The sequence below is a fragment of the Eschrichtius robustus genome, chromosome 3, assembly GCF_028021215.1.
Source record: "Eschrichtius robustus isolate mEscRob2 chromosome 3, mEscRob2.pri, whole genome shotgun sequence".
NCBI lineage: Eukaryota > Metazoa > Chordata > Mammalia > Artiodactyla > Eschrichtiidae > Eschrichtius > Eschrichtius robustus.
Window position 1 is genome coordinate 157,910,544 of NC_090826.1, and position 1,128,567 is coordinate 159,039,110.

At 38.2% G+C, this 1,128,567-nt stretch overlaps 8 protein-coding genes and 2 pseudogenes across 27 annotated transcripts; 7 read left to right on the top strand and 3 right to left on the bottom strand.

The window, feature by feature from the left end:
• Positions 1-249: 249 nt before the first annotated feature.
• PFKFB2 (6-phosphofructo-2-kinase/fructose-2,6-biphosphatase 2) lies at positions 250-25,557 on the top strand. Of its 6 annotated transcripts, XM_068541639.1 has the most exons (16): positions 416-504; positions 1,600-1,707; positions 7,775-7,900; positions 8,417-8,513; positions 8,941-9,007; positions 9,140-9,214; positions 9,582-9,638; positions 10,526-10,650; positions 12,482-12,689; positions 13,312-13,458; positions 14,219-14,323; positions 15,084-15,213; positions 15,984-16,046; positions 16,306-16,370; positions 16,981-17,160; positions 23,547-25,557. In XM_068541639.1, exons 2-16 carry the CDS (start codon positions 1,620-1,622, stop codon positions 23,607-23,609), a joined length of 1,596 nt encoding a protein of 531 aa, XP_068397740.1. In that variant the 5' UTR covers positions 416-504; positions 1,600-1,619; the 3' UTR covers positions 23,610-25,557. The 6 variants fall into 6 exon arrangements, with proteins under 6 accessions (XP_068397737.1, XP_068397740.1, XP_068397738.1 ...); XM_068541636.1 differs by lacking the exons at positions 416-504; positions 23,547-25,557 and adding an exon at positions 250-394 and having other exon boundaries at positions 16,981-21,918; XM_068541637.1 differs by lacking the exon at positions 16,981-17,160.
• Positions 25,558-28,201: 2,644 nt separating this feature from the next.
• Positions 28,202-28,947, bottom strand: LOC137760749 (dnaJ homolog subfamily B member 6-like; the record flags this gene model as incomplete). Its single annotated transcript, XM_068537647.1, is given in 2 exon segments — positions 28,202-28,766; positions 28,768-28,947. Coding segments are annotated over 2 exon segments (729 nt in total), but the record flags the coding sequence as incomplete, so codon positions are not given.
• Positions 28,948-32,904: 3,957 nt separating this feature from the next.
• C4BPB (complement component 4 binding protein beta) lies at positions 32,905-42,046 on the top strand. The gene is made up of 6 exons (XM_068538495.1): positions 32,905-33,203; positions 33,763-33,933; positions 35,443-35,619; positions 39,185-39,278; positions 40,968-41,091; positions 41,846-42,046. The coding sequence occupies exons 1-6, from the start codon at positions 33,146-33,148 to the stop codon at positions 41,987-41,989; spliced, it is 768 nt and encodes a 255-aa protein (XP_068394596.1). The 5' UTR covers positions 32,905-33,145; the 3' UTR covers positions 41,990-42,046.
• A 12,321-nt stretch (positions 42,047-54,367) lies between these two features.
• C4BPA (complement component 4 binding protein alpha) lies at positions 54,368-97,327 on the top strand. 6 transcript variants are annotated; one of them, XM_068541641.1, is made up of 14 exons: positions 54,432-54,478; positions 55,184-55,237; positions 58,532-58,624; positions 62,174-62,328; positions 63,308-63,493; positions 64,183-64,282; positions 76,947-77,032; positions 77,204-77,398; positions 84,271-84,453; positions 86,094-86,294; positions 87,397-87,585; positions 95,012-95,185; positions 96,189-96,364; positions 96,912-97,327. In XM_068541641.1, exons 1-14 carry the CDS (start codon positions 54,447-54,449, stop codon positions 97,083-97,085), a joined length of 1,998 nt encoding a protein of 665 aa, XP_068397742.1. In that variant the 5' UTR covers positions 54,432-54,446; the 3' UTR covers positions 97,086-97,327. The 6 variants fall into 6 exon arrangements, with proteins under 6 accessions (XP_068397745.1, XP_068397744.1, XP_068397743.1 ...); XM_068541642.1 differs by lacking the exon at positions 55,184-55,237 and having other exon boundaries at positions 54,417-54,478; XM_068541644.1 differs by lacking the exons at positions 55,184-55,237; positions 58,532-58,624 and having other exon boundaries at positions 54,368-54,478; positions 62,177-62,328.
• Positions 88,702-89,509, top strand: LOC137762999 (nicotinamide/nicotinic acid mononucleotide adenylyltransferase 1 pseudogene; annotated as a pseudogene).
• Positions 97,328-115,894: 18,567 nt separating the features above from the next.
• LOC137763000 (zona pellucida sperm-binding protein 3 receptor-like) lies at positions 115,895-168,935 on the top strand. Its single transcript, XM_068541648.1, has 11 exons — positions 115,895-116,036; positions 116,980-117,159; positions 117,715-117,814; positions 137,141-137,226; positions 137,401-137,595; positions 138,556-138,738; positions 140,073-140,270; positions 147,163-147,363; positions 166,666-166,839; positions 167,837-168,012; positions 168,557-168,935. The coding sequence occupies exons 1-11, from the start codon at positions 115,895-115,897 to the stop codon at positions 168,728-168,730; spliced, it is 1,809 nt and encodes a 602-aa protein (XP_068397749.1). The 3' UTR covers positions 168,731-168,935.
• A 19,595-nt stretch (positions 168,936-188,530) lies between these two features.
• On the top strand, positions 188,531-209,145 carry LOC137763001 (apolipoprotein R-like). 2 transcript variants are annotated; one of them, XM_068541650.1, is made up of 4 exons: positions 188,531-188,685; positions 191,977-192,147; positions 193,260-193,435; positions 208,255-209,145. In XM_068541650.1, the coding sequence occupies exons 1-4, from the start codon at positions 188,601-188,603 to the stop codon at positions 208,285-208,287; spliced, it is 465 nt and encodes a 154-aa protein (XP_068397751.1). In that variant the 5' UTR covers positions 188,531-188,600; the 3' UTR covers positions 208,288-209,145. The 2 variants fall into 2 exon arrangements, with proteins under 2 accessions (XP_068397751.1, XP_068397750.1); XM_068541649.1 differs by lacking the exon at positions 208,255-209,145 and adding an exon at positions 194,027-194,385.
• Positions 209,146-226,088: 16,943 nt separating this feature from the next.
• LOC137760750 (centrosomal protein of 78 kDa-like) lies at positions 226,089-253,581 on the top strand (annotated as a pseudogene).
• An 18,158-nt stretch (positions 253,582-271,739) lies between these two features.
• LOC137761563 (centrosomal protein of 78 kDa-like) lies at positions 271,740-303,964 on the bottom strand. Its single transcript, XM_068538496.1, is given in 13 exon segments — positions 271,740-272,105; positions 272,107-272,271; positions 273,182-273,353; positions 274,177-274,343; positions 275,555-275,632; positions 285,026-285,156; positions 286,563-286,605; positions 287,789-287,931; positions 296,583-296,757; positions 298,804-298,907; positions 299,975-300,047; positions 300,139-300,311; positions 303,438-303,964. Coding segments are annotated over 13 exon segments (2,259 nt in total). The 5' UTR covers positions 303,907-303,964.
• A 57,376-nt stretch (positions 303,965-361,340) lies between these two features.
• Positions 361,341-949,382, bottom strand: RGS7 (regulator of G protein signaling 7). Of its 9 annotated transcripts, none has more exons than XM_068541654.1 (17): positions 948,968-949,378; positions 947,886-948,012; positions 640,561-640,657; positions 547,650-547,700; positions 505,161-505,267; positions 500,637-500,688; positions 456,492-456,556; positions 455,557-455,633; positions 455,369-455,450; positions 399,157-399,231; positions 394,201-394,299; positions 392,927-392,988; positions 391,808-391,918; positions 390,444-390,569; positions 384,488-384,674; positions 381,556-381,645; positions 361,341-361,714 (listed from the first exon to the last, which is right to left on the bottom strand). In XM_068541654.1, the coding sequence occupies exons 2-17, from the start codon at positions 947,961-947,963 to the stop codon at positions 361,664-361,666; spliced, it is 1,410 nt and encodes a 469-aa protein (XP_068397755.1). In that variant the 5' UTR covers positions 947,964-948,012; positions 948,968-949,378; the 3' UTR covers positions 361,341-361,663. The 9 variants fall into 9 exon arrangements, with proteins under 9 accessions (XP_068397755.1, XP_068397761.1, XP_068397760.1 ...); XM_068541651.1 differs by lacking the exon at positions 361,341-361,714 and adding an exon at positions 362,689-362,940 and having other exon boundaries at positions 948,968-949,379; XM_068541655.1 differs by lacking the exon at positions 361,341-361,714 and adding an exon at positions 371,402-371,524.
• Between the last annotated feature and the right edge of the window lie 179,185 nt (positions 949,383-1,128,567).

The following is a 1,128,567-nucleotide window of genomic DNA, read 5'->3' on the forward strand; positions in this document are numbered from 1 at the left end:
TTAAGTACTTTGGTAGTTTACTCTAGCAAAGCCTCTTCTATAGCTTACGTTCCAGTTCATGGATCTAAAGAGGTCCCGCTGGGATTCAGGGAGGAGAGCGTTAATCTCCGCGAAATTTTTTTCCGTCACCAGAAAGTCACACCCTTTCAAGACGTCTACTAGTTCACTCTCGCGAGAGTATGAAAAAAGTCGTGCTTTTTATTAACCCCGCCCCCAGCCCTATTAGTTGCCAAGCAACGATGTAACCAACCTCCACAGTGCTGGGAAACTTGCGAGCTTGTGATCTTTCTCCTTCACAGTTCCAACCTTCTTCAGGAGCTAGCGACAGCGATTCCGATTTGAGCCCCGCCCCCTGGAGCCTGCGGGCGCTCGATTGGTGGACGATTCTCTCCAGGTGAGGGCCAACGCGGGAGTGGGCGGAGCCAGGCAGGGGCACGTGATTCGCCGGAGACTGGTGTGCCGGACCCCGGCCACCGTGTCGGCTCCTGGCTGTCGCGTTACCGGGTAGGTGCTGGGGCCACAGCCCGGAGGGGTCTTAGGAGGGATCCTAGGGTGAGCGACGGCTGTACAGCACCTTGAAGGGGTTAGGCGGGCGAGAGAAGGGGGGCTGCGTGCACCCTGATGAGGTGCGGGAAGATGAAGCCTAGCTGTTTCGGGGAAGTGCGGGCCCCCGGGCATCGCCCGGAGTGCGGACGTTTAGGGGCCCAGAGCCGCAGCTGGCGTGTGAGTTAGAGGATTTGTGTGGTCAGTGGAATAACAGTGCAAGGTCCTTGAAGCGGTAGGACTTTCCTTCCTCACGAGTCCCTTGTCTGGGTTTGCGCAGTGAACTCGGGGCTCTCCCACCCCCGTTCGAGTCAGGACTTACCCCTTATTCTGCAAGTGACCTTGGAGAAGTTATTTACCACCTCTTTGCTCCCCAGTGTTTCTTCCGTAGACTGCTTGCTAGGAGATAGATGGAGAGAGGGTGCGGACAAGGGCTTGAGAGTAAGAACACCAGAGGAGAAATAGTGACGTGCTAGGGCTGTCCCCGGGTCCAGCTACAGTTTTTCCTTCAGGGAACATGTATGAGATTTTCCCACTTATTTTGTTTTTTTTCAGAACTGAATTCTACCATTGGACTGCAATTACTTTATGATAGTGAACTTGATCTATTCGCAACCCATCCCACCCCCAGCTGCTGCCACTACTCTCCCCAGATTCTTAAATTGGAATCTGAGGTCAGGAAGGAACTTGGATAAGCCACTTAGTTTGATAAATGTCAGTTTTTCAATCTGTAAAGTGGGGAGAAGTAATAATGGTAGCAAAATCTGTTTTATTATGGGATTATTGGAAGGATTGAAGAAGATAATGCACGTGAATGTAAACTCCTAAGTCAGCATTATAGATCAGGGTTCTGGTGCAACTCTTCACAGATAAGGAAACAGAGGGCTAGGGACATTCATGACTTATCCTAGGGCATGTAGCTATTAACTGGGAGAAGGAGGGCTGGACTTGACCCTTGGCCCAGGGTTTTTCACTTATACCTCACTGATCCTCTTTTGAGTGTTTTGAGGGATATTTCCTTCCTTCCCTTCCTTACATCCCCTTTGTCCCTTCCAGACGTCCCCTGAAGAGCTGCCATGTCTGGGAATTCTGCCCCTTCCTCAGAACAGAACAACAACAACTATGAAACCAAAACAAATCTCCGAATGTCAGAGAAGAAATGTTGTGAGTGTTGGGAAAGAGGAGGGGCTGCTGTCTCCCAGGATTTTATCTTGAGAATATTGTTGTAATTCTAGACTTTGCTGCTTGGTGGGAGTGAGAAATAGTTCTTCGACATGGGAATTTAAAACAAAGTCTACCGGGGGAATTTCCTTTCTGAAACAAGTAGACTCAGTGAAATGTCTGTCCTTGGGGCTAGACTGCTGGTGTAGCCCAGCATTTTCTTCCTGCTTTCTTTAACTGAATCTCTGTCTCCCCCACTCTGGGGGAATCTGCACAGTTGATTGATGCTGAAAGTTAGAGCCAGTATTATTGTACATGCAGTGAGTAAGGCTGAGTGGCAGGGTGCAGGAATTCCTTGGGGTTGCTACTGTTAAGTTTCCCTTTATCTCTTGGGCTAAGTTTTGTGAGGGTGCTGCTCACAGCAGAAATTGCAGGTAGGAACCAGTAGCTTATTTCTACAGGCCTAAGGGGAATCGGCCCTGATATTTCACTTCTCGCCATGTCTTGGGCACCTTACTTTCTCACAGGTTTAGTCTTTACACTCTGCAAACTATTTTTCCTGCAGGTTCATTGCTCTGGGGATGGGTTTCACAGGAGCATTTCCATGCCCATCTTTTAGACAGAGACAGCAGGTGGGTTTGCAGAGAGATGAAGTGTTCTTTCCTGTCCCCATGCATCTGCATGCCTAAGCATCCTTATAGACTGCAAGACTGCAGAGCCCAGGCCAAAAGGTCCTGAGCAGTTGGTCCCTAGATGTTTTGGGGAACCTCTAGGAAAGCTAACTCTTGTTAGCTTCCAGGTTCCTCTGGAACCCTATCAGTCAGTTCTTCTCACTTCAGTGGTTATATATATCAGCAGGTGGAAACAGCCAACCAGCATGAGACCTGGAATCATCTCATGTTTCAAGCTTTCCCCAGAGTCTCAACCTTGATGTCATGCCCTTGTCAGTCTCATGATTAATGATGATCATCTCTTTTCACCTAGCACTGATGAGGCTTGTTGGGGTTTGGGCTGCAGCAGAGGCAGGTTGTTTGGGTGTGATACTGGGGTTGGTGCACCTCTATGATTAGGGTCTTCTTTCTCTGCCAGGGCAGGAAGCCAGGTACTGAGGGCAAACACCCTGTGGAAGATAACTAGTATAGCATGACGTTTGAGTGCAGCCTCTGAAGTCAGACTGCCTGGGTTCAAATCTTGGTTTTACTACTTCATAACTGTGTGCTTTTTTTTTTTTTTTAAAGGAAAAGCAATTTCCCTACAATTCCAATTTGCTATAGGGTTGTGTTTTTTTTTAATTTATTTGTTTATTTTATTTTTATTTTTGGCTGTGTTGGGTCTTCGTTTCTGTGTGAGGGCTTTCTCTAGTTGCGGCGAGCGGGGGCCACTCTTCATCGCCGTGCGCGGGCCTCTCACTATCGTGGCCTCTCTTGTTGCGGAGCACAGGCTCCAGACGCGCAAGCTCAGTAGTTGTGGCTCACGGGCCCAGTTGCTCCGTGGCATGTGGGATCTTCCCAGACCAGGGCTCGAACCCGTGTCCCCTGCATTGGCAGGCAGATTCTCAACCACTGCGCCACCAGGGAAGCCTAACTGTGTGCTTTTAACCAAGTTGCTTTTCTGCCCCATGCCCCAGTTTACTTTTTGATAAAATGGGGTTACTAATAGTATCTTTCCCCAGAGTGATGTGAGAATTGAAAGAGTAAATACAGGACAGCTCCTAGAAGAGTACTGGGCATGTGGTTAAACTGTGTTATTTTTCACTGGTGACTCTATTTGCATGTTGTGTTTGTTCCTGAAACATTATATATAGATTGAATTATAGTCTAAACGCTGTGCTGGGAGCTCACTTTTTAAAAGAGCCCTGTGAAGAATTATATTTTCAGTAAAAAAATGTTTTCTCCTCTTGTTTGACAATATGGTAACCCAGATTTGGGGGTATGGAATGCACACTTTAAAGAGAGGTGCCCTCGTGCTACTAGGACACTTGAGCCCAACAAGAGCAGAGAGCAGGTGGTGGTGTTTGGGGGTCAGGGGGAGTTGATAACTGTGGGAGTCTCTGACCCTGCACAATGCTCAGTGTCAGTCCTTCTAGTCCTGCTTTCTTCTCCATGGGACTCTCCTACCTGCCTTCCTAACTTTTTTTGCATTTTTTTTTTTTTGCCTCGAGGGCTTTTGATTAGTCAAAGAAGCAGTAATCCCAGGTCTCTTTCCTTCCTCTAGACTCTAATTCCTGATCTCTCCTTTCCAAGTTCTACCCTCTTCTCCCCCACTGGAGGTGTCTGGGTTATCCTGAAGCCACCGTCATTCATTTACCCCCCTCTCTTCTCCTTTCGTGGTTGGACTGTGAGACTGTGACAGTCTATGAGAGTATGTGTTAGTTTATTTCCCTTCTCTCTGTTATTTGCCTGTATCTTGGAACAGGCTTCTTGGGCTGCTTAGTGTTCACACCCAGCAGTGGCTTTATTAATAGCTTACCCGTTATCCCATTGCTGTTAATTATACCTGTTGTTGGCTGACTTTGACTCTGGGAAGTGCCTGAACTCAAGGGCTGAAGAATGTCTTTAGGGAGCCAGAACCTCAAAAGGAGCAGTACTGGAATTTCAGCTGCTCCAGGGATGGGGGAGAAGGGGAGGTGGTGCTGGCTCAGGTGCCCTTAAGGTGCTCAGACAACTGGTTTCAGGGCTCAGTGAAAGCAGGAATTAGGGGTAGCAGGGAAGGTCTACATGCTTTTCCTTCTTTGTTTCTTTTATTCTTTGATATTTTGAATAGGTCTGGAACAGACAAGTCCCTGTATGAACCTTCTCCTAATTATAAAAGCAATACGTGTTCATGAAAAATTCACACAGTACAGAAAGAAAGTAAAAAGCAAGAAAATCTCACCATTTCTCCTGTCCCTGTTATGTTTGATTCTTTCCAAAATCTTATTCTGGTGTGTCCTATTAATGGAAATAGGTCCACACTGTACATATTTTGTTCTACCATTCCCCTCCCACACACTTTTTTTAAACTATATTCTGGACATTTTTTTCATGTCGATAAGTTCAAATTTACTTCATTCTGCATGGTATTGCCTTGTGTGGATATGCCAGCCTCTCCCTGATGGACATTTACATTGTTTCCAATTTTCCGCCATCACAAACAATGCTGTAGTGAGCATCCTTGCATATACACCTTTCCCTGTTTGTGCCAGCAGCTTTCCCTACAGAAATAACAGGAGGAAAGATAGACACCTTTGAAACATTGATCAGCATCCCTCAAAAGTTCTATATTGTTAGCTGTTTTTAACATTTCAAAGCACGTGATAGAAATTGGGCATTAAACTATAGCTTCGACGGTTAACTAAAACATTAACTTTCTTAGCGTTTGGCTGCAGAACTTCGGTATGTTATGCTTATCAGTCAAACGGCAGGACACAATTGGCAGTTTTATGACTTCTGATGAATAAAAAGAAGATACTACTAATGAAGCACACTTTAAAGGGTAGCATATTTCAAAATATTGGGGCTGTTTAGAACAAAAAGTGGAAGATGACTTGGTCATGAGAAAGCCGGGAACCATTGGCCTTCTAGACCACCCTTCAGGTTTAGATTAGAGAGCAGAGTTATGCTGGCCACATGGCTCCCTTTTGTCAGGTGCTGACAAGAGCTGGTTACTAGGACTGATTGGGCAGTCATGAAACCAGGAGTCTGGGCAGAGCCCTGACCTTGACTTTCTATTGAGGGACTGTGGGCCAAGCTCTTCCCTTTTCTGGGCTTGAGGTTTTCTGTCCACAGAAGGGAAGTTATCACACCTTCGTTTCCTCGAAGTGTGTTCATGAAGGGAAAATAAGTTTAAGATTGAGAAAGTGAGTTCAGCCTTGTGTAAAGAAGGTAGAAGAGAATTTCAGGATTGAAACAGCTTTCCATTATTTGTCAAGGGGTAAGTTACATTGTCTCCAAAATTAATCAGCATAAAGTGCCTACTGTTCAAATTAAGGTGGTGATGGCTTTGTTTTTTAACAGGCAGAACAGAATGTACCTAGTTTTGCCCATGTGGCAATTTGAGATAGGAAGTGTGGTTTAGTTTTGTCCTTCGGAAACTGAGCAGCGCTGGTTGCAGCAGGTGTGTGTGGGTGTGTTATGGGCAGAGGTGGGAGGTATGGTGCTGGGGGCCACCGTGGGGAGTCCTTGGTGGCCTGTGTTTTCTTTTGTTCTTAGAACTCTCTGTCCAGTTTGGTAAACATGGAGCAGCTGGTTCCCTGGTCGGCCTCAGAGCGTCTCCCAAGTATCAGTTCATTTTCAGCTTCAGGGAGGATAACAGGACCTTTGGGAGAAGTGCCTAATGGGCTGGAAGGTGTGGACCAAGCAGTACTAGAAGTGCAGGTAATGAGCCAAGCCATGGTGATTGAGAAGAGTGCAGTGCTGGGCTGGAGAAAGTGAAGACTCAGGAGGATTTCACTCCTGAAACCTGAGGCAGCTGATCTGTCTGTTAGGGGTCAGAGATCAGGCATTAACATCAGCCGAGGCTGCAGCATGGCGTTTGCTTGTCTTTGTGCTCACTGTTTGGACAGAGATGAAAATCACTTCTGTTGCTCATTGCCTACCTTGGATGGTCTCCTGCTCAGGCCCAGGAATTTTCCATGTGCATAGTAGGTAAAGGACTAAAAGCCAACCCCTCTGACGCCAAGTCTGGGCATCCACCCCTCCTTCACCACCAGGGCCCTGTTTGGCTTCTGGGTACTTCTTGCCAAACACCCCTAGGAAACTCTCTTCCTTCCGAGGTCTGTTCTCTACCCACACCCCTCTGCCCACTTCTCCACTGAGATCTTTTTACATTCCCTTCTCAAAAAATAAAGGATGACGTTCCCATCCAAGTACCCCAGTTTTGCTGAAATTGTTTCTTAGCCTGACAGGGTCACCTTGTCCCAGGGAAGAGGAGCAGCAACTACTTGTGGGGCACCTTCTGGAAAGCAGTGCTGGGAAGACGAAGGCGAAAGTGTTTCTTTCCCATCTGCACACAGGACCACCCTCCTTTCCCATCTGAGCCCTCCCGGATGACCTCAGTGTGGGTCTTGGCCCCAGGAACGTGGCTGGCAGCTTGCAGGGCACTCTCCCACCCCTCCGCCGTGGCAGGATGCACAGGAAGGGGCCAGTCCCTGTGAGCAAGCTGATGAGGAATCAGAGGCTCTTTTTATGGAGAAAAGCTGCCGAGGAAGCACAAGATCAGGATTCTAGGGCCAGCCCTTCCCATGACTCATTGTGTGTCCTTAGGCAAGTCACCTGGCCTCTGAGCATCTAGTTTGCCCCCAGCTGCCCAGTGAGACGTGTCTCTGTAAATGAGCATTCCTGAAATCAATTGTTTTCTAAAGAAGGGCGGACCAATGGCTATTCCTGCTTTTTAAACTGTCTTGCTTTTACTTGGGCCTTTGAGGCAGGCTGGCTGGGATGCCCTTGTGGGCCAGCTTTACCACGAAGCTTCCTGAGGTCTAGTCAGAACCTGTGTCAGGTAGGCGTTGACACCGTCTAAGTGGTTTAGAAGTTCTGGCTTAAACTAGTGGCCTGAGCACAAAGGCCAAAACAGGTTAAGGCCAGGCTCTTTTTTCGGTGCGCAAACTCTTGCCTGTGGCTCTGAAGGGATAGATGGGATCCTCAGGATAGAAACTCTGTTGGATCTGTTATAGGAGCTGGCTCAGTGCTGCACTGGTAGAATCTCCAGGCCCGAGACTTTCCTTCATGGCTGTATCACTCCCGTGTCACTAGATATTCTCATGCTAAGGAAGATGCTATGGTTACTGTCTTTCTAACCTGGCCACTTTTTTTTTCTCTTTCCATCTTGTGCACCTCTGTGAAGACCTTGGACAAGTGGGAAAGACATGTCTTAGTTTGGGTACTTCCTGGAAGTCTGCATGACCCTTTTACTGTCTTTTAGGAGGGTTTACCCGGTATCTCCTCGGTTTGCCTTTCCAGTCCTCCTGGACCCTGGCCTCATTGAGGTGTATGAGGATCAAACCAGATTCTGAGCATGAAGTCCCAGCCCCATGCACAAACCTTACTTGACCCGTCTTTATTTAGTTTTGTTCTGTTCCATTTCCCTCTAGCGTGGGCATCCTACATGACCAACTCCCCAACCCTCATTGTTATGATTGGCTTACCAGCCCGGGGCAAAACCTACGTGTCCAAGAAACTCACACGCTACCTCAACTGGATTGGGGTGCCCACCAAAGGTAGGTGCAAACATGCATTCCTTGGGAAAGGAAGTGATCAGTTCCTGGGCCTCACAGGCCTCTGGGAGACTTATTCTCCCTGGCATTAAGGTTACAGGGTGCTCCTGGCAGCGATGGTGGTTGCTTCCTGGTTTACTGGATTTATTCCCTGTCCATACACTTGTTCCTCCTGGCCTGGCTGAATTGGCCTAGTCTGGGGACAATGCCTTTGATAGGAGTATTCAGAATTAAATGAGTATAGAGCTTTACATTTCCAAAGCCCTTACATCTACATTATCTAGCAGTATCCATGTGGAATAGCCAAAATGGCTGAGGAAGTTGAAAGTCAGACAGTTTAAGACTTGTCCAAATTCTAGTAAGTCAGAACTTGAACTTAACCTGATTCTTAATCTGGTGTTGTTTCCAACATACCATGGTGCTTTTTTCATCCCCTTGGCCACTCTGACATTAGACCAAGAAGTCCCCTTTGGGACATCGTATTGTTTCACTGCTGAAGGGTATGGGTGTCTTCTGCAGTGTTTAATCTTGGGGTGTATCGGCGTCAAGCGGTCAAGTCCTATAAGTCCTATGACTTCTTCCGGCATGACAACGAGGAGGCCATGAAGATACGCAAGTGAGTCTTCTAGGCCTGACTGCCAGGCCAGCTCTTTCTTGGCCGTCATGAGACTGGATGTGATGGGGCTTGGTTTCCCTTTCAGTAAATATCTTGTGGGGATTTTAAGTGGAAGTTATCTGCTGGGCAGCTCACCATGGGCTTGGGTGGGTAGAACAGGGCTCCGAAAGTTGCGTGTGTGCTTGTAGGCTAAGCCTCCAGAGGGGTAAGACGCGTGCATGGGACAGGGGAAGAGGAAAGATATAGGATGGTAGAAAAATCTCAATGGGCAAGTTGAAAGGTCTAATTAGGGAAAATTTTTGATCAGTGGGGAAACTGAACAGGAAGGGGCGTGATCCCTGTGGCACCCCTGCTGTTCATGTCTCTGGCTGTGCCCGAGCTTGGCCCCGGCCCAGTCCTCTGGCTGATTCCTCTGTTCTCTTGGCAGACAGTGTGCTCTGGTGGCGCTGGAGGATGTGAAGGCGTATCTCACGGAGGACAGTGGGCAGATTGCGGTAAGCCTCACCTGCCTCCTCCCCCGTCTCCCCCCTTTCAGCAGCCTGGCTGCACCGCCCCACCTTGGGTCCGCCTTGGTGGGATTTCATTTCTCGGTCCCCGTTCATCTGTCTTGTGGGCTCTCTTCCCAGGTGTTTGATGCTACCAATACCACTCGAGAGAGGAGGGCCTTGATTTTGAACTTTGCCGAGGAGAATTCCTTCAAGGTAGAATCTGCCTCCAAGCTGGAGGAGGAGGGGTGGGTGGAGGTGGGGAGTTAGGAGGGGCACACAGATCTGTTTGACTCTGGTGGGTGAGGACAGGATTGGACATCTGATTCTCTCCTCTTGGTGAGTCACCGCCAGTCCTTGAGTGTTTTCTTTCAGGTCCTTTCTTAGCTCCTTAGCCTGTATGTATGAGGCCCTGGGGATGTGGTAAGAGCTATTTTTAAATGAAGAGGCCTTGAAGGCCACTTTCATGAAAGAAAATCCCAGGGGATGTGGTGGCTGTGGTGGAGCAGATATGAGCGTGTGCTCTTAATTAACAGCCTGGCCATTACTGACTCATTGATCACTGCCTTCTCTCCCTGGCCAGGTGTTCTTTGTGGAATCCGTCTGCGATGATCCCGATGTCATTGCTGCCAACATCCTGGTGGGTGACATCCCCTCACACCACCACCTCTTTATGCCTTGTGTGTGTGTTGGTGGAGGTGGGGTGGGGAGTCAACCCGCTAATGAAAGAGAGAAATAGACGTGTTTAACAACACAGGGTGATCTTTTCGATCTGCCAGAACACCGTTTTGTACTTCCACACTCTTCCCTTGGGAAAAGAAAGAGGCTTTGAGGAAGAAAGTAAGAATTAGCTGTTGAACAGAGGCCAAACTTAAACTGTAGGAGCCCTGGCCCTGTGTTCTGGGTATTAGCTAGATGTTGAGACCTAGGTGTGTTCTTAGAATAGATCAGACCCTTCATTATCTGTGAGGGCCACCTTACAGGAAGGTCATCTGCCCACCACTTGTCTAATATTGAGGTCAGCATTCTATGCACTGAGCATCTCGTGCTGTGTGTGGTCACAGCTTATGCCCGTGCCCATCTGATGGCTGTGCTGAGTGGATATGCATGCACTGTGTCATGGAGGTGCTCTCCCAGCAGTGTGGGAACTTGCTGAAGAGGTGTCTGGTCTGAGTCAGCTGTGTATCAGATCAAGCACCCTATTCTCATTGCCCTTGGGGAGAAATTGAATCCCATTCTGTTTTCCCAGGAAGGTACATAAAAGGATTGGGGCCCAAGAACTGCTTCAGCTGCGTGACTGCCTCTGTCCTTCAGCCAAGGGCAGGCACATGACTCCCCAGTTGTCTTTCCCTTCTTGGTTGCCAGGGTCACAGGACAGGGAGGGGTTGCTCAGTGAATGGGGATTGCCAATGCTCCAGTGAAAGGCCACTTCTATGGCCTTCCTTTTCTTTATTTAGCAGTGGCTGTTGGCAGGAGGGCTGTTAAGGGCAGACCTCTGACTAGGCCCTGCTCTCCCTGTGATTCCAGGAGGTAAAGGTGTCGAGCCCTGACTACCCTGAAAGGAACAGGGAGAATGTGATGGAGGACTTCCTAAAGAGAATTGAGTGCTACAAAGTCACCTATCAACCCCTTGACCCAGACAACTATGACAAGTAAGGTTTAAGGCCAAGGTTTGAAGGGCCTGAGGCAGGGGTCTCATTTGAGAAAAGAGCCTTTCTCCCCTCGTCCCTAGACTTCCCTCTGACAATCCAGACCTCTGTTTACATCATTCCAGGGAAACGAGGTATGGATTTGTGGCCTCTAGGCAGATTGAATCTTATACCTGAACACTGGAGTGGTTTTTATCCTGAGTTCTTCTGGTCTATCCTCTAGAGCATGATTTCTCAACCTTAGCATGACTGACATTTTGAACTGGATAGTTCTGTGCTGTGGGGCTGTCTTGTGCTCTGTAGCTGTCTTTAGCAGCATCCCTGACCTGTGCCCACTAGATACCAGTAGCACTCCCAAGCTGTGACAACCAGAAAGGTTTCCAGACTTTGCCAAATGTCCCCTGGGGAGCAAAATCACCCCCTGTTGAGAACCACTGCTCTAGATCAGTAGTTTTGAATTAGGGTGTTGTAGGACACCCCTTAGAGGTGTGTCATCAGTTTTTGATCAGTTTTTAAAGTTTATTGTGTGTGTGTATAGGTGTATATATATATATATATATACATACATGTATAAAAATATATAGTAATACATATGAATATATGTGCATATATTCCATATGTAAAATAACATAATATGTAAATTTATTTTGCATAAAACAATATATTGTACATGTGTACGCATATATAAGTATATATATTTAAGTGGTTTTTTAGATATTACTTACTATGGCAGTGCCTATCAGCCGTGTGGCATAGAACACAGGTTAACTTGATGTGTGTGAACGAAAAGAGCCGTAGCAAGATGCCAGGACCATGCTGAAGAATGACATGTGCACAGGGAGACCTGTGAGAAGGTGGCCTTTGAAAAAGCATGCAGTCAGTACAGCTCTAGTCAGATAAGAACACAGCCCTGAAGCCAAGCAAATGGCAAGACAGTGTGCATAGCCACTGTTAAATTGCTTCAGTGGTCTGCTTCATCTTTCGAGTCTTTCAGTTCCTTCAAGTATGTTGCCCACAATGTTAGTGTTTGGAGGTGTTTCTTAATACAGAAGTTGAAAACCACTGCCCTAGATATGGCATAATAGTATATTCTTCATTTAGCCCAAAGTCCTACATAGAAAAATATTGTAGAAGAACGTGTGTGTGTGTGTGTGTGTGTGTGTGTGTGTGTGTGTGTGTGTGTGTATAAATGTTACCTCTGGTGGTAGGGTTATGGGTAATTTTTATTTACATCATTCTTTCTTAAAAAAATTTTTTTTGGAATAAACACTTATTATTTTTATAGTGAGAACAATTCCATGATGGCCACAAAGCAAACAGTCTATGTGAGTGCCTTTGAGAGAAACTTGATTTATGTAGATGGGGGGGAACGCACAGAGATCTCTGTCTATGGTTCTGCACCCCCCTCCTCGCCCCTCCCCGCTGGCCGATGCCATACTCTGACTCCGTCTTGACTGCCTCAGGTGGGCGCTGTGCTTCTCAACAAACTTCAGGGTTAGCAAAATCTTCAGGTCATCTAGTCTAGCCCCTGAGGGGAAGCCTGAATTCTGTTTATCTAACTTAGCTACAGTGCCTGGCACAGTGTAGGCACTGAGGAAATGGTACTGCCTGACGAGAAGTTCAGGAAAGTTTACTGCATCTTGGTTCTGAGGAGCGCTCCATCTCTTTCCATTTGGTTCCTTACATCTGGGTCGGGGTGTGGCAGGAGAGGCAGAAGAGCTGCTGGGAGCCTGCAAGTAACTATACAGATCCTTTCCCCTCCTCCTGTTATCCTCAGATTTTCATACCCAGGGGATTTTTTTTTTTTTTTTTTTTTTTTCCTGCTCTGTTCCAGGGATCTTTCTTTCATCAAGGTGATAAACGTGGGCCAGCGATTTCTAGTGAACAAAGTCCAGGACTACATCCAGAGCAAGATCGTCTACTACCTCATGAATATCCATGTCCATCCTCGCACCATTTACCTTTGCCGGCACGGAGAGAGCGAGTTCAATCTCTTGGGGAAGATTGGGGGTGACTCAGGCCTCTCGGTGCGGGGAAAACAGGTGAGTAGTTAGCCAGCAGGCTGGATTTCTCAGGCTTAGAGTTAGAAGGGCATGGTGGATGTCATCTCTTTGATCCCCTTACTTCTTACTGAATCCTATTGGGGTTTAGGCTGTGGTTTCAGATAGTCAAACAAGTAAAGAGACATTTTCTTGTTCACTGATTCTAGCTCTGCATTGAAGGGTGCGTAACTTGGAACCATTTCTGCTGTGATCATTCAGCCATCACATATTTATTGGGCTCAACTTGTATGCTCAGCATGGTACAGGGTGCTCTGGTTAAAGTTCATTTCCTCTTGGGTTTATTATAACTATGTAGCACCTTTCAGAGTTTGACTGGGGTCATGCACATTGTCCTTTTTAGGCTGAGTTAACGGTCCTCTGTGTGTGTGTGTGTGTCTGTGTGTGTGTGTGTCTGTGTGTGTCTATGTGTGTCTGTGTCTGTATTTCCTTTCTTTCTTTCTTTTTTTTTGGCTGTGCCACGCGCGGCATGCAGGATCTTAGTTCCCCTGACCAGGGATCGAACCCGCGTCCCCTGCAGTGGAGGCGTGGAGGCCTAACCACTGATCAACAGGGAATTCCCTGTGTGTGTGTTTGCTTTTAAAATTTTTATTTCATACCCCAGTTTGCCCAGGCTCTAAGGAAGTTTCTGGAGGAACAGGAGATAGCAGACCTCAAAGTGTGGACAAGTCAGTTGAAGAGGACTATCCAGACCGCTGAATCTCTGGGGGTGACCTATGAGCAGTGGAAGATTCTGAATGAGATTGACGCTGTGAGTAGGAAGCTCTGATGGCTAAAAAGCCAGTAAGGGTCTCCTATTCAGGCAGGAACTCTCAGAAGTCACCGTGTGGGCCGTTCATCTAGAAAACTAGAACCACCAAGTAGAGACTTTGAGGAAGCTGAATCTATGGCCAGTTTAGGGAATAAGTGGGAACAATGCACCCCCAATCAGGGCTTCCTGCCTGCTTGACACACCTGTGCCAATGATGGGACCTGAACCAATTTTTGACCTAGCCCCTGGCACCTGGAGAGAGTGAAGTTCCATTTGGATCCTTCATATATTTTCCTCCTAGGAAAAAGAGATAGCTGACAGCTCACTTCTTTAATTTCTGTTTAGGCCACCTGGTCAGCTGTTCTGGAAAAGTCCTTTCCAATTTGTTCTTGGCTTTCTGTGTCCTTGAACGCAAAAGTAGGCATTTCTTTTTCTTTCCTTCCTCTGTACCCTTTTATGCCTTCTACAAGAATTCCCTAGTGCCTTCAGTTTCCCCTCCTTCCCTGCTTCCTGTTCCTTTTATCCTGCTGACTTTTCTTGACCTCTAAGTTCCCCACAGCAGTAGGAGAAAGCGGCAGCTTAAGCTAGAGAGGCGGCCCCCTCTCCCAGTGGCCCTCACCCTGCTAGTCGGTCAGTTGCAGTGCATGAAGGGAGCCAGCCCAGTGCCTGGCACGAATAACTAATATTCTTTACGGCCGCCTTTTCATTTGGGGGGCTGTGTGGGTCCAGTTCGCCTCTTCCAGCCGTGTGGCTCCTGCAGGGCGTGTGCGAGGAGATGACTTATGCGGAGATAAAGGAGCAGTACCCAGACGAGTTTGCGCTTCGAGATGAAGAGAAATATCTGTATCGATATCCTGGAGGGGAGGTGAGATTTCCCTCACGAGGGGTGACTGCCCCACCCTTTGCTAGGGGCTTAGCTTTAATTTTGGGGAAGGACTGAATGTGAGTTTGGGGACCGAGAAAGGGTACTTAAGGCATCATTTAGTTTCTCTTCCTACCTTTGGGGCCTGCTGTGTTTAATTCAGCTCTGGCAGTCGGCAGTCCAATGCCTCATTGATTTGTTAAGATCTCCAGAGAAAGGGTAACAAGATAGCCTCTGTTGCTGAGTATATTTTAGAATCAGCATGGTCTTTTTTAACTTCTTTTTTTTCCATTCCACCCCCACCCAAGCAGGTATAGGACCCAAGTAAATATAAGGGATATGAATGATTTTCCTCTCATCTGCGGTGTTTAAGGCTGCTTGCTGGTCCAAGTGGCTTCATAGTCTAGGGGTGTGAGGCAAAGGTAAATAAAACAAAACAACAGGGGTCTAGGAAATCCGTAGGAGCCTTTGTTGCCTTACACTCTTGCCTATTCTGTCGAGAGAAAAACAACCCCACAGGCTGCATTCAGATTTTCTCTTCTTGACCTGCAATTTTCTCGGTCTGAACATTGCCCTTGAAAAGTCTGAATATTCGCAAGAGATAGCAGGGCTGCGGGTGGTTAGCAGGCGACACGAAGGCGCCAAACCTCCAGGAGGAAAGCCAGCTGGGGAGAAAGGAGAAGCGGCCTCTTAACTCTGGACCCAGCCACCGACTTGGCTGCCAGCTTGCGCCTCCTACCAGCCCGCCCCACTTCCCCCACAGTCGTACCAGGACCTGGTGCAGCGGCTGGAGCCTGTCATCATGGAGCTGGAGCGTCAGGGCAACGTCCTCGTCATCTCCCACCAGGCTGTCATGCGCTGCCTCCTGGCCTACTTCTTGGACAAGGGTGCAGGTGCCATTGGAGGGAAGGGCCGGGGACACATCCACAGGGAGGGGGCTGGACTTGGGGTGGCACCAGGATCCCTGGCAACGAGACCTCCCCCTCTTCCACTCAAATCAGAGTACATTCTTCAGGCAGCAGTGTGGGGCTCCCAGCAGCCACTGGGCCAACTACTTGCTGAATTTACTCTGCTGGTGCAAAAACCCCCAGTGGACAGCAGCTGCTGCTTTAGCTCTTGGTCCTGCCTGGCTAAAGGGGCAGCACTGCGCTAACACTCCTGGCAGCATTAGAAAAGTGGTTGAACATTCCCGGCTTGTTACTTGGGCTACTAGGAGGGTGATAATCTTAGAAGCATCTTCATCCTTTGGATTCAGGGTAGACGGTTTCTGGGGAGAGCAATAAGGAAGTGCTGCTGTCTTCTCTGATACTCCCCTCCCTTCCCTTCCTGATCTACCTGAGCTGCTGGGAAGCCTGCAGGTTGACCTTTGGTGTACCCACGATGCCCCAGTCTTCCCTTCTGTGGGACCCTGGCTGCGGCACTTACTCTTGTTTTGCCTGCAGGGAAGGATCTAAAGTGGGCTTTTTTCCTTTCTTAGCCACTAGGTAGCTTGGGTGTCTTCCTTGGAGGCTATGTTGATAATTGTCTGTGGGGTTAGAGGAGGAGATGTCTAACTCCAGGTCAGGGTAAAGAAAACTCAGGAGCGCCTTAGATGCTCTCTTCCACTAACTTGACCTTGCTTCATAATACTGAGACTTCCTCTACCTGGTCTTTCTGCTTTCAGATGAGCTACCGTACCTGAGGTGCCCTCTCCATACCATCTTCAAACTTACTCCTGTGGCCTACGGTAACTATGAGCCTAGGAGCTGGGCAGGAGGTGGGGATAGAGGAAGGTCAGGATTTTTGAATTTTCTCTGAAGTTTGCCTAGAAGTTCGACTTCCTCACCTGTATATACCAGGGAAGTTCCATCAGTGCCTTCCATTTTTAAAGGGATGTATGTATGTATTTGGGAATATATATGTTCTTTTATTACCATACTGAAACTAAGGAATTTTCCTTTGAGCTTTTTTCCTGAAGACCTCTCCACTTTCCTCTGTTTTCTCAGGGTGCAAAGTGGAAACAATTAAACTTAACGTGGAGGCTGTGAACACTCACCGTGACAAGCCAACTGTAAGTATTTTCCCACGGATGACATGCTGGTTCCCCATCACTTCGAGTCTTTGAACCTTTGACACCGAGAGACTGGGTTTCTTTTATGTACAAAAGGAAAACCGATCCAGAACTCATGTCCCATGTAGTTTGCTTACTTCCAAAAAGAAGAGATGTTGGAATTACTATTTTTTTAAATCAGTACCTCTTTCCTGAGTCTTAACCTTGCAGATTGGCTCTTGGAAATCCAATGAACTATGGAAAGTGTTTGGCAGAAGTGAAATGCAAATCTTCCCCCCAGAAAGCACTCCCTTTAGAAAGCAGGATCCAGAGGTGCCTGTAAGCTGGGGTCAGGAGGTATAGGGTTGTTCCTAGGTCTGTCCTGGTAATCTGTGTGATCTTAAATAACCCCCTTCCTTTCTTTGAGCCTCTTTCCTGCTTTGAAGTATGGTGCTCAAGGAGCTTCTACCCCTACAATCTTTAGTCTCCCGGGGCTGGGGGACCAGGCCGTGGCCCACGTCTTAGGAGAAACCCCATCTGCAGAGGAGCAGGAGTGCAGGAGGCTGCTGTGGTTTATGAGTGAGCTTTTGGCTTGGCTTTCATTTGTGTGGTGTCCCTCGTTTCCAATCAGAACAACTTCCCCAAGAACCAAACCCCTGTAAGGATGAGAAGGAACAGCTTTACGCCTCTGTCCAGTTCGAATACAGTAAGGCGTCCAAGAAATTACAGTGTTGGGAGCCGGCCCCTCAAGCCCCTCAGCCCTCTACGTGCCCTGGACATGCAAGAAGGGGCCGACCAGCCGAAGACCCAAGTCAGCATTCCGGTGGTGTAACCGTGTGTCTCCCTCCCGTCCTGGCCTCCTGCCCTTGTCACTAATCACCAAGGAGTCATTTAACTTCCAACTCCCACCCCCACCCGCCCCAGCCCCACACCATGGGTCTTAGCAGAGAATGTGAGGTCATGTGTTTCCAGACCAACCTTAGCTAGTGTAGGGTGTGAGACATCTCCCCGCCCAGGGGCAAGCTGGCGAGTTGGGTGTTTTAGGACAGGTCCTCAGTTGGGGGTGTCTGGAGGAGGAGGAAAAGGGATCCACTCTCCTGGGGTGATTGGCAGAGCTGGGGCTGAGGCTTAGCTGTGGTTCCTGTCTGTCCACGGTGTCTAAACTCACTAATGTCCTTGTGTTGGTAAAGTGGGGGCAGGGTGGAGGGGGACACAGAAGCCCATTTCCCTTCCACCTTTGTCTCTTCCAGGTGTGCTTTACTCACAGTCCTGACCTGCCTGCTTTCTTCCCCCCTCTCATGTCCCCTTTGGATTGCCCATTGTGATGCATGGCATTGTTGTGTGTCTGTCTAGGAGGGAAGGGGCGGTGGGTGGGAGAGAAGTCTGGCCTCCGTTGATGTTCTCTGCCGTGGGCCTAGATGGATCTGGACTGGGGGAGCCTTTCTTTTCCCTTCTCCCTGCCTCTCAAGCCAGGTCCTATAAGGGTCAGCCCAGGCTACAGAACATCCACAGAAACTCTGGAGCCTGCAGGTAGACATAGGATGAGAGTTCTTGCCTCCTTTCATGAGAAACAATCCTAAAGTCTTCAATACCCTGGGGGAAGCTGGCTTTCAGTCTGTGTGAAATATCTTGGTTTGTATTTTTCAGACATAGGTCTCTGGGCTGCAGAGGGGTGAGGTCTCTGGGCTGCAGAGGGGTAAGGTTTAGGAGAGTAGGCTGGCCTCTGGCTCTTACAGGCCTTTTGGAGGAGTGTCATACATTTTCTCCAGTGGCTCCTGGCTTCTTTGCCAACTACAGGAACTTTGCTGCCAAAGCCAGTGACCTCCGGGACTGTTCAGAAGGACAGAGTTAGATTCAGGAGTCACCACTGAGGTTTGAATTGCTCAAGGGAAAGGCAGGGAAGAGTTCACTAGAGCTGCTAGTGAACTAGTAATTTTCAACACATTCTAGTAATTCTCAACACATTCTCCTTTGTAAGTTAAAAAAGTTTTTGCGTGAGCAGTTTTTTTCCCCAGATATTGGGAAAGCCTGGTGATAAATTAAATCCCCCTCCCTAGGGTATTATTTTATCTCATCTTGATGTCCAGAGTAGTCTTGGAATCCTGTGGGGTCTAGCTCTTGACTGTTTACGCATTTACTTGTGTCATTTTATTTTTTCTGCAAGATTAAATAGGAAATGTTTAGAGTAGGGATTCTTAGCCCCTTGGTGGCCCACGATGGCATACCTCCCCCAATTTTGTATACAAAATATATGAATATACGTATGTGCATTTTTCTGAGAGGCAAGTCTAGAGTTCTCATGAGATTTTTAAAAGAGAGAGAGGACCCCGCACCTTAAAGTTATCAATCTGTCTCTTAGAGGTGACCAGTGAGAGCAAGTGAGCTATTTGCCAGGGATGTTTTTGTTTGGTAATAGGAGACCTTTTGTTGTGCTTCTCATCTAGGAGTCTTCATTAGAATCCCCTATAGAACTTTTGAAACATGCACATGCCTGTGTCCACTCTAGGCTTAATTCTGACTCATTCTCTGGGATTACGGTCTTGGCATGCATGTGTTTAAATAGCTTCTCTGATGATTCTGAATCATACTCCAGGTTAGAACTCTATTTTATGTTGTTGGGTGGAGAAACAGTAGTTCCTTGGACCAAGCGTCAACCTGGGAATTCTGAATTCCTCATGGTTTTGAAAGGACAGTTCCCTGGAGTTAGATGTGTGAGCAGATCACAGTATTGAATGAAGTTACCCCCTCATTGTTACTTCAGGAAGCAACCTGTTCCGGCTTTAACACTTTACATTGCAGGGTGATGTGGAACAAATCACTGTGTCATATAAACGTCCTATGATAATAGCTGAGAATTTTAAGCACCCTGGAGAGAGGTACTGAGATAAAACTTGTGGGATGATAAAGGTTATCATCACAGGCAGCTGGCTTGTGACCTTGAGTCCTTTATTGCTACATCCTGAGTAGGACATCACAGCCAATTTCAAAGGCCACTTGCCTAGATTCTGCTCGAAATTGCCTTCCAGACATAAGGTAACTTCCTATTCCTGTTTAGCCATTATATAATGTGTACCTAGTGTCCATGTTTGTGGGGCTTTGGGCTGGGTGGAGTGGTGGTGGGAGAAGGAGACACCGAAGCAGGAGAAAAAGTCCTTGCCCTGAAAAAGGTTATTTTAGAGAAAGAACATATAATTTATAATAAATGAACATTTGTGAAAGAGTAACACATTGAGTCAGTAAATGTGGATGTCCAAATGGAGTAGAGATTCCTTCTGACTTCTCTTGTCCTACATGTATGAGACTAAAAGGGTTGGGAGTGGGAATGTCCCCCAGAATGATGTGGTCTAGGAGGTGTGTGTGGCACTTTTACAAGGTTGTCTTGTCTAGCTTTGCTTGGCTGGTGGCATCTTTAGCCCAAATGGGCATTCAGTCTTTTCTCTTGCCGTGAGGTGAGAGTGATTCAGAACTAATGCATGAGAAGGAGCATTCTGATCCAAGTTGTGACTTTGGGCTGTATGTACTCCTAGCGAGAAGAGAATTCTCTAACAAACTAGCATTGTATTACCTTGTTATAAACCCCTGCATTAGACACAGGGCACTGGGCTGTTCATTTGGGCTCTCAGCCTGCTGATATTTTGCCATTCTCCCCACGTGTTAGTTTGCTTCCCCAAGAAGAGGAGCATGAGGTGGTCTTATTATTCTCAGATTGGACATGAGAAATTAGAACTTGACAACAGCAAGGACTTCAGCGTTGTTTGGTTTTTAGAGCAAGATCCCTCCAGAGAAGTTTCAGCAGAAAGGAGTCAGGAGAGCATAGAATAGAATAGAGCTCTCATTCCACATTTTAGAGAAGTCCTGTTCCCTATCTTTTCTTTCCTGTCCTCCTCTCCCCTTCTTATTTGAGTGTGTGTTGGTAGTATATACACGTTACTCTGATTATGTGTCTATCACAAATGCTAGTAAGAAAGGATGAACTCCAGAGTACCTTTTGCTGAGGCTTTCAGCTGTGTTATGGGAGAAATAGGTGAAGGCTTTAGCATTTAATCTACTGGTAGAAAATTAGGAAAGGAAAAATCACTGTATTATCTTTGATAATCATTGATTATCTTTTTCCTGCTTTAAAACTAAATGAGGAATTCCGTGACAGATATGAAGAGGAATCTAAAGCAGATTTAGACAACTAGCTTCTTTTCCTATCTCTTAATCCTTAAATTGGAATTTGGCTCATATTTATTATCTGTATTGTTTTTGCTTTTGTTTTGGTAAGGAGATTGTTTTGCATTCAGTTGGAAAGTAGAATAAGAAAATCTGTTAAAATCACGCATTGTGCCAGGGGTCTGCCCCATATCCTTAACTCTGGTTTTTGATTTTTTGTGTTTTTTTGTCCATCCCCCACCCGCCCACTAACTCCCAAGAAGTTAGGGTTAGGAGCACAAGATATTTGTATCCTAGACTGAACGGTTGAGTGTTTCCTGTGAGGATCTGGGTGTTCCTCTTTGCAACCCACATGTGATCTTTAGAGACACTGGCATTTTGAAGAAACATGATACAGCTGTTTGGAAATAAATCCATCTTATGGTGTATCTGTGAGTAGAAGATCTGAGTACCAGAGAAACTCACTGATGCTTGGGGTAGCCAAAGGACAAGGGGAATAAGTGCCTAATAATTGAGGGAACTCTATCTGGGTTGTATAGTCTTATGCACATTCCATTGTCTTTGTTAAGCCCAGAGGCCATGTTGTGTTTGTTTTCCAGAAATTTGATAACTTTACATAGGTTTTCCGGTATACATTTTGACTTGTGTTTTAAAATATTTTAATTTGAATTAAATAATTTTATTGGAATTAAATATTTTAATTTTAATTTGATTCACAATTGAATCAGGTTGCAACATTGGCAGGATTGATCTCTGACTTCCGATCGAGGTGACACAGACATTAGAAGTATGTCCAGGAATTTAATTTAGGCTCATCATGTCTAGAACACTGTATCTAGAAGTATCTATATGCTGACTGCCTGACAGACTGTGGTAGGGTCCGCATGCTGCCTGACAGATTCTGGTAGGGTCCCTATGCTGAGTAACCAACAGGCTCTACTAAGATCTGTAAGCTGACAAGTCTGACTGTTTTCTAATTGTACCAGTTGACACTGTATGCATGTTACTACAATTCTCTGTCTATTGTACATGTCCTACAAAGAAAGGAAGTAACCACTCCACATGTTTTCTTTAGGGGGAAGTTCTATACACTATGATTTTTAATAGATACTTCTTTTTAGAGTAGCAGCCAAATTCTAATCATTTTGTAGAAAATGAAGTTTGAACATCACTTGTAAGTTATTTTGTAAACTCAGCTAAGGAAATGCCTGCTCAGAGCCTGACACTGTTACCTCTACTTGAAGTCATCCTATCCATTCCCCCATTTCTGGGCAGGACTTCCACTTTCTGAACTTTCTGTGTCCTCAGCTTCCCGGCTATGGGCTGTAGCATTCCATTGGATAATGCTGCTGTTTTTAGTCCGCTACCCATTTGCCTCTTAATTATAATATAATCAATAAAAATGCAAAGGAAATTTTGGCAAAAGTATTCTTTTCAGTAAGGCTTTCACTGGGGATCCATGACCAATTTTTACCTACTCAGTGTTTTTTATATCTGAATTGCTTGTGTACATCTTTTTTTTCTTGTGTTGAAGTAACAAAATCAATTCATTCTGATATGGTGATAGTTTTGCTGTGGCAAAAGCAAAGGACTTGTCACCAGCTGTGCCCTTTGGAGGGATTGGGAGTGGGCTCAGCACCACTGGGTTAAATGGAATGGACTGAGTTGGGAACCGAAGCAATAGAGCTATCCTGCATGTTTCCTAGGCACAGCTGTGTTGAAAGAAGGAATGTTAATCCTTAGCGGCATTCTAATTTAATCTGGTGACATTGATGTCAAAATATGGCACTCAGATCCACGTAAGGTATATAACTGTATTTGAAATGTGTTTTTGTGTGTGTGTGTGTGGAATGGGTAAATAAAATTGTTGAGTAACTTGAATCTATCAGAAGGCTTCTGGGTTTTTTGTTTTGTATTTTGGGTTGTGTTCTCCACCACTCCCCCACCCCCAAAACTTTGCCTCAGGTTGCTTGGCGACTGAGCCTCAGACCAGCAAAAGCCAGACCACCGAGTGACTGGAGTCCTTGGTGGAGGCGTGGCTCTCTTGCACCACCTTCTGGGGAAGATGGGAAGGACATTATAGAAGGCACCTGAACTTAGTCGTGTGTACTTTTTGGCGCCTCTACAAGAATTAAGAAAAAATTACCTTTGACCACACTGTGCTCTGACTCACACTAGCAACGTGGAACTCATTATTTATTGTGGAAAAAAAAAAACCTTTGGCGATCTCTTAGAATTAGTGGACTGTTCCTTCTAAAATACTACCTTCCTGTTTCTAAAGAGATTACAGCTGGTGGGGTAAAATGGCATTTAACTGCTTCTGCGATAGGAAAAACAGGTGGGATTGTGTCACTATTCTCGTGCCTTATTTATTCCCTGTTACGTTAACAAGGACCAGGAGCTCATTAGACCTGCAGGCTCTTGGGCCCCATCCCTGGCCTGCTGAATCAGACTCTTCATTTTAACTGGATGACGAGGCAATTCAGATGCACATTTAACATTTGAGAAACACTGTTCTGGGGGAAGAATTTCTCACAAGGTCAAAGGTTGGATCCCAGTTTATGGGAGGAAGTTGACTATTGCTCTGATGACTGGTTTCAGGATGGACTGGGTTAACTACAGCAGTAGGGACCCTCCTCAGAAGCCAAGTAGCCCCTGCCCGCAGTATCGTTTTTTTGGCCTGGTCTTTTGGCTGATGTAGCCTAAATACTCTCCTTTTACCACGGGGCTCCCTACTGCTTCCGCCTCCTATCTTGGATATGTAGCTTAGCTCCAGGTCTGAAAGGAGTGCTTGGTCCAACATGGTCACAAGGTCGGTTCCTCAGGGAAAGAAGCTCAGGACTAGGCCATTAGAGTTCGTCTGACTCCTGAGGGTAGAGGGGCGTGTGCTAGCCCACCGATGTGTTCACGCACGTGTGCGGACGTGGGGATGTGAGCCGCGGGGAGCACTGGAAGGGTGGGTGAGGGGTTCTGCTCAACTTCCTTCATTAGTCATTTGGCGGCAGTGTAATGGCTTTATTTCTCTTCCTCTCTGGCTCCTAGGCGGAGACCTCGCTGGCTGTGCATAGGCTCTCCTCTCCGGCCTCCCCCACATTGCTCTCCTGATGATGTGAAGCCTGAGGCCAGACCTCTCCGGGAGACTGGCCTACTGAAAAACTTGGCATGTCAGCTCCAAAGGGGCTTGAGCAGGAAGTTCAGTGGGGATTGGACATTCGGGGCCACCCAAATGAGCCCTGAAAAAGCTACACCACATTTCTTCCCCTCATGCCTAATGGGAATATCAGTTACACTGAAAAACTTGACTTCCCTGTGCCTCAAAACATTTCACAGCCTGAACCAATTTCGTTTTGATCATCTCTTTGTTAGGTGTGGCCCAAGTTGGTCAATCCTGTTCCATTTTGGCATTTAACATCTGACCTGTGACTGTATCCCTAGCTGGCTTTCTTTGCCTAATGTGCAAATGTACCTCTTCAGATTTAAGTGTTTCCAAGTGAGAGGGCTGAACTCCAGCAAACCATTTCTGTGCTGTAAGAGCTGGTCTCTACATCCACTCCAAGTGCGCAGGCTAGGGTACAATATGCATGGGTTTGCGGTCACTTTTTCGTCACATTGGAAACGAGACAAATTCACCAGGTGAATGGAGGGTATCTGAGAAATTCAGTCCCTAAAACGTCTCTTCTGCGGTGACGGAAGAGCGGCATCAGTAGCAACCTTTTTGTTTAGAGAAGTTTTTCTTGTTTCAGGCCCCTTGAGGGCAGGATCTGACTACAAGACTCCACAAAATATGTACCTTTCTTCTGAGTTCTCTTTTGTAGCTACTGTATTTTCTACCTGATACTGTGTGCCTCTCAAAGCTGAAGAGGGCTGACGTCCTCCTCTCTGGTGGTTGGAAATGAGGGCTGGAGAGAAAAGTAGGGTGCCATTTGGATCACATGAAGAAGTAAAAGAAGTTTCCTTGGGAATCGACTCTCCCAAGGAGTTCTTTTGGTTTCAGAACAGGTGCAGGGAGACATGCCCTTCTGTGGGGTCTGCTACCGTGATACGGTCTCTAAGAAAGCTGTGGTTATGACTTCAAGAGCATCTGGTCTTCTAATCCCTTCCTCTTAGCTAATTGTCACTATTGTGGTCTACTGGTCTCTCATGTAGAACCTTGGGGGAATGGGATGGGGGGGAACGAAGCCCTCAATACATTAATCGTGGTTTCCCTTAAAGATAAACCAGGTAATTATTCCTTAGATCAGTGATTGTCAAATATACAAATATGTCCCTGCAGATGCGATTTTAATACGTCACTGCTCCTGAAGGAAGGCATGGAAGCTCCCAAGGATACTGTATCTTACAAGCAAAATCCTTTTTTTTTTTTTAAAGAATAGTAAGTTATTAACTTTTTAAATTTTTTTCCCCTTTTCATTGAGATGCCCACTTGCTGGTCAAGAGGGTGAGTAGCAAGAAGAGTAGTGCAATGCAATTTTCCCGAATGGTTCTTTTATACTGTGGATGATACAGGACCCTGTTACCTAAGATGTGATGCGCTGGGCTGCTGGCAGTTCAGCAACCAGCAACTAGGAGCTTATTTTAAGTGCACAAAGCTGCCTTCAGAAAGTCTCCTGACCCTGCTCTGTAGCAGGTAATTTTCATCTAGCTGCTCATAGCATGTTGTACTGTAATGATTTTGTTCTTGTGATGCAGGTTTCTTTCTGCATCTAAATACACTGTCTTTTGATGATCTGATAAATGTTTTTATTTAGTTATTTATTCATCCATGTAAGGTATTTTTAAGTCCCCATATTAATATCTGCATGTATTTAATCAGAATGTAAGGTAATTTGTGTTGTCAGGTTTTGTTTGGTAGAAATTTAGGTATTTTGAGTATTTAAGTTTAAAGTCCATAGTATTACCTTAAATTAAAATTTCAGAATGTAGGTACCCGTCTTCTGTAAAAGGATAATAACTATGTGAAGGCACAGTGGATTTCTTTTGAATACTTTTTTTTTCATTGATTTTTATTATAAGTATAAACCAAGAGATACATTTCTCTGGAGAAAAGTTTACTTCCTGGATAAATAAGATCATGCTAAAATTTGTGAATAATATGTATTGCTTTTGTAATAAGAAATATAATAAAAGTTATTTTTAATTAAAAAGTGCAGCTAATTTTTAAAATCACACACAAAAGAAGGTAATGTTTGGTACATTATACATACACAATAGTAACACCATGCAAAATATATTTGAAGCTAGCTAGCTTCTTTTAAATGATTCTCAAATTATTAGATTGTGTATATATTAACAACTGGTGGTTTTAACTGGTGACTTCTGCCTTTATCAAGTTCCATTAGCATTTCAAAATGATATTAGTGGGATCATTACTGCCATGCATTATCAACATTCTAGAGCTTTATTAATTTATTTAATGAATATTTAATGATCACCTATTGGTTGCCATGCAATGACTAAACAAAGTCTGTCCTCTTTCTAGAGTTTATTATTAGAAAGGATACAGTTAACAGCAAGTCTGTAACCCATCCCTCCCTTCTGGGAGGGAATGCCTTCCCCTTATAAATGACCTTGACCAAAACCATTTTTAGATAATAGTTATGCAAATATTTATGAATAAGGAACTTGGAACACTCTAGGATGGTTAGCAATGGAGATAAAATGAAACGTTCATAGTAACAGTAAAACAATTATAAATTCTATAAGCGCAAGGGCTCTGATATCATGAAAATGACTTAGGAATTCTCCCAGTTTGAAATTGAGAGAAAGTGCTAAATGTATGAGCTTTAGTAATGTATCTGGAGGAGTAACAATAATGAGGGTGTCAAGGGTGTGATTTCCTTGGAAAATTCTCCAAGCCCTTTTGTAAGTTTTCTCTTATTCAGCAATCAAGCCACTGTTTGAAGAAGGCTGGGAGTGTCTTTGATCATTCTCCCTGTTTTATAAATAGGTGAATGAACACCCTTATTGTGTGACTCACCTCAATATTGATGGAGTTTTTGTCAAATTATAAGATTTGTGATGGTGAGGGCCCAATAAACACATAACATACTACTTTTCAATATAGCTGGAAACTTAAAAGATGATCAGGATTAGAAAATGACTGTTTGGAGAGTGCTCCAGTGTTGGGTAATGGTCATTATTTGCTTTATTTCTGTAGCCGTAATTGTTACATCATCATGTGTTAACTTTCTCCAGGGTCTTCACCGGGGACTCACCATGAGGAGGGTCAGCCTTTGGGTTCACTAGCTTGTCCTTGTTGGTGACAACCCCACTGGTACTTCCCCTGGCAGTCTGGCAATAGCCTGTTACCATGCTTTATGGTCTTGAAGTATTCTGCACCATCCAACCTACATTCATTGTCCTGAACTCATTTGAGAATTTGATAAAAGCTAAGGAGTCTCTCCCCAGAAAAAGGTACACACACATAAGTTGTACATACAATTTAGTGGGGGGTCGTGACCTCCTGAAACCTATTCCTGGACCTCAAGGTAGGAAACCAGGAGGTAGATGATAATCTACACACATACTCATACACCTCATCTTCCTTTCTTTCCTTTGACATAAAAAATGAAGACACATCTATTTGATATTAACTCTTAAGCAGAGAAGGGGAATATATGAGATTCTGAAATGCTCACTTTTTTAAACTGGACATTGTGGATTAGTTAAGAATTTGAATAGATTGTAATAAGATAACATTGCTAATCATGGAGAGTAATGTTTTCTTTTTCTTAAAAACTTAAGGGAACAAAGTCTTTCTTCTTTTATTCTCATTAAGCCAGCTGCATTTTGGGCAGAATAACTCCCTTCTGAATTTCCAAAGACATTTAAGTACGCTTTTTGGTTGTATATGTGATACCGCACGTTTGAAAACTAAGTCAGAGTCTATAGGTGAGTTTCTCCTTGCAATTAAGTGAAATAATTTCAGAAGCATAGGAACCCTTGGGAAGAGCATTCCAGATCTAATGGGACCTCGCCTCAAAAAGTGTAATGCCCTTCACCAAGTATCCAGCCTACTTTCAGGTAATAGCTTGTTTATCCGTTTGGGTTTTCTTAATTAGTGATCCATTTACCTTATTTTTTTTTTTTTTTTTTGCATTTATTTTCTTTTTTTTTTTAAGCAAATGACAAAGACCCAGTTTACCAGCTTAACTTTTTAAACCTAAGCTTAACACATTACATATGTAAACAATCGTCAAAACTTACTTAGTTGCCAGCATTCATGCACAACTAGAAAACATCCTCAATTTATATTAAACCAGAAATGTATTACCATTAATGCATTAATGTCTTTCACTACTATGTACTGAAAAAAACTTGAAATTACTTTTGTGGAAGATTCGCCCTGGCGATGTTAACTTCACAGCAGGCCGACACTACTTGGCTCATGTTTCAAACACAATGGAAAAGCAGGTCCCTGCTGGTGTTAGTGTACGGAAGAGTCACGGCCACCTTGGATTACGTTTAATAAAGAAGCAAAGTGCACACAGAGATTTACAACAATTTTAAAGACAAAAAAAATGGTCCTATCGTGTGGTCCCAACAATAAACTCAAAAGTCTATGACAAGTAGGGCTCCAATGAGCTGTGTATAAATACTTTAGATTAAGTACAGTTACACTGAAAGTCGAGTTCCTGTGAAATCTTCAGAAAAATGTTCCTGTCAGTCCTCCCACGCGCCAGAGGGAACGCTCTGCTGCGCACGTGCGGAGAGCTACTTGTTATCCAAGCGCAGCAGCTGCTCCTTACCCTTTATCGTCAAGGACTTCAGCTGGCCGTCTTCTTCGACTTCCACTCTCTCTTGACCATTCTCGACAATCCTCTTTGTAGTGATTTTTCTGCCATTAACCACTTTGCTAGAAGTTGATATAGATTTGTAGTTGCCCATCCCACTGCCACCAAATGCCGTGGAAGAGAATGAAGTGAGGCCCCCGTGACCTAGTGAACCAAAGGAAGTGAATCCTGTATCAAAAGAAGAAAATCCCCCTCCAAAAGAGGGAAATCCACTGAAAGCGGAGAAAAACGACCCCGTGCCTCGGTTCCGGCTTCCGCGGGGGCCCCTTCGATTCTCAAAGAAGTCCTCAAAGGGGTCTTCGAAGAAGTCGAATGAAAATGGGTCCCTTCCACCAAAAAATTCCCTCTAGACATCATCTGGGTTTCGGAATGTGAAGCCAAACTCAAACGGACTGTCGAAATGACTTCCACCTCCACCACCACCGTTTAACCCTTCTTTGCCGTATTTGTCATAGATGTCCCGTTTTTTTAGCATCTGATAACACCTCATACGCCTCAGCTACTTGTTTGAATTTTCCCTCCGCTTCTTCTTTATTCTCAGGATTTTTATCTGGATGCCACTTCAGTGCCAGTTTCCTATATGCCTTTTTAATAACCTCGGCTGAGGCATGTCTCTGCACGCCTAGAACTTCATAGTAATCCACCGTGTTTTAACCGGCAGTTGGAAACGAGTCCGAGGACGCGGGAGCCCGCGGCGGAAGGCGCGGCGGGGCGGCGACCGGGGCTCCTCGGCTCAGACACGGCGGCGCGGCTGGCGGTGGCGGCTGGGCTGCGACGGTCCTCGCGCTTTCCTTTCTCTCCTTTCTCCTACCTTATTGTTTACATTCAGTTTTCACTTCCTAGGTTTTCTCTTTCATCCGTTGCTTTTTTAGAATTTGTGCATGGGATGGAAAACAGCCTCTGGGCACAGTTTAGTAAAGTCTATTAAACATTTTTTTTCCAAATTTAAATTCCTGGGTCCTTTCACTCAAATACCAGTTGACCCTTATTTTCTTGTATTCATCAGTGTTTCAGATTAGAGTTGGTTTCAGCTGAAGGTGTCACCAAATCCAAAATAACAGCACCTTACACATGCAGAAGGTTACTACTCTCACCTACAATGTGCTGGATTCTACCTCATAGTACAATATAGCTACTCAAGCTACCAGAATCATGTCTACATTCCAGTCAGTAAAAAGGGAGCAAAAAGGGTACACCAACTTCCTTTAAGGGTGTTTTCTAAATGTTGCACGCAGTACTTATTCTCATAGCTCATGGCTATATATAACTGCAGGCAGGCTGAAATGTATTTTTTTAAAAAAAATTCCAAGTGACCTTGTGCCAGCTATAATTGTGGTTTAATTACTAAAGAAGAAGGATGGAATGGATTTTGGGAATGAATAGCAATCTGCTTCAGTAGGTAATAGGGACTTTGTAGTAAGTCTGAAGGGACATAACAAGGTGAGCAGTAGTCTTTGAAGAGTTATATTGCCACCACTTAAAGACACCCTATTTGTCATTCATCAAGTCTGATCTTGCTGTAGTGCATGTCTGTCTTGACTCACAAGCAAAGCTTATTCTACAATGTTTCATGAACAGTTTGACCTTTTTAAAATTTATATATTTTATTCTCATGTAATCTGCATAAAGGCTACTTTTCTGGCCCAGGTTTTTCTTGGTGAGGCATTCAAGAAACATCAACTTGGTAAATAAAAAATAACCAGAGAAGCAATTTAGATCTTTTCTGAATTGTCTTGACAAAGACCGAAGGAAATCCATTCGTAACATACTGTAGAACTTTTAAAAATCTTTTCCCAACTCTCTTAAAATCACACACACACACACAACACAGGGTGTGGTCCCCTTGTTTAACTCCCCACAACTCTTCCCCCAGCCTAGGCATTGCGGACTTTTGTTTTTCTACCCCTCCGCCCTCACCTTCTGATCTCTTCCGCTAATTACTGGCGCCATCCCTTTGTAAAGTAATCAAACCAGTCTAAGTACAACTTCTGCACCTGATTTATTACCCTAGTTCTCCAGGAAACAATCTGGATTAGATCAAATTGTTCAACAGTTTAGAAAGGTCAGTTACTGCTCATTTATTAGTTTATTCAACCTTGGACACTCATAATAAAACATGTAATCCCTTATATGGAATTACAAAATTCAATACGCTTTGAAAACAAAGTTTTCTTCTAATTTATTTGACCATAAAACCTGACCTGAACTTTGTGAGGATATTTATAGTCTCTCTATATCCCACTCAGTGTAAATATTTTTACATTTCACGAAGAAACGTTAGGAAGACAGTATTATAAGCAATATAGTACCTTCCTAAAGTCCTAATCATTCTGAATCTAATGTAAGCCATTGAGACGAAGACTTATTTACAATTATGTCCTGTAATAATGCTCTATTTTATACCCATGTATAGCAATAATATTTTATACCCATGTAGCAATAAACAAAATTTTCTTTCATTTTTTATTATTTTTTGTACAAACATTATGTACACTAGATACTGAGGAACATGTATTCCTCAAGAAATAGAATATGTGGTATGTTAAAAATTACTCAAAACTTGTAACTAGGCAAAAAGAGATCACTGGAGACTTTTTTTTATGGATTACTGAGTATTCTCTAGCAGACACTCTCTAGGGATTATTGATTCCATAAGGGTGTGTAATTTTGATTGACTTTCTATTAACTAGGCTTTTTTACAACTCTCTTATAAGAGTGCAGGTTAATTTGTAGAAAATGGGTAGGAATGCAAATGATTCTTTTCTGAGAACAATGCAAATGATTCCCGATCAGGGCAAAGCAAAAGAATTTTGTCCAGTAGAGATTCAATTAATTTCCATCAGTTAGAAAATCTGATTTCAAGTATTACAGTTTGTTGCCCTGTATATTAACCAGTTTTGCCTCTAGTAGAAAAGTCATTTTAGAATGCCTTTGACTGACTATATATTATGTATCTGTTCCTCAAATTCTTCTTTAAATTCACTGTAGCATCTTAATGGTTCCCTCATTAATGAGTTGAGTGAAATCTTTGACACTTGTTCATTTTATATTTACATGAATGTCATGTTATTAATTTTTTGAAAATTATACTTTAAAAGATGCTTGCACTATAGGAGCTCACATATTAGTTGACCAAAGACACAGAAAAACCATAAAAGCAGTATATAATAAGTAAGTTATCACTATGGATTTGAGGGGCTGTGGTAGAGTTTCTGGGTGACTGTTCTTTTCATTTACTCTGCATTGCTTTATTCATTTAGCAGACAATTTTATCAATACTTTTCATTATGCAATGCAGAGGAAGGGAATGCAAACACAGATGAGGCACATTCCCTGTTCTAGAGTTGTTGACAGTTGTTAAAGAGGGAACCACAGGTCCCAAATGACGTCATCTGTGCTAAAGTCCTGATACCAAACCTGGATTTAATATTAATACTTGACCTAACTGCAATTTTGACCTTCCCCAGGAATATACTCTTAATTGGGCCAGTCTGGAATTTTCTGGTCAGCACTAACGAGGTAATCTGCATGATTAGACTCTCATTTTTTCCCCAAAAGACGGTGACCTATCCTGAAACAATTCTTCCTTTTCTTTTGCTAGTAACTTCCTTGCCCCACTCTCCTTCTATAAAACCCCTCCATTTTGTACAACTCCTCAGAATGCCCTTCTATTTACTAGGTGAGATGCTGCCCGATTAATGAATTGTTGAATAAAGCCAATTAGATCTTGAATTTTCTTTTTTAACATAGTCTAGTGTGGGAGAAAGACATGAACAAATCATTACAAAGTAATGATAATGGGTGGGGATGAGAATAACGTTTGAGACCTTACTGTGTTTTTATGCTTTATATGTATTATTATGCTTTATATTTGTTATTTTATTTAAACTTAAGATTTTGTAGGAATTTTACCCCAGTTTTGTAATTGGAGCACAGACAACTAGCTAATGGCTGTAATCATCATGAACAAGAAGCTATGGGAACCCAAAAGCAATTTTACATGCTTCATTCCCAAGACCAAACATTCCCCTCATCTCTCTCTTAGCTCATTTGGTTGACTCTGGACACAGGTCAAATCCTGCCCAGAAGACCACGGAATGGGAAGCCTGGTGCAGACCTGGCAAATGAGGACATTGTGTCACTGCAGGACTTTGGAGTCCTTCTCAAGTTTGGAATCCTTCTCAAGTTTGGAATCCACCAGGACCAGCTCCTTTCTGGGAAGCCATATGGTCTGGAAGGTTGGAGACAGGTAAGGTTAGTTGACTTCCTTGAGCTTTCAGTCTTCAATGCTGCTTACCGTCTTAGGATACCTGGTATTTGAGAAAGGGGGAGGAGGTAGCACCCAGAGTTGGGTTTTACTTGGGAAAGCACAAGGGATGCACACCTCCACCCCCACCTCCCCGCCTCTACCCACAATGCTGGAGAGAGTTGCAGAAAGTGGATGGTAAACACTGGCAAATATCGACAGATGAGAAGGTCATGGCAAGAGCATTTGGCCCAAATCTGTTGAGGAAGCATCAGCCTGCAGTTCAAAGGGGCTGGTCACCTGGATTTGCATAAGCAACACTTGGGCCATTTCTGAAACTGAGTTTTAAAACTGGCAACTCTTTTTTATCACCCCTTTGGGTTTTTGCAAAATCCCTCTTTGTACCAACTTCCTTACAGCTACTCTTATTTCCTGTTGTAGAATTTTTTTTTCCTTCCAGGGAATAGAAATCAAGACAACCCCTTCTCTAGGAAGGAGGTGGTTGGTCTGATCTCAAGTGGTGTGAGAAGACCTGTTTTGATCTAAACCAGGATCCTAGGCTGGGTTATTTCCAACCCGGGTCAAACAATTTTGATCGCAAGATGTTTTTTTGGTTTATATGCTGTCTTGTGGATATGTGGCTGATTTCTGCCTCAGATGGTACGTATGCTTTTCTAAACCTCAGTTTGTAAGGCATGTGATATCAGCTTGTGGATTATGAGGCATTCTATCCAGGGTTTTAATGAAATTGAAGTTTATAAAATATATTTCCTTTATTGAAAAATCTCAAATTACTTGGCCTAATGCTCTGAACTCAATAGGGGCATAGTAAATATTTAATGATTTTGCTCTATGAAGTGGGTCATTATCTGCTACACTCTCTTTCTGTTCTGGGAACAAAAAATGTACCAATTTCAAAATATTGAGAGGTCTTATTTATGATAAACTCCAGGACCACTATTTGGAAAGGGGATTGTTTATTTTAGGAGTGGATAACTTACGGCTGAACTTGAGTAAAACTCCCGTTATCCTTTTGAAAACAGAACTTTGGGAATCCTTGGGCAGGAAGGAATGTGGGTGTACATGGACATGGAAGAGTACAAGGAATCAGAATTAATAATCAAGACAAAAGACACTTGGATGGGGAATCTAGTAAGTGCTTCCTCAGGGCACGTGATACGTCAAACGAATCTGTTTTGTTTTTTTTTTCCTCCAACAGAGATCTGTCCAGAACTCCCCCCAGTGGACAATAGCATATTTGTTGCAAAGGAGGGGGAAGGACAAATTCTGGGGACTTACTTATGTAACAGTGGCTACCACCTGGTAGGAGAGAAAACCCTTTTTTGTAATGCATCTAAGGGATGGAATGCCCCCGCTCCCGAGTGCCGCTGTAAGTTTGATCTTTCTGCTATTTTGTTCACCTTGTCATCCCTCTGTATTCTTTCATATCATATCGTACCTCCAGTAGGCCATGGCAAGACTTTATAAGAAAAAAAATTCTCAACTTCTAGTAATAGATTTTTAAAGCACTCTAGTTGTGGAACTTCTCTTAGTAGGTACATAATCAGCTCTTAGTATTAATTTAGTTGAATTAGTAGACGCAATCATCCCTACAAGAAGGAAAGGATTTCTTCTACTTATTAAAACTACTTTTTTGGGGGGGCTGTAATTTGTTTAATATCATATTGCTTTAAAATTTTTAAGTTATGAAAAATTTTAAACATATACAAAAGACAGAAGTGTAAAATGAACTCATATGTATGATCAACACGACTTTTTTAATCCACAATTCTGCTTTGCATTATTATTATTTTGAAGTAAATATATCTTATCATTTCATTTCATCCATCATATAATTTTTTTTTTTATAAATTTATTTTATTTACTTTATTTTTGGCTGCATTGGGTCTTCGTTGCTGCACGCGGGCTTTCTCTAGTTGTGGTGAGCGGGGGCTGCTCTTCGTGTGGTGTGCAGGCTTCTGTTGTGGAGCACAGGCTCTAGGCGCACGGGCTTCAGTAGTTGTGGCACGTGAGCTCAGTGATTATGGCTCACGGGCTCTGGAGCACAGCCTCAGTACTTGTGGCGCACGGGCTTAGTTGCTCCGCAGCATGTGGGATCTTCCTGGACAAGGGCTCGAACCCGTGTCCCCTGCATTGGCAGGCAGATTCCTAACCACTGCACCACCAGGGAAGCCCCATCATATAATTTTTGAAATGGGAAAGTTTATGTTCTCAATTTACAAATGTGATAACTGAAATCTAAGTGATTTGTTCAGGTTCATAAAACTCATTTGTGGTGTCTGTAGAGATGGAGAATAATTAGTCCACATTCTCTTTATTAATACTGTTTTTAGGAATAGCTGGATTAGTTCTCCTTTAAACCTAGAGTGTAAAGTTCTCCTTTATACCTAAAGCACACCTGTATATTTATCCTTTATTCATACAACCAAATTCACATCCCTCTGTATTCTCCTGTTTTTCTACCTGGGCAGAACAAAAGAAAACAAAGTAGAAAATGATGACTAATGTGTGTATTTGACAGGATGAAAGGGAAGGAAACATTTGCCTCAAACATGGGCTCAAGAATTTTGAACAATGCTTAACATAAGAGAATGATGAACGTGCTATTGGTAATTTCCAATTACATGCTTAATTTTAGTATGTTCAAATGTCAGTTGTCACTTTGTGCATGATCAAGACATTTTCTACCACAGTTAGGGCAACCCAGTCTTTTCTCATTCTGCATTGATATGGTTTCGTACCATGTACCAGTCCATATTAAAAGGTGCAGTTTTACTGCTCATTTTCAATTTTCTTGATGAAGCCTGAGGAGGTCTAGCCTTTGCTGTGGTGGGTTTCCGCTTAGCCCTTTCAGATCTCTTCCTGTTTTCTTCTTCAGTGGGCCACTGTCCTGACCCTTTGCTGGTGAATGGTGAGTTTAGTTCCTTGGAGCCTGTGAATGTGAATGACACTATCACGTTTAAGTGCAATGAGCATTACGTCCTCAAGGGCAGCAATTGGAGCCGGTGCCTAGAGAACCACACCTGGGTGCCTCCCTTTCCTGTCTGCAAAAGCAGTAAGTATAAGAGAAAAAAAGTGCAAACCCCAAAGATACTGATCGGCAGTGAAAGTCTAGCCATTCACCACATACCCACAACGCTGACCTCTTTTTTGTATCTGGGAAGGGTTTAGGATCTAGCAGGCAGCCAAGAAAGAGCCAAGCCTCAACACAAGCAATGCACTCTAATGAAATGATCAGCACCCAAACAATAAATAACACCTGCCCCCCCGCCACCCCCAAGTAGGATTCCTGTACTACTAGATCTAACACAGGGTAGTTTGGGACATCTGACTATATTTTTTTTAAATTTCAAGATTAAGTGATAACTTTTTTTTTTTGAAAGATAAACAAAAACGGGGAAAAAAGACTATTACTCATCATTGCAAAATTACATAAAATAAGAGTTGAAAATACCTGCTTTTGTCACTACCGTTCATAGCTCTCAGAGGTAATTAGTTGGATGTGTTTAATGACTTTTTCTTATGTTTACACAGATATTTTAAATAAATGCACACACACACATACCAACACACATATATACCTACAAAGATGGGACTTTGCTATACATATTTTTTAAATAGCTTTTTTTTCATATAACAATATACATGGGAATCTTTTTCAGATCGGTATGTATAACTCTATCTCCTGCTTTTTAACTACATGTGGATATGCCATGATTTATTCCATATCTCTCATATTGATGAACATTTATTATATTTCCATATTTTTGCTATTAGAAACAATGATGAAATTAATGTTATTGTATATATATATCTATACACATACATCTTTATGTCTATGCTACTATTTCTATAGGATAGAGTCCTAGAATGATTGGTGAGTCATAGGATATCATTATTTGCAAAATATACCTGAAAAATCCAAGAAATTCTACTAAAAACTTCATTCTTGGATACAAAATAAATATTGAAAAATCAACAGTTTTCACTTTCTAGTAATAGTTATCAGATGAATATTGAAATGTAAAAATAATTCCATTCATGAGACCTATAGGAAAATTTACCAGAGGACATAAAATAAGACATGAATAAAAGAAAAGATCCTGGATGGGCAGACTTGGTATTACAATGCACTCCTAACCAGAATTTTAAATTAAAACATAGGAAACAAAAAATTAATTTTAAAATCTCATTTGGAATGGTACACATCTAACGTTGCAAATTTATTTATTTCAATACTTTATTTCTTTAGAGCAGTTTTAGGTTTCTAATAAAATTGAGAGGAAGATACAGAGATTCCCCCTATTGCCCCTGTTCCCACATGTGCACAGCCTCCCCCCCGCCCCCCCATCATCAACGTCACTCACAAGAGTGGTACATTTGTTACAATTGATAGACTTACATTGACACATCATTATCACTCAAAGTCCATAGTTTACCTAAGAGTTCACTCTTGGTGTTGTACATTCAATGGATTTGGACCAATGTATAATGACATATGTACATCGTTATAATCTCATACAGAGTATTCTCACCACCCTAAAAATCCCCTGTGCTCTGCTTATTTATCACTTTACTTCCCCCACCCCTCTCAACCACTGATCTTTTTATTGTTTCCATAGTTTTGTCTTTTCCAGAATGTCATACAATTAGAATCGTATGTTGTGTGGCCTTTTCATTTTGTCTTCTTTCACTTAGTAACATGCATTTATGGTTTCTCCATGTCTTTTCATGGCTTGATAGCTCATTTCTTTTTAGTGCTGAATAATGTTTCATTTCTAGATGTACCACAGTTTACTTATCCATTCACTTTCTGAAGGACATCTTGGTTGCTTCCAAGTTTTGACAATTATGAATAAAACTGCTAAAAATATCCATGTGAAGGTTTTTTTCTATGAAGTAAGTTTTCACCTTCTTTGGGAGTTAGATCATATGGTCAGAGTATATTTAGTTTTGTGAGAAACCACCAAACTGTCTTCCAAAGGGGCTCTACCATTTTGAATTCCCACCAGCAATGTATGAATACTGTTGTTCCAAAACCTTCCCAGCATTTGGTGTTGTCAGTGTTCCAGAGACTGACCATTCTAATAGATGTGTAATAGTATCTCACTGTTGTTTTAATTTGCATTTTGCTGATGACATATGATGTAGAGCATCTTTTCATATGCCATCTGTATATCTTTGGTGAGGTGTCCATTTGGGACACTGGAGTTCCTTAATCAACTCATTGAAATTCTTTTTCCTTTCTTCCACACAACTTTTGAACTCAGGTTTTGATCTTTTAAAAATTATTTATTAACTGCTCAAGTAATACATCTCTGTTGTGGAAAAATACAGAAACTAAAAGAAGAAAACATTTAATTACCTACAAACCTACCACCCAGAGATAACAGAGTACTTTGGTATATAATTTTCAGACTTTTTTTCTGTTCATATATGTTTGTATGTGACTGTGTTTTACAAAAATAGTATTATACATGCTCTTTTATGCTTTGCTGTTTTAGCTATCTATTTATTTTGAAGACTTTGTGTTTCAATAAATACATAACTACATAATTATTCTTAATTTAGCTGTTAATCTTGATCAACAAGTTTAGACTCATATAACCTCAGAGCTGAAAGGGACCTTAGGGATAATATTATTTAGCCTGCTCATCTTATAGATTAAGAAGGAAGCTGAGGACTTCCCTGGTGGCGCAGTGGTTAAGAATCCACCCGCCAGTGCAGGGGACATGGGTTCAAGCCCTGGTCCGGGAAGATCCCACATGCCACGGAGCAACTAAGCCCATGCGCCACAACTACCGAGCCTGCGCTCTAAAGCCCGAGAGCCACAACTACTGAGCCCACATGCTACAACAACTGAAGCCCACGGGCCTAGAGCCCGTGCTCCGCCACAACAGAAGCCACTGCAGTGAGAAGCCTGCGCACCGCAACGAAGAGTAGCCCCCGCTCGCCTCAACTAGAAAAAGCCTGCGTGCAGCAACGAAGACTCAACGCAGCCAAAAAAAAAAATAATAATAATAATTAATTAATTTTTAAAAAACAGAAGGAAGCTGAGAAAGGTAAAATGGCTTTTTTCATGCCATGTGGTCAGTGGAAGAGCCAAAACCAAAACTCACAACATCTAGTACCTTGTCCAACTCTCTTTCTATAATTTTACAGACTCATCCTCTTTCCTCCCAGCTCTGTTCTCCTTTTTTTTCTGAATCTCTCATATGGTACAACTGTCACCCAGGGGTAGTCAACCTCCATTTGAGCTCACACTATTTACTGTTTCAGGAGTTACTTCTTCCATCTCTACCTATAGCCTAATTATTCCCTTCTGATACACTGACAATTAGCATCTCTACAACTTAACCTTCCTTTCCTCAAGTTCCTGCCAATCACAAAGTACTCTCACGTCACTAATGACTCAGAGAATGAGCCAGGGGAGGGAGTCTTTCCCATGGATAAATATGATTTGACCAGAAGGAAATGAATGGAGAACATGTCCCAGATCCTACATGGGCTGCTGCGAAGGTGGCAGGTGCTGGCCTACACAGTTGCTCTTACGGGGCTGGCGTTGTTAATTGAGCATTACTGGACTTCACAGCTGTCATTCTTATACTTCTGTCTCTCAGGAGACTGTGGCCCTCCTGAGAATCCAACTCATGGCTATTTTGAAGGAATAGATTTCAACTCAGGATCTACCATAACTTATTACTGTGAAGCGAGGTAAGTGTATTGCAGCCTTTTAAATATGAGACCTTTCCCATTGACTAGTAGCCTTGTTTTGGAAAAGACCCGGTCTGTCTCAACCTAGTCCCCTGATTACCTAGCACATTCTGATATATTTTTTTTTGAATTGATTTTTTAACTTTTTAAAAAAATTAATTAATTTATTTTTGGCTGCGTTGCATCTTTGTTGCTGTGCGTGGGCTTTCTCTAGTGGCAGAGACCGGGGGCTACTCTTTATTGCAGTGCGTGGGCTTCTCATTGTGGTGGCTTCTCTTGTGGTGGAGCACGGGCTCTAGGCCCGCGGGCTTCAGTAGTTGTGGCACGCGGGCTCAGTAGTTGTGGCTCACAGGCTCTAGAGCGCAGGCACAGTAGTTGTGGCGCACAGGCTTAGTTGCTCCGCGGCATGTGGGATTTTCTCGGACCAGGGCTCGAACCCGTGTCCCCTGCATTGGCAGGTGGATTCTTAACTACTGTGCCACCAGGGAAGTCCTGCACGTTCTGATTCTGAGAGCTGCTTTAGCCCACTGCCAGCTCTCCCCAAGCCCTAGAAGACAGACTGATCCTCCTATTTATCCTAATGGAAGTATCACTCTTTTTTCTCTTAGCTTAGACAAGATAAAATATTTAAAATGTATGTTTTTCTGGGGCTTCCCTGGTGATGCAGTGGTTAAGAATCCACCTGCCAATGCAGGGGACACGGGTTCGAGCCCTGGCCCAGGAAGATCCCACATGCCGCGGAGCGACTAAGCCTGTGCGCTACAACTACTGAGCCTGCGCTCTAGAGCTCGTGTGCCACAACTACTGAGCCCGTGTGCCACAACTACTGAAGCCCACGTGCCTAGAGCCTGTGCTCTGCAACAAGAGAAGCCAGTGCAATGAGAAGCCCGCACACAGCAACGAAGTGTAGCCCCCACTCGCCGCAACCAGAGAAAGCCTGCGCACAGCAAAAGACCCAATGCAGCCACCCCCCAAAAAAAGTATGTTTTTCTAAACAGTCTCAGAACGAAAAACTCAAAAAAAAAAACCACAGAATATATGGAAGTACAGAAATAGAATTATTTAGAGTAGAGAGCCTCAGGACATAGTAATTAAAGTCTAACCTTAACTTAGACTGCCCCGTCACCCCCTTACAGATTCGCTAACCTTTTCTTTCCCTGGCCTCAATCTTATTAACTCAGAGTCATGTGACCTCACTGGCATTTCAATCTCACTATTTACCTCCAGTGCATTTTGCCATCAACTCTCATGTTTTTCTGATTAAGAGCTGAGGCTCCTTTTAAGCAGTTCACCAAGATTTATTTGAAGGCTGTCTCTAGCTTTCTACTCCTTTTTAGAGCATAGATGACAGGTGCTTTTTTAAAGTTACTGAACAATGAAGAGGTTCCTCCCTCACCCTTCCCACCCAAAAACTGTGTGCGTAAAAACACATATTTAGAATTTTTCACTCCTCCATGTCTTACAGTCTGACTCATCACCTGGGTCCTCTCCACCCCCAGGAGAGTGGTTTTACTTTATGACTGCTTTGTAATACTGAGATAACTTAAGCGTGCATTAGGGCTCTGGGGCAGAAAAGTAGATTCTATCACAGTGTGAAATACTGAAATACTACAATGCTAAAACCAGCTTTAGTTGCCCAGTTCAAGAGGTGGAAGTGTAAACGTTGCTGCCATTCTAACTTGCGTCCAGGTACTGCCTGGTGGGCACACAGCACCAACAGTGCGTTGATGGAGAGTGGAGCAGTACACTTCCAGTCTGTGAGTTGACCCGAGAAGCTCCCAAACCAGCTGAGTTGGAGTTGGAGAAGGCACTGGTAAGAGTGGGCTCTTTTCTGTCTCATTCACAGCTGTGCCTCCAGGGCCTGGTGTCGCTCTTGGCATATGCCCAGTAAATAGCTGTTCAGTTTGGAATGTCTTTGAATGGATTGGTCTTGGCCTGATTGTAGGGTGGGGCCTATAAACTAGTACCTCATGTTTTTGTATATGAATTCCCATTCTCCACCATCATCATTAATACCTCATGAGGCCCTTTTGGTACGGGTTGTTGTCTCATGTGTTTTAAAGAGCAAGGTACATAAACTTAGGTCTTAGACTTGGAAGTACTGCTGTGAAAAGTCTCTAAAATTTTTCTAGACTTCAAAAAAAAAAAATCAAAAAATGCTGAACAGATCCATTTTCATTGAGACTCCTCTCTTAAGTCTCTATTTATTACTGGGATGACAAGTAGATTTAAGCCACTAAATTTTATTTTCAGGAAATAAAAATGTACCCCAGGGGCAGGCAGTGATAACTTCCCCCAAGACACACCAAGTTGCAAGATTTTATACATATCTCTGTACCCCAGGGGGAAGAGAGGGACACTTGGCAGCATCCTGAAAGGGGCCCTAGGCAGCCCCCAGCCATCCTGCAAATTTAAATGATTCATCATGTTGAAGATCCAGATCCGTACTGAAGCTAGCCTTGTTCTGAGCCCCCATTTGGGCACCTAAACACTACTCATTAGCTTCCAAGTGTAGAGCTGAGTCTCAGTTCTTAAATTGTTAACTTCAAAAAATGTTCTTTCTTCAGCTTGCCTTTCAGGAGAGTGAGGAACTTTGCAAAGCCGTAGAGAACTTTACACAAAGATTAAAGAAAAGTGGCTTAATGATGGAGAAAGTAAAATGTTCTCTGGAAATAAGGAAAGCTGATTTGAAGGCAAAAATGTTGCCCTGACATTGTAGCTGAGCAGACTGGGTAATAGAAATACTCCTATGAATAAAATTTCCTCTTGGTTCTGAAATTGGTTTCAGATTTTTCTCTCTTTGGGCCGAAATGCAGCTTCATAGTAACCAGCTGCAGTTGCATAACTCATGGAGTGTGTGTGTGTGTGTGTGTGTGTGTGTGTGTTGGATGTAGAATGACCAAGTGTGGTGATTGTCTCAGACCAGAATTAGAAACGCATTAATGGGGAGGGAAAGGTTTAATTTCCTGTCTGAAAGAGAATGGGAAGCTCAGATCACAGCTCAGGTACATGCCTTTTTTTTTTTTCTCTTTTCTTTTTTTGGCCGTGCCGCACGGGTTGGGGGAATCTTAGTTCCCCAATCAGGGATTGAACCTGGGCCCTCGGCAGTGAAAGCGTGGAGTCCTAACCACTGGACTGCCAGGGAATTACTGTTTCATTTTTTAATATGAGATGCAAATTATGAGGCAAAAGTTAACCCCAAATTAACCAAAACTTATGAAGCAAAAATTAATGTCTCATTTTGGGAAAATAGGCTCAGAACAGCTATATCCTTAAAATGACTTATCGAGACAAAAGTAGAGTTAGAACCCAAACTCTCACCTGGATCTCCCAGACATCCTGTTTATAAAACCAGGTTTCCAAATCTTCTGCGGTAATATTGCTCACTGCCTTTTGGATGAAACTTAGCCCTCAATTTGAGATGTTGCAACACATATGAATATATTTTCTTATTCTTTTTTCAATTTGAGATGTTGCAACACATATGAATATATTTTCTTATTCTTTTTTCAGAGGGCGAAAGAAATAAGAATCCTTAGGTTTTCTTGTCAAGATTTTATACTGATCTGGTACGACAAGCTTCTCCCATCTCTGACTCTGACCTCTACTCCAAACGCATAGGAACTCTTGGTAAAATACAAACAAAATACAGAAGAGAGCCTGAAATAATGGAAAATCTCTAGGGGAAGTTATGAGGGAGAACAAGAAACAGCCTCTCGGGTAGCCTACAGTCTGTTAATAGACACATATATACATATCATTAATTCAGTGTGTTTAGAATGAAGCACACCCCTCTCATGAAAACTGTGCTATGGGCGCTTGCATGGGAGGAGGCTGACTTCTGTCTTAAGAGGAGGACGAGGCAGGAAAATGGTCAAGGTAGACGGCATAGTTTTTTGGGCCCTTGAAAGTGATTATGATTTAGAGACAAAGATTAGGGAGAAGGATGTTCCAAGTGGAAAGAAGATTTGAGAAATGTAGTAAAGAGTCAGAAGCTTTTTTTTGTTTTAATTGAAGTAGAGTTGATTCACAATATTATATTAATTTCAGGTGTACAACATGGTGATTCAATTGTTAATAGATTATATTCCATTTAAAGTTACAAAAAAATAATGGCTGAATTTCCATGCTCTGTACAATATATCCTTATTGCTTAACTATTTTATACATAGTATTTTGTACTTCTTAATCCACCCCTATCTTGCCTCTTCCTGCTTCTGTCTCCCCACTGGTAGCCACTAGTTTGTTCTCTATATCTGTGAGTCTGTTTCAGTTTTGTTATATTCATTCATTTGTTTTATTTTTTAGATTCCACATACAAGGGATAACATAGAGTATTTTTCTTTCTCTGCCTGACTTATTTCACTAAGCATAATACTCTCTAGGTCCAACCACATTGTTGCAAATGAGAGTCACGAGCTTTTTAACCAAGTAAATGGTTACTCCTACTCCTACGATTAATCTAAATTGACCAAAATGATTTAAAATTTTAAGCTGTTCATTATATTATTGCCTATATTGTCTATACTAGCAAGACCTTGTGAGCATTAGAAATGTCCAATCTAAGGAAAATTTTAAAAAAATTATGATACATCAAATGTAATACAGTCTTTACAGTGATAATTATGGACAGAAAATTTTCAAAACATAATCTTTTTTTTTTCTCACATTTTCCAGATGCTTTTATTCTACATAGAACAGAGTTAACATGTAGAAATGTTTGGATTACAGTCCATAAGATAGTTACACTATAACATTTATACTGTTAGATCTAATAGATACTATTTTTAAAAGATTACAAGGATATTCTCTGCTAAACCACAACACACCATTTTATGAGACGGTAGAAAGTATTTCACAATATTATGTGTAATTATATATTGTAAGGTCACATAATATAGGTAATATGTCCACTTTGACCTTCTGGTACCTGTTTCATACTTATTTTCATAACTTTTTTATTAATTAAAAGATCATTATTGTATATTTTCTTTTCTTTAATGACAGCCTATATTAGAAGACATGTGTATATCCCAGATAGAGGGTCTAGAAATGTATTACACATTAGACACATGACTTCAGGATCTGGGATGTAGGCTCGGAAATGCTGCACTATGGGACAGAAGGCTTGACCCCTTGTTAACTGTGAGGTTTTGGTCAAGTGTCAATTCTCCAGTCTTTGTTACCTTATGTGATAAATGAGGATTATAATTAATATGAATGACATGAAGATGTTATTTGTTTTATAAAGTTATATTATGAGGTGAAGTGGGGAATAAAAACAGCACAAAATTGCATATGTAGTACAATATCAACTGTGTAAAAAAAATGTGTTGAGGAAAACCTGGAAAGAAGTAAACTGTAATTTTATCAGTGTCTATTTCTGGGAACTGGAATCACTGCTGATTTTAATGAAAATGTTCTGTCTTCAGTACTTTTGAGTTTTCTATCCTGTGTTGACTTTAAGGGAAGAAATAAATCTCTCTTTCTCATGCACACGCATACACACACACACAAACACACACACATACATTTCACTTCTCTCAAGTCCTGGAGCTGGTCATCTTATGGATTCTCTTCAGCTCTGAGATGGAAGATTCCAATGTTTACTGTATCTCACTGCTATAGGCATCAGCTAAATCACTCTCTTCTCTCAGGTCTTCAGCCATTTGCTGCCTTTGCCGTCCCGACCAGAGCCCACTCTTCTGGTTTGCTCTCATTCTCAGCGGCGGTGTATTGCCTGCGTTCTGTTCTGCGATTAGACTATCAGTCTCCTGCACATAGCAGTCAAGAATAATCTAGTTATCTCCGTGAAAAGCAAATCTGGATCCTGTGCCAATTATACCCGCCCCCCCACCTCTAATATAACCAAACATGTCAATGGTTCCTGCTGAGCAAAATTACCCTGATTGGAGCTTTGCATTTGGAGTGTGATTAATTTTATTAAGGTTCATTGATTCTCTCACGGGGCTGTAAGCTCCTTGAGGTTAGGTATCCCATTAGTTTTTATCAGCCATTGGATTTCCAGCCCTAGCATGAGCTCAGGATTCAAGGTTCTAGATCTGAAGTTCGCACTGTGTTGAATGAGTTTTCCCCAGATATTTCTCACTTCCTTGAGGACTCTGCTTACTTCTGATCATCTCAATCCTTGACCAACCATCCTGTTTAGGATACAACCTCCCCTCCATTTCCCCTCAACCTGCTTTCTTTTACTTAATAGTACTTACCTCCATCTGAAATTGCCTCAGGTGTTTATCTTTTTCTTTGTATTTATTCTTTTTTTTCCCACTTTTATTGAGAAATAGTTGACATACATCACTGTATAAGAATAAGGTGTACAACATGATGGTTTGATTTACATATATTGTGAAATGATTACCACAATAGGTTTAGTTAACATTCACCATCTCATATAGATACAATAAAAAGAAAAGAAAGATTTCTCCTTGTGATGAGAACTCTTACAATTTACTCTCAGCAACTTTCCTATATATCATACCACAGTATTAATTGTAGTCATCATGTTATATATTACATCCCTATGACTTATTTATCTTATAACTGGAAGTTTGACTTTTTCTTTTTGCATGTAAGTATTTTATTTATTTATTTATTTCATACAGCAGGTTCTTATCAGTTATCTCTTTTATACATATTAGTGTATATATATCAATCCCAATCTTCCAATTCATCACACCACCACCACCATCTCCCTGCTTTCCCCCCTTGGTGTCCATACGTTTGTTCTCTACGTCTTTGTCTCTATTTCTGCCTTGCAAACCCATTCATCTGTACCATTTTTCTAGATTCCACATATATGCGTTAATATACAATATTTGTTTTTCTCTCTCTGACTTACTTCACTCTGTATGACAGTCTCTAGGTCCATCCACGTCTCTACAAATGACCCAATTTTGTTCCTTTTTATGGCTGAGTAATATTCCATTGTATATATGTACCACTCTTCTTTATCCATTTGTCTGTCGATGGGCATTTCGGTTGCTTCCATGACCTGGCTATTATAAATAATGCTGCAATGAACATTGGGGTGCATGTGTCTTTTTGAATTATGGTTTTCTCTGAGTATATGCCCAGTACTGGGATTGCTGGGTCATATGGTAATTCTATTTTTAGTTTTTTAAGGAACCTCCATACGGTTCTCCGTAGTGGCTGTATCAATTTACATTCCCACCAACAGTGCAAGAGGGTTCCCTTTTCTCCACACCCTCTCCAGCATTTGTTGTTTGTAGATTTGCTGATGATGCCCATTCTGACTGGTGTGAGGTGATACCTCATTGTAGCTTTGATTTGCATTTCTCTAATAATTAGTGATGTTGAGCAACTTTTCATGTGCCTCTTGGCCATCTGTATGTCTCCTTTGGAGAAATGTCTATTTAGGTCTTCTGCCCATTTTTGGATTGGGTTGTTTGTTATTTTAATATTGGGCTGCATGTGCTGTTTATATATTTTGGAGATTAATCCTTTGTCCGTTGATTCGTTTGCAAATATTTTCTCCCATTCTGAGGGTTGTCTTTTTGTCTTGTTTGTAGTTTCCTTTGCTTTGCAAAAGCTTTGAAGTTTCATTAGGTCCCACTTGTTTATTTTTGTTTTTATTTCCATTACTCTAGGAGGTGGGTCAAAAAAGATCTTGCTGTGATTTATGTCAAAGAGTGTTCTTCCTATATTTTCCTCTAAGAGTTTTATAGTGTCCAGTCTTACATTTAGGTCTTTAATCCATTTTGAGTTTATTTTTGTGTATGGTGTTAGGGAGTGTTCTAATTTCATTCTTTTACATGTAATTGTCCAGTTTTCCCAGCACCACTTATTGAAGAGACTATCTTTTCTCCATTGTATATCCTTGCCTCCTTTGTCATAGATTAGTTGACCATGGGTGCGTGGGTTTACCTCTCGGCTTTCTATCCTGTTCCGTTGATCTGTATTTCTGTTTTTGTGCCAGTGCCATATTGTCTTGATTACTGTAGCTTTGTAGTATAGTCTGAAGTCAGGGAGTCTGATTCCTCCAGCTCCATTTTTTTCCCTCAAGATTCTTTTGGCTATTCAGGGTCTTTTTTGTCTCCATACAAATTTTTAGATTTTTTTTGTTCTAGTTCTATAAAAAAATGCCATTGGTAATTGGATAAGGATTGCATTGAATCTGTAGATTGCTTTGGGTAATACAGTCATTTTCACAGTATTGATTCTTCCAATCCAAGAACATGGTTTATCTCTACATCTGTTTGTGTCATCTTTGATTTCTTTCATCAGTGTCTTATAGTTTTCTGAGTACAGGTCTTTTACCTCCTTACGTAGGTTTATTCCTAGGTATTTTATTCTTTTTGTTGCAGTGGTGAATGGGATTGTTGCCGTAATTTCTCTTTCTGATCTTTCATTGTTAGTGTATAGGAATGCAAGAGATTTCTATACATTACTTTTGTGTTCTGCAACTTTACCAAATTCATTGATTAGCTCTAGTAGTTTTCTGGTGATATCTTTAGGATTATCTATGTAAAGTATCATGTCATCTGCAAACAGTGACCGTTTTACTTCTTTTTTCCCTATTTGTATTCCTTTTATTTCTTTTTCTTCTCTGATTGCCATGGCTAGGACTTCCAAAACTATTTTAAATAATAGTGGTGAGAGTGGCCATCCTTATCTTGTTCCTGATCTTAGAGGAAATTATTTCAGTTTTTCACCATTGAGAATTATGTTAGCTGTGGGTTTGTCATATATGGCCTTTATTATGTTGAGGTAGATTCTCTCTATGCCCACTTTCTGGAGAGTTTTTATGATAAATGAGTGTTGAATTTTGTCAAAAGCTTTTTCTGCATCTATTGAGATTATCATATGGTTCATTTTGTTAATATGGAGTATCACGTTGATTGATTTGCATATATTGAAGAATCCTTGCATCCCTGGGATAAACCCCACTTGATCATGGTGAATGATCCTTTTAATGTGTCGTTGGATTCTGTTTGCTAGTATTTTGTTGAGGATTTTTGCATCTATATTCATCAGTGATATTGGTCTGTAATTTTCTTTTTTTGTAGTATCTTTGTCTGGTTTTGGTATCAGGGTGATGGTGGCCTTTTAGAATGAGTTTGGGAGTATTCCTCGCTCTCCGATTTTTTGGAAGAGTTTGAGAAAGATGGGTGTTAGCTCTTCTCTAAATGTTTTATGGAATTCACCTGTGAAGCCATCTGGTCCTGGCCTTTTGTTCATTGGAAGATTTTTAATCACAGTTTCAATTTCAGTGCTTGTGATTGGTCTGTTCATATTTTCTGTTTCTTCCTGGTTCAGTCTTGGAAGGTTATACCTTTCTAAGAATTTGTCCATTTCTTCCAGGTTGTCCATTTTATTGGCATAGACTTGCTTGTAGTAGTCTCTTAGGATGCTTTGTATTTCTGTGGTGTCTGTTGTAACTTCTCCTTTTTCATTTCTCATTTTATTTATCTGAGTACTCTCCCTGTTTTTCTTGATGAGCCTGGCTAATGGTTTATCAATTTTGTTTATCTTCTCAAAGAACCAGCTTTTAGTTTTATTGATCTTTGCTATTGTTTTCTTTGTTTCTATTTCATTTATTTCTGCTCTGATCTCTATGATTTCTTTCCTTCTGCTAACTTTGGGCTTTGTTTGTTCTTCTTTCTCTAGTTCCTTTAGGTGTAAGGTTAGATTGTGTATTTGAGATTTTTTTCTTGTTTCTTTAGGTAGGCTTGTATTGCTGTAAACTTCCCTCTTAGAACTGCTTTTGCTGCATCCCATAGGTTTTGGATCATCATGTTTTTGTTGTCATTTGTCTCTAGGTATTTTTTGATTTCTTATTTGATTTCTTCAGTGATCTCTTGATTATTTAGTAACGTATTGTTTAACCTTGATTATTTAGTAACGTATTGTTCAGCCATGTGTATGTGTTGTTTACGTTTCTCTCCCTGTAATTTATTTCTAATCTCATACCGTTGTGGTTGGAAAAGATGCTTGGTATGATTTCAATTTTCTTAAATTTACTGAGGTTGATTTGTGACACAAGGTGTGATCTATCCTGGAGAATGTTCCACGTGCACTTGAGAAGAAAGTGTAATATGCTCTTTTTGGATGAATGTCCTATAAATATCAATTAAACCTATCTGGTCTTTTGTGTCATTTAAAGCTTGTGTTTCCTTATTTATTTTCTGTCTGCATGATCTGTCCATTGGTGTAAAGGAGGTGTTAAAGTCCCTCACTATTATTGTGTTAGTGTTGATTTCCTCTTCTATAGCTCTTAACATTTGCCTTATGTATTGAGGTGCTCCTATGTTAGGTGCATATATATTTATAATTGTTATATTTTCTTGGATTGATCCCTTGATTGTTATGTAGTGGCCTTCCTTGTCTCTTATAACATTCTTAATTTTAAAGTCTATTTTGTCTGATATGAGTTTGCTACTCCAGCTTTCTTTTGCTCTCCATTTGCATGAAATATCTTTTTCCATCCCCTCACTTTCAGTCTGTATGTGTCCCTAGTTCTGAAGTGAGTCTCTTGTAGACTGCATATATACGGGTCTTGTTTTTTTTTACATTTTATTTATTTATTTATTTATTTTATGGCTGTGTTGGGTCTTCGCTTCTGTGCAAGGGCTTTCTCTAGTTGCGGCAAGTGGGGGCCACTCTTCATCACGGTGCACGGGCCTCTCACTATTGCGGCCTCTCTTGTTGCAGAGCACAGGCTCCAGACGCGCAGGCTCAGAAATTGTGGCTCACGGGCCTAGTTGCTCCGTGGCATGTGGGATCTCCCCAGACCAGGGCTCGAACCCCTGTCCCCTGCATTGGCAGGTAGATTCTCAACCACTGCACCACCAGGGAAGCCCTGGGTCTTGTTTTTGTATCCATTCAGCGAGCCTGTGTCTTTTGGTTGGAACATTTAATCCATTCACATTTAACGTAAGTATTGACATGCATGTTCCTATTACCATTTTCTTAATTGTTTTGGGTTTATTTTTGTAGGTCCTTTTCTTCTCTTGTGTTTCCCTCTTAGAGAAGTTCCTTTAGCATTTGTTGTAGAGCTGGTTTGGTGGTGCTGAATTCACTTAGCTTTTGCTTGTCTGTAAAGCTTTTGGTTTCTCTGTCGAATCTGAATGAGATCCTTGCTGGGTAGAGTAATCTTGGTTGTAGGTTCTTCCCTTTCATCACTTTAAATATATTGTGACACTCCCTTCTGGCATGTAGAGTTTCTGCTGAGAAATCAGCTGTTAACCTTATGGGAGTTCCCTTGTATGTTACTTGTCATTTTTCCCTTGTTGCTTTTAATAGTTTTTCTTTGTCCTTATTTTTTGTTAGTTTGATTACTATATGTCTCAGCATGTTTCTCCTTGGGTTTATTCTGTATGGGACTCTCTGCGCTTCCTTGACTTGGTTGGCTATTTCCTTTCCCACGTTAGGGAAGTTTTCGACTATAACCTCTTCAAATATTTTCTCGGTCCTTTCTCTCTCTCTTCTCCTTCTGGGACCCCTATAATATGAATATTGGTTCATGTAATGTCCCAGCGGTCTCTTAGGCTGTCTACATTTCTTTTCATTCCTTTTTCTTTATTCTGTTCCACGGCACTGAATTCCACCATTCTGTCTTCCAGGTCACATATCTGCTCTTCTGCCTCAGTTTTTCTGCTATGGATTCCTTCTAGTGTATTTTTCATTTCAGTTATTGTATTGTTCATCTCTGTTTGTTTGTTCTTTAATTCATCTAGGTGTTTGTTCTTTAATTCTTCTAGGTCTTTGTTGAACATTTCTTGCATCTTCTCAGTCTTTACCTCTGTTCTTTTTCTGAGGTCCTGGATCACCTTCACCATCATTATTCTGAATTCTTTTTCTGGAAGGCTGCCTATCTCCGCTTCATTTAGTTGTTTTTCTGGGGTTTTATCTTGTTCCTTCATCTGGTACATAGTCCTCTGCCTTTTCATTTTGTCTATCTTTCTGTGAACGTGGTTTTTGTTCCACAGGTGGCAGGATTGTAGTTCTTGTTTCTGCTCTAAAAACATAGTCTTTTTTTTTTAACATCTTTATTAGAGTATAATTACTTTACATTGTTGTGTTAATTGATGCTGTATAACAAAGTGAATCAGCTATACATATACATATATCCCCATATGCCCTCCCTCTTGTGTCTCCCTCCCACCCTCCCTATCCCACCCCTCTAGTTGGTCACAAAGCACCGAGCTGATCTCTCTGTGCTATGTGGCTGCTTCCCACTAGTTATCTATTTTACATTTGGTAGTGTATATATGTCAATGCCACTCTCTCACTTCATCTCAGCTTACCCTTCCCTCTCCCTGTGCCCTCAAGTCCATTCTCTACATCTGCATCTTTATTCCTGTTCTGCCCCTAGGTTCTTCAGAACCATTTTTAAAAACATAATCTTAAGTAAAAATAGAGTACAGAAGAACAAGTACTTACAATTGCATTTATGTAAAACATTTATTCTTGTAGAAAATGACCAGGCAATAATAGGCACAGATGAAAACACTTGTCTTAGAATGATGAAATTCTCTTCAAATTCTTTAATGTTTTAAATTGAGTTTTTAATATTTTTTTTTTTAAAGGTGCTGCAAAGAGGAAGGAGGGATGGAGCATGTTTGGGGTAATCCACATAACCCGGATTACCTGGATAAAGCATGGGAAGTGATGATAGAGGAGGATGGAAAGATACATTAAAGCCAGTTTATGGAGGCTTTTAAACGGCAAGTTAGAGAATTTAAGCTTTATTTCGTAGGCAGTGAGTAGAGATGGAAAACTTTCAAGCAAGGAAGTGATAAGGACAGAACATAGATTTCTGTCACAACAGTATGTAGGACAGGTGTAGTAGGAAAAGAACTGAAACAGAGAAACCAATGAAAAGTCTACAGCAATAGATCTATCCGAGAGACAATGATGACTTGAACTGGTTTGATGACATTAGAAATAGAAAAGAGACAGCAGATTTGAGAGACATTGCAAGATCAAAACAACTTGTTAACTGATTGAACGTTGGAGGATGAAGGAGAGGAAGTGTTTAAGGGTGAGGCTGAAATTCCATTCCAGGAAGCCTGGATTAATCTCGGGGTCAGAAGGTAAAGTTTCTGAGCAGGAAATGAGAAGTTCTCCTTTGTTGAGTATAAAGGTGCAATGAAAAATGTAAGCCTGAGTTTAGGAGAGTAATGAGAGATAAAGATGTAGTTATGGGGTAGTCCTCTTATAGGGAATAGTTAAAACCATGAGAACAGGTAAGATAAAAAGATGTAAAGAGAAACATTTTTAAAAGGAAGAACTTGGGATTTATCTATATTTAGGGTTGAAAAGTAGGAAGACAGGTAATAACAATGAAAAAAGAGCAGTTAGAAAGATAGGAAAATCGGGAATGTTTAGGGTAATGGGAGCCAAAGGAGAAGAGAGTTTCAGAAAGGAGATGGTCCACAGCATTAGAGGCTGCCGAGAAGTCATAAGTGATGAGTTAAAGAAATGTTGGATTTGGAGACAAGGGCACACCTCACAGAGGTGTGTCAGTAAAGGTGGGAGGAAGCCAGATTGAAGACCACAGTGGGAGGGGTGGGGAGTGATTATAGAGAAAAAGTAGGCAGGAAACATAGGAGATTCTTTTGAGGAGTTCAACATCTCACAACAGAAGAAAACTTGAATTTGAGGTTTTGGCAAGACTGAGGGAATATTTCAAGATGGAAGATACATTGAAAATAAGGAAGGAAAGAAAAGAAACCTCTTCTGAAACAGGAGTGAATAGGGAAGACAATTTGAGGCAGATAGAAGCTAACGTGGAATGATTTCTTAGTAAAGTAGGAGGCAAGATCATCTGCTGAGAGTAAGACAATTTGGTGACCTGGAGAGAAAAATTTGGAACAGTCACTACGGCAAGTAAAGAAAAGGATTCCAGCTGATTGAGAAATGTATTTGAAGACCCAGCTTTAAAGGTTATATTTCCTCCAACTTCATTCTCAAGACTGCATAGTTTTGTATCCTCTTTTATACTCATTCTTGTCTAATCAAAAATCAGCAAATCAGTCTCACCTTTGTGACTTGGTCCATGCTTAAACGCTTCACTCTCTCTTTTTTTTTTTGGCCCTGCCGCATGGCTTGCAGGGTCTTGGTTCTGTGACCAGAGCTCAAAGCCGGGCCCAGCGGTGAAAGCACCAAGTCCTAACCTCTGGACCGCCAGGGAACTCCTGGTCTATGTTCTCTTTACCTCTAGTATCTTTCTTATTTTCATCTAATAATTTCCACTTTTCATTCAAAGCCCTGCTCAAATCTCCTATCTTTTGTCAAAACTTCTGCTGTGGTTCAACTATTTTTCTGAAAACTTTATAGGACTTTTGGTGTTTATTACAGAAAAAGTGAAGTGGTCAGGAAGAATTGCTCTTTAGTAGCAGTCCCCTGAGCACACAAACCTTAATCCTGAGGATTAAGAGCTTAATTGGATAATGTCAGGGTTTGTGGTCCTTCTTAGGACCACATGTGATAACAAACATGGCTGGCCCTTTGTTGCATCCTTCTGAGAAGCACTCAATGATAGACCAACTTCTGGAGGTCATGCATTTCTGGAGTACTGATCATGTGCCAAGCAACTCAGCATATTGCCAGAACTCCTCACCCTCTGTACTTTCTTGGAGTGGGATGGAGACCAGTACAGGGGAAGGTCATCTGTCCCTGTGCCCCAGGAAAGCCTGTTGGACCTAGAATCACAGAAAGTGGATCATTTTTGTGGACCTAGTCTGAACCCTGCAGTATCTAAGGTTTCCAGGCTAGCTGGTTTGCATCTTGTATAACCCTCTTTTGTTTATAAAAAGAAAAAAAAGAATTCTGGCATCAAATTTGTATTACCTTTCCACTTAGGGGAAATGGTTGGCAGAGGAGAAAGTAAACAATTGCGACATGTTATCAAGAAAGAGGGCTAGTGAAGAGGAAGGGGATTAGATAAACACTGTTGCTTTATTTACGCTGTTAATCATTTACTGAGCCAGTAGGGAGTCTCTGCCCATCCATTTCTATTTGGCCGTCCCTGAACAGCCAATCACATGGCTGGAATTCAGGGACTTTTTGGTGGAGCAATTACTAGCCAGCTTCAGGGTGTTCTGGTAAACTCTTATCTGAGGAGGAACTAAGGCTATTACAGATCAAAGCAGTTTTCCTCATTTACAAACTGCCCAAGGCACGATGACAGAGTCTTCTTCTTCGGCTACCTGCAGGTCAGTGGAGAATCCAGGGCACCTTGGGAGAAAGGCTGGTAGTTTAAGGAATACAAGATTAGAAGAATAATGCAGAGACCAAACTTGGGGGTGTTTTTGACAGAAATCTTTTCAGGGGTACTGCATTAGGGGACAGTGTGACTTGGAAAGTACTTTTAACCCCTACTGAGCCTCAATTTTCTATTATAAATGGGGGAATAATAATGCATGCTAATAAAATACACTGAAGCAAAAAAAGAAGTAAGAAGTTGCTCTTACTATTGCATCTAAAAGTTGAGTGTGTTTGTTTGTTAATCCTTTACTACCTCTCCACATAGGGCAGCTGAGGCAGGACGTAAGCCAGTTGTCCCAAAGGGAGTCACAGGAGACCTGGTTTTCATAGTCTACATTCTGAAAATTGGTGCAATTTCCTTTAGAGATTTTATTAACCCCTCCACATCTCCTTCATCACTGATAGCAAAGTCCTTTAGATTTAATCATAAGGAGGATATTGGTCAGCCTCCAGTTAGTTTCTGAAGCTAGAAGCCTTTATTGTCCTCATCTCATTTCTCTCCCTCACTTTTTGAATCTGGCAATGTTGATTAACTTTACTTCTTGAAATTCCCTTCTCCCTTGGTTGGGCAAGACGTAGTACTTCTCTGGTTTTAGTTTTAATTCTTCAACCACCCTTCTCTTTGCTGACTCCTGTTCTGTCCCTAAATGTAGAAGTAAAGGAGAATACAAAGTAGAGTGCCAGAAGAGGAAGAAGCATCAAAGAAGGTTTGTATTAAGTGTAGAGATACATTTGAATATAATATGGGTACAGAAGGAAGGAGCTGATAGAAAGATAAAGAAATTCTAGGAAAGAAGAGAATTTTGTGGAAGCAAGTTCCTTCTGGAGTCTGAAAGTTATGTGATTGGGAATGCAGGTGTAAGTCAGGAGACACTCCACCTGAGATTGGAGAAAAATTAATTCTTTCCAGAGGTATCTGAATTTTTAAAAAGGGAGTTTAGGTAAAATAAATACATTGACTTAAAAAGTAATCTCTAATGGGGGGAGAAATTTGGAGGCTGAGGATTTTCCCAGAGCCTCTCAAATTGTACTGCCTTGGCAAGTGCTGATGGTATTTTTCATAAGAGACCCTCCATGGTGACTATAGTTCTTGAGTTGGTTTCATTTCTATAGGAATTTAAAAGATGATGATGTCATTGAAATATGAGGGCATTTGCTAGGGAAGTCTTAGATCTTCAGTGGACAATTACAGAATTCTAGGGTTTGTAGGGAATAGAAAGATAATCCAAGTCTAATGTCATCATTTTAAGGATGAGAAACTGAGATCTGAGGAGCTGATGTAGCTTCTTCAAGATCACAGAAATTGACTGGTATTGCTGGGACTCAAATTCAGGTCTCCTCAGCTCACAAGTACTAGGCTCCATCTCCATACTCTGTGGTTTGCTGAGTCCCGTGCAGGCTCTGCTGAGGGACCACAGTAGGTCATGATGATGAACTGTAAATGCTACACCTGGCCCACCGAGCCACCGCACATCCTGAGAACTAGTAAGGGAAGTCGAATCACTGAATCGTCTCTTCAAAATTTATAAAGCACTTCCTACATATTATTTCATTTGGTCCTCAGTAGATATTTAGTCATTCTCACTCTGAAGATAAAATGAAATTAAATTTCATTTATTTCACATTTATTGGATAACTATTAATATGCCAGTTAATATTGGGTTAGAAAGTGGAAGGCTGAATAAACACCTTCTTTGTCTCCAAGGGACCTATAATCTACTGCAAAAGGCAAAAGTGAATAGTTACAATACAGTGTGGTGTTACAATGAAGGTATCAGCAAAGTATAAGGGAAGCATAGCAGAGGCTGATATTTCCTGGGGAGAGGGTTGGGCAATTCTTCACCAAGGAGGTGGCATTTGATCTGGATAGTGCATCACGGGGAGGCTGGAGGTAAGAGTATTCATGCACAAGAGACATCATACGATAATGCTTGAAGGTGTTTAGAAAGTTCCAGGATATGTTTTGGGAAAGGTAAGCACTTGCATGTGGTTGAAGCACAGTGTTTTAAGTGAGCAGAAGTAGAGGGAGAGTTGGGAGAGTTATGGGGACCTAGAGAATTGGGGACCATGGATATTTTTAAGTAAACTGTTTTTTAGGAATATAACAGCATCAACATGGAAGCTGGCTTACAGTTGTTGAAGGCTTTTGCTGTGGTGTAGGGTGGGGTGAAGGGAGCTAGGAGAACATAAACCAGGACTATGGAAGTGGGTATAAGAGAGAATGACAGATTCTAGTGTTGCTACAGCCAATGTGACAAGACTTGGTGACTCTGAATATGGAAAGGTGGCAAGCGAGAGGAGGCTAGGATGACTCAGGTTTCTAGTCTGGGAGATTGGGTGGTGATTATTACCTTAGCTGAGACAGAAAGCAAAGGTCAAGCAGTGTTGAAAGGAATATAGTGTGTGTAGTTTGGGATATGTTGGATTCAAGGTGCCTGGCAGATACAAATGAAGCAGTTGGAAATACTGAGCTGAACCTTGAGTCGTATTATAACAAATTTTGAAAAAGTGTTTTTGTTTTGTTTTGGTTTGGTTTTTGCTAAAATAAGAATTCTAAGAAGTGGTTACCAGGAACTGGGGGGTGGGAGAAACATGGAGAGGTTGGTAAAGGGATATAAGCTTTCAGCTATAAGATGAAGAAGGTTTGAGGATTTAATGTTAAACATGGTAACACTGTATTGTACAATTGAAATTTGCTAAGAGAGTAGAACCTGAATGTTATTTCCAGAAAAAAAAAGGAAAGATACGCTTCTATGTGGAATCTAAAACAAACAAACAACAACAACAAAAAACCCAGAACAAATTTATAGAAAGAGACTTGTGGTTACCAGAGGTGGAAGGTGGGGGTGAGGTGGGGGGAGGAATTGGAAGAATGTGGTCAAAAGGTACAAACTTCCAGTTATGAGATAAATAAGTGCTAGGCATGTAATGTACAACATGATGACTACAGATAACACTGCTGCATGATATATAGGAAAGTTGTTGAGAATTAATCATAAGAGTTCTCATCACAAGGAAAAATTTCTCCCTTTTATTTTCTTTGTTTTCTTTTTTTAAATTTTGTGTTACTGCATTTTTAAAAAAATATTTATTTATTTATTTGACTGCATCGGGTCTTAGTTGCTGCATGGGGGATCTTTGTTGCGGCGTGTGGGCTCAGTAGTTGCAGCACGTGGGCTCTCTAGCTGTGGTGCTCGGGCTCCAGAGCACGCAGGCTTAGTTGCCCCGGGGCATGTGGGATATTAGTTCCCCAACCAGGGCTCGAACCCACATCCCCTGCATTGGAAGGAGAAGTCTTAAACATTGTACCACCAGGGAAGTCCCTCTTTGTTTTCTTTTTATTGTATCTATATGAGAAGATGGATGTTAGCTGGACCTATTATGGTAATCATTTCACGATATGTGTAAATCAAATCTCCATGCTGTACAACTTAAACTTATGCAATGATGTATGCCAATTATTTTTCAATGAAACTGGAGGAAAAAGATAAATATGTGATGTGATGGATGTGTTAATTAATTAGATGGGGGAGCAGGGAGAAATCCTTTCATAATGTGTACACTTGTCAAATCACCATGATGTACGCTTTAAGTATCTTACAATTTAAGTATGTCTCAATAAAGCTGAAATTAAAAAAAAAAAAAGAAATCCAACAGTCAAAAGTTTTAATTTACATTCAGGATTTCAAGTGAAGAAGAAAGTGTAACAATTTATTTTTGGATTTACAAAGAAAACTCACAAGTATTTATAACTTTCAAAAACAGAAGAGTTAATTTAAATATAATCCAAGACAAAAAATAATTTGCTAAGATAACCAGTCGGAATTATAGACTTTTCCACGGTTGAAGACTATGTTCAAGTGGCAAAGAAACAATCTCCTTTGTTAGATATAACATTTGCAGGTCAATTTTATGATGTAGATATCTGCTTTTCTGTAGCTTCAGGGGAAGAGGAAATAATTCCTTCTTATTTTGCTGAGATTTCTTTCACCAACTTTTAGAAAGATCCACAGTCATAAGGATCAGCACAGGAATTTTCTAATTATCAACAAGAGTAAAGGAGGCAGGCCTGAATGGCTCAAGATTGACACGTGGTAAGTAATAGGGCAGAGTAAGATTTTTTATTAACAATTGAGTTTATGGAACATGTATGTTTCTGCACTTACAGGAGACAATGGGGCCCAGAAGTCTGTGAGTGATTCATGGACGATGGTCGAAGTCATGGGGTGGATGAGTTCCTTCCAGGAAGACATCCTGGTGAGGGAAGAATAAGCTCAGGACGGACCCCTCGTGGGTGCCAGCTTTGCTGCTCTGGGTGTGGTACTGGGTTTCACTATTATCACGGGCCACGGTGAAGACCTGACCAAGACTTCTGGCCCAAGTCCAGAGTGTTTTCCTCTTTATCAGGGCTTAGCTAAAGTCCCCTGGAATTGCAGCCATTATAATTTTATATCATTATCATGATGATGTTTTGACTCTAGGAGTTCTCGTTCTGTCGGAATCACGTTCCAACACCAGTTCTGTCACCCTTTTCCTTAACGTTTCTCATGAATATTTACTATGTGCTGTCCATGCACCAAACCAAGCCCTCTCAGCAATTCTGGGAGACGTGTAGTTATTTTTATTTTATGAAAAAGGAAATTGAAGCTTAGAGGAGCTTAGAGGGCTGACTATCTTGCCCATGGGTACACAGTTCCCATGTGGTGGAACCAGGTTTGAACCTGCATGGCCTGGGTCTGATTCCATGCCCAGGGTCTGGCCACATACTATCCTGCTGTGTCCCCAGCACTGTGTCTGTGGCTCTGTTACAGGACTGCATGATGTAAATCCCTCACCGCAGGGTAGGGTCTGTATGTGGCTGCCTTTTAGCTCCTGTCATAACCTGTGGTGTTTGTTTATTCCTCCCCTCCTTACTATCCTATGTTTTATGGTTGATGATATGATAACTTCGGGTTAAGGATGGGGAACAGCCTAGAGTAAAATCGCTAGGGTCTGTTCTTATTAAGATATGCCTTTTTTTAAAATCAGCTAAAATCAGACCTTGACACAGCAAACACTGTAAGAGTAGATATGGAACAGTATTATATTTCTTTAAAACATATTTTAGCACTAGGTGTTTTTGAGCGTAACTTCAACAAACATTTATTGAGCACTTTGAATGAGGCACAGTGCTAGGTACCATGTAGGGCATGATTAAGAGCCCACCTTCTGACTTCAAGGAACTTATGGTCCAGTGGGGAAGACAGACTTCAGATGTCAGTTAAGCCAAGTCAGAATCAGAGTTATAAACACTCACTTGCAATTGGAAGTTGGAGACTGGTCTGGAGGATAGGAGGGGACATTGGAGAAGGGACTGCTAGAATAAGTAGGAATTAAAGAGGAAAGTGTGAGAGGGAAGATGATACGGGCAGGGGTGGGAGGTAAGAAAGTGTTTGGAAATGTCAGGGATCCAGGGTGTCCGGACCAGCTGGATTATAACTAAAAAGTTAGTCATTGGAAACCAGTTTGGTGAATGCCCATTCCTGAAGGATCAGTTCACTGAAATCGATCTGCTGAATTTATCACATTATCAATTTACTTAATGTTGTTCTAAGATATATTCATTTTGAATATATTCAATGATTATAAATATTCTTTTTGAACATAGCTAATGAATATGTTCTTTGAAGCAGCATTTTCAGTATTTTTGTTACCTGCAACTGTCTCCAGTCTCATCAGACTGCTAGAGCAGGAGTAGAGACTAGAGATCAGGAGGCAGGTATTAGGAAAAGAGAGAGGGGGAAACAAGAAAGAAAGGGGCTCAGAACGCTGGTCCTGGCTCTTCTCAATTCATTCAGTACAAATTCTGCAAACATATTTTTAGTAACCAACGTATTTGATAAATTGTTCAACGGGTTAAACTTATTTTTTGGTGGAATTGTTCTAGTGGCCATGTCCAGACTCATGGGATAGGATGTACGTGGGGTGGAGTTGCCCACAACTGACAGCAGGGGGAGGACTGAGTGTCAGAACTGAGTTTTGGAAAGATAAGTTTAGATGAGTCCTTGCTCAGTGAAGAAGTTGGGGCCCTCCACATAGTGTGAAGGGCCACTATGAACTTTTCCCCCCTCAGTTTGGGACAGAAACATCTTTGAGGGACATATTGAGGGGACTCCCTTTAGCTAAATGGATATGCAATTAGTATGAATTATGGACACATGCAGAGCGTAAGAATCATGTGGATCTAACAGAAATATCAGAATAAAAGATGAAATTTAGTATTTCATTGGGACTTAACTTCATATATTCCTTTGAGGACAAAGACTATTTCTAATATAAATTTAAGGTATACTGTTTATTTCCAACGGGAACAGGAGTGTGGTGAAGAGAAAAACATCCTTCGTGATTTTGCTTTAAATATGTCTTTAAATAGTCTGATTAAGTAATGAAAGTATATTTGTCACATATATTTTTATTTTTATTTATATATCTATATATATCTACATATATCTATATCTATAGGTAAAACGATTTTTTTCAAAACTGCAAATTGCTTGGTTTATTGCCTTGGTTGACAGTTGTCATGAGGAACTCCCAATGTTATACATAATGATCCAACTCTTTTTCTCTATCTTATCATTTTCTGCTTTTCTAAAAAAAATTTTTTGAATTATTATTATTATTATTTTAATTTTTACAAATTTATTTTTGGCTGCATTTGGTCTTTGCTGCTGCGTGTGGGCTTTCTCTAGTTGTGGCAAATGGGGGCTTCTCTTGTTGTGGAGCATGGGCCCTAGGCACACAGGCTTCAGTAGTTGTGGCACACAGGCTCAGTAGTTATGGCTCACAAGTTCTAGAGCACAGGCTCAGTAGTTGTGATGCACGGGCTTAGTTGCTCCATGGCATGTGGGATCTTCCTGGACCAGGGATCAAGTCCGTGTCCCCTGCATTGGCAGGAGGATTCTTAACCACTGCGCCACCAGGGAAGTCCTGTTTTGTTTTGTTTTACATTTGTTTCCTTTTCTCTAACTCCTCTGCTGTTTCCTTGGTCAGATCATCTCTGTGGCTCACCTGGCCAATCACAATTGTCTTCTTAATCAACTCTCTGTTTCTCCTCTCTCTGTTCACTTCAATCTATCATGTATGCATCCACTCTAGTGATCCTAAAGCACAATTATGTGTCACTGTAAGGACATATTAAAAACAAATAAACCAAAACCAAAATCTAAACAACAAACAATGGCTCTTTACTCCCCAAAGAATAGTGTCCACAAATTCCTAACCTTGGCCCTTACAACCCATTCAGACACACCTATGAGCTGCCCTCCTACTTAACAACCATCTCCAACACCTTACTTTCCAGCCAAATTGTAGTGTTATCTACTGCTCCCCCAATTTGTCCTGCACCCATTTTCTAACATTTACAGCATACCTGACTCAGATTCAGCCACCTCCCATCTCTCCACTTGGAATTAATCTCTCTTAAGAGCAGAGTGCTTCTGCAGAGGTTAACACCCACTGTTTTGTGTTGTAACATTTGTGCGCCTATCTTTTCTTTCACTCTAGCCTGTAATTTCTTCAAGACATGGATCCCATAGTATTGATCCTAGTGCTTTATGACAAGTAGGAATTCAATGATTGTTTATTAAATTGAGTTCTTTCAGCAGAAAAGTGTCAGCGAAGCACCAGAGAGCTCCAGTTATGATCCTTCATAGAAAGGGGACAATGGCATCTTGGCCTTTCTCTGGGCCCTGGAGAGTCTCTGATCCGATTCTGTTCCAAGTGACCTTGGTTGCTGCTCTGTTGGCTACTGTTCTTGGTGAGTAATAGGGAGACAAGTTCAGATTGTCAACAAACATTCAAGATCATCTACTCATTCACTTTCAAGACTAGCGAAGAGCTGATTAAGCTTTTAGCAGAAATCCAGCTTCAGCAACAAAGGGTTTATTTGATCAGAAGTTTGGAATTTATTTGGAATTCTGAACTTAAGGGGATTTGGAATTATTTAGAATATAGGGGGAATTTGCTTTACCCATAAAAGGGTCCGTTTTATAGACATTTTCCCTTAGAATTTCTTCTCCAGGAATTTCCAAAACTATTTGTTCCCAACCAAGACTTGAAACAAATCTGTATTATCTGTCAGCCTGACTAAACAATCTTCACTGTCTGTGGGTTTATCCAGAATGGACAGGGGAAGTATATTATTCTACTGTGGCTCCTGAAAGGTAAATCAGCCCTATATTTCATTCTTGCAGGCAAAGCATGATGAAGATTTTTATGCTTCAAGGGCTCTATATGTCTCCCTTCAGATCACTCAAAATCCAAAGGGTACAAAAAAGTACAAATGAGAAATGTTATTCTCATTCTTCTCCCAGCCACTTAGTTTCTGTTCCCTGAGTCATCCTATGTTACATAATGTTATGATTAATGAAATAATGTTTCTGTTGAAGGAAATTGTAGGACGTCTGTATTTGCATGGATATATCTGAGTCAGCAGATATGGGGAAACTGATAGGCTGATGAAATCATGTCTGCCATCCTTTTAAGTTAAATAATCTCATTTACGGGAGAGAAAGGGTGAAAAATGTATGGCTTTTATCAGTATCGTTGTCATTAATCAACAAACATGTATTAGTAATTACTCACTGGATTCACTGAACAGTGGGGATAATAGGAGTTACTATTTTTCTTGATTAGAGGAGAAAAGAATTGTTCCTGCTCTAAAATAATGCTACTGAAATTTTAAGATGCTGTGTCCCAAGCTATAGCTTTTGGTGTTTTGTCATTTTGGTGTCCAGGCAATTGTGGTCCTCCACCTTATTTACAATTTGCTTCTCCAATAAATGAGTTGAATGAGACAGAGTTCGAAACTGGAACTACTCTGAGATACAGCTGCCGCCCTGGCTACAGTAGGACAAGTTCAAAAAGTCACAGTCTTACCTGTGACTCAACAGGCAATTGGAAATACAGGGACTTCTGTGTCAGTAAGTATGAACGTTTATTTTTCTTATTTGTGCTTTTTCCTTCTTTGCAAATTTATGTCAGGAACTAAGCTTTATGAATGCAAATGAGTGTCTTTGGTCACTAAGAAACAATTCGGTTTGTCAGTTACTGATTTCAATGTACACATGTGTGCCACTTTTTGATAAACAAACAAATGAATAAAACAAAAAAATTAGGAGCCACCTAGTTGCATTGGGAAATGTCTATCCTTTACAATGTATTCAGTAAGAAATTTTTTTTGGAAGTGAACTACAAATTCAATTTTAGTACATTGAAAACTAGATTCACTCTATAAAATTATAAAAAGTTATGTTGCTAGAAAATGGCAATGCAGTTTTCAAAGAAACCTCACCCCAAATATATGCTGTGTTTGGAAGAAGATGCTGTGATTCACTTAGTTGAGAATAAATTCTGTGATGTTTTTCCAGTAGTAGGGGTATACACACACAATCTATACTTTTTTGTTTCTTTTGTGACCAAGGACATGCATTTTGAGTGGCTTAAGTTCAAAGTACACGCTGGAGATGTAGAATGGAGCTTAGCTCCCTGGTCAGTGTGTTAAATCCTGGGCCATAGACTTCATTACCACAGTGATCCATCAGCTCTCTTTTCTAATGCCATATCCACGAGTACATGGAATCACTAATCATCATTTTAATTTTTCTCTCAGAGAAACGATGCGGAAACCCAGGAGAATTACTTAACGGGCAAGTGACAGCTAAGACAGATTACTCTTTTGGATCACAAATAGAATTCAGCTGTTCAGAAGGGTGAGTGAGAGGCAAGCTAGAGACAATACTTTTCTTTCAAATTAATTTTTAAAAATAGCTAATGTATTCATATATTAACAAAAAAAAAAGATATAAAAAGGTATACACTGAGAATTCTCACTTCCATTCCATTGCCATTGCACCATTCCTTTCCATCCTTAAACAGGGACCCACCTTTACTGGCTTCTTATGTACCTTTTTAGTGTTTACTTTTACATATACAAGCTAAGAAATTAGTATATATATATATATATATATTTTTTTTTTTTTTTTTTAGTATATATTTTTATTTTGCACCTTTCCAATAACAAAAGTAGTTTTGAATCTTGCTTTATTTTTTACTTACCAATATAAACAGGAGATATCTCTATGTTTGTGCATAGAGAGGTCTCATTAATTCCCTTTTACAACTGCACAGAATTTTATTGTGTGATGTATCATGGATTAGTAATCTCTTTGATGGATCCATGAATATTTCCAATCTTTTGCTGTTCTAAACTATGTTCTAATACATAACCTTGTACATATAAGTTATATCTGTAGGGTAAATTCCCAAGGTGGGATTCCTGGGTCAAAGAATACATATATTTGAAAATTTGAAAGTTATTTCCAAATTGCTCTCTGTAGGAGTTATATGGTTTTGCAGAGTATACAAATGTCTGTCTCTCCATAAACTTTCCAACTAAGTGTGCTGTCAAACTTTCAAACCTTGTAAAAATTTTGAAAATTTTCCTATTTTAGAGGTAACAATGAAATCTTACTATAGTTTAAATGCATACTTCTCTTATTCTGAGTAAAATTGAGCATATTTTAATAGGTTCAAGAGATGTTTGCACTTATTGTGAATAAATATTTGTGAATTACTTGGCATGTACTTTGCCTATTTTTTCTATTAACCTGATGACCATTTTATTCTTAATTTCTAAGATATATACATACACATATTCACATGAATCTATGTGTATTAGGGCTTAGACCTTGTTTCTGATATGAGCTGCAACTTTTCCCCCAAGTATATTATTTTTCTTTTGACTTGGCTTTGGTATGTTTTTTCTTGAGGATAAATTTTTTTATGTTGTCAAATTTATCAGTCTTCCTTTTAAAAAGTCTTCTGAATTTTAGGTCTTAATTTAAAAGGCCTTCCCAAATACAAGATTTTGACCTATTTGCTTAGATTTCTTCTACTACTTTTTATGTTTTCATATTTTTTAATATTTAAAGCTTTGATCCATTTGGAGTCATTATAGAGTATACAGTATGAGGTACATGTCCCAGTCTGTATTTTTCCATATGGCTTTCCTGTTATCCATACATTATTTATTAAAAAGTTTATCTTCAATTTACTGATATGAGAGTGCTTTTTGATACTATATGAAATTCTTATATATATATCTGAGTTTATTTCTGGACTTTCTATTCAATGCCATTGTTTTGCCTATATATTAATATACACATTTCACAGTCATCTACTTACTGATGTTTTTCTTTTTTAATTTATTTTTTATATTTATTTTTGGCTGTGTTGAGTCTTCATTTCTGTGTGAGGGCTTTCTCTAGTTGCGGCAAGCGGGGGCCACCCTTCATTGTGGTGCGCGGGCCTCTTCACTATCGCGGCCTCTCTTGTTGCGGAGCACAGGCTCCAGACACGCAGGCTCAGTAGTTGTGGCTCACGGGCCTAGTTGCTCTGCAGCATGTGGGATCTTCCCAGACCAGGCTCGAACCCGTGTCCCCTGCATTAGCAGGCAGATTCTCAACCACTGTGCCACCAGAGAAGCCCCTTACTGATGTTTTATAATATGCTTTAATAATAATATGGGTAGTCCTATCTTATTACTTTTCTCTTCTAGGATTTTCCTGACAATATGTATTTGTTTATTTTTCTATGTGAACTTTAAAGTTAGGCATATTTAAAAATCAGTGTTGGACTTGGAGGCTAAACAATACGTTGCTAAATAAACAAGAGATCACTGAAGAAATCAAAGAGGAAATCAAAAAATACCTAGAGACAAATGACAATGAAAAAACGACGATCCAAAACCTGTGGAATGCAGCAAAAGCAGTTCTTAGAGGGAAGTTTATAACAATACAAGCCTACATCAAGAAACAAGAAAAATCTCAAATAAACAATCTAACGTTACACCTAAAGGAACTAGAGAAAGAAGAACAATCAAAACCCAAAGTTAGCAGAAGAAAAGAAATCATAAAGATCAGAGCAGAAATAAATGAAAGAGAAACAAAGAAAACAATAGCAAGGATCAATAAAACTAAAAGCTGGTTCTTTGAGAAGATAAACAAAATTGATAAACCATTAGCCAGGCTCATCAAGAAAAAGAGGGAGAGGACTCAAAACAATAAAATTAGAAATGAAAAAGGAGAAGTTACAACAGACACCTCAGAAATGCAAAGCATCCTAAGAGATTACTACAAGCAAATCTATGCCAATAAAATGGACAACCTGGAAGAAATGGACAAATTCTTAGAAAGGTATAACCTTCCAAGACTGAACCAGGAAGAAATAGAAAATATGAACAGACCAATCACAAGCACTGAAATTGAAACTGTGATTAAAAATCTTCCAACAAACAAAAGCCCAGGACCAGATGGCTTCACAGGCGAATTCTATCAAACATTTAGAGACGCGCTAACACCCATCTTTCTCAAACTCTTCCAAAAACTGCAGAGGAAGGAACACTCCAAAACTCATTCTATGAGGCCACCATCACCCTGATACCAAAACCAGACAAAGATACTACAAAAAAAGAAAATTACAAACCAATGTCACTGATGAATATAGATGCAAAAATCCTCAACAAAATACTAGCAAACAGAATCCAACAGCACATTAAAAGGATCATACACCATGATCAAGTGGGATTTATCCCAGGGATACAAGGATTCTTCAATATATGCAAGTCAATCAATGTAATACACCATATTAACAAACTGAAGAACAAAAACCATATGATCATCTCAATAGGTACAGAAAAAGCCTTTGACAAAATTTAACACCCATTTATGATAAAAACTCTCCAGAAAGTAGGCATAGAGGGAATCTACCTCAACGCAATAAAGACCATATGTGACAAACCCACAGCAAACATCATTCTCAATGGTGAAAAACTGAAAACATTTCCTCTAAGATCAGAAATAAGACAAGGATGTCCACTCTCGCCACTATTATTCAACATAGTTTTGGAAGTCCTAGCCACGGCAATCAGAGAAGAAAAAGAAATAAAAGGAATACAAATTGGAAAAGAAGAAGTAAAACTGCCACTGTTTGCAGATGACACGATACTCTACATAGAGAATCCTGAAGATGCCACCAGAAAACTTCTAGAGCTAATCAATGAATTTGGTAAGGTTGCAAGATACAAAATTAATGCACAGTAATCTCTTGCATTCCTATACACTAATGATGAAAAATCAGAAAGAGAAATTAAGGAAAAAATCCCATTTACTATTGCAACAAAAAGAATAAAATGCCTAGGAGTAAACCTACCTAGGGAGACAAAAGACCTGTAAGCAGAAATCTATGAGACACTGGTGAAAGAAATTAAAGATGATACCAACAGATGGAGAGATATACCATGTTCTTGGATTGGAAGAATCAATATTGTGAAAATGACTGTACTACCCAAAGCAATCTACAGACTCAATGCAATCCTTATCAAATTACCAATGGCATTTTTTACGGAACTAGAACAAAAAATCTTAAAATTTGTATGGAGACACAAAAGACCCCGAATAGCCAAAGCAGTCTTGAGGGAAAAAAATGGAGCTGGAGGAATCAGACTCCCTGACTTCAGACTATACTACAAAGCTACAGTAATCAAGACAATATGGTACTGGCACAAAAACAGGAATATTGATCAATGGAACAGGATAGAAAGCCCAGAGATAAACCCACGCACCTATGGTCAACTAATCTATGACAAAGGAGGCAAGGATATACAATGGAGAAAAGATAGTCTCTTCAATAAGTGGTGCTGGGAAAACTGGACAGTTACATGTAAAAGAATGAAATTAGAACACTCCCTAACACCATACACAAAAATAAACTCAGAGACCTAAATGTAAGACCAGCCACTATAAAACTCTTACAGGAAAACAGAGGCAGAACATTCTATGACAAAAATCACAGCAAGATCCTTTTTGACCCACCTCCTAGAGAAATGGAAATAAAAACAAAAATAAACAAATGGGACCGAATGAACTTTAAAAGCTTTTGCACAACAAAGGAAACCATAAACAAGATGAAAAGACAACCCTCAGAATGGGAGAAAATATTTGCAAATGAATCATCGCACAAAGGATTAATCTCCAAAATATATAAACTGCTCATGCAGCTCAATATTAAAGAAACAAAGAACCCAATCCAAAAACGGGCAGAAGACCTAAATAGACATTTCTCTAAAGAAGACATACACATGGCCAAGAAGAACATGAAAAGCTGCTCAACATCACTAATAATTAGAGAAATGCAGATCAAAACTACAATGAGGTATCACTTCACACCAGTTAGAATGGGCATCATCAGAAAATCTACAAACAACAAATGCTGGAGAGGGGGTGTAAAAAAGGGACCCCTCTTGCATAGTTAGTGGGAATGTAAATTGATACAGCCACTATGGAGAACATTATGGAGCTTCCATAAAAAACTAAAAATAGAATTACCATATGACCCAGCAATCCCACTACTGGGCATATACCCAGAGAATACCATAATTCTAAAAGACCCATGCACCCTAATGTTCATTGCAGCGCTATTTACAATAGCCAGGTCATGGAAGCAACCTAAATGTCCATCAACAGACGAATGGATAAAGAAGAGTGGTACATATATACAATGGAATGTTACTCAGCCATAAAAAGGAACGAAAGTGGGTCATTTGTAGAGGCGTGGATGGACCTAGAGACTGTCATACAGAGTGAAATAAGTCAGAAAGAGAAAAACTAACATCGTATATTAATGCATATATGTGGAACCTAGAAAAATGGTATAGATGAACTGGTTTGCAGGGCAGAAATAGAGACACAGATGTAGAGAACAAACGTATGGACACCAAGGGGGGAAACTGGTGGGGGGTGGTGGTAGTGTGATGAATTAGGAGATTAGGATTGACATATATACACTAATATGTATAAAATGGATAACTAATAAGAACCTGCTGTATAAAAAAATAAATTAAATTTAAAAAAAAGAAAAAAAAATCAGTGTTGGATTAGCTTTTAAGTTAATTTTAGGAGAATAGATTTTTTTTTATTTTAATGTTGAGTCTCCCTAGACAAGAATATGTTACTGTAGGGAAGGGAAAACTTTCCCTTTACCCTCTTAGGGTCTCTGGCTAGGCTTGAGAATTAAGTTGACATAAATTAATAGGAGAAAAGTATATCAATCTTACTTTTATATGTACATGGGAGCCTTCACAGGAAAATGAAGAACCTCAAAGTGGTTAGGCCTAAGTGCTTATATATTAGATTGATAAAAGAATAATAATTGTGGAAAAGTACCAAAATATATAGGGAGGCTAATGGGAGATAAGCATTATTTTTAACAAGGCCTTCAGTACAGATTTCTCTGTGAAATCAATACTCCATCTCTGGTGATAAAAATGTTCTTTCCTCCTGGTATAGAAAAGGCATCTTTCACATGGGAGTTTGATCTGCTTTCAGGAAGAAATGGGGAGGTCAGAAACCCCTTCTTGCATCTGCTGATTTTCAGGTGTCTTTAGCTGAAAATAATCCTGATACCAAAGTGGCCTATTTTGGGGTGGCATGTTCTGCCCCATTCATTTTAGTGTTTTTCTCGTTTCTTCAGGAATGTTTCAACATTTTCTTAACATAGATTTTGCATTTCTTGAAGTGTTTAAACCTAGGCATTTTATTTTTGCTATTTTAAATTGGGTCTTTTCTTCCATTAAATATTCTAACATTATATATATATATATATATATATATATATATATACTATTGATTTCTGCATGTTAACTTGATATCTAGGCTAACTTTCTGAATTCTTTTATTATTTATAATAGTCTTTCAGTTGAATTCTCTTGGGATTACCCAGTTTGCAGTCATATCCTCTGCAGATAGTGATTATTTTACCTCTTACTTTCCATTTTTTGTTTCTTTTATTTTAATTTCTTTTTCTTGTCTATTTCTATCACTTAGTTATATTAGGACTCATTCAGAGAAATATAAATATAAATATAAATAATATTATATCTATGTTTCATATATATACATATATATGTGTATGTGTATATATATATATATATATACACATACACATATATAAAAAAACCATCCAGTTAGGGTTAGGGTTAGGGTTACAGTTAGGGTTAGGGTTATATATATATAAATATAAAATAAGGGATTTACTACAGGAATCTGACTTGATACAGTACTGGCAGCTGGTGAAACAGTGTACAGGAGGCTGTTTCTTCTCTGTTTGCTAACGTGGCCTGAGGTCAGCAGGGCAGGCAGTCAAAAAGGGAAGGTGGATGTGAAGTGGGAGATGCAAAACCAAAATGGGACCCGCATGGTTGAGTGGAGTATAGACTGGAAGTCACAGTATGGATTAGAGTATACCCGTGAGTATAGACTGGGGTTCACATTGTTCTTTCACTGACTCTTAGCCTTCAGCTTCAAAGATGGGAATGTCTTGTAGAAGTTGTTGCCCTTCCCCACAGTGCTAATGTACTTAGATCAGAAGTTGGAGTACATGAAGGAGGACATCCTCCAGGAGCTGGGTTTGCTGTAGTCCTGGCTGTGCCCAATGCCAACAAGGTGATAGCACGGAGAAGCAACAATATGTGTGAACTGCAGTCACGTCTTGTGCTCTGCTCTGACCTTTCAAGCATATACAGAACTTGGCTATTAACTCACTTCTATCGTCTCTTATGGACAACACTCACTTGGCACTATGCATGGAAGAAAATTCTGGAAAAAGTAATTTCTGCTTAGTTAAGTTGACATAATTTGAATCTACCAGGGTCCATCCCTTGTCAAATTTGGTATTTATACGCACTTGTTTTAACCATACTTAGCTTAACTTCCATATAAAAGCAATAGCAAAATTATGCTTCCAACTTACATAATGCAACTATCCCTCACAAAACTGAAAACATGCTAACTCTCTCCCACAAAGACGATCCTCTTTAAGCAAAGTCATACCTCCCCTTTGATATCCTGTAATTTAAATACCGAGATATAAGCTAAACTACTATTAACACATCTTGTTTAGATGGTAGAGGGATGAAAAAAGTAAAGAGAAAAAAATTTAATTTAGACCAAATCTATTCATATGAAAATAAGAAAGAAATGTTTATAACTATTATGGTCCTTATTTCTGCAACTGGTCATGTGGTTGTAGTTAGTATTTATAATTACCTGCTTCTTTTACTCATTCCATATCCACTTTACCCTCAGCAACCACTTCATCTGATCCTGGCTCCTTGCCTAATGGGATCACCTGAACTTTTATTCTTGAAGGGTCTGGGCCATTAGCAGTCCTGCCTGTATTGGGTTGTTATAGTTTTCATTGACTTTAATGAGAGGGCATGAAAATAGTACAAAAAGGTGCCCAGGAAATCTCCCTGCATTCCAGATGTATACATCATCACCATTGTTGCTTTTAAGCAACCCAATTTCCCATGGCTAATCAGGATTAATCACCTCAGTCAGGAAAGTAACACCCTTCTTTGTCTGTTTGTTCATTCGCTTGAGGACCCAGACTTGATGAGACCCAACTTCAAGTTTAATTTGCCAGGTAATTTGCCAGATAAAATAGAGGATTCCTGGTTTAATTCTAGTGCAAGTATGTCCCATGCAATACTTGGGGCATGCTTATACTAAAAAATGTGTATTGTTTACCTGAAATTCATGTTTAACTAGGCATCCTGGTTATTTATTTGCTAACTTGAGCAACCTTAGTTTAATGGAACTTTTGCTGTGTTAAATGGTAGAAACATTCCTCCACTGGTTGCTAAGACTTCCGGACTAACAGAGAATATTACTTGTATTATTTCTACTTTTTAGAATTTGTTAAGGTTTCTATGTTTTAGAATATTATGTACTTCATAATATGTAATCAATTTTAATTGATATTCCATAGGCACTTGAAATGAAGTTACATTGTTTACTATTAGTATACAGACTTTGATATATACATACCAGGTATACTTTATTTATAAGCTCTTTTGAATCTTTATGTTTTCCTTTATGTATCTCAAGCTTAAAGATAAGAATTAAAGTAAATTAATTTCATAATTATTTAATATCACAAAAATTCTTGATAAATAATAGCATACTTTTCTTATGTCCCATGTATTTCTTTTGTTAAAATTGCTGCTACATTTTTTGGTACATAAATATTTATAGCTCTTCACTGCAAATCAAAATCTTTAACACCATAATATGCCCATTTTGTGTAATTTAAGGATCTTGATTCTGATGTCCAGTTTATAGGATATTAAAACCAGTATCCCTTATTTTCTTTTTGTTTGCATTTGCTTTATATAACTTTGCCCCTCCTTTTGTTTTTAACCTATCTGAGGTACTTTTGGATTTGTCTCCTGTATACAACATAGAGTCGAATTTTGTTGCAGCTAAAAGGTCTTTTTCTTTCAAAAGGAGACTTAAGTCCAATTACATTTATTGATATTAGTGATACCTATAGGTTTAATTTTCTCATATTATTTCATATTTTGTACTATATGTATATATGTGTAGTTTTATATATATATATATATTTAGGAGAGTTCAAAATTTGATTCTAGTGGTTACCTTTATATAATTATTATATACCTTTATATAATTGTATATACCTTTAAACACCTTCTTTATTTCTATCTTTATTTTTAAACTTGTTCCCTGTTATGAGTAACAGTAAACTTATCTTGTACTCTCTCCTTCCCTCCCCACCCCTCTGTCTTTTCTACCAGTAAATTTATGTCATTTGTATTATCTTAGTGTTTACTTTGTATTCAACAGTAATGATAAGTACTTATATATGTCTATAGCTTGATTTTACTTCCAGCACTTACAGATGAGGCAATCAATGAGTTTGTTTTTTTTCCACTCTCTCACTCATCTCCTATTTTTCTTTTTTTTTTTTCTTTACAATTATCCAGTTTATTTATAGGCATTTACTTATTAAGGAAAGATACTAAAGAGCACTAGACCAACTGTGAAATGACTTAGAAAGTTCTATGAGAGCAGAAACCATATGGACTATTTCCATTTCATCCTACCACCACTATACTCCCCCCCCAACTCAGGACCTGTGACTTAAAGATTTTTTTTTTTTTGCACACAGAGGTTATTCTAAACATAGTGATTGCAGACTGCAACAACAGGCTGTAACTCTAGACTCTTACTCCATGAATACATCATGGCTTTTTGTTCTCAAGATATATTACCAAGATGAAATGGCCTAAATTGCTTATATATTACAATTAAACTCAACAATCACTTTGCATTGAGAAAGCCAAGTAATTTTATATTAAATAGTAAATAGGCTTAAAATGACCTTTGGGATTGGAAGGACTCAAACTGATAAAATTGAAAGTTACAGCCTATCTTAGTTTCCCATAATCTCTTAGGATTATTCAAAAGCAATGCTTAAGTATACATAGTAAGGGAAATAAACAATTATAGAGAAAGAAGAGAAAAAGTGAGTGTGGTTAAAATTATCCTACATTAAAAGAATTTTAATATCCTGCATTTCATGCATCTGTAATGAAACCACAATTTTGTAGGTGCTTCATTCTTTTAAGATGAAAAGGTTTTTAATATATATTTGGACAAGGAATGATATCTATATCCATGTATCTATATATCTATATCTACGTATAGATATATATGCTGGTTTTTAAATGAGTAAAGATAAGCTATATTGACATAGTGAAGAATGTGCCAGTTTTGGCAATACAGAAGGACTGAATAGAAAAAGCATTTAAATTTAAATCAGTAAACTACACCTCTGGTTCTAACACAAACTATGTAATCCTAAACAGATCAAACAAATTCTTTGTAGGTCCTTTTCTTCTCTTGTGTTTCCCGCTTAGAGAAGTTCCTTTAGCATTTGTTGTAGAGCTGGTTTGGTGGTGCTGAATTCTCTTAGCTTTTGCTTGTCTGTAAAGCTTTTGATTTCTCCATCGAATCTGAATGAAATCCTTGCCTAGTAGAGTAATCTTGGTTGTAGGTTCTTCCCTTTCATCACTTTAAGTGTATCATGCCACTCCCTTCTGGCTTGTAGAGTTTCTGCTGAGAAATCAGCTGTTAACCTTATGGGAGTTCCCTTGTATGTTATTTGCCATTTTTCCCTTGCTGCTTTCAATAATTTTTCTTTGTCTTTAATTTTTGCCAATTTGATTACTATGTGTCTCAGCATGTTTCTCCTTGGGTTTATCCTGTAGGGGACTTGCTGCACTTCCTGGACTTGGGTGGCTATTTCCTTTCCCATGTTAGGGAAGTTTTCAACTATAATCTCTTCAAATATTTTCTCGGGTCCTTTCTCTCTCTCTTCTCCTTCTGGGATCCCTATAATGTGAATGTTGCATTTAATGTTGTCCCAGAGGTCTCTTAGGCTGCCTTCATTTCTTTTCATTCTTTTTTCTTTATTCTGTTCCGCAGCAGTGGATTCCACCATTCTGTCTTCCAGGTCACATATCCGTTCTTCTGCCTCAGTTATTCTGCTATTGAATCATCCTAGTGTAGTTTTCATTTCAGTTATTGTATTGTTCATCCTGTTTGTTTGTTCTTTAATTCTTCTAGGTCTTTGTTAAACATTTCTTGCATCTTCTTGATCTTTGCCTCCATTGTTTTTCTGAGGTCCTGGATCATCTTCACTATCATTATTCTGAATTCTTTTTCTGGAAGGTTGCCTATCTCCACTTCATTGAGTTGTTTTTCTGGGGTTTTATCTTGTTCCTTCATCTGGTACATAGCCCTCTGCCTTTTCATCTTGTCTATCTTTCTGTGGATGTTTTTTGTTCCACAGGCTGCAGGATTGTAGCTCTTCTTGCTTCTGCTCTCTGTCCTCTGGCGGATCTCCTATTTTTGTTAGTTATATCATTTCAGCTTGTCAGAGCATATAACACTTATATTTCATTCAGTCACTCTTAACCGCACCTTTTTGTCTTAGATCTGCATGCTCAGTACTCACTATCAGTTGTTTTTTTTGTTTTTGTTTTTGCTAGTTTCTCCTGTAATCTCTTGGTTGGCTATAGTTTGTCCTCTGGTTATTTCCGAGGAAAAGTCTCCAAGTGAAAATTACTGTTGAATTATTGCAGTTTTAAATACTGTCTGAGGCTTTGCTACTTAAAAGATAATGTGGCTGGATATAAAGTCCTTGGCTCATACTTTCTTTTCTTGAATATCTTATAGATATTGCTGTGTCTGTTTTTCTGGAGGATGTTGCTTTAGAGAACTCTGGGTTTCTTACTCTTATATGTGACTTAGTCTTTGCTTGGCTGTCCAAAGATATTCTTTATCTTTGAAATCTAGTAATCCTACTCTTAGTTGTTTTGATATGGACAATTTGGTTCAATTTTTCATGCTATATGAGGTACAATTTAAAAATGTAGATTAAAATATTATTTTATTTCTGTAATATTTACCAGAAATATATCTAAAGATAGCTATTTTTTTCTGTTTTATGTTCCTTCTTCAGGTTGTCCAATTAAGTATATGTTGATTCTCCTATGCTTGTCATCTATATCTAACATTTTTTCTCCATTTTTCTGATATTATTGTTTCATTTTGTTTGATTTTCTCATGTTTATCCTGTTTCCCTTACTGTGTATGGCTCCCAAGAGGGAAAGTGAGAAGATTCAGAACTAACATGCTGTTGGAACACCAAAGTGTTCCTATTGGAATAACCAAAAACAACACTTTTCACTTGGTTTCCTGGCTAAGTTAGAAAAATTACATTTTTAAGAAATTTCAAGGTAAAGAAATGCTTAATTCTTATTGTAGTTTATCTTATTAAAATTATTATTAAATTATCATTAAAAAGTTATTAAATAAATTTCAGGACCTCTTAGATTGCTGAAGGTAACACTTATATTAGTGTTCAGTCACATCATAGGTTTATTCCTTGATAATAGTACAATTTGAAATTGTACTAATGATGTTTTTTTTTTTTTTTCTGTTACCGTAATTCATATGGGGTAGTAAAACAAACTGAAGAAAGCTTAGGACTTGTCAAGAGCCATAGAAATGAGGGGGTCATGAAGAGGGAGTTAATGGTGTATGAGAGAGGGCAAGCATCTGGACATCAGGAGGTGGCAAAGCAGAGGGCAAGAGAGTTTGGGGCCAGTAATCTGGCTGGTACACTCATCCAAAGAAAACTGCAGAACACACTCAAATGAGTCTTTTACTCTACACTGTCCTGCTTGAGCTCTGAATGAACTCCATGCCTGACATCTAGTCAATGTCCAGTAATAGATTACAGAATAAAAGAACAAGTGAACACACACATCTCATTGCAGTGATAAAATTTTACAAAATGAAGTTCTCAATAGGAAATGTTACCTGAAAAAACATTATTTCTTCATTTTTAATATTGAGTAATAAATCCATTTGTTCAGACTCCTTTATTCAACTTAATTTATAGTAGGAAGAATTCCATTAAAATCTTTGATCCTATCTTACTCAGGTATATCTTAATTGGCTCAGCCACTAGTTTTTGTGAGGTCCAAGATAAAGGAGTTGGCTGGAGTGATCCTCTCCCCATTTGCGAAAGTAAGTAAAGACTTTTTTTGACTTGCCTCTAAACCTAAACCATGTTAAGTAATAAAACTCCTGTGCATCTTTGCTGCTTCTTATACCCTTCATTAGAATTTGCATCATGAATGTTAGATTTGTAAGGATGCTTTCCCTAATTATTTCTTCCTCTTCACTCACTCATCTCAGTTGCCAAGTGTGAGACTCCTCCAGCCATCAGCAATGGGAAGCACAATGGTGGAGATGAAGAATTCTACACATACGGCTCTTCTGTCACCTACAGCTGTGACCCTGACTTCTCAATGTTAGGCACAGCCTCTATTTCTTGCAGACTGGAAAATAAGACAATAGGTGTCTGGAATCCAAGCCCTCCTACTTGTAAAAGTAAGTCATAATGATGAATTTTGGTTTGAATTTTTTGTTTAAAAGAAAAAGGAAGGTAAATGTATTGGGGGAAGTGAAATGATTCAAAGACAAACTAATTATTGCAATGATGCAGTCAATTTTTTGGTAAACTGATGCTTATGCATGCAGTACCAGTATATGGTAATAAATAGCACTGATATCTCATTGGCTTTGTAAAGTAAAAGTTTTTTTTTTTAATTAAAGTATCAATATAATTGACTCACAATATTATATTAGTTTCAGGTATACTACATGGTGATTTGATATTTTTATACAGTACAAAGTGATCACCACAAATCTGGTTACCATCTGTCACCATACACTATTACAATATTATTGACTATATTCTTTATGCTGTATGTTACATCTTGAGATGTATTTATTTTATAGCTGAAAGTTTATACCTCTTAATTCCCTTCATCTATTTTGCTCTGCACCCCCTTCCCTCCTGCCACTTCCCTTCCTTGACCACCAATTTGTTCTCTGTATCTACGAGTCTGTTTCTGTTTTATGTTTTTTGTTTTGTTTTAGATTCCACACATAATTGAAATCATATATTTGTCTTTCTCTGCCTGACATTTCCCTTAGTGTAATACACTCTAAGTCCATCCATGTTATCGCAAATGGCAAGATTTTATTCTTTTTTTTATGGCATATATATATATATATATATATATATATATATGGCACATCTTCTTCATCCATACATCTATTGATGGACACTATGGTTGCTTCCATATCTTGGCTATTGTAAATAATGCTTCAATGAACATTGGGGTCGCATATATCTTTTCAAATTAGTGTTTTTGTTTTCTTCAGATAAATAGTAAGGAATGGAATTCCTGGATCATATGGTAGTCCTATTTTCAATTTTTTGAGGACGCTCCATCCTGTTTTCCATAGTGACCATACCAATTTACATTCCAATCAATGGTGCACAAGTGTTCTTTCTTTCTCCGCATCCTTGCCAACAGTTTTTATTTCTTGTCTTTTTGATAATAGCCAGTCTGACACGTGTGAGGTGGTATCTCATTGTGGTTTTGATTTGCATTTCCCTGGTGATTAGTGATGTTGAACATCTTTTAATGTGCCTGTTGGCTCTCTGTATATCTTCTTTGGAAAAAATCTCTATTCAGGTCCTCCGTCCATTTTTTTTTTTTTTTTTAATTTACTTAATCAGTCCCCTGTTTTTTATTTATTTATTTATTTATTTATGGCTGTGTTGGGTCTTCGTTTCTGTGCGAGGGCTTTCTCTAGCCGCGGCAAGCGGGGGCCACTCTTCATCGCGGTGCGCGGGCCTCTCAATATCGCGGCCTCTTCTGTTGCGGAGCACAGGCTCCAGATGCGCAGGCTCAGTAATTGTGGCTCATGGGCCCAGTTGCTCCGCGGCATGTGGGATCCTCCCAGACCAGGGCTCGAACCCGTGTCCCCTGCATTGGCAGGCAGACTCTCAACCACTGCGCCACCAGGGAAGCCCCTCCGTCCATTTTTTAATCAGATTTTTTATATTGATTTGTATGAGTTCTTTATGGATTTTAGACATTAACCCCTTATTAGATATATCATTTTCAAATATCTTCTCCCATTCAGTAGGTTGCCTTTTTGTTTTGCTGTTGGTTTCCTTTGCTGTGTGAAAGCTTTTTGGTTTGATGCAGTCCCTTTTTTTTTTTTTTTTTTTTTTTTTGCTTTTGTTGCCCATGCCTGAGGAGACAGATCCAACTAAAAAAATACTGATAAGACTGATGTTAAAGAGGTCACTGACTATGTCTTCTTCTAGGAGTTTTATAGTTTCAGGTCTTACACTTAAATATTTAATCCATTTTGAATTTATTTTTGTATATGGTGTAAGAAAGTGGTCTAGTTTCATTCTTTTGCATGTAGCTGTCCAGTTTTCCCAACACTATTTACTGAAGAGTCTGTCTTTTCCCCACTGTATGCTCTTGCCTCCTTTATCCTAGAATAACTGATCATATAAGGGTTTATTTCTGGGCTCTCTGTTTTGTTCCATTGATCTGTGTGTCTGTTTTTGTTCCAGTACCATACTGTTTTGATTACTAAAGTTTTACAGTATAGTTTCAAATCAGTGAGCATGATAACTCTTGCTTTGTTCTTCTTTATCAAGATTGCTTTGGCTATTTGAGGTCTTTTGTGGTTCCATACAGATTTTAGGATTATTTGTTCTAGTTCTGTGATAAACGCCATGGGTATTTTGATAGGGATTGCATTAAATCTGTAGATTGCTTTGGGTAGTATGGACATTTTAACAATATTAATTCTTCCAATCTATGAACACATTATATGTTTCCATTTTCTGGTGTCATCTTCAATATATTTTATCAATGTCTTGTAGTTTTCAGAGTACAGGACTTTCACTTCCTTGGTTAAATTTATTCCTAGATATTTTATGCGTTTTGATGCAGTTGTAAACGGGATTGTTTTCTTAATTTCTCTTTCTGATAGTCTGCTATTAGTGTATAGAAATTAAACAAATTTCTGTATATTAAATGTGTATCCTGCAACTTTAATGAATGCATCTCTTAATTCTAATAGTTTTTTGTGTGGAGTCTTTAGGTTTTCTATGTATAGTATCATGGCACTGGCAAATAGTGACAGTTTTACTTCTTCCCTTCCAATTTGGATTCCTTTTATTTCTTTTTCTTGTCTGATTGCTGTGGCTAGGCCTTCCAATACTATGGTTAATAAAAGTAGTGAGGAGGGCATCCTTGTCTTATTCTTGATCTTTGAGAAAAAGCTTTCATCTTTTAATGATTGATTTTGATATTAGCTGTGGGTTTGTCATATATGGCCTGTGATATCAGTTGTAACTTCTCTTTCACTTCTGAGTTTGTTTGAGCCATCTCTCTTCTTTTCCTGAGGAAACTGGGTAAAGATTTATCAATTTTGTTTATCATTTCAAAGAACCAGCACTCAGTTTCATTGCTTTTTCCTATTTTTTTTTAGTCATTATTTTATTTACTTTCACTGCGATTTTTATTATTTCATTTCTCCGACTAACTTTAGGGTTTGTTTTTTCTTCTAATTCTTTTGGGTCTTTTAGGTGTAAAGTTTGATCGTTTATTTCAGATTATTCTTGTTTCTTGATGTAGGCCTGTATTGCTATGAACTTCCCCCTTATAACTGCTTTTGCTGCCACCCATAGATTTTGGAAAGTTGTGTTTCCATTTTTATTTCTCTCAATGTATTTTTTAATTTTCTTTTTGATTTCTTCATTGACTGATTGGTTGTTTAGTATCAGGTTGTTTAGCCTCCACATGTTTATATTTTTCCATTTTTCTTCTTATAATTGATTTCTAATTTCATGTCATTGTGTTTGGAAAAGAGAATTCAATCTTCTTAAATTTATAGAAACTTGTATTGTGGCCTAATATGTGATCTATTCTGGAGAATGTTCTATATGCACTTGAGAATGTGTATTCTGCAGTTTTTAGATAGAATGTTTTGTATATATCTATTAAAACTATCTGATCTAATATGTCATTTAAGGTCAATATTTCCTTATTAATGCTCTGTCTTGATGGTCTATCCATTGATGCAAGTGGGAGATTAAAATCTCCCACTATTATTGTGTTACTGTCAATTTCTCCCTTTGTGTTTGTGAACATTTGTTTAATATATTGTATTTAGGTGTTTCTATGTTGGGTGCATTGATATCTATAAATGTTATATCCTCTTCTTAGATTGACCCTTTATTATTAAGTAATGTCCTTCTTTGTCTTTTGTTATAGTATTTGTTTTAAAGTCTCTTTGGTCTGATATGAGTATTGCTATCCCAGCTTTCCTCTTGTTTTCATTTGCATGGAGTATCTTTTTCCATCCCTTCACCTTCAGTCTGTGTACATTTAGTTCTAGAGTGAGTCTCTTTTAGGCAGTATATAAAAGGGCCTTTTAAAATTTTTTATCCATTCAGCCACCTGTGTCTTTTAATTGGTGCATTTAGTCCATTTACATTTAAAGTGATTATTGATATGAATGTACTTGCTGCTATTTTGTTAATTGTTTTCTGTTTTGTTTTGGTTTTTTTTGGTAGTTCTTTTTTGTTCCTTTCTTCTTCTCTTAGTCTTTTCCCTTGTGGTTTGATGATTTTCTCTAGTGTTATGTGTTTGGGTTCCTTTCTCTTTAATTTTTGCATAACTATTGTAGGTTTCTGTTTTGTTGTTATCATGATGTTTATATATATATATATATATATATATATATATATATATAATAAACTGATATATATCAGTTTATTTTAAATTGATAGTCACTTAAGTTCGAATGAATTCTAAGAGCACTACATTGTTACTGCTCCCCCCCCCCATTCTACATTTTTCACATTAGAGTTTACAACTTTTTATTTTGTTTATCCCTTAAACTACTTATTATAGTTATAGTTGATTTTGCTGCTTTTGTCTTTTACCTTTTATGCTACTATTTTAAGTGGCAGATCCACTGCCTTTACTATATATTTGCCTTTACCAGTGAGATTTTTTTCTTTCATATATTTTCCTATTTCTAGCTATGGCCTTGTCTTTTCTGCTTACAAAAGACCCTTTAACATTTCTTGTAAGGCTGGTTTAGTGGTGATGAACTGCTCTCATTTTTGCTTGTCTGTAAAACTCTTTATCTCTCCTTCAATTGTGAACGATTCCCTTGCTGGGTAAAGTATTCTTCATTGTAAGTATTTTTCCTTTCAGCACTTTAAATATATCTTGCCACTCCCTTTTGGCCTGCAGAATTTCTGCTTAAAAATTATCTGGTAGACTTATGAGGGGTTCTCTTGTACACGACAAGTTGTTTTTCTCTTGCTGTCTTTAAAATTCTCTATCTTTAACTTTTACCGTTTTAATTATGATAATGTCTTGGTGTGGATCTCTTTTGGTTTATCTTGCTTGGGGTTCTCTGTACTTCCTGGACCTGGATATCTGTTTCCTTCCCCAGGTTAGAGAAATTTTTAGCCACTATTTCTTCAAACAAATTTTCTGCCCCTTTATCTTCTCTATTCTCCATTAATGAAAATGTTAGTTTGCTTGATGTTGTGCTAGATGCATCTTAAACTAGCCTCATTAATTTTTTTTTCTTTTTGCTGTTCTGATTGGGTGATTTCTACTCTTCTGTCTTTCAGATCACTTATCCATTCTTCTGTACCACCTAACCTGCTATTGATTCCTTCCAGTGTATTTTATTTTATTTATTGTATTCTTCAGCTCTAATTGGTTCTTTTTTATATTTTCTAACTCTGTGTTAAAGTTCTCTCTGTGTTCCTTCACTCTTCTCCTGGGTTCAGTGAGCATCTTTATAATCATTATTTTTTACTCTTTGTCAGGTAAATTACTTACCTCTGTTTCATTAGGGTTTTTAAAAATAAGGTTTTATTTTATTCTTTCACTGGGAACATATTCCTCTGTCTCTTCATTTTGTTTGACTTTCCATGTTTGTGTCTATGAATTAGGCAAAACAGAATGAGCATGGGCTGGGGGACCCTGGCACTCACTGCATTGGGTCTGCCTTTGTGGTACAGTTGGAGCTGGAATGGGTGCATGTGGGAGGGGGGTCCCAGGGTGCTCTGCCCAAGAACCACCCTGGGGGGATGGCTGGAGCTGCAATGGGCATGGGCTTGGGGTAAGGGTGTCCCAGCGGCAAAGTAAATGTTGATTCTCATTCATAGTGAGTTTGCTGCATGTCCAGGAAACTCTCTAGGGCAGCTATAGTTTAGGTGTTAGTTTAGCAACCATCTCAGCAATCCAGATTGCTTCAATCTTATGATATCAAAATGTGCTTTCACAATCTCTTTAGTAGAGGAAGAGAGAAAATCAAATTGTCCCCTGGCTTTAAGAGCTTTTTTCCTGGACATGACCACATATCACTTTTCATTTCAGCCTTTTGTCCAAAACTAGTAATGTGTAGACCCTACTCATCCTAAGGGCACTGAGGAATATCACCTTTTGTCTGTGCAGGAAGCAGAACTGGAAATACTGGTTAGCACTTTTCATGTCAACCACATATGCCTACAGAGCAAGCAAAACCTATTACACATCAGAAGTTCAACAGGACAAAGCAAACAGTAATTGAGCAAGAAGAAAGATTGTGGCATTGCTAGTTTGCTAATCTAAGACATCTTCCTTTGCTACTAAGCACCCACACAGTATCACTTACTATTCTGACTCAGCACAGGACACAGTCAAATCGGGGATAAGCGATCATGATACTGCAAACCGTTTAAAATGCCTGAAGAACTCTCATGAGTTCAGAATGAAGGTGAAGGGCAGGCATTGAAAGGCTTTAACCAAAATGTGCTGAATATTAGAAAGACAACTCTGGCTGCAGAATGGACAATTTGAAGTGGGACAAAACTTAACCCATAGGTAACATGTTGCAACTATATAGCTAAGTAGTGAAGCTCCTTCAACTGTTGCCATGGCAGTGGGCCTGGAGAGAAACTGGGGAATCCTAGAGGAATTAAAGTGGCAGGACTGACAGGACTTGATGACTGACTGCTGTGGGGTAGGATGCAGGGGTAGTTTGTTCTTTGCTTGTGATGGTACAGCTCTCTGATGCCCTGGCTACCTCTGCATCATGGCTATCACATCATTACCACTGACCACTGACCCACCATCAAAATCATCCAGGAGAGCAGGTCATTATAGGGAGAGGTTTTGAGGACCTCAAGATATGTTTTTTTCCTGGATTATATATGGCTAGTTTTTCTTGGGAAAGTGAAGAAGTTAGAGTTATCCACAATCATCTCACAATAGAACCTACATGATGGGATCTCATTTTACTGAGGCTTTTAAAACTTGAAAAAAAGATATATATATATAACCCATTTGTCTTTTCTTTTGAGTTTTTAGAAATCACTTGTCCTCGGCCAGTGGTTAAATATGGACAAATAATCTCTGGATTTGGACCCATCTATACTTATAAACAGTCTATTGTATTTGACTGCGATAAAGGTTATCGTCTCAAGGGCAACAAGTTAATCCACTGTGGAGCTGATAACAGCTGGTATCCTCCTCCTCCCATTTGTGAACTCAGTAAGTATGGACCATGAAAGAGTTTCAATGTCTGGCATCTAAAGATATCCAGAAATATTGATGGGGACATACTTATATGCCTAAGCCCATTTGAATCACAGTAAAAATTTAAATTTAGATCAATCCCTCTATTTTTTTCTTGTTGGAAAAAAGAATGATTACAGTACACTGTGCAAGGTCATATAACATCACAAAAGGCTGCCACACACAGTTGTGCACACTACAACCCTAAAGAGAGATGTTAGCATTGTAGACATTGTGGATTAGTATGTTTATTTCAATAATTTTCTTGCAGTTGATAGAAAATTGCTTTGTTCTCACAAAAATCTTTATATTATGGTGATTGTTTTAAAAGATATATAGTAAAGTGTCCTGAGGGAAAAATGCCTTTTTCTAACTTGCACAAAAGTATTGTATGGACTCACTATGATACTGATACTCTGAAATTATAAACTCATGTGGATCACTAAAAATTATCTTTTTTTAAAATTAATTTTTATTGGAGTACAGTTGCTTTACAGTATTGTGTTAGTTTCTACTGTACAGCAAAATGAATCAGCCATACATGTATATATATCCTCTCCCTTTTGGACTTCCCTCCCATTCAGGTCACCACAGTGCATTAAGTAGAGTTCCCTGTTAAAAATTATCTTAATAGGAACAATGATAACTTGGTGCTAGTCTAAGTACATAGCAAGAATGAATTCAATGAATTCTGTCCAGAATTGTGGGCACTATTATTATCCTCATTTTAAGGATGAGAAATCCATTCACAGAGGTTGTTTGACATGTCCAGAATAGGCAAATCCATTGAGAGAGAAAGAATTTTAGTGGTTTCAAGGGCCTGGGGGGAGGCAAGACTAGGAGGTGACTCCTAACGAGTACAGAGTTTCTTTTTGGGTTGATAAAATTATCCTAAAATTGGATAGGGGTGATGGTTGCACAACTCTGTGGATATAGTGAAAACCATTGGATAGTGTATTTTAAATGGGTGAATTTTATGTTATGTGACTTGTGTCTTAATAAAACTTAAAAAAGACCCTTACCCTTGAAGATAAAAATAAAATAAACATCCAACTTGACAGATGTTTCTATTACATTTCCATATTGTGAGCCAGTAACATCAGCAAAGAGTGAAGGGGACAAGATACAAGGTTTAGGCTCAGAAGTCACTTTGTGCTTGGTTTGTTCTTGCCAAACCCTTAAATGATAAAGTTTCTGGTGTCATCTGGATAAGGGGAATGACTCTTGTTTATTTTCTCCTATCAGCCAGGAAACAAGAGAGTTAGATTTATTTGTCTGCCACATTTCTCCAGTCATATCCACCTAGCAAGCCCAATGCTTCAATTCAGATACTAAACTTTCTGAAGTAAAATGAAGAGGAAGAAGAATTCATATTTTGAATAGTTGGCACAACACACAGAATCCACTTGTTAGTGCCCTCAGTAAGAACCTCTCTGATGCCTTGCACATTTGGGTACATGTCCATGTGTGTTTTCTGGTGTGGCTGATTCATCAGCTATGGCAGGCTGGTTCCTGGCTGAATGAGCACATGACACCCTTTGATAGGACAGGCTCGTTGATCACTGTTGCATCCCTAGTAACAGTGTCCTTTTCCCTTGTTCTTCCTTTGTGAGTAGACGGCTGTGCTGGCTTACCATACATCCCCCATGCCATGTGGGGAAAATATGGCTACCAGAAGCCAACAGAAGAGGAAGTGTATGATATTGGGACTGCACTGAGGTACTACTGCCTTCCTGGCTATAAACCCAAGGCAGATGGGCCCACGACTGTGACTTGTCAGAGAAATTTGGAGTGGACCCCATACATACAATGTGAGGGTGAGTTCCTTTTTTTAAAATCTTTTTGTATATTAAATATCCAGTATGTGCTAGGATTTTCCATCTTAAATGAATATAATGTTTTTCCTCAAGATAAATTTAGAATTATACTAATTGAACACAATAGTGAACAATTATTGCCAGAAGGGACCATAAAGGTTTTGGAGCTTGAGGAGCTGAGAAATTATAATCTTATCCTGGTTCAGAATCAAATGAGACAAAACACAGAAGTCAAACATTATGAAGATTAAGTATGAGCTTCATTACTGGTAAAGGTAGAATGGAGAATACCGCTCCACCACCACCCAAGTCAGAACTCCGTCACAGCCCTTTCCTCCCCAATGTAGATTTTGGGGTGCTTGACAGAAGGAAAGTCTGTGAAACAGTCATGAACTCAAGCAGCTGCAAGGTGACTTGTGTCTCATGTCTCTTGAGCCATGAGACTGTGGGCTGAAAGACCTGTCTCTAGAAGACAGACTCTGACCCCTGACCCAGTGCTTTTGCCTCAAGAGGATAGAAAGGAGACTTTCTCTAGTCTCACTTGAGAGTAAGTGAGGGGCTGAAAGATATATGGATGCAATTTTATGGGCCTCAATGGAATTGACAACATGCATTTTTCTACACATCTATCAGACTCTTGCCATTTTAGAGGTAAAGACACTGAGGCCCAGAATACAGGGAACTTTATTCTGTAGATTGGAATTTGAAAAATATGTGAAATGCACAAATAATGAAAAATGGTAATCCACTTATTGAAAGATTAGTCATTTCATATTAGGACTTAAAGTCCAATTGCAGTCGTTCAGACTCATTTTGGGGAAATAGAATGAAAGATTTTAACAATATCACTGAATTAAAATATATTTAATAAAAATTATTGCCACCACTTAAATAACAAAGTATTGGAAACAACTGAATTGTAAACAAATGAGTTGGAGTACTTTAGCAAATCAGGGCCAGGGAGAGCAGACTCAAAGTGCCTCTGCTTTCCCAATCTCTCTTCAGTGGTGAGATCTTCTAAAGGTAGAAATTAAACTTTTAGCCATAGGAGCCTCCCCATGGTGATTTTACTAACCATTAGCCTTCTTTTATATTTTTTTAGAGGTTTGTTGCCCAATACCGGAACTGAGCAATGACAGAATCACTCAACTGAGAAAAAGCGGCATTGACAATAGCTGTACCTATTTCTATGGAGATGAGGTTTCATATACATGTAATAAGAAATATACATCTCATGCTAGGTGCACAGGAGATGGCACGTGGAGTCCCAAAACACCAGAATGTTACCCAGGTAAGAGCTTATGGAAGCATGTTATTTTAGAAGTTTTTCATATCAAAATGATGGAGATTGTTATTTTTTAATTAAAGTGTAGTTGATATTATATAAGTTATTATATAAACTTATTATATAAGTTTCAGGCATACAGCATAGTGATTCACAATGTTGGAAGGTTATGTTCCACTTATAAAAATTGGCTATATTCCCTGTTTTGTACTGTATATCCTTGTAGCTTATTTATTTTATACATAGTAGTTTGTACCTTTTAATCCCCTACCCCTATCTTGCCCCTCTTAGCTTCCTTCCCCCCACTGATAACCACTAGTTTGTTCTCTATATTTGTGAATCTGTTTGTTCTGTTATATTCATTCGTTTTATTTTTTAGATTCCACATATAAGTGATAACATAGAGTATTTGTCTTTCTCTGTTTGACTTATTTCACTAAGCATACTACTCTCCAGGTCTATCCAGGTTGTTGCAAATGGCAAAACCTCATTCTTTTTTATGCCTGAGTAATATTCATATATAGATGGTTAGATAGAACATAGATATAGATACACATCTTTTTCCATTCATCTGTTGATTGACACTTAGGTTGCTTCCATATCTTGGCTACTGTAAATAATGCTGGCATGAACATTCAAAATGATGGAGATTATTAAGGGAAGGTTTCAAATTAGGTAAAAGAGACATGGGCTGGTTGGCCCTGAGGACATGGTAAGCCCTCACCTGGAGCCCCTGAGAAACTGGTCTCTAGGGGAATCAGCCCAGGATGCTTTTTTGTGTCAAGCATAGGGGTTCCAAGATGGTTGAGTCTGTGAGCGTCAAATACAACAGTCCCCAAGGCAAGGTCATATTCAAGTGTGGAGCAGAAAGTTTTCATTCTTTCAGTCTCTCTGTGAAATGAAAAAAACCTCAGTAAATTTGCCTCTAGCCTTGGGAACAGAGTTACAGTTTGGATGTGAAACCACTGCTACAGCCCAACTTAGAGAAGACTGTTGACACACAAGTTGGAATGGTTTCAATAGCCTACCTGGCAAAACACTTCAGATTTGCAGAATTTCCTTTATAAAAACAAGGGAGGTGTCAGAGCTTTCCTTTTAGATCAACAACTTCAAATTCTTAGCATGGAAAATTCAGAGAAGACAGAAGTGGTTCTCCTTGCTTGTGGTTTTTTAATCCTATGATCAACATGCACCTCGGGTTGTTTGAGCTGGCCAAGGACTGCATGAATGGAAGAGGAAAATTAGAATTGTCAAAGGCATAATTTCTTCTATTGGTGATACATATAAGAAGAAAAGTCTCATCTCTGCCCATCACTGAGTTATGGCAGAACTTGCCACTAAGAACTCAAAATGGGTGAAAGTTGATACATGGAAAAGTCTTCAGAAGGATTGGGTAGACTGTTAAGGTGCTAAGACACCATCAGGAGACCCTGGCGGCTAGTAGCTGTGATCAACAGCAGGACTCACCTATGCTGGAAAGGCCTGGATGGAAGAGGAAGTGGACTGAACCAAGACAAGGTGTTAGTAAAAAAAAAAAAAAAAAAAAAAAAACTTAGAGCCAGAAACAAATGTTGTGCCCAAGGTAAAGTTGCTATGTGGGGCAGATTCATTGGAGTCCTTTGGTGTTCCCAATCTGTGGAAGAGTGAGGATATCACCAAAGTTGCAGGAGACTACAGGCTCATATATATTACTTGGGCTGGAAAAGATGCTCAGAAATTCATTGATGAATCCCATGTGATGTGGAAGCATCAGAACAACAAGATCTGGCCAGCCCTTCACTGCTTGGTACCAGAGCATTTGCTATTTGATACCAGATCTTGTCCAAGAATATACTGAAAAGCATAATTATATAGCTCTGGGAGTGAAGAGAGGAATGTTGGGGTTATCCTGGCTCATTTGCATGAAAGCACTGCAGACGCTAACTCATAAGAAATTCTACAGCATGATATCTTGGACTTCCCTTTTAGGAATTTGAAACAACCTGGTTAGTAACTAGGGAAAGGAATTGTGATCCTTTTTCATAAACAAAAGCGTAACAGTTTGGTAAGAAACAGTGGTAAATTAAAATCAGGTTTATCTTTTTATCAGAAGTTGCCAAGATGTATGGTTTCAATAAGTCTTCTGTTTGTTTGTTTTTTAAGAATGTACCAATCCCTTTATCTTTAAAACAAGAGGCTAGCAGCACTAAAACCAGAAGACCATTCAATCAAACTAACTACAAAAGTAAGTCGAAAAGGACATCTTGGCTTTACTACATAAGGGAAGCAAAGTGTGAAAAGCAAGAGTTCATTTAAAATCCTAACTTTAGTCATGAAAGGAACTAACAGTTTTCGCATGCCTATTTCTGGGCAGTCTTCATCCAGGGTGGCTGAAGAAGTAATTCTTAAAGTAGTGATCTTGCAAAATGCACCACTGATTAGTCATCTCTTCTCCAGCTGTGCAAAAAACAGGATGTGAATGTGCCTCGCAGAAACCTTATGCCAATAATTCTTTCTCTCTGGCATATATCTCAAGACAAATTAAGCTTTGCCAAGACACACTGCAGACACACTGGAGTATCACATTTGGATGCAGGGAGAGAGGTCCAAGCCCTTGAATGCTTAGAAAGGTGCACAGGTGTTTCTGATGCCCAGCAGAAGCAGAGAGCCTCTGCCTTACTCTGTATAACAATATAATCTCTTAACATCCCATTGTGGCTCATGTTCTAGCCCTGGCCATCTGTCATCTTTTTATCTTCAGGAACAACTTCAGAGATGACATCATGCTACCTGGAGCAGAGAGAACCACAGAGAATGAGAGATCTCATTCAAGAATTTTATGAAGTATGAATGCTCTTAGCCTTTACTGATAGCTTAATAATCACTAAAAATGCCACACTGGGTCAGCCCAGCAGTTTCTTCAGCTCAGATTTTTTTGGCACTGATGAATGGATTGTGGAAGAACACTGTGATCTCAATCTAAAACTCTAGAGTTTTTGTAAAGCCTGCTGTTTCTATTCCAACCCACTGTAAACCTGCCATTTGTGAATTTAAGCAGAAAAAGGGTCTGTTTTCTTATACTTTTCTCTCCTTGTTCTTTTGTACAGACTTTCACAAAGTAGAATTCTCAAATAATAATTAAAGTCACAGCTTCATGTTAAAAACACAAGCTTGTTATATGGTTTGCTACTGATTAAAATTTTGTGAAAGTTTTATCAATTGGTAAAGCAAAAAGACCAGAAATAGCTTTTTATAGACCAGTTTTACGGTTCATGAAAATCATTCTGTGATAGAAATAGGACTATGGTTAAATTTCTAATGAAAATAGAATAATTTCCCTTTTTGCAGTTTGTATCTCATATCTACACCATTCTAGTTGAAGGACTTATAACTCTGCATGATGCCGAAAGCTCGGCCTCTGTGTATTGGTGCCAAATAGAATCTTGGAGAAGAGAATAACTTTATTGCTTTGCCGGGCAAAGGGGGATACAGCAGACTCGTACCTCTCAAAATTGTGTGTCCCAACCCAGGAGGATTTGATGAGGAGTTTTATAGTAATGGTTCAAGGGTGGGGTTGCTGATAAAATTAGGGTGTGTGCAGGGCCTCCACTCCTCTAATCTGGTCTCAGGTAATCTTGACGAGTTTCTCTGGTTCCTTTAATGTAGCCTCAGGTGGTCTTTCTCTGGTATTAAGAATGCTGACATCTTAAAGAGCTTAAGGACATTTGTTATGTGTATTCCTTGAGGCAGACCAGGACCCTGCAGAAGGCTGCACTATTGTTTCTTGGCTGCCCCTCCCTTGTCTTTGCATCCCTTCCCTTCCCAGATTAGCACCTGTTCCAATCTGCCCTTTGGAACTCAGGGAAGGTCATGGAGATTGAAGGTCTGTTCCCTACAAGAAACGGGGGACAGAAAGGCTTCTGTACCCAGGAACCCTACCGGGTCCTGCTCAGTTTCATGCAGAAGAAAAAAATACTTATAACTGTGCAGTCGTATAGTCAGATCTGAATCCACAATTTTAAAAAGGGGAATGTTAAATAAAGCTGGCACAAATTCTATAGCTCTTGACATATTCTCACTAAAGCCAATTGCTGACTTCTTAAAGACAGGGAGGGGTGAAAAGCCCAGTAGGTTTCAGTCTCTATCTGCTAAATGAATGAAAGGATAGAAAATCAGATCTTAGAGATGAGTGTCATTCTTCCCATAGCTTTTTGGAGGTTAAGAGTTGGAGCAGTACTAAAGAAGCACAATCTAGAAGCAGATGAAATTATCAAATTTAAGTTTGATTTCTTCTCTTGGAAATCTACTCTTAGTTCATCTGAAGTGTGTGTGAACTGCAGAAAGGCTCCAATGCTAGAATCTCTTATTTCGCCTTTTTACCTAGAAGTTCCTATACCCTGATCAGCTGTGAGTATATTGATCTTGGAACCCACTGGTTGAAGCATGTGGGCACCCTCCCAGGAAACCTGGTAATAGTGAAATGACCCTATTATTGTGCTGTTTATGGATCAACAAATTGAACATAGAACAAACTGCTTGGCTTTTGTGCCAGTATCAAGGATGCTGCTAATACCACAGCATCATAGGGTTTTGGGTATCCTTAAGGACAGACTCCCTCCTTGGATAATGGAAATTAGAACAATGAACTTCACAGGGTGATAAATATGAGTAACTGTTGTGACTTCTATTGAGAAAGAGGAAGTATGCCATTGTTTATTCCCTACCATGCCTTTTTCATAATTTGCTTTTATAATGTAAATTTAGAATTTAAGAAATGTGTAAAGCTGGTGTTTTGTTTGATGCTGATGTTTTTTATGTGTTGTACTTTTTAACCCTTAACATTGCTTGTATAATTTGAATGCAACAAATGAACTTGCAGTGAAAGTCCTTTACTACAGCCTCATTCAGTTGGAAAAACGAAACAAAACAAACAAAAAAAACCCCACATTAGGTAAAAAAGTTCATACACCCTGAATGATTTTTAGAGTGGATAAGTTTGTTAAAAAATACTGCCCCCTCAGTCCAACTTTCTCTTTTTCCCCCACTGCTTGTTCCCATTCTGTTGAACTTCCTGGTTTCCTTCTTTTTTCTGAATCAATGAAAATAGCCCCCATCTAAAAGATAAGCTAGACAGTTCAGTTATTACCTTTTATTTCTTGGTATTTATTCTTTTTTCTTCTCTTCCTTCTGGTCCATATGCCTTCATCTACAGTATAAAACCTGCCCACATCTAGTGAACCTGCCTTTCTAAACTTACTTCCTTTCTTCCTTCTTTACCTTCCATACTCTGGAACATCATCATGCCATCTACTTTTTGCTTATCCAGTAGAATTAACGTGATGCCATTGATGTTCTGTATCAGTGTGGTATTCTGTGGATGGCCACATGGTCATGATATCTTCAGACTCTATTATGACAGGGACAGGTGAGTTATCATAGCCAAGGTCTTAAAAATGCAGATATTTGATCTTGAACCTTCCATGTGTACGCAAACTCTTTGTGACCCTCTTTTCTGATAGGGATGGAAAAGAAGGCCTCTGCTGAATCAGTGGCCTCACTTACTCGAAGACATATTAATCTGCTCTAGCAAAGATACCACATCTGGTACAGTGGATGCAATAGGGGCTAAAATGCTGTTGGGTTTTCAGTAATCTACTGGAATTCTCCAGAATCCTAATTTTTGTAGTAGACAGACTGGTGAAGCACATGGGGATATGATGACCCCTCCTGCATCTTTAGTTCTTTAAGAGTGGCACAAATTTCTCCTTCTCCCCTACCCTTCAGTACATGATATTTTAAAAAACTTACCTTCTTTGCCTCCAGGGGGAGGGTATAGGTAGTATCAATGGCTTCTACTTGGCCTTCTTGGATAGGACAGCTCTAACCCCATAGGCCAAGGACCAATGTGGAGGTTGTACCAATGACCCATTTTGTCTATCGTGTTTATACTTTCAAAGATAATGGAAAAGGCCACCAAATGGCTTAATAGGGGGGCCATGATCGTTCCAGGTATCCCTGTCAACTCAAGCTCTATGTTCAATAATCCTTGGATTATTGTGCACCTCTCACCTGTGCACAGTTACCTATGTAAATAGACATAGGTCCTCTTAGAAGACTGGGGCACTCATTCCTGTGTATTCTTCCCAAGGTGTTGTAGTATCTTTACTCCTGGAAACTGTCTTTTTTCTTTAGTCGATGATCTCCAGACCTGACAACTGGCACAGGTCCAGAAACTGAACAAGGGATTGTAACTTTTTGTTGGACCAAATGCCATCAGCCTCCTGATCATCCATCCTTAATTTCTTTTGATGGTACAAATTGTGTAGTAACTGGTTGGCTGCTCATCTATTTTCACCCTTATGAATGCCATGTTCTATTAACCACATTCCTAACTCTCAGGTGCCTCTGGTAGTCTCTCTAACTTGCCACTCATTATGATGATTACATTTACTTAGCTTCTGAAGCATATAAGCACCTCTCAGACTGCGACTGCTAAGAGTGAAACTTGTTCTTTAATGTTCTTCCCATCATCAACTCTGGCCTTTGATATGGGTGCTCTTCTTGTTAGGATATTCCCTCTGACCTTGGTACCTGTATCCTCCGGGCTTTCCCAGGCAACATGATCATTTGGTGAGGTTTCCAGCATGCGTGAGGTGCATCCGCTCCAGCATGCTCTCTTTTCTGAGTCACTTCATCTCTCCTTCTACCACGTGCCATGGCAACTCCAGCATTTGAATCTCATTGTCAGCAACATGTTTTCTATGCCTCAAGGAGACATCTGAGGATAGTACTTGTAGATACTATAGCCCATCAGTTTAATATTTTACCTGACTTCCCTGATGGCCTGTTTTATTTAAGTTTCTCATGCACTGTTTGTGGATCCTGACAGCATTCCCTTTCAGAGAGGTACTCAGCACCATGCCACGTCTATTATTCCAACCTGCAAGCCATCTTTTTTATTCTTTCTATGAGCTCTTTTCTCATAGATATTTTAGAAGACAGTAAGTATATTCTTGGGGGGTTGGATGGGCAGGTTTGAATGGGAACAATGAGTCAGAGATTGTGGATTTATTTCACATCTTTACAGTCTCTCCCAGATGTACATCTCTGCATTTAGCCTGAAATCAGTGGAGTGTACCACTAGTACAATGAGACTTTGGGCCAAATTCAGCCTTCATGCCAAAATGGCTCCTAAATAGTGTCAAGTTTAGTGAATTGTCAATAAAATGGAACAAATCTTAAGTGCTTGTCATTCCATTGGAGCCTTTCTAAGGTTCCCCAGCCTCAGGCCTACAGAAGGGCAGCATAGGTCCTGGGTTTGGCTAAGTGAGCAGATGGGCAGAGAATATAGAAGGACAGAAGGAAGCCTCCTACAAACCACACAGATTCTGGGAAGTGTTAATATAAGCATCCGACATGCTGACCCTCTTTCACTTTTATGTCTCACATCAAGATTGCGATTCTCCCCCTGTCATCGCCCATGGACATCATAAACTAATCAGTTCATTCCTTGGATTAAAAAGTGGTGATGCTATATACGAATGTGATGAAGGGTACACCCTGGTTGGAAAGAACAAACTCTCCTGCACTTCTTCAGGCTGGTCACCTGCAGCCCCTCAATGTAAAGGTAACTCCAGCTCCCTCTTCAGCTTTGTGGGGGGCGAATTGTCCTGAAAGGCTTGAGAGCACAGTTTCTTCTCTGTCAGAGGCAGCAAAAAAATATTTGATTCGATTTGATTTATTTTAAATACTTACTATATTCTGATGGTACCCAAAGCAAAAAGTACAGAGGGCACAACAGAAACATTAATCTCCCCTACTTCTTTCTCCTGGGTGCAAAATTCAGCCTCTGTGAGGCAGCCCCTATTCTTCGTTTCTTGTATGCTTCCAGAAATATTCTACAGGTGGTACATCTTATCTGAGTGTAGTTGTGACCCACAGCAAAACTGTCATGGAAAGTTGGTCTAGCATGAATGTCGACTCCCATGGGATAATTGTAAGCATCGTGGTGAGGTCACAGGTATTTCCATCAGAGCCAGGGCAGGGCACCACCAGCTCAGGACATAGGCATGTTGTGGGTGGGGGACTCCTAGTGTGCCAGCTGTGTGGCGACAAGAGGGGTAAAGATGGGGTCTGATTGTTACATGCACACAGGTTTAATATCACTTTGTCATCAACAACCGCAGGGATTACTTGCCACCATTGTCTCCATTGTACATGGGAGGATAATAGGCGAGAGGAAAAATCTTGTATCCAACATCCTACAGGGATCAAGATACGAGAGATAGTTGACTTAATAGATGAGGATTTGGGGTCACATGCCCTTTTTATATTCTGTCATGCTGTTTAAAATTGTTATGTCCTTGGGCAAATTACTTAACTTTTCTGTATCTCACTTTCTCCTAGATAAAATAGTGAGACTTAAATAAGGTAATCACATAAAGTACTAGCCCAAAGTTTAATACGTAGCCAATGCTCAATAAATATGTTAATGAAAATTATTTTTATTCTCAAGATGAAAGATAAGGTAAAACAATTAGCAGCACTTAAATATAGTTCATTCTTAGTACCGTAGACGCATATCTTTTTCTTAGATCTACAGATTGCTTAAAATTATGTTTCCATTTTAGCTTTGTGTCTGAAACCAGAGATAGAACATGGAAGGTTATCTGTGGATAAGGATGGATATGTTGAACCTGAAAATGTCACTGTCCAGTGTGACTCTGGCTATGGTTTGGTTGGTTCCCAAAGTATCACTTGTTCAGAAGACAGAACGTGGTACCCGGAGGTGCCCAAGTGTGAGTGGGTAAGTGGCACAATTCAAGGCAGTTTACAATCTATCAAACCCTAAAATGGGTGTCTTCCCTCAAAGCACTGTCCTGCCAGCAAAGGTGACATCTGACTTGTCAAGATTCATTCATACAAAGGAACTCTCAATTTTGCCTTGAAGCCCTCTGGTCAGAAAGGAGTGGCAAGTTTTCCTGCTCTCACTTGAGAACAGGGAAAACTGAGCCCCTTTGGAGTGGAGGGTCTCAGAGACCTGGGGGTACTGACTCCTTAACTTTACTTTTCTAAGGGATATGGTATACTGTTGTCCCATTTCTGGATGGTCAGCAGAAATTGTCTCTGTTCCCACAGAGGCTTTCTGCGAAGCCGTCTCAGAAAAGAGTTATATTCTTCTTAGGAAGACGATGGTGGGGTCCAAGGTGTTTTCTGGTTTTCCTGCTCATCCACCAGTTCTAGGTGGGTCTTGGTCCTGAATCTGTAGTCCTGCCTTTATCAGCATGAACTATGCCCCCTAACAATTGGGAGAGAAGCCTTTTAAGCACACTCATCACATATTTCTCTTTTAGGAGTACCCTGAAGGCTGTGAGCAAGTGGTCAAAGGCAAGAAACTCATGCAGTGTCTCCCAACCCCAGAGGAGGTGAGATTGGCCCTGGAGGTGTATAAGCTGTACGTGGAGATTCAACAACTGGAGCTTCAGAACGATAAGGCGAAGCAAGCCACTCAGGAGTGTTCACTGTAATGTTTCCCACGAAGGGGAGGAAAATGTGCCTTGCTGCCTTAAATCCAATATGGATCACTTCAGTTAATCACCTTTACCATCTCTTTTACACCATCAATTGTGCTAATAATTATCTAGAAAGGACAATTGGTTAATATTTAGTGCTTTGAGACTGTAGAATTATTGATCATTTTCTGATTCATATTTTTGCTTTTCTGGACACAGAGTACACATTTTATCAATTAAAAAATTTACATATCCAACAGTATTTTGTCTTCGTGGTCATTAGGAGTCTGTGAAATGAGGTCTATGAAAAATCCCATACATAAAGTTGATACATTTATTTTATGGTAGGGACCTTGGACATGTGAACGTGGGTTCACACCAATACATTTCCCTGGATTGCCTTTACTCCACAGTTCCACATGTACAAGTCACTCAGGTGTTCAGTATTTAGATTAAACATCAACACACCCCAAAAGCCTTGTCCGTTGTCCCCCATTTGAAGCAGTCACGCCCTTTTCTAAACTCCCATGCACTTGGCCTCTGCCTCACTAATGCTCCCTTTTGGCTTTTGTCTTGTAAGAAGGGGATTCATGTCTGTGTCTGATCTCCTGATTCCATCCTCAGGAACAAACTCTGAAAGCCTGATGAGTGGAAGCCCACCCGACAGCCGCCTTTGTGCTCCCAAGTCCTTGTTCTGATATGGTCCTCATTTTCCTTAATAGAAAGTAAAATGGCTCAAGCAACTACCCCCCACATGAGGAGAAACCCCATATTAATCACATTTATGTCTCCGGGTGTTTGGAGACTTCCTCCAACACTTGCATCCTCTAAAATCTCTCTCTCATTCATATCTCAGTTCCTTTGGTTGTTCTATTTCCTTTGTACACAGAACTCTACGGGGGAACAGTGACCTCTTTATTTTAATTCCCCCAAACATACTCCAATGAGACAAGGGTGTGTAGCAGGCTTTCACTAAACCTTAGATAGGTTTGTAAGTATAGTAACCTACTTAATATAGAAGGTATCTGTCCATGGTCTTTTTTTTTTTTATTCACTATTTTTTAATTCCAATACTGTATTTCACTCTATGTATAATATGTTCATTCATCTTCATATAGAAATACTGCTAAGTGAGTTACCATACCATGGTCTTAAAAGCCATTTGTCTGGTCCTTTTACTCAGAATTTCTTTTGGTTGATGTTTATTTTGGGTTTCTCCTGAGACAAGTGGGGAACTACTTTCCTTGGGAGGTGCCCCAGAAAGCACTGTGATTGAGTGGGGTAGTAAGATGGGGAAGTGAGGACAGCCTCAAGAGGTCATTGCTGTTGCAAGCAGAAGCTCAATCATGCTGACTGCCTTCTGGGAGCATGGGGAACACAACTCCGAGTTGTCTTTCTGAGGAGGATGAGCCGGGGTATTTATTCACCAGTACCCTCCTCTCATTGGTAAAGACTTGCTCTAGCAGCACTGACGCCCAATCACATCCGACCCCACTGCGGGCCGGTGGGGCCGGCAATGAGACAGCAAGGCAGAGACACATGGGTAGCCAATGGCTCTGTGGGGACGCTTGTGGTAACCCCCAGAGCAGGGATGTGGGGAGAGCATAGATGATGTCTTCTCCAGTTGCTTTTTCTCTGCGGACATGTTGTTCCAGTCTATGTTTTTTTCCCTACTCAAATTTCTCATTTGCCTTTATTAGACTCCTGCAACAGTTGGATTTTGTAGCCCTTAACACAATTCCCTTCATTTTTTCACAGTGAGCAGTTTAGTTCTTCATCCTCCATTGGGCTCTTTTCCAATTCTGGTATTTCTTGTTATATGAATTCTCACAAATCAAATATTTGCTCACACTGCCTACAAGACAGTTAAAATTCACCAATCCCCTGTAACAAATATTATTCCTCCTTTTTTGGTTTGGGATGTGAGGATGTAGTATGAGCCTCAGGGGTTCTTCATACACTTTGTGAATAGGATTGCATCATCATCTGCTCTCATTGTCCAAATGCCTTGTGTATTATAATTATCTTCACATTCATCATCAAAAATATGATCTAAGAAAGTGGAATATCCTGTTAGGAATGTGAGTGAGCTGAGAAGGCTTAGGAAAGCTTTTTTAGAAGAATCTGCAAGAGAGGAACTTGTTCAATTTGGTGCTCATTGGGGGTTTGTGTAAGAGGAAGAAAAGGGACCTGGATCTTTTATACCAAAAATTTAAAGTTTAGAACATATGGAAAAATAATTGCCATTGCCTTATGAGGAAGGAGTAGGGCAGATGTATTTATTTAAAAAAAAAATTGAATTGCCAGCATAGTTTCATGTTAGCAGGAGCTGTATAATTGTAAGCAAAGGAAACCCAAACAGATGTCCATTCTGTTTATGTCTGTGTCTTCCTGCAATGGTTCTCTCTACTTCCAGCATCAGCAAGGACTGGAGGAGAAGACGCTGGCCAGTTCCTTGGGATTAGATGTGGATAAATATCTGGCAATTGTTTCACTCACTGGCTTTTACTACTTCTCACTCATCTTCTCTCACCAGCAGGAGTGATTATATGCTCCCATCTCCCTCCTTTGCCAGCAAACTTCACTCAGAAAAGCCTTCATTCATTAAGTACTGTAATAATTTGAAAACCATGTCTTTGCTTATTTATTTTATTTTGTTATGTGCTGATTGAATTAATTTCCTATTTCATTATAATTTATATCATTTATTATTTATATCACATTATTTTTTTTACTATAGTATGTATCTTCTCTACGATTGAATAAAAACGTAATTTCTATTTCATACTATATAGTATCATTGAACACTGCTTGCAATTATACTCACTAATGAGTTCACTGATTATTAGATAAAGATAGTTGATGTTTTTAAACGTATTATATACATAGAAGTCCTTGGTAGATTTTTGTAGCTGTGCTTAAGATTGTTTTACTGATACAGAGAAATTGGTTTGGATATTGGGATAGGTTGGGAAAGAATAATTTTTCTCATTTGCATAAATGAAATTAAGATTTCTACTATCTGATTCTTACTTCCACATCATTTTATTAGTGGATTAGAATTGAATAGCTAAGTATGCTTATATTTTGGTATTATTTACGTGCTCAGATAAAGAATTCTACCTCAAGCTTCATTCTTTAGTTGTAAAGCAGAAATAGTTGAGGCTTTTAAATGTCAATCCTTCATGTTTCCTTCCTTGCCATTCTCTGTGAGTATAAAGGATCAGTACAGAGACTATAATTCACACTGATATGAATTATTTCTCCATTCTTTACTTTATTCTTTTATTTAAATGCCTCTCAAAATATCTAAAATAAATGCGTGTACGCATAAACAAATTCTTTAAAATTAATTAATTATTTATTTGTTTGTTTTTTGGCTGTGTTGGGTCTTCGTTTCTGTGCAAGGGCTTTCTTTCTCTAGCTGTGGCGAGCGGGGGCCACTCTTCATCGCGGTGCACGGGCCTCTCACTGTCGCGGCCTCTCTTGTTGCGGAGCACAAGCTCCAGACGCGCAGGCTCAGTAGTTGTGACTCACGGGCCCAGTTGCTCCGCGGCATGTGGGATCTTCCCAGACCAGGGCTCGAACCCGTGTCCCCTTCATTGGCAGGCAGCTTCTCAACCACTGCGCCACCAGGGAAGCCCAGCAAATATTGAAACAATAAAGGTGGGTGTAAACAGTGCAACTCCATTACATTTTTCTTTTCTTTTTTCATTTTAAATTTAAATTTCACACTTAAAGTTTTAATTTTTATATAAAATTATAAATTTAAAGTTATAAATTATATAAAATTATACATTATATAAAAATTATAAATTGTAAACCATATTACAAGTGAAACTATTTCTTGACTTATCAATCTTATTTATCTTTAAAATTAATTTAAAACCTAAGTACATTTAACAAATTAGTGCACTAACTGGACCCACACAATCCCTTTTCCCTAGTCTCAGAGAAACACTGTCACTTCTTGTAACATTCTTTTTTCCTGGTATTTATCACCATATTTTTACCTAACTTGTTTTTTCTACTTTTTAATGAATTGTCCATTTGTCTATTGAATACAAACAAAGTTTCAATCATCTTCTAATTTAATCATCTGCATTTCTTCCTTCTTCCCGTGTAGTTATTGCACAATTTCACTTACACGTTGTGACTGAACTAAATCAAGTAGTGTTCTGTGAGCATGTTCCTCTCTTTACAACTTTCTTTTGTTCTATCCTGTGTTGATAGTGCCCTTTTTAGTGAAGTTGTCTGCTTGCTTGCTTAGTTTTCTATATTTCTATTTCCAGTTCCTCCTAAATGCTCCAAGAGATTTTTCAGTCTACCAAGATTGTTCCAATGTTCAGAGACATCAGGTGCTTATCAACTCCCTTCTAGTCCCAATAGACCCTCCTCTCAGAGCCCTCCACTCTCCCACTTGGCCTTAGTTTAGGTTCCACCAGGAGCAGACCCTGAAACAAGAATTAAAGTGTAAGTAGTTTGTTTGGAAGATGCAGGAAACACCAGGAGATGAGTAGGGCAGTGAGACAGGGAAGGAAAGACAGCCAATAAAGGTATGTTATCAAGCCAGTTAAGATGACAGGAGCCTAACACCAGGGGAAACTGGTAAAGATGTTCAACTCACACCGCAGTGTAATCACCCAAAGGTGAGGGAGCTGGGGTAGTGATACTAACTTCCATCAGTTGTTAATTGAGAGCTGCTTCTGGGAGGTGTTACTTACCTCCATTTTTCCTGCTAAGCGAAAATCAGAGTGGCTTTAAAGAGTTCTGGAAAAGCCTAGGCAAAAGGAAGCAGAACTGGCATCTGGAAGTTGTCCAGACTGTGCTGAAGTGGTAGGGCCCTAGTGACATGGACAGGATGCTTGATAAAAAAAATATAATTTTTTTTCTTTTTGAGATTTCTTCATTCATGTATTTATTCCACAATTAAAATAAATCATAATTTAAAGCCATAACATTTTTAAAAGGTAAAGGAGAATTTGTGTCACAGCTGTATTAATAAAACAGACATTGGTCTAAAGTGCAACACTAAACAGGTGTTCTCTGTTCCCGTGGTGGATTAAATACATAACAATTACACATAAAATTTCACTAAAGATCTGCTACACACTTCAGCACATGGTGGATGCTCTCACACCTGCAGGCTCACTTTTGTTACTTTCTCTGGTTCTTGGATCCATGTTTTCCTCTTTCTTGAATTTTCATTTTACTAAAGCCCATCCTTTGGGAACTGCCCGAGAAATGATGCATAGGAAGTAAAAATTTGGGTCTTGGCATGTTTGAAACTGTCTTCATTTTCACACTTGATTGATAGTTTGGCTGTGTGTAGAAGGCTAGGTTAAAAATAATTTTCCCTCTCATTTTAAAGGGATTTCTCCACTGTCTTATTACTTCCAGTACAGCTATTGAGAAGTCAGAGGACATCCTGACTTCTGACCTGATTTTCTCCCCCCTACTCTGGAAGTTTAAAAGATACACTCGTCACCCGCGACGTTCTAAAATATCATGTTGATGCACTTTGCTATATTTTATCTCTTCATTCATTTTGCCGGTTTTTGATGAGTGCTTTCAGACTGTAAACTCATGTTCTTCTGGTCTGAGACATTTTCTTATGTAATTTCTTCAATAATATTTCTTCACTGTTTTCTCTTACTGAAGTCCAATTAGTCTGATATTGGATCTCCTTGTTGATTGGTTGATTGTCTACTTTTGCTATGTTTTCTGTCTTCATTCTTACCCCCAGCCCTTCACACACTTCCTGGGAGATTCCCTTGGCTTTATATTCCAACGCTTTTGTTGAATTTTTCAATTTCTTTTAAGAATATTTAATGTTTTCCAAATGATTTCTATTCTTTTCTTTTTCTTTTAAAAAAAATAATATCCTGTTCCTTCTACCTAGATTCATTCTTGACTCCATGGAGCTATTTGTAATAGCTAGTGTTATTTTGCTCCCTGCAAACCTTTATTAATGATCACTGGTCAGTTCTTTTTGAAGAGTGAGGCCTGAATAATCTCATTTAAAATTCTGTGTATATGAACAAATTTTGCTGACTGTAGGCTTACTTGCAGTCTGATGGGACAGGTGAGGCATTTTAAATTAAATTGTCATAACAGAGACTGCTAATTGTTTTTCTATATTAACCCCCTTTTGATTTTAAGAAGCAGAACCACTTCCACCATTTTAAATATCAGCAGGACACATCGCCTCTCTTCACTAGAGCCTACCTTGGAGCAACTTTCCAATGGGTGTGACTTCCTGGTCACTTACTTAAAAAAGAAGCTGCTTGACAGAGTTATAGATACAGAGAACAAATAGGTGGTTACTAGAGAGGAGAGCGGTGGGGGAAGGAAATAAATAGGTGAGGTAGATTAAGAGGTACAAACTTCCAGTTGCAGAATAAATGAGCCACCTGTATGAAATGTACAGTGTAAGGAATACAGTCAGTACCTGTGTAATATTTTTGTATAATGACATATTGTAACTATATTTATCATGGTGCATTTTGAAATGTATAGAAATATTGAATCACTATGTTGTGCAACAGGAGCTACCATAGTGTTATAGGTCAATTATACTTCAAAAACAAACAAACTGATAGAAAAAGAGATCAGATTGAGGTGGAAGGGGGAATTGGATGAAGGCAGTCAAGAGGTACACACTTCCAGTAATAAGATAAGTAAGTGTTAGGGATGTAATGTACAACATGATAAATATAATTAACACTGCTGTATGTTACATATGAAAGTTGTTAAGAGAGTAAATCTTAAGGGGTTTTATCACAAGAAAAAAATTTTTCTATTTCTTTAATTTTGTATCTATATGAGATGATGGATGTTCACTAAACTTATTGTGATAATCATTTCATGATAAATGTAAATCAAATCACTATGCTGTACACCTTAAACTCTCATAGTGCTGTATGTCAATTATATCTCAATAAAACTGGGAAGGGGGTGGGGGTAAGAAGCTGCTTGCACTCTGCTTCCTTTTTCCCCATGGTGAGGGCTGAAATGCTGACAGAGTGCTGGTGAACCAACTTCCGCCATGCTGAGGAGGGTAGCATCCCGTGGGATGCAGAAGCAACAAGGAGGAAGGGACCTGGTCCTTGGTTAGTCATGCGGGCAGAACTGCTGACCATCCTAAATGCCCTTATGCCTCCTCTTTCTTGAAAGAAAAATTTCTGTCTGATTTGAGCCACTGAGCTTTTGGCTGTCCTGTTTCCTGACAGAGTGGGGAATCCCCCAGTATTAGTGTTTATTAGTGTCTTCTCTGCTGCTGTCTAGTTTCTCCAGAGAAAGAGCTTCTGGTCTTCTGCTTGCTTATTTATAACTTGAACTTCTACCATGCAAGACGAAATTACTGCTTCTATATTCTCTTTGAATTCTGTTTTCTCCCTCTACCCCTCAGCCTATCTCCATCACATTACTTTTGCACTATCAACATTGAGAGAACTTTCATTTTTCCTGAAATAGTTGCTCCCTTTCCTAAAATGCAGAGGATTTGCATTTGCCTCTTTGTTTTAATGAAACGTTTTCCCTTCCACTATGATTAGTTCATCTTTGCATTTCCCTCAGAGGTTTGCTCACAGTGGTGCTGAGTAATTATGCTGTGAGTAAAAAGTGTATACAGTTGTATGAAATGTTAATTTGGTGCTAAAGTTTAGTTCAGTCTAAGAAAGTCAACTACAAAGCCTCAGCTGCCAAATATTCTCTGACCACAGGAAAATGAATTACAACTAAGTGGATTATTTCTATTCTAGGTTTAATAACCTTGGGGAGAAGGAAATTGGTAAACCAGAGGCTCTGCCATGAAAAATTTTAACTAAGGGGAGACTCTATTGATTGTACTGCCATTTTGTATTCATGGGAGCCAAAAAAAGGAGGATATTATTTTCTAAAATTCCTCTGAATCCAGGAGTTATTCTTCTTAGTCCTTTTGTCACCAATTTTAGGCAAATAACCAATTTTCTGATACTGATAATGAGCTGATTTGCAGATTTAAAGATATGATGAGTTCTCTTATATTCAAAATATATTTAAATACTCTACATGAATTTATGTAATTTTAAAAATTTTATTTCCAAAAAGTATTTTTTCTTAGAACCTTTAGATGTCATCTAGCTCAATACCTGATAGAAGCTTGAGTATTGCAAGTTTTAAATTACATCCATTTTTAAGGTATACCAGAATGTACATGTATCAATCTGGGTCTAATCAGGAGAGAGAAACCACACAATGATTTAAACAGGGGAAGTTAAATATAAAGAATTATTCAATTGTGATAAAAGAGAAGCTATAAGCTATAAGAAAACTCTATACGGTTCCCTAGGGCTGTGGGAAGGTACTCAAGAAAGGACAAACTTCAAAGGGGGGCCTTTTCCAATGCTTGGGTTTAGATCTCATTGGAAAAGGTATAATTGCAACCTACTAGATGCCGGGGAAGTTCAGCAAGTTGCCTGGACCAGAGCTGGTCTACAGAAACCACGCTTGGGAATGCAGGCAGGGCATAAGTGAGCTGCAGCTGGTGAGTATGCACGTGGGCCTGAAGCTGGCCCAGGGGGCACTAGAGCATTCTGTGTTAGTGAAGTGACTGCCGATGGTAGCCAGGAGCATAGGCGTGCAGAGTGATAGGGAATCCAGTGGCAAGCCTACAAGACAGAGATGGGGTGCCAGGCACATGGCAGCTGGTGGCCAGGTGTGCAGGCATGCAGAGAGAGTGCCAGTGTGGCAAGAGGCCTGGAATAGCACCGCTGTCAGGAGAACCACAGGAAGGTGGTGGCCAGGCCAGTTCAGGGCTGCAAAATTACCATGGGATTCTGCATTCTGGGCACAGGGCTGGGGCAGAGTGCTAGTAGGTATCCTTACACTCACAGTGCTAACCCACTGTGAAGCAGCAGGAAACAGCAGGAGCATACCTTCTTCCCACAATGTTCCTCTAGCACCCTCTACTGAGAAAGCTTAGCATCATGCTCACTGCAAAGCGGAAATGTTCAAAGGAATTCTGTTCATGATCACAGAGTTGTGTGTAATAAATGGTGAATTTGGAGCTAAAGGCAATACATTGATAAATAGCAGAGCATGAATAACTTAAAGTTGCTAAAATAAAAATGTGAAGTCAAAATCACTCAACGATTGCTTAGAGTTAAATCTATAAAGAAGGAAATGCTGGAAGAGTAGCAGCAAATTTATTAAAATTTAGGTTTATAATCTAAATTTTGTTTATTTTCCACCAAGGAAAAAATGGGAAATACAATGGTTATGTATTTCCTGTTGGTGGATAAAACTAAAAATATTTCTCACAGAGGACCTTATTTGCTCTTACTAAAATAGGTAATATTAAAATAGAAAATTAAAATTTATCTCATGAGTTATTTTATAAGAAACCATGAATGACGTCATGGGCAACACCATCACCAATTTCAAAGCTATTCTTCCAATAGCCAAATATATAGCCTTTTATAAGAACTGAGTTGATCTATTAAAACATAAGCTGAGATTGATGTTTTTGCAAGGAGTTAAGTTACTGTGCGTCTATCCAGACACATAGCTACTAAAGCTCTATTTTGAAGCAAAGATGGACCATGGAATATATAGAGAAATGAATAAATAGCATCTCTGTTAGACTAGTGGTTCCCCAATTTGTTGCATATGAGAATCACTGGGGGCATTTCAGTAATAATTCAGATCCTTGAAGACTTACCAGATGTATTTGTAGGGGATGGGGCCTGAGAGTCTGGATTTTTAACCACCACAAGGCATTTTTGGGGAACTGCCTGAACCAAATTTGCAATCTCTCCTTGAGGGCGGCCCATAATCATTCACAGGTTGATACAGTGGTTCAAAGGCCCACTCCCCTTGACCCAATCTTGGACATTTTCAAAGGGCCATCCAGCTTTTGAGTGCCCTGGAGATCTGCTGAAACTTCTGATGCCACTGCTTCCCAGTTCAACTCTTCCCTCCACCCAATCCTGCCCCTCTCACTCCTTTATGGGTCTTGTTCCTGAAAGGACTCCTCAGTGGCCCACCTGTGTGCAGCCTCCATCTCAGAGTCTGTTTCCCAGGGAACCGAACGTATGAACTGTTCATAGGTTAACCTAACTTATGAAATGTCTTCTTTTTTGATTTACTTGTTCTTTTCTCATGATGTTATTTGCTAGTTCTATTTTTGGAATGATTTGTAAAGAAGTCTTTTCTATTTATGGCATTAAATCTTACTTTGTTACATATGTTTTAATTATTTTAGTATATTTTTATTATCTTTTCTATTTACTTAATAATGTTTGATATATGAGTGGTGTAAAAATTATACCTGAGTTAAACATTTTTCCCTTTGTTTTCACCTTTGATACTGTGCTTAAAAGCTTTATACCACAAAAGTATGTGACTCTTCATGGACATTTAGAATGCTCCCAAGGGACTTATTGAAAAACAGAAAATCAGTAGATAAAAGCAATCTTCAATTGCCTACAGTTAGATCCATGGAAGAGGAAGTGTCAGAAAAGTAGATCGTGAACAAAATGACAAAGGGACAGAGTGAGTATCAGATGGAACAGACTGGGGATTCTTACCCTTACTTCTGAAGTTTTGTTACAAGGAAGAAAATATTGGAGATCTCGTCAGCAAATGCATAAGTACCCTCATGTTGAAATTACAAAGCCCTGAGAGGATCCAACTCCAGCAACAGGGCACTTACAGTCAGAACACCTTTGATATGGTTAATATTTGAGGATACAAATATTTAATGATAACATTTGTATCATGCTTTAATTGCCAGCAACAAAGTTGGTCTTAGACTACAACTGATATACCTATGCGTTTGGTTTTAATCGTCTCACTTCTGAATCCAAATCTTTCAAGAGTGTTTGGAAACTAATACTGTATAGATAGATATGTTTATGACTCAGCATGTAGGAGACTCTGGTTCAATATCATAGTATTTCTTACCTATTCAATTTCCATCCACCTCCAAAATATATCTCTAATTTACTTCAGAAAGACTCCAGTTCTGTCTGTCACAACTTTCTCTTACAAAACCTATTTCCTCATGCCTTACCCCATCACTGCCCTATCACTTTTTTTTAAACATCACCGCTCTCTTGATGTGTAGTGGTCACTTCCTTTCTGTTGTTTATAGTTTTACAAAATAAGTGTGCACTCTTAATCACTAGCTTAATGTTGATTTGTTATTCCTGTTTATAAATGGGATCATGCAACGTGTATTATATTGTGTCCGATTTCTTTTGCTTATATTCCTGAGATTTATTCATGATGTGTTGTAACTGTAGTTCATTCATTCTCATTGTTGTATATCGTTCTGTTGTGTGAGCATACTGCAGTTTACTTATCATTTTAATAAGGATAGAATTTATGTTTTCAGTTCTTTGGCTACTACACAACTATGAATATTTCTGTACATGTCTTCTGGGGCACATGCCGGTTGTAGAGTGCACATACCCAATTTTTATAGATAAATTTCCAAAATCTAGGTTTATATCCTGGCTATGCCACTTAAAAGTTATATGACCATTTACAGTTACTTAAACTCTTTGTCCCTCAATTTTATTTTTGATAAAATGGAGAGAATGACAGTACTCGTCTCAGAGTTAACAGATCAATGTTGTATTGATACATGTAATTTAACACATAGCCATGCTTAGTAACTGTCATTATAATTATTAATATTATTGTTATAAAAAGAATGCATGGAGAGAATAATCCACAGTAACTATTTATAATTTGTATTTAGTATTTCTCATCTCTAAATATCTTATCCTCTTTTGATATCTTTTCCTGCACACCATAAAATGCTCAAAAATAGATTTTCAAGGGACTTCCCTGGTGGTCCAGTGGTTAAGACTGCGCTCCCAATGTGCAGGGGGCACGGGTTCAGTCCCTGGTTGGGAAACTAAGATCCTGCATGTCGCACGGTTAAAAAAAACAAAAAAGATTTTCAACATATCTCTGGGTCTGAAACCAGAGCTTTGGCTTAGGAATTGCCATCATTCACTGCACCTGAGTTTTTGCATCCCATCATATTACTTGCTAAACAAAACCTGTGTCCAGAGGTACCCAAGTATGAGTGAGCTAGTGACATACATTTAAGAAACTTCTTTTTTATTACTCTCTAAAATTGTGGCCCACTTAAAATTTACTATCTCAATCACTGCTGCTGAGATTGGATTTAATATGGACATGGGTATTATTTATGCGTTTTTTAAACTCAATTATAAGAGCTAGTTCTTCATCTTTGGCACATTCTGAGTTAGAAGTAGCAGGTTTCAATGCTTTCATATTTTTCAGCAAATAAGATCCAGACCCCAGGACAGGAAGAAATCATAGACCCAGCTTTCCTAGCCTCCAGCTTTACATTTTTGTCCAATGAACCCTGTGTCCTTTTTTGGGTAGGTCATTTGAACCATCCTTCCAATTGTCCCTCATGGGTAAGGGTAAGCAAAGGGAACAATGGACTATTATGACGTTATCAATTTGAGTACTGGCTAAGGGGAAGGAGGAAATTCAATATACACTGCCACTTTTTTTTTCTATAGTTAATCATTTGCAGGAACAATTAACTGTTACTTCTTATCTATTCTCGCTTATTTTTACCCGACCAGCCAACCACCAATCACATTGCTGGAACTCAGGATTTTCCGTTGAGCATTTGCTTGAAAGGCAAGGATGTAATGATAAATTCTGTTGTAGAGAAGGCTAAGAATATCTGAGATCAAAGGTTCCTCATCTTGAGAGAAACAACTCAAGGCAAAATTACAGAGTCTTCTTCTGTTCCTTGCTCAGAAACCTACAGGTAAGTAATTTACTAAACACTCAGATTACCTTGGGGGAAAGGCTGATGTTTTGTCTCTTTGAGGAGTGAAGTCTTCAAAGGATAAGGCAGAGAGATATACTCAAGCATCTGTTCATCAGAAATCCTTTCAGGATTCCTGTATTTTGTGGTAGAAAAAAATGGTTTGTGTGACTTGAAAAGTACTTATAAATTTTTGAAGACAATTATTTAATTATAGACATGGAAATAAGAATGCCTGGTAATGAAATAAATTGTAAAGTAAATCCGGAGTGTAAGGTGTTATTTTTATTGATTCTAAAATATGTGTGTTGGTTGGTTTTCTGCCCATCTCTCACATCTGGGAGAAGAAGCAGGAAGTAATTCAAGTTTCCTGGAAGGGCAAGGGTGGTTCAGTGAGAGAGTGGGACACAGAAGATCTGGTTTTCAGAGTCTACATTCAGCAAAGTTTTTAGGTTTCTCTTTGGAGACTTCATCCACCTGCTATCAATCTTTGAGAGCAAGGAGATACTGGTAATCCTCTATTCAGTCTTTTAAGCAAGAAACCATAGTCTTCCTCACCTCTTTTCTCTCCCTCACTTTCTGTAATTGGCATTGTTCTCTTCTGCCTTGAAATTCTCTTCTACCTTGGTTGAGCATGGTATAGTCCTATTTTGGTTGCCAATTCATTCTTTCAACCACTTCTGTCTTTGTTGCCTCCTGTCTGACCTACACTGGTAGTAAAAGGAGAGTGAAAGTAAAGTAACTAGAATAAACAGAAGCATAAAAAAAAAAAACTTGAAATGGATCTCAGACTTGAATGGAAGAACTAAAACTATAAAACACTTAGAAGAAATCATAAGTGTAAATCTTCATGATGGGTTAGGCAATGATTTCTCATATAAATAAGCAACAAAATTTTAAAAAATAGATAAATTGGACTTCATCTAAATTAAAAACTTTTGTGCTTCAAAGGATACCATGAAGAATGAATAGAAAGCCCACAGGGTGACAAGTGACTTGTATCCAGAATATATAGGAAACTCTTACAACTCAGCAATAAAAAGGCAATTAACCCAATTAAAAATGGGCAAATGATTTTAATACACATTTCTTTAAAGAAGATATCCATATAATAATAAGCACATAAAAAGATGTTCAGCATCATTAGTCATTAGAGAAATGTAAATAAAACCCACAATGAGGTACCACTTCATACTCACTAGGATGGCTAAATGAAAAAAGAGAAACAATTACAAGTGTTGAGGGAGAATGCGGAGAAACTGGAGCCCTCATTCACTGCTGGTGGGAATGTCAAATGATGCAGTCACTTTGGAAAACAATTTGGCAGTTCCTCAAAATATTAAACATAGAGTTACCATATGATCCAGCAATCCTGCTCCTAGGTATACACTCAAGAAAAAATGAAAACAAGTGTCCACACACAAAAAAATGCACATGAATGTTCATAGCGGAATTACTCATAATAGCTCAAAAGTGAAAACAACCCAAATGCCCATCAGCTAAAGGATGGATAAACAAAAGGTGGAATAGTCATACAACAGAATATTATTCAGTCATAAAAAGGAATGAAGTACTGGTCCTGTGACAGTGATGAACCCTAAAAATATTATACAAAGTTTAGGAAGCCTGTCACAAAACCCCACATACTGTATGATTCTATTTATATGAAAAGTCTAGAACAGACAGATCCACAGAGACAGAAAGTAGGCTAGTGGATGCCAGGGCCTGGGAGGGAGGTAGAAACGGGGAGTGACTGCAAATGGGTGTAGGATTTCTTTCTGGGGTGATAAAAATATTCTAAAATTTGATGGTGGTTATGGTTGCACAACTCTGTGAATATATAATACTAAAAGCCACTGAATTTTACACTTGAAGTGGATGAATTTTATGGTTTGTGAATTATTTCTCAGTAAAGCTTTTATAAAATAATTACATGTGGGAGGAAAGAGGGCAGAATAAGATTTTTATGAACAACTGAGTTTATGGAGCATGTAAGTTTTTGCACCTACGGGAGACAATTGGGCCCAGAGGTCTGTGAGTGATTCATGGATGATGGTCAAAGTCATGAGGTTGATGAGTTCCTCCCAGGAAGACAGTTAAGGTGAGGGAAGAAGAAGCCCAGGATGGACCCCTGTGCGCGCCAGCACTGCTGCTCTGGGTGTGGCACTGGGTTTCACTATTACCATGAGCCATAGTGAAGGCCAGACCAAGGCTTCTGGCCCAAGTCCAGCATGCCTTCCTCTGCACCGGGGCTGGGTTAAAGACCCTTGGAATTGCAGCCACCCATCATTATAATTTTATATCATTATCGTGATGATGATTTTGTCTTCTAGGAGTTCACCTTCCACCAGAGTGAGTCCCATGTTAATTCCAATTCTATTCCTCTCTTCCCTAGATTGAACAATTGCCAGCATTCTTTTCTTGATGCTTACCATGTTTCAGGCACCATGCCAAGTCCTTTACAGAAAATATTCTTATTTAATTCTCTCAACAATTCTGAGAGAATTGTATAGTTAGCATTCTTTTTTTTTTTTAAAATTGGGGTAGAATTGCTTTACAATGTTGTGTTAGTTTCTGCTGTACAACAAAGTGAATCAGCTATATGTATACATATATCCCCTCCCTCTTGGACTTCCTTCCCACCCCACCCCCTATCCCATCCACCTAGGTCACCACAAAGCACCAAGCTGAGCTCCCTGAACTATACAGTAGGTTCCCACTAGCTATCTGCTTTACACCTGGCAGTGCACATACGTCAATCCCAATCTCCCAGTTCATCCTACCACCCACCCCGTGTCCACACACCCGTTCCCTACGTCTACGTCTCTATTCCTGCCCTGCAAATATGTTCATCTGTACCATTTTTCTAGTTATCATTCTTACTTTATAAAAAAGTAAATTGGGGCTTAGAGGGCTGAGTATCTTGCCATGGGAACATAGTTCCTTTGTGGTGGAACCAGGATGAAAACCCACATGGCCTGGGTCTGACTCCAGAGCTCACGCCTGGGTTCCAGCCATACACTGTCCTCCTCTGTGGATAGCACTTTGGCTGTGGCCTTGTGAGTTCGAGGTAAAAGGAGTGAAATCATTTCCTCACCACTTTCCATCTGCCATCATTACCTAACTTGGCTGTGAATTGCGGAGAGAGGAGAAGCATTTTTTACTCCTCTCTCTCACTCTACTTTTACTGGTCTTGTGTCATTGTTCTCCATTACCTGGTTGGTGATATAAAGACTCAGGTTAAAGGTGGGGAAGGGGAATCTTGGAACCTGCAATAAAATCACCTATTAGTTTCTTATTAAAATAAAGATGTACCTATCTTTAAGATAAATACAATCTGACCACACACACACACACACACACACACAATATAAGGATAGAAGTGCACATGAAACATTTTTCCCTTTAAAGCATATTTTGTCACTGTGTACTTTTGAATTTAAATTTATAAAACATTTGTTCAGCACCTTTTCTGCACAAGGCAGTGATGAGTGAAAACCTACCCTCTCACTTCAAGGAGTTTATGGTTTAGGGGAAAGACAGACTTTTGACTTTAGCTGTAATCCAAGTCAGAATTAGAATAGAATTCTAAACACTAAATTGTAACTGGAATGTGGAGGCTGGAATGGAGGATAGGACCAGTTTTTGAGATGTGTCTGGAAAATGAGTGGGATTTGATGGGGGAAAGAGTGAGAGAGCAGAAGATGTGGACGGGGGTAAGACAGTAGGAAAGTGTTTGAAAATTTCAGAATATATTCAAGAATACAAATATGTTTTTACTGAAGATAGTCATGAGAATATACTTTTTAGCACCATTTTAAGACTGTCCAATGTGTCACATGAGGGTTAGTGTTCTTGAGTCTATTGTTTTTAATGAATGCATTTATAAAGGCTTTCTTCCTAATAAATTCAATGCATATATTTTTCTTATGAATTTAAGTACAAATACAGAGATCTTTAGGGGACGTTTTCACTTTAAAGTGTCATTAAACATTTTTTTAAAGCCATTTACTTTTTTGCCAATATTTTAGCATTTTAAGATTTTTGTTAATTTCACTAAATGACCAATTTACCACAGCTACCAAATTACTGAGTTACTGACAACTTACAAGTTTTTTTTCTTGGGAAGATTTTAATACTTTTGAAAATTTCTGTGAGCTTTGAGTTGTCCGGTTGTCATCATGTACAACTTGTCTTTGAGACAGCTCCCTCTGGTTTAGAGGTAGGTGGTAGAGAGAGAGAGGGCTTCTAAGGAGTACGGAATGGGGAACTGGATGAAGGTGGTCAGTGGTCCCACTTTTCCTGCGACTGTCCCAGTTTTAGTACTGAAAGCCTCACATCCTGGAAGACCCCCTCAATCCCAAGCAAACAGGTGGTGACCCTGTGCTGGAGAAGTGGGGCAGTGTGAAGATTTTTGTTTCTTCACACTTTTAGACCAGGCTGATTTATTCCATATACATTCAACATTAATTGTTATAACCAAATTTGCTATTATGTTGATTGAATTTTTGGCAGAACTGAAGTCATGAATAGGGCATGTAGGATGAGGCGTAGGGTTATGTGAGTATACAGGTAGCAGGAGATTGGATTGGAGGAGTGGAATGATCACAAGTTTTAGAAAGTTAAGAATCTGACTTGAGTCTTCACTCAGTCAAAGAGTTAAGCTTCTGCATACAGTATGAGGGGTACCATAAGCTTCCCCCTGCCAAGGAGCACGGTGAGAGCTTTGGGAAAAATAGTGAGAAAATTGCCTTGACTTAAGTGGGCATCTGCTGACAGTATAATTAAGGGTGAATTTGAAACCATCTCAATCTATGTCAGGTTTTAGAGTAAAAAGTGAAACCCTGTATTTTACTGAAAGTTAATTTCATATATCATTTTAGATATAAGGACTATCTTTTAAGTAAACTAAGGGTATGTGAGGTTTTTCCCAGTTATGGGGTAAAAATGACCCAATAGAGCTATTAAAGCCGTCTCTGGTTAATGAATGACCAGAACCAAGAAACACACCAGCAATGTTTCTCTCTCTCCCCCACTTCCGTCCTTCCTTCCTTCCTCCCTCCCTTTCTCCTTTCCTTTCTTCCTCTCTCTCTCTCTCTTTCTTTCTTTCTTTTTGGTGGCAAAATTGATGCTTTGAAAATTTTGAATTGACCCAATGGATTATTGTTCTTGTTGATAGTTGCCATAAGAAACTTACATAGATATAAATAGACATATAAGTAGGTAAATAACAGATGGATAGATATAACTCCTTTTCTCTGTCTCATCATTTCTCGCTTTTCTTTCATTTGCTTCCACTTCCCTAGTTCTTCTGCCATTTGCTTGTTCAGATCATCTCTGTCGGCTCACCTGGCCAATTGCAATAATCTTCTAAATCAATCTTCCTGTCTCTTCTCTCTGCCTCTTTCAGTCTATCTTGTCCAACTCTGTCACAGTGATCCCTCAAAACCACAGCAAACATGTCACTCAAAAAAAAGAAAAAATCAGTGGCTGTCCATTTCCTAGGTCCAAACTCCTGATCTTGGCACTGAAAACTCAGTAAATCTCAGTTCTAATCAGTCCTTCTATCTTTCACTATTTTTTCCCTATCACACATTCCTTACCTGCCAAACAAATTGAAATACTAAGTACTGTTGCCCAGAAATATCCTTTACCTTCTATACCTCACTGCTGTATCTTTCTCAGTTTTCACTTCTGGCATAAAATGTCTTGCATCCAATGCTCCAAATTTCATAGCAACATCTGCTACCTCAGATACAGCCACCTCCATAAAGCCCACTCCCTTCTCTCTACCTGGAAATAACTGGCCTCCTGAATATGCCCCTGAAGCAGATAATATATGCTATCTTTTATTGCAAATATTTGTGCTTAATGTCTCTTCTTGTACATTCAGTTGTAATCTCCTTGAAGGGATGGTTCCATGTTTTTTTCCTAGTGATTATGACAAGTGAGAATTCAATAACTATTTATTAAGATGAGTTCTTTCAACAGAGAAATATTGAGGAAACATCAGATGATGTGTCCTCCAAGAGTTCCACATGGGGCCCTTGATACAAAAGGGAAAATGAGAGCCAGGCCCTCCTCTGGGCCGTGGAGAGTCTCTGATCCAACTCTGTTCCAAATGACCTTGGTCGCTGCTCTGTTGGCAACTGTTCTTGGTGAGTAATGGGAAGACAAGGTCAGATTGTCACTATACAACTGCGTTCATCAACACATCCTACATAAGAGATGACTAATAGATACCCATCTTTAACATTGTAGAGTGTATTTGACCACCTGAAATTTAGAGAAATTTGCTATAACCCCCCTCCCCCCCCACAAAGGGTTTACTTATGGTCCCTTTTGATACTCCCTTTTAGAACTTTCTCTCCAGGAACTCTTCAAACAATCTAACCTCAAAGCAAATCATGACTTGGAATAAACACATATTATCTGCCACCTGACCATGAAGAGCTTTCATTGCCTGTGTGGTTCTTCAGAAAGTAGTGGGATGGGTGTAATTGTGCTGGGGCTCCTGCCCCTTTATTTAATTATTCCCAGGGAAGTAGAATTAAGACTTTACGTTTTAAAGACTTAATGAATCTCTACCTTGTGATGTTTTTTGAAAAACATCTGATTTTCAAATAAGCAGTCTATTCAAAATCCAAAAGGTCCAAAAGGACATAAAGGAAATACCTCCTCCTTCCTGACTCCTGAGGCAACTAATCTTATATAATGCTATTATTAATAAAAGATATATTTTTGCTCAGGCAAGAAGATAGGATCATATGGCATGGTATAGACGCCAATGTTCTGAGTAGGTAGATTGGGGACTCTAATAGCATGATGAAATTCAGGTCTGTTCATCCATTTTCTGACAAATTATCACATATACAGGAGAGGATGGATGAATTTTTCTGCCTTTTTCCATTATTATTGTCATCGCCATCAAGTAACAAACATGGATTATGGATTGTTCACTGTGTTCATTGAACAGTGGGATAATAGGAGTCATGATGAAGGAGAAAAGCATGATCTTTGTTCTAAATGTCCTACTACTGAATAACTGAGATGCTGTGTCCCAAGCTATAACTTGATTCTCCTCGTCATTTTGGTATCCAGGCAATTGTGGTCCTCCACCTTATTTACCGTTTGCTTCTCCGATAAAGAAGTTGTATGACACAGACTTCAAAACTGGAACTACACTGAGATACACCTGCCATCTTGGCTATAGTAAAATCAGTTCAAGTTCAGTTACTTGTAATGATAGAGGCTCATGGGACTATAGTGCTTTTTGTGCTAGTAAGTATCAACATTTGTTTTCTCACCTGTACTTTTGTTTTATTTGGGAAAGTTATCTTAGGAACTTAATAAATCCTTTAATTCAAATGAAAGTCTTTGATCAACGTAGTCTTCAAAATTAACATTACCTACAGTATATGGAGAAAGTCAGTTTGGAATATACACTGAGATATTTTTCTAACAATAAAGATATAGAATCTATTTCCCTTTTTTCCTTCTGTTTCCCTGTGACAAAGGGCATATATTTTTGAGAACATACATTTGTGTGGATAACAGGTCCATATAACACATCCTTTATTATCACACTGATCTAATCGAGCAAGCAAATCTGAGCACATTTTTTTTCTTCTTTTTAAAATGTACTCAAAAAATGGTATGAATGTTTACACTTACTTTTCCTCAAAATAAAAAATTCAGTAAGTCAGGATCAAAAATAAGCATTGAAAAAATTTTCTGGCTTTATGTGGAAGCAGAAGTTAAAGCCAATCAGGTTTTTTCCCCCCTAGTTTTGTCAGTAATTGTAATCATTAGTCATTATTTTCATTTTCCTCCTAGAGAAACGATGCAGAAACCTAGAAGACTTACCCAATGGGAAAGTGGAAGTTAAGACAGATTTTCTTTTTGGTTCAACTGTAGAATTCAGCTGCTCAGAGGGGTAAGTATAAGGCAATCCAGAAGCAATACTTTTCTTTTCAATTAGTTTTTATAAGTAGGTAAAGTATTCTCATGTTTCAAAAATAAAATGTTGTAAAAAGGTATACATCCAGAACTTTCACTTCCACTCCATCTCATTCCTCTCTGCCCTCTGACAGGAAGTGACGTTAGTTTCTGATTCTTCTTTTTGTGTTTACATATGTAAATACAAGTGAGTACACATATTTTTATTAATATTTTGTCTCCTTTATCAACACAGAAGACAGCAGACTGCCTATGTTAGTTTGAGCCTTGCTTTTATTTTGTTCACTTAACAATATTGCCATGGATTGAATGTTTGTATCCTCCCCAAATTTATATGTTGAACCCTAATCCCCAGTGTGATGGTATTTGGAGATAAGGTCTTTGGAAGTTAATTAAGTCATGGGAGTGGAGCCCACATCATGGGATTAGTGCCCGTATAAGAAGAAACACAGAGCTAGTTTCCTTTCTCTTTGTTTCCACCATGTGAGGACCCAGCAAGATGACTGCCATTTACAAACCAGGACGAGCGCTCTTATCAGAACCTGACCATGCTGGTACGTTGATCTCCAAGTTCCAGAACTGTGAGAAATAGATTTCTGTTGTTTAAGCAACCAGTCTATGATATTCTGTCATAGCAGCTCAGACTGAGATAAATATGTACTGGAGATCTTTGATATTCATGTACTGTTTCCTCATTTTGTGTATGTATGTTTACAGCTATATAGTTTTCCAATGCATATATCATAGTTTATCATAGTTTATTTAATGGTTCCTACTGATAGACTTTTGTGAGTTTCCACTCTTGTGCTGTTACACACAATGTCCTGATGCCTAATTTTCTGTACATGTTATTTTACATGCATGCAGTTAGGTCTGTAGGATAAATTCCCAGAGGTAGGATGGCTGGATCACAGAGAAGATACTTTAAAATATTGATAAATATTGCCAAATTTCTCCTCATAGACTTTGTACAATTTTGTAATGTAAACAAATGTCTATTTCTCCACCACCTCTACAATTGAGTATTTTATCAAACTTTTGAATTTCTGCCTATTTAGATGGGAAAATAAAACTTCCCTGTAATTTTTAAAAACTTATTAATTTGAGGTGTGTAGACTGATATGCAGCTATAAGAAATAGTAAAGAAAGATTCTATATACCATTTTTTTCCAGTTTGCCCCAATGGTAACATCTTGCATGACTGTAGTACAATATCACAATCAAGAAATCAACATTGATATAATCCATTCACCTTATTCAGATTTCATTTCTCTGTGTGTTTAATGCTATGCAGTTTTATCATGTGTGTAGATATGTGTGACCATTACCGTGGTCAAGATTCAGAACAGTTCCATTACGAGGATCCTTGTGTTATCCTTATATAGACAACTCCCTCCCTCCCCTTTCCCTAACCTCTGCCAACCACTAATCCATTCTCCATTTCTATAATTTTGTTATTTTGAAAATGCTATATAAATAGAATCACATAGCATGTCACCTTTTGAGGCTGACCCATCACTCAACATAATTCTCTTGAAATTCATCCAAGTTGTTATGCTTGGATACTTTGTTCCACTTTATTGCTGAGACAATATTCCATGGAATGAAATTTGTTTAGCCATTCACGTGTTGAAGTATACTTGGGTTGTTTCATTTTTGACCCTTAGGAATAAAGACGCTATAAACATTTACATACAGGTTTGTGTGTGTGTGTGAACTTAAGTCTTCATTTTTATTTTTCTGGGATAAATGCCTAGGTAGGTCACATAGTAGTTACACGTTAAGTTTTTTAAGAAACTGCCTGTTTTCCAGAGAGGTTGAATCATCTTATGTTCCCATCAGCAATGTAAGACTGACCCATAACATCCACACCAGCATTTGGTGTTGCCATTTATTTTAGCCATTCTGATAGGTGTGTAGTAATATCTCATTGTGGTTTTCATTTGGATTTCTGTAATAGCCAATGATGTTGAACATCTTTTTATGTGCTTATTTGCCATTTGTATCCTCTTCAGTGATATACCTGTTCACATATATTGCCCATTTTCTAGCTGGATTATTTGGCTTTTTACTGCTGAGTTTCGAGAGGTTTTTTTTTTTTTTTTTGCATATTCCAGATACTCGTCCTTTGTTGGATATGTGGCTTACAGGTGTTTTCCTCCAGTCTGTAGCCTGTTTTTTCTTTTCTTTCTTTTTTTTTAAACATCTTTATTGGAGTATAATTGCTTTACAATGGTGTGTTAGTTTCTGCTTTATAACAAAGTGAATCAGTTATACATATACATATGTTCCATATCTCTTCCCTCTTGCGTCTCCCTCCCTCCCACCCTCCTTATCCTACCCCTCTAGGTGGTCACAAACCACCGAGCTGATCTCCCTGTGCTATGCGGCTGCTTCCCACTAGCTATCTATTTTACGTTTGGTAGTGTATATATGTCCATGCCACTCTCTCACTTTGTCACAGCTTACCCTTCCCCCTCCCCATAACCTCAAGTCCATTCTCTAGTAGGTCTGTGCCTTTATTCCCGTCTTGCCCCTAGGCTCTTCATGACCTTTTTTTTTTTTCTTTTTTCTTAGATTCCATATATATGTGTTAGCATACGGTATTTGTTTTTTTCTTTCTGACTTACTTCACTCTGTATGACAGTCTCTAGGTCCATCCACCTCACTACAAATAACTCAGTTTCATTTCTTTTTATGGCTGAGTAATATTCCATTGTATATATGTGCCACATCTTCTTTATCCATTCATCTGTTGATGGACACTTAGGTTGCTTCCATGTCCTGGCTATTGTAAATAGAGCTGCAATGAACATTTTGGTACATGACTCTTTTTGAATTATGGTTTTCTCAGGGTATATGCCCAGTAGTGGGATTGCTGGGTCCTATGGTAGTTCTATTTTTAGTTTTTTAAGGAACCTCCATACTGTTCTCCAGAGTGACTGTATCAATTTACATTCCCACCAACAGTGCAGGAGGGTTCCCTTTTCTCCACACCCTCTCCAGCATTTATTGTTTGTAGATTTTTTGATGATGGCCATTCCGACCAGTGTGAGATGATATCTCACGGTAGTTTTGATTTGCATTTCTCTAATGATTAATGATGTTGAACATTCTTTCATGTGTTTGTTTGTAGCCTGTTTTTTCATCCTTTTCACAGAGTCTTTCACAGAGTTAAGGTTTTTAATTTTGATGAGGTACAACTTTTGAATTTTTCTTTTATGAATTATTGGGCATTAAGCCTAAGAATTCATCACTTAGTCTTTGGGACTGTGTGCTTGTGTGAGTCTGTTTCTGGGTTTTCATTTTGTTCCATTGTGTCCATTTTTCTGCCAATACTGTGCTGTCTTAATTACTAGAGATATATAGGAAGTCAGTGTTGGGTAGAGTGATTCCTTCCACTCCCTTTTTGCTTTTCAAAATTGTTTTAGGTATTCTAGGTCCTGTATATTTCCATATAAGTTTTAGAATAAATTTCTTTATGTCCACAAAACTTTGCTAGGATTTTGGTAAGATTTGCATTCTCTATAGAATTTGGCATCATTAAAATGTTTAGTCTCCCAATTCATGAACACAGTACTCCTTTCCATTTACTTAGGTCTTCTTTGATTTCTTTCATCAAAATTTTGTAATTTTCAGCTTACACTTTATGTACGTATTTATTATACTTATATCATTTTCTTTGGAGCAATTTTAAATGGCATTGACTTTTAAATTTTGATTACCACATGTCTGTTCTTAGTATGTAGTAATGTGATTGGTCCTGTGTGTTGATCATTGTCCTGCTGTCATACTGAACCCACTAAACTAGTTCTAAAAGGTTTTTTTTGTTTGTTTTATTTCATTTCTGTAGGTTGCTTGTGATCTTCTACTAAAACACTAATGTCCTCTGCAAATGGAAGCAGTTTTTTCCCCATTTACAATGTGTATGCCTTTTATTTCTTTTTCTTTCCTTATTGTGCTAGCTAGAACTTCTAATTCTATGTTGAACAGTGGTGGTGACTGTGGACATCCATGCCTTATTCCCGATCTTTGAGGAAAGCTTCAGTCTTTCATCATTAACTATGTTAGCTATAGGCTCTTTGTAGATGTTCTTTATCAAGTTGAGAAGTGTTCCTCTATTCTTAGTCTACTGAGAAGTTTTATCATGAAAGGTTTTGGATTTTTTTTTAGCATTTTTATTGAAGTATAATTGCTTTACAACAGTGTGTTAGTTTCTGCTTTATAACAAAGCAAATCAGCTATACATGTACATATGTCCCCATATCTCCTCTCTCTTGCGTCTGCCTCCCACCCTCCCTATCCCACCACTCGAGGGGGACACAAAGCACCGAGCCGATCTCCCTGTGCTATGCAGCTGCTTCCCACTAGCTATCTATTTTACATCTGGTAGTGTATATATGTCAATGCTACTCTCCCACTTCGTCCAGGCTTATACTTCCCACTCCCCGTGTCCTCAAGTCCATTCTCTATGTCTGCATCTTTAGTCCTGTCCTGCCCCTAGGTTCTTCAGAACCTTTTTTTTTTTTTTTTTTTTTAGTTTCCATATATATATATATTAGCATACAGTATTTGTTTCTCTCTTTCAGAGTTACTTCACTCTGTATGACAGTCTCTAGGTCCATCCACCTCACTGCAAATAACTCAAATTCATTTTTTTTATGGCTGAGTGATATTCCATTGTATATATGTACAACATCTTCTTTATCCATTCATCTGTTGATGGACACTTAGGTTGCTTCCATGTCCTGGCTATTGTAAATAGTGCTTCAATGAACATTGCAGTACATGACTCTTTTTGAACTATGGTTTTCTCAGGGTATATGCCCAGTAGTGGGATTGCTGGGTCCATGGTAGTTCTATTTTTGGTTTTTTAAGGAACCTCCATACTGTTCTCCATAGTGGCTGTATCAATTTACATTCCACCAACAGTGTAAGAGGGTTCCCTTTTCTCCACACCCTCTCCAGCATTTATTGTTTATAGATTTTTTGATGATGGCCATCCTGACTGGGGGGAGGTGATATCTCATTGTACTTTTGATTTGCATTTCTCTAATGATTAGTGCTGTTGAGCATCCTTTCATGTGTTTGTTGGCAATCTGTATATCTTCTTTGGAGAAAAGTCTATGTAGGTCTTCTGCTCATTTTTGGATTGGGTTGTTTGTTTTTTTGATATAGAGCTGCATGAGCTGCTTGTATAGTTTGGAGATTAATCCTTTGTCAGTTGTTTCATTTGCAAATATTTTCTCCCATTCTGAGAGTCATCTTTTTGTCTTGTTTATGGTTTCCTTGGCTGTGCAAAAGCTTTTAAGTTTCATTAGGTCCCATTTGTTTATTTTTGTTTTTATTTCCATTTCTCTAGGAGGTGGGTCAAAAAGGATCTTGCTGTGATTTATGTCGCAGAGTGTTCTGCCTATGTTTTCCTCTAAGAGTTTTATAGTGTCTGCCCTTATATTTAGGTCTTTAATCCATTTTGAGTTTATTTTTGTGTATGGTGTTAGGGAGTGTTCTAATTTCATTCTTTTATATGTAGCTGTCCAGTTTTCCCAACACCACTTATTGAAGAGGTTGTCTTTTCTCCATTGTATATTCTTACCTCCTTTATCAAAAATAAGGTGACCATATGTGCGTGGGTTTATCTCTGGGCTTTCTATCCTGTTCCATTGATCTATATTTCTGTTTCTGTGCCAGCACCATACTGTCTTGAATACTGTATCTTTGTAGTATAGTCTGAAGTCTGGGAGCCTGATTCCTCCAGCTCCGTTTTTCTTTCTCAAGATTGCTTTGCTTATTCAGGGTCTATTGTGTTTCCATAAAAATTGTGAAATTTTTTGTTCTAGTTCTGTGAAAAATGCCAATGGTAGTTTGATAGGAATTGCACTGAATCTGTAGATTGCTTTGGGTAGTAGAGTCATTTTCACAGTGTTGATTCTACCAATCCAAGAACATGGTATATCTCTCCATCTGTTTGTATCACCTTTAATTTCTTTCATCAGTGTCTTATAGTTTTCTGCATACAGGTCTTTTGTATCCTTAGATAGGTTTATTACTAGGTATTTTATTCTTTTTGTTGCAATGGTAAATGGGAGTGTTTTCTTAATTTCTCTTTCAGATTTTTCATCATTAGTGTAGAGGAATGCAAGAGATTTCTGTGCATTAATTTTGTATCCTGCTACTTCACCAGATTCATTAATTAGCTCTAGTAGTTTTCTGGTATCATCTTTAGGATTTTCTATGTATAGTATCATGTCGTCTGCAAAGAGTTACAGCTTTACTTCTTGTTTTCCGATTTGGATTCCTTTTATTTCTTTTTCTTCTCTGATTGTTATGGCTAAAACCTCCAAAACTGTGTTGAATAATAATGGTGAGAGTGGACAACCTTGTCTTGTTCCTGATCTTAGTGGAAATGGTTTCAGTTTTTCACCATTGAGAACGATGCTGGCTGTGGATTTGTCATATATGGCCTTTATTATGTTGAGGTAAGTTCCCTCTATGTCTACTTTCTGGAGGATTTTATAATAAATGGGTGTTGAATTTTGTTGAAAGATTTTTCTGCATCTATTGAGATGATCCTATGGTTTTTCTCCTTCAATTTGTTAATATGGCTTATCACATTGATTGATTTGCATATATCGAAGAATCCTTGCATTCCTGGGATAAACCCCACTTGATCATGGTGTATGATCCTTTTAGTGTGCTGCTGGATTCTGTTTGCTAGTATTTTGTTGAGGATTTTTACATCTATGTTCATCAGTGATATTGGCCTATAGTTTTCTTTCTTTGTGACATCTTTGTCTGGTTTTGGTATCAGGGTGATGGTGGTCTCATAGAATGAGTTTGAGATTGTTCCCCCCTCTGCTATATTTTGGAAGAGTTTTAGAATGATAGGTGTTAGCTCTTCTCTAAATGTTCGATAGGATTCGCCTGAGAAGCCATCTGGTCCTGGGCTTTTGTTTGTTGGAAGATTTTTAATCACAGTCTCAATTTCAGTGCTTGTGACTGGTCTGTTTATGTTTTCTCTTTCTGCCTTGTTCAGTCTCAGAAGGTTGTGTTTTTCTCAGAATTTGCTAATTTCTTCCAGGTTGTCTATTTTATTGGCATATAGTTTCTTGTAGTAATCTTACATGATCCTTTTTATTTCTGCATTGTCAGTTGTTACTTCTCCTTTTTCATTTCTAATTCTATTGATTTGAGTCTTCTCCCTTTTTTTCTTGATGAGTCTGGCTAATGGTTTATCAGTTTTGTTTATCTTCTCAAAGAACCAGATTTCACTTTTATTGATCTTTGCTATTGTTTCCTTCATTTCTTTTGTGTTTTTCTTTTTTTTTTTCTATCACATCACAACCCCCACCCCCCACCGCTTTCTCCGCTTGGTGTCCGTATGTTTTTTCTCTACTTCTGTGTCTCAATTTCTGCTCTGCAAACTGGTTCATCTGTACCATTTTCTAGGTTCCACACGTATGCATTAATATATGATATTTGTTTTTCTCTTTCTGACTTACTTCACAATGTATGACAGTCTCTAGATGCATCCACATCTCTACAAATGACCCAATTTCATTCCTTTTTATGGCTGTGTAATATTCCTTTGTATATATGTACCACATCTTCTTTATCCATTTGTCTGTCAATGAGCATTTAGGTTGCTTCCATTACGTGGCTTTTGTAAATAATGCTGCAATGAACATTGGGGTGCTTGTATGCTTTTGAATTATGGTTTTCTCTGGGTATATGCCCAGTAGTGAGATTGCTGGGTTATATGGTAATTCTATTTTTAGTTCTTTAAGGAACCTCCATAATGTTCTCCATAGTGGCTGTATCAATTTACATTCCCACCAACTGTGCAAGAGGGGTCCCTTTTTTACACCCCCTCTCCAGCATCTGTTGTTTGTAGATTTTCTGATGATGCCGATTCTAACTGGTGTGAGGTGATACCTCATTGTAGTTTTGATCTGCATTTCTCTAATTATTAGTGATGTTGAGCAGCTTTTCACGTGCTTCTTGGCCATGTGTGTGTCTTCTTTAGAGAAATGTCTATTTAGGTCTTCTGCCCATTTTTGGATTGGGTTCTTTGTTTCTTTAATATTGAGCTGCATGAGCAGTTTATATATTTTGGAGATTAATCCTTTGTCCGATGATTCATTTGAAAATATTTTCTCCCATTCTGAGGGTTGTCTTTTCATCTTGTTTATGTTTTCCTTTGTTGTGCAAAAGCTTTTTAAGTTCATTAGGTCCCATTTGTTTATTTTTGTTTTTATTTCCATTTCTCTAGGAGGTGGGTCAAAAAGGATCTTGCTGTGATTTATGCCATAGAGTGTTCTGCCTATGTTTTCCTCTAAGCGTTTTATAGTGGCTGGTCTTACATTTAGGTCTCTGAGTTTATTTTTGTGTATGGTGTTAAGGAGTGTTCTAATTTCATTCTTTTACGTGTAACTGTCCAGTTTTCCCAGCACCACTTATTGAAGAGACTGTCTTTTCTCCACTGTATTGTATATCCTTGCCTCCTTTGTCATAGATTAGTTGACCATAGGTGCGTGGGTTTATCTCTGGGCTTTCTATCTTGTTCCATTGATCAAGATTTCTGTTTTTGTAGCAGTACTATATTGTCTTGATTACTGTAGCTTTGTAGTATAGTCTGAAGTCAGGAAGTCTGATTCCTCCAGCTCCATTTTTTTCCCTGAAGACTGCATTGGCTATTCAGGGTCTTTTCTGTCTCCATACAAATTTTAATATTTTTTGTTCTAGTTCTGTAAAAAATGCCATTGGTAATTTGATAGGGATTGCATTGAATCTGCAGATTGTTTTGGGTAATATAGTCATTTTCACAATATTAATTCTTCCAACCCAAGAACATGGAATATCTCTGCACCTGTTGGTATCATCTTTAATATCTTTCATCAGTGTCTTATAGTTTTCTGCATACAGGTCTTTTGTCTCTCTAGGTAGTTTTATTCCTAGGTATTTTATTCTTTTTGTTGCAATGGTAAATGGGAGAGTTTCCCTAAGTTCTCTTTCAGATTTTTCATCATTAGTGTAGAGGAATGCAAGAGATTTCTGTGCATTAATTTTGTATCCTGCAACTTTACCACACTCATTGATTAGCTCTAGTAGTTTTCTGGTGGCATCTTTAGGATTCTCTATGTATAGTATCATGTCATCTGCAAACAGTGACCGTTCTACTTCTTTTCCAATTTGTATTCCTTTTATTTCTTTTTCTTCTCTGATTGCCGTGGCTAGGACTTCCAAAACTATGTTGAATAATAGTGGTGAGAGTGGACATCCTTGTCTTGTTCCTGATCTTAGAGGAAATGCTTTCAGTTTTTCGCCATTGAGAATGATGTTTGCTTTGGGTTTGTCATATATGGCCTTTATTATGTTGAAGTAGGTTCCCTCTATGCACACTTTCTGGAGAGTTTTTCTCATAAATGGATGTTGAATTTTGTCAAAAGCTTTTTCTGCATCTATTGCGATGATCATGTGGTTTTTCTTTATCAGTTTGTTAACATGGGGTGTCACATTGATTGATTTGCATATATTGAAGAATCCTTGCATCTCTGGGATAAATCCCACTTGATCGTGGTGTATGATCCTTTTAATGTGTTGTTGGATTCTGTTTGCTAGTATTTTGTTGAGGATTTTTGCATCTATATTCATCAGTGATATTGGTCTGTAATTTTCTTTTTTGTAGTATCTTTGTCTGGTTTTGGTATCAAGCTGATGGTGGCCTCATAGAATGAGTTTGGGAGTGTTCCTTCCTCTGCAATTTTTTGGAAGAATTTGAGAAGGATGGGTGTTAGCCCTTCTCTAAATGTTAGATAGAATTCACCTGTGATGCCATCTGGTCCTGGACTTTTGTTTGTTGGAAAATTTTTAATCACAGTTTCAATTTCAGTGCTTGTGATTGGTCTGTTCATATTTTCTGTTTCTTCCTGGTTCAGTCTTGGAAGGTTATAACTTTCTAAGATTTTGTCCATTTCTTCCAGGTTGTCCATTTTACTGGCATAGATTTGCTTGTAGTAGTCTCAGCATGCTTCATATTTCTGTGGTGTCTGTTGTAACTTCTCCTTTTTCATTTCTGATTTTACTGATTTGAGTCCTCTCCCTCTTTTTTTTGATAAGTCTGACTAATGGTTTATAAATTTTGTTTATCTTCTCAAAGAACCAGCTTTTAATTTTATTGATCTTTGCTATTGTTTTCTTTCTTTCTATTTCATTTGTTTCTGCTCTGATCTTGATGATTTCTTTACTTCTGCTAACTTTGGGTTTTGTTTGTTCTTTTTTCTCTAGTTCCTTTAGGTGTAAATTTAGATTGTTTATTTGAGATTTTTCTTGTTTCATGTGGTAGGCTTGTATAGTTATAAGCTTCCCTCTTAGAACTGCTTTTGCTGCATCCCATAAGTTTTGGATCATCGTGGTTCGTTGTCATTTGTCTCTAGGTGTTTTTTGATTTCCTCTTTGAGTTCTTCAATGATCTCTTGGTTATTTAGTAACGTATTGTTAAGTCTCCATATGTTTGTGTTTTTTACGTTTTTTTCCCTGTAATTGATTTCTATTCTCATAGCCTTGTGGTCAGAAAAGATGCTTGATATGATTTCAGTTATGTTAAAATTGCTGAGGCTTGATTTGTGATGCAACATGTGATCTATCCTGGAGAATGTTTCCTGACCCCTTGAGAAGAAAGTGTAACCTGCTATTTTGGGATGGAATGTCCCATAAATATCGATTAAGTCTATCTTGTATTTTGTGTCAGATAAAGCTTGTGTGTCCTTATTAATTTTCTGTTTGGATGATATTTCCATTGGTGTAAGTGAGGTGTTAACCTCCCCCACTAGTATTGTGTCACTGTCGATTTTCTCTTTTATCGCTGTTAGCAGTTGCCCTATGTATTGAGGTGCTCCTATGTTGGGTGCATATATATTTATAATTGTTATATCTTCTTCTTGGATTGATCCCTTGATCATTACTTACTGTCCTTCCTTGTCTCTTTTAACATTCTTTATTTTAAAGTCTATTTTATCTGATATGAGTATTGCTACTCCAACTTTCTTTGATTTCCATTTGCATGGATTATGTTTTTCCATCACCTCACTTTCAGTCTGTATGTGTCCCTAGGTCTGAAGTGGGTCTCTTGTAGACAGCATATATATGGGTCTTGCTTTTGTATCCATTCAGCAAAGCTGTGTTTTGGTTGGACAGGTTAACACAGGTTAATCCATTCACGTTTAAGGTAATTGTTGATATGTATGTTCCTATTACCATTTTCTTAATTGTTTTGGGTTTGTTTTTGTAGGTTCTTTTCTTCTCTTGTGTTTCCCACTTAGAGAAGTTCCTTTAGCATTTGTTGTAGAGCTGGTTTGGTGGTGCTGAATTCTCTTAGCTTTTGCTTGTCTGTAAAGCTTTTGATTTCTCTGTCGAATCTGAATGAGATCCTTGCTGTGTAGAGTAATCTTGGTTGTAGGTTCTTCCCTTTCATCACGTTAAATATATTGTGTCACTCCCTTCTGGCTTGGAGAGTTTCTGCTGAGAGGTCAGCTGTTAACCTTATGGGAGTTCCCTTGTCTGTTACTTGTCGTTTTTCCCTTGCTGCTTTCAATAATTTTTCTTTGTCTTTAATTTTTGCCAATTTGCTTACTATGTGTCTCAGCATGTTTCTCCTTGGGTTTATCCTGTATGGGACTCTCTGCGCTTCCTTGACTTGGTTGGCTATTTCCTTTCCCATGTTAGGGAAGTTTTCGACTCTAATCTTTTCAAATATTTTCTCAGGTCCTTTCTCTCTCTCTTCTCCTTCTGGGCCCCCTATAATGCGAATGTTGTTGTGTTTAATGTTGTCCCAGAGGTCGCTTAGGCTGTCTTCATTTCTTTTCATTCTTTCTTCTTTATTCTGTTCCACAGCAGTGAATTCCAGCATTCTGTCTTCCAGGTCACTTATCTGTTCTTCTGCCTCAGTTATTCTGCTATTGATTCCTTCTAGTGTATTTTTCATTTCAGTTATTGTATTGTTCATCTCTGTTTGTTTGTTCATTAATTCTTCTAGATCTTTGTTGAACATTTCTTACATCTTCTTGATCTTTGCCTCCATTCTTTTTCTGAGGTCCTGGATCATCTTCACTATCATTATTCTGAATTCTTTTTCTGGAAGATTGCCTATCTCCATTTCATTTAGTTATTTTTCTGGGGTTTTATCTTGTTCCTTCATCTTTTGGTTGGAGCATTTAATCCACTTACATTTAAGGTGATAATCGATATGTATGTTCCCATTACCATTTTCTTAATTATTTTGGGCTTGTTATCGTAGGTCTTTTCCTTCTCTTGTGTTTCCTGCCTAGAGAAGTTCCTTTAGCATTTGTTGTAAAGCTGGTTTGATGGTACTGGATTCTCTTAGCTTTTGCTTGTTTGTAAAGGTTTTAATTTTTCTGTCAAATCTGAATGAGATCCTTGCTGGGTAGAGTAATCCTGGTTGTAGGTTTTCCCTTTCATCACTTTAAATATGTCCTGCCACTCCCTTCTGGCTTGCAGAGTTTCTGATGAAAGATCAGTTGTTAACCTTATGGGGATTCCCTTCCATGTCATTTGTTGTTTTTCTCTTGCTGCTTTTAATATTTTTCCTTTGTATTTAATTTTTTTATAGTTTGATTAATATGTGTCTTGGCATGTTTCTCCTTCGATTTATCCTGTATGGGACTCTGCACTTCCTGGACTTGATTGACTATTTCCTTTCCCATATTAGGGAAATTTTCAACTATAATCTCTTCAAATATTTTCTCAGTCTCCTTATTTTCCTCTTCTTCTTCTGGATCCCCTATAATTCGAATGTTGGTGTGTTTAATGTTGTCCCAGAGGTCTCTGAGGCTGTTCTCAATTCTTTCAATTCTTTTTTCTTTATTCTGCTCTGTGGTAGTTATTTCCACTCTTTTATCTTCCAGGTCACTTATCCGTTCTTCTGTCTCAGTTATTCTGCTATTGATTCCTTCTAGAGAATTTTAAATTTCATTTATTGTGTTGTTCATCATTGTTTCTTTGCTTTTTAGTTCTTCTACGTCTTTGTTAAACGTTTCTTGTACTTTCTCCATTGTGTTTCCAAGATTTTGGATCATCTTTACTATCATTACTCTGAATTCTTTTTCAGGTAGACTGCCTATTTCCTCTTCCTTTATTGGTCTGGTGGGTTTTTACCTTGCTCCTTCCTGTGTTGTGTGTTTCTCTGTCTTCTCATTTTGCTTACCTTACTGTGTTTGGGGTCTCCTTTTCGCAGGCTGCAGGTTCGTAATTCCTGTTGTTTTTGGTGTCTGCTCCCATTGGTAAGGTTGGTTCAGTGGGTTGTGTAGGCTTCCTGGTGGAGGGGACTGGTGCCTGTGTTCTGGTCGATGAGGCTGGATATTGTCTTTCTGGTGTGCAGGACCACGTCCCTTGGTGTGATTTGGGGTGTCTGTGACCTTATTATGATTTTAGGCAGCCTCTGTGCTAATGGGTGGGGTTGTGTTCCTGTCTTGCTAGTTGTTTGGCAGAGGGTGTCTAGTACTGTAGCTTGCTGGTCATTGAATGGAGCTGCGCCTTAGCTTTGAGATGGAGATCTCTGGGAGAGCTTTTGCTGTTTGATATTACCTGGGGCCAGGAGGTCTCTGGTGGACCAATGTCCTGAACCCGGCTCTCCCACCTCAGAGGCACAGGCCAGACAACTGGCCAGAGCACCAAGACCCTGTCATTCACACGGCTGAGAAGAAAAGGGAGAAAAAAGAAAGAAAAAGAAAATAAAGTTATTAAAATAAAAAATAATTATTAAAAATAAAAAAAGTAAAAAGTAAAAAGAAAGAAAAAGAAAAGAAAGAAAGAAAGAAGAGAGCAACCAAACCAAAAAACAATTCCATCAATGATAACATGCACTAAAAACTGTAAAAAAAAAAAAAAAAAAAAAGGACAGACAGAACCCTAGGACAAATGGTAAATCAGACAAAATCATACAAAGAAGCATACACATGCACACTCACAAAAAGAAAAAGGAAAAAAAATTGTATCTCTATATTAAAAAAAAAGGAAGAGAGCAACCAAATCAATAAACAAATCTACCAATGATAATAAACTCTAAATACTAAACTGAGATAAACATAAAACCAAAACCAAATTAGATGCAGAAAGCAAACCCCAAGTCTACAGTTGCTTCCAAAGTCCACCGCCTCAATTTTGGGATGATTCGTTGTCTATTCAGGTATTCCAGAAGTGCAGGGTACATCAAGTTGATTGTGGAGATTTAATCCGTTGCTCCTGAGGCTGCTGGGAGAAATTTCCCTTTCTATTCTTTTTTTGCACAGCTCCTGGGGTTCCTCTTTGGATTTGGCCCCGCCTCTGCGTGTAGGTCACCTGAGGGCATCTGTTCTTTGCTCAGACAGGATGGGGTTAAAGTGGCAGCTGATTCGGGGGTTCTGACTCACTCAGGCCGTGGGGAGGATGGGGTATAGAATGCGGGGTGAGCCTGTGGCAGCTGAAGCTGGTGTGACATTGCAACAGCCTGAGGTGCACCGTGTTTTCTCCCAGGGAAGTTGTCTCTGGATCATGGGACCCTGGGAGTGGCAGGCTGCACAAGCTCCTGGAAGGGGAGGTGTGGATAGTGCCCTGTGCTTGCACACAGCCTTCTTGGTGGCTGCAGCAGCAGCCTTAGCATGTCATGCCCGCCCCTGGGGTCCTCGCTGATAGCCGCGGCTCTTGCCCATCGCTGGAGCTCGTTTAGGCGGTGCTCTGCATACCCTCTCCTTGCACACCCAGAAACAATGTTCTCTTGCCTCTTAGGCAGTTCCAGACTTTTTCCCGGACTCCCCCACTGGCTAGCTGTGGCGCGCTAGCCCCCTTCAGTCTGTGTTCACGCAGCCAACCCCAGTCCTCTCCCTGGGATCTGACCTCTGAAGCCAGAGCCTCAGCTCCCAGCCCCCACCCGTCTCAGTGGGTGAGCAGACAAGCCTCTCAGGCTGGTGAGTGCTGGTCGGGAAAGATCCTCCATGCAGGAATCTCTCCGCTTTGCCGTCTGCATCCCGTTGCTGCGCTCTCCTTCATGGCTTCGAAGCTCCCCCCGCCCCCCACCCCTTGTCTCCACCAGTGAAGGGGCTTCCCAGTGTGTGGAAACTTTTCCTCCTTCACAGCTCCCTCCCAGAGGTGCAGGTCCTTTCCCTATTCTTTTGTCTCTGTTTTTTCTTTTTTCTTTTGCCTTACCCAAGTACATGGGGAGTTTCTTGCCTTTTGGGAAATCTGCGGTCTTCTACCAGCATTCAGTATGTGTTCTGTAGGAGTTGTTCCACATGTAGATGTATTTCTGATGTATTTTTGGGGAGGAAGGTGATCTCCACTTCTTACTCCTCCTCTATCTTGAAGGTCTCTGCCTGGAGTTTTTAAAATGCTTTTTGTTCATCACCGTGCATATGATGACATAATTTTCCTTTTTTAACCTCTTGGTATAATGGACCACATTGATTAGTTTTCAAATATTAAGCAAGTTTACCTCAAATAAGTTTCACTTGGACATGGGACATGATGCATCATTGTTTTTTCATATTGTTAGCTTGATTTCTAATATTTTCTTGAGGATTTTTGTAGATAATATTATGAGAGATATTTGTCAACAGTTTTCTTTTTTAGTACTGTGTTTTTCTGAATTTGATATAAGGGTAATGACAGTCTCATAGAATGAGTTGAGAAGTCTTCCCTCCTCTTCAGTTTTTGGAAGAGATTGTGGAAAATTAATTTCTTTAAATGTTTCATAGAATTCTCCAATAAAACCATTTGGGCCTAGACATTTCTTTTTCTGTAGTCTTCTAATTATGAAGTCAATATCTTTAATAGTTCTAGGATTACTCAGATTGTTTATTTTGTCTTTGTTGAATTTTGTGCTTTTCAAAGGATTATTCTTTTTCTTTTAGGTGGTTGAATTTATGAACATAAAATTGTTTATTCCCTTATTCTCCTTTCATTGACTGCAGGATCTGTAGTGAAATTCCCCGTTTCATTCATGATATTGGTGAGTTCTGTCTTTTCTCTTTATCAGTCTTACAAGAGATTTATCAATTTTATTGATTTTTTTTAAGAATCAACTTTTATTATTTTCGTATTGTTTCTTGTTTTAAACTTACGGATTTCTGCTTTTATGTTTATTTCCCTTATGCTCCTTGCTTTGGGTTTATTTCTTCTTCTTTTTCAAGTTTTTTGAAGTAGGAATTTGGATTCCTGATTTGAGAACTTTTCTATTTTCCTATGTAAGCATTTATTGCTATAAATTTCCATTTCAGCAGTGCTTTAGCTGTGTACCACACGTTCTGTTATGTTATAGTTTCATTTTTATTCTGTGTATTTTTAATTTCCTTTGAGACTTCCCTTTGACCGTGGATTGTTTAGAAGTGTTTTGTTTAATTTTCAATTGTTTGGAGATTTTTCTCTTGTCTTTCTGTTACTGGTTTCTAGTTTAATTCCATTACAGTCAGAACATACACACTCCATGATTTCAATTTTTATATGTTTGTTGATGTTTATTTTATGGCCCAGGATATAATTTATCCTGGTGAATTTCTCATGGGTGCTTGGGAAAAAAGGTGTATTTTGCTATTGTTGAATGGCTTCCCTCTATTTTTAATGTGCACTGTTCTATTTATGAGTGACATTGAGCATGTTTCATGTATTTAAAAGATATTTATATTTATTTATGTGTAAACTGACATCAAGTCCTTTGTTTTTTTTTTAATGTCTAACATGAATTACAATTTCTTTTCTCACTGTGTCATCTTTCCTTTGACTTGGCCTATAGTATTTTTTCTTGCCAGACAAAAACTATGTACTATATATGGTTAAATTTATCAATTTTTTTTAAAAGGGCTTTTGGATTTGAGTTATAGTCAAACGACCTTCCTTGCTTGAAGATTATAACATAATTACCTACAATGATTCAACTACTTTTATGGTTTAATGTTATCTAATACAGAGAGCTCAGATGCATTAACCGATGTTGTCTTTCCCTAGATGGATTTCATGTTGTCTTGCCGTCATTTATTAAACTCCATGGTTAATCCATTAATTTGAAAGAACATTTTTAAAAATTATATTTCATTCCCATATGAATATGAGTCTAATTTTGGACTTTATATCCATGCTTTTAGTTTGTCTATATATTCACACAACCAGTTCCTCTGTGTTTTAATTACTGAGTTTTCATATTGTGAACCATTGCTTTGAAGTATCCCCCTTTCTTTTCTCCCTGCTTTTCCAGGGTTTTCCTGACTATATTTACTTATTTATATTTCTATATGAACTTCAAAATTAGTTGATTTTTAATTTTTAATAAATTACATTGATTTTTTTAAACTAATTTTAGGAACGTAGACATTGTATGATGTTGAGTCTTCCTAGCCCAGAATTTGTTATGCCTTTCCATTTGTCCTAGTCTTGTGTGTGCGTGTGTGTGTGTGTATGTGTTTCAAGATTATTTTAAAGTTTTCCCCATTTAGATTTTCCAATTTTTATTATGATTATTCTTTGGTATCTTATTTTATTTTTGATATTTCAAATGGTTTGTTTTATTCCATTATACCTTCAAACAGCTTTTACCTCTATATATGGAAACTATGGATTTCTATACATCAATTTCATATCTCAGCTAATATACTGAATTCTTGCATTACTTATAATAGCATTTCAATTGGATTCTCTTGGAATTTCCTGGCATGCAGTTATGTCATCTGAAAATAATGATACTATTACTTTTTCCTTTCTATTTTTCATATTTTGAATTTCTTTTTCTTTTATAATTATGCTAGCAATTTTATCTCAAATAAAAAACTGATACTGGCCCTTGCTTTCTTGTTCTCAACTTTAGCAGAAAGGACTCTAGTATTTTCCCCTTAAGTTTGGTAGGGCTCTATCTCCACTGATTCCCATTATATTGGACATTTTTGCTAAGAATACTTGCTGATTTTTTTAAAATGTCATTTTACTATCTATCAAGATGACAGGATGTTTTTCTCCTTAGATTTATTATATCATGTATATATTAATCTGCTCAGACTGCAATAACAACAGAAATTTATTTTTATAGTTCTGAAGACTGGAAGTCCCAGATCTAGGTCTGGCAGGATTCAGTCACATGGCCTTTCCTCTGTGCATACACATGGAGAGAGAGAGAGGTTGAGAGAGAGCTCTGTGGTATCTCTTCTTATAAGGACCCTAATCCTAGTGAATCAGGGCCTCACATTTATCACTTCACTTAATCTTAATTACTTCCTTATTCCAGATATAGCCATACTGGGATTAAGCCTTCAATATATGAATTTTTGGAGGACACATATATTCAGTTCATAGCAATATATTATATATTGATATATTTCCTAATTTTGAAGTTTCCTTTAATTTTTCGTATAAACCTATTTAGTTGTGACATATTTTTCTTTTAAAGTGTTTTTGAATTTTGTTTATTTTATTCAGGAACTTTTCATTGATATTCAGGGTAAATTGATATTTTTAAAGCAACAAGGCCTGGAAGAATGACTGGGACTTGTTTCAAGAGCAAGAATAACGAGATGAAAATCAGGAAGTTAGTGGTTTATGAGAGTAAGCCAAATTCTAGTACCAGAGAATGAGTCAAATTAGAGATCAAAGTAGTTTGTTTTTTTTAATCAGTAATTTATCTGGATCTTCTATTCAAAGGAAATTATGTAGCAGGGGTCCCCAACCCCCGGGCTGGCAACCGGTAGCGGTCTGTGGCCTTTTAGGAACCGGGCTGCACAGCAGGAGGTGAGTGGCGGGCGAGCGAGCAAAGCTTCAACTGCCGCTCCCCATCGCTCACATTACCACCTGAACCAACACCCTCCCCACCCCCATCCGTGGAAAAATTGTCTGCAATGAAACTGGTCCCTGGTGCCAAAAAGGTTGGGGACTGCTGCTATATAGCAAACTCAAGTATACTTTTACTCTGTTTTGTACTGCTTGATTTGTAGCTTCTTAGAGAAGGAAAGTCTAATTGAAATCCTAAGATTTTGGATGCAAAATTGTCATTTACTCTTTTTATCGGCTATGAATGTATGCTGTGTAGAAAAAGCTTAATAATGTGGTTTAAAGAAATGAGTGAATAAAAGAAAAAATAGAAAAATCATCCTTTCTCCTGATATGATGAAATTTAATTCCAAGTTGACCCAAATGGTAATTAGTAATTGAGAGACCACTATTTTTTCATTTTTAAAGGTTGAATAAAATTTCCCTTCATCCAAACCTTATTAATTGGCAATTAACGTTTAGAGTAAGACAGATTTCACTAAAATCTCTGACCTATATTATTCAGGTATATCTTAGTTGGCTCAACCACTAGTCATTGTGAGATCCAAGGTAGAGGAGTTGACTGGAGTGATCCTCTCCCACAATGTATAAGTAAGTAAAGACTGTTTTTGCCTTGACTATAAACCTAAACCATGTTGTTAGGTAATAAAACTTCTGTGCCTCTTTGTTGCTTATTGTACCCTCCATTAGAATTTGCATCATGAATGTTAGATTTGTAAGGATGCTATCCCTGATTATTTCTTCCTCTTCATATCTTCATCTCAGTTGCCAAGTGTGAGCCTCCTCCAGCCATCAGCAATGGGAAGCACAACGGTGGAGATGAGGACCTCTACACATATGGCTCTTCTGTCACTTACAGCTGTGACCCTGGCTTCTCAATGTTAGGCAAAGCCTCCATTTCTTGCACAGTGGAAAATAAAACAATAGGTGTCTGGAATCCAAGCCCTCCTACTTGTAAAAGTAAGTCACAATGATGACTGTATTAAGGGAAATGGAATGATTCAAAGACAAACTAATCAAGGCAATGATGAACTCATTCATTTGTTCAACTAAACATATACTATTATTAGTCAGGATAGCATAGGCTATTCTGCAATAATAATCAACACCAAAATCCCGAGGCTTTTTAACAGTAAAAGGTTTGTTTTTTGTTTGTTTTTGTTAGTTTGTTTTTGTTATTCTTTTGTTTGTTTTTTTGACTCCTTTTTAGTGCCCTGCTAGCTTGGGAAACCCTCTAGGAGGCTGTCATTTATATGGTGATCCAGATTGTTTGTATCTTCTGACAACTCCCTCACAAAACTTTCACAATCAGTTCAGCAGGGGAAGTGAACAAGGAGACAATCCTTGGCTCATAAATTCTTTGACTTCAAGTGATGTATCTCACTTTTCATTAAAATCTTTTGGCCAGACTAGTCCCTTGTTTCTGCCTAGTGTAAAGGAAATAGGAAATATAGTCTTCTGTTTCTCCTGGAACAACTAGAAATATGGGTGGACACCACACTAATAATGTCAACCCTCAAATATATATTACAGTGTTATTAACTATAGTCACGAGGCTGTACATTACATCCCATGACTTATTTAGAACTGGAATTTTGTACCTTTTGACTCCCTTCACTCATTTTGCTCACTCCCCATTCCCACCTCTGGCAACCACCAATCTATAATTATAAATTTGTTGTTGTTGTTTTTGATGAGAAAGGCGTAGGACTTTACTCACATCGACTAAATGATGAAACCTCATTTTGCTAAGGTTCCAAGGAACTGAAAGGATATACGTAAGGCTTTAAAATATTTTCTTTGTATCTACTTGATATGTACTTGTATCAGGTCTCCCTGTGAACTATATCAACAATAGCAGTCACATGCTTATTGCCATTTCTCTTTTATAACTCAGATGTCCTTTTTATGCTTCTTTAGATGTTGTCTGTCATCGACCACAAGTTCCAAATGGAATCATTGTCTCTGGATTTGGACCCACCTATAACTACAAAAACTTTCTTGTGTTTAGCTGCAAGAAAGGTTATGTCCTCAAAGGCAGTCATTTAATCCGTTGTGAAGCTAATAACAAGTGGCATCCTTCTCCTCCCGTTTGTGAACTCAGTGAGTATGGATCAACAGAGTTCCATATTTGGCATCTAAAGTTATCCAGGAGTATGGGTGTAGCATGCTCACAGGCACAAGCCCACTTAAATCCCAATAATCATTTTAAAGTAAATTAGTACTTTTCTCTAGTTCTCTCATGCCAGAAGGAAGGTTTTTTTGCTAGTAATCTCTTAGTGTTATTTGAGGATTTCATATACATATATCATAGAGTTTTGACACCAGTGACATCATAGATATTGCAGATTTATTTATTCCTTACAAAAATTTTGCAGTAGACAAGAGTAAAGTGTCTCATCCAAAAAATAAACATATTCTGAGAAGTTTTTGAAACATGGAAGTAAAATTCCTTCAAGAGGTCTCCTTTTTAAAATTTGCACAGAGATGCTCTATGGGCTAGTGTTGACCTTGAGACCCTGAAGTTGTAAATGCATACGGATCAGTCATAATATTAATGATACTTATTGCTAACACTTATTAAGCACTTTTTATGTATCAAGAACTGTTCTAAGTGCATAACATCAATTGATTCATTTCGTATTTACATGATCCTAAGAGGTAGTTACTTTTTTTTTTTAATCCCATTTTAATGATGAGAAAACTGAGAGTGATTAAGCACAAGTTCACATAGTTAGTTGGGGATGGAAGCTACTGCTACATTGTGGCTTATTCATTCCTTCTGCCATCACAGAAATTAGGTGACATTTTAAATATGTAGCGACAAAATTTGATAAATATGCAACTTGACAGACATGTATCCCCTCTTCAATCCATATGTACCTTTGGCATCATATTGAGTAGAAAAAAAAGCAAGATCCAAAAGTTACATAGGGTAAGATTTAAGGCCAAATCATGAAGTTCCTGGTGACAGTGTCATGGTGTCTGGGGGAAGGCCTTCTATTGTAATTCCCCATTACGCAAGGAGACAGTGGAACGTTTGGTTTATCTAGCAGCAGATTTTTGCTGCTTATTCTCAGAGATCCTCTAATGCTTCCCCTGCTGAAATGCACTGACATGGAAGGAGAACTAAGCCCCTGTAGGTTGGCCCAATAACTTAGATATTGTGCCTTTCTGCACCATAGTGTGTCCCTCAATAGCAGCCTCTCAATCGCCATGTGCATTCAGTGCTTGGCAATAGTCTACCAGAGGTTGGTGCTGCCAAGTCTGTTCCTGGAATTCCCATTTGCCTTTGCTGTCTGGTTGTTTCCTCAATTAATGTGTGCTATACTTTTTTCTTTCTTTCTTTCTTTCTTTTTTGGTGACAGGCTCAATAGGTCAATCTGCCAATCCCCGAAACAGCTTTCTTTTCATCTTTGTGCTTTTTTCATGATCAGATAGTTGTATTGGGTTACCAGACATCCCCCATGCTGTCTGGAATAGAAGAGGCTATGAGCTAAGTAACCAAGAAGTATTTGCAGTTGGGACTGCGTTGAAATATCAATGCAAGCATGGCTATAGACCTATTCCAGATGAGCCTCTGACTGTGACTTGTCAGGAAAATTTCACGTGGACACCATCTGAAGGGTGTGAACGTAAGTGAACTTTGTTTTGTGTACACGTGTGTGTGTATCTTCTTTTCCATTGAAAGTGTTGAACATGGCCTAAGATTCTGTACCTTATTGATTATAATTGATTTCTCAAAATGTTCGCTTTGAAATACTTTTAGAGTTAATTTACTGGAATCTTTGCAAATTAGTAGAGAAGCTATCTTAAAGGTCATCCTGAAGATTGAGAGGGCTGAAAAATCATGCCCATCCTACTCTGCCCCTTCGAGTTCAGTATCAAATGAAAAACCAACTTGGGTATCAAACTTGAAAATAATGGATCAGCTTTATAACTGGTAAAACTGGAGTAGAGAAGACTACTGAATTATGGTCCAAATCAGATTGCCTTGATGGTCCTTGCTTCGCCATTTGAGATTTTGGGTTGCCTGGTTGAGGGAAAGTCTGTGAGCCAGACGCTAACAGGATTGGGTGTCTTATAGTTATTGAGACTCTACTGAGATTAGAAAGAGCTGGGCCTCCTTATCTGGTCTAGAGAACACATTCTCAGGAGGCCAGTCCTGCCATAGGAAGGAAGAAAGACTTGACCAGAAATGTAGAGGCTTCTTCACCAGATGAAACCCCCTCATCTCTTCCTCCTCCTCCTTCTCCTTTGGGAAAAGTGAGTGAGGAGGTGAGGGATTGGTGGATGGTGTTCTAGTCTTAGGTAGGAATGTCAGGAAACGAGGACAAGGACTCTTCATTCAGACTACTAGAATTCTGTCTTTTATAAGTGACATCATGGAGGCCTAGACTATAGGGATTGTTACTCCATACACTTAGATTTTAATATATATGTAAAAGACAGATAATGAGCAGTGGTGGTTTAGGTCAACCTATTGAGAGATCAATATTCAAAATCAGGAATTAACTAGATGTAATCGCAAAGAATCATATTCACAATATGATTGTGATTCTATTGGGAAATAATAGGGAACATTTTATTAATAAAAGGACAAAATTAAAAGCATACTTAAAGAAAAATAGGAGGGAGCATAAATAGCATCCTTTGGAGGAATCTACCCTAATGAATAGAAAAAAAAACCCCAGATATTTAATCTATCAGTTTCTTATATATAAATGGATGCCCACAGATGCTTAAAAATCTACTTGTTTTCTAAATTAGGTTTAAAGCTTCACTGATTGTTATGTTTAAAAAAAACCTTTTTACCATCTATAAATCAGAAAATGAGAAGAAGTTTATCCAAGTTATCACAAATGTGCTATATCCATATATTGGTAAATTAATATGTATTTATATATTATAATTAACATAAAATAAATATAATTAATAATGAGGTATATAAAAGTTATTTGTAAGTTATACACCTAATATAAATGCCAGGTATTACTATGACAATTTAAGGCTTATTTTCATAAATTAATTAACTTTGGCAGATACAGAGGTAGTGCTAACTATATTTGCAATTAGGGAGCTAGAGTATTTTATTCTAAGTTATTTAAAAATAAATCTAGTATTAAAAAGTGTTATCTGAGAGAAAATTTCTACAGCTTTAAAAAATATATTTATTTGATATATATATGTATACGTACATATGCGTGTGTGTGTGTGTGTAACTGAATCACGGTGCTGTACATCTGAAACTAACATGATATTGTAAGTCAACTATACTTCAATTAAAATAAAATAAAATAAATATATATATTTATTTACATTTCCCTTATGTCAGCTTTTTAAAACATTTCAAATTAAGTATTTTTTACCACTTTTTTGAGTTTTATTTATTGACATGCAATAAAATGTACATATGTAGAGTAATTCTATCAATTTGATGTATGTGCACCCTTTCAAAATTATCAGTACAATCAAGATAATGAATATATCAATCTGTCTGAAAGTTTTCTCATGCTTCTTTGTAATTTCTTCCTCAAGCCCTTCCCTGTCCTTCTTCCTTCATTGTCTCCAGAAAATCACTGCTCTGCTTTTATAGATTGGTTCGCTTTTTCTAGAATTTTATACAAGTGAAATAATACAGTATGTGCTTTTTTTGTCTGGCATCTTTCACTCAGCACGATTATTTTCAAATTGATAGATACGGTTATGTACATCAATAATTTATTCCTTTTTATTGCTGAATAGTATTCATGGTATGAATGTCCCACAGTTGTTCAGCTATTTCCCCACTTAAGGACATGTCAAGGGAAAAACTTTTTACTTACTCACATATTTACCATTTCTGGTGCTCTTTACTCCTTTCTGTAGATACAGCTTTCCATCTGGCATCATCTTCCTTTTGCTTGAATTACTTCCACCAACATTTCCTATAGTTTAGATATGCTGGTGATGAATTCTTTTAGCTTTATATGTTTGAAAAAGTTTTATTTTGCCTTTGTGTTTGAAAGATATTTTTTCTCAACAGAGAATTCTAGATTGATAGTTTTTTCTTTCACTGTTTTAAAAATGTTGCTTCTACTGTCTTCTTCTTTAAAAAAAATTTGTTGAAGTATCACTGGTTTATAGCATTATATGTTTCATGTGTGCAATATTATATTTCTACTTCTGTATACACTACAGCATGCTCACCACCAAAAATTTAGTTTCCATCCATCATCATACAGTTGACCCCTTTATCCATCTTGCCCTCCCCCCACCTCTTCTCCTATGGTAACCACGACTCTGTTCTCTGCATCTACATGTTTGCTTTTGTTTGGTTTGTTTTGTTCATTTATTTATTTAGTTTGTTTTTTATATTCCACATGTAAGTGAAATCATATAATATTTGTCTCAAGATGTCTGTTGTCAGTCTTGCTTTTTGTTCCTCTGTATTTAGGGTGTCTTTTTTCCTTAGAAAGATTTAAAAATTTTTCTCCTTATCACTGGTTTTAAGAAATTTGATTATGATATGTTGTACCTTCATCCAGTTTTCTTTTTGTTTTGTGTGATTGGGGTTTGCTGAGTTTCTTTAATCTGTGGATTTATGATTTTCATCAAATTTGATAAAATTATGACCATTATTTACTCAAATATTTTTTCACCTCCATTCCCTTCTCTCTTTCAGGGGTTCTGCTTACACATGTATGAAACCACCTGAAGTTGTTTCACAATTCATTGTAGCTCTGCATCATTTTTTCCCAGTCTTTCTATCTCTTGATATTTCATTTTTGATAATTACTATGTGTTCAAGTTTCTTAATATTTTCTTTTAGAGTGTCTAATCTAATATAAATCTGACTGAATTTTTAAATTTCAAATACTTATCTGTACATGAGACAGCTCAACTACGAGTTTTTATTTCTAATGACCTGTGTCATTTTAGGGTTTGTTTCTATTGATTGAATTTTCTCTTCATTATGTGTTATATTTTCCTTGCCTGTTTGTATATGTAGTAGTTTTATAGTTGGATGCCAGACATTTTGAATTTGATCTTTTGGTGCTGGATATTTTAGTGTTTGTTAAAAATCTCCTTGAGTTTTGCTCTGGGATGCAGTTAAATTACTTGCAAACCGATTATTTTGAGGCTTGCTTTTTAGCTTTGTCTGGAGGGATCAGAGAAGCCCCCCATTGAGACAATATTCTTCTGATTATTCTATCAATACCCCATGAAATATGAGGCTTTCCAGTCTATCTGATGGGAAGATGAACTATATTCAGGCCTGTGTGAGCTCTAGATATTGTTCTCTCTGCCCTTTTGGGTTCTTTATTGGTTATTTCCCTACATGCAGCTGAAACTTACATGCAGCTGAACACTTAAAGGGGATCCTCTGAAGATCAGCAATGCTGTATCTCTGATCAGCCATTTCCTCTTCATCACTCTGCCTGTGAACACTGACCTCTTTGGCCTCTCTGGACTCCCATCTCTGTTTCTTTAACTCCTTAACAACGTTCAGGGAGAGCAAGAAGGCTCTGCCTTGGTTCTCCCCTCTCTGTGCTGAAGGCTGAAAACTCTCCATACTGTGACTATCAAAGAGCTTTTCTCATTTGCTTCCTCACTATTAGGGATCACTGTCTGTATTGCTTGATACTTAATGTCAAAAAGCATTATTTCATTAATTTTGTCCTTTCCCCCTTTTGTCCTTTTTAAATTGTTTCAGGCTGAGAGTGAATCCTATCCCTGTTACTCCATCTTGATCAGAAGCAGACGTCGAAATAAAGGTTCTAAAGTATTGGGTTGGCCAAAAAGTTCCTTTAGCTTTTAAATAAAAGACACATTTTTCATTTTCACCAAGAACTTTATTTATTTATTTATTTTTTTAAGCTTCGGGGCTTCTCTTTTTTTTTTTTTAATTAATTAATTAATTTATTTATTTATTTTTGGCTGTGTTGGGTCTTCATTTCTGTGTGAGGGCCTTCCCTAGTTGCGGCAAGCGGGGGGCCACTCTTCATCGCGGTGCGCGGGCCTCTCACCATCGCGGCCTCTCTTGTTGCGGAGCACAGGCTCCAGACGCGCAGGCTCAGTAATTGTGGCTCACGGGCCCAGTTGCTCCGTGGCATGTGGGATCCTCCCAGACCAGGGCTCAAACCCGTGTTCCCTGCATTGGCAGGCAGATTCTCAACCACTGCGCCACCAGGGAAGCCCCAAGAACTTTATTGAACAACGTATTTACTGTTTTGTTCCACTACCTTCTGCCATTTTTCAGGGAACTTCATAATTCCATCTTCCCCAAACTTTTTATCTTTTTGAGCAAAGGACTGTTCCAGGTGCCTTTTGCAGTCTTCCAGGGAATTGAAATTTTTTCCATTAAGAGAATTTTGTAAAGACCAAAATAAATGTAAATCTAAATGTGCAATGTCTGGTGAATACGGCAGATGAATCAAAACTTCCCAGCCAAGCTGTAACAGTTTTTGCTTGGTCATCAAACAAACATGCAGTCTTGCATTATCCTGATGGAAGATTTTACGTTTTCTTTTGACCAATTCTGGATGCTTTTTGTTGAGTGCTGCTTTCAGTTGGTCTAATTGGGAGCAGTACTGGTTAGAATTAATTGTTTGGTTTTCCAGAAGGAGTTCATAATAGAGGACTCCCTTCCAATCCCACCATATACACAACATCACCTTCTTTGGATGAAGACCGGCCTTTGGTGTGGTTGGTGGTGGTTCATTTAACTTGCCCCACGATCTCTTCCATTCCACGTTATTGTACAGTATTCACTTTTCATCACCTGTCACAATTTGTTTTAAAAATGGAACTTTTTCATTACGTTTAAGTAGAGAATCGCATGCGGAAATACAGTCAAGAAGGTTTTTTTCACTTAATTTATGTGGAACCCAAACGTCAACGCGATGAACATAACCAAGCTGGTGCAAATGATTTTCAACGCTTGATTTGAATATTTTGAGTATGTCAGCTATCTCCCACACGGTATAACATTGATTGTTCTCAATTAATGTCTTGATTTGATCACTATCAACTTCAACTGGTTTACCCGACCATGGAACATCATCCAGAGAGAAATCTCCAGCATGAAACTTCACACACCACTTTTGACACATTTGATCAGTCACAGCACTTTCTCCATACACTGCACAAATCTCTTTTTTTTTGCATTTCTGTTGCGTTTTTACCTTTCTTGAAATAATAAAGCATAATGTGCCGAAAGTGTTGCTTTTTTTCCTTCCATCTTCAATATTACACAAAAATTCACCAATTTTGATAAGTTTCTTTTTTTAAATGAACGCTGATATGATAGCTGTCACAATACAATCTAACAAAATTGTTTCGAATGAAGTTAAAGACAACTAAGCACTACTAGAGCCATCTTATGGAAAAAACTGAATGAACTCTTTGGCCAACCCAATAGTTCTTTCTCTTCAATTTTGCATCAAAAGAAAAAAAAAAATCCTGACCTTAATCAATAACTAAATTTCATCCTGTGTATTACCTCTAAAGTTGATATAAAACTCTGAAAATATTTATTTCTTCATCCTTGAGAATAGAGAGGGAGAGGTATATATGAGTCAATAAAGCTTTGCCAAGAGGTATTCGTTAATAGGCAGCTCCAATCATTCTGAATGACGTAACCCCAAGGACGATCACAAAAAGATAAATTAAGAATTTATTTATTGTTATTCATGAAAAACATGTTGGAAATTAACATTTTATACAGACTTCCTTTAGCACCTAAGTATTACAACATTTTTGTTGAAGACTAACAAACACAAGAGTGCACAGTAAACACACCCATGTAACCACTGTGAGAGATATCCCCGTTGCTCTAACCAGTCACCAACCACACTTTCCTGTCTTATAACAGGTAAATGCTTTTCTGACTTATAACATCTATTTTAGAACTTTATATAAACAGAATGATTTGGTGTTTTGTATTTTGCTTCTTTTGATCAACATTTGCGAGATTCATCCATATTATGGATTGAGGTTGTGGTATATTTATTTTTATGCCTGTTTAGTACTCCCTTGTAAAATATATATAATTTAGTTATTCATTCTCTTCTTGATGGGCTTTTGGATTGTTTCCAGTTTAGAGTTATTAAGAATAATGCTGCTTTTAGCATTCTTGTATGTGTCTTTGGGTACGCATGTAACAGATGTGTGCTGGATAAACATCCAAGACTGAAATTGCCATGACATAAGTATAAATATGTCCATAATTAGTAGATAATGTCAAATTTTTCAAAATAGTACTCTATATGACTTCAATCCTTGAAATTTGTTGAGACTTGCTTCATTGCAAAGCATATAGTTATTTTTTACAAATGTTTAGTATGTACTTGAAAAGTTGTGTATTTTGCAATTTTGGGGTGCAATATTCTACATATAAAAATTACATCCAATTTGTCAATGGTGTTGTTCAAATCTATATCCATTTCTATACTGATTTCTTGTCAATTGTATCAGTTCCTGAGACAGCTTTGCATGTCTCCTTGATGATGTCATTAAACATGAGCATCACTTTTTATCTATCAGGGGTATGCTGCCCAGCACCAGAGCTGGAGACTATGAGAATCACAAGTGAAAGGACAGATTTTCCTGATAGGTGTGAGTATGCCTATGGACACAGTGTTTCATATACATGTGATGAAGGCTATTACCCTGTTTCTCCTGACGGAATGAGTTCATGCCAAGCAGATGGCACGTGGAAGCCTGAAATGCCAGCATGTAAGCAAGGTAAGAATATTGAAAGAACTTTTCATAATTATTCTACAGATTCCTCAGATGGTTCCATTTCGTTCCACAAATGATCAAACTGCTTAAAACCAGGTGATTCTGGGGTTGTTTTTTCCAGAAATATTGTGCAAAGGTGGTCACAGATATTATATGTACCACTAGCACCATGCAAGGCAGCTACAGAACAAGGTTTATCAGTTGAAAAACATAAACAAACAGAAAGTCTTATAAGAAAATTATCTTGCAAGAGAAAATAGTAGCTTTGATAAAATCTCCTTCAAAGTCTCATTTTCTCATTTTTCCTGCATATATAGTCTGTAAGCACTATGGTCTATGTTCCAGTAAAGAGAGACACCACCTTACAAACCTCTGTATTTATAAGTCAAGGGGGCAAGAATCATTTATAAACTTATGTAACAATGGAAGCTCCCAGGTTGAGGATGTGACTTTGTTAGAAAGGGGAGCCTTTGGAGCCTAGTGACTTTTCTTGCTCTAACTCAGTCTTGCTAATTCACCTCTTTGTTTAAATACCAGAAGGGAGAAGAAATGAGTACCTAGGGCTATAAAGATCTGCTTCTAATTAGGTTAAGACACTAGAAATGTCATCATTATGGAGATATCTTCATTATGAAAGATTCTTCACATCAACAAGATAGAGATCATTGGGTATCTTAGTTTGGGTTACTCTGAAAGCAAAGCTTGAGAAAATGACTAGGGTGCCAGTGGTTTATTTTGGATGCTATAGGATCCAAAAGTAGGAAGTAGGATCCTAGGGAGTAGGAGTGAAGGATGAGATTGAGACAGGGAAAAAGAGAAAAGGTGAGTATTGTAAACAGCAGGTGCTCAATTCTTTGAGACCACTAAGTGTAAGGAATGCCTTTCAAAATTGTCTGTCTGAAGGATGGGAGACTGGGATGTTTGTCCACTGCTTTCTGTCCCCCATCAGTTTAGGGTTGCCCTGAGGGCAGTAACTGCCCCCTCAATTCCAACTGTGCTTCTTCAACTTCAGAGAAGGCCCAAGGCAGAAAAACTGAGAGATTCACTGTGAATGCTTTCTGTAGAACACCATCAGTATAAATGTGAGCTTGTGTAAACTATGTACTCCAGCTGAGACTGTAATCAGAGGTGGACCAAAGGGATATGACATGAGTACAAAAGCATTTGCTACAGTATACCCTTTACACCACTCTGATCTGTTTATGCCCCTTTTACTTGTGCTCTATCACTGATTCTAAAGTAATGGCTGGCTGCAGTCTCTTAAAAATTACTCTAAGGGAGGGTTAGTAGAATGTTACCTCTGATCTTGAGGCTGTAGTTGATATAAATCATTTTCCTTTGCTACCACCTGAGAGAGCAACTACTGCGCAAATACTGTGCCTGAGAGAGCAACTACTGTGCAACTACTGCACCTGAGAGCACAGGCTCAGTAGTTGTGGCGCACGGGCTTAGTTGTTCCGCGGCATGTGGGATCTTCCTGGACGAGGGCTTGAATCCGTGTCCCCTGCATTGGCAGGCGGATTCTTAACCACTGCACCAGCAGGGAAGCCCCCATGCATTTATTTTATTAATAAAAATTAAATCAAAATTTATTTCTAATGGAGTATTTGAAATGAAGTTGACAAAAGACTGTATGTGAACTCTAGACTTAATATAAAGGTGAAAATGTTACCCTCACCATCAATGTTCAGAACAAGAAACTGGTTGCTAGGGACATAAAATGTTACAATACATGATCTTCAACATCAAAGTAGACAGAAAAGAATGTATTAGTGTATGGAACTGTTAAACAACAGCTACAGAACATAAAATGCAGTTTTAGGGAGCTTGAGGACTTTGGTTGGGGACAGGTCTGTATCTAATCCGGCCCTTGACACTTAATAGCTTTGTTACCCGGTGAAAGGTACTTAACCCCTTTCTCTTTTTTTCTTTTTTAATTTTTTTGGAGTATAATTGATTTACAATGTTGTGTTAGTATCAGATGTACAGCAAAGTGAATCAGTTATACATATACATATATCCACTCTTTTTTAGATTCTTTTCCCATATAGGCCATTACAGACTATTGAGTAGAGTTCCCTGTACTATACAGTAGGTCCTTATTAGTTACTTAACCCCTATCAACCTCTGTTCCATTATCCACAAAATGGGGATGATGATAATACTTACCTCTGGAGTTGTTATGAGGATTAAATGAGATCATGCTGGTAATGCTTAGCATAGCATTATGATGAAAATAATAAATAATTCCAAGTCATCTATTGCTAATAAGTGCTATAAAATGAAAGAACAGTCATTGTTTATTGGAGTAGTCAAAGAAGGCTTGCAGATAAAGTGAGACTTCAGATAATGAATAGAGAAGGTAAGAACATTCTAATAAGAAAGGATCCCAGGAGGAAATGTATAGAAGTGGAAATGCATATGGCAGGTTTGGGTAAAGATGAGTTGACTAGTTTGATTAAATAGAATAGTGATAGATGACTTTGAAGGACCTATGAGAAAGGCCAATAGAGGTTTTTTCCAGATGTCTATGGGTTGTTACATATGCTAGTTATTTTATTTTTAGAAAATATAGCATTCCAAAATCCCTTTCACTTAGTTTTAACCTTAGGAAGAAATTATCCTTCAACATAGGCCTTCCTCTGACATGTCCAGGCCTCTAAATTTATTGCAATTTTTCATACAAAATTGTGAAACTGGAGACAGTTCCCTTTCAGTGTTCTTACCCCAACATTTCATGTTCCTTGTTTCAACAGTTAAGTCACTGCTTAAGTTGTAAAATACAGTAATTACATTCTTATGGTGGTATTGTAGTTGTGAGAAAGTTAGGGATTATTTGGAAATCCTGCATTCATTCAGAGTCTTTATAATTTTTCACAGTTGAATATTTTCTTTATTCAGCCTGATGTCTACTGAGAATAATTGTAGTTTAACATGGCTCATTGTGAATAATTTATGCTTTCATGCCAAAACTCCTATTATATCTCCAAGCAGGGAAACATTTTAGCAATGCCCTAAAAAAAAAAAAGAAGTCCTATAATAAAGTGGGAGAATTCTCTCAGCCCAAGTTGCTTTTATTCACACAAGTTTTCTTCCAGCTTCTCAGCCTGAAAGCAGTAGAAATGTTTGAGTTGTGGCAAGTTATCCTATGGGAAAAGGATGGGAATGGGAAGACTGGAATCTCCTTCAAATCACCCGGATTTGGGAAAGTCCTGTTAATCTGAAGCTATGAGCTCACACTCTTCCCTCTCTCTCACCAGCCAAGTTTGCAGTTCATCTCCCAGAATTGCCCATGGACACTACAAGGAAGATATTATATATATATATATATATATTTTTTTTTTATTAGACTTAAAAGTCAAAGTTTTTGCATTGCTTTACAAGTTTTCATCTTACATCCAATTAGATCTTCTCTCTATCCCTTAAATTCTCATCCATCCTTCAAAACCCGCTTTAAGTTCTATTTTTCAAGACAATTTCAGTGAGTTGTACAATGCTTACTGATCTCCCACATCTTTTATCATTTCACCATTTTTTTCATTTTGAAATAATTTCAGACTTACAAAAACTTGCAAAACCAGCTCAGAGTATTTCCATATGCTCTTCATTCAGATTCCCCCAATATTAACATCTAACATAACCACAATAAGATGATAAAAATAAGGAAATTAACATTGATATAATACTACAGTCCTTACTCAAAATTTTCATTTTGTTCCACTAATGCTCTTGCTCTGTTGCAAGATTAAGCATTCCATTTAGGTTTTTTGTTTTTTGTTTTGTAACATGTAATTTTTAAAAAACCCTTTATTGTTTTAGAGCAGTTTTAGGTTTACAACAAAACTGAGAAGAAGATACAGAGATCCCCTCTCAGAGGTTTCCTATATTCCCCCTGCCTCTACACATGCACAGTCTTCCGCATTATCAACATTCCTCACCAGAACAAGGAAGATATTTTAATACCTTCTTATCCTGAAGCTACATATGCATGTCATGACGGATATGTTCTGATTGGAGAGGCTAAAATCTTCTGCAAGTCTTTATGCTAGTTACCTTTTCAATGTCAAGGAAGTGAAAGAGGAGTTGGTTCCTCTAGATCCACCCACAGCCCACTGCTAAGAAGATAGAATTAGAAAATAGTGAGAGCAATGTTTCCTGTTGATCAAAGGTACCACATAAATTTTGTCTTTTATTTAGTTAGTTTGAATAGTTAAGTCACACATGGTAAACTTAAAAAAATCATTGACAATGAACTTGACTTCTCACACCTTCAAAAGCTGTCCTTCAAAAGCACAGCTCAGGGAGACGCAAGAGAGAGGAGATATGGGGATGTGTGTATATGTATGGCTGATTCACTTTGTTATACAGCAGAAACGAACACACCATTGTAAAGCAATTATACTCCAATAAAGATGTTAAAAAAAAAAAAAAAAAGGCACAGCTCATCCCTTTTCCAGAGGCACCTACTACTACCTTGTTCTTAGGTATCTTTCCAGAGTATCTAGAGACAATGTCTTTTACCTGAGAATATCGTTGTGGCTCTAGTAAAGTTTTCATGACAATCTCATGAGTTATTTCTAACTACTCAAGAAAGAGGAATCTCATGTGTTAATTCCCAAATCACGAAGTGTTAGAAATCTTCACAAAAGCTACCATTTTCCCGTGACCCTTCCATTTCCATTTTCGATGACCCGATGGTGCTCCTGGTTGGTCAACCTGTTGTAGCAACAAGATCAGTCAAGAATGGGCTTGCCTTCAATGTACATGGTATTTTCATCATTTTGCTAACAATTTCATTTAACCCAGGCAGATTATGAGGCAAGAACAATGAAAAGTACATACCTAAGACCATATGCAGACCAAGGCTGTGGGGTGTAGCAATTAAGAGCAAAGTTCCTGCTACCTAAAAGCTATGTGACACTGAGGAAATTATTAACTTTTCCAGTTTCTTTGTAGTATCTAATTCACAGAGTTGTAGTGAGGATTAAATGAGATAAGGCGTGTAAAGGATTTAGCACATGACTGACAAAAGTACTAGCTCAATAAATGTTAATTATTGCTACTGTAATTTGCATTATTACTATTATAATACTATTGTATTATGAAAATGAAAGATAATATAGAACAACTTGCAAGACCTGAGTATAACTTATGAACAGAATTTCTCATCATTTGCATTGTTCAATGCTGTTATGTTGTCTTTTACTGAGAAACACAGTATGCTCAAAAATATCTTTCCATTACAGCTATGTGTCTGAAACCAGAGATAGAAAATGGAACGCTGTCCGTGGATAAGGAGAAGTATGTTGCATCTGAGAATGTCACAGTCCAGTGTGACTCTGGGTTTAGTTTGTTTGGTCCCCAAGATATCACTTGCTCAGAGAACACAACCTGGCACCCAACGGTGCCCACTTGTCACTGGGTAAATTGCACGAATGTATGTCCCTCTGCTTTCAAACCTTAAAAGTGGTGCCTCCCCCAAAACACCATCAAGCCAGCAAAGGTGAGATCTGAATTTTGTCAGGATGTATAAGTAACTTACCAAAATTATCACTTTCCACCTTGAAGCACTGTGGTGAGCTGCGAGAGGCAAGTTTCCCTGCTCTGTGGCTGGAGCCAAGACCACTAGATTTTGGGGGGTCCCATAGTCCCAGACATCCTGACCCCTAGCTCTACATTTTATGTAATAAATGCTGTTTGCTCCATTTCTGGTTGATCATTAGAATTATTCCTCAGTTGTCCTTGCAGGGGTGCTCTGGGTCTCCTTTACAGCTCTGCATCTTTTCTGCTTCAGCTCTGCTTGGTTGCTGCTCAGAACAGATCTGGGCTTGGCCTGAATGTTCACATTTGCTAGGAAGCAATCTTTCCTGATATCCTGTTCATCCATCCATCCACTGGTCAATCTCACATTTGCCAGTAATGCCTCTTAAATCCTCCCCCCCACCCCCTGCCTCCTCTTTCCTTTAAATCACTTTTAGGAGGTCCCTGAGGTCTGTGAGCAAGCGCCCACGGGCAGACACCTCAGGCAGTGTCTCCCAAGCCCGCAGAATGTGGAAATGGCCCTAGAGTTGTATAAACTGTCTCTGAAGACCAGATGTCTTTTGTTGGAGGGTACCCTGGCCCACCCGCCAATTCTTCCAGCCCTGTGTTTAGGGAGAATATGCACATTTGTGTAGGTTAGCGCTTGGAATTAGGCAGATGCCTTGTACCCCCAAAAGCCCCCTCCTGGACCCGGCCCTCTCCCAGACACCTGCTGCGCTGCAGGTCCTCGGCTATCCCGAGCTGCGCGGCCCGCGCATGCGCAGTATGCACTTCTTCTGCAGGCCTCGGGCAGCGGGAACCCTCCTGGCCCCTGTAGCTAGAGCTGGTCCCAGCCACCTGCATCGCCCCCAGGGCAGAGAGAGACCAGTCCCCGAAATCATTCTGAGGTGGCGGCTTTAAACTAGCGACAGCCAGTCCCCATTTTCACTTGTTGCCTGATGGGGTCCCCTTCTCCTGAACAATTGGAACGAGAGAGTCAAGTTTAAGAATATCACTAAGAAATTTTCTTAAAAAGAGGAAAAAAGGGGTCACTTTTGCCTTTAAGTCAATGTACGGAATCTCTGTTCAACAACTCTACTGTTCCTTAAGCACAATCACTCAATAAATGTCTGGGCTCGAAGCGCTGGATTATGATTACTGCTACTGAAAATGCGTAATTTTTGATAATCTAGACTTCTGTGATTCAAATGTTTAATTTTCTGGACCCGAAGTGCTGGCTAATTAAATGAGCACCTTTCAAATATCAGATTGTCTCTGTTATTGTTACTGTACCACGTTCGTTTTGCTCCACGCACAGCAAGCCAAACCTCGCAAGGAGTTGAGAGAACAAATCTCAAATCTGCTTCCCTGAAGACAAAGGGCTTGGGTATTTATGGGATAAAGAATAAAGAAGCTGGGTGGTCTGAGGCACAGGGAGCATGGGTAGTGTGGGGAAAGGTGATTGGGAAAAGGTGCGATAATTGTCATCTGTGCAGGTATAACTAAGCTATGGGCTTCTGCAAGTTCAGAAGATCACCAAGTGGACACTCACACATGCTCAGTTGAAGGGTTAGTGGTCCTATCCAGTCGCTACCAGCTCAGGTCCAACCAGATGCAACTGACTGCAAGTCCCTGGAAAACAACTGGGGCAAACATCTTACTGTTTAGGCGAGGAGCTGCTTAGAGGACATAGAAACAATTAAAACGACCTTGATTAGTAAAGGCAGGTTACAGGTGAAATGGATTAAACTAATGACTACTCATGGGTTCACTGTCATATTGGTTAGTTTGTCACACCTCCAGTACACAAATTCACAGATGTCAGCAATTAACTTCCTTTTTTTTTTTTTTTTTTTTGTATCTCAGAAAGCATGCAATCCAGAAAATTCAAAATATGTTTATACCATTACCTTTGCCTGAATACTTTTACTCCTCATCCCAACATATCCAAAACCTACCTACTCTTTATCAACAGAATAGGGCACAGAACTTGGATTCTCAACGTAAAACACTTCTGTAATTAGAAACCAGAGCAATGAAAAAAAAAATTACTAAAAGTGCAGAAGTCCTTTGGTGCTCCCTTCCAGTTTGTTACTAACTCACCACTCTACCCCTGCAAAGTATTCCAGTATCCTCACTTTTAACAGCACAGATTGGTTTTATGTTATTTAAATTTATAGAAATGGAATCATACATTATGCATTCTTTCTTTCATGACTTTTTCCCCTAAATATTATATTTGTGAAATTCATCTATGTTGTGTGTAGTTGAGGTTCATTCGTTTCCATTACTATTAAATATTTCATCATTGTATAAATATACCACAATTTACATATTTATTCTATTGTTAATGGACATTTGGTTTATTTTCAATTTTTTTGGCTATGAACATTTTTGCACATGTCTTTTGCTGAACCTATGTACTTTTTTTGCACAAATACGTAAGGATGGAATTGCTGGGTCACAAGAGGTATGTATGTGCTTGTTCAGCAGTTTTCCAAAGTGGTTGCACCAAATTGCATCCTTCTCCCCACCTCTCCCCCACCCATCCCTTCCAGAACATGCCTGCTCACCAATGCAAGCTGTGTTCATTTTCTTCCCTTCCATTTTTACATCTCTATTCCTTTAATGATGCATTCGAGAATTACGTATCAGCTAAATTTACTGCACAAAAATCCTTGCCTCAAGGACTGCTTCTTGGCAGGCTAAGGCAAATAGCGAATTCTTATTCATTCATATATTTTGTTTATTCAGTAGGTGTTGATGTGACTTTTCATGGTGAGTTGGGCCATACAAGCAGGGTTTCAACCCTTAAGATTTTAAAATTTGATTTAACTTAATTTTATTATTATTTTTTAACATCCTTATTGGAGTATAATTGCTTTACAATGGTGTGTTAATTTCTGCTTTATAACAAAGTGAATCAGCTATACATATGCTTATATCCCCATATGTCCTCCCTCTTGCGTCTCCCTCCCATCCTCTCTATCCCACCTCTCTAGATGGTCACAAACCACCAAGCTGATCTCCCTGTGCTATGCGGCTGCTTCCCACTAGCTATCTAGTTTACATTTGGTAGTGTATATATGTCCATGCCACTCTCTCACTTTGTCCCAGCTTACCCTTCCCCCTCCCCGTGTCCTCAAGTCCATTCTCTACGTCTGCATCTTTATTCCTGTGCTGCCCCTAGGTTCTTCAGAACCATTTTTTTTTTTAGATTCCATATATATGTGTTAGCATACAGTATTTGTTTTTCTCTTTCTGACTTATTTCACTCTGTATGACAGTCTCTAGGTCCATCCACCTCACTACAAATAACTCAATTTTGTTTCTTTTTATGGCTGAGTAATATTCCATTGTACATATATGACACATCTTCTTTATCCATTCATCTGTTGATGGACACTTGGGTTGCTTCCATGTCCTGGCTATTGTAAATAGAGCTGCAATGAACATTGTGGTATATGACTCTTTTTGAATTATGGTTTTCTCAGGGAATATGCCCAGTAGTGGGATTGCTGGGTCATACGGTGGTTCTACTTTTAGTTTTTTAAGGAGCGTCCATACTGTTCTCCAGAGTGACTGTATCAATTTACATTCCCACCAACAGTGCAAGAGGGTACCCTTTTCTCCACACCCTCTCCAGCATTTATTGTTTGTAGATTTTTTGATGATGGCCATTCTGACCCGTGTAAGGTGATACCTCATTGTAGTTTTGATTTGCATTTCTCTAATGATTAGTGATGTTGAGCATTCTTTCATGTGTTTGTTGGCTGTCTGTATATCTTCTTTGGAGAAATGCCTATTTAGGTCTTCTGACCATTTTTGGATTGAGTTGTTTGATTCTTCTGATATTGAGCTACATGAGCTGCTTGTAAATTTTGGAGATTAATCCTGTGTCAGTTGCTTCATTTGCAAATATTTTCTTCCATTCTGAGGGTTGTCTTTTAGTCTTTTTTATGTTTTCCTTTGCTGTGCAAAAGCTTTTAAGTTTCATTAGGTCCCATTTGTTTATTTTTGTTTTTATTTCCATTTCTCTAGGAAGTGGGTCAAAAAGGATCTTGCTGTGATTTATATCATAGAGTGTTCTGCCTATGTTTTCCTCTAAGAGTTTTATAGTGTCTGGCCTTACATTTAGGTCCTTAATCCATTTTGAGTTTATTTTTGTGTATGGTGTTAAGGAGTCTTCTAATTTCATTCTTTTATATGTAGCTGTCCAGTTTTCCCAGCACCACTTATTGAAGAGGCTGTCTTTTCTCCACTGTATATTCTTGCCACCTTTATCAAAAATAAGGTGACCATATGTGTGTGAGTTTATCTCTGGGCTTTCTATCCTGTTCCATTGATCTATATTTCTGTTTTTGTGCCAGTACCATACTGTCTTGATTACTGTAGCTTTGTAATATAGTCTGAAGTCTGGGAGCCTGACTCCTCCAACTCCGTTTCTCTTTCTCAAGTTTGCTTTGGCTATTCAGGGTCTTTTGTGTTTCCATACAAATTGTGAAATTTTTTGTTCTAGTTCTGTGAAAAATGCCATTGGTAGTTTGATAAGGATTGCATTGAATCTGTAGATTGCTTTGGGTAGTATAGTCATTTTCACAGTGTTGATTCTTCCAATCCAAGAACATGGTATATCTATCCAACTCTTTGTATCATCTTTAATTTCTTTCATCAGTGTCTCATAGTTTTCTGCATACAGGTCTTTTGTCTCTTTAGGTAGGTTTATTCCTAAGTATTTTATTCTTTTTGTTGCAGTGGTAAATAGGAGTGTTTCTTTAATTTCCCTTTCAGATTTTTCATCATTAGTGTATAGGAATGCCAGAGATTTCTGTGCATTAATTTTGTATTCTGCTACTTTACCAAATTCATTGATTAGCTCTAGTAGTTTTCTGGTAGCATCTTTAGGATTCTCTATGTATAGTATCATGTCAACTGCAAACAGTGACCGTTTTACTTCTTTTCTGATTTGGATTCGTTTTATTTCTTTTTCATCTCTGATTGCTGTGGCTAAAGCTTCCAAAACTATGTTGAATAATAGTGGTGACCTTTATTAATAATATGACCTTTATTATGTTGAGGTAAATTCCCTCTATGCCTACCTTCTAGAGGGTTTTTATCATAAATGCATCCCTTAAGATTTTTAACCTGTTCCTGTCCTTCCTGCCCTTTATTTAAGATAATAAATATGTATCTTCTTCACTCTTTTGCACAAGTATAGAATTTCTGAACTGAAGATATCAGAACCCATTCTAGTCCCAAACCTTTCTTTAAACATACATGGAGACTGAGCCCTGAGTTATTGTGTCATATTTGAGGGTTAATTCTTGATAGATCATATAGGGATATGGTGTCCTGAGAGAAGGGCAGTTTGGGGTCTTTTCCACCATAGTAGAAGCAGAAGGCTTCTAGGCATATTCTTTTAAATGATAGGTTCATGATTCTGTTCAAGAAAACCTTGTAGTCTGATTCCATTAAATGAAAAATAGTTTGGCATAGTGAAAAGGGCTGGGGATTTAAATTAGTCTTGGGTTCAGAATCTGACTTGGCCACTGATGAGAAAGGTTTTGGGAAGTATACTCAGTCTTCCTGAATCAATATCCTCATTTGTAAAATGTGGCTACAACATCTATGTTACAGTATTGCTTTAAGAAATTAATTGCAATGATTTATGTAGAAGTTTGGAATATGATTAATAAGCAGAAGCTTTTTTAAAAAAATAACAACCTTCTGTTAAATTAATTAAATGATGTTTCTTTTTTAAAAAAAATTATTTATTTTATTTATTTACTTTTGGCTGTGTTGGGTCTTTGCTGCTGTGCGTGGGCTTACTCTAGTTGCAGCGAGCGGGGGCTACTCTTTGTCGCAGTGTGCGGGCTTCTCATTGTGGTGGCTTCTCTTGTTGTGGAGCACGGGCTCTAGGCACGTGGGCTTCAGTAGTTGTGGCACGCAGGCTCAGTAATTGTGGCTTGCGGCCTCTAGAGCGCAGCACAGGCTTAGTTGCTCTGCGGCATGTGGGATCTTCCCGGACCAGGGATCGAACGCGTGTCCCCTGCATTGGCAGGCAGATTCTCAACCACTGTGCCACAAGGGAAGCCCCTAAATGATCTCTTTTATCTGACATACTCCGATTTTATTCTAGTTCCTTTTTATAAGATGACTTAATTGTGCCGTCATCAATATTTTAGAGTTTACTCATTTATTTCTGGGGAATGTTCCTCTTTATTTTTGAGAGCTAGGCGATTTGATTGTTATATGCCTCATTTTGCACTCATATAGTTCAACTGTGTGGTGAAGGTCATTTTTGGACATTTTCCAATGGTCACTGTCTTCTGAGAATGAATATCTACGTATCTTCAAACAACAAATATCCACAGCTGGTCCAAGGGGGAAAACATTAAATCCAGATTGATAACTTCACTTATGCCCTTTGCCAATACTGAAAGAAACAATCTCAGTGAAAGACTCATTTTTTAATGGACCAGTCTTAACCCAGATACTTATTACTGAACTAAGTCCTAGGGTTAACAAATATGCCTTTTACAGCTTATCATCTAGTGCTTTTGTCAGAGACATATGCTGAGCTGGAAGGTCCTTCACTCTGAGTCAGTGCCATGCAGAAATTCTTGAAGTTGTCATGATCCATTGTCCACTTATAATGCTTAATTCTCTATCATTTAATTTTCCTTTATCTGTGCTCTAAACATTATCTGTGCTCTAAACATTACTCTGAGAAGTTTCCCTTTGCTTTCTAACTAGTGTAACCCCAAAGTTGATTAATTTGGTGCCATAGATACTCAAGGAAACAAATATTGAGGGACTAATTGTTGTTTGGACTGTATTTTTGTCTTTTAACAATTATACACTTGCATGCTTTCTCTATTCCAATTAGTCTGTGAAGTATTTAGGAAGAAACTTTAACTATAAATCTTTTTTTAATCCTACCTTCCTACTGGGAATTCACATTAGTGAATGAAGATTTGACACCACTGAGAGATGGCATAGAACATACCTCGGCATCTCACCCTGTTCCCTGAAGAAACTGACATACACACTGTATCATTTTCCTAGTTTCTCTTGATTACTCAAAAGAGAAGTGATGTTTATAGGTAGATAAGCCAACTAGTGTTCCCCACAACAGTGAGAAAGTCATGGGGTTACAATTGTAAATACTCACAGAACTCCAGAGAGCTGTCATGACAAACTCATTTTATTCTCCCTAAGACTTGGAGCTTTATTGGATTGCCTCTCTTGAGTCCTGTCCACTACCTAGTCTACTCAATTCTGCTTCCTCCTTTCACTGACTCAGAGCTGTGGCCTTCCCCAGCCTGAGTTCCTTGGGTCAGGGGTCAATTTACTACTGACTTAGAGCTTCCACTTCAGCCTGATTCTGGGCATCTGAGAACACTGAGCTTCAGTGTTGTGTCTCTGAGATTCTTCACCATGTCCCCTAAGTTGCAGGGAATTTTCCCAGCACTGTGCCTCCTTGGTGTCCTGTCTCTACTGCACTGCCCACTTGTCCTGTGTGGTGAGTACAGAGGTGATAGGGAAGAGGGGAGAGTTTAAACCAAGGTAAGGAGAAGAACCTTTGAGTAAGGATTAGTTAAATATAACCAAACGTCAATACAATGAAGTATTAAGAAATATATTAACATTTAATATTTTAATATTATATTAATATTTAACATAAATTATATAGTACTATATAAATATATTATAAATATATAATATTTTATTAATATTTCATTTATTAATTTAAATATTAATATTTAAATATATTAAGAAATATATTTAAACAATTTTAGTCCTTCTGATATAGGCTATAATTATGTGGGAAGCAAAATATTACAAATCCTTGAGGAGCTGATCAAGCCACAAGAAAAACCTTTTAATTTTTATATTAATGTACTATATTCAAGTGGCTACACCTAAATTCTTAAAGAATTAATTCTTCTACAGGATTAATTGCTCTTCTATTGCATCAGTTGTCAAGTAGAAAACATTTGCTATCCAGAAAGTAAAACTTTATATTATTGCAAATAAAAATAACATAATAAAAATAATATAAATATATGTATATATTATAAAAATATAATTAATATTTTATATATAATTAATATACAATATATAATATATAATATATAATGTATTATTAATATATATTATTATATTATATATTAATATATATTAAATATACAATATATATTTATTTAATTATTTTATATAAAATTAATATTATTTTATTATATTATTTATTATATTTATATGTATTATATATAAATTATTATATATAATAATTATTATATTATATATTATCTATAATAAAAATTATTATATTATATATATATTAAAATTATTATATTATATACCTTATATATAAAATAAAAATTATATTATATATAATATATAAAAATTATTATATATAAATTATTACATATATAAATTATAATATATATTTATATTTATAATATTTATATATTTTTAATATTTTTATATTTTTTTATATATTTATATTTTTATTTTTTATATTTTTTTTAATTTATAAAATCATAAATTTATAAATTTATAAATTTATAAATTTATATTTATATATTTTATTATATTTATTTATTATATTTATAGATAATATATATAAATTATTTTATATATTATATATCAAAATTACTTTATTATATTTACATATATAATATATATGTTTAATTAATTATTTTATATAAAATTAATATGTTATATATAATTAATATATATTATTATATAATACATAATATATATAATATATAAATACATTGTATATATTAATATATATTATTAATATATATTATATATTAATATATTATATATTGATATATAATATATTTATATATTATATATAATTAATGAATATTATAAAATATATTTATTTATATTATAAATATATTTTTATATATAATATAAAAATATATTATTGCAAGTAATGAATTTACTAGGATAAAATTACAAAGCAGTGCATAAACTAAAAACACTGTATAAATGAAAGGTCTTGTGGAGCAAATTAGGGAATAATTGTCCCTAAACAGTGAGCACTGAAATGGTTTGCAAGGACCTACAGGCCCCACTAGGGTAGCGTTTGTTATAAATGCAGATATGTAATTGTTTTAGTTTATAAATGGAAATATGCCAATAAAAGTATCATTTTTATTCATCTGCCATGTGATTTCCTCTAAAGAAAGAAGTTCTAAGAATATTTTAAAAATATTTACATACATTTCCCTTATGTCATCTATCAGAGCATTTAATGTAGAGCATTTTGCACAGAATGACAAAATTAGTCAACTAAAAAGAGATTTCACCAGTAGCTCTGTCTATTTCAATGGATGCTATTCATGTGATATGGGTATTTTCCCAATTCTGATGATACAAGCATTACACGCCAAGCAGAGGGAATGTGGAGTCCCAAAATGCCACCTTGTCACCTTTTGTCAAATTAATTTCCTGGGCTCCAGAATGATCGCATGCTCTTTAGGCTCTATGAACTTTTTTAATATCATAGAGTGACTTCAGAGTTATTTCTAAGGGGGGGTGGTACAAAAGTACTTTACTTTGGGAGTTTTTTATATCATAACAATGGATACTGTAAGGGAAATTCTAGGTGAGGTAAAAGAATTCATATATTCTGGGTGATTCTTCTCTCTTGGAAATTGAAATTGCTAAATCTGTTTTTCTTCCAAAGCTTTACCCCAACCCTAACACTCTCCTTGTCTTCCCTAAGCACCATCACCTCCACCTTCCAGGCCTCCTCTCCCTTCATGAGGCAGTGAAGGTAGATTGCATCCAACAAGTCACAGAGACTTGTCATGACTCCAAGTCTCTTTGTATTCATTCCCTCCTTTTTCATTCCCTCAAAATGCCCCCTTACCTCTGGTCCATGTTCAGTAGAAGATATGCTCAAATCTGTCTCACTCTGGTTTCTGAGCTTGCCTCCTTTTCATCCTTCAATAACAACTCTCTGCTGTCTCTAAGTCTTTGCTCAGATCATCACTCCAAGACAAAACCCCTGCCCGCATCTCATTCATCAAAGCAATTTTTTATCCAAACTTAAAATATACTTCCAGTTTCCTCTAGGAAATGTTATCTTATTCTTTTTCCTTTGTTTTTCTCTTTCCTCTTTTTTCTATCCATCTTGTTGGGATTTCTCGTCTTTGGGCACATTATTATAAACTGACTGATATTATGGTTTTGCTCTTCATGTGGTTGTGACTTGTTTTTCTTACAGTACTGCAAGAATGTGCATTAATGTCTGCTGAACAGCCTTATAGGGATCAATTTATATAAATATTTGTTGTATTAATTTATAAAAGGCATTTTCTAATGATGTGTTTGATTTTAGGCTTAAAAAAATATCATTTGTGAACACTAGACTTGTACACAGGTAACATTATTTTGGACCACAATGTCAAGAGCAAAGACACAAAGATACTTGATACATGTTCCCTCATCTCAAAAGGGAAAAACTGTAATATGGATAGCATAAATTGCCTGTTAAATAAGTGCTAGAGAGTGTAGAATGAAGCCACACAAAATACGGACTTTTGAGCAGGACAGATCTCATTTCTTTCTCTGACACTCAGTAACTGCCTCACTTGGAACAAGATATTTAAACTCTCCTTCTGCTATAAAAAGTGGGGAAGATGATAATGTGGATCTCTTAGGGGTGCCTGTGATGATTGGATGAGAAAATATATACATATACCATTTATGGTGTACATAGTGTCATAGAAGACATAAATAAAGTATACATAGTGTCTAGATTATAGTAAGAGCTCAATAAATAGTTGGATGGGTTATATAGTCTCTTCTTAATAACTACTGTAGGTACCCAGAGAAATAAATAATGACTAGATGTTGGGGCAATAAGAGAAAGAAGCCTTCACAGAACAAACTTGCGTAGCAAACGGAAAAGAAGAGTGGCATTCTAGATAGAAGACAGAGGATATAAACACACGTACAGATGTGGGAATATGAGTGGCATATTTGGCTAGATAGACTAATTAGCCTACATATAGAATGCAGTGATAGTCAAGGTTAAACTATCCATGAGAAAGGCCAGGAAAGGGTCTTCTGAATATCCATGGGTTGGTAAATATTTTAAACATTTACTTCAAGAAAATATGCAATTCTTAAACTACTGTTATTTGGTTTCAGACCTAATGAAGCTATAAAGGGATGGATGTTATTTGTCATTGCTCTTGATAATTTGAAAATATTTTCATACAGGTTACATTCAACTTCTCATTTTGGAGGCTCCAAATGGAATTATTTAGTTGGAAGGAAATGACTCGGTTGGAGTACGTTAGCAAATCAGGAACAGAGAGAGCAGACTCAGTGTCTCTGTTTTCCAATCTCTCTTCAGTGATGAGATATTCTAAAGGTGGAAGTTAGATTCTTAGCCATAGGATTCTCCTCATGGTGATTTTACTAACATCCTAATTTTTGTAGTAGACAGACTGGTGAAGTACATGGGAATATGATGACCCCTCCTGTATCTTTAGTTCTTTAAGAGTGGCACAAATTTCTCCTTTTCCCCTACCCCTCAGTACAAGATATTTTTTAAAAACTTACTCACTTGTTAGCTTTTAGAGGTATGTTGCCCAATACCAGGGCCAAAGAATGGCAGAATCACCACAGAAAAAAGTGTTTTGCCACTAGCTGTGTCCATTTCTATGGAGATGTGGTTTCATATATAAGTTATGAGCAATATATAAGTTTCAAGCTAAATGCCAAGCAGATGGCATGTGGTGTCCTGAAGCACCAACACGTGATCTGAGTAAGGGCTATGGAATTATGCTATTTTAGAAATTTCTTCATATTACAGTGATGGAGATTATTAAGGGAAGGTCTCATGTTAGGTAAAAGAGATTGTATACCCTGCATGACTCTTGGAGTGGATAAATTTGTTAAAAAGCACTGCCCCGGTTACAACCTTTTTTCCCCCGTATTGTTTGTTCCTATTCTCTTGACCTTCTTGGTTTTCTTTTCTTTTCTGAGTCAATGAAAATAGGCCACATCTAATAGATAAGCTGGACTTTTGTTTCTTGGTATGTGTTCTCTTTTCTTCCCTTGCTTCTGGTCCATATGCCTTAACCTACAGTATAAAACCTGCCCACATCTAGTGAACCTGCCTTTCTAAACTTACTTCCTTTCTTCCTTCTTTACCTTCCATACTCTGGAACATCATCATGCCATCTACTTTTTGCTTATTCAGTAGAATTAACGTGATGCCATTGATGTTCTGTATCAGTGTGGTATTCTGTGGATGTCCACATGGTCATGATATCTTCAGACTCTATTATGACAGGGACAGGTGAGTTATCATAGCCAAGGTCTTAAAATGCAGATATATGATCTTGAAACTTCCATGTGTATGCAAACTGTTTGTGATCCTCTTTTCTGATAGGAATGGAAAAGAAGGCCTCTGCTAAATCAGTGGCCTCGTTTATCCAAAGACACACGAATCTGCTCTAGCAAATATTCCACATCTGGTACAGTGGATGCATGCAATAGGGGCTAAAATGCTGTTGGGTTTTCAGTAGTTTACTGTAATTCTCCAGAATCCTAATTTTTGTAGTAGACAGACTGGTGAAGTACATGGGGATATGATGACCCCTCCTGCATCTTTAGTTCTTTAAGAGTGGCACAAATTTCTCCTTCTCGCCTACCCCTCAGTACATGATATTTTTAAAAACTTACCTTCTTTGCCTCCCGCTGGAGGTAGTATTGACGGCTTCTACTTGGCCCTCTTGGGTAGGACAGCTCTTACCTCATAGACAAAGGACCATTATGGAGGTTGTGCCAATGACCCATTTTATCTACCCTGTTTATACCTTCAAAGGTAATGGAAATGGCCACCAAGTGGTCTAATAGCAGGGCCATGATGTTTCCAGGTGTCCACGTCAACTGAAGCTCTATGTCCAATAATCTTTGGATTATTGTGCACCTCTCACCTGTGCACAGTTACCTATGTAAATAGACATAGGTCCTCTTGGAAGACTGGGGCACTCATTACTGTGCATACTTCCCAAGGTGTTGTAGTATCTTTAGTCTTGGAAACTGTCTTTTTCTTCAGTGAAGGAGACATCTGAGGATAGTACTTGTAGATACTATAGCCCATCAGTTTAATATTTTACCTGACTTCCCTGATGGCCTGTTTTATTTAAGTTTCTCATGCACTGTTTGTGGATCCTGACAGCATTCCCTTTCAGAGAGGTACTCAGCACCATGCCACGTCTATTATTCCAACCTGCAAGCCATCTTTTTTATTCTTTCTATGAGCTCTTTTCTCATAGATATTTTAGAGACAGTAAGTATATTCTTGGGGGGTTGGATGGACAGGTTTGAATGGGAACAATGAGTCAGAGATTGTGGATTTATTTCACATCTTTACAGTCTCTCCCAGATGTACATCTCTGCATTTAGCCTGAAATCAGTGGAGTGTGCCACTAGTACAATGAGACTTTGGGCCAAATTCAGCCTTCATGCCAAAATGGCTCCTAAATAGTGTCAAGTTTAGTGAATTGTCAATAAAATGGAACAAATCTTAAGTGCTTGTCATTCCATTGGAGCCTTTCTAAGGTTCCCCAGCCTCAGGCCTACAGAAGGGCAGCATAGGTCCTGGGTTTGGCTAAGTGAGCAGATGGGCAGAGAATATAGAAGGACAGAAGGAAGCCTCCTACAAACCACACAGATTCTGGGAAGTGTTAATATAAGCATCCGACATGCTGACCCTCTTTCACTTTTATGTCTCACATCAAGATTGCGATTCTCCCCCTGTCATTGCCCATGGACATCATAAACTAATCAGTTCATTCCTTGGATTAAAAAGTGGTGATGCTATATACGAATGTGATGAAGGGTACACCCTGGTTGGAAAGAACAAACTCTCCTGCACTTCTTCAGGCTGGTCACCTGCAGCCCCTCAATGTAAAGGTAACTCCAGCTCCCTCTTTAGCTTTGTGGGGGGGGGATTATCTTGAAAGGCTTGAGAGCACAGTTTCTTCTCTGCCAGAGGCAGCAAAAAAATATTTGATTTGATTTGATTTATTTAAAATACTATATTCTGACGGTACCCAAAGCAAAAATACAGAGGGCACAACAGAAACATTAATCTCCCCTACTTCTTTCTCCCAGGTGCAAAATTCAGCCTCTGTGAGGCAGCCCCTATTCTTCGTTTCTTGTATACTTCCAGAAATATTCTACAGGTGGTACATCTTATCTGAGTGTAGTTGTGGCCCATAGCAAAATTGTCATGGAAAGTTGGTCTAGCATGAATGTCGACTCCCATGGGATAATTGTAAGCATCGTGGTGAGGTCACAGGTATTTCCATCAGAGCCAGGGCAGGGCACCACCAGCTCAGGACGTAGGCATGTTGTGGGTGGGGGACTCCTAGTGTGCCAGCTGTGTGGCAACAAGAGGGGTAAAGATGGGGTCTGATTGTTACATGCACACAGGTTTAATATCACTTTGTCATCAACAACCGCAGGGATTACTTGCCACCATTGTCTCCATTGCACATGGGAGGATAATAGGCGAGAGGGAAAATCTTGTATCCAGCATCTTACAGGGATCAAGATACGAGAGGTAGTTGATTTGATAGATGAGGATTTGGGGTCACATGCCCTTTTTATATTCTGTCATGCTGTTTAAAATTGTTATGTCCTTGGGCAAGTTACTTAACTTTTCTGTATCTCACTTTCTCCTAGATAAAATAGTGAGACTTAAATAAGATAATCACATAAAGTACTAGCCCAAAGTCAATACGTAGCCAATGCTCAATAAATATGTTAATGAAAACTATTTTTATTCTCAAGATGAAAGAAAAGGTAAAACAATTAGCAGCACTTAAATATAGTTCATTCTTAGTACCGTAGACGCATATCTTTTTCTTAGATCTACAGATTGCTTAAAATTATGTTTCCATTTTAGCTTTGTGTCTGAAACCAGAGATAGAACATGGAAGGTTATCTGTGGATAAGGATGGATATGTTGAACCTGAAGATGTCACTGTCCAGTGTGACTCTGGCTATGGTTTGGTTGGTTCCCAAAGTATCACTTGTTCAGAAGACAGAACGTGGTACCCGGAGGTGCCCAAGTGTGAGTGGGTAAGTGGCACAATTCAAGGCAGTTTACAATCTATCAAACCCTAAAATGGGTGTCTCCCTCAAAGCACTGTCCTGCCAGCAAAGGTGACATCTGACTTGTCAAGATTCATTCATACAAAGGAACTCTCAATTTTGCCTTGAAGCCCTCTGGTCAGAAAGGAGTGATGTTTTCCTGCTCTCACTTGAGAACAGGGAAAACTGAGCCCCTTTGGAGTGGAGGGTCTCAGAGACCTGGGAGTACTGACTTCTTAACTTTACTTTTCTAGGGGATATGGTATACTGTTATCCCATTTCTGGATGGTCAGCGGAAATAGTCTCTGTTCCCACAGAGGCTTTCTGCGAAGCCGTCTCAGAAAAGAGTTATATTCTTCTTAGGAAGACGATGGTGGGGTCCAAGGTGTTTTCTGGTTTTCCTGCTCATCCACCAGTTCTAGGTGGGTCTTGGTCCTGAATCTGTAGTCCTGCCTTTGTCAGCATGAACTATGCCCCCTAACAATTGGGAGAGAAGCCTTTTAAGCACACGCATCACATATTTCTCTTTTAGGAGTACCCTGAAGGCTGTGAGCAAGTGGTCAAAGGCAAGAAACTCATGCAGTGGCTCCCAACCCCAGAGGAGGTGAGATTGGCCCTGGAGGTGTATAAGCTGTACCTGGAGATTCAACAACTGGAGCTTCAGAACGATAAGGCAAAGCAAGCCACTCAGGAGTGTTCACTGTAATGTTTCCCACGAAGGGGAGGAAAATGTGCCTTGCTGCCTTAAATCCAATATGGATCACTTCAGTTAATCACCTTTACCATCTCTTCTACACCATCAATTGTGCTAATAATTATCTAGAAAGGATAATTGGTTAATATTTAGTGCTTTGAGGCTGTATAATTATTGATCATTTTCTGATTCATTTTTTTGCTTTTCTGGACACAGAGTACACATTTTATCAATTAAAAAATTTACATATCCAACAGTATTTTGTCTTCGTGGTCATTAGGACTCTGTGAAATGAGGTCTGTGAAAAAACCCATACATAAAGTTGATACATTTATTTTACGGTAGGGACCTTGGACATGTGAACGTGGGTTCACACCAATACATTTCCCTGGATTGCCTTTACTCCACAGTTCCACATGTACAAGTCACTCAGGTGTTAAATATCAACACACCCCAAAAGCCTTGTCCGTTGTCCCCCATGAAGCAGTCATGTCCTTTTCTAAACCCCCATGCACTTGGCCTCTGCCTCACTAATGCTCCCTCTTGCCTTTGCCTTGCAAGAGGGGGATTCATGTCTGTGTCTGATCTCCTGATTCCATCCTCAGGAACAAACTCTGAAAACCTGATGAATGGAAGCCCACCCGACAGCCACCTTTGTGCTCCCAAGTCCTCAATCCAATTGGTCCTATTTTCCTTTTTAGAAAAGTAAAATGGTCAAGCAACTGTCCCCCACTTGAAGAGAAACCCCATACCAATTACATTTATGTCTTGGAGTGTTTGGAGGCTTTTATTCCTTGCACTCACCACTTCCTCCAACTCTTGCATCCTCTGAAATCTCTCTTTCATTCATATCTCGGTTCCTTTGCCTCATCTCTTTTGTACACAGAACTCTATGGGGAACATTGGCCTCTTTTGTTTAATTTCCCCAAACATACTCCAATGAGGCAATGGTGTGTAGCAGACTCTCACTAAACCTTAGATACTACAGAGGGGCTTGAACTGTTAGAGAAACCTACTTAATACAGAGGTATTCATTCATGGTCTTAAAAGCCATCATCTGCTCCTGCTACTAGGAATTATTTTGGTTTCCCCTGATTCAAGGATTTGTGAATTACTAGTTTCCTTGAGAAGTGATCCCAGGAAGCACTGTGAGCGAGTGGGTAGTAAGATGCGGAAGGGAGGACAGCCTAAAGAGGAAGCATGTTTGAAGGGATCATTGTTGTTGCTAACAGGATCTACACTATGCTGAGTGCCCCTTGAAGGTGTGTGGAACACAACACAGAATGTACTTCTGAGGATTAGAACCTGAGGTTTAAAAATTTTTTTTATTGAAGTATAGTTTATTTACAATGTTGTGTTTATTTCAGGTGTATAGCAAAGTGATTCAGTTTTACATACATATATATTTTTTTCAGATTCTTTTCCCTTATAGGTTATTACAATATATTGAGTATAGTTCCCTGTGCTATACAGTATGTCCTTGTTTGTTATCTATTTTATATTTAGTAGTGTGTATATGTTAATCCCAAACTCCTAATTTATCCCTCAGCCCCCCTTCCCCTTTGGTAACCATAAGTTTGTTTTCTATGTCTGTGGGTCTATTTCTGTTTTGTTTATAAGTTCTTTTGTATCATTTTTTTTCAGATTCCACATACAAATGATATCATATGATATGTGTCTTTCTCTGTTTAGCTTACTTCACTCACCATGATAATCTCTAAGCCCATCCATGTTGTTGCAAATGGCATTCTTTCATTCTTTTTTATGGCTGAGTAATATTCCATTGTATAAATATACCACATCTTCTTTATCCCTTCATCTGTCAATGGGCATTTAGGTTGCTTCCATGCCTTGGCTACTGTAAACAGTGTTGCAATGAATATTGTGGTGCATGTATCTTTTCAAATTATGGTTCTCTCCAGGTATATGCCCAGGAGTGGGATTGCAGGATCATATACACAGAAATCTGTTGCATCTATACACTAACAATGAAAGATCAGAAAGAGATATGGAGACAATCTCATTTACCATTGCATCAAAAAGAATAAAATACCTAGGAATAAACCTACCTAAGGAGGCAAAAGACCTGTACTCCAAAAACTATAAGATGTGGCTGAAAGAAATCAAAGATGACACAAACAAATGGAAAGATATATCATATTCTTGGATTAGAAGAATCAATATCGTCAAAATGACTATACTACCCAAGGCAATCTATAGATTCAATGCAATCCCTATCAAAATACCAATGGCATTTTTCACAGAACTAGAACAAAACATTTTAAAATTTGTATGGAAACACAAAAGACCCCAAATAGCCAAAGCAACCTTGAGAAAGAAAAATGGAGTTGGAGGAATCAGGCTCCCTGACTTCAGACTATATGACAAAGGTACAGTAATCAAAACAGTTAGTAATGGCACAAAAAGAGACATATAGATTAATGGAACAGGATAGAAATCCCAGAAATAAACCTATGCACCTATGGTCAATTAATCTACCACAAAGGAGGCAAGAATAGACAATGGAGAAAAGACAGTCTCTTCAATAAGTGGTGCTGGGAAAACTGGACAGCTACATGTAAAAGAATGAAATTAGAACATTCTCTAACACCACATACAAAAATAAACTAAAAATGTATTAAAGACCTAAATGTTAAGACTGGATACTACAACACTCCTAGAGGAAAACATAGGCAGAACACTCTTTGACATAAAATGCAGCAATATTTTTGGATCCCTCTCCTAGAGTAATGGAAATGAAAACAAAAATAAACAAAAGAGACCTAATTAAATTTAAAAGCTTTTGCACAGTAAAGGAAACCATAAACAAAATGAAAAGACAACCTACAGAATGAGAGAAAATATTTGCAAATGATTCAAACAACAAGGGATTAATCTCCAAAATATATAAACAGCACATACAGCTTAATATCAAAAACAAAAAACAAAAAACCAACCCAATCAAAAAATGGGCAGAAGCTCTCAGTAGACATTACTCCAAAGAAGATATACAGATGGCCAAAGGGCACGTGGAAAGATGCTCAACATTGCTAATTATTAGAGAAATGGAAATCAAAACTACAATGAGGTATCACCTCACATTGGTAAGAGTGGCCATCATCAAAAAGTCTACAAATAACAAATGCTTGAGAGGCTGTGGAGAAAAGGGAAATTTCCTACATTGTTGGTGGGAATGTAAATTGGTACAGCCACTAAGGAGAACAGTATGGAGCTTCATTAAAGAACTAAAAGTGGACATGAGGTGTTTATCCACTCAGCCCTTCTCCTCATTGGAACAGGTTTGCTCCAGTAGCACTGTCTCCCAGGACATCTGACCTGCACTGTGAGGACCAGCTGAGCACCCACCTGAAGACGCCAACAGTGGGAGCCAATGACATCTAAAGGGCTGTTTACAGTGACCTCCAGGTTAGGGATATGGGTGGAGGACTGATGACCTCTTCTACAGCTGCCTTTTCTGTATGGCTCTGTGGACATGGTGTTCCTGTCGATCACACTTTCTATCTCTATTCAAATCTCTCACTTCCCTGTATCAGACCTCTGCATCGCTTGCTTTTTGTTGGCTCTAGCTCAATTCCCATCCCTTTCTTAGAGTGATTCATTTAGCTTTCCAGCTCCCATTGGACATTGCACCTATAGTGGTATCTCTTGTTATCCGAATTCTCACAAATGGAATATTTGCTAAACCTGCCAGCAAAACAACTTAATTGAAATTTACAAATAAGTCAAAAATCCATTATAACAGATCTTGAGTTTCCCTTTTTGGTTCTGGGCATGAAGATGTAGGATGGGTTCCCATGATGCCTCAGACACATCTCAATAGGATCACCTCTCTGCTCTCATTATTTAAGTGTCCTGTGCTTTTTCAATACTACTTCTCCACTTTATTCACTAAAAATATGATCAATGAAAGTGGAAGAGACTGTTAAGAACGTAGCTGAGACTAAGGTGCCTAGAAAAGACTCATCAGAAGAATTTACAAGAGGAGAATTGGTTCAACGTGATGCTCACTGCTGGTTGTTTTAAGAGGAAGGAAAGGAGCCTGGATAACTTCATACCAAATATTAAAAATAACTTTTAGAACATACAGGAAAATAATTGCCATTGCCTTATAAGCAGGTGGGAAGATATATCACATGAAAACCAAAACTAAAAAAAAAAAATGAATTGTCAGCATATGTTATCAGGGGCAATATAATTATAAGAAAAAGAAATCCAAACACATGTCCATTTTATGTGTGTGGCTTCCTGTAGTGGTTCTTTCTATGTACCTCCAAAGTCTGCATGGCCTGGAGGAGAGGATGTTGACTAGTTCCTTAGGGTTAGATACAGACAACTATCAGGCACTTACTGTTTCACTCACTGGCTTTAACTAAATCTCACTCACCTTCTCCCACCAGAAAGAACGACTATACGCCTCTTCCCAACTCCCTCCTCTTGCTACCAAGCCTCATTCAGAAAATCCTTCAATCATTTAATAATATTTTTTAAACAATATTTCCTTGCTTATTTTCTTTTAAGTGCTATTTGAATTGGTTTTATATCATTTTTTTCAGTATTTTTAGTAATTTATTTTCTTTTTTCTTTCTTGCTTTATTTACTTATTTTGATTAATAGACTATACTTAGGACAGGTTTTTATTAAAAAAATTTTTTTAACATCTTTATTGGAGTATAATTGCTTTACACTGCTGTGTTAGTTGCTGCTGTATAACAAAGTGAATCAGCTATATGTATACATATATCCCAATATCCCCTTCCTCTGCATCTCCCTCCCACTCCTCTAGGTGGTCACAAAGCACCAAGCTGATCTCCCTGTGCTATGTGGCTGCTTCCCACTAGCTATCTATTTTATATTTGGTAGTGTATAAATGTCAGTGCTACTCTCTCACTTAGTCCCAGCTTATACTTCCCCCTCTCCATGTCCTCAGGTCCATTCTCTACTCCTGCATCTTTATTCCTGTCCTGCCCCTAGGTTCTTCAGAACCTTTTTTTTTTTTTTTTAGATTCCATATATATGTGTTAGCATACAGTATTTGTTTTTCTCTTTCTGACTTATTTCACTCTGTATGACAGACTTTAGGTCCATCCACCTCCCTACAAATAACTCAATTTCATTTTTTTATGGTTGAGTAATATTCCATTGTATATATGTGCCGCATCTTCTTTATCCATTCATCTGTTGATGGACACTCAGGATGCTTCCAAGTCCTGGCTGTTGTAAATAGTGCTTCAATGAACATTGTGGTACATGACTCTCTGAATTATGGTTTTCTCAGGGTATATGTCCAGTAGTAGGATTGCTGGGTCATAGGATAGTTCTATTTTTGGTTTTTTAAGGAACCTCCATACTGTTCTCCATAGTGGCTGTATCAATTTACATTCCCACCAACAATGCAAGAGGGTTCCCTTTTCTCCACACCCTCTCCAGCATTTATTGTTTATAGATTTTTTGATGATGGCCATCCTGACTGGGGGGAGGTGATATCTCATTGTACTTTTGATTTGCATTTCTCTAATGATTAGTGATGTTGAGCATCCTTTCATGTGTTTGTTGGCAATCTGTAAATCTTCTTTGGAGAAATGTCTATTTAGGTCTTCTGACCATTTTTGGATGGGTTGTTTGGTTTTTTGATATTAAGCTGCATGAGCTGCTTGTATATTTTGGAGATTAATCTTTTATCACTTGCATCATTTGCAAATATTTTCTTCCATTCTGAGGGTTGTCTTTTCAACTTGTTTATGGTTTCCTTTGCTGTGCAAAAGCTTTTAAGTTTCATTAGGTCCCATTTGTTTATTTTAGTTTTTATTTCCATTTCTCTAGGAGGTGGGTCAAAAAGGATCTGGCTGTGATTTATGTCATAGAGTGTTCTGCCTATGTTTTCCTCTAAGAGTTTTATAGTGTCTGGCCTTACATTTAGGTTTAATCCATTTTGAGTTTATTTTCGTGTATGGTGTTAGGGAGTGTTCTAATTTCATTCTTTTACATGTAGCTGTCCAGTTTTCCCAGCACCACTTATTAAAGAGGCTGTCTTTTCTCCATTGTATATTCTTGCCTCCTTTATCAAAAGTAAGGTGACAATATATGCGTGGGTTTATCTCTGGGCTTTCTATCCTGTTCTATTGATCTATATTTCTGTTTTTGTGCCAGTACCATACTGTCTTGGTTACTGTAGCTTTGTAGTATAGTCTGAAGTCTGGGAGCCTGATTACTCCAGCTCCATTTTTCTTTCTCAAGATTGCTTTGGCTATTCAGGGTCTTTTGTATTTCCATACAAATTGTGAAATTTTTTGTTCTAGTTCTGTGAAAAATGCCAGTGGTATTTTGATAGGGATTGCATTGAACCTGTAGATTGCTTTGGGTAATATAGTCATTTTCACAAAGTTGATTCTTCCAATCCAAGAACATGGTATATCTCTCCATCTGTTTGTATCATGTTTGATTCCTTTCATCAGTGTCTTATAGTTTTCTGCATATAGGACTTTTGTCTCCTTAGGTAGGTTTATTCCTAGGTATTTTACTCTTTTTGTTGCCATGGTAAATAGGAGTGTTTCCTTAATTTCTCTTTCAGATTTTTCATCATTAGTGTATAGGAATGCCAGAGATTTCTGTGCGTTAATTTTGTATCCTGCTATGTTACCAAATTCATTGATTAGCTCTAGCAGTTTTCTGGTAGCGTCTTTAGGATTCTCTGGGTATAGTATCGTTTCATCTGCAAACAGTGACTGTTATACTTCTTTTTTGATTTGGATTCGTTTTATTTCTTTTTCTTCTCTGATTGCTGTGGCTAAAACTTCCAAAATTATGTTGACTAATAGTGTTGAGAGTGGGCAACCTTGTCTTGTTCCTGATCTTAGTGGAAATGGTTTCAGTTTTTCACCATTGAGAACAATGTTGGCTGTGGGTTTGTCATATATGGCCTTTATTATGTTGACATAACTTCCGTCTATGCCTACCTTCTGGAGAGTTTTTATCATAAATGGGTGTTGAAATTTGTTGAAAGCTTTTTCTGCATCTACTGAGGTGATCGAATGGTTTTTCTTCTTCAGTTTGTTAATATGGTGTATCACATTGATCGATTTGTGTATATTGAAGAATCCTTGCATTCCTGGGATAAACTCCACTTGATCATGGTTTATGATGCTTTTAATGTGCTGTTAGATTCTGTTTGCTAGTATTTGGTTGAGGATTTTTGCATCTATGTTCATTAGCGATATTGGCCTGTAGTTTTTTCTTGTGACATCTTTGTCTGGTTTTGGTATCAGGGTGATGGTGGCCTCATAGAATGAGTTTGGGAGTGTTCCTCCCTCTGCTATATTATGGAAGAGTTTGAGAAGGATAGGTGTTAGCTCTTCTCTAAATGTTTGATAGAATTTGCCTGTGAAGCCATCTGGTCCTGGGCTTTTGTTTGTTGGAAGATTTTTAATCACAGTTTCAATTTCAGTGCTTGTGATTGTCTGTTTATTTTTTCTGTTTCTTCCTTATTCAGTCTCAGAAGGTTGTGCATGTCTAAGAATTTGTCCATTTCCTCCAGGTTGTCCATTTTATTGCCATATAGTTGCTTGTAGTAATCTCTCATGATGCTTTGTATTTCTGTGGTGTCAGTTGTTACTTCTTCTTTTTCGTTTCTAATTCTGTTGATTTGAGTCTTCTCCCTTTTTTTTCTTGATGAGTCTGGTAATGGTTTATCAATTTTGTTTATCTTCTCAAAGAACCAGCTTTTAGTTTTATTGATCTTTGCTATCATTTCCTTCGTTTCTTTTTCATTTATTTCTGATCTGATGTTTATGATTTCTTTCCTTCTTCTAACGTTGGTTTTTTTTTGTTGTTGTTGTTCTTCTTTTTCTAATTGCTTTAGGTGTAAGGTTAGGTTGTTTATTTGAGATGTTTCTTGTTTCTTCAGGTAGGATTGTATTGCTATAATCTTCCATTTTAGAACTGCTTTTGCTGCATCCCATAGGCTTTGGGCCATCGTGTTTTTATTGTCATTTTTTTCTAGGTATTTTTTGATATCCTCTGATTCCTTCAATGATGTTCATTTAGTAGTGTATTGTTTAGGCTCCATGTATTTGTATTTTTTACAGTATTTTTTTCCTGTAATTGATATCTAGTCTCATGGTGTTGTGGTCAGAAAAGATACTTGATACGATTTCAATTTTCTTAAATTTACCAAGGCTTGATTTGTGACCCAAGATATGATCTCTCATGGAGAATGTTCCATGAGGACTTGAGAAGAATGTGTATTCTGTTGTTTTTGGATGGAATGTCCTATAAATATCAATTAAGTCCATCTTGTTTAATGTGTCATTTAAAGCTTGTGTTTCCTTATTTATTTTCATTTTGGATGATCTGTCCAGTGGTGAAAGTGGGGTGTTAAAGTCCCCTACTATGATTGTGGTACTGTTGATTTCCCCCTTTATGGCTGTTAGCATTTGCCTTATGTACTGCGGTGCTCCTATGTTGGGTGCATAAATATTTACAATTGTGTTATCTTCTTCTTGGATTGATCCCTTGATCATTATGTAGTGTCCTTCTTTGTCTCTTGTAATAGTCTTTATTTTAAAGTCTATTTTGTCTGATAAGAGAATTGCTGCTCCAGCTTTCTTTTGATTTCCATTTGCATGGAATATCTTTTTCCATCCCCTCACTTTCAGTCTGTATGTGTCCCTAGGTCTGAAGTGGGTCTCTTGTAGACAGCATATATACGGGTCTTGTTTTTGTGTCCATTCAGCCAGTCTATGTCTTTTGGTTGGAGCATTTAATCCATTTACATTTAAGGTAGTTATTGATATGTGTGTTCCTATTACCATTTTCTTAATTGTTTTGGGTTTGTTATCATAGGTCTTTTCCTTCTCTTGTGTTTCCTGCCTAGAGGAGTTTCTTTAGCATTTGTTGTAAAGCTGGTTTGGTGTTGCTGAATTCTCTTAACTTTTGCTTGTCTGTAAAGGTTTTAATTTCTCTGTTGAATCTGAATGAGATTCTTGCTGGGTAGTGTAATCCTGGTTATATGTTTTTCCCTTTCATCACTTTAAATATGTCTTGCCACTCCTTTCTGGCTTGCAGAGTTTCTGCTGAAAGATTAGCTGTTAACATTATGGGGATTCCCTTGTATGTTATTTGTTGCTTTTCCCTTGCTGCTTCTAATATTTTTTCTTTGTATTTAATTTTTTATAGTTTGATTAATATGTGTCTTGGTGTGTTTCTCCTTGGATTTATCCTGTATGGGACTCTCTGTGCTTCCTGGACTTGATTATTTCCTTTCCCATATAAGGGAAATTTTCAACTATAATCTCTTCAAATATTTTCTCAGTCCCATTCTTTTTCTCTTCTTCTTCTGGGACCCCTATAATTCTAATGTTGGTGTGTTTAATGTTGTCCCAGAAGTCTCTGAGATTGTCCTCAATTCTTTTCATTCTTTTTTCTTTATTCTGCTCTGTGGTAGTTATTCCCACTCTTTTATCTTCCAGGTCACTTACCCGTTCTTTTGCCTCTGTTATTCTGCTATTGAGTCCTTCTAGAGAATTTTTAATTTCATTTATTGTGTTGTTCGTCATTGTTTGTTTGCTCTTTAGTTCTTCTAGGTCTTTGTTAAAACTTTCTTGTATTTTCTCCATTCTCTTTCCAAGATTTTGGATCATCTTTACTATCATTACTCTGAATTATTTGTCAGGTAGACTGCCTATTTCCTCTTCATTTGTTTGGTCTGATGGGTTTTTACCTTTCTCCTTCATCTGCTGTGTATTTCTCTGTCATCTCATTTTGCTTATCTTACTGTGTTTTGGATCTCCTTTACTCAGGCTGAAGGTTTGTAGTTCCTGTTGTTTTTGGTGTCTGCCTGTAGTGGGTAAGGTTGGTTCAGTGGGTTGTGTAGGCTTCCTGGTGGAAGGGACTGGTGTCTGTGTTCTCTTCGATGAGGCTGGATCTTGTTTTTCTGGTGGGCATGTCCGGTGGTGTGTTTTGGGGTTTCTATGACCTTATTTTGATTTTAGGCAGACTCTCTGCTAATGGGTGGGTTTGTGTCCCTGTCTTGCTAGTGTTTGGCATGGGCTATCTAGCACTGGAGCTTGCTGGTCGTTGAGTGGAGCTGGGTCTTAACGTTGAGACAGAAATGTCTAGGATAACTCTCGCTGATTGATATTACCTGGGGCTGGGAGTTCTCTGGTGGTCCAAAGTCCTGAACTCGGCTCTCCCACCTGAGAGGCTCAGGTGTGAGCACCAAGACCCTGGGAAATCAGATGTTTCCCAGTGGTCCCCATTGATGGTTTCTCTTGTGAAATCCAAAGTCCTCTGGATGTGGTTCTGTAGTATGAATTGATTGTACTAGATTACCGGTTTATTACATAAGGATATAACTCAGGAACAGTCAGATGGAAGAGATACATAGAAAAAAGTATGTGGGAAGGACACGAAGCTTCCATGCTCTTTCCAGGTGTGCCACTCTTCCCCTGGTTTCGTGTCTTAAGCAAGGCATTCCACTCTTTATTTACATTTGAATAATTTTTTTTGAAAGGAGAATAAAGAAACTATTTCATATTTTATATTGTATCATATCATTGTGTTCTGCTGCAAAAAAACCCACTTGTGAGTGTATTGAGTGACAGATAATTGAAGTTTTAAGTGTGTTATATATTCAGAAATACTTGGTAGATTTTAGGTATGTGCTTAAAATGTGTTTATGTGTATTTAAGAAATTGAGTGAGACAATGAGACAGACAAGGGAAGGCAGCCAAAAAGAGCTGTATTGTTAAGCCACCTACGTCTGTGGGTGACTGGAATCTAAACTCACTGGGAAACTATAAAGGGGGTGTCAAACATATGTCTGAGAGTTATCCCACTCAAAGGCAAGGGAGCTGGGATATTGGTACAATGTCTTCCATCCCTCATAGGTGTTAAGGTCCACATTTGGGAAGTGCTAATTACCTGGTATTTTTGACCTGCTCTACAAGCTGTCAGAGCAGCCTTCAATGACTCTGGAAAAAGCCTGGGCAAAACAAAGCAGATACATTGGCTTTTGGAAATTGTGCAGAGTGTGCTGAAGTGGTAGGGCCCTAGTGATATTGACAGGACTTTGACTCTATCTGCTACACACTTCAGCAGAAGTAGGAAGTCTCATGTCTATGTACTTGCTTCCTACTCTGTCTAAGCTTCTTGGATTCATGTTCTCCTCTTTCTTAATTTATTTCCTCATTTTACTGGAGTACACCCTCAAGGAACTGCTTAGGAAATGATGTATAGAAAGTAAAATATTGAATTCCTGCATGTTTAAACTGTCTTCATCTGAACACTTTATTGATAAGTCTGCTGGGTGTAGAAAACTAGATTAAAAATAATTTTCTTTTAGAACTTTGAAAGAATATCTTCTTAGTATGATAGTTTCCAATATTGCAATGGAGAAGTCAGAAGTCATTTTAATTATTAATTATATAGGACTTTTTTCATATCTAATCTTCTACAAAGACTCTTGTATTCTTTTTTTTTAGAGACATTTTGTATAGTTTCTATACATTTGGTATAGTTTCTTCATATTTCTCTTCTCCATTTATTTTTCTTTTTTCTTTATGGGTATCCTACTAGGCAGATATTGAACCTCCCATAATTTTCTTAAATTTTCTTTCTGTCTCCTATACCATCATCTCTGATTCACCCCACTCCCATGGTCTTTGGGGATATTTCCTTGACTTTGTATTTTAACAATTTTATTGATTTTATAAAATGTTCATATCATTTTAAAATGTGTTCTGTTCTTTAGGGATGTGCTGACTACTCATATATCTCAGGATATCTCAGAGGATATTAATAACAGTTTATTTGGAATTTCTATTCATTGCAAATATCTGTTGATGATGATTCTGGATGGTATGTTCATTTTCAAGGGTGAGGCCCACAAAAGCTGATTTAGGTTCTATGTACATGGGGAGATTAGGCAGTGAGCTAGTTTTTTCTTGTTGGGGGCCATAGCAGAGGTGGCTGTTTCCTATTATCCATTTCCCCCTACCTCCTTCAAGTAATAGAACTACTCTCACCCCTTTAGATATTAGCAGGGGAAATGGCTCCTCAGCTAGAGCCTCCCTTGGAGCAACCACCCAAAGGGTGCAGCTTCCTAGTCACTTTCCTGAAAAGGAAGCTGCTTACCTTCCACTTCCTCTTTCACCCTATGAGGGCTGAAATGCTGACAGGGTGTTAGTGAGTGAACTTCCACCATGCTGATGGGGACAACATGCTTGGGGATGTTGGAGCGACAAAGAGGAAGAGGCCTGATCCTTGCATGACCTCTTTGGACAGAGTTGCTGACTAACCTGAAAACACTTCTGCCTCTGGACTGTTGCATGAAAAAGACATGAATTGCTGCCTTTGTTTCAGCAGCTTAGTGTTACCCTAACAAATTCAGGAGAATCCCAAAACATCAATGTTTATTGGTATCTTTTCTGTTGCTGTCCAGCTTCTTCCAAGAAGGATCATCCAGTCTCTTGCCTGCTTCTTTATTAACTTGAATTTCTACCAAGCAAGATGAGATTACTGCTTCTCCCTAAGCTCCTCAACCTATTTCCACTGCAACATTACTTTCCCACACTTAGCATTGGGATCGTTTACTTTCTTTCTTGAAATGATTGCTCCTGTCCCTAGAAAGTAGAGTGGTTGCATTCATCTCCTTGTTTTAAGTGGAATGATTCATCTTTTCATCTTTGTATTTCCATTAGAGATTTGCCCACAGTATGTGCTGACTATTATATCATGAATAAAGAGTGTCTGAAGTTACATGAGATGCTAATTTGTTACTAATTGAGCCGAACAAAAAATCAATAAAAAAATTTCTGCTGCTAAATATTATTCCCTGACTACAGGGAAACTATAAGTATGTGACTCATTCTTTCTTCAGGTTTAATGAGAGAGCCTGGGGAGAATGAAGTTGGTGAATCAGAGTCTTTCAGATGAAACATTTTATCCGACTGTAGACTATGAATTGAGCTGCCATTTCGCTACCTCATTAGGGAAGCAAAGGGTCTCAAAAGGAACTAGGTTTCCTTAAAATTCCTCTGATCTAATAGTGAAAGTGAATAGCTCCTAATCATGTGTTCCCATCATTTTTAGCAAATTATAAACATTCTGATACTGATATTTTTAGGTTTAAAGATAAAGGAATTATCACTCATAATATTTATACATAACAAATGATGTGTATTTACATACTGAAATTTTTTCCTGCTAAAGAGTTTTCTTAAGTAGTTTTCTTTTTTTTAATGTTTAACACCTTACGCAGGAGAAACAATAATTTCAAAATTTAAAAAGAATATATGAGTTTATAGTAGATATGCATAGTTTAAACTTGCTAAAATAAAAATGAAAAATCAAAATCACATTAGAGATAGAAGTAAATTTACTAAAATTTAATTTACATAGTAATTTTGAATGAGTTCATCTTCAGTCAAAAGTGAGAAATATAATGGATCAAATATTTACATTGATTGGTAAAAAGAAGCATTACTCTATAGGAGAAACTTTTTTTGGGTCTGTTATGAAAATAGAAAATAAATTTATCACAGGGGTTATTTTGCAAAGAACAGTGAATAATAGATAATGCCTTCAACCTCAACTCATGAGTTTTTCAAAAAGCCAAAAATATCATCTCTTTATAAAACTTAGATGATATAGTAAAATATGAGTTAACATTGACACTTTTGCAAGGAATTGAGCTACTGAGGTCCAGGCACATATGTGTTAGAGATATAGTTCTATAACAAAGATTTTAGACCCTGGTATACATAGAGGAATGAATGAATAGTATATCTCTTAAACTAGTAGTTCTCAAATTGGTTAGTTTTATATTTATGTCTATGATCCATTTTGAGTTAATTTTTGCATATGGTGAAAGGTAAGAGTCAAGCTTCCTTTTTTTTTGCATGTGGATGGCCAATTGTTCTGGTACCATTTGTTGAAAAGTCTACCCTTTCTCCTGCATTACCTTGGCACCTTTGTCTATAATCAATTAACCATACATGTGTTAGTGTATTTCTTGACTCTATTTTTTCCATCGACCTCCAAGTCCATTCCTATGCCCATACCACAATGTATTGATCATTATAGTTATATAGTAAGTCTGAAATCAAGAGTTATGAGTCTTTCAACTTTTTGTTCTCTTGCAAAATTATTTGGGCTATTCTAGGTCCTTGGCTTATTTATCCATGTACATTTAAGAAATAATTCATTGTGGACTTCCCTAGTGGCACAGTGGTTAAGAATCTGCCTGTCAATGCAGGGGACACAAATTTGAGCCCTGGTCCAGGAAGATCCCACATGCCATGGAGCAACTAAGCCTGTGCACCACAACTACTGAGCCCACATGCCACAACTACTGAAGCCCATGCACCTAGAGCCCATGCACCACAAGAAGAGAAGCCACTGCAATGAGAAGCCTGAGCACCCCAACAAAGAGTAGGCCCTGCTCGCCACAACTAGAGAAAGCCTGTGTGTAGCAACGAAGACCCAACCCAGCCCAAAATAAATAAATAAATAAATAAATTTTTTTAAAAGACTTCATCAATTTGTACAAATCTTCTGCTGGGATTTGGATTGTAATGCTTTGAATCTCTAGACAAATTTGAAGATAATTGATATCTTAATAATGTTGAGTCTTTTAATCCATGAACATGGCATATCAGTCCATTTAACTAGGTTTTGTTTTCTTTATGAATGTTTTGGTGTTTTCAGCTGCCATGCACCATATAGAGATTGTGCTGTTTTAATAACGTTTAACTGTGAGATAATTATGGATTCACAGAAAGAAACCAGGGTAGTACAGAGAGGTCCCAAGTGCCCACCACCTAATGTCTTTTAATGCTTATATCTTAGAGATCTATAACAATATCAATATATCAGAAAATTGACATTGGTTCAATGCATGTGTATAGTTCTCAGCTATTTTATCACAGTGTAGACTTGTGGAGCAACCACAGCAATCAAGATACAGAATTATTCCATCACCACAAAGATCCCCCTTGATCTACCCCTTTATATTCACACTCACCCATTTTCCCTGGCCCACCATCTCTAACACTGGTAACTACTAATCTGTTCTCCATATCTATATTTTGTCACTTTGACTGTTTTACAAATGGAGTCGTACAGTGGGTGATTTTTGGAGATAGCTTTTGTCACTCAGCATTTTGCCTTTGAGATGGTAGTACTTTTTAAATTTCAATTTTCAATTTTTCATTGCTGGTATATAGAAATACAATTGATTTTTATATATTGATCATGTATATTGTGATCTTATTAAATTCTCTAATTAGTCCTAGCAGGTTTTCTATAAATTCTTTGGAATTTACCAAATAAACAATCATGCTGTCTGCAGATAAGCAATTTTGTTTCTACCCTTCCAAACTGTATGTTTTTATTCATTTTTCTTACCTTATTGCACTAGCTAGGTCCTCCAATATTTTGCTGAATAGGACTGATGAGAGTCGATATCCTTGTCTCAACTTCTAATCTTAAGGGAAAAGCATTCAGTGTTTTAGCAGTAAATGATAATATTTATAGTTTTTTTTTTTTAAACATAGGTTTCCTTACCTTGATAGCTTTCATTCCAAAGATCAGAGTACTAATGTGAGGGTCCTATGAACTGCTATACACTTGAGGACCACAGAAATGACCACAAGGTGGGTCCAAAAACCCAGTAGATCACTGTGAGATTGACATGAACTAGGATTCCTTTTATTGCCTGGCCCCTGCAGCATCTATTTTAATGGGGTCATGGTGACACTTTATGTTCCCAGGTACCAGAGATAGTTCAGATCCAACAAGTCTCTAAAGAGTCTAGTGCACAATGACTTAAGTAAGTTACTGAAGATTCCTTTGGGGCAATGACTGGAGAAGTATACAATATATATACTTGCCATGGTGTTGCACAGTCCTTCCTCATAGGAATCTGTCCTCACTTTCAGTCTGAGAACTGGTGAGAAAATTACCAAGCGGGGAGAGAGGAAGGTAACTGAGCAAAAGATCATGACATTCAATGGAAGTAGCTGACCTTGGTCTTTGTATCATTCATTCTTGATCTCTTTTAATTATATATCAAGAAATTCCCATGTTGGCTGATCCTTACCCTAAGGAACATCATATCTATTAACCCTCTTCACAGATTCTACAGGTCAGGATATCCTCTTCCCTTGGCTGCATTCCAACCTTACTGCCCTACATGCCTCACTCTTAAGGAGGCTCTCATTTTCAGGGTCAGCGTTTCCACAACCTGAGAATAAGTTCTTATTTAATTTTGCATCCTAGGCACATCTCTTGCATCTCCCTGGTTCTAGCCCTCCAGTATTTTTCACCTAACCTGCTTTTGAAGGTTAAGTTCTTCCACTTAGCCCTGCTATCCTGGGATTCTATATTCCCCAGTGCTGCTAAACAGCCATGTTTGATAACAGCATCTCCTACCATAAGATGCAGCCTTCAGAGGGCCAGCCACAACTAAGTTACTCTATAATTTTGGTCCTTGTCACTGGTGCATTCCTTATTGTCCTCAGGGCTCCCATGAAGAAGATAGCAGGTTGGTCTTCTGGTTTTATAAATTAGATCATTTTAACACATCTACTTCTCTGAGCCTTTGATCACTTCCTACTTAGCTTGCCATGGCTGTTCTGGCATCTCTACACATTTAATATTGACCATCATTTTTACTAACCTTCCCAAATCATCCAGAAACATGTAAGAACTGACACTCAGGGCACTTGCCAGGGTGTTAAATCTTGTGTTAAGGGAGAATGTCCCCTATCCTGACAAACTCTCTCTTATCCTGCTTTGGGATTCCCTCCTAGGCATGCTCTCCTATCTCCAAACTCATGCTAACTAGGTCCCATAGATCCTGCATATGATTTCTCTCTTCCCTCAGCAGGCCCGGCATGCCTTTAGTCAGTTCATGCTGAGATTTGATTCCAGCTATTTGTCTTATGCCTGGAGGGGAGGTGGGGGGTAAATCTTGACGAGGGCAATTATGGCCTTATAAGATACCTGTCACATTTGATTCATCTGCATGGTCTTCAAGTAACAGGGGCACTATCTTATAACAAGGGATATTGGGTCAACTATATAGGCTCTTTGGGTTTAGGGGAATCTGGTGTTCATGGTTCTGTAGTGCATCTACCCAGATATCCTCGATGAAAATCTAAAGGCACCATTCCTTCCGAAAGGGCCCTCAGTCTGAGTAGGAGACTTGCCAGGGCTAAGAATTCACCTTTTATTGAAGTTCTAGTATTCCTTTATGATTATACCCTGAACCTGGTCCTTAGCATGATTAGCCTCCCAGCTACCTGAGATAACGGTTTCTTTAAATAGTAACTAGTAGCTTTCACACTTGGATTTGAATTGTGATTGATTGTGTTGAGCTTTCATTTTCAGGCAAGGGGTACTGGGCCTGCATCAATGGTACTCAGCTGTCCCTTGCAAAATCCTAATAATTGCTATTTTTATTACACTTCTCAGATGTCAGAGATATTGCACAGCCAATGCATCTTCTTCCATCTACATGCCATGAGAGTTTACCAGGTAAAAATGTTTTTTGTTACAAGGATACAGCATGCAAGGATACAGCAAGCCAGGACTATCAATATTTCACGAATCACCAGCGATGGAGTCTTGATGGTCAGTTGGCTGAAGAATGATCCAATTCTAGAATCCCATTCTTAGAGTTTGCTTCCTAGATGCGTTAGTGGTACAAGCTGTCTTCAGTCAGCTTCTTCAGAAGGCATTCAGATGCATGTGAATTTTTGATGCTGTGATCTTCAGCAAAAACAAAAAGAAGAAACAACTCTAGGGGAATAAAGCAGCAGGATACGGAGAGAAAGGAGCTGATCAAGGACTGTTCTCAGGTTAAGTGGAGAATCACCTGATCCATGGTGGTTCTAGTGTGTAGATTGCACCACAGCTTTGTCCAGCCTTGAGGCAAGGAGTCATGGCTTTTGTATTCCAATATCAGTTGGCATTCGTTGCTCCTGGGGGACAGGGTATAACTTCCTAGGTACATCAGGATAAGGTGTTTCTTGCCATCCCAGCACATTCTCTGGAGGAGGTCACAGGTCCAAGCCATTAACTGCAGCACCAGCAGCAACTGGAGGGTGAGACTACTACTGAGTAACGGCCAACAATGCTGATTTACTCCCAAATGGCTGGTTCAGTGTTCTGAAGGAAAACCATTATTGGCCAGTAAGTGGAAATTATTTTGGTATAAAGGAAAAATCTTGAATTTATAACCAGTCTTGGGTTCAGAATTTGGCTTAGCTGCTAATTATCTGAAATGTTTGGGGGCAGTTTACTTAATCTATTTGAACCTGTTTCCTCATCTATGCAAAGAGGAAGGTAAGAACCACGTCACAGGTGTTTTTGAGGATCAGTTATGATAACTTAGGTTAAGTTCTGGTATGTGATGTGCTTAAAGATTAAAAGCAGGTCAGCAACACTTTCTGGTTAATCATCTAAATTGCTTTATTGTGGCTCCTCTTTCTAAAGGCAGCAGCCATTTAGTAGGTTTATTTTTTTTCTTTCTATCTAGGAAGTTGAAATTTAATTTTGTTTTCTTTAGTATGCCAAAGAAGTTCACTCAGCTGTATTTAGTAATTCTTCTCATTTATTTTTGAGAAGTAAGCGTTTTGGCTATTATTGATATGTAGAGTCACTCCAGGTCAGCTGAGTAGTGAAGCTCATTAGGACAATTTCCAGAACTTAGTCTTCTCTTTTGTTTAGTCAACTATCTTCATCTCCTCTAGGAACAGTAATCCACAGTTGGTGGGCAAAGTATAGAATCCAGGTTAGTAGTTTCTTCTGGCCCACTTAAGGAGACAAAATTTAGGAAATGACCTGGATGAATAGACAGGCAGTCCCAGATGGTTAAGAGAAACCTTAGTCTTGGGGTTAATAATCCATGAAAAATAACACATGTGCCTTCCATCCACTTGTCTTTTAGTGCTTAGAGACAAAATTTGGAGCTTCACTCAAATCCAGCATCATTCAGATATTCTGAGAGTCATAATAAATCTTCCTTCTTAACTCATCATCCTCAACAATTTAACTCTAAGTGCATGCTTTTTCTGTGCTACAAACACAGGCTAACACAGATGTTCTAGTGTAGCTTCTACACTAGAATATCTTCCTAGAGTGAATTATTTGCTTTTTTATGTGCATTAGAAGACCCAGGAAATAGGGAAAAGAAGTTCCTACTGAAGTATTGTGAGAATAATTATTGTTTGGGCAAGATCTTTAGTATTTTCACACTGAGAGACATTTTACTCTGTTTTGCCTAGACTGTGGGCTATCTAGGGAGAAACATAATTTTCTAGACTTTAAAAAAACCTATTTATCTATGAGCAATTCATACCCCTGATTAAAGAAACCACTCCCTGGACAGGGACTGCTTCTCAGACGTCTTATCTCCCCTCATGCTATGGCTTCTACCTCCTGAGGAGACAACTGTGCATTAGACACTGTGTATCATGAGCTGAAGTCCTTGCACCATGTGCTCTTGTTTACTCAGAGAACATCATGTATATAAATCCAGAAAGGAATTCATCATGTTCTGTATCTGAACTGCAAGAAAGTCTTGGGGTTACAATAGTAAATACATACAGAATTCCTGAGGCCTCCAGATGCATCTGCCCAAGAAGGGACCTTCTGAGCGTGTCCCTGTCAGAGCTACGCCGAGCACCTGGCCTTCTAGTCACTCCTCCAACCCCTCCCCTTTAGTGACACATAGCTGGGCTTTGCCAAGGCTGCTTTTCTTTGCTTAGGCACCATTTCAACTGTTGCTTACTTTTCCTCATCTTGATTCAAAGTGTCTGAGAACAGCTGAGCGCCACAGTGGCCCCTCTGAGACTGTGCCATGGCTGCCAATTTGTCTTGCATTTTCCCAGCACTGCATCTTTTGGGGGTCTTGGTGCTATTGCTGTGCCCTTCCTGCTTGTGTGGTGAGTACAGTGGTTATGGGAAAAGGGGGTATTTTCTCTAACATATGGAGAAAAACATCCAATTAAGAATTAATCAAATACAGTGAAATGCAGGGAGATCAGCTCGGTGCTTTGTGACCACCTAGAGGGGTGGGATAGGGAGGGTGGGAGGGAGACGCAAGAGGGAGGGGATATGGGGATATATGTATATGTATAGCTGATTCACTTTGTTATAAAGCAGAAACTAACACACTATTGTAAAGCAATTATACTCCAATAAAGATGTAAAAAAACAAAAACAAAAACAAAACAAATACAGTGAAATGGTGGTATATCATAATCTTTTTGAAAGCGTGCAATGAACTATATTAATAAGAAATAAAATTTAAGTATAAAAGAAATTGTTCCAATTCAGATAGAGGATTTTATAGTATCTAGAATAACAAAGTGTTGAAATGCAAAAATTCTTGTGAGGCTGCTTTAGCAAGGAATAATCTTTAATTTTTAAATCAATTTCTTGAATTTAAATGCTCTAAAGTGCTTAAAACAAATTGCTTTCCAAATAGGTTAATTATACCATCTACAATCTTAGTTATTGCTTAAGTTTTTAAAATTCCATCCATAAACAAAAATATTTTCTGTTATTACAAATATGGTGTAAATTTTCTAGAGTAAAAATATAGAGTACTTCATGAATTCTAAACCATTATATAAAAGTAAGGCATGGTTATTGAAATGTAAGAAAAATTTTAGCAATGAATGAGAAGTCAAAGGATTTGAGAGAACTTACCAGAACTGAAGACCTGTCACTATGAAAATTAATTTGTTTTTACAGAATTCAGATGGAAATGTCCTCTAAACAAAGTGATGTTATACTCTTTTGTTAGCTAACATTTTATCTAGCTAACAAAAGAGAATTAATTTTCATAATAAATGTAAAATATTTATGAATTTGTTCCCTGAAACAGCTGTCATGGCATATAAATGGGAGATTTGGGATAGCTTAGAAGGAAAATTCTGAGCTGAAAATAATGGCTGAATGCTCTTATGTGAGCTAGCTTACTGATTTAGAAATGTGGAAGCCATGTTTTCTTCCTCACTGAGACTGGTAAGGGGGAAAGTATGGTTTAATTAAGGAATATCTATATTTGAAAGATGATTTTTCATATCAGATGCATGAACATTATTGAGGGACAGTACTAATTTAGGTTATAGTATCAGTACAGCATAAAGAACTTTATGCTTGGGAGTTTTCAGTCCTCCAACTTCATCTCTATGTTCCCCTCTTCTAGAGACTGAGGTAGTAGAGGAAAGCCTTATCAAATTTGTCAAGAAGTCTTTCAATTATTTTTTCATGTTTCTGTTTCCCTTTCCTTTTCTCTTCTGTTCCCTCAAATCTTCCCATTACCCATGGCCCTGACTCTCTGAAATGGCATTTAATGTCTGCCAACTCTGATGTGAATCTCCCTTTCTGATTCTGCCTCCCCTCTCTCACAGTAATGACCTTCTGAGTCCAGAGACTTCACCATTGCCTCAGTATCCATCTGCCTCTCACATCTTGTCAACTACTTACCTTCTATCCGTCCTTCAAGGTATCTCCAACTTATTCCTGGATGCCTTCCCTGGATACTCTGGTGCTTAGTTCTGTCACCACCTTCTCCTACAGAACTAATTTCCTGTTCTAATCCTCTGGCACAAGTGTGACTAGTGTTGTGGTAGAACTATTTGTATGGTTAAATCTTATATTTTAAAGTACACTGCAAGAAAAGTCCAGTACAGAACTGCATACATGTGCTTACTTATAAAAACTAAGAGCAATTTTTATATTTTTATGGAGGTGCTTAATCTGAGGTTTAAGAAAGGCTGTATGGAAGCTGTTGATTTATACACAGGTGAATTTCTTTTCCTCACAACTAAAACAGAACTTACTTGGAGTTACCATTACTATGCTTTCTGAACCCCCCAGAGTTGAAGCTTTGGGAGGAGCACAGGTAAGAGAAACAAGAACCTGAGCTGGCTCTTGGCCTCATGGGTATTTAAAGCTTATTCTCTCTTGTTAGTTGTTTGTTTTTTTTTTTAATTGGTCCTTCATCATCACTGAGGATCGCTAAGTGCAATTTGCAGTTCAGGGTCTGGCTGATCCAGGGATCCACCTCTGATTCTGGTTGTTCATTTCCTATTTCCTATCTCTTAGGTATCATCTGGTGACTTCTAGAGTTATTTTGTTTTTACAGAGGGCTTCCTCCCACCTCAGGAGACCCTTTTGGACTGGCCTGAGGACAATTCCACCATGACTGTCTTTCTCATGCAGCCCATTTCTAATCTACTGGAAGTGCTAACTCAGCCTTGCTTCTGATAATGTCAGGAGTCCAGGCCAACCTCAAAGCAGCAGAGATCTGTCCTTCACTCTCACCTTAGAGCCTTAGAGTGCCTGTCACTAGACAGCCCATCCTTTGCCTTTTAGATTTCTCAGACAGGAGCTGGACACTAGTTCACTGTGACTAATGTCCCCCCAGCCTGAAAGGAGCCACATTAGGTTTCCTCAGTGAGCTCCTGAGGGTCCTTCTCTCAATGTGAAGCATAAATTCTCCCACACATTAGCCTCACCTGAGACTGCAGGTGGTGTTCACAGGATATCAAAAGCTTTATAAAAAATACTTCCCCAAGTATTATTCTTAAAATAATTTAAATTTCTGACCTGTCTTAAATTCCTGACATTGTCTTTAAGTGAGGGAGGTAAGAGTTTTCTAACTGGTTTCTGAGCTACTTGCTTAATCAAATATGGAGCATTGCTAGACTTTGCAAGTCACAAGGAGAGTATTGTTCTTCGGCCCGAACTTTCATTTTACGGCCTTTAAGCATACACTGATGCCGTAGAAAGTGAAAGTCCAATGATCAGTACCGAGAGCAGGATTCCAGAAAGTGACAGTGGACTTTGTGCTAACACAAACCTGAATTGAATCCTTAATTTGATTCATGTTACTGGTACTTACTAGCTGTGACCTTGTGTAGAATATTTGACTCCTCTAAGGTTGTGTTTCCTTTTCTCTAATGTGGGTCTGATGTTCATACGGCCTCAGAGAGTTAGCATGAGGATTAAATGGTATAACATATATATGATGATTAACACAGTGTCTAGCAAGTGGTTAAGAACTCAATAAATCATTCCTAGTGATTTTGTTAAGTAAATGAAACATACCTCAACAGTATAATTTAATGACTTTGTTCTATAAAATGGGAAGAGTCCATCACTCTGAATAGTTAGTGAAACTCTAGCTCATTCTCTTCTACCCTTCTCTTTTGCCATTCAAGACTGCAACACGTTTCCTAGCATTGCCCATGGATCCTATGAAGATGTGAGTTCAATTTTTTCCTTTACTACTGTGGTGCAGTATAAATGTGATGAAGGATATGTTCTGGTTGGAGAAGAAAAAATCACCTGCAGAAATTCACATTGGTCATCTCCAGTTCCTCAGTGTAAAGGTAACTCCACTTTACTGATGGCCCTTGCTAAGATGGTAGGACCACCATGCAAGTTCTGACAGTATGGTTTCCCCCCAGCAAGAGGCAGCACTTAGAAATTTGTATGTATGTATTTATTTATTCATTTCCTGTATTTAATACTTCGATGTGGTACTGTGCTGTTTAAAAAATATGTGCAGTATTAAAAAATATTTGTCTCAAAAATATTCCTCTATGTTATCTTCCAGAGCTTTGTTGCTTTACCTTTCACGTTGATATCCCCAGCCCACTTGGAATTCCTATGGGTTTATCGTGTAAAGTAGGGGTCAAAATTTGTTTTTCTCCAATGAGTAGTCAATGAACCCAGCACCACATAAAATGGACCGTAGTTTTCACACTGCTCTACAGTACTACCTTTGTCAATATTCAAGAGTTAGAGATAATAATTTTTAATTTAAGAGAATAGTGAGGATTCAGCACAATTTTAGTGAATTCCTGTGAAAGTTAGAATGAGGACTCATGGAAAAATCCCAAACATCCTTGAAGTATCTGATATCTCCATTAGAACCTGGTGCATGTCATCACCTCCTCATAGAGAAGCTGACCTGATATGAGACCAAGATTAGGTGTGCATTTTTTTTTTTTCCTTACCACGCGGCTAACAGCAACTCAAGTGTCTAATTTCCCACCATTGTCTCCATTTAGTACAGGAAGATACTAAGGGCATAAGAATAGAAATTACATACTTAAGATGCTGAAAAGAGTCAGGTTTTGACATACAGTAGTTTTTAAAACTCAGATTTTAGACCACAATACCTAGGTTTATATCATAATCATGTCACCTAAAAGCTACGCAACCATAGACAAGTCACATAAATTGTCTTTACCTAATTTTTCTCTCCAGCAAAGTGTAGATAATAATAGTGTTTTATGTTGATGATAGCTATACATTAACATTAATATTATTGTTATTAATTTTATTGTTATAATAATACAATAAATGTAGTTAAAGAACAACTCTCAGACTGCAGGCATAATTTATTATCAGTATTTCTCAACCCCCAGTATTCTTTACTATTGTAAGATCTTATTCTGAGAATCACAAAATGATCAAAATCATGTTTCCATTACAGCTCTGTGTCTGAAACCAGAGATAAAAGATGGAACTGTGTCTCTGGACCAGGATCAGTATGTTGAGCCTGAAAATGTCACTGTCCAGTGTGACTCTGGCTATAGTGTGGTCGGCTCTCCGAGTATCATCTGCTCAGAGAACAGAACCTGGTACCCAGAAGTGCCCAAGTGTGAGTGGGTAAGTGGCACACACCTTAGGGTATTCTATCACATTGTAAAAATGATAACCCGCTCCAGAGCACTGTCCCAGCCAACACTGATGAGAGCTGACTTTTGTTGGGACTCATTTCTGAGTTGTTTAAATCAATTTCAGAATCAGCACTTTTACTCTCAAAGCGCATGTTGAGCTCTTAAAGCAAGTTCTAATTCTCTTATTTTATAGCAAGAAAGACCAAGCCCCTAGATAGGAGGGTTCCATAGATCCAGGCCACCCGGCTCCCAGCTCTGCATTTTCTATTACAGTAAGTGCTATGCTTTTGCATAGACATCAGATCCATCCTTTCAGCTGACCCTGAAGAAGTTCCCTGAGTATCTTCTGCAGTGCTGTTCCTTCTCTGCTTAGTTTCATTGCTGCCTTAGAGCAGTGCTGGTCTCGATCTTAGGGCAAATACTTTGCTGAGATGCACAAAGTGTCTTCTGATTTCTTGCATCAGTCCTAAGGGGGGTCTTGATACTCCAATTTTATTGTCATCAATAGGCATCCTGAAGGAATCTTATACCTTCACAGTTTGGAGAGAAGCCTCTCAAACCATCCTTTTATCTCTTTTAGGAAGTTCGCACGGGCTGTGAACAAGTACTCGCAGGCAGGAAACTCATGCAGTGTCTCCCAAGTCCAGAGGATGTAAAAATGGCCCTGGAGGTGTATAAACTGTCTCTGGAGATTGAAAGGTTGGAGCTACAGACTTGAAGTCGAGCACCAGTTAAAAATCAGTACATTTATTTCCCCTCTCTTCCTCTTAAAAACAGAGAATTAGGTACATTTCCCTCATTAGCAACGCTACTGGTCCTTAAGTGCTATTATTTACTGAAAAAATACCTGTGTTAGAAAAATCTTTGAAATTTTTGATGCCACTGCTAATGTGGAACTATTGGCGGTTTATATCCTATCATCTCATTTTAAGCTTCTGCTTCCCTAGATTTGGTGGAATGGCAGAAATAAATAATCACCTGTCAAAAATGCAGTGTCTTTGTTTTCACTTTGATTCCCTTGTAATGAGAAATTAGGACCCTATATCAATCACTTCCTGATGCTTCTCTAATTAATGCTTCTCTTCTATTTTCATACTGGAGCCTTGTCTGGGATGTATTTACACTACATCTTCACTTCCTACTCATCCTTCAGTGCGCAGGTCAAATATCACATCTTCCTCCGTCTTCTCCTTTCTCTTTCTATTGATTACCAATATTTTCTCTGGAACAACTTCTCAGTTCCTCTTTATATTTAAGGTATATTTGGTTTTGTTTGACATCCCCTCCATCCAATAATAACCAGCTTGGATGCCTTTGAAAGCCTGTGTGCAACCCAAGTATTCTTCTTGAGCATGTCCAAGTCTTCCCATCCAGTGTGATCACTCTTTTCTTTAATACTTCAATTAAAATAGCTTTAGTGTCTCTTTTAGGACAGATTTCCCAGAAGCAGACCCTGAGAAGAGAATTTGTGTGCAAGTAATTTATTAAGGAACTTGGAATTTCTCCAAGTTCTCAAAGGAGAAACGGGAAAAGGAGTAGGGTAAGCAGGATGGGACAGGGAAGGCACGTAGTAGGGTGACCAGGCAAAGTCAAAGGAAGGTGGCTTAACCTTGACCCAGAAGGGAAACCTGGACTATAAGTTTGTGTACATTTTGTCCCAATTCCAGGTAAAGGAACTGGGCTTTCATTCTGCTGTAGCAGTCAGTTATTGGTGAAGGGACACCCTGTGGGCACATGAGCCCCCAGGGCAGCCAGCTCTCTCTGTGTGACTACAAAGCTGACTAGCAGCCTGAGGGGAGCCCTCCCAAAAGAGTGGAAGGTAAAACCCTAAGAAACCAGAGTACACAGAATCCTGCAGAGGAGAGCACAGAATAAAAAGGTCTGAGGACCTGGGTAGAGCTTTCAATGCTTATCCCACACGTGTTATTCTTATATCTCTGGATATTCTGGGGAGCTTTATAATTTCTTATGGTCACCTCTTCTTCCAGTTTTTTGCCTCCCCAAATGTCATTCTCACTCATGCTTACTTAGCTACTATGGCTGGCCTCTTGTTCTCCACTGCATCTTGATCAATTATAGAGAACATCACCTCTTTTCTTTGATTTCTTCAAAACAGCAGTCACATAAAGTTGCATAGCAGACTTTTACTAACGCTCTCGAGTTAACAGAGGGATGTCTGGCTGGCTGCACAAGACTGGACTTTCACATCGAATGTTACATAACTGTGATGTTAAAAGACCATTGCCTTTCCCTGCCACCAGGAACCTCTTCTAGCTGACTTCCTCAGCATGACCCTGCCAGCCTCCAGGATTTTCTGGTCTGATGCTTTCTCTCCTCAAATCACTCCTTATCACACTTCATCTGTTCTTGCTATCACTGCCCCAGAAACCCATTTCTTTTTACTTTATTAGGGAAAGCATTTTAGCAATCTGTCTTTCCCTAGTTTCAGGGATTTCATATCCAAAAATCCATGAATGTACTCAGACAAACAAAGAACTATCCATTCCAGGTCTGGGCGCCAAGCTGTAGAGAAGATTCAGAGGCATCTCTGAAACCTGAGTCTCATATTTCCTCCCCTGCAAGTCTCCATCCAGGGCAGTGTGGAGACCTTTCCACACTGATGTGAATTATGCCACAATCTTTTCATGTGTTGATTCTAAATTAATTACACATAATTATAATTATAGAAGTAATATATGTGCAGGAAAACAAGAATTCAAACCTTACAGAGGGATTTATAAAAAATAAAAGTAAGATTCTTCCCTCTTCTGCCTCAGTCCTACTCTGTTTTGAGTTTTTCTGCTGATTAGCTTAGTCACTCTGAAGAGAGAATGAATTCACATCACGTGACTTTTTATCTCTAAACATGTATTTTGATTTCCTGCTACAAAATTGATCAATCTAGCTCTGACTTTCCCTCTCTTCTCTCTCTCCATTGGTCAGTCTCATTTAATGTTATATATTTTTAGTGATTACTTATCTTTAGGGCTTTAAATAATGTACTTAAACCTCTATTATTTATGCAACTTTATTTTTAATAATTGACTATTTTATTAAAGTAGTACAAGCAAATAATTAAAAAGTCAAATAATCCCAAAAAAACCTTTTAATGAAAACCCTAAGATTCTGATCCACTCAATCCCACCCTTTGGTCTCTTTCCCCCAAAATAACCATTTTCAACTCCTATAGCTCTGTGTTATGATGTTTATCTACATATTTCCAAATAATATTCTTATTATACTTATGTTTATTATTTTTAAACATTATGTATTGACTGATTAAGCAAATCTTGATCTTTGCTAAGCCAAGGTAAGCTTAACAGTGATCTGTGAATATATTGCTTTACAGCTCTTTAATTTTTACGGCATTAATACTTTACCTTGTTTTTTTTGTTTAGTTTTCTATGTTTCTATTGCTGATTCTTGCTACATGCTCCAAAAGATCTGTCATAGTCTAGCAATCTATTTCCTAATGCTCAGACATGTCAATGCCGTTTTAATTCCACATACTTCTCCACCATCACTCCTGGAGATTTCCTTCCCAGGCTCTCTTTTCAGTGATTCTGAAATAAATGGTTTACTTTTAAATCTTAGGTCTTCTCTTTGCTGTTCTCTTTATTACTTTGATTCCAAGTCTTTGTTCTGGTGTATTTCCTCATTTTTGTTGGAACAGATCTTTCAAAAGGTGCCTAGGAAGTAAATTTTTGAGTCCTTACATGTTTTAAAATAACTATTTTTTCTACCCTCATAGTTAATTGATAGATTGTTTGCATGTAGAAGTTTGTGTTCTCAGAATTTTGAAGGCGTTTCTCCACTGCCATGTGCCTTCCAGTTCTGCTATGGAAGAATCCACGGTATTCCAGTTCTTCTTACAATGTTGTTGATTTTTATTTTCTCTCTCTCTGGGAGATATTAGTATCTTCTCTTTATCCCTGTGGCCTTGCTGTAAGATGTTTTTCATACATTAACTTGGGTACTTGTTGGGAATTTTTGACCTGTAAACAAACACATGACCTTTAGGTCAGGGAAAATTTTTAGAATTTTTTCCTGTTATTTTCTGTTTTCATTTTATTTTGTCTTATCCCCCCACCCCCACCCCAGAACTCCCTTTAGTAAAATATTGTTTTAACCTTTTTTCTTTTCTGTCCTACTTCCCATATCTTGTTTTTTGCGGCCTACTTTTGGGAAGATTTTTCTGACTTTGTATTTTAAGATTTTTATTGAAGATTAAAATCTATCACATTTTAATTTCCAGTAACTTGCTCTTGTTCTCTACATGTTCTTTTAATGTATTATTCTGTTCTTTCATCATAGATTCAATATCATTTTTTCTGTGTCTGAAAATACTAATTATAGGTGGAGTTTGGGGGACATTCCTTTCTCTCTATTCATACAAAAGAGTGGGACCCTTAAATATTGATTGATATCTCTGCATGTATGAGTGAGGCTTCTCTACTGGTGAACTTCTTTGTAGCATGGTGGGCAGCAAGAAGGTTTAACTATTTGTATGTTTGTTTTACTTTTAAATGGGACATGTATCTATCGGTCTTTTCTTAGGAGATACTCAATGCCTTCTGAGAAGATTTCTGTAATCCCTTCCTTACTGATTTATCGACCTTAGTCTTTTCTCTTGAGTTTCTAACACTTATATGTACTACTATGTAAAACGAAGAAATGTGTGCTTCTAAGTTTATGTTCAACTTCACTGTCCTTTCCACCTGTCAACCTCTATCAACATACTATTATTTTTATATTGCATCATTTATAGCCCTTTGATTCTATTGAGTATCTCTGACCACTACCCACTGAAGGTAGAACTAACCTCTGTCATATACTGCACTTACCATTTCATTTGTGGGCTTTGTTCACAGTAAGTGTTCAAAAATCATTTCATAAAAGGATGTTTAAATTCCATGAGCTAAGATTTAGTACAAAAGATCAATTTTTAAAACTCTCTGCTGAATGGAATTTCTTCTATGGTCCCAAGTACAAAAACAAGTGATCTGTTCATTTTCTGGGTTTATCACGAGACTCCAGGGCCATGAAAAGGGCCAAGAATAGCCAAGATAATCTTGAAACAGAACAAAGCTTGAGAACTAATATTATTAGAGACTTCAAGAAAGACGGATTATAAAGGTGTATTAATTAAGACAGTGGGTGTTGGTGCAAATAGAATCAAGCTGACTAGATCCAGAAAAAATATATATACATACATATATATTTATAAAATTTATATTTACAGTAGTATATTTACCTTAATTGTGCAAAATTTGACTCTTCAGTGTGGTGGGAAGTGACGTCTTTTCAATGAATATTTCCTACGTTAATCATAGAGCTACATGGAAAAATTGTATCTTGACCCTTACCTTACATTTACCAAAAAGAAATCCAAAGTGGATTATAGATCTACATGTGAAAAGTAAAAAAATAAATAAATAACACATGTAAAAGGATATCTTCATGATCTTGAAGTAGGAAGATAACCTTATACACAACAATATAAAAGGCATTATGAAAAAATTTATAAATTGTCTAATATTAAAACAAGCATTTCTGTTTATTTAAGGATACCATTAAGGTTCTCCAAAGAAGGTGTACAAATTGCCAGTAGGCATATGAAAAGATACTCAGCATCATTAGTCTTAGAGAAACGCAAATCAGAACTGCAGTGGCATACTGCTTCCCACCCACTGAGATGACTGTAATTTTTTTAGTAGAAAATAACAAATGTTGGGAAGATGTGTAGCAATTGGAACACTCATACATTGTTGGTAGGAATGTAAAATGTTGTAGTTGTTTGGAAAAAGTTTGACAGTTTCTCAAAAAGTTAGAGCCCCTATGTGATCCAGCAGTTCATTTTCAACCATATACACAAGAGAATTGAAAGCATATCTTCCTACAAACATATGCACATGAATGTGCATAGCAACATTATTCATAATAACCCCAAAGTGAAAACAACTCAACTGATGAATGGATAAGTAAAATGTGGTCTATCCATAAATGGCATACTATTCAGCCATAAAGAGGAGTGAAGTATCGACACATGCTACAGTGTGGATGAACCTTGACAACAACATGCTAAGGAAAAGAAGCCAGACACAAAAGACTACATCCTGTATAATTTAATTTATATGAAATGTCAACTCTATAGAGACAAAAAGTAGATTAGTATTTGCCAGGGGATAGGGGAGAGAGGGAACGCAGAGTAACTGCTAAAGGGTAGGGGGTTTCTTTTTGGGGTGTAAAAAATGTTCTGGAATTAGATAGTGATGGTGGTTGCACAACTTTATGAATTGTAGACTTTAAAATGATAAATTTTGTGGTATGTCAATTATATCTCAAAAAAAAGCTACTGAGTTGAGCTGAATTTTGTCCTCCTCAAACTCATATGTTCAAATCTATGGTACTCTAGTACTTCAGAATGTAACTGTATTTGGAGATACGATCTTTTGAAAGGTGATTAAGTTAATATTAGGTCTTTAGGATGAAAAATCTAATTCAAAAAGATACATGAAACCCAATGTTCGTAGGAGTACTATTTACAATAGTCAAGTCATGGAAACAACCCAAATGCCCATCAACAGATGATTGGTTTAAGAAGATGTGATATATATATATATATATATATATATATATATATATATATATATATATATATATATATACACACACACACACGCACACACACACACACACACAATGGAATATTACTCAGCCATAAAAACGGATGAAATGTTGCCATTTGCATCAACATGGATGGACCTAAAGAATATCATACTAAGTGAAATAAGTCAGACAGAGAAAGACAAATATTATTTTATACCACTTATATATGTACTCTAAAATATAATAAACAATCTTATATACAAAACAGAAACAGACTCCCAGACATAGAAAACAAACATGGTTACCAAAGGGAAAAGGGAGTGGGGAAGGAATAATTTAAGGGTATGTGATTAACAGGTACACATTACTACACATAAAATAGATAAGCAAGAAGGATTTACCATGTAACACAAGGAACAATATTCAATATCTTGTAACAACCTATAATGGAAAAAATCTGAAAAAAAAATAACTGAATCATTTTGCTGTACACCTGAAACTAACACAATATTATAAATAACACTATACTTCAATAAAAAAATGAGGTCATTAGGGTGGGCCCTAATTCAATGTGACTGGTGTCCTTACAAGAAGGGGAGATTTGGACACACAGAGATATCAGACATGGGTGCATGTCTGATAGAGGGATGACCATGTGAAGACACAGCAAGAAGGAGGCCGTCTGCAGGCCAAGGAGACACCTGGAACAGATTTCCCCTCCCAGGCCTCATAAGAAACAGAATGTGCTCGCATTTTGATCTCAGCCTTCCAGTCTCCAAAACTGTGAGAAAATAAATCCCTGCTGTTTAAGCCACTCAATCTGTGATATTTTGTTATGGCAGCACTAATACAGACACCACTAAGGAAATGAAAGGGCAAGCCTCAGGCTGGGAAGTGATATTTGCAATACCTATGTCCAACTAAAGACTCATATCCAAAATATATTAAAAAAACTCTTACAAAACAATAAGAAAAATATAATCAGCCCACCAAAAGAATGAAAAAAAGACCTGAAAGAGCCATCACAAAAAGGGATATCCAGCTGGCCAATGACATATGAAAAGATGATCAACTTCATTAGTCATCAGGGAAATTAAAATGAAAACCCCAGGATGGCAGTGGGGCACGAAGACTGATACAAAATACATATACAGTTCAGTAAAAAAATAAAGAAAACTACAGTGCAATTTCACTACATACCAAGAAGAATTGCTAAAATGACAAAATAGGAAGTGTTAGCAAGAATGCATTGCAAAAAAAAAAAAAAAAGAAGAATGTATTGCAGCCATGACTCTGAAAAACTGCTGTTGAAAGTGTAAATTTGTCCAGCTGCCTTGGAAAATTCTTTGACAGTAACTCCCAAAGCTGAACACACGCCTACTTTCACTCCTGGGTATTAACTCTCAGAAACACATACATCTGTTCAACAATGGACATGTATTCGAATGTTTGTAGCAGCCCTATCTACAATAGCTCCAAACTGGAAACTACCAAAATGCTTATATGTAGTAGAGGGGATAAATTAACTGTGATATATCACATGATGAAATATACCACAATGGATTGAATGATTATACGGATGAATTTCAAAACATAAAATATTTAGTGAAAGATGCCAGACACAGAGTAGCAGATACTGCTTCATTTCATTTATGTAATGTACAAAAACAAGCAAAAGAAATCCACAGTGTTCAAAGTCAGAATAGCAATCCCCTTGGAAGGGGGCATGGGGAGGGCTATGAAGGTTTTGGTAATATTTTGTTTCTCCATCTGGATGGTGTGACATGGGTGTAATTCAATGTATGAAAAGTCAACTAGCTCTATACTTAATTGCACTTTTTGGGGTATACTATATTTTAATATAAATTAAATTAAAAATTGGAAAAAGAGTGGATCTTCCATACCCTAGTGATCTGGGGGGGGGTGTGGGTAATGGTAGGTTTTCCATTTACTTAGAATATTCTTATCAATAATACATTCAGATACAGGAGAAATTGCCATTTTTTCTCACTGTAGAATTCATCTTTCCAATGTCTTTATTGGCTGCCACGTTTTGCCCCTTTACAGCTACACCTGACACCCCCAAGTTTACTGTGGCATCAGTTTTGTGGGACAATGTGAATAAGTCCCAGTAGCCACATGCTTAATCTGTGTTGTTTTGGTTTCCTCTATTGGCTCATTGATTTTTATTGGGGCAGGAAATAATAGTCAGGGTGTCAGATTTCATTGTTGTTGCTCTCCAGATTATTCTACTAGACCAGATCCTTGGGAGTTAAGGGCATAGTTATTATGTCCCACTAGTAAGTTCTACCTTCCATTACACATCTCAAAGTTTTAGGTATCTCAAACTATAGATGGTAAATAACCTGGCTTTCACAATATCATACCTCTCCCCTTCATTGTCCCAACTTTTTCCTCACAGAGATTTAGAGATAATATGTGTGGAGACTGTGCATCAACCCCACTGTTACCACTAATCTACTCAGTGATAGTATTTACCGTATTGACAAATGTCAAGAGGAAGCTCAGATTGATGCAAAGATCAGATGCTTGGTTGGGTAAATCAAATCATTTGCTTATATAAAACATACAGAAATACAGAAGGATGTCATCAAGGTCTGGACGTAGGGCAGAGAGATCAGTCACATGTTCCAGGTTAGGCAGAGGTCAAGTTTCCAAACTTCAAAATCATCACAGTGGATTCAGTGTTGAGATGATTTCATCTAAGTGAGTAAGAGTCTCATCAGAACATCTGGAAATTCAGCTGTTCCCTTCTGAGCATTGCCTTATAACATTGAAGCAGTACTACACACTGGCTGCTTTTGATAAATGCTGAGCCCACTCATCTGGACCAGGTGTACCTCATCAATATACAAAATGACTAGAGGTATAAAGACTTAGCCTCCCTGGCTAACACAGCCCACTCCCAATACATTCCTAAACTGGAACAAGGGTTAGTTACTGAGACCTCTCTTGGAATCAAACTAATAGACCATTAGGGCCTATCCTATAATTACTCTCGGCACCTGAGTCATTATATTTTATTAAAATAGTACCATTCTCTCCAAGATTGAAGATCACTGGTTTCTTTACCTCTTCCCTTTCCCTTGCACTCTACATCTAATCAGTCATGTAATTTGGTTGTTTCTTTGGGCTATTTTTTATTTGTTACTCCAATTACAACAATTCTTTGACCTAAAATGGACCTTTGGTCCTTTGCTCTTTTACCTACCATTATTCTCCACCTCCCTTTTGAAAGTCTTTTCAAACAAGTTGTGTTCAAGAAAGATTAAAGAAAGACGGTTGAGGGTCCGTAAAAAGAAATGATTATAGAGATCAACAATAGAATCGAAATATATCTCTAATTCTGTCATTTCTAATAACATCTACCACTATCACCCTGGACTGAGACACCATCATTTCTAGTCCAGATTACTCCAATAGGCTTCCACTCTTGTTCCTCCTGGTAGCCATGGAGACCTGTTGGGGTTGTCCCTCTGCTCAAAATCCTTGATTAGTTTCCCTTCACAGACTAAGTCCCAGCAGGGCCTACCAAGCCCTACATGATCTAATGCTCTTCTGTGTTCTTCCTTCAGGACTTTAAAGAGGCTGGTATACTGTCTTCTGGCTTCTGTTACTTCTGGTGAGAAGTTAGCAATCATTCAAAGTATTCTCTGTTTGTAAATAATGTTTTTTCCCTAGATGATTTCAAAAACAATTTTTAAAAACTCTTTGGTTTGCAGTTGTTTGAATATAATGTGCCTAGATATGGTTTTCTTCATATTTATCCTGCTTGAGTTTCATTGAACATCTTGAATCTGTAAATATACCTCTTTCCACCAATTTGAGAAATTTGTGATCATTATTTTTCCAAGTAATTTGTCTGCCCCATTTTTCTTTTCTTTCTTTATGAGATTCTAATTACATGTATATTAAATCTTTTCATATTGTTCCGTAAACCCCTGCAACTCTATTTTTTTACGTATCAATATTTTTTCCCTCTCTTCTTAAGATTGGATAATTTCTATTAATGTATCCTCAAGTTTGTTGACTCTTTCCTCTGTCATTTCCATTCTGCTGTTAAGTTCCTCCAGTAACATTTTTATTTTAAAGATTGTATTTTTGAGTTCTAGAATTTCTTTTGGTGGTTTTATATAGTTTCTGTTTTTCTGCTGAGATTTCTTATGTTTCTATTGATTAATAAACTTCTATTCCTTTACATCCTTGAGCATAGTTACAGTAGCTGTTTAAAAATCTTGTTTGCTAATTCCAACATTTGGATAATCTTGAGGATAGTCTATTGACTTTTTTCCCCTTAAGAATGGTTCAAGTTTTCTAGTTTCTTCATATGTTGAGTAATTTTGGATTGTATCCTGGACATTGTGAATGAATTCTGTTATATTCCCTCCAAAAGACAGGTTCTGTTTGTTTAAGCAGGCAATTAACTTAGTTGGACTCTAACTGAAAATTCTGTCTTGGATAGCAGCTCAAAACTTAGTTCAGTTCTTTTATCTTTAGCTGGGCTGTTTTCAGTCACTAATAAGTGATTCAGAGATCAGCCAGAGACTGGGGCAGGGTTTACAGAGAGTATGGTCTCCCCCTCTCTCTGGCTCCTTAATTTTTAGCCCTTCATTTTCCAGTGGCTCTTGTTGCCCCAAACTCTGTTTCTGTTTCTCCAGGCCAGAAAGTCAGCTAGTTTTCTATTAAAGTGTTAGCCATCCCCCCCATGCCCTTAACAAATGGAAACTTGTACTATGCTGTTCCTTTCCTCTCATAGTTATTGCTTTCTAGAATGTATTCACTTTGGTTCACTCACTAGTCCCTTTAGGTAGGTGCTCCCTGCCTCCATATCTTGTCCAGAGTTCATAATAGTTATCTGTGGGAGAGTAGAACCATAGAAGCTTACACAGCTATACTGAAAACAGAACTCTACATACTCTTACACATATTCAGTCTTTTAAGTTTACAGGACATGTTGTTATCTCTTTCGGGAAATTTTTCCCCTGGATATTTGCATGGTTTATTCCCATACTTAATTCAAGTTTTCACTCAGGTGTCAATTATTTGGAAAGAACTTCCTTGGACATATTGTTTAATATATGCTGCCCATCCCACCTCACACATTACTATCTACCACTTTACCCTGCATTATCTTATTTTCACAGTACTTCTCTTTCTGACTTTATGTTATACATTAAATTTTATTTTTGTATATATTTATCTTTCTTACTAGACAATAAGCTCTATGAGTATTGAAATTTTTGTTTGCCTTGGATAGTGCTGCAACCTCAGCACCTAGAGGAGTTCTTGGCTCACTGTAGGGGTTCGATACATACTTGTTGAATTAACAGCTCATGCTAGACAGTTAAAAATAAATCTACACACAAATATGCTCAACTGATTTTTGACAAAGGCAAAAGCAAATCAATGGGGAAAATGTAGCCTTTTTGACAAGTATTTCTAGAGCAACTGGACATTTATTGGCAAAAAATTAACCTTGATCTAAACCTCACACCTTATATAAAAATTAACTCAAAATGAATCCTGGACTTAAATGTGAAACATAAAATCAAAAGAACTTTTATGAAAAAACACAGGAAAAACATTATGGAATCTAAGACTTAAATGTAATGTGTAAAACTATAACACTTTTAGAAAAAAAATAGGAGAAAATCTTGGGATATAAGGCTAGGCAAAGATTTTAGGCTTGACACCACATGCCATAAGAGGATATTCATAAAAGGAAAAATTGATAAATCGGACCTCATTAAAATAAAAAACTTTTTCTCTGCAAAATACCATGTGAAGGGAATGAAAGACAAGCTACAGTCTGGGAGAAAATATTTTTAAATCATATATCTGTCTAAAAACAAATGTCTAGATTAAAGAACTCTCCAAACTCAACAGTGAAAAACAATCCAGTGAGGAAATGGGCAAAAATCATGAATAAACATCTCACTGAAGATCATCTATAAATGGCAAATAAGCACATGAAAAGATGTTCAACATCATTAGCTATATGGGAAATGCAAATTAAGACCACAAGCTATGACTACACACCTATTAGAATGGCTAAAATAAAAAATAGTGGCAACATCAAATTCTGGCAAGGATGTGGGGACCCTCATTAGGTGAATGGTTGAACACTGTGGTACATCCATACCATGGAATACTACTCAGCAGTTAAAAAGAACAGACTATTGACACATACAAAAACTTGAATGGATGTCAAAGGAATTATGCTGAATGAAAAAAAAAACCGAATACCCAAAGATTACATACTATGTCATTCTGTTTATATAACACTTTTAAAGTGACAAAATGTTTGAAATGGAAACCAGATTAGTGGTTTCCAGGGGTGAGAGATGAAGAGATAGCCAGGAGGGAGGTGGGTGTGGTTATAAAAATTCCTTGTGATGATGGAATTTTTCTGTATTTTGACTGTCACAGTGGATGCACAAACCTACATATGTGATAAAACTGTATAGAACTGAATACATTCACACACCGGTATAAAAATGAGAATAAGATGAGTGGGTTGTATCAACATCAATATCACTCATTGATATGAATGAATGAGCTCTTGATTATGTCCTTTCTTGATTGGAGGAGACAGACAGTGCTTCTGCTTTCTAGATCTTAACCCCATTTCCTTACCTTCATCATGTCTACCTAGTTATCTATTTTTCTTTGACAATTATTTACATTATTTAAAAAGTACTAAGTTATAGTGGAAAGCACATATCTGGCTCAGATCTTGGTTCAGCCATTTATTGCTTGTAAATTTTTTGGCAAGTGTTACTTAACATTTTTCAAGAAGGAGATAAAAAAATTATAGGATTGTTGTAAGATTAAATAGAATTGTTTATGGAAAGTGCTTAGAACATAGTAGGTGCTTAATAGATAGAAGGGATAATTCAAAATTGTCTTCTAGTGAATGTTTTAAATTGCTTTGTTTTCTAAATAATATTCAGTAGTACCTTGGATTCTCTTTCTAAATTAAAGCAAATTCATGGTGGATTTATTTGCTTTCCTTCCTCTCTGGGAAGGTTGAAATTTGGTTATGTTATGATCAATATTACACCATAATTTACTCAGTTATCTCTGGTGAGAGTCAGCACTTTGGATTTCGAACTCTTACAACAGTCTGCAGCTAAACTTGTTAGGAAGGTCGTTTTCAGGCATTTGCCAAAATTCATTGTCTTCTTTTAATAAACACTGGCATATTTTCAATTATTACTTCCCGTTAAAGATAAAAATTATGCATGTAAACACTTGTCTTTTGCTGCTTTTGTCAGAGATATAAGACAGGACTGGATGTATTTTTTGGCTGACGGAATACATTCTGAATATTCTTAAGGTCTTCAATAATGTTCCTCTTATTTAACCACTTCCAACCACTTCAAAGTCTGGTGCATGCTTTTTCAGTGCTTCAGGCACCACTCTTCCCTCTTCTAATGGATTAGAATGGCACCAAAGGGTGACTCATTAGGTGTCTTAAGTAAATCAAGAATAACAAGAACGAATGTCCCACTCAAATATTGTCTGAGTAATTTTTTCAAGCCCATTCTATATTCCTGATTCTTTTCATGCCTCTCTTTCCCCACTAGGCTTTAGAACTTCAGGAAGGAAACAACTTTCTCCATCAGTTCTTGTTCTGTTTGAGTTTTAATTTCATCTTGCTGTTGGCAGCCTAAACTCATAACCGAAGTCACAACTTTTCCTAATAGGCAGTGCTTCTCAGGAATGGCTTCCTCACACACTAACTTCCAAACTCCACTGGACTTAATGCTTAGCTTGACCTAACTCAAGTTTTGCTTTGAGAGTTGCTGAAACCTCCCACTCTGAACCAAAGTGCTTTACAAAAATCCCTTGTTTATCTTTTTACTTGGAAATTAATTATTTACATTTCAAGATAGCAATTTCCCACTCCTGATACCCAGGTAGGGCCCCGTGGGACTCCTGGGCACAAAGCCTTTCTGTGTCCCTCATTTCTTTGATTACAGGAAATAGGCTTCATTCAGCCTCCATGACCTTCCCTGAGTTCCAACGGGCAGATTCAAGCAGTTGTTAATTAGGGAAGGGATGCAAGACCACGGAGAAACGAACAGTCAAGAGAAAAAGTAGTGCAGCCGTGGGGCAAGGTCCTGGTTCCCCATCAATGGATACACACAAAAATACCTTTGAGCTGCTTTGCAGATGCTGAAACCTCCTCCAGATGGGAGAAGTTAATGAAAGGTATACTGCCCACAAGTATGCAGGCTCGAGACCAGTTGGAACCTGAAGGTTGATGATCCTGACTCCTACGTACCTCACCAACCAACCCATCAGAAGAATGTCCATGAGCTGATCACGCCCTCTTTGAACCATTACAATAAAACTTCTCACTGTCCTCTCCAAGTTGGGACACATAGTTTTTCAACGCAGGAGCCTGCTGTGTCCCCTTTGCCTGGCAAGCTATCCTTTTCTACTTCACCCAAAACTCTGTCTCCGAGATTCAATTCGGCACCAGTGTATAGAGAAGCTGAGCCTTTGGCATCACTCCTAGCACAAAAAGAAAAGATTAGGGTTACACTTCTAAATACTCTCAGAGTTCCAAAAGTCTACTTGCTCCTGGCATCGGATCTTGATGATAGCATTGTCAACTACAAATCGGCACTTGCCATGGGCACTTGCCATCTACCTCTACAAAGATTAAGTCAGGTGCCACTGCAGCTGCTAACTTTCAACACCCCGTGAAAGGAGTTCAGGATGGAGAGCAGAAATGAGGCACTCTGTGCTCTGGGAAAAACTGGGAGAACAGGTCTTCAGATAGTTAGATATTTTCAGGAGCTGATTTTATGAGCCCAATTCTTGTATCTCCTCATATCTAGAAAAGCACTAAATTCCCTCATGGTGACGTCTGCTCCTCGTGACTAGCAGTAACCCTCACAAGACCTTCTGCAAATATATGTGTTTGATTGCATGTACTCCCTCTTCACCAAAATCACATATATACTGACCTTCCCCTCCACCCCACCTCTTTGGAACAGTTTCTCAGAGCTATCTGAAATGCTGTCTCCCAGGCTACAGTCCTCATTTTACCCCAAATAAAATTTAACTCACAATTCTCACGTTGTGCATTTTTTTAAAAAAAGTCAGCAGCATTGAGGTTTCTAGTGCGCTTTCACTCAGTCCTAATTCTGCCCTCTTTTTCTCAGTTTCTTCCAAACCCAAAGTTCAGTATTGACCTGTATTTTACCCTGGGGTTTTGCTGACTGTTATGCAACTGAAATCCAGTTTTGAGAGTGTGGCTGCTAGTTCACTCTCTTCCTTCCAGATATTTTCAGGTGACATCTGAGATTTTTGAGCTTCGGTTGGTGCACGATTGGTTGTCAACACTTACCATGAGGCCTTTGTCAGGGAGCAAGTCCCCAGTTCTGTACCTCCTTGGGATTCTGACCGTGCTCCTCTGCCCTGCCAGCCTACATGGTGAGTAAAGTAGTTGCTGGTTCTCAGGGCCCCAGGAAAGCAATTAGAGAAGTGCTCAGTTAATGGAGAGAAGGTAGTTTAGACAAATCAATTGCAAATGTACTCATTCCATATTACACAAATGTACTCATTCCTCAGAATGGGAGAAAATATTTGCAAACAAATCAATGGACAAAGGATTAATCTCCAAAATATATAAACAGCTCATGCAGCTCAATATTAAAAAAAAACAAACAACCCAATCCAAAAATGGGCAGATAGACCTAAATAGACATTTCTCCACAGAGGACATACAGATGGCCAAGAAGCACATGAAAAGCTGCTCAACATCACTAATTATTAGAGAAATGCAAGTCAAAACTACAATGAGGTATCACCTCACACCAGTTAGAATGGGTTTCATCAGAAAATCTACAAACAACAAATGCTGGAGAGGGTGTGGAGGAAAGGGAACCCTCTTGAACTGTTGGTGGGAATGTAAACTGATACAGCCACTATGGAGAACAGTATGGAGGTTCCTTCAAAAACTAAAAATAGAATTACCATATGATCCAGCAATCCCACTACTGGGCATATACCCAGAGAAAACCACAATTCAAAAAGACACATGCACCCCAATGTTCACTGCAGCACTATTTACAATAGTCAGGTCATGGAAGCAACCTAAATGCCCATCGACAGACGAATGGCTAAAGAAGTTGTGGTACATATATACAATGCAATATTACTCAGCCATAAAAAGGAATGAAATTGGGTCATTTGTTGAGACGTGGATGGATCTAGAGACCGTCATACAGAGTGAAGTAAGTCAGAAAGAGAAAAACCAATATCGTATATTAATGCATATATGTGGAACCTAGAAAAATGGTACAGATGAACCGGTTTGCAGGGCAGAAATTGAGACACAGATGTAGAGAACAAATGTATGGACACCAAGGCGGGAAAGCCACGGGGGCGGTGGTGGTGGTGGTGTGATTAATTGGGCGATTGGGATTGACATGTATACACTGATGTGTATAAAATTGATGACTAATAAGAACCTGCTGTATAAAAAAATTTAAAAAAGGAATTTTAAAAGTATGATCAAATTGAAGTAATTTACACTACTTTGTGGGAGGTATAATAATTTGTTTTATTAATGTTAATTTCAATTAACAAATTGCTATATCAATGGTATAATAAATTGTTTATTGACTTCCATTTTATTAATGGAACAATTGAATTCCAAAATATTTTCAAAGCGTTTTATTTTTTTAGCTTATTTATCATTTCATTTGTAATGGAGTAGGTTGTTAATATTTTTATTAAGCTATAATTTATATGCAGTAAAAGTCACTTTTTTTACTATACAGTTTTTCAAGATTTGACAAATGCATACAATTATATAACTACCACTACAATCAGAATATAGAACAGTTCCATTACCCCAAAAAGTTCTCCCATGCCCCTTTATAGTCAATCTCTTCCCTCAGCCCCAACCTCTGACAACCACAAATCTGTTTCTTGCCCCTGAAGTTTTGCTTTTTCAGAATGCCATATAAATGGAATCATACAGTATATAGCCTTTGGACTTGGCAGAATGCATTTGGGATTCAACCATACTGTTGTGTGTATCAATAGTTCATTCCTTTTTATTAATGAGTATTATTCTGAATCACAGACTGAAGGGCATTTTGGTTGTTTGGTTGTTTTCAGTTCTTAACAACTGCAAGATTACAAACAAAGCCACCATAAGCATTCACATATTTGAGTCAGGATTCATCGGAGAGATTCAACTTCCAGATTCTAGGATTAATGCCAGCAATTTCACAGGTGCTCTTTCCACACAATAAATCAATCCAGCACCTGATCTCAACCTTCCTTGGATACAGGATCTTCCAGGTCTCCAGGAGAGACTTCTTTTACTTCTTGCACAAAACTTCTTAAGATTCATATTAGAGAAAGTCTGGATATCCTTTGTTTTCTCAGTACTTAAGAAATATGAGCAAGTCTGTAATATTTACTCATTGCCTTAGCTACATTTTTTAAAGAAACTTCTTCCTTAGTTGAGGATTCTCAAAGCTTGAGCTTGCCGTTTTTCCTTCGTACATTTGCTATAGTGTGGAGTACGCTCTTGACGTTTAAATGTATGGTCCCAGACAGAGACATTCGTTCTTACTTTGGTTCAGTATATTTTCAGTTTCCAGGTAAGATGAAAATTTTACTGTTTCTGAAAATCACATAAATGACAGCTAAGGAGGAGAAAATGTCTACAAAGAATGTTCATGGATAAACTGAGAGATTTTGAAGTCATAGAATAGACTTAGCCTTTTTAGAGGTGACCCCAGCTTTAAGGACAGGCAGTATGAGAAAATCCCAGTTAATAACCCACGTATATCAGGCTCTGGATAGTCACCTCCATAATCCTCATTTCTTTCAGAAAGCATTTACCACGAGTTTCCATTTGGAAAGCAAATTCTCTAGTTCTTTCAACGTATTTAAAATGTCCCCCTTTCAGCAGCATACTTATTGCATCAAAGGAGGTAAGGCATGGTTTTAGTTTTGATGCTAGTTTTATTTTATTGGAGGGTAATGACTACCTATCCTCTATGTATTTGGGAGTGGGGGCTGTGAGGAAGCAGTGGAAAATAGTGAGACCTGTTAATTTTTCCATGAGATCATTTTTCCCTTGACATGCAAGTTGATGCTTAACAATTTTTCTGAAAGTCAAAAGGAATACTATGTTCTCTAATTTTCACAGTGCTATAAATAGTCCCTGACAAAGCATAATTGTATAAAAGAGATGACACTTTTTTTTATACATCTTTATTGGAGTATAATTGCTTTACAGTGTTGTGTTAGTTTCTGCTGTACAACAAAGTGAATCAGCTATATGTGTACATATATCCCCATATACCCTTCCTCTTGACAAAGCGTTTTAATACTTTTAGGTTTATTCTATTATTATTACTAGAGAAAGACAAAACAGCTGTTTTGTATGAATTCCTCGGGGTCTGCTCTAGTAAACAGATAATGAATTGTGGGGATGAAATGTACAGCATGGGGAATATAGTCAACAATATTGTAATAACCTTGTATGGTGACAGATGGTAACTAGATTTATCATGGTGAGCATTTTGTAATGTAAAGAAATATGTTGTGCACCTGGACCTAACATAATGTTGAGGTCGATTATCCTTCAATTAAAAAAAAGAGAATGAATTGCAAGTAACTTCACTTTCTTATATATAAATATGAGCTCACAAATGCTTATAATTTCTTAATTTTTAAATTAGTTTATTATCCTCAGTGATTTTTTATTTCTAATCAATTGTCATATTTTTACTATCTGTTAGGCAAAAGTGAAACTGGAACTGTTACCACTAATTCTGAGAAAATTAACTAGAGTCTAAAGTCGTAAGTTATATGTAAAAAAGCTCTCTGTAAGTGATATTTGATAAACGTAAAGTTTTATTTTTTGTAGTTTGGTAATGTTCATAAATTAATCAGCATTGAGAAGATTTGATAATATCTGTAGGACTCCATGGGGAAATGTGACTAGAACATTTTTATGTTTTATATAAATGAATATCCATGCATTAAAGGTGATTTTTTAAATTAGAAAATAGATTTCTTTTTTTCCTATGGATAATTTAAAACATATACAAAACTCCGTATACTTATTACCCAGCTTCAGCGATTATCAACTCAGGCCCATTCTTGTTTTATCCATATTCACATCCATTTTGCCCACTCTAAGCTATTTAGAAGGAAATCCTTTTACTTCTGAAGATTTTAGTATGTATCTTTAAAAGCATTCTTTTTAAAAAATAATCACAAACCATTATCATATATAAAATTAAATAATAATTCTATAATATCGAGTATCTAGTTAGTGTTCAACTTTTCCTGATTGTCTTATTTATAAATGTTTTGTAACTGTTTATTTGTTCAAATTAGAATCCAAATATGGTCTACACATCACAATTGTTTGATACATCTCTTAAGTCTCTTTTAACATATAGATCCCTTCCTTTTTTTTATATGATTTTTTTAATCTGAGTTAATTTCTAAAGAGGATATGGAGGTATCTTTATTTTGAAGGTTTCTTCTACAAAAAAGATGAAAATAGAGAAAAGGTTGAAAGTTAGGCAAAAGAGCCAATAGAGGATTATAAACTTCTTCAAGTGTTTGACTGAGAATTGGACCTGATGATTTTTTTACTTATTTAGTAAGTAATCACATTCTCCTGTGTGTGTGTGTGTGTGTGTATGTCTGTGTGTGTCTGTGTGTGTCTGTGTGTGTTGTGTATTTATTCTGCCAATCTTCCATGTTCATCTTTGAATTTCTTTTTCCATTTTGACTAAGTTAGTGAAGAAATGTCACGTATCATTTATCAAGAAGTCTTGTGAGCTACTCAATTATTTTTTGGATAAACTCCTTCCTTTTCATTCCCTTAATAATTCCTTGATTGTTTATGGAATTATGTCTTTAACTCAGTCTGTTGTTTAAAACCTGTCATACTCGGATCCCAACTTTATAGCCTATCTCTCACACTTCTCCCCCATATGATTCTTTAGTCAAATTAGCCTATTAACCAACCATAAATATTTCCATGTGTTTTTCTCCCTCTCACCCTTGCTAACATAATTCTCCCCCAATATAAAATGCCTCCCACCAGTGCAGTTACCTAATCCAATTCCAATTCCTGTCCCTAGGAGGCATTTTCCTGGCATATTTTGGTATTCTTTCTCTCTCTTCCTATAGTACGCATTTTCTGCTTTCTTTTGACATTTGCCATACTCTGCCTGGTATTTTGACTTAATTATTTATATGTTATGCCTTAGTATCCTAACTAGATGCAGGTATGCTCCTTATATTCTCCATGGAGTTTAGATATAAGAACAACTATCTTATGTCTATTGTGTTAATAAAAATTGATTTCATATGAGGCTCAGAAAAGGCCATGCTTGAGCTCTAGACTTTCTGTATAAGTAACAACATCACCTTCACACAAATATGTATTTTGGCACTACCCTTTTCAGAGGAACATGCTAAGTGTCTGTGGCATGGAGAGGTATGAAATGTGCTCCCTGCTCTCAAGATGCAAAAGTTAAAATAAAGATCTGTCCATCAATTTATCTATCTGTTGACACAGATACAGATCTGTCCATCTATTTATCTATCTGTTGAAACAGACACATACACACACACACCACAATATAACTGCCAAATCAGTGAGACAGAAAATAGAATGTCATTAAGAGCACAGATTTTGGAGGCATACCTGACATACTTCATTCATTGAATGACCTTGTGTGATTTATTTGCTTAGCCTTTCTACTTATACTTTATTGATTAGGTTAGTCTGTTTCTTCATCTGTAAATGAGGATGATAACGACACTTAAATAAGTTATTTTTTTCAGAATTAAATGGAATATTTTAACTGAAGTGCTTAACACAGTACATAGGTAGATACTCCTGTTATTACTGACAAGAGTTATACAGTTCAGAGAAACCAAAGATTGTTGTGTGCCAGGGGTAGTCAGGTATGTTCACAGGTACAAGAATGTGATTTATAAGAAAAAATATTTTTTGGTCATTCAGAAAATATGTATTTGGTCTTCATCCATGGTTCCTGGCTCACAGCTCCCAAAACCCTGATAATATCCTAAGTAATGAGGACCACGAAGGTGTCTTTTGTTATATTAATGAGCTAACTTTGGGACACCACCTAAGGATGGGGGCTGGAGGTTGAATCAATTGCTAATGGCAGTTGATTTAAGTAATCATGACTATGTAATAAAGCCTCCATAAAACCCTGAAAAGATGGGACTCAGAGAGCTTCTGTATTGGTGAATACGTGGAGGTGCAGGGAGAGTGGCGCCTGGAGAGGGCATGGAAGCTCTGTGCCCCTCCCACACACTTTGCCCTCTGCATCTCTTCCATTTGGCTGTTCCCCAGTTAGATCCTTTTACAATGAATCTAGTAAGTAAAATATTTCTCTGACTTCTGTGAGCTGCTCAAGCAAATTAATTGAACCCAAGGAGGGGGCTGTGGGAAACTCTGATTTATAGCCAGTTGGTTAGAAATGCAGGTAACAACCTAAACTTGAGACTGGCTTCTGAAGTCCAAGGAGGAGGTTGTTGGAACCTCTAATCTATAGCCAGTCAGTCAGAAGCACGGGTGATAACCTGGGCTTGTGACTGGCATCTGAAATGGGTATTGGGGGAAGAAGTCTGGTAGGACTGAACACTTAACTTGTGGGGTCTGACACTATCTCTGGGTAGAGAGTGTCAGAATTGAGTTAAATTGTAAGACACCCAGCTAGTGTCTGAAGAATTGCTTGTTGGAAGTATGGGGACCCCCCCCCCCATTTAAATTGGGTCCAAGAACATCACAAAGAACAAAGAAGGAGGGAACTGAATTAGATGGGGAGGAGGATCAAAGGGATGGTCAGGAGAAAAGACTGCGTATACAGACGTGGGAACACAGGGCAGACGGGAGAATGCTTTCTGAGCATGAGTTTTCAATGAGAAAATCCAGGAAAAAGTTTCACTGAGAAAATCCCAGGGTTACTATATGGCTTTAATCTTTTATTTATAGAAGATGCAAAATTATGAAAGTTTTTCCAGTCCCAATAAGGCATCTTCCCTAAAATCTCTTTCCTTAAAATTATCTGTATTTACCAATGTATGAAAATTCTCCAACAAGGTTTCATTAACTTTGATATAATGTCTTTAATATGGACTAATTCTTATTTCATTATCCAAGTAATTTAAAAAAAGTTTTCTAAGATTCTCTTCTATAAAAATTCAAAAACACAGAGGACTCTTGGGATTGGTGGATAAGGAGGTGCTTGAGGATTCTGGATTTGCACAGCCCTTATAAGTTTGCACAGAACAATGTCTCTTGATCACAAATGTTTCTTTAATAACTTCAGTTAAAAAAAAAGACTCCTCAGTTGCTGACTCTAAGCTTTATTACGGGAGGTCCTCCATGGTCCCCAAGTAGCCCATTCTCTCAACTGAGGCAGCATATTGCCAAGAGGAAACTTGGAGGATCAACTCGGGAATGGGGGGCCGCGGGGGGACAGAACTAGTCATTCCTGCAAGAAACACTGGAACCAGTTTCTACCAACCCACCAAAAAAATGACTTCAAAGGCAACGTGGTATCACAGGAAGGGCTTGTTTTTGTGTTTGTTTGTTTTTAGTTCATTAGGCCTCACTTAAAATTCTGATTCCACAATGCACTTGCGCTGGGATCTTGAACAACACTCATAACCTCTGCAAGTTTCAGTATAGTAAGTTTATGTGATTACCTTCATCTGTAATATCCCTGTGTTGCAATCTTAATTAATTAAGATTAATTCATCTTAATCTTAATCTCAAGTTCAGGTCAAAGACTAGTTCCTCTGTGACTTCTCCTCTGAACTGATTCAAAGGCCTTCTCTCCTGTCCTCATTTGGCTTCTCTTCTCTTATGGAATCTCATAAGAACTTCTATGACCTCTTTGGGTTTTTTTTGTTGTTGTTGTCTGTTGTTTGTTTTTTAATTGAAATATAGTTGATTTACAATGTCGTGTCAGTTTCAGGTGTACAGCACAGTGATTCCGTTTTCAGATTCTTTTCCCTTATAAGTTATTACAAAATATTGAGTATAGTTCCCTGTGCCATAGAGGAGATCCTTGTTGTATCTATTCTATGCCTTCTTTGAATGACCGTAGCACTTGTTGTCTGTATCATTTTTATGCCTGTTGTGGCTTTGTGACTGAACATGAAAATTTTCTATTTGTTCATGTCCTGGCCCTTCCTTAAAAATGTGTTCATTTATCTATTTCATATTTATTGACTACATCTTAGACACTGTGTTAACGGCTGGTTCTAGATGTTAGTAAAATATAGACCTTCCTGCTCAGAAGGTCACAGTATTTGTGGGAAAACAAAAAATGAACCTATGTCTCAAAGAGCTTTGTACTTCCCAAAGAGAACACACCTCGTAGGTACAATAAATATATGTATCATACGTAAATGTATAAATAGTTAATGGGATTAAAAACTAGAGATAACTGCTTTTTGATTCTGAGGAAATGATGATTATATTTCACCAGGAGCTCAATACCACTCTGAGAATGAGGGCTTAACCCCCGACCTGACTCACTGCATCGCTTTCCTATATAAAAATACACAAGTCTGTACATACGCTCTAGAAAAAGGCTTATCTGGCATGAATTTCAGATAGCAAGAAGAAAAATTCAAGAGGTTCAGAGAAGTATCCAGAAGCTCAGATGATTGTCTGGCACTAATACAACTTGCTTGACAGGAAAATAGAGCTGTAAATCTCACAAAATTAGATGATCTTTTAAGAATTTCAAAACCTCTTGCTATTAATTGGAAATCCTAGAAGAAAAGCTTCTTTTAAAATGTACTGATAATATGCTTTACAGCTTAATATTCAGCAGCCTATGTTTTGGCTAAGTGAGCGTCAGGAAAGAAGGAAACTTGTGGTTTAGCTCCATTTACTTGGGAACCTCTGGTTCCAAACTTCTGCTTCTGTGCTCAGCCATCTCGTCATCTGTACAATGGAGGCAACTCTAAGAAAACATAGTGACAGAGATGTTGCACAGCTTCATGTGTCATTGTCTTCATTTGTTTCAGAAAACCAATCACATCTAAGCTACGACTGAAAGAGTGCAATGTTATTTGGGGTCATCTAGTGCAGCTCTGTCCAAGTAAAGAAAAGGAAAGGGGCCTAGAATAACTATAATTTTCCCAAGAGGACACAATTATTTTATGGTAAATCTGGGACAAGAACCCTGATCTCTTTGATCCCATTCCATTGTTCTTTCGTTGGGTTCTGAACAACCCAGTGAAAGAAAGAGAAATAAAACTCCTATGTGCTATGTCACTGGTACAGGACTTGGCAAGATTGGAATTGGAGCACTACATATTAAGAGGTATCTGGGAAATTCTTCAAACTAATTGAGATATATACCAGGTACATAGAAAACAGTATGTTTTCTGAAGATGATTTTGTGGTATGAACAGAACTGTTAACTGAAGGTGTGTGTGTGCTGCAGTTCCAAACAGGATGGGTGAATTCTTGTTTTCTGGCACCTTGAAGACTCCACCCCAACATACACATTAAAATAAAATTAACATTTCAACTGGGTCATATTTAATTCTACATGCTCTTGTAAGTCAGCAAAATATTCCATATGTCATTTAAGTTGTCACTTACTTTCTAACTTGATTTTTAATTTCTAAAAGTCTTTCCAAACACAAAACAGAGGTTGGAAAATGGTATATGGGAAGCTGCAGAGATGAAATAAGCGTATTTCATTCAGCATAAAGATGAATATCCAAACAACTTCTTCAGAGCCGAAAGTGTCCAAATCCACTATCTTCATTTTGTAGTCAAGGCTTCCGGAAGAATATGCTAATGGATTCTTAATTACCCAAATGCCCCATATCTGTTTCAGTAAGTGTCATTATATATTATGGAAACTTTTCTCAGTGACAGAGAAAGACATCCTGGCTGAACATCCCCCTGCCTGTGACACAGAGATGATGGTCTCAAGCTACCTTGAAGGCGTTGGAGCCCACTTTATCCGTTACTAATATTAATGGAGGACAAAACCTAATATTCTGTTTGCTCTGTATTTGTTAAATCACTTCTTCCCTTCATTAAAATGGATGGCCCATAATTGAGTCTGTAGTGTGTGTATCATTGGAAACTGAACAAACTTTTGTTGGTTTTATTAATGTCATAGGTTTCTAGGAAGGGTCTACTCAATAACTAAGTCTAGTTTCACAGTTACAAATAAATTATAATGTAACTTTGAATAAACTAAGCTCATCATAAAGGAAGGATACTGATAGTTGCTACTACCCCTTCACTGAGGGGCTCTTGTAAAGCACTAAATAAAGTAACAGAGGTGTATATGCATGCATATATTTTCAATGATATTTGTACACACTTAAAAAGAACTCTACAGAATGCATTATAAAAACCTTGATGCTGTGTGTCCCTAGTTCCCAGCTCTCTCATTAAAACTACTTAAATGAACAAAATCGTATCTATTCGGATAGCCATCAGAGTACTCCAAATACTACTTCTTGCAGTACCCTGTCCCAACACTTTGCCTTCCTCTTCCCATTAGTCCTCAATTCAGAAACCCCGGAGATTTGTTCATTAATTTATGAACATATTTCTTCATTCAGCCAAGAAAATTGATTGATCCCTTACCAAATTTCAGGCACCATTCTTCAGTATGTTTCATAGGCATGTTCAGGAAACACAGCAGTGATTAACACAGATGAATATACCCTCTCTCGAGCTTAGGGGGGAGACAAAAGTAAAGAAGCAAATATAAAATCATAAGTATAAATATGTAAATAGAAATTAAATAAATGGATAGAATAACTAGTATATCAGGTAAGTGCTGGAGAAAAACACCAAGCAAGGAAGGGAGATGGAGATTGTTAGCTGGTAGGAGGAGGCTGCGATCTGAAACTAAGTGATCAATGAGGGCTTTCTGGGGAAGATAAAATTTAAGAGGGAGCAAGGAGTATATCAGGGAAGTGAATAGTACAAGCAGAGGGAACAGTCAGATGGAAAACCAATGAGGCAAGAGTAGGCTTGGAGTATCCAAGGAGCAGAAAGGATGTCAGTGTGTGGAAAACAGAGGGAGCAAAGTGGAGAGGAGAAGGAAACAGTCAGAGAGGAAACAGAGGCCCAGATTTCTAGGGCTGTGGAGGCACTTTGAGGACTTTGCTTTTCCTGTGAAGAAGCCATTGAAGAGACTTGAGTGACATGATCTGACTTATGTTTTAACAGGATCTCTCTGGATGCCATGTTGATTAGAGACTGTAGGAGAATAAGGACAAGCCCCAGAAGACCAACAGTTTATTCAAAGAAGTGATTTACTCAAACATGGTCCCCCTCCTCAGTGAGGACGCAGAACAGGGATCGGCAAATACTGGCCACAAATCATATCAAATCATAATGGTTCTCACGTTTAGAAAGGTTGTTGAAGAAGAAAGGGGAGGAGAAGCTACAGAAACTGTATATGGCCCACAAAGCCTAAGACATTTAAAATCCAGAAAATGCTTTCCAACACCTGATGGAAGGCATCTGGCTGGTAGGAGGTCCTCAGCAAAATTTGGAAGAGGAATACATGAGTCAATTAGTTCCTGAAAACATTGTAAAGTGATAGGTGTCAAGAAACATTTATGCCTTCACCCTTAACCTTCACAAATGATGCCATTTCCATTCAGCTATTGAAAAATATATTCTGGCTTTCAACACAATAAACCAGAAGGCATTTTCTCACATAAGCAAGGTCGTAAACAACTGTCAGCTAAAGTTGAAATAGCAACAAATCAAATAATAACACAAAACATTTTTATAGATTTTTAAACCTTACAAAGCATTTTCATGTTCATTATCTAATTTAATCCTCAAATCAACTCCATGAGATAGTTATTATTTTCCCATTAGAAATGACTACATATTCAATCCTTAGTGATTGCTCAAGAAAAGCTGAAATCTTGAGTGTTACATCCATTAACGCCAAGGTTGGGTTTTTTCCGATGGGAACATTGGATGCTAAAATCCACAGGGATTTTCAGCTCAAGATGGCAGACTAGGAAACATTTACTTTCTGTTCCTCCTGAAACCATATTTAAATAAAACTGTAGAAATACCAAAATTAAGCAACCAATAAAAGCCAAGACATTGTGGAAGTCATCAACCACAGAAAGATTTCAACACATTTTGAGAAGGCAAACAATGAAAGGGAGGAGCCATGAATAAAATCATTAAGAAAAGACTACCCTAAGTAGGGTCTGCACAAAGCCAGTCAGCTTTTGCTGAGCTCTGGTTATAGTCAAGGGCAGAGGAAAGAAGAGGGGCTGAAAACAAGGAGACAAAAATCACTTTAGGAACAAAAGTTCATTTAATGAGCTCCAGGGAACACTCAGCCTGCTGCCATACAAACTCATGGATTACAATGGATTGTTGGTAAGCAAGACAAGAAAACAGGGAACAAACAAAACAAACAAAAATCAGGACATTGTTTCTTACTGAACTCTTCTCAAATGAGATCAAGGAATTATGGTTCAATGCCACAGCTGTAAATCATTTCTGCTCCTGGAGAGGTTAGAAAGGGCTTATAATATTTACCCCTTTTTTTCAGACAGAATTTAGGTCTGAGCAAAACCTTTTGTGTCCTCAAACCTCAAAGTTTATTGGGGATGGAAGTCCAAATTAGCTGTCACATATCATAAAAAGAATCTCATGGGCAGAGGGTCAAACTAATTTTGGAATATATGAATTATGCCCAGTGTTATTTTCAATAGATTTTAAACTAAAATATATAAATAAATTTTTACTCATCTATATGACTCTGGGTTCCGAAACTTCTACATGTCACATGCGTGATACAGAACACACAATGTCAGCCCCAGGAGAGAGAAAACACTCCAATGAAGCAAGCCAAAGAAACAAGTTTCAAACAAGGTAAAGTGATGTGTAGACCAGGATTTTTCAATTCTTTCCTGTCATGCTGAAGCTTCCAGCTCCTGAATAACAACACATGTTTCCCTTGCCCTAGACACCCAAGAGTATGTCTCCTCTCTTGGGCATAAGAATCGCTAGAGTTACATATGTGTAGTAAACAGTGGACCCAGCTGGCATACTCACAATGACCAAATTGTGTTGATCGTACTTTAAACCAACACGTCGCTCCACGATGAAGTTGCAATAAATGATATATTTGCTTTCCAGACATGAATGAGATGCCTTACTGGATATACTCCAGGAAGGCCAGAGAAACTGGAATAACTTACTGGTGAATTTCTTTCCGGATAGCCCATGATTTATCTAGAATATAAGCTTTACATATCTGGATCCTTCAAACTAGACCAAAGGGAAAATCTGGGCTGCAAGCCTCAATTAGAAATGTGGGGTGCTGCTATGCTGACAACTGGTGCTCCCTGACCTGTATCTTCTGAGACTAGAACCCAGTGTGGTGGATGAGCAATTCATGTGTTGAACAAAAGAAGACCTCCTACAGGGCAGTGTATGTGTTCATCACACGTATGGCACTTAGGGCTAAGTACCATAAGGGCCACAAGAAAAAAAAAAAAAAAAGTAGCACATGAAGCATATATGATAAGGAGGCGCCACAGTCCAGAGCACGAGCTCTGGAATCACACAGGCTTGCTTCGAATCCCGGCTAAGCCACTACCATCTGTATACCCTGAAGAACAGTCGAAGGTTTAAATGTTGTTTTACCAAATTTCGAAAAAGAAGTGAAGAAAGAACCTATCTGCCAGGAAGGGACATCGTGGGGTGCAGCATCCAGTCGGGTCAGGGCTCTGCATCCCCTGCTCAGAAACCTTCGCCACCTGGCTCACGGTGATGCTGGCAGCTGAGCAGCCCTGGAGAAGGTGCTCCCGTCATCAGGCCTCGCAGAGAAGCTGGGGAGGTCCCCGGAGGAGGCGGGCCACAGCCTGGCAAGCTCTGGGTGCCTCCTGCACTCAGCTCTGAACAGGCTCTGGCCCCTGGGGCCCTTGTGGGGGAAGGGCTGGCCGATACATACACAGGGCTGAGGGGCCTGCAGAGCCGGTGCCCAGGCAGGGTGAGCTCTGCAGGAGAAGGCTTCCACAGTCCCCAACAGTCTCCGCATGGTGGCCCATCCGGTGCCAAACACCTGTCACGCACAGCGAGAAGTCCCAGCCACTAGAAAGTCCAGAAGGGGTCGGGCTCTGGGGCCCCGCCCTTTGCCCTTGGGCCGGGGTTTCTCCACGGGCTGGGCTTGCATGCGCCCCCCGCCCCACCCCCTGCCCCGCCCACCCTTTCTCTGTGACGGGTACAATGGCCATGTCACAAGCGCCAGGCTGAGCCATCCAGTGTCCAGTGCGTGCTAGACCTTGAGAGGAGGTGAAGCTAAGGAGAAGCTCTCCCAGTTTCACTCTGTTCTCGGATCGCTTGGCGCACAACCGGTCCTACATGGGCAATTTACTATGCAAATTTCGTACCTGGCTCCGCCACCGCCGCCGGCCCCGCCGCCCGCCCCGCCGTGGGGCCCCGGTGGGCTGTCACCCGCTGGTTTTGCCTTCCTGGGAGGCTGCCACATCTGACTGGGACCACCCTGCTGCTCCAGCGCCTGCCATCTGCCCTGAGCAGGGAGTCAACGTCAGGAAGCTGGTGCCATCCAGTCACCTCCCACTGAGGAGAGGGGGGCTGGGGAAAACAGGGGCAGAATGCAAAATGACAGCCTGGGAAGGAGGTGAGAAGAGGGAGGTGAAGGTCCCATCCCATGCCATGGTGTCCTCTGCCCCAACCGCATGCTGCTTCCTGCTGCTGGAGAAGCCAACGAAAAAAGCGCTGGGTGAAGACCACCGGCCCAAATCACCAGGCTCACCGATGTCTGGGAAGGAGCTGCAGCGTGAAGAGTCTTCACGCATCCCAACAAGAAGCTCCTCTTCCCTGCTATCTACCAGCAGTAGGCCCTGGAAGCGGAAGATTCCCCTGCCGCTTTTTCTGCCGCTGCCAAGGCCGAGGTCGCCCCCGTCGGGGAACGAGGCACTGACATGGGATCGAGGTGAGCTGCCCCCTCCTCCTAAGCTTCTGTGCTTAGCTGCTGCCAAAAACCCAGGCACCTTGGAGAAGAACATTCAGTGTCGCTGGAAAAAGATCCCCAAGAATATAAGGAAGGTCCAGCCACCGTCCCATGAAAAAGAACCCCCAACACCCGTCTGTGTAGATTCTACCCCTCCTTTATACTTACCTACCCCTCTTCCAGTCCCTACCATCAATCCCCCTATTTTAACTGGGCAGCCCATGACTTCTGTGGCAATCCCTTCCACCAGCATGGTCACGGCATCTGGAAGTTTGACCTTGCAGCCTAGTGTCTACACGGACACTACTGCCCCTTCCCAAGCTGTCATTGTTAGGTCTCCCCCAGGTTTCAGGGTGGAGCAGAGGCACCCTGCAGGGGTACCAGTGTCCATCACCCCACCTGTGCCGATGGTCCCCTGCGCCACCCCAATTTTTAACCATCCCTTTGGCCCCCAAACCAACTCTCAGCCCATATTTGGGACCTCTGATGGGCAGCAGAGGGCCTCTCTCCCTGGTGCTCCTGTTTTCTCCAGACGCCCATTTACAGCTTCAGCTCCTGTTTTCCCCAGCCCCGCATTTATGGCTTCAGGTCCTGTTTTCCCCAGCCCCCCATTTACAGCTTCGGCTCCTGTTTTCCCCAGACCCCCATTTATGGCTTCGGCCGTCATTGGTGCTTCAGCAGGCAGCACCTCTGACACCAAACCTATGGACACCACACCTCCTTCCCAGGCTGTCATTTTCCATTCGGCCCCTGTTTTCCCCAGCCCCCCATTTACGGCTTCGGCCGTCACCGGTGCTTCAGCAGGCAGCAGCTCTGACACTGTACCTATGGACACCACACCTCCTTCCCAGGCTGTCATTTTCCGGTCTGCCCCTGTCTCCAGGCAGAAGCAACAGGCATTTCACAGGGCTGTTCCTAGTTCTGGGAACACACCACCCAGTGGTAGCAATGCCTCAGCCCATGCCTCGACTCATTTACCTGCAACGCCGGCCACCAGATAGACCAACACTTCAAGCTTCCTTAGACCCAGGTCTCCCGTCTCAGGCCACACTGGGGGCCAACGATGGGCAGAGGCCTAACGATAATTTTCTATTGGGAAACCCAGCAGCCTCAGCACAAGATAAAGTCCTAGTCGCTCCTGCAGCCTAGCCACCGCGAGTCAGCATCATGCAGTCAGCTTTGCCAGCTTCCCTATTCGCCACCACCAGCAACACGCAGCCGGCCTTTGGCGACAGACAACCCAGGCATTCTCCCCAGGGCTGTGTCCGTTGCCACTGGCTTTGGAGTTGCCACCAGGATGCCCAGTACTGGGGACAGTAGCTCGCTCTTTGCCGATACCACACCGGGCCCACTGTTCAGGGGACCTGCAGCCCCTACGGCCAGTGGGAGCCTTGGAGTCGGTGTGTCAGCCCCAGGCCTCACTCATTCAGAGGCATCCAGACCACTTAACTTTGGGGCAGGACTAAGTGGGGCACTCAGCACCGCTTCTGTTCCTACTTTGGGCCAGACAACCTGCCATCTACCTGACCACGGCAAGGCTGCTGCAGTAGGAGGGGCAGGCACCATCTCAGCATTTGGGAACATACCTGATTCCACCTTAAATCCAAATACCTGGGGCCTACCTGGGCTGAATACAGGTGCTACGGTGATGGCAGGGGACAACACCATCCCCACGATGGGAGGCCCTAGTGTTTCCACTTGCCGTCACTGCACACAGGGCCCATCTGGACGTAGAAAATCTACTTTTAAAAGTTCCATCACCAAGGAGAAGAAATCTGTGTCAATGGACATGTCAGTTTCCACCTTCCATCAGAGCACACCACATCTGTTGGAGTTGCAAGTGTGCTTACCACCCGTGGGTTTCAACACACTTCTAGTTCTACCTTATTTCCAAACACAAGGGGCCCACCTGCCCACAATCCAGGTGGTGGCCATCTAGGAGGGAACAACATCATGCCCATGACTGGAGGACCTGGTATTCCCGCTTACAACTGGGACCCACCTGGCCAATACACAGGTGGTGCGGATGGAGGGCACAACATCTCACCGGTGCTGGGAGGTCCTGTGTCAATAACTGCCATCAGACTTGGAACCCATCTGTGCAGAGAACGGGGGGGGGGGGCATGGGGGAGAGCACCACATCTGCTGTGACTGGATACACTTCTGGTGCCACATTCATACAAAGCACCTGCCCCCCCACCCCGGTCAAAACCCAGGTGGTGCCATGGGGGATAGCACCATCCATATTTAGAGAGGAAGCTCTACTCTCAGGAAGGACACTGGGGTCCCCAAGTCAGGACACCCCTCTGACTTAGACGAGCCAGCATTGTGTTTGGAGGCTCCTGGTCAGGGCAGCTGTGCCTGTGCTCATAGGAGTCTGGCAGCCTCATAACCTGCCCAGGGCTTCATAGGAGCCATCAGCTAATTCCTTTCTTCTATGAAGAAACTCAACAAATGAAGAGCAGATCTTATTCTGCAAACTGTGTGTAACCATGAATGGACTTTGCCTCACTGGAAAGCGGCTCAGCCCCTTTAAGTGAAACTTAACCTCCTCTCTTCCTACAGCAAGCCGGAGGACCACACCTCAGGGGTGTGCAAGAGTGTGTGTGTGTGTGTGTGTGTGTGTGTGTGTGTGTTGGAGGGTGAGGAGCATATGAGCTCACTTCAGAACTACACCAGACTTGAGAAGTTCCAGTTAGGAGAATGGAAGAGAGCTGGCTGTATCATCCACTGTGCCATCCCTGGCTTGACTGTTAACTTGGCGGACCCAAGCTCCTGGCCAGTTTTCCCTAGACTTGGAACTGGCAGGATGCCCACTGCTGTTTTCAGATGCTTCCCCTCCCCCTATGCATTTGCCTCAATGGGCCCTTCTCTTTCCCAGCTTTATGTACGTATATATATGTCAATAAAACCTTGTTCATATTAATCTGCTTCTGTTTATGTGTCTTTACTCACTGACTCAGCTGTAGAGGAAGAACTGACATATGTGAGTGGTGATGTGTGAGCCAGACTTAAGACACCAAAATTTTGTGTCCCAGTGACTGGGATGTGGAATTAGGCACACATTATGGCTGCATGTGCTGACTCCTGAAATCTGTTTTCAGTGTAACGAGTGACAATCAGGAGGAACTAAGGTCCAGAGGAAGGAGAGATGGGGTGACTCACCCTGGCTTCTCTATATGTCTCTCTGTCCCCTCACCACTCCAACCACACTGGAGGCTAGAGAATCCCTGATGTGTGATAAGGAACCACACTTAATGATTGTACTTTTCAAAAATGTTGAAATGTCTTTTGGGGCATCTTTTTATTCAATTGAGACTTAGGCCAGTCAACTTCATATATTCCCTTTACACCCAGAGAAGACAGATTTGGCATCCAGGTCCATGTGTCTAGAGAAACAAAGGAAGAGTTCATACCTGCTCTGTAATTATTGAAAATTTAAGTTGACCTCAAATGTACCATGTTGCTTAAAATAGCAGAAAAGATCCTCTTTAATAACTGGCTTGGCTCTGAGCTAACCCACTAAAATATCAAATCACAAGAGTGACAATTGTGCCCAGTTCTGGCTGGCCCTAGAGTTCTACTGGGCCTCCACTAGGTTTAATAATGGCAAAATTCCTGAGTCTGTGCAGCCTATCTTCCAGTTGGAAGGGAGAACAGAAACCCATGTACATTATCTGGTAGGTTCGCCAGGAATAAATGCTATGGAGGTTAAGCAGTATATGGTGTGGTGAGATTGTGGGCAGAGAGGAGCAAGGCTTTCAACGTAAACGGTAGACAGGATAAGTCTTACTGGGAAGGTGGAATTTGAACAGTCTAGAGGGAGGCAGATGAGTCAGACATCTGAGGGAAAAGCATTCCAGATCATGGGAATAACCTCTGCAAGGCCCAGAGGAAGGATGCCAGTGTCCTCAGGGAAGAATTAGTAAATAATGTGGCTGGAATAGAGTCAGCAAGTAGGAGGGAGGGAAGGAGGAAAGGAGGACAGAGGAGATGTGTGTAGAATTCCCTGCATCACCATTTATTGACTGAGTGATCACAAACAGTTAATTCAACCTTCAAGTGTTTCAGTGAACTCAGTGCTTTTCCTATGGCCTATTGACCTCTCAAGAGTTTTGGAAGGATAAAATAATGTAGGGAAGTGACTTACAAGCCACTGTTACTGTTCTATACATAAGGATAGATGGATAGACAGGTAGATATAGACAGATACATAGATAGATACATAGACAGAGAGATAGACAGAGAGAGAGATAGAGATAGATAGATAGAGAGATAGACAGAGAGATAGAGAGATGGAGAGATAGACAGATAGATAGATAGATACACAGATAGATAGATAGATAGAGACATAGATAGATAGATAGGTAGAGATAGATAGAGAGATAGATAGATAGATAGACAGATAGAGAGATAGACAGAGACATAGATAGAGAGATAGATATAGATAGATACATAGACAGATAGATACAGAGATAGAGAGATAGAGAGAGAGAGAGAGAGATACATAGATAGATAGATAGATAGATAGATAGATAGATAGATAGATAGATAGATGATAGATAGATAGATAGATAAATAGAGTTAAGGACTGAATTTCTGTGCCCCCCCCAACCAAATTCATATGTTGAAACCCTATCCTCTTATGTATGATGAAATTAGGAGGTGGAGCCTTCAGGAGGTAATTAGGTTTAGAAGAGGTCATGAGGGTGAAGCTGCCATGATGTGATTAGTTCTTATAAGAAGAGGAAGATACACCAGAGCTTTCCCTCTCCACCATGTGAAGAGACAGCAAGAAGGTGGCTCTCTACAAGCCAAAAAAGGAGGACTCACCAGGAACTGGATTTGCCTTGATCTTGGACTTCCCAGACTCCAGAACTGTGTGAAACGTCTGTTGTTCAAGACACTCAGTCTATGATATTTTGTTATAGAAGCCTAAGCAGACTGATACAGATAGGTAAACAGGGAGATAATGATTGATAGATGATAGATAGATAGATAGATAGATAGATAGATAGATAGATAGATAGATAGATAGACATACATTCATACTCACCTCAGTGACAGATGGAGATACTGCACATATATGTATGCTTAATGAATTCCTTCTAAAGCTTTCACTTGGCAATTCAAATAGGAGATCCCCTTTTTAAAGGGAGCATAAAAGTGCTTACTTTTATGAAGTACACAGGTGGAAAAATATAACAGCCTAAAAATGCACAGCACTGAGCCTAGTGCAACATTTATGAGATTAGACCTGTAAAAACAAAGAACACCATCACAGAGAGGCTTCCAGACTCCTCCAGGCACCCAGGCGCCTGATTCATTTACTCTAAGTTGTTTGTTACGGTTCCAGAGGATCAAAACTCCTGCTCCCGAACCTTTTCTGTTCTGTTCTTTTTTAGATTCCATATATACGTGTTAGCATATGGTATTTGTTTTTCTCCTTCTGACTTACTTCACTCTGTATGACAGACTCTAGGTCCATCCACCTCACTACAAATAACTCAATTTCATTTCTTTTTATGGTTGAGTAATATTCCATTGTGTATATGTGCCACATCTTCTTTATCCATTCATCTGTCGATGGACACTTAGATTGCTTCCATGTCCTGGCTATTATAAATAGAGCTGCAATGAACACTGTGGTACATGACCCTTTTTGAATTATGGTTTTCTCAGGGTATATGCCCAGTAGTGAGATTGCTGGGGCAGGACAGGAATAAAGACACAGACATAGAGAATGGACTTGAGGGCACGGGGAGGGGGAAGGGGAAGCTGGGACAAAGTGAGAGAGTGGCATGGACATATATACACTCCCAAATGTAAAAGAGATAGCTAGTGGGAAGCAGCCGCATAGCACAGGGAGATCAGCTTAGGGCTTTCTGACCACCTAGAGGGGTGGGATAGGGAGGGTGGGAGGGAGACACAAGAGGGAGGGGATATGGGGATATATGTATATGTGTAGCTGATTCACTTTGTTATAAAGGAGAAACTAACACACCATTGTAAAGCAACTATACTCCAATAAAATGTTAAAATAAAAAACAAACTCCTGCTACCTGGCTTCAGAGAATCTCCTGCCCTTGTAGTCAGAACTGCCTCCCAGAAGCAGGGTTGATATCCAGGTTGCTTCTAATAGTTCCACACCTTCTCTCTGGGGTGCCTGGCAATATTATCAGGGACAATTTTTAATTTTAAAAACTCATACTTCTTGGCTTGTTATTTTTAAAAAATGGCCTTCAAAGCTGATAAGAACGATCCTGATAAGGAAAGCATTTAACAAATGTATGAGAGATTTAAAGATAATTTTGAATTTCATGTTTTGATGCATTTACACAGTTGAAGCTATTTCTAAATAAATTAAAGTATTTTTAATGAAAATAATACATGAACATGATAGCAACTCAAATAATACTGAAATTCAACCCGTCTAACCCCAGTTCCCCTCTCCAGAGACAGGTTTTCGCTACTTCAGTGTCACCCCCATAATTCTAAACATTATGTTTATCCTGCTATATCCATTTTAGATCCATTTTAACACCCTAACATGAAGGAGGAAGATAAACCCCTACCCCCACTACTACTCATCACTCTTCTTTTCCAATACATCATATTCATGTCATTACTCATGCTGCTTCTCTTTTGTAACTTCATGGAGTTTTGCTAGCTTCATTGATGGGAGAAGTGGTAGCATAGTAGCTAAAAGCACTGGATCTGGACATGGACCACATGGCTTGGAAGCTTTCTTCCTCAGTTAATTAGCTCTGCAATCCTGAGTAATTCATATAACCTTCCTGGGCCTCTGTTTCCTCACCTGTAAACCGAGGAAATGGATGATACCCATCGCACGGAGTTGCTCATGACGATGCAAATAATAATAAGGCATTTGCAGCCTTTAGTATCCAACACCCAGAAGCTCTCAAGAAATATTAGCTCTAGTATATAGCTATACTCTCAACTTTCTTATGGTATCAACTTTCCCCCTAATCTCATCATTTTCTTTCTGCCTGAGACTATTTGTGTCCCCACAGCTCTCTGTCTTTCCTCTCCCCTTGTACAGCTCACCTTCTGTCAATACCATGTTTGTTTCGTTTGTCTGTGCTGATCACATTTACATTTTCTTATGCAATCACAGCAAAGGGTCCTGTGTTTTATCTACAGGTTGACAACAAGGGTTGAAAACCAAGAAGTTATATTAACTATTTAAGTTTTGCTCAGTCCTGGGGACAAGAGTATGGTAGGACTGTATTTTCTTCTCTCTAGGTATGACGCCCCTACTTCTGTCCTTACTATCAATTATTTAAACTCATGCTATATTTTCGTTTGCTTTTGACTTCAACTATTATCTTCTCCCAAGATTTCATTACTTTTCCTAAAATTTGACCCACCTTCTTCTTTTTTTCTCCCTGCACTATTTGCCCATAATAAATTATTTTTTAAATTTTCAAATTCAATATTGTTTCCTTGGCTGGGTCCCATCCTGTGCCAGAACGCTTGTCCCTCCCCTACTCAGTTTGGAAGCTGTAAGACCAAAGTAAGGATAAGATCTTAAAAGAAAGGGGACCAACTTGCTTTTAGGCTAGGCCGGATGGTGGCCTCAAAGAACGAGTTTGGGAGTGTTCCTTCCTCTGCAATTTTTTGGAAGAGTTTGAGAAGGATAGGTGTTAGCTCTTCTCTAAATGTTTGATAGAATTCACCTGTGAAGCCATCTGGTCCTGCACTTTTGTTTGTTGGAAGATTTTTAATCACAGTTTCAATTTCATTACTTGTGATTGGTCTGTTCATATTTTCTGTTTCTTCCTGATTCAGTCTTGGAAGGTTATACCTTTCTAAGAATTTGTCCATTTCTTCCAGGTTGTCCATTTTATTGGCAAAAAGTTGCTTGTAGTAGTCTCTTAGGATGCTTTGTATTTCTGAGGTGTCTGTTGTAACTTCTCCTTTTTCATTTCTGATTTTATTGATTTGAGTCCTCTCCCTCTTTTTCTTGATGAGTCTGGGTAATGGCTTATCAATTTTGTTTATCTTCTCAAAGAACCAGCTTTTAGTTTTATTGATCTTTGCAATTGTTTTCTTTGTTTCTATTTCATTTATTTCTGCTCTGATCTTTATGATTTCTTTCCTTCTGCTAACTTTGGGTTTTGTTTGTTCTTCTTTCTCTAGTTTCTTTAGGTGTAAGATTAGATTGTTTACTTGAGATTTTTCTTGTTTCTTGAGGTAGGCTTGTATAGATATAAACTTCCCTCTTAGAACTGCTTTTGCTGCATCCCATAGGTTTTGGGTCGTCGTGTTTTCATTGTCATTTGTCTCTAGGTATTTTTTGAGTTCCTCTTTGACTTCTTCAGTGATCTCTTGGTTATTTAGTAACGTATTGTTTAGCCTCCATGTGTTTGTGTTTTTTACGTTTTTTCCCCTGTAATTCATTTCTAATCTCATAACGTTGTGGTCAGAAAAGATGCTTGATATGATTTCAATTTTCTTAACTTTACTGAGGCTTGATTTGTGACCCAAGATGTGATCTATCCTGGAGGATGTTCCGTGCACACTTGAGAAGAACGTGTAATCTGCTGTTTTCGGATGGAATGTCCTATAAATATCGATTAAATCTAGCTGGTCTATTGTGTCATTTAGAGCTTCTGTTTCCTTATTTATTTTCATTTTGGATGACCTGTCCATTGGTGTAAGTGAGGTGTTAAAGTCCCCCACTATGATTGTGTTACTGTCGATTTCCTCTTTTATAGCTGTTAGCAGTTGCCTTATGTATTGAGGTGCTCCTATGTTGGGTGCATATATATTTATAATTGTTATATCTTCTTCTTGGATTGATCCCTCGATCATTATGTAGTGTCCTTCCTTGTCTCTTGTAACATTCTTTATTTTAAAGTCTATTTTATCTGATATGAGTATAGCTACTCCAGCTTTCTTTTGATTTCCATTTGCATGGACTATCTTTTTCCATCCCCTCACTTTCAGTCTGTATGTGTTCCTAGGTCTAAAGTGGGTCTCTTGTAGACAGCACATATATGGGTCTTGTTTTTGTATCCATTCAGCAAGCCTGTGTCTTTTGGTTGGAGCATTTAATCCATTCACGTTTAAGGTAATTATCGATATGTATGTTCTATGACCATTTTCTTAATTGTTTTGGGTTTGTTTTTGTAGGTCCTTTTCTTGTCTTGTGTTTCCCACTTAGAGAAGTTCCTTTAGCATTTGTTGTAGAGCTGGTTTGGTGGTGCTGAATTCTCTTAGCTTTTGCTTGTCTGTAAAGCTTTTGATTTCTCCATCAAATCTGAATGAGATCCTTGCCGGGTAGAGTAATCTTGGTTGTAGGTTCTTCCCTTTCATCACTTTAAGTATATCATGCCACTCCCTGCTGGCTTGTAGAGTTTCTGCTGAGAAGTCAGCTGTTAACCTTATGGGAGTTCCCTTGTATGTTATTTGTCATTTTTCCCTTGCTGCTTTCAATAATTTTTCTTTGTCTTTAATTTTTGCCAATCTGATTACTATGTGTCTCAGCATGCTTCTCCTTGGGTTTATCCTCTATGGGACTCGCTGTCCTTCCTGGACGTGGGTGGCTATTTCCTTTCCCATGTTAGGGAAGTTTTCGACTATAATCTCTTCAAATATTTTCTCTGGTTCTTTCTCTCTCTCTTCTCCTTCTGGGACCCCTATAACACAAATGTTGTTGCATTTAATGTTGTCCCAGAGGTCTCTTATGCTGTCTTCATTTCTTTTCATTCTTTTTTCTTTAGTCTGTTCCACAGCAGTGAATTCCAGCATTCTGTCTTCCAGGTCACTTATCCGTTCTTCTGCCTCAGTTATTCTGCTATTGATTCCTTCTAGTGTAGTTTTCATTTCAGTTATTGTATTGTTCATCTCTGTTTGTTTGTTCTTTAAATCTTCTAGGTCTTTGTTAAACATTTCTTGCATCTTCTCGATCTTTGCCTCCATTCTTATTCTGAGGTCCTGTATCATCTTCACCATCATTATTCTGAATTCTTTTTCTGGTAGGTTGTCTATCTCCACTTCGTTGAGTTGTTTTTCTGGGGTTTTATCTTGTTCCTTCATCTGGTATATAGCCCTCTGCCTTTTCATTTTGTCTGTCTTTCTGTGAATGTGGTTTTTGTTCCACAGGCTGCAGGATTATAGTTTTTCTTGCTTCTGCTGTGTGCCCTCTGGTGGTTGAGGCTATCTAAGAGGCTTGATGGGAGGCTCTGATGGTGGGTAGAGCTGACTGTTGCTGTGGTGGTCAGAGCTCAGTAAAACTTTAATCCACCTGACTGTTGATGGGCGGGGTGGGTTCCCTCCCTGTTGGCTGTTTTGCCTGAGGCAACCCAACACTGGAGCCTACCTGGGCTCTTTGGTGGTGCTAATAACAGACTCTGGCAGGGCTCACACCAAGGAGTACTTCCCAGAACTTCCGCTGCCAGCGTCCCCGTCCCCACGGTGAAACAGAGCCACCCCCTGCCTCTGCAGGAGACCCTCCAACACTAGCAGGTAGGTCTGGTCCAGTCTCCCCCAGGGTCACTGCTCCATCCCCTGGGTCCCGATGCGCACACTATTGTGTGTGCGCCCTCCAAGAGTGGGGTCTCTGTTTCCCCCAGTCCCGTCGAAGTCCCGCAATCAATTCCCACTAGGCTTCAAAGTCTGATTCTCTATGAATTCCTCCTCCCGTTGCTGGACCCCCAGGTTGGGAAGCCCCACGTGGGGCTCAGAACCTTCACTCCAGTGGGTGGACTTCTGTGGTATAAGTGTTCGCCAGTCTGTGAGTCACCCACCCACCAGTTATGGGATTTGATTTTAATCTGATTGCGCCCCTCCTACCATCTCATTGTGGCTTCTCCTTTGTCTTTGGATGCGGGGTATCCTTTTTGGTGTGTTCCAGTGTCTTCCTGTCGATGACTGTCCAGCAGCTAGTTGTGATTCCGGTGTTCTCGCAAGAGGGAGTGAGATCATGTCCTTCTAGTCTGCCATCTCGGTTCCTTCCATTGTTTACATTTTTATTTTCTCTTCCTGTTGTCTATAAACATAATTCCACATAGCTTCAATATAATTTGCCATTCTTATCTTTTCATACTAAATTTAAATTTTATGATTCATAGTTATACTTTTTAACATTGGATTCAGAAGGTTTCATTGTGTTGGTCCATTTTTTAAATTGGTGAAAAATTGGAAATAACCTAAAATAAACTATTGTTAACATCTTCATAAATACAACTTTTCTTTTTCTACTTAAAGATGTATGTTTTTGATTCTCCATTAATCAACTTGCTTGGACAATAGTGTATTGAATAGAAGTTGTTAAGAGTGTTTATGAAGTAAAAAAAAAGCTTATGATTTGTCTGCCAATTGTTATTTCAAAGCAGTGATATTTTAATAATCAAAGAGTACATACAAAGAAGTTAAGATTTGTGGTATCACACTAATTACATATTATCATTAAAAATTTATATGATATGTAAAGCATTCTTAAAATAGCTAAGTTGCCTTTTGCTATAATATTAGAAGTGGAAATATATATAAATAAAACATGTATATGTAAAACATATTAGGAATTCTGTAATATTAGTACCTGGTGGTATATAATACGGCATCATGGAATGAGAATACAATTAAAAAAGTTTTTTTTTTTATTTAGCATGATTAAACAAAGTGGAAATGTAACTGAAGTATACAAGCTCATAGAGCTATTTTAAGAGTAATTTTATTTCTTGGGCTATTTTTTGTATTGGCCTCAGTTATTTGGAGACATAGAGGTAAGCCAAATCAATAGCTGGGTATATACTTAGATCCAGGTGAGTATAGGGGTAAGATAATGGTGTGAATTGTGTCACATTTATATTGTAATTATGTATGCCTAAAAAAGATGGGAACTTTTATTAGAAATTTTGTTTTTATCTCCTAACACGAAAAGTGTAATTAAAAAAATTTTTAATACAAATGTATTTGCATTAGTTTCTGAAAGTAAAGGAAGGGTATACACATACAAACCACATGCATACAGACATTTTTTTTGGAGGGTAGTTAAGTTAAAAAACAAAATAAAATAGCACAAAAAGAACTGAGCTCCTATATATTTTTAAGAGGCATGTTAAATCACACAGAATCATGTGGTGATTATCAATAAGCTACACTCTATGAAATATTTATCCTCTATTACCACATACACTCTATTTTACACTCCATCCTAATGCCGCTAAAATGTAGAAAGCAGCAGCATAGCACAGGGAGATCAGCTCGGTGCTTTGCGATGACCTAGAGGGGTGGGATAGGGAGGGTGGGAGGGAGGCTCAAGAGGGAGGGGATATGGGGACATGTGTATGCATATGGCTGATTTGCTTTGTTGTGCAACAGAAACTAACACAGAATTGTGAAGCAATTATACTCCAATAAAGATCTATTAAAATAAATAAATAAAATAACATGAAATATAGTAGATTTCAAGGATAAAAATAACCATTTTAACCTATGATGTTTGTTTTCAGTAAATTCAAATTAAATATTTAAATGTGAATTTTAATATATGGCTTGTTCTAAATAAAATATTAACACGTAGGTCTAGTTTTTGCAACCAAATATTCCATATAAAGATACTTGCCTCTTTACTACTGAAATATAGGATAAGTCTCCACATTTCACTCTTTTATCCAGTGGGTTTCATTTGTTTTTGTGTGTGTTTTCTATATGAAATCAAAGGAGCAGTGAAGGCTGACAGGCTTATAGGAGAGTAACATTGACTCACCTACCACCCAGCAACTTGCAGTCTTATAACTTTTACTGTTTTTACATAGAAAAATTCATCTTAAATTGAAATTTTGGTCCAATTCTGAAGATTCTGTTTGGCAGAAGTCATGGGTGTACCTGTGTTTTGCTATCCTTGAGATTCAGAAATGCCAAAGGTGTTCTAAGATTCAATAAACTTGAGTGTTTCTGCATGATACATAAAATGTATCATACCTTGGGATTTTTAAAAAATTTATTTTTCCATTTCTGCACATCTCAATACTTTTGTTTTAGTTAAAATAACTTGTTAGTGTAGAGAACTTATATTTTTAAAAAATGCTGGCTTATGTAAAACCTTTTTACGAAACGATCCTTTTTTTAATGGCCTTGGCATCATTGTCCAGTGCCTGTTTGATTCCTTTCAAACTGTACACTTTTGAGAGTTGCTCTGTAGACCTTTGGTGCATCTTGATTCCCTCTTTCGTGCTTTGTCAAACATAGGATCGGCCACAAGGAAACCTGTAAGTAATGGAAGGAAACACTCTCCTGGTAAAGAATGTTATGGTCCTGAACCTCTACCACCTGGTGGGTCTGGTTTCCTGCCGTGGCGTACTGCAGAACGTGCAAAAAGCAACAGGTAATGTGTTTGCATTCCCTGTCTTTTTCAGTCGTTCAGAATTCTTTATTTTGGAACTTCTATTACGTGGGCGGTCTCTGGTGCTTTCTATAGAGGAAAAAAGATAACTCACACATGGCTTCTGCCTAATGAGCCCTCTAAGGAAGTAAAACAAAAAGTAACTGGGAGTTTCAAGTTGTTTCTCAAGTGTCACAACAGAGGTAACCCCGTGGGAGTCATGAGGAGACTAAAATTATCTCCAATTGTGCAGGTGAGAAAAGTTTCACTAAAGGCAGGTGTAGTTGAGCCAAGCCCTACAGCACAGAAGTAGGAATTTGGATATGTACGAATGGGAAGAAAGACATTTTAGGCATGGGAAGTAGTTTAATGCAGAATGGATGAGAAATCTGCATTAGACCTATTCTAAATCAACTGGCTTATTAACTCAGTAAATCAGATTTAGTGAGTCAAACTAGCTTTAGCTGATTACTTATCCAGGGGATAGCTGTTCATAGTAATTTTTGTCATAGAACAGTAAATAAAATTGTTGAATTAGAGCTTTAGGCTTGCTAAGTGAAATAGATTGCTCTAGATGATTTTCAAGTGACTTACTTGGTAGTATTCATGAAATTGGGGGTTAACGATTGCTTAAGAAAACAAAGAGAATTGATTTTAAATAGTACTTGAAGGAGTTACTGTGTAAAGTATCTGTTCAGTAGCTCATGTTAAATGGATGTTTATAATCCCTATTGGACAACCAACTAATTTTTTGCAAATGGTAATGTGAATTGCTGTTGCATAAACTGTAGTGTTGAATCCCCAGTCTTGGCACTTGAGTTTAACAACTCTGTGGTTTCCTATCTTCTTGGTGAGACACTTAATCTCAGGTCCATCCTCATCACACAGAGTGGTAAATTAGAGAACGATTAATATCACCATTTAAAGAAGTGAGACTGAAATCTCAACCATCCTGAACATAGGAGCTGAAGGGGCCTCTCAGCAGTTCAGAGAGTTATCACCAAGCCAGTCGGCTGAATTCTGTTCAGTTTTCTCTGTAGCAGAGCCCTCCAGGTCCTTCTTTTGAGCTTATTTATTTTTATACACAATTCTGTAAGGATACTGTACATAATACTAAATAGTTGTATTAACTGGATTTAACTGGTGATGTATTTGCATCAAGATCTAACTTCGTTTTGTTGATATCTTTTTAGGGGCTTTCCATTCATCAGACTCGTGATGTATGTAGTCAGGTGCGTATTTATGATATGTAGGGGTTGAATTGGGAAAGGTGGGTGGTCATTCTTTTTGCTTTTTAAACTGACAGAGCCTGACAAGAAGCATTTCCCTCTCTGAAATAAATCCACGTAAAACTTGTCTGGTCGCTCTCCCAATGCAACTGTGTAGTTGTGTGGATTTCGCACACAACTGGCAGCCTTGTGGTTATGTCTGTAAACAAGGAAGCCTGTTCTCCAGTCTGCAGATCAGCTGTTACCCAGTGAAATGAACTTGACTGCCATTTCTGACCCCTCACATGGAGCTGTCATACTCAAGAATGTTCATATGTTTTCAAGAAATGTTGTTTGCAGGCTATATGTACAAATTCCTGATCTGAAAGCCAATATAAAGCAACATCTCCCAAACCTCTGCTCTCTCACCAAGGCCACACACATTCCTTCGCTTATGGCCTCATGGCAAGCTAGTACTGTCAGTATCAGATTCTCCTTCCCAGTGGTCTTGGGAGACTGCATAGTTGCTCTGTGAAAGGCACCACTGCTGAGATTGAGAGAAGAGCACCTTGGGTGTCAGTCCTGCCCTTGCATGCCCAGAGGGAGGGGTGTGGGCCTCGTCCTCCTGTTGGGAATTTCCTATGCTGCAGGTTTGCTGCTTGTTGTGAAAATGATGTCCTAGTGACTTGTCTTCTGCGTAGTTATATAATCCCAGCACACTTCTGTATGATCTGTAGACTTTTATGGGGTTCTGGCCAGGTGAGTTTTTAAATGTTTGGAAATGTCCTATGGAACAACATTGCAGTGGCAGTGAAGCTTGACAGGAGAATTGTATTACTGTTACCCTAGTTTTGGCTTAAGGGTGATGAGAAGATGAAATTTTTGATGGGTCAGTTTTAGTTGTGTATGTGTATGTGATTTATTGTTTAAAATTCTAACATCTGTTATTCACAGCTTAGATACGTTGACTTTCTGATTATTCATCAGTCCCTTTACTGATGTATTTTCCTCCGAAAAACTACATTTTCTTCCAGACTGTTTTCGTCTGATGGTAAAGAATAAATTTTTCATTTGCAGTATAAAGTTGATTTGAGAAAAAATGTTTACCTTGGCTCTTCACTTGGCTTCTGTGAAAGAAACTTAATAACATGGGCAATTCCCATTACTAATCCTAACCATGTACAACAGAGGTCTGTACAGTAACATAGCAAAAATAAGTTACTGTACTTTTACTTAGTCATTGCCTGTTTTAGACTAAGGAGCAGTGAGAGACATTTATGAATAATGATACCTCAGATCACTTTTGTTAAATGTCCTCTAATATGTGGATATTTGGTATCTGGCTTGTGTTATCTTTTATACAACCTTGTCTTCTTTCTTTGCACTTCAGTTTAACAACTCTGTGGTTTCCTATCTTCTTCTTGTGACACTCAGGTCCATCAGAATTTCCTGTGACTGTGACAGTAGAGAGTCCTTCCTCCTCACAAATTGAAGAGGTCGAAGATTCCTCAGAAAGTGTTCAGGAAGAGCCAGAGAAAATCAGTTTGAAACAAGAAGCATTGCAGGTACGAAGTTATCACTTTAAAGCTATAGAGAAGATTATTTTTCAAATGGAAGCCTGATTGCAACACTGCACAGCTTGAGTGAGGGTTCTGTTTTCTCCTCCCATCTGCATTGTATCCCCTTGAATGGTTCCTTAAGCTTAGACCAAGGTGAATGGTGGACATTTGAACTCTAAGAAATAAAAATCAAATCATGTCGCTAGTAATATAGTTTCCTTTCCTTAGAACCTTAGGATATTCGATTTAGGGAGAACCTTAGTGATCATAAGATAAAGAAATTGAGTTCTGAATGAATATAGTCAGCTGATTCAGTGCTCTTGTTTTACAAATGAGAAAACTGACAGTTCTAGTTGAACTCTCTTTTTATAAGAGGAAAATATGGCCTCATTTTAAATAAAAGTAAGGTTGAAAAATGTTTTGATGTTAATATTCTCCTTTCCTAAAATAAAAAACATCAAGAAGCTACATTATATTCCCTCATAAACCTGACATCTAATGTGATTCCATACTTTTGTTTGTACGGACAGAAAAGAAAAATTGATTTTCATAAGAAACTTTTGCACCTCACAAATAATATATTTGTTTTATTTCAACTTTAATGCAGAGCTGAACATTTCTAGTAAATAAGGGAATACCATTTGGGGGAACCTTGTCTTTGTGCTACAAAGTCCATGCTTAATTTTTTAAAATTATTTAATAGGATTCTCTTTTCGTATGAAACATGAAACTTGACAGGTTTCAGAACTAATTATCCCCTTATTGTCGGACTATGGTAATTACTCTTTGATTTTCAAAAGAGAAAGTTAGATTTTTATGTTTTCAATTAAAATTAATGATAATATAGAGAAATTTTAAGAAAACTTAGAAAATTATGCAATGTTACAGTAGGAGAAATCTATAGTTCATGTAGAGTTACCCCCTTTCGTTTTATAAATGAGCACCTACAATTTGTAGCACGTAAGTGGTTTCTTAGTAAATTGCAGAGTACGACAAGACCCTAGAGCATCTAACCCGCATTCCTTGTCATTTTAGATGCGTTGTATTCGTTTCCTTCATGAGTAGAACTGGAGATTGTATTTCTAAAAGCAGTGATAGACTGGGGAAGAGACCAAGACCTTTAAACACTGGGATCACAGAATAGCAGATTCAGAATGCACTGAGAACACTTGCAGCTCTTCTCCGTTTTGACAAGACACTACAAGGATGGTGTCAAAGTGTTTAAGTACATAAGCCAACAACAGTCAAGAGATTTCAACATAGTTTTGAAAGACGGAAGACAAGTGGAAGAGTGTGAAACTGAAGCAGTAGAACAGAGGAAAAGCATCACCTAGAATATGCACAGGGACCACCTGCAACTGAGGAGGATTCTGACCCCACCTGCAGAAGTAGCTTCATGCTTTGATGCGCATGTAGGAGAGAGGGTGGAGTTAGTTAAAAGTGTGACTGAAATAGGGGAGCTCATTGAAGGGTTGTGTTTGGAGGAGTGGACTCCCAGCCCCGCCCTCACGCTCCTGAAATGAGATGATTTCATTTTGAAAACAGTGAAACTGGGGAGAACTAGGGCAGCTAGTGTGAGTTTTTACACCCTAGAAAAGAGTGTTTGGGGGGGATCCTATTACAGTCACTCCCCACTTCTTCCTGCATAAGAAGCCAATCAATCGTTGACTTCAGGGAGCTTTCTGCGCTCATTCTTAAATAGAAAATAACTGTCATTTGCCTGATAGTTGAGTAAAGCTTACAACGTGAGAGAGGGGGAAAAGAGAGAAAACATATCCTGGTAGGACCGGGGACAATTTAGGGAACAAAATAGTTTAAGCAAAAACCCTAATTAGTATCCTGAGAGAGGTTTAAAAAGAGCTAGCAACTATAAAATAAGGCTAGGGTGTTAAATAAAAAGAGAATGGTCAGAAAGCAAGAGAGGTGTCTTGGAAATGAAAATATGGTTGCTGAAATAAATTCAGTAGGAATTTAAAAAATTTCTCAGTATCTAAAAAAGAATGACACATGGAAAATGTGATAGCAATATGTTAGAGAGGCTGCATCTGGGAGATCCAACATGTTACTATTAGAAACTCCAGACCCAGACAAAAAATGGAGGGAAGCTGTCAAAGGGCAACAAAATTCCCCATAGCTGAAAGTAGACATCAGGCCTCAGACTGAAAATAGTTACTCAAGTTTTGAGCAAGATGAACAAGAATAGACTCATACATAGGCACCCTTCATTGTGAAATTTTAAAATACTGAAAAAATAAATTAAAATAGATTGGGCTTCCCTGGTGGCGCAGTGGTTAAGAATCTGCCTGCCAATGCAGGGGACATGGGTTCCATTCCTGGTCCGGGAAGATCCCACATGCCGCGGAACAACTAAGCCCATGTGCCACAACTACTGTGCCCGCATGCCTCAACTACTGAAGCCTGCACGCCTAGAGCCTGTGCTCTGCAACAGTAGAAGCCACTGCAATGAGAAGCCCGTGCACCGCAACGAAGAGTAGCCCCCGTTCACTGCAACTAGAGAAAGCCCGCGCAGCAATGAATACCCAATGCAGCCAAAAATTAATAAATTAATTAATTAAAAGAAAAATAGAATAAAATACTGAGAGGATACATCCATTCCAGAGAGAAAAATACTGGTCACCTAAAAAAAAAAAAGTTAAAATCTGACTTTATCATAGTTGTCATCAGCACCATGGATGCTGGAAGGTATTAGAAAGATACCTCCAAATTTTTCCAGCACATAATTTTCACCCTAGGGTTTTGTATCCAGCCAAACTATCAGTCATAAGTGGAGGCTGAATGAGATATTTTGTACACAAAGAAATTTGAAAAATTTACCTCCTGTGCTACACCTTAAGCTATTTATAGAAATAATCCAGCAAAATGAGGCAATAAACCAAGAAAGAAGATAATAGGGAATTCAGTGCAGAGAGCAGCTAGTCTAGATTGGAGAGGCTTCTATTGATTGTGTGATTGAGAGCTTAGAAACACCTTGAGGCATATTGTACTTACTAGGTATTAGGCACTGTTGGAAGGGAGGAGGGAGAAGAAGAGGAGAAGGAACTTGAAGTCCAGAGGAGAAAAGGCTATACTGACATAAACATGAAGCAAACTAAACTATGGTTGATTTTTCACCTACTACTGGTGAGGAAGAGAAGAATCCACTTAAACTTGACACTATAGATGCCCCCGTTTTCAGTGACACACAGGGGTAATGACCACCTATCTAATTTGTTGTCCAAACCAGAACTTGTCCAAACTCCTTACACTTCAATAGTGTAAGGAGGCGCTCTAATGCTGTAATATCAGGACAACAGGTATAAACTGGAACAGCCCAAGGCGGCTTGGGGTATGTGGTCACCCTGCACAAGGGCAGTGACACTGACACAGTATGGAACGAGGTGTAGTCAATACACAGAGACACAGTACATCTTCAGTGGGCAATATTAATTTAAATGTAATAATGGCAATACTGTCTTGGTTTGCAGCTTTTATTGTCAACTTGCACGTAATAACAAATAACTAACCTAAACTATACTTAGTATGTATTAGTATTAACTTGGTATGTACTGAAATGTATTGTGTACTAGTATGTACTTAGTATATGTTAGGCTCTAAGTGTTTTTGCTTATATTAACTCATTTAATCCTCTGAATAGCCTTATGAGGTTGGTGCTAATATCATTCCCACTTTTGAGAAAAGGATGCTAAGACAGGGAAGGAACTTGCCCAGGCTGTACCAAATTTAGGGTTGGATCGAGGCTTTGAGTTTAGGCTCTCTGCCTGTTCTCTTAAACCTTACTCCCTACTGACTCTCAAATGACAGAAGACTTAACTGCACATAGAACAGAATATAAATTTCAACTTTGACAACGTAAAAGCTAGGTTTGGAAGGTAGACAGGAGGTAGAAAAAAAGGAAGATGGTATGAATGTCCTCATTTTACAAAGTGTGACATTGAGAGAGTTTATAGTGGATCAACAATGTAGGTTTTTAAGTGTATCACTACAAGTCAAAGAGATCATGAGCAGTGGAATAACTAATGATGACATAACTTTACTGAGCAGTGTGGACATAGGAAAGAGTGTAAAGGAACTAAACCCTTACTTAGTAAATCAGAAAGTGAACAGATAATGCCTCAAGTTTAGTCAGAAAATAGTCATGTAAGAGTATTACTTGGAAATGGAGGAGAATTCAAAATAACAATAGTTGGACCTCCCTGGTGGCGCAGTGGTTAAGAATCTGCCTGCCGAGGCAGGGGACACAGGTTCGAGCCCTGGTCCAGGAAGATCCCACATGCCGCGGAGCAATGAAGCCCGTGCGCCACAACTACGGAGCCTGCGCTCTAGAGCCTGCGAGCCACAACTACTGAGCCCACGTGCCACAGCTACTGAAGCCCTCGTGCCGAGATCCTGTGCTCCACGACAAGAGAAGCCACTGCAACGAAGTGTAGCCCCCGCTCGCCGCAACTAGAGAAAGCCTACACGCAGCAACGAAGACCCAACACAGCCAAAAATAAATAAGTAATAATTTAAAAAATAAGAATAAAAAATAACAATAGTTGACGTCAACCTCATAAAAAAGGAAATCCAAACAGCCAGTAAACACAGAAAAGTATACGACTTCATTAAGTAATAAGAGAAAAGTGAGTCAAAACCAATGAAACTACATGCCAATCAGATTGACAAATACATAAATAAAGTCTGGTAGTATCAGGTATTGTAGACCTGGAGTACTATGGGAATCTTCTACCCTGCTTATACTGGAGTATAAATCGACACAACTACTTTGGAAAGCATTTAGCACTCTCCATCAACTGAAGGTATATAAATAGCCTGTGACCCAGCAGCCCTCACCCCCGCCCTGTGTAAATGCACCAGAATAACCGGTACAGCAGGATTCCTGTCCATGATTTGCATTAGCACAAACTGAAAACAACCCAAATGTCCATTAAGAGTCAAAAATTAAATAAATTATGTGTATTCATACAGTGGGAAAACTATCAAGCAATAAAACTGAATGAACTAGAGCTACAGGCTGCAATGTGGATGAATCTGTTAAACCAATGTTGAGTGAAAGAAATAAGATAGAAAAGACTTCATATACTATGATCCTCTACATAAAGTTAGATGTTGACAAAACTAAACTCTTTTGTTAGGGATGCATGCAGGTTAAAGGAAATGATTTTCAGAAATGAGGATGGTGTTTAACCGGGAAGAGGGAAGGAGCTTGTGATGAGAAAACGATATGGGGGGTTTTTGAGATGCTGACAAGTATCAATACTTTCAGATTCGAGTAGTGGTTATGTAAGTATTCTCTTTTGATTTGTCACATTGACAGTTTTGTCCTGTGCACTTCTCAGTACACATATCGTATTTTACAATTAAAAACCTGTGTACAGAATCGGTCGCTTCTTGAGTGCTGGATGTGGGAGTGGGATGAGACTATTTCATTTTAAGCCCTTCACTACTGCTTGCGTTCACATGTTCATTCATTCAGCATTAATTGAACATATGCTGTGTACCAAGCACTCTTCTAATTTTACATGTGTTTTAACTCATGTAATCCTCACAAGAGCTCTGTGATATGGGAGCTTATCTCCATTTTATAGATGGGGAAGTTGAGGCCTAGAGTTATAGAACTTGTCCAAGGTTATATAGCTAATGGGTAGTGCCAGGCCCATTTGCCTCAGAGAATCTGAACTTTTACAATATAATATAAAAGAGAAATTTAATTACTAACTATAAGCCAAAAAATTGCACATTAAAGAAGATGACAAGTTTTCATCTATCCAGTTAGAGAAAAACACACAGTCTGTCTTTCACACACGTACATCTTGTATTGGCAGGGATTTTCCTTATTAAGCAATTATTTATTGACCGTCTACGTTGTGCTAGGCACAGGTGCTGGGGATAAACACTTAATAAAATACACCCCCTATCTTCAAATAACTTGCACTCTAGGTGAGGAAGTTATAGTAGAGGTTATATACCAAGTGATACATCGCTGATGGCAGTATAAAATCTCAGAAACCTTTTGGAAAGCGGTTTGGAGATAGGTACCTCAGAGCCTTAAAAATATTCATTTGCTTTGATCTCAAACTCATTTTTCTGGATTTATTGTAAGAATGTTATTCTCAATATGGAAAAAAGCCTTCATGCATAAAAACGGTTATTTTGTCTTATAATATAGAAAAGTTGGCAAGAATTTAAATGTGTAACATGGTTAACCAGTAAACCCGCTCAGTGCAATATTTTGTAGCCCACAAAAAAAAAATCAAGGTTATGAATCCCCTGATTCAATGAGAAATGATTGATTTCAATGTTAAGTGGAGAAAAGTTGAACATAAAATTTGATATCCTATATGATGGGAGCTTTGTCCCAGAAAAATCACCCTAGCCAGTGTACAGAAGGGAGGAAGGAGAGCAGATGACAGGAAGGAAAATTATTCCAAAGCCTTATCATTAGTCTTACTTAAGTAATAGAATATCAAGCAATTTTACTTTCTAACTTTTTTGGTTCCATATTTCCACGTAAGGGACATGAATTATTAATACTTTGTAGGAGAGGGGTACACTTTTTCACAAAAATTTCACACTGTGTTCTAATTCCCTCCATTAGAGGGAGAAACTATTTCATGTAATTGCACTTTGATGTGCTATTTAGAACCAGTCAGGAATTTTAGTCTACTTTCCTCTGACTGTGGTGAGGGTTTTTTGTTTGTTTGCTTATTTGTTTAGAATTTCTTTGAAATCAGTTTTAGAAGACTGATTAAACCATTATGTTAAAAGTAGAGGAATTTTGCAATTTTTTTCCCTTTTTTCCCATTGAAAACTTGACTGGCTTTAGTTATGAAACATTAAAGAATTTGAAGTTCTTAGACTCTCAATTTTTTAAACATGTTCTGAATATAAAAATATATGTTCATTGAGCAAATCTTTGAAAACAGTGAACAACTTATTGAAGGAAATAGAAGCCACCTCTGCATGTACACACACCTAATCTGCTCTTTTGTCGTAAAAAAGTATCAAAAATATTTTGCCATGTCACTAAATACTCTTCTACATCAGAGAGTTTGATTAAGCTTATGCATCATCTCCCAGGAGAAACGCACAGATATATTTTGAACGTAGAACTCCTGAAGCCCGTTCATTAACTCTGGTTGAGACCTCTTGTCGTTCTTTTCTTAGTGGCTTCACAGCACGTTCCTTCATAAGGTGAGCTATTTTTATTGAAACCAATCCCAATTTGGAGGCTCTTAGCTTTCTTCTAGGGTTTGGTTATAAACAATCTTATGACATCATGTTGGTAGATAAATCTTTGCCCACATCTTTGATTTTCTTAGGGTAAACTCCTGATGTAGGACTGTTGTTAGGTACCAAAAGCTACTCTCCAGAAAGTGATACCAGTTCCTCTCCCAATGATGGCATATAATAGAGTTCCTCATTCTTTAAGTGATTGTTCAAAGCAGTTAAAATGTATAAATATACCTTACTGTTGTCATAAGTATAGGTATTCTGACTGTTTATCGCTGCATAAGAAACCACCCCGAAACAGTGGCCCGAAACAATGACAATCATTTATTTTGTCCACGAACCTGGAGGTTGAGTAGAATATTAATTCTTTTACTACACTCTCACTGACTGAAAACAATACCTATTTGACTAGCTCACAGTTCTGCTGGTCAGAAGTCCAGGCACAGCGTGACTAGGTTTCCTGCTCAGATACACACGGGAACATGTGGGTTCCCTCCTGAGAGTGTTAAAGCACGTGAAATTTAAGTGTAAACATTGAGCCCCAAACGTTGGATGTTCACCATAGTTTGTGTGGGTCACAGAGCTGAAATCAAGATGTCAGTCTGGCTGTGTTAGCATCCAGAGGCTCTGGGAAAGAATGCCTCCAAGCTTCTTCGGCTTGTTGGCATAATTCAGATTCTGCAGTTGCAGGACAGAGGTCCCCATTTCCTTGCTGGCTGTCAGTCGGGGGACGGTCTCAGCTCCTAGAGGCCTCTCGCTTGCCTTCCCTGCCGCAGCATTGGACTTCTTCAGAGCCAGCAATGGAGAGTCTCCCTCTTGTCCCTTTTGTACTTCAATTCAGGAAGAGTTCAAGTCCTTTTCATGGGGTGCCTGAGTAGGTCACATCCACCTAGAATAATCTCCCTATCTTAAAAAATCAACTGATTTTGAATCTTAATTCCGTCTGCAAAATCCCTTCACTACAGCACCCAGATTTAGGGTTTGATTGTTTAAGTGGAAGGTTTGTGTACTTCAGTAAGTAAGAGTCTTAGGAGCTCTGTTAGAATTCTGCCTATTGCAAGCAGTGCCCCCACTTCAAGGACCGAAGTGTCTTAGTTCCTAAAACTCCTAAGAGAGTTTATCAGTGTTCATTTTATTTGATTGACCTTGGTGAGTGGGAAGACTACCACCTCCGTGAACAGGAACAGCACCCAGCTTCCTGAGTCCACAGTGTGGCTCTTGCTACTTAGTGGTGTCACCTCGGCTGTGCTGCTCTACTTCTCTGCCTCTGTTTCCCTCATCTGTAAAATAACATGGAGTTAGTGATTGTTCTTTCCTCGTAGGGTTTTTTTAAAATAAATTATTTTATTTATTTTTGGCTGCGCTGGGTGTTTGATACTGCTCACGGGCTTTCTCTAGTTGCGTCGAGCAGGGGCTACTCTTCCTAGTGGTGTGCGGGCTTCTCATTGCGGTGGTTTCTCTTGTTGCGGAGCACGGGCTCTAGGCACGCAGGCTTCAGTGGTTGTGACACGGGGGCTCTAGAGCGTAGGCTCAGTGGTCGTGGCGCACGGGCTTGGTTGCTCCGCGGCACGTGGGATCTTCCCGGACCAGGGCTCGAACCCGTGTCCCCTGCACTGGCAGGCGGATTCTTAACCACTGCGCCTCCAGGGAAGCCCCCCTTTTAGGGTTTTGATGATTAGATTATTTAATGCCCAGGGAACTCCAGGAACAGTGCTTGACTGTAAATTGCTTTAAAAGTGATTACTTTTTAAAAAAATGCTTTTGAATCTGCAATTATGCAATTCACGTATATTAAGCATGTTCATTAATAGGATTTCCTACTATAAAGAGACCCACAAATAAAAATAGAAGTTTTCTTTCTTGGTCTTAACTATTTATTTCTGACTTGCTATGTTATACGCATATGCCTTTTATGGTGGGCTGCCACAAATTTATGTTGGAAAAAGTGGAATTTAAATAAATCTTTACTATGCTAATTTGATAGATTTTGATAATTTATTTCACTAGCATGCTATGATATTACCAGTAGCAGACTAAAACCTGAGCTCACTTCTGGCTCTGCCCCTAAATCCTGATGAGTCCTATAGCTGGAAAGGCTTTTGGATATTATACTACGAATTAGTTATAATATTTACTCTGTTTGTTTAGGAAAAACTGGAGGAGTGCCTAAAGCAGTTAAAGGAGGAAAGAGTAATAAGACTTAAGGCTGATAAATGAGTCAATGAGGCAAACAATTTCTAATACTTTTGAGAGTGTTTTCGTTTTATTTTGATTTGATTTTAAGCCATACACACATAGTTTGTAAACTTTAAAACTGTAATATGTTGCAAATTGGTTGTATCATATGGACTTTTGCATTTACTGGTATTTAGTGATCATATGATCTATAGTCCAGAAAGCATGTTTTTAAAAATGTGAAAATCTCATTTTGTGTGTGTGTGTGTGCTTTCATATGACACTAGCTTATTTTCTGTTCATGATTCTTTGATTCAAGAAAGCACTTTTTGTGCATATACTGTATATACAGTAGCATAAAAGACATGATGAGACTCTCCTGGCAATGAATTAGGAAAGTGAATCATTTAAATAAATTTAAGATATTGGAAAACTTGTACGAATGCAATGCAAGATAAAAATATATACTATAAGAATTACATTAGGTAATGTGCATGAAAGCAGGACATAATCTAAAAAGTTCCATCTAAATATACTTTATCATAGGTTGAACGTAGGGAGGAATTTTTCAAAGTGCATCCATTGGATTGGCGGACACTCATTCAATAAGTGTTGAGCACCTGCTGATATAAGGCAAAAGGGGCATCATGAACATAACAGCCTTTCTGAGAAATACTAGAGTTGAGCTTATAGGGGTTTTAAGTGCATAGGTGATGAGCGGAAGGGGAAGAGTGCACGGGAGTGAATATTTTCAAGAAGCCAAAGAAAATATTGGTGATCGTACATTTAATAAATTGGGTTGGGTATGATTTAGGACTTTTAAACGTAAGCATTAGATAGTTTGCTCACTAAAGTTAATTCTTAACATTCAGCAGAGTTGTAATACGTTTTGTTCAAATCAGATTCTATAATTCACTTTCTAATTTAAGGGAAACTTAAAGCAGGTAATTTTCTAATGTGGAATGAGGCTCCATTATGAATTTAACCAGTTAGAAATGTGATCTTTTGTGAAAGATCATTAATAAAACGATAACTTTGGTTTATTTATGTACCAGCTAAGTGTTATATAGGAAACTTTGTTGGGTGCCTGGGGGTTTTGGTTATCATGTGATATGGTCTCTGTCTTTACTGGTGGCGAGTTAGGTTAATTACAGATTAATTACATTTTGAGTGTTTTAGTTTTGTTCCTTGAAACTAGACAAGACTACTTTTGATGACATTGAGAAAAAAGCATGTCAGACATTTTCAGTCTGCTTTTATAGCTGGAACATGAAAATGCCCAGTTAAGAAATATAAAATTCTCTTTGTCTGAAGGCCTTCATGCCCACTCATTGACAAGCATGATCCTGGATGATGAAGGTGTTTTGGGCAGCACTGAGAATTCTTTTCAGAAGTTCCATGCTTTCTTGGATCTCCTTAAAGATGCTGGGTTAGTTCATTTCTCTTCATGGCATTCTTCTCTTTGCGACTATAACGGTAGTTTGCTGAGGAACTGGAGCGATTTTCATCACTTACATGGCCATATTTAGCCAAATTTAGTGTAATTATAGGTAATATAGTTGACGTTTTAAAATGAGGAATTAAATTTTTTAAGAAATGCAAATAGGGCAGCCTGCTTTGGTAGAGTGGGGAGCCCATTATAAAAGAGTAACCTGTAGACAGAGTAATTAGTAGGTATAGTTTTTTGTGAAGACTAAATTGAAGGCAGTTTCCATTGAAAATATTTGGGAATGGATAAGAATTTTCCTATCTTTCATTTATTTTGCTTGTTTGATAAGTTTGAATTAAAGTTATTTTTGTCTTAGACATAAAAATTATTATTAATCTTCAGGGAAGATATAGGTCAGTGGTTCTCAACCGGGAGCAATTTTGCTGAAAGAGGGAAGTAGAGATTGATAGTTGATGGAGTGGTGTTTTGTCAGTGAATGAATTGGTGTTGGGAAGGAAGGAACAAACACATTCTTGGAAACTGGAGGAAAGGTGGTGAAGAAGTGTGGGAATGGAGGTGTGACAGGCAGTGGACGAGGTGCATGGTACTTGTTGAAGCTGCTAGTGAGACAGTGGGATGTCTCCTAGAGGCTGAATCTGGAAAGGGCTGAGAATTTGGGGGAGAGAGAGGCTTGTAGTCTGGAGTAGGATGTTGGCTTTTAAAAATTTAGAAGTATTTCATGATTGTGGGTCTGGGGAAATCTAAACTGCTCTTATGTGATTATAATAACCTTTGTCTTTTCTCCTTTCCTCCTCTGGTCCAGGCTTGGGCAGCTGGCCACAGTGGCTGGTATAGATCAGTCAGATTTTCATTTACTAGGTCGTCCCCAGATGAATTCTACTGTTAGTAGTCCACCTAAAGAAGAAAAGAAGGCACTTGAAGAAGAAAAATCAGAATCAAAGCAGAGTGCCCCAGTACAAATGCAGAATCTCCAAGTAAGTGGACAGGACAGCACTTAATGATTCTAAGAGTGATTAGCAAAAAGGAAATGACCAAGTCAGAGAGAAAATAATAATGGTCAGTCTCTAATAGTTCACATGCTCGGGAGCTAGAGGACTGTGGAGTCCTCTCCAAATCTGAGATTAGTAAATGTGGGCCCATTTCATGATACTGTATTGTTGTACATAAGAAAACTGGAAGTTCTTTAGAAAATTTATGAGTTAAAGCAAACTCTCCTGAATGAAGAAAGAAAACATTACAGAAAATATTCCAAATTTTAAATTCTATACATGTCTATTCTATTCATATTTTATCTAGGTTTCTATTTGTATGCAGCTTACAATGAAGGAACACTAATGAAGGTACACGTATTGACAGAATTTTTAAAATAAGTAATCTTGACATAGCTAATACGTAAGATATTATAGTGACTCACCTGGTCATGGGAATGGGAGGGGAAACATGTCAGCTTTTCCTCTAGCGTTACTTGGCGCCCCCTCCACCCACCTCAGCCAATCTCAGACTGGTCTTGGGAACTGACAGCTTGAGAACACAGTCTGGTCACAAACTATATACTGTTTACATGTGCCTGGAGGATAGAAAAGAAATTAATTTTCTTACAGAGTAGGGTTTCATTTTTAGTGAGGGAAAGGAAATGGGTAATAACTACCCCAATCACCAAAGTCTGAAAATGTAGCGGACATAGCCTTGGATATAGCTAGGTTAAGTTGAGAATCACTTGGCAAGATATAATTAGAAAAAAACTGGCTCTGAAATCTTCTGAATAATCAATTACTGTGTTAATAATAAGATCACAGAATAACATTGACGTTTTGAACTCTACTTTTTAATGGTTGGCTTTGTTCATCACTGAATTTTTGTTTTGTCTTTTGTCTTTCCCTCCAGTTTCAGAAAATTACAGGTGATGCTGGGCTTCCTTTGCCTCTCGACTCCTTCCATGTCCCAGTCTCTACTCAGGAGGCCTTAGAAACTTCCAAAGACAACCTGGGGGTCCCAGTCACAGAGCAGCAGCAGGAGTCTTTTGAAGATTTCATTGCTAGAACATGTTCTCCCTTCAGCAGACGTCATTTCTGGAACTGGAAGTCAAAGAAAAGAAGAGGAATTATCTAGAAATAGCAGGTCTTCTTCAGAGAAAATGAGCAAAGCAGGTGAATACACCAAAAACTACTCTGCTCAGAAACAACCTGGGAAGGACCTGCATTCCTGCTCTGACTCACCTGTAAAGCAGAAAAGTAAAGGAATTGGGCAAAAGAATTCTTTGGTTAATAAAGCAATTAAAAGTGAGTCTTTGAAAAAACACATTTCTGTGAAGAAAGAGAGTAGAATAGTGACTGTTTCATCAAAGACAACTAAAAGTAAACTCAGTCTACTAGAACATTCTGAAAGTGATACTCTTGGATCTGATTGTGAATTTTAAGAAAGCATCCATACTCTATCACGCCTAACATAGGACTAAATCTTTTAAAATTATGTTTTTGCCTTCAAATTTTAATAAACTAGTTATGTTTTTATTATAGCATATGGTGTTTTCAATTACTTGACTGGAAGCCATTAGAGAAAGATTTATCTATACTTTTTTATGATAATGAAAGTTTTGGTGTATTTTTCCTTGTGACACTTTGCACCATTCATTCAGCTAGTGTTTTCTGAGGTCTTCATATGTACGGTACTTTTCTGGGTGCCATTGCTTTCAGCAGTGAACAAAATAAAGCCTTTACTCTCCTGGAACTAGCACTCTGTGGTGGGAGAAAACATAAACAACAAAACAGGGTAAGGGGTAAAAAGAGATGGGAATAATAAATGGAATAGTTTTACCATTTGGTTAAATGTCAAACTATTATAAATCACATGGCCAGAAGCCATTGACGTATTTTAATTCACAATAACCAGAGAGCCTCAAACATTTACCAAGGCACTTAACCGTGTTTATGGATTACAGCAACGCTATGAGATTGGGAACTATTACCATCCCCATTTTACAGATGAGTCGGAGGAGACATTATGTGAGTTGCCAAGAATTACACAGCTATAAGTAAGTGGTAAGCTGCGATTTGACCCGAACCCATGCTCTTTTTTTTTTTAAATGTACGGACTTTATTATGTTTCATTTGTTTCTGATTTATGTGATTATTTTCTTTAAAGATGTTTTTTGATGTCGACCATTTTTAAAGTGTTTATTGCATTTGTTACAGTATTGCTTCTGGTTTATATTTTGGTTTATGGCCACAAAAAAAAGGAAAAAAAAAACATATAAATACATGCGGAAGAAGCATTTGACAAAATCCAGTGTGTACTCATGAGAAAAACTCTCAGTAAACTAGGAATAGAGAGGGACTTTCTTAACTTGACAAATACGATCTACAAAAATACCAATAGCTAACATCATACTTACTGGAGAGAAACTCAATGCTTTCCCACTAAGATTAAGCACAAGGCAAGGATGTCCTCCTTTATTATAACTTTTCAGTATTGTGCTGTAAGGCCTTGCTAATGCAATAAGGCAAGAAAAGGAAATAAATGGTGTACAGATTGAGCAGGAAGACATAAAGCTGTCTTTGTTCACAGGTGACGTGATCATCTATGTAGAAAATCTTAAAGAGTTGACACAAAACTCCTGTAACTAGTAAGTGATTATAGCAAGGTTGCAGGATCCAAGGTTAATATACAAAAGGCAATTGTTTTCCTATATACCAATAATGAGCAAGTGGAATAGGTTTAAAAAAAACCCACACTATTTACAATAGCACTGCCAAAAATGTAATACTTCAGTATAAATCTAATAAAATAAGTACAACCTCTATAGGAGGAAAACTACAAAACCGTGATGAATGAAGTCAAAGAATAACTAAATAAATGGAGAGATATTGCATGTTCATGAATAGGAAGACTCGGTATTATCAAAATGTCAGTTCTTTCCAACTTAATCTATAGAAATTCAGTGCGATCCCAATCAAAATCTCAGCAAGTTATTTTATGGATATTGGCAAACTGATTCTAAAGTCCACATGAAGAGGCAAGAGACCCAGAATAGCTATCACCTCATTGAAGAAAGACAAAGTTGAAGGGATGACACTACCCAGCTTGAGGACTTATTATGAAGGTGCAGTAATCAAGACAGGGTGGTATTAGTGAAAGAACAAATAGATCAATGGAACAGAATAAAGAGCCCCAAAATAGACCCACATAAATACAGTCAACTGATCTTTGGCAAAAGAACAAAGGCAATACAATGGAGCAAAGATTGGCTTTTCATCAAATAGTGCTGAAACAACTGGATGTCCATAGTAAAAAAAAAAAAAAAAAAATCTAGACACAGACTTTATATCCTTCATAAAACTTAAGTCAAAATGAACCACTGACCTAAATGTAAAACACAAAACTGTAAAACTCCCAGAAGATAACATAGGAGAAAACCTAGATGGCCTTGGGTATGGCAGTGACTTTTTTTTTTTTTTTTAATTATTAACACCTTTTTAATTATTATTTATTTATTTATTTATATTTATTTATTTGGCTGTGTTGGGTCTTTGTTTCTGTGCGAGGGCTTCCTCTAGTTGTGGCGAGCGGGGGCCACTCTTCATTGCGGTGCGTGGGCCTCTCACTATCGCGGCCTCTCTTGTTGCGGAGCACAGGCTCCAGACGCGCAGGCTCAGTAGTTGTGGCTCACGGGCCTAGTTGCTCCGCGGCATGTGGGATCTTTCCAGACCAGGGCTCGAACCCGTGTCCCCTGCATTAGCAGGCAGATTCTCAACCACTGCGCCACCAGGGAAGCCCATGACTTTTAAAATATAACACCAAAGGCACAATCCATGAAAGAAAGAATTGATAAGCTAGACTTCATTAAAATAGAAAATTTCTGCTCTGTGAAAATCACTATCAAGATAATGAAAAGACAAGCCACAGAGTCGGAGAAAACATTCGTAAAAGACGCATCTTGGGCTTCCCTGGTGGCGCAGTGGTTGAGAGTCTGCCTGCCGATGCAGGGGACACGGGTTCGAGCCCTGGTCTGGGAGGATCCCACATGCCGTGGAGCAATTGGGCCCGTGAACCACAACTACTGAGCCTGCGCGTCCGGAGCCTGTGCTCCGCAACAAGAGAGGCCGCGAGAGTGAGAGGCCCGCGCACCGCGATGAAGAGTGGCCCCCGCTCGCCGCAACTGGAGAAAGCCCTCGCACAGAAACGAACACCCAACACAGCCAAAAATAAATAAATAAATAAATAAATTTATTAAAAAAAAAAAAAAAGACGCATCTTGTTAGGATAAAGTGGCAACTTGCAAGCTTCTTACATGTGCAACTGGTGTAATTTATTTTGGTATGTAGTGTGAGGTACAGACTTTAGTTTTCAATGGGTGTGTAGTTTTCTAGGCTTCAATTTTAAAGATTATAACTTGACTTTATCACAATCAAACTTCCCAGACATACTTAGAACTATTTGTGGATATTCTTTCCTGTTTAATTTGTATATGTGTTCATTCATGTAGTAATGCTACAATGTTTGAATTGCAGTGGCTTTATAGTTAAGTTATATAGCTGCCTGCTAATTAACAGATACTCAACTTCTAATAAAACTTATGACTTGTACCTGAATGCCTCCAGATTGTGTTCTTCATTCAGACTCTTTACTATTCATTCAATATAAATTCAGAGCTGATATACATTAAAAACTGAACTAAGGTGGCTAACATTTTTTAGTTTTCATCTATATTCCTAGATTTAAAATCCGAGAAAGTAATAGAATGCAACATTTTTAAAAACCTCTAATGACTCACATTTTGTATCTCTAATTAAAACAGAATACCCTGTGGAATATCTTTGGATCATTTACCCGGTTTCATTAATTCTGGCTGCTGAAGTTAATTTAAATTCACTCTGGTAAAATGAGAGCTCAGTATAAGCTTTTAGCATACTCAGTGAGACTTACAAATAGTCATCTGCTAGGTGGTAAACAGTAAACAGTCTTGTTTATTGCAAATAATCTTAGCCAATAAATGTTATTTATGCTCCATTTAAGAATAAAGATGTTAATCTGAGATCACAAAACGATCTTTTTGTTAAAGCTAAAAGCAATTCTGCTTTGATTAGTTGCAAATGCAAATATTACCCAACTTCTTTCTCCTTCTTTGATAGTTGTATAGAAATAAAACTAAACATAAGAATGTAAGCCAAACCCACTACAAATGAAACTGCACTACAGGCCCAGTATCTTCAGTGATTTCTAGATGATTTCTATGCTCAAACCTTCATTCTATCCTCTCTTCCTAAACAGAATTGGTTTTTTTTTCTTGTTTTGTTTTTTGGTTTTGAGTCACTTTTATTACACAAGGGATTCATATTCTTTATAGAGAAATCAAGTAATCAAATAATCCAAAAATAGATTAAAAAACAGCCATAATTCCACCTCTCAGATATATTATCACTGTATCTATTTTATAGTATAGCTTTCATATATATATATTTAACATCTTCATTGGAGTATAATTGCTTTACCATGTTGTGTTAGTCTCTGCTGTATAACAGTGCATCAGCTATACGTATATATATATCCCCATATCCCCTCCTCTTTGAGTCTCCCTCGCACCCTCACTATCCCACCCCTCTAGGTGGTCACAAAGCCCCGAGCTGATCTCCCTGTGCTACTTGGCTGCTTCCCACTAGCTATCTATTTTACATTTGGTAGTGTATATATGTCCATGCCACTCTCTCACTTTGTCCCAGCATCCCCTTCTCTCTCCCCATGTCCCTAAACAGAATTTTAAGAAGATAGCCAAGATAAAATGAGAAACTGATTTAGACTTAGGTCCCAAATTTACAGCTTCAATGATTTAGGAAAATTTCTTGACAGCTATACTGAGCCTCAGTTTTCACATTTGTAAAAGGGTGAGGATTAAAAAAACTGATACTTCTGGAAATGCCTGTCATTCTGATTGGATATTTTTAAAATGTTAACTGAAATTTAAATGTATAAATTATAAAAAGAAGATGACAAAAAGGCCTATTATCATTTTATTACCCAGATAAACCCTGGTGGTCCACTGATAGGAGAAGGGGCTTCTCTGAGTAGTTTACTTCATCCTGATTTCTGGACATTCCCTTCTTTAATCTGCTTTTGGAGGCAGCGGGGGACATTTTGGCAAGTTTTATTCAATTTCTTTATGCCTTGCTTTTAGGAAAGAAGAATAGTAGCTGTGCTGAGCTCTGCCAGGTCAGATAGAATTTTGGAGTATTCTTTATCTCTCTTGTAGACAGCCACTGTGATTTGGTAAGCCATAAGCCTTTCTTTGCTTTGACTGTGGTTAGTGTGTTTGCTGGATTTCTAAAATATATTTTTAGTGTTTACTTGTTTAGATTGAAAAGATTGGGCTATATTTTTAAAAGTTTATCCCTTCATTTTGGAAGACCTTTTAAGTTGTGATATTGCATGCAAGAGAGCTAACGGAATTCTGGACTCCATATTTTCGTTTCTACCTTTTTTTTTTTTTTTTTTTCCTCAGACTTTGAACCAACAATGGCTAAGAATGAAAGGAACTCAGACCCAAATATTTTTTTCCCTTGTAAAGCACAGAGAATATGGGAAAAAATGAAATTGGGAAATTGTTTTGCTCTCTTCCTCCTCCTTTTTGGTCAGTTACCTTAGTCATCCACCTCACTTTGTATTTCTAGCCTGGCTTCAGAAAGACCTGAATTTGATGAACTACACACTGTTGGAGTAGTAGATTGCTAGAAGGAACCAAGATCCAGACAACCTTCAATGGTGGCTTCATGGAATTATATTCAAGAAGGATGGTCCAGCCAATTTCCTCACTTCCATTGTGAAAGGAGTTCCCTATTCCTAAGAAAATGGACCTATGTCTGACTGACACAGAAGATGGAGATTTATCCCAGTGCATTTATATATGTATATATATTAAAATTATGTATATTTATATATATATATAATGCCTAATGGAACTATCTCAGATGGTCTATTTTGTGTTTTTTCTTTAATTTTACTTATAAAATTGTGACCATTTTTTAACTCAAAAGAGGAGAACCTTAAAAATTAATTAAAAAGACATTCTCACTAGTCTAAGGTTCAGAGTGACTTGGCAGAGAAAATTGCTGAATGGTTAGATAACAGTGCTGGTATGCTTGGCTATTGTAACACTTTACATTTGAGTTTCTCTTCCTTGGAATTACAAGAACTATACGACTCAAGAGAAAGATTGATAATTAGGAATATTCTGCTTGCTTTTTATATAGCTGAATGAAGACCATTTTGATTAATTATTTGGAGGTCATAGGAAGGAACCTTCATGATCTAACTTTTGAACAAGTAGTGTTGCAACACAAAGCTATGACTTCAAATTAAAAAGGAAATTTGAAATGACCTATTTCTTTTGGCATCTCAATCCAGATATCTGTCAGTAAAATGAGTCACTTTTCAGTCAAATGGGTGATCAGCAATATAATTTTTTATTGGGAAGCTGAAAGACACCATTGCCAAACAGAGCATCTGCAGTGTTAACATCTATATTTGAGCATCTTTCGTTTTCCCAAGGGGTGCAGGTGAGAAGAAGGAAGGCAGAGAAATGCACTTGAATAAAGCTTTTCAAGATGGATAGAACCGAGAGCATTCCCAGAGGCAGGTCAAGTTCAACCCAAGAACAACTCTCTCAGTGCTTTCACAACTAGTTAACTCAGCTCTCAAATCAGTAACTCAGCTCTCAAATCAGTGCTGAAATCAAGCAGAAGGTTGTTAATATTGATACGGTTAACATACATCAAATAGGATTACTGAATTTTCTGAATCCAAAAGTTCTCCACAGTGTTGACATTTCCTCACTGAACTCCCAGGATTGTTTGGTTTCAAAGGCTGTCGGGCTCAAGACGCATTTTGTTTTAAATAATCCTTCATAAAAAGTTCAGCTTTCAGTCTAATATGATTGAAACCCAGCTTGAGTGTGTTTTATAATGAACTGAGCTGGAAAGACTATGGGCATTGAATTATTCAAAACATGGTAGGCAAAGGAGTGATATGTGGGGAGGAGGTGATCAAAGAAATCAGTGAGACTTGATATGTCATGTTATCTCATTTTATTTAGCTTTTAGAACTCTTCCAAATATTAGAGGAAAGAAATCAATATCAATTTTCACCTGTCACGTTCCACACTTCAATTATTAATGAATGTCAAATTTGACCACAGTTTTCTGTACCACCTGCTCTGCAATAATATTTCTGAGCCTTTATTAAAAATGTAAAATTGTCATTGAATTTCCAAATATGATTCTGCAGTGGCTAATTCAGCTTGTTTTATTAATAAGCAAGTTCTGATGAGTAATACTAATTTAATACGCCTGCATGTAAGGTTAAAGTGTAAATTATTCCTGCCGAAGGTGATGAGATATGACTGCGATGCGGTGGTAGGGCACTCACCTTCCTGAACGAACCCTGCAAGCACACAGTTCTTGGGAGAAACCAGTACTTCATAGAGTAGCAAATCTGATATTATTTTGCATGTCTCCTGTAGCAGTGGAATGCACACACACACACACACACACAAACATGATCACGGGTGAAAAAACACACATGCGCACCTTAGATGCTTGCATTAATTTCTGAATATAGTTCTCCGGAAAGAAAAAGCTTTACTGATGATTTGTATTTTTATAGTTTATTACTTTATCCATAGTAAAACACTTCATGAAATCACTTACTGTTTTGTTGTCCATGGAATCCTTTCAATTTTGAGATGCTAAATAGAAATTGAAATAATGATTATAGTCCTTGGCCATGAAAGACTTAAGTTACAGAGAGCCCGGTGACTGGAGGTCAGAGCTGCCACGGAATTATTCCCTGCTCCAGAGACCATTAGAATATCACTGTGTACCCACTTAAGGATAGAATGCTGCTATTGAGAAACTAGCTCTCTTTTATTTATGCTAAAAGGAGAGAACAGTAGGGGACCTTGGCTGTGTGAGTGTATGAAACTTTCTCTGTTTTGTACAATAAGCAAAAACTATACATGAAATAGCCTCGGGCCTTTTGTCTTTTGTACCCAGCTCTTTCCTGTATTGCTCCTGATCAATTACACTTAAATCAACAAGAGTTGCTTGAACATTTTGACAGTTATGTTCCCCATACCCTGAAGCATTTTTAAAGGGTTACTGAGATAAAGCTATTTCAAAAAATACTCCCTCCAAATGTTTTCAGGGTGGCATCAATGAAAGTAACTTAGAGGAAGAAAACTCCACCTTGAGTTCCTGGCCTACCACTCTAAGGCCAGGCAAGCATAAACCTTCATAGCAAAACCTAAGTTTGCTCCCACTTGAGAATTTGGTTTCCATGGTCTTATATGAAAAGTATATGGAGACTTTAATTCCCTATAAGCCCTTTCCAAAGAGTAAATACAGTTCATCATTCGTAAGAGATGATGAAAATTACAATTTTGTTGAAGAGGTGGAATATATATTATATATAATATATATATTTTTAATATATATTATATAAAATATATAAAGTTACTATTCAGAGTCCTAAAACATGGATTTTTCTTACTTACCAAGAAGGAACGGTAACTTGATCTCTAAACACAATAAAGCACCTGGTCATAGCAGAATCATAACAAATATTTGATATCAGAATGAATTCACTGTTCAGGTGTAAAGAGGGAATACCTTCAGCTTTCCTCTTTCCTGTACCCCATTATTGCATCCTGGACAGAGGGGATTTTTCTTGATTTTAATCTAAAGGAGAAATGTTCACTTTTGTTAAGATGGAAATTGACAACCTCAGTAGGCAGAGGCACTGTTTTTATTTGGCTGAATTCCTGTTTCTAGTGATAATTCAAGGTGTAATAGGGTTTTCTCTGCCACTCCAAAATCTGAAAATGATAAGTATCTCACCCGAGTTTCAGGACGGCCCATTACCTATTCTCTGGAAAGGATATTCAAAATACCATGCTTCATCAGTGTCTTCTTTGACTTATTCATCAATGGACAACTACTGAGTTAAGACAGTGTCTTATCCTTGCTTCAAAAAAACAAAAACAAAAAAACCCCACAAACACAAAAAAACTGTTAACGATGAAAACTTACTATGCCAGGCCTTAGTATGGCCTGACTTGGAAATTTAGTTTCAGAGGCTTTTGTGAATATACCAAGGAAAGAGGACCTAGGTGTATCTTATTCCCACAGGCCGCCAATAAATATTTGCTTAATGGAGAAAAAATTAATATATAGTATAGGAGAGAACCTGACAGATGCTTAACATTATTGAGTGATAGCAATGCCCAAACTCATCTGTGATCAAACACTATGAAAGTATCCTCCTAAGGATAAACTGATTAAAAATAAGAAGTGAAAATTCAATTATGGAGATACTTTCAGTTTCAGCTCTGATATGCAAAAAGCTTGGAAGTTGTCACTGTATCTTGTCCTTACAAGATAATGCTGTACAAAATGAAAATCAATGACTTTTCTCAGACATGATTAATAAAACATGTAACTATGAAAGAATTTTAAAACTGTAATTATGTATGTGTATATATGTGTCTCTGAAAAATCTGTGTCAAAGAAAACTGAGGCTATCAGTATAAACTCATTTAACTTCTATCTCTTCTTACCTTTATTTCCTCCCAAACTTACCAGTATCCATCCAACTCGAAGGATACAAGTGATTTTTATATACTGTGCAAGGTTTTTTTCTTATTCCTATGTCCATGTTTCCCCAGTTCTCTAAATTATTATCTACATCTTCAGGATCTCCTTCATCGGTTCCTTCATTTCAACATATAAAATATAAGTCCTTCTCATTCTAAAAAGTTCTTTTTTGCTAATTATTTTCTCTTTTCATCCAAACTCCTTCAGAGTAGCCTATTCCCACTGTCTTCACTAGCCCCGCCTGGCCCCCACAGGCAGCCCTACACCCTCAATTTATCGCCATCTGGCTTTCTTGTCCACCACTTCACTGAGCTGCTCTAAGGTCACTGGGGACCTAACTGCCCAAATCCAATGGACACTTACATTCTCTGAAGGATGACACTGTCATCTACTTCCTCCTTCTTGAAACTCTATCACCTCTCTCCTTCCCAGAATTATTTCTCTGCTTATTACTTAAACGTTGTCAGTACTCACAATTCTCTGAAATCTCATCCATTTTCATGATTTTAATGACTGCTAAGTGCTGATGACATTGAAATTTTTATCTTCCCATGTCTTCACGTGCAGGTCCAGTTATCTACCAGTTTGTCTCCTGAATTCTACAGGTGCTTTAAAATTCTACGTGTCCAGAAGTAAAGTCTTTTCCCCAATTCAGTTCTTTATCCCCTATTTCCAAACTCAATGATACCACCACCCAACCTTAGTCACACAGATGGTGGTTCAGCCTCCGCCTCCTACTTCTTCCTTACTTCCCAAGATCAAGTCTTGCTTGTAATTTCCTAAATACAATTAGAACTTATTTCCTCCCTTCATCTATACCTTATTTCAGACCCCTTTCTTCTTGCTATTACCTGGTCTAGAAGTTACCAAATTGCTGTTTGCTGGAACCAGTTGTTAGACACTTCTATTAAAAAAGGACTCTAACAGAGCCTCCCATCGAGCCTCTTAGATAGCCTCAACCACCAGAGGGCAGACAGCAGAAGCAAGAAAAACTACAATCCTGCAGCCTGTGGACCAAAAACCACAGTTACAGAAAGATAGAGAAGATGAAAAGGCAGAGGGCTATGTACCAGATGAAGGAACAAGAAAAAACCCCAGAAAAACAACTAAATGAAGTGGAGATAGACAACCTTCCAGAAAAAGAATTCAGAATAATGATAGTGAAGATGATCCAGGACCTCGGAATAAGAATGGAGGCAAAGATTGAGAAGATGCAAGAAATGATTAACAAAGACCTAGAAGAATTAAAGAACAAACAAACAGAGATGACCAATACAATAACTGAAATGAAAACTACACTAGAAGGAATCAATAGCAGAATAACTGAGGCAGAAGAACGGATAAGTGACCTGGAAGACAGAATGGTGGAATTCACTGCTGCGGAACAGACTAAAGAAAAAAGAATGAAAAGAAATGAAGACAGCCTAAGAGACCTCTGGGACAACATTAAACGCAACAACATTCACATTATAGGGGTCCCAGAAGGAGAAGAGAGAGAGAAAGGACCAGAGAAAATATTTGAAGAGATTATAGTCAAAAACTTCCCTAACATGGGAAAGGAAATAGCCACCCAAGTCCAGGAAGCGCAGAGAGTCCCATACAGAATAAACCCAAGGAGAAACACGCCGAGACACATAGTAATCAGAGTGGCAAAAATTAAAGACAAAGAAAAATTATTGAAAGCAGCAAGGGAAAAACGACAAATAACATACAAGGGAACTCCCATAAGGTTAACAGCTGATTTCTCAGCAGAAACTCTGCAAGCCAGCAGGGAGTGGCATGATATACTTAAAGTGATGAAAGGGAAGAACCTACAACCAAGATTACTCTACCCGGCAAGGATCTCATTTAGATTTGATGGAGAAATCAAAAGCTTTACAGACAAGCAAAAGCTAAGAGAATTCAGCACCACCAAACCAGCTCTACAACAAACGCTAAAGGAACTTCTCTAAGTGGGAAACACAAGACAAGAAAAGGACCTACAAAAACAAACCCAAAACAATTAAGAAAATGGTCATAGGAACATACATATCGATAATTACCTTAAACGTGAATGGATTAAATGCCCCAACCAAAAGACATAGACTGGCTGAATGGATACAAAAACAAGACCCATATATATGCTGTCTACAAGAGACCCACTTTAGACCTAGGGACACATACAGACTGAAAGTGAGGGGATGGAAAAAGATATTGCATGCAAATGGAAATCAAAAGAAAGCTGGAGTAGCTATACTCATATCAGATAAAATAGACTTTAAAACAAAGAATGTTACAAGAGACAAGGAAGGACACTACATAATGATCCAGGGATCAATCCAAGAAGAAGATATAACAATTATAAATATATATGCACCCAACATAGGAGCACCTCAATACATAAGGCAACTGCTAACAGCTATAAAAGAAGAAATCGACAGTAACACAATCATAGTGGGGGACTTTAACACCTCACTTACACCAATGGACAGATCATCCAAAATGAAAATAAATAAGGAAACAGAAGCTTTAAATGACACAATAGACCAGATAGATTTAATTGATATATATAGGACATTCCATCCAAAAACAACAGATTACACGTTCTTCTCAAGTGTGCACGGAACATTCTCCAGGATAGATCACATCTTGGGTCACAAATCAAGCCTCAGTAAATTTAAGAAAATTGAAATCATATCAAGCATCTTTTCTGACCACAACGTTATGAGATTAGAAATGAATTACAGGGAAAAAACCGTAAAAAACACAAACACTTGGAGGCTAAACAATACGTTACTAAATAACCAAGAGATCACTGAAGAAATCAAAGAGGAAATAAAAAAATACCTAGAGACAAATGACAATGAAAACACGATGACCCAAAACCTATGGGATGCAGCAAAAGCAGTTCGAAGAGGGAAGTTTATAGCTATACAAGCCTACCTAAAGAAACAAGAAAAATCTCAAGTAAACAATCTAATCTTACACCTAAAGAAACTAGAGAAAGAAGAACAAACAAAACCCAAAGTTAGCAGAAGGAAAGAAATCATAAAGATCAGAGCAGAAATAAATGAAATAGAAACAAAGAAAACAATAGCAAAGATCAATAAAACTAAAAGTTGGTTCTTTGAGAAGATAAACAAAATTGATAAGCCATTAGCCAGACTCATCAAGAGAAAGAGGGAGAGGACTCAAATCAATAAAATCAGAAATGAAAAAGGAGAAGTTACAACAGACACCGCAGAAATACAAAGCATCCTAAGAGACTACTACAAGCAACTTTATGCCAATAAAATGGACAACCTGGAAGAAATGGACAAATTCTTAGAAAGGTATAACCTTCCAAGACTGAACCAGGAAGAAACAGAAACTATGAACAGACAAATCACAAGTAATGAAATTGAAACTGTGATTAAAAATCTTCCAACAAACAAAAGTCCAGGACCAGATGGCTTCACAGGTGAATTCTATCAAACATTTAGAGAAGAGCTAACACCCATCCTTCTCAAACTCTTCCAAAAAATTGCAGAGGAAGGAACACTCCCAAACTCATTCTATGAGGCCACCATCACCCTGATACCAAAACCAGACAAAGACACTACAAAAAAAGAAAATTACAGACCAATATCACTGATGAATATAGATGCAAAAATCCTCAACAAAATACTAGCAAACAGAATCCAACAACACATTAAAAGGATCATACACGACGATCAAGTGGGATTTATCCCAGGGATGCAAGGATTCTTCAATATACGCAAATCAATCAATGTGATACACCATATTAACAAATTGAAGAATAAAAACCATATGATCATCTCAATAGATGCAGAAAAAGCTTTTGACAAAATTCAACACCCATTTCTGATAAAAACTCTCCAGAAAGTGGGCATAGAGGGAACCTACCTCAACATAATAAAGGCCATATATGACAAACCCACAGCAAACATCATTCTCAATGGTGAAAAACTGAAAGCATTTCCTCTAAGATCAGGAACGAGACAAGGATGTCCACTCTCACCACTATTATTCAACATAGTTCTGGAAGTCCTAGCCACGGCAATCAGAGAAGAAAAAGAAATAAAAGGAATACAAATTGGAAAAGAAGAAGTAAAACTGTCACTGTTTGCGGATGACATAATACTATACATAGAGAATCCTAAAACTGTCACCAGAAAACTGCTAGAGCTAATTAATGAATATGGTAAAGTTGCAGGATACAAAATTAATGCACAGAAATCTCTTGCATTCCTATACACTAATGATGAAAAATCTGAAAGAGAAATTATGGAAACAGTCCCATTTACCATTGCAACAAAAAGAATAAAATACCTAGGAATAAACCTACCTAGGGAGACAAAAGAACTGTATGCAGAAAACTATAAGACACTGATGAAAGAAATTAAAGATGATACCAACAGATGGAGAGATATACTATGTTCTTGGATTGGAAGAATCAACATTGTGAAAATGACTATACTACCCAAAGCAATCTACAGATTCAATGCAATCCCTATCAAATTACCAATGGCATTTTTTACGGAGCTAGAACAAATCATCTTAAAATTTGTATGGAGACACAAAAGACCCCGAATAGCCAAAGCAGTCTTGAGGGAAAAAAATGGAGCTGGAGGAATCAGACTCCCTGACTTCAGACTATACTACAAAGCTACAGTAATCAAGACAATATGGTACTGGCACAAAAACAGAAACATAGATCAATGGAACAAGATAGAAAGCCCAGAGATTAACCCACGCACCTATGGTCAACTAATCTATGACAAAGGAGGCAAAGATATACAATGGAGAAAAGACAGTCTCTTCAATAAGTGGTGCTGGGAAAACTGGACAGCTACATGTAAAAGAATGAAATTAGAATACTCCCTAACACCATACACAAAAATAAACTCAAAATGGATTAGAGACCTAAATATAAGACTGGACACTATAAAACTCTTAGAGGAAAACATAGGAAGAACACTCTTTGACATAAATCACAGCAAGATCTTTTTTGATCCACCTCCTAGAGTAATGGAAATAAAAACAAAAATAAACAAGTGGGACCTAATGAAACTTCAAAGCTTTTGCACAGCAAAGGAAACCATAAACAAGACGAAAAGACAACCCTCAGAATGGGAGAAAATATTTGCAAATGAATCAACGGACAAAGGATTAATCTCCAAAATATATAAACAGCTCATTCAGCTCAATATCAAAGAAACAAACACCCCAATCCAAAAATGGGCAGAAGACCTAAATAGACATTTCTCCAAAGAAGACATACAGACGGCCACGAAGCACATGAAAAGATGCTCAACATCACTAATTATTAGAGAAATGCAAATCAAAACTACAATGAGGTATCACCTCACTCCTGTTAGAATGGGCATCATCAGAAAATCTACAAACAACAAATGCTGGAGAGGGTGTGGAGAAAAGGGAACCCTCTTGCACTGTTGGTGGGAATGTAAATTGATACAGCCACTATGGAGAACAATATGGAGGTTCCTTAAAAAACTAAAAATAGAATTACCATATGACCCAGCAATCCCACTACTGGACATATACCCAGAGAAAACCGTAATTCAAAAAGACACATGCACCCGAATGTTCATTGCGGCACTATTTACAATAGCCAGGTCATGGAAGCAACCTAAATGCCCATCAACAGACGAATGGATAAAGAAGATGTGGTACATATATACAATGGAATATTACTCAGCCATAAAAAGGAACGAAATTGAGTCATTTGTTGAGACGTGGATGGATCTAGAGACTGTCATACAGAGTGAAGTAAGTCAGAAAGAGAAAAACAAATATCGTATATTAATGCATGTATGTGGAACCTAGAAAAATGGTACAGATGAGCCGGTTTGCAGGGCAGAAGTTGAGACACAGATGTAGAGAATGGACATATGGACACCAAGGGGGGAAAACTGTGGTGGGGTGGGGATGGTGGTGTGCTGAACTGGGCGATTGGGATTGACATGTATACACTGATGTGTATAAAATTGATGCCTGATAAGGGCCTGCAGTATAAAAAAACAAACAAAACAACTAATACTGAACTTTCATTGGGTTATTTGTATGGAAATATGTTAATATAAATGTTTCAGACATTACATGAAATTTCTAAAAATCTTATATTTGTATTTGTATGGAAATATGTATGGAAATATGTTAATATAAATGTTTCAGACATTACATGAAATTTCTAAAAAAATAAATAAATAAAAAAGGACTCTAGAGTCAAATAGCTTTGAGGATGGCTGTGTACCATACGCCTGCTGTGACGATCCAGAATGAACATTAGCCGACAGCAGCCCCGAGAAGCTGTGCAGTAAAGAAACCTGATTAACTTTACTTAAGCCGGGTTCTCCCTTCTGCCGGCCTATAAACCTTTCAGTAGGGACAGGAGAGGAGGTGGCAGCGTGAAAGTCCCACTCGAAAATAAAAAACACTGCTCCTCAGAAGAGTGGGGCATAATTGTCTCCAGGCTTCTTCAGGTTCCTCATCCATACTGACGTCAGTGGTCTAAAATGCCACCTGAACTTGTCCTTTCCATTCTTAGCTATTTTCTGAGGAAACCAGCTCCATGCACATGGATGGCTAAGACCCGCTCTCCTCCTCCTCGCTGCCTCCTTTAGGGGCTCTTGCCACTGCTTGGTGACACTGCACTGATGCTCCAGAGCCTGTGCCTGTGGCTCCGTAACACACCCCTCGCACACTCACGGCTCTGGACTTCCGCTGTCCTCTCTGCCTTGAGTGTCCTTGCCCTTCACCGGCTGACTCACCAGTTTTTCACGAGTCCTTTAAGACTTAGCTTAGGGACTGCCTCTTTCGATGACTTTTCTTTGCCTCACAGCTCCCCCTCTTCTTCCACAAACACTGATGAAACGCCCTGATTATGTCCGTCACAGCAGCATGTCACGTGCAGGATGAGACATCTGCTGTGTGTCTTCCGCTCTCACTCCACTGCTAAAGGGCCAACGCTACATCTTGCTCATTGTTTCGCTCCTCTAACACTCAATCCATGACTAATGAACTAACTAGTACTGTAGTAGCCCTCTTAGTAACAATCAGGCAGGAACTTCTAGAAGAAATCTGACACTCCAGCTCTTCTCTGATCTCACCTTTCAGTCTGAATGAACTAAAGACTTATCTGTACATGTTTTACCAGGGAGACATAATTTAATCCAGAGATGTGTCATCACATACTCTTACATACTCTGCCGTTTAAAAATTCGGCTCACGATGGGGGAAGGAGACAGGTGTGCTTTCTGATAACCCCACTCTTTTGCACCTCTAGTGTTCACTGGCTTCTCTCTCGGTGCCTTTCTTAAACACTTCCTCTCTTAACAAGGAAACAGGATAACAAAGTAATTAAGAGCCTGGGTTCTGCCTATCTGTGAAACAGAAACATAACCAAGGACATAGAGAATAGACTGGTGGTTGCCAAGGGGGAGGGGGTGGGAGAGGGTTGGATTGGGAGTTTGGGATTAGCAGATGCAAACTGGTGTATATACAGGATGCATAAACAGAAAGATCCTACATGGGACTTCCCTGGTGGCGCAGTGGTTAAGAATACGCCTGCCAATGCAGGGGACACGGGTTCGAGCCCTGGTCCGGGAAGATCCCACATGCCGCGGAGCAACTAAGCCTGTGTCACAACTACTGGGCCTGCGCTCTAGAGCCCGTGCTCCACAACAAGAGAAGCCACTGCAACGAGACGCCCGTGCACCACAACAAAGAGTAGCCCCCGCTTGCCGCAACTAGAGAAAGCCCGTGTGCAGCAATGAAGGCCCAACGCAGCCAAAAATTAAAAAATAAATAAATACATTTATTTAAAAAAAAGTGGATGTATTTAAAAAAAACCAAAAAGGTCCTACTGTAGAGCACAGGGAACTATATTCTATACTCTGTGATAAACCGTAATGGAAAAGAATATGAAAAAGAATGTATATAAATGTATAACTGCGTCACTTTCCTGTACAGCAGTAATTAACACACACTGTAATTCAACTATACGTCAATAAAAAATAAAATTTAAAAAAATTGCCATAAAAATCATCACATAAGGGGGACTTCCCTGGTGGTCCAGTGGTTAAGACTTCGCCTTCCAATGGAGGGGGTGAGAGTTTGATCCCTGGTCGGGGAGCTAAGATCCCACATGCCTTGTGGCCATAAACCAAAATATAAACCAGAAGCAATACTGTAACAAATGCAATAAACACTTTAAAAATGGTCGACATCAAAAAACATCTTTAAAGAAAATAATCACATAAATCAGAAACAAATGAAACATAATAAAGTCCGTACATTTAAAAAAAAAAGAGCATGGGTTCGGGTCAAATCGCAGCTTACCACTTACTTATAGCTGTGTAATTCTTGGCAACTCACATAATGTCTCCTCCGACTCCTCATCTATAAAATGGGGATGGTAATAGTTCCCAATCTCATAGCATTGCTGTAATCCATAAACACGGTTAAGTGCCTTGGTAAATGTTTGAGGCTCTCTGGTTATTGTGAATTAAAATACGTCAATGGCTTCTGGCCATGTGATTTATAATAGTTTGACATTTAACCAAATGGTAAAACTATTCCATTTATTATTCCCATCTCTTTTTACCCCTTACCCTGTTTTGTTGTTTATGTTTTCTCCCACCACAGAGTGCTAGTTCCAGGAGAGTAAAGGCTTTATTTTGTTCACTGCTGAAAGCAATGGCACCCAGAAAAGTACCGTACATATGAAGACCTCAGAAAACACTAGCTGAATGAATGGTGCAAAGTGTCACAAGGAAAAATACACCAAAACTTTCATTATCATAAAAAAGTATAGATAAATCTTTCTCTAATGGCTTCCAGTCAAGTAATTGAAAACACCATATGCTATAATAAAAACATAACTAGTTTATTAAAATTTGAAGGCAAAAACATAATTTTAAAAGATTTAGTCCTATGTTAGGCGTGATAGAGTATGGATGCTTTCTTAAAATTCACAATCAGATCCAAGAGTATCACTTTCAGAATGTTCTAGTAGACTGAGTTTACTTTTAGTTGTCTTTGATGAAACAGTCACTATTCTACTCTCTTTCTTCACAGAAATGTGTTTTTTCAAAGACTCACTTTTAATTGCTTTATTAACCAAAGAATTCTTTTGCCCAATTCCTTTACTTTTCTGCTTTACAGGTGAGTCAGAGCAGGAATGCAGGTCCTTCCCAGGTTGTTTCTGAGCAGAGTAGTTTTTGGTGTATTCACCTGCTTTGCTCATTTTCTCTGAAGAAGACCTGCTATTTCTAGATAATTCCTCTTCTTTTCTTTGACTTCCAGTTCCAGAAATGACGTCTGCTGAAGGGAGAACATGTTCTAGCAATGAAATCTTCAAAAGACTCCTGCTGCTGCTCTGTGACTGGGACCCCCAGGTTGTCTTTGGAAGTTTCTAAGGCCTCCTGAGTAGAGACTGGGACATGGAAGGAGTCGAGAGGCAAAGGAAGCCCAGCATCACCTGTAATTTTCTGAAACTGGAGGGAAAGACAAAAGACAAAACAAAAATTCAGTGATGAACAAAGCCAACCATTAAAAAGTAGAGTTCAAAACGTCAATGTTATTCTGTGATCTTATTATTAACACAGTAATTGATTATTCAGAAGATTTCAGAGCCAGTTTTTTTCTAATTATATCTTGCCAAGTGATTCTCAACTTAACCTAGCTATATCCAAGGCTATGTCCGCTACATTTTCAGACTTTGGTGATTGGGGTAGTTATTACCCATTTCCTTTCCCTCACTAAAAATGAAACCCTACTCTGTAAGAAAATTAATTTCTTTTCTATCCTCCAGGCACATGTAAACAGTATATAGTTTGTGACCAGACTGTGTTCTCAAGCTGTCAGTTCCCAAGACCAGTCTGAGATTGGCTGAGGTGGGTGGAGGGGGCGCCAAGTAACGCTAGAGGAAAAGCTGACATGTTTCCCCTCCCATTCCCATGACCAGGTGAGTCACTATAATATCTTACGTATTAGCTATGTCAAGATTACTTATTTTAAAAATTCTGTCAATACGTGTACCTTCATTAGTGTTCCTTCATTGTAAGCTGCATACAAATAGAAACCTAGATAAAATATGAATAGAATAGACATGTATAGAATTTAAAATTTGGAATATTTTCTGTAATGTTTTCTTTCTTCATTCAGGAGAGTTTGCTTTAACTCATAAATTTTCTAAAGAACTTCCAGTTTTCTTATGTACAACAATACAGTATCATGAAATGGGCCCACATTTACTAATCTCAGATTTGGAGAGGACTCCACAGTCCTCTAGCTCCCGAGCATGTGAACTATTAGAGACTGACCATTATTATTTTCTCTCTGACTTGGTCATTTCCTTTTTGCTAATCACTCTTAGAATCATTAAGTGCTGTCCTGTCCACTTACTTGGAGATTCTGCATTTGTACTGGGGCACTCTGCTTTGATTCTGATTTTTCTTCTTCAAGTGCCTTCTTTTCTTCTTTAGGTGGACTACTAACAGTAGAATTCATCTGGGGACGACCTAGTAAATGAAAATCTGACTGATCTATACCAGCCACTGTGGCCAGCTGCCCAAGCCTGGACCAGAGGAGGAAAGGAGAAAAGACAAAGGTTATTATAATCACATAAGAGCAGTTTAGATTTCCCCAGACCCACAATCATGAAATACTTCTAAATTTTTAAAAGCCAACATCCTACTCCAGACTACAAGCCTCTCTCTCCCCCAAATTCTCAGCCCTTTCCAGATTCAGCCTCTAGGAGACATCCCACTGTCTCACTAGCAGCTTCAACAAGTACCATGCACCTCGTCCACTGCCTGTCACACCTCCATTCCCACACTTCTTCACCACCTTTCCTCCAGTTTCCAAGAATGTGTTTGTTCCTTCCTTCCCAACACCAATTCATTCACTGACAAAACACCACTCCATCAACTATCAATCTCTACTTCCCTCTTTCAGCAAAATTGCTCCCGGTTGAGAACCACTGACCTATATCTTCCCTGAAGATTAATAATAATTTTTATGTCTAAGACAAAAATAACTTTAATTCAAACTTATCAAACAAGCAAAATAAATGAAAGATAGGAAAATTCTTATCCATTCCCAAATATTTTCAATGGAAACTGCCTTCAATTTAGTCTTCACAAAAAACTATACCTACTAATTACTCTGTCTACAGGTTACTCTTTTATAATGGGCTCCCCACTCTACCAAAGCAGGCTGCCCTATTTGCATTTCTTAAAAAATTTAATTCCTCATTTTAAAACGTCAACTATATTACCTATAATTACACTAAATTTGGCTAAATATGGCCATGTAAGTGATGAAAATCGCTCCAGTTCCTCAGCAAACTACCGTTATAGTCGCAAAGAGAAGAATGCCATGAAGAGAAATGAACTAACCCAGCATCTTTAAGGAGATCCAAGAAAGCATGGAACTTCTGAAAAGAATTCTCAGTGCTGCCCAAAACACCTTCATCATCCAGGATCATGCTTGTCAATGAGTGGGCATGAAGGCCTTCAGACAAAGAGAATTTTATATTTCTTAACTGGGCATTTTCATGTTCCAGCTATAAAAGCAGACTGAAAATGTCTGACATGCTTTTTTCTCAATGTCATCAAAAGTAGTCTTGTCTAGTTTCAAGGAACAAAACTAAAACACTCAAAATGTAATTAATCTGTAATTAACCTAACTCGCCACCAGTAAAGACAGAGACCATATCACATGATAACCAAAACCCCCAGGCACCCAACAAAGTTTCCTATATAACACTTAGCTGGTACATAAATAAACCAAAGTTATCGTTTTATTAATGATCTTTCACAAAAGATCACATTTCTAACTGGTTAAATTCATAATGGAGCCTCATTCCACATTAGAAAATTACCTGCTTTAAGTTTCCCTTAAATTAGAAAGTGAATTATAGAATCTGATTTGAACAAAACGTATTACAACTCTGCTGAATGTTAAGAATTAACTTTAGTGAGCAAACTATCTAATGCTTACGTTTAAAAGTCCTAAATCATACCCAACCCAATTTATTAAATGTACGATCACCAATATTTTCTTTGGCTTCTTGAAAATATTCACTCCCGTGCACTCTTCCCCTTCCGCTCATCACCTATGCACTTAAAACCCCTATAAGCTCAACTCTAGTATTTCTCAGAAAGGCTGTTATGTTCATGATGCCCCTTTTGCCTTATATCAGCAGGTGCTCAACACTTATTGAATGAGTGTCCGCCAATCCAATGGATGCACTTTGAAAAATTCCTCCCTACGTTCAACCTATGATAAAGTATATTTAGATGGAACTTTTTAGATTATGTCCTGCTTTCATGCACATTACCTAATGTAATTCTTATAGTATATATTTTTATCTTGCATTGCATTCGTACAAGTTTTCCAATATCTTAAATTTATTTAAATGATTCACTTTCCTAATTCATTGCCAGGAGAGTCTCATCATGTCTTTTATGCTACTGTATATACAGTATATGCACAAAAAGTGCTTTCTTGAATCAAAGAATCATGAACAGAAAATAAGCTAGTGTCATATGAAAGCACACACACACACACAAAATGAGATTTTCACATTTTTAAAAACATGCTTTCTGGACTATAGATCATATGATCACTAAATACCAGTAAATGCAAAAGTCCATATGATACAACCAATTTGCAACATATTACAGTTTTAAAGTTTACAAACTATGTGTGTATGGCTTAAAATCAAATCAAAATAAAACGAAAACACTCTCAAAAGTATTAGAAATTGTTTGCCTCATTGACTCATTTATCAGCCTTAAGTCTTATTACTCTTTCCTCCTTTAACTGCTTTAGGCACTCCTCCAGTTTTTCCTAAACAAACAGAGTAAATATTATAACTAATTCGTAGTATAATATCCAAAAGCCTTTCCAGCTATAGGACTCATCAGGATTTAGGGGCAGAGCCAGAAGTGAGCTCAGGTTTTAGTCTGCTACTGGTAATATCATAGCATGCTAGTGAAATAAATTATCAAAATCTATCAAATTAGCATAGTAAAGATTTATTTAAATTCCACTTTTTCCAACATAAATTTGTGGCAGCCCACCATAAAAGGCATATGCGTATAACATAGCAAGTCAGAAATAAATAGTTAAGACCAAGAAAGAAAACTTCTATTTTTATTTGTGGGTCTCTTTATAGTAGGAAATCCTATTAATGAACATGCTTAATATACGTGAATTGCATAATTGCAGATTCAAAAGCATTTTTTTAAAAAGTAATCACTTTTAAAGCAATTTACAGTCAAGCACTGTTCCTGGAGTTCCCTGGGCATTAAATAATCTAATCATCAAAACCCTAAAAGGGGGGCTTCCCTGGAGGCGCAGTGGTTAAGAATCCGCCTGCCAGTGCAGGGGACACGGGTTCGAGCCCTGGTCCGGGAAGATCCCACGTGCCGCGGGGCAACCAAGCCCGTGCGCCACGACCACTGAGCCTACGCTCTAGAGCCCCCGTGTCACAACCACTGAAGCCTGCGTGCCTAGAGCCCGTGCTCCGCAACAAGAGAAACCACCGCAATGAGAAGCCCGCACACCACTAGGAAGAGTAGCCCCTGCTCGACGCAACTAGAGAAAGCCCGTGAGCAGTATCAAACACCCAGCGCAGCCAAAAATAAATAAAATAATTTATTTTAAAAAAACCCTACGAGGAAAGAACAATCACTAACTCCATGTTATTTTACAGATGAGGGAAACAGAGGCAGAGAAGTAGAGCAGCACAGCCGAGGTGACACCACTAAGTAGCAAGAGCCACACTGTGGACTCAGGAAGCTGGGTGCTGTTCCTGTTCACGGAGGTGGTAGTCTTCCCACTCACCAAGGTCAATCAAATAAAATGAACACTGATAAACTCTCTTAGGAGTTTTAGGAACTAAGACACTTCGGTCCTTGAAGTGGGGGCACTGCTTGCAATAGGCAGAATTCTAACAGAGCTCCTAAGACTCTTACTTACTGAAGTACACAAACCTTCCACTTAAACAATCAAACCCTAAATCTGGGTGCTGTAGTGAAGGGATTTTGCAGACGGAATTAAGATTCAAAATCAGTTGATTTTTTAAGATAGGGAGATTATTCTAGGTGGATGTGACCTACTCAGGCACCCCATGAAAAGGACTTGAACTCTTCCTGAATTGAAGTACAAAAGGGACAAGAGGGAGACTCTCCATTGCTGGCTCTGAAGAAGTCCAATGCTGCGGCAGGGAAGGCAAGCGAGAGGCCTCTAGGAGCTGAGACCGTCCCCCGACTGACAGCCAGCAAGGAAATGGGGACCTCTGTCCTGCAACTGCAGAATCTGAATTATGCCAACAAGCCGAAGAAGCTTGGAGGCATTCTTTCCCAGAGCCTCTGGATGCTAACACAGCCAGACTGACATCTTGATTTCAGCTCTGTGACCCACACAAACTATGGTGAACATCCAACGTTTGGGGCTCAATGTTTACACTTAAATTTCACGTGCTTTAACACTCTCAGGAGGGAACCCACATGTTCCCGTGTGTATCTGAGCAGGAAACCTAGTCACGCTGTGCCTGGACTTCTGACCAGCAGAACTGTGAGCTAGTCAAATAGGTATTGTTTTCAGTCAGTGAGAGTGTAGTAAAAGAATTAATATTCTACTCAACCTCCAGGTTCGTGGACAAAATAAATGATTGTCATTGTTTCGGGCCACTGTTTCGGGGTGGTTTCTTATGCAGCGATAAACAGTCAGAATACCTATACTTATGACAACAGTAAGGTATATTTATACATTTTAACTGCTTTGAACAATCACTTAAAGAATGAGGAACTCTATTATATGCCATCATTGGGAGAGGAACTGGTATCACTTTCTGGAGAGTAGCTTTTGGTACCTAACAACAGTCCTACATCAGGAGTTTACCCTAAGAAAATCAAAGATGTGGGCAAAGATTTATCTACCAACATGATGTCATAAGATTGTTTATAACCAAACCCTAGAAGAAAGCTAAGAGCCTCCAAATTGGGATTGGTTTCAATAAAAATAGCTCACCTTATGAAGGAACGTGCTGTGAAGCCACTAAGAAAAGAACGACAAGAGGTCTCAACCAGAGTTAATGAACGGGCTTCAGGAGTTCTACGTTCAAAATATATCTGTGCGTTTCTCCTGGGAGATGATGCATAAGCTTAATCAAACTCTCTGATGTAGAAGAGTATTTAGTGACATGGCAAAATATTTTTGATACTTTTTTACGACAAAAGAGCAGATTAGGTGTGTGTACATGCAGAGGTGGCTTCTATTTCCTTCAATAAGTTGTTCACTGTTTTCAAAGATTTGCTCAATGAACATATATTTTTATATTCAGAACATGTTTAAAAAATTGAGAGTCTAAGAACTTCAAATTCTTTAATGTTTCATAACTAAAGCCAGTCAAGTTTTCAATGGGAAAAAAGGGAAAAAAATTGCAAAATTCCTCTACTTTTAACATAATGGTTTAATCAGTCTTCTAAAACTGATTTCAAAGAAATTCTAAACAAATAAGCAAACAAACAAAAAACCCTCACCACAGTCAGAGGAAAGTAGACTAAAATTCCTGACTGGTTCTAAATAGCACATCAAAGTGCAATTACATGAAATAGTTTCTCCCTCTAATGGAGGGAATTAGAACACAGTGTGAAATTTTTGTGAAAAAGTGTACCCCTCTCCTACAAAGTATTAATAATTCATGTCCCTTACGTGGAAATATGGAACCAAAAAAGTTAGAAAGTAAAATTGCTTGATATTCTATTACTTAAGTAAGACTAATGATAAGGCTTTGGAATAATTTTCCTTCCTGTCATCTGCTCTCCTTCCTCCCTTCTGTACACTGGCTAGGGTGATTTTTCTGGGACAAAGCTCCCATCATATAGGATATCAAATTTTATGTTCAACTTTTCTCCACTTAACATTGAAATCAATCATTTCTCATTGAATCAGGGGATTCATAACCTTGATTTTTTTTTTGTGGGCTACAAAATATTGCACTGAGCGGGTTTACTGGTTAACCATGTTACACATTTAAATTCTTGCCAACTTTTCTATATTATAAGACAAAATAACCGTTTTTATGCATGAAGGCTTTTTTCCATATTGAGAATAACATTCTTACAATAAATCCAGAAAAATGAGTTTGAGATCAAAGCAAATGAATATTTTTAAGGCTCTGAGGTACCTATCTCCAAACCGCTTTCCAAAAGGTTTCTGAGATTTTATACTGCCATCAGCGATGTATCACTTGGTATATAACCTCTACTATAACTTCCTCACCTAGAGTGCAAGTTATTTGAAGATAGGGGGTGTATTTTATTAAGTGTTTATCCCCAGCACCTGTGCCTAGCACAACGTAGACGGTCAATAAATAATTGCTTAATAAGGAAAATCCCTGCCAATACAAGATGTACGTGTGTGAAAGACAGACTGTGTGTTTTTCTCTAACTGGATAGATGAAAACTTGTCATCTTCTTTAATGTGCAATTTTTTGGCTTATAGTTAGTAATTAAATTTCTCTTTTATATTATATTGTAAAAGTTCAGATTCTCTGAGGCAAATGGGCCTGGCACTACCCATTAGCTATATAACCTTGGACAAGTTCTATAACTCTAGGCCTCAACTTCCCCATCTATAAAATGGAGATAAGCTCCCATATCACAGAGCTCTTGTGAGGATTACATGAGTTAAAACACATGTAAAATTAGAAGAGTGCTTGGTACACAGCATATGTTCAATTAATGCTGAATGAATGAACATGTGAACGCAAGCAGTAGTGAAGGGCTTAAAATGAAATAGTCTCATCCCACTCCCACATCCAGCACTCAAGAAGCGACCGATTCTGTACACAGGTTTTTAATTGTAAAATACGATATGTGTACTGAGAAGTGCACAGGACAAAACTGTCAATGTGACAAATCAAAAGAGAATACTTACATAACCACTACTCGAATCTGAAAGTATTGATACTTGTCAGCATCTCAAAAACCCCCCATATCGTTTTCTCATCACAAGCTCCTTCCCTCTTCCCGGTTAAACACCATCCTCATTTCTGAAAATCATTTCCTTTAACCTGCATGCATCCCTAACAAAAGAGTTTAGTTTTGTCAACATCTAACTTTATGTAGAGGATCATAGTATATGAAGTCTTTTCTATCTTATTTCTTTCACTCAACATTGGTTTAACAGATTCATCCACATTGCAGCCTGTAGCTCTAGTTCATTCAGTTTTATTGCTTGATAGTTTTCCCACTGTATGAATACACATAATTTATTTAATTTTTGACTCTTAATGGACATTTGGGTTGTTTTCAGTTTGTGCTAATGCAAATCATGGACAGGAATCCTGCTGTACCGGTTATTCTGGTGCATTTACACAGGGCGGGGGTGAGGGCTGCTGGGTCACAGGCTATTTATATACCTTCAGTTGATGGAGAGTGCTAAATGCTTTCCAAAGTAGTTGTGTCGATTTATACTCCAGTATAAGCAGGGTAGAAGATTCCCATAGTACTCCAGGTCTACAATACCTGATACTACCAGACTTTATTTATGTATTTGTCAATCTGATTGGCATGTAGTTTCATTGGTTTTGACTCACTTTTCTCTTATTACTTAATGAAGTCGTATACTTTTCTGTGTTTACTGGCTGTTTGGATTTCCTTTTTTATGAGGTTGACGTCAACTATTGTTATTTTTTATTCTTATTTTTTAAATTATTACTTATTTATTTTTGGCTGTGTTGGGTCTTCGTTGCTGCGTGTAGGCTTTCTCTAGTTGCGGCGAGCGGGGGCTACACTTCGTTGCAGTGGCTTCTCTTGTCGTGGAGCACAGGATCTCGGCACGAGGGCTTCAGTAGCTGTGGCACGTGGGCTCAGTAGTTGTGGCTCGCAGGCTCTAGAGCGCAGGCTCCGTAGTTGTGGCGCACGGGCTTCATTGCTCCGCGGCATGTGGGATCTTCCTGGACCAGGGCTCGAACCTGTGTCCCCTGCCTCGGCAGGCAGATTCTTAACCACTGCGCCACCAGGGAGGTCCAACTATTGTTATTTTGAATTCTCCTCCATTTCCAAGTAATACTCTTACATGACTATTTTCTGACTAAACTTGAGGCATTATCTGTTCACTTTCTGATTTACTAAGTAAGGGTTTAGTTCCTTTACACTCTTTCCTATGTCCACACTGCTCAGTAAAGTTATGTCATCATTAGTTATTCCACTGCTCATGATCTCTTTGACTTGTAGTGATACACTTAAAAACCTACATTGTTGATCCACTATAAACTCTCTCAATGTCACACTTTGTAAAATGAGGACATTCATACCATCTTCCTTTTTTTCTACCTCCTGTCTACCTTCCAAACCTAGCTTTTACGTTGTCAAAGTTGAAATTTATATTCTGTTCTATGTGCAGTTAAGTCTTCTGTCATTTGAGAGTCAGTAGGGAGTAAGGTTTAAGAGAACAGGCAGAGAGCCTAAACTCAAAGCCTCGATCCAACCCTAAATTTGGTACAGCCTGGGCAAGTTCCTTCCCTGTCTTAGCATCCTTTTCTCAAAAGTGGGAATGATATTAGCACCAACCTCATAAGGCTATTCAGAGGATTAAATGAGTTAATATAAGCAAAAACACTTAGAGCCTAACATATACTAAGTACATACTAGTACACAATACATTTCAGTACATACCAAGTTAATACTAATACATACTAAGTATAGTTTAGGTTAGTTATTTGTTATTACGTGCAAGTTGACAATAAAAGCTGCAAACCAAGACAGTATTGCCATTATTACATTTAAATTAATATTGCCCACTGAAGATGTACTGTGTCTCTGTGTATTGACTACACCTCGTTCCATACTGTGTCAGTGTCACTGCCCTTGTGCAGGGTGACCACATACCCCAAGCCGCCTTGGGCTGTTCCAGTTTATACCTGTTGTCCTGATATTACAGCATTAGAGCGCCTCCTTACACTATTGAAGTGTAAGGAGTTTGGACAAGTTCTGGTTTGGACAACAAATTAGATAGGTGGTCATTACCCCTGTGTGTCACTGAAAACGGGGGCATCTATAGTGTCAAGTTTAAGTGGATTCTTCTCTTCCTCACCAGTAGTAGGTGAAAAATCAACCATAGTTTAGTTTGCTTCATGTTTATGTCAGTATAGCCTTTTCTCCTCTGGACTTCAAGTTCCTTCTCCTCTTCTTCTCCCTCCTCCCTTCCAACAGTGCCTAATACCTAGTAAGTACAATATGCCTCAAGGTGTTTCTAAGCTCTCAATCACACAATCAATAGAAGCCTCTCCAATCTAGACTAGCTGCTCTCTGCACTGAATTCCCTATTATCTTCTTTCTTGGTTTATTGCCTCATTTTGCTGGATTATTTCTATAAATAGCTTAAGGTGTAGCACAGGAGGTAAATTTTTCAAATTTCTTTGTGTACAAAATATCTCATTCAGCCTCCACTTATGACTGATAGTTTGGCTGGATACAAAACCCTAGGGTGAAAATTATGTGCTGGAAAAATTTGGAGGTATCTTTCTAATACCTTCCAGCATCCATGGTGCTGATGACAACTATGATAAAGTCAGATTTTAACTTTTTTTTTTTTAGGTGACCAGTATTTTTCTCTCTGGAATGGATGTATCCTCTCAGTATTTTATTCTATTTTTCTTTTAATTAATTAATTTATTAATTTTTGGCTGCATTGGGTATTCATTGCTGCGCGGGCTTTCTCTAGTTGCAGTGAACGGGGGCTACTCTTCGTTGCGGTGCACGGGCTTCTCATTGCAGTGGCTTCTACTGTTGCAGAGCACAGGCTCTAGGCGTGCAGGCTTCAGTAGTTGAGGCATGCGGGCACAGTAGTTGTGGCACATGGGCTTAGTTGTTCCGCGGCATGTGGGATCTTCCCGGACCAGGAATGGAACCCATGTCCCCTGCATTGGCAGGCAGATTCTTAACCACTGCGCCACCAGGGAAGCCCAATCTATTTTAATTTATTTTTTCAGTATTTTAAAATTTCACAATGAAGGGTGCCTATGTATGAGTCTATTCTTGTTCATCTTGCTCAAAACTTGAGTAACTATTTTCAGTCTGAGGCCTGATGTCTACTTTCAGCTATGGGGAATTTTGTTGCCCTTTGACAGCTTCCCTCCATTTTTTGTCTGGGTCTGGAGTTTCTAATAGTAACATGTTGGATCTCCCAGATGCAGCCTCTCTAACATATTGCTATCACATTTTCCATGTGTCATTCTTTTTTAGATACTGAGAAATTTTTTAAATTCCTACTGAATTTATTTCAGCAACCATATTTTCATTTCCAAGACACCTCTCTTGCTTTCTGACCATTCTCTTTTTATTTAACACCCTAGCCTTATTTTATAGTTGCTAGCTCTTTTTAAACCTCTCTCAGGATACTAATTAGGGTTTTTGCTTAAACTATTTTGTTCCCTAAATTGTCCCCGGTCCTACCAGGATATGTTTTCTCTCTTTTCCCCCTCTCTCACGTTGTAAGCTTTACTCAACTATCAGGCAAATGACAGTTATTTTCTATTTAAGAATGAGCGCAGAAAGCTCCCTGAAGTCAACGATTGATTGGCTTCTTATGCAGGAAGAAGTGGGGAGTGACTGTAATAGGATCCCCCCCAAACACTCTTTTCTAGGGTGTAAAAACTCACACTAGCTGCCCTAGTTCTCCCCAGTTTCACTGTTTTCAAAATGAAATCATCTCATTTCAGGAGCGTGAGGGCGGGGCTGGGAGTCCACTCCTCCAAACACAACCCTTCAATGAGCTCCCCTATTTCAGTCACACTTTTAACTAACTCCACCCTCTCTCCTACATGCGCATCAAAGCATGAAGCTACTTCTGCAGGTGGGGTCAGAATCCTCCTCAGTTGCAGGTGGTCCCTGTGCATATTCTAGGTGATGCTTTTCCTCTGTTCTACTGCTTCAGTTTCACACTCTTCCACTTGTCTTCCGTCTTTCAAAACTATGTTGAAATCTCTTGACTGTTGTTGGCTTATGTACTTAAACACTTTGACACCATCCTTGTAGTGTCTTGTCAAAACGGAGAAGAGCTGCAAGTGTTCTCAGTGCATTCTGAATCTGCTATTCTGTGATCCCAGTGTTTAAAGGTCTTGGTCTCTTCCCCAGTCTATCACTGCTTTTAGAAATACAATCTCCAGTTCTACTCATGAAGGAAACGAATACAACGCATCTAAAATGACAAGGAATGCGGGTTAGATGCTCTAGGGTCTTGTCGTACTCTGCAATTTACTAAGAAACCACTTACGTGCTACAAATTGTAGGTGCTCATTTATAAAACGAAAGGGGGTAACTCTACATGAACTATAGATTTCTCCTACTGTAACATTGCATAATTTTCTAAGTTTTCTTAAAATTTCTCTATATTATCATTAATTTTAATTGAAAACATAAAAATCTAACTTTCTCTTTTGAAAATCAAAGAGTAATTACCATAGTCCGACAATAAGGGGATAATTAGTTCTGAAACCTGTCAAGTTTCATGTTTCATACGAAAAGAGAATCCTATTAAATAATTTTAAAAAATTAAGCATGGACTTTGTAGCACAAAGACAAGGTTCCCCCAAATGGTATTCCCTTATTTACTAGAAATGTTCAGCTCTGCATTAAAGTTGAAATAAAACAAATATATTATTTGTGAGGTGCAAAAGTTTCTTATGAAAATCAATTTTTCTTTTCTGTCCGTACAAACAAAAGTATGGAATCACATTAGATGTCAGGTTTATGAGGGAATATAATGTAGCTTCTTGATGTTTTTTATTTTAGGAAAGGAGAATATTAACATCAAAACATTTTTCAACCTTACTTTTATTTAAAATGAGGCCATATTTTCCTCTTATAAAAAGAGAGTTCAACTAGAACTGTCAGTTTTCTCATTTGTAAAACAAGAGCACTGAATCAGCTGACTATATTCATTCAGAACTCAATTTCTTTATCTTATGATCACTAAGGTTCTCCCTAAATCGAATATCCTAAGGTTCTAAGGAAAGGAAACTATATTACTAGCGACATGATTTGATTTTTATTTCTTAGAGTTCAAATGTCCACCATTCACCTTGGTCTAAGCTTAAGGAACCATTCAAGGGGATACAATGCAGATGGGAGGAGAAAACAGAACCCTCACTCAAGCTGTGCAGTGTTGCAATCAGGCTTCCATTTGAAAAATAATCTTCTCTATAGCTTTAAAGTGATAACTTCGTACCTGCAATGCTTCTTGTTTCAAACTGATTTTCTCTGGCTCTTCCTGAACACTTTCTGAGGAATCTTCGACCTCTTCAATTTGTGAGGAGGAAGGACTCTCTACTGTCACAGTCACAGGAAATTCTGATGGACCTGAGTGTCACAAGAAGAAGATAGGAAACCACAGAGTTGTTAAACTGAAGTGCAAAGAAAGAAGACAAGGTTGTATAAAAGATAACACAAGCCAGATACCAAATATCCACATATTAGAGGACATTTAACAAAAGTGATCTGAGGTATCATTATTCATAAATGTCTCTCACTGCTCCTTAGTCTAAAACAGGCAATGACTAAGTAAAAGTACAGTAACTTATTTTTGCTATGTTACTGTACAGACCTCTGTTGTACATGGTTAGGATTAGTAATGGGAATTGCCCATGTTATTAAGTTTCTTTCACAGAAGCCAAGTGAAGAGCCAAGGTAAACATTTTTTCTCAAATCAACTTTATACTGCAAATGAAAAATTTATTCTTTACCATCAGACGAAAACAGTCTGGAAGAAAATGTAGTTTTTCAGAGGAAAATACATCAGTAAAGGGACTGATGAATAATCAGAAAGTCAACGTATCTAAGCTGTGAATAACAGATGTTAGAATTTTAAACAATAAATCACATACACATACACAACTAAAACTGACCCATCAAAAATTTCATCTTCTCATCACCCTTAAGCCAAAACTAGGGTAACAGTAATACAATTCTCCTGTCAAGCTTCACTGCCACTGCAATGTTGTTCCATAGGACATTTCCAAACATTTAAAAACTCACCTGGCCAGAACCCCATAAAAGTCTACAGATCATACAGAAGTGTGCTGGGATTATATAACTACGCAGAAGACAAGTCACTAGGACATCATTTTCACAACAAGCAGCAAACCTGCAGCATAGGAAATTCCCAACAGGAGGATGAGGCCCACACCCCTCCCTCTGGGCATGCAAGGGCAGGACTGACACCCAAGGTGCTCTTCTCTCAATCTCAGCAGTGGTGCCTTTCACAGAGCAACTATGCAGTCTCCCAAGACCACTGGGAAGGAGAATCTGATACTGACAGTACTAGCTTGCCATGAGGCCATAAGCGAAGGAATGTGTGTGGCCTTGGTGAGAGAGCAGAGGTTTGGGAGATGTTGCTTTATATTGGCTTTCAGATCAGGAATTTGTACATATAGCCTGCAAACAACATTTCTTGAAAACATATGAACATTCTTGAGTATGACAGCTCCATGTGAGGGGTCAGAAATGGCAGTCAAGTTCATTTCACTGGGTAACAGCTGATCTGCAGACTGGAGAACAGGCTTCCTTGTTTACAGACATAACCACAAGGCTGCCAGTTGTGTGCGAAATCCACACAACTACACAGTTGCATTGGGAGAGCGACCAGACAAGTTTTACGTGGATTTATTTCAGAGAGGGAAATGCTTCTTGTCAGGCTCTGTCAGTTTAAAAAGCAAAAAGAATGACCACCCACCTTTCCCAATTCAACCCCTACATATCATAAATACGCACCTGACTACATACATCACGAGTCTGATGAATGGAAAGCCCCTAAAAAGATATCAACAAAACGAAGTTAGATCTTGATGCAAATACATCACCAGTTAAATCCAGTTAATACAACTATTTAGTATTATGTACAGTATCCTTACAGAATTGTGTATAAAAATAAATAAGCTCAAAAGAAGGACCTGGAGGGCTCTGCTACAGAGAAAACTGAACAGAATTCAGCCGACTGGCTTGGTGATAACTCTCTGAACTGCTGAGAGGCCCCTTCAGCTCCTATGTTCAGGATGGTTGAGATTTCAGTCTCACTTCTTTAAATGGTGATATTAATCGTTCTCTAATTTACCACTCTGTGTGATGAGGATGGACCTGAGATTAAGTGTCTCACCAAGAAGATAGGAAACCACAGAGTTGTTAAACTCAAGTGCCAAGACTGGGGATTCAACACTACAGTTTATGCAACAGCAATTCACATTACCATTTGCAAAAAATTAGTTGGTTGTCCAATAGGGATTATAAACATCCATTTAACATGAGCTACTGAACAGATACTTTACACAGTAACTCCTTCAAGTACTATTTAAAATCAATTCTCTTTGTTTTCTTAAGCAATCGTTAACCCCCAATTTCATGAATACTACCAAGTAAGTCACTTGAAAATCATCTAGAGCAATCTATTTCACTTAGCAAGCCTAAAGCTCTAATTCAACAATTTTATTTACTGTTCTATGACAAAAATTACTATGAACAGCTATCCCCTGGATAAGTAATCAGCTAAAGCTAGTTTGACTCACTAAATCTGATTTACTGAGTTAATAAGCCAGTTGATTTAGAATAGGTCTAATGCAGATTTCTCATCCATTCTGCATTAAACTACTTCCCATGCCTAAAATGTCTTTCTTCCCATTCGTACATATCCAAATTCCTACTTCTGTGCTGTAGGGCTTGGCTCAACTACACCTGCCTTTAGTGAAACTTTTCTCACCTGCACAATTGGAGATAATTTTAGTCTCCTCATGACTCCCACGGGGTTACCTCTGTTGTGACACTTGAGAAACAACTTGAAACTCCCAGTTACTTTTTGTTTTACTTCCTTAGAGGGCTCATTAGGCAGAAGCCATGTGTGAGTTATCTTTTTTCCTCTATAGAAAGCACCAGAGACCGCCCACGTAATAGAAGTTCCAAAATAAAGAATTCTGAACGACTGAAAAAGACAGGGAATGCAAACACATTACCTGTTGCTTTTTGCACGTTCTGCAGTACGCCACGGCAGGAAACCAGACCCACCAGGTGGTAGAGGTTCAGGACCATAACATTCTTTACCAGGAGAGTGTTTCCTTCCATTACTTACAGGTTTCCTTGTGGCCGATCCTATGTTTGACAAAGCACGAAAGAGGGAATCAAGATGCACCAAAGGTCTACAGAGCAACTCTCAAAAGTGTACAGTTTGAAAGGAATCAAACAGGCACTGGACAATGATGCCAAGGCCATTAAAAAAAGGATCGTTTCGTAAAAAGGTTTTACATAAGCCAGCATTTTTTAAAAATATAAGTTCTCTACACTAACAAGTTATTTTAACTAAAACAAAAGTATTGAGATGTGCAGAAATGGAAAAATAAATTTTTTAAAAATCCCAAGGTATGATACATTTTATGTATCATGCAGAAACACTCAAGTTTATTGAATCTTAGAACACCTTTGGCATTTCTGAATCTCAAGGATAGCAAAACACAGGTACACCCATGACTTCTGCCAAACAGAATCTTCAGAATTGGACCAAAATTTCAATTTAAGATGAATTTTTCTATGTAAAAACAGTAAAAGTTATAAGACTGCAAGTTGCTGGGTGGTAGGTGAGTCAATGTTACTCTCCTATAAGCCTGTCAGCCTTCACTGCTCCTTTGATTTCATATAGAAAACACACACAAAAACAAATGAAACCCACTGGATAAAAGAGTGAAATGTGGAGACTTATCCTATATTTCAGTAGTAAAGAGGCAAGTATCTTTATATGGAATATTTGGTTGCAAAAACTAGACCTACGTGTTAATATTTTATTTAGAACAAGCCATATATTAAAATTCACATTTAAATATTTAATTTGAATTTACTGAAAACAAACATCATAGGTTAAAATGGTTATTTTTATCCTTGAAATCTACTATATTTCATGTTATTTTATTTATTTATTTTAATAGATCTTTATTGGAGTATAATTGCTTCACAATTCTGTGTTAGTTTCTGTTGCACAACAAAGCAAATCAGCCATATGCATACACATGTCCCCATATCCCCTCCCTCTTGAGCCTCCCTCCCACCCTCCCTATCCCACCCCTCTAGGTCATCGCAAAGCACCGAGCTGATCTCCCTGTGCTATGCTGCTGCTTTCTACATTTTAGCGGCATTAGGATGGAGTGTAAAATAGAGTGTATGTGGTAATAGAGGATAAATATTTCATAGAGTGTAGCTTATTGATAATCACCACATGATTCTGTGTGATTTAACATGCCTCTTAAAAATATATAGGAGCTCAGTTCTTTTTGTGCTATTTTATTTTGTTTTTTAACTTAACTACCCTCCAAAAAAAATGTCTGTATGCATGTGGTTTGTATGTGTATACCCTTCCTTTACTTTCAGAAACTAATGCAAATACATTTGTATTAAAAATTTTTTTAATTACACTTTTCGTGTTAGGAGATAAAAACAAAATTTCTAATAAAAGTTCCCATCTTTTTTAGGCATACATAATTACAATATAAATGTGACACAATTCACACCATTATCTTACCCCTATACTCACCTGGATCTAAGTATATACCCAGCTATTGATTTGGCTTACCTCTATGTCTCCAAATAACTGAGGCCAATACAAAAAATAGCCCAAGAAATAAAATTACTCTTAAAATAGCTCTATGAGCTTGTATACTTCAGTTACATTTCCACTTTGTTTAATCATGCTAAATAAAAAAAAAAACTTTTTTAATTGTATTCTCATTCCATGATGCCGTATTATATACCACCAGGTACTAATATTACAGAATTCCTAATATGTTTTACATATACATGTTTTATTTATATATATTTCCACTTCTAATATTATAGCAAAAGGCAACTTAGCTATTTTAAGAATGCTTTACATATCATATAAATTTTTAATGATAATATGTAATTAGTGTGATACCACAAATCTTAACTTCTTTGTATGTACTCTTTGATTATTAAAATATCACTGCTTTGAAATAACAATTGGCAGACAAATCATAAGCTTTTTTTTTACTTCATAAACACTCTTAACAACTTCTATTCAATACACTATTGTCCAAGCAAGTTGATTAATGGAGAATCAAAAACATACATCTTTAAGTAGAAAAAGAAAAGTTGTATTTATGAAGATGTTAACAATAGTTTATTTTAGGTTATTTCCAATTTTTCACCAATTTAAAAAATGGACCAACACAATGAAACCTTCTGAATCCAATGTTAAAAAGTATAACTATGAATCATAAAATTTAAATTTAGTATGAAAAGATAAGAATGGCAAATTATATTGAAGCTATGTGGAATTATGTTTATAGACAACAGGAAGAGAAAATAAAAATGTAAACAATGGAAGGAACCGAGATGGCAGACTAGAAGGACATGATCTCACTCCCTCTTGCGAGAACACCGGAATCACAACTAGCTGCTGGACAGTCATCGACAGGAAGACACTGGAACACACCAAAAAGGATACCCCGCATCCAAAGACAAAGGAGAAGCCACAATGAGATGGTAGGAGGGGCGCAATCAGATTAAAATCAAATCCCATAACTGGTGGGTGGGTGACTCACAGACTGGCGAACACTTATACCACAGAAGTCCACCCACTGGAGTGAAGGTTCTGAGCCCCACGTGGGGCTTCCCAACCTGGGGGTCCAGCAACGGGAGGAGGAATTCATAGAGAATCAGACTTTGAAGCCTAGTGGGAATTGATTGCGGGACTTCGACGGGACTGGGGGAAACAGAGACCCCACTCTTGGAGGGCGCACACACAATAGTGTGCGCATCGGGACCCAGGGGATGGAGCAGTGACCCTGGGGGAGACTGGACCAGACCTACCTGCTAGTGTTGGAGGGTCTCCTGCAGAGGCAGGGGGTGGCTCTGTTTCACCGTGGGGACGGGGACGCTGGCAGCGGAAGTTCTGGGAAGTACTCCTTGGTGTGAGCCCTGCCAGAGTCTGTTATTAGCACCACCAAAGAGCCCAGGTAGGCTCCAGTGTTGGGTTGCCTCAGGCAAAACAGCCAACAGGGAGGGAACCCACCCCGCCCATCAACAGTCAGGTGGATTAAAGTTTTACTGAGCTCTGACCACCACAGCAACAGTCAGCTCTACCCACCATCAGAGCCTCCCATCAAGCCTCTTAGATAGCCTCAACCACCAGAGGGCACACAGCAGAAGCAAGAAAAACTATAATCCTGCAGCCTGTGGAACAAAAACCACATTCACAGAAAGACAGACAAAATGAAAAGGCAGAGGGCTATATACCAGATGAAGGAACAAGATAAAACCCCAGAAAAACAACTCAACGAAGTGGAGATAGACAACCTACCAGAAAAAGAATTCAGAATAATGATGGTGAAGATGATACAGGACCTCAGAATAAGAATGGAGGCAAAGATCGAGAAGATGCAAGAAATGTTTAACAAAGACCTAGAAGATTTAAAGAACAAACAAACAGAGATGAACAATACAATAACTGAAATGAAAACTACACTAGAAGGAATCAATAGCAGAATAACTGAGGCAGAAGAACGGATAAGTGACCTGGAAGACAGAATGCTGGAATTCACTGCTGTGGAACAGACTAAAGAAAAAAGAATGAAAAGAAATGAAGACAGCATAAGAGACCTCTGGGACAACATTAAATGCAACAACATTTGTGTTATAGGGGTCCCAGAAGGAGAAGAGAGAGAGAAAGAACCAGAGAAAATATTTGAAGAGATTATAGTCGAAAACTTCCCTAACATGGGAAAGGAAATAGCCACCCACGTCCAGGAAGGACAGCGAGTCCCATAGAGGATAAACCCAAGGAGAAGCATGCTGAGACACATAGTAATCAGATTGGCAAAAATTAAAGACAAAGAAAAATTATTGAAAGCAGCAAGGGAAAAATGACAAATAACATACAAGGGAACTCCCATAAGGTTAACAGCTGACTTCTCAGCAGAAACTCTACAAGCCAGCAGGGAGTGGCATGATATACTTAAAGTGATGAAAGGGAAGAACCTACAACCAAGATTACTCTACCCGGCAAGGATCTCATTCAGATTTGATGGAGAAATCAAAAGCTTTACAGACAAGCAAAAGCTAAGAGAATTCAGCACCACCAAACCAGCTCTACAACAAATGCTAAAGGAACTTCTCTAAGTGGGAAACACAAGACAAGAAAAGGACCTACAAAAACAAACCCAAAACAATTAAGAAAATGGTCATAGAACATACATATCGATAATTACCTTAAACGTGAATGGATTAAATGCTCCAACCAAAAGACACAGGCTTGCTGAATGGATACAAAAACAAGACCCATATATGTGCTGTCTACAAGAGACCCACTTTAGACCTAGGAACACATACAGACTGAAAGTGAGGGGATGGAAAAAGATAGTCCATGCAAATGGAAATCAAAAGAAAGCTGGAGTAGCTATACTCATATCAGATAAAATAGACTTTAAAATAAAGAATGTTACAAGAGACAAGGAAGGACACTACATAATGATCGAGGGATCAATCCAAGAAGAAGATATAGCAATTATAAATATATATGCACCCAACATAGGAGCACCTCAATACATAAGGGAACTGCTAACAGCTATAAAAGAGGAAATCAACTGTAACACAGTAATAGTGGGGGACTTTAATACCTCATTTACACCAATGGACAGATCATCCAAAATGAAAATAAATAAGGAAACATAAACTTTAAATGACACAATAGACCAGATAGATTTAACTGATATTTATAGGACATTTCATCCAAAAACAGCAGATTACACGTTCTTCTCAAGTGTGCACGGAACATCCTCCAGGATAGATTACATCTTGGGTCACAAATCAAGCCTCAGTAAAGTTAAGAAAATTGAAACCATATCAAGCATATTTTCTGACCACAACGCTATGAGATTAGAAATCAATTACAGGGAAAAATACGTAAAAAACACAAACACATGGAGGCTAAACAATACGTTACTAAATAACCAAGAGATCACTGAAGAAATCAAAGAGGAAATAAAAAAATACCTAGAGACAAATGACAATGAAAACACGACGATCCAAAACCTATGGGATGCAGCAAAAGCAGTTCTAAGAGGGAAGTTTACAGCTATACAAGCCTACCTCAAGAAACAAGAAAAATCTCAAGTAAACAATCTAAGCTTACACCTAAAGGAACTAGAGAAAGAAGAACAAACAAAACCCAAAGTCAGCAGAAGGAAACAAATCATAAAGATCAGAGCAGAAATAAGTGAAATAGAAACAAAGAAAACAATAGCAGAGATCAATAAAACTAAAAACTGGTTTTTTGAGAAGATAAACAAAATTGATAAACCATTAGCCAGACTCATCAAGAAAAAGAGGGAGAGGACTCAAATCAATAAAATTAGAAATGAAAAAGGAGAAGTTACAAAAGACACCGCAGAAATACAGAACATCCTAAGAGACTACTACAAGCAACTCTATGCCAATAAAATGGACAACCTGGAAGAAATGGACAAATTCTTAGAAAGGTATAACCTTCCAAGACTGAACCAGGAAGAAACAGAAAATATGAACAGACAAATCACAAGGAATGAAATTGAAACTGTGATTAAAAATCTTCCAACAAACAAAAGTCCAGGACCAGATGGCTTCACAGGTGAATTCTATCAAACATTTAGAGAAGGGCTAACACCCATCGTTCTCAAACTCTTCAAAAAAATTGCAGAGGAATGAACACTCCCAAACTCATTCTATGAGGTCACCATCACCGTGATACCAAAATCAGACAAAGATACTACAAAAAAAGAAAATTACAGACCAATATCACTGATGAATATAGATGCAAAAATCCTCAACAAAATACTAGCAAACAGAATCCAACAACACATTAAAAGGATCATACACCACGATCAAGTGGGATTTATCCCAGGGATGCAAGGATTCTTCCATATATGCAAATCAATCAATGGGATACACCATATTAATAAATTGAAGAATAAAATCCATATGATCATCTCGATAGATGCAGAAAAAGCTTTTGACAAAATTCAACATCCATTTATGAGAAAAACTCTCAAGAAAGTGGGCATAGAGGGAACCTACCTCAACATAATAAAGGCCATATATGACAAACCCACAGCAAACATCATTCTCAATGGTGAAAAACTGAAAGCATTTCCTCTAAGATCAGGAATGAGACAAGGATGTCCACTCTCACCACTATTATTCAACATAGTTTTGGAAGTCCTAGCCACGGCAATCAGAGAAGAAAAAGAAATAAAAGGAATACAAATTGGAAAAGAAGAAGTAAAGCTGTCACTGTTTGCAGATGACATGATACTATACATAGAGAATCCTAAGGATGCCACCAGAAAACTACTAGAGCGAATCAATGAATTTGGTAAAGTTGCAGGATACAAAATTAATGCACAGAAATCTCTTGCATTCCTATACACTAATGATGAAAAATCTGAAAGAGCAATTATGGAAACACTCCCATTTACCACTGCAACCAAAAGAATAAAATACCTAGGAATAAACCTACCTAAGGAGACAAAAGACCTGTATGCAGAAAATTATAAGACACTGATGAAACAAATTAAAGATGATACCAACAGATGGAGAGACATACCATGTTCTTGGATTGGAAGAATCAATATTGTGAAAATGACTATACTACCCAAAGCAATCTACAGATTCAATGCAATCCCTATCAAATTACCAATGGCATTTTTTACAGAACTAGAACAAATCATCTTAAAATTTGTATGGAGAAACAAAAGACCCCGAATAGCCAAAGCAGTCTTGAGGGAAAAAAACGGAGCTGGAGGAATCAGACTCCCTGACTTCAGACTATACTACAAAGCTACAGTAATCAAGACAATATGGTACTGGCACAAAAACAGAAACATAGATCAATGGAACAAAATACACAGCCCAGAGATAAACCCACACACCTATGGTCAACTAATCTATGACAAAGGAGGCAAAGGTATACAATGGAGAAAAGACAGTCTCTTCAATATGTGGTGCTGGGAAAACTGGACAGCTACATGTAAAAGAATGAAATTAGAACACTCCCTAACACCATGCACAAAAATAAACTCAAAATGGATTCGAGACCTAAATGTAAGACCGGACACTATAAAACTCTCAGAGGAAAACATAGGAAGAACACTCTTTGACATAAATCACAGCAAGATCTTTTTGGATCCACCTCCTAGAGTAATGGGAATAAAAACAAAAATAAACAAATGGCACCTAATGAAACTTCAAAGCTTTTGCACAGCAAAGGAAACCATAAACAAGACGAAAAGATGACCCTCAGAATGGGAGAAAGTATTCGCAAATGAATCAACGGACAAAGGATTAATCTCCAAAATACATAAACAGCTTATGCAGCTCAATATTAAAGAAACAAACAACCCAATCCAAAAATGGGCAGAAGACCTAAATAGACATTTCTCCAAAGAAGACATACAGGTGGTCAAGAAGCACATGAAAAGTGGCTCAACATCACTAATTATTAGAGAAATGCAAATCAAAACTACAATGAGGTATCACCTCACACCAGTTAGAATGGGCATCATCAGAAAATCTACAAACAACAAATGCTGGAGAGGGTGTGGAGGAAAGGGAACCCTCTTGCACTGTTGGTGGGAATGTAAATTGATACAGCCACTATGGAGAACAGTATGGAGGGTCCTTCAAAAACTAAAAATAGAATTACCATATGACCCAGCAATCCCACTATACTGGGCATATACCCAGAGAAAACCATAATTCAAAAAGACACATGCACCCCAATGTTCATTGCAATGTTATTTACAATAGCCAGGGCATGGAAGCAACCTAAATGCCCATCGAGAGATGAATGGATAAAGAAGTAATGGTACATATATTCAATGGAATATTACTCAGCCATAAAAAGGAATGAAACTGAGTCATTTGTTGAGACACGGATGGATCTAGAGACTGTCATACAGAGTGAAGTAAGTCAGAAAGAGAAAAACAAATATCGTATATTAACGCATGTATGTGGAACCTAGAAAAATGGTACAGATGAACCGGTTTGCTGGGCAGAAGTTGAGACACAGATGTAGAGAACAAATGTATGGATACCAAGGGAGGAAAGCCGCGGGGGAGTGGGGATGGTGGTGTGCTGAATTGGGCGATTGGGATTGACATGTATACACTGACGTGTATAAAATTGATGACTAATAAGAACCTGCAGTATTAAAAAAAAAAAAAGTCTTAAAAATATGTCACACTGAGTCATTCCACTTCTAGGACCTATTCTACAGAAGTAATCCCAATGGACACAGAGACGTATATACAACGTATTCACATTGTTTCTGACAGGGAAAAGCAAACTGTCTAAATCTAATTGCAAAGAATTGATTAAACTATGGGACATCAATATGATGGAATACTACATGATACATCATTAAGTGAAAAAAACAGGAATATGAAATAGCAAGTATACTACAATTCTATTTTTGTAATCCCTAAGCGTACAAATATATTTATAGAAAAATAAAAGACTGAAAGTGTATGCACCAAAATGAACAGTGATTATCTCTGGGTATTAAGATTATAGGTAATTGTTCTCTTGTTACTCTGTATTTTCTGTAAAGAATATATGCAACTCTTAGAGAAAGTTTAAAATTGAAATAAAAGCTATCAGTAAAATGAGGCTTTAAAAAAAATCCTATCACAATAGTATCATGCCAAAAGCTAAGCATATATCATATTAAAAATTCAATATTTTCAATTTTAGAATTTACCTCTAAGCCATAAATCCTCACTAAGAGATTCTGCCAAAGCTCTTGCACCCAGGTCACCAATAAGCGTGCTGCAGTTCAGAGTGATGCGCCTCAAACCAGCCATAGAGTCAAGATCAGGTCTCCTGGAACGAAGACTCTCAGCCCAGGTTTCTTCATGCCTTCTGGTAGTCTGATACTTCAAAGATTTAATGGGATGAAATTACGGTGCTTGAATAAGGAAACAGGGTGTGCCTACTGAGTATGGCTTATTATGTCAGAGATTTACACACACACATGCCAAGCATATATGCCAGGAGAATCAACCTGAGAAATTAAACACTTCTGGTTTATGAGTCCACTGACCCAGATTCTAGTCAGTCAGTGATTAGATTCCAGCCACTGGATGACCTGCTTTTGAACAGTTATGTAAAGTTGGACAACTCAATTACAGTCTATGAATTATTTTCCTTATCTTCTAAGTCAGGGAACTGGTTCTAAATTCTATCATTGCTGAGGCTCTAAATTTCATCATTCTGCCATCCAATGGTCTCCAAACACCTGACTGGGCAACCCGTAAGAAAACTTTTTAATATGCATCTTATTTTTTAACAAATTATATACACGAAGTTCTATACATATAATGTATGTACATTATAAACTACACAGATATTTTTTAAATGATACAAACCTAAATAGGTTCTAATATTTTCTTTTCCTAACTCCTAAGGCATTATTTTATTTATTTAAAAAAATATTTATTTGTTTATTTGTTTGTTTGGCTGTGCCGGGTCTTTAGTTGCAGCATGCCGGATATTTTAGTTGTGGCATGTGGGCTCTCAGTTACGGCAGGCACGTGGGATCTAGTTCCTTGAGCAGGGATCGAACCCAGGCCCCCTGCATTGGGAGCGCAGAGTCTTAACTGCTGGACCGCCAGGGAAGTCCCAGGCATTATTTTAAAAACTATATTTACAAAATGGATCTCACATGGTACCTAGGGTATGCACACAAACTTTAGAGGCCTGGACTATGCAGAGCCAGTTTGATGTGCCTTGGGAAAATAATGGTTTGACATTTAAGCACAAGTACTGTCTTAAAGACATTCAATTCTTTATATTCATAAAATAAATTTTGGTAACAGGGAACACTGACTGTAAATGAAAAAAGTCGTATTACATTCTTGAAAAAATAAAAGACTCAAAGTGCCTTTGATACTCTAAAAGGAAAATCATTAGTGTCATTTTTCTATTAACAATAACTTATAAAAGCTCCAAGCAGAAATAACACCAATCACTTACACAGTACTTAGTATGTGCGGAAATAACACCAATCACTTACACAGTGCTTAGTATGTGCCAGGCACTATTTATACAAATGAGTTCATTTAAACCTCATAATGAGGCATAGACGTTAAGTGATTTCCCCATGGTCAAATACTATGAAAAGGGAGAAAGGGAATTTGAACATAGGCCATTTGGCTTCGGCACCCAAGTTCTTGACTGTTTTCTACCCCAGGGGTTAACGGACTTGCCCTGTAGAGGCTCAAAGAATTTTTCAATTTTTCAAGTCTAAATTTAAACATTTCCAGCTTTCTGGGCTTTAGAGTTTCTGGTGTTACTACTCTGCCCCACTGGTGTAGGGTGAAAGTAGCCACAACTACCATGTAAACAATGGGTGCGACTATGTTCCAAAAACACTTTCTTTACAAAACCAGGCGACGGGCTGGATCTAGCCCACCAGCCATAGTTTACCTATCCCTGATCTGCACCATCAAACTATTAAAAAGGCTTCACGTCAAATTATTAAATAACTTTAGGCCTAAATACAGTCATTGTAACCAAAGTAAAGTTGTTAAGGCATTATTTTAAAAACTGTATTTACAAATTGCTGATGTGGTGATTTTTATGACTTTATAAACTACAGCAGCTAATAAACACTTGATTCATTTAAGTCTTGAAGACTATAATGGCATACTCTCTTCACAGTATCACAATCAAAGTTTTCAGTAACTAAAAATACGTACAAGTATTATTATGTATTATATATTAAATCGCTTATTTCTAAAATTAAGTGGACTATCTTTACTAAATGGTAGAATCCCAAACTGAAAACTGGTCATATTCTTTCAACAAAACGAAAGCTGCACTCACATGTATTAAAAGACAAAAATTAACTGCCATCTGTATTAATATGTTAATGTGCTTCAATCACATATGTTTTCATGGAAGTTTAAACATAAAATCACCTTTAAGATCTTGACCATGTGATCTGCTCCCTGCCATTTCAGATTATAGCCCGTGAAGTCTACTGTCTTAAGAGTGTTAGAGTTCCTTATACCTTGACAAATAACTGAAAGGAAAAAAAAAAAGCCACACACACAATAAGATGAAGAGCCTATACATTTGTCAGTCTTAACTTATTTGCTTTTCTTAGGTCAATTGGAGGTTTATAGCCACATTCTTAAAATCATTAACTACAATCTTCCCAAACAGGTAATTGATGAACAGATGCATTCTAAAACTTGTCAGTAACAAAGTGTTATTCCACTTTACAGCAAGAGTTTAATTCTATTTAGATACTAAAACTGAATACACTGAATACTGGAAACTTTATTCCAAACCACTCAGTAAAGTACTACGTACCTTTTGAGACATAGGAAAAAAAAGAAAAACCTAAAAAGCATAAGACTCTTCCTATTTTCATTTCCAAGGATACATCCCAACCTTGATGATCAATCAGCGATTTAAATATCAACTATAAACCCAGTATTTTATTAGCTGCTATGCAGTATACTAGAGCAATATGAGAGAGAGGACCTCAAACCCTCTGTTCCCTCAAATTGAAAGGCAGGCTTCCTGACCCCTCCAGGCCACTACTGGACACAGGAAACACACACTAATGTTTCAGGACCCCAACCAACAGTCACCTGCTTTGTGATTACTTCCATGACACACCCCCACTAACACCACTGACTTTGCTGCACCTACGGGACGTTACATGTATTTCCTATTTTAACACATACCACAGTGCATTATAATTATGATTGCAGATAGATGTTCTAACAATTTAAAGAGAATGATGACTTTTTTGCTCTTTACATCTTGCTATTTCCCTTCTCATAACATTTCTTGAAGAGAAACCATAAAAATATAAACAAACACAAAAAACAGAAAATATACAAAATGTGTGCTTTGCAGCTTAACACAAACTTAAGTAAAATTAGTTCTGAAATTATCCAGCATGACAAACTTCCATGGTACAAATGAGAATGGACCAAGGTTTGAGCAGGTACAGGAGACAATCCAGGCATGAACGACACCAAAAAAAGGTAGACAGGAAAAAGTAGACAGACATGGTGTGTAGGAAATCACGAGACCAGTCTGATGGGAAGAGACTTAAACAAGACTGACACTCACTTTCTAAACCTCCATCTCCAATTGGACAATTCGCAAGACACAGGTGCCCCAAAGTGGCCGATGTATTCAATCCCTTTAATGGGGAGAAACAGTTTAAAATTTTACCCTTTTAGTTTGCCACAAAAGCAACTATCAAATGTTGGCAGGACACAATGAAGGCTTACCTTTGTTAATGTAGTTTAGTCTCTCTCTCTCAGAACTAGCCCATTTAGCTCCAGGTTCCTTAGCGCACCCGACGCACTTACACAGCATTTAAGAGCTTTACACAACTGGAAGGTCACATCTTTATTTCTTATTGCAGGAACACAACTTCTGGAGACTTTATTTCTGTCAGAACCTAAAGCAAAATTATTGTAAAATGAGTGATTTAAACCATACATTTTATCACCGTTAAAAAGCATTTAAAAAGAAAAAAAAGCATCTGCTCTGTGCTAAGGATTAGAAACGACTCCTGCCCTTAAAGCCTCATTAAGGAGGGACATGTATAAACTCAAATTTTCAATCACATGAGATAAAGAACCATAAGCTTTATGCACAGAGGTTCCTATGGAGGCAAAAAGTTATATCTAAGTGACGGCTTCATGATAACCCTGAAGTACAATCGAGAAAGACGAGGCTATGCAGAGTTGGAGGAGGAGGTGCATTAACTGCAGAGGGAGCACCTGTGCAAAGACACTCAAGCCTGACACCTGCTGCGCACTGTAAATACTGCAGGTGGGGATAACTAAACGCCAGGGGTCCAAGTGTGAGAAGGGACAGAAAATAGAGATGTTGGTCGAATCAAGTCTGGGAGACAGCATGGCTTGTATCCCACAGGTGATGAGCCCTGGGGCTACCACTGGCTGAGTAAGGGTGCCTCCGCTGATTAGAAAAAGGTGCCCCGCTGCTGCAGGAACAATTAGATAAAGGGAGTGATCACAAAAAGCTCTCCTTCCTCAGGGCCAAAGAGCCCCAGGAGGCTTGGCAGAGCACAGTTCAGACTACATGCCTCTGTGCAGAGCACACGCTGGGCGGCTAGTATGCACTAACTCTGTGTGGGCAAACCATTAGCAGCATTATTTTAGGCGTATCTTTTCATGTAAGAAGATCACTCAACCCGAGTAGGCAGATGAACTTAGAGGAACTGAGTCCAGGGGCCGCAAAACCACCCAGGAGCTTCTGCCATAGTCCAGGCAAAATGTACTGTGAATGAAGAAGCAAATTTAGGAGGAGGCCAATATCTACAAGTTAGACCCACTGGATGAAAGACATAAAGAAAGTTCAGTGAAGGAACTCTGAAGAGAATGGGCTCTGCAATAAATTCTTCTTACAATCAATATAAAATATTAGGCAAAATTAAGTACAGTGGCCTTTAAGGTCCCTTCCAGCTCTAATTTCTTTTGATTTCTAACTTATTACTCTGGTTAAGTAATAAAGTCCCTTCAGAGATACAGAACGGTTCCTACACCTGAATGGGATGCAAAGAATAATCTGACTTCTCTTCATCAGGGGATGAGTTGAACTGTCCTTGCAGAAGAGATAACACATGGCTAGAACCCCAGATCCTACAGAAGGGCCAGGCACACGATAAGTATTCAGCTTTTTGAAAACAAATGAACAATCATTTCCTCTCCTAGATCTTCACACCCCTTCTCTGCTGGCTACTTTCTTTCAGCTTATAAACATCCTCAATATACCCATTTAAAAAGCCCTCAGACCTGTGATTCTTTGGATCTTCTTGTGGGTAACCTAAGTCTCTCCCATGCCGTCAAACACCTGTCCTCCCAAAAAGCCCAGATCTGCACCTTGGGCCCAGACCTGTCTACCAGGCCCCTCTAAAGCACTGAAGATGAAGTAAGATCCTCTCCCCACCGCCAATCCCTTCGTACTGTGCTCTGTATCTCACAAAAAGATGCAGCTGTAAACTGTCACCCACACTTGCTGCCCTCCCTTTTCTAACTGGTCACCAGGCCCCACCCATTCCCTCTCGGATCTGCAAAATCCAGTCCAACCTTTTATTAACTTAAGTGGGACCCTTAGATTACAATTCACCCTGCACCCAATCAAGTGCCTTCCACATGGAGGTCCGAGTGAGTCTCTAAACCAGAAGTCCATCTCACTGTTCTTTAGGGTTTCCCACAGCCTTCAGGATAAACATCTAAACTTCTGACAGGACAAAAAAGGCCCCTTTCTGTTGGGCCCCACTAGGTTTCCACTATCAACTCTCTTTTCTTTCCCAAACCCGGAGTTCCACTCATGTACCTTAGTTTTGCCATATTTTCTTATATTTCTCAAACTTTGACACACACTGCTCCCTCCTGCCACCCCAGGAGCTTCTACATATCCTTAGAAAGGATGGCACCTCCTCCAAGAAGCCTACCCTGAACTTTCCCTTCCAAGATTCTGTGCTCTGCAAAGGGGAAAGGTGGGGGGGAGGGATACATTAGGAGTTTGGGATTAACATATACACACGACTCTATATAAAATAGATAATCAACAAGGACCTACTGCATAGCACAAGGAACTCTACTCCATATCCTGTAACAACCTGTATGGGAAAAGAATCTGAAAAAGAACAGATATATGTATAACGGAATCACTTTGAATCACTTTGCTGTACACCTGAAACTAACACAATATTGTAAATCAACTATCCTCCAATATAAAATAAAAATTAAATTAAAAAAAAAAGATTCTGTGCTCTGTAGCACCAGATCTCACTTCTTCCACAGCACTGACTACTGTGCTTGTGTTTACCTGCTGCCCAGTAGAAGGGGAGATTACCTAGGGCAGAAGCATCGTCTCCAGCAGCCCTTGGTTCTGACAACTCATTCAAGTGCCAGGATACTTCACACACATAACCTGCTTAATTAATTCTAAGAACCCACAGAAAGAGTGGTTTTTCATGTCATTTTACAAGTGTGGGGATTGCAGTTCAAAAGTAACCTGCCCAGGCCACAGAGAGCATAAGCCCTGGAATTCAAACCCTAAGCTGCCTTCACACCGGTGCTCTTTCCACTATATGATACGACTATTGAAAAGAAGTTTTTTTTTCCTGAGCCCTGTTTTAATGGAAAGGAAATGAAGCTGGGATATATCCATTTCCTAAATGCTTTGGCGTGTACCAGGCAAAGTCGTTCAACAGACCAGGTAACATCTGTGGAACAATTAACGATGCTCCAAACTGCGCTAAGTGTTCTACATTGTAGAGTCTACAAGCATTAACAGAATGCGACCTTGTAACCGCCACAGAGAGTGAGTCCTGTTCAGCCCATGCTACAGATGAGAACACTGAGACCTAGAAGCCTTAAGGCACTCGGCCGGGGTCACCGAGCCGGCAGGAGTCCTAGGCCGCACGCCCCATCTAGTGCACGCACACCCGGGCACTGGGCACCGGTTCTAGTGCCCACCCTCCACCTTGCACCATCTAAAACCCCGCTTCGCAGCGCCCACACGAGAGCCCCCGGAAGCGGGAACTACAAACCTGTCTCGCCAAGCCGTGGCTGGAAGAAACTCTGGATACAGATCCGGAGGCAGAGGGTGCTCAGGGGCGGCGCCCAGTCCACCCCGCGGAGGCGGTCGGCGTTGAAGTCCAGCAGGCCCTCCCGCAGGGAGGCGCGCACAGCGGGCAGAGGCACCAAATCCTGCAATGCGCACAGGTCCTCACAGTGCCAGAAAAAGTCGGCCGCGCTGTCGCGGCGCAGCTTCACTGAGTGATTACGGGCCGAGCGCGGCCTCGGGGACGCTGGCTGCAGACAAGATGCCCACACACGCCTGGAGATCCCAGCTGGCATCCCCGCCCCTCGGGCGGCCACCGCAGTCCAGGGAGTGATAATAAGGAGCAAAGTGGTAAAAGTCCTGCATTCTTCTTCTTCTTGCCTTATTTCAAAACCGGCATCGCTGGCGTCAGGCAGTCGGGTAATTGGGTCCGGCGGACCGGTAACTGGGTTCATCTGCCTCGGCGTTATCTGCCTGCTATCTGCTTCCTGAAATGCAAACAGCTACACAGGGTGATTTGCTACAAGAGAGGGCAGGGAGCTTAAGCACCAGATGCAGCACGTCATTTACATAGACAGCTAGGGAGTGATAGGAACAAAATGTAATTTAGCTTTGTGAAAGATAAATCTAGTTACAGACACTACAGATTAGTAACAGTTTAAATAAAACTAGGATCGATTAACCCTTTCAGGCCAGTTTATGTGTCTTCTCTAGCCTGTTCACTGTCCCCTTTACTTTCCTTATTTTCAGGAGAGGAAAAACTTCATTTCTACTTTTGCTGCAACACTATTATGCTTACTGAAATAAGTCAAACAGAGAAAGACAAATACGGTATGTTATCACTCGTGTGTGGAATCTAAAAAATAAAGAATAAATGTAACAGAAAGGAAATGAACTCACATATATAGACATCAAAGCAGTGGTTACCAGTGGGTAGAGGAAAGGGGGGAGGGGCAAGATAGGTGTAGGGGAGGGGATTAAGAGGCACAAACTACTATGCATAAAATAAATAAGCTATAAGGACAGCCAATGTTTTATAATAACTTTAAATGGAGTATAATCTATAAAAATATTGAATCACTGTGTTCTAATATATTGTTATTACAGTATAATACTGTAAATCCACTATACTTCAATTTAAAAAATGATCACCACAGTATGTCTAGTTAACATCCATTACCATACATGGTAGAAATCTTTTTTTCTTGTGATGAGGACTTTTAAGATCTACTCTCTTAGCGACTTTTAAATATGCAATATGGTATTAACTATAGTCACATCCCCAGGACTTATTTTATAACTGCCAGTTTGTACATATTGACCACCTTTACCCATTTCACCCACCCTCCACCCCCTGCCTCTGGTAACCACCAGTCTATGTATCTATGAGCTTTTTTAAAAATTCCATATAAAGTGAGATCATACAGGATTTTTCTTTCTCTGTCTGACATATTTTACCTAGCATAACGCCCTCACGGTCCATTCATGTTGTCACAAATGGCAGGATTTGTTTCTCATGGCTGAATTTTATATATATATATATATATATATATATATATATATATATAAACAATTTGGCATATATATATATGCCTAATGTCTTTTATCCATTTATCCATCGATGAACACAGGGGTTTCCAAGTCTTGGCTATTGTAAATAATGCTGCAATGAATATGGGGGTACAGATTTCATTTTGAATTAGAGTTTCTGTTTTCTTCATACAAATACCAAGTCGTGGAATTGCTGGATCGTATGATAGTCCTATTTTTAAGTTTCTGAGGACCTCCATACTGTTTTCCATAGTGGCTGCAACAATTTACATTCCTACCAACAGTGCACAAGGCTTCCCTTTTCTCCACACCCTTGCCAACACTTGTTAGTTCCTGTCTTTTTGATATTAGTCATTCTAACAGGTATGAGGTGACATCTCTTTGTGGTTTGATTTGCATTTCTCTGCTGATTAGTGATTTTAGGTGTCATATCTGCTGTCCATCTCTGTATCTTCTTGGTAAAAATGTCTATTCAGACTCTCTGCCCATTTCTTAGTTGGATATTTTTCTCTATTTTTTTTGTATGAGTTCTTCATATAATTTGAATACTAACCCCTTATAGGATATATGATATGTAAAAATTTTCTCCCATTCGGTAGGTTGCCTTTTCATTTTGTTGTTGGTTTCCTTTGTTGTGCTTTGTAGTTGGATATAGCCCCACTTGTTTATTTTTGCTTTTGTTGCCTTTACTTGGATCAACGTCTTTGCATAAGTTCTGGAAACAACTCTTTCATAGTTTCCATGGATCGTTTGTAGGGGAGAGGGTGAGTTGAGATGAACTACTAGTGAAAGGAGGGTCAGTGGGTCGAACTATAGCCTCTGTTACTGTAGGTGGCCTCAAGGCCACAACTGATAGTCATTGTCTCCCTCCTGTGCTATCCATTCTCAAGTCCCCTCATCCCTGGATAGTATCTCTGCTAAAACGGATGGCTTACTTGGTGGGGTGACCCTCACCCTCGTCCCTGAGTGAGTGTTCTGAGCCCTGGTCATCATTTCTTTCTCAAACCATGGCTGCTGTACTTGACCATTTACTGTGCACTTGACCATTTACTATCGAAATTGGGAAAGGCAGTACCAAGAAATACCCTACAGACTTCTGTTTTTAATCAATCATTTTCCAATTAAAAAATTTTTTCTTCCCACAGATATTTTTATCACCCCAAAAGGAAACTCTGTACCCATTAAGAAGATACTACTTCGCTCTACCAGGCCCTGGAGACCACCAATCTGCTTTCTTTCTCTATGGATTTACTTATTCTGGATATTTCAGATAAATGGAATCATACAATGTGTGACCTTTGTGTCTGGCATCTTTCACTTAGCATGATGTTTGCGAGTCATCCACACTGTAATATGTATTAGTATTTCATTTCTTAAAAAAATGTTTTTGGCCATGTAGTTGTTTGATATTTAATTGCTCCATTCCTTTTTATGACTGAATTACTATTCCACTGTAGGTATATACCACAATTTGTTTATTCATTCATCCATTGATGGACATTTGGGTTATTTCCATGATTTTTCTATTGTGAATAGTGCTGCTATAAACATGTGTGTACGCAGATTTGTTTGAGTGTTTGTTTTTAATGATTTAGGAGTGGAATTGCTGAGTCATACGGTAATTCTATGTTTATCCCAAAATACACACCCCAAGAAACTTCCTGAAAGTCTGTCCTTGTCTCAGAATCAGCTTTTCAGGAAACATGACGTGCAACAGTATGGACAGTGTCCCACGAGAGCTTATTTGTGATGCCTGGGGGTCTGGAGTTGGAAAGGGCTTCCCTTAGGAAGTGGCAGCTAAACTGAGGGCAAATTCAATGTTTTTTCCTTCCTTCCTTTCTTCCCTCCTTCCTTCCTTCAGCGGGATGACACAGATGTTTTACACAGTATATCCTTTTAAAACTTTTGCATTTGAACCCTGAACTTATTCATAAGACAAATAAATGATTATTTTAAGCAGGGTATTAGGGCTCAAATTATTAATATCATAGAACCTTTATAGTGACAACATGGATTGGAAACAATTTATTAGGAAAAAATATGGAAACTTTTTATAACAATTTTGATAAATAAAAAAGTTGACAAATCAGAGTGTACAGGGAGAATCTTGGTTATTTGGGAAGTTGTATCGTAAAATGGATGGGCTCCACAAATTCTTCCATTTACTTGAAGAAAAGAGTGCTAAGTCAGTTTGGGCTGCTGTCACAAAGTACCATAAACGGGGCGGGGTGGGGGCTTGTAAACAACAAAAATGTATTTCTCAGTCCTGGAGGCTGAAAGTCTGAGATCTAGGTGCCGGGATCATCGCCTTCTGGTGAGGATTCTCTTCCGGGTTGCAGGCTGTCCACTTCTCATTGTGTCCTCACAAGGCAGAGAGCAGAGAGAAAAAGCCAGCTCTCTCATGACTCTCACAAGGGTAAGAATCTCATCATGAGGGCTCCATCCCGATGACCTCATCAAATCCTAATCACCTCCCAAAAGACCCACCTTCTAATACCATCACATTGGAGGTAGGGTGTCAACATGTGAATGCTGGGGGGACCCAAATATTCCGTCTATAACAAGTACTAATGGGGAAATGAGAGCTTCTCTTGAGGATGTTAAGGGCTGCTACAAAGATCAACGGTACATGTGTTTCCAGACAGAACTACAATATCGAATAAGTTCTATAAGGCGTTCACAGAATAGATTCATCTTTCTTCTCCAAAACAGTCTTTGGTATCCAGGGACCCATTCCTGGAAATTCACTCTTGCTCAAGGAAATCCATCCTTTCATTAAAAAAAAATCTTATGAAGCTACATGAATGACACAAAGGACTTTTCCCAGCTCTAAGATTCTGTGTGTAAAACCTGTTAGTCTAAATTTATTTCCAAAAGATAGACCCTCCACGGGTCTGCTCCTGCGGGGAAGGTGGGAGCCCCGCTTGTGCCACGGCCCCCAGGTGTGGCTTCCTCAAATTTGGGGTGAAGCCCCAGCCCCCTTGGGCTGTGCAGCGCTGCGGTGGGCTCGGGGGACAGAGCACGGTCTCTGGGGTTTCTCAGCAGGAGATGCCGGGGCTGCCGCGCAGGAACCCAGCGGCCCTGGGTGGGGTGCAGAGTCGCCAGGCCTGGGTGTCCCTGCTGCGCACGGCTGCTGAGAACAGGGTCCGCCATGAAGCTCTGCCTGGCAAACGGGGACTGTAGGCGGCTCCATCCTCCCCTTCCGTCGGCACAGCCCCATCGCAGCCCTCCTTTCCGACAGGCAAAGCCTGTGACCTGTGGCCAGACGGCTCCACACCCTCATGCCCTGGCGCTCGCCCCACGCCAGGAACAGGCACAACCCCTGGGCGGCCTCTCTGGACGGCTCGATCAGGACGGCTTCTTCGGCGCGCCCGTCACCCACCCCGAGCCCAGGGGCCGGCAGGGAGGTCTGAGGGCCGCTCGGGCCTGGGCGGGGTGGAGGCACCGGCTTCGCGGCTGGGCCGGCCCCCCTCGCCGCCTCCTGCCTCTGCGCCCCGGCCCGGGCTTCCCGTGGCCCCGTCTCCTTCCCACCCCCGTCGCGCCTCTTGCCCCCCGGGCCGTGGGCTCCACCCGGAGCAGCACCAAGTGGTGAGGGTGCGGGAGGGCGCCCGCCCTCGGGGCTTCCCCGACACCTACTGGCTGTTCGGCCACGTCCCGGACGGGCAGCGGCAGATCAGTGGAGCGGAGTCAGCCCGGGTCTCCTCCCCGCTGAGGAGGGGCGACCGGCACCGCGCACGAAGCGGCCCTGGCAGGAGGGAGACCAGGGCGGAGGGGGTCGGTGGGGAGCTTGACTCGCAGTCACTTCCGAGGGGACGCTGAGTCTCCAGAGCTGGGGGCTGACTGGCCTCAGCACTCCCACGAGGGGGTGGTCAGGAAGGAGGGACCCTGTCCCTGGGGCCCAGGGCACTCCCGGGTCAGGCGGAGTCGCCAAGTGTGTAGGGTGCCATGGACAGCTGAGGCTCATTTAGCCCAAAGGAAAGTTCCAGCGCATTGCAGAGAGCAGAGGAAATACACAGTGGTGAAAACTCCCTGTTGCTAAGGGTTGAAACGAACCAATAATTCCTCCTGTTTCTCAGGGTGTTCCCTTTGGCTGTTAATGAAATGTATTTCCAAGGAAGGCAGGCATGTGGCTGAAAAGGCCAGCAGTGCCTCGGGGTCACAGCGAGACCCTCCCATCTCGCCCCCCTCGGCCATCCTGTGCTCTGGGAGCAGAGCTCTCAGCCAGAAGTGAAACATAGTAGCTTCCATATCCGGATTCTAAGGTTTTCTAAAGCCCTTTAAAGGCCCCCTTCTCTGAGTGGTGCTTGACCTGCTGGTGTTTGGGGTGGGAGGGTGGGCTGGGTGGAGGGTCTGAGCGCCATCCCGAGGGAAGAGCTTTGGAGGCCTGTGTGAGCCTGAGACCAGGGGGCCCAGTGCACGTGTCCGAGGGGAGGCTAGCGCTGACTCCAGCCATTCCGAACCAGACGTCGCCCTCCTTCTCGACAACCCAGCAAAGCCTGGCGCTCACATTCCTGGCTGTGCTGCTTACACTTGCCCTCTGGGAAGGCCAGCCTGGCAGATCTCTGTTCCTGCCCTCTGGGCTGCTGGTAACTGAGTACCTAGCCTGGGTGCTGGAGGGGAGGATCCGTAGATGGTGGAGGCCCAAGTGCCTGCCCAGGGTGCTGCCCCTCTGCTGAGCTGAAACTTCTAATCAACGTCTTAATAAAACCAAAAGGGATGTGCTATTGTTCTACCACCTGTGCCCGACCAATGTCAGCCCCTTGTCATATGGGGCAGTGCTGTCTAATGGTAACGCTTCCAGTAACAGATCCCCAATCCCTTCTCCTACCCCCCCCAACTCCCATGGGGGTTCAGTGGGTACATCCGTATTTCATAGAACCTGAAACTCTGATTTTACAAAGGAGCTGGAGGTCTGGGGAAAGAACTGGTCTGATCTCAGTTAAGAATGCAACTTTATACCTGGACGATACTAGAGCACTTTAGCACCTCATGTGTTTGAAAATGAGACCTTCACAAAGACCTCATGGGCAGGAGACGCAGGCAGGAGAGGGGACAGACTGAAGCTCTGTGACTGACTGATCAAGTAGCAGAAGTCCAGCTGACTTCCAGGCCTACCGCTGATTTACTATCACCAGAGCCACGTAACACACCTTCCACATAGAGAACCAGCAGAAAAATGAGTTTGAAGAGCATTTTAGCTAAATCCAAGGTCATTTTGATCATTAGTGAAAGTCATTCTGTTCCTACACGCTCCCCACACCCTGACCCCCCTTCCTAAAACCAAATGGGTTCTGAGATTAAGGTGGAAGTGACAATTCTGGAGGTGACCAGGCTTTACTTTATCATCTCTTTCTTCTTCTTCCACGTGTGTTCCTGGTCTTACTCTTCCCGGTTCTTCTGCAGGGAGCGGTCCAGCAACTCTGTCAAGCAAAATCACACACCCTAAGGATGACTTTCACAGACTCCTCCCGTGGAGGCAGTTTTCAAAAGGTCTTCCTTCCTACGCACCCCCCCCCCACCACCAAAAATCAATCTTCATCTCAGGAGCCCTGAAAGGCACATATTACCTCAACATTTAATATTTAATACAACTTTTAGATCTAGTTCTGATAACTGCCAGTTGCCCCCAATTCATTCTTTGTAAGATAATTCTACCTGAATCACAAGGTTAATAACCTGACCGCAAACCCAGCATCCTTAAGCTATCTATGGTCACCCTCTCAACTCACTATAAAGTTCTTCTTTTTAAAAGATTTCAGAAAAGTAATTTCAGTCATCAAGATTACATATTGCACAGAACAAAAAGCTTTATTATTCTTACCGTTCCCTGGATGTAACTCTACGTCTCTTTCCCTCCTATGTGGAGAGAAGGGAAAAAGAGAAAAACAATCTTTCAAAAGAAGATCAAAACCAAAAGCATGAGTCAAAGTATTAAATAAATACATTTGATGTGGTTAAAAACAGGGGTTGGGGGTTAATCTGGGTTTGGGAGAGATCTGGGCAACCTTCAGTCTGGTGTTGATGTCCCACAACCCTCAAAACAAAGAGAGGCCCAGGAGCTGGCCCGGCACATGTCTGCGCACTAGAGGTCATCTAGTGATGCTACGTAAGTCAAAGATCCACCTCATGTCAGGAATTTGTTAATACTAGAAAAAAACCAAAGTAGTAATTTGGGATTCACATCAGGAAGTGATGATGACAACCTAAACTGGACACCAGCTCTTCTCTGATGAACACCTTAGTACACTACTTCCCTAAGTTCACAACACTTGCCAACTCCAGGATATCTGTATTTATGTATCTAAGAGGGATAAAAATATTGTGGTGATGAAACCGATCTACGTCTTGTTTGAGGTGGAGGTTACAAGAATGCATGCGTGCATACACGTGACCATACATGCACAGTGAATAAAGTCTGTAGATTATGCCGATGTCCATTTTCTGGTTTTGCTATTACAGTTATGTGAGACATCACCATTGGAGAAAGTTGGGTAAACTACACAGAACCCCTCTGTACTATATTATACGGAATTCATCTGTATGTGTATACATAAAATTCTGCCTCCAGACTGCCTTTAGACTTGAGCTACAACATCAACTCTTCCCTGGGTCTGCCTCTCTTGGCCTGTCCTGCATATTTCAGACTCGCCAGCCTGAAGTCGTGTGACTCAGTTGCTTAAATTAATCTCATATACATAGACATCACTGGGTCTGTTTCTCTGGAGAACCCTAAGATAGATTTTATACTAATATACTACAGTAATATATACATACATATAACCTGAAACAATACAGAAGAAACTGATAAATGCTCGCCTCTCGAAGGAAGGACAGGACGGAGAGGAGGGAGTACCACCCCTATGTACCAAACAGCCTTTTGTACTGCTGCCAGCCCGGCCGCCCCAGATTCAAGCAGATGTAATGGCGTGTGGCCCAGGCAGTGGCTACACAGCTAAGGATTTTAAGGCACAATGCAGCGAGATGCCAGGGCCACAGTCACACACGTGGAACATTCTAAAGCCAAGAGCGGTTGGTTGCAGGATTCCACGCATGGGCCCCCGAGGGCACTCTGGAGGCCGTCGCAGACCCTCAGGTCCCACGTGACGAGACAGCCCACTAGAACACAGCAGGCGGCCCTCCTCCCAGATCTCACCCGGGTCAGCCTCCCAGGCACCCGGCCTCCTCTCCACAGCACGGGGCAGGCTCACAGAGGGAAGAGCGGCCCAAACCCAAAGGTCACACCAAACCCCACGGGAGAAGAGTAAAGCAAGGTGATGAGGGGAGAGGGGAGGGGTCCCTCGGGAAGCTGGCCACTCAGGATTTCCAGCCTCTTCCACAGGAAGCCAGCTCACGAAGCACCAAGACCTGTCCTGGGTCACACTCAGAGGACTTGACCCCCTGACCCCACAGCCCCGCTTCCCAAGCCTCCTCGATGCTGACGATGCTGACGCGGATCAGCACGGAGGAATGGGGGAGCGCACGCCTGGGGCGCTGCTGGGAACTCAGGACTGGCCCACCCCGAGGCCCCGCCCCAGCAGGCGCCACACTCACCGGATGGTCTCGCTGATTTCGTGAGCAGCATCGTGGGGTTTGTCCTGAAAGACAACGGGACAGGGTTCAGAGCCGTCCCTCCCCGTTCCGGTGATGGGGGCGACCAGACGAGGCGGGTGCTGCAGCCCTCGGGACTCCCCGCCTCATTTCCCGACCCGCGGGACCCACCAGAGAGCTCCACCCACAGCGCTGGGGCCATGTCCTGCCACGTGGGACACGCTGGCTCCGGGAGCGCCTGTTCCTGCAGCGCCCTGCTGCCCAGCGGGCTGCGGGGAAGGGACCGGGACGGACTCGAAGCCCCCGACCCTCCTTCCCCAGGACTTCCCCCGGGCGCTCCTGCAGCCTGGAAGCCACAGGCCTGCGTCTGAGTCCCCGAACCACCGCAGGCCTCGGTTTCCATCTATTAAATGGGGAAACACCACTCATGCAACCACCGGGAGCGGGCGAGCAGCGGTCCTCCTTCCTGGCCACAGCGGCGCTCTCCTGGCCTCACTGCGCCCGGCGGGCTGGCCTCGCCGCTTTCCCCGAGGAGCACGTCGGGGGTCGCTCTGGCCTTTCGCCGGGGTCTTGGCGGCCAGCCTACCCAAGACCCCGCAGAAACCAAGTGAGGAGGATGCATCGTGTGGACGGTCTGTAACTCCAGATTGCATCTCCGCCCCTCCAGTGAAGGTTCCTATCGCGGTGAGGAGGGGCCTCGAAGAGGATGCACAGCGAGAGGAGGGGCCACGAAGAGCACGGGCTGAAGCCGGAGATGAGATGGTCAGGCCCAGAGCTGCCAGCCCTGCCCCGGGACAGCGACTGCCCCTCTCAGACCAGGCCACCATTTCCACGCTTCACAGTGGAGGACGGCAACGCGGGCAGAGTCCCTACGGGCCAGGGCACGGATGCCCGGAAGGTCCCAGGACAGGGTCCCCCACGGCGCAGCAGTCCTAACAGGTCAAACAACTCTGGAAACACCCTTTGTGTCCTAAGCCTCATCTTTGCAACAGCAGCCCTACTGAGATATAATTCACACAGAATGGGCCCCCGCTTCAAGTATACAGTTCAGTGGGTTTTAATACATTCAGAGCTGGGCAACCATCACCTCTATCTAGTTCCAGAACATCCCATCACCCCATTAGCAGATGCGCCCCAATCCCCTCCTCAGCCTCTGACAACACTAATCCACTCTCTGTTTCTGTGGATTTGCCCGTTCTGGATGTTTGTAAATAGAATTACGCTATGTGACCTTTTGCCCAGAATCTTATTTTTTAAGGCAAAGGAAAAAAACAATCTTCTATCCTTCTTAATAATATCCTCCAACTTACCAAGGACGGAGCAGTAAATATCCATTGAACTCATATTGCTTAGACAAGGCCAGGGGCAGGAGATGGAGCACACGCAGTCCAGCACAGGACAGCCCTGCAGACCAGTGGTTCCCGACACGGGGGCACCGACCCGCAGCATCAGCGCCACTGCTGACCCAGAAACCCTGGGGAAGAACCACTGATGGGAACAATCGGCCCCAAGGACTCCTGGCAAACGGCAGAAAACAGTGAGGACGGCTGGGTTTGGAAAACAGTCTGGCAGCTCCTCAAAGGTTAAACAGTTAGCAAATGACCCAGCAATTCCTCTCCTGGGTGTCTGCCCAAGAGAAATGAGAATATTCGTCCACACAAAACCCTGAACATTGGGCTTCCCTGGTGGCAGAGTGGTTAAGAATCCGCCTGCCAAGGCAGGCGACACAGGTTCGAGCCCTGGTCCGGGAAGATCCCACATGCTGCGGAGCAACGAAGCCCGTGCACCACAACTACAGAGCCCGCGTGCTGCAACTACTGAAGCCCGCAGGCCTAGAGCCTGTGCTCCGCAACAAGAGAAGCCACCACAATGAGAAGGCCGCGCACTGCAACAAAGACTAGACCCCACTCACCACAACTAGAGAAAGCCCGCACGTAGCAACGAAGACCCAACGCAGACAAAAAAAAAAACCACACCAAAAGCCCGAAAATTAATGTTCACAGAGGCGTGATTCACAACCGCCAAAAGGTGGAAACCACCCAAATGTCCATCAACAGATGAACGAATAAACAAATGTGTCCCTCCACACACTGAAATATTATCCATCCATGAAAAAGAGTGAAGCACTGACACTCGCTACAACGTGGATGGACCCTGAGAACACGATGCTCAGTGAGGGAAGCCAGACGGACAAGGACACACAGGGTGTGATTCCACAGATGGGAAACGTCCAGAACAGGCAAGTGCACAGAGACAGAGAGTGGGTTCCTGGTTGTCAGGGGCTGGGGAGGGGGATGGGAGGGATGCTAATGGGGATGGGGTTTCCTCTCAGGGTGATGGAATGTTCTAAAATTGGTAGTAGTGACGACTGCACTCAATGAATACACTACAAAGCAGGGAACGGCATGCTTTAGGTGGATGAGGTGAAGAGTATGGGAATTACACCTCAAAACAGCTATCAACAACACCAACAACAACAACAGGGACTTCCCTGGCGGTCCAGTGGTTAGGACTCTGTGCTTTCACTGCCGAGGGCCCAGGTTCAATCCCTGGTTGGGGAACTAAGATCCCACGAGCTGCACGGCGCGGCGAAAACAGACAAACAAAAAACAACAACAAAATCTACAGGAGGTAATGCGAGGTATTGTTAAAAGCACCTCCACCTCAGCAGGAAAATACTGAGCATCTAAGACACTCACATGGCCGACAGACTCTGTTCCTGGTCCACAACATCCAGTGAGTCCAGACAGACAGTCCTGGCAGCCCTGAATTCCCTGGGCTCCTGTACCCACTGAAAGCAGAGAAGACGCCACGCTGTCCCGCAGGGTCTGCTCAGAGACAAACGCACACAGCACAGTGTACAAGGTGCTGAGGTATTCACAGCATGAGGAGGAGGGTCTAGAACTTTCCACCAACGCTCTCCCGCGTCACACTCCTCCTGAGGGGAGCCGGCCCCCGTGCACTGAGGAGCCTCAGCAGCCCTGCGGGGGCCCACGTGCTGAGGAGCCACGGGAGGGGCCTCCTGGAAGCCAGGCATCCCACCCGGTCCGGCCTTCGGATGGGGCAGCCCCGGCTGAAGCCCCTACTGCAGCCTCCTGAGGGACCCTCGGCCGGAATCCCCTGGCCTGCCTGCTCTTAATCCCTGCCCTCAGAAACCATAGGAGGTCATCAGTGTGCGTCGTCTCAAGCTGCTAAATTCATGTCTGCGTTTAGGCCAATACACTACCCTGCAAGCACGGCCTGTAAGAACAAGTCTTAGAGCCACAGGAGGACGTGACAGTACCCAGGAGAGTCTCATTCCGGTCACCACCGTGGAGTTACAAAACAGCGTGCGCGCTCTGAAAGGACCCCGTGAGCACGCGCGTGTGCCTGAGCGTGCGCCGCGTGGCAGGCCCGTGCCGGCTCGGACTGCACTCCGTCCCTCGGCCCCCCCAGGAGGCTGGACGCGCCCCAGAGACGCTCCTCCTGCAGGGGCAGCAGGGGCCCTCACGGCACGCGGGCCGCAGCCCTGGCTGAGCCACCGCGTCTCAGGCCGCATCACGCCGACCTGGGCAGACAGGGGCCTGGAATGTGGTCTCATCTGTGATGAGATGAACTCAAGCTTTCCCAAGCTTTACAACCAGAACGAAAGGAAGGAAACAGTTTACGACGTGCCTCCTACGATTTGAGGATGCTGCTTTAGGGACTGGCCAGCTTCCAGCGACCATCCTGAGTCGTATGATTTAAGATGCCCTGATCACCATCGATGATTCAGAAGCTCTCACAGCTTCTCGGCTGTGGCCTCTTCTTCTGCTTCACAGGCCTTCAGAACAGAGCGACGCCAGAAGCCGACCCAGAAAGGTCCGACTGAGAACAGCCCTGAGGAAGCCCGCGCTTAGGAGCCCCCACCCACACCTCCTCCCCCGGGGGAGCCCTGGAACTCCGGGGTTTGAGGCCAGCCCTGGGCTCGCTGCACGGGACGCCCGGCCTCCCCGTCCCAGCCACAGCCCCGGCCCGCTGCTGGCTGCTTGCTGAGTCAGTGACTAACCCAGGCTCTTCTCACTAACGGCGTCAGAGCCTCCGCAGGAAGCCGCGCACAGGCTTAGCGGAATGCTGCTCACCACAGAGCCGGCGGCCTCACTCCGGGATCCTAGGAAAACAACCGCAATAAGCACAACCGTTCCCGCCTGAAAAAGCACCCTGTGCGGAAGCCGGAGGCTGTCATCAGCCCTGAGCCGCCACCAAGCCCATCCCGTCCGCCCGCTCCCCTCCCCTGCCCAGCTCAGGTGAGGGCGGGGGCCGCCCACGGGGCGGGGGAGTCTGGCTGTCCCACTCGGCAGGCCCCTGCCTCCTCGACCGTGAGGACAGCTGTGGGAACAGGAACTCCACCCAGACGCCCGCAGGTCTGGCTCTGCCCCCGGTCGTCCCCGCAGGCCCTGCACCCGGCGTGAGGAGCCTGGACAGGAGGCCTCCTGGGTGCTCGCTGCCAGGGCATGGCGCACCCCTGAGCACGCAGGCTGGTTCACGGTGACAGGGGCACGACATGTGGAGGCATCGTCCCTGGAGGACCCGGCGAGAGGCAGGGGGCAGAGACTAGGGAGGAGACAAGACGTGGACTCCGTCCTCCTCTTCCCACTTGCAGCAGGAAGACGCCGGGACCCAGGGGGCCTCCGAGGCAGGGGCATCACACCGGGACGAGCATCAGAATCCCTGGTCAGAGTGGAGTTCTGGGGCCCACCCGCAAACTTTCAGAGTCAGCAGGTCTGGGCCCCAGGAACCCGCATTCCTAACCAGTTCCAGCTGGTGGGGAAGCTGCTGGCCCAGGGGCCCCACTCAGAGAACCACCGGCCTGAAGCAAGCAGGGACCACACTCTCTATCACCGTCTGCTGAGGGCACGAGTGCCCAGGAGGTGCCGAGGGGGAGCACCCTGGGCCTCTGCCCGCGGTCCCCGCTCCCCAGCAGGCTGCAGGGGGCACGGCCTGCAGGCTGGGGGTCTCTGCCTTCTTCCCCGAGGCTCTGCACACCTCCGGAGCCCTGGGGTGGGGGCCAAGGCAAGTGGGACAGAGCGGCCAGGGTGGGATGCACGCACTGTTTCCCAAAGTGGAGAAGCACAGTGGGAAGAGTCAAAGTCAGGGAAGATGGAACAAGGCGGGAGGTCTGCTGGCTGTCTCTCTGCCTCTCCCAGTGGCAGGGCTGTGAGAGCAGAGATCTGGCTGGAAGAGTGGAAAATCCACAGAAGGCTCTCCGTCTGGGAGGAAAGCCAGGCGGGTGAGCAGAGGGCCCCGAGGCCCAGCGAAGGCGCTCAGCCTCACCTCTCAGCCTGCGGCCCCACTGGGGAGCACCCACTCACCAGGGGGAGGGAGCAGGGGGTGAAGGGGGAGGGGGAGGGTCAGCGCCTGCGGTGGGCCTGAGTATTCAAGAAGCGAACAGGTTTTCACTTGAAAATGAGTGCATCTCACACAGAGGTGGGGGTGGCAGAGAGACTGGCTGTGGAGCATCACACGGGTCTCATCCACAGTCCGCCCCGGACGTCCGCAGGCCCCCAGCAAGGGGGTGCTGCCTGGCCCCAGGACCGTACCGGAGGACAAGCCAGGCCAAGGAGGGGAACCGCCCTGGTAAAGCGATGCAAAGGAGAGAGTCAGGAAGGAGGCTCTCCTCCCACTGCCGACCCGGTCCTCTCCCTGCAGGGCCAGGCGACAAACCAGGCTGGTCTCAGGACCGAGCCACGTCGCAAAACCCTGCCCGCGAGACCGTCACTGCAAGGAACCGTCAACATGGGAAAACAGGAAGGGGCTGCTGGGAACCCATGAGGCCAAAGTCCAGCTGGAGGAGGAAGAGAGAAGAGGGAGCGGGCCCGTGGCTCCCGGGCCACGGACACAGTGCAGGACACGGTGAGCCCGTGGCCCTGACCCGGGCGGGTGGGACCTGCTGTGCACACAGGGGCCCCGATGACCAGGGTCCAAGGAAGGAGCCCCCATGAGGGAGAGTGGTCTAGAGCCTCACTGTGCCCACAGTGGCCCCTGGCCACCTGGACGAGGGGCAATGGTGTGCGCTGGCCCACTCCAGTGACATGTGCTGTGAGCACAAGATGCACGTGGATTTCTAAGACAGAGCGTGCGCGCGCGCACACACAAAGTAAAAGTGCCCTTCAGTAACTCTTTAAATGGCACGTTGAAAACGTAGTGTTTCGGCCGTACTCGCTTACATACAATGCTATGAAAATGTACCTCGCCTCCTCCTTTTGACTTGTCACGTGGCTCCCAGGAGGGCACGCGCGTGGCTCGTGTGCCACCTCACCTACCACCACACTTGCGGGAGCGTTTCCAGACCTGACCCTGAGCCTGAGCTCCATGCCTGGGTCCGCAGCTCACGGAAGCCAGTCTGCGCAGAGCCAGGACCGGCCGGGACGTCCTGCTGTCCGGGCAGCCGTCCTTCTGCAGGACGGGCATGGGTGTGTCCACAGGAGGACGGGGCGCCACGGGGGCTCCAGGGGTGACAAGACCATTTTAGTTGCTTCAACCCAAACTAGCCCACCCGTAAGAGCCCAGGCCGCCCAGCCACCCAATGAGCCGCTGCAAGTGCTGAGCGCCTGACGCCGGGGGTCCGCGTGGAGGGGCCGTCGTGGAGTGACCCCGGTGGGACGGGGGAACGCGACGACCAAAAGTTCACCACCAGAACTTTTGTCGCCCTCACCAAAGAAAATGCTTTACTGCCACAGAGCAGTCCGGCCTGAGGCCGAGGCCGAGGCCGGGAAGGGAAGGGAGGGAAAGCCCAGGGACGGAGGAGGCCCTTCCGATTGGGCACAGCTGGAGAAGGACTCGCCTGGTGCTCCCCGAGCGACAAGCGGCAGCACGGCCTCCACCCCGCAGTCTCAAAGGCCAAGGCGAGCCGCACCCCCAGCCTTCCAGCTGTCTCCCACTCCAGCAAGGGGTCCTGTTAGCACTGTATCAGTGCAACTGGCGTCACCCCACCCCAGGACCAAGCCAAACGAACGCCTCTCCAGGGGCCTCGAGACCCCACGACCTGGGCCACACGCACGGGAGCATCACTCAGCCACACAAAGGGGTGAAGCCCTGCCATGCACAACAACGTGGACGGACCCTGAGAACACGACGCTCAGTGAGAGAAGCCAGACACAGAAGGACACACAGTGTGTGATTCCATTGATGGGAAACGTCCAGAACAGGCAGATCCACAGACACAGAGAGGGGGTTCCTAGTGTCAGGGGCTGGGGCAGGGCACTGCGGGCCCTTTGCGCTGATAGAATGTTCTGGAATTAGACAGAGGTGATGGCTGCACAGCTCTGTGAATATAGTAAAGGCCATTAAATTGTACACTTCATATGGCTGAGTTCTCTGGTGTGTGAATGCGATCTCGACAAAGCTGTTATTTAAAAAGACACGAAACCCACAAGACCCAGCGCAGCTTCTCCTCCCCTTGTCCCGCCCCTTCACCTGGTGTCTGTCCCAGACCAGGTGTGGGCCCAGCGTGTCCTGCGGCCCCAGCACCTGCTCCCTGGTGGGAGCCTCACTCAGCGCGCAGGGTGAGCACAGAGCAGACGCCAGGAAGCCACCTGCACACCAGGGGAAACGTGAGCTACCACCACCACGCGACATGCAAATCCTTCCCGAGAGCTCCCCGCCCCGAGCCCCACGACTCCCACCGTCCCCGTGGGCACCACCCCGTGGCGGCCCCCCGCCCCCCAGCACACAGCCTGCAAAACCCCTTCCCCACCCGGGAAAAGACGCGTCACGTTTTCAAAGGACCAGCGTTCTCAGAGGTAACCTGTCTCACACACCGGCTGCCCGTGCACCTGGTGTGAGTCTGACGCGCTTTCCGGGCATCAGCCGCGCACCCCATGACTAACTGAGGGGATTCAAACGGAAGCCCCTCAGAGATGAGGAGGCATCGTCATCCAAGGTCAATACTCAGTGAAGCACACAGCCTCCGACCTCCCAACTGCAGCTCACGGGAACCTGTGACTCGGCAGCCCTGCCAGGCGCCGGACAGGAAGAGGGCCCGGTCCCACACGGGGGCGCCGAGGAACAGAGCCTTGGGCTAGGCACCGCGACAGCGGCCGTGGGTGGGGAGAGAGAATCCGGGAAGGAAGAGAAAGGCGGGCGGTGAGGGAGGCACTACAGAGCCACGCATGAGCTGCGGAGGACCGCGGACAGACACCCGGCACGTCCTCTGTGAACAGCCTCGGCAGGAGACCCAGCTGGTGGGAACGGCAGGGACAGCTTGAAGGGACAGAGAAGATGCCAAAGAGGCCCCCGGGCAGCACCCTGAGTGGGAGGAAGGAAACAGGACTGTCATCCCACAGCCAGGGAGACAAGGCGCACGCACTGGGGAAGAGAGCCAGGACCACGAGACGAGGACACGGCAGAAAGAAAGAGGGAGGAGAGGGGTTTCCTGGGAGACGTGCGCTGGGCCCGGGACCCAGGGATGCGCAGACACAGCCAGTCGCACCCTACAGGTCCCTGAATTCAAAAGGGACACCAAACACTCTGTATCTTGATTGTACCAATGCCAATGAAATCATTACATCGGTGCGTAGCTTTGTAAGATGCCACCATCGGGAGAAACTGAGTAAAGAGAACGTGGGATGTGTCCGACTTATTTCTGACGGCTGTGCAAGAATCTATGATCATCTCAAAATAAAAAGTTTAATTTAATTAAGGAAAAAAGGACGCAGCTCCTAGGTAGAGGAGGTAGAGGTAGAGGTAGACTGGGGGCGGGTCCCCTGCAGCTCTGCCGCATCCTGCCTAGTGAATATCCAAAGGGCAGGCTGCCTCTGGCTCCTCCCACCAGGAACAGAGCATACAGGCGGCATTTGGATGTTAGGGACCAAAGTACGAAAGCTAACAGCCACGTACGTACGGAATACCAGGCTTTTCCGGTGATCCCTTCCTCTTTAAAGAGGCTACTTCACCCACGGAAAGTCGTCAACGGGTTAACCTGCCTTCCACCTGAGCTCAGATTAGGCAGGTCTCACACCAGCAGAGGTCAGATCAGAAAATATTTTCTGAGTCACAGGGAGGGATGGCTCACTCGGCCGCCCACTCCAGCTACTACTCACAGTCGAGTGAAGGGCGTGACTGCTCAGCGGGCATTCATCAGAGACTCGTGGGCTCTCAGGAGTAAGCCAGAAGCAGGAGGGGACAGTCACGCTGGGGCCTCTCCACGCCCACAGCCTCAGTGAGTCATGGAGGGGAAGGACCACTGCACGCCCTCGTTGGCTCCTGCCCTGCCATCAGGCAGCCGAAGACACCACCTGCTTCCTCCTGAGCTGAGACCCGGTTTTCCCACCAAAAGAAGGGCCATCCTGCTTTAGAAATGCCACCGTGAGCTATAAGTGGATATCTGGGAACTCTCAGTCACGGAAGGAACAAAACTCGCCCTGCACCCCGCCCTCCTATTTGTCAATTGCGCAAAAGCCCATTTTGGAGGCTGGACATTTCCCCGTACAGGCGGTTGTGGCTGTTTGCACTTCCTCCTGCGGGTGTCCCCTCCTCAGAGAAGCCACCCACACCTCCCCCAGGGAAAATCTGGCAGCCCCACCCTCTGGGACCTCAACTGATCCCATATATGGGGCACTACACCTCAGCTGAACTCTGTGTTTATAGATCACTTAACCTTCTTAGTTCATAAGTTTCTTGAGAATAAGAATACTGTCACTCTCAGAATGGGAGAAAATATTTGCAAACCAATCAACGGACAAAGGATTAATCTCCAAAATAGATAAACAGCTCAAGCAGCTCAATTGTTAAAGAAACAAACAACCCAATCCAAAAATGGGCAGAAGACCTAAATAGACATTTCTCCAAAGAAGACATACAGATGGCCAAGAAGCACGTGAAAAGCTGCACAACATCACTAATCATTACAGAAATGCAAATCAAAACTACAATGAGGTATCACCTCACACCAGTCAGAATGGGCATCATCAGCAAATCTACAAACAACAAATGCTGGAGAGGGTGTGGAGAAAAGGGAACCCTCTTGCACTGTTGGTGGGAATGTAAATTGATACAGCCACTATGGAGAACAGTATGGAGGTTCCTTCAAAAACTAAAAATAGAATTACCATATGATCCAGCAATCCCACTACTGGGCATATACCCAGAGAAAACCATAATTCAAAAAGACACATGCACCCCAATGTTCACTGCAGCACTATTTACAATAGCCAGGTCATGAAAGCAACCTAAATGCCCATCGACAGACGAATGGATAAAGAAGTTGTGGTACATATATACAATGGAATATTAGCCATAAAAAGGAACGAAATTGAGTCATTTGTTGAGACGTGGATGGATCTAGAGACTGTCATACAGAGTGGAAGTAAGTCAGAAAGAGAAAAACAAATATCGTATATTAATGCATATATGTGGAACCTAGAAAAATGGTACAGATGAACCGTTTTGCCAGGCAGAAGTTGAGACACAGATGTAGAGAACAAATGTATGGACACCAAGGGAGGAAAGCCGTGGGGGAGTGGGGATGGTGGTGTGCTGAATTGGGCGATTTGGATTGACATGTATACACTGATGTGTATAAAATTGATGACTAATAAGAACGTGCTGTATAAAAAAATAAATAAAATAAAATTCAAAAATCAAAAAAAAAAAAAAAAAGAATACTGTCTACTGTCCTCAGCACCCCCTGGAACACTCACTGTAAATATCCAGGAGGTGCTTGCAGAATGAATGAATCAATGAACAAACAAGCTCACTCATTTCAAACGTGCGGTCACATGAGTAATCTGACCTTCTCAGAAGTTAAGCTTCTGGAAGGAGCCCATTTTCTTAATGTATTCAGCATCGAGTCATCACAAAATATGAACTCTTATAAAGTACTGCCCCCTCACTTCCCATGAGAAAGAAAAATTCCTCAGCAGGGAAATGGGAGGGTAACAGACGTTACCCGCAAAGCTTTAGGAAGGCTGCGGCTCGCTGAGCACTTCACTAGGGCCCCTGACCGCCTGCCTGGTAGTAGGACAGACACACCAGGAACGGCTGCTGACCGGCAGAAAGAGCGCCCGGCCAGGCAGGCAGCACACCCCGCACCCTGCCAAGCGAGGTCTGGCCAGCAAGGGAAAGACACTCTCCACTTCAGAACCGCCCACCACTAGAAAGCCAGGTCCTGCCAGGGCCTGGGCACACGAGGCCTCCCTTACAAGGGTTACAAATCTGTGGCCTTGCTCTGCCTCGAATAAAAGACAGTGATGGGGACAACGTGACCATCTCCAGATGAACTTTCAACTTCGTTTCAAGTGCCTGGGTGCTGGGTCACAGTGGATTTCTAAACTCTTCCAATGCTCAAAAATACCAATTTCTAAGATGCAGAAGGGTTGTTAAACATACACTTAGCACAGACCCCAGTCCCACTCCTGACTTTTTTCTCAAGTCAGGTAAAAACCCAAGTTCACATGGAAACCTGCCCTGGGATGTTTACAGCAGCTTTATTCCTGATCCCCTCAAAACTGGAAACATCCCACAAGTCCTGCCACCCGCAGGCGAATGGACAAACGGAAAATGGAATACAACACAGCAAGAAAAAGGAGTGACTTCTCATACCCGCAACAACAGGGATGATGGACTTCCCTGGTGGTCCAGTGGCTAAGACTCCGCGCTCCAAATGCAGGGGGCCCGGGGTCCACCCCTGCTCAGGGAACTAGATCCCGCACGCCGCAACTAAAACATACTGCACACGGCAGTGAAGATCCCATGTGCCGCAACTAAGACCCGGCACAGCCAAGTAAATAACTAAATAAATATTTAAAACAACAACAACAACAAAAAAAAAACAAACCAGGGATGAATCTCGCATAGGTTTTGCTGAGCCAAAGCAGCCAGAATCAAAAAGCTACATGCTGTTGTTCCGTTTATCTGACTTTCTGGAAAAGCCAAAACCTTAGGGAGAGAGAGGAGATTAGTGGCCAAGAGGCTAGAGGCGCGCTGGCGCCAAAGGGCAGCAAATGGGATGACGCGATTGCTCTGCCACCTGACGGCGATCATCTGTCAAAACTCCTACAACTGTGCACTACAAGTGAACTATGCTTCACGGCTACTAAGGATAAACAAATTATTACATTTTGAAAAATGCGCCGGCCAGCCAACCTGTACATGACAAGTGCAGTAAGAGGGGCGGGGAGGCGAGGCAAGTGGATCAGCTGGAGTTCTGAAGGTTCTCCCCACTTTCAGTTTCCCTCCCCTGGGATGTCTCCCCGCCCTGCCCACTGCTCAGGCCGCCCACCCGGGCCACCCAGAGTTACCCAACCGGAAAAGCCAGAGCCCAGGCTCAGCCGCGCCTGCGGGCACAGGAAGAGCAAAAATAGAAAGCGCCAGTGCGCAGTGGCGGGCTGGAAACTCTCCGACCTCGGAGAACTGCGGAGAACCGGGGACCGGAGTCAACAACGGCTCCCAGGCGGTCCCAGCGTCCCGCCCCCGCCCCCGGCCGCGACACAGTTTCCACAAACTGACACACACGGAGCCCGCGCGAGGGGCGGGTCGCGCGGGCTTCCCCGCCGGGTCCCCTGGAGGCCGGTCCCCCGCAAGCCCAGCGCACGAAAGGGCGCCCCAACAGCGCCGGCCCAAGACGCCCACTGCACTTTCCCTCCTGAAGGTGGGCTGCGGGGCCCAAGCGTAAACCCTGAGACAAGAACACGCGCACCACGCCGCCACGGGGGACGAGAGGCCGGGCGCCCACCTGCCCGGACACCCTGCATTTCTGGAATCACCGGACGCCTGTGCAAATTTCCGTTCGGCGTGTCATTTTCCAAAGGCCACTCAAGATCAGGGGACAGGATGCCTCCTCTCCAAGGGTCCAGCCAGCCCACCCACTAAAATTACGGGACACAATGCCTCCATTCCAAGGGGCTTGCCAGCCCACCCACTCAAATTAGGGGAGACAACGCCTCCTCTCCAAGGGTCCAGCCAGCCCACCCACTCAAGATCAGAGGGACAAAATGCCTAACTAAAACAAAACAAAAACACAAAAAACTGGAGAGAGGGAGGAAAGGGTGTCCTCAGAAATAAAAAAGCTAAGCACGTTGACAGCGCTAAGAATAAACTACCAGGAAAAAGAAACCCTACATGTCAGATCATAAAGTAGGGAAGGGCAAGCCCGCCAGCAGTCCAGGCCCGGGGGGACCGGGGTCCCCAGCCCTACAGAGCCAACGGCAGCCCGGCTCGGGCGCCCCTCGGAAGCGCGGGGTCCCCGCGGCCGAGTCTGCGCCCCCCGCCGACCCCGGCTCCCCTCTGCCCACCCTGCGCGCGGGGGCTGGAAACGGCCGCGGAGAACCACGGCGGGGCGGGAAGCGGGGCTCCAAAGAGGGTCTGGCAACTCGAGTCGCTCCGTTTCTCGGTGGGCTCAGCGCGCGCCGTGGGGGAAGAGGGGCGGGGGTCCGGGAAGAGGGGACGGGTGGCACTCACGTAGACCGGCAGTGGCCACGGGTAGACGGCGGGCTCGGCCCCTACAGGTGACTCCAGCCTCAGCTCCTACAGGTGACTCCAGCCTCAGCTCAAACTTCTCCCCCATGTCTTCGCGCGCGGCCCCTGTACCAGGCTAGTCTGGCGGTTGGGGGAGGGGTGGGGCGGGCGGGCGGGCGAGAGGCTGAGGGGAGGGGGCCTGGCCTGGGCCTCAGCCACCGCCGCCGCCGCGCTCCCGTCCGGCCCCCGGCTCCCTCTTTGCGCTCACAGGCCCGGGACCTCCAGTGCTGCCGCCAACTCGGGCTGGCGTGAGGCGAGCACAATGAGCCGGGGCCGGACTGAACCACTCACTCGCAGCGCGCGCGCCGCCCGCCCTGTGGACTCGCCCGCTCTCACGCACGCACGTCTTCAGCTGCCCCCGGCCACTCCCACCGGCCCGAACTGGGGACCCGGGGAGACCCCTCGGGGCCTGGGGTGGCGGGTTCGACTCCCTCCCTTGATGTACTGTGACACCTCCCACCCCAATAATAAGACGATAATTCCTCATTAAATATGACAGCCGGAATCCCGGCTTCTGTTCACAAAAATGCCGTGTATTTAGCCTATGCTAGGCACCAGACCCTGGACGCTCAGTACCGGCAAAAAAGGAAATGCCCTGCCCTCATGGCGCTGTCATTTTAATTGGAATAGTAGTGACAATGGTCAAGGGAGAAAATAAAGTGTCATCATCGCCATGGGGATGGTTACTCTCATGTGCGCACTGCGTGGGGCCCCGGCAACCACAAACATTATTCCAGATGTGGCCAGGAAGGTATTTTTCAGAAGAGATGAACACTGAAATTGGTCCACTTTGCGTAAAGGAGATTGTCAATGCCGTGGCGTGGGTGGGCCTTGTCCATCAGTTGAAGGACTGGAGAGAAAAATGAGGTTCTGTAGAAAGAGGGAACTGTTCCTCCAATGGCCTTGGGACATCAGCTCTTCCCTGTGTCTCCAGCCCAGAGTCCTGCCCTGACTTGCCTGCCTCACGGTCACATGAGTCAACTCCTTAAAACAAAACTATATATGTAAAAATACTGAATATATACAAGCCTATTAATTTGTATATGTGTGTATACATATTATATATATGTATACACATATGTTTATATGTGCGTGCGTTTGTAGTACATGTGTAAGTACTATATACAGTATACATACAAGCCTATATATTTGTGTGTATATATTGTATACATGTGTGTATGTGTATATATATAGTATACATATTATAAATGTGAACATGCTGTATATATACACACACCCATATATTGATATATGGGTGTGTATGTATACAGTATATGTACACTGTATGTTTGTATGTATGTATACAGTGTATATTTATATATAGGTGTGTATATATGTTGTATACCTGTATGTGTATATGTTTCTAAGTAGTATATGTATATAAGTATATACTATTGTATACACATTGCGTATGTATTTATATGTGTATGTACATGCGCATATTTACATATAGGTGTGTATGTGTGTGTATACATTGTATATATGTATGTGTATATATCATATATCTGATATATGTATGTATATATACAATGAATTTATATATACAGTACATATATATTTTTATGCTATATGCTTTTATATGTAGGTGTATATGTGTCTATATGTATGTACGTGTATGTATTGCATATATTATATGTGTATGTATGTATACTGTCTATATACACACCTAAATATCTTTGTATGTGTTTATATATGTATGATATATATGTACCTAGGTGTGTATATTGCATATGTTATACGTATGTGTACATACTATATATACACAAACTATGCATTTTATATGTGTGTATATATGTATGTGTGTATTGTATATACTATATGTGTATATGTGTGTATGCATACTGCATATGTACACAGCTGTATATTTTTGTATGCGTGTACATATGTACGTGTGTGTGTATATACACACACACTCTATGGATTCTGTTTGTCTGGAGAACCCTCACTGATACGGACACTTATGACAATTGAGCACCTGCTCTTTGCCAGCCAGGGAGCCAAAGGCTTGTCCTTTCGGTGTCTCCCTTAAGTGTCACAAGTCCCAGGAGGGAAGGTGATGTGGCTCCTACCAGTTGAGGTGCCTCAGGGTCAGAGAGGTGCACAGGGCGGGGGGCTGGAGCCTGGTGGAGCCCAGGTGGAGTTCTAGCAGCAGTACAGCCTAGCAGTCCCACTTCCCCGGGTGCTTCTCACAAAGATGCCGAGGGAGAGACGGGATCTGAAGGAGGGGATGAGGAAGCTTCCGTGGGTCTGCAAGCCCAGACCAAGGCTGACTTGTCAAGGGTGTTAGAAGTCAGGACTGTGGTTACCCTGGGGGTGGGCTTACACAGAGCCATTCACATTCTGAAAAAGTATCCATTCTGCTCTTGTTTGTATGTTTACCCCCCTCCCCCAAATCTTTTAAACACAGATTCTCTTGGTTGCTGGGAACACACACAGGGAAGTTGTGTGTGAGGGGCTATGATCCAGGGGACAGGGAGGATAAGCCCCCACTCGTAGGGCCAGGAGTGGCTCAGCTTTGTGAAAATGACTATACTATCCAAAGCAATCTACAGATTCAATGCAATCCCTATCAAACTACCAATAGCATTTCCCAGAGAACTAGAACAAAAACTTTCCCAATTTGTATGGAAACACAAAAGACCCTGAATAGTCAAAGCAATCTTGAGAAAGAAAAACGGAACTGGAGGAATCAGACTCCCTGACTTCAGACTATACTACAAAGTTACAGTAATCAAGACAGTATGGTACTGGCACAAAAACAGAAATATAGGTCAATGGAACAGGATAGAAAGCCCAGAGATAAACCCACGCACATATAGTCACCTTATTTTTGATAAAGGAGGCAAGAATATACAATGGAGAAAAGACAGCCTCTTCAATAAGTGGTGCTGGGAAAACTGGACAGCTACATGTAAAAGAATGAAATTAGAACACTTCCTAACACCATACACAAAAATAAACTCCAAATGGATTAAAGACCTAAATATAAGGCCAGACACTATAAAACTCTTAGAGGAAAACATAGGCAGAACACTCTATGACATAAATCACAGCAAGATCCTTTTTGACCCACCTCCTAGAGAAATGGAAATACAAACAAAAAAAACCAAATGGGACCTAATGAAACTTAAAAGCTTTTGCACAGCAAAGGAAATCATAAACAAGACCAAAAGACAACCCTCAGAATAGGAGAAAATATTTGCAAATGAAGCAACTGACCAAGGATTAATCTCCAAAATTTACAAGCAGCTCATGCAGCTCAATATCAAAAAAACGAACAACCTAACCCAAAAATGGGCAGAAGACCTAAATAGACATTTCTCCAAAGAAGATATACAGATTGCCCACAAACACATGGAAGAATGCTCAACATCACTAATCATTAGAGAAATGCAAATCAAAACTACAATGAGGTATCACCTCACACTAGTCAGAATGGCCATGACCAAAATGTCTACAATAAATGCTGGAGAAGGTGTGGAGAAAAGGGAACCCTCTTGCTCTGTTGGTGGGAATGTAAATTGATACAGCCACTATGGAGAACATTATGGAGGTTCCTTAAAAAACCGAAAATAGAACTACCACACGACCCAGAAGTCCCACTACTGGGCATATACCCTGAGAAAACCATAATTCAAAAAGAGTCATGTACCACAATGTTCATTGCAGCTCTATTTACAATAGGCAGGACATGGAAGCAACCTAAGTGTCCATTGACAGATAAATGAATAAAGAAGATGTGGCACATATATACAATGAAATATTATTCAGCCATAAAAAGAAATGCAACTGAGTTATTTGTAGTGAGGTGGATGGACCTAGAGTCTGTCATACAGAGTGAAGTAAGTCAGAAAAGAGAAAAACAAATACTGTATGCCAACACATATATATAGAATCTAAAAAAAAAATTGGTTATGAAGAACCTAGGGGCAGAGTGGCAGCACAGGAATAAAGATGCAGACGTAGAGAATGTACTTGGGGAGAGGGGGAAGGGGAAGGGTAAGCTGCGATGAAGTGAGAGAGTGGCATGGACTTATATATACTACCAAATGTAAAATAGGTAGCTAGTGGGAAGCAGCCGCATAGCACAGGGAGATCAGCTCAGTGCTTTGTGACCACCTATAGTGGTGGGATATGGAGGGTGGGAGGGAGATGCAAGAGAGAGGAGGTATGGGGATATATGTATATGTATAGCTGATTCACTTTGTTATAAAGCAGAAACTAACACACCATTGTAAAGCAATTATACTCCAATAAAGATGTTAAAAAATAAGTTTCACACAGATAATTTCATATAATCCCATAATAACCCCTTTTCTTCTCCTACTCCTATATTGCCCCTCCCCCTTCCCTCTCCCCACTTGTAACCACTATTTTTTTCTCTGTATCTGTGAGTCTGCTTCATTTTTGTTTTATTCACTAGTTTGTTGGCAACAGGCTGGCTTCGACACTCATGGTTTCGGATCACACACCTCTTTGAACATACAGGCTTCACAGTCATCCACAAGGAACCACCCCAAGTCAGGTAGTTGACCAGAGCCCAGAGTCAGCCTCTCTCGTGAAGAAACATCCTGGCTTGAGATGAGAGAAAATCTCTCCTTCTCCTGATCCCAGGCCTGCCAGTTTCCTGCCTTGACATTTCTTTCCACAGCAAGCAACCCACCATTAAACAACAAATAACTTGTGAGCAGTGGCAATGCCACAGCTTAATGAGTCTGGGCATCCACCCCCAGCCCCTTTCTGCACATCACCACCTACCCCTCCCTTGTTACACACTTATGAACATGTTCTAAGTTATTTGCTCAGTATCTTTTTGAATCATGTTGCCCCTAGAAGCCTTACTCTAGCTCATTTAGAGAAGGGTTTTCTGACTCAGACAAAGGCTCTATGCCATGGTTAGGGTTCTTAGATGTCATGGGGATTCAGAGGAGTTCTTCTAGAAATTATGTGCTGCAAACTGAATAATGTCATAAGTCTTTTAGAATGACTAAAAAATCAGCCTGCAAAGCAATTTAAGGCCCAACCATACTTACTGACTGGGCCTCGTATTTTTTAATTTAAAATCTTCGGGGCTCACTGAGCTTCCTGAGTCCTGGGCTTAGGTCAGAAAAATACCTAGAGCACCGTCCTATTTGGCAACCGTATTGCATGGCAAGAAGCCACCCAAGGCTTCTAAAAGGGTGAAGGGTTGGTGATACTCAAAGGCCAAACAATCATGTCATGTTGAAAGTTGCTCTCTGGTCAGAAAACTGGAGATGTGGAGCGAGTAAGGATTTCTTTGCTTGACTTTTCTCATCTAACATAGTCTCCAGCTGCAAATTATGACACCCTAAAGGAAAATACATGTGGTGATTATTTTGCTGTATATTTACATCAAAGCATCATGTTGTACAACTAAAACTAATCCAATGTTATACATCATTCATATCTCAAAAAAAATAAAACTGGGGAAAAAAGGTTCAAATCTTAAAAATAATTCACACACATATGCTAATTGATTAATAAATAAAATTTAAAACTGTATTAAGGCAGAGGTTTAATTTTTTTCTTTTACTTGTCTTCAATTTATGGATAATAATAATAGTTTATTATTATTTATTTTAACAATATTAATTAACAGTATTATTTATAATAATTTATAATTATAATAATTTATAATATTATTTATTTATAATAACAGTATTATTTAGTAATAGTATGATATTATTACCCCATAATTACCCCTTAATCTACTCTGCCTGTTACTATGTGCTGGGCTATTATAGCCTAGCTGGAAATCCTAGAGATAAATCCTAGACAAAGGATTTATCTCTACTAACTTTTGTTATAAGAATTTGGGCAACTCAGCAAGTCACTGAACCTCTCAATTTCATCAGCCATAAGTATCCTATTACTTATTTTTCAAGGTTTCTGGGAAGAAGGTGATGTTTGCAGCAGTTTGTATAAGACTTGTCATATGGTATCATGTAAAATAGTTATTATTTTTATCAATAAATACATACTATCCTATGCACATTTTCCTTTCTCTGTCCCTCTTTTCTTTGTGAAGTGATTGCTTGGACTCATGTCTCTGAGTCCATAGTCACTTAAGCTGTCTGATCATAGACAGGTATAACAAACATCTGAGTAACCTTCATAATTTTCCATTCCTTACCTTTTAACTTTATTGCACTGACTCCATCAGTCTGTACGCTTACAATATCTGTACAACAGTTCCATCACAATTCACTTGAACAGAGCTGGCTCCTTTAGCTAGCTTAGAAATATCAATTGACCACTAGATGTCAGACTTGCTCAGAAACCACATTTATTTCTTCACCTTTTTACGAAGAAGTTTTCAGTGACTTTGACAACCGTTTCATGAAGGTCACATTTCCATCAGGGATCAATTTTATTTGAGTTTGCAAGTCTATGTTTCATGCCAGTATAATTTGTTTTCTTCAAAGATAAAACTTAAGCACAGATTCTGCTATCTTTGCACTCCAAGTGATGGAGTGGCTGACACACACTTGTCCATGGACCCAAGTTACATTGAGGAATAAAGACGACTGCAAAGCCCTAAATAAATCAAATGGCGATGAAAGACCAGACTCAGAGAGTGGTCTGATGACAGTGACAGTTAGAAGTTACATCTAAAAGAAAATATCTATTATGATACGAAAGAAAAAAGTCATCAAAAAAAGTCATCAAAAGACATCAGACCTTTTGGAATAAAAGGTCTCTTCTTTTTCTTTAATTGCACTGGGATCCTGAACCAGAGCAGTGGGCATGTGAGTTTGCAATCATGGAGGGGCTGGTTAAAGAAGTGGCTCACAGGATAGCTTACATTAGTGCTTAGCGACTTTAGTGCTTAGTTCAAAAAGTCATCTAAATATTGTCTGAACATAACAATAGACATAAGCTATAACAAGACTGAGGAAAGAGAAAAAGGAGAATGAACTATAGAGGAGAGACCTCTGTGGCAAGAATAAATGTACCAAGGCACACAGAACATTATTTTTTATAAATTAAGGGTCTAAAAGAGTGTATAGCAAGACAAAAAATAAATAAATTTGATGTGAAATTTATTCATTTTACTTCATTTTCTTCCCTACATAAGTTTATAATCTGTGAATTAAAAATATAACTTACTTTTATTTTTGGACAGTCATACCCAAATTAATAGTCCAGAGCTAACCATTATGCTATGAAGCCCCCCATAGTACATTTCAAAGCAGCTATAGCGTTGTCTCCTAAAAGGCAATATTATTCTGATGATTCTATCTTCATATTTGACCCTAGTTCTCAAAACTCCAGAAAGTAATCCTAGGAAACACTTTTCTTGTGTTCTGATGAAAGAATCTTAAAAAGTATCTATTCCAATTACCTACATTTTCAGGAGAAGGAAATACATACCTGTAGGTAATTAACTGCTCAAGATCCTATGTCTAGTCAGGGCAAGATAATTTTTGGGGTCCCTTTATGTCTTATGAAGAATTTGATCAGACAAGACAAGCATTCTTCAATGTTTTGCAAAGCAGGCAGGAGAGGGAGACTTTCCTGGTATGATATAGCACAATATATCTTAATCACAATGGCCAAGGGGACATCCTCAGAATTTGAAAACAGTTGGCAGACTCAATTCCCCAAGACCATGCTCTCACTCAAAGGTTAATTCCTTTACTGGTGACAAAGGAGGATCTTAACTTTATACCTTCTCAAAGTCACTCAAGCAAAACTTTGTAGGTTAGTGGAATAAACACAGGGCTTGGGATCGATGGCTTGGGTTAAAATCCGACCTGACTTGTCAATTAGCCTTGAGCTAATTCTCTGAGTGTCAGGCAAGTCAATTGTTAAGGTCAAAACTGCCCATTTAACCTCCTATTATAATGGTCAGAATTAAAGGTAGTTTCCTGAGAATCTGGAAGGGAAAAATAGACCTGAACACAACTCATGCAGTATAAAACGTGGCAACATAGATAATTCGGGGAATCACGTTCTGTTTTTTCCAGGACCGTCTCAAATTTCAGGTAACAAAATGTATTAAATGAGTAACTTTATGTAAAGTATTATTACACCTCTGTAAGATTTCTTTTGTATGTAGATTCATTTTTATTTATACAAACCTTATTTCCTAAGGGATTTGAAATGGCTTCATTCCAAATTCAAGTAAAATAAAATTAACTGTATTATCAGCATGTATTGGCATATAAACACATTTATATGCTGGAAAAATTTCTTGATTATGTTTTATTTCTAAAAATATACTCATTATATGTCTAAGAGTAGAAGAACAAAAGTGTGCTTTAGTGTTCTGAGGAGGAAATGATTATTTCAGTGAAGGAAATCAAGAAGGGCTCCATGGAGCCAGCAGAGCTGGGCCTGCACTAAAGGATGTAAATGGGTGAGGCTTTCAGGGAGCCTGGGGGCCTCCTCATAAACACCTGTGGGCCACTTCCCACCACCGCCCGCCCCCGCCAGATGGCTCCCTACGGAGAAGGTCTGGGAGCTGCCCTATGTGGATACCATGGTGCTTCTTGCTTGTCCTACTTAGATTCTTCCTTGGGGGAGCAGCAATATTAAGGTTCCTACACGGCATCTTCACAATGTCAGTGATATAAATGCAGTGATGTGAATCCCTCTGCTCTCCTGCCCTTCCCGCCTTTTCCTCCTCTCCCCTTTCCACTTCTCTCTTTCCCTCTCCTCCCCTGCTCTTTCCTTTCCTTTTCTCATTTCCTTTTCAATTTTCAATTTTTCCTTTTCCTTCTTTTCCCCCCACATCTACCTCCCGCACACTGATTTGCTAATGACCAACGAAAACAGAAAATACCAGGGAAAGTATAAATGGATCAAAAGTCCTCAAACTAATTATCCATTACTTGAACTAATTACTCTAATGATATATTGAAACATAAAGTGGGTTCAACTCAGCCACTCATAACCTCTTCCCCAAATCTCTGTAAAAGGCTTGAGGAAGATCTGTTTTGCCCATTGGTGGATAAAAATATCATCTCTGATGAGCTTCAAACTGATGCCAAAATGCAAGTTCTCTCCTTGTTTCTTGTTGGAAATAAAGTTACACAGATTTTTATTTTTTTGTGCACTAAGCACTGTTACTGAAAATCCACTAGATTTAGATAATCATATTGGTAGAGTTGAGAATTTTGTTTATATTTACCTCTTGGCAATCCTACAAACCTCTGCTTCACTATGCACCATTTCCTATGAGACCCTGCAATATTCAGGACAAAGATATGGTTTATCAGTGTCCCAGTCACTTTTGGCTTTTTGTTATTCTTTTATTAATTTCATAATTATTAATTTAGTTAATTTCATCATTACTAATTTAGTTTGGAATGTGCTCTTCATTAACCCTATGCATAATAATGCACATTTAGATCTACAAGATTTCTGACCCTAATTGTCTAATAAATAAACTTTAAACTGGTATACATTGCAGCTCAAAGAGACACAAACCATGATATACCCAAATACTAGGTGTTGATACAGCTAGTATTTTTAATTCCATTCCCCTACCCATTTACTTAAACAATGACATTTCAATGCTTATATGCTGCTTATGAATTTGAGTTATATAAATAAATTTCAATATTCTGTCAAAGTAACTATAGTCAAATTACTGTATGTTTATTTATTGATTTGCCATCTGTGATTGTTAATTTTAGGTGTCAATTTGATTGGACCATGGAGTGCCTAGATATTTGGTCAAACATTATTTGGGGTGTTTCTGAAAGGATGTTTTTGGATGAGATTAACATTTTAATTGATAGACTAAGTAAATCAGAAGACCACTCCCTAATGTGGCCTCAACCAATCTGTTGAAGGCCTGAATAGAACAAAAAGGCTGACCTTTCCCCAAGAAAGAGAGTTCTTTCCTGACTGAATACCAGCCACCAGCACACCATTTTTCCCCGTCTTCAAACTTGAACTGAAACATCAACTGAAACATCTGTTCTTCTTGAGTCTTGAGCCTGCTGGCCTTCACACTGGAACTAAACCATCACCTCTTCTGGGCCTCCAGCTTGCTGATGTACCCTGTAGGTCTTGGGATTAGCCACTACCCTCCACCAATTCCTTATAATCTCTCTATCTCTCTCTCTTCCTATATATACGTGTATATATATGTATATGTACATACAAGATGATAGATAGATAGATAAATAGATCAATCGATCAATCTCCTATTGGTTCTATTTCTCTGGAGAACTAATACACCATCCAATATTTAGTTTTCCTTCTTAACAGCATCCCAGTCTCCCTCCTTGGGAATTATTTCCCTCACAATGCATACACATACATACACAATGTTTCACAGTGGGACTTTAGGTGCCTGCAATTCTATTAACAAGAATAAGCTGGATACCTTATTCACTAGACAATAATAAAGATAAAAATTGACAAGATGATAAAGATAATATTGACAAGATTAATAATCATGCCTACAAAGCCCTTACTCTGTGCCAGATACTGCTCTGATTGTATTATGTGTATAAACTCTTTTAATCACACAGCAACTCTTATGTCCATTTCACAGACAATGAAAGTGAGGTACAGAAAGTGAGACGGTAACTGGTGGAACCTGGATTTGAGCCATAGACATTCTGACTCCAGAGACTATGAAGAGCCAGATAAAAGGTTTGGATTTTTACTCAGAAGGCAACTAAAAGCCAGCAAGAGGTTTTTCTTAGTAAAGTCATATAGTCAGATTAGGTGTTTCTTGAAGTCTCCCACCCACACTTATTCAGCTATGTCAATCAGAGGAGATGACCCAGAAGCAGTATGGGGAGCCCAGCTGGGGAAGAGTTGGGGAAGCCTTGACTGATTGGTACAAGAGCTTCAACTGGGCCACTCACTCCAGGGGATTTATCTCTTTATTTCCAAAAAAAGGTAATCCAAGCCTATTACCCCAAAGAAGTACTTCTCAGTCACCCCCAAACTGTCACCCAGAAATCTTGTGACTTTGACTCAAGCAATTGGAAATTTTCCTCCAGGATCATGACTCAGAGGGGCAGAGAGTTGGAAAATGGCTAGAGTTCTCTCATTGTCCTGTGGGCCCAAGCAGCATGGCCAAGGTTCCCACTGCCAAGGCTTCCAGGTGTCTTCATTTCCAAGCCTGATGCTCCAGCTTCCCATCAGCTTGTGTAAGTCCCGACAGGCCTCCAGAATCTCCTTTTTTAGCTAGTTAACTAAACTGGGTTTCTGTTGCTTGCAAACGAAGAATCTGAACTGATGTTCTAAGTTACTTGAGATTTTAGGACATTGTTTAAATATAACAATGAATATAAGTTCATATTATTTCATGCACATTACTAAGTGATTCATATATATATATATTGCTGTGTTTTCTCTGTTTTAGACAGAAAATTACTCTGAATATCAACCTCGATTTCAGCTAGCATAATGGGGGATATGTTCCCTCCCAATACTCCCCAGTCTTCCAAAATTCCTATCTACTGAAATGAACAAAAATTAAATTTTATTGTCAAAGTATATTTAAATTGTGTTTCCTCCATCCGTTTAGAAAGTAAAACTCTCAAAAGTCTGGATCATCTTATGAAGAGATATATCACTAACATGGGTAAGTAATGATAATAATATAACTACCCATTCCTTACAGCATTGTAATAAAACGTGTCCTGATATTCTAACACTAGTATAGTGTAAAAAGGGACAGAAAGAATTTCCATATTCTAACTTTTCAATATTCCATAATGGGCTGTATTTTAACATTCAAGTGGATGAGATTAGGATGTACTTTTAAAGATGAAACTGTTCTAGTACAATGTTCTGCTAAGATACTTTAGAGTACTTAGCTTTTTTTGGTGGAAAGGTGAAAAGATTGGTCTCATCTCATGTAAGTTCCTCTCTTTCTGTCTCATGCCTGTGAGTCACACAATCTTTGTAATAGTGGATAAAACAATGGAGACGAAGATAAAGGCATAGTAATTCCTATATTTGCCTAGTTCAGTGATTTCAAAAATGTTAAACTCACTTGATACTTATTGAATAACTCTGTGGGTAAAATATGATAAATGTTATCATTATTCTCCCTGTAATACAAACAAGGAATCTCATATTTAAATATATTAATAATTATTATACCCAATATTTGCTGTACTACTTGGTATCTACAATTAATTTCTCACAACAATATCTTCAATAATTGTGTATTTCCATATCCTTGTTTGACAGATGGGGAAATTGAATCTGTAGAAGATGAAATACTTTGCCTAAGGTCCCACAGCTAATAAGACACAGGATCAGGATCAGAGTGTGGCTCTCTTCTCACTCCAAATCCTGGGTTCTAAACATTTTTCCTGTTGCCCAAGATGGCACAAATAGCAAGTGACAGATCCAAGGACTCTAAGACATACTTTTTTTTTTTTTTTGCACATTTTACTTCTCTGAAACTGGGATACATTTTATAATCAACAGCATCCCGCAGTCACTGTCTCATGTCTTAGCTGTTACTACCTATGTATACAGCCTTTGGTTGCTATTTCTGGTGCAGGACTGGGCAACTATAGCCTTCAATACTTTCTCCAACAGACCATTTAAGGACCATTTGAGGAAGGAATAATGGATTTGGTTGTTGTCTGAAAAAACTTCCACTGACATCTTCTGGTAAGATCAAGAAAAGGCCAGCATCAAAATGTACAGCAGGTTGCTCCTGATGTAGTCCTCTCCTAAGAAGTCCTACACCACTGTTCTCTTGATGACACAGATGAAAATACTTTGTGGAAGGATGAGGGTATCAATAACTGGGATGCAAAGTCATTCTGAATAACCAGATTCTGAATGAGAAGAAACTTTTGGACTCCTTTAACAATATATTTCTCTCATGTTTTTTCTCTTTATGGATACACAAGAGTGATATATGACTGAATGTTTGAATAAGTTCTTAAAAAACTCTTTCAATAAGTTTAAAATAAAATGCTTAGTGGTACAAAAGCATTGTGTTGGTTTAATTGACAGTGGTTTGTGGGCTATTTTTTCCCCTTTTATAGTGGTACATAATATAATTGTTCATTTTATAATTGGTGAGTCTTTAAAGTAATGAAATATAGTAGTGTTCCAACAAGTCAATCTATTCTTCATCATACCAAACTGCTGCACCCTATTTTTATATTTTACATTTTATATGTATGTTTTTTTATTTTATATATTTTTTGCCTTAAAAGAAAACTGGGGATCAGAATACAAGATCCAGATTAGCATATTAAACAAATGACTAAAGTATATATTATGAACCCATGAGCAATTAATCTTACACATTTAAATGAAGATCAAGATTACTTAGAGATTTTTTTTTACTTATTAACCAGGGCCAGGTTTTAGCAAGCCACTGAGTCTGGCAGACATGAATGAGTATGTAGGATTGCTTTCAATGGACTTAAAGAAGGCTTGTATACTTGAAGTTACAGTTCGCTCTAGATCCTAAGAAGGGAGCACAGACATACTGTGCTCAATCAACACTTGACTCTTTGATTTTAAAGGCATATAGGACTTCTTTCTCCTTGAGGCATCTTTGATAGTGGAGACTATGGATCAGAGCTTTGAATCTTGAAGTCATCTTAAAGTCAGCAAATTGATAAAGTTCTGTTCATGCTGAGGGCATGCAGCAATTCATGTGCATCAGGCGATTTAATGGTCCTCATTTTCTGACAAGATTAGAAACTTGTTCTTAAATAAATGGTGGGTGTTAATGATAGATACAAGGGGAAAATGAAGTCTTTCTAAATACAGTATAGAAAGAATACGTATTTTTTCTCCCTTGTAGATTTCATATTAGTAAGATCTAAGAAGCCCATAAGATAATTGCCAGCACATATTCTCCCAGCAAGCATCACATCTTCTAGTCTCTGTTCAATTTATTTTGTTGCCTGGATATCATATATTATATACACTTCTGGCCTTTATTTTCCTCAAGTTTTGAAAAAGTACACAAGTTATATATGAACACATGATCATTTCTTTAAAAATTACAATGTTATGTTTAGAAATAAACTTCCATTTTGACCTTGACCTCTATCATGACCCATATTGACTAAACCTCCAAGCAGACAATTATTTTTATCAGAGTTCTCTTATGTACATTTAGACACACACACGCACACAAATATTATTTTTCTGAGTTTTTAAAACATTAAATAATTGTACATATTATTTAAGAGCTTACTTGTTTATTCAACCATATTTTTGAGAGCTAGCTATATTGATAAATACAAATATAATTCATTCTCATAACAACTGAATAATAATCAGTGATATTTCATTTTACTTCATTTCATTCCCCTATTGCATCATGTGGATACTTTCTTTTACTTTTCTATAATTAAGTGGGTGCAATACTTACCTTTGTATCTATCTCCTTGTCCATATCTATTTATTTAACCCAGAGACCTGAAAGTAGAACTGTGGAGAAATTGGGTATGTACATTTTCATATTTAATAGATGCAGCAAATTGCCATCCAGAATGGTTGTAATTATTTTTACTCCCATCAGTGATGTGTGTCTGATAACTTGTTTTTCATACAGTCATCAATATGCAATACTGTTAGATCCTAATATTTTGGCCTATCTGATAGATGAAAAATAATGTCATCATTTTAATTTACACTTTCCTAATAATGGGTGATTTTTACTATCTTTTCATATGTTTGTTGGCTATTTGGATTCCACAAATTGTCTATTGATGCATTTTGCACACATTTTCTGTTGTCTTCTTAAATTTTGGAGTTCTCTTGGTTACATAGTTTTAAAAATATTTCTTGGTTTTATGTGTTCTTCTACTTATATGTTGTTTGTCTTATCCTTGTAAATGTTATTTTTCATTAAGAAGAAGTTTAAAATTCTGATTATAGCCACATTTGTTAATGTTTTTCTGTTTTATGTGTGTTATTGGGATAATTTAATTAATATCTTTCTAACCTAAGGTCATAAAGTTAGTCTTCTTTTTGACTCAAATAGTTCAGTTTCTAAAATATTTATGTTTCTGATCCATCTGGACTTTATTTTGTATTTCACGATTTTATTATTTACATAGAGATATGTAATTGTTTCAGCAAGATGTGTTAAATAGTCCAAATTCTCCCCCACTGATTCATGGTGCCTCCCCATCATACAATTATTCTGTGTATGTTTCTAATGGGGCAATTTTCTATTGCATTTATCTATAGATTTATTCCTGGGCCAATTTCACTATTCTAAAATTACTATAACTTTATAGAATTTCTTGCTAAATTGTAGATTAAGTGGCCTTACCTTATTCATTTTATTTTTTGCCTCATTTGTTCTTGCTCATGTATGCTTCTGTATAAATTTATAATTAATTTGAAAAGTTCCACAAATAGTTCTATTTACATTTGATTGAGACTGCACTGAATTTCTAAATTATTTGAAAAAATCGATATATGTGTAATATTATTGAAAATTCTCATTCTCCATTTTTTAGATGTTTTATGTTCTTCAACAAAATGTATTATTTTCTTTATGAGGTTCATCCACTTTGTTAAAATTATTCTTAACTGCTTTTTATTTAAAAATTATTTTGAAGGGAGTATTTCACCTCATTTTTTTTTTATTAGTCATTACTCTTATTTAGAATATGTTGTGTTTCACATGTGGATCCTTCCATCAACAATGTATCTAACATACATATGAGAAACTTGCTGAAATCTATTATGATAGTTTGTTCATCGACATTTTTGAATGTTCTTATGCTTACAATCTTATGCTAACCTTATATTGTATTTCTACTTTTTTTCCTCTGAGGATAATCCACTTTCTTGTGAACTTAGTTATGCATTTAAAATAATTTTTTAAAATGTTATCCAGTATTTTTATGTGCTCCATTATAGGAGAGTTTGGTATTATATGACCTACCTGAATGCTCTAAATTATATCCTAGAAATTTATCCACTTCATCCAGGTATTAGAGTAAAGTTACTCAGGGGTTTCCCATATTTTTCTAAAAGTGAAATAAAACATTTATCTCTATTTGAAACAATTATCTTTAAACTTTTTCTTTTTATTTTTGAAGCAACTTCAAACTGTTGCAAATAAGTACAAAAAATTTTCCCCCCACAAGAACAATTTGACTGTAAGGTACTGACATAAGGCCCCATCACCCACAAATCCTTATTTATTTATTTTTTATTGGAGTTAATAATTTCTGCTGTACAATGAAGTGAATCAGCTATATGTATACCTATATCCCCTCCCTCTTGGACCTCCCTTCCATGCCCCGCCCCCATCCCACGCATCTAGGTCATCACAGAGCACCGAGCTGAACTTCCTGTGCTTTATAACATGTTCCCACTAGCTATCTGTTTTATGTGTTGTAGTGTATATATGTCAGTCTTAATCTCCCAATTCGTCCAACCCTCCCCTTCCCCCACTGTGTCCACACGTCCATTCTCTACATCTACGTCTCTATTCCTGCCCTGCAAATAGGTTCATCTGTATCATTTTTCTAGATTCCACATATATGCATTAATATACGATATTTGTTTTTCTCTTTCTGGCTTACTTCACTCAGTATGACAGACTCTAGGTCCACTCACATCTCTACAAATGACCCAATTTCATTCTTTTTATGGCTGAGTAATATTCCAATGTATATATGTACCACATCTTCTTTATCCATTCATCTGTTGATGGACATTTAAGTTGTTTCCATGTCCTGGCTATTGTAAATAGTGCTGCAATGAACATTGGGGTACATGTGTCCTTTTGAATTAGGCTTTTCTCAGGGTATATGCCCAGCAGTGGGATTGCTAGGTCATATGGTAGTTCTATTTTTAGTTTTTCAAGGAACCTCCATACTGTTCTCCACAGTGGCTGTAGCAATTTACATTCCCACCAAAAGTGCAAGAGGGTTTCCTTTTCTCCACACCCTCTCCAGCATTTATTGTTTGTAAATTTTTTGATGATGGCCATTCTAATCAGTGTGAGGTGATAGCTCACTGTAGTTTTGATTTGCATTTCTCTAATAATTAGTGATGTTGAGCATCTTTTCATGTGCCTCTTGACCGACCATCTGTATGTCTTCTTTGGTGAAATGTCTATTTAGTTCTTCTGCCCATTTTTTAATTGGGTTGTTTGTTTTTTTGATATTGAGCTCCATGAGCTGTTTGCATATTTTGGAGATTAATACTTTGTTGCTTCATTTGCAAATATTTTCTCCCATTCTGAGGGTTGTCTTTTCATCTTGTTTATGGTTTCCTTTGCTGTGTAAAAGCTTTTAAGTTTCATTAGGTGCCATTTGTTTATTTTTGCTTTTATTCTCATTACTCTAGGAGGTGGGTCAAAAAAGGTCTTGCTGTGATTTATGTCAAAAATTGTTCTGCCTATGTTTTCCTCTAAAAGTTTTATAGTGTCTGGCCTTACATTTAGGTCTTTAATCCATTTTGACTGTATTTTTATTTATGGTGTTAGGGAGTGTTCTAATTTCATTCTTTTACATGTAGCTATCCAGTTTTCCCAGCACCACTTATTGAAGAGGCTGTCTTTGCTCCACTGTGTGTTCTTGCCTCCTTGTCATAAATTAGGTGACCATATGTGCATGGGTTTATCTTTGGGCTTTCTATCCTCTACCATTTATCTATATTGCTGTTTTTGTGCCAATACCATACTGTCTTGATTACTGTAGCTTTGTAATATAGCTTGAAGTCAGGGAGCCTGATTCCACCAGCTCTATTTTTCTTTCTCAAGATTTCTTTGGCTATTCAGGGTCTTTTGTGTTTCCATACAAATTGTAAAATTTTTTGTTCTAATTCTGTGAAGAATGCCACTGGTAATTTGATAGGGATTGCATTGAATCTGTAGATTGCTTTGGGTAGTAGAGTCATTTTCACAATATTGATTCTTCCAGTTCAAGAACATGGGATATCGTTCCATCTGTTTTTGTCATCTTTGATTTCTTTCATCAGTATCTTATAGTTTTCTGGTTTCAGGTCTTTTACCTCCTTGCATAGGTTTATTTCTATGTATTTTATTCTTTTTGATGGGATGATAAATGGGATTGTTTCCTTAATTTCTCTTTCTGATCTTTTTTTGTTAGTGAATAGGAATGCAAGAGATTTCTGTGTGTTAATTTTGTATGCTGCAACTTTACCAAATTAATTGATGAGCTCTAGTAGTTTCTGGTAACATCTTTAAGATTTTCTTTTTATAGTATCATGTCATCTGCAAACAGTGACAGTTTTATGTCTTCTTTTCCAATTTGGATTCCATTTATTTCTTTTCTTCGCTGATTGCCTTGGCTAGGACTTCCAAATCCATGTTGAATAAAACTGGTGAGAGTGGACATCCTTGTTTTCTTCCTGATCTTAGAGGAAATGCTTTCAGTTTTTCCCCACTGAGAATGATGTTAGCTGTCGGTTTGTCATATATGACCTTTATTATGTTGAAGTATGTTTCCTCTATGCTCACTTTCTGAAGAGTTTTATCATAAATTGGTGTTGAATTTTGTCAAAAGCTTTTTCTGCATCTATTGAGATGATCATATGGTTTTTATTCCTTAATTCTTTTGTTAATATGGTGTATCACATTTATTAATTTGCGTATATTGAAGAATCCTGGGACTTCCCTAGTGGCGCAGTTGTTAAGAATCCACCTGCTAATGCACAGGACACAGGTTCGAGCCCTGGTTCGGGAAGATCCCACATGCTGCAGAGCAAATACCCTATGTGCCACAACTACTGAGCCTGTACTCTAGAGCCTGTGAGCCACAACTACTGAGCCTGCGTGCCACAACTACTGAAGCCCGTGCACCTAGAGCCCATGCTCCACAACAAGAGAAGCCACTGCAGTGAGAAGCCTGCACACTGCAATGAAGAGTAACTCCCTCTCGCCTCAACTAGAGAAAGCCCCTGCACAGCAACAAAGGACCAACGCAGCCATAGATAAATAAATAAATAAATAAATAAATAAATAAATAAATAAATAAATAAATAGACTTGGAAAAAAAAAGAATCCTCGCATAAATCTCACTTCATCATGGTGTATGATCCTTTTAATGTGTTATTGGATTCTGTTGGCTAGTATTTTGTTGAGGATTTTTGCTTCTATGTTCATCAGTGATATTGGTCTGTAATTTTCTTTTTTGGTGATATATTTGTCTGGTTTTCATATCAGGGTGATGGTGGCCTTGTAGAATGAGTTTGGGAGAGTTCCTCCCTCTGCAATTTTTTGGGAAGAGTTTGAGAAGGATAATTATTAGCTCTTCTCTAAGTATTTGATAGAATTCACCTGTGAAGCCATCTGGTCCTGGACTTTTGTTTGCTGGAAGATTTTTAATTACAGTTTCAATTTCATTATTTATGATTGGTCTGTTTATATTTTCTAATTCTTCTTGGTTCAGTCTTGGAAAGTTGTAACTTTCCAAGAATTTGTCCCTTTCTTCCAGGTTGTCCATTTTGTTGGCATATAGTTGCTTGTAGTCATCACTTATGATCCTATGTATTTCTGTGGAGTCAGTTGTAATTTCTCATTTTCATTCCTAATTTTAGTGATTTGAGTTCTTTGCCTTTTTTTCTTCATGAGTATCTCTAAAGGTTTATCAGTTTTGTTTATCTTCTCAGAGAACCAGCTTTTAGTTTTATTGATCTTTGCTACTGTTCTTTTCATTTCTATTTCATTTATTTTTGCTCTGATCTTTATGATTTCTTTCCTTCTACTAACTTTGGGTTCTGTTTGTTCTTCTCTCTCTAGTTGCTTTATGTGTAAGGTTAGATTGTTTATTTGAGATTTTTCTTGTTTCTTGAGGTGAGATTGAATTGCTATAAACTTTCCTCATGGAACTGCTTTTGCTGCATCCCATAGGTTTTGTGTCATTGTGTTTTCATTGTCATTTGTTTCTATGTATTTTTTTTCCTCTTTGATATCTTCAGTGATCTCTTGTTTATTTAGTAGCACACTGTTTAGCCTCTATGTATTTGTGTTTTTTACAGTTTTTTTCCTGTAATTGATTTCTAATCTCATAACATTGTGGTGGGAAAAGATGCTTGATACGATATCAATTTTCTTTAATTTTCTGAGGCTTGATTTGCGACCCAAGATGTGATCTGTCCCAGAGAATGTTCCGTGTGCACTTGAGAAGAAAGTGTATTCTGCCACTTTCAGGTGGAATGTCCTATAAATATCAATTAAATACATCTGGTCTATTGTGTCATTTAAAGATTGTGTTTCCTTATTTATTTTCTGTTTGTATGATCTGTCCATTGATGTAAGTGTGGTGTTAAAGTCCCCCACTATTATTGTGTTACTGTCAATTTCCCCTTTTATGGTTGTTAGCATTTGTCTTATGTATTGAGGTGCTTCTATGTTGGATGCATAAATATTTATAATTGTTATATCTTCTTGGATTGATCCCTTGATCATTATGTAGTGTCCTTCTTTGTCTCTTGTATCAGTCTTTATTTTAAAGTCTCTTTTATCTGATACAAGTATTGCTACTTCAGCTTTCTTTTGATTTCTGTTCGCATGGAATATCTTTTTCCATCCCTTCACTTTCAGTCTGTATGTGTCCCTGGGTCTGAAGTGGGTCTCTTGTAAGTGGGTCTCTTGTAGACAGCACATATATGGGTCTTGTTTTTGTATCCATTCAGCCAGTCTGTGTCATTTGGTTGGAACATTTAATCCATTTACATTCAAGGTAATTATCAATATGTATGTTCCTATTACCATTTTCTTAATTGTTTTGGGTTTGTTTTTGTGGGTCTTTTTCTTCTGTTGTGTTTCCTGCCTAGAGAAGTTCCTTTAGCATTTGTTGTAAAGTTGGTTTGGTGGTACTGAATTCTGTTAGCTTTTGCTTGTCTATAAAGCTTTTGATTTCTCTGTTGAATATGAATAGATCCTTGCTGGGTAGAGTAATCTTGGTTGTAGTTTTGTCATTTCATCACTTTAAGTATGTCCTGCCAGGGGAATCAGCTTCCCTTGTATGTTATTTTTTGTTTTTCCCTTGCTGCTTTTATTTTTTTTCTCTGAATTTAATTTTTGTTAGTTTGATTAATATGTGTCTTGGTGTGTTTCTCCTAGGGTTTATCCTGTATGGGAATTTCTGTGCTTCCTGGGCTTGGGTGGCTATTTCCTTTCCCATGTTAGGGAAGTTTTTGACTCTAATCTCTTTGAATATTTTCTCATACCCTTTCTTTTTCTCATCTTTCTCTGGGACCCCTAATAATGTACCAACATAATTCGAATGTTGGTACATTTAGTGTTGTCCCAGAGGTCTCTGAAATTGTCTTCAATTCTTTTCATTCTTCTTTCTTTATTCTGCTCCTTGACAGTTATTTCCACCATTCTGTCTTCCAGCTCACTTATTCATTCTTCTGCCTCAGTTATTCTGTTATTGATTCCTTCTAGTGTATTTTTCATTTCAGATATTGTGTGGTTCATCTCTGTTTGTTTGTTCCTTACTTCTTCTAGATCTTTGTTAAACATTTCTTGTATTTTTGCAGTCCATATCTCCATCCTATTTCCAAGATTTTGGATCATCTTTACTATCATTACTCTGAGTTCCTTTTTAGGTAGGTTGCCTATTTCCTCTTCATTTATTTGGTCTTGTAGGTTTTTACCCCATATCCCTTCCCTCTTGTGCCTCCCTTCCACACTCCCTATCGTACCCCTTTAGGTGGTCACAAAGCACCAAGCTGATTTCCCTGCGCTACGCAGCTGCTTCCCACTAGCTATCTATTTTACATTTTAGTGTATATATGTCAGTGTTATTCTCTCGCTTCGTCCAAGCTTACCCTTCCCCCTCCCCGTGTCCTCAAGTCCATTCTCTATGTCTGTGTCTTTATTCTTATCCTGCCCTTACTTCATCAGAACCATATTTTTTTAGATTCCATATATGTGTGTTAGCATACGGTTGTGTTCCTATCTTCCTGTTTGGTCTGAGGCTTCTAACACTGGAGTTTGTAGGCTATTAGGTAGAGCCGGTTCTTGGTGCTGAGATGAGCACCTCTGGGAGACCTCACACCGATGAATATTCCTTGGGGTCTGAGGTTCTCTGTTAGTCCAGTGGTTCGGTCTTGGATCTCCCATCACAGGAACTCAGGCCCGACCTCTGGTTCATGAACCAAAATCCCGCAAGCTGCATGGCGTGGCAAAAAAAAAAAAAAAAAAAAGAAAGAAAGAAAAAGAAAAAAGAAAAAAAGGAGCAGGACAATAAGAAAGAGTAAAAAGTAAAATAAGATTAGAAAATTAACAGATATATTAGAAAGAATAAATTATATAAGTGAAACAATGACTGTAAGGTATAACAGAACCACAATAGCAAAAAAGAGGGAAAAAAAAAAGCTGGAAAAGGCCTTGGCTGTGGGAGGCAGGGCTTAAGCAGGGACATGGTTTAGGTGGGGTCCAGGACCTAGGCTTAGGACCCATGCAGCTGGAAAGGGCCCACAGTGGAGGGGGTGGGCAGGGTGGGGCTTAGGCTCAGTGCAGCTGGTGGGGCCCAGGAGTGCCTGTGATCTCAGAGGGTGGAGGACCAGGTCTGGGACCCCAGCAGGCTCCCCGGGGCCTGAGTTGTCAGGGGAAATATTAGGTGCGTTCCCCCTGAACCCCTGATCCTGGAGTGTCCTTCCCTGTTCACCTCTCCTCTTCTTCCCCCCCACCAGGCCCCTAGGACCCATATGGACAGAGGGGGCCCCCGAAGGCAGGGGACCAGGCCCAGAAGGCCGGCAGGCTTCCTGGGGCTTGCGCAGGTGGGAAACTAGCCGCATCTCCCCTGATATGCTGATCCCGGAGTCTCCTCCCCCCACTGTCTGCCTCTCCTCCTCTTCCCCTCTCCTCCCTCCCTCCCATGCCTTTAGTACCCATGAGGCTAGAGGGGGCCTTGGAGGGTGGAGGACCCAGCCTGCGACCCAGCATGCTTCCCAGGGCCTGAGTAGGTGGTGAAAACCCCAGCTGCACCTCCCCTTATCCTCTGGCCTCAGAGGGTCCCCCCCTCGTCTGTTTCTCCTACTCTTCCCCCCTCCTCGCCCCCCTCCTATGCCCCTAGGACCTATGCAGCCAGAGAGGGCCTTGGAAGGCAGAAGACCAGGCCTGGGAGCCCAGCAGGCTCCCTGGGGCCCAGGTGGGCAGGGGAAATGGTAGGCACATTCCCCCTGATCCTCCGATCCCAGAGGCCCCCTCCCCATCCACTTCTCCTCTTCTCCCCCTCATCCCTCCCTCCTATGCCCCTAGGACCCACATGACCAGAGGAGGCCTTAGAAGGTGGAGGACCTGGTCTGGAAGTCCAGCAGGCTTCCCGGGGCTCAAGTGGGTGGGGGAAATGCCAGCTGCACTTCCCCTGATCTTCCGGTCCTGGAAGGTCACCCTGTCCGCCTCTCCTCCTCTTCCTCTCTCCTTCCTATGCCCCTAGGACCCATGCAGCCGTAGGGGCCCTCAGAGGGCAGAGGACAAGCTGTGGGAGCCCAGGCTCCCCAGGGCCGAATGGGCAGGGGAAACACTAGGCACGTTCCCCCCTGATCCTCCGATCCTGGAGGGCACTTCCCCATCCACCTCTCCTCTTCTCACCCCCCTTCTCTCCTAAGCCCCTAGGACCAATGTGGTCAAAGGGGGCCTTGGAAGGCTGAGGATCCAGCCTGGGACCCCAGCAGGCTCCCCAGGGCCGAGTGGGGAGGGGAAATGCTAGGCGTGTTCCCCCTTGATCCTCTAAGCCCCCGAGGGTCCCTTGAGGTGTGGAAACCCCTCCCCTCTCCCAGCCACCCCTTAGGGGCACTGGTCCTGTCTGGCCTCCACTTCTCTTCCCCGCTCACTCCCCTCCATGTCCTACCTTGTCGCTCGGGGGTTCCTCCCATCTCCTTGGGTGTCGAGGTCCCCCACCAGCGTCTGGTAGGTACCCTAGTCGTGGGGAGACGTGAAATCTGTGTCCTCCCACTCCACCATCTTGACACCCCCAAATCCTTAGTGTGTATTTCCTACAAACAAGGACATTCTTCTATATATCAACAATCCAACTATCAACATTAGGAAATTATCACTGACTTGTTACTGCAGTCTATTCGACAAAGCCAGTTCAAGCTTTGCCAATTGCCCATAAATATGTTTTATAGCAAAAAGATCCAGTCCAGAGCCATGCATTGCATTTAGTTGCTATGTTGCTTTAGTCTTCTTCCATTTGGAATACTTTCTCAGTCCCACCTTGACTTTTTTTTAATGCTGACAGTTTTGAACATTATGTCAGTAATTTGCAGAATGTTCCTCAATTTGAGTTTGATGTTTCCACATGATTAAAGTTGTGCATCTTTGGCAGGAATATCGCTGAAATGATGCTTATTCTTCTCATTGCATCCTTGAAAATGGGTGCTTAATTTGGATTTGTCCCGTTACTGGGACTTGATTAACGTGGTGCCTTCCAGGCTTCTCCCTTGTAAAGTTACTCATTCCTCTTTTGTAATTGATATGATTTATTGGGAGCTGCTCTGAAACTATGTAAATACCCCATCCTAACCAAATATTCAATTCGTTCATTCATTCATTCATTTGTATTAATAATTTAGATTCAGTGATTACTATTTTATTCACTAGATTATTATTTAATCATTAGATAATCTGTTAATTTCATTACTTATTTTGATACTCAAACTGGTCGGTGAGAGCGCCTTCAAGTTGACTTCTATGTCCTTTAGACATTTCCCCATCAGTCTCTGTGTACTTCCTTAGTTTCGGGTGTTTTATCCAGACGTTTTATCTTCATATAGTGCTTTCCCTGCCCCAGTCCTGGAATTTTCTGTTTTCTCCAAGAAGCTATGGTTCCTTTTGCCCAGGAGCATCACTTAGAAGCTGTGATCTGGGAGCTTGGATTGCTTCTAGTCAATGAGATGCAGCTGCTCCTAGGCTCTCTCAGTGGACATAGGGAATTTGTTTGACCTATGTGTATGTATGTACACATTACATCTATTTATTTGACCTATGTGTATGTATGTATGTACACATTATATCTATATCCATTATATAATGAAAACAAGTTCACAGTGGCATCTCTAATGCTAATCAAACATCTTAGGGTTCTTTCTAGTTGTTTCCCTTTTCATATTTCTAAACCCCTTCTCCAACAATTAGAAGGCTGGCTGCCATTATTCCTCTCTTGACTGCCATTGCCTTTTTCCTCCTTACCTCCTCTCGCATACTTGGTACTGTGTAAGAATGCCTTCTTTACCTCTTTTGGGCTCCAACATTGCACCTACCTCTTCCCATTCCAAATGAATGCCCTATTCATCCTCCTTGGGCTGAGTCACTCCCTGCATGGTAGCCCTCTTCGATCCTTTTGGGCTCTGATATGCTGTACCAGTCCACTCACCATGTAGACTATAATATGCTTAAGCCTCTGGATTCTGTGCTGAGCCTTCTTCCTAGATAGACACATTCTCAACTTTTTCTGGCTCTGACATCTGTGCTGGCCTCCTGTGAACATCCTCCTTACCCTGCTCAGGTTCCAATGTCCTGCTCTTGGCTGCTGCTGCTGCTGCCCCCTCTATGCAAGGATTCCTTCCTCAGCATATGGCAGATCTAACATCCCATGCTGCTGGGCCAACTACCCTCTAGCCCCCAGGTGGATGCCCTCTGGCCTCCTGTGGGCCCCGCTCTGGATGTCCCCCTATATAGAGGTCATCTTCCCTCTTCTCCATCTCCAAAAACCTATACCCTCAGGCCTGGGGATGCCCCCCTCACTTTGCTTGGTTTCTGATACCCTGGTTGTCCCTGGGCTGTTGCTTTGTATGCTTTCCTTATGCACACTCTCTTCACCCTGCCCAGTCTTTCATAGGCCATATTAGGTTGCCTTCCCTGTGAGGACCACCTCATCTCCCTGCTTGGTCTCTGTCTCCTTATGTTGAGCCTCTATGACTCTCCCCAAGCACCCACATTGCCTAGCCACTCACCTTGCTAAGCCCCACCTAATGATGTATGCTTTGAATAGCTGGAGAAGGAAAGGAAAAAGAAGGGGGAGAAGAAAAGAATATTGAAGATGTTAATTTGAATATTATTAATTCTGCTACATCTTTTATTTTCATGGTTAATTTGGAGATCTTATCATTTTATTTGTTTTTTTAGAGTAACAGCTTTAGTTTCTTGATCAGAAAGATCTATTTTCCCAGTATTATTTAGATTTCCTTTTTAATTCAAGAATATTGTAGTTTGCTTTTCATATTCTACTTGTATTAAAGAAAGTTTACCTGTTTATCATTTTATTGCTGATTTCTATTTTTATTGTATCTTAGCAAATAATACCAATAATTTATTGAACCTATTTCAATAATTTATTGAGTCTATTTTGCACATAATATCTGGTCAGTATTTCTAAATGTTTTGAGAGTGTTGGAAAACAAAGGCAATACCCTGTCTGTTGTGTGTGTTTGTCTGTGTGTGCAAATGCATGTGTGTTAGTTATATTACTCAAATATTCTATACCTTTAATAACTGTTACACTTAGTTTTTGCAAGCAGTATTTTAGTTTCCCACTATGATGATGTATTTGTCCAATTTGGCAGTTTTGTTTAAATTTTGAGGCTGTATTATTAGGTGAATGTAGGTTTATGATTGTTTTAAATTCTTTATGGATTATTGATTATTTATCCATATGAATGTAACTCTTGATTTCAGTTAATGCTTTTCACATTGAGTTGTTTTTTTGGATAGATATAAAATTTTTATTTTCGTAAGTATTTTGTTTTTTATATATATTCTCAAAATTTTTATGTTCCATTTTCTGGGGTAGTATTTTTTTCACTGACACATAATTGACTTATAATATATTAGTTTCAGATGTACAACATAGTGATTTGATATTTTTATACATTAGTTATCACCACAAAAAGTCTAGTAATCATACAAAGTTATTAAAATATTATTGACTATATTCCCTATGCTACACATTACATCCCCATGACATAATTTTACAATTGGAAGTTTGCAACTCTTAATGCCCTTCACCTATTTTAACCATCCCTCCTTGGAGGGGACCATACTCCTCCCCTCTGGCAAACACTAGTTTGTTCTCTGTATCTATTGGTCTGTTTCTGTTTTGTTTGTTCATTTGTTTTGTTTTTTAGATTTCACACATATAAGTGAAATCACATGGTATTTGTCTTTCTCTGACTTACTGCACTTAGTATAATACTCTTTAGATCTATCTATGTTGTCACAGATGGCAATATTTAATTCTTTTGTATGGCTGAGTAATATTCCATTATAAATATATACCACGTCTTCTCTATCCATTCATATATTGATAGACACTTAGGTTGCTTCCATTTCTTGGCTATTTTAAATAATGTTGCAATAAACATTGGGGTGCATATATCTTTTCAAATTAGTGTTTTCATTTTCTTCAGGTAAATACCCAGAGTGGAACTGCTGGATCATATAGTAGTTCTATTATTAATTTTTTGAGGAAACTCCATACTGTTTTTCATAGTGGCTGTAACAATTCCCACAGCAGTGCACAGGGGTTCCCTTTTCTCTACATCCTTGTCAACACTTGATATTTATTATCTTTTTGATATAGCCTGACAGATGTGAGGTGATATCTCACTGTGGTTTTAATTTGCATTTCCCTGGTGATTAGAGATGTTGAGCATCTTTTCATGTGCCTGTTGGCCATCTCTATGTCTTCTTTGGAAAAATGTCTCTTCAGGTTCTCTATTTTAAAAGATCAGTGTTTTTTTTTTTTTCTTTTTTGAGACAGTTGTGTGAGCTGTTTAAATGTTTTGGATATTAACCCATTATTTGTCGTACCATTTGCAAATAGTTTCTGTATATATCTATTAATTCTATCTGATCTAACATGTTGTTTAAGGCCAATATTTCCTTATTGACTTTCTGTCTGGATGATCTGTCCCTTGATGTAAGTGGGTGTTAGTCCCCTCCTATTATTATATTGCTGTCATTTTCTCCCTTTATGTCTATTTATATTTGCTTTATATATTTATGTGTTTCTATTGTTGGGTGCTAAATATTTATGAATGTTATGTCCTCTTCTTGCATTATGTAATGACCAACTTTTTCTTTTGTTAGAGTTTTTAACTTAAAGTCTATTTTGTCTAATATACACATTGTTACCCTTGCTTTCTGTTTCCATTTGCATATAATATCTTTTTTCCATCCCTTCACTTTCAGTCTGTGTATCTTTAGATATGTCTTTTTATTGGAGCATTTAGTCCATTTGCATTTAGAGCGAATATTAATAAGTATGTACTTATTGCCATTTTGTTACTTGTTTTCTGTTTTTTTTTTTTTTGTAGTTCTTTTCTGTTCCTTTCTTCTTTTCTTGATCTCTTCTCTTGTGGTTTGATGATTTTCTTTAGTGCCATGTTTGAGTCCTTTCTCTTTTTTTCCTGTATCTAATGTAGGTTTTTGGTTTGTGATTACCATAAGGTTCATATATATTGTCCTATATGTATAGTGGCTTATTTTAAGCTGATAGTTGCTTAGGTTCAAACACATTTTAAAAGCACTAAATTTTTTTTTTTTTTAAAACAGAGATGTATTCTTTTTTTTTTGGTTTTGTTTTTATAGCTACTTTATTTATCTATTTATTTATTTTTATTTTTGGCTGTGTTGGGTCTTCATTTCATGCGAGGGCTTTCTCTAGTTGCGGCAAGTGGGGGCCACTCTTCATCGTAGTGCGGGGGTCGCTCTCCGGCCTTTCACTATCGCAGCCCCTCCCATTGCGGGGCACAGGCTCCAGACGCGCAGGCTCAGTAGTTGTGGCTCACGGGCCCAGTTGCTCCGCGGCATGTGGGATCCTCCCAGACCAGGGCTCGAACCCGTATCCCCTGCATTAGCAGGCAGATTCTCAACCACTGCGCCACCAGGGAAGCCCAAAGCACTACATTTTTAATCCCTTACTCTCTACATTTTATGTTTTTGATGTCATATTTTACATTTAAAAATTTTGTGTATCCCTTAACTACTTTTTGTAGTTATAGTTATTTTTGCCTTTTAGCCTTCATACTAGCCTTTAAAGTGGCTTATCAACTGCCTTTACCAATGAGACTTTTCTTTTATATATTTTCTTATCTCTAGTCATGGCCTTTTCTTTTCTCCTTAAAGAAGACACTTTAACATTTATTATAAGGCTGGTTTAGTGGTGATGAAGTCCTTTAGCTTTTGCTTGTCTGGGAAACTATCTCTCCTTCAATTCTGAATGATAACCTTACTGGGTAGAGTATTCTTGGGTGTAAGATTTTTATTTTTCATACTTTAAATATATCATGCCACTCTCTTCTGACCTGCAAAGTTTCTGCTGAAAAATTAGCTGATAGTCTTATGGAGGTTTCCTTGTATGTGACTAATTGTTTTTCTCTTGCTTCCTTTAAGATTTTCTCTTTATCTTTCACTTTTTCCATTTTAATTATGATATGTCTTCATGTGGATCTCTTTGGGTTCATCTTGTGTGGGACTCTCTGTGTTTCCTGGACCTAGATATGTTTCCTTTTCCAGGTTGGGGAATTTTTCAGCTATTATTTCTTCAAATATTTTTTTCTGCCCCCTTTTATCTCTCTTCTCCTTCTGGGACTGCTATAATGCAAATGTTAGTATGTTTGTTGTCCTAAAGATTCCTTAAACTGTTTTCATTCTTTAAATTTGTTTTTCTTTTTGCTGTTCTGATTTCATGATTTCCACTATCCTGTCCTCCAGATCACTGGTTTTCTGCTGTATCATCTAATCCACTGTTTATTCCCTCTAGTATATTTTTCTTTTTAGTTCTTGTGTTATTCAGCTCTGATTGTTCTTTCTCATATTTTCTCTTTGTAGAAGTTCTCACTCTCACTGTGCTTCTCCATTCTTCTCCTGAGTTCAGTGAGCATCTTCATGACCATTACTTTTCACTCTTTATGTGGTAAATTGCTTATTTTGTTTCATTAGGTTTTTTGTTTTTTGTTTTTCCTGGGGTTTTATCTTGTTCTTTTGTTTGGAACCTATTCCTCTGGATCTCCTGTGTAGACTTCATGTACTGAGTGGCTTTGGCAGGCCATCTGCAGCTGAAGTGGGCATGGGCTGGGGGGGGTGGAGGCACTGGGGCATGCCATGCAGGAGCTGCCTTGGTGGACAACTGGAGCAGACATGGGCCAGGGGGGGTCCTGGGGCATGCTGCACCAAGACCACTTTGGTGGGACAGCTGGAGCTGGAGTGCATACAGTCAGGGGAAACTGAGATGCAGTGCACCAGCACTGCCTTGGGGGGATGGCTTGAGATAGTGTGGACTGGGGTCTGGGGCACACTGAGCTGGCCTTGGCAGGCTGACTTAGAGCCCTGGATCATGTTCCCACCTGTGATATCTAGGTGAAAAGGGAATACAAAAAATCGTGCTGTCTTGCACCTCTGACCTTGGAGAGAGTTTCAGCAGTGTCCTTCCCATTTGGCAGAAGTTCTAGGGTTGGTAAATGAATTTCCCTCACATATAGTCTAGGTGCCCTTTAAACCAGTGTTTTTCCATTGTGCCCCAGGGCAAGCAAGTCTATGCACCTGCCCTTCAGTGATATGCTTCCTTACTGCATGTCACAGTGTTGGGGGTGGGGTTCCTGTCAATACCGTGTTAGGAGGTTTGAAATGGAAGTAGACTTGTTCAGGTTTCAGAGGCAACATTAGGCCTCTAACTGATTAGTGACCTTGCCTGGACTACGTGCCTGCTTGTGAGCTGCCGCCAGCAAGTCCGGAGGCACTTAAGATAAAGAAGGGGGACTTCCCTGGTGGTGCAGTGGTTGGGAATCTGCCTGCCAATGCAGGAGACACGGGTTCAATCCCTGGTTTGGGAATATCCCACATGCCTCAGAGCAACTGAGCCCGTGTGCCACAACTACTGAGCCTGCGTGCCACAACTACTGAAGCCCGCATGCCTAGAGTCCGTGCTCTGCAACAAGAGAAGCCACCACAATGAGAATCACGCACTCTGCAATGAAGAGTAGCCCCCACTCTCCACAACTAGAGAAAGCCCACACAGCAATGAAGACCCAAAGCAGCCAAAAATAAAAAAAAAAAAAAAAAAAAAAAGACAGGAGTGGGTCATGGAATTTCTTGAGCCTTGGGGACCTGGCAAGTTCCCAGGGGTCTAGAACTTCTTATAATACACAAAATGAGATAAACAGCATTGCTGAAGAAACCCAGAGCTGCATATTTGCACACAAACTGATGATATCACTTTGCAGCCTGGTATTATAAGCGGGACTCCTCTAAACTGCAATTTGAAGTCTCACCTGCAGAGTGGACACACTGCCTGGGACTTTTCCCAATTGGGACTCCAGATTACTGTTTTTGGGACTTCCCAGCTGTTGGAGTCTGGGTGTAGGTGTTGGCCCAATTTGGTGGTGTACATGCTTTTACTTTTCTTTCCCTTTTCATTTCTATTTCTTTATTTTTAATGATTTTCTATTAAAATTAAGTTGAAATTGTCATTTGTTTGATGAGTGGTGTCTTTTTGTTAACGAATCCTTCGAACCTAAAATGAAAGTAAAACTTTTGGCAAAACATACTGTGTCTCCATTTCTCTTACCCATCTCTATGGGTACCCCCCTCTTACAAACGTCTCTATCATTTTTGTTGTACAGCTGCTGTTCAATTAGCTGTCAGTTCTTCTTCAGGAGGAATTTCTCTACATGCAGATGTTGATATGTTGCATCCATGAGAAAAGGTGAGTTCAGAATCTTCCCACACTGCCACCTTGGATTAGAACTTTGGGTAGTATTGTTTAGGTGTCTCTTATAAACTATGCCCAGATGCACTTTTAGTCTAATCTGAGAATTTCTAAGAGATGATTTTTAAATCATCTCCTGCATTTTAATTACTAATATATTTGAATTTATTTCTTCCACGTTATTTTGTGTTTGCCATTTAATATGCTCTTACTTCCCTTCCCCTTTCTTATTTCCAATTGTATAGATCCAGTTTTCTTTTTTCATCATTTCCCTATCATATATTTAAGAAGTGGTATTTTTCATTTCAATATTCACATTGTATATTGTATAAGTACATAGTTAAAATTTTAAATGTATTTTTTTCTAGCTAAATATAAAGCTATTTTGTACTTCAGTTCTCAAAAATAAGACAAAGTGAAAATATTTTGTTTCCTTCTACTCCCTTCTACTTTTCAACTTCCAAGCTTACTTCTTGATAGAGAATGGTCTCTATCAAGAGAAAAAAAAAGAAGTTTGAAGAATATATGCAAAAAAGAAGAATTAATGGTAAGCAAAGAAATTATTAAAAAATTAGTTAACTAAATGTGTATTTTCTATAAAGTAATAATAACAAAACTGAATATTTTAGTTACTAAATACCCACTTCCCTGTGTTATCCCAGAGACCTCTGGAAATTTAGAGTGTGAGAGAGGGAGAAGTTTTTATTCTTGTACTTTGGGGCCAGACAAAGATTCCTTTGAATACCCTGAACTGGGAAAGACAGGTAATTTAATCTCTGCTACATTATAATAACCGTCAACCACCTCTAGCTCATACTGGCTAGGTTCCTGCAAAAGTTTCTTTTCTATACACAGGTGAGGCCACTGATGCTCTCTGAAAAGCCCCATTTCTATATTGCAGAGCTATAATTTCCAGAATCCACTTGTTCAAGACATAGTCTCCTTGACTTAATCAATTTCAGTTTTTGGTCACCCATTTGGTCCTGATTCTTCATTGATTTTATCTGGTTGGTTCCCAACCCACCATCACACCTGTCTGTTCTCTATACCTTTCCCTTGGTCTCTGGTATCCTGATTCAGCACTTGGCTTTGGTCTCCTGCCCAGCTAGGAGAGATAGTCACGGGGAATAGTAAAACCATGGAATATTTCAATGTGCTCTTTCAAGTATGTATCTAAGAACACAAAAATCATATGTGTGATGATCAGTGCATGTAGCTGGACTAAATTCATGCTAGTAGCCAAGAGTTGCCTTTCCCCATAGACCAAAATTATTAATAAACCATCGTATATCTACAAAGAGAAGTGAGAACTTTACTCCTAAGTAGCAAGATCAACTCACACACTTGCAATAATGAAGAGGGAAGGTTTCTGCCTTCATTTATTTTCCTGGCATCTGACAGGAGACGGCTTAGTTAAGGTTGCTGACTACCTTTCTACTACTCTGATTCAAGCAGAAATTCCTTTGGATATCCACCAAAAACATTACTGTAACATACACGGCAAAGGAAAGAAGCAGTCGATGCAATTTAGAGGCTATATTACATAGTTTTGCAGTGTAAGTGTAGGAACTCTGGGTCACTACTTTGGTGAATAACTTTTTAAATTGCTTTAAGGTAGAAAAAGACTTCTTAGAAACCATTTTATTCATTAGAAACTAGAGAGATTTTTATTCTATGCCTTATAGATAAAATTGTCCCAAGGTGGGGTGGGAGACAGTTGCCCCATGCTTATTTGAGTTAGGTGCAAGGAATTCCATAACTTTTCCAAGTGCTTTCCCTGAAATACCACTGTTTTGTATCCTGAGTCTTGTCTAAACCATATTAAAATGAGTCATTAGGCCACTTAAAACTTTTATGTACTTGAACCTAGAAATTGACTCACAATTTTACTGGGAGCTCCTGACTTAGGGATACTTGCCTGAGGGTTTCACTTCTTTGCCCTCTATTGTCATTCATATGCCTTTTATTTCTGTATAAATCCAGTTCCATGATTTGGAATTAGTAAGAATGGTTTTTGAAAAATAGTCTCCAAAATGACCAATCATATTTGTGCAAGGCTTATTGTTTATGCATCATGTTCTTCTAAAAGGGTTATTGTTTTCTTTCAAACAATGTTTCCTTTAGATAGGGTTTCAGTTTAGCTTCAGGGCTCAAAGCTGTCCTGACTTAAGTGTTTTTAAGGGAGAACATCTATAAACTTAGGTTTATTTGCATTTTATGTATTGTTCTTAAAAAGCCATGTGGGCATATAATTAAATCTTTCTTAAATTATTCACAGTGTTCAGATTATAGCCTATATATAAGGCTCTTCCATCTTGCAGCAGTTTATAAAGTAGCCAACAAACTCCACTATTGATTTTGCATCAATATTGGTAAACTTTTTTGGAATTTAAATTTACTCACAGTAATTAATAGCCATTAATAACTTGATCTCTTTTTCTTTTTTAAATAACCAGATTCTGCAGTCCTTTGGTGGATGCAAAAGCAAACAGATTAGGCCTATCTCTTGGCTGGGTGACCTTCTGTGTCACTGATCCAACCCTTAAAGGCAGTCAGGTTTCCTACCTGGGGTCCTTGGATGAATTTCAGAGGGTATTCTATGAATGTCTTAAAATTCAGTGCAAATATTTCCTATGTGAGAGTGTGTATGGATTTTCACTTAACTTTCACCAAAAGAATTTGTGTGGTATAGTGTATCAGCGTAGTACAGTGGGCTATAGAGTCAGATCATCTGGATTTGTATCCCAACCCACCACTAGGCTGTGTGACTCTGAACAAGTTACTTAACCTTTCTCTGCTTCAATATTCTCAAAATTGCAGAAATAATCTTATAGGCCTGCTGTGTGGATTAAATGTGAGGATTTTATGGGCATGTGAAGCCCATAATACAGTGGTAGGTACTTAGTAAGCACTCACTAAATGTTAGTAATTACCATCATGTTCTTACAGGAATGTGTAACCACCAGAGTTAAGAGCCACCGATCTAGGCGTTTTAGAATTATACTTAAAGAAAAGAATCTGTTCCTGAGTTGAAAAGTCACACTAAAACATAATTCTAATAAAATATGCATTTGTAAAACATAGAGATACATATTAATAATTAGAAAGACCTCATAAATAGCTCTGAAAATGTGGAAGGCCAATTTGTGTTGTTTTCCAGGGGAGCAAAAGCATCTACCTGATCCTGGGTGAGCTCCCAGATGAATCACTTTCAGTCTGCTCCTGGCTGCTGCACCATCCAAGCTTGTCTTGAAACCCTGAAATAAACTTCCAGGGTGAGAGCTTACATTGTGACTACATTTGTTGATGCTTTCTCAGCATTTTCATTTTCAATTAGCACAGAAGTCAAAAGTTACAAAAGCAACGAGATTATGCATCTTTTAATGAAAGATAAAACAACAATATAAACATTCACAAATTTACAGAGAAGGGACCAACTTTAATACATCTGGAGTAAAAGATGTTTCATTTAAATATGGTATAAAAATAAATGCGAGAAACATTAACCAAGAATATACAGACAACAGACAAAGACATAGCTTGTTTCTGACTGTGATATATTGGTGAAATGAAACTTTCTGTGCTAATTTATTTAATAAATGTGAAGCTGTATGTACACTTATTGATATATGCTTTTTTTCCTTTTACAATTCTTCCAGTTTGTGACTGAATTTTTAGTGAACTGTGTGGCTAGAAGAAGCTTTAAGATAGAGAGAAAGGGGGGGAAAAGATTTACTTCACTTGAATCGTTAAAAAAGGAAAAGACACAGATCCAGCTGAGTACAAGGAGGAAGTTAGCAGACATTTTGAAATGGAGGCATCGAGATGGTAGAGTCCCTTGGAGATGGCAGTGCCTTAATGTACACAAAGAAAGAACAATTCAGGTCCTTTGCTCATGCAACATCTTGGTCTAATGTCCTCTGCTGCAGGTAACAACAAAGAACTACAAAGTATATGCAATGACTCCAGTTCACTTTCATGCTACAAGATGATCCTTTTAATAAGACTGAACGAGGCTTGTTAACCTCTTTGACGTGAGAGATTTCCCCTGAGAAAAAAATATAAACAAGAAAAAAAAAAAACAATATGATCACTGAAAACCTGCTTATGAGTAGCATCTATTTATTGCAGCTGATTTTGTGCAAGGGTCAAAATGGAACCCTTTAGGTGCATCTTAGTTCAAACTTCATGACCAAGTTCCCTCCCTCCCTCCACCAACACATCAAACAAAATGATCCTCCCTTCTTCCGTCCTCCCACCCCACCCACCCACTTCCTCCCCACTGCAAACAGACTGATGGGTTCACAGCACAAATCAGCAAATCATAAAACATGTCCAAAATGTTCCACTGAGGCTTAGCGATGATGCAACACCTAGGTTTGCAACTGGTTATAAACATGTTACAACAAACCTTAGGAAGCTGCTCTGCAATGTGAATGCATTCTTGTTCAACTGCTGAAATTAGTGTTGCATTTATAAATATCTCGGTATGCAGAGGGTACGATTTAATTAAATAAAATGATTTTTGAGGGTGAGATTGCTGGAAACTCAAGATTGAGTCTATCCCCTATCCTATATGGTAATGGAAAAACAAACAACCAGTGCCAATTATACATCTAAAGATAAAAGTCTATTTGTTCTGTACTTCAAACTGTAGACACCTTCCTCTTCCACTTGATTTCTTCCAACCCCAATCCCAGAAAAATCCCATATATTCTGATTCTACATTTTATGTTAATACCTACTATACATATTCATTTTTTGAAAAACTTGATAACCAAAACTGTCCCTGTAAATTACAAATACTCTAGAGAGGTAAGAAATTTTAAATTTCTGGTCAGAATAGCAGATCATTAATTGGTTATTTCTGTTTTATCCCTCATTGTATGTTCTAGTATAAAAATAGATGGAATTTGTACTTCTCAGAGGATAAAATAATAATGGAAAATCAAGAGATTTATTTTTTTACTATTTTTTATTTTTTTATTTTATTTTTTTTTAAATATATTTATTTATTTATTTTTTTATTTTTGGCTGTGTTGGGTCGTCGTTTCTGTGCTCACGCTTTCTCTAGTTGCGGCGAGTGGGGGCTACTCTTCATTGCGATGCGCGGGCTTCTCATTGTCGTGGCCTCTCTTGTTGTGGAGCACAGGCTCTACACGCGCAGGCTCAGTAGTTGTGGCTCACGGGCTTAGTTGCTCCGCGGCATGTGGGATCTTCCCAGACCAGGGCTCGAACCCGTGTCCTCTGCATCGGCAGGCAGATTCTCAACCACTGCGCCACCAGGGAAGCCCAAGAGATTTTTTAAGAAATATAATATTTAGTAGTAACTTAGTCATAGCAATAGTCTTGATTTACCACCTAATGTGGCTCAGAGTTTGACAAATGGGTGGTGTGGTTTGGGGAGAGAAATCATCCTTCATGACCATATTTTGAGAAAAGAATGATATATTTAAGAAATTATTAATAATTCCAAAATTAAGCTTTCTTTACATCCTGTACGGTAACTGACAAGGCCTTTTTGTATGCTTGAACAGCAGTGATGAAAACGAAGCATCATTCTCTTTTAATTGGAGGAAAGGTTCAAAACTTAGTTTTTAGCAACTGATAGTAAAAGATCCAAAGTTTAGCAAAGATCTTTCCCACTTAGCTATGCTCTAATCACTCTATGGGAAGAAAAATATGAAAGAAAATGCAGATTTTTAACAGGACACCCTACTTTACATTGGCCTTATAAACAAAATATGCTTTGTTTCTTCTTGCCACCACTTCTGTGCCTGTTTCCTCATTCATACAATGGGGATAATAGTAGTACCTATTTTTAAAGCTTGTTGTGAATAATACAAGTAAATTACTTAAAACTGTTCTCAGAACATTCTGTGTACTCAGTTTATGTTACCTATTACCTTATTATATTATTACTATTATTATTATTATTCTTTCTCATTAGGACACTGAGACCCAAAGTCACAATTCTGACTCTGAGAAGAGCAGAAAATTTCTCATGAATTGGAAGCTGAAATTATACTACTTTTAACACTCCAAACCTGAGCAATAGGTTAATCAAATAATGTTGGAATAGAAAAACTACTTTTCTATACTTGAAGACTATATTATTTCATATATTTACTACTGTTTTATGTTATTAACATGTGTGCATATATATTCATTCTGAGGCTAATGTATTTTTAGAAAGTGCTTACTGTTTCTAATGCCATTTGTGGGATGGAGAGAACCATATACTGGTTGAAGCATAAGAGTGAATTCTTATACAGTTATACAGTTGAGGAGGAGGATAAAGGTGTTAATATAAAACTATTTATTTTAAAACTACAGATTAATGTAATTTGGTTCAAACTATTGGGAAGATGAATAGCATAGTTACATTGAAATAGGAAGCCATTTGCAACTCAGAGTCATTTTTCATTTGGATGGGTGGAAACTGTGTCATCTTTGTAAATGTAACAAATAGTTACATTGTTCTCTTTCTACCTTTTTTCCCCAAATATCCTTGAAGCTATTAGTATTTTTCCTGGTATAGACTTCATTAAAAGGGGGGGAGGTAAAAGTTTAGCTTGATAAGCTGTTGTCCCAGGAGATAATTTAAAAACACTCCTTCATGGAATGAGGCCTACAGTAAACCTCGGGCTTGTGATAATAGGAAAACAGATGAACAGAAATGGGGGAACACATGCATACATCTTAACATAGCCACACAATGAAACACTTGTGAGATATGGACTCACCAAATATGTAATAAGGGTATTTGTTTTGTGTATTGAGACAATTAAAAGGCAAATTTGGGTATAACTAATAGTAAAAAGAACTTAAGTGCCCCACTCAGGGGTCAAAGTAAATAGCATGGACACCCAAGTGAGTCATCTAGATTTGAAGACCTAGATTACTTGGATCTATCGGTAAGCCCTGTGCAAATCTTGCCTTTTTCACATACTGGAAAGAAAAATACCTAGGTGCTCTCTAGTGCACAGAGAAATACCAGTTGCTCACTCTACTGGAAAATCTTAAAAAGAACACTAATCCTTTCTTGTGGGTAGGAAAGAATATATTTGCAATCCTTTGGATTGTTACAATTCAGTGTGGTTCCTTGGAGGCTGTATGAAATCACCTTAAAAGATAATCCTGCTAATTATCTTTTCATAATTTTTCTAAATTGAAGAATCTGGGAAATTTTCTGTTTTTTTTGGAAATTTTCATAGTTAAGTTCTAAAATCTTAATTATAGAAACTAAAAGGGCTAAAAATCCCTTACCAATAGCAGTTTTTATCAAATTGCTTACAACTGAATTCCATATGAATAATAATTATTTTTAACCAAATGACTACATTTGTGTTATATGATTTATACCCTTTCTTGTTAGATTCTAAAGGAAAATAATTTGAAAAAGAATAGATACATGTAATGTATAACTGAATCACTTTGCTGTACACCTGAGACTAACAGAACATTGTTAATCAACTATACTCCAATATAAAATAAAAATTAAAAAAAATAAAGGAAATAGATTATATTGTAAATGGAAATCCATAGAGAAAGGCAAAGACAGAAACTCAAAACAAAACGAAATAAAAACTTAAGATCCTATGAGATTTTGTAATATCTAGTTAATGGACAGTATGCTAGCAAAAGAAGCACATGATCAATTTCAGGACAAAATTAACCTGACTTTAACTGGCACTTAAGTGAAGGCAGAGCCTCTGGCTAATCTACAATACAGCTACCACATAAACAAAGAAGGTTTTCTAGTGTCTCAATAAAATTTCATCTCCACCAAACCAATTCCTTCCTATCTTAAATGTTGCATAGAGATTTTGTTATAATTAGGAAAATAAAACTCCCCCAAACAAAACTACCTATTGCTGGTTCTTCACCTTCTCAAGTTAACTATCAAAAGTTATAAATTTCACCTGATTTTTAACATCTTTCTTGGTCTTAAAGTGATAACATAAAGTTGACAAAGAGCTGTGAGCCAGTAGAAATGGATGTAAAGGTCAGGCTCTTAGCTCCAGTCTGAGAGCCTTGACATGGAGGCAAATTTCCACACTCCTTTCCTGCAGACACTAATCCATAAAGGAAGTAGAGAGAAACTATATTTGCTTGAGTGACCAACGATTTGTTTTATTACTGTCATAAAAACATACAGCAATCTTTCTGAGTCTACAGGACACTAAACAAACCAACGATAAATGAAGGGATGGATTTTTAGAAGATAGTCATGAAAGAGCCTAAAGAGAAGAATAGGAAATTATCAGCATCTTTTAGATTAAAAAACATGTTAACATCTTAACTCTTATAATTCCTACTTGTGTGTTTCTTATCATTGCCTCCTAGTCTTTCCCATATGTTGCTGTAGACTTAGAAGTATATTCTAGAATGCCATGTAGGCTCCAGAGGCCACAGTGAGAGGCTGGGACCAAGAGAGGGCAAATCTTGTCATTTACTTTCTAGTGGTGTATATGACCCAGCTGTCTAACCTGTGCTCAGTCCCACAGCTGTGTAATAAAAAGCTGACTGTTTGGTGGTAATGAGATGCTGTTGGACTAGAGATAGGACATGTATGCTCTTAAAACAGGCTGAACTAAAGGATGTTATCTGTTTACACTTTTACTCTCATACTGAAAATTGCCCTGATTTCACTAAAAAATATAAATGTCTTTGCCTGGGTTTCAGAATCCTTCATAATCTGGTTTCCCTGGCCTTTCAAACTACCTATTGTCACTCCACAGAATGGTTCTTTGGCTGACTTTTGCACCTGTTACTCTCTCAGCTCAGGTTCTACTCACTCCTCAGTTAAACTTCTTACTCAGGTTTTGGCTGAAGTCTTCTAATTGCCCCTTAAGTTCTTCTGCAGTTTCCCTCTCTGGACTCTTTGCCAGTATTTGTACACTTTTTGTACATGCTATTTTGTACAATTCTCTAAGTTACCTGGCTTGGTGAAGCAACTGATACCTGTTAAACAATATTAATATTATAGAAGTCCCCAAATATGTGCTTGCTTTGCATGAGCTGAGTTCCTTGGCTGGAAATCACGTTTTAAGAATAAGCTTCTAGAAACCAGGGTAATGAGATTCAAATGTATTGGGTCAAGTAACTTTTATCTTGGGGGAGGAGAGGCAAGGTAGGATGAGAAATGGGAGCACTTGGTCACACCCTATTAAATAATCAACTGACAGAATTTGGGTCTTTTCAACTCTTATTTTGCCCTGGTTGTTCATATCAATGAAACTAACCAGGAATGTGTTAAGAAGGAATTGAACTAGGCTGGGGGTTTGGAAAGATCTTCCCTGCTTTAAATGAAACCAAGCTTCCTAGGTTAATTTGCAGGTGAGTCTACTGAATCACCGTGAATAATTTTAGCAAAACTGAAAAGTGTGAGTTTCTAGACAATTAAAGAAAGCTCAATTATTGAGATTTAAGAAAGAAAGGAAAAAAGAAAGAAAAAGAAAGGAAGGAAAGGAGGAAGAAGGAAAGGAAGGGGATTCTGTAGCTAGTTTGGAGGCTGGTATATTTAATGTTGAATGCTGGAAAAAATTCTGTTATTATGTACTTAAAAGAGATGGTTTATGAATACATTTATATGTAAGCACTTATTACTAGCTCCCTGTGTGGTTTGAGATAGAAAAAGTAAAGCCAAATACTTTCATTTCCTTAGTTAAGAATATTTTCCTGAAATAAAAAGTGTATATCCATTAGAGAAAATGAGGAAAACATAGAAAAATATAAAGAAGAAATAAACTTTACCCAAAATACAGTTATTTACATGCTAATATATCATTTTACTTTTTATACAAAAATGTTATTTTATTTTATTTTTTTTACAAAACTGATATTATACTGTGCATAGTATTATGGCTTATTGTGAGTAACATGCTTATTAAAATGATCATATTTTGATCAATTACCCATGTAACATATATTTCTTCTAAAACAATGTTTTGTTGAAATTCATGACATCAGTGGGAAAGGAAATCAATTTAGAAAGATGCTACCAACATTAAGGAAAAAATTACAAATCATAGAACAGATCGAAATATATCAGGGGGCGTTGCACATAATAAGGGAATGTATTGTTTCTGAAATGTTATTTTAGTCCTACACACATATAAATGTACACAAGTACAGCTTATATATACATACACACACAAACATATATGTATTACTATGTCATATGTGGGTGGCAATGAAAAAAGATGAAAGTCAGTGCTCTGAAATCTAACTTTTAATAGCTACATCAGGTTGATATACCTTGATGCATTTAAGGAATTCACTATTGTTGTATATACAGATTGTGTCATTTTTGGCAGTTACATGATGCAATGAATATTCTTGTTTGTGTGTAAACATCGGAGTTTTTTTAGAATTAAATTATTAGAAGTTGAATTACTGATTGAAAGAGAGAAGATTTTTGAAGGGTTTGACACGTTCTGTAAAGTTCTATTCGAGAAAGTGATTAGCAATTCATATTCCTATTAACAATGTATGAAATCACCAATTTTCTTATCCTAGATATGATTATTTTAAAAACTAACCTATTTGAAGGAAAAAGTTTTTTTTTGCTTTTTGAATTAAACTTGGTTATTATATAGATTTTCTTTTTGATTTCTTATGTATTTATTGACTATTTGTATTTCCTCTGTTAAAACTGTTCAAGACCTTTGCTCATTTTTCTAATGACGTACTGCTCTTCTGATTATTTTTTTTGCTAAGAACTCCCCATATAAACCATATTAGATCTTTGTCAGGTACAGGCTCATTTACTCATTTTTAAAAAGAGTTTACCAGACTTGAGGGCAGGAAGTTGCTTTAAACAAAGGTTCTTGGACTAAGTAAGGCATTTAGCAGTCTTTCATGGTATCTCTGTGGATGACAGAAAAAGGTGCGGTTCATAACTAAATAAACAACTACCTTCAAGGTGTGCTAATTTTTGGAGTAGTGGAATTCTGTCTTCCTCTCTGTACTTTATGGCATTTTAATCAATAATTTGCACGATTAAACTGATGGAATTCTGCTGAAATGAATGTATGATGCCAATTTGCTAATCTTAGTTAAAAGACAGGGTAACAAAGAGATACTCCAAAAAATTATGTAAGGCTATAACTTACAAGATAAAACTTAATGGAAAGAAGGATAAAGAACCAAACTTACATGAAAATTAATAAACAAACAATAAACCAAAAATCTAGCAGTAAAAGAGAGAAGATTGGGGAGATGTAATCTGAGCTCACAAGAAAAAAAATTCTAGATTTAAAAAAAAATTTAAGCCCCAAATGACCCTACAATTTGATATGGCTGCTGAGACTGGGAGCTGGGGTGGGGAAGCTGATACAATGTTCGGACTGGATTGTAAAAGTTATATATGTTCTTTCTTTCCTATTGGGTAGATGATATTTTCAATCGATGCTGGTTCGGTTACTTCTCAAGTATTGTGTTCAGTTATCATTTTTGGAGGACTATTGATTAACTGGGGTGGATATAGGAGGTGAGCAATTAAGGTGGTGAAAGAACATGAGATTATTGAATGAGAAAACATTAGAAGCCCACTTTCCCAATGCAAGGCTCACTCAGATTTAATTTGATGGCAATTTTAAGGCAAGTTTATTAAGTCTTGTTAAGTGTTCAGCTTAGTTTTCATAGAAATAACTTTTTCTTTTCACACTCAAATTTCAGCAGCTTATATGACATTTAAATAAATTATGTAATTACTATCAGTTCAATTATGGTAAACAGCTATGGGAACAAACACAATTGACTCATCCATGTAATTCAAATGCTGCTTGCAAAAATGTGTGAGCACAACTGGAGAGTAGCCTCTCAGATGTGACACTAGGTGTGCCCTTGGCATCTATCAGTGGGGAGAGTGGAGGGAATCTGTTAGGCTAGGGCAGTGGTTTTCAAAGTGTTGTCTCCAAACTGGTAGTATCAATATCACTTAAGAATTATTAAAAAATTAAAATTCTTGGATCTTACCAGAAAACTACTTAATTAGCCTTTCAGAGAGGTGAGGTCTAGCAATCTGTGTTATGAGGTCTCCAAATGATTCTGCTGCAGCTAAAGTGAGGAAGTGAGAACCACTGATCTTTGGTAAGGAGAAGTCAGGCTGCTAACTAGATCATGGTTCTTAAACTGAATTCTGAAGCGCTTGTAAACAGTGAGAGAGAGAGAGAGAGAGATTCTAACCCAGTTTACCTGGGATAAGGTCAAGGAATCTGCATTTTCCAAGCCCCTGGTTATTTTGAGATATGGGATATGGATAGTTGAACCATACAGAAAAACGGTGAACTAGATTTTAACTAATGGAAATAAAAACACAACTTGAGAGGAGATATAATTACACCTTCAAGTAATTCAACAGATGTCTAGATCCGCTGAAATGTTTGTATTATTCTGCCTAGCTCCAGGAGACAGAACTAGGATGAATACTCCGATGTTACAAAAAAGTAGATTATTCTAAAAATAAGGAATGAAATTCTAAAAAATGGAATTGACTACCCCTGCGTTCTAAAGCTACCACATCTCTGAAACTTATAGGCCAGCAAATGCTGGATGTGTACTTGTCATTGAGTCTACAGAGGAGATTCATGCAATGGCTGGGGATTGGACCTGGGGAAACTGATGCCTATAAATCCCTTTTCAATTTTGAGACTCCAAAAATTAATCATTTTCAATGTCTCCCAAAAGTCCTTTGAAGACTTTTAGAATTAGAAAAGATAAAGACTTCCCAATAGTCTTTTCTTTCTGGTATTGGAAGTATGTTCCTCCTAGATATTAATATGCATATTTCAAGTGAACAATCTTGATAATGGGTGCTTGTTATCCCTGTTTACATCAGCCATGTCTATCGAGTAATTTTTCTATTGCTGATGAAATAGAAAGAAAAATCTTTAACACCAAAATAAGTAAATTGGAATGAATTGATGAACAAAAAAAATGACGGCTGATCTTTTATTCTCCAGAAATAATGGTCAGTGCAATTTAGAAATGGTGTTTTAAACTTCCAATAATGACCACAAGCTTATTTTAATAATGGTAACTTCTGGACGTTGGAAAACAACAGTGACAAAAACAGCAATCAAAATGTGATGCACAATGCAGAGGATATGGGATTTTGCCCAATCTGGGCTTGCCTTATGGTACCTGCCAAACACTTAAGAAAACACAGCAGTGTGTTTGTTTATAAACAAAATATATCTAAGTCTATAAACATGTATGCAATTTAGATAAAGATGTCTATTGTCTAGCTATTTTAAATCACCCATTTTAGAGTTGTTGCCTCCAAGTACTAGCATAAATTATGGAAAAGTAAAATTCACACCCATGGCTGGTCATAAATATAAAAATGGCTTTCTTTTCTGAAAAGTGTTTCATAAAGGAATGTTAGTGAACACATACAATGGGACACGTGGCTTTAGAATGGAAAACGGCAAATGAGATGGCTTGATGATGATATGGGGTTGCTTAGTAAGTGACTTCATATCTAGATATAATTAACATATGAATGTATTTTTAGTGGAAATTAAATTTAGACATAATAATCCCAATCTTTATCAATTTAAGTTCCATTTATATTTTTCCTAGCTATGTAAAACACATTTATAAAAAGAATATGCAAATGTATTGTCCTCAGACTATTGATGAAATTCTATTTAACTGTACGTAATTCTATTAAATTCTATTTAACTCAGTGAGGTAATTGAGATCAATACTGAGATTGATAGTTGACTGTCTTCAAGTACTTGACAAATATTGTAATGTACACATGCACACACAGATATTCCCCATCTTCTTGCTTCACTCAGCTACAATTTTTTGTCATAGTTGAGTAAAACTTCAAGTTCATATACTGTCAAATAAAATAGAAGTGATAATGTAAAATAAGTTATTAACTATTATATAACTCTTTCAATTCCTAATTGAGACAGTCTGAAGTTTATTTTTCTACTATCAACACTCCCAGTAAACTTAGCTCAAAAATACTGTAGCCTATATGTAAATATACTGGTGCTGAAAGTTGTACTCTTCCTCCTTTACTTCCTCTATCTCATTGCCCAAGTTCTTGGCATTATCATCAAATATGAATATATTTATATAGTAGCTATATAAATACTATATTAATATAGTAGCTACTGATCCTATCATGTCCTCTTATCTCTAGGTTCTCCTAACTTGCCTTCCACCTTCATCTTCTGCATATATAAAATGGCCCATTGTTTGGATCCAGATTATGAGCTATCTTTTTGATTACCTTATTCTGTACTATATTCCTCTAACTGGAAGTCTCCATGGCAGTCTTGCCTGGAACACAACTCAATTTGTCATGTCCTTAGACCCTCTTTCTGGTTCTACCTTTGTTCTCTCTCTCCTTCAGGGCTGCTTACCCCAACTATTTAATAAGCAGATCTCTTGCTTAAGCTTCACTCTTCTTCCTGCCTACTCTGTGTTGCTTTAAGGAAAACTTTCATGATTTACATGAAGTAAGCTAATGGGAAGCTGGTAGGAAACTAGTTCTGTTCATTGAACAATTAACTTTCATGAGAAGAATGAACCGACTAAGGTATACATGTTAGTGACTATTATTTCTTCTTCTTATTAACTATTATTATTATTTATATTTGTCATTACTACTATTATTAACTTATTATTATTACCTACTAGCTTCCTATTATTTTTTATTATTTATGTATTCTTAACTAGGGAGAAGGTGCCTGACCCCCAATAGGTGCTCAATAAGTATTTTTTTTGTTGTTGGATAAAAGAATCCAATAATGCTTGGACACATGGGTACTACTGGGTTATAAAATTGTTAAGTAGAGCCCCCAGGGTGGTCTCCAATTATGCAGGTAGCTGGGGCCTCATGACCACTGGCTTCAACCCAAGGCCTTGGGTACATCAGAGCAGTGCTTTGGGAAATACTATTGAAACTTCTGCCTCTGGCACATATAGCAGCAAAGGGGGAAGTTTACCACTGGGGGTTGTCTACTCAGCAGCCTCAAAACATTCCTTAGGAGCCTCCAGAGTTGTACTGGATGCTCTTTGACCAAAAACCACTATACAATTTATAGTTTATAGAACTTGAGTGGCAACTTAAGAACTAATGATACCACTAGGGGAAAATAAAGATATATTGGCCAAACTAAATAGCCTACATAGTTTGATACATTTCACACCAATCAATTTACATCATGCTGCAGGGAACCTAAAACTGCTTTCTCAGGCAAGTTATCACCACAAAGCAGTTTCAATAAAAGAAGATGGATAGCCATATACGCCAACTACAAAATAATAAATGAGATGAGTTTCAGGTCCACTAGAGAAGAAAGAGGAGAATGTAGTTCATTCTTGACCAGACTCACTTTATGGTTTAATATCTATGCTAGGGAAACCCAATGCCAAGTTTATAAATTATATTTACTTAGGGTGCTCTAGGAGTTTTCTAACATGGTTTTCTATATGAATATACCTATAACCTCAAGCAATAACTATAGCACTCAATCAGAAAAGAATATGCACAAAGTTCTCCTTAGGGTAAATTCACAGGTGCACAAATATAAAATCAAAACCTTCCCTCTCACAGTTTCTAAACTGCTTTTATATCATGATGGATATTTATGTGAAGCAGATGATCTGCTTCATTATGAGGGATGTTTACGTGAATCGAGGATCTCATTAACTCCATGGAGGTCTAACTATAGTGCAACTTCATTAGCACAAATACAATCTAGAAAATGCCCTGTCTGACTTCATTGTGGTAGAAATTGATATCAAGGGAAGTTAAAGTAAGAACAGGATGTCTTTTTAACCACAAAGGAGTAGCACATAACCTGTGTAGGGGAGCAAAATTTGCCACCCCAAAATGTCTCTTTGGCATGTGGATTATTTCAAACTGAAAATAACCAAGGCCCAAAACACCCAGGAAGAAATTTTGACCTTCCCCCTGACTGCCTAAAGAATGTAGATAGAGAACCTGTTCCAGGAAGGGAGCAATCACCATAGATAACTATAATATGAACTAGGCAAGGAGATAGGGAGAAACCTAGGAAAGTCTGTTAAAATTCCTCTTTGTGTCCCATTGTTTCTGCATGTCCTACCAAACATTTGCTTTCCCATTTCCACGTCAGTTGCCTTCTTCTCCTTTGAGGTCCCAAACCACTACCCCCAACATCCTCTTTTGTCTTTAGCTGAAGATAGTATTTAAGTTAAAAGTTTCAGACATTTTGATGAGTTAGTTTTCCTGGGCCTCTCCCATGTATACATATTATTAAACTTTTGATTTTTCTCTTATTAATCTGTCTCATATCAATTTAATTCTTAGACCAGCCAGAAGAACCTAGAAGGGTAGAAGAAAATTTCTTCTTCCCTGACACCTGTCATATAGTCAAAACTCAATATATGTTGAATGAATGAATAATCTAGGAACTAGTAACATAATATATAAAAAAATGATAAAAATGTAGCATATGAGTGGAACATAGATCACCAGGTCAGTCAATTTTCTATATTGGTATTATTCATGGTGAACAAACCCAGTGGCAAGTTTATAAATTTTATTTTTAGGGGCTCTAGGATCCTTTCCAACAGCTTATCTACACTAATGTGCCCATACAGCAAAGTCTAGAGCACTAAACCAGGAATGCCATGTTTCAATCCTAAAGAGAACCAATGTCCAGCTCAGCTGCACAGTTGAGGGGTCTGCATGAGTAGATTTGACACGGCATTGCACTCTTGTAGTATTGCTCCATAGCTGGTGTGAGGCTGTATTTCCAAAACCTGGAACCTGTATTATTCATAGGGTTATACTGGGTGGAGAGGGCAGTCTCGGTGTACAGTCATGGTGATTGTTATGGTATGCAGAGGAAGTTTCATGCTAGATTTCACATTTAATAAAATCAAGTTAAAAATCATTTGACCACGGACTAGAAATAATCCATAGTGTTTTTGACAGCGTCTTAAAAAAAAGTGTAAGGCTCCCAGAAAACACTATAATTCTTCAGAGATTGAGGACTAATTGATAAGGAAGCCTGTTATTAATGTGTAACACAAGTGGTTTTGGAAATCAAGAATATGAACTCTGATTTCTGTCTTCTGTGATGAGTTATTTTTCCCTCTAGTGTATCTCTTGCATTAGGGCAAAAGTAAAGATAAGAGAGAGAAAAATAAATAGACATCTTTTCTTTCATAATTTTGCATTCCATTTAACCAAGCAACTCAATTTTTTATGAGTATGAGAAAAAAATCAATATTTAACTTGAAGAATGTTTACCACACTTTGAGCTATAATGACAATGAATAAAGAAAGAAATAAATAAGGAACAACATAAATGTCCACCAATAGAGGAATGGAAAAATGCATTATAGGTATATCCATTCAGAAGAATTTCACACAGTCAATACATATAATCATGTAGAAGAATATGAAATGACCTGGAAGATATTTCTGATGCAATTTAAGTAAATAAAGCATGTTTCAAAAGCATAATTAAAGTATTTCTTAAGTTTATTTTATTTATTTATTTATTTATTTATTTATTTATTTATTTATTTATTTATTTATTTTGCACAAGTACTGATTAGAGCTATTTCTGGCTAGAGAAATTGTAGGTGAAGAAATTAAGGTTCAGCAGTTTAACTGATTTCTAAAAATTCATACAGCAAGAAAAGTGTAAGACTGGGTTTCAGACCTAATATTAACATGTCAGGCTTCCAGGTCTGGGCTTTTTTTAAACCACATTTTGCTGCTTGTATAAAATCTGCATAAGGTGTATTAACTAGGAACTCCATGATGGGCTTAGAAAAAGAATTTAACTAGATTTAACCAAAAAGAACATTCTAAAAGAACTAAGCATATTGTATCTTTCTCACTTTTAACACTCCAAACAAGTTATAGGATTTATATTTACATTTGTTCTTATCAACACGTCTACTAATGATTTATACAGTTAAATACAGATTTGATTGCAAAAAATCAACTGATTTCAGAGCCAACTCAGTCCTTTTGTTAAAATTCTCTCACACAGTTTCCAAAACTTCTGGTAATTTGTTTCTGTCTTGAGAGGATACCTTACAAGCCCAACGCACTAGCATCAGTACACCGGAGGAGAGGGGGTGGGAGAGCAAAGTGGTCATTATATCTTGTATGTTGATTCTTTTAAGGCTCTGCAGTAAATTGTCTTCATTGAGATAGGGTAAAATTTTTCTCCAAAAGAGGTTAGATTAGGTGAGTTCCTGGAAGTTCAACATTAACATTCTCTAATTCTCATTTCTACTTCTGTAGCCCAAAGGCAAATTAAGGAGAAGAGGTAATAAGTAATACAGTTGGCATTTGGCACTTGATTTATGAATTTTGATTGAAGGTGTAGATGATCAATCCTCCTACTTTGTTTCTCCCCTTATTTCCTATCTGTTCTCCCTTAAGGTTTATATGGCAGACAGATGCTTCGATAATTTAATGGTTGGAAAGAAAACAACCGTTACATGAACTTTGTCAGAAGAGAATGAAATCAACTTAATAAGAATAACATTTAAAGGCATGAGAGGACACAGCAACCCTTGAAAGACCTGAAGAAAATTCTCTGATGGCAAGGAAAATAATAAAAAAGTAAACGATAAGAAATGAGATTTCTTGGACAACAAGCCAAGGTGAAGGTATTACACAAATGTGAGTTATTTTTATCCCTCCAGTGTCGGGTATAATGAGAAGAAAATGAGTAGTCTATAAAGTAATGAATTTAAAGTCAGAAAACATTGCTTCTAGGCCTGGCCCTAACACTCAACAATTGATTAATATTGGTGAAATGACTTCACCTCACTAGTCCTCAGTTTGCTTATCTGTGAAATGATGGTAACACCTACCTGACCACCTCCCAAGATAATTGTGTTTGTAAAGAACAACAACAAAAATACAAACAAAAAGTAATGAGCGTCCTTGTAACACTGTAAAATGCTATGCAGCTGTTAGCTGTTTACTATAATTATTCTCTAAAGTGCCTGCAAGAATTTATTAACCTCAGTAACCAATGGGATTTCCAATGGTATTAGGAGGAGCTGTCAAGCAAAACGTTTTTGACTCTTGTGTGAAACAAAACAGTGATGCCATTTTTATAAGCCAGGTTATAAAAATAACTATGCTGAAATGTAAATAAACTTCTACAAATAAACACTAACGGAAATGGACTCAGACTCCAGAGGAGGTTATCAGCAAATGGAAAGATTTATCTGTCTTCTACCGTTGGAAGAGCAAGGTGATCCGTGTAGAAAGAAAGAATTTGGGAACAAAATAAATTTGGGGTTAGTGCTAGCTCCTTAACTAACTGTATGATTCTGGGAAAATTAAGTAACTCCTCTGACCTTTCAGTGTTCTCACCTGTAAAATGGGTAAAATAATGAGTATTATATTACCTAACTTGTAGGTTCAGATTAAATTAAATTAGATAATATAAAGTGCCTAGTACAGAGCCTGGCACATGGCAGGCACTCAATGAATGTGAGTTATTATCATTATCTCACTTTTCCTAGTTCCTTTTACAGTCTACACACTTATTTACCTGTAACTCCCCAAGTCCATTTCTTTCTTGGATACTCTATGTTGTAGCCTCCCCGTATTTACCAGAGCAACCTGCACATAGAACTCTTTTAAAATGTTTACTGAAACTGTGTCTTTCCTCCATTATGTCTATCTGATAATAAAATCACTCATTCTTTATCTGTGTTAAAATCATTTTATTGATCCTATAAAGGCATTGCATAAAATGTATTATGTTAAGTACTTAGGATGGCTAACACAACTTCTGACCCTAAAAGTAATCATATTATGGAGGAACACTGAACCAAGGGGAAATAAAAAAAAAATGAAAACAGAAAGTTAAAGGGAACTTTAAATAGAAATTAACCATCATAAGACTTAATGATATACAGTATAATATTTTAAATTTTTGTATATAAATAATTTTCAGGATAGAAATTTATTTCTCATAACTAATTAAATAAATGTTATCATTCATAATCTATTGGGGAAATCAGAGAGTCTTTCTAATTTTCTTACTCCATTTCTTTAGAGTACTACCAAAACAAAATATTCAATAAAAAACATTACTTTTGATTCTCCTGGATGGAAAAGTATTAACCCTAAACAATTGTGTCTGAAGGTTATCTGAAATTTATCAGTATGTTGTGTGTATATATGTGTTATGGTATGAATGTTACTCAACTTCTCTTTCTTCAGTAATCCCAGCCTTTTTTCCCCTTTCTTCTTAAAAGGATGGTTGCCTTTCTTGGCCTAATGAAATCCTATTTATCCAGTTAAATGTAACTTCTTCTGAGAATTCTCACATTACCCATGGACCCTCCCTATCCACCCTAATACAAGTTGAAATAGTTTATCTTTCTCCTGTACAACATAACATTTTGTTTATATCATTATGTACCTTAGCAATTAAGGTCTTTTTCCTAAGACATAGCAATGTCTGCAGTATAGTTGGCACTTGGCGTATAAATTTTCGTTGAAGGTGTAGATGATTAATTCTCTCTTCCCTTATTTCCTACTGATCCTTTCTTAAAGTTTGCAATGAGTTACAATGTGGTACTACTTTAAGAATTGGGGAAGTTGGTGAGATTTGGGGATGGTGTTGGAGGAAAGACAACCATTTTGCTTCCCCTTTCAATATTCCTTAATTTGCATTATATGTTTTTAATTATATCACAGAAATTTCCAATCCAATCTCAAGAACAATATTCTGTCAGCGTTATGTTAGAAAAGAATGAATTTGAAACAATGCTTAAACAATACACAGAACACTGTGCAACATCCTGTGGCGACTTCCTCCAGCAAAATCTTGAGGCATTTCTTTAACATTGTCTTTATCTTCCCATGGTGACTTATGAGGCATGCTTAAGAAAATTTTATATTAAAGGTCAGAGATTCCAAAAGATCCAGCCAAAATTTTGGAAGTTTATAGTGTCATTAATTTCTGGAGACCTTCATTTTCCAGCCCTTTAATTTGTGCAATCACATTGAGTGTTCAAAGTATACACTGCTTTTTAAAATCTTTCAAATACTCTGGGCGCAGCCACAACTAGGAATTCATAAAAAGAACTGATTAACATTCCCCACTGAAAGGATCCTTGAAGGAAACTAAAAACAAAAAACATATTTTTGCTGAATCCAATTTGCTTACATTTCAACACACATAACTCCACTTAACTGGCCATCACAGCAAAAGCCACAACACACACCCACAGCAGCAGCACCATGGAGCTGACCACACAACTCAACAGACAATGCAGACAAACTTGAGTATAAACCAAGATTTTTCTACCTCTTTTCATAACAGGTTAGTGCTGGCCCTCAGTGTTGGTGTACAGTTTTTATGGCATGGGAAAATAGGGATGTTTCTGCCCTATAAAAATAAATGTGTTGAAGGCTTTAGTTTGAGCTTACACAATGTTAGAAAGTTCCAAAGGCACTGGCACAATATCAAAAAAAGAAAAAAAAAAAAAAAAAAAAGAATCCCACAAACAAATATATCACTTAAGCACATGGAAAGATGCTAAGAAAACACTGGTAGGGAAACTACTGGTTTCCTGGATGATTTATGCAATAGTTTTCAATACCTTCCTGAAAAATAAAAAATAAGAAAGGCATGCTACTGGGTCTTTGGTGGGGCATATATTGTCGCCGACCCCCATTCATACTGAGTCTGGCTTTAAACTGTTCAATAAGTCATTTTCTCCCTGCAAAAGTAGAAAGAACAGAACCCTCATTGTTCTTAATCTTTTAAGCCTTAGGAAGAGCTAAGGGAAAGAGTATAGAAATGCATGCACTATCTTTAATAAAGAAAGAGATACATAGAATAAAAATTAAAATATAAAGAACAGTTTCTTCATTTTATGTATCATAATACACATTTCTTTCCAAGCCTTAGTTTGATACATATAGATTTTCACGTGTGATATCTTATCTACTCCAGGAAGTGCTGGGACAGAAAGATAAGTAGGAAGCAGGAAACTCTGAATTTGAATAAAGGCAATAAATACCTTTGCTGTTACATCAAAGGATGCAAGTTGGAAGATGGGGCTTGAAACTGGGAATGTTTCCCAGTTGGACTTAATGATTTGTAATTCCTTAAAAATTAAAACTTACCACATTCTGTGCAAAGGTTTCAAAAGAAGTTCTGCGATCCATTGAGTATTCCGACTTACATGTGTGGGGTTGGATGGGGCAAAGGAACAAAGAGAGAGAGAGCAGAAAGAAAGCAAGCAAGCAAGCAAGGAAGAAAGAAAGAAAGGAAGAGAGAGAGAGAGAGAAAGAAAGAAGGAAGGAAGGAAGAAAAGAAAGAATGAAAGAAATAAAGAGAGGAAGGAAGGAAGAAAGAAAGAAAGAAAAGAAAGAACAAAAGAAATAAAGAGAGGAAGGAAGGAAGGAAGGAAGGAAGGAAGGAAGGACGGAAGAAAGAAAGAAAGAAAGAAAGAAAGAAAGAAAGAAAGAAAGAAAGAAAGAAAGGAAGAAAGAAAAAGAAAGAAAGGAAAAGTCAGAAAGAAAAACAGCAGAAAAAGACAGGATGATGAAATGATGCAACACCAAATTCATGTTCTAAATCATAGGGATCAGGAAGACAGGAGAGTTGCCACAGAAGGCCTCCTGTCACAGGACATGGGCTCTGTTTGCATTAGTGCTTTTACTTTGAACACCAAAACTCTTCTTGTGCAAACAAAATAGTGTGATTTCAAGCAAAATCAAATGACACTAAAATGAAGTAGATATGTTAAGGTTTTATGCCAACATTTTCAAAGCCTAAATGTTTGAAAATCTAGTGGCTTAACTTCAGAATTTCCTCATAATTTTCTACTGGTACTAAATTTCTGTTGATAACATCATTAATTCTGTAGAGCATTGCTGTCCAGTAGAACTTTCTGAAAGCATGGAAATTTCATTCTATACTAACTAATATTTCAGAAGTCTTTAGCTGTGGCCATTGAGTACTAGAAATTTGAGTAGAATTTTATGTAACCTTAACTAACTTAAATTTAAATTTAAACAGCTTCATGTGGCTAGTGGTTGCTGTACTGGACAGTGCAACTACAGAGTATCTATTCCCGTTGCAAAGTCAATGGACTTTGAAATATACCATTAGCTTAAATGATGATCATGAATTACACAAAATTATAATTTCATCTCAGAATTTCAAGAAGCTATGGACTATTTTAACATTACAAAATAATGAATGATGTTGATGTTTACATCCAGATTTTCCATTCCTTGTTATACTGGTTATATAAGGTGTTATTTACAGTGAGACTTTGATTATAAACATTAATTGAACAATGTAACCTATTGCACCTCTTCGAAATGTGCTTGGCTATCATCTTAGGTATGAAACCTCATCGTAGGGATACTAAGTGACTCAGAATAAATGCCAAATGAAAATATGTGGAAGCAAACATTACTGCATTTTGGCAACTATCATTGAAAACAATGAGTTATGGAGCGTATGGTCCAAAACATACATTCTAGCTTACTGGACAAGGAAAACCCTCTTTAAGTTTTTGATCTGATGACATTGTTCTTCTCCTTTCTTTATTGTAATTTTTTATTTCCTTAAACTGGCATACAGAAGACTAACATGAAACATGAAAACGGCGTCTAAAAAACTTTGTAAAGCATGAACATCTGCAGAAACAAACAAACAAAGAAGAAAATAAGCAATCAACAAACGGAAACCCATACAACTTAAATGGCCCTTATAAAATGCAAAGGTTTGGGGGAGGGTCTTGGAGTATATTCACTTACCATTTGTCCAATACTGTGGGCCCAGCAGAGGTAACTACTCCAAATAATTACAACTGAGAACTAGGTCAAAAAAGTTCACAAAGAACCAATACCTTTTTCTTTGCCTGTAGAAGCTCTTGATAGGCACTGGATCTTATAAAACGTGGGTATGAATCACTTTTCATCAGTTTGTAAATGTGCTCCTAAAAAGAAATAATGGTTGAGGTGCTTCCTTATTATTTCTCAGGAAAAATCAAGTACTGTGATAAGAATACAACATTTGGTTCAAAAACAAATCTGGAAGCAGCTAAAAATAATAATGATAATACTGATGAGAATACCTTATATGCTTATAGAACATTTAGACTTTCAAATTTATTATTTTATTCAAGGATCAATGTTTAAACTGGTTTGGGAGCTATGGAGGAGGTAAACCACATCCAGTCCTTAAAAAAAAAAAATGGAATTTAGTTAGCAGATTGTCATGAAGTAATTTCAAATCAAGTTGTTGATTTACATAGATCATTTAAGAATATAAATAAATCTGCTATCTCTTAAGATTACTCCAGGCCAAAAGAGAATATTGTGAAGTCAAGATTCAATAATCATTCTAGAAACCTTTGGCATTTACATGTAGTTGGAGGGTGCAGACTTCCCAAATGAATCATCTCTTCAGTGAAAACTGTCATCTACATCCACTTTAGGCCAGAGCACAAGTCCAAAAATAAATTTTGTGATATTTAATTGCTAAACCTCCCAATTTGTGTGCATGTTTTGACTTATTCAGAGATAGATTAGGTAAATATTTGATAATCCTAATCAGTCTGCAATGTTCTGTTTTGATGATGGATATTGGTAGACAAAGAAGAAAAAAATGTATCCATCCAATTCAGTGTTGGCCCAATCTAGGGAGATTCTGCTTTAGCTTATTGCACTCTAGGGGAGCATAAATGCTCCTTGTTCATTCCAGTCTGTTAGACATAGAGTTTTGAACCATTTGAGAGTATCCAGAATGTCCCAGTCTCTTCTTGTTTGGAGAAAATATATATTTTAAGAAATGACTCAGTTTCCCTGGTCTTAAACACACCAGCGATAATTTGTAGTTACTGTGAATCCACTTAAAGACGTTCTGGATTAAGTCTCAACATCTAGTCTAAGGTTCATCTCCAAAAGTATGGTACATTTGGAACTGTATCAGAATTTGTTGTTGGAAAAGTGAGGCAATGTCTTATTTAGAAGTCAATCATTTTGGGATTCAGATGTTATCTTGCTCAAGATCTACCACTTACAAAATGTAAATTTTGACCACTTTATTCATTTCTCTGAGTCTAAATTTTCTAATCTATAAAATAGAGTTATTGTCAGGATTAGAGGAATGATAAATGTTTAGCAAAGTATAAGGGTATGCATAGTAAGTGCTCAAATATGCTTGAGTATATGCCAGGTACACGTCTAAGTGCTTGCCTATATTAGTTAACTATATCCTCACAAAACCTCAACAAGGTTGATAACCATTTTTATATCTATTTTAAATATGAAGAAACTGAAGCATGAAGAAGTGAAGTACTTGCAATAGGTCACAGAGCAAAGCTCAGACTAAAACCCAGGCAATTTGGCTCCAGAATCTGTTTTCCTATTACACTGCATCTCTTCTTAAACAGCAGCAGGAAATTCTATTATTATATTTTTGAATATATGGTTTAAAAGCCTACAAAAAACTGGAATTAAATATCTGAGGTTGATTGAAAAAAGAAGCCTACGGTCAGGTAGTAGTGTTTTCTATAGAAAATCATGCCTTTTCCTTTTATTGAAGACCCAATAAGCAAGAATATTCTTCAATGATACAGATAACAAAGAAATGTTCTTTTTAATGTTAAGATTTTGGGAAGGTAATTTCAAATATTTTACACGCTGTTGGCTCCAGAAGAATGCTTGAAAGTTTATCTTGAACTGCAAGAAAGAAAAACCAGCAGAGAAATAAGCAACAGAGCCAGAATTTTCATCCTGCTCTCTCTCATGTGTCTCCACAGAATGTAATTATTTCCACATAGAAGACCATGGCAGAGCCAGGGTGAATGAATGGGTTTTTGGTTGGCTGTTTCAACCTGTGTTAGTTTTCTGCACAGTGGCTCATTTCTTTTTAAACCAAAGCCAAGGATAAATATATTTTCTACCAAGAGTAAAAATAAGAAAGGAAGTTTGTGTACCTTATTCTTCATCTTCTATATCTTATTTTAGTAATGTAGTTATTTAAAAAACAAGATACTTTCTAGAGCTAACATTCTTCTCTAAAAGAGGTTTTAAGAAATTATGAAGCATGCATGTTCTGGTTTAAAAGCCAATTTCAACACATCATTAGGAAATAATATCCTCTCATTACATGTTTATTTTTCCTATTGAGCACAATATTCTTTTAGAAAAAGTAGAAATTCAAATTGCTTCTAAGGAGGCAATTACACCCAGTTTGAGAAAAAAAGAAAAAACACATAAAAATTTGTCTTAGGATGTTAATATTAATATCAATTTCTTTTTTCTTCTTTTTGTAGACTAAAAAATTAACTTGGAAAAATAATAAATGCCTAAATTTACTATTTCATTTTATCATCAGAGACAAAATTGGTTTGAGTTTTACATAACTTCAAGCTAATTTAGTTTAGTTCTGACTATCCATAATAATAAATTATTTAGGAATGTCAGAATCTTAGAATCTCCTCATTGGAAGACAAGTTAAAGAGTTCAAATACATGTTACTGAGGTGACAAAGTAGAAAATAAAGTAAAAAGTTTTCAAATATTTAAAATATTTCCCTTCAAGAAATTTTCATGTAAAAACATTCAAATTTACAAAAATTCCCAGGCTTTAAAAACTCATTTTAAAGCATCTCTGTTCTCTTATAGATCAATTAGTTATTTTACATACAGTTACCTAAATTGAAAATATTAGACATAGCCGCCAATTACAATGAAAATAAAACAGAAGTATCCCAACTTTCAACTTCTCAGGAGAACATTTGAGACGCAATGTGAGGCCCATCTATGTACCAACCTGAGCATCTTCGAATGTGTATCGCCCGGGCTCCTTCACATTCTGTGTGGTTTTGTCATAGCTCTTAGAATCCAAGTTAATAGCACTGGGGGCTCCTGGAGCCAGAAATTCTTGCCATATTTCCTGAACTCGAGAGGGGACTTCTCTAATAGGCCTCTTCTTCAGGTCCTCCACCGCTAGCCAGAATCTATGCAAAATGTGACACCAAACATTTACTCCAATGCCTCATAATCTGAAAATTCTTAAAATGTTGACCTATCATACAATTCACAATGAAGCATAATAATGAACTCATTTTCTCTGAGGGCTTCCAGAAACAGGCCTTTACCGATTTTTTAATTAGTTGTATTCAAAGATATAACATTTGGGGAAAGGAAATCTTGAAAACTATCTCCTTTAGATGTTCTCTGTTCAAAACAGATCTGCCAGGGTCCTGATTCTATACAACCTTAAATTTTACTGAAACAAAGGAGCACTGTTAAATAACCATTTATTAGAAAGGAAGAGGAGTTTGAAGGGCATTAAGGTGGGTGACGTGGATCATCTGATTGGGGGTGATAAAGTATGCCACATACTCTATCTTTTGGATCTTTTGTCCATTTGAGCAATGAGGGTTAGTATGGAGAGGATTTTCTGCTTTACCAGGTAAGGGAATTACAGTGAAGCTTTACTGGAATTAAAAGAGGCCTGGACACAGATTAGAAAATGCCCTAGCTGGAGAAATCAGGGCAAGTAACTAATTTTAGGGGATTTAATTCAGGGAGTTATGAAATGACAGAAGCAGCAAGCTTTCACATGTAATTGTTCAAAAGGCTTAAATTTGCAGAGGCATTATAACAATTCAGAAGTTCTGGAAAAAAATAATACTGACTCACTGCTAAATATAAAAATATATTTTATATGCTTCTGTATAGAATATAGTATATTCTGAAAGGAAAGAACACCAGAACATGTTTTGCTTGATAAAAGCAAATAGCAAAGTCTAATAAGAAGTCACATTCTATTAATGGGTTTCATTTTTTAAAATTTTGCTCTATATTATGTCTTTTTGGTTAGACCTAGAAATGATGACAAAATGAATATGTATATAACACATCATATAGTGTTTTTAAATTTAAAAAAGATACTTGAAAAAGGAAGTACTAGATCTATGGTATCCTCAACAGGGGCCAGATGTGATCATGAAATGGAAAAGATGACCACAGAGGTGAAGGTCACTACAGGCTACAGAGTCTTAAGAAAGGTAGAAGGGGATAAGCAGTACCTTCATAACTATTACATTTTAACTTGCGGATTAATGAAAGTTCAAAAATAAGTAATAAAGTAGTTGAGCTACAATTAGAATATCAAATATTACTCAACCTAGTAATTTTCCAGTTTCTAGACACCATTTTCCTGTAGATAGATAACAGTAGATAATCCAACATGAACAATGCTTTAAACATGAAACTACCATGGGTTGCTTTCAGAAGGGAAAGGTCAAGACCATTTGCTTTTAAAATACAGATTCTGGGGCTTCTCTGGTTGCGCAGTGGTTAAGAACCTGCCTGCCAACGCAGGGGACACTGGTTCGAGCCCCGGTCCAGGAAGCTCCCATATGCCGCGGAGCAACTAAGCCCGTGCGCTACAACTACTGAGCCTGCGCCCTAGAGCCCGCGAGCCACAACTACTGAAGCCCGCGTTGCCTAGAGCCAGTGTTCCGAAACAACAGAAGCCACCGCAATGAGAAGCCCGCGCACTGCAACAAAGAGTAGCCCCCGCTCGCCTTAACTAGAGAAAGCCCACGCGCAGCAACGAAGACCCAGCGCAGCCAAAAATAAATAAATAAATATATTTTTTTAAAAACCAAAAAACAAAAAAACAAAACAGATTCTGACACTGTGCAATCTAATAGGAATGCTAGGTGCAATCTGAGGGAGCATAAGTGTTATAATTCATGCTCATTCAGGTTCATTTCAGCACTCTTTGAACACATAGATAAAAAGAATGTCTTTGTCCTTGACCTAGCAAAGATACACCATTCAAATGGCCATAATACAAGGAAGCACATGAGAGATTCCCAAGGAATAGCACAAACCAGACAGTCTGGGAATGCAGAGCAGGAAGGAGCCCCTCTGCTGGGGCAAGGACTGGGTTGGAAAAGGGAGTTCTAGGAAGGCTGTACAGATGCAGTGACATCTTAAATAGACTTGAAATTACGGATGAAATATCAAACGGTTGAGGAGGTAATACTAACAGCACCTACACTGATAAGTAAGTGCAGGCACTATTCTAAGTGATTTAGCTATACTAATTCATGCAATCCCTACAACTTTATAGGGTATGTGTTAATATTTCCCCCACTTTAGAGAAAACTGAAGATATGAAGGATAAGTCACTTATTTAAGTTACCCACTGTGAGTGCCACAGCTATGGTTTGCCCCCAGATCTGCAGCAGATGACATGCTCAAAACCACTCTCTTGAATGCCTCCTTAAAAGCATCATTGCCTTTCTTATCCTCAGCATAGTCATTGTAATAGTTTAGTAGAATGTAAAGGGCACTGGCTATTTATTACAGCCCCTTATTATATGGTAGCTGGACTCTGAGGAATTATCTTAATGTCTTTGAGCCTTGATTTTGTCATCAGTAAAATGGAATGCTAATGCCTATCTCACTGGGTTTCCATTAGATTAAATGAGATAAATTATGTAAAGGGCAATTTTGAAGTGCTTGACATATTTTTAGGCACTCATATAACATTCATATTATTACATTTACTTAGTACTTACTCTGCTTTACCTGAGAAAGGAATGAGCAAAAATACACCAAGGGAGAGCAGAAGTTATATCTGAGGAATAAGTACTTATCAATAAGCAGTTTTTCTTGACTATTGTTTCTGTCTCAATACTAGAAGAAAATGCTCATATGAGTGCCACACTTCCCTAAATAGCAGATGCTAAATAAGATGCATTGAGACTTATTTAGGTGTAATTAGCCCTGCGGGCTAACTTGACTGTTTTGTCTCCCTCGGTCTGTGACACCAGATACCTAGGCAGAAGCAGGGGGTTCAGGTTGGGGGAGCAGTGGACAGTAGCTTGGTATTGGATTATAGAAAGCCTAGGATGCCAATTATTAGTAATCTGATTCTGAAAGATGCTTAACTTCTTCCAGTCATATTTTGCTTGCCTGTAAAACGGGGCAAAAATATTTACATTTCATTTTTGAAGTTATGATTAGATAATCAGAAACAATAAATACAAAATACAGCATGGCATACTTATAAAAGTAGTGAATATAAAGCATATTATGGCATATAGAAGGTATTCAAGAATTATATCTATATTTATCAATCCTTAGTATGGAAACATATAACAAGCTTATGGTATATACTCAAGAAATATATATGTGACTATATATGAAATATATAATATTTCTTTTTTTAATTTTACTTTCTTTTTATTTCAACATAACATGCAGTAAAAAAAATTAACAGGATTTATTAACATTTACAATGCTTACAAAGAAAAAGGACTCTAAAAGCAATTTAGTTCAGATTTAAGAAATTGCTCTAATTAAACACTTGTAATAAATCTATTTCCAAATGATCAGTTTAGACCCAAATTGAAGATAGCATTTGGTAGATATTTATGTCTGCTGTCTATTTGCAATATTTTTATATAACCTCTGATTCTTGGGATATCCAGCCCCTGTTTTCCTAACACAGCAGGAAAAGACATATACATGTGGCCATTTAAATTAAAGGAGGAAATGGAGTAAGGGAGATCCTAGACTGCAAAAATATATGCAACCATTTACCTTTTCCAGAACTAAATGTTTCTGCCATAAAAATATTAAATATCCAAGCCCTATAGAACTAGGGCCGGGACTACTTCAAATTAACTATTCTGTATTTTTAAAATATAGGACAGAAAGCCTTTTGGATAATATTTATACATTTTCACACAATGAAATATGTAATATTTCTTATATGTAATTACTTATCAGGCAATCTAGTGTGGCATAGAATTACTGAGATAAGAAATAGTTAAGGCACGGATTAAGAAAACAGCAGTGATTCAATTTCATTCATGAAACAGAGTTTGCACACTCTATTCCTTTTGCCCCAAACTTCTTCCCTCTTCCTTTTTTTGCCTGGTTATCTCTTTGTCATCCAAGCCTAGAAGCTGTTTCCCTTAGGATGCCTTTACTGATCTCCACCTCTGGGTTTGCCATTCCTCTGTATTTCTCTGATCTAATACCCATGATTTTGTGTTGTGATCTGTTTTCTTCTCTGTATTCACCACTAGGCTGTACTTTTAATAAGAGCAGGAAGGATGTTTATTTGATTAGGTGATACTGGTGGGGCACTGCTTATTTATTTCTTCATCATGAAACCCATGATGTCAGCATTTTTTCAAAAACTTAAGAGAATTAGAGGAAACTCCACCTCCCCATACACTAAAAGGCTAAAAATAGACTTTATCTCTGCTTTATTTTTATGCATTCTTGTACTCAATAATTGATAATGTGACCTCAGGATAGAAAATGTTATTTAGTAGGTCCAATAAAAATCCTTAGCAACTGCAGACCTTGTGAAAGCCCTGTCAACAAGTGTTCTCGGGCTTCCCTGGTGGCGCAGTGGCTGAGAATCTGCCTGCCAATGCAGGGGACACGGGTTTGAGCCCTGGTCTGGGAAGATCCCACATGCCGCGGAGCAACTAGGCCCGTGAGCCACAACTACTGAGCCTGCGCGTCTGGAGCCTGTGCTCCGCAACAAGAGAGGCCGCGATAGTGAGAGGCCCGCACACCGCGATGAAGAGTGGCCCCCGCTCGCCGCAACTAGAGAAAGCTCTCGCACAGAAATGAAGACCCAACACAGCCGAAAATAAATAATAAATAAATAATAAATAAAAATTAAAAACAAAAACAAAAAAACCAAGTGTTCTCATAAACTTGAAAGAGAATAGGAAGCTGCATCCCAACAATCCATGACAGGCATGCACATATATTTAAATTCCTCCAGACTCTGTCTGTGGTCAACTTGCTTAATCCATGGGACATCTGTCAAAATTCTTTGTATTTCTGAATGGTTTGGTATTGGTATCTGTTAAATCTCCTGAAAAGAATGTGACATTTCTGGAGCTGCTTAGTTCCAGTGAAAATAAATGAATGCTGATGCCTTTCTGTAAATGAATTTCACAGGACTGCATAAGCCATGGGAAAGTAAATTAGGGTGTTAAGTTTCAAAAGAGTAATGAACGAAAGAGCTTGTAGAAAAACCATTTTATGTAGTGGAAAGTTATCACTCACTTCAGTGATCTTAGAGCCATTAAAATCTATTCCAATGTCTCACATTTAAAAATTCAATTTCCAGGTGCCTCTGAAGTCAGAAAAGTTTCAAAAATATGTAAGGATGCTGTTTACAACAGATGGGAAGATGCCAGCAGGGCTCCGCCAGCAGGGCTCAGTGAGGTGCTGCTCTCAACTGCCCTGAAGCTGTATTTAAGTGTACAAAGTAAATGTACTCCATAGTTTTGTTTCAAGTTTTATAGAAGCACTCAATCTCTTTTTCTAGATCTTACCTGAGATGCAATATACAAAGAAGGCCAATATTGATAAATAGGTGATATTTTAATTAAACTGCATAAATATTATCAATGATTCCACACTCTGCCAAATACTAGTCTAAGTGTTACACTTCTTTATGCAGGCCATTTCAAATGCGTCAGATTTACATAGTTAAAAGATCAGGAGACAGTGTAAAATAAACCTTTATGAGGAAGTGATAATGTTGGACAAAGTGCTTTGCCTTCATTACCTTTTCTTCTTCCATCAGGAGGCAGAAATTCAATGGGCCCATATCATCATCATGATGTTGGTGGGATAGTAACTGGTCTATCAAGTGCAAAATAACCAGACTCATCACAGGTAGGTCTCTCTTGCATATAGTATAAGATTCAAACAACATGGTTTACCTTAGGTTTTCTGAGCTGAATTCTGACTCTAGAAATTTAAGGAACTGTTCTCTCCCAACTGGATCTTTCAATGCTTCATCCATGCCAAAACCCCATCGTTTTACCCTCTGCTGGCTTGGTTCTTTGCTATAGAAGATAAAACAAAGCCAAATATATTCCTTTCATTACAAATTCTATCTTCTGCTATTATATTTCCCCTCAAAATCATATATGCTTTTACTTTCCAGAAAAAATTTTTCAGAAAAAAAAATCTCTGATTGATGGATCTGCATGAAATTATCATGGGATGAAAGTTAGGCATTAATAATAAAGTCTAACATTTATTAAGCATTAGATGCAAAGAGATGGATTCTCTCTTTTAGATTTTTTCAGCAACTTTATGAGACAGATCCTATTATAATTCTTATTTTAGAAATGAAGAAATTGAGGCAGAAAGAGAGTTATAACTTGCCAATGTTGAACAGGTAATATTCCAGACATTCTGACCCCAGAGCTCAATTTCTTAACCACTACACAATGAAGTCTCATGGTGGCAGGTTGTATTGGAGGAAAATACATTGAGACTCAAAAGACTTAAATCCTGGTTTATGACTCTGCTGTTGATTAAATGTGTGACCTAGTCCTGGTTGAGTCACAACATTTTGGGGTTCCAACTTTCACATGTATAAAATCTAGAATTTAACGGATGAAGAGATCTGTACTTGTCAAGCATTTAAGAACCACTGGATGGAAGAGAAGGTCCATAAATGCAATCTAGAGGAGTGCTGCAGAATACTAAATCCTCACTCTGTAAAGGGGTATGCAATGATCTTTTTATGACTCCATCAAGATTGATGATATAATTCTTCCCTTATATGGCTGATGAAAGAAACCAGGGAGTCTTAAACTGTGCTTTGGTTTTCTTAAGAAGTCAGTCTCTTGTCAGTTTCTCTTAGAGTGTTTATGGTAAATTCATTTTGTTTTAAAATTGAATTTATAAAGGCATACTTGTATTGGGCTTAAGTAACTATGGATGTAGCATTCATTTTACTTGAATAGATGGGCTTTTGTGGCTATGCAGATTTTCAAGGAAGCTAAAAACAATGAACTAAATTTTAAGAACTAAAGACCCTAACTCTGACTAGTCCACCTTGAAACGCTTGCACCTCTAATTTTTTGTGCCATTCTTTCTGGAAATGCAAATCTAATAGAAATGCAAATATCTAAGGTTCAAAAACCATTACCTTGAACAAGAGCTTTATATCATGGCTAATGTAGACACAGAGTAAACTTACTTTTACATTAGTCAGCCATAAGATTCTTCCTATTTCACTCAAACCCTGAAATAAGTGAAATATTTGGAAGGAAAAGGAAATGTCACTTACCTTGCTTCAAGTTCCCAGAAGGTAGTATCATCAGACAACCATGGGTTAGAAGGGTCAGGTGGCACAAGAAACGGGTCATATTCTACATACTGTTCCGTGTAACTTAGCAGACTCGAGAGAAAGAAACATTTTCATTTTCCTTAGTTTTCTGGCTGAGGTTTTACCTGATCTTTGTAAGGGACACAATATAAAAACATCTGGCCAAGGAATACTTGCTTGCTTATAGAATGAAATCCAATAGCAGTTTTCATGTTTCAGTAACTTCAATGCATCAACTTATTGTGCTTCTTGGAAGACAAATATGGCTAAGGATTCCATCTCTCCCCATGCCTAAGCAATACGAATTAGTATCCCTCCATTAAAATGAGGCAAAATGGAAGAGGTCAGTGTGTAAAAGGAAGTGCTAAAGGTCAGTTCCAATCCTTGGTCAACTAGCCCACCCACAGCAGAACAGAGAAGTTTAGCTCAACCTGGAGAAGGGGTTAAATGGAAATTTTTTGTCAAAAGTATTTACAGGAATTAGGTAAAGGGGGAATCACTGACAACAAGTTTTTGAAAAAAAAAAATCTGTATCTAAAAAAAAACTAAAGGGAAAAAGGAGAGGAAAAAAGTTGGAGAGGTAAGATTTGGCAATGCCCCAAAGTGAAGAACATGAATGCCTTAAAAACAGATTTAAATGAAAAATAGGAAAATATATAAAATCTGAGTTTAATTCAAATTCTGGAGTCATAAAATAACTGAGTAGTGTGAATGTTAAGATGAATTTACAGAGAGCCTCTAAGTTGCCAAAAGGTAACTTAATAAATTGAAAGTTTCATTTCTCCTAGCAGGAGTGAAAAGATTCAACTCCTTGGAATTATCGTCTGTGTTTGATTCTGGTTGCACAAAGACTGGACCTCTAGAGACCTAAGATAATAATGATTATTCTGTCATTTGAAGTACAACAAAAGAGCTCTTTGAAAGTTTTCCATGTTCAAAAAGGAAAAGGAAAATAATAATTCTTACAGGGCTCCAATTATTTATAACAATTCTCCTCCCACCAGTTCTCTTACCATATTGAGCACATTTAATTGTCATATGAAAATTTTTTTATTTATATGGGTGTCTTGCAATACTTACCTATCAGCAACTTTTGACATTTTTAACCGATGTCTATCTAACTGTATTTGCCAATACTTTATCTGAAAAAAGAGATAAAGAAGTAGTTACAATCTCACAATTTTCAACTCTAAATTCTGATAGACAGCAATTCTAAACAAGAATATGTTCTCAACCAGTAAAATTTCAAAGTCTGTAGAAAAAAATCAAACATGAGGGCTTTAAAAGAGTTAACAAAAAATTAAACTCTGTTTGAATGTAAACATAACCAGTATTGCTTTAGAACAGCAGTGAATTTGAACATTCTGTCTGCTTTAACAAAATGTAACTTTATTTTTAAAGTGTTGTAGAAATTTTAAGCATTTATCCAAATCAGAATCATTTCTCCCTCAAACATTAAATTCAGAAAATAAATGTGTTTGTTATTCGCTACTATAATTTTAAAATAAACCCTACTTCCTAATACTAACCCAACAAAAGCATCAGTGATATTTGTTTTAAGAATAATTTTATCAACATTTCAGGAGAAATTCTCACATGGACATAATAACACGTGGAAAATTTAAAACCTCTCTGAATTACTTTTCCTTCATGGTGACTATAAATATAGTAGAAAAAGTATGTATTACACAATTGATAAACCATGTTACAATAAAATATTAGGGGAAAATAAGCAAAAGGAGAAAAAGTCCCATGACTTAACTAACCAAGAGATTTAACTTTGATTTGATATGAGACCCTTGGTGTTCGCTTTGAAATATTACTTGGAGCCAACGCTATTGATCAATGTATGAAACAAGAAACAATACATACCATGACTGTTCGTCAGTGCTAATGAGGGAAAACTTCAAGAGGCTTATAGATATCAGTACTGCAGAAACAAGATTAAGCACTCTTTTGTGAAGATATGTCACATGACTGGAGGTGGAAAACACATGACCTAATGTCACCAACCTCTTGTCTTCTCATTCGTTAAGACAGAGTTCTGGAGTATAAAATAACTCTTAATAATGGAGGCACCTATAAATCAGTGTGTGTAATTTTTAAAAATTGGTTAGAGGAAAAAGGATTTGGGGAATTAAAGAGTGAAGAGTTTTGAAAACTATCTCCATGTACTGATACATTTTCAAGTGACTACATATCTTGAAATTACCTTTTCACTAGAAATCTATATGAAACAGTCAATCCTAAAAATCAGTTTTTAAAATACCTACTATTAACATCAACATCTGGTCTTCATACCTGCTACTCTGTAACCCATGTACCCTGTAAACCATTATTATAGGTTGACTCACCTGTTGTTGTAACTCATCTTCTGTTGGAGGTTTAGTTTCTGGTGTGGGTGTGTGGGTAGGACTGTGACTTCTAATATCATTTTGAAGACCATAGACAGACTATATTAAAATAAAAACAAAATATGTTAGGACAAAATACCATTATAGTCACAGACTTTCTAAACGGTAGTTTCGTGTTATATATCCAGTAAGGTAACTCAAAGCTTTGCTGCATATTGGATTAAGCTTCTTATCAAAATTCAAAAGGCACTGCTATCGTAAATGCTATCACAAATATGGATGTAAAATAGAAGCACAGCTTTTTGGCAAAAATACGTGGTTAGATTAACTGACAGAATAATTGATTATATGAAAAAAACTAGCTTAGTGTGATAAGTGTGGGGGTGGGCTGAGACTACTAAGTTGGGGAATGACAACACAACACAACATCTAATACGTAGTGATTTCAGAATAAAATAGAGGTGGATATAGAATAGAATAAAAATGTAATAAGCCAAAAAAGCGTAAAAATAATCTGATTGTTTTACATAGTAAAGGAATGGAGTACTAAGGAGAGAAACTAAGTTAAGAATTCCATTGCTGATTTGGTCTCTGATGGTATGATAAAGACACTCCGGAGTGCTCCTACTTTCCCATCTCAAAATTGGGTTATTTACCTTTCAATACTGGCCTTGTCATTTGGTTCCATTGGGTGCCATTTGCAAACATCAGTGACCCCTAAGGTTTTGCACATCTTTGAAATTCTTAATGTCCCAGTGCTTCTTTACTATTTTGTCAAAAGGTTAAACCTGCTATTTAGGAATGCTCTATTTTGAGAAAGACCCATAGTATATATAAATAAAGATCTGGGGACTTAAAGGGACAAAAATTTATTCCCAACTGAAGGTGAGACATCTCACATGTCAACTCAAGGAAGAGGCCAAATTAATTTTTTGTTTAAATTCAAAGTATTATTACTTTAAAATAAAGAACTTAATGTAGCTACTGAGCACTTTTTCTTTGGACATGAGGATGAAGGATGAGGACATGATAAAGTTTCATGAGCCCCACAGAATTAAAGTTACCAAATAGTGGAAAGAAACTATTGAAATCAGCAGAGGGTAGATGCTTAACCAAGCCAATTTTCAGGCCCATCACCAACCTTACCAGTAACTCTAAATTCAAATGTGTTTTGTTAACTGACCTGTTTTCACTTGGACTCCACCTCTTCTTAATGTTAACCTTTTGGCTCTATACCTGGGCCCTTTTTCCTTGTGACTCCCCGTTATTTTGCTCTTAGCCCATCTTTAACATATTTGACTTGGTTTTCAGACTATCTTTGGTAGGTCCTTCAATCTTCCCTCCTTTGCCATAGTCCCAGTCTCATGAAACTCAATTCTTGTTACTGAGCATACATTTCAACCCAAGGAGTAGCACATATGCTGTGAATTAATTATTAACAGGACTGAACTAAATGGATTGGACTGTTTCTTTTTCTTTCCTTTTGGCATTTATTCAACGTTTATTGAACACCTACTATATGCTGGACATAATGCTAAGCACTAGGGATATAGACATAAACAAAAATAGGTATGCTTCCTCTTTCATTGGAACTCACAACCTAAAGGTTACACAAGAATCACACAAATAAACATGATTAAAACTGCGATAAGTATCATGAAAGAAAAGAATGACAAAAGCATAGTGCCTAGAACATAAGGAGACTTAATTTCCACTGAAGAAACAGAAAAGGCCTGCATGAACTACTACTAGTTGCGTTTGAGGCTGATTAAATAAGATAACCCTCTGAGCTCTGAAATAATGGCTGAGGTGGCTATTTTAAAATTAGGCAAGTGAAAGATCACTAATAATGAAACAATCGTACTTTCCAATGTCTGCTATTTTTTCAGTTGTCTCACGCTAATTTTTGATAAAGAAAATAAAAAAGATTCTAAGGTGTGAACTTTCCATTCTTGCTTACACTGGTTTAATTACTTAAAGTTCTTTAATAAGAATCTCTAGTTCATGTAAAAAAATGCTTTTAAGACAAGATAGTTGAAAGTTCTAACAGTAAGTTTTTTGGTTAAGATTTAAAATAATTTAAAAGATTTCTAGAAAAATTCTAGAAAAGTTCTAGAAAAATTTCTAGAAAAAACCACAATGTATGGTGTCATAGAAGTAAAATGATCCATAAATTATCTTCTAGCTCTACATTTCTATGATTATTTCAATATGCATGCATTTCATATCATCTTCATGAAGTTCTATATAAGACCCAAGCCACTGGGCAGTGTTGTTTCAAGTAGTCTTCCAGCAGCCTGGCCACTGGCTCTGAGGTTACTGGGAAGTTTCCTTTTTAGTCTTGCATGTAAGTAAACATCATGAATTCTCCCTTTCATGATTCAGGAACCAGTGATAGCTGGACCCAGATAGCTTCATTTTCTGGGGACCAGTGATAGCTTTTAACTTTGATTCTTGGCTAGAGTGAAAATAGCCACGAATAATGCAATTTTATGTTCAGGGCTTAATTTACGGGTAAAGGAGGTAAGAAAATTGATCCTGTTTTGGCTGACAAGTTATGAGGATCATTTGCAATGTAAGAGGATTTGCATTTTTTAGAAAAATGAAATGTATTAGAAATCTTGGCACAGGGTGGGTAAGGCTAGAGAGAAAGATAAATAAAATTTTCTCAGTGTCTTAATATTTGCAGATGGGGGAAAATCAAATTAACTAATTGGGATCCATTTTGAATTTTAATAGCAAAGGTAATTACTAAACCAAGATGCTTTGACTTGATTAACACAGCTTTTATTCCCCAGGGTGCCTGGATCAGCACTTTTCATACGTAGTATCATCCAAATGAATACTGAATAGGTTATTCATTAAATGAAACAGATTTGACTTTCCACTTAAATCTGTTCATATGTGATTTCACTTTACATTTCAGAAGAGATCTAAGAAAATTCTCTCTTACTTTTTTTTTTTTTTTTTTTTGTTCAAGGGGAGGGGACTTTAAAATAAGAACTAAAGAGTGCAGGAAGCTTTTATGCCTTTCTATGTGGAGTGGAATTTCTGGGATTTTTTCTAACTGGAGATGGGGGAGGGAATATTTCTCTTTCCTTTGGATTCTCAGCTCAACTGGAGAATGATTGTGACCATGTCTGATGCCATGTGGAGGAAGCCAGTGCAGACGGAGGGCAGAGAAAGGAGACTAGAGAAGAATGAGAGAAAGCTCTGCCTGTGTCTGAGTCCCTGCATCCAGTAATATCCAGGGCTAACTCTGCTCTGGCCTACTCCCAGGGTTTTAGACTATTCCATTCTTTTATCTATTTTGAGCAGAGTTTCTCTTGCCTGCAAGTTTATTGTACTTCTTACTTAAAACACTTTTGTGCTGCTCTATGATATGAATAATTTACCCCATTTTATAACACACTAAAATTTAAATTTCCACATTTTGCATATGGAAGCAAAGAAATACCAATATTTTCATGTGTAAACTGCTATAAACACTGCAAACTAATGCTTCCCAAATTTTCAAAAAGAATGATGCAATGTGAAGCACTGGTAAGATATCATCACTGAGTGCAGTGCTAAAGGGAGAGTGTAAAAAATTACTTTATTAATCTTGAAGTTCTATCTCATCAATCCATATACTTTTTCTTCTGAATCAGAGCATAGCTCACTTGGTGTCTGTTGTGGGGGAAGTGACACAAAGTAATGTATTTTGAACTCTTCAAAATTCAGAAAGTGGAGAGAAGTGGCTTAATGTACTTTGGGAGAGCTGATAGATTTTTAAATTTGGTTCCACAAAGCTAGTCCCGGTACACTCAGGCCATGCTGTGAGCAGAGGATGAGAGGAGCTGAGTAGGGCTGATCATAAGAGAGAGGGGCCAATAGGCTTGCTTTGGTCTGGCTTTGCCTCTTTTTCTCAGAGATATGCTAGGGGCAAAAGCTTTTGAGCACCTCATCTGAATGGATTTTATGGCACTTTTCCTGTGGCTTCTTTATCCTAACATCAAGATAAACTGTCTTACAAGAAAGAAAAGGTACTTGGACCATATTGGGGCCTTTGAACATAATGCTATGTTTCTAGGGATAGAAGAAGAAGACATTAAGAAATAAGACTACAAAAAAAAATGTTTAGTACCTGCTGCTGGGACACATATCCTGGAAAATGCTGCATAAGTAAAAAGCTACAGAAGAGAAGGTCTTGAAATTTGTGGGATGCTTTGATCTAGTGGCACTGACCTTTGGCTGTGTCCTCAGAGTGATTGCTATAGGCCAGACATTCTTACGTGCATCAACCATTTTTTATGAAATAAATAAAAATTCCTTCTACATGTATGTGTTACTTTAAAAAAATGTAGATACTTCTGCTATGTGTTTTCAAGCAATTATATTAAATGTCATTGAATTCAGAATAGCACTTTGTTTTTGTTACATACTTCCTCACATAAGAGATCCTGAACCTACAACCACTATTCTATAGTTGTGTCACTATAAATTAAATTCTGATGTTAAAACGTGGTCCTCATACGATACCTATAATTAAACATCTTTATGATGATGTCTTTTTTTCTTCATTTTTTTCTCTAACAAGGTCCTTCTCTCATGAGTACCACTTTTTCTCAGATAATCTCTACCTACTTTTCCTCATTTCCTGGGCTCTGAAAGAGATACCTTTTTCTGTTAATGGCTCTTCCCTCATCCTCCTTTTCCTTTCACAGCCACCCCACCACACTTTGGGACCTTGGCACACTTGAGAATCTGGACGGGGGCTATTTCCTGGGGACAGAGGAACTGACAGAAGCCCAGGGCTTGAACTTCCAGATTTTCTTCCAGTCAAGCAACAAGGAAGAGCAGGGAAGATACTAGAAGGTACTCATGAAATGGAAGAAGAGGGTTTTTTTGTGTGTTTGACATCCTCTAAACAGTCCAGCACATTACCAAGGTCAGCACAACAAACGTCAATTTTACCTTTCGTGTTTTGTGTGGATTTCTCATTCTGGATGACTTCTTAATGTCCACTTCAGTGGTATTTACGCATCCAGGCTAGAAATGGAAAACAGAGAGACAAAGGAATCTTTGGGTGTAAAGTTTTTGATCAGTGCACTCACTCTCCAGAACCTGAGCAAATGCTGTGATGACACAAGTCCCTGGCCACCCTTTTCAAATGCCCAGAGCCACTTCGTTCAGCAGTAGCCAGTGATGAAATACTTTGCACTCTTTTACTCCTCAAGTTTAAAAGCCTTCAGATACCATTCTAGAATAACTCCCAGAGAAACAGGAAAAAGAAATACAAGAGATCTGCATGTGAAAGTGGGTGTTAGTATTATTAGTAGCTGCTAATCCAACAGATTTAGAGCAAGGGTGTCCAGAGACTAAATGGGGTGATACCCCCAGCTGATACCTGCATTCAACTTCACTCAGAGTATGCCCTCTCTGATGACGAAGACACTGATGGTTCCTTGCTTCTCCTAAGTTAGAAATCCAATGGCATTCAGTTGAACCAGCTCATATCCCAGAGTAATTTTTCTACAATGATTCATGAAATCCAGTGACTTGGAATATTTGTTTTCTATAGGCAGAATGTGCAATGGAGTTAATGGTTAAAATGAGGAAGATGAAGAAAGCAACTGGGAATCAATATACCATGCTTTTTCTCAGGAATTCCTGACTTTCTTTTTTGTTTCCCACAGGCAGGTGAACCCCTTTAAAACACGGTGGATTGCAGGGAAAGGGTGGACAGCCTGCTCCTTGTTTTTTGACAATCACAGAAGTGTCATTTTACCAGATTTATCATTCTGTTGCAAAGAAACAAAGAGCTGTAAAGCTTCTTTTTCATTTGGAGAAGAAGAGAGGAAGAGGGAGGGAGGAAGAAAAGAGAAAGAGAGAGAAAAAGGAAGAGGGAGGAGTAGAAAGGGAAGAGGAATAGAAAGAGAGAGGAGGTAGGGGAGAGAAAATATGAATCAGGAAACAGAAGAAAGGAGACTTAAAAATACTTGGGATCTTAAATCTAGAAAGGTCCTCAGATATCACTTATTCTTTAGAAGTGATTGGAAGTTAGCAGTTACATGGTTGTGTTTCCTTTACTTTCAAGTTTTGATACAGGATGTAGGGCTCTCCGGTACTAGAAAAATTTATTACATTGCACATCTCTGCTCAATTTCTCTATTTTTCCCCCACAGATTGAAAGATCATTAAAACATCAGTTATCCTTGAAAGTGACTCCAGAGAAAATATGAACGTGGAAAAAATCCTTTTGAGGAGTTGGGATGGGGTGGAGGGAGAGGCAAAAGGCAGCACTGATGTGATTAGGGAAATAAGCAGTTCTCCACAAGCACTGGTTAGCAATAGGGATTAGCTCTTTGTATAATGAGGACATAGGACATTTTCCTTAAAGAACTCTCCCCTGATAGTACAACCATCGTGACAAAACTCCACCACAATGTTGTAAGGGATAAAGAAGTAAATGAAGAAATCATTTTTTTCTTTGTAGGTTATATGTGAAATATATATACTATAATACACTGCCCTATAAACATCAAATAAACTATAAATTTGGTTTGCATATCTATTTAAGAATAGAAATAGCTGGTTTAGCACCGTGGTCTGCTTGGAAGTGTAGGAGGAAGGAAGAGCACCCTCCTGGGTGAGACTTATTACTAACTGACACTGAGCAATTCACTTAAACTTTATCAGCATGAGGCTGATCAATATATGATATTCTGATCTAATTTTCTGTGGCTGGTCTAGGCATAAGTATGTTTTAGCCTCCCCACCAACTGCTCCCCACCTGGTGATTTTAATATGCAGCCAGGAGTCATAACCATTGATCTAGAAGTAACAAAGATAATGTTTTAAAACATGAACCATGTGTGTTCATTTCCTATTCAACTTCCATTTCCTTGCAGCCTACCACCCCTAAGCTCATTAGGGAAGTGTAGGCAGTGAAATTCTTTAAGCTCTCATTGATATATCAAGAGCCAAGCATGGCAAGATAGATCATAGGAGATTTTCTTCTATACATTAAGGAGTGGGATAAATGAGGATATGATATACAGGAAAAGGAAGGCATGTCCCTCTGTGACCAGGGGAAAAAGAGAAATAAAGGTAAGAGGCAGCAACTCAACAGGTGTCCTCGTTTTCCTCCTCTGGAGAAGAAACCCCAGGGGGAAAGAAAAGAGTGATAGAAATGGTCAGACAATTATGAGGGAGTTTGTAATGTGTGGGTGGTATAGCTAGTCCCATTTATATACCTAGAAGAATCGCCACATGCCATCACAGCCAACATGAATCTTTACAATTGGAGTTGGCAAGAGAGATGGCAAGAGCCTGAAATAGTGTTTCCCGAGGCTTGTATACAGCAGGCAAGAGACCCAGAGTTTGTTGCATGCCTCAGTAGTAAAGGAGGCAGAAGTTCTGACAAGATTAACAGATGGATGGGAGCCTAAGGTTGAGACCAAGGCCGAGGTGTGCAGGGGTTTTACACTGGGAGCAAATGTCTGGAACACAAACTCCAGCAGTGAGTGCCCAGAGATGAGATGGTACCCCCATGATAGCAGTCCTAGGAATAGACTCCACTGACCTAGCTAAAGCAGAAATCAGAAAGAAGCCAGAAGATCATATAAAAATAAAACATTTGTACCCCAAACTGCTATCAAAAACAACCTTGCATAGCAGCAGGGAGAGGTGGAAAAAAAATTGAAAGTGTGATCACTTATCCAAAAGTTTCCTAGCAGATGATTTAAATGACTGTATCATGCAGAGCACACACATTGAAAACTATCTTTCAAATGGGTTTCTGAGAAAAATTGGCCAATTATAAAAAATACAGAAAATATATTTTCTTTATGCACATGAGGAGTCTGAACTAATAGAACTTGAAAACTCCTTCTGTTATAAGCTAGAATTCTAAATCAATCATACTTCATACCAAGTCATACCAAATGGGTATTGACAAATGGCCCCAGAAATTGTGTCAACCACTGAAGGCACAAAGAGGAAAGATTTTTTTCCTCGCATAAGAATGTATCTGACTGCAGTCTTGAAAAGAATTAGAATTTTCATTTTCAGAGTTAAAAGAGTATGGCCTTTCAAATTTAGTTAATGAGCCATTATCAGGCATCTAAAATTCTATTTGAACCAATTCTTAACACCATTAATCAGCAAATTAATAAGAAGGCATTGATCCTAAAAGTAAACATTATTAGAAGACTGAGCCCTGAGGTAATGTCCCATAACTCTGCTCCCATTCCAGGCTAATGAAATATGCCAGTTCAAAATTTTTTGCTAATGGCAAAATGGTTAAAATAATAAACTGGACCTGGGATGCATGTCTCAGTGACCTTCCAGCTTCCTTTCATTTCTAAAGAACCTCTTAGGACAGCTAATGCTTAGACAGATTTCTGGTACCTAAGTTAAATAGGGGATTCTTGAATATTAAAAAAGCTTAGATGCCCAAAGTCATCTAGTATATTTCTGAATAATTAAGGTCATGACCTAGTGTTGATACTTGCAAAATAACTGCTTTCAGAAATCAGGCACTGTGGTGAATGAAATACAGCAATACATTTTTCTGGGAATTTTAAAATAATTTTAAGAAAATTTATTTCTGTATCTAATTGTCAGATCTAGTGATAAATGGTAAGATATAAAAATGAAGGTTGACCATACCTCAATATTCTGTTAATATAATAAGGATGCCAGACAGATGAATCATTGCAATGTAGGAGCATAAGGACTGGACAGAAGTTGGCAGAGGGCATTACACAACAACAGAACATTTCAGACCTCCATTCATATGTACATTGTTTGTCCTTACCAATATAGCAGATAAATATTTTTTAAAATTTTGTTTTTAAGCAATTTTAATCACAATAAGACCTTGTTGGCCTTGGTATTTTAAAAAGGCAGTTATCTTTTTGAAGCATATATAATATATACCACTAGCTGCCAGCAGATCCACTTGAAATGTTATGCATAAATTGTTTTTCTGAACTACAAAACATATCCTCCCAATAAGATATAAATAACGTTACCATTATCAAGTAGGCACTCATTAAAAATGTTCAAATATGTACTATTTTACATATATAATATTAAGTACACAGTATTGTTGGATTTAAGGAATAATAAAGTTGTATTTACATTGGCCTAGAAAAGAGTCATACATTATTTCTAGTAATTCAAGGATGAATTTATTTTCAACAGAACTAGCTGTGCTGTAACATTACTATAATACTATTTATTAAAAGTAGAATTTAATGTCTTGGAATCCATTCCTGAAGGGGCAAAATGATCATAATATTGAGAAATATTACTGCCATAGCTTTCATTTAAGTGTCTTAATGAGTTGCAAAACAGAAGCTGGGATTCTTGCTTTCAATATTGATATTTTATTTAAAAGCATCTAAAAATCATTTATTTCCTCTCATGACATAATGCATTTTTATTAGTTGTAGTGGAAGGCACACTTGTTTTCAGGATAACTTAGGAAGTCTTAAGGATCCTTGGTGAAGAGCAGCACTATTAATAGTAATGGAGGTGTTTCCCCGGTGGCACAGTGGTTGAGAATCCGCCTGCCAATGCAGGGGACACGGTTTCGATCCCTGGTCCAGGAAGATCCCACATGCCGTGGAGCAACTAAGCTCATGTGCCACAACTACTGAGCCTGTGCTCTAGAGCCCATGAGCCACAACTACTGAGCCTATGTGCCGCAACTACTGAAGCCCATGCGCCTAGAGCCCGTGCTCCACAATGAGAGAAGCCACTGCAATGAGAAGCCCATGCACTGCAACGAAGAGTAGCCCCCACTCGCCACAACTAGAGAAAGGCCGCGTGCAGCAACGAAGACCCAACACAGCCAAAAATAAATAAATAAATTTAAAAAAAAAAAAGTAATGGAGAACAACTCTCTTTAAATTCAATTAACTGTAGCTGATGTGTAACTGGGCAAAACAATGTCCTAAGTGACAAATAAGTGGAGATTTAAGAATGAGGTGGCATATAGAGCTGATAGTAAGGGATACACATATTCCTGGAAACTTAAAAATCAGACATGACTCTGGGAAAATTAAAATTTTGAATATATTTAATTACTGGTTCAAATATAATTAAATTATTGAAAATGATTTGTCCTTCTGTAACACTGTACCAGTTTTAAAAATTCAATTTGCAATGTATTGTACCTCAATTAAAATGATCCCTTACTCTTATACAAAGTAATTCTAGATATTTGAAGTGTTCAACCTCAGGATATTTTTTTAAAGAGCCAATTCAAGCTTTTCTTTCTGTTTTGGGCACTTGCCAATTGATTTAGCTTCTGATTCTTTCAGGCTTGCTGACCCACCCATTTACTAAACGCTAAACACAAACTGAAAGAAGTTGTTTGTGGCAATTACCCTGGAATTCCTTCCATTCACGTTCCTCTATAATATTTACTCATTTGATTCCTACTCAATCTTATTTGTTGGCTATAGATTCTTAATTAAATAATCCTACTTCAATGTATTTTATGAATGAATTCCACATGTCAAGAGGCACGAGGAAGTCTGTTGTAGCAGAGGGGAGGGAAATGTACCATGACACTTTGGAGTCGTGGAAAGTGGTTAAGTTAGGTAGAAATTATAGACCATGGTAAAACCTTTGGTTCAGTTCTAAACACAACTGGAAGTCACTGGAGGGTTTTAAACATGAAAGTGACTTGGTATGCTTTAGATTTTTAAAAGCTCACTCAAGCTTTATGTCTTTGACAAAAATGGACCTAAATGTAAAATGCTAAACTATAAAACTCCTAGAAGATAACATAGAAGAAAATCTAGGTGACGTTGGGTTTGGTGATGACTTTATAAATACAACAGCAAAGGCACAATCCATGAAAGAAATAATTGATCAATTGAACTTCAATAAAATTACAAATTTCTGGGGGCTCAGTTAAGATGGCAGAGTAGGAGGACATGGAGTTTGCATCTCCTCACAACTAGGGCACCTAACAGGCACTGGTTGGGGACCTCGGACACCTAAGGGGACAAGAGGAACCCCCAAGTGACCGGGTAGGACATGCGGGAGAGCAAGGGGGAAGGAGAAGTGGAGGCGGAATGGGACCAGTACCCTGAGGGGTGGCTGGGGAAGGGGAGGGGTTCCCACACTCAGAGGGGCCCACTCACCATGAGGGAATCAACAGGGACGGGGAGAAAACCTTGGGGGATCAGAGGATTGGAAGGGAACGTGGCCAGTGTTTCCCCTGCCCACTTGGGCCCCATGGAGCCTGCTTGGGTACTGGGCCTGATCCTCCACACTCCAAGGCCCCCCAGGCCGAGCAGAGCCTAAAATCTACCACCCAACACCCCCAGGGCATTTTCCAACTGTGAGCATCCTGAGCCTAGGCCCCTCCCCTGCCTAAGCCCCACCCCCCACAGCCAAGGCCTTTTCTGGCTTCTTTTTTTCTACTGTGGTTCTGTTTTACCTTGTTGTTGTTTCATTTATATATTTTTTCTAATATATTTTTTGCTTTATTAATTTTAGTTTTTATTCTTTGTTACTGTTATACTCCTTTTTTTTGGCTGCCTCACATGGCTTGCGGGATCTTGGTTCACAAGCTGGGGGTCGAGCCTGAGCTCCTGTGGTGGGAGCACCAGGTCCAAACCACTGGACTAACAAAGAACCTCAGACCCCAGGGAATATTAATAAAAGTGAGGTCTCTTGGAAGTCATCATCTCAGCACCAAGACCCAGCTCTACCCAACTGCCGGTAAACTCCAGTGCTGGAAGCCTCAGGCCAGACAACCAGTTAGACAGGAACACAGGCCCACCCATCAAAGAAAATGAGATGACAACAACATATGTTACAGACGAAGGAGCAAGGTAAAAACCCAAAAGGCCAAATAAATGAAGAGGAAATAGGCAACCTACCTGAAAAAGAATTCAGAGTAATGACAGTAAAGATGATCCAAAATCTCGGAAATAGAATGCAGGCACGGATTGAGAAAATATAAGAAATGTTGACAAAGATCTAGAAGAACTAAATAACAAACAAACAGAGATGAACAACACAATAACTGAAATGAAAAGTACACTAGAAGGAATCAATAGTAGAATAACTGAGGCAGAAGAACGAATAAGTGAGCCAGAAGATACACTGGTGAAATAACTGCTGAGGAACAGAATAAAGAAAAAAGAATGAAAAGAATTGAGGACAGTCTCAGAGACATGTGGGACAACATTAAACATCAACTTTCAAATTATAGCGGTCCCAGAAGAAGAAGAGAAAGAGAAAGGGCATGAAAAAATATTTGAAGAAGTCATAGTTGAAAAATTCCCTAACTTGGGAAAGGAAATAGCCACCCAATTCCAAGAAGTGCAGAGAGTCCCATACAGGATAAACCTGAGGAGAACCACACCAAGACACATAGTAATCAAACTAACAAAAATTAAATTCAAAGAAAAAATATTAAAAGCAGCAAGGGAAAAGCAACAAATAACAAACAAGGGAAATCCCCATAAGGTTATCAGCCGATCTTTCAGCAGAAACTCTGCAGGCCAGAAGGGAGTGGCAAGGTAAATTTAAAGTGTTGAAAGGGAAAAACCTACAGCAAAGATTACTCTACCCAGCAAGGATCTCATTCATATACAACAGAAAGATCAAAAGCTTCACAGAGAAGCAAAAGCTAACAGAATTCAGTACCACCAAACCAGCTTTACAACAAATGCTAAAGGAACTTCTCTAGGCAGGAAACACAGGAGAAGTTAAAGACCTACAATAACAAACCCAAAACAATTAAGAAAATGGTAATAGGAACATACATATTGATAATTACCCTGAATGTAAATGGATTAAATGCTCCAACCAAAAGACACAGACTAGCTGAATAGATACAAAAACAAGGCCCATATATATGCTGTCTACAAGATACCCACTTCAGACCTAAGGACACATAAGACTGAAAGTAAAGGGATGGAAAAAGATATTTCATGAAAATGGAAATCAAAAGAAAGCTGGAGTAGCAATACTCATATCAGATAAAGTACACTTTAAAATAAAATCTGTTCCAAGAGATAAGGAAGGACACTATGTAATGATCGAGGGATCAATCCCAGAAGAAGATATAACAGTTATAAATGTTTATGCACCCAAAATAGGAGCACCTCAATACATAAGGCAAATGCTAACAACCATAAAAGGGGAAATCAACAGTAAAACAATAATAGTGGATGACTTTAATACCCCAATTACACCAATGGACAGATCATCTAGATGGTAAATAAATACGGAAACACAAGCTTTAAATGACACAATAGGGACTTCCCTCGTGGCACAGTGGTTAAGAATCCGCCTGCAGGGGACACAGGTTCGAGCCCTGGTCTGGGAAGATCCCACATGCCACAGAGCAACTAAGCTCGTGCGCCAAAACTACTGAGCCTCCGCTCTAGAGCCCATGAGCCACAACTAGTGAGACCATGTGCCACAACTACTGAAGTACATGTGCCTAAAGCCCATGCTCTGCAACAAGAGAAGCCACCTAGAGCCTGTGCACCACCACAAAGAGTAGCCCCAACTCGCCGCAACTGGAGAAAGCCCGCACGCAGCAATGCAGCCAAAAAATAAATAAATAATTAATTAAATTTATTAAAACAAATAAATGATGCAATAAACCAGATAGGTTTAATTGATAGTCATAGGACATATCACCCAAAGGCGGAAGAATACACCTTCTTCTTAAATGCACACAGAACATTCTCCAGGACAGATCACATCTTGGGTCACAAGTCAAGCCTCAGAAAAATTAAAGAAATTTGAAATCGTATCAAGCATCTTTTCCGACCACATGCTATGGAATTAGAAATCAATTACAGGAAAAAAACTAAAAAACATAAACACATGGAGGTTAAACAGTGCACTGCTAAATAACCAAGAGATCACTGAAGAAATCAAAGAGGAAATTTAATAATACATAGAAACAAATGATAATAAAAATATTGTGACCCAAAACCTACGGGATGCAACAAGAGCAGTTCTAAGAGGGACGTTTACAGCAATACAATATCACCTCAAGAAACAAGAAAAATCTCAAATAAACAATCTAACCTTACACGTAAAGCAACTAGAGAAAGAAGAAAGAAAACACAAAGTTAGTAAAAGGAAAGAAACCATAAAGATCAGAGCAGAAATAAATGAGATAGAAACGAAGAAAACAATAGCAAAGAAAACAATAGCAAAACGACGAAAATAAAACTAAAAGTTGGTTCTTTGAGAAGAAAAACAATTGATAAACTTTAGCCAGACTCATCAAGAAAAAAAAGGGAGAGGACTCAAATCAATAAAATTAGAAATGAAAAAGGAGGAATTACAACTGACTTCACAGGATCATAAGAGACTACTACAAGCAACTATATGTCAATAAAATGGACAACCTGGTAGGAATGGACAAATTCTTGGAAAGGTACAACATTCCAAGACTGAACCAGGAAGAATTAGAAATATAAACAGACCAATCATAAATAATGAAATTGAAACTGTAATTAAAAATCTTCCAACAAACAAAAGTCCAGGACCAGATGGCGTTCACAGGTGAATTCTATCAAACATTTAGAGGAGAGCTAATACCTATCCTTCTCAAACTATTCCAAAACTTGCAGATGGAGGAATACTCCCAACTCGTTCTATGAGGCCACCATCACCCTGACATGAAAACCAAAGATATCACACAAAAAAATTACAGACCAATATCCCTGATGAACATAGAAGCAAAAATCCTCAACAAAATACTAGCAAACTGAATCCAACAATACATTAAAAGGATCATACAACATGATCAAGTGGGATTTGTCCCAGGAATGCAAGGATTCTTCAATATACGCAAATCAAACAATGTGATACACCATATTAACAAATTAAAGAATAAAAACCATATGATCATCTCATTAGATGCAGAAAAAGCTTCTGACAAAATTCAACACTGATTTATGATAATAACTCTCCAGAAAGTGGGCATAGAGGGAACCTACCTCAACATAATAAATTCTGTAAATGACAAACCCACAGCAAACATCATTCTCAATGGTGAAAAACTGAAAGCATTTCCTCTAATACCAGGAACAAGACAAGGATGTCCACTCTCGCCACTCTTATTCAACATAGTTTTGGAAGTCCTAGTCGAGGCAATCAGAGAAGAAACAGAAATAAAAGGAATCCAAATTGGAAAAGAAGTAAAACTGTCACTATTTGCAGATTACATGATACTATACATAGAAAATCCTAAAGATGCCACCAGGAAAACACTAGAGCTAATCAATGGATTTGGTAAACTTGCAGGATACAAAATTAATGCAGAGAAATCTCTTGCATTCCCATTCACTCACAACAAAAGATCAGAAACAGAAATTAAGGAAACAGTCCCATTCCCTATCGCAACAACAACAACAACAACAAAAAGACGTAGGAATAAACCTACCTAATGGAGAAAAGACAGACTCTTCAATAAGTGGTGCTGGAAGAACTGGACAGCTACATGTAAAAGAATGAAATTAGAACACTTCCTAACACCATACACAAAAATAAACTCAAAATGGATTAAAGACCTAAATGTAAGGCCAGACATTATAAAATTCTTAGAGGAAAACAGGCAGAATGCTCTTTGCCGTAAACCACAGCAAGATCTTTCTTGACCCACTTCTTAGAGTAATGAGAAAAAAAACAAAAATAAACAAATGGGACCTAATTAAACTTAAAAGCTTTTGCACAGCAAAGGAAACCATAAACAAGATGAAAAGACAACCCTCAGAATGGGAGAAAATATATGCCAATGAATCAACGGACAAAGGATTAATCTCCAAAATATACAAACAGCTCATGCAGCTCAATATCAAAAAAACAAACAACCGAATCAAAAAAATGGGCAGAAGACTGAAATAGACATTTCTCCAAAGAAGACATACAGATGGCCCAAAAACACATGAAAAGATGCTCAACATCACTAATTATTAGAGAAATACAAATCAAAACTACAATGAGGTATCACCTTACACAGGTCAGAATGGCCATCATCACAAAATCTACAAATAATAAATGCTGGAGAGGGTGTGGAGAAAAGGGAACCCTCTTGCACTGTTGATGGGAATTTAGATGATACAGCCACTATGGAGAACAGTATGGAGGTTCCTTAAAAAACTAAAAGTAGAACTAGCATGTGACCCAGCAATCGCACTACCTAGAGAAAACCATAATTCAAAAATACACATGCACCCCAGTGTTCATTGCAGCAATATTTACAATAGCCAGGCCATGGAAACAACCTAAATGTCCATCAACAGAGGAATGGATAAAGAAGATGTGGTACATATATACAATGGAATATTAGTCAGCCATAAAAGGGAACGAAATTGGGTCATTTGTAGAAACGTGGATGGACCTAGAGAGTGTCATACAGAGTGAAGTAAGTCAGAAAGAGAAAAACAAATATCGTATATTAATGTATATATGTGGAATCTGAAAAAAATTGGTATAGACGATCTTAGTTACAAAGCAGAAATAGAGACACAGACGTAGAGAACAAACATGTGGATACCAAGGAGCAGGGTGGAATGAATTGGGAGATCGGGACTGATATATATACACCATTGATACTATGTATAAAATAGATAACTAATGAGAACCTACTGTATAGCACAGGGAACTCTACTCAGTGCTCTGTGGTGACCTAAATGGGAAGGAAATGAAAAAAAAGAGGGGATATATGTATATGTATATCTGATTCACTTTGCTGTACAGTAGAAACTAACACAATATTGTAAAGCAACTATACTCCAATAAAAATTTTAAAAACAAGATGTCCTTCAGTAGCTGAATGTGGTACAGGTACTCAATGGAATATTTTTTAGTACTAAAAAGAAATGAGCTATTAAGCATAAAAAGACATGAAGAAACAGATATGGGTCTTACTTAGTGAAAGAAATCAATCTGAAAAGTCTACATATTGTATGATTCCAACTATATGACATTCTGGAAAAGGCATAACTAAGGAGACAGTAAAAAAATCAGTGGTTGCCAGGGGTTGGGGAGAGGGAGGGAAGAATAGGTGGAGCACAGAGGATTTTGGGGAGCAGTGAAACTACTCTGTATCATACTATAATGGTGGATACATGTCATTATACATTTATTCAAACCCATAAAATGTACAATACCAAGAGTGAACCCTAATGTAAACTATGGATTCTGGGTGACAATGATATTTCAATGTAGGTTCATCAATTATAACAAATGTACCACTCTGGTGATGTTGATAATGGGGGTGGCTGTTTGGGGGGGGCAGGGGGGATATGGGAACTATCTATACTTTCTGCTCAATTTTGCTGTGGACCTAGGACTGCTCTAAGAAATAAAGTTTATTTTAAAAAAAACTCACTCAGGAGTCGTGATTACTTTGGGAATGGTTTATTGGGATGAGGTCAGGGCAAAAGTGGAAGCAAGGACAACAGTTACAGGGTTATTGCGATAATTTAAGCAAGAGATCATGGTGATGACATCTGCACATCTGCGTTAAAACTTGCTGATGGGTTGGTTCAGGAATCTAAGGGGAAGAGAATAGTCAGTGATGACGCCTAGGTTTTGGCAACTGGGAAGAGAAAGCCTGGGAGAGATGAGGAAGCCTGGGAGAGAAATAAATGTAAGTGAAAACAGGAATCAAGGATGACTCCGGGATTGTATTTACAGACAATTTTAATATTTACTGAATTCTCCAATTGGAATGCAGCTCTTCATGCAGTCCCAATCAAGATTCATGACTCAGATCATTTCCAGCATAAATGTTTGTACAATAATCTGTCTCTGGCCCACCCTTCTGGGTCTTTGCCTTTTTGCATCATCATTGGCAATATGAGCACGTCATTGAATGTGCAAGATTATTATCTACTGGTCAATGACCAAGAGGGTGGTAGAGCAGCCTCCTATTAATCAGAGCCTCTGCTGTACTTCCCTAAGTTATTCTTCACATTCTCCTAATCTGCTTTGGTTGAAATCAGACCACTTCCATTTAACATCTGTGAACTGTCTGTTCATCCTTCAGTGATATTCCTTTTTTATACACTAGCTGTTGTGGTGTAGGCACAGACTGTCACAGTTCTCAAGAAGCTACCAAGAGGAGTCTAACAAGTAAGTTTGCCTTTGTGATCACTGGCATGACTCATGTTTCAGGTTCAGCTTTAAAATACTGAAAATATTCCCAGCTAGAATCATTTAGGAATAAAAAAAAATATCACTGAGTAGAGGCTGAGTTGTTATACTTACCTTGAATAAAATATGAGCTCCTTGAAGAGACAAAGGCCTGAGGCAGACGTGCATGGACCCTTCTGTTCTGTTGCACTTGGCCTGCCATGTACACAAGTGACAGATCTCCAGCACTTTCTATGATTTTTTCCTTACAAAAATCTAGTTGCAATTTGGGGACATGCAAAGATTTTCAAATGGGAGACTAAAAAGACCCCTCTTGGATTTAACACACAAGCTCCAACTTGCCATAAACTGAGGAGTCCTGGATTGGCTTCTAGGGCACTTCTGTAACCATCAGTGAAGTGGCATTTTGGTTCACATTGTGTTGTTGTTTCTCTGGGATCTCATTCAAGGAGGGTGAGCAGCAACACAGAATTTTGGAATCCCTGGTCCTCGGGCTTAATATCATCAAATGAGTTAAAAAGTTTGACTTTAACTCTTAAGGTGCTTATTGAATGTAAGAATGAAGGAATGAAACCTAGGCTAGCTCTCTGATGGCAACAGCAAATTTCTACACCATAAAAACTAAAAGCCCAAAAGGAGGGAAATGAATCAGTTACTGAATCGGTGAAAACAATTTTTAATTTTGTAAATATTACTACTGCTAGTACTGGTGATTTAATGGTGTAATGTAAGGGGTGAAGAAGAACCAAATAAAATTTTGTTAGTATAAATAACACACAGTAAGTTCAAAAGGCTTACAATAATTGTTACAATAGATAACAATGAAACAACTAGAAAATGACAAGTAAGTTCATAGAAATCATCATATACTGGAATATATGATGAATTACATATATTGAATGTAATAGTGCCTTGAATTACAAAAGTGGCCTTGAATTCAATAGCCTTGAATTCCAAAGGATATGAGAGGCTCCTAAGTCATATGTCCCACATGGAGAGGTGTACCTCCCTTTACAGGCCAGGCACACAGAGAAAGGCTGCATGTAACAGAAATCTCAGTTAGCAAGACCTCTGTAGAAAGGAAGATAGATTTCAGAAACACACTTTATTGCATTAAACTTGATTTCCAAAAATAGAAAAAGATAAGTACTTTATTTGGTTTTGTCAGAAAAGAGGGTTTCACATAAAGTTATTTTCCAGATGACATACTTATCACTAAATACCAAAAACTTTATTTTATTTTCACCTTTAGGAAAAATTAAAAAAAAATAATTCCCATATGTCCCCTGAATTCTTACATAATTGCATCCAAAGCAATGCAAAATTTCTTGTTGATTCAAGGTCATTAGTGGGAACACGACTTATTTTGCTGTCCTTAAGACAACAATGCCTATGAGGTGAGGTGACCCTAATTCTCAACGTCTTTTGAGATTTTATGTCATTTTATGCCATTTCAGAGTGCCTCTGCCTTCTCCCTGTCAGTCATCACTTTTGCTGTTCTCAGTATCCTTGCCTCCAGCAACACCCCATCACTAAATTTGTTACTTAGGGTCTGACAGGGGTCAGGAAATCCAACAAATACTACTTTAACATAGTGCCTCACATTTTAGCAAATGAACCTATCAAAGCACATGAGTTAAAGTGTGGGAGTTTTAACAAGTCTTTAAAAAAGTTAAGACTTTTAGAGTTTATTTTTTGGCTGTGTTTTGGATAGAGTTTGATTTTTGTATATGTGAGGTAGCAAGTATAACAACTGTGGCAAATGAAATGTTGATGAATTCTCATGATATCTTCTGGAAAACTTAGGACATAAATATGATACACACTGCTTAAATGGATTAGAGTAGACGACATCAAACATTTACTTGGAGTTCTAAGACAGGGGATGACAGGAAGAACAGGAGTTGGAAATTCATTCTGTGCTCTGAGAGGTGGGAAGAAAAGCAAATTGAAGTGGGTGACTGGCCAGCATTTTAAGGAAGCAGCTCCCCCAAATCCTGAAAGTGGATAATAAGGCAGTCTGTTCTACACCCAGCCTTTTGTGGGAAAAGCTTTCCAGACACAGTACTAACCTTAGTTAAGTTTCCCCAAAAGGGAAAACAATGTCCAAACCAGAGCTCTTAATTTCTCTGACCTCCAGCCTACTCCTTTTCAGTTCTCCTTTCAGTAGATGCCACCACCATTGATGCATCACGATATTCAAGCCGTGACCTAGGCGTCATCACTGACTCCTCTCTTTTCCTTACTTCCCACAGTTGATTCATCAAATTGTGAACTTTACCTCCAAACACATCTTGAATCTATCTGCTTCTCTCCATCTTCACTGTTCTCACCCTGGTCCAAGATGCCATTATCTCCCATCTGGACTATTGCAGCAGCCTTCTGATTTGTCTTCATCATTCCCTTCCAACTTTCTTCACTCTGTCCTCAAGCTATTCTCTGTACAGCAGCCAGAGTGACCTTTTGAAACTAATGCCATATCATCACTCTCCTCTTGTAAGCTCTTATCATCATACTTAGGATCCATGGTAAATTCTGTGTCATGTTCCTTGAGGTGCTATATAAACAGCCTCAGTTTACCTTTCCAACCCCACTTGGTACCTCTTTGCCTTTGCTAACTTCACTCCAATCTCACTGCCCTTCTTTCTGTTCTTCATATGTACCAGGTTCTTTCCTCTGTACTAGATGCTCCCTCCCCTTGCCATTTGGGTCTCAGAGAGGCCTTACTCGACTACTTGAATTAAAGTACCCCGCCTCCAATCCCTTCCAATCGTATCACCTTTTAAAATTTTTATCATAATACTTACCTCCACCGGGAACACTCCTGTATATTATATTTGTTTGTTAACTCTGTCTTTCTCCATGGAAAAGTAAGCTCCTCAAATATAGGGACTTTGTCTGTCTTAATATCTGTCATTAGAGACTAAAATTTCCTAATAACTGGTAGGTGTTTAACGAATGTTTAGTGAATGAGTAAATGAACGAGTGAAAGAAATAATAGTGCCTTCTGAGCACTACTCATGTTAAAAGTACAAAATGGGTTTTATTTAATGTTTTTTGGTGTGTGTGAATGAGTGTGTGTGTGTGTGCACTTAAGAACACTGGTATCTAGACTTTGGATCAAGATGGCTAGTAGGAGGATATGGAACTCACCTCCCACCACAAACACATCAAAATTATGTCTACATGTGGAACAATTCTTACTGAAAATGAATGCGAAACTGGCAGAAAGACTACTATACAACCGAGGCTGTAAGAAAGATCCACATGCAGTTGGGTAGGAAGGGAAGAGAAATTATCAAGTAGGGACCTGTGCCCCAGGAGGGGACTCAGAGGAAAAGGAAGAATACAAGGGTGGAGATCCACCCTGGGGAGTGAGCATTTTGAGTCACATATTGGGCATCCCAGTCCTGGGGTCTGACATAAGGAAGATGAGCCCCCTTGGCTGGTTGGAGGGTCACTGGGACTAACAAGAGGGTTGCGGGAAGCCTGGACTCTGCTCGTGAGTGGCACTTGCTTGCTTGCTTACAGGGGTAGATTAAGGACTGCTCCAGCGGCTGCCCAGTTTCCCACCACTACACTGGCCTGTTCTCCAGCCTGAACCGAGCGAATACTCAGCCCAGCTTAATTCACCAAGCAGCTCCACTCTGGAATGAGAGCAACCATGCCCGGGGACAGAGCTCAATCTTGGGATGCAGAGACTACTCGGACCTGGAGTGGTGCCTGAGTGTGGTGGGGGTGGCCATTGATGGTAATAACTTAGGCAGCTCATCAAGAGCAGCCCCAGTCTCTGATGGCAGCAGGACTGCCACAGCCTGCACCCTGAAACACGTACCCACAAAGGTCCCACCTACACTGTAGTGTAGCACCACAATGGGGCAGGGTTGGTGGAGGCTGGGGTAGTGGTCAGACGTGAAAGACAAAGGAGACTTAGACATAGCAAAGGCTGCCATCACTGCCAATTGCACAGGTGGCATATTGAACAACCTACTGAAACCCGTGCCTCATCTGTGAGCAACCTACTGAAACCCGTGCCTCATCCTGAGCTGAAAGCCCATATGGGCCCCTTGTGATCCAGAACTGCTCTCCTCTGGGGCAAGGGTGCAGGTGCTGGGAGAAGAGAGAGCACACACTTAAAGGGAACAGAGCTAGCTTGGACTTGACACCCAGGACTTCTGCTCCATCAGCTTGGGAACTGACCCTGACCCTGATAGGGCAGTGATGGCCACTGAGAAAAGGAGAAGCTCTGCCTCGCACCTAGCTCAGGCCCTAGCCCCTTCATCTCCAGCCCCACCTCCTACCAAGGTGATAGCTGCCAGCATGTAGCAGAGAAGAACAAACCTGACTCCATATTAGACCTATTCCTTTAGCTCTAACCTTTGTGCTCTGTTGCTTGTGCTTATTCATGCTGCCTCTTCACCTTTCTCTTGTCAGTCAGTAAAAGGATGTTGCATATAGCCTGAAATATACACAAAAGCTCTGCTACCCAGGCTTGACCATTAAAGCCATAACACTTTTCATTCATATAGAGATTAAAACGTTGCAAACCAGAAAATAACGTTTGTCTTATTGGAGGTTTACAGGGACATTATGACCAGACCTACGTGGACAGCTGCAAGAACTAAAGATTGTCTCATCCCCTTTGGAGTCTGGCTGTCACCAAGAAGTCTGCAACAACCAGCCAAACTCCCTCCTTCTTTTACTATAAAAGAAGCCTGAATTCTAACTCCAGTAAGATGGTTCTTTGGGAGACCAGTCTGCCACCTTTTCAGTCTGCTGGCTTTCCAAATAAAGTCACTATTCCTTGCCCCAACAACTCGTCTCTCAATTTATTGGCCTGTCGCGCAATGAGCAATGTGAGCTTGGACTTGGTAATAAGTACTCCCTGAGAAAGAGGTGACTTCTGTTTATATCAAATCCAGCTCTTGCACCAAAGGCACTAGGCACATGCAGACTGTATAGGGATGCTCCCACATAAGGACACCACTTCAAGACCATAATAGGTAATGGTTTCTCCTAAATTCATAGAGACAGAGAAGCTAAACAAAATGCAAAGACAGAGGAACTGATCTCAATTGAAAGAGCAAGGGAAAAGCCCTGAAAAAAATAACGAAACATAAAAAAAAACATTTGCCAGATAAAGAATTCAAAGTATTAGTCATAAGAATGCTAACTGAATTAGGGAAAAGAACAGATGGACACAGTGAGGATTTTTAATAAGGAACTATAAAATATAAAAAAAACACCCAATCAGAAATGAAGAATTCAATAACTGAAATGAAAACACACTAGAAGGAATGAATAGCAGACTGGGTGATACAGAAGGATGCACAAGAGATCTGGAAGACAGAATAATGGCAATCACAAAATCAGAACAGCAAAATGAAAAACAAATAAAAAACAATGAGGACAGTTTAAGAAAACTCTGCGGCAACATCAATAGTACCAACATTTGCATTATAGGGGTCCCAGAAGGAGAAAAGAGAGAAAAGGGTCAAAATGTATTTGATGAAATTATGGCTGAAAACTTCCCAAACCTGAAGAAGGAAACAGATATTCAATAACAGGAAGCAAAGAGGGTCCCAAGCAAGATGAACACAAATAGACCCATGCCAAGATATATAATTAAAATGGAAAAAGTTAAACAGAGAATTCTAAGAGAAGCAAGAGAAAAACAAAGAGTCATTTAAAAAGGAACTGAACTGAAATCCCAGTTCTGAAAGCTGAAAGCTGAAAGCTGAAAGCCATGATGCTATCAGCTGATTTTTCAGTAGAAACTTTGTGGGCTAGAAGGGAGTGGCATGATATTCAAAGTGCTGAAAGGGAAAAACCTGTGACCTAGGATACTCTACCCAGCAAGGTTTAGGATCAAAGGAGAGATAAATAACTTCTCAGACAAGTAAAAACTGAAAGAGTTCATCAATACTAAACCTACCTTAAAATAACTTTTAAAAGATCTTCTCTAGGTGAAAAAGAAAAGGCTATACTAAGGACTCAAAAGTTACTATTGTATAAAAAGCAGTATTAATATTCTGTCATGTTTATTATGATATCCTCTGTTTGCATCACATCTTGTATGCTATTCTGTTGCACTTTGTTCTCAACATTGTTTCTGACCCTATTCATATAGTTACGAATTGCTCACTCTTTATTAAAAAAAAAAAAGAAAAGGCTTTAATAGGGAAGTATCTATAGGAAAGGAAAAACCCTACTAGGAATAAATAGTAAGGGCTGACGTTCAACCAGTTAAATAAGCCAGTATGAAGATTAAAAAGACAAAAAACTGTCTGGTCAAATATAACTGCAATAAAAAGGGAAGGGATAAACATGAAAATGTAAAATATGATATCAAAAACACAAAGTATGGGGGGGGGGTAAAAAGGTAGATCTTTTAGAATAAGTTTGATCTTAAATGACTACCAGTTTAAAACAAGTATCGATAGATATAGTTATAGGTCAACAAATATGAAACCTGTGTTAACCACAAATCAAATCTACACAAATACTAGAAAGAAAGGAACACAAGCATGCTACTAAGGGGAAAAGGCAGGGCAGGATAAATTGGGAGATTGGGATTGACACATACACATTACTATATATAAAATAGATAACTAATAGGAACCTACTGTATAGCACAGGGAACTCTACTCAATACTCTGTAATGACCTATATGGGAAAATATATATTCCCACTCCTGGGCATATATCTGGAGAAAACCATAATTTGAAAGGATACATGCACCCCAGTGTTCATTGCAGCATTATTTACAATAGCCAGGACATGGAAGCAACCTAAATGTCCATCAAAAGAGGAATGGATAAAGAATATGTGATACATATATACAATGGAATATTACTCAGCCATAAAAAAGAATGAAATAATGTCATTTGCAGCAACATGGATGGAACTAGAGTCTATCATAGTAAGTGAAGTAAGTCAGAGGGAGAAAGACAAATATCATATGATATCACTTATATGTGGAATCTAAAAAAAATGATACCAATGAACTTATTTACAAAACAGAAAGAGACTCACAGACATAGAAAACAAACTTATGGTTTCCAAAGGGAAAAGGTGGGAGGGATAAATTGGGAGTTTGGGATTAACATATACACACTACTATATATAAAATAGATAATCAACAAGGACCTACTGTATAGCACAGGGTACTCTACTGTAATAACCTATATGGGAAAAGAATCTGAAAAAGAATGGAGATGTATATATATATATATATATTCAGTTATATATATATAACTGAATCACTTTGCTGTACACCTGAAGCTAACAACATTGTAAATGAACTATACTCCAATATAAAATAAAAATTAAATCAAAAAAATAAAGAAAAACATAAAAACCCCAAAATAATTGAAATCAGAATCTCAAAGAGATATTAACAATCCTATGTTCACTGTAGCAATGTTCATAATAGCCAAAGTGTGGAAACAACCTAAGTATCCATTGACAAAAGAATACATAAATAAATTGTGGTGTCCATTGGCAGAAGAAGAGATAAATAAAACATGGTATACTCACACAATGGAATATTATTCAGCTTAAAAAAAGAAGGGAATCCTGCAACATGTGACAACACAGATGAGCCCTGAGAACATTATGCTACGTGAAGTAAACCTGTCACAGGAAGACAAATACTACATGATTCCACTTTTATGAGGTATCTAAAAATTGTCCAATTCACAGAATCAAAAGGTTGTTTCCAGGAGCTGGGGGGAAGGAGAAATAGGAAGTTGCTAATCAATGAACATAACACTTGAGTTAAGGAAGATGAATAAGCTCTAGAAAGCTGCTGTACAACATTATACCTGTGGTCAACAATAATGTATTGTACACTTAAAATTTGTTATGAGGCTAGATCTCAGGTTAAGGGATTTTTACTACAATAAAAAATACATAAAAAGTGAGTTGTAGACCTAGAGTAAAAGAGCTAAATTTCCAAAAGACTCATTGTGGTATCATTGTTCCCCATTGCTCTTTATTAAGAAATTAAAGACTAAGACCCCCCAATGAAAAGAATCATTCATTGTAGAATGTAGAAAATCTTTGAATAAGTCACTTATTTAAAGGGTTATGCCACTTTTAAAAATGATACTAATATATAAAAAGAACAAAACAACACAACTACAAAAGAGTTAAGATCATGGGGTATATGGTCTCAAAAGAGTTAAGCAACCGCTCCAAGTCTTGGAGTCTCCACCTACACAGTGAGGGCAATAGCAACAGCACCAAATTCAATGCTGCATGAAATAGTGTGGAACGGGTTCAGCATGGCTCCTGACACAGAGCACAGGAAGCACATTAGCTGTTATTATTATTAGCAGTATATCTTGACATAAAGAAAACAATCACATAGCAAAGGATTAAGTCCTTCTCCCATGCTTTCAGATGGTTTATTAGGATCTGAGAAAACTGCTAATTAAAAACAAACCAGTTGAACTCTACTGAAAAGCAACAAACAAACTTTAGCAATTTAAGGCCAGATATCATATTTAATAAATAGATGAGTAAGTACTATTGGGGGACTTATTATATGGTGGGGATGGAGACAAGGGTGTAGAACTATGTTCAGTTCAAAATTCTTCAGATACATCAAGTCAGGCACCAGATTAATATCTTTGAATTTCATTTCCTTAATGGTAGTTTCAATTTTTCATTTCTCAAGGGCTAACTGCTACATTTGAAAATATGCAATGATAAATGTCTTTATGTTGGAGTTTCTGATAATGAAATTTAATTGGTTTTGAAAATCCAGTTTTTGACTGTGAGGAAGCATATACAATTGTAAAAAGGGAAAACAGCAGAGTAGAGGAGAAATTTTCTAGAACTTTCTGGGTTTTAAAGAGGATTTACTTTTTTTCTTATGAATTTAGATTGTTTTAAATTTTAATTTAATTATTTTTCTCAAGAAAAAGTTCATTTGAAACAGATACTTGGTGTCAGTTTAAAAGAACACAGCCTTTCTTTTCTTTGTTTTCAGTACAATTTGTGTATCTGGGGAAAAGTAAATGAAAAGAACAAAACAGAGCCTAAATAATAACTTCTCTCTATGACATCAGAATTCATACTGGCCCTGTCAGGATATTGGCAGATTGAGCCCGTTTGTTTGCCCAGTCATCCCCTTACAGACTGTGTTCACTTGTGTGTGTGTATGTGTGTATGTCTGTATGCACATTTTAACTTTCATATGATTTTAAACCTACTGAAAGAATTTCAAGAATGGTTCAAAGGACTATATTGACTCTTTTTTTATATTCTTCAGTTGTTAACATTTTGCCTGATTTATTCTCTTTCTATCTCTATACTTAAAAGATTACCTATTGACCCTTTCCCACTGGCAAACTGAATTTTATTTCAGCTATAGTAGGAATAGTCCAGGAGGCTGGCTTCCCAGTAGCTCATTGGAGCTAGAGGTTGTCCTTCCCTCCTGATACTTGCCAAGGATACATACTATCAGTATTTGAGATCAATACTATACTCTTCCCACCTCTTTGAGAGTTGGCTGTTGGTCCTCAGGGCTTTGCTCTAAGCATCACCTCAACAATTATCCACATTCTCACCATTTCAGAAGACATAGGTCAGAAATCTAGGCACAATATTTTGAAAAGTTGTCAACCCACTGGCTATAGAAGGACTGACTTAATAATAGGGAAAGCAGTTTTTATTCTACCCTTGGCTCATGTAAAAAGCATCAGATATTACATAATAATAGGACACTGTATCTCCAAATCTATTTAAGGATGCCAAGAGCAAACAGAGGATAAAAGATATAACCAGGGAGCAAAAAAGAATAATTTCATTCATAGAGGCTCATGATAGCCACATTGTCAAAATATTTTTCAATCCAAAGATAACAGGTTAGAGTAAGAGAGAGAAACACTATTATTTTTTCATAGCCCAAAGGAAAGAGTTAAATTTGGATTAACACAATTTGGATTTTCTAAAACAGTTAAAAGAATCAGTAACAAGATCACAGACTATTGATAGAGAAGGGAGCATCAGGAACATGGGCTGATTTGAGGATTAAGCAAAGGAAATTGCATCATTCTTACTGACTTCGGCATAATTTGTTTCTCATGGACACCATAAAACTGACAATGCCAAAAGTTGCAATAGGATTATCACTGATACCTTTCAAGGGAGATATTAGGAAATATATTAAAGTTCTGCTACTGTTTAAGTATCAAATGAACACATTAAATTATGCATGTAAATTATATGTGGTACAGAATTAAAAGTCATCTCCCTTACAATCTATAGAATACTACACCTGCTGGTTCCAGCCCAGAATCAGACCTGGGGGTTTCTAGGTTTTATACCTGTTGTACTTATAAGGCACATTCCATGTTGTGGCTCTTTCCCCAGCAGCCTAGCATGGCTGATAATATTTAGTTTCCTCTCAGAGACGCTGTGACAATGGACATATACTGCCCTATGCCTTCCTCAGAGAGCAAGCAGACATGCAAGACACATTAGACCACCAAACAAATGAAAAGCTCAATTAATCATTTCATTAATATAAAATAAAAACTAGTTAATGTGCACAAATCTGCCTCTCATGCAATAAAATATCCTGATATACTCTATAAATTGACAAAGAAAGATTACATGCTATTTAATAGAGATTACATGGAGTTTTGGAGCAAATGCCCATCTTTTAGTCATAAGTAAAGATTGAGACTTAGTTGTATGATAGTCAGCAAAACTCCTCAGAGTCTTGCTTCTCTTGTTTGTAGATTAAGGATGATAATTACCCACAGTACAAGGTCCCCGTAAAGTATGAGTGACATAATGAATGCGAAAAGCTTTTGTAACCAGATACTTCCATAAAGGTACTAATCAATATTCTTATCATCATCAACAGAAATCCACATGTATTACTATACTCTTATGTCCATGTGGTACACATTAAACATGTGTTTCAGTTGAAAAACGTACATCTGAACAGAGGCACAGCTTGAACAGCTAAGTACCTTTAGTGCATGGCCAATGCCAGAAATCATTGAGGTTTGTGATAGCTGACAAAGTTCCGTTGACTTGGACCTGACCATCTATGCCCTGATTGGCTCAAATAGAGCCCTGTGACAGAAAAAACCTGTGTGCCTTTTAAACTACGCCAATGAGTGTCATTCAAAAGATGTGTGCAGGGAAGAGAGAGAGCAGGTATTATTAATTCACTGGTGAATCCAAAATATATCTATGATACAACATTAGGTTGCTATATGCCTGGCACTGGCTGAATATAGTTAGGGGTAAGCAGACTATATGTGTTAGGACTCTATCTTCTTATAGGGGATGATTACCACCTCATGCCTGTCACTCGTCTTTCAAAGTTTGCTTTGCTCAATATTGTGAGAGAGATTATAGCTCTGCTTAGAAAATGTGGAAATTAAAGTTGAGAACATATACATAACTTGCCTAAAGGTTAATATGGGTAGCAAAAGGCATTCTTTAGTTTAGGAATTACTCTTTCATGTTCTTCCTCTGGCGGTTTGGCAAGGAAATCACCTTGTTCAACTGTGAGAAGTGTGTAGGGTTAGCCCTTCTCCATTGATCCAGGGCTCTGTTGTCTCCACCTCTTGCTTAGAGGTTACTGTAAGATAGCTCCATCAGCATCTGCATGGGTCACCCATGTCAAGGACAGGGATGTTGTTCATGCTAGGGTCTGACCTAGTTTTCTCTTTTCCTCCCAGTTTTGTTTCTTTCTATTGCCCAAATTCTACTGTGATACTCACCCTCCAAGATGGTTCCTAATGACCTCCTCCTCCTGGTACCTACACCCTGTATAGTCCCCATGTTGTACCAGAGTTAGTCTGTGTGAACAAATAGACCATTGTGCAAGTGATGGTATGATACTTCTGAGATTAGTTCAGATGAAGTTTCTGACTTTGGGCTCTTTCTATCTTGGGGTGTCATGGGGAAGCCACGTCTTGAGTATCCTTATGTAGAGGTCTATGTTGTCAGGAACTGAAGCGCCTCCTCCCACCCACCATTTGAGTGAAGCAGATTCTCCAGTCCCTTCAGATGACTGCAGCCCAGGCCAACAACTTGACTACAATCTCATGAGAGACCTTATGCCAGAACTACCCAGGAAAACAACTCCCAGATTCCTGACCCTCAGAACAAACAAAAAAACAAACAATTTGTTATTTTATGCTGTGAAGTTTGGGGGCAATTTGTTATGTGACAATAGATACTAATACATTTACTCAAGCTTCAAACCTTAATTCCAGTTTTTCTGATCCCCAAAAGTCTTCCCTGATTATACCAGGTCAAAGGTATAATGCCAACTATTCTACACTCATTTACTCCTGCATTTTTTGTCTCCCTTTAAAAGCATGGTTGCTAAAAAAACTTCAACCACCAGTTATTAAACAATGACTATGTACCAGGTACATAAAAGCAATTTACACACATTATTTCAATGTGTTCTCACTGGACCTATGAGGTAGGTATCACTATCCACATTTAACAAATGAGGAGCCTGAGACTTGAAGACATTTAGTAAAATCACACACTTAGGCAATAAGCTGGTATTTGAGCTACGTCTTTTTTAGCTGCTGTTACTCTTTTAATGCACTACATCGAACTTTGTGGCTGCACTAGCTTCCCTCTAGTCCTTAGCATTTGAGAGAGGGGAAAATATAAATGAAGAGAAGCCGCAGTGTGTAGAGCTTATGCGTGGTTGGAGGATTGGGAATAGAAGTGAGCAAAATGTTTCTCTCTGTCAAGCTTTGTGTAATCCATCATTTGGGCTCATGATAAAATGTTGCTTTACCCTACCTCGCATCATAGATATCTACATTAGAGAAATTCCATAATTCTGTATTAGGCTTTTCTGAAACATGGAAATATTAATGCCAAAATTAATACCATTGTGATACTTTACAGTAAATATTTCGTTACAGAAATAAAAAATAAATCTAATACTAGCCAATTTTACTTTTGAATGTCCATGAAAAAGCCCTAAATAGATAAAAGCAAAAAAATTCAATATCACATTAAGAAAACAACACCTTAAGAAAATCCACATATTATTAATAGATATAAGGAGAAAAAAGAATCCGCCTGTCAATGCAGGGGACACGGGTTTGAGCCCTGGTCCGGGAAGATCCCACATGCTGCGGAGCACCTAAGCCCATGCGCCACAACTACTGAGCCTGCTCCCTAGAGCCCACCAGCCACAGCTACTGAGCCCACGTGCCACAACTACTGAAGCCCACATGCCTAGAGCCTGTGTTCTGCAACAAAAGAAGCCACTGCAATGAGAAGCCCGCGCACCGCAACGAAGAGTAGACCCCACTCACCACAACTAGAGAAAAGCCGATGCTCAGCAATGAAGACCCAACACAGCCAAAAATTTTTAAAAATAAATAAATTCATAAAAAAACAAAAACAGAAACAAAAAACAACAACACTCTACACCAGCAGTCTTCTTTCAAGGGTGTTGCAAGGTCAAAATTATTATCATAAAAATACTATGACATTATGTGTCTTTCTCACTGTCATTCTCTCAAGAGTGTACAGTAGAGTGTTCCAGAGATTATATGACATGTGACATAGCAATGGATTGACTGAAGAAGCAGACATGAGAATACAGGTGTCTTCTATTTAGCTAAAGATGAAAATGATTTGCAAAAGTTTAAAATAGTGCCATTCTTCTCACTAATTTTCCTTTGGTATTTAAAATATGCCAATTTTTTTCATTAAGATTGTGCTAATAATTTATTATGCAATTGGCTTCTTGTTTTTTAAATGAGTCAACAAATACATATTTTAAAAATTCCTCAGTTTTAATTTTTAATGTAGTAAATACCAATAGATAAAAATCATATAAACAAAAACTCTTTGGGATCCACAATAGTTTTCAGGAGTGAAAAGGAGTAATAAGACAAAAATGTTTGAAAATCTCACCTATATAAGATACCAGTTAATGCACACTTTCTTAATTATATACATAGTTTTTTTAAAAAAAAAGAACAATAGAAAAGAAAACCCCATTTTTTCTATGTAATAGAAACAAACTATATAGATAGTTTTTTTAAAAAAAGAACAATAGAAAAGAAAACCCCATTTATAACAACAACAAAAAGATTTTAAAAAATAAAAAGAACGTTTTGGTGATATCAGCATCATGGTGGCATGAAATGTTCCCTTTGTCTCTCCCCTTCAATCTACAACCAGCAAAACATGCATAGCACAACAAATGTTCCCCTGCCCAACACATCAATCCACCAGAGAGTTCATACATCTGTACATCAAAAGGTGGGTAGACTGGAACACATAGAGGAGGCAGAACGTGAGGAACAGCAGAAGAGGTGCTGATCCAGGCCCCCTGACCACAGAGGCTGACCTGCAACTCCAGAGAGCCTAATAGTAGCAGGAGAGGTGGTGCACAGCTTCCAGCACAACCTAGCCACAGCTGCACAGGTAATCAAGAAGCAGCAGCAGGAGGGCCTGAGTCCCCATCCCTCTAGCAGTGGAGGTGCCTGTGACTCTGACCCCCACCCTCCCTGCAGCAGCAGAGCTGACAACCCAGGCGACACTGGACATGGTGGAGGTGCCTGCCATTCGAGAGCCCCAGGCAGCAACGCCAGTGACAGTAGCAACAACAGCAGCAGCAAGGTGCCAGTGATCCTGGAGGCACAAGCAGTGACAACAAGGCCACCAGAGAACACCTCTGGCAGGGACTGTATAGGGTGGAAAGTGTCTACTCCATAACCAGAGGCAGTTCAGGCAACAGAAGCTTAAACCTTGTGCTATAGTGCCACCTACTGAAAAACCAAAGAAAGGCCTCCAATTACTGACCTGTTAAGTTAAAATCAAGTTAAAAAAAAAAAGCTTTACCTAAAGAAGAAAGGCTTCACTAGTTCAAATATGCTAACAGAGGAACAACTCATTGAGCACCATGAAGAACCATGGTAACACAATATCATAAAAAGAAAATGACAATTCTCCAGAAACCAAACTTAAAGTAACTGATAGAGAATTCAAATAGCTGTCATGCTCCATGCTCTCACTGCCGAGAGCCCAGGTTCAGTCCCTGGTCGGGAACTAAGATCCTACAAGCTGCACAGTGTGGCCAAGAAAAATAGCTGTCATGAAGAAACTCAGTGAGCTACAAGAACACTCAGAAAGGCAGTGCAATGTGCCCATGAATAAAATTAATGAACTGAAGCAACACTTTACCAAAGAGATTGAAACTCTAAAAAAGAACCAAACAGAAATTCTGTAGCTGAAGAACTCAATAAATGAGATAAAAATGCATTAGAAAGCATTGGAAACAGAACAAACCATATGTAAGAGAGAATTAGTAAGCTCTAAGAAATAAATCTACAAAAGATACAGGTAGAAAAGAAGAGAGAACTATGATCTAAAAAAAGAAAGAAGAAATTCTATGACAGCTATCCGATTCCATTAGGAAGGGCAACATAAGGATAATGGATACCCAAGAAGGAGAAGGGAGGAGTAGGGAATGGGGAGTTTATTTAAAGAAATAATAGCTGAGAACCTCCCAAATGTGGGAAAGGAACTGGATACACAAGTCCATAAAGCTAAGAGAATACCTAACTACTTCACCACAAAAAGACTTTCTCCAATACAAAATTGCCAAGTCAATGACAAAAAAGAATTTTAAAGGCAACCAGGGAAAAAGGACAGTAACCTACAAAGGAACCCTGATTAGGTTATTAGCAGATTTCTCAGCAGAAACTCTAGAGGCCAGGAGAGAGTGAAATAACATACTCAAAATATTGAAAGATTAAAAGCTGTCAGCCAAAAATCTGGCAAATTTACCCTTCAGATATGAAGTAAAACTAAAGGCTTTCCCAGATAAACGAAAGCTGAGGGAGTTCACTACCACTAGACCTGGCTTACAAGAAATGCTGAAAACAGCTGCAGTCTACCTGAAATGAAAGGTAAAAGTACACAAAACATTGAGTACGGTGAAAAATAAAATCAGAAAATTGCAACTCTATACAGGAATAGGCTGTTAAACACTTAATTAAAGCATAAATGTTAAAGGGGAAAAAAGCAGTAAAAATAACTATAGCTACTTCAATTTGGTAATGAACTTACAACATAAAAAGGGATAATTTGAGACAACAAAAACATAAAAGAGGAAGATGAAAAGAATGGAACCCATATAGGCAAATGAAGATAAGATGCTATCAGCAGAGAAAGGGCTATTTTATTTATGAGATGTTTTATACAAACATCATGACAACCACAAAACATAAATCCAGAGCAGAAACATGACACATAAAAAAAGAGGAAACTGAGAAAAATATCATAGAAAACTACCAAACCAAAATGACAGATAGAAACACAAGGAAAAAGAAATAATAGAGATATAGAGCAACCAGAAAACAAAAGCTAAAATAGCAGTACTAAGTCCTCATATATCAATAATCACCCAAAATGTAAACAGATTGAATTCACCAATCAAAAAATAGAGTGGCTGTATGGATTAAAAATAAGACTCAACTATACGCTGCCTCCAGGAGACTCATCTCAGCTCTAAAGGCAAATATAGGCTCAAAGTGAAGGATGGACAATAAGACAAGCAAATGGCAGCCAAAAGAAAGTGGGTGCAGCCATACTCATATCAGACAAAATAGGCTTCAAGTCAGAAAAGGTAACAAGAGACAAAACTGAACGGTATATAATAATAAAGGAGACAATTCATCGAGAAGACACAATAGTTATTAACATATATGAACCTATAAAAAGAGCACCAAAATATCTAAAGCAATTATTAACAGACCTCAAGGGGGAAACTGACAGCAACACAATAATATTAGGGGACTTTAAAGCCTCACTTATACCAGTGGATAGGTCATCCAGACAGAAAGTCAACAAAGAAACAGCAGCTTTAAATGGAACATTAGATCAAAGGAACTTTTATAGATTTACACAGAGGATTCCATCCAAATGCAGCAGAATACACATTCTTCTCAAGTGCACATTTATATTCTCAAGGATAGACCATATGTTGGGACATAAAACAAATCTCGATAAATTTAAGAAGACTAAAATTCTATCAAGCCTCTTTTCTGACCACAGTGGTATGAAACTAGAATCAACCAAAAGAAGAAAGCTGGGAAAGTCACAAATATGTGGAGACAAAACAACATACTACTGAATAACTACTGGGTCAATGAAGAAATCAAAAAAGAAATTAAAAAAATACGTGAAGACAAATGAAAATGAAAATACAATATACCAATATGTATGTGATGCAGCAAAAGCAATACTAAGAGGGAAGTGTATAGCAATACATGCCAACCTCAAGGAAAAAGAAAAATCTCAAATAAACAATCTAATTTTATATCTAAAGAAGCAATAAAAAGAAGAATAAATGAAGCCCAAATGAAGCCTCAGTAGGATGAAGGAAATAAAAAAAGAATCGGAGTGGAAATAAATTAAAAAGAGACTAAAAAGATAATAGAAAAAGATCAATGAAACTAACCTGGTTCTTTGAAAAGATAAACTGACCAACCTTTAGTTAGACTCACTAAAAACAAAAAGAGAGAGAGAAAGTTCAGATGAATAAAATCAGAAATGAAAGAGGAGGGACTTCCCTGGTGCACAGTGGTTAAGAATCCACCTGCCAATGCAGGGGACATGGGTTCGATCCCTGGTCCGGGAAGATACCACAGATCTACTAATAAGCCTGCATGCCACAGCTGCTGAGCCTGCATTCTAGAGCCCATGCACCACAACTACTGAGCCTACATGCCACAGCTACTGAAGACCATGCACCTGGAGCCTGTGCTCTGCAACAAGAGAAGCCACTGCAATGAGAAGCCCGTGTACCGCAATGAAGAGTAGCTCCCACTTGCCACGACTAGAGAAAGCCCACACAGAGCAATGAAGACCCAACACAGCCAAAAAGAAAAAAAAAAGAAAAAGAAATGAAAGAGGGGAATTAACAGATACCAAAGAAATACACAGGAGTATAAGAAAATATTAGATTGGCCAAAAAGTTCGTTCAGGTAAGATGTTACAGAAAAACCTAAATGAACTTTTTGGCCAACACAATACTACGGACAGCTATATGCCAACAAATTAGACAACCTAGAAGAAATAGAAATTTTTAGCCTCATACAACCTTCCAAGACTGAATCATGAGGAAAGAGAAAATCTGAGTAAACTGATCACTAGTAAGGAGATTGAATCAGTAATCAAAGGTCTCCCAAAAAACAAAAGCCCAGGACCAGATGGCTTCACAGGTGAATTCTAGCAAATATTCAAAGATTTAATACTTATCCTTCTAAAATTCTTCCAAAAAAACTGAAGAGGAAGGAATACTTGATAACATTTTACAAGGCCAACATTACCCTGATACCAAACCTAGGCAAAGGACAACACAAAAAAAGAAAATTACAGGCCAATATGTCTGACGAACACAGATGCAAAAGTCCTCAATATATTAGCAAAGAAATACGACAGTAAATTAAAAGGATCACACACCATGATCAAGTGGAATTTATCCCAGCAATGAAAGAATGAATCAATATCTGCAAATCAATCAATGTTAAACACCACGTTAACAAAATGAAAGATAAAAATCATTTGATCATCTCAATAGATGTAGAAAGCATTTGACAACCATTTATGATAAAAACTCTCAATAAAATGGGGATGGAAGGAACTTTCCTAAACATAATAAAGACCATACATGATGAACCCACAGCTAATTTTATACTCAGTGGTGAAAAACTGAAAACTATCCCTCTAAGATCAGGAACAATACAAGGATGCCCACTCTTACCACTCTTATTCAACACAGTAATAGAAGTCCTAGCCAGAGCACTTAGGCACAAAAATAAATAAATAAATAGATGATATAGATAGATAGATAAATAAATAAATAAATAGCATCCAAATTGGAAAGGAAGAAGTAAACTGTCACTATTTGTGGATGACATGATTTTAGACACAGAAAACCCTAGAGACTCTACCACAAACCTATTAGAAACAATAAACAAGTATTTCTCGGTACAAAATCAATATACAAAGTCTGCTGCATTTCTATACACTAACAACTAACAAGCAGAAAGAGAAATTAAGAAAACAATCTTATTCACAGTAGCAGCAAAAAGAACAAAATACCTAGGAATAAATTTAATCAGGGAGACCTCTACACTAAAAACTATAAGACCATTGCTGAAAGAAATTTAAGACACAAAGAAATGGAAAAATAGTCCACGCTTATGGGTTAGAAGAATTAGCATTGTTAAAATATCCATATTGCCTAAAGCAACCTACAGATTCAATGTAAATGCTATCAAAATCCCAATGACAATTTTTCACAGAAAAAGAACCAAAAAATTCTTAAAATTTACATGGAATTAGAAAAGCTTCCCAATAGCCAGAGCAATCCTGAGTAAAGCTACAGGTATCACATACCTTGATTTCAAATTATACTACAAAGCCATAGTAATCAAAACAGCATGGTATTGGCAGAAAAATGGGCACACAAATCAATGAGACAGAATCAAGAACCCAGAAATAAACCCACACATATATGAACAGTTAATTCACAACAAAGGAGCAAAGAACATACAATGGAGAAGGCCAGTCTCTTTAATAATGGTGTTGGGAAAGCTGGACAGCCACAGGCAAGAGAATGAAAATAGACTATTCTCTTACACTATACACAAAAATCAACTGAAAATTGATGAAAAACTTGAAAGTAAGACATGAAACTATAAAACTCCTGGAAGAAAACATTTGACTTAGAAACCTTTCTACATATGTCCCCTCAGGCAAGGTAAACAATAGCAAAAATAAAAAATGAAACTACATCAAATAAAAAAGTTTCTGTACAGCAAAGTAAACCATCAACCAAACAAGAAGACAGCCTACCAAATGGGAGATGATATTTTCAAATTATATATCCAATAAGAAGTTAATATTCAAAATATACAGAGAGCTCATACAATTCAACATCAAAAAAAACCCCAAAAAACCTGACAACTTGATTAAAAAATGGACAGAGGATTTGAACAGACATTTTTTCCAAAGAAGACATACAGATGGCCAACAGGTTCATGAAAGGATATTCAACATCACTCATTATTAGGGAAATGCAAATCAAAACCACAATAGGATATCACCTCACACCCATTAGAATATTTATTATCGAGAAGGCAAAAAATAACAAGTGTTGAAGAGCATGTGGAGAAAATAGAACCCTCATACATTATAGGTGGGAATGTAAATTGGTGCAGCCACTATGGAAACCATCATGGAGATTCCTCAAAAAATTCAGAATAGAACTGCCATATGGTCTAGCTATTCTACCTATGTGTATTTATCCAAAGAATACGAAAACAGTAATTAGAAAAGAAATTTGCCCCCCAGCACTTATTGCAGCATTATTTAAAATAGCTAAGATATGGAAATAAGCCAAGTACTCATGAATGAATGAATGAAGAAGCCATAAAAAAGATAAAAAAATCTTGCCATTTGAGACAACACGAATGGACCTTGAAAGTATTATGCTAAGTGAAATAAGTCCAACAGAGAAAGACAAATACCGTATGACTTCACTCATATGTGGAACCTAAAACACAAAACAAAAAAACCAAAACAAATGAACAAACCAAACCAAATAAAAACAAACATGTAGCTACAGAGAACAGAATAGCAGGTATTAGAGGGGAAGGGGCGGGGGGGATGGCAAAATTGTAAAGGGGGTCAACTGTACAGTGACAGATGGAAACTAAACTTTGGGGGGGTGGTGAGTACTATCATGTATACAGAAGTTGAAATATAATGTTGTACACATGAAACATATAATGTTATAATAATGCTACATCAATAAAAAATTAAAAATTAAAAACAAAATAAAAAGAAAGAAACCTAACAAGAAATGTGTAAAAGGCTGCATGAGGAAAATTAAAGATGCTCCTGAAAGACACACAAGTAAATATGTCAAATGGACAGGATAACTCAACTTCATAAAGAAGTCAGTTCTCCCAAGTTTTACATAAATTTAGCAAATCCAATTAAAATGCCAAAAAGTTTTTTTGTTTTTCTGATGTTAGACAATTGGTTCCAAAATCCAAATGGAAAAATAACTAGGAAAAACCTAAAATGAAGAGCACTGAGTGAGAAGCACAATGGAGGTTGGGGAGATGAGACTTACTAGATATTAAAACATACTAAAATCAAAACATCCTGGTGTAGAAGGTGAGATCTCCAACCTGGATGATGCCTTTGTCCCATTTTTAAAATCTGTGTTATCTCATCATCCATTTCCTTGCTGTGCTGGGACTCTCTAGTATCCAAAGATAATACTCCTTGTTTTCTCTCTTCTCCTTCACTCTAGATTTTGAGTGTAATTGTACTCGGTGGTGTGAGATTTCTAGACAGGCATGTCTCTTTAAAAGATTTAATCTACTTTGCCTTTAATTAAGATTGTTTCATTGAAAAAGTTATACCTTTCCTTTTCCTTGGTTTATTATAAGTTCTAACTCATCCTAATTGCTTTCCTTCAGGAACTGTCATGTTAGCCTCAGGGCCTGGCTTTGAGAGGCAGCCGAGTTAGGGGAAGAAGCACTGGAATGTAATTCAGAAGACCAAGGTTCATTCCTGGCTCCTCCTAAAGGAGAACATGTCCTAGGGGAAAACAAAAGAAAACTCGGTATCTGAACTTCAGTTGCCTTATCTATGAAATGGGGCTAAAAATTAATGCCGACCTAAAGGAGTGAAGGATAGTAGAACAGGCCACCCCCAAATATGTTGCTTTGGCATATTGATTATTTTGAGCTACAGCATTTAAAGTAGCTTTCTCTCAACTCCCCTTATTTGTCTAAAGACAGATCCTCCAAAAGAAACTCAATTGCCATTAATCCCCTCCCTGGGATTCAACTGAGGAAGATTGATTCTTATCAGAGAAGAGACTAGAAGTCAACACCACACCCAGACAAACTCTGTCTATACCTCCTCCATCTGTTCTTCTAAGGGACCGGTCATCTTTCCGAAAAACCATTGATTCTTCTCTCACAGGCCTACATCCTTCTCCCCCTTCCCTATTAAGATGGTATTTAATCCTGAATTCTAAGCCACCTCTGTGTAACTCATGGGAGCTACGCATTTCTCCTGGGTATCTTCCACGTCTATATGAGGCACGCATGTTAATAGATTTCTGTTTGTTTTTTTCTTCTTGTTCATCTGCCTTTTATCAGAGGGTTCAGCTAGGAACTCAGAGAGTAGAGAGAAAATTATTCTCCCTCCCCTACAGGAGTAATACACGGATTCAAAAGAAAACTTATAAGCAATCATATGACATGCCAACACTAGCTTCGTAGACGGGCCCTTTGTAAGGTGTCGTGATGAAGAGCGTGAGCCCTGGAGCAAGATCACCTGTTCAGTACTGGCTCCCCACTTACCACTTGCGGGACTTTGTGTAACTTAAGTGTTTTGTGCCTGAGAGTCCTCACTGGCAAAGAGAAGATAATGCTCCCTGTGGTTGTTGTGAAGGCTGGGTGAACAAATTTATATAAAGTACCGAGAACAGTGCCTTGCACCCAGTGAATGCTCTCTGGGTGCTGTTATTACCTATAGCCACCTTCTTTCCCAACATCGGGAAGACTGAGCTATTCGTTCTCCCAGTGCTGCCTGTGTGTGTGTGTGTGGGGGGGGGGGGGGGGGGGAGGGGGTGACGGGGGCAGTGCCTAAGTATGCAGGACCTCACTCTCCTTCCTCACAATCCGAGGAAGCTAAAGAACCAACCAAGAGGGCTTCCCTGGTGGCGCAGTGGTTGAGAATCTGCCTGCCAATGCAGGAGACACGGGTTCGAGCCCTGGTCTGGGAGGATCCCACATGCCGCGGAGCAACCGGGCCCGCGAGCCACAACTGCTGGGCCCGCGCGTCTGGAGCCTGCGCTCCGCGACAAGAGAGGCCGCGACAGTGAGAGGCCCGCGCACCGCGATGAAGAGTGGCCCCCGCTCGCCGCAACTGGAGGAAGCCCTCGCACAGAAACGAAGACCCAACACAGCCATAAATAAATAAATAAAATTAAAAAAAAAAAAAAAAAAAGAACCAACCAAGACAAAAAAGGGTATCATCAATGTAAACATCACCTTCCCCTGTCTCTAAGGAACACAAAAAAATCATTCGGTCTTAGGGATCTCTGGGGGCTTTTGTTGCTTTCAGTGGCACTTTTCAGGAACTTGAGATCTGATGAAGGAAAAGACCAGTTTTAGGTTACCTAGATTATAAGTAGTTACCCTCGTAAGTGTGGTTAAATATCGAACATTAATGAAGGTTGCTGAGAGTAACCTCACAATCACATAACTTTTTTCTAGCATGTTTTTAGGTATTTTAAAAAGACGAGATAAAATGTAAGACATCATATGAATAAATAATATAACAACTTGTATGTTTTACGAGGTTTCTAAACCAGGATTTCTCAGAAAAATGATACTAAATATATTTCCTCTGGAGAAAATATTGTCTGCCTTGGAGAATGTATCCGTATCCAATTTGCCATCACTTCTCTTAATGTAGCAAGTAAAAAATAGTCTCATCAGAAATTACCATGGTGGAATAGAGACATTTTTAGAGGATTGTTTTCCTCAAGATAGCCAAACATGAAATAATTATAACAAAAACTGTATTATTTTTATGATGAAAACACTCTCTCAAACACAAGATGTAACTTCTTGGTCCACATTAATACTAAAACTATCAACATCCCCAATATCTAAGTTAATGAAGCCAATGATGGGAATTATTTGAAAATTTACCACCACTCCTCACAGCCGGAAAAACAGTATGTTTGCAAAAATCAATCCCATTTTTAAACTGATAGGAAAAGGGAGCAGTCTCTTAATGTACATCAAATTTCAAAGCACTTTATCTATTTTAGAAATGGAAAATATGTGACAATCCATGCTCATTATGGAGCATATTAAAAAATTCAATCATATTCTCTGTGGGAATGCATCTAACCTTCTTTCTGTAGTTACTTCAGAGAAACATCACATCTCCATCTTTGAGGTTAAACAGAATAGAGACAGTTTAGATGATTGCTTTCACATGGGTGAAAACCACACCCTGGTCTTACTAAATTCCAAATAATTGGCTAAAAGAATATCAGGTAATAATTTCCCATGCAAAATAACAGACTTTGGTCATGGGCGAAATGTGCAATCAATTATCAATCACTGTTGATAATACAACAACAAGAATTTAAACCTCAAGCTCTTTTCCTCTCTCTTGCTCCTTTATTCTTAGTGAGCTTACTATCATATATAATCTGATATGTGCCAAATTTAAAATCTGAATTGATGAAAGAACACTATGTTCTGTCTCTTTTCATTAAGTTTGTTGGAATGTGATGCTTTCCAGTTTCAGTCTGAAGTCCTTTCATCAATAACTCTCCCATTGCACCTTCTCCTAATGAGGAGCACTGAATCTTAGGCATGGAGGCCCAAGCAGTGACCCAGGAGGGGTGACCCTTATGCCACAACCCTGGACTATTCAAAAGACAGAGACCTCTCTGTTCTGTGATGTCATCATGGGACAATTAAACAGATGGGAACATTCTTCATTCTGACAAAATCTGCCTCCTTTATCCAAATCACAGTAAGACAAATGCCACACCTTTTTCTGATAACAGCTGCTCAAGCACTTGAAAACAGATGAGTAATAGCATCTAGCTTCTCTATCCTAAGCTCAAGTTCTCAGATCCTCTCACTTATTCTCATACATCTTATCCCATGCCTTACCCGCTACCCTCATTTTTCTGCTCACCCTGCTCAAAAGATAGTCAGCATTTCTACACATTACCCTTGAGAATGCAGTGTCTGGGATGGGATACCATACTCCAGGTGTGTTTTGGTCATTTCAGAGCATGGCAGAAACACGCCTTCCTTTCACCTGGATGATAGGAGTCAGTTAACAGGGTCTAAGAATATTTTATCTTTTATAATTTTTCAGAGTATAAATGTGACACACTCCCTGTAGAAGTTAGAATTACCTATGATATCAAATATCCCAGAATAACTACAATCAATATTTGGAATATTCCTTCTCTACCTGTTTCTCTAGGTGTCTATTTTTTAACAAAATTGGGATCATATTACATATAATTTTATATACAGAGAATTTCATTTCATATTTCAGCATAGGCTTTCTCCACATCTTTAAAACTCTTTGAAACTCTCATTGTGAACAGTGATATATCTCACCTTGTGGGCACATCTTATTTAACCATCCCTTCTTGTTAAATATTTATTATAACATAAGTATAATATTTATAGTTTAGATTTTTATCTATCCTTGTATGTTTAACCACTCCACTTTCTCTGCATGACTTCAGATAAGATAACTTACTTGTGCAAAATATTTTAACTTTGTATTCATATTGTTGAATTATTTTCAGAAGGTAATACCAATGCACCCATCTACCACAGCTTTAGGAGCACTTATCTCCCTACTACTTTCGCCAGGATTACACATGATTTATTTTAAAAATTTTAAATGAAATGGATTGAAGACAAGTGGCACCTCTTTGTTTTAATTTGCATTTTTATGACTAGAAAGGTTAAACTTAAAAAAAAATTTTTTTAATAGCCAGTTATATATTTTCTATTGTAAATTGTCAGGTTAAGCCTGAATTGTATAGTTATTTTATACATTGCTAACACTGATAGTTTTCAAAGATTGTCTATTTTCCTTTTAATTATATTTTTAAACATAAAAACTAATTTTTAAGTTAAATTTGACACTTATCTTCATGATTTCTTCTGCTGTCTTTAGGCGTGTAAAGTTTCCCCTATCCTAACATTAGCTAAATGTAAACCTCTATTTTTGCTTTTTATTTTGTTTGTTTGTTTGTTTGTTTTTGGCTGCATTGGGTCTTCATTGCTGCGCACGGGTTTTCTCTCTAGTTGCGGTGAGCGGGGGCTACTCCTCATTGTGGTGCGTGGGCTTCTCATTGTGGTAGCTTCTCTTGTGGTGGAGCATGGGCTCTAGGCATGTGGGCTTCAGTAGTTGCAGTGCAAGGGCTTAGTAGTTGTGGCACGTGGGCTCTAGAGCACAGGCTCAGTAGTTGTGGTGCACGGGCTTCGGTGCACAGCGGTATGTGGGATCTTCCTGGACCAGGGATCGAACTGGCATCTCCTGCAGTGGCAGGCAGATTCTCAACCACTGTGCCACCAAGGAAGTCCCTAAACCTCTATTTTTGAATAGGATTTTTTCTTTTTTTCTATAGATTTCTTACTTTTCTTTCTTTGCTTCTTCTTTTTCCTTTCTAAAAAAGAATTGCTTTTAAATCAATTTTCAATGTGTTTTAATGTGGAGAATAGGGCAAGAAATTGTTTTTTCCTCAGAATAGCTTCTTTTGAGAGCATCTGTTGACTAATCTATCTCATTCTCACTAACGTGTGATGTTTTCTACCAAGAGCTTTTTTATTATATACCAAGAACATAAATATACCTCTATTCATTTCAGAGCTATCTATTCTACCACTATCATGAGGTTTTATTTATTGCATACTTAATAAAAATGTAAATGATTTCCATTGTTTACCACCAGTCTTTTGGATTATGACTTTCACATATTTTAATTATTTATTGGATTTACCTTTGGTCAGTTGGAGGAAGTTCTCAAGTAAGATTATTTTTTTCCTTAATAAAGTGATTTGGGTAATAGAGTAAGTTTAATTTATACCTGAGAGTTTCTATATTTCCACTGTACATGGAAGACAAATTGCCTAAGTACAGTCTCTACTCCCTTAAATTATATACATGCTGTTTCATTGTCTTGTGGCATAGACTAAATTTTGATTGCGTGTAGCTAACCTTTTTTTTCCTGCCTGGATAATACACATGATATACTTTTTTTGTATTTATAGAATATAGCTATAGTTTACTTTTTTAATTTGCAGAATTAATGAAAGCAAAATTTGAACTTGATCTAAATAGATAGATATGCTCTCAGTAACTTCCAAATGTAGTAGGATTTTGAAAGTGGAAGTTTCAGCTAAGTCACATTTTATGCAAGTGATAGAAAATTCAAACAGAAGGCCAAGAAGCAGACAATCCTTAACCCTCTCACTGATGTGTGAAAATCCTTCTGCCAGCATCATAGTTGATGGTAGAACAGTAAATAAACCCTTTACTCCTGAGAATAAGAATAAGGTAAGCTTGTCTGTTCTCACCAGTTCTATCAACATTGGACTGGACGTACTAAGTAGTGCAATAGATGATTCTTAAATCCCTTGCTGACTCTGGGGTTGAGTGGGCAGAATCAGGAGTCAGAAATGAGGACGGGACTATAGGAGAGAAGTCTTCTGTAAGTTTTGCTTCCTCTCTGTCCAAGCCAGGAGAGAAGGGCTTTTAATGATGTGTCTCCTTCACTGTGAGGGACACAGTTGATTGGTGATGGCACCATATCAAGACAAGGAATGCAAGCGGCTGATGAATGAGCCTGTAGCAGCAAAATAGAGAGCGAAGTTTGGGAAGTGAATTACTCCTAGGGCTCGCTGGGACAACGAATATAGGCTTCTAGAGGGCCAGTGGTAATCCAGATGAGAGTTAGCTGGCATGGGTCTTCTCAGGTTCCTTTCCAAGAGGGCTTCCTGGAGGGGTGAAGCGACAGCAAAGAAAAGCAATAGATATTACTGGATCCCTAGGGGATGAGGAAAAATTATGTAACTAGCCAAACTAGAGATCCATTCTCCCTAATCAAAGACAGCTGCAAGGGAGAAATTCCCAGAGATAGGGATGTGGTCAGCCGAAGGCCTAGAGAAGCACCCACAAGAGAATGGTGGCTTCGCACTTCTGCCCAACCCAGGGAGCACCAAAGCTCAATTATCACAGCAGGCAAGAAGACTGCTGGTCCCAACTTCTCCAGCCCCTTCCATTCTATCTCTGGACATATCAGAAACCATGGGATGGGAACAAGAAGTAAATATGCTAGATGGGAAAAGACAGAAGAAACCAACAACTGCCCACTTTTCCATGTGTAGAACCTTGGAAAAAAGAAGCCTCACTCTTAAATTAGGTATGCAGTTTGATTATGCCTTGCAACTGCATATTTAATCAATACTATGTTTGGGGATTTACTGTAATTATAGAATGTTTCACAAGAGAGTGACCAAAGACATCATGGGCCCATAGAGGTTTGTGACCAGGTCCGTGGGAAGAACTAGCATCATAGAGTGAATTTAAAGCAGAAAATGGGAGCCTAAAATAAAGTTACTTTATAATCACTGGCATATACCATACCGTTTTCATTCAGCATATTTAGGTCACCCCCGCCCCTTATATTTGACAGCCTTTCATATATAAGAAAAAGATTCCTGTTCCCTTAAGTCTTTTTTTCTAGGGATAATCATAACTAATTACTCCAGTCATCCCTGTACTTTCCAGGTCACTGTATTCATAGCTCTATTATAAATCTCATCATAGTATCTACATGATAATTGTCCATCTAAGTCTCCATTCATTCTTCCCCAGGCTAGAGTTCCTCAATCACAGTGACAGTGTTTTATTCATCTTTGTGTTTTTAGCTTTTAGTGCAGCACACTTCTATAAATGTTGATTGAAAGATACACTAAATGAATGAGTCAATAAAGAAACGCATATATTTTTTCAATGAAAATCAAAGAAATTTAATGCTTTTACTTTATTACATTTTTTCTTGCTAAACAACTCTCCTATTACTAGTATATTTAGAAAAGTGTACTCCACAGGGGCAATGAAATCTTATGGTGTACTTGTTTGTTTAAGGTGCACATTTAATGTATGGTCATGCCTCAAAATAACATGTGAGGTATACCTATTACAGTAGTACATCTAATCCTTGAGAAACAGAATTTTGAATTTTTCTCAGTCTCTGAAGTAGTATTTTGAATGTATTTATTCCCATCCAGGAGAAACCATTGGCAGAATTTCCCAACACAATAGTATTGGGAGAAAAATATGTCTCATATGCAGCATTAGCTTGATCCTTCAAAGAGATTTAAAAAAAAAAAAATGTCTGCAAGCCATTTTTGGGGACTCTGCTTTTTACCACTCTGTGTCAATAATGTATCTACCACAAAAGGAAAATAAAAACAAGCACACTGAATAAAACAGAAGACCAATAAGTAGGCTTCATTATATTCTATTTCAAGGTCATGACTATAGAGTGTACAAAGACACACAACGAAAGGACCCGCAAATTTTCTGCAAGGATGGACCTGGTTGATATTATGCAAATAAAATTTATTTTTATCTGCTGATACCATATGACACTGGTGTGTCCTTGTGGTCAGAGATTTTGTTGGGCTCATTACTCCTCCTGTGATATGCTCTCTGTTTCACTTTTTAAAAAATCTAAGCTTTTTAAAAAAATAGACTTCTTTGAGCAGTTTTAGGTTTACAGAAAAATTGGACAGAAAGTACAGAGAATTGCCCCACCTCTAGTTTCCCCTATTAGTAACATCTTACATCAGTGTAGCACATTTGTTATAATTGATGAGCCAGTATTGATACATTATTATTAACTAAAGTACATAGGTAACATTAGGGTTCACTTTTTGTGTTGTAAATTCTATGAGCTTTGACATATGTATAATGATATGTATCTACCTTTACAGTATCCTATAGAATAGTTTCACTGCCCCTAAAATGTCCTATGCTCTACCTTGCCTCTCTCGCAAAATCTAAAAACCACTGATATTTTTCCTGTCTCTATAATTTTGCCTTTTCTAGGATGTCACAGAGTTGGAATTGTATAGCCTTTTCAGATTGGCTTCTTTAGCTTTGCACTATGAATTTAAGGTTCCTCCATGTCTTTTTGTGGCTTGATAGCTCATTTCTTTTTATTGCTGAAAAATATTTAACTGTATAAATGTAGCACAGTCTCCTATTGAAGAACATCTTGGTTGCTTCTAAGTCTTGACAATTATGAATGAAGCTTCTATAAGCATTAATGTGCAGGTTTGTGTATAGACAATAGTTTTCAACTCATTTGGGTAAATACCATGGAGTATGAATGCTGTATCACATGGTAAGAGTATGTTTAGTTTTGTAGGAAACTGCTAAACTGTCTTCCAAAGTGGCTATACCATTTTGCATTCCCACCAGCAATGAATGAGAGTTCCTTTTGCTCCACATTCTCACCAGCATTTGGTGTTGTTTGTGTTTTGGATTTTGACCATTCTAATAGGCGTGTTGTGGTATCTTCATTGTTTTACTTTGAAATGTCCTAATGATATATGATGTTGAACATCTTTTCATATACTTATTTGTCATCTGTATATCTTCTTTGGTGAGGTGTCTATTCAGATCTTCTGTCCATTCTTAATTGGTTGTTTCTCACTGTTGAGCTTTAAGAATTCTTTGTGTATTCTGGATACTAGTCCATTTTCAGTTATTTGTTTTGATATTATGCTCCCAGTCTGTGGTTTGTCTTCTCATTTTCTTAACAGTGTCTTTCACAGAGCCAAAAGTTTTAATTTTAATAAACTGACATCACTTTTTTATTTCATGCCTTTGGTGTTGAATCTAAAAACATATCACCAAACCAAAGGTCATCTAGATTTTCTCCTATGTTATTTTCTAAGAATTTTTAGTTTAACATTTTACATTTAGGTGAATGATCCATTTTGAGGTAATTTTTTAAAAAGGTGTAAGGTCTGTGTCTAGGTTCATTTTCTTCCTCTTTTTTTGAATGTGGATCTTCAGTTGTTCCAGCACTATTTGTTGGGAAGACTATCCTTTCTCCATTGAGTTGTTTTGCTCCTTTGTCAAATATAAGTTGACTATATTTGTGTGGGTCTATTTCTGGGCTCTCTATTCTATTCAACTGATGTATTTGCCTATTTTCTTAACAGTACTATACTGTTTTGATTACAGTAGCTTTTATAGTAAGTCTTGAAGTCAGATAGTATTAGTCCTCTGACTTTGTTGTTCTCTTTCAGTATTGTGTTATTCTGTGTCATTTGTCCTTTCCATAAACTTTAGGATTAGTTTGTCAATATCCACAAAATAATTTGCTGGGATTTTGATTTGGATTGTGTTAAATCTATATATCTAATATTGAAGAACTAACATCTTGACAATATTAAGTCTTCCTATCTCCATTCATGGAATATCCCTCCATTTATTTTGACTTTTAAAATTTCTTACAGCAAATATTGAAATTCTTTCAGTGCTTTTCCCCATATAAATCTTGTGCATATTTTGTTAGACTTATATCTATATCTAACAGCATTTAACATTTTGTTAAACGCTAATGAAATGGTATTGTGTTTTTAAATTCAAATTCCAATTGTTCATTGCTAATATATAAGAAATCAGTTGACTTTTGTGTATTAACCTTATATCCTGCAACTTTATTATTATTACTTATTAATTCTAGGAGTTTTGTTGCTGTGGTTGTTGACTCCTTGGGATTTTCTACATAGACCATCATGTCATCTGTGAACAAAGACAGTTTTATTTCTTCCTTCCCAATCTATGTATGTTCAGTTTCCTTTTCTTGTCATTATATTAGCTAGGACCTTCAGTAAGATGTTGAATAGGAGTGGTGAGAGGGAACATCTTGCCTTGTTCCTGAACTCAGAGGGAAATCATCTAGTATTTCACCGTTAAGTATGATGTTAGCTGTAGGGTTTTGGTAGATGTGCTTTATCAAGTTGAGGAAGTTCCCCTCTATTCCTAGTTTGCTGAAAAATTTTATCTTTGAATGGGTGTTGGATTTTGTCAAATTGATATGAGCATATGATTTTTAGCCTGTTGCCTATGGAATGTTGAACTAGCCTTGTATACCTGGAATAAATCCCACTTGGTTGTGGCATATACTTCTTTTTATACATTGTTGGATGTGATATACTCATACTTCATTGAAAATTTTTGCACCTATGTTCATGAGAGAAATTGTTTGCCTTTCTTGCAATGACTTTGTTAGGTTTGAGTATTAAGGTAATGCTGGATTCGTAGCTTGAGTTAGGAAGTAGCCCCTCTGCTATTTTCAGGAAAAATTGTAAAGAATTGGTATAATTTCTCCTGTAAATGTTTGCTAGAATTCATCAGTGAACTAATCTGGGCCGTTGCTTTCTATTTTGGAAGGTTATTTCTTATAGATTCAATTTCTTTAGTTGAATAGACTGTTATCTTTAATAATAGATACAGGCCTATTCATTTATACATGTAGGCATATTTATATTAACTGTTTTCTTGGTGAGTTTTGGTAGATTGTGCCTTTCAAAAAGTTTGTCCATTTCTTGTATGTTTTCATATTTGTGGGCATAGAGTTGTTTACAATATTCCTTTCTTATTTTAATGTCCATGGGATCAGTAGTAATGGTCCCTCTTTTATTTCTGATATTAGTAATTTGTGTCTGCTCTCTGACTAGAGGTTCATCAACTTTACTGATTTTTTCCAACAACCAGCTCTCTATCAGATTGTATTTCTCTATCAGTTTTCTGTTTTCAATTTCATTAATTTCTGCTCTAATTCTTATTTCTTTTCTTCTGCTTAATTGGATTTAATTTGCCCTTGTTTATCTAGTTTTCTAACATAAAAGTTTAGATTATTGATTTTAGATTTTTGTAACATATGCATCAATGCATATATGTATAAATTTCCAAGCACAGCTTTCACTGCATCCACAAATTTGGATAACATGTATTTTTATTTAGTTTGAAATATCTTAAAATTATTCTTGAAACATCTTTTTGACCCATACGTTATTTAGAAGTGTGTTGCTTAACTCTAAGTATTTTGTGGTTTTCCATCTATGTTTCTGTTATTGATATCTAGTTTGATTCCACTGTGGTCTGGGAATACTTCATATAATTTCTATTAAAAACCTTTTAAATTTAGTAAGGTGTGTTTTGTGGCCCAGAATGTGGTCTCTCTTAGCGTGTTCCATGGGAATTTGAGGAGAAGGTGTATTCCACTGTTACTGGATGAAGTACTTTATGATATCAATTAAATCCAGTTGATTGATGGTGCTCTTCAGTTCAATTATGTCCTTACTGATTTTCTGCCTGCTAGATTGGTCAACTGCTGACAGAGGTGTGTTGAAGACTACAACTATAATGGTGTATTCATCTGTGTCTCCTTGCAGTTCTTATCAGTTTTTGTCTCATATTTTGATGCTCTGTTGTGCACATACATTAAGTCATAATTTGACACATTATGTCTTCATGAATAATTGATTTCTTTATCATTACATAATGCTCCACATTATGTAATGCTCCACATCTCTGATAATTTTCCTTGCTCTGGAGCTGGCTTCATCTGAAATTAATATAGCTACTCCACCTATCTTTTGACAAGTGTTAGCATCCCTTTACTTTCTCCATTGCTTTACTTTACTTTTAGTCTGTACCTCTGTCTTTATATTTAAGGTGAGTTTCTTAATATATAATTAGGTCTTTTTTATTCACTCTGACAATCTCTGCCTTTTAATTGGTATATTTAGGCCACTGCTGTTTAAAGTGATAGTTTTTATAGCTGGATTAATATCTACCATATTTTTTATTGTTTTCTATTGACATTTGTCACCATTACTCAGTTTCTTTTTCTTTTCTTTATTTTTCTGCCCTCTATGTTTTCGATTGAGAATTTTTACAATTCCATTTTTTTCCTCCTCTCTTAACATATCAATTGTACTTCATTTTAAACTTTTCTTAGTGGTTGCCCTTGGGTTTGCAATATACATTTACATCTAATCCAACTACTCTTTCAAATCACACAATACTACTCCATTCAAGTACCTTATAATAGATTATTCCCAATTCCTTCTCCCTTCTGTACCTTATAACACTGCTGTCATTCATTCCACTTACCCTTAATCTATAATCACAGAATACACTGTTGCTATTATTATTTGAACTATTTTTAATTAAGAATAAAAAATAGATCTGAGTTTCTGACCTATGTCATTTCTTTCTTTCTGAAGACATTCTTTCTGCATTTCTTGCAAGATAAAAGTCTCCTGATGACAAATTCTCTCATTTTTTGTTTGTCTGAGAAAGTCTTCATTTCTCCTGCAATGACAGAGGATAATTTTGCTGGATATAGAATTCTAAGGTGTTTTTTTTTTTTCTTTCAACACAAAATATTTCACTCTTCTCTCTTGCTTGCATGATTTCTCAAGAGAAGTCTGATGCAGTTGTTAATCTTGCTCCTCTGTCTTCTTTCAAGATTTTCACTTTGTCTTCATTTTCTGCAGTTTGAATGTGATATGCTTAGGTTTAGATTTTTTGATATTTACTCTGGTTGGTATTCTCTGAGCTTCCAGTTCTCAGTTTGGTATTAATTTTTGGAAACTATTGGTCATCACTGCTTCAGATATTTCTTCTCTTCCTTTCTCTTTCTGGTATTCCTATTACATGTATGTTACACCTTTAGTAATTATTTCACAGCTCTTGGATATTCTGTCTTTTTCACTCTCTTTTTCCTCTTTGCACTTGAGTTTTGGAAATTTCTACTGACATTTCTTCAAGCTCACTGATCATCTGCTTGGCCATGTCCAGTCTATTGATGAGCGCATCAAAGGCATTCTTCATTTATGTTACAGTATTTTTTTATTCTAACATTTCCTTTTGATTCTTTCTTAGAGTTTCTGTGCTTCTGCTTATATTGTACATCTATTCTTTATTCTTTTATGCTGTTCACTTCCTCCATTAGCACATTCATCATACTTACTTGTTTCAAGTCCTTGGTTTGATAATTTCAACATTTCTGCCATATTTGAGTCTGATTCTGATGCTTAATGTGTCTCTGAGCTTTTTTTTTTCTTTTACTGTATGTGCAATTTTTTATTGAAAGTCAGACATAACATACTGGGTAAAAGAAACTGAGATAAATAGGTGTTTTTTTGTGTGGTTTTATGTATATCTGGATAGGGGTAGGCTGTATTTATTGTTTTCTTTTGCTGTATCAGAGGCCAAACTTTCTTCTGGTTTCCTTGTTTTTGTCTCCCCAGTTGTCTTCGGGTTTCCCTGAGGCTTCTTAAATAAGGCCTGAGATGTGCAGTTCTTTCCTTTGTAATTCCCTGTTGTTATTTAGGCTCTGGTAATGCTGTGGTAAGGTGTAGGGGGAGGGGAAGCATCCTATAGTCCTGTGATTAGGTCTCAATCTTTTAGTGAGCCTGTGCCCCAGGGCTGTGACCTTTACAAATTCCTCTCAGAATTTTCCCCCCTCATTTTGGTAAGACCAGGGTTGAAGTTGGGTATTTCCCTTCCCTCATGTTGGCTAGGCTCTGGTACAACCCTGATCAGTTTCTCTTACAGGCAGGTCTTGTTATGAAGAAGAGAATATCCTGAGTGTATTTCAAAATAGCTTCTCTTCCCCTTCCCCTGAGAGATGTACAAAGGGATTTTTCTTCAGACTTCATTGTGAGAATCTGGTAGAGCTCCTGGAGGTAAAACTCACAAAAATGTGTGGTGTCCCCTTAAGACTGAGCTCAAGTCTGTCCACTCTGAACTTCCAGCAATTTGTTGATTACAGTTTAGGATTTCTTACCCCAGCATTGGTTCCTCAGAGGTTTCTGCTTTTGGGCTTCTGTTCTGGTAAGTTGTATTTGCCTGTCCGTCTCTCCAGTTTTGGGGACTAACAGTATTTTGCCCAGTGACCTCATTCTGAGATGAATCTAAAAAAAATTGTTGATTTTCAGTTTATTCAGCATTTTTTCTTATTGTGAGAATAGGAGTGACAACTTCCAAGTTCTTTATATGCTGGACTGGAAGTCCTGATTCACTTTTTAAAACTATTATTGATTTTTCTTGCTGTATATCTAAACATTCATTAAATTTTAATTTTAAAACAGATTAGCAAAAGGAAGAAAATCAATAGAATTTCAACATTCATAAATAACTATTGTTGATATTTGTGTATATATCTTTTCAGTCTTTTTTCTACACATGTCTGCCTGTCCCTCTATCTTTCTGTCTATCATCTATCTATCTATATCTATCTATCTGTCTATCTATCTATCTATCTATCTATCTATCTATCTATCTATCATCTATCTATCTATCTATCATCTATCTATCTATCTACCTATCATCTATCTACCTATCATCTATCTATCTACCTATCTATCATCTATCTATCTACCTATCTATCATCTATCTATCTACCTATCTATCCAGCTACCTACCTATCTACTTACTTATGCCTCTCCCAACAAACAAAGAATTAAAATGGGCCTTTGGACCTAAGATGGTAAGATTGTATGCTAATATATGGTTATGATATTACCTTTTAAAAATTCTTTGCAAACTTAATAGGTAAAAATATAAATGTTTTCCATTACATTTTTTACTTCTTTGACATTTTCTCATTGATGTATGAGTTCTATATATAACAAAAGATTACTCTTTTATTATATATAATACCATATGATACACTATCATTCACCTTGTTTTTCTATTTTATTTTTAGGTCTGCATTGCTTTTGAACCTAAATTAAAGAGATTGAGTTGATGGTTTTGTGTGATAAACAAAAGTCTGGAGTAACTTAAGTTGAATCATGAACATAACAAGTTAGTGAAAATAATAAATTGAATATCAAAATTATGGATAAAATAATGGAGTAGTAACACTGTGGAAGTTAATTTAACATCAGTATATAATGAAATCCTCTACTCTCACAAAATAGAATACCAATACAGTAATGAGAGTAAACAAACTACAACTACATGCAATAATATGAAAGAATCTCAAAAGAAGATGTTGAATATAAAAAGAGTGATATTAATAATTCCATTTACATAAAGATTAAAAGTAGGCAAATTTATCTATGGTATGAGAAGTTACCATTGACCTAGGGAGTAGTGACTGGAATGGTCACTAGTAGGGCTCTGGGATCCTGGTCACTTGGTTGTGTTCATTTCATGAAAATTCACTGTGCACTTATGCTTTGTGTACTTTTCTGTATGTATGTTATACTTTAAAAAATTATTGTTGAGCAGGACTTCCCTGGTGGTGCAGTGGTTAAGAATCCACCTGCCAATGAAGGGGACACGGGTTTGATCCCTGGTCCGTGAAGATGCCATATGCCGCTGAGTTACTCAGCCCATGTGCCACAACTACTGAAGCCCGTGTGCTGCAACTACTGAAGCCTGCATGCCTAGAGCCTGTGCTCTGCAACAAGAGAAGCCACTGCAATGAGAAGCCCGTGCACCACAACGAAGAGTAGCCCCCGTTCGCCACAACTAGAGAGAAAAAGCCCGTGCACAGCAACAAAGACCCAAAATAAAATTTAAAAATTAAAAAAAAATATTATTGAGATATAATTGACATATAACATTATATTCATTTCAGGTGTACAATATAATGATTCAATATTTGTATATATTGTAAAATGATCACCACAATAAATCATCTAGATAACATCCATCACCACACAGTTATACATTTTTTTCCTTGTGATGCATATTTTTTAAATCGACTGTCTTAGCAACTTTCCAACATACACTTCGGTATTATTAACCATAGTCAACATGCTGTACATTACATCCCCAGGACTTACTTCTTTTATAACTGGAAGTCTGTACCTTTTCACCCCCTTCACACCATTTCTCCCACCCTCCCAACCCCCTGGCTCTGGCAAATCTGTACAAATCGGTTTGTATGAGTTTGTTTGTTTCTGTATCGATGAGTTAGTTTTTCAGATTCTACATATAAGTGACCTCATATGGTATGTGTCATCCTCTGTCTAACTTATTTCACTTAGCATAATGTCCTCAAGTTCCACCTACGTTGTAACAAATGGCAAGATTTCATTCTTTTTATAGCTGAATAATATTCCATTATATATGTGTGTATGTATGTACAAATATATACACAAACACATACATACATACATACATACAGGCACACCTCATTTTATCGCACTTCTCTTTATTGTGCTTTGCAGATATTGCATCATTTTACAAATTGAAGGGATTTGTGGCAACCCAAGTAAGTCTGTCAGCACCATTTTCCCAGCATTCGTTCCCTCTGTGTCTCTGAGTCACAGTTTGGTAATTCTCACAATATTTCAAACCTTTTCATTATTATTATATTTGTTATGGTGATCTGTGATCTTTGATGTTATTACTATGACTTGCTGAAGGTTCTGATGATGGTCAGCAATTTTTAGCAACAAAGTATTTTAAAATTAAGGCATTGTTTTTTAGATGTAATGCTACTGAACACTTAATAGACTACAGTATCATGTAAACACAACTTTTATATACACCAGTAAACCAAAATTTTGTAGGACTTGTTTATTGTGGTGGTCGGGAACTGAACCTACAATATCGCTGAGGTATGCCTGTGTCCCACATTTTTTAAATTCACTCATCCATCAATGGACACTTAGGTCACATCTATGTCTTGGCTATTGTAAATAATGCTGCTTTGAACATGAGGGTGAATATATCTTTTGAAGTCCGTGTTTTTATATACTTTGTATAAATACCCAGAAGTGGAATTCTATTTTAATTAAAAAAATTTTTTTAAATTAATTAATTAATTAATTTATGGCTGTGTTGGGTCTTCACTTCTGTGCGAGGGCTTTCTCTAGTTGTGGCAAGTGGGGGCCACTCTTCATCGCGGTCGCGGGCCTCTCACTATCGCGGCCTCTATTGTTGCGGAGCACAGGCTCCAGACGCGCAGGCTCAGTAGTTGTGGCTCACGGGCCCAGTTGCTCCACGGCATGTGGGATCTTCCCAGACCAGGGCTCGAACCTGTGTCCCCTGCATTGGCAGGCAGATTCTCAACCACTGTGCCACCAGGGAAGCCCTATTTTTAATTTTTTGAGAAACCTCCATACTGTTTCCGTAGTGGTTGTGCCAATTTACATTCCCACCAAGAACTCCCACCGCACAAGAATTACTTTTGCTTCACATCCTCACCAACACTTGTTATTTCTTCTCTTTTTAGAACAGCCATTCTAACCGGTGTGAGGTGCTATTTCATTGTGATTTGGGTTTGCATTTCTAGTATGTATGTTATACTTCAATAAAAATTTTAAAAAGACCTGTACCTTGACCAAATACCAGGTCCCCTCCAACCCCCAACAAAAATGTGTCAAGGTGGTGCCTGTCATAGTGTATCTGCAAGAATATTTATAATTGTGGTCTTGTGCTTTATAGTTTGTGGTATAAATAATGTACCCCCACAGTACTGTCTCGAAGTACTGTCTCAGTGCTCCCACCAGGTCACTGTGGATTTCCAAGGTGAGAGGAAAGGTGATTCATTCTATATTGCCAACTCCACCTTGCAGTGCACACATCTGAATGTGCCCAGAATTAAATTGGCCTAAATTCCCTACACTACATCTCTTTAGATCAACTCTCAGTCGGTGTTAACTCGATGGTGGGAATCCTTTCACAATGAATAAGTATAAAAAAATCACCATATTGTACAATTTAAATATCTTACAATTTAGTTTGTCAATTACACCTCAATAAAGCTAAAAAAAATGTAACAGACAAACAAAACAAAAACAAAGTCTGTGCAAAGGATATAAACTGGCTCCACAGTAGGGCTGTGTGGAACAAGTTTGGTTGCTCTTCACCCCTTGGACCCAGAGCATCAGCACCATTCTATTTTGAAAGGCCAGTCCACTGGACTTCTTTTTTTTCCTCCATGGTGATTGTATTTTAAGAATCTCATTGCTCCTTTCTATTATTGGGCCTCAGAATCACTCTGATATAACTCAATAGGTTATAAAAACTTTGAATCTTATGGAACTCCTTAAACTTCTTATGCAAATCTATAACCTCTTCTTCAGACACTTTTAAACTCCAAATTTTAATGTATTTTTGTGTGCGTGCATACACACACACAACACACACACACACACACTTCACCAGACTGCTCCAAACTAATTTATTCAAAGTAAAAAAAAAAGATTTACAGGAAATGTATATAAAATTTCAGACAAACTCTCTGCTCTTCAAAAGACCATGATCTGATAATATTAAAACAAGTACTAGGAAGTTAGTATCAATGGAACCCTTCAGCACTGTGACAAACAGAATTTTTACTTCAATTTAACTAGTTGCTCAAATTCAATTAATATAGACTAAGAATCCATTAGCCCTTGAAGAGGCTTCATAAAAGTATCAAAACACTAAATACACAAGTCAACCCAAATCCCAAATTATCTTTGACATTTGCTACAATTTGGTGTATTTCCCCTACTGTCATCTTGAGTAGTTAGTGTGTGGCAATTCTGTCTGGAGTCCTTGATAACTGAAGAGTCCTTTTCAGTGTTATGACCTTAATTTTTTTTTCTGGAGTAAACATGGACATGCTTAAAGAAGCTAAATTTATTTCATAAAGGTATTAAATGCAATAAAATGAGTATACTGTGTTAAGTGACATCATTAAAAAAAAAAACTAAATCACATTGCATATATTTTCTACATCTCTAAGTTCATGTAACATAATATTTTACATTAAATTTAAGTATACTTTAAAGATTCTGAGCTTCTTTTTGCGATTTCCCCTTCCCTACTACACTTCTGGCTAATGGTTTCCAACCTATTTTCATTAAATAAATGGCAGCATCAAGCCAGATCAAATCAAAGCAAACCAAACAAAATGCAATGTAGCACACCACCTTTACTTGAATTAGTAAAAGCTTTATAAGGATTAATTGCTCTCTGCTACATTTTTTGGAAAGGTTTAACAGTAGGATTATGCAAGAAGAAATAAAATGAAAAAAATTCAACAAATAGTACTGATAGGATAACTTCATTTCTGGTTTTTGAAAACAAAGATACTTTATATAGTAATAAAGCTAAAGCAGTCCAGGAAAATATAAATTGTGTTATGAATCTATGAAATCTGAGTAGAGATTTTTATTCTAATGAGAATATTAATTTCTATGCTTTAAAAACTTGTAGTAGTGTGTTCATATTTTTGTAATAAGACTTTTTCAAAACCAAAATAAGGACACTTTTTGGAGGTATGGTTATCTTAGAAAGCTCTTCTTATCATTGTTTAGTTAACACTACAGCCAATGAATAGAGATATAGCTTACGCATTTTGCTGCAGAAATAGCCATTATAAGCTCTTATAGGAGCGTCTTGCTGCTAATGTCCCTGCCAGCATCATCTCTGAATTAACTCTCACTAAGGACCCAGAACTCTAAAAACCAGATACGAGACAGGACCTGTGTGTCTGACATGGCCTCCAGACAAGTGTCATCACTTCACATGCACCTGGGATCACTGCAAAAATTTTTTTTCTTTTTAAATGGGATACAGAGTTGTAATGTAAAAAATAAATAGATGAAGGTAGGGTTGGATTAGGTGCATTCCATTCTCAGAGGCATACAGATAACCAAAAGCTCTATTTTTTTCCCTCTAGAAAATAAACAATAACCAAGTATTGCATAACATGTTCATTTTAAGTGATATAAAGCCCCCATAAGCATCCACAAAGTGAATAAGGGACATGGAACTAATGGCTTCAGGGTGGTTTCTGCCTCCAGGTGCTCCTTGGGATGACTTTCTAATTGAAAGCCTAATGCGGGGTACAGCAGGGGACCCCTTGGAGAGCACTCATATGTGCTCCTTGCTCTGTGGAGACACAGAGGACTGGAGCCTGACTTACACTGGTAAGAGCAAAAAACAACAGTGAACAGGTTCTGCTTCCAACAGGGCACAAAGAAGGCAAGGGACTGGCTGAGTAATTCTTGGGGGATGGAGCAGGGGAGTGTGTTGAGGTGAGATCAATCGACATGCTGGGAGAACATGAGTTTTTGCTGTAGAATAGATGTGGGCAGTGTAGGGGAGCCGGCATGGAGTGAGTCCTCTTGGGTTGCCAGGAGGATATAGGCCATCAAAGTTAAACTAGGCTAGAGATGGGCCACCAGATGTCCAGGGGCATAAAGTGGAGAAACATGTGAACATAATGTATTAACCAGTTTCTAGAGATGGCTTAAAACAAACAAGCAAGGAAAAATCCTACTTCATATCCTTGCAATACTTATGCATGTGGCCTCACAATTCTTTACACCATGAGCAATAAAACTCAAGCTGAATTTTGAGTAGGAAAGACAGTTAAATCTCAATTCTAATTTTTTTTTGAATTCAAAAGAAAACAATTCCATATGAAATTTAACAACTGCATTACTATCTAAAATTTAAATATATATCAATATATATCTGTAACTATATGTATATAGGTATAGATACAGCTACATATACAAACCTTTGGAAAATAGACCTATTTTGGTCTGTTTCTAAAGGTAGTTGAGAGGAAAATTTTAAGATATTCTCAAAGAATCTTGATTTGTCTCATGCTGTGATCCTGTTATTTAATAATAGTATGTAAATATTATTCTCTAGGTCTGTGTTTAAAGAAATATATAGAAAACAAAGACCTAGCATCAAAATATGCTATATGAGAGTAGACATGCTTTCTTATGAATGCTCATAACCATTGTTTAATTCCTTACACAAAGTTTTCTGGTATTAATCAAGGACATTTGTTATTTGTTACTCTGACTCACATGGTTTAACATTACTATATAAGAAAACCAGCTAAGTTATTGTATGTAGATTCAATGACCAGTTACATCATTAGAAGTATGAGCTGATCTGAAACTGAGCCACCTAAAATGTTTCCATGAAAGCTGACATTCAAAGCAGGTTATTAGGAAATTTTAAAAAAGAAAAATTAGTGGAGGAACAGCATTTTGACTAATACTTTTACTATCAATCCAGAAAAATGTAGATCATAAGCCATGCAAAACTGCTTTGTTGCAGTCTTCTTTCTTTCAAGTGTATGAAAGTATCAAGCACCTCAAAAGCAAAGAATGAGCAAGCAAGTAATGTCACGTTAGAAAAATGCATAGTTTAAAAAAATATACTATTGAACTCTAGTCATCTCACACAAAAGTGGCAATCTTTTCTTAAATAATTCACCAAGACTTTGGGACAAGTGATAGAGTTACTGCATTCCGCATTCTTTCTTTACTTTCCAAAGGCTGAGATTATGAATTCAGACAACGTTGGTGCGCTTGCTTACCACGGGTCTGTGTACGTCCCAGAATGCTCTCTCCTGACTATCAAGGATCTTTCTTTCAATCTTGTCTCTCTTCTTGTCCACTCTGTTAATATCGTAACAATGAATAATAAGTAGTGTTAATTGTAGTGCCTCTCTGGACAAAAGGCCACAACTTGGACAAATCTTCCAAAAGACTCACAAGGACTCACTTTGCTTGTGCTTCTGCTTGCATAAAAATGAACTCCCACTTCCGAGCAAATGCCCTCTGCAGCCTGGCCAAGCTCTCCTGAAAAATATACCACGGTGAAGACATTCTGGTGCTCAGCTTTACTACTCCCTTCTAGTTTATCTACCATATGTACTTACCAAAAAAACAAATCAGAATTTCTAAAGGAGTAAGTGTACTTGGAATGATAAGTCATGCTCACTGAATGCAGCTAATACTCATATTAACAATCAAAGGGGACACAGGAGAACCTATTATGAATATTAATATTGGAGAATATAACTAAAAATCAAAAATACTAAACTTACCTTATATAAAAAAGTGCTCAAGACTAATCCATTGGATTTTCCTGTGCTCATTTTACTGAGGAACAGGAAAGCAATACTCTCTACTACTGATTCAATCAGTCTATCCAGTTCCTGAGAAAAATGTAAACCCTCAGCCCCCTACTACCCACTTGTAGACAGTGCTTCAAGTTTAGTAAATCAGAACATAGCAACCATATGGACAAATTACATAAGATTAATTTAATCTGCTGATGGTGACCAACATAAAGGTTTTGCAAAAACCATTTTCCCAGTGTAAATGTTCTATAATTCTCTAAGTTTGGATATCTTCATTATATATAGAATATATACACATATATATAAGTTTTTACATTTAAGTCAATTTTAGCAAATAAGATATGCTTCCTCCTTCTTCTCTGAGTTTGTGTATTTAGAATTTCACCATCCTCAGTGTGAATGATGAGAGGAAGTAAGCAAGTAAGGGATATGTTAAATCATTATGCTGCCCTTCCCTGGAAATCTGATCCCTAAGATCCATGAATGTAGAAAGTTAAGAGTGCCCAGAAATGACCGTAGGCCTTATTCTTGCTCATTTTATACTTTTCTTTGTCAGGAAGTCTTTGGTACTTACAGCTTCATAGTCGGCTAGCTCCAGCCTTGCTTTGTTTTGCATTGTTCTTTTGCAGAGGTAAACCGCTGTAAGGGAAAAAAATCAATCATTTCTCACCTGCTTATTTACATTGAGACACTAAAAATAAAAATAGAGCATTATAAACCAAGACATGTTGGTCTTTGACATTTTTTCCCAAGTTGTAATTTTCTCTTTTTGTCTTTTTTTGGACAAAATAAATAATCTGTAACATGATTACTGAAATTCAAACATAGTGGTAATATAAAAAGGTGTTATAAGAAAATAGATATGTTTAGAAACTTGGTAACCATTTCCTTTATTTCATTAAATAGTTGTCACAATTTTAGCTTCCTCAAAATATAAGGGGAAAAAATAAAGCCTTTTAAATAAAATATCAAATGAATGTTAAAATCTGGATATACAAATAACACGATTTTTAAAAAAAGAATTGCATGAAGAGGGAATCTCTATTTGCACATTCAATTATTTCTGTAGTCTACTGTCAACTAAAATAATTTATTAATGTAAACTGAAGGTTCCTTAGCATCTTCTTTGCTGCATTCCACAAGGATCAATCATCAATCAGTCATTTTGTCACTAGGAGAGAGGGGAGTATAACATGTGACTTAACTATAATCCAATAACCTTTTAATTCCGTTTTCCTTGAGGACTCTGTCTTCTCCATTACCAGGCAAAGTCCATCTGGGCAGAAGATTTACAGGATAAATGACAGACAGAAAGAGGACGTTGACAGAAGTATTGCCATCAAGCAGTCAAATTTCTTCAGTGATTTCAGGAATATTAGTGACTCTCATGTTAATATCAAGACATTCAGAAGGGAGGAGACAAGATGTTGAAGTAGAAGGACTGGAGCTCTCTCACAAAATACCAAAATCACAACTATCTCTAGAACAACCACTGACAAAAAAGACTGTAACCTATCAAAGAAGATATTCTACATCCAAAGACAAAGAGGAAGCCACGATGAGAAAGGGGCATTTTCACAATGTAATCAAATCTCATACCCACCAGGTGGGCAACCCACAAACTGGAAAACAATTATATCTCAGAAGTTCTCCCACAGTAGTGAGACTTCTGAGCCAGACGTCAGGCTCCCCAGTCTGAGGGTCTGGCATCGGGAGGAGGAACCACCAGAGAATTGGGCTTTGAAGGCTAGGGGACTTGAGAGCAGGAGCTCCACAGGATTGGGGGAAACAGACATGCCACTCTTGAAGGGTGCACACAAGGTTTCATGTGCACTGGCATCCAGGAGAAAGCAGTGACTCCACAGGAGCCTGGGCCAGATCTACCTGCAAGTCTTAGAGGGTCTCCTGGGGAGGCAGGGGTGGGCTGTGACACATGGTGAGGGCAAGGACACTGGTAGTGGAGGGCCAGGGAATATGTATCAGTGTGAGCTCTCCAGGAGGCTGCCATTTTGGCACTGAAACCCGACCCCACCCAACAGCCTGCAGACTCCAGTACTGGGACACCTCAAGCCAAACAACCAACAAGGTGAGAACACAGCCCCACCCATCAGCAGACAGGCTGCCAAAAGCCGTCCTGAGCTCACAGTCGCCACTTAACACACTTGTTGACATGGCACTGCCCACCAGAGGGACAACACCCAGCTCCCCCCACCAGTGGGCAGACACCAGTCTCTCCTACCAGGAAGCCTGCACAAGTCCCTGGACGAACCTAACCAACAGGGGGCAGACATCAGGAGCAAGAGGAAGTACGATCCTGCAGCCTGCAGAATAGAGGCCACAAACAGAAAGTTAGAAAAAATGAGATGGCAGAGAAATATGTTCCAGATGAAAGAACAAGATAAAAACCCAAAAGAACAACCAGGTGAAGTGGAGATAGGCAATCTACCTGAAAAAGAATTTGGAGTAATGATCATAAAGATGATCCAAGATCTCAGAAAAAGAATGAAGGCACAGACCAAGAAGATAAATGAAATGTTTAATAAAGAGGTAGATAATTCAAAGAACAAAAAACAGAGATGAACAATAAAATAACTGAAATGAAAAATATACTAGAGTGAATAATTAGCAGAATAAATGAGGCATAAGAACAGACAAGTGAGCTGGAAGACAGACTGGTGGAAATCACTGCCATGGAACAGAATAAAGACAAAGAATGAAAATGAATGAAGAGAGTCACAGAGAGCTCTGGGACAACATTAAATGTACCAACATTTGCATTATAGGGGTCTCAGAAGGAGAAGAGAGAGAGGAAAGGACCAGGGAAAATATTTGAAGAGATAATAGGAGAAAACTTCCTTAACATGGAAAAGGAAACACTCACTCAAGCCCAGGAAGCACAGAGAGTCCCATACAGGATAAAACCAAGGAGGAATATGCAGAGACACATATTAACCAAACTAACAAAAATAAAGGCAAAGAGAAAATACTAAAAGCAACAAGGGAAAAGCAACAAATAACATGCAAGGGAATCCCAATAAGGCTATCAGCTGATTTTTCAGCAGAAACTCTGCAGGCCAGAAGGGAGTGACATGATATATTTAAATGATGAAAGGAAAAAAAACTATAACTAAGAATACTCTACCCAGCAAGGCTCTCGTTCAGACTTGAGGAGAAATGAAAAGCTTTACTGACAAGCAAAAGCTAAGAGAATTCAGCACCACCAAACCAGCTTTACAACAAATGCTAAAGGAATTTCTCTAGGTAGAAAAGAAGAGGCGACAACTAGAAAGAAAGAAACAAACAAAATTACGAATGGGAAAGTTCACCAGTAAAGGCAAACATACAGTAAAGGTTGGAAATCATCCACAAGCAAATATGATATTAAAACCAGCAATCATGAGGAGAGCACAAATCCAGGATGTTGGAAATGCATTTGAAGAGACCAGCAACTTGAAAAAATCATTTATATATACACACATATACACACATATATATGTGTATATATATATATATATATATATATATATGAATATATATATATAGCTAAATAAAAACCACATGGGAACCTCACACAAAAATCTACAATAGATACACACACAGAAAAGAAAAACCATAATAAAACACCACACTAAAGATACTCATCAAATCACAAGAGAAGAGAACAAAATAGGAAGGGAAGAAAAGAGACCTACCAAAAGAAATCAAAAACAATTAACAAAATGCCAATAAGAACATACATATCGATAATTACCTTAAATGTAAATGGATTAAATGCTACAAAGAAAGGCATAGACTGGCTGAATGGATACAAAAACAAGACCTGTATATGTGCTGTGTAAAAGTGACCCACTTCAGATCTAGGGACACATACAGACTGAAAGTGAGGGGATGGAAAAAGATATTCCATGCAAATGAAATTAAAAAAAAAAAAGCTGGAGTAACAATACTCAGACAAAATAGACGTAAAAATAAAGACTGTTACAAGAGGCAAAGAAGGACACTACACAATGATCAAGGGACGAATCCAAGAAGATGACAAAACAATTGCAAATATATGTTCACCCAACACAGGAGGATCTCAATATATAAGGCAAATGCTAACAGTATTAAAGGAAAAATCAACAGTAACAGAATAATAGTGGGGGACTTTAACACCTCACTTACATCAATGGAGAGAACACTCAGACAGAAAATCAATAAGGAAACACAATAAGGCCTTAAATGACACATTAGACAAGATGGCCTTAATTGATATTTACAGAACATTCCATCCAAAAGCAGAAGAATACACATTATTCTCAAGTACACATGGAACATTCTCTAAGATGGAACACATGCTGGACCATAAAGCAAGCCTCTATAAATTTAAGAAAATTAAAATCATATCAAACATCTTTTCTGACCACATTGCTATGACATTAGAAATCAACCACAAGAAAAAAACACAAACACGTGGGGGTGAAATAATATGTCACTAAACAATCAATGGATCACTGAAGAAATCAAAGAGAAAATTAAAAAATACCTAGAGACAAATGACAAGGAAAACATGACGATCCAAAACCTATGGGGTGCAGCAAAAGCAGTTCTAAAAGGGAAGTTTATAGCAATACAATCTTACCTCAGGAAACAAGGGAAATCTTAAATAAACAACCTAAACCTACACCTAAATCAACTAGAGAATGAAGAACAAACAAAACCCAAGGTTAGTAGAAGAAAGAAAACATAAAGATGAGAGCAGAAATAAATGAAATACAGACTAAGAAAACAATAGAAAACATCTATGAAACTAAAAGATGGTTCTTTGAAAAGATAAACAAAATTGATAAACCTTTAGCCAGACTCATCAAGAAAAAAAGGGAGAAGACTGAAATCAATAACATTAGAAATGAAAAAGGAGAAGTTACAACAGACACCACAGAAATACAAAGGACCATAAGAGACTACTACAAGCAACTATACACCAATAAAATGGACAACCTAGAAAAAAAGGACAATTTTGTAGAAAGTACAATCTCCCAAGACTGAACCAGGAAGAAATGGAAAATATGAATAGACCAATTACAAGCACTGAAATTGAAACTGTGAATCACAACAAACAAAAGGCCAGGAACAAATGGCTTCACAGGCAAATTCTATCAAACATTTAGAGAAGGGTTAACATCTATCCTTCTGAAACTATTCCAAAAAATTGAAGAGGAAGGAAAACACCCAAACTCATTCTATGAGCCCACCATCACCCTGATACCAACACCAGACAAAGATATCACAAAAAAAGAAAACTACAGGCCAATATCACTGATGAACATATACACAAAAATCCTCAACAAAATACTAGCCATCTGCATCCAACAATACTTTATAAGGATCATAAACCATGATCAAATGGGATTTATTTCAGGTGTGCAAGGATTTTTCAATATCCACAAATCAATCAGTGTGATACAGCACATTAACAATTTGAAGAACAAAAACCATATGATCATCTTAATAGATGCAGAAAAAGCTTTTGACAAAATTCAACACCGATTTATGATAAAAACTCTCCAGAAAGTGGGCATAGAGGGAACATACCTCAACATAATAAAGGCCATATATGACAAACCTACAGGTAACATCATACTCAATGGTGAAAAGCTGAAAGCATTTCCTCTAAGATCAGGAACAAGACAAGGATTTCCACTCTCACCACTTTTATTCAACATAGTTTTGGAAGTCCTAGCCATGGCAATCAGAGAAGAAAAAGAAAAGAAAGGAATCCAAATTGGAAAAGAATAAGGAAAATTGTCACTGTTTGCAGGTGACATGATACTATACATAGAAAATCCTAAAGATGCTACCAGAAAACTGCTAGAGGTAATCAATGAATTCAGTAAAGTTGCAGGATGCAAAATTAATACACAGAACTATGTTCCACTTTTATACAACAAAAACAAAAGATCAGAAAGAGAAATTAAAGAAACAACCGTATTTACCATTGCATGAAAAATAAAAAAATATCTAGGAATAAACCTACCTAAGAAGACAAAATACCTGTACTCCCCAAACTATAAGATGCTGATGAAAGAAATTGAAGATGACACAAACAGATGTAAAGATATACCATGTTCTTGAATTGGAAGAATCATTATTGTCAAAATGACTGTACTACACAAGGCAATCTACAGATTCAACCAATCCCTGTCAAATTATCAATGGCATTTCCCACAGAACTAGAGCAAAAAAATCTTAAAATTTGTATGGCAACACAAAAGACCCTGCATAGCCAAAGCAATCTTGAGAAAGAAAAACGGAGCTGGAGGAATCAGGCTCCCTGACTTCTGACTATACTGCAAAGCTACAGCAATCAAAACAGTATGGTACTGGCACAAAAACAGAAATATAGATCAATGAAACACGATAGCAAGCCCAGAAATAAACCCATGCACCTATGGCCAATTAATCTATGACAAAGGAGGCAAGAAATACAATGGAGAAAAGACAGTCTCTCCAATAACTGGTGCTGGGAAAACTAGATGGCTACATGTAAAATAAGAAATTAGAAATTTCTTTAACACCATACAAAAAACAAACTCAAAATGGATTAAAGACCTAAATGTAAGACCGAATACTATAAAACTATTAGAGGAAAACATAGGTAGAACACTCTTTGACATAAATCACAGCAATATCTTTTTCGAGCCATCTCCTAGAGTAATGTCAATAAAACCAAAAATAAACAAATGATCATCTCAATAGATGCAGAAAAATCTTTTGACAAAATTCAACACACATTTATGATAAAAACTCTCAAGAAAGTGGGCATAGAGGGAACGTACCTCAACATAATAAAGGCCATATATGACAAACCGACAGGTAACATCATACTCAATGGTGAAAAACTGAAAGCATTTCCTCTCAGATCAGGAACAAGACAAAGATTTCCACACTTTTATTCAACATAGTTTTGGAAGTCTGAGCACAGCAATCAGAGAAGAAAAAGAAATAAAAGGAATCCAAGAGACCAATCCATTAGAGATCTAAATGGAATACTGGATACTATAAAACTCCTAGAGGAAGTAATAGTTAGGACAATTTTTGACATAAATCGCAGCAATATCTTTTTGGATCCACCTCTTAGAGTAATGAAAATAAAAACAAAAATAAATAAATGGGACCTAATAATCTTACAAGCTTTTGCACAGCAAAGGAAACCATAAACAAAACAAAAAGACAACCCAGAGGATGGGAAAAAAAATTTGCAAATGAAGTGACTGACAATGGGTTAATCTCCAAAATATACAAACAGCTCATGCAGCTCAATATCAAAAAAACAAAGAACCCAAACAAAAAATGGGCAGAAGACCTAAATAGACATTTCTCCAAAGAAGACATACAGATGGCCGAAAAACACATGAAAAAATGCTCCACATAGCTAATTATTAGAGAAATGCAAATCAAAACTATAACAAGGTATCACCTCCCACTATTCAGAATAGCCATCATCAAAAAATCTACAAACAGTAAATGCTGGAGATGGTGTGGAGTAAAGGGAACCCTCTTGCACTGTTGGTGGGAATGTAAATTCATACAGCCATTATGTAGAACAGTGTGGAGGTTCCTTAAAAAACTAAAAATAGAACTACCATATGACCCAGCAATCCCACTAATGGGCATATACCCTGAAAAAATCGTAATTCAAAAAGACACATGCACCCCAATATTCACTGCAGCACTATTTACAATAGCCAGGACATGGAAGCAACATAAATGTCCATCAACAGAGGAATGGATATAGAAGATGTGGTACATATATACAATGGAATATTACTCAGCCATAAAAAGGAACAAAATTGTGTCATTTGCAGAGACATAAATGGAGCTAGAGACTGTCATACAGAGTGAAGTCAGAAAGAGAAAAACAAATATCATATATTAACATATATATGTGGAATCAAGAAAAATGGTAAAGATGATCTTACTTGCAAAGTGGAAATTAGAGACAAAAACATATGGATACCCAGGGTGAAAGGGGGGGGGGATGAATTGAGAGATTAGGATTGACATATATACACTACTATGTATAAAACAGATGATTAATGAGAACCTACTGTGTAGCACAGGGAACTCTACTTGGTGCTCTGTGGTGACCTAAATGGGAAGGAAGTCCAAAAAAGAGGGGATATATGTATGTGTATGGCTGAGTCGCTTTGCTGTACAGCAGAAACTGACACAGAAGTGTAAAGCAACTATACTCCAATAAAACAAACAAACAAAAAACAAACAAACAAAATGGGCAGAAGACCTAAATAGACATTTCTCGAAAGAAGACATACAGATGGCCAAAAAGCACATGAAAAGATGCTCCGCATAGCTAATTATTAAAGAAATGCAAATCAAAACTACAATGAGGTAACACCTCACAACAGTCAGAATGGCCATCATCAAAAAGTCTAAAAACAATAAATGCTGGAGAGGGTGTGAAGAAAACGGAACCCTCCTACACTGTTGGTGGGAATGTAAATTGGGACAATCCCTATGGAGAACAGTATGGTGGTTCCTTAAAAAACTAAAAATTGAACTACCATATGATCCAGCAATCCCACTTCTGGGCATATACCTAGAGAAAACCATAATTCAAAAAGATACATGCACCCCAATGTTCACTGCAGCACTATTTACAATAGTCAAGACATGCAAGCAACCTAAATGCCCATCAAAGGCACAATGGATAAAAAAGATTTTGTATGTATATACAATGGAATACTACTCAGCCATAATAAAGAATGAAATAATGCCATTTGTAGCAACATGGATGGACCTAGAGATTATCATACTAAGTGAAATAAGTCATACAGAGGAAGACAAATATCACATGATACCACCTATATGTGGAATCAAAAAAAATGATACAAATGAATTTATTTACAAAACAGAAACAGACTCACAGACTTTGAAAACAAACTTATGGTTACCAGGGGGAAAGGTGGTGGGGAGGGATAAATTAGGAGTTTGGGATTAACATATACACACTACTATATATAAAATAGATAATCAGGGGCTTCCCTGGTGGCGCAGTGGTTGAGAATCTGCCTGCCAATGCAGGGGACACGGGTTCGAGCCCTGGTCTGGGAAGATCCCACATGCCGTGGAGCAACTAGGCCCGTGAGCCACAATTACTGAGCCTGCGCGTCTGGAGCCTGTGCTCCACAACAAGATTGGCTGCAATAATGAGAGGCCCACGCACCGTGATGAAGAGTGGCTCCCACTTGCCGCAACTAGAGAAATCCCTCACACAGAAACGAAGACCCAACACAGCCATAAATAAAAAACAAAACAAAACAAAACAAAAGCAAACAAACAAAAAAACAATGCTGTAAAAGTCTCCTTCCCCAATACTGTATTAAAAAAAAAAAAAAGATAATCAACAAGGGCCTACTGTATGGCCAGGGGACTCTACTCAATATTCTGTAATAACCTATATGGGAAAAGAGTCTGAAAAAGAATGGATATTTGTATGTGTATAACTGAATCACTTTGCTGTACACCTGAAACTAAGACAATATTGTAAATCAACTGTACTCCAATATACAATAAAAATTAAAATACACAAAATATGACCAACCAAAACCAAAAAAGTTATTCAGAGCCCTTTGGAAAGTCTCATTTCCAGAATATTTTTGTAATTTTCCATAACATATGGTATTTGAGTCTCATAAAGTTCAAGGTAAACTCTATCAATTCTAGATGCCAAATAAATCCATTGGATAAAGAGTGTCAAATATCAATTTTGTAAGGCTAGCTCTGGCGGATCTCTTATAAATACAACTTTTGCACTAATCTGTACCACCTTCAGTTTTTGATAATGAAATCCAGCTGATATCAGTGAGGAAATAACTTATACAGAAAATCTGAGGCCACTGAAAACACTGATGCTATTTATTCAATTTCTGCCCTCTAAGATTTTCTGTATGAAAGTCATGGCAAAGGAGAGACCAACCTTGGGATGATGCTAATATTACTACAAACACTAAAAACCTAGGATAGATTTTAGAACACATCTTTCTATAATCTACTATGGTAATTTTATTTTTCTATTAATATTAGTAATTTTCATATGTAGATTTACAAAATTATTGATTTTTAAAATTATTAATTTTCAAAATTTATAAAATTGAAACTTGAAAAACAAAATTGATACGATGTAATTTCCTAATTGGATATAATTTACACTCTCTCCTGAAGAAACTCTTAATGTACAGGCCACTGTGGTCTTAACAAAATATCTAAAATGTTTTCAGCAGTTGGTGAAAGAGATTGTAATGTATGTGCAACATTCCTGAGGGTATCTCTTCATGAGAGAAAGATTGAATTTTCTTAAATACCTAATTAAATAATTTCAGATTTCCTATGGAATCACCTTTAATCAAATTTCAAGCCCCATCAGTCAGCCCTCCTCTATATATATGCAGAAGGCTGCATCAGCCTCTACTTGTTTTTTTGATTGTGGTCATCTAAACTTTGTTCTTTTCAAAATAAGACCCCTTTTGGGAAACATATTTCTAACCTCATTAGGTAAACTAACGAATAAAGCAGGAGCAGAGTGATTTTTTTAAGATGAATGTTCACTAAGAATTTATGCATCCTTTATTATAGGTAAATGCACTTTTCTTTAATTGTCTAGGAAACAAAATGAAGGTATGGACAGGCAGTGCCAGTTATAGAGTAGATGTTTCATATGTATTTGTTGAATGAGTGAATGAATGAATAAATGAATGTACAGGATATTTTCAGAAGGAGCTATTGAGAAGTTGAATTAATTCAAGTAATTTCTAGTAGACTCTTTGGTAAAGAGAAAGAAGAGAAAAGATGAAGGCTGTATTAGCAGAGTAGGGAACACTCTGAAATTCTGTTGAAAATAGACCAAATATGGTCATGACTGGAATGGCCCAAACCTCACCAATCTAGTCTAGACACAGTACAGCATGTTGACAGGAACAGATGATACTTTTATTCTTTATCAGCAGAGAGTATCAGCATTGGGCTGATATGGATGAGGAAGGAGGATCAAGCAGATGAAAAAGAGTTTCAAATCAATTCAATTTATCAAAGATTGAAAAAATGGGAGTAGTTGGGCATAGTCAAAACTATGGCTCAGTTCAAGTCTTTTTGTACTGATCTCTAATTATTTAGGCACTTAAAGTGCCCTATGATGTTGTGTATGGACCTAGGTCCTGGTACAAAGTATGAATACTTTTTAATATAATGCTTGAATTTTTTTCTGTACTGCCAAATTATTGAAAATACCAATGAAAAAACCCATTTCTGCAGTTCTATTTAAGATGTTTCCCATTATAAAGGGTTTAACTTCAATTTAAAATGTAAATATATCTCTTTGCAGTAGTTTTCTGGGAGACTATAATGAGATAATTTTGAGGACTTAAAGGGTCAACAAACAAGTAGTTTAATAGGAAGCTCTGCCACTAAGTGGAAGAAAGTTTGAGAAACCCTGAAGTGTTACTCTGGCTAAAATAGTTGTGTAGTAAAGGCATAGAATTTGGCTTAAATACAACTTAGAATTTAGATGGAAAAGTCGAAGTTTCTGGATCACATGTCTAATTGAATAGAAAGTAAAATCTGGCATTATTTTTTCCATTTAATTTCATAAAGCTCTAAATGTAGAGTAGCCTGTTGAGCAAACACTGATACTCATGACAAAAGGGTACAGAATTGTATCACAGAGGTCAGTGAGAAAATCACTGAGATCCTAATATCTAAATATGGACAGGACATAAACATAATTCATAAAGACTAGAAATACAATTGCCAAGTAAATATTGGAAAAACATCCAACTTTCAACCAAAGTAATACAAATGTAACACATAGTGTCATAATGCAACTCCTTTTTATCTTTTAAAGTTTACTTTGTGGTATAATAATAAAAATTCAGGCAAGTTTCACAGTCTTGTTTGTCACTCTTGGGTAATTCAAAGAGTCCCAGTTTATTAATAAGAATGTGCATCCAAGTAATAGTCGAAACTCCAAGCTTGGTTTAAGGTCTTGAAGGCTTCCCCTTTCCCGCAGCTTCTGTGGGTGAAATAAGTGTGAGTGCCTTCTTCCTCCACCTTGTTTTTCTGTGTCTGCCTCAAAGTATTGTAACCAAGGCTTCTTGTCTTCTGGAATTGGAGTACAGCAAGGAAAGAGTGGAAAGGTGAGTGCTGACATTCTTACCCTACTGGTACCACTGTGATGATCTAGTGTTGCCATTCTCTGGACTTGGCAGAGGTTTAAAGTTTACTGTATTTCTCAGGTACTTTTGTGGATGTTTTGGAGAACCTCTCCCCTGCGAGATCTCCTGTGGGGATCTCTCACCTGCAGCACCCTTTTGCTGGGGCTGGCAAATGCCATAGCCCTTGATTTGTACCTTTAGCTTCTCTTTGCAATGCTGTTTGCCCCTCCAGGCTGCCTTCTAAGACAGGACTGCCTCTCACACATGGCTTAGAAACATTCACGCATTCTTTGCCCTGAAAGTAGGACACACAACATAGCCACCTCCCTTTCAATGCCCCATCCACAGCTAGACAGCCTGTCTCTTGCCCTTTGTAATTCTGAGGCCTGGAAGTTCATGGTCCAGTGTGTCCCCCGGGGTAGGTGACTGCTGTCAAGCACTCTCAGAAGCCCATTGAACTCTCTGTCACTGGGCCTGAAGTGGAGGCACTCCCCACCCACTCCTCCCACTTGGGCTGGTGGAGGCAATGACTCCCAGCACCTAACAGCCACGAAATGAGCCTCAAGCCAATGTCTTAGCCTTAAATAACCTCAATGTGAGTTGATGGCAACTACTGTGGTACTCTGTCAGTGTTGCACGGTGTGTTCATGTCTGCTCTTGATCTGCTTCACGCTTTAGCTGGATTTCCCTTTTAACATCCTGTTACAAAAATCACTCTACGTATCGAAACAACAAAGACAGATACAGAGTGAGAATAAACTATCCTGGCAACAGAAGAGTGAAATAGCACTGCTGGTGAGCATGTAAACAGGGAAAATCTGCTTGGAAAGGGTTTTGACAATGAGTAATAAAGCCTTAAAACATTCATGGCCATTGTTCCAGTACTTGCTGTTTTGAGACTATACCCAAGGAAATAACACAAGAGGCACAGAGACTTAAGCATCCACGATGTGGATACAGGAACGACAATGGGGAATAGGCAAAGAAAGCATGCATATTTGTTCAATGAGATATTATATTGCCATTCAAAGTGTGTGCAAATTGTTTTACCTCAAAGTTGAAGTAGTTTAAAATTTAAAATCCTTAATCCCTCATTGTAAAAGTTCATACAATGTAGAAAAAATATAAATATTAAAGTAAAAAATCATTGTCAAGTATAATCTCAGTGTCACTATTTTGGTGTATATTCTGGGTTTTCTCCTTCTATATACATCCACTAATATACACATGAATATGTATATTTATATAAAAATCTATCTGCATATATTTATTTACAATGTACTCAAACTGTACTACAAATGCTGTCTTAGAAACTTTTTTCTTTAATATTATATTGTGGCTAAATTTTCCTATCGATAAGTGTTGCTCTTTATATTTAAAAAATTATTTCATGACAGTCCTGTGTTGAGATGTACTATAATTTTTTTTAAAGATTTTTTCTGATGTGGACCATTTTTAAAGTCTTTATTGAATTTGTCACAATAATGCTTCTGTTTTATGTTTTGGTTTTTTGGCCATGAGGCATGTGGGATCTTAGCTCCCTGACCAGGGATTGAACCCGCACCCCCTGCACTGGAAGGCGAAGTCTTAACCACTGGACCACCAGGGAAGTCCCAAGATGTACTATAATTTATTTAAATGATCCCTTATTGCTGGGCACTTGGGTTATATCCATAGTTTTGCTATTATATACTAATATTTCTGCATATATGTATACATGAATGTGTTTTACTTTTCAGAAATTGTTTATTTCCTGAAAGTGTTATTGCTGATTAGGGACTATGCACCTTTCAAGCATTTTGATCCTTAAAAACAAATTCTGTAAAGTTTAGACATGAGTGTGACTCATACCCTCTCCAACTCTGGAGAGTCTATTTTCAGCAAAGCAATCAGAATTATTCTGCTAAAATAAATCAGATTGCCACTGTGTTGAAACTCTCCATTTTTCCAACTGCTTCCCATCTCATCTCACTCTAGATAAAAGCCAAAGTCCTTGCTTCTCCATTAAGTTGTCCTCTGACCTCCTTTCCTGCTGCTCTCTAGCTGTGCTTGAGCTGCATACCAGACGTTCCGCTTCTGACCTTTGCTCCTTTCCCTATTTCTGGAAAGCTTGGGCTCTGCCCTCAGGGCTGAACTGGTATTCTCTCAGCAACATCTCCCCTCCCCACCCCTTACTAGCCCCTTTCCCATTGCCTTCCTCCGCTCAACATTTTACCTCCTAATATACAATTTATGTATTCATTTATGTAGTTTGCTTATTAGCTTAATTTTTCCCCCTACTGCCCTCACTAGAATGTCAGCTCCAAGAAGACAGAGATTTTTGCTTGTTTTGTTTTCCCAAGTATCCCCCTGCCTACAATAGTACTTGGCACATAGTAGATGTTCAAAGCAGATTTGTTGAATGAAAACATCCATGAATGTTTACTGACTATTTGAGTACTCTTTCCTTTTGTGAGTTAGCTATTCATGACTTTGCTAGTTTTTCTATTGGGGGATTTGAATTTTTATTTATTAGACCTATGACCCATATATATATATAACAGACAAAAACTAATAATAATTATATATATTTATATATCGCCCCCCCCCCCACCCAGGCTTTTGGAGAGAAGTTTAATAATGATACAGACATATGGCATCTGCAGTACACATTCGGAAACCGGCTTTTTTTTTTAACTCAGCATAACATCATTGAGATTTACTCAGGCTGTTTTCTATACGTATAGCTTGTTTCTCTTGACTGCTGTAGTCTATCCTATGACTGTAGCACATATTATTTAGCCATATCTGTATATTAAAATAGTTAGATGTTTTCTAGTTTTTTTCTTTCTTTCTTTTTTCTAAAGCTATTACAGGGGACTTCCCTGGTGGTCCGGTGGTTAAGACTTTGCCTTCCAATGAAGCAGGTGAGGGTTCAATCCCTGGTTGGGTATCTAAGATCCTACATGCCTCGTGGCCAAAAAACCAAAACATAAAACAGAAGCAATATAGTAACAAATTCAATAAAGACTTTAAAATTGTTCCACATCATAAAAAATCTTAAAAAAAAATAAAGCTATTATAAATAATTATCCAGTGAATTATTATAGCATATATTCCTGGAATTGGTATCAGGGGTTTGAGGGACAGGCACAGTTTGAATTTTATAAGACACTGCCAAATTTCTACTCATTATACCTTTTCAGCAATATGCTAATATCCTCTCCTAAATGCCAGACTTGAATTTTTGCCATTCTGGCTTGAAAGAGGTATGTTAAGTGCAACACTTTCATCATGTTTCTCTATGTGTTTTCTTATATTTCCAACAGTTTTCATATCATAGATTTTAATATAAAAATTTTTATGGATTTTATGTTTTCTTCACTGATTTGGCTCCATTTAATACTTTGTACCTTGAACTATTTTTCATTTGGTGTATATTGCAACCCCTAATTTCATTTTCCATTGTTATTTTCACCATTTATGCTAACTGAAAGAGTCAGTTTGTTTCACTTGTCTTCCTTGTAGAAAGATATTGTTGGATTTTATTCATGACCTAACATAAAGATACTTGTTCTTTTAATAGACAAATATTTATATTCATTTGTGTAAGTTAATGTTTGCTATTCCTTTTCTTATGTCATCATCTCCCTCTCTCTCTCTCTGATTGAAATTCTGTTTTCTGCCTTTTGTTACATGGAGTGTTCTCTAACTCCTACTTTAATAATTTAGAAGTAATAAAACTTGTTACTGTTCCTTTAGTGTCACTCATATATTTAAATAAATGCTTAAATACATATTTCTTGAAAGTTAACCTCAGAAATTAAACACTAATGCTTACCTTCATAAATGATGAATAAATTAACCTATCTTCACTTCCTATCTTCCTAATTCTTTTAGTGACCAGAATTTATCATACGCTCTGTTATAGTTTTTAAAAATTACTTACAGTATTCACATTCCATTTGTAAACTATTTTCAATCACAGTTATGGAATCCTGAAGGCCAGGAAGAGAAAGCTATTGTCTTGGATAATTAAAGAAAGGAAGTTTTGTTTTTGCACAACTTTTTAAAAATCTAAATTTGATGGGATGTATATTTGCCCAGGAAAGGAGAGATATCACCCATTATGGTGACCCTTCTTATTTCTGGTTTCTTTTGGTGTTTGCTCACTCATTTTGGAGTGAGGCCACTACAATGAGGAAGGTGAGCTGGAAAAGATGTTGATAATCCTGGGTTCTCTGTGGTAGCTGTTGGCCAGCAGCAACTACCCTTCAAGGTACTTCATTGCTCTTCTCTCAGTCTCTCCCCTCTACTCTTAAGCTTGCTTCCCAAATGTCTGAGAGAACCTAAGATGCTTTATGAAATCTAGGTCAGGGGCAAAACCTCAGGCAATGCTGTCTCTTCCAATGCTGTGTTTAAGCCTAAGAAACCTTGATCCAAGATGGAGCAAGTCTTTCTCTGCCATCCAAGACTTACATCTCTAGCTCTCATGTATAGATATTGGAAATCATTAATGGGTTGGTCCGAATTTCATCTAATTTCATTCTGTAAAGCTGCCCTAATTTCTTGAGAAAAGAAATGATATCACCATCTTCCTGTCTTGACTAAATTCCATTGATTCCAGAAAAGAGATACATCTTTCAAGTGAGTGATGTGTGGCATCATTTTCTAATTTTCACTGTTCTAATGATACATTCTAGTCTAGATTTGCTATCTTTGTTTTTTATTCCATTCAGGAGTGAGGGGGAGCAATATGGGAAATTTTCTGGGGAGTATGATGTGTCAGTTCTTCTTACACCTACCCAAAGATGCAAATATATTTTGTAATTATATCTATGCTGAATGGACATATATTTAAAACCTCAGTAATTTTTGGACCTTTTAAAAACAAACTGAAATTAATCTTAATTTCACTCTGAAAAAAGAGATAATTATCTTCTTTAAAAACATAATTTCCAAAATAATTCCTTGGAAGTACTTTAAATTTGATGTTAATACAGTACTATAAAATCTAAGAATCATTTAACTATTTAGTCATTAGGAATGCACTTAGAGGAATGAAAAGGTAAGAAATAACAGTAATTAACATAATTTTATTTTTTTAAATTTATGACTCAACAGCAACTCAAACATTAACAGCAAGATAAATTAAATCTTAAAAGAAAACTAACTAGGAGAATATATTATACAAATTATTTTAAAATTATTTAATTTTCTGACTATGTTAATAATGAAGACTATGTTATTATAAAATAGGAGTGTGAATTCGTTACTGTATGGGATCAAATGCCTTTATTAGAGAAGATTTATCAAGATAAAAACCCAGAAGGAAAACTAAGCGAAGTGAAGATAAGCAGTCTACTTGAGAAAGAGTTCAGAATAATGATCGTAAAGATGATCAAAAAACTCAGGAAAATAATGGATGCACAGAGCGAGAAGTTAGAAGTTTTTAACAAAGAGTTAGAAAATTTAAAGAACAACCAAACAGAGATGAAGAATACACTAGAAGGAATCAATAGTAGACTAAATGATTCAGAAGGGATCAGTGAGCTGGAAGACAGGATAATGGAAATCACTGCTGCTACAGAAAAAAGAAAAAAGGATTAAAAGAAATGAGGACAGTTTAAGAGACCTCTGGGACAACATCAGTTGCACTAATACTCACATTATAGGGGTCCTAGAAGGAGATGAGAGAGAGAAAGGGACGTAGAAAATATTTGAAGAATAATAGCTGAAAACCTCCCTAACTTGGGAAACGAGACAGTCACCCAAGTTCAGGAAGCCCAGAGAGCCCCATACAGAATTGACCCAAAGAGGAACACACCAAAACACATTGTAATCAAAATGACAAAAATTAAAGATAGAGAATATTAAAAGCAGCAAGGGGAAAGCAGCAAATAACATAAAAAGGAACTCCCATAAGGCTGTCAGATGATTTTCAGCAGAAACTCTGCAGGCCAGAAGGGAGTGGCATGATATATTTAAAGTGATGAAAGGGAAAAACTTACAACCAAAATACTCTACCCAACATGGCTCTCATTCAGATTTGATGGAAAAATCAAAAGCTTTACAAACAAGCAGAAGCTAAAATAATTCAGCACCACAAAACCAGCTTTACAGCAATCTTAAAGGAACTTCTCTAGGCAAAAAAGAAAAGGTCAGAACTAGAAACAAACAAACAAAAAAATATGGCATGAAAAAGCTCACTGGTAAAGGCAAACATAGATTAAAGGTATGAAATCATCCACAAACAGAGCTAGTAGGGAGGTTAAAAGACAAAAGTAATGAAATCATCCACCTCAGCAATAAGCAGTTAAGGGGTACACAAAACAATTAGATATAAAATATGCTATCAAAAACTAATTGTGGGGGAGAAGCAATCAAGATGGTGGAGGAGTAGGATGTGAAGCTCACTTCCTCCCACAAATACATCAAAAATACATCTACAGGTTGAACGATTCTCACTGAGTATCTGAACTCTGGCAGAAGAACTCAGACTTCTGGAAGGGCAAGAAGATCTCCATGTAACTGGGTAGGACAAAAGAAAAAAAAAAAGAAAGTGAGAAAGGAATCTGGACAGGACCTGTGCCCCTGGGAGGGAGCAACATGGGAAGACCGCTCACTGGCAGGGAAATCAGTCAGGACAGAAGGGGGAGCCTCATAGCCTTGGAGGAGATTGCAGTAACCGGTTTGCAGCAGCTAGAACAGAGAGAGACCTGAACAGATGGTCAGTGCCACTGCCCTGCACTCCACAGACTGAGATGAGTGTCCGCTGGTGTGGGCATGGACTGGGTGCTGAAGCTGGGCTTTGGAGATCAAACCCGGGGAGAAGACTGGTATGGGATGAGTGGAAACAGACTGAAGGGGCTGCAGTCTGGTGCAACTGCCACTGAGGGTGTATGCAGGGGAAGCCCAGCCCACCTTAGAGGCCAGGTGCCATTGTTTGGGGGGTGCATGAGGGCAGTGGGGAGACCCGCCATTGCAGGCTTTTCCCTTGCATGCACTCTCAGGTGGCAAGACACCACCTACACGAGGTACAGGAGTGATCGCTAGCCACTGCTGCAGCACCCCCTCAGGCTACAGCAGTGTTTGCACGCCAGCACTGCCACCCTTATGGAATCCAGGAGCAGTTGCAAGCTGCCACCACCACCCCATCACCCCCCGCCCTGGGCTTAAGGAACAGTCACAAGCCCCCACCACCACACCCCTGGGCTTCAGGATCAGTCAGAAGCCATCACCACTGCCCTTTAGGGCTTCAGGAATGGTTGTGAGCCACCTCTGCTCCCATTGTGTGCTCCGGGGGTGCACATGAGCTGCCACCACCGCTGAGAATCCCAGGACTGGGCTCCAGCCACTGCATCTGCACACCCCCTAACAAGGGGATAATGGCCAGCATACAGTGAGGAAAGAGGTGACAGGCATCCATTCTAAAAACATCCCTTGCACCAAAAATATTAAACCCACACCAAGCTACACAGGGATGCTCCCACATCTAAATAGCCCTCCAAGACAACAGTAGATAATTGTTTCTCCTAAACTCACAGAATAAGAGAAATATAAGTAAAATGAAGAAGCAGAGGAACCACTCCCAATTAAAAGACCAAGAGAATTCTCCTGAAAGAACAAACAATGAAATAGACCTCTTCAATCTAATAGACACTAATTTCAAAAAGGAGACAATGAAAATACTGAAGGAATTAAGAAAGGCTATTGACAGAAATGCAGAGTAATGTAAAACTGAATTAGAAACTATAAAGAGGAACCAAGAAAAATTAGAAAACTCATTTGCTGAGATGAAAGCTGAGCAATGAATAGCAGAATGAATAATGCAGAAGAATGAATAAGTGATCTGGAAGATAGAATAATGGAAATTGCCCAATCAGGACAGCAGACAGAAAGCCAAATGAAAAAATTGAAAGCAATATAAGAGACCTATGGGAATAATATAAAGCACGCCAATCTATGCATAATAGGGATTCCAGAAGGGGAAGAAAGAGAGAAGGGGATCAAAAATGTATTTGAAGAAATTATGGCTGAAAATTTCCCAAACCTAAAGAAGTAAAAAGATATCCAGGTACAGGAAGCACAGAGGGTCCCAAACAAGATAAACCCAACAGACCTATACCAAGATGTATTATAATAAAAATGGCAAAAGTTAAAGGTAAAGAGAGGATTCTAAAGGCAGCAAGAGAAAAACAAAGAGTAAATAACAAGGGAACCCCCATAAGGCTATCATCTGGTTTCTCTACGGAAATGTTGCAGCCAGAAGGGGTGGTGAGATATATTCAAAGTCCTGAAAGGGAAAAATCTGCAACCTAGGATATTCTACCCAGCAAGATCATCATTTAGAATAGAGGGAGAGGTAAAGAATACCTCAGACAAGCAAAAACTAAAAGAATACAGCAATACTAAACCTATCCTAAAGGAAATATTGAAAGGTCTTCTCTAAATAGAAAAGAGGTAAGAATCTATAGGAAAGAGAAAAATCACAATTGGAAAGGAAGTCACCTAAATAAGCCAGTATGCATATTAAAAAAAATTTTTTTTTGTGATAACCACAATGAAGAGCAAAAGGATGAACATGAAGATGTAAAAGAGGACATCAAAATCATAAAATGTGGGGAACCAGAGTAAGAAAATGTAGATTTTTTATTTCATTTCCTAGAATGTGTTTGAGCTTATATGACTACCAGTCTAAGGCAAGTAGATATAGGAAGGGGTTAACATACTTGAAAAACAGGGTAACCACAAATCAAAAATATATAATAGTTTCACCAAAAATAAAAAGAAGAGAACATAAGGATAAAACAAAAGAAAATCATCAAACCACGGAAGGAAAAACAGAAAGAAAAAGAAAGGGACAAAGAAGGAATATAAAATCAAGAGGAAAACAAGGTTTAAAATGGCAATAAATACATACTTATCAATAATTACCTTAAATGTCAATGGACTAAATGCACCAGTCAAAAGACAGAGTGGTAGATTGGATAGAAAAACAAGAGACTACATACAATATGCTGCCTACAAGAGACCCACTTTAGGGCAAAGGACACACATAGATTAAAAGTGAGGGGATGGAAAAAGTTGTTTCATACAAATGGAAAAGATAAGAAAACAGGGGTTGAAATACTCATATCAGGCAAAACAGACTTTAGAACAAAGGCCATAAAGAAAGATAAAGGACACTATACAATGGTAAAAGTATCAATACTAGAAGAGGGTTTCACACTCATCAACATATAAGCACCTAATATACAGCAGCCAAATACATAAAACAAATACTAACAGACATAAAGGGAGAAATTGACAGAAAAACAATAATAGTAGGAGACTTTAACACCCCACTCACATCAATGGACAGATCATACAAATAGAAAATCAATAAGGCAACAGTGATTTTAAATGATACAGTAGACCAGTTGGACTTAATATATATCTAAAGGACACTCCATCCAAAAACAGCAAAATACACATTCTCTTCAAGTGAACAAGGAAGATTCTCCAGGATAGATCACATGTTAGGTCACAGAACAAGTCTCAACACATTTAAGAGATAGGCATTATATCAAGCATTTTTATCCAACCACAACAGTATGAAACTAGAAATTAATTACAGGAAAAAAAATGGGAAAAGCAGAAAGATGTGGAGACTAAACAACATTCTACTAAAAAAACAAATGGGTCAACACTGAAATCAAAGAGGAAATTTAAAAATACCTTAAGACAAATGACAATAAAAACACAACTATACAAAATCTGTGGGATACAGTGAAAGCTGTTCTCAGAGGGAAGTTCATAGCAATACAGATTTCGTCAAAAAAACAAGAAAAGCCTTAAATAAACAACCTAACCTATCACCAAAAAGAATTAGGAAAAGAAGAACAAGCAAAACTTAAAGTCAGCAGAAGGAAGGAAATAATAAAGATCAGAGAGGAATTAATAAAAGAGAGATTAAAAAACAATAGAAAATATCAATAAAACCAAGAGCTGGTTCTTTGAAAGGGTAAAGAAGACTGACAAACCTCTGGCCAGGCTTACCAAAAAGAAAAGAGAGAGAACCCAAATAAACAAAATAAGAAATGAAAAAGGAAATGTAACAACCGATACCACAGAAATCCAAAAAAAAAAAAAAAAAAACAAGGGAATACTATGAAAAATTATATGCCAACAAATTCAACAACCTTGAAGGAATGGACAAGTTTTTAGAAACATACAGCTCACCAAAATGAATCAAAAAGAAATAGATAATTTGAACAAACTGATCACTAAAAGTGAAATAGAATCTGTAATTTGAAAACTCCCTACAAACAAAAGTCTAGGACCACATGGCTTCACAGGCAAAACATATAAAGAAGAACTTATACCGATCCTTCTCAAACTCTTCCAAAAAACTGAATAGGAGGCAACACTCCCAAATACATTCTATTAAGCCAATATCACTGATGAACATAGACACAAAAATCTTCAACATAATAACCAACAATATATTAAAAGGATCATACACCATGATCAAGTGGGATCTGTCCCAGGGATACAAAGATTTTTCAATATCTACAAATCAATCAGTGTGATACACCACATTACCAATCGAAGAATAAAAACCATATGATCATCTTAACAGATGCATAAAATCTTTTGAAAAAATTCAACACACATTTATGATAAAACTCTCCAAAATGTGGGCTTAGAGGAAACCTACATCAACATAATAAAGGCTATATATGACAAACCTACAGCTAACATCATACTCAATGGTGAAAAGCTGAAAGCATTTCCTCTAAGATCAGGAAGAAGACAAGGAGGCCCACTCTTGCCACTTTTATTCAACATAGTTTTGGAAGTCTTAGTCACAGCACTCAGACAAGAAAAAGAAATAAAAGGAATCCAAACTGGATAGGAAGAACTAAAACTGTCACTGTTTGCAGATGACATGATACTATACAGAGAAAATCCTAAAGATGTCACCAAAAACTACTAGAGCTCATCAATGAATTTGGCAAAGTTTCAGGGTACAAGATTAACATGCAGAAATCTGTTGCATTTCTATACACTAACATATCAGAAAGAGAAATTAGGGAAACAATCCCATTTACCATTGCATCAAAAAGAATAAAATACCGAGGTTAAACCTACCTAAGGAGGCAAAAGACCTGTACTCGGAAAACTTTAAGATCTGATGAAAGAAATTGAAGATGACATAAACTGACCAAAAGATATACCATGTTCTTGGATTGGAAGAATCAATATTGACAAAATGACTATACTACCCAAGGCAAGCTACAGAATCAATGCAATCCCTATTAAATTACTCATGACATTTTTCACAGAACTAAACAAATAATCCAAAAATTTAAATGGAACCATGAAAGACCCAGAATTGCCAAAGCAATCCTGAGGAAAAAGAACAAAGCTGGAGGCATAACCCTCCCTGCCTTCAGACTAAACTACAAAGCTACAGTCATCAAAAGAGTATTGTACTGGCACAAAAACAGAAATATAGATCAACGGAACAGGATAGAAAGCCCAGAAATAAACCCACGTACCTATGGTCAATTTATCTATGACAAAGGAGGCAAGAATATACAATGGCGAATAGACAGTTTCTTCAATAAGTGCTGCTGGGAAAACTGGAAAGTCCCATGTAGATGAATGAAATTAGAACATTCTCTAATATCATACACAAAAATAAACTCAAAATGGATCAAAGACCTAAATGGAAGACTGGATACTATAAAAATCCTAGAGGAAAACACAGGCAGGACACTCTTTGACATAAATTGCAGCAATATCTTTTTGGATCCATCTCCTAGAATAATGGAAATAAAAACAAAAATAAACCAATGGGACCTAATTAAACTTAAAAGCTTTTGCATAGCAAAGGAACCATCAACAAAACTAAAAGAAAACTCACAGAATGGGAGAAAACATTTGCAAACAAAGCGACTGACAAGGGATTAATCTCCAAAGTATACAAACAGCTCATGCAGCTCAATATCAAAAAAACAAACAACCCAATTAAAAAATGGGTGGAAGCCCTAAACAGACATTTCTCCAAAGAAGACATACAGATGGCCAAGAGGCACATGAAAAGAAGCTCAACATCACTCATTATTAGAGAAATGCAAATCAAAACTACAAGGAGATATCACCTCTCACCAGCCAGAATGGCCACCATCAAAAAGTCTACAAGCAATAAATGCTGGAAAGGGTGTGAGGAAAAGGGAAACCTCCTACACTGTTGGTGGGAATGTAAACTGGTACAGCCACTATGGAGAACAATATGGAGGTTCCTCAAAAAAGCTAAAAATAGAGCTACCATATGATCCTGCAATCCCACTCCTGGGCTTATATCTGGAGAAAACCATAATTCAAAAGGACACATGCACCCCAATGTTCTTTGTAGCACTATTTACAGTAGCTAGGACATGGAAGCAACCTAAATGTCCATTGTCAGGTGAGTGTATAAAAAAGATGTGGTATATATATATATATATATATATATATATATATATATATATACACACACAAAGGAATGTTAGTCATAAAAAGAATGAAATAATGTCAATAATATCAGCATGGATGGACCTAGAGATTACCATACTAAGTGAGGTAAGTCAGACAGGGAAAGACAAATATCATATGATACCACTTATATGTGGAATCTAAAAAAATGATGCAAATGAACTTATTTACAAAACAGAAACAGACTCACTGACATAGATAACAACTTATGGTTACCAAAGCGGAAAGAAGGGGAGAGATAAATTAGGGATTTGAGATTAAATGATACACACTACCATATGTAAAATAGGTAAACAACAAGGACCTACTGTATAGCACATGTAACTATATTCAATATCTTGTAATAACCTATAATGGAAAAGAATGTGAAAAAGAATATATATATATATATATATATTTGAATCACTTTGCCATACACATGAAACACTGTAAATCAACTATACTTCTATTTAAAATAGGGAGATCTGCTATGGTAATTGAACACTTGGACTTTTAAAATCTTCAAATACTTACCTTGAAGGTCTAGTTTTAAGGAGACAGAATTCCTTTAGGTCATCTCTGGAATAAAAGCCAAGAACTATAAATATGAAAATAATTAAAGCTGTGGACTTCTGTCTCCTCCTTAAGGAAAAGGAAATGTCATCTAATCATGCTTCCATGAGCCTTGCTCTATCTTAAGGCATTTACATGTATTATTTTATCCAGACCCTTAAATCAACTGTCTCAGAAAGGAGGTACTGATGGTAACAATGAAACCCAAAGAGCCTAAGTCCACTCCCAGGGCCATACAAATTATAAGTAGGTGAGTCAGAGTGTTTTTGGGCCATCTGACACTTAGTAACCAGACAATATGGTCTGGTTACTCATACTGTGACACAGATTTCAGTAGGGAAGTCGTCTATGTCTATGTTCACTACAGTGGCCTAAGGCATAGAAATGCTAGATGGAGACCAGGATTTCTAAGCAAATGTCTATAAAGTTCACCCAAGGCTGTGCCAGTCACTTTGGAAAGAGGCTGTGGAACTATTCACTTTGATAACTTCTCATGTAACTGTGCCCTAGACAGGCTGCCAGGTATATCATTAAAAGTCCTCTCAGGGTACTGCACCACCTTTGGACAGGATTTAACCTTCAAAAAGCCCTCAGTAATTGCTAAGTCATGTCCCAGTTATTCCATTTTGTGAAGTCACTCTTGACACGTTTTAACTCCAAGGCATTTCATTTGGTGGTTTGAACTGAATAGTCAGTCAGCTGGGCAGAAGAATTCTACTTCCTTCCTATAAATTAAGCAGAGATATTGTTCTTCCCCAGCTGGTAAACTATATTTAAAACAGAAATATGTTTAAGATGGCTTTGCAGTTCTTGCCCTTTGCCTCCCCCTCCAGGAAATCAGCCTGATGAATAGTACGAGAACTTGACAAATAGCATGATAATCTGGGAGTACAGTGTGTTATCACTGTTACTTTTATTATAACAGCTGGGAGCTGGCCAACACTTTACAAAGAAACCAGGAAGCAACAGTAGGAGACTGGGCAGCCTTAGGATAATATTTCTAGGATTGCAGAGAAACTTAACAAGAACCTGACACCTCAAACTTTGCATGAAAGCATAGCCCAGGTCAGTCACAGAAAACTTATCTTGCCAGAATTTGTTCCATAACAATGATAGAAATGCAAAGGCATAGCACATTTGGTATATGTCCTTAATAGCCTGAGAAAAGTAGCAACTATTCAATAAGTTATTGAAAGTCTTTATTGAATGCTCTGCTAAGTAAGAATTCAGCAGTCTTCTACTTATCTAACTTTTTAGTGTGTTCTAAAATTGGCCAGTAACTTGTGACCTTGGCTTGGCAAATCCTGTCACTCTCTGGAACTCAGCTGCCTCCTCTTTAGCTGAGATGGTCGAATTGGATGATCTCAGGCTCCCTGCAGCTCTGAAATTCCATTACTGGGGAAAGTCATGGTTTAACCCTGACACTGACATTCTGAGGCAAGGAAGAGTTGTAGTGCATGCAATTGCTATGCCAACAGAAAATTCAGAACCTAGCCAGGTGCTCAAGTTTACTCTCTTGCTTCACTTTCTCCATGGTTCCCATGAGGACCTTTTTCTAGTGTGATTTAAAACAATCTACATCTCCCTTCTATTAAGAGAATGTAGAAACAAAATATTAAAGTCCCCCTACCCTCTCCTTGCTCAAGGAAAATATGAAATCAGATATGCAAATTTCCCTTTAAGCAGGTTTTAATTAAAGAAAACAAAATTTTTTTGGAAAATCACTTGGACTTAGAAGTAGTCTTATTTCAGCTTTATGCCACAAAAATTTCTGTTACCTAACCAGAGAGTCATAGGATATAAAATATTTACCATCCAGGGTGTGAAGGTTCTATTTCTAACTTCCCAGGTTGAGAAAATTTCAAGGACCAAAAACTGAGTGAACAGTAGTCTGCATGCCCCCAGCCACTCTATATTAATACAATGAAAAAATAATGCCTCTCTTGTTGATATGTGTATTCACTAAGACTTTTTTTCAGCTTTAATTGCTAGACTTGAGAAAACTGAGTCTTCATGAAATAGTATTGCTAATTTGTAAAATGCATTGCCTATTAGTATTTACTTAAATTATAAATGATCTCACCAATGATCTTTTTTATTTTTAAATTTTCCCTTCCATTCTTTGACCTTCAAAAAAGTCTCCATAAGGAGTGTGAATTTGTTTTTTTTTTTTCATGGTTACCATGATTAACTATTTTTCTTTAGTAAAAACTTTAAATGAAATAATGTGCTTCCTGTAATTATTAAGCCTAAGCAAAATGGGAAGTTTTGCTTGTACACTGATACTGTCAAAGCCCATTACCCCCTTTTTATTCCAACCCCACCAGGTAAAAGCTCCACCTAAGCCAGAATATTTCTATCCTGATCCAGGTCCCAAATAAACCACAGTTACAATTTTTAATACATGAAATTGTAATTACAAAATTGTAATTACAATAACCAAATAACCAGTGAATAACCACTACTACAATTTTCTAAGTACTTCCACTGTGTTGTCACTTGAAGAAAGGCATCTGATTATGTGATTCAATTAATTCACAACAAAGCTAGAAGGCGTACTGGGTATATCCAAGGAATTGGTACTGGGAGAGCTTGTTAATCCAAACAAATCCCCAAATCCATGATTCTCAAAACTAGGCCCACAGCCCACTGCTCTAAGGCTCTTTCTGAAGGGCTGTGAAATGACCCAATGCTGCAAGTGTTTCCTTCAGTCTGCATCAGGATATGACAAGCAAAAAGGTTACACTAAAATTTGAAATTCATAAACTAAAATTAGCCTGTTAATAGAATTTACTGTGGTCTCTAATTCAGATTTTCCAGGGAAGTCTTACTGTCACATGACACTTGGCAATGTCACAAAGTTTTGAACACATGTATCCATGGATAATTGGGATTCCAGTCATTTCTGAAGAGGATATTATAGCATCTGCAGTGTTGTTCTGAGTTGGTCATGATTTTCAGTGACTTTAAATTGAAAATTAATGTTTATTTTATATTATCACCACTATTTAGATTGCTATAAATTATTTAGTTAATCCCACAGTGTGTCATGATGCATATTTACATCAATGGCATTCCAAGACAATAGGTTTCCAATAATTTCACAAAAAACATGCATACATCACAGTTCACATATGAGTTATCCATATTCCTTTGTCTGAAACAAACATATCTATTCCACAGTGTTTCCTATACAGTGCCACTTTATTGTTACTGAGGTTTTTTTTTCTACCTAAAACTTACTTAGGACAAGATAATGGAGCCATAGAGTCTTTTACCCTACTAAAATGTGCCATAATCAGTTTGAAATTCAGTTCTAAATGATAGCACGGATGGATGGGAAATTATTATTCCAAAGGGTATTGCCTGTTAAGAATCAGCACACTAGAGAGAGAAAGAAGTGCTAGATTCTGGACTGAATTAGGAATCCTCTGCTCTTTCTTACTGTATCCTGGGCAAACATCTGTAGAAGATGCATTTTTCATCCTACTTTTTCTAATCTCTATCCCTTCATTAAAACATCCCTTTATTTTCCAAATAAATCCATCTTTCTTCCATACTGAATGACATAACACTAACCCTGCATCATCATTTCCATCTACTGAGCAAGCTTGCTTTTTCCATTTTTTTCTCTCTATCCCATTCATTCATTCATTCATCCATCCACCCATCCATCCTTTTCTATTTTTTCACTTCATTGCCAAATATTTGGGAAAACAGTCCGAGCTTATCAGCTTATTACTGCCTTTGTTCCCTAACTTCCCATCCCTTCACTGAAATCTGATCTCCACATCTCTTACTCATTCTCTTTTGCTGGTTCCTCTTCTGGTAACTTGTCTGTAAATGTTGATATAATCTAGGTTCCAACCTGGGTCCTCTATTTGACTCACTGTGCAGGTCCTTCCTGAATTATCTTGTGCATAACAATGCCTTTAACTATAATATCATTGCATAGGCAGCTGCATATTGGCCACATGTAGCTAAACACCCAGCTAGCTATAAGTCTTACAAATGCCACAATGGTATGGCGTAACTGAGAAACACCCATGCCCAGTGGACCATGAAAGAAAGGCAAGTACAGTAGAATGGGAATAGCATAAAACTCAGTCAGAAGTCCTGAGTTCCAATCCTGGCTCTGTCGTTTTTAGCAGCAGGGTAGATTCTTTACCTCTCTAGTTCTTTGTTTTTTCTTTGTTTTGTTTTTTTTGTTTGTTTTGTTTTGTTTTTTTCATCTGTAGAGTATGGCTAATAATACTCTGAAGACTTCCTTAGAGGGATTAAAGCAAATAATGTATGTAAAGTTATGATATAAGCTGTTAAGTGTTATTCAAATTTCTGATATACCATTATTTAAAATGTAGTTGAACAAACAGGAATGATCATTCAAAATGAGAGAAAATGTAGAGACACCAGAAATACAAATATCAAGTTAATCAGACTTGGTAAACTAAATAAATAATGACTGCCTGTTTTTCAAACTATAGTGTACATCTGGAAGAGCTAATTAATACTGCTAATTCTCAGGTTGAAGTCTCAGATTCAATTGGTCAGGAAAGAGACCAGGAATCTGCATTTTAAAATCATCACAGCTGATGCAGACAAATCAGGGCCACACTTCAAGAAACAGTGAAATATAAAGCACTTGAGAGATAGCAGGTCCTAAAAATTCCATTCTCGTGACTTGCAAAGACACAGAATTAGTTCCTTGTTGGGAAGCATGTTGCTGATTTTGCTTATTTAAAATTGTAATGTATTTCAATCCTTCCAAAATTGGTCTTTCCATACAAAAAAATCATCCCTCATCCACCTCCAATACACATACACAAACATGAACACAATATATTTACAAATGTATATCATACATAGCACAGTTAATGGAAAACTTTTCCCTGCTTAATATATGAATAAATAATAATGTAAAGATACAAAATAACAATGCAGACATTAGGCAGTTAAGAATTGAATATCTTTTGTTATAAAATATCAAATATGTCAAATATGTTTCTCTTTTTTCATATCATTATTGGTAGCTGACAGGAAGAAAAGACTCATAAGGAAATGTAAGGATGGAGCCAAACCAGAAACCAATAAGTAGCACAAATCATTAGGTATGAATCTTCTCAATAGGTTTGTTTCACCACTTGGAGAGATAAGCGACATGATACTTCCAAGCTGGTGGCTTGGTTAACTGCAGTTATTTTCAGTACAACAGACAGCATTTCTAGAGATTGAGGTTATAAACTAGGATGGTCTTTCAAAAATATTAATATAGCCTTAATTTTATTTTGTAGATACTATGTTTAGGACTTATTTTAACTTTCCATCTGGATAACTATATGTGTATTTTATGTAGGCATGATGCAAGTATACATTTGTAAACAAAAAGAACAAAGAATGTCATTCATTACCCCCTTACACAAAGGGTTAAGTGGCAACCCACTGCAGTTGCCCACAGACAGTGTGCCCTGAGGGGAATTCAAGATGGAAAAATAGGATGAAGCATTCTGTGCTTTGAACATACAGGCTCCTAGATGGTTAGGATGCACGTCTAAGGAAGAATTTCAATGACCCCAGATTCTTGCATCTTCCTATACATAGAAAAGCACTAAAATAATTAACTTGAGATATCTGCTCTTTGTGATTAGCAGTAATCATTTTATGCTTGACTACATGCATTTCCCAGCCAGAAATTCATATATATATTGGCTCCTCCCCTACCTCAGAGCAGTTTCTCAGAGCTATCTGAGAGGCTGTCTCCTGTGCTCTAGTCCTCAGTAAGGTCCATGGATAAAACTGAAACTCACTGCTCTTACATTGTGTGTTTTTTATTTCAGTCGACACACACAATAAATTTAAATGTTTGTGCGGGATAGAAAGCCCAGAGATAAACCCATGAACATATGGTCACCTTATCTTTGATAAAGGAGGCAAGAATATACAATGGAGAAAAGACAGCCTCTTCAATAAGTGGTGCTGGGAAAACTGGACAGCTACATGTAAAAGAATGAAATTAGAACACTTCCTAACACCATACACAAAAATAAACTCAAAATGGATTAAAGACCTAAATGTAAGACCAGACACTATAAAACTCTTAGAGGAAAACATAGGAAGAACACTCTTTGACATAAAACACAGCAAGATTCTTTTTGATCCACCTCCTAAAGATATGGAAATAAAAACAAAAATAAACAAATGGGACCTAATGAAACTTCAAAGCTTTTGCACAGCAAAGGAAACCATAAGCAAGACGAAAAGACAACCTTCAGAATGGGAGAAAATATTTGCAAAAGAAGCAATTGACAAAGGATTAATCTCCAAAATATACAAGCAGCTCATGCAAATCGATATCAAAAAACAAACAACCCAATCCAAAAATTAGAAGAAGATCTAAATAGACATTTCTCCAGAGAAGATATAGATTGCCAACAAACACATGAAAGGATGCTCAACATCACTAATCATTAGAGAAATGCAAATCAAAACTATAATGAGGTATCACCTCACACCTGTCAGAACGGGCATCATCAAAAAATCTACAAACAATAAATGTTGGAGAGGGTGTGGAGAAAACAGAACCCTCTTGCACTGTTGGTGGGAATGTAAATTGATACAGCCACTATGGAGAACAGTATGGAGGTTCCTTAAAAAACTAAAAATAGAACTACCATACGACCCAAAACCTAAAAAAAAAAAAAAAAATTGTTCTGATGAACCCAGGGGCAGGACAGGAATAAAGATGCAGGCGTAGAGAATGGACTTGAGGACACCAGGAGGGGGAAGGGTAAGCTGCGACGAAGTGAGAGAGTAGCATTGACATATATACACAACCAAATGTAAAATAGATAGCTAGTGGGAAGCAGCTGTATCACATGGGGAGATCAGCTCTGTGCTTTGTGACCACCTAGAGGGGTGGGATAGGGAGGGTGGGAGGGAGACGCAAGAGGGAGGGGATATGGGGATATATGTATAATATAGCTGATTCACCTTGCTATACAGCAGAAACTAACACAACATTGTAAAGCAATTATACTCCAATGAAGATGCTAAAAGAAAAAGTTCAAATTCAGAGAGGGATGTAACAAGTCATAACTAAATCATTGTAATATTATATGTTCTAACTCACTAAAATATGTATCATCCTTAACTAAAAATTGTAAGTTTATGTGTAAAGTCCATGGAATGATATTAGCAAACTCTCAAACCAAAGAGCATTATTAATATGTATTTACAAATGGCATATGAAGAAAGCACTGCTTCAATCAATCACACATAACTATGGATACTGGAACTATTTAACTATTAGAGATGATCTATTTATCTTAAATAAATAAATAAATGTGTGTGCAATATTCATATACATATGTAAAGGCATATAATGTTTGGGAAAGAGAGTAAATAAGGTGTCTTAATCTTTGCGTAAGTCTGGTAAAAACCAAACCATTTAATGGTTTATTCCTTTTGTAAGCAGCTCTTGCAGAAAACTGCCCTCAGGAGGAAGCCTCTTTTCTTGTCACTTTAGGAAAGCTATATTGTAATTAACTTTTAAACCAGGCACCACCATGCTCTACTCATCTCTGGCACAAGCACACGTTTCAAATCTTTTTTTTTTTTAATTGGAATATAGTTGATTAACAGTGTGTTAGTTTCTGCTGTATGGCAAAGTGAGTCAGTTATACATACACATATATCCACTCTTTGTTTACATTCCATTCTCATATAGGTCATTACAGAGTATTGAATATAGTTCCCTGTGCTATTCAGTAGGTACTTATTAGTTATCTATTCTATATATAGTAGTGTGTATATGTCAACAACAATCTCCCAATTTATCCCTCCCTCCCCTTTCCCCCTGGTAACAATTTTCTTTTCTACATCTGTGACTAAACTTCTGTTTTATAAATAGGTTCATTTGTACCATTTCTTTAGATTCCACATACAAGTGATACCATGACATTTGTCTTTCTCTGTCTGACTTACTTCACTTAGAATGATCATCTCTAGGTCCATCCATCCATGTTGCTGTGAATGACATTATTTCATTCATTTTAATGGCTGAGTAATATTCCATTGTATATATGTATCACATATTCTTTATCCATTCCTCTTTTGATGGCCATTTAGTTTGCTTCCATGTCCTGGCTGTTGTAAATAGCACTGCAATGAACATTGGGGTGCATGTACCCTTTCAAATATGGTTTTCTCCAGATATATGCCCAGGAGTGAGATTGCAGGATCATAGGGCAGCTCTATTTTTAGTTTTTTAAGGAATTTCCATACTGTTCTTCATAGTGGCTGTACCAATTTACATTCCCACCAACAGTATAGGAGGGTTCCATTTTCTCCATGACCTCTCCAGCATTTATTGTTTGTAGAATTTTAGATGATGGCCATTCTGACCAGTGTGAGGTGATTTCTCTAATAATTAGTGATGTTGAGCATCTTTTCATGTGCCTCTTGGCCATCTGTATGTCTTCTTTGGAGAATGTCTATTTAGATCTTCTGCCCATTTTTTGATTGGGTTGTTTGTTTTTTTTGATATTGAGCTGCATGAGTTATTTGTATATTTTGGAGATTAATCCTTTGTTGGTTGCTTTGTTTGCAAATATTTTCTCCCAGTCTGTGGATTTTCTTTTCATTTTGTTGCTGGTTTCCTTTACTGTGCAAAAACTTTTAAGATTAATTAGGTCCCATTTGTTTATTTATTTATTTTTTTATTTTCATTATGCTCAGAGGTGGATCAAAAAGGTTCTTGATGTGATTTATGTCAGAGAGCCTATGTTTTCCTCTAAGAGTTTTATAGCATCCGATGTTACATTTAGGTCTTTAATCCATTTTGAGTTTATTTTTGTGTATGGGGTTAGGGAGTGTTCTAATTTCATTCTTTTACATGTAGCTGTCCAGTTTCCCCAGCACCACTTATTGAAGAGACTGTGTTTTCTCCATTGTGCATTCTTGCCTCCTTTGTCATAGATTAGGTGACCATCGGTGTGTGGGTTTATCTCTGCAATTTCTATCTGGTTCCATTGATCTATATGTCTGTTTTGTGCCAGTACCATACTGTTTTGATGACTGTAGCTTTGTGGTATAGACGGAAGTCAGGGATCCTGATTCCTCCAAGTCCTTTTTTCTTTTTCAAGATTGCCTTGGCTATTTGGTGTCTTCTGTGTTTCCATACAAGTTGTAAATTCTTTTGTTCTAATTCTGTGAAAAATGCTATTGGTAATTTGATAGAGATTGCATTGAATCTGTACATTACTTTGGGTAGTATAGTCATTTTGACAATGTTGATTCTCCCAATCAAAGAACACGGTATATCTCTCCATCTGTTTATGTCATTTTTGATTTCTTTCATCAGTATGTTATAGTTTTCTGAGTATAGGTTTTTGCTTCCTTAGTTAGGTTTATTCCTAGGTATTTAATTAATTAATTTATTTATTTGATGTGATGGTAAATGGGATTGTTTCTTTAATTTCTCTTTCTGATCTTTTGTTGTTAGTGTATAGAAGTGAAACAGATTTCTGTGTATTAATTTTGTATCCTGCAACTTTAATCACACAATACCTTGCCTAACTTGTCAGTTCCACAGATCAAAGAAGTAGAAGTGAAGCATACATAATTAACAGATGACCATATCTCTTCCCTGCTTCCCTTTCAGTAATCTCCTGAACTAACTCTGTGACCAAACTGTGTGAAAAGATAACATCTAGAGGAAGATCATGAGGAGTCCACAAGCCTGCACACAGTGGGGGATTGCAATGATTCTGACCCCCATCTCAATAATTACCTGAGATTACTTCTCTGTTTGCCTTTAAGAGTGTTTATGGCTGAGCAGAATTTTCAGAGGTGGTTTTTGGGGAGCACTGAGTTCAACATCTCCCCAGATTGCTGGCACTCTCATTAAAGGCACCTTTCCTTTCTACTGACATTTGTGAGTATGTAATTGATTTTGTAAGCAGTGAGCAGCAGGACCCAATTCATTCAATAACATTTTTATCGGTACGTTTTGTGTCTTGAAATGAAAAAACCTTGGGACATTTTATAAAGGAGAACAATTTGTGCTGATATTTGTATTTTTAAGATGTCATAAATGCTTTAGCTCTAAAATTAAAAATGAATAGTCTTAGACAATAAATTAGTTCTGTTTATTGAGTAAATGCATTTTGTTTTTAAGACATAATTTGTTGTTGTTTTTGCTAAAACTAGTTCATGGTGAATATTTAGTTTATAAAATAGATTATATTACCAATACTACCCTTTATAACTACAGTAATAAAATATTAAATATAGATTTTCATTTTTATTAAGAGAGATGTATGGGAGTCCATCATTTCCACAAATTAGATTACTGCAAAGTGGCTGGATCAGTGAAGATTTTCATTTTGTTCATTTTGTGGTTTAAACTTTTAATTATTCCAGATAATCTGTAATTTTGAATCATGATGGGACATTTCTGGTAAGATGTGACATTTTATTTTTCTTTCTGAATCCACCTCTGATTTTGATCCAGGGCACATCAATTTAGAAATGACCACTGATCATGATAGCTTTTGGGAAAAAATGTTGGAACATAACATGTAAATTATGTTCTTTACAGGTTTATAGTAGAACATATATAAAATTTAAGAACATGAAAGGCTTACTAGAATTCTGCTTAAACACACTTTTATCTTGTTTCTCTGCCCTTATATCATGCTTTTCCAATTGAGAGTGCCAGGTTTCTCTCCCTTTCCATTCTAGGGCAGCTCCAAAGCTGCCTACAGGGAAATCAAGGGGAAAACAACAACCTCAAAAGACACTAACAGTTGCTTTTCAGATACTCTCCAAAGCCCAGTGCGAAGGGAGAACACATAGAGCAGAAAGAAGCAACTTTATCTTTTCCATTTCTCTTAGATGTTGGCTCAGAGACCATCCCAGGATTAAATACTGAAGAAAAAAAAAAAAAATGAAAGAAAAGCAGATACAAAGTAAACAAAAACAACAAGCTTGGTCATGATCTGTTCATTTTTCCCCCTATAAAAATATGCTCTCTGACTGTTGGTCCATCCTATAAGTAGCTTGGAAATTGTTACTGCTGAACAAAATAAAAACCAACAATTCTTCCAGAACTGTGAGAAAAAAAATTTTTTGTTGTTGTTTAAGCCATGTAGTCAGTGGTATTTTGTTATGGCAGCCCTAGCAAACCAATAGACATTAAAACCACAGATCCAGGAAACTCATATAACACCAAGCATGATTAATACCAAAAACACTATACCTATATATATCATATTCTAAATGCAGAAAATCAAAGACAAAGAGAAAACCTTGAACAAAGCTGGGGTGGGAGTAGGAGGGAACACCTTACATATAGAGGACAAAGGCTAAGAATTACATCAAATTTTCATTTAAAACTCTAGGGCAATCTTAAAAAATTTAAAAAGAAGTATAATTGATATACTTAGATAGGAGAGAAAACTGAATCATATAAAATGCTCAATTAAAATCAGGGAAGGCAGAAAAAGGGTGGAAGAAAAAAGATAAAAATAAAGCAAGACAAAGAAAAAGGGAAATGAATAGAAAACAGTTACAAATATGGTATATATTAATCCAACAATACTAATAATCACTTCTAGTGGGAATGGTCTAAATATAATAATTAAAAGACAAAGACTGTCAGAGTGTACTAAAAACTGGATCTAACTATGCACTGTCTATAAGAAACCCACTTTAAATATAAAGACACAGATAGATTACAAATAAAGGGGAGGAAAGACATGCCATGTTAACACTATTAAAGAGAAAACAAGAGTAGTTAAATTAATTTCAGACAAAGTAGACTTCAGAAAAAAATTATTAGGAATAAATATGGGCATTACATGATACAGGAGTTAATTCTCATGAAGACATAAAAATCCTAATGTTTATGCTCTTAACAAAAGAGCATCAAAATACTGGAGGCAAAAACTGAGAGACTTAAGGAAAAATAGAGAAATAACTATTATAATTGAAGACTTCAACACACATCTATCTGTAGTTGACAGATCCACTGGGCAGAAAAATCGGTGAAGACATAGTTGAACAGAATAGCACCATCAATCAACTGGATCTAACTGACATTTATAAAATACTTCATCCAACAAAAGCTGAATATACAACCTTCTCAAGTTCCCAGGTAATGCACCAAAATGGACCACATTCTAGGCCATAAAACACACTTTAACAAATTATTAAAAGTAGAAATCATACCAAGTATACTCTCAGACATCAATGGAATTAAGCCAGAAATTAATAACAGAAACACAGCTAGAAAGCCCTCAAATGCCTGTTATTAAACAACACACTTGTAAATAACATACAGTCAAAGAAATCCCAAGAGAAATTGAAAAATATTTTTGACTAAATGACAATAAAAATACAACTTAATCGAAATCTGTGATGCAGTGAAAGCTGTGCTTAGATGGAAACTTATAGCATTGAATATATATGTTAGAAAAGAATAAAGATCTAAAATCAATAACCTAAGCTTCCAACATAGAAATCAAAAAAAGAAAAAGAAAATATTAAATCCAAGGTAAGCTGAAGAAAATAAATACTAAAAATTTAGAGCAGAAATCAATGAACTAAAAAAAAATGAAGAAGTCATGAACTTGAAAACAGGAAACCAATAAAGTAATTCAACAAAACCAAAAGCTGGTTCTTTGAAGAGATCAATATTAATAAACCTCTAGCCAAACTAAAAGAAACAAGAGAAGACACAAATTACTGACATAAGAAATACAAGAGGGGCTCTCACTACTGATTCCACTGATTTTAAAAAGATAATAAGGGGATATTATAAACAACTCTAGCTCACAGGTTTGATAAACAGATAAACCTAGATAAAACAGACCAATTTTTTGAAAGACACAATCTACCAATACCGACACAAGGAGAAAAAGATAATATGAATACGCTTACATCGATTAAAGAAATTTAATCAGTAATTGATAACCTACTAAAACAGAAAGCACAAAGCTAATATGGTTTCACTGGTGAATTCTACCAAACATTAAAATGGAAGAAATAATACCAATTCTCCACAATTGCTCCCAGAAAATAGAAGCAGAAGGAATATTTCCTAACTTACTCTATGAGGCCAGTATTATCCTAGTACCAAAACCTAAAAAGGCATTACAAGAAAGGAAAACTACATATCAATGTTCTCATGAACATAAATGCAAAGATCTCCAATGGGGTGGGGGAGGGATAAATTAGGAATTGAGGATTAACAGATGCACACTACTATATATAAAACAGATAAACAACAAGTGTTACTGTATAGTACTGGGAACCACATTCAATAACTTGTAATAACCTAATATGGAAAAGAATCTGAAAAAGAATATATGTGTGTTTTTTATATAATATATATATATATACATGTGTATATAACTGAATCACTTTGCTGTACACATGAAAACACTGTAAATCATCTATACTTCAATTTTAAAAAGATCCCCAATAAAATATTAGCAAATCACATCCAACAATGTATACAAAGAATTATACACCATAGCCAAGTGAGATTTATTCTTGTTACGAAAGACTGGCTGACTAAAAGTCCAGTAAGGTAAAACCCATCATATCAACAGAATAAAGAAGGAAAACCATATGATCATGTCAATACATGCAAAGAAAGTATTTGATGAAATATAGTACTGCTATAAACAAACAAAAACAAATAAGTAAATAAAACTCTTGAAAAACTAGGATTGGAGAGGAAACTTCCTCAACTTGATAAAGAACATCTACAAAAAACCTAGAGCTAACATGATAATAAATGGTTAGAAACTAGATGCATTACTGTTAAGGTGAGGAACAAAGCAAGGATGTCCCCTTGCACCACTCCTATTCAACATCTTACAAGACATTCTAGCTAATGCCATAAGACAAGAAAAAAGGAATTAAAGGTATATAGTTTGAAAAGGAAAATAGAAAACTGTCTTTGTTCACAGATGACAGATATTTGTCTGTATAGAAAATCCAAAGAAACAACTAAAAAACTCTTAGAACTAAAAAGTGATTATAGCAAGTTAATGTTATAAAACTTGCTTTTCTATAAATCAGTGATGAGTAATTGGAATTTGAAATTAAAAACATGATGCCATTTACATTAGCACACAACTGTAAATAGTGTGCTAAATAAAAAGAAAAAGTACTTAGGTATAAATTTAACAAAATGAGTACTAGATCTTTATTAAAAGTCCAAATTCTGATGAAAAATATTAAAGAAGAAATAAATAAATGGAAAGATAATCCATGTTCATGGATAGGAAGACTCAATATTGTCAAGATATCAGTTATTTCTAATTTGATCTGCAATCCCAAATTCCAGCAGGTTATTTTGTGGGTATTGAAAAACTGATCCTACAGTTTTTGGAAAGCAAAATACCCAGAATATATAACATAATACTGAAGGAGAAGTACAAATTTAGAGGACTGACACTATCCAATTTCAAGACACACTATAAATCTATAGTAATCAGGACAGTGCTGTATTAGAGAAAGAACAGACAAATAGATCAATGGAACAGAATAGAAATAGCCCCACATAAATATAGTCAACCAATATTTGACAAAGGATCAAAGGCAATTCAATGGAGAAAGGATAGTGCTTTCAACAAATGGTGCTGGAACAAATGGACATCCAAGATGTTCTTCAACTGCATTCAAAGACTCAGAAGGAACTAAAGTGAATAAAGCTAATCTGAAAAGGCTCAGTTCTGTGTGATTCCAACTATATAACATTCTGAAAAAGGGAAATCTAAGGAGATAGTAAAAATAGCAGTGGTTGACAGGGGTTCAGGAGGAGAGAGGGAGAGATGAACAGGTAGAACTCTGGGAAATTTTAGGGCAATGGTAGATATATGTCATTATACATTTGTCAAAACCCACAGAATGCACAATACAAAGAGTGAACTCTCATGTAAACTGTGGACTTTAGTTAATAATAATATTTCAATATTGGATCATCAATTGTAGCAAATTTACTACACTAATGTGACATATTAATAATAGGAAAGAGTGTGGGTGGTATTGAGGTGGTTTAGGGGAATTCTCCTACTTTCTGTTCAATTTTTTGTATACTTAAAACTGTTCCAAAAACAGAAATTTAAAAAATTCTTCTCTAAAACATGGTTTTAGGAGCCACTAACACCTACTTCAAAAATAGACATAGCAGGGGTAGAGTTATCAAAAGTGAACGGCAAAGGTTTTAGGTGTTCTATGTAGGACTATTACATAGAACTGTAGAGGCTCTATTAAAGGTCTTATGAAACAAACAACTTAAAACTTAAGTGCCAAAGAGAATGAAGTAGGAACCGCACTACACCACACAATTTTATTAAAGGGATGAATATTTTGGAAAGCGTTTCAGTGTCTTAGGTCAAGAAACAAACTAATTTTTAGAAAAGTGAAGTTCTTCTATTTTCCCCCAAATCTTGAATTCTCAGTTTTTCAATATTATATATCATGGAATTATTAATATACAAAGATTTAAGGCATTGGTATCTTGTCAACTAAGATTTAAGACACAGACATGAAGTTATATATGCTATTAATTTGATTTTGCTCATGCATTTATTTTAAAGTTCACTGATTTATTGTGTATTCAATCTCTCTAATTAATCATAAATTCCTTGTCATCCATCCCCAAAATGCAGTATTTGGTTATAGCAATCTTTATACCAAAATGTTAACTAACCAACTTAAAATCTGTCCCTGAAGGAAAAAATTACTATTTATCTCAAAGCTGCTGTGATTATTTTATGTTAGCATACAATTGCTATGATTGGCCAACCAGAACTCTAATATTATTTCAGCATGGTTTTGACAGGTGGGACTTAGTGATGTCTAGTTCTTAGGGTCAGTAAGTGGAGTCTCTCTCCCTAGGCTTGAAAGACCTCACAACATCCTGGAGAAAATAACAGGCCTTTGGTTGAATGTTTTCGGAGGCACAACCATCATCCTACAAGATAATGCAAGTTCCGGACAATTTTCATTGTTAAAAGGTCCTTATGTTGAGAAGACCTCTGCCTTTCTGCAATTGTCATATGTTGGTCTCAGTTGGCCCTAGGATGAGATGAGTATGGCACTTGCCTAGGGGGCAAAAGTCAAGGGAGTGCCAAAAAACTCACTAATCAAGAAAAATAATACTTTAATGTAATATATGAAAAAATAAAACTGCAAAAAATTCTACAATGAACAAAATATAAAAGTATTCAATAAAGACATGCTCCAACAGGGCTAGGATTTGGGTGAAGTGAGTGACGTGAGTCATACAAGTATAGGGTCAGCTCCTGTCTTTATTGGAAATTTTGATTTCTTGGGGTTCAAGTCCTATGTGAACATTGGAGATTTAACTCTCAAAAGGAGCCAGACGAAAGACACTGGTCAATGTGTGATCATCTGTAGGAACTTCAATGTGCAATGTGTGTGCTTAGAGATATCAGTGAACTTCCTGTCTCTCGCTTCTGTTTCAGTTTGCTACCACCACTACTGTCTCTACTTCTTATCACAGTTCTCTTAAACTTCCTCGTGTCTTGGCCTCCAGCCCTCATGGCAATCCCTTTATACTAGATGATTCTTGATGCAAATACACCTGGGAAGTACATTCCCGACTCCATTTTAATTGGCTTGGATTGGAATATTTTTTTGTACTTGGGTGAACAATATCAGAAATCTCACACAACTTGATTTTCAAAGTACGGTGTTTTTTCATAGCCCTTTAGTCCATATTGGCTTGTCTTAGTCATTAAACATGATCAACATATTCTATTTTTCTACAAAACCAAGGTAACCATGGAAAAGTGTTTTTCCACATAAACTGACCTAAGAGGTTTATGTTCTGCAGAGACTTCCTAGTAAGTTTGAATTGGTGATGGAAATAGACAGTAGATACTAATAGAATATAAGAAACCATTCTTTAAACCTGCTTTAAGCAATAAACTCCTGTCTGCCCCAAGCTGTCTCAGAATAAACAACCTAAGTAATCACTATTATTTCTATTGGGCCTCACACCCAACTACATCACAGTATCAACATCCTCTTTATAAGCAAGTGTTCATACTTTATAAATGTTCTTTAAATAAATGGTGGTAGAAAATTCGAAGTTGGATAATTTGAATTGCTTCTATACTTGCACCTAAAAAGAAAAATCATAGAAGACAAAGCATCATTGCCTGTAGGAGTGGTACAGTGTCTGAGATCATTATCATTTCACTTCCTCTCATTTTTTTTATAACTTTTTATTGAGTAATTATTTTATTCTTCACTTGTATATAATCCAAGCAAATGAGACATAAACAGGTATATGTTTATTCAGGGGGGGAAACAAATAGAATAATAAAGACTATGCTTATTTTTAGTTAAAAATTGCAGGCTCTCCAGGTTTTGGGAGAAAGTTTAGAAGATGATTCCCTTTGAAATGGACACCAATAAGAGCTAATGTTAAACTGAATGACATTAATAATTTTGAGATGACTGACTCTGAGGGATGTTCTGTAAATGATTTTCTGTGTAAGCCATGCCATTTCCTTGGCCTTACCACAGAAACATTAATCTACTGTGAAGTGTTGAAACATGAACTGCAATTGGGAACACTAACATATTTATGAAAAACACAAAATATGGACTGAGAGAACATTAAGAATTTGCTTTTCTGTAAGGAACAGAGGCAGTTTACCTGTCAGGCAATAATGATGACGACTGAAAACAATTTTGATTTATTAAGTATGAGAGGAGCAATACCAGTTTTTTTTGGCATATTAATTTGGGTTATTTCAACAACTTTAGAAAGTCAATATTATTATTTCTGCTTGAAAAGTGAGCAGACTGAGGCTCAGAGATGTTACATGCTTGCCCAAAGTCACACAGTTAGTATGTGGTACATCGTTGTGGCAGTATCTGTGGTCAGGTCTGTCTGCCTCCAACACCTGGGTTTTCCTCCATGAGCTCCTTCTCAGGTGTCCAGGTATTTTCTCCACTAGAACTTCATACTCTTTGGTGAAATAATTCCCAGGTATCATCCCAGGTTGGACAAAATACATCACAAAGTTCTCCAACTCAGATCCACAAATCGGCAGTATTTTTTTTTTTTTTTTAATTAACTTCTTTCTCCAAGTGCGTCAGTTTTGAAGAATGTGTACCCTGGATGAAAAAAAATCAACATTCCCACTACTGGAAAGGAATCGTCTATTCTCTCTATTAGTGGTTCAGTATTCTGGTTTTTAGACTGTCTTCCATAAATTATGTTAGTTTGAATCTTTGGTTGGCACCTGACCACCCTTGGATGAACTATGAAATTCAACTTTATGAAATGACAAAAATGAGGGATGACTCCATGGGCTTTCCTATGGTTTTCTTACAAAACGTCTCTCCAGGAGCCAACAAAAGCCAGATTGCTGTGAAGTTTCTGTCTTTGAACACGCTGGCACTCTGCCTCAAATGCCTTCTCTGCCTTGTTTCCTGAAAAATCTCCCCTCCTTTAAAATCCAACTCAGATGCCCTCAGTTCTTCTGTGGAATCACTCTGGAAACCCTCAAAGTCACTCTCTTATTCTTTTAAACTTCCATATATTTTACACATACCACTATTATATTCACTCGGCACTTCACAGCAACTCCTTCTATATAATTCCCTTTTCTCGTCTAGCCTATGAGTTACTCAACAGTGTAGATAAAGTCAGAGTCTCCTTGTTATCCCAGCACCTACTATAACGCTTTGCATTGGAACAAATCCTCAATGAATACTTGTAGAAATGACATTTAAAAACCATACATACAATATTATTTTTGAAAACTGTAGCCTTCAGGAAGATGTAAGAAGATGAGCAGCTATTAGGGGCCTATTTCCTTGAAGAGCTTAACTAAAATCATGGTTGTTGAACTGGGTTCATTCTAAGTTGACTGAAGTTGATTCACTATGATTAAATTTCCTATTGTATCTTTTCTTTTGCTTGCATTTGGCCTTTCATGTTTAACAAAACCTTCTGCTTATAGAATCATAGGATGCCTCAAATAATAGTGAGAAAAATGGAGTCTGGGAAAGGCAAGGGATTTACCACAAATCATAGCTAAATAGGAGAGGTGAACTAAAACTCTGGCTCTCTGAGCCCCTTTGTTACTCTTTCTAGTAGACCAAGGTGGTACAGAAAAATAATAATAATAACCCTTTTAAGCTTGTTCATAGCTCTTTCATCTATTCAGAAGAAAGTATTTTTTTAATAGTCACAGGGGGCACTATAACATGGAATAAGCTGCCAGCAGGTTTGGTGACTTTCCAAACAAGGTCATTCATAAATTCAATGTTAGAAATATTAGTCCCATACTGAAAACTGTGGTTTTCTTTTCTCAGTGACAAATAATAAAATGCAAGCATGGGTTCATCCATACACACTAGTTGTCAATAATAAAATGAGGAGATATTGCACTGACCATAGTCTGTGTTTTCTGGCTCCCAACAATTTGATGGCCAAAAATAGGGTGTCTGTGGAATGAAAAGAAGTGGAACTTAGGTTAGGCACATAAAGAATGAGTGGGGTTCCTGGTTTATGAGCTGTGTTTATCTTCAGCAATTATCTAGAATAGTGTGCTAACAATGTATGTTTTATTATCCAGAAAAAAGTACTCAGAGAGGCATTGTAAGGTTTTTCTTTTACATTTACTTTGCTAAGCAATTGTTCAGCCTCCAAATAGGTGCCGCACCAGCAGGTATTTAAAACAGTGTACATTTGCTACAATTGTATGTCATCTGACAAAAAGGTAAAAGGACTGATTGCATTATTCAAATAAAAAGTGTTAATCCACAAAGACTGAAAGCAAAGTATTATATTCAGGAAGACTCATGATGAGATATGTTTAAATTTAGCAAATTGTTTTTTATGATTTATGTATTTCATCATTGCCCTCAGTAGATCCAAAAGCTCAACCGTCAGAATCTTTCCTTAAGATCTGGCAATCATTTGCTTGGTTCTATTAATTATATAATGCAGCTCTCAACATTATCCAGCTAGATTAAAACAACTTTTCCCCCTCACTTTAAAAAATATTTCTTGATAGAGACACTTATTACTCTAAATTTTTAAGCTGCACAAGTCAGAGATGATTTTTTTAAAACTAATATCTTAGTTGATTGCTTAACAATAGACAGATACATGATTCTGTGAAATTCTAGAAACTGACTGATGAAACTACAAAGAAAATGTCTGATCGAGAAAACCCAATTATTATCATCAGCATGTTATATTTTCTGACAGGGCTTTTCTAGCCCTGATGGCTGGACATGCTTGGCTCCAGACCCCGAGGATACTCCATCACCCCCAGTCTACTCTTTCAAACTGTTTCCTTGGATGATGATGGCTCTGGGATTCAATGGAACAGTGACTACAGACATCAGCCTTGTGGGCTTAGTTATATTTATTAGTCAATTATATTAACAATCTGTGTGTAACAAGCATATTTAGGGTAATCTCTGATTACCTGTTTGATAATTCTGCCTTCTAGAAGAGGGATTCTCAAGAAGGGGAAAAGGGTAATTGGGAGAACTGCTTGAATCTCTGGGAGAGAGCCCTTTCAAACTGTTTAGGACTCCCAGGGGATTTGATTTACCCTCTATGCTTTCTTGGGAATTGCTCCAGTATCATAAAGAAGGCTACTAATACTAATTTTGTATATATGTGAACAAAGTGACAGAAGACATTTAGACGGTAAAAAAGTTGAAGCACTAGATAAAGGGGGATATCAAGGCTTTATACAGCACCCCCTCCTTGGCAAATGAATCCACTTAACCTAGTCTGAGAGTAAAACTGGGTCACTACTCTAGGAGAACCATAGAGAAACAAAGTAGTTAAAAATCTTCCTTTCATGTGGGCTGCTAGTTTTTGAGATACTTCTCATAGAATGCATTATTCCCTTTGGGTTGCTTCTTTATTTTGGGAGGGGTATGTGTGTGTGTGTGTGTGTGTGTGTGAGTGTGTGTGTGTGTGTGCATGCATGCGTATGCATATCTATTTATCTAACTCTAAAAATATATACTCTAGTCAGACTGGTCAGACACACTTTTTTCTCAAAACCACAAGGAATGTTTTCAATAGCATTCTTATAATTTTTCTTTATTTTTCTATCATTTACTTTAGTGAAAATTTCCTGACTGTAAAAATAAATGAATGAAGCTATTTTATCCTGTGATATTATGTGGAAAAGGCACAAAACCAACACTCTTCACTAATATTGCAATGTTTTTTTCTAGGAAAAATATTTTGATTTATAGTAAAAGAAAATTTAAATAACAAACCCTTATAGTTTGTTGGAATTTAAAAATTTACTTTCACAGTTAAACTAGGCTTTAGGACATTTTAATGTATTAGTTTCTCTGCTTTTCAGAGTTTGCTTCTTTAGCCGTGATAAAACAGATCCAAAACTGTCTAGCCATCGCTCGGTAACCTTTGGCACCTATACTAATGTGATGAAAGTCATGAAAGTGACCTGTATAATCATGTCAGAACTCAATTTCAGTTAGCTAAGGAGGATAATTAGACAATTGCAAGTTTACAGTAAATACAAAAATCATATGATTGAAAAATTGAGACAAATTTACTGCGGCATACCATTGAAATTAAAGTAAGAGTTCTGTTTGCCTCAAACTCATGCCCCAAAGCTTCTTTAGATTCTTAATGATGGTTAGAATCTCAATCATTCACCAGAGCAATTGTAAACACAATATTGCAAGTTTCCTGTTTTAACCCATGATTTCTAAAATCCTTCCATGGAGTTGAATTTCAATTCAATGCAATAAAGAACTTAATGCTGCTTGGAACCAACACAAAAATGGAAGTAAACACCTTGAACAATAATGTATTTTCTGTTATTAGAGCTGTTCAAATATAAACTAATTAATGCCTTGGTAGACACTGTAGCAGGAATTAAATTATCCCTGAATTTCCTGGGGTTTCTTTTGTTTGTTTTTAAAACCTTGGTTTTTAGATTGTATGGTTATTAGATTTACAAATATGTCATGTTTCTATCCTATTTTGAATGTGGATGTGTCATTAAAATATCTAACATTTAATATTTAACATTAATTCATGTAATTTAAAAGATTATCTATCATTTATCATCTATTTAGGCATATTGAACTTGATAATCTTCTGCCTATACCTAGTAGTGATGTAATTAGTTTATCATTTGCACTCATTCCCTTGTTTTGTTGTAAAGCTCTTTAAAAACAGTCTCTCCTTTTCTGCAGAATGCAGGGTGATCCATTCCCAGCTTTGCTCATCTTTGACCCATGAGCATGACAATAAAACCTTGTCTGCCTACTAACTTCAGTCTGGGAATGACAAGAGCAGAGTTAAAGGTTGTAAATTATACAAATTCAAGACATCACCACTAATTTTAGGCCATGTCTCAGCTAGTTTGTTTTGAGGGAAATTTTTGAATTAGATAATTGTCAGCAGATAGACTATATTCAATGCTTCCCTTATAAATATATTATTTTATACACAGATGATTTTACTTGTAATATTGATAGTGAAGATGGATAAAAGTTGGTATTTTTGTTAAAAAAATACATTTCATTTAGAATTTGTAAGAATTTTTTAGGCCTAACGTTTACTTACAGTCTGCATATGAAAAACTTGTATAAGAAAATAAAATTTTATGGAAAATGTAATCCTGCAATAGCAAAGTAACTCCTTTTAAAAAATCAAAAAGTGTTAGTAATACATACATAATTTGTTTGCTAATAACTAATAATTTCTATTTATTAAAATGCTAACTTTAGGACCACAAGTTACTCTAGCTTAATAATAAGCTGTTTTAAGCTACCATTACTTTAAATTTAACTCTATAAAGGATAAAGCTTCATTATTTTAAAGCCTTTTAAAATTAAGTGATTCAACTAATTTAAATTGCTTGAATACTTAGGTCAGTATCACAGTTTCAGGAGATTGCTTTATTTACTAGCTATTCAGTGCAGAAAGTCCTATGATTATCTGCCTTGGATAGACGTGCCCTAAGGAAGTGGCAGGGAGAGTGTTCTAGGAGGACAATGATATTTGAGAACAATTTTTTAAAACATATTCCCTCTGTTTTCAACTGCAAAGTCCAAGCAAGTCCTTAGGCATCCAAGTCACTTTATTTAGATATAGAACATCTAATCATTCAGAGCTAGTGAGAAGAATGCTCCAGTGTCTAAAAGCTGGACAATGGGAAGAATCCTCTGAAAATACCTAGAGCTAGAGTTTGAACTCTGGCATTATATGTGCTTAATTTTCTAGGCTGGAATCTTCCAATCAGTTACTAATGAACCATAATGTCTAATGAAATGTAGAATACACTTCAGGTAAACCACTGTAAACTCAAGTGTCAACTGAATGCTCAATAACTGAAATTAGAGTCCACAATCATTTCCTGAAAGATTATTCCTTATAGGTATCTCATTTGAAAATGACCTAGAATGACTCTTGTCAATTTATAAGTTATCTAAGGTGGCTTCCTGTCTCAGATGAGTATATGCATGCAAAGCATCATGCATGTCAGTCTTCATAGACTTGTAGAAGGTCTCAGACATGCAGAGGATATGCATTTATTAGCTAAATTCTATCCTGGAGCTTCAAGCATTCCCATGACTATTTGCTTGGACTGTAGATGGCTCTGGATCACGCAGGGTCCAGAGTGTAACAAATTTAGTTACATCTCTCAACTTCCTTCCTAGCAAATAAATGTTACTTACAGATGAACTCTCTCATCTTCCTGAATTCCATTGTGACTGTCTGAATTTTTCTCAAACATTTTATATAAAATATAATTTAAATCATCACACAATTTAGTTTTCACAAATCATTAGATTCTAACTAGCTTAAGTCAAAGTAAAATAAGCCATAATTTTCAAAATTTTTGTAAAAACAATGAAAATGCAGACTTGTTTTTACTGTTGAAGAATATTTTTATTAAACTTACTTGGAACCGGTAAAAGGTGCCATCATCCTTGAGTGTGAGGACATGATCCGAGATTGGAAAGAAGTAGCCATGGGCAGCCATTAGTGTTCCCAAATGGAGTGCCTCCACTGTTTCATGAAAATAAACAAACAAAAAAACACATATAAAAGCTCTCTTTAAAACTGTTGACTTATAGCCATGTAGAATTTTATCTTGTTCCTTTTGAACACATTCTTGCACTGGAATTCTCAGCATCCTGAAAAGCCTGTCTTTGTACTTCTTTCAGCTCTTTCACATAAGGTACTAAGATGGCTCTGCTTCCTGGTAGTGACTGTGCAATGACCAACAGTGCATGGCGACCAGCCCATGAGAACATAAAGTTATGGAACATTGAAACTGAAGGTTTTTCTGAAATCACAGAATCTGGTTCCTTCATTTTATAGACGGGACATATTTTGCTATATGTTAATAATCTTCCACAAACAATTCTATTTGGCATTTATATAGCACTTTAAACTTTAAAAAGTGTTCTTGCTTGCATCACCCCCTGCCCTGTAATATGAATATCCAATACTATCAGCAATTTTTCTAATGATATGGATCATTACTAGAGGCAATGTTAACAGGCAATATTAAGGCATCTAGAACAATTTATGCTGCACTAAGTGAGCCTGCAGTCTGTGGTTGGCCAGACTGCTCTAGCTTTTACTACTCTGTACACAGTATTCTACATATGGACTATGTAGAGGTTTATATGACAATGAAAACATTATATTTTCCCAGTAGTCTGGGAAATAGTCAGAACATAATACTGTAATACTCACAATCCTTCTATAGCAGCCAACAGTTTCTTCCAACAAAAGGGTTAATAAAATTTGATCAGTAGAATTATTATTGCAAGTTAGTTTGCTAACTTGAAGCCTAGAAAATATGGAACTATTCAAGATAGCTTTTTAGTCCAACATAAGCATACATGTATATAGAAAATACAAAAAGTTAGATTTATTGATCTGTTGGTGTATCTTTATGTACAATTTATAGATTTATTTCTATTTTTAGATGAATAGCTAAAATGGTTCTTTAACTTTAGGATGCTTACAGAATTTCCAGGACTATGTGGATCTGTCTCTATCTCCGGCTGTCAATCACTGGTAACTTTGACACTTCAGCTAGTACTGACTCACTAAACTGCTTGCTATGGCCCACTTAAGCATAAGAACCCTCTTCCTCTCCTCACTCCCGTGCCTATATTGTCTAATAATAAGTTAATTGTTAAATTTTACCTGTAATGGGGTACTACAGTGCCCCTTTTAATTATTATCTAGCATCTTGCAAATATTTTAATTGGTAACTTCTTCTACCTCCGGCCTCCACTCCACTGATCTTGTCAATAATAAAGGACAACTGCCAATCATCCTCTTTGTCATGTGTCCAGAAGACTGTTATTAAGTGTCCCAGTCATCTTGTTCACACTCCCAATCAAGTCTCTCCCTGCATAGAATGTTCTTTTTCTACAAAGGAGGATTTTTTTCATCACTTACGCATCCTTTTAGTTCAAAGTCAAGATCTTCTCAAAGTCTAAGCTGCTTATAAGTATATACCCACATATTCTGTGATTCTTATTAAAGCTCAGGAGGTAGTGTGATATTGTGGGAAGAACAAAACCTTTGGAGATACCCACTAGCTTTCGTTACTTAAATTATCTGTAACTCTCCTATCCATTAATAAAGGTAATAAACCCACCTTGCAGAGCTGGTATGAAAATCAAATAAGAATATATATAAAGAAGAAGATGGAATAGTACCCTGTGCATAGTAGATACTCAACAGGTGGTAGCTATTGTGCTTCATCACTTACACACTGAATGATTTTTACTTTTCTTTAAAGTACTTTCAGGAAATCCACCTCCATAAATTTGCCTTCAACTAGGCTGAGTGGGGGAGCTGGCAGTCCTAAATAGCATCAGCCAGTTATGTCTTCTTTTTGTGGATTATTTACAAAATTAAAATGGCAAGAGGATCTGTGAAGAATGCTGGCCTATAATAATGAGCAGGTGCTTACAGCCTTGGTCATGTTCAGAATCCCTGGGTGTTCCTGTCTGGTAGCACTGGGCAGAGCAATGTATTACATCTGTTTGGGGGTTTCAAAGTCAGGTGGCCCACCTATCTTGTTACAACCATCTTTATTCATTTAATTCCAGCAGTCTGTGGCCTAGGAAAATATTATTAGCACTACTTTCCAGAAAGGTAAATTGAATTATGGCACATGAGGAAATTTTCAGAGTATAGATACAAGAAAGGAGAACAGATGCCCAGAAAGATGAATAGTAAAGAGTTTCTAAACTCTAAGCACAGGGAAGAGTGTGACTAAAATAAAACAAAGAAACATCAAAAAACAGGTGCTAATGTGTTGATGAGGATTAGAAAAACATAGTGTAAGTAAATATAGGGAAGCTGCAGAAAAGAAAATCAGAAGCAAATGAACATAAGCAAGTTCTTACCCTTCTGTATTCAATAGATACTAATTATACGATAAATCATACATTTCTAGAGGGCAAGATGAATGTCTGCAGGTTTTCTTCACATAACACTACCATAATTAGGCCTGCATAAATGCTTGCTGAAGAGAATAATAAATTAGCAAGTAATCTCAACCTCTTTTTTTCGAGGTACAATACTCCATTTTTGTTTGGTTTAATGATATATATTCTCATTTTGCAACCCTCCAGGAGATTCTCATGCTCCATAATTTTATTAATAAGGAAAATTGGTTTTGATAGGTTCTTAAAATGCCTTGAATTCAATAGATGTACATTTGTGGCAGTATCAATAAGATCAAAATTTAGTTTCTGCATGGCCCACACATAGTTCAATGTAGAGGTCAAATCAAACTATTTAACTTAATATATAAGAGGACTGAACTTCTAACAAACCTTATAAAATGATTTCAAGATCATTGGTCAAACAGTAACCTAGAGAGACTGAGATTAGACAAGTTACATGCTCTATCACAGGACCTCCAGAGAACATGACCAAGACAGGATGAAGGGTTAGATGAAAATCAGGACATCGGGGTGAATTTTCTGTCTCATTTAAGGCTATAAGCTTGACAGGTAGCATAGCAATAGGAAAAGTAGCTACTGAATCAGTATTTACTGAATGAGTGAATAAGTAAATTTATGAATAAATGACATATGGAATATGAAAAACATATACTGCACAAAAAATACTAGTTATCTTGTGTCGTGATGATGAGCAGCTTAAGCTCTGCCAAGATAATTTAGATGTTCACAATATCTTTTCAAAATACTTTTAAAGCTTTTGAGGTGGGACTGTTCTAAGAGTTTTATATGGGAAAAGATAATAGTGATATAAATGGCATAAACGCCACTAAGAGACCTTAGGGTGGGCTTGGGATAGTTTTCTCAAGGTTGAATTGTTTACTGTTAGTAATAAGCATGGAGCTACATTTCCCCATGATCCAGCTGCTCCTGAATCTCAGCACAGCCTTAATCTAATAAGAAGCTGGAGGACCACTGGCAGTCTTGGAACTAAGTGTTGAAAGAATCTAATGGGTAGTCTATCAAGATCACCCTCCCAATAATGGCACACCAGATAGCCCCACAACATTATGCTTCTTAGCAAAATAATTAGTAATGAATCGTCTTGCACATGTGTTATCCATATCACCCACACAACTAGATAAAGTTCAACAATAAACTTACCATTAAGATTCCAGTTTATTTTTCATTTGGATGTTCAAGCCATGAACAAACCGAGAAGTAAAAATGCATCTCTAAACAACTGTTAACTATGTGAACAGCGTAGTGTAGCTTTGTTAAGCCTGATGTGCTCATCGCATTACTTCACCTCAAACCCTTAAACAACAGAATTATCAAAATCCTTTAAAAGTAAAAGGAATTCTGCATGGTGTAATTTGCTTTTGAATCACAACTACTTCAGAAAGTTAATAGGATAAAAAGCATACTATAAAGGAGACTTGTGTGTTCAGTTCTATATTTCCATATGTAGAAATATATATTTCTATATTCAGTTCTGTATTTATAACATATTTTCAGAACTCAGTAATATCTTCTTTATCCAGGGATCCCATAGCAGGTAGTCTCAGCACCTCCCAAATATACCCTATAATTTCACAGTGATGGAACAATGCCTCTGAGTGAAGAAATAATAATAAAAAAATTTCACTAAATCTTATATTTTTATTCCTGTCATGCATTTTTACTTTTATTTTATGTGTATATATTAGTAAATGTGATTGTTTCATTATCAACACAGCATACGTGATGTAGCAAATATGATTAGTGTGCGGGGAGAAGTATTTTAGAAGGAAATCCACTCAAAATAGAAAAAAAAAATGACAGCGGATGATATGACATCAAGGAAAGAAAAACTAAAAAGTAGACAGAGGTAAGTTATTAAATAGTAAAATAACCGACATTTATCATGATGATTCTGAGTCATAAAGGAAAGATTTTGTTAAACTTGTTATTCTCTGTTTAAGAAGACAGGGAAGTGGTCATTAGAGAAATATTTCAAAATATTATACTTTTTTTAGAATAGGCATTTGCAAGGTAAGATTAATCATGTAGAAAAATCACATACACAGAAGATTTTTTTTCTCCAACAAGGCCAAATAAAAGTGAACTATTACTACAGTTAGGGATTTCTGAGGTAGGTATATCTTCTCAATAGTAAGAGTTAGTGAAAGAAGTAAGTATTGGGGCTTTTCTCCTTTTTTTTAAAAAAAAAAATCATTTCCACATAGAAAAATGAAGTGCTGCTTGCCTTCTAGCAATCAAAAATCAGGATTTAGAAGTGTACAATATGGTAAAATAGATTAGATAAGATAAAATAGATTCTATTTGGGAGAAATAAAAACAGAAGCATAATTTATACCAACTTTGAAGCTTACACTAGGTAATTAATGCAAGCAAATAATATTTCCAAACAAAGGAGCACAGTGTGGGGTGAAGCAGCTAGGATGTACAAGCCAGCCACTTGGGTTCAAACTCTGACTCCCGCATGTGCTAGCTGTACGACTGGGGCAGAAGGCTCACATTCTCTGGGCCTCAGTGTCCACATCTGTAAAACAAAGATAATAAAATGCTGATGTTAAAAGTCTGTTGTGAGGAACAATTGAGATGAATGTGCAATGCACTTAAAATAAGGCCAGCCACATAGAAGTGCTCCAAAAATGTGAGTTATTTTCAGTTAGTTGATATTATGAAAGGACACATTCAGTAGCACTTAGTCTAGTGCAAAAGGCAGTGGGGAAACTAGTAGCTGGTATTGATCCAGGCTTCCAGATCATGTTAAACACTTCCAATTGAACACTATTTAAAGTCTTCCAGGTGATCAAACTGGGATCTTTAGTGTACAGATGATGAATCTGCTCTGGAATACACTTACACTTATTCCTAGGCAGCAAAGAACATGACCCAAATCCCAAAGATTTGGTATCATAATTATAGGAAAAGATTTCCGGAGGTAACATATTCTGCACACCAGGTTTACAATCTGAAACATGAAAAGGCAACAGATCAGTGAGAACTCCCCCAATTCAGGAGCCGGCGGGGGGTGGGGGGTGGGGAATGATATGAGGACACACCAAGAATGGCAATGCTGAAAAACAACAGTGACAGAGGAAGCACAGGAACAGCAGTCAGGATGGAGAGGATTTCTTAAGGAAGCATAATATTTTCCCAGGACTCAAAAAAATTAACTCAATAAAAAAATTGGTACTGAAAGTAACAGGATCAAACATCAATGGCCCTTATCGCACACATGGGGTAGAAAAGTCTAGTTGCCTAGTATCAATAAGTATGACACCTTAAGAGATTATTTCAATATGAAGAATAATGCTGAAATTTTTAAAAAGAGAGAGAAAGACCTATGTGATATTGGTGTGGAGAATTGGTTTAAGATCTATGTTATCTGGTAACTATAGGATATCAGCATGTTCATTTCACTGATATAGTATATCCTTCTGTATAACTGGTAGTTCCATCATTGTGTAAAATGAGCTGCACTTCAACAAAATTCTATTTTATTTATATGTGTGATTAGGTGCTAGAATAGTATTCAGATGAGAGAAAACTCACACTGAGTTTATTCAAGAATAAAGTAAGCAATCTACAACAATCACAAGAGCCAAGGCAATAATAAATGACAGTGGAAAGCAACATTCCCTCTAAAATTCAGTATATATTCTGCAAAGTTTCCACCAGTTAGTCTGGCTGAATGAGTTGGAAGGAAAGTAAGACACTGAACTAACTTTAATAGACAGGGGCTACTATATATAAAAAAGATAACCAGAAAGGACCTACTGTATAGCACAGAAAACTATACTCAATACTTTGTGATAACCTATAAGGGAAAAGAATCTGAAAAAGTATATATGTAAAACTGAATCACCTTGCTGTACACCTGAAACTAATAAAACATTGTAAATCCACTATAGTTCAATTTTTAAAAAGACAGGGAGTTTCTTTAGCTTATTTTGCTTCAAATCAAAGACAGCACATGCTACTTAACAAGAATGCGTGCATATCATGGAAAAACATGCTCAACTGCAAGTCATGGGATTTGAATTCCAATCATAGTCTAGTTTCTGTGACTACGTATCTTAAGTTATCTCATTTCTCTGGACCTTAAAGTAGGCATCTGGAAATGCAGGGGTGGATCACTAAACTGTTTCCAACTCTGATTCCATGACATGGTGTGCAGTCAACACTCATGCTGGAAGTTGTGGCAGAAATGCTGCCACATTTATTTTGCCTCTTTGTATCAAATGGAAATAATAGGTATTTTTCTTTCTTCCTCAGATACTCTTGCCATTGTGCCTGCCCCAATAATACCAACAATAAATTTAAATGTACAATATGAAATACAATAGCAGATTAGAATTTCAGTTGCTTAAAACTCAATCTTACGGTAAATTTAAGAGTGATGTGTGCACAGAGCAAATGTAACACTTATTCCAAATAGATACAAACTGGATTGATGTATGTTCTATCTATATATTTGCAAAAGCTAGCTGTAAAAATGCACACAAATACCCAGTAACTCATGCCATGTGACAGAATGCCCTAAATGCATTTGGTTTGAAAATCAAATGTCACTCCTAAAGAATAAGCCACATAGTGGGAATGCTGGGTGGTATGGTAGTTCTATTTTTAGTTTTTTAAGGAACCTCCATACTGTTCTCCATAGTGGTTGTATCAATTTACATCCCCACCAATCCTGAGAAAACCATAATTCAAAAAGAGTCATGTACCACAATGTTCATTGCAGCTCTATTTACAATAGCCAGGACATGGAAGCAACCTAAGTGTCCATCGACAGATGAATGGATAAAGAAGATGTGGCACATATATACAATGGAATATTACTCAGCCATAAAAAGAAAAGAAATTGAGTTATTTGTAGTGAGGTGGATGGACCTAGAGACTGTCATACAGAGTGAAGTAAGTCAGAAAGAGAAAAACAAATACTGTATGCTAACACATATATATGGAATCTTAAAAAAAAAAAAAAGGTCTGAAGAACCTAAGGGCAAGACAGGAATAAAGATGCAGACATAGAGAATGGACTTGAGGACATGGGGGGGGAAGGGTAAGCTGGGACAAAGTGAGAGAGTGGCATGGACATATATACACTACCAAATGTAAAATAGATAGCTAGTGGGAAGCAGCTGCATAGCACAGGGAGGTCAGCTTGGTGCTTTGTGTCCACCTAAAGGGGTGGGATAGGGAGGGTGGGAAGGAGATGCAAGAGGGAGGAGATATGGGGATATATGTATATGTATAGCCAATTCACTTTGTTATAAAGCAGAAACTAACACACACACACACACACACACAAAGAATAAGTCACATAGTCTTCTGACATTACCTGCTCATGGTACTACTTTTTAAAAATCACTATTCCTTAATGATATTTGAACCATAATGAAATATAAAGCTAATTTCAAAGCTATACCCTTGGATCATGGAAATAGTCAGTTATTATGAAATTTCTAAACAAAACAAGATAAAATTTCCTTTCATCTGTATTTTGCAGAAATCATTGCTTCAACTGGGGGTGTAGTGTGGGATATCAGGACTGATGTCAGCAACTGTTTAAATCATCGTTACAACATTCAAAGCAAAAAAATTCCAGTTTGCATAAGTACATGTACTTATCAGTTTTCTTTTCTTCTCTCTGTGTTTATATACTGGTTTATGTGTGTGTTGGAAACAAGTTAACCTGCAAACAAGTGACGTCTAGAATTCTAATACACAATATATCCCATGGATCTAATCAATAGAGATACTCTTTTGCAAAGAAAACATTTGGAGATTAGAGGAAGTAAATTTATTAAAATGAGATGTATTAAAATAATTTTTCTTTTTGCTGTTTTAAAATCAGCACAAACTTCCATCAACAATTTTCATTTTAAATATTGAAACTATGATTATTGCATAACACTAACAATAAGGCAGGTTCAGAAACATAAAGAAGAAATATGGATGAGCTAATAAAAGGATTAACACCCCTCCACAAAATTATTTTCTATTTTTGCACAATAAGCCAGAATTTATAAACACCAGATATTTTTAAAGGATTAAAATCAATCAGCCTCTAAAAAGTATATGGTTTCATAAGATTCTTCTAATAAAGTATATAGAGTAGAAGACTCTATTGCCAGAATTCAAATCAAGAAATTCTAGAGGAGTGGCCAAGATGGTAGGAGTAGGAGGACCCTGAGCTCACATCCTCCCATGGGCACACCCAAATTACAACTATTTACAGAGAAACTATTGATAAGAAAAAACTGGAAGGCTAGCAGAAAACATCTTCTACAACTAAAGATATAAAGAAGGAACAACAACAGATGGGTAGGAGGGGCAGAGACCCAGTATAGTCAGGACCCACACCCCTGGGTGGGCTACTCACAAATGGCATGATAATTACATTTGCAGAGGTTCTCCCCAAGGAGCTAGTGGTCTGAGTCCCACATTGGGCTCCCCAGTGCAGGGGTTCTGCACCGGGAAGACACGCTCCCAGAGTATTTGGCTTTGAAGGCCAGTGGGGCTTACTTTTCGGAGAGCCAGAGGACTGTGGGAAATAGGGAATCACTCTTAAAGGGTGCACACAAAATCTCACATGCTCTAGACCCAGGGCAGAAGCAGTAATTTGACAGGAGCCTGGGGCAGACCCACCTGCTGATCTTGGAGAGCCTTCCGGAGAGGCAAGAGGCAACTAGAGCTCACCCTGGGGACACAGACAATGGTGGCAGCCATTGTGGGGAACTTGTTCTATCACATGGACACTGGTGCTGGTAAGCCCCATTTCAGAATCTTCCCTCTAGCCCCAATTAGTACCAGCCCCAACCCCTCCCACCAGCCTGTCTGTACCAGAACTGGGACAACTCAGTCCAAGCAACTAGCTAGGCAGAGACACAGCCCCACCAAACAAGCAGGCTTGCTGCCTTAAGACCCCCCAAGTCCACAACTGCCCCGAGACCCAGCAATGTTGACCAGAGGTCCCAGGACCAGGCCCCTCATACCAATGCACTAGCACTAGCCCCGGGACCCCCAGGGCCCTGCAGCCAGAGACCTTGGGACCTTGCTCTGTCCACCAGTGGGCCGGCACTAGTCCTAGGACCACCATCACCCACAGTGGATAGGCACCAGATCCAGGACCCCCTGGGGCCCAGCCCCACCGACCAGTGGGCCAAAAAACTCCAGGACCCCAGCGTCCTACAGTCCAAGACCCCAGGACCCAGCTTCACCCACTAGTGTGTTGGCACTATCCCAAGGACCTGATTTTACCTACCAGTGGGAGGGCATCAGCCTTGAGACTCTTTGGGTCCTGGCTGTGCTCAACAGCAGGCCAAGACCAGTTCCAAGACACCTTGGAACCCCAGCCATATGGGGATCCAGACCCTCTCACCAATAGGCCAACACCAGCTTTGGGACACCCTGAACCCCACAGCCAGCTGTATCAGGAACTGGCCCCACCCTCAAGCAGATCAGCACTAGATCCAGGATCCCCAGCCACGCAACTCTCAACTCTAGAACCTGGTTCCACCTACCAGTTGGCCAACACTAGCCCTGGTACACAACTGGGGCCCCAGAGCCAGCAGCCTTGTGACCTGGCCCCTCCAACCAGTGGCTGGCAGCCTGTGCACAAGGCAGGCCCTGGCAACCAACCAGACCAGTGCCAGCCATGCTCACCAGACCACCCACAGTAGTCAGCCCATTACAACAGAAGGACCCATGCAGCCCAAATAGGGAGCACCCCTAGAGCATATAGAGCTGGTGATAAGAGAGGAGTGCATTGCTGGGATGCACAGGATGTCTCCTACAAAACGTGACTTCTCTGAGGTTGGGAAATGTAACCAAACCTACCAAATACACAAAAATAATAAATTAGGCAAGATGAGGTGACAGAGGAATATGTTCCAAATGAAGGAACAAGATAAAACCCCAGAAGAACTAAGTGAAGTGGAGATAGGCAATCTACCAGATAAAAAGTTCAAGGTAGTGATTGTAAAGACTTTCAAAGAACTTGAGAAAAGATTAAATGAATAGAGTGAGAAGTCAGAACTTTTTAACAGAGTTAGAAAATATGAAGAAGAACCAGAGATGAAGAATACAATAACTGTAATGCAAAATACACTAGAAGGAATCAACAGTAGATAGATAATAGGGAGGAACAGATCAGCAAGCTGGAAGACAGATATTCAAGCTGAACAGTAAAAAGAAAAAAAAAAATAGAAATGAGGTCAGTTTAAAAGACCTCTGAGACAACATCTAGCATACTGACATTCTCATTATAGGGGTCTCAAGGGGGAGAAGAGAGAGAGAAAGGAGCAGAGAACAGATTTAAAGTCATAATAGCTGAAAACTTCCCTAACCTGTAAAAGGAAACAGACATCCATGTCCAGAAGCACAGAGACTCCCAAACAGGATCAAGCCAAAGAGGACCACACTAAGGCACATTGTAATTAAAATGGCAAAAATTAAAGATAAAGAGAGAATAATTAAAAGTAGCAAGGGAAAAGCAACAAGTTACATACAAGGGAACTCTCACAAGGGGAACTCCCGCAAGGCTATCAGCTGAATTTTTAGTAGAAATTCTGTAGGCCAGAAGGGAATGGCACCCCCAACATCAAAACAATGAACATAATGGCAATAAAAACATACATATCAATAATTACTTTAAATGTAAGTGGACTAAATGCTGCAATCAAAAGACATAGAGTGGCTGAATGAATACATGTGCGTATATATGCTATCTACAAGCAAACTCACTTCAGATCTAAAGGCACACACAGACAGAAAGTGAAGGGATGGAAAAAGTTACCCCATGCAAATGGGTATCAAAAGAAACCTAGGATAGCAATACTTATATCAGACAAAATAGTCTTTAAAACAAAGACTGTAACAAGAGATAAAGAAGGACGTTACATAATGATCAAGGGAGCAATCCAAGAAGAAGATGTAACAATTGGAAATATAAATGTACCCAACATAGGAGAACCGAAATACATAAAACAAATATTAACAGACACAAAGGAGAAATTAACAGGAACACAATAAAATTAGGGGACTTTAACACCCCACGTACATCAATGGACAGATAATCCAGACAGAAAATCAATAAGAAAACATCGGCCAAAAATGACACATTAGAATAAAACGACTTAATAGATCTATATAGAACATTCCATCCAAAAGCAGCAGAATACACATTCTTTTCAAGTGCACATGGAACATTCTCCAAGGTAGATAACATGCTAGGCCATCAAACAAGTCTCAGTAAATTTAAGAAAACTGAAATCATATCAAGCATCTTTTGTGACCATAACACTATGAGAGTAGAAGTCAGCTATAAGAGAAAAACTGCAAAAAACACAAACATGGATGCTATTTAACAACCAATGGATCATTGAAGAAATCAAAGAAGAAATAAGAAAAATACCTGGACACAAATGAAATAAAAAACACAATGATCCAAAATCTATGGAACACAGCAAAAGCAGTTATAAGAGGGACGTGTATAGTAATACAAGCCTACCTCATGAAACAAGAAAAATCTCAAACAACCTAACCTTACACCTAAAGAACTAGAAAAAAAAACACAAAAAAACAAAACCCTACATTAGTAGAAGGAAATAAATCATAAAGATCAGAGCAGAAATAAATGAAATAGAGACCACAACAATAGAAAAGATGAATGATTATTTGAAAAGATAAACAAAATTGATAAACTTTTAGCAGACTCATCAAGAAAAAAAGAGGGCCCAAATCAATAAAATCAGAAATGGTGAAAAAGAAGTTACACTCAACACCACAAAAATACAAAATATCCTCAGAATGTAAAATCTCCCAAGCCTTATCAGGAAGAAACAGAACATATGAACAGACTAATTACCCGTAATGAAATTAAATCAGTAAAAAGAACAAAACAAAACAAACAAACAAAAACTCCCTCAAAACAAAAGTTCTGGACCAGACAGCTTTACAGGTGAATTCCACCAAACATGTAGAGAAGAGTTAACCCCTATCCTTCTCAAACTATTTCCAAAAATTTCAGAGGCAGGAATGCTTCAAAACTCATCCTACAAGGCAAGCATCATCCTGATACCAAAACCAGACAAAGACATCACAATGGAATAAAAGAACAAACTTAACAAAACAGAAACAGAGTTACAGATACAGAGAACAAACAGGTGATTGCCAGAGGGGAGGTGGGCAGAGAAGGAGAGAAATAGGTGAGGGAGATTTTTCCATCTGTGTTCATCAGTGATACTGGCCTGTAATTTTCAGTATTTGATACCTGTCTTTCTCCCATTCATCACATCCAGTCCATGAGAACATTCTGATGATTCTATCTGATGAGCTCAGAATCTACCTATTTAATAACCACTTCTGCCGTCACCACCTCAATCCAATCTGGTATCATCTTTTGGCTGAATCACTGCAACAACATTTCAATGAGTTTCCATTCATGCCCTGCTCTTTTCCACAGTGATTATTTAAAAATGTAAATCAGGTCATGTCACTCTTACTAAAATCCTCCAATAATTTTTCATATTTCTCAGGATAGAGTTCAAAGTGCTTGCTTTGGCCTTAAAAAAATCCTACATGATCTAGCCACTAGTTACCTCTCTGTCTTCCTCCCCTTCACATATCCTGCTCTAGCACACAGAGATCCTCACTCTTCCTCAAACTTACCACGCATATTCATGCCTTGAGGCTTTGCAATTGCTGCTCTCTCTGCCTGAGATGCTCAGCGCTCCTCCTCCAGAGAGCTGAACATCCTCCTTTCTTCCTCCAGTTGATGTCTGGTGAAATCTACCACATCAGGGCACTATAACCTGACTACACAGAATAACATAGGATTTACTCACTACATACCATTTTACTTTGCTTTAATTATATGCATATCACTCATTACCACTTACCATTTTACATGTTTATCTATTTGTTATTTAGTATCAATCTTTTCCAATGAACATTTAAGCTCTATGTGAGTTGGAACTTTTTTTTTTTGGTTTGTTTATTTTTTTGGCCTGCTCTCTTATTAGTGCCTTAACTTTCCAGAATATTACAAACAACTAAAAGGTATACTAGCAAAAACAGATAAATGAATCCTACATTATTTCATAGAACAAATTCTTAGAAATAAGTAATGAAGTCAAAAGTTACACACATTTTTAAAGTGTTTCTGTATACTACAAAATTAATTTCCAGAAATGCATACAATTTAAATTCTCACCAGGAGGTTGTAAATGTGTTGGTATCCCTGTAAACTTGTGAACCACTTGGCATTACTATTTATTTCCTCATTCTTCATTTGATGGAATAAATGGTGTCTTGCTTTAATTTGCATTAATTTGAGTTGTGCTGCATTATATTGAATTTTAGATAAAATGAATAGTCTTATTATACAGAGCATGAGTGAAAAAAAAAAAAAGACATCCACCAGTTTCCAATGAAAGGTTTGAGAAAGCCTGGTGTAGACTAGGCATGGAAGGATATTAGACTCATGGTGAAGAGAAAGGTCCTTTAATTTATCTCCAATTTGCCTAAATGTGCTCTCCCTTCTAATTCTTGTCACTATTCATTCTGGATTTGTTTCCTAGGCTTATCTTATATAATTAATTAATAAAATTTTATCTCCTTCTTATTTCCTTTAAACTTTTTCTCCATTATTGATTCATACCAGGTTTTAGCAATTTATGAGTCTTCATTTCTTCACCCATCTATACGTCCATATATCCATCCTGTTATCCATACAATTATTCACTGTATGCTTGGTTTCATCCCATGAATACAAAAGTGAATATGATGTTGTCTCTAGGTCCATCCTCAAGAGACTCACAATGCAGTGGAATATGCTGTGCTTAAAAATTCAAACAATGACTTCTGGTTTCAGCTGAGACAAGTAAAGCACTTAGAAGTTGTTACTCTCATCCTTACAACAAGGAAAAGCTGGACAAGCTGAAAATCAACTAATTTTTTTGGACCAATCAAAGAACTGAAGTTGAAGGACAAACCTCCACCCCAAAGTCTGCAGAGACAGACTCATCCAGGGGACACAGCCAAGATTTACTTACTTGGAGGAGAGTTGTTAGATCCATTAGCTACTAAAACACTAAAATAACAATTTTGACAAAGACCTGGGGCTCAGTATGGACAAGCAGAAGAGTGAGAAACACGAGGGGCTTGTCCTGTGGAGGCGCCACACTTTCATGGGCTATAATTCTAGGATCCCACCAGATCCCTATAATGAAGACCCAAGAAAGACCTCTCCTGGCTCTCAAAGGAGGAGAGAAAGAATAGTCATTGTGAAATATGCTCAGAGCTTTCTCCACAACACAGGACTATACTGCAGGGGAAAAGACTCTTCCAGACCTATTCCCACTGGAGAAGGGGCATTTCTTCCATGCCAGCCCTCTCTAGACTTCCTATCTCACCTAGCCAAGAGGAAAGAAAATATAGCTGATAGGAAAGTATTTCAAGAAAATAGTTTAGGAAAGCTACAGCCAGGGAATAAAGGTAGTTGTAAAGAGATGGAAGATCTATACAACTGGAGAATATTTGTAAAGGTCACAGCTCCAAGACACAGGCATATTAACACACTGGGATTTAGTTGGAGATTATAGAATTCCCCCAGTCCTCAAAACCTAACCATAACACCTGAAGGATCCAGTATAATATCAGGACATTACACCTCAAAGCTGTAATAAACAGATGTTCTCTGAGGTGGAGTGCTTAAGAGAAGCCCAAAGTCAAGCACAGGGACAAAAATGAAAGCATTAGAGGAATTTGAAGCCTCTGTAGTCATTGATCACTACAGCAAACATTAAACACAGCCCAACTACTTGCCAGATTACTAAAAATCAGTACATTAAAGGCCTTAGTTCCTATTATAAGGAAGAGGATGCCCAGCTTTCAATGAAATTACAAGGCGTGCAAAACGCAAGACAAATACAGTGTAAAGAAACAAAACAATCATCAGAATCAAGTCAGATATGACATAGAAGTTGAAATTATCAGAGAGGAAATTAAAAATATCTATGATTATTCTGGTAAGGGCTCCAATGGAAAAAGTGGAAAACATGCAAAAATAGATGGGTAATGTAAGCAGAGACATTCTAAGAAAGAGTCAAAAGGAAATGCTAGAAATCAAAAACATTGTAACAGAAATGAAAAATGTCTTACTGGACTCATTAGTAGACTTCACAAGACTGAGGAAAGAATCAGTGAGCTCGGAGATAGAAATCCACCAAACTGAAATTCAGAGAAAAAAATAATAATAAAAAAGAACAAAACAGAGTATCCAAGAATTGTGAGACAATATAAAAAGGTTTAGTATGTCTATATGTAGAATACCAGGAGAAAAGAATTCAGCAGAAGAAATATTGAAATAATAATAGTGAGGAACTTTGCAAAATTAACGACAGATACCAAATCTAAACCCAGGAAGCTCAGAGAACACCAAAAAGGATAAATACCAAATAATCTAAACCTCTCTTAGTAAATTAGGCATATTTATTAAATTTAGGAGGCCAGTTGCGAGCTAGAAGGCATTAAAAAACTAAGGGTGCATGTTTGTAAAAAGGTGAGGCGATGGGAATTTGCCTATTGTACAGGGACAAGATGCTCTCCTTCCTTAATAGCTGTTCACTACACACCAGATCGAGTAGAAAGGTCCCAGAAGAGTAAGTAGTTCAGTAGTCGTGTGATCCAACCTGCAATATCATCTTATCTCCTGATACTTGTTGGTATAAATGTGTCATTCCAGAAACGCTGTTCTACTTACTCACTCTCCTGAACTGTATGAAAAGAAATGTCTACAACTGCTACTTTTCTAAGCGGGAAGCAAGTGGACAGACCTTGAATCATGTTTAAAAAAGAATTCCTGCCTGGTTTCAGGATACTTTCTAATGGCTTTATATTTTTTGAAAAATTCTCAGAAAAATAATCAAAGTATAACCTAAAGCAGCTATTTCACTTAATACGATATTATTTGAGGCCTAAAGATAAACTTCTAAACTATGTTGTATTTTTATGATTTTTATGAGACTCTCATTATGTCATTGCTATGCCTTTGCTTGGGTTTTCAGAGTGCTGTAATATTTCAACACGTAAATCATGTTTTATTTCTAACAGGAGCTACCATTTGCTCATAAAACTCATTTTCCATGCAATAAAAACAACTTCCTTAGGCTGTTTCAGAAAATTTAGAATACTTTCCTGCAGTTGGATAACATTTATCCTTGCCTTTACTTAGAGAAAAATAGATTATATGAAACCTATGGATTGATAACCCCAGGATGTTTAATTTTCTGTTCTATAACTAAACCCTTTCTGTGTTATGTAGGGTAATGGGAACCTAGGGCTTTTCACTTTGAGATAAACCTCTATCTAGAGCTTGAGCCATAAATATGAAAATGCCCTCTATATAACGTTAAGTGAAATATGAAAGATAAAAAACAGTCTATTTTTTATGTTAATATTCTCTTTGTTAAAAATATTCAATTAAATAATATTTAAATGCCTAATAGGTATACCAGGCATAGTAAAGATGCTAGATATGGAGCAAATTAAAAAACAAAGTCCTTCTACTTACAAAGTTCACAGTCTAGTGAATATCTGCCTCAGACTTTGGAAAATGTCCTGAAATCAGACCATCACGTGACAACGGAAGGATAATCCAGGCCTGTCAACAGGGGTGGTGTTATGTCAACAAGCCCTTGGAAGAGGTCAATCCAAAAAGATATCCTTAGAAAAGGTCAGTCCTCAGACGTCCTTGGAAAAGTCCAATCCTAGAGTCAGCTATGAGAATTTAGAAACTGTGGCTAAGAGTAGGACGAAGGCAAATTTCATCTTTTCTCATTGGCTAGGAGCTAATTTAGCCCAGATGCTGGGCCTGAATGTGCCTGGAAGGTTGTCAGTGTTGGGGATGTTGGCCGCTGTCACTAGACATGAGGAGGACAAGAGGGAATCTGCTTCTAAAGGACTCAGAGACAGATCTGGACTGTGAAGGGGTAATAGTTACGCTTCCTGATGTATTTTCCTTCTACTCTCCATAAGGCTCAAACAAATCTTGTGTGTAGAGTCAGATTCTGGGAGATGAAAGTAGAAGTCTGGGAAGAAGCGCAGGCTTCATAGCTTCCAGGAAGGAATGGTGCCCGTAGCTGGGGTCAAGCGATGGTGGCAGGGGGTCATCGTGCTGGGACCCAGCAAACTTATAAGGGCATTCGAAGCTGTGGCAAGGATGTGGGCATCACAAACAGATGAGGGCAAAGGGACATGAGATACTGGTTCCTGAGTGGCCCAGGAAAACTCCCAGATGTGGAGAGGGAAAGACACTGAGTGAGACAAATTCCAATAAAAAAGCTCAGGTCTTCAAAGAAGACTAAAAAAATGTGCCAGAATTTTAGTGGTTATCTGACTGCTTTTTACGAGAATTTTTTATTCTCTTTATATTTTTCCACATTTCCCAAATTACATATGGTGGACTTATATTGCTTTTTAATAATCCAAAATGTTTTAAGAAAAATGTGTGCATTATAAGGTACTACGTGTGACATCTGACATCTATCTCCCCAAAAGATATATGGAACCACCTACCAAGCAGAAGGCACACTTGAGGAAATACCCAAGGAAAACCTGGCAGATCATTAAATGAAGGCCAAGGCTTCACTGGTGAAACAGTCAGAAGAAGATTAAAGAAGTGGTATGTTTATCATTGCTTACACAGCAGCTCCCAATTACCCAAACCACAGATATTTTAATGGATGAAACTCAGCAAAGGAAGAATCAAATGTCAGGTTTGCTGAAACAGACAAGTAACCCTCCAGAGTCTGAAAATTTGACACTCCCTTTTGGCCATTCAAAAGGATCAAAGTGCTAGTGACACCTGGAAGATCCCCTTCCAAAAATTTAGATTAAATCAAAAGAGCCATTGTTTATAGAAAAATGACACAAACCATATTCTGAGTGTGTGCCTCAGGTGAAATGTAGTTAACCAGAATTCTACAGTATGTACTCTAATGGGCCTCAGTGCCCAGGTATTAGGAAGGAGGAATTCTGGATAATTCAAGAGGTCCAATCACTTAAATTTTAATATAACTGCAAAATTTAAAAAGCATTTTAGTTTTATTAGACCCACGACTTTCTCATTTACATGGGAATTTTCAAAATTTAAAAATCATATTATATGTTACATTGAATTTCTCAGACTTATTATTTTAAAAAGCATAATCTTTTTACTGTGAAAGCAGTAATCTTTATGTATGGTTTGTGACCAAGTGATAGTGAACAGACTGGTATATTCATGCCATAGTAGGATTGTATTTAGGTTACAAAGCTTCTATCAGCACTCATCATGTTTTCTGTACTACTGTACCTAGCATTTCCTAGCATTCTTAGTTGTAATAAAAGGAAAAGCTTCACAATTATGACATAGAAATAGAGCAAGTAGTATTGCCCTCAACTCAAATACAGAGGGGGAAAAAACCTAACTCATTCTTCAGCTAGGAGATAAAAAATACTGTTATATTTAATAAAAGATAAAGGGGCCTGACTTTTTAGATAGCTCTTATACAACTGTCTATGGCTCCTTCTGGATAACAGATATAATCACTTACATTTCCCTTCTTTTTCTGAGTAGGCTACCTTGATGAATAGATATATTTTCAATATCTTATGCTCTAGGCCTTATTAGCTTTACCAATCCTTTCTACTTTTCTTTCCTTCTTTCTAATTTTTTTCTATCCTTACTTTTTCCTACTTTCCTTCCTTTCCTTTTTTTTTTTAAAAGGTTGTACATGCCCTATTTCTTCTTCAAAACAAAAATATTCAAGTTGGCTTATAAAAGGAACATGTGTACATAAAAAGGGTAATAATAAAGAAAGTGAAGACCTAAAAAGAAGAAGACAGCAAATAGGCCAACCAGATCCTAGAAGAATTTAGACAACACCACAGGGCAATTTGGTCTGTGGAGTAATCTTTATTTTTGGTTTTTCTAGTGGATGAGATAGAAATATCAAGCTCTGCTGAGATAGAAAATGTTCCTAAGTGGAATTAATAACCTAGTTAAAAGTACACTGAATGATGCTATCATTATGCTTGTTCAAGTTTTACAAATGAAAAGACTGCAATTCTAATTACATTCCCAGCTACTTTTAGTATATTCCTTAATAAATAGTTGGCAACTATAAATAAAATACAGAAAATCATCCACTCAGGTAAACTTGAGAGAGGTTACAAAACTCTGGGACTGACATTTATAGATGCATGTGTTAGCCAGTAAAAATCAAAAGAGGGAACTAGCATAGCCAGAGGGTACCTGCTGAATCTCTAACAAATGCATTGTGTTGGCATCAAGTCTGACACAGCAGGTGTGAATCCCAGCTCCACATTTCAGGTCTGTTCTGAGTTTTAGGAACCTCATCTGTAAAGTGAAATTGATATTCCGTGTCTGGACCTGAAAGAGTTCATTTTTTGATATCAGATGTATCTGGATTTGAATACTGGTTCTCTCTCTCTTAGTAGTTTCATGATCTGAGACTTAGTTTTCCGGTCTACCACCTACTTTATGAAGTTTCTCTCTCTTTTTTCTTTAAGATTGACTAACATACCGTTGACCCTTGCACAGCGTGGGGGTTTGGGGTGCCGACCCTCTACACAGTTGAAAATCTGAGTATAATTTTACAGTCAGTCCCCTCCATATCCAGGGTTCTGAATCTTCAGATTCAAAAACTTCAGATTGTGTAGTACTGTAGTATTTACAATTGAAAAAAATCCACAAATAAGTGGACCTGTGCAGTTCAAACCTGTGTTTTTCAAGGGTCAACGGTATACCAAGTTTTCAACAGGTGCTTGGCATATAGTTGGTGTTCAACACATGTGAACTTTTTTGTCTCCTTCCTATTTATAATGATTTAAATAGGAAGAAAACACACAGTATGGTAACTGGGGAAACCCAATTCATTAATGCTAATGTATTATAATTTTTTTTATTGTTATTGAAATATAGTAATCGAGGTGGGAGATGAAGACAGCCAGAAGGCCAAACCAGAAAAAGCATCTATCAGCAGGAAAAATGGCCTGCCTGTGGCTAAAACCATGGCAGACAAGCTGGGAGTAATAGCCTCCATTCTGGCAATCAAAACTTTGATTTATGGACTTTATGAAGATTTTTCAGTACATTCTGGGTTTTGAGTTTTAATTATGTACAGCAACTGCATTATTATATTAATAAAATGACAATAGCACTCACTTTTTCCATTATGAAATATGGTATTTAAATGCAAATGCAAAACATAAATAAATAGATACAAAAATGGGGGAGAGGAAGAGAAGGAAGTGTGGCTAGGATATAAGTTAAATGAAAGAGTTGATCCCAATAGGCTAGATATGACTGGGCTTTACTTGTAGGTATGGATTACTTTGATTGGAAGATATCATAGAGTAAACATTTGCAGACTTTTTTACTTTCTGCCTTGCTAGAGTATTCCCAAGGGGCAAAGGCCACCAAAAGACAGGCTCCTGATTATATTCCATATAAAGATACCGTGATTTGTATTTTAAAGAACTGGGGTACTAATGGAATACATGCAAAAAGGAATTACTGCTCTCTTCTTAGGAGAAGCTAATAAGTCACTAAAATGAATACATAAAGGAAACTATGGTTCTTGCTCATCTCACATGAAAATAATTAGAACAACATATAGTATTCCCTGTGTACATATGAATAACTATGAAGCTCTGGCTGCAGTAGCAGGGACATCGGTTGGGAGCAGGTACTCAAAGATATGAGGAATTTATTAGTGTTTTCTTTAAGCATTATTTAAAACAGAAAATGCACATTTGCAAGATGTATGCTTGGGCAATAGCTATCATTCTGAACAAGGTCAAAGTAATCAATCTTGTTAGAGGTGTGTGTGATGGCTCCAATCTATGATTTCTTGCATATTATCATCAGAATTTAAAATTATGTCTTAGAAAGAAAGAATATTTTCCTATAATGGTTCATTAGCATTGAAACAATAAATATTAAAGTGGTCACTTCTATCTATTTCATATTGACAGGATAACTTGTAGACTGGACAATAAAATATGTATTTTTATAGGTTCAGAGTGTTTTAAAAGCTTCTTTCCTCCCACTACCCAAGTAAGACTATTGTTTGAAACAAGAGCATACAGAAAAGATCTCTTTTTATTTTGCCTATAATACATATGAGTTGAAATATATAGGAAATAGCTCTAACAAAGGGTATGGCCAGGATGCAATAGGTAAGTACAACACCAAATCCGAGAAAATCAATTTCTTTATTCCAGAAGACACTATATAATGAAACATCTGGTCAGGTGGATCTATGCACCTCTCATGGTTGCTAACCATTTAAGGAAAAGTAGAATCTAGGTCTGAAATAATTGTGCAAAAAGGATCATACACACAGGGTAGAGATTGGGAGACACGTTTCTATGTATTTAAACAGGTTTTTGTCATAATTTCCTCTCAGTTGATTCTCCAATTGTAAAATAACTATGTCTGCATGGCTACTTCTTGATATTTTTGTGGTATTCAAATGAAATGATCTATTCAAAAACTATATGGAAAAAGCATGAAATGCTTTGCAAGTAAACTTTATCAAGGATAACAGAGATACTATATACTTTCTCACTTCTGATACATTCTGATTTCACTGGCAAACTAACCAAATCCATAGAATACTAAGGCCACTTGTAACAGAGTTTTATTATATTTAACAGAATTTATATCACTTTCTCTAGAGAACTTGTGGCAGGATTTAGAGGCAGATGACAGGCTCTGTATAATGGTGAACATAATAGGTTGATTCAATTAATTCAGTGACAAGATATTCAATTCAGTTTGATAATATGTAAGCAAAACATCTGGTTGAATCTCAATTTTGTTTGAATCTCAATTTTCACAGGTTTTTTTTTTTTTTTTTTTTTTTTTTTTTACAACAGATGATACTTCTAAAGGAAGAAATTTTGAAGCTATTCAAAATTAAGTTTTTATCCTGGATAAATCTATATTTATCCTTAATCTTATTCTTCTGTCTGCATTTTAAACCATTTCTTTTATACTGGGTTTGGTTTAGATGAAAAGTTCATTTGAAATTTCTTCTTCCTCACTTCTCAACTACTTAGGAGATCACAAACTAAGTCAGTAGTTACCATAAACTTGATATCACTTCAGTGGATTCCCATTAGTAAAAAAACATCAAATGATAATTGGGAACTGATTGATCTTGGCACTTCAGTCAATGACTGGAGGGGATATATGTTCTCTGCCATTATGTTCTCTAGATATGAATGAAGCGACAAGACCAACATGTAAAATAAAAGATAATAAAATTAAGCAACAAATTGAGTGCTATCAAATGTAAATATGCTCAGAAAATATTCATTGTAAAGGAAAGCCAATGGGAGCTGAACGATGATGAGAAGGAATAGGTTGCGTTTGAAGGCTAGTATAAAAATTGCATACGTTTTTAAAGAATTCAATTTAGTTAAATGTGCTTGCAAATGTTCAGAGTTTTAAAAGAATCTGGACTATTTAAAAATAAAATCAGGATTTTGGCACACTTGCATGTTGACTCATTTGAGCTTCACAAAACATTGTAATAAAAGCATCTTACTGAAGAAGAAGAAAAGAAAAAAAAAAAAGAGAGAAATTAAGTAACTTGCCCAATGCCCCATAGACAGTAAGTATAGATAGAGATTCAAACTCAAGCATGTCTGCAAAGCCCATTACCCATCTTCAATTCCAGGATGCCTCTCAAGGAATACTGGGATCTCAAGAAGCATGGGCTGACAAAGAGAAGGAGAAAGGTAGAGCAAGCAGGGTGCCACTCAGGGAACATAGAAATATTTAATGTTCTTTGATATCCACGGGTCAGAGTGAGACTCACGTCAAATCCTAGCTACTCATTAGTCTGAGGTACTACTCACCTTGGTCACTATCACTTCAAGAGTTTGGTAAGAGTGACCCTTCCAGGGAGAGGCAGCAAGGATCACAAATGAGCAGGGTGATATCAAGAAGTTATTGATGTCTGTCAATCATTTTGTGAAGGATGCAAACTCCATCAAAGCTTTGTCTTTGATAAATTCACTCAAATCACATCTACAATTAGTATGATATGATATTGGACATAAAACATATTTACTAAGAAAAAATGAACAGGTTCTGGAGGATGAATTTTGCAACTCCAAGTCAAAAGCTAGTAGGACATACCATAGGAGGGCAGACCCGAAAGGCAGAAGAAATACAGATGTGGAAGATTTTTGTAGTAATTGCCCTAATTTGCTTGCACCCTTCTGCATCCATGTTTTTGGTTGTACCTTCCTACACTGGCTCTGTTCTTGGCCATGGCACTTGCTTGGCAAATGAAGCAATAGAAAATGTGACACTAGCAGAAGCTTGTATTGTATTTGGAACCCAGAAAACACCATGGTAAAAAGCCAGTGCTAGCAGGTTGAAGGATGAGAGAATAAGATGCACCTGGCTGACCGCCTACCAAATACCAAATATGCCAAAAATCCTAGATCATCCATCCACCAGCTAGCTACAGTCCCTCAGAAAGTCCAGCAGGAATCAACCAAGTCAACTCTGGCCCAGCCAATCCACAGAATCATGAGCTAAATAAAATAGCTGTTTATTCTAAGCCACTAAATTTTGGGGTGGTTTGTTACACAGCAAAAGCCAATTGATATGACAGAATACTATTTCAAACAATGGGGAAAAGAACAAGCACAAGGTTAATACCTTTACCTAAGAGCAGAGACCACCTGTTTCTTTTCCTAAATAGAGACCTGGTGACACAGAAGGATCATACTGCAAGGACTGTATGGTTTGTCCAGACAGAGAGGACCTCAGACAACTCAAAGAACCCCATACTTCAGAATGGTAGGAGAGCAGCAGAATTATTCTCATGCAGCTGGCAGGAAAACAGAAATATGCCACAGGGCCTTAGGAAGCACAACACACTTTCCCAGTTTGAGGCAGGATCACTTCTTGTGATCCCAAACTAAGCCTGGTAAAGCAAATATTGTCAAAGAAAGGAAGAGACCTTGTCAATGGGAAGAAGAAACAACATGCAAGCAACTAAGTGAATCACCAACTGAAGACATTGGTAGTGTACAATATGCTTTCCAATGGATGCCAGTGAGAAAAGATGTTCACCAAGGGCTAAATTCTTCCTCTCACACTCCTACCCTATCAATTTCTCTTTCTATGAAATCAAAGTACCATTTCATTTATTCTGTCAGCTAAGCTCTAACTCTAAGGCTAATGCAATTTATTCTGTGCTTTTCATTTGCATATATATTCTATGTTCTAAGAAATAGAGTTGAAAAGTATTAGTAAAATCATTAACTTCCAGCACCATGGCAACATAAGCAAAGTTTATAACTATCAACTCAGCAGCAAAAAACTACACAAATAGAAACCTGCGTCAGCATTAAAAATTAGGGAAGGGTGGCAAAACATACATCCCCAAAGTCTAAGAATATAATATATATTGGACCAGATTGCAACACCTCCTAAGAAAGCACCACAGCACTGAGAAGACTTTGGAAGATCACTAATAAAACCCCAAAATCTGCACGGGAAGGGCAGAACACAGAAGGGAACAGAGCACACTATTTTGGATCCTGTTCATTCAAGTAGATCAACAGCACCCAAAAGCAGCCGAAGTGGGGCTATAACAACAGTAAAATTTTTGGACTGCTTTTCTCTACCACAGTGGAGAACAAATACCAGAGAAATCTGGAAAGGCCACAGCTTGCAGGCAGCTGGGCAATTGACAAAGCAGAATATAGGGAGAGAATGTAACCCAGTGAAATGGGTTCATCACACTCAGAGACAGTTAAAATATCAGGATGAAGTCCTGATATAAGGGTTTCCACAGTCCCAGCTCCTTCACCACATGACTCAGTCTATCAAAAGAAAGCTAACCTATTAAGGCAAATTAATGTTACCAGCACTGAAGCTCCAGCTGAAAAAAAGGGAAACTATGGCACTGAGTTTTCTAAGGACAATCCATCCACCCTATCAATAACTAAATGTCAGTCCTATGTAGAATATTTTATGTTTGAGGAGAATAAATGGGAAAACGATTCAAAAAACAAACCCACAAACATTTCTAAGACATAAAATGACAAGAAGTAAAATTATGACAGTATTTTCTATGTGCAATTATAATGTAAAAACTGAATGGCACTGATGTAATATAAGAAGAGATAAAAGATAACTAATAAGACAGCACACTGTGATTAGAGGGGAACTTGCAAAAGGGCAGGTAAAAATAAATAAAGAAGTGGAGAAAATAAGAAAAATAATAAAAATTTAAAGTACCATAATATATTTATTTTCTATTAGCAGCAATAAACAGCTGAATTGCCAGTGAAGAAAACTAAAAGAAATTGTGTAATGTACAAACTTAATAAGTTAACCTAGATGGAGCATAAAGGTGAAAAACTAGGAAAATAATGAAAAAAATTGCAGTATAGAATGGAGTGAAATATACCAGTATATGTTTCAAAAGAATAAACCAGAACAAATAAACAGGAAAATAATTAGATATAACAACAACAATGAATATAAAACTAACCATAATTGTTAACATCTTCTGAGCAACTAGATGCAGTATTAACTGCTTAATTTACTTATATGTATATATTTCAATTCTCAGAAAAGCACAAAATGGTAGTCACATTTTAAAAATGAAAAATATGAAGTTTAATAAGAGAAAAGGAAAAAACAATTTTCTTCATCTTAAGAAAACCTAAATCAACTTAAATGATTCAGCACATAATATAAATACACCAAAAAAAAAAAGAAAAGTATAAACAACTAGGAACTGTGTACCTATATTTTGAATTTCAAAGAGAGGGAAGACATTATGGTAAGAATACTGGCAGGGGAGAAACAGCGTATTGAATGCATAACAGCAATGAATTAATATCTACAGTGTTTTAAAAATGAAAGTTTATCTCATGTACTCTATATCTAGCCATGTTGTCAGCATACACACAGGCAACAAAAGTTACTGTCACATACGCAAGGGCTCAGGTACTCAACCGCAACCACATATAATCCTGAAAAACTGCTGGAAGAAGTATTCTAGTTTTAAAATAAATTACAAATACAAAAATATTAACAAAAGTAAAATTTAGTAATATAGTGATATCTACAATTAGCATATATAAATTAATAATTTTCATATGTACAAACAATAATCAGTTAGTAAATATAATGGAAGGGAGAACCCACATATAATAGTTACACAAAATAAAATAACTAGGAATATGCCTAATAAGAAACATTCAGAGAAAGGTGGGTTCAAGATGGCAGTATTGAAGACCCTGAACTCACATCCTCCCATGGACACAACAAAGCTACAACTACATATGAAATAATTCTTTTGGAAAAAGACCTGAAAACTGAATGAACAGAACCTCCTCAACAAAGGGAAAAGGAGAGCTTCAAGACAGGAAGAAAAGGCAGAGATACTGGCTTGTCAAGGAAAAACCCACACCTCAGCCACAGCAATCCACAATTAGGAGGGATCACAAAGGTATGGAATTTCTCCCTGAGGAGAAAGGAATTCAAGTTACACATCAGGCACTCTAACCCTTTGATCCTGCACAGAAGAGACAAGCCCCCCAAATGCTTAGCTTTGAAAACCAATGGGGACTATGCCCAGGAAAGCTACATAAGACTACATAAAACACAGGTTTTATGCAGGGGGCATAAAACCTGCTCTTAAACATCTTATGTACAGACTCATTCAACCCAAAACCAGCACAAAAAGAACAGAACAAAAAGTACACACGGAGATTGGCCAAGACAGCGGACTAGAAAGACCCTGAGCTCACTCCTCTCATGAGCACAACAAAATCACAACTATCTGCAGAACAACCATCAATGAAGAACACTGGAACCTACCAGAAAAGATCTTCTACAACTAAGACATAAAGAAGGAACCACAATGATATAGGTAGGAGGGGTGGACTCACGATATAATTAAATCCCATATCCTCCAGGGAGGGGGGAGACCCACAGACTGTAGAATAATTATATTGCTGAGGCTCTCCCACAGGAGTGAGAGTACTAAACCTCACATGAGACTCCCCAGCCTGGGGTTCCAGAACCAAGAAGAAGAGACCACACAGTATTTGGCTCTGAAGGCCAGCAGGGCTTAATTACAGAGCCCCACATGACTAGGGGAAATAGAGACTTCACTCTTAAAAGGGAGCACACAAAATCCCACCCACACCGGGACCAAGGGCAAAAGCAGTAATTTGGTAGGAGCCTGGGCCAGACTTACCTTCTGGACTCAGAGACTCTCTTGGAGCAGTGGGGAATCTTGGGAACAAAGACACTAGTGGCAGGCATATTGAGAAACATCCAAATAGGTGAACATTGCTGGATCATTAGCACCAAGACCTGGCCCCACCCAAACCCTGTAGGCTCCAATGCTGGGATGCCTCAGGCCAAACAACTAACCTGGTATGGACCCATCAGCAGACAGCCTGCCTAAAGACTTCCTGAGCCCAGAGTCACCTCTAGACATGTGCCTAGACACAGCCCTGCCCACCAGAGGGCCAAGACCCACCTCCACACAACAGTGAGTAGGCACTGGCCCTGCCCTCCAGGAAGCTTGCACTAGCCTCTAGATCAGCCTCACTCACAAGGGGGCAGATGCCAGAACCAGGAAAACAATGATCCCACAGCCTGTGGAATAAGACTGCCAACAGCAAACCAGATCCTACACTGTGGCCAGCTGGGCCCTGGCCCTGCCCACTAGTAGGCCAACACAATTTTCAGGACACCTTGCACCACATACATAACTGTGTCAGGAACTAGCCTTCCCTCACCAACAATCTAAAACGAGCTCTGGGATCCACGGCCCATGCAGCCAGGCTCCAAGAAACAACTCTGCCTGCCAGTAGTCCTGCACTAACCCCAGGATCTGGCTTCACATGCCAGTGTGTGGGCAACAGCTCCTGCACGACCTAGACTCCACCCACCAGTGAGCCAGCACTAGCCCCAGGGTGCCTTAGGGTTCTGCAACCAGCCGCCTCATGACAAGGCCCCATTAAACAGCAGCCAGCAACATCCACACAAGGTAGGACCTTCCAACCAACTGGACTAGGGGCCAGTAAAGCCTACCAGACCACCCATATAAGTCAGACCACCACAACAGAAGAACCCACGCAGCCCTCTTTGGGGGAAGCCCTAGAGCATACAGCTGGGGTGACAAGAGGGAAGTGCACTGCTGGGACACATAGGACGTCTCCTAGAGAAGGTCACTTCTCCAAGGTTGAGAAACAGAAATAACCTAAAATACATAAAAATACAAATAGCGACTTAGACAAAATGAGGCAGCAGAGGAATATGTTCCAGACAAAGGAACAAGATAAAACCCCAGAAGAACTAAGTGAAGTGAAGATAGGCAATCTACCTGAGAAAGAGTTGAGAGTCATGATCGCAAAGTTGAGCAAAAAACTAGGGAGGAGAATGGATGCACAGAGCAAGGAGTCAGAATTTTTAACAAAGAGTTATAAAATTTAAAGAACAGCCAAACAGAGATGAAGAATACAATAACTGAAATGAAAAATATGCTAGAAGGAATCAATAGTAGACTAAATGATATAAAAGCACAGATCAGTAACCTGGAAGACAAAGTAGTTGAAATCACTACCATTGAACAGAAAAAAAGAATTAAGAATGAAAACAAACACGGACAGTTTAAGAGACCTCTGGGACAACATCAAGCACACTTATATTCACATTATAGGGGTCTCAGAAGGAGAAGAGAGAAAGGGCACTAGAAAACATTTGAAGAGATAATAGCTGAAAACCTCCCCAACATGGGAAAGGAAACAGTCACCCAAGTACAGGAAGTGCAGAGAGTCCCATACAGAATTCATCCAAAAAGGAACACACAAAGACACATTTTAATCAAAATGACAAAAATTAAAGATAAAGAGAGAATATTAAAGGTTACAAGAGAAAAGCAGCAAATAACATAATAGGGAACTCACATAAAGCTATGTGCTGATTTTTCAACAGAAGCTCTGCAGGCCAGGAGGGAGTGGCATGATATATTTAACGTGGTGAAAGGAAAAAACCTATAACCAAGAATACTCTACCAAGCAAGGCCCTCATTCAGATTTGAGGGAGAAATCAAAGCATTACAAACAAGCAGAAGCTAAAAGAATTCAGCATCACCAAACTGGCATTACAACAAATGTTAAAGGAACTCCTCTAGGTGAAAAAGAAAAGGCCACAACTAGAAACACTAAAATTACAAAATGAAAGAGCTCACTGACAAAGGCAAACATACAGGAAAAGTAATAAATCATCCACAAACAAAACTAGTAGGGAGGTTAACAGATGAAAGTAGTAAAATCATCTATAACCACAATAAGCAGTTAAGGGATACAGAAAACAATTAGAGGTAAAATATGATATCAAAAACAGAAATTGTGAGGGGAAGAGAGTACAAATGCAGGCTTTTAAAAATGCATTTGTTAAAATAGATAACTAGTGGGAAGCAGCCGCATAGCACAGGGAGATCAGCTTGGTGCTTTGTGACCACCTAGAGGGGTGGGATGGGGAGGGTGGGAGGGAGGGAGATGCAAGAGGGAAGAGAAATGGGAACATATTGTATATGTATAACTGATTCACTTTGTTATAAAGCAGAAGCTAACACACCATTGTAAGGCAATTATACTTCAATAAAGATGTTTAAAAAAAATAAAAAATAAAAATGCATTTGAAATTAAGAGATCAGCAACTTAAAGCAATAATTCATATATATATAATATAATATATGTATACACACACACACACACACACACACACACATATATATATATATATATATATATATAGAGAGAGAGAGAGAGAGAGAGAGAGAGTGAGAGAGGGAGAGAGAGGGAGACTGCTATACAAAAACCTCACAGTAACTGCAAACCAAAAAATCTATAACAGAAATATACACAAAAAAGAAAAATGAATCCAAACATAACACTAAGATAGTCATCACATCACAAGAGAAGAAAAAAAAGGGGGAGGGAATCCCAATAATTACCATAAATGTAAATGAAATAAATGTTCCAACCAAAAGACATAAAGTGGTTGAATGAATAAAAAAAGACCCATATATATGCTGCCTCCAAGAGACTTACTTCAGAACTAGAGATACATACAGACTGAAAGTGAGGATATGGAAAAAGTTATTCCACGCAAATGGAAATGAAAAGAAAGCCAGAGTAGCAATACTTATTTTGAATAAAATAGACTTTAAAATAAAGACTGTTACAAGAGACAAAGAAGGACACTATATAATGATCAAGTGATCAATTCAAGAAGGAGATATAAAAATTGTAAATATATATGCATCCAACATGGGAGCATCTCAACATATAAGGCAAAAATTAACAGACAAAAGGATAAATAAACAGTAAAGCTTATTGTTTTAGGGGACTTTAACACCCCACTTACAACAATGGACTGGAAATCCAGGTGGAAAATCAATAAGGAAATACAGGCTGTAAATGACACATTAGACCAAATGAACTTAATTGATATATAGAGAGATTTCCACCCAAAAGCAGAGAATACACATTGTTTTCAAGTGCACGTGGAACATTCTCTAGAGTAGATTAAATGCTAGGCCACAAAACAAGCCTTGGAAAATCTAAGAAAATTGAAATTATATCAATCATATTTTCTGACCAAAATGCTATGAGACTAAAAATCAACCACAAGGAAAAAAAGGCAGAAAACACAAACGTGTGGAGGCTAAACAATGTGCTACCAACCAACCAAGGAATCACTGGAGAAATCAAAGAGGAAATCAAAAAATACCTAGAGACAAATGGAAACGAAAACACGATGATCCAAAACCTATGGGACACAGCAAAGGCAGTTCTAAGAGGGAATTTTAGATCAATACAGTCTTACATCAGGTAACAAGAAAAATCTCAAACAACTTAACCTTACACCTAAAGCAAGCGGAGGAAGGAGAACAAACAAAACCCAAAGTTAGTAGAAGGAAAGAAATAAAGATCAGAGCAGAAATAAATGAAATAGAGATGAAGAAAACAATAGAAAAGATCAATGAAACTAAAAGCTGGTTCTTTAACAAGAGAAACAAAATTGATAATCCTTTAGCCAGACTCAACAAGAAAAAATAGAAGAGGGTGCAAATCAATAAAATCAGAAATAAAAAAGAAGTTACAAGTGACACCACAGAAATACAAAGGATCATGAGACTACTACGAGCAGCTATATGGCAATAAAATGGACAGCCAAGAAGAAATGGACAAATTCTTAAAAAGGAACAATCTCTCAAGACTGGACCAGGAAGAAATAGAAAATATTAACTGATGAATTACCAGTACTAAAATTTAATCAGTAATTTAAAAATTTTCAACAAACAAAAGTCCAGGACCGGATGGCTTCACAGGTGAATTCTACAAAACATTTAAAGAAGAGTTAACACCTATCCTTATGAAAGTATTCCAAAAAATTGCAGAGGAGACAACACTTCCAAACTCATTCTATGAAGCCACCATAACCCTGATAGCAAAACCAGACAAAGATATTGCAGAAAAAGGAAAATTACAGGCCAATATCACTGACGAACATAGATGCAAAAATCCTCAACAAAATACTAGCAAACTCAATCCAACAATATATTAAAATGATCATACAACATGATCAAGTGGGATTTATACCAAAGACGTAAGGATTTTTCAATATCTGCAAATCAGTCAATGAGATACATCACATTAACAAATTGAAGAATAAAAACTGTATGATCATCTCTATAGCTGCAGAAAAAGCTTCTGACAAAATTCAACAGCACCTATGATAAAAACTCTCCAGAAAGTGGGCATAGAAGGAATGCACCTCAACATAATAAAGGCCACATATGACAACCCACACCTAACATCATACTCAATGGTGAAAATCTGAAAGCATTTCTTCTAAGGTCAGGTACAAGACAAGGATGCCTGCTTCTGCCACTTTTACTCAACATAATTTTGGAAGTCCTAGCCACAGCAAGCAGACAAGAAAAAGAAATAAAAGGAATCCAAATTTGAAAGGAAGAAGTTAAACTGTCACTGTTTGCAGATGACATGATACTATACGTTGAAAAGCCTAAAGATGCCACCAAAACTACTAGAGCTCATCAATGAATTCAATAAAGTTGCAGGATACAAAAATCAATATACAGAAATCTCTTCCATTTCTATACACCAACAATGAAATATGAGAAAGAGAAATTAGGGAAACAATCCCATTTATCATCACATCCAAAAGAATAAAATACATAGGAATAAACCTACCTAAGGAGGAAAAAGACTTGTACTCTGAAAACTAGAAGATGCTGATGAAAGAAACTGAAGACAACACAAACAGGTGGAATGATATATGGTGGTATTCTTGGAGTGGGAGAATCGATATTGTTAAAATGACCATACTACCCAAGGCAATCTACAAATTCAAGGCAATCCCTATCAAGTTACCAATGGGATTTTTCACAGAACTAGAAAAATAATTTTAAAATTTGTATGGAAACACAAAAGACCTCAGATAGCCAAAAATCTTGAGAAAGCAGAATGGAAATGGAGGAATCATGTTCCCTGACTTCAGAATCTACTGTAAAGTTACAGTATTCAAGAGTATGGTACTGACACAAAAACAGACACACAGATCAATGGAACAGGATAGAAAGCCCAGAAATAAACCCATGCAGCTATGGTCAATTAATCTATGAAAAAGGCAGCAAGAACAAACAACAGAAAAATGTCTCTTGAATAAGTGGTGCCAGAAAAACTGGGAAGCTAGATGTAAAAGAATGAAATTAGAACATTATCTAATACCATATACAAAACTAAACTAAAAATGGATTAAAGACCTAAATGTAAGTTTGGATACTATAAAATTCCTGGAGGAAAACACAGAACACTCTTTGACATAAAGCAGCAATATTTTTTTTTTGATCCATCTCCTCGAGTAATGGAAATAAAAGCAAAAATAAACAAACGGAATCTAATTAAACTTAAAAGCTTTTGCACAGCAAAGAAACCATACACAAAATGAAAAGACAACCTGTGGAATGGGAGAAAATATCTGTAAATGATGCAACTGGCAAGGGATTAATTTCCAAAATACACAAATAGCTCATATAGCTCAATATTTAAAAATAGAACAATCAAAAAATGGGCAGAAGACCTAAATAGACATTTCTCCAAAGAAGACATACAGATGTCCAGCAGGCACATGTAAAGATGCTCAACATCTCCAGTTACTAGAGAAATGCAAATCAAAACTACAATGATGATCAAACTACAGTGATCAAAACTACCTCACACCAGTCACAATGGCCAACATCAAAAGTCTACAAACAAATGCTAGAGGCGGGTTGGAGATAAGGGAATCCTCCTACACTCTTTGGGGGAATGTAAACTGGTGCATCCACTATGGAGAACAGTATGGATGTTCCTTAAAATAACTAAAAATAGAGTTACCATATGATCCAGCAATCCGACTCCTGGGGATATATCCGGAAAAGATGAAAACTCTTACTTTGAAAAGATACAAGCACTCTAATGTTCATAGAAGTACTATTTACAACAGCCAAGACATGGAGCAACCTAAGTGTCCATTGACAGATAAATAAATGGATAAAGAAGAGGTGGTATTTATACAATGGAATATTAGTCATAAAAATGAATAAAATAATGTCATTTGTAGTAACTTGGATGGAACTAGAGATTATCCCAATAAGTCAGACAGAGAAGAGAAAGACAAATATCATAGGATATCAATTATACATGGAATCTAAAAAAATGATACAAATGAACTTATTTACAAAACAGAAAAAGACTCACAGACATAGAAGATAAACTTATGGTTACCAAAGGGGAAAGGCAGGGGGAGGAATGGATAAATTAGGTGTTTGGGATTAACAGATGCACACTACTATATATAAAATTGATAAACAACAAGGACCTACTGTATAGCACAGGGAACTATATTTGATATCTTGTAATAATCTATAATGAAAACGAATCTGCAGAAGAATATAGGTATATATATATATATAACTGAATCACTTTGCTGTATACCTGGAAATAACTCAACACTGTAAATCAACTATACTTCAATTTAAAAAAAAGTACACGGATCATAGGTATAGGATACCCACTTACTAACCTTGAAGCATCTGCCAGAGACAGGAACCAGGTGGAATACCCCCCTGGAAATGAATCACTGATTTGAGCCATTTATGTGATTGCAGGTTACCTTGCTAATACTGGCACTAGAGGGTGCCATTTTGGAATTGTCCATCTGTTAGCACCAGTGGGCATGCCTCACTAAGAGCCCTGGTGGATTAGCAATAGCCCCATCTACCAGTGCCCTTTGGCAGCTGCTCCCAGCAGCTAACCTGGGATCCAGACTCATCCACCAGTGCCACACAGCAGCCAGGATTCCACCACAACAGTAGGGTGCATGCAGCACACATAGGGGAGACCCCTTGAACTCCTGGATCTATTGGCCAGGCAGAATTGTGCTTCTGAGCCCCAGGAGACATCACCCAAATAAGGCCACTCCTTCAAGACTGGGAGAGATAGCTGATATACCTATTACATAGAAACAAACAAAGAGAACTAGGCAAAATAAGGAGATAGAGGAGTATGTCCCAATTGAAAGAGTAAGATAAAACTTCAGAAAAAGAATTAAATGAAATGGAGATAAGCAATCTACCTGATAAAGACCTGAAAATAATGGTCATAAAGATGCTCACTGAACCTGGGAGCAGAATGAATAAACACAGTGAGAAGTTCAACAAAGAGACAGAAAATATTAAAAAGTACCAAATAGAAGTTATGACATAACTAAAAATACACTAGATGGGTTCAACAGCAGACTGCATGATGTAGAAGAACGATTTGGTGAGCTGAAAGAAAAACAATGGAACTAACACAGACAAGAGTAGGAAAATGAAAAAAGAATTTTAAAAAGTGAAGAAATCTTAATAGAACTTTGGAACAACATCAAATGAAATATATGCATTATAGAGGTCCTAGAATGAGAAGAGAGAAAGAGCCAGAAAAATTATTTGAAGAAACAGTAGCTGACAACTTCCCCAATCCGGGAAAAGAAATAAGACATCCAGGTCCAGGAAGCCCAGAGAGTCCCAAATAAGATGAACTCAAAGAGACACACATCAAGACACATTATAATTAAAATTGTAAAGTTTAAGGATAAAAAGAGTATCCTAAAAGCAGCAAGAGAATAACAACTTGTTACATATGAAAAGAAACCACATAAGGCTATCACAGATTTTTCAGCAGAAACTACAGGCCAGAAGGGGGTGGATGACATATTCAGAGCGCTTAAGGGAAAATACTTCCAACCAAGAATATCATGCAGAATTGAAAAAGAGGTCAAGATTTTCCCAGATAGACAAAAGCAAAAGGAGTTCATCACCACTAAACCATCCCTACAAGAAATATTATAAAGACTTATTTAAGGTGAAAAGAAAAGGCACTAATTAATAATAAGAAACATATGAAAGTAAAAATTTCACCAGTAAAGATAAATATATACTACAGGAAGTGGATCAAGCATTTATAAAGCAAGCATAGTGGTTAAAAGACAAGTAAAAATAACTAAAATCATAATAATTAATTAAAGGATGTATAAAATAAATAATGTAAAATGTGTTATCATGAGTAAAACGTTTGCCCAGTGTAGGGGAGTGGAGGAGTAAAAAGATAAAGGTTTGGAATGTGTTCACATTTAAGTTGCTACCAACTTAAGTCTACCATTTAAACAGGCCGTCACATGCGAACCTCATAATAACCATAAGAAAAAAACTTGAAGTAAATACACAAAAGAAAATGAGAAAAAGAATCTCAACACAATACTAAAGAAAATCAACAAAACACAAGGGAAGAGATAAAGAGGAAAAGAGAAGAACTGAGAGTAACTATAAGAACAGCCAGTAAACAATAAACAAAATGGCAAAATATATGATTATCACTATTTACTTTACATGTAAATGGACTAAATTCAATAATCAAAAGACACAGACTAGCTGAATGGATTAAAATGCAAGACCCATCTATATGTTGCCTACAAGAGACTCACTTCAGAAGAAAGGACACACATGGACTTACAGTGAAGGGATGGAAAAAGATATTCCATGTATATGGAAATGAAAAGAAAGCAAGAGTAGCTATACTCATATCAGACAAAATAGGCTTTAAACAAAAACTATAATAAACGACAAAGAAGAACATTACATAATGATAAAGAGGTCAATTCAGCAAGAAGATATAACGTTTATAAACATATATGAACCCAACAGAGGAGCACCAAGATATATAAAGAAAATATTAATGGACTTAAGTTGAAAAATTGAAAGCAATACAACAATAGTAGGGGACTTTAACACCCTACTTAAATCAATGCATAGATCATCTAGACAAAATAAGGAAACAGTGTGATACATATGTTTCATCTCAAAGCAGCAGAATACATATTCTTCTCAAGTGCGTATGGAACAATAGCCAGGATAGATCACATGTTAGATTGCAAAGCAAGTCTCAAGTAATTCAAGAAGATTGAAATTATGTCAAGTATTTTCTTTTACCATAATTGTATGAAACTAGAAAACAATCACAAGGAAATAAAGAGAAAAAACATAAAAAATGGAGATTAAATAAAATCTATAATTAAATCTAATTAAGTAAAATTGATACCAAAGTATCAATGGATAATCAAAGAAATCAAAAGAAGAAAAAAAAATACCTGAAGAGAAATGAGAACATAAATATGACATAGCAAAGTCTATGGGATGCAGAAAATCAGTTCAAAGAGAGAATTTCATGGCAATACACTCCTACCTCATAACAATAATAACTCAAATAAACAATCTGACTTTACACCTAAAGGAACTATAAAAAGAACAAAGGTAAAATTAGTAGAATACATGAAATAATAAAGATCAGAGTGGAAATAAATGAAGTAGAGATAAAAAAAACATAGAAAACACCAATGAAAGAAGGAGCTGGTTTTTTTAAAAGATAAAATCGGCAAAGTAGCTAGACTAACCAAGAAAAAAAGAGAGAGGACTCAAACAAATAAAATCAGAGATTAAAAAGGAGAATTTAAAACTGATACCACAGAAAAATAAAGAATCATAAGGACTGCTACAAACAAGTATATGCGAACAAATTGGACAGTCTAGAAGAAATGGATAAATTTTTAGAAATATACAATCTTCTAAGACTGAATCATGAAGAAATAGAAAATCTTAATAGACTGATTACTAGTAGGGAAATTAAAACAGTAATTCAAAAATCTCCCAACAAACAAAAGCCCACGACCAGTAGATTTTAGTGGTGAATTCTACAAAAACATTCAAAAATTTAATATCGATCCTTCTTAAATTCTTCCAAAAAATTGAAGAGAAAGGAAACCTTCCAAACACATTTCATAAAGCTGGCATTACCCTGATACCAAAATCAGACAAGGGCATCACAAGAAAGAAAGTTACAATCCAAAATCCTTGGTGAACATAGAAAATCATATGATCATCCTGATAGTTGCAGAAAAGCATTTGACAAAATTCAACATCAATTTATGCAAAAATGCTCAAGTAAGGGGGTATTGAGGGAATGTACCTCAACATAATAAAGGTCATATATGACAAACCCATAATTAACATCATACTGAACAGAGAAAAGCTGAAAACTTTTCCTCTAAGATCAGGAACAAGACAAGGATGTCTACTCTTGCCACTTTTATTCAACATTGTACTGAAGTCCTAGCCACAGCAGTTAGGCAAGAAAAATAAATAAAAGACATCCAAATTGGATAGGAAGAAGTAAAACCGTCACTGTTTTCAGTTTACATGATACTATATATAGAAAATCCTAAGACTACACCAAAAAACTATTAGAACTAATAAATGAATTCTGTAAAGTTTCAGGATAAAGAATTAATATACAGAAATCTGCTGTGTTTCTATACACTACTAACAAACTATCAGAAAGATAAATGAAGAAAAGAACCCCATTTTCAATTGTATCAAAAAGATTAAAATACGTAGGAATAAATTTAACCAAGGAAGTGAAATACCTGTACGCTGAGAACTATAAAACACTGAGGAAAGAAACTGAAGACACAAATAAATGGAAAGATATTCCATGCTCATGAATTGGAAGAATTAATATTGTTAAAATGCCCCTAATAGCCAAAGCAATCTACAGATTCAATGAAATCCCTATCAAAATTCCAAAGACATATTTTGTAGAACTAGAACAAATAATTCTAAAATTTCTATGGAACCACAAAGGATCCCAAATAGCAAAAACAAGCTTGAGAACAATGAACAAAACCTGAGGTATCGAGCGTCCTGATTTCAAACTATACTACAAAGCTGTATTAATCAAAACAGTATGGTATTGACACAAAAACAGACACACAGATCAATGGAACAGAATTGACAGTCCATAAATAAACCCACAAATATATGGTCAATTAACTTACTACCAAGGAGCCAAAAACATAAAAGAAAGAAATGACATTATCTTGGTGTCATGAAATGTCATAAATGGTGTTGGAGAAACTAGACAGCCACATGTGAAAGAGCAAAACTAGATCACTATCTTATAGCATACATAAAAACTAATTCAAAATGGATTAAAGACTTGAGTGTAAGACCAGAAATCATAAAATTCCTAGAAGAAAACATAGGTGCTAAACTCACTGACATAGATCTCCGTGATGTTTTGGTGGATCTGACCCCAAAGGCAAGGGACACAAAAGCAAAAATAAACAAATGGGACTAGATCAAACTAAAAATCTTTTGCACAGTGAAGGAAACCATCATCAAAATGAAAAGGCAACCTACTGAATGGGAGAAGATATTTGCAAATCATATATCTGGTAAGTGTTAATATTCAAAATATATAAAGAATTCAATAACAAAAAATCTGATTAAAAATGGGCAGGGCTTCCCTGGTGGCACAGTGGTTGAGAATCTGCCTGCTAATGCAGGAGACACGGGTTCGAGCCCTGGTCTGGGAAGATCCCACATGCCGCGGAGCAACTGGGCCCGTGAGCCACAACTGCTGAGCCTGCGCGTCTGGAGCCTGTGCTCCGCAACAAGAGAGGCCACGACAGTGAAAGGCCCGCGCACTGCGATGAAGAGTGGCTCCCGCTTGCCACAACTAGAGAAAGCCCTCGCACAGAAATGAAGACCCAACACAGCCGTAAATAAATAAATAAATAATTTTTTTAAAAAATGGGCAGATGATCTGAGTAGTCATTTTTCCAAGAAGACATACAGATGTCCACAACAGGTACTTGAAAAAGATGCTCAGCATCACCAATCATCATGGAAATGTAAATCAAAAACACAATGAGATATCACCTCACACCTGTCAGAATGGCTATTAGCAAAAAGATAATAAATAACAAATGTTGGCAAGGTTGTGGAGAAAAGGAAACCATTGTGCACTGTTGGTGTTAACTGATGCAGACACTATGAAAAACATTATGGAAGTTCCTCAAAAAATTAAAAATAGAACTACCATATGATTCAGCAATTCCCCTTGTGGGAATTTATCAAAAGGAAACAAAAACACTAACTCAAAAAGATATTTGCACCCCAGTGTTCATTGCAGCATCATTTACAATAGCCAGGATATGGAAGCAACCTAACTGTCCATCGTTGAATGAATGTAAAAGGAAAATTTGGTATGTATATGTAAATATATACTGGTGTTGGATTATGCAACCCCCTTCCCTCAGAAGTCCCTGAAGATCATGTAACCCTCTCCCCATCTCTAAATGGATCACCAGAACCTGCTCCTATACCAAAGCATTAGTCTTTTCTTCCAACTTGCCACAAAATTCTCTTTCAACAAATTATTGATCTAGAACTTCAAATGACCCCTAGAGTTCTTCAAACAACCACTTGACCATCAAATAAGCACAACATAGAAGCCTGGCATGGGTTTCTCTTTTATTTTTAAATATCTTCAGATAATTTATGAAGTTAAAATTAGACCTAGCTTTATAATAACTACTTATCTCTTCATGAGCAGTTCTAAAATGGTATGATTAAATTAATCATGCAACCACCAAAGTAGATGTCAGCTACATTCTTGATCATATTTAACTAGAATCATCTCCCAGATTGATTCATTTTCTGTGTGCAAAATCTGTTATATCTTCAGAACAATCATCAGTGCTTCTTAAAATCCAGCACAGAATTTTTCACTCCATACCAACCAACCAAAAACTAATTTTTCAGCCTGTCATAAATATGACTAAAAAACATGAATGTTCTTTCCCAGATATAATTGATTTTATCTTTTTATATACCTTCTAATGAAGCTTTACAACCTCCTTAAACTGTTGAACAAGCAAATAAAATCAGTTTTTCATATACATTATAGCTAAAATGATATTTCTTGTATAAATTATAAACAATGAATGTTTCTTACTAGCATATTATACCTGTATATTTTCCCTGCTTCTCAGACTATTACTGAAGTACACTTTCAGTCTTAATTTGCAAAAGAACTACTCTTTTGTATCTACTTGACCATTTTAGAAATGATATTCTTTGCAAATCAGTAGTTCCCTGGTTTCCTGTGATTGTGCCAGTGTTTTCTTAGCACTGGAGTCTTTTGTCTGGTGCTACAGTTTACAAAGTCAGGAATGGCACTGAGCTGAGGCTGAAAGGTAAAACTGTCAAGACCGTGGCTTCCTTTCCCAATAATTATCTCCTTTTTTCACCTAGTAATAATTTGATGCTGGCAGTAGCTGCTTTATCTTTACTTACTTGTTTTATTCCTGTTTAACTTGATAGAATAAGTATTTTAAAAGATCATACACCAAGTGATCAAGGGATGTACACAGACATTTTGTACAGAATTAGAAGTATATTTTCTGGTGGCACGGCCTTATAAAGTTAGCTCAAAATGAGTAAAAATAAAAACTTTGCATCTCCATGTACTATTATTTCTAAACCATTCTAAGATGGTAATCACCAGAAGCAGGAGTAAAAGCCATATCAATTTTTTTTTTAATTGAAGGGATAGTGTCTGTGTAGTTAGTGTATTGCCATCTTTCTCTATTATGTCATTCTGTCACTGTAATCCCAATTTTTATGTTATTTTCTTTTGTTTTTTTCAGCATCTTCTCTAAACAAAATAATCTCATTTTTATTTCAGTGATGTGAAATATCTGCCACACATGAAGGCTCTTACATGATATTTTTTTAAAGTCATTAAATTCCTCACAATTCAGAGTATGCTCTAGGCAATGAAGAAGTGCGCTGGTAGAAACTGTTCTCAAATTGTGGACATTGGTTTGCGTTGCAGAATACACAAAATGTTCATCACAATAAATGAGTCCATGGCTGCAATAAGGGTATTAAAAACATAATGTAGGCATGATAAAAAATTGGAATTACAAATAACACTGTTTTCAAACCTCATGCAAAAATGGAGTTAAGGCAAAATTATAAATTAATGAGATTTAGTTCTATGTGTTTTCAGAAGAGAAATTTCATTATTTCATAATCACTTGCTATAAATTATATGTATAATTATTTATGGACATGTGTACTGCTCATCCATTCTAACAGTCGCTAATCACCTGAATCAAATGTTATAAAATAGGACATTATATATTGAAAAAATTTAAAAGTAAACTAAATAAAATTTAGTTAAATATACATTGACTACCATAAAATCTGTATAAATGGGAAAAACATATTTAAATGTAATTATAATTTTTCAGGTTTGCTTGTTTGTCATGTTAGCCCTGAGAAAACATATTTCTTAAAACCACAAAGAAAATACTTTTATCGATGGGAAAATTATTTATTTACCTGGATCTTCTATGGTTAAGTTCTTTATTAACCATTGAACAATGTCTGACCCTGAAAAAAGAGAAAAAGAAAAACACATATATATATATATGAACATCTATTTATATATGTTAACCTTAAGAACTCAACATTTAGCACTCATAAGAGTAGGAATGTTTCTAATTGTTATAATAACAGATTAAAGATCAGCCACATATGAAGTATTGAAAACAGAGCGTGAATACATTGTTTTTCATCGGTGAGCCAAGGTGCAAACTAGTCAATTATTAAATATGAAATGTTTAAACATTAAGATTTAATATACTAGTAGTGGATAAAGTGATTTATTGATTTATTCATTTAATGAATGTTTATTGAGGGCCCACTATGTTTCAAGCACAATTCTTAGCATGGCATAACCAATACTTTATAAGATGATACCTGTCTCATTTCTGGTTTTCCCCATCCAGTCCCTGTATCTACTCTCAAGCCAACCCAAATTGGTTGTCAGTTTTTGGCAACAAATTTGTGTTGTTATAGTACTGTGTCTTTATAATACTATTTTCTTTGACTGAAAGGTCTTTCCACTATTTTCAAGACACTCAAGATTCATTTACACAACAGAACTTCCCTTGACCATCACCTTTGGCAATGTGTGTGGAGAGCCATAGGCTGGTCAAAAGGAAAGCAGGGCAGCCAACATTTTTACTGGGTTGTGATCCAAGATTGAAAGGATAAGGCCCTGAGCTAGTTCAGTGTACAAGTGAATTAGAACAAAATTAGACTTGTTCTAAGACCTTGTGACTAGGTCTGGGGTTGGCCAGTGGGAACATTAAGAGGACTCAAAGTTTACAGTCCAGGAGCCATTAGGAATGAACGGAATGGTGAAAATATGAGCAGAAATGGGAGATTCAGAAAGAGGAGCTGATTTACCTGAGATGTTTATTTCTGTTTAATTTGGCTTTCAGCATAATTCATTTCTACATAAAACTGCAAAAAATATGTAATGTAAATAGTTACATATACTTAGTAAGCTGTATCAGGGCTGCATGAATGAAATTTTGTGTGAAACGAGATTCCATTTCTACCTCTCTTGGAGATTGGATACAGCTGTAGCCTACCCACCTGAGACCTGGCAAATGAGTGATATTAACAATGGCCAAATAATTCTAGTTGCTTAAAGCAGAATAGTTCAAAATTAATTTCAAAATAAAGTTGATCATCAAACTTGACAATAATGTCCTAAAACTTATGAAAACAGTTACACCCAACATCGATTTCAATATGCATGCATTTTAAAAATATTGACTTCAAGTATTGAATCTAACTTGTATTCTTTTATAACTGTTCCTTTACAACTACCGTTGATTTAAATGCATTTGAGAGGATGGATTCACCTAGATCCTAAAGGAAGCTCTGAGGGAAGGAAGGAGGGGAAACCATTCATAAGAACACAGATGTGGAGCGGAGGAGAAGATGGCGGAAGAGTAAGACACAGAGATCACCTTCCTCCCCACAGATACATCAGAAATACATCTACACGTGGAACTGCTCCTATAGAACACCCAATGAACGCTGGCAGAAGACGTCAGACTTCCCAGAAGGCAAGAAACCCCCCACGTACCTGGGTAGGGCAAAAGAAAAAAGAAATAACAGAGACAAAAGAATAGCGACGGGACCTGCACCAGTGGGAGGGAGCTGTGAAGGAGGAAAGGTTTCCACACACTAGGAAGCCCCTTCGCGGGCGGAGACTGCGGGTGGCAGAGGGGGGGAAGCTTCGGAGCCACGGAGGAGAGCGCAGCCACAGGGGTGTGGAGGGCAAAGCGGAGAGACTCCCACACAGAGGATCAGTGCAGACCAGCACTCGCCAGCCCGAGAGGCTTGTCTGCTCACCCGCCGGGGCAGGTGGGGGCTGGGAGCTGAGGCTCGGGCTTTGGTCGGATCGCAGGGAGAGGACTGGGGTTGGCGGCGTGAACACAGCCTGAAGGGGTTAGCGCACCACGTCTAGCCGGGAGGGAGTCCGGGAAAAGGTCTGGAGCTGCCAAACAGGCAAGAGACTTTTTCTTGGCTCTTTGTTTCCTGGTGCGCGAGGAGAGGGGATTCAGAGCGTCGCCTAAATGAGCTCCAGAGACGGGTGCAAGCCACGGCTATCAGCACAGACCCCACAGACGGGCATGAGACGTTAAGGCTGCTCCTGCAGCCACCAAGAAGCCTGTGTGTGAGCACAGGTCACTATCCACACCGCGCCTCCCGGGAGCCTGTGCAGCCCGCCACTGCCAGGGTCCCGTGATCCAGGGACAACTTCCCCGGGAGAACACACGGCGTGCCTCGGGCTGGTGCAACGTCACACGGGCCTCTGCCGCCGCAGGCTCGCCCCGCATCTGTACCCCTCCCTCCCCCCGGCCTGAGTGAGCCAGAGCCCCCGAAGCAGCTGCTCCTTTAACCCCGTCCTGTCTGAGCGAAGAACAGATGCCCTCAGGCGACCTACACGCAGAGGCGGGTCCAAATCCAAAGTTGAACCCCGGAAGCTGTACGAACAAAGAAGAGAAAGGGAAATTTCTCCCAGCAGCCTCAGAAGTAGCGGATTAAATCTCCACAATCAACTTGATGTACCCTAAATCTGTGGAATACCTGAATAGGCAATGAATCATCCCAAATTGAGGAGATGGACTTTGGGAGCAAGGTATATTATTTTTTCCCCTTTTCCTCTTTTTGCGATTGTGTATGTGTATGCTTCTGTGTGAGATTTTGTCTGTATAGCTTTGCTTTCACCATTAGTCCTAGGGTTCTGTCCGTCCGTTTTTTTTTTTACTTAATAAATTTTTTTTCTTAATAATTATTTTTTATTTTAATAACTTTATTTTATTATATCTTTATTTTATTTTATTTTATTTTATCCTCTTTCTTTCGATTTTTTCTCCCTTTTATTCTGAGCCATGTGGATGAAAGGCTCTTGGTGCTCCAGCTAGGCATCAGGGCTGTGCCTCTGAGGTGGGAGAGCCAACTTCAGGACACTGGTCCACAAGAGACCTCCCAGCTCCACGTAACACCAAACGGCGAAAATCTCCCAGAGATCTCCATCTCAACACCAAGACCCAGCTTCACTCAACAACCAGCAAGCTACAGTGCTGGAACCCTATGCCAAACAACTAGCAAGACAGGAACACAGCCCCATCCATTAGCAGAGAGGCTGCCTAAAATCATAATAAGGCCACAGACAACCCAAAACACACCACCAGACGTGGACCTGCCCACCAGAAAGACAAGATCCAGCCTCATCCACCAGAACACAGGCACTAGTCTCCTCAACCAGGAAGCCTACACAACCCACTGAACCAACCTTAGCTACTGGGGATAGATACCAAAAACAATGGGAACTACGAACCTGCAGCCTGCGAAAAGGCGACCCCAAACACAGTAAGATAAGCAAAATAAGAAGACAGAAAAACACACAGCAGATGAAGGAGCAAGGTAAAAACACACCAGACCTACCAAATTAAGAGGAAATAGGCAGTCTACCTGAAAAAGAATTCAGAATAATGATAGTAAAGATGATCCAAAATCTTGGAAATAGAATACACAAAATGCAAGAAACATTTAACAAGGACGTAGAAGAACTAAAGAGGAACCAAGCAAAATGTCGTGTACAACACAATAAATGAAATTTAAAATACTCTAGAAGGGATCTATAGCAGAATAACTGAGGCAGAAAAACGGATAAGTGACCTGGAAGATAAAATAGTAGAAATAACTACTGCAGAGCAGAATAAAGAAAAAAGAATGAAAAGAACTGAGGACAGTCTCAGAGACCTCTGGGACAACATTAAACGCACCAACATTCGAATTACAGGGGTCCCAGAAGAAGAAGAGAAAAAGAAAGGGACTGAGAAAATATTTGAAGAGATTATAGTTGAAAACTTCCCTAATATGGGAAAGGAAATAGTTAATCAAGTGCTGTAAGCACAGAGAGTCCCATACAGGATAAATCCAAGAAGAAACACGCCAAGACACTTATTAATCAAACTATCAAAAATTAAATATAAAGAAAACATATTAAAAGCAGCAAGGGGAAAACAACAAATAACACACAAGGGAATCCCCATAAGGTTAACATCTGATCTTTCAGCAGAAACTCTGCAAGCCAGAAGGGAGGGGCAGGACATATTTAAAGTGATGAAGGAGAAAAACCTACAACGAAGATTACTCTACCCAACAAAGATCTCACTCAGATTTGATGGAGAAATTAAAACCTTTACAGGCAAGCAAAAGCTGAGAGAGTTCAGCACCACCAAACCAGCTTTACAACAAATGCGAAAGGAACTTCTCTAGGCAAGAAACACAAGAGAAGGAAAACACCTTCAATAACAAATGCAAAACATTTAAGAAAATGGGAATAGGAACATACATATCGATAATTACCTTAAATGTAAATGGATTAAATGCTCCCACCAAAAGACACAGACTGGCTGAATGGATACAAAAACAAGACCCGTATATATGCTGTCTACAAGAGACCCACTTCAGACCTAGGGACACATACAGACTGAAAGTGAAGGGATGGAAAAAGATATTTCATGCAACTGGAAATCAAAAGAAAGCTGGAGTAACAAATCTCATATCAGTCAAAATAGACTTTAAAATAAAGACTATTACAAGAGACAAAGAAGGACACTATATAATGATCAAGGGATCGATCCAAGAGGAAGATATAACAATTGTAAATATTTATGCACCCAACATTGGAGCACCTCAATAGATAAGGCAAATACTAACAGCCATAAAAGGGGAAATCGACAGTAACACAATCATAGTAGGGGACTTCAACACCCCACTTTCACCAATGGACAGATCATCCAAAATGAAAATAAAGAAGGAAACACAAGCTTTAAATGATACATTAAACAAGATGGACTTAATTGATATTTATAGGACATTCCACCCAAAAACAACAGAATACACATTTTTCTCAAGTGCTCATGGAACATTCTCCAGGATAGATCATATCCTGGGTCACAAATCAAGCCTTGGTAAATTTAAGAAAATTGAAATCGTATCAAGTATCTTTTCCGACCACAATGCTATGAGACTAGATATCAATTACAGGAAAAGATCTGTAAAAAATACAAACACATGGAGGCTAAACAATACACTACTTAATAACGAAGTGATCACTGAAGAAATCAAAGGGAAAATCAAAAAATACCTAGAAACAAATGACAGTGAAGACAAGACGACCCAAAACCTGTGGGATGCAGCAAAAGCAGTTCTAAGAGGGAAGTTTATAGCAATACAAGCCTACCTCAAGAAACAGGAAACATCTCAAATAAACAACCTAACCTTGCACCTAAAGCAGTTAGCGAGAGAAGAACAAAAAAACCCCAAAGTTAGCAGAAGGAAAGAAATCATAAAGATCAGATCAGAAATAAATGAAAAAGAAATGAAGGAAACAATAGCAAAGATCAATAAAACTAAAAGCTGGTTCTTTGAGAAGATAAACAAAATTGATAAACCATTAGCCAGACTCATCAAGAAAAAAAGCGAGAAGACTCAAATCAATAGAATTAGAAATGAAAAAGAAGAAGTAACAACTGACACTGCAGAAATACAAAGGATCATGAGAGATTACTACAAGCAACTCTATGCGAATAAAATGGACAACCTGGAAGAAATGGACAAATTCTTAGAAATGCACAACCTGCTGAGACTGAACCAGAAAGAAATAGAAAATATGAACAGACCAATCACAAACACTGAAGTAGAAACTGTGATTAAAAATCTTCCAACAAACAAAAGCCCAGGAGCAGACGGCTTCACAGGCGAATTCTTTCAAACGTTTAGAGAAGAGCTAACACCTATCCTTCTCAAACTCTTCCAAAATATTGCAGAGGGAGGAACACTCCCCAACTCATTCTACAAGGCCACCATCACCCTGATACCAAAACCAGACAAAGATGTCACAAAGAAAGAAAACTACAGGCCAAAATCACTGATGAACATAGATGCAAAAATCCTCAACAAAATACTAGCAAAGAGAGTCCAACAGCACATTAAAAGGATCATACACCATGATCAAGTGGGGTTTATCCCAGGAATGCAAGGATTCTTCAATATATGCAAATCAATCAACGTGATACACCATATTAACAAATTGAAGGAGAAAAACCATATGATCATCTCAATAGATGCAGAGAAAGCTTTCGACAAAATTCAACACCCATTTATGATAAAAGCCCTGCAGAAAGTAGGCATAGAGGGAACTTTCCTCAACATAATAAAGGCCATATATGACAAACCCACAGCCAACATTGTCCTCAATGGTGAAAAACTGAAACCATTTCCACTAAGATCAGGAACAAGACAAGGCTGCCCACTCTCACCACTATTATTCAACATAGTTTTGGAAGTTTTAGCCACAGCAATCAGAGAAGAAAAAGAAATAAAAGGAATCCAAATCAGAAAAGAAGTAAAGCTGTCACTGTTTGCAGATGACATGATACTATACATAGAGAATCCTAAAGATGCTACCAGAAAACTACTAGAGCTAATCAATGAATTTGGTAAAGTAGCAAGATACAAAATTAATGCACAGAAATCTCTTGCATTCCTATACACTAATGATGAAAAATCTGAACGTGAAAATAAGAAAACACTCCCATTTACCACTGCAACAAAAAGAATAAAATATCTAGGAATAAACCTACCTAAGGAGACAAAAGACCTGTATGCAGAAAATTATAAGACACTGATGAAAGAAATTAAAGATGATACAAATAGATGGAGAGATATACCATGGTCTTGGATTGGAAGAATCAACATTGTGAAAATGACTCTACTACACAAAGCAATCTACAGATTCAATGCAATCCCTATCAAACTACCACTGGCATTTTTCACAGAACTAGAAAAAAAATTTCACAATTTGTATGGAAACACAAAAGACCTCGAATAGCCAAAGCAATCTTGAGAACGAAAAATGGAGCTGGAGGAATCAGGTTCCCTGACTTCAGACTATACTACAAAGCTACAGTAATCAAGACAGTATGGTACTGGCACAAAAACAGAAACACAGATCAATACAACAGGATAGAAAGCCCAGAGATAAACCCACGAGCATATGGTCACCTTATCTTTGATAAAGGAGGCATGCATATACAGTGGAGAAACGACAGCCTCTTCAATAAGTGGTGCTGGGAAAACTGGACAGGTACATGTAAAAGTATGAATTTAGAACACTCCCTAACACCGTACACCAAAATAAACTCAAAATGGATTAAAGACCTAAATGTAAGGCCAGACACTATCAAACTCTTAGAGGAAAACATAGGCAAAACACTCTATGACATAAATCGCAGCAAGATCCTTTTTGACCCAGCTCCTAGAAAAATGGAAATAAGAACACAAATAAACAAATGGGACCTAATGAAACTTAAAAGCTTTTGCACAGCAAAGGAAAACATAAACAAGACCAAAAGACAACCCTCAGAATGGGAGAAAATATTTGCAAATGAAGCAACTGACAAAGGATTAATCTCCAAGATTTACAAGCAGCTCATGCAGCTCAATAACAAAAAAACAAACAACCCATTCCAAAAATGGGCAGAAGACCTAAATAGACATTTCTCCAAAGAAGATAAACAGATTGCCAACAAACACATGAAAGAATGCTCAACATCATTAATCATGAGAGAAATGCAAATCAAAACCACAATGAGATATCATCTCACACCGGTCAGAATGGCCATCATCAAAAAATCTACAAACAATAAATGCTGGAGAGGGTGTGGAGAAAAGGGAACACTCTTGCACTGTTGGTCGGAATGTAAATTGATACAGCCACTATGGAGAACAGTATGGAGGTTCCTTAAAACTAAAAATAGAACTACCATACGACCCAGCAATCCCACTACTGGGCATATACCCTGAGAAAACCGTAAGTCAAAAAGGGTCATGTACCAAAATGTTCATTGCAGCTCTATTTACAATAGCCAGGACATGGAAGCAACCTAAGTGTCCATTGACAGATGAATGGATAAAGAAGATGTGGCACATATATACAATGGAATATTACTCAGCCATAAAAAGAAACGAAATTGAGTTATTTGTAGTGAGGTGGATGGAGTTAGAGTCTGTCATACAGAGTGAAGTAAGTCAGAAAGAGAAAAACAAATACCGTATGCTATATGGTATATATATGGAATCTAAGAAAAAAGAAAAAAAAAAGGTCATGAAGAACCTAGTGGCAAGATGGGAATAAAGACACAGACCTACTAGAGAATGGACTTGAGGATATGGGGAGGGGGAAGGGGAAGATGTGACAAAGTGAGAGAGTGGCATGGACATATATACACTACCAAATGTAAAATAGATAGCTAGTGGGAAGCAGTCGCATAGCACAGGGAGATCAGCTCTGTGCTTTGTGACCACCTAGAGGGGTGGGATAGGGAGGGTGGGAGGGAGGGAGATGCAAGAAGGAAAAGATATGGGATCATATGTATACGTATAACTGATTCACTTTGTTATAAAGCAGAAACTAACACACCATTGTGAAGCAATTATACTCCAATAAAGATGTTAAAAAAAAAAGCACTTGAAAGATGCTCCACATTGCTAATTATTAGAGAAATGCAAATCAAAACTACAGTGAGGTATCACGTCATATCAGTCAGAATGGCCATCATCAAAAAGTTGACAAACAGTAAATCCTGGACAGGGTGTGGAGAAAAGGGAACCCTCCTACACTGTTGGTGGGAATGTAAATTGGGAGAACCCCTATGGAGAACAGTATGGAGGTTCCTTAAGAAACTAAATATAGAACTACCATATAATCCAGCAATCCCACTCCTGGGCATATATTTGGACAAAACCATAATTCAAAAAGGTACATGCACCCCAATATTCATTGCAGCAGTATTTGCAATAGCCAAAACATGTAAGCAAGCTAAATGTGCATCAACAAAGGAGTGGATAAAGAAGATGTGGTACATATATACAGTGGAATATTACTCAACCATAAAAAAGAACGAAATAATGCCATTTGCAGCAACTTGGATAGACCTAGAGATTGTAATACTGAGGAAAGTAAGTCAGACAGAGAAAGCCAAATATCATATGTTATCCCTTATATATGGAATCTAAAAAAAAATTGGTACAAATGAGCTTATTTACAAAACAGAAATAGAGTCACAGATGTAGCAAACAAATGATTACCATGGGGAAAAACGGGGGAGGGATAAAGTGGGAGATTGGGATTGCCATATACACACTACTATATATGAAATAGATAACTAATATGGACCTATTTGATAGCACAGGGAGATCTACTCAATATTGTGTAATGGCCTATATGGGAAAATAATCTAAAAAAAGAGTGGATATGTGTATATGTATAACTGATTCACTTTACTCTATACCTGAAACTAACACAACATTGTAAATCAACTATATTCCAATAAAAATTAAAAAAAAAAATTCAGTTCCTCCCAGTCACACTAGACACAATTCAAGTGCTTAATACCCTCATTTGGCTAGTGGCTACTGTATTGGAACTGCAGATATAGAACATTTACATCATTGCAGAAAGTCTAATGGACAGCACTTTTCCAGATACTACAGTATTACAAGAACAATTCTCTGAATATGTATGTGTTTTCACAGGTTAATCTTTACTTTTTCAAAATGAAATTAACATGTGAAAGTAAACAGCACAGGACCTAACACAATATAGACATACATCAACAACAAAAATGTGTTAGTATCTCTTCCACTCAAGTTGGAAGGAACATTTCCATGAAGTAAGAGTAAGAAGAAAATCAAGGGAATTAAAAAAAGTGCTCCAAAGTGAAAACAAGAGATGGAAGTTCAAATTAGCTTAGGGCAGAAGAAGAAAATTAGATAATTTTAAAGGTAGATGAGTAAGGATAAAAGCTTTCTAAACAAGATACAAAAGCAAGAAGCTAAAAAAAAATTAATAAATGACTGATATGAAGTTTTAAAATTAAAAAATTCTATACAAAAAAAAGGAAAGGCATATAAACAAAGTTTACAAAAAAAGAACAATTGTGAAGTTTTTGTAATGAATTTGGAAAAGGAAGTATTTCTTCCATGTCTTCTTCTCAGCACTCATCATCTTGATGTTACATTTTATATTTATTAACACTAGATTTTGTGGGTATTTGTTTTCATCCCCCATGAAGACAAGCATGTGATCTGCCTTGTTCATGACTGTATCTTCAGTGCCTCAAGTGGTTTGGGCATATGATAAGAATTCAATAAATGGTTGATGAATGGATGAATATAAATTTAAAACTTTGAGAAAATAACTATTAGATACCAGTAACCCAACAGCAAAGCAGGCAGATATGTGAATAAGACATTCATTAAATATTAAATGGAAATAGTCCATATTAAATAATAAAACAATATATACATAAAATTTATACTCAATACATTGGCAAAATGAAAAAAATGTTTCATAATACACCATTTTGAGGAAAGGAGAGAGAACCAGAACTTTTATACACTAGTTAGAGTTCAGTCCCTTTGCAGGATAATTTTGTAAAATTTATTAAATTATAGCTATCACCTTAATAGCTCAGAAAATCTGCTATTTAAAAAATGTGCCCTATTGCTATACAAGTGCATAAAGATATAAACACACATAAAGATATTCACACACAAATATACTTATTTCAGCATTGTTTGCAATTACCCCCCCCGCCCCAAATAAAGTGTCTCTACAACCTGATATTCTGGTGTTTTGAGCAACTGAGTCCACTTTCCTGAGTGTCAACCTCACTCTTCAAAAAGAACTTTAGTGAGGAGGATAACAGAATCCCATAAAGTGTTTTTGTTTTGACAAGCGATTCTGAGTTTGCATCAAAACATAATTACTACAAAAACAGTACCCAATTCTAATTCACGAAGGCGTTCTCCCTCCTACTCCTGCACCTGTCTCCATCAAAGCATCACAAGAATCCACACACCTGGTCATTAAGCCAAATTCACTTAGCACTCTCTTGGGCACTGAAAGAAGACAACACAAGAGAAGCATGACTTCTACCTAGAGGAACTTACTGCCTAGTCAGGGAAGGTAGTTGCATAAAGAGGAGAAAGTTGGATCCTTCTGACCCTGTGCCTTTACTCCAATACCAAGACTGAAAATCCTGAAGAATCTGCACAACTCATAGACCTCCATTAGGAACTTAGTCTCCTACCTCAGCCTTTCTCAATGGTACTCAATAATTTATTTTCCACCCATTCACGCCACAGTCATGAATACATGCTGTGTAATTATGGGGACACTGGCACACTGGAGAGAAAAGGTAAAAAGAGTACGATGCTCATTCTCAAAGAACTCACTGAATGGCAGCTGAAGCAGGAAACAGATGTGGTAAGTGCTGGGACAGACCTAAGAACAGTCCACTATAGAAGCGAGTACACAGGGCACCTAACATAGAGTGAGAGGGAAGGAGACGGGACATCAGGAACTGGCATTCATAGTTAGCTTCCTCTCCTGCTCTTTACGGTGACTGTTCCAATCTTCCACTACTGGCTCAAATTTCTCAACTGCTATGAGGTTGCTAAAATGAATGTAAAACAGAGAAGCTTAAGTTAACTAAAACTACTTTACTGAGGTACAATTTATATACACCAAAATGCACATATTTCAAGTATAAAATTTGCTAAGTCCTGACAGATGTCTGTACTACTTCAATTAAGATACAGAACATTTTCATCATCATAGTAATTGAAATGCCCTCATGATCACTTTTGGACAAGATAACCCCTTCCCCAGAGAAAACTAGGATTCTCATTTCTATCACGATGTTTTAGTTTTGCCTGTCCCAGAACTTTATAAAACAAAATTTTACAGTATGCACTTACTTATGTCTGGCTTCTTTTGCTCCACATACTGTTTTGATAATCATTCATATTATTGCATGTATCAGTGTTCCTTCTAACTGCTGAGTTCTTTTCATTGTATGAATATACTACAGTTTGTTTATAGACCTTTGGGTTGTTTCTAGTTTATGGTCATTATAAATAAAACTGCTATGAATATTCCTGTCATTTCTTATTATGGACTTATGTTTTCATTTTTTAATGTAAATACCTTCCACCTGCTTTTGACAAACAGAATGTAGTATTTCTGAACCTTAAAAGTTAGAAGGTGGGGATAAAAAAACCCAGTGGTATCAGTGGGTCAATAAATCTCAACCTAATATTCAAATGACCCCCCCTTGCCTGTCACTTCAATTTAAAAATGGAGGTTAACAAAGATTAACTCCATCAACTTACTGCATCCACATGTATAAATTTGTTTGTCTTTATATCTCCTCCCTCCTATTTTCCCCAGTTTCTGAAGAAGAGGGTTCTATTTTCCTGTCCAGAGCAAATCCCTTTTTATCTCATTTTATTCCATCTCTTCAAGGGCTTAACTGTACTTTACCCTCAAGTTTTTTTTAATATTAAAAAAAAAAATGAAGCTTCATAGACAACAGTATGGCACTCAGACTCTAGCAAGTGAGAAAATACTGTACATATAATCCCAAATTAAATATATAACTAGAGTGGCAAATATTGTGACCGAAACTAAAGGGAACAATGAAAGATTAAAACAAACGATCCTGGTTTAGTTTGGAAGCTTGAGAGCCTTCTCTAAACACTTGGATGGAAAAGATTGAACCTATGTATGAGACAGAATTATAGAAAAGGAAGGTCCTAGAAGAGATAGGATAGAATTAAAGTCAAAGTACAGGACAAACTACATGCAGGATATGAATCAAAACCCTTTTTCTGAGATGGAAAGAAAGATGGGACTAGAAATTGAAAGTACTCTCAAAGTATGGAAATTGGTATGTTTATATCTCAAATTTTCCTATGAACCAGGGGCATGGCAATCTTTTGAGTCAATTGTGGTTATTATTTAAGAATTTGAAGGAAGAAGTGAGGAATTGGAAGTGCTGCTATGAGAAGTGGGAGAGGCTGCTGACAAAGGTTTGACAAGAGGCCCTAAGGGTCCAGGTGAGGTTGGGAAGCATGGTGTTCTGGGCAGAGAGGCTTCCACCAGCAGCACTCAGCTGTACAGGTACAAGCTCACAGAGGAAGCAGGAGGTTTTCAAGGTGGGTCTAGCACAAGGATAGGCCCTGGAGGACATTCAATGATCTAGAGGGTTTAGAAAAATTATTGAAAGAATTAGAAAATGTTCGAGAGTCTTAAAGTGACAATAAAGTTTAAAAACCTATCTTTTCTCCTGCCCCACATCAAACACATGGATATGTGGTGCATGTTCAGCCACTGCTATACATGGCTGCAAAGAAAGCAGTGTCTTTCAGGAAAGACCAAGTTTCTATTAAGGTCAGGAATCTAAAATAATCTCTAATAAAGAGACCTATAAGGGAGTTTCTATATATAAGTAAGACTTAGTAACTGAAATAAAACTCTTTAGTTTTTCTCCTCTTGAATGACAGAAATGCCAGAAAGACCAGCAGTTCTCAAATTTTAATGTGCATATGAATCACATTGTTTAAATCTTGTTAAAATACAGATTGTGATTCAGTAAAACTGGATTGGGGCCTGATAGTTTCCATTTCTAACAAGCTCGCAGAAGATGTTGCTGCTTCCGGCCCTGAGGAGTGTAAATCAATTCTGAGTGACTTAGTGTTGGAGAATATAGGAAAAGAAGTTGCCAGACCTCAGAGAAAGAGCAAAAGAAACACATAAGGACCCTTGGGTCTCTATGGTGAAGAAGTCTACACTGATCTGAATTCCAAGACTACTCAATAGCTTTGGAGGTTCTAGTTCCAATAGGAGGTGCCATTCACATATTTCCTCAGTCACTGAGTAGAGAACTGGCAGCATCATTTGGCATTCTGGGGACAGACTGACATCTAACGGTATATCCAGAAATGGGAGTGAATACCTCTGTCACCTTTATCATTGAATAGGGATGTTGGAAGGCATACTGTAAACTGTTGAAAGGAGAGCCAGCAATGAGGTACAAACTGTAAAGCAGAAGGGTTAAGTCAGGTGAAAGTGTAACACTGTAGAGTTAAGTGAATGTTATGGGCTGAGTTGTGTCCCCCAAATTCCTATGTTGAATTCCTAATTCCCAGTATCCTAGAATGTGACTATATTTGGACACAGAGTATTTTAAAATGTAATTAAGGTTAAATAAGGTTAAATTAGATTGGGCCCTAATCCAATATGACGGGTGTACTTATAAGAAGAGAAAATTAGGACATAGATACACAGAGGGAAGACCATATGAAGATATGCAGAAGATGGCTATCTGTAAGCCAAGGAGAGAGGCCTCACCTGAAACCAACCTTGCTGTTACCTTGATCTCAGACGCACATCTCCAGAACAGTGAGACAATAAATTTCTATTGTTTAAACCAGCCAGTCTGTGATACTTTGTTATGGCAGCCCTAGCCAAGTAGCAGATTAAATGAGATGGCATTTGGGTAGTGCCTAGAATAAAAAGATAAGAGACTTGGTATGACTATCTGGGTTTGAGTATCTGAAGGGCACTTTGCTCTAAAGTGATTACCCTGTTGGTGCTGTGAATGAATATCTAATGATGTTAATAGTTCAAAGTCTGGGTGCTTGTTGTAAAGCCAAAGAAATTGGATCCCTCTGTGGGTTAACATTAGCAACAGAATACACATAGATGTAAACACTTAAGGTGAAACATTTGGCAACATGTGCTTTCCTGTTCCTAACCAAACACATCAGGAGAAAGTCCCAAAAGGATTAAGAACCGTGCTCTGTGTTGATCTCTCACTGGCAGGTTCAACACCTGGAAAGGAACAATTGTTGATCATTTGTAATATGCCAAGAATGAAACTGCATTTTTGGATATTTTATTCTGCTCTCCAATCTAGCAGAGAAGGCCAAGAGGAAGAAATTAAATTAAAACTCATAGATCAAAAGCTTAACTTTTCTTCTAGAAATGCATTTACACATTACTTAACATTCATAACTAATTTTGTGATTCTGTGACTTTCAAGTTACCATCTTTCATGGCCAATGTTCCAGTTTCTTGCTGATCCTATCAATGGGTCTCATCTGAGAATATCAGCATCTAGGATGGGCATAATGGGGAGAATATGCTGACTGGCTCCTGTGCAAGAGGTGATGAACTCCATCAGATGTTTGATCCTCTCATCAGAAATGCTGCACACAGACTGTTTTGGTATCTAACAAGAACTATATGTATTTTATTTTAACTAAAACTAAATACATGACTCCAGTGATATAAAAGGAAATTTTATTTTATCTCAAGCAGAGAAAAGCCTGTAAAAGAGGTCTGGGGAAGTATGCTTCCTGGGCATGCTAATCCTTTTGGATTAGTCTAAGAAACATACAAAGATTTTGTTTTTTCATTTATATGTTTTGAATTCTTTTAATGCAACATTCAGCAGAAAGTACTGGTTGACTGCCACAGAAGGACAGAACCTATCAGTCTATAATAATCCAGATAGGTTTGGTGATCCAAAGGCAGAATGATACATGTGCCACTTCCTTCCTAGCACCATGGGAGGGGCCGGCCTCATGGAATGGCTGCAGCAAAGTGGAGTAGACTCAGGAGAGAAACAGTGGAATCTGGCCCTGTTTGCTCAAGAAGGACCTGTGAGAGGTAGAAGAGATCCAAAAATTCCTGAGGCCCTTGAGTGCTGGGCATGGAAGCCAGATGAGAATTAAGAAATATGTTGCCTACTGAGGTTCTCTACAGTGTGGAATGAGGGACCTGTAGATAAGGGTAGCCAGTTATAGACAACAGTGATGATGGTGGTGGTGGGGAAGGGAGTCTCTAACATTGACAAGAACAGACCATGGGCTGCACCAATGCTGGAAAATTGAACACTGGATACAGCCAGGCCAGAGGGCAAGACTCAAAGACATGAGTACGGCAAGACACCTCAGTGAAGGTCAGTGAGAGCCCAAGGAGCAAATAAGGACCTGAAATCAGCAAGTGGTCCAGGGCTCCTCTTGCAAAACACGACGTCATATTAACCTACCCCTCTGCACTGGAATGCTGTCCAAGAAAAGGAAAGGAGAAGGTAAGGGGACTTGGGAAGAAACTTTACCTAAATGACAGTAAGTCACTGGGAAGTGACAGGATAAACAGAAAGTGATTTGGTTATAAGTAACAGGAAAAATTAAGCCATATTTCAAGAAACTGGAAATGAATGAATAGAAATAGGGCTCATGAGGAAGTTCAGGTCAGTTATTGAGAAATAAAAAGATGTATATATATGTATGTATATGTATATGTATGTGCCTATTGATGTCGTGTTGTGGTGGTTAATCTTAAAAAGCTGAACTAGGGGTTCGAAAGGGAAATTCCTTTCCATTTCATAGCTCAGAAGGCTTGACTACTGCTTTCTCCCTGATGGTGAGAAATCCAGCTCAATAAATGTGCCTCTTTCCACTCATGCAGAGCAAAAGGAAATGAACCTAGTCAATGGATTTAATGGATTTAAGAACTATACCTTAAAATGGAAAATAGAGAATGTTACCTAGTGCTACAGCACATAATTAAAGTGTTTCTACCATATCATATTAGTGAAAGACATAGGGCAGGAGAGGACAAAGAGAGGTGATGCCACTCTTGAGAGTCAACATATTAATGGGAACTTTCAGCCTAATAATGTAAACGAATCTTGTTAAATCCTACTCTCAGTAAAATTCCAGGGAATGAGAGCTACAAAGAGAACGCCCTTCTCAGGGAACCTCACTAGCATTAGGACATTAACTTGAGAAATGATGGTGATGGTCTATTCTAGATGAAAGACTTAAAAACACTATTTCTAAAAAGGTCTTAGCTGTCAAATATGAGATTCACATCACCAAGCCTACATTTTCTTGCTTCCTTTTTTTGTGAAATAAGATCTCTTTTCCCCCCACAATCTTCCATTTTCTACATTTATTGAGATTTTTGTCTCAAAATGCAAAAACTAGATGGCATGACAGTACCTAACATAGAAAATCAAAATTATTTCACTCTGTGCATACCCTCCATTTACATCCACCCCTCAGTATAAAATTTGAATCTATCCAATAATCAGATAGCATTGTCTAGATAGTATTTATATATATTTATGATATTAGTCTTTTATGCAATCTTACATAAAGATAAAATTTTAAACATTAATGGGTCACACAGCACTTTAATTTTAAATCCACTGGACAGATGCACTCTATATTACTTGTCTACAGGTATCTTCAGAATTAAACTTGTACAAGCTCGCTCCAGTTTTTTTTGGCTATAGCCCAAAGGATATCACAGGACTGTTAAGATAGCAGAAATTACTGGGCCAACCATGTAACTGTATCATCATTTCCTAAACATGGAGACTGCTCAACTCATTTGTTTATTCATTAATATCCTTTGAATATTTATCATGTTCCAGGAAGCACCATGATACTAAGATGCCTAAAATCATATGAAGGAAGTAAAACATTCCCACAGATAACTACAGTATGAAAGTTTCCATATGAGTGATAGAAATAACTACAAAAATCTGGGAAAGAAATAAGTCATTCCAGGCTCTAGTGAGTAGAAAAAGCATTTCAGCTGACCTTGAAGAATGGGTAAGTCTTCACCAGACTGAAAGATGAGATCCTCACATGGAGATAAACAGGCTCCACAGCTTATACAAAAGGCAGGAATTTTAATGGAAACAACATTGTAGTCTAGTTCAGATGGGACATAGGTAAATAGAGTAAGATAAAACTAAAAGAGTCGCCAGATTTCAGAAGACCCCTTCACTCTCCTGCATGCTTATGAGCACTGAAGCATGAATTGAAAAATTCTCCGATGTTTATAATTCATGATTAAGATACCTCTAACTTTAAAGAACCACAGTTTCAAAAAGCTTTGCATTTTTCATCTCCAGGCTCTCAGAGAAAGTGCAAGATCTTCTAAATCAATCTCTTGGGAGCTGAGGAAAAGTCATGACTTTTAATGTTACATTTTCATTTTATCTAAAATTTTAAGTTTCATTATGTTCATCTGCCCCATACTTTCTAGGCTCGTTGTTCTGCTACAGCTTAGGAGACAAAATATGATGCAAAAACCATCCAATAAAACTTCTCATTTTCAGAGTTAGAATTTTCACCACTTTTTCTTGGTTGCTAACGAAGTAAACTATATTCCATTAGCTTAATGTTAACTTGAACAATTAAAAAAATCCAATGTACAAGACTTTAACAAATTGACCATTATGGCTTGATTTCACAGAGATATTTCAAACCAAAGCACATGCTTTGAGATGAATGCGCTTCCCAGAAGGTTATTATGGCCTTGTAAATTATAGATTAATTGATTAATCTTATACTGATTGACAGTACTAAGTAAAGTCAACCTCTATTCTTTTCATGTTAGTGTCCTCAAATTTTTGGTAGATTACCATCACCATCAACTGAATTTATTTCAATTAATTTAATTAAATAAATGGCAATTACATATTTGGGATAATTTCACTTAGATCTTTCATCCTTTTAAAAACAAGCATTTTCTTTCTTTCCAATCTGTTATAAGTATCAAGTCAGATCAGAATAAGACATTGACGTGTCCTGATTCTCCATGTTTTACTTGTCTCTTCAAGTTAAAAAATAACCGAGTTCTGTGGCTTGTACTATAGTAACTCCCAAATAAACAAATTCACAAAATTTTAAAACCCAGTATGCAATTTTGTCAAGCTGTTTGTTCAGTCCATAACTGGGTCTGAATTTATTATTTAATTTATAAGGTCACTAGAAAAATGTTTATCTAAAAATTATTAACCTGGAATTTGGCAGACCTACCTCATAAGACTATAGCAGAAATCACTTACAGGGTACAAGGCAGGACAGGATAACATGGTATATAGAAAATGATGAAAAGTTGGAGCCTATATCATACCAAAGACGGTTTAAACTCCTTAGCAAAAATTTTACATGAAAACTCATAACAACATGAAAACAAATACAGATAAGGAAATGAGGTCCAGAAAGTTTAAGTGACTTTGTAATACATATCAATTTAGGGAGAGGATTGGGACTAGAATCTCCTTTTTCCATCTATGTAGCATTTATCTGAGTCTTTATATTCAAAGTGGGCTTTTTATACACAGCATGCTGTTGGGTATTTTTTTTTTTTTAATCCAATCTGACGATCTCTGTCTTTACCTGGTACTTTTATACTATTCACATTTAAAGTGATTATTTATATATTTGGATTAAAATCTACCATCTTTGTACCTGTTTTCTACCCACTGCATGTGTTCTTTTTTCTTTTCACCTCTTTTACTGCTTTCTCTTACTGTTTTATATCATTCTATTTTATCTCCCCTTTTTATGCTTATTTTTTAATTAAAACATTTCTATTTAAATAATCTAAAAACTATTTAAAAGTTGCCCTGGGATAAGCAATATATATCTTAAAATAAATTAAATCCACTTTCAAATAACACTACACTACTTCATCAGAAGTGCAGGTACCTTATAACAGAGAATTCCTAATTCCTCTCATCCCTGATGACATTGCTATCATTTAGATAATTTATCCATGTGCTCTAATTCCCTAATGTTATTATTATTATTGCTTGAAAAAGTTGTATTTTAGATCAGTTAAGAATAAGAAAATAAAAGATTTTGTTTTACCTTCATTTATTTCTTCTCTGATGCTCACTCTTTCATTGTGTACATGCAAGTTTCTGACTCATGTCATTTTACTTCTGCCTGAAGAATTTCTTGCAGGGAAAGTCTGTTGGTGGTGAGCTCTTTCAGTTTTTATTTGTCTGAGAAAGGCTTTATTTCTATGTCACCTTTCAAGGACAAGTTAGGTAAACACAGAATTCTAGGAAGGCAGATTTTCTTTCAATATTTCAAGGAGTTCACTCCTTTCTCTTCTTGATTGCATAGTTTCTGATGAGAAGTCTGCTCTGATCCTTGTGCATTTTCCTACAGATGATTTTTATCCTTGTCTGTCTTCTGCCAAGATTTTCTCTTTGTCTTTAGTTTTCTACAGTTTAATATGTTAGGTTTTTGTTCATTTTCCTTTAAAAAAATCCTACTTCACCTTCTTTTATGTTGTCTATATTTTCCTATTAGGGTCCTTTATATTTTAATTACTGCTATGCTAAATTCTCTGTCTGATAATTCCAGTATCTGTGTTATGTCTTAGTCTGGTTCTGATGATTACTTTGTCTGTCCTGATGATTACTGCATTTTTTTCTTGCCTTTTTGCATGCCTTGTAAGTTTTGTTGAAATTTTTTGTTGAAAGCCAGAAATGTTGTATCAGGTAATAGAGACTAAGGTAAATTAGGCTTTAATGTGAGAATTTCTATTAACACGCCTAGGGGTTCAGCTGTGTTTAATGTTAGTTGCCGCTATAGGATCAGAGGCTTCCAATTCCTCTAGGGTCCATTTTGTTTGTTTGTTTTTGCTTTTGTTTTTTGTCTTCTCTCTTGATTTGAGGGCTACTCTTGGTACTAGTTTCAAGAAGATCTGTGCCTTACTGGTCTTCAAACTGTAATACAGTGTATTATACTGGAGGCTTACTGGTGTGGTGGTAGGGAATAGCAGATAGGAACATTGTATAATTTTCTGATTACTTCTCAGTCATTTAGTGGGGCTGTGGCCTTCATGTGTGTTTCTGTCCCACCCTCCTCAAGGGATATAGATTTGTGGTTTTTTTCCCACTTTCCCTGTTCCCTTCTCTGGTTTTTTTCCCACTTTCCCTGCTCCCTTCTCTAATCTATTTCCTTGAAGGGCTGCCCCCTGATGACTATGGTTTTTCTTTTTTCCTCAGGGTAGATAGTGCTGGAGTGGGGCAGAATTCCCTTATCCTAGCTATGATAAAGTTCCAGAATTGCCTCTGAAAAATTCCTTTTCCCTGGAGAGAAGGCCTTTGTTGGGGAGAAGAGACTGGGACAGTTACCCTTCCATTCCCCCTGCCAAGGCTCTGAGGAGATTTTTCTCAGAACCTAACCCTGAGAACCTGGTGTGCTTTCTAAAGGGAAAGCCCACAATGTATGAGGGCCTTACTATGACTATGAGTCTCTCAGTCTCATGCTACTCTGCCCTCAGTCTCCAGCAATTCATCATTGTTACTATTTAAGAGTTCCTACTAATTGACAATATCTAGCATCTTCTGTTCCCCATAAGCAATTCTGCCCACCCCTTCCTGCTCTCATGCGGTACGTCCCTGGATGAATCTAGCTCTATAGGTTTCAGGGTGGCAGGTAGACCTATGACCTCAGTTCTCTGATGGGTCTAAGATAGGTCATTGATTTTCAGTTTGTCCAGGCTTTTCGTATTGTAGGGATGGGAGTGATGAATCACAAGCTCTTTGTATATTGGAGGTGAAAGTGGAAGTCACATTTCTTCTTATCCGTGAGAATCTTACCAAATTACTAAATCTATTTTTGAGGTTTTTTTTTTTATCTGGTGCTCAGTCAATGCTGATTCCATCTCTCATATGCCAAGTGACCAGTCTGACTCAATTAAAAGTAATGAATACTTGATTTGCTCACTTGATATAGAGTTATATAAACATGGCATATTTTTATAGTTAAGTGGGTTGTGTTTTATAATAGTTCATCTACTAGTTGTTTCACAAGCTGTATCTAAACAAAAAAAATAATCCAATGAATTGCTCATTCCAGGGATGTGGCCTCTCTAGTCAAGAAAATATGCTTGTATACTTTCCTAGAGCTGCCATCGAAATTACCACAATCTTGGTGGCTTAAATAAACAGGAATTTATTCTTACAGTTCTGGAGGCCATAGGCACAAAATCAGGGTGTTGGTATGGCCATGTTCCCTCTGAAGGGCCTTGGGGAAAATCCTTCTTTGCTTCTTACTGCTTCTGGTGGCTCCAGTCATTCCTTGTAGTGGCATCACTCCAGTCTCTGCCTCCATCTTCACTTGGCCTTCTCCTCTATTTCTTCTCCTTTCTTGTCTCTTACGAGGACACTCATCATCGGATTTATGGCCCACCTAGATAAACCAGGGTGATCTAATCTCAAGATCTTTAACTTCAGCACATCTGCAAAGGCCTTTTTTTTTCCAAGTAAGTTGACATTCACAGGTTCTGGAAGTTAGGGTGTGGACATATTTTTGAGGGGTCACCATTCAACCCACTAAAATGCATTAGCTAAACTGGCCGTTGCACTGAAACAACCCATCAGTTTGGTCAAAGGATCGATCTTAAATTTTTGTGTAAAGTTCTAGATTTCCCTAGAAGAACATAGTGGAATGTTTTTATTTCCTTGTCCAATATAATAGATTCCACGATACAATCATCAGGGCTAAATACTCAAGGAAACATGATCAACCATATCAAATTATAGTTTTTTCCCCAAAGCAGATCACAATATTTTATCTTCAGAAGCAATTTTGGATCATTCCTTTGAATAGAGAAGAAGCAAATAATATGGTTCTTATGTTGTAAATGGGAAATTTAGAAAGAAGGGTAATTCAGTTAATGTTTACAGTTTAATTAGAAATGCTGACAGGAAGACTTGCAGTGTTGGTAGACCTCCTTATTAGTGCTGTCAAATAGCTGCATTGCCTCATCTTATTTTCTTTCTCAAATTTCAATCTGGGCTCCAGAACCAAAGAAGTTCTATTTTGCATGCATCAGTAGCAATAAACAATTTACACTTATCTATCCTCCTCTGTAACACTACAGCAGCTGCTTGGAAGTCCTCATTCTACTGTGATAAGCAGGTTTGCTATTTTATTCCTCATTGGTTCAGTGCACATGCCAGGGGTGAGGCACAGAGCTGAGTAAATAGGAGAACAAAGACACAATAACATTCCATTTCTAAATAAACAAAAATGGTTATTTTAAAATACAGTGTACTATCTTAATTTTCAAGGTCTGCAATTTGTTTTCAAAATGTTTAAATACACTCTTGTATATAATGCTTTAGCCTCACTTCTGAGCATATACATATCATTTGGACAGCAAACAAACCTCTGACTGGTGCAGAACAATGCAAAATTGCACAGCGTACTGGCAGGATGGATTCCAAGACCATTTACCCAATTTCAAAATAAGAACTAGGTATTAGCTGACTCAGTGATGTGTGGACAGTTTTAGATTCTCTATCTGTAAATTTTAAAATTATATAGAGAAAAAAGGAGATGGAAGGTAGACTATTAACTGGGATTGAATGTCTTTTTCTTTATTGTTAAAAATCTATGTGGAAACATTCCTCATGGATATGATAATATTCCAGTTTTGTGTCTTAGAAATATCTAATTAGTTTCCCTTATCAAATAATCATTAACCACTTGGTGTCCCACCTCCATCACCCTAGTTTACTTTTTGATACACAAGCATATGCTCTGTTCAACCTGAGAAAAATAGTGGGAAAGGATAAGCAACTGCACACCTGGCATTCCTAAGGTAGGGATGGGTGACAGTCAGTGATGATAAATGTGGCCAGTTACCTCTTGGGTTCTCTCTGAATACTGCGTGTTATGCTGTGCTGTTTAAGACAGCAGTTTTTGATGCAGAACAGGGACCTAAGAGAACTATATAGCTATCATTTATTGAGAACTGACTATATGCAAGGCTTGTAATACTCAACCTCATAATTCCTCACAATAGCCCTATTAGATACACGTTTTCAGCCTCATACAATATATGGTAAAAGTGAGGTTTAAAAGGTTAAGTAACTTGCCCATGCCCTCATTAAGTAGGAATTTATGGGCAGGTCTGTTTGACTCCAAATCCTATTCTCTAAACCATGGATGTTCTACCTATTGTGAATAATAACTAATACTCTTTGAGCATTTATGGCATTGTTTTTAGTACTTTACATTTCACTCATTTGGTTTTACTTTGTTAATGATTGTAACAACCTAAAAGGATGTAGGTGATGACCAAGATGGCCATAACATTCTCCTCAGCTTGAATAAACTGTAGACAGGCTTTCTCCTGACTCTTGGCCCCTGACCTCCCTTTTCTTAAAGCATTTACTTTAGAAAATTTGTAATTGAAATTCTTTTTCTGCTCCTCTGTGGTACACTTTTAAAACACCTCTTGCTTGTTTTACAACCTAGGACTCTTTTTCAAGGTGCTGGGAGCCATCCCCTTGAAATGAAATCATCATGAAGGATAGCACCCCTAAATCCCAGTATCTGTAGGAGGAGAGGAGACTAACCTCAGTGGGTACCTTGCTCCAAGTTGTAAAATTACCTCCTGTCACAAAGATACGGGAAAGATTACTTTCTCTTTGAGTAAGCCCAATTGGAAAACACAGATGGCCTATGATCTCCCCCACCCATGTCTCAGAAAAATTCTCCCATCCTTTGTTTCAGTGAAGTTGAGTTCAGATTGCTTTCTGGTTTCTCTCCCCTACTACAATAGCCTTGAAAAATGTCTTCCTTGCCTGTTGAGTTTGTCCAGTGCAATTTTTGCTTTGACAATGCTTTCTATCTCCATTTTAAAGATGAGAATACTAATGTACAAACACGAAGTGATTTACCCAAGGCTACACTACTGGTGGACAGGACTAGAACCCTGGGTTTCTAGTTTTAGAGGCCATGTCCGAATCATTATACTACAAAGGGAAATAGAATATTCACAGGGCTATGGGGAAGTTTGTGAAGCCCGGCACCTGTGCATAATAGATGCTCAAAAGCTGAAAGCTGTGCTTATAGAGGGAAAGAAGGAAAATATGGCAAGTCAAGCAAATCTGGTTCGGGTCCAGGAAGTACCTCTTAGCAACCTTGCAGACTTGGGTGATCACAGTAATAGTTTCAGAGTTTTGTGCTTATTCTGATGCCTTATGGCTGAATACCATTGTGCTCTCATTGCTTAAACTGGTTTTACTGCCACTCTTGACCATCCAGTGGGAAGCACACACACCACTAAGGAATGATGGGCTAGTGTGTCTGTGACATTTTTGAGTGATATCTCACTATATTACTACTAAGGTTAAGAAAGAAATGAGAATTGACCGTTTTAAAGACAATCTAATCAAATCTCAGTGTCAATCTAATCAAATCTCAATGTCATTTAATAGGTTGAACAATGCCACATGGAAGCCTAAATTATGAAATGCAAGGTCAAATTTAGTCAAGAAACTAACACATGTACACAGAGAACAAAAGAAATTGTGGAGAGAGATGTGTATTTATTATTCTCCAAGAAGGCAGGGAGCAATCAAGATGGCGGAGGAGTAGGATGTGGAGCCCACCTCCTCCCACAAATACATCAAAAATACATCTACAAGTAGAACGATTCATAAAGAACATCTACTAAATGCTGGCAGAAGACCTCAGATTTCCGAAAGGGCAAGAAAACCTCCACGTAGCCAGGTAGGACAAAAGAAAAAAAAAAAAAAAAAGAGAGAGAGAAAGGAATCAGGATGGGACTTGTGCCCCAGGGAGGGAGCTGTGAATGAGGAAATATTCCTGCACCAGCAGGGCGATCAGCCTGGACAAAGGGGGAGCATTGGAGCCTCGGAGGAGAGTGCAGCACCTGGTTTGCAGTAGGCAAGTGGAGGGTGATGTGCACAGACAGTCAGTACTGCCGCCATGCGCTCCCCAGCCTGAGACATTTATCCGCCAGTGTGGGCAGCAGTTGGGTGCTGGCTTCGGAGGTCAGACCAAGGGAAAGGACCAGGGTTGGCTGTGTGGAGACAGCCTGAAGAGGCTGGAGTGTTGCAACTGAGGGCATACTTGGAAGAAGCCTGGGCCTGCCAGATGGGCAAGGTGCCATCATTGGTGGGGGCGGGGTGCATGAGGAGAGGGGTGGAGCCGCCATTAAAGCTTCTTTACCTGTGCATGCTCTCAGGCAATAGGACACCACCTACATGAGCTCTGGGGGGTGGGTGTGAGCCGTTGCCACCATACTGGGCTCCAGAGGTGGACATGGGCCACTGCCACCATTAACAGACCATGAGCAAGTGCCAAGCACTGCCCCTGCCATCCCGGGACTGTGCAGGCTGCTGCTGCCAGTACGAGACCCAGGAGCAGGTGCCAATCACTGCCTCCGCTGTCCCGGGGATATGCGAGCCACCAATGCCACTGTGAGATGCATGAGTGGACACTGATTGCTGCCCTCCCTGTCCCGGGAGTGCAGGCAGGCTGCCGCACCTGCACACTCCATATCAAGGGGATAACAGGCAACACACACTAAGAAAAGAGGCTGGAAGCATCCAAACTAAAAACATCCCCTCAATTCCAGACAAGATGGCAGAGTAGAAGGACTTGAGCTCTCCTCCTGTCATGAAAACACCAAAATCACAACTATCTGCAGAACGATCATCAGTGAAGAAGACTGGAACCTACCAGAATAGATATTCTACATCCAAAGACAAAGAAGAAGCCACAACAAGACGGGAGGAGGGGCGTTTTTGCGATATAATGAAATCCCATACATGCAACCTTAAAAGTAATTATGTCACAGATGTTCTCCCACAGAAGTGAGAGTTCTGAGCTCCATGTTAGGCTCCCCAGCCTGAGGGTCTGGCATCAAGAAGAGAAGCCAACAGAGCATTTGGCTATGAAGACCAGCTGGCCTAGAGTGCAGGAGCTCCAGAGGACTGGGAGAAACAGAGACTTCACTCTTGGAGGGCACAAACAAGGTTTCACATGCACTGGAACCAAACACAAAGCAGTGACTCCATAGGAGCCTGTGCTAGACCTACTGGTGGGTTTGGAGGGTCTCCTAGGGAGATGGGGCTCAGCGGTGGCTCACTGTGGGGGCAAGGGCACTGGTGGCAGAGGCTCCAGGAAATATTGACCAGTGTGAGCTCTCCTGGAGGTTGCCCTTTTGGCACCGAGATGTGGCCTGACCCAACAGCCTGCAGGCTCTAGTGCTGGGACACCTCAGACCAAACAACAGGCAAGGTGGGAACACAGCTCCACCCATGTGCAAACAGGCTGCCTAAAGTTGTACTGAGCTCACAGCCACCACTAAACACAGCTCTGTCCACCAGAGGGAAAAGACCTAGCTCCATCCACAAGTGGGCAGGCACCACTCTCTCCCACAAGGAAGCCTACATAAGTCCCTGTACCAACCTCACCCACCAGGGGCAAGACACCAGAATCAAGAGGAACTATGACCCAGCAGCCTGCAGAAAGTAGACCACAAACAAGACAAAATGAGATGGTGAAGAAATATGTTCAAGATGAAAGAACAAGATAAAAACCCAGAAGAACAACTAAGTGAAGTGGAGATAGGCAATCTTCCTGAAAAAGAATTCAGAATAATGATAGTAAAGATGATCCAAGATCTTGGGAAAAGGATGGAGGCACAGATCGAGAAGACACAAGAAACGTTTAACAAGGAGCTAGAAGAACTAAAGAACAGAGATGAACAAAACAATAACTGCAAGAGAAGAAATCAATAGCAGAATAAATGAGGCAGAAGAACGAATAAGTGAGCAGGAAGACAGAGTGGTGTAAATCACTGCTGTGAAACAGATAAAGAAAAAAGCATGAAAGAAATAAGGATGGTCTCAGACTTCTGGGAGAACATCAAATGCATCAAAATTCTCATTATACAGGTCCCAGAAGGAGAAGAGAGAGAGAAAGGGACTGAGAAAATATTTGAAGGGATTATAGTCAAAAACTTCCCTAATGGGAAAGGAAACACTCACTCAAGTCCAGGAAGCACAGAGAGTGCTATATAGGACAAACACAAGGAGGAATACGCCGAGACACATATTAATCAAACTGACAAAAATTAAAGGAAAAAAGAGAAAATATTAAAAGCAACAAAGGAAAAGCAACAAATAACATACAAGTGAATTTCTATAAGGATGTCAGCTGATTTTTCAGCACAAACTCTGCAGGCCAGAAGGGAGTGGCATGATATACTTAAAGTGATGAAAGGGGTCTCGCAAGATGGCAGAGGAGTAGGAGGACGTGGAGTTCATCCCTCTCTACAAACACATCAAAATACACTTAAAAATGGAACAATTCTCACAGAGCACCTGCTGAACTAGCAGAGGACACTGGACACCTAAAATGACAAAAAGATCCCCACATAACTGGGTAGGATGAAACAAAGAAAGGGAAAAGAAAGAGGAGAGGAAGCAAGATGGGACCCGTGCCCCTAGGGGGCGAGCTGAAGGTGAGAAGAGGTTCCTGCATCTGGGGAAACCCCTCACCACAGGGAGATCAGGTGGGACAGAAGGGGAGATTCAGGGGCTCAGAGGAGAGTGCAGCAACCAGTCTGTGGCAGGCAGGACAGAGTGAGAACTCCAAAGATGGTTTGTGCCACGGCCCTGTATGCACCATCCTGAGACACAGTGCACACAGGGACTGGGTGCGGGAACGTGGAGCTTGGAGAGCAGAGCCAGGGAGGGGACTACTGTTGGCTGAGAGGAGACAGCCTGAGGGGACAGGAGTGAGGCGGTCCACAACCAGGAATGCTTGTGGAGGAATCCCAGACCACCATAGAAGCAAAGTGCCATTTTGAGTGACAAGCAAATGGCAGGGCTGCCATTGCAGCATCTCTCCTCACTTACCATTCCCTGCCTCCATGGGCACTAGGGAGGGCTTCTGCCAGAGCTGGGTCATGCACCCATGGCAGTCGCCTCCTCCAGCCCCTCCCTGTCTGGGTAGCATGCTTGCCCTGATCAATCGTTTCCTCAGCACCCTCCAGCCTGGGCCACCTGCTTTCCCTGATCGCCACCTTGGCTCCCGCCCACCTGATGGGCTCGTGTGCTCCAGCAGCCTCAGGCGCAGACATGCAGAAGTGGGGCTCTGCATGTGAGAGGAACACACGTAGAGGTGGGGCTGAAACTACAGCTGAGCCCCAGGGGCCATGTGACTAAGGAAGAAGAGCTGAAATCTCTCCTCATGGCTTCATGAACAGTGGAGTTACACCTCCGCTGACGGCTTCCTAAGTTCAGCGTCTGCAGAACATCCAAATGGACAATAAGTGCTTCTGCAGCTGAGACGGGTCTGGCTTTAGCAGCTGTGGGCTTTCTGGGCACATACATGTGGGGGTTGGGCCAGGTCAGAGTCTGAGCTGCCTCCAGAACTCTCAGCAAGTCCAAGTACATGATTACTGCAGTCCTGGGACCTGAACTCAGTGGATCTGCACCAGTGGTCTGGTGAAAACAATGCCTGAGGGACACCAGGGCTAACTGCCAGCATACCCACTATTAAGGTGGGACTGAGAGCAGTGCAACCAACAGTGTACTTTGTGATCCAGCACAATGGGCGAAAGGGGACACAACAGAGCACATTCACAGGTGAACAGCTAGAGGGGAGGAACAGCAGTTTCTCCCAGTAGGAGTGCTCCAATCCTGCCTCCCTCACAACTCAGATCTGAAACACAGCTAAGAAACAGATCTGGGGCCTCTACTGCAACAACTATGGAGCAGATCCCACCCCTGACAGGGCAGTGACAAGCACAGATCAAAGGGGAGGCCCCACTCAATATCCAGGGCAGGCTCTGGTCACCACAACACCAGTCAAACCCACTATCAAGGGGAAAACAGCCAGCATACACTGAAGAAAGAGGTGGCAGTCATTCATACTAAAAACAGTCCTTGCACCAAAAAAAAAAAAAAAAAAAAAAATTAAAACCACGCAGGCTACAAAGGGATGTTCTCACATAAACAAAAGCCCTCCAAGAAATTCTGAGGGTCTGGAGTTGAGAGGAAGAACCCCAGAGCACTTAGCCTTGAAGGCAAGTGGGGCTTAAGTGCAGGAGCTCCACAAGGCTGGGGGAAACAGAGGCTCCACTCTTGGAGGGAGCACACAAGGTCTCTCATGCACAAAACAAAAGGGGCAGACACAAGAAGCAATAGAATCTATGATCCTGCAGACTATGGAAAGCAAAACACAAACACAGTAAGGTAGACAAATGAGATGACAAAGAAATATGTTGCAGACAAAGGAGAAAGATAAAAGCCTACAAGAACAACTAAATGAAGAGGAGATAGGCAATCTACCTGAAAAAGAATTCAGAGCGATCATAGTAAAGATGATCCAAGATCTCAGAAAAAGAATGGAGGCGTGGGTCAAGAAGATACAAGAAATGTTTAACAAAGACCTAGAAGAACTAAAGAACAAACAAACAGATGAACAGTAAAATAACTAAAATGAAAAATACACTAGAAGGAATCAATAGTAGAATAACTGAGGCAGGAGAACGGATAAGTGAGCTGGAAGACAGAATGGTGGAAATCACTGCTGTGGAAAAGAATAAAGAAAAAAGAATTAAAAGAAATGAGGACAATCTTAAAGACCTCTGGAACAACATTAAATGCACCAACATTTGAATTATAGGGGTCCCAGAAAAAGAAGAGGAAGAGAAAGGGTCTGAGAAAATATTTGAAGAAATCATAATTGAAAACTTCCCTAACATGGGAAAGGAAATACCCAAGTCCAAGAAGTGAAGAATCTTATACAGGATAAACCCAAGGAGGAAAACACTGAGATACATATTAATCAAACTAAAAAAAATTAGATACAAAAAAAATTAAAAGCAACAAGGAAAAAGCAACAAATAACATACAAAGGAATCCCCATAAGGTTATCAGCTGATTTTTTCACCAGAAACTCTGCAGGCCAGAAGGGAGTGGCACGATATATTTAAAGTGATGAAAGGAAAAAATTATAACCAAGAATACGCTACCCGGCAAGGCTCTCATCAGATTCAATGGAGAAATCAAAAGCTTTACAGACAAACAAAAGCTAGGAGAATTCAGCACCAACAAACCAGCTTTACAACAAATACTAAAGGAACTTCTCTAGGCAGGGGAAAAAAGGAGGTCACCATGAGAAACAAGAAAATCACAAATGGAAAAGCTTGGTGGTAAAGGCAGACAGTACAATCAGGAACTCATCCATACACAAATATGATATCAAAACCAGCAACCATGAGGAGAGTACAAATGCAGGAAATGGGAATTGCATTTGAAATTAAGAGACCAGCAACTTAAAAAAGCATTATTTATACACACACACACACACACACACACACACACACACACACACACACACTGCTATATCAAAACTTCATGGGAAATGCAAACCAAAAAACTACAATAGATGTACACAAAAAAGAAAAAGCTTCCTAAACACAACACTAAAGATGGTCATCAAACCACAAGAGAAGAGAACAAAAGAGGAAGTGAAGAAAAAAGACCTACAAAAACAAACCCAAAATAATTAAGAAAATGGCAATAGGAACACACATATGGTAATTACATTAAACATGAATGAATTAAGTGCTTCAATTAAAAGACTAAGACTGTCTGAATGGATACAAAAATAAGACCCATATATATGCTGCCTACAAGAGACCTACTTCAGACCTAGGGACACATACAGACTGAAAGTGAGGGGATGGAAAAAGATATTATATGCAAATGAAAGTCAAAAGAAAGAGGGAGTAGTAATACTCATATCAGACAAAATAGACTTTAAAATAAAGACTGTCACAAGAGACATGGAAGGACACTACATAATGATCAAGGGATCAATCCAAGAAGAAGATATAACATATATAAATATATATGCACCCAACACAGGAGCACCTCAATATATAAGGCAAATGATATCAGCCATAAAAGGGGAAATCAACAGTAACACAATAATACTGGGGGACTTTAATACCCTACTTACACCAATGGACAGATCATCCAGACAAAATTAATAAGGAAACACAAGCCTTAAATGACACATTAGACCATATAGACTTTATTGATATTTATAGGACATTCCATCCAAAAGCAGCAGAATACACTTTCTTCTCAATTGCACACGGAACATTCTCCAGGATAGATCACATCTGGGGTCACAAATCAAGCCTCGGAAAATTTAAGAAAATTGAAATTGTATCAAGCATCTTTTCCAACCACGATGCTATGAAATTAGAAATCAATTACAGGAAAAAGACTGTAAAAACCACAGACATATGGAGGCTAAACAGTGAGCTGCTAAATAACCAAGAGATCACTAAAGAAATCAAAGGGGAAATAAAAAATACATAGAAACAAATGACAATGAAAACATGATGACCCAAAATCTATGAGATGCAGCAATAGCAGTTCTAAGAGGGAAGTTTATAGCAATTTGATCTCACCTCAAGAAACAAGAAAAATCTCAAATAAACAATCTAACCTTACACCTAAAACAATGAAAGAATAAAGTTAGTAAAAAAGTTAGTAAAATGAAAGAAATCATAAGGATCAGAGCAGAAATAAATGAAATAGAAATGAAGAAAACAATAGCAACGATCAATAAAACTAAAAGTTTGCTCTTTGAGAAGATAAACAAAATTCATAAACCCTTAGCCAGACTCATCAAGAAAAAAAGGGAGAGGACTCAAATCAATAAAATTAGAAATGAAAAAGAAGTTACAATTCAAAACATAGAAATTCAGGGGATCATAAGAGACTACTACAAGCAACTATATGCCAATAAAATGGACAACCTAGAAGAAACGGACAAAATTTTAGAGAGGTACAACCTTCCAAGACTGAACCAGGAAGACATAGAAAATATGAACAGACCAATCATGAGTACTGAAATTGAAACTGTGATGAAAAATCTTCCAATAAACAGAAGTCCAGGACTAGATGGCTGCACAGGCGACTTCTATCAAACATTTAGAACAGCTAGCGCCTATCCTTCTCAAACTCTCCCAAACAATTGCAGAGGGAGGAACACTCCCAAAAGTGTTCTATGAGGCCACCATCACCCTGATACCAAAACCAGACAAAGATATCACAAAAAAAGAAAATTATAGGCCAACATCACTGATGAACTAGACACAAAAATCCTCAACAAAATACTAGCAAACTGAGTCCAACAACACATTAAAAGGATCATACACCATGATCAAGTGGGATTTATCCCAGGGCTGCAAGGATTTTTCAATATCCGCAAATCAATCAGTGTGATACACCACATCGACAAACTGAAGAATGAAAACCATATGATTATCTCAATAGATGCAGAAAAAGCTTTTGACAAAATTCAACAGCAATTTATGATAAAAACTCTCCAGAAAGTGGGCATAGAGGGAACATACTTCAATATAATAAAGGCCATATATGACACACCCACAGCTAACATCATTCTCAAAGGTGAAAAACTGAAAGCATTTCCTCTAAGATCAGGAACAAGACACGGATGTCCACTCTCACCACTTTTATTGAACATAGTTTTGGAAGTCCTAGCCACGGCAATCAGAGAAGAAAAAGAAATAAACGGAATCCAAACTGGTAAAGAAGAAATAAAACTGTCACTGTTTGCAGATGACATGATACTATACATAGAAAATGCTACCAGAAACTACGAGAGCTCATCAATGAATTTGGTAAAGTTGCAGGATACAAAATTAACACCCAGAAATCTCTTGAGTTCCTATTCACTAACAATGGAACATCGGAAAGAAAAATTAAGGAAACAATCCCATTTATCATCACATCAAAAAGAATAAAATACCTAGTAATAAACCCACCCAAGGAGGCAAAAGACCTGAAGCAAGAAAACTATAAGATACTGATGAAACAAATCAAAGATGACACAAACAGATGGAGAGATATCACATGTTCTTGGGTTGGAAGAGTCAGTATTTTCAAATTGACAATACTACCCAAAGCAATCTACAAATTCAATGCAATCCCTATTAAATTACCAATGCCATTTTTCACATAATTAGAACAAAATATTTTACAATTTGTATGGAAACACCAAGGACCCTGAGTTGTCAAAGCAATCTTGAGAAAGAAAAACAGAGCTGGAGGAATAAGGCTCCCAGACTTCAGACTATACTACAAAACTACAGTCATCAAAACACTATGGTACTGGCACAAAAACAGAAATATAGATCAATGGGACAGGATAGAAAGTCCAGAGGTAATCCCACACATCTGTGGTCACCTAATCTATGACAAAGGAGGAAAGAATATACAATGGAGAAAATACTGTCTGTTCAGTAAGTGGTGCTCGGAAAACTGGACAGTTACATGTAAAAAAAAATTGAATTAGATCACTCTCTAACACCATACACAAAAATAAATTCATAATGGATTAAAGACCTAAATGTAAGACTGCACACTATAAAACTCTTAGAGGAAAACATAGGCCAAACATTCTTTTACATAAATCACAGCAATATCTTATTTGATCCACCTCCCAGAGTAATGAAAATAAAAACAAAAATAAACAAATGGATCCAATTAAACTTAAAAGCTATTGCACAGCAAAGGAAACAATAAATAATACAAAAAGACAACGCTCAGAATAGGAGAAAATATTTGCAAATGAAACAACCAACAAGGGATTAATCTCCAAAATATACAAATAGCTCATGCAGCTCACTATCGAAAAACTAACAACCCAATCAAAAAATGGGCAGAAGATCTAAATAGACATTTCTCCAAAGAAGACATACAGATGGCCAACAGGCACATGAAAAGATGATCAACATCACTATTTATTAGAGAAATGTAAATCAAAACTACAATGAGGTATCACCTCACACCAGTCAGAATAGCCATCGTCAAAAAATCTAGAAACAATAAATCCTGGTGAGGGTGTGGAGAAAACAGAACCCTCCCACACTGTTGGTGGGAATGTAAATTAGTACAGCCACTATGGAGAACAGTATGGAGGTTCTTTAAAAAAAAACTAAGAATAGAGTTACAATATGATCCAGCATTCCCAATCCTTGTCATATATCTGGAGAAAACCATACTTCAAAAAGATACGTGCACCCCATTGTTCATTGAAGCAGTATTTACAACAGCCTCAACATGGAAGCAACCTAAATGTCTATCAACAGAGGAATGGATAAAGAAGATGTGGTACATATACGCAATGGAATATTAGCCACAAAAAAGAACAAAATAATGCCATTTGCAGCAACATGGATGGACCTAGAGATTGTCACATTAAGTGAAGTAAGTCAGACAGCAAAAGACAAATATGACATCACTTATATGTGGAATCTAAAAAACGGTATAAGTAAACTTATTTACAAAACAGAAATAGAGTCACAGATGTAGCAAACAAACTTATGGTTACAGGGGGCAAAGCGGAGGAGGGATAAACTGGGAGATTGGGATTGATATATACACACAACTATATATAAAATAGAAAAATAATAAGGACCTATTTTATAGCATAGGGAACTCTACTCAATACTCTGTAATTGCCTCTATGGGAAAAAAACGAGTGGATATTTGTATATGTATGATTCGCTTTACTCTACAGCTGAAACTAACACAACATTATAAATCAACTATATTCCAATAAAAATTTTTTTAAAATTAAAAAAAAATAAAGTGATTAAAGGGAAAAGTCCTACAAATGAAGAATGCCTAGCGAGGCTCCCATTCAAATTCTACAGCGAAATCGAAAGCTTTACAGAAAAGCAAAAGCTAAGTGAATTCATCGCCACCAAACCAGCTTACAACAAATCCTAAAGGAACTTCTCTAGGTGGAAAAGAAAAGGACACAACTAGAAACATGAAAATCATGGATGGGAAAGCTCACCAGTAAAGGCAAACATACAGTAAAAGTAGGAAATCATCCACACACAAATATGATATCAAAACCAGCAATCATGAGAAGTGTACATCACTTATATGTGGAATCTCAAACAGTGATGCAGGGATATATTAGGACTTTGGGATTAACCTATACACACTACTATATATAAAATAGATATTCAACAAGGCCCTACTGTATATCACAGGGAACTCAATATTCTGTAATATCTATATGAGAGAAGAATATGAAAAAGAATGGATATATGTATATGTATAACTGAATCACTTTGCTGTATAACTGCAAGTAATACAAAATTGTAAATCAACTATACTCCAATATAAAATAAAATTGAAATTTAAAAAAAAACCCTTGCAGCTCACTAATTTGAAAAGATTATGTGTTAATTAGGGGGGTAATTTAGGCCAGCTTTCTATTGTGCCCATATTAAAAAAGCAAGTGTGATGCTCTCATCCCTATATCAAGAATAGAGTAGGTCAAAGCAACTGCTGATTGCAAATTAAAATGTTAATTTCTACCCATGTTACTTTTTGATAAATTCCTATTGAGAGCTACTGATGATTTTAGAAACTTTGAAGGGCTGCAATAGCTTTCATTCTATTGAGTACCCAGGAATCAGCCTCAGGGGGCAACTGGTTTCAGGCTCTATTGTGAGGAAGTCTAAAGTATTCTCCGGAAGAGTGAATGCCTTCTCTTGGCTTCAGAGAAAAAATATTTCAACGCATGAAATGCAAAGTACTTGAAGGCAAGTGATGTACTCGCAAATGCACACAAATAGTTGAGGATATGGGCTTTCAAGGAAAGTTAAAATACACAATATTTGAAGAAGACAGGCCAGTGGTAGTAGTGCTACAGGCAGTAGTGCTATCTATGCTTTATTGAACACTTACGAAGTGCCTATGACTGATTCAAAGCCCTTCTATGTATTAGGCATTTTAATCCTCACAACAATCCTTTAGATGCTATCCTTATCCAGGTTCACAGCTAATAAAAGTAAAACAGATATTTTCCCAAGGTTACACAGCTAGTAAGCTGAGGTTCAAACCCTCAGTCCAATACCAGGTTCATGCTCTTAACCACTTAGAGTGCCCAGGGCTCTTGAGGCTGTGGCAGGGAACTTTTCATATTCTGCATTGCTGAAAATCACTAAAACCAAACTTCTGCGAGGGAGTATTGCCTTTTTCCTTTATCTGTGCCTGGAGAACCACAGAGATGAAGCATGTATAAAAAAGGGAAATTATAATAAAAGAGCTTTTATTTGAACGGAGGCTACTACACTTCATAATAAGAACATAACTATCACAGGGATCATTTTCAATGAATTCAGTTATCTGATGGAGCTACTAAAATACAGAACCCAAATGCCCAGATGTCTACTAGATAATTAACAAAATCAATACTCTAATCAATAGCATACTACCTTTCTAGAAGTGAGGGCATGCTAGCATGAAAACTGAATCACAACGGGATGATAAATTCCTCAGGTGAAATACAGTCTAAATTCTTTATGCTCTTTATTCAGTACATAGTATAAATGGCATATGGTGATGTAGGCATACATTCTAAATGTAGCAGTACTGGATAGATACTGTCAAGTTGTCTCTTTAATATATTTTTAAACTTCTTTGTAGTCATAAAAATTGGTAAATATAATTAAACGAGCAATTATTTGGTTAGTATCTGCTTCCACCACCTGAATGTTAAGCTCTGGATGGGCAGTGGCCACCTTCCTAACAGTGAACCAGATAGGCAAGGTCACAGGCTGGCTATACTTACATTGTAGTGAAGGAGACAGACAATTGTAGTATGGCATAAATGAAATTATTTCAGATACAAAGCACTGTGAAGAAAATAAAAAAAGATCCTGTGAATGAGAGGCACTACTAAATGACAGGGACATGTTAACAATCTTCCCTTTGACCAAGAAATCACCTTATTGAATTGAAAGTGTCTACATTAAGTTGTCTTCTAGGAGAGAGTTTGGAACTCATACTCAGTTTGTAGAAATAAGTACAATTATAGTGTGTGCATATCCAAAGCTTTAATGTTTTAATATTATACTTGTTATACAGCTACAGATGATGTGTAGTTAGAGAATAGAAAAAGCTAGCATGATACACAGACCATGCCATTGGATTCACTTCTGTATTAGATTTTTTTTTTTAAAGCCTTATTCTTTTTTAAATTTTATTTATTTATTTATTTTTGGCTGTGTTGGGTCTTCGTTTCTGTGCGAGGGCTTTCTCTAGTTGTGGCAAGCGGGGGCCACTCTTCATCGCGGTGCGCGGGACTCTCACTATCGCGGCCTCTCTTGTTGTGGAGCACAGGCTCCAGACGCGCAGGCTCAGTAGTTGTGGCTCACGAGCCTACTTGCTCCGCGGCATGTGGGATCTTCCCGGACCAGGGCTCGAACCCGTGTCCCCTGCATTGGCAGGCGGACTCCCAACCACTGCGCCACCAGAGAAGCCCTGTATTAGATTTTTGAGCCAGGAATAGAGACTGAGGATGAGATGGAGGAGAGCCCGAAGAGCATAGCACCGCAAAAGCCAACTAAAGGAAGTGTTCCAGCCAAGAGATGCTGCTTAAGAGTCAAGTAAGATGAAAGCAAAGAAGGTGGAGACCAGTGAGAATGTACGGAGGCATGGTTAGTTCTGTTGAGGGTATAGATACCTTTGGATAGGTAAAAAGGGAGAGAACAAGTAAAGAGACACAAACCAGACATGAAGGAGTCAAAAACAATATTCAACAATTTTGTCTTTGAGGGGCTTACCATCTGGGTAGTGAGGACAAATTCATAACAAGCTTCGAAGGATACAAGACTTGATCTATATTTTAAAGAAACTAGGAATTAGATGTATGGAGAGAGGGAGAAAGGACGTTCTAGGCACAGGTTTGACCAATGTCGGTAGGTAGGAGAAATCAGTTGCTCTGTTAGGCTGCAACATTATCCTCAGGATAATGGAGGGTAAGATTGAAGAGGTAGAAGTGGAGGGGATAAGAAGAGTTTTGGAGTTGGCTAAGTAGGGTTGTAGGGTGAGGTTTTTGAAGTGAAAAAAAAGCAGAAATTAGAGGAAGATGTTCTACCAGGTGGCACAAATCCAACGATTTTTTCACTGACAAAATTACTAAGAAAAAAAGAGTAACAATCCAGTAAAATAGACAGCACCCAATTTTTTTAGCTTCAGGCACAGACATGAATACTCACTTTAAGTGCTTTTTTATGAAATTAAAAAATGCATGTAATTATGTTCATTCATTCTAAACATAACCCCTCCCCAAATCTACCTTTTTAATAAAAATTTTTTTTTAAAAAGGCTGACATGGGGCTTGGAATTGTGGTTTAAAATGATTTGGGTGTCAAGTCAAATATTTTGTAAATGAGCTTCTGCCCATCTGCTATAAAGCCTGTTGTTGCCATTTGACCAGAATATTCCAAATGTAGTGGCATGTGAAAATTAAGAAATTTAATACTTTAAGCCTTTAAGATGAATGTTACAATATCTGAACAAGAATAAACTCCATGATTATTCAATTACCTTGCATCTGAGGGTCTTATTTGCCATCAGTTTTCCCAGCATACTGATCTATTTACTGCTAAATAGAATAATTCCCCCTAACGGGGATAACATACTCTTACTGACAGCTTGTCTCTAAATTCTTTGATTTCACAGTATCGATAGACAAATATATTATACAGATATGGTTGCCTGTGTGCATCAATTATGATGTAAACAGCAGCTGCCAAAAATACGGTATTAACCTAAACTTATTTCATTTCTCTTTGTTGGTGTTCACCTTCTTAAATATAGTTGGTTGTGGCAATCTGTGAAATGAAGAGGCACAAATATCAGACACCTCCATTTTACTGATGATGGTTCTACAGCCTTCTTCTGATGGCTTTCTTGAATGATGCGCATCACAACATACAGCTTCCATGTTTGTCCAAGAGCCTTTGATTAAGCTATTACACTGAGCATAAAGATTACTCTTCTTAGACTGCCACTTTCTCACTAATGTTTGGTAATTTATTTAAAGGAATAGCCAGGTGTAGTTCCCCTCCTACTCCATCCAGGCAATGACAAAACTGGATTGACTGGGAGGCTTAAAGGTGGTTTCTTTTTTTCTTTTCCATCAGCCATGATCTGTTGAGACAACAGGTGCATCTGATACTGACTGAAAGATTTGAGTTTATTTTCTCCCCCAGAGCATTGGAATCAATTTAAGCTGGTCTGTTTTTACAACAATTGATGTAATTTTTCTAAAAAAACTATATATACACACACACACACACACACACACACACCCCTCAGGAGATGGCTCCACCTCCCATCCAGCTGTGCAAATCCAAACCTAGAGTCTCCTTGATCTTTCTTTTCCTCAGCCCCCATCATCAGCATATCCTTTTGGCTCTGTCAGCAAAAGAATTTCAAACCTGACTCTTTCTCATCTCCACTGTCACTACCCTAGTCTAAGCAACCATCATCTTTCTCCTGGACTATGCCACAGGACTTTTATTGGGTCTCCTAGTTTCCATTCCTCCTCCTAAAGCCAGTTTCCACACAACAGCCAAAGTAATATTTAAAACATGCTCCTCTTTAGAAAATCCTCTCCACATAGTACCAAAGATGGAAGCTGACAGTCTAAGGTTGTGATCAGGGCATGGGGAGGGCTCAGTTGGGCCAGCCCAAGTCACACCTACACCTTTGACAGGGAACACACTGGGTCCACTCATAGCTCCACAATAGCACCCTATTGCTTCCATGGCCAAAGGGGTTCTCATCTGTGAGGGACAGAGCAAGCCCAGCCCAGAAGGGCATCTGAATGGGGCGGGGATGTCGTTACTCGTGCTTATGGAGGCAGTGCATCAGAAGTGGTGCGGGATGCTAACTGGGGCTGGGATCATCACCAAAACCTGTACCTAGACTCATGCTGAGTGTCTGCTCCAGCACTGCTCCAACTGGGGGCAAAGGTGCCAGAGTGGACAGAGCATACTTAGACAGAAAGGAGCCAGCTTGCACTCAAATCTCAAGGCTTCTACTTCAGCAACTTGAGTTTGAACCCTAATGCCAATAGGGTAATGTTGGCCACTCAGCATGGAAGAAGCCTGGCTCACACCCGGCCCTGGCTCAAGGACTCCCATATCCAGCCTCAACACCTACCAAGTGATAGCTGCCAGCACACCCAGGGGGAAGATGTGACCCATGCTCATGTCAGATCAAGCTCTCCTACAAAAGGCACTGGGCACACACAGACTGTATAGGGATGCTCCCACAAAAGGACACCCCTTCAAGATTGGAATAGGTAATGGTTTCACCTAATTTCAAAGAGGCAGAGAAAGATAATCAAAATGAGAAGACAGATGAATTTGTTTCAATTGAAAAAACAAGAGAAACTAACTACTGAAACAGAAATAAATAATCTACCAGATAAAAAGTTCAAAGCATTAGTAATAAGAATGCTAACTGAATTACAGAAAAGAATAGAGGAACACAGTGAGAATTTTAATAAGGAACTAGAAAATATAAAAGAGACCCAGTTGGAAATAAAGAATACAGTAACTGAAATGGAAAACATACTAAAGGGAATGAACAGCAGACTAAGTGAAACAAAAAAAACACATAAGTGAAATGGAAGAAAGAATAATGGGAATCACCCGATCAGAACAGCAAAAAGGAAAACATATTTTTAAAAAATATGAACCATTTAAGGTCCTCTGGGACAACATAAAGCATATAAACATTCACATTATAGGGGTCTCAGAATTAGAAGAGAGAGAGAAAAGGGTCGATAATGGATGTGATGAACTTACGGCCGAAAAATTCCAGAACATTAAGAAGGAAACAGATATCCAGGTACAGGAAGCACAGAGATGAACTCAAACAGACCCAAACCAAGACACATCATAACTAAAATGGCAAAAATTAAAGATAAAGAGAGAATTCTAAAGGAAGCAAAAAACAAACAAACAAAGAGTGATATAAAAGGTAACCCCCATAAGGCTATCAACTGATTTTTCTACAGAAAATTTGCAGGCCAGACGGGAGTGGCATTATATATTTCAAGTGCTCAAAGGGAAATATGTGCAGCCTAGGATACTCTACCCAGTAAGATTATCATTCCGAATTGAATGAGAGATAAAGGACTTTTCAGACAAGCAACAACTAAGTGTTCATCAATACTAAGCCTACATTAAAAGAACTTTTAAAGGGTCTTCTCTATGCGGAAAAAAAAAGCTACAACAAGAGGTATCTATAGGAAAAGAAAAATCCCACTAGAATGACAAACATATAGATAAAGCCTGAGGATCCACCACTTAAATAAGCTAGTATGAAGATTAAAAGACAAAAATTGTAAGGTCAAATATAACTACAAGAAACAGTGAAGGGATAAACATGGAGATATAAAATATGACATCAAAAACATAAAATATGGGGAGGGGTGTTAAAATGTAGATATTTTAGAATGTGTTTGAATTTAAATGACTACTAGTTTAAAAGAAATAGATATAGTTATAAGTCAACACATATGAGCCCCATGGAAACCACAAATAGAAAACTTACAGAAAAACGAGAGAGAAAACAAGATACACAAAAACTAGAGAGAAAGGAAAACAAGCATACCACTAAAGAAAACCACAAAGGAAGAAACTAAAAGAAGAAGAAAAGAACAGAGAAGAACTACAAAAATGACAAGAAAATAAGTAGCAAAATGAGAGTAAGTACATACCTATCAGTAATCACTTTAAAGGTCAATGGACTAAATGATCCAATCAAAAGACAAAGTGTGGCTGATTGGGTAAAAAACAAGACCCATCTATATGCTGCTTATGAGAGACTCACTTCAGAGCAAAAGACACACACAGACTGAAAGTGAGGGTAGAGAAAAAGATATTCACTGCAAATGGAAATGAAAAGAAAGCCAGCATAGCAATAATCATGTCAGACAACATAGTCTTTAAAACAAAGTCTATAACAAAAGACAAAGAAAGGTATGAAATAATGATAAAATGGTCAATACAAGAAGGGGATATAACACTCATTAACATATATGCACCTAATGTGGGAGCACATAAATATATAAATCAAATATTAACAGACATAAAATGAGAAATTGACAATGATGCAATTATAGTAGGGGATTTTAATACCCACTTACACCAATGGACAGATCATGCAAACAGAAAATCAATAAGGAAACCGTGGTCTTAAGTGACACATTAGACCTACGGAACTTAATAGATATATACAGGATATTCCATCAAAAAACAGCAGAATAAACATTCTTTTCTAGTGCACTTGAAGCATTCTCCAGGATAGATCACATCCTAGGCTACCAAACAAGTGTCAACAACCTTAATATGATAGAAATTATCTGAAGCATTTTTTCCAACCAGAATGATGTGAAACTAGAACTCAATTACAGGAAGAAAAATGGGAAAATCACAAACATGCAGAGACTAAACAACATGCTACTAAAAAACCAATGGATCAGTGAAGAAATCCAAGAGGAAATCAGAAAATACCTCGAGGCAAATGAAAATGGAAACACAACTTTCCAAAATCTATGGAATGCAGCAAAAGCAGTTCTAAGTGGGAAGTTAGAGGTATACACACCTACCTCAGGAAACAAGAAAAATCTCCAATAAGCACCCTAAACTACAATCTAAAGGAATTAGAAACAGAAGAACAAACAAAACCCAAAGTCAGCAGAAGGAAGTTAATAATAAAGAATGGAAAGGACATCAATAAAATAGACATTCTCCCTCAAAAAACTAATAAAAAACATAAGTGAAACCAAAAACTGTTTTTTGAAAAGATAAACAAAATTGATAAGCCAGGTTCATTAAGAAAAAAAGAGAGAGGACCCAAATAAACCAAATAAGAAATGAAACAGGAGAAATAACAACCAATATCATAGAGACACACAAAAAAATCATAAAAGAATACTACAAACAGTTATGGGCCAACAAATTGGACAACTTAGAAGGAATGGATAAAGTTTTAGAAACATATGACCTTCCAAGACTGAATCAAGGAAGAAACAGACCATCTGAACAAACTGATCACTAATAGTGCAATAGAATTTGTAATTTTAGAACTCCCAGCAAACTAAAGTCCAGGACCAGACAGCTTCACAGGGGAAATCTACCAAACATAAAAAGAAGAGCTAATACTAATCCTACTGAAACTATTCCAAAAAATTGAAGAGGAAGAAATATTCCCAAATTCATTCCACAAGGCCACAATTACCCTGATACCAAAATGAGACAAACACCCTACTAAAAAAAAAAAAAAAAAAAAAGAAGAAGAAGAAGAAAGAAAATTACAGGGCAATATATCTCATGAATATATTGCAGTAGGGGCAAAAATCCTCAAGAAAAGATTAGCAAACTGAATTCAACAGTATATAAAAAGGATCATACACCATGATCAAGTGGGATTTACTCCAGGAATCCAAGGATGTTTCAATACCCACAAATCAATCAAGGTGATATATACCACATTAAAGGAAGAGTAAAAGTCACATGATCATCTCAATAGATGCAGAAAGTGCATTAGACAAAATTCAACATCCATTCATGATAAAAAACTCTCTTCAAAGTTTGTACAGAGGGAACATATATCAACATAATAAAGACCATTTATGACAAACCCACAGCTAACATCACATTCAACAGTGAAAAACTCTTCCTCTAAAATTAGGAACAAGAAAAGGTTGGCCATTCTCAGCAGTTCTATTTAACATAGTATTGGAGGGTCTAGCTATGGCACTCAGACAAGAAAAAGGCATCCACATTGGAAAGGAAGAAGTAAAATTCTCAGTATTTGCAGATGACATGAAACTATATATAGAAAATCCTGATGTCTCCACCAAAAAACTATGAGAACTAATAAATGAACTCATAAAGTTGTAGGATACAAGATTAATACCTAGAAATCTGCTGCTTTTCTATACATTCTTAAAGAACTATCAGAAAGAGAAAGCAAGAAAATAGTCCCTTTTAAAATCACATCAAAAAGAATAAAATACCTAGGAATAAACTTAATTGAGAAGGTGAAAGACCTATTTTCTGAAAACTGTAATACATGGATGAAGGAAATTAAAGATGATACAAAGAAATGGAATGGTATCCTGTGTTCATGGATTGGAAGAATTAATTTTGTTAAAATGTCCATATTACCAAAAGCAATCTACAGATTTAGTGCAATCCCTATCAAAATACCCTTGACATTTTCACAGAACTAGAACAAATAATCCTAAAATTTCTACAGATCTACAAAATTCCCCCAATTGTCAAAGCAATCTTGAGAAAAAAGAATGAAGCTGGAGGTATCACACTCCCTGACTTCAGACTACATCACAAAGCTACCATAATCATAAAGGCATGGTACAGGCACAAAAACAAAACCAAAAACACCAACAAAACAAGCAAACACACAAACAAGTGGAACAAAATAGAGAGCCCAGAAATTAACCCACGCACTTATGGTCATTAATCTATGACAAAGGAAGCAAGACTGTACATGGTGAAAGTCTCTTCAATAAGTGGTGCTGGAAAAACTGGACAGCTACATGTAAAAGAATGAAATTAGAACATTTTCTCACACCATATACAAAAACAAGCTCAAAATGGATTAAAGACCTAAATGTAAGAGCTGAAACTATACTCCCAGAAGAAAACATAGGCAGAACACACTTTGACATAAAGGACAGCAATATTTTTTATGGATCTCTCTCCTAAGACAAAAGAAACAAAAGCAAAAATAAACAAATGGGACCTATTTGAACTTAAAAGCTTTTGCAAAGCAAAGGAAACCATTGACAAAAGAAAAAGACAACCTACTAAATGGAAGAAAATATTTCCAAATGATATTACAGATAAGGGGTTAATATCCAAAATATTTAGACAGCTCATGGAACTCAATATCAAAAAAAAAACAAAAACAAAAACCAAACAACCCAATTAAAAAGTAGGCAGAAGACCTGAATAGACTTTTTCCAAAGAAGGTATATAGATGGCTAACAGGCACATGAAAAGATGTTCACCATCACTAATAATCAGAGAAATGAAAATCAAAACCATAATGAGATATTTCCTCACACCTGTCAAAATGGCTATCATCAAAAAGTCTACAAAAAAACAAATGTTGGTGAAAGTGTGGAGAAAACGGAACGCTAGTACACTGTTGGTAGACATGTAAATTGGTACAACCACTATGGAAAACTGTATGGAGGTTCTGCAAAATACTAAAAATAGAACTACCATATGGTCCAGCAATTCCACTCCGGGGTATATATCCAAAGAAAATGAAAACACTAATTCATCAAAAAGATACATGCACCTCAATGTTCATTATTTACAATAGCCAAGATATGGAAGCAACCTGTGTCCATCAACACATAAATGGATAAAGAAGATGTGATATACATATATCTCTCCATACACAAAATGGAATATTACTCAGCCATAAAAAACAAAATTCTGCCATTTGCAACAACATGGATGGACCTAGAGAGAATTATGCTTAGTGAAATAAGTCAGAAAAAGACACTCTATGTTACATTTGGAATCTAAAAAATAAAAAGAAAAAAGAATGAATACAACAAAATAGAACCAGACTCACAGATATAGAGAACAAACTAGTGCTTACCATTGGTGTGGGGAAAGGGAGGAGGGACTAGATAGGAGTAGGAGATTAAGAGATACAAACTACTATGTATAAAATAAATAAGCAGCAATGATATATTGTACAGCACAGGGAAATATAGCCATTATTTTTTAACAATTTAGATTGAGTATAATCTATAAAAATATGGAATTACTATGATGTACACCTGAAACTAATATAAATCAACTCTACTTCAATTAAAAAATGATAATCTATAAAAATATGGAATTACTATGATGTACACCTGAAACTAATATAAATCAACTCTACTTCAATTAAAAACTGATTTTTTCAGTTCTTATATAATCTTCAGGTATTCCAAAAATTCATGGGTTTGGTATTCATTTGGTATTTGGTATTCATTTCTTGCCTCCATATCTATAACCCTCTCTCTAGATAAGTTAACACAAGTAAAGAATTTAGAGCAGTTTCTTTCACAGAGTAAATGCTCAAAATATTAATTATTAATATAATTAATTGTTTTAACCTCTTCTTTTTCTCTAAATTCAGGCAGCTTTATCACTGACTCAGCTTTGAAGTGTTGATTCTTTGAGTTTTAATGAGCTTTTAATTTCTGCAATGGCAATTACTTTCTCTTTAGTTTCTTTCCTTAATGTGGCTAGTTCCCTTTACATCAAATTCTCTTGTGTATTCATCTCATCTTTGATTTTTTTCATTCAGAACATTAGATGATATGTGTTAAATTTTATTAAAGTCCTTCATGTTGTAAAATACTTGTCTAAATTTTCTTCTACTTCCTTGAATGTGCTTTCTTCTCAAATGTGTTCTTAAATCAATATTTTGCATGGTAGACTCCTTTCTTTTACATTTTGGCCACATTTTGCATAAATTTAGAACAGGTAAGTTATGTTATTCTAGGTAGGTTTGAATAATAAAGGTATTCCATGCAGGCCTGCTTTGCCCAAAACTAGAATGGATGCCTTCCCCTTGAAACTCATCCTTGTTTTCCTGTTTATTGTTCGAAAAATATCTTTGGAACATGACCAAGAAGGTTAGAATCCATGTTTCTACTTTTTAAAAAGTCTTTCAAGAGGGATATAGTCAAAGAAGAAAAAGGGACCCTTGGGAGTCAAGGGGTTCTGTATTTTCTATCTCCTCCAACAATTCATCTGAATACCCAGCAACCTGGGCCAGCTCTACAAAATTGAAAGTGTGCTCTGGTGTGTAAAAGGTACCTTTGGGATTTTAACTTGTTTCATTACTTGGGGAAGGGCAGGCAAACTTTTTATGAGATCCTTGTGGTTTATGAGTTTAGAATTTTTCAGTTTCCCTCAACATTTCATTTTCTGTTGTTATTTTGGGCAGAGCCATTTGATCCTTAAATATTTGTCTCTTTCCTTAACTGGCCAAAGGAAGGAATAATCAATTTTGTGGTGTCATTCAAATGAAAACCTTGAAAAACCATGTATCTTTAATGGAGAGAAAGAACTTCAAGTAAATTACTTCATGTCTTCCTTGAACTGCCTACACCCATATTCTTGATCTGTCAAAATCTGAGACTACCCGTGGCATCATTTTTAGAATTCTTTCCTGAAAGATCTCACTGCAGTGATCTCTCACAATGGAAACTACCTCTCAAACGCTCAGGCCTTTCTTTTAGTTTGATACAAAGTGTTCTATAGCTTAGGATAATGAAAGCATGTGATATGTTATTGAGAACTTTCTTTAGGAGGAATGTGCATTTTAAAAAATGTATTGTATTACTTCTTTCTATCCTTTCTCAGGGACAACATGAGGTCAGGTATAAAATCATAATTTTTTTCTGGAAGCTTTTCTTAGGTTTCTTAATACTCAGAAAGTTTTACAAACGAGAGGGAGACAATTAGGTATATCAGATGAGGATAAGCTTCATTGAAGCCTAAAGTTTTCAAGAGTGGTTCTCGGAGTTGTTGAAGAAGTTGAACTACTTCTAGCATATTCTATCCCCAACCCCCAGTAAGTCTATTTATGGACTTACTACCCTTCCTCTCCTGAACTGTCTCATCAGACTTCAACTGTCCATGCTGATAGGCCTTTTCATAAACTTGGTATCATTCTTAAAGCGAGTAGCCTACAAGCCACAGCACTTCCTCTGGCAAATTCTTTCTTCCAGACCTTAAGTTCGCCACACCCTGACAAGCACCAATATCCACGGGGTCACAGTTAGCACCTGATGATTGTGGAATAATTACTAATCAGGGTTCTTAGCGCCACATTTAAGCTACCTTATATCATTTTGTGGACTGGCCTAAAAAATAAAATTTTATTAATAACACTGTGATTATAGGGAAATGCATTATATCCAAAAGACTGATTTAAAAAAACCTTTTGAAATAAAATATATTCACAATTGGGCACTTTTGTGTATTATGCTCATTTTCTTTATGTTCCTTTACCTCTTACAAATTGCAGGCCTTATGGATGGAGACATCATCTTATCTTGTTTTATTATCCACACATACTTTGCAGGAAATTTGCTTCTCTAACAAGCAGCGGCTATCTTTTAAAGTACTCATCTCACCATTCTCAGTTTATTAATTTAATAATAATTCTACCATCACAGGAAAGGTCAGGTCATGTAAGGGCCGTGTAGTGGTTTCCAATCTCCAAAATGGACTTGTAACATATTTTAGTGAATATTTAAAATTCACTGCAGGAAGATGCTTAAGGAGCTTTGGGCTTTAAAAAGGGAAAGATGTACAAATATTTTCCAGAAACAGTAATTACTGAGTAAATAAGAAGAAGAAGAAGAAGGAGGAGGAGGAGGAGAAGAGGAAGGAAGAGATGGGGAGGAGGAAGAAGAAGGAGAAAAAGTAGTAGTAGTAGTAGTAGTAGTAATAGTAGTAGTAGTAGCAGCAGCAGTAGCAGTACTGAAGTACTGAGTAAAAATATAAAATACTGAGCTCCTTGAAGACTTAGCTGAGAGGTCATTTCCTATAAGAAACTTTTCCTGGGCCTTCAGGCACCCATAGCATCCTCAGCATAATTTGTCTCAGCACTCACTAATTATTTGAAATTATCTGAATATATGTCTGTCACTAAACTGTAACTCTTACTCACGATAGGACCACACTTTACTGATTTTCCAGGTGCTATGTGTGAAGATTAACGCTCCCTTGCAGAGTAACTCGAATGAGCTCTTCCCCAAATCTGTAGACAGAAGGTTTTCATGCTTCTCCTTAGCCACTAGCCTTGTCACTTCCTCTTTATCCTCTTCGATCTAGCAATTACCTATAAAATGGATGAGCAGTAGCCAGCAGTGTGACTGAAACTCACACAAGTTTAAATTTTACTGCTCCCAGATCCCCACACATGCTCAGAAGGAACAGGATGAAAGGAAACGCTAGTGTTCCTCCAATGGCTTGTTCCAGCAGCAGCAATTTTCTGAGCAGCCAATGGGCCCACGTCTGAGGGTCAGTCTCAGATCTGCTAAGTTGCAGAGGACTGCAGGAACTTAAAGCCTGTATTTCTGGTCTTGATTACCTTTAGGTCAGGGCAAAGAGAAATGTTATAGAGAGAACAAGTCACTTTGAGGTTTGCACTGAGGCCACACCTCTCCCAGGTTGCTACCAATGATTGAGCACAATAAGTTTATTAAAATGGTCCATTCCTGAGGGACACAGGACACTGTTTGTGATTTTAGCTTAAGAACTTCCAAAGGGCATTGCTGAACTTTTCCTAGAACTGCACTGGAGACTAAGACACTTTCAGTCAACCTTCTTTCCCTCGCCCACCCTTTTACTTTCTTTCCCTTCCTTCCTTTCCTTCCTTCCTTTCCTTTCCCTCCTTCTCTTCCCTTCCCTTTCCTTCCTTCCTTCCTCCCTCCACCTCTCTCTTCCTTTCTCTTTCTTTCTTCTCTTCCTTCCTCTGGCAAACATATTTTTACAACAATAGAATTCAAATCATTCAAATGTTTAAATTATTTCCTTTTTTAAATTAATTAATTAATTAATTTTGGGGTCTTCATTGCTGTGCACAGTCTTTCTCTAGTTGCAGTGAGTGGAGGCTACTCTTCGTTGTGGTGCGCAGGCTTCTCATTGCGGTGGCTTCTCTTCTTGTGGAGCACGGGCTCTAGGCGTGCGGGCTTCAGTAGTTGTGGTACGTGGGCTCAGTAGTTGTGGCTCATGGGCTTAGTTGCTCCTCAGCATGTGGGATCTTCCCGGACCAGGACTGGAACCCATGTCCCCTGTGTTGGAAGGCGTATTCTTAACCACTGCACCACCAGGGAAGCCCTAAATTATTTCCTTTATTACACTTTTTAATGTACTTCAAACAGGGAACTCTATACTCAAACATCACTATTAGTACTTACCACTTAATAGAAGACAAGAAACACTTTCAAATGAGCAAATTAACTCATTACACTTGAATATTCAGGCAAATGAGAAATACACACCATTCAAATCTTCTCAGTGAAATAATTGTTCACAGTTCTCAATGGCCTGCTAATGGCCTCTATAAACCATCATGCTATATGTGTGTGCATGTGGGGGAGTCACTACCAAATTTGAGGAGAAAGAGTCTAAGGGCGTTCCCTTGTCTCAGGACAAAGTGTTCCCATGGTATTACCATGTCTCTGCTTTAGATCCATCTCTGTTCATAACCCCAGGACAGGGTCAGTAATCTGGAAAGCCTCCTTAAAACAAAACATAAAGTTCAACATCAACAATTATACTCTCATAAAAATTATTAAGGTTTTTAAAAAACTTTTAGAGAAATTTCTTGAGGAACAGATGAATCTGCTTTCCTCATACTCTCCCCTTTACCTCCAGTTGATGCCTGCATAAATCCGAGGAGAGAAGCCCACCAGTAGGGCACGGCCTCCCAGCCTCTCACTCACAGTTCATGGTGTCACTGTGACAGTATTATTATTAATACCACGTGGTACCTTTTTCAATTTAAACTCTCTGGAAGATATTAAATAAATGTGCTGAAATTTTATTTCCTAAATTTGCCAAATAATGATACATTGTGCATAACATCTTGGATGCAGCTAGAAAGTTTGCTACTAAATATATGCCTAATTTCATTGGGAAAAAAAATCACATCCATGTCAAATAACATTTGTTAAATCTCTGCACCTGCATAACTCCATACTTGTCACTCAGAATTATTTGATAACATTAAGTGGAGAGGCCACCTGTCCAAGTGTAAAAGTACACAACAGTTGTGGGTCAGGACACCTGAATTCCAGCCTTCTGTCTGATACACTGAGCTCATCACCCGGATGAGTCACCTATTCTCTTGGGGCTACAGTGTCCTCACAAATCAGTCAAGAAGTCTGGGGAAATTATTGCTACTCTCCCTCTGACATAATGTCTTATGCCTCTAAGAGAATTGCATGTACAAAGTGCTCTGTTTCTCTGGTCTTTTCACCCAATTCTTAGGCACTGTGTCTGCTTTATAGGGCTGCCATAACAAAGGACCACAAACCTGGTGGCTTCCAAGAAGAGAAATGTATTGTCTCACAGTTCAGAGACTAAAAGTTTGAAATCAAAATGTCAGAAGGGCCAAGCTCCCTCTGAAATGTGTAGGAGAATCCTATTACCCTTTCCATTGACATTGTTCTGACTTTGGGGGGAATTACATGGGATTCTTTCTCCTCATTGCGTTCACATTGTCTCCTCAACTTCACGGTACTGCTAGTCATTGTTTATATTAGAAAACAGCTGCTGTTAATCATATTCACATATCTAGTGTCCCTTTCATAATAAGTTTTATTAAGTTACTTTGGAAAAATGATTGTCACTTCCATTTATCTTAACCACACAATTCACACAAACCAGTCGCACTGCCACAGAGCTCCAACTATTCCCTTTTCACTGACAGTGTTCTGACTTTTGAGGGAAGTCCTGACAGGACCATTCAGAGACACCCCCACCCCACCATGCCTCCCAAGCTGCCATGAGACAAGGACTTCCACAGATGTCTCTGCCCCAGAGCAGCTGCACCCTCTAAGGGCAGTGTGTGCTTTAGATACCTACTTTTTTACTGGAGCCTTTGCTTTGAATTTGAATTGGTTGGGATCACGAAGAAAACAGGCATTTTCAGAAAGACAAAACTTGGTTTTTCTTATCTGGTTGCTTGCATTGAATCCCTTTATTCTTTTTTTCCTATTTTTATTTTGATGATGCTTTTTTTGTCCTAGTGACAGATTAAGATTGAGAGATTACATGTTATAAGATCCAAATTCATCTTGATAGAGTGATGCCCTTTCACGTTGAGGTAATTTAAATATCCCCAGCCAACATTCATTAACATTTGTACAAATGTGACATTAACAGAAAATACAAAAAAGAAAGAAAATTTCAAAAATTATTTTTAGAGTCTAGAAAGCACTGCTAGATTTTGAAACATTGGGAAAAATACAGCAAACCTAAGAAATATATTCATATATTGAATCTCCTTTTTTGTCTATTACCAGAAACTTGGAAATGTTTTGCAAAAGAGGTTTTGGAATTAATCTAGCTAACATATTTTCAAATAAAGCTGCTAGTCCTCAAAAACTAGAATTTTTAAATTATTATTATTCATTAGGAAATGTGGCCCCTCTACTAAAAAAAAGGCTGGTATTGACAAATCAGCCACACTTGAGTGGGCGAGAAGAAAAAAAATGCAACTACTATGTGTAGAACAAGAAGGAGAGGATACTCTTTTTTAGTTGGAAAGTTTACTTAGCCCCAATTTTCACTGAGTTCTGGTGAACCACCTCACTGTATGACATCAATCTTCATTTTATTCCTGAGAGTACAAGTATTTTTCAAGAGGTATTTTCAGTGTTATTGCTTTATGATAATGAATTTCTCTTCCAAATAAACATGCCTTTAGGAAGAAAGAGTATATGTTTTGGAGACACCTGGAATTTAGTCAAATATATGCAGGTATCTTTCAAGAGATTAGATTTTCACCCTAATTAGTGAGAATTAGGGTGAAAAATTATCTTGTTCTGGCACACTAATGACATGATTAGGCTATGTTTAAGCTCAGCTGTATAGATGCTTTCTACTTATTTTCAGAAATCAGTGTTCTATCCAAAAAAAAAAAAAAAAAAATCCACACTATGCACACCTCACAGAACAGGCAGACTCCTGCTCAGTGACCTGAAGGACACTTCCCATCATGGCTTTGTAGATCTCTGCTTAATTTGCTTTACTGAATATTGCCCACACTGACCCTAAAAGTTGGAGACTTTTCCTAGGGTTTCCCCTGGGAAGTAGAAAAGTTATAGTTAATTTTGGGAATTTAAAAACAAAATTTCCATCACTATTTGTCAACAAAGAATACAGCAAATTCCAATTATATTCCAATGTACTCTTTGGTCACCTATTATTTCTAGATTGACTGTGAATACATTTAAATAATTCTGCATTTGGGGATTCTCCCTAACAATAAGATTCTCGATGCTCATTCACTATTGTCATCATGAGTTTTTTTGCATGCAAAAAGCATCTACTCTTCTGTGCTCAAAAATGTTCTATGACCTATGGCTGTCATGCTCAATAAATATGCATTGAATTAATGGATCTGACAGACATAAAAGAGGTATAAGAGAGTCCTTGATCTTATTAGACCTACAATAAAGTTAGGAAGAGAATATATAAAACTAAAGATTAATAAATAGTCCAGAACAACATCAAATGCAACTAAGTGCTAAACTGTGATTTGATGATGTAGTCCAGCAAAGGGAGACCACTGCACAGCAGAAGAATCAGTGAGAGCTACACAAAGGAATAAGTTTGTTTAAAACGCACAAAGCTGCCAAACTCCTGGGCAACTCCTTCTTTTAAATGCTGGTGTTTCCCTGGGTTTAGTCTTTATCCTTCTTTTCACCTCCATCTGTGTTGTTTCCCTAGATGAAAACATCCAATTCCATGGAGCACGTACCAGTGAGTCCCACTCAATATCTCTGACACCAACCTCCCCTTTGAACACCTGATTTGAAGATCCAACCATCTACTTGACAGCTCCACTTCCATGTCTAATAGGCAGCCCAAATGTACAATGTGTTTAAAACAGAACTTTTAAATTACACTTCCTGACCTGCTACTTCCCCAATACCCCAAAAATTCATTAAGAATGCCAACATCCTGCCAGTTACTTGGACCAAAACCTAGAAATCATCCTTGATTGTTCTCTTTTCTTTACTGCCCATATCCAATTCATCAGCAGATTCATTAGCACCCATATCAAATTCATCCAATCACTCTCACCCTCTTCACCATCCCTTCGTCCAAGCCATCATCCAATCTTTTGTTTAACTGGTCTCCACTTTTGCATGTCTACTGTTCAACAAGTAGAGTTGCTTTTAAATTCCTAATCAGTACTCTACTTAAAACACTCCAATGGTTTTCAATGACTAATGAAATTAGTAATTTCATTACAAATTTTCTTACTATGCTTTACAAGATCCCACGCCAGTAAATCATGAACCATTAATCATATCAGTTTGGCAGATTATGACCTACACTTAAAAAAAAATACAGCAGAATAAATACCATAGTGAATCATATGTAGTGGGGTAAGTCTTTTTTGTTTTGTTTTGTTTTTCAGTTTTATCTATATAGGCTGTGTGTGTATTTGTTTGCAATGCAAAACATATGTCTTAATACAAGTTATGCTTTTAAAAAATGTTTGCAAACCCCTGATCTACAGATCGTGTAGGTCACCTCTCCAATCTTTTCTCACACCATACTCTACCTTGTTTACTGTGCTGCAGCCTTACTGACCTTCATTCTAGCTCTCAATCAGGCAAGCCATCCCTGCTTCAGGATCTTTGCACATACTATTCAATATTACCTCTGCTTGGGATGATTTATCTTTAGATTTTTAAGTGGCTGATTCTTTCTTATTATTGATCTCAATTCAACTGTCACCTCCTAACAGGCATTGTATCTAAAGCAGTATCCTCCTTCCTGTGTTGCCTCCTATGGCTATCCCATCACCCTATTTAACCTTCCTCTTAACACTGTAGCATCTCATCTCATTCATTTACTTGTTTGTCCTTATTTTCTGCATCTCTTTTTTAGAATGTAAACCTCTATGAGTTCAGGGATCACATCTGTCTGATTTACTACTTTAACAGTGCAAAGAATACTGTTTATCATACAATAGTTTTTCAATACATACTTGTTGAACAAATAAAGGAACTAGAAGACAATTATCCTGTGGAGGCATAGCTGGGGAGATCTGTGGTCTCTCTTGGGCTTCTCAGGGCTCCATTTAGAGAAGATGATGCAGTGGGATTAGTATTCAAAACTCCTCCCTTTGGCTTTGTATTCAGTCCAAGAACCATTTAATATTCATTTCAGCACATTACTGTTAATTGTGGGGTCTGGCTTCTCCTTTCTTTATGTGTACAGGATAAATAGTTATTATTAGTCATTTAACAGGTTGAGATTTCTTTCAGGGCAATCATTATTAAAATTGTACAAATACATACATAAAGACATTTATTTAAAATTAAGACAGACTGACTTAATAGTTTCCATTTATCTTCTATTCACTATCATGTATACTGCTTCTTGGAATAAGAAGAGTCCTTTTTTGCTCTTCCTCCCAATTGATTTCCTAGCCCATGCAAACATGCGCACCATTGCTATGATCAAAGTAACTTTAATCTATTTATAGAAATTCACTTTCAAGACAGTGAATTTCGCTGGCATTACTGATTTAGTTAACATTATTTTAGACACTAAGTAATTTTTTAACAAATTGTGGATATTTAACCAAATTGATAATCTTGTATAATATGTACTCTGTAAGTATTGTTTTCTCTGAATTTTCATTGCAAGTAGATGGAACATGGCTTATCAAAAACATAGAAACCTAGACGAGACTTCAGTTATTTGGTGTCTTGGTTCCAGCTCTAACCTTAGCCAGCTGATATATTTGGATAAGTCATTTAAATTCCTTGAGCCTCAGTATTCTCATTTGTACAGTAAGAGGGCTCGTTTAGGTAAAAATCCCCACTATTTATTGGGATTTATTATATTATATTAAAGCCATATTTTAAATTAATCATCAGTTAATCCTCACAAAAACCTTATGAAATAGTTATATTATTTATCCCATTTTTACATATGAGGAGGAGGCAGAGAGAGAGGAAAAGAGAGTTAAATGGTGTAGATGGTCTGAATTTAGTTAGACTGACTTCAAAATTCACACACTTATTCACCTATCTTACTATAGGATCTGTGTTCTTGTCCCTCTCTAAGAATCAAATTTACAAGTTTTGAATACTTGGATCTTAAGTTAGCTTATCTGTATACTTAGTCTCATTCTTCTAGCAGATTGTAAACTACTTAGGACAATTAGCTTAGTGTCTTGCATGTAGTAGTTATTCAATATTTACTTTTAAAATGGGTGGGAGTCAATGGATTCATGTGACAGTTCTTTGATAAACAAGATGAAATCTAAGCTCCACTCTAGAGTCTATGATTCAGGTATTAAACATTCTTCTTGAAGGACTTGGCTGTGTCTGCATGAATTCACATCTCACTTACTCCTCAACCTACTGCAATCTGGTTTTCACCCCATCATGCCATTGAAAGTGCTCTTGCCAAAGTCAGCAGCAAACTTCAAAAGACATCTGAGAACATCTGATACAGTTGCTACTTCCTCACCTCCCTTGAATTGAGTGACAAAGCATTATCCTGGCTTCTCTCCCAACTCTCAGGGTGCTATCTTTATTTCAGGATCTGCATGCTTGGCCTATACCTACAATGTTGGTATCTCCCAAAGCTGGCAGAGACCCTTCTCTTACCACTTTACACACTATCCTCTTAATATCACATTTGCTCCCTTGGCTTTGCTCTACCATCTACATGCTGATGATTTTTAAATCTATACCTCTAGCCCCTATCTCTCTCACGAGATTCAGACCTGGTAAAATGGTCAAAAGTAATAATTCACTTTAAAAATATGAACACTGTGATGTATGTGTGGAGTAGGTTAGTTAGCATTTGAAGCAGCCAAATAAGGAATCCACACTCCAGGGATGGAGAGCTAACATTTGGAGCTGATCAGGGATATACACTCCAGAGGCGGCTTCAAAACTGCTTCATATAATGTTATCACAGTGTCTCCCAGAGGATTTAATTAAATAATAGTGTTAGAAATAAATTTTTATTTGTGAAATGAGTGATGTATACAAAGAAGGGGTCAAGATCCAGTAAGCCAAGCAGCCCATTCCTTTGAAGCATCACTAAGGGAGACTAGCCTTGATGGATCTATGCCTTCTCAGCTTACAAAGAAGTCTGTTGTCATCTAACTCGACCCTATAAGCTGACTGTTTCCACATTAAATCAGTTACCAAGCTCCCTTAACTCTATCACCTAAATAATTTTCAAATCCATCTGTTTCTCTCCATCTCCACTGGCACATCCAAAATCTAGGCTGCCAGCACCCTCCCACCTTTCCTAGGTCACTACAATGACTTTCTCACTGTTTTTCTGTCTCTAGTCTTGACCCTTCTACTTTATTCTCTACCCATAAGCCAAAGTAACTCTTATAAAATGGAAATCTGTATTCTAATTCCATTGTAGCTACTTACTGTAAAAAAAGGGTGCTATTCAAAATATATAACTGTTAATAGTATATGCACCAACCAGTCAGAGCAAATACCAAGCTATTTACAATGAGAAACTATTATAAACACCATTTTGGACAAGCTAGGTTATTCATGCAGTTATAACCCCTGCTAGTCTGCAAACTCTGTTATGCTGTAGATTAGGTATGTCAGTGTTAACCCTGGTATCCTTAGCACCTAACTTGACATACAGTAGCCTGTTGCTGAACAAATGAAAAAATATGAATGAAGAGATACTTCAATAAATCAAATAAGGCAATAGTTTCAACATGGTTTCCAGCATCTTCGTTTCTAGAACCAATTCTTAACCTACCCTGAGGGTGGGAAGTAGTGTGGATTTAAGAAAGAGTGATCTAAGACTTTAAGCTTACTAAAATTAAATCACTCTTGCTGCTTTTCTAGCCCTGATATTGAATCCCACATTCACATCTTACTCTCTCACTCTCTTGTCTCTTTAGGAAAGGGAATGATTCCCTTTCCTCCCTTCCCTCTCCACTTCCACCCCCCAGTTTGCTTCTTAAGGACTGGAGTATGCCCCAAACCTAGAGACTGAGAAGTTTCACTAACGCATGTTGACTGATATACTGGACTTAGTACAACCAAATTCTCTATTTTCTACCAAGGTTCAGTTAAGTACAACCAAATTCTCTATTGTCTACCAAGGTTCAGTTAAGTCCAGTTCAACAAATATTTATTGAGAAACGCTTATAATACGATAATTAATGAATCACACTTTCTCTTTAAGAGCTCACTGTATATTGGTGAAAATATACACAAAAGTGGGTCATTTAATTTTAAAAAATTATCCAACAGAAAGACTAAACTCATACTTAGGATACTAGCATAACAGGGAACAAAGGATGTTGAGAAAAAATTTAGAGGAGTTTGATATAGTTGGTATAAAAAAGAAACAGAACAAGCACCAGTGGACAAATTCGGAGCTTTGTGGACTTCATTAACCTTACATTATCATTTAATATTACCTTAATTTTTATTACACTGTTGGGTTACACAATAGTTTTGTCCTCTCAATACAAAGGCCTCTAAAATTCTTAATCCATTCCTAGTAAGTGCTAAGATAGAGACATAAACAGGATGTTATGGGAGCATACAGGAAGACAATTAAATCAGTTAAGAAAGGGGAGGGTAGCACACAGGATTTTAGAAGAAGTGATGTTTGAACTAGGTATTGAGAGACAAACTCACCAGGTGAAGGCTTGGGAAGCAAGGTGAAACATACAATCCCTTTGGTGGGATTCTTTCATCACCCTTAGCTAGAGCTTTCAATATTTCCTGCGGGCCTAGATCATCATCTGTTTCTCTCTGTAACCTATTAAATCTGCCACACTGAATCTTCCCTATCTACCACCTAAAAGATGTATCTAGCTCCAAGACCCATGCTTGGCTGCATCCCAACAGTCAAGAATCATAGATCATTTATTCCATCCCAGTAAGGCTACTTTGCTCACAGTTTCTATTTTTGCTTTTCCTTCAGTGATCACCTACACTTCTTAATCATTAAAAAAATGTCAGTTAGCATAATCACTACACTTCAAAGCCTTATTAGAAATTATCTTCTATAGGAAGTCTTTCACAAGGAATAGAGAAGTATGCATATAAAGGGCTACCTTCTAATGAAAAGTGACCAATTGTTTATAATTCAGTATTTATACATATATATCCAAAGTACAGAAATCTGTATGGCTAAGCATAACTAATGTCATTTAGCCAAGATTGTAAATTTTTCAGCTGAATGTATCCAATCTCTCCTTGCTTCACATTGTCCTGTCATCATCTCAAATGCCTAGTGGAACAACACCAACACTGTAGAGTCACAACGGTTCATTGAATCCTCACCTAGTTGTTGTTGGTTTTTTTTTAAGCATCCTTATTGGAGTATAATTGCTTTACAATGTTTTGTTAGTTTCTGCTTTCTAACAAAGTGAATCAGCTATATGTATACATATATCCCCATATCCCCTCCCTCTTGCGTCTCCCTCCCACCCTCCCTATCCCACCCCTCTAGGTGGTCACAAAGCACAGAGCTGATCTCCCCATGCGATACAGCTGCTTCCCACCAGCTAGATATTTTACATTTGGTAGTGTAGATGTGTCAATGCTACTCTCACACTTCGTCTCAGCTTACCCTTCCCCCTCCCCGTGTCCTCAAGTCCATTCTGTACGTCTGAGTCTTTATTCCTGTCCTGCCCCTAGGTTCATCAGAAGCATATTTTTTCTAGATTCCATATATATGCATTAGTATACAGTATTTGTTTTTCTCTTTCTGACTTACTTCACTCCGTATGACAGACTCTAGGTCCATCCACCTCACTACAAATACTTCAATTTCATTTCTTTTTATGGCTGAGTAATATTCCATTGTATATATTTGCCACATCTTCTTTATCCATTAATCTGTTGATGAATGAACACTTAGGTTGCTTCCATGTCCTGGCTATTGTAAATAGTGCAGCAATGAATATTGTGGTACATGTCTCCTTTTGAATTATGGTTTTCTCAGGGTATATACCCAGTAGTGGGATTGCTGGGTCATATGGTAGTTCAATTCTTAGTTTTTTAAGGAACCTCCATACTGCTCTCCATAGTGGCTGTATCAATTAACATTCCCACCAACAGTGCAAGAGGGTTCCCTTTTCTCCACACCCTCTCCAGCATTTACTGTTTATAGATTTTTTGATGATGGCCATTCTAACGGGTGTGAGGTGATACCACATTGCAGTTTTGATTTGCATTTCTCTAATGATTAGTGATGTTGAGCATCCTTTCATGTGTTTTTTGGCAATCTGTATATCTTCTTTGGAGAAATGTCTATTTAGGTCTTCTGCCCATTTTTGGATTGGGTTGTTTGTTTTTTTGATATTGAGCTGTATGAGCTGCTTGTATATTTTGGAGATTGATCCTTTGTCAGTTGCTTCATTTGAAAATATTTTTGCCTTTTCTGAGGGTTGTCTTTTCGTCTTGTTTATGGTTTCCTTTGCTGTGCAAAAGCTTTTAAGTTTCATTAGGTCCCATTTGTCTATTTTTGTTTTTACTTCCATCTCTCTAGGAGGTGAGTCAAAAAGGATCTTGCTGTGATTCATGTCATAGAGTGTTCTGCCTATGTTTTCCTCCAAGAGTTGTATAGTGTCTGCCTTACATTTAGGTCTTTAATCCATTTTGAGTTTACTTTTGTATACAGAGTTAGGGAGTGTTCTAATTTCATTCTTTTACATGTAGCTGTCCAGTTTTCCCAGAACCACTTATTGAAGAGGCTGCCTTTTCTCCATTGTATATTCTTGCCTCCTTTATCAAAGATAAGGTGAACATGTGTGTGTGGGTTTATCTAGGGGCTTTCTATCCTGTTCCGTTGATCTATATTTCTATTTCTGAGCCAGTACCATACTGTCTTGATTACTGTAGCTTTGTAGTATAGTCTGAAATCAGGGATCCGGATTCCTCCAGCTCTGTTTTTGTTTCTCAAGATTGCTTTGTCTATTCGGGGTCTTTTATGCTTCCATAAAAATTTTGAAATTTTTTGTTGTAGTTCTGTGAAAAATGCCATTGGTAGTTTGATAGGGATTGCAATGAATCTGTAGCTTGCTTTGGGGAGTATAGTCATTTTCACAGTGTTGATTCTTCCAATCCAAGAACATGGCATATCTCTTCATCTGTCTCTATTGTCTTTAATTTCTTTCATTAGTGTCTTATGCTTTTCTACATACAGGTCTTTTGTCTCCTTAGGTAGATTTATTCCTAGGTATTTTATTCTTTTTGTTGCAGTGGTAAATGGGAGTGTTTCCTTAATTTCTCTTTCGGATTTTTCACCATTAGTGTATAGGAATGCAAGAGATTTCTGTGTATTAATTTTGCATCCTGCTACTTTACCAAATTCATTGATTAGTTCTAGTAGTTTTCTGTTAGCATCTTTGGGATTCTCTATGTACAGTATCATGTCATCTGCAAACAGTGACAGTTTATTTCTTCTTTTCCAATTTGGATTCCTTTTATTTCAAGATTTCTTCTCTGATTGTTGTGGCTAAAACTTCCAAAACTATGTTGAATAATAGTGGTGAAAGTTGTCAACCTTGTCTTCTTCTTGATATTAGAGGAAATGGTTTCAGCTTTTCACCATTGAGAACGTTGTTGGCTGTGGGTTTGTCATATATGGCCTTTTTATGTTGAGGTAGGTTCTCTCTATGCCTACTTTCTCGAGAGTATTTATCATAAATGGGTGTTGAATTTTGTCGAAAGCTTTCTCTGTATCTATTCAGATTATCATATGGTTTTTATCCTTCAATTTGTTAATATGGTGTATCACATTGACTGATTTGTGTATATTGTAGAATCCTTGCATTCCTGGGATTAACTCCACTTAATCATGGTGTATGATCCTTTTAATGTGCTGTTGGATTCTGTTTGCTAGTATTTTGTTGAGGATTTTTGCATCTATGTTCATCAGTAATGTTGGACTGCAGTTTTCTTTTTTTGTGACATCCTTGTCTGGTTTTGGTGTCAGGGCGATGATGGCCTCATAGAATGCGTATGAGAGTGTTCCTCCCTCTGCTATATTTCAGAAGAGTTTGAGAAGGATAGGTGTTAGCTCTTCTCTAAATGTTTGATAGAATTCACCTGTGAAGCCATCTGGTCCTGGGATTTTGTTTGTTGGAAGATTTTTAATCACAGTTTCAATTTCAGGGCTTGTGATTGGTCTGTTTACATTTTCTATTTCTTCCTGGTTCAGTCTCGGAAGGTTGTGCTTTTCTAAGAATTTGTCCATTTCTTCCAGGTTGTCCATTTTATTGGCATCTAGTTGCTTGTAGTAATCTCTCACGATCCTTTGTATTTCTGCAGTGTCAGTTGTTACTTCTTTTTCTTTTCTTATTCTGTTGATTTGAGTCTTTTCCCTGTTTTTCTTGAGGAGTCTGGCTAATGGTTGATCAGTTTTGTTTATCTTCTGAAAGAACCAGCTTTTAGTTTTATTGATCTTTATTGTTTCCTTCATTTCTTTTTCATTTATTTCTGATCTGACCTTTATGATTTCTTTCCTTTTGCTAACTTTGGGTTTTTTTTTTTTTTTTTTTGGTCTTCTTTCTCTAATTGCTTTAGGTGTAAGGTTGGTTGTTTGAGATGTTTCTTGTTTCTTGAGGTAGGATTGTATCGCTATAAATTTCCCTCTTAGAACTGCTTTTGCTGCATCCCATAGATTTTCTGTCATCGTGTTTTCATTGTCATTTGTTTCTAGGAATTTTTTGATTTCCTCTTTGATTTCTTCAGTGATCTCTTGGTTGTTTAGTAGTGTACTCTTTAGCCTCTATGTGTTTGTATTGTTTACAGTTTTTTCCCTGTAATTGATATCTAGTCTCATAGCATTGTGGAAAAGATACTTGATACGATTTCAATTTTCTTAAATCTACCAAGGCTTGATTTGTGACCCAAGATGTGATCTATCCTGGAGAATGTTCCATGAGCACTTGAGAAGAAAGTATATTCTGTTGTTTTTGGATGGAATGTGCTATAAATATCGATTAAGTCCATCTTGTTTAATGTATCATTTAAAGCTTGTATTTCCTTACTTATTTTCATTTTGGATGATCTGTTTATTGGTGAAAGTGGGGTGTTAAAGTCCCCTACTGATTGTGTTACTGTCGATTTCCCCTTTTATGGCTGTTAGCATTTGCCTTATGTATTGAGGTGCTCCTATGTTGGGTGCATAAATATTTACAATTGTTATATCATCTTCTTGGATTGATCCCTTGATCATTATGTAGTGTCCTTCTTTGTCTCTTGGAATAGTCTTTATTTTAAAGTCTATTTTGTCTGATATGAGAATTGCTACTCCAGCTTTCTCTTGATTTCCATTTGTATGGAATATCTTTTTCCATCCCCTCACTTTCAGTCTGTATGTGTCCCTAGGTCTGAAGTGGGTCTCTTGTAGACAGCATATATACGGGTCTTGTTTTTTATCCATTCAGCCAGTCTGTGTCTTTTGGTTGGAGCATTTAATCCATTTACATTTAAGGTAGTTATCGATATGTATGTTCCTATTCCCATTTTCTTAATTGTTTTGGGTTTGTTATTGTAGGTGTTTTCCTTCTCATGTTTCCTGCCTAGAGAAGTTCCTTTAGCATTTGTTGTAAAGCTGGTTTGGTGGTGCTGAATTCTCTTAGCTTTTGCTTGTCTGTAAAGGTTTTAATTTCTCCATCAAATCTGAATGAGATCCTTGCTGGGTAGAGTATTCTTGGATGTAGGTTTTCCCCTTTCATCACTTTAAATATGTCCTGCCACTCCCTTCTGGCTTACAGAGTTTCTGCTGAAAGATCAGCTGTTAACCTTATGGAGATTCCCTTGTATGTTATATGTTGCTTTCCCTTTGCTGCTTTTAATATCTTTTCTTTGTATTTAATTTTTTATAGTTTGATTAATAGGTGCCTTGGCTTGTTTCTCCTTGGATTTATCCTGTATGGGACTTTGCACTTCCTGGACTTGATTGTCCATTTCTTTTCCCATGTTAGGGAAGTTTTCAACTATAATCTCTTCAAATATTTTCTCAGACCCTTTCTTTTTCTCTTCTTCTTCTGGGACCCCTATAATTCGAATGTTCATGCATTTAATGTTGTCCCAGAGGTCTGTCCTCATTTTTTTTTTTCCTTTTTTTGCTCTGTGGTAGTTATTTCCACTATTTTATCTTCCAGTTCACTTATCCACTCTTCTGCCTCAGTTATTGTGGTACTGATTCTTTCTAGAGAAATTTTAGTTTCATTTATTGTGTTGCTCATCACTGTTTGTTTGCTTTTTAGTTCTTCTAGGTCATTGTTAAACGTTGCTTGTATTTTCTCCACTCTATGTCCTAGATTTTGGATATCTTTACTATCATTACTCTGAATTCTTTTTCATGTAGATTGCCTATCTCCTCTTCCTTTGTTTGGTCTGGTGGGATTTTACCGTGCTTTTCATCTGCTGCATATTTCTCTGTCTTCTCATTTTGTTTAACTTACTGTGTTTGGGATCTCCTTTTCACAGGTTGCAGGTTTGTAGTTCCCATTGTTTGTGGTGCCTGCCCCCAGTTGGTAAGGTTGGTTCGGTGGCTTGTGTAGGCTTCCTGGTAGAGGGGACTGGTGCCTGTGTTCTGGTGGGTGGGGCTGGATCTTGTCTTTCTGGTGGGCAGGGCCATGTCCAGTGGTGTGTTTTGGGGCATTGGTGAACTTAGTATGATTTTAGGCAGCCTCTCTGCTAATGGGTGAGGTTGTGTTCCTGTCTTGCTAGCTGTTTGGCATGGGGCGTCCAGCACTGGAGGTTGCTGGCCGTTGGGTGTAGCTGGGTCTTAGTGTTGAGACAGAGATTTCTGGGAGGGCTCTCGCGGATTGATATTACATGGGGCTGGGAGGTCTCTGGTGGTCCAATGTCCTGAACTCGGCTCTCCCACCTCAGAGGCTCAGGCCTGACACCAAGCCAGAGCCCCAAAACCCTGTCAGCCACACGGCTCAGAAGAAAAGGGAGAAAAAAAGAAAGAAAAAAATATTAAAGTAAAAAAATAATAATAATAAAAAATGAAGAAGAGAGCAACCATACCGATAAACAAATGCACCAATGATAACAAGCGCTAACAACTATACTAAGATAAACTTAAAAACCAGAAACAAATCAGTCACAGACAGCAGACCCCCAAGTCTACACATGCTCCCAAAGTCCACCGCCTGAATTTTGGGATGATTCATTGTCTATTCAGGTATTCCACAGATGCAGGGTACATCAAGTTGATTGTGAGGACTTAATCCGTTGCTCCTGAGGCTGCATGGAGAAATTTCCCTTTCTCTTCTTTGTTTGCACAGCTCCTGGGGTTCAGCTTTGGTTTGGGCCCCACCTCTGCATGTAGGTCGCCCTCAGGCATCTGTTCCCACCCAGACAGGAGAGAGGTTAAAGCAGTTGCTGATTAGAGGGCTCTGGCTCACTCATGCCAGGGGGAGGGAGGGGTATGGTAGTTATATTTGGAATGCTGGGCGAGCCTTCGGCGGCAGAGGCCAGTGTGACATTGCGACAGCCTGAGGCACACCATGTGTTCTCCCGGGGAGCTTGTCCCTGGATCACTGGACCCTGGCAGTGGCGGGCTGCACAGGCTCCCGGGGGGGTGGTGTGTGGATAGTGACCTGTGCTCGCACACAGGATTCTTGGTGGCTGCAGCAGCAGTGTTAGCATTTCATGCCTATCTTTGGGGTCCAAGCTGATAGCTGCAGCTCGCACCCATCTCCGGAGCTTGTTTTGGTGGTCCTCTGCCTTCTGTGGGCAGACAGGGAAGGAATCCCCTCTCCTCGTGCACCCCAAAACAATGGTCTCTTGCCTCTTCTGCAGGTCCAGAATTTTTCCGGACTCCCTCCTGGCTCGCTGTGGTGCACTAGCCCCCTTCAGGCTGTGTTCACACAGCCAACCTCAGTCCTCCCCCGGGGGTCTGACCTCTGAAGCCCGAGCCTCAGCTCCCAGCTCCCACCTGCCCCGGTGGGTGAGCAGACAAGCCTCTCAGGCTGGTGAGTGCTGGTCAGTAGTGATCCTCTTTGCGGGAATCTCTCTGCTTTGCCCTCTGCACCCCCGTTGCTGCGCTCTCCTCTGTGGCTCCAAAGCTTCCCCCCCACCCACCTCCAAACTCCGCCAGTGAAGGGGCTTCCTAGTGTGTGGAAACTTTTCCTCCTTCACAGCTCCCTCCCAGAGATGCAGGTCCCATCCCTATTCTTTTGTCTCTGTTTTTCCTTTTCTCTTTTGCCCTACCCAGGTACATGGGGAGTTTCTTGCCTTTTGGGAGGTCTGAGGTCTTCTGCCAGCGTTCAGTAGGTGTTCTGTAGGAGTTGTTCCACATGTAGATGTATTTTTGATGTATTTGTGGGGAGGAAGGTGATCTCCAAGTCTTACTCCTCTGCCATCTTGAACGTTCCCCCCCCCCCACCTAGTTTTTATTTAGCTTTATTCCTTCACAATTCCTCACTAACATTAGATTATTGGTGAAAATCTGCTCAGAGTGAGTGATGTAGGAAAGCCAGATTACTAAATCTTTTGGTGGACCTTAATAGTTTTGAAGAATTAGAGTATTTTATATGGGGAGCACTCCATATTCTCCTCTTAAAAAAGGCAGTAAGAGTTTTGTTTCTGGCTTGGATTAGGACCTGATCAATTGCCAAGAGAACTGTAGGCTCTCATACAGAGATTCAGAGCAGAATTACAGCTTCTCAGCATGGAAATCTCAGAAAGCAAGTAATTTAGGCCCCCAAACAGACATTTTAAACAGAGGACCTGTTCTCTTTAAAAGTATGGGATTTATCTAATTGATGGCCATTTAAAACTTTCTGCTGTCACCTGCCTTTCTTTTCTTTAGATGTCATCCTCTATTACCGGAAGATGCTCTGAAGTAACAAACGTCTAGAGAATTAATAGGATTTCAATTTAGTGCTTTACTGGGTTTCAGTAAAGCTGGTTAATTAATTTTTCTGTAAATTAATGCAAATTATTCAAAATAGAAAAACAATCACTAAGAAGAAATCATTGGCATAAAAACTCCGACGTTGATCCATGACACCATTATTTTTCATAACAATTATTTTACTCAACTCCATTAAATTATCTTTTTGCACTGGACTGATACACTGTGTCTCTTCCTATTTCCCAACTTGGAGCAATTCTTGAAATTACATTATTCATTCATTCATTCATTCATTTGGCAAATATTATTGACAACCCATTGTGTGTCAGGCACTGCTCTTTTTTTTTATTACATTTACAAATGATGGTATTATTATAATAAATGAAATCAGCATTTACTTTTACAATCCAAGCAATTTACCAAATTTAAGAATCTTAGAGATCTTGTCCAAAAACCTAGGCAAGTGAGACTTGAGAGAAATCAGATAAGGGGCAGGCTGTGCATTTTGCAGGTCAAAGTTTTTCTAAGACATCTGTATTAGAATCACTTGAAGTCCTTATTTAAAATGCAGATTCATAGCCTCAAATCAGATTATCTGGGGCCATGGCCCAGGAATCTGCATTTTTAAACCAGTGCTCCAGGTATTCCTTGTGCACCTAAAGTGCCATAGGAATCTTATGGAAGAGGGAGTAGAAAGGAGCTCTGCACACAGTCCCTTCGATAGGAACATCTTCACTTTTAAGTTTATAATTTACTGGGGGTCCCTGTGTGGTGTATCCAGAAAAAAAAATGGATTCCAGTGATGCTAGAGTTTCTTTGAAAACCACTTCTTTTAAGTGTAACTTCACTATAAAGTCATATATATGAGACTCTAGCTTGAACCATCATTATATATTTTTTTAACATCTTTATTGGAGTATAATTGCTTTACAATGGTGTGTTAGTTTCTGCTTTATAACAAAGTGAATCAGTTATACATATACTTATGTTCCCATATCTCTTCCCTCTTGCATCTCCTTCCCTCCCACCCTCCCTATCCCACCCCTCTAGGTGGTCACAAAGCACAGAGCTGATCTCCCTGTGCTATGCGGTTGCTTCCCACTAGCTATCTATTTTACGTTTGGTAGTGTATATATGTCCATGCCACTCTCTCACTTTGTCACATCTTACCCTTCCCCCTCCCCATATCCTCAAGTCCATTCTCTAGTAGGTCTGTGTCTTTATTCCCGTCTTGCCACTAGGTTCTTCATGACCTTTTTTCTCCCCCTTAGATTCCATATATATGTGTTAGCATACTGTATTTGTTTTTCTCTTTCTGACTTACTTCACTCTGTATCTATCATTATATTTTAAACATGGTGTAGTGAAGAAAGCATGGATTTTGGAATTAGAAAGATAAACCTTCACCACTTCTAGTTGCATAAGCTTGACAAGCTAATTAATCTGTGCGAGTCTTGGTTTTTTCTTCTAGAAAACTGGGACAATAGCAAGGAATAATGACAAGGTAGTTGTTGAGATTGAAAGATTCACAGATAAAACACCTGGCAAAAGAGTTGGCTCAGATGGGTGCTCTCCAAGTTTTAAACATCCTCCCCACCCCCCAATTTTGTCAGTTTTTATAGAGTAGCCATGTTAAAACTCTTTGCTGAAATGCTGTTCTTGAAGACATTAACCTTTCTGTTGTATAAGATGTCAGATGTTAAATTCCCTTTAGAATGTGGCACCAGGATCAAGTTCACTGTTTTTTGGTTAAAATATTATGTTTCTATTTAATATCAATGGGAATTATACACACCACCATAGTTTAGTTTAAGTTATTGGGAATGTTATTAATGTTCAATGACAGAAAACATTTATTACTCTCTCTATATTGCTTATATTTATTTTTTAAAGTATCTCTTTCTTATTTATTCACCAGTTTTTTTTATCCATCCAATTGATTTATTGGGAGCAGATAATGTCAAGTGGAAGAGCTAGAATCTGACTACCTGGGTATAAATAAACTTTATTTACTCATTAGCTGAGTGATGTTAGATGAACTATTTCTTAGCCTCAAACTTCCCAGGTGTTAAACTAGGCTAATACTTCTTTCATAGAATTGTTGTGGGAGTTAAATAAGATAAATCGTATGTAGCTCTTAGAACAATGTCTGGCATTTGGTATGCACTCTAATGATGCTATTTAGTATTATTTACCACACAGAGAGTAGTTACTGACAATACATGGTAAAAACAGCATGTAAGTGCATACAAAGCATACATTATAAATTAATAATGTAGTAAATGATATTCTCATTGATCTCATGGCAAGACAAATCAACTACCACCTTTATGAAATTTGGATCTTTATTTCACTCCTAACTCTAACCTATTACCCATAAAGGCATTCCTCATTTACCCTCAAGATTATCTATATGAGTGAATGGATGAGCAATCAGAAATGTACATGCATTGATCCAAGTTCCATTGATCCGTGTTATGAAGAGCAGTAAAACTTTGAAGCACCTAGTCCCTTCTAGGGTGGTCCACTCAATCATGCTGACAAAAAAAGACACTTTCAGCTCTGCTTTGCTCTGGTCTCCTGAAGTATAAACACTGCAAATGAAGGAACCACACTCGCAGGACTCCTGCGAGTTGAACAAATCACTTCTGTTTCCTTCTCTCTACCCATGCGCCAAGTTCATTACTATTAAAAATAAAACTGTGAGATCTTGATTAAATGTTTACAGTGGGCAACACTGTGACCTCAACACATAGTTCTTACAGCCTTCTTTCTTTATTTCCTAAGAGCCTCATCTCTTTAGATGAGCCCAATTGTCTACCTTTCATCTCTAGCTCCTCAAATAATAATTACCATCACTTCTAAGACCCACTCAGAGACACTCACTGAAGCTTTTAAATTAAGGTACTTGATTGACTTAGGAACAAGAACAGGGAAACTGAAATCTATCAGAGGCATTATGTGGACCATTATTGTAAGACTTCTTGGTGTTAAGATGAAACTGAACTGCTTGCCCTTTACCTTGCTGTAGGAAGAAATAAGAAAGAATCTTCAGGCAAACTTGGTTGTTAAGGAGCTTCTGAGATCATTGGCACAAATAATCAACTAATGTATTGATTTGGTGGAAAGACAAGAAATGTTTCCTTCCTGCACTAAAATACAGTGTGTCCTGCTTTACATCGTTTAGCATCAGGAGGTTTGAATTTCCCAAAGGGCTTAACTGCTAATTAGCTGTGTGAAGTTGCCAGATGAATGCTGTTAAGCCTTAATGTACCCATTCTGGTGAAATACCACAATAGTTAAATGAAGCTAAAGTAATGATCTCTATTACGTGTTGTAGCTTGACTTAGCTGTGCCCTACTTTCTATTATAATATCTACAACATGGTGTTATGAAGATCATTGTGTATCTATCTTCCTCTCCCACTAGGCTGGAAACTCCTTAAGTATAAGGATTGTCCCCGATTTAACTCTGTATTCCATGATACTAGCTTGACACTTAGCAGACACTTATCAATGTTAAGTAAGCAGGGACTGGGTGAGGACCACTGAGAACTATCTTTCCAGGACTTTGGATACCTATACATACAGTTAGTAAACATTCATGAAAAACCAGAAACCTACTCAGAAATTAGAACTTTATCTAAGTACAAGATCTGCAAATATATTAATAAATACAGAAATCATTATAATCAGAACAATAAATTATTATGTTTCCTATGGTTGGTTTCTTACCTAATAGTTAAGATGCATAGGTAACTGCTCCCATCTAAATGATCTGGACAGAGAGTAGAGTGGATGGGCTGAGTCCAAAATGGAACATAAAGTAAAGCTATACATTGAGGTTTTTTAAAAAGCAACAATATAGAATGGAGCAGAATTGACAGCAACTTATGAGATTTGTTGTTGTTGACCATAAGCTTCCCCACCAGCCAACAGTGGGATGAAGCTAATAAAGAAGCTATACAGAATGCACAGCATTAATTCAATGGGTAGGTATTTTGACCAGAGAAAATAAAGTTTACTTTCAGCTTTTGGGTTCTTTATCTTCCTTCCTCCCTCCCTTCCTCTCCCTCCCTCCCTCCCCTTCCCTCCCTCCTTCCCTCTTTCTTTCTTTCTTTCCTTTCTTTTCTTTCTTTTTCTTCCTTCCTTTCTTTCTTTCTTTCTTTCTCTTTCTTTCTTTCTTTCTTTCTTTCTTTCTTTCTTTCTTTCTTTCTTTCTTTCTTTCTTTCTTTTCTTTCTTTCTTTCTTTTTCTTTCTTTCTTCCTTTCTCCCTCCCTTCTTTCCTTCTTTCCTTCCTTCCTTCCTTCCTCCCTCCCTCTCTCCCTTTCTTTCTTTCTATCTATTTATCTAAAATACTATTGGTAAATCTAATTTTGTAAAGACCCATATTGTAACCAAAGCTAAAGATATATGGACACTCTGGATTTCCTTTAGCTTTTCTTCCTTATTCTGCTCTATGACAGCTAACAACCATAGCTAAAAACTTCCTGAGCATTTACCATCACCCAGCTACTATAGTAATATATTACATATATTAACTCATTTAATTTTCACAACAACCACTATCACTCTTTTTCCACAGATGAAGAAACAGAAGCACAATAGAGTCTAAGGTCACAAAGTTCATGAATGGAAGGGCTGGATTTAACTGGGGAGTGTGGCTTCAGGGTCATTCATAATCATTACCTCACAGGGCCTCTCCTCTGAGGATGTTATAAATGGAAGGTTCAGGAAAGCAGTATAGTCTTGGCATCAGGGAGAAAGATGTTTAAAACGCAAGAAGCACAATAGGAGTAGATATTTTTTCAACTTTGTTCAATATCACAATCTTTATATTACCAGAGATATATATAGATATTTTAAAATTAGTAGCGTACTTTTGTATAGTTAATACAATGATAACTCTGATTCTTCCATATTCCATTTCTCCAGAGAAATGGAGAAATTTGACTATGCCTAATTTAAAAGCTTTAGCACCTAGTAGTAAAATTCCAATACCTCAGAGCAATAAAGAATAACAGGTGCAAATTTGCTAACACAATTTCTATTTAAGTCAGTAAGAGAAAAATTTAAACATTGCATGAATGACAATCCTAATGAGGAGAATTATGCAATGATATCAGACTGCTTTGGGGAGGAAGGGATAGTATAACACATTTCGCCTTTACTCAAGTTTTCATATATGGCTTTTTGTGCTACTGAAATGGTGAGAGATTCATGAAAATGTAAAAGAAACACAGTTTACTTTATTGCTGACTTATTTCTGACCCATATGAAAATGTACTAATGTAATAATCAAAAGTGCCCTTGATAGCAACATGCTATTGGAAAAAACTACATGGAAACAAAATTAAATGACAGAAGGAAAAAATAAACAGAACCTGTACTAGGAGGAATTCATATATCATAAATGCCTTATATTTACTGGGTGTGTGCATATATGCATGTATAGATATGAGATACATATGCATATAAATTACATTTAATGTTCCAACACTCTTAAGAGAAAGGAAGGCATGGTTATACTCATTTTACTGAGAAAATGGAGTCTCAAATACACTACACTAAGTACTTTGCCCAGTGGCACACAGAAGTTAGGCAGGTTCAAAGAGGATCAGATGACAAAGCCTTTGTCTATGATAATACAGGGCCATCCACAGAAGCGCAGCATTCTTTCTCCTGACAAGGAGACTATATGCATATCTGCTCCCTGACCCAAGGTGAGGGAGCAAGTGGACAGATCTGGAAAGGACACATGAAGAGGGACTGTAAATGCAACATCTGGAAAGGTAAGTAGGGGAAGAAAGTTCACCAGGAGCAGCTGAACTGGTCACTTTTATGAAACATAAGTTGATCAGTTCATTGATAATTTCCCATTCTATTCCATACAGCTCAGTAATCCAAATAAACCTGTGGGATTCTCCACAGCTTGGTAGAAATGTAAAGAAGCCTCCAGCCAAGAAGCCATTAGGGTAGGCTAAACAAAATCAATTTATTTATGATCTGTCACTTCTATAAGCTGGGGAATTAGAGGTTTCCCAATGTTAGTCAAGCAACTGTTTTCTAGCCTCTTTGTAAAACTATTTTTAAAGTTCACCTTGACCGAAAGATGACCTTAAAAAAAGCTTTACCAAGATGAGATAATGTTTTCCACACAGCCATCTGTGAGTGCCATAAGGAGATGCCTCTTCAGGGCTTGATTAGGGACAAAGCAAGCCTCCAGAGGAGGATGTCCACACTGTGAGCAGAGCTGCCCCACTGCGAAGCAGGCACAAGGACAAACCCAGAGGATGTGCAGGCATGCCTGGAATGGGTAATAATTTTCTTAGGCATGGAATTTAGCAAGCCATTACAAGAAAATACTGTGAGAACAAACCAACAGGAGGCCGTGTTTGGGTAACCAGCTATCGGGCACAATGTGGGATGCTCCCTGTTTAGAGGAGAAAATGAGACAAAATTCATTATATTCACATAACTCAGAGGGATGAATGATGGGGATTAAAAAAATGCCCATTTCTCCTCAAAAAGTTGGACAAGAACATTAGGTTTCCATTATGTGCACATTTTGTAAAAACTGAATCAAAAAAGGTTGATTGTCTTCCTTTTTCTGATATTTACTAAACATGTATTCTCTAGTTATCTTGGTGGCATGTGGCATTTTCTATAAAAACTTTGTATTTCATGATTACTTTAATTTTTTCCTATTTCTGTATGTTTTTTTTTTTTTAATAAATTTATTTATTTTTGGCTGCGTTGGGTCTTCGTTGCTGCACGCAGGCTTTCTCTAGTTGCGTTGCTGTGCATGGGCTTCTCATTGCGGTGGCTTCTCCTGTTGTGGAGCACCGGCTCTAGGCATGCGGGTTCAGTAGGTGTGGCTCACGGGCTTAGTTGCTCCATGGCATGTGGGATCTTCCCAGACCAGGGCTCGAACCCGTGTCCCCTGCATTGGTATGAAGATTCTTAACCACTGCGCCACCAGGGAAGTCCCTTTCTGTAGGTATTTCACTTTAGTTTATAGCTGGAGGAGCATACTCTGCAATTTTAGTTTTCTGACTCACTTTCTAGGTAGGAGGTTTTGGACTGGACTGATTATATCTTAGGTAATAGGGTATTTCCCAGAGCCAGCATGCCTTGCCAGATATTTTAAACATCACCAATATAAAAAGATATCCATTCACCTTTCACAGCACTAGTTTAGTAGACATTCCATGGTTTCTGCTAAGTACTGCTCCTGAACGGAAGGCTGGCTTGGTCTAAGAATGTGGTTTAATTAATGAATTCCTCAGTTTCTCTTTTGTCCCTATGCTAGTTTGCTAGGGCTGCCATAACAAAATACTATAGACTGGATGGCTTAAACAACAGAAGTTTATTTTCTCACAGCTCTGGAGGCTGGAAGGCCAAGATCAAGGTGTCAGTAGGTTTGGTTTTTCCTGAGGCCTCTGTCTTTAGCTTACAGATGGCCGCCTTTCTCACTGTGTCCTCATGTGGCCTTTTCTCTGTATACACCTATCTATGGTGTATACAGAGCCCTAATCTCCTCTTTTTATAAGGATAGATTGGGACCCACCCCAAGGGCCTCATTTTAACTTAACTACTGCTTTAAAGGCCCTATACCTCAAAACAGTCACATTCTGAAGTACAAGGGGTTAGGGCTTTAACATATGAATTTGGAGGGGACAAAATTCAGGACACAACAGTGCCTTAGAGAACATGCATGAGATTAAAGACAATTATAACTATGTAAAAATATGCCAGGCCTCGGTTCAAATCTTAGTTCCATATTTATTAGCAGTGTGATTCTGGTCAAGACATTTTTGCTCTCCGATCTTCAGTTACTTTGCTATAAATGGTGAAAAAAGCAGTTGTGTTTACCTCACAGGGTACTGAGAGGCTCAAATAAAATGTCCTGTAAAAGCTTTGCTAATCCTTAGATGCTAAATTACTTTTAAGGTAAATTTTTAGTAAGAATATTATATATGAAAGTATGCTATGCTAAATTTTTATACATTTCTTAATTTAGTTATATGATTAATCTCACTAGACAGACACAAAGAACAATTAACAATCAAAGGTCCAATCAAGAAATCTAGATGAATGTGCAGGTCTACATCCTGACTTTCACTCACTCTCTAATACTAACTAAATCACATTTCCAATCACCTCCATCCATAGATGAACACGGGACTACACTACCTACCCCAATTAGGGCAAAAATGAAAGAGGGAGGGAAGAATAGCAAGGAGAAAGAAAAGGGGAAGGAAGGAGGATCTTCACTTTAAACATGAAGTGCTATGTGACACTTAGTCTTTTCCTTTTACTGAAAGATGTTTAACCACTTTCAAATTACACAAAAAAGTGTAGAAGTTGAAATAATTAAAGAAATGGATAGAACTAGATGGCAATATTTCTGACATCTCTCAGAACAGATCCACAATCTAGTAATCTAAGTGGTAAAGATATTTTGAAAGACATCTGATAAACATACAGCACATCTGATGAGTTAAGCTGGGTAGACTTAAAAATTAAAGCTTTCATTAAACTATCACAGTGCTAGAAATACCAGAAGACCTTGAGAAGTGACAAATGTAGGGGAAAGTTCTGCCAGAGTGCCCTGTGACCTTGCATATGCCCACATAGACTGTGCAGGCAAGGCTCAACTGCAGTCTGACCATGTCTATGCAGAATGTTCTCTGCCATCCTTCCTGGAACATGGCAAGACAGATGTTCTGTGAGGAACTGTTGCACAGACTATCTTGCAGGAGGCTCTCCATTTTCCAGAAGGCTGCCATGAGGCTGTTTCCCATCCACCTCCTTGGTTCCAGTGAAGCGTGGAATTTTCCACTTTGTCCGTCTTTGGGCATAGCTGCAGACCATAATGCCACTTAACTGCAGTGTGGAATTGACTTCTCAGCTACAGAGTGACCCACCACTTGTGTCATCTGGTCCCTTTAGTTTGGTGGTGTCCTGTGCGAACAGGGGCATGGCAAACTAACACCATGTTGATGTTGCTTTTGCTCTGTGTAAGTGAAAACACTGAATACATTTGGGCACAGCAATGTTTCCTTACCAGCCAAGTCTATGAATAAGTCAACTGTTTTAAAATGTATCTGGGATTTCTTTTAATCAGGTATGGTAAGACATGCAGACACAGAAATGATAGTCATGAAGGAAGAAGTTTTATTCACAGTTCCCTATGGCAGGAGGAATGGCATGACATGTGGGTCCACATGGGGAAGCACCAGGGTCAGTCAGTAGGCAGAGAGAGATGGGGGAAAGCATGGGCAAGAGCCTCGTTGTCATTTTCATGGGAAAGGCGACGTAAGACAGGGTAAGCAGAATTAGGATTGCCTAGTTTGAATAATTTCAGAGGGCTCTGAGGAATAGGGGCTGTCCTGAGTTGTCTGGTATCTAGTCATGGGGTGAGTAAGATGGGAGCAGTGGTATAGAAGCGTAAGAGCCCTGTGACAGCCAGAGAGAGGAGGTGGTGGGGATGTGGGCTTTGGATTTTTTGGTTTGCGTACGAAAGGCACACTTGCATGCCAGTCCTTTACTTTCTCTAGAAATTGGCTAGCCCTGGAAGTGGCAGTATCTCATGGGTTAGCAAGGCCCCAAGATGTCAAAGCATCAGAAAATATATAACATAAAATTATGATTGATACACTGTTCAAGGAGATGACACTGTGCTGTTGCTTAAGGACAGCTGTACTACTCAACAATAGACGCACGAAAACGATAACAAGCATTCATTTAGCACCTCTGTGTGTGGGGATATAGAAGTGGGTGAGACAGAGTCCTGACCTCAAGGAACTTACAGACCAAAACTAATGAAATAGAAATGAGGCACCAGACCAAAAAAAAAAAAAAAAAAAAAAAAAATCTTAGAAAAGATGATCATTAATGTAAGAAACTGACCATGATTTCCAAAACTATTAAGAAAAATGTAATGCATAAAAAAAGTTTTAGACACAGGAAAAAGTATACAAATCTTAAGTTACCTTTGAATTATGTTAACACAGAACCTTTTCTTTCAATGAAAACTTTAGTGGCTATAAATTAAAAGCCCAGAATAAAAATTTTAAGTTTAAAATTACTGGGAATATACAGGTAAACAGATTTTAAGTTCCATCATTTGCTCTCTAAATTCAGAAAGAGTATACCCCTCTCCCTAGCCAGTCTTGGCAACTCTCTTACCTACTGATACCCTTGATTGCACAGGGCCTTGGCTGTTGTCAACTTGAAGAAATATTTGCTGAATTACTGAAGCTGAATCAACGCCTTTCTCCAGGTGTGTGTATGTTTGCACCTGTCTTCCTGTATAATATCATTCCTTTATACTTCAAAAGAAATTTAGGATGGAAACAAATGTCAGTACATGATGGCCATTCTCTGGGGCCAGTGACTTTCTCCAGAGGGGAATTCCCTAAGCTCCCAGCTAGGCAGTATGTTGGCACCCTGCAGGCAGACTGCAGGCAGACTGGGGAAAGAAGAACAGTCAGTAATTCAGATTTTCACTTATTTACCTTTTCCACCCCAGCCCTCCCGACTGCATTTGGGATTCTCAAATTAGGAGCTGCACAATATTTCCAGAAAATAAAACTCTGTGACTTTTCTGGAAGGTTGCATGGAGTGGGGGAGGGTCCTGAGGATCCAGCGGCTCTAGATCTATTGTTTCAATAAATCTCTTTCCAGCCTTGTTTCTCAACTAAGTCTTTCACAGAACTGAGTTCTGTGGGGCAAACTGGCTCGTTTCTCACTGGGTTGGAAGTTGGGTTATATAGTTCTGTCCATTCTCCTAAGTGTGAACCCTTACTTCTCCTCCATCACTTTCCTTATTCAAAAAAAAAAAAAAATTGCATCTTTCATCCATTGCTTCATTCTCTCATTGTCCCTGTGGGTTAATACCTTTCAAACAGTCCTTTATTGTCACTTCTGTGGGTCTGGAGAAGAATAGGAGATAAACTCTGTTGGTCATTCTTCCATGTTGATGAAAAACTCCCAGTCCAGTTGGGTGGAATATGCCTTCTCATTTTTGTATCATCAATGTATTTCACAAAATCTGACTGTAGAAGATACTCAATGAGAAAACATTACTGAAGAGGTGACTATGTAGAATTAATATACACTTGGACTACAAAGTTAGATAAACTAGTTGGTTCAGCAAATGTTTTCTGGTCATGTACTCCATACCAGGACCATTGACACATGATCTGAGAGTAAATAAAACACAGCTTTTACTTCTTGTGGTCCATATTGTGGTAATACTCCCTCAGAAAGGGGTGAGTCTGAAAAATTGCAGTGGGAACAAGAGTATGCATTACCAGGCTTCTTTCTAGTGTTAAGCATCTAGGAGGAAGAAAAAGCCACATAAACTTGATTATAGTAATATAATTAAGAAGTTAATGGGCAATACCTGGTAAAATTAATTCATCCTTTAACATCATTTATAAATGCCATCTTCTTTCTTTGAATCTCTGTAACTGTGGCAAGTCAAGTCTAGGCCATAGACCTCAGTGATAAACGTAGACAAAAATTAACTGTCTTTGTGTCTTAGACTGCTTTATCTTTAAGCAGGAAAAATGATGCATTATTTTAGTTTTGCAACTCAAAGAAATAAAAACATGCAACTTTAAAATTACACCCCCCCCCAAAAAAAATCAAAATAACCAAGTTTGGTGTCAGATGCAAAGAATCCCTTGGGAAAAAATGATTGAAGATAATTAAGAGGAATGTATAATTCAGAACTCATTACCAGAAGACAAGGTTAAGCTAACTTAAGTAAAACGGAAATTTATTGGCTCAGTAGCTGAAAAGCTTCAAGTACAGCCGGATACAGGCGCTCAAAAGTTGTTCTCAAGACCAAATTTCATTCTAATCTATGGCTCTGCTCTCCTCTGTACTGGTTTCACTTTCAGACAAATTTTACCTTAGGTTTACACCTACTAGCTTAACAACATGCAGAAAGAAAGGGTCTCTTTCCTCAACTGTTCCAGCAAAAGTACCGACCATGATTATCTGATTTGCCAAGGCTGAGTCACATACCTTCCCCTCGCCTTGATCCAGAGATTGGGTGTCCCCACTCAAACCACTTGGATTGGGGGGCTTCCCTGGTGGCACAGTGGTTGAGAGTCTGCCTGCCAACGCAGAGGACACGGGTTCGAGCCCTGGTCTGGGAAGATCCCACATGCCGCGGAGCAACCGGGCCCGTGAGCCACAACTACTGGGCCCGCGCGTCTGGAGCCTGCGCTCCGCAACAAGAGAGGCCGCGATAGTGAGAGGCCCGCGCACCGCGATGAAGAGGGGCCCCCGCTCACCGCAACTAGAGAAAGCCCTCGCACAGAAACGAAGACCCAACACAGCCGAAAAAAATAAAATAATAAATAAATAAATAATAAAAATTTAAAAAGACTTCCGGTGGTTGTTTAAAAATAAAAAAACACTTGGACTGTGAGTGGAATGACATAGTTACCCAAAGGAAATCCAAGGACATAATGCCAGGAAAAGGGAGGATGGCTTTGAAGCCATCAAATACAACAGCTACAAATTGGTGTAATCTAATACTGGTCTTGGAGTTTTGGCTGTATCACCATTTTCCAAAACTATTTAAGTTGTGAAACAAGCCAGACTGCTTGGCACTGAAGGGCGGTTTTGAGTGCAGTTATCTTGAATTATTTAATGATCTTCCACCACATTTGCCCCCAGCAACCATTAAAATCCATCTCTTGCCACCTGACCAGAAAGGTTAACAGAAATATTCAGTAACCTCTAGAGAAAGGGTAGAATACTTATTTTTAGCTTTCTGGTATTTTGATCATAAATGCTTTCAGCCTGGAACGACTTCAGTGAGATTTGTACATGTGAAGGCTGCCAAAAAAGAGAAGGGGGAAAAAGTCAAATATTAAAAGAGGTCAGGTAGCAAAAAGCTTTAAAAACCAAAGATTTTCTACGCAGAACTCATTAACCCTTTATTAACATGTCTTTGATAAGGGAGAGAAAGAGAGAAAGCGGGTCTTCCCAGGCAATCCAGTCCTCTATATTCTCAGTATCTTCCACAGATGGGCCCTGGAAGATTTCTAACATGAAATTTGTTCTGAGGAAGAAAGATCACTAAAAAGCACATGATCTCATGAAGATGTATGGGTCCCGAAAACTGTCCTTCTGAAAAGAACTACCAAATTAGTCTGTCACCTTAAGATACCACTATTTGTGGGGTGAGAATGACCAAGTGACCAATGATTTTTCACATGAAGTTTACAGCAGGCTTTGCTTTCCAAACATTTTAAATCATCAGTGCAACTCCGTTGATTGTATCTTCTAGATTGACTCTTGGAATGATGCATCCATCATCAAACTCTGCTCCAAAATCATTTGAAATTGGCAGTTTTCAGGTATCAACTTGCAATGGCTTAACACTCAAAGCCATCCTAAGGTTACACTGAGCAGCCCACCTGGAGGACCCCACAGAGGGTGATCCATATCTGCCATGATGTGTGGAAAAGATGATGCTATTTGATTCTAGTGTCATGTTTCTCAGACTGAGCCTCTTCCACAATGTTCTTCATTTGCCTCCATATCCCTCTCCCCTTAACTGATGAGCTTTCCCTGACCAATCCCCAGACCTCCTGATGGCTTCCTTCCACCAGGAACCCCCACAGACACGGAAAACTCAGCACTCTGCAATAAAAACTGGGGGAAATTTTGCTCAGTGAAGAACTCCAGTACTGCAAAAGAAAGGGTGTGGTTTCCTAAATTGTCATTTTGTTCACATGTGAAATTTGACCTTGTGTAAATAATTCCCCAAATCTCCAGCTAACGACAGAAATCACACTCTAAATTAATTCCACATCACAGGCTAGAGACAAACCTAAAAGTCTAATCTCATAACTTTTCTGACTCTCCCTGCTCCAAACAAACCCTCTTAAGTCAACCTTCTCCTTTCTCAACAGAGTCCTGCATATAGCAAAAGGGATAAGTAATTTTGTACACGATTTCCACAAGAAAGTGTTTCAAAGAGAAATTTAAGAATAAACAACTACCCAAAATGTCTCTTTGTAACAAAATGTGACAGAGGGGAGTTAGGACAAATATCTTATATTTACATGGAAAGTAAAATCGTTTCCCTGGAAACAGATCCGAGCAGTTACGCAAATGACATGAGTTAGTAGAAATCTGACCCAAAGAATAAATGAAAGGGACAAAATGGCTAACTGGGACACAAGTCTGTTCTGTGGTCATCAAAAATAAGAACAAATGTGAAAATTATGTAATGTGACAGTCCTGGTATTTGGATAAAAGTGATGGACATAGTGCTGTGGAATTCTGGATGTGCCCCAGTTCTGGGAACATTCATGGTTTGTTCCTGTGTCAGCTGCTCAGAGTCAGTGGAAAGGAAGGAAGGGAAAAGGGTCCAGTGCGTTTGGTGCAGTGATGAGTCCCCAGGGAAGTTTACATAAGCATGGTCCCTTGTTTAGCCCTCCAGCTATTGTTCTGTTTGTTTTTGCTCTGCTTTGTTCTGTTTCTTTCCACTACACGTTCTCAGCATGTTGTTTTCTTCTCCTTCACTGACTGTGCATATCTCCTAAATAAACATGGCACTTTTTCACTGGATAAGATACCCGAGTACTATGGTGAATTGACTGATGCTTGTAAAGTAATCACGTCTCAAAAGAAAAGCCCCTTGATTATTACCCATGTCACCTTACCCTGAGAAGTCTCTTACTTGACTGATTTCTTTGTAAAAGAGAAAAGGGCATTTCCAAGCTGAATGCAGAATGAAACAGGAAGGATTCAAATTATTTAATGGGATCAGATTATGAGATATATATATATATATTATAATATTTATCACACTATATGATAATGTATTATCATAATTTGTATATATGTACACACACACACACACACACACACACACACACACACACACTAGATTATCCTAGATTTAAATGTCAGCTCTACAGTTTACCTAACATGTGTCCACTGTGTTCCTATAAATACCTTCCCTGCAAGCAGTTTCGCCTACAACTAACTGGCCGTGAGGCCAATTTGCTGTAAAAGATAAAATATATGGTTGACATCACACTAGAAAATGATAACATATCAGTTTTTGCAAATCCTTTGGTGAGCTAATCTAAGCCATATTCTGTTAAAATTTTCAACGTTTTCAAGAAACTTATCAGGAATCATGTAACCATTTGGGGGCCAGGAGGATAGGAGGAGCTTGATTCTCCTTTTGCCTCCAACTTCTAGTATGATGTCATAAATCTGGAAAAGAAAGCAAGAGAGAACAAGCCGTTGTAACTAAATTAGCTAAAGAATCGATCATTAATGCCTTCAAAAGCTGTTGGGAATCACTAGCCGCCTCTTATATTTGCTTAACTCGGAAAACTTCTGATTCTGACAGGTGGGAGGGATGACTGCTCACCAAAGGATTTGCAGAAACTGGTATTTTATCATTTTCTACTGTAATCAAAACAAAACTGTCAATCAACAGTTTTAAAAAATAACTGTATTTTTGTCTTTTATAGCAAAATGCCTTTACAGACAGTTACTTGTGCTGTGAAACTACTTGTGGCAAAGGTGTTTATGATGAAAATACCTAGAACCTTTCTAACAGTCTCTCCTTAGCCAAGTTATTTAACTTCTCTGAACTTTACTTATCTTTGTAAGGACAATAATATATAAAAGAATACATCTAAAAAGTAAATATTTACTGAATATCAAGTATATTGTAAGCACTCAATAAATGCCGGTCGTTCCTATGATAGTGGTTATGACCAAAACATTCATATTCTTATAAGCATTGGAGCTGGAGCTGTCACTTAACACATAATGTTCTCCTTTGCAACATGAGATATAGGACTAAAATCCAGGTCTCTTTACTACCAGAATATATATACTTTTTGCACTATTCTAGACAGGGTTGAAGAATATTTACATTTAAATATGGGAATGTCTGATGCTGTAAACATTCACTTTAAACCAAATAAAATTTAAATTGAGAGTGTTTTGGACTCTGGAATCCATGCTGAGTCTCCATCCTGAAACCCATCTAAGCTAGTAAATGACAGCAAAGCAGAGATGCCATCTTTCTAGTGCTCCTTGCTGAGATAAAAGTATCATACAGCGCTGGATGCCAACAGAGCAAATAATTACACTGAGTGTTCTTTCCACTGCCAATGAATCGAAAGTGGAATTTGTTGTGGATGTACCTGAATGCCTGGGACATCAGCTGTCCTATGAGAAGTCATTACATTTGCTGAGTATCTACTATCTGCCAGACACTGAATCTACAGAGGATTCAAATTGAAATGAGAAATTATTGTTGTTCTCCAGGTGCTTACAGTCACTAGTAAGAATCACAGCACATGCTCACTGTGGACAAAATGTTAGGTAAAATAAACTCCATGAAGACGAACACAGTGCTAGAAAAACCCAAAGAAAGGAATGATTAATACAGGCTGGCTTGGGGATGCCAATAGGATAGGATGAGGGTAAGGACAGGACAGTTCCCTATCCTAGAATTTCTAGGAGGTGAAAAATGGAAGCCCTTCAAAGTATGTTCAGAGAGAGAGGGAAATGAAGAGAAGCCCAGATGGTATCATCAGGATAAAAAGGCAGAGCAAAACGGTGTACCTCGAACATTGTTCACTGATTCATCATTTCACAAAACACATCCAGACCAGCAATTCAGTCATCAAGATTTATTCATTCTTGGAGATAATGAAGGCTTTAGTATCATCCCAAATAAACGTCTATCTCTACAGTCAATTTTGATCTCCTCCCAAAAGAAAGCAATGTTAATGCATTAATTTAAAGAAGTAAAGCTCCACTTTGATAGGCTTTTCTTTAGCAACCTATCATTTCTATGATTTTAGAAAAAAACTCACCAATGGACAGAATTAAGCTTTTCAGGTCTGTTGCTTTAAAGAAAAGTCAACATTTGTGAAAATTTTCAGAGTAGGTAACTAAAATATGAAAAGTTAATATGTCTGCATCATTTAAATCTCCCAAAACAAATTTGCAAGATTGCCTCTGACTATCACTATTTTATTCATTCACTAAGAGTCCAGATGACACAATTAGCTGGGTATTGACATTATGATAATAAAGAAATTAGTTAAGAAAGTCAAAATGTGATTTATTTAAGGAAAAAAATCAATATCAATGTGTAATGATCTTAAGTTCCAATGATATTATATGAAAAGAGCAATTAACATGCATTCATCTCCCTAGAAGATTTCAATTTCATATGTTTAGTTACTTGTGAGGAATAAAAGATAGGACACATTAAAGAGTGTTAAAATCTATAAGGCACCTTGAGAATGTGGGAAATGATCATCAATTAATGAATGTAATAGGTATTCAACAAATACCTTTTAAGGAGATACTAAAAAAACCTTGTGCCAGATGCTACAAAGCCTCCAACACAGGTAATTACCCCTGGTCTTGCAAAAGATTAACTATCTAGGAGGAAAGAGAATGTATAAATCTGGGCCTAATCCAGGCCTCTGAAGGTGGTAATAAAAGTAATAATATTATTGGTATTAACTACAGTAATTTTTCCATTTATTGCTAATTTCCTGTGTGTCACACACAGATATATTGAATTTCCCAGTAACATCAACACCAAAAAATAAGAATAAACCCCAAGTATCCCACTTTTTCTTGTTCATCTCTTGTGCATGCATTATCTACATTTATCTAACCCTTTCGAACCGTTTATATTTTTAACACGTGACCAGTAACAACTTCTACTTTTCATTACCTAGGCTTCCTTTGCAATCAATCAAATTTTCAATCAAATTTTTTCAAACTGTTAAATCTGCCTTGAGGTTAGATTAAAAAATGGCATGAAACAGCTCTAATTCTGAGGAGCTCATATTCATATGGTTCTAAATATGGGTAGGGTAGTTTCCTATTTCTGTCCAATTTCCTCCTATGTTATACTCAACACCTTCTTCAAGACCTCAGTGGGGTCTTGTTGATCACAGGAGCACAACGGAGCAGCAACTTTAGGGACTAGGCCATTGGTGATCCTCTAGTTCCTTCTATGGGTCTTAAATATTAGTGCTGAACCTGCCCCAGACTTGACTTTGTATTATTTTCTATTTGGCTAAATTTTCTCTCTCTATAACTTCCCAGAAAGTTCTTCACATATCCTGGTGTTCTCATCTTTGATTTTTTTTTTCTTTCATCGTTTGGGTTTTTACTTTTTGGAACAATTTGGCATCATCTGTAAATCTGAAGAGTCCAGATGCCTAAGGATAATATTTAAATTCTAAGATAAAATTCAATACCAGTTGGGATTCCCCAGACTTATAGACAGTTGTTTGTTTATGACCGTACTCTGTTTTCTGCCTTTTATCAATATATTGCTCCTTAACCAAGCCAAAATACTCTCAACACTGCCACGTACAGTTCTTCTTTGTAAAAATGTAGTAGTGGTTTTTGGAAATTCTAAAAAAAGTACATCAATTGCCCTTTTTCCCCAAGTCCAAAAAATAAGCTACAATATTAGTGAGCCGCAATATTTCTCCATAGAACCTTGGCTACATGTTTGTGCATTCACCCTGTGTTTATCTACGAACCCTGTCAGATTCCTAGGTAGGAATGAGAGAACTAGAAGTTCATCATAGTTCTTAGAGTCTTTTCCAGAGAGCTCCTTAAGAATAGAAATCTGCTATTCTGTAGGCACAATGATTTTTTCCAAGTAAATTACATATTTTGGCTATTGATAATGATTTACTCTTGAGTTCTGTTCATAATCTTAAGTAAAAAGGTCCATCTCCAGAGATTTATTTACAGCTGTTGGTCCTACAACAATAAAATGATTCAGTTGTGTTGGAAAGAGTCTTTGCTCCAGCAAGAACATATAGGGAGAAGCCATGTTCTGAGTAAAAGATAAGGTAACAGAACTACTCCAGAAAACCAACACAGTTGGTAGTCAGAGAGGACTCTTATCTGTAGAATTTTGGTAGACATATTTATGTATTTGAACAGACTTTCCCTCTCTGGAATGAAGTTATTTGGAGGACAAAATCCAATCCAATCCCAATAATATTCACTTAAAATACAAAATCGCAAATTCCGATGTCCAAAAAGCACTCCAGAGAAACAGCACCACCATCTATAGTTACCCTGAAAGAGAAAAATAGTTCCTGGGTCTAATTTGCGTGGCTACAAAGAAAGCTAAAGGTGAAATCAAAGCATTAAGATATTCCTGAATTTTTACCATTTCTTCTAACATTCTGGTGAAAACAAGAGCTTGCTTTTTATCTTGGTCACATCAAATTGATTCAACCACATTTTAAAATAAGTCATTTGGGGCTTCCCTGGTGGCGCAGTGGTTGAGAGTCTGCCTGCCGGTGCAGGGGACACGGGTTCCAGCCCTGGTCTGGGACGATCCCACATACCGCGGAGCAACTAGGCCTGTGAACCACAATTACTGAGCCTGCGCGTCTGGAGCCTGTGCTCTGCAACAAGAGAGGCCGCGATAGTGAGAGGCCCGCGCACCGCGATGAAGGGTGGCCCCCGCTTGCTGCAACTGGAGAAAGCCCTCACACAGAAACGAAGACCCAACACAGCCAATAAATAAATAAAATAAAATAAGTCATTTATCTACAAATACAGTGAAAGCCCAATACATAGCTAACCTTATCATTTTCCCAGTAGTATTTAGCTATAGAAAAAGAATTATCTAGAACAAACGCCAGAGAGTCCAAGTAGCTGAGATTAGAATTCTTTACTATTTCTAATCACTTCATGGTGCTATTTTACAATAAAAGTGACAACCAAGATGGGGTGAGGAATCTTTCACAGCAAAGATAATTTAAATACTTGTTTGATTATGTGACAGTTCAGCTTCCCCTCTGTTCCTCAGTTTGGCTGATTGTGTAGTTACCATGTGCCAGTTGTTTTGTGACTTTGTCAGAGAGGTATGTCAAGAAGATGACAAAGAAAGGACTGGCTTTTTGCAAATGTTTATGTTTCTTGCAAATCTAGTTAACATTTTTGGTTTTCTCTAAGAATTTAATTTTTCAGAATTGAACTTTAAGAACTGCCAAAATTTTTAGACATTTTTTCTTTCTTATTTATAGCTTATAAATTTCCTCTTTGGATTCTTGAATTACCAATGGGATATTATAAAAGCAAAATATTACAAGCATGATTCATGCCAAAATATTTTACAATTGTTTTAAAAGCAATCTATTTCTCTCTGAATTTCTGTAGAACCCATGCTACCATTCCAATGACAGATGAAAAATATTTCACAGTAAGATGTCAGTTTCAGAAAAGAGCATCTTAGACTCTTAGAAGTATCTTAGAATTACTTAGACAGTTTTATAGTTTTCACAGAAAAATATTCCATAATATTTATTTCTATTTTTATTGTCCTTCAGTTAACTCCATATGTAATCAGGTTTAAGTCATAAGGCACACTGAAAGCGGTTCTCAAAAACTTTTAGATGCAAAATATGTACTTATTAAACTTGTATTCAGCCAGTCCATATCACCAAGGTTTCTCCTTTTCTTTCTTACCCGTGCAGCCACCCACAAGATAAGTTTAAGCCTATACAGATCATTTCTCCATGACACTAATAAACATTCATACAACCTTTGGAAGAATAAAAGATAAGAGGCAGGACATATTCAAATTATTTCATTTGAAAGCAACTTAATTTTTAAGCTCATACATACTGCTCAGTTTCATTTACATGCCTGAAAAGAACAAGGCATCACAGAGAACTGTATACCCTGTTAGAGGACCAAAATAATAATAAAATATGAATAATGATTCCTTATCCAGTAATATGAAATATAATAATTCCTTTTTCTATGTAACTGGAGTAGCTCAGCATGTTACTGGTTAGGGCTTCCTTTGTTATCAAACTTGCTGAGAGTAAGAATAGAACACAGAGGGAGAAAATGGCCTGAGTGGATTCTAGAGAATTAAAGATGCTTTCTTGAGCCCAGGACTTGAGGCTAAAGTCTCAATAGAGTACTATTTAGCCTTAAAAAAGAAGGAAATCCTGCCTTTTGTGACAACATGGGTGAATCTGGAGGCCATTATGCCAACTAAAATAAGGCAGACACAGAAGGACAAATACTGCATGACACCATATATATCAGGAATATAAAACAGTCAAACTCATAAAAGCAGGGAGTAGAATAGTGGTTGCCAAGGGCTGGGAGATGGGGAAGTGGGGACATATTAGTCAAAGGGTACAACTTTCAGTTACACAAGATGTAAAAGTTATAGAGACCCCCTGTACAGCATAGTGCCTATAGTTAACAAACTGTATTGCATACTTTAAAATTTGCTAAAATGGTAGCTCTTATGTTAAATGTTCTTACCCAAAATTAATTAATTAAGGCAGAAGCAAATTTTACGGGATGATGGATATGCTTATGGCATGGATAGTGGTGATGGTTTCACCTGTTTATACTTATCTCCAAACTCGTCAAGTTGAATACATTAAATGTATATAGGTTTTTATTTTAATCATACCTCAATAAAGTAGTCAGAAAAAAAGACTTGAGGCTAGCCAAATCCACACATCATAAGGACTATTAAGTAACTCTTCTGACTATAAATTTTGCTCTTGCCAATTGGTGGCAAGCCATTTTTATGAGAGCATTTTAAAGGTGATCAATTCAGATGAAGAATGGAAATAAGTTGCAAAAGAACAGTAACAAAAAGATGCAACTCCTTCAGTATCGATGTGCTCGTGATGGAGAACGTCCTCAAGCTATTAAGACAAAAGACAGAAATATATGAAATGCAGGAATGGCTGACTTACAACCCCCAATTTATTTCTGACCATTTTAATGAAAACCTACACCATTTGTAAAGAACTGAGAAGAGCGTTCAGTTTTATTTCCTGCTGTGGCTTATCTGGAAACACAGTAACTTCCCAGTCAATCAATCCACTGAAGAAAATTAAACTCATACAATGGGTAAAGGCTTATTTCACCATGATCTAGAATAAGTGAAATACTGAATGTCCAGAATATGAAAACATTCAAATGCCCACCACTGATTTCATTTCTTGAACTTGAGGGGGTCCAGTCATATAACACCAATGGAACTGCCTAAGCTATCTCACAAGTTGAGAAGGCAATTCTGGGGAAAAACAATGTTGTGATTGGACATTGTCCTACCCAAGGACATCTCCTATCCCATAGTTCAAGGGATCAACATGGAGTGTTCATCCAAAGATTTTTCATCCTTTGTTGGGACCATGGAAACCAGGAGGCTGAAATTGACAACTCCAAAACCAAAATAATTAGAGAAGTCTTGGATGTTTAGCTGGAGGAAAGCATTTATCAGGAGGTGGGGAAAAATAAACAAACAAAAAATCTCCAAAGCCCAAACCACTGTTAGTTATATTATCTATGTAATAGCCATGATTCTGGGTTTGGATCTCAGATGTTGTGAGAGGATGGAATTGCATCATCATGTTCTCAATACAGCTGTTTTCACCTGAGGTAGATGTGAACATTACTTGGCCACCATGACATGTGTATTATATATGGGTGCTGCCTGGTAGAGCTGGATAGTTTCCATCCCTCCACATTAACTGTTAACATCCCTCAATCTTAGAGGTTGAGGAGGCTCTTGGCTTGGAGTAAAGGAACTAGAAGGAACTAGATTCTTCTTTATAGTCCCTTCTCCCTCCCACAAGCGAAACAAATGAATCAAAACAAAACCAAAACAAGAAAAAACCATTAGACAAACTGGGGTGGGCTTGATTGAGGCCAGACTGCAGAAAAAATAATCAGGGCCCTTGAAGGGAAACAGAAAGCTCTGCACAAACAGGTTGGCCACTGCACCCAGTAAAGAACAAGTGCTGGCCTGGAACCCAGTCTGGCCCTGCTGCCCTACTTAAGGCAGTACCTCTTAAACTTTAGAGTTAAAATTGTGATTTGGATTTAGTAGGTCTGGAGTGGGCCCAGATACTGTATTTCTAATAAATTCCCAGGTGATTCTGATACTATTGGTTCATGGACCATGCTTTGTTCATCAAGGCTTTAGGGAGCATAAATGGGTAACCTGAAAGAGCTAGGTTAACAGTATTTGAGACAGTTTTTCCCTTATGGAATGGTCCATGACAAAATAGACTCCTTTCCCCAACAATCACACTACCTTCCTCTCACACATTACATCACTCATCACAGTTGGTTTCTGATTGAAGTAAGGGCCTAAAGTTAGTAGATCCCTTGTTTCATTAGCAGCTCTGAAGTAGAACATGAAAAAGAGAAAGAAGAAGCACAAAGAGGCAGGAAAGTAAGCAGTGGGTAGCAAGTCAGGCCACAAAAGAACACAGGGATTAATCCCAAATCACCATAAGAAATAGCAGGAGAAGAAAATTACTAAAAAAGACCAAAAACTGCTAGTAAAGTAGATGGAGATTCAGACCATTATAATTTGGGGATATTAATACAAAGAGGTTGGTAAAATACTAGACATACAAATTAAATCCACAGCAAAGCATCTAATTGAACCTGTGAGGCAGAGAGCTCCTAAAAGTTTCTAGGAAACACTGAATGATAATTAGAAACTAATTACAGTAATATGAAAAATGTCATTGATATTCTCTTTATTTCACAGTTAACATTGTTCGTTTATGTTAATGAACATTAAAATAATATCAGGCACTTCATGGTTCAATCTCATTCTTACTTTTTAATTAAGACCTTAATATTGTCAATCAAGAGTTCTTCCAATACAATGCTATATTGGAATTGTATTGGAATTGTATGAGGCATTATTACTTGAAGAACTCAACCAAAATTTTAGATTTACCATTAGAGCAGGTAACTCTAACTTGAAGCTCAGCTTAAACTGATGGGCAATCCTTTTGCGTTCAGCCATTAAATTCCTGAATTAAAATGCCTCTGGATGGGCTATGCACTATTTAATTGACCACAGCTCCCAGTTCAGATGGGCAACTTAGTGAATTTATTTGTCTGGATTGTGAATGCATTTCAGTTTACAACCCCAGTATTGAAGTATTTTAAAGAGATAAGTTCTCTTTTTCATTGGTTGACAAAATATGAGTAGTTTTCATACTTGTGTTTAGAGGTAAAGTTAACTCTCTGAGTTATTGACGGCAAGGAGCTTAATACTTACTCGAGGATATAGGACATATAAAAAAATAACTATAAGGCAAGGTGGGGCATAACAACTACTAACAGGGAGGCAAAACAACAATAACAAGTCTTTTGAGAGAACAGAGAACAAAACTCAGGATAGTTTTCTTCAAAGAGGTCTCTGAGCTAGCTGCTGAAGAATGGACAGAATTTAATGGTCAGAATGACCTCGAAGTCTGGAAGTAGAATAGTGAGGAAGGAAGAGTATGGGAAAATATAGGGCATCATCAAGGAAGAACAAGAAACTGGAACAAAGTGGGACTGAAAGGCAGTAACAGGAAAAAGAGAATACGTTTTATTAGAGCAAAATGTCATGCTACTGCAGCTCTTGCCTGCTCCATTGCTTTCTCTCTTTCATCTGAGAGCAATGCAGCTATTAAACATCAACATCTGGGCCTACTTATTTGTGTTCTGGTCCTAATTATTACCATCGTACCAAGGCTGAAGGATTCCTGATCATTGGTCTTCTTTTGATCCTTGTTCACAAGAAAGCATCACACAACTCTTGTTCATGAATTCCATCAAGCACCCTCCCCTCCACATGCTCAGCACCAGCCTCCTTACTCTCCTTACTGGCTGCTAAGGCTTTGGTCTTTCTGGTCTGTCTCTTCTCTAAGTCGTGCCATCCAAGGACAGAGCACACCCGAGTCCCCAGAGCTTGGCCATTCACTGTCTCCTGGAGCCAGAGCACATATTTCTAACTTATTATTATCCATTTTCTCTAGGGCTTCTCTAGTCACTTTCAACCAAATCTGTGGGGTTTCCCTATTTCTAATAATAATTCCTATATCTCACAATCACCCAATTAAAAAACAAAAACCATTGGGTCATGTCATCTTATATCCTACATACCTAGTTATTCACCAAATCCTCATGCTTTTTCCTCTCTATTCCTCCACTCCCTGGCTATCAGATCCTTAGCATTCAAACTATTCCTACAAGAGCTTTATACCTATCACAGTGACAAGGACCCTTACTGAATACCAATTCACCCCAAGCACTTTCATCATAACATTCTCTGCAAAAATTGCAGGTGTCTCCATATTTTCTGTTATATCAGAATTAGATTCTTTGGTTGGCTTTCAAAGACCCTAGACCCTCCTTACTTGACCCAACTCTATTCGTTCCCGTCTATCCAACCTGTTCTCAGCAGTTTGGTCACTCCCAGTTCTGCATGTAGAATTGGTTGAGGTAGTGGTCTTGAGGTTGATATAATTCCTCATTTTTCAAACTCAGCTTATCACTGCTCTTCAGGAACCCTTTCTTGCCTCTTCATTGATTTTTGTCACCTTCCTAACTTTTGTATATAATCTACATCACACTGTTTCATACATCTATATTTTCATAGTTTCCTTTTTTTTCTGTTATTTCACGTTTGTTCATTATGTCTTTGCAACTAATTTTGGGTAAGGTCATGTTTTTTTTTTTTTTTTTTTTGCTGTTTTGATTTGTTTTACTATCAAGTATCCAACATGATATTGAACATGACATGAATTTTTATAAGTAATTATTGAATAATGAGTTAGAGAGAGCATCAATAGTAAATGGCTAGAATAGATTTTAAATAGTTATATGAAAAGTGCTGGAGAAAATAGTGTTACACTGAATGCAAACTTACCAGAGAAGACACTAGGTATCTTGGAAAGAAAGCTTTTGACGGTACGAATAGGAATTCCATTTTTTTCATCTTGCATGCGTGCTATGACGTCTTCCATCTAAATAACAATAATAAAATAATTAAAACGTTTTAAAAGTTGAACTTTTTGAGAAAAACCAGTCCTCATAAGAATTTTGTATACCTGTTTTGTCTAACTAAGAATAATGCCATATTCGTGTCTTTCTATACTTTGTCACATTAATATTTTCAGTTTGGTTAAAAGATGATTGAGAAAACAGAAAGAAAGGTGGCTATTTCAGAGTCCATTAAGCTTAAGAAGAATTTTGTGCTTGGAATATTGCCTCTCTCCTGGTTTCACATTCTTTGGTTATAAATGATCAGAAAACATTGTGATAACAAGATCCACACTTCCTTAATGCTATCTCTACTGAAGTCAGTGCAAAAGAAAATACAAGACTTAAAAGCATCAGTTTGGATTTCCTCTTCAAATAAGAGAGTTTATATGATTTGGTTTAACATAAACTTCCACAACCTGACTAGAAATACAGGACTGACTGCCAGCAACTGCTTCTTCTCTTGCCCAGGCATTTACTAAACTGATATATGAAATCTACATGCATGCACACACAGGTACAAAAGTAATAAAATGAATGTCACAACATAGCCTTTTGCTAATTTAGTACCTTCCAATGTATGTATCTTTCTTTCAATCTGATTAGTACATTCTCTCTTGTTTTTGAAAATTTTTCAGTTTTAAATGGCTTTGCTTTACCAAGTCTAATGTGGAACTTAGTTTTGAATAACATTCATTCAAATCACAGCTTCAGACTTTTGTATGTGCTTCTAAGCCTGTGGCACATATATACCCAAATATATACAAGTTGTATTGATAGTATGAAACTCAAAATCTATCATTTACTCACCTCACAAGCAGTTACTTATGACTGATTCTAGACCAGACTTACAGAGGGCACTATGGGTGTGAATACGAATATAATACACTTGCTGCCTTCAAAAAATTCAGTCAATATTGAAAACAATGGGTGAGTAGTGAAATTTGAGTAAGGTCTGTAGTTTAGTTAATAGTGTAGTACCAATATCAATTTCCCATTTTTGAAAATTATGTTATCATTATATAAGATGATGAAATTAGAGGAAGCTGAATAAAGGGCATACAGGGACTTCTCTGTATGATTTTTGCATCTTTTCTGTAAATCTGAAATTATTTCAAAATAAAAAGTTTTAAAAAATCACAGTCTAAATGTTGTATCAAGTAATCATCAATCAACACAGCTTCAGAACAGTTTTCAATGAAGAGATCTTATTTGCCTGGATAAGTATTTTCAGATTTATTAACATGAGAAACTAAGATGTGGGAAAATGGGTTTCAAATCTTCTCATTATCATTCATGACACTTGGAGCAAGCTAAGCAACTTCTCTAAGGTTTCGTTTCCTCATGTGTAAAATGTATATAATAATATTTATAACAACTATTCCACAACCTTTGTAGGGTTGGGTTGGGGTGGGAGGAGTACAGTATTTTATTAAATGATACAGCATATATAAAACACCACACACAGACAATAAATATTGGACTTCAGATGTCTACACACACCACACCCCTGATACTCCGAGCTGCATATTCTCTACTCCTCATGTTCCTTTTTCGTGTGGAGGGAGCACCATTAGCCTAATTCTCCTGCCTCTCTCTGTTCCCTAACTCACTCCACTCTGGGGAGCTGGGCTGACTTATCAGGTAAAAGAGTTGGGAATGAGAAATTGGCTTACAGAGCCCATCCCTTTCCTGTAGGGAAGCCCATATCCAAATCTGCTGATTTGGAGAGGCCTACCCCAGTGGGTGACTAGTCTGTTAAGGACTAGGTTTTAGGATTAAGTCTCCTGTGTTCACAAACACTCTTCAGTATAATAGCTTTGTCAGCAATCAAGGTGATACCGTGACCTCTAACTGCTTTACTCTTTGGCTGTGATATTCAGTGGGTTCAGAATTCAGCTAGGAAAGGAAGTCTGTTTTTTTTTAATCAGACCCCCCAAAGACCCCAACAATATTCAGTTCTTTACATGTAATAAAATATTTCATCCAATTATAGAAACATGAAAAAATATACACTTTTATGGCTTTTTATTTTGTTGTTGTTTGTCCTTCATTTACCTGACACAATGCTCAGAAATGAGGAATAAGCTGCTTTGCCTTGCCTAGTATCAGCCTGTAAACCCTTTTATGATCAGCTTAATGGTTTAAACTAGGCCAGCTTAGATGGACATGGAAACCTCTCTGACTCCCACTTTAATCACCTAAGCTCCCTGGATGTGACAATCATCACCTCTGGTTGGATGCTGAATTAAGGTCCATCTTTCAGTTCGTTGGATCCCAAAGTAGCAAGGTTAGGAATCTGGGAATTAAAAGTGACCTCTGTGGTTGTATTTTAAAATCTTCAATGTTCCTGAGCAATAAGTTCCACAGTAGAAAAAAATTTTAAACTCCATGTAAAAATAGGATTTGTGTTCTAGATTGAAAATGTGATCATCAAAATGTATTCAGCTGTTTTTATCTTAATTCAGATATGATTTACACATGAACCTTATCATGACATAGAATAAGCAAACAAAACAACAAAACAAAACAAAAACAAAGACCCAATACAATCTAGTTTTTAAAAGCAAAAATCAGTCACAAAGGCCACATATAAAAAACACATCATTCTAAACTCATTTAAGCATTCACTCAGAGACTATTTTTATAATAAGCAGGTTTTAACATGCTTGATCATCTGCTTTCCGACTATAAGCAATAGAAAATGGATGGGGAGAATGCTAAAAGCAGACAAACTAAAAAGCAAGCTACACAGCAAGATACTAAAAAAGTAACTCTAATAAATATTAAAACTCTTTAGGACAATTTAATTTAAGGCCAAAAGACTCAGATATCACGAGCATCCCAAAAGAAGATTATCTATCTATCTATCATCTATCTATCTATCTATCTATCTATCTATCTATCTATCTATCTATCTATCTATCTATCTTCATAAGGATGATATTGAGTTATACTGGGTCAGAATGTGTTTTCACACTCATTAGCCTGTTTCTGAAGGTGAGGAGACTTTGAGTGTGGGATAACATAACAGTGGACTATGGGCAGTAAAACGGGGCATGCCTTTGGTCACGGAGGCTCTCTCTCAGTCTTATTTAATTAACCCTTAAAATAAAAAGTTAGAAGCAGGTGATTTGTAAGATTTCTTCTAGCTACAACATTACTTAAGTCTGGAAATAATCATCAGTGTTCAGAACTGGGTAAGTTTTCTTACTTAAGTCAAAGAGTCAAATCTCAGTCAAAAACCGATGAGCTGATTAAATTGACCAGACCTTTTACAAATGCATTTGCTTCCAGCTGTCAACATATTTCAGTTTTAATCCAAACAGCAGAGTGATTATGAACATGTACTTAGGACTGTCAGATCTAAGTTTGATCCTGGCTGTGCTACCTGCAAGCTGTATGAACAGGTAAGTTACTTTATTACTCTAAGACTTAGTTTTCTCATTTTTTAATGGAAAAAAAGATAATAGTATACATATTATCAGGGGTGAAGATTAATGAAACAATACTATTTAAATGTTTATCATAATGCTGCCATGAGACACCATGGAGGCTTGCTAATGCTCAAACATCCGTTTCTTATTTTAGAGACTTTACAGTTTGGAGCTCTGCAAATCACCATTTCAGAAGCCAGCCATGAATACTATAGGATGGCAGGCAATATGTAGGAGAACTAGTTACTCAATCAAAAGTCAGTACTGACTGCCTAAAAATTGTGGCCAAGATGGAGGAGTAGGAAGACCCTGAGCCCACCTCCTCCAACGGGCACACCAAAATTACAACTATTTACAGAGCAGCTATTGATGAGAACAACCTGAAGACTAGCAGAAAAGATCTTCCACAACTAAAGATATAAAGAAGGAATCACAAAGAGAATGGTAGGAGAGGCGGAGACGTAGTATAGTCAAGACCCATACTCTCAGGTAAGCAACCAAAACTCCCAAGGAAGAGAATCTCAAATGAGAGGATAATTAAAATTGTACAGGTCCTCCTCAAGAAGCTAGGGGTCCAAGCCCCACATCAGGCTCCCTGGCCGGGGGTCCTGCACCAGGAAGATGAGCTCCCAGAATTCATCTTTGAAGGCCACTGGGGCTTGTTTTCAGGAGAGTCAAAGGGCTGTGGGAAATACAGACTCCACTCTTAAAGGTCACACACAAAATCTCACATGCTTGGAGACTCAGAGCAGAAGCAGTAATTTGAAAGTAGCCTGGGTCAGACCAATGTGCTGATCTTAGAGAGCCTCCCAGAGAGGCAGGAGGAAAGTAGGACTCATCCTGGGGAAATAGACACCAGTGGCAGCTATTTTGGGGAACTTGTTCTACCACAAGGACACTGGAGCTGGCAAGTGCCATTTTGGAGTCCTCCCTCTAGCTTATTAGCACCAGGACCAGACCCTCCAGTCAGCTGGTCGGCACTAGTCCTGGGACTGCCCCAGGCTCAGCAGGGGACACAGGAAGGCAGGCAGCAGCCATAGGCCCCAATGAACAACCCTTGCAGACCCAGGAACTGGCCCCACTCCCGAGGAGGCTCAATACTTGGCCCTGCCCACCAGTGGACTGTGCACTAGCCCCAGGAGCTGACCTTACCCACCAGTGAGGCAGCACCAGTCTCTAGACACCCTGGGATCCAGCCCAGCCCCAAGTGAACACCAGCTCCAAGACACAATGGGCCATGCAGCCAGCAGTCCAGGGATCTGGCCCCAACCCCAGGGGCCAACAGCAACCTCTGACGCCCAGGACCACAAAGTCAGCCACCTCATAACCTGGTCCCACCTAGCAGCAGTTGACAGTCTCTGGGCTATGCAGGGCCTGGCAACCAATTAGCCTGGAGCCAGTCACGCCTACAAGTATGCCCACACTAGTTGGCCCTACCACAACAGAAGGGCCCATGAAGCCCACATACAAGGCACCTCTAGAGCATACAGTTCTGGTGAACAAAGGACAGTGTGCTGCTGGACCCCATATGACATCTCAAGCATAAGGCCACATTTCCAAGATTGAGAAATGTAACTGACCTTCCTAATACACAGAAATAAAAACTGGGAATCAGGCAAAATGAAATGACAGAAGAATATTTTTGAAACAAAAAAACAACATAAAGCCCAGAAGAAGAGTTAAGCAAAGTGGAGATAAGTAATCTACCCAATAAACTGTTCATGATAATAATCATAAAGATGCTCAGAGAACTTGGGAGAAAAATGGGTAAACACAGTGAGAAGTTTAACAAAGATTTAGAAAATATAAAGAAGAACAAAACAAAGCTAAAGAATACAAAAACTAAAGTAAACAATACACTGGAAGGAATCAAAAGTAGACCAGATGACACAGAGGAATGGGTCAGTGAACTGGAAGAGAGTAGTGCAAGTCACCTAAGCTGAAAGGAAAAAAAAAAAAAATTAGGACAGCTTAAGAAACCACTGGCAAAAATCAAGCATACTGATATTAGCATTATAGGGATCACAGAAGGAGAAAAAAGAGAGAGAAAGGAGCAGAGAACATATTTGAAGACACGATAGCTGAAAATTAACTAACCTGGGAAAGAAGACAGAAATCCATTATCAGGAAAGACAGAGTCCAAAACAAAATCAACCCAAAGAGGACCATACCAAGACACACAGTAATTAAAAGGGCAAAAATTAAAAATAAAGAGAGAATATTAAAAACAGCAAGGAAAAAACAACCAGTTACATACAAGGGAACTGCCATAAGACAATCAGCTGACTTTGCAGTGGAAACTCTGCAGGCCAGAAGTGATGGCATGATATATTTAAAGTGATGAAAGGAAAAGACCTATAACTGAGAATCATCTACCCAGAAGGCTATCATTCTGATTTTAAGGAGAAATAAAGACTTTTACAGACAAGCAAAAGCTAAATGAGTTTAGCCCCACTAAACTGACTCTAAAAGAAATGCTAAAGGAACACATCTAAGCAGGAAATAAAAGACTACAACTAAAAGCATGAAAATTATGAAAAGAAAAATCTCATTGGTAAAAGCAAATATTCAATAAAGATGGGAGATCAACCATTATAAAGCCAGCAGGAAGGTGAAAAGACAAAAGCAATAAAATCATCTATGTCCACAATAAGTAGTAAAAGGATACATAAAACAAAAATAATGTAAAATAGGATGTCAAAAATCATTAAATGTGGGGGGGGGGGGTGCTGTAAAAACTCAAGGTTGGTAAAATGTGTTTGACCTTAAGAGATCATCAACTCAATCACATATATGAACAGCTTGCTATATACAAATGACCTGGTAAAGACAAACCAAAAATCTATAATAGATACACACGCACAATAAGAGAAAGGAATCCAAACATAACACTAAACATAGTAATTAAATCAGAAGGGAAGACAGCAAAAGAAGGGAAAAAAAGACTACAAAAACAACCCAATAACAATTGACAAAATGGTAATAAGTACACACCTAAAAATAATTACTTTAAATGTAAATGAACTAAATGCTCCATTCAAAAGACACAGAGTGGCTGAATGGATACAAAACAAGACCCATATACATACATACATATACACTGCCCACAAGAAACTCACATCAGATCTAAAGACATAGACAGAGTCAAAGTGAGAGGATGGAAAAAGGTATTCCATGAAAACTGAAAGGTAAAGAAAGTTGGAGTAGCAGTGATTATATTAGACAAAATAGACTTTAAAACAAACACTGTAACAAGAGACAAAGAAGGACATTGCATAATGATAAAGGCATCAATCCAAGAAGATATAACGACTGTAAATGTGTATGTTCCCAACATAGGACCTCCTCAATACATAAAGCAAATAGTAACAGACATAAAGGAAGAAATTGACAGTAACACAATAATATTAGGGGACTTTAAACCCCACTTACATCAATGGACAGTTTATCCAGACAGAAAATCAAGAAGGAAACACTGGCCTTAAATGGCACCTTAGACAAAATAGAGTTAATAGATAAATAAAGAAAATTCCATCCAGAGGCAACATAATGCACATTTTTTCAAGTGTATAAGAAACATTCTCCAGGACAGATCACATGCTGGGCCACAGAACAAGTCTCAGTAAGTTTAAGAATATTAAAATCATATCAAGCATTTTTTCTGACCACACCATTATGATACTAGACAGCAACTACAAAAAACCAATCAAATAAAAAAGTTAAGACTGCAAAAAACATGAATACATGGAGGCTAAACAATATGCTACTGAACAACCAATGAGTCACTTAAGAAATCGAAGGGGAAATTTGAAAAATACCTGGAGACAAAAAAATAAAATAAAAATAAAAACACAATGATCCAAAACCTATGGTTTGGAGAAAGAAGTTCTAAGAGGGAAATTTATAGTAATACAAGCCTACCTCAGGAAACAAGAAAAATCTGAAATAAACAACATAAACTTATAACTAAAGGAACTGGAAAAAGAAGAAAACAAAACCCAAAGTTAATAAAAGAAAAGAAATAATAAAATTCAGAGTGGAAATAAATGAAATAGAGACTAAGAAAATAAAAGGTAGAGAAAAGGTTGATGAAACTAAGCACTGGTCCTTTGAAAAGATAAACAAAATCGATAAAACTTTAGCCAGACTCATGAGAAAAAAAAGAGGGCCCAAATAAATAAAACCATAAATGAAAAAGAAGTTATTACAACTGACACCACAGGGAAAAAAAATGATCATAAGAGAAAACTATGAAAAATTGTATGCCAATAAATGGACAACCTAGAAGGAATGGACAAATTCCTAGAAGTGTGCAATCTCACAAGACCGAGTCTGGAATAAATAGAAAATATAAGCAGACCAAATACTAGTACAGAAATTGAATCAGTAATCTAAAAAATCCCAAAACACAAAAGTCCAGGACAAGATAGCTTCAAAAGTGAATTCTACCAAACATTTAAAGAAGAGTTAACACCTATCCTTCTCCAACTACTCCAAAAAATTGCAGTGGAAGAAATGCTTCAAAAATCATTCTCTGAGACCAGCATCACTCCGATAACAAAACCAGACAAAGATACCACAAAAATATAAAATTACAGGCCAATATCACTGATAAAACACAGATGCAAAAATCCACAATATATTAAGACACAGAATTAAATTCAATAATACATTAACAACATCATACATCATGATCAAGTGAAATATATCCCAAGGTATCAAGAATGGTACAAAATCTGCAAATTAATCAATGTGATATACCACATTAACAAATTAAAGAATAAAAATTATATGATTATCTCAACCGATGCAGAAAAAGCTTTTGACAAAATTCAATATCCCTTTATGATAAAAAAAAAAAAACACTCGACAAAGTGGGTATAGAGGGAACAAACCTCAACATAATAAAAACCATATATGACAAACCCACAGCTAACATCATACTCAAGGGTGAAAATGTGAACTTCTTTCCTGTAAGATCACAAACAAGAAAAGAATGTGAACTCTCACCAATTCTATTCACCATAGTATTGGAAGTCCTAGCCACAGCAGTCAGACAAGAAAAAAGAGGCATTCTAACTGGAAAAGAAGTAAAACTGTTATTGTTTTCAGAGAACAGGATACTATATATAGAAAATACTAAAGATGCCATGAAAAAACAATTAGAACTCATCAATGAATTGAGTAAAATTGCAGAATTTAAAATAAACATATAGAAATCTATTGCATTTCTATAAATTTACAACAAACTATCAGAGAGAGAAATTAAGAAAACTATCCCATTTACAATTGCAGCAGAATAAAAAAATACCTCCGAATAAATCTAAGAAGGTAAAAGACCAGTAATCGTAAAAACCGTAAGATGCTGATGAAAGAAAATAAAACACAAACAGATGGAAAGATATACCATGGTCTTAGACTGGAAGAACTAATATTGCTAAAATGACTATACTATCCAAATCAATCTATAGCTTCAATGCAACCCCTATCAAAATACATAGTGCATTTTTTTCCCCAAGATCATTGTTCTGATGCTCTCTCTGCCCAGTGGTCTGAATGTTTCCATCTGCTTCTTTTTTTTTTTTTTTGGTCATCAATTTTATACACATCAGTGTATACATGTCAATCTCAATCTCCCAATTCATCCCACACCCACACCCACCCCTCACTGCTTTCACCCCTTGGTGTCCATAAGTTTGTTCTCTACATCTGTGTCTCAATTTCTGCCCTGCAAACTGGTTCATCTCTACCATTTTTCTAGGTTCCACATATATGCATTAATATACAATATTTGTTTTTCTCTTTCTGACTTACTTCACTCTGTATGACAGGCTCTAGATCCATCCATGTCTCTACAAATGACCCAATTACGTTCCTATTTATGGCTGAGTAATATTCCATTGTATATATGTACCACATCTTCTTTATCCATTCATCTGTCGACAGGCATTTAGGTTGCTTCCATGACCTGGCTATTGTAAATAGTGCTGCAATGAACATTGGGGTGTGTGTGTCTTTTTGAATTATGGTTTTCTCTGGGTATATGCCCAGTAGTGGGATTGCTGGATCATATGGTAATTCTATTTTTAGTTTTTTAAGGAACCTCCATACTGTTCTCCATAGTGGCTGTATCAATTTACATTCCCACCAATAGTGCAAGAGGGTTCCCTTTTCTCCACACCCTCTCCAGCATTTGATGTTTGTAGATTTTCTGATGATGCCCATTCTAACTGGTGTGAGGTGACACATCATTGTAGTTCTGATTTGCATTTCTCTAATAATTAGTGATGTTGAGCATCTTTTCATGTGCTTCTTGGTCATCTGTATGTCTTCTTTGGAGAAATGTCTGTTTAGGCCTTCTGCCCATTTTTGGACTGGTTGTTTGTATTTTTAATATTGAGCAGCATGAGCTGTTTATATATTTTGGAGATTAATCCTTTGTCCGTTGACTCGTTTGCAAATATTTTCTCCCATTCTGAGGGTTGTCTTTTCGTCTTGTTTACAGTTTCCTTTGCTGTTCAAAAGCTTTTAAGTTTCATTAGGTCCCATTTGTTTATTTTTGTTTCTATTTCCATTACTCTAGGAGGTGGATCAAAAAAGATCTTGCTGTGATTTATGTCCAAAGAGTGTTCTTCCTATGTTTTCCTCTAAGAGTTTTATAGTGTCCGGTCTTACATTTAGGTCTTGAATCTATTTTGAGTTTAATTTTGTCTATGGTGTTACAGAGTGTTCTAATTTCATTCTTTTACATGCAGCTGTCCAGTTTTCCCAGCACCACTTATTGAAGAGACTGCCTTTTCTCCATTGTATAACCCTGCCTCCTTTGTCATAGATTAGTTGACCATAGGTGCGTGGGTTTATATCTGAGTTTTCAATCTTGTTCCATTGATCTGTATTTCTGTTTTTGTGCCAGTACCATATTGTCTTGATTGCTGTAGCTTTGTAGTATAGTCTGAAGTCAGGGAGCCTGATTCCTCCAGCTCTGCTTTTTTCCCTCAAGAATGCTTTGGCTATTCAGGGTCTTTTGTGTCTCCATACCATACAAATTTTAAGATTTTTTGTTCTAGTTCTGTAAAAAATGCCATTGGTAATTTGGTAGGGATTGCATTGAATCTGTAGATTGCGTTGGGCAGTATAGTCATTTTCACAATATTGATTCTTCCAATCCAAGAACATGGTATATCTCTCCATCTGTTTGTATCAAATTTAATTTCTTTCATCAGTGTCTTATAGTTCTCTGCATACAGGTCTTTTGTCTCCCTAGGCAGGTTTATTCCAAGGTACTTTATTCTTTTTGTTGCAATGGTAAATGGGAGTGTTTCCTTAATTTCTCTTTCAGATTTTTCATCCATAGTATATAGGAATGCAAGAAATTTCTCTGCATTAATTTTGTATCCTGCAACTGTACCAAATTCATTGATTAGCTCTAGTAGTTTACTGGTGGCATCTTTAGGATTCTCTTAGTATCATGTCATCTGCAAACAATGACAGTTTTACTTCTTTTCCAATTTGGATTCCTTTTATTTCTTTTTCTTCTCTGATTGCCATGGCTAGGACTTCCAAAACTATGTTGAATCATAGTGGTGAGAGTGGATATCCTTTTCTTGTTCCTGATCTTAGAGGAAATGCTTTGTTTTTCACCATTGAGAATGATGTTTGCTGTGGGTTTGTCGTATATGGCCTTTATTATGTTGAGGTAGGTTCGCTCTATCCCCACTTTCTGGAGAGTTTTTATCATAAATGGGTGTTGAATTTTTGTCAAAAGCTTTTTCTGCATCTATTGAGATGATCATATGGTTTTTATTGTTCAATTTCTTAATATGGTGTATCACATTGATTGATTTGCATATATTGAAGAATCCTTGCATCCCTGGGATAAATCCCACGTGATCATGGTGTATGATCCTTTTAATGTGTTGTTGAATTCTGTTTGCTAGTATTTTGTTGAGGATTTTTGCATCTATATTCTTCAGAGAGTAATTTTCTTTTTTTGTAGTATCTTTGTCTGGTTTTGGTATCAGGATGATGGTGGCTTCATTGAATGAGTGTGGGAATGTTCCTTCCTCTGCAATTTTTTGGAAGAGTTTGTGAAGGATGGGTGTTAGCTCTTCTCTAAATGTTTGACAGAATTCACGTGTGAAGGCTTCTGGTCCTGGACTTTTGTTTGTTGGAAGATTTTTAATCACAGTTTCAATTTCATTACTTGTGATTGGTCTGTTCATATTTTTTATTTCTTCCTGGTTCAGTCTTGGAAGGTTATACCTTTCCAAGAATTAGTCCGTTTCTTCCAGGTTGTCCATTTTATTGGCATAGAGTTACTTTTAGTAGTCTCTTAGGATGCTTTGTATTTCTGCGGTGTCTGTTGTAACTTCTCTTTTTTCATTTCTAATTTTATTGATTTGAGTCCTCTCCCACTTTTTCTTGATGAGTCTGGCTAATGGTTTATCAATTTTATCTTATCAAAGAACCAGCTTTTAGTTTTATTGATCTTTGCTATTGTTTTCTTTGTTTCTATTTATTTCTGCTCTGATCTTTATGATTTCTTTCCTTCTGCTAACTTTGGGTTTTGTTTTTTCTTTCTCTAGTTCCTTTAGGTATAAGGTTAGGTTGTTTAATTGAGATTTTTCTTCTTTCTTGAGGTAGGCTTGTATAGCTATAATCTTCCCTCTTAGAACTGCTTTTGCTGCATCCCATAGGTTTTGGATCGTTGTGTTTTCATTGTCATTTGTCTCTAGGTATTTTTTGATTTCCTCTTTGATTTCTTCAGTGATCTCTTGGTTATTTAGTAACGTATTGTTTAGCCTCCATGTGTTTGTGTTTTTATGTTTTCTTCCCTGTAATTCATTTCTAATCTCACAACATTGTGGTCAGAAAAGATTCCTGATATGATTTCAATTTTCTTAAGTTTACTGAGGCTTGATTTGTGACCCAAGATGTGATCTATCCTGGAGAATGTTCCGTGCGCACTTGAGAAGAAAGTGTAATCTGCTGTTTTTGGATGGAATGTCCCATAAATATCAATTAAGTCTAACTGCTCTATTGTGTCATTTAAAGCTTGTGTTTCCGTATTAATTTTCTGTTTGGATGATCTGTCCATTGGTGTAAGTGAGGTGTTAAAGTCCCCCACTATTATTGTGTTACTGTCAATTTCCTCTTTTAGAGCTTTTAGCAGTTGCCTTATGTATTGATGTGCTCCTATGTTGGGTGCATATATATTTATAATTGGTATATTTTCTTCTTGGATTGATCCCTTGATCATTACGTAGTATCCTTCCTTGTCTCTTGTAACATTCTTTAAAGTCTATTTTACCTGATATGAGTATTGCTACTCCAGCTTTCTTTTGATTTCCATTTGCATGGAATATCTTTTTCATCCCCTCACTTTCAGTCTGTATGTGTCCCTAGGTCTGAAGTGGGTCTCTTGTAGACAGCATATATATGGGTCTTGTTTTTGTATCCATTCAGCAAGCCTGTGTCTTTTGGTTGGAGCATTTAATCCATTCACGTTTAAGGTAATTGTCGATATGTATGTTCCTATTACCATTTTCTTAATTGTTTTGGGTTTGTTTTTGTAGGTCCTTTTCTTCTCTTGTGTTTCCCACTTAGAGAAGTTCCTTTAGCATTTGTTGTAGAGCTGGTTTGGTGGTGCTGAATTCTCTTAGCTTTTGCTTGTCTGTAGAGCTTTTGATTTCTCCATCGAATCTGAATGAGATCCTTGCTGGGTTGAGTAATCTTGGTTGTAGATTCTTCCCTTTCATCACTTTAAGTATATTATGTCACTCCCTTCTGGCTTGTAGAGTTTCTGCTGAGACATCAGCTGTTAACCTTATGGGAGTTCCTTTATATGTTACTTGTTGTTTTTCCCTTGCTGTTTTCAATAATTTTTTTCTGTCTTTAATTTTGCCAATTTGATTACTATGTGTCTCAGTGTGTTTCTCCTTGGGTTTATACTGTATGGGACTCTCTGCGCTTCCTGGACTTGGGTGGTTATTTCCTTTCCCATGTTAGGGAAGTTTTTGACTATAATCTCTTCAAATATTTTCTTGAGTCCTTTCTCTCTCTTCTCCCCTTCTGGGACCTCTGTAATGCGAATGTTGCGTTTAATGTCATCCCAGAGGTCTCTTAGGCTGTCTTCATTTCTTTTCATTTTTTTTCTTTATTCTGTTTCACAACAGTGAATTCTACCATTCTGTCTTCCAGGTCACTTATCCGTTCTTCGGCCTCAGTTATTCTGCTATTGATTTCTTCTAGTGTAATTTTCATTTCAGTTATTGTATTGTTCATCTCTGTGTGTTTGTTCTTTAATTCTTCTAGGTCTTTGTTAAACATTTCTTGCATCTTCTCGATCTTTGCCTCCATTGTTTTTCTGAGGTCCTGGATCTTCTTCACTGTCATTATTCTGAATTCTTTTTCTGGAAGGTTGCCTATCTCCAGTTCATTTAGTTGTTTTTCTGGGGTTTTATCTTGTTCCTGCATCTGGTACATTGCCCTCTGCCTTTTCATCTTGTGTATCTTTCTGTGAATGTGGTTTTTGTTCCACAGGCTGCAAGACTGTAGTTCTTCTTGTTTCTGCTGTCTGCCCTCTGGTGGATATATTGCATTTTTCACAGAACTAGAACAAATAATTCTAACATTTGTATGGAAACACAAAGACCCCCAAAAGCCAAAACAAGCTTTAGAAAGGAGAACAAAGCTGAAGGTAGCACATTTCCTGACTTCAAACTATACTAAATAATTACAGGCATCGAAACAGTATGTTGCTGGCACAAATACCAGTCACATAGATCACTAGAACAGAATAGAGAGCATAGAAATGAACCCTCACTTATATGGGCAATTAATCTACGGAAAAGGACGCAAGAATATACAGTGGGGAAAAGACAGCCTTTTTAATAAATGGTGTTGGGAAAACTGGACAGTTAAATGCAAAAGAATCAAACTGGACTACTCTCACATGAAGCATAAAAATAAATTCAAAATGGATTAAAAATTTAAATGAAACACCTAAAACCATAGTACTTCTAGAGGAAAACACAGGCCATAAGCTCTTTGCCATCAGTGTTAGTTATAGTTTTATTAAGTATGTCTTATCTGGCAAGGGAAACAAAAGCAAAAATAAACAAAGGGGACTACATCAAAGTAAAGAGCTTTTGCACAGCAAAGGAAATTATTAACAAAACAAAAAGGCCACTTACTTAATGGGAGAATGCATTTGAAGTGATATATCTGATAAGGAGTTAATATTAAAAATATAAAAATAACTCATACAGTTCAACATCAAAAAAATAAACAACCTATTTGGGACTTTCCTGGCAGCACAGCGGATAAGACTCTGTGCTCCCAATGCAGGGGGCATGGATCCCCGGTCAGGGAACTGGTCCCACATGCATGCTGCAACTAAAAGTTCATGTCCCACAACTAAGGAGCCCATGTGCTGCAACTAAGGAGCTGGAGAGCTGCAACTGAGGAGCCTGTAATCTGCAACTAAAGAGTCTGCCTGCTGCAACTAAGACCTGGTGCAAATTAATTAATTAATTAATTAAAATAAACAATCCATTTTAAAAAATGGGTAGAGAACCTGGATAGACATTTTTCCAAAGCAGACATATAGATGGCATATGAAAAGATACTCAACATTGTTAATCATCAGAGAAATGCAAATTAAAACCATGATGATAATATCATCTCACACATTTAGAATGGCTATCATCAAAAAGACCACAAATAACAAATGTTGGCCAGGATATAAGGAAAAGGGAATCCTTGTACACTGTTGGTGGGATTGTAAATGGGGCGGCCACTATGCATAAAAGTCTGGAGATGCTTCAAAACACTAAAAATAGAGCTACCATATGATCCAGCATATCCACTCCTGGGCGTATATCCAAAAAACACAAAAACAGTAATTTAAAAAGATACATGCACTGCAATATACATAGCAGCCTTATTTATAAAACCAAGAAATTGAAGCAACCTAAGAGTCCATCAAAAAATGAATAATAAAAGAAGATGTGAGATACCCACACACACACACACAACAACAACAACAACAAAAAATCAACACAATGGTATACTACTCAGCCATAAAAAAGAATGAAATTCTGCCATTTGCAACAACATGGTTAGATCCTGGAAGGTATTATGCTTAGTGAAATGATTCAGACAGACAGGGACAAATACTGTTATATTATCACTTATATGTGGACTCTACATATTAAAACAAACGAATGAATATAGTAAAACAGAAACAGCCTCACTGGTATAGAAAAAAAACTGTTGGTTACTATTTGGGAGAGGTAGGAGGGAAGAGGCAGGTTGGGGTAGGGGACCAGGAAGTAAAAACTACTATGTATAAAATGGATAGTCTACAGGGAAATATAGCCATTATTTTGTGGCGAATTTAAATAGAGTATAATCTATAAAAATTTTGAAGTGCCATGTTGTGCACCTGAAACTAATATGATGTTGTAAATGAACTACACTGCCATTAAAAAAAGATCTGGATGAATTTATGAATGACAGAGATAAAAATGGCTACAGAGGGAAGATGGAATATAATTTAGGAGACATCAGATTCATTTTGGAGTGCATGTTAAAATATAAATGTTATTTAAGTTATAATTTACTTTCACCACAAAGTTATTTACAAACTATAAAACGCACTTAAGTCTATCCATCCACATCTCATAAACAGCTGTATTTGTGACCAAGAATGTCATTAATATATTGTACTGAAGTTTAACATTCATGTTTAAATAGAAAAAAAGACAATAAAATCCTGAATTTATTTTACTCCTGCCTTTCTTCCTCTCAGCCTAATTAAAAATTTCTTATATCATCAAGCCTAGATAAGTCATATCTTTGACTAGGGATTAAGGTGAGTAGCAGTACAGAAATCCACCTAATAAAAGTAAACACAGGAATACTGATGCCATGTTTTATCATTTAATGAAAGATATCATCATGCATTCATTATTTCTACTTTAAGTATCTACAGAGATTCTTAAAGAATGTTCTAAAAGTTCTTCTTACAAGGTCTCATCATTACAAAATTTCCATAACAACGTTTGGCATAATGTGGAAACAATGTCAGGAACAGTGGAACTGAACAAAGGAGGCAAAAAGTCAGGCAACACTATCACAATTAATTTGAACATATAAAGATCCAGAGTTAGCAAAGTGTCTAGAGGTAAGAGAGGATGCTATTCAGTCTGGGCCAAGGGTGAAATAACAAAACGGGGCTAAGTTTAATACTCAGCTACGTGGCATATTAGTTAAATAATCCTGAGGAAGTCACCTATTTTTAAGCCTTTGTGTCCTTATTCATTAAATGGAGATAATGTTACTTACCTCTCATATTCAATGAGATATATATGTAAAGCAATGTTTCAAAAACTATTAAGTACTATTATGAATATTGCCCTTAAGTCATACTTCCCAGGGTCTTCTTAAGTGAAGTGGAATCCTGATTTCAGAATATAAAGCATTATGTGGTAAAGTAACAAGTAGTTAAGATAGCAAGAGCTGGTCCTTTTGATCAATCTCACACTAACTTTCTTTGTTCTTTCTGTCCCCTTAGCCTGGCTAGAGCTATAAATATAAGGTTAAGTTCTCTGAATCCCATCACTATCAGGAAGGCTTCAGATACAGAAAACAGTCAAGAGATTTAAGACCAGAAGGGAAGGTGCACTGAGTAAGAAATTTAAGAGACAAGTGTCCTTGCAGCATTGATCAAGGTAGAAAAACTTTCTGAGTTAGGGAGACAAGAAAAGATCTGTGTTCACCCTGTGTTGCACTGTTTCCCAACCTGGAAGCAACAGGAAGCTCTTTGCCGATCTGTATGCTTGAAGACCTAGAATTTGAACATTCTTGCCAGGGCCCAGGAGTCAGAGCTGTGAGATCCTTTCCAAGGACTAGAAAAAGAGGTTTGTCCAGTGGTTTCATTGATGTATAGATTCCCCTAGGTTGGACTATTCTTTCATAAAAATGCAAAGGACAATGCCAAATGAAATAATACCCTACCCAGCCTCCTTTCCCATAAGAGACTCCATAAGAGAATTAAGCCCTTCAGAATATGATGTTAGTGATTATCTTCTCAATTCTCTCAAAGTTGGTAGTGGACTAGCGGTATTCTGAAGTTAATTTATCACATAAAATGGAACCCTCAGGCAATTAGGGTTTAATATTCTCAGAAAATCCTGGTTGAGAGTGCTGGTCCAGACAGGACCTAATTGTCAGTGCATGGAGTGTTATTTTTGGAGCCACAAGCAATAGCTGTATTCTGTTTCCACTGAGAGGAAACATGAGGGCTTTGGATTAAGTGTGGGCAGAAGGGCTAAAAACACCTATTTTAATGATGTGATATCAATATATATTACTTAAGTAATTTACTTTATGACAACTTCTTTTGTAAAATGGATGCTCAGAGATATCTCTGAAATGATTTCAATATTGTTTTAGCAAGTGTAATCAAAATAATGACCTGTGGTCATCACCACCGTATATATGATTACTGCTTAGCCTAGGTTAATCCAGCCTGCTTAGTGTAAGAATTAATACCCTGTCTGTGGCTCCCATTTAAAACAATTTTTTAAAGGATTATAACCTGAAGACAAGACAAAAGCACTTTAAAAGGACAAAAGTATAATCATGCCAATGATGAAGGATTACCTACTTCAGATACACACACTAAAAATAAAGATACGATGATTTGGCTATCTGCCTTACGTTTCATGTTTTTCAGAGTTATAAACTGGTTTTTGCTGCTGCTGATCCTGACCTTTTTCTCTATGGGAAATTCCTTGGTTTCCTTATTTCACAGATTGATTTTTAAATTTCAATTTCTTAGAATTCTTTTGAGATCAATGCGTAAATTGTAGAAGGCAAAAGGGAAAAACGAAACTCCTCCTTTAACTCTACCTTTCCTGGTGCTGACAATTCAAGGCACTACAAAGCTAATATCTATTTTATTTTTTCAAAAGCATTTGAACAGCCATATTGATCTTTCCAGGCTACTGAACAGTTAGGTCTAAATAAGGAAAAATTCATTGTGACTTTTCTGATTCACCCTTTACATGTAGAAGGCTGGAGATGGGGATTTGGCAAAAATCACCTCCCTCTTACTGATCTGTCTACAAAAAAAGTTCTCTGCACCAAGTTTAGTGCAACTATTCACTCATTCTACTCTACTCTTAAAAGAGAAATTAGGATGCATAATGATTGAGTTTATACAAAATCCCTAAGCAAAGTAGGTCCAAACCTAGATATACAAATGTATAACTTCTCATCCAATAACCGTGTCTTTTATCTCCCCCACAATTTTGTTTTCCTCATGAAAACAAAATTCTCATGCCAAGGAAATCAGAACCCTTGGCTGCCTTCTTCTTGACAACAATACTCAATAATTTTATGAGAAAAAAATAAAGTCAAATAAGGAGTTTGCCTTACTTACTGCTAGAACGCCTATATCTATTATTTTATAGTTAAAACATGGATGTCAGGTATAATTTCACTTATATGTGGAATTTAAAAAACAAAACAAATCAACAAACATAACAAAACAGAAATAGAATTGTAGATACAGAGAACAAATACGTGGTTGCTAGAGTGAAGTGGGGTAGAGGGAAAAAAGAAATAGGTGAGGGGATAAAGACTTAAAAACTTCCAGTTGCAAAACAAATGAGTCATGGGTATGAAATGTACAGTGTGGGACATATAGTCAATAACTATATAATATTTTTGCACAGTGACATATCATAACTAGGCTTACCATGGTGATCATTTTGAAATGTACAGTAATATTGAATCATTATGTTGTGTAACAGGAATTAAAAGTGTTCTAGGGCAATTTTATTGCAAAAACAAACAGAAAAACTCATAGAAAAAGAGATCAGATTTGTGGTTACCAAAGCGGGGTAGGGAGAGGGAGGGACTGAACGAAGGCAGTCAAAAGGCACAAACTTCCAGTTATAAGAAAAATAAGAGCTACGAATGTGATGTACAACACAACAAACATAATTAAAACTCCTGTAATGAAGCTGTTAAGTGAGTAAATCCTAAGAGCTTTCATCGAGAAGAAAATTTTTTCTTTGTCTTTAATTTTGTATCTATATGAGATGATAGATGTTTACTAAACTGATTGTGATAATCGTTTCATATGTATATATGTCAAAAAAATGATGTTGTAGGAGATCAACCAAGATGGCCAAGTAAGAGGACATGGAGCTCATTTCTCCCCAAAAATATATCAAAAATACACCTACATGTGGAACAATTCTCACTAACCAGAAAACTAGCAGAAGGACTCCACTACAACCATGGCTGTAAGAAAGATACACACATAATCAGGCAGAAAGGGAAGAAAAGTGATCAGCTTGGGACCTGTGCCCCTGGGAGGGGGCTCAGAGGAAAAGGGAGAATACACAGACAGACATTCACCTTGGGGAGTGAGCAGTGAGAGCTACAGATTAGACACCCTAGTCCTGGGGTCCTATGTGGGGGAGGTGAGCCCCACTGGCTGTATGGAGGACTGCTGGGACAATGGGGCATTAGGAAGCCTGGACTCTGCTCATAAAGAGCATGCAATGTTTTTTGGGGTCTGCTCTAGCAACTGCCAAAGTATCCTGCCACTGCCTCGGTTTGCACCTCAGCCCCAGGCAAGTAAACACTCCAGCCTTACTTACTCTATCTCACAACGTGGCCCTGAATCTGGAGATGAGAAGACTCAACCCCAGGATGCACAAACAAGCCAGTCCAGGAGCAGAGAATGGGCAGGTCTGTGGCACCCATTTGGGGCACTTACTCAAGCAGCATATCAGAAGCAGCCCAGATCTCTGACAGCACTGGTCAACCACAGCTCACATCCCGATGCATGCCAAAAGTCCATGCTGACCCTGCCAGCTCTGTGGTGTCACCCCACAACAAGCTGGGGGCGGCAGAGGCTGGGGGGGCAGTGATCAGTTGTGAGGGATAAAGGAGAGTTGCACCCAAGGCTGAGTCTGAGTGGAGTGAGGGACACAAATACGGATGCCTGCACAGGCAGCACATTGGAAAGAGCTCAAATCTCTGTCTACAGCCAACCACACGCTGAGAGCCTGCATGGCCCCTCTTGCTTTGGTACTACTCTCTCTGGGGCAAGGGTCCCAGTGCAGGAAGAGGGGAAAATACACTTAAAGGGAACAAAGCCAGCTCAGTCCCAATCCTCAGGACTCCTGCTCCAGCAACTTGGGATCAGACCCCACACTGGATATAGCAGTGACAGCCACTGAGCAGAGGACAATTTCCACCTCACAAGTGACTCCAGCTCTATCCCTCCCATCTGCAGCCCCCACCTCCTACCAAAGTGATAGTTGCCAGTACACCCTGAGGAAAGACATAACTTGCATCCACATCAAATCCAGCTCTCCCACAAAGGCAATGGTTACAAACAGTCTATATGGGAATGCTCCCACATAAGAACACCCCTCCAAAACTGCAATAGGCAACTGTTTTACCTAAATTCATAGAAGCAGAGACAGTTAAGCAAAATGTAAAAGCAGAGGAAGTGCTCTCAACTGCTCTCTTCTCAAGAGCAAGAGAAAACCACTGAAAAAATCACGAAATAGAAATAAACAATTTACCAGATAAACAATTCAAAGCATTGGTTATAAAAATGTTAACTGAATTAGGTAAAATAATAGATCTACATAGTGATAACATTAACAAGGAAGGAGAAAATATAAAAAAGACCCATCAGAAATGAAGAATTCAATAGCTAAAATCAAAAAACAAAACCAAAACCAACCAAACAAACAAACAAAACACTAGAAGGAATGAACAGCAGACTAAGTGACATAAAAGAACACATAAGTGATCTGGAAGACAGAATTACGGAAATCATCCAAACAGAACAGCAAAGAGAAAAGCAAAATTTTAAAAATCAAAACAGTTTAAGAGATCTCCAAGATAACATTAAGCATACCAACATTCATTTTATAGGGCTCTGAGAAGGAGAAGAGAGAGAGAATGGGATAGAAGTTATATTTGAGAAAATTATGGCTGAAAACTTCCCAAATGTGAAGAAACAGATATCCAAGCACAGGAAGTACAGAGGGTCCCAACAAGATGAACTCAAACAGACCCACACCAAGACATACCATAATTTAAAAGGGAGAAGTTAAAGAGTGAATCTAAAAGGAGCAAGAGAAAAACAAAGAATCACATACAAGGGAATCCTTATAAGGCTATCAGCTGATTTCTCACAAAAACTTCTTGCAGACAAGAAGGGAGTGGCCATATATATATATATATATATATATATATATATATATTCACCGCAATGAAAGGGAAAACCTGAAACCAATGATACTCTAGCCAGTAAAATTATCATTTAGAATGGAAGGAGAGATAAAGAACTTCTCAGACAAGCAAAACCTAAACATGTTCATCAATACTAAGCCTACCCTAAAATAAATGTTAAAAGGTCTTCTCTAAGTGGAAAAGATAGAAGAAGTTATAGGAAAGGGAAAATCCAACTATGAAAGACAAATATATAGCAAGGGCTAAGGATCAACCACTTAAAAAAGCCAGTAGGAAGACTAACAGAAAAAAATTGTAAAAGCAACTATAACTACAATAAATAGTTAAGAGATAAACATGAAGGTAAAATATGACATTAAAAACACAAAATATGGGAGGGGGGGAAATGTAGATCTTTTAGAATGTGTCTAAACTTAAAAGACTATCAGTTTAAAACTAGTAGATTTAGGTGTAGGTCAACATATATGAACCTCATGGTAACCACAAATTAAAAACCTACAATAGATACACAAAAGCTAAAAAGAAAATACACAAAAATACTATTAGAGAAAACTCATCAAATCAAAGGGAAGAAACAAAAAGAAAAAGAACAGAAAAGAACTATAAAAACAAACAGAAATCAAGTGAGAAAATGGCAATAAGTACACACTTATCAATAATTACTTAAAATGTCAATGAACTAAATGTTGCAATCAAAAGACATAAGGTGGCTGACAGGATAATAAAACAAGATCCACCTATATACTGCCTACAGAAGACTCACTTCAGAGCTAGAGACACAGACTGAAAGTAAAGGGATGGAAAAAGATATTGCATGCAAACAGAAAAAACAAATAAGCAGAGGCAGCAATTCTCATATTAGACTTGACTTTAAAACAAAGGCTATAAACAAAAGACAAAGAGGGGCATTATACATAATGATAAAGGGATCAATACAAAAAGAGGATATTATGCTCATTAACATATAAGCGCCCCATACAGGAGTAGCCAAATATATTAAAAACAAATATTAATAGACAGTAATACAATAATAGTAGGGAACTTTAACACCCCACTTACATCAGCGGACAGAAAATCACAAGTCAACAGTGATCTTAAATGACACAATATAACAGTTGGACTTAACAGCTATCTATATGACCCTGATCTAAAAAACAGCATACTACACATTATTTTAGAGTGCACATGTAAAAATTCTGCAAGATAGATCACATGCTAGGCCACAAAACAAGCATCAACAAATTTAAGAGATTAGAAATTACATCAAGCATTTTTTCCAACCACAATAGTCAAACACATGGAAACTAAACAGCATGCTACTAAAACCCAATGGGTCAATGGAGAAATCAAAGAGGAAATCAGAAAACACCTTGAGACTAACTAAAATAGAAACACAACACACCAAAATCTATGAGATGCAGCAAAAGCAGTTCTAAGAGGGAAGTCTGTAGCAACACAGGCCTTACTCAAGAAACAAGAAAAATCTCATATAAACAACCTAGCCTATCACCTAAAGGAATTAGAATAAGAACAAACAAAGCCCAAAGTCAGCAGAAGAAAGGAAATAATAGAGATAAGACAGGAAATAAAGACGAAAAAATCAATAGAAAAGATCAGTGAAACCAAGAGTTGGTTTTTTGAATAGATAAATGAAACTTATAAGCCTTTAGCCAGGTTTATCAGGGAAAAAAAAAAGGACCCAAATAAACCAAATAAGAAATGAAAGAGGAGAAATAACAACGAATATCACAGAGATACAAAAAAAAATCACAAGAGAATACTACAAACAATTATATACCAACTGGGACATCCCTGGTGGCACAGTGGTTAAGAATCCGCCGGCCAGTGCAGGGGACATGGGTCCAAGCCCTGGTCTGGGAAGATCCCACATGCCGTGGAACAACTAAGCCCGTGTGCCACAACTACTGAACCTGCACTCTAGAGCCCGTGAGCCACAGTTACTGAGCCCACGTGCCACTACTGAAGCCCGCACACCTAGAGCCCGTGCTCCACAAAAAGAGAAGCCACCACAATGAGAAGCCCACGCACCGCAATGAAGAGTAGCCCCCACTCACCGCAGCTAGAGAAAGCCCGTGTACCGCAACTAAAGCCCGCGTGCAGCAACGAAGACCCAATGCAGCCAAAAATAAATAAATAAATAAATAAAATTAAAAAAAAAATTATATACCAACAAATTGGACAGCCTAGAAGAAAGGGACAAAGTTTTAGAAACATAGAAACTTCCAAGACTGAATGAGAAGGAAACACAATTTGAGCAGGCCAATCACTAGTAGTGAAATTGAATTTGTAATTTTAAAAAAACTACCAGCAAACAAAAGTCTGGGACTGATGGTTTCACAGGGGAATTCTACAAAACATATAAAGAAGAGATAATACCTATCCTTCTCAAACTATTCCAAAGAATTAAAGAGGATGGAACACTACCAAACTCATTCTTTGAGGCCTCCATTACTCTAATACCAAAACCAGACAAAGACACTACAAAAAAAGAATATTGCAGGCCCATATCTTTGATGAAAATAGACGCAATAAATCCTCAACAAAATATTAGCAAGGTGAATCCAATAGTATATAAAAAAGGATCATACACCAGGATCAAGTTGGATTTATTCCAGGATCACAAGAATAGTTCAATATTTGCAAATCAATCAATGTGATACACCACATTAACAAAAGGAAAAATAAAAATTACATGATCATCTCAGTAGACATAGAAAAAACCCTTGACAAAATTCAACATCCAGTCATGATAAAAACTCTTATCACAGTTGGTATAGAGAGAACATAATCTCAACGTAATAAATGCCATTATGACAAACCCATAGTTAACATCATACACAACTGTGAAAAACTGAAAGCCTTTCCTCTAAAATCAGGGCTAGACAAGGATGTCCATTCTTGCCATTTCTACTTGACACAGAAGTATGTCAATTGTATCTCAATAAAACTAGAAGAAAAAAAATAAAACCATGGACATCAGAAGGTCATGGGAGACTCAGCACCATAATCAAGATTGGCTTGGGCTAGCCACTGCCCTAGCCAGAAATACTAATCTGAAATCCTAATTTTGTTCTGCTATTGCACAAAGCTCAGGCACTGCCCTAAAAATAGTTCAAATATAGTAATATTATAACAATATATTGTTATGTTATATTTATGTGTCTGTGTGTGTGCGTCTAACATAATTATGAGATGTAATCACTGTTTAATACTGGTTTGAAGGAATAGTCCTTACATCAACTATATTTCCCCTCCAGATTCTATAAGATTCATGAGTTTTACAACTATTAGGTCTCAGAGGTCTAACTGGACCTGACATACATGCACTTATGTGCAAAAAGGAATCACATTATAATAGTGTCTCATAAGCAAAAAATTGTCCGTATTCTATAATCTATAAAGTGCTTCCTTGAATGTTATGCAAGTATGTAATGTAACACTGTGTGATGTAAAAACCTAAGTTGTATCCCTAGGGAAACATGATTGATTGAATGTAACATGATTTATTGAATATAAAATTTGTAATTAAATCATTCTTTTTTTCCATTCATGTCTACTAACTTATTCAGTTTCTAAATGCACTCCATTTCTTCCAGTGAGTGTGCTAAAGTGTAGATAGAAAATACTGAGGAAACAGACATAAATGCTAAAAGCATCCGTTCACCTAAAAGGCTGGGATAGATCTCAGCATCATTTATGTGTGTTTAAACCCTTGCCAGGATACATCTTCCATTAAACAGCACTTTTCTCCTGGAGGCCAAAGTTCTTTATTACAAAGTATAATATTACATGCTATATAATACATATGTTATCAAGGCAACAGCAGAGATATACACCAAGCATTAAAAATAGAGATTAACCACAGACAATTACCTAGCATTACAAATAAGGAAGGTAAAATATGACACAGCATAACTTATCTAACACACAGTGGCCTGAATGGAAAAAAGAATCCAGGTGGGGACTTCCCTGGTGGCGCAGTGGATTAGACTCCGCACTCCCAACACAGGGGGCCTGGGTTCAATCCCTCGTCAGGGAACTAGATCCCACACGCACGCTGCAACTAAGGGTTTGCGTGCCCCAACTAAGGAGCCCACCTGCCTCAACTAAGACCCGGTGCAACCAAATAAATAAATACTAAAAAAAAAAAAAAGGAATCCAGGTGAAGGGAATCATAGTGAAGGTGTCATTACGCATAGAGAGAGGTAGCTAGGATGAACTAGGAATTACAATTATGCTGGAGAAAAAGATCTTACTCCCCTTTTTATATATATAGGAATTTCTATGAATCGCTTTGCAGGGGGAGGGATTAATGGAATATGCAGTATGTTTGTAAAGCATAAGTGCAAAATAATAGAAAACGTATATATATTGGTCTCTGCCCCTGATTCCTGGTATAGAACTCTTAAAATCCTTGTAATTTCCTAAGTGATAAGGGTACCAGGACCATCTTTCGTTCTAATAGTTGATCTTTGATCCTGGTTCCTGACAGACTTCCTAAATCCCTTGGAATTTCTTGGGTGATAAGAGTGTCTTTTGTTCTAATGAGGTGACACTTAATAGGCTCCTTGATGGGGGCTGGTCACCAGAAAAACCAAGCCATGTCTAGAAGCTTGGGATTGTCAGCCCCGCCCCCCTGACCCCAGTTCACCAGAGAGGGGAGAGGAGCTAGAAATGGAGTTAATTTTCAATCCTGCATAGTTGATGAAGCCTCCATTAAAAAAATCTCAATAATATGGGGTTCAAGGAGCTTCTACATTGGTGAACAAATCGACATGCAGGGAGTCTGACACATCCCAACTTCATGGGGACAGAAGCTCCTGCACTTAGTACCCTCCCAGGCCTCATCCTATGTATTTCTTCATCTGGATATTCATCTGTAGCCTATACCACATAATATAATTTATCATAAAAGTAAACCAGTAAACCTAAGTGTTTCCCTGTTCTAGCAAATAGCCAAATTCTCTTAGTCTGTGAGTTTAGGGGAAATAATTATCTACTGTAGACTTGGAGGGATATTTATAAGTGGGATTGTCCCTGTGTGGCTTGTGTGGGTTTAATATTTTTTTTGGCGTGAGAGCAGTTTTTGGTTTGGATGCGTTCCATCTCTTTTCTCAGCGTGTGCTGGCAGTTATCCCCTTGATACGGGGTCTGCAGGTGTGCAGGTGCATGGCTTGCGCAGGCTCCTAGGAAGGCATGGGTAGAGGTTGGCTCCTGGTTGCAGGTCCCTCCGCAACAGAGGTGGCAGGTCACGTGCCCCGAGGGAAGTTGGCCCTGGATCGTGGGACCCTAGGTGGCAGTGGGTCGTGCGCCCCCATGGAGGTGGGGGCAGTGGTTGGCACCGGGTCGCAGGACCCTCAGCAGAGGCGGGCCTCACGTGCTCCCGGGGAAGTTTGCCCCGGATCGCAGGGTCCTCAGCAGTGGCCGTGGTGGGTCGTGCGCACTGGGGGTGGTGGGGGAAGTGGTCGGCACCAGGTTGCAGAGACCTCGGTAGCGGCGGCAGGCCACACGTGCCCCATGGAAGTGGGCCCCAGATCGCAGGACCCTCAGCAGTGGCAGGCCATACAAGCTCCTGGGAAGGTGGGGGCAGTGACCTGCACCTGCTGACAGGACCCGCAGCAGTGGCGGCAGCAGTCCACGCCTACCTCGGGAGTCCAAGATGGCAGCCGAGGCTTGCATCTGCCCCTGGAGCTCATGGAGGCGGTGCCTTGTCACCTGCGAGTGCACAGAGAAAGAAGCTCCTATGGCAGGCCCACCTCCTCTCATGCCCCCCCCCCCCAACAGTGGTCCCTCGCCTCTCTGGCAGGCCCAGGCTTCTTCCCGGACTCCCTCCGTTGTGGCACACTACATCCTAGCCCCCTCAGGCTGTCTTCACACGGTCAACCCCAGTCCTCTCCCCGGCATCTGACCTCTGAAGCCCGAGCCTCAGTACCCAGCCCCCACCTCCCCCAGCAGGCGAGTGAACAAGCGTCTCAGGCTAGGGAGTGCCGGCTGGCGCCAACCCTCTGTGCGGGTCTCTCTCTGCTTTGCCCTCTGCACACCTGTTGCTGTGCTCTCCTCTGAGGCTCTGAAGCGCCCCCTCTGTCCCTGCCAGTGAGAGGACTTCCCAGTGTGCGGAAGCCTTTTTCCTCTTTCACAGCTCCCTCACAGAGGTGCAGGTCCCATCCGCATTCCTTCCTCTCTCTCTCTCTTTTTTTTTTTCTTTTGCCCTACACAGTTACTTGGACATTTTCCTGCCCTTTTGGGAGTCTGAGTTCTACTGCTAGTGTTCGGTAGATGTTTTGTGAGAGTCGTTCCACATGTAGATTTAGTTTTGATGTGTCCGTGGAGAGAAGGTGAGCTCCACGTCCTACTCTTCTGCCATCTTGATCCGATCTCTAAATCTGCAGAGAGAGAGAGGAAGGAATGCGGATGGGACCTGCACCTCTGTGAGGGAGCTGTGAAAGAGGAAAGGCTTCCACACACTGGGAAGTCCTCTCACTGGCAGGGACAGAGGGGGCGCTTCAGAGCCTCAGAGGAGAGCACAGCAACAGGTGTGCAGAGGGCAAAGCAGAGAGAGACCCGCACAGAGGGTTGGCGCCAGCCGGCACTCCCTAGCCTGAGACGCTTGTTCACTCGCCTGCTGGGGGAGGTGGGGGCTGGGTACTGAGGCTCGGGCTTCAGAGGTCAGATGCCGGGGAGAGGACTGGGGTTGGCTGTGTGAAGACAGCCTGAGGGGGCTAGGGTGTAGTGCGCCGCAACGGAGGGAGTCCGGGAAGAAGCCTGGGCCTGCCAGAGAGGCGAGGGACCACTGTTGGGGGGGCATGAGAGGAGGTGGGCCTGCCATAGGAGCTTCTTTCTCTGTGCACTCGCAGGTGACAAGGCACCGCCTCCATGAGCTCCAGGGGCAGATGCAAGCCTCGGCTGCCATCTTGGACTCCCGAGGTAGGCGTGGACTGCTGCCGCCACTGCTGCGGGTCCTGTCAGCGGGTGCAGGTCACTGCCCCCACCTTCCCAGGAGCCTGCATGGTCTGCCACTGCTGAGGGTCCTGCAATCTGGGGCCCACTTCCCGGGGGCATGTGTGGCCTGCCACCGCTGCCGAGGACCCTGGAACCTGGTGCCAACCACTTCCCCCACCACCCCCAGTGCGCACGACCCACCACGGCCACTGCTGAGGACCCTGCGATCCGGGGCAAACTTCCCCGGGAGCACGTGAGGCCCGCCTCTGCTGAGGGTCCTGCGACCCGGTGCCAACCACTGCCCCCACCTCCATGGGGGCGCACGACCCACTGCCACCTAGGGTCCCACGATCCGGGGCCAACTTCCCTCGGGGCACGTGACCTGCCACCTCTGTTGCGGAGGGACCTGCAACCAGGAGCCAACCTCTGCCCATGCCTTCCTAGAAGCCTGCGCAAGCCATGCACCTGCACACCCCGTATCAAGGGGATAACAGCCAGCACACGCTGAGAAAAGAGATGGAAAGCATACAAACTAAAAACTGCTCTCATGCCAAAAAAATATTAAATCCACACAAGCCACACAGGGACAATCCCACTTATAAATATCCCTCCAAGTCTACAGTAGATAATTATTTCTCCTAAACTCACAGACTGAGAGAAATATAAGCAAAATGAAGAAGCATAGGAACCACTCTCAGTTTAAAAAACCAAGAAAATTCCCCTGAAAGAACAATCAATGAAACAGACCTCTTCTGTCTAACAGACACCAAGTTCAAAAAGGAGGTAATGAGAATACTGAGGGAATTGAGAAAGGCTATTGACAGAAATGCAGATTACTGTTAAAGGAACTAGAAACTATAAGGATGAGCCAAGAAAAATTAGAAAATTCATTTGCCGAGACGAAAGCTGAGCTCAAGGCAATGAATAGCAGTATGAATAATGCAGAAGAAAGAATAAGTGACCTGGAAGATAGACTAATGGAAATTACCCAATCAAAACAGAAGAGAGAAAGCCAAATTAAAAAAAAATGAAAGCAATATGAGACCTATGGAATAATATAAAGTGGGGCAATCTATGCATAATAGTATCCCAGAAGGTGAAGAAAGAGAAAAGGGGAATGAAAACATATTTTAAGAAATTATGGCTGAAAACTTCCCAAACCTAAAGAAGGAAACAGATACCCAGATACAGAAAGCACAGAGGGTCCCAAACAAGATGAACCCAAACAGACCTACACCAAGACATATTATAATAAAAATGCCAAAATCAAAGATAAAGCGAGGATTCTAAAGGCAGCAAGAGAAAAACAAAGATTTCTTTACAAGGGACCCCCCATAAGGGTATCAGCTGATTTCTCTACAGAAACACTGCAGGCCAGAAGGGAGTGGCAAAATACACTCAAAGTCTTGAAAGAGAAAAATCTGCACCTAGAATACTCCACCCAGCAAGATTATCATTTAGAATAAGAGCAGAAATAAAGAATTTCTCAGACCAGCAAAAATTAAGAGAATACAGCAATATGAATCCTATCCTAAAAGAAATATTGAAAGGTCATCTCTAAAGAAAAAAAGCAAGAAGAAACAGGAAGGAGGAAATCACAATTGGAAAGTAAATCACTTAAATTAGCCAGTATACAAACCAAAAAGAAAATAAAAACCTATTTCTGAAAGCAATGATAAACACAAAGCACAGCAAAAGGATAAAGATGAAGATGTAAAAAGGGACATCAAAATCATAAAATGTGGGGAAGGTGAGTAAGAAAATGCAGATTCTTTTTCTTTTTTTAAGAGCGTTGTTTGAATCTATATGATGATCAGTCTAAAGCAAGAAGATATAGAAAGGGGTTAACATAACTGAAAAACAGGGCAACAACAAATCAAAAACATACAATAGATTCACAAAAACCTAAAAGAAGAGAACACAAGGATAAAATAAGAGGAAATCATCAAACCACAAGAAAAAAAAAAAAAGAAAAAGAAAAAGAAAGGAACAAAGAACAAAGAACCAACTGGAAAACAAGGTTTGAAATGGCAATAAATACATATGTATCAATAATTACCTTAAATGTCAATGGACTAAATGCTCCAATCAAAAGACACAGAGTGGCAGATTGGATATAAAAAACAAGGGCCTACAATATGCTGCCTACAAGAGACCCACCTTAGGGCAAACGACACACATAGATTAAAAGTGAGGGGATGGAAAAAGATATTTCATGCAAACAGAAATGACAAGAAAGAGCGGGAGTTGTAATACTCATATCAACAAAATAGAATTTAAAGCAAAGTCTATAAAGAAAGATAAAGAAGGACACTATATAATGATAAAAGGATCAATACAAGAAGAGGATTTTACACTCATCAACATATATGCACCTAATATAGGAGCACCCAAATACATAAAACAAATACTAACAGACATAAAGGGAGGAATTGATAGGAATACAATAATAGTAGGAGACTTTAACACCCCACTCACATAAATGGACAGATCTTCCAGACAGAATCAATAAGGCAACAGAGGTCTTAAATGATACAATAGAACAGGTAGACTTAATTGATATTTTCAGGACACTATGTCCAAAAAACCCCAGAATATACATTCTTTTTAAGCTCACACAGAACATTCTCTAGGATTGACCACATCCTAGGGCAAAAAATTAACCTCAACAAATTTAAGAGTATAGAAATTATTTCAAGCATCTTCTCTGACCATAATGGCATGAAATTAGAAACCAACAACAGGAAAAGAAATGAGAAAAAAACGATTACATGGAGACTAAATAACATGCCACTAAGAAACCAATGGGTCAACATGGAAATAAAAAATGAAATTAAAAAATACCTTGAGAAAAATGACAATGAAAACACAACCATACAAAATCTACGGGATGCATCAAAAGCAGTTCTTAGAGGGAAGTTCATAGCGATACAGGCTTTCATCAAAAAACAAGAAAATCTCAAGTAAACAACCTAACCTATCACCTAAAAGAATTAGAAAAAGAAGAAAAAACAAAACCTGAAGTCAGCAGAAGGAAGGAAATAAATAAAATAGAGGCTAAAAACATAGAAAAAAAAAAAATCAACAAAACCAAGAGCTGGTTCTTTGAAAGGGTAAACAAAATTCACAAACCTCTGGCCAGGCTCACCAAGAAGAAAAGAGAACCAAAAAAAAAAAAAAAAAAAAAGAAAGAAAGAAAGAAATGAAGAAGGAGAAATTTCAACCGACACAGCAGAATTATAAAAAACCATAAGAGAATACTAGAACAATTATATGCCAACAAATTTGACAACGTAGAAGAAATGGACAACTTTCTAGAAACATAGTATTGGAAGTCCTAGCCACAGCAATCAGACAAGAAAAAGAAATAAAAGGTATCCAAATTGGAAGGGAAGAGGTGAAACTATCACTATATGCAGATGACATGATACAAAATATAGAAAACCCTAAGGACTTCACACAAAAGCTACTAGATCTAATAAATGAATTCAGCAAAGTAGCAGGATACAAGATTAACATTCAGAAATCAGTTGGATTCCTTTACACTAACAATGAAATATCAGAAAGGGAATGTAAAAAGACAATACCTTTTAAAATCATACCAAAAAAAAAAAAAAAAAAACCTAGGAATAAACCCAACCAAGGAGGTGAAAGACTTATACGCTGAGAACTACAAAACATTAATAAAGGAAATAAAAGAGGATTAAAAGAAATGGAAAGATATTCCATGCTCTTGGATTGGAAGAATTAATACTGTTAAAATGGCAATACTACCCAAAGCTAGATTTAATGCAATCCCTATCAAATTACCCATGACATTGCTCACAGAACTAGAACAATAATCCAAAACTTTATATGGAACCACAAAAGACCCAGAATTGCCAGAGCAATCCTGAGGAAAAAAAAACAAAACAAAAAACAAAGCAGGAGGCATAACTCTCCCAGACTTCAGATAATACTACAAACCTACAGTAATCAAAACAGTGTGGTATTGGAACAAAAACAGACATATGTATCAATGGAACAGAATAGAGAGCCCAGAGATAAACCCACACACCTAAGGTCAATTAATCTTCGACAAAGGAGGCAAGAATATAAAATGGGAAAAAGACAGTCTCTTCAGCAAGTGGTGCTGGGAAAGTTGGACAGCTGCATGTAAATCAAGGAAGTTAGAACACACCCTCACACCATGTACGAAAATAAACTCAAAATGGCCTAAAGACTTAAACATAAGACATGTGACCACAAAACTCCTAGAAGAGAGCATAGGCAAAACATTCTCTGACATAAATCATACCAATGTTTTCTTAGGGCAGTCTCCCAAGGCAATAGAAATAAAAACAAAAATAAACAAATGGGACCTAATCAAACTTACAAGCTTTTGCACAGCAAAGGAAACCATAAAAAAAAAAAAAAAAAAATGAAAAGACAACCTACGGAATGGGAGAAAACACTTGCAAATGATGCAACAGACAAGGTCTTAATCTCCAAAATATACAAACAGCTCATACAACTCAACAATGACAAAACAAACAAACAACCCAATCGAAAAATGGGCAGAAGACTTTAATAGACTTTTCTCCAAAGAAGACATACAGATGGCCAAGAGGCACGTGAAAAGATGCTCAACATCAATAATTATTAGAGAAATGCAAATCAAAACTACAATGAGGTATCACCTCACACCAGTCAGAATGGCCATCATTAGAAAGTCTACAAATAACAAATGGAGAGGGTGTGAAAAAAAAGAAACCTCCTACACTGTTGGTGGGAACGTAAGTTGGTACAGCCACTGTGGAAAACAGTATGGAGGTTCCTCAGAAAACTAAAAATAGAATAACCACATGATCCAGCAATCCCACTCCTGGGAATATACCCAGACAAAACTATAATTCAAAAAGATACATGCACCTGTATGTTCATAGCAGCACTGTTCACAATAGCCAAAATATGGAAACAACCTAAATGTCCATTGACAGATGAATGGATAAAGAAGATATGGTACATATATACAATGAAATACTACTCAGCCATAAAAAAGAACAAAATAATGACATTTGCGGCAACATGGATGAAACTAGAGATTATCATACTAAGTGAAGTAAGTCAAAAAGAGAAAGACAAATACCATATGATATCACTTATATGTGGAATCTAAAATATGGCACAAATGAACGTACAAACAAGAAACAGATTCATAGACATAGAGAACAGACTTGTGGTTGCCAAGGGGGATGGGGGGAAGGGAGGGAAAGACTGGGAGTTTGGGGTTAGTAGATGCAAACTATTATATTTAGAACGGATAAACAGCAAGGTCCTAATGTATAGCACAGGGAACTATATTCAATATCCTGTGATAAACCATAATGGAAAAGAATATAAAAAAGAATGTCTGTATGTGTATAACTGAGTCACTTTGCTGTACAGCAGAGATTGACACATCATTGTAAATCAAATATACTTCAATAAAAAAATGTGATAAGTAAAAAAAAATCAGCAAATTTAGTTCTACATGATTACACTAAAGTGCAGTGATGTTGAATCATTAAAACTATTTCCTCTTTGACAAGTGCAAATTCCACAGATTCCTAGACAATTTGAAACACCTCCATTGACAGTCACCAGTTTCTGCAGGTCTCCACCAGTCAAGAGAAACTTGTGGAGATTTATTTTCTGTAGCTCGAATAATGAAAACAATAGCTTTGTTTTTTATGGTCTTAAAGAAAAAATTAAAATATTAAATATAGTTTTATAACTGCACCTGCTCCCTTAACATTTTGATACCCTCGTAAGTATGCACTTTTGGGAACTAGAAGTGAGAAGTAAATGACCTTTCTTGTCCAAGAGAACCAGGTGGAAATCTCAGCTCTGTCATTTGCTGAATGATTTTAGGAAAGTAATTTACCATCTCTGAACCTTAGTCTTTTTCTCTATAAAACGAGAATGCTACTTCTTTGATGGAACATGTGCTTGTCAACATTTGTTCCCCTTCCCAGACCCTGGGATGACAGTATTTTCAAAAGTGCACTACTATGAAGTGAAACTGTCCTATTTTCAGAGTGACTATTACGACTTTCTTTATTCCCTTCTTATGACACACTCTGTATTAGTATAATCATCTATGTACAGTATTTTTTCTACCCTCTTTTACTGCAGGTTTCTTGAGAATAAATACTGGTTTAATTATACCTGTATGTATATCCTGAACAGTACCCTTTGAGAGGCTGAATACACAAAGAGACAACAGCCAGACCACAAATGACAAGAGAACTCTGACCCACAAACTCTGCAACCAGCCCAAGAAGCCAAATCACAAGCTCTGCAGCAATGAGCCTAGAACAGTCAGGACCTGGGCAATGAATAGTAGCTTCCCTAATTTTTGCCCCTGCTTCCAACTCAGGACCAACCAGAGAAGGCTAACTATGGTCCCCAAGCCAATAAGATATCCACCTCCAACTTCCCCATGCCAATAACCTGCAATCAGGGCCGATCTGAAGCCTTCTCTTTTTCAGTATAAAGCTTTCCCACTCCCTTGCCTGCTTTTGAATATCTGCCAAATGCCAGTGATGGTGGCTGACTCTGTAGCTATGCAAGCTCTGAATATCTTTTGTTCTCATTTGGGTGGTCTAAATTTCCACACTTTTAAACATATACAATTATATGTAGTAGAATTCCAGAGACGAATTTGGAGTAAATCCTTGTCCAAACAATGCCTTTTATAGAACCAAAATCCCTCTCCAGTTCTAACATTCTATGACTAATAGAGAAGTGTTGAGGTCAAATAAAACACTGATTTAGTAGGTAGCTGAGCAACTGATCAGAAATAGATTATTCCTATGTGAAAGAATGATTTGCTCTGAATCTTTGGACAGTTGTTGGTTTAAATGTTTATACCTTATAAGTTCTAAAAGACCAAAGTAAATCCCAACCACTCCAACCCCAGCAATGCTGTACAGCTCAGTTAAGAGCCATGGGTATAAACCTAAATGGTTTCTTCCAGGAGACGTTTATTCTTCTATTAAATACTTATCAATTAACTTTTTCAAAATTCTGCTTATGTACCCTTGAGGGTCATGCATACTAAGAATTCTCAAATGGAGAATCATTGTATTCAGGCCTTAGTGGGGAATCATCTTTCCTCAGTGCATTTGTGAAATGTGACAGGCTGGCTTCTCCTTTCTTCTTGCCAGCCCTCTTCATTTGGATTAGTTTCCTTTTGGAGAGTATAAACGTTCTTTACCCTGCTTCCTAAAGGGCCACGTCGTGTCCTTCCATTGGTGCTAGGTATTGACTGACATGGAAGACAATGAATATATCCAGCCTAGGAAATTTGTGCCCTAGAAAGGGGGGAGTCATGTGAAACCAAATCTTATGTGATCTATAATTAGATCTCTCTAAAATTTGCATTATATGTGTAATTTTTAAACTTTTATTGTAGAAAAATTTAAATAGACACAGATAAACAGAATACATTGGGCCCCTATGTACTCATCGCTCAGCTATAAAAATCAAGTTATTATGCCAACTTACTTTTTAAAAGGAAAATAAATTCCCTCTATAAAAGGTATTATTTTAAGAAAACATATACTAATTTTTCAATTAGTGTGAATTTCTCACATAAAAAGTGACTGGGCTCATCTAGTAGGCTTTGGGTGCTAGCCTCCTGCCACTATGGATACTTTTGGCACTAGATCTGACCTTTTTTAATGAGCAAAATAGTTCATATGCTAAAAATTTGCACTGCACTTTTATATACATTTCTTAATTTGCTCCTAATAACCATATAATATAGATAATGTTATTACTATTAACATCTTTTTACAGATGACAGAACTAAGGGTCTGAAAATTAAAGTGATAGATTCAAGGTTACACAGTTGGTAAGACGTGAACACTCTAGTGAGCCCACTTGCAGAGCATGGCAATGGAGAATAATATTCCAAAAAATATACTGCCATAAAAAAAGAACATCAATTTTTCTCTTAAAATACAATATAAATGTCCCTAGAACACAGTCTAGTCTCCTATTAGGGGAAATTTGAGGAAAAGACTTATACCACCTTGAACATTTTCCATTTGATTGCATACAGTACTAACAATCCTTTGAATTTCAACCAAGACTTTGAAATACTCTCACTCCAAGTTCTGCTTGTCTTCATGCATTCCCTGGGAAAAGTTGCTAAGATTTATAGAATTTTTGAAACTATACAGAAACTATGTCATTCAGTCCATATGTCAGTGGTTGAACCAACTGTTTAATAATTCTCTCTAAATGCTTCACTAAAGTTGCTAGTATTATAGTTACTGTGAAATCTATAATGTAGAAATGTCAAATGCCTACTGTAGTCTGGGGTTTGTGACAGGAAAGGAGGTGAGGAATGACTTCCCAGAGGAGAGATCTTTTGGGTTGTGCTTTGAACACTGAGTACAAATCAGATAAACTGAGTGGAGGGATGTAAGCAAAACCAAGGCAGTAAGAAAGCTTTGGATTAATGTGACTAGAACAGATAGTTTGTGGAGCAGGTATTTGTAAGAGAAAGTGAAAGCGTGTTATGCACAGGCCTGAGTAGAAGTAGGACAGGGGCAACAAAGAGGAAATAATCAGAGGAAAAAGAAAAGCTGCAATATAATTCAATCCTAAGGTTGTTATGGGGAAGCCAACAAAGACAAAAAGGACCTTGGGTAAGAAATCAAGGAATGGCTTTGGGAACCAGAGCCAGTGCTGCAAAGAACCAAAAGAGCATGAGCTCTGAGCTGATCTCCCTCTGCTATGTGGCTGCTTCCCACCAGCTGGGTGCTTTGTGTCCACCTAGAGGGGTGGGATTGGGAGGGTGGGAGGGAGACGCAAGAGGGAGGGGATATGGTGATATATGTATATGTATAGCTGATTCATTTTGTTATACAGCAGAAACTAACACACCATTGTAAAGCAATTATACTCCAATAAAGATGTTAAAAAAAAACAGCATGAGGTCAACCCAAGCAGAGTCTGGGTTAATACAACCACTTGTAAGAGCTTGGTAAGATCTCTCTTGCAGACTTTTTACAGCAATGTACAGTGACATAAACATTTTCCATTATGACCCGGTTCAAACATGCATATTCCTACATACATAGATTTAATTGAAAAAAAATAGTTTTATGAAACAATAGTTGCACTTAGTCTGGGTAGTGAAGTCTGGCATTTTCCATTATATCCCCATTATATTATAATAAAAACACTAGTTACAACCTTCTCAATTGCTTCCATAACCTACTAATAGAACATAATTAACTAGGAGTTTGTAAAATACTACTCTATTGGGTGCATTCTATGAGGAAATACATGTAAGCAAGTAGTTTCCATCCTTAAGATCCACCCAAACAATTAAACAAACAACAAAAAAACCCTCATTTCATTTAAAGCCAAAGTTCTGGTCTCTAGAAAGAGACATCTAACCCAGCTCCTCAAACGTCTTGATCTCAGAACCCCTTCACATTGTTAAAAGTTATTGGGAACCTTAAAGAGTTTCTGATCAAATGGGTTATACCTATTAATATTTACCATTTTTGAAATCAAAACTAAGCAATATAAATATACATATACACATTTCATTAAAATTATAATAAATCCATTACATGTTAACATAATTTTTATCACAAAATAACTATATTTCCCAAGTCATACTTAGTAAGAAGTGTCATTATTGTACATTTTTGCAAATCTCTTCAATGTTTGGCTTAGGAGAAGACAGCTGGATTCTTATATCTATTGTGCATTCAATCTGTTGCAGTATGTTCTTTGGTTGAAAAGGAAGAGGTATTTTAATAGCTATTTCAGACAGCTGAGGATATTCCTCTTTGATACTACACTAACACACTATAGTTTATCAATGGTTAGTTGAGCTGTAGAATCTGATACCTTATCAATGAACTTTTCATCTTCTATTACATTAAAATCTATTGGTCTATTTTGCACTTTGAATGAATCTTTCACCCAGGGATATTGTGCATTGGTCATCTGAAAACTGAGTCACTGAGTTATGTAGATCTCTCAAATCCTGACACATTTCATTATATAAGAGCAAACATGACATTTGTTAATATCACCACCAATCTAATGATAAACGTCTTTAACTATTAGGAAGCTGCCAGGTTCACTATGACAATTACAAGTTTTCCAAAATTCTAACTTTTACTCCAAAAACAGAACTTTGTTATTGGCAATTAATACTGTCAGGTTTTTTTTTCCTTGAAGTGACAGGATCATTTTGTTCAAACAAATAAATAAATAAGTCTGCCAAACACCCATGTCTGAAACAACAGTTTAGTCGTTCTTTCAACTAACAATGGTGTTCCATGAAAAAGAAGACTAGCTCTGCTTGCAACTCAAAGGATCGCACAGGACTTATCCTGGAGACAACCATTGCACTCTGGTGTGTAGTCCTGATCTCTAAAGGCTACCTTCCACCCTGTGGTCAGAGTAGTGTGTTGTGAGTCAATCTAATTATTTTGCTCTCTTGTTGAAGATACTTTGGTGTTTCTTATTTGTCTTTAGGATAAAGTTCAAAGAGCTTGGCTTTGCATAAGAGGCCCTCCCCCATCCACAACACAATCCTCTCCCCCTCGTTTCCTTCCCACATTGAAGTTTTGAGTCATTTCTCCCAAGCGAGCTGGCATGCCTCTGAGCCTTGGCCTGACCAGCCTACCTGGTAAAATTCAGCTTATCCTGCAAGATTCTACTCAAGAGTCCATGGCTGTGAAGCACCTTCTCTCACACACGCTGCTCTCTGCATACCTCTAACGTAGTCCTTATTGCCTGATATTGTATTTGTAGTTTATTTATCTGTCTCTTCCTTTATACTGTCAACTTATGGGTAGAAACCATGTCTTGCACAGAAATGTTTTTACCTGGCACATATATATGTCCAAAATATTGATATACTTGTTGAATTAATGAGCAAGTGGACCAGAGAATCCCCTGAGTTTCCTTATGCTTCCTGTTCACGGACAGAGCTGGTCTCAGACCTAGAAATACCTGGGCCTAGAGATAGAGGCAAAAAAAGAAAGTGGACCAAGCAAGAAAGGGGTTATTCATGGTACCATAGCAGCAGGTAATGAAGTTTGCCCATAGTTCAGGAAATAGGGAATGGAGGATTAGAGTAAAGGTAAATGAGTTAGGCACATTTTAAATAGATTAAGTAAGCCTGTTTCACACCACAGTTTGGATTGTGGAGAAAGACTAGCGGCAAGGGTTTTATACACATACTTAGGCCCCAGTAGAAGGCTTTGGTCCCAGGAAAATGCGTTCCCATGAACACTGCTCTCTCAATTATCATTCCACTGTAGATGGTATTTCTTATTCCATTAAATACCCTTGCCGAGGCCCCTGTGTGTTTCTTGGGACTCTGAAGGATACCCAGAGAGCAGAACACTAGTAATTTGGACAGTTTATAGATGATATCAGGAAAAGGGATTCAGTGACCAAATTGTGAAATACTGGTGGGAAAAAAAGTTTTAAACTTATGTCTCCAATATAAGGCTTCCAGAGGTCTTACTCTTCTAACTTGCACCAAAGATTTCTAAGACAGGACTGTGGTATGCAGTACTTCCAAACAGTGGAGCTGTAGAACCTTATTTTGTAGGGAGATTTCAGAGGCTAATGCTCAGTACAAGACACTTGGAAGGTACATATGGGTCTAGGTTAAGGTAATGAAAGAACAACAACAAAAAGAGGAACAAAAAAACAAGTCCATAAAAAGCAGAAACAATAAAACTGTCATTTGAAAATCTGTTTGGAAATAAACCCTATAACTGATGCAGCCATACACAAAATGTAACCAACTAGTTTGACTTTCCAGCATAAAAATCGGGGTGGTGGAGTTGCTTGGAAGCTTCTTGAAGACCACAGTACTTTAAATTTCCAGTTATGATCTACTCACAACTTTGAGGTTAAGAGAAGAAAGATTAAATGCTGGTTTCCCTGTGTAATAACTGGTAATTCTTTTTCTCAGGGTAATTATTAAGCTCTGTTCCAGGACTCATTTATTACTTTTTAAGAATCATTAAAGCATTGTCTTTGGCAAATTCTGTTTAGGCAAATACAGTTGTCACCTTCAATGAAGCTGTTCAGTGGGTTCACACTAAAGTAATTTAACCACTTGGCACTTCATTCATCCTGCTGGTGACTGAACAAATAAACAATAAAAGTTGAATAAATATTGATCTTTAGTTAGTACTTGAATCTTCTACTTAGCATTCTTACTTCTCTCAGCCATCCAAATTTCTAGTGTCTAGCATACATTGAGTGTTCAATAAATGATTTTTAAGTGAGTGAATAAAGAAAGAAAAGTTCTTGCCTTTGTGTGATCATGGAGGCCTCTGGAACTCAGTGTGAGCTACTCTCAGGAGTGCCCATGAACCTTAGAGGACATAAAAAGGTGGCTTCAGTCAAGCCTCTGTTATGACTTACCCCCATGGCCTGTCCTGTTGTATCAGGCCTGCTTAACCTCAGCAATGCCCTTGGCTCTGGAATCTTACATCCAGTCTGGCTAAACAGCTCCTTCTTCCTTACTGTTTCTCTATTATCCAATCAGATTCCAAATTCTATTGATTTTACCTCATCAATGCCTCTCAAAACCAGTTGCTCCATTCTGTCTATAAAACAACTGCCTTAGTCCAGAGAGTTGTGGCTGAACTAAGCAGAGTCAGTGCCTCCTTCCCTCCACTAATAATCTCCCACAGTCTGGCAAGTGTATTCGTCCTAAAAAATAATCAACCAAAGGCTTAGGGGACAGATAAGAGAACATAGCTTTAGGTTTGATACCAAAAAGACTTGATAATACTGCACCTCAGACTGATGCAGATTTATCCACCCAGTCATGGCAGCACTGGACTGGGCAACCCCCAGGACCCCCTCTACCCCACCCTAAGAGAGGCCTGCCCCTGGGGAAGCAGGGGAACTCATGCACCTTGTAGGAAGAAGCTGAATCCACGAAGAAGAATAAAGGTGGAGCTGGACCTAGGATGCTCAGTTATTCTTCCAAAACTTACTGATCAAGTTAATCACTTGATTAGTTAAGTCAATATTCCAGGCCACAAGTTAATCAATTTTCCAGGCCAAGAGTCAATATAGGGGTGGGGATAAGCGAGGGGTGTACTTAAGAATATGCCTCTTAATAAGAGCCAAAAGGTGCCTTCTACCACCAAGCTTTATAAAAGCATTAGTCAGCAGATGGGGAGACAGGTTTTGAGGACATCTGTTTTTCTCTTTAGATTTTTGTCTCATTACTATGGAAGGCAGATGTAGGGGGTTAGGAGTAGCACTCAAAGAAAAACAAAATAATAAAAAGCTGTTCCATTAAAAGAGTAACACTAGGTGGGAACCAGTACTAATGCTTTGGAACCAATCTCAGCTTCCTGTAATGAAGTGTCCAAGAACTGTGGGAGCTAGACTGTGCCTAGTGGACAGGGCAGAGCCATGTGACCCCCAACTAAACCATCAATGGTCCCTGGGAGCTGACCTGATCATGTGGACATATGAAACACACTTCGGGCACTCCTAGGGGTGCTTGGGGAAAATTGATGGGAAACAGCAAGGAGCTGCAGATAGAGGCAAGAACCAGTGAAACTGGATTGCTACTGATCAATTGATTCTCTCTGTACCATTAGACTTGTAAGGCCTGAAGAAGCTTGATTATATAAAGACGTGGGAGGCCTTCTTCAGAGACTAAAGCATTTGTCTTCTCCCAAGACATTAGGCAGAAAATGCTTCTTGGTATCTTAAATGTTTTTGGCATTGCCTTGACTTTTTGATTCATGAACCACAACCTAGACAACAGCTGGGATTCTATGTCCTTGGAGTTTATGTAGAATTTCTTTGACCCTCCAATGAACAATATGAGGAAATCTTAAGCCGTCCTGAGATTTCTGCTAATACCTTTCCTGGCTCAGCTTTATCCAGACGCAAGGTCATTATTCTGTGCCTGCATATAGTGAGCTCAAAATCAGCTCTTACATAGCTCTGCACAAGAATGCTACTCACTTCAATTCAAGGTTTTCTAGAATTCACTCAATATTTGAGGGGATAACAAGGAGAGGGCTACATCCCACTGCAACGTTCGAATTTCTCTAGGTCTCTGTCCTCCCTTCTCCCTCACGCAGATACTTCCGATGCACACACACATACACTGACTTCAGCCTCCCCTTCCTCTGCAGAAAAGCCACGGGTTCCTCCTCTGCTCTCCTGCACATCAGCTTCCTCCCCCACACTCAGCCTTCGGCTTCTATTCCAAGTATGCTTTCCCAACAAAGTCAGTTCTCTATTTAAGAAAAGTTCTCATGCCAGCTGTTAAAAGAATAAAGCAATCTTCCTACTTTTCAGAATTAATTTAGACACATAGTAGGTGGGTTTAGAATGTAATAGGTACATACATATTTACTGTTCTGAGTAGGGAGGTCCTCTTCACTGTGACCTGGCATGGAAACAGCCTGAGCTGATGGAGAGTTTTACACTCCCCACCTAATTTATGGCATATATTAACTCCCCTTTACTACATAGATCTTATTCCCTCTTAGGAATGTGCATTTCAAACATTATCTCACAGCTGCCCTCTAACAAAGGAAAAATGCTCTTATCTCCAATGTGCAGAGGGAACAGAGGGAGATGTAAGTGGTTTAAATGACTCCAGAACTGACCCTCGGGCAGCAGAGGGCAGAACCACAGCTGGGACCTGGAGTTTTGGAAAGCCCATTCAAGGGTCAGAAGAACACCCCATTCAAGAGGACCCCCACAAAAAAAGTTTTCAAATTTTGCTCCTTCTTCTGTCAAAATTGCTAAAATCTGAGGTTCTTCCCATTTGTACTTATTAAGGTAGTATATATAGCATGAGGTTCAAACCACAGGCTCTAGAGCAATACTGCTTGGATAAAAATCACAGTTCTGCTATTCTCCATCTTCTGATCTTGGGAAAGTTAGTCAACATTTTAGTGCCTCAATCTCAGCATCTGAAAAATAGAATTGATAAATAATAGTATCCACCTCACAGAGCTGTTGTGAGGAGTAAATGAGTTTACACCCTCCTACCCCCAGCCCCCATACACCTACTGCAGAGCTTAGGAAAGTGTCTGGTACAGAAAAACACCACGTAAGTGTTGGCTATAATTATGTCTTCTCTTCAAATTGCTCATTCTTTATTTAGCAACCCTGAGTTGATATTTTTTTTGTCTTGGTGACAGCATTGTCTAAATACAGAAACCAACCTTGCAGAATCCTAAGCATATGATTAAGTTCAACATATTACCATTCTATTGTTCACTTCCTTCCTTTCTTTCTTTCTTCTTTTCTTCCTTTCTTTTTCTTTATTTCTTCCCTTCCTTCCTTATTTCCTTCCTTCCTTTCTTCCTTCCCTCCAGAAATATTTCCTGAGTGCCTACTATGTGTACTATGGTACAGTATTAAATTAGGTACAGTAGTAAAGATCACTTAGAAGTTTCTTTTGACCTAGGATCTTATAGTCTAAGGTGGATATGCACATAAATGTATAAATTTCTATGTCAAAGTAATATTATTGGGGGAACCCAGATGAAGGATCTGCCTGAAGCTATCAGAAGAGCTTCCCTGAGGAGGTGACAGTATATTGGAATCTCTGAAGGATAATCAGGGATTTATCAAAGAATATTTGTAATATTTGGGAAACACCTTTTCAAAATACATAATAGTTTTTTAAACTCCCATGTGACAGTTATAAAAAAAATGACCATATACTAGATCATAAAGTATGTCTCAACATATTTCAAGGACTGAATCATATAGAGAGCACAATTCTATTAAGCTAGAAAAAAATAATAAATTTCCATACTATTTTATCAATTAAAATTAAAATAGAGGTAAATATTTAAACAGGGTAGACTACAAACAGTGGTACTAACATGTATCTAGGTGTATGTACTTAGATGTAAAAACATAGTTTTAGAGAGTGTTCTCTGCAAAAAGTTTAACATATTTCATAAATATATAAGGATAAACAAATTTTAACTGAAAATAACAAAACTGAACTTTCAAAAATGTAGCTAAATAGAGTTAAAGGGGAAATATAGAGAGATATGTTACATAAAAGTTCAGAAAAGATTTCACTATATCAAAAAGTTTAAACTATAGAATACATGTATATATGTAAGTATACATGAATGATCGACAACTCTATGAAATATTTCAAAATTATTTTGCAAAGGAATTGCTGAGAAACTGGTCACTTAAATGCTATTTGAACATACAGAATGATAAGCAAAAAAAGCAGCTCATGAGAGGAGTAGGTAGGGAATTTTATAGAAAGGGGTGGGAACTCTTTTAAGATTTTTCAGCCTTGGATACAGTTCACATTTTCCTCCTCTATGCTATATCCTGTCTTAAGCCCAGAAAGAAGGTAAATTAAATAACAGTTAAACAGCTAAATAATTATAATTGATGTTCCTACCCAGAAATATTGACAGAAGGACAGCTTCTACTTACATACCAATTAGCACTGTAGAGAAGGGGGAAACATAACTTTAAAAAAATTCTCAAAATTATACTTTTCTAACATTTTGAAAAAGGATTTTCAAAGCAGAAGTGATATAAAAAGAGGTGAGTTTTTCACCCTCAGTCTTAACACTCAAATCAACCTTAAGATTTATTTGCAAAATGCCATAAATGGCCTGTGTGCTCAAGTGTACTTGGCTATTGGCCACCAGAAACAAACAAGCAAATAAAGAAACAAAAAACTGAACTAAAATGCTTTAAGCAGTAACAGGTTTTTTGTTTGTTTTAAAATCTCACAAAATGAGAAGTCCTGAGGTAGGGTGACTTAAGATTTGGTTACATCTTTGTGACATTCATAATCATAAGATGGCTGCAACAGTCCCAGGCAACACATTTCACATACCAATGTTTAAATACAAACATAATGGGTCTACCACTTACTTTTGCTTCCTTCAAATAGCAAAAAAGTGTTCCTGGCAGCCCCATAGAAGAAATCTCTTTAGGTCAAATCAGCCAGAATTTGGTTAAGTGTGCTTGATAAGCCAATCACTGGCAAAGAGAATGGGATACATATAATCAACCCCCCAAAAAGCGGTGGTTTTCAAACTTGAGTGTGCACTGGAGTTTTCTGGAGAGCTTATTAAAACACAGATTTCTGGGATCCACATAAAAGTCAGTAGTTCTAAGGTAGGGCCCACGAGTTTGCATTTCCAACAAGCTCCCAGGTGACGCTAGTCCTTCTAAGCATGCTTGCATTGGTCTAAAGCACGTGGGAGTACGAATGCCTATATAAAATTGGGGGTGTGCCAAGGGGTAGGGGGAATGACTCTTACACCATCAACCTAAGTTCATCTCAGATCTCTTATATTATTAAAACTGTTTTTCAAGTAATTACTTTTATATCAAATTAATGATGTAACTGAATTTCTTCCAGGTATTCTAGAATTGCAAGCTTTTGATTAGTATAATCACTGATCCATCTCTCTGAATCTAGGGAAAGAATATAAGTCAGAAAGTTGCTATCACTGCTCAGCAAACAGTCTTCAAATTGTCAGTGTTACTATAGACTATAGATGGAGCTATTACTTCTGTTGAGAATGAGCATTGTTTGGCTGACTTTCGAAAGGAGAAAAAAAACAGGTTAAGGTTACAATTTTTCTAGCCCAGCAAGCAGTCACTTGGTAACCACTTCTTTGTAAAACAATCCAAAATAATGCACTTCACTAGATGTTCCTTTAATTTTCCAGGGATTAATTTGAGAATTAATTACCCATTTTAAGTGATTAACAATGACAAAGAAAATAAAAAGAACTAAGCTCTGTACTTATGTTTTTAATTGTACTATGGACCATTGTTCATTCTCATTTTTAAAAACTAGAATCATTTTGACACACAAAAAAAGTCCTGGAATGAATCTCCTGTCTGCTTGGCAACATTTGAGCAAGTCATTACTTCTATAAATCCTGCAGGAAGCTTTCAAGTATTCATGTCTATTAATAAGAAGGGAGACAATAAGAAAAAGGCAAAGATGAAATCAGTAATGACTTCATGCCAAAAAATACGTATTTCTTAGTAAGTCTAAAATCTTTTTCCTAACTATGCCGAATTGCTAACAACAAACAGTGGTAAACATTCTCTGCTAAAGCAACAGAGATCCTAAATTTGCAAGCCACTTAACTTTCTTGAACACCATTTCCTTTCCTGAACCATTAAGGGTTTGGATTGAGTGTTTTTGCTTTATAATATTCCTTTCAGATGTAAGCTAAATGTGACAACTCCTTACTCTGTCCCATTCATCTTTGGAGATAGATGTTAATAGCAATTAAATGCAAACTAATAGGAAAAAAGATTTAATTACAAAGTGAAAGAAAACAAGAGGCCAGGATAATTCTGCTCTGAAAGGAGAGGTGGTTGTAACATGATATTGATGGCAGCAATTTAGGAAGTAATATTAACTGAATTAATGCCAGTCTGAAGAATGATGTGTTTATGCCGATGACACAATTCACTTTTTTTAAAAAACTGAGCAATATGTGTTTTTCTCCTTTAGATTTTACTCTCTGTACCTTAAAAATAAAAACACCTTTCCAGAGTCACCCATGAATCATACTCATTCTTGAATTAAACTAAACACTCAGCACACAGGGAAAGAAACCAAATGTTTATTTGGATCTCTGCTCATTCGCAAGAATCTAATCACCAAAATAAAGACATTATTTCACTCTTTCTAGAATAGAAGTTCTCAAACTTGAGCCTGTATCAGAATCAAAGCGAAGGCTTACAGAGATTTCTGGGTCCCACCCCCAGAGTTTAGAAGTCAGTAGATCTGAAGTAGGGCCTGAAAATTTGCATTTTTAACATTTTTCCTGGATAAGCTGGCTGGTGTTGATGATATCGGGACCACTGTTCGGAATTACTGTTCTAGAAGACGGGTTAAAGCTGGTGAGAGTGAGGAGGAGACTGTCTCTTTAGACATATGTGTGGGAATTGGGCAAAGAGTAGGAATATATTTTAAAAGAAAAAAAAGACACCTAAACTGTTAAGGATCTACCAGAATTTCTCTCATAACATCACAGATCTCATTTTTCTATATCTTACTTATGATTCCAAATCTAAGCAGTACAAATGTACAAGCTGGAGCTGATTAAACCCAACATCCAATGCTACTTCACTGATGTTTCTTCTTTTAAAGGAACAAAAAACTTTGGCTTCTTTGCTAGCTATCCCATAATAAAATGCAGAAGAAATATTTATTAACCAAGCAGAGAATGAAGGACATTTGTTTTTACTTGTCTGACTCATTATACCAGCTTGAATCACATTACATACCCTGTTAATAGATGATGCTTTAAAATACAGCAAACTAAATGCAGCAGGATCATCCGTCCTAACTGTAAAATGTGACATATTAGGTTTAATAAAAGGAAAGAAAGAAGTGGCAGTCTATTAGTGACGGACCTCTTGAAGGACCGTCAGTCTTCACAAGCCAGGGATTCTGCTCCTTTTTTCACTAATAAGAAACTCCCATGAATACAATGCAAACCTTTTTGAAAGCCTGAAGACAATGGAAAATATTCTACTTGTTCTGTGTCATACACAAAAATAATTAAAAAGTAGGATAATTTGGGGGGACTAATATTTTTCAGACAGAAATCCATAAATATTTTGTTACAATATCACAAGGACTTCGTTGAATGGTTCCCGCATCTCCATATGTAGAGTGAAGCCCAGAGAAGTGTTCATTATGTATCTGTTCAATAATTGTTTATGGAAAACACAGGGTCCGGTCTGTGCTTTGGGTAGAGAAAAAGATCCCTGCCTTCATTAATTTTGACAGCCTATCAGCTATGAACAAAAATACAACACCTAGCAAAGAGAAAAGTCTCAAGCAATGTTATTTTTAATCAAAGTAAAAAATAAGCAACTAAATAATAAGTATAACTGTCATGAGTATAGGACTATGGGATCCATTGGCACAAATTTATATGAGATACTTGCATTTCTTGGGGGGGGGGGTACATTAGCTCAAAATTTTACAGAATACAAGCAATCTCAAAGTTAAAAATCAGATTTATTGGAAAAATTTTTCAATAACTCAACTTATAAGAATGGATTTTCTATTAAAAAAAGGGCTCTGAAAAATGTAAGTGAAACACTGTAAATGCATCATAGTACACTGCAGAAATGTAATAGATTGTAAAAATTGTAATACAGAGGAGGAGTGGTCAAGATGGTGGAGTAGGGAGACCCTGAGCTCAACTCCTCCCACAGGCCCACCAAAATTGCAACTACTTACACAGCAACTATTGATAAGCACAACATGAAGATTAACAGAACAGAATTTCCACAACTAAAGGTGCAATGAAGGAACCACAATGAGATAGGTTGGAGGGGTGAAGATGCAGTATAGTCAAGACTCATACACCCTGAATAGGCAATCCACAAACAGGAGGATAATCACAATTGCAGAGGTTCTCCCCAAGGAGTGAGGAGTCCAAGCCCCATGTCAGGCTCTACAGCCTGGGGTCCTGCACCAAGAAGACAAGATACCAGAATATCCAGCTCTGAAGGCCAGTGGGGCTTGCATACGGGAGAATGGGAGGGTTACAGGAAACAGACTGCTCTAAAAGGATGCACACAAAAATCACAGATACGTTGAATCCCAGCACAGAGGCAGTAAATTAAAAGGAGGCTTGGTCAGAACCACGTGAGGCTCTTAGAGGGCCTCCTTGAGAGGCAGGAGGCAACTGGGAATCCCCCTGAGGATATAGGTGCTGGTAGCAGCCATTTTGGGGAGCTCCTTCTACCACGAGGACACTGGTGCTGGCAAGCACCATTAGGAGTCCTCTCACTAGTCTATTAGTGCCAGGGGGGTTACCCGCCCACCAGTGGGCCAGCATCAGCTCCACGATCCTTCAGGCCATGCAGCCAGCTGCCCCAGGACCAGCCTCCTCCACTAGCAGGCCAGCAACAGACCCAGCCCCCAGGCTCTGCATCTAACTGCCCTGGGACCTGGACCTGCCCACCAGCAGGTCAGCACCAGCCCTGGGTCCCTGCATGCACCGCAGCCAGTCACCCCAGGACCCAACCTCACCCGCCAGCAGGCTAACAGCCACCACTAGAGGCAGGGGCTGGCAGCCAACCAGGCTGGGGGCAAGCACCACCTACCAGTGTGCACACAGTAGTTCGCCATGCCACAACAGAAGGGCTCACACACTCACATATTGGGCACAGTGTACTGCTGAGCCCTATAAGAGGCTTCCTATGTAAGGCCACTTCTCCAAGTACAGAAAATGTAACCACTCTATATAATACATAGAAACAATCACAGAGAATTAGGCAAAATGAGGAGACAGGGGAATACATTCCAAATAAAGAAGACAAAACCTCAGAGAAAAAAACTAAACAAAGTGGAGATAAGTAATGTACCCAATAAAGAGTTCAAATGATGATCATAAAGATGCTCAACAAACTTGAGAGAAGAATACATGAAAACAGTGAAGTTTAACAAACAGCTAGAAAATATAAAGAAGAACAAAAGAGCTGAAGAATAAAATAACTGAAATAAAAAAGCCATTATAAGGACTCAACAGTAGATTAGATGACACAGAGGAATGAATCAGTGAACTGAAAAACAGAGTAGCAGAAATAGCCCAAACTGAAGGGAATAAAAGTAAAAATAATATTAAAAAAATTAGGATAGTTTAAGAGGCCTCTGGAACAACATGAAGTGTACTACGTTTGCACCATAAGTGTCCCACAAGGAGAAGAAAGAGAGAAAGGGGCAGGGAATTTATTTGAAGAAATAATAGCTGAAAACGTCTCTAACCTGGGAAAGGAAATAGGCATCCAGATACAGGAAGCACAGGGTCCTGAACAACACAAAGAGTTCCACTTCAAGACACATTATAATTAAAATGGAAGAAATAAAGGATAAAGACAGAATTTTAAAAGCAGCAAGAGAAAAGCAACTAGCTACATACACAGGAACTCCCATAAGACCATCAGCTGACTTTTCAGCAGAAACTTTGCAGGCCAAGAAGGGAGTGGCACAATATATTCAAGGGAAAGAAAGAAAAAAACCTACAACCAAGAATACTTTACTTGGAAGGCTACTATTCAGATTTGAAGGAGAGATAAAGACTTTTACAGGCAAGCAAAAGCTACAGAGTAAAAGGACTACTGAACTGGCTCTACAAGAAATCTTAAAGGGATTTTTCTAAGAGGAAAAGAAAAGAACAACTAGAAATGTGAAAATTATGAAAGGAAAGATCTCATTGGTAAAGGCAAACATTCAGTAAAGGTAGGAGATGTACCATTTATAAAGCTAGTAGGAAGGTTAAAAGACAAAAGTACTAAAATCATCTATATCAACAATAAGTTGCTAAGAGATACATGAAAAAAAGACATGTAAAAGATGATGTCAAAACCACTGAATGGCAGTGGTGTGATGGGGGGAAGTACAGGGTTGTTAGAATGCATTTGAACTTAAATGATAAGCAATGTAAAAATGTATGTTTTTAAATATATTCCTGTCGTAAATGCAAAAAATATCTATAATAGATACAGCACAAAAAAGAGAAAGAAGGGACTTCCCTGGTGGTTCAGTGGTTAAGACCCCACACTCCCACTGCAGGGGGTGTGGGTTAGACCCCTGGTTGGGGAAACTAAGACCCCGCATGCCACACGGCTTGGCTTAAAAAAAAAAAGAAAGATACCAAAACATTACACTAAAGATAAAGTTATCAAATCAAAATGGAAGAAAGCAAAAAATGAAGAGAAGAACAAAAAAGAACTACAAAAACAATTAAGAAAATGGCAATAAGTACAGACCTATTTGTAATTATTTAAATGTAAATGGACTAAATGCTCCAATAGAAAAGAGACAGGGTGGATGACTGGATTAAAAACAAGACCCATAGATATGCTGCCTACATTTCAGATCTAATGACACACACAGACAAAAAGTGAAGGGATAGAAAAAGGTATTCCATGCAAATGGAAAAAAAAAGAAAGCTGGATAAGCAACACATATATCAGAGAAAATAAACTTTAAAACAAAGACTGTAACAATAGACAAAGAAGGACATTACATAATAATAAAGGTATCAATCCAACAAGACATAAAACTGTAAATATATATGCACCTATCACAGGAGCATCTAAATACATAAAGCAAATATTAACAGGCAAAAAGGGAGACATTTACAGTAATAAAATAATAGTAGAGGATCTTAACACCCTCCGCTTACATCAATGGACAGTTTACCCAGACAGAAAAATCAATAAGGAAACACTGGCCTTAAATAACACCTTAGATGAGATACAGTTAATAGAAAAATAAAGAATATTTCATCCAAAAGCAGTAGAATACACATTCTTTTCAAGTGCATATGGAATATTCTTCAGGATAGATCACATGTTAGGCCACAAAACAATTCTCAATAAATTTAAGAAGGCTGAAATCATATCAAGCACCTTTTCTGAACACAATGCTGTGAGAGTAAAAATCAACTACAAGAAAAAAATGTGAAAAGCAACAATATGCTCCTAAACAAAACATGGGTCATTGGAGATATCAAAGTGGAAATCAAAAATACCTGAAGACAGTGAAAATGAAAACACAATGATCCAAAATCTATGGGATGCACCAAAAGCAGTTCTAGGAGTGAAGTTGATACTCATACAAGTCTACCACATGAAATAAGAAAAATCTCAAATAAACCATCTAACTTGTACCTAAAGGAACTAGAAAAAGAACAGCCAAAACTCAAAGTCAGTAGAAGAAAAGGAATAGTAATTGTCAGAGGAGAAATAAATAAAATAGAGTCTAAAAAATAATAAAAGAGAACAATGAAAATAAGAATTGGTTCCTTGAAAAGATAAACAAAATTGATTAATATTTAGCCAGATTTATCAAAAAAACAAACAAAAAGAGAGAGCGTCCAGATAAAACCAGAAGTAAAAGAGGACACCACAACTGACATCACAGAAATACACTGAATTATAAGCAATTACTATGAACAATGACATGTAAATAAAATGGACAACCTAGAAAAAAATGGATTATTTCCTAGAAATGTACAATTTCCCAACATTGAACCAGGAAGAAACAGAATATATGAACAGATCTACAACAAATAATGAAAGTTAATCAGTGATTAAAAAACTCCCCAAAAACAAAAGTCCTGGAACATATGGCTTCATAGGTAAATTCAACTAAATATTTAAATAAAAGTTAACACTTATCCTTCTCAAGCAATTCCAAAAAATTGCAGAGGAGGGATCATTTCCAAACTCATTTTATGAGGCTAGCCATCGTCCTGATAACACCACCAGACAAAGACACCACAAACAAAGAAAATTATAGGTCAATATCACTAATGAACATAGCTGCAAAATCCTCACCAAAATTTTAATAAACTGTATTCAACAATATATTAAAAGGATAATACATCATGATCAAATGGATTTATCCTGGGGATACAAGGATGGTTCAATACCCTTAAATCAATCATGGTGACACACCATATTAACAAATTGAAGAATAAAACTCATATGATCATCTCAATACAGAAAGTTTTTGACAAAATTCCACATCCATTTATGATAAAAAAAAGCTATCACTGTCACTGTTTGCAGATGACATGATACTATACATAGAGAATCCTAAAAATGCCACCAGAAAACTACTAGAGCTAATCAATGAATTTGGTAAAGTTGCAGGATACAAAATTAATGCACAGAAATCTCTGGCATTCCTATACGCTAATGATGAAAAATCTGAAAGAGAAATTAAGGAAAAACTCCCATTTACCATAGCAACAAAAAGAATAAAATACCTAGGAATAAACCTACCTAGGGAGACAAAAGACCTGTATGCAGAAAACTATAAGACACTGATGAAAGAAATTAAAGATGATACCAACAGATGGAGAGATATACCATGTTCTTGGATTGGAAGAATCAACACTGTGCAAATGACTATACTACCCAAAACAATCTACAGATTCAATGCAATCCCTATCAAACTACCACTGGCATCTTTCACAGAACTAGAACAAAAATTTTCACAATTTCTATGGAAACACAAAAGACCCCAAATAGCCAAAGCAATCTTGAGAAAGAAAAACAGAGCAGGAGGAATCAGGCTCCCTGACTTCAGAGTATACTACAAAGCTACAGTAATCAAGACAGTAAGGTACTGGCACAAAAACAGAAATACAGATCAATGGAACAGGATAGAAAGCCCAGAGATAAACCCACGAACATATGGTCACATTATCTTTGATAAAGGAGGCAAGAATATATAATGGAGAAAAGACAGCCTCTTCAACAGTAGTGCCAGGAAAAGTGGACAGCTACATGTAAAAGAATGAAATTAGAACACTCCCTAACACCATACACAAAAATAAACTCAAAATGGATTAAAGACCTAAATGTAAGGCCAGACACTATAAAACTCTCAGAGGAAAACATAGGCAGAACACTCTATGACATACATCACAGCAAGATCCTTTTTGACCCACCTCCTAGAGAAATGGAAATAAAAACAAAAATAAACAAATAGGACCTAATGAAACTTAAAAGCTTTTTCACAGCAAAGGAAACCATAAAAAAGACGGAAAGACAGCCCTCAGAATGGGAGAAAATATTTGCAAATGAAGCAACTGACAAACGATTAATCTCCAAAATTGACAAGCAGCTCATACAGCTCAATATCAAAAAACAAAGAACCCAATCCAAAAATGGGCGGAAGACCTAAATAGACATTTCTGTAAAGAAGATATACAGATTGCCGACAAACACATGAAAGGATGTTCAATATCAGTAATCATTAGAGAAATGTAAATCAAAACTACAATGAGATATCATCTCACACTGGTCAGAATGGCCATCATCAAAAAATCTACAAAGAATAAATGCTGGAGAGGGTGTGGAGAAAAGGGAACCCTCTTGCACTGTTGGTGGGAATGTATATCGATACAGCCACTATGGAGAACAGTATGGAGCTTCCTTAAAAAACTAAAAATAGAACTATCATACGACCCAGCAATCCCACTGCTGGGCATATACCCTGAGAAAACCATCATTCAAAAAGAGTCATGTACCAAAATGTTCATTGCAGCTCTATTTACAATAGCCAGGATATGGAAGCAACCTAAGTGTCCATCGACAGATGAATGGATAAAGAAGATGTGGCACATATTTACAATGGAATATTACTCAGCCATAAAAAGAAACGAAATTGAGTTATTTGTGGTGAGGTGGATGGACCTAGAGCCTGTCATACAGAGTGAAGTAAGTCAGAAAGAGAAAAACAAATACCGTATGCTAACACATATATATGGAATCTAAAAAAAAAAAGAAAGAAAAATGGTTCTGAAAAACCTAGGGGTAAGACAGAAATAAAGACACAGATGTAGAGAATGGACTTGCAGACACCAGGAGGGGTAAGGGTAAGCTGCGACGAAGTGAGAGTGGCATGGACATATATACAGTACCAAATGTAAAATAGATAGCTAGTGGGAAGCAGCCATATAGCGCAGGGAGATCAGCTCAGTGCTTGGTGACCACCTAGAAGGGTGGGATAGTGGGTGGGAGGGAGGGAGACGCAAGAGGGAAGAGATATGGGGATATATGTATATGTATAGCTGATTCACTTTGTTATAAAGCAGAAACTAATGTACCATTGCAAAGCAATGATACTCCAATAAAGATGTTAACAAAGAAAAGAAATCAGAAAAAAAAAGGATAAACAAGGTACTACTGTATAGCACAGGGAACTATATTTAGTATCTTGTAATAACCTATAATGGAAAAGAATATGGAAAATAATATACACATGTATATACGTGTATATATATACATATATATATATAACTGAATCACTTTGCTCTACACGGGAAACTAACAAAACATTGTAAATCAACTATACTTCAATTTAAAAAAAACAGAATGAGTAGAAAAAGTCAAAAAAATAAAAAGTAAACACAAGTTTCCATTGTCTCCACAGGTAGTCATGATGGAGATTTTTCTTGGATAGCACCTTGTGAAACCTTTCCTAGTGGTTTAGAGGTGAGTGGAGACATCCACAGTATAAAGGTGTGTGTCACCCCAGAGTTCTCTCCTGCTCACACAGCTGCCACTAAATCTCACAGTGAGTGGCCATGTGGAGCATTGGGCATCTGGTAAGGAGCTCCAGGCACAAAGCCCCTAGGCAGCAACTGGGAAATTTGGGGTAAAGAAGCAACAGAACTACCTGACTACCTGAAAATGGTTATACTCTTTTTATTGTTAAAGAGCACCCAAAAATAGCTAATTTGTTCTACCGTGTTTTCATTTTCAATTGGTTTGGGGACTGGTCACGGTCTCAGCTCAAGTGCATTTGTAAATTCATCGGTTTAAAAATTACAAATGGGAATTATACTATTCTTATTTTGTGTTCACAATGATTTGTCATCTATTTTCTCTTCCTTTGCATTAAAAATGTGTAATTTTCATATGTTAGAGTTAGGAGGGGCCCAAAGAAGCCATGAAGATGTGCCTTCTGTTAATCTGTTAGTTGCCTAGATCATCTTGATGTCCATTCAAGCAGATGTAAAATTCTATTATAAACTTCATTATTAAAACAATGTTTATTATATTTAATTGCTTGCCAGTATAGCTGAGGAGGATAGTTTCTCAGGGGTATATCGTCCCTGAGGGCTCGGTTCAGACATCATTCCTTTAGGAAGTTTTTCCTAATGCTGGACACTCCTCCCTTCAAGTCTGGGATAGATGTTCCTTGACTTCCACCAGCAAAAACTATATTTTATAGGCATCTCTTTTTACTTTTCTCCCTTTCCTACTGTGAACTCCTTGAGGGGAGTAGTTATGTTTCTTTGGTCTTCACGTATCTGGGGCTTAAGTCAGAGAGTGGCACAGAGTCTATGTCAAATAAGTAACTTTAATGAATTATATCTGAATTAAAAACACTGAGCCTTTTTAATATATGTATATTATTGGTATCTTTATTTACTGTTTTTTCTTTCTTGTTGTTTTAGGGAGTATGAATATACAAGGGCTTACAAAGGGGTCTTTTATGACTTTGAGCTCCCAAATTTAATATTCATTATAAGATCCTAAAAATTCAACTGCCATAACTTCCATTGTGAGCCAATTCAGACTGTCCAAGCAGGCTGCTGGACATCATTAGTCTCTACACTAGTTGCAGTGTGGGCTGGAATTGTCACACACCTGTTTGCAGGACCCAGTGGTTAAATTTTCAGGAATTGTGTGAGAGGTTGTTAAACAATAGCTAGCTTGAAATTGGCCATGGCAAGAATGTTTAAACCACAGAATTTAGCAAATGTTACAAATCAGGGCCTTTTTTTCCCCCCGAGAGCTGGTTTACCAGTATATCACTATTTTTACGGAATCACAAAGTGTATTTATATGCTACCTAAGAGGAACTTGAATGCTATCATTCGAGAAGATGATATGAATCAACACAAAGCTATTAGAGAATAACAAAATAAAACATATAAACAATTCCTAAATTTAATTTAATCAAGAGCCAAAATTTGTAACACTAGTAATAAATGCTATGGGTAACCAAAAAGGGAGGTATCATAGTGAACCAAAATTAAGAGAGAGGCATTAGAGAACAAGTGGAGAGAGAGTAGGAGAGAGTAGGAAGAGGAGAGATTTAAGGATACTGAACAGGCTGAGCACAATTGGGCAACTGGAGCTAAATACCCCACATGTGAATAGGAGGCCAACAAGAAACATAGCATGCTGCTGTGAGGGAAGGCCCCCATCAGGCACACCTGGCTTCTGTAGAACTTGGTTGTTAAAAGTATCGCATCTATTGTCTTGATCCAGTGATAGTCATAGATGCTTAGAATTTGATAATTAATATAATTTCATACCCTGTGCCTCCTCTTTATTTCACTTATCTATATCCCCTGTTTTAAAAGATCATGTCCAAAAAACTCATCTCCATCCTTTCCACTTACTACTTGAACTTCTCTGCATAAATATATATTTTATATTTCTTCAAAAGCTTTGAGGATTATTTCCATTTCTCTTAAACAGCTTAGTGGAGGTTTTCCCCCCATAATATGCTTTTTAAAAAATAACGTATCTTCATAATCCAGATTAGGGCTGAACGAATGTACCTGACATTAAGCTAAGTACCAACTCTAGGCCTTTTTATAATATTTTATACAAAATCATCAATCAATAACACTCAGCTCCAGGAATGAAGAGAAGTAAAATAACAGCAAAGATTAAAAATGCTCCAAAACTCTTGTCTCCACAGATTCATCTTTGCTGGATATTTCACATAAATGGAATCATACAAAATATGTCTGACATTTTATTTAGCAAAATGTTTTTTTAGGTTCATCCATTATGCTTCATTTATTAGTAGATTGTGTCCTTCCTTCTTTCCTTCCTACCTTCCTTTCTTCCTTCTTTTTTTCCAGATAGCATTCCACTGTATGAATGTACTATATTTTGTTTATCCATTCACCAGTTGTGACGACCGTTTGGCTTGCTTCCACTTTGGGTCTATTATGAATAATGCTGCAATTAACATTAATGTACTATCTTTGGATGAAAATACGTTTTACTTTCCCTTGGGTAGGTAATGGATACTTAGGAGGGGAATTGCTGGGTTAGATGATAAGCTTATGTTTAGCTTTTTAAGGGAATGCCAAACTGTTTCCCAAAGTGGCTGCACCATTTTGCATTCCCACCAACAAGTCTGAAGGCTCCCATTTCTCCACATCGTAACCAGCATATTATTGTCTGTCTTTTTTGATGACAGCCACTGTACTGGGTGTGTAGTTGTACCTCATAGTGCTTTTAATTTGCATTTCCCTAATGACTATTGATGTTCAGCATCTTTCCATGTGCTTATGCCATGCTTTCTTATAAAGTGTTCATTTCAAAATACTTTCATTTGACTATTCTCAACTAATTTTTTTCTTGTCATTATAATTCCCCAATTTAGAAGTAACTCTCCTTAAAAGCTTTGCCTCAACTAATATTTACAGTCATAATCTTGATTCTACCCCAAGATTATGACTGTAATTTACTTCTAGCCCACGTAGATTCTTTTAGAGAACCATACCCAATAACCATCCTGTTTCTGAGTACTGCTCCTTACATGAACTACCCTGCAGAGAGAGACCCTGCTGGATATTCTTGTTGGCTCTCCACATCTGCCCTGCTCTTTTCTCTCCCTTACTCTCTGTCCTGCAGGCTGTCCTCCACACCAAGCTGCTTGTGTCTGGCTTATGACTGAGACACAGGTATGAGGAGAGCACGACTGGAGAACATTTTTCCTCTGCCCTCTCCCTGCGGGCTGCAGTTTGGCAGTGGATAATGCCTTTCCTTTCCTATTGAATAGTCCTGCCAGGCAGGCCCTTTCCTGTGGCTGGACACTCTTGACAACTCCCACCAAGACCCCCCTCCCCTTGTACCGTCAGCCCAGAGGTGTGAAGGTCTCCTTGCCGTGACTGGTCCCTTATTTTTCTCCATTCTCCGATGATTTCCTTAACCTTGCCCACCCTCTGGACAGAGTATCTTTCATTCTCTTCAAATAGCTCCTTTCAAGTGTGCATCCTCCTTCCTGCTGGCTCACTGACTGACACAGGGAATAAGCAAAACTCCTTATTTAAAACCAAGACCAATACTTATATGCATAAAACGAAAGTATAATACTAATAGTTATCTTGAAGTCATTGATTCAGACATATTTTGACACAGTTTACCCATTAGTGTCCATTCCCCTCTGATTTCACAGCATTTGGGTTTCTTCTGAGGACTGTCACCTCCCTATCTTGCTTTGTAGTCACTCACAGTAGAAGACAATCCCACCACCTCCACCCTACTCAGCATAAAAATAGGAAAGGCATACTTCTTCAGTTTCCCTAAAGTTACCAGAGCAGCTTTCTCCAACCCAAAGGTATGTAATTACTCTAAAAGTCAGTGTGCTTTTATAATAGATGTTCTCTACCCAAATTGGAGATATGGATTGTTGACTATTGAACTTCTCTACTGATGGGGAGTGAGGGCAAGAGAAGAGCAAAGACCCAGCCAAAGCCCAGGGGCAGCCCAGGAAGGAGCAGCTATGAGGCCTGGTCAAGGGGCTGAGAATCCCCAGTGCCTCAAATGCAGGTCCCTGGCCTCCCAGATCCACTGAGCTGGACTCTCTGTGGGCAGGACTGGAAATCTGCATTCTTGACAGCCCTCAGGGAGATGGCTATTCTGACATCTAGAGGTAAGAACCACTGCTATACACAGGCAGCTCTGAATGGAATATTTAAGGCAAGCAAGGGAGGGATGTATTTTCCAAAGAATTAAACCACTTACTTAGCTGAAATAATAATGTACAGATTTTACTGACTTACCAAATTTGTTCCAATAATACATAGAAAAATAAAAGCATTGTTCAGATGGACTGCTTCAGGAAGATAGACCAAATTCTCATTCAAACTGATACCCATGTGGCAGTTTATATGCTGTTTATTTCACTGGTCTTTATACCAAACCTTTCTTGTAAATGCATCTACCACACGCACTTGCGCACGTGTGCACACAGATACACACACCGTAGGTATGGTCCAATACCCTCTGTGGGTCTCACAGGATGTTTGGCAAAAGGTCTTATCAGTAAGAACTTCTAGACACTATTATTTACTGAGGCACAGAGAATTAATCACAGAAGCAGCTTTGTAAACCTTCAAAATACCCCACCTTCCTTGGGAAGCCATAAACGTAATCTTTCACTGATCTGCACTGAGGCAGAATATTAACCCGCCAGGCAAGTGCTTTCAAAGTGCTGGCACTCCTCAGCAGAAACCTAATCATCTCTGTCATTGTGCTGTCCTGGGCCTGCCTAGGTAAGTGCTGTGCATCTGGCTGCATTTGCAAGACAGAAGTGGAGGGATGCTAAACCTGGTATTTGGAATCTTCCATCCCCCATAGCAGCAACAAGCCTGCAGCACAGGGCTGACATCCAGCCAGTCAATCCCAGAGCTGCCAGTGGGGCAGGAAACCCTTGAACTAGTCAATGTTGCAGGAGAGCATGAGGGGCACTATCATTTTTCCTATTCTGTTAGCTTGCCTGCCTCTTCTTCTTCCTTAAAATCTCACCCTCCCAAGAAGGGCCAGCTTAGCGAGTCGGCAGGAGTTGGCTCTTTCTTCCTTCCTACTCCTGCTTCCCCACCTCAGGCTTTGGGGTCATTTATAAAATGTTTTAGATGCCTGCTTGCTCCAGGCAGAATCTCACACCAATTAGAGCTCTATAAAAAGGGATTATGTTGTCCTGAGAGAAAGCATCCCTACTACCACTGGAAGCATTCAAGCAGGATTTTTGACAAGAGATTTGTACTTTGGATTCAAGGTTGAATTAGATAGACTTCAAGGTCCTCTGCTATTTTTAAATTCTATATTCCATGGTCTTATCCACAGTTTAATTAGCAGTTCTAGTGGTGATAATCAGAGTGAAATTTGCATTTTCTTTGAGTGTTTTTCAACCTTGCAAATTTCCTGATACTTCTCACTGTTTTGCAGAAGATGCAAGTTATACGATTTTTATCACTTAAGTTTACCTTTAAAGGGAAAGGTCACAGTTTGGAAAGGGTAAGGTGTTTTTGTCTGTTGGCTGAGGATAAAGAGGTAACCACAGCTCTGCTCTGTTGGGGGTGGGGTTGGCAGATAAAGAAGGCTGAGGAAGGGAAGGCAAGTATGCGCTGGGCTGAAGCACTTCCAGAAGCCACTGATGCAGCAAGAGTCACACAATTGCTCCCTTATCCTTACTCAGTAAAATGTCAGCATCAGAAGAAACATCTGGAAAACCTGATCTTATCACAATAGCTGAGCTCTGAACATAAGTAATTTAGGGACAAGATTCCCAACCTAAACTATATACCAAAGCAAGAAAATAAGATATTCTCTTCTTTCTCCCCAGAGGTCACTCATTGCCTTTCCCAAGAAGGTTGGTTTTTTTTGTTTGCTTGTTTGTTTTGCTTCATTGATAGCTAAGTTTTGTGACTCTACTTGCACATCTATTTCATACTTGAAGCATCCCTTGGGTTGACAATCACCACCTCCATCCAGCCTGCTGCATGGAACTAATAACACATGCACATAAGATTCCATTTTCCAGCAAAGGCAACCTTCAGAAAGAAATTACTCTCTGGCTAGTCACAGAAAGGTGCAGAGATTATTATAAAAAATAGGGAGACACATTGACTAATGTAAAGAAATTCAATGTCCCGGGTCCTTTTCCTTCCCCACTCATTTGTATCCAATATGATCATTCCCTATATGCCAAAAGTGCAAAATCTAAGTTAATTTCAATCTATTGTAAGGTTACACCACCATTACTGTTTGCTCTGGTTAGCAAACCTTAACCTAGAGCTTTAACCTAGAAGTAGGATTCTTTTCTCAGTTTTGGATGAATTTACTTGCTATATGACCTTGGGTAAGCTACATTACCTGTCTTGGTCTTCTACTATCTGTAAAATATAAAATATAATGAATTTTACTTCTCCATATTTTATGATTAAGGAAAAAACAAAAAAAAAAGATTCAATAATGACAGGCATAAATGACTCAGACAATAATTCCAATACTACCAGTAAATCACACAGTTTTAACATGTAATTTCTATGCAGGGTACCAGTAAAATTCATCTTTAAAGCATTTCGAGAATCAGTCCACAAAGTAATTAAATTTTTATTTTTTAAATTTTTTTGGTAGATTAAATATTCCATCTAGATTAAGTATTACATATGTAAGGAATCAACACAATACCATAAAGGGACTCAAAAAAATATGCTGTTTTTTTATTTCTTTACTTTCTTCTCATTCATTCGTTTGTTCAACAAATATTCATTGAATGACTACTATCTTCCAGGAAGTATGTTAAGCCTCAGAGGCTGGAACTGCATCTATATGCCCACTGACAAGACAACTTTACTGGTACTATGTGGTAGTTTAAATGTTCTATTCACTTCACATCATTTAGCCAAATGGTAATGAATAGGGTCTGCTGGTAATATTGGTCAGTATAAGTTAGAAACCCTTTTGTTTTCTATGTATGTCTTAACTTCTCATGGACTATGTCTCAATACTTTATTCCCAGGACTTAGCCCAGTACAACTATGAGTGTCAGTTGAAATATAATAATCATAATACTAAATGACAACACTCCTTCCACTATGTGTGGCCTAAAGCAGGTGACTTCACCTGATGTTTTCCTCACCCATAAAATAATACAGATAGACAAGGTAGGTGGTTCCCAACCAGTTGGGTCAAGTTGGGAGTTACTATAAGGATCTGAAAACCCACATATAGTCTAAGGCTACGTAAAGACTGAACACACATGCATACACACACAATAACAAAATAACAGTTTCACATATATGTAGTTTTTGTGCCTAAGAAAACCAGTATCATTCAAAAGCATTACTGAAATTATAGTAGCTTTGGTCCGTAAATATTTTTTAAAAAAAGACTTTTTATTTTATCTTTATACCTTTCTTAAGGTTGTCCTAATTAAAAAAACTTTTTTTAAACGATTCTTTTTGTGTGTGATAGGAATACAACCTAAGATCTACCTTCTTAGCAACTTCTTAAGTATACAATAAAGTTTTGTTAATTATGGGCTCTACACTGTTCAACAGATTTCTCTAGGACTTATGCATCTTGTATAACTAAAACTTTGTGCCCTCTGGAAAAGACTCTAAAAAAAAAGAAAAAAAAAGAGTGGATATATGTATAACTGATTCACTTTGCTGTACACCTGAAACTAACACAACATTGTAAATCAACTATTTACATTGTAAATCAACTCCAATAAAAAATTTTTAAAAATAAATAAAATTCAAGTATGATGTATAAAAATAAATAAATAAATAAAATAATAAAATAAAACTTTGTGCCCTCTAATACCTCCCCATCTCCCCCTTCCCACAGTCCCTCACAACCATCATTCTACTCTCCGCTTCTGTGAGCTTGACTATTTTAGATTCCTTGTGTAAGTGGTACCATGTAGTATTTGATCATGGCCAGGTACCATGATCTTCTGTGTCTGGCTTATTTCATTTAGTATAATATCCTTCCAGCTTCATCCTTGTTGTCACAAATGGCAGAAATTCCTTCTTTTTAAGGCTGATTAATATTTCTTTGTATACATATGTGTATATATATATATATGTGTGTGTGTGTGTATATATATATATACACACACACACACACACACACACACACACTACATTTTCTTTATCTATTCATCTGTTGATGGACATTTAGATTGTTTCGTTGTCTTGGCTATTGTGAATAATGATGCAGCGAACATGGGAGTTCAGATATCTCTGCAAGATCTTGATTTCAATTTTTTGGATATATACTCAAAAGTGGGATTGTTGGATCATACGGTATCTCTATTTTTAGTTTTTTGAGAAACCTCCATACTGTTTCCCATAGTGACTGTACCATTTACATTCCCATCTAGATTGTACTAGGGTGCTCTTTTCTCCACATCCTCACCAACATTTATCTTATTTGTTGTTAAATAGCCAACCCTTGGAGCCATTCTTTGGAGAAATGTTTATTCCGCTTCCTTGCCCATTTTTAAATCAGGTTATTTAGTTTTTGCTATTTATTTGTAGGAGTTCCTTCTATATTTTGGATATTAACTCCTTATCAGATATATGGTTTGCAAATATTTTCTCCCATTCTGTAGGTTACCTTTTCAATCTGTTGATTGTTTCCTTTGCTGTGCAGTAGCTTTTTAGTTTGATGTAATCCTAATTGTTTATTTTTTATTTTGTTGCACATACAAAAAATACAGTAGCAACTATGTTGACATTTTAAAAGGTCTTCATGCTTCAACAGGGCATCACTGGATTGATGATCTTTAGTGTACAATCTAGCACAAATATCTGTGGTTCTAACTGAACAAAAAGCAGAAAATATTCCTCAGGTGCTTACTTTGGCTATACACACAGCAAACAAACAGCAAACAACCAAGTGAAAAGTGGAAATGTAACCAATTAATTTCATAAGTAGTTAATGTGAGCATTTTCTTTTTTACAAAACTACTGACATGACTTGCTGTTTTGTTGTGTCATCCTACCGGTACTATACTCACATGGCCCTGTTCTCCAGAATAAGTGCTATAGACAAACAGACTGGCTAGGCCTTATCTTATTAACCAGCAGTAGTTGTTAACTCTCAGTTAACCATACCCATACCTATAGCCATACCATAGTATAATGGCAATAAATGTGTTGGGGGATGAACAACTGTGTGTGGACATCTGCTGCATGTCCAATAGAGATTGACAGTGGGGGAGGGAATGATGGGCATTTCTTCTAAACCACTCTACTCGTCTTCCCTGCACATGGGGAATGTACAGACCAAGGGTACAATGCTCATGTGTTAAAGGGAGGCTGCCATCCCTTGTCACTGAATTACATATATATCAGTACGGATGAGCAAAAAAAAAAAATAATGTGGATCATAAAATGAAGACAGGTGGTAACATGATTGCAACTTGTTTGGGAATATGAGCAACTGTAGTAACCAATAAAATTACACTTAGTGCAATATGTAACCCATTTATAGAGATGCATGTTTTCACTCTATGTTCACTCGTAGAGAGATTTGAGAATAAATGTCAGTACAGTAAAGATATCAAAATGTAATCATTTCAGTCTCAGTTTTGCCTGAGGCCTTAATTCCTTACCTTCCAGGATAAGAAAACAAGACCATGGGGAAAAATGATGACTTGGTCCCTCAGTCATACTGAAGATATAAAATTGATTCCCATACCGAATCAAAATGGTTCAAAATGGTAGGTTTGGAGATTAACAAAGGGTTTTTTGGATAAACTGTGCCATATGCCCCACTCCATAGGGAATGCTGAAGAGTTTGCCCCTCACCTCCATCCTAGAGAAAGGATTTAGAAGCTTGATCTATATCCCCTGGGGCCTGGCCCTTGATGTCATGCCTGAAAATCTGTAAGAAGAGAGATGGTGCTGGCAAGCATTTGTGCCGGTGCCCTGAAGAGCAGGTACTACAACTTGTGCCCCCAAAGTGTCAGAGCAAAGAAAGCCTGAGCTCCTTAGACCATGTCCACGAAGGCAGCCCAGACACGTGTAGAGACTCCAGCAGAAGGAAACTGAAGCATTCACTTGGCACGTGGGATTGAGGAAGGGATTGTAAACAATGACCAGAGGAGAAACACTCAGTTCTGTCACGGGCAGTACAGATGGGAGCTATCAAGTGAATAGAGGGGATAGTGGACTAGGAACTCTTTTAGGTCTGGACTCCAGGCTGACAAAACACTTGGGTTACATCTAATAAGATGACTCCATTTCCACTGGCTTGCTATTATGGTAAGAAAATGCACTATAACATAACACGTTTGTTAGAAGAACCAGAAAAATATCAAGTAGAATTTCTCTTAAATTATATTAAAGAACTTTATCTCAGAGGGAGAGACACATTTTCATGTTAGCATCTTTACGTATTGTGAATGTGATACCAACTCTTGTTGCCAGGTGGTTGTCTATAAAAACATTTACTCTACCTTGGGCTGTGAGCCATCTTTGCAAACTATGCTCATGGTACATTCACTTTATCAACAAAGCTAGTCTAGGATAGTCCACTTACTTACTTCTTATTTGCCTTCATAAGCTAACATTTGCCCCTGTAAGTAGCATTCTTATTGATTCAAATGAGAAATTTAACGAGTGACTTAATGGAAAATGAGGAAGAAAGGTGACTCTGTCTGACTGAGATTCAAGAAAATGGAATTTTAGGACACACCAAAGTCCTAAGGAGAATGGAAAATGTAGAGCTGGATATCAGTGCCATATATGTTTTGATAGTTTCCTTGATAATTTAACACTAACTCTGGAACAAAAAACATCCCAGTTTAAAAGTATCAATAAAATATGCCCTAATTGCAGAATGTATGTTACTTAAAAATAGGTAAATACAGGTCCCAGGTAGTGTCTTTTTGCATCATTATTGAAAATATTATTATTCATTGAAGATAGAGCAGTGGTTCCCTAGTAAAAGCTCTTTTAAGTTATTCAGACATATTGAGAACTTTACCCAACAGCAATTGCTATTTTTTTTGTCATTGAATGAAACTCTTTCATTAAGCTTGGTGAACGCTCCAGACGCTTTTAGCCACAAAACAGTCTGCTTTAGTCTCTGACTCAGTGTAGCCATATGCTTCATATGCTACATATGCTACAATGCTGATGTAGTCCCTAATGTCCTTTACCAAGTATTTCTGGCTGTCCACTACCTGGGGAAATGTTAGGAGGATGCGAGTTGGACCCCTGTGCTGAGTAGAGAGCTATGTGGCTAGCTCTGGCACTGCTGTGAGTGGGAGGTATGACAAGCATTTTGCATGTTCGCTGCTAGGAGATCACTTTCTTCCTCCTATCACAGGAGCCAGCAGTGTTTCAGTGGGTGAGGACAAAAGTGAGAAAGAAAACTTTGTTTTAAGCCACTGAGATTTGGAGGTTATTAGTTTCCATACCCTAACTGATTCTGACTGAAACAAATGTCTTATTGCCTATCTCTTTACTGATATTTGCTAATCAGATCACTTACTAAATATGCCTGGAATGCAAATCAGTGCATATTTTTATTTATAAAGATCTATGAGTTGTATAATTGGAACTCAGAGTAATTTAGGTAATGCATTCCCCATTTAAGTGTCACTCAGAATAAATATCAACTGATAATGAATAGTCATTATGGATTTACACATAAACCCACAAATGGATTATGTTCATTTTGTAAGACAAAAATGAGATACATTTGTCAGGCTGATAACAGAGTGGTAGTATTGTAAAGAATAGTATCAGAACTGCTGACAACTGCAATGACAGCATAGCATTCCTGCAGGTACCATGAGACCCAACCATTGCCTTCAAGCTGTATGCAATTCAGCTCAATCCACTTTAAAAGTAAAAATATGGGCTTATATGGAAAAATATGTTAAGGGAAATATTCTCCACTGTGCCGCCAAGGTAAGCTGTTCACAACAGAGGAGGGGTCTGGCCCAGTCAAGTGATGCCTATGGCCGCGCAGGTGAGCGTGTCTACTTTGAGTGCTCTGCACTGGGTAGCACATTTGCCTGCAGATCTAAACCCCATCTTCCAGCATAGCCCTCACCAGTAACAGTGGTGGTAATATGGTCTCAGCAGTCTTACTGCTATGTTTTGCGTCTCCACCTGCCCAGAATCTGGGCAGGGAAGCAAGCACTATTTATTGGGCTCCTCAAATACAGCAACAGAAAGGTCTAATGGAGAACAGCCTAGCCTTAGGCTGAGCTTGGAAGGAAGGAAGATACATGGCTTGGAAGTGAGGAGGGTGAGAAGTATTCCAGGGTACAGTACTACTGCACAAAATTGAGGACTAATATTCTTATTTGGGTATACTTTAAATGCTCTAAAGTGCTTTTACATACATGATTAAAATGTTTAACTTTATGCAAATCAAAACTACAATGGGGTAACACCTCACACTGGTCAGAATGGCCAATATTAAAAAGTCTGCAAATAACAAATGCTGGAGAGGGTGTGGAGAAAAGGGAACCCTCCTACACTGTTGGTGGGAATGTAAATTGCTGCAGCCACTATGAAAAATAGTATGGGGTTCCTAAGAAAATGAAAACAAGAGTTGCCATATGATCCGGCAATCCCGCTCCTGGGCATATACCCGGAGAAAACTATAATTTGAAAAGATACATGCACTCTAATGTTCATAGCAACACTATTTACACAATAGCCAAACATGGAAGCAACCCAAATGTCCATCCTCAGAGGAATGGGTAAAGAAGATGTGGTACATATATACAATGGAATATTACTCAGCCATAAAAAAGAATGAAATAATGCCATTTGCAGCAACATGGATGGACCTAGACATTATCACACTAAGTGAAGTAAGTCACAGAGAGAAAGACAAATACCATATGATATCACTTATATGTGGAATCTAAAATATGACACAAATGAACATATCTACAAAACAGAAACAGACTCACAGACATAGAAAACAAACATGATTACCAAAGGGGAAGGAGCTGGGGGAGGGATAAGTTAGGAGTCTGTGACTAGCAGATACAATCTACTATATATAAAAAGATAACAAGGTCCTACTGTATAGCACAAGGAACTATATTCAATATCTTGTAATAAACCATAAGGCAAAAGAATATGAAAAAGAATATATATATATAAAAAACCAAATCATTTTGCTGTACACCAGAAACTAACATTGTAAATCAAATATACTTCAATAAAAAAGTTTTTTTAATGTATAATTTTATCAAAATGTATAATTTCCTAGATGGTCAGTGTAAGGATCTTTGTCCTTTTGATCTTTGACCTTTGTCAGCACAAGGACACAGGATAAACAGCGAAGGAGATAGACAAAGGTCCTGTTTTTGTGGGTGACATTGTAATGGGGGAAGATGAAAAAAACCAAGTGATAAGTATATAAAATATTTTTAGATACTAATAAGTACCATGGAGAAAAATAAGGAAGGGTAAGAGGATAGAGAAGAATGGGTCTGGGTTTCCCTGGTGGCGCAGTGGTTGAGAATCTGCCTGCCAATGCAGGGGACACGGGTTCGAGCCCTGGTCTGGGAAGATCCCACATGCCGCGGAGCAACTAGGCCCGTGAGCCACAACTACTGAGCCTGCGCGTCTGGAGCCTGCGTTCCGCAACAAGAGAGGCCGCGATAGTGAGAGGCCCGTGCACCGCGATGAAGAGTGGCCCCCGCTTGCCGCAACTAGAGAAAGCCCTCGCACAGAAACGAAGACCCAACACAGCCATAAATAAATTAAAAAAAAAAAAAAAAAAAAGAATGGGTCTGGCTCCTTTGGGCAGATGGTTAATACTGGTCTGTGAAAATGGAATTTTATCAGAGTCCTAAGTGTAGGGAGGAAAAGAGCCCCGCGGAGATACAGGGAGAGCAGAATCTCAAACTGAGGGAACGGCAATTGTACAGAACTGAAGGGAAAACCAGTGTGTCTTCCTAGGAGGCCAGTGTGGCTCTAGCTGAAGAGAAGGGGTGAGCCCAGGACATAAGAATAACAGGCAGCAGTGACAGGAGGGGGACCTTAAGAAAAGGCCAGTGAGAGCCAGGGCAGCACCCAGAGAAGGTAAAGCTATTAGAACCTCTTGAAAATGAATCTGTTGCTGGATGTAAGGTGTCTCCACAAATGCCAAACAAGCCAGAGGCCATTAAAATATTTTAAGTGTAAGATAAGTAGAACCTAGCCTTAGGCAGATATTACAGATGCCAAAATCTGAAAACTCATACTAAGGTAAAGTTGGCAGAGCCTGGAGACATATTGGATGACAAGGGCAAAGAGGAGAGAAATAATAGACAATTTAGGGTCAGCTACCTGATTTCATTGTCAGTGATAGCAGAGATGGGACATGAGGGCATCTAATAAATTATCACTCCAAAGGAAGATGTAGTCAACAATGACAGTAACTTGTAAACAAACAAAAAGAATTGTCAAAACAGTCATGTTTTTTTCAAAAAAAGAGTGTAGTCCAGATATGAAAAAGAAAATCAATAAAGGCAATAAAAAAGAACTTTATCACAAACTCACTAATCTCAAGATAAACTGCCAAAAGATAAATTTCATGCTAAGTAATGAAAACAAAACAAATACTTATAACCAGCTATGATGCCTTGTCAGACATTAATTATAGTTAATCCTTCCAGCAAATTATTTCAAGAGCTAGGCACTATGCTAGGATTTATAATTTTAGAATTCCTAAATTTACACACATCTGTACACACACACACGCACACAGTAGACTGACTGATACATAGATAAATGAATGGACGGATTGATGGACAGATGGACAGAGAGTTAAGGGATAGAGAAATAGAATTCTTCATTAAAGGACTTGTAGCCTAGGTCTGTGAGTGCAGTCAGTAGAGCCTTCAGCTGTCAGCCAACTGCAGAGAACGGCCTCGCATAAGGTCATACCCCTTCCTGTGTGGCTCTCAATCTAATGACATAATCAGTGTGAGAGCATAAAGACGTGCCTATCCTGGCCCAACCTGGGACAACTATGATGGACAATTCTAATTACAGAGCTCCCCATAGGGTCTTTGTCTTTGGGCCTGCACAGCAGCTCAACTTCTCCCTCTACTCCCTATTGCTTCTTTTTCCTCCCTTCCAGATACTGGTCCCAAGGATACTGCTTAATTATCATTTTATATCCCAGACTCTGACTACAGCCTGCCTCCTGTACATGAGTACATGTATACATACTTATGTGTGAATGTACATATATATTTTTAAAATCTCTACCAAAGGTAAGCATGCTGTTGGTCACTCAGCTGCTAGGACTGGCATTTCCATCAGTGCAACTTGCATTCCTAGCTTACTGGCAGTTCTTGGGAAAAAAAGGAAAACATCTATTCCAAGATATAACCCGGAAACAAGGGCCACCCTGTTCCTGATAAATGTTACTTTCCATTGCTTCTACCTACTTCCAGGAGCCCTGGCTGGCATCAGCTCCTGAAAAGTCTGATGCTCTAACATGAGTTAGTGAAGAGGGAGAGGAAGAAGTTGAGGCTAGGAAAGCTCTGAAAGTAAGGAAGGGGGTTTCCCACACCACCTTCCCTCCGTGATTCACAATGCATTCCTTGGTTTGCACCACATGGAAAACCACCTGCTGTAAAAGGTAATTAGTAGTTGGTGTGAGAATCAGTCTCATCAATACTTAAGTAAAAACTGGTTTCCAAGGAAGGGATGCTTCTCATCCAGGCATCTTGGAAGTAGATCCATCAGGCAGATCCAGAAAATGATTCTAGATGCAAAGATGATCATCTTTGCATCTAGAATCAGCAAACATTGGCTCATGGGCCAAATCTGGCTTGCCACCTGTTTTTGTATGGCTCATGAGCTGATAATGTTTTTTAGGTCTTTTAATGGATGAAAAGAATAAAAAGCATAATATTTCATGATATATGAAAATCATACAAAATTCAAATTTCAGTATCCATAAATAAAGCTTTATTAGAACACAGCCATGCTTATTCATTTACATGTTGTACATGGCTGCTTACCCTGGAATGACAGAAGTGAGAAGTTGTAACAGGTATTGTATAGCCCGCAAAGCCCAACATGTATACCATCTGGCCCTTTTTAGAAAAATTGCCAACTCTTGAGCTATATGATTTATGGTTCCATGGGCAAAATATCATACATTTGATTACTGATGAATACCCCAATTTGGGTGTTCACATAGATAGACTTGCTACATATACACCTGTCTATAATTACCTCGCCTCTCACAAAACACTAAACACCTTACACAGAAATGCATAATGACTTATAGACCCCAATTCAGACTCAATCCTTTCTTCACATAATTTTAGGTCAAAATATCTGCATTAAATATGGAGCTGGAAAAATAGTATTTGTCAAATAAATGGGAGCCATTTTAATGTTGCCTAGATAAATGAATGGATATATCTTCAAACACGTAAGCAATAGGGAAATGTACCAGCAATGATGATACCTGTTTAAGTGTAAAGAATATTTATGATCTGCCTCCCAAACTAGGTAGAAAATCTTCCCTGGACAATTCTTAAAAGTTCCAGAATTTTAATTTATCCCTGGAAGTCAGTGGCTTTGGTACAATAGCACTTAGTCTCCAGATCCTGAAACTTTATTGTCAAAGATATCAGAAGATTAGAAATAAAATTTTTAATCCCAAAGGGCACATTAATGGCCAATTAAATACTAACATGTCTGGGGTTTCCATATGCACTGCAAATCATAAAAATCAATTTTGCTACAAATCTACCCATGAGCCTTCTATCTTTCTCTCCATCTATCAATTTATTTATGCAATATTTCTTAAAAGAGTACCCAAGAGCTTATGCCTATTCTTATTTTTCAAAGTATTCTGAGCTTTATGGAGTCAGAGTTCACAAAGAAATGATACATATGTTTATCTTTTCTGTTGTTTGTAAACACATAATCCATTTCAATTACATCTGTTGCTTACCTAAGAAGTTAACAATGATTTCTTTTCTGCTTACTCCAGCTTCAAAAGTCTGTCATAATTTAATCTCACCTTACCTGTCCAACACTGTTCTATTACCCACCTGATTCCACTTTATCTCATCCACTTGTTTCACTATACAGCAAAACATTAACTCCTCCCTCTACTCGCCAAGTGTTTTCATTTCTTGTCCTTGTCATGCACAGTTCTTTCTACCTAGAATCCTCTTCTTTGTTTCTTTATTGACAAACACCTACCCATCCTTCTAGAACAATCCAAATGTAGGAACTTTCCAACTGCCCCAGGCAAAAATAAACATTTCTTCCATTCATCCCTTCATTTATTCCTTATTAAACAAACATATAGGGCATCTACTATACACTAAAAAAATGGACAAGAAAATGAGATATTTCTACTTAGTTAATAAGAGCATTGAGGTATGAGCAGAGTGCTATGGGATCAAAGAAGAATACAGAAGAACGACACCTAAGTCAGAGTGGAAGGAGGCCAGTGCAGACAGCATCTTTAAGAGGAGGTGATGTTGAGTTAAGTCCACGCAGGACTAGCAGCATGAAGCCAGATGGATGAAGGATGGGAAGGGCAGAAGGTGTTCTGGGCCAAAGGCAAAGCAGGTGATGAGAAACTGGAGCACCTCTGGAAAAGGTTAAGTCAATATGGCAGGAGAAAACCTTTTCCTAGGGCCATTTTGTCATATTTTGATAGAACACTTAGAACTTCTTATTATCATTAAGTAATATGGACCTGAGATTCCTATGTTAGCTCTTCCTTTTACAACATGTCACATGTATGATTTCAATGTGGAAAAACTGGGGGCTAGTCATGATCATGGAAGGGAATTTGAAAAAGCAATGTTCCATCATCCTTGACTTCTTATCTTATGATACAGACAATGACTCAGCCCTCAAGATCAAGAGAGGGTATTCCTTTCTTCTGAACAGTGCAAAGAGTTCTGGGTAAGATCTCATCCTCTTTATAAAATTCAAGACAGACGTTAAAATGAAAGATATTACTTTGTTCCTCTTCCAAGTAAGAAAGACTGAGTGACTCATCACCTGAATGATATGTGGACAGGTGAGATAAGTAGCAATGAAGAACTGGGATGTGGAATGTATATTTGAATTTAAAATAGAGCGTTGTTATAGCTTTCATGCTCACAAAATTCAATGTGAGTTTTATGTATTGGCTCTTTATTTGTATTATCAATTATACCTGCAAAATAAGAGCTGTTTCAAGATGTGACAGGGTAAGAGAGTGTCATGGACATATATACACTACCAAATGTAAAATAGATAACTAGTGGGAAGCAGCCGCATAGCACAGGGAGATCAGCTCGGTGCTTTGGGACCACCTAGAGGGGTGGGATGGGGAGGGTGGGAGGGAGGGAGATGCAAGAGGGAAGAGAAATGGGAACATATTGTATATGTATAACTGATTCACTTTGTTATAAAGCAGAAGCTAACACACCATTGTAAGGCAATTATACTTCAATAAAGATGTTTAAAAAAAAAAAAAAAAAAAAGAGCTGTTTCATAATAATAACAAATCAACTCAGAATTAAAATGGTGATGAGTCAATTTGATATTCAAACTGTCCTGGAATTATGGAGGAGTTGCATATTTTGTTGCACCATTCCAGCTTATTAAATATTTTAATTGAAATTTGATTTCTCTTTTCCTGACCTATCAAACCATCCAGGCCATGTTATCTATAGCAGGACTTTTCAAAGTGTATTCATTTTGTTTACCACATTTTGCTGGTTTGAAATCAGAAGGAATATGGTAGCTAATGCATTTTGAATTTGGTTAGACACCCAAATAATCTGTAGAAATGACTAAGAAATCTTCATAAAATAAAACACCCTCTTTGAGAAGTTCCAAAATAGAAACTACATCATTCCCAGGTTGTATCTGCATATGCAGAGGTACTGGAATAAATGAAATATAATTTTTGATGGGATTTAGTCATGAGAAGGGACTATAGCTTTCAATGTATCCAAAAGTAGCAGTTAGAAGGATCTTGGAAGTTCTGCCATTGACACAGAGAACTCATTGCACCAAGAGAATCAAAATCTCCATTCAAACCTGATCAGCCCACTTCACCTGATTGGTGTTTTTAAGGCATGATTAAAAATAGCATGTATTATAATATTATAACTAGTAATAACTAACATTCAACTTAATGCTTACTTCAATAAATGCCCGGAAATTTGCTTAACCTTATGTATATATCATGCCGTTTAATCCTAACTATTCTATGAAGCAGGCAATATTATTATTCCCATCTTACAGATGGGAAAACTGAGACTTAAAGTTGTAAGTTTCTTTGCCAAGTCTACATGGCCAGTAAATAGCAGAGCACTTATTAGAATTAAGGCAGTCTGCAACTGTTTTTAAACCATAGTTTCCAGCCCTTTGATAATCATTGCCTTCATTAAGCCTGTTATACCTTTAGAATGTAGACCTAGGGATTTCCCTGGTGGTCCATGGTAAAGAATCCACCTTCCAATGCAGGGGACACGGGTTCAAGCCCTGGTCAGTGGAACTAAGATCCCACATGCCGTGGGGCAAGTAAGCCCGTGCGCCACAACTACTGAGCTTGCGCGCCTCAACTAGAGAGCCCACGTGCCACAACTACAGAGCCCACATGCTCTGAAAGCCTGCATGCCACAACCAGAGAGGAGCCCATGCACCCACAACGAGCGCCACAACGAAGACCCCACATGCCGCAAGGAAGACCCAACACAGCCAAATAAATTAATATTAAAAAAAAAAGTATAGAATGTAGACCTATAGTTAGTATATTGCAACTGACAGCATTATGTTCCAAGAAATTGTAAAAGATGGGAGTTAAGTTGTCCTGGGTTTACCATTTTGAAAACTATATGATAGGAATAGTTATATGCAACGTCTCCTTAAAGAAAGACTAGCTCCAGGGGTAGGAAAGCATGACCACTTCTGGCTGAACTCAGCCAATGGGATGAATAGGGGCTTAATCAGAAGTCAGGAAAAGAAGGTGCCTGAAGCAAGCAACTGTAGTGACCTTCCAATCCTTTCAGTGAAAACAGGGTGATTTAGCTCAACTCTTTCAGTACTAGGGCTAAATGTGGCTTTGCGGAGATAACAGTGTAACACCCCTCTTTTCAAATAAATGTTCACAACTAGCTTTCCATTTTTAATTTGGCTTCTTGTGTATTTTGTCTGTAGAGAGCATTTGGGTTGACCAGAGGACACAAGATTTCAGCACTCTTGCCAATTTTACTGGAAATTAATAAATTCTGCTCTGCTTTATGTCCAACTTTATGAACGGGGATGATACGTAATTGCATGATGAGGGACAGGTTGACTTCAATTGTGTTAACCAGTCAGGTCTCTGAGTCTGTAGGTCCAGGCCAACCTCTGGATCACAGTGGGTTGACCTTATCAAAACCATGCTCAGGGACTTCTTGGGAACAGGACAAAGGCAGGCCTGGGCAACACCAAAGGCTTCCCTCTTGCCTCCTATTCACAACTCCTAAAGCCAAATCAAATCAAATTGTAACCTTTATTCCAACACACTAGAATAGTTACCTTGAGGGTCAATGATTTTCACTAAGTACTTTCTATTATCTTTCTAGAGTTTGCCTGAGGCTTTCCACGCTCTAAATAAAATGTCATTTTGGTCAGGAACAAGTAACACATGGATTGGCCAGCAGAAAATCAGAGAAAACTGGCTCAGTTGGAAATTTAAACATGGTGGTCAATTCTAGTCATAACAATGTGCTGACCCTCAAGCCAGGACCAAGGAAAGGTAAAAAAATGAAAAGCACAGCAGGGTTTTTAACAACACACTCAGTAGGATATCCTAATCAGACTGATACAACTCCGAGTTCTCAGTGCAGCCAGACACACCAGATGACACTAACTTTAAAAGAAATCTTTCACACCATATGAATTCACACTGTTCTAAACATGTTAAGCACAAAACAATGCTCAGTACTCTTCATGTTTCAGGAGCTAGACTCTCAAGAAATACTTGCCATACTTCAGTGAAATTTTAAGGATGATTTTTATTTGGTTGCAACAACCTGATAATAACCTATATTTAATTCTTTCCTAGATTTTATCTGGTTAATTCTTATTACCTTCTAACATAAGAGACAAAAATATTTATTTTTATATTAAAAAGAAGAGACATAGGGGCTTCCCTGGTGGCGCAGTGGTTGAGAATCTGCCTGCCAATGCGGGGGACATGGGTTCGACCTCTGGTCTGGGAAGATCCCACATGCCGCGGATCAACTGGGCCCATGAGCCACAGCTACTGAGCCTGCGCGTCTGGAGCTTGTGCCCCGCAACAAGAGAGGCCGCGACTTTGAGAGGCCCGCGCACCGTGATGAAGAGTGGCCCCCACTTGCCGCAACTAGAGAAAGCCCTCGCACAGAAACCCAAGTCACACAGAAGACCCAACACAGCCAAAAATAAATAAATAAATATTAAAAAAAAAAAAAAAAGAAGAGACATAAAGCAAAGAAAACTTAACATCCTTGGCCAAGACAATATACTGGAAGAAAGTAGTACTCAGTAGGACTGTAGGGAAAAAGAGAAAGAGTAAAAGAGAGGCATTAGTATAGGGGGGATGGAACACATGTAATAAAAAAATAAGACTCATAGAAAGTCAAATGATTTGCACTGACTATCACATTAAGAACACTTTGAAATTCCAGGATCTAGTATTACACTTAATATCTCACTTTCATTTTGGTGAAAATTCTTTGTTGGTAGACCTTATTATATTGTTCAAGATAGTCTCATGTACAAAAATCTTTAGACTTTAAGCCTGAGAACCTCTTTTCTCTAGGTGATTCTGGTGCTTCATTCCTTTTCCACCAGTAATTAACACAGATAATCAGGTGCATATTCCTGGGAGTAATAAAAATTCTTTTAGGCAGAGGTCACAAGCACAAATAAGCATGATGCCATCACAAATTATAAGGAGGCATTTCACCAACTGTTCCTATGCTAAATCCTACATGAAATCATATTGGATTGGCCAAAAAGTTCATTCGGGGTTTTCTGCAACATTGTACAGAAAAACCCGAATGAATTTTTTGTCCAACCCAATACTTCTGTCATAATTACCCAGACAATTATCATGCTTCATACATCCAGGTTAAAAATGATGATTCTGATGAAAAGTAAAACAAGTCATTGATGAAAAGTGTCTTATACGCCAGAGTTAGCTAAAACCAAAACAGTATTGGCCAAATACAAAACATATTGGTGGCGGTAGTTGGCAGTATTTTGTTTATTTAATTATTTTTATTATCATTTGTTTCTGGTGACACTGAAAATGCAGTAATCTGAAATGAAATATTTTATCATGTGCATGACAGCATGAAGAAAGAAAAAGACAAATAAACTTGTTATCATATCGCTATCCTCAGTGGCAAAGATAAGAGGAGCACAAACTAAATGTTTTCAATAAACAAAATAGTTACATATAAAAAGGGAAAAAAGCAAAGGACAAGCCCAGTGGAAATCATGCACTTTGCCAAGAATCATTCTGCATTTTTAAAAAAATCTTCCCCACATCTATGGCATTTCATCTGAGAAAGAACAAAAAACTTTTGGATCTTTTTTCTCTCTCTCTCGCTTCTTTGCAATAATTAGTAGTAATTCCTCTAATACTTTATGCAAACCTCCATTATAGATAGCACTTTCACCATTATAATTATTTGCTTCAGTGCCTATCTCTCCCAATAGACCATGTGTGCTTGGAGGCCAAGGGCTGTCTTAATCATCTCTTCACATCCAATTTCAGTTCCTGATACACAGCACATGTTCACTAATGTTTGTTATATAACACGACAGGTTGAAAACTCATGTGTCTACAGGAAGGCCAAGGAAGTAAAGGAATGAAAGTCAGGTGTAAGATAGGCAGTGGGGTACTGTCTCTCTGAGGAGCCCCTGACCCATCTAAACGTGGTAGCTTCTAATTAGATCTGGCAGACTGTTGCTTTAAGGGCTTTTATCAAGAAGGTAGATATCTAAATATGTATGTGAAGTTTCCCACATTTAAAAAATACTGTGCAAGCCAAACAAAACACATCAACTAGGCAGATTTTGCCCATGGGCCACCAGTTTGCAACCGACATATGCTAATATGTACTTGGGATCAATAAATTCCAATACTGAGGAAACGTTTTTCCTCAGTAGTCTGAATGCAAGGAACTATTCTCAGAGTTGCCAATAAGGTTTTATATAATCTGAACATCACTGGAAAAAATTTAACTCAAATGTCTATAACCATAACCACAGTACTGAACAATATATTCACATGCAATCATATAGGTCAAATTTCCATTCCATTGTATTCAAATCCTCAGCTGCCTCTTTGTAAAGGGTTCACTCCTTCTGTATATGAAGTCTCACCATTTGATGGACTTATGTTGGTGAACAGCCAGGATACTTAGTTATTAACACCACAGAAGGAGGTAGGTACTAAGTCTGTATACAACTTTATTGTTGGGCACAGCAGTTCATATTTGTAACCAGCAGTCATGCTAGGAGTAGAATATGTTGAATGAGTAGCCTATACAAATATGAGTTTCTTAACCTACCAACTTAATAATTCACTTAACAAATATGTAATGATCGCACACCATGTGTCAGACTCCATGCCAGGGGTCTAGCGTATAATGTTGAAGAAGGCAAATCTGGTCCCAAACCTCAGAAATTTATACCTGAGAGCAGTGGTCCTCAAAGTTTGACCCCACAGTCCAGAAGCATCATCATGAGCTGAAAAACTGTTAGGAATGTAAATCCTTAGGCCTCATCTTAGAACCTCAGACCTACTGAATCTGAAATGTTGGGGCTGGAGCCCAGCAAGTCTGTTTTAACAATCCTTCATGGTGACTCTGATGCAGGTTCATATCTGAGAAGCAGCATTCTACAGAACAGTCAGGAAAAAATCAAATAAAAGGAAAAGTATATTAGTTTCCTAGGGCTGTCATAACAAATTATCACAAACTGCATAGCATAAAACAAAAAAAAAATTATTCTCATTTCCAGAGTCCAGAAGTCTGAAATCAAGGTATTAACAGGGCCATGCTCCCTCCAAAGGCTCAAGAGGAAAATTATTTGCCTATTCCACTCCTGGTGGCCTCTCACATTCCTTGGCTTGTGACAATATCACTCCCATTTCTGTCTCCTTCTTCACATGGCATTCTTCCCCATGTGTCTTTCTGTGTCCTCTCCTCTTCTTGCAAAGACACCAGTCATTGTGTCTGGGGCCCACCCTAAATCCAGGATAATTCTATCTCAAGATCCTTAACTGATATATCTGCAAAGATTCAGTTTCCAAACAAGGTCATATTATGAGATTCTAGGTGGACATTAATTGGGGGGTAACACTACTCAACCCACTACAGAAAGCAAATTTTAAAATCATCCATTGGGTAAACATCATGAAGGAAACATGAAGCCAAAATAGAGAATAAAAATGGGGGACTTTATGTACATATAGTGGTCAGAAAAGTCTCTCTTAATAGGGTGACATTTGAACTTGGGAACTGGGCATGAGATGGAGTTAGTCATTGAAGGATAGGAGGAAGAACAAGAGGATATGCGGGGAAAAACATTTCAAGGAGAAGCAGCATATGGCAATGGCCCTGAGCAGGAAAAAAAGTTCAGCTATCTGAAGAACTGAAAAAAGACCCTGTAGTTGGAGCCTAACAAATGGGAAGACATAGAATATAAAATGAGATTAAATCAGCTAGTCTAGAATAGCTCCAAGGTGCAGCCACAACAGGAATGAAATGATAATCCTGTCTTACAAAAGCCCTGAAACTGAGGACAGGGAAAAGCTTAAGCTATTATTTTAGAAGATCACAAGGAAGTCACCCTGTAGTTGACAGAGGCTGCGATGAGTAGAGCCAGAGATTTTGGATTGAAAAATTTCCTAGACAGTGCCTTTGGCTATAGTTATTTGCAGATGAGACTATTATGAATAAATAGATCAGAAGTCTTTTAAGTTTTTGAAAGACTATTGCCAAATAATCCGCACTCCCAGCCTGAGAAAGCCCATCAATGTTCAGACTCCATGAGAACCCTGGCCCCAAAACTAATACCAACTGAGCAACCTCAAGCATGACATGCTCCCCAATACCCTCCCATAGAAAGGTCATGTATGATAAATGCACTAAGAACAATCTTTTGGAAGGCTGAGCCAGAGGGCACAAAGACAGTGAACAATGGAGGGCAGAACCAGGGCCTGTAGGACAAGTTCAATAAGAAAAATGCTGTACTACCAGGGAAGGAAATCTTTGCTATTCCTAACCAGTCAGATTGATAATTATTGGGTTAGCCAAAAAGTTTGTTCAGCTTTTTTCCATAAGATGGCTCTAGTATCGCTTAGTTATCTTCAATTTCATTTGAAACAATTTTGTTAGATTGTATTGTAACAGCTGCCATATCAGTGTGCATTAAAAAAAAAACTTAACAATATAGGTGAATTTTTGTGCAGCCATTTTAATATTGAAGATGGAAGAAAAGAAGCAACATTTTCGGCATATTATGCTTTATTATTTCAAGAAAGGTAAAAACACAACTGAAACGCAAAAAGACTTGTGCAGTGTATGCAGAAGGTGCTGTGAGTGATCAAACGTGTCAAGAGTAGTTTGCAAAGGTTTGTGCTGGAGATTTCTCACTGGACTATGCTTCGCGGTCGGGTAGACCAGTTGAGGTTGATAGTGATCAAATCAAGACATTAACTGAGAACAATCAACATTATACCATGTGAGAGATAGCCGACATACTCAAAATATCTGAATCAAACATTGAAAATCATTTGCACCAGCTTGGGTATGTGAATCGCTTTGATGTTTGGGTTCTACATAAGTTAAGTGAAAAAAACCTTCTTGATCATATTTCCGCATGTGATTCTCTACTTACCATAATGAAAACGTTCCATTTTTAAAACAAATTGTGACAGTCAATGAAAAGTGGATACTGTACAATAATGTGGAATGGAAGAGATCATGGGGCAAGTGAAATGAACCACCACCAACCACACCAAAAGCCGGTCTTCATCCAAAGAAGGTGATGTTGTGTATATGGTGGGACTGGAAGGGAGTCCTCTATTATGAGCTCCTCCAGAAAACCAGATGATTAATTCCAACAAGCACTGCTCCCAATTAGACCAGCTGAAAGCAGCACTCAACGAAAAGTGTCCAGAATTAGTCAACAGAAAATGCATAATCTTCCATCGGGATAACGCAAAACCGCATGGTTTTTGATGACCAGGCAAAAACTGTTACGGCTTGGCTGGGAAGTTCTGATTCATCCGCTGTATTCACCAGACATTGCACCTTTGGATTTCCATTTATTTCGGTCTTTACAAAATTCTCTTAATGGAAAAAATTTCAATTCCCTAGAAGACTGTAAAAGGCACCTGGAACAGTTCTTTGCTCAAAAAGATGAAAAGTTTTGGGAATATGGAATTATGAAGTTCCCTGGAAAATGGCAGAAGATAGCGGAACAAAACAATGACTATGTTGTTATGTTGTTACACTGTTCAATAAAGTTCTTGATGAAAATGAAAAATGTTTCTTTTATTTTTACTGAAAAACCAAAGGAACTTTTTGGCCAGCCCAATGCTATGGAACAGTGCCTATGTCTCCTATTCTCCTCTTATCTGAATGAGAGTTTCTATTAGTGTTTCCTATGACATTGGTCCACTGAAATGGGATAAGCTGGGAGGGGCAAATAACACATTATTTAGTTTATAGGTCATCAAAATAAGAAAAATACTACCCAGACACAGGAGAAAGCAGGAGACTGAAGCAGATATCTTGGACTTTAGTTCAGATGCAGTAAGTGGTTAGAACATTGGGCTTGCCTCCTTTGGGAAGGAGGAACTGTGTCAGAGGTGTGGAGTAAAGAACACACACAAAGGGAGACGCAAGAGGGAAGAGATATGGGAACATATGTATATGTGTAACTGATTCACTTTGTTATAAAGCAGAAACTAACACACCATTGTAAAGCAATTATACTCCAATAAAGATGTTAAAAAAAAAAAAGAATGAATAAAAGGAATAAACATGGTCTATGAAAATGACTATGTGATAATAAATATTCGTGTTGAATCTAAAAAAAAAAAAAAAGAAGAACACACACAAATAGTTGGGTGGCTAGGGGCACACTAAAGCAAAGATGGTAAGATTTCCTCCAGTATCTCTTCTCCCTATCTTTCAATGTAATAAAGACACCAACCTTGGTAATAAGACCATATAACTGGATTCTATCCAATATGACATAAATGAAAATGCTGTGTGACAGCAGCAAATGCTCTCTCTCCATTTCTCCGTTGTTAACTTGGAAGAAGAAAACCACCATGAATTCTACAGCCAAAAGGAAATGAATTGTGCAAATAACCTGAGGAAACATAGAAGTGGATTCCTCCCTAGTTGAGCCCTCAGATAAGAATGTAGCCTGGTTGACATCTTGATTTCAGTCTTTTGAGCCCCTGAACAGAGGACCCAGTTAGGCTGTCTCCAGACTCCTGACCTTTGATCCACAGAAACTCTGAGTTCATAAATGGGTGCTGTTTTAAGTCACTAGGAAGTTTACGGTAATTTTTTCTGCAGCTATAAGAAACTATAAATATATACACACATATATATGTTATGTATGGTCATATATAAATAGATATAGAAAAAGCATATATATATATATATATATATATATATATACCCCCATATATATGAATATGCTCCTTAAGTTTATGGTCCTTAAGAAAATCAAGAGTCATCTTCATCCGAATGTGTTATGTGACTGTGACAATGTATGTATGCATATATGTATGTGTGCTTCTTTAGCCATTAATTGAAAACAACATATTGTTAACTTGAGTCCAGTATATACACTTTACTGATGGCTAACGCAAGATGACTTGATCACTTTTTAGTTAGTAAATGAGGAATTTAGCTATTAAACAGAAGCAAATTTGAGTGAAATTCTTATAGGTAGTTTATAAGAAATTGGTTTGGTTTCTTCTTATATATGTTCATATGCATGTGTGTTAGTGTGTTTATAATTGATATCCTCAATGGTTAGGATGGTTCTCAACCAGCCTATTTTCCACATTAACTCAGCTGAGAATAGGTAGTTGCAGCAATAAAGAACATATCCAAATCTCAACTGATCTCCTAGTGACATCCCTAATGAAATACTACAATGACTCTGTTACCATGTGGCTCTCCTTTCAGTTACTATCAGCATGGTGGGTAACCACTATGGCAGCTGAGTCATGCAGATAATAGTAGTATTCTCATATACAAGTTTGCTGGAATTTCCTTGACATGGCAATTGTTCGTCACAAAGTGTGTTGGGGCACCATTTAGATTTTCTACACAAGGCATTCCAGTAACCATACAGGTTTTTGCTTTCAATTAATTTCCAAAGATTTGAAATAATGAATAAACTTAATTTTCATTTATATTCTTTCCTTCACACCTCCCTCACTTTTATTTATCAAGTGGATAATATCTTTTTTAAAATGTCATTTAAAAAAATTTTAAATGCCATAGACATAAATCACTGCGATCAGCTAGGCAAACCTCTCATCTATGGAATATCTGAATGGACAACGAGTGTTCCCACAAATGAAACTGCTCTAGCTCTAGCAGCTGTGGACATTGGGGACTAGTACCCACAGGAGTTCGGCCAAGTCAGAGTCTAAGCTGCCGCCACAGTGCCCACAGGGGGAACAAAGACCTACCTAGAGGTTTTGGAGGGCCTCCTGGGGAGGCAGAGGTTGGCTGTGACTCACGGTGGGGGCAAGGACACTGAGAGATGAGACCCCAGGAAAATACAATTTTTACTTTTTTTTTTTTTAATTAATTAATTTATTTATTTTTGGGTGTGTTGGGTCTTCGTTTCTGTGTGAGGGCTTTCTCCAGTTCCAGCGAGCGGGGTCCACTCTTCATCGCGGTGCGCAGGCCTCTCACTGTCACGGCCTCTCTTGTTGCGGAGCATGGGCTCCAGACGTGCAGGCTCAGTAGTCGTGGCTCATGGGCCTAGCCGCTCTGCGGCATGTGGGATCTTCCCAGACCAGGGCTCGAACCTGTGTCCCCTGCATTGGCAGGCAGACTCTCAACCACTGCGCCACCAGGGAAGCCCTATTTTTTTAAGTTTTGTTTTTTCTGTTGTTCTCTTCTTACTTGCTTTATTTTTATTATACTTTAGTTTTTTTTACATACTTTTATTGTTTTTTTATACTTCTATTTCTACGTTACTTTTTTCTTGTTCTGTGTTTTTTTCTAGTTTTTTTTTCTTTTTTCTTTCCTCTATTCTACTTTGTTTATATATTTTTTCCTTTGTTCTTTGTTCTTATTTTTTAATCTTTTTTTAATCATTTTTGTGTGTTTGTTTTGTTCTATTTGCTTTTTCATTCAGTTTGCATTCTGCTTTTTTTTTTTGTCAATTTTGTTTTAATTGTTTTATAACGTTTTGGGGTTCTTTTCTTTGTCTGGTTGTTCTCTTGCTTTTTATTTTCCCTGTTTTTCTTTTTCTCCTTTTTTTGTACGTGTGTATGTTCTTAGTTTTTGTTGTTGTTTGGTTCTGCTTTTACCACCCATCTGGGGTTTTGTCTGTCTGTTCATTTGTTTGTTTGTTCTTAATTGTTGTTGTTGCTGTTTGCTTGTTTTTGTCTTGGGTTTTTTTGCCTCTTTGTTTTCATTTGTTTTTTATCTGCTCTTTTTTTTTCTTTGCTTTTTCCTTTTATTGCCAAGCTGTGTGGCTTGCAGGGTCTTGGTTCCCAAGCTGCGGGGTCGGGCCTAAGCCTCTGGGGTGTGACAGCCAAGTCCAGGATGCCGGAACACCAGAGAATTCCTGGTCCCTGGGAATATTAAACAGCAAGAGCTTTCACTGAGGTCTCCATCTCAATTCAAAGACCTGGCTGTCTCCAATTGACCGCATGCTCCAGTGCTGAACGTCCCACGCCAAAGAACAAGCAAGACAGGAACACAAACCCACCCATCAGCAGACAGGCTGCCTAAAGTCATACTAAGCCCACAGACACCCCAAAACACACCACCTGATGCAGCACAACCAAGCAGAGGGACTAAATCCAGCTCCAAACCCCAGAAGGCAGGCACCAGTCCCTCCCATCAGGAAGCGTACATAAGCCACTGGACCAACCTTGCCCACTGGGGGCAGACACCAGAAGCAAGAGGAACTACAACCCTGCAGCCAGCCTGCAGAAAGGAGACCTCAAACACAGAAAGACAGACAAAATGAGAAGACCAAGAAATATGTTGCAGACGAAGGAGCAAGATAAAAATCCACAAAACCAAGTAAATGAAGAGGAAATAGGCAATCTACCTGAAAAAGAATTCAGAGTAATGATAGTAAAGATATCCAAAATCTCAGAAATACAATGGACAAAATAAAAGAAACGTTTAACAAGGACCTAGAAGAACTAAAGAACAAACAGTGATGAACAACACAATAACTGAAATTAAAAATACAGTAGAAAGAAGCAATAGCAGAATAACTGAGGCAGAAGAACATATAAGTGAGGGAAGACAGAATGGCGGAAATAACTGCTGCGGACCAGAATAAAGAAAAAAGAATGAAAAGAATTGAGGACAGTCTCAGAGACCTCTGAGACAACATTAAACACTCCAACATTTGAATTATAGGGGTCCCAGGAGAAGAAGAGAAAGAAAAAGGATCTGAAAAAATATTTGAAAAGATTATAGGTGAAAACTTCCCTAACATGGGAAAGGAAATAGTCAATTAAGTCCAGGAAGTGCTTAGATTCCCATAAAAGATAAACCCAAGGAGAAACACGCCAAGACATATATTAATCATACTAACAAAAATTAAATACAAAAAAAAAATATTAAAAGGAGCAAGGGAAAAGTAACAAATAACATATAAGGGAATCCCCATAAGGTTATCAGCCAATCTTTCAGCAAAAACTCTGCAGGCCAGAAGGGAGTGGCATAATATATTCAAAGTGATGAAAGGGAAAAACCTACAACCAAGAATACTCTACCCGGCAAGGATCTCATTCAGATTCAACAGCGAAATCAAAAGCTTTACAGACAAGCAAAAGCTAAGAGAATTCGGCACCACCAGACCAGATTTACAACAAATTCTAAAAGAACTTCTCTAGGCAGGAAACACAAAAGAAACAGACCTATAAAAACAAACCCAACACAATTTGAAAAATGGTAATAGAAACATACATATAGATAATTACCTTAAATGTAAATGGATTAAATGCTCCAACCAAAAGACAGAGACTGGCTGAATGGATTCAAAAACAAGACCCATATATATGTTGTCTACAAGAGACCCACTTCAGACCCAGGGACGTATACGGACTAAAAGTGAGGGGATGGAAAAAGATATTCCATGCAAATGGAAATCAAAAGAAAGAGGGAGTAGTAAGACTCATAACAGACAAAACAGACTTTAAAGTAAGACTGTCACAAGAGACAAGGAAGGACACTACATAATGATCAAGGGATCGATCCAAGAAGAAGCTATAACAACTGTAAACATTTATGCACCCAACATAAAAGCATTTCAATACATAAGGCAAATGCTAACAGCCATAAAAGGGGAAATCAACAGTAACACAATAATAGTGGGGGACTTTAACATTCCACTTACACCAATGGATAGATCATCCAGACAGAAAATTAATAAGGAAACAGAAGCCTTAAATGACACATTAGACTAGACAGACTTAATTGATATTTATAGGACATTCCATCCAAAAGTAGCAGAATACACAATGGAGCAAAGATAGCCTCTTCAAAAGTGGTGCTGGGGAAATTGGACAGCTACATGTAAAAGAATGAAATTAGAACACTCCCTAACACCATACACAAAAATAAACTCAGAATGGATTAAAGATCTAAATGTAAGGCCAGACACTATAAAATTCTTAGAGGAAAACATAGGCAGAACACTCTATGGCATAAATCACAGAAAGATCCTTTTTGACCAACCTCCTAGACAAATGGAAATAAAAACAAAAATAAACAAATGGGACCTAATGAAACCTAAAAGCTTTTGCATGGCAAAGGAAACCATAAACAAAACGAAAAGACAACCCTCAGAATGGGACAAAATATTTGCAAATGAAGCAACTGACAAACGATTAATCTCCAAAATTTACAAGCAGCTCATGCAGCTCAATATCAAAAAAACAAACAACCCAATCCAAAAATGGGCAGAAGACCTAAATAGACATTTCTCCAAAGAAGAATATATACAGATTGCCAGCAAACATATGAAAGGATGCTCAACATCACTAATCGTTAGAGAAATGCAAATCAAAACTACAATAAGGTATCACCTCACACTGGTCAGGATGGCCGTCATCAAAAAATCTACAAACAATAAATGCTGGAGAGGGTGTGGAGAAAGGGGAACCCGCATGCATTGTTGGTGGCAATGTAAACTGATACTGCCACCATGGAGAACAGTATGGAGATTCCTTAAAAAACTAAAAATAGAACTACCGTATGACCCAGCAATCCCACTACTGGGCATATACCCAGAGAAAACCATAATTCAAAAAAGACACATGTACCCCAATGTTCACTGCAGCACTATTTACAATAGCCAGGACATGGAAGCAACCTAAATATCCATCAACAGATGAATGGATAAAGAAGATGTGGTACATATATACAATGGAATATTACTCAGCCATAAAAGGGAACAAAATTGGGTCATTTATAGAGACATGGATGCACCTAGAGACTGTCATACAGAGTGAAGTAAGTAAGAAAGAGAAAAACAAATATTGTATATTAACGCATATATGTGGAATCTGAAAAAATTGGTGTAGACGATCTTATTTACAAAGCAGAAATAGAGACACAAACATAGAGAACAAACGTATGGATACCAAGGGAGAAGGGAGGGGGGTGGGATGAATTAGGAGATTGGGATTGCCATATATACACTATTGATACTATGTATAAAATAGATAACTAATGAGAACCTACTGTATAGCACAGGGACCTGTACTCAATGCTCTGTGGTGACCTAAATGAAAAGGAAATCCAAAAAAGAGGGGATATATATATAAGTATAGCTCATTCACTTTGCTATACAGTATAAACTAACAGAATATTGTAAAGCAACTATACTCCAATAAAAAAATTAAAATTAAAAAATTTTTAAAAAGAAGTGAAAAAAATGAATTATCCCTGGATATTATAATCAGAAACAATTATCCTTTAATATGTTTTGATTCTAGACAACTTTGCAAGCAGCCTGAAAAGATACATAACAGCCCTATTTGGAGAGACAGACACAAAGAGAGCTGGTAAATCTCTTATGTGTTTATTTCTACAAATATTTATTATAAACTTACTATGTATATCAGGTATCATGATAGGAGGTATACAATCGATGATTTCTGCCCAAGTTTACCACGCTGTCAAGGAAGAGGCAGCCTGGCAGAGCAATTTGCAATTACAAATATGGGTCAATGTGCAAAGGGTAGATGGAAATCAGAGCAGAGAGCAGAAAGTGACTTTGCCTGTGCAACAGGGAAGATTTCACTCTGCTACTGTAGCACAGAAAGAGAATCACTCCAGTTCCAGGGTGAAAATTACTTGCTTTGCATTAGATCCCCATTTTCTCCTGTCAATCCTACCTCATCCAGGCCTACAGAGAACTAAAGACTAGAAGCAATAAAGTCATCTTCTTAGGATAGTCAGAAGTGACAGATGATAGGAATAAGCTAATTAGACAAGCAAAGCAGTCAGGGGCCATTTGATGTAGAAGCCATCAGTCCTACAAACTTAATAATCAAGAAAAAAGTATTACTTTGTAACGATGAGTATGAGTCATTAGAGCAAGGTTAAATTATGTTCATTATGTTCTGTTTAATAAAGGAAAGAAATATATACCATATTTTAGAAAGTTTCTGTCAAACTGGTTATTTTAATACTACCTAAATTGGTGAATGCCTAGAAATTTCATTCATCAAACAGGTCATTTTCTCATAATGTTGGAAAAATTAAATGTTACCATACTAAATAAAGCATCATATTACATTTAAATAGTTATTAGTGGTTTCCAAAGTTTTTTTTTTCCATTTCTCACTATAATCCCATAAATCAGACAGCAATCCCATTGTGCTGATGATTCAGCTGAGACATAGCCACACAGTCTTAGTCAACAACTCAGTTCCTTTAACTCCTATAAATGTTCTTTCACTTATCCATTTATTCATTCATTTAACACATACTTATAGATCATTTATATGACCCACAGTTCCATGAAATAAAATGTCAGAAATTTAAACATAAATGTAACTCTACTCTTACATAGTACTCTATGATACAAAAATCCTCTGAAGTTCAATTTTATAATCATAAGTGAGTTCTAGAGGTTTTTAAATCACTTTATAGTACCTGTCATTGAGTTAACACATGGGAATATCTTAGGTATTTTGAGAAACGGATTATTTCTGTACCTAATCCATGAGTGACATAGGTACATTAAATGGAAAGGATTCCAGCTTTCTCTACATTCATCAGATAATTAGTTAATTTAAACAACTTTGTAATGTTTTCTTAATCATTCAGTTCAGTAGATGAAAAAAAAATCAGTTGAAGTTAATGTATCTGTAGCAAATGGATTGACTAGATGGTTTTTTTCAGTTGATTTCTTTTGATATTGTGTAAATTTAGTGTTTGTGTTACTCTTGAAATATCCCGTTTATCAACCCAGAAAAAACTGCATTATCTTCACAATTTAACAAGTGGAAAATTATGAGATAGAAAGGTTAACTGAACTCATTATGGTCAGATCAACCTTTAGCAAACTAGGATTTCTCTACCAGGACTCAGCGTGTTCTAAAAACTGCTTTTCCATTGATCCTATTGTTTATACAATCACTTCTGTGCTGCCAAGATACTTGTTGGTTATGTCTTCTGCTTTCTGATTCTGCTAAGTTATTTTTTAAAAAGCACAGCTTATGTGGCAATCTGGATACCAAGGTCTTTCCTGGCATCACTGGCTATGATTTTGGGTGAATGAGCACACTGACTTTGATAAGGAAACTGCAAAATATAAAGTTAAAATGGTAAAATAAAAACAGGTATTACATCCAGGATTTAAAATAATTACATTCACTCACAGGGGAAAAAAAAAAAAGCAGTATCTTAAAATCCAATACTTAATCAGAAGAATAGGGCAAAGAATAGGACATGGTTGCTGGACTTTGTACATTTATAAATCACTGAATAAAATTAAGGTACTATGGATAGTTTAATGCTTTGTGGACAGGAAGTTGGACTCACATTAGACAGAATTCACCAGATTTTGAACTGACAACCCAAGGACAAAATAAATCTGGTTTTGTGTCTAAATTCAGCCTTGAAGTCAGTTAATTTGCTGGTGACTTTGAAAACTTTAAATCGTTGCCATCTTCAAACCTTGAGAAATGAGTCATCTGTTTCTGTCAAGTGGAAATGAGCAAAATGAGCAGGAAAGGAAATTTTATTTTCAAAGTTCAGAAAGAATGCAATAAACAGTGAAGATTATTTACCCATAACTGCATTATTTTTTTTTCAAGAATTCGCAGTGCTCTTTTAAAGAGCAAAAGGCAAGCAACTTTAAGTGTACATGTCAATCGGGCCTTCTTTCTGTCAAATTTTTGCAGTAAAAGGGAGCCAAGGAATTTTCTTGGCATAACTTTTTGGTCCTAGAAAGAGAACCATAAATAGACCATTGCAAATTTTTTCCTTAGAGATTATTAGACCATCTTCATATCTTACATACAGCTTCCAAATTATGTCCCTTGTAATAAATCCTACATAGTGACTATTACAATCTTCATTTTTCAGATTCATAAGCTGAGGCTCAGAGGTTTTAAATCCCTTGGTAAAGTCACCATTATATGGGGCAGGTCTAGGATTTGAACCACAGCCTCTGGCCTCCACAATTGGGCCTCTATTCTAGCTTACTTCTTCCAGTGGATTTATATACTTTGATTGCCTGACTCTTCTTTTCCTTTTTTGGATAGATAAATAAAGATGCCTGAGTTACCTAGGTCACAGGGTTGTTATGAATATCAAATATCATAATGTATATAAACATATTTTAGGAATTTAATAGCCAGAAGTTTTTATTTCAAAGCATATAGAAAGTATGGTTGATTAGTCTGAGAGAAAAGTGGTTATCTGGCTTTAGGTTAGCTACTTTTATGGTAATCTGATAATTACCAGTTTTTGCCTCCCAATCCCGCATCCACCCAACCACCACCACTGCTCTCCTACTGGTCAAGCCAGATGATACCGCAGTTTTACAGTAAGCCATGCAGCTTGAGGCAGTACTGAGAAATAGGGGTCCACAGTCCCATCCTTCCAGGTTACTCAGAACACACTTATTCATACTTACCCTGGAGGAAGGACGAGTGAGGAAATATTGTTCATGTTTCTGAATCAGTTTACCCTAACACCACGGTATACAGAGAGTTTAACCGTTTAAAGACACAAACTATTTCCAAGTGCACTGACGTCATATGTTCACTTGCTACCCACCTTGAGGTCTGCTGAAGGGAAAGCAAAATAAAATTGGAGCTCCCAGCCCTTTTTCATTAATCCTGAGGATTTTAGGATCCCAACAATTTTAGTGATCCTAAGAAATTAATACGACACGACCCAATTTTTAAATAAAATGGTTAACTTGGGGCATTGCTTGAAGTACCATGTTGAGAAAATTGAAAATCTGACATGGAAGCATTCCACCACTTTAATTATAGTCCACAAAAGCAGTTTCTATGTGTTAAAACCAGAGTCAGAAAGCACGAAGTAACTTTAGAAATCTGAATCTTTACTTTGCCCAACAAATTTGTAAGAGGTTAATTCTTCTGTTCCCAATACCAGATAAGAAACGGATTTGTTCAGATCCACAGAATTAGAGTGAGCCATTAATACTAATGAAAATTCAATGTATTGCATGGCACACCCAAGGGAAACTTTTATTTTTAAGATACCAATCATCCTCTTCACCAGGCACTGGGCTGAGAGCTTTATATGAAGTATTTTAATTAATCCTTAAAACTCTATTGGGTGAGGCTATTACTAATTCCCAATTTACACATCAGGAAACAGCTAGTTAGTGGTGAACCCAAAGCCAGAATACATTACAATCTTGAGCTATTTTCAAAAATTAAGTGAAAAAGTGGTTATACTGGGACAACTCCTTCCTTCTCCTCCATACTTTGTGGTTAGTAGGAAGAGCACTCCTGTCTGTGGTAGTTCTGTGAACACGGAAAAGCAAATAATGCAGTTCTTTTTTAGTGTATTTGAAAGGGAAAATATCTCCCATGTGTTTCTAGACTCCAATTCACAGAAAATATCAGAAGATACATGAGAAAAAGAAGGCATCCTTGTCTCCTGTTACACATGAGTGGCATGTAAGATTCTTTTATACCATCACTACTTTTATACCATCACTACAAGCAGGAGAGAGGAGTGGGAGATTAGTTGTCACAGCAGTCACTTCAGTCATCACCAGTTTGGTGGGGACTCATCTAGCTCTCTGAGTGTCACTTTCGCACTCACTGCTCCATGAATAACCCCCAGGATGCCACATGTGTGGAAGAGGTCTTCTCCAGAGGGAAGACCAGGCTTTGGTCCAAGGTTTACGAGTTTTCACAGACCTGCAAGACTGCAAGGTGCTTGCAGACTAGGAAAGGACGTGGATGTCTGCATCAATGCCAGAACGCTAGCCAGAATGTGGTAAGTATAATACCGTAAGAGGGCAGCTGAGAAATATGAGAATTCAAAGAGAGAAGTGGGTCAGGCTGTATGGTGGGAGGAAGCCATGACAGAGGAGGAAAAGAGGATTGAGCTGTCAATAAATTTAAACAAGGAAAGATCAGATGCCTAATCACTAGAAAGTAACAAGAGCTGAGGAAAAGCAGAAACCCAGGCAGCCTTACCCCAGCTCCCCTTTGTTATTCTGCCATCCTTTGAAGTAAAGACATGAGAGATAAGGTTGTGAACCCCTTCATAGGGGTCATAGGCTGAAATCGGGAGCCCTTGAGCATTTTCCTAAAATAGGATATGTAAGCAATAGAAAGCTTTGAAAGATTTTTATCAGGGTTAGTTCAGAGTTGAGCTTTGGAAAGACCAAAGCTGCCCGGGATACTGTTTTAAAATCTGGGTTATTAATTTGTTTACTTGTTTGCACACTCACCCGAAGGACAGAGGAAAAGTGCTTAGCTATCTCTGAGTCGGTATCTTTCAAGTGCTCTTTTTACCCTCTACCACCTCCAGGAGAACATCAGTTACCTAGAAATCAGATGAACTTTTCTAATTGGCTAAGGATCCTAAACCCAGGAGTAGTAAATGAGGGTCTGAGATTTATACTCAACCAATGGGACAGAAAACAAGGGACTGGGGCTTATATTTTAGATAAAGGCACAAAGCAGCTGCATTTTGGGTAATCAAGAGTCACACACTCTGCAGTCTCCCTATTATAGGGCATTGTGAGCTTTGGATATGACTAACAATAACACTAACCTTATGAGGGAAAATAGACTCTACTCTGAAGACTTACGACTTGAGGGAAACCCAAGAGAGTGAAGTCCCATGGCAGGATCCTCTGGTAGTCTAGTGTGCTAATTCCCTCCTCTGAGAAATGCTGAATTAGGCGTGAGGCACTCTCCAGCAATAGGACTCTATGCAACTCGGCCTTTCAAGTTCTAAAATGGCGATGTGTAAAGTTGACACAGTACCGTCTCACCAAACTGAAAAGGACTTCGAGGCTATGCACAGAGCTAAGTGATTTATGCAAGCAGTATTTCCTGAGTGCCTGATAGGTACCCTGTTTGGCTGACTAGGAGAGAACAATGAACAATATGGAAAAGCACATACCTTCAAGGAGCTTACATTCTTGTGTAGGGATAAAGATGCCTGTACCAGTCAATAAAGTGATAATGAAAAAGGCTGTGAAAGAAATAAAATCAGATCATGTCACAAAGTGAGTGAAAGGCTACTTCATAGAGCTGGCCAAGGTAGACCTGTCTGAAGAAGCAGACACCAGAGTGGTAAGAAGTCAGGGGCCAGACAAGGGCATCCAGTGCAGAGGGAATAGCAGATATGATGGTCTTCAGACAGCAATGCATTTGGCATGTTCAAAACAAAGAATGTCAGTGATCCTACAACACAGAAAGGGATGGGGAACACACTGGAAAATGGGGTCAGAGAGGTTCATGCTGGCCATATTTATGAGTTTGAGTTTTACTGTAAATACAGGAAGCCACTGAAAAGGTTTAAACAGGGGAATGTCTTTATAGGACTAATAGTATTAAAGTTATTCAAGTAACTTTATGCACTCTGAATGCTGAGTGCAGAATGGACTGCAGGAAAGCAAACTTTGAGACAGAATAGTTAAGAGGTTACTGCAGAAGTTCAGGTGAAAATTAATAATAGCTTGGACTGAGGGTGGCAGTGGGGAGGTAGAGGAATGAACAGAGTTAAGACATATTTTGGAGATAGAGGCAACGGGACTTCCTGTGGGAATGGGGTAGGAATGGAGAGAAAAAGAGAATAATCAAAGCCAATTCCTAGGTCTTATTCTTAAGAGCCTAAGCAACTGACTGGATGGATGTGTCATTTACTGAGACTGGGAAAACTGGGGAGGAAGGGAAGGGTGGGGGAAACCCAGAGGTTCAATTTAGTTGCAGTATGCTTGAGATACCTACTGGTAATAAGATGGAGATGTGAAAAAGGTAGTTGTATATGTAAGTCAGGAGTCTAGGATGTTATTGAGAGTAAGAGATATAAATTTGGGAATCATCAGCATTTGAATGGATTTAAAGCCACAGGACTAGCTGTGATCACTTAGGGAGAGACTAAGCATAGAGACAAGAAGAGTGCCCAAGATCAAACCCTGGGAGTTGACCATTTGGAGGTTGGTAGAAGGTGAATAGCCATCAAGGGCCACTGCAATAGGAGGAAAACCAAAAGAGAGGAAAACCAAAAGAAGCCAACAGAAGAAAGTGTTCCAAGGAGGATGTGGTCAACAGTGTATAATGAGGTTGATATGTTGCATAAGATTCAAACCCCTCCAAACATATCATTTTCCTTGTGGATATAGTTTCTAAGTACTACATCCTAGGTTTTACTGATATGATACCAGAATCCAGTTAAAATGTAATCCATTTATTCATACCAGATGTTTGGAATAAAGAAATAAACTTTTTATTCATTATCATTTCCATTTATCTCTTGTGCATCAGTTTTAGATTCTACTGTAAGACTGATATATATCAATCTGTGCTATGTATACCAAGATATATACCAAACTGTGCTATATATCTTTAGTGCTCACTGTGTAGAATTCCAAGATATATACCAAACTGTGCTATATATCTTTAGTGCTCACTGTGTAGTCTACTTCTATGTCCAAGCAGGAAGGCAAGTGGTATTTGGGTGATCACTAATAGGGAGAAGGGCCCAGCCATCAGACTCAGTTCCGAGTCTAGGCTTCAGGTTTTAGATAAGGGATTAGTGAGTACATGGCAGGGACCCAGTGCCAGGAGAGGGTTATCAAAATGAAGCAAATAAATGGGATCGGAGCATGTATGAATACATTTATTCATTCCTTCTTTTAAAAGACATTTATGGAAACCTAAATGTGCCTGGTGTTATGTTAGAAAGAAGTTTGTTCATAAGACCTAGAGAAACTAAAGCTCAGGAAGGGATGCAAACTCAATTTTCAGAACAGAGATACAATACCAAGGTCAGAAGAGCAGCAAACGTTGCTCTATGCTGACACCTGAAAGTGTGAGCTATCATTTAGAAAGCATTCATAGCCATACTAACATTGATGTAGCACCTATTATATGCTGAGAGTTGTGTGTGCTAAATGCTTTATTTGCATCATTTCATTCAGTTCTCTCAACTGCCTTGTAAGGTACACATTATCTCCATTTTTAGAGGTGAAGAAATTGATCATTAATCACAGCTGTGACAAATGGAGTATGATTTATTGTTCTTTGGGTTTCTGTGGGGCGATGGCCCAGGCCAGTAAGGTCCTAATCCTTTCTGCTGAGATGGAGCACACAGTAGCTGAGCTGAATCTGTCGCAGGTGCTGATGGTAGAGACCCAATTCAGGAAAATGAAATGACTTAGGCAAGGTACCAAAATTATGAGACTGAAGGAGAGTTAGAATTTCCAACCCTGCTTTTCTTGCATCACAGTGCCATCGATTGTAATACTGTAATATACTAATCTTTCTGGTCTGTTAAGATACAGAACATTATTTGTTCCCCCACTGTATGGTCTCAGAACAAAACTCTTTCAGAATTCTTACGCTTCCTTCCTATTTTTCTTCTGTATTCCCCTATACATCTTGCCACCATCGGTATGGCTTCTTCTCACAGTTCTGGCTTTTCATTCTAATCAGCAGCTTTTGATCTGTTGTAGGCTAAGAAACAAATAAGACCTGGAGAAACTAAGGCTCAGGAAAGGGATGCAAACTCAAATTTCAGAACAGAGACACAATACCAAGGTCCCAAATAACAGCAGATGTAGCTCTTCGTTGACACCTGAAAGTGTGAGCTATCATTTAGAAAGCATTCACAACCATACTAATATTGATGTAGCACCTATTATATGCTGGGAGTTGTGTAAATACCTGCCATTTATTGAACCTTGGCTATCTGGCAGGTTCTGTGCTAAGTCCTTTACAAGTTTTATCTCATTTAATTCTTACTACTCTACGGTAGAAATACTATTCTTTGTTTTAAATAGACTAATTTTAGAGCAGTTGTAAATGTCACAGCCAAGTTTAGAGGAAGTACAGAGATTTCTCATATATTCCTATATTCATATATTCATATATTCTCACATGCATAGCCTCCCCCACTATCGACATCCCCCACTAGAATGGTACATCTGTTATAGCTGGTAAACCTACATTGACACATCATTATCACCCGAAGTCCATAGTTTACATTAGAGTTCACTCTTGGTGCTCTACGTTCCATGAGTTTGGACAAATGTATGATGACATGTATCTACCATTATAGCATCATATAGAATAATTTCATTGCCCTAAAAAATCCTCTGTGCTCTGCTTATTCTTCCCTCTCCCCTCTGACCTCTGGAAACCACTGATCATTTTACTCTTTCCATAAGTTTCCCTTTTCCAGAATGTCATAGAGTTGGAATCATACTGTATGTATCCTTTTCAGATTGGCTTCTTTCACTTAGTAACAAGCATTTAAGGTTCCAGAGGTACTAGTCTTCCCAATTTACAGATGAGAAAAATACCGTCTGTGAAAGCTGAATGACTTGCCTAGGATCACACAAAGAGTGAGTGGCAGATGTGTCTGACTTCAGAGCTGGAGAGAGCTCCAGACTCCCCTCCTCCCGCTGACCTTTGTTGGTAGCAGAGTCAGGAACCTTCAAGTCCCTTGACTCCTGATCTGTTGCTCTTTCTACAATGCCATTTTGCTTCTCAAATAAGGTGCTGCTATAATAGAAGAGTAATTATAGGGATGGAAACCGTATTCTCTGCTTGGAAACATTGTCCCACATGCAAGCCATGTCCTAGAGATCTGTTTCTCAGCATTATACTTCCTTATGGTTGCCATGCAACAAGAAACATGTGTCAAGGTGTGTTTCTTATATATGATGCTCTGGACTGATAATTTTTATCTTAAGGGAGAACAACACACACACACACCCCTTATATTACTGTGTTCCTCTGTTTACCAAAAATTCCACTAAGATTCTTGTCCACCTTATATCTGAATCACACCGATGGATGGATGACTGTTAATTATATAGGGCATCACAACATTTAAAATTTTTTTCAATTATTGCAATATTAGATTTTTATTTAACATTTCATAAAGTGAAAGGCATCTACCCAACTAGATTTTAGGACCCCTAAAGGGCAGGAAGTGTATTCTGTATTCCTTTGTGTCCCTCATAGTGCCTATCAGAGTGTCTCATGTGAGTATGATTTAATATTGATTTGCCAATTAACCTGTCACTAAAACCAAACTCTGGTAATCCCACCATATTAACAGAAACTCTTGGTGAATTTTTTCTTGGGCATCCACAGACTGTGATGTTATATTCTTCTGGAATTTGGTACAGAATTGGACTAACATGCTTTTTAGATCAACTGTAAATCATTAGACTTTCTTTCTGTAATTATCGTGTTGAGGGAAACTGTGGGTCACATGTTGTCCATCTGAATCTGTGTGGCAATGAATCATGTGCCTGTGGAGATTTATTATGCACAAATATTATGAATAATGAAAGGCCTTTAGAGCTAGATTGGGATTTACCTGCCTACAGGACTTTGCTTAGTTGTGGCTCCCTCGTTCCAGTATGTCAACTGGGAGTGCTAACTGTCTTTTACTTGCTCTGATTTGGTGCTGCAGTGACTCAGAATGATAACTGATTGATGATTAAGATACCCCATCAACCAGAGTTTTTGAGAATCTACCAAATATTAGACACTTGTTAAATTCTAGGACTTTATCTGTCAACATATCAGGCCTGTTCCCACCCTCAACAGAGCTTACGGTTCAGTAGAAATGTAGCCAGTGATGCACCACGATGGAAGGTAATTAGCATGTGTCTTTAGGCTGAGCTACAACGTAGTACACAGTGAGCACTAAAAGATATATAGCACAGTTTCACAGTGCTATGGAACGGTATCTGTGCTAATTTCAAACCCTTGTTTTATGCATCACCCTACCTCACCTTTCCCGTTAAGCAGCCATAGTGTGTTTTCTAAATGTGTGACTCTGTTCTGTTTTGTAATTCAGTTCATGTGTAGCGATTTTTACATTCCCTCTATAAGTGATATCATATGATAAGTGTCTTTTTCTGTGTGACTTATTTCACTTAGAATCATCGTACCTAAATCCACTCATCATGCTGCTACTAGCCTTATGACATTGATTTCATGGCTGAGTGATATTCCATTGTACATAAGTACCACAACTTTACCCTTCATTTATCACAACTGTGATGACACCTGTAATTAAATAATCTAGGTATGTGTGTGGTAGATAGGTGGGTCAGGCCTGTAGGCAGTCTATCTACCTATGGTACTGAAAAGATTCCTGGGGAAAAAATTCACTCTCAGGAAGAAGTCAAGCTGGGTCAAGTGCAAAGATAATTTGTAAAGAAGAAGAATAATTCTACAAGTTCAAATCTGTCCTCCAGCCCAGTCTTCCCATATATTCCTGTCTGAATTCTAGTAAGGGATTGGGAAAGAGAGGTTTTATATATAGAAAAACATTTGTGAACCACATGGGAACCATGTGGAAAAAATGAAACAGTAATGAGAGAGGAGCATTCTCCCTACTTCTATATGGCCCTGGCACAAGAAGGATATCAGAGACATCCCTTAGGCATCTTCAGACCAAAACACATCTGTGATGTCATTGTCAGGAAAAAGCAGTAGCTAAAAGAAGTGATAGTGTTACCTGGTAGAAGCCAGATGGACAGAGCAGGAGAGGGTGGGAATAGAGAGCTACAAATTGACAGCAGCTCACCTCTGGGTATTACAAGTAAAGATGAGGCACCTCCATGCAACTTTGCATCAAGCAACAGACAAAGAGGGTTACATTAGAAAAAGCAAAGTCACTTAGTAGCTAACTAGATTATTTGTGCACTCCATGATCATAAACGGCTCTGGTTAGTTAATCAAAAAATGTATTGAGTAAAAAAAAAATGTATTGAGTGAAGTAGTCTACTAAGGATCATGAGTCCACAATTATTAAGTGAGGTCAGGAGCCAAGAAAAACATAAATTACCTAGCTACTCTGTTGAAGATGACAGAAAATTTTTACTCATTTTTATACCTATTTATTTTAAAATAACCCCTAATGACCTAACCACATGTCAGGTTGCTATGACAAGCACTGGATAAACAGATGGCTAAGTTATTCTTGGAAGGCAGCTCATAGATATATCAAATATAATGGAATTTCAACTGCCATGATACAGACATAATTGAAGCGATATGGAAGCTCAAATTAATCTACTAAGGAAAAAGGTAGTTCATAGAAGTTTAGCTGAGACACTAACCTTTGATTTGAACATTCTCAAGTAGAATAAAGGAGAAAAAATATTGTGGAGGTGCATTTTTATAGGAAGTTGGGCTCTAAAGTAAGTGCATTAGGAAAAATCAGATAAAGTTAAATTTATCCTTGTACATTCCTGAAATTATCCATGAAGTACAAATGGATCTTGGTCTACAATCATGTAGGATTTTTAACTTTAAAGTCTGAGAACCACCAAGTAGTCTAAAGGACAGAACAAAAGAAACTGTGCCTACATGGTCTGTGCATGAAGATGATTCTCCTTTTAAAGTAACTTCTTAAAGAGAAATACAGAATTCTATTGTTTCTACTTGTCTATTCTATTTTAATATGAAATCCCTATGATCACTTAAAAACAGAGCTTCACAACATCACTAATCATTAAAGAAATGCAAATCAAAACTACAATGAGGTATCACCTCACACCTGTAAGAATGGCCATCGTCAAAAAATCTACAAACAATAAATGCTGGAGAGGGTGTGGAGAAAAGGGAACCTTCTTGCACAGTTGGTGGAAATGTAAATTGATACAGTCACTATGGAGAACAGTATAGAGGTTCCTTAAAAAACTAAAAATAGAACTACCATAGGACCCAGCAATCCCACTACTGGGCATATACCCTGAGAAAACCATAATTCAAAAGAGTCATGTACTACAATGTTCATTGCAGCTCTATTTACAATAGCTAAGACATGGAAGCAACCTAAGTGTCCATCGACAGATGAATGGATAAAGAAGATGTGGCACATAGATACAATGGAATATTACTCAGTCATAAAAAGAAACAAAATTGAGTTATTTGTAGTGAGGTGGATGGACCTAGAGTCTGTCATACAGAGTGAAGTAAGTCAGAAAGAGAAAAACAAATACCATATGCTAACACATATATATGGCACCTAAAAAAAAAAAAATGGTTCTGAAGAACCTAGGGGCAGGACAGGAATAAAGACGCAGACGTAGAGAATGGACTTGAGGACACAGGGAGGGGGAGGGGTAAGCTGAGACGAAGTGAGAGAGTGGCATGGACATATATACACTACCAAATGTAAAATAGATAGCTAGTGGGAAGCAGCCACATTGCACAGGGAGATCAGCTCCGTGCTTTTTGCCCACCTAGAAGAGTGGGATAGGGAGGGTGGGAGGGAAACACAAGAGGGAGGAGATATGGGGATATATGTGTACATATAGCTGATTCACTTTGTTATACACCAGAAACTAACACACCATGTAAAGCAATTATACTCCAATAAAGATGTTAATAAAATAAAAAAATAAAATACAATAAAATATGGATTAATCACCAAAAAAATAAATAAAATAAAAACAGAGCTTCAAAATTCATGAAGCAAAAACTGATAGAACTGAAAGAAGAAAAATTCACAATTATAGTTGAATATTTCAGTACTTTTCTCTTTGTAATCAACAGAACAAATAGAAAATAGGTAAAGATACAGAAGATCTGAAAATGGTACCAACCAACTTTACCAACTGACATTTATACGACATTCCACCCAACAGCAGAATACACATTCTTTTAAAGTGCACTTGGGACATCCACCAAGCTGAACCATAATCTGAGCCATAAAATAAACCTTAAGAAATCATAAAAATTAAAATCATATAAATTCTCTGATCATAATAGAATGAAACTAGAGCTTAACAACAAACAAAAAGATAACTGGAAAATCCCCAAATGTTTTGAAATTTAAAAACATGCCTCTAAATAACCATGAACCAAAAAAAGAAGTCACAAGGAAAATTAGAAAATATTTTGAATTGAATGAAAATGAAAACACAACATAACAAACATGGTGGGATGCATTCAAGACTGCTTAGAGGAAAATTCATAGAATTAAACACTAAAATTTAAAAAGAATAACTAAGTTTCCATCTTAAAAAATTAGGGAAAGAAGAGCAAACTAAACCCAAAATAAACAGAGGAAGAAAACAACAGTTATGAAAAGAAATCAATGGAATTGAAAGCAGAAAAACATAGATAAAATCAAAGGCTGGTTCATGAAAAAAAATCTAAGAAATTGATAAACCTTTAGCCAGTTTGATTAAGAGAAAAAGAGAGAAGATTACCAGCATCAGGGATAAAAAAGCAACCATCACTATAAACCTTACAAATATTGAAAGGATAATAAAAAATGTTACAAACCAGATATTAAACCACTCCTACCTACCCCCCAAATTTTTATGCTCACCCAAAAACCTGTTCATGAAGTTCATAGAGGATTTATTCATAATTTCAACCCAAATACCCTTCATCTGGTGAATAGATAAACAGGGATACATCCATGAAATAGAATATGACTTGGCAATAAAAATGGACAGAATACTGATACCTGGCAACACCACAGCTGAATTTCAAATGTTATATTAAGTGTAATAAGCCAGATTCAAAAGGCTTCATACTATATTATTCTATGTATAAAACATTCTGGAAAAGGTAAAATATAGGGACAGAAAACAGTAAAAGGTTTCCAGGGATTGGAAGCAGGGAAAAGTATTGACTATAACATGATAGCATGAGGGAATCTGGGGGAGGGAGGGTAGTGATGGAACAGTTCTTGATTGGTGGTTATATGATTGTAAATGTTTGACAAAACTCATAGGATTGTAATGCAAAAAAAAGTGAATTTTACTGTTTATTTTTAAAAAGAATAAAACAATTTCTATGACCTTAATGTATGTTTTGTGATTTGTCTCTGCTTTGAAATTAAATAAAATGGTGGAGTTGCATCGTAGCAAAGGTAAGGTTCCAAAGTCAGTCATAAGTTCAATGCAGGTGTTAGGCAATTCTATGATGTAAGGGAAAGGGAAGATGATCAACAGATATAATTGCATGCATTTCAGACAGACATTAAAAACTGTTAAATTTTAAAAAGTTGACAGCATATTTTTAAAAATTTTAGTGTTGAAATGTAATTTAAAATTCACCTCATAAAAATGTACAATTCAATTATTTTAAGAAAATACATAGTGTGTTAGTAACCATCACCACGATCTACTTTTAGAGCATTTCCATCACCCCAAAAGATTGCCTTGTGCTTATTTGCAATCAATCACTGCTCCTCACCCAGTCCCTGGCCACTGCTGATGTGCCTTCTGTGTCTATAAAATTTGCCTTTTATAGATATTTCATACAAATGAAATCATACATTATATGATCTGTTATGTCTGATTTCTTCCATTTTGCATAACTTTTCTGAGGTTTACCCACGTTGTAACAAATATCAGTAGACTGTTTCCATTTTCTTTTCTTTTTTTTTTTTCAAATAGCATGCTTTTGCATCAATATACCACATTTTGTTTATCCATTACCAACTGATGGACATTCAAACTGTTTCCAAATTTTGACTCTCTCATGACTAATGTTGCTGTGAATATTCACATATAATCTTTGTGTAGGTATAGTTTCTTTTTTTTTTCTTTTTTACTTTTATTTATTTATTTATGTATTTATGGCTGTGTTTGGTCTTCGTTTCTGTGCGAGGGCTTTCTCTAGTTGCGGCAAGTGGGGGCCCCTCTTCATCGCGGTGCGCGGGCCTCTCACTATCGCGGCCTCTCCCGTTGCGGAGCACAGGCTCCAGACGCGCAGGCTCAGTAATTGTGGCTCACGGGCCTAGTTGCTCCGCAGCATGTGGGATCTTCCCAGACCAGGGCTCGAACCCGTGTCCCCTGCATTGGCAGGCAGATTCTCAACCACTGCGCCACCAGGGAAGCCCCAAGTTTCTTCATTTCTCTTCTATTGAGTAAATACTTAGGAGTAGAATTACTGCACCACATGGTTAGTTATTGTGAACTTTTAAAGTGCCAAACTGTTCTCCACAGTGTCTATATATTTTACATTTCCACCCAGCAAAGAATGAAAGTTACAGCTTCTCCGCATTCTCATCAACATTTACTATTGTCATTATTTTTCACTATAGCCAAAAATATGCAAAAATTCTAGTGCATGTAGAGTGGTATCTCACTGTACTTTTAATTCAATCTCCCTAATGACTAATCACTTTAAACATCCTTTCAGGAGCTTATTTGCCATTTGTATATCTTCCCTGTGAAAATGTCTACTCAAAGCTTTTGTACATTTTGTGGGGCTGTTTTTCTTTCACTTATTAAGTTGTAAGAATTTTTTTAATATTCTAGATACAAGTCATTTATCAGATATATATGTTTTGCATGCATTTTCTCCCAGTCTGCAGCTTGACTTTTAATTTTCTTAACGATTTCTTTTGAAATGGAAAAGGTTTCAACTTTGATTAAGTCTAATTTATCAACTGATGCAAACGATCACAAGATCCCTCATTTAAGATGGTTTTCCCTAGCATTTTTATCTGACTCTTATAGCTCTTCTTAAACCTCTTTTCCCTGAAATTCCGTTTCCTGATAATGCTTCTTATCTAATATTAGCATATGTCTATGACAAGGAACTCCACGCTGAATGAAATAGAAATGTAGACAGGTGAAGAACCCTGTGGTCTTCTGTGTCAACTCATTTGCCAAGAATGATACAGGCATATTATCCTCATATAAACTTAAGTTCCTTGAATATCGAATCCCACAGACTTCTCCAGCATGCTGAAGGAGAAGAGACTGCCTATTGTAGAGATGAGAGAATTGTGACAAACTTGTTTTTCAAGTATGGAAAGGTTATAGCAGAGGGGAAAGGACCCAATACAAACCTCTATGATTATTTTTTTAATAAAGAAAAAAAGAAAGGGTAGATGTTGTGAAGGAGTGAAGGAAAAATAAAGAATAAACAGGGGAGTTTATAGTATTACATAAGATCTCAATTTAGGTTCAGCATCTACTAAGATCCTACTGGACATCAGTCACAGTACTGTCACCTCATTTCATCCTCCTGACAATCCTGTGAGATAGATAACAGTTCCCTATGCATAGATGAAGAGAACTAAGTTTGGAGTGATAAATGAATTGTCCAAGGCTATACTGTTAGTAAGTGAAGTAGCTAAGATTTGAACTCAAATTCGAGATTTTATACTTTTTTTCAACTGTCACTTTCAGGAGGAAAAAATCATTAAATACCAGTATAAAATTATTATTTCAGGGAGAGAAGATTTTTAGAGAAGGCAATTCTATTGTTTGGAATACTAACTGAAGGCTCTTTACATCATCAGTTCTCTATGTCATACAGCTCAATAAAACTGGAATGCCAAAGATCAAATTTTTAGGCTCATATGGTTGCCCCACTTCAAGGACTGAGAATCTTTTTTTTTTTTTTTTTTAAAGATTTATTGATTGATTGATTGCTATGTTGGGTCTTCGTTTCTGTGCTAGGGCTTTCTCTAGTTGCGGCAAGCGGGGGCCACTCTTCATCGCGGTGCGCGGGCCTCTCACCATCGCGACCTCTCCCGTTGCGGAGCACAGGCTCCAGACGCGCAGGCTCAGCAGCTGTGGCTCACGGGCCTAATCGCTCCGCGGCATGTGGGATCTTCCCAGACCAGGGCGCGAACCCGTGTCCCCTGCATTAGCAGGCAGATTCCCAACCACTGTGCCACCAGGGAAGCCCGAGAATCTTTTTATAAAGAAATTAACATTAACCTAGTGCATACTGCCATTTATCTTACTTCATTTCTTAAAAAAAGCAAACTATAAGTTACTCCCTATAGCTATCTTCACCTTTATCTGTTTGTTTCTCTTCATCTAGCAAGGGGATTGCTTATTTCAATTCCATTATTCAATTTGGTGTTAGATCAAATGATATGAACTAACAAACATCCACTACACTGACTGCATTACAACATTATCTAAAGGTAAAAGGAGAATTAGACTCTTCTCTAACTTCCATTATAGTCCTTTCATTCCACTCTCCCAAAAGCACAGGCAGGCCTTGAGCAATCATGCAGAAAGTTTTTCACAAGTGAATATGTTAATTACTTATATAACCAATCTACTTTTTAAATAGTTGAGTAGGTCTTCAGAAAAAAAGAACTTTATAATAAATACGAAATATGTATAAGAATCAAAAGAGAACCTCAATTATAAGATATTTTTCTTTATAGCAAACTGTTGTGGTAACAAAAAATATGATCTTCATCTTTCAATCCATGGAAATTTTATTTGAGGAATTTTATGATTATAGGCTCTTAATCCTCCTCACAAGTTTTACAAAGAAACCATACTTAAAATTACAAATCAGTAACAGAAATAATAAGAATCACCTTGGAAAACCAAGGAAAAGCACTAGGACTAATATTGACTGCCTTCTATGTTTCTGTGACATTATTTTGTGATCTTGGGTAGTAAATTAACCCCTCCATAAATTCGTTTACTTATTTAGAAAGAGAAGTACTAAGAAATCCTTCCTATCACTACCTCAAAGAAATGTTTTAAAAGTATATGAGGAAATACAAAAATACTTCTAATGTTTAGCAATTCAGCAGAAATTCAAACTATCAACCAAAAAATACAAAATGTACCTGCTATACAAATCTTATGCTTATCTATTTCATATGTCTTCTGGAGGGTAAAGAAACAAAATAAAAATACCATATTATTCTTCATTTTACATTTCCAACTCAATGAAGTAACAGGGTTTTGTGATAACACCACTTATCTCAGTTATTTACCCAACTGCCAAACACATTAAGTGAGGTTCACTTCCACATGCTCAGTATTGGTTCAGGAATTGTGGAGCATGTAGAAAAAGGGCATATGAAAGACATTTCTCTGTGCCCAAGTGGCCCACAGTCTACCTGAGGAGGCTAAAACAACACACATAAAAAAAAGAAATGGTCTGTGATAATGAAACAGGAATCAGATAAAAATCAAGGAATTAGGTCAGCAAGTGGTAGTCTCAGTCAAGGTATTCATGGGTTTAATTTTTTTCCTCCTATGATTATTACATTTTAATAAGAATTTTTATTTTGAAATAATTATAGAATCATATGCAGCTGTAAGAAATGATACAGAAAGATCCCATGTGCCCTTTACTCAGTTTCCCCCAATGGTAACATCTTGCAAAACTATACTATAATCTCATAACCAGAATATTGACATTGATACAGGCATCTTCATCACCACAAGGATCCCGCATGTTGTCCTTTTACAGCCAAACTTACTTCCCCTTCCACCACATGCCCTCCTTAACTTCTGGCAACCATTGATTTGTTCTCCAACTGTATAATTTTGTCATTTTAAGAATGTTATGTAAATGCAATCATATAGTATATAACCTTTTGGAATTGGCTTTCTTCACTCCACATAATTTTCTGGAGAGTCATACATGTTGTTGCATGTATCAATCATTTGTTTCATTTTATTGCTGAGTAGTGTTCCATGGTATGGATGTACCATACCATGTAATACTACTTAAGTTTGCTTAACCAATCACCCATTGAAGAACATCTGAATTGTTCCCATTTGGGGCTATTACGAATAAAGCTTCTAAATATTTGTACATAGGTTTTTATGTGAACATAACTTATCATTTCTCTGGGATGAATGTCCAGGAGTACAAGTACTGTGTAGTATGCATGTAGTTTTTGCATGTTGCATGTTTAGTTTTTAAGAAACTGCCAAACTACTTTCCGAAATGGCTAAATCATTTTAAATAACCACAAGCAATATACGAACATTTCAGTTCCTCCACATTCTCACCAGCAATTAGTGCTGGCACTATTTTTTATTTTACCATTCTGATAGATGTGTTTAATTGTGGTTTTAACCTAATGGATAATAACGTACATATTTTCATGTGCTTATTTGCTATCTGTATATCTTTGGTAAAATGCCTCTTCCTATCTTTGCCCATGTTCTAATTGTATTGTTTGCTTGTTTCACTGTTGAATTTTGAAAATTCCTTCTAGATACTAGGCTTTTGTCAGATATAGGGTTTGCAATTATTTTCTCCCAGTCTATAGCTTGTCTTTTTATCCTCTTAACAAGGTCTTTCACAGAACAAAAGTTTTTAATTTTGATAAAGTCTAATTTATCAATTTTTTGTTTTATAAATCATGCTTTTGGTATCAAGTCTTAGAGCTATTTGCCCTGGCATAGATACTGAAAAGTTTCTTCTCTTTTCTCTTAACTTATATGCTTTTACATTTTATATTTAAGTCTGTGATCCATTCTGTGTTAATATATGTGGTAGTTTTGTATAAGCTGTGAGACTGATTGAGGTTCAATTTTTTGCCCTTTGGACATCTTACTGCATCAACACCATTTATTGAAAAGGCTAAAGGCTATCTTTTCTCCACTGACTTGTTTTTGAAGCTTTATCAAAAATTTGTGCAGGTATATTTCCAATTTTCTATTCTGTTCCATTGATCTATGCATTTATTCCACTGTTAATTCCACAGTCTTGATAGCAAAATCAGGTAGACTGATTCTTCCCACTTTATTCTTCTTTTTCAGATTGTTTTAGCTATTCTAGTTCCTCTGAATTCCATATGAATTTTAGAATAATCTTCTCTATATCTACAAAAATCTTGCTGGAATTTTGCTAGAAATTGTGTCGAATCAGTAAGTCGGTTTTGAAGGGAATTGACATCTTTACTACACTGAGTCTTCCAATCCACAAAAGTATAATTTAAAATAAGGCATATTGCTATGGGGTGAATTGTGTCCCTCAAAAAATATATATTGAGGCCCAACCCTGGGACCTGTGAATGTGACTTATTTGGAAATAGGGTCTTTGCAGATATAAATAATCAAGTTAAAATGAGGTCATAGTGGATTAGGAAGAGTGGGTCCTAACCCAGTGACTGGTCTGGTGTCTTTATAAAATAAAGAAAATTTGGATACAGGAATGCCATGTGAAGACAGAGACACACAAGTAGAATGCCATGTGACAACAGAAGCATAGACTGGAGTACTGAGTCTACAAGCCAAAGATGCCAAGGATTGCCGGTAAGGACCAGAAGCTAGGAAGAGGAAAAGGAATAGATTCTCCCTCAGAACCAACAAAAAGGAATCAACGGTGTTGACATGTTGATCTCAGATTCGAACCTCTGAAACAGCGTGAGAATAAATTTCTATTGTTTTAAGTAATAAAAAAGATATTTCTTTAGATTTTCTTTGATCAGCATTGTGTAGTTTTTAGCATAAGTCCTGCACATTTTGTCCTGTACTTACTTTTTTATTTTGAATGATTATAAATGGTAATATCTTTTTAGTTTTGATATTCATGTGTTCACTACTCTGATAGAGAAATACGATAGGTTTTTGTATGTTTATCTTATATCTTGTGACTTTGCTGAACTCACTAATTAGTCCTAGGAATTTTTTTGTAGATGCATTAGGATTTTCTATGTAGACATGAGTCATTCCATCCGACAATAGTGGCAGTTTTATTTCTTTCTTCTTTGTCTGTATACTTTTTATATCCTTTCCTTGACATACTGCATCTGTAAGGACTTCAAGCATGATGTTAAATGAAGGTGTTGAGAGCAGCCATCCTTGCCTTGTTTTTAATTGTAGAGACGCAAATGTTCGTACTGAGAACCACAAGTTTTTCTTTTTCTATGGATTTCGCATTCCTTATAGCCAAATCTATCACCTACAAAATCAGACTTAAGTCAGTTCTTAAGCCAATTCTGACTGAGGCTGGAAGTATACCAAGTGAGAAATAATTCATCCTCTTTAAGCCCCAAATCAGATAGCTAATCCAAGAATGCTAGCCACTTCCCTCAGAACCTCCTTCATCCCTTGCTGCCCCAGAGGATGGTCCTGGGTAGCCCTGTGGACCTGAGTCTCAGACACTCTCTACCACTCTCCGATACCGGAAGAAGGGCTTGGCTCCTGCCGTCTTTAGTCAGGTCTCCTAGGATGATAACTCCTAACATGCTGGATCCTAAAAATTAACTAATGTGATTTCTAACCATCATGTCTCTCTAGCTGGTGAGTTTCAGAAAATGGGTAGTCTAATAAAACTTCAAAGACAAGGTTTTTGTTCTTCAAAAATGAAGTGGACTTCTGCTCTGGCAATGGAGGTCATTTTGTTTCTCACCAATTTCCTGCAGAAAATAATATAAAAGCTGAAAAACAATTACAAAACCCTTATGTTTGAACTCATCAGAGAGTCATGAAGATAAAGAGGATTTTCAAAGCCAAGATTCTGAGATAAGGGAAGCCACGAGACGGTATACCTCCAAAGCAAGTGCTGAAAGGCTTAGAGACTGAATGAGACTGAATGAAGTATTTAAAAGTTCCACAAGGAAGGGCAAAACAGTTTTGACTTCACAGCTGTTAAGGGATGAATAGCCTTGGGTGAAGATATAAAAAGCCATTAGGGACCCCAGAGGGCTTCAGACTGAAAGTAAGTGTAAAGAGAAAACAGATTAGCCCTCATAAAAACTTAAGAAAAGCTTCAGTTCAGCTCAACCCCTTAAGGGGTTAAGGGGATTGCCATTTCACCAAGCTGCTTTCAAGAAATAAATCTAACTCCTACCTGGAAAAAGAACATTCATTCAAGCTTCAAAATATCTTACAAGTTTTCATCTACAACATATGACATTCAATTAAAAATAACCATATTAAAAGATGTGGCCAAATAACAAGAGGGAAAAAAAACAGACAGTACTAAAGACCCATGAGAAATCCAGTTATTGTATTCATCTGATAAGAACTTCAAAATAACTGTGATTAAAGAATAAAATAAGGTGAAAAAACTTAGCAAAGAGCCAAAAACTCTGAAAACAAAGAAAATTTAAATTCTAGAACTGAAATTTAAAACTTTGTGGATAGATAGAACAGTAGGCTATACAGAACCAAAGAAAAGAAATCAGTGAATTGGAAGATGAGTCAGAAGAAAAAATTAAGGCCAGAAGAATAAGAAAATAATGACAGAAAATTAAGAAAACACCAGGAAGAGAGCAGCCAAGATGGTGAAGTAAAATGACCCTGAGCTCGCCCCCTCTCACAAGCACACCAAACTCACAACTATCTGCAGAACAACCATCAATGAAAAAGACTAGAACCTACCAGGAAAGACCTTCTACAAATAAAGGCATAAAGAAGGAACCATGAGACTGATAGGAGGGGCAGACTCATGATACAATCAAACGCTATACCCCCCTGGGTAGGTGACCCACAAACTGGAGAATATTTATATTGCAGAGGTTCTCCCACAGAAGTGAGAGTTCTGAGCCCCACATCAGGCACTCCGGCCTAGGGGTCCAGTACCAGGAAGACAAGCCTCTAGACATTTGGCTTTGAAGGCCAGTGGGACATACTTACAAGTGACCCATAGGACTGCAGAAGGGCCAAGAACCAGCTCCAGCCACCAGTGAGTGGGCACCAGCTCTTCCCAACAGGAAGCCTCCATTAGCCTCTAGACCAGCCTAACCCACCAGGGGCAGTCATCAGAAGGAAGAAAACTATGATCCCCAACCAGCAGACCAAATTCATGAACAGGATGCCAGAACATACCCTAGGAAAAACTGGGCCCTAGCCCTGTCCACTTGCAGGCCAACACAACCTTCAGGACACCCTGGACCCCATATGCAACTGTGTCAGGAACAAGCATCCCCTCCATGATCTGAAACAAGCTCTGGGAACCCCGGGTCCTGCAGCCAGACTCCAGGAAACAGCTGCGCCTGTCAGTAGTCTGGAATTAACCCCAGGATCTGGCTTCACATGCCAGTGGTGGGCAACAGCCCCATAGTTTTTGGGACCCTGACTCCACCCACTAGTGAGCCAGCACTACTCCTGGGGCCCCCTAGGGTTCTGCAACCAGGCCTTGTGACCAGGCCCTGCTAAACAGCAGCTAGCAGCATCCATACAAAGCAGGGTCTGGCAACCAACAGGACTAGGGGCCAATCAAGCCTACCAGACCACCCACATAATCAGGCTGCCACAACAGAAGGGCCCACACAGCCATCATAAGGGGAAACCCTAAAGCATAAAGCTTGGGTGATGAGAAGGGAGTGCACTACTGGAACACACAGGATGTCTTCTATAGAAGGCCACTTCTCCAAGCTCAAGGAACATAACTAACTTACCACATACATAAAAATACAAATAGCAATTTAGACAAAATAAGGAGGCAGAGGAATATGTTCCAGATGAAGAAAAAAAGATAAAACCCCACAAGTAGAACTAAGTGAAGTGGAGATTGGCAAGCTACCTGAGAAAGTGTTCAGAGTAATGATCCTAAAGATGTTCAAAGAACTCAGGAGGAGAAAGGATGCACAGAGTGAGAAGTTAGAAGTTTTTAACACAGTTAGAAAATTTAAAGAACAACCAAACAGAGATAAAGAACACAATAACTGAAATGAAAAATATACTAGCAGGAATCAATAGTAGACTCAGTGATACAGAAGAGCGAATCACTAAGCTGGAAGACAGAGTAGTGGAAATCACTGCCACTAGACAGAAAAAAGAAAAAAGAATGAAAAGAAATGAGGACAATTTAAGAGACCTCTGAGGTAACATCAAGCACACTAATATTCACATTACATGGGTCCCAAAAAGAGAAGAGAGAGAGAGAAAGGGCCTGAGAAAAAATTTGAAGATATAACAGTAGAAGAGTTCCCTAAATTGGGAAAGAAAACAGTCAACCAAGTCTAGGAAGCATAGAGAGTCCAACACAGGATTAACCCAAAGAGGAACACATCAATACAGATTGTAATCAAAATCACAAAAATTAAATATATAGAGAAAATATTAAAAGCAGCAAGGGAAAAGCAACAAATAAAATAAAAGGGGACTCCCATAAGGATATCAGCTGATTTTTCAGCAGAAACTCTGCAGGCCAGAAGAGAGTAGCACGATATAAAGTGATGAAAGGGAAAAACCTACAACCAAGAATACTCTACCCAGCAAGGCTCTCATTCAGATTTGATGGAGAAAGCAAAAGCTTTACAGACAAGCAGAATCTAAAAGAATTCAGTACTACCAAACCAATTTTACAACAAATGTAAAAGGAACTTAGAAAAAGAAACACAAAACAAAAAGGCGGTAACTAGAAACAAGAAAATTACAAAGTAAAAACTCACTGCTAAAGGCAAACATAGAGTAAATGTAGGATATCATTCCCACACAAAGGTAGTAGAGAAATTAAAAGATAAAAGTAGTAAAATCATGAATCTGCCTGGGGGAGAGGGTCTGGAATCTACATGGTTGTGGGGGCCCCCTTTGATTTTGGATATTCTTTTGACCCTATACCAATCAAAGGTAAAGTGAGCTGAACCATTTGCAGCACGCAACAGCTATTAGAGGTTACTATTGATAGATTCTTCACACGGGTTTGTGTGAGTGTGAATATGTGCCTGCTTTTGCGAGAAAGAGAAAGTGTGTGTCCACGAGTGTGCTTGTTTGTATGACAACCAAAGTGGGTATATAGTACTGTAGATTTCAACAGCATGAAAATATTCTCTGGCTAATTGGGCTCCCAGTCCAAAGACCCCCAGCTTTCACCGTCCCCTTCCTTCTCCACTCCTCACTTCTTCATTTTACCTTTGATGAGTTTTTGGCTTACTTTCTGGCAAATCACTTGGACACATTTTTGCTGGTGCAGGGAGATCAGATCAATGGAACTTTGAAAACTGATTATTTTTCTCCTGTGTGACTTTAAAACTAGAAGAAGAGAAAATAGAGTAGTGCAAGATAAGCTAGAGGATTTTAAAATTTTCTGATGAACTTTGAGGATCCATAAAGAAGAAACCAAATGAAGTGTTTACTGTCATTATCCCTATTTAATGAAGAGAATACTGAGGCTCACAGAGAATTAATAACTTGTCCAAGATCATCTAATGTCAAGTAATCGAGAGTGAATGACCTGAAAGCACACACACCAACTGGGACCAGCCGTTGATTGAGGGGAAAACTTATAGAGACAGAGCAGTAGCAGGCCTGGGGACAGGCTCTGTCCCTGTAGGAGAGAAAATCTTAAACAAACTTATGAGTAGAAGACAAGGCCACTTGGATGAAAACTCACTGTACTCAGCTACAAGGGCCATGTCCTTTTTATTAATCTCTTCATCAGTACTGCAAGAAAAAGCTTCTCAGCCTCCATGTTAAGTCAGCCAACTACTTGGCTGTAGTTTCAAGTTGCTGATGGTAATGCAAACTAGCAGCTGTGTGGTTAATGAAGGGCCTTTCCATTTGTACCAACCATCTGCTGAGTGTCCTCCTGGCCGTCACCCTCAGCCCCAGAAGCTACTGTTTGGCAAAGTTCATGTAAATCTCTGGAGGAAAAAAAGATGGCAGAATAGAAGCACCATGGGCTAACCTCCTCCCACGAATACACCAAAAACACAACCAACTGCTGAACAGCCATTAATAAAAAAGACTGGAACCTGCAAAAAAAGATATTCTATATCCAAGAATATAAAGAAGAAACCACGGCAAGACAGTAGGAGGGGTGCACTCGCAATATAATCAAATACCACACCCCACGGGTGGACCATCTACAAACTGGAGAATAATTATACTGCAGAAGTTCTCCCACAGGCATGACAGTTCTGAGCCCCACATCAGGCTCCCCAGCCTGAGTATCTGGCATCAGGGAGAGGAGCTCCCAAAGCATTTAGTTTTGAAAGCCAGCAGGGCTTGATTGCAGGACCTCACAGGACTGGGAAAAACAGAGACTTCACTCTTCGAGGAGACACACAAGGTCTCACACGTACCAGAGCCCAGGTCAAAGGCAGTGTCTTCACAGGAGCCTAGGCCAAAACTACCCACTGGTCTTGGAGGGGTTTGTGAGGAGGTGAGGTGTGGCTGTGGTTCTCCCTGGAAACGTGGACACTGGTGGTGGAAATTTTGGGTACTGTTCAGACACATGAACCCTCGAGGAGGCAGACATCTTGCTTGGGTCATCAGCACCAAAACAGGGCCCCACCCAACAGCCTGTAGGCTTCAGTACTGAGACGCCTCAGGCCAAGCAACAAACAGGGCATAAGCACAACCCCACCGATCAACAGAAGGGCAGCCTGAAGAGCTCCTGAGCCCACAACTGCCTCTACACACAACCCTTGACATGGCACTGCCCACCAGAGGGCCAAGACCAAGCTCCACTCAGCAGTGGGCAGGAACCGACCACTAGCATCAAGAAGACTGCACAAGCCTCTAGACCAGCTTCACCTACTAGGGCGCAGACAACAGAAGCAAGAAAACTATGTATGATCCAGCAGCCTGTGGAACCAACTGGGCAAACACAGAAATTTAAATAAAATAAGACATCAGAGGAATATGTTCCAGACTAAGAAAACAGATAAAACCCCAAAAGAACAACTATGTGAAGTGGAGATTGGCAATCTAACAGAGAAAAACTTCAGAGTAATGATTATAAAGATGATCCAAGATCTCAGAAAAAGAATGAATGCACAGTGCAAGAAGTTAAAAGAAAATTTTAACAAAGAATTAGAAAATATAAAGAACAACCAGAGTTGAAGAATACAATAACTGAAATGAAAAACATACTAGAAGAAATCAATGGCAGAATACATGAGGTGTAAAAACAGATAAGTGAGCAGGAAGACAGAATAGGGGAAATCACTGCTGTGGATTAGAATAAAGAAAAAAGAATGTAAACAAATGAGGACAGCTTAAGAGACCTATGGGACAATATTAAATGCACCAGCATTCACATTATAGCGGTGCCAGAAGGAGAAAAGAGTGAGAAAGGGCCTAAGAACATACATGAAGAGATAATAGCTGAAAACTTCCCTAACAGGAGAAAGGGAATAGTCACCCAAGTCCAGGAAGCACAAAGAGTCCCAGGCAGGATTAACACAGGGAGGAACATGCTGATACACATATAAATTGAACTGAAAAAAATTAAAGACATACAGAAAATATTAAAAGCAACAAGGGAAAAGCAACAAATAACATACAAGGGAATCCCCATAAGGTTATCAGCTGATTTTTCAGCCAAAACTCTGCAGGCCAGAAGGGAGTGGCATGATATATTTAAAGTGAGGAAAGGGTAAAACCTACAACCAAGAGTACTCCACCCAGCAAGGCTCTCATTCAAATTTGACAGAGAAATAAAACGCTTTACAGACAAGCAAAGGCTAAGAGAATTCAGCACCACCAAACCAGCTTTACAACAAAAGCTAAAGGAACTTCTCTAGGCATAAAAGAAAAAGCCACCACCAGAAACAAAAAAATTACAAAATGGGAAAGCTCACCAGTAAAGGCAAACATACAGTAAAGGTAGGAACTCATGCACACACAAATATAATATCAAAACTGGTAATCTTGAGAGGAAGAGAGTACAAATGCAAGATATTTGAAATGAATTTTAAATTATAAGAACAGCAACTTAGAACAATCTTGTACATATATAGACTGCTATATCAAAACCTAATGGGAAAATCTACAATACACACAAAAAAAAACACACACAAAAAAGGAACAGGAATCCAAACACAACACTAAAGGCAGTCATCACATAGCAAGAGAAGAGAACAAAACAGGAAGGGGAGAGAAAACACCTACAAAAATAAATCCAAAACAATTAACAAAATGGCAATAAGAACATACATATAGACAATTACCTTAAATGTAAATGGATTAAATGCTCCAACCAAAAGGCATAGAGTGGCTGAATGGATACAAAAACAAGACTCATATATATGCTGTCTACAAGAGACCCACTTCAGATCTAGGGACACATACAAAATGAAAGTGAAGGGATGGAAAGAAGTATTCCATGCAAATGAAATCAAAAGAACGCTGGATTACCAATATGCATATCAGACAAAATAGACTTTAAAATGAAGACTGTTACAAGAGACAAGAAGGATACCACATAATGATCAAGGGATCAATCCAAGAAGAAGACATAACAATTGTAAATATATATGCACCCAACAGAGGAGCACCTCTATATATATGGCAAATGCTAACAGCCATAAAAGGGAAAATCAACAGTAACACAATAATACTGGGGGACTTTAACACTCCACTTACATCAATGGACAGATCATCCAGAAAGAAAATCAACACAGAAACACAGGCCTTAAATAAAACATTAGAACAAAGGGACTTAATTGATAGTTATAGAACATTGCATCCAAAAGAAGTAGAATATACATTTTCTTCAAGTGCACGTGGGACATTCTCCAGGATAGATCACATGCTGGGCCACAAAGCAAGCCTCGGTAAATTAAAGAAAATTGAAATCATATCAAGCATCTTCTCCGAGCACAATGTTATGAGATTAGAAATCAACTACAAGTAAAAAAAAACTGTGAAAAGCACAGACACGTGTAGGCTAAACAATATGCTGCTAAATAACCAACAGCTCACTGAAGAAATCAAAGAGAAAATCCAAAAATACCTAGAGACAAATGACAATGGAAAGACGACGATCCAAAGCCTATGGGATGCAGCAAAAGTAGTTCTAAGAAGGAAGTTTATAGCAACACAAGCTTACCTCAGGAAACACCACAAAACAATCTCAAATAAACAACCTAACCTTACACCTAAAGGAACTAGAGAAAGAAGAAAAACAAAACCAAATTTAGTAGAAGGAAAGAAGCCATAAAGATCAGAGCAGACATAAATGAGATAGAGACAAAGAAAACAATAGAAAAGATCTATGAAACTAAAAGCTGGTTCTTTGAAAAGATAAACAAAATTGATAAACCTTTAGCCAGACTCATCAAGAAAAAAAGGGAGAGGGCTGAAATCAATTAAATTAGAAATTAAAAAGGAGAAGTTACAACTGACACTACAGAAATACAAGGGATCATAAGAGACTACTATAAGAAACCATATGCCAATAAAATGGATAATCTAGAAGAAATGGACAAATTCTTAGAAGGTACAATCTCCCAAGACTGAACCAGGAAGAGATGGAAAATATTAACAGACCAATCACATGTACTGAAATTGAAACTGTGAGTAAAAAACTCCCAACAAACAGAAGTCCAGGAACAAATGGCTTCACAGGCAAATTCTATCAAACATTTACAGAAGAGTTAATATCTATCTTTCTAAAACTATTCCAAAAAATTGCAGAGGAAGAAATATTCCCAAAATTATTCTATGAGGCCACAATCACCCTGATACCAAAACCAGACAAGATACTACAAAAAAGAAAACTACAGGCCAACATCACTGCAAAAGTCCTCAACAAATACTAGCAAACTGAATTTCAAAATACATTACAAAGATCATAAACCATGATCAAATGGGAATTATTCCAGGGATGCAACGATTTTAAACTGAAGAAGAAAAAACATGATCATCTCAATAGATGCAGAAAAAGCTTTCGACAAAATTCAACATCCATTTATTATAAAAACTCTCCAGAAATTGTGTAATGAGGGAACATACCTCAACATAATAAAGGCCATCTATGACAAACCCACATCTAACACCATATTCAACGGTGAAAAGCTGAGAGCATTTCCTCTAAGATCAGGAACAAAACAAGGATGTCCCCTATAGCCACTTTTATTCAATGTACTGTTGAAGTCCTAACCACAGAAATCAGACAAGAAAAAGAAAAGGAATCCAAACTGGAAAAGAAGAAGTAAAACTGTCACTGTTTGCAGATGACATGATACTATACATAGAAATTCCTACAGATACTCCCAGAAAACTACTAGAGCTCATCAATGAATTCAGTAAAGTTGCAGTATACAAAATTGATACACAGAAGTCTCTTCCATTCCTAAATAGTGATAATGAAAGATCAGAAAGAGAAATTAAGGACACAATCCCATTTATCATCACATCAAAAAGAATGAAATATCTAGGAATAAACCTACCACAGGAGCCAAAAGATCTGTACTCCAAAAACTATAAGAAGCTGATGAAAGAAATAGAAGATGACACAAAAAGATGGGAAGATACGCCATGTTCTTGGATTGGTAGAATCAATATTGTCAAAATGACTATACTACCCAAGGCAATCTACAGATTCAATGCAATCCCTATTAAATTACCAATGGCATTTTTTACAGATCTAGAACAAAAAAAAAATCTTAAAATTTGTTTGGAAACACAAAAGACTGTGAATAGCTAAAGCAATCTTGAGAAAGAAAAATGTAGCTGGAGGAATCAGGTTCCCTGACTTCAGACTATACTATAAAGCTACAGTAATCAAAACAGTATGGTGCTGGCACAAATACAGACTTATAAATCAATGGAACATGATAGAAAGCCCATAAATAAATCCATGTACCTATGGTCAATTAATCTACGACAAAGGAAGCAAGAATATATAATGGAGAAAAGATAGTCTCTTCAATATGTGGTGCTGGGGAAACTGGAGAGCTACATGTAAAAGAATGAAATTAGAACATTCTCTAACATTATACACAAAAATAAACTCAAAATGAATCGAAGACCTAAATGTAAGACCGGATACTATAAATCTCAGAGGAAAACATAGGCAGAAAATTCTATGACATAAATTGCAGCAATATCTTTTCTGATCCACCTCTGAGAGTAATGAAAATAAAAACAAAACTAAACAAATGGGACATAATTAAACTTAAAAGCTTTTGCACAGCAAAGGAAACCATCAACAAAACTAAAAGAAAACCCACAGAATGGGAGAAAATATTTGCAAATGAAGCGACCGACAAGGGCTTAATTTCCAAAACATACAAACAGCTCATGTTGCTCAATATCAAAAAACAAACAATCCAATCAAAAGATGGGTGGAAGATCTAAATAGACATTTCTCCAAAGAAGTCATACAGATGGCCAAGAGGCACATGTAAAGATGCTCAACATCACTAATTATTAGAGAAAAGCAAATCAAAACTACAATGAGGTATCACTTCACATCAGTTAGAATGGCCATCATCAACCAAATCTACAAACAATAAATGCTGGAGAGGGTGTGAAGAAAAGGGAACCCTTCTACACTGTTGACAGGAACGTAAATTGATACAGCCACTATGGAGAACAGTATGGAGGTTCCTGTTGTATAGGCACTATGGAGAACAGTATGGAGATTCCTTAAAAAAACTAAAAATCGAGCTACCATATGATGCAGCAATCCTACTGCTGGGTGTATATCTGGAGAAAACCATAATTCAAAAGGATACGTGCACCCCAATGTTCATTGCAGCATTATTTACAATAGCCAGGACCGGAAGCAACCTAAATGTCCATCAATGGAGGAACAGATAAAGAAGATGTGGTACATACATACAATGGAACAATACTCAGCCATAAAAAAGAATGAAATAATGCCATCTGCAGCAATATGGATGGACCTAGAGACTGTCATACTGAGTGAAGTAAGTCAGACAGAAAGACAAATATCATATGATACTGCTTAAATGCGGAATCTAAAGAAATGGTACAAATGAACTTATTTACAAAACAGAAGTTGAGTCACAGATGTAGAAAAGAAAGTTGTAGTTACCAGGGGGTAATGGGGAGAGGGGGGATAAACTGGAAGATGGGGATTGACACATACACACTACTATATATAGAATAGGTAACTAATAAGAACCTACTGAATAGCACAGGGAACTCTATTCAACACTCTGTAATGACCTATGTGGGACTAGGATCTAAAAAAGAGTGGATAAAAATTTTTAATTAAAAAAATAAAAATTAAAAAAAATTTAAAACAGATTAAGAGGAGGCTATTTTGAACAACTGTGTGCCAATGCATTTAAAAATTTAGATAAAATGCACAAATTCCTAAAAAACAAAAAGCTACCAAACTAACATAGGAAATATTTTAAAAACATTAAAATTTTAGGTAATCCCATAATTATAACTTTCATAGTAGCTCTCTCTCTCCCCTTTTTCTGTTTCTATGTCTTTACACGGTTCTCTTCCACCATTATGGACACTCATCCTATAGGTGAGGGCAGGAGAAGTCTGGCCATGGCTATAGAGATTTTCGGCTTACATCATCCCAGATAGTGAGGCTCCCAAAATGAGAGAACTTGTCTCTTCTGGCATCAGAATAGGAAACCCCAAAGGGATAGGTGTTAAAACCACAAAATTCACATCCTACTCCTAATGGTGGGGAAGGACTGAGATGGAGATAATTAGCAACCTCACAAGAACCAAAGAGAATGATAGAAGGCTAGTACCCTACATTATCAAGATTCATTCATAAATATCTACTCAGTTCTTATGATAGATATTCATGATATCTGTTTCCCCATGCCTGTGGAACTTACAAACATAGTAAACAACAATAAGATATCATCAGCTGGCATAGTTTATTAGTCTAGAAGTAGCTCATCTATGAGGCAAATATACTTTTAATACATTTTCCTTTTCCCGTAATAAGAAAATAGGCCTCTTTATAAGAATAATAAGGACAATTAATTTGGGCCACAGCACCAAAAGTGGAAGGACTCTAGCAAAGAGAGGGATACATCCTGAAATGCTTTGTCCTCAACACGTAGCATGTAATCTTGCTGCTTGGCAGATACTGGGCAGATTCTGTACCTTTCAGCTGTGACTTTTCTCATTCAAACCCAGGCCATGTATCCATTCTGCTCTACTTTCCTGTCTTTAGAAGGCATCTGCATTTTTGGCTGCCATGACCATCTAGAGGTATCTTGGTTCCTGCTCCTTTTCAAGCTGGGTCCTCCAGATTCTCATTGACTCTGTGAGCACTGAATACCCCAAACAATATCCTTTTACCAAATTTCTTTCTGCTTAAACCAATCAAAGGAAGGTTCTATGACTTGAAAGCAACAATCCGGTCTGATATAATCCCAATCTCTTGATTGACACATAGAGGGCAATCACAAAACAAGTACACTAACCCCTGCAATGCTATTTTTTTCTGTTAAAATGTAATAAATTCCCTTTGTTTTTATTTTTCATTCATTCATGGCAGGTACATTTCTGAACAATTAAGGTACAGTAGTGGCAGGATAAAAATAGTACTAACCGTCACGAAATTTACAATTCCCTTGATATTTTTGTTGTTGGCAACCAGAAGATATGACACATGCAGTCCAGATGATGACATTATTTGAAAACAGAATTTATCTTCCTGAAGCCATCATCTGAGGGTCAAACCTAATAGGAACTCTATTGCCCTTTCAAATGGCCAACAATCTAGATACATAGACTAAATGTCAAATATTACCAAAATTGTTTTTTTGGAAAAAAATCCCTCTTTGCCATTAAGCTACTAGCTCTTTACTTACTGATGCTTATTATGATTTATTTTATTTTATTTTTAATAAATGGGGGGGGTGGGAATAATGGGTGAAGGGAGTATACATTTACCAAAAGTAAATTAAGGGGGAAAGTTCAGCTGACCAAAGTCCAAGAAAAACTTTAGAAAGAATGAGCCTAAAATGATGAAAAGAACTTAGATATGTGTGAAGGGGGAGGGACAGAACCATATGTGGTGAAATACTCTCAGAAACCACACAAAAAAGGGAGCTCAAGAATCAGAGTCAACACACAACAAAGAGGATAACTGGGTGAAATGAAAAGGATCCCAGAGGAACAGAAAGTTGAAGAACAAAAGGTCAAGCATTGTGACTGCCTGCCAAGCTCCAGTGTTCTTTATCCTGTAGGACATGGGGAGGGGTCGGGATGGGTGAGGTGTGATGTGCAAGGTCTTAAAACACATAGCACACATAATAAATTTGAGGTGGGTGCTGTACAATTTTCTTAGTGAATAAAGTAGAAATTCATTTGGCAAAAAAGATAAAATTAAGGTAATTATAGCACTCTTTTTCTTTCTCTGTAAAAAGCTAATAATCGTGGTGTCTGCCAATTTAGAATAGAAATATTTAAAAATGAAAGAATCCATTTTAGAGCGCTCACTTTAAAAGTCAGCTAGATTTAACAACAAAAGAGAAAAGACTATTGTCCCAACTGCCTTTTTGTTTTGTTTTTTTTCTTCTTCCTACCCCTACAAAAAACAAACAAAAAAAGAATGAGTATATTAAAAGAAATGTTAATGGTGGAAAACTCTGGAGTTTTCATTAATGTTTTAAATTGGCTTTTCACAGAGTGACAATACATAAGCTATAATATAGATAATACAGTTAAATTGTATCAATAATGAAATACTCCATTTGAGGGCTTTTAAGTGCCTTATACTAAAAATTCATATTTGAACATCTTGCTATCAGAACTGTTGAGTTTAAAATAATATTCATATACATATATATGCATACAGTATGTATACATATAGATACACAAAAGTAAAATTATTTATTAATAGATTTATCTCTTTTTATCCATGGTCATGAAATTCAAGAATCAATAACAGAATCCATAGATAGGCCCCTAAATTTATGTTAATCACCATTTTTGAACCTTTTTGGTAATTCATGAAATAATTAACTAATGGAGAAAAAAATCAATTAGTATTCATAGAATCTCCTATCTTGAATATTTCCTGACCCTAACTTAGAAGGAACTCCTTAAAAAAGCATTATAAGGTACCAGTAATGATTGCAAGAGGTAATGGGTCTTGATAATTCATAGCCTGGATGAATAGAACTGCAGAGGAAGTTATCAAGACACCTGACTTTTCTCACAGCTTTGAAGTTCTTTGCTCAAGCCAAAAATCTAAGCAGTAACGTCCCTTTTTTGCATTTAAGCCCCATGTCTATCTACTAGCAAATTCAGTTGACTCACCCTCCAAAAGGCATCTGTTATACATGTATTTCTCCCCATCCTCATTACAACCACCTTGGTCCCACCCATCATTATTAGTCATGAACTAATACAATAGCTTCTAAACTGGTCTCCTGATGCCACTCTTACTGAGTTACAATCCATTTGCCTCATGACCAAAAGAGTGAACTTTAAGAAACCTAATCAGATGGTTTCACTCTTCTAAAAATTTCTCATTGGCTTCCCATACCCTCAGCATAAATTAGAACTTCTTAACCATGACTTACAAATCTTTGTTTTATGGAGCTCCCATCAATGTGACTAACCTTATTCCTTGTCACCATCTTTTCACCCACCATGCTCACCCCACTGGCATTCAGTTCTTCAAATACCGTGAGCCATTTCCTCCTCGGAACCATTGGACTACCTACCACTCTGCTTGGAACTCTCTTCTTGCTCACCTTTACATATCAATCTTAAATAAATGTCACCTCTTTGAAGAGGCCATGTGACCACCCAATTTAACATAATTCTCCAGTCACATTACATGGCTCAGTCTTATTTTTCTCCATAGCACTTAATGCTTTCTCGAATTACCTCTTTCCTTCCTTCCTTCATATTCTCTCTCCCCTTCCTCCTTTCTTTCTTTCCTTCCTTCCTTCCTTTGTGAGCTGAATGCGTCCCCCACCCACAATTTATATGTTGCAGCCCAAACCTCCAATATGATGGTACTTGGAAATAAGACTTTTGAGAGGTACTTAAGGTTATATAAGGTCAAAAGGATGTGGTCCCTATGATGGGATTAGTGTTCTTATAAGAAGAGGAAGAGTGAGAGAGACAGACAGAGATCTCCACGTGCACACCGCAAGGAAAGGCAATGTGAGAACTCAGGGAGAAGGAAGCCATTTGTAAGCCAGGAAGAAAGCTCTCACCAGGAAACAAATTGGCTGGCATCTTGATCTTGCACTTCCGAGCCTCCAGAACTGTCATAGTCATTCCTTTCTTCCTTCCTTCCCTCCTTCTTCCTTCTTATTTTCTTTCTTTTTTATTTCCTTTCCCTGTCTTTCCTTCATCCTTCCTCCCTCCCTCCCTCTCTCCATCTCTCTCTCTTCCTTCCTTCATTCCCTTTCCTTCCTTCCTTTTCTGCTTTTCCCTTCTAAAAATTAAGAATCACATAGGGCTATTTTGTTTACCACTATGCCAGGAATAGAGAATGCACTTAAAAAATGTGTGTGCATAGTTTACATGTTGATGTAATAGAGATGGCTAGAAAATCTGATTGTTCATTCAGTGAACATTTATTAAGCAACTACCTATTCCAGGCATTGGAATATGAGACAGACAATACCATTGTCTTCATGCAGCCCACATTTAGCTGGAGGAGACAGAGAACAAACAAGCAAATGAACAAGCAAGAAAATTTCAGGCTGTGATAACTGCTGGGGATGAAATAAAAGGTACTAGCAAAGAGAGTTACAATGGGCTTGTTCAAAAGTGTTCATTAACCAAACCCACCCAAAAAAATCAAGTGACGTGTTCAAGTAAAAATGTTTTTCAAATTTTTTGTATCTCTTTCCCCTAGATCAATTAACAGAAGCAGTTAATTGTCCATAAAACTACACTCAAATGGAAGGTTCACTGAAATTGCTGCTACTGGAAAAGAAAATAATGGCTCAATACTCAAGATTAAAGACTAGACTGATTCTTTCTGCTTTACTTGTTGTGGGATTTTGAGTAGAAACACTGATATCTTTGCCATCTGTTTTTTCTCCAAAAGAAAAATAGTAGTAATTCTTACATTTGTTTAGGACACAATTCTCACTTGGTCTTTGCCCCACACTATGCATCTCATGCTCATGTCTGAGCCCATCACTGATCACAGGAATGGGGTTACTGCGACAGGCTTAGTGATGTCCACAGACCAGGAGGCATTTCCAGAACCACACCAGGATTCTCTTTTTGGAAGATGGAGGAAAGGCAGTGATAATGAGCACCTCAGCGAACTGATCTAATTTCAATCCTTAGCCCTTCCCAGTTAGCCCTGCCCCTATGCAATTTCCTCTGCCACAGCAAAGAGGAACATCCCAGGTGAAAAGTATACTATAGTTTCCCTATCTGTCCCACCCCAGCCCCACACCAGAATGAGAAACAAGATCCCAAACATGCTCACAACACTGCAGAAGCTGTGTGTTCAAGCAATAGTTTTGTTCTTTCCAATCTGCCTATGTGGTCTGGGAAACAGGGGAAGAAACCCTGAGAGATTTAAAAACACAATTAACAGAGAAATATTCAGGTGAGGTAAGAGGATCTTTGTTTTTCTAACTACATTATCAGGTACTGAAAGAACTTGCCAAAGAGATCACAGAGCCACAGTTGAAAATCTGTGAGCACTCAGGCAGAAGCGGAGCTCCTCTGAAGGCAGGGGCTCTGCCTTCATCAACACCATGTCCCTGGATGAAGGATCTATTGTGCATGGAATACAGGCTGAATGGTATAAATTCCGGTCAGCTTTTTACTGATTGGGCATCTATCTCCAAAGAAAACTAATTATTAAATCAGTGTCGACCTGGAGCAATGTCTCTAGTGGTCCACTGCAGGGACCAATCTGACACTTTTAACAGTGATTTAACAGCCTGGGACACACAGATGATGCACTTATCACATGTGAAATAATGCACAGCCTAGAAGAACACAGCATGAATTGGTAAGAGTATCCAGATTTAGATAACATGGCATAACGGATTTTTAACAAGATTATATTTAGTAAATCCAAATCTTTCCCTTAAAGATAAAAACAAAAACCCCATTAGAATGGATGGGAAGAATGTGATTGAACATCAATATGATTAAGACTTAGGAATTTTAACTGACCATTAATAATAATAATAAAAATCGTAAAATAATAGCAGCTAACATATATGAAGGGTTTATCATGTACTGGGCACTGCTCTAATCATTTAAAGTGTCTAATCATTTAAAAGCATTAACTCATCCACTCTGGACAAAACCCTTAAAGTAAATTTATTGGCATTCCCATTCTACAGGTGAAGAAACTGAGGCACAAAGATATACAGTAACTTAAAATAAATCAATAATGTAATGTGCTTGTCAAAAATATTAATGCGATCTTAGGTGCTGTTAAAGAATAGTGCCCAGAATGAGAGAATTAATAATGCTTCTCTAGTTTGTCCATATCAGACTGCACTGAAAATACTGTATTCTGTTCTAGGAAAAATGGGGCCTTGAAGAGAGAGGCTATGCAACCACTTTAAAAAAAGAAGAATGGAAAAGATTGGTGAATATACACCTAAATAACAGAAAGAGGAGAAGAACATGACAGCTTGCAGGGGTCCTCAAGCCTCTCTGTCCGCCAGCTGTCTGCACTGCTGCAGAGGGTAGTCATGAAAATGATAGCAGGCACATTCCACAGTGTTTAAGTTTTCCAAATTACAAACAACAAGGATTAGATGTGAAGGAGAATAAGCATGGACTCAATAAAAAGATTTCTAGTGGGAATCAAACCTTGCAGAGAATGAACAAGCTTTGGACACGAGATGACACAGGACCAAGTGATTGCCAAGGATCTTTACCCTGTGATTCTAAAAGGAATAAATTATAGACACTATTTTGGTAACATAGCAACATAAGTAAATTCAAGGCTAACAGTATATTATGGTCACCAAACCAAAAGTCCTCTGAGAAGGCCTCTACCTGTACCTCTACATGTTTCAATTAAATTCAATAAATATTTACTGACTTTTATATGCCTGACCACCCAGAGGCAGGGATCATACACTATTCATAAGCTTATAGCTTACTTTCTCCTGAACTAAATAACTATTTTAAGAGAATTGCCATCTACTATTTTGAAACATGCTACAAATAGATATTTTAAGAGTGCACTGACATAAAGCAAAACTGTAACCATATAAATTTGAACTTGGCTACAAATTACCTTAACCTTAATTGTTTTCAACAGTTCCTAAACCCATTTTACATTAGTTTTAATCTGCCTTTCAGTATAATGCATATTCTGGGTAAATAAAGTAATTGAATTAAAGGTTGTATTTTTTATTTTCTTATATAATCTGATTTGGCTAATTTTACTTTTCTGAAGCTTAGTTCAGATATTTTTTGTTTTGACTGAGGCTTTGTTTTTGTGTGCTTGTTGTGTCTTGTTAGTTCCCTTACTATTAACATTTTCCCCTAAATTTTGTTTTTGTCATTTTCATTCCATTTTTGCCATCTCACTATATCCCCATTTTGCATACTGTTCATGCTAGTTCCTGGAGTGTGTCACCAAGTTGCTAATAAAATCACTCATAAAACACTGTTCTATCAACTCTTCACTTTACTTCCTAAAATAATAAATTGTTATTATCTAATTTTTATGGAGCAAACTATGTGGTTTATATTTCTTTTACTCAGCACGATAATCCTTTTTTGTTGGTACAAATATTTTCCAGTATTTTAGTGGCACAGGATGATTAAGTAAGTTGCCAAAGATCACACAGTTAGTAAGTATGGAGCTAGAATCTGAACTCCCAACCCAGTGTATTAATTCATCAGTCTATCCTCCTCTACCTACCCCAACCCCCAACATAGAATGAGAGACAGGCAGAGTATAGTATCAAGCAGATAACAGTTTCAAAATTATTTGGGAACAATGCATCTTATTCTTGAAACAGCAACTTTATTGTAAGGTTTAGAAACCCCTGACTTTCATAACTAAAGACCCCATTACTCTAGTTCAATAGCAAGAAATGCAAAGTGTGGGGATGAAAGCCATTCGCAGCAGAGGTAAGTGTCCTCTGTACTCAACAAAAGAAAAAAAAATCAAAAAAGACCTTGCAGCCAAGGCTATTCTAGCATACGGTTGGTATTCATAAAGGTTCTTCTAAATGGTATCTGCTGTACCAGTTCTATTTATACAAAACAGCCAAATAAATCTTCCATAAGGAATTGCACCTAGAGCAGTTTGAACTTTCTAAATAAAAGTGTCTTTGTGTTCCATCAAGTTTTAGTTCAGGGAGGTGATGTAGTGGGGTATCATGGTCTCAAAGAAAGAAAACTGGACCAAGAGTAAAAAGAGATGGCTCTGACTCATTGTTCTGTCTCAGTGCCTCATTTTCTTAACCTGGAAAATAACTGTATTTTTCATAGGATTCTACGAATCCAATATAATTGTGTTAGGTGAGAAGCACTGTGTGTATGGTGACAAGTTATACAGGTTTAAAAAAAGCCAGTATCACTATAAAACTCCTAGAAGAAAAAACAGGAGAAAATCTAGATGACCTTCAGTCTGGCAATGACACCTTTTAGATACAAGACCAAAGGCACAATCCATGAACAAAAGAATTGATAAGCTGAACTTCATTAAAATTAAAATTTTCTGCTCTGCAAGAAACAAGTCAAGAGAATTAGAAGACAAGCCACAGACTGGGAGAAAATATTTGGAAAAAAAAAATCTCATAAAGGATTGTTACCCAAAATATACAAATAACTCTTAAAACTCAACAGTAAGAAAATAACCTGATTTTTAAAATGGGCCAAAGAGCTGAACAAACACCTCACAAAGAATATAGGCAAATAGCAGATAAGCATTTGAAAAGATGTTCCATATGATGATACCTAACCAGGAAAATGAAAATTAAAACAATGAAGTACCATTACACCCCTTTTAAGATGACCAAAGTTCAGAAAACTGACAGCTCCTAATGTTGGCGAGGATGTGGAGCAACAGGAACTCTCATTCACTGCTGGTGAGAATAAAAAATGGTACAGCCACTTTGGAAGACAGTTTGGCAGTTTCTTATAAAATTAAACATACTCTTACTATACAAGCCAGCAGTCGTACACCTGGGAATTTATACAAAAGAATTTAAAACTATGTTCACACAAAACTGACACACTGATGTATACAGCAGCTTTATTCATAGTTGCCAAAACTTGGAAGCAACCAAGATGCCCTTCAGTAGGTGAATGGATAAATAAACTGTGGTGCATCCAGACAATGGAGTATTATTCAGCACTAAAAAGAAATGAGCTATCAAGTCATAAAAAGACCTGGAGAGTGGGCTTCCCTGGTGGTGCAGTGGTTGAGAATCTGCCTGCTAATGCAGGGGACACGGGTTCGAGCCCTGGTCTGGGAAGATCCCACATGCCGCGGAGCAACTAGGCCCGTGAGCCACAACTACTGAGCCTGTGCGTCTAGAGCCTGTGCTCCGCAACAAGAGAGGCCGCGATAGTGAGAGGCCCACGCACCGCGATGAAGAGTGGCCCCCACTTGCCACAACTAGAGAAAGCCCTCGCACAGAAACGAAGACCCAACACAGCCAAAAATAAATAAATAAACAAATGTGGGGTTTAAAAAAAAAAAAAGACCTGGAGAAAATTAAATGCATATTACTAAATGAAAGAAGCCAACTACCTTTCAGTAGTTGCCAGGGGTTAAGGGGAAGGGAAGGACAAATACGTGGAGCACAAAGACTTTTCAGGTCAGTGAAACTACTCTATATGATACATGTCATTAAATTTGTCTAAATCCATAAAATATACGACACCAAGAGTGAACCCTAATGTACACTGTGGACTTTGGGTGACAACGATATGTCAATGTAGGCTCATCAGTTGTAACAAATGTACCACTCTGGTAAGTGATGTTGATAATAGAGGAGGCTATGCATGTGTGTGGTGGGGTGGGTGAGTGGTATATAGGATATATATAATACGTATACCATATATATATCTGTACTTTCCACTCAGTTTCACTATGTATCTAAAACAGCTCTAAAAAATAAGGTCTATTAGAAAATCAATATCATTACTAGTAATTAAATTAACTCAGTCAGTAAAATTATGGTTAACCATTATCACCATTTCTCTACCATGTCAGATATCAAATTTGTACTATGAGGAGGCAGGTTTATACAATTACGGTTTATAAATATTCCACCATCAATATGTAATATTTGCATATTTGTCATTTGGGATAATCTGTGTCACTACTAAGTTTCCATATTCAAAGTCCAGGGAGCAGAGGTGGCTTCATAGACATGTGACCAGGGCAGTCACACAGGGTACCACATTTAGAAGGCCCTGTGTTTCTAAGACATGCTCTGCTCTCTCCATCCTGAATTCTAATTAGTATCTGAACAAGGTGCCTTGCATTCTCCTTTTGCACTAGACCTCACAAATTATGTAGCCGGTCCTGCCAGTGAGGATAAAAGCTGAATCTGCAGGTACCAGGGTTGGGGGAGTAGGAGGAGAAGGAGGGCTTAGTGGAGGATGCTTCTGGTTGTGCAGGAAGGGGCCTCAGTTGTATCTGAGTGCAGCACTGAATCAGAATCTTAGGGACCTCAGACATCATTCAGTCCCACCCTCTCATTTCAGTTGAAAAAACTGAGGCCTCCAGAATTTTGGTGACTTTCCCAAGGTCCCCAGCTCATCAGTGGTACGCTCTCTGCATTCTGTCTAATGAATGACTTGCCCAGGAACATAAGCAGATGTTGCAGGACCAGCTTTGTGTCCCAGGTCACAGACGTCGCTTCCATAATCAACACCTCTCCTACTGCTCCTTGGTCAGAGCTCCATTTATTCGGTAACTCTCTCACATTTTCCCAAAGCTCCTGAAATCAGTTCCTGAGAAAATGGGCCAATCCTTATATTAATCCAAGTGTTTTTTTCTTTTTCCTATTTACCCTCAATTGTTGTCAGCCTCCTGGTGAAATATACCTGAGGATAACCTTCAGCCACATACTGTGGGCTCTGCTTTGATGCTGCTGACTTGGAACGCATTCGGGATTCTGGGTTATATATCTTTTAATTAAACTGCTTCTGAAGAATGAGGACTCACTGATAGATGATGTCTTGTTTGTAAGCATGTCCTTGGGTATCAGACACTGCACTTTCATTACCGACCGTAAATCTCACTTGCAGTGGCAAAGCACTGAAATATCTCTGCTCCAATCATTACTTTACGTTCATCGCATACAAATCAGAATGAATCCTGAATGCAAATCAAGTTATCTGACCGAGGCTGTCACAACTCATGTGAAAATGGACCATATATGACAGGAGGTGAAAGTTAGCCATAGTAATGGAAACAGGAAAACTTACTTGAAGTCTGTATAAAGACTAGTCAACATCCACCCCCCTCCTCATAGTCACACTCAACATCATTACTGAATTTTTCGGTACTCCTCTTTGTAGTAGTCTTTTAGTTGCTACCATCATGATTAGGACATGCATTCTGAACTTAGCACAGTTTACCTTGAATATTAATAATATTAATATTATTAATATAGTATTAATATTATACCACTTGATACATAATATAAGTATAAATCCATTACAGACCTCCCAATCCTTTTGCTATTGTTTAAAGTACCCTTGCCCATGTTATAAACTCAATAAATACACTGTCATTAGTTTAAGTATAAACATTCAGTTGACTTTAAATAATTTTAGAAAGAAACTAAAATATTCATTGTATTTATCTACATATCAATAATGTCCTTTGCTTTTCTTTCCTGTATTTCTAAGTTTCCATCTTGGATCATTTTCCTTCAGCCTGAAGAACTCTATTTTAGCATATCTAGGACTGCAGACCTGCCAGCAACAATTTCTCTCAGTTGTTATTTACCTGAAAATGTCTTTATTGTGCCTTCATTTAAAAAAATATGATTTTGTTTTAATACAGAATTCTAGATTAACAAGTTTTTTCCCAGAACTTAAAAGATATCATTCCATTTTTGTCTGGCCTCAATTATTTCCAATGACATGTCAGCTATCTTTAAAAATTCTTAGCATTTTTATCCAATATATAATGTTTCTTTTTTCTCTGGTTGACCTTAAGATTTTTTTTTAATCTTAAGACCTCAGCAGATGTGCCTAGGTACAGTTTTCTTTATACTCATTGACTGAGATTCTTGGATCTGTGAATTACTGTTTTAGACCAAATTTAGAAATTTTTTAGCCAAAGTTTCTTCAACTATTTTTCCTTCTTCATTTTCTCTCTTCTCTCTGCCAAGGACTACAATTAGAAGTGTATTGTACCATTTGATACTGTCCCTCAGATCATTGTGAGTTTGTTCATTTTTAAAATCTTTTCATTTTGTGCCTCCTTTTAGATGACGTCTATTGATTTATCACCAAATATATTGCTTTTTCTGTTGTGTCTAGTCTGCTATTAATCTCATCCAATGAATTTTTTATTTCAGCTTTCATATTTTTCAGTTCTTGCATTTCTATTCAGTTTGTTTTGTTTTACATTTTTCTTAGTTTTCCTCAAACTCCTCATGCCTTTTTTAACATACCTATTTTTCCTGTAGACTATATATTTATGATAAATTACTTGTCTGCTAATTCTATATAAGTATTTCTCATGGGTCTATTTCTATAACATTATTTTTTCCAGTGGGTCTAGTGATTTTTTTTATTGTATAGTGATATTGTGGATATTTCATTGTAAAATTTTAGAATCTGTTGTCTTCCTTTGAAGAGTACTGAGATTTGTACTAGCAGGCAGTTAAATCACTGGTGAATCGCCTCGACCAAGTTGAGATTTAATGTCATGTTTCATGAGGATATGCCCTATATTGGTTATGCTTTTAGTCTCAGAGCAAATATCTCAGTCTGGATACATAGTATTTATTCCTAAACAGTGGCCCTTCTAGGTTTTCAATGAAAAGTCCAACAACATGTTTACCAACATTCTCTTGACAGGACTCAAATTTCAAACTCTTATCTCTTAGTAATAGGTAGTGGCTGACATTCCTGCTAAGCTCTTTCAAGCCTCCAGCTGCTATTTTTTTCCTTAGATTCTTTGGAGGTTTTCCAAACACATGTGTAACACATGTGCAGTTCACGGGTCAAGCAAGGATTTGAGGAGAGTTTACATTACATTTTGCAGCTCCTTCTATTTCTCTCTCTTTTCTGGTATTACTTCCCTCAATTTCCAGCTACTCTGACTATTCCAAACTCTTTCTTTTTATGACTCCTCAGGCTGACAGGACTTCAACTTTCTGCCTCAGTTCTAGCCCCCCATAAGATGTGATTTAGGAGGTGTTCTTGGGGGAAAAGACTTACAAATGTGAATCTTAACCAGAGTAGTTTTCTTGTTGGAGGGTTGGATGCCCTCTAACTTCTGCCTGCTTTTGATTGTTTTCCAATGACTTGAGAATTTTAAAATTTTTTTCCCCAAAATTTATCATTCTTATCAGCAGAAGGGTTAGTTTTACACAACTTCTTCTGATATTACCAAGATCAGAGTGTCTCCCTCAGTTGAATTTCCAACTATGTGTTATAGTACGTTCAACAAAATTATTTTTAAATAAACAGACAAAAACAGGCCATGTGCCTGTGTTCACTCTCTACCCAGTTTCTTTTATAAATGTTTAACATATATTAACTTTTTAAATTCTCCTAACAGCCCTGTGAGATAGTCTATTATGTTTAGTTTACAAATGAGAAAACTAAGGCCCAGAAATTTTAGGTAACTTGTGTAAGTTCACAGAGCTAATAATTAATGGAATTACTTCAGGGTTCACGATTTCAGCACTAGCCTCCCCTTTTTTTTCCAGAAAACTGAGATGGCTTTGCATTTCTGTTGAGTGGACTGTCTCCCAGATTGGACTGTAAACTCCTTCACGGGAATACCTTACTTATGTCTTTTATTCACCAGCATACATAGTACAGTCATAACCACTGTTATGCCTTTCATATCAGCTGGTAAACATCCAATGCCTAAGCCTTTTATATCTCATATGAGTGAGGAAGATAATGTCTTTAAAATCCCCAACAGAAAAAAGTACATTCCAAAAATTGCATTATTAAATACCTCATCTTTCAGTTCATCTACCTGCAAGGATAAATCACTATATAATTCATAAATTAAGTGAAGATAATACAAGGAAAATAAAATTCATAAAATAACTGAACTTCACTTCTATCTAAAATTACTTGAAAGGAAAAACATTGCTGTTTATACATCATATACACATAGGAATTTTGAATAGAATATTAGAAAATTATACTAATTAAAAGTAGCAATGACCCATGTCATTTGAAGAGCAGGAACTTCACTGAGCTTTTAAAAAGAAGAAAGAAAGGACTTCCCTGGCGGTCCAGTGGTTAAGACTTCACCTTCCAAGGCAGAGGGTGTGGGTTCAATCCTTGGTCGGGGAGCTAAGATCACACATGCCTTGGGGCCGAAAAACCAAAATATAAAAAAAAACAAGCAATACTGTAACAAATTCAATAAAGACTTTAAAAATGGTCAACATCAAAAAAATAAATAAATAAAAAGAAGAAGAAGAAAGAAAAAAAGCATGGCCAGCTTAATTCTATACATTTAAAATATACCTGGTTAGATTATGACTTTTTACACTTAAACCTTCAAATGGTGTTCATGAAATCACTCTAAATCCAGCTCACTCTTAGAAAAAATATATACCAACTAAGACAGGATCCTATCAATACCAGTCATATTTGTAGGAAGATAAATGCAGTTTTCTGAAGGAAGGTCCACTCTGCTTAGGAAGTATGGTGCCTATGTTACTTCTGCCTGCCAAGAATGGGTTCTCCTTTCATCAACAGCATTTATAGTTTCCTCTGTGTAACTTCTCCTCCTTTATTCCTGCTCCATATTTTTGGACATGTCTGCCCCAATCCTTGATCTGGACACATAACCCAGGTCTGACCAATTGGCCTCCTGATCAATGTAATTGATTTAGGAATGAATTTGTGGCTCAAATAAACTAAAAGAGATACAATCATAGGAATCTGAACAAAACAGTTGGTAAAGTGAAGCTTTCTTTCACTGAGTTAGATGACAGAATATAAACTTGGAATTTGGTAGTGGTCATCTTGCCATCTCTTGGATAGAGTCTGGCCGAGAATAAAAATCAATGCTAAGAAATATAGAACAGAGTCCCAACAACTTCATTTAAACCTGCATCCAGCAACTTTGATAATCTGAACTTTCAGTTATATGAACATTTTAATTGCCCTTAAGACATTTTCAGTTAAGCTGGTGTTATAGACAGTTTGTGTCATTCCAAAACTTGTATGTTGAAGTTTTAACCCCCCAGTGTGATGTATTTGGAACTGGAGCCTCCAAGGAAGTAATCAAGGTTAAATGAGGTCATAAAGGTGGAACCCTGATCCAACGGGATTAGTATCCTTATAAGAAGAAACACCAGAAAGCTCTTTCTCTTTCTCCTACTCATCCAATCCCATGAGCAAACTGAGGAAAAGCCATGTGAGGACACAGTGAGAAGATGGCTGTCTACCAGCCAGGAAGGGAGTTCGTCACCAGAAACCAAATCTCCTGGAACCTTAATAATGGACTACCAGCCTCCAGAACTGTGAGAAAATAAATGTCTGTTGTTTAAGCCACCCAGTCTGTGGTATTTTGTCATGGTAGCCTGAGTAGACTAATACAGTTGGAGTCACTTAAAACTATGACTACTGTGTAATACAGCAAGTAAGGGTTCCATAGGCAGATTTGTGTTACAACCTATCATGCCAATTTACTCCACTGATGAAACTTCCCTTCAGGTAAAACCCATAGTGCAATCAGCAAGAGACCCCACTAAAACTAAAAATCCACTGTACCAACAAAAGCCTTTTAAATACACTTTAAAAATTTTTCTTTTACCTTCCCAAGTGGTTCACTGGCAAAGATCAAGGTTCCACTTACACTAAAAGGGCTTTCCAATCACAAGATTGCCACCAATTATTCACTTAACTACGTATGTGTTAAGCCTAGACTAATTACATTTTCCTCAAACCAGAGCCATTTCACATAAGCCATTCAGGATTATCTCAACTTGACACAAGAGGATAATACTGAAAATGGTAATAAAGAATTCTCTACTACAGGATACGCTTTCAGATGGTTTTTAATCAATTTTGAAAGCTCCAAAACTCAAAAGAACAAAGCTAACCATTTAACTGGTATATTCCTTTCTATCTTTTGAGGCATTAATAAAAAGATTTATAAGAGAATTAAATAGTTGGTGAAAAAGAAAAAAATTTAAAAATGAAGAGGGAGGGAGGGAAGGGAAGGGAAGGGAAGGGGGAAGGAAGGAGGGAAGAGGAGAGGAGGGGAGGGGAGGGAAGGGAAGGGGAGGGGAGGGGAAGGAAGGGGAGGGGAGGGGAGGGAAGGGAAGGGAAGGGAAGAAAAAGAAACAGGGAGGGAAATTTGTGTGTCTGTGTGTGCGTGTGTGTGGGTGTGTGTATGTGTCCTTGAATGACACGTTTCCTCACCCTCAAATTCTGTTAACTCTAATGAGGAAGGGCACAAATGTGTTTCTTGCAAAAGACTCAAATAGCCTTTCACCCTCCCTCCCTATCCCTTGTTCAGGTGAGAACTTTTGCTTTAGGGGAAATGGAATTTAATAGGTGAAATTGACTCTCGGTGAGTTTCACCACAAATAGGAACTTTATCTTATGTTATGATCCACAAAATACATGTCAAAGTATCCTCATTAAATGCTAAAACCAATTCTAACCCATTGGGAAAACAAGTGCATTTCCCTGACACATTTTTGAACATAGTTAATGCACAATGCACACCAGAGAAGATCACTGTCATAGGTTCAATTAAACACTCAGACACACAAGACTACCATAGGCCACACTTGGCATCAAGATCACTCAGAGCAATGGTTCTCAATCTTGAGTATGCGTCAGAATCATCTCAAGGGACTGTTAAGACACAGAATACTGCTCCCCAACCCTCCCCTTCCACCTGGGTTTCTGATTCAGTGTTCCTGAGATGAGGCCCCAGAATCTGAACTTTTAAGAAGCTTCCTGGAGATAATGATGATGCTGGACCGAAGAAGCACCCTTTCAGAACCACTAATAAGATGCTATAGGACAGTAGATACAGCATGCCAGCAGGAAAGCACCAAGTGTTCCTCTTTCTGGGGGAGTCCTTGTAGTAGCTTACCCAGTTGTCAGGAGCTACCAGATTCACATCTGGCAGGTATGAGGGGCATCTTGGTTTAGAAAACACATGCCTCACATCTTTTTTGAATAACTCCATAGACATACCTTTCAGGAACCCCAAAAGGGACATGTTGATTATTCAAGTCACAGTCTGGGACCAAAATTATGGCTTCCTATCAGGCATTTATAGGTCTCCCAGTCCAGGTACAGTACCAATCAAGGGTCAATTTCACAATGCAGCCTCGTAACAAATTTGACCCAAGCCATCTATATGTATGTTTCCAGGAAAACAGAACCAGGAAGATAAGTGAAGGCAAAGAGGAAAGGATTATTTTGTTCACTCTTTGCACACTACGTACATATCTTAATTCATATTATACTCCTATATTAAAAGGTGAATAAAAATAAAAACTAAATTATGTCCAAAATTTCCTCATTTTTTTCATCCTTGGTTTGACTGAATCTCAAAACCTAGAGTTGGAATGATCATGCCAACAGAAGAAGAGGTGGTTTGCTTTGGGCTTCCTCATAAAAATCATCTGGATTCTAAATTGCCATTCATATGACAATGCACATTTTTTTAATCTGTTGTATGTGATATCACAAAACCTCCACATAAAGGCAGTCTTTAAATTCCATACCAAGAATACTTGCTAATCTCTAATCTGATTTATAAATAAGAAGTAAATTTCTACTTTTGGCTCTTCTGTCATATATATTTTTCCACCTGATTGCTATTATGGTCTGCTTCATTCTGTTATGTTGCCTACTTGAAAAAGTTTTATATATAAAACTTTATATATGTATATATACACACACATACATACATATATATATAATTTTATATTACTTAGTATTTAAATAAACATCCAATTTTGCAATTCTAGATTTTAACACTGCCAATAAAGTAATTTTGGAAGTAATTCTTACCCCGGTCATATTCACCTAGGAATCTCTTTAGAAATATCAATGCCTGTACCATACTGCAGACCAATTAATTTAAAATGTCTGGAGACAGGGTCCAACACAGAATATACTTGAAACTCCCCAGGTATTTCTAATGTGTAGCCAGGGTTAAGAACCTTTGAAAGTAGAGTCTATTCCTGAGAGAAAATTATTTTTCTTTCCTCTCATACTCCCTTTTCCTCCCCCTCTTTTTTAAAAAGTAGGAAATGGGGCAAATTCCTCTCAAATAAGGGAGAGAAAGTACTAGGAGACAGATGTTCAAATTATGTGGGGTGGTTATAGTTTTTCATGAACACTATTGGGTTCTCACAAAGATCATTCTAATCTTAGGGCAGGAAGACTCTTCCCGTAGTGACAGTGTAACTGTTAATATTACTAATATTGCTAATACTCTACAAGTATATTAAGGATTTAGATTCTACTGAAATAAAAAGGAATGAAGCAAAGCTTAAAAATAGAAGGAGACAAAAATAAGGTTCTTCACTTCAGTTAAATAAGAAGAAACAAGAACAAAACCCTCTATTAGATGATAAGAGCTAATATTTATTTCTCTGCTTTTTAAATGCAGATGTGGCATATACTGGCTAGATGTTCACCCATTTCCTCTCTTCTTGAGCGCACACCTAAACTATATTTTCCAGCTTCTCTTGTCCTTGGTTGTAGTGATGTGACTGAGTTCTAGCCAGTGAAACATGAACAGATGTAATAAATGCCACATCCAGACCTGGTTAATGAAAACTATTCAGGCTTAACTGTGATGGCTAATTTTATGTGTTAACTTGGCTGGACCATGGGGTGCCCAGATAGATGGTCAAACATTATTCTGGATGTTTCTGTGAGGATGTTTTGGGAATAAATTCACATTTAGTGCACTTTGCGTAAAGCAGATTGCCCTCCATAATGTGGTGGGCCTCATCCAATCAGTTGAAAGTCTGACTAGAGCAAAAGGGTGACGTCCCCTGAGCAGGAGAGAATTCTGCAGTAGAGGGCCTTTGGACTTGCACTACTGCATCAGCTCCTCTCAGGGTCAGCCTACTAGCCCAACCTGCAGATTTTAGACTTGACAGCTTTCATTATCGTGTAAGCAAATTCCTTAAAACAAATTTTTAAATAAATATATATATAGTTATATTCATGGATATACATGAATATGTACATATATACGTGTATGTGCATGTGTGTGTGCGCGCGCGTGTGTGTGTGTGTGTGTGTACATATCCTATTGGTTCTGTTTCTCTGGAGAGCCCTGATCAAGACAATGACTTTTTAGGAAAAACTCTTAAGAATTAGAGGAGATCAGAGACAAGATGGAAGGAGTTCGGGTTTCTGCATCAGAAGTCCATATGGATGACTAGGAACATCCACATTGGACATGGTGAAAGTGAGAAATGAACTTTCACGGTGCTCAGCTACTGAGATTTGTGGATTTATTATACCTGTTAGCATTACTTAATCTGAATAACATGGTAGATGTTGAATTAGATAGTATTTAAGCTATCTTTATTCTCAGCATTCTACAGCAGTGGTTCTCAAAGTTAGCTGCGTTTGAAAAATTGTAAAACCTTAAAAAATACTGGTGCTTGGTCTTTACTCCCAGAAAGTATTATTTAATTGGTTTCTGAAAGTACAGCCTGGGCACTGGAATTTCTAAATGCTCTCCAGGTGATAAGCTGGAGAACCACAGGTCTACAGGATGACAGAAACCAGATTTTAAAAGTAAAGTGTAAGAGAAACCAAGAGTCTGTTGGTGAAAAGCTTAATATAAATGAACAGTGTGATGCACTTGCCTCACATGCAAGTTTTGAGCTATATTATTATTGTTATTAATAGTAACAAGAAGATTACACACATATCTTACAACAAAACTGCTTTGTAAATATTACGCTTTGCATGTTTTAGCTGAGGAAACCAAAGCTCAAACTGAGAGGCTAGGTAAACTGCTCAAGGTCTTACAGCCACAGGCAGGCAGCCGCAATTTAACCAATGGTCTTGCTGACTCCACAGTCTACACTCTAAGCTCTACGCTATGACGCCTCCCATTCACCTGAAGAAAATGGCTTGATCAAGATAAGTAAGAATCTCACTGTGCCACACACAGTCAGATACCTGCATTCTATCCTCAGCACCCCAGTTTAAAGATGATAGTAAATTTGTGTCCAGAGAGGGGTGACCGGGTTGTTGGAGAGTCTGCAAGCAATTTCCACAGTAGGTTAAAATAATATGGAAGAGTTTGACCCAAAAAAAGGCAAAATTAAGTTGATGAGTGGAGAGAAAAGATGATTGGAAAAAGAGAACATTGGTAGTACCTTCAAATATTGTTAAAGTTGTCATCTAAAAGAGGTTAGTATGTTCACCCAGATAAAATAAGCATGTTCTACCTAACTCTAGAAAGTTAAATCGGGATCATAAGTTAGATTTTGCAAAAAAGAAAGTTCTGGTTGATATAAAGAAGACTTTCCAAAAATTAGTGCTGTTCTAAAAGTAACAAGCAAGGTTGCTAGGAGAATTTGAGAAAATATGTTTTGTAAAAGCATATGAAACACTGGATATTTTTGTTTCTATTATCACATTGTGAGGTCCCATCCATTGAAATGTTCAAGTTGATACTAAAATTGTCACTCTGCACTAGAAGGGAATAAGAAGACAGTTAGGGCCCACGACAGTCCTAAGAGTCTATCTTTACATATCGTGGGTTTCCAAGAAAAGATGTTTTGTGAAATGCCTTGTCTAATGACTGGTAAACAAAATACACACTCTATATTTATATAGTATATCGATTCCAAATTCATTTATTAGAATACACAGTCTCTTTCTTCCCATCACTAAAATTAGACAAAAATTCATGAAAATAATTTGGTCAGATGTAGCTTGATGAAGACTTAATAGGAGGCTAACTGTGAAATGTTCACTGTATTTAAATATAAATACCACCAAATACATCAGTGGATAAAATACTTCCTGAGAAAGAATGGAGGCCAACGTTTCTCCTCTTTAGCAGCTACCATGGGCAATCATTCCATTTAGTTTCTTGAGTCTGTGCCTTGTCTCATCTTCTCCACAGCAAGCTTTTCTAAACAGGCCCACTACAATTTTGGTTCCCCAACAGTGTATAGCAAAGTGATTGCAGCATAGAATGTTTTCAACAAAAGTTTCATTTGGAAATGACCTAGACCAAAAAAAAAACGTTGTTTGTGGTGCTGCACTCAGAGCATAGTGGAGAACTGAGGAAAATGTACAATTTAGGAAATATGCATTTCAGACAGGTCCCTATAATTCAAGGAAAAGTAAAAGAATTGGGCTTAAATTACCTAAATAATTCATGCAATTCTCCAGGAAAGACATATATAGTAAATATACTGTCTTAAGGTATAATATACCTGATTTCATTGCTGATACCATAAGAACTGCAATAAAGCTTCAAATTCTATGCTCAGCTTCCTCTCTTATAAAATGGGGTAGGACACCTGAAGGCAGGCAGGATTCTTCTCACATTCACTGCTGCATCCCCGGCACCTGGCACATAGTGTCTGCTCCACAAATATTGGCTGAATGAATGAATGAGCAGGCTTCGGATGTGAAATGTTTAATGTGCCTTTTAGAGAGATATCACAAGGCCTTTGAGTGACTGTGATATTTCCACCAAGCTTCTCTTTGAGCATATGACTTAGTTAGCATCTTAAAGTTCATGTTGACGGAGAGGGTGAAAGTATGAATACTTTCTTGAGCTCAGTTATTTCTGACTTGTTAGGTACAGAAATCAACAGTGATAAGAGTCCAGCCTGAGCGAGACATAAACAGGAGCTGTATGCCAACTTCCCAATTGCAGTTTTCATGTTAAGTCGCCTTTTTTTTTTTGCTGCCACTGAGTAAAGAGTGCCATTTAGCAGTGGTAGGAGTGAGGAAAAATTGATTTATTGGACTAAATATTTGAAACCTCTTCAAGGGTGCTGACGTTTGCAACACCACTCGAACCTTGGGCTAGAAGCCAGGAGAAATCCATGTGATCAAGAGGGTACTGTTTCATCCACAGGGGCAGTTCAGCAGCTACATCTCAAACCAAGAGTGCCGGAGGTGAGAGCACCCCAAGTCCCTTAAAATTCCCTAACACACTCATCTGTTAAAGAAGACAATGGCATTAGCCAAATAAGGACGCTCCCTGAGTAAAGAAGAGAGAACGAGAAAATCTATTTTACCCTCTAGGTGAGGAAAACAAAATGTTTTATTAAATATTAAATGCTCCTACAAAACGTAAGGAACAATAAGCTGGCTACCATCACAGTATGCAAGTACCCTTGAGAGGGGGCTGGAGGAAGGCTAGCATCCTTTTCTGTGACCACTTGCTCCAGTCATGTTCAGGATAAGGCAAGTCGCACAGAGTCTGGTGGTCAAGATGATTAGATGATCTCTTTCAATATACAGGATTGAGAGTATATCCTATTCTTCATTCCTGCATACAGTGAAACTCTGCTGAGCACCTATTAATGACCAAGCACTGGGGGAAGTAATGAGTTAGACCACCATAGAGCTTATACAAAAGTGGAGGCAAAAAATAACAGATTCTAAATGTAAATACAGTCTAAAGAACTGATACAAATGAACTTATTTACAAAACAGAAACAGACTCACAGACTTTGAAAACAAAGGGGAAAGGTGAGGGGAGGGATAAATTGGGAGTTTGGGATTAACATATACACACTGCTATGTATAAAGTAGATAATCAACAAGGACTTACTGTACAGCACAGGGAACTCTACTCAATAGTCTGTAATAACCTACATGGGAAAAGAATCTGAAAAAGAATAGATATATGTATATGTATAAATGAATCACTTTGCTGTACACCTGAAACTAACACAACATTGTAAATCAACTATACTCCAATATAAAATATAAAAAAGAATAAGGACAATGGGAAAAAACAATATATTATTCATTGCATAATAATTATTCAATTACATAACACTTGTGACAAGTGTTATGAAGGAGATAAGATATTAGGAATTTATATAATAGGGAAAATTGACCGATTACTTCCAGGTGACATTTCAGCTGAACACTGAAGGATAAGCAGGAATTGATCAGAGAAAGCCATCATCACCCTTGATAAGAAGAGCAAATAATTATTTTTCAAAACTCAATATATTAACAATTTATTCTGCAGGTAGTTTTTGTTTTGTTTTCTTTGCTTTTTTAAATTCTGAAGTTTCAAGTTTAAAAAACCACACTGTAATACAAAATAGGTTTTGCTTTCGCTGATGACTTCATCAAAAATGGTCATGATCTTCTTAGGTCAAACGTTCAAGTGTATAAGAACGTGTGTCACTTTTGCTTTCAGAAGGCAAGCTGGGATCTGATGCAGTAATGACTGCGAACTGCCAATACAAAGGTCAGCTCTGGTGAGGAATTCCAAGGTCGTTAAAATTCACTTATGTCAGCTAGGGGAAAGTTTTCTAAGGTGGGATCTACTATAGCAAAATAAAACCCATGTATAGGGCTATATCCATGTGCACGCACGCAATGAGAGAATATGAAAGCTGTAGGGGAACGTAGGAACCGTATATCCTGAACTCCTCACACCTCAAATTAGGGGCTCATAGAGATGAAAGAAACTGCTCAGGTTGCCCAGCCAGCAAGTGACAATGGCTGAGGATGCATTTGACTGTGATGAAATCCATCTGAGGGCAAAATAAAATCTGCAGCAAAAATTGTTCATAGAGGGGAAAGGTAAGGTCTATCAGGTAGCAGGTAACTGGTGTGGAGCCTGAAAGCTCAGGACAGAGTTTTATTTGGTTTCATTATGCAAAAGGCCAGATTTCAGGGTCAATAAAAGACATTTGTCAAATTAAAGGTACTCAGAGCTTTAACAAGCAATAGTGATTTGATTAACTAGGTACCCTGAGGGTACTTCTACTTAGCTTAGAACTCTTTATTATCATTACTTTATTTAATGTGGTGGCATACTGTGTTTTCCAAAGATGTTCCCCACAATATCTCTCAGCCCACGTGTTCTTCTCCAATATGACCTTGTCATTTCTCTATTAAGGGGTGATGTCTAGAATAAATGCTGGAGAGGGTGTGGAGAAAACAGAACCCTCTTGCACTGCTGGTGGGAATGTAAATTGATACAGCCACTATGGAGAACAGTCTGGAGGTTCCTTAAAAAACTAAAAATAGAATTACCATATGACCCAGCAATCCCACTACTGGGCATACACTCAGAGAAAAATGCCATTCTTGGTAATTAGAAAGTATTCAATTTCCGTTTGCTACCCCAATCACAACTTGCTAATAAAGCCAGAACAGATGGTCTACTGACTCGCAGTTCAGGCCTTGCTTTCCGAGGCAGTATCCTAATATACTGTAGCTATACTCAAGCACATTGCAGCCAAAGCATTTTCGAGAAAATTAACTTAGGAAGTAGATGATAGGAAACTTCCCACAGTAGTGAAATCTTTAAACCTCTTCTCTGGTCTTTGAATTCTTGGCAGCCACACGCTCTGTTCTAGCCAAGAGTCCTCATGCCTGCAGCTTCCACTTCTACTTGCCCTCATTTACAGGTGAGACATCCTCCGCACTAGTCATCTGATGCCATCTGTCCGTGGCCAAGAGCTAGCTGAAAGCTCTCTGAAACTGCCTTCCAAAGCTAACTGAGCTGCTCTAAATATATGAAGAGACAGAAATGGGGCTGCATCAAAGAAGGTTGAGTAAAATATTTAAAGAGCTTTTTACAAATGGTGTAGTAGGCCACTTCCTTCTTTCCTCCTCCTCAAGAAAACATGCATTTTATCAGTTTACATTCAGAATTGAACTTGATTGGTCTGGGAACCCTGCCATACGATAAAGGGGAGAGTGAAGGATACTTTTGGGGGAAATTATCAGAAGCATTTAAAAATAATTTTGCCAACACCAGTCTTCAAATCCTGGGAACATTCATAAAACTTATCTATGAACATAAAGATACCAAACAGAATAGCAATGGGCTTGGCCTCCTATCTCAAAACCAAAGGAATTGATTGTTCTAAAACATATGGTTGTAGATCTATAACAGAAAATAGATAACCTCTACAGTTCAGCGTAAAGGGCTACTGCCCAACATTCAGAATTTTGGCTACAGGATGATAAATCTTCATCAGTTCCTAAAACCAATAACCTCCTCCATCCATATTCAAGGTTCTTTTTACTGTACTATACTGTCCCTCTAACATCAGGCTGACTTTCTACCTGAAGTCCTTGCCTTATCATTCTTGGAAATTCCTACTCGATGTGTGTCAATGGAGTAAGAAAACACATTTAATTTGGGGGCACACAGACTCATTTTTCTAGGAAGAATTGCGGAGCATGTCACAGAGACAAACTAGGCGCCATCTTTGATTCTTACAGTCTGGTACTCACTTAGTGAGCCATAATATTGACCCCAAAGCCTGTACAATGCCTGAGAGCATTTTCTGAATCATTAAGTAAAGTTAAATTATGCTTAATAAAGCCACAGGGTCAAATATGGTTTGTTTTATTATGATTCCTTGAAAAATAGTTGTCCTTAGGTTTGTACAGAAAACTCTCTGTCAGAATCACACAAAACTAGAATGCACTGTTCTCCAACCAGACTAGATAAAGTAAAGTAGCTCATTATACAAACGTTATCTATTCCTGCTCATTTTCACTTCTTTATATTCAGGGAGATATTATTTCTCTTTCTTCCTTCTTCAATTACTTCACTATTTATGAAATTAGATCACATCATATTATCTCCACAAGATGTCAAATAACTCCTAGAAGCCATAGTTCTTGATCTGTACTACAGACAGTCACTTGATCGGGCTGCTTTGTTCTCATCTCCAACTCTCTCCCAGAGTTAGTATGAAGCAAAATGTGATTCTACCACGGGAGTTCTAGGAAATCATTAAGAGGAAGACACTTCATATCTATAAAGATATTATGGTAATAAAGGAATTTTTATTAGAACTAAAGAGGGTACTATTAATTTTCATCAGATAGCCTGTTATGTTTTACATCTTCAAAAGGGATAAATAAATAGATGCTCTTTGGCTTTGTAAAATGCAAAAATATTGGCAGAATCTTCCCTGTCTGGCCTCAAGGGGCATTTATGTCATCCTCCTGCCCAGTCATACGTTTATTTTATGAACAAAGCAATAAAATAGAAGCCATTTCAGACCTAGTTTCATCAAAGCCAACATGAGAAAGTTTTGACCTAAGGATAAAGACAACAGTGTAGAGAACTTAAGGAGCAGAGACTCCTAGACGGTTTACTGAGGGAAACAGGAGAGGGTACTAAGAGCTAGTAATAGTATTAATGCTCAGAGGTAAAATTTGAGAAGATGAGGAAACAAGAATGTATTGGGCACTATGTTGCTTCTCCAGGTCCACAACTATGCCCCTCTCAGCCAACAAACTTGCTTTCTTCTTACTAGAGCACAGCGAGGTGCCAGCCCCAATGTAGGGAGAACCAAAGTGCCTGTTTCCAAGCTCAGCTCCCCATCTCCTCCCCACTTGCAAGTGCCCCTACCACCACATCCATACTCGTGTTCCCCCTGTCACGGAGGGTGAGGTATGCCCAGTCCCACCCCCTGCTTGCCCACTTCTCTCCTGTGTTGTCTTGATTCCTTGTCCGGTTGAATTTTCCTTCTCCTATAGAGTCAGTATTACCATGTTCACCTGATCATCCAAATCTACATTCTTGATTCTTAGACATGTCCCAAGCTGCTGCTAGTGATAATAATCATAATAGTAATTGCAAATATTCATATAATGCTCTGTGCCAGGAGCTGTTCTAAGCACATTACACATATAAACTCATTTAATCCTCACAACAACTCTATGAAGTAAGGTCTAATAAAATGAGTCTATTATCCCCATTTTATAGATAAGGAAACAACAGGTGCTTTAGCTTACCTCAATTTGGGTCCTTATCATTTTTTCCCTGAACAAGTACAATAAGCTCCTAACATATCTCTGCCTTACAGTCAAATTATCTTCAAACCCACCCTCCTCTAAATTGTCATTGTTCTATATCTAACAGATAATGTAACCCTAGGCCTCTCCTGATTACAAGCTTTCAAGTGTCTCCCTCTTACAGTATCATCTAAAGGTACACATCAAAATCACCTGGGAGTATTTCCATAAAATAAATGCCTAAGCCCACTCCAAACCTAGAGAATCAGAACAGCCTTGGGGCGGGAGGGTGGGGGGACGCTGAACATGTATATATTTAGAAGTCTTCTCAGGATTTCTACCGTATGTCTCTAATTCAGAACATAGACCACTCTAATTCAGATCACTGTGTTTTGTTTTGAGAGTGTTATCGAGGTATAACTTACATACTACAAAATTCACCCATTTTTAAGTGTATAATTCAATGACTTTTAGTAAATTTACTAAGCTTGGCAACCCTAGCCACAATTCAGTTTTTGAAGATTTCTATAACCCCTAAAAGATTTTTTGTCCATGTGTAGCAAAGCCTGCTTCCAACCCAGCCCCAAGGAAACCACTATCTGCTTTTTGTATCTATAGATTTGCCTGTACTGCCCATTTCACATAAATGTAATCTGTTAAGTCTGGCTTCTTTCACTTGGCATAATGTTTTGGAGGTTCCTACATGTTACAACTTGTATCAGTAGTCCATTCCTTTTAATTGCTATAAATATTCTACTATATGCATGTATTCATTTTTTTAGTCATTCACCATTTGATGTATATTTGGATTGTGTGCATCTTTGGCTACTATGAATAGTTCTGCTATGAACATGTGGGTACATATTATTGTGTAGACATATATTTTCAATTCCCTTGGGTAAATAGCGAAGTGTAAAATTGTTGAGTTGTATTGTAAGTTCATATTTAACTTTTCAAAAAAATGCCAAACTGTTTTCCAAAGTGGTTGAATTACTTGACATTCCCACTAGTAATGCATGAGAGTTTCATTTTCTCCACATCCTCACCAACACTGGTAATTGCCTTTTTGATAACAGACATTTTCTACTGGGTGAGAAGTGGTACTCCATTGTGGTTTTAATTTGTAATTCCCTAATGACAAAAGCTGTTGAGCATCTTTTCATGTGCTTAAGAGCTATTAATATGATATATCTTCTTTGATGAAATAACTATTCAGCTTTTTTCCCATTTTTAAATAAATTGTCTTATTACTGATTTGTAAGATTTCTCTATATATTCTACAGCACATATCTTTATCAAATAAATGATTTGCAAATATTTTCTCTCAGGTTAAGGCTTGTCTTTTCAGTTTCTTAATGGTGTCTTTTGAAGAACAAAAGGTTTTAATTTTGACAAAATCCAATTTATTAATTTTTCTTTCATGATTGTGCTGTTGGTATCATATCTAAAAACATGTTGACTAACCCATGATCACAAAGATTTTCTACTATGTTTTCTTTTAGAAGTTTTATAATTTTAGCTCTTATATTTAGGTCTATGATATATCTTATGTTGATTTTGTGTGTGATAGAAGGTAAGGATCTAAATTCACCACTTTACCTGTGGATATCTAGTTGTCCCACTACTACTGGACAAAAAAACTGTCCTTATCCCCTTTTAATCATCTTGACACCTTTGTTGAAAAATTAGTTGACCATAAATACAGGATTTATTTTTGGATCTCATAATTCTGTTCCACTGATCTATATGTGTATTCTTAAACCAATACCACACTGTCTAACTTATGTAAGCTCATAATAAGTTTTAAATTGAGTGGTCTAATTAGTGGTCTAATTTCTTCTTTCAATTGCTTTGGATATTCTGAGTCTTTTACATTTCCATATAAATTTTAGAACTATCTCATCAGTTTCTAGAAAAAACAAAAGCCTATGGGGACTTAGCAATTGTGTTGAATATACAGATCAACTAGAGAATCACCATCTTGACTATATTAAGTGTTCCAATCCATGAACATGTAATTTCTCTCACCCACATTTTGTAATTTTCAATGTCCATGCCTTGCACTTCTTTTGTTACATGTAATCCTAAGTGCTTTGGCCTTTTTGATGCTATTATGAATGAAATTGTGCTTTTATTTTCATTGTTAAATTGTTCACTGCCAATATACATAAATAAAATTAGTTTTGGAGACCATTGGTTTTTATAAAATAAAATCTTATAATCTTTTTACAGAATTCATATGATGGTATGAGAAGATTTCTATGACACAATCTCTGCCTGCTACTTAACATCATTTCCCATCATCCATAACTCAGAGTGTTTGTTTCCTTAGCACTGAACTTTTGGTAGCACCCTGCAATCCTACGATGTTTCTTGCTTAAATTTTAATTTATATCTCATGTCTAGTTTATACATTACCCTATCCTAGGAACCTCTCTTGATTTCTCTCCACCTGCCTTATCTTCCACTGTGAAATGCATGTACACAGTGCACACACACACGTACACACATACACATGGAGCTCCTCTTACGTGCTTCCAAAATGCTAAAATTGGAGGTCTATCATTGTTTTCTCTATATTGCATTTTAACTAAATACTTATATACTCATCTCGAAAAACTGAATCACCATGTATAAGAAAGTCTGCTAGTTGCTCATCAATATTCATCTTCTCCTTCCAAAGTAATAGAGCCCCTAAGTTTTCAGTAAGCACAGCAAAAAGTTAAAGACTATATCTCCCAGCCTCCCAGCAGTTAGATGTAGCAGCATGAGTATGTTGTGGTCAGTGAGCAGGAGTTCATGAGGCAGCTTCCAGAAATCTTCCCCCCAAAACAGCCAGTGTATATCTTTTCCTTCTTTATATTTATATATATTTATATTTAGTCTTTAAATATAATTTTTTCTCCTTCTCGATAGCGAGAATCTGACCTGACCAGCAGGTCAGGAGCAGCCATCCTGACCATGAGGTGATCTTAGGAATGGGGGATCACACATAGCAAAGCAACAGTATGAGAAGAGCCTGCATCTCCATAGACCACTCTGGTCACCTACTTCTGGGCTTTCCATAAGAAAGACATATGGTGCTCCCTGATTTAATCTGTTGTGTCTCTAGGTCTCTGTTCCCTATTGTCAAACTTAATCCAAACATATACACCACACTTTACTCCAGTTACTGAGGATGCAGTAGTGTCAACACATTGTAGGTGCTTAGTTGATATTAGCTGGTTTCCTGCAAAGGAGTAGCAAAAGTAGAAACAAAAAACTTCATGGAATATCAACTTTGAATTCCATGCTATTTCCAGGGTAATAAATTCCTAATATTTTAGGTATACAATTTGGCCTTCAGAAGCCTCTCAGATTTTTAAATCTAATTTTTAATGTATTCATCATGATACTAATAAGCTCTTTGTTTTTATGATGTAGCAGAAAAAAAGCAAATTTATTCAACCATTCTGGGAATATTCAAGAGAGAGAAGGCCTGTAATTGAATATAATAATAGATCTTACAAAATCATAAGTGTTAGTGACAATAACATGCAAAGCTGTTTAACAATTCGATTCCATAGGTGAGAAGCTGAAGCTCAGAGAGGTAGCATGATTAATTTCAGAAGGTCACACAAACACTGAATGGCAGAGCTGATGTCAGAACCCAGATTAATCTGGCTTCTAACTTAGTCTCTGAAAAAGCTAGGGTTCCTTTGGTAAAGAGCAAACTGGCAACATAAGCAAAAAGGGAAATATTTTTTAAATCTGGGGATGTATAAGATCAAAACTTGGAACAAACAGAAATCAGGCAGCTCTATATGATTTCCATCGCAATATTAGCTCCATGGCTCATGCTGATGTGGCCAATGGAATGAATTTATAAACTCCAGCAATACTTACTGTTTGGTTTTTCATCCTAATTGTGGGAGTTTCTTTTGTTTGTTTTGTTTTTGTGCCCATTCCTCCCTTCCTTTCTTCCCTGCTGACTGAAACCTGCTTCCCAGGTATCCATTTTCCCTGTTTCCCTTAACTAGGCATAGGGAAATGAAACATAAGAGGAAGTCTCTTGAAGGTGACCTGGGAAGTGTTTGTTTTCTGAGAGAAAGAGAGTGTGTGTGTTTTCTGGCTTCCTGACTAACCCTCAGTTCTGTTTTCATATGCTCCTGTGTGCCTGTGTGAATATATAACATCTGTAGTTTGGGACCATGAGATGACAAACATGAGAATGAAAAACCAGCCCTCTGAGGGAAGGGAAGCTGTTGAGTCTTCTATGCTGTTTCTGAGCTGATGAACCCTCGTGCTACCAAATGTTTCCCTCCAGATCTCTTGCTATATGAGATCATACATTTATTGCTTAAGCCACTGTAAGCTGGCTCATCTCATGCTTTCAGCCACAAAGCATTCCAACTTATCTGTCACTCGGGATTTTAAGTACATGGACAAAGGGTCTGACTAGTCAACTTTGGATTTTGTGTCTGCCTCTGAGTAGAAATGCAGCAGTGAGAAGAACAATCTAGTGGAAGGAACCTCTGGGACCCTCCAGTTTTATTGGTATGAAGCCGAGCACCTTGATTTGCTTACCACCGAGATACTGTCGGAAAGAGGAAGAGGAGGCAGAACACCCAAGATGACAAATGTCCCTAATATATATATTCTACATCGCTGACATTTTAGAAACATAATTGAATGCATTTCATATGTACATATTTAATATGTACATATTTAAATATGTACATATTTAAATATGTACATATTTAATATGTACATATTTAATATGTACATATTTAAATATGTACATATTTAAACACTTAGAAAGGAAACACTCACCTGTTTTTTTTAATCTGGAAACTAATAAAAAGTGAAATGTATTCAGGATATTATATTATGTAACATGCAATTTTGGAGTTCAAGGTTCTTATTTTTCCTCAGTGTGTAGAGTTAGTCATGAAGCAAATTTACAGACACCAAATGACCCAGTTAAACCTCCCACAGATGCTAATTTCTCTTGTTAACACCTTGTCATTTGACCCAAAATAAGGACTTCTGAACATCCATCACATAGAGAAAATGGTGTTAATTTTTTGATATTATGCTTCTAGTTAACACATGGTTTACAGATAAGGAAGACCTATATTATTAAACTGTGCACATTATCTGCCACTAAGTCACAACCTCAGTCAGACTTATGCTGAGCTTGTTTAGATTTGAGAGAATATGAACAATATAGGACTAAGAAAATTCAAGTGGAAGGTCCCAGCATTATTATCATGCCCAAGTTACATTCACTAAAGAAGCAATATGATTTTGATCTGAATTTGAAGTTGACGTAGGTTAAAAATTGAACACAGAGCTGAGCAAAAAACCTACAGGAACAAATTTTCCATAGATCAAGGGCTCAACATAACTCATAAAATCCATCTATCTTCAATGTACATAAATTTCAGGGGCAAAACCTATGCTCTATTAAGTGCTACAAAGAATAAATCTTTTCTGCCTTCCCAAAACCTCTGCTTTGCCCACTTTAGTTCATTATGTAGCATTTCCCATGGAGAGCAAGCCAAATGCACATCAAGCACTTGTTTTTGGTCTTTTGAGAAAGTGATTTAAGTACACAGAGAAGGGCTGGGTCAAAGCTGATTGTATAAACCAGAAGAAAAGAAAAAAAAATGGAAAAAAAGCAATAACCAATAACCCAACTATAAGTACAACAATAACCAATAACCCAACTATAAATAGAATGAAACTGAGTACAACAGATTTTTGCCACATTCCTAAAATATTCAAGAATTAGCATTACTAACAAAAAAACCAATTAAAAAATGGGCAGAATATCTAAACAGATATTTCTCCAAAGAAGACATACAGATGTCCAGCAAGCACATGAAAAGATGCTCAACATCGCTAATTATTAGAGAAATACAAATCAAAACTACAATGAGGTATTACTTCACATCAGTCGGAATGGCCATCACCAAAAAGTCCACAAATAATAAATGTTGGAGAGGGTGTGGAGAAAAAGGAACCCCCCTACACTGTTGGTGGCAATGTGAATTGGTGCAGCCACTATGGAAAACAGTATGGACGTTCCTTAAAAAACTAAAAATAGACTTACCACATGATCCAGTAATCCCACTCCTCAGCATACAACCAGAAAAGAAAAAAACTCTAATTTGAAAAGATACATGCACACCAACGTTCATTGCAGCATTATTTACAAAGTCCAAGACATGCAAGCAACCTAAATGTCCAGCGACAGAGGAATGGGTAAAGAAGATGTGGTACATATACACAATGGAATACTACTCAGCCATAAAAAAGAATGAAATAATGCCATTTGCATCAACATGGATGGACCTAGAGATTATCATACTAAGTGAAGTAAGACAGAGAAAGAGAAATATCATATGATATCACTTATATGTGGAATCTAAATAAAATGATACAAATGAACTTTTTTGCAAAACACAGACTCACAGACATAGAAAACAAACTCATGGTTACCAAAGGGGAAAGGGTGGGAGGGATAAGTTAGGAGTTGGGATTAAAATATACACACTACTATACATAAAATAAGCAACAAGGACCTCCTGCATAGCACAGGGAACTCTACTCAATATCTTGTAATAACCTATAATGGAGAAGAATGTTAAAAAAAAAAAAAAAAAAATATATATATATATATATATATATATGAATAACTTTTCTGTATAACTGAAGCTAACAAACATCTTAATCAACTATACTTCAACAAAATTTTTTAAAAAGAATTAGCATTACTTCTGTACCATAGAATTCTTAATCCCACATCAGAATATTTAATTTAAAACTAATTTATATTCTGAGAATATAATTTAGAAAAAAAAATAAAGTTTAGGGTCTCAACTCACCCCCACCCTTGCCCAGATTATAATGAAATTATAATGAAAGTTACACTAAACAGACAAATGGTACACAATTTTGCCTGTTTGAGGGGCTTGTGCACATGACCATGTATCAGTACATTTCAAACTCCACCCACAGAGATCGGGTTTCCTTAGGAAGCGCCACCAGAATCTCTATTTCAGAATATCTATCATGAGAAGCATATTTTATATACTTATAAACCACAGAATGAGATTCCACCAAGCCTTCTTTTCAGGACTGAATATACAGAATATAAATTAAGAAAGCTTTATTCACAGACTTAAAATATTTTTCTTTAATGTTAAGAAATGCTTTCTTCCACATTGGATGGAGGTTCCACCAGGAAAGGCAAGGGGAGCATGACCACCTAATCAGAGCAGCTCCACTTATGTCTGGTTTACATATTGTTTGTAAATATTTTGTCTCACGAAAGGATAGTACAAAACAAAGCCCCCAAATATCAGTGCTCAAGTATAATTTAGACCACAAAAGATGGCAGTGCAGGTTTCTACTCTGTTCTAGAACATGGGAAAGAAAGGTTTTCTGGGCTCGTTTGAGAATTCTGACCAGCTTGGAGAAGACTAGACGTAACAAGGGCTTTGCAGATACCTTAAAAAAAAAAAGTCTCTCTGAGTGAGCCTAAACTCCCATCCACCAACTTAGTCCCTGAGACTAAGCCTGGTAAAAGCTGAGGGATAAATCACTAACTCTGTTCCTCTCTCATAACATCTCATTCCCTTAAGGTCCTCCCATGTGCAAGGAGAAAACAAAAGTGCAGTATAGCAAGTGCTGGGAGGAGGACCTTCAAGATGGCGGAAGAGTAAGACATGGAGATCACCTTCCTCCTGACAAATACATCAGAAATACATCTACATGTGGAACAACTCCTAGAAAACACCTACTGAATGCTGGCAGAAGACCTCAGCCCTCCCAAAAGGCAAGAAACTCCCCCACGTACCTGGGTGGGGCAAAAGAAAAAAGAAAAAACAGAGACAAAAGAATAGGGATGGGACCTGGACTGGTGGGAGGAAGCTGTGAAGGAGGAAAAGTTTCCACAGAGTAGGAAGCCCCTTCACTGGTAGAGACAGCGGGTGGTGGGGGGGGGAAGCTTCAGAGCCACAGAGGAGAGCGAAGCAACAGGTGTGCAGAGGGCAAAGCAGAGGGATTCCCGAACAGAGGATCGGTGGCGACCAGCACTCACCAGCCCGAGAGGCTTCTCTACTCAACCACTGGGGCAGGTGGGGGCTGGGAGCTGAGGCTCGGGTTTCACAGGTCAGATCCCAGGGAGAGGACTGGGGTTGGCTGCATGAACACAGCCAGAAGGGGGTTAGTGCTAGCCAGGAATGTGTCCGGGAAAAAGTATGGAACTGCCAAAGAGGCAAGAGACTTTTTCTTGCCACTTTGTTTCATGGTGTGAGAAAGGGGATTCAGAGCACTGCCTAAACGAGCTCCAGAGATGGGTGCGAGCCGCAGCTATCAATGCGGACCCCAGAGACGGGCATGAGATGCTAAGGCTGCTGCTGCAGCCACCAAGAAGCCTGTGTGCGAGCACAGGTCACTATCCACACCTCCCCTCCGGGGAGCCTGTACAACCTGCCACTGCCAGGGTCCCGTGATCCAGGGACAACTTCCCCAGGAGAATGCATGCACGCCTCAGGCTGCTGCAACGTCATGCCGGCCTCTGCTGCCCCAGGCTCGCCCCGCATTCTGTACCCCTCCCTACGCCAGGCCTGAGTGAGCCAGAGCCCTCTAATCAGCTGCTCCTTTAACCCCGTCTTGTCTGAGCGAAGACCAGACACCCTCAGGTGACCTATACGCAAAAGTGGGGCCAATCCAAAGCTGAACCCCAGGAGTTGTGTGAAAAAAGAAGAGAAAGGGAAATCTCTCTCAGCAGACTCAGGAGCAGCGGATTAAATCTCCACAGTCAAGTTGATGTACCCTGCATCTGTGGAATACCTGGGTAAACAACGAATCATCCCAAATTGAGGCGGTGGACTTTGGGAGCAACGATATACACAACTTTTTCCTTTTTCTCTTTTTGTGAGTGTGTATGTGTATACTTCTGTGTGTGATTTTGTCTGTATAGCTTTGCTTTTACCATTTGTCCTACGGTTCTGACTGTCGGGGTGTTTTTTTGTTTGTTTGTTTTTAATATACTTTTTAGTGCTTGGTATCGGTGGATGTTTTTGCATTTGATTGCTCTCTTCTTTCTTTCTTTCTTTTTCTAATTACTTTTTATTTTTTTGATTTTTAATAGTTATATTTAAATTTTTATTTTAATAAATTTTTAATTATTTATTTATTTTTCTTTCTTTCTTTTCTCCCTTTTATTCAGAGCCACGTGGATGACAAGGTCTTGGTGCTCCAGTGGGGTGTCACGCCTGTGCCTCTGAGGTGGGAGAGCTGACTTCAGGACACTGGTTCACCAGAGACCAACCGGCTCCACGTAATATCAAATGGCGAAAACCTCCGAGAGATCTCCATCTCAACGCCAAGACCCAGCTCCACTCAACGACCAGCAAGCTACAGTGCTGGACACCCTATGCCAAACAACTAGCAACACAGGAACACAACCCCACCGACTAGCAGAAAGACTTCCTAAAATCATAATAAGGTCACAGACACCCAAAAACACACCACCAGACGTGGACCTACCCACCAGAAAGACAAGATCCAGCCTCATCCACCAGAACACAGGTACTAGTCCCCTCCACCAGGAAGCCTAAACAACCCGCTCAACCAACCTTAGCCAGTGGGGTTAGACACCAAAAACAACAGGAACTACGAACTTGCAGCCTGTGAAAAGGAGACCCAAACACAGTAAGTTAAGCAAAATGAGAAGACAGAGAAACACACAACACATGGAGGAGCAAGGTAAAAACCCACCAGACCAAACAAATGAAGAGGAAATAGGCAGTTTACCTGAAAAAGAATTCAGAATAATGATAGTAAAGACGATGCAAAATCTTGGAAATAGAATGGAAAAAATACAAGAAAGGTTTAATGAGAACCTAGAAGAACTAAACAGCAAACAATGATGAACAACACAATAAATGAACTTTCAAATTCTCTAGAAGGAATCAATAGCAGGACAACTGAGGCAGAAGCGCAAATAAGTGACCTGGAATATAAAATAGTGGAAATAACTACTGCAGAGAAGAAAAAAGAAAAAGGAATGAAAAGAATTGAGAACAGCCTTGGAGACCTCTGGGACAACATTAAACGCACCAACATTCGAATTATAGGGGTCCCAGAAGAAGAAGAGAAAAAGAAAGGGACAGAGAATATATTTGAAGAGATTATAGTTGAAAACCTCCTTAATATGGGAAAGGAAATAGTTTTTCAAGTCCAGGAAGCGCAGAGAGTCCATTACAGGATAACTCCAAGGAGAAACATGCCAAAACACATATTAATCAAACTATATAAAATTAAATACAAAGAAAAATTACTAAAAGCAACATGGGAAAAACAATAAATAACATACAAGGGAATCCCCATAAAGTTAACAGCTGATCTTTCAGCAGAAACTCTGCAAGCCAGAAGGGAGTGGCAGGACATATTTAAACACATGAAAGGAAAAAACCTACAAACGAGATTACTCTGCCCAGCAAGGATCTCATTCAGAATCAACAGAGAAATTAAAACCTTTACAGACAAGCAAAAGGTAAAAGAATTCAGCAACCACCAAACCAGCCTTACAACAAATGCTAAAGGAACTTCTCTAGGCAGGAAACACAAGAGAAGGAAAAGACCTACAATAACAAACCCAAAACAATTAAGAATATGGTAATAGGAACATACATATTGATAATCACCTTAAATGTAAATGGATTAAATGCTCCAACCAAAAAACATAGACTGGCTGAATGGATACAAAAACAAGCCCCATATATACGCTGTCTACAAGAGACCCACTTCAGACCTAGGAACACACACAGACTGAAAGTGAGGGGATGGAAAAAGATACTCCATGCAAATGGAAATGAAAAGAAAGCTGGAGTAGCAATTCTCACATGAGACAAAATACACTTTAAAATAAAGACTATAACAAGAGACAAAGAAGGACACTACATAATGATCAAGGGGTCAATCCAAGAAGAAGATATAACAACTGTAAATGTTTATGCACCTAACATAGGAGCACCTCAATACATAAGGCAAATACTAACAGCCATAAAAGGGGAAATCAAGAGTAACACAATAATAGCAGGGGACTTTAACATCCCACTTTCACCAATGGACAGATCATCCAAAATGAAAATAAATAAGGAAACACAAGCTTTAAATGATACATTAAACAAGATGGACTTAATTGATATTTATAGGACAGTCTATCCAAAAACAACAGAATACACTTTCTTCTCAAGTGCTCATGGAACATTCTCCAGGATAGATCATAACTTTGGTCACAATTCAAGCCTTGGTAAACTTAAGAAAACGTAAATTGTATCAAGTATCTTTTCCGAGCACAAGGCTGTGAGACTAGATATCAATTACAGGAAAAAATCTGTAAACAATACAAACACATGGAGGCTAAACAATACACTACTTAATAACCAAGATATCATTGAAGAAATCAAAGAGGGAATCAAAAAATACCTAGAAACAAATGACAATGAAAACACGACAACCCAAGACGTATGTGATGCAGCAAAACCAGTTCTAAGAGGGAAGTTTATAGCAATACAATCCTACTTTAAGAAACAAGAAACACCTCAAATAAACAACCTAACCTTACACCTAAAGCAATTACAGAATGAACAAAAAAACCCCAAAGTTAGCAGAAGGAAAGAAATCATAAAGATCAGATCAGAAATAAATGAAAAAGAAATGAAGGAAACAATAGCAAAGATCAATAAAACTAAAACCTGTTTCTTTGAGAAGATAATCAAAATTGATAAACCATTAGCCAGACTCATCAAGAAAAAAAGGGAGAAGACTCAAATCAACAGAATTAGAAATGAAAAAGAAGTAACAACTGACAGTGCACAAATACGAAGTATCATGAGACATTACTACAAGCGACTATATACCAATAAAATGGACAACCTGGAAGAAATGGACAGATTCTTAGAAAAGCACAACCTTCCGAGATTGAACCAGGAAGAAACAGAAAATATAAATAGACCAATCACAAGCATTGAAATTGAGTCTGTGATTAAAAATCTTCCAACAAACAAAACCCCAGGACCAGATGGCTTCACAGGCGAATTCTAACAAACATTATAGAAGAGCTAACACCTATACTTCTCAAACTCTCCCAAAACATAGCAGATGGAGGAACACTTCCAAACTCATTCTACAAGGCCACCATCACCGTCATACCAAAACCCGACAAAGATGTCACAAAGAAAGAAAACTACAGGCCAATATCACTGATGAACATAGATGCAAAAATCCTCAACAAAATACTAGCAAACAGAATCCAACAGCACATTAAAAGGATCATACACCATGATCAAGTGGGGTTTATCCCAGGAATGCAAGGATTCTTCAGTATACGCAAATCAAACAATGTGATATACCATATTAACAAATTGAAGAATAAAAACCATATGATCATCTCAATAGATGCAGAAAAAGCTTTCAACAAAATTCAACACCCATTTATGAAAAAACCCTCCAGAAAGTAGGCATAGAGGTAACTTCCCTTAACATAATAAAGGCCATATATGTCAAACCCACAGCCAACATCATCCTCAATGGTAAAAAGCTGAAACCATTTCCACTAAGATCAGGAACAAGACAAGGTTGCCCACTCTCACCACTATTATTCAACAAACTTTTGGAAGTTTTAGCCACAGCAATCAGAGAAGAAAAAGAAATAAAAGGAATCCAAATCAGAAAAGAAGTAAATCTGTCACTGTTTGTAGATGACATGGTACTATACATAGAGAATCCTAAACATGCTACCAGAAAACTACTAGAGCTAATCAATGAATTTGGTAAAGTTGCAGGATACAAAATTAATGCACAGAAATCTCTTGCATTCCTAAACACTAATGATGAAAAATCTGAAAGAGAAATTAAGGAAACACTCCCATTTACCACTGCAACAAAAATAATTAAATATCTAGGAATATACCTACCTAACGAGACAAAAGACCTGTATGCAGAAAACGATAAGACACTGATGAAAGAAATTAAAGATGATACAAACAGATGGAGACATATACCATGTTCTTGGACTGAAAGAATCAACATTGTGAAAATCACTATACTACCCAAAGCAATCTACAGATTCAATGCAATCCCTATCAAACTACCACTGGCATTTTTCACAGAGCTAGAACAAAAAATTTCACAATTTGTATGGAAACACAAAAGACCCCGAACAGCCAAAGAAATATTGAGAAAGAAAAACGGAGCTGGAGGAATCAGGCTCCCTGACTTCAGACTATACTACAAAGCTACAGTAATCAACAGAGTATGGTACTGGCACATAAACAGAAATATACATCAATGGAATAGGATAGAAAGCCCAGAGATAAACCCACGCACATATGGTCACCTTATTGCTGATAAAGGAGGCAAGAATATACAATGGAGAAAAGACAGCCTCTTCAATAAATGGTGCTGGGAAAACTGGACAGCTACATGTAAAAGAATGAAATTAGAACACTCCCTAACACCATACACAAAAATAAACTCAGAATGGATTAAAGACCTAAAGGTAAGGCCAGACACTATAAATCTCTTAGAGGAAAACATAGGCAGAACACTCTATGACATACATCACAGAAAGATCCTTTTTGACCCACCTCCTAGAGAAATGGAAATAAAAATAAAAATAAACAAATGGGACCTAATGAAACTCAAAAGCTTTTGCACAGCAAAGGAAACCATAAACAAGACGAAAAGACAACCCTCAGAATGGGACAAAATATTTGCAAATGTAGCAACTGACAGAGGATTAATCTCCGATATTTACAAGCAGTTCATGCAGCTCAATATCAAAAAAACAAACAACCCAGTCCGAAAATGGGCAGAAGACCTAAATAGACATTTCTTCAAAGAAGATACACAGATTCCCAACAAACACATAAAAGAATGCTCAACATCATTAATCATTAGAGAAATTCAAATCAAAACTACAATGAGGTATCACCTCCCACCAGTCAGAATGGCCTTCATCCAAAAATCTACAAACAATAAATGCTGGAGAGGGTGTGGAGAAAAGGGAACCCTCTTGCCCTGTTGGTGGGAATGTAAACTGATACAGCCACTATGGAGAACAGTATGAAGGTTCTTTGAAAAACTACAAATAGAACTACCATACGACCCACCAATCCCTCTGCTGGGCATATACCCTGAGAAAACCATAATTCAAAAAGAGTCATGTACCACAATGTTCATTGCAGCTCTATTTACAATAGCCAGGACATGGAAGCAACCTAAGTGTCCATCAACAGATGAATGGATAAAGAAGATGTGGCACATATATACAATGGAATATTACTCAGCCATAAAAAGAAACAAAATTGAGTTATTTGTAGTGAGGTGGGTGGACCTAGAGTCTGTCATACAGAGTGAAGCAAGTCAGAAAGAGAAAAACAAATACCGTATGCTAACACATATATATGGAATCTAAGAAAAAAAAAAGAATGGTCATGAAGAACCTAGGGGCAGGATGGGAATAAAGACGCAGACCTACTAGAGAATGGACTTGAGGATACAGGGAGGGGGAAGGGTAAGCTGGGACAAAGTGAGAGAGTGACATGGACATATATACACTACCAAACGTAAAATAGATAGCTAGTGGGAAGCAGCCGCATAGCACAGGGAGATCAGCTCAGTGCTTTGTGACCACCTAGAGCGGTGGGATAGGGAGGGTGGCAGGGAGGGAGACGCAAGAGGGGAGAGATATGGGGATATATGTATATGTATAGCTGACTCACTTTCTTATAAAGCAGAAACTAACACACCATTGTAAAGCAATTATACTCCAATAAAGATGTTAAAAAAAAAATAAAGTGCTGGGACAGAAATGTGGTGCAGAGTGCCATGGAAGCCAGGAGAGGGAGCAACCAGGGGCTGGCCCACCTGGATGCTTCTTTATACTGTGTGTGTGTGTGTGTGTGTGTGTGTGTGTGTGTGTGTGTTGTGTGCCCACATGTGTGCACGCATTTAGATGTCTGGAGAGGGCAGGAAGAAAAGTAAGCAATAGTGGCTACAACTTCTGCCTGAAGATACTACAATGTTGTACAGGTAGGTTTTTGTGGATATCACATGGCTTTGCCTACAACACACCATTTAGGATTGGCTGCTTTGGGGCCCTTGACCTTGTACCAACAAAACAGATTTCACCAGCTTTATTACACATACAGTTGCCTTAAGAACTTTAATAAACACTATTTTCCCTTATGGAACTTTACTAACCCTCACTGTAACCCATTCCACTAAATCTATTGAACGTTCCAGGCAGAAACAATATGAGAAAAGAAAATTGCAATTTTTATTAAGTGAATATATGTATAATGTCTACATATATTAAAAGTGGTAGAAAGTGGTAGCTTCTCGCCTTTCAGGATAAAGTCCAAATTTTTTAGTCTATTTTTAAGGCCCTCCATAACACTGTTGACTCTTCTTGTTACTTGCTCATCTATGACTTACGCTCTTGACTAATAAACTATCTTCAATACCCCAAACATACTGTGATCTTGTGTCACTCTATCCCCTTTTACTGGTCACGCCTCTTGCATGGATGAACTTCCCTGTTCCTAGTCTAGATCATTGATTCTCAAGGATTATCAGTAGTATCAACAAGGGGAACTTGTAAGAAATGCAAAATATCAGGCTTCATACAGACTTTCTGAATCAGAATATAGGAATGTAAATTAGTACAAGCACTATGGAGAACAGTATGGAGAAGAGCCAGGACATGGAAGCAACCTAAGTGTCCATCGACAGATGAATGGATAAAGAAGACATGGCACATATATACAATGGAATATTACTCAGCCATAAAAAGAAACAAAATTGAGTTATTTGTAGTGACGTGGATGGACCTAAAGACTGTCATACAGAGTGAAGTAAGTCAGAAAGAGAAAAATAAATACCGTATGCTGACACATATATATGGAATCTAAAAAAAAAAAAAAATGGTTCTGAAGAACCAAGAGGTAGGACAGGAATAAAGACGCAGACGTAGAGAATGGACTTGAGGACACGGCGCGGGGCAAGGATAAGCTGGGACAAAGTGAGAGAGTGCCATGGACTTATATATACTACCAAATGTAAAATAGCCAGCTAGTGGAAAGCAGCTGCATAGCACAGGGAGATCAGCTCGGTGCTTTCTGACCACCTAGAGGGGTGGGATAGGGAGGGTGGGAGGGAGACGCAAGAGGGAGGAGATATGGGGATATATTTGTTTGTATAGCTGATTCACTTTGTTATAAAGCAGAAACTAACACACCATTGTAAAGCAATTAGACTCCAATAAAGATGTTAAAAAAATTTTTTAAAAATTAAAAACTAAAAATAGAGCTGCCATATGATCCAGCAATCCCACTCCTGGGCATATATCCAGAGAAAACCATAATCCAAAAGGATACATGCACCCCAATGTTCATTGCAGCACTATTTACAGTAGCCAAGTCATCACAGAGCAAAACAGCCAAGACATGCAAGCAATCTAAATGTCCATCAACAGAGGAATGAGAAGAAGGTGAGCAAGGGAGGTGGAGAAGATGGCAGAAGAGTAAGACGGGGAGATCACCTTCCTTCCCACAGATACAGTAGAAATACATCTACACGTGAAACTGCTCCTACAGAACACCCACTGAACGCTGGCAGAAAACGTCAGACCTCCCAAAAGTTTTTCTCCCTTTTACTCTGAGCGATGTGGACGAAAGGCTCTTGGTGCTCCAGCCAGGCATCAGGGCCGTACCTCTGAGGTGGGAGAGCCAACTTCAGGACACTGGTCCACAAGAGACCTCCCTGCTCCACGTAATACCAAACGGCAAAAATCTCTCAGAGATCTCCATCTCAACATCAAGACCCAGCATCACTCAATGACCAGCAAGCTACAGTGCTGAACACCCTATGCCAAACAACTAGCAAGACAGGAACACAGCCCCATCCATTAGCAGAGAGGCTGCCTAAAATCATAATAAGGCCACAGACACCCCAAAATACACCACCAGACGTGGACGTGCCCACCAGAAAGACAAGATCCAGCCTCATCCACCAGAACTCAGGCACTAGTCCCCTCCACCAGGAAGCCTACACAACCCACTGAACCAACCTTAGCCACTGGGGACAGATACCAAAAACAACGGGAACTACGAACCTGCAGCCTGTGAAAAGGAGACCCCAAACACAGTAAGATAAGCAAAATGAGACGACAGAAAAACACACAGCAGATGAAGGAGCAGGGTCAAAACACACCAGACTTAACAAATGAAGAGGAAATAGGTAGTCTACCTGAAAAAGAATTCAGAATAATGATAGTAAGGATGATCGAAAATCTGGGAAATAGAATAGACAAAATGCAAGAAACATTTAACAAGGACGTAGAAGAACTAAAGAGGAACCAAGCAACGATGAAAAACACAATAAATGAAATTAAAAATACTCTAGATGGGATCAATAGCAGAATAACTGAGGCAGAAGAAAGGATAAGTGACCTGGAAGATAAAATGGTGGAAATAACTACTGCAGAGCAGGATAAAGAAAAAAGAACGAAAAGAACTGAGGACAGTCTCAGAGACCTCTGGGACAACATTAAACGCACCAACATTCGAATTATAGGGGTCCCAGAAGAAGAAGAGAAAAAGAAAGGGACTGAGAAAATATTTGAAGAGATTATAGTTGAAAACTTCCCTAATATGGGAAAGGAAATAGTTAATCAAGTCCTGGAAGCACAGAGAGTCCCATACAGGATAAACCCAAGGAGAAACACGCCAAGACACATATTAATCAAACTGTCAAAAATTAAATATAAGGAAAACATATTAAAAGCAGCAAGGGAAAAACAACAAATAACACACAAGGGAATCCCCATAAGGTTAACATCTGATCTTTCAGCAGAAACTCTGCAAGCCAGAAGGGAGTGGCAGGATATACTTAAAGTGATGAAGGAGAAAAACCTACAACCAAGATTACTCTACCCAGCAAGGATCTCATTCAGATTCGATGGAGAAATTAAAACCTTTACAGACAAGCAAAAGCTGAGAGAGTTCAGCACCACCAAACCAGCTTTACAACAAATGCTAAAGGAACTTCTCTAGGCAAGAAACACAAGAGAAGGAAAACACCTACAATAACAAATCCAAAATATTTAAGAAAATGGGAATAGGAACATACATATCGATAATTACCTTGAATGTAAATGGATTAAATGCTCCCACCAAAAGACACAGGCTGGCTGAATGGATACAAAAACAAGACCCATATATATGCTGTCTACAAGAGACCCACTTCAGACCTAGAGACACATACAGACTGAAAGTGAGGGGATGGAAAAAGATATTCCATGCAAATGGAAATCAAAAGAAAGCTGGAGTAGCAATTCTCATATCAGACAAAATAGACTTTAAAATAAAGACTATTACAAGAGACAAAGAAGGACACTATATAATGATCAAGGGATCGATCCAAGAGGAAGGTATAACAATTGTAAATATTTATGCACCCAACATAGGAGCACCTCAATAGATAAGGCAAATACTAATAGCCATAAAAGGGGAAATCGACAGCAACACAATCATAGTAGGGGACTTTAACACCCCACTTTCACCAATGGACAGATCATCCAAAATGAAAATAAATAAGGAAACACAAGCTTTAAATGATACATTAAACAAGATGGACTTAATTGATATTTATAGGACATTCCACCCAAAAACAACAGAATACACATTTTTCTCAAGTGCTCATGGAACATTCTCCAGGATAGATCATATCTTGGGTCACAAATCAAGCCTTGGTAAATTTAAGAAAATTGAAATCGTATCAAGTATCTTTTCCGACCACAACGCTATGAGACTAGATATCAATTACAGGAAAAGATCTGTAAAAAATACAAACACATGGAGGCTACACAACACACTACTTAATAACAAAGTGATCACTGAAGAAATCAAAGGGGAAATCAAAAAATACCTAGAAACAAATGACAATGGAGATACGACGACCCAAAACCTATGGGACGCAGCAAAAGCAGTGCTAAGAGGGAAGTTTATAGCAATACAAGCCTACCTCAAGAAACAGGAAACATCTTGAATAAACAACCTAACCTTGCACCTAAAGCAATTAGAGAAAGAAGAACAAAAAAACCCTAAAGCCAGCAGAAGGAAAGAAATCATAAAGATTAGGTCAGAAATAAATGAAAAAGAAATGAAGGAAACAATAGCAAAAATCAATGAAACTAAAAGCTGGTTCTTTGAGAAGATAAAAAAAATTGATAAACCATTAGCCAGACTCATCAAGAGAAAAAGGGAGAAGACTCAAATCAATAGACTTAGAAATGAAAAAGGAGAAGTAACCACTGACACTGCAGAAATACAAAAGATCATGAGAGATTACTACAAGCAACTCTATGCCAATAAAATGGACAACCTGGAAGAAATGGACAGATTCTTAGAAATGCACAAACTGCCGAGACTGAACCAGGAAGAAATAGAAAATATGAACAGACCAATCACAAGCACTGAAATTGAAACTGTGATTAAAAACCTTCCAACAAACAAAAGCCCAGGACCAGATGGCTTCACAGGCGAATTCTATCAAACATTTAGAGAAGAGCTAACACCTATCCTTCTCAAACTCTTCCAAAATATTGCAGAGGGAGGAACACTCCCCAACTCATTCTACGAGTCCACCATCACCCTGATACCAAAACCAGACAAAGATGTCACAAAGAAAGAAAACTACAGGCCAATATCACTGATGAACATAGATGCAAAAATTCTCAACAAAATACTTGCAAACAGAATCCAACAGCACATTAAAAGGATCATACACCATGATCAAGTGGGGTTTATCCCAGGAATGCAAGGATTCTTCAATATAAGCAAATCAATCAATGTGATACACCATATTAACAAATTGAAGGAGAAAAACCAGATGATCATCTCAATAGATGCAGAGAAAGCTTTCGACAAAATTCAACACCCATTTATGATAAAAGCCCTGCAGAAAGTAGGCATAGAGGGAACTTTCCTCAACATAATAAAGGCCATATATGACAAACCCACAGCCAACATTGTCCTCAATGGTGAAAAACTGAAACCATTTCCACTAAGATCAGGAACAAGACAAGGTTGCCCACTCTCACCACTATTATTCAACATAGTTTTGGAAATGTTAGCCACAGCAATCAGAGAAGACAAAGAAATAAAAGGAATCCAAATCGGAAAAGAAGAAGTAAAGCTGTCACTATTTGCAGATGACATGATACTATACATAGAGAATCCTAAAGATGCTACCAGAAAACTCCTAGAGCTAATCAATGAATTTGGTAAAGTAGCAGGATACAAAATTAATGCACAGAAATCTCTTGCATTTCTATACACTAATGACGAAAAATCTGAAAGTGAAATTAAGAAAACACTCCCGTTTACCATTGCAACAAAAAGAATAAAATAATCTAGGAATAAACCTACCTAAGGAGACAAAAGACCTGTATGCAGAAAATTATAAGACACTGATGAAAGAAATTAAAGATGATACACATAGATGGAGAGATATACCATGTTCCTGGATTGGAAGAATCAACACTGTGAAAATGACTCTACTACCCAAAGCAATCTACAGATTCAATGCAATCCCTATCAAACTACCACTGGCATTTTTCACAGAACTAGAACAAAAAATTTCACAATTTGTGTGGAAACACAAAAGACCCCGAATAGCCAAAGCAATCTAGAGAACGAAAAATGGAGCTGGGGGAATCAGGCTCCCTGACTTCAGACTATATTACAAAGCTTCAGTAATCAAGACAGTTTGGTACTGGCACAGAAACAGAAATATAGATCAATGGAACAGGATAGAAAGCCCAGAGATAAACCCACACACATATGGTCACCTTATCTTTGATAAAGGAGGCAAGCATATACAGTGGAGAAAAGACAGCCTCTTCAATAAGTGGTGCTGGGAAAATTGGACAGGTACATGTAAAAGTATGAAATTAGAACACTCCCTGACACCATGCACAAAAATAAACTCAAAATGGATTAAAGACCTAAGTGTAAGGCCAGACACTATCAAACTCTTAGAGGAAAACATAGGCAGAACACTCTATGACATACATCACAGCAAGATTCTTTTTGACCCAGCTCCCAGAGAAATGGAAATAAGAACACAAATAAACAAATGGGACCTAATGAAACTTAAAAGCTTTTGCACAGCAAAGGAAACCATAAACAAGACCAAAAGACAACCCTCAGAATGGGAGAAAATATTTGCAAATGAAGCAACTGACAAAGGATTAATCTCCAAGATTTACAAGCAGCTCATGCAGCTCAATAACAAAAAAACCAACAACCCAATCCAAAAATGGGCAGAAGACCTAAATAGACATTTCTCCAAAGAAGATATACAGATGGCCTACAGACACATGAAAGAATGCTCAACATCATTAATCATTAGAGAAATGCAAATCAAAACTACAATGAGATATCATCTCACACCAGTCAGAATGGCCATCATCAAAAAATCTAGAAACAATAAATGCTGGAGAGGGTGTGGAGGAAAGGGAACACTCTTGCACTGTTGGTGGGAATGTAAATTGATACAGCCACTATGGAGAACAGTATGGAGGTTCCTTCAAAAACTAAAAATAGAACTACCATATGACCCAGCAATCCCACTACTGGGCATATACCCTGAGAAAACCATAGGTCAAAAAGAGTCATGTACCAAAATGTTCATTGCAGCTCTATTTACAATAGCCAGGACATGGAAGCAATCTAAATGCCCATCGACAGATGAATGGATAAAGAAGACGTGGCACATATATACAATGAAATATTACTCAGCCATAAAAAGAAATGAAATGGAGGTATTTGTAATGAGGTGGATGGAGTTAGAGTCTGTCATACAGAGTGAAGTAAGTCAGAAAGAGAAAAACAAATACAGTATGCTAACACATATATACAGAATCTAAGGGAAAAAAAAAAAAAAGGCCATGAAGAACCTAGTGGCAAGACGGGAATAAAGACACAGACCTACTAGAGAATGGACTTGAGGATTTGGGGAGGGGGTGGGGTGAGATGTGACAGGGTGAGAGAGTGTCATGGACACATATACACTACCAAATGTAAAATAGATAGCTAGTGGGAAGCAGCTGCATAGCACAGGGAGATCAGCTCGGTGCTTTGTGACCACCTAGAGGGGTGGGATGGGGAGGGTGGGAGGGAGGGAGATGCAAGAGGGAAGAGAAATGGGAACATATTGTATATGTATAACTGATTCACTTTGTTATAAAGCAGAAGCTAACACACCATTGTAAGGCAATTATACTTCAATAAAGATGTTTAAAAAAAAAAACAAACAGAGGAATGAATAAAGAAGACGTGGTACATATCGATATATACAATTGAATATTACTCAGCCATAAAAAAGAATAAAATAATGCCATTTACAGCAACATGGATGGACCTAGAGATTACCATACTAAGTGAATTAAGTCAGACAACGAAAGACAAATATCATATGATATCACTCATATGTGGAATCTAATTAAAAATGGAAACAAATGAACTTATTTACAAAACAGAAAGAGACTCACAGATATAGAAATATAGAAAACAAACTTATGGTTACCAAAGGGGAAATGTGGGGGGAGTGATGAAGCTTGGAATGAACACACATACACCACTATATATGAGATAGAGAAGCAACAAGGACCTACTGTATACTACAGGGAATTCCACTCAATATTCTGTGATAACGTATATGAGAAAAGAATCTAAAAAAGAATGAATATATGTATATATATATATAACTGAATCACTTTGCTGTACACCTGAAACTAACACAACATTGTAAATCAACTATACTCCAATAAAATTTAAAAATAAAATTAAAAAATAATAATAAGTTTACAAAAGGAAACAACTGGTTAGATGGTAGATTTTAATTCAACCATGCCAATAATCACATTAAATGTAAGCCACACTAATTCAAATATAGACTGTTAGATTAGATAAAAAGCAAGATCCCACTATATACTGCCTATAAGAATACCACTTCAAATATAAAGGCATAAATGGATTAAAAGTAAAAGAATGAAAAAAGATATTCCATTCAGATACTACTCAAAAGAAAGCTAAAGTAGTTTTATTAATCTCAAAGTAGGCTTCAGACAAGAAATATTACTAGTGATAGACAGGCTTATTATATTATGAAAAGGGATTCAATTCTCCAAAAAGACAAAAACATTAACGATTTTATGCCTATAACTTCAACAGCTTAGAGCAAGTGGAAGAATTCCTTGAAAAGCACATCTTACCAAAACTAGCACAAGAAGAAACAGAAAAATTCAAAGAGCTTTATATCCATTTTCAAAATTGAATTCACAATTTAAAACTTTTTAACAAAGAAAACCCCAGGCCCATATATCTTTACTCACAAATTCTATCAAAGGTTTAAGGACAAAACGAGTAACAGTGTTATACAAATTCTTTGAGAAAATAGAAGGAAATACTTATCAAGTAGTTCAATGAGGCCAGCATGACCCTGTTACCAAAACCTCACAAAGACATTATAAAAAAAGAAAATTATAGACCAATATCCTACATGAATAAATATACAAAGTCCTCAATAAAATATTAACAAATCAAACTCAGCACTATATGAAAAGGATAAATTTCATTAATACATGGAGCCTATGCCAGAATTAAAGGTTGGTTTTACATTATGAAATCTGGTGGTAATTCATCACATTAACAGAATCAAAGAGAAATAAAAATTTCAATTGATTCAATAACACTTTTGACAAAATGTCACACCTGTTCATGAAAAAAAAACCTCTCAAAACACTAGGAAAAGAAAGGAATTTCATCAACCTGATAGTGGGCATATATGAAGAAACAACAGTTAATGTCTTACTTAATGGTGAATATTGAATGCTTCTTAGTTCAGGAACAAGATTTCCACTGTCTCCACATCTATTCAAAAATATACTGAAAGTTCTATGTAATACAATAAAGTAAAAAAAAAAAAAAGGTATAAAAATTAAAAAGAAAGAAGCAAAACAGTCTTCTTTGAGGTTGACATGATTGTACATACAAAACATTCTAAGGAATCTACCACCCCAAAACTACTGGAACTGAAAAGTGAATTTAGCAAAGTCACAGGAATTAAGATCAATATACAAAATTTAATTATATTTCAATATTTTATCAGTGAACTATTAGAAAATGAAACTGAAAAGCAATTCATTTACAATTATAGGAAAAACATAAAATACCTTAAAATGAATTTAAGATAGGTAAGACTTGTATTCTGAAAACTACTACATATTGCAGAAAGTTATTAAATAAAAAGTTAAACCATATAACATGCTTAGGAATGGGAAACATTAATATTGCTAAAGTGTCAGTTCTCCCCTAATTGATCTATAAATTTAGTGCAACCCAATCAAAATTCCATGAGGCTTGTAGTAGAAATTAACAAGCTGATTGTATATGTGTATGAAAATGCAAAAGATGAAGAATAGTAAAAATAACCTTAAAAAGAGGAACAAATTTGGAAGACTTATACTACCTGCTTTTAAGACTTACCATAAAACCACAATAATTAAGACACTTGCATAAAGGTAGATAAACAAGTCAGTGAAACAGAATAAAGTCCTGAAATACACACACACACACACAGAGCCAATAGGGAAAGGAAAGTTTTTGCAACAAATGATGCTAGATCAATTGTATATCCATATTAAAAAAAAAAGAACCTCGACCCCTACCTCACACCATACACAAGAATTAGATTTAGATAGGAAGCCTTCATGCGAAATCTCAAACTAGAAAGCTTCGATGTTTTCTAAAAGGAAACACAGGAGAATGATCTTGTGGTTGGCAAAGAGTTCTCTGACAGGATGCAAAAAGCACTAGGCATAAAAAAAATCATAAAATGAACATAATCAAAATTTTAAATTTCTGCTCATCAAATGACACCATTAAGAAGATGAAAAGATAAAACACAGACTGGGAGAGATATCTGAAAAGCCAACTTCTGGCAAAGAACTTGTTATCTAGAATATAAAAAACTTCTATGAGTCAATAATAAATAGACAACCCAATAGTCCCAAAATGGAAACAACTGAGCATCAACAAGTAAATATATAAACAGTAGTATCTTCATACAGTGGAACATTACTTGATACTTGAAAGGAATAAATTTCTTCATGAATCTCAAAGACATTTTAAGCAAGTCAGGAACAAAAACAGTACCTACTGTATGATGCCATATAGAAAGTTCTAGAGCAGGTAGATATGACCTATGATGAATGAAGCAAGAAAAGAGATTGTTTCATGGAAAGGGACTGATTGCAAAGGTGTACAAGTGAACTTTCCAGGGTGATGGAAATGTTCGACAGTTTGGTGCACAGTTACGTGGGTATATTCATTTGTTAAAATTAATTGAACTGTACATTGAAAATCTGTGCATTTGTTGTATATAAATTATACCTTGGTTTTAAAAAAGAGTAATTAAAAGAAAATCCACTTTCATGGTAAGTGGGGGAAAAAAATGAAATTCTGGGAATAGGGCCAGAAATCTGTAAATAAGTACAGTATATCTTACACCTGCATCTGTTGTGCTTTTATCAGAGAAGATAGAAAATACACAAGCAACCAGCATGTCATCAATTACTACACTGTCCGCAACTTAGCACACATATGGCAGGAGTGAAGCCCACCAAGGCCACTTATTGAAGCTAAGACAGAAGTGGCTCAAGTAAAGTAAATGAATAATGATCCAGGGCCCCATGGCTTGAGGAGTCAGATAAACATTATAGAAACAGAGACTTTCTATACTTCAGACTTTCAGACTTTCCCCCTGCAACACTTTCAACACTGAAGCGAAAGTGTTGCAGGGGGAAAAGGCTGCATGGTGAAAACAGTTGAGTCATCTAATTGCCACTGACACAGGCAAGTGCCTGAGTGAACACCCCGGCAGAACGAGAAGAGTGACATGTGCTACTCTTAATGATTCAGTGCACTGATCCTGCAGTTTAGACACCTGCCACCACAGAAGTGATGCCCCATCAGGCTTACGTGATTCTGACTAATATCAGACTCAAGGAATAAGCCTGATGGAGCTAGAGAATTTGCTCTTTAAACATGGTCATAAATACGACACACGTGTGTGTGTGTAAACATTGCTTGTAAGAAAACAAAACGTATTAAATTCAAACTGGGTTGCCACTTTTAAGGTAGTAACCATATAAAAGAGTAGATCTCATTGAAACATGGGTCTGCTAAACGTGTGTTTATATAAATAAATATATATAAATAATGAGTATAAATATATAATATACATATATGAGAAATATATAAATATAACCATAAATAAATCTGTAATTATATATTTTACATATAGTTAAGTTATATATATAGTTTTATATATAGCTTCACATACATATTATATTCCTATTATATATAGTTAAGAATTTTATATATTAATGGTTAGGAATTATATATATATAATTAGGAATATAATTATTCAAAATATGAAATTATAATGATATAATGTTAATTATACCATTAAAACATTAAAGTATAATGCTTTAATAACATAATTTTAAATTATAACATGAAAAACAGAGATAAATACTATTATTGGGGGGACACAGATTAAGGTAAACAAATCACTGCCCTGCTCCCTGAGCCACTTCTGTTCATATTAAGCACTCCTCTGACAACTCATGCTGGACTCCTGGGCTTCAGGAAAACCTGGCATCCAAATGCCTTCAAGTTCCTTCCAACAGATGCCATCACTTCTTCATCTTCATCACATGTAGTCCATCTGCCCTCCTGAGGAGGTCAGCAATAATTAAGAGGATAGCCTCAGCTCACCTTCCAGCATTCCTAATCAGCTGGAACAGTCTGTTTTTTTCCCTCTTGGTCCTCTCCAGAAAGAGCCCTCTGCTTCTCTCCAGTGAGAGAGAAAGTAGGAGACCTGGGACCTCAAGACAGCCTTATTGGCCTTACAGAGGAAACGCCTTCCACTTGACAATTCAAGTAAAGGAAACAGTCCTCTGACACCTTGCCCCACATCTGATTCTGAGTCATTTTACTTTTCTATAAAACCGATTAGCAATGCCTTAGCAAATAAATTTGGCTCAATATTTCTTGAGGCATAAATTTTCCAGAGCTGTTTTCTATTTTCATCTCAATATTCCATGGGCTTAAAGGCCACAGAGAAGGGGGAGCACATGTCTGTGGAACTGCTTGCTCTCAAAGGGGGCTACTTTGACCTTCACCCCTCTGCCTCCTAGAAGTGATTGGCAACCTCATGGAAAAGCAGCCAAAATAATGCAACACTTAGAAAAATACCTTTGAGAGCCTGGTGAGCTTAAAGAACTCTCTTCACCTTTCAGGGTGCATGAGATACGTAAGACCCCTACAGCCACTACTCTGCTAACAGTGACTTAGATACCAGAGCAAACGCATACACGTCTGTGAACCTAAACAGACCCCTACTGTCCATGTTTCTCAGAAGCCTATTCTTTCAAATGGTTATCACCTGAGAAGCAGCAACCTAGAGTGAAGCTATTTTCCTTTTTCACAGGTAACAAACAACATGTTTGCTTTTTGAAATTTTTTTTAAACATTTGTAATATCTTTTGTCACTCTTTCATTCTCCTCTGTGTCTTCTGTGTCTCCTATTCCCATTCTCCAACCCAATCCTGTTTTCTCTCTTTATCCTAGAGAAGGTGATTTAATCAGAAACCCATGCCAAGCATTTGCACTGAAGAAGCAAAGCTGATATCACTCCCACTCCCTTCATAGCCAATAAGCCACCAAAAATCAAGGATTCTTACTTCATTCATCACATAGGATTTCATAGGTCATGGAAAGAAATCTGAATATTATTATAAGTGCAGTAGGAAAATATAGTTAGTTCAGTCTTTTAGCAGGAAAGTGGCATTTGGTTTTCACTATTTTTTTTTAGGTTGCAAAATTATATTATTTTTTTAATTGAAGTATAGTTGATTTACAGTATTATATTAGTTTCAGGTATACAGCATAGTGATTCAATATTTTTATAGGTTATACTCCATTTAAAGTTATTACAAAATAATGGCTATATTCCCTGTGTTGTACAAAATATCCTTGTTTCTTATGTATTTTATAAATAGTAATTTGTATCTCTTAATCCCTTACCCCTATCTTGTCCCTTCCCCCTTCCCTCTCCCCACTGGTAGCCACTAGTTTGTTTCCTATACCTGTGAGCCTGTTCCTGTTTTGCTACATACATTCATTCGCTTTATTTTTCAGATTCCACATATAAGTGATAACATGGAGTATTTGTCTTTCTCTTATTTCACTAAGCATAATACCTTCTAGGTCCATCCATGTTGTTGCAAATAATAGAGTTTCATTCTGTTTTTATGGCTGAGTAATATTCCACTGTATATATACCACAACTTTTTTTTTTAACATCTTTATGGGAGTATAATTGCTTTACAATGGTATGTTTCTGCTGTATAACAAAGTGAATCAGCTATACATAAACATATATCCCCATTATCTCCTCCCTTTTGCGTCTCCCTCCCACCCTCCATATCCCACCCCTCTAGGTGGACACAAAGCACCGAGCTGATCTCCCTGTGCTATGTGGCTGCTTCCCACTAGCTATCCATTTTACATTTGGTAGTGTACATATGTCCCTGCCACTCTCTCACTTCGTCCCAGCTTACCCTTCCCCTTCCTCGTTTCCTCAAGTCCATTCTCTATGTCTGTGTTTTTATTCCTGTCCTGCCCCTAGGTTCTTCAGAACCTTTTTGTTTTTTTTAGATTCCATATATATATGTTAGCATACGGTATTTATTTTTCTCTTTCTGACGTACTTGACTCTGTATGACACTCTCTAGGCCCATCCACCTCACTACAAATAACTCAATTTCGTTTCTTTTTATGGCTGAGTAATATTCCATTGTGTATATGTGTCACATCTTCTTTATCCATTCATCTGTCGATGGACACTTAGGTTGCTTCCATGTCCTGGCTATTGTAAATAGAGCTGCAATGAACATTGTGGTACATGACTCTTTTTGAATTATGGTCTTCTCAGTAGTGGGACTGCTGGGTCATATGGTAGTTCTATTTTTAGTTTTTTAAGGAACTTCCATACTGTTCTCCCTAGTGGCTGTATCAATTTACATTCCCACCAGCAGTGCAGGAGGGGTCCCTTTTTTCCACATCCTCTCCAGCATTTATTGTTTTATACCACATCTTCTTTATCCATTCATCTGTTGATGGACGTTTAGGTTACTTCCGTATCTTGGCTCCTGCAACTAATGCTGCTATGAATATGGAGGTGCTTGTATCTTTTCAAATTAGTGTTTTCATTTTTTTTTCAGATATATACCCAGGAGTGGAGTGGTCGAATCCTATGGTAGTTCTATTTTTAGTATGTGAGGAATTTCCATACTGTTTCTCATAGTGTCTGCACCAATTTACTTTCCCACAAACTGTGTACAAGGGTTCCCTTTTCTCCACATCCTTGCCAACATTTGCTATTTGTGTTCTTTTTGATGATAGCCATTCTGACAGACGCGAGGTGGTATCTCATTGAGGTTTTAATTTGCATTTTGCTAGCAATTAGTGATGTTGAGCATCTTTTCATGTGTCTATCAGCCATTTCTATGTCTTCTTTGGAAAAATGTCTATTCAGGTCTTTTGCCAATTTTTTGACTGGGTTGTTTGATTTTTTGATACTTAGTTGTATGAGCTATTTATATATCTTGGAAATTAATCTCATCAGTCATATCACTTGCAAATATTTTCTCTCCCACTTGGTTTTCACTTCAAAAAAATCACTAGCTCCTAGAATATATAAGAATAGAAGCAGAAAGACCAGTTGTTACTACAATAATCACAGGGTCACTTGACTAGAGGGGAGAGAAATAGATGAATTTGGATTATATTTTATGCGGTGCCAACAAGACTATAGTTAACAGCTTGGAAGAAAGAGAGAATGGGGAAGATGAGGAAAAGGGATGAATCAAAAAAAATATGTAGGTTTTTACTTCAGCAACCAAATTGCTGGAGTTGGCCTTTATGAAATGGGGTACAGAGGGAAAGGAGAAATTTGGGGTGGGGGGGGATCAAGAGTTCTGTTTTTGCTACATCATGCTCCAGGTGCCTATTAAACATGCAAAGAGAAATGAAGAAAGTCACCTGTTTCATTGGAAAGGCAAAAACCTGAAAACACCATGCTATTGGAGCATCCAGCAAAGACATTTTCTATGACAAGAGGTAAACAGTTGACTTTGTCTTGGAGGCAGCGATCTCATCATTCAGAGAACAGTTTTTTCAGAAGGACCATGAGATATACAAATGTACAGCAGAGATTTTTCTGGATACAGAGTCTGAGAAGCCAAAAATAATACAGCATAATGATGTAAAAGTGCCCCTTTGTGGTAGGCAGAGTTGAATGTCTCCAGATTATTTCCTTTACAGCAAATTCCTTTCCCAAGTATGGATTAAGACTGACCTATGCAATTGTACATTATTATTTTCTTTAAAAATATTTGAATGTCTTTGGTGATTGGGTATGGATTAAGACTGGGGTGGCTATCTCAGAGATCAGAAATGAATACCGCAAAAATTAGCAAGAAGGACATGCAGGCCACAGGGTCTGCTTGAAAGTGAGACATGACTATAAAAAGGAATGGAACCTGGTTCACTTAAATTTAACTATATTTTTCGACTTGTGTATTTCTAGACAATAATTCTAACTTAGGGAAATATACTGATTCTTCACTATTGTGGTCTAGCATGACAGTGTGATTTTAACTCTAGGAACAGACTATGTCCCTACAGAAGTAAAAGGTGAAATTTCTTTTGAAGGAAGTAGATATTTTCACTGTCCATGTTCCAATGCAGAGATTAATTCCAGTACCAATACAAGGTTTAGGAAGGTTATGTCTTAAACTAAAAGGAATGGATATGAGAAGAACAAATCTCCCTCTTGCTCAGAGACTTGAAGGATGCATGGCTCTGGGTTTTGAGCAGTCCTTTACGGGTAGGTAAACTGGCTTCTGCAACATCGTACTAGGCTAGAATCTGAGGGGTCTTGGCCTGTGAGCTTTAAAATGGCCTTTCTAGTAGCCATTCTAAATTGTTCTCTTTGTTGTTATTTTCTTCTGTTTTTCCTGAACATATTGTAAATCTCATAAAATTAAGCACCCATGCTTGGATGAAGCAACACAAAGGAGAGCAGCAGTGGCCCAAAGGGAGCCATTTCCAGGAAGTGGGGGCACAGAAGGAAACCAGCAGTGGCCCTAGGGCAGAACTGACATGACTGGCTGACTGGTGAAAACACAGCAACAACCAGAATAAATTCATTTATTAGTAACCATCCCCTTGGGACTCCCAGAAATACATGAAAAGAGACATGGCAAAAGACTAGAATTACTGCACTAAAGCAGGAGAGAGGCTGAAGTAATCATACATCTGCTCTTTAAAAGAGAATATAGCCTCATTTTGTCTACAAAATGAGACACACTTGGAACATTTCACTGTATCCTTTTCTAAGTTGTAAGCTCTCTCAAAACAAGGCCCATCATGTAAGAAAGATTCAATAATTATTTCTGAATGAAAGAATAAAGCTATACTTAAATTAAATCCTTTTATTCAAATAGTTCAGTTTATTTTAAAGTACCACCAAGTCATATTTCTTGAATTTGGTTATCATGAATTCCACTGTTATTAATATTACAAGGTAAGTACTTTTGCATGAACCTGAAATTGCAATAATAGGAAGAAAGAGAATCTATGTGCATAAATCATTTCGTTGAAAGAAAAATCCACATGCTATTGTTCTTTACCAATAGTGCCAGGGATAGCCAGCTTAGAAGGCCCAGAGGGCAAGGCTTTGTGATAGCTTTCTTAAATAATACAATCATGTAATTGGTCTGTGTGGCCACCAAGAGCAAGAATCAAACTCGATTTAATTAGAGTAAGCTGGGAGTAAATGAGCTTCCTTTTCCCAACTGAAAAAAATAGGGATCGTGATGTTAGATTAATAAAATAATTTTAAAATATTTGTCTTTTGGAAGAAATAAAGACAGAATTAATGCCTTGTATCAATACATTTGTTTTACGACCCAAAATACAATTTCTTGATAAATATTACATGTACACTTCTAATGAATGTTTAGCCTACATTAATTGAATTATTACAGTGTAACTGTCAATATGGTCATGTTGATGGATGGTGTTGGTCAAGTCTTCTGTATCCTCACTGATTTTCCAACTCCTTTTTCTGTCAATTAAAGAGAGAGGAATGTTAAAATGTCTAAATATGTTTCTCTCTTTATTTCTGACAATTTTTGCTTTATATATATTGAAGTTATATTTTTAGGTACATGAACATTTAGAATTGTTATGAATTTTTTATGAATTGACCTTTTAATCCTTATTTTACCTTATCTATGGTATTATTCCTTACTTTGAAATTTACTTTGATACTAATAAAACCAATCAAGTTTCTTATAATATGTTTGCAATGGTATATATTTTTCCATCCATCTACTTTCTATTGATGTGTGTCTTTCTATTTAAAGTATATACATGTAGACATCATATACTTGGGTCCTGGTTTTTTTCCAATATTCAAAAAATCTGTCTTTTAGATAAAGAGTTTATCCCATCTAAATTGAATGTAAATAATGACATGGTTGTGTTTCAGTCTCCCACCTTACTGGGTTTGTTGCTTTGTCCCTCATTTCCTGCACATTTCGTGTATTCTTTTGGGGTAAGTGCTATTTTTTGAAATATGTTCCTAGAGCTGGAGACAAAGTGGTGGCTTAGGAGGACTTGAGCTCACCTCCTCTCATGAAAACACCAAAATCATGACTAACTGCAGAAGAACCATTGACAAAAAAAACCAGAAGCTACTAAAAAAAGATATTCTACATCCAATGACAAAGAAGAAACAATGAGATGGTAGGAGTGGCACATTTGTGATAAAATCAAACCCTATACCCACTGGGTGGGTAACCCACAAAATGGAAAATTGTATCGCAGATGTTCGCCCACAGGAGTGAGAGTTCTGAGCCCCACATCAGGCTCCCCAGTCCGCCAGTCTTGCATCAGGAGGAGAAGCCCCAGAGCATTTGGCCAGGGCTTGATCGCAGGAACTCTACACGACTGGGAGAACCAGAAACTCCACTCTTGGAGGTTGCACACAAGTTCTCCTCTACACCAGGAACCAGGAAAAAAGCAGTGAGTTCATAGGAGCCTGGGCCAGACATATCTGCTAGTTTGAGAGGTCTTCTGGGGATGCAGGGGAAATGTGCCTCACTGCAGGGACAAGAACATTGGTGGTGGAGGTACCAGAGAGTACTCACTGGCTTAAGCTCTCCTGGAGACTGCCCTTTAGACACTAAGACCTGGCCCCACCCAACAGCGTGTAGGCTCCAGTGTTGTAATGTCTCAGACCAAACAACCAACAGGGCAGGAACACAGCTCCAACCATTAGCAGATAGGCTGCCTAAAATTTTCCTGAGCCCAGAGCCACCTCTAAACGTACCCCTTGACATGGCCCTGCCCACCAGAGGGACAAGACCCAGCTCCACCCAACAGTGAGCAGGCACCAGTCCCTCCCACCAGAAAGCCTGCACAAGTGTCTAGACCAGTGTCACCCACCAGAGGGCAAACATCAGTAGCAAAACAAACTATAATCCTGCAGCCTACGGAATGGAAACCACAACACAGAAAGTTAGACAAAATGAGATGGCAGAGGAATATGTTCCAGAGGAAGGAACAAGATAAAACCCCAGAAGAACAACTACGTGAAGTAGACATTAAGCAATATAGCTGAAAAAGAATTCAGAGTAACAACAGCATAGATGATACAAGATATAGGAAAAGGAATGGAGGCACAGACTGAGAAGTTACAAAAAAGGTTTAACAAAGAGCTAGAAGATATAAAGAACAGACAGAGATGAGCAATACACATGAAAAATACACTGGAAGGAACCAAGAGCAGAATAAATCAGGCAGAAGAACAAATAAGTGAGCAGGAAGAGAGAATGGTGGAAATCACTGCTGCAGAACAGAATAAAGATAAAAGAATGAAAAGAAATGAGGACAGTCTAAGAGACATATAGGACAATATTAAATGCACCACCATTCACATTATACGGGTCCAAGAAGGAAAAGAGAGAGAGAAAGGGCCTGAGAAAATACATGAAGAGATAATAGCTGAAAACTTCCTTAACATTAGAATCAGTCACCCAAGTCTACAAAGTACAGAGTCCCATACAGGATAAACCCAAGGATAAACACATCAAGACACATGTTAATCAAATTGACAAAAATTAAAGACAAAGGGGAAATATTGAAAGTAACAAGAGAAAAGCAACAAATAACATACAAGGGAATCCCCATAAGGTTATCAGCTGATTTTTCAGCAGAAACTCTGCAGGCCAAAAGGGAGTGGCATGATATATTTAAAGTGATGAAAGGGAAAAACCTACAACCAAGAATACAGTAAGTCCCCGAAATACGAATGAGTTCCATCCCAAGAGTGGGTTTGTAAGTCCAATTTGTCTGTATGGCCAACAAATTTGGATACCTAGTCTAGGTATCCAATGAACAAAATAGGCTATGTAGTACTGTACTGTAATAGGTTTATAATACTTTTCACACAAATAACACATAAAAAACAAACACAAAAAATTTTTAAAACACTTCAAATCTTACAATACAGTACCTTGAAAAGTACAGCAGTACAGTACAACAGTTGTCATACAGGGACTAGCACAAGTGAACAGGCAAGAACAGTTACTGACTGGAGAAGGAAGAGGAGGTGGGAAATGATAAAGCTGAAGGATCCTCGCAACAGAAGACAAAGGGAAAGCTGCAATTTCACTCATGCCTGACGTTGATAGAACACACGTTCGCATCTATGAATGTTCACAACTTGAAGGTTCGTATGTAGGGGACTTACTGTTCTCTACCTATCAAAGCTCTCACTCAGATTTGACAGAGAAATCTGAAGCTTTACAGACAAGCAGAAGCTAAGAGAGTTCAATACCACCAAACCAGCTTTACAAGATAAGTTAAAGAAAATTTTCTAGGCAGAAAAGAAAAGGCCTCAACCAGAAACAAGAAAATTACAAAATGGGAAAGTTCCCTGGTTAAGGCAAACCTACAGTAAAGGTAGAAACACATACAGACACAAATATAATATCAAAACCAGTAACATTGAGAGGAGGACAGTATGAATGCAGGATATTTGAAATGAATTTTAAACTAACAAACCAGCAACTTAAAACAATCTTGTACATATATAAACTGCTCAATCAAAACCTTACAGGAACCACAAACTGAAAATTAACAATAGATACACACAAAGAAAAGAAATCCAAACACAACACTAAAGTTAGTTATCAAGTCACAAGAGAAGAAAACAAAATAGAAAGGAAAGAAAAAACCCTACAAAAACTAATCCAAAACAATTAACAAAATGGCAATAAAAACATACCCATCAACAATTACTTTAAATGTAAATAGATTAAATGGTCCAACCAAAAGGCAGAGACTGGTTGAATGGATACAAAAACAAGACCTGTATATATGCTGTCTACAAGAGACCCACTTCAGATCTAGGGACACATACAGACTGAAAGTGAGGGTACAGAAAATGGTATACCATGCTAATGGAAATGAAAAGAAAGCTGGAGTAGCAGTACTCATATCAGACAAAATAGATTTTACAATAAAGACTGTTATAACAGATAAAGAAGGACTCTACATTATGATCAAGGGATCTATTCAAGAAGAAGATATAACATTGTAAATATATATGCACCCAAAATAGGTGCACTGGAATATATAAGGCAAATATTAATAGCCATAAAAGGAGAAATTGACAGTAACACCATGATAGTGGGAGACAGTAACACCCCACTTACCTCAAAGGACAGATCATCCAGAGAGAAAATCAATAAGGAAACACAGGCCTTAAATGACACATTACACCAAATGGACTTAATTGATAACTATAGAGCATTCCATCCAAAACCAGCAGAATACACATTCTTTTCAAGAGCACATGGAACACTCTTCAGGATAGATCACACCTTGGGTCACAAATCAAGCCTCAGTAAATTTAAGAAAATTGAAATAATATCAAGCATCTTTGCTGACCAAAACGCTATGAGATTATAAATCAACAACAACCAAAAAAAAAAAACTGTGAAAAACACAAATACAAGGAGGCTAAACGATATGCTACTAAACAACCAATGGACCACTGAAGAAATCAAAGAAGAAATCAAAAAATATCTAGAGAAAAATAAAATGAAACATAAAAATCCAAAGCCTATGGGATGTAGCAAAAGAAGTTCTAAGAGGGAAGTTGATAGCAATATAAGCTTCCCTCAGAAAACGTGAAACATCTCAAATAAACAACCTAACCTTACACCTAAAGGAACTAGAGAAACAAGAACAAACAAAACCCAAAGTTAGTAAAAGGAGAGAAATCATAAAGATCGGAGGAGAAATAACTGATATAGAGACGAAGAAAACAATAGAAAAGATCAATGAAACTGAAAGTTGAATCTTTGAAAACATAAACAAAATTGATAAACCTTTAGCCAGACTCATCAAGGAAAAAAGGGAGAGGGTTCAAATCAATTAAATTAGAAATGAAAAAGGAGAAGTTACAACAGACACCACAGAAATACAAAGCATCCTAAGAGACTACTACAAGCAACTATATGCCAATAAAGAGGACAACCTAGAAAAAATGAACAAATTCACAGAAAGGTACAATCTCCCAAGACTGAACCAGGAAGAAATAAAAAATATGAACAGATCAGTCACAAATACTGAAATTGAAACTGTGATTTAAAAAAAACTCCCAACACACGAAGTTCAGAACCAGGTGGCTTCACAGGTGAATTCTATCAACCATTTAGAGACGAGTCGACACCTACCCTTCTGAAACTATTCCAAAAATTTTCAGAGGAAGGAACACTCCCAAACTCATTCTATAAGGCCACAATCACTCTGATACCAAAACCAGAGAACATACTACAAAAAAAGAAAACTACAGCCCAATATCACTGATGAACACAGACGCAAAAATACAAGCAAACCAAATCCAACAAAACATTAAAAGGATCAAACACCATGATCAAGTGGGATTTATCCCAGGAATGCAAGGATTTTTCAATATCTGCAAATTAATCAGTGTGATATACCACATTAACAAGTTGAAGAATAAAAACCATATGATCATCTCAATAGATGCAGAAAAAGCTTTTGACAAAATTCAACACCCATTTATGATAAAAACTCTCCAGAAAGTAGGCATAGAGGAAACATACCTCAACATACTAAAGGCCATATGTGACAAACCCACAGTTAACATCACACTCAATGGTGAAAAGCTGAAAGCATTTCCTCTAAGAACAGGAATAAGACAAGAATGTCCACTCTCGCCACTTTTATTCAACATCGTTTTGGAAGACCTAGCCATAGAAATCAGAGAAGAAAAAGTAATAAAAGGAATCCAAATTGGAAAAGAAGTAAAACTGTCATTGTTTGCAGATGACATGATACTATACATAGAAAATCCTAAAGATGCCACCAGAAAACTACTAGAGCTCATCAATGAATTCGGTAAAGCTGCAGAATACAAAATTAATACACAGAAATCTGTTGTGTTTCTATACACTAACAATGGAAGATCAAAAAGAGAAATTAAAGAAACAATCCCATTTACCATCACATCAAAAAAAAATAAAATACCTAGGAATAAACCTACCTAAGGAGGTAAAAGACCTGTATTCCAAAAACTGTCAGATGCTGATGAAAGAAATCAAAATTGACACAAACAGATGGAAAGATATACCATGTTCTTGGATTGGCAGAAACAATATTGTCAAAATGACTATACTACCCAAGGCAATCTACAGATTCAATGCAATCCCTATCAAATTACCAATGCATTTTTCACAGAACTAGAACAAAAAAATTTTCAATTTGTATGGAAACACAAAAGACCCTGAATAGCCAAAGGAATCTTGAGAAAGAATAACGGCACTGGTGGGATCAGGCTCCACAACTTCAGACTATACTACAAAGAAACGGTAATCAAAACAGTATGGTATTGGCACAAAAACAGAAATATAGACCAATAGAACAGGATAGAAAGCCAGAAATAAACCCATGCATCTATGGTCAATTAATCTACGAAAAAGGAAGCAAGAATATACAATGGAGACAACAGTCTCTACAATAAGTGGGGCTGGGAAAACTGGATAGCTACATGTAAAAGAATGTAACTATAACATTCTCTAGTGCCGTACACAAAAATAAACCTAAATGTAATATCAGATACTATAAAACTCTTAGAGAAAAACACAGGGAGAACATTCTTTGACATAAACTGCAGCAACGTCTTTTTGGATCCACCTCTGAGAGTAATGAAAATAAATACAAAAATTAACAAATGGAACCTAATTAAACATAATTCCTTTGCACAGCAAAGGAAACTATAAACAAAATGAAAGGACAACCAACAGAATGGGGGAAAATATTTACAAATGATGCAACCAACAAGGGATTAATCTCCAAAATATACAAACATCACATGCAGCTCAATTTCAAAAAAATAAACATGCCAATCAAAAAATGGGCAGAAGATCTAAATAGACATTTCTCCAAAGAAGACATACAGATAGCCAAAAAGCACATGAAAACATGCTCAACATCGCTAATTATCTAAGAAATAAAAATCAAAACTATAATGAGGTATCACTTCTCACTAGTCAGAATGGCCATCATCAAAAAGTCTACAAACAATAAATGCTGGAGAGAGTGTGGAGAAAAGGGAACCCTTCCACACTGTTGGTGGGAATCTAAATTGGTACAGCTACTGTGGAGAACAGTTTGGAGGTTCCTTAAAAACAATCCTTCAGCAATCCCACTCCTGGGCATATATCCGCAGAAAACCATAATTCAAAAAAAACCATAATTCAAAAAGATACATGCACCCCAAGTTTTGCTACAGAACTATTTACAATAGCCAAGACATGTAAGCAACCTAAATGTCCATCGACAGAGGAATGGATAAAGATGTGGTAAGTATATACAAGGGAATATTATTCAGCCATAAAAAGAATGAAATAATGCCATTTGCAGCAACATGGATGTACCTAGAGATTATCATACTAAGTGAAGAAAGTCAGAGAAATATCATATGATATCACTTATATATGGACTCTAAAAAAATGATACAAATGAACTTAATTACAGAACAGAAACAGACTCGCAGACTTAGAAAACAAACTTAGGATTACCAAACGGGAAATGTGGGCAGGGGGGTAGGGATAAATGAGGAGTTTGGGATTAACATATACACACGACTATATGTAAAATAGATAATCGGACTTCCCTGGTGGCACAATGGTTAAGAATCCACCTGCCATTGCAGGGAACATGGGTTCAATCCCTGGTCTGGGAAGATCCCACACGCTGCAGAGCAACTAAGCCCATGTGCCACAACTACTGAGCCTGCACTCTAGAGCCCGCGAGCCACAACTACTGAGCCCACGCACCACAACTACTGAAGCCCACATGCTCTAGAGCCCATGTGCTGCAACTACTGAAACCCACGAGCCTACAACCCGTGCTCTGCAACAAGAGAAGCCACTGCAATGAGAAGCTTATGCACCACAACAAAGAGTAGCCCCCGCGTGCCACAACTAGAGAAAGCCCGCACACAGCAACGAAGACCCAACGTAGCCAAAAAATAAATTAAAAAAAAAAATTTTTTTAAATAGATAATCAACAAGAACCTACTGTATAGCACAGGGGACTCTTCAATATTCTGTAATAACCTAAATGGGAAAAGAATCTGCAAAAGATTAGATGTATGTATACATATAACTTAATCACTTTGCTGTACACCTGAAATTAACACAATATTGTAAATCAACTATACCCCAATATAAATTTTAAAATTTTTAATGTATTTCTATCTCCTGTATTACCTTTTCCAGCTTTATTAAGATAAAATTAACTAACCCTACTGTGATAATCATTTTGCAATTATATATGTGTATCAAATCGCCAGACTCTACTACTTAAACTTACATGATGTTATATTTCTTATACAAACAAGTGTATTTTACAAAGGTAACAACTTAATTTGGTAGCACACAAAAATTCTACCCTTTTACTCTCCCTCTTTTATGGTTCTGATGTCACAGTTTACCACTTTTTATATTGTGTATTCATTACCAAATTATTGTAGCTATAGTTATTTTTAATATTTTTTCCTTTAATCTTTAGAGTTATGTTTATATGCCACTATATTACAGTATTAGAGTATTGTGAATTTAACTACATACTTATCTTTACCAGTGTATTGTATACTTTCATGTTTCGGTGTTACTAATTAGTGTCCTTTCATTTCAGCATGAAGAACTCCTTTCAGAATTTCTTGTAAGGCAAGTCTAGTGGTGATGAACAACCTCAGCTTTGTTTGTGAAAGTTTTTTATTCCCTTCATTTCTGAAGGAAAATTTTATTGGATAAAGTAGTCAGTTTTTCTCATATAGCACTATGAATATATCATCCCACTCTCTCCTGGCCTGTAAGGTTTCTGCTGAGAAATCTACTGATAACCTTATGGGGATTCCCTTGCAAGTACAAACGTTTTTTCTCTTGTTTCTTTTTAGATTCTCTCTGTTTTAGATCTTTGATAGTTTTATTATAATGTGTCTTGCAGAAGATCTCTTTTGATTAAATTTGTTTCAGGAACTATATGCTTCATGAACTTGGATGTACAAATTTCTCCCCAGACTTGGGAAGTTTTAGTTACTGTTTCTTTAAATAAGCTTTCTGTTCCCTTCTCCCTCTCTTCTCCTTCTGGAATCCAATAATTTGCAGATTGTTTCTCCTCATGATATCCCATAGTTAAGACAGGCTCTCTTCACTCTCTTTATTTTCATTCTTCTCTGACTGGACAATTACAAAAGTCCTGTCTTCTACTTCACAAATTCTTTCTTTTGCTTGATCTGTTCTACTATTGATACTCCTTATTGCATTTTTCATTCCATTAACTCTATTCTTCAACTCTAGAATTTCTGTTTGGTTCTTTGTAATGATTTTACCTCTTCGTTAACTTTTCATTTTACTCATGTATGGTTTTCCTAGTTTCATTCAATTGTCTTTCTGTGTTTTCTTGTAGCTCATTAGGCTTCCTTGAAGCAACTATTTTGAATTTTTAACAGGTAAATTGTAGACCTCCATGTATTAGGGATCTGTTACTGAAAAAAATATTTTATTTCTTCATTGATGTTATGTTTCCTTGATTTTTCATGTTCCTTCATGTCTTGCACTGCTGTCTTCACATATGAAGTAGCAGTCACCTCCACCATTTTTAGTGACTGATTTCAGGAGAGAAATGCCTTCTGTTAGCCCTACTAGGGATTGTAAGGCTCACTCAGACCTTCTACGGATTTGCCTGCTTCACATTTCTTGCTCTCTCGTGGCAGAATTCTTAAGCCTGTATGCCTTCTCTCCATCCTGCCAAGCCAGGCTGGATGCTGACAGCTTCCCTTTTGCTTTCACAAGGGCAGTGCTAAATGCTCAAGTTTGTGGTCTCTCTCAGGCCTGCAGATCCTGGTTGGCTTTCTGCACGTACTCACTCGCCATCTACAATAGCTTGCTCTCGCTGCCATCAGGAGCATACCGATGAGCTAGGCATGGAGTGGGGGATATGTGGGTGAGGCCCATGGAGCACTAGGGGTGCCCATGGGCCAACTGGAGTTATCTGCAGGCAAGGCATCCCCAGCAGCTCATGGGCAGGCCTCCCAGTAGAGTCCATGACATGGTTAGTAGAATCCATGTTCTGATACATTCCATTCTGAGCGCTGGCTGTTCTCCAAGCCACTCACTGCCACCACCACCACCCCCGCCAAATCATGCCTCTCACAATCAGTACTCTGGATGGGGAAAGAGAGAAATGAGCCTCTTTGACAGTGTCCAGCATAGCTAGGGAAGTGCTCACTAACATAGTTTCACTTTCCTCCACAGCAGAAATTACGGCCCAAGATGTGTTCTCTTGGCACTGAGCTGAGGGAAGGGTGACAGGGGTAAAAGTCAAAATATTCTTCTTACCCTCTCCAGTGTATCCAACAGTGTGCTAAAATTTCTTTGCTGGACACTTGGACTTCCACAAAAGGCTTCACTGAATATAGAATTCTAGGTTGACAGGGTTTTTTCCTTTAGCACTAAAAAATGCTGTTCCTTTTTTTTTTTTTTGTCTACCATTGTTATTAGGGAGTAGTTAGTTGCCATTCTTATCAACATTCCCATTTACGTAATGTGTCTTTTTTTGGTCACTGTGTTTAGATTTCTATTTTTCTTTACTTTTGTTTTCCAGAAGTTTTATAATGATGTTCATAGGTGTGCTTTTCTTTTCTTCATTATTAATCTGGCTTGGGATTTTCTAAGATTCCTGAATCTTTGGCTTGTTTTTAATCATACATGCACTCACTTTCACGGCCAAAATGATGACCCTAGGCTGCTAGTAAAAAGTGAATTCAGGTAAGACACTCTGATTGGCCTAGATCACAGAGTAATTTATTGGCCTGGAAGAAACACAGTTTCTGATTGGCCAAAAATGCCTGTAATAGGCCAAATATTACATGCAGAAAATGGTAGAAGAAAAAAATTAAAATATAAAGAAAAAATAACAAGAAAAAAATACTTCTGAAGCTCTGAGGGGAAGAGATATGTGGGGGCTAAAAATCAACCTGAACTTCAGTATTGCAGTGTCTGAAGAAAATAAAGCAGAAAAAAATTGCTATATATATTTGTTGTGAGATAGGTAACAATTTCTGCAGGAAACTCTGGCCAAAAGCTACCAGCAATCCAGTAGTACTTTGCACATCAGTGTTTGATGCTACAAGGGTTACAACCTCTAAAGTCCATCTCAGGATGTGGGTAGGGTGGGGTATGTGGGATATGCGCGTCTGTTGTGTAGAGTAGTAAACATTTTTATGTACCACAACTGTATTTATATTTACAGCTGTATTTTGGCATAGGAAATGCAAGAATATTCATAATGACTTCCTTAAATTATATGTATATAATATACATAGAAAATAAAAACCTAGATGATAATCCAGTGTATTCTATTTATATTAAGGAAGAATCTGATACATTAGTAATCTATACTCATAGGCCACTCTAATGCATAAAGTTTTTTCATATATTATTTCATGTGACTCTCATACTAATCTTATTAAATAGAGCAAGTCCTACTCTTACATCCATTTAATAAATGAAAACCTCAAGGCCCAGGGTGTGTGTGGATTACCTAGTTGCTCCAATATTATAGGGCAATGCTGAAGTGCAAATCTAACCAGGTGTCATACACCATATCTTATTCAATTTTTAATCTGAAACAATTGGAGTGCTAGCATCTAATCCATCCCTACCTACTTTAAATACCCAGCAATTAATGACTACTAATTCCCTGTGAGTTCAAGATAAGTAAATCTTATTCTAATGTTGTCTACAATTTTAGAATACTTACCAAAGAAGTCATTGATGTAAGTTTTATTTATATTTTACAGATGACCAAAATGGAAATAGGAAAATTTAAATGACTGGTTTAAGAATACATGGTGAGTTTTAGAAAATTAGGAGTTGAGCTCTAGAGCAACAGACCTCATCTCAGGAGTATTATATTCTGATGAGTTTAAGACTGTAGCATCAGAGAAACCTATTCTGATTTATTTTGTGTTAGATAACAACTTTTCACAATAACTAATCACAGTATCACAAAAACTTAAGTCAACTTAACGGGAAGATTGTGTTCCCCAAAACAGAGGCCCACACAGTCATAGCCTAAGCTCTCTGAGGCCAGGAAGTTGATCTTATTCTTCTTTGATTTTCCTCTACTTATAACAAGGAGCCCCCTTACTGGATGTCAGACCAGGAGAATAATTTATTAAGGCAGTGTTTTCAAACTATACTATATCTGAGATATAATTATATATATAATATATTGGGTTGGCCAAAAAGCGCTTTCAGTTTTTAAGTAAAAATGAGACACATTTTTCATTTTCACCAAGAACTTTATTGAACAATGTATCCACCCTTTTGTTCCACTACCTTCTGCCATTTTTCAGGCAACTTCATAATTCCACCTTCCTAAAACTTTTTATCTTTTTGAGCAAAGAACTGTTCCAGGTGCCTTTTGCAGTCTTCCAGAAAATTGAAACTTTTTCCATTAATAGAATTTTGTAAAGACCAAAATCAGTGGAAATCGAAGGTACAATGTCTGATGAATACAGTGGATGAATCAGAACTTCCCAGCCAAGCCGTAACAGTTTTTGCCAGGTCATCAAAAAAACATGAGGTCTTGTGTTTATCCTGATATAAGATTATGCGTTTTCTGTTGACTAATTCCAGACGCCTTTCACCGAGGGCTGCTTTCAGTTGGTCTAATCGGGAGCAGCACTTGTTGGAATTAATCATTTGGTTTTCTGGAAGGAGCTCATAATAGAGGGCTCCCTTCCAATCCCACCATATACACACCACCTTCTTTGGATGAAGACCGGCCTTTGGTGTGGTTGGTGTGGTTCATTTTGCTTGCCCCACGACCTCTTCTGTTCCATATTATTCTATATTATCCACTTTTCATTGTCCATCACAATTTGTTTTAAAAATGGAACGTTTTTGTTACGTTTAAGTACAGAATCACATGCGGAAATAGGGTCAAGAAGGTTTTTTTCACTTAACTTATGTGGAACCCAAACATCAAAGCGATTCACATAACCAAGCTGGTGCAAACGATTTTCAATGCTTGATTTGGATATTTTGAGTATGTTGGCTATCTCCCACGTGGTATAACATTGATTGTTCTCAAATAATGTCTCGATTTGATCGCTATCAACTTCAACTGGTCTACCCAACCGAGGAGCATCGTCCAATGAGAAATCTCCAGCATGAAACTTCGCAAACTACTTTTGACACGTTTGATCAGTCACAGAACTTTCTTCATACACTGCACAAACCTTTTTTTTGTGTGTTTCAGTTGCATTACCTTTCTTGAAATAATAAAGCATAATATGCCGAAAATGTTGTTTTCTTCCATCTTCAATATTAAAATACACAAAAATTCACCCTTCTTTTTTAAAGTTAACCATTTTATTTATTTATTTATTTTTGCCACGTTGTGTCTTCATTGCTGCGCGCGGGCTTTCTCTAGTTGCGGCGAGTGGGGGCTACTCTTTGTTGTGGTGCATGAGCTTCTCATTGCAGTGGCTTCTCTTGTTGCGGAGCATGGGCTCTAGGCGTGCGGGCTTCAGTAGTTGTGGCTCACGGTCTCAGTAGTTGTGGCTCACGGGCTTAGTTGCTCCACAACGTGGGATCTTCCTGGACCAGGGATCGAACCCATGTCCCCTGCATTGGCAGGCAGATTCTTAACCACTGCGCCACCAGAGAAGTCCCAAAAATTCACCAATTTTGATAAGTCTTTTTTTAAATGCATGCTGATATGACAGCTGTCACATACAATCTATCAAAATTATTTTGAATGAAGCTAAAGACAACTAAGTTTACTAGAGCCATCTTATGGAAAAAAATGAATGAATCTTTTGGCCAGCCCAATATATACATATGTATATATTATCTGAGAAGTACTTTAAATTGTTTGCCAGAGTGTGCGTTATTATATGGACTCTACTACAAAAGTTATTTCAAGATAATTTTTAAATAGATTAAAAACTATTGTTTGGCCATCTCTGCTCTAATCTCTGAGCTCATAAGAGGAATTTTTATAAAACACACACCAGCTTCAGAAATCCTGGTAACTCTGCTGAACTTACTTATGACAATCTGCAGAGAGGTGAAAATTAAATAGAAAAGGCATAAGGACAAAAGAGGGACTCTTGAAAATATATAGGTTATCTTCAAAATTATAACATTCCTAAGTCAAAGAAAGAAGAATTTTCTTTACAGAGTTCAATGTTTTAATTTTTACAAGAAGTTTGTACAGGAGTATCTGTAGGTAGATGAAAACATTTTCAAAGTTCAAAAACTAAACATTTAAAATTAGTCAGCTTCATTTCCCTAATGAATGATCACATGCAAAATTTAATGGCATTTTATTAAAATAATCTTTTGGATTTTGTAAAAATAATACTTGGTTGTTTGGAAAAGATCAAACAACATAAAAAAGTTAAAAGAAGAAAGTTATAGTCATTAGAAATCTCACTACCCAAAGATGAGCACCATAAGCTTTTAAGTGACTGTGTTCAAGACATCTCTTTTTATAAGCATACACTGATGTACAATAATAGGTGTGTTTTGCTTCAGCAGTTAGGGAATTAAATGATATTACATTTCTTTTAATATTCAAGTTAGGTATTAACTCTGAATCTGAATCTCATCCTGCATAAAAAGCTTTCTTCTCTCCCTAAGTTCTTTCTCTGGAGATAATAACATCATTGGAGGGAGGCTCATTCAGTCCATGGGGCAAATGTAGACATTACCACAAGGAGTATAGTCTTCTTGAACCGTGCAAAATATTCTATCATGATTTAGAGCCACCATCTTATTATTTTCACTTGTCCATATGTATTTTCTCAGCTTTTCCTAGACCCATCCATCTCTCCTAAACCCCCTACCACCTCAAGCAGGGGAAGCACTTTTCTCTCCAATTGAAAAACTCTCATTTTCTGCCTCAGAACATGTAGCATTTAATTCAGGAGTAACCTCACCTAGTTACACACACACATACACACACACACACACACACACACACACGAAGAGATAAATATGTGGATGGATAAAAGGATGGATGGAAATGTGAAAAACTGGTCAATCATCACTTTTTATAGCTACATATTCCATACTATGCATATATTATAATTTATGTAACTACTCCTCTGCTAATGAGCATTTAGGTTGTTTCTAAAATTTTACTAATATAAACAGTGCTAGAGTAAATATATATTTAAAGATATACAATTATTTTCTAAGTGTGCGATTGCCCAGTCCACAAGAATGAAGTTGGGATACTCAGACACATTTAGTACAATGCCCTCCACAAAATTTCTGTGAATATACACCATCAGAAGTACTTGAATCAAGCCTTGGTAAATTTAAGAAAATTGAAATCGTATCAAGTATCTTTTCCGACCACAACGCTATGAGACTAGATATCAATTACAGGAAAAGATCTGTAAAAAATACAAACACATGGAGGCTACACAATACACTACTTAATAACAAAGTGATCACTGAAGAAATCAAAGGGGAAATCAAAAAATACCTAGAAACAAATGACAATGGAGATACGACGACCCAAAACCTATGGGACGCAGCAAAAGCAGTGCTAAGAGGGAAGTTTATAGCAATACAAGCCTACCTCAAGAAACAGGAAACATCTCAAATAAACAACCTAACCTTGCACCTAAAGCAATTAGAGAAAGGAGAACAAAAAAACCCCAAAGCTAGCAGAAGGAAAGAAATCATAAAGATCAGGTCAGAAATAAATGAAAAAGAAATGAAGGAAACAATAGCAAAAATCAATGAGACTAAAAGCTGGTTCTTTGAGAAGATAAACAAAATTGAAAAACCATTAGCCAGACTCATCAAGAGAAAAAGGGAGAAGACTCAAATCAATAGAATTAGAAATGAAAAAGGAGAAGTAACCACTGACACTGCAGAAATACAAAAGATCATGAGAGATTACTACAAGCAACTCTATGCCAATAAAATGGACAACCTGGAAGAAATGGACAGATTCTTAGAAATGCACAAACTGCCGAGACTGAACCAGGAAGAAATAGAAAATATGAACAGACCAATCACAAGCACTGAAATTGAAACTGTGATTAAAAACCTTCCAACAAACAAAAGCCCAGGACCAGATGGCTTCACAGGCGAATTCTATCAAACATTTAGAGAAGAGCTAACACCTATCCTTCTCAAACTCTTCCAAAATATTGCAGAGGGAGGAACACTCCCAAACTCATTCTACGAGGCCACCATCACCCTGATACCAAAACCAGACAAAGATGTCACAAAGAAAGAAAACTACAGGCCAATATCACTGATGAACATAGATGCAAAAATCCTCAACAAAATACTAGCAAACAGAATCCAACAGCACATTAAAAGGATCATACACCATGATCAAGTGGGGTTTATCCCAGGAATGCAAGGATTCTTCAATATACGCAAATCAATCAATGTGATACACCATATTAACAAATTGAAGGAGAAAAACCAGATGATCATCTCAATAGATGCAGAGAAAGCTTTCGACAAAATTCAACACCCATTTATGATAAAAGCCCTGCAGAAAGTAGGCATAGAGGGAACTTTCCTCAACATAATAAAGGCCATATATGACAAACCCACAGCCAACATTGTCCTCAATGGTGAAAAACTGAAACCATTTCCACTAAGATCAGGAACAAGACAAGGTTGCCCACTCTCACCACTATTATTCAACATAGTTTTGCAAGTGTTAGCCACAGCAATCAGAGAAGAAAAAGAAATAAAAGGAATCCAAATCGGAAAAGAAGAAGTAAAGCTGTCACTGTTTGCAGATGACATGATACTATACATAGAGAATCCTAAAACTGCTACCAGAAAACTCTTAGAGCTAATCAATGAATTTGGTAAAGTAGCAGGATACAAAATTAATGCACAGAAATCTCTTGCATTTCTATACACTAATGACGAAAAATCTGAAAGTGAAATTAAGAAAACACTCCCGTTTACCATTGCAACATAAAGAATAAAATATCTAGGAATAAACCTACCTAAGGAGACAAAAGACCTGTATGCAGAAAATTATAAGACACTGATGAAAGAAATTAAAGATGATACAAATAGATGGAGAGATATACCATGTTCTTGGATTGGAAGAATCAACATTGTGAAAATGACTCTACTACCCAAAGCAATCTACAGATTCAATGCAATCCCTATCAAACTACCACTGGCATTTTTCACAGAACTAGAACAAAAAATTTCACAATTTGTATGGAAACACAAAAGACCCTGAATAGCCAAAGCAATCTTGAGAACGAAAAATGGAGCTGGGGGAATCAGGCTCCCTGACATCAGACTATATTACAAAGCTACAGTAATCAAGACAGTTTGGTACTGGCACAAAAACAGAAATATAGATCAATGGAACAGGATAGAAAGCCCAGAGATAAACCCACACACATATGGTCACCTTATCTTTGATAAAGGAGGCAAGCATATACAGTGGAGAAAAGACAGCCTCTTCAATAAGTGGTCCTGGGAAAATTGGACAGATACATGTAAAAGTATGAAATTAGAACACTCCCTGACACCATGCACAAAAATAAACTCAAAATGGATTAAAGACCTAAGTGTAAGGCCAGACACTATCAAACTCTTAGAGGAAAACATAGGCAGAACACTCTATGACATACATCACAGCAAGATTCTTTTTGACCCAGCTCCCAGAGAAATGGAAATAAGAACACAAATAAACAAATGGGACCTAATGAAACTTAAAAGCTTTTGCACAGCAAAGGAAACCATAAACAAGACCAAAAGACAACCCTCAGAATGGGAGAAAATATTTGCAAATGAAGCAACTGACAAAGGATTAATCTCCAAGATTTACAAGCAGCTCATGCAGCTCAATAACAAAAAAACCAACAACCCAATCCAAAAATGGGCAGAAGACCTAAATAGACATTTCTCCAAAGAAGATATACAGATGGCCTACAGACACATGAAAGAATGCTCAACATCATTAATCATTAGAGAAATGCAAATCAAAACTACAATGAGATATCATCTCACACCAGTCAGAATGGCCATCATCAAAAAATCTAGAAACAATAAATGCTGGAGAGGGTGTGGAGGAAAGGGAACACTCTTGCACTGTTGGTGGGAATGTAAATTGATACAGCCACTATGGAGAACAGTATGGAGGTTCCTTAAAACACTACAAATAGAACTACCATACGACCCAGCAACCCCACTACTGGGCATATACCCTGAGAAAACCATAGGTCAAAAAGAGTCATGTACCAAAATGTTCATTGCAGCTCTATTTACAATAGCCAGGACACGGAAGCAACCTAAATGTCCATCGACAGATGAATGGATAAAGAAGATGTGGCACATATATACAATGGAATATTACTCAGCCATAAAAAGAAATGAAATGGAGGTATTTGTAATGAGGTGGATGGAGTTAGAGTCTGTCATACAGAGTGAAGTAAGTCAGAAAGAGAAAAACAAATACAGTATGCTAACACATATATACGGAATCTAAGGGAAAAAAAAAAAGGCCATGAAGAACCTAGTGGCAAGACGGGAATAAAGACACAGACCTACTAGAGAATGGACTTGAGGATATGGGGAGGGGGTGGGGTGAGATGTGACAGGGTAAGAGAGTGTCATGGACATATATACACTACCAAATGTAAAATAGATAACTAGTGGGAAGCAGCCGCATAGCACAGGGAGATCAGCTCGGTGCTTTGGGACCACCTAGAGGGGTGGGATGGGGAGGGTGGGAGGGAGGGAGATGCAAGAGGGAAGAGAAATGGGAACATATTGTATATGTATAACTGATTCACTTTGTTATAAAGCAGAAGCTAACACACCATTGTAAGGCAATTATACTTCAATAAAGATGTTTAAAAGAAAAAAAAAGAAGTATTTGAAACTGCCTGTTTTGCTTTACACCTGATTTGGTTAGATTTTTTTTAATTTCTGAAATCTTGGTAAATGAAAAATACTGAGTTACTTTTAGTTGCATATTTAATTATTAATGGGGTTAAATTAGTATTTTTGTTGTTTTGTTTACTGTCTATTCACATACCATCCACATTTTTCTATCATGGTATACTTTTTCTTATTGAAAAGCATTTTCTTATTATAAGCACTCCTTCTTTTAGGGATATTAACATTGGATATTAACATTTCTCCCTGTTTTTAATTAGACTATATTGAGTTGTAAGAGTTCTTAATGTAGCCTAGGTACAAGCGCTTTATTGAACATGTGCTTTGTCTGTAGCTTGTCTATTCACCCCTGTTTTTAACTTTCATTAAGTCTAACTTACTGACTTTCCTTTTATAGTTCTCTATTGCACATAAGAAAACTCTGTCAAATTTAAGGACACTAAGATTTTCTTCTAGTAGTTTTAGATTTTGCTATTTCAGTATATGATTCATTTCGAGTCAACTTTTGCACATGGTACAAGGTAAAAGTCAAGGTTCATTTTTTGTCTCATATGACTACATAATTGTTATTGCACAGTTTGTTATAAAGATTATTTTACCCATCGAATTGTCCTAGCATTTTTATCAAAACTCTTCGACCATATGCGTGTGGTCTATTTCTAGACTATTATTCTGTTCTGTTCTGTTGTTATTCTGTTCTGTTGTTCTAATTGTCTATCTTTACACAAACAGCATGGTTATTCTGCTTAAATCAGTAGTGTAAAATTTTCAGTTTTGACCTCCTTTTCCCAATTGTTTTGGCAATTCTAGGCTTTTTGCATTTCCATATAAATTTGGAATCAACTTGTCAGTTTCTACCTAAAACACTTGCTGGGATTTTGACTGATATTACATTAAATCTATAAATCTTTTGTGGGAGAACTGACATACTAATAACATTGTGTCTTCTGAACATATGCAGACCTTATGACCCAGCAATTTCTTCCTAGGTATACATCTTAGAAACTCTTAGACAATTCGCCAGGAGACATATGCAAGGATGCCTCTAGTACCACTGCTTGTACCACAGAAAGATACTGAAAATTTCCTTCAGAAGCTTAAATGATAAATAAATGGTAGTGTACATAAATAAATTATGAGATATTATATGGCAGTTAACAATGAATTGACTCATAATGGTTAAATTTTTAAAGGATATATACAATATGATTCTATTAATATTACATTAAGAATATGAAAAGCCAAAGATGTTGTTTCAGAATGCAAACATATACGGGAAAACTGTAAAGAATTAGAGAATGATAAATAGAAGAATCAGGATAAGGGTAATTTTTTCATGGAAGGAAAATGATGAGTACATAACACATTTACGTGTTATTCTCTATGGCATACATTATATTTTACACTACCTTTTTATATTTCATACTTAATAAAAATTCATTTTTTAAAAGAAAGAGCAAACAATTTTGTTGGAGGAGCGAATAAGGGTAAATTAAATCTTACATTAGTGAAACAGGTCAAAAGCACCATCTTAGTTTGTTCAAGCTGCTATAACAGATTACCATACACTGATGGACTTATAAACAATGGAAATTTATTTCTCATAGTTCTGGAAGTTGGGAGTCCAAGATCAAGGCACTGGGATATTCATATGAGCCCACTTCCTAGTACACTGATGTCACACTGCATCCTCACATGGCAAAAGGGGGGAGGGAACTCTCTGGGATGTCTTTTACAAGGGTACTAATACCATTCATGAGAGCTCTAGCTTTATGACCTAATCACCTCCCAAAGTTCTAGCCTCCAAATACTATCACATTGAGGGTTAGGATTTCAACATATAAATTTGGGGGGTACACAAACATTCAGTCCATAACAAGCACTTATGGTTCTTTTTCTTTTAAAATTGTGTAATTGATTATCCCTACCTTTCTACTTTTGACCTATGAACTACAAAATGATGCTCTAGGGCTTCCCTGGTGGCGCAGTGGTTGAGAATCTGCCTGTTAATGCAGGGGACACGGGTTCGAGCCCTGGTCTGGGAAGATCCCACATGTCGCGGAGCAACTAGGCCCGTGAGCCACAACTACTGAGCCTGTGCGTCTGGAGCCTGTGCTCCACAACAAGAGAGGCCGCGATAGTGAGAGGCCCGCGCACCACGATGAAGAGTGGCCCCCGCTTGCCGCAACTAGGGAAAGCCCTCGCACAGAAACGAAGACCCAACACAGCCAAAAATAAATATAAAAATAAATAAATAAGTAAATAAAAATTTTTTTAAAAATGATGCTCTAAATAATATCTGGAGTCACCACTGCAAACATTTTAGTGCTGTGGTTTTTGACATTCACCTTCTACAAGGTAACTAAAGCACTTTAAAATGCGAGAATTAATGTTTGGATAAAAACACCACAGAAGATAAAGCAGGGAATGCCTGTCTCTCTGCCTCTATGTTGTCTTTCAGGTCTCTCTAGTGCACAAACCGTCTGTACTTAGGGGTAAGCACTGTTCCTTTAAAGCACTAGTCACTTTGATAAATGGCTGTTACAGCAGTGTTTGGACATCTGTCAGATGATGGCTGTCATTTGTCAAGTAACAAATATAAAACTCTATAACTCAAGAGGAAATAATAACTCATTCAAACCAAGAAATATTGGTAGCATCAGGAAGTTCAATAAACAAGGAGGCTGAGCCCAGTGGATTTCTGAAAGGCCCTTTGAATAATGAGTTGTTCTGCTGTATTTGTTATTTTCATGTCTGCCTCCTCTGCTCAGCTCAAAGGCAGGGCTCAGCCTTGCTCATCTTTGAATCCCTTATACTTAGTATTGGCTTTCAATAAGCGTCCTTGATTCATAGTCTGACATTTACCTATTGATCACTCTTTAAAATAATAACATGCTAACGCCTCTTTCATTGTATATTTTCAAATCTTGTTTTTTGCAGCAAATACTGAATCTTCTGAAAATTTAAACACACTTTTACAACATTTTGGAGACATTATTCAAGTAAGTATTTGATACTGAGAAGATACTACCAGTGACACAGATTTAAAATTAATCCCTGGCTGCTTTTAATTAATTTTCGTGTTTGGTGCTAATAAAAAAGTACCTGAAGCCTTCAACAACCACCTTGGGCTTCAAAGACACTAATAATTACTCAGATATCTTACCTTTATCATTGTAGCTTAGCAAGACAAGAACCTCTGCTGAAATGTTTTACTATTATGCTCTCTCTGTAGAGAGTATATGATTATGAGGAAGAAAGAAAAGAAAGTAAATAGTCTAAGGAATAAAGCACATGAAGTTTGACTGGAGTGAAGGTCTTTCCAGTCAAAGGGCTCTCCAATTCACAGGAGGCCCTGAATTTTTCAAGAATGTATGTTCTAGTTCCAAATACTAAGATAACATTTAAATCATAAGAAGGCAATCCTTTTGCCACCGGAAGAAGCAAATTATTTGGGAGCTCTGTTAAGAGCAAAAGAACCCTCACCACCAGCCACACCCAGATTTACATGGCAAGGCTGCAGAGAATGGCACTGCAGGCGTGATGCTGTCCTTCATAAGCATAGGTCAAGAAAAGGTTAGCTCTTGTCCTTCTTTCTTGATGACTCTGAAAGCAAATGGAACTGAAAGGTGAGCTTATTACCAGGAGGTGAAGACCAAGTTCTCATCATGTCCCCGAGCAGACACCCACCCTGAAAAATGCACTGTGGTTTTCTTTCTTTGGGAAACATCACAAAGTAAAGTCTCAATACTTGGGGAACATGTTACACACAGTTCAGTGTTTTCTCAGTTCATTTAGTAGCTATTTCCCAAGAGATCTTATAGAGAAATTCTGTAATATGATGCCCCTTTTCCGGGAGGATCAAAGAATTTAGAGGGACAGGAGGCCTTGAGACCATACTTGGTCGTCTCTCACCTGAGTTTTGCTAAGCCTCACAACTCCCCCCACCCACACACATCCACTTAGTTAGTTCTACAGATTATTAGTTCTACAAATAAATAAATTTTAAATCCTTCAAGGGTAGATGTTACGGCATTTTCACCTTCTCTAGCAGATGTTTGACGTGGTGCATTCTTTTTTTCTTTTTTTTTAGCATCTTAGAACAACATATATTTAATATCTCAGTTTCCATAGGTCATGAATCTGGGCACAGCTTACATCAGCCCTCTGTTCAGGGTCTAACAAGGCTGCAGTCAAGGTGCTGGCTAAATCTGCATCCTGTTTGAGTCTCAGGGTCTTCTTCCAACCTCACCAATCGTTGACAAAATTTATTTCTCGTGGTTGTAGGAGCAAGGCCCTCGGCCCCTAGAGTGTGCCTATCATTTCCTGCACATAGCCATCTCCACAACACGGCCTCCAGACTAACAAGAGCCCATCCGCGGCTACTTCTTTTCTCCTACCTCTACACCAACATGGTGCATTCTCAAGGAAGATAAAGGTTATTCTGCATGGGTCTTGAGGCAGAAGATCAAGTCCACTATGCCTTGCCCTAAGCACACTATCTTTTGTTCCTCAGGATTCACTGTCTTTGTGAGAAATAAGCAGTATTCATTCTCTGAAATTCTAGAGTTTCACAGAAACTTGAGGAAAACCTATGTCATGTGTAGTAACCTAAGTCAGAAATAAGCTTTCACACAGAATTCTATAGTGGTTACTTATTTTCTTCCTAACCTGAGTTGGTTTTTGACCTATTCTCATCTCTATGGTAACTCAATTTAACTCCCAAATTTATGAAGACAAACAATATTGTTGATAAAAACTCTGGATGAGAACTATTATCATTTGCTAGGTATATCTACGTGTAATACACTATTAGTAAGAAATAAACAGTAGAATCTGGTGTTATTCTCTTTAAATTTCTTCTCACTAGGAGACAGGTTAAGAAATGCAAGTGTGCAAGTTAGGAGAGTGGTTTTGGTCTGGCTTGGATCTCCATGTTCTGAGGTTTTATTCTGTATAGTTTAATGTGACATGTTCACTTCTTCACTCTTGAGGGCTTCCTGGTGGCTGCAGATTTCTATGACATGAACGTCCGTTGGGCATTCTGGTGATAGAAGGGAGGGTTTAAACCCCATTTGACAAGAAGAATCACCTTCTTCTTGGAGTGGAAATGAAAGTGGATCCCTAATTGTGCAAGAGGCAAAGATGAAATACCACTCCCTGTGATGCTCCAGCAATAGTGCCTGGCAATACTTGATTGCTTTATGCCAAATCTTGTTTTGGCTGTAAAAAAGGGCTAAAGTACACTTCTCTCTCCCTCCACAATTCTGACTCAAAGATGCATGAGGTTAAGAACAATGTGGGGCATGTGGATGTTGAAAAGTTCCCCAGGGTCTCTGATTCTGTGGTCCTCCTTCTTCCCCAGTAAAAAAAAAAAAAAAAAAAAGCTAATAAATTAGAGGCTAGAAATAGAGGAGGCAAGAGACAGAAAAGGACCAATCAGAGATAGACCTAAGAATCACAACTTCAGCATCAAGGATGACAACGTACCATATGGTTAAGAAATTAAGAAGCGAACTAAGCAGAGGCCATGAATGGTTAGTGGATACTGTTAAGAAATGACTGCTAAAGTTGTGCTGTAAAGGGGTAAGAAGGACACGGGAGTCATTCAAGGAGGTAATAAAATCATGTTTGTAGGAAATGAAATCCAAAGGGAGGGAGTTTTTTGTTTTTTGGGTTTTTTTTGAGATGTGTCTTAGTCTGTTCAAGCTACTATTAACAGAATTCCATAGAGTAGGTGGTTTAAACAACAAAATTTTATTTCTCACAGTTCTGAAGGCTGGGAAGGCTGAAATCAGTGTGCCAGCATGCCTGGGTTCTGGTGAGGACCCTCTTCTTCTTCCTGCTTTACAGACAGCCTTTTTACTGTGCCCTCACATGGTAGAGAGAGAAAACTCCGGCCTGTTCATCCTCTCATAAGGGTACCAATTCCATCATGAAGCCTCCACCGTCAACCAAACCCAATTACTTCCCCAAATCTTCACCTCCAGATACCATCACATTACAAATTAAGGACTTCAACATAGGTATCTGGGGAACACAAACATTAAGTCCATAAGATGCTGGGTTTTGAGGATTTAGTTGTATGTTTAATAAATTAGTTATAAGATGCTGACTATTCTCAAAATAATATTGACTAATCTCAGAATGTTCTCAGAAAAATAACTGAATAAATTGCAAAGCAATAATTATATATTAAGAATTATATTGCCTGGCACTTTACCACCTGGAGAGTACTAGCAACCAACATTTCTGATGTTCCCCCCAAAATGTTCAATTTACTCCTGAGACTGATCCTGAAATTCACCGACTCAAGTGCTGAAATACCCACAACATAGCACCACAGAATTTCACAGCTGGCAGATCATCTTGTCTAATTATTCTGTCTTCATTCCTTTTGAAGATGAAGAAACTAGGCCACACAGAGGACTGAAGATGACTGTTGAGATCTTTTCTAACCCTGAGGATATATAATCTTAGGAACTAGTTTGCTAAAGTTCTCACAATTCTTCTAAATAAGTGAACAATACCTTACACTGATCCTGTACAAGTATTAGTTAGCAACTACTGATTTTCAATTTATTTGGATGATAAACATGAAACACAGCAAGCAGAGATCACTAGTTCTGAATCAGTCGTGTCCAATTTTATGAGGCATAAATAAAGGTATTCTAAGCTTCTACTGGGAATGAGAAATAACTCTATTATTTTACTCCTGAAGCCAGGTTTTGTAGAGAGAATGGCATTAATCACCACCTAAAAACCTTCTTTCCACCATGTCATTGACAGATGCAGTTAGTAATGCCCATAACTTGAACAGAGTGTCATTCAACCTGAATCAAACAAATTCCAGGAACTAACTGCCTATGACAGGAAACACTAACACAAAAAGCACTCTAAGAACAGACAGAAGAATGAGCAGACACTGAATCTGAGGGAACAACAACAAAAATATTCCCTGTGTTTAAACTGGATGAGGGAGGTGAAGAGTAACTGCCAACAGCATTTAGGGGGTCTACTGTCCAAATGTAAGTAGACAGGGCTCGATTCCTGGAGGATTTGCAGCGTGCTTCTTTCTTCACATAGATATGGAGCAGAAAGTGCTCTGAATTTGGGTTTGACTGGAAGGAAGGCATTCCTTAGCTTTATGCCCTTCACTAAAACTCTCAAGTGGGTGCTTAACGACACAAACACTCACTGCAAAACAGAATGCAGGAAATTCCATTAATGAGAGAAACCAGAAGTTATGGCTGGAATTCAAAAATATTTTTATGAAAAGAATCTACTTTATATTTCTTGAAATTTTGAGATACCAGAGGTGGAAAAAGAAATAGACTGAGAAGTCCCTGAACAACAACAGAAACTAAAAGAGGAGAAGTTGGAAACAATACTATTGAATACAAGTAGACATGGATCAGGTAAAGTTTTTTTTTTTTTAATTTATTTTTGGCTGCCTTGGGTCTTCGTTGCTGCACGCGGACTTTCTCTAGTTGTGTCGAGCGGGGGCTACTCTCTGTTGTGGTGCATGGGCTTCTCACTGCGGTGGCTTCTCTTGTTGTGGAGCGCAGGCTCTAGGCACACGGGCTTCAGTAGTTGTGGCACGTAGGCTCAGTAGCTGTGGCTCACAGGCTTTAGAGTGCAGGCTCAGTAGTTGTGGCACACGGGTTTAGTTGCTCCGCGGCATGTGGGATCTTCCCGGACTAGGGATCGAACCCGTGTCCCCTGCATTGGCAGGTGGATTCTTAACCACTGCACCACCAGAGAAGTCCCAGGTAAAGTTTAAAGATCTTTGAAGATCTTCACCAGTTGGTAACCCCTGTTCTGTAATCCTATAGCCCACCCCCAAAAAATTTACTGCAGCAAGCCTGAACCATCACTCCATGTGGTTTGTGTAAGATGATTTAGGAAATTAGGGTGTCAAGATCTTAAAAGTTATACATCTCTAGAATGGCTCTCGGTGTTTGGAAAAATTTAGATTCATTCTCCAAAGAGACAGAAATTATTAAAAATGACTTTATGCTCTGAACAAAATGTCTGTCTGTCCAACACCTGACATAATTTCAAAAAGTCTTCCAGCACAGAGAAGTACCAAACAACTGGTATCTGCTGAAACACATAATGGTCAACAGTTGAGGATGAGGATCCATTGTAATTGTGAGGTAGTCTTGCTGTCACTTATTTACACTTTGCACTATTTCCTCAAAGGACTATCTTAGCTCAGGCTGCTATAACAAAAATACCATAGATTGGGTGGCTTATACAACAGGAATTTACTTTTCACAGTTACAGAGTTTGGAAGTCCAAGATCAAGGTGCTGGCATATTCAGTGTCTGGTGAAAGCCTGCTTCTTGGTTTGTAGATGGACATCTTCTTGTTGTATCTTCATATGGCAAAGAGCAGAAAGTGCTAGAGCAAGCTCTCTCGTCTCTCTTCACAATCTCAATCATGAACTATACCCTGATGACCTAAGATAAGACCTCCCAAAGCCCCACCTCCAAATACCATCACTTTGGGGGTTAAGATTTCAACATGTGACTTTGGGGAATAGAAGCATTCAGTCCACAGCAAGGACTTTCTCAAACTTCTCCCAAAGGCCAAGATGCCGATTATTTTTGAACTGCTATTAGAATAATATATGTATACATTACTGTACTGAAAACTTTGGAACACTTTGCAAAAAAAAGTTAAAACAACCAAGATTGTGCCTAAAGGCACAAATCTATGAAATAAAAATTTGCAATATTTGAGTCTGCCCTGTACAGTCTAAATCAATATGGAGAAGGCACAAGTTCCTGTCTTCAAAATGCTTATATTCTAATTTAAGAGAAAACAATACATTTCCCTCTGGGAATTAAAATTCTGTCTAAAGTGTGAGGAAAACATCATTTTTAATTCAGTAGGACAACAGTAAGGAGACTTTCCCCACTTTCTTTCTCCCCACCTCTCATTCTCTAACTCCCCTTGCAGGCACACACAAAGGAAAGAAAAGAAAAACTATGTGCCTTGCCTCACAGATAAGGAACCAGAGATGCACAGAATTGAAAAGGCTTGCCAAATTTCACGCAGGAAGTGTTTGCTAGAATTAGAATCAGCTTTTACTCTATTAGACCAATCATTAAATAAGTAGAGAGAAAATTAATTAAATTATTTTCATCATTGAAAATTAACAATCTATAACACCATGCAGGTAGGAGGACTTAAACAGTGAATTAAAGACATATATCATGGCCTCTTAAAAACTTAGATCTGGAATCGTTGGATACAACTAATCTAATGAGATCTCATATACTGAGTTGGCAAGAGGTTTAATCCTTTTCTTTCATTTCACCCTATTCATTTTGATTTATGGAAGGGAGAAAGACTTCCCCTTTCTTCCAGAAAAGGAACTAACTGTAGCATTTCAATAATCACAGTGAACCCCATTTCCACTGCAAGAATGAGGGAAAAGCCTGAACTCACGGTTGAGAGAACAAATTGACAGGGAATGTGGGTGGGAAAGAAATGAGAAAACTATTCTAGACTAAAAGTCTTATATGTTTCAGACACAAGAAGTAATAGAAGAATTTGAGTGGCAGAATTTAGTTTCATTGAATCACATAATTTATAACATCTAAAGATTTTGATGACCTTTTCTAAGGCAATTAATTTACTTAAATATTTAGTGAGAGCTACAGCAGCCTTTCAGTACTCATTCATGCATGCCATGTCTTTTAAGGAACAGAATTAAGTAGATGAAATGAGGAAATCATAAAAGGCCATGTTTTTATTTTCCCCAGCAACCACAGGTTCTTCTCAGTCCATGCCTACATTAGGAAAGTCCAAGGTCATGCAAGTCAAACAACTTACAGTCCTAACAAGGAACAGACAACCCTAGGGAGGTTCTAATTGAACTGATTTAGGCTAGAAATTCTGTGAACATCACCAAAGTCTGAATTTTAACAAGCAAAAATTCAGTGGGGAAGTAGGGAGAGGATTACTCAAATGATCTATGAGAGGCAAGATACACAGAAAATTTTCTACACCAATTAACTTTGCCTAGCAACATGATAATTCACATTTCCGTACTACTATCCTACAGTACCTCAAAGAAAACAATTAGTCTAAATCTACACCATCATTCTTTTATTTCTACATCTAAATAGAAATGATAATTCTCCAATAATATAGGCAATGTCAATTGCATCAGGGGACCAGGCTTCACAGCAGGAAATTATACAAAGATAGAGATATTAGCCTTAATTCCATTTTTTTTTTTTTTTTTTTTTGGCCCACATAACCAAGGCCACTTCTCCCTTCTTTTCCCACTCTGCCTCATCTCAGTTTCTAGCACAATTCTAAGGACCAATGCAACTTCTCTCATGTTACAAAAAGTTGAAAAGCACTTTAAATGTTCTATTTAACTCTATCTGGCAAATATTTAGCAGCAAATATGTGGCATACATTGTACTAGGCAAGTATTAATTAGGCATGCTGCGCTCTAGAACCCGCGAGCCACAACTACTGAGCCCACGCACCCTAGAGCCCACACGCTGCAACTACTGAGTCCACGTGCAGCAACTACTGAAGCCTGCACACTCTAGGGTCCGTGTGCCGCAACTACTAGGCCCATGTGCTGCAACTACTAAAGCCTGCGCACCTAGAGCCTGTGCTCCACAAGAGAACCCACCGCAATGAGAAGGCTACACACCACAACGAAGAGTAGCCCCCGCTCGCCACAACTAGAGAAAGCCCGCGCACAGCAATGAAGAGCCAATGCAGCCAAAAAAAAAAAAAAAATAAGGTATGGCCCTGTTTTCAAGGAGCTTATCACAATGTACTCACTGGGATGACATATAAAGGTATTGTAAGTATAAAGACTAAAAAGAAACCACAAAGAATGAAGTCAGGAACAAATTATATACCACTAAAATACTAATCTAATAGCAACAACAATTGTTTATGAGGCCCAAGAATGAAAGGATCTAGGACAAAGCAGGCAGGACACTTGTGCCATCCCCACTTGTAGGCATCATTGGGCCTCATGACATAGTACTCAAACCTCAACTGATACCACTCTATTTAATGTGCGCCATTTAAAATTATAAAATATTAGCACTAGAAGGGACCTTAGAGATCATGTAGTCTTATTCCCTCATTTTAAGACTTAGTCTAGAGATTAAAATCATAATCATAATCCCATAATCAATTTGTTGAATAGCAAAGACCAAAATGAATGCAAAGTCATCTGACTCCCTATGTTTGCTCAGCTGCACCACACTGCCTCCTATTCATATGAGATTTGTCCTATATACACCCAAATTCTCACTGCTTATCCACTAAAAGCTCCACCTTCACCGTGGAGCTCCTCTAACCACCGTGGCTCTACTAGCCTCAGTCTTCTTTGAGCACCTACAACACTAGCAGGCTAAGCCACACAGCTGTCCTAACAAACATTCAATAGTTTCTCCTAGGAAACTCTCACAACACACTACAGATGACTGGAGGGTAGGCACTGATTACTTGGTACTGCTCTTCTGTTCCTGGCTTCTACTGGGCACAGACAAAGTGGCTCTAAATACCTGTTCAGAGGTTGAATCATCATTAAATGTAACCTAATTGTTTCTGTCCACCTATGTTGAGTATATCAATTACCTATATTGCCTGAAAAAGCCAGACTTCAGAGTAACACCTGATTTTTCACAGGGTAACCAATCCAAGCATTCATGCTTCTAAAGTCAAAAGACATTCAACTTGGGTTTAGATAAGGCAAAAGAATAAAGTGTTATATCGTTTATTTTGGGAGGATTTGTTTTTGTTCCATAGGTAGACCTTGGATAAAACAGTTAATGTCTCTGAATCTTGGGCTCATCATCTCTAATATGGGGATAATATTACCTACCTTATATGCAGACAATATTGTCATGAAAGTCAGTAACAAAGCATTGGAATGCCCTTTCCCTCCATATCCCACTGTTCCCTGTACCCTAACTCCAGATCAATGCTGTGTCTCATTCTGCTAATTCCTTGTACAGTTCCAACAAATATCCAAAGGTTTGGCTAAAATGGGCTTAACGTGGGACTCCTCCCTAAGACATCTGGTTTCAGCAGAAGACTTCTAATGTAAAACTTCTTCAAGCCTCAATGGCTCCAATGTCCTCATGGATGACAGACAGTGGAGCAGGTGTCTAGCAAGGGAGCCCTGCTGGCACTCCTCAAGCCATGTCACACAAGCAGCAGCCTCAAATTGTCTGGTTTCTCATGCACTATATTCCAGTTCCAGCTCTACCTGGGTTTCAAGTTACTCCTCTCAAAAATGAGGGCAACAGCAGGTGTCCACTCCTCTGTGAGACGGGGCCAGGAGACGCTCTCCTCATCTCCTTGCCTAGGTGGGCAAGTCAGGCACTAGGGGCGGCAGAAATCCTCATTTGAGGGTCCCACCAAGTTCCCCAGTAAGAGTGTTGCAGCTGAGCAGAGCGGCTGCGTGGGACTACTGCTCAGGCGCTGTAGAAAGCGTTCTTGGAATCTGACATGTTATCACTTTGGGGCCATTGGTCAGCTGCTCCTGACTTGGCCACATGAAGGCTCAGACTGTCCCAGTCTCTGAACAAAAGAGAACCAACACTATTAGCATATCTCTCACCACCATGAATGCAAGGCATTTCAATGAAGAGTATCGGGAGGACATCTAAAAATCCTAGACTGCCATGTGCAAGTTCTGAGGAATGGTGGAATAACTTAATGTATCTGGGTGACCTTTGGAGACAGCTGAGACAGAGCTACAACAGGGCAGTGGCTGACACCCAACTCATAGCCCATCTTCTCCAGCCGTGAGGCTGACAGGGTCTTGGTGCTCCGGCCGGCTGTCAGGCCTGAGCTTCTGAGGTGGAAGAGCCAAATTCAGGACTTTGCTCCACCACAGACCTCCCGGCCCCACATAATATCAATCAGTGAGAGCTCTCCCAGAGATGCACATCTCAATGCAAAGACCCAGCTCCACTCAACGATCAGCAAGATCCACGGTTGAACACCCCATGCCAAAAAACTAGCAACACAGGAACACAACCCCACCCATTAGCAGAGAGGCTGCCTAAAATCATACTAAGGTCACAGACAGCCCAAAACACACCACTGGACGCAGTCCTGCCAACCAGAAAGACAAGATCTAGCCTCATCAACCAGAACAAAGGCACTAGTCCCCTCCACCAGGAAACCTACACAACCCACTAAACCAACCTTACCCACTGGGGGAAGACACCAAAAAAAATGGGAACTATGAACCTGCAGCCTGCGACAAGGAGACCCCAAACACAATAAGTTAAGCAAAATGAGAAGACAGAGAAATAGCCAGCAGATGAAGGAGCAAGGTAAAAATGCACCAGACCAAAAAAATGAAGAGGAAATAGGTAGTCTACCTGAAAATGAATTCAGAGTAATGATAGTAGAGATGATCCAAAACCTTGGAAATAGAATGGAGAAAACATAAGAAATGTTTAACAAAGACCTACAAGAACAAGAGCAAACAAACAATGATGCACAACACAATAAATTATATTAAATAAATTTAATAAATTATATTAAGTATATATTAATTATATTAATTAATATATATATCAATTAACATATATTAATGTAAAATATATATTAATAATATTAATATATTGATTATATTTATATAATTTTAATAAATTATATTAAAAGTTCTCTAGAAGGAATCAATAGTGGAATAACTGACGCAGAAGAATGGATAAGTGACCTGGAAGATAAAACAGTGGAAATAACTACCACAGACCAGAATAAAGAAAAAAGAATGAAAAGAATTAAGGACAGACTCAGAGACCTCTGGGACAAAATTAAATGCAGCAACATTCGAATTATAGGGGTCTCAGAAGAAGAAGAGAAAAAGAAAGGGACTGAGAAAATATTTGAAGAGATTATAGTTTCCCTAATATGGGAAAGGAAATAGTCAATCAAGTTCAGGAAGCACAGAGAGTCCCATACAGGATAAATCCAAGGAGAAACATGCCAAGACATATATTAATCAAACTATCAAAACTTAAATACAAAGAAAAAATATTAAAAGCAGCAAGGGAAAAACAACAAATAACATACAAGGGAATCCCCATAAGGTTAACAGCTGATCTTTCAGCAGAAACTCTGCAAGCCAGAAGGGTGTGGCAGGACATATTTAAAGTGATGAAAGGGAAAAACCTAAAACCAAGATTACTCTACCAAGCAAAGGATCTCATTCAGATTCGATGGAGAAATTAAAACCTTTACAGACAAGCAAAAGTTAAGAGAATTCAACACCACCAAACCAGCTTTACAACAAATGCAAAAGAAACTTCTCTACACAGGAAACACAAGAGAAGGAAAAGACCTACAAAACCAAACCCAAAACAATTACGAAAATGGTAATAGGAACATACATATCGATAATTACCTTACATGCAAATGGATTAAATGCTACAACCAAAAGACGTAGACTGACTGAATGGATACAAAAACAAGACCCGTACGTATGCTGTCTACAAAAGACCCACTTCAGACCTAGGGACACATACAGACTGAAAGTGAGGGGATGGAAAAAGATATTCCATGCAAATGGAAATCAAAAGAAAGCTGGAGTAGCAATTCTCATATCAGACAATATAGACTTTAAAATAAAGACTATTACAAGAGACAAAGAAGGACACTACCTGATGATCAAGGGATCAATCCAAGAAGAAGATATAACAATTCTAAATATTTATGCACCCAACATAGGAGCACCTCAAAATATAAGGCAAATACTAACAGCCATAAACAGGGAAATCAAAAGTAACACAATCATAGAGGGGACTTTAACACCCCACTTTCACCAATGGACAGATCATCCAAAATGAGAATAAATAAGGAAACACAACCTTTAAGTGACACGTTAAACAAGATGGACTTGATTGATGTTTATAGGACATTCCATCCAAAAACAAAAGAATACACTTTCTTCTTAAGTGATCATGGAACACTCTCCCAGATAGATCATATCTTGGGTCACAAATCAAGCCTTGGTAAATTTAAGAAAATTGTAATCGTATCAAGGATCTTTTCTAACAACAACGCTGTAAGACTAGATATCAATTACAGGAAAAAACTGTAAACAATACAAACACATGGACGCTAAAAAATACGCTATACACTACTAAATAACCAAGAGAGCACTGAAGAAATCAAAGAGGAAATCAAAAAATACCTAGAAACAAATGACAATAAAAACACGACCACCCAAAACCTATGGGATACAGCAAAAGCAGTTGTAAGAGGGAAGTTTAGAGAAAAACAATCCTACCTCAAGAAACAGGAAAATTTTCAAATAAACAACCTAACCTTACCCACCTAACCTTACACCTAAAGCAATCAGAGAAAGAAGAACAAAGGAAACCCAAAGTTAGCATAAGGAAAGAAAGCATGAAGATCAGATCAGAAATAAATGAAAAAGATATGAAGGAAAAGATAACAAACATCAATAAAACTAAAAGTTTGTCCGTTGAGAAGATAAACAAACTTGAAAAACCATTAGCCAGACTCATCAAGAAAAACAGGAAGAAGACTCAAATCAATAGAATTAGAAATAAAAAAGAAAAGTAACAACTGACACTACAGAAATACCAAGGATCATGAGAGATTACTACAAGCAACTATATGCCAATAAAATGGACAACCTGGAAGAAATGGACAGATTCTTAGAAATGCACAAACTGCCGAGACTGAACCAGGAAGAAACAGAAAATATAAACAGACCAATCACAAGCACTGAAATTGAGTCTGTGATTAAAAATCTTCCAACAAACAAAAGCCGAGGACCAGATGACTTCACAGACGAATTCCATCAAACATTAGAGAAGAGCTAAAACCTATCCTTCTCAAACTCTTCCAAAATATAGCAGAGGGAGGAACACTCCCAAACTCATTCTACGAGGCCACCATCACCCTGATACCAAAACCAGACAAAGATGTAACAAAAAACGAAAACTACATGCCAATATCACTAATGAACATAGAAGCAAAAATCCTCAACAAAATGCTAGCAAACAGAATCCAACAGCAGGTTAAAAGGATCATACACCCTGATCAAGTGGGGTTTATCCTAGGAATGCAAGGATTCTTCAATATACGCAAATCAATGTGCTAAACCATATTAACAAACTGAAGGAGAAAAACAATATTATCATCTCAATAGACGCAGAAAAAGCTTTCGACAAAATTCAACACCCATTTATGAAAAAACTCTCCAGAAAGTAGGCATAGAGGGAACTTTCCTCAACATAATAAAGGCCATATACGACAAGCCCACAGCCAACATCGTTCTCAATGGTGAAAAACTGAAACCATTTCCACTAAGATCAGGAATAAGACAATGTTGCCCACTCTCACCACTATTATTCAACATAGTTTTGGAAGTTTTAGCCACAGCAATCAGAAAAGAAAAATAAATAAAAGGAATCCAAATTGGAAAAGAAGAAGTAAAACTGTCTCTGCTTTCAGATGACATGATACTATACATAGAGAATCCTAAAGATGCTACCAGAAAACTACTAGAGCTAATCAATGACTTTGGTAAAGTAGCAGGATACAAAATTAATGCACAGAAATCTCTTGCATTCCTATACATTAATGATGAAAAATCTGAAAGAGAAATTAAGGAAACACTCCCATTTACTACTGCAACAAAAAGAAATAAATACCTAGGAATAAACCTACCTAAGGAGACAGAAGACCTGTATGCAGAAAACTATAAGGCACTGATGAAAGAAATTAAAGATGATACAAACAGATGGAGAGATATACCATGTTCTTAGACTGAAAGAATCAACATTGTGTAAATCACTATACTACCCAAAGCAATCTATAGATTCAATGCAACCCCTATCAAGCTACCAATGGCATTTTTCACAGAACTAGAACAAAAAATTTCACAATTTGTATGGAAACACAAAATACCCCAAATAGCCAAAGCAATCTTGAGAAAGAAAAACGGAGCTGGAGGAATCAGGCTCCTGGACTTCATACTAACTACAAAGCTACAGTCATCAAGACAGTATGGTACTGGCACAAAAACAGAAATATAGATCAATGGAACAGGATAGAAAGCCCAGAGGTAAACCCACGCACATATTGTCACCTTATCTTTGATAAAGGAGGCAAGAATATACAGTGGAGAAAAGACAGCCTCTTCAATAAGTGGTGCTGGGAAAACTGGACAGCTACATGTAAAAGAATGAAATAGAACACTTCCTAACACCATACACAAAAATAAACTCAAAATGGATTAAAGACCTAAATGTAAGATCAGATACTATAAAACTCTTAGAGGAAAACATAGGCAGAACACTCTGACATAAATCACAGCAAGATCCTTTTTGAACCACCTCCTAGACAAATAGAAATAAAAACACAAATAAACAAATGGGACCTAATGAAACTTAAAAGCTTTTGCACAGCAAAGGAAACCATAAACAAGACAAAGAGACAACTCTCAGAATGGGAGAAAATATTTGCAAATGAAGCAACTGACAAAGGATTAATCTCCAAATTATACAAGCAGTTCATGCAGCTCAATATCAAAAAAACAAACAACCCAATCCAAAAATGGGCAGAAGACCTAAACAGACATTTCTCCAAAGAAGATATACAGATTGCCAACAAACACATGAAAGAATGCTCAACATCATTAATCATTAGAGAAATGCAAATCAAAACTACAATGAGATATCATCTCACACCGGTCAGAATAGCCATCATCAAAAAATCTAGAAACAATAAATGCTGGAGAGGGTGTGGAGAAAAGGGAACACTCTTGCACTGTTGGTGGGAATGTAAACTGATACAGCCACTATGGAGAACAGTATGGAGGTTCCTTAAAAAACTACAAATAGAACTACCATACGACCCAGCAATCCCACTACTGGGCATATACCCAGACAAAACCATAATTCAAAAAGAGTCATGTACCAAAATGTTCATTGCAGCTCTATTTACAATAGCCAGGACATGGAAGCAACCTAAGTGTCCATCAACAGATGAATGGATAAAGAGGATGTGGCACATATATACAATGGAATATTACTCAGTCATAAAAAGAAACGAAATGTAGTTATTTGTAGTGAGGTGGATGGACCTAGAGTCTGTCATACAGAGTGAAGTAAGTCAGAAAGAGAAAAACAAATACCGTATGCTAACACATATATATGGAATCTAAGAAAAAAAAAAAAAAAAGGTCATGAAGAACCTAGGGGTAAGACGGGAATAAGGACGCAGGCCTGCTAGAGAATGGACTTGAGGATATGGGGAGGGGGAAGGGTAAGATGTGACAGGGTGAGAGAGTGGCATGGACATATATACACTACCAAACGTAAAATAGATAGCTAGTGGGAAGCAGCCGCATAGCACAGGGAGATCAGCTCCGTGGTTTGTGACCACCTAGAGGGGTGAGATGGGGAGGGTGGGAGAGAGAGAGATGCAAGAGGGAAGAGATATGGGAACATATGTATATGTATAATTGATTCACTTTGTTGTAAAGCAGAAACTAACACACCATTGTAAAGCAATTATACTCCAATAAAGATGTTAAAAAAAAAAAAAACTACAATGAGGTATCACCTCACACCAGTCACGATGGCCATCATCAAAAAGTCTACGAACAATAAATACTGGAGAGGGTGTGGAGAAAACACCACCCTCTTGCACTGTTGGTGGAAATGTAAATTGATACAGCCACTATGGAGAACAGTATGGAGGCTCCTTAAAAAACTAAAAATAGAACTACCATATGACCCAGCAATCCCACTACTGGGCATATACCCTGAGAAAACCGTAATTCAAAAAAAGTCATGTACCACAATGTTCACTGCAGTTCTGTTTACAATAGCCAGGATATGGAAGCAACCTAAGTGTCCATCAACAGATGAATGCATAAAGAAGATGTGGCACATATATACAATGGAATACTTCTCAGCCATAAAAAGAAACGAAATTTATTTGTAGTGAGGTGGATGGACCTAGAGTCTGTCATACAGAGTGAAGTCAGAAAGATAAAAATAAATACCGTATGCTAACACATATATATGGAATCTACAAAAAAAAAAAAAGGTTCTGAAGAACCTAGGGGCAGGACAGGAATAAAGATGCAGACGTGGAGAGTGGACTTGAGGACACAGGGAGGGGAAAGGGTGGGCTGGGACGAGGTGAGAGAGCGGCAGGGACATACATACACTACCAAATGTAGAATGGATAGCTAGTGGGAAGCAGCTGCATAGCACAGGAAAATCAGCTCGGTGTTTTGTGACCACCTAGAGGGGTGGGATAGGGAGGGTGGAAGGGAGCCACAAGAGGGAGGGGATATGGGGATATGTGTATACATATGGCTGATTCACTCTGTTATACAGCAGAAGCTAACACACCATTGTAGAGCAATTATACTCCAATAAAGATGTTGGGAAAAAAAATTAAAAATAAGGACAACAATTGAGATGGTCACAAAAATCCTTTCCAGCTCTAGAATTCTATTCTACCCTTTATACCGGGAAGACAGCTGCTAAATAAGGACCAGCAGTCATGATGTTAATTGTAACCAAGGAGAGAAAAATAACCATTTAGTAATACTAGACCTATAGAAAAGTATGATGGTTAAGAAAGCAGGAAATAAAAAATGCTATTTTCCCTGATTTTTAGTGTGTTTGCACACTAAAAAAGAAAAAAATGTTAAAAAAAATGAAGGTAATTTTCAGATTGAAATAAAAATAATATATATTGCACGTATACTATGTAGATGGGCCAGGGAAAATAACAGTTATTTTCAAAGGACAAGTGGAAAAAAGGAATTTTCAAGTGAGATAGAATTATTTAGCAACACTAGGGCACACTTATATATCCTCAAAGTCTGAATTTCAGCCCTTCATATACAGGGTTACAGCCCACTTCCCTACTCCATTCATCATTCCCCCTTGCAATGCCTTGGTCATTCACACTATGCTAGGGAAGAAAAAGAGAAGGAAGCCTCCCTGGATGGATCCCAAGTACGGTAGAGGCCACAGGAGAGATGTGTGTGTCTATGGCTAATGACCCATTGCTATAATTCTTAAAATATTTAAGGTCCCTGTTCAGCTGATGAGGACCCAAGCATTCTATGGCTCCTGGATGGAAACTCCAAAGTATCTCACTGTCAATCAAATAAACGAATATTTTATCTTAATAACTCCATGCCCCGGCAGCAGTACTAACTGTGGGATTATGATCAAGGCATGCCATAGCCTCCATTCCCTCAGCTACGAAATGAAGTTATCCAGGCAGACAATCTTGAGGTTTCCACCAAGCTATTTTATCTCATAATACTAAGTAGATTAATGCAGTGGGTGTGGATTGACTTTCTCCCATGATGTTGCAAGAGATGGAAAGGTAAATGCAGTGTTTGGGGCAGGAAAGGATTAAGTAGACATAAACACACAAATAGGGCAGGAGATAAAGGAAAGACCCTGAGGTATCAAGGCCTAATATTATACGTGTCTTGACAGTCTGCAGCAAACCAGGAGGGGCCTGGAATGGCCCAACTGCAAGTTCCCACAGGTAATGTCCCCCTAGCTAAACAAACAGCCCTCCTTATCAAGGAGAGCAGACACAGTACCTGCTTATCCCTGAATAGTGTGCTTCAGTTCCTTGCCAGCCCCTGGAATTATTCAAACAAGCCAATCACACCCTCCCATAGGAACCAGAGATCACCCCAACCTCTTATTACTGCAAAGGCTACGGAACCACATTGCCTTCTTGTTCACTCTGTTCCAAAGTGCAGCCTTCACATGTTCTGTGTGGTAGTCTGTTCTCCTCTGCCAGGCTGTGAGTGTATATGCTTAATAAACTGCTTTTGATCTCATCTGTCCAGTGTCAGGTGCCATGTGTTCGGCCATCCCATAATCTTAGGATGGTAATCCCTCCCTCACCAACAGGTGAAGAGAAGGCAATCAAAACAGACCCATGGGCAAAGTTAAAGCATACAGTTGATTCTGAGTACCCAGAAGGTGGTTTGCTATAGGGTATCCAGGAAGCCAGCAGAGGCCAAGAAGATGCAGAGAAATTTTCCATAGGCAGGTGGAGAACAGCCATGGGAGGTGTTCCCAGAGGCAGTCCTACAAGATCAATATCTATCCTCAGGATGCAGAGTCAGGGCAAGAGGGTGGGGTAGGGGGCAGGGCTCCAAGATGAGCCTGAATGGGTTGGACAAGCAAAAGAAAGGAAGGATTTGGATGAGTTACAGGGACCGAAGCATAGGGTAACAAACATAAAAGAGTCAACAGTACACATGGGATGGACATTTAGTCTCAGGAAAAAAAAACAGAACTGTGATTACTCAGATTGAATCATGGGGTAAAATGATTCAACATTCAATTAATGTGTGACATTAGCATCCAGGTCACACAAATCCTGAGTCATCTGAGTACTAGACAAGAGCAATTTATATTCACCTCCCTCTTGATCCTCCCTGCCTTTCAATGTACAAGACAGCCTGGTTTCCAGGGGCTGGAACAGAGGTGATCTGTAGAGGGTGTTTGTGGAGAGCTCAAGGTTTTGTGAACCACAAAATTCAGAATTCTCTACCTAGGATTCCAGAGCCTCAGAGCCGCTTGCCATTCTTCTGCCTTTATCTCATTTAAATCATTGTTGTTCTGAGGATTAACACCAAATTTTTAAGACTGTTGCTCTGAGGATTAACACCAAATTTTTAAGACCGTTATTCACCTGTTTTAGAAACTATTATGCGGCTTCTATGCATAGATCTGGTTTCATGCCAGGTCTCCATGATTTCAGAATAATTGGAAGTGCCTTATTAAATTCGTTAGCTAAATCCCAATGACTGGGGAATTGCATGTTGTCAAGATCACACACTGACTCCATTATCTGATTTTTGAAAGTGGTTTTTATCAGGATTATCTTGGCTCCATAATTGGCTAAATCTCTCCATTCCTTTTCCGTTATTTAAAAACTCTTTCCAGTTCTTAGTCACTGATGAACACCCCATTTCTTGAGCCTTCTCATTTGGAGTCAGGCCTCTTTCACCTGAATGTTATCTTCCCTCAAGACAGAATAGAGAACTTCTGTGCAGTCTTCTGTACTCTTCCACAGTTTGTGGAACCAAGGTCCATATCTGAAACATGCATTCAACTAATATTTATTTGTGGAACACCTAATATTTTTCAAACATTGGGTAGAAACTTCAGGAACATAGTGAAAAATAGAGTTTTATTTTAAGGAGTGTAAGCAAGCCTCTTGGATATATTGGGTTGGCCAAAAAGTTCATTCTGGTTTTTGGTACCACCGTATGGAAAAACCCAAACAAACTTTTTCGCCAATCCAACAAAATGTGACAACAAAATCAGACAAATTCTTTCTTCCTTTTCCTCAAACCTCCTCAGATCTCAGATATAGCATTGTATTTATGAGAACAGCCCGATAATTCAGACCTCTGCTCTCTGTATGTGCCATGATTAAGTCAAGTCTGTGCTCCACTAATCCAACAAAACAGGAAATCATTGTTTCATTTTTCTTTACCTGGAGACTCTGCCCAAGAGCTTCTGCCTGTCTCCAGGCTGGACTGGGTGCTCACCAGACCACCTGCACAGCTGTTCTGCACCTGTCTTCAGACACTCTCTGAGGTTGGGACCTTGCTTCCAGGATCCCAGGTTCACCCCTTGTACCTTCCCCCCCTTTCCAGTATCTTCCTCAAAAAAGGATGCATAAAAGGTAGATTTGGGGCCTCTTGCCTGTCTGAAAATGCCTTTATTCCTTCCTCACCTTTCACGGAGGGTGTGACTAGGTTGAGAATTCTAGTTAGATGGCTGTGACCAGGTCACACCATTGTTCTTCATAACTCTGAAGGGATTGTTCCATTAACTTCTAGTGGATCAGGTTGCTGCTAAGAAGACTGATCCAATTCCTATTCCCAGTCCTTTGTTTGGACCCATTTTTTCTCTTTGGTGTGCTAAAAATTCCCAATGATTTGCCTTGATTTTCTCTTTCAATTTCTGGTGCTGGCTGCTTGGCAGTTCTTCCCCTCTGGAGACTCATATTCCTTGGTTTGGGGAATTATTCTCACATTTCTTTGCCTATTATTCTCTCTCTATAGAACTTCCAGTAGACACATGTCAAAGCCCCAGCTTTCATATCTTTTCTCTCCAATTGTCAATTTCTTTGCTTCTTATTTTACTTCCTAGCAAAGTTCAACTTTCATTTAACTCTTCTATTTTTTTAGTCCCACATATTTTTAATTTCAAAAAGCTCTTTCCTGCTCTCTGATTTCTCTATTTAGTATAGAATACATTGAAACTTCTAACATCTCTGTGAGGATATTATGAGATTGTTTTGAAGTGTTCTTTTCTCTACACTTTCTGTTTTTTTTTTTTTTTTTTGGTTTTCTCTGTTTACACTTTTTACAATTTTAATTTCAGTTTAAGTGTGTGCTTTTTTTTCTGAGTCTGAAATATTTCTAAGATTATATCCTGTCATTCATATTTAAAGATAAAACGTTAACATGTTGATTGGACCTGTGTATTGGTGGTCTTGCCAGTTGGTGGTTGGACAATCTGGCAGTGAGAGGCATTTTTATTGGCACCTCCCCTCCCCAAAAGTCACTGTCTGGTGGCCTTTTCTTCTCTCTTGCAGAAGAGACGCATCAGAGTTCCTGCCTGCCATTTGGCATTCCAAGACCAGAGTAGGGAAAGGAGCTGGGGTTCCCAATGTTCAAGGTGCAGACTCTGGCTTAATTCCCATCAAGCCCTGTGCCTCTCCTTACCCCAGAGCAGGGTTTCTCAACCTCAGCACTGAGGACACCTGGGGCTAGACAATCCTTTGCTATGGGAGGCCATGCTGTGCATTGCTAGACTGTTTAGCCTCTAACCACTAGATGCCAGAAGCCTCCCTAAGTTGTGACAACTAAAAATGTCTCTTGATATTGACAAACATCCCCCAGAGGGTGGGGAGCAAAATCGTCCCTGCTTGAGAACACAGGCCTGCAATGTGCCTGAGCTCCCTGAGGTAACAGTTTCTCCAGTCTGTTTTTCCAGCTGTAGACTTCTAGACCCCTATAGAAGCAAGGGTAGGGGTGGTTGCCTGGCACTATGGGGTATGGGAGGGAAAGTGGAGGTTTAAATGCTACATGTGGATTGATTTTCCTATAGTCTTGCCTTGTACTTTATCCTTGCTGTCTGTGGTACCTGAAGCCTCCAATCATGTTGCCTTTCTGGGAATCTGTGGTGTTGCTTGATGACATCTACAGGCATAAGTTACAGCTTTATCTCACTGCTAAATCAGTCTCCACTCCTCCAACCTCTTTACATATTCCAAAAACGTGTGGACACCTCTAGCCCACTCCTGATCTCTCTCCTTCCTCTTCACTGTTGAACTTGATTTTTATGCCTTACACTAGCATTTAAGTGGACTTTTAAAAGGGAGCTGAGGTAAAACAGGTGTTCAAAGCTCCATGCTCAACTAGAAACCTGTACTATTATTTTAAAACTTTAATTCTTTGTTTAGATAAATATATAAGAAATTTCTTCAGTAGTTATTCTAGAGATTATATAGACTAATTATATAGAGTGATACTTATCATCCCTGCCATTTTTTTTCCTAACTCAAATCAACTATCTCATGTTTCCAGGAGATCAGCTTTAATACTTTAAGGAAAATGGAAGAGTTGACAGAATCTCGGGCCTCTTTTGTAACCAGCCTAAAAGCCTCAGCTGAACATGGTAGGAGGATTATGGAGGTGACACTCTAGTCCACTGATGCTTTTTGTGGAAACATGGGTAGACACCTCCTAGTGGACAAACACAATGACTGAGGATGCCAGCAAGTAAAAATAAACCTGAAAGAAGACTGGGTTTGACCACACATTTCATTCCCAGGGGTCCTCAAGCAAGGGCTCCTGCCGAGTCATGTATTTTTATCTTGATAGATTCTACTAGGTGGGAATGGTAATATAACAGTCACATAATTTTCCAAAGCTTTTTCCAAGAATAATTGCCAGAAATATGTATTCAGCTTGTCTGTTCATATGCCTCTGGTCAGATTTAGAAAGCAAGGAAAAGGGAAAAGAAAAGACTGAGTGAGAGTAATTGAAAAAGAAAGAAAAATTAAAAGGGAAAGAAATTTAAAAAGAACGAAAAGTGATTCTGATGACAAAGGGGAGATCTGCTATTCTTTGAACCATACATACATTTCCTCTATCTAAATGCATCATAGGTATCCCAAATGAGACCTGTCATGTTTTCAACACTTGAAAATCTACGGATTTTCCAGTAGAAATTTACACTACTGCCTGAACAATACAAGAACAAATCCTGCATTGTAAATCATTCTAGCCATTTAGGGCCATGGACTCACAAGTAGTTGGCAAACTTAGGTCGTTATGAAGCTGAACTAAAAACAGCTCATTCTTTCTGAACATCGTTACTTTCGGCAGTGCATTTATCAGCAAGCGAAATGACTTGGATAGCACATAGGAACAGATATGTTTTTTTAAATAAACTCAAAGACCTTGAATATTATGAAATCTTAGTATTCATCTCAATTCCTTCAGAACTGGTTTAAGCCTCACCCTCTCTGGGAGGCCTACTGTGCCAGCCCTGCCTGACTCCACTGATGAATGCCTGCCCCTGTCTCCTTGAGTACTCTCAAGGGTCCTAGCTTTAAAATGGCAGTCCCTCTCCCACAGGGCCAATTCCCATTGAAATTCTCCATTTCGGTGGGCAGAGTAGAATAAGGCTAAGGACATTCCTATGGCACAAGCAAGTCCATGCCCTTGGCCTAACTAGCACCATATTTAAAACTGGACACATGGAACAACAGAAGTGCATTCCTTCCATCTATCTCAGGATGCAGAAATATTCCTCTTTTAATGATCTTGGGGTCATTTGTTTTTTGCATTGCAAGTCTTACAAGGATAAAACTGAATCCTAAATCTACTTAAACTTCTTTATTTTAACAGACAAAATTTAAGCCATATTCCCATGGCTTACATGAAAACTAAAGCAATTTTTTCCAACCTGGTGGCCTTGGAAAGTGTACTGATAGCTCGAAGATCAAGTACCTGTCTTAGTAAAGAAAACTTTCAAGTTTGAACATAGTTTAAAGAAACTTTAACGTAGTTTAAAGAAAACTCCAATTGAAGCTCTAGTGAATCTGCTTTTCATTCGTCAGGTAGGTTACTGTCCTAGGCCATGAGAAGTACAGACAGAAGACCTGACATTCAGAATGACTATGAAGTAACATTCATAGAAATAAAACTCCCCGTTCAGACATTTAACATCCCTTTTGAATTCTGCATGGCTCCTATTTTAAATATCACCACAGTGGCTGAAACATTCATCATTTCACTTCTGACCTATGTGGAAAATTAACCTGTATATTTTCTGCTGGTGGAAACTAACCTGGCTAAAATGTTTCTTTTAAAATGTAAATTTAAAAGTCCAAAATTGTAAATAGATGTTATAGCCTTTAAAATTATTATGATCCTCACCCAAAGATGACCTCAGAGCTTCCTGATGAGCTTGATTAGAGAGACAAGTAAAGAATCTTTCCTGAATTAACATTTTTATATCTCAAAATGTTAAAAAAAAAAAAAGGAAATCAGATGCGGAAATCTGTTCGGGTATTCCCATAGTCCAAACAATTCCCATCAAATGCATTAAGACTTGCCAATATCTTCCCATAGCAGAATTTGCCCATCACCTCTTGCAATGGCCTACTCAAGGTCATGTGATCTCACTCCTGCTGACCTCTACACATTATTTCCCACAGCTTTCCCCTCACTGGCTTCCTGCCACCCTCAAACACACCAGGATTACTACCAATTTACGGCTTTTGTTTGTTTTTTCACCCTAGAATGCTCTCAACTATATTTTACCATGGTTAATGATTTCTGCTCAAATTACGCTAATCTCATATAAGCATTCCTTGAATACCCAATCTGAAAAGAAGTTCTTAACCCCATCCATATAACCAGTCTTTCTCCAGATCTTTCGTCAAGGTTGAGGCCTTTAATCAATTTTGAAAAATTCTCAGCTACTCTCTCTTCAGATATTTATTTTCTCTCTGCTCTTCTCCTCTTTTTCCATAGGTTCTAATTACCTATGATTAGACCATTTGACAATTTCCCCAGGTTTCAAGTAGCTCATTTCATTTTTTTCCTCCTTTTTTCTCTTTTACAGTTTGGATCATTTGTTCACTTTTTACTTGTTCAGGTTTACTGATCCTTTCCTCTATGTATTAAGTTCATCAAGTAATTCTTTTTATTTTTTATTTTTGTAGTTTTCATTTCTAGCATATTCTTTGGCTCTTTTTTTTATAGTTTCTATCTCTCTGCTGAAATGTCCTGTATGTTTACATATTTTGCCCACTTTTCCACTGATCCTTTAACATACATATCATGGGCTTTTTAAAGTCTGCCTGATAATTCCATCATCTAGTCCAACCCTTAGTCCACTTTTATTGACTATATCCTCTCTTGACTTCGAGCCATATTCCTTACATCTTTGCATACTTCATGAATTTTTATTGTGGTTGAGACATTGTAAGTAAAGTCATATTAGAGACTAAAGTAAATAATAGTACTTCCTAAGAAAGGATACACTCCTTCTTCTGTCAGTGCTTAGTTAGGATAATCTGTAGTTGAGATGTGTCTGGGCTAAAGTTTTGCTTTAGTCAGATTTAGTTATGCACCGGCTTCAAAAGTTCAAAGACACGATCAGGACTTTCCCTTCAGCAAGACTGGGCCGTTGGCAAGTCTCTAGAAATACTGTTCTGCTTTGGAACTCAGCCACCAAATTTTCAAGCTCTGAGAAATCTCTACCTACTTTTCAGTACATCTTCCAGCTTTTTTTTTTTTTGGTCTCTAGGGAGTTATCTTTCTTCTCCAGTCCCACTTATAGCTTTCTGCACCTCAAGATATCCCTCTTAGCACTAATACCTGACCCCTAGCCTTCAGAAGGCTTTTACAGTACATTCTGTGAAGTCCCTAATTACTCTAGTGAGACGATCTCAGCTTTCCTGCCCCACTCCCAGCCTTTAGGGGACTACTATAGTATACTTGACGATGGTCTAAAATGCCTGAGAGAAATTTGTCTTATCTCCTGCCCTATCCCTAGCCTTCAATAGTCTTCCGCCTTGTATTTAAGAAAGACCTCTCATATCTCAGGGATAAATTAGTTCAGCAAACTTGTTCTGATGCCATTATTTGGCACTGTACCTCTGCACATTTGGTGAAGGTCCCTGGAAAAGAGTTGGCAGATGGAAGCAGATATGCTGTGTCTGGAGCTCTTTGGAATTCTAATCCTTCATGCCAACTCACATGCAACTGTCAAAAGTTAAGCTGGTTTCTCTTTATACTTTTGTCTATGGTAGATTTTTCCTCTCCTACTAATCAACCAAGAATGAAAGCAACTATGGGTCTCCCCTCTCACAGAAACAGCTTGTCACTTTCTGAAATTTAGTTAATTTGGCTTTCTCTTCATACTCAGCTCTGATGGATTTGAAAGGTTATAATACTATAGAGTATCAACTTTGACTTGATGTCAAAGTTAGTGTGGGAGTGATAATGTCAAAGTTAGTGTGGGAGTGATAGTCTCTTGTAATTTCCTACATGCATCCAGAAATCTCCTTCATCTTTATATTTTCAGCATCTGGACTGGTACTGATACTTGGTAGCTGCTCAAACTTTTATTGAATGTGTAAAACGAGGAGAGTGGTATTATACACCAAATTGGTTGTATTAACCAGACACCTAACTGGACAAAGATTAATTAAACTAAACTTCCCCTGAATTTTTTGAAGAGGCAAAGACTACACAAATAACAGAACTATTTAAATAATTTTTAGTAATGATGCCATTCTAAGGCAACTTTGTACCCAGAACTAATATTATTTATTATGATTTTGTAACACAGATATCTGAAGAAATTTTACAGATGAAGAAATATCAATGTAATCTATGCAGATATGATTATGACATTAACTGAGAAGGCTCAAGAAACTCTAATGTATTTAAGTGGAAAATATAGAAATTAAGTTAGAAATTTTTTAATGGATGGTTTGAACTGACTTATTACTCATGACTTTTCCAGGTTTAAAATGAATACAATTATACTACTAATAAAACCTCATTACTACCCATGGAAATGCCCTGTGGTTACATTCAGTATTTCCTCCCAATCTCATGACTGACAATGGAAAATTGCAAGCCTAGGTTTCCCCTGGTTTATATTAAGCTGAGAAATTATACTAAATAATCTGTATCATTGACCTTCTAAATATGTTCTTTCAGATCATATCACAACCAGAGCACTGAGAAGACCTTACCTTATACAGGATGGATTCATTATTCAAGTTAACTCTGGCAAGGTAGATGTGCTCCTATTTTATCTGGATAGCCACTTCATTTTACTGACAGAAGTGAGAAGTAAGGGTAAGAACAGTGTACTATGAGTGTACTTATGGTATTTGATTACCATAGGCAAGGCAGGGCTGGCTCAGCAGAACAGTTTTTTAGACCTCCTTCACCATAAAGACTGAGTATAGCTGACAATTCAGCTCTGGTTGAAGAAACAGAATGGATTATTAGAAAGACACTTCAGAAGTGGCCACGGTCATACATTAAAGCCACAGTCTTGGACTGTGCTTTGACCCAGGACAGACAAGACTTTGCTCAGTACCTACTAATTCATATGATGACCCAAGGAAGTTGTCTATTTTTTCAATTTGAGGAAAGGTGATATTCAGTAGGAAGAGTTTATGCAATTAGTTATTTGCTTCCTTAAAAACACATGTTATAACAAACCCCTAACAGGATACTTGTTTATACATTCTTAGGCTCAGTCACCTTGGGAGTATGCTAGCTTCCTATGTGCAACTTATTTTTTTGAGGATCATTTTTTAAATTTTTATTTTACATTGGAGTATAGTTGATTAACAATGTTGTGTTAGTCTCAAGTGGACAGCAAAGTGATTCAGTTATACATATACATGTATCTATTCTTTTTCAAATTCTTTTTCTATGTAGGTTATTACAGAATATTGAGCAGAGTTCCCTGTGCTATACAATAGGCCCTTGTTGGTTTTCTGTTTTAAATATAGCAGTGCATACATGTCAATCCCAAACACCCAATCTATCCCTCCCCGCCACCCGTACACCCTGGTAACCAGAAGTTCATTCTCTAGGTCTGTGAGTCTGTTTCTGTTTTGTATATAAGTTCATTTATATCATTTTTTTAGATTCTGCATATAGGCGATATCATATATTTGCCTTTCTCTGTCTGACTTACTTCACTTAGTATGATAGTATCCAGGTACATCCATGATGCTGCAAATGGTATTACTTCATTCTTTTAATGGCTGAGTAATAGTCCATTGTATGTGAACCACATCTTCTTTATCCATTCATCTGTCGATGAATATTTAGGTTGCTTCCATGTCTCAACTATTGTAAACAGTGCTTCAATGAACATTGGGGTGAAAGTATACTTTCAAACCAAGTTTTTCTCTGGATATATGCCCAGGACTGGGATTGCTGTATCATATGGTAGCTCTATTTTTAGTTTTTTAAGGAACCTCCATACCATTCTCCATAGTGGCTGTACCAACTTGCATTCCTTCCAACCGTGTAGGAGAGTTCCCTTTCTCCACATCCTCTCCAGCATTTGTTTATAGATTTTTTGACCATGGTCATTCTGCCTGGTGTGAGGTGATATCTCATTGTAGTTTTGATTTGTATTTCTCTAATAATTAGCAATGTTGAACATCTTTTCATGTGCCTCTTGCCCATCTGTATGTCTTCTTTGGAGAAATGTCAGTTTAGGTCTTCTGCCCATTTTTTGATTGGGTTGTTTGTTTTTAAGGTATTGAGCCACATGAGCTGTTTGTAAATTTTGGAGACCACTCCTTTGTCAGTGACATCATTTGCAAATATTTTCTCCCATTCTCTGGGTTGTCTTTTCATTTTGTTTATGGTTTCCTTTACTGTGCAAAAGCTTTTGAGTTTAATTAGGTCTCATTTGTTTACTTTTGTTTTTATTTCCATTACTCTGAGAGACCGATCAAAAAAGATATTGCCGCAATTTATGTCAGTGTTCTGCCTATGTTTTCCTCTAAGACTTTTATAGTATCTGATCTTACATTTAGCTCTTTAATCCATTTTGAGTTTATTTTTGTCTGTGGTATTAACGAGTGTTCTAATTTCACTTTTTGACATGTAGCTGTCCAGTTTTCCCAGAACCATTTATTAAAGAGACTATCTTTTCTCCATTGTATAGTCTTGCCTCCTTTGTTGTAGATAAATTGACCATAGGTGAGTGGGTTCATTTCTGGGCTTTCTATCCTGTTTCACTGATCTATATTACTGTTTTTGTGCCAGTACCATATTGTTTTGATTACTGTTGCTTTGTAGTATAGTCTGAAGTCAGGGAGCCTGATTCCTCCAGCTCCACTTTTCTTTCTCAAGGTTGCCTTGGGACTCCCCTGGCAGTCCAGTGGTTAAGACTTCACCTTCCAATGCAGGGGGTGTGGGTTCGATCCCTGGTCAGGGAGTTAATATCCCACATGCCTTGTGGCCAAAAACCAAAACATAAAACAGAAGCAATACTGTAAGAAATTCAATAACGACTTTAAAAATGGTCCACATCAAAAAATCTAAAAAAAAGGTTCCTTTGGCTACTCGGGGTCTTTTGTGTCTCCATACAAATTGTAAGATTTTTGGTTCTAGTTCTATGAGAAATGCCATTGGTGATTTGATAGGGATTGCATTGAATCTGTAGATTGTCTTGGGTAGTACAGTCAATTTGACAATACTGATTCTGCCAATCCAAGAACATGGTATACCTTTCCATCTTTTTGTGTCATCTGTGATTTCTTTCATCAGCATCTTATAGTATTCAGAGTACAGGTCTTTTGTATTCTTAGGTAGGTTTATTCCTAGGTATTTTATTCTTTTTGATGCAGCAGTAAATGAGACTGTTTCTTTAATTTCTCTTTCTAATCTTTTGTTGTTAGTGTATAGAGATGAAACAGACTTTGTATATTAATTTTGTATCCCACCAATTTACTGAATTCACTGATGAACTCACAGTTTTCCGGTAGCATCTTCAGGATTTTCTATGTATAGTATCATGTTGTCTACAAACAGTGACAGTTTTACTTCTTCCTTTCCAATTTGGACTCTTTTTATTTCTTTTTCTTCTCTGATTGCCATGGCTAGGACTTCTAAAACTATGTTGAAAAAAAGTGGCGAGAGTAGACATCCTTGTCTTGTTCCTGACCTTAGAGGAAATGCTTTCCACTTTTCACTGTTAAGAATGATGTTAGCTGTAGGTTTGTCATATATGGCCTTTATTATGTTGAGTTATGTTCCTTCCATGCCCACTTTCTGGAGGGTTTTTATCATAAAAGGGTGTTGAATTTTGTCAAAAGCTTTTTCTGCATCTATTGAGATTATCATATGGTTTTTATTCTTCAGTTTGTTGATGGGGTGTATCACAGTGATTGATTTGCGGATACTGAAAAATCCTTGCAGCCCTGGGATAAAGCCCACTTAATCACTGTGTAAGATCCTTTCATTGTATTGTTGGGTGTGGTTTGGTAGTATTTTGTTGAGAATTTCTGCATCTATGTTCATCAGTGATATTGGCCTGTAATTTTCTTTTTTGTGGTATCTTTGTCTGGTTTTGGTATCAGGGTAATGGTGGCCTCATAGAATGAGTTTGGGAGTATTCCTCTGTAATTTTTTGGAATAGTTTCAGAAGGATAGGTGTTAACTATTCTCTAAACGTTTGATAGAATTTGCCTGTGAAGCCACCTGGTCCTGGATTTTTGTTTGTTGGAAGTTTTTTAATCACACTTTCGATTTCAATACTTGTGATTGGTCTGTTCATATTTTCCATTTCTTCCTGGTTGAGTCTTCGGAGATTGTACCTTTGTAAGAATTTGTCCATTTCTTCTAGGTTGTCCATTTTATTGGCATATAGTTGATTGTAGTAGTCTCATGATTCTTTGTATTTCTGTGGTGTCCACTGTAACTTCTTTTTCATTTCTAATTTTACTGATTTGAGCCCTCTCCCTTTTTTTCTTGACGGGTCTGGCTAAAGGTTTGTCAATTTTGTTTATCTTTTCAAAGAACCAGCTTTTAGTTTCCTTGATCTTTTCTATTGTTTTGTTTCTATTTCATTTATTTCTGCTCCGATCTTTATGGTTCCTTTCCTTCTGCTAACTTTGGGTTTTGTTTGTTCTTCTTTCTCTAGTTGCTTTAGGTGTAAAGTTAGGTCATTTATTTGTGATTTTTTGTTTGTTTCCTGAGGTAAGATTGTATTGCTATAAAAGTCCTTCTTAGAACTGCTTTTGCTGCAACCCATAGGTGTTGGATCGTTGTGCTCTCATTTTCATTTGTCTCTAGGTATTTCTTGATTTCCTCTTTCATTTCTTCAGTGATCCGTTGGTTATTTAGTAGCATATTGTTTAGCCTCCACGTGTTTGTGGTTTTTTACAGGGTTTTTTCCTGTAATTGATTTCTAATCTCACAGCATTGTGGTCAAAAAAGATGTTTGATATGATTTCAATTTTCTTAAATTTACTGAGGCTTGATTTGTGGCCCAGCACGAATCCTGGAGAATGTTCCATGTGCACTTGAGGAGAATGTGTATTCTGATGCTTTTGGATGGGATGCTCTATAAATATCTGTTAAGTCCATCTGGTCTAATATGACCTATTTAAGGCCTATGTTTCCTTATTGATTTTCTGTCTGGATGATCTGTCCATTGATGTAAGTGGGCTGTTAAAGTCCCCCACTATGTCGATTTCTCCCTTTATGACTGTTAGTATTTGCCTTATATATTGAGGTGCTCCTATTTTGGGTCCATGGATATTTACAATGTTATATCTTCTTCTTTGATTGATCCCTTGATTATTACATAGTGTCCTTCTTTGTGTCTTGTAAGAGTCTTTATTTTAAAGTACATCTTGCCTGATTTGAGTATTGCTACTCCAGCTTTCTTCTGATTTCCATTTGCATGGAATACCTTTTTCCATCCCCTCACTTTCAGTCTATATGTGCCCCTAGGTCTGAAGTTGGGTCTCTTGTAAACAGTGTATATTCAGGTTTTGTTTTTGTATCCATTCAGCCAGTCTGTGTCTTTTGGTTGGATCATTTAATCCATTTATGTTTAAGGTAATTATTGATATAGTATGTTCTTATTACCATTTTATTAATTGTTTTGGATGTTTTTGTAGGTCTTTTTTCTTCCCTTCATCTTTTGTTCTCTTCTCTTATGATTTGATGACTAACTTTAGTGTTGTGTTTTGATTCCTTTTTCTTGTGTGTGTGTGTACCCATTGTAGATTTTCAGTTTGCAGTTACCATGAGGTTTTGATATAGCAGTCTATATATAAACAAGATTGTTTTAAGTTGCTGGTCTTTTAATTAAAAATGTATTTCCAATATCCTGCCTTGTGTTCTCCCCTTCTCACAATTGCTGGTTTTGATATCATATTTGTGTGTGGATGATTTCATACCTTTACTGTGTGTTTACCTTTATTGGTGATCTTGTTTCTAGCTGTGGCCTTTTCTTTTCCACTTAGAGACGTTCCTTTGGCATTTGCTGCAAAGATGGTCTGGTAGCGCTGAATTCTCTTAGCTTTTGCTTGCCTGTAAAGCTTTTGATTTCTCTGTCAAATCTGAATTAGAGCCTTGCTGGGTAGAGTATTCTTGGATGTAGATTCTTCCTTTTCGTCACTTTAAAAATATTGTGCCACTCCCTTCTGGCCTGCAGAGTTTCTGCTGAGAAATCAGCTGATAACCTTATGGGAGTTCTCTTATATGTTATTTGTTGCTTTACCCTTCTTTTTAATGTTATTTCTTTGTTTTTAATTTTTGTTAATTTGATTTCTATGTGTCTCAGCATCTTCCTCCTTGGGTTTATCCTGCCTGGGACTCTCTGTGCTTCCTGGACTTGCGTGACTGGTTCCTTTCTAATGTTAGAGAACTTTTCAGCTATTATCTCTTCATATATCTTCTCAGGACCTTTCTCTCTCTTTTCTCCTTCTGGGAACCTTATAATACAAATCTTGGTGCATTTAATGTTGTCCCAGAGGTCTCTTAGACTGTCTTCATTTCTTTTCATTCTTTTTTCTTTATTCTGTTCTGCTGCAGTGATTACCACCATTCTGTCTTCCAGGTAACTTATCCATTCTTCTGCCTCAGTTATTCTACTATTGATTCCTTCTAGGGTATTTTTCACTTCAGATATTGTACTGTTCATCTCTGCTTGTTTATTCTTTAGTTCTTCTAGATCTTTGTTAAACATTTCTTGCATCTTCTTGATCATTACCTCCATTCTTTTTCCAACATCCTGGATCATCTTCACTATCATTATGCTGAATTCTTTTTCCAGAAGGTTGCCTATCTCCAGTTCACTTAGTTGTTCTGGAGTTTTATCTTGTTCCTTCTTCTGGGACATATTCTGCCATTTCATTTTGTCCAACTTTCGGTGATTGTGGTTTCCATTCCACAGGCTGCAGGATTGTAGTTCTTCTTGCTTTTGCTCTCTGCCCTCTGGTGGATGAAGGCTATCTAAGAGGCTTATGCCGGCTTCCTGATGGGTGTGATTGGCGGTGGGTGGAGCTGGGTCTTGTTCCTCTGGTGGGCAGGGCCATGTTCAGGAAGGTTGTGCTTTTCTGCTGACCAGTGGGGCTGTGTTCCCACCCTGTTGGTTGTTTGGCCTGAGGCTTCCCAGCACTGGAGCCTATAGGCTGTTGGGCGGGGCTAATGTCGGCCTCCAGGAGGGCTCATGCTAATGAGTACCCCAGAATTCTGCTGCCAGTGTCTTTGTCCCCACAGTGAGTCACAGCCACCCTCACCTCTGAAGGAGACCCTTCAATACCAGCAGGTAGGTCTGGACCAGTCTCTTATAGGGTCACTGCTTTTTTCCCCTGGGTCTTGGTGCACATGGGTCCTTGTGCATGGCCTCCAAGGGTGGAGTTTCTGTTTCCTCCAGTCCTGTGTAATTCCTGTGATCAAACCCTACTGGCATTCAAAGCCAGATTCTTTGGCAGCTCCTCTTCCCATTGCCAGACCCCCAGGCTGGGAAGCCTGACGTGGGGCTCAAAACTTTCACTGGGAGTGGAAGAACTTCTGTGGTATAATTGTTTTCCAGTTTGTAGGTTGCCTACCTGGTAGGTATGGGATTTGATTTTATCATGATTGCGCCCCTCCTGCCATCTCGTTGTGGCTTCTTCCTTGTCTTTGGATGCAGGGTATCTTTTTTGGTAGGTTCCAGTGTTTTCTTTGTCAGTGGTTGTTCAGCAGTTAGTTGTGATTTTGTTGTTCTCGTAAGATGGAATGCACGTCCTATTCCGCCATCTTGAGCTTTGTGTTTCCCTATTTGCATCTTACAGTAGCTTAAGACATTGTCTTGATTCTTTAAAACCCTCTGTGGTAGGAAATGTTAGCCACCATTGAGAGCATCTTTCTCTCCCTTGTAGCAATTAAGATCAGCTGGTAGATTTTTATTAATGGCCCAGATGGAAAAACAGAGTTAAGAGTAGGCAGGGTATTCATCTATAAAAGCTTTCCAGGGACTTCCTTCTCCCAGGGATCTCATAAAGCCCTACTTGAGGACAAAGGGGAAAGAATCAAGCTTGTGTGCTTTAAACCAGCCAGGGCGCAAGCACTGCCATTCCAGATGGCATTTTAGCTACTTTTCACTCAGTTACTTTTCACTCAGCTCTTTTCACTCAGTTCTGTCAGTTGAAAATACATTTCTCAAAAAGTTACAGTAGGAAACAAAATCAAATCAGTAAAAGAAAAACCTATTTGTTTAGTAGGGGTAGCAACAGCTCAAATGGAGACTTAATCATTTGAAGCTTTTAATGAATCTAGATAGGTGCCTTATACAGGCTTGTGTGCGTTAAATCATGACCAAAATGAGTCATGCTAATGGCTGAGAAATATTTATGTGGTTGTATGTGAGATATGGAGATAATCCAATTATTTTATCACCTTCCCCCATTTAAAGTCTTTGTCTGTCATAACTCTTGTGTCGGTAGTGGGAACCACAGGGGTTACAGTGACATTTGTCCTACAGAACTTGGAAATGAAGTAGGTGACTTTAAGATCAGCTCAGAATGGATCAGAGCACAGAATACTCTAGGGACTTCAAAAATATTCTATAAACAGTTTAGACTAAACACAATTAACTTGGGGCAACTCTTGTCGTTAGTACATTTAGCTCTTGATAAAGCCTGAAAGGTAATATGATTCTACTGACAGGTCAAAAAGTAAAAATACAGTTCTTAAAGCAGAGTAAAAAATGGCTTCAAAGTGCTAATTTTATTTCTAATTCTCAATTCCATGTTTCATTTGGCTAAATGGGTTTAAGGAGCAATGTTGACAATCTGGTAATAATTTCATACTCAAGCAACAATATGAATCATCTTAAGTATCCTATTTTGTTGCTTCCTTTTAGCTTAATGAATGTCCAGACAATCAGTGTTTGTTGAGCATCTTCTCTGATAAATGTGTTCTGAAGAAAAACAAAAGAATTGTAATGGTCCATTTCTCCCAAGGGAATCACAATGTGCTATCTGACCTATGAATATCTGCACCTTAAAATGGAAATCAATGAATAAAACTGAAAGGTGACTCTAATGGTGAATTTTCAGGCTCTAGTAGAGAAGATATTTTGAATAAACAAGTCCATTTCTTTTTGTTTCAGTTCTTTATCTTAATAGCATGTGCACAGAGGAAGAAAAAAGGGACAGAGAGAGAAAGGTACCCCTCTTAACTCTGCTCAATGACAATCTCTATTATCAGTTTTTAAAAATATATATTAAAATAATACAGAGTAGCATGTCATTGGGTTTTCTGCTTAAAATATACCTTGGAAATCATTCCAAATATTACTGTTAGAGATGCTATATTCTTTTAATAGCTATATAATCTTCCATTGCATGCATATACTATAATTTAATATTATAATTCATTTAAATAGTTCTCTAATGATTGACATTTACAGATTGCTTTGATTCTTTTGCTGTTAAAAACACTGCTTCAGTTTGTGGGGGGTGTACAGAACAGTGCAGGGCATTGCTCCAATTTCCTCTATTTCTGCTCCAGATAATTTTGTGGAAAGGTCTAAAGCTGGGCTGTTTTTTCATCTTATTATACCCAAATTATTTTTACAATTCTGAGGTCTAGTAAAGTTACTAGGATATATATCTATTTTGATTATTATGTGTCAACATTTCTTGGCACTTGAATCCTGGCCTCAAGGCTTCTTTTGGTTATAAGAAATTTTCTTAAATTGTATCTTTAGATTTTTTTTCCATTTCATTAATTGATTCTTTTCCTCAGGAATAGTAAATATATGTATGTTGATTCACCTTCTCTTCCATATTTATCATTTTTTAAAATCATTTTATCCTTTGCTCATGTCATCATTTTGCTTGCTTTCCTCAATGCTGTCACACTCATATTTCTAACCATAGTTTTCAAATGACATTATTGATGTATGACTGACATACAAAAGTTGTACACATTTAAGTATTCAATTCATGAGTTTGGAGATAAATATACACTTATGGAACCATCACCACAATCTTTGCCATAAACATTCATCACCTCCGAAAGTCTTTTACTGCCCTCTCTATTTATTATTTTTTATGATAAAAAACACTTAAGATCTACCCTCTTAATAAAATTTGAAGTATACAATAGAGTATTGTTAACTATAGATACTATGCTGTACAGTGGATCTCCAGGACTTATTCATCTTGTATAATGAGAATTTGCATCCTTTGCCTAATACCTCCCCATTTTGCCTGCCTTATTTTCAATAATCTCTAATTTTCTTTGTGTTGCTTCCAAGCAGGACTTCATATTTGATGATTTTTTTTTCTTTCATGTTATTTCTTGAGCTCAAGCAGTTCATGTTTCACATTTTTCTATTGCCTCACCACATATGCATGGTTGAAATGTTTATTCTATGGAAGTTATTGCTTTCTTTAATTTTTTAAAAACACAAATATCATTCTGTTCAGAGAACATTTTCGGAGTGCACATTCTCCATCTGCCATTTGTATTTGTTTTTTCTAATCTTTTCTACATTACTTTTGTACAAAACTTGTTCTTGGCTCTTCTCCTTACCCACCCCCCTTATAATTTATCACTTGTTTTTGAACAATGTGAGCTCTTCCTGGAGCAGGTATTTACATGTTGTTGGAGAGGTTCTCTCTGACACAGGGTGGGTGAGGGTTCTTCAGTAGCTATAGGCTGCCCAGTGCAGACCCTCCATTGCTGCCTGCAGCTCACAACTATAGCACGTCAGTGTCATTTCTCATTCACCCGCAACTACTCATCCTTCCCTTACCAGCCCATGCACCTCGTTATCACTGTTCCCAACAGTGGATGGTTGTCTTGCCCCTCAGGTTGTTCCACCCACTTTGAAGACCTGTACTCTGTTGGCTTTGTCTATAAACTGTCATTTTGAGCATGCTGACTCAATGTCTCTGCACACTTCTCCTTGACCTTTAGTGTACTTGTCCACCCTTCCTCATTCATTGTGGTTTAGGGTAGCAGATGCCTTCTAGATCCATTGAAAATGGATTGTATGTTTCCTGTTTCCATTCTCATTTTCTGAGAGAAAGTGGGAGAAGCACTCTCTTCACTCCACCATAAAAGGAACACATACCAACAGCTATTCACATGGGGGCCTCCATCAACATACACATCTTCCCCATAGTGGGACACAATTAGTACATGCTCTGGTTGGTTCCTTCCCCAATGAAGATCACAAGAAATCATGGGCAATATGGAAGGCAGCAATATCTCAGAACTTCTTTATAATATAGCTGAACAAAGAAATACACTGGAGTACATGGACGAGAATTAGGACAAAGATGTTATCCGTACTCAGTACCCAAGAAAGCTCAAAGAGCTCCATTTAGGACTCAAGAGGAAGGACACAGTCCGGTTACTGTGAAGAATGGGTGTTGGTACCTACTGATTTTCTTATTATTTCTACATTTGTTCTTTGAGGGAAGGTAAAAGCCAAATGTATTATGTGTGGACACACTCAGTGCTGAAGTTATATGAAAAAAATGGTCTTTTATCAAAGATAATAATAACTTAGCATTTAGTGCTAATCTATTCATTTACTGAGTCAAATGCTCATTTACTGAACAATTAGCTATGTACCACACACTTACGTCTTAGGTATTTTTGGTATTACAGTTTTATTTCGAGATAACTGCAGATTGACATGCAGTTGCAGGAAATAATACAGAGAGACCACTTGAAACCTTTAGTCAATATCTGCCAATGGTAACATCTTGCAAAAATATAGTACAGTATCATAACCAGGATACTGATATCAGTACAAAACACAGACCCTGTCCATTACCACAGGAATCTCTCATACTGCCTGCCACACCCACATCCCTCTACTCCACCCCCTCCATTACTCCTGGCAACCACTAATCAGTTATTTATTTCTATGCTTTGTCATTTCAGGAATATTATATAAATGGAATTATACCACATGTAAACTTTGGGGATTGGCTTTCTTCATTCATTATAATTTTCCAGAGATTCATCCCGGTTATTGCACGTATCAATAGTCTGTCCCTCTTTTATTGCTGGGTAGTATTTTACAGTATATGTCACAGTTGACCCATTCACCTGTTGAAAGATTTCTAGGTTGTTTCCAGTTTGGGGCTTGTTGATTCATATGTTGAGGTCCTAACCCCCAGTATCTCAGAATATGATCTTATTTGGAAACAGGGTTCTTGCAGATAAATAATAAGATGATGTCATACTGGAGTAGGGTGGGCCCCTAATCCATGTGACTTACGTCAGCATTAAAAGAGGAAGTTTGTACCCAGGCATAAACACAGGGAGCACTGTGTGTGAACATGAAGGCAGAGATCAGACCAAGGAACACCAATGACTGCCAGAAAACCACCAGAAGATAGGAGAGAGGCTTAGAACAGATTCTCTCTCAGAGCCCTTAGAAAGACCCAACCCTGACTATACCTTGATCTCAGATATCTAGTCTCCAGAAATGTGAGACAACAACTATCTGTTGCTTAAGCCACCAAAGTTTCAGTGCTTTGTTATGACAGCCCTAGCAAATGAAATCAGGGCTACTATCAATAAAACTGCTGCAATCATTCATATACAGGTTTTTGTGTGAATATAAATCTTCAATTATCTGGGATAAAAATGTCCAGGATTGCAAACTCTGGGAAAATAGAATAGTTGCAGGTTTACTTTTTTAAGAAACTGCCAAATTATTTTCCAGAGTGCCTATTGCACTTTACATTCCCACCAGCAATGTATGAGTGATCCAGTTTCTTTGCATTTTCCCCAGTTTTTGCTGTTGTCACTATTTTCTTATTTTAGCCATTCTGATAGCTGTGTAGTTATTTCTTATTGTTGGTTTTAAATTTCATTTCCCTTATGGGTAATGACGTTGAACATATTTTTACATACTTATTTGTCATCTGTCCTCTTTTGTGAAATGTCTCTTCATTTCTTTCGCCATTTTTTAATTGGATTGTTTGGTTTTTTACAGATGGGTCATGAGAGCTCTTTATACACTCTCAATACTAGCCCTTTGTCAAACACATGGTTTGCAAATATTTTTTCCCAGTCTATAGCTTGTCTTTTCATCCTCTTAACAGGGTATTTCAGAGAGCAAAAGTTTTTAATTTTGATGATGTCCATTTTATTTTTTTCCTTTTATGGATTATGCTTTTAATATCATATATTCAAACTCTTTCCCTAACTCTTCATTTCAAAGGTTTTCTCCTATGTTTTTCATCAAAGCTTTAGCAGTTTGACTTTATATTTAAGTCCATAATCCAGTTTCAGTTAATTTTAGTATAAAATGTGAAACGTAAGAGGTTGAGGTTCATTTTTCCCCATGAGTGTCCAATTACCCCATTACCTTTTGTTGAAAATGCTACCTTTCCTCCTTCAAACTGTGCAACTTTGCCAAAAATCAGTTGGTCATATTTGTGTGGATCTGTTTCTGGTTACTCTATTCTGTTCCATTAATCTATGTATATGTCCCTCTTACCAGTACCACACAGTCTTCATTACTGTAGCTATATAATAAGTCTTGAAATTGAGAAGACTGATTCTTCCAACTTTAGTCTTCTTTTCCAAGATTGTTTTACCTAATCTAGTTCCTCTGCTTTTCATTATAAATTTTAGAGTATTCTTGCCTATATTTACAAAAAAATCTTGCTGGAATTTTGATAGGAATTATGTTAGACCTATATATCAATTTGGGGAGAACTGACATCATTAATATTTTGAGTTTTCTAATCCATGAACATGGTATGTCTCTCCATTTATTTAAATCTTTGATTTATTAGATCAGCATTGCACAATTTTCAGCGTATGTCTTGTTTCATAAGGTTTACGCATAATATTTCAATTTTATCTTTAGCAATTGTAAATGGTATTATATTTTTAATTTTGGTGCCAAAATTTTCATTGCTATGATATAGAAATACAATTGCTTTTAAGATGTGTACCACGTATCCCATGATCTTACTGAACTCACTTAATAGTTCAAGGAGTTTTTTCATAGATTCCTTGGAATTTTCTACATAGTCGGTCATGTCATCTGCAAAGAGAGACCTCTTCTTTTCTAATCTGAATGTCCTTTCCTTTTCATGAGTTACTGTACTGGCTAAAACTTTAAGCACTGTGTTGAATGAGAGTGGCAAGGGTAAATATCCCTGCATTGTTCACAGTTTTAGGGAGAAAGCACTCAGTTTTTCACCATTAAGAATAACACTGGCTGTAGGTTTTTGTAGATGTTCTTTATTAAGTTGCAGAAGTTCTCTTCTATTCCTAGCTTCCCGAGAGTTTTTACCATAAAAGGGTGTTGGATTTTGTCAAATGGTTTTTCTGCACTGATTGATATGATCATGAGAATTTTCTTCTTTAGCCTTCTAATACGGTGATTTATGATTGATTTTCAACTACTATATCAGCCTTGGTTCACTGAAATCAACTCCAGGTAGGCATAGTGTATAATTCTTTTTATCCTACTGAATTCTACTTGTGATTGTTTTGTTAAGAATTTTTGCACTATATTAATGAGATACTGATGTGAGGTTTTCTCTTTTTGTACAGTCTTTGTTTGGTTATGGTATAAGGGTAATATGAGGTTCCTAAAATGATTGGGGAAGTGTTGTCTCCTACTCTATTTTCTGGAAGGAATTGTGTAGAATTGGTGTCAACTCTTTAAACATTTGTTATAGGGCTATTCAAATTATCAACTTTATATTGAGTAGATTGTAGTAATTTGTGTTTTTTGAGAAAGTGGTCCTTTCATCTAAGTTATCAAATTTATGTGTGTAGAGTATTTCCTTACTATCCTTATTATCTGCAGTCTATAGTGATAGCTCCTGCTACGTTCTTGAGATTGGTAATATATGTCTTCTTTCTTTTTTTGTTTGTTGGTCTTGCCAGAGGTTTGCTACTTTATTTGATCTTTTCAAAGAACCAGCCTGTTGCTTCATTGCTTTCTCTATTTTTTTATTTTCAATTTCATTTCTATATGTTCTTATCTTTATTATTTCCTTATTTCTTCCTGCTTTGCTCCTCTTATTGATTTGATGCTTTTCTTATTTTCTAATATATGTTTTTAATGCACTAAATTTCTCAGTTCTACTTAACTATGCCCCACAAATTTTGATATATTCTATTTTCATTTTCATCCAGTTCAATATTTTTAAACTATTTCCTGCTTGTCTTCCCCTTTGACTCACGATTTATTTGGAAATGTGTTGTTTAGTGGCCAAGTGTTTGGAGATTTTCCTGTTACCTTTCTGTTATTAATTTCTAATTTGTTTCCACTGTGGTCAAAAAACATATTATTTATGGGTTCGATTCTTTTAAGTTTACTGAGGTGAGTTTTATGTCCCAGGATGTGGTCTATCTGGCATGTGTTCCATAACCATTTGGGGGGGGGTGGAATATATATATATCTTACTTCTAGAGTGTTCTTTAAATATTGATTAGATCCTGGTGGTTGAAGATGTTGCTGAGTTCTTCTATATCCTTGCTGTCTTTCTGTCCAGCTGTTCTAATCCATTTTTGAGAGAGGAGTGCTGAAGTCTCCAGCTAAACTGTCAATTTGTCTACTTCTTTCAATTCTATGAGCTGTGCTTCAAGTATTTTGCAACTATTTTTTGATGTATACACATTTCAGACTTCTATGTCTTTTTGCTGGATTGACATTTTTAGCATTATATAATGTCCCTCTTTGTTTCTAGTAATTTTTTTGACCTTGAAGCCTAATTTATGTGATATTAATATAGTCACTCATTGTTTCCTTTAATTAATATTTGTATAAATTTATTTTTCACTTTCTGTTAATTATTATGTTTGAAGTCAGTTCCTTATAGACAGCATATAGCTCAGTCATGTTTTTAAATCCACTCTGCCAAGCTCTGTAATTTTATTGGTGTACTATGCCATTTATTTTTAATGTAATGATTGATATGTTAGGTCTTAAGTCTGCCTTTGTAATTTTTTTCTATTCCCTCTGTTTTTCATGTTTTCTTTTTCCTGCCTTCCTGTGGATTATTTGAACATTTTATAGAATTTCATTTTGATATCTTTTTAAGTGAATTTCCATGTATAACTTTTTTATTTGTTGCTTTAAGGTTTTACATTATAGATACATAACTTATCAAAACCTACTTGGGTGGTTGTTGACACCTGGGTGTCATTATTTTACCAATTGAGTGATATATAGAAAACTTAACTCCCTTTATGTACCTTTACCCTCTCTTCTTTATAATATAATTGCCTTAAATACTTCATTCACATAAATTTAAAGTCACATCAGACAGTGTTGTAGTTTTCACTTCAACTGTCAAACACAACGTAGAAAGCTCAAAAGGAGAAGAAAAAACTACATATTTACCCATACTTTCACTTACCATGTTCTTTGTTCCTTCCTGATGTTCCAAGGTTCCTTCTTTTATAATTTATTTTCTGTTTAGAGATCTTCCTTTAGCCATTCTTTTAGGGTAGGTCTGCTGGCAATAAATTCTATCTGTTTTCCTTCATCTGAGAATGACTTGACTTCCCCTTCATTCCTGAAGGATATTTTTGCTGGATAGAGGGCTCTGAGTTGACAATTATTTTCTTTCAGCACTTGAAAAATAATATGTCACTTCCTTCTAGCTTCCAATGTTTCTGATGAAAATTTTAATTTTTTTTTTTTTTGCCCTGTAGATTAAAATGACATTTTTTCTGGCAGCTTTTAAGATTTTTTTCTTTTAGTTTAATTTTCAGAAGTTTAATTATGGTGTGTCCCTGCATGAATTTCTTTGGGTTTATTCTGGGTGGAGTTCATTCAGTTTCTTGAATCTATAGGTGTATATCTTTTGCCAAATTTGGGAAGTTTTCATCTAGTATTTCTTTGATCACCTTTTCAGCCCACCCTTGTTCTCCTCTCCTTTCAGGACTTTGATGACCCAAATATTAAATATTTTGTTATAATCCTACAGGTCCTGCATCTGTTCATTTTGTTTCAGTCTACTTTCTCTGTTTTTCAGATTGCGTCATTTCTGTTGTTCTATCTGCCAGTTCATTGACTCTTTCATCTATCACCTGCATTCTGCTCTTGAGCCCATTCACTGAGCTTTCTATTTTAGTTATTACATTTTTCAGTTCTAAATTTTCCAGTTAGTTTTTTTCTTTAATATCTTCTATTTCTCTGCTGAGGCTTTTCATTTTTTCATTTGTTTCAAGTGTGCTCATATTGCTCACGGAAGTATTCTTATCATTCTTATGGCTGCTTTAAAATCTTTGTCAGATAATTCTAACATTTCTGTCATCTTGATGGTGGTAGCTATTTTTTTTTTTTTTTCATTTAGTTTGGGATCTTCCTGGTCCTCAGTATGATTCGTGATTTTCAACTGAAACACAGGCATTTTTGTCACATGTTAGGAGACTCTGGATCTTATGTTTTCTGACACTGCTCTGGCAGTGTACTGGGGAGGGTGCTACCTCATTATTGCCAGATGAAGTTCAGTTTTGCCACTTGGCTTCCACTGACACCTGGGAGTGGAGGGCGCTCCCTGTCACTCTTTGTCATGGGTGGTATTTCCAGCTCTGACACCACAATGGGGATATTCTCATTACCCCTGGGCAATAGTGAAAGTCCTGAGTCTCCATTAAGCCTCCTCTGACACCACCTCAGAGGAAAAGAGAGGGTTTACCTCGTTACTGTCCAGGCTACCCATATTGTTTCCACTGACCATGGTGTGGGATGGGGGAGAGAGTCTTGATACTAACAACAAGGAATGAAAGTCCCGACCCCTACTTGGTCTTCTCTAGCACCTCCGTGATGAAGGTGTTAGGTACCTCATTACAGCTTTGTGAGAGAAAATGTCCAGTCTCCCCACCGAGCCTTTGCAGGTATGGGTGGTGGTGGGGCCACAGTTTTTTCTGTGGTGTTTGGCTAGAGTGGAGCTGTTATTATCTAAAAGTATCTGTCCTTCTGAGTTGCCCTTTTCCTGGTCCCTCAACTAGAGAGATCAGGTTTTTGTGGGGGGTTTTTCTGGTCTGTGCCCATTGGAATTTCTAGGTTGCTGCCTTCTTCTACTCCAAGTCTGGGATGTGAAGCAAAAAGATTACCCAGAGAACTCATTAGCGGTATCATTCCTCGTGTTCCAAAGTCCCTAGCTAGTCTAACTTCTTATCTCCTCCTTTCATAGTCTTCTTACATTTGTTTGTATATAGTGTCCAGGGCTTTTCATTGTACTTAGAGGATCCAGTAGGGAAAAGTATGTCTACTTCACCTTCTTGGAGACAGAAGTCTGTCCTAGGTATTTTACATCTAATATTCATAATACTCTCTAAAGTTATTATCATCTCCATTTTACACACAAAGAAACTGATTCCAAAAGATATTAAGTAGCCTGTCTAAGGTCACACAGCTAAAAGTGGCAGAGCCAGGTTTCAAACCCAAGAAGTGTGTCTCCAGAGTCAGTGCTTTCAAACAGTGTACTAAAACTCCTCTCAGGTAATAAATTTTCTTACCAATAAGGAAGCTCCTTATTGGTCTTGGTTGACCTCTTCCTGCCGGGCTGGACTCCTGGCTATTTCACAGTAGCTAGGAGTGCCCTCTGTGGAACATGGTCCTCAAGGTTACATGCCCCAACCTTTACCCAGCCCTCACCCACAAACATACACCAAATCTAAAAAGGTTCAAGTCTCTTAGAATAAAGATTATCAATCATATTCCTTATTTTTGAAACTCTATCATAAAAGTTAATAATACCTGAAAATGATAATTGTAAATGTAATCATAATCCTTTTATTGATCATATCCTTTTGAATTCAAAACTTTTTGTTTTCTACCAACATTTTGCTGCATTATCTTCAAGGAAATCATTCTTTCCAAGTCCCTTTTTGAGGTCACTTCCATTCTCTCTACCTTCATCTACAGTCATACCCATTCCGTCCCAGAAAACCTCAACAATTCTATCGCCTTCTCCCATACCTAAGGTCATGGCAGTGCTGAGATAGGAAGAGCCTTAGGGATCTTTTCATAGGTGATAAGGCAATGAAGTGACTTGGACAATGTTATGCTACTTCTTAGTGGTAAAACTAAGATCAGAATACAGATTCTCCATTCAGTCCAGTTTGTTTTACACTGACTCCCTTCATCAGCTCTAATAAAGGAGAATGAAATTGTTTCCTATTATTTTATATATGAGACGCTTCCTTTCCTTCCATCCAAACCTAATTCAGGAACACCATCAGGAAGAATTCCCACTGTAATTTTAAAGGGGGGGATGAACAGATGATGGTATTATCCTATTAGCAAGCCTGAATATACAGACTATCTGCTGGTTCAATCGCATAGAGAGTATATCAAACCTGCCTCACCAGGAATCAGTCTGATTCAACCTCTGAGTTTCTTCTCCTTCTCTCCATCTAGTCCAAACAGAGATCCTTCTATCAGGTCTTTTCAGCTTCCTGAATAAAAGCCAGCCCCCTGCGGCTGGCTGCTACCAGCCCGACTATTGCTATCTTCCAGAAGTCTCTAGTTATGCCACATTGTTCAAGGAAGAGTAATATCATTAAAGTGACTTCACAGTCCCATAAACATGCCACTTGCAGCCCTCTTCTTCTGTTTGGTAACCTATACACCACCCACCACAATTGACAAATGGCATCTAGATTTCAGTGCTTAATTCCTGCAAAGACTCCAACCATTGGAGAGCCTTCAAAATATAGATTCCTGTATGTCATGATAAAATAACCTGACCTTAAAGCTCAAAATACAGCTGACTACAGTATTTTTTAAAAGCCACTGGACGGTGACACATGTAGACATCACTAAATTATTCTAAGCAAAATTATTCTGATCAATGCTAAGTGAAGTCATGATGTGTCCAGGGTCTTAGCACAAAAGGAGTGGTTTCCGCCCATTAACATAAAGGATTACAGTGAAGGTAAAACACTTTCTCTCTGGGCACAAAGGATACATGGCAATGAGGTCACTAGTACAGTGTATGACCCGTAAGTCCCTGGCTCTAGTTTTTCCAGTTCTATTTTTCTGTAATACAGAAGTGTTCTGCATCATATAATGATCTTAGGCAAAGGAAGATCCTTCTGGTTCTCCTTATTTCTATAGGTACCTATAAATATCTACTATACATATGACAGATGAACTTCTCCCGTATAAACATCACATGCATTGCCAGAAATCAGGTTTCTGCCCTGTTCTAAAGGATGTAACAGTCAGGATTGGACATCTGTGGTGGCCAGATTTTCTGATTGAAAAAAAAATCAAGATACATGACATAGGACAAGTCATTTGAAAGTGGAACTCTTCTAGAAAACTAGGGGCACCTCGTTGCAGATCAATTAACATTTTACTTGATGTAGAAACTTATAAGAAATAATGAAAACTTCCACAGCACAGAAATTGTGAGGTTTTGGCAATGAGAAAAAATGAACATCAACAGATCATACAGTTTATGTGACCAAGCACCTGATATGTTATTACCCGTGAAGTTTTCACACATGTGAAAATTGGTCTAAGAGAGGTAAAGCAACATGCTTGAGATCACATGGCTAGAGATGAGAAGATTCAGGATTTGAGTCCAGGTTTGTTCTGCTCCAAAGCTCCTGTTCTTTTTCATGTATCTAGTTCAGGCTTCATCTCTGAGCAGGTAAGGAGACCAGCATGCCTGTTACTTGTCCTCTGAGAAGGCTTTTCAAGAAGCCTAATGAAGTGTACAGTGGATCCTCCTTCCAACTCCATCTGAATCTGTTATGAATGTGCTGAAGTGCCTGTGGGGCAGTGATGCAAAGGAAAGGAACCTTCTCTCTGATCTGTAGACTCCTCAGATGGGAAACTGCATTGCTGCAGACATCAAGGTTATCTGCCATCAAGAGGAGTAAGATAAGTAAAAAGGCCTACTTCCATTTTCAAACTGAGGGCTCCTAACAACTGCAACATCCTGTAAAGGAATAAATCCGTTTCTGGAAAGTCCTGAAAATTCTCTTCATGGCACCCTGCCCAAAGGCCCTAGCAAGAAACTGAGGACCTGCAGGATAGGATTCCTCCCCAACCTCTGGAACTCAGGTTCCACATCTGATTGGTCGTTCTGGCCCCTGTAGCCTCTCCATCCTAACCTCTAGCTACTCAGCAGGAAATATGCCTTTCTGGAGCACAATTACCACTACCACGAGGATGCCTTCCAGTGACTGCACTGTTCTGACATTAGACGACAGCCAAAACCAAAGCAACCTGCCTGCTTAGTAACTGTATAAATCCACTCAACTTCTGAAAATGCCCAGACCATTCTTTGTTGTTGTTTTTGTTGTATAAGGCTTAATATGCAAGGCAAGTAATGACACCAATTCTTCCCTCAGTAAGGGGTGCTGGTCTCAGAGCAGCCCCCATACCCATGACAATGCAAGTCAAACTTTCCATGAGATACTAAGCACATAAGCCCTTCATGGTCTGGCTCCTGCCTCTCTATCAGCCTCAGCATCTAAGTCTCTTTCTCCAGTCAATTCAAACTAATTGTAGGTCCCTAAATACATCATCCTTTCCTTAACTCTGCACTTTTCTTTGCATAAATTTTTTTCCTCTTTCTGCCCTGTGGACCTTCTCCATCTAGTAAATGCCCACTCATACTTCAAAATTTAATCCCATTGTCCAGTTGTCAGGAAATACTCCCTGATTTACAAGCTTGGTTTATTTGTCCTCTATATTCCCTTAATAGCCTTTCCAGGATTCCATAATAATACTCACCATGTTGTATAGTAACATCTAGTAACCCTCCTGAACAATTAGATTCTATGCAACAACTCATTCATTTTTCTCATTCAATTTTATAGTTCCAGATTCCATGACACAGTAGTTGTTAAGTGCCTAGTAAAAGGTGCACTTATCTCACTCATTGACTGAACAAATATTTATGGAGTAACCACAAAGCATATTTAGAAAGCACCTGGGTTCCTGAGCACTTATTCTAAATTAAGGAAGCTTTCATCACACCTCATTGTCTCAGGTGCTTCAGAGATCAAACAGACTCTCAAACAATCTGCCTGGGGGGAGACGGGGAATGGTGGGGGGGGAGGAGGATGGTGTTGGGTCATGACTGTGCCTGCTGCTACTGAAGTGAGAGGAGGAGCAATGGAGGCAAGGTAGAGCACAGGGGCGTTCTCCACGGCTCTGCCCAGTGCACTCACATTGAAAGTAGGTGGTGTTATCACTTATTCAAGCTCAGCAGGAATCCCTTGTTGAGAAATTTCTTATCTCACCAAGGGAGATATCATTAGAATATATGCAAAAGTTAAAGCAGCCCTGCATTTTCCATCTCAGTGTTTTTATGTTCTAGTTAGTTGCATACACATGTGAAAATCTCCCTTTAAAATCAAATGCCACAGTAGAAAGTAGGGTTCACATGTACAAGTGTTTATAAATGAGAAGTATGTATTTTAGGGAGTGCATATATAATAATGCACCCAGAGCTGCTATAGGCAAGATGATCAAGAGGAAAATAGCACTAGCTGATGCCAAGTGTGCAATTTACATGATTTGAAAATAAAGTGGCATTCCAACGAACGTGTGCAAATTTCCCTCAGACACAATCCACTAGCCAACAGATTAAATTTTTAAGATACATGAATAACTTCTCTAACAAAAGCTTACAAAAAGGTAGCACTGACTTAGAAAATTACCATGGTTACGTGAACTCCAAATATCCAAATATCTCTCTAATCATCCACTATCTCAGGGTGCAAAATAAAAACCTTTGTTTCATTTTTTTATTTATGCAAAGTAGAAAGGAAATTTTGGCCTATTCTCATTTCAAGTTAGGTTGATAGATTGATTAAAAAAAAAAAGAGGGCTTCCCTGGTGGCGCAGTGGTTAAGAATCTGCCTGCCAATGCAGGGGACACGGGTTCGAGCCCTGGTCTCGGAAGATCCCACATGCCGCGGAGCAACTAAGCCCGTGAGCCACACCTACTGGGCTTGCGCGTCTGGAGCCTGTGCTCCGAAACAAGAGAGGCCGCGATAGCGAGAGGCCCGCGCACCGCGATGAAGAGAGGCCCCCTCTCACCACAACTGGAGAAAGCCCTCGCACAGAAACGAAGACCCAACACAGCCAAAAATAAATAAATAAATAAATAAATAAATTTATTTAAAAAAAAAGAGAATGAACTCTGTACTCAATTGTACATTAACTAAAAAAAAAGTATACTGCAAAATATTTTATCTACTTTTATAAAAAGTAGGGGTGTGGAAGGTTGACAAAGAGGCTTTACAATTGATTTGATCTGGATTTGGATACCAGTTTTGTCACTTCATAGTTGTGCGAGTCTGGATAAATTATATAAATTCTCCAAAGCTCGGTTTTCTCAACTGTCAATGGAGAATGAGTGTAGACATGTCATGGATTGATTAGATGGATTATAAACTTATTTACAAACACATGTATACGTGAACACTACTTTCTAATGTGACATTGGCATTTAAAAGGATATCTGCATGTATGCATGCAATTAATCAATATAATGGAAGTATAAAATGGCACAGGTAAAGTATCATGCGCCTGACTTAGTGTGCCACAAGCACTCATGTTTTGTTTCCACTCACCCCACCTCCTTCCCAGATTTCTATTGAGAACATGGCAAGGTAAATAAAGCACCTCTCTGTCCTTAACGAATTTAGACTGGTAACGGGGATAAAATGTACACAGATTATGCCAAATGAGATATACACTTTGAGAGCAGATTAATCCAAGTATTATGAGAACACAAGGGAGGAAGACGGTGAGCCAAGTCCCCCTGGACATCAGGATCAGTTCATGTAAAGGCCATTTTAGATGGGCCTCATAGAATTGTGGGTGCTTCTGATGTGTGGCTTATAGTTTGTAAATCTAGCAACTGAAATAACATGTTAACACAGAAAAAGAAGCTAAAGCAGATGGTTGTCTGATAAAGAACCCTGAGGAATTTCCACTGGTCACTAACTTGTAGAGCTGACCTGAGGATTGCTACTGGCCAGAACATGGTTTACCACCTAAAATGGGACAGTGCTACCAGCCTAAGGGGAGATCAGACATTCCTTATTCTTCTAATTCCAGCCCAGAGAGTACTCAATGTCCCAACCAAAGCACTAGGAGCACTCCTTCTATAGTGCAATCAGTGAGAGAAATTATGTCTTGGTCTCTACTTTAATCCATACTATTTTTTCCACAACTTTCTATACAAACTAATTCCTTAAAACAAGAAGAGAGGGTGTAAAAGGGATCATTTAAGAAATAAAGCACTCCCTGGAAACAGGTATGACCCCAAAAAGTAAAATGCTACAGGATGGCTTGTATAGTGAAGTTTGAAGAGCCCTAGTAGCAAAGGGACATCAGGGCTGTGGATTTTCATGTACTTTGTCCATTTATTAGTCCATCCGAGAGACAAATAGTGAGGATAGAAGAGGATGCCATTAATCCAACGGAACGGTACAGGACTTAGAAACTGCTCGTAGCACAACCAGTCCAGGTTATGGGTCTGAGAAGACACTATCAGCACTGCACTCAAGCCAAGAGTGGGTGGATCATGTACAAGCCATCGCCCCTGCTTACAGCCAAATGCTTAATCTACACTGAACATTCCTCACCCCAGGGAAAATAAAGGGCAACAGAGAGAAGAAAGGGAGGGCAGAAGGAAATAAACCATGTGTCCTAAAGAAACAGTATAGGGATAATCATCTTAAAAATTCAACAGAAAACTATGCCTCTTTAAAATTATTTACTACACAAACCAGTAGATTTTGAATAAGTTACAGTACATCCATATGATAAAATATTTTGCAGACATTACACATGTTCTTAAATAACATTTAATGCACCAGAAAATGCTTACAATGTAATTCGAAGTAAAAAGAGCTGATGTAAAACCTGTACATACAGTGTTTATCAATATCACTAAACTAAATGTGTGGTAAATATATATCAATGAAAATAAAGTTAAATAATAGTTCTTACACCTGAGTGATGTGACTATGCAAGAATTTTTTTTTTTTAATAATATAGTTCTTTTTTTTAATTAATTAATTAATTTATTTTGGCTGTGTTGGGTCTTCGTTTCTGTGTGAGGGCTTCCTCTAGTTGCGGCAAGCGGGGGCCACTCTTCATCGCGGGGCGCGGGCCTCTCACTATCGCGGCCTCTCTTGTGGTGCACAGGCTCCAGGCGCGCAGGCTCCAGGCGCGCAGGCTCCAGGCGCGCAGGCTCAGTAGTTGTGGCTCACAGGCCCAGCTGCTCCGTGGCATGTGGGATCTTCCCAAACCAGGGCTCGAACCCGTGTCCCCTGCATTGGCAGGCAGATTCTCAACCACTGCGCCACCAGGGAAGCCCTATGCAAGAATTTTAATTCCTTTCTAATAGTTTTCTATTGTCTTCCAAAATTTCTGTGAGGTTACTTTCATGATTTAAAATTTGTTATATAATAAGAAAAATAGTTACATTTACAAATGTAAAGGTAACAAAGGTTGAGGGAAAGAGTCTTCAAAGCAAAGGGGAAATGTCAGCAAGGACAAGTCAGTAAGAAAACATAACCCATTTCCTACACGGCCAGAGCAGTGGTGTGTGGGTGCAAACAGCCGTGTTGAGGCAGAAAACAGGGAATAGGGTCAGACCACCAAACTTACAAATAGAGATTTTCTTCTGTCCACAGGGCATATTTTGAATATCAGGAAAGGCTAAGTTGGAGCTGTGTTGTGGAGCTCCAACAAGTAACATCCTGAATCAATTAGAGGTGAAAGCCTGTTCTAGGAGTCCAAGTGTCAGGCAGTGACAGCTATGGCCTCAGTGACAAAGGTGAGGATGAGGGAGATCCAAGTGTCAGGTTATAAGACTACTCAACCCATGCTTGGATACAAATGGCCTGAGAGAGGGGAGGATTGAAGATAGCCTCAAAGACTCAATTCTGGGTGGTTAGTTAGAGATCCATATTATTCACAAAAATGGAGGTAGGAGTATGAGTTTATTTTGAACAAGTTGAGTTTAAAGTGTCCACAGAGTATCTTGAGAAGATTCTAACTGGGAGTTAGAAATGTGAGTTTGCAACTGGAGAGAGAATCCTGGGCTGGTAATGAGGGTTCAGGAATCATCTGTATAGACATGAGAGGTAGTCGGATAATAGAGGAGGAGACAGGGAGATGAAGAGCTGGAGGAGAGAGAGGAGAAGGGAGAAGGGACACAGAAGGAGTCAGACAGAGGAGACAGGCAACAACGTCGGAGGATCAAACTTCGGAAACAAAGAGGAGAAGAAGGCACTGACAGAGCCAGGAAAAACAAACAGAAAGGTGAACCCTTATTTCAGTACCACAGAAAAGGAGCTGAGAATGCTGAGTCACCCTCAATGGTAAATGCTGTACAAAGTTCCATCACACTGAGCTCTGAGAAATGGCTGCTGGAAATGGTGATTAGGGGGTCAAGTGACATAAAAATGTTTTCAAGTGAAAAATTAAAAATAAAGTCAACTTGTCTCAGAATAGACATTTCTCCGCAGTAACTGTCGTGTTAAAAACACACCTGGAGTGCCATACCCTAAGCATCACGTCATTTCTGCCTCATCCAAATGAGCTGGAGACGTTCATCTCTGAGGTGCTACCAGTTGAGGCCATCACCACAGCAACCAACAGAATAACTGTTGTTTTTTAACTCTGCCCATCACTAACTACCTACCATCTTCTGAAATGCATAGAAATGAAGTTGTTCTTTCAGACACTGTTGCATGGTACTTAGCCTGGTTGCAGGTGTCTGTGAACACTGCCTGACTTAGGATATTTTCTTTAATAACTGTAATGATAAAATCTGCCATGCAGTTTGGTAGCAGTCAGGAGAGACAAATTAATTCCTAGCTTTGTGGACTAAAATATATATATATTTATCAATCCAAATTGGATTTATTTTAATTAGTTGTTTTTTAAGACACAGTTTTAGCAGTTCCTTAATCAAACTGACACTTTTCCTTAATATTAAAGAGGAAATTTTTTACACCTAATACATCCCTGCAAAAGCAAACCAAAAGCTGGGTCTTGCTTATGTCTCTCCTTGCCCCCAAGGGCCAGCTTGGGAAAAGGACAAGAATCAGCTGTTCAGTCTATTCTCTTTTTCACATAAATTGATTCTTCTTTTATTCATTTCTATGAGCCAAAGTAGATAATATTTAAAATTATTTGAATCTATGTTACCTATCTATTGTTAATAATAGTACTAAAATAACAAACAAAACATGCTTGAGAAGCAGTCCAGGGTAACTGAGAGTTGAAAATCCATGTACTATGTTTCTTACAATTATTAGACGGATTCAGAAGAAAAGTACCATTAATGCAGTGGAGAACTCCCATAAATCCCAATTGTCTGAATATGACCTTATGGCATGCAAAATCTCCAGTCTTCAACATACACAATGATAGGCTGAATGACCACTGAGCAGAGCTATGGAAGAATACTTCCAAGTATCAACTGGTTGTTTAGATTAGACCTGTGTTTCCCAAGCTTATATTTACATCCCAACCTTCACAATTTTTGCTATAACTATGACCCTCTTGTACTATTACTTAAGTTTTCCTTAAATCAACACTTTTTAGGTGAACCTCTTTCAAAGTAATAACACGATTGGCCTTATAGTATAAACATGTAAACACTACCAGATAAAATAGAGTTTACCAAAAAACTGACATGCTAATACCTCTGAGAATTCTGAATCTCAAAGATTTATTCCATTTTCAGCTTTAAAATTTTATAGCACATTATTTCTTTGCTATTATTCAAATAGCTTATGTATCCATATCTCAATGAACCCCTTCCCAATGAAGCCCAATCTCAATGTGAAACACTTGTGTAAAGGAAAACCAATTACAAATAATAGGGTGAGCTGTTATAACCAGAGAGCTTTTGAAGGCACAAGTCACATCATAGAGCTGAACGCCATTCATTCAACAAATTCAGCTGTGAAGAAGCAAATATGGACCCTATCCAACAGGCTGGGAGCAAGACCTAAAACGAGGCAGGAGGGGCCCAGGAGGTGAGGGACGGCGTGAGGGAATTAAAAAATGTGAATCCCAGAGGAATGGCTTCTAGCTTGAGGTCTCAACTCTGACATGAAAGATGAAAATACATACCAGCATATCAGAACAGCTACAACCAAAGTTCTTTATTTCACTCCTTGTGAGATTATGTTACTTTAAAATGAAACATGAATTCTAGTATAATTTGTATTTTTCTTCAAGTCCCTGGCCCTCCAGGACTCCATCCAAAATTCAGATGTTAAAAAGGCAACTCTGTCTCTACACATATCCTCTCCCCTCCCCCAACCCCTTTGTTCCGCACTAAATGAGACTCTAGCTCCCAGGAACCTGTCAACCGCCTTCAGTGGGGAATGAGTGAGTGTGTATGTGTCAGGACTGAGGAAGGCCTGAGAATAGCCATGGGTCTTGAGAAAGGGAGGAACGAGGAGACCTTGTCTCAAACTTCCGATCTTCTACCAAACCTGCGCTCCTCCAGTCTTCCCCATCTCTCTTAATAGCAACTACACACCTCCAGCTGCTTGGGCCAAAAAACTCTGAGTCATCCTTGTCTTGTTGCTTTCCTTCACATGCCCATCTATCAACAACCTCTCTTAGATCTACCTTACAAATATAGCCAGAATCCTTCTCCTTCTCACCACCTCCACAGCCACCACTATGATCCAAACCACCTTCACCTCCTGCATGGATTATTGCAACAACCTCCTAACTGGTCTCCCTGCTTCCAACTGTATCCCTTTCAGCCTATTACACAACAGAGTAAATCTGCTTATGTGTAAATCAGATCATGTCATTCCTCTCCTCAAAACTCCTGGGGCTTTCCATCTCCCTCACAGTAACTAAGCCACAATGTCCTTGAGGTAGCCCACACAGCCCCACATGGCCTGATCCTTGTCACATATTTGACCTTATCCTCTTTCCTCTCCCTATTGGTCCTACCCCTCTGGTCTACTCATCGTTCCCTGACCATTCTAGGCACCTTTTCTCTTCTAGGATCTTCCCTCTTGCTGCTCTTCCTGTTTGGATATTCTTCCCCCAATAGTGCCATCTCACTTCCTTTACATCTGTTCTCAAAGGTTAGCTTCTCAGCTAGGTTTTCCCCTGGCCACCTGATTTAAATTTTCAATTTGCCCACCAACACTCCATCTCTCTCCCTTATTTCTTCTACGGCACTCATCACCAACTAAAATGCTATATTTTACTTATTTCTCTTACTCATTGTCTCATGCCTTTAGAATGTGAACTCCATTAAGAAAGTGATTTTTGTGTCTTTAATTGACTGCAGTAGCCCCAGAACCTAGAAAACTGTCTGGCCCATAGAATGTGTACAATGAATATTTATGGAATTAATTTGTAAAAGGAAGGACGGAAAGGACAGATAAATTATGAGGATGAATCCTCAAAAGGACAGCAGCACCATTTTAGAACCAGATTAAGATGACTGGATTAAATTCAGAAAGAACACAACAAGAATGCCCTCCCAATATAAGGAGAAGATGTGAATTTTTGTAATGAGGTATAGGAATAGATAGTCAGCTTTCTTCATATCTGGTTTGAATGTGGCTTTGATTATTCAGCTCTACTAGGAAAAAAATCAGTAACAAACTCTGTGATCCTAAAAACCTCACTTCAGAAATTTAGGAATTCATTAGCAAGTAAGAATGATCCTATCACCAGGGGCATCACCACCAGGTGAAAATTCAACAGTATAATTGGCCAATACTAGGAAGAACTACACGGTAAAGCTTGAGTTGCTGTGACGTCTATAAAAAGCATGGCTGAATTCTCGACATGTAAATAATTACAGTACTAAGCCACAGACAGCTTTTGACCTCATAAATCCTTAAATCCCCCATTAATCTGGACTTCAATAATGGGTTGATTTAAGGAGTTGCAGATCTTCAGTGTCCTAATCCTGAGATATAAGTGTACGAGGTAATGGGAATCCTTTTCTTTTTTTTTATAATTATATATATATATATATATTTTTTTTTTTTTTTTTATTTTTTTTTTTTGGCTGCATCAGGTCTTAGTTGCGGCACGCAGGATCTTCGTTGCAGTACGCGGGATCTTTTCGTTGTGGCATGTGGGCTTCTCTCCAGTTGTGGCGCAGGCTCCAGGGCACATGGGCTCTGTAGTTGTTGCACACAAGCTCCAGAGCACTCTCTGTAGTTCACGGCACGCAGGCTCTCCAGTTGAGGTGCGCAGGCTCTGTTGTTTGTGGCACGCGGGATCTCTAGTTGAGGCACGCAAGCTCAGTAGGTGTGGCGTGCGGGCTTATTTGCCCTGGGGCATGTGGGATCTTAGTTCCCTGACCAGGGATCTAACCTGCATCCCCTGCATTGGAAGGCAGATTCTTTATCACTGGACCACCAGGGAAGTCCCCAAGAATCCTTTTCTAATGAACAGTATCAAAGAAAGTAAAATCAAAGTGACTCGAAGTAGCATCTACTTCAGTCTGAAGGTGTCCAATGAAATGGTGAAGGAACAACTGTAATATGTTGCAAAGTTTAACTACTACAAGACCTAAATCAAACACTGAAACACAAGTGTGCTATTACTATAAATGGTAAAGCAATATATTAAAGATAGTCAACCAGAAAACCACCAAAATTATTGTATTCAAGGGAACTTGGGCAGCACAGAAAAATATGCAAGCCAAGTCTCATTCATTTGCCATTGGATCTGCTACCAGTGCATTAACTCACTCCCCTCAAAGGAGATGTTGGGTGGACAGTGACAAATGGGACAAAGAAGAGGAATCACAAAGTAATTCAATATTAATCAGATCCAGGTGATAAAGAAAGAAATATAACTCCTGACTGCGATTACTAGGGAAGACTAATATTAAATGGATAATTACAAAAATAATCACAAACCAGGAGAGGACCAACCTTTCAAGCCAATGTCAAGTAGCCTGTGTGAATACCCTGATCAGGGAGCTTGCATTATGTTTGGAAAGTTGAAATAAGGTCAGTTAATCCAAGTAGAGTTGTTTGCCTTACTGACACCTACTGGTTCTTTTGGTCCCAGCTTAAATGTTACCACTTCAGGAAGATCTTGGCTCATCTCACCCCTCCGACTTAATTAGGTTTTTCCATATTCCCTAATGGCACCTTCTATTGTTTCTTCATAGCACTCAGCACAGTCATCTACACCCTTGTGTATTATTATGCTTAGGCTAAGTGGAAACCAAGGCCCAACTTTAGAGAAAATTCTGGTAGACCAGAAGAAGTATCTCACAAATAGTTTTCCCCAAATAAGGCTTGTTCTCTTCTATGAATGTTAAACACTAAGCAAATACTTGGTAGCACCAGTCAACAGGGAAACCATGTTAATTGGTAGTAGCAATACTGGTAAAGGTCAGTTCTCTCAAAGTCTCCAGGACTCCCATCATCTAATCTTCTGAGGCAATCACATAGCTGTGGAGAAAGAATTTAGTGTCCATTGTTTTGATTCCGTTCACAACATTCTGGTGACCTTAGGATAACCTTCCAGAAAAGAAAAACAAATGTAATAAGGTCAACTGAGCTGTGCCCAAGGCTGGGGCATGTTTACCATCACATAAATCAGCAGATAAAGAACAAGAGGCTACAAAATTGCATCTCCAGGGGAGTCCAGAGCTGGTTCAGTGATCTCTGCAGACATGACAAGTACTTCTCACCCTTTAATTTTAATTCTAGTGTGTACAATCTTTTTTTTTTTTTTTTTTTTTTGGCTGCTTTGGGTCTTCGTTGCTGTGCACGGGCTTTCTCTAGTTGTGGCGAGCGGGGGCTACTCTTCATTGCGGCGTGCGGGCTTCTCATTGCGGTGGCTTCTCTTGTTGCGGAGCCCAGGCTCTAGGCGCACAGGCTTCAGTAGTTGTAGCACAGGGGCTCAGTAGTGTGGCTCGCGGGCTCTAGAGCGCAGGCTCAGTAGTTGTGGCGCACGGGCTTAGTTGCTCCGCAGCATGTGGGATCTTCCCAGACCAGGGCTCGAACCCGTGTCCCCTGCATTGGCAGGAGGATTCTTAACCACTGCACCACCAGGGAAGTCCCTAGTGTGTACAACCTTAAATCTAGGATTAGTCCCCAAGAAATGATAATATGTTTAAAGAGAAAGAAGGGCTAACTAACCTGAGCTAATACAGTTCTGAAGACTCTTGGGGCTTCCCTTTCTAACCTCTGACACTCCTAGGCTTGTTAATAGTCTCCATATTTTCCAGGAAATTCAGTGTTTCAATTATTCTGTCTAGTTACTACACTGACCATTTCATGTATGTCACTTAGATGATAGGTACATATTTTTAGCTCAAAAAATATATATATACTACTATCTTAGTTACTAGAATAAATGCAGAAAACTTACAAGCAAAGAAATGTTTTGAAGATGAGATATGAAAAAGCCAACTATCTTGGGCAACTCCAAAGACTTTTTTGGCAAATCTCTTTTCTGAGGGCTTTGTATATAAATTCCATCATCAGCTTTGGCTGCTATGGCAACTGGAATATTTAGGAAATGATCTGAAGCCAGCATCACTACACATACAGCATCTTTTGCAGGAAACAGAAAAGACTATGAGATCTAATCTACTCTAATTTCGAAACACAGCTTTGATTTTCATTCCTAAAATCTATTTATGCTCATATTTGCAAATCAATAGATAACAATCTAGTTCATTATGGAGCAGCCCTTCATTTTATTCCTTAACTAGTCACATTAAGGCATCACTTAGGTACTCTCCTCTCAGTTTTATTAGGCCTGCCTATCTTTTTTTTAAACCGACTTTATTTTTTACAGCAAAACTGAGCTGAAAATACAGAGTTCTCATATCCTGCTGCCCCCGCAACACACACAGAGCCTCCCTTATTATCAATCCCCCACCAGAGTGGTACATTTGTTAGAATCCAATAAACTACACGGACACATCATAATCACCCAAAGTCCATAGTTTACATTAGGGGTACACTTTTGGTATTGTATATTCTATGAGTCCTGACAAATGTACAGTGACATGTAAATACCTTTAAAGCATCATATAGAGTAATTTCACTGCCCTAAGTATCCACTGTGCTCCACCTATTTATCCCTTCCTCGCTGCTAATCCCCGCCAACCACTTGTCTTTTTACTGTTTCCATAGTTTTGCTTTTCCCAGAATGTCATATATAGTTGGAATCATACAGTACGTAGCCTTTGCAGATGGGCTTCCTTCATTTAATAACACGCATTTAAGGTTCTTCCATGTCTTTTTATGGTTTGACATCTCATTTCTTTTTAGTGCTGAGTAATACTGCACTGTCTGGTTATACCACAGTTTATTTATCTATTCCCCTACTGGAGGACACTGTGGTTGCCTCCAACTTTTGACAATTTTGAATAAAGTTGCTATAAATATCCATGCATAAGTTTTTGTGTGGACACAGTTCCCATGTATTTGGATTAATAACAAAGAAAGTGATTGCTGGATTGTAGGCAAGAGTACGTTTAATTTCTTGAGAAACTGCCAAACTGTCTTCCAAAGTGAATACACCATTTTGCATTCCCACCAGCAATGAATGAGAGCTCCTATTACTCCACATCCCCAACACCATTTGGTGTTGTCAGTGTTCTGGATTTCAATCATTCTGATAGGCGTGTAGTAGTATCTCATTGTTGTCTTAATTTGCATTTCCCCATCTTTTCATATGCTTATTTTCTAAGCCTTTCTCCTTTTACTCAAGACCTGAGTGCCCCACTGAATGCTGTGCAACAGAATGAAAACCAAGCCCTTTAGTTATTAGTTGTCTGTGACTTAAGCAAAAGAGCAACCATGGTTCTCACATTCTATACTGGAGTGCTCCTATTCCTGGGTCACTGAAATAGCTAATTTTGTTTGCTAGAGCAAAGAAATCAGTGCAGAAATGAAGAGTAATAAAAGGACTACACAATTCAATATAGCATTTAGGTTCATGTACCCTAACTTCATGTATGAAAAAAACATCAGACAAGTTTTTGAGCTCTCTGTTTGGACCATGGCATTAGGAAGTTCATCTAGAATTATCACTGTTTGCTTCAAAGTCCAAAAATTGAGGAGATTTGTTCTTCCTTGAAGTTCTTACAAGATGTTCCCCTGAATATTTGGGGATGATGGTTAAGGAGTATCAAAGTTAATCTACCTAGATGAACAAATACTGAAAAAAGCATATATCTAAGTATATGCTGCAAGATAATGGGGGAATAGTGGAGGTGGGGGAATTCTGATTCAAGCAAATATTCTAGAATCTAAAAGATTCTAACTAAAAATTGTTTCAGCTTCTAACTAAAAATTGTTAACTCCCTAAAACAACGGCCAAGGCATTTTGGAAGTAAACTAATCAAACTGTCATTTGGAAGTAAACTAATCAAACTGTCAAACTGTCTGTCTTTTTCCTCTGGAAGCTTACTGATTCTGTTTTTAAGATACTTATTATAGTCTCTTAAAAGGTTTCTACCTCTGCATTTCTGGTGTAGAAACACATTTATATTGACCTTTTGAAGAGAATCTAAGATAATTTGTACTATTTTCATCAACATTAAAAAGTGTTTCCAGCAGCACCATCTTCCAAAAATATAATTTAAATGTTGTAGTCAGTGCAGGTAATATAATCAGAAGTGTCAAACAAGAGAAGAAAAATTCTGTGACATTCACAGACGTCACCTGCATCCACTCATTTTGTTCAATAAAAAATTATTCTGAGTAACCACTACATTCCAGGCAGTATTCTAACTACTTAAATATGTAATTTATATTGATTTAAATATGTAAATAATATTATGTTAGAAGATGATAAGTACTAGGCATCACAAGTACTCGGCTGAGGCTGTGGGCAGAATGGAGCATTCAATGGGGCCCTTATTAGGAAGATGGCATCTAAGCAAAGGCTTGAAGAAAGTGAAGGTGTGAGTTCTGCGGTCATCTGGGGGAAAGTATTCTGGGCAGAGACAGCAGCCAGTACAAAGGCCCAAAGGAGAAAGCAGGCTTAGCATACTGAAAGGCCAGCAGGGAGGTCAACACCAGTGGAGCAGAGTGAAAGGAGAAGGTCAAGTGTAGCCTCTCAAGTTATAGTCAGGACTTCGGCATCTACTCAGAAAGGTAGTCCCTGGAGGATTTTCAGTAGAAGATGTGACTTACTTTTTAAAATCTTTCTATTTTAGAAAATGTAAATCATATGTAAAGTAGAGAAAAATGTATAAGAAACCCCAGTATATTTATGACTAAAATACTTTTTCATTTATACTCCCTACTCACCCCCACCCCAGATCATTTTGAGGAAAACCTCAGACATCATGTCATTTCAACTATATGTATTTTAGTAGGCACCTCCAAAATATAGGCACTTTTTTTTTTTAACACCACTGCAATATAATTATCACCCCCACTGTGGGCTGGAGCAGTTCATATTGGCTTAGCCTGAAAGCACCCGTGTGTGCATCTCTTCTCATTCAGGGATCTCTGACCTCAAGTAGGTAACTTGAAATTGGCCACAGGGGGAGTATATACTTCACGGAAATCAACAAACATGAAAATCAGGGTTTTTATTTCTGGAGATCCAATTGTTAAATATTTACCATCACACCTCTGATTCAAACTTGAAAAATTAACAATGCTTTATTAACATCATCAGATGTCCAGTGAGTGGTCACAGTTACTTGGTAAACTCACAATTTTTTTTAGTTTGTGTGTTTGAATAAGAATCAAAATAAGATCCACACTTTGTAATTGTTGCTATCTCTTAAGTCTCTTTTAATCTATAGGGTCTCCAACATCTCTTTTTTTTCTTGCATTTATTGTTGCTGTTATTGAAAAAACCAGGTTGTTTATTCTGCAGAATTTGCCACAGTCTGGATTTTGCTGAGTGCAGGCCTATGGCTTCATGTAACATGTTCCTCTGTCTCCTATAAATTGGCAGTAAGATCAAGTGGCTTGTTCAGATTCAGGTTCTGTTTTTTGGACAAAACTCCTTCATAGGTGAAGGAAGAATACTTCTATCAGGAGGAACAGTAATGCAGGTTAAGTTTTATTTTGTGGTGGTAACAGCCTATTGATAATCATTTCAAAATGATAACAGTTTGCATTCTGTCACTTATCCTTCATTTATTATTTGAATATATCTATAAGAGAAATTTCCATTTGTCAACCATTTGGTGAATTTACATTTTAACAAGGCCACTCTGATTGCTGTGCAGAGAAAAGACCATAGAGGCAAGTGTGGAAGCAGAGATATGAGTTAGGTGTTTCACCCACCCAGGAGAGCCACAGTCATGGTTAAGGCCAGGGTGTAACCCTGGAAGTGATGAGAAGCATCAGATCCTAGATCTGTCTTGAAGTACATCCAACAAAAGTTCTCAATGGATTGGAGTTGTTGTTTTTGCTATTTGCAAGTGGCCCAGGAGGTGCCTGATGACTAAAAGTTTGTAATGTGGCTGAGGCAGGACTTTGAGTTCTAGGTTCTACAAGCTGGATAGAAAAGCAAATGACTCAGCAAGGGGTTGAGAGGGGATTGGGAGAAGTGCACATGGAGAAAAGAACTGACCATCCAGTTTTCCTATATCAACAAAGTTCGGGGTGTATACATACTGCTAAATAAGCAGTTAGTTTAAAAAATAGAGTTATTTACTTTTGAAAGATGGTAGGGGACATCAAAGATAGTTATGGTGCTGGCTTGAAAATAAAGTAAGAAATCATGTATCTGCCATGTGTGAGGTTTGAGAAGGTCCTGGGAATGTAGTGTCAAAGATTTATTTAACTGCACACTGTTATCAGTATCTTTTATTATTACCTGTATTTAGCTATGTCATGAATTAAAACACAGTGACTAATTGTAGTAATTGTAATATGTTGTAACCCTCTTGATCTGTCAAAAAATAGTTGTCCCAATATCTAACAACCAAACTTCACAATAAACCTGATCTACTATATTATTTAAAGGTTTAAAGTTTTCAGATCTTCTGTTTATGAGTGGTACAACTGCTTAATTTCTCTAAAGGTATTCTGTGTTTTCTCTGGTAGATTCTTTTTAGGAATTTTAAACTATTTTCACTGGCTCATATCCTTTTCCAAGTTTTAATTTACAAACATATATATTTTTTCCAGCATTTCTACCCCAGTGGCTAGTTCTCTCTTATTTAAAAAAAAAAAAAAACACACATAACTAGAGAAACAGGCATTAATATGAAGCTGATGCTCAATCCCACATCATTTTCGATCTCAGTTTTTCTAGATCGAGTTCCACCAAAGTGATTGCCATGCTCTCACAGGCTCAGATAATGGCCATTCTTGCTAATGAGTGTGTCAGGATATTAGAGGATGTGTTCAAAGAACTCAGAGTGGGCACTGTCCTCAGAGACATTTATTAAAAGAATAGAATAATCTTACAACTGGATGGACTTCAAAGGCCTTCTCAAAAACTCCACTCTCCCCACTCTCTTCTTTATAGAAGGAAAAAGATGTAAAGAGGTGAAGTAACTTCCTCCAAGGTCTAACTAACCTGTAACTAACCAGTAGAAATGAAGTTGGAATAGTTATGGAATAAACTAAAATAAATAGCATGGAATTCAGATCAGAATAAAGAAGATATATTAATATATTTTCTAAGTAACTACAAGAAGACCTCCTACTCATTCTCTCTCTCTCTCTCTCTCTCTCATACACACACACACACACACACAGACACACACCCCTACCTCTAGAAGCCTACTTTGGAACAGAAGAGGTTAACTGGCAAAATAGTGTCATATGATTGATTATCCAGTGTTTCCTTTCATAGCACACTAACAACAAGGTAAGAAGGTAATGAGATGGTTTGTAAGGGAGAAAGGCTGTAAAAATGAAATCAAAGCCCTTGGTAGGCAAATTAGTATTTGTTCACCTGTTGAGTGTTTTTTGCTAATACAGATTTTTATTGAAAGATTCTACTGTGTTTCTTGTGGTTTAGGTATTTTTTCATCTTTACTATAAATGTGACCATAGAAAAATGCTCTTCTTCCTGTCCAATCTCAATATGCAATCTATTGGATGAGTCATTTATAGGAACATTTTGAGAACATCCCAAACACTATGAGTGGGCCCTGGAAGTGCATACTCTCCACTCCATCCTAATGAATTTAAAAGTGGTTAAAGGAAAACTTACTAAATTCACTGAGCTGCTAACAAGGCCACACTGAGAAAGATTCTAATGGAAACTGGCGTAACCAACTGCCAAAAGAGATAAATAACAAACGCACATTATATAAAAATAAACAACAGACTTTTGAGTGCATCAATTATCTTGCTACTTCCCATTGAGCAAAGGCAGTGATCAGGGCTTTCAAATATATTTCTATTGACTCACCAACAGATCTCAACAAACTGCTAAGAGATTTAGTTATTCACTCAAACCAACTAAAGAAATAGGTTTGCTTTAGAAAAGTAAATTTCAGGTAAGGAGAAGATAAGAAGAGGATGCTGGTCATTGATTACTCATAATATGGCAGGCTTTTTTCCAGGCCCTTTTCATATGTCATATCAAGACATGAATGAATGTACACTGGAATAGAAATTCCCTAAGAGCAGGAGTCTTACTTGTTTTGTGTTTCTGTTGTGTCTCTCAGCATCTGCAGTGTCTGACACACATAGATGCTCAGTTAATATTCTTGAATGAACGACTGAATGAATGGGATGTCTTACCAAAGAAGTTGCTGACCCAAAGCTCCGGAGCATTCAGCGGGTGTCCTTAGTGAAAGTCTTATCTTCCCTTGACCTCAGGTGCAGATACAGATGGCAATAAGAATATGTGTTCAATGAGAATTCCAGCTGTATGTTGATACTCAGCTTTTCGCCTCATTCCAATAATTTTTTTCACTCTTGTGATTTTATTTTTAAAATGTGCAGATGGATGTACACACATCCTTACCTCTGCGAAATCAGGAATAACTTTGGACACAATGATCTTTATTCTTTTTCAAGGGCTGTTTCAGGCACTGATGCCACTGCAGTTGCTAGGGAGATGAGAATAATGAGGTGGGGAGGCACTGAGTGCTTTCTTTAGCCTGCAGCCCAGGGCACACTGACCAGAATGGAAAAACAATTCCAGTCCAGCCTCCCAATCAAATCCCTTACAGTCTACTGACTATAGAAGGAGCTGTGATCCCATTTTGGTATTTAAAATAGGACCATCAAAATAACAGCTTAAAACTTAGCTGTATTCTAATATTCCAGTTCTGTTTAACCAAAAACAAATCAACTTTATATTTTTACACTGATGTGGATCAAGCACTTGGATAAAGTATCACACTTTAAACATTTGCCCTGTAAGATGACAGCAACAAGCCTGTTAGGGGGTCAGAGCAAATTATTTTTATCAGCTGGTCTATTTCCTGAGAGACCTAGAAAGGATTGTGCTCATCTGTGTAAGTACTTCTAAGGGCTTGGGCTAGACAGTTGCTAAGTATTTTTAAAGTTTCTAACATAGCCTGGATATAAGTATCCATAATCTAGTAGATTTGACCATGACTCTGGGCTGCTTTTTACAGCACGCTCTCCAGACTTATACATTGGTTCACACCACGGATACTTACAATGAGCACACTGTGTGGGTGTCCTCCGAGCTTAATGCACACGGAAATAGTCAGCAAAAGAAAGAAAGCAGGATTTATTAAAAGAAAGCTAGCTAATGCAGATTTTTAAACTAAAAATGTTTGGAATTACTTAAATACTGGTTCTTATAACAACAGGTCTCCTTTGTTTTACTCTCCATCACCCTCTCTAAACTGAGGACAGCCATCACCTATGTCAGAGTGGCATTAATGAGTGAGTACATGGACAAACAATGGGCTCAAAACTGTTCATTTTATTTCTCTTGCTTATCTTTCACTAATCTCTCCTATAAAATTCAAGGCATGCAAGCACCGAAAAGAAAATGACAAGAATAAACAACCCAAGGAGTTCATAAGGAACAGGAATCACCCAATCATCTTGGTCATATTGCAGGCTGATGTAAAGAAAGTTCATTATCGGGGCTTCCCTGGTGGTGCAGTGGTTGGGAATCCGCCTGCCAATGCAGGGGATGCGGGTTCGAGCCCTGGTCTGGGAGGATCCCACAGGCCGCGGAGCAACTGGGCCCGTGAGCCACAACTACTGAGCCTGCACGTCTGGAGCCTGTGCTCTGCAACAGGAGAGGTCGCGATAGTGAGAGGCCCACGCACCGTGATGAAGAGTGGCCCCCGCTTGCCGCAACTAGAGAAAGCCCTCGCACGGAAACGAAGACCCAACACAGCCAAAAATAAATAAATAAATAAATAAATAAATAAATGTAAAAAAAGAAAAGATGACTACTGTCTTAAAAAAGAAAAAGAAAGTTCATTATCATTATCAAAAGAAATTATTCAAAAGTCACGGCATCTGGCATTAAAAGTATAGACATCTGACATCTGCCACTGGAAACAGAAGATTTCAGCAATAAACTCATACTTAGAAGCATTACTAGAATGCAAAAGTGATAAGGTCAGTATAATACCAAAGATCTGAGGAACACTGTGTTACAATGTTATACGTTACAGTGTCTTTTCCTATAAAAGATTCCTGATTCACTGAAAACTTAGGAAAACAATACAGATTGTGACATTTGATTCTCTGGCATAGGAGTCAAGGCAAAATGCAAATGTTAGAATTAATCTCAAATTACAATATCGTGCTTAATGTGATAATTGAAATAGCACATGATTCATGAGTCTCCATGATTGCACCAGTCTGACAGCTCACCATACAGTGCTCAGATTCTTATTAATTTAAAATAGTCCACTTGTCACACTGGCACAAGTATCCTTGAGAACCCTAGTGAGAGGGGTTTTAATGCCACAGTCTCTGCTACTCACAAAAATATGCTAGCATTCCAGAGCAAGATAAGAGATGCATCAGCCCAAAAATGCCATTAATGCTGTCTTGTGAGTAATTCCATTACAAGTTAATAAGGCATATTTCCAAGGCACACAACATGTTTGCTTCTTCCTGAAGGTGGATTTTTTCAAAGAACTTTCATCTTAAGGGAACAAGAAACCAATACTTGCAGTCATTCTTTTCTTTATGAAAAAAGTCAAGAACTTGAGAAATTGACTCATGGCAGCAAATACATCTTCTAATTTAGTCAAGTCAACCATTTTCCATTAAGTATATCTATCTTAAGAAACAGTGTAAATTAAGACCTGGATGAAGAAGCCGTGTGTGTGTGCATGTGTGTTGTGTGTGTGTGATGAAAGACAAAGAGACAGTCAACACAGGAAGACAGGAATATGTTCTTTTTACCAATATACCATCCCCTACAGTCAAGAAAACCCAGGACAAAATCATGGCATCATAAAATTCCCAGGGAGCTAATGACTATCCATGAAAAGGAGCTTATAGGAGCGAATGATGGGTGAATCATCCTCCCTTAGCCTTTAAATGCCTCCCTCACTCAGTTCAGAATTGCTCTCTTTCCTATTCTGCTGTTATGTGAAATTTTAAAATTCTTAACTTAATATTCTTGTATTGCTTTTTAAAATTCACTGCTCAATCAAAGGTATTCATTTGACTATCAGAAATATTTTTCCCACAGAGGGATATGGAATGCATATCTGCAAGACAGTGATCAGAGAAATGAGCCAGCATCCTCTCTTCTTGGTCCTTGTAGTTGCTGAGGCAGAGAACTGCACTTATAGACAGAGGCTTGGATTTGACTATAGTTCTGACATTGATTTTTGACCCCTGACAAGGTTCTCAACCCTCTCTCATGTTTTGATTCTTCATTTATAAAGTATCTTACTCAAAGAATCATTATTAAAATAAAAAATTGGATAACAAAAATGGAACCTATAGATTGCAAAGTGTAACACAATTGTAAGGTATTATTATTACTAGACATTTTGCAGTCCCTTTTGAAAACACAGCTAGTTCAGCTATAACACAACACAGGTGTTCCTAAAAATTATGCACTACAAAAAATTGGGCAATAGGGGCTTCCCTGGTGGCGCAGTGGTTAAGAATCCACCTGCCAATGCAGGGGACACGGGTTCAAGCCCTGGTCTGGGAAGATCTCACATGCCGCGGGCCAACTAAGCCCGTGTGCCACAACTACTGAGCCTGCGCTCTAGAGCCCGCAAGCCACAACTACTGAAGCCCGCACACCTACAGCCCGTGCTCCGCAACAAGAGAAGCCCAAGCACCGCAGCGAAGAGTAGCCCCCGCTCGCTGCAACTAGAGAAAGCCCACGCGCAGCGACGAAGACCCAACGCAGCCAAAAATAAAATTAATTAATCTAAAAATTAAATAAAAGTAAATAAATAATAAATCACACAGCTTATGGGGGGAAAATGTAGTCAGAGGCACAACACTCAAAACTTCATCTGTGGGAATGTAAATTGATATAGCCACTATGGAGAACAGTATGGAGGCTCCTTAAAAAACTAAAAAGAGAACTACCATATGACCCAGCAATCCCACTACTGGGCATATACCCAGAGAAAACCATAATTCAAAAAGATACATGCCTCCCAGTGTTCACTGCAGCACTATTTACAATAGCCAGGACATGGAAGCAACTTAAATGTCCATCAGCAGAAGAATGGATAAAGAAGATGTGGTACATATATACAATGGAATGCTCAGCCATAAAAAGGAATGAAATTGTGCAATTTGCAGAGACGTGGATGGACCAAGAGTCTGTCATACAGCATGAAGTCAGAAAGAGTAAAACAAATATAGTACAGTATCGTTTATATGTGGAATCTAGAAAAATGATACAGATGAACTTATCTGCAAAGCAGAAATAGAGACTCAAACGAAGAGAATGGATTTATAGATACCGGGGGTGAAATGGGGGTGGGATGAATTGGGAGATTGGGATTGACATATATACACTACTATGTATAAAATAGATAACTAATGAGAACCTACTGTATAGCACAGGGAACTCTACTCAGTGCTCTGTGGTGACCTAAATGGGAAGGAAATCCAAAAAAGAGGGGATATATTTATACATATAGCTGATTTACTTTGCTGTACAGCAGAAACTAACACAACATTGTAAAGCAACTATACTCCCATAAAAATTAATTTTTAAAAAAAAATCTCTGACACATGAAAAAAAGACGCAAACCTATTAAAAATGGCAGCAGTTTTTCACATGTTAATTCATTAATAAATACATAACTTCTACAGTATTTAAGTATTTTCAAGATAATACATAATCTCCATCTTGAAAAGACCTGATGTTGGCTAACAGATGTGGGCATGGCAAGGGTTACAACTTGTGTTACTGTGAAGCGATGGAAAAAGGGTTGTCTGAAATTGCAAAGTGGTAACACCATATGAAGGTGGGTGTGGCTCATAGCATAGGTCTAAACTGTGAGGTAGTTGGTAGATGTTTGAGAAATGTGCGTTTTGTGTATTTCTATTGTATATGGCTCAATTCAGCTGCGTGCAGTTTTCTTCATTCACTCACAAGTGAATTTGCATTATATGCAAATTGCTCCCTAATATATCAATTGTGTTGGAACAAACTTGTGATTTCAAATGAGTGTTATAGCAGAACTGACTGTATCATGGAATGTGTTCCCCAAACGGAAAATAAAGCCACAAAATAATTTAAGCTGATTCTCTTTGCCTCTGATACTTAAAAGACGAGTACATACACAGCAAGAGCAACAGGGCATTGCTCTGAGCCTCTCTTTTCATCAGCAAATAGATGAACATTTGATACTTTGAAAAATTAAAGCTTTCAAAAGTGAACTTCACCACAACTGGGATTTTCCTAGCATATTACTAACTTTGAGCCTCCCAAAGGACATTTGATTAGGGAATTAATATCACTAGGTTACAAACCATAGGGAGCTTTTCCTTACTTTTTCCAATCACTCAACAAATTTTTCATTCCTCATCTTTATTCATTCAGTTACTATTTATTGAGCACCTACTATTCTAGGCACTGGGGATGCACCAGTGAACAAAATCTACAAAGGTACCAACTCTCATGGAGCTGACATTCTAGTGAGGGAAATACACTAGGAACAATAGCATAATATTACGTACAATGTTAGAAAGTGATAAGTGCAATGTATAACTATAGTAGAGGGTAAAGGGAATTAGGAATATCAGGGAAACAGACTGAGCATTATTAAATTATGTGGTCAAGGAAGTCCTCATTGAAAAGCAGACAATAAACACTAAAAATCATATGTAATATAATATCATGTAATGATTGATGCTAAGAAGAATAAAGCAGGGTGAAAACAAAGAGAGTAATGCAGGGAGTTCAAGAAAGTTGACGTATGAGCTAAGAGAAATCGTGACTCGTGAATATCTGAGGAAGGAGAATTTCAGACAGAAGAACAGCAGCTGTAAACTGCTTGAGGTAGGATGAGCTTGGCGCCTTCAGAACCCATCTAGAGCCCAAAGCAGTTGTAGCAAAGGGCCAGAGAGAGATCCTTGCAGGAGATTTGGTGAGAGAAGCAGTCAGAGCAATGGCCAGGCCCAAGCCCCATAGGGATTTGTAGACTAAGGCAAGGACCTACAGCGCACTGAGTTTTGAGTATGCTGTGGCATAAGCTAACTGAAATGTTTAATAGATCATTTTGTCTGTGCTGTGGAGAAAAAAATAGCAGTAGTCTATGTAAGAGATGATAGTGGTAACTATGAAATGACTTAATGTGGATGAAGTCATGATGTATTTTAGAGGTAGAGCCAAGGAAACTTGTTGATGGATAGACTACAACGTGAGAAAAAGGACAGAATCAAGAATAGCTTCTAGATTTCTTTACTTAAATAATGGAACGAATGGTAGTACCATTTTTTGAGGTGCAGATGATGGCAGAAATAAGTTTAGTCCCGGGGAGTGGAGGAGTGCCAGAAATGAAGATCTACTTAACAGTAGCGAGTTCAACCTAAGAAAAAGAGAAGCCTCATACAGAATTATTTTAAATTGAATAGTAATCAATCTCACAATCAACCACTTCATTTTGTTTACCAGGGGTATTTTAATGTTTTGACTTCGTATTTTTTTAATAATTAACTTAAAGTGTTTCTCTTGAGTCCTATATTTCCTCCAGCATAGTTATCCTGTTAACTCTCTATTGTTCGAAAATTGCTATGCCTTATTGCCTTAAAATTTCAGACTAGGAGAAAATAAATTTCAGGAATTTAATGGCTTAAAAAATGTATCAATACCGAGTCACTTTCTGGTTGTACCAAAGATTTGAATGCATTCTCTAATATGATTTCTTTTTGATAATTTCGACTAAATTATGTTTTGAACAATACCAACAATTCTCCCTTATTAACTTTCCTGCCCCTGAGCTACAGAATGTCACATAGAGCCAGCTGACCAGAAAAGACCCTGATAAAAGAAGCAAACAAACTAAACCCCACAAAGGACGCTAAACTCTCCTGTGACCAATATTCATAAATAATTCTAATTCTAAATTCCTTGCTGCCACTGAACAAAATAACGAAGTGTGTAAAATTCCTCTTTGATTTCTGACTCTCCATTCTGAGCTTTTTCACTTCCACAATATCCCTGGCTCTCTAATCAATGAATCAATATAATAAATTCAAGCATACTATAATGCAAATGATTAATAAAGAATAATGTGCCACTTCTCCCAAGAATGTTAACATTTTAAACAAACAGGAAGCCTTGAGTCTATGAAATAAATTTCTACTCATCAAAGGAAGGAGGAGAAAGGGCTTTTCCACAGCCTCATAATCATAGCCCCATAAACAGGCCCAAAATTTTAGGGTTAAGGGGTAGGTGGTATTGCTGTCAGCTTCTAGTTTGGCAGCACTATGCTAATGAATGACAGCACCTGGCCCTCCAAAAATATAAGTATAAACATAAGTTTATTATAAATTATACTGACAGAATGAGTACCACACAGTTTACCAAGAATACAATATACATACTACTTATTGTAAATTCTACACAGCCAATTGATTCTCACAGGATGCTTTCATTGGTTTCTACCCAACTGTTATATCCATAGCCAACAGTGGTTGCAATTCAACCATGATTTGCAAATGGAGTTACATCTCAATCCATAACTCCTTTCCAAATAGTTTTTGTTATGATTTTATATGTGGCATGAATGCTGGTTGATATTTTTATTTTAACAAGTAAAACAGTGAAGATGAATGTCAAAACTTTACTTGTTTATCAAAGATGTGAGTAACTTTGTTGATTCAGATAACAGTTTTCAAATATCAGAAGAACATTTCCTCATTTTTTGGCTGTTCACAATGTAACAGCTCTAAGCACGATGTATTTTAAGTTTACATCTGCATTGTCAGTGTTTTTGCCATCACTTTCTCAGATCTAGAATTCAATGAAACAATCAAGTAAGCAATCCATTTGTACCGTTAGCTGATTTTTGTGGTACAACTATCCCAATGTGGCTGATTTCAAGCTTCCAACGTATGATACGGAACCTAGAGTTGGGAAGAGATAAGCAGTTTATTTACAAGATGTAAACAGTTTTAAAGGCACAGAAAATAATAAAATTTGGAAAAAATAATTAGGAAGTGATGAGTTTTGAGTATTTATTACTGCCTTTTAATATAATTTACTGAATTGTAAGTTTATGTTACTTAATATTAAATAATAGCTGTGTTTAAAAACCAACACAGAGACTTCCTGAGAATTTAACAATTGACTCTTTTTTTAAAATTTATTTTATTGAAGTATAGTTGATTTACAATATCGTGTTAATTTCTGCTATACAGCAAAGTGATTCAGTTATACATATACAAATTATTTTTCATATTCTTTTCCATTATGGTTTATTACAGGATATTGAATACAGTTCCCTGTGCTATACAGAGGAACCTTGTTCTTTATCCATTCTATATATAATAGTTTACATCTGCTAATCCCAAACTCCCAATCCATCCCTCCCCCACCCCCTCCCCCTTGGCAACCACAAGTCTGTTCTCTATGTCTGTGAGTCTGTTCCTGTTTTGTAGCTAAGTTCATTTGTGTCATATTTTAGATTCCACATATATGTGATATCATATGGCATTTGTCTTTGTCTTCTGACTTACTTCACTTAGTACGGTAATCTCTAGGTCCAACCATGTTACTACAAATGGCATTATTTCATTCTTTTTTACAGCTGAGTAATATTCTACTGGGTATATATACCACATTTTCTTTATCCATTCATCTGTCAATGGACATTTAGGTTGCTTCCATGTCTTGGCTATTGTAAATAGTGCTGCTATCAACATAGGGGTGCATGTATCTTTTCAACTTAGAGTTTTGTCTGGATATATTCTCAGGAGTGAGACTGCTGGATCATATGGCGACTCTATTTTTAGTTTTTTGAAGAGCCTCCATGCTGTTCTCCATTGTGGCTGCACCAACTTACATTCCCACCAACAGTGTAGGCAGGTTCCCTTTTCTCCACACCCTCTCCATCCAGCATTTGTTAGTTGTAGACTTTTTGATGATGGCCGTTCTGATCTGTGTGAGGTGGCACCTCATTGTAGTTTTGATTTTCATTTCTCTAATAATTAGTGATGTTCAGCATCTTTTCATGTGTCTATTGGTCATCTGTATGTTTAACAATTGACTCTTGTGAAACAACACAAGTCAGCTCTAGAACTTCAGCTTGGTCTCCAGTAAGCAAGCTGTTAAGATGACCTGGAGCCAACTATGGGGAAAAGACCTTTGTCTTTCTTCCTGCATTTATCTTTTCGTGGGTCTCTCAGTGTGCCTGGGAGAAGCTGCTATCAACCCTTCAGCTGAATCAAACCCTGAACCTCGAGCCCGGCTTTTTAAGACCTCACCCAAGAACCCACTATACTAAGGACCACACGCCCAACCACCCAGGATTCTGATGACGGGTTTTGAGAGGAGAGACCAATGTGGTCCCCACATACCAAAGTATGTGCCCTTTACAAAACATCATGAAATAAACATCTCAATTGTTTACATTATAGATGTATCTCTTCGGATTATCGAGATTTCATACATCTGCTTCGAAGCCACTCCTCAGCTGCTGTTGTTGGATATATTTTGGGTTCTGAATATATCTTACAAGGACAATAATATCATCATCTCCTTTGCCAAAGCAGAATATAACATTGGGCAGTAAACAGTGATTCATATGCCATACAAGTTATTCTGAGATTCCTTTTCAAGGCCTTGGCTTCCTTACATAAACTAAATCCTTTCTTGTGTATTCCATATGAAAGCCATCTCCTGCCATCCTGATGCTCCTGACCCACTTCACCTTCTCAATGGAGAGTTTGAGCATAATATTTATTCCTTGTTTAATACATTTGTCTATGTATTACAGACATATCCCCTGCTACCCAGGAGTTTATAACCAAAGAGTAAACATTCTGATAGAAAAGCGAAAATAATAAATACATATATATGGACAGTAAGTTAAAGTTATTAAGTCAATATGGGAATCCAAACATCAAACACTAATGGAAGTATCTCAGTTTTAATAATAAAATAACAACAAAATTGTACACGTCTACAGTATTTCACATTAACTATAAAATAAGACTTGGCTGCAATGTAGCAAGTAGGTGGTCTCAAAGAGCTCGCCACTTTTAAAAGTCAGTTCTTACATGTGATAGTATTTTAAAGTATTCTTAGGTACATGTATGCAATTGCCAGCATTTAAGTGCTTCTACTGTGAGGACTTTCAACATAGGAGTGTTGTTTTACAAGTAAAAATAGTCAACATTCATACTATTTTTTAATCATTATAAAGCAATAAAAAATTATTCAATTTTTATTATTGAATAAAATAATAAAATAATTCAATTCTCTGCTTCATTTAGAAAAGGCTGCGTAGACTTAACCCTTTAAACATGCATGGCATTTGACTTTTTTTAAAAAACAGAGGGTGGAAAGAGATGATCAAATGAAGGGCACTGATCCATAAATTGCTCCTCAAGTAAGACATTCGGGTAATCTGATTTTTCAAGTGATTCGTCAGACTGTTTAAATGATTAAGTGAACAACCAGAACTGTAGCAGGAAATCCATGTACACATGGTAGCATCCCATAGGCACTTCTTATCTTCTAGAGATTAGAGTCTGAATTCCTCTGGCAACGTTAACTTGGTTGACTGATAATATTTAATATGAAAAACCTAACATTTTGTCTATAAATGTTAACTTTCTTCTCCCTTTCTAAAATAAAGGCCATTTAATGATTTATTGCTTGACTTTCATCTTTGCTATGTTCTACATCTATGGAATTAGATATGGAATACTGATAAAAAAGAAAAAACCTACAAAAACACATCAATTATTACTGTTAATGGTATCTGTTAAATGTTGATATTTTAAAAATCAGTAAGAAAATACACCAAAATATTAATGGCAGTAGTACCTCTGAATGGAGGGATTAAAGGAGGAGTTTTATCTTATTTTATCTTTTCCATGTAGTCCAAGTTACCATAATAATCATGTATTACTATTGGGTTGAAGAAAGTTTTATTTTTAATAAGGATAAATGAAAAGAGAGAGAGCATTACCATCTCATTTCACTTATTAAATATCTTTAAGAAAAGATTTTATAATTTCTGTTTTAAAGTTTTAAAATGTCCAAAAGAAGCTAACTACTCTCCCAGGCTTTTTCCCAGCCATGCTGAAGTACTTGTAGTTCACTGAAGCATCATGCTGACTCCAACTCTGCGCCCTTATAGATGCTCTTCCTGATATCGTAAGTACCGTTCCCTGTGTTCTTAAAGTAATTAACTCCTGGTTTTCCTTCAAAACTCAGCATCACCTTCTCCAGGAAGCCTTTTCGGGCTCTCTAGTGCAATATAAGTGTTTATCCTTTGGACAGAACCCTCCATGCATTCAACAACAGTAAGCACTTATCACACTGAAATAACTGCAGAAAGTGTGTTATTCCCAAATGACTTAGCACAGCACCTACTGAATAAAGAGATGAGTGAATTGATAACTTTGACATTTCCATAAGTTAAACAAATGGTTGACCTTTGTTCTTTCTCTCACTTAAGCGACTGGCCCTTTGACTAGGTAGTTAAACCAAACTAGGTGATTTGATGCCTTAGAAAAGGTTACAATTATTTATGTAAACAATCCGTTAATTTAATTAATAGTTATTTATTGACTAAACATTAATTGATGGCACTGTGTTAGGCACTGGAACATAGAAAGGAGAGACACTGCCTCTTCTCTCAACAAACAGAGACTAGTGGAGATACAAGGTAAATCTACAGTTACGGTAGAGGGTGCTGAGTACTGTAGTGAGGCAAGCACTTTCTGTAGCAGTAGCAAAAAAGGGGTGGTTGGGATGTGGTCACAAGCCTTCTCTGTTCCAATAACATATAAAATTAAAATGCAGCTGCGTCTACAGTACAAAGCAAAATAGAAATTGGACTGGACAATTACCTACTATATCAGTGTAAACACTCAATGTTATATAACTTGAATGGACAGAGGAAACAGCAAAACCCACTGTTATAAGCACTGGCCCACAGTGAATGACTGGAAGACATGCAGACTGCCACTCAGTACAGGAAGTCTAGATCTGAAAAAGGGAGTTTCACAAAGATTTTATAAATATTTAGACCTGGTGTCAATTTATTCTTTCCCAAATCCAATTCCTAGGTCCAAACTTGGGCAGCGTGGTGGGGAGGAGATAATAAATTTCTCCTTAAACTGTACCACCACAGGGAGAAATTCTTTCAGATCAAATTGTTGCAGAATAACAGAGTCACTTTTGGCCATCTCATCTTTGAGCACTATTGCCCTTTCTATCTCCCAAAGAAATTAAGCTGTTTCTATATTAAAAACGTATTAAGCATGAGTAGTCTTTTTCTCTCCAAAGCTTTCTGCTTCTAAGCAATTCAGAGTCTCCAGCTGGATGTGAACCCTATCTCCCTTTCAGCTCAGCCAACACGCTTCCATGACATTCCAAATATGAAGCTGGGTGGACAGATCAGATTCACTTTCCAAAAGCATAGTGAAAAATATTCCACTTGATTCAGAATCACAAGTCAGATTTTTAACTACTTCAATGTCAGACTCTTCCAAACTTCTTTCTAAAATTATTACTTCAAACCAAAGAACATTGTCATTTATACCTAACAACATGAAGATAGGAGGCTGTGGTTGCTTCAGTTCTGTCAGAATTACCACATATATCAGATATTTACTGCCCAACTTAAAGAATAAAATATACCTAGAACTAATAACCATAATCCTAAATAATCTTCTCTAGTATATCCCACACATAGTAGACAGATTAGACTTCTTAAAACACAGCTCAAAAATGTGTATATGTGTATGTGTATGTGTCCTGATTTAAAACTGTATAATTCTTGCTTGTTATTTGTAGAATAAAGTCCAAACCTCTGGTCTGGAATTCAAGCTCTTCACAAGCTGGCTCCAACCTGCCTCCTTCACTGGTAAGCCACATATCCTTTGTAAAATCTATACTTCATCTCCAGAAGACCTTGTGCTATTCTCTTAGCATTCAAAGAACTCACCCCCGCTCCATGTCTGTTCTCTCCTCTCTTTTTCAACTGGACTAACATACCTCCCATTCCACGTATTCAAACCCAACTCATCCAAACCCCTCCTCTATTAATCTGCCCAAATTATGCCATATGAGGGTTACATCTCTGTCCTCTACACTCTCAGTCTTCTGGTTTATATCTCTCTTGCCACCTCTAACACATCTTATTCATTTTCATAGCCTCCCACAGCAGTGAGGACATAGTAGGTATACAACTGCAGAACTGTAAGTGAATGACTGGATCTTTTAAAATAATTATTCAGAAGACATTCCAGGATTATTTTATTTCTCCACATAATCCACACATATCTGCTACCATTATTTAATAGGTTCAGGTGTTGTAAGATATTAATGATTCTATGTTCACCCTATAACTGACATCAGAAGTTGTTTTAACAAATATATATATAGCAGCTTATCTGCCACTTGTTTATTTCTCATATAAAGAAAGTTAATGAAAAAAATCAGATGGTTGAATAACCTACATGTAAAAATTCAAGTTAAAAAACGGTTTACCCTGAATTGAATTATCAGGGTAAATTATATGAATTTCCCTTTAAGGGTGAACTGAGCCTTGATGCTAGGCAGCCCCTCAGGTGTTCTTTAAGTTCCAACCTCAGAAAACCTGAAGGCCTTTATGGCATTAAATAATAAATACCAACATGATTACTACTGAAGGTGCTAGTTTCAGAAATCCTATTAGGCTGTAGAGTAGCAAGTATCATTTCTATACAGTCACAGTGTTAATGGCCCTACCTTTTCCTAGCAAATAGTCTATGAAATGTAAAATAAAGATATCATAATTCATGAATTCCCACATGAGGAACAAATGAAAACAGAATCACACAAATTTGCCCAGATCTTGAATTTTATGCTGCAGTCTTAGAATACTCCAAAGGACAGAAATCAATTTGATAGAGCTGGGAAATGATTTCTAAATTCTTCTGACAGTAAGAAACAAACATGTAAATTTTATCAAAGTAGAAAACGAAAACCAAGGGATTTTGATTATCTGATTTAATCATTTAAATATCATAGTTATTCTCATACACTACAAACTACTGTGATATTTTTATTTGGAAATTAAAAAAAAAAGTGAAGTGTTTGATTCTGTGATAATATAAAATTTCCTGATAATATGTTTCTGTGGCTATATTAAGTGCCAATGAACACAACCAAGTTCTGGCTAATACACAGTATTTACCAATAGATGATGTGACAATTTATTTTACTTAAATAGTGATGCATTTGTAACATATACCATCTACTTCTTCTAAACCAAAGAGGTACCTGTCAGAGCCTGTGTCACCCATCACTCTCGCTGAAGGGGCAGGCCTAGGGGAGTACAGTCTTCTCCTTCCCCCAAATCCAGTTTTAAGAAGAGAAACTGGGTTCTCATTGAAGGACAGCCAATGCACACACTAGGCAGTGGCAAACCTATGCCCAAGTATCAGAAGATAAACCAGGCAATCAGATTCTAATCTCAAAATTTTGGAATTAGAAATCAGAAGAGTGAGCCAACATAATTTAATGTTATGAGGGAGGACAAAAGGTGAAGTATAGGATGAAGGCTAATTAGTAGAAGAAAGGACAAATGAAAATGCCAGACAGAAGCAGTTCCCATTAGAGAACAAGCCTGAGAGCTGTCTGAGGTCCTGATACCCTGAGAATCTGATTCCAGTCAACCCGCTGGGTTACAACTATTCTGAAATATACCCCAAACCCCAGTATGACAGATTCGTAATATACCCAAATAATTAGGATAAATTCTGGAAGTTCATAGTAAAAGAATTTAATCTATTCTTGATATACTGCTGTAGCAAAGCTGCACAGGCAAACTGTCATTTTTTAAAGCCCAGGCTGCCTGAGCCCAAAGCCCAGCTCTGCCATTTACTACCTATGTGGCCCTAGGCAAGCTATTTAATCTCTCTAAGCCTCATCTATCTCATGTGTAAAATGGGTATATTAAGAGTGCCTCAAGAGGTTATTATGAGCAATAAGTGAGATTATGAAACAACAGTGGTTAGCACAGATAGCCTTCAGTGTTGTCAGATGATGGTCCTGATCGTGATGACGACAATAATGATGATGATTTTCTTTTCTACTCAATAGAGGAAGCAATAAATGAGCTTTAAATTTAAACTAACTCTCTAGCTACTTATCACTAGCTTGTTCACTTAAAACAGTTAGACTATTATAGTGAATATTTTAAACATAGGATGCATTGCCCTGGAGACAATTTGGAATGGAAAAGAAGAGATATGGAAGCAGAAACCCAGAACATTTTTTGCCTTATGACACAGATGATGGTTGCTTTTCTATTACCACCTAGTGATGCTATGCCTCATATATAACCAATGCCCTTTTATCCATTTTCTCTGCAAATAGTATAACTTACGCCCTCACTACCCTCCTGGGGATTTTATGAGGGCCTTATCATTGGGCCTTCTGCCTTCTCACATGTGCAATCTTGGTATTGCTTCAGAAGACCTCCTAATTCATAGTCATCCCCAATTAAAAACTCTTCTATAGAGCACCACTATCTGCTGAATAAAGGCTAAATTCTTTTATCATGATCATCATGACCTTTCAGAATCTGATCTCACTTCTTGGCATCATTCCCTACTGTTGCCCACCAACTTTCCATGGCTTATTCTCATATCTATTAATTTTCTCTGGCTATTTTTCCCCAGCTAGACGCCTCTTCTAACTTATATGTTTAAGTCAAACTCTGACCTATTTCATAAGGCTCAGCTCATTGCTCTTTCTTTAAGAAATATATTTAATACTTATATTCAGAATTAAAAATTTTCTGTGGTCAGAATAATCTATAACACTTCACATTCTACTATAAAGTTATGACTTTATAGTCATAGCTACATTTTAAATGAAGAGGAATGAAAAAACTGAACGTAAAGTTCATAAACAAGGTAACCTTGATATGAGAAAAATATTGGTAAACATATCTGAAACTAGTCGACATCATATATATTTCAATGTCCACTCGTCCACATCAACAACCTGACTCTAAGGAGATTTAAAGGATTCTAGTAACTAAGAAAAAACAATCATTTACACAACAAAGATTTTCTCTATTTCAATGTGACAAACTTTTTACTCACTACAATGGCAGGCCTTCCTGGTGCTGTTAAGCACAACGTGAAACTAGATGCGAGGGACCTATGCAGCCCTTTTCAGTCAATTCTTAGTGAGTGATCACTGTGATCCAAACTAGCAGGGGATCCTTGTACCTACTAGTTACACAGAAGCCATACAATACTGAATGGATCTTTTTCCAAAGAAGATATTCAGGTGTCCAGCAAGTGTATGGAATTATTAAGAAGGTCAGAGCAGGGCTACGGTGAGGTGTCACCTCACAACTGTTGGAATGGCTGTTATCAGGGGAATGAGGGATGGCTAGTGCTGGCAGGGATGAGAGTGGGCCTCATTCACTGTTGGTGAGAGTATGGACTGATGCAGCAACTAAGGAGAACAGAATAGAGGTTCCTCAAAAAACTAGGAATGGGGGCTTCCCTGGTGGCGCAGTGGTTGAGAATCTGCCTGCCAATGCAGCGGACACGGGTTCGAGCCCTGGTCTGGGAAGATCCCACATGCTGCGGAGCAGCTGGGCCCATGAGCCACAATTACTGAGCCTGTGCGTCTGGAGCCTGTGCTCCGCAACGAGAGGCTGCGATGGTGAGAGGCCCGCGACCGCGATGAGGAGTGGCCCCCGCTTGCCACAACTGGAGAAAGCCCTCACACAGAAACGAGGACCCAACACAGCCATAAATAAATAAATAAATAAATAAATAAAGCATGACACAAATTAAGAAAAAAAAAAAACTAGGAATGGATCTTCCATATGGTCAAGCGGTTCCACTTCTGGATGTGTCTGAAGGAAATAGGATCACTATCCCCAGAGGATGTCTGCACCTCCACGTTCACTGTGGTGTGTGTTGTCTATGGTGCCGAGGACATAGAGGCAGCCTGGGTATCCATCAGCAGATGGATGGATGGAGAGGATGTGGTGTGTGTATGTGGTGGAATACTGTTTAGTCATAAAGGGAGGAAGGTCCTGCCGTTTGCAATGACGTTGGTGGACCATGAGGGCATTGTGCTAGGTGAAGTGGGTCAGACAGAGAAAGACAAATACTGTATGATCTCACTTGTATCTGGAATCTAAAAGAAAAAAACTCGTAGAAACAGAAATCACATTTACAGTTTCCAGGGGCCAGAGAGGGGGATGGGGTAGGTGAAGGTGGTCAAAATGTACAAACTTCTAGTTATAAGATAAGTAAGTTCTGGGGATATAATATACAGCATGATAATTAAAGTTAACAATATTGGATATTTGAGAGTTGCTAAAAAGTACATCTTAAAAGTTCTCATCAAAAGGAAAAAAATGTGTAACTATGTGATGTGATGCATGTTAACTCGACTTATTGTGGTGATCATCTCACAATATATAGAAATACCAAATCATTATGTTGTACACTTGAAACAATGTAATATGTCAATTATAGCTCAATAAAACTGGAAAAAGTAAAAGGGGAAAAAGTCATACAATAAGTACTACCGTGCTGGTCACTCTCCAGTTACTCACACAAAGCTGTAAATACAAAATTGCAAAATGACCACACAACAGTAAAACGGGTATTTATGTTGTTAACATGAGTGTTGGAAGTAGGAGAAAATTAAAGGATCTGAACAGCTTCAAGGCATGTTTCATGTATGCATAATCCACTGTCAGACACAGGTGCACATACTTACTTGCCTCCCAAATAAATCTTTTTTGACATTCACTTCATTACTATAGGAAAGTAACAGGATATGCCTATTGACAAGAGAAATGGTGATCCATTTGGGTCACTCCAACCTTTATGTGGAGACCATTTTTCAAACTCCAAGGCATCAAGCACAGATTTTAGATCTGATATCTGCTGTGCATGTGTCTGTTGTGTTGTAAGATAACATTATGCTCAGAAGTTATTAACCTTTTTTTCTTAAATCCAAATCAAGTATTGAGACACAGAGAGAGGGAGAGGGAGGGAAAGAAAGAGGGAGAAAGGTGGGGGGACAGAGAGAGAGAAAGAGAGAATATCTGTAAGTTGATTAGAGGAAAATGTAATTTTTCTCACTTCTCCAGGTAAACAGGATGACTTCGAACAACCATTAGTTTTTTATTCTTTTTTTTACTATGTCACAAGTAGCCTCTACTCTAGAGACTACACTGATAAATAAACTTAAGTACACGGTAACAGGATCTACCGATAAAACAGTGTAATCCCTTTGCCAAATCCCCCAGCAAAGGTCAGCTTCCCCAGGGCTGTTAGGTTCCTTAGGAAAGTCATAAGCTGTTCAAGCACCACCGGTAACTTGGGTTTTCCTCCCTAGGATTCCTATGCAGACAGAGGTACCTCCAGGAGCTTCATCTCCAGTCACCTCTAATGGGAAAAGACTGAGGGAAAGAAGAAATCCCTCAACATCCAACTTATGGGACCCCAGCTGTGTTATTACATCAACTCCCGAGTGAGGAGCAAAGAAACACCACTCTTAGTCTGTCTTTCTCTCAGGACACTCCAGGAAGTAAGGCTTATCGCCATAGACTGTCTGCTGGGCCTAACTGGCCTCCTCATTTGCACCTTCGCTTATTAACTGTAGAGAATCCTTCTGCTATCACCTTCCCTTCTTCACTTCCCTATGAGAGTGGTTCGCTATGTGTATGTTGGAAGAGGGCATGGAAAGGACGTGACCGCAGGTTGACCCCTGAGCTGCACCTGGGCAGTCAGAGGCTCCTCACCCCTCTCCAGTCCTTGGAATACACAGTTCAGGCAAGCTTCTCCCAGCAGAAGCCCTTCTGAAGAACGCAGACTTCCGAGAGCAATGTGGTGTTGAGACCATCTGAACTGAATATGTGACTGAACCCGGTTAAAGGCTTCTAGATAAACTTTTTTTTTTTTTCCAGGGTTTCTCAACCTTAGCACTATGACTCTTTTTCATTGAGGTATAGTTGATGTAACTAGATAAACTTTTAAATTTCTGGCGGGCTGATGTGGAGACCTATTTTAGCTGCCCAAGGCAAGTCTCGTACATGAGTTTCCTGCTTATTCCACCTGCCACCTACCAATCTGGAGTGTCTGCCTCTTCCATCTCCCCTTGCCTTCCATGTATGGAGCGGGTTTCAGGTGTCACCCAGGAAGCCCCTGAGGTTTCGAACCAACAGTATCAATAGGCCTGCCCACAACAGCTCTTACCAAATTTTGCATATGTTTATTGTTTGTACTTCATCTTGTTCTTTAAAAAATGTATTTGAAGTTTATCTATATTATTATGTCATATCTTATTTTTAAAATATATTTAAGGTCAATTATAAAGATACATTAAATTTCAATGATTAGAAATTAGAAATTGAAAATGATGTTTTCAAATTAGATTTTACAGAAAATACTGGTTAATAAGTCAATGAAAATTTGGTGGCAAGTTTTTAACTAAAGTGAGGCCTCATGGCTCTGTCTTCTGATGAGATCAGCTTTAAGTGGCCCATGTCACATATCTGAGAGTGAAATGGAATAGAACGTATAATCTGTCAGACAAAAAAACCCAACATGATGAAAAACTGAATGAAATTTAATAAAATGTAATTAGAAAGATTTCAACATAAAGCCAGTGTTTAGGTTTAAATAATCAATCACGAAAAGTATCAACAGAACTTGAAGAGGGCCTTGCTATACAGTAGCTTCTCTGAAAAATACTTCCTTTGATTGCAAGCTCAATGTGATCTGAAGTGTAAGAGGGTTGATAAAACAAAAAGCTATTGAAACCATTTATGCAAAAACAGAATTATAATGTCCAGAAAACAGGTGGTAGAAGTTCCACTATACTAATCAAGCCACTCTGTGGCTGAATTTTCTTATGGAAACTATTTATACACCCTAGAATCTAAAGGCATAATCTTCCACACTACAAAGCAAAATAAAACCCTGTTTCTATTTGGATGCAACAAATGTTTTCATCAGTCATCATTTCATCTCTATTTAGTACAGCTTTTTCATAATTCCTATATTAAATGCATTCTTCTTCAGTGGATTTTTCCTTCTATTTTTTTAAACTGTTTGCTCTAGCAGACGTCAAAAACCAACGAAAGAGACATTTAAAATATACATACTATTTTATTGCCAACTCCTAATCCTGTCTATCAAAAATGAGAGAAACAGTCTAATTTTAGAAAGAGGGTATTATCACTTACCCATTGTGCTGTTGTTTATTGAACTGAAAGTCACCACTAAGATTGCAAAATCTCTTAGCTTCACTTTGAGGGTGAAAAACTGTTAATGAAACCCGATTGAGAATCTATTGCATTATAATATAATGGTGGAGAGAACAAGCTTTAAAAAAAAATCTGAGTTTGAATCCTGGCTCTGTCAATGCAGCTTAGCCTTGGCATCTTCCTTAAGTTCTCCAAATCTGTAACTAGTTTAAGGATAAAATTATATAGCATATATAAAGTACTTAGCACAATGCCTCACATATGGTAAAGAAATAATATATTTTAACTATTATACTGTTGTTTTTGATATTCTTATTAGAGTCACTATTATTACTCTTACTTATTCACTTTTACATAAAGTGAGACTGTTTTAGACCTGGAATCCAGCAATCATTTTTGCTATTTTATTTCTGCATTTACTTACTAGTTTCACTCAATCCATAGACTCTCTAAAACAGCAGAGATTTAAATCTACTCATGGGTAGAACTCTGGGCAATTTTATTAGCCAGCTACTAGTTTGCCCAGGAATGTTTTATAGAAATACGAAATGAGAAATACAGCTTATATTCAGATATTCCCAGTTAGGGGGTCACAAGGTAATTATTCATTCATACACACACACAATACAAAGACATATGGTAAGGCAGAGATGAAAAGTGATTTGTATCATAAAAGAAACATCAATCAAATGTTGAGAGAGTTCGGCAGACAGAGGAGGAATTTTGTTGGTCCAGGAAGGTTAAAATTGTAATAGACTGAGAGAGCACAGTCTAGTTTCCAAAATTGTTCTTGGGGTACTTTCACACTGAATCTCCCTCTCACCCACTGTACCCTCAGCCTCCACTCCAGTCCTTTCATTTAAACATTTATTCCAAAGAGTACCATTCAATTTTAAAAAGTAACTTTTTACTTCATACGCTGCCAATGAAATATCAAAAACAACGAAACACTTCCCTTTTAGATAAAGCCTAATTAATTGTGCAAACTGTTTTGAAAACTTGATTGTGGTGTATCTCCTAGTTGTATACCTGTAAACAAATGAGAAGCAGAAACTTATTGGCAGCTTGACCTTCCCTGGAGAATTTAGTTGGAATACTGATAAAATAAAGCCTCTGAATCCTCCCCACAAACTGACACGAACAGGAGGAAGAAAAAAAATTAAAATTTCAACTTCTGAACCATATAATACGGGTTCTGACATTATAGGAATGCAACAGACAGTCCTATTTCCCCACCAGCCTTTGTTTTCACTGCCTCCTGCAAGGGATGGAGAGTTTTTTTCCAAAATGGTGAATAGTCATAACTGAGTTGGTCTCAGTTCACTGTCGCCTGGGGGGAGAAGGATAACAAATACAAGGTTTTATTTTGTTTTGAAGAGTCTCTCACAGAGAGGAAATTCAGTAGGTGGAGTTTAGAAAAAATCTCCAAACAGACCAACAGAGAGGCAGACCTAGGCGCTCCTTAAAGGCATCAACCACTACAATATTGTCATTTGCCTCGCCTAGCTTTCTCCACCACTTACTGCTCAAGGCCTGCTGGACTACTGGTATTGATAGAAAAACACTCAGTTGGTGAGATGAGGTTACTGAGGTGACAGCAACTTCACAAAGTTTGTTTAATCACATGTGAGAATTTGCCATGAGTAATCCAGTAGTGACTGGATATATCTCAACTGGATCATTCCAGTCTTTACTTTGAGGCCATTATAACAGATGTATTCAAAATGGTATCTAGACGACTAAGGAAAGACTTAGGTTGGAAGAATGAGAACTACTTTGTGAGTTAGAAAACCTGGGTTTGTGTTCTCAGATCTATAATCTTGTCTAAGTCTAAGACTGAGGTTTCTCATGTGCCATACTCAATAAGGATAATAACTCCCACAGGATAGCTATGAGGACTAAAAAGAAATAGCATCTCTAAAAGCACTCTGTAAAGGTCAAAATACTGCTTAAATGTTAGGCTATGGCAATCTTTTACTGAGCCTGACAGTCATGATTTGACTCCTTAAATCTCAATAATTTAACAATGATTTAAAGGAATACACTGTGTTTTCTTATTTTTTGTAAGAATATCAAAACTATTTGTATAGGCATTATGATCTATTAGCAAGATCAAAAGGCCATTTTGAGTTTTATTAGCTCTCTTTATTAATACAAAAATGTTCTATTTATTTTGCATCTTAGTTTTCTCATCTTTTTCGTAGAAAAAATAGTCCTTTGTATTTCTCTGTTTTAATAAGTTTCTGTGAAAGTTCTACATAAATAGCAAGTATAATATTATAGTTTCATGAACATTGTTTGGCTCTATAATGTTTAAGTAAAACAAAACCATAACCACAAAGGAACTTGCTCAGAAATCTATTAGTATAATAAGTCAATGTAATATATATCAAAAAGTGTTTTATTCCCTTCCAAAAAAAAAAAAGGTAAACCAGAAATAAAATTATCTAGAATAAGCAGATGATGGATGAGAAAAGTAAAAGCTTTTCAGAATTCTCAGCTTCTAGACTGACATTATGAAGACGGTGGTTAATTGGTGGTTTAAAATCTTTTTCCCTTTAAAGAATAATTAAGGTTTCCACTAAGAACAAGGGCAATGGTTGAAATAGCAGAATTCGTTCTCAGTCAGAGGTTGTATGGGTCATATAGATCATTAAGATCATTCTAGGCCATGGAATGCTTTAATAAGCTCAATGACACTCAGTCTCACTGAACTGATGCACCTCTTAAAAAAAGAAACTTCCTATCCTGAAGGGACTCATTCTACAGTTGAATGGCTGTTAGAAAGTTCTTTTGTATATCATAGGGCAATACAGTGAGGAGAGGCAAACAGAGCATTCCTCCCAAACAGCAATAGCCACTCAACTGATAAAAGTTTCCTTCTCTAATGCAGTTTTTAAAAAGTAGCATTAAGAAAGTCCATGGATTTTTCAGTTTCCTTTGAATACTATGACCATTTTGTATTTTTATAAAAAGAGGAAACTGCAATGAAAAAGGCCATGTCTTGGCAAAAATCCATATCAGTAGTTCTAGCTATAAAATCACTTCTAGAATCATCAGTTGACTTATGCAAAGGCTCTAATATATGCAAATACAAAAGAAACATTACAATACAAACATTAATTTCCACAAGCATTATTAAATTATGACATATTAGGAGTCATTAACAACTAGCAGGCACTAGGTTTTGCCAGTCAAATGTTCCAAACAATCAAAAATAATATCCACGAGACAATTAATTTCCTGCACATTGATTATTCCAATCTCCACATTAATAAGAAAGGTTAAACCAAATAAAATGAAACAGCACAGCAAGAAACTATAGACTGAGCCCACTTGTAATGGGGTGGTCTATAACCTTGAGAGATGGATTATATCTCTCAGGTTACTGGGGGAGTATGGGAAGTTATTCCAGCACCTTGAATCATACCTTGAAACCTTAGCACTGCTTGGAAAGCATCTTTACATCAGCTATGCCCTTCCCACATGCACAAACACACGCACGTTTCACAAAGCAAAGAATTAAGACCCAGGGGCTTCCCTGGTGGCGCAGTGGTTGAGAATCTGCCTGCTAATGCAGGGGACACGGGTTCGAGCCCTGGTCTGGGAGGATCCCACATGCCGCGGAGCAACTAGGCCCGTGAGCCACAACTACTGAGCCTGCGCGTCTGGAGCCTGTGCTCCGCAACAAGAGAGGCCACGATAGTGAGAGGCCCGCGCACCGCGATGAAGAGTGGCCCCCACTTGCCGCAACTAGAGGAAGCCCTCGCACAGAAACGAAGACCCAACATAGCAATCAATCAATCAATCAATCAATCAATCTTTAAAAAAAAAAAAAAAAAAAGAATTAAGACCCAGATTGTCCAAACCAACCATCTAGTAATGATAAGCAGTCGGAACCAGGGACTTCAGATTAGTCCAATGTACTTTTTACTCTATAAGGGTTTAAATGGCTATTTAAACACTCTTGAGATTGCAGCAAATGCCACTGCTATTAACAACTTACAAAGCAAACTGAGAAACTGCCATTTTTGTCTTAGTTTGTGGAACTACTTTTTAATAAAATAGTAGAAACAAATATTTTGAATCTGTTGTAAAAATTTTAACCACAATTCTCTTTCTTCCTTCACACAGTCCTAAATCTGTCAGACAGTTATTAAATATCCACTAAATCTGCCAGGTGATACGTTAGTTTCTCTAGGGACACAAGGGAAACCAGAACCAGATCCTCTTCTTAAAGAACCAAAAAGATTAAAAAAAATAAGCACACATGCAAACAGTATCTGCAGCTGGAATCAACAGTTCCCTCCTTCAGTTTACTTAACATACAGAAGCGTTTTGCTTTGGAACCAAACTTCCCAGGGACTTTCCTCTTTCTGCTTTTTAACTTGTGACTATATAAACTACTAAGCCTGCAATCTTAAAAAACCATTTATAACCATTTTTAATGTAAAGAGCTGGAAGTTTCGTGGAGAGAAAATAAGATGCTTTATTGCTTGCATAATGTTTACGCATTTGTAAAACACTTCTACGTGTGTAATCATATATAATTGTCACAATAATCCTCTGAAGTGGCTATTCCTAGCACCTCCATTTGTGAGGAAAAAGTGGCTCAGGGAGTTTAAAAGATTCCCTAAGTTCACAAAGCCACAGAAGTGTGGCCCACTGCCTTCAAGACATGGGCTACAGGGCCCATATTCCAACCCAGTAGGGAAGTCACCTGCTATAGTTTGTGAAACACAGGATTTGGGGTTACACAGACTTGATTTCAAATCCTGACACCACCATTTTCTATCTGTGCGATCTTGGGCCAAGTCTTTACCCTCTCTGGGCCTCATTCCCCTAATATGTAGAATGAGGGAACAGTACCCCCTCATAGGACTGTTACGAAAATCAAATAAAATCACACATGGGAAACAGTGTGTTCTCAAAGCATTCACCTTCCCTTGTCTGCCTTTATCTACCCATTGTTCACCTCCTCTGCCTCCTTTCCTTGCACCACCCTTAGTTCAAACACACTTGCTTTTTTTCTTGCCTGGACTGGGCAGGTCTCCCTCGCTCAACAGTGAGGAGTTTAACAATCATTTGATATAGTGTGTTTCACACAGAGTGTATTTCCATAGCAAGAATTAGCCCATTGGTAAACCAGGGAATTATGTCAGACCAACACAGAGGCCCCATGGGTTCATGCACAATATTTCTTAGCACATTACGTTTTGTGCCACCACAACACAACAGCCAAACACAAAGTATACACATAGTGGGTGCAGCAAGCCCTGGAGGAATGTAGCACTGCCCACATGACCCATTCTTCCTCTTGGCTCAGTCTGGCTAAATGCTAGGTTTCAAAAGGGTTTATTGCACATTTCTCTCATATATTTGTACAAAACAAACAAGCAAACACTAGATAAGGAGCCAGAACCATTTCATAGTAAGGCTGTCACTGCTCCTCTACCTGCAAATTCTGCTGCTTATGTCCCTCTGTCCTTGTTTTCATAATTCAGCAGGCAATACTTCCTTATATACTCTTCCATCAAGCCACCCTCTCCTGTATTTTCTAAAGGTAAAGGCTTGTATTACTGTGTTATTTCTTTACTTATAGGGAAGTTAGCATGTTTTTATAGCCATGTTAGAATTTTTAATAAGATTGTTTTGGTTATTGCTTAATTATAACATTAAATGTTTTGGTGGTTAAAACATTTTGAGTGATCTATTCCAATTCTATTTCCTTCAAAATGCCAGTTATTTTTAGTGCGTGATTTTGCAGAGTGTGGGGCTTTTTTAGTGGAACTTATTATGCCACAGCAGAAATGTCTATATTTTGCTTTGTTGTGTGGGTATTTCTGATATACTCGGGCACCACAGATTGATGGAATAGATGGTGTAAATAAATTGTTTTCATTGCACTTACTTGACTCTCTTTGTTAAAATTCAACTCAGCACCTCATCTGCATGGTTAAGAATGTACAATTTCCTACGAAGACGCTACCAAGAAGGGTAATTCTTTTTCATAAATATGCTCAACAAAATGCTTATAAAATTTTTTATAAGCATAAAACAAGGCTCATATATAGTGTTCAAATAAATTTAGGCAGTACTGGCCTAGCTCTACAACTTTAAGTAGCTTGTGTTTTAGTATGTAAAATGATTCCATTTTCAAATCAGCTAAAAAGACATTACAAGAAGAGCATCTTCAACTATAAAATCTGTTATATGAGTAATTTCTAAGGTAAAGAAATAAATTCAAATTTTTTAAAAGTGTTTCCTCTTATACCTAGCATATTTAATTGGCAATAAAATGAAACACATGGTTTTAATGTGCATTTATTTTTTGACATGGGCAAATAACCTTTCCAGGCCTTGGTTTCCTCATAGGAAAATAAGAATTTTTTAAAAATTGAGTAAGGGACCTCCCTGGTGATCCAGTGGTAAAGAATCCGCCTTACAACGCAAGGGATGAGGGTTCAATCCCTGGTCAGGGAACTAAGATCCCACGTGCCGTGGGGCAACTAAGCCCGCACGCCACAACTACTGAGCTAGAGAGCCTGAGTGCTGCAAACTACAGAGCCCATGTGCCCTGGAGCCTGCGCACCACAACTAGAGAGGAGAAAACCTGCACGCTACAACTAGAGAAGAGGAAAACCTGCGCACCACAACTAAGGAGAAGCTCGCCCGCCACAACGAAAGATTCTGCATGCCTCAATGAAGATCCCGTGTGCCCCAACTAAGACCCAACGCAACCCAAAATAAAATAAATAAATAAATAAATAATAAACAAATCTTTAAAAATAATAAATAAATAATACAAAATTTAATAAGTGCACCATCAATTTTATGAGGTTTTACACATACACATATACATACATGAAATTAACTGTAAAACTGTTGATCCTCCAATCTTGGGACTGTAAAGTGCTCTGATAAAGAATATATGATTGTCATCACTGATTCTTTACCCCCGACACGTCTAGCAAAATTACCTAGCACAAAACAATTGTTCAATAAATATTTACTAAATTAAATTGAACTATTTACATAATTAATGTGGCAGAATTTCTCAATTATATTATTTAAAAGAAACTAGATTTATTCCTAGAAAGCAAATAGCTTGCTTTTAAAATAAAACAAGGGCTTCCCTGGTGGCGCAGTGGTTGAGAGTCCGCCTGCCAGTGCAGGGAACACGGGTTCGAGCCCTGGTCTGGGAAGATCCCACATGCCGCAGAGAAAGCCAGGCCCGTGAGCCACAACTACTGAGCCTGCGCGGCTGGAGCCTGTGCTCCGCAACGAGAGGCCGCAACAGTGAGAGGCCCGCGCACCGCGATGAAGAGTGGCCCCCGCTTGCCGCAACCAGAGAAAGCCCTCGCACAGAAACGAAGACCCAACACAGCCAAAAATAAATTAATTAATTAATTTTTTTAAAAAAGTTTATAAAGTAAAACAAGAAATGTATATTTCAAAAAAAAAACTTTTTCCCTATTACTATCTTACAGATTAAAAATAAAAGGTTTTGGATGTAGCTGCTGAGTTGGTTAGAATTTGGTTTGGTCACAAGTAACAGAAAATCCAAATCATAGTATCTTAAAGAAGATAAAAAGATGGCAATAAAACTACTCTGTATGATATTATAATGATGGATACATGTCATTATATATTTTGTTCAAACCACAGAAGGTACAACACCAATAGTGAACCCTAAGGTAGCCTATGAACTTTGGGTGATTATGATGTATCAGTATAGGTTCATCCTTGGTAAAAATCTACCACTCTGATGAATAATGTTGATAATAAGGTTGGTTAAGTAGGGTAGGGATTATATGGGAAATCTCTGTACCTTCCTCTCAATTTTGTTGTAAACCTAAAACTGCTCTAAAAAAATCTTTTAAAAAAATAGAAGAAGAATTTTTAATTTTTAATTAATTTTTAATTTTTCTCTAACATAGAATTATGTAGGCAGGTCAGGTTTGTATGCTGACTCTATAATCATCAGGGACCCAGGTTCATTCCCTTTTGTTGTTCTGCCATCCATAACTCTCAGCTTCTACCTCCCAGCCAAGATGACTGCATTCTAGCCAGGAAGAGTAAGAAAAGGAAAAAAGAAAGGTATACTCCCTTCCTTTAAGTGTACTTCCCAGATACTATATACACCTCTTCTGTTTACATCTCATTGGCCAGAATATATCAAATGGCCATGACTAGCTGCCTGGGAGCCTGAGAAATGCAATCTTTATTCTAGTGGCCATGTGCCTAGATGAAAATGCAGAGTGCTATTACTACAGAAGAAGAGGAAAAGAAATATCAAGGACAGAGGGGTTTACCACAGTTTTATAAAGTGATAATGAGCTTTGAGTCAAACAAATCAATAGGGTACAAGTCAAACAATTCATAGTGTACAAGTAAATTAATTAGTTTCTAGTAAACTTTCAGAGTAAGACAGCAATGGGGAATGCCAGAACACATTTCCAACAGATAAAGTCCTTTTGATTGAAGCCATTGAAAGTCTCATCCCACATGACCTATACTAAGACATCTTCAAATCAGTTAATCAGTTCAAATCAGTTAAAAGAAATGTTATGAAAAGAATATACAACTGCATAAAAACAAGATTTAAGATGAAAAGAGAAATTCATTTGAAATTATCTTTCTATACTAATCTAAATGAATAGTAACTTTTCTGGTTAAAATCAATTATATCTCTATTCTTACCTTAAGAATAGAGTGAGTGCTCTATATTCACTAACATTTTCCAAACTTAAATGTACTGGGAATAAAAGGATGGAAAGACTAAATAAAAGTCAAAGAAAGACAATAAATATTCTAATTTGAGAGAGTCTGGAATATTCTTTAAAACATTTACAAGATTCTTTAAGAGATGTGGACTGCCTGTCCCATCCCAACAGCCCCAAAAGCAGTTACTTCATAGATTCAAAACAAATAAAACTGAATTCATTTTTAAATGTGCTATTATTTTTAAATTTCTTATTCATTAAGCTTCATCACTACCATCACCCAAAAGAGTCAATTATGGAGGTTTCACTTTAACTGTAAACTTGGAAGCTAAGGATAGAAAGGACTTTAAAGACCTCCCCATTATTAAAAAGGTAGCTCAGAAATCCAAACAAAAATAACAGAATTTTGGTTAGACATAAATCTAAGTGGTCATGTAGTTCATAAGTCAAACCATTCCACACTGCAGACAATCAAATCTCTTTAAAAGTTCACAAACTCTCCAAAGAAGATATGAAAATAGCCAATAAGCAAAAGATGCTCAATCATTTGGGAAATGCAAAACCACAAAGAGATGTCACTTCATACCCATTAGTATAACTACTATCAAAAATAACAAGTGTTGGTGAGAATGTGAAGAAGTTGTAACCGTTGTGCACTGCTGGTACGAATGTAAAACAGTGTAGCCACTATGAAAAACAATATGGTGGTTCCTCAAAAAATTAGAAATACGATAACCATATGATCCAGCAATTCCGATTCTGGGAATTAAAAGCATGGACTCGAACAGATATTTATACACCAATGTTCACTGCAGCATTAGCACAATAGTCAAAGGTGGAAGTAACCCAAATGCCCATCCATGTATGAAAGGATAAACAAAATGTGGTATATACATACAATGGAGTATTTTTCAGCCTTAAAAAGGAAGAAAATTCTGACACATGCTATAACATGGATGCATCTTGAGGAAATTATACTAAGTGAAATAAGCCAGTCACAAAAGAACAAATACTGCATAATTCCACTTATATGAGGTAAAAAGCGTAGTGAAATTCATAGAGCCAGAGAGTAGAAGGGTGATTGTCAGGGGTTGAGGGAGAGGAGAATGGGGAATTGCTGTTTAATGGGTACAGAGTTTCAGCTTGGGAAGATGAAAAAAGTTCTGGAGATGGATGGAGGTGATAGTTGCAGAACACTGTGAATGTACTTTATGCCACTGAACTATACATGTAAAAATGTTTAAAATGGTAAATTTTATGTTAGATGTATTTTACCACAAAGAAAAAAGAAAGAGAAAGAATGATAGACCCATTTGAGCAATATGAAAAAAATGATAAAGCTCATGGAGTAAAATATGCCATTATTTTAAGGACCTAGGACAAATTATCATTTTATTTACCTTTATTTACCTTTATCTTCCTTAAAAGTACTTATACACACTAAAGAATTTATATCTTAAATGATATATTTTCTGAGATTTGCTTCAAAATAACCAACTGGGGGAAATCCAAAGTGAGGAAGCATAAATGAAACAAGATTTACCAGCAGTTAAGAATTGTTGACACGATGTGATGGGTACATGAAGATTCTTTATATTATTTTTCTCTACTTTTGTATTTGTATTTGTATTTCTCTACTTTTGTTTGAATTGTGTAAGATGAAAAATTTTTAATATTTATTGTACATTTACCATATGAAACAGCTTCAAACAAAATCATCAAGAGCCAATGAAGAGCAGCAAATTCTAAATTCTAAAATATGTATAAGAAAGACAAATTTTAAAGGGAAATCCTCTTTATATGTCATCACTTCCACTTATAGAGAAATCCTTTTGGGGCAGCATTTATAAGTAATAGTTAACATATATTAAATGTTTCCTACTTATCCAAGCTTTACATGTACTATTTATAATAACTTATCATTATTATTATTATTACTATCTCCATTTTTCAGAGGAGGAAACTGGGACTCAAAGAGGCAAAGTAATTCCATTAAAGTTCACAAGTATTAAGTAAATTTTAAGTCTATGGAAGGAGACATTTGGTTTTCTAAGGGATAAGATCAACACTCTTGCCTCCTCTGTCTCCATAAATCTGTGAAGACTTTCAACATTAGCTTAGCTCAATTTAGTTCATTTATTGAGCACTTACTAAGTGTCAGAAGCTGGGCACTTTGGGCACTGTGCTAAGCACTCAGAACTGCAAACAGAAGATACATATCAACATAATATTTATTTTAGAAACCAGATGACCCAATATAAATAAATTTTCCTAACAGCCAGTTCTTCCCTTTTCACAGCAGTAATCACTCTATGATAAGTTGTCTGACATCTGTCCTCACCACTGTAAAATAAGCTCAGTGAGGGCTCAAACCCTATTGTCTGACATCTGTCCTCACCACTGTAAAATAAGCTCAGTGAGGGCTCAAACCCTATCTGTCTAGACCACAACTCTATCACCAATGCCCACACAAGGCCCAATCAGAGCTGAGGTTCAATGTATGTATGGTGTACAGAACTGAATTTTGAGTGTGCTGTCCATTCACTAACTTAAATGGAAGCAACACAGTGAAGAGGCAAGAATACGGTCTTTGGATCAAGCATTCATTCATTTATTCACTCACTGATTCATGTGCTTAGGCACTCAATACAGAAACACCTATTATGTGCCATTTTTCTAGGTGCTGGGAACACAGCACTGAAAGATAGGAGTCTCCACCCTCGTGGAGCTCACCAGCTCTGTTACTAATCCCTGAGCAATCTTGGGCAGTCACATAGTCTGCATAAGTCAGTTTCAGCTTTCTTATTAGAAAAACAGGATGCTAATAATCAACGTGCAACATATTTTAAGGAAATCAGGTAATACAGGTAAAGGCCTTGACACTCAATAAATGACAACTATTCTAATTAACAATAAACCAAAAGTCAAAACCCAAAATACTAAATATAAAACAGAGCAAGTGACAAATGGCATGAATTTCCAGAGGAAATGCATCTAAAAAAAGTTCAGCAAGAGAAATATTATTAATAATATGTTCTATGTGTACTTAATTTTCTTCAAAATGCTTTGGTATACATCATTTTAAATATTAAAGGTGAAAAACTTCCCTAGATTTCTGTACTAGAGAAAAACTTTCTACTAACCTTTTGCCTAACGTTCAAAAGCTTCTGTGTGGCCAAACATGGTTATGTAGATTTATATTGGTCTTGACATCTTCCAGCAATGACCAAATGGGGGAAAGCATGTTAGACGGACTCCTAAATGACCTACAGCCATGGGGACACTCAGCAAGCAGGGAAGACTTGTCAAGGAGAGTTTTGCAAAGTTTATTCTTGCAAGGAACCTCAGTAACTTCCACAATTCCTAAAAAGGGTCTGTATTACCTGTCAATCACTCTCAGTCAAACATTCTCACTTATACTTCATCTTTTCAATGATTCTGTAAAGTAGTCTCTAGGAAAAGTTAACACACTTGCCCAAACTTACACAGCCAGTCGGGGGCAGAGCAGGAATTCACATCTAGCCCTTCTGACTTGGAGACTCTGTCACTCCGTCATGAATTACTACTTCCCCTAGACTACTGTTTTCCTTTCAACATTCTGAGACATATGAAAGAGAAGTGAGCTTAAAAAAAATGGATTTCTTTATAACCCAATTTTAAATTCTGAACAAGGATTCCAACCACTTTAAATCCCTTTTACCCAGGGCTTCTGGTTTTCCCTCAGTCTTATTAGGAATTGGAATGGCTATGTGATGCATGTCTGAGACACCATAAGACAGAAATTAATTGGAATACTTTCAACATCAGCAAATCATGTGAGATGCTGCGAGTGCACTTCCTGGAATATTCATGGTATATGCAGACTTCAGTCTTACTGAAAGACAGCCCCTATCATCTGACCTTTGGAGGGCCAGCCTCTGCAGACAACTTAAAGTTTCCATAGGATGAAAAATAACAAAACATCAACCCTTGGTGTCATTTATTATAATATCTCCTAATATCTCCTTAGCAGACCATGGTCCTCCTTTAAAACCTTACATCTGTATTATTATTTTAAACAATTGTTTGCTGGGCTCTACTTTGTTACAAGCACTGCATGCCAAGTCTCAAGCTAAGTATAGCATTTTCTTTTATCTCTTCTCTTCGGTTTGATGCTGTTTTTCCAAAGGTCTTTATTCCATAATCACTATGCTATCAAATATAATAGCCACTAGCCACAGGGGCCTATTTAAATTTAAATTATAATTAATTAAAATTAAATATAATTTATAATTCAAGTCCTTGGTCACATTAGTCACATTTCAAGTGTTCAACTACCCTCTGTGGCTAGTAGCTACTATACTGGACAGTACACAGAATATTTCCATCATGACAGAAAGCTCTATTGGACAGTGTTGCCACAGAGCATCAAATTCTGGGTTTTCATCAGCCTAGAACTTCCAGTCAGGATCAAATCAAGAACAGAAATACTACCAGGGTAGGTCAGTCAGTCTAGTTCCCAATCTTATCATTCCTGGGGCTCCAAATGCTAAACTACAGTTGAAGGGAAAAGGGAATCTAGTAATCTATTTATAATGGGTGATTAAATATCCTGGAATAATCCATGGATGCCACAGAGTAACCAGAATGCTGATTTCTTACTGAAACCGAACTACAAACACAAGACTTACTGCATTTATTTTAAGAGAGAGATACACACACACCACAGAAAGACAAATAAAGACCTGAATTCAACCTGTGTGACCTTAGACAAATCATGTTACTTCTCTGATCTTAAATTTCATAATCTGCAAAATTAAAAAGTAGATAAATTCTTAGTTTCCTTTTACCTCTGAAATTCCAGAATGCAAAGGCTTTATTGAGTTTACATAATATCTAAGTAACTATGCAGACTTCAAATATATATTAGATAATAATTCAAAGGGCTTATTAAAAATAGAAGAAGCTAGCTATATCGAACTAATAACATAAGACAGGACACTCATTGTGTCATAAAAATGGTATTACCAAAGCATCTTACAGAATCTGCCTTTTTAGCTACCAGAAAGACGTGACTGGAGGTGGTTAAAATGTTCACATTTTCACCTTTATCAAAAAATATAGCAACATATTGGACCCCATGGAACATACAAGGTGTTTCATTAAATAAATAGTAATAAGAAAAGAAGTTATTACAATTATAATATATAATGTAACTATTATATATTATAAATTATGTTATAATTATAATTGTATAATTATATTATTATTATAGCATTTTTGAGACATTCATTGAGGGTCTAACATAGGCTACCTCACTTTATCATCAAACAGTACTATGAAGGAAATATTTCCTTATTTTTTGTCATTTTATACATAAGGAAACTGAAATGAAAGGAGTTAGGTTGTTAACCCACAACTGCAGAGCTAAACAATGGCAGAGCCATGATTTAAAACCAAAACCGCCCAACTGCAATGCACATGCTTCTACTTCTGGCACACTGACTCCTTAAGAAAATTTTACTTGCTAATCACCAGAAAGGACCTAACATAAGAAGGCTTCTAAACTATTCCTAGGAACCCAGCTAGAACAAAGCTGCCATTTTCCTACATATTTTTCCGGAAGACAGAACAACTTATCTCCCTGGATAGGCCCCCCCCAGTCAAAATTTTTTCTAGCCTAGGCCAGGTGGCAATTTTAATGGAGCTGAAATAACCTCCATGATTGTCTATTAGAGTTCAAATGTCCTGAGACCTTTGTTAATTGCATTAGACACAAGACAAAGGGAATTAAAAAGAGGGAAAGTCAAATTTTCATATTGCCCTGGGCAAATGGCAGAGAAGTGGGTCTTTTTTTCCCTAAGGAACCGCATACCCACTTAAACATTTACAATTATTTTATACTTAGATTGATATTTTGTAAGATAGAAGCCTCTGTAACTCTGACATTCAAATGCTTCCTTTTCACAGCTATGAAAGGGAGAGCAAGGGCCAATTACTTCTGCTGCTTGTTTTCCACAATATCGTTTTCAAGGAGACTTAATATTTATTATTAAGTCACTAAACTATCCAAATCCAAAATATTTTCATTCTCTGCAGTGACCACATTCCATCAATCATACTACCGAAATATACTCTGCTTTCCATCACTCAATAGAGCCACAAAGGCTATTATAAGGCAATAAAATCCCTTCATAGCTTCTCCTTTCTACATCTGCACTTTCCTCTGGTCGATTAGATGTGGGGAGGTTGGAGGTGAGAAACGGAAATAAAATTCAGGCCACAAATTCTTATCTTAATGCCACAAATAGCACTGATAAGCAACAACTGGTGAGGAAAAAGCTCCACCGTGGAAGGCTTTCTTGCTCCGAACTCAATTATTATCCAAAATTCAACATTAAATTATTACTCATAAAATATCTCTATCTACTTCTCAGAAGTATCATAGATGGTGGTCCTACCCTATCTCAGGACGCATTTGTGTCACTGAGGGAAAAACAGGTCTGCAATTGATTCAAACAGATTAAATTCATATTTATAGTAGACAACATCCTTTAGTCTAGGAAGGTGCTTTCAAATAATGCATATAGAAGACACTCCATTTTGGAATTTTTTAGAAATGGAATTTTTCTGATGCCCGCCTCCCATCTGAGCCCCTAATTTAGAAATCTGAGGGGCCTAAATGCCTTTTGTGATTATCCATTTGCAAACATTCCTTCCTTTTCTAACAGGCCTTTCTCTGGTTATCACTTAGAAATATTCTTTACTGTACTAACATGTAGCTGCACCCTATACCCAGACAGAGCAAGATAACTAAGGTTCAAAAATGTCAAAGGCTGTTTTTCGTAATGGAGTTCGAGGAGGGAGGAATGTGACACCTTCAAGGTTGACCAGACTGGACAATCCTGAAGTGACAAATGCACTGAGTTAGTGCCGAAAATGTCAGCTAACTCACCACTAAGAAACTAGTGATGTCTGTGACTAAATCTCTTCCAAAGAAGAAAACTAGTCACTCCCCTCTCTTGCAGATATTATCTGTTTTCACAGAACAGACTGACTTCAGAAAAAGCTTTCAAAGGCAATGTCTAGGTCAAGCCAATCAGCAGAGGTCATCTTCCTACTGGGCTGATAGCTCCCATTACACCTTTATGTAAGAAAGGCCGGTGGTCCCATCTTACTCTTCAAAAAATAGAGCAGTCTTAATCTTTCAAGACTAACCTTTTTGCCACTACCACAATATGATACCGAGTTTAAAAGCACCTGAATGTCTGTGTATAACAGGTACTCAAACAAGCTGGTACCTGCTCTCATCTCCAAAAGACATCATTTTCTCTTTCACAATTAAAATGAGCAGCGTCTCAGGGAAAATTACATCTTCATCCTAGGTCTTTTTTTTAATATTTATTTATTTATTTGGATGCATGGGGTCTCAGTTGAGGCACACGGGATCTTTAGTTGCGGCATGCAACTAGTTCTAGTTCTAGTTCTCTGACCAGGGATCAATCCTGGGCCCTCTGCATTGGGAGTGCAGAGTCTTAACCGCTGGGCCACCAGGGAAGTCCCCGCTTAAGTCGTTTTTGAAAAGTGCAAAGGAAGAAGCAAACGGAATGAGAGTGACTAGATGGAAAATGAAGAGAGAGGAGGGGAAGAGAGGATGGATGAGGGAAAAGGTGGGGGGGAGGGGAGAGGCACAGTGAACTTTATAGGTTTGCTATTTCCAAAATATGTGTTCATTCCACTACAACAGTGAATGAGGAAAATATTTTCATTTTCTTTTCTGACAACCGGAGGATAAACGGTTGCTGCAATAATAACAGAAATTATTGGTCATTTTGAGCATTCTTGCTAGTAAGAAGCCGGCATTCCAGCCAATATGAAATACTGGCCCCAAGGTGCCCTAGAAATTTTGTTTTTCAAATGCAGGAATGTCAGCTTCTGGACAAAAAGTGATGTATACCGTCTAGTGGGCAGCATGCTGGCCAGACACCAAATTTAGAATGTGTCTCCTTGTAACCCTGGGTTCTAGCTCAGCGATCCTTTACAGCCAGTACCACCCCCAGGAATGAGAGTTTTACCCAAAGCAGATCAAGAATGAGAGTAGTGTTTGAGTTCTGAGTTTTCACCTCTACATACATTTCAAGATGCTAGTCTGAATCCAAGGTGAGTTGGAGCTAGGTGGGTTTCTTCTTAAGGAAGTTGATTATTTCTATTCCATTCTAGTTAAGGCCTACCTGAAGGGAGCTCAGGAAGCCCCAGAAATAAAAGTGGTTAAGCTTCACATTTTATAAACTTTTGAATGTTTTCAAATACATAAAATGACATAACCACTCTAACTTAATCACTTGCTTATAAAAAAATAGCAGCATTATAAATTGAAAAATTGGTAAGGAAAATATTTTGTCCATATGGATTTTTTTAATGTACCTCTGATATCAAATGAAGCCTACAGAGAGCCCTCACATTAAGCCAAAAAGGTACTGGCAAATATCCGAGACTGATTTGCAGGTACCAACCCTGATTGTGAGGCAGTGTTGAGACAGGCTGGGACCTGGGACCCTTTGCTGCAGTGCTTGCACCTGGACGAAGTCTCCTGGAGCAACAGAATACAAAGAAACTATAAGGGACTAAAAATAACTGTGTGCATGTGCAGTTGGGGCAAATTATGAAGAAGCTACAAAAAGACCAAAAACCCAACTGCCACTTCTGAGGTGTCCAGAGCAAAAGCAGGGTGCTGTGCATGATCCCTGCACCCAGCACCACCAAGGGAGTGGGCAGACCACCCAAGCCACCTCTCCAGTCCGACCCACGGATCCACCCCTTCCCTCACCCCATTTAAGGGACCAGCTCACCCTCCACTCAGGCAGCAAGCAAGGGGAGCTGTTACTTGTTTTCACCCCCCTGTGCTGCAGTGGGAGTCCCAATAAACCCTTGCCTGAATTTCTCATCTGGCCTCTTATCAATTTCTATTGATTAAGGAGTCCAAGAACCCTGGCCGGTAACAGTGTTACTAATGCCTGTAGCCCTCACTATGGCAGCACTCACTCTGCCTGGAGGATCATAGTTCTACCCACTGAAAATACATTTTTCCTGAACATCGCTAAGGAATTCTCCATGGAAAAAAGATCCCTGGAACCTTCCCATTATTTGGAGGAATTCCAATAATCCATATGAGGGTAATCATAATGGAGAGACATCAGACGAACACAAGAAATTCACAAATCCCAGCTCTTTTCTGTGCATTACACTTTGACAACCATTCACTGTTTTCTATCCCGCACAAGAATGCTCCTAAACCTCATTCACAACCTACCGAGAAAAAATGGAAACAGCACATGCATATCTTTAGTAGGTATAAACCATCAGAATCCTGGGCAGTAAACAAGAGGTGTCTTGCAGGCAGGGGAAATGGTGAGAACACAGAACCCACTTTTTAAGAACTGTGTTTCAACAGTGAACTAGAAGTGGAAAATTGGCATGAATCGATAAAACAGCAATCTCTCTATCCATTCTCTTCACTGATACTAAGCAACGTACCGTGAGGCTAAAGCTCTTTCCTAACCTTTGACTGACTTCATGATTAATAAGCATTTGTAACAAGTCGCTTATTCTTTCATGCAGGTTGAGCAGTTGACATATGGAGTCAACCTACTCCTTTCCTTTTTACCCCTCTCCAACTATTCCGCTGTTCTTCACATTAAAATCTGGCCTCTACTGAAAAGATATTAAATGTCAAAGCCCACATAAGATACAAAAAACAGAGGTAAAATGGTCACATGACATCATGTTGTATGTCTGCCTACAGACATGGGCCATTTGACTTGGTAACCAGCAAATGATAACCAAGAGCAACTGTGTTTCTTTATACAAATTACCTGGTATTTCTTTATATATTATTATTTATATCACAAACAAAAAGATATATGTTCAGAGAATAAAAGGATAGACAGGCAATGCATAATTAAGCACTGGGTAAAATTTACTGGTGTTAACAACTTTTTTCCAACAATGATTTATCAGGGAAATCTTTTCTAGAAATAAATTGTATGTATCATTACCCTAAACAAAAAGCTAGGAAAAGGAGGGCAAAGAAGTAGCACAAGCAGTTCCAACCTTACCCAACAGAATAACAATGCTTAAAAGAATGAGGCATTACATTCTCTCCCTGAAGTCATCATAACCTGTTAATTTATAAGTAGCCCTAATGGCAATTTGATGCTAAACAACAATTTATAGAGTGTTTCAAAATTAGCAATATGAAGCTTAGGTACACTAAATAATCCAATAGCTATCTATAAAACTCCTAGCCTCATTTTTCACTTATTCTCATGATAACTGACTAAATGAGACACAGACTGATGTCACATTAACTTTATTTCTAATCAAGATTAACTGTGAGATGTCCAATCAATTCAGCCCCTGATCTTTTAATAGGGAAACAGAGAATATAGTGTTTGACCTAACAAAAATAGCTAACTACTGATAATTTTACAAAAGTCCAACTCTCGACATTGCACAAACCTGTAAGATAGAATTTACAATTCTCACATCTTGCATATTACAATATTCAGTCATACAAAACAATAAAGAATATTATAACTTCTTTAAAAAACACATAACTGCCCCCAAGATAGTTCTTCTCAGAACCAAATCTATACAGAATGGGCAAATATCCAGTAATTTCAATCAATGTAGGAAAATAATAGTAATAACTTAGGCTCAAGTGGATTATTTTCTTGATTTATCCAGTTGGCATGCTTTAAGACTAAAATAGGCAATTTTTTTCCCCTGTGGAAAAAAAGTTTTACTGTGCTATCCCAGACCCACAGAAGTTCATTCACAGGTACACAATACACTACGGTCTACAAGGCTAGCATTGACAGGATGCCCATGCATATTCACATCAAAGCAATAACAAGATTTCCTCAAACACATATCATCACCACCTCTTAATCATCCTGGCCCACATAGAAGGAGAGTTTTCATTTAGTATAGGTCAAGGTGGAAAGCTTTTCATCTTTATTCATAACCAGCTCTGATCCTCTAGCAAACTCATCCTAGACTCTTCAATGGGCTCACACTTATCAAAATCTTTAACAATTTCCTTCGTTTCAAGGTCTGATTTCCTTTTTACCATTGTTAGTGTTAACTAAAGAAATCTTGCCCCATAAGCACTACAGATAATATGCTAAAGAAAAATAATCCCAGCATAAAATGCAATAGAAACAAATGGTACAGAAGTTAAATAAAAAATACTGCTTCCAACAAGAGAGGCAGCGATAGTGAGAGGCCCGCGCATCGCGATGAAGAGTGGCCCCCGCTCACCGCAACTAGAGAAAGCTCTCGCACAGAAATGAAGACCCAACACAGCCGAAAATAAATAATAAATAAATAATAAATAAAAATTAAAAAAAAAAAAAAAATACTGCTTCCTTAATTTTAGTAAGATTGTTGACTATAACCAGAATGAACTTACCTAAGCAACCACTCTGAAGCACATACAATATTCAAATACACCTTTATTATGGTGGCTTTAAAGCTAAGATTTAACAAAAAAAAAAACTGGAATTGTTTAGTTAAAAGTAAAATTATTAAACCACCCATACATTCACAGCCACATTCACACTTTCCCAAAATTGCAAAGTAGTCTATTTTCATTTCTAAAATGTTATACATTTATATAATCATTATAACTTAAATGCTTAGAAGGAGTATAAGAAAAAGCTTCTAAAATCTATTACAGATGCTATAAAATCATGTATGTAACAAACAAAATATGTGGGATGTCCAAACTTGCTGCTATTGCTGACTGCAGATTAATCTATGTAAGATCACCAGGGAAAGTGTGAGAACACAGTATGAGTAGCCTCATTTACTTCACTGTGTCTCTACACATATGCATTACTTGAGAATGTCAGATCATCCTCAAGTATAATGTGCAGTCACTGGGGATCTGGAGAATCCATAAGGCCACAAAATTGATACATACTCTGATCTGAGGGAAAAAAAATTCAAGGAAGCCAGAAGTTCCCCTTTTTCCACGAAAGTGAAGAAATCCTTACCTTTCTGTACACCAGCATGTTGGGTGATTCATCTGCCACCCCATTGCTGGTCTGCCCATAATTATTCCCCTGGGCCATGTCACCACACACGTGGTCCACTCTTAGATACAGGAATTATCAGTCCTCCCTGCAAAAGTCAGAGAGACATCAGTGAGATCCTAATGGTAGTACTTAAGAAGGTTGACTCTTGATTCATCTTCCCCATCCACAGCACCCATCCCACAATGGAGCATGCTTAAATGCTGGGGCTTGGCTTGCAAGAAATAGCACAGAAATAGATTTTTAAAAAAAACAAAAAACTGAATTTACACCTACAGTACTCCCAGGGAATTATAAGTAAGAAATGACAATCTTTTAGTTAAAATAGTCATTTGACTATGGTTTTAATTGACTTGATTTTCTGGGTACTCATTTTTTAAAGTGTTTAAGGCTCACTAAAAAAAAAAAAAAACCACGGTTACCATTTCCATCCTATGAGTTCTCTTCTCTCCCAATACTGCATCTCCACAGTATCTTCGGTGTTTTCCCCGAATGGGCAGAAAGGCAACACCCTGTGGCAGCACACTTTCGCCCAGGTGTCTGCCTAGTTTCCCGCATGCAGGCGCATCAGAGAGGCCCATTCCCCGAGCCATTCTCCAGTCATGTGTTTCGTCTTCATTCCCCTAGGTCTCCCGCACAGAGTCAGGGCAGCTTCTCCGACTTTCACCTGCCTGCACTGCCGGCCACTGGCTCCTCTCCCCTCGGCCCACTCGGCTTCGGAAGTCACGGCGTAACCCTGCCCAACCTTTGCAAGAAGGCATCAGAAGGTGTCCCGGAAACAAGACCAGGTGGGAGGTCGGCCCTTTAGGCAATTACCTGGGTCACCGAGAGCAGCACCTAACTGCGGAAGCCTCAGAGTGACCAGGCACAGAGGGGAAAACAAGCAAGCCCAGCTCGCCTGCTTGGCTCTCACGGAGGCAGCAAATGGCAGGCGAGCCCGAGCCGCGCGCGGGAGCCGGGCCAGCGGCAGTGTCAGCCCCGAAGACCGGGTCGCGGGGCTCCGGGGCGCCGCCTCCCCCCAACCCCCACCCCCAGCCACGTACCTTCTCCTGAAGGTCGCGGCCCGAGGCGCCTTCTTCCCGGCGGCTGGGTGCGGCGGTGTCAGCGCGCGGCCAACTTCATCACCTCCGCGCGGGCACAGGGCTCTGACGGCCCGCGCTCCGCCGCTCCCTCCTTCGCTTCGCTTTGCTCCCGGGCTCTCGGACCACGAGCGCGCGCGGGACCGAGACGCCCGGCCCGTGCGCGCGACTGGGGAGGGAGGAGGGGACTGTCACGTGGGACCCGGCGTCCGTAGGTGCTGGCTAGGGGGCGGGGCTCGGCTCCGCTCGGCCTCGCGGCCCCTCCGGCCCCGCCGCCCCACAGTCTCCGCTGTGAGAAGCTGCCGCCCTGCCCCCAGCGCGCGCAGCCCGGGCCCTTGCACACCCGGCCCGGCGGTGCGCGCGCCGCTGAAGGCCTGGCGATGGGAGTGTAAGCCGGAGAACAGGAAGGGCGATGGGTAGGTGGGTGGATGGATGGAGGCATGCAGGAATGGATGGAGCCCCTTGCAGCCGGCAGTTTCGTCACGTGCCTGATGACTTCGCTGACGGTGCGAGGGAAGCAGATGAGTGTTCATCGTTATGCTTAAATAACGAGAGTAGAGAGATACTGAGACATCCTAGGAATGAAGGAAATGTCCAGATCAAATGAGTCATTCAGCCCGTTTGCCTGCGACTTTCACAGCTTCCTCCTAAGTTAGAGAAACGGGAAATGATCCGGAGGCTGCCAACTCGAGGTGAACATCTTGCCACCTGTTAAAATGAAGGCACATCCCCAATATCTGGTTTCTCTCTCTGACAGATGGTGCTCAGAGGAACTTTCACCCACTCACTCTCAACCTCCAGCAGTTTTCAAAGAAGGTGTGGGGTGCTGATCCCCCATAATTATTCCTCAGGTTGCTGTCACTAATTCTTTTCTGTAAGGATTAGAGCCACATTAAGAAGAAAAATCACTTGTGTCCCAGCTATAGTAAAGAAACTTGTGTGTCCAGCTTTCAGGGACAGGGTTGTGAAGTTATAAATATCTGAAGTTTTCCTTCCACAGCTGGGCCAGGTGTGGTGGAGAGACAAAATAATCAAGCCAGCCCCTCCTAACATCCTAGGTAAGAATAGAACTTACCCCTGGTCAGGACAACTGTTCAAAGCAAACCCAGGGGCCATGTGCACCAGTGCATTTCCCCAGTCCCACCCAGGTCCTGTCCGGTTTCACTCAGGGAACAAATATTTATTCAACCTATCCTCTGTTCTAAATACTACGGGGCAAAGATTACTAGCCCAAACTACATTACACACACCCTAGTCTGACCCACCTCTCACTCTTCCCCAATTCCCAAACTCTTTCCATGGTGTGCTCTGGAAATTGTGATCTTTTTCAGCAAAATTGCCATTTTTTCAAATTCTTCTCTATATATGTCCTTAACCTTCTTACCATAGCCAAAAACTACCTCTTCCCCTTTGGTCCCTCTCTCTTCCCCTTCACTCAGTCAACTCCGGGAAGTTGTCATGAACTGGATTAATAAGTTTGGAAAGAATAACTGGGCATATTCACTCATTTTGGAAATTTTTCTCTTAAGGAGCAACTGCCTGAAACAAGCAGTCTTTCTCCTTCACACCTCGAGATAGAGGTTCTGTCCCTATAGGGGGGTCTCACCCAAGCTCAGCACTGATGGAACATTCCCACCAATCAACAAACTAACAGAATAGAGCTAACATTTCATATTTTATGAATGAGGTGTAAAATATACCCCATCCATCTATCCACCCATCATATAGATATGATATCTATATCTATGTGTAGATTATCTTAGGTAAGACGTGTATGTAAGATATCTATATGTAGATACAGTTATAGATACGTGTAAAATCTCCCTTGACACACTTCCCACTTACTCCTGTCCTATTTTTCTGCTTCCTTTTACACCAAAAATTTCCTCACCCTAATTCTGTCTTGAACCCATTCTATTCTGACAATGACCTCCTTGTTACTAAATCAATGGTCGGTTCTCAATTATCATGTGAATCAACTTTGCAGCAGAAGTTAAAGTTGATCCCTCTCACCTTCTCAAAAACTTTCTACATTTGGTTATCAGGACACTGCTGTTATTTCTTTTTTTTTCTTCTAGTTTTATTGAGACATAATTGACATACAGCACTATACAAGTTAAGGGTGTACACCATAATGATTTGACTTACATACATCATAAAATGATTACCACAATAAATTTAGTGAATGAAGATCCACCATCTCATATAGATACAAAAGAAAAGAAAAACATGTGTTTTTTCCTTGTGATGAGAACTCTTAGGATTTCCTCACTTAACAACTTTCATATGCAACATGCCACAGTGTTAATTATACTTAATTATACTTATCATGTTGTACAGTACATCCCTAGTACTTATTTATCTTGTGACTGGAAGTTTGTACCTTTTGGCTACCTTCATCCAATTCTACCTCCCCCCCACCCCTACTTCTGGTAACTGCAAATCTGATCAGTTTTTCTTTGAGTTTCTTTGTTTGTTTGTTTTTGAGGTTTAATTGACCTGTGAGGCTATGTTAGTTCCTGTTGCACAGCATAGCCGTTCAATATTTCTATACATTTCAAAATGATCACCACAGTCAGTCTAGTTACTATCTGTCACCATACAAAGATAGTACATAATTATTGACTATATGCCCCACACTGTACATTTCATACCTGTGACTCATATATTTTGTAACTGTTAAGTATGTACCTCTTAAACTCCCTCACCTATTTCTCTCATCCCCCCACCCCTTTTATTTCTTTTCTACATTTCTGACTGCTGTTTCGCAGCCTCATTGCTTATTCCTCTTTATCTTTTTCACTTCTAAATTTTGGTATGCCTCGTATCTCAGTCATTGGGCTTCTACTTCTCTCAATTTACGAGCACTCCCTAGGTGAGCTAAATCAGACTCAGACCTTCAAATGATACCTAAATCCTAATAACTCCCAAATATATACCTTTAATGTAGACCCATGCTCTGAAATCCAGTCTTTCATCTGCCTGCTTAACATCTCTATTTGAATATCTAATTGGTGTCTGATCAGCTTCATGATAACAGGGATAATGTCTATTTATCTCACTGCTATATAACATCTCAGGCATAGTTTCTGGCACACAGTAGATGCACATTAGCTAAATGAATAGATGTATCTAATAATAATAATATGATAAGTAATTTTTATATTTAGTAATACATTCTATACATTATTATCTCATTTAATCCTCACTAAAACCCTGCAGAGGTAGTTATAATTGTCATGTCTTTTACACTGATACACCAGTGGGAAAGGGGAAGATTAGAAAGCTTACATAAACTGTCCAGATACAGCCCACATAACCAATAAGTGGCCGTGCTGGTTGTTACTCTGTCAACTTGGTTAGCCAAAACTATATTTCCCAAGATCCCCTTCCCTGTGTGCATGTGAGCAGAGTTTGCCAAAGGAGGAATTTGTGCAAAATAAGGAAAACAAAGTGAGATAGCACCTATTCCTCTCTGAAGGACTTTGTAGTTTGACACCGTGACACACACAGAGTCCCAGAGCATTCTAGCATGTCCTTGCTCTCCCTCACTTCACATTCAGACATTCCTAATTCCCAACCCTTATGAGCAACAGTCGCCCCACACACATACCAAGAGTCTGAATGTGGACCTAAAGGAGCAGTAGCCATGCAAAGACCATAGCTTTCCATTGACTTTCTACCAGCTTCCTGTAATTGTCCCCTCCAGCACCCGGCTATGTCTGGCTTCTGAGATATCCCTGTAAGCTTCAACTTGCCCACCAACACAAAGGCCTCAGAGGGTCTGGCAGTGACTTTTCTCAGATATTTCAATTGTGTAAACTATTGTTCCTAAAATACAACTCTTATTCCATTATACTCATAGTGGTTCTACTTCCCTGACTGAGTGGCTGGCAGAGTTCATATCCAAGTCTTCCTGGTGCTTTTCATTATTCTACAAGAAATCCAAGTTAGGGAGCTAAAACCTTGAAACCAATAACTACCTGAAAGTGCAAAACTGAATGATAGAAAGTATGTGAACTGGCTGAAGGGAAGGGGTTGACATTCAAACTGGACTCTTCAAGGACTGATAGGATATCTCCATGTAGAGATGATGACAGAAAGGGTTTCCAGTAAGACACAAAGGCAAGAAATTCTGAAACACATTAGGAAATTACTATAATAAGACCACCATTTACAGGATTCCTACCATATCTATATTTATATATAGACATAATTTATATCTATATTCATCCTATACATTTTTTTTAATTCTCACAATTTCTGACAAAATTTACCCCACAAGCTATGTAAAGAAACTGAGGTTCATGTTAGGAAACTTGACCATGGTCATATACCTTCTAACTATCAGAGCCTGGATTCAAACATGCCTCTATGTGTCTCCAAAGCCCTATGAAAAAAAATGTGCAAAAATGCCTCTAGCAACAGCATGAGTTTAAAAAAATCCAGGGGTCTCCCACCAGGATGCCTTTCATTCTATTGTCTGTCTCATCTTTCATCCCACTGTCATCCCTCCACGTACCTAACTTACACCTTTCTCTCTGTGCCTTTATGACTCAAAATTCCTTTGACTACTTACCCTTGCAAGGCAAATATCAAGGAGGAAGATTCAAGGAATAGCACATTTCACCATTTCTTCTGTTGTTATTATTAAGCCTCATTAAACAATTCATAATTTGTGTTACAGTATATTGGAAACAAAATTATGTCCATCACCTTCACATTTCTAGGACTCACATTTTTCATATATAAACTGTGGAAATTAGACTAGATCCTCTCTCAAAGCCTGTCTGGATCTTAGAACATAAAGCTTTAATATGTTCTTTTTTGTATTTTTGGCCTATGTAATGACTTTTTATGTTGCAAACAGCAAAACAACATGGATATTCTGGGATGTTTTTCTGTTTCTTTCTTTCCAAAACCATGTAAATATGTGATTCTCAGATATCATCGCTCAAAATCACTTATCATTTTCCTCATGGACCCTATATCTTGAGATATTTTTGTCAAACAAATTAAATTGTAAAATGTAATAATGCATCCATTTCTTCACGCTATATAGAACTCCTGAGCATCAGGTAAAAGTCCTGTTACTTCACCCAATAAATGTAATTCCACCCCAAACAATGACATTTAAGGTCTTTGTTGTTGTTGTCTTTGTCTTTAGCTTCAGTCTTACCTTGGAAAAAAATAGAATTTGATTAATATTTTTGAAATATTGGAAATAGTTTATTTGTTTGCTAACTGTTGTAACAAAGCATCACAAACTGAGTGGCTTAAACAACAGAAATGTATTCTTTCACAGCTCTGGAGGTTCGATGTCCAAAATCAGGGTGTCGGCCAGGGTTGGTTTCTTCTGAAAGGCTCTGAAGGGAGGATCTGTCCGAGGCCTCTCTCCTTGGCTTGTAGATGACTTTCTGTGTCTCTTCACATCATATTCTGTGTTCTTCTCTGTGTCCAAATTTCCCCCTTTGTATAAGGACACCAGTCATACTGGATTTGGGCCCACCCTAGTGACCTCATTCTGACACCATTTGATCTGACACCATGTTACCTCTTCTGGCCTTAATTTGTGCTACTCCCCTTATTCACTCTGTTCCAACCACACTGCCCTCCTTGATTCCTGAAACATTCCAGGCATGCTGCCACCACAGGATGTTTGTAGCAGTTGATCCCCCTGCCCTGACAGCTCTTCCCTCAGATATTGCTGAGGCACCCTCTCAGTGAAGCCTACTCTAAATAACTTATTTAAAGTTATGCCCCCTCTTGTCACTCCCCTTCCTTTTTACACTGATTTGTTTTCTTTTTCAGAGCATTAATCACCTTCAAACATACAATACAATTTACTTATTGACTGTGTTTGTTGTCTGTCTCCCTCTGAAAGAATTTAAGTTCTGCGAGGTCAAGCATTTTTCCTCTCCTGTTCACTGCTATATCCCCAGGGTCTAGAACAGGACCTGACATAGAGAGAGCACCCAGTAATTATTTGCTGATTTATTGAGTGAATAAATCCATGAACATGATTCTGTTTGAAAAGAACATGGTCTATGACTTTGAACAAAACTGAATTAGCATCAAGTTCCACAGTAGATGGAAATGATATGCTCTTCAAACCTGTTTCCTATGTGTCATAAAAGGAAAGAATAATTCCTTTTCCTACTACATGCCCACTCCACAGAGAAATGCTTTGAGAATTAATTAAACATTAACATGGATAAAGCATTTTGAATTTCTAGAAGAAAGCACTTTACTAATTTGAGGCTTTTATTGTGTGAAAGAACTGCAAGTGACACAGGGGCAAGTACAAAGATGAGGACATGTTAAATGGATAATGCTGGTCACAATATTACATTGGCATTTTATGGGATAATTGATTTGAGATTGATATAGGCAGGGTGAAAAAAGCAAAGCGTTTCAAGAAATCTTATCTGAAATGACAGACTTTTAAGAAATACTTTCCTCTTTGTAGTCAACTCTCAATTATTTATGGCACAATACTCACATTAATGAATTATTCTCCACTTTTACCATACTTTTGTCTATTTTATGGCCATTTTCTTGCTAATTAAACTCCCATACCAATGTCAGGGGGCTGGCAAAGAGGAAAAAAATAAAAACTAAAATTTGTCCTTATCAGGAGTTTATTCCTCTCTCCTTGTTTGCCAGGGCCCAGCGGTGAGGCCAGGTTAAAAATCACAGAATTAGAGTCAGCTCTACCCACCACCAGAGCCTCCCATCAAGCCTCTTAGATAGCCTCAACCACCAGAGGGCAGACAACAGAAGCAAGAAAAACTACAATCCTGCAGCCTGTGGACCAAAAACCACAGTTACAGAAAGATAGAAAAGATGAAAAGGCAGAGGGCTATGTACCAGATGAAGGAACAAGAAAAAACCCCAGAAAAACAACTAAATGAAGTGGAGATAGGCAACCTTCCAGAAAAAGAATTCAGAATAATGACAGTGAAGATGATCCAGGACCTCGGAATAAGAATGGAGGCAAAGATTGAGAAGATGCAAGAAATGATTAACAAAGACCTAGAAGAATTAAAGAACAAACAAACAGAGATGACCAATACAATAACTGAAATGAAAACTACACTAGAAGGAATCAATAGCAGAATAACTGAGGCAGAAGAACGGATAAGTGACCTGGAAGACAGAATGGTGGAATTCACTGCTGCGGAACAGACTAAAGAAAAAAGAATGAAAAGAAATGAAGACAGCCTAAGAGACCTCTGGGACAACATTAAACGCAACAACATTCGCATTATAGGGGTCCCAGAAGGAGAAGAGAGAGAGAAAGGACCAGAGAAAATATTTGAAGAGATTATAGTCGAAAACTTCCCTAACATGGGAAAGGAAATATCCACCCAAGTCCAGGAAGCGCAGAGAGTCCCATACAGAATAAACCCAAGGAGAAACATGCCGAGACACATAGTAATCAAAGTGGCAAAAATTAAAGACAAAGAAAAATTATTGAAAGCAGCAAGGGAAAAACGACAAATAACATACAAGGGAACTCCCATAAGGTTAACAGCTGATTTCTCAGCAGAAACTCTGCAAGCCAGAAGGGAGTGGCATGATATACTTAAAGTGATGAAAGGGAAGAACCTACAACCAAGATTACTCTACCCGGCAAGGATCTCATTTAGATTTGATGGAGAAATCAAAAGCTTTACAGACAAGCAAAAGCTAAGAGAATTCAGCACCACCAAACCAGCTCTACAACAAATGCTAAAGGAACTTCTCTAAGTGGGAAACACAAGAGAAGAAAAGGACCTACAAAAACAAACCCAAAACAATTAAGAAAATGGTCATAGGAACATACATATCGATAATTACCTTAAACGTGAATGGATTAAATGCCCCAACCAAAAGACATAGACTGGCTGAATGGATACAAAAACAAGACCCATATATATGCTGTCTACAAGAGACCCACTTTAGACCTAGGGACACATACAGACTGAAAGTGAGGGGATGGAAAAAGATATTCCATGCAAATGGAAATCAAAAGAAAGCTGGAGTAGCTATACTCATATCAGATAAAATAGACTTTAAAATAAAGAATGTTACGAGAGACAAGGAAGGACACTACATAATGATCCAGGGATCAATCCAAGAAGAAGATATAACAATTATAAATATATATGCACCCAACATAGGAGCACCTCAATACATAAGGCAACTGCTAACAGCTATAAAAGAGGAAATCGACAGTAACACAATCATAGTGGGGGACTTTAACACTTCACTTACACCAATGGACAGATCATCCAAAATGAAAATAAATAAGGAAACAGAAGCTTTAAATGACACAATAGACCAGATAGATTTAATGGATATATATAGGACATTCCATCCAAAAACAGCAGATTACACGTTCTTCTCAAGTGCGCACGGAACATTCTCCAGGATAGATCACATCTTGGGTCACAAATCAAGCCTCAGTAAATTTAAGAAAATTGAAATCATATCAAGCATCTTTTCTGACCACAACGCGATGAGATTAGAAATGAATTACAGGGAAAAAAACGTAAAAAAGACAAACACATGGAGGCTAAACAATACGTTACTAAATAACCAAGAGATCACTGAAGAAATCAAAGAGGAAATCAAAAAATACCTAGAGACAAATGACAATGAAAACACGACGACCCAAAACCTATGGGATGCAGCAAAAGCGGTTCTAAGAGGGAAGTTTATAGCTATACAAGCCTACCTAAAGAAACAAGAAAAATCTCAAGTAAACAATCTAACCTTACACCTAAAGAAACTAGAGGAAGAAGAACAAACAAAACCCAAAGTTAGCAGAAGGAAAGAAATCATAAAGATCAGAGCAGAAATAAATGAAATAGAAACAAAGAAAACAATAGCAAAGATCAATAAAACTAAAAGTTGGTTCTTTGAGAAGATAAACAAAATTGATAAGCCATTAGCCAGACTCATCAAGAAAAAGAGGGAGAGGACTCAAATCAATAAAATCAGAAATGAAAAAGGAGAAGTTACAACAGACACCGCAGAAATACAAAGCATCCTAAGAGACTACTACAAGCAACTTTATGCCAACAAAATGGACAACCTGGAAGAAATGGACAAATTCTTAGAAAGGTATAACCTTCCAAGACTGAATCAGGAAGAAATAGAAAATATGAACAGACCAATCACAAGTAATGAAATTGAAACTCTGATTAAAAATCTTCCAACAAACAAAAGTCCTGGACCAGATGGCTTCACAGGTGAATTCTATCAAACATTTAGAGAAGAGCTAACACCCATCCTTCTCAAACTCTTCCAAAAAATTGCAGAGGAAGGAACACTCCCAAACTCATTCTATGAGGCCACCATCACCCTGATACCAAAACCAGACAAAGACACTACAAAAAAAGAAAATTACAGACCAATATCACTGATGAATATAGATGCAAAAATCCTCAACAAAATACTAGCAAACAGAATCCAACAACACATTAAAAGGATCATACACCACGATCAAGTGGGATTTATCCCAGGGATGCAAGGATTCTTCAATATACGCAAATCAATCAATGTGATACACCATATTAACAAATTGAAGAATAAAAACCATATGATCATCTCAATAGATGCAGAAAAAGCTTTTGACAAAATTCAACACCCATTTCTGATAAAAACTCTCCAGAAAGTGGGCATAGAGGGAACCTACCTCAACATAATAAAGGCCATATATGACAAACCCACAGCAAACATCATTCTCAATGGTGAAAAACTGAAAGCATTTCCTCTAAGATCAGGAACGAGACAAGGATGTCCACTCTCACCACTATTATTCAACATAGTTCTGGAAGTCCTAGCCACGGCAATCAGAGAAGAAAAAGAAATAAAAGGAATACAAATTGGAAAAGAAGAAGTAAAACTGTCACTGTTTGCGGATGACATGATACTATACATAGAGAATCCTAAAACTGCCACCAGAAAACTGCTAGAGCTAATTAATGAATATGGTAAAGTTGCAGGATACAAAATTAATGCACAGAAATCTCTTGCATTCCTATACACTAATGATGAAAAATCTGAAAGAGAAATTATGGAAACACTCCCATTTACCATTGCAACAAAAAGAATAAAATACCTAGGAATAAACCTACCTAGGGAGACAAAAGACCTGTTTGCAGAAAAATATAAGACACTGATGAAAGAAATTAAAGATGATACCAACAGATGGAGAGATATACCATGTTCTTGGATTGGAAGAATCAACATTGTGAAAATGAGTATACTACCCAAAGCAATCTACAGATTCAATGCAATCCCTATCAAATTACCAATGGCATTTTTTACGGAGCTAGAACAAATCATCTTAAAATTTGTATGGAGACACAAAAGACCCCGAATAGCCAAAGCAGTCTTGAGGGAAAAAAATGGAGCTGGAGGAATCAGACTCCCTGACTTCAGACTATACTACAAAGCTACAGTAATCAAGACAATATGGTACTGGCACAAAAACAGAAACATAGATCAATGGAACAAGATAGAAAGCCCAGAGATTAACCCACGCGTCTATGGTCAACTAATCTATGACAAAGGAGGCAAAGATATACAATGGAGAAAAGACAGTCTCTTCAATAAGTGGTGCTGGGAAAACTGGACAGCTACATGTAAAAGAATGAAATTAGAATACTCCCTAACACCATACACAAAAATAAACTCAAAATGGATTAGAGACCTAAATATAAGACTGGACACTATAAAACTCTTAGAGGAAAACATAGGAAGAACACTCTTTGACATAAATCACAGCAAGATCTTTTCTGATCCACCTCCTAGAGTAATGGAAATAAAAACAAAAATAAACAAGTGGGACCTAATGAAACTTCAAAGCTTTTGCACAGCAAAGGAAACCATAAACAAGACGAAAAGACAACCCTCAGAATGGGAGAAAATATTTGCAAATGAATCAACGGACAAAGGATTAATCTCCAAAATATATAAACAGCTCATTCAGCTCAATATCAAAGAAACAAACACCCCAATCCAAAAATGGGCAGAAGACCTAAATAGACATTTCTCCAAAGAAGACATACAGACGGCCACGAAGCACATGAAAAGATGCTCAACATCACTAATTATTAGAGAAATGCAAATCAAAACTACAATGAGGTATCACCTCACTCCTGTTAGAATGGGCATCATCAGAAAATCTACAAACAACAAATGCTGGAGAGGGTGTGGAGAAAAGGGAACCCTCTTGCACTGTTGGTGGGAATGTAAATTGATACAGCCACTATGGAGAACAATATGGAGGTTCCTTAAAAAACTAAAAATAGAATTACCATATGACCCAGCAATCCCACTACTGGGCATATACCCAGAGAAAACCATAATTCAAAAAGACACATGCACCCAAATGTTCATTGCAGCACTATTTACAATAGCCAGGTCATGGAAGCAACATAAATGCCCATCAACAGACGAATGGATAAAGAAGTTGTGGTACATATATACAATGGAATATTACTCAGCCATAAAAAGGAAGGAAATTGAGTCATTTGTTGAGACGTGGATGGATCTAGAGACTGTCATACAGAGTGAAGTAAGTCAGAAAGAGAAAAACAAATATCGTATATTAATGCATGTATGTGGAACCTAGAAAAATGGTACAGATGAGCCAGTTTGCAGGGCAGAAGTTGAGACACAGATGTAGAGAATGGACATATGGACACCAAGGGGGGAAAACTGCGGTGAGGTGGGGATGGTGGTGTGCTGAATTGGGCGATTGGGATTGACATGTATACAGCGATGTGTATAAAATTGATGCCTAATAAGAACCTGCAGTATAAAAAAACAAACAAAACAACTAATACTAAACTTTCATTGGGTTATTTGTATGGAAATATGTTAATATAAATGTTTCAGACATTACATGAAATTTCTAAAAATCTTATATTTGTATTTGTATGGAAATATGTATGGAAATATGTTAATATAAATGTTTCAGACATTAAAAAAAAAAAGAAAAAAAATCACAGAATTAGAGAGACCTTCAAGATGGTGGAGGAGTAAGACGTAGAGATCACCTTCCTCCCCACAGATACATCAGAAATACATCTACATGTGGAACAACTCCTACAGAACACTGGCAGAAGACCTCAGATATCCCAAAAGGCAAGAAACTCCCCACATACCTGGGTAGGGCAAAAGAAAAAAGAAAAAACAGACAAAAGAATAGGGACAGGACCTGTACCTCTGGGAGGGAGCTGTGAAGGAGGAAAAGTTTCCACACACCAGGAAGCCCCTTCGCAGGTGGAGACTGCGGGTGGCAAGGGGGGAAAGCTTTGGAGCCACGGAGGAGAGCGCAGCAACAGGGGTGCAGAGGGCAAAGCGGAGAGATTCCCGCACAGAGGATCGGTGCCGACCAGCACTCACCAGCCTGAGAGGATTGTCTGCTCACCCGCCAGGACGGATGGGGGCTGGGAGCTGAGGCTCCGGCTTCGGAGGTCAGATCCCAGGGACAGGACTGGGGTTGGCTGCGTGAACACAACCTGAAGGGGGCTAGTGTGCCACAGCTAGCCGGGAGGGAGTCCAGGAAAAAGTCTGGAACTGCCTAAAAGGCAAGAGACCATTGTTTCTGGGTGCGCAAGGAGAGGGGATTCAGAGCACCATCTAAACGAGCTCCAGAGACAGGCGCGAGCCGCAGCTACCGGTGCGGACACCAGAGATGGGCATGAAACACTAAGGCTGCTGCTGCAGCCACCAAGAAGCCTGTGTGCAAGCACAGGTCACTATCCACACCTCCCCTCCCTGGAGCCTATGCAGCCCGCCACTGCCAGGGTCCTGTGATCAAGGGACAACTTCCTCGGTAGAACACACGGTGTGCCTCAGGCTGTTACGATGTCATGCCGGCCTCTGCCGCCGCAGTCTCCCCCTGTATTCTGTACACCTCCCTCCCCCAAGTCTGAGTGAGCTTGAGCCCCCTAATCAGCTGCTACTTTAACCCCGTCCTGTCTGAGTGAAGAACAGACATCCTCAGGTGACCTACACACAGAGGAGGGGCCAAATCCAAAGCTGAAACCCAGGAGCTATGCGAACAAAGAAGACAAAGGAAAATTTCTCCCAGCAGCCTCAGGAGCAGCGGATTAAATCCCCACAATCAACGTGATGTACACTGCATCTCTGGAATACCTGAATAGACAACAAATCATCCCAAAATTGAGGCAGTGGACTTTAGGAGCAACTGTAGACTTGGGGTTTGCTTCCTTCATCTAATTTGTTTTTGGTTTTATGTTCATCAGAGTTTAGTATTTAGAGTTTATTATCATTGGTAGATTTGTTTATTGATTTGGTTGCTCTCTTTCTTGTATTTTTATATAGAGATATATATTTTTTTCTTTTTCTTTTTTTGTGAGTGTGTATGTGTATGCTTCTTTGTGTGATTTTGTCTGCATAGCTTTGCTTTTACCATTTGTCCTAGCGTTCTGGCTATCTGTTTTTTTGTTTTTAGTATAATTTTTAGTGCTGGTTATTACTAGTGGATTTGCTGTTTTGCTAGGTTGCTCTCTTCTTTCTTTCTTTCTTTTTTATTACTTTTTAATTTTTTTCATTTTAAATAACTTTGACTACTTTTTATTTTAATAACTTTATTTTATTTATTTTTTCTTTCTTTCTTTTTTCTCCTTTTTCTTCTGAGCTGTGTGCCTGAGAGGGTCTTGGTGCTCCAGCCAGGTATCAGGCCTGAACCTCTGAGATGGGAGACCTGAGTTCAGCACATTGGTCCACCAGAGACTTCCCAGCTCCAAGTAATATCAAACGGCGAAAGCTCTCCCAGAGATCTCCATCTCAATGCTAAGACACAGCTCCACTCAACGACCAGCAAGCTACAGTGCTGGACACCCTATGCCAAACAACTAGCAAGACAGAAACACAACACCACGCATTAGCAGAGAGGCTGCGTAAAATCATGATAAGGTCAGAGACACCCCAAAACACACCAACAGATGCAGTCCTTCCCACCAGAAAGACAAGATCCAGCCTCATCAACCAGAACACAGGCACCATTCCCCTCCAACAGAAAGCCTACAAAACCCATTGAACCAACCTTAGCCACTGGGGGCACACACCGAAAACAACGGGAACTATGAACCTGCAGCCTGCAAAAAGGAGATCCCAAACACAGTAAGTTAAGCAAAATGAGAAGACAGAAAAACACACAGCAGATGAAGGAGCAAGGTAAAAACCCAACAGACCAAACAAATGAAGAGGAAATAGGCAGTCTCCCTGAAAAAGAATTCAGAGTAATGATAGTAAAGATGATCCAAAATCTTGCATATAGAATAGAGAAAATAAAAGAAACGTTTAACAAGGACCAAGAAGAACGAAAGAGCAAACAAACAATGATGAACAATGCAATAAATGAAATTAAAAATTACCTAGAAGGAATCAATAGCAGAATAACTGAGGCAGAAGAGTGGATAAGTGACGTGTAAGATAAAACAGTGGAAATAACTACCGAAGTGCAGAATAAAGAAAAAAGAATGAAAGAATTGAGGGCAGTCTCAGAGAACTCTGGGACAACACTAAACAAACCAACATTCAAATTATAGGGGTCCCAGAAGAAGAGGAGAAAAAGAAAGGGACTGAGAAAAGATTTCAAGAGATTATAGATGAACACTTCCCTAATATGGGAAAGGAAATACTCAGTCAAGTCCAGGAAGTGCAGAGAGTCCCATACAGGATAAATCCAAGGAGAAACATGCCAACACACATATTAATCAAACTATCAAAAATTAAATACAAAGAAAAAATATTAAAAGCAGCAAGGGAAAAACAACAAATAACATACAAGGGAATCCACATAAGGTTAACAGCTGATCTCTCAGCAGAAACTCTGAAAGCCAGAAGGGAGTGGCAGGACATATTTAAAGTGATGAAAAGGAAAAACCTAAAACCAAGATTACTCTACCAAGCAAGGATCTCATTCAGATTCAACGGACAAATTAAAACCTTTACAGACAAGCAAAACCTGCGAAAATTTAGCACCACCAAAACAGCTTTACAACAAATGCTAAAGGAACTTCTCTAGGCAGGAATCACAACAGAAGGAAAAGAACTACAATAACAAACCCAGAACAATTAAGAAAATGGTCATAGGAACATACATATCAATAACTACCTTAAATGTAAAAGGATTAAATGTTCCAACCAAAAGACATAGACTGGCTGAATGGATACATAAACAAGACCCGTATATATCTTCTCTACAAGAGACCCACTTCAGACCTAGGGACACATACAGACTGAAACTGAGGGGATGGAAAAAGATATTCCATGCAAATGGAAATCAAAAGAAAGCTGGAGTAGCAATTCTCATATCAGACAAAATAGACTTTGAAATAAAGACTATTACAAGAAACAAAGAAGGACACTACATAATTATCAAGGGATCAATCCAAGAATAAGATATAACAATTGTAAATCTTTATGCACCCAACATAAGAGCACCTCAATACATAAGACAAATGCTAACAGCCATAAAAGGGGAAATCGACAGGAACACAATCATAGTAGGGGACTTTAACACCCCACTTTCACCAATGGACAGATCATCCAAAATGAAAATAATTAAGGAAACACAAGCCTTAAATGACACATTAAACAAGATGGACTTAATTGATATTTATAGGACATTCCACCCAAAAACAACAGAATACACTTTTTTCTCAAGTGTTCATGGAACATTATCCCGGATAGATCATATCTTGGGTCACAAATCAAGACTTGGTAAATTTAAGAAAATTGAAATCATATCAAGTATCTTTTCTGACCACAATACTATGAGACTAGATATCAATTACAGGAAAAAAATCTGTAAAAAATACAAACACGTTGAGGTTAAGCAATACAATGTTAAATAACCAAGAGATCACTGAAGAAATCTAAGAGGAAATCAAAAACTACCTAGAAACAAGTGACAATGAAAACATGATGACCCAAAACCTATGGGATGCAGCAGAGCAGTTCTAAGAGGGAAGTTTATAGAAATACAATCCTACCTCAAAAAACAAGAAACATCTCATAAACAACCTAGCCTTACACCTAAAGCAATTAGAGAAAGAAGAACAAAAAAAAAACCCAAAGTGAGCAGAAGGAAAGAAATCATAAAGATAAGATCAGAGATAAGTGAAAAAGAAATGAAGGAAACAATAGCAAAGATCAATAAAACTGAAAACGGGTTCTTTGAGAAGATAAACAAAACTGATAAACCATTAGCCAGACTCATCAAGAAAAAAAGGGAGAAGACTCAAATCAATAGAATTAGAAATGAAAAAGGAGAAGTAACAACTGACACTTCAGAAATACAAAGGATCATGAGAGATTACTACAACTATATGCCAATAGAATGGAAAACCTGGAAGAAATGGACACATTCTTAGAAAAGCACAACATTCTAAGACTGAACCAGGAACAAATAGAAAATATAAACAGACCAATCACAAGCACTGAAATTGAGTCTATGATTAAAAATCTTCCAACAAACAAAAGCCCAGGACCAGATGGCTTCACAGATGAATTCTGTCAAACATTTAGAGAAGAGCTAACAACTATCCTTCTCAAACTCTTCCAAAATATAGAAGAGGGAGGAACACTCCCAAACGCATTCTATGAGGCCACCATCACCCTGATACCAAAACCAGACAAAGGTGTCACAGAAAAAGAAAACTACAGACCAATATCACTGATGAACATAGATGCAAAAATCCTCAACAAAATACTAGCAAACAGACTCCAACAGCACATCAAAAGCATCATACACCATGATCAAGTGGGGTTTACCCCAGGAATCCAAAGATTCTTCAATATTCGCGAACCACTCAATGTGATAAACTATATTAACAAATTGAAGGAGAAAAACCATATGGTCATCTCAATACATGCAGAAAAAGCTTTTGACAAAATTCAACACCCATTTATGATAAAAAAAAACCCTCCAGAAAGTAGGCATAGAGGGAACTTACCTCAACATAAAAAGGGCCCTATATGACAAACCCACAGCCAACATCATTCTCCATGGTGAAAAACTAAAACCATTTCCACTAAGATCAGGAACACGACAAGGTTGTCCACTCTCACCACTATTATTTAACATAGTTTTGGAAGTTTTAGCCACAGCAATCAGAGAAGAAAAAGAAATAAAAGGAATCAAATCAGAAAAGAAGAAGTAAAGCTGTCACTGTTTGCAAATGACATGATAGTATACCTAGATATTCCTAAAGATGCTACCAGAAAACTACTACAGCTAATCAATGACTTTGGTAACATAGCAGGATACAAAATTAATGCATTGAAGTCTCTTGTATTACTATACACTAATCATGAAAAATCTGAAAGAGAAATTAAGGAAACACCCCCAATTACCATTGCAACAAACAGAATAAAATACCTAGGAATAAACCTACCTAAGGAGACAAAAGACCTGTATGCAGCAAACTACAAGACACTGATGAAAGAAATTAAAGATGATACAAACAGATGGAGAGATATACCATGTTCTTGGATTGGAAGAATCAACCTTGTGAAAATGACTATACTACCTAAAGCAATCTACAGATTCAATGCAATCCTTGTCAAACTACCGCTGGCATTTTTCACAGAACTAGAACAAAAAATTTCACAATTTGTATGGAAACACAAAAGACCCCGAATAGCCAAAGCAATTTTGAGAAAGAAAAACGGAACGGGAGGAATCAGGCTTCCAGACTTCAGACTATACTACAAAGCTACAGTAATCAAGATAGTATGATACTGGCACAAAAACAGAAATATAGATCAATGGAACAGGATAGAAAGCACAGAGAAAAACCCACGCACCTATGGTCACCTTATCTTTGATGAAGGAGGCAAGCATATACAATGGAGAAAAGACAGCCTCTTCAATAAGTGGTGCTGGGAAAACTGGACAGCTACATGTAAAAGAATGAAATTAGAACACTCCCTAACACCATACACAAAAATAAACTCAAAATGGATTAAAGACCTAAATGTAAGGCCAGACACTATCAAACTCTCAGAGGAAAACATAAGCAGAACACTCTATGACATAAATCACAGCCAGATCCTTTTTGACACACCTCCTAGAGAAATGGAAATAAAACCAAAAATAAACAAATGGTACCTAATGAAACTTAAAAGCTTTTGCACAGCAAAGGGAAACATAAACAAGATGAAAAGACAACCCTAAGAATGGGAGAAAATATTTGCAAATGAAGCCACTGACAAAGGATTAATCTCCAAAATTAAAAGCAGCTAATGAACGGGAGAGGCCGCGATAGTGAGAGGCCCGTGCACCGTGATGAAGAGTGGCCCCCACTTGCCACAACTAGAGAAAGCCCTCGCACAGAAACGAAGACCCAACACAGCTAAAAATAAATAAATAAAATTATTAAAAAAAAAAAAAGCAGCTCATGCAGTTCAATATCAAAACAACAAAAACCCAATCCAAAAATGGGTGGAAAACCTAAACAGACATTTCTCCAAAGAGGATATACAGATGGCCAAGAAAAACATGAAAGAATGCTCAACATCACTAAGCATTGGAGAAATGCAAATCAAAACTACCACTTCACACCGGTCAGAATGGCCATCATCAAAAAATCTGCAAACAATAAATGCTGGAGAGGGTGTGGAGAAAAGGGAACCCTCTTGCACTGTTGGTAGGAATGTAAATTGATAGAGCCACTATGGAGAACAGTATGGAGGTTCCTTAAAAAACTAAAAATAGAACTACCGTACAACCCAGCAGTCCCACTACTGGGCATATACCTTGAGAAAACCATAATTCAAAAAGAGTCATGTAGCACAATGTTCATTGCAGCTCTATTTACAATAGGCAGGACATGGAAGCAACCTAAGTGTTCATCGACAGATGAATGGATAAATAATATGTGGCACGTATATACAATGGAATATTACTCAGCCATAAAAAGAAAAGAAATTGAGTTATTTGTAGTGAGGTGGATGGACCTAGAGTCTGTCATACAGAGTGAAGTAAGTCAGAAAGAGAAAAACAAATACTATATGCTTATGCATATATATGAAATCTAAAAAAGAAAAAAAAAAGTTCTGAAAAACCTAGGGGCAGGACAGGAATAATGATGCAGATGTAGAGAATGGACTTGAGGACACGGGAGCAGGAAGGGTAAGCCAGGACAAAGTGAGAGAGTGGGATGGACATGTATACACTACCAAATGTAAAATAGATAGCTAGTGGGAAGCAGCCACATAGCACAGGGAGATCAGCTCGGTGCTTTGTGACCACCTGGAGGGGTGGGATAGGGAGGGTGGGAGGGAGGGAATACTCAAGAGGGAGGAAATATGGGTATATATGTATATGTATAGCTGATTCACTTTGTTATAAAGCAGAAACTAACACAACATTGTAAAGCAATTATACTCCAATAAAGTTTAAAAAAAAAGAAAAGAATCACAGAATTATAGACTTACGAAATGTAGCCAATTGAATTCACAAATCACTAGGTACATTGCACACAATTAGCGCACAACATGAGTTAGTCAAAGTGGGGAAATAGCAAGGGGGTAAGGAGACGCTCCAAGGAAAAGCATGGGAAGGAGGCATCTCAGGTCCAGCAGCAGGGCTCTTGACAAGCGACAAGTATGTGTGGGAAGACATCTGTTGCTCTGAGGGAGCCCCCAGCAGTTTCCTGGAATAGCTCTCAGCAGCTCAGAGTTGGCTCCTCCAGCATAGAGCCTTCCAGTCATGCAGCTCAGTGGTCTCATTTTAAGAAGTCTGTCTGTCAGTAGGAGCAACAGTTATACCCCAGGGGATCTTGTCTCTATCAGTTGCTCCTTCAGTTCCAGTGACATAAATCCTAATTTGCCTAATAAGTCCCTTATCGAAATTAGCACTCTCAGTTTATTACTCAAAGACACTTGTAATCCTACAGCAGACATTTCCAAACAACTAATATGAAAGTTCACATTGACCACTGTGACTCCATTTGAACTACTTAGCATAGCTTAACATAGCATAAATCCTGTAACTTTCACACAAGATGACTAGAAATCATAACACAAAAGAAATCACATCATAACACTCCTTCCTGTTAAAATGTTTAAACTCTGATATAGATTACTTCCAAAGTGACACAATTTTTAAGTGTTATATACACTTTTCAATTAGTTGGCAAATTAGTTGAACACATCTTATGAGTGAGATGCTGTATAATGTTTGGGAAGGAATACAGAAAGTGTTGCGACCTTGTTCCTGCCCTTTTGGCATGTTGGAGTAGGACTAGAGAGGGTATCAGAACATCTGAGTTTTAGCTGACTTCACTGCTTAAAATCTAGGTCACAGTGGGCAAGTGACTTGACCATTCTAAGCCTCAGTGTCCTTAACAATAAAACAAAACTCATATTATCTGCTTTGTTCTGTGTGAAAATCTTTTTATTGCAAGGCAAGTGAAGTATTTAGAAAGGCAGTCTGATAGCAGTCATATTGATTAGATCAGAAGCAGTGGCCTAGAAATAGACCATCATTTCTGTTGGTCAGACACCGGGGGCAGCTGTAGCTACAGTAATTGAAAACAATCCATCCAACAGGCAGTGTATGGTGTCTAAAATGTAGTGAAAACCAGGTGACAGCATGAGAATGGTATGATGAGAGCTAGAAGATAGAGCCCCTGCAGGAGGGCTAAGCATGGCAAGAACAAGCCATGTTTGGAGTTTTCAGTGGGGCTCGTATTGGGATGCATGGGTGCAGAGTCCAGCAGCTGGACAGGGGTAAGTGGGGTCATGACCCCAGAAGATAGGAAAACACAGAAGAACTGATTTCCTATTTAGTTTCCAAATTCTTAGCCAAGAACAGTCTTCAAATTAGAAATGATAGAAGACATGATTAGAATATTAAAATAATAATAATGGAAGCAATAACCTTCAAATAACAAATAAAAAAACTGGGTTTCAATAAAGTGAACTTACTTTCTCAAGGTCACACAAGTTGGCAGAATTAGAGTCAGGACTTAAACTCCAGTCTCAAGATTCCAAATCTAATGATTCTTACATTATGTGATAACACCTCTAAGAGGCAACTGAGGCTCAGGATAAGAGAAGAAAAATAAAAAGGGCACTCAGGGACTTCCCTGGCGGTCCAGTGGTTAAGACGCCGTGCTTCCAATGCAGGGGGTGTGGGTTCGATCCCTGGTCAAGGAGCTAAGATCCTGCATGCCGCACGGCACAACCAAAAAAAAAATAAAAAAGGCACTCAATCGTCTCAAAGAATTTATCTCCAAAGTCAGAGAAGTTCCAGTCATTGGCAATGAGAGAATTTGGAAATGAAATTCTCAGGAACTTTTAAAGCATGGTAGAGAAACGGTGATAGCAAAATTGAGCCAGTTTGCCGGAAATAAGGGAGAAGATGCACATACTGGATTGGTACCTAGAGCCTGCCCATAGGAAAGTTCTACAGTAGAATTCAACACATGTCTATTAAGTCCTTTACAACATACCAGACATTATGCTAGTCTCTGATGATGAATAGACCTTTCCCAAGACAGAGTTCAGTAGAAAGATGGGTAAATCACTATGGTGCGATGTATTCAGTGCATGTGTGGACAAAGTGTTAGGAAAGCATGGAAATGAAAGTCGAGGACATTTTATCAGACTCTGTAAAATTGATAGGAATCTTCCAGATGGACAAAGGGGAAGAAGAGCACAGCAGCATCTCAGGTGGGTGTAATAACATATACTGAATTACAGAAACATAAATAAGAGACAAATATTTAATGAACAGCAAGAAGTTTGATGTGGATGGTTTCAAAGAGAAGGAATGACTTTGATGGAGATGAAGATGATATACAAATTGGGGCCAGATTGCAAAGAATCTACAGCCCATGCTGGGAAGTCTGGGATTTAAGCAATCAGAAAGTGGATGGGCTTTGAAAATTTGAAGAGAAGAATGGGAATCACAAAGAGCTAAATGAGGGTACACCCACCACAACATTGTGCAGACCAGCCACATTTCCTCTGTAGGTATGGTCTCTAGACTGGCAAATGAGGACTGTATGAAGGCAATATGTACTATTCAACAGGGCATTTGACAGTTTCTTTTGTGAGAGCTTTGTAAACATGAAGATAAAGTGAGGGCTCGAAGAACTGTTCATTGGATCCATAACAGACTGAAAAAAGTCAGAAAAAAGAGCTGATTAACTGACCAGGACACACCAGAAAGGAGGACTTCATGGGGAGGATTCAGAGTTCTGAACTTAGAATTTCCCTGTTCTAACTGGGCTTGTGCAATGACTCAAGTAAGGGTGTAAGTAGTCCACTTATCAAATTTATGAATGCCACAAAGCTATGAAGAATAGCTAATGCACCAGTTAATGGTGGCAGAAACCAGGGAGATCAAGGCAGGCTGGAAAGATGAACTTGTAACCAAATAAGATGAAATTTAGGAAGGATTAATATTAAGCCTTATACCTAGAAGGGAGAGAGTTAGATTAACACTAAGTACAGGATGGACAAAATATGACTGAACATCAGTTCAAATGAAAAAGATACTTGACTTTTGTTTGTAATTGAAAGCAAACACAATATTGTTCAAAAAGAGTGCACGTCTGTCCCCCCAAAAATAATGTAATCTCAGACTGCATTGCTAGAAATACAGTGATGGAGAAGTATAGACCAAATGAATGGAGTTATTAGAAACTGGGCCTGGCACAGCACTGCTCTGTGCAGATACACCTAGAATGTTCTGGATTCCACATACCAAAGACATAGACCTCCACACTCAATCGTCTGTTAAAACTCTGCCTCTACCTCTGCTATTTAAGATCCATGAGCACAGAGATTTTGTTCTGTTTTCACTACTTATTGCACCCTATTGTACACCCAGTGCCTACAACAGTGCCAGGCACAAGCAGGGCACAACAGGTTGAAGGAGTGATGAAATGGATCTGGAGGAAAGCAATAAGGATGTGAAGGTGCTCAAAGCCACTCTGATGATAGGAAGAAATAGAGATGCTTTGTCAGTAAAAGAAAAGGCTTGGGTGATTTGTGATGATTATCTTAAAACATTAAAGGATTCTCTTGAGGAAAAAGAATCAAACATAATCTTTCAAGCCCCAGAGGACAAATTTAAGTTTAAAAGGGTAGAAGTTTCAGGCAGATGGATTTCAGTTCAATGCAAGGAAGTAATTTCTAACAATTAGGGCTGTTCAGATTGGCCTTACTGAGGAGGTGAGTTGCATGTCCCTGGAGGTGTCCGAGGGCATGATGAATGGTCGTTAGGGATTATTGCTACACTGAGGATGCTGGACTAGGTGGCTACAATGGTTACTTCTAATCCATGTTGTCTAACTACAAAATGAGATGGCATAGGAGGAAATGATTTGAAACTGGACACTGAAAACCGAACACCATTTTCCTATGAAGACTTAAAATAATTTTCATCTAAATTGAGACAAGAGTGACCTGAAATATTAAAAATGACAGATGAAGGATACCAATATTAAAATATCTCTTTGATTTCATTTAGGGCTTTCTTGGTGTCAGGGAAGACCTCATTCAGGAGAGGGGACTTAGTTTTAAACATTGCATACAGAAGGGGTGGGCTGGTTGTTGCTGAAGTGTGACTGTGAGAGAAGCTGCACACCTAGAAACATTTGCTATCTGATATCATGAAGTTGGTCTTCACCACACGGTTGTCTTATATATGTCTTCCCACCAGCAGCTTGTATTTTCTCAGAAGTTGCTAATTTTATCATGTTCAGGGTAAAGGGCAACTGCTCACCCCAAGTCAGAACCTCACTTGTAATTCTCTTATTATCTTTTTCTTTGATTCTCCATTATCTCTACTTATAAATATTTCCTAGTTCTTTCAACTAGCCAAGCATTAGCACTACTGAATTTCTACAAACCTAACTTGTTTTTAAGAAGAAACAGCAAAAGGAAACCATAAAATAGTGAACTGAAGACTTACTTAAATTACTTAATACACTTCTGTAATGTATAGAAAAACATTTAGAAAGTAGACCCTAAATTAGTTTATGTTTACCAACTTCAAATACTATACAAAGAATAATGCTGTAATTGAAAGACGGCAAAGCAGTCTATAGCAAAGAGCTTAGCACCAGGATTAAGATTCTCCCTGTGCTGTGTAACTTTTTCTCTTATGGTACTTAAACCATCGAATCTGCAGCTTTCAATCTACTTGACACAGGGTGGTATTTTCCAATTCTCCTTAAATATTAGACCCCTAGAAAGAATTACTTTTCCTTCTTACCATTGGTTACTCCAGGAATAATTTTTCAAGGTACAAAAATCAGTGTTATTTGCCCTTGACTAATAGAGCCCATATTTGGAAAACAAGGTTTTTCCAAGTTTCCCAGTGTAGCGTATGGCCACCTGGGAGAGAAACTCTCCCTGAACAGCAGATCAAGGCCCTGAAGCCATCTCTTTTGGTCCTCTTGAGCGGCTAAACACATGTTCTTGAGCTCTCCAAATACTATAGCTCTTAAATCGAGTATCTGTCTATTCCTTGATTGTCAATGAAGCTTTTGCTTTCATTTTTGTTTAGATGCCTTGAGCTCTGCATGTTGAGAAAGAGGTCATCATTTGTGGGATCAGCAGAAAGAATGCTATGACTGATTAAAAATCCTGCCCTGGGCCAAGGGTGTGACATTCCAGGCCTTCGGGAGTGATCCTGGTTTAAAGCTCTCCCTCCCTTCTGAGACCCATTGGTGAAATGTGCCAGATTCAATTCAACTCTCTGGCTGACACAACTCTACACTGACTGAAAGCAGAACACTTATGCTAGAAGTTCTTTGAAGGAGAACCTGAAGTTCCCTATCAAGCCACTACAGGTGGAGGGAGGCCCGGGAAGCCACTGCAAGAACTCCTGTGGATTCCCAAACATCTCGCCCACAAATAACTATCTTTTCTGAATCATTAAATCTTTATTCATTAAGCACCTACACAGTGGCTGACAGGTTTCTAAATGAATATCACAGCCCAAGTAGATGGAGAATCATCCAGACCCAAATTAGAAATACAAGAGAGCTACTAAAGTACCCTGGAGAATGTCTCTTCCTGGCTCAACTTCTTTGCCTGCCCCCAGATACTCTCTTCTGGTGACCTCATCCAGCTCAGTGGCTTTAAATGCCATCATTATGCTGATGATATCCTAATTTACATCCCCTATACTGATTTCTACCCCATCACCCAGAGCTCCAAACTCACATTTCCAACTGTTTACATCATCACTGGGTTACATAATAGCCTTTTCTATTTAAAGAGGTCCAAGACAGAAATTATATTTTCCCAACCTACATCCCAAGTTCTTCCTTTCCCAGAATTCCCCATGTGAGCATGTAGAACACTCTTTTCCCAATTACACAAACAAAAATCTAAGAATCATTCAAGGAAGCCATAATCCTTCCCTTTTCCTCATTCCTTTATACAATCCATTAATGTCTTGTCAATATATATCAAAATAAATATCACATCAAGATAATTCTATTCTCCCACTTCATCTGCCTCCTCCTAGACTAAGCCACCGTTATCTTACACAGACTACTTAAGTAGCCTCCTAACTACTCTTTCTGCTTCCATGCTTAGCCACATTAATATATTCTCCAAATAAAGCCAGAGTGATATATTTAAAATACGTGATAGATCATGATGATATTTGGGAGCTTAAATCCTTCAATAGCTTCCCAATTCCCTTAGAATAAAATTCAAGCTTCTTACAAAGATTTTGTGGCCTACAAAATCTTAAATCATCTGACCCCTCATCACCTCAAGTTCATCTGATGCTACATTCCCTCTTGCTCAAAACTCAAGAGATGGTCATCTTTATCTTACACAAGCTATTTCAGGGAATAGAAAAAGAGGAAAAGTCAGCCAATGTATGAATCTAGTGAAACCTAATGTCAAAACTGGACAAGGATAGGGTAAGAAGAATACATGATAGACCCATCTCACTTGTGATCCTAGAGGCAAGAAATAAATAAAATAATTTTATTAAATGTAGTATATATCAAATAGGCCATGTCAACATACTGTATCATAATTTAGGAATTACCTCAAGAATGCAAGGATAAGTCAACATCAAAAAATATTTTAACGTAAGATTTCAATAAATAGATTAAGAGAGAAAAAAGTATGATCAACTCAATACAGGAATATATTATTCTGGACAGGCAGGCTATGCTGTGGTAACAGACAAGCCCCAAAATCTCTATAGCTTAAAATAAGAGGGGGTTATTTCTTTCTCAAGAAAAGTCCAGCTTAGTAAGTTAAATGTACTCTATATAAAACATATATATCAGATTAACTATAGAAAAACTATAAGCCATGTATTATTTCATGGCCTTTACGTAATTGTGGTGTCATGGGATGGGTATTGGACTAGGTGTTGAGACTCGAAATATTTAACTTTGGGCAAGTCACTGAATATCCATGTGGCTCAATTTTTTTTTAAACATCTTTATTGGATTATAATTGCTTTACAATGGTGTGTTAGTTTCTGCTGTATAACAAAGTGAACCAGCTATATGTATACATATATCCCCATATCCCCTCCCTCTTGTGTCTCCCTCCCACCCTCCCTATACCACCCTCTAGGTGGTCACAAAGCTGATCTCCCTGTGCTATGCGGCTGCTTCCCAATAGCTACTTTACATTTGGTAGTGTATATATGTCCATGCCACTCTCTCACTTGCTCCCAGCTTACCCTTCCCCCTCCCTGTATCCTCAAGTCTATTCTCTACGTCTGTGCCTTTATTTCTGTCTTGTCCATAGGTTCTTCAGAACATTTTTTTTTTAGATTCCATAAATATGTGTTAGCATATATTTGTTTTTCTCTTTCTGACTTATTTCACCCTGTATGACAGACTCTAGGTTCACCCACCTCACTACAAATAACTCAATTTCATTTCTTTTTATGGCTGAGTAATATTCCATTGTATATATGTACCATATCTTCTTTATCCATTCATCTGTCGATGGACACTTAGGTTGCTTCCATGTCCTGCTGATTGTAAATAGAGATGCAATGAACATTGTGGTACATGACTCTTTTTGAATTATGGTTTTCTCAGGGTATATGCCCAGTAGTGGGATTGCTGGGTTGTATGGTAGTTCTATTTTTAGTTTTTTAAGGAACCTCCATATTGTTCTCCATAGTGGCTCTATCAATTTACATTCCCGCCAACAGTACAAGAGGGTTCCCTTTTCTCCACACCCTCTACAGCATTTATTGTTTGTAGATTTTTTGATGATGGCCATTCAGACTGGTGTGAGGTGATACCTCATTGTAGTTTTGATTTGCATTTCTCTAATGATTAATGATCTTGAGCATTCATTCATGTGTTTGCTGGCAATCTGTATATTTTCTTTGGAGAAATGTCTGTTTAGGTTTTCTGCCCATTTTTGCATTGGGTTGTTTGTTTTTTTGATACTGAGCTGCATGCGCTGCTTGTAAATTTTGGAGATTAATCTGTTGTCAGTTGCTTCATTTGCAAATATTTTCTCCCATTCTGAGAGTTGTCTTTTTTTCTTGTTTATGGTTTCCTTTGCTGTGCAAAAGCTTTTAAGTTTCATTAGGTCCCATTTGTTTATTTTTGGTTTTATTTCCCTTTCTCTAGGAGGTGGTTCAAAAAGGATCTTGCTGTGATTTATGTTAGAGTGTTCTGCCTATGTTTTCCTCTAAGAGTTTTATTGTATCTGATCTTACATTTAGGTCTTTAATCCATTTTGAGTTTATTTTTGTGTATGGTGTTAGGGAGTGTTCTAATTTCATTCTTTTACATGTAGCTGTCCATTTTTCCCAGCACCACTTATTGAAGAGGCTGTCTTTTCTCCATTGTATATTCTTGCCTCCTTTATCAAAACTAAAGTGACCATATGTGCATTGGTTTATCTCTGTGCTTTCTATCGTGTTCCATTGATCTATATTTCTGTTTCTGTGCCAATACCGTACTGTCTTGATTACTGTAGCTTTGTAGTACAGTCGGGAGTCTTGAAGCCTGATTCCTCCCGTTACATTTTTCTTTCTCAAGATTGCTTTGGCTATTTGGGGTCTTTTGTGTTTCCATACAAATTGTGAAATTTTTTGTTCTAGTTCTGTGAAAAATGCCAGTGGTAGTTTGATAGGGATTGCACTGAGTCTGTAGATTGCTTTAGGTAGTATAGTCATTTTCACAATGTTGATTCTTCCAATCCAAGAACATGGTATATCTCTCCATCTGTTTGTATCATCTTTAATTTCTTTCATCAGTGTCTTATAGTTTTCTGCATACAGGTCTTTTGTCTCCTTAGGTAAGTTTATTCCTAGGTATTTTATTCTTTTTGTTGCAATGGTAAATGGGAGTGTTTCTTTAATTTCTCTTTCAGAATTTTCATCATTAGTGTTTAGGAATGCAAGAGATTTATGTGCATTAATTTTGTATCCTGCTATGTTACCAAAGTCATTGATTAGCTCTAATAGTTTTCTGGTAGCATCTTTAGGATTATCTAGGTATACTATCATGTCATTTGCAAACAGTGACAGCTTTACTTCTTCTTTTCTGATTTGGATTCCTTCTATTTCTTTTTCTTCTCTGATTGCTGTGGCTAAAACTTCCAAAACTATGTTGAATAATAGTGGTGAGAGTGGACAACCTTGTCGTGTTCCTGATCTTAGTGGAAAAGGTTTCAGTTTTTAACCATGGAGAATGATGTTGGCTGTGGGTTTGTCATATAGGGCCTTTTTTATGTTGAGGTAAGTTCCCTCTATGCCTACTTTCTGGAGGGTGTTTTATCATAAATGGGTGTTGAATTTTGTCAAAAGCTTTTTCTGCATGTACTGAGATGACCATATGGTTTTTCTCCTTCAATTTGTTAATATGGTTTATCACATTGAGTGATTTGCAAATATTGAAGAATCTTTGGATTCCTGGGATAAATCCCACTTGATCATGGTGTATGATGCTTTTGATGTGCTGTTGGAGTCTGTTTGCTAGTATTTTGTTGAGGATTTTTGCATCTATGTTCATCAGTGATATTGGTCTGTAGTTTTCTTTTTCTGTGACACCTTTGTCTGGTTTTGGTATCAGGGTGATGGTGGCCTCATAGAATGAGTTTGGGAGTGTTCCTCCCTCTGCTATGTTTTGTAAGAGTTTGAGAAGGATAGGTGTTAGCGCTTCCCTAAATGTTTGATAGTATTCGCCTGTGAAGCCATCTGGACCTGGGCTTTTTTTTGTTGGAAGCTCTTTAATCACAGTTTCAGTGTCAGTGCTTGTGATTGGTCTGTTTATATTTTCCATTTCTTCCTGGTTCAGTCTCAGAAGGTTGTGCTCTTCTAAGAATTTGTCCATTTCTTCCAGGTTGTCCATTTTATTGACATATAGTTGCTTGTAGTCTCTCATGATCCTTTGTATTTCTGCAGTGTCAGGAGTTACTTCTCCGTTTTCATTTCTAATTCTATTGATTTGAGTCTTTTCCCTTTCTTTCTTGATGAGTCTGGCTAATGCTTTATCAATTTTGTTTATCTTCTCACAGAACCAACTTTTAGTTTTATTGATCTTTTCTACCATTTCCTTCATTTCTTTTTCATTTATCTCTAATCTGATCCTTAATGATTTCTTTCCTTCTGCTAACTTTGGAGTTTTTTTTTTTTCTTCTTTCTCTAATTGCTTTAGGTGTAAGGTTAGGTTGTTTATTTGAGATGTTTCTTGTTTCTTGAGGTAGGATTGTATTTCTATAAACTTCCCTGTTAAAACTGCTTTTGCTGCATCACATAGTTTTGGGTAGTCATGTTTTCACTGTCATTTGTTTCTAAGTATTTTTTGATTTCCTCTTTGATTTCTTCAGTGAGCTCTTGGTTATTTAGTAGTGTATTGTTTAGCCTCCATGTGTTTGTATTTGTTACAGTTTTTTTTTCCAGTAATTGATATTATAGCGTTGTGGTCAGAAAAGATACTTGATATGATTTTAATTTTCTTAAATTTAGAAAGGCTTGATTTGTGACCCAAGATGTGATCCATCCTGGAGAATGTTCCATGAGCACTTGAGAAGAAAGTGTATTCTGATTTTTTGGATGGAATGTCCTACAAATATCAATTAAATCCAGCTTGTTTAATGTGTTTAATGTGTGTGTCATTTAAAGCTGGTGTTTCCTTATTTATTTTCATTTTGGATGATATGTCCATTGGTGAAAGTGGGGTGTTAAAGTCCCCTACTATGATTGTGTTACTGTCAATTTCCCCTATTATGGCTGTTAGCATTTGCCTTACGTATTGAGATGCTCCTATGTTGGGTGCGTAAATATTTACGATTGTTATATCTTCTTCTTGGATTTATCCCTTGATCATTATGTAGTGTCCTTCTTTGTCTCTTGTAATAGTCTTTATTTTAAAGTCTATTTTGTCTGACATGAGAATTGCTGCTCCAGCTTTCTTTTGATTTCCGTTTGCATGGAATATCTTTTTCCAACCCATCACTTTCAGTCTGTATGTGTCCCTAGGTCTGAAGTGGGTCTCTTGTAGGCAGCATATATACAGGTCTTGTTTTTGTATCCATTCAGCCAGTCCATATCTTTTGGTTGGCGCATTAATCCATTTACATTTAAGGTAATTGTCGATATGTATGTTCCTATTACCATTTTCTTAATTGTTTTGGGTTTGTTATTGTAGGTCTTTTCCTTCTGTTGTGATTCCTGCCTAGAGAAGTTCATTTAGCATTTGTTGTAAAGCTATTTTGGTGGTGCTGAATTCTGTTTGCTTTTGTTTGTCTGTAAAGGTTTTAATTTCTCTGTCGAATCTGAATGAGATCCTTGCTGGGTAGAGTAATCTTGGTTGTAGGTTTTTCCGTTTCATCACTTTAAATATGTCCTGCCACACCCTTCTGGCTTGCAGAGTTTCTGCTGAAACATCAGCTGTTAACCTTACGGGGATTCCCTTGTATGTTATTTGTTGTTTTTCCCATGTTGTTTTTAATATTCTTTCTTTGTATTTAATTTTTGATAATTTGATTAATATGTGTCTTGGCATGTTTCTCCTTGGATTTATCCTGTATGGGACTCTCTGTGCTTCCTGGACTTGATTGACTCTTTCCTTTCCCATATTAGGCAGGTTTTCTACTATAATTTCTTGAAATATTTTCTCAGTCCCTTTCTTTTTCTCTTCTTCTTCTGGGACCCCTATAATTCGCAAGTTGGTGCGTTTAATGTTGTCCCAGTGGTCTCTGAGACTGTCCTCATTTCTTTTCATTCTTCTTTTCTTTTTTCTGCTCCGTGGTAGTTATTTACACTATTTTATCTTCCAGGTCACTTATCCGTTCTTCTGCCTCAGTTATTCCAGTATTGATTCCTTCTAGAGAATTTTAAATTTCATTATTATGTTGTTCATCATTTTTTGTTTGCTCTTTCATTGTTCTAGGCCCTTGTTAAACGTTTATTGTATTTTCTCCATCTATTTCCAAGATTTTGGATCATCTTTGCTATCATTACTCTGAATTCTTTTTCAGGTAAACTCCCTATTTCCTCTTCATTTGTTTGTTCTGGTGGGTTTTTACTTTGCTCCTTCATCTGCTGTGTATTTCTCTGTCTTCTCATTTTACTTAACTTACTGTGTTTGAGGTCTCCTTTTCACAGACTGCAGGTTCGTAGTTCCTGTTGTTTTTGGTGTGTGCCCCCAGTGGGTAAGGTTGCTTCAGTGTGTTGTGTAGGCTTCTTGGTGGAGGGGACTCGTACCTGTCTTCTCGTGGATGAGGCTGCATCTTGTCTTCTGGTGGGCAGGACCACATACGGTGGTGTATTTTGAGGTGTCTGTGACCTTATGATTATAGGTAGCCTCTCTGCTTATGGATGAAGTTGTGTTCCTGTCTTGCTAGTTGTTTGGCATGGGGTGTGCAGCACTAGTTGTTGAGTGGAGCTGGGTCTTAGCATTGAAATGGAGATCTCTGGGAGAGCTCTCAACGATTGATATTATGAGGGGTCAGGAGGTCTGTGGTGGACCAATGTCCTGAACTTGGCTCTCCCACCCTAGAGGCTCAGGCCTGACACCCGGCCAGAGCACCAAGACCAGACATATAGCATCTTGATGCTGCAATGCTAAGTGTAGTTCCAGGGGAAGGAGCTTGGTGGTGGTACTCTTGCTGCTCTGGGTGACCACTGCCTCTGCAGCAGCTCCACTAATCCTGAGGGTCTACAAGCTGCAGGAAGACGAGACCACCCAGGGCAGCCTGCAAGCCGTGATTCTTGCCATGAACCTGCTGCTGCAGCCGTGGAATCCGGCTTCCCCTGCCGCTGCCACATGTGGCTCAATGTTTTCATCTGAAAAAATGGGTCGATTAGACTTTATGATCTTTGAGCTTTCTTACAGCTCTGACACTTCTGAGAGATCAGCCTTAGCACCAACAGTGGAGCTGACATGATATGGCCATTTATTTTCAGGCACACTTTATTTATTTTTTCTATTTTGATCTAAACTACTTCCATATTCCTTTTCTTCCCATTTTCTGGTCACACGTACATAGCAGCAGAAAGCACAGCTTCTCCACAAGTGAACCTTCTTTTTTTTTTAAATTGAAGTATAGTTGATTTACAATATTATATTAGTTTCAGGTGCATAGCATAGTCATTCAATATTTTTATAGGTTACACTACATTTAAAGTTATTACAAAATAATAGTTATATTTCTCTGTACCATACAGTACATACTTGTTGCTTCCATAAGTGAACATTCTGATTTTGAATTCATTTGTAAAGAGTGAAGTGGCCCAAAAATGCCATTCATAAATGATCCTTGATAAAGCTGACTTGCAATAAGGTTTCTGTCATGCTTAGCCTCTTCTGACAAAAGTCCCATTTTCAGTGAACTTGGCTGGGAGCGTGAGGTATAACCCCTATCCTAGAAAAAATCAAGGAATTGAAAACACTTTCTAAAACTTTATAGGAAAAAACACACACTTTGGAATTTAATGGAAATGTAATTGTAGGCCAGGGAAACCCAAGTCTACTTCTTTTGTATCCTGAGCACAGGACTCTTATGCAGTCTCCTTGGGGGTGGGATAGTGAATATGGAAGAGGAAGTTCAGGATTTGGAGTTAGACTAGGATTCAGAGCTTTCTTCTGCAGTGTGAGAATCCTCAGTTTCCTCATCTGAAATAGGTGGAGATAATAAAAGCTACCTCATAAGCCTGCCGTAGGATCAAATGTGATAACATCTTTGGTCTTTTAGCATGGCCTCTGGCACATGAAGACCTACATAGACGTTAGTTCCTTTCTTTCAACAATTTCTTGATAAAATAGCTTTAGCCATACCTGAAGAAAATCTTGTCCTCTGAAACAACTAAAGTGAAAAAACCTAGATAACATGGTTAACCGAAACTGGCAAATATCAATGCTTTCTGCTAATATTAGTGCCATGAAAAATCCTGTGAATTTGGCACCACTTGCAAGTAATGCAAAGATGATTCACAGTCACATTTATAAAGTTCTTTGACCTCCTTAGGAGAAAGATGTTAAATAAATACAAGCAAAATTCTGTTCATATCATTCTTCAGTGGAAATGCCACACTTAACTACATTCAAACTCTATAACATATTCTTTTTCTTTCTATGTTAATGTACCCAAGTCAATATTTCAAAAATCTGTGTCTGTCACCAAGAAGAATGATGAAATAACATACAGGACAATTTAAAATAAAGAAGTGAGAGAGTCTGGACAGATAGAGAACATTAGCTGCTCCCAGAAAGAAATTTGAAAAGATACAGCATTGAGACCTTAGAGAAAACTTGCTTAAAACGCATGGTCATCTTACTTTGCTCATGATTTGAAATTAATTATGTTATAATTTCACTGCCTTATTCGTTTCTCTAATGTGTTATCAAGAACAGGCAGAGCCATTTAGGTATTCACACAGCCCTTTAGTGATCTAGAATTGATTAACAACCATTGGCACTGACAGTCTGTTTGGAGTGAATGAAAATGCACACTTTCAGTACTCCAGGGGAATAGAATAAGAGGTCTTCATATTTGAAACAAAAGCTGTCAAACACCTGTAGTTATAAGTTAATTCTTAGCATAGTGGAGAGAACAGCAAAACTACCCATCACTGACCATTGATCAGTATGGAGGGTGATGCTCCCTATCCCTCTGTCATTGTGCACCTCACGGTGACACCGGTTATCTCGCCTTGACACATCTGGGAGCTATTTTTCTCACTAACCAAGACATAGCTATATACCTAAGCCTTTTTCTTCCAAGGAGCATGACTAGGCTAAATTTAAGACCTATAAATTGTAGTTAGAAAACTGAAAAATACAAGAGAAGCATAAATAATTGTTAGCCCATACCAGGTAAGGGAAGAAGAAAGGAGAAATAACATAACTAAGGGGAAATCCCTTCAAAACAGAAAGGGGGCAAGAATTCTATAAATTCTCCCCATGGAGAACAAAGAAAAAAAATCTGAAGAAAAAGAAACTGATTTAAAAAAAAAAACATTAATAATAAATTGATGTGTCTTGTGAAACAACTTTCTTCCAAGTATGAGTTGTCTGGCTATTTTGATGAAAGTCATTTTGGAATTTTCAATCAATGGACATAATAAAAAATATACTTTGTCTTCTGAGGAAAGAGGAAAAAAGAACAGGTTTTTCCCTTGTTAATTTAAATGTGGGTCTGGTTATTTTAATCAGAACTATCCTGTACCACAATACAAGTGGAGCATGAAGAGTATATATGAGTCTATATTCTAGTGTAGCTATGAAACATGCCCATCCCTCTAGTCTTGTTCTCAAACATAATTTGAGTGTTATAAGAATAGAACTGGAACGGACACCCAAAGAAGAAAAGAGTCAAAGATATGAGTTCTTATTTCAGAAAAAGAAACGCAAACGGGCTTTAAAATACGAAAAATATGTTCTTCTGATTCATAAGATAAATGTAATTTTAAACTACACTGACAGTGCATTCAATGCAAACCCTATTGAAATATCTACCTTTTTTTTGAGAAATGTATAAGCTGATCCTAAAAATCATATAAAAATTCAAGATATCCAGAATTTCCAAAACAATCTTGAAAAAGGAGAATAAAATTGGAGAATCACACTTCCCTGCTTCCAAACTTACTACAAAGCTATGGAAATCAAGACAGTTTGGCACTGGCATAAAGATAGACACATAAGAATGGACTTGAGGATATGGGGAGGGGGAGGGGTAAGATGTGACAGGGTGAGAGAGTGGCATAGACATATATACACTACCAGATGTAAAATAGATAGCTAGTGGGAAGCAACCACATAACACAGGGAGATCAGCTCGGTGCTTTGTGACCACCTAGAGGGGTGGGATAGGGAGGGTGGGAGGGAGGGAGATGCAAGGGGGAAGAGATATGGGAACATATGTATATGTATAACTGATTCACTTTGTTATAAAGCAGAAACTAACACACCATTGTAAAGCAATTATACTACAATAAAGATGTTTAAAAAAAAAAAGACACATAGATCAAAGAAATATAATTAAGAGTCCAAAATAAAATCCATATATCCATGGCCAATTGATTTTTGTTAAGGTTGCCAAGGTCATTCAATGGGGAAAGTATAGCTTCTCCACAGATGTGCTGGGACAACTAGCACCCACACACAAAAGAATGAAAGTGGATCTCTACTCACACCACTTACCAAAAATAACTCAAAATGGATCATAGACCTAAATGTCAGAACTCTAAAACTCTAAGAATAACTTACGAGTATATCTTCATGTCCTTGGCTTAGGTAACAATTTCAGGTATGAGAGCAAAAGCACAAACAACAAAAGGAAAAAAATGATATAATAGACTTCATTAAAGTTAAAAACCTTTGTGCTTCAAAGGACACCATCAAGAAAGTGAGAAGACAACCTATAGAAGAGAAGAAAGTATTTTGATATCATATATCTGATAAGGAGCTTGTATCCAGAATTTATAAACCACTCTTAAAATTCAACAATAAAAAGATAAAAACCCAGTTTAAAAGTGGACAAAAGATTTTTGCCAGAGAAGATATATCTATGACTGATAAGCACATGAAAAATGCTCAACATCATTAGTCATCAGGGAAATGCAACTTGAGACCACAATGGTAGCTACTTTGTTACTGAGGGCAATTATCAATTCCAGTTCCAAGGCAAGAGGCTGATAATTTGGGCTTTTGCCAGGCAGGGGGCCGTAGCTGGAGGACAGAAACCAGAAGAGACTATGTAAATCTCATAAGGCTAGAGAGACAACATTGGAAGTGAGGAGGCAACATTCCAGTGAGTAGAGAAGAGTGAAACTGAATCTGGTGAGGGACCATTTCGCCCTCTAGGAATTTGCCTATTTCTATAGCTGAATGTCTTCGGAAGGTATAAACCTGAGCCGAAATCTCCTGAAATTCAGAGCCGTGTTTTTTGCAGTCTCACTGTGATATTGACATAAAAATTAGAGTTCAAGATTTGCTAGGGGAAGGGCTCCCAGTGAACATATCAGGCTATCAGAAATGTGAAAAATTAATAGAGCTCGGAGACCAGAAAAGGGAGCTCCCATGTCCTGGGATGAAAGCAGAGCTCAAAAGGAAAAGATTCTTCTTTTTCCCTGGCAAGGACTAAGCCAATGAAAAGCCATGGACTCTTTGCTTACTGTAGCCCTTCCAACTTCTTTATCATCTCCATAAAAGCATTCTCATTCCCTTGCCACGTGGGGACTTGTACATGGGTTGCCATTGTTGCAGATCCCAAATTGCAATTCTCTAGTGATCCTGAATAAACCCATCTTGGCTGGAGAAATATCTAGCAGTCCATTTGTTTCAGATCAACATTTTGGTGGCATGTATGGGGACCAGAGAAGACCCCTGCAGCTTTGTGGCTGGTGAGCAACTAGGTGCGGCATCCACAGTGGAGCCCATTTTCACTCACTGCTTTTCTGCCTGACCCTGGCATTTGAAGGTACATCTTCTCCTGGATCCAGGCTCACACCATCTTTGCATTTGAAGCTCTCTAGTTTTTACTTGGGATCTATATAAAGGCTTCATCCTTCTGGTTAAGGCCTTGTTCTGTATGAGATCAGACTGTTTCAACTGAAGCTGGCTAAGAATGCCTTCAGCCCAATTCTATTGGGAAGAGGCTGTTTTAAATGAAACTGTAGGGTTTTTATCATAAATGGGTGTTGAAATTTGTCAAAAGATTTTTCTGCATCTATTGAGATGATCATATGGTTTTATCCTTCAATTTGTTAACATGGTGTATCACATTGATTGATTTGCATATATTGAAGAATCCTTGCATTTCTGGGGTAAACCCCACTTCATCATGGTATATGATCCTTTTAATGTGCTGTTGGATTCTGTTTGCTAGTATTTTGTTGAGGATTTTTGCATCTATATTCATCAGTGATATTGCCCTGTAATTTTCTATTTTTGTGGCATCTTTTTCTGGTTTTGGTATCAGGGTGATGGTGGTCTCGTAGAATGAGTTTGGGAGTGTTCCTCCCTCTGCTATATTTTGGAAGAGTTTGAGAAGGATAAGTGTTAACTCTTCTCAAAATGTTTGATAGAATTCATCTGTGAGACCATCTGGTCCTGGGCTTTTGTTTGTTGGAAGATTTTAAATCACAGTTTCAGTGCTTGTGATTGGTCTGTTTATATTTTCTATATCTTCCTGGTTCAGTCTCAGAAGGTTGTTCTTTTCCAAGAATGTGTCTATTTTTTCCAGGTTGTCCATTTTATTGGCATATAGTTGCTTGTAGTAATCTCTTATGATCCTTTGTATTTCTGCAGTGTCAGAAGTTACTTCTCCTTTTTCATTTCTACTTCTATTGATTTGAGTCTTCTCCCTTTTTTTTGTTGATGAGTCTGGTTAGTGGTTTATCAATTATGTTTATCTTCTCAAAGAACCAGCATTTAGTTTTATTGATCTTTGCTATAGTTTCCTTCATTACTTTTTCATTTATTTCTGATCTGATCTTTGTGATTTCTTTCCTTCGGCTAACTTTGGGGATTTTTTGTTCTTCTTTCTCTAATTGCTTTAGGTGTAAGATTAGGTTGTTTATTTGAGATTTTTCTTGTTCTTGATACAGGATTGTATTGCTATACACTTCCCTCTTAAAGGAGGCATAGAGAGAACGTACCTCAACATAATAAAGGCCATATATAACAAACCCACAGACAACATTGTTCTCAGTGGTGAAAAACTGAAACCATTTCCACTAGGATCAGGAACAAGACAAGGTTGCCCACTGTCACCACTATTATTCAACATAGTTTTGGAAGTTTTAGCCATAGCAGTCAGAGAAGAAAATGAAATAAATGAATCCAAATCAGAAAAGAAGAATTAAGGTGTCATTGTTTGCAGATGACATGATACTAGACATAGAGAATCCTAAATATGCTACCAGAAAACTACTAGAACTAATCAATGAATTTGGTAAAGCAGCAGGATACAAAATTAATGCACAGAAATCTCTTACATTCCTATACACTAATGATGAAAAATCTGAAAGAGAAATTAAGGAAACACTCCCATTTACCAATGCAACAAAAAAGAATAAAATACCTAGGAATAAACCTACCTAAGGAGACAAAAGACCTGTATGCAGAAAACTATAAGGCACTGATGAAAGAAATTAAAGATGATACAAACAGATGGAGAGATATACCATGTTCTTGGATTGGAAGAATCAACACCGTGCAAATGACTATACTACCCAAAACAATCTACAGATTCAATGCAATCCCTATCAAACTACCACTGGCATCTTTCACAGAACTAGAACAAAAAATTTCACAATTTGTATGGAAACACAAAAGACCCCAAATAGCCAAAGCAATCTTGAGAAAGAAAAACAGAGCAGGAGGAATCAGGCTCCCTGACTTCAGACTATACTACAAAGCTACAGTAATCAAGACAGTATGGTACTGGCACAAAAACAGAAATATAGATCAATGGAACAGAATAGAAAGCACAGAGAAAAACCCACGCACCTATGGTCACCTTATCTTTGATAAAGGAGGCAAGAATATACAATGGAGAAAAGACAGCCTCTTCAATAAGTGGTGCTGGGAAAACTGGACAGCTACATGTAAAAGAATGAAATTAGAACACTTCCTAACACCATACACAAAATAAGCTCAAAATGGATTAAAGACCTAAATGTAAGGCTAGACACTATAAAACTCTTAGAGGAAAACATAGGCAGAACACTCTATGACATAAATCACAGCAATATCCTTTTTGACCCACCTCCTAGAGAAATGGAAAAAAACCAAAAATAAACAAATGGGACCTAATGAAACTTAAAAGCTTTTGCACAGCAAAGGAAAACATAAACAAGACGAAAAGACAACCCTTGGAATGGGGGAAAATATTTGCAAATGAAGCAACTGAAAAAAGATTAATCTCCAAAATTTACCAGCAGCTCATGTAGTTCAATATCAAAAAAACAAACAACCCAATCCAAAAATGGGTAGAAGATGTAAATAGACATTTCTCCAAAGCAGATATACAGATTGCCAAGAAAAATGTGAAAGAATGCTCATCACTAATCATTAGAGAAATGCAAATCAAAACTACAATGAGGTATCACCTCACACCAGTCAGAATGGCCATCATCAAAAAATCTACAAACAATAAATGCTGGAGAGGGTGTGGAGAAAAGGGAACCTTCTTGTACTGTTGGTGGGAATGTAAATTGATAGAGCCACCATGGAGAATAGTATGGAGGTTCCTTAAAAAACTAAAAATAGAACTACCGTACAACCCAGCAGTCCCACTACTGGGCATATACCCTGAGAAAACCATCATTCAAAAAGAGCCATGTACCACAATGTTCATTGTAGCTCTATTTACAATAGGCAGGACATGGAAGCAACCTAAGTGTCCATTGACAGATGAATGGATAAAGAATATGTGGCACATATATACAATGGAATATTACTCAGCCATAAAAAGAAATGAAATTGAGTTATTTGTAGTGAGGTGGATGGACCTAGAGCCTGTCATACAGAGTGAAGCAAGTCAGAGAGAGAAAAACAAATACTGTATGCTAACACATATATATGGAATCTAAAAAAAAAAAAAGATTCTGAAAAACCTAGGGGCAAGACAGGAATAAAGATGCAGACGAAGAGAATAGACTTGAGCACACGGGGAGGGGGAAGGGTAAGCTGGGATGAAGTGAGAGTGTGGCATGGACATATATACACTACCAAATGTAAAACCGATAGCTAGTGGGAAGCAACCGCATTGCACAGAGAAGTCAGATCCGTGCTTTGTGACCACCTAGAAGGGTGGGATAGGGAGAGTGGGAGGGATACGCAAGAGGGAGGAGATATGGGGATATATGTGTATGTATAGCTGGTTCACTTTGTTATACCGCAGAAACTAACACACCATTTTAAAGCAATTATACTCCAATAAAGATGATTAAGAAAAAATAAATGAAACTGTGCTGGTTTTTCAGCCCGTAGCCCATTCCTTTAGAAGAGCTGTCTTCTGGAGACCTGGCTCCTCCCAGACCAAGTTATCTTTTTAGGATTGGCTGGGATTAGCTTGCAAGCTGTTTGAATTGAGCCATTTGTTCTGTAAGCTGTTTAAGTTGTTTGAAAATTGTTCTTTATTCTAGAGGATAAAAGACCTGTAGGAAATGGGATCCCAGTTATCTAAGTAGTTTGAGGGTTCCCCCCTCACAGGAACTCCAGCTGATTTTATGTTTAAAAATCATAACCTGGGAATTCCTTGTTGGTCCAGTGGTTAAGATGTGGTGCTTCCACTGCCGTGGCCCAGGTTCAATCCCTGGTCAAGGAACTAAGATCCCGCAAGCTGGGCAGTGCAGCAAAAAAACAGTCCTTCCTCCTGTGCATTTCTAATTAAATAGACTGACCTGACCAAAGGCAATTTAGAAGATCAATGGCCTTTATGGGGAATTTTGGAATCCCCAAACTTAATTCCCTTAAAACAGAATTGGACTACAATAGCACAGAATTTTTCAGAACTGTGTGGAATGCTTATTCCGATTGGTATTTCGAAACTTCCCAATGCTGTTAGGAATCTAAAATTGCCTCACTAAAGAATAAGATTTTAAGATTAACTGAGGCAAACAAATTACCAAAGAGAGATAAAATGGCTCCCGGCACCTCAGGCTCTTCTTTCTTGGCTTCTCTGTCTCCAGCAGAGCCTTGTCTTGTCTCCCTCAACTCCTTGTGGTCAGACATTGCCTCCTTGCCTTCTGTGCTACCTATGCTTCCTCTACAGCCTCAGTTTCCCCAAGTCTCTCGCCAAACTTCTCCCTTTCTCTGAAAATCTTTTCACTGTCTTTTCCTCTGAACTTGTCAGAACTGTCCCTTTAAAATTAAGCCATCTGAGGATCCAGAGGTTAAACCCTTAATTTCTTATACCCCCTGGACTAAAGCTGAACTGCAAGCCATAGTCAAAAAGTTTCCCAAAGTAACTGAATTCCTCAGATTTGCTAAGGAATTTAATATAGTCGTTCAGACTTATCAACCTAGCAGTTCCTAGGACTTTTCTGAAGACTGTTGATTGAAACAAAATTCAGTCTTGCACACAAAAATCTGAAGAACTTGTTCATGATTATTACAATCGACTTCAGGTTGTCTTTAAAGAAAATTCTAGTCTTCAGATATTGATTCCACCTGGGTAGCTTTTAACTCTATGTTTATTAATTTGCTGAACTGGGACCTTTTCCTTCTAGTAAGAAAGACCAGGATGGAATGGAAACTATGTCCACTCCTGATTTCGTTAATCTGGCAATCAGCTCTTAATCTTCAACTCCATCAAATGAAGGTTCCTAAACAAAACCAAAACCTTCCTGATTTCTGCTGTTATTGCAAAGAGCCAGGACGTTGGAAAAGAGATCAATACAAATTGAAGTGCTTTAGGTGCCTACAGCCCTCTAACCAGCCTTTCCAACTTTCTCCCAATTCTCAATGATGGGGCTCCAAGGAACTGTAGGGGCTCTTCCCACTCTTCCCTTTTAATTGGCTTTCAGAATCATTTCTCCAAGCTGGGGATGACTCGCTTCCAATCCTAATTGACACCAGAGCCACACTCTTGGTGCTCAACCCCGTTACTATAAATCAGCCCCTGCCTCGGAGTACTAAAACAGTTCAAATAGTGGACATCTCTAATAAACCTCAAAAGGTTCCTCTCTCTAAACTTATTCTCTTTGTTTAGGCTCTTTGAGAGATACTGACACTTTTCTCCTTAGTTCCTCCATCCCCATCTATTTATTAGGTTGAGACTTCTTCTTAGAGAAGTATCATGCCAGTATGTCTTTCTTCCCAAAGAGAGAAATGATTCTAGAAATTAACAGTAGTAATCAAAGGAACCCACCAAGTGAATTAAATGACCCTTGACATCGTTTATTTGTTCCATCTCTGATGGTACTAGAGGTGATTCTGGAAACACTGATAATTCATCCCTATTGAATCAGCTACCACTTTCCTTATGGGCAAAATCTCCAACTGATGTTGGCAAAATTCACAGCACAACTCCTATCAAGATGCAAATAGACCTCTCAAAACGTCTTCTCAGAATTAATCAATACCCTATAAGAAGCCCTCCAAAGCATAAAGCCCATAATAGAAGATTACAACGCTCAGGGTGTCATTATTCCTTGTACTAACCCCTGTAACACTCCCATATTACTGGTGAGAAAACCTAAAGGCTGAGGGTGGAGGTTTGTCCCGGACCTCTGAGCAATAAACAGCATTGTTATCCTTCAACACCTTGTTGTTTCTAACTCCCATACACTACTAACATCCATTCCCATTGGAAGTAAATTCTTTACTGTAATTGATTTATGCAGTGCATTCTTTAGTATTCCATTTAATGAAGCTTTTTGCCTTAACATTTTTGCCTTCACTTGGGAAGAATAATTCACCTGGACAGCAATGTCTCAGGGTAATAGTAAGAGTCCTTCTTATTTCTCCCAAATCCTAAAGGCTGGTCTGGATGTCATAAAGTTCCCAGAGGTTCTACTTTGTTGGAATATGTGGACCATTTGCTTCTTTGCTCTACTTCTGAAACCTCCTCATGGGAAGACAGCATCTAAAAACTTTTAGCCTTAAAGGGACACAAGGTCGTCAAAGAAAAATTACTGTTTTCCCAAATCCAGGTTCGGTATTTAGAGCATCTGATATTATAACAAGGGTTACGCCTAGATCCAGATAGACTTCATGGTGTCCTATGTTTCCCAAAACCCAAAACTAAGCACCAACTGTGAGGTTTTCTTGGGCTACTTGGTTATTGTTGAAATTGAATTCCAAATTTCTCTTATGCCTAAACCACTATAGGTTTTACTCAACATTAACAACCCCAGTCCAATTTTATGGGACAATGTAGTCTTAAAAGCCTTAAAAGCCTTAAATGAGAATTTGATGAACTCATCTCCCCTTGGGCTCCCTAATTACCATATCCCCCCTTTATATATATGAAAAGGGAATGCCCTTGGAGTACTCACCCAAAAACACAGGGACTACCATGGACCTATGGGGAATTATAGTCAGCAACTGGACCCTGTGGCATGGGGATACCACTCTGGTCTCAGAGCCATTATGGCCACTGCCCTTTTGGCTAAGGCCAAAGAGAAAATTATTGTGGAGTCCCTTTTAACTATTTTTGTACTTCATGCAGTAGAAGCTCTCCTGAATTCTCATCACACTCAGTATTTCTCAGCCAGCTGCCTCACCTCCTATGAAGTCCTTTTGTTAACTGCCATGCACGTAACTCTTTATATTGTAATAACTTAACCCAGCTCCTCTTCTTCCCTCCATCACTGACAAAGTCCCTCATGACTGCTTAACACTAATGGACCACCTCCTGACTCCTCATGATGATCTACAGAAAATCCCATTGGGTAATATTTACTTCTCATGGTTCACTGATGGTTCTTATTTTAAAGGTGACAATGGCAAATATTGTGCTGAGTATGCTATCATAACTACTTTTGATGTCGAGGCAGCATTTTTACCCATGGATACTTTGGCCCAACAGGCTGAATTATATGCTGTTACACAGGCTTGAACTTTAGCCAAGGACAAAACTGCCAATATTTATACTGATAGTAGATATGCTTTTGGTAGTTCATGATTATGGAATGTTGTGGAAGGAATGTTGGTTTCCTTACTTCCAGTGGAAATAAAAATTTAAATGGTCGCTATATTTAAGAATTATTTGATGCAATATTTTTACCTGTCACTTTAGCTATTATTAAGATTCCAGGGCTTTTTAAACTTGACTCTCTGGAAGTTAGGGGAAATCACCTTGCTGATAATCCTTCAAAGAATGGTGCCTTTAAGGGGAACAATAGCAACTAAACCTTTGTCACGGTCCAAAGAGATGTTTTCCCAAATGATAATTTTTAAAAACTAGCAAATGGATTTCATACAACTTCCTTTGTCTAATGAATATAAATATGTTTAGTCATGATCTGTACATTTTCAGACTGGACTGAAGCTTTCCCTTGCAGACAGTCTACTACCTGTTTTGTGACTAAAGTCCTTTTGGGAAAGATTATTCAAACTTCATAGTGACCAAGGAACCTGTTTTGCTGGCCAGGTGCTTTAACAAGTCTGTGCTGTGTGTCTGGTTTTACAACACTTTCACTTTGCTTACAACACTCAATCCTCTAATGCACTAACAGCATTATTAACACTTAATTGACAAAATTTGTAGAGGCCCTCCAAATACCTTGGTCAAAAGCATTACTGTTGGTCCTTCTAAATCTCAGACCCACCCCTCTTGGAGCTCATAAACTCTCACCCTTTGAAATGGTCACAGGACATCCAATACAATTGGCACCTGCTTCTTTTGATCCACAACTGATAGAAGGAGAGATACTCTAATATTGCAAAGGCCTAATTGCTTCTATTAAAATAACCATGTTTTGGTAGATCCATCTTTTCAGTGTACTCTCTAGAGATGAAGACCTTAAGCATCACATTTTGCAACCTGGAAATTTTATCTATTGAAAAAGACACCAGAACAAGAACTCTCTTCAACCTTGCTGGAAAAGCCCCTATCAAGTACTGCTAACCAACCCTTGTGCCACCAAACTCTAAGGAATAGACTTTTGGATTCATGTTACACATCTAAAGAAAACACTGAACCCTGACTGGACATACACTTCATCTCATCTGGTGACTTGAAAGTAAAGATTTCCCAGAATTGAAGCAGATGACATCTGATGAGACAGCTTTCCTAAGATATCTGGACCAGGTCTATTGGAAGTTTATTGCCAAACCTTTGATGATGTAATGTTTCACATGATCTCCAATGTCTATGAACTTGATAACATATAGTCTTTAGATAAAAAGTGCCTGACAGTTCTCCCTCTTACCTTTAACTTGTTATTTCATTGTGACCTTAATAGGTTTTCAATCTGTGAACTTTCCCATTGATAAGACACATGACGCCCAGGAAAGGTCCTTCCTGATGTTGAGGGACAAAAAGCTGCTGAAACTAAAAACCTGGTACTTGATCAGAGATGCTTTCAGAGAATGGTCTTGATCAAAAGGGGGAAATATAAAAAATTAATCCACAGAAACCTCAATTAAATAAAGTGGGAGGCCAGAATGGGGAGTTCTCACACCCTGTAATGATAACAGTCCAACAGGAAAAAGGAAGACTCCTTTTCTTTTCTGGCAAGGACTCAACCAATGAAAAGCCATGGATGCTTTAATGTAGCCCTCCCTACTTCCCTTTCCTCTCCTTCCCTTGCCATGTGGGAAGTTGCCTGGGACTCACCATGGTTGCAGACCCCAAATTTCAATTCTCAGCAGATTCTAAATAAACCCATCTTTGTTGGAGGAATATTTGGTAGTCTACTTGTTTAGGTCAACACAAAAAGGCACTGAAAATTTACAACCTAGGATTTAAATTAACCAGAACTAGACAAAGCCTTTCCAAAAACAAAATATAGCCTTGACTCAACACAGTCTCTGACTGAAATAAAGTTATAAGCCCTTTCTTTATATGCCCAGCAGAGGAAAAGGTAAAATCTCTATGGAGACATATAAACTGGAGGCTCTATCATTTTTTTTTACTATTCAATATCTACCTTTCAGTTAAAAACTACTAATCATGCCAAGACACAAGAACATATGATTGTAAGCCAAGAGGGAAGAAGACAAGAAACAGATTCAAAGGTAATCAAGATAATAAGTTGAAAATTAAGAATTTCAAAGTAACTATGATTAGCATGTTCAAGAACATAGAGGCAAAGATGGATAAAATAGATTAAAAGATAAAGACCTTCACCAAAGTGTTGTAATTCATTTAATATTTAAATTCTATAACATAAAAATATAATAACTGAAATTAAGAATCAAACAGGTCTTTGGCAGCAGTTTTGACACAGCTGAAGACAGGATTAGTGAACTGGAAGAAATGTTAACAGAAAATAATCAAACAGCAGCACTGAGATTAAAAAACAGAACCATTGAGAATAGGAAATACAGAAAAAAAGTGGAAGATATTGTGGGGTAAACTGAAGAGTTGTAATGTACAGATGAAAGAAAGAAAAGAATAAAAACAATATTTGGAGAAAAACTATATGAGAAATTTTCAAAACTAATCAAAGCCATCAACCCACAGATCAACCACCAACCTAGAATTCTGATCCACCAAAATTATCCTACAAAAGTGAAGGAGAAATACATTCTCAGATAAATGATAATTGCAGAAATTTCTCACCAATAGACCTGACTTGCAAGAAATGTTGAAATAAGTTGTTTAGAGAGAAGCAAAATGATATAGAAGAAGCACCGCAAACCACAAGCTAAATAAGTCAAGTAAGATGTAAGCAAATAATAGTAAAGCCTTTCAGCACCAATATAACGAAAAACTTTAAAATGAATAAAAGAGAAACATGACACATGACTTTAAAATGACAACTGAATTCTCAACAAAAATGATGGAGGCCAAAAGATAACAGAATGATATTTTTAAGGTGTTAACAGGAAATAACTGCCAACTTAGAATTCTTTAACCAGTGAAAATATCCATACCAAAAAAAAGAAAAATCAATAAAAGTCATTTCCAGAAAGAAAAAAAAAAAACTAAGAAATTTGTTGTCAGGAAAGATAGAAATGAATGAAGAAATAAAGTGAACTAGAAAGGGCAAATATGTGTGTAAAAATAAATAAATATTGACTTTAATAAAAACACAATATTATGTGAGAGTTAAAATATAAATAAAATTCATGGCAAGAGTAACAAAATATTGAAAGGGAACTAAAATATCTATAACTTCTAACATTATTGGAAAGTAATAAAAATAATAGTTATTATTGAACTATAATAAGTCAAGGGTACATATTGTAATCTCTGGGGTAACCATTAAAAGAATAGTAGGGCTTCCCTGGTGGCGCAATGGTTGAGAATCTGCCTGCCAATGCAGGGGGCACGGGTTCGAGCCCCTGGTCTGGGAAGATCCCACATGCCGCAGAGCAACTAGGCCCGTGAGCCACAATTACTGAGCCTGCGCGTCTGGAGTCTGTGCTCCGCAACAAGAGAGGCCGCGATAGTGAGAGGCCTGCGCACCGCGATGAAGAGTGGTCCCCACTTGCCACAACTAGAGAAAGCCCTCGCACAGAAACGAAGACCCAACACAGCCATAAATAAATAATAAATAAATAAATTAAAAAAAAAAAAAAAAAAAAAAAAGAATAGTAAAAGAATAAATATATGTCAAATAAATAGAGAGGGAAATGGAACAAGAAAAATATTTCACTAAGATATTAATGGTATTAATTTATTTATAAATAATAAAAGACACCAGAAAGGGATAAAAACAAAGAGAGGTGTTGAATAGGAAAAATATAATATAAAGATATAAATAAGTCTATATACATCAGTAATAACAAAAACATAAATGTGCTAAATACTAAGACTATGGATGAGTTAAAAAGAAAATATAACTACATGTTATTTATTAGAGACACACTTTAAATATAAACACACAAAAGGCTGAAAATAAAGGGGTAGAGAAGTATATCCCAGTAACCCTCCCCCCCAAAAAAGGTGGAATATCTATATTAACTCCAAAAATGTACACTTTAAGCAAAAGGCATTACTAGAGATAAAGATGTACATTTCATAATAAATATTAATAATATAAAAATTAACTAAATAAAATAATTATGTTAGACTTCTTTTAGAAGCCATGCAAGGAAAAAGAGAATGGAGTGAAATATTTAAAGTGTTGAAAGAATAAAAACAAACAAACCAATCAATGTAGAATTCTGTACCCAGCAAAATTATTCTTCAAATGTGAAAGAGAAACAAAGACTTTCTCAGGTAAACAATAATGAGGGAATTTCCCACCAATAAATCTGGCTAGCAAGAAATGCTAAAAAGAAGTTCTTTAGAGAGAAGGAAAATGATACAGGTCAGAAAATCAGATTTATATGAATAAAGGAATATTAGAGAAAGAGCAAATGAACTTAAAATAACATCTTTTACTTTTCTTATTTTTAACTGATCTAACAAATAACAGTTTGTTAAAAAAATAGTAGCAATGATGATTATAGCTTACAGATAAGTAAAATACATGACACTAAGTTATAAAGTAGGGGAGGGAGAAATTGGTAATACTCTGTTATGTTACCTGCACTACCCATAAAGCAGTATAGTATTATTTGAAAGTGGACTGAGATAGTGGCAAAATCTAGGTCTGCCACTTAAACATATTTTTTAAAGAATTATAATTGATATGCTAAGAGAGAAGAGGAAAGGGAATCCTATAAAATGTTCAATTAAAACCAAAAGGCAGAAAAAGATGTGAAAGACAAACAAAAGGGAAAAAGACAAGGGCAATGAATAGGACCCAGTTACAGAGGTGGTGGATACTAATCCAGCAATATAAACAATTGCTTTAAATTAGAATGGTCTAAATACAACAATTAAAAGACTATCAGAATAGGTTAAAAAAACCACCACCACCAACAAGACCGAACACTATGTTTTCTATAGGAAACCCATTTTAAATATAAAAACACAAATAGATTAAAAGTAAAGGAATACTGCATGTTAAGATGGTGGCGGGGGAGGACATGGAGTTCATGTCTCCCCACAACGAGGGTGCCTGCTGGATGCTGGTGGGGGACTTTGAAGCCCAAGGAGACAGGAGGAACCCCCAAGCAACCGGGTAGGATGAGGGGGGAGTGAGGGGGGAAGACTAGTGGAGGTCGGACAGGACCAGCACCATTAGGGGTTATCTGGGAAGGGGGAGGGTTTCCCATGCCTGGAGGGAACCTCGGGGGCTTGGAGGATCGGAAGGAGTGTGCTTAGCGTCTCCCCTGCCCAGTTGGGGCCCAGGAAGCCTGCAGGGCACCTGGGCCGGGTCCTCTGCCCTCCAAGGCCCCTTCCGGGCTGCATTAGTCCTAGAGGCATAGGAGGGAGACGGGGAGAGAAGAGGAGAGGCGGGCAGGAGGGGCCCTCCAGGACCGGAGGATGAGGTGAGATTCAGCAGGTGTTTCCCCCATCCATTCAGGCCCCAGGAAGCCTGCTGGACTCCTGGGCCTGGTCCTCTGCCCTCTGAGGCTCTCTCTGACTGCAAGGGTCCTAGAGATGTAGGAGGGAGGGAGGAGGGGGGAAGAGGAGGAGAGGCAGATGGGAGGAATATCCAGGGCTGGGGGATCAGAGGAGGCACTGCAGGTGTTTCCCCCATGCACTAGGCCCTGGGGAGCCTGTTGGGTTTCTGGGTCTTGTCCCCTGCCCCGCTGGCTGCGTGGGTCCCAGGGTCATAGGAGGGAGGGGGCAGAAGAAAAAAAGAGGCCATGGGGGGGCTCTCTGGGATTGGAAGATCAGGTGAGAACCCGCCTAGCATTTCTCCTGCCCACTTGGGCCCAGTGAGCCTGTTGGGGTCCTGGACCTGGTCCTCCACCCTCCAAGGCCAGAGGCATGCCTGGGCCCCTCCTGCTGCGTTGAGCCTAAGCACCACCCCCAGCCCCCTGAGGGCCTTTACTGGCCCTCTGGGGCCTAAACATAGACCCGGCCCACCACCTAAACCCCGCCCCAGCCTAAGTGCCACCCCCCCACAACCAAGGCCTTTTGCAGCTTTTTTGTTTTCCTTTTCTTCTCTTTTTTACTACTGTGGTTCTGTTTTACCTTCTGGCTGTTGTTTCATCTATATATATATTTTTTATTCTTTCTAACATATCTTTTAGTTTTCTAGTCTAATTTTATTTTTTACCCTTTCTTATTGTTCTGCTCCTTTTTTTGTTTTTTGTTTTTTATTTTATTTTGGCTCCATTGGGTCTTCATTGCTGTGCGTGGACTTTCTCTAGTTGCAGCAAGTGGGTGCTACTCTTTGTTGCACTGCATGGGTTTTTCATTGCAGTGGTTTCTCTTGTTGCAGAACACAGGCTCTAGGCATGCAGGCTTCAGTAGTTGTAGCACACAGGCTCAGCAGTTGTGGCTTCTCAGGCTCTAGAGAGCAGGGTCTGTCATTGTGGTGCATGGGCTTAGTTGCTCAGTGGCATGTGGGATCTTCCTGGACCACGGCTTGAACCCATGTCCCTGGCATTGGCAGGCAGATTCTTAACCACTGTGCCAACGGGGAAGTCCCTCTTTCTTTTCTTTTCTTCTTTTTGCCGCCCCATGCTGCTTACAGGATCTTGGTTCATGAGCTGGGAGTTGGGCCAGAGCTCCTGCGATGGGACCACTGACTCCAAACCACTGGACAAACAGAGAACCTCAGACCCCAGGGAATATTCATTGGAGTGAGGTCTCCCAGAGGTTGTAATCTCAGCAGAAAGACCCAGCTCTACCCAACAGTCTACAAACTCCAGTGCTGGAATCCTCAGGCCAAACAACCAGTAAGACAGGAACACAATCCCACACACCAAAAAAAAAAAAAAAAATGTCACAGATGAAGGAGCAAAGTAAAAACCTACAAGACCAAATAAATGGAGAGTAAATAGGCATCTTACCTGAAAAGGTATTAAGGGTAATGATAATAAAGATGATCCAGAATCTCAGAAATAGAATGGAGGCACGGATTGAGAAAATACAAGAAATGTTCGACAAAGATCTAGAAGAACTGAAGAACAAACAGAAGTGAACAACACAATAACTGAAATGAAAAATACACTAGAAGGAATCAATAGCAGAATAACTGAAGCAGAAGAACGAATAAATTTTTTCTGTCTGAAAGACAAAATGGTGGAAATAACTGCTGAGGAGCAGAATAAAGAAAAAAGAATGAAAAGAATTGAAGACAATCTCAGAGACCTCTGGGACAACACTAAATGTACCAACATTCGAACTACAGGGGTCCCAGAAGAAGAAGAGAAAAAGAAAGGTTCTGAGAAAATATCCAAAGAGATTATAGTGGAAAACTTCCCTAACATGGGAAAGGAAATAGTCATGCAAGTCCAAGAAGAGCTGAGAGTCAAATACAGGATAAACCCTAGGAGAAACACACCAAGACACATATTAATTAAACTAACAAAAATTTAATTCAAAGAAAAAATATTAAAAGCAGCAAGGGAAAAACAAAAAATAACACACAAAGGAATCCCCATAAGGTTATCAGCTGATTTTTCAGCAGAAACTCTGCAGGGCAGAAGGGAGTGGCAGGATATACTTAAAGTGATAAAAGAGAAAAACCTACAACCAAGATTACTCTACCCAGCAAGGATCTCATTCAGATTCAACAGGGAAATCAAAAGCTTTACAGACAAGCAAAAGCTAAGAGAATTCAGCACCACCAAACCAGTTTTACCTTTATGCTAAAGGAACTTCTCTAGGTGGGAAACACAAAAGAAGAAAAAGACCCACAAAAACAAACCCAAAACAATTAAGAAAATGGTAATAGGAACATACATATTGATAATAACCTTGAATTTAAATGGATTAAATGCTCCAACCAAAAGACACAGACTGGCTGAATGGATACAAAAACAAGACCCGTATATATTTTCTCTACAAGAGACCCACTTCAGACCTAGGGACACATAAGATAGAAAGTAAAGGGATGGAAAAAGATATTCCATGCAAATGGAAATCAAAGGAAATCTGGAGTAACAATACTCATATCAGATAAAATAGACTTTAAACTAAAGACTGTTACAAGAGATAAGGAAGGACACTATGTAATGATCAAGGGATCCCTCCAAGAAGAAGGTATAACAGTGATAAATATTTATGCACCCAACATAGGAGTACCTCAATATATCAGACAAATGCTAACAGCCATAAAAGGGGAAATTGACAGCAATGCAATAATAGCAGGGGACTTTAACACCCCACTTACATCAATGGACAGATCATCCAAACAGAAAATAAATAAGGAAACACAAACTTTAAATGACACAATAGACCAGATAGATTTAATTGATAATTATAGGACATTCCATCCAAAAGTGGCAGAATACACTTTCTTCTCAAGTGCACGTGGAACATTCTCCAGGATAGATCACATCTTGGGTCACAAATCAAGCCTTGGTAAATTTAAGAAAATTGAAATCGTATCAAGTATCTTTTCTGACCACAGCGCTGTGAGACTAGATATCAATTACAGGAAAAAGACTGTAAAAAACACAAACACATGGAGGCTAAACAATACACTACTAAGTAACCAAGATATCAATGAAGAAATCAAAGAGCAAATCAAAAAATACCTAGAAACAAATGACAATGAAAACACGATGACCCAAAGCCTATGGGATGCTGCAAAAACAGTACCAAGAGGGCAGCTTATAGCAATAAAATCCTACCTCAGGAAACAAGAAACATCTCAGGGCTTCCCTGGTGGCGCAGTGGTTGAGAATCTGCCTGCCAATGCAGAGGACACGGGTTCAAGCCCTGGTCTGGGAAGATCCCACATGCCACGGAGCAACTGGGCCCGTGAGCCACAATTACTGAGCCTGCGCGTCTGGAGCCTGTGCTCCGCATGCAACAAGAGAGGCCGCGATAGTGAGAGGCCCGCACACCGCGATGAAGAGTGGTCCCCGCTTGCCACAACTAGAGAAAGCCCTCGCACAGAAACGAAGACCCAACACAGCCATAAATAATTAAATAATTAAATAATTAAAAAAAAAAAAAAAGAAACATCTCAAATAAACAACCTAAACTTACACCTAAAGCAATTAGAGAAAGAAGAACAAAAAACCCCCAAAGTTAGCAGAAGGAAAGGAATCAAAAAGATCAGATCAGAAATAAATGAAAAAGAAATGAAGGAAATAATAGCAAAGATCAATAAAACTAAAAGGTGGTTCTTTGAGAAGATAAACAAAATTGATAAACCATTAGCCAGACTAATCAAGAAAAAAAGGGAGAAGACTCAAATAAACAGAATTAGAAATGAAAAAGAAGTAACAACTGACACTGCAGAAATACAAAGCAACATAAGAGACTACTACAAGCAACTCTATGCCAACAAAATGGACAACCTGGAAGAAATGGACAAATTGTTAGAAAAGTACAACCTTCTAAGACTGAACCAGGAAGAAATAGAAAATATGAACAGACCAATCACAAGCACTGAAATCGAAACTGTGATTAAAAATCTTCCAGCAAACAAAAGTCCAGGACCAGATGGCATCACCAGTGAATTCTATGAAACATTTGGAGAAGAGCTAACACCTATCCTTCTCAAACTCTTCCAAAATATAACAGAGGGAGGAACACTCCCAAACGCATTCTATGAGGCCACCATCATCCTGACACCAAAACCAGATAAAGACATCACAAAAAAGAAAACTACAGGCCAATATCACTGATGAACATAGATGCAAAAACCCTCAACAAAATACTAGTAAGCAGAATCCAACAGCACATTAAAAGGATCATACACCATGATCAAGTGGGGTTTATCCCAGGAATGCAAGGATTCTTCAATGTATGCAAATCAATCAATGTGATAAACATATTAAGAAATTGAAGGATGAAAACCATATGATCATCTCAGTAGATGCAGAAAAAGCTTTCGACAAAATTCAACACCAGTTTATGATAAAAATTCTCCAGAAAGTGGGCATAGAGTGATCCTACCTCATCCTAATAAAGGCCATATATGACAAATCCACAGCTAACATCATTCTCAATGGTAAAAAACTGAAACCATTTCCTCTAAGATCAGGAACAAGACAAGGTTGCCCACTCTCACCACTATTATTCAACATAGTTTTGGAAGATTTAGCACAGGCAATCAGAGAAGAAAAAGAAATAAAAGGAATCCAAATCATAAAAGAAGAAGTAAAACTGTCACTATTTACAGATAACATGATATTATACATAAAGAATCCTAAAGATGCTACCAGAAAACTACTAGAGTTAATCAATGAATTTGGCAAAGTAACAGGATACAAAATTAATGCACAGAAATCTCTTGCATTCCTATACACTAATGATGAAAATTCTGAAGGAGAAATTAAGGAAACACTCCCATTTACCATTACAACAAAAAGAATAAAATACCTAGGAATAAACCTACCTAAGGAGACAAAAGTCCTGTATGCAGAAAACTATAAGACACTGATCAAAGAAATCAAAGATGATACAAACAGATTGAGAGATATACCATGTTCTTGGATTGGAAGAATAAACACTGTGAAGATGACTGTACTACACAAAGCAATCTACAGATTCAGTGCAATCCCTATCAAACTACCACTGGCATTTTTCACAGAACTAGAACAAAAAATTTTATAATTTGTGTGGAAACACAGAAGACTCCCAAGAGCCAAAGCAATTTTGAGAAAGAAAAACGGAGCTGGAGGAATAAGGTTACCTGACTTCAAACTATACTGTAAAGCTACAATACTCAAGGCAGTGTGGTATTGGCAGAAAAACAGAAATATAGATCAATGGTAAAAGATAGAAAACCAGAGATAAACCCATACACATATGATCACCAATTTATGACAAGGGAGGCAAGAACGTACAATGGAGCAAAGATAGTCTCTTCCATAAGTGGACCTAGGAAAACTGGACAGCTACATGTAAAAGAATGAAGTTAGAACACTCCCTAACACCATATACAAAAATAAACTCAAAATGGATTGAAGACCTAAATGTAAGACCAGACAATATAAAACTCTTACAGGAAAACATACGAAAACACTCTTTGACATAAACCACAGGAAGAGCCTTTTTGATCCACCTCCTAGAGTAATAAAAATAAAAACAAAAATAAATGGTACCTAATGAAACTTCAAAGCTTTTGCACAGCAAAGGAAACCATAAACAAGACAAAAACACAACCCTCAGAATGGGAGAAAATATTTGCAAATGAAGCAACTGACAAAGGGTTAATCTCCAAAATATACAAACAGCTCATGCAGCTCAATATCAAAAAAACAAACAACCCAATTAAAAAATGGGTGGAACACCTAAATAGACATTTCACCAAAGAAGACTTACAGGTGGCCAAGAGGCACATGAAAGATGCTCAACAACACTAATTATTACAGAAATGCAAATCAAAAGGACAATGAGGTATCACCTCACAGTGGTCAGAATGGCCACCATCAAAAAATCTACAAACAATAAATGCTGGAGAAGGTGTAGAGAAAAGGGAACCCTCTTGCACTGTTGGTGGGAATGTAAATTGATACAGCCACTATGGAGAACAGTATGGAGGTTCCTTAAAAAACTAAAAATAGAACTACCATATGACCCAGCAATCCCACTACTGGGCATATACTCTGAGAAAACCATCATTCAAAAAGACACATGCACTCCAATGTTCATTTCAGCACTATTTACAATAGCCAGGATATGGAAACACCCTAAATGTCCATCAACAGAGGCATGGATAAAGAAGATGTGGTACATATATACAATGGAATATTACTCTGCCTTACAAAGGAACAAAATTAGGTCATTTGTAGAGATGTGGATGGATACAGAGTCTGTCAGACAGAGTGAAGTAAGCCAGAATGAGAAAAACAAATATCGTATATTATCGCATATATGTGGACTCTAGAAAAATGGTACAGATTAACCTATTTGTAGGGCAGGAATAGACATGTAGACGTAGAGAATGGACATGTGGACCCCAGGGTGGGGGAGATGGGGAGGGTGGGACGAACTGGGAGATTAGGTTTGACATAAATACACTACCATGTGTAAAATAGATAGCTAGTGGGAACATGCTGTAGAACACAGGGAGCTCAGCTCGGTGCTGTGTGATGACCTAGATGGGTTGGATGGGGGTGGGGGGTGGGAGGGAGCTCCAGAAGGAAGGGGATATAAGTATACATATAACTGATTCACTTCATTGTACAGCAGAAACTAACACAACTTTGTAAAGCAATTTTACTCCAATAAAAAAAATAAGAGAAAAGAAAGGGATGGTGAAAGATATACTACACTAACACAAACAAAAAGAAAAGAGAATGGCTGTATTAATTGCAGACCAGTAGAATCAAGAGCAAGGAAAAGTATCAGTGATTAAGAGGATATTATGTAATACTAAAGAGGTCATGTCTCCAAGAAATTATAACGATTCTTAACATGCATAAACCTAGCAAGACAGCATCAAGATACATGAAAGAAAAATTGGCAGAATTGCAAGGAGAAATAGAAAATTCCACTATTATAGCTGGAGACCTCAGCACCCCTCTATCAGTACTTAACAGGTCCAGCAGGCAAAAAGAATCAATGAGGATATAGTTGCATCAAACAGCACCATCAATCAACTGGATCTGACTGACATTTATAGAATATTTCATCCAACAATAATAAAATACACATACTCCTCATGCCCACGTGGAACATTCACCAAGATAGACTGCATCCTGGGGCAGAAAATGCACCTCAGCAAATTTTTAAAAGTAGAAATCATACAAAGTATGCTTTCAGACTACAATAGAATCAAACTGGAAATCAATGACAGAAAGAGAGCTAGAAAATACAAAAATATTTGAAGATTAAACAACACACTTCTAAATAACACGTGGTCAAAGAATAAGTCTCAAGAGAAGCTAAAAATATTTGGGACTAAATGAAAATGAAAATACAACTTATCAAAATTTGTAGAATGCAGTAAAAACCATGCTATAAATATTAATTTATAATATTAAATGCATACATTAGAAAGGAAGATCTAAAATCAATTATCTAAACTTCCAATCTAAGAAACAAGAAAACAAAGGAGAAAATTAAATCCAAAGTAAAGAAGAGGAGATCAAGATGGTGGACTAGAAGGACATGGAGCTCACCTCCTCCCACAAATACATCAAAAATACACCTACAAGTGGAACAATTCTTACAGGATACCTACAGAACACTGGCAGAAGATCTCATATAACCAAAGTTGCAAGAAAAATCACTAGATAACCAGGTAGGACAAAAGAAAAAAAAAACAAAAAAAGAGGAATCTGGATGGGATTGGTGCCCATGGGATGGAGCTGTGAAAGAGGAATGGGACTCTCAGCCTGGGAAAGCTTTTTACTGATGGGAGATCAGCCAGGACACAAAGGGAGCTTCAGAGGCTCAGAGGAGAATGCAGCAGCTGGATTCTGTCAGGCAGAACAGAAAGAAACCAGCACAGACAGTCCTGGCCACCTCCCTGCACTTCCCAGAACAAGACACACATCTGTTGGTGCATACAAGGGCTGAGAGCTGAAACTCGGGCTTCAGTAGACAGACCTGGCGAGAGGACTGGGGTTGGCTGCAAGGAGACAGCCTGAAGGGGCTGGAGTGTGGTCTGAGGTGCAACTGGGGGTGTGCAGAGGATGGAACCCATGTCCACCATAGAAGGCCCATTGTAAACAAAGGGAGGGGCAGGGTGCAGCCATAGCAGCTTCATTCTTGGTATGCTCACAGCAGGTCCAGCTCCACCTCTATGAACTCTAGGAGTACGCAGGCATGAGCAGGTTGCCCACACAAAGAGGCTGGGCTGAAATCTGAGCTGATCTCCAGGGGCCACGTGACTTCATAACCAGGGCTGAAATCTGAGCAGTGTTCCAGGGCTGTCGATCCATGGATTTACTCCATGAGCAGCACCAGCTGGACATCTGAATAGATTACTGGTGCTCCCACTGCTGGGGCGGGTCCAGTGTTAGTGGCTGTGGGTTTTGCTGGTGAGCACACCTGGAGGCAGGCCAGGGTCTGTGCTGATTCCAAATATCCCTTGGTGGGCCCAAGTGCATGGCTACTGTGGTCCCAGTGCCAGACTTCAGCAGATCCGCACCAAGAGATCTGTGCTGATGGCTTTGTGAGCACAGAGCCTGGGACACCCAGGCCAATTGCCTGCATCCCCACACTTGAGTTGGGGCCAAGGGCATGCCATCAACAGTGTACTTTGTGAACCTGCACAATAGGTGACAAGCAACACCACAGAGCGCACTTCCCAATGGACAGCTCCTATGGAGGAATACTCAGTGGCTCCTCTCCCAGAAGAAGCGCTCCAGTCCCACCCACCTCACACCACAGCTCAGAAATGGATCTGGGGGCTTCTACTGCAACAACTGGGGAAGACTCCTGACCTGACAGGATTGTGACAACGATAGAGAAAACTCATTTGCCAAGACAAAAGGTGAGCTAAAGGCAATAAATAGCAAACTGAATATTGCAGAAGAATGAATAAGTGATCTGCAAGATAGAATAATGGAAATCACCCAATCTGAATAGCAGACAGAAAGACGAAAGCAATATACGAGACCTATGGGATAATATACAGCATCCATATCTACACATAATAGGGATCCCAGAAGGAGAAGAAAGAGAAAAGGGGATTGAAAATGCATTTGAATAAATTATGGCTGAAAATTTCCCAAACTTAGAGAAGGAATCAGACATCCAGGTACAGGAAACACAGAGGATCCCAAAGAAGATGAGCCCAAACTGACATACACCAAGAAATATTATAAATAAAATGACAAAAGTTAAAGGTAAAGAAAGGATTCTAAAGGTAGCAAGAGAAAAACAAAAAGTTAGTTACAAGGGAACCCCCCCATACGGCTATCAGCTTACTTCTCTACAGAAAGGTTGCAGGCCAGAGGGGAGTAGCAAGATATATTCAAAGTCCTGCAAGGGAAAAAACTGCAACCTAGAATTCTCTATGCAGCAAGATTATCATTTAGAATAGAAGGAGAGATAAAGAATTTCACAGAAAAGCAAAAACTCAAAGAATACAGCAATACTAAACATATCCTCAAAGAAATATTGAAAGGTCTTCTCCAAATAGAAAAGAAGCAAGAAACTATAGGAAAGAGAACATCACAATTGGAAAGTAAATCACTTACTCCAGTACACAGATTAAAAACAACAAAAACAAAAACAAAAAAATCTTGTGAAAGCAATGAAACCTAGAATGAACAGCAAAAGGATAAGCATGAAGATGTTAAAGAGGACATCAAAATCATAAAATGTCAGGGAGGGGAGTAAGAAAATGTAGGGTTTTTTTTTTAGAATGTGTTTGCACTTATATGACTACCAGTCTAAAGCAAGTAGGTATAGTAATGGGATAAAATACTTGAAAATCAGGGTAAACACAAATGAAAAACATACAATAGATTTACAAACACCAAAAAGAAGAGAACACAAGAATAATACAAAGAAAACCATCAAGTCACAAAAGGAAAACAAAAGGAAAAAGAAAGGAAAAATGAAAAAATACAAAATCAAATAGAAAACAAGATTTAAAATGGCAATAAATACATATCAATAATTACCTTAAATTGTCAATGGACTAAATGTGCCAATCAAAAGACATAGAGTGGCAGGTTGGATAGTAAAGAACCTACAGTACACTGCCTACAAGAGACCCAATTTAGGATGAAGGACACACAAAGATTAAAATGGAGGGGATGGAAAAAGATATTTCATGTGAAAGTAAATGACAAGAAAGAGGGGGTAGCAATACTCATATCAGAAAAAGTATACTTTAAAACAAAGGCCATAAAGAAAGATAAAGAACAACACTTTAATTCAATATCCCATGATAAACCATAAGGGAAATGCCTATGAAAAAGAATATATATATGTATAACTGAATCACTTTGCTGTACAGCAGAAATTAACACAGCAGTATAAGTCAACTATACTTCGATAAAATAAATTAAAAAAAAAACTACCCATAAAAAGGACAATATATAATGATAAAAGGATCAATACAAGAAAAGGTTATTTCACCTGTTAACATATGTAAATCCAATATAGGAGCACCTAAATACATAAAACAAATCCTAACAGACAGAAAAAGAGAAATTGATGGAAATACAATAATAATAGGAGACTTTAACACCTCACTGATAACAGTGGACAGATCTTTCTGGGACAATATCAGTAAGGCAACAGAAATCCTAAATGATAAAATAGAGCAGTTAGAGTTTTGATATTTTCAGGACGTTATATCAAAAAAAAAAAAAAACAGAATACACATTCTTTTCAAGTGCACATTCTCTAGGATAGACCACATACTAGGACATAAAATAAGCCTCAACAACTTTAAGAGGATAGAAATTATTTCAAGCACCGTTTCTGACCACAACGACAAAAAACTAGAAATCAACCACAGAAAGAGAAATGAGAAAAAAAAAAAACAAAAAACAGTTACATGGAGACTAAACAACATGCTACTAAAAAACCAATGGTTCAATGATAAAATCAAAGAGGAAATTTAAAAATACCTTGAGACAAGTGACAATGAAAACACAACCATACGAAATCTATTGGATGTACCAAAATAAGTCCTTAGAGGGAAGATCATAGTGACACAGGCCTTCTTCAAAAAACAAGAAAAATCTCAAATAAACAACCCAACCTACCACCTAAATGAATTAAAAAGAGAAGAAACAAAAACCTAAATTCAGCAGAAGGAAGGAAATAATAAAGATCAGAGAGGACATAAATAAAATAGAGATAAAAATCAATAGAAAAAATCAATAAATCCAAGGGCTGGTTCCTTGAAAGGGCAAACGAAATAGACAACCTCTGGCCAGGCTCAACAAGAAGAAAAGAGATGACCCAACTAAACAAAATAAGAAATGAAAGAGGAGAAACAACAACCGATACCACAGAAATACAAAAAAAAGTGAATACTATGGCATATATTATATGCCAACAAATTTTACAACCTAGAAGAAATGGACAAGTTTCTAGAAACATACAGCCCACCAAAACTGAATCAAGAGGAAACAGATAACTTGAACAGACTGATCACTACAAGTGAAATAGAATATGTAATTTAAAAAACTCCCTGCAAACAAAAGTCCAGGACCATACAGTTTCACTGGAGAATTCTACCAAACATACAAAGAAGAACTTAAACCAATTCTTCTCAAACTCTTCCCAAAGACTGAAGAGGAGGAAACACTCCCAAAGTCATTCTATGAGCCATCATCACCCTGGTACTAAAACCAGACAAGACACTACCAAAAAAGAAAATTACAGGCCAATAACTTTGATGAATATAGGTGCAAAAGTCCTCAACAAAATATTAGCAAACTGAATCCAACAACACATGAAAAAGATCATACACCATGATCAAGTTGGGTTCATCCTAGGGTCACAAGGATAAATATACAAATCAATCAACATGATATACCACATAAACAAAAGAAAAGACAAAAAGCACATGATGTCTTAATAGATGCAGGAAAAGCATTTAATAAAATTCAACATCCATTAATGATTAAAAACTCTTGCCAAAGTGGGTTTAGAGGGAAAATATCTCAACATAATAAAAGCTATTTATGACAAACCCACAGCCAACAAATACTCAACAGGGAAAAGCTGAAAGCCTTCCCACTAAAATCTGGAACAAGACAAGAATGCTCGCTCTCACCACTTCTACTCAACATTTTTTTGGAAGTCCTAGACACAGCAATCAGACAAGAAAAAGAAAGAAAGTGTATCCAAATTGGAAGGGAAGAGGTAAAACTGTCATTATATGCAGATGACATGATACTATATATAGAAAACCCTAAAGACTCCACATAAAAACTACTAGAACTGACAAAATTATTAAGTAAGGTAGCAAGGTACAAAATTAACATACAGAAATCAGTTGCATTTCTTTATACTAACAATGAAACATCAGAAAGAGAATGTAAAAAAAAAAAAAGCCTTTTAAAATCACGTCAAGGGAGACTTCCCTGGTGGCGCAGTGGTTAAGAATCCACCTGCCAATGCAGGGGACATGGGTTCGATCCCTGCTCCGGGATGATCCCACATGCCATGGAGCGACTAAGCCCAAGTGCCACAAATACTGAACCTGTGCTCAAGAGCCCATGATTCACAACTACTGAGCCTGCACGCCACTTGTAAAGTACTGAAGCCCACACACTCTAGGGCCCATGTGCCGCAACAAGACAAGCCACCATAATGAGAAGCCTGTGCACTGCAATGAAGAGTAGCCCCAGCTCACCACAGCTAGAGAAAGCCCACATGAAGCAACAAAGACCCAATGCAGCCAAAAAATGAAGGAAATTCCCTGGTGGTCCAGTGCTTAGGACACAGTGATTTCACTCCCAGGGCCTGGGTTCAATCCCTGGTCAGGGAACTAAGATCCCACAAGCCACGTGGCATGGCCAAAAATAAATACATAAATAAATAAAGATTTAAAAATCACATAAAAAATACTTAGGAATAAACCTGACCAAGGAGCTGAAAGACTTATATACTGATAACTATAAAACATTGATAAAGAAAACTGAAGATGATTCAAAGTAATTTAAATATATCCCATGCTCTTGGATTGCGAGAATTAATATTGTTAAAATGGTCATATTATCCAAAGCAATCTACAGGTTTAATGGACCCCAATCAAATTACCCATGACATTTTTCACAGAACTAGAACAAATAATCCTAAATTTTATACGGAACCATAAAAGACCCAGAATTGCCAAAGAAATCCTGAAGAAAACGAACAAAGCTGGAAGAATAACCCTCCCAGACTTCAGACAATACTACAAAGCTACAGTAAACAAAACAGCATGGTAGTGGCACAAAAACAGACATATAGGCCAATGCAACAGACTAGAAAGCCCCCAAATAAACCCACACATCTACAGTCAATTAATCTATGACAGAGGAGGCAAGAATATACAATGGAGAAAAGACCATGTCTTTAACAAGTGGTGCTGGGAAACCTGGGCAGCTGCATGTAAATCAATGAAGTTAGAACACTACCTCACACCATACCCAAAAATAAACTCAAAATGGCTTAAAGACTTAAATATAAGACAGGACACTATAAAACTCCTAGAAGAGAATATAGACAAAACATTCTCTGACACACATCGTAGCAATGATTTCTTTGGTCGTTGTCCTAAGGCAACAGAAATAAAAGCAAAAATAAACAAACAGGACCAAATCAAACTTAAAAGACTTTGCACAACAAGGGAAACCATCAACAAAATGAAAAGATAACCTATGGAATAGAGAAAAGTTTTTGTAAATGATGCAATTGACAAGGGCTTAAAATCCAAAATACACAAACAGCTCATAAAACTCAATAACAACAAAAACAACAACAACAAAATAATCAAATCAAAAAATAGACAGAAGACCTAAATAGACATTTATCCAAAGAAAACATACACACAGCCAATAGGCACATGAAAAGATGCTCAATATTTCTAACTTTCAGAGAAATGCAAATCAAACCTACAATGAGGTATCACCTCACACTGCTCAGAATGGCCTTCATTAAAAAGTCTATAAATAATGAATGCTAGAGAGGGTGTAGAGAAAAGGGGACCTGACTATGCTATTAATGGGATAGTAAATTGGTGCAACCGCTATGGAGAACAGTATGGTTGGTTGTTTCCCAAAGGGGAAAGGGTGTGGGAGAAAGGATAAATTAGTGATTTGAGATTAACAGATACACACTAATATGTATAAATTAGATACATATAACAAGATTCTACTGTATAGCACAGGGAACTATATTCAATATTCTGCAATAAACCATAATGGAAAAAATATCCATAAGAATATATATATATATATATAAACTGAATCACTATGCTGTAGATCAGAAACTAACACAACATTGTAAATCAACTATAGTTCAATATAAATAAATAAATAAATTCAAAGTAGAAAGAAGAAAAGAAATTGTGAAAATCAGAGCAGAAATAAATGCAATCAAAACCAAGATATTAATAGAGAAAATCAACAAATCCAAAAGCTAATTCTTTGAAAAGATCAATAAAATTGTTATATCTCTAGCCACTATAATCAAGATAACAAAGGAGACACAAATAACTGTGAAAATTAATAAAGGAAACCTCAATTAAAGTTGGTTAGGGAAGTCTGTTGAAGGAGTTCTCATGTTCTACCTCTTTTGTTTGGTGTCAATTTCCTCAAACAGGAAGAGACGCACCTTGCACCTCTAACATGAAGGTGCCTCTACTTTACTTCTCTAGGAAGAGGAAGGAAGATTTTCATCTTGCCCAGCAACAAGTTCAGCCAATGGAAAATGCCACAGCTCAGCCAATGAGAAGCCATTGCCACCCTGAATTCTTACATTCCTCTAATGAACTTTCATTTTGAACAGCCCCTCCCATCTCCCTCTTTTCCCTATAAAAACAAGCTCCCCTCCTTTTTTCTCTGTATCTGCCCATGGCTTGCCATAGCTAGTGCTTCACAAATTGCAATTTCTCTGGCTGTTCCTGAATAAACTAACTTCGTTGGTGAGATAACTGGATGTTTTATTTTAAAGTAGACATTATTAATATTTGAAATGAAAAGGGGTCATCACTACTGATGACATTGAAAGGGAAAAGAATAATAAACAAATATTATGAACGTCTTCAAATATATGAAATCTTATATCCACAAATTTAATAACTTAAAAGAAGAACAAATTCCTTGAAAGATACAATCTACCAAACTCACACAAGAAGAAATAGATAATTTGAATTGGCTGATGTTTATTAACAAAATTGAATCTACAATTAAAAATCTTCCAAAATAGAAAGTAACAGGCACAGATGGTTCCACTAGTGAATTCTACCAAACATTTAAGGAAGAAATTATACCAATTTTCTACAATCTCTTCCAAAAATAAAAACAGAGGGAACACTTCATAACTCATTCTATGAGACTAGCAATATCCTAAAACTAGACAAAGAGATTACGAGAAAGGAAGAATAAAATAAATACATAAATCTTAATCAATTTGGGGGATTTTAACACACATCTTACAAAAGGTGCTAGAACCAAGAGATAGAATAATAGTAACAATATATAAAATGTGAACATTACATACTTTGCCTAAAGATAACACTATGGTCAAGAATTATAGAATGCACATGAGCATTTGCCAAAACTCTTCATATGTTGCATTAGAAAACAAGCCTCAATACATATCCAAGAATTAAAATAACTGAGTGCATTCTTAAATTGTAGTGCAAATAAGCTAAAATTCATCAACAAAAATACAACCAGAAAATTTACAAATGTTAGGAATATAAATCAGTAAGCTTTTAAATAACAAATAATTCAAAAGAGAAATTGAAATAAATATTTGAAAGTATTTTTAGTTTAATTTCAATGAAAATATATCATGCTGAAATATGGCATAAAGCAGAAACAGTGTTTAGAAATGAAGAATTTATAGATGTAAGTACATATATTAGTGAAGAAAAAAGGCAGAAAATAAATGATCCAACATTTCATGAAAATAAATAGAAAGATAATATCAAATCAAAGAAAAATAAATAATAAATATATGTCAAAATCAATTAAGTGAAATAAAATGTTCAACAGAAAAAATTCAAAATCAGGGTCTACAAAATGAATAACGCAATTAAACAGCCTTGAGCAAGACTGATCAAGGAAAATAAAAAAGAGAGAATGCATAAACTACCAATTTCAGGAATAAAAAGGAGAAATCACTACAGTCCCCACAGACAATAAAAAATAATAATATATTTTCAAGAACTTAATGCTAAAACATTTCACTATGAATTGGAAATATCCACTGAAAAAGGACTTAGCCACAGTCATAAAACAATGATCAAAATTGAACCCACTATTAGAGTTTTTGTCATGAAGAAATATCCAGATCTAGATGGTCTCATTGATGAATTGTTCCAAATATTTAAAGAGGAAGTAATACCAATGTCACACAAACTCTTTCAGAGATTAGAAAGGGAAAGAGTTTGTTTCTTTTTGGTGTTTTTTTTTTTTTTTTTTTTTTGCTATTGATTATTTTTTAAATTGAAGTATGGTTGATTCAGGCATACAACACAATGTTTCAGCTGTACAGCAAAGTGATTCAGTTACATATATACATATATATATAGAGAGAGAATATATGTAAAAGAATATATATTCTTATGCATATTTTTCCATTATGGTTTATTACAGGATATTGTATATAGTTCTCTGTGCTATACAGTGAACCTTGTTGTTTATCTATTTTATATATAGTAGTGTGTATCTGTTAATCTCAAATCCCTAATTTATCCCTCCCCCTTTTCCCCTTTGGAAACCATAAGTTTGTTTTCTATGTCGGTGAGTCTTTTCTGTTTTATAAATAAGTTCATTTGCATCATTATTTTAGTCTCCACATGTAAGTAATATATTATATTACTTATAAGTAATATATTACTTATATTATAAGTAATAAATTACTTATATTACATATAAGTAATATATGTGGAGTCTAAAATAATGTCTTTCTCTGTCTGACTCACTTCACTTAGTATGATAATCTCTAGGTCCATCCATGTTGCTGCAAAAGGCATTATTTCATTCTTTCTATGGCTGAGAAATAGTTCATTGCATATATATACCACATCTTTATCCATTCATCTGTCGATGAACATTTAGGTTGCTTCCATGTCTTGGCTACTGTAAATAGTGCTGCTGTGAACATTGGGGTGCCTGTATCTTTTCGAATTAGAGTTTTTGTCTTTTCCAGGTATATGCCCAAGAGTGGGATTTCTGAATCATATGGCAACTCTATTTTTAGTTTATTAAGGAACCTCCATACTGTTCTCCATAGTGGCTGCACCAATTTGCAATCCCATTAATGGCATAGGCAGGTTCCTTTTTCTCTACACCCTCCCCAGCATTTATTATTTAAAGACTTTTTAATGATGGCCATTCTGAGCAGTGTGAAGTGATACCTCTTTGTAGGTTTGATTTGCATTTCTCTGAAAGTTAGCAATGTTGAGCATCTTTTCATGTGCCTATTGGCCGTGTGTATGTTTTCTTTGGATAAATGTCTATTTAGGTCTTCTGCCCATTTTTTGATTCAATTGTTTTCTTTTTTTATTGAGCTGTATAAGCTGTTCATATATTTTGGAAATTAATCTCTTGGTTGTATCATTTGCAGATATTTTCTCCCATTCCATAGGTGTCTTTTCATTTTGTTGATGGTTTCCTTTGCTGTGCAAAACTTTTAAGTTTAATTAGGTCACTTTTTTTTTTTCTTTTGTTTCCATTACTCTAGGAGATGGATTAAAAAAAAAATTGCTGTGATTTTTTTCAAAGAGTGTTCTGACTATATTTTCCTCTGGAATTTTTCTAGTATCTTGTCTTACATTTAGGTCTTTAATCTATTTTGAGTTTATTTTTGTATATGGTGTTAGAGAATGTTCTAATTTCATTCTTTTAAAGGTAGCTGTCCAGTTTTCCCAGCACCACTTTTTGAAGCTGTCCAGTTTTCCCAGCACCACTTTTTCCCTCACCACTTTTTGAAGAGTCTGTATTTTCTCCATTGTATATTCTTGCTTTTTTTGTTGACCGTAAGAACGTAGGTTTATTTCTGGGCCTTCTATCCTGTTCCATTAATGTATGTGTCTGGTTTTGTGCCAGAACTGTATTGTTTTGATGGCTGTAGCTTTGTAGTATAGTCTGAAGTCAAGGAACACGATTCCTCCAGCTCCGTTCTTCTTTCTGAAGACTGTTTTGGCTATTTGGGGTCTTTTGTGTTTCTATACAAATTAAAAATTTTTTTGTTCCACTTCTGTGAAAAATGCCGTTGGTAATTTGATAGAGATTGCATTGAATCTGTAGATTGCCTTGGGTAGTATGGTCATTTTAACAATATTGATTCTTCCACCCAATTTGTTTTGAGGCCAGTATTAACACAATACCAAAATGTGACGAAGACAGTACTAGAAAGGAAAGTAAAGGTCAGTGTTTCTCATGGAAAGATGTCGAATCTTAAACTAAAAAAGCAAATAAAACCCAGAGATACAAAACAGAAATACATTACAAAAATACTGATTTTATCCCAAGAATGTAAAGATATTTTAACATTTAAGAACAATGAAGGTAATTCACCACATTAACAGAAGGTGAAAAATCATTTTGATAAATTCAGAAAAAAGATTTAAAATTTAACATTGATTAATAATAATGATAATAATAATAAGAAAAACTCTTAGCAAACTTGGGAGACAAGGGAACTTTCTTAACCTAGATATAGATATCTACAAAAAATCAACAGCAAACATCACATTTAATTGTGAAACATTGAAATATTTTCCCCCATGCTCAAGGATGAGATAAAGATGTTAACATTGTAAGAAAGGTAAAGTTTCAAGCCTAAGCAATAGGGCAACAAAAGGAAATAAAAGATAATGAGGACTGGAAAGGAAGTAATACAATTCTCATTTTGTACAGAAAAGATTATTTTATATATAGAATCTGCTGATAAACTGTTAGAATTAATAAATGCACTTAGCAATATATAAATAACACATATGTCTACTTGCCTTCTGAGATTTAACATTACTTCTGGCTTCTGACTTTCCAGAAACCCATCATACCCATTGTTAAAAGGAAGTCCAGTTCCATGGCAGAATTACCGTTTTGTTAACCCTCACTAAGAGAAGAGAATGCTACCAAGCCTTTTAAAGATTCTAGTCCTTCCTTCTTTTTAAAAAAATATTTATTTATTTATTTAGTTAGTTAGTTAGTTGTTATTTGGCTGTGCTGGGTCTTAGTTGCAGCACGTGGGGTCTTCATTGCGGCATGTGGGATCTTTTTTAGTTGCGGCATCCTGGATCTTTTAGTTGCAGCATGCACCCTCTTAGTTGTGGTATGCAGGATCTAGTTCCCTGACCAGGGATCAAACCCAGGCCCCCTGCATTGGGAGTGTGGAGTCTTAACCACTGGACCACCAGGGAAGTCCCATGATTCTGGTCCTTCTTGATTGCCTTGGTGAAGCAACCATCTTCTGACTACTCCTGTGGCAACACTGTCAAGTGATGGATTTGGGGTTTTACATGCAAACCCATCCTCATACTCTATACCCCTGAGCATTCTGACTCCTTCCTCAATCTTGGGCCAAGGAGATTCTGTCATCTCTATTTCATCTATTGAAGGTCATTGTCATGCCTAGCTTCAAGGAGTCATCCCAACAAAATATAAGAACCAGCTTTAAGCAAATGTCTTTGCTAGAAAACTTCACCAACATGCCAGCCCCATGAAATTGGCACACTTGGCACAAATATGTCTTTCCAGGAAAGAATATTAAATTCCAAGTCATGAGAGAATTCTCCCCATGTCAATAAATTCTTTTCTATTCATCCTGCTCCAGCTTTCTCCATACCACGATATAATACCCTAAATATCTCCTTTCAGAAATATTCTCACTTTTCCTACTGGTACATAGTAGTCATGCCACTTGATTATTTTGACATGTTTTGGCTATCTTTCCTGAAACAGAGGTTATGTTTCCCTGCTCAGGCTGTGCTGACATATGGCCCTGTTTATTGGCCTGAAGCCAAAGAGGAGTGGAGAGGTGAAACTTGGAAGCTAATATTATATTACAAGTAACCTCATTCAGATGATGTTTTCTACAGTTTCCAGACAAGTAAAATTTATTCTTCTCTGGCAAGGGAAAGAAGACTGTATTCCTTGCTAGAAGGATCTTGGGGAATTTACAAGTATAAGATGCTCAGATTAGTCCAACCCAAATGTCTTCACCCCAGGTCTCAAGGTCTACTGTTTCCCTGTGAGGGCCTTGACTTTGACATAGAAAACCTATCAATCTATGCATTAAGCCTTGTTTGTAACACAGCCACACTTATAATTTGATCCTAGACTTGATATTTCAGCAGAGAATGCCCTGAGGCTGCAGTTGACAGGAATGCCCTTTAAAATTGCCACAAAGGTACCCTAACATTCACAGTATTCCTTAAGATGGCAATTAACTACTCTGGACTTATTGTTTATATTTTTTGCAAGATCTTCAGTGCTCTCAGAAGTACTTACTTCAAAGTCAGAAAGAGAAAAACAAATACTGTATGCTAACACATAAATATGGAATAAAAAAAGAAAAAAACCTCGGGACAGGACAGGAATAAAGATGCATACATAGAGAATGGACTTGAGGACACGGGGAGGGGGAAGGGTAAGCTGGGACGAAGTGAGAGAATGGCATGGACATATATACACTACCAAATGTAAAATCGATAGCTAGTGGGAAGCAGCCACATAGCACAGGGAGATCAGTTCGGTGCTTTGTGACCACCTAGAGGGGTGGGATAGGGAGGGTGGGAGGGAGATGCAAGAGAGAGGAGATATACTGATATATGTATATGTATAGCTGATTCACTTTGTTATACAGCAGAAACTAACACACCATTGTAAAGCAATTACACTCCAATTAAGATGTTAAAAAAATAAAATAAAATTCAAAAAAAAAAAATAAAGTCCTGGGAGTAAGGGGGGGAAAAAGTACTTACTTCACAGCACAACTTATTCTTGCCCTTATACCAACCTAGTGTAGCATATACTTGATCTCTTTTCTCCTTCCCTTCCACCTGCATCTTGTCCCAGGTAAATACATGTGAAAGCTTTAGTATTTGTTATGTTCTACATGCCAGAGGGGTTTTGCCATCACACTTACTCCAGCAGTCACTTCTTCCTGACTTTATAGAGGTGGGAAGAACATTGTCAAAACCCCATGCTAAGTGTCTGCTTTCCAGAGGCACTTCTTGTACAAATTGTTATAACCAAAGCTCCCTGGAAAACAGAGGCAAAGACAAAGCTTACAAGATAATACTTTATTCAGGGAGGAGGTACAATCCAGGAAATCAAGAATGAGGGGAAAAGATAAAAGGGGAAAACAAATACAATTTGTAACATGGCTAGGTTGGTACAGCCTCCAAAAAAGCACTGTTGTTTTGCTTGTTCTCCAGGGGATGTCTCCAGATAAGATGTTGGAACCATTGTGCCATGAAACAGTTGTCATGGGAAAGCAGGAAGAATATGGTATCTGCTGGCTCTCTCTATTTTTTGTCTTTTATTAGTCAAATTTCACCACCTGGACCATTTACTTCCTATACTTCCAGGTTATGGGAAGCTGTTGGGGAAGCCAATCTCCCAGGCAGTACTTCATCTGAGTCCCGAGTGGTAGAGAAACCAACACCTCCGGATGCATTCAGGCCAGGTTTGGAGGCCAGAGCTGCAGTGGCTCCCACGGTTCTGGGGACGATGGAGACTGCCAGAGCCTGGCCTTCCCTAACAGTGACCGGAACTGCCAGCAGTGTTGAGAGACAAGGTGGCAAGCAGTTCAGGTTCTCCACTGAGCAAGTGGCCAAGTGCTTGGGAAGCAGGAGAAGCCAAGAAAATCTGGAGACATGTAAAAATTGGGAGTATATATACTCCCAATTGGGAGTATATATATACTCCCAATTGGGAGTATATATAAGATATATACCATTTAGACATCTACTGAACATCTCCACAGGAATGGAGATACAATTGGTGTGTCCAAAACTGAACACATTATCTGTACCCAAGCTTATCTCTTCTCCTCTTGTGCTCCCTACCTAAGTGAATAACACCACCATTTATTCACTTACGAAGAGGCAAACCAGGATGTCATATACCTCAACCTTCTCTCTCCTGCAAATCAGTCTATCTAACTTCTACCTCCATAATGTTGTAATCTACTCCCTCTACCGTATTACTTCTATTTTAATTCAAGTGTGTATCACTTCTTGCCTGGAAAATTACATCAGTCTCTTAACTGGTCTCATTTTCTTCATTCTTGATTCCATCGAATCCATTCTCCAAATCATAGTATGGGGATGTTGTGGAAGTACAGTAGGGATTAAGAGCACACACTCTGGAGTCAGACTGTCTCAACTTCGAATCTGGTTCCTTTACTTATTGACTGGGTGACCTTGGACAAGTTAATTAACTTTTCTTTTCTTCAGCTTCCTGTTGCTTTTAGCATTTAGCCAATGGCATGTAAACAGGATCTCTAAAGTCAAGGAGTATGATCCATGTCTAGATTTAGTCGTGGGGCCACTGAGAAACAAAGTGTTTTAGGGGTAGAAATCTACTTTCGCATTGTTTTAGTTTTGCTGCCCCCATAATGAGGAGGTGTTGGTCACAGTCTTATCTTGCAAAAGTTTAAGTAAGGAAGAACATTTACGTGGGCATTATCTGTACTGTGAAAAGTCCTGCATTTCATAGCCTTCAGCCTTTTGTAGGTTATTGGTGTGATTATCTACTTCTGAGAGTCAATTTCTCTCTAGAATCGAATCATTACTGACATAGCCCGTTGAAAAATGACAAACTCAGGCAAATTCAAATGCTTGCATTAATTTTTGATGCTGTCATCTGTGCTATAAGTGCCTGTATTAGGAAGTGAAGAGATGGCAAGAACAAATGAAGAGTATTTTCAAAACTGAAGTCATTTTAGATTACATTTTACTTAAGAGATTTGTAGAAGAAACGCCATTTTAAAAGGTGTATTGAAGGATCTGAGTAACTGTGATATTAAATGACTGGTGCAAAGATCATTTTGGGGAAGGGCATGATTTAGGATCATACACTGACAAAGGTGAGGGGGATTTTAGAGGTCATTTAAACCAAACTCCTCATTTTACAGAAGAACAAGAACGGTTTCCAGTTTAGGTCTGTTTCTATTATACCACGTATCAGTTTCCTAGGGCTGGCATAACAAATTACATAAATTTGCTGGTTGAAGACCACAGTAATTTATTCTTGCACAGTTCTGGAGCATAGACATCTGAAATCAAAGTATCAGCAGAGCCATGTTTTCTCTGGAGACTTTAGGGAAGAATCCTTCCTTGCCTCTTCTGGCTTCTGGTGGCCCCGAGCATTCCTTGGCTTATGACCACATCAGTCCAATCTCTGCCTCTGTTTTCACATGGACTTTCCTTCTGCATGTCTCTCTGTGTCCTCTGATCATCTTCTAATGACACCAGTCATTGGATTTGGGACCCACCCTAAATCCAGGACTATTTTATCTTAGATCCTTAGCTAAATTTAACCCTGTTTCCAAATAAGATTACATTCTGAAGTTTTGGCTAGACTTGAATTTTGGTGGGGACACTATTCAACCTGCTATATACCATGTGTTCCTCCTTGACACAAAGAGATCATTCCTGGATCTAAGGGAGCATGTACTGGACTCTGCACCTCTCCTATTATTTTAGGCCATAATTCCCACATAGATGTTAAGAGTCAGACTACCTAGATTCAAATCTCATTGACCTTAGAAAAGTAAATTCATTCTAAGCCTCAATTTCCTCAGGTACAAAATGGAGAAACTAGTACTCCCTTCCTCACAGGAACCCCACTCAGTTACAGTGAGGAGAAAATGAGATAACCCACCTGACCCATGGGAAGGGCTTGATAAATATTAGCTGTCACTAATCAAACCAGCACTGATGCTTTGGAAGCATTCACATAATATAAAAATTAGACTCATTCAGCCCTGGGGCCATGTGAGAATTGTGCCATCTGTCAGCTAGCTAGCTATTCCCAACCAAGTCACTTATTCTTCTGACTCTATTATGGGAGATGGCCTGACCTCCGTGCAAGTACATTCAGTGGGGCTTGTTTTGTTGATTTTTACCTGACTTTCTGGCTAGTGTCTGGCTATTGGCAGTTTTTTTATGCTGTCTGACTTGTGCCAGGTTCATGTTTGGAAATTGAACTCTAGTATCTGAAGTAAAGAAGAGATGAGCAGAAATGTGCAAAGACTCTCAAGATAAACAGCTCCAGGATGTAGGCTTTAAAAAGTGGTAGCTCTCAGGAACTTCTCAAAGATAGTCTCTGAATTGAGTGACTGGGTCTTGCCTGAAAAGCATGCTGTCACCTCAGGAAAGGAAGCTGGGAATGGGGCCAGGAAGACGGACGATCCCTAGGGTACACGCCAATGGTGGCAGCTCAAAGTTCAATTACAGTGTCTTAAGGAAAAGCACAGTGAGACTCTGGGAAGGAGAGTTAGGGTGAAGAGGCATCTACTGAGCCATGGCATTGGGGCTTTACCTACTCTAGTGGATACTGTGGGCCACTACTTAGGCCCCCCTTCACAACAGAAGCACTCATTCTGCCATCCCTTGAGAGTGCCAGCTCTTGGGTAATCTGCTTAAGCTAAAGAGAGCCACCTAGCCCAAGGTCAGAAACTCCCCACTGGACACAACCCACATCCAATGTCTGGTCCACAGGGAGAGGTGGGGTATAAAAACCTGGCCCTTTGCCTCAGGCAGGACAACTCTTAAGGGTCATCTCAGCTCTAGAGCTCCTACAGGATCATCTGAGGTTTCTGTTGCAACTGCCCAGGCCGTCAGCTTCTTGCTCAGCCCAAACTTCCTTCCCTTGCTCCCCCACAGGTGGTGATCCTGAAAACAGCCCAATAAAACTCTTGCATGCAAATTATCATTTCATTATGTTTGCCAAGGAAACAATTCCAGACACCTACCTCCGCAAAATCCCAGAAAGGCCAGGCTTTTACTAGCTTCATTTTTCAGATGAGAAAATTGAGCCATAGAGACATCAAGCAGCTTCCACGAAGACATACAGCTGGTAAGTGGCCAAGTCCGGGTATTAAACCCAAGTATGTGCAGCCCTAAAGTCTTTGGTCCTTTCACTCCAATCTCTGTCTTCAGTGAGCCAACAGTAGTAAAATAGAGATTAAACACTCTCAGGATGGGCAAATGGGAAACTAACCATGTTGCTATACGGATAAGATTCCCTTTATGCTCTCCCTGGCTTGCCCAAAGCCCTGTGATTATGGCTGCAGTTCTTTTTCTTGTTATCTCATTCAACACTGGTTAGTAAATGTTTGTTTTCTTTATTAGCCCACTGTATGCTTAGAAAAGGCTCCAGTTTCCTAGTTGTGTTTGCATAGCTCCTTGTAAGCTTGAGCCATCTGTTCCTCTTGAGGTGAATGACATTTTCCCCCAGAGATTTCCCTACTTTTTCTTTTATAAGGGATATCAGACTAAGTGATTCATTGCCATCATCCTCATCTTTATCCTCCTTCTCCTCCTCCTCATTAACATATGAAAATAATGAGAAGAAGCCTCAGGGAACACACTGAAAATTATGTCATGTGATATCAGCAGCAAATTTATCATGTTTGGATTTAGAACTACAATCAAAGTAAGGCAGCAGAACACTGCAATTAATCAAACAGGATTTTTTTTTCAAAAGCTTTATTTTTTAAAAATATTTACTTATTTGTTTATTTGGGTGCATCGGGTCCCAGACACAGCATGCGAAATTTTTTGTTGCAGCCCACAGGCCTCTCTCCAGTTGTGGCACTTGGGCTGCCTGGTGGCATGTGGGATCCTAGTTCCCCGACCAGGGATCGAAACTGCATCCCCTACATTGGAAGGTGGACTCCCAACCACTGAACCACCAGGGAAATCCCTCAAACAGGATTTTTGAAAAAAGATCTGAGTTTGGTTTCCTGTTTCAGTTCATACTAGCTACACAACCCTGAGTAAGTTACTAAACTGCTACGTACAATCGTCTTATCTGTTAAATAGAGCTAATAACAGTAATTATTTTGTGTATGTGTGAGAATTTGCTGATATACATATAAAGGGCTGAGCACAGTGCTGTAAATATAGCAAATGCATTTTCAGACATATCTATTGTTGTGTGGAAGTTAAGGGTGAATAAATTTGAACTGTTCATTAAAAAAATACTATGTGATATTTAAAGAAATTCAACAAAGGAATAAATTGTCTGAGGGGAGGCAGCTCTTAAAAAAGTCTTGGAAGAATGCTTTTGATATTGGAGTTTAAGGGTAAATTATTGACTTGGCCTCTGATGCAGACAACTGGTGTCTCAATTCCATGGGACTGACTAAGACTGTACAGCATGCTTTCAGGTTGTTTGTCCAAGTAAGATAAAAAGGGAACACATTAACCCATCAACTCTTGTCCCCTGATGGTCAAATTTTTACCCTAAAAAGTGGTATAACTCCCTGTACATCCAGGTTGCTTATGTATGGACTAATTGTGGTACTGAGAGAGATGTCCTGGGTCTGGATGCAAATACAAAATGTATAGAGAACTCCTACAAATGAATAAGCAAACATCAAACAACCCAGAAACATCAAACTAGCCCAGAAAATTGGGGGAGATGCATGAGCATGTACTTCACAAAAGAAGATATTTAAGGGCTGGTAAGAATATGAAAACATGTTTATAATCGTTAGTCATCATGAAAATGGAAATCAAAAGCACAAAGAGATATGACTACACAACCACCAGAATGGCCAAAATTAAAAAGACTGAAAAAAACATGTTCATGTGGATGTAAAGCAACTGGAGCTCTCCTACATTGGTGACGGGAATATAAATTGGTAAATCCCTTTGGATAAACTGTAAATAAAAATAAATTATAAATCCCTTCAGAAAACTGGTCATACATTCTAAAGCTGAACATGTGCCTACCCTATTAGCCAAGATTTCATTTTCCAAGTGTTTACCCAAGAGAAATGCAATGTAAATTTACCAAAAAACCCACACAATAGAGTTCATTGTTGTGCTACTGTGATAATCCTATGAGCTCTCTGGGCTCTCTTTCATATGAAGGTACTAATCCCATTCATGAGGGCTCCACTGTCATGACCTAATCACCTCCCAAAGGTCCCACATCCTAGGACCATCCCTTCAGGCATTAGGTTTCGGGGGGACACAGACATCCAGTCTATAACTTACTGTTTTTTTCTTTTTTTCAAGTGGTTAAATACTTGGGCAGGGGGGAAAAATAGATGTGTACAACATCTATTGGATTGGGCCAGAAATCTGAGAACCAGACCAAAATAAGACGTGGTGAGTCTTTAGCTGAGGCCAAGGCATGGGAATTTAGGTGTGGGCTTCAGTAAGTACACAGCTTGGACCCTGACAACCTAGAGAGACCATTCTGAGCCATGTGGCTGTGTCTTAACAACTGCGCCTTTATTTAGTTTTTAGCTGTCATCACCAAGGCACGCAGCTTTGGGTGTGAGGCTCAGCCATGTTGGATTTTTCACCTTAGTGGTTCACATGAGTTTATGGCAACTTTGCCACAGTAAACTGCTGTTTCTATGGAGACAAAGCTGCAGGTACCAGAGTTCTGGAAAACAGTGCAAAGTATCAGCATGCAGTATCTCCACAGCCTGACCTTGGACTAGAAGGCATAATTTCTCTAAGTACTTGTAGCTGAGGCAAGGATTCAACTTTAAGACAAATAGAATTTCTCCATATACAGGCCTTTTAGGCATTGTTGAGCAGAAATTTTTGCTTTTAAATTTCAAGGCAACGAACAACATTCCAGGTATTGGAATGTTGACACTAGGGATAATTTACCTTTAAATTATTAATTTAAAGCTTAGGTGGAAAGTACTAGAGTCACTGCCCAAATTCCATTCTGTTCTCAGGGTGAAGGAGCAAACTGTGAATGGATAGCCTTGAATAGAGGTAGCTTATCCAAAGGCTGAATGTTTTAAAATACTTGAGTAGCTGAATGAACTTCAGGGACATGTAGGTATCTCAGCCTGTGCCCGGGGGTGGGGGGGTCCTGCAGTTTTAGAGAAAGAAAGGAATGAATAAAGTCAGCAAATTAAACACAACTTAGAAGTTCTAAAAAGAAAAGTGTAATGGCAGAGCTGTATCCCACACCTGCAGGAAAGGTGGAGCAGGAGGAATCGTGCTTAGAGTCTAAAAGATTGAGGCAACATGAGAAAAATTCAGTCCTCACTGGGCTCCAAAGCTTCAAAAACATCCACAGAAGCTGCTGAGTGACTCTTCAGTGGAGGCAAAAGTGGGGAAGAGAAAAAGCTGTTCCACAGGAGGTGGGTTTCACAGGCTTAAATAGTTCCATAGAAAGAGGAGTGGCAGTAGCCATGTGACATGACGAAAAGACACCCCAAAGTGACAATGGAGGCCACTGGGCAGAGCCCACCCTCAGGTTAGCATTCTGTCCAGAACCAAGGACTTCCAAGATTAAATTAAAATGAAGACATATGGAGTATGCTGAATAGTTAAAAGCACCTCAAATAAGATCTGTCACTTGGCAGTCACCCTGACAAACTGCTCAACTTTGCATAAATGTAGCAATGCCCTCAAATGCTACTCTCTCTGAGAGAAAAACATGGCATTCATGAGGGACTTCTTGCCACAACCCCATCAGAGTATACACATTGTGCCAAAATTAACCACTTGGTAGGTAATTTCTCTAATAAATTGATATGTATAAAAAAGGCTGCCAGCTAAAAATTGTTGCTCGCCATTTGGTTATGGAAGAAAGAAGTCACTAGCCACTGCGGTCGCTGACCTTCAACACACCCTGAAAGGAGTTCAAGGCTGAGATCAGGAATGAGACACTCTGTGCTCTGGGGAAACCAGCTGAATAGGCCTTCAGATAGTTAGGTATTTTCAGAAGACAATTTTATGACCCCAGTTTCTTGCATCTTCTCATATCTAGAAAAGCACTAAAATCATTAATGGTGACGTCTGCTCCTCATAACTAGCAGCAACCTTCTGCCAAAATGGGTGCTTGATTACACTTATCCCCCTTCACCAAAATCACGTATATACTGACCTCCCTGCTACCTTTTCAGAGCAGTTTCCTCAGAGCCATCTGAGAGGCTATCTCCCAGACTATAGTCCTCATTAGGCCCCAAATAAACTTAACTCACAACTCTCACACTGTGCATGTTTTTCAGTCGAGGAGGCTAAATCCAAAATTACTTCTTCCGTATACCTTCCTTCCCCTAAAAACCACTGAGTTTTTTCCCTTGGTCTTTGACACAACTGAGAATGAAGTTCTCAGAAAATATCTACCCAGATTAACTATTCTCAAAGGTGGAAATATGTTTCTTTCCAAATTTGATAGATGTAAGGCAGAATAGTGAACTTTTGGACAACTTGGGATGTGGCCACCAGCAGGAACCATTCCTTCTTCTCTGTGTTCCACCAGAAAGTGAAAGGGACCGCTCTGGCAGTTCACCACTGCCTATGATTAAATGAGGAATTGTGTTGGGGTTCCAGCCATGACACCACATTACAGGCAGGCCCTGGGGGGCTGGAGAGGGTAGAAAAGAGGGGACAAGAAAGGCATGTGCCGGCTACCTCCTAAGGAACATTCCTAAAACCCCCAACTTCCCTGTTGTCTTACTGACTAGCCCTAGCTGCAAGGAAAGCTGGGACATATAATCTTTTTGCTGAGCACAATGACACCCCAAATAAAATTGGGTTCTGTTATTGAGGACTATGGGAGAACAAATGTTAGATAAGCAGCTAGCATTCTCTGTCAGGGAGCAGAAGTCCCTGAGGGAGATTTTGCTTTTCTGATAAAATAGAAAAGTCACAGCCTGCATAACCTCCTGCCCTTCCTTCCTTTCCTAGCCTTGAATGTGTGTTGGTGTCAAGAAGAGGAGTGCTGATCTTACAACATAAGGTGTTGAGCGTGCAATGAAAAAACAAAAGGAAAGGCAAATGAATCATGAGATTTCTTATTATCAAGTCATTGAACCAACACTAACAGCTACTTCGATGGTCATATTACATAAGCAATTCCTATTTGCTAAGTCTGTGAAGTCATATTTTCTGCTGCCTATAGACAAACATATTCATAACTAATAAAAATCCCAAATATTGGTTTTTTGTTTTAGGTTTAGCTTCCTTTCTCCGTGTGTGTGTGTGTGTGTGTGTGTGTGTGTGTGTGTTGAGGGAATGTTTTGGAGTTAGAGCTCTGTCTTACTGTTTCCTTTCAGAAATGACAGGAACTTTATGGGACTTATTCAATATAAAATTTTCCCAAGGATCAAAAAGATCCCTAGAATTCATTTACTCCCTTTCTATATCTATTTTGTCTACATTTTCTAAAGAAAATATCCTCTTCAAACATGTTTTTCATCATCTCAAAGCCATTCATATGACCAGAGAAATTCCTTGACACCCCTGGGCCCTGGAGGACAAATACTTCAACTTTGTTATTCTTTTGTGCTTCTCTGGACCTCTTTCATGGCCTCCATATCTTATTTCTGTAACTTGTCAGATGCCAGAAAAAAAATAAAGTCCTGATTAGTGCCTAGAATTGAGAGAGGATCATCTCAAACTCCCTTCATGATGTTCTAGCCTTGGAAATATTCCTCACCCTTTAACACTTTGACAAGTTTGGATACGTCTTATTTGTTTTAGGAAATGCTGACTGTATGTTGAAGTTATCTGGAAAGCTATTAAAAAGTATCCATTCCCTGGGCCCAGTCTCAGAAATTCAGAACAGGGTCTCAGCATTGGCATTGCATTAGAGCTTTCCAGGTGAACCTAATGCACAGACAAGTTTGAAAGCCAGTGGGCTAATCCCTCTGCCTATTCTTTAAATTTCATCATCTCCTGCCTCCAGTTTGTTCTTGCTCCATGAATCCTCTCACAACCCCATAGGAACTTATTCTCCATGGCTGTACCTTGTCTATATGTAAATATACTCAGTTCTTCCCCACCTGGAATAAAATAAACAATAATTAAGCAAACAAACAAAAGTTAACCTCTGCTCTGAGAATTCCTCTAGCTATCATCCTTTACTCCTTAATAGCCAAACTTTTGGAAAAAGCAACATACATCCACTATTTCTTCATCTTCCATTCTTTCCTCCACCCTCCTGGCTTTTTATACTTACCTCCTCACCTATACCCAAAACTATTACAGACATCAAGGTGCCAAATCTAAAATCTACTCCTCGTTTTTATTTTACTTCACTTCTGCAACAGTTGGCATTATTGTCTACACTTTCCTTTCAGAAATACCTTCTTTCCTTTCTTTAAAAAAATCACACTCTTTTTACCTGTCACTCTGCTTCCATGGGTTCTCTTCGCTCAACTACATTCAAAATTTGCCCAGGCACCAACCTAGTCTTCCTGTAAAATTTCTAAACATTCTCCCTGAGTAATCCTAACTTCTTGTCTTCGATTCCCTGGTTGATGTGTTCTAAATAAATCTGTATATCTTAGTCCCAGTTTCCTGAGTTGCAGACCCACTCATTCAATTGCTTTCTGGCATTTATAATATCAGGCCACTACTTCAAACTTAGTATCTTCAGAGTGGAATTCGTTATCTTCCCCTCCTCACACCATCCACCAATCTTCTGCTCCTTCCCTTGCCTTTGTTAATATCACCACTAATCACCAAGATGCCTAAGGCAAAAGCCCAAGAGTCACCTTCAGCCTTCATTTGTGGACTTTTCCCATATTTTGGACACAAAATCTCATTAATTCTACTTCTAGATTATCTCTTAAAATTTCCCTCCACTGCACATCCTTTAGTCCAAATCCTCAGCTCAAAAGTTAACATGTATCTCTAATTGGTCTCCTTCCTCCTATCTCAGCTTTCTCTAATCCAGGGGTACCCAACCCCCGGGCTGCGGACCCGTACCGGTCTGCGGCCTGTTAGGAACCGGACCACACAGCAGGAGGTGGGTGGCGGGCGAGTGAGAGAAGCTTCATCTGCCCCTCCCTATTTCTCCCCATCACTCACATTGCCGCCTGAACCATCCCTGCCCCCCACCGCACCCCGTCCACGGAAAAATTATTTTCCATGAAACCAGTCCATGGTGCCAAAAAGGTTGGGGACCACTGCTCTAATCCATCTCCACACCAATGCTAGAATTATCTTCATAAGATAGGAATTTGATTACATTACTACCCCAATGAAAAGACTTCAAATGCTCCTCATTTTTACAATATACAATTCATTCATTCAGGGTTTTTTGTGATTTAGTTTTTCTTTCTCTTCATTTTGACTTTCTGCCCCTCTCCCAGGCACATTGAACTTCTTGGAGTTCTCTAAAGAAGTCATGTCTTCATATCTTAGCACTAATTATTTATTATTCCATTAATGAGAAATTAAGGCTGTTATCATTAAACTGATTAAGGAGGAGCAGGCTTGTGAGGCTAACTAGCAGGCTATGGGCTGTAGCATTAATTCAAATTATATTACTTTTTGATAGCCAAGTCAGGGGTATTAATATAATCATAGGAACAATAAATTTTAGCATTGGAGGAGGTTAAGATTTTGTACATAGTCGGTGCCGTATATGTTTGATACTATCACTAGTAAGGATAGTCTGAGTGCGGCCTCTCAGGCTGTGAGCACTAATAGGATGATTGGTATTATGTTGGCCAAGGTGAAGTGTGAATTTAGGATCATTAGTGTTGCCAATAATGAAATTAGGAGCTGGGCTATGGTGAGTATTGTTTTTAGTTTATTTGAGTTGCTCAGGGGAGGGGCAGTAGAAGGACAATTTCTAGGTCAAAGAGAATGTCACTAACATTGTTAGGAATGTCACTAACAATCTTCTATCTGACAAATTCCTCCTCATCTTTTAAGGATGGTAAGACCTGTGAGGGCTTTCTTATCTCCATTGTAACCCCATCCCTCAGCATAGTATCTGAACATCGTAAGTGATCAAGGGGTATTTATTGTATGCAACCTTCCCTGACCACCCACTCCCTACTCAGGCAGGGTTGGATCTGATAGCTATGGTCTCTTAGCACCGTGTACATAAAGGTATAATAGCATTCATCCCATTAGATTGTGATCATTTGCCCATTTGTGTGAATCCCCTAATGAACTATGAGCTCTTTGAAGGAAGGAAATGTGTTATGTTTGCCTTTGCATTCCTATCACTCAGCAGTGTCTGGCATAGAGCATACAGTGCTGATTTTTTTAAATTAAGTTTGTTAATTTATTCACCGAAGGGATGAAATGGAATAATCGAATTGAGAACTTAAAAAAAAATGAATGTGCAGCTTTCAAAAAGAGAAGAGAGTCAAACATTAAACTATATTTGTATAGTTTAATATATATTTGCCATTTTCATGCAGAGCTTGAGAAGGAAGACAACATAAAGAAGACCAGATGAGAAATGGAAAAGACTCTAAAAAGATGTAAATAGATGGCTCTATTTATGTGCCTAGATCAAGCAGTATGGACAAATATTCCCCTTGCCTTTTTAGTTATGTGAGTCAATAAATTATTTGTGTTTAAGCCACTCTGAGTGAGATTATTCTGTCACTTGTATTCAAGAGTCCTACTGATGGACAAATTATAAGTATCCTATGGGATTTAGCTTGAAAGATGTGTTCTAGCTTACTACCTTTAAAATTCAACATAAATCAGCTGAGCCATTTAGGGACTGATCAATCAGTTGAAATGTGATATATGCTTTAAGGATTTCATTTTATTTTCCTAAAATAATATAGACCAAAATTTAATGCATAGAGATTTAGTTAAATGATGGTAAATACTTTCATTTTAATAACTGAGAAGAAAATTTGAGAATTAAACATTTTCAATAACTGAAAAGACCTAGGCCATTGCAAAACAGAGATTAGCTAATTATCTAGACCAGAGGTTTAAAATGCACACGTCTATAAAGGTCAGGAAAATAACATGAAAGAATAAAGTATGCCTGTTATCAAACAATAAGTGGGTGGAGACTGTGGCAAACTGGAGATAAAATAGCCAATTAGTGTCATCTGGAAATAAAAGCCCAGCATTGTCCAATATTTCCATTTTTTTCCCCAAAGAGACAAATTCAGATTAGGTGAAAATCTCTTGATTTTTAATATGTTGATAATGAGAAAGTAAAAAAATGGCCCTATTGACAACCAGACCACAATGTTACCCCCAAATTATAATACTCAAAGCAAAACAAATAAGGCCACTCCATGACTGTGTTCAGAAAAAGACATAGATGAGGTCACCTCCTGACACAAAAATGGCTAAAACTCCTCTTCTGGCTAACATCTCTTATTTCTGAGTGGATACTGCTTCTTTAACAATCGTATATCTAGATTCATATAATGCTCCCACCTTGTAGGTACAAATTATTAAGATACTCAATGTCTGAATTTTCCTAGTTTCTTGGTAGTCTGAAATCCAGAACTGGTATCTGCTTCCCAATTCCTTCTCAAAATTGAACACAAGCCCAACCTCTAAAAAAAGACCCTTTCAACAACCCCTTACCAGAAACTCCCCAGAGGTTTCCCCAGAGTGAGATCACCCTTGTGGCAACAATATAAAGAAACCTAATGTCCTTAACTACAGATGTGTTCTTAATAGTCTCTGATCCATTGGCTTAACAACAAGTACTTAGAAAATCTCTTAAAACACTGGGCCAAACATAGCTGGCCTATGAGCCAGGTCTGGCGGGCAAACCGCTATGACCTTATAATCTCTGTTAAAACTAATAAAGCAAAAGAAGCAAAAGAAGGGATGGACAGATTTCCTCATTGTTTTATTCCATTTCTTGTTTTCTTTATCAGTATGTCAAAAGGAGAGACATAATCACAACATCTATGTAGTACATGCTACTTGAAGATTATGATTGTTTTTATTCATGCCAGGAGGAAGGACTTTATTCTGCTTGATTTGAGCGAATCCATTACCAGTGCTTTCAATTTCAGGCCTTCCAAGTTGAGGTCTGCTTGAAGCTTGGAAGACTGCTGTATCTTAGAGGGCCTTTTCCTTTGTATTTTCTTAAAATGCAGGAACAGAAATCAGGAAAAATCAGAGAGACCAATGAAATTATTCAGATGTTTATTATACAGGTAACTAAGATGTAATCACTTTTCTTGACTAGAATTCTGTTATATATTCATTAGACAAGGAGTCTCTATGCCTAATATCACATCTCATGGAATTAGTAGGTAAAAAATATATTAAAGGCAAATAAATGTCTTCCCAGGCTACTAGAGTCAAACAGAATTAACCGAGCGTGATTTGAAGGCCTAAATGATAGCTCGCCTTGCCTATCTAGCCCCAGCTTCCCTCAGGCATATCAGATGCTAGAAAGTGGCATACCCAGACAACTCCCCTGAACAGCCAGCACAAAACCTAAACCCAGCCTTTTTAGTCCCCTGAATGACTGTCCTCATTCAGAAGAAAAAGACAGAAGAGCAGAAGACCCATGATACAACCCAAACATGACTCTTCACAGAATGTCCAGAAGATGGGGAGATCATTCTGTTGATTCTTCCACCTCTGAGTTCCAACATGTACTAGTGAAGCTCGCTACTATGTACCTGGGCCCAGGCAGGGTAACTCTGTTTGACACAGGCCTTCATCTGTCCCAAGGTCTTTTACCTAAGAGAGTACCGCTGCCCCCTCTTGGCCTCACCTCTCCTTTTGGCCTCTGGCACAGTCACACTCTTCTGCCTCCTCAACTTCCTTAGGTACCATCATCCTCACTATATAAACCTCACACTTGCCTCCTTCACAACCCCATTGCCATTTCCATCATTTCAGGTATTGCTTCTATTGACTTTCCAAAACTAAGAATGTTTGACCTTCCTCTCTTTTCCATGACCTCTTATTTCTCTTGGCAACCAAGCCACAGTTTATTAAAATGTGGCTGTATACATGTATTTACACAAAAACTCAACTGCAGGGATTTAAACAAGTAAGGGATTTTTTAACATAAGAAGGAATCTAGAAATTGACAGTCAATCCATAGCTGGTGCAACTGCTCAAGGAAGTCACCAGGAGCTAGCTTCCTGCTAGCTACCTGCTCCACCATTCTCAGCATGCAGCTTCTGTCTTAATGGTCTCAAGGTGACTCCTCCACCTTCAGGCTCTGAGTCTTAATTCCAGCCAAAAATAAAAGAAGAGAGGAAGATGAGGGGCAAATAGTAAATGCTAAACAGCTTTATTCTTTTTTAATCAGGAAAATAAAAGCTCTGGAGGCCTAGCCAATAGATTTCTGCTTGTATCTCATTAGTCCAAGTGGGTCAGATGACTATTCAAGGAAGTCTGGGGAGGTTATAGGTAAGTGGAAGGTGATTGCCAAGTGGGTGATTGGTAAATGGGATTGTTTGTTTGCCACTTCAAATAAAATTAGAGTTTCTTTAGTAAGTAAGGGGAGAATGGCTACTGAGACAGTTAGCTATATCTGTCATAGTCAACTCCTTCGGCTACCCAATATTCACACACACCCTTCCTTCCAAGGCAGAATATGTTAGCATTGCTCCTCAAAGGCATCAGCCTCAAAGCCTAATTTATTTCCTTCATTCAGCTCTTCAAAGTCTCTGGGTGCAACCCTTCCATCAGATCTATATGGGACTTCACATAGTCTAATGACTGGTAAACTGAAAGACAAGCTATCTTTCCCCAGAACACTCAATATTTAATGGTTAAAAAAAGGAACAGGTTAAGGGCAATATTAACTCCTATTTGGGAAAGAGCACAATGGAAAGCACACAGCAGAGATATTACCAGAGTAAATACCAAACATTGTCAGGCAGGAAAGCTCAGAACTTCTGTGCTCTATCACTAGGATACCTTCCTGGGTTTACCCAGTCCAACAGCCTCACATTCTACTCCCTGGGAGACCATCTCTTGACCATTGTCATCCAAGACTACATATGAAGCAGGCTTTGTAGAGGATAACTTCCCTTAGGGGGCCACAGATATTTTGGGCCCACTTCTTTTGGTTTGAATTTGGGATACAGGAATGGACTTAGAGGTTTAATAATTATGGCCTTTGGCAATATAGTTCCATCAAAAATTTCGATTTCCAATCTTTTTGCTCTTGGTCAATTAATTCCATGTGTGAATGACCACAGACAAATATTTCATCTAGACATGATATTTAGCTTGAAGATTCCTTTCCCTCACCTGCTGATCTCTGGGCTCTTCCAAGTCCTCTATTCCATAGCTTAATGGCCATGTTTTGAGGTAGTTTAAAATATAATAGGCATTAGTGGGGAGATATCAAGCGTAATATGATATTAGTTAATTGGCATTTGTCTAAAGAACACTTAGGGGACTGTGTATAAGAAAAGTTCTCAGGTACTGAGTTTGGTAAGAATACATTTATTTTAAAAATTCTGCATGTATGCAAAATATAGGCTTCACAGTGAATTTAGAATGCAGGCCACAGGTAAAGAATACCTCTCCCATCTCTGCTTACAGATTAGCAAACTCTAGGCTGAGTGCAGAGCTCTCCTTCAGAGAAAAAAAATCTATAACCTCATGCCAGGGTTCTGGATTTTTCCTACTACTTATGCTGATAGCAAAGCTGCCATGGCGCATGGTCTGTATTCCAAAGAACAGCAGGTGGCAATCTGACCAAATGTTTTTCCATCACATAATAAGGGTCACCTGATTTGTAGCCTGAAATATCTGAATCCTAACTGTCCAAAGTCCCACCTCTTTCACTCAGCCAATTCCAGATTTTAGAATCTTACTTGCAGCATCCCCTTCCAGATAGAAAATTCTATTTCAGGTGGACTTAATTCAGCTGCAGCTACTGAATAAATCAGCAGGAATACAGTCGCCTACCACCCAGTTCACAGAAGCAGCTTTCGAGAAAGATTTGCCGATAGTAATAAATAGTGTTTCTTACACTCTAGTCATGCCAATTTCCTTGAAGAGCAGCTTAAATACATCATCTAATTTATTCCTCAAAGTAAGGTAGTGAGTGGTATGCTAGTATCCCCATTTCACTGATGAGTAAATTGAGCCTCAGAGCCTAGATGACTTGCTCAGTATCACCCATTTGCTAACTAGTGGAGCTAGGATTTGAATCCAGATTTGAGTGATGAAAAAACTGGTGCTTCTTATCATTTGATCATTTTAATCACTGAATCTGTGTTTAGGGTAAAAATGCATCACAGAAGAAGAGGAGAACTACAGTGCAAGTCAGTGTGCCTATAGCCGCATGAGGCTGTAGCCCAGCAGACACTTTGTGAAAGCTCAGAACAGTGCCTGCACTCCCGTGCTGAGCTGTAGTCACACACGGATGTCACCGCACAATGGACAGTATTTTTAATCTGAGGACACTGATCAGGATGTAAACATTATCAGAAAATAGTGAGTCATGCTCTGCCAAGCAAACGCTTCATTCCTGAGCCAAGTGTATGTAATCGCTGCCAAAACTCCTTCAGGTCACTAAATCACCAAGATAAGACCCCAGCTTCAGAGTACAGTACACAGGCACATGAACCAGATGCTTGTCTGAGGCAGTCTCCGGGAGTAGGCCGTGTGTGTTTGCTCACTTTCCCCACCACCTTTGGGGGCCATCCGGCAATGCTTTCTGTGGGGATCTGAAAGAAAGAGTCCTCTCGAGCTGTGGCTCTTTCTCCCTTGGGAAATGGGATATGTTTTCTTGGTTTGAATTGTTGTTACTGCTTCTCTCCTACAGCTCCCTTTGATCAAAAGGTAGTGTATGGCAGCCCCTTCCTTCCCGGGCTCCAGGAGCAGTTGTGAGCCGCACTTGAGGGCTACAGGGGCTCTCAAAACCTGCCATTGCTGCCAAGAACCAGCAGCTGCACCTACATAGCCCCTACCAAGGGGATAATGGCCAGTCCATGCTGAGGAAAGAGGCAGCAGGCATCCATACTAAAAACAGCCCTTGCACCAAAAATATTAAACCCACACAAGCTACACAGGGACAGTCCCACCTATAAATAGCCCTCTAAGACCACAGTCGATAATTGTTTCTCCTAAACTCACAGAGTAAGAGAAATATAAATAAAATGAAGAAGCAGAGGAACCACTCCTAGTTAAAAGACCAAGAGAATTCCCCTTAAAGAACAAACAATGAAACAGACATCTCCAGTCTATTAGATCCCGAGTTCAAAAAGGAGGTAATAAAAATACTGAAGGAATTAAGAGAGGCTATCAACAGAAATGCAAAATTATTGTAAAAAGGATCTAGAAACTATAAAGAAGAGCCAAGAAAAATTAGAAAACACACTTGCAGAGAGAAAGCTGAGCTAAAGGCAATGAATTGCAGAATGAATAATGCAGAACAATGCATAAACGATCTGGAAGATAGAATAAGGGAAATCACCCAATCAGAACAGCAACAAAAAGTCAAATGAAAAAAAATAAAAGCAATAAAAGAGACCTATGGGATAATATAAAACATGCCAATCTATGCATAATAGCGATCCCAGAAGGGGAAGAAAGAGAAAAGGGGATCAAAAATGTATCTGAAGAAATTATGGCTGAAAACTTCCCAAACCTAAAGAAAGAAACAGAAATCCAGGTACAGGAAGCACATATACAATGGAATACTACTCAGCCATAAAAAAGAATGAAATAATGCCACTTGTAACAACATAGATGCAACTAGAGATTATAGTACTAAGTGAAGTAAGTCAGAAAGAGTAAGACAAACACCATATCACTTATATGTGAAATCTAAAATATGACACAAATGAACCTATCTATGATGCAGAAACAGACTCACAGACATAGAGAACAGACTTGTGGTTGCCAAGGGGGAGGGAGGGTGGGAGAGAGATGGGTTGGGAGTTTGGGGTTAGTAGATGCAAACTATTATACATAGGATGGATGAAAAACAAGGGCCTACTGTACAGCACAGGGAACTATATTCAATATCCTGTGATAAACCATAATGGAAAAGAATATTTTTTAAAAAGTATATATATGTTTAACTGAATCACTTTACTTTACAGCAGAAATTAACAGAACATTGTAAATCAACTGTACTTCAATTTATTTTAAAAGGTAGTGTATGGCACACATTGGATGAATTCCATTTTCATACTGTGAGCATTTCATGGCCTCCCACAACCTGGCAATGGGAATGACATTTGGTCATGAGCTATACTGGTTACCAGTGGCCTGGAGCCAAGTGTGCTAAAGAGCCAGACTGTGAGGGGCACAAGCCCCCTGTAAACTGGGCCTGCCCACAGCTCTTTCAAAAGAGAATTAGGCAGGGCTGTTTTCCTCAAAATGAAGTAAAAACATGAAAAAGAGTGAGGAATGTTCACATCTTGACTCTACTGAATAAATGATTTTGGGGTGTGTTCCTCAGCTTGCATGTAAAGGATGCAGAATCTTCTAGGCACAAGCTCCCCTGCCTGCCCTGGGTGCTCTGTTGCTGGTAGCAGAAGCTGATTTTCAGTGATTGGATCACATGTTGGGTTTCTGTCTCTTCAGTAGTTGATAAACTCTAAGAAGACAGGGGTATGTGTGTGCATGTGTGTGGTTATTCTCCATAGCTTCTAAGGTAGCAATGACTACTTTGTCATTTGATTTGTTGAATGCCCTGTAATGTGATATATTGAAGAGAGGAAAAGTCTCACAATAATCTTTCCCTCTTGAAGCTATTTTTTATCACTCTAGATTCCAGAGTGGGCTAGAATTAGAAATGGAAAGATTTTCTTGTAAAATGTAGTTATCTTGAGCAGAGATTTTTATGCTGGATGAGTAGAAGGATAGATGGCTATATAAATAGGTGATAGATAGCTAGGTAGATGATAGATAGATAGATAGATAGATAGATAGATAGATAGATAGATAGATAGATGATAGATCTGGTAAATGTGATAGATTATAGTAGTACAATATACATTACATAGTGATATTTAGCAAAAGTATGGGTTTTTAAAATATACCTACACAACATGAACACAAACAGAAAATAGAAAAGGCATTTAAAAAATAAAATATCATCTAAAAGCTTTCCCTGTGTTAGTAGGGAACTGGAAAAGTACATCTCCTTTTTCTTCTACTTGGTCTGTCCTTGAGGAAATGACAAATGAATTCCTCCCTCCTTCTTTCCTTCCCTTTCTCCCTTTGGTGTAAGTAACTGCCTTCAGTTTCTGTGACACAGATTTTTATCTTTAGGGAATTTCCAGTTCCAATACTGTTATCTTTTCACTTCACAGAATTAATAGGAGTTATTACTTCTGCCAAGGTACAGCTATACCTTTCTCTCTATATATAATACTTGTACCCCTAAAGAGCAATATGTCAAATGTGAATATTTAATGGATTTTATCATAGTTTTAAATACATAAGAGGAGCTTGCCTCTTAAAGGAATTAGTTATGAATCTTTTGGTAAAATGAATAATCAGTAATTGAACTATTGTTTAAATCTAGATCTGTGCATACTGGATTTATTTACAAATCTTTCAAATATATAAGGTACTCCTGCAACTCTGAATCCCAATAGTGATTTTACAAGACCAGAATGAGCAGAGAAAGTCACCAAGAGTGTAAGTTGACTGGGCTATAATGTGGCTAGCAAGAATTTCTAACATCTCGTGTGACCCATTCCTTAATAATAGTGCAGGCAGGAGAGTTGTTCATGGCCTCAGTCACAATCATTTAATTCTGCATGGCCATGCAGAAATATTAGACGATGCTTTTAATAATGGTCCCATAACAAAGTTCCCACTGGAATGGAAGCCACTAGCTTTTGAGCTCCTGGAGCTCAGACGGTTTGCCTGTCCATGTTCATATTTCAATTTCCAGCCTGGTACTTTGAATTTTTCTTCTTTTTTATATTCCTTTCCATTATGGTTTATCCCAGGACATTGAATATAGTTCCCTGTGCTATAGAGGAGGACCTTGTTGTCCATCCATTCTATATGTAATAGTTTGCATCTATTAACCCCAAACTCCCAATCCATCTCTCTCCCACCCTCCCTCCCCCTTGGCAACCACAAGTCTGTTCTCTATGTCTGTGAGTCTGTTTCTGCATCATAGATAGGTTCATTTGTGTCATATTTTAGATTCCATATATAAGTGATGTCATATGGTATTTGTCTTTTTCTCTTTCTGACTTACTTCACTTAGTATGATAATCTCTAGTTGCCTCCATGTTGCTGCAAATGGCATTATTTCGTTCTTTTTTATGGCTGAGTAGTATTCCATTGTATATATGCACCACATCTTTATCCATCTGTCTGTCAATGGACAGTTAGGTTGCTTCCATGTCTTGGCTATTGTGAATAGTGCTGCTATGAACATAGGGGTGCATGTATCTTTTTGAATTATAGTTTTGTCTGGATATATGCCCAGGAGTGAATTGCTGGATCATATCATAATTTGATTTTTAGTTTTCTAAGGAACCTCCACACTGTTTTCCATACTGGCTGCACCAATTTACATTCCCATCAACAGTGTAGGAGGGTTCCCTTTCTCCACACCCTCTCCAGCATTTGTTACTTGTAGACTTTTTAACGATGGCCATTCTGACTGGTGTGAAGTGGTACCTCATTGTAGTTTTGATTTGTATTTCTCTAATAATTAGTGATGTTGAGCATCTTTTCATGTGCCTATTTTCCATCTGTATGTTTTCTTTGGAGAAATGTCTATTTAGACCTTCTGATCATTTTTTGATTGGGTTGTTTGTTTTTTGTTTTTGAGTTGTATGGACTGTTTGTATATTTTGGAAATTAAGCCCTTGTTGGTTGCATCATTTGCAAATATTTTCTCTCATTCTGTAGGTTGTCTTTTCATGTTGCTTATGGTTTCCTTTGCTGTGTAAAAGCCTGTAAGTTTGATTAGGTCCCATTTGTTTATTTTTAAATTTTATTTCTATTGCCTTTGGAGACTGACCTAAGAAAACATTGGTACCATTTAAGTCAGAGAATGTTTTGCCTATGTTCTCGTCTAGGAATTTTATGGTGTCATGTCTTATATTTAAGTCTTTAAGCCATTTTGAGTTTATTTTTGTCTATAGTGTGAGGGTGTGTTCCAACTTCACTGATTTATATGCAGCTGTCCAACTTTCCGAACACCACTTGCTGAAGAGACTGTCTTTCTCCCATTGTATATTCTTGCTTCCTTTGTTGAAGAATAATTGACCATAGTTGCGTGGGTTTATTTCTAGACTCTCTGTTCTTTGCCATTGATCCATATGTCTGTTTCTGTGTCAGTACCATGCTGTTTTGATTACTATAGCTTTGTAGTATTGTCTGAAGTCTTGGAGGGTTAATGGTGCTTTGAATTTAAATGGTGCTTGGTAAATGTTTTTTAACTTATATTTAATACATATAAATATGATTCATGTTTCAGACGAGAGGGAAAAGAGTATCAAAGAAATACAAATGGCTATTTGAGAGTAGGAACATCTGTTTCACATTCTAAATTCTAAGTTGGGGAAGAGAGAACTCATAAAAACAAAAGAGGATGAGAGAGAAGATTCTCACATTTATTTGGAAAGGTCTTCTATTCATCTTGTCTTGGATTCTTTTTTTAATTAATTACTTACTTAATTAATTTTTGGCTGCATTGGGTCTTCGTTGCTGCGTGCAGGTTTTTCTGTAGGTGTGGCAAGCAGGGGCTACTCTTTGTTGTGGTGTGAAGGCTTCTCATTGTGGTGGCTTCTCTTGTTGCGGAGCACAGGCTCTAGGCATGCAGGCTTCAGTAGTTGTGTCATGCAGGCTCAGTAGTTGTGGCACACAGGCTTAGTTTCTCCGTGGCATGTGGGATCTTCCCACACTGGGGCTCAAACCCATGTCCCCTGCATTGGCAGGCAGATTCTTAACCCCTGTGCCACCAAGGAAGTCCCTTGTCTTGGATTCTTTAAGGGAACTATGTAGGTAAAAAAGGAAGAAAAACAGAGAATATAAAAGAATCAATTAACAGGTATTAACAGAATTTCATGTAGCTACTGGCATATGCTCAAAAAATACAAAAAAAAAAAAAAAAAGAATTATGCCCAAAGTTTTGTGTTTCTTTGTCACATACATTGAAATTTAGTTTTATGTATAACTGAAAATAGGATCTTTCAGGGAAAATTCAATTTCTAAAACTGAAATCTTTTCACAAAACGGAGAAAAGAAAGATGAACATCAGAGAGATCAAACCTGGGAGTAAGCCTGGGGTTATAAATCGAGATTCTTAAATCAGAGACCACACTTTCCTTTTCTGGTTATTACTTGCCCCCATGTTTCCTACACTCCATTACTGTTAGCATTCTAGGCTTGACTACAGCCACCTCTTCTCAGCTGCTCATCTTAGTCTAATGAAATGAACATTTGCCATGATTTTGATCTTGTTAAGATCCAGTCTTAACCTGCATGAGATATGGTAAATGCACAGTGATAAATTAGACATTTAGGCTATCTCAGTCTATTCTCAACACAGCACTCTTTTAAACTTATCAATCACTTTTTTACTCAAACACACTCAATGGGTCCCTATTTCAAAAAAGGTAAAAGAAAAACCCTTCCAAAATCCTTTGCGTGCAAGTGTCTGTATTCCTCTCCTTCCCTCCCCTCTCCCTGACTCCTAATACTTCTCACTCTGCTTCAGTCACATCAGAGCCTTTGGAAAGTCTTCTACCACCCAGTTGCTCTCTTGACTCCTTCACGTCTTAGCTCAAATGTCATCTTCTCAATCACCACTCCATTTCAAAATGAAAACCTCCCTCTAAACCACATACAATGTGATTCCCCTTGTTCTATTTCTTTTCTCCTGTTTATTTACACTTTTGAATATACTATATAATTTACTTATTTATTATTGTGCTCATTGCTTATTTTCTATCCCTGACCCACTAGAATGTGAACTGTACAAGAAGCAAGGATTTTTGTCATTTTATTTCATCGATGTATCCCAAATGCTTAGAACAGTGCCTGATATAGAACTTATTCAATGAATGTTTTTTGAATAAAAGGAGGAATATGTTCAATATTCATTATCATTTATTAAGTGGCATTGGAAAAATAATGTGAAACTCAAATTTCATTATATCTGATTCTCTAGACATTGGGCTATATGTCCATAAATAGATGTTCAAGTGAGGCACTGATATGGAGAGGAAAGAAAAAGGCATAAGGATCATATCATAATTCTGCCCTTTACCAGCTATGGAAAAGTTAAGTAAATTTCTGTGAACTTTAGTTATCCCTTTTGTGAAATGGCAGTGATGTAGATATTGTGAGCAACTAGCACAGTTCCTGGTGCAGGAGGCACATGATAAATGTGAGTTTCACCATTTTTCTCCCTCTAACTTCTCAGGAGACCCCACATGGTAAGGGGCAAAAAGAAAAATCTAAGGCACTTGCAGAGATACACAGTGTGTCCCCAAACCTCCCATCATAAGCAATTGTGCAGGAGATTGGGAGAATGGTGAAAAGGCAGCTTTCAGATCTTTTCTAATCCTTCTTTAATGGAGGGCCTGGCCAATGGGGATACTGAGAATGAAGATAGACAAGATCACATCTTACCCGTGACTGTGGTGGAAGGAACTGGAGACCTAACATGGACAAAATTGTGGTTGAAAGTGCTGGCCATGCAGAGCCAAAGAAACCTGACCAAACATATAATCAAAGCAAAACAGTCGCAGACCAAGTGCTAAGCCAAGGGATGAGAGAGGTAAAGAGGTCAAGAATAAGAAAGTTGAATAGACGTTTTTCCAAAGAAGACATACAGATAGCCAATAGGCCCATGAAAAGTTTCTCATCATTGCTAATTATTAGAGAAATGCAAATCAAAACTACAATGAGGTATCACCTCACACCAGTCATCATTAAAAAGTCTACAAATAACAAAAGCTGGAGATGGTGTGGAGAAAAGGGAACCCTCCTACACTGCTGATGGGAATGTAAGTTGGTGCAGCCACTATGGAAAACAGTATGGAGGTTCCTCAAAAAACTAACAATAGAGTTGTCATATGATCCAGCTATCGCACTACTAGGCATATACCCAGACAAAACTATAATTCAGAAAAACTATAATTCAAAAAATTCAAAACTATAATTCAAGTATAATTCAAAACTATAATTCAAGTATATTTCAAAAACTATAATTCAAAACTGCTATACAGCCCTGTGTTCATAGCTGCACTATTCACAATAGCCAAGACATGGAAGCAATCTAAATGTCCATCGACAGATGACTGGATAGAGAAGATGTGGTACATACATACAACGGAATACTACTCAACCATTAAAAAGAATAAGATAAAGCTGTTTGCAGCAACATGGATGGGCTTAGAGATTATCATACTAAGTGAAGTAAGTCAGAAAGAGAAAGACAAATACAATATGATATCACATATATGTGGAATCTAAAATATGACACAAATAAACATATCTAGAAACAAAAACAGACTTACAGATATAGAGAACAGACTTGCGGTTGCCAAGGGTGGGGGGGTGGGCGAGGGAAGGACTGCAAATTTGGGATTAGCAGATGCAAACTATTATATATGCTACTAGGATGGATAAACAACAAGGTCCTACTGTATAGCACAGGGAACTATATTCAATGTCCTGTGATAAACCATAATGGAGGAGAATATGAAAAAGAGTATATATATGTGTAACTGAGTCACTTTGCTGTACAGCAGAAATTAAACACAACATGGTAAATCAACTATACTTCAATAAAATAAAAAAAAAAGAAGGTTGAAAGTGTCTATAGGGAATATGGACTCAGTGAAGTCATTGCAAATGACCATGTCCTGCAGCTAGATTAAGAGACCTGGATGCATAAGGATGTGTGATGCCACAAGTCCTTTAGAAAGTCCTGCACAGAATGGACAGCAACGTTTTTTGACAGTCTGGGGATCTGTCTTCTCTGATACTCATCTGACATTTCTAAAGAAGGCTTTCACCTTCAGGAAATTGGAAAAAGAGGCAATACTGAGGAATACCATTCCCCTTCCTCAGGTCAGAGGGAGTAGTACTTCATACTCTGAAGTCAGAAGGAAAATTAAAGTGAAAATATGTTTTTAAAAAATAGAATACACTTTAACCAACGCTCATGGACTCAATGAACAATCAATGGCAAGTCAGTAAATGAGGATGTCCAGTTGTTCTAGCAGATTGAGCACCTTTCTAGGACTTTCATTCTGAGGGAGACAGTTGGGGAAATGCTGACCTAATCTCATGTTACATTGTATAAGTGAAGAAACTGAAACCCAGAAAAGTAAATTGATTTTCTGAAGGTCACACAATTAATACTAGCTACATTAAGGCTAAACACTGATTTACAAAACAAAATTCCAGTTTCCACTGAAAGCTATTTTTTCAAGGACCAAGATACTTGTATTTGTTGCCTGATGCCTTTCAAGTTGGAAAGTGTTTCCAGACAGAGTAAATAATCAGATGGCTGAAACAGTAAAAACATTTCATTTAGATCGTGGTGTAATCTGGACATTTTTTCCTATTTTATTTTGTAGTCACCTTTTCTAGTGACAGAAATTCTTGTACATCTCAGAGATGGTGTCTTTTTTTCTTAGTCACAATATACACACGTTAAAAAAATTAAAATTAAAAGTATATATATGTGTGCATGTATACTTTATATGAGTATATATATAATGTTATAGAGTATACATATATCTTTAATTTTCTTTGTCCTTGAGTATATATACCACAATACATATATATTGTTACCACTTGAGGCATAACATCATTAATAGTTCTACAATTTGTCTTACATTAGTCATTGTCAATGCTGATAAATAACATTCAGTTCAGTTCTTTTTTACTGAGCTCCTGTTTTTACAGGCCCAATAACAGGTGTGGAGATTTCAGAAAACCTGAGATTTTTTTGGTAAATGTTTTAGACATTCTCCCATGTCTTTGATGAACTTTTGAAAACGTCCATAATCTTATCTCTTATGTTTGCTAAGAGGTAACAAAAAGTTACCTCTATGGAGAGTTAGTCTGTTTAATTTGTGTTGACTTTCCTGACATTGTACCCAACTTCTAGAAGTTAAGACAGTTCAGGGCCTGATCATACCTAGGGACATCAATCTTCCTTTGGCTCTAACAATTGCCCCCAAATAAATATCTTAATAAGGTCTGTGAATGCAATACCTCAAATGTCCCATTATAGGTGATTCTGTTTTAAGGGGAGGCAGGGAATGAAAAACATTCTAAAACTGTTCTTCATTCCTTCTCTTCCTTCTGAGATTTTTCAAATAGGTAAAGCTAGAATTATGGACTGGCTACTTCAATTGAGTACATTACCCTTTGATGGGAGGAATTCACCCATTTCATCTCTGTATGAAGTAAATCAGCTTTATAAAGTGAGACCTTGTTGTCACTTGGAGCATGGCATTGAATTACTGTCTCTGCTGGACGTCATCTGAGGGGGCTAATAACTTTTTCCAAAACCTAATTATCTTACCACATTGCAAAGTATTTTGCTTCAACGATTACATGTTTTGAATTGTGAGGGTAAAAACTCCATTATCTGTAAGAAACCTCTCTTATGTATAGATAAAATATCGGAAAGGAAGACGATCTAGGGAGAGATATAGAACAGAATGTTTCTAAGTTCATACTATTGACAATAATAAAAATTCAGTGAAAAGGAACAGAAAACACCAAATTTAAAAACAATGGCATGACTATCTGCTTCAATCAATCAGGAACTGGCGGGGAGAAAAAAAAGTAATGCCGTAAGCATCAGCAAGAAATCCTGCATATAACTGATGTACAATCAAAATTTGTTAAATTGAATTGGCTTAAGTTAATTTGTGGTTTAATTATCTGATGAGACACTTGAAGATTGATACTATTCTTAATATTTATATGTTTATTTTCTTTTATTTTTTTTGGCTACGTTGGGTCTTAGTTGCAGCATACGGGATCTTTCATTGTGGTGCAGGCTCTTCATTGTGGCGCATGGGCTTCTCTCTAGTTGTGGCATGTGGATTTTCTCTCTCTTGTTGTGGCGCATGGGCTCCAGGGTGCATGGGCTCTGTAGTTCCAGCACACGGGCTCTCTCCTTGAGGCGTGCTAGCTCAGTAGTTGTGGCACATGGGCTTAGTTGCTCTGTGGCATGTGGGATCTTAGTCCCCTGACCAGGGATCAAACCTGTGTCCCCTGCATTGGAAGGTGGATTCTTTACCACTGGACCACCAGGGAAGTCCCGGATTGATACTGTTTGAAAGAGATAGATATACTTTAGACACCAGAGGAGTGGGAAACCAAGTGTTTGTTTTGTTAATTTTAATTTAATATTAACTTTCAACCTACTTTTTATTATAAAAATATACAAGCATATATAAAAGTAGGTGAAATAGTATAATGAGCCCCCATTATGAATCAACTAGCTTCATCAATTGTAAACACATTGTCAATCTTCTTTCATCTCTACTTGTCCAACAATTACTCCTTGCTGCTTATGATTTTTCACAGCTTCATTGAGGTATAATTTATATAGCATAAAATTCACCCATCATACTGCACACTACAATGATTTTTAGTAAATTTATAAAGTTGTGCACTGTTACACAAAACTAGTTCGAGAACATTTCTATCATCTCCCAAAAGTTCCCTTGTGTTCATTTGTAGTTAATCTCCCTTCCAACTCAGACCTAGGCAAACACTGATCTGGTTTCTGTCTCTGTAGATTTGCCTTTTCTAGACATTTTATATAAATGGAATCATATAATATGTAGTATGTTACATCTGGCTTTTCTCACTTAGCATAATGTTTTTGAGGTTCATCTATTATGTACATTTGATTTGTTTCCAGCTTGGAGCTATTATGAATAGTGGCTGTATAAAAATTCATGTATAAGTCTTTTTATGGGCATATGCTTTTATTTGTCTTCTAAACATCTAGAATGAATTGCTCGGTCATATGGTAAGATTACATTTAACTTTTTAAGAAATGACCAAACTGTTTTCCAAAGTAGTTGTACCATTTTATGGCCACTCATGGCCATAAATGTTTACATTCAGTTTAAATATTTCATAACTACTCTTGTGAATTTTTCTTCAACCAATGGGTTATTTAAAAGTGTGTTTTTTAAATATCCAAATATTTGAGGATTTCCCAAATTTCATCCTACTGTTAATTTCTAATTTACATAATTTATATGATTCTAATCCTTTAAAATCTATTGAAATTTGTTTTATGACCTGGCATATGATCTATTCTGAATAATGTTGCATGTGCTTCTGAAAAGACTGTATATTCTGCTATCATTTGAAGTATTCTATAAATATTGATTAGTACAAGTTGGTTGACAATTTTGTTCAAGTCTTATGACTCCTTGCTGTTTTTCTGCACTCTATCAATTATTGAGAGTGGAATATTCAAGTCTCCAACTATTATTGTTAAATTGTATACTTCTCCTTTTAATCTTAAAATTTTTGCTTCATGGATTTTTGAATTCTATTGTTATTTGCATATATATTTTTGAAATTTACACTTGTACATGTAACCAGACAGGGCCAGCTCACTACTTGCATGTACTTGGGTACTTGTTAACTTCCTCTTACAAATATATAACAATAAATGGTTTGACTGTTCTCTTGTAATTTCTGTGCCTCAGTTTTCACACCTTTCAATGAGAGTTGGGAGCTAATAAATGTGCAACCTCACAGAGTTTTTACAAGGATTAAATGAAATAATTTCAATGTTCTAATAAAAGTTTTTGTTGCATTTAAAAGAAAGGAGCTGCCATGAAAATATCTATTTTTTTAACGATTTGACATGGGTTAAAACGAAATACAATGCATCAACAAATTCCCAAAATGTTAAGAGGATATTTTCTTCCGGGATCAATCAAAATATGTCTGCCACATAGAAAACTAATCATCAATTGTCATTCATACATTAGAAGTTGCTGATGAAGTTCTTGGCTCCAAAATGAGAGAAGCCATAGGAAGTGTTCACTATCACATTCTCCTCAAAGTGTCAAAATATGACTCAGCACTAACCCAAACTTAAAATACATCAAAGATTCTTCCCATGTTAACATTTGTTTCTATAGTCCCTCCCTCTCACCTTTACAGCAGAGGAAATGTGCAGTTGTAGAATCGGTATTTGGGATTAAACATTTCTTTTAAAGGGCTTGTATCTTCTGTTTATTCTATTTTATCAAGAGCCTAATCTATGCTCAACCAAATTCTTATTCTGACTGAAGTCAGATATCTGATACCCCAAAACTAGTCACCTCAGTGACTAAAAGTTAGTGAAATTCATCATTTAGAATGTTATATACCAAAGTCTACTCTTCTTATTTTTTAGAAAATCAGTTGTATTGGTCTCATGTAGGGATCTAGAAATTAACTTTAAGATCCTTCAACTTAGTGAACGACAGTGATTTGCCCTCATAACTTTAAAGATAGTAGAGCCAAGGATCTGTATTCCCTGACACTATGAGTCTATGAAAAATCTGTCCAAGCTTTTAATAAAGAGGCAGGATATTTTCTTCAAATCACTTATTCTGTCTAGTATTATTTTCAAAATAACTTTATTGAGGAATGATTGACAAATATAATTGTATATATTTAAAGTGTACAACTTGTGATATACATATACATTGTAGAATGTTTACCAAGATCAAAATAATTAACACATCTATCACCTCACATACTTGTCTTTTTCTTCTTGTGCTAAGATTGTTCAAGATCTGTTCTCAACAACTTTGTTATACAACACCATATTATTAACTATAGTTATCATGTTGCACATTAGATCCTCATTACTTATTCTTATAACTAGAAATTTGTGCCTTTGGCCTACATCACCATTATGGAAAACTGTATAGAGGTTCCTCAAAAATTTAAAAATTGAACTACCTTATGATCCAGCAATCCTACTTCTGGGTATATATCCAAAGAAATTGAAATCAGTATCTCGAAGAGATATCTGCATACCCATGTTCATTACAGCATTTTTCATAATAGCCAAGATATGGAAACAACCTAAATGTCCTTCCATGGATGAATAGATTTTAAAAATGTGATCTATATAAACAATGGAATATTATTCAGCCATAAAAAAACCAAAGGAAGTTCTGCCATCTGCAACAACATGGATAAATATAGAGAGCATTATTCTAAGTGAAAGAAGCCAGATAAAGAAAGGCAAATACTTACATGTGGAATCTAAAAAACCCCTACGTCTAGTAGTAGTATTAATTCAAGTTTAGTCTAAACCCACTTAACACAGTATGCAGTTGTTGACTAATCTAATAAGCTCTAAGGTAGTTTTCCTCCATCTCAATACACCTCCTGAGCTAAAAATAATAGGAACAAAAAGATCTTCTGGTTCATTTCATCTGGCTTTAGGTATTTTTTAAAATGCAAAGCAGAAAGGACTTACCCATAGACAATAGTATGTGAGGCCTACTTGTTGGATTATTTTAATAATAGTTTGTAACTTTTATAGCTCAAGTGGCATTTTCAAAATCTTTTTATTGTAAAAAAAAACCTTTGAAGTCAGATGATAAAACATTATTATCTTCACTTTAAACATCAGCAGCTGAATGAAGCACAGAATGGTTAAGAGAGATGTCCAATGTCAGATAGCTAATAAGTGGCAGAATGGTAATTCAGATTCAGGCCTCTGAATCATCACATAACTTTGAAATGAAATGTTATTTTAATAAATGAATGATTCTGGATGTTTACCATTACTTATACTTGTTCCTAAAATATAGCTTTACTTTCTAATCCTAATGAAATATATACTTTATAGACTATTCATTAAGGACCTTTCAGGGCCACCTCAGCGGAATCCTGGATTTGATTATGACCTAAAAACAAGTTCAAGGAAGAATGATCTAAGAGTAACGTAAAGCCAAAGATTAAAGACATTAACAGATCTTATTACTTTTGCCTAATAGTTCTGCAGAAGGCAGGTTGGCTTTCTTGACAGAGCGATTGCAGTTTGCCCATGATCTCCAGACTGACCATTTTAGGTTATTAGGTATCAGTTTTCAGGGAACTAGATACATTTCTATCTACACAGGGTACTAGTTTTCTTCCTTGTAAATATTAAAGAAAATAAATTCCATTTAGATGACTTTTCATGATTGACACCAATAACTTGGCTCATGTAGTTAATAAGACAAAATCATAAAAATAGAAGTCAAACAACCAGTTGGAAGAGTAAGAAAGGGCTAGAGTTGGTGAGGTCATCAGTTGGAAATTAGAAAATCTGGTAAAATGCACACAATGTAGATGTTGGTGATATGACCAGAACTGAGAATGTTCCATATTCTTCTTGACTTTTCTTTGAAATTGAAAACATAAACTACCATTTAGCTGATATCTCAACAAGACACAATATTTTATGTCCTTATTCCTCATTACTGAAATTTTCTTCATGAAGAAGAAATGTGGTGAGAATCTTTGATTCTTCCTCTAATGACATTAACTTGGCATTAACCCTGCTGCCCTTTGGAATTATCAGTGGGCCATGTAACATTTGTAACAGAGTATGAATCTCTAGGGCTACAAATTCATCATATTCCTCAAGCTTCTTCAAACCTCATGATCCACTTAATATAAGGTGCTTGAGAACTTGGAGCTTGACTTGGTGTACTGGCTGATGAATGTCTCACTGGGAAGCAGTGCTTTTTAAAGCTAATTCTCCTGATTGCATAAAAAATCACTAACTTCTGCTGGTTAGGGTGTCCTCCAAACTCAGCTGCATCTGTGGGAATAGCTATTTATATGCATTTTAGTTAACTTACTTCTTAAAGAGGGTAAAACCTGTCCTTCTGACATGTGAAATTCTAATCCTTGGGCCTGACAACCAGAAGATTCTTCATGGGAAGAATCACTTTCAGGCACATATGTATGACAAGAACATTCTCTTGGGAGACATCAGATGTTTAACATGAAAATTATGGCTTTGACAGTAGAAGGTTTCCACCCAGTCATCTTTTCTCCACTTTCCTCTCACTAGAACTAGCAAGTGAGAAATGGCATCTGAATGTTAGGTGTACCAGAGTCTCCAGATAGGGAAAAGGTAAAGCTGATATCCTAGAACCATCTAGATGATGGGAGGTATTCTAGAACCAGCCCTTCCCTGGCCTCAGAGAACAGGGAAGGGAGCAGTTCTATAAATGGCTCTAATGTGGTGCTTGTCACTGTTTTTCCTTGTATTCTTGTTCTTGGTGATGTGTCTGGGCTTCTTCTGCAAAGCAAAAGTATGTCTAATAAATCTCTGTATTCCCCCAAGCATATGGGACAGCAGCACTGTGGAATATGCTCATGCCTGTGGAAATGGAAGAAAGGGAGAGAAGGAGGGCAGAAGGAAAAAAATCTCCAGCTAAGAGAGAGTCTGACTAGAGAGATATGGTACCTCTTTGATGCCCAACAAACAAATATTTCCTAGAATTTTGCCAACTTGTCACAGCACTTAGGTTCATTACTAAGAAGTCCACATATTCTGATGACTTAGGTTTTTCACTACATTTTGACTATGTTTAATGTAGGGAAAACAGGAGGATGGGAAACTGCATTTTATTTCTACAAATATACATGAAATGGCACTGTGTGCTGGATGCTATAAAGATTCATTCAATCACAAAAAAATCCAAGAAGTATTGTTGTGCCCTTAATATGTGTTAGGGATTGCTCCCAGTGCAGGGAACACAGCAGTTAACAAAACAAAGTACTGGTCCTTTTGGCTGGGCCATGTGACTAGTCCATGAATATAGACCAATGCAGTATTTATAGAAGTGAAGTATATTGAAGTGGATAAGATGCAGAAGTGCCTTCTACACCCTGTCTTTTCTCTCTTCTGGATGCCAATGAGACATCAGAGGTTGTGTGTTGAAAATGTCAGAGCCTCTGTCAACCTCGATCCCTGAATGACTTTAGGGACTGAGCCCCATCCACGTCCACACCCACCCCCAACAGGAACATCTGCATTAGACCAAAACATGAATAAGAAACTAACCTTTAGTGCATTAGGCTACTGAAATTTGGGGGTTTATTCATTCCAGCAGTTACTATCTCCTTAACTAATAATATGCCTACCCACCCCCACCCCTAGCCATGTGGACTCCTCTGAGACTTAGATATCATTTCCTTTAAGAAACTCACCCTAACCACTCCACCTCTCCAGCCCCCAGACTCACTTAAGTGTGCAATGTAGCACTCCTACATTTCACTTACTAGATTGTTTTGTAATTATGTGTGTATTTTTTGCCTTCACTAGAATTTGAGCTTCTTGAGAGAAAGGATTATGTTTTACTCTTTCTTGCCTCTCCAGAGCCTAGGGCAAAGATGGACACATAAAAGTGCATAATAAACATTTGTATTGAATATAAAATATATATTATGCCTGAGGAGATGTTTTAGATGACAGATGACTGGAAGGGTTTATTTTAAAGTTTAGAGGTGTATCCCCTACTCTGAAAATTGGGAATTTCTGTTCTAAACTGAAACATGGAAATAACAATTGCTTGAAAATTTCTTGCAAATCTGAGCTATATATAAGCCATGGAGGCCAACATTGAAAGGGTGGTAATTAGGGTCCACAGATTCATCCAGTTATACTTACACTGTTATGAAAGATACATATTGCAATGAGAAGCCCTGCATTTCCAATTTCCAAATAACCACTTAAAGAAAATTCCCAGGCTTGCAGGAGGTACCTGATTATAACATCTTTTTTTTTTTTAACTCTTTATCCCTATTTTTTTTTTTTTTTCTTTTGACTGCACCGCATGGCTTGTGGGATCTTAGCTCCCTGGCCAGGGATCAAACCTGGGTCCTCAGCAGAGAAAGTGTGAAGTCCTAACCACTGGACCCTCAGGGAATTCCCTGATTATAACATCTTTGAAGTCAGGAAAACTAATCTTCAAATCCATCTGCTAACCAACTCACCATGGGCAAGTTACATTCCCTCTCTGAGCATTAGGGTTTTTTTCTCTTGTAAAAATAGATACAGCACATTAACCATGTAATTGTGAGGATTAATGAGATAGCAAATATGAAAGCTCCCAACACATGGAAGGCACTCAATAAATGTTAAGAATCTTTTCCTTCATTGTATTGTATAAATTGCCTACCCAAAATGTAAATTACTGATAACTACAACATTTACCTCTCTAAATTTCAAGAAACTCTTTAATTTAAAAAGATATTTCTGCAACATATATATATATTTGTGTCTTTATATTTTTATATTCATATATCATGCCATATGCTTTTGTAAGGCTGCGATTTGAGCCTAAAACAGCAAAAATGTATAAATAAATATGAGCCATCATAGTTTATGACACTGTATCAGTTAGTATTTGCTATAAAATAAACAAAATTTAGTGGTTTAAAATAATAAATATTTATTTAGTTTATGATTCTGTGGGTCAGCAATTTGGGTTGTGTGGTTCTACTGCTGATCTCAGCTGGGCTCACTCATGTATCTAAGGTACAATTCTGGTTAGCTAGGTAGCTTTGCTTCTGGGAAAATGTGGGTAACTGAGACATATGCATTTCATCACCAAGCAGGTTAGCCTGGGCTCACTCACATAGTAGCCCAGGGATCCAAGAACAGCAAACTAGCAAGCCCAATGTGCATATACTTTTCTAGTCTTTGCATCATGTTTGCTAATATCCTGTTAGCCAAAACAAACCACATGGCCAAACAGATTCAAGGATTAGGCAAACAGATTCCACTGCTTGAAGTGAGGGGGGAAAGTGGTGGTCATTTTTGTAATCTATCACATATAACCATTAAGATGATGGTGAAACCACAGCTACACAGAGGCTTGGATGTTGTGATATCACTGACCAGCCATGAACTGCCCAGCAGACCACTCCATCACCCTACTTACACCACGGCAATTGTTTTATTTGGGTCTCCCAGAACTCTCAGAAGGTGAGTCTTGCACAGTGATTTTTTGTGGGAGTGCTCTCAAAAGGAGCCTGTAAAAAAAAAGAAAGAAAGAGCCTGTTAAAAAAAATGAAGGTGGGGGGAGGGAAGCTTCAAGATGGCAGAGGAGTAAGACGTGGAGTTCACCTTCCTCGCCAAAAATACATCAAAAATACATCTACATGTGGAACACCTCCTACAGAACACCTACTGAATGCTGGCAGAAGATGTCAGACTGCCCAAAAGGCAAGAATATCCCCACGTTCCTGGGTAGGGCAAAAGAAAAAAGAAAAAACAGAGACAAAAGAACAGGGACAAGACCTGCACCTCTTGGAGGGAGCTGTGAAGGAGGAAAAGTTTCCATGCACTAGGAAGCCCCTTCACTGGCAGAGATGAGGGGTAGGTGGGGGGGAATCTTCAGAGCCACAGAGGAGAGCGCAGCAACAGGGGTGCAGAGGGCAAAGTGGAGAGATTCCCGCACAGAGGATCGGTGCTGACCAGCACTCACCAGCCTGAGAGGCTTGTCTGCTCACCTGCCAGGGTGGGTGGGGCCTGAGAGTTGAGGCTTGGGCTTTGGAGGTCAGACCACAGGGAAAGGACTGGGGTTGCAGCGTGAAGACAACCTGAGGGGGCTAGTGCACCACAGCTAGCCGGGAAGGAGTCCAGGAAAAAGTCTGGGCCTGCAGAAGAGGCAAGGGACCATTGTTTCAGGGTGCACAAGGAGAGGGGATTCCTTCCCCATGTGCTCACAGAAGGCAGAACACTGCCTAAGCAAGCTCCAGAGATGGGCACGAGCTGCGGCTATCAGCTCAGACCCAGAGATGGGCATGAAATGCTAATGCTGCTGCTGCCACCAAGATTCCTGTGTGCAGGCACAGATCACTATCCACACACCCCACCCGCCCCAGGAGCCTGTTCATCCTGCCACTGTCAGGGTCCTGTGATCCAGGGACAACTTCCTGGGAGGACACACAGCACTCCTAAGGTTGTTGCAATGTCACAGCGGCCTCTGCCACCACAGGCTTGCCCCACATTCCAATTATGACAACGGTACCCCTCCCTCCCCCAGCCTGAGTAAGCCAAAGCACCCTAATCAGCCACTCCTTTAACCCCCTCCTGTCTGAGCAGGAACAGATGCCTGAGGGCGACCTACACGCAGAGGTGGGACCAAAACCAAAGCTGAACCCCGGGAGCTGTGTGAACTAAGAAGAGAAAGGGAAATATCTCTGTGCAGCCACAGGAGCAGCAGATTAAATCCCCACAATCAACTTGATGTAACCTGCATCTGTGGAATACCTGAATAGACAATGAAGCATCTGAAAATTGAGGGGGTGGACTTTGGGAGCAATGGTAGACTTGGGGTTTGCTGTCTGTGACTGATTTGTTTCTGATTTTTATGTTTATCTTAGTTCAGTTTTTAGTGCTTGTTATCATTAGTGGATTTGTTTATTAGTTTTATTGCTCTCTTATTTTATTTATTTTTTACTTTTATATTTTAATAATGATTTATTTTAATTAATTAATTAATTAATTTCTTCTTTCCTTTTTTCTCTCTTTTCTTCGGAGCCATGGGACTGACAGGTCTTGGTGCTTTGGGCTGGTGTCAGGCCTGACCTCCAAAGTGGGAGAGCCAAGTTCAGGACATTGGACCACCAGAGACCTCCCAGTCCCATGTAATATCAGTCAGTGAGAGCTCTCCCAGAGATCTCCGTCTTAACGCTAAGACCCAGCTCCACTCAACGTCCAGCAAGCTCCAGTGCTGGACACCCCATCCCAAACAACTAGCAAGACAGGAACACAACCCCATTCATTAGCAGAGAGGCTGCCTAAAATCATAATAAGGTCACAGACACCCCAAAAACATCACCAGACATGGTCCTTCCACCAGAAAGACAAGATCCTGCCTCATTCACCAGAACACAGGTACCAGCCCCCTCCACCAGGAAGCCTACAAAACCCACTGAACCAACCTTACCCATTGGGGGCAGACACCAAAAACAATGGGAAATACGAACCTGCAACCTGTGAAAAGGAGACACCAAACACAGTAATTTAACAAAATGAGAAGACAGAGAAATATGCAGCAGATGAAGGAGCAACGTAAAAACCCACTAGACCAAACAAATGAAGAGGAAATAGGCAGTCTACCTGAAAAAGAATTCAGAGTAATGATAGTAAAGATGATCCAAAATCTTGGAAATAGAATGGAGAAAATAGAAGAAACATTTAATGAGGACCTAGAAGAACTAAATAACAAACAAACAATGATGAACAATACAATAAATGAAATTAGAAATTCTCTAGAATGGATCAATAGCAGAATAGCTGAGGCAGAAGAACGGATAAGTGACCTGGAAGATAAAATAGTGGAAATAACGACTGCAGAGCAGAATAAAGGAAAAAGAATGAAAAGAATTGAGAAGAGTCTCAGAGACATCTGGGACAACATTAAACGCACCAATATTTGAATTATAGAGGTCTCAGAAAAGAGAAAAAGAAAGGGACTGAGAAAATATTTGAAGAGATTATAGTTGAAAACTTCCTTAATATAGGAAAGGAAATAGTCAATCAAATCCAGGAAGTGGAGAGAGTCCCATAGTGGATAAATCTAAGGAAAAACATGCCAAGATACATATTAATCAAACTATCAAAAATTAAATACAAAGAAAAAATATTAAAAGCAGCAAGGGAAAAGCAACAAATAACATACAAAGAAATCCCCATAAGGTTAACAGCTGCTCTTTCAGCAGAAACTCTGCAAGCCAGAAGGGAGTGGCAAGACATATTTAAAGTGATGAAAGAGAAAAAGCTACAGCCAAGATTACTCTATTCAACACGGATCTCATTCAGATTCGATGGAGAAATTAAAACCGTTACAGACAAGCAAAAGTTAAGAGAATTCACCACCAAATCAGTTTTGCAACAAATGCTAAAGGACTTCTCTAGGCAGGAAACACAAGGGAAGGAAAAGACCTAGAAAAACAAACCCAAAACAATTAATAAAATGGTAATAGGAACATACATATCAATAATTACCTTAAATGTAAATGCTCCAAACAAAAGACACAGACTGGCTGAATGGATACAAAAACAAGACCCATATACATGTTGTCTGCAAGAGACCCAGTTCAGACCCAGGGACGCATACAGACTGAAAGTAAAGGAATCGAAGAAGATATTCCACACAAATGGAAATCAAAAGAGAGCTGGAGTAACAATACTCACATCAGAGAAACAGACTTTAAAATAAAGACTATTAAAAGAGACAAAGAAGGACAATACCTAATGATCAAGGAATTAATCCAAGAAGAGATATTACAATTGTAAATATATATGCATCCAACATAGGAACAACTCAATACATAAGGCAAATGCTAACAGCCATAAAAGGGGAAATCGGCAGTAACACAATAATACTAGGGGATTTTAACACCTCACTTTCACTAATGGACAGGTTATCCAAAATGAAAATAAATAAGGAAGAACAAGCTTTAAATGATACATTAGACAAGATGGACTTAATTGATATTTATAGGACATTCCATCCAAAAACAACAAAATACACTTTCTTCTCAAGTGCTCATGGGGAATTCTCCCGGATAGATCATATCTTGGGTCACAAATCAAGCCTTGGTAAATTTAAGAAAATTCAAATCATAACAAGTATCTTATCAGACCACAACGCTATGAGACTAGATATCAATTACCGGAAAAAACTGTAAAAAACACAAACATATGGAGGTTAAAAAATACGCTACTAAATAACCAAGAAAACACTGAAGAAATCAAAGAGGAAATCAAAAAATACCTAGTAACAAATGACAATGAAAACACGATGACCCAAAACCAATGGGATGCAGCAAAAACAGTTCTAAGAGGGAAGTTTATAGCAATACAATCCTACCTCAAGAAACAAGAAACATCTCAAATAAACAACCTAACCTTACATCTAAACCAATTACAGAAAGAAGAACAAAAAAACCCCTAAAGTTAACAGAAGGAAAGAAATCATAAAGATCAGATCAGAAATAAATGAAAAAGAAATTAAGGAAAAAATAGCAAAAATCAGTAACACTAAAAGCTGTTTCTTTGAGAAGATAATAAAAATTGATAAACCATTAGCCAGACTCATCAAGAAAAAAAGGGGGAAGACTCAAATCAACAGAATTAGAAATGAAACAAGAGAAGTAACAACTGACACTCTGGAAATACAAAGGATCATGAGAGATAACTACACACAACCATATGCCAGTAAAATGGACAATCACGAAGAAATGGACAAATTCTTAGAAAAGCACAACCTTCCAAGACTGAACCAGGAAGAAATAGAAAATATAAACAGACCAATCACAAGCACTGAAATTGAGACTGTGATTAAAAATCTTCAAACAAACAAAAGCCCAGGACCAAATGGACTGGCAGGAGAATTCTATCAAACATTTAGAGACGAGCTAACACTTATTATTCTCAAACTCTTCCAAAATATAGTAGAGGGAGGAACACTCTCAAACTCATTATACAAGGCCACCATCACCCTAATACCAAAACCAGAGAAAGATTTCAGAAAAAAAAAACAAACTACAGAGCAGTATCACTGATGAACATTGATTCAAAAATCCTCAACAAGATAGCAGCAAACAGAATCCAACAGCACGTTAAAAGGATCATACACCATGATCAAATCTGGTTTATCCCAGGAATGCAAGGATTCTTCAATATATGCAAATTAATCAATGTGATACACCATATTAACAAATCGAAGGAGAAAAACCATATGATAATCTCAATAGATGCAGAAAAAACTTTTGACAAAATTCATATATTCATTTATGATAAAAACTCTCCAGAAAGTAGACATAGAGGGAACCTACCTCAACCTAATAAGGGTCATATATGACAAACCCACAGTGAACATCGTTCTCAATGGTGAAATATTGAAACCATTTCCTCTAAGATCAGGAACAAGACAAGGTTGCCCAATCTCACCACTATTATTCAACATAGTTTTGGAAGTTTTAGCCACAGCAATCAGAGAAGAAAAAGATATAAAAGGAATTCAAATTGGAAAAGAAGAACAAAAACTGTTGCTGTTTGCAGATGGCATGATACTATGCATAGAGAATGCTAAAGTTGCTACCAGAAAACTACTAGAGCTAATTAATGAATTTGGTAAACTAGCAGGATACAAAATTAATGCACTGAAATCTCTTGCATTCCTATACACTAATGATGAAAAATCTGAAAGAGAAATTAAGGAAACACTCCCATTTACCATTGCAACAAAAAGAATAAAACACCTAGGAATAAACCTACCTAAGGAGACAAAAGACCTGTATGCAGAAAATTATGAGATGCTGATGAAAAAAATTAAGGGCGATACAAACAGATGGAGAGATATACTATTCTTGGATTGGAAGAATCAACATTGTGAAAATGACTCTACTACCCAAAGCAATCTACAGATTCAATGCAATCCCTATCAAACTACCAATGGCATTTTTCATAGAACTAGAACAAAAAATGTCACAATTTGTATGGAAACACAAAAGACCCTGAATAGCCAAAGCAATCTTGAGAAAGAAAAACGGAGCTGGAGGACTCAGGCTCCCAGACTTCAGACTATACTAGAAAGCTACAGTAATCAAGACAGTATGGTACTGGCACAAAAACACAAGTATAGATCAATGGAACAAGATAGAAAGCCCAGAGATAAACCCACGCACATATGGTCACCTTATTTTTGATAAAGGAGGCAAGAATATACAATGGAGAAAAGACAGCCTCTTCAATAAGTGGTATTTGGAAAACTGGACAGCTACATGTAAAAGAATGAAATTAGAACACTCCCTAACACCATACACAAAAATAAACTCAAAATGGATTAAAGACCTAAATGTAAGGCCAGACACTATAAAACCCTCAGTGGAAAACATAGACAGAACACGCTATGACATAAATCACAGCTGGATCCTTTTTGACCCACCTCCTAGAGAAATGGAAATAAAAAAGAAAGAAACAAATGAGACCTATTTAAACTTAAGACCTTTTGCACAGCAAAGGAAACCATAAACAAGACGATAAGACAACTCTCAGAATGGGAGAAAATATTTGCAAATGAAGCAACTTACAAAGATTAATCTTCAAAATATACAAGCAGGTCATGCAGCTCAATATCAAAAAAACAAACAACCCATCCAAAAATGGGTGGATGACCTAAAAAGTCATTTTTCCAAAGAAGATATACAGATTGCCAACAAACACATGAAAGGATGCTCAACATCACTAATCATTAGAGAAATGCAAATCAAAACCACAATGAGGTATCACCTCACACGAGTCAGAATGGCCATCATTAAAAAATCTACAAACAATAAATGCTGGAGAGGGTGTGGAGAAAACAGAACCCTCCAGCCCTGTTGGTGGGAATGTAAACTGATACAACCATTGTGGAGAACAATATGGAGGTTCCTTAAAAAACTAATAATAGAACTACCATATGACCCAGCAATCCCAGTACTGGGCATATACCCTGAGAAAACCATAATTCAAATAGAGTCATGTACCGCAATGTTCATTGCAGCACTATTTACAATAGCCAGGACATGGAAGCAACCTAAGTGTCCATCAACAGATGAACTGATAAAGAAGATGTGGCACATATAAACAATGGAGTATTATTCAGCCATAAAAAGAAATGAAATTGAGTTATTTGTAGTGATGTGGATGGACATAAAGTCTGTCATACAGAGTGAAGTAATTCAGAAAGAAAAAACAAATACTGTATGCTTACACATATATATGGAAGTAAAAAAAAAAAAAAGGTTCTCAAAAACCTAGGGGCAGGACAGGAATAAAGACACAGACGTAGAGCATGGACTTGAGGACACCAGGAGGGGGAAGGGTAAGCTGCAACGAAGTGAGAGAGTAGCACTGACATATATACACCACCAAATGTAAAATAGATAACTAGTGGGAAGCAGCTGTATAGCACAGGGAGATCAGCTCAGTGCTTTGTGACCCCCTAGAGGGGTGGGATAGGGAAGGTGGGAGGGAGATGCAAGTGGGCAGGGATATTGGGTAATATGTATACATATAGCTGATTCACTTTGTTATACACCAGAAAATAACACAACATTGTAAAGCAATTATACTCCAATAAGGACGTTTCAAAAAAAGTTAGAGACACTGGAGTGGGCAGAGGAAGAAGCTAAGCAAAGACACAGCTTCATCTGGTCCCTCAGGGAGCTCAGGAGCATGAATGGCAGCAGCGGTGTCCTGATTTGAAGCAGCAGTGCCAGTCTTCTATTCCCCAACATCACTGTCTCAGTCAGTGACTGCAGGCTTTCCCTAGGTGGGGTGGGCATAAGCTTTTAGGTATCTCCAGGTAAGGCTGCCATCTCCAGGCTTGGCACCTCTCCCATGTTGAAGAATATGCTCTGGAGAAATAACAAATGTGACACGTTAGCATCTCAGCCCTTGTTATGGACTAAATGTTTGTGTCCCTCCAAAACTCATCTGTTGAAACCCTACCTCCAACGTGATGGTATTAGGAGCTGGAGCCTTTGGAAAGTGATTAGGATTAGATGAAGTCACGGGGGCTCCACTCTCATGAATGGGATTAGTGCCCTTACAAGTATCTCCAAAGAGCTTGCTTCTCCTCTCTGCTGTCCTCCCTGTGAGGTCACAGAGAGAAGCTGGCAGTCTGCAGCCTGGAAGAGTGCTCTCTCCAGAATTAGACCATGCTAGCACCCTGATCTCAGACTTCCAGCCTCCAGAGCTGTAAGAAGTAAATTTCTGTTGTTTATAAGCCACCCAGTCTGTGGTACTTTGTTAGAGGAGCCCCAGCTGACTAAGACAGTCTTGGAAGTTAAAAACGTATGCACGCCTTAGCCTTAGGTTTAGGCTTCTCCTCACTTGGATAGTTTCATCCCAAGACCCAGCCCTAGAAATCTTCAGCTCTGATCCTTCACTGAGAAATGGTCCCTTTATAGAACTGCATTTGTCACTCAGAAGAGCTTTGATTTTTCCAAGCATTATGATTAATTACCAAAAAAGTTTAGATAAATATTATAAATACAAAATAGAAAATACACTTGATAGGATAAGCTAAGGCAGGCTAGAGGTCTTCTTTTGTAGACGGATACATCATTTGGGGAATTTGAAATAGAGGAGAGGAAAAACTGTGTGGAGTTTATGGTCTATAGTGACTAAGTGGGAAGTTAATAGTAAGACAAGGGAGTGATCAAAGGAGAGACATGTGGCCACTGCCATACGGAGAGCAACTTTAGGTAAAGCCAGATGTGAAATATTTTGTGCCATATCCTTCTTCAGGTTCCTCCTTCAAACTTCAATAAAGCATTTCCAATACCTTGACCACTTTGAGAATTAGGGAGTGGGCTTGAGAGGTGGGCAGGATGTCAAGATGGGACAACTGTTAAAACTTCGTGTAAGTCAGGTACTGGAAAGGACAAGGGCAAGTATAAATGCAAGGAGAGCCAGGCATATTCGGGTTATATACACACAGGAGGAATCCTCAAATCACCATTTCTCATAGACTCAGAGCTCTACACTCCCATTCGGATTTATATGCTTCCCAATTTCTTTCACTTTAAACAGGAAATAAGAAGTGGTAGCACAAAGGATCCTGATAAGGGAGTAACATACATTCTCACAAAAGGAGTGCCCATCCCTCTTTTCTCCCCATTAGTGTTGCCAGCACCTCCAGAACCCCAAAACCAGATTCCCTGGGCTGACATCTGTAAAGCTCTTTGTTCTAACTTAATAGGTAGGACAGTCTGGCAAAGCCATAGGTAAGTTGGTTAGGAAAGCCACAAATCAAGTCATCCTCACAGAAAGGTACAAAGCTAACTACTCCAAAAGAAAACGAGGTTTGGGGGTTTTTAGGGGACAGGTATTGTTTCTGTTTGGTTTTCTAGACCACCAAGCCAGCTAACAGGAGGTGCTTAAACAGGGCTCTCATCCAGGGTACTCAGACCCTCATGAAGAGATGCATAAACTACCACACATGCTTCCACAAGATTCTGAGCCACCTTGTCCAGAGCATATTTTTCATTTCCAGTCACTTCTTAGTAGCCATCTTCTCAGGGAAACCTCCAGAGCAAATCAGCTTGGTCCTTGCTTTTAGACTTTAAAATTGACAGCTACCAACCACATGACAGACACAATGTTGGGCATATGACAAACATTCTTCTTTAAGTCTCACAGCACCTTAAATGCCCTAAATTTATACTCGCCCCTTATACAGATGAGTTTGCCCAAAGGCACTGGGGAGTAAGTGACCAGGGAGGACCCAACCTCAGATCTGTCTGAGCCCTAAGCCCACACTCGTTCACTACACATCCTGAGCTAAGGAGAAGATTGTCTTGCCAGTGCCCCTGACTCCACCCCCTGGCCTGTCTTTTCATGTCCACTGTCCAGCCTTACCCAAACACCTTAGGCCCAGGTGTTCATTTTTTAGCTTTTGAATTAAGTTTCTGCACAATAAGGTCTTTCCTGGGTCTGCCCTTTCATCAGAGACTTACCTGCAGAACATGGTCCCATCATATCAGTTTCTCTGGGTCCTCGTAGGTCTCTTCAGGTCATCGAGATGAGCCACAATAACCTAATTTATACCAAGGTGTGGAAGCTTAGCATGGCTGGACATGTAATGCCTCTCAGACAGTCCCTTTGTATTTTGAGAGGAGCCACTAACAATCCAAAGAATGGGTTTTGGAAGCATAGCATTGTCCAGAATTAATACAATTACAAACAAGGGAGGTACTACCAATGCAGACTTTTCTACTTTCTGTAATTTTTCTCATCCAAATCTGGAGGCCCTGTCCCAACTGATGGCAGATAATGAGAAAAACATGGAACTTGCCAGGACAGGATAACTATTATCTTATGGTAAAAACTATTTCTTGTCTAACAACTATTTCAATTTCCTATCCATGATGCTTCTTTCCTCCAAAAACATCTTGCTTTCCCAGTCTTTCCCCACAGGCATAAGTGCACATAGGATTTTATGGAAAACCCTCAGCTTTGTCAAAATGGCCCCATTCCTTTTTGCTGGCTCCTACCATCGTCAGTTTGGGGTATAATTCCTGAGGACTGGAGGTTCTGGGTTACTGAGGGATCATAACCCTTGAATCATCTCCTCTGAATCCCCTTTTCTCCTGCCCTATAACCCAGGAAGAGCTTCTACTTTTTCCTGTCTGGGAAGAACACCCCAGTGACCACCTTCCTCTTTCCTACTTTATGGACTTGGGCTATATGTGTTGCCTTTCACTAGGGCAATAAATCTCACTTATTTGCTTTAGTGATAGAAAAGGCTACAGAGGGGAGAAGAAAGAAAGAAAGAAAGAAAGAAAGAAAGAAAGAAAGAAAGAAAGAAAGAAAGAAAGAAAGAAAGAAAGAAAGAAAGAAAGAAAGAAAGAAAGAAGAAGGAAAGAGAAAGAAAGAAAGAAAAAAAGAAAGAAAGAAAGAAGGAAAGAAAGGAGAAAAGAGAGAGGGAGGGAGAGAGGGAGGAAGGAAGGAAGAAAGAAAGGGAAAAAGAATAAAGAGAGAAGGAAGGAAGGAGGGAAGGAAGGAAGAAAGAAAGAGAAGAAAAAGAAGAAGAGAAAAAAGGAAGGAGGGAAGGAAGGAAGAAAGGAAGAGGAGATAGAGGAAAGAAAGAAAGAAAAAAGAAAGAGGAGGGAGAAAATAAAGAAGGAAAGAAAATTGAGAGAGAAAACACATCCAGGGGAATTTCAAAAACTAGTGTCTCCAATAGAGGAGCAAAATTAGAGCTGAGGGTCTTGTACTAGGTAAGGGGAAGAGCTTTGTAAGATTTGTATCAGTCCGTGTACATGGCAAAGGGGTGGTTCAATTGCATTAATCTCCCGAATTTAGCATCATTTCAGCCTTGTTTTTGGCCCAGGCCTAATCGGAGCTAATGAGTACTAAGTAGCTATACTACAAAGAGCAAACATTTGGAGTCAGAGCTGGACTCAAATCCATGTCCCAGCACTTCATGTACAGTAGACCTTGGGCAAATTACTCAGTCTCTTTGAGAGTCAGGCAACCTTTCTGAAATGTTATCTACATCATAAGAGTGTTACTGGTACACAACGAAGTCTTATATCATATGACACACCTCACATAGAGCAAGGAACATAGTAAGTCTCAATATGTGTTTTCTTTCTCCACCATTTTTCTTCGTAAGGATGAAGTAAGAAATGATATGCCCTGGGAAACTGCAGTCTGCAAAGCCTGGAGTTGTTTCACTTTCTGGATATACTGCCTTACTCCTGGCAAACCTGTACTGATTAAAAGTTCCACAGAGGAGGAAAAATCTAATTTGGAAGGGGTAATCAAGACTTTCCATACTCCAAAAGGGATAATTTCCCAGCTGTGTGGAGAACCACTAAACCTCCATCCTGATGACAAAAGTAATTTTATGAAACTGCATGATGTTTCCAGAAGGAAAGGGAGATTTCACAGAGCCCAGGGGTCATAGCTGTGCAATGGAGACAAACAACCCCGAATTTGTGTCATCAAAGGAAAGAGTAGCAGGATTTTCTGCTAAAGAAACATGATCCTATTTAAATTCTTATCGGCACCCATAGTGCTTAAAAATCACTGCAGGTGATCTGACTTTGGCAAAAGCTCCTTCCTTCCACTGCACTGTGGAAAGTGTAGAACCCTCTCTTCTGCTCTTGCTCCATTTCTCATCTGACCTCAGGTCTTCATGTTTTGTCTCCATATTGTACTTGGTGTCTCCTCTCACTTTCTATTTTCTCTACCTTAATCCACTTCTTTTCTTTCCTTGTGAATATTATACTCAACGTTCCTCTTTCCTGGGGAAATTGTTACTCTCACCACCAGAACAATATGCTTGCTGAGTAACTTTTCCAAATAGGCTTGTATTCAGCCCCCCATTCCCCACAGTCTCTTTCTGCCTCCAGTGCCTTATGTTACAAGATGACTTCCCAAGGTTATGAGTAGACTCTGGTATTCTAGAGCTGAATTGGACTTTCTTCTCTGTGAGAAACTAGGTAACTCTCTGAGGTTTAAATTCCAATTGCCAATTTGAAAGTTTCAGGTGATAAGCCAGTAGGTGGTGCACATGTCAAAAATATTTGCTGGCACATAGTCACTAAGAGAAGATACCCCCAAGCACAACCTCTACCATGGAGCAGACCTCAGCATATACATAGGACAGAGGATTCAGCTCCACCCCTGGCCTTACAGATTGGACCAGGGGTAGGCACTTTACTCATTGGCAGCCAGTTCATAGGTTGACCACCGTGCTCCAAAAGGAGACCTGACAAATAATAGTCATTCTTCAAAGAATTTGAGTAAGGAAAAGGAAAATCAGTGAAGTAGCCATAGGAGATAAAAGTGAAAGTTGTTGGGGGAAAATATAAGTAAAAACAGAATCTTCTCCCAACCCAGAAAGCTTCACAAAGTGGTAGAGAAAGAAAACACTTTTGTTTCTTAAACAAAGAAACTCTTTGTTTCTTGGCTTAAAAATGTTTGCTTAGAAATGGAGTTATTTGTAGTGAGGTGGATGGAGTTAGAGTCTGTCATACAGAGTGAAGTAAGTCAGAAAGAGAAAAACAAATACAGTATGCTAACACATATATATGGAATCCAAGGAAAAAAAAAAAAAAGGTCATGAAGAACCTAGTGGCAAGATGGGAATAAAGACACAGACCTACTAGAGAATGGACTTGAGGATATGGGGAGGGGGAAGGGGAAGATGTGACAAAGTGAGAGAGTGGCATGGACATATATACACTACCAAATGTAAAATAGATAGCTAGTGGGAAGCAGCTGCATAGCACAGGGAGATCAGCTCTGTGTCCTGTGACCACCTAGAGGGGTGGGATAGGGAGGGTGGGAGGGAGGGAGATGCAAGAGCGAGGAGATATGGGAACATATGTATGTGTATAACTGATTCACTTTGTTATAAAGCAGAAACTAACACACCATTGTAAAGCAACTATACTCCAATAAAGATGTTAAAAAAAAAAACTGAAAAAAAATGTTTGCTTAAATTAGATAACTAATAAGGACCTACCGCATAGCACAGGGAACTCTACTCAATACTCTGTAATGGCCTATATGGGAAGAGAATCTAAAAAAGAGTGGATATATGTATATGTATAACTGATTCACTTTGCTGTATACCTGAAACTAATACAACATTGTAAATCAACTATACCCTAATAAAAATTTTTAAAAAAACATGATGGAAAGACATTTTCCTGAGGGACTATCAGGGAAACCTGGGAGTCTAGGGTGCAGAACACCCTATCATCTAGATATAATTCACTCCCCTTAGGAAGCCTTGACATCTGAAACATGTGAAGGTCATTCTATGAATTCGATCAGACAACTCTAGCAAAGGGTCCACATGGCTTTGTGGATATGCAAATTAATGTCCTCAAGTGAATGGAGGATCACAAATACAAGAGCTCCGGTTTGTGAAAGGCAATCTTTGGTTTCCTTAAATATAGCAGCTCTTCCTTGGTAAGAATCTAATAGAATTAACCTCTGCAAGATATTTACAGAGCAATATATGCACCTGTTTGTTCATTCTTCTGCTTATTCATTAAATCAACTAACAGTTAATGGTCCAAGAAGGGTTCTGTGAACTGGGGACACAACAGCAGAAGAGCCAGACCAGGGCACTGTGTCAAGGCTGTTGCATTCCAGCTGGGGACCCCAGAGCACAGAAGCATAAGAAGATATCATATCGGGGGCACAGTTGAAGGACAAATAAAGCACAGAGGATGGGTACTAGTTTAGATAGGTGGTTGGGGGGACATTTTATTATCACTCTGGTATTTCTGTTATATCTGCCTTGTGCTATAATTTGGTGAGAGTGGACTGTTTTTAAAAAACAAATGGCTAGAGCTGGGAAGCCCTTAAGTGACTCTTAGAGGTAAAGGATTGGAGTTCTTGGAATGAGAAGCTTGGTAAAGCAATTGCTCGCCTCAGTGGCTTTCCAGAGTCCTGTCAGAATTCACAGTCCTGCTCCTGTGTTTGTGCAGTGGTCCCTGGAGACGCTTGTCCAGGATACTTGTTGACAAGGCATAGCTTATTTAGGCTCATATGCCCTCTGGGAAAGAAATGACTCCAGGCTTCTCACTCCATCTCATCCCACGTCCAGGGACAGATCCACTCTGGCCATCTGGCACTGAGGGCTCTGACAAAACAAATCTTGTGTGCTGAGGACCCCTGCAAAGTTAGCACAATTACATTGTTTTGGATGTGTAAATGGCTAGAGCAACAGTGTGTATTGTTCATATTAAAATGAACTCACAGAATCATTGGGAGTTAGCAAAAAGCGCTCAAGTAAAGTGATGAATACTAAATTGGGGAGTGGTCAGCCTCCAAATAAGAGTACAGTTGCACAGCCAACCCCCACTTCCACAGGAGGCCCTCCAAGACCTCTGGGTAGGTCTCTTGTACCCACTGTGGGCACTGTGGGGGCAGCTCAGACTCTGACCTGGCCCAGTTCCCACATGTTCTTGTCCCCAAATTCCACAGCTGGTAAAGCTAGGCTGGTCTCAGTTGTGGGAGCACTTTATGTCCATTTGATATTCCACAGATACAGGGTTTACCAAGCCAATCATAGGGGTTGGATCTGTGGCTTGTGCAGCTGCACAGAGAGATTTCAGTTCCTCTTCCTTAGTCCCACAGTCCCTGGGGCTCAACTTTGGTTTTGGCTCCACCTCTGTGTGTGGGCCACCCTCAGGCATCTGTTCCTCACCCAGGCGAGAGGGGGATATGGCAAGATTTCTCACTCAGGCAGGAGAGGGATAAGGTGGCCATGACTGGGGCTCACATGCTCGCTCTGATGGGATCCCCCTCTAGAGCCTGCGGAGGCAGGGGCTGGCAGGAAGCTGTGACGGTTTGGGGCACGCTCACTCTGGTGGGAGTCCGTCCCACTGCCTGTGGAGGTAGGGGCTGGAATGTGCGGAGAGAGTCCATTATGGTGGCCCTGCCCTTTGCATGCCACTCAACGATGGTGCCTCGTTTCCAAGGCAGAAACTGCTTAGTCCAGGAACATTCCTGGCAGCAGAGCTCCTCACTCCCATCCACTCAGGTCATCTCTGCACAGCCAACAGCAGTCCTCTCCCCAGGTCTGCTCTCCCAACCCCATACTTTAACACCCAGCCCCTGCCAGCATTGGTGGACACCCGTCTTAGGCTGGGGTGCCCAGAGCTGACTCCCAAGGAGGCTTTGGCAGGCGTGGCGCATGGGTCCCCAGAGCCTGTGCAGGTCGGGGAGTCCTTGGCTTGAGGGGTGGGTGAGCCTTCTCTGATGGGCACCCCTTCCAGTGCCCATGGAGGCAGGGGCCAGTAGGTGGAGAAAGGGGGTGCAATGGCAGCCCCACCCCATGCACACTACTCAACAATGCTGCCTTCTTTCTATGGTGGCCCAGGCTTCTTCCACAAACTTTCCTGGTCATGGAATTCCTTACTCCCGTCCCTTCAGGCTGTTTCTTCACAGCCAACAGCTGTCCAATCCCTGGGTCCAGTCTCCAAACCCCACTTTCCAGCACCCACACCCCCTCCACACCAGGAGACACACAACTCAGGCTGGGGTGCGCAGGGCTGCAGCATGGACAATGCATGCAGATCTTACTCTGTCCTGCCTTCCACTGACCAGTTGCTTCATTCCCCTTTGATACCCTGAAGTTCCCTCTCTGTCCCAGCTGAGTTCCCTGCTGTGAGGGGCCTTCTCTGAGTGTGGGTAACTCTCCTCTCTTTCAGCTCCCTGCCAGGGGTGCTGGTCCCTTCCCATTTCCTCTTTTCTTTTTTTCTTTCTTTAGTCTTACCCAGTTGCATGGAGATTTTTCTTGTACTTTTAGGTGTTTAAGGTCCTCCACTAGTGCTCTGCAGGTGCTCCGTGAGATTTTTTCCATTTATAGATGTATTCTTGATCTACTTGTGAGGAGAAGTGAACTCCACGTCCTCCTATTCTGCCATCTTGACTCCAGAAATAAATTTTAATACATGTACCTGGAGGTCCCATAGAAGTAGGACCTCAGAAGTGGCCAAAGCAGGCAGCTTTTATACTTTTTAGACAAAGAAACAATAAATTTGTGAAGAATTGATAGGACAAAGAAACTTAGGTTTTGGGTGCTCAGTTAGTGAAGAATCTAAGCAGAGTTTGGACTTGGGGTAGTAACTTAAAGAAGCAACAAGTTTTGTTTATACAGTCTTCTGAACCTGAACTTCATATCTTTAGTGATAAGCATGCCCTTCTACCTCCAGATGCAAGGAGTGCATCTTTCACGTGGGAGATTTATTTCATGTTTTACAGGGAAACAGAAGGGAGACTCAGAGTGTCCCCCTTGCATTGGCCATTTCTTAAGTAAGTTTAATTCAGAATACTCAATATGCCATTGAGTCACATTTTGGTGTGGCCTACTCTGGGCCCCAACAATATATTATGGGATTTGGTGTTGTTTTGTTTTTGTTTTAAACCAATCTGAAAGTTTTTCACTTTAATAAGGGAATTTAATCTATTTACATTGTCAGACATATTGATATGTTTAACTCATGTCAAATTTCTTTCTTTCTTTCTTTCTTTCTTTCTCTTCTTTCTTTCTTTCTTTCTTTCTTTCTTTCTTTCTTTCTTTCTTTCTTTCTTTCTTTCTTTCTTTCTTTCTTTCTTTCTTCCTTTCTTTCTTCCTTTCTTTCCTTCTTTCTATATCCATTCTCTTCTTGCTTTTTCCTATTCTGCTGTATGGACTGTGTTTGGAAAATTACCTTCCTCTCAAGTGTTCTATAGTTTTCTCTAATTCTCACATCAGGGAGCAAAAGACTAACTTTTGATTTCTCCCAACCATCCTTTCATTTATAATTATTAATTAGTAACTTTTACTTTCCCTATGTCCTCTCCTAACCATCTTTTTGTTTTCAAAAAATATATTTTTCATCTCCATGTAATCTTTCTGTCCTAAAATAGTCTTCACTTCACAAATACTTATTATAAAATCATATGTATACCATGGACTAACGATTTTGCTAGAAGTTAGAATTTCCTTCTCAATCAGGCAGAAAATCCATTTCTGAAGAAGGCAATAGAAGTAATTAGTTTTGAGTGATCCATTCTATGTGTACTGCAGTATATTTTCATACATCCTACAATATTTCAGTTAACTCATCTCATAGTGAACTTTTCTTTTTAACAGAGATTTCTCTTTTCTTTCTTTCTTTCTTTCTTTTTTTTTTTTTTTTTTTTGGCTGTGTTGGGTCTTTGTTGCTGTGTGTGGGCTTTCTCTAGTTGCAGTGAGTGAAGGCTACTCTCCATTGCGGTGTGCTGGCTTCTCATTGCAGTGGCTTCTCTTGTTGCGGAGCATGGGCTCTAGGCATGCGGGCTTCAGTAGTTGCAGCACGCAGGCTCAGCAGTTGTGGCACATGGGCTCTAGGGCACACGGGTTTCAGTAATTGTGGTACACGGTCTCAGTAGTTGTGGTTTGCAGGCTCTAGATTGCAGGCTCAGTAGTTGTGGTGCATGGGCTTAGTTGCTCTGTGGCATGTGGGATCTTCCCAGACCAGGGATCAAACCCATGTCCCCTGCATTGGCAGGTGGATTCTTAACCACTGTGTTACCAGGGAAGTCCTCTCATGGTGAACTTTTGAGGCAAGCAAGAAATAGTTTGAATACCTTTGATCTCAGTCCACACATTTTAAAGATAAGTTTACAGTTATAAACCACTGTCATGATCTAACAGTCTGGGGCATGGAGACGGAACACAAATCATAGATTTTCACTTAATGAATATTCATCTATTCCACCAATACTGTCAGTTCACTAGAGAGAAGTCTCCAGCCACTTTTCTCCTCAGTCTCACAAGAGTAAAGAGCAAACCTTAGCTGAACTCTAGTTCTCTACTTTCTAGACTGAAACAAGAATGAACACAGGGACCTATGAGTTTACTAGTGGAATACAAATCCTATTGGTGGGAAAAGGCAGGTGGGAGTTATAGCTCCAGGGCCTATTTTTGCTTCAGTTCTTGAAATTTATAGCTTGTCAGAAGAGCTCTTCTAGGGTTTTGTATTCACTTCTTCTAATGTATGGATAATATTCATGTCTAGTTTTTAGTTATTTAAATATATATTTGTATATTTTACTGTTCATTTAAATAGGAGTTTGGGAGCAAGAATAAAAATGCCTTTTTCTCATGCCACCATCTTGCTCAAAAGCATTTTCTTTGTATTTTACTTAGTAGCAAGCATGCTAGGAAAAGTCTGAAAAACAGTTCTGGTAGCCAGCTTACTAGATGGTCAGCTTATTTATTTATTTATTTACTTATTTATTCTTTCATATATTTTTTTAATAAAACTTTATTGGAGTATAATTGCTTCACAACACTGTGTTAGTTTCTGTTGCACAACAAAGCAAATCAGCCATATGCATACACATGTCCCCATGTCCCCTACCTCTTGAGCTTCCCTCCCATGACCCTCTAGATCATCACAAAGCACTGAGCCAATCTCCCTGTGCTATGCTGCTGCTTCCCACCAGCGAACTATTTTACATTCGGTAGTGTATATATGTCAATGCTACTCTCACTTCACCCAGCTTTGCCCTCCCACCCCATGTCCTCAAGTCCATTTTCTATGTCTACCTCTTTATTCCTGCCCTGCAACTAGGTTCATCAGTACCATTTTTTTTTTTAGATTCCATATATATGCGTTAGCATATGGTATTTGTTTTTCTCTTTCTGACTTACTTCACTCTGTATGACAGACTCTATGTCCATCCACCTCACTACAAATAACTCAATTTCGTTTCTTTTCATGGCTGAGCAATATTCCACTGTATATATGTGTCACATCTTCTTTATCCATTCACCTGTCAGTGGACCTTTAGGTTGGTTCCATGTCCTGGCTATTGTAAATAGTGTTGCAATGAACATCGTGGTACATGTCTCTTTTTGAATTATGCTTTTCTCAGGGTATATGCCCAGTAGTGGGATTGCTGGGTCATATGGTAGTTCTATTTTTAGTTTTTTAAGGAACCTCTATACAGTTTTCCATAGTGGTTTTATCAATTTACATTCCCACCAAAAGTACAGGAGGGCTCCCTTTTCACCACACCCTTTCCAGCATTTATTGTTTCCAGATTTTTTGATAATGGCTATTCTGATTGGCATGAGGTGATATCTCATTGTAGTATTGGTTTGCATTTCTCTAATAATTAGTGATGTTGAGCATCTTTTCATATGCCTCTTGGCCATCTGTATGTCTTCTTGGTGAAATGTCTATTTAGGTCTTCTGCCCATTTTTTAACTGGATTGTTTGTTTTTTGATATTAAGCTCCATGAGCTGTTTGTATTATTTTGGAGATTAATCCTTTGTCTGTTGTTTCATTTGCAAATATTTTCTCCCATTCTGAGGGTTGTCTTTTTGTCTTGTTTATGGTTTCCTTAGCTGTGCAAAAGCTTTTAAGTTTAATTAAGTCCCATTTGTTTATTTTTGTTTTTATTTCTGTTACTTTAGGGGGGGTCAAAAAAGATCTTGCTGTGGTTTATGTCAAAGAGTGTTTTTCCTAATTTTTCTCTAAGAGTTTTATAGTGTCTGGTCTTACACTTAAGTCTTTAATTCATTTTGAGTTTATTTTTGTGTGTGGTGTTAGGTAGTGTTCTAATTTCATTCTTTTACATGTGGCTGTCCAGTCTTGCCAGCACCACTTATTGAAGAGGCTGTTTTTTCTCCATTTGTATGTTCTTGCCTCTTTTGTCATAAATTAGGTGCCCAAATGTGCGTGGGTTTATCTCTGGGCATTCTATCCTGTACCACCGATCTATATTTCTGTTTTTGTGCCAGTAATATACTGTCTTGATTACCGGAGCTTTGTGGTATAGTTTGAAGTCTGGGAGCCTTATTTATCCAACTCCATTTTTCTTTCTCAAAATTGCATTGGCTATTTAGGGTATTTTGTGTTTCCATATGAATTGTAAAATTTTTTCTTCTAATTCTGTGAAGAATGCCATTGGTAGTTTGATAGGGATTGCACTGAATCTGCAGAATGCTTTGTGTAGTATAGTCATTTTCACAATATTGATTCTTCCAATCCAAGAACATGGTATATTTCATCTGTTTATGTCATCTTTGATTTCTTTCACCAGTATTTTATAGTTTTCCGAGTACAAGTCTTTTGCCTCCTTAGGCAGGTTTATTCCTAGGTATTTTATTCTTTTTGTTGCAGTGGTAAATAGGAGTGTTTTCTTAATTTCTCTTTCTGATTTTTCAGTGTTGGTGTATAGGAATGCCAGAGATTTCTGTGCACTAATTTTGTATCCTGCAACCTTACCAAATCCATTGATTAGTTCTAGTAGTTTTCTGGTGGCATCTTTAGGATTTTCTGTGTATAGTATCATGTCATCAGCAAACAGTGACAGTTTTAATTCTTTTCCAATTTGTATTATTTTATTCCTTTTTCTTCTCTGATTGTTGTGGCTAGGGCTTCCAAAACTATGTTGAATAAGAGTGGTGAGAGTGGACATCCTTGTCTTGTTCCTTATCTTAGGGTAAATGCTTTCATTTTTTCACCATTGAGTATGATGCTTGCTGTGGGTTTGTCGTATATGGCCTTTATTATGTTGAGGTAGGTTCCCTCTATGTCCACTTTCTGGAGAGTTTTTATCATAAATGGGTGTTGAATTTTGTCAAAAGCTTTTTCTGCATCTATTGAGATGATCATATGGTTTTTATTCCTTAACTTGTTCATGTGGTGTATCATATTGATTGATTTGCATATATTGAAGAATCCTTGCATCCTTGGGATAAATCCCATTTGATCATGGTGTATGATCCTCTTAATGTGCTGTTGGATTCTGCTTACTAGTATTTTGTTCAGGATTTTTGCATCTATGTTCATCTGTGATATTGGTCTATAATTTTCTTTTCTTGTGATACCTTTTTCTGGTTTTGGTATCAGGATGATGGTGGCTTTGTAGAATGAATTTGGGAGCGTTTCTCTCTCTGCAATTTTTGGGAAAACTTTGAGAAGGATGGGTGTTAGCTCTTCTCTAAATGTCTGATAGAATTCACCTGTGAAGCCATCTGGTCCTGGACTTTTATTTATTTTTTCTTTTTTCTTTTTTTTTAATTTAATTTAATTTTTTTTTAAACATCTTTATTGAAGTATAATTGCCTTACAATGGTGTGTTAGCTTCTGCTTTATAACAAAGTGAATCAGTTATACATATACAATATGTTCCCATTTCTCTTCCCTCTTGCATCTCCCTCCCTCCCACCCTCCCCATCCCACCCCTCTAGGTGGTCACAAAGCACCGAGCTGATCTCCCTGTGCTATGCGGCTGCTTCCCACTAGTTATCTATTTTACATTTGGTAGTGTATATATGTCCATGACACTCTCTTACCCTGTCACATCTCACCCCACCCCCTCCCCATATCCTCAAGTCCATTCTCTAGTAGGTCTGTGTCTTTATTCCCGTCTTGCCACTAGGTTCTTCATGGCCTTTTTTTTCCTTAGATTCCGTATATATGTGTTAGCATACTGTATTTGTTTTTCTCTTTCTGACTTACTTCACTCTGTATGACAGACTCTAACTCCATCCACCTCATTACAAATACCTCCATTTCATTTCTTTTTATGGCTGAGTAATATTCCATTGTATATATGTGCCACATTTTCTTTATCCATTCATCTGTCGATGGACATTTAGGTTGCTTCCATGTCCTGGCTATTGTAAATAGAGCTGCAATGAACATTTTGGTACATGACTCTTTTTGACCTATGGTTTTCTCAGGGTATATGCCCAGTAGTGGGATTGCTGGGTCGTATGGTAGTTCTATTTGTAGTTTTTTCAGGAACCTCCATACTGTTCTCCATAGTGGCTGTATCAATTTACACTCCCACCAACAGTGCAAGAGTGTTCCCTTTCCTCCACACCCTCTCCAGCATTTATTGTTTCTAGATTTTTTGATGATGGCCATTCTGACCGGTGTGAGATGATATCTCATTGTAGTTTTGATTTGCATTTCTCTAATGATTAATGATGTTGAGCATTCTTTCATGTGTCTGTAGGCCATCTGTATATCTTCTTTGGAGAAATGTCTATTTAGGTCTTCTGCCCATTTTTGGATTGGGTTGTTCGTTTTTTTGTTATTGAGCTGCATGAGCTGCTTGTAAATCTTGGAGATTAATCCTTTGTCAGTTGCTTCATTTGCAAATATTTTCTCCCATTCTGAGGGTTGTCTTTTGGTCTTGTTTATGGTTTCCTTTGCTGTGCAAAAGCTTTTAAGTTTCATTAGGTCCCATTTGTTTATTTGTGTTCTTATTTCCATTTCTCTGGGAGCTGGGTCAAAAAGAATCTTGCTGTGATGTATGTCATAGAGTGTTCTGCCTATGTTTTCTTCTAAGAGTTTGATAGTGTCTGCCCTTACACTTAGGTCTTTAATCCATTTTGAGTTTATTTTTGTGCATGGTGTAAGGGAGTGTTCTAATTTCATACTTTTACATGTATATGTCCAATTTTCCCAGCACCACTTATTGAAGAGGCTGTCTTTTCTCCACTGTATATTCTTGCCTCCTTTATCAAAGATAAGGTGACCATATGTGTGTGGGTTTATCTCTGGGCTTTCTATCCTGTTCCATTGATCTATATTTCTGTTTTTGTGCCAGTACCAAACTGTCTTGATTACTGAAGCTTTGTAATATAGTCTGAAGTCAGGAAGCCTGATTCCCCCAGCTCCATTTTTCGTTCTCAAGATTGCTTTGGCTATTCGGGGTCTTTTGTGTTTCCATACAAATTGTGAAATTTTTTGTTCTAGTTCTGTGAAAAATGCCAGTGGTAGTTTGATAGTGATTGCATTGAATCTGTAGATTGCTTTGGGTAGTAGAGTCATTTTCACAATGTTGATTCTTCCAAACCAGGAACATGGTATATCTCTCCATCTATTTGTATCATCTTTAATTTCTTTCATCAGTGTCTTATAACTTTCTGCATACAGGTCTTTTGTCTCCTTAGGTAGGTTTATTCCTAGATATTTTATTCTTTTTGTTGCAATGGTAAATGGGAGTGTTTTCTTAATTTCACTTTCAGATTTTTCGTCATTAGTGTATAGAAATGCAAGAGATTTCTGTGCATTAATTTTGTATCCTGCTACTTTACCAAATTCATTGATTAGCTCTAGGAGTTTTCTGGTAGCATCGTTAGGATTCTCTATGTATAGTATCATGTCATCTGCAAATAGTGACAGCTTTACTTCTTCTTTTCTGATTTGGATTCCTTTTATTTCTTTTTCTTCTCTGATTGCTGTGGCTAAAACTTCCAAAACTATGTTGAATAGTAGTGGTGAGACTGGGCAACCTTGTCTTGTTCCTGATCTTAGTGGAAATGGTTTCAGTTTTTCACCATTGAGGATGATGTTGGCTGTGGGTTTGTCATATATGGCCTTTATTATGTTGAGGAAAGTTCCCTCTATGCCTACTTTCTGCAGGGCTTTTATCATAAATGGGTGTTGAATTTTGTCAAAAGCTTTCTCTGCATCTATTGAGATGATCATATGGTTTTTCTCCTTCAATTTGTTAATATGGTGTATCACATTGATTGATTTGCGTATATTGAAGAATCCTTGCATTCCTGGGATAAACCCCACTTGATCATGGTGTATGATCCTTTTAATGTGCTGCTGGATTCTGTTTGCTAGTATTTTGTTGAGGATTTTTGCATCTATGTTCATCAGTGATATTGGCCTGTAGTTTTCTTTCTTTGTGACATCTTTGTCTGGTTTTGGTATCAGGGTGATGGTGGCCTCGTAGAATGAGTTTGGGAGTGTTCCTCCCTCTGCAATATTTTGGAAGAGTTTGAGAAGGATAGGTGTTAGCTCTTCTCTAAATGTTTGATAGAATTCACCTGTGAAGCCATCTGGTCCTGGGCTTTTGTTTGTTGGAAGGTTTTTAATCACAGTTTCAATTTCAGTGCTTGTGATTGGTGTGTTCATATTTTCTATTTCTTCCTGGTTCAGTCTCGGCAGTTTGTGCATTTCTAAGAATCTGTCCATTTCTTCCAGGTTGTCCATTTTATTGGCATAGAGTTGCTTGTAGTAATCTCTCATGATCTTTTGTATTTCTGCAGTGTCAGTGGTTACTTCTCCTTTTTGATTTCTAATTCTATTGATCTGAGTCTTCTCCCTTTTTCTCTTGATGAGTCTGGCTAATGGTTTATCAATTTTGTTTATCTTCTCAAAGAACCAGCTTTTAGTTTCATTGATTTTTGCTATTGTTTCCTTCATTTCTTTTTCATTTATTTCTGACCTGATCTTTATAATTTCTTTCCTTCTGCTGGCTTTGGGGTTTTTTTGTTCTTCTTTCTCTAATTGCTTCAGGTGCAAGGTTAGGTTGTTTATTCGAGATGTTTCCTGTTTCTTGAGGTAGGCTTGTATTGCTATAAACTTCCCTCTTAGCACTGCTTTTGCTGCGTCCCATAGGTTTTGGGTCGTCGTATCTCCATTGTCATTTGTTTCTAGGTATTTTTTGATTTCCCCTTTGATTTCTTCAGTAATCACTTCGTTATTAAGTAGTGTATTGTGTAGCCTCCATGTGTTTGTATTTTTTACACATCTTTTCCTGTAATTGATATCTAGTCTCATAGCGTTGTGGTCGGAAAAGATACTTGATATGATTTCAATTTTCTTAAATTTACCAAGGCTTGATTTATGACCCAAGATATGATCTATCCTGGAGAATGTTCCATGAGCACTTGAGAAAAATGTGTATTCTGTTGTTTTTGGGTAGAATGTCCTATAAATATCAATTAAGTCCATCTTGTTTAATGTATCATTTAAAGCTTGTGTTTCCTTATTTATTTTCATTTTGGATGATCTGTCCATTGGTGAAAGTGGGGTGTTAAAGTCCCCTACTATGATTGTGTTGCTGTCGATTTCCCCTTTTATGGCTGTTAGTATTTGCCTTATGTATTGAGGTGCTCCTATGTTGGGTGCATAAATATTTACAATTGTTATAGCTTCCTCTTGGATCGATCCCTTGATCATTATATAGTGTCCTTCTTTGTCTCTTGTAATAGTCTTTATTTTAAAGTCTATTTTGTCTGATATGAGAATTGCTACTCCAGCTTTCTTTTGATTTCCATTTGCATGGAATATCTTTTTCCATCCCCTCACTTTCAGTCTGTATGTGTCTCTAGGTCTGAAGTGGGTCTCTTGTAGACAGCATATATATGGGTCTTTTTTCTGTATCCATTCAGCCAGCTTGTGTCTTTTGGTGGGAGCATTTAATCCATTTATATTCAAGGTAATTATCGATATGTATGTTCCTATTCCCATTTTCTTAAATGTTTTGGGGTTGTTATGGTAGGTGTTTTCCTTCTCTTGTGTTTCTTGCCTAGAGAAGTTCCTTTAGCATTTGTTGTAAAGCTGGTTTGGTGGTGCTGAACTCTCTCAGCTTTTGCTTGTCTGTAATGGTTTTAATTTCTCCATCGAATCTGAATGAGATACTTGCTGGGTAGAGTAATCTTGGTTGTAGGTTTTTCTCCTTCATCACTTTAAGTATATACTGCCACTCCCTTCTGGCTTGCAGAGTTTCTGCTGAAAGATCAGATGTTAACCTTATGGGGATTCCCTTGTGTGTTATTTGTTGTTTTTCCCTTGCTGCCTTTAATATGTTTTCCTTATATTTAATTTTTGACGGTTTTATTAATATGTGTCTTGGCGTGTTTCTCCTTGGGTTTATCCTGTATGGGACTCTCTGTGCTTCCAGGACTTGATTAACTATTTCCTTTCCCATATTAGGGAAGTTTTCAACTATAATCTCTTCAAATATTTTCTCAGTCCCTTTCTTTTTCTCTTCTTCTTCTGGGACCTCTATAATTCGAATGTTGGTGCGTTTAATGTTGTCCCAGAGGTCTCTGAGACTGTCCTCAGTTCTTTTCATTCTTTTTTCTTTATCCTGCTCTGTAGTAGTTATTTCCACCATTTTATCTTCCAGGTCACTTATCCTTTCTTCTGCCTCAGTTATTCTGCTATTGATCCCATCTAGAGTATTTTTAATTTCATTTATTGTGTTTTTCATCATTGCTTGGTTCCTCTTTAGTTCTTCTACGTCCTTGTTAAATGTTTCTTGCATTTTGTCTATTCTATTTCCAAGATTTTGGATCATCCTTACTATCATTATTCTGAATTCTTTTTCAGGTAGACTACCTATTTCCTCTTCATTTGTTAAGTCTGGTGTGTTTTGACCCTGCTCCTTCATCTGCTGTGTGTTTTTCTGTCATCTCATTTTGCTTATCTTACTGTGTTTGGGGTCTCCTTTTCACAGGCTGCAGGTTTGTAGTTCCCGTTGTTTTTGGTATCTGTCCCCAGTGGCTAAGGTTTGTTCAGTGGGTTGTGTAGGCTTCCTCGTGGAGGGAACTAGTGCCTGAGCTCTGGTGGATGAGGCTGGATCTTGTCTTTCTGGTGGGCACGTCCACGTCTGGTGGTGTATTTTGGGGTGTCTGTGGCCTTATTATGATTTTAGGCAGCCTCTCTGCTAATGGATGGGGCTGTGTTCCTGTCTTGCTAGTTGTTTGGCATAGGGTGTCCAGCACTGTAGCTTGCTGGTCGTTGAGTGAAGCTGGGTCTTGATGTTGAGATGGAGATCTCTGAGAGATTTTTGCTGTTTGGTATTACGTGGAGCTGGGAGGTCTCTTGTGGACCAGTGTCCTGAAGTTGGCTCTCCCACCTCAGAGGCACGGCCCTGATGCCTGGCTGGAGCACCAAGAGCCTTTCGTCCACACGGCTCAGAGTAAAAGGGAGAAAAAATAGAAAGAAAGAAAGAAAGAGGCTATAATATAGTGAAGTAAAATAAAGCTATTGTAAAGCAAAGCTATACAGACAAAATCTCACCCAGAAGCATATACATATACACTCACAAAAAAAAGGAAAAGGGGAAAAATTAATATATCCTGCTCCCAAAGTCCACCTCCTGAATTTGGGATGATTCGTTGTCTATTCAGGTATTCAACAGATGCAGGCACATCAAGTTGTTTGTGGAGTTTTAATCCGCTGCTTCTGGGGCTGCTGGGAGAGATTTCCCCTTCTCTTCCCTGTTCGCACAGCTCCTGGGGTTCAGCTTTAGATTTGGACCCGCCTCTGCGTGTAGGTCGCCTGAGGGCGTCTATTCCCTGCCCAGACAGGACGGGGTTAAAGGAGCAGCTGCTTCGGGGGCTCTGGCTCACCCAGGCCGCGGGGAGGGAGGGGTACAGAGGAGGCGGGGCGAGCCTGCGGTGGCAGAGGCCGGCGTGACGTTGCACCAGCCTGAGGCGCGCAGTGCATTCTCCCGGGGAAGTTGTCCCCGCATCACGGGACCCTGGCAGTGGCAGGCTGCACAGGCTACCGGGAGGGGCGGTGTGGAGAGTGACCTGTGCTCACACACAGGCTTTTTGGAGGCAGCAGCAGCAGCCCCAGCGTGGACTTTTGTTTATTGGAAGATTTTAAATTACAGTTTCAATTTCATTACTTGTGATAAGTCGGTTTATATTTTCTAATTCTTCCTAGTTCAGTTTTGGAAAATTGTACTTTCCCAAGAATTTGTCCATTTCTTCGTGGTTGTCCATTTTATTGGCATATCATTGTTTGTAGGAGTCTCTTATAATCCTTTGTATTTCTGTACTGTCTGTTGTGATATCTTCTTTTTATTTCTAATTTTATTGATTTGAGTCTTCTCCCTTTTTTTCTTGGTGAGTCTGGCTAAGGGTTTATCAGTTTTGTCTATCTTCTCAAAGAACCAACTTTTAACTTTATTGATCTTTGCTGTTGTTTTCTTCGTTTCTATTTCATTTATTTCTTCTCTGATCTTTATGATTTCTTTCCTTCTACTGACTTTGGGTTTTCTTTGTCCTTCTTTCTCTAGTTGTTTTAAGTGTAGGGTTAGATTGTTTATTTGAAATTTTTCTTGTTTCTTGAGGTGAGGTTGTATTGCTATCAACTTCCTTCTTAGAACTGCTTTTGTTGCATCCCATAGGTTTTGGGCCATTGTGTTTTCATTGTCATTTGTTTCTATGTATTTTTAAAATTTCTTCTTTGATTTCTTCAATGACCTCTTGGTTATTTAGCAGTGCACTGTTTAGCCTCCATGTATTTGTGTATTTTACAGTTTTTTTTTCCTGTAATTGATTTCCAATCTCATAGCATCGTGTTCAGAAAAGATGCTTGATACGATTTCAATTTTCTTAAATTTTCCGAGGCTTGATTTGTGACCCAAGGTGTGATCTATCCTGGAGAATGTTTCATGTGCACTTGAGAAATAAGTGTATTCTGCCACTTTTGGGTGGAATGTTCTATAAATATCAATTAGATCTATCTGGTCTATTGTGTCATTTAAAGCTTGTGTTTCCTTATTTATTTTCTGTTTGGATGATCTGTCTATTGGTGTAAGTGGGGTGTTAAAGTCCCCTAGTATTACTGTGTTACTGTCGATTTCTCCTTTCATGGTTGTTACCATTTGACTTATGTATTGAGGTGTTCCTATGTTGGGTGCATAAACATTTATAATTGTTATATCTTCTTCTTGGATTGATCCTCTGATCATTATGTAGTCTCCCTCCTTTTTTCATGTAACAGTCTTTATTTTAAAGTCTATTTTATCTGATACGAGTATTGCTACTCCAGCTTTCTTTTGATTTCCATTTGCATGGAATATCTTTTTTCATCCCCTCACTTTCAGTCAGTATGTGTCCCTAGGTCTGAAATGGGTCTCTTGTAGACAACATATATATGGGTCTTCTTTTTGCATACATTCAGCCCGCCTGTGTCTTTTGGTTGGGGCATTTAATCCATTTACATTCAAGGTATTATCAATATGTATGTTACTATTACCATTTTCTTAATTGTTTTGGGTTTGTTTTTGTGAGTCTTTTTCTTCTCTTGTGTTTCCCACCTAGAGAAGTTTCTTAACATTTGTTGGACACTTGGTTTGGTGGTGCTGAATTCTCTTAGCTTTTGCTTGTCTGAAAAGCTTTTGACTTCTCCATCGAATCTGAATGAGATCCTTGCTGGGTAGAGTAATCTTGGTTATAGGTTTTTCTCTTTCATCACTTTAAGTATATCCTGCCACTCCCTTCTGGCCTGCAGAGTTTCCACTGAAAATCAGCTGATAACCTTATGGGGATTCCTTTGTATGTTATTTTTTGTTTTTCTGTTGCTGCTTTTAATATTTTTCTTTGAATTTAATTTTTGTTAGTTTGTTTAATATGTGTCTTGGTGTGTTTTTCCTAGGGTTTATCCTGTATGGGACTTTCCTGGATTTGAGTAACTATTGCCTTTCCCATGTTAGGGAAGTTTTCAGCTTCCTTCTTCTCCTTCCTCCCATCTCTTCAAATGTTTTCTCAGACCCTTTCTTTTTCTCTTCTTCTTCTGGGACCCCTATAATTCGAATGTTGGTGTGTTTAGTCTTGTCCCAGGGACCTCTGAGATTGTCTTCAATTCTTTTCATTCTTTTTTCTTTATTCTGCTCCTCAGCAGTTATTTCCACCATTTTGTCTTCCAGCTCACTTATTCGTTCTTCTGCCTCTGTTACTCTGTTATTGATAGCTTCTAGTGTATTTTTTATTTCAGTTATTGTGTTGTTCATTTCTGTTTGTTTGTTCTTTTGTTCTTCTAGATCTTTGTTAAACATTTCTTGTATTTTTTCAATCCATGCCTCCATTCTATTTCCGAGATTCTGGATCATCTTTACTCTGAATTCTTTTTCAGGTAGACTGCCTATTTCCTCTTCATTTATTTGGTCTTGTAGGTTTTTACCTTGTTCCTTCATCTGTGACTTTTTTTACCATCTCTCTTTTTTTTTTTTTTATGATTGGGATTGTCTTCCTGTCTCACTGGTTGTTTGGCCTGAGGCTTCCAACACTGGGGTTTGTAGGCTATTGGGTAGAGCTGGGTCTTGGTGCTGAGATGAGGAATTCCGTGAGACCTCACTCTGATGAATATTCCCTGGGGTCTGAGGTTCTCTGTTAGTCCAGTGGTTTGGACTCGGATCTCCCACCGCAGGAGCTTCAGGCTGACCCTGGGCTCATGAACCAAGATCCCGCAAGCCACCAGTTCACTTTGGGGTTCCATCCATCTTCTTGGGCATCAGAGTTCCCCATCAGTGGCTGGCAGGTGCCCTAGTTGTGGGGAGATGCTAACTCCACATCTTCCCACACTGCCATCTTGACTCCCTCTACTGGTCAGCTTATTTATTGAATGCTGTTATCAAATCAATTTTGATTGTGTGAACTCACAAATATCACAATCTCTATAATTATCCAAATCTAGGAAGTAATTATTGATATAAACTAGGTGATGAAGAAGAAAGAAGGAAAATTAGGGAGAAGTGAGTGATCATTTTTTTATTCCACTTAAACTGTGAAGGGAGGTTGGGAGATGTGAAAAGAGAAATAATGGCTTTTCTCAATATTTATTATCCTCCAAAAACCAAGATACCAATAAGTATGAGATATATGAAAATAATAAATATCAATAAGCTGAAGAAGAAGACAAATTTGTATATCTAATCTCAAGTTCTGATTAAAAAGCAAATAGTAGGATTTCATGTCTCCTGTATTTAAAATCATGTATTAATTTGTCTATCACATTTTATGTGGGCAATTCAGCAAAACGGAAATGATTTAATGTTAATTGCCCTAAACTTTCCCTTCTGAGGTCTATTCATTACATTATTCATCTTACTTTCTTACCAGAACTGTCAGGAGACAGATTCTCAAGGAAGTGATCAGCAGTTCTGTGTCACATAAACAGCTGTCAGGTTTCAGTGGTGAGTGAAGTGGTTGATCTACACAGATATCTCTGGCCATTTAATTAATAGATTTAAGCAAGACTAAAGGCTAAACTAATGCCCCTGTGGGGTTAATTTGAAAGAACAATAGTTCATTACCATAATAAAACATTATCATTAACATATAATTATGTTATTAACACCATGTTCATGCAGGCAAGTAGCAGATATTAGCAGCTTTTCTGGGTTTGTTAATTTGCACACAAATCACAGCTATAAGAAACATAAAATCCATGGTTTCATAATCAACCTAAAAGAGGCTCTCTAGCGTTTGATATTAGCTAAGACATTTGGAGTATTATTCATGGACTTTCTGGGAAATGTTTGGAAGGATAGAGTCCACAATCTAGAGTGGCCTTAGGTGGTGAAGGTAGATTGCAGAGTATAGGCTTATATGCAGAAAGAAGAGCCTTGGGAGATGCCTGGAGAAGTGGTCATGGGAACAATACTCGGTGGCACTGGTGGTGGGCTAGGAGTGCAGAAGGATGTTGGGAATGCATGGGGTGAGCAGACGGAGAGTTGGAGGGTGTCTTATAGATTTAGCTAATTTCCCCTTACTTCTAATTCAGAGGCAAATCAAATCTGAAACATTTTATTTTCAAAAACTAAAAAATTCTTCATTTTTATTCATATGAAAGTCCAAGGTAGTGACAAATATATAAAATGTGTGATCACATACTCCAAGTCCTGTGATTCTGCTGCTATTTCCTCACTAAGCTTGGCTAAGACATTTCTAGCTCACAACTATTACTAAGCTGCATTTTCTATTTGGAAACAACCCAGGTGCTTCACAGGGAGAGAAGAACAATTCAATTTCATTTGTATTACCTTGCAATTTGACTGTCCTGTTCTACTGGTTTCGGAATGACAGCAGTGAGCAGCTGCTGCAAGCAAGACTGGGATTAAACCCTGGTTGCAGCAGTGAGAGTGCCAAATCCTAGCCACTAGACCCCGAGGGCCAGTGGCTAAAGTCTGGGCCCCAGTTCTTGTCTGCCTTGAAAAAAAATTTTTTTGACAAGGAGATAGAAGTTAGAAAGTCTAAGGTGTTTATTTAGAAGTTAGAAAGTCTAAGGTGTTTATTTGAAAAGCAGAGTACATGCCGACAGACGCATGGTGAACTCAGACAAAAGTCATGCCTTTGGGAAGTTTAAATCATTTATAAGTGGGCAGTCTTCTGAATCTTTGTTTTCCTCTGGTCAATCGTCTTGCTTTGTTCTTTGACTCAGGACCCTTCCTTTTTGACCTCCGAGGAGTCTTTCTGTGCATGTGCAGTCGAGGTCTCCCTGACCCCAAGGATGAGAAATACGTGACCTCTTGATCTTTTGCCCAAGCAGGTTTTAGTCCCTTTCTGCCCCTGCCATTACTGTTACCTTAGCATGTCCACTGGAGACAAAGCCCAGCTATTTACTTTGTTCCTGTTGTTATTTCTATCTGGAAGTGTAAAGAGGAGGCTGGCTGTAAATGTCTAACCTGGAGTCCCTCTATTTCCTGCCTCAAGAAATATAAACAGGAGGCTAGTTGTGAATGTCTAGCCTGGAGCCCATGTATCTCCTGCCTTACTACAAAGTGACCTAGATTCAAATGTTGAGCTAGCAGGAACCTTAAGGATCTTTTAACTTCTACCATTTTATAGATGATGAAACCAGGGATCAGAAAAATTAATGGACAATACATAACTCATGACAGAGCCAACACTAGAACCTGCTCTCCTAGAACTTTGAATTAGCTCTCTTTAAATTTAGAGAGAAAGTAAGAAAGTAAGTTAAGAGACTACAAAGGAGCAGCTACCATATTTTATTGAATTCCAAGATCTCATAAATTTTATGTAACACTAAGAAAAAGAAAAGTTAACCAATTATAAAATGCCATCAATTGTAAGATGCATCCAGTTTTAAAGATGCATCTCTAAAACTTGTTTTTAAAGCATCTTAGAATTATTAAAATATGGTAATATAAATCCCTGGTGTTTCCTCCAAATTGGAAGCTCATCAAGGTAGTATATTCTACTCTTACTTCTCAGATGAAAACCAAGCATAGTGCCACACTCAATAACTTCGACTAGTTTAGTTAGTTGCTTAGTCTAGTCTAAGTCCTCTATGGTAAGCTTATTCTATAGTTGGTGATTCTATAGTATTTGTTTTGTAAAAATCCATTTATATTCTGTACACTTTTGCATATTTTTAATTAATTGAGCAGAAAGTATACTTGTTACAATTGATAAACCAATATTGATGCATTATTATCAACTGAAATCCATATTTTGCATTAGGGTTTATTAGTTGTGTTATATAGTTCTTCAGGTTTTGACAAATGCATAATGTCATGTATATATCATTACAGTTTCACACAGAGTAGTTTCACTGCTCTAAAAATGCTTGTTACCTCTTGTAACCACTAATTTTTTTTACTGTCTCCATAGTTTTATCTTTTCCAGAATGTCATATAGTTGAATTCATATGGTATGCTGTCTTTTTAGACTGGCTTCTTTCACTTTCATTTAGCACCTTTCACTAAAGGTGGATTTAAGTTTCTTCCATGTCTTGTCATGGCTTGATAGGTCATTTCTTTTTATCACTGAATAGTATTCCACTGTATGGATATACCAGAGTTTGTTTGTTCATTCACTCATTGAGAGAAATTTTGTTTCTAATTTTTGGAAACTATGAGTAAAGTAGTGCATGTTTTTGTGTGAACATAAGTTTTCAACTCATTTGTATAAACACCAAACAGAGCAATTGCTGGTTTTATGGTTAGTGTATGTTTAGATTTGTAAGAAACTGTCAAATTGCCTTCCAAAGTGGCTGTACCATTTTGCATTCCCACCAGCAATGAATGAGAGTTCCTGGTGCTCCACATCCTCAATTGTATTTGGTGTTGTCAGTGTTTGGGATTTTCACCATTCTAATAGGTGGTAATGGTATGTCATCATTGTTGTAATTGCAATTACCTAATGACAATGATGTATGATATTGAGCATCTTTTCATATACTCATTTTCCATTTGTATATCCTCTTTGTTAAGGTGTCTGCTCAGCTCTTTTGCCCACTTTTTAATTGGGTTGTTTGTTTATTGTTAAATTTTAAGAGTTCTTTGTATATTTTACTTTTTAAATTTTTCAAAATAAAACATTTTACATAATTCACAAGTAAAAGGATTTAAATAATTTACAAATAAAAAAGTGTAAGGAATTTTCATCAGAGTCAGAAATTTCCATTAGCAATTAAAATAAAAGTAACCTCTAAGTAAGACAATAAATTTCAGTTCTATCCACATAAAATACGTTGGTTTTGATAAGATTTTTTTAAGCACCAAAAAACTTCTTATAATGTTAAATTGCTAAAGTCAGATAAATAATTTTCCTCCTTCCAACTTTGATGAATAGTGAAAGATTGACTATTGGTTAATAGAACCAAATAAAACAATTTTCACTCATTCAACAATCAATTTACACACAGAAAGGAAGGAATTACAGAAATACATACAGATAAGCAGTTAGAAAGTCTCATTTTATATATCATCATTGTATTTACAAAAGGCCAAAACAATTCGCAGGTTTGGTCAATTTCTTGAAAAACAATTAACATTAGTTCTGATTGTCAGAACGAATTGTTTAACTGGATCAAACGGTCCATTCTTTCTAGATATCCCGTGTTTGGGGATCTTTTTCAATCTCTTTGTATGCAATTTATGTAAAATAAGATTAACAGTATTTTTAATGGAGCTTCTATGAGAACTTATTTTGTTTCTAAAACTCTTTAGCGATTTAAAGTGTTAGTTAATTAAGATGAAATAGAAAAACCGAAGTAGATCAATTCCTGAAGAACAGAGACCATACTTCTTAATCCACTTCCTAAAATGTTACAACAAAATAGTACCCAAAATAAGATTATTTCAAAGATAATGTTCCCCCAGTGATCTGACCTAACCAACCTGGAGATATGAAGTTGGGAAGGTCGACCTTCTATTTTATGGAGAAAACGGAACCCGTACGGTACATATATCTTCTCCCTCCCGCTGTCATACCTGTAGATGTGGATGAAGGTCAGGGACGAGGTAAGGTTTAGTTTTACACATGTTTCTTGGTTATAAAATGAAACTAAAGGCATTCATTTCCCCTTCAAAACCTGAAAGGCTCAATAGTGTGTTGTATTTTGATGTGTTAGAACATAACTAGGAAAGCTGTCAGTTTTAATTCTTACAGAACTATTTGATCTATTTATCATGTTTGAAAACAGCTCTTCTGTTTAGATTTTTCAACAGTATGCCATGCTTTGCTAATCAACCAACATTTGGTGTTCATCTCCTCTGTATGAAAGTTTATCAGAGCCTTGTTACTATGAGTTTCATACTTAATAAGGAACTGAAGCAGATAATCTGTAGGTGTGTTCCAGCTTTATGCTTAGGTGATATAACAGGACGCATCATGGCTTACATTCTATTTAGTAATTGAATGTAGTCTTTCTGTAGGATTATCTGCCCAAACCCCATTCATCATGGTAGTGAAAAGAAAATTGAATTATGAACTATAGCATCCAAACGGCATACATCTGAAACCCAAGACTTCATGCAGCTGGTGATAACATCATAATAGGGCAGCTAGCTGAGCAATTGTAGGCTTGGAAATCTACTTTAAAATAAATCTGCTTTTAAAATGGGGTAATAACTCCAACTTTAAGATTAAAACATATTCTTCTCATTGTGTAGATTTCTTCCCATATCCTACCACCCCGCCTCCACAATGGTAATAGATTTATGACTAAGACTGGTGTCACCATAATGTTCTTGGGACAGAATGATAGTCCAATGACTCATCAGGCACTAGAAAGGGAAAATATTCAAGAAATCTAACATCATTGGCATTTGAAATATTTCAATGCTGTGAATATCTTCCTAAAAATAAGGACAACAAAATAACTTTATACACTGAGAAAAGCCACAAATCAAAACAACTGTGACAAAGTATAGAACAAATTATAATTACTTTAAAAATCATCATGATTACTCATAAAAACCTTAACATTTGCCAACCAATTTTTCTGGTCAAAATACATTGTTTCTTCTGGGGTTTATACCCTCAGTTTGCCCAATTACTCTCCATAAATGTTCTTTTTGGTGGCTGAGATACACAATAGTACTCAGAGTCTAAAGAATTCTTTCTGTAGGAACAACACTTGAGAAGCAGATGAATACCTTTCAAAGGCAATTGTAGTTGAGATTGTGGGTGAGAATGATAGAAAAAAGAAAAAAGTTATCTGAGGACTCTGGCCTATGCCAAGAAATGGTTGAGTAGAGCAGGAACTCTGAAACACAGCTCAGGTAACTAATGGCAGGCAGCTCTCAGACTGTTAGCATCTCATTTTTTCCTTTCTAGCCCTTATTTTTCCCTGCTTCTTCCTTCCTTCACTCAATCCATGCTCCTGTCACTTCTCCTACTCCCTCTCCTCTGCCTTCTTTTTCCTGTGGTTCTCTCTGTGTATATTGGCCTTATGAGATCTGTACTTCAGAGATAACTGGGTTGTGGGACCTGCAAAAATGGGTGTCTATCCCTTTCTGATTTCTTCTAGGAAATACTAACCATATTCAAGATATGATTAATTCCATAATGTCTTATCCCCAGTAAGATAGAGACTCAAACTCATTAAAATTTGTATAGGCACAGAACTTATTCCCAGGAAGTTTTTCACATTTGCTTTAAGTGTCTGCTTTTGGAAACCTTCTCTTAATTTTGAGTGTTCCTCTTTCAATGCATTTAACTTCCTCTAGCTCCCTACTGCTCAGCAACCACCTGCCCCAACACCATAGTTTTACCTTCCTTACTCAATAATATCCCATGGTCTAGACCTCATTTATCAAAACTATGTTCCATTCCCCAAGGATATTACTATATGGCTGAAGTTAATTTGATTGATTAAGCCAATGTTAATGATTTAATAATGTTTGATTTATCAGGACTTGTTGCCTAGAGTCAAGGTTTTCTCAGAGAAGGAGTTTGAATAATGTTTTTATTTGATCAACAAATATTTATGAAGTACTTACTATGTGTCAAGTACTGTGTAAGATGTTGGATATTCAGAGGTAGACAAAATACACGTGGTCCCTATATTCATGGAGCCCTATAATGTAGTGCGTCTTCAAGCCAGCATTGAGAGGGACTGTTTCCAGACCATTTGAATAATGTCTGGTATGGTGACCACCTACTCTGTCACCACAGGCCAGACAACGTTTAGAAGGTCATCCTTGGTAGTAGTTACATTCTGGGACTTATGGCAGCACAAACAACAACCATGTGAATTAGAAAGTTCTACTCCTGTTTTTTTTTTTTGGTTTTTTAAAATTAATTAATTAATTAATTAATTAATTAATTAATTTATGGCTGTGTTGGGTCTTCGTTTCTGTGCCAGGGTTTTCTCTAGTTGCGGCAAGTGGGGGCCACTCTTCATCGCAGTGCGTGGGCCTCTCACTATCGCGGCCTCTCTTGTTGTGGAGCACAGGCTCCAGACGCGCAGGCTCAGTAGTTGTGGCTCACGGACTTAGTTGCTCCGTGGCATGTGGGATCTTCCCAGACAAGGATTCGAACCCGTGTCCCCTGCTTTGGCAGGCAGATTCTCAACCACTGTGCCACCAGGGAAGGCCCTCTACTCCTGTTTTGCAAAGAAAGTTGGTTTTACAAAGCTAAGTCCTCTACTTAGGGTATCAGGACAAGCAAGTAGCAATGTCAAGATCTGGAGAGGACTTTGGCAGCCAAGTCCAGAATTGTCCACTCCACCACAGAAGTCACTTCAAATTCTTCCCAAGGGCCCCTTGGATATGTGGTAAGTAGATAATCAGGAATCACATGCCGTCTTCAGCTTCTCATTGAATGCATACCATTTTCTCCCACCAGAGAGACAGAGCTGTAATGCAGGTTTTAAACTATTGCTATTGCAACAGTCCCATGCTAATAACGTTCTTGCTGCATAAAGTATGCTGACAAGAGTCATCCAGCTAGCACCCTCTTTGTCCTTTACTTCATTAATTTTTATATGTATGAACTCACTCTATTCCTGTCTTCCCCCAAAGTGTTAGTATGGCATTGGAGGTTGAGTCCAATTGGTCTTTTTCTGTCTGGTATTGAATATTTTATCTCTAGGCACAAACTGTTATCCATTACTCACCCTCCTCTTCTGTCAGCTGATTGACAATGGCTTAGCCCTCCAGCTCACCCTCAATAATCATTCATTATATTGATGGCACTGAGAGTTGATGCGGCATGAGAAAATTGTGGTACAACTTTATGTTTATTATATAAATGAGCCAAAGATGGCTTCTTTGTAATGGACCCTTGCTTATTTATTTCTTCACTGCTGTCAAAGACCTCTTAGCTCAAAAGCCTACCAGAGACAAACAAATTTTTACACATCCAGCTATTTTAAACATGGTCCAAAAAAGCAGATTTTTAACCATTAGAGCTTGTCTGTTTTGTGTACCTCATGAAAAACTGCACCCAACATATGCTAACTATAGATAGGATAAGATCCAGGCCATAAAGACCCCAAGCTGCTGCTTTCTTTTGGTACTCTCTGACTGAAAGACTCCCACGATGCTGCTGGGTGACTTCATTCTTGTGTCCACATAAATCCCATCTCTGATGCCCCTCTACCCTAAGAGTTCCCTTGCCTTCCTACCCTTCTGAGTGATGACCCCCTAATCTTTAGACTCTAGGAGGTCAAATACTATGAGAGATTTTGCCCTCATTCACATCTATCAAAGTGTCACCCAATAAAGCTTGGGTATACTACTTCCATCTTATGGTCATGCCTTACCTTGACCAACCCCCAAATCCCTTGAAACCCCTACAATAATCTGAAGTATACTTAGGTTCATTTGGAGGTATGCACATCAACAAACAATTTTGTAAGTTAGATGTGATTTCAGTTTATTATTTTTCATTTATGTGTGGTATTTGGTAATACTCATCTACCCACTTTATGTGACATTGGTATCACTGAGGTGCAGGCAATTCTCAATTTTACAATTGTGTTGGTTATAACATAAAAATGAACTAATTAATGGAGAAGATAATTACCAGTCACATTAACTCATCAGTTTTCTACTTCAAAGTGAACACTTTGCACATGTAAGATCATCATAGAAATGTTTGGGGATCATGTAGTTACAAATGATGAAAATCTTTTAGTACCAGGAAAGTTAAAATGCACTTGAAATAAAAGGGCTGGTCAAAAGAACATAAGGGGCAGCCTAACCTGAATAGCCAAATTTAGAGCAAATTGAGTCACAAAATTAATAATGTTCGTATTGGTTTTAACATAGAGAATAAAAATAATTTTCCATAGTTTCATACTGATATAAATAAATAATAAAATAAGTAATAAATGATGAAAAGAACAGCTTTTCTTTATAGAAAGAAAAAAAAAGAGAATCACCACCATTAAGCAAATACCACAATAATAATTGATGCAGAAAAGATCTACCCATGGATGCAAAAATTTGTGAGAGAAATAGGACTTGCATACTTTCAACATACTTCCTTGAGATATTTATTAACTACAAAGGGAGAAATAGTAACTTTACATTAGAGAAACATGGAAGGCACCAACTAAACAAGACATCAAGGTAAACAACATTGGTAATAAGGTAAAGACAGAGACCTTCAAGATGGCAGAGGAGTAAGACGTGGAGACCACTTTCCTCCCAACAAATACAGCAGAAATACATCTACATGTGGAACAACTCCTACAGAACACCTACTGAAAGCTGGCAGAAGACCTCAGACTTCCCAAAAGGCAAGAAACTCCCCATGTATGTGGGTAGGGCAGAAGAAAAAGGAAAAAACAGAGACAAAAGAATAGTGACAGGACCTGAAATGCTGGGAGGCAGCTGTGAAGGAGGAAAAGATGCCACACACTAGGAAGTCCCTTCATTGACAAAGACGGCGGGTGGGGGTGGGGGGAAGCTTCGGAGCCACGGAGGAGAGCACAGCAACAGGGGTGCAGAGGGCACAGCAGAGAGATTCCTGCACAGAGGATCAGTGCCAACCAGCACTCACCAGCCCTAGAGGCTTGTCTGCTCACCCACCGGGGCAGGCAGGGACTGGAGCTGAGGCTCCTGCTTTGGAAGTCAGATCCCAGGGAGAGGACTGGGGTTGGATGCTTGAACACAGCCCGAAGGGGACAAGTGCGCCACAGCTAGCCGGGAGGGAGTCCAGGAAAAAGTCTGGAACTGCCTAAGAGGCAAGAGACAATTGTTTCAGGATGCCCGAGGAGAGGGGATTCAGAACACTGCCTAACCGAGCTCCAGAGACGGGCGCGAGCTGTGGCTATCAGCACGGACACCAGAGTAGGGCATGAAACACTAAGGTTGCTTCTGCAGCCACCAAGAAGCCTGTGTGCAAGCACAGGCCACTATCCACACCTCACCTCACCTCCCAGGAGCCTGTGCAACCCACCACTGCCAGGATACTGTGTTCCAGGGACAACTTCCCTGGGAGAACACACAGCATGCCTCAGGCTGTTGCAACGTCACAGCGACCTCTGCTGCCTCAGGCTCCCACTGCATTCCATACCGCTCCCTCCCCCGGGCCTGAGTGAACCAGAGCCTCCTAATCAGCTGCTACTTTAACCCTGTCCTGTCTGAGTGAAGAACAGATGTGCTCAGGTGACCTACACACAGAGGCAGGGCCAAATCCAAAGCTGAACCCCAGGAGCTGTGCGAACAAAGAAGAGAAAGGGAAATTTCTCCCAGCAGCCTCAGGAGCAGTGGATTAAGTCTCCACAATCAACTTGATTTACCAAGCATCTCTGGAATACCTGAATAGACAATGAATCATCCCAAAATTGAGGCAGTGGACTTTAGGAGCAACTGTAGACTTGGGGTTTGCTTTCTGCATCTAATATGTTTTTGGTTTTATGTTTATCTTAGTTTAGTATTTAGAGTTTATTACCATTAGTAGATTTGTTTATTGATTTGGTTGCTCTCTTTCTTTATTTTATATATATATATATATTTTCTTTTTCTCTTTTTGTGACTGTGTATGTGTATGCTTCTTTGTGTGATTTTGTCTGTATAGCTTTGCTTTTACCATTTGTCTTAGGGTTCTGCCTGCCTGGGTTTTTTTTGTTTGTTTGTTTGTTTTAAGTATAGTTTTTAGCACTGGTTATTTTTGGTGGGTTTGCTTTTTGTTAGGTTGCTCTCTTCTTTCTTTCTTTTTTAATACTTTTTAATTTTTTTACTTTTAATAATTTTTAAATATTTGTTATTTTAATGACTTCATTTTCTTTTCTTTCTTTCTTTCTTTCTTTCTTTCTTTCTTTCTTTCTTTCTTTCTTTCCCTTTCTTTATTTCTTTCTTTCTTATTTTCTCCTTTTTCTTCTGAGCTGTGTGGCTGACAGGGTCTTGGTGCTCCGGTCGGGTGTCAGGCCTCTGAGGTGGGAGAGCCAAGTTTAGGACATTGGTCCACCAGAGACCTCCTGGCTCCATGTAATACCAAATGGCAAAAGCTGTCCCAGAGATTTCCATCTCAATGCTAAGGCCCAGCTACACTCAAAGACCAGCAAGCTACAGTGCTGGACACCTTATGCCACACAACTAGCAAGATGGGAACACAACCCCACCCATTAGCAGAGAGGCTGACTAAAATCATAATAAGGTGACAGACACCCCAGAACACACCAACGGATGTGGTCTTGCCCACTAGAAAGACAAGATCAAGCCTTATCAAGCAGAACATAGGCACTAGTCCCCTCCACCAGGAAGCCCACACAACCCACTGAACCAACCTTAGCCACGGGAGACAGACACCAAAAACAATGGGAACTACGAACCTGCAGCCTGCGAAAAGGAGACCACAAACACAGTAAGTTAAGCAAAATGAGAAGACAGAGAAATACACAGCAGACAAAGGAACAAGATAAAAAGCCACCAGAAGAAACAAATGAAGAGGAAATAGGCAGTATATCTGAAAAAACATTCAGAGTAATGATAATAAAGATGTTCCAAAATCTAGGAAGTAGAATGGAGAAAATACAAGAAACGTTTAACAAGGACCTAGAAGAACTCAAGAGTAAAGAAACAATGATGAACAACAAAATAAATGAAATTAAAAATTCTCTAAAAAGAATCAATAGCAGAATAACTGAGGCAGAAGAACGGATAAGTGACCTGGACGATAAAATAGTGGAAATAACTACAGCAGTGCAGAATAAAGAAAAACGAACAAAAAGAATCGAGGACAGTCTCCGAGACTTCTGGGACAATATTAAACATGTCAACATTCGAATTATAGGGGTCCCAGAGGAAGAAGAGAAAAAGAAAGGGACTGAGAAAATATTTGAAGAGATTATAGTTGAAAACTTCCTTAATATGGGAAAGGAAGTAGTCAATAAAGTCCATGAAGTGCAGAGAGTCCCATACAGGATAAATCCAAGGAGAAACACGCCAAGACACATATGAATATAACTATCAAAAATTAAACACACACAAAAAATATTAAAAGCAGCAAGGGAAAAGCAACAAATAACATACAAGGGAATCCCCATAAGGTTAACAGCTGATCTTTCAGCAGAAACTCTGCAAGCCAGAAGGGAGTGGCATGACATATTTAAAGCCATGAAAGGGAAAAACCTACAGACAAGATTACTCTACCCAGCAAGGACCTCATTCAGATTCAATGGAGAAATTAAAACCTTTACAGACAAGCAAAAGCTAAGAACGAGCAAAAGCTAAGAGAATTCAGCACCACCAAACCAGATTTACAACAAATGCTAAAGGAACTTCTCTAGGCAGGAAACACAAGAGAAGGAAAATACCTACAATAAAAACTCAAAACAATTAAGAAAATGGTAATAGGAACATACATATTAATAATTACCTTAAATGTAAATGGATTAAAGGCTCTCACCAAAATACATAGACTGGCTGAATGGATACGAAAACAAGACCTGTATATATGCTGCCTACAAGAGACCCACTTCAGACCTAGGGGCACATACAGAATGAAAGTGAGGGGAAGGAAAAAGATACTCCATGCAAACTGAAATCAAAAGAAAGCTGGAGTAGCAATTCTCATATCAGAAAAAATAGACTTTAAAATAAAGACTATTACAAGAGACAAAGAAGGACACTAAATATGATCAAGGGATCAATTCAAGAAGAAGATATAACAATTGTAAATATTTATGCACCCAACATAGGAGGACCTCAATGCATAAGGCAAATGCTAACAGCCATAAAAGGGGAAATCGGCAGTAACACAATCATAGTAAGGGAGTTTAACACCACACTTTACTAATGGACAGATCATCCAAAATGAAAATAAAAAGAAAACACAAGCTTTAAATGATACATTAAACAAGATGGATTTAATTGATATTTATAGGACATTCCATTCAAAAACAACAAAATACACTTTCATCTCAAGTGCTCATGGAACATTCTCCAGGATAGATCATATTTGGGTCACCAATTAAGCCTTGGTAAATTTAAGAAAATTGAAATTGTATCAAGTATCTTTTCTGACCACAGTGCTACAAGACTAGATATCACTTACAGGAAACAATCTGTAAAAATTACAAACACACGGAGGCTAAACAAGACACTACTAAATAACCAAGAGATCACTGAAGAAATCAAAGTGGAAATCAAAAAATACCTAGAAACATATGACAATGAAAACATGACGACCCAAAACCTACGGGATGGAGGAAAAGGAGTTCTAAGAGGGAAGTTTATAGCAATACAATCCTACCTCAAGAAACAAGAAACATCTCAAATAAACAACCTAATCTTACACCTAAATAAATTAGAGAAAGAAGAACAAAAACCCCCCACAGTTAGGAGAAAGAAATCATAAAGATCAGATCAGAAGTAAATGAAAAAGAGATGAAGGAAACAATAGCAAATATGAGTAAAACTAAAAACTGGTTCTTTGAGAAGATAAAAAAAATTGATAAACCATTAGCCAGACTCATCAAGAAAAAAAGGGAGAAGACTCAAATCAATAGAATTAGAAATGAAAAAGAAGTAACAACTGACACTGCAGAAATACAAAGGATCATGAGAGATTACTACAAGCAACTATATGCCAATAGAATGGACAACATGGAAGAAATTGACAAATTCTTAGAAAAGCACAACCTTCCGGGACTGAACCAGGAAGAAATAGAAAATATAAACAGACCAATCACAGGCACTGAAATTGAGACTGTGATTAAAAAGCTTCCAACAAACAGAAGCACAGGACCACATGGCTTCACAGGTGAAGTCTATCAAACATTTAGAGAAGAGCTAACACCTATCCTTCTCAAACTCTTCCAAAATATAGCAGAGGGAGGAACACTCTGAAACTCATTCTACAAGGCCACCATCACCCTGATACCAAAACCAGACAAAGATGTCACAAGAAAGAAAACTACAGGCCAATATCACTGATGAACATAGATGCAAAAATCCTCAACAAAATACTAGCAAACAGAATCCAAAAGTACATTAAAAGGATCATACACCATGATCAAGTGGGGTTTACTCCAGGAATGTAAGGATTCTTCAATATACGCAAATCAATCAATGTGATACACCATATTAACAAATTGAAGGAGAAAAACCATATGATCATCTCAACAGACGCAGAAAAAGCTTTTGACAAAATTCAACACCCATTTATGATAAAAACCCTCCAGAAAGTAGGCATAGAGGGAACTTTCCTCAACATAATAAAGGCCATATATGACAAACCCACAGCCAACATTGTCCTCAATGGTGAAAAACTGAAACCATTTCCACTAAGATCAGGAACAAGACAAGGTTGCACACTCTCACCACTATTATCCAACATAGTTTTGAAAGTTTTAGCCACAGCAACCAGAGAAGAAAAAGAAATAAAAGGAATCCAAATCAGAAAAGAAGAAGTAAATCTGTTACTGTTTGCAGATGACATGATACTATACATAGAGAATCCTAAAGATGCCACCAGAAAACAACTAGAGCTAATCAATGACTTTGGTAACGTAGCAGGATACAAAATTAATGCACAGAAATCTCTTGCATTCCTATACACTAATGATGAAAAATCTGAAAATGAAATTAAGAAAACAATCCCATTTACCATTGCAACAAAAAGAATAAACTATCTAGGAATAAACCTACCTAAGGAGACAAAAGACCTGTACGTAGAAAATTATAAGACACTGATGAAAGAAATTAAAGGTGATACAAACAGATGGAGAGATATACCATGTTCTTGGATTGGAAGAATCAACATTGTGAAAGTGACTCTACTACCCAAAGCAATCTACAGATTCAATGTAATCCCTATCAAACTACCACTGGCATTTTTCACAGAGCTAGAACAAAAAATCTCACAGTTTGTATGGAAACACAAAAGACCCCGAATAGCCAAAGCAATATTGAGAAAGAAAAATGGAGCTGCAGGAATCAGGCTCCCTGACTTCAGACTGTACTACAAAGCTACAGTAATCAAGACAATATGATACTGGCACAAAAACAGAAATATAGATGAACGGAACAGGATAGAAAGCCCAGAGATAAACCCACACACATACGGTCACCTTATTTTTGATAAAGAAACAAGGATATACAGTGGAAAAAAGACAGTCTCTTCAGTAAGTGGTGCTTGGAAAACTGGACAGCTACATGTAAAAGAATGAAATCAGAACACTCCCTAACACCATACACAAAAATAAACTCAAAATTCATTAAAGACCTAAATGTAAGGTTAGACACTATAAAACTCTTAGGGGAAAAACATAGGCAGAACACTCTATGACATAAATCACAGCAAGACCCTTTTTGACCCACCTCCTAGAGATATGGAGATAAGAACAAAAATAAACAAATGGGACCTAATGAAACTTAAAAGCTTTTGCACAGTGAAGGAAACCATAAACAAGATGAAAAGACAACCCTCAGAGTGATGAAAATATTTGCAAATGAAGCAACTGACAAATTATTAATCTCCAAAATTTACAAGCAACTCATGCAGCTCAACATCATAAAAACAAACAACCCAATCCAAAAATAGGAAGAAGACCTAAATAGACATTTCTCCAAAGATGATATACAGATTGCCAGCAAACACATGAAAAGATGCTCAACATTACTAATCATTAGAGAAATGCAAATCAAAACCATAATGAGGTATCACCTCACACCAGTCAGAATGACCATCATCAAAAAATCTGCAAACAGTAAATGCTGGAGAGGGTGTGGAGAAAAGGGTACCCTGTTGCACTGTTGGTGGGAATGTATATTGATACAACCACTGTAAAGAACAGTATGGAGGTTCTTTAAAAACTAAAAATAGAATTACCATACGACCCAGCAATCCCACTACTGGGCATATACCCTGAGAAAACCATAATTCAAAAAGAGTCATGTACCACAATCTTCATTGCAGCTCTATTTACAATAAATAGCCAGGACCTGGAAGCAATCTAAGTGTCCATCGACAGATGAATAGATAAAGAAGAATTGACACATATACACAATGGAATATTACTCAGCCATAAACAGAAACGAAATTGAGTTATTTGTAGTGAGGTGGATAGACATAGAGTCTGTCATATAGAGTGAAGTAAGTCAGAAAGAGAAAAACAAATACCGTATGCTAACACATATATATGGCATCTAAAAAAAAAAACAAAACGTTCTGAGGAACCTAGTAGCAGGACAGGAATAAAGACGCAGGCATAGAGAATGGACTTGAGGATATGGGGAGGGGAAAGGAAAGCTCGGACGAAGTGAGAGAGTGGCATTGACATATATATACTACCAAATGTAAAATACATAGCTAGTGGGAAGCAGCTGCATAGCACAGGGAGATCAGCTCGGTGCTTTGTGACCACCTAGATGGATGGGATAGGGAGGGTGGGAGGGAGACGCAAGAGGGAGGAGATATGAGGGTATATGTATATATATAGCTGATTCCCTTTGTTATAAAGCAGAAACAAACACACCATTGTAAAGTAATTATACTCCAGTAAAGATGTTAAAAAAAATAAGTAAAGACACCATGAAACTCTTGATATGATGTTAATGAGAAGAACACCATATTATTCTTTGTTACTCTTGGCAAAATTGTATAATTTCATCCCCAAAATGAGAAAATATCAGAGGAATACAAATTGAGGAATATTCTATAATTTAAATACTCAATACACTTTAAAAGCTTCAAGGTCATAAAAAAGGAAAGACTGAGAAACTGTTAAAGACTGGAAGCAACTAGAGGGAATTAACAACTAAGTGCAGTTTGGGCCATCAGATAGAATCCTGGAACAGAGAAGGGATAATAGTGGAAAAATTGCTGAAATTTGAGAGAAAGGTTATAGTTTAGTTAATAATACTGTATGAATGCTTATTTCCTGTTCTTGATCATTGTACTACTACGTAAGACGATAATGTTAGGGGAAGGAGGATGAGAGCTATAAAGGAACTTTTTGTATTACTTTTTCAACTTTTCTGTAAGTCTAAAATAGTTCTAAATGAATAGCTAAATAAAATAAGGTAAAATAAAAATAGTGGGTAGTCAGTGAGGAAAACACTAGGATGCCATTCAAACAGCTGGAAAAATTAGATGATGCGAAGATTTTGATCCAATTTTTTCAGTTTAAATAATTGAGAAATAGAGAAGTTCCATGACTTAACACAGCAAACTAGACGCAAATACCTTGGTCTTCAGCTCAGGTTTGACTATTGCTATCCTATGACAAGTAGAGTTATATAGAATGAGAAAATGTTATGTGATATACTTATTGTATTCATAAAGTTAGGATGATTTTTTGGAATACATGTTCATTTATGATTGGGGTGTAGTGAAATGGACAGTGAGGAATCTCACTAAAATTACATCTAAAAATTATGAAAATATAAAGTCACATATTGCTTATGTTAAAATAAGAATAGCAGTAGACAATATGTGCTACGTGTGTGTGTGTGCGTGTGGGTGGGTGGGCAGGGGGAATTTTTATTTTGGGAAAGTATCACAACATTCCAAGAAACTGTGACTTTACTATTCTCTCCAAAAGGCTGTTAGTAATACAGAAAAATTACTTTTGAAAAATGTTTGATTATTAAAATAAAATGGCAATGAAAAATTTCTCCCATCTAATCAAGGCCCTTTAAGACTTCAAGGAAATATAGGAGAAATAACTAGAGAATTTAAAATAACATAAGTAATTGATAATGTGAAATCCTGCCCAGATGATTTAAACAGCATCATAACAAGAACTGCACAATGTACTTTCATTAGACATACTAAAAATGACTACATTTTATCTGGGATGTAGTGAATTGCTTATTTATATATGGAAAAAATTACCATTGTGTTATATAGGTTGGTGGTTACCAATCCTGGCTAGACATAAAAATCACCTGGGAAACTTTCTATAAAAATGGCAATGCCTGGGGCCCTCCCTCAGAAACTGATTTAATTCATGAGGATGGAGTAAGGCATTGATTTATTTTTTAAACTTCCCCCAAAGATTCTAATGTGACACCCCCCTACCTCCCACTACCAACTGGGGTGAGAATCACTGTTACAGTTGCTTTTTGCTCAAATACGGCTGTAATTTGATATACAAGATAAATACTATAGTCAAAAATTACATTTTGGCAAGATATACCATAATTTATTCCTAGAAGCAGTGTAATAGAAAATGAGGCAGAAATATGCTAAATAAATTGAATCTAAATAATTATAAGTATAAACATGACCAAAAGATAATTAGAATCAGAATTTAGTTTATTATCATCTCATCCCAGTAGAATGGAAATTCATCCTATTTCATTTAAGATTATTTTGGTATAAAAAATGTGGTTAGTTTAATGATACTCTAAATAGAGACCCCTAAAATCTCCACACAGAAACTATTAAAACTAATAAATGAATTCAGCAATGTAGCAGAATACAAGATTAACATACAGAAATCCATTTCTTTACACTAACAATGAAATATCAGAAAGAGAATGTAAAAAAAACTCCCATTTAAAATTGAGTCAAAAAATAAAATACCTAGAAATAAACTTAACCAATGAAGTGAAAAACCTATATGCTGAGAACTATAAAACTTTGATAAAGGAAATTGAAGATAGTTCAAAAAAATGGAAAGATAACCCATGCTTTTGGATTGTAATGGCCATACTGCCAACAGCAATTTATAGATTTAATGCAATCCATATCAAAATACCCATGCCATTTTTCACAGAACTAGAACAAATAATTCTAAAATTTATATGGAACCAGAAAAGACCCAGAATTGCCAAAGCAATCCTGAGGGAAAAGAACAAAGCTGGAGACATAATCTTCCCAGATTTCAGACAATACTACAAAGCTATAGCAAACAAAACAGCATGGTAGTGGCACAAAAACAGACATATAGATCAATGGAACAGAATAGAGAGCCCAGAAATAAACCCACACTTATATGGGCAATCAATCTGTGACAAAGGAGGCAAGAATATACAATGGAGAAAAGACTGTCTCTTTAACAAGTGGTGTTGGGAAAGCAGGACAGCTGCATGTAAATCAATAAAGTTAGCACACTCCCTCACATCATATTAAAAAATAAACTCAAAATGGTTTTAAAGACCTAAATATAAGACATGACACCATAAAACTCCTAGAAGTGAACATAGGCATAATATTCTCTGATGTAAATCACAGCAATATTTTCTTAGATCAGTCTCCCAAGGCAAAAGAAATAAAAGCAAAAATAAACAAATGGAACTTTAAAACTTTTGCACAGCAAAGGAAACCATCAACAAAAACAAAAACACAATCTACTGAATGGGATAAAATATTTGCAAAAATGTGACTGACAACGAATTAATATCCAAAATATACAAATGACACATACAGTTCAGCATCGAAAAAACAAATAACCCAATCAAAAAATGGGCAGACCTAAATAGACACTTCTCCAAAGAAGACATAACAGATTGTCAATAGGCACATGAAAAGATATTCAACATCACTAATTAGAGAAATGCAAATCAAAACCACAATGAAGTATCACCTCACATGGGTCAGAGAGGCTATCAGCAAAATGTCTACAAATAATAAATGCTAGAGAGGGTGTGGAGAAAAGGGAACTCTCCTACACTGTTGGTGGGAACGTAAATTGGTGCAGTCACTGTGGAAAACAGTAGGTATGTTGCTTAAAAAAACTAAAAATAGAACTACCATATGACCCAGCAATCCCACTCCTGGGTATATGTCCAGAAAAGATGAAAATTCTAATTTGAAAAGACACATGCACCCCAATGTTCACAGCAGCACTATTTACAATAGCCAAGACATGGAAACAACCCAAGTGCCCATCAACAGGTGACTGGCTTAAGAAGACGTGGCATATATATATAATATGGCATATAAATATATATAATGGAATATTAGCCATAAAGAATGAAATATTGCCATTCGTAGCAACAGAGATGGACTTAAAGAATATTATACTTAGTGAAGTAAGACAAAGAAAGATAAATACTATATGATATCATTTATATGTGGAATCTAAAAAATAATACAAAACAGAAACAGACCCCAGACATAGAAAACAAACTTACGGTTACCAAAGGGGAAAGGGAGAGGAGCAGATAAATTAGGAGTATGGGATTAACAGATATAAACTATTACACATAAAAATAGATAAGCAACAAGAATTTACTGTATAGCAAAAGGAACTATATTCAATATTTATAATAACCTATAATGCAAAATAATCTGAAAATATATATATATATAAATGAATCACTTTTCTTACACCTGAAACTAACACAATATAGTAAATCAAGTATACTTCAATTAAAAAAAAAAAGTAGTCAGTTTAAATTCCACCCCTCCCAAAAAATAACTACAGAGTATAAATCTAAATCCATAGTTTTGTTTTGTGTGTTTATTCATACATCAGAACTATATATAGATACATAATCCAAAATCAAAATTCATAAGTTATACTGATAATTTTCATGATTAATGATTTTAAAAAAAGACAAAGTGCAAAGCACTTCTCACCTTGTAAAAACTGTGAAATATATTAGTAATAGCTTAAATTAAAATGAAAAGTAACACATCTTTTACTACTGTTGTGAGGAAGTGACTATTTTCATCATCTTTTCTGGTTGGTTTGACAATTGCAAGGACATACACGTTTTATTTAATCTAGGCTTTGCCATCCTCTTGCACACTGTACAGGACCTGGTTGATGTGACAAATCAATCTGGCTTGATCCACAGAATTCTGGGTGATGGTTTTCTCAGCAATTCAGTCTGCAGTACAGTAGTAAAGTCCTATAAGTGAGGTTTTTTGACTGGAAAGGCAGTTATCCATCTGTTATTGAGAAGGAACAGACTAAATAGCAGTCTTTTCCTTTCATTCTTGGTTTCTAAAGAAAATTTTAGGGGATAATGATTGAGACTTTTCATCTCAATGAGCTAAAGATGCACCCATCTATTGTATTGCTTCAGTCAATAAAATACTCTTTCAAATATTTACTTGGCAGGCATGGTATTCAAAGAAACAAAAGACTCATTGTAGTACAAAAAAAATGTGTTATACCTCAATAAAGCTGCAATCCTTTTATAAATGTGGTTTAGGAGAGAGTCCTTGATTATAACCCGGCTACACATTAAACCTTCAACCCCTGAAGGATTTGTTGAGCACCCACCAACCATGTGCCAGGCCCTCTGAAGAATAGAGACTCCAGAAAAGAATAAGATCCCTTTCCTTGGGTCTCCTTAATTGCTCCTCACTTCCGTATCCCCAGTTTAAAATATAAACTCTGTCCTATTTCTTGCCAAATCTAAACTATCCATGACATTCATTCTTGTTTCTTCTGGGACTTTACTCCATCCAACACTTTTTCTCTTGTATCTTTGGTGTCTTTTCAAATCTACTTCTATGTCAATAAAAAGTTTAAGTTTCAGCATTTAAAAAAAAAGAAGGAAAGGAAAGAGGGAAGGAAGGAAGAAAGGAAGGAATAGAGGGAGAGAGGGATAGAGGGAGGGAGAAATGGAGGGAGGGAGGGCAAGAGAGAAGGAGAGAAAGAAGAAGAGCAAAGACACTGGAATAAAACTTCCCTGGATTCTCCTTGTCCCTCAAACTATACCCCTGTCTCTTTCTTTTGCTTCCAAATATCTTGAAACAGCCAAAGGGAAAAGTTGACAGATTTGAGTGACCATAAAAAATGCAAAATCCCTGCATGTCAAAATATACTACAAATTCAGCTATAAGGCAAACAGAAAAACTGGAAAAAATATTTACATTCATTATATCAAAGCTTGATAAACTAGATACATACAAAACTCATTCAAATTGATACAAAAACACTAAAACCCATTAGAAAAATTAACAAAGTTCAGGAACAAAAAACCAAATTAATAAATGGGTTAAAAAATTGACTACAGTAGTAACAGAAGAAATTTAAACTAAACGATGAGGTACCTTCAAAAAAAGAAACTGTTAGTTGAGCAATTTTTTGAAATGAAAACAATCATTGTTTGCTGAAAGAGTATCCCCATACAATTATTACTAGTTGTGAATATTTGTACAACTTTTCTAGAAAAGTGTTTTGTAATACAGTCAATCTTAATTATTTACAGATTCCATATTGGCTAGTTCACCTACTCGCTAAAATTTATTTGTAACCCCAAATTAATACTGACAGTGCTTTTGTGGTCCATTTGTGAACATGTGCACAGTGGTGAAAAATCTGGGTTGCTTGACACACATGCTCCTAGCTGAGTTCAAACAAGGCAAGCTTGGCCTTCTTGTTTTAGCTCTCATTCTGTAAACACGTGTCCTTTTCTTGGTCTAGTTAGTGCTATGTTTTTCTCATTTTTGTGCTTTTTGTTGGTCACTTTGCTGTTTAAAATGGCCCCAAAATGCAGTGCTGTCCAGTATTCCCAAGCACAAGAAGGCTGTGAGTTGGCTTCCTGAAAAAACATGTTCATGAGATAAGCTTGGTTCAGGCATGAGTTACAGTGCTGTTGGCATGAGTTCAATGTTAATGAATCAACCATAGATACACATATATATTCATATGTATATATACATATATTCATATATATATATGAATCAAACATATATATTAAATAAGAGATTTTAAAACAGAAACACATATAAAACAAGGTTATATATTGATTAGTTGATGAAAATATGTTGCCCAGAGGCTTGTGAGATCCTACCTTTCTATTTCTCATGGGAGCAGTGCTTTAGTATTCACTAAACCAGTCTTTGCTGTGACTTTTGTAGAACATAACTGCCACAAATAATGAGAATCAACTGTATATATCTAAAAGTTCATGCCCTTTTGCCTCCAAATTCTCCCCTACTGCTTTATCTAAGAAAAAAAGTAAAAGAGTGGCCAAAATTTAGAGTATGCAGTAGTTCATGACAGTGTTGTAATAATAATTTAAAATACTCAGTGGTGGAGGGAAGATGTGTTTGATGTAGTCATTCCTTCCAGAATGAGTAGCAGAAAATGTGAGGACAGAAGCAAGACATTGGAGCATTGCAAGGAAGAGCCAGTGAACCAAGAAATGCAAGGCAGCCTCTGAAGCTGGAAAAGGCAAGGCAACAGGTGCTTCCTTAGGGCCCCCCAGAAGGAACTAGTCCTGCAGAAATGTGAGACTGATTTTGGACTTCTGAGACTCAAAATTATAGAAGAATAAATTTGTGTGGTTTTAAGCCACTAAGTTTGTGGTAATTTGTTACAGCAGCAGTAGGAAACTAATATGGTCTATTTGAAACATGTATAGGAAGTAGGGGTTGAGAGTTTCTTGTCACAATGGTTTTGATGTTTATTGTACAGCACAAATCTACAACTATTTATTTGTTTTATTATTTGGTAATACTTTTTGATTGTTAGTAAGCCTCTTCAGAAGTAATAAACTCAAAAAGTGCATTTTAATCAAAAATTTAAGTACTGACTTTCATTTACCAAAGAAAATTAAGGATGAACATGAAACTTGCCCAAAATTTTTGTCCACATTTAACATCCACCCTGGGGATAACACTGACCATGTGCAAATCAGAAAGTGCAAATCTGCTGAAGAAATTTCAGCATCTATTTCAAAACTTAATAGTTACTTTAAGAGACAATGCTCAAAGGTGACAATTTAAAAAATGCAGCTGCAGAATATGCATTTACATATCACTCTGTGAAGCATGCCTTTTTCATTTAGGTCCAATGACTAGTCTACTAAATGAATTTCATTTGTTTCTGCTTGCAAGTTTTCTTGAGTACATACAAAATGTGAAGGCACAGTATCTGTCACTATGCATTTGCCAAAACCCATAGAATGTATAACACCAAGACTATGATGTAAACCAGGAGCTTTGACTGTGTAATGTGTCAGTGTAGATTCATCAATAATAACAAACACAGCATCTGGTAGGGGACATTGATAGTGAGGGAGGTTGTGCATGTATGAAGGTAGACAGTTCATGGAGAATCTCTGTACCTTCTTCTCAATTTTGCTGTGAACCTAAAACTGCTCTACAAAAAAAAAAAATTAAAAAAATAGTGAAGCCACAATGTTGGGTTCATTAATGTAAATGATACTATCTTTATATCAGTTATCAGTTGTTTCAAATAGAAAGTTAGTTCTTTCCAGTAATGATTGGAAGTTCTTTTTGCTGCGATGTTGGAGGTGAAATAGTACCATGAATATTATTGTAAACACTACTAAAAATTTCAACATTGAAGAAAGTTATTTGATTTTGCAGTAATATGGATACTTATTTTGGTTGAGCACAGTGTTGTGGTAAAAACAATGTTTTTGTTAAGAAGTGTGAGGAGCAATAGTATACTTGGAACTCGTTGTGGTCCCAACACAATTCAAACAAGCTGTGATATTTTCCCAATTGAAATAGAAGATGTCCTTGTCAAAAATTATAAATATTTTATATACAACTTCAGAGTAACTGAGTCAAAAAATTTTGTGATGAAGCTGACATTAAAAACAAAATAATTTTAGTTGGTGGTACACACATTTCCTCCAGCTTTTAAAGAATTAGTTCATAAATCACCTTGTGTGTCTTACAGTAGAAATGAGTATTTTGTGAATGCATCTTCTAAATTTTGATGGCATTCTGTTCAGTATTATTTTGTGTAATAGGCTAAATAATGACTGCCAATGATATCTAGGTTCTAATCCCTAGAACTTGTGAATGTTACTTTATATGGCAAAAAAGGACTTTGTGGGTGTGATTAAGTTGAGGATCTTGAGATGGTCAGCTTGTCCTGGATTATCCAGGTGGACCCTGTATGCAGTCATACATATTTTTATTCTTATAAGAGAGACAGAGGGAAATTTGACACAGACCGCAGAGGAGGAGGCAATGTGACCTTGGGATCGGAGAGTGGAATGATGAAGCCATGGGCCAAGGATTGCTGGCAGCCACCAGAAGCTGAAAGAGCCAAGGGAGTTTCTCCCCTAGAGTCTCTAGAGGGGACATAGTCCTGCTGGCACTTTGATTTTGGCCCAGTGAAATAGATTTCAGAATTTTGGTTTCCAGAACTGTGAGAATAAATCTGTGTTTTAGGCCACCAAATGTGCAGTAATTTTTATAGTGGCCACAGGAAACTAATAGAGTTGGAAACCTTGGATCAATGTGTTTGATGGAGCCAACAACTTCAGGTTTTTTAGTTGTTGAATTTGAAATACAAGGATTGAAAACAAAACTTGCAAACAGAAAGACATTGAAATTTATCCCAACAAAAACAAGAGAACTAAACAAATTAAATAATGAAGTTCAAATCATGCATGATTTAACTTGGAATATCTCAACTTTCAATGAAATTCCTACTTTTAATTATGCAAATTTATATTCTGTATTGGAATAGAATGAATGAGAAATCCTTTAATTTTACAGCATCTAAATATGGCAAACAAATCATAAATAAAAACAACTTATCTGACAAGTTTTGCTTTTAAAAAATATTTGTGAAATGAAGTCAGTCTGAGTAAAGGCAAAACGACAATATTGGGTTAAAATATTCACACATGTCAACACACACACACACACAGAATAGTACTGAAAGGCTTCGAGACTAGGGTGGTGCAAAAGGAGCTTCAAGATGGGGGAAGAGTAAGACGTGGAGATCACCTTCCTCCCCACAAATACATCAGAAATATATCTACATGTGGAACAGCTCCTACAGAACACCCACTGAACACTGGCAGAAGACCTCAGACCTCCCAAAAGGCAAGAAACTCCCCACGTACCTGGGTAGGGCTAAAGAAAAAAGAAAAAACAGAGACAAAATAATAGGGATGGGACCTGCATCTCTGGGAGGGAGCTGTGAAGGAGGAAAGATTTCCACACACTAGGAAGCCCTTTCGCGGGCGGAGACTGTGGGTGGCGGAGGGGCGGAGCTTCAGAGCCACGGAGGAGAGCGCAGCCACAGGGGTGAGGAGGGCAAAGCGGAGAGATTCCCGCACAGAGGATCGGTGCCGAGCAGCACTCACCAGCCCGAGAGGATTGTCTGCTGACCCGCCAGGACGTGTGGGGGCTGGGAGCTGAGGCTCGGGCTTCGGAGGTCGGATTGCAGGGAGAGGACTGGGGTTGGCTGCGTGAACACAGCCTGAAGGGGGCTAGTGAACCACAGCTAGTCGGGAGGGAGTCCGGGAAAAGGTCTGGAGCTGCTGAACCGGCAAGAGACTTTTTCTTACCTCTTTGTCTCCTGGTGCGCTAGGAGAGGGGATTAAGAACACTGCTTAAAGGAGCTCCAGAGACAGGCGTGAGACACGGTTAACAGCGCGGACCCCAGAGACAGGCATGAGACGCTAAGGCTGCTGCTGTTGCCACCAAAGAGCCTGTGTGCAAGCATAGGTCACTGTCCACACCTCCCCTCATGGGAGACTGTGCAGCCCACCACTGCCAGGGTCCCGTGATCCAGGGACAACTTCCCTGGGAGAACGCACAGCATGTCTCAGGCTGTTGCAACGTCATGGTGGCCTCTGCCACCACAGGCTTGCCCCGCACTCTGTACCCCTCCCTCCCCCCGACCTGAGTGAGCCAAAGCCCCCGAATCAGCTGCTCCTTTAACCTTGTCCTGTCTGAGCAAAGAACAGACCCCCTCAGGCAACCTACACACAGAGGTGGGGCCAAATCCAAAGCTGAACCCCAGGAGCTGTGCAGAGAAGAGAAAGGGAAATTTCTCCCAGCAGCCTCAGGAGCAGTGGATTAAATGTCCACAATCAACTTGATGTACCCTGCATCTGTGGAATACCTGAACAGACAACAAATCATCCCAAATTGAGGAGGTGGACTTTGGGAGCAATGCTATATATATATTTTCCCCTTTTTCTCTTTTTGTGAGTGTGTATGTGTATGCTTCTGTGTGTGATTTTGTCTGTATAGCTTTGCTTTTACCATTTGTCCTAGAGTTCTGTCTGTCCATTTTTGGTTTTTTTAGTATAGTTTTTAGCGCTTGTTATCATTTGTGGATTTGTTTTTTGGTTTGGTTTCTCTCTTCTTTCTTTCTTTTTATTTTATTACTTAAAAATTTTTTAAAAATAATTATTCTTTATTTTAATAACTTTATTTTATTTTATGTTCTTCTTTCTTTCTTTCTTTCTCTCTTTCTCTCTTTCTTTCTTTCTTTCTTTCTTTCTTTCTTTCTTTCTTTCTTTCTTTCTTTCTTTTCTCCCTTTTATTCTGAGCCATGTGGATGACAGACTCTTGGTGCTTCAGCCAGGTATCAGGGCTGTGCCTCTGAGGTGGGAGAGCCAAGTTCAGAACACTGGTCCACAAGAGACCTCCCAGCTCCACATAATATCAAATGGCAAAAATCTCCCAGAGATCTCCATCTCAATGCCAAGACCCAGCTTCACTGAATGACCAGCAAGCTACTTTGCTGGAAACCCTATGCCAAACAACTAGCAACACAGGAACAAAAGCCCATCCATTAGCACAGAGGCTGCCTAAAATCATAATAAGGCCACAGACACCCCAAAACACACCACCAGACGTGGACCTGCTAACAGAAAGACAAGATCCAGGCTCATCCACCAGAACACAGGCACTAGTCCCCTCCACCAGGAAGCCTACACAACCCACTGAACAAACCTTAGCCACTGGGGGAAGACACCAAAAACAATGGGAACTACAAACCTGCAGCCTGCAAAAAGGAGACCACAAACAGTAAGTTAAGCAAAATGAGAAGAGAGAGAAACACACAGCAGATGAAGGAGCAAGGTAAAAACCCACCAGACCAAACCAATGAAGAGGAAATAGGCAGTCTACCTGAAAAAGAATTCAGAATAATGATAGTAAAGATGATCCAAAATCTTGGAAATAGAATACACAAAATGCAAGAAACATTTAACAAGGACCTAGAAGAACTAAAAGCAAACAAACACTGATGAACAACACAATAAATGAAATTTAAAATTCTCTAGAATGGATCAATAGCAGAATAACTGAGGCAGAAGAACGGATAAGTGACCTGGAAGATAAAACAGTGGAAATAACTACTGCAGAGCAGAATAAAGAAAAAAGAATGAAAAGAAATGAGGACAGTCTCAGAGACCTCTGGGACAACATTAAATGCACCAACATTCGAATTATAGGGGTCCCAGAAGAAGAAGAGAAAAAGAAAGGGACTGAGAAAATATTTGAAGAGATTATAGTTGAAAACTTCCCTAATATGGGAAAGGAAATAGTTAATCAAGTCCAGGAAGCACAGAGAGTCCCATACAGGATAAACCCAAGGAGAAACACACAAAGACACATATTCATCAAACTATCAAAAATTAAATACAAAGAAAAAATAATAAAAGCAGCAAAGGAAAAACAACAAATAACATACAAGGGAATCCCCATAAGGCTAACAGCTGATCTTTCAGCAGAAACCTGTGCAAACCAGAAGGGAGTGGCAGGACATATTTAAAGTGATGAAGGGGAAAAACCTACAACCAAGATTACTCTACCTAGCAAGGATCTCATTCAGATTTGACAGAGAAATTAAAACCTGTACAGACAAGCAAAAGCTAAGAGAATTCAGCACCACCAAACCAGCTTCACAACACATGCTAAAGGAACTTCCCTAGGCAGGAAACACAAGAGAAGGAAAAGACATGTAACAAGAAACACAAAACAATTAAGAAAATGATAATAGGAACATACATATCAATGATTACCTTAAATGTAAATGGATTAAATGCTCCAACCAAAAGATATAGACTGGCTGAATTGATACAAAAACAAGACCCGTATATATGCTGTCTACAAGAGACCCACTGCAGACCTAGGGACACATACAGACTGAAAGTGAGGGGATGGAAAAAGATATTCCATGCAAATGGAAATCAGAAGAAAGCTGGAGTAGCAATTCTCATATCAGACAAAATAGACTTTAAAACAAAGACTATTACAAGAGACAAAGAAGGAAACTACCTAATGATCAAGGGATCAATCGAAGAAGAAGACATAACAATTGTAAATATATATACACCCAACATAGGAACACGTCAAAACATAAGGCAAATACTAACAGCCATAAAAGGGGAAATCGACAGTAACACAATCATAGTAGGGAACTTTAAAACCCCACTTTCACCAATGGACAGATCATTCAAAACGAAAATAAATTAGGAAACACAAGCTTTAAATGATACATTAAACAAGATGGACTTAATTGATATTTATAGGACATTCCACCCAAAAACAACAAAATACACATTTTTCTCAAGTGCTCATGGAATATTCTCCAGGATAGATCATATCTTGGGTCACAAATCAAACCTTGGTAAATTTACGAAAATTGAAATCATATCAAGTATCTTTTCCAACCACAATACTATGAGACTAGATATCAATTACAGAAAAATTCTGTAAAAAATACAAACACATAGATGCTAAACCATACACTACTTAATAACCAAGAGATCACTGAAGAAATCAAAGAGGAAATCAAAAAATACCTAGAAACAAATGACAACGAAATCACAACGACCCAAATCCTATGGGATGCAGCAAAAGCAGTTCTAAGAGGGAAGTTTATAGCAATACAATCCTACCTTAAGAAACAAGAAACATCTCAAATAAACAATCTAACCTTACACATAAAGGAACTAGAGAAAGAAGAACAAAAAAACCCAGAGGTAGCAGAAGGAAAGAAAGAAGAAGCAGAAGAAATCATAAAGATCAGATTAGAAATAAATGAAAAAGAAATGAAGGAAACGATAACAAAGATGAATAAAACTAAAAGCTGGTTCTTTGAGAACATAAACAAAATAGATAAACCATTAGCCAGACTCGTCAAGAACAAAAGGGAGAAGACTCAAATCAATAGAATTAGAAATGAAAAAGGAGAAGTAACAAATGACACTGCAGAAATACAAAGAATCATGAGAGATTACTAGAAGTAACTGCATGCCAATAAAATGGACAACCTGGAAGAAATGGACACATTCTTAGAAATGCACAACCTTCTGAGACTGAACCAGGAAGAAATAGAAAATATGAACAGACTAATCACAAGCACTGAAATTGAAACTGTGATTAAAAATCTTCCAACAAACAAAAGCCCAGGAACAGATGGTTTCGCAGACGAATTCTACCAAACATTTACAAAAGAGCTAACACCTATCCTTCTCAAACTCTTCCAAAATATAGCAGAAGGAGGAACACTCCCAAACTCATTCTACAAGGCCACCATCACCCTGATACCAAAATCAGACAAAGATGTCACAAAGAAAGAAAACTACAGACCAATAACACTGATGAACATAGATGCAACAATCCTCAACAAAATACTAGCAAACAGAATCCAACAGCACATTAAAAGGATCGTACATCATGATCAAGTGGGGTTTATCCCAGGGATGCAAGGATTCTTCAGTATACGCAAACCAATCAATGTGATACACCATAATAACAAATTGAAGGAGAAAAACCATATGATCATCTCAATAGATGCAGAGAAAGCTTTTGACAAAATTCAATACCCACTTATGATAAAAACCCTCCAGAAAGTAGGCATAGAGGGAACTTACCTCAACATAATAAAGTCCATATATGACAAACCCACAGCCAACATCATCCTCAATGGTGAAAAACTGAAACCATTTCCACTAAGATCAGGAACAAGACAAGGTTGCCCAGTCTCACCACTACTATTCAACATAGTTTTGGAAGTTTTAGCCACAGCAACCAGAGAAGAAAAAGAAATAAAAGGAATCCAAATCAGAAAAGAAGAAGTAAATCTGTCACTGTTTGCAGAAGACATGATACTATACATTGAGAATCCTAAGGATACTACCAGAAAACTACTAGAGCTAATCAATGAATTTGGTAAAGTAGCAGGATACAAAATTAGTGCACAGAAATCTCTTGCATTCCTATACACTAATGATGAAAAATCTGAAAGTGAAATTAAGAAAACACTCCCATTTACCATTGCAACAAAAAGAATAAAATATCTAGGAATAAACCTACCTAAGGAGACAAAAGACCTGCATGCAGAAAATTATAAGACACTGATGAAAGAAATTAAAGATGATACAAATAGATGGAGAGATATACCATGTTCTTGGATTGGAAGAATCAACATTGTGAAAATGACTGTACTACCCAAAGCAATCTACAGATTCAATGCAATCCCTATCAAACTACCACTGGCATTTTTCACAGAACTAGAACAAAAAAATCTCACAATTTGTATGGAAACACAAAAGATCCTGAATAGCCAAAGCAATCCTGAGAACGAAAAATGGGGCTGGAGGAATCAGGCTCTGTGACTTCAGACTATACTACAAAGCTACAGTAATCAAGACAATATGGTACTGGCACAAAAACAGAAATATAGATCAATGGAACAGGATAGAAAGCCCAGAGATAAACCCATGCACATATGGTCACCTTATCTTTGATAAAGGAGGCAAAAATATACAGTGGAGAAAAGACAGCCTCTTCAATAAGTGGTGCTGGGAAAACTGGACAGCTACATGTAAAAGAATGAAATTAGAACAGTCCCTAACATCATACACAAAAATAAACTCAAAATGGATTAAAGACCTAAATGTAAGGCCAGACAGTGTCAAACTCTTAGAGAAAAATATAGGCAGAACACTCTACGACATAAATCACAGCAAGATCCTTTTTGACCCATCTAATAGAGAAATGGAAATAAAAACAGAAATATACAAATGGGACCTAATGAAACTTAAAAGGTTTTGCAAAGCAAAGGAAACCATAAACAAGACCAAAAGACAACCCTCAGAATGGGAGAAAATATTTGCTAATGAAGCAACTGACAAAGGATTAATGTCTAAAATTTACAAGCAGCTTATGTAGCTCAATATCAAAAAAACAAACAACCCAATCCAAAAATGGGCAGAAGACCTAAATAGGCATTTCTCCAAAGAAGATATACAGAGTGCCAACAAACACATGAAAGAATGCTCAACATCATTAATCATTAGAGAAATGCAAATCAAAACTACAGTGAGGTATCATCTCACACTGCTCAGAATGGCCATCATCAAAAAATCTACAAACAATAAATGCTGGAGAGGGTGTGGAGAAAAGGGAACCCTCTTGCACTGTTGGTGGGAATGTATATTGAAACAACCACTGTAAAGAACAGTATGGAGGTTCTTTAAAAACTAAAAATAGAATTACCATACGACCCAGCAATCCCAGTACTGGGCATATACCCTGAGAAAACCATAATTCAAAAAGAGTCATGTACCACAATCTTCATTGCAGCTCTATTTACAATAAATAGCCAGGACCTGGAAGCAATCTAAGTGTCCATCGACAGATGAATAGATAAAGAAGAATTGACACATATATACAATGGAATATTACTCAGCCATAAAAAGAAACGAAACTGAGTTATTTGTAGTGAGGTGGATGGACCTAGAGTCTGTCATACAGAGTGAAGTACGTCAGAAAGAGAAAAACAAATACCGTATGCTAACACATATATATGGAATCTAAAAAACAAAAATGAAATGGTCATGAAGAACCTAGGGGCAAGACGGGAATAAAGACGCAGACCTACTAGAGAATGGGCTTGAGGATATGGGGAGCGGGAAGGGTAAGCTGGGACAAAGTGAGACAGTGGCATGGACCTATATACACTACCAAATGTAAAAAAATAGCTAGTGGGAGGCAGCTGCATAGCACAGGGACATCAGTTTAGTGCTTTGTGACCACCTAGACGGGTGGGATAGGGAGGGTGTGAGTGTGGGAGAGGCAAGAGGGGAGAGATATGGGGATATATGTATATGTATAACTGATTCACTTTGTTATAAAGCAGAAACGAACACACCATTGTAAAACAATTATACTCCAATAAAGATGTTAAAAAAACAAAACAAACAAACAAAAAATAGTACTTAAAGTATCTTTCATTTAGAATTTTTTCTGAGCTTATCAGGTACATCAGCAGCTGTAGAGTGACTAGTTGCTCAATTAAAAATATTATAGTCTACAAAGAGTCAATTGAAAATGTAAAAGATTTATAATTATTCACCACAAATGTAGTTTAAAGATTATAGCCAATTTTGTGGAAAAATTCAAAATAATAAGACTCTATTGGAGGGCTTCCCTGGTGGCGCAGTGGTTGAGAATCCGCCTGCCAATGCAGGGGACACGGGTTCGAGCCCTGGTCTGGGAAGATCCCACATGCCGCGGAGCAACTGGGCCCGTGAGCCACAATTACTGAGCCTGAGCAGCTGGAGCCTGTGCTCCGCAACAAGAGAGGCCACGATAGTGAGAGGCCCGCGCACCGCGATGAAGAGTGGCCCCCGCTTGCCACAACTAGAGAAAGCCCTCGCACAGAAACGAAGACCCAACACAGCCATAAATAAATAAATAAATAAATAAATAATTAAAAAAAAAAACTTGCCAAGCCTAATCGTCAAAAAAAAAAAAAAAAAAAAAAAAGACTCTATTGGAAAAAAGTACATTCTTTAGAAAACACAAGTGATGCTTTATTGACAGGTAATAATAGACAGGTAATAAGACACTGATCAAATTACTTTAATATGTACCAAGAATAATAGTTCTGCTTCTGTTATTTTAAAAATTTGTTATTGAAGTCACATTGGTTTATAATATTATATGTTTCATGTATGCAACATTATATTTCTACTTCTATATACTGTACAGCATGTTCACCAAAAATTTAGTTTCCATCTATCACCATTTCACCCTTCCCCTGACCCTTCCCCTCTGGCTACCTCTAATGTGTTCTCTATATCTACATGTTTGTTTTAGTTTGGTTTGATTTGTTCATTTATTTATTATATTTTTTAATATTCAACATATGAGTGAAATCACACAGTATTTGACTTTCTCTGTCTGACTTATTTCACTTACCATTAGTGAAACATTCACTGAGTATTAACCTTCAAGGTCCATCCATGTTGATGTAAATGGCAAGATTTCATCTTTGTTTATGCTGAGTAATATTTCATTGTATATTTATGTATTACTTCTTTTTTATCCATTCATTTGTTGATGGACATGTAGGTTTTTTACATAGCTTAGCTATTGTAAATAATGCTGCAATTTTTTTCTAATCTCATAGCTTTGTGGCTGGAAAAGATGCTTGATATAATTTCAATTTTCTTAAGTTTACTGAGGCTTGATTTGTGGGCCATGATGTGATCTATCCTGGAGAATATTCCGCGTGCACTTGAGAAGAAAGTGTATTCCGCTGCTTTTGAATGGAATGTCCTATAGAAATCAGTTAAGTCTACCTGGTCTAATGTGTCATTTAAGAATTGGTTTCCTTATTAACTTTCTGTCTGGATGATCTGTCCATTGGTGTAAGTGGTGTATTAAAGTCCCTCACTCTTATTGTGTTACTGTCAATTTCCCCTTTTATGGCTGTTAGCATTTGCCTTATATATTGAGCTGCTCCTATATTGGGTGCATATATATTTACAATTGTTATATCTTCTTCTTGGATTGATCCCTTGATCATTATGTAGTGTCCTTCCTTGTCTCTTGTAATAGTCTTTATTTTAAAGTCTATTTTGTCTGATATGAGTATTGTTACTCTAGCTTTCTTTTGATTTTCATTTGCATAGAATATATTTTCCCCTAACTTTCAGTCGTATGTGTCCCTAGGTCTGAAGTTGGTCTCTTGTAGACAGCATATATAAAAGTCTTGTTTTTGTATCCATTCAGCCAGTCCGTGTCTTTTGGTTGGAGCAAACCATTTACATTTAAGGTAATTATCAATATATGTGTTCTTATTGCCATTTTATTAATTGTTTTGTGTTTGTTTTTGTAGGTCTTTTTTCTTCCCTTCCTCTTTTGTTCTCTTCTCTTGTGGTTTAATGACCATCTTTAGTGTTGTGTTTGGGTTGCTTTTTCTTTTTGTTTGTGTATCTATTGTAGTTTTTGGGTTTGCATTTCCCATGAGGTTTTGATTTAGCAGTCTATGTATGTACAATGTTGTTTTACGTTGCTGGTCTCTTTCCCACCTAGAGAAGTTCTTTTAGCATTTGTTGTAAATCTGGTTTGGTGGTGCTGCATTCTTTTAGCTTTTGCTTCTCGGTAAAGCTTTCAGTTTCTCCTTCGAATCTGAATGAGAGACTTGCTGGGTAGAGTATTCTTGGTTATATGTTTTTCCATTTCATCACTTGAAATATATTGTGCCACTCCCTTCTGTCCTGCTGAAAAATCAGCTGATAACCTTATGGGGATTCCCTTGTATGTTATTTGTTGCTTTTCCCTTGTTGCTTTTACTATTTTTTCTTTGTCTTTAATTTTTGTCAGTTTGATTAATATGTGTCTCGGTGTGTTCCTCCTTGGGTTCATCCTGCATTGGATTGTCTGCACTTCCTGGACTTGAGTGAATGTTTCTTTTCTCACGTTGGGAAAGGTTTTGGCTATAATATCTTCAAATGTTTTCTCAGGCCCTTTCTCTTTCTCTTCGCCTTTGGGGACCCCTATAATGCAAATGTTGGTGCGTTTAATATTGTCCCAAATTCTCTGAGACTCTCCTCATTTCTTTTCATTCTTTTTTCTTTATTCTGTTCTGTGGCAGTGATTTGCACCACTCTGTCTTCCAGCTCACTTATTCCTTTCCTGCCTCAGTTATTCTGCTACTGATCCCTTCTAGTGTCTTTTTCATTTCAGTTATTGTACTGTTCATCTTTGTTTGTTTGTTCTTTAAATCTTCTAGGTCCTTGTTAAACATTTCTTGTATCTTCTCCATCTGTGCCTCCACTCTTTTTCTGAGATTTTGGATCATCTTTACTATCATTACTCTGAATTCTTTTTCAGGTAGATTGTCTATCTCTTCTTCATTTAGTTGTTCTTGTGGGGTTTTTTCTTGTTTCTTCATTTACAACATATTTCTCTGTCATCTCATTTTGTCTAACTTTCTGTGTTTGTGGTCTCCTTTCCACAGGCTGCAGGATCATAATTCCTCTTGCTTCTGGTGTCTGTCCCCTGGTAGGTGAGGTTGGTCCAGGGGCTTGTGCAGGCTTCCAGTGGGAGGGACTGGTGCCTGCCGTCTCTTGGGTGGAGCTGGGTCTTGTCCCTCTGATGGGCAGGGCCACGTCAAAGGGTGTGTTTTGAGGTGGCTGTGAGCTAAGTATCACTTTAGGCAGTCTGTCTTCTGATGGGTGGGCCTGTGTTCCTATCTTGGTGGTTGTCTGGACTGAGGCATTCCAGCTCTGGAGCCTGCAGTTTGTTGGGTGGGGCCGGGTCTTGGTGGAGAAGTGTGGACCTCCGGGAGATCTCACTCTGATCAATATTCCCTGGGACTTCTGCTACCAGTGTCCTTGCCCTCACAGTGAGCAATGGTCAACCTTCACCTTCCCAGGAGACACTTTAAGACCCCTAGGTAAGTGTAGCCCAGGTTCCTATGGTGCTATTGCTTTGTGCCGGATCCCAGTGCACGTGAGACCTTGTGTGTGCCCTCCAAGAGTGGAGTCTCTGTTTCTCCTGCCCTGTGGAGCTCATGCACTCAGGCCCTGATGGCCTTCAAGGCTAAAGGCTCTGGGGGTCCTTCTGCCCAATGCCAGACCCTCAGACTGTCTCGGAGGGCTATTTTATGTGGGAACTTCCCTGTGTAGCCTGTTTGGGTTTAATAGTTTTTGGTGTGAGGGTTGTTTTTACCATAGATGTATTCCACCTCTTTCCTCAGTGTATGCTGGCCATTATCCCCTTTATAGGAGGTGTGACTGATGTTGTGGTGACCAGAGCCTGCACTGGATATTGAGCAGGGCCTCCCCTTTGCTACTGCCCTGTCAGAGGTAGGATCTGCTCCTTATTTGTTGGAGTAGATGCCCCCAGATCTGTTTCTTAGCTGCGTTATCTGATCTGCGGTGTGAGGTAGGTGGGATTGGAGCACCCCCACTGGGAGGGAAGCCACTGAGCATTCCTTCTCTGGACCTGTTCAACTGTGGCTGTGCTCTGTTGTGTCGCCTTTCACCCGTTTTGCGATCTCTCAGATTACACTGTTGTTGACACTGCTCTCGGCCCCGCCTTAACTGTGGGTATGCCGGCAATTGGCCCTGGTGTCTCTCAGACGTTGTTTTCACCAGGCCGCCAGCGTAGATCCACTGAAGTCAGGTCCCAGGACTGCAGTAATCATGAATCTGGACCCGCTGTGGATGCTATGGGAGCAGCTCGGACTCTGGCCTGGCCCAACCCCCATGTGTATGTGCTCACAAAGTCTATAGCTGCTAAAGCTAAGCCTGTCTTGGCTGCAGGAGCACTTGTTGTCCGTTTAGATGTTCTGTAGGTGCTGAGTTTACAAGGCCGGTTGAACAGGTGCCAATTTGCGGTTTGTGCAGCCGTGAGGAGACATTTCAAACTTTCTTCCTTAGTTGCATGGTCCCTGGGGCTCAGCTGTGTTTTCAGTCCCACCTCCACGTGTGGGGCACCCACAGGGGTTTGTTCCTGAGGCTGCCCTGGAGCACAGGAGTCCACCCCGGTGAGGAGGGGGTGCAGAGGCACCGGGGCGGCTGGGGTCGCTGGAGCCCTGGCGGTGACAGGTGTGTGGTGGAGGAGCCAGTGGCCACTGGCATGAGAGAGTTGTCCTCAGCAGGAGCCCTTCCGAGCACCCAGTTGTGGGTGTGAGAGAGAGGCCCCAGCAGGGGCCCTTCCTAGTGCCAGGTCGCAGGCGCGAGAGAGCCGCCCTGGTGGGGGCCGCTCCTAGTGGCCAGGGAGGCAGGGGCCAGCGCGTGGGGAGAAAGGCTGTAATGGCAGCTCTGCCCCTTGCGTGTCACTTAACGATGGCACTTTACTTCCATGGCAGTCGGGTTTCTTCCACACTATCCGGTTGTGGATTGCCTCACTCCTATCCCCTCAGGCTGTCTCCTCGCAACCAAGAGCAGCCCTCTCCCTGGGCTTGCTCTCCAAACCCCTCCTTCCAGCACCCAGCCCCTGTCTGCACCGGGGACACACGTCTCAGGCTGGGGTACGGACTGTCGGTGTAGGTCTCATTCTGTCCTGTCACAGACCTGGTGCTGCATTCTCTTGCAAGAGCCCCCAAAGCTCCCCTTCTGTCCCATCTGATCTCCCCGCCGGTGAGGGTGAGGGGGCTCCCCTGATGCAGGAACCTCTCCTGTCCTTCTGCTGCCCCTCAAAGGGCTGCTCTTCCCGTCCCACTTCCTCTCCTCTTTTTCCCTTCTTCCTCTCATCCTACCCAGTTATGCGGGGATCTTTCTTGTCCTTTTAGGTGTCTGAGGTCCTCTGCGAGTGTTCAGCCAGTGCTCTACGAGACTTGTTCCATTTGTAGATGTATTCTTGATGCATCTGTGGGGAGAGATGAACTCCATGTCCTCCTACTCCTCCGCCATCTTGGCCCCCCTCCGCCCCGCTCTGGCACATTTGAAGTAGTGAACACCATCTTTACATAAAGCTTTTAAAAACTTGAGTCTAAGGATTCAACAGGTTAGAAATTAGAGGCCTTTCTTTTGTTTTCCAGAAGGTGGTGCTATAGCACAAGTTTTTGGTTTCTCTTGCTTGAGCTTACTTCTAGTTATATCTGAGAACCAGCACTTTCCACGCACTGCCTTTGCCAGAGTTGAAGCTCAGTGCCCTCATTGTCGTTGCTTGTGCTCCAGGGTCACATGTGCCTTGCTGCTGCTGTTGTCTCTGGCATCACTGCCTGGGGTCCCAGGATGGTGGGCACTTACGTTGCATCTGGGATTTCCTGAGCCACAGGCTCCACCACCACAGGGAGGAGTGGAAGGTTGGGGGGTGCCTGGGTTGTGGGCACTTCTGCCATGTCCAGTGTTGTCAGGTTCATGGGCTGCACTGGTGTGGTCAGGGAGCGGGGTACCAGATTCTCGGGTGCCTCCTCGACTGGAGGGATGGGAGCACAGGTTTTGCTTCCACTGCTGCCAAGTTATCTGTGACTGTGGGCACTGCTGGGAGGCCAGAGTTGTGTGTGCAGCCTCCCCTGCTGCTACCAGGTTTTCTGGGGCTGTAGGCTCAGCTGCTGCAATCAGAGGGCCCCAATTGCAGGCACCACCTCTGCTATTCCTCCAGTTCCACCTCCTCTATGTGTTCCAGTTTAGCCACCTTTAGATGTACAGATATGTGGAATTCTCCAGTGTCCCAGTGTGTTGGGCAGAGGAACCTTTGTTGAGTTAATGTTTCACTGGTTGTAGATTGAAGGGGAGAGATAAAGAGAGCGTCTCACCCAGTCATGATGCTGATGTCGCTCCGCTTCTCTAATTTTTAATGTTCAGATAATCGTTTAAAAATGTTGCCTTTTAATGTACACACATACTCCTACACGTGTTTTTAGTATTTTGGAGAAAAATCTATTTTTAAAATTAACTTTTGAGTAGCACTATTTATAGGTCCACCAATATGATAAAAACAATTTTTTGGTCAATAAATTTTTTAAAAATTATACGATTTAAATTATTTTAGCACCTCCTTTTGTTCTGGAACACGAAGTGTTCCAGTTTGGATGATAAATTATATGGCTGAACAGTCTTCTTGAAGGAAAAAATGGCTAATCCAATTTTACCTTTTCAAATCTGTTTAACATTTACTAATTTTGCCCATTCTCTTCAGGGAAGGAAACTGAGAAAGCTAATTGAGGCAGGGATTGCACTTGGTACTTTGTTAAGTATGAAATATGTTATCAATAACTCCATTTGGGGGATAAGGAAAGGGGTTTATAGACATAAAGTGGTGGCCAGGAACGTGACTAGTAGGCAGCTGAGGTGAAATTGAACTCCACTGGATTCACCAGCTTCCCCCTTCTCCTGCCGTAGCATCTAGACTGAACCACTCCAATTTAACCTCCATGACCACATCTATGTCGTTCAGCGGTTACCTCTCATTTTCCTTCTGCCTTTTCCTTGGCCATTCTCTTTTACAGCTTCAAATTTCACCTTTGTTTAAATGTCTTGATATGACAATTAGCCCCAAGTTATTGATGACAATGTGTAGCTTTCATCAAAAACTCTTCATTCTAAACCCCTTTCTCACCTGACTGAGGCAAAATTATGCACACTTGACCTCAAGTTTTGTTTTTTAAAGATTTTTTAAAAATGTGGACCATTTTTAAACTCTTTATTGAATTTGTTACAATATTGCTTCTGTTCTGTTTTTTTGGCCGCGAGCCATGTGGTATCTTTGCTCCCTGACCAGGGATTAAACTCGCACCCACTGCATTGGAAGGTGAAGTCTTAAACCACTGGACTGCCAGGGAAGTCCCAGACCACAAGTTCTTAGAGAGGAGTATTGTCTATTAGAGTATGGTGTTTTATACAAGAAACATATTTCATTATCTCCCACCCCTTAATCCTAAGGATAGAGGTCTTCTCAATCCCAGATTCCATAGGCTTATGAATGAATATGTTTGATGCTAATACAGCAAATAGATTTTAATGAGCTCCTTTGGTACTCAGCACCCTGGCCTGTGGCTGGGTAGCCATAGTTACGTCTTTTGTGGAAAGCCCTGAAGAGCAGGGTGAAGTGTCAGCAGGTATCTCCAGGGTAATCTGAAGATACCAAGACAATGTCCTCATCTGCCTGGCTTCACACAGTTGCTCTGTGATCTTAATGCTCTGCTTCTTGACATCGCAGATGGCAGACAATGATCAGCAGCTTCTTTCATCTCACCCAGCTTGCAGATGGAAGCAGCTATAGGTTAGCTGCTCAAAAGCCAGTTGCTAAACGGCCAATTTAATGAATTTGCTTAAAAAAAAAAAAAAACTAATTCATTTTAGCTTACCAGTTTTAACCTTGTCTTTTTAATATCTTTTTAAAAAAACATTAAATTTGTCTCTCCAAGATTTCTTGCTGCTGTAGTTATAGACCAATAGGACAGTTGAAGAGATATAACAGCCATATTCAAGCATATGATCTTTAAAATATACTTGAGTATGAAATATTCTCATAAATTTTTGTGAATACATACTTTTTCTGCCAACCAAACGAAACAGTTAAATGAGTAAATTTGGCCCGTGGCTTTCTACGAACTTCCCTGCTGCGTCTGTGTGGCAAGTTTGGTGTAGTTCCAGACTGATCTGTTCGTAAGTCCCATGACTTTCCTCCTCTGAAATGTGTTTGCTCAAGTAAGCCCCTTGGCATTCTACATGTTTGCTAATAGGGATCAATGGATTGTTTTTGTCTCCATCTTAAAACATATTTACCTGGCGTTTTTGCAGATACTTGACCCCCCCTCTCCTCCATTATGTTTATCCAGCACAAATCCTTGGATACCCCGCTGGGAGGAGGTCATTCCAAGGCATGAGCACTGTGATCACTTAATGTTTCATTGACACTTTTCTGTTCATGCTCACATCTAAGATACCTCATGGTTTCAATTAATAAAGTCTCTGCAATGCCAGGATATAAATACACACAAGCAAGCAGTGAAGCCTAACTAAGCAGTGAGCATTTCCAGAGACAATGGCTTTGGGGTTTAAGTTTCTCAGCCTCACCACTATTGATATGCGGGGGTGGACAACCCTTTGTTGTTGGGGGTTGTCCTGTGCATTACAGGATGTTCAGCAGCATCTCTTTCACCCCCTAGATGCCAGTAGCACTCCTTCCTCAGTGCTACCACAAATGTCTCTGGACATTGCCAAATGTCCCATGAGACAGCACCGTCCTCAGTGTACAAATACTGAAGTTGATTTTCAGTACAACCCTCTCACAGGGAATCCTAAAACCCTTATGTAGGACTTCACCATAAAGCCCAGTGTTTTACTTCACTAACATCACACAAAGATGATTGTCAGCTCAAAGGATTCAATGATGGCTCATAATATGCTAGGATATAGCAGATAGCTGTGCAAAGACTGTTTGAGTCTACAAACCTGATCTGCTATTATCTTTATTACATAAGTGGTTATGTTTCTAGTTGAGCCCTCCAATGACAGCTCGTTTAGATTGAGGATGCCTGCTAAGGCAAAACATCATTCAGTTCCACAACTACAGAACAGTTGCCAGTTTGGTTGTTGAGTTCCAGGCACAATCTGATTTTGTTTTATGATTTTTTCCAATAAAAATCTTTTTTTTTTAAACCAAATAGGCTACAGGAAATCAAACTGCACAAGCATCACATCGTCACCATGTGAAAAACACTGCCAAAAACAATACTGCATGGGCTAAAAGTAGATCCTACGGGCTCTACAGTTCCATTAAAAGGTTTGAAATCCCTTTTATAATAAAAAAAGAATACCCACTCAGGCTTAAGAGATTAGTTGTAAGAATATAATTTCATTTTTCATCACAATACTGCTACAACTTTTAAAAATTGAGGTACAATTGACATATAACATTATATTAGAATTTTAATTATTTTTTAAAATGCTATATATGCTATCTTCTAAATACCACAGCGGAGTTGGTGTTAATGAGTCTAATTTTCCAAGAATAAATATCAGGAGTAAGTATTCCTTTTTTTTTTTTTTAAACACACTTGATAGAGCAGTACTTACAGATGAGATGCTTTAGCTAGTGGGAATCACTCTCTTCATAATCCTGTTATTAATTATACATGTGGGAGGGGAAAAAAGAACAAACCAAACTGTTCCAACTCCCTACATAATTGAGGTTGGGTCTATTTTAAACAAAGCCTTCACTTCCAGGTTTAAATCAACTTAACCTGGATCTCCCTAGATCTGCTAATTCAAAATTCCCTGAGGTTGTTTCAAATGAACTCCTGCTGAAAAATCCTGGCACTGGTGCACAGAGAGATGATGGGCAAGACTCACTCCCATGACACCCTCCCTTTCTTTCCAAGCTTCCTGCTTGCACCCCTTATCCTTTTTAATCCATGTCC

Bases quoted from the DNA above. Each gene is read 5' to 3' on its own strand.
- PFKFB2 (XM_068541639.1), top strand. From the start codon at position 1,620: ATGTCTGGGAATTCTGCCCCTTCCTCAGAACAGAACAACAACAACTAT. The intron at 9,008-9,139 runs GTAAGCCTCACC...CTCTCTTCCCAG, and splicing joins AGGACAGTGGGCAGATTGCG to GTGTTTGATGCTACCAATAC. The intron at 17,161-23,546 runs GTCAGCATTCCG...TCTGGCTCCTAG, and splicing joins CCGACCAGCCGAAGACCCAA to GCGGAGACCTCGCTGGCTGT.
- C4BPB (XM_068538495.1), top strand. From the start codon at position 33,146: ATGTTTTTTTGGTTTATATGCTGTCTTGTGGATATGTGGCTGATTTCT. The intron at 33,934-35,442 runs GTAAGTTTGATC...TTTCTTCTTCAG, and splicing joins CCCCGCTCCCGAGTGCCGCT to TGGGCCACTGTCCTGACCCT. The intron at 39,279-40,967 runs GTAAGTGTATTG...ACTTGCGTCCAG, and splicing joins ACTTATTACTGTGAAGCGAG to GTACTGCCTGGTGGGCACAC.
- C4BPA (XM_068541641.1), top strand. From the start codon at position 54,447: ATGACAGAGTCTTCTTCTTCGGCTACCTGCAG. The intron at 77,399-84,270 runs GTAAGTCATAAT...TTGAGTTTTTAG, and splicing joins AAGCCCTCCTACTTGTAAAA to AAATCACTTGTCCTCGGCCA. The intron at 87,586-95,011 runs GTAAGAGCTTAT...TCTCACATCAAG, and splicing joins AACACCAGAATGTTACCCAG to ATTGCGATTCTCCCCCTGTC.
- LOC137763000 (XM_068541648.1), top strand. From the start codon at position 115,895: ATGTGTCCTCCAAGAGTTCCACATGGGGCCCTTGATACAAAAGGGAAA. The intron at 140,271-147,162 runs GTAAGTGAACTT...TTTATCTATCAG, and splicing joins ACCATCTGAAGGGTGTGAAC to GGGTATGCTGCCCAGCACCA. The intron at 166,840-167,836 runs GTAACTCCAGCT...TTTCCATTTTAG, and splicing joins TGCAGCCCCTCAATGTAAAG to CTTTGTGTCTGAAACCAGAG.
- LOC137763001 (XM_068541649.1), top strand. From the start codon at position 188,601: ATGGCTGCCAATTTGTCTTGCATTTTCCCAGCACTGCATCTTTTGGGG. The intron at 192,148-193,259 runs GTAACTCCACTT...TTTCCATTACAG, and splicing joins TCCAGTTCCTCAGTGTAAAG to CTCTGTGTCTGAAACCAGAG. The intron at 193,436-194,026 runs GTAAGTGGCACA...TATCTCTTTTAG, and splicing joins AAGTGCCCAAGTGTGAGTGG to GAAGTTCGCACGGGCTGTGA.
- RGS7 (XM_068541651.1), bottom strand. From the start codon at position 947,963: ATGGCCCAGGGGAATAATTATGGGCAGACCAGCAATGGGGTGGCAGAT. The intron at 455,451-455,556 runs GTGAGTCCTTGT...CGATATTAACAG, and splicing joins CAAGCAGAAGCACAAGCAAA to AGTGGACAAGAAGAGAGACA. The intron at 394,300-399,156 runs GTAAAATTGACG...ATTTTAATATAG, and splicing joins ATCCACACAAAACACGAAAG to TCTGTCTATGGTCTTCAAAA.